This window comes from Bombus affinis, chromosome 4 (genome assembly GCF_024516045.1).
Source record: "Bombus affinis isolate iyBomAffi1 chromosome 4, iyBomAffi1.2, whole genome shotgun sequence".
NCBI classification, from domain to species: Eukaryota; Metazoa; Arthropoda; class Insecta; order Hymenoptera; family Apidae; genus Bombus; species Bombus affinis.
This window is the reverse complement of record NC_066347.1, coordinates 3,363,128-4,516,560: the sequence shown is the minus strand read 5'-3', so window position 1 is coordinate 4,516,560 and position 1,153,433 is coordinate 3,363,128. Positions and strand designations below refer to the sequence as shown.

The following is a 1,153,433-nucleotide window of genomic DNA, read 5'->3' as shown; positions in this document are numbered from 1 at the left end:
CCTTGCCCAGGTTCTCTACCACTGGTTTCCATTCCAAGTCGGTGCCCACTCGAAGAAGGAAGCGAGGGGATTTCTTTCAGCGCCGATAAAAGCCTCGCCTCGCTGCCCAATATTGATTCGCGCTCTAATCTGCGGAGAGATCCTTCGCCATCCCCTCCATCCGTTTCTCTCACGTCCTCTTACTCTTTCACCCGTTCTTCCTCTCTTTTACTCTCTTTACACGCCGCTACTACCACCCTTCCCGTCGTTCCTTTTGCCCACCTCAGCCGCCGACGTCTCTTACGACGTCGACAAAATAAACCGCCGATACCCCCGTGGTATAAGTAATAACTCCGGTCAAAGCAAAGGGAAGACGATATCGGGAAGACGGCATCTGGCAAAAGGACGTGTGCAAAGCCACTTCCGGAGAAATACAACGCCGTAATTCCGCGCTTATGGATACAGCTCGATAGCGGCCGAAGCGCCATCCAATATAAACGACGAATCCGCCGATTACCCGGTCGGTATTTCAATTAGTGAACCGTCGCGTCACCCTTGTATTTTATTCAAACGACCAACCAACGTCTTTTAACCGTAAATTAAGAAGGAAATGAAAAAAAAAGAGATTTCGCGTATGATCGAAACGATTTCTTCTTTTACCGTGAACACCATTTTGATTGTTTATCTGAGTTTTTCTCCCGATGATGCTCGCTGGCCGTATTTCTTTCTGTAGTTATTTTTTCTTCTCGTGCTACTGTACACAAGACCGCGTGTCATTTCAGCGCGACTCGAATAACTTCCTTTGAAGCGCTGGCATCGACGAAAAGTAACTGGCGCTGGAAAAGCGGATTAATGTTTATATTATCGTAACTCGTTCTATTGCTCGATGTTTATCGAAACCACGCTACTTTCCTGGCTCCGTAAAGGTTACACACCGAAGCGATTCCGCGCGTTTTCCACTGGACTTAGCACAATGCCGCGCAAACAGGCGCTCGCGCCTGCTTTTAGAGCCCAGCGGTCGCGATACAGAGAAAGCGGCAACCGAGCGAGCCAACGAAACAAATTGCGCGGTCCGATTGAATAATCCACGAGGATCGTGTTCTTCTGTGGCAGGTTAGTTCTTCGTAACTCAGCCGGTAATACAAGTTTAAGGAAACGCCTCGGCCAGGACTTCTCAAAGAAGTCTGCGGAAAGCGCAAAGGAGAAATTGGAAGGCGTTGGATGAAAATAGTAGGAAGGAAGGAAGGAAGGAAGGAAGGAAGGAAAGAAAGAAAGAACGAGGAGAAAATGGAAAAGGATCGTGCTCGCGAGCAATGAAAAATAATGGGGCGGCACCACCCCCGTCGTTTCCTCTTATACTTCATGAAGTAGAAAAAGGAGAAGCTCGCGCTGCCGCCCTTTAATCTTCGCTTTAAGCCACCAACCGTTTCGCGAGTTTAGCGCGAAATGAAAAATTCATTTCCATCGAGGCGACACGACTTTCTCCCGCTCGTCTCTCTTTCTCTTTCTTTTTCTCCTCGTCCTCTTTCGCTTACTGTTCAGCATTCCACCGTTTTTCCGACCGTTTCTTAACGTCCCGCCGCCCGTGGAATTCATTACGAAAATGTCTGCACGCCGCACATCCGATTACAGAAATGACGCATGCGAGAGAATGCTCTTGTAACAAGGTTTATAGAGGAACGCAGCGGACGAGCGGTTTGTCTTTATCAGGTCTCCGGGTATCTTAATCGATTCTACCGCAATCTGTTATGGCGAATCGTCCTATTTTTTTTATGTCAATTCCATTCGACGCATGTGGATAGTGTTATTACGCTCGTTTGATTAGAGGGATCTCGCTCGTAGGAGTCAGTCGTGGGAGAATCCACGTTTACTCAGTTTGATTCGACCGAGGATTAAGTGGAGTGAAAATTAACCGAAACTAATGGAACTGGATTTAAATGTTTTCCTACCAAAGAACTATATGTGTATTGTTTCGGTATCTTTGCAATGGAAATTTAGATTGAGTATATATATAAAAATTAGAAACAGTAACGGGCAAATGTTGGTTGCTCGTGTTTACATTGCTGCAGTAACAAAAAATGTGCAAATAAATAATACGAAGCACAAACAGGAAGCGTAACTAAACAAAACGTATAATTTATTGTATATGTATTTCGGATTTCGGTTCATGTTTTCCAGATATGTATTTGTAAATATCCATTTTTCCCCAACAAGACTTTATTTGCCAAAATATCATTAGTATTTGAACATTTGAAATTTGAACTATTTTTGAACCACTTCGATATATTTCACGATATATGCATGATACCAAGTCATCGCTTAAATTGTTACAAAATCAACAATTCTTAACTAGAACTGGAAACAAACGCGATGAGTAACACGTCGCGTCGTCAATTAGCATAACTCCAGAAAAAAGCACACTCGTCTCACAAAACGATTAGAAGAAAAAATCGCAAATACATAACAACACCGATCTTTCCTTTCTACCCGCCGCTTTATTCCTCCACAAAAAGGCTGAAAAACGGAGAACGAAACGGAACAAACACCGGTTGATTGCATCGTTTTTCCACGATCCGGGACAGCTTTCAAGACGCTCATTCCGGCACGGGGCGTTAATTCGTATCTCGTTCCGCATCTTTCCGCGCGGACACGCGGTGTTTACGCGTGCGGGCGCGCGAGACCTATTAATTTCGCATCTTGTCTTTTTTCCCCAGGCTGTGACTTTTCCGCTCGAGTTTGCCGTAGCCGTAAGTGGCCGTATTAATTATTTCCTCGTTCCTGCCCCCGTGATCCGCTCTCATCATGCTCTCATATTCATCCCCTATCAGCGGGTTCGCGTCACCCTCCGGCGATTACAGCGTTGCCTTCGTGCTGCAATTTATCAGGTGGTGCTGGATTACTATATTTTCCTGCGCGATGAGTGCCACCGCGCCGTATCCTGGCGCAACTCTCGCTGCACACATTGCGATTTGCATGCGAACTGGCGCCGTTATGCGCCAGATAACGAGCTTGCTGCAGTGAGCTGCGAGCATACGCAAGCATTAATACTCGGCCGCGATACCGTGCGTGTAAACCGATTCGTGTCGACTTTTGCACGGAGAGGAAAGTTTAACACGTAGGTGGTCTCGTCTGTGTACACAAACACTATACGCATACTCTCTCTCTCTTTCTCTCTCTCTCTCTCCTTCTCTTTTCGTCGCGTTCTACCTTCTTGGACTTTATCCTTCTTCGTTACGCGTTACGTTCTCTAGTAGTTGGCTTGATCTCTTGCGTGCACGTTTATGGCACGTCGGTGTAACATCGTTAAATCGATCGAACCGTCCACTCTTATCGCTCGATCTCGTTAATAACCTTCTTTCTCTTCCCTTAATTACCGCCGCGGCACGAGAAAGGAGTAACGCGAGCGCACGCGAGCGAAAACGAACCATGGAATCTCAGCCGGCCCGTGCTCCAACGCGTTTCTCACGATCATGGCGAATCAGACCGGACTAGATTGTCCGATCGATGCTACTGACGATTATCGGCAAACTTTCGATCGTATCGTTCCGACTCGATTCATCGATAATGTGGCTCAAAGAAAGGAGATAAAAGGACCGGTGAAATCAGACGTAATGAGCTTTCAACATCGCGGTTATACCTCTTCTCACAGTTACGTACGAAGCGTGTGTATTGTGTTTCTGAATTGATGTTCTGTTCTCGACTCATTGATGGATAGACTGTATTTCAAGATATATTGTATTTCCAACTGAAACGTTCTTTTATCAGACCCCACATATTATCAAATTTTTGTAGTCGTATGAAACTTACACACTACTAAATAATATGAAATTTAATATATCTACGTAGACGTAATTAATTAATAAATGCTGTAATAAATACGATGGAGAGCAAATACCTTTTGTAGCTGTAAGGTTAACCAGTTTTAACATTTCGTAGAATTTGCTATAAAAAATTTAATAGAAAATGAACACTTTAATTTTTAGTAAGAACAACGATCGAATAAAATCGATAAAAAGTACCGACAAGTGTGGCTTAAAATATCTCGTACATAAGACACGTGTAACAAGGCACCTAAAATTTCATCTTTATCGGCGACCCTTACCACCGAACAAGAATGTACGATCAGATTGTTGGATCGTGCTCTACGATCTCGATGTTCTTTTCGATGTGTTGTTACTATCTTGCGGTTTGTTCAGATGATGACGTAGAGTTTTTTATTTGTTTTGTTCGCAGACGTACGGTTTCGGGACTCTCTGGGATACGATACCCCGTATATTCAGCTCTTTCTTTGTTCCTTTGGATGCCTGCGATCTTGCAGTTGCTATTTCTTTTATAGGTGCTATGGTTCATGGTTATGTTGCGCTTTTAAATTTCTTTGAATTTTTATGTCCTTGTAGTATGCTATTTAGAAAATCAGGTTTCGGATCGACCATCTTCAAACATCGTTTATGTATCGCATTTTATTGCAGAGAACACTACAAAAAGCCATACTGTAAACGTATTCAAACATTCCACGAGTCATAGTACGTACTTGCACTAAAGATTAATTACAATTATCTGGCGACAGTTCTACTTATACTACAGTTCCAAATATGAATCATTAGGCAAATAGATCTGCTTTTATTTCGTATCGAATCTGGTTTAATAAATTCTCCCGTACAACGAGATTTCCTCTAGCGTTCGTATATCTATTCATTCTATCGCTTACATTAGTCTTTCAATTCAACTTATCAAGAGCGTTCTCGTTATCAGGAAGCCAGCTCGAGTGGAAAAACGAACAGCTCGAGTACGACAAGCCAGCGAGTGCTAATGAAAGAAGCATAATACGCGTGCGAATATTCGTGCTGGTTTGGCTGGGAATCCGAGAGGCTCGATGGAAAAGAAGGATGGTGGCCGATGTTCGCGCTGATTGATGAACTCCAAACAAATAGGACGAAACGTTATGCAGAACGTAGTCCGTGTACATCGTAGATCGTTATCGATTACGAAAGATTAATAGCTCGACGAAGTGTTGCACGGGTTTTAACGAGTTCCTGATAAAAAGTTGGCAGGCCGGTCTAGCGGCTTCTGATTCCATGGCACGAAACCGATCGATCCCCAACGAAAATCTCCCTCTGTGCCTCGTGTGCGGTTAATATAAGAAACTCTAACGAGCGTGTAAGAAACGTGAAATAATTAGTACCGGTTTCAACCGAACCTCCCTTCCTTTTCCACTCTGTCGGTCAATTTCTTCCTTTCCGTTTCTCTTTCTCTCTCTCTCTCTCTCTCTCTCTCTCTCTCTCTCTCTCTCTCTCTCTCCCTCGCGCTCTCATATAGACCTCTCATCTTCCGTTCTTACTCGTGTTGCCTTATGCAGATGCGAACGGAACGTATTAACGTCAGGTACGTACAAACTTGCCCTCGCCATCGGTACCTTCGCACGTGCATATGGCTTTAATGGATGTACTACATAACCGCAGAAGCGGGGGTATCGATGCCTCGCGTGGTAACTACGTCGCTCTTCCTCTTCCACTGTCCTGCTCCCTTCGTTCTATCCTCGTCTAGTCTTGTAATCTCTGAACGATTCTCGAACACATGGAATAGATACATTATGCAAAGTAATTTTTTTGTCATCCCAGCGTGGGATGTTGCTAAATCACGTCTAAAAGCGAAATCTTTCGCCAACGGTTGAAATTCATCGATAAACCGTAATTATAATGCTCCCTTTAACAGACGATTACATCGTTATTACGACGAAGCGGACAAGCATCGGCCGGCTACCGGCGCCGAGTGATTTCAACCTCCGCCTGTTACGGATAGCCTCGCGGAAGGATAATTACCGATGAAATAAACTAGGTGTAATTCGAGTGATTCTGGTTTAAGTAGCAGGCCCGTGAGCTGGAAAATAGATCGCTCTGGGCGTGGGCTAAGCTCACCCCTCGATCTGCTCGTAATCGATGCACGAATAATTGGGAAACGAGAGGGAGTCCTTATCGGCCGGGCTTGAGAAATTAGATTCGCTTCTCGGAAGGACTAGCAGCGTTTTCTTCTGCGTTTATGAGCGGCTATGTTAATGATAGTGTGGGATTATATTCATTAAGAAAATTGTATTGTAATTCGGGATATAATCCGTTCATGGCGATCGATCGAGCTTGTAGTACAACCTATTTAACCACTAACCGTCTATACATATATGCAGTTGTGTTTCAATGCCGACGTTTCGAGTTGAGAATATCGCTGTAGCGTTTAACCTGAATATCTTTCGAACCATCCAAGGTCCTGGCTATTACAAAGAAATGCCATTTTGTCCCATTTTTCCTTTTTCTTTTTTCATACAATATAACCTTTCTGACAATTCCTGAAATAGAATTGTAAAGAAAGCAAAAGATATTTTTTTTTTTTTTTTTATTTAGTAGAATATTTACAATCAATTCTCGTTGAGAATTTTCAGTAACTTAGTTTGGCGTGATACAATGACATGGATTATAATAGTTTTATATTGTTGATTCTAGTAGGACTAATGGTTTAATCTAGTGGGTATTTTCTTTTTAGTCTGCGGATCTGGTCCGTCGTGTCCAGTAGTTGGGTGACTAGTGGGTTGTGGTGGTTGTTGACTCTTGTGCTATATCTGCTTCTGAACTTGTGTATTTCATCTTTGACTGTAGGTATCTTGAGGTCTCGGTGGATTGTTTCGTTGGTAACATACCAGGGTGCATTTAATAGGGATCTTAGCGTTTTCGATTGGAAGCGTTGGAGTATCTCAATGTTGGAATTACTTGCTGTTCCCCATAGTTGGATTCCGTAGGTCCAGACAGGTTTTATTACGGCCTTGTAGAGGGTTATTTTGTTCTGTATGTTTAGTTTGGAGCGTCGGCCCGTGAGCCAATAGAATTTTCTTAGTTTTTCCTTTAGTTGCTTTGTTTTTTCGGAGATATGTTTTTCCCAAGTTAGCCTCCTGTCCAGGGTCATGCCCAGGTATCTTACGGAGTCCTTGCTTGGGATTATTGCGTTGTTAATGGTGACCTGGGGGCAGGTTTGTTTTCGGAGCGTGAAGGTTACATGGGAGGATTTTTTTTCGTTTATTTTAAAACCCCATTTTTGGAACCACTTTTCCATGGAGTCGAGACTTCGCTGGAGAGTGGATGAGGCAATTGCCGGGTCTGCGTGGGTAGCTAATAGTGCTGTGTCGTCGGCAAATGTTGCTATTGCTACCTCGTTTGATATGGGTAAGTCGGCAGTGTAGATGGAGAATAGTAGGGGTCCGAGGACACTACCTTGCGGTATGCCGGATTTTATTGGGAATGTTGCGGAAGTGGCGCCTAGACATTTAACTATGAATTGTCTGTTGGTTAGGTAGGATTTTAAGATGGAGTAGTATGGGTGGGGTAGGATTTTTTTAAGCTTGTAGAGTAGCCCTTCATGCCATACTTTATCAAATGCCTGTTGGATGTCTAGGAATACGGCTGAGCAGTATTTTTTCTTTTCGAGGGTTTGGCTGATTATGTGGGTTATGCGGTGGATTTGCTCTACTGTTGAGTGTTGTTTTCGGAAGCCGAATTGGTGATCTGGGAGAGTCTTCAATTCTTCTAGGAGTGGAAGGAGACGATTCGTGAGCATCCTCTCGAATAGTTTAGACAGGGTAGGTAAGAGACTGATTGGGCGATAGGAGCTGGTTTCATATATTGGTTTACCGGGTTTGGGGATGAGGGTGATTAGTGAGATTTTCCACGCCTTAGGAAAGTGTTCAAGGCGGAGGATGGCGTTAAAGATTGATGCGATGAGTGCAATCCCTTTTATGGGAAGTTCCTTGATTGCTTTATTTCCTATTTGGTCGTGACCTGCTGCTTTCTTGGGGTTTAGGCGACTGATTGCTTCTATGATCTCTGCAGAAGTGAAGGGTTGAATAGGAGGGGACATTTGGAAGGGAGTGTGCAGGTATTCGGTGACGTCCGCTGCGGCTATGGAGGAATGGGGTTGGAATACTTCAGTCAAATGTTTGGCAAATAGGTTGGCTTTTTCTATAGGGCTACGCGCCCATCCACCCTGCGGGCGGCGGATTGGAGGTATTATTTGTGGGGGGCGCGTGAGTTTCCTGGAGGCTTTCCATAGTGAGTAGTTTGAGTCGGCTGTGGGGGACAGGCTGGCGAGATATTTGTGAAAACGGTCATTATTGTAGTTCTTTATGGTTTTGGATAGTTTTCTAGTTGCGTTGTTTAGTTTGCGTTTGTCCTCCGGTGTTCTATGGGTCTGCCATATCCTTCTTAGTCTACGTTTTTCTGCTATTTTTTTTAGTATGTACTGGGGGTATTCGTGGTTGCTGGTGGACGTTTTTGCCGGTGTGGAGACGCGGATAGCGTTTATTATGCTCGCATTTAGGTATTCCGTGGCTGCTTCGATTTCATCATTGGTTTTTAGTGAGGTTGAGGCTGAAGTTGTGTGGGTAAAGACTTCTCTAAAGAGCTGCCAGTTGGTGTGTTGGTTATGAATGGAGCCATTAGGTGTATTCTCGATGATAGTTGAACTGACTGTTACTATCACGGGGGAATGATCAGAGGAGAGATCAGCCGAGGAATTGATTTGGACGTGTCTTGACGAGATATTTTTGGTTATGAAGAAATCAAGGAGATCGGGTATTTTGTTTGTGTCGGTGGGCCAGTGTGTGGGTTCGTACGTGGTAAGGTAGTTGAGGTTGTTGGTTAGTATGCTGTTGAGGAGGTTTTTGCCTCTTACTGTGACCAGTCTGCTGCCCCATTGGGTGTGTTTAGCGTTGTAGTCTCCTCCGGCTATGAATTTGCTGCCCAGGGTGTCCAGGAAGTGGTCAAAGTCTTCTTTGGCGATGGAGTGTCTGGGAGGGCAGTATACAGCTGAGGTGGTGATTGTACCATGACAGTCTTCTATTGCTACGTTTGTTGCTTGGAGGTAGTCTTTCTGGAATGGTTGGAGTTCGTAGTGCTTGATGTTTGACTTGATTATGATTCCGGTGCCGCCGTGAGCCTTTCCGCTGGGGTGTTGGGTGTGGTAGAAGTTGTAGCCGTGTATTTTGAGGTAGTTTTTGTCGGTGAAGTGGGTTTCGGATATGAGCATCACATCGATTTGCTGTTGTTTTAAGAATAGTTCTAGTTCGGCTTTGTGCTGAGCTAGACCGTTGGCGTTCCACAGAGCTATTCGCATTGGTTTTATTTTGCTTCTGTGCTTATGAATTTGTCCATGAAGCGTGTGAGTAGTGACAGCAAGTTGTTAATTTGCTCAGTTTGCTTCTCGATAAGTTTTTCGAGTCTGGTAAAGTTGTCAGTGCTTGGTGGGGTGGGAATTCTATTTTCTGTGTGTACACTGTGTGTTTTCGAGTTGTACACGTTTCCTTGCGTTGCCTGCGCATAGGATACTGTTGGTGTGGTGAGTTTTTGGGGTTTAGGTTCATGTATGTTTATGTCCTTGGGTCTCAGTTTTGGATACTTTATATTATGTAGCGATTTGTAGGCTGAGCATCCTTTGTAGTTCGCAGGATGCTCTCCTTGACAGTGGATACACTTGGCGGAGGTTTCCGGGGATTTAGTGCATTGGTCAGTGGGGTGGTTACCTGCACATTTTACGCACCGGAAGTTGTGATTGCAGTACTTCTGCGTGTGACCGTACCTTTGACACCTCTTGCATTGTATTATTTCTTTCTTTACAAGAGGTGGCTCGAACTTAACTATGGAGTTCATCAGCCGATTGATATTGTAGATTTCTTTATTGTTTGTTTTTTGTTTTAGGTCTATAAAAAATAAGGATAGTGGGTTTTTTGTGATTCTATGCCTAATGTTACTGATGTTAGTTACTTCGTGGCCGTGATTTGACAGTTCGCATTTTAGTTCGTCTAGATCGACTGAGTGATGGATATTGCGCAGCACCACTCGAAATGGTCTTTCTTGTTTGAGCTGGTATGTGTGGAATTTGGCGTTTAACGTTTTTAATAGCTTGGTTAACTTTCTATAGGCGTCTGGGTGGGACGGCAGTATTTTCACTTGGTTGTTGTTAATCTTTAGCTTGTAGTCTTCTTTGCTGATGTCTTTTTCGATAGTTTTAATCATTGACTGTATGTCGATTACGTCGTTAATGAATATCGGTGGGGGAGGGGGAATTCTTTGAGTATGGAGATTATTTACCTCTTCGGTTGTAATCATGGAGTCTTCCGTGGACTCCAGAATTGAGAATCTATTGTAGGTAGTCACTTGGCTGGCTGATGGTTTGGTTTGAATCTTGTTTACATTTGTCTTGGTCGGTTCGAGCTTTCGTTTTTTCGTGTGGTGGTCATTTACCAGGATAGTTGCGTTGCCCTCTTGCCACGGAGGAGGAAACATGGCGGTGTTATAATTTTGCTCCGGGGAGCCTATTGGAAATGATAGAGCCATCATCGAGCTAGTTAGTTCAGTGTGAAAGAACTAGTCGAGAGGCTGTTAACCCCTGGCTAGGTTAGTTGGATTTGCTTTCGTCAGCTGGGCGTCACGTGGAGTTTTGTGAACTTCACAGGGCACTGGACACACGTCTGCACGTCTCGGCACTCAGCAGCAACTGCAAAAGATATGAAACCAAGAATCCGCACAAATCGTTAGGATTTATGTATTTAGGAAAGCTAGTTGATGCGTGTAGTACGAAGGTTTTCCTAATTCACAATACAGTACAGTACAGAAAAGGGCTTAATTTATAATACCTTCGAGTGTCTTGGCTTTCTCTTCCTAAAACCCAATGTGACAAAAACCAGGCGACCATCCGAGACGTTGGAAACTTTCTAGTTTCTTTCATATTTTTTTAAAAAGGAATTGCAAATTTTAATATATGGATAGTATACATATGAATTTGTTTGAACAAATATTACTCCAATGCAATTTGTAATACCTATTAGTAAAATTAACAAAATTATAGTAATAACAATATAGTAAAAAAAAAAATAGGAAATAGTAAACAGTAATAAAATAATATAGTAGATAATTACATAGTAGTAAAATTAACGTTAGTAAACCATGTTAACGACAACTAACTAAATAACAACAGCAACTTAGTAACTAAGGCTAAACAATCGCAAACAACTTCAATCACTCATTGCACAGAAAGAAGTAAAACTCTAGTTCGGAACCTCACTATGGAACGTTGGTTTTATCTTTCGCTAATTTTTCAATTTAATCAATTTACATCATCAAAAGTCCAATTGTTCAAAGGCAAATTTGCCCATCTCAAGATTTCAAAATTATTTTTATTATTATTATTATTATTATTATTATTTAATTTGTATTTTACAATTTGTCCAGCTGGACATTTGGTAAATTTTTCTAACTTAATTGCTAAATAACACGTGGATGGCTACCCTCTGCGGAATATCATCCTCGAGTGAGATTTCAAAATGAATTTCAAAACACAATATCCCTAACGTCAATGGCTCTGCTATTTCTCAATTTATAGAATGGATCAATGGCTTCTGAAGAATTTATATACATATATACGGACACCTAAGAACCAGCAATTTCGATTCTTATATCACAAAGACCTCCGTACGGGAAAGGATCTGGTTGTTGATAAAATATATACGCGCTCAGTGTTTGTTCGGTGCCGCGATCGGTCGCAGTTGTACGCATGGAAGGAACGTTTGGAGAATCCAGTGATTCGCTCTGGAAACTCGAGAAGAGTCCGTTATCCTCTTGGCTCATTGTCGAGTTTAACCCTGCTCTTTCTTCCAGCTCAACCTGAAAACAGCCTCTAAACTCTAAACACGGGGGCGTGTGTACGATCTGGCATCGAATTTCGATTCTGTTGGTCGATTGCGTATACGCTCGAGCACTCGAACTCGGTGGTTCGAGTTTCTCGAGGACCTTTCGTTATTTACTGTCATCCGATTCGGCTACTCCCTGGAACCGTTCTCGAGCAGCAAGGGCGATCGTTCGAACACGGTCGGATGAAAGAAGAAAGCAAAGAAGAGAAAAACAGGGACGTCCCGTGGAAAACTCGAAAAGCTCCTTGACCAGGCTACCCGTCGATGGAAAATTAAATCAGACCCGGCTGGACAAAGAGACTCGAATTTGCGGAGATCGAGGAACAAACCGAATGCGCATAGGCACTTACATTCCCTTATGCTTGGTTCGTAAGCTTATCTCGTGTGCAGATTTTCGTTTTCACTGTTTCAACGCAAGTTGTTGCTTCGATGTAACGTCGATGTAACGTCGATGTAACAACAATTTTCATAACTTTCCCAGTAACGAATCAGTTTTTTTTTGGAGTGAAGCTAAACAAGATGATTTATATTAAATTGGACAATTTTTATGGTACTCAAATTATTCGATTCGAAAAGTGATTGAATTTTTTAAATATACACGGTTTAAGACTTAAGCTTTGCAAATAACATCGTGGCGTTAATTTATAGCTTTTACGAGAAATCATCTGGTTTGCTATTTCGCCCGGAAACAACGCTCTAAACATCTCCATATCCCACCGCAACACAGCGAAGAACCCTCCTAAAAAGATATACATGGATGTAAAATCGTTTCCGCTTGAATAACATCGCAGAAGGAAGGAAAGTGCGGGAAGCTTGGTAGTCCGTGTTCTCTTAGGATTCAATCGGCGTGCACGTCGAACGAAATAATCATATCCCGGTTAGATTTCAATGCGCTTATCCCTCCTTCGTTCTCTCGCTCCGCTGTTCTACCGTTCGGCCAGCAAAAGGAGCACCTCTTATCCCTGTCACCGCGAGAGGCAGAGAGGCATTACTCGCGTAATAGCGATCTGAAAAGCGAGTACACTCGTTGCCGGTTTACCAGGTTTCCTAACAGTAATTTATCGGCTCCCATAGCGGCGCGTGATGTACGAGCAGGACCACTCTTTCCTTCCTCGGCCAGATCGAAGATAAACGGCGTATTGTCTCGGTGCACGGCGGACTAGGAGAATCGCTGGCCACGTTGCTGCTCGTTGAAGGAGGCGAACGATCGTTCTTGCGGGCGCACCCTGTATGCAGATATCGAAGGTAGGTGTGTTGAGGCCATTATGCCCGCTCGAAAGACTTCTACCTCGCCAGTGTATGCGTGTACCGTGTGTATGCCTATATGCCATTCCGCACACAATCTACTCGGCTCCGTTATTATTCTACCGTCGCGGCCACCGCCATTTACTACGGAAGACAAAGATGGCGCGTGAGGTCTTCGTCATCGGTAAGAAAGAAAAAAACGACGAAAGAGAGACGAAAAGAGGGACGGCAGGGTGGCCAGAGGGGGTTGCCATTGTCGCGAGGAGAACGGAAATTTTACGATCGTTATCGGATCCTCCCGTGCTCGAAACTTTCGAAACTGAGTAGTCACCGTTTCGTCGTGCCCGATAAAGCGTTAAGTAGTTAGCGTGGTACCGTAGCTGGTGAGCAAGCGAGAAGCAACCGGCCATCGTTCTACCGATACGTTCTATCTATTCCGGTGACGACAAGTCGAAGTAACTAGCCGCGTTTTTATAACGCGCTTATCTCTTCGCGGACTCTGACACGCGTACTCCTTTACCTTTGCACTGGTATCGTTTTGTCATGGTATATTTCCGTCGTTAATTCCCCCATTTCTTTGTAGTTTCTTCGCTTCGTTCGGTGCATTCATATTGTTGAACGTTAACCTTCCAGACTTGACACCGACAGACAGCACCGGCTCATCAATTTTCTGCACTCATAAATTTGTTTTCATATCTGCGCGCTATATACGAGGACGTAAATTTTCGAATGTTATGTATAGAATGGCAATCATCGAGCGCATTCTCCTTGGACACAAATTTATTACAAATGGAAAGAGATTATTATTGTTTACGTTATTGTATGTATCTTTTAGATAAGTAATTTGAACGTACGTACGTGTCTAACTGGTGGACGTTAAGGCTAATCGCGTGTTTATGAAAAGAGTTCATATAACATGGGAATATTTATTCGCAGGTATGTTAATTCTGTCTTTTAATTGAATTAAAAAATAGTGGAACAGGTATATGGTATTCGGAGGTTAAGAGGTTAAAGGATTGACAGTTTAACGTAGGAGCACGTCAATTGGTATTTTACACGAAATAATTATATTACGATACATAAACACGGGATACAAATATTTCGAATAACAAACCCTTTAATATATCCTTAAATTTTCATGTCAATATCTTGATTAATTTAAAAGATATAATTTCAACAAAATCATTGTTTACGATAAAAGCGTTCTATCGATAAAGTATTAATCGCTTCGGGCAAAGCAATTATTATTTACATAACAAATTACCTATGATTATTCTATATGTAGTTACCTACTCCATGATATGTAATAATTATCTATAATAATTTAAAATTATGGAAGAAAATTATTCAAATATTCATATGATAAGATTAAACGCCGATTACTTATCAACAAAGTTGAAACGTATGTACTTTGATCGGTAATAATTGCATGTTTACTTCTTTGAAAAACTATTTCAATGCGTATTCGTATTTTCGTTTTGCGACGTATAATAAGTTGTCGATAATAAGTTGCGCGACTGTTTTTCACACGATTTATACACCTCACGCGATCTTCCCTCGTTTCAGCGTAATTTTCCGCTAGCTATCTCGAGCCGACTCTGATCGTCATTACTCCGAAATTTATCACGCAGCACGGCGTAAACAGGTTCGAAAGCGGGATCAATCGTGAGAATAGGAGAATCCAACCACCCTCGTCGGCAACGAACGAGGGGACGACGGATATTCTCTCCGGGATCGCGTAAATCCGATTACGTGGAAAGCAGCAGCCGCGTTATAAATTCCCGATGAAAGTCGACTTTAGGGAAAATACCGACCCTTTCCATCCTGTGTTATCCTGCTCTCTCGTTGGAAGATCGACGGAAGAATCGCCAACGTTACCACCGCCGCCATTGGCCAGCCGCGCCACCGTAGAATTTATTTATTTGCTTAACGCGCCTTTTATGAACCGGTAGCGGCTGGTGCGGCCGTCCTTCCTGTTCGTTTGACCGGTCTGTGAATGAAAAACGAGATGAACGGGGGAAATGAAAAGAGGGAAAAGTACACGTGTGTATGTATGTGTGTACTTGTGTGTGTGTGTGTGAGAGAGAGAGAAGGTGTGAAGAGGGTGGAAAAAGAGATGGCGATCGTATTCGTGCAGAGGGATCTGTTACGACGAAAGAAGAGAGACAGAGAAAAAGGAAATGAGTAAAAAGGTAAGGTTGAACAATAAGAGGAAGAATGAGAGGGCTCGAAAGAAAAAGGACGATAAATTAGTGGGCTTACACGCTCGGCAGCTTCCATTAGGCTAACGTAGCGAAGTATTATTAAGTCACCGACCGTCTTCGATAGTTACGGACGACCTCCTGCGCTCGTGGATAATAATAACACTGTCGATCCGAGGCTGCGACGCACACTGGGATAATAATAACACAATAGACCGTACGATGGGAAACCGAGGAAAAAAGCAGGGAGAATAGGCCCACGGGGATGATAGCCGTGACAAGTCGAGGGAAGGAACAAAGTCGGGACTCTACCGAGCTTGTTTGCCAATTAAACGTCACGACACAGAGGCCATTGAAAAATCGGACAAGACAGGGGACTTTGGTCTTGGGGATATCTTTGGCGTGTTAACGGAACTGCGATTTGTTTTCGCGTTTCTAATTATTTTTACTTTCTTGCTGTTGATGGTTTTCATCGATACGGGTTGAGACGTTGCGCGTATACAACGGTAATCAAATTGTTACGATCACTTTGAAATTATTATTTGAAATTTTAATAATAGTGGAAGAGGAAATATTCAAAATGAAACGTAACAAAAGATATTGTTATGTTTTTAGTATCCTATATGGATTTCAAAATTCTAGGCAAGATTGTTTGAAATTGTAAAGCAGAATTTGTAATTCTTTTATGTAATTAGAATAATTTGATTATTTGCTGTACGTATTCTATGCTGAGTGGAATTTTATAATATTTGACACCCTCGAGGATATCCAGTTTCTTTTACAAAGAAAAGATATTAATCTTAATATCTTTTTTATTATTATTTAATTTATATTTTACAATTTGTCCAGCTGGACATTTGGTAAATTTTAATTGCTAAATAACATGTGGATGGCTATCTCAGCGGGATACCATCATTAATCGTAATATGCAAATAAATTTTTACTGTGCTGATAAAATAAAATAACATCGGCAGATTCTCGATTATAAAATGTTAATGCACGCAATATCGCATCCGCATAATATTCGCGAAGTTATACACCAAACCATTACTATGTTTAGCGTTTATTTGTAATTGTACATCAAGAGGAAAGCGAAATGATATTGTTTCCACTTGGCAAAAATTGATAATTCAAAGTCGATTTCTCTCCAAACGTACGTTTCGAACGACATAAAACACCATGCGGTCGATCTTAAAATACTGCGACATTGTTCTCGCCACTTTCACCATGATGAATGTCATCCTGACCACCCTGCTAGTGCCAGCGTGAGGTCGGCTCTTAATAGAGCCAATAAACAAAACTGTTCTCCGACTCTCCAGCCCACCGCTTGTCACTACACACTGCTACACACATATACAACACGAATCTTCAGTACTGAAAGTCATGACTAACCCATTACAAAATGTTTCTTTCAACGTCTATGCAGAATACGTCAACGCAAATCCACGAAAACGTTTCACGCTGCAGCCACTGCTTTCTTTCTTTCTTGTCACGAGTTCCACCGCAATCGCCATTACAATCTTACGTGTGTTAATTACCACACTCGTTCGCTTGCCGCGAAACGAATTTCCTTCAGACTTCGGTGTGGATGGCCAAGAAATCTCCAGTGGTTTTCCCCACTCATTCTCGTTAAATACTCGTCTCACTATCGTTAAACTATGACTCCAGCGTACTTTGTCACGTAGGAATTTCCCGTGTGTGTCAGCGTTAGAATTTTATCGAGAAGTATGAGCCTTTAGTATTTTGCTTTATACGACTGAAGTATTCGCATGACATAATGGGTCATATCGGTGATCCTGTGAATAAAATAACGAAATCAGTTGCTTCTTAATATCGGAAGAAAATTAGTCATCAAACGATTAATAAATAAATGTACGCATAATATCGGATCATAAAAAGATTACTAAATTCCCCAATAAATAAAATCGATTATTGAAAATAAATTCAATAAAATCCGAAGCTAATACAAAATATTATCGTATCAAACTGAACAAAATCTATAAAGCTTCATTAATTTCATTTCGCTATAAAAACAAAATTTGATAAATACCGATACCTCGCTACAGGTCAAATCGAATGTACAAAATAAACCTGATAAAATTCCATATTTTGTAGAGGCGGCGTAACTGTCTCCAAATATCATAATTCTGGCGAGTGCTGTTGCAACGCGAAAGACTTCTAATGACGACAAGAGACAATAGCACTGGGCGGGTCAATTTTCGCCGCAAGCTCGCAAGTCATCCGGCGTACCTCATCGTGTAATTCAGTCCACACCGGTGTAACGTACGGGAAATGTCCGCGGGACAAAATCCACTCGCCTGCACCGTCTCTAAATTCAAAAGGAACGCGAAGCGTGGTATTCTTCTCACGATTCGAGGGATCTAACGGGGACACGATTTGTATGGCGAGTAACGTAACTCATGGAACTTATTACGCGCGCGCCTAATGATACGCTGGATACCAAAGAGTATTGTCGGGGACGGCGAGCTGTCCGCCGTGTGTAATTGGCCAGAAATGCTTTCCATGGTATTCAAATAGTCGTAAATGGATACGTAGCTCGAGAGATTAACGAATATATTATGCTCGCGAGGAAATCGTCGAGTCGAACAATTTCCTTTGGAAAACTTGACTGGAGCCGTGGCTGGTAATTCTTGTCGATTACGATTCGGCCCGGAGGTAACCGGAGGCAAATTATTACGCGTCGCCGAAATTAACTCAAAGCATTGACAACGTATGCACGTTGGGAACGCAGGGTGGCACGTATTAACATAATACACGTGCGACAGTTCTACGGCGTGCTGTGCAAACTCCGACAGAGCTCAGTGTTTTTTGTATTTCTGTGTAATGAGTCGATCGGTTGAACGTAAAAACTGAAAATTAAAAAAATAGAAAGAAAGAACCCGCCGTGATATTCCATCGTTAATTTCCCCTCTCTTTTTCCTCACATTTTTTTTTTCTTTTTTTTTTATTTATTCCCAACACGGCTTTCAACACGGGTATCATCGCTTCTCCCGTGATCGACGTCGCGGTCCGCGACCGCGTTGCTCGCATGCAAAAACCATCGGTGCCTAGTCCGCTACGAACTTTTAATTATGCATGCATGCGCGTCTGCGCGCAACCATGCGTTATAATACGGAATCGCGAGCGGGACGAGAACGAGAGGGTCTTTGTGCAACAGAGATGCCATAATTTAACGAGAAACCGGCCGATCGATAAACGATCGTCGGGGCACGATGTGTCTGCATGCTTCGAGATTTTCGTGTCGTAATACGAACGGGCCGGCCCTGTACACAGTTAGTACAACGAGCCACGGCCTGCTGCAAATGAGTAATTATTCGGCACGCACGCTCGATCGCGTTAATCGCGCTGCTCCGCTTACCGCCCGCGGCTCGTGGCTCATGGCTTATAATCTTTCGCGCTCTCACGTTATATCTACGCGCGGCCGGTACCCTGCCTCGCTGATCATTCGCCAAGTATCTATCACGGTGGCACGATAGAGCCGGAACGGATCGAAGGAAAAGCGGATTACGATCTCTCGCGATGAAGTCCGCCTCGTTTACCGAGATACTCTAATCCGCGAGATACGTCGAAGCCAGCAAGCCAGCTGGAACAAATCGGCTTCGCGGTATTCAGATACGCGCAATAATAATGCATAACCTGCAATAGCTGTGAACCGCGTTCGTAAAATCAATCGATGATTCGGGCAATGATTATAACGCTGTTGGCCGAGATGTCCCATGTATATCATAGGCGATGTAACGCGGTAGTCGCGTTAGCTAAGTGTTGTGGTTTGAGAATCGAACAACAGTATTGGGATTTGAAAGGAAACGCGAATTTATGGAGATTCTTTGAATGTGTAGAATCTCAGGTTCAATCATATTCTAAAGATTTGCTTTTGAAATTAGAGATAGCTAGCTGACTGACGCAGCGTTCAGCTAAGGCTTGGCGTTTGTTCTATTTCTCAAGTCCATCATTTTATTAACGAAACTAAAAGAACAGAGTCGATCGTATCGTCTATTCCTACATCGTAAACACGAACCTAACCCCTGGTTTAGAATTCATCTACGATGTACGACAAGAAATTTAGATGAACTCACCGATTTCACACGTGTACTTGAGTTCAGCATAAGGGAATCAAGGAGACTCGCAAAAACACGCAACCGGACCGCTGCGAATCGCAACATGGTTGCCTACCAAGTCGCTGAAGGTAGAGATAATAGCGAAGCGTAGTTCCGAGGGCCGGGCTATTAAGACAGTCATAAAACAATCGGGAACTACGAGGGTTGAAATGTAACAGCTATCTAACACCAACGAGGATCCTCCGCGTTTCTGAGATTTTACACGCCGCTCATTCACTTTAATGCACTCGGTCCTTATAAAGCGAAAGGCGCGTAGGCGGCAAGACGAAGACAAACGAACTGCCACACGAGGGGAAGAGGATATCGCCTATCACGGGGATGCGCGTTGCGGCGGCGTAGAAACGAGCAAAGCGACAAGAGCATTTACGTCTGTACGCGCAATTGCATGAGGTGCAACACGTGGCGATGTAGAGAGAGAGTGAGAGAGAGAGAGAGAGAGAGAGAGAGAGAGACGGAGAAAGAAAGAGAAAGTAAGCAAGAACAGGTCCATGTGTGTACGAAGAGCGGCATGGTCGTGGCCGTGTCGCGGGTACAGCGACTGCGTCTAATTAGCCGGTCGGCCGCGCGCGGAATTGAATTTCAATCGTCGTAATTCGCTGATTCGCCTCGTGCGTGCCGATCCGGCGAGGCAACGAGCGAGCGTACGAGCGCGTAGCAAAAGGGTTGGCCGGTACGATCCCTGGATCCGAGACTGTCGACGAGCAACAAGACCAGATAGGGAAGAGAAGGGAAAAGATATCCATTCCATGGTGGAAGGAACGCGAGAACCAGTCGCGCGGCTGCCTGTGACGACGAAGAAGAAGCGATTCTCTTTGGCCGGCCTTTTACGGTCCTCGGGCATGGATCGTTACAGTCGCAATTGCGCTGCGGGGCCTGTTGCGCGATGCAGCGCGCTCGTAATCGCGAGCCCTGGCTAATTAAACGTCGACGAGCGATCGTTAACGATACGCCGCGCCTCGTCGTAAAAGATCGTGGAATCTCAAAGCGTGTCACGGCTGTTACGCTCGCGAGATCGATCGATCGAAACAGCCTTCGGGACGAAGAGAGGCAGCGTGCCGAGCGTTGTACGAACACTCGTGTGTGTATCGTGTATGTATGTACATAGGTTCCACGTACACACGTGCACGCACGCACGTGCTATAAAGCGTTTGACGACGCGTCGACGTTGATTCGATACCCGCTGAAATATGACGGTTGTCGGCGTTTTCGTTTTTACAGGCGGCCGACCTCTCGCGCTCTCGTCGACGATACGCGTCCATCGCTCTGGTAATCGAACCGCTTGTAAAAAGATCGACTGCTATCTCGATTAAATTCTTCGTCCCCCGTGGCTGCGTCAGGCGTCCAATGCCAGGTTGTTTAGGGTCGTTGCGAACAGGGGTGCGGGATGAACCCAAGACTCAAGACACGTGTAAGTTTTAGAAGGTTGCGTTATGCACTTTGTTCGATGTTCACTCGTCTTGGAAGATACTTCAAAGCAGACACTGCAAGGTTGAAGGTTATCCGCACACAACGAGCAATACGTAAAAACATTTTTTACAAAGATTCAAGATATAAACAAGTTTACCAAAAATTGCGATTTATAATTTTCTGACAAACGTGTGTCTTTCCCCAAAGAAATTCCACAATTTTTCCTCTATTAACAACTTTTATAATTTTTTAAACGATCTTGAACGATTGCAGAATCATTAATTCCTTGATGTCGGCACGCGTAACTCGTAATAAAGCGACTCGAGCCCATTTGAAATTAAAGTACCGAAATAATTTAGATATGATTTTAATTGTCCTACTAAGCTCGCAATTAGCGGTCCTTTTATTCCCCGTAAAAATTCCATTCCACGATATTGCGATTCTCCGGTGTTAAGAGTCTAATAATCGCCCACCAACTACCTAAACCAAAGGCCAGGTACCTGCCCAAAATCGTCATGATCTCTGAACGAATCCATGGAATCTAGACCAATCAAGCGTTCGACCATATAATTGCAGAAACTTTTGCACACTTGGTAAGCCCGATTTATGAATAACGTTCGTGTTTCGCTCTATTTATGCACCGTCAAAGGAATTCATTGAAAATCCCATGTGTCAAAATTAGCAACTCGATGATAGAGAACGGTTATTGGGATTAGTTCGCGGTTAACAGACGAACGTATCCTTATTAACTGAAATTACACTCCTAATTACGTGAATATAAAAGGAAGACTGGGGCCAAAGCGAGAAATAGCCTCGATCTAATATTAAAGTAACCTTACAACATCATTGGACCGCTTAACGAACACTGTTCCGAATATCTCGACGCTACTGCTTGTGCAGCTTTGAGCACCGATTTCGCGATAAGCGTTATTGATTTTACTGCGATCCTCGTTTTTGCTGGCAAATATCGTAAACCTGAGGTATACACGGTATCTAATTCATCGAACGAAAAGAAACCGATGAAAAGAGGAAATAAAATAGAAAAGATAAAAAATGCGCGAGATAAAATGTAACGAGTCTACATAGGTTAGAATTATTCGTATGTAGTTCCCCCTAAACTGCTTGTAAACTGCTTACGAACAGAAGTTAACAGCTCGTATGCAAGAATCTTTGCTACGAGCAAGCGTTTCGCGAGGGACATCTTGAAAGCGGATATTTGTCAAAACAACATTATCTACGTCAAAATATGTGTCCATTATAATCATCATCTGACAAATTTTGAACCTATATTTGTCACAAAATATATCCACTGTAATTTGTAATCGTAACTTAAACCACTTAATGTATTGCCTCCTGAGAGAATACATAGTGTTTACTATTCCCTGACAAATTCACTACTCGCCAAGGTATACATCTACGTAGTTCGTGAACAGCAGAACGATCCCCGTACATTACACAATTAGCTGACTTCACAGCGATTAAAATAACCAGTACCTAACCAAAGTCCCGTTATGCATAAATCTGGCTGGTGTCTCGCCCACAATCCGCATTATTACCCCTGGCATCATTATATCCAGCCAATATCGTTTCGCACTCTTCCTTATCTCCTCATCGGTCTTTTTGTAGGTCATCTTTGTTCCGAGGCTACACGTTGACGAAGATAATCATGCGTCTCTTCCCTTCTCGCTGAACGTACGATGCATATACGTATACGTATGCGTATACACGTGAGAAAGGGGAAAAGCACGAAGAGAACCCCTCGGAACAAAGATCGGGAACCTAATCTGGGTAACAGGAGCGGCAAAGGCAGCGGCAGGAACAGCAACAGCGTTAGGGGTGGTTTCACCGAGATGGGTCCGTAGATGGATTTATTTAAGGGCGTGTATTCAGCAGGAGATACAATGGCAAAATGACATCGGGGTGAAGGCGGGCGAGAGGAGAGCCGTTGAGCATCAGGGTCGTTCCCGTACCGGGAGGTTTATAGCTGACATCTGCGGCCAGTTTTGACCCCCTGGCGTGACGAAACAGCGAATACCAGATAGAACCAGGGCCAAGCAGTAAGGGTGGTTTAAGGACGCTAACTGGCCGAAGGGCGAGGCTCGCCGTTTTCTCTATGTTGCTGTTGCTGCTTCTGACTGCTGTGTCAGACCGCGCAGGCACAGAAGTGAAGAGTCTATAGGAGGGGTACTAGCAGTGGAGTCGGCTACGCAGTAAATCGACCGTTAAAAATCTTCCATGGCCCCCGAGTGTAATTCTGTTAGCCGTTTCCTCACGCTAACCGTGACGACCATGACGAAATTCCCTTCGTTGCCGAGGCCGTGCCTCTTCGCACACAAAGTCGGCACCCGTGATCGTCGTTGTGATCGTTGTCCTCGCCGTAAGTTGTACGTAGTCTCGTAGCCCGTGACGTCGGTTTCCCTTTTTCCTCGAGTGCGCACGTATAAACGCTATGACCTGCCCATTCGTTTTCCCGGCCGAGCACCTTGACTTCCGTTCGACGTGTGAAAACAGTGTTTTCCGCAAGGGGAGCCGCTCGGAAAGGAATTTTCCGGACACGCCCGTGGATTTTACGCTTGTCGCGGATCGTACTTTTTTTCTTTTTTTTATTTCTTTTATCCTTCTTCTTCTTATTCTTCTTCTTCTAGTTCTGTCCTCCTTTGGTCGTGCCTATATATATACATGTTACAAAGGAATCGTACTTGCTAGCATTGATAGAAATTAGTTTTAAAATGCGTTCTCTCTTTCTCGTTTTTTCTGTGCTCTTCTCTCTCAAGAACGAAACACGGCGAAACCGTAAAATTACAAAGGCGATACACCGCGAATCGTAACGAAGGCTTTTATTTCGTGTGTACCTTTCCGCGACGGTGGATAATAACGAGTAATAAGCTAAGTGAGCCGTGCAAAATTTTCGCTGCCATTCCCGCTGGAATAATGAACCCCTACCCCACGTGTCGTTCTTAATAACACCACGTCTTACTCCGCCATTTATACCGTAATTTCTCTTTCTCCGTATTGTTAGAACTGAAATTGCGGCGTAATTTCTCTCCCCCTCTGCACACTCACTCTTCCTTCGTCCACATGCCCGTACCTCCTCTCGCGAATATTTCCCTTTTTCTTTCTTTTTTCCCCTCTTTCGTTCCTTCTTCTCCCTTTTTGTTTTCCGCTCTTTTTGTTAATCTACAATGGCGAACAAGGATACACTTTATTTCCCCGACAAAAGGTTTCAATTAAGGAACTCTGTCCCGGTCCCGAGTTGAAAAATACCTAGCCGCTATGTTAAGCCCGTGTAACTTTACAAATGTGCATTATACGGCACTCGGCGAGCGCAACTCGGCGAGCACAACTTGGCGAACGCACTGTTGCACACCGAGAACACTATATTCGAGCACGCGTTACACGCCGTGACTACACGTGTATCACGTCCCGTGCGGCGCGGATATGGGCCAATGGCGTGGAGTGCAGGGGTGACGGTTATTTGATTACCGTATCCGTGACAATAACTCTTCGACGCGGCAAAATGCAACAGAGAGAAACGACCACGACCACGACCACGACGACCACGGTGACGATGAGGACTGGTCTCGAAATCGTTGGGTAGAAAGCTTTTTTTAAACGTGTCACGTAAGGATTTATTTGCCAACCAAAGCGAATGACGAAAAGACAAATAAGATACACTCTACGCTTGGAATAAAAGTCGCCCTGGGTTATGAACAAAAGCTGCTGGATACGTGCGAGATACGCGAGAAAGAAGTTTACGGTGGCGAAAGATAAAACGTCGCGCTTTCCAACCTTACGATCGTAGCCTTACGTGAGAAAAAAAAAAGAGGAAAAGAAGAAAAAGAAAGGAAGAGGAGAACAGTGTACGGGCAAAAGTGTACACACGCAGACAGAACGACGGTAGTGATTTAATGACGAAGTTATTGGCAATACCAAATACGGTGTTTTGCTGGTAGAAACCGGATCGTTATATCAAATAAAAGCGAGTTTTGCGATAATTAACGAAATTGAAATTGCCAGGGACATTCCCACGCCAGTGCATGTCGGTTCGAAGGCCACGGACCGGGTCTGTAAAGCGGGTAATGCTTTGGATCAGGCTCATTAATTAATCCTCCTTCGTGGAAAAAAGAAGAAATCGACCGACGACCACTGGCTGAGCTTCTCGGTCAGAGAAGGGAAGCACGAAAAGAATAGGGGAGAATAGGGAGAAGAAGCAAGACTCTGGCACACACAAAGGTCTTTCTCGGGTTACCTGGCCGGGGCCGGATCCATAAATACACTTCGCCGTGTTAATTCCGTGTGCCGAGCAAGGGGCCGAGCCACTACCGGTATTAACGAAGTCCACGACGCGCGGTTACACCATGGTCGGTCTTGGTGGGGATAATTTCGAGCCAACCCATCCCAAGTCGGGAGCAATTTGTCTCCGGGCGTTGGATAAAACGTCGACGGCGGTGTGTTATTTGTAATTTGGATAACGGTACGCCGCTGCCAGAACCGCGGAAGACATTTGTCAGCCGTGAGTGTGCCTGCTAGATTCGTTTCGTGGTAAAGCCGCAACGCGATATTTTGCCAAAAGACCATCGAGCATCGTCCTTTATCAGCCTGCTCCTATTCGTTCGTTCTTTTCCTCTCCCTTTTTTTTCCAGCTCTTTTTCCCCTCTTTCTTTTTTTTTTCTACGTTCTATCTTTTGTTCGTACACGGTTTTTCGAGCTACCTGCTACGGACGTTTCGCCGCCACGCTCCAGCCGTTCCCATATTTTTAATTTCGCCCGTGATCTTTTTAAATGCACTCACTAATTGTATCGGACGTAGTTTAGCAAAATTAACACGGCGTTGCACGCAATTACGAGGTAATCGCCCGTTTCCGATTTTTTTACGTTTTCCTTCCTTCTGGTCAAATATTGGTCCATTGTTATTTCCCCTGAACGATCGATGGTTTAAAAGGGGAGACTCTCGTGGTTCGGTTGAACGTTCGATCTATAGTTATTATAGATCGACTTGGACAACGCGTGGGAGAGAAGGACGGAACTGTTCGAAGAATCTCGATTTTTGGTTATAAAGATTGTACACCGGAGTGCGTTGCATTATGTTACTCGGTCGATAACATCGATTTCGCTCGTTGATTTCCATTTACACGAACCGACAGGCCCGTGTACACACACGCGGAGAGAAATAAAATGAAAAGTGTGTAGGGCCGGATGCTCTCGATCCTTCAATTTCTCCCGTAATTAATAAATGTGATTAATATTTTTGTCTCGTCGGTCAGCCGATTGATCGATGCTTGCCCAATATACAAATTGCACGTTATTAGCGGTCATTCGACGTTCAATTATTTCGGAGATCCGTTTGAAACGGTGCCTCTTTCAAATATATTTAATGGCAAGCCCGCAGCGCTCGATCATCCTCACAAATCCTCTTCAACTTGGCGAGACGTACGTACTCTCATTCAAGCAGAAGTCAAGCTCTTAGATCTTTCCCTCTCTCGTTGCGGCGGATGAAGTGGACGTTGGTCCAGAGAAGAGGCGGTTGCCCAATGCACTCAGCCAATTATAATTAATTAAACCAGCTCCTCGACGTTTTCCCCGGCGATTTTCCTAGCAGGAAATTCTCGCGTACCGCTTGAGATAGAAGTACCGGCCAAAGTAATATTTACATTGTGGCGAATGACTTCTTTCATGTGGGCCACGATCGTCGTTGTTATAGATCGCGATACAGACACGTAAGAATAAGCACACCTGTTTCCTATCTGTACACAAATTATCACATCCATTAGACAGTGCAGTTTCATGGATATACCGTCAGTGGAGTCTTTCGACATAACAACAGAAATTATTGCTATAAACGCATCTATGTTAGATGAAAAAATAACAAACATCTCTTTCTTAACTTTGACGTAATAAATAGAATTTTCATGAAATTATCGGATCAAAGAAATAAACTGGCTTCTTTGGAGTTGGCAATAGAGCTTGGTAGCATCGTGGAAGAGGCAGTATTCTTGATGCGGTTGGCGAGGTCGCCGTGGGTTGAGAGCACCGGCGTGGTTAGCCGCGACGACCGCAGCGACTGGTTCTGCCGCCTGCCGGCGTCTCCCTCACCCTCGCATTTCGCCGCGTATGCTCGTCTCATTCCCTCTAGTTGGCTTCGTCTCTCTCGTTTCTTCACCCTTTCTCCCTCGATCTCTCCTCTTTACTCTCCGTAGCGTAGCTGAGCGCGTCCATGGTCGTTCGGTGAGCACCGAGCCGCACCGAGGACACGTATCCACCGAGCGAACACGGGCGAACACGCAAACCGGCTGCGGCAGGCGGCAGGCAAGGCGGCTCCGCATAAACCGCAGCCGACCAAGCGCGACCGACAGCTTCGCCAACACTCCACGGCACTGCCTTATATTCCTTCTTCGCCCCGTGGAACAAGATAAAGAGCGACCGAACCAGACGGGAAGCGAGTTAGAACGGGACGGAAGAAGGAAGGAAAACGGTAAAACGAGTGTAGCCGAGGCGTGGGGAGGGGTTCAGCGTTTCTGTGCATCGCACAAAAAGTTCATAGCTGGCGATAAACAGAACTACCATCGTATCGTCACTAGCACGGCACGTCACGTATTTATTTCATTAGGAGGGTCCTGCACCACCGCCTCCGTTGTGTGCGAAGCAAAAGGAGATGGAGTAGTAGAAGAGAGAGCGAGAAAGGTAGAGAGGGGAGAAATTGTGCGGAGTGCTATTCTGTACATATGTATGTATATATCCCATCCCGCGTTCCGCGAAGCATGACAATGGGGTTTTCTAATCCTCCTTTGGATTAAGGGTCGAAAGCAGGGCTCGGTGCACGGTGGCGGCAGGGCGAGAGAGCTCCAGGTAATGGGATCGACGTTTCGTTATGTTACTTTTCCATTCTCATCCTCGGCCTCTATCCTCGACATCCCTCCTTCTTGGCTGCCCCACACAACCACGACTGCGCCAGCCTTTGGTGTCTCGGTTCGTAGGATCCATCCCACAGAGCCCTCCTCCTTCCTACCCGCTCCGTGTTTTTCCTCATGTAGCCCCCTATTTTTCATGTTTCGCTGCGGCTTCGCGTAGCACCTTCATTCCGTATAGGAACATCCGTGGGGCTCGAACAACAATCCGCGCGGATCCGACGTACGAGCGTCAACTCAAAAAGTTTCGTTCTCATTGGCCGAGGTCGCGCTTTCATTCGACTCTTTGCGGCTGTCGGATGACACAGTGGGGCTGGACGGCTGGCGATTGGCGAAGTCACGTCTAGAAGCATTCTGGTTGGTCGAGGCGGCACAGACAGTCCGCGCGGAGCAGTTCCTTTACGAAGCGAGCGGACGATAGCGGCAATCAAGTAGGAAACTGCTTGGGACTGTGTGCTGCGCGATATTCACATAGGGGCACCCCCTTGCCACACGCATAGGATCGTACTCGCTACACACGGATACTCGAACACAATCGCGTTGGATGCGCGTATATATATTCCATCCATAGCTCGCGATCTCGCTCTTACCCTGACTCTCTCTTTCCCTCTTACTACGTTACTCTCACTTTATAGAGGAACGTTGTAGGGGTTGGGAAAACGGGTGGAGGCGCCATATTTGTGGTGGTGTGGGAAGTGAGGGAAATCACGAGTGGTGAGAGAGGCAGCCAGTCGGCGGCCAGTTGAGAGAGCACAGGAAAGGAGAGAAGGGCGGGAGAGAGAGAGAGAGAGTGAGTGAGAGAGAGTGAGGGGGAGGGAGGGAGAGAGAGAGAGAGAGAGAGAGAGAGGTTTTATGCGGACATCCGTGTCAGCCCGGTGACGGCCATTTTGCGAAAAACTTTCGATTTGTTTGCACACGCTGAGTGAACCGAGAGAAGCAACTAATACCTACGCGTATGCATGGCACGCCGTGTTCCGCGCCCTGTCCTCTCGTTTATTCGACCGTATCTGCGGGACCGAAAACTTTCGAGGCTTCCAGTCTTCGTGCTTCAACTTGCAAAAATCGCCGGACCTGTACACCAACGGAATACACGATTCGCGTATACGATATCGCCCACGGGCTAACGATGTATCTTTCTCAATTGTATCTGTTAAAGCGAAGCACCGGTCGGCAAAGATAATGGAGCAACAGCAGCAACAGCAGCAAGCAGTACATATATACGAAAAAAGCATTCTGAGAACCGTGCGTTCCCTTAGTCATTGCATCGCGTTTCGCGAGATTGATACTCTGAATTGTCTAGATTCCAAAGGTAGCTGAATGGTGTAGTCGACAAATATTATTTGCACACACTCGTTAACCGCAGTATCAGCGATAATAGCATCGAAGGAATGGAAAAAAACGAATGTAATCAACGTTGATAAATGAGCACCGTTGAATCATCTTTCACTAATACAGAAATAGTAGACGTTGGTATAAAATTTCACAACGTCGACATAATGTGAAAAAAATGCTGTCATTAAAATAATTCATAGACAGCAAGGGCGAAAGAGAACGAGGGAACAAAGAGGTAGGAAAAGAGAGGAGAGATAAAAAGGGACAGAGCAAACATATCACGTTGATCATGTACACAATAGAATCGATGTATGTATATTGTTCGATTGCGCCATGCTTAACGCGAATATAACCGTTCATTTGAAACCCGATTAATTACGGTCAACTAAAACGGCCCTAAAGCTATGGCTGGGTCACTCATCGCGTCAACAGCGCGCCAAAATCACGATAGACATATCCTCGTGCCTCGCCGTTGATCGATAAAACGGATTAAGTATACGACAGAAACGACAGGTGCTATGAAATAGAGTGCCAGAAAGCAAAAAGCAAGAAAGAGCGAGAAATGAGAGTGGGAAAGAGCGAGAGAGAGAGAGAGAGAGAAGGAGGACGTACCGATGTTTTAACGAGCCGTGATTTTCGTGCTCGCCTTTTCGAGACCCTTACGTAACGCGACTTAATTGTGAAGGAGCTATCGCGCCGGTTAATACGAGCGTCGAGAACGAGGAGAGACATTCGAGGGGGTGCTTGGCGGGTTTAACTGTGGAGTAACGGCCTATCAGGGTGGGGGAAGGGAAAGATTGCTTTGGAGGGGATACCATCCCCACCACTTACTCGTCCATCAGTCGCTCCGAGGCCGTTGTACAGAGAGGTTTGTTCTTGTTGTCCGTCTGTGCGTTTAACATTTCGTGTTTCGCTTTCACGTTGCGTTCGCCGGTTTCGTCCGATCGGCGCGCTTCCCGGCTTTTTAATTTCCACACGCGCTATTGTATCGGTTCCAGAGGAGTTTTCTTGCGTAGTAACGGAATAGACGTGTGCGTGCTAGTGTTAGTAAACTTAACCTCAAAGTGTGGCGGCGGGCCACTGTTTCAGTCGTAAACAAGCAAAGTGTAGTGTCTCTGTGTGATGGTGTTCCAATATTGAGGAAGTGAAGCCGTGAATACCAGAGGAAGGAGAAGCAGTTTTCCTTCTTTCGTTTAATCCGAAAGAAAAGGAAGCTTTACTCGGCGTATTCTTATCGCGGTTCTCGCCCTGTTTTACCGACCGGATAAAGGGCACGCCACGCTCTCCGTGCCCAACGGGATTCTTCGTGGCGTCGGCGTCACGTTTAACCTCGATGAGCGTAGAAGGCGGGTCGAAATAAGTGGTGACAGTAGAGTAGTTGTCGTTTGCAAAGGTGAAGTTACATGTTATCGATGAGAATGCGGTAGTTGCGGATGGCAAACACACCGATGGATCATCTTTGTGCATCCGAGGCGGGGACCTTCTTGATCGAATCGCGTCGACAGAACCGCGGACAGAACCGTGCTAAAGTTCGCTCGTCCTCGTAGCCCACGCGGGCGATTTGAATCGAAGTGTTTTTGTTTATCGTTGTTGTTGTTATTTATTGTCGTTAATGTGTTGCATGAGATGAAGCATACCGCTTACGTGTTTTAAAAACACATATAAAGGTGTTTGTATTTTGTACTAGTTTGAAATCATAGAAAAAACATGTATCCCAGTGCTGGAATCAACGCTGCTGCTGTGGCTGCCGCCGCTGCTGCTAGGCATCCGGTGAGTAAACCAATTTTTGCATCGATTTTACGTCCTTTATTTTCTTATGTTTATTTAAGTATGTACATCCTTGAAATAATTTATACACACATATTTCCATTGCCTTTTGTTACCGTTTCACACGACAAACAAAATTCTGTTAACGGAATAACGGATTAAACTATCATAGTTTGTTTCCTTATGTACCAAAATTCAGAGAAACCTTTCGAAGGCTTAATTCTCGTCGCGTTACGCCTTTGTTACGCAGTTTAAACGATTTGTACCTCGTAAGGGGAACCCGCGCACAGCTTAGCCACTTGGTTCGAGTTTCACGTGTACTGTGCTGCGCGTACTGCGCGCGATTCTGATCACGTTCAGTGGCGTAGAAACCAGTGTAACGCCTTTCGACGATCGGTCGTCGATCGGATTACGAATTCTCTTGCGTTGAAATTTTTGCGAACGCATGCCAGCCGATTATGGAACGGGATCGCGGTCGTTGTTACACTCGTGTACTAGGGAGCGGCGTGGTCACGTCAAAACATTCTCTCGATCGAAATAGAAACGGCGGCTGATCCGCGTTGGTCGAACACGCGATAATAATACCGATCCGTGCGCGGTTTCTTTGCGCGTCTCAGTTCGCTGCCACTGATACGGTCACGTGCGTCGCGGTGCACACATTTATCATGGTTCGCGCGTACGTTATCCATATAGGTTATGTACGTGTCGGATACACGTGCCTTTGGGGAGTATATATACTGTATCGCGCGCGTACATACGTGTAACTCTGCCTCCTCGTTTCGAGATTTCGAGATATCGGACCGCGGCGAGAGCGTGTTTGCGCGCGCGGCCAGAAATCCCGTCACGAATTCGATGTTAGCCGTGGACCGTGTAAAAGCCATTTCGTCTCGCCGCATCGCATCGCAAGGGGGGAGAGCCTATTGATCCGTGAATCGGAGATCCATGAATCAGTTATGCGAAACTCCTTTTTCTTCGCGTGTCCCCTCTCTATGGATTTCGTGTTCGGCTTATAATAGCTGCCACGATTAAACCGTCTCGGTCGTAGTACATAACCATAACGATGTACAAGATCGGACGAGATTGTGCTCGCGTATGTACGTGTAGACCGTGGAAGCATAGTTTCACGGCAAGTTTAGTCGGTGAAATTCTTGCCGGTCGATGAACAGGATATTATAAACGGTCGGGGAATGAAAAACGGAATAGCGTGACTTTATGTAAGCGCGTTGAATGTACCGGCGTGTGATATGTTTATTGCATTTATTCCAGCGCGACGATAGAAGCGCGGAAATGTCGTTGTATGCGATTAAACGTGCGATCGTGCGCATTAACGCTAGTGGACGCAATATTTTCACGTTTAGGGTGATGCGGGGACGTAACATTGTACGTTTGCCAGGAAAAAATTACATCATTCACCGTTGCCATTATATTTGCCCCGGCATCGATAATCATAATAATTAGAGGCGAAAGCAAAAAAATCAGCCATTACTTTGTATTATAACGGTGTGTTGTCGGATGGAAAGGGACCCCTCGGATAGAATAATGAAAGCTTCATCTGGCCCATCCCTAATAACAGGCGTTACACCGGATGCGGCCCGGCGATATTGTAGCACGTGGTGAGCAACGGGGGGGGAAAGAGGGTGAGAAACGCATCGAATAGAGAAAGACGGAGAATGAAACGGGAACGAACAAAGAAAAAAAGAAGACCGGAGGGAGGAAAAAAAACAGTACTGGCAAAAGAGTCGAGGCTATCCCTCGAAAGGCGGTGACAATGTTGTGGAAAAAAGGTGGCTCTATGTCGAGTGCCGTGAAGAAGCAAAGAGAGACAGACATTGGCGAGAAATAAGGATGAAAGATATACTTGCTTCGCTTTTTTACGTATGGGATAAGGGGGAGCGGTACGTCGGTGACGAAATAGTAGTGCATACATGGTATTAGACGAACATAACCTTCTGTAAACCGTGATATGCACTCGCGACGGGCCCTGATTCGGTAAATATTGATGCGTTTAATCGGCCCGTTTGCCTCGACGCTTGTGTAAACGCGGTTCGGTACTCGTACAGATGAAAAAACTTTTGTAAACTCGATGAAATCGAATATATGATACGTCTATCTTTTTTTTTTCATTCCTTTTATTATTTGTTTTGATTTTGTGTCTCGTTTTTTCGCTGATAATATAATATCGATCTAATAAAATACGTGCAAACAATGCGATCGAATTTCACGGAACAAACAAAGACATTTGACTTGGTAAATGGCAGGGGAGGGGAACGTTTTGTAAGCAGCGTGGAACGATAATCGGGGCGATTTTAAGCTTCGAAGCCGTTCGACGCCACGCTGCACATGGTAATGCGTTGTTGGAGGCACGCCGTGCCGGGACATGCGAGCCGAGGCGAATCGAGTTGCGCTGTCGGCACGGAAATATGGAATCACAGTGATATCTTGAGCGTCACGTCGTCCATTATGCTGATGCGCCCGGTAAATTTCACGCATTATACTCCCATTATATGTTTCCTGACCGAGTGGAATCGCGATCTCGTGCTCCCGTTCGCGGTAATTACACGCTGCTGCTTCTTGTTCACCGGTGGGGAAAGAGAGGAATAGCAGGGGAGGAAGCGATTGTTTTAATTTCTGTCTCGTCCCATCGCTGCCGTGTTATTGCTTTACGTTTATATCTCCTTTCACCATGTATTTGTTTATTTCCTCTTTTTTCTTCTCGTTTTACTTCATCAGTCATTTTTCACGCATACACACAGAATGGTTCGATCCTATCGTTGACTCGATATACCTCTGTGCGTTTGCTCGTTGATACAATTACCCACGTTGAACGAACGCGACGACCGGAAAAAATCGTTTCGCGCGACCTACTGTATCGACGAAAGAGCAGCGTGTCTGACTGGGTTCGATGGAGTATAGCCAAATTGTATTCTCCTATAACGTTTATTCGGCACCTGGGGCGCGTATTTCTTTCCCCTCCGGCTCTCGCCTATGTGACGCGACATATTGTCTGTTCCATTACTCTCTGAACTGGCGCCCCGAGATTCACTTACGCTGCCCGCTCTCGTGTTATTCTACACGAGACCGCGCTAGTACGACCGTAAAAATCTTGTCGATAAAAAGGGAACGTTGTATCGGGCAGAGGGGAGAGCGTATCGAAGTGCAGTAAAACAAAGGGTGAAAAAAGAAAAGAAGGGAAGAGGAAGAAGTGGAAGAAGAATAACGCAGACGGCTCGTTTCCGATAAGAACTTTTAGAGAACGTAAAAAGACGATTCTTCGTCGATACGAGAATCGTACTGTTAAGGTTCATGGAACGGATACCGATAAAACGATTTGATTTGCTCGTGCACGCTCGCCTAGTTTTCTCTTCAATAAGGCTGAGATAATTAAATGGACGAACGCCCTTTATCGCCGGCTTCCCGTTTATAATTGCTATTTGTAAGAGTTTTTAATGGGTCTCTCGATAGTCGACCGTACCCGGGGGCAGAGGGAATACAGAGATCTGAACTCTGGCTGAAGTAGCTTATTACGTTAAATGGTTTTCTTTCCGATATCGGAGGCGAATTAATCAGCGAAGATAGCCGTGGATCTTCTCTCGTGCTTCTTTTTATATCTTTACTTCCTCACTTCCGAAAAAAAAGTAGATCGGACGAGACAGTTTAGCTTAGCTTGGTTGCAGGTGCTTGAGGGGAGGGACGTATAATCCGAGGGTAGCCGAGCGAAAGAGACGAACAACTGCAACTGGGAAAGCATCCCTCGTCTCTGCCGAAATAATCCCCCTGACTGGCGCAACAATGGCCAGAAACGAACCCCCGAGCGTGAAGCGTAATACCCGAGTCCTCAGGGTGCCGTAAATTGGTCCACTGGGAGTGCAAAGGAGAAGAGAAGAGCTGTGTGGAGTGCTTTACCTATGGACCCTCGTGGTTACTTTGCCACCCCTCCAGTTCCGTCTTCTGTTTCAACAAGGAACATCCTACTCGAGAAATCCCACAGCAAAAGCTCGTTTCTTCTTTATTGCTTTACAATTGTTCTCGTGCGCTCGTCCTTTTCAGAACCATTCGAATCCTCCGCTCACATCGATGTTTTATAATTTACGAACTCATGAAAAATGTCTTATAAATTGCAAAGGTAACGAAGGATAGAAATTTCTTGCCGTCGTTCGATAGTTTGCGAAACATGCGATGAAAATCTTCAACCGAATCGAATCGATGATAACAACGTACCGTGAAGAGTATACACTTCCGGCTTTGCTGCCAGACCGAAGTGCTCGCGATTTCAAAATGCTCATACCGTTGCGGGCAGATGGAAATATGTAAACGTCCGCCGTATCTCGTGGTCAATAAATATTTCCCATCGAGTAAATTTGTTTGCATTATGACAGTAGTGATGGCTTACACGCACGAGAAGGGTTGGATCTTTTCTTTCGCGTTTCGGCGAGACATTCGTGCCTCGTCTGTTTGTCTTCCGGCAACGCTTTTCAGGCAATTATTTATCTTTCGGCCGTGCCCTCTATAGATAGCTCTGGTGAACTGGTAAAGCTGGGGGTTCGTTCTATCCTCGTCGAGCTTTCTCAGACACTGCCCGTTTCAACCGTGCTACAAGGGTTCCTCGAGTGTTCGGAACATAATCCATTGTGCCGGAGCGATTGTGTTTACGTCTGCATGCGTTTTCAAGTGGAATGGAACTCTGCTTCCACCAGGACCCCTCTTCTCTGTTCGGTGCTCGTTTAAATAACTCTCGAATTACCTCCACCATCTTTCACTTCTCCTTTTAACTCCTTCGAAAGGAGAGTTCTACCGTTTCGTACGTGGTCCGGGCAATCTCGTGCCAGTATATATTCCTCGATCGTTTCCTCACCGCTTAATCTTCCGTCTCTGAAGCTGAATCGCTTCTAGTATTAACCTCGCGATGAAGTGGCTGGCAAAGTGGCGATTCCTTTCAAATAGCACAGTTCGAACACTCGTTAAGCAAGCGTTTCGATCGAGACTACGAATTTCTCCATCGTTCCTCCGGTAATGGCTAACGATTCCTCGAATCGTGTTTACACCCATCAACGCTTTATCATCGTTGCACGCAACGTCTTTTCAGCTCAGCCTTAATTATTCATAACATCTATGGCTGCGATAATCGGTCTTGTGATAGATTACACGTGCAATTAACCGGATTCGCGTCACTAATAACTTCTTCCCCCGTGGCTGGCAAAAAAGAATGTAGAGAGCGATGGGAACACGTCCGGGGGGAGGGGAACATCGCGCATTCGATACGGAGGACCGCTCGCGATTTTCACGGCTCGTTAGTCACGGCTTTATAAATCGAACTATCCTCGAGGAAAAAAGGGAAAAAACGTTGTGCCCATACTTGCCTATGCTCGAATGTATGCGTGCACCTATATCCATAGACACACGTATATATCACTGATGAAGAAGGCGCGTATATGTGTATTTCGAGAGGAATGTGCGAGTGCATAAGTATTTCGTGCACGTTCGCCACGAATAATGCGTGCAGGCACTTGGCAAGGAGCGACGGATACCGTGGCGTACCTATACACATGCGCATGAATATACATATAGTCACCACGCGAACGATCACGTGTGTACACGTTTTGCATGTATACAGCGCGATAAATACGCCTAACCGCTTTGTAAACCTCGCTGGAAGGTGGATAGGGGGAAAAAGAAAGTCCGAGGAAGCCTCTTCAAGTCCCCTCGGACTTGCTCGTACAGGAGAATGGCACTAATTGGCATTAGGCTTGGCAGTTTGTCGTGTTCCCCCCTCTTTGAGCCTGCGTACGCTGCTCCCTGGCTCTGCTACATCACGCTGCCGCACATCGGAGCGTTTCGCGTTTCCATGACTCCTCTTCCGTGACTGCAGACATTTCTCTCCTCGCCTCTACCCTCCCCGCACCTTCTGCCCCGCGTAAAATTGCTCGCGGGCCTCTCTTTCTCTCTCCGCAAGTCCATACAATCGGCTATATAGTATTACTTATCGCTGCTGGCGGCACGCACAGATCTGTAATATCGATCGCATATCCACGATCGCGCACCTCTCTCCCGTACACTTTTTCGTCCTTTAATCCTGGCGCTTTGGGACTCTGTAATTTCTCACCGCGGGGGGTTATTATCCTGCACCGGCATCGATGCCACGAAAAATGCCACGGCCTTCATGGACGATTCGGGAACGTGATTCTAAAGGAGTTCGAATAGGTGATTGGCTTTGGTGACTCATTCACCAGGCTCGATTGTAGGCTATACTTTTTTGTAGTATTTATTAGAGTGCAAGATCAGACAGGATATTGGTCAAATTAAATAGAGATATAGGTGATCGTGTTGCGATATTTGTTGAATTTGATGCTTCATGGGCAAATATATTGTTTACATTCCATAGTGAAAATTGATCGTACAGGTGTTTTCAGGTTTTGAAAAATTGTCAAATATTGATATTGATCTGTATTATATTATACAACCGTTTGTTGCATCAGATATCTCCAATATTTTTAATAAAATTGTATATTTGGAGGAGAAAAATTCCAGATTGAAATTCTTATGGTTTTGTTTAGATATTCCGATTTTTATATTCCTGATATTTTCATTTGTTTTGATAGGTAATATATCTGAAATAAATGGATGAGAATGTAAAATGTTATACAACTATTGGCAAATTCATTAGAGGAACTAAATGGAATTTTTCTGATTAATAATCACGAGGATTTTAAAATAACTATTATGGCTTCGTGACATGCTTCAGACCGAATTTAAAGTGCTGAATAATACAAGTTTAAAGCGAACCGTTTATAAGATATTGCTACTCCGAATAATGGCGATAAATTTCCTACTTTTTTTTTTTAGTACAGAATGGTGATTTTGACTTCTATCGCACGACATATTAGATTTGCCAGTCGTTATTCAAAACGGAAGCAGTGGTTAATTTATCGATAACGTTTTACAACTCTTCTTAGAGATTTGAAAACACATTGATCATTTTAGGAATTATCGATATCGTGAATGCAATTTTCATTGATCGGAAAGATTTAACTGTACTTAGGTTGTATATTTCTTCTGATTGATCGAGTGGACATTTTCTCGAGATAAATTTTGTAATACTAAATTATTCAAGTATCTTTCACTTTTTATCCATCCGTAGATTTATATCTTATGAATATTACTTTATTCGCATTTATCGCTGTACTACTATGTTTCATTATTCTAAGATTAGCGTGGCATTAGCTCAGTCTATTTATAGCTATTATATTCGTAGTTTTCGAGTCACAGAAACTTTTTAATTAATTGTAATATTTTCTCTAATTGCCCGAAATTGCACTCATAATGTATTAAAGTATACTTTTAAAAAAAGGATCTTGTTTCGACACCAATTGTGTACTCTAAAATTAACTTCCTCTCTCTAAACCATTCAACATACTCTAAACTAATATTTTTAAACTAATATGACCAATTCTACCCATAGACTTAACTCATAACATAAAAGTAAAGAGAAAACAGCTTGTGCTGGTAGTTAAAACGTGGCACTGACAGGATTTTGCCCGTAACACCTATAACTCTCTACAAGTGAAAATCTTTTTATTGTCGGTGATTTTGCGAAGAACCTAAAACGAAATACTCTAGGGATTTTCTTCCTTGCACCGCGTTTCAAGACCACGAATAGCGTCCAGCCACGAAAACTGTCTGAACGTTTTTCTAGCGATATCCTCGAACGACACTCTCGTGAATTTTCAACCACTGCTCGTTCACTTATATACATACATAGGGTGATCTGGAAAAAAAAGAGCGAAGCAATTTAGGTGTATACGGTGCCTGAAATGAAAATGTTGAATTAGCATAGAAATTCAAAAATTAACTTTGAAAGAGATAAAGTAAAGTAAAATAGCATAGGTATTTATTTAAAGCTTCTTTCATTACTTTATAAAATTGTTTTACGTCCTTATGTTTAAATTCATTTTTCATTGCGGATTCAATTTTCATTACTTAAAAATGTTATACGTATGCTGACAAATAATTTTCATAGACAAATAATTATCTGTCTCTGTATCGTAAAACTCTACGTATGTGTTTGACTTAAATTATTACGAAATATTCCCTATAATTTTCTGATTTTTTAGTACGATAAAATCCTTTAGTAGATAAAAGCGATACCTAGCTAAGACAATCGTGTCAACTCAAAGCGACATCGAACGCAGTAAAAGTAAAACTTATTTGTAAAAATGATTTGGGATATTTTGATTAATTAATTTTTAATTTCTGGTCGGCTATAATTTCTTCTCTCGATTTTACAATTACCGTGTACCTCAAAATTACTCGAGCCGTTCTCTCTGGATCACCGTGTATATACGCGTCTACACAAGGATATTCTTTCCGAATACGTCTATCCGGTCGGCGGCACACTGGTTTTCCGCAAACCCACCACGCTATGCAAATATTTGTCGGACGTTCGTCGGGCCTGGTGCACGCTCCTTCTCCATCTCCTTCTGTTCCCGGTCGTCGTTCACTCTGACGTATCTCTTAGGCCACGTCGTCATGGATACCATCTACAGACGGCCGTGGAACGAAGGAAAAGAGAAACGTCCAAATATTTGCGTTCGACTAGCGCACACGGATACTAATCAGTTTCTTTTAGGCGCAGGACAGTGACACTGGCTGGCCTGAAACTCGCTGGACAACATTCGTATTGTTGTTCTGTTACTTCTGTTACGAGTCTATCCAGATATGCACACGATCGAGATCATAAAAACAATCCTATAGGTATTCTCGTGGCTGAGTGTAGCTCGTATATAGCTTGCAATGTAGCTGGATGTTTTTGTGGTTTTTGGGAATGTTTTCTTTGCAGATACCTTATTGACGTTGAATCATGTTACGAACAATTTTTTTTGGTAACTACATTTGCTGCAAATCTGATTCTCATTATAACGCTATAACGCTGCTTAATAAGAGTTATTATGTATTTTTATCGTTGGTACATTTGTACATTTATCGTTTATTTGATCAATAATTAATTAAGGTGCAATTGGCACAGCAATTAAAGTGCAGGGTTAGAAATGTCTTTGTCGTGCTTGGCCGAGATCTCGAGTCCTTATCCCCTTGAATCTCTGTCAGTTTGCTTGTGCTGGCGCCCCGTTATAGGTAAAATAAATATTGTATATCGAGAATTTCCCACAGCGGAAGGAGTCACCTGAAAGAAACATAACGCCTTTTAACTTCAAGGAGTCTGCTTATGTAAGTTGTAATGTTCGCCGTTAAACGATACCGGATTAAATTTTCGAAACAGTCGTTATTTCAAGGCAATGGAACAAATAGTCTAACAGCTATTTTACGATCTCTTGAGTGTTGGTTTCACCGGCAATGTTAAAAGGAACAAAGTATATATAAAAAGAGGTCGCGACCGAACGACGCCAGTTCCATTGTCTTCGACCAATCATCTTACCATTTGTGATTGTAGAAAATTGACGAGGAAAACTCGAGCTGGAAAAACTCGCGGTTTGTCACGAATAGAAAAACATATGGTAATTCATGGAAATGTGTATTTGAATACTTGTAAACATCTTTTCTGAATATATTATACGCGTTATGGAAGGGGTAATGTATGAGGTACAAGATAATACGACTACTATGATCATATCGGAAAAGTTTGAAACAAATACGAATATTTATATACGGAAATTACACGATGTTTGAGTTTCTCTTCGTTTCTCATTTACATCTAAATTTCATTGTATGACTACACAATTAAGATTCGGTTCTCAAGAAACTGATATCTTGCTTTCATAAGTTCTAAAGTAAATTTAAAAAACAGGCTTCGTAATATTATTACTCTTCTGCATTTTTCAATTTATCAAGTGAATATTAATAAACCTTGGAATATTTAGTGGCACTTCCCGTTAGCATTAATTATACGTTTATGATGATCATTCACATTGCATATTAATATTTTAGCAAACACACATGTTGTAGTAAGTATCTGATAACTTCTATATACATCTTTAGATTGGTTCTGTCCGCTCTCCACTATTTAGCAATCAATTAAATTGTAACTGTCCAGTGAGTCGCGAACCTTGGATCTTATTAATGCACAAAGTGGAAGGTTGATTAAAGAATTCTAGTATGATTGCGATTTTGTTAAATTTTTATTTAAAATTAGTATGATGGTAATTTTGAAATCTTAGTATGATTGTGATTTGTAAGTCTCTTGTTTATAGTCTATATATAGGTGTTTATAGTCTAGGAGTCAATCTAGGGAGTGTGTTTTCGTCAACGTATTTTGTGACGTGGGAATGTGTATGTCTGTCCAATCGTGTGACCGTCGAAATGTGCGCGTCTCGCAAGTTGTGCGTCATGTGCGCAGCTTAACGTCCCATTAGTCTCATCGTCCTGTGGTCTACTGCCGAGTCCTTGGTGTCGAAGTTTGTGAAACGTTGTTTGCTATTAAGTGGATCCATCCAGCACTTAAAATGGTAATTAAGTCGTAAACGTGATCCGAGTTGTAAACCTTATAATGTGACAATGTGGAAAAGTTTTCAAAAATAGCAGACGCGCTGTCCGTATCGTAAACTTGTGATAATCTTGAAACGTAAATAATAATAATTATGATACTCGTGACTAATTGTAGTGTTAATGATATTTCAAAGAGTTTTCCACGGTTAATGTCGAAATACCTTCGTCGTCTATTGTATAATAAAATACAGGAAGCCTTGGATAAGCTCATTTTCAATACAGTTCCGTATCATCGATGTCAAACGAATCGGATATATTACCAGCCTTCCTCACCGTGAACTCATCCTCTATCTTCGTCTTTGCTTCTACGTATCATCGTCCATCTCTATCTCCGTTTCTCCGGCTTTTATCAGTCGATTGAATATCGATTAAGTCTGTGCCGCTTTCCATTGCATAATTGAATCGTATTCGTGTTAATTCATCGTTATATCGGCTCGTTGAAAATAAATTGTCACGTTCCACTTCAGTGGCTCGAGTTTCTAGAACTAATCTGCATAGCACGTGTTCTTCTCTCGTGCAAAGCAGAAAAAGGAAAGAGGAAAAACGTTTCACGCAGATAGACAACGAACCGTTGTAGCGGTTTTTGCATAAAGAAAAAAAAAAGAGAAAGAAAAAGAAAAAAGAAACGTACGATCGCGATTAGAAATTCTGTTTGTTAGTTTGCAGAGAGTTGTTTTAAGCTTGGTTAATGCTGAAAAAATCTAGGAAAGACGAGAAGTGGCTGGCTAAATGTGACCCAACCGGATCGAAGTTATCCACTCGTAGTTCACGCTATCGGATTATCAAATTCCTGTTTACGGTCGTCGTGTCAGGTCACACGTAAATGCCGAGGGCCTGGCTAATCCAGTCCTTGGTATATACTATATACCACTCATCAAGTATTCCAACGACAATCGTTGGGAGCCCTAACCGTAAACGACCCTCACTGAGCATCTCCCTTTCCCCCCTCCCCAACTGAACAACACAGAAGGGGTCCCTATTATTTTCCACGAGGTCGTCCGTGACCACCTCGGGGGTCCCTCTTCGTGATCGGTCGTAATTTTTGGAAGCGAGCCGCGACCCTCGAGGGCTTTGGGGCGTTAAGCTGAATTAACATAAGAGCGTGTGTGCAAACAGAATGGCTCGGGGACAGCGTGTCCGAGAGCGAGACAGCGTGACGAACGAGACTCCGTGTTGGCCAGAGACGGAGAAAGCGCCGGGACGTGGCTCGATGAATGGGGAGAGAGAAGGGAGAGCATGGTGGGAACACGTGTCCCACACGGAGATAGTTAATTACTCGTTTGTGCACGCTGGCTCGCTCGCTACCAGCAGCCAGCAGGCTAACTGAGACGGAAAATCGGTGAGCGTCGCCGACGAAGCAGGATAGAATTATATACTTCACTGTTGCGGGAATGAGAGCAGTCGAGAGCTTCGTAGAGGAACGAAGGAGTGAAACCGCTCGAACGAGAATGGTCACTGGAGCGAGAGAGACGAGAATAGCGCACGGGCACGGGGATCGAAACGAGAGGGAAGATCGTTTCGAAGACAGAGACATCGGGCTGGTGCGTGACTGCCGCGGGAGGGAGACAGGATATTCCTGTTTCATCGGGCCGTCGAGACCTACGCTCGCCACACGAAGGTGGAGAAGGTGGCAGCGATGGAACAGGGTATACGAGGAGGAGGCGAAAAACGAGGATGAGGTTAATGATATACATGGGGGCTACCGTATACTACCGGCTCGATCCCATCTGTGGCTACCTTGTCTCCTTCCCTCGCTTCTTCGCCTTTCCTTCTTGCACTTTACAGCGTCTTACTTGCACCGCCGTTTCCTTTTCGGAAGCTTCGTATGCTTCTTTCGCTCCTCACCGGCGAACAACGTTATATACGTGTACCTGTAGCACTCTCTGTTCTCTACGTGCCTAGGTTATACGACTAAGGGTACGGGTTCTTACGTGTTAACACGTATTCGATAGTGTTATTGAGTCCGATCTTTGCACTTGATGTATCGCTTTTGATTAATCCGGAAAGCCATGTAAAAGGATCGCGTTTGTCAAGATTAGATAAAGACGGAGCACGTGTTCTAATATTAGACGTGGGCGCGAGGGATTTATCGGCTCTTTGAATTTATCATTTATTTTGAAACGGTGGAAAAACTGTTAGACGTCGGAGATTAATATGTTTGGTTGTGAAGTAAATCTTTAAAGGAAAAGTCGGATAGTTTACACGTGTACGATCATATCTTTATTCGCTTTTTTATAATGTCATGTTTTTAAATTCCTATTTTCTGTTCATTCACAAACAAGTGTAATTATGTCAAAGGATTGTTTTAACTGTGTTAGAGTAAAAACAATCGTACGAATCGATAATTTTAATCTAAAGCTCGTTGACGATATCATAAATAAAATCACCTTTATAAATTAAGATAGGGTGTGTATAATTGTCGTTTTAAAGGTCCACGCAGCAATTTACAACAACAATCTTTATAAATAAAATACTCAAGCGTGATTCGATATATTTTATCCACAAGAGCGATAAATGTAATGAATTAGTTTCCATCGCAGTCTCAAAAGCAAGATACCGTTTATTTTACAGTTATAGTAACCCTTCGGACATAATCTGAGTCTTGCGCTTCTTCGATATTTATTTATACTGCTGTTTCAACAAATCAATAATCGAAATAATATTTATTATTAAGAACTGAAACAAAATTAAAAGCTAAAATAAAGAATCAATTCCGATATGTAGTGGAATATATAGATAATACAGTGGAACGACCGTAGTCTGTGACAAATGTGATTCGATGAAAATTCGAGTAGCTTAATTACTCCACACACACACGCTAAAACCAAGAAAAGATAGTGCTCGAATATTTTCCCGTCGAATAATTTCCAGTAGACACACGCGCACGTATAGCTCTTTGATTGTTACTCGTACAGGATTCGTACGAGGCGATTTCTGATGCGTACGCAGAGGCAGAGAAGATTGTGCAAGCACGCGCACAATACGATTCCGCAGCCAGTTTCGTAGTCGCTAGAGCGAATATTGGTATTCGCTACCAGCGTTACAAGACTGCGCACGCTCTGGTGACTTTTCGAGCGGCAGAACGCGCGTTCCGCGGGGAATCCCAGTTGTTTGAGCGGGAAGAGGGACAGGAACTATGCGCGGTGAACTCCGTCGCAGAAATGCAAGCACATACACGCATCACGAAGTCGAGCGAATCTCATGCGGCCGGATCTTCTCTGTTGTGCACGACTCTGTTTACTCGTACCATTTGTGTAGACAATGTGTCGTGATATTTGTAATTTGTACGTTGATGGTTTAAAAAACGTGGTCTTCTTTTTCCTTTTCATTTTGACTCTATCTATATTCTTAACTTAATTAGTTAAAAGGTTGATTAAAAGGTGACGTGGATATGTTGACGTTTTGAGGCAATGACACGATTTAATATTTCTAATCTTGAGAAATTTAAAGTTTGATACGTTGGTACAAATTAGTTGATATTTGAGAAAACAATAATGTTGTTCACTTTGTTTTGATTCAAGATGAACCAGACTGTATACTATTCTAATTTTTGGAACACGTAGTTCACAGAGGAAATTCGAAGGATAGTTAAAATTCTTTATTTGAGCCACTCGGTTCAGAATCAAATTCATGAATTGAAAAGTTTAAGGAAATTTGTTTTTATTTATCTTAGAGTTTTATACCATCTTTTCGTGATATATTTTTTCTTCTTTCCATTGAATCTAAACTCTCGGACCCTCGTTGTCCACGCCACGGTAACAAGATGTATCTCGTTTCTTTTTTTCCTTTTCTTTCCACTCCTTTCTTGAACACTTCACGCTGTCTCGAAACGACTACGAAGTCAACTCGGAGATAATAATAAAAAAGAAGAACAGCAAAGGGGAAAGAGGAGAGGAAAAAAAAGGGAGGAAGTACATAGTTAGGTCGCCGAGACCTCGTCGCGTAGCTACATTAGCTGCAGCTTGTTCGCAGATAAAGGCAGCCACGCTCTTAAAAACCCTCGGTCGACCGTTGTCGGGAGATAGCTCCGATAATGGCTCGACATCCAGGAGACACGAAAGACTTTTCTCCCTATCTTCCTTGTCACGCTTATACATTTATCTGGTTCCGTTCAACCCGTACCAATCATAGCCCCGAGAAACAGGTTAACGACTGGTCTGGACATAGAAAAACAATTAGAGGCGGTTCACCTCGTACCATCCATGAGAATGGAGAACTTATATAATTTCGTTTCGTTTTGGTTTTCTTCCCTTCTTTCGGATACGTCTGGCATATTTTCTATCAACGAATATTCTAATTAATTCTGCAATTTTTTCCTGAATTGTTCTCTGATGTATTTTAAATTCCTCATGATTATTGTACAAGTAATTTTCCATAGTTGTTAGTTATTTATTGATAAATTCCACATTCGATCTTGATTCGCTCTAATTTGTATTGTAATTTCTTCTACATGTAATTTTAAATAATATTTTCGATTAAAATATCTGCATAATTCTGCAGCGTGTATTTTAGACAAATTCTATCCAAACGTGCGTTACGATTGGTTTAAAAAAAGCTTTAAAAATTGTAATTGACGCATCAAAATATCGAGCAATTGTCTGATCCATGGTCCTTCAACGAAGCGTCAAAACGCTTGCGAAATGTAACAGAAACATTTGCTAGGGGCACGCGTGTATTACACATATACGTATATATATATGCGAAGCCGGAAACCAAGGGAACGGTGTTAAACTCACGACTCAGCCACGCTGAACGGTCGAACGACTCCGCGAAGAGAGTTGTTTTGTAATCTCTCGTTGCCTCTCGACAAATCGTGGCCGCCGGTGATTCACATAAATCCCGCATTTACGGCCACGTCGAAACAGATCGTTGAGCACATACGCGTGCCATTCTCCGATTAGAATCGCAATTTAGACGCCACGGAACGATTCTTCTCGAATTTCATTGCTCGTGTGCTCACCCTCGTAGGGGTGAGCGGAAAAAGAAGGAGGGAGAGTGGCCACGGATCCACCCTATAATATCGGATAACGAGATTATCGTGAACCAAGCAAGAAAGTGGTGGTGAGAGCCGTGTGGCCGTCCTGTTCGAGAAATTTCATTTCGACGTGACCGTGCACCCTGCACCCTCTAGAGAGAAAAAAAGGCGATAGTATGGTGACGGTATCGGATCAGGGGGATAGGTAAGGGTGACATTGTCCGTAAGTGTCGAGGATTGAAGCGAGCCCAGCCTTTTCAAAGTCCCCCTGGCTCGTTCGGTTTGCCAGTAATTGTAACATATTCACCCCTGACGCAGTCAACCCTTATGCAAAGTTGCCTCGAACATTGTGTCGGCTCTTAAAGGTTGCCAGGATGAAACGAGCGATGTCGATGCCTGTTTGGTTTATGGGAAGAAGAGGAAGAATCATAAACCAGGAAGATGAGTGGTTCTATATAGGTTTCGCCTGGTTGAAATTATGAGATATTTGGTATGATAGGTTGGCTTTCGGCAATTTATAGTATTTGAACAGTGAGTTGGGCCGATTTGTTTGTCTTACGATATTTTTAAGTTCATAATTCAGCCTTTCGTGTATTTTATACGCGACTCGCGTACGAGATTCAGAATTTTGAGAATTATAGAGTTTAGTTTGCCAGTTAACGCGAAATTCAATCCACGCATTCGCTGAATACGATTCAATTCTAAAATTATAAATTACTTTTATAGTTTTATACTTTCAATACTTGACATTCAGAAATATACATCTCAGCCCTTGCTATAACAATCCTTACCAAGGATTACAAATATTTTCCAAAATGTACTTGATATCGAATTTAAGAGAATCTGCTTGTTAAAGAGGGATGATTGGCGCACTGGTCGGTAGACGTAATCCCGAGAAAAATTTGACTTCACGTACCACTAATAGCGTACGTGTGTGGTTCTACGTGGTTGTATAGGTGGTTATATGTACTGTAATACAGAGGTTGGTTTTGGGTGCTCGTATAAGGACGACCATGGAGGGGTAAAAATGGGGTTTATGACTGTAACAGATTAGGTGGCCGAACTACCAGGGTGGTTCTTGCCGTGCTTCCTATTATCGTAGAGCTTTTGTACCGTCATGCTTTTGTTGAAACGTTCTGTCTCTCTCTTTTTCTCCCCTGCTTTCGTTTCAAGCAAGAAAAGGTATGAAACGGACAGTGAAAGAGAGAGGTCGTTCCAGGGGTTGGGTGGCACCGGGCTACGACAGTTGGCCGATATTTGAGCTTCCTTTGTGTCGCTAAAGTACCGCGCCCCATTGGCGTAGCTCGGCTCGGAGTTTTCTCGTGGCGCTTTTATCTCGTGCTGCTTTTTCGCGGCAACTCTCTACGGGTTGGAAGCGCAAGGGTGGTTGGCGTAGACGGGAACGAGGGGCTGGAAAAGATAGGCGTCAGAGGTGGGGAAAGACAGAGGAGATTCGACCAGTAATTACCTGGTCCACTCGGAGTAGACGAACCGTTGCTTTTGGTCCTTTGTTCCGCTTCTCTCCGGCTTCTGTTCATTTAATCTTCGTTCCGCTTCCACGTGTTTTTTTAAACCCTTCCTTTCCTCCGCTTGCTCGCTGTTATCTTTCACTCGACGATCACGACGTCGACGTATAACTTCTCTCCTTTTTTTTTTTGCTCGTTTCTTCTTTTCGTTACCAGACAACGTTACCTTCATCAACCTTGTTCGCTTTACGTCCCGTGCGTAGTCAATTACGAAGCTTCTAAATAGAAACATTATGATGTACTTTTGGGAGGAAGAATGTTGTAACGTGGTGGATTAAATCGTTAAATGAACTTATTAATTGATCTAACTGCAGCTGGAATCGTATGCTTCCTGGATGCTTGTAGACACCTTCGTCAGACTGGAAAGGGCCTAAAAGGCGAATATGTTAAACCCGTATCACTTTTTATTTTATGATAATTATATATTACATAGTAAAAGGAAATATTTATGCATATACTGAAAATTAACCTCTGTAGCTGGAAAAAGAAAAGTACATGTGTAGTTTTAAATTAACATATTACGCTGCTGACAAGGTTCAAGAGCTTTATCTCCCCTTGCATCTTTTTGAATTTCTGTTTCGCCGATCAAAACTCGTGTTCTTTCGAGTCCGATTAATTTATAACCTCGCTACATCCTTCCCATCAAGGCTACTATATGAGCCGCTCAAAAGCCACATTGATCAACTCCATAAATCGAAGAGTACCTACAAGTAAATGATGTTATAAATAGCGTTCTTCCAATGCGCCTTAAAATTTTCTCCTGTTTCTGTCATCTTCGTGCAATAAGTACACTTATCGTGGAAGTAAGTCATTTGTTTTTCGACAATCGAACATCGATTTGTGGCGACACTCAACCTCGGAAATTTCCAACGGTTTCGCGGCACAAGGCGCGTTATCTTAAAAGCGCTATGCCGACGAGCCTTAGGTGTCATCGATATCCCTACGGCTCCTTCGCCGAATTTTCGGGAGACCGCACACGTGGCAGTCGTCGCGGACTTCTAAACAAACGCGCGCGATATCGATGGCTAACAAAAAAATGAATCAGCGTGGTTTTTGAATCAAAGAGATTCAGTCTGCCCTGAGCTGCGAAGTGCGAAGGTTTACGCGAAACGAGCGCTCTACTTCCAATAACCTGCGTTAAGCACTGATCGTTACCAAGCGTGCTAACTGTTAATTGTTAATTGTTACTTGTGTTAATTGTTGTTTGTTGCTTGCTGTTATTGGACGTCAGTTGTTAAGTTAATAAACGTTTTTTGTTGAAACATCTGAGCATTCCTTCTACACCTATCACGACATACCACTTCAGATCGTGTACTTACGTAATAAAATTAAGCAATTACGAAAAAGTGGAGCTGATCGATTTGGCTTCTGAGAGTACTCACATGGCAAATCGATTGGATTCAACTCAGGAAGTTCGTACTCTTTCTGCACGTTGATAAAAACTTGCAAGAACGATCGATATCGACGGCAGTCATCCAAAAAGCGATCAAAAGTTAAAGAGAAAGTGATTGCACGATTCGTTCGGAAACACCGTGCGTCCCCAACCATTCCTTTACCGGTCACGAAACCATTCAGTCATTGAAAGGAGATTTACAAGGCCCGCGATACTTAACAGTTTCCGAGGCAATCAAGCCTGGTTCACGCGCACGCAACGGGGCCGTGCCACGGAAACGTTAGTAATTTGTGTTTAACTTTAATTAGCCAGAGGGACGGGGAGGGGAAGGAAAAAGACTGTCGGTGTCGGGTTTACAAGCAGTTTCCACGGTGCATTTACTTGGGCAACATCGAGTGCATAAGCGTCACGGGTGCCGTGTTATTAAGTTAAGTCGGGCCACACTATGGTATGCGCGGACTGGCAGAGTTCCGACAAGCAGCACAGAGAATACACAGCTGGTCGTCGTCGTCGTAGTCGTCGCCGCCTAGCAGCTTCGTTGTCGTCGTTGTTGTTGTCGTCGTCGTTGTCGTTGTCGTTGTCGTTGCCGTTGCCGTTGTCGTCGTCGTCGTCGTCGTCGTCGTCGTTGTCGTCGTCGTGGTGTTTGAGGTTGTCGTGGTGCGCGCACGTGAAAACGCGATGCAAAGCGTACGTGCAAACACAAACGCATGCACGCGTGCTGTGTATACACACGCGCAACTCGCAGCATAATAGATAAAGGGCGGGTAGAGAAAGCGTACGCGGACGGTGAAACGGCTGGCAAAGAGGAACGGAGAGAGAGAAACAGAGAGAGACGTGACACGATGGTTGGCACGAGGCGCGAGCGAAAACGAGGAGGTATGAAGCGGTAGAGAGAGAGAAGAGGACGGACGAGCACACAGAGCACTTATCCACGTATCCAGCTCTCTGCAGTGTGACGTTATTTCACGAGAGCACCGATCGTATCGCCTTAATTGCTCGGCGGGTTAAACTGCCGCGGCCGCCTCTTATCGACGGATCTGCACGAGTGCTCGCCGGAACGAGCGAGCCAAAGCGAGACACCGATTCAAAGGGAGAAAGATGGGAAGAGGATGGTGGTAGAGGGCTGTCTGGTGTGCGGCGAGTGCATGTGTGCACGTCTCTCCGAGTGTGTCAGGTGTTTTCAGCTCGATTCACATCGCTTCGAACGGGCTGCGCTAGCCCGCCACCGGAGAATAAAAGAAATTTACCGTATGGATATGTCGAGGCAAACGTGCTGGCGTTTCTCTTTGATTTTGGGACGCGCACGTTTCTCTGCCGTCGATACTTGCTATTGCCAAGACAATGAAAGCGACGATAAAGTTGCCTTTTCGCGTAGCGCGTGCAAGGAGATACAGGTGTCGAGACAATGCGTGTATCGCTTGATTCGTCGATGATGGAAAACGTCAAACGAAAAGACTGAGAGAATAATAGGGGAGTTTTTTTAAGGTTATGTTTATCTTTTTTTTTATATAAGTGTACGGATTAAAGTTGTTTTTTATTTTTCTTTTTGTTAGATTGCGGGAAGGGTAATATGTAAATGAATTTTTATGAATTATGGTTGAGTTTGTTACGCGCTAGAAACGTGTAGGTTGCAATCTCGCTTTTCCTTTATTTCATTACGTAAATGTAAGATTAAATAAATTAGATAAGCGAATCATTCAGAAGACAAATTGATCGAATAGGTTCTCTAAAAAATTGCTTAGAACTAAAAGGCTGCTCTTGATGAAATTATGTATGGCTCGAATACAGTTAATTAACAATACAAACGTAGTATCGAACAAGTGAATAATAAAGCGATAGAACTTCCGAAGCCTTAGTAGTGGATCTACTCCTCGACGACCTTGAATGCCCATTGATTTTGAACAGGCTACAAAATCATACGAATTAACGATTATATCTGCACAGCGTTTTACGAGTACATAACTTGAATATACTCTTGCATCACGCCGTACATCTCTCGGAGCAATAATCTAGAAGCCCAGTTTCGCTCTCTTAATGCCCCATTACACGTTGCAAAACAGAGTTTCGAAGAGGTGTCTGAGTTAATGGAACTCGATCATCGTTATACCATCACGAATTCGAATAACACGCTCTGATAAAATCTCCATAAGAAGACAATCAAACATTCTGCTATCGAAGAGACATTCACGCGTACCTTATCAAAACCGTATAATTCGTTCGAAATGATATAGTAAAGTTTCGCTCGTTTTAACTGGATACGTCGTAACGTGTAACCACTTATTAAATAACAAAGGTGGTGTGTCGCGTGAGTTCGATGCTTTACATCGTCGTCACAACGTTAACGATATGGAAAATCTCGCAAGAATTACAGTTTACTCGATTCCAGGGATTTAATTAATTTCATCGCCCTCGGGTTTGTCGATGGCCCCGAGCGTGCTGGCAGCTTCGAGTTCTGGCCATCGATGCTCCATTCTACCGTTAAAAAATTACCAACATCGTGTTGAAACAATTTATCCACGCGGAATATTTCCGGAACGAAACAACAACGAGCTGCCCGTAAACGTGATAATAAAAGCAGAAACGCGCGTTTACGTGGGATATATATCGTCGACGGTAAAATCGATACGTGAATAAAATCCTTCATTATCGGGAACGAGAGTAGAACGAATCGCGCACAGTCAGGTAACACCGGTAAAACTATGCTCCCGCATACCAAAGAATTATGAGCGCGAGAATCGTTCCCGTTCCGCGATAGAGAGACACATGAGAGGCGGTCGTGCGATCATTGCGCCATGCATTATTTATGTCATTCCGTGTTCCGCTCACAATGTGGGTCTACGAATCAAAATGCATTGCTTATGCAAATGTCGGTCGCGCACCCGTAGTCTCGGGGTGAATTCACAGTCTGCTTCGGGGAATAATCATAATGATCAATAAGATACACCAGCGTCGACGAGGCGTGCATTGTTTCCTTGTCTCTCCGCCTCTGGGTCGCCTCTTCTGCCTCGCTGTTGCTTTGTTCCTCTTCGTGCTTGTTCTTAAATCGACTCCTCTCTCTCTCTCTCTCTCTCTCTGTACAGGGTGCTCCAGGATTTAAAAGGCAAACTTGGTTTCTATGTTCTATGGTCATAAAAAAATATTATATAGACATAGATAATTTAAAGATTCATTAGAAAGTTGTAATAAAAATAGGGAATAAAAAAAAGAAAGATTCTATGACATTCAATTTTATTCACCGCACATTGAATTTGTACATCCGGATAAATGGATAATTGAACGAAAAAAGGATGTATCAAAACATTATTAATACGCGTGGTGAATTAAAACATGCTTGGTGAGACGATAAATTCAATCTTTTTATCGATGTCACTTTCATACCGATAGAAGTGACACGAACATTTTGAAACGTAGTACATATTAACAGCTGTTAAGTCGATTCTAAATTTATGTGTCTTGTAGCAATTGCAAGTCTATCCTCTTCGTATTTTCTTCTTTTATTATAGCTTTTTAATAGAGTTTTAAACGATCTATGTTTATGTAATATCCTTCGCTCGATCGTACCCATAGAATATACTAACAAAGTTTTGCTGTTACATCTTGAGACACCTTGTACATTTCTCTCCTCCTTTCTCTCCATCCATCTACTTCTGCTTCTCTGTTCGTTGTTGGTTGCTCGTCTAACCCTCGGATCCTGTGTTCCTCTCTTCGTAGTTCATGCAAATCTTGAGGCGCATTGTCTGACGATATTAGGAGAACTGTTATCGCGTTGCATAATTTCCGTGCTCGCCGGTGTTCGCGGCTTTGCCGAGCCAGAGACTGGTAATCCGTTTGTATTCGAGCGTCGAAGCAGACGTCCTACCGTCTCTTTGATCGAAACAACTTTCGCGGCGAAACGGCGCAGAAACTGCGAATCGTGGAATTATAAACTCTCAGCCGACTGTCGACGTCTGACTGCAGGTTGCCGCCGTTTCTTCCACGAGGGCGACATTTCACGCGTTGCGATCGAATTTCGATTATGAAGTTCGCGTTGCACCGTGTTCGATGATTCGAGCTGTCGGTTCACCGAGAATCGCAACGAAAGAAATTAATACGATGCGATCGTGGAATGGGGAAGGTTGCATGTTGATTTGCGCGGTGGAATCGTCGATTAAGCGACTCGATCCAGGCAGACTCGATTAAATTCAGATCCCGCCAGAGAAATTACCCGAGCACTTTCTTATTTGCGAAATTATTACTTTGTACGCGTCTCCATGGATACTTTGTATGTAATTTATTTATCATCTTATATCTCACGGTTAATATTGCTTCATTACAACGGACTGTTAACGCTCTCGATACGATCCTTGTGTATTTTTATTTCCAACGGACGAGAAAACCATGTAAGCATGATTGTGGATCGCTACACGATCGTTCCGTTATGATCGCACGTAAAAGGAGAAAAGAGCAACAGCCGATTTCACCGTGTCCGTTTTGTTTTGATAAATGAATATCCGAAGTGAGATACTTCTACCTTTTACATTTGGTCGAACTGGTACAGCGACAGTTTGAATAATCGATTGAGATTATCAAGTCGAGTGACGTTTAATTACTTGCATACAGCTTCTCTCAATAAGGTAGAATCAAAACATACGATACAGTTGGATTTTCGTTATATATTAGGCTGTCCGAAAAGTTTCTTTCGTTTTAGAAGGAAATAATAAACGCACAGTGTTTTTCGTTTTATATTAGTTTATTGAATTATGCACGAATGTAATAATAGAAATAGAACGAAATGGATCATATCTAATTCAATAAAATAATATAAAACAGAAATTGTTGCTCATTTATTATCACCTTACTTTTTTTTTATTTGGAATAATTTTACAATCAATTCTCATTGAGAATTATAAGTAAATTATTCTAGCATGATACTATATCGTGTTTAATAAGTGTTTATCGTGTGTTTGATTCTAGTTGAATCTAATGCTTAAATCTAAAGGGTAATGTCTTTTTAGCCTGCGGATCTGATACGTCTTGTCAAGTAATTGAGTAACTAGTGAGTTTTGGTAGTTGTTGTCTTATGTCATATCTATTACTGAATTTGGATATTTCTTCTTTGACTGTGGGTATCTTGAGGTCGCGATGTATTGTTTCGTTGGTAACATATCAAGGTGCATCTATTAAGGATCTTAGAGTTTTCGATTGGAATCGTTGAAGAATTTCTATGTTGGAATTACTTGCTGTTCCCCATAGTTGGATTCTATAGGTTCAAACAGGTTTTAATATGCTCTTATATAGCATTATTTTACTCTGCGCGCTTAAGTTGGAACGTCTGCCAATGAGCCAATAGAATTTTTTAAATTTTGATTTAAGTTGTTTGGATTTATCTATGATATGTCGCTTCCATGTCATTCTTCCGTGCAGGATCATGCCCAGATATCTGACTGACTCTTTGTTTGGCATTGGATTTATCATCTTATGAAACGAAACTTTTCGGATAACCTAATATATATATCTTTATTATAAAATTAAGTCATCAATTTGTAGAGGATAATTAACAGTTAGGTAGATGAATTTGTGATAGGTAAACCTTGAAAACTATCAAAAGATGGAATGCATAAAATAGGTAATAATAAGATAGTTACGCGGAGAACTTGCTGTACGAGTTTCATTGTGGAAATTCGTGTACGAACCTCGAAGACCTTGACCAGCGGTGAGCTTTCGAACTATGGGAGTGTAAGTCGGTCCAGTTATAGGGCGAATGCGGTCGGCTCTGGTCGTCGGGCGGTTTCGGAATCCGCGCCACGTGTTGGTGGTTTTGCGGTGCGAGGAAAACCGCCAGCCCTCGAAGCTCTTCTCTGTCATTCTCCATTTACCCCTCTGACCTTCTGCGCTATCTTCTCCGGTTTAGCTGCGATTTTCTCCTAAACTTTCCACACGCTGAATCTCCTACAAGATGTTCCTCGGTGTGTTTGGTACTTGGTACCCTTTGATTAGCGCGAAATTACGAATCACGCGGAGGAGTCATTGCGATAATTCGTATTTTGCTTTCACGTTTCCTGTAATTGTGTTTCACACATAGTTGAATAATTGGCGATGTCACGCCTATTTTTAAATTCTCCTTATTTTTAATCATCGACTCTCGATTGCAGGTTTCCCATTTTTATTAAAAAGATTACGTACATGGTTCAATGTAATCGTAAAATCGCATGAATATTCTCAATGACGAGATTACACGCAGTGAAACATTCTCTCGCAGCAAGATACTGAAGCTTAATGGAAATTTCTTTTAAACGTTAAATAGACCTTTTAAGAAGCTGAGAATCCTCCGCGCGCATTTCCTTACTGAATTAATGGTTTGAAACCTGCTTGCTGGAAGAAGTCGGTGTATGTACACTTTTTTCAGTCACCTTCACCTGCTCACCATCATCCTGCCGATCGTGTCTCCATTTACATTTCATCGTAAAACATCTGGCGTGTTAAAAAGTTAAAACTCAAATCAAATTGGTGAGCAGGGCTTTTGCCTGAAATTACATCTCGAAAAGCGGTCGGAGATAGCCGTATCGATCGTAAATCAATTACATCGAACGAAAGATGGAGCGAATCGTACTTTTATCTATGCCACCGTAATTCCAACTACCTTCGACTTTTTGTTTAATTATTACTCGGCAATTATGGTAATTAAATTGGCGACCGGGCGACGATGCTTTCACTGGCCGTCGCGTTCAACGCGTTAATATGTATAAAGCTCGCTTGGCCAGTCACCGAGGAGGGAAAGAGAGGGAAATAGAGAAGGAGAGCGAGGCGGCTTATCCGGAATCGATTCGTGAAATGATTAATGTATCTTTAGCGGTTTGACGCGCGTGTTTCGCTTTCACGGAAGAGGCACAGCCGGGGACACGGTATAGAGGGCCCTTAACTCGGCCGATAATGCATGCTGATAATCGGGTCTTTAGTGGACGCCAGGATCGATGGAACTAACGTAATTAGGCGCGCTGATATGCGCCACTTAAGCGTACTTGAGTGGCTGCAAACGCAACTGATTGGTTCTGTTGCCACTATCCGCCCTAATGCTCACCACGACACGCTCACCTAACCTCTCTTACTCTACCTTTCGCTCTCTCTCCTTTTCCTTTTCTCTCAGCCTGTCTATCCTATATATCTGTATGTCTATCTGTCCGTGATCCATAGATAATGCACTGTGTGCGCCGTCGAGTTATTACAGTCGCTAACAAACATCGGACGAAAGAGAAGTCAGGTTCGTGCTCTTCTATCTTATTGGAATTCGTCCCATTAAACGTCTTGCCGATCTTCCACGTACTCAGCCGGAAATCGTAGCAGACGACGAGCTGCTTTGAGAATAAACGGAGCATCGAAACGAAAGAATAAACGAGACGTTTTATACGGGCCGATAGATTTCTCTACTGCCGTGGACGCGAAGAAAATCGCGTTGCGCGTCGTATCGACTCGACTGCCGTTTTGTTCGCTCTTTCTTCGACGCCGGCCCAGCAAGCCAGTCAGCCAGCCAGCTCCTTTTTACGACTGGTAAAGCATCGGATCTTCTATATAACGTGATGTGGACAGAAAAGAGGACAGCCAGTCGGAGATAATGAAATCGGGAAAAGTAGCGAGCGACTTTTTGCCAAATCGTGGATATCTCGTTTCCCAATATGTAACTCTCGATATTAATTCTTTTTTATCGAGCTATCAAGCTCGCCGTTTCTTTGTCATTGGAATCCTCTTTTTACCTTACAGACGATGAACAAAACCATATATTTCGCGTTATACAGCGCGCATGAATCTATTATCCCGGCATTGATGTCACGAGCTAAATGCCAAAATACGCGCGACCCTCTCCAATCGGCCTGTTTCGACCAGATCGCGTTTCGGTATTAATTCTTTTTGTCGGAGATCGCTGATTTCACGGGGCAGTTTTCGAAGTGCTCCCAGTTCCAACACCGATCGTGTTATTGTGATTGCTCTCGATCAGGGGGGAGAAGAAAAAAAAAGAAAAAGGGAGGAGATGCAGTGGAAAGTGAGGGATAAAAGGGGGACAGGATATGACGCGAGAAGGGTTTTTGGCGTTTGGCTCGGGGATGACTGGACTATCGGATAATTAAATCGGCCGCAGGACGTAAAGGACACTGATTGACGGGTGCCGGCTGTGCTCTCTCATCATTATTCGTCGAAACGACATAATTCGCGTTTCGCTTTTCGACGGAAGCTAACCGCATTTTCCGCTACAGCTCTCCCCACGGTGTGTGCCAGCTACGATGGTATGTTGGCGCGCTCGTGTGTGTCTGTCTGTCTGTGTATGCATGTGCAAAAAATCCCTTTTTCTCTACGTCCCTGGCCCCCGCGTTCTGGTTTTATTCGATGTAAAACGATGAATATTTTAAACCACGGCGAAAAATGGATTTTCCCCGTGGCGCGCATCCGTGCAATTTTTCCTGTGAAAAATCAGAGACGAGCGTTGCACGGCATTTCGTTGAGTACACGGGAACGTGCTCGCTTTATTATTGATACGACTGCGGGGCGCGTGTGCGCGCACGGCTCCCGTGGCAAACAATGTATGTACCCGGGAAAAATTTTTACGTCGCGTTTTAACTTGATTTTACAGGGACGACACGTATTTATTACGCCTTTATTTGATCGCGCCAATCGCCAGCGCGTCGGACGATATTGAATCCCGGGTTAAACTAATAACATTAAAATCGAAAAATCTGAATTTAATCTTTCGCTCGCTAGAGCGATCGGATCCTGGGCTTTTCAACGGTATCATCGCCCACTCCCTCCCTCCGCCCCCACGTTCCTCGTGATCGAGAGCGAAGCTCGGGGAAAATCAAGCGTTTGTTTTTAGAAGGAAATTTTCATTGAGCAAGATTAACATGTTCCGCGCTACGTGATTTATGTTTGGTTCGTGGCACGCTTGCGAAACCTTCATTAGGCGAATAAAAATATTTTTTTCCGGTATATTCGGACGGCCGAAAAGTTCGGAGTAGATATTTTTATTTTGAATTTATATCATGGGAACGTAATGAAATGTTGGAACAAACACAGCCTTTAGTTGGACAGTATCAAAAAGGAATTAAGAAAAAATATCGTGAAACAGGTGATGTTGAAGTTTGTGTATCGAAGAAATTTTGAATTGTAGCGGGAACATTCGTCTTTAACACTTTGATTGCCACCTTGGTCATTGATGACCACCTTGAACTTCTTACAATTGTAAAAATTGAATGAAAATTAGCATTTAGAACATTTTGAATATAACCGATAAATAGAAGATACTTTAAAATAAGAAGTGTCCCATTGGACAATCAAACACTTTTATTAGAACATCAATAAAAAAATTAAAAAATGGTAACAAATCTTGCATCTAACGGTACGTTGTGTTTGCATCCATATCTTTGAAGGATAATCTACGAATATTATTATAAACACAGCTTAGAAAATAATCGTAAATGCTGCTTTATAATTATATATATAATTGAAGTTAGGAGTATACACATACCTTACTATTATATATATAGAATGAGCAAATACTGTTTACTAATATCTTCTACACGTTTTAACAATATATTCTGCACTGCACAATTTGCTTACAACGAAATAACGAATGCGAATGGTTTGTTGAAATAAACGAAGCCTTGTTATAATATGTCGCTATCAACTGTTAACAAGGCGCCACGGTGGTCACCCGTGACCGCCAACAAGATAAACGGTCCATTGGATAAGAATGTTGTCTTACATCGTCAATTTATTATTATTTTTCCATTATATACTTTGAATAATAAAAATACTACCGTGGCGTCCTGAGCGAAACATGTGATTTCGGAGTGGCAGTCAGAGTGTTAACATTCATTATTATCTATCTATTGTGGCTTTTTTGCTATTGTTGTGGTAATACTTATTCGAAAGATTTTTTAGAAGTCTCTAGAAACCGTTTAAAAGAATCCATTATCGGAAAAAAAATTTCCAAAGTTACACTCCGTCAGATTATAAACGATAAAAAGCGTAATCGTAACTAAATCTTCCTGAATTTTCGCTATTAATTTTTCAAGCAATCTAACAATATCGTACGTAGTACGAAATAGATGTATTTTTAAAATAAATATTTATACGATTTCTACATATATATATCGTAACGCGAGTTCTCCAACGAAACATTTAATTTCATCGTAACACGAAATCTGCTTAAAGCTGCATTTCGCGTGTTGGCAGTATTTTTATTATATATCGTAGAGATAATGGAGAAAATGTTTTATTATATTTTTATCCAGATAACAGTGCATGAATTTAACGTTAAAGGCTATCGTAGATCAGATAACGTGGAAACTTTCACTCGACCTTCCGATCAATCTAATCGCCAACAAGGATCCAGCGTTCTGCGCGTTTTTGGTTCAAGCAAAAAATATTAGGTTGTCTGAAAAGTTTCTTTCGTTTTATAAGGAAATAATAGACGCACAATGTTTTTTGTTTTATATTAGTACGAACGTAATAATAGAAATAGAACGAAATGGATCGTATCTAATTCAATAAAGTAATATAAAACAGAAATTGTTGTTCATCTACTGTCACCTTGTGAAACGAAAGAAACTTTTCGGACAACCTAATATTTCTGTACAAAGTACACGGTATATTTGAAACACACGATGGTGGATACCTGTAAATGGAAACACGGCGGCCCGGTTTTTGCGCCTAAAATGGCAATTATAATGTAGCGACGCGAGCTCGCTATGTAGCAGGCGAAATAATAAAGAACGTGAAATTCTAGAAACGACAGGGGAGAAAAAGAGCCACTTATGATTCAGGTAGATGAAACACATTTCGTGGAACTGGAATTAACGTTGACTGAAAGTGGACGAGCGTTTCGTCAGAATTTAACGTATATTTCGGATAGGTAGAAAGTTTTATTAAAATATTGTTTCTATGCTTGTGAAACGTGTACACGTACGCGCAAATGTAAAACTGTAATTTCTGTACACGCAGATTGCAAAAGCTGGATGGAAGGCAGTGTTCACTTTTACTTGTCGGGAGTAATATATGTAACGTTTAACAGCATCAGACATGAAATCTTAATTAGACTTGTGTGATACGCGGTGTACTACGGTAGCCATTTCGATGTAAAAATTTGAAGTATGAAAGCTGTGTTTGAGTATCTGCAAAATGCACAAATGCAAGTTTGTTTCATCGCAAAGAGAAATCGTAGATAATGAAATTGAGATTGTTTCAGTTTTCTGATATTCTTGCACTTACTTGCCTTTTATTGCCGTGGGAATTTCACTTTTCGTTAGTAGAATAATCGAATAACGTAAACTCAATCATCCTTGAAATTCTCGTACAAACGTTATTAGTAACGAAGTATGCATAATCATGTGGGAAAAATACATTTTAGAAATTCAACTGGAAATATTCATATACATTCGAAGTAGCTATGAATTTATATTAAAATACCTGGAAAAACTCCACGTTCCTTTTATTAAACTTTTTCCCAACATTCTCCGTACCTTTTTATATTCCACAACTTTTTTACACCATATCCTCCACAGAATCCAAACATGTACCACTGTTGAGTATAATTACAATTTTGACATCTAGCGCAATTCGATTAAAAGAATAATATTCTTGTCATATTTTGAAAGTTGTCATTTAGAAAGAAGAACGTTCGTCTACTGTCAAATTCGAGACTTGTTATCATGAGCGGCATCAAATAGATCGTGAAATTTAAGCTAAAATAAGAAACACGTACATGCCCATACCTTTGCATTGTTTTTTAACATCCCAACGTCGTACAAACGCGCAATAGTCATTTAATTGACTGTCTCTGTATGACCAATTTTCATCCACCTTCGGTTATTGCCCTTTCATTTACGCCAATTAATATCAGTTATTACTTCTATCAACGCCTACTAATTCTATATAATTATCAGAATGAAGTTTCAAAGCTAAATGAACAAATCTGAAGTATATTTTATATATTTGTACCTATTAATTTATTATTAAATCATTATTATTAACACTAGAACTACCACACCAGTGAAATTGACTGATTTTACAATTTTATTTTAAGATTACTACTTCGTGTTATATCTTTTTTCCGCAATGATGTAATGACTTTCGCAACGATAATTAAAAGAATAATATAATGAATTTTATTTTGTTTTTTTTTATGTATTCGAACTGAAAATAATTTTGTATCAAGGCTACTTATACCAATAAAAGTCAAAGTGACTGGTACTTATCAAAGTGTAAAAGGGTCTTGCAATTTGTTTATCGAACCCCAATTAACCAGTTTCCTCGTTTTGTACAACTTCTCACACGTCTTTAAAATTTTTACTGCGTATCATTCAATATAATGATGTCAGTTGTCAGAAAAATTGCGGATCGATCGCTAGATCGCTGAATGTAGACACTAGAAATACTACACCAATCAAAATGACTGGTTCTGCAATTCTATAAATGTGTCAACTCTAGTTTAGGAATCATGGTCTCAGATGGATTAATAATACAAAAAATGTATTACATAACATAATCTAGTTTAGGAATCATGGTCTCAGATGGATTAATAATACAAAAAATGTATTACATAACATGTGATTTCGGCGTGGCAGTCAGTGTTAAATGATCGCAAGAATCGATGAAATTCAATTTCGAGCAACTAAATTCAATTCTCTAAATTCAATCGTTACTTAGCCGTGCATTATTGCACATTCCCCTCGACTAAGATTACAAACCAAAATCCCATTCAAGCGTCTTACTTAAAGCGTATTTCATATATTTCTATTAATGCGAAAATGTATGTATTTTACATGGTTTGCGCTAAATTATCGTCGAAATCGAAGGAAACCAATTTCAATCGATTAAATCCACCAGGGATATTTACTCACTCGAAGAGAGAGGTGTTCGTAATCGTCGGGGATTGGGCTTTTCTCGGTGCGGTGCGCGCATTATCACGATGCACGTCGGCGGAAGCTCGTGCCGTTAAGTATAGCGTCGAGCAAGCGTGGACGAGAGAGTATGGGTGCTCCGCGGCGAAAGCCAATAAATTAATTGGATTGACCGCGGGTGGCTTTGCGCGGACAAATGGGATCAACGATTCTGCCGATCAGCAGCGCGCGTGGCTACGTCAATTCTTGCGAACCTCGAGCGTCGCTAACCCGCTCACACTCGTGCGCTTGTTCCTTCGTATGTTCGTCCTTTAAAAGGTGGCCCGCTAACCGGATGCAGATATCCTGATGCGTTTACACGTGTCTGATATCGCTTAAAAACATGTTGGTACGAGCGATCTGCCTCGTGTACTCGTGCGTTCGAAACAAACAATGAAATACACGACAAATAAGATACGCAACGTCGCGTTTGACGGCTTCGTGACAACCAGCGCGACGCCAGGCACTGGCAAATATTACGTTAACTTGATAAGCGCGCCTTATCGATTCGAGAAAAGTCACAGGGGTTGTTTTCTGTCATAAACGACGTATCGAGTTTTATCGTGCTCGTTGCTTCGCCAACTCTTCACGCTTCGTTCTACTCGCGAGAAAACTCTTGTCGCACACGCTGTGATTTAGGGGAGTGGTTTGGTCGAGATAACGCTGTGTGGAAGGCTGGCTCGAGGAAAAATCAACCTCGATAAGTTGTTCTCTAGTTCGATGGATGCGTTACGGGTTGATTATCGAGGGAATACTTTGTTCGTTGTTTCTCGATTTTAGCTATGGCGGCTGTGGAGTAATAACTTGCTTTCGCTATCTACGAATAATTATTATTACGATAAGTTCAATAATAGTCAGTTACAATAAGTTTAATAATAGTTCCAGACTGATATTTGATATCTCCTCTTCGTTTTATTATTAGTCCAATATCGAGTTACCAAGATTTCTAGTGTACAAATTTGTTGATTTAAATATATTTTCAAATATCACTGTCTCTGGTATATACGCACGTGTACAGTTGAATATTCTGCACGCTGATTCTACACAAACTCTCACGTATGTACAACCGATATCTATCGAACCAGAAAATTCTCGTAAAAAGAGAAACACAAGTTCTTCGCATTTGCAGAAACGTTAATTACCTCACATCGCATTACTCTTTGAAATTTTCTTTTTACGCGTTAGCAAAATATCTCTATCATCTCCATCATCACCGTCCATACTTTTAAGTTTGCACATTTTTTATTAAACTTGTGTTGAATAACGCGTATAGACTTTCTCTCTCTCTCTCTCTCTCTCTCTCTCTCTCTCTCTCTCTCTCTCTCTCTCTCTCTCTCTCTCTCTCTCTCTCTCTTTCTCAACCTTTCTCTGAGAGAGAAACAGAAATTGATAGAGTAGGCGAAAGGGTAGAAGAGAAAGAACATGATATATATCGAGCCGCGGGAAGCAGATAGAAGAGGTGGAGGTGTAGAGGTGGAGAACTATTTCAGCTTTTACGAGGCCGTCGTGGCGTATCCGTTTTGCGGGGTACGACGTGCAAAACGATCGATAACACGCTCGTAACGTTATTACCGACAGGTATACGGAGGTGGGTAGCAGCGGTACTACCGGTAATAATGTGGCTTTTACGGTCGTGGGCGCTGGTACAGCTGCCGCCAAAGTCGGTAAGCGTGGGTTTCCATCGGGCTCTCAAATGCCGGAGCAGCAACCGAATTTGCGCCACTATTTCCGCCGTTCCTGACACTCTCTCGTGCCCGCTGTTTCACCAGGAATAAAAGCTAGATCCGGGATACGTGGTGTGGATCTTTATCGATCGCGGAAAGGACGACCGTTGCGAGACAACTCGAGATATCTTTGGTCGCTGCGGAAAATCCGGCTGACGTGTCGCCTGAAATGTCGTTTCGCTACACGTTTCCTCCTTTGAATTGTAAGCACTCGTTTCGAAGCTTTCCTCGAACAATGTCACAAATTTGAGGCTGCAATGTAAATTTCATGAATCACCGAATACAAACCTCTCGTGTTGAAATATTTGAAACTGTTTCGGTCTACAATTTTTTATGTTCGTACTGTGTACTAGCCCTTTCGACACGAATTTTTCTTTTAACAGTAACTGCCTAATGGTAATTACGTTAATACGTAATACTATATAATGCAACAGAAATTTGAAGAATGAAGAAAAGCTAGATAGTTCGTAGTTCGTAGATTCTCATTTATAATAGGATCGTATTAGGTTGTCCGAAAAGTTTCTTTCGTTTTATGAGGAAATAATAAACGCACAATGTTTTTTTGTTTTATATTATTTTGTCAAATTACGTACGATCCATTTTTTACTGTTGAGATAAACACCGCGACATTTCACAGACTTGGTTTCACTTTTGTACGAAGGTACACTGTTGTAAGAAACACGTTTGCGAAAGAAAGACACTTTCCGGACAAACTAATATATCTCTATGAATCTCGATTACAACAATTTTACAACCTTTCTAAAAGTTATCTTAGCTATCTGTTGTCTCATTAGACTCAGTAGAGTTAAGATAGCTACGCACTGAAACAATGTGTAAAAGTTATGCAAACGTGACTTTATCGAGCAAACGTGCCTAATAGATCGCACTTCAAATCTCACTATATATCAGCGTTTCTTAAACAGATACTACCAGCGATGCAAAGAGGAAACTGAAGAAGTTTCCGAGTCTCTCGACGATTATCTTCATTTTCTTTCCCTCTACACTTCATTCTTCCTTTCTACCAAAAGTCTGTGAATTATCAGTAGACTTAGATTGTTGGATGCCGCTAATTAATGACAATTACCGGACGACTATATAAGCCGAAGTTGAGACGATTATCCTGGAAAGGGTAGCAGCGATAGTCGGTTGCGTCTTTACACTCGACGAGGCAATATCTGGCGCAGGTTTTACGAGAAACTTCTCTTCCGACGAATATTCGCTGGGGTAGGAAGAAACAATGTTTCTCGCGGTCGACGAGAGTCGATTTCTATCTAAAGTGTTTCCTCAAGTATTTTTTTCCTCGCGCTTCCTCGCTCTTACGAGCAAGCTTTTACGAGCTGAAATTGTCGGTGGCGAGGAGAGCGAAGCGAGGCTCGCGCGTACACGTCTACGGGGTACGCGCAGGTTTAAACTGAAGGCGTAATCAGCGAACGGAAGCCAAAGCAGCGGCACGATTTCCGCCGCTTATGCCGGCTGCGTTCGTGTGTGCATGCCTCGAGGCGGCTGCTTACGTGGGCCGTGACAAGTGCATCCGGCACATCGAAGTATTACCGTTTGTTCCGTACGCAATCACGACGTCCGATTACGCCTCGAAAATACTCGATTCCCATCTAAGCAAGTCCGCGCCATTCATACGAGCGTTTGCTAGAAAGCCAGCGGAAGATCCGGACTGTTGTATAGCGACGACGTAAAATTAATTAGGAGTGAAATAAACCCATTAAGCAGCGTTATATTATCATAAATACTTTAAATTGCAGAATCAGATCGTGGAGTCTATGTGGAAGAAACAGCGATGGAAAAGATATTCCGTTAATGCTCGGGGTACCTTTTTCATAGTCACAACGTTGAAACACGGAAAAGATTATAATTGCATGGTTGACACGAATGCATAAATTGTTTCACAGCGAGATAAACAATTTTTTTAAATTCGTCTATGTTTTCTTAACTTTGAAACGGAGCTGGGTAAATATTATTTCAAACAAGAAATAGTAAATAGCTTTTTTTATATCAAATCACACGAGTATTTTTAAGAAAAAAATATTTTATTTGTTGGAACAAGTTTTTGTAATAGTGTTTACAATTGTATTTTATTTGATAGTCAAAATAGCGAGGCTTTCGTTTGAAATATTTTATGTATGTTATCCTATTTTTTCTTTTATTCGTAATGATCAAACATTATTCCCAGAAATATCAACGTCTGCTCAATATCCTTATAATGTGATACAAGTAATTTCTTAATCGCTTGGTACTTGCTTCTTTGATATTGTTATGTATGTTTATCAACATAACAGGCCGGATACTCATTGTCAGTTTGACATTGTTACCAGATAGTATTAATTAGTGTTACTCTATCTTTCTGTGATTCAACTTTAAAAAATTACTTCAACCGCGCTTTAAATAATCATGTGGGAAGATTAGACTTCGTAAACCGAAGAAATAGATGTAATTTTAGAAGAAAATGATGGCGAACTTCCAACAATCTTAGATATTTTTCTCCATTAAAGAGCAAAATTCGTATAGTACTCGCGTTTTGGCGGAAAGCAAAAGTTGTTTGTCGAAGGAAGTGTAAGTACTACAACCAATTTCTTGTTACATCTGCGTACTTATCACACAGATTTATTATCAGCGTATGTATGTTCGGTATAAAAATGTTCGCAAGAGTAAATACGAAAAGATATAAACGACGTAACTAAAGGAATCATCGCAAGAAGCAAACGAATTAATTAAGTAAAACCGGAAGATGCAATACTCGATTACATATGTGGCGATAGCAAACTTTTTACGACAGTGGAAGAATCTGAATTTAAACAATTAATATCCGGACTCAGCAAATTGAAATCAGTGGTAAAGTGTATGATTCGTAAAAGTCTGGTTATGAAAATGTGTACAAAATATAAAGATACGATAGGAAATATAAAAGAAGACTTAGAACGGATAAAATATGTCTGTACAACCGCTGATATATGGTCTTGTCTTGGGAGAAGCTTTATCGACATGACTGTACATTGGATAGAGACAAATTTTAACGTCAGTCGAAAGCTATAGTTTACTCGCGATTAGAATATCCTCACACACACGCTCGAATTGCGACATTAATCGTCCATGTACATAAATGATTTAATTTATGTTCTAATAAAATTACGTATACCGTTACGAATAATGGAAGCAATTTCTACAAAATTTTTTAAAAATTTCATTATAATATTCAGGCATTTGAGACTGCGGAACAAGCATCGGAATATACGGAACAGGAACAAACATTAAGTTTCTCCAGTGTGGATGATATTTTGAATACAGCAGATGCTGAAGATAAGTATCATAATCTCCGTAAGCATCGTAGGTGTTGTAGCCACACGCTGACTTTAATTGCTGCTAAAGACTCGAATAAAATTGCCGAAGAACATTTCAGTTATAAAAAAATGTACGAGCCTGCCATTTTAAGATGTTCAGCTTTCTGGCACAAAACTAATAGACCCGGATCAAAAGCAAACAACACGATGCCCAACACGATGAAACTCACTGTACGACAGTATAAGAGAATCACTGAATGCAGAATCGAAATATTCCATATACCGTCATTCACCTTTACAGACGTTGAATTCCTAAGAGAATATGAGCGTTGTATGCGACCAATTGCCTATGCTTTGGATAAACTGCAAGAGGACAATGTCTATATGGTTGGCATTCTTCCGTGGATTTTGACTGTAGAACATAATTTGCAAGATATCGGGTCGTAGAGAATGTTACAGAAGCCTTGAGATATTGCGAATTCTTTTGAAACTTCATTTAATATCATGTTTGAGAACTCGGTTTCATCATTCGTACGATTTTTTAGAGAGTGCAAATGATTACATTACATTATTGCGACTGTTAGACATCCAGTATGGAAATTACGGTGAATTCCAAACGATTTAGTGGAAGATAGACACAATTATATTAAAGAAATAGCGTTAAAAGCTTCGGAAAAAATAGCAGCTCCCGATAAACAAAATTAATACGTTTTCGCAAAGCAAGGTATAAGATACGACAGAATTAGATGATTTCTCCTCATTCATGAAAAAGCCTAATGAGGATATTGCTGACGATGATCGTAACTTAGGTGATAATGATTCGCGAATTCAAAATATCACGAGATATAAATATATGAAACAATTATTTTTAAAATATAATACAACGATCCCATCGTCTGCCCCAGCTGTAGGATTGTGTTTAGCCTCGTTTGATTAGGTTTGTGTTAGCGAAGGAGTAGCCTAAACGACGAGAACGTTGAACGATGCACCCTGTTACATGCAAATAGCCATACTAGAAAAGAAAAATAAATCTATTTTAACGATATTATGGTTTCTTGCGTTTTAATATCACCTCTTTCCTCCACCTATTTTCATCGTCAAGATATTTTAAAATATCTTATTTTATGTTTTACATTATCAAAATAAAAACGTTTTATTTCACGAAATTTCGTTGTCTATTTAAAATAGTATTTTATTCGGTTCGTAGAACAGCGATTATTTGAAGTAGCATTTGACATACTTTTCCTCTAAATTTTGCCCAGCTTTGCTTTGAAAGGATTACAACAGAATAGAATTTACGGTTTCATGTAGAATATAATTCTCACAGTTTCTTTTTGAGCAACACTTTCCAAGTTGTAACTTTTATAAAGACTACCTACTAGGTGGCTTGAATTTTTCTGGGACTCAGTGGAATATAAGATGTTATCGTAAATAAAATTACATTTTTCCAAACTTTACTCTGGATATTATAACGTGCATTGTTATATTATTGCGTTCATTGTTAAAAATTTGTCTCAAAAGCTTTCAATTTACTACTTCGCTGTATCTTTAGCCGATCTACGAACACCACCTTCGATAAAATCATGACAAGCCTCTCTCGTCGTCTGTTGATCAAATTCACATCACTGTTTTCACGCGATCTATTTGACTGAGCTTTTCGTTCAATGAAAATTCGAGACACGAGGAAATATTTTCCTGACTCTCTCCCCATGTCGGCTTCGGGTTCGCTCGGTTGCAAACAAGATCAAGCAGAGTCGTTTAAGGGTAACCTTTTAGTCGTCTACCGCTTCCAGGGCTTCCTTTTTCATCGTTGATGCTCTCTACGTTGGCTCGCACGGCAAAGTACATTATAGATCAGAAGTTCGGAACCGCACTTTGATGGTAGATCGTAAATGAATTGGTTTATGAGAATTTGATAGGAAGTGCGGTCAGCTGTTAGGCACCGTTCAGAGGGATGGAATTTCGATTGTTTAAATAAAGTTAGCTGCTGTTATATTCTTTTTTGTTATGTACTTGATCGAGCCATGGTGCACAGATTTTTAACGATTTAATTAGCATAAAATTGAAAGGGGGAGGCAGACGTATTTCTTTTCTAACTTAGCCTGTTACTTTTTTTTTTAACAAAAATAATAACGTTGCACCAAAAATAAGCTCAAAGGGTATTTCTAATTAATCGATGGCAGAAACGTATATCTCAGATCGTTTCGTAATGAAAACATAACGCGCCTTCACCGAGAATAAATACAATTAATACCTCATTAAAATACAACGTTGCGTGAAAGAGTTAGAAATGATTTTCATCAACGCACAGATAAATCTTTACTTTTCCGCTTTACGATAAAACGTAAATAAGGTGCACAGCTAAATGCATATCTAATAATACTAAGAAACTATTCTCAAAGCATTGTTCTGCAATCAGGGCAATGTTATTTGATTTCATCTAGAAGCAGTTAAAGGCTAATTATACCCGTTTGTCTGCTTTATTGTAAAATGTAACAATGCAGGCAATGGTTTTAAACGTGTTTCGTATTTTTCCGCGGTCAAGTCCTGAGATAAAGAGTTCGTTGCGTGGAAATTTGTTCGTTCATCCTTGGGAACGATTTTTATATAAAGGGAACGGCAGGCAGTGCGTTTCGACGAGTAAAAAACATTTCGGATCGACCGAGCAGCCAATCTTATGCGTTTTATTTGATGTTTCAGGGTCCACCACAACCTGGCCAGCAATATAAATTCTCGATCGGCGAGTTGTGCGATCGTATCAAGGAGGACTTCAACTTTCTTCAGACACAATATCACAGGTAAATCTTTATTTTCAATGATCGTAAATCAAGCCCTCCCACCTGATCCTTTGAACGTATTTTTACGATTGGAAAACACGTGTAACGTTTCCTCGTTGGCATTCGCGTCACGGCGATTTAACGTAGCGACGGTCACGATCAGTAGGAAAAAAAAAAAACAAAAGAAATCGCGGTTTAATTTCAGTTGCAAATTGAACGAAAGTTGCACCACGGTTTAATGTTCCTTTTTTTCTGTATCTTTCTCGATCGACCGTTGGAAGAGATACATATCTGATTACAGTAAGACGTAAGAAACATGGTATCACTTATAATTATTCGCGCAAGTGTACGCTGTCAGGAGAAGTTATGCCGCGCGTATGAAATAATAATACGGCTGTCAATCGTAAATTAAGTAAAAATGTGGGTTGCGTGAATTATTTATTCTTTTTTATCGTTCGAATGATGGGAGATAAGAGAAGGAGATAACGATGGACCCGAAGGAATTCAATTTTAATATTTGCAATGGTGTATTTATGCTATTAAGTTACGATATATCGTTCCTATATTATTGCTTATCTTTAAATTATAATCTATGTATAATATTTACTTTGTTTCATACCTTTATACAATCCAAATGTGTAACAGAAGAGAACTCGAATAATTAATTAAACGATATTGCACTTTGCGTACTATTCAAGCAAAGTGGATTTCTCACGTGAAAACTTGAAGAATCTGTACGTATTATTCCACGTGCATATTTTTTCGTAACTGATACTTTCGAATTAAACGAAAAAAGGGAATTCAATAAAAATAAAGTAAAAATTGAAATTCCGCTAGTTTGCGGTTTATCTACTCCAAAACCGATATATCTAGTTATTTTATCTTTTCAATCACGTTCCGTTAGTCTTGTACTTTTCCTGACAATCGTCATAGTAGTATTTATCCTCGTGACAGAGTAATTAATCGACCACAGTCAATTCTTCGGACATACGCCGGATCTTATCTCGGAAATGTTTGCGCAAACGTCGTGTCGCCGCGTAGGCGAACCGAACAGAGACAAACCGACAGATGTAGGCAGAGAATTGTTTGTCCAAGCGGAAGCTATGCACACTGAAGTATGCACATAGCCTAGAGGACGAGCAGGCCTCTCGGTTTCGATTCTATGCACGCGTGTTACGCGTCTATCAGCCATTCAGTTTCTTCGCCAACCGTCTCGTAACACATTTTCTTTTTGACACACCGCCTGCGAGTCAATTCCTCTGCCCGCTGCTCTCTAGCCATGTCCAATGTATTTTACGCTGCTTTTCAGATCTTTAGAGTTTTAATAGTCTGTGAATTCTTTATATCGTATACTGATAAATACCGGTTTGAAAAGTTGTTAGTGCACGTAAATAGCTGACATACGGTCTTGGAACGAAAACATTATTATGACGTGCTTGTCGTTGATACATTGTATATCAGAATTGAATATTCATTTTATATTACCTGTTTTCATGTCCATTTTCTTTTCTTTTTTTGATCACTTGTCAGTCAATGGAAGGAAGGTATACATATATTCCGACAAATTTTTGTTACTTTACATCGTTCAAATTAATTTTCTTTATTTTATGAAAATGAAATTTTTCTGTGAAATGTGACTCCATGTAGAATTTATTGAATTAGACATTGTTATAGTTAAACTGCAGATTTTTGTACAGATTAACATCACTACGCGTACAATCGAAGATTTCTTTCTCCTGTTATATAAATATGATAAAAAGCATTCAGGTCGTGTATTTTATATATGTTGAGATATGTATAATTTTGCGTGTTAGACTAGATTGGCCGCGTAGTAGTGACACACGTATGTGAATATGAGTAAGCGGAAGTATGTGTGTGCGCGGCGTCTCTAAAAACAGATGAATGTAACTGTTCCGTTGACAGTCTGATATGGAAGATGGTGAGACAAAGAAAGTGCTGAGACGCGTGCAAATGTATATCGACGGGAATCCTGGAAATCGTTTATTAAATAAATCTAAAGTTATTTTAATTTGAATTCTAAGTGTAACCTTAGTGTTCCTTTGCTTTTATTTCCGCAATTAGGATCCACAATTCTCAACAATGTATTATGTGCATTCTGTAGATTACTGCGACTCGAAATATTCCACAACTGCGTACAAATTCTGTTTGCACCTTGACAATCTATAGTAATTATAATTCAGCGCCGAAATTCCAACTAATATACATATATACAATAAAAAATTCCAATTACCTGATAAAAAGGGTGGCAACGATGTTCGAAAAGTTTTTAGCAAATCTGGACGAATCTCATATTTTTCACTCAGCCCACCCGTTAAGCGTTCTTATGACCGGCCGCTCGAAATAAATAACGTCGTAAAAACGGTAACAAGTATAGGAATATAGAAGGTAATCGGCAGAGATAGGAATCGGGTACACGCAAAGCGAGTAAACCAGGCAGCGAAGAAAAGTTGCCTGATAAGGGAACTTTCTTCGTTCGAAGTGTCGGTTTTCACCGTGTGCCTGGCGATCCTTATCTACAGCTTGACACGTTAATTTATGTTCCGACCCTTTAACGTGTTAATTCGCGGCGTCACGTGCCGCACGATTTCCACCGACGACGGAAACTTAAATTGCTGTTTCGTGTCACAACGACACGAGGGCCAGAGAGCAGGGGATGAAGAGAGATAGCGAAGCAGAGGAAACTATAAAGACAGAGAGAAAGAGAAGAAGAGAGAGAGAGAGAGAGAGGAGAAACCCGGGAGCTGTGTGCATACGCGCATGCATGCATAAATATGTGCGAGACGTACGTGAGCCGCGTGCGACATTTCCACGCGCTCATGCAACTATACAGGACGGTCAGAAAGTAGCCAATTTCGCACTCGGTGCACACCAACTCTTCCGGAGAGTGCTCGATTTTTCCTCGACCATACCTCGCACCTCGCACGGTTCGAAGCGAGCTGCGCCGTTCAAACGAGACGAGAATGAAAATGTTTGCCGCGGCGACGCGTACGTACTCGTAACTGATGATCGTACCACTTTCCGCTAAAACTCTGTCTGATCATGCGCTACTGTATGTCACAGGTGTTGAAAATTTGTTAGTTAACGTATCTGGTGTTCGACAGAGAAAAAAAGTACTTAAACCTTTGTACTCGTATGTCGAGTGTGACTCGACATCAGTTTTTATCTCCGGAGCTGCTTTGTCGAGTCCCACTCGACATTATCTCGTGTCCACCTTTTTTTGTGAAACGTACGAAAGAAAAGCAGGATTGCATCCTGGAAATTGTTTCAAGATATTTAAAATTACAAAATACAACAATAGTGTGAATAAAACTGGTATTTGAGTGAATTTGTTTCTTCCTTTATTTATTTAAATTCTCTTACTTTTTTGGTTAAAGTAAATTTCAAATAAAACACTTAAAAGCGTTGCGAGCTGATGGTAACGAAATTGAAATTAAATTCGCAGTGCAAAGGGTTAAGTGACCTGTTCGTGTATGTAATACGAGTACGAATGAGACAAGGTTGAGGTAGAATTCTTAACGTTGTAACTATCAAGTACGTAAAATGTATAATTCGTGTGGGAAAAATTAACACGAAGAATGTATAGGAAAATGCATAATGCCAGGAAAGAAAGAAGCTTCTGTTCGTATATCTTACGAAAGATTATTTTAATTATCGAAAATACATCATTTTAAGAGAAATTAGGAATCGCGTTGTCCGTTCCGATAATCTTAACATTATACGCCATAGAACTTCAAATGAGATTATTTCGCTTGTTCTTGTTTCCCGACTATTCTGATTATTTTTATCTTCAATTCTCTCTATCCGACCATTCCGATTATGCTTATTTTCTCTCTAATTATTGCGATCTAGTGTTCTAGGAAGACGTAGTAGAGTAGCGTAATCTATTATTAGCAGTCGTATAATTAATCGGTTATTGAAGTAGATATCGTGAAGTACGTAGAAAGGAAGTTTCATACTTTGCAATTTTAATTTGTAAATATAAAGTGTGGTAGAGTATAAGCGAAGGAAAGATGTTTTATTAAGATAAATTGTCTTTGTAAACATTTCAAATTTCATGTTAATTTACTATGTACGGAATTTGAAATAGAACATCTTTATTGTTAGTTATATCGTCAGATAAATATGTATAAACTAACTGACTATATTCATTCTTTAAGTTTCCATGATACGTTCAACTTGAGTTTAAATAAAAAACAGTTCATCTATTACACAACTAATAAAGAGTTATCGAATATGACTCGATAAAATATATTTTATGTTATTGTATTTTAAAAATATTTAGAAGATCACGAAAATCATTTGCATTTTGAAATTTACAATTGAAAATTATCGCATAATCATTTTCGAGGTCCTATTGAGTTGGCAACTAAGTGATTGCGGATTTTGTCAATACCAACGATAAAATGAAGCTTCTAGAGTTCTAACGAAAATTGGATGACATTTTGATTTTTTTCTATTCATATTCTCTCAACACTATGATAATGTGGAAATACCATAATAATATCACGTCGATAATTCCACGCTCCACTTATACACGTTTTCAGGTATTCCTTATGCGCATTTATTTTCTGATTAATTCTTATTTTTATTGTCGTTTTATAATTTCAAAGATCAATCGGTTTAATCTAGCTGAACCGGATCGAGTTAAATAAAATTGAGCTATTTAGATCGGTCGGCCGTTGAGTCGATTCGGATCGAAACGGGTTGGATTAAATGAAATTGAACCGAATTGCTTTAGATTGGATTAAAGCGAGTTAAGTTCGTTTGGGCCGAATCCGCGTGAGTCGTTTGGGTCCGGCTAAGTCAAGTCAGAACGAGTTGAATCAAGTTGAATCAGATTGAAGAGCTACGTCAATCCGATCTCTTCGAACCAAATTGAGTTCGATCGATGAAATGCGGTCGAAGTACGATCATCCAATCTGAATCTGACCGAAGCACTTTCTGTAAACGTTATTTTTAAACTTTCATGCAAATCCTTAAAAATTGATAATTATATAAAACAGCTTGTAAAAACATGCGAAGAACGTGAATTTGATTCACTTCGCTGCTGCTTTCCTCGTTTCTTCTGCATCTTAAAATATCATTTTTGAAATACTTTCATCGATAAAAAAGTGTGGAATATCCAACAGCTATCTATAAAATATTGAAAAAACTACCTGTATTTTAATAATATCCATTGATATACCATCTCTATTTCAGATTGTATCTATAGATGCAAGAAGAATAACAGGTTTAGTAATTGAATAACGCAATATATGAAACAAAATAATTCAATACAGGGAAATACTTGAAAAATCTATATCCAATTTAATCAGACAAACATCCTAAAAAATTGTATAACGCGCCGGTTTTTAATCCAATTACCAATCAAAGCACCCAATTTGCCGTATTCACAATTTGCACATACGCGCGTATATTTCTAAAAAAAAAAAAAAGGGAAAAAAAGAAACGAAAGGAAATGTACATAGACGAAAACACATTTCTCTCTCGATTGAATGATTTATTTTCGACAATGTTCGATCAGAACGCAACAAATGCCGGGCGCGTTGCCGGGAATAACACGGGTAGAAAGATTGCATAAACCGCAGCGGAGAATTTTCCGCGCAAACAGCGCGATCGTATAGAATAATTCATTTTATGTCTGTATTATACGCTCGATGATGCGGAAAGTGGCGGAGACCGCGTTAGTTTTATTATCAAACACGGTACGCTCGGATAAATGCTTTCGCGGACTCGATTCCGCATAAGTATGAGCACGTTATATAGGGTGTGACGATGAGAGGTGGAAGGGAACGAGAGGGCTATAAATTTGCCGTTTACAAATTGAGAGAGCTCGAACCGTGGTGAATTTCGTAACGGCTGTTCGCTCGCGATGAGGAACAGGTGCGCGTTTCCGCGTATTTATGTCTTGGAACGTTCAGGTGGAGAGAAGCGGACTCGATAAGACGGCTTGTAAATTGTTGCACCGCGTCAATCTGAAATAATTAATGGGCTCCACGAGCCCGCTCACCCAACCAGAATTATCGAACGATCGATCGTTAATATCGTATTAATTTATCGTGACGTAGTCGAACGGATGATGTCATTTATTTTTCCCTTTCAATTGCCCCTTATACAGATATTGAAATTCAATGAGGATTACGTCTTTTCCAAACTAACGTGACACGGCATATTTTAAGGTAACTTTCTTCATCTTTGAGCGTGTCATGGTTTATATTTTGAAAAATTCTTCGATCTTCGTTATTAAAAGAATTCGCGTTCCAAAAAAGTTCTGCAAGCCACCCAAACACTTTTGCTATTTTTGTAACCGTGAAAAGATACCGAACGCAAAAACACGAGTTCGGTTTATATCACAGAAAAAGTCTACGCATAAACACAAGAAGGATTCGATATGAATCGATTTAATATCTCTCTTATCCATTCTGCAAGGTTGGAAAATAACATTCTGAGAAAAACACGATCACAGTGAAATAGTCTTTCTGAGTTTATTAAAGTTTATTAAAAGAACATGTAATTTGCAGCGCGCTAAATCGAACAACGCCCTCTGCTGAATAATTCAACCGACCCTTTTAAAGCAAACGTTCGTCCACGTTCGTAAAAACGTTCGTGAGCCTCGTTACGAGTATCGAGCGTATAGATCGCCATCGACCAGCAACCGGAAGAGCTATTTTACGCAGCCACGACGACTGTCCTGTACACGCGCGATATAACATTGTCTGTCGATCACACGGGTCGTGTCGCGCCACTATAGTTTCGCGGCTGGAACAGCAAAAGGTCGAAGCACGCCGGGCATTCGATGGACATTTGCTTCCGCGATTCGAGGATCCAACGGAGAACAATAATTGCCTATCAATTCCCATCGATGGGTGCCTCTCGTTGCGTCGCAATGCCTTCCGCCATCAACTCACGCGAATCCTACAATTTCTCTGCTAACCGACGCGGCTGCGAGATTAGTTAATCGCCTTGGATGTTTTTTCCTTCCGAGGCATGAGACCTGTCTCATCCAATTATGCTTTAACGAATGATTGTTTGCTTTTATCGAACGTTTCGGCGACTAATAACTATTGGATTGGCAACCAAGTGATTGCGGATTTTGTCAACGATATATTACGTACGGAAAGTGGCTGCGTGAAGTATGTCTTGCAGCGTGTATCTACAGGGTGTAGCAGTAATCGTGGTACGATCAAAGAAACAGCGATTTTACGTGGAAAGTTAAGTGGGAAATGTGGAACAGAATTTGTTCGTAGGACGCTCTTCGTTTTCGAGTAAATCGAGTTTGCGGAAATTTATCGTGTATTTTTTAACTTGACTAACTGCGGATTGTATAGGATCGAATAATCAGGGAAAATAAATTGGAAATGTAGGGAAAATTTGTTCACAGAATTTCGGAGAAAATGAAACTTCAATATTTATCAAGTATCTACTCGTGTAGCAGGGCAATTTTTAATTAGACATGTTCAAACTCTATTTTTTTTTTTTTTTTTTTTTCGAATGAAACCTTAAACGTAAAAATTTTGTCTCTACATTTTTCACATATTTCCACCTGTAGAATACACTCCTGCTGATTGCGTAATCGTAACCAGTTGCTAATTAACCAGCTTCGGGTGTATAGAAAATATATCGAAAAAATTAGATTCTATCGAAAACGAAGCATCGCATGGAATAAAAGAAATGTTATCGTATATTTTCGATTTACCTTTTCACATAGAATCATCTATTTGCTGATTGTATCACTGAACATCGTGTATATGCATCGTGGTATGGCAGTTGCGGAAAGGGGAAGTCGTTTTGCCACGGAGTGAGTTTTACGAGGATGTTCATTGGGTTATTACTCTGTGTTCGAAGCTGTTTGCAGGAGGCCGCTGCTCTTACTCCGTTCGTTGTCACGAATTAGCCAACCTGAATCCTTTTTCTTCTCTCGTTTCTCTTTTCCTATTCTTTTACCAAGCTCTTTGTTTTCCCCTTCGTACGTAACAATTTTTCTCGTTAGTTTCATTGTCAACGCGAAACGCGAACGTGCACGCGTTTTAATTTAATGTTGCGACTATGACGACGGCTGCGATGAAGGCAAACGACACAAGGAACGAATGAACGAACGAAGAAACAAAGGCTGTGCGCGTTCACAAGGGCTGCTGGATATTAATGCTGTGTTGTTGTTCCCTTTATACAGCCTTAAATTGGAATGCGAGAAACTGGCCAGTGAAAAAATAGAGACACACAGGCATTACACGATGACAAGCCAAGAGAGAAAAGAGCGAAACAGAAGAAACTGGGAAAAAAACATGAAAAGAAAGAAAGGATATGTTTACACACAGTATACCATTCGCTCGTTGTCCTCAGATTACGGAACCCATGTTGCTAGTTTTTTTTCCGCCTTTACTCGAGCCACGTTCGTTTTACGACTTCCATATCGCAATATACAACTTCGTCATTAAATATACTGAAAGCGTGAAAACTAATCGAGGTATAACTTTTGTTTACAATTATCCATTTTGTATACTGTGATTTGCGGAAGTATATTTGCAATATCTTTATAATGGACAATTATTATGAGTTTTTCAGGATTTTAAGAAATTGATTAATTTCTTAATCTCGTTACTCTTCAATTACTTTAATTCGATTTACTACATTCAAAAAGAGTGTTTGTAACATCATCGCTTCTTTCTGCTTTTTAATCGATACCAAACATTTTGCAATTTCATTAACACTGTAATGGGACACGACTGTCATGGTTACATTGGTAAAATTTGAAATCAATCTAGAAACATGCATAGAAGTTACGACACATTTACCGCAAATGTATGTGTGTTTATTAAAAAAGATTAGTATACATGATATCTTAACACTAGAACTACCATATCAGTGAAATTGACTGATTTTACAATTTTATTTTAAAATTCCTAATTCTTGTTATATCTTTTTTCCGCAATGATTTTCGCAACGATAACTAAAAGAATAATATAATGAATTTTATTTTATTTTTTATGTATTCAAACGGAAAATAATTTTATATTAAGGTTACTTATACCAATACCAGTCAAAATGACTGGCACTTGTCAAAGTGTAAAAGGGTTCTGCAATCTGTTTATCGAACACCAATTAACCAGTTTCTTCGTTTTGTACAACTTCCCACATGTTTTTTAAATTTTTATTGCGTATCATTCAATATGATGATATCAGTTATCAAGAAAATTCCGGATCGATCGCTTGATCGCTAAATGTCAACATTAGAAATACCACAGCAGTCAAAATGTCTGGTTCTGCAATTTTATAAATGTGTCAACCCTCATTTAGGGACCCCAGATGGATTAATAACACCAAAAATCTACTACATAACATGGAATTCCTTCTGCAAGAAAGTAATAAATCAATAAATATAAAAATATTCTATTTTTACGTATTTTTTAAAGACCAGTCATTTTGATTGGTTTTTAGTAGAAATAGCTTCGTGTTAACTAACAGTAGTTCTAGTGTTAAACACATATGTAATTAGTATTAAAAACAAATATTATCTTGAGGATTAATTATAAATAACATTATAACACAAACATAATGTTATCTTTAAATAAAGGCTTATTAATATAATGGATTATGTTACATCCTTATACATTTTCAGATTCATTTCGAATTTTACCAATACAATCACGACAGTCGGATATTATTACGATGCTAACGAAATTTCAAAATGTTTCGTATGATACGCATAATATTTCCATAAAAAGTTTCTGCAATTGTACAAATACATACGTAAGCTACTGTGTATGTAACTCCCACTTAATTTCACACATTTGATTCATTCAGGCACGGTTATTTCAATTCTTACCATTTACAGAAACGGCACACCGGTGTTTCGGTTTCAGGCCAATCACCGGTTTTCCCCTTTTTAATACGCCGTAACGCGGCTCGTTAAATGATAATACGCCACTTTCCATTCGCGACAACAGCGAACCGTGTCGCTCGTAGTACGGTACACGGGTCCGAACACAGCCTACAACGTACTCGGTGAGCGAAGAAAAATATCGTAAAACATAATTCTTGCGTAATTGGTGTTATAACGCAGGGAAAACCGGGAAGAATTATCTCGATGTCCGAGCTGTTGCTGGCCGTTCGTAAAATGCTAGGAACACGGGTGGAAACGCGTACAATATAAACGTGCTGGTATATGCTCCGTATACAAGGTGTTTCTCGTCGAATGGGCCATAACTTGAAAACGGTAGAAGACGAACAAAAGGTTTATTAGTAGACCGCTGTTTATGCATACGTACGTGTATTTATGGGAAGATGCAAAATATAATGCATTCAATATGGAAAAATATAAGAAATATCCAAAGTATAATAGTACTCGTTATAGTATTTAGCGATAAAACAAATCTTTGTTTAGGTTACATCTTCTAACCGCATTCACAGAGATATAAGTTTACGGAAATATCCGCAATAACTACGTGCCTTTATTCGTTAGGCGAATTTAAATTGTTTCGAGTGGTGTATCACACAGCGTAAGCACGCGTATACATGCATTTTCCGAAAATAGGACCTACAAATTTCTGTACACGTCACACGATGCATCGTTTTATAATAAATATAATGAAATGCAGATAGCTTCTGCGCCAGTTATATTACGTTAACGCTGTTTTACAGAGAATAAAAATGATACCTCGATTGATATATAAACGAATGTATAGTCTCGTTTAAAAAGATGGAAACGGCTTAAAAATGTTCAAACCGCCGCCACTTGCACAACACATTAATCAAATCGTACATCGTTCGAAACCATGTAATTTTTCCTCATGAAACTTTTGTTTATGTCCCCTATCATTCCGAAGATATATAGTGGTCCAATTGCGTGAAACACCCTGTATACACGTGAACATTGTTGCAGACACCAATACATTCACTGGAAGGTTTCTGCATACGGTGTTACGTAGTGCACTCAACTATTACGAGCACATATTTATTATACGGAACGGCGGGAAGGGATGCAATTTTACAGGAACGCGAGCACGCCCGGACCAGGGGGTCTATTTCGCTGTCAGGCTGGTAAACAAAAATATGACGCGGTTCTATTGTCGTTAAAAAATTACTTCCGTTATAAAAGGGACCTTATATGCGGTTGGTCGCGTCGTTTCGCGACGTATTGTTACGCCGACGGGATCAGTGGAAATTAATTTTCCATTTAACGCCCTATTATTTTGGTCGGGTGCAATAACGACCCGCTGCGTGTCGATAAAGATCGATTTTAGCCCCAATGAAAAATCAACGTTCCCAAGCCCTGTCCGACCACGCTTATAGGCTCCGGCTTGTTTTTGATTGGAGAACTCAATGCTTCGTCATTCGATTTTCTCGTATCGCGATGTTTTCCCTAATTTTAATTGTAATCGGTGTTAAAGAGAGGGTTATGCGTTTCGAAGTATGTACAGTAGTCGTTGCAGATACGATTTTCTTGAAATTTAAATTTTGGATTAACACTTTGAATGTCACGCAGAAATCACATGTTTCTCTCAGGACGCCACGGGAGTATTTTTATTATTCAAAGCATATAATGGCAAAATAATAATAAATTGATAATGTAAGATAACATTCTTCTCCAATGGATCGTTTATCTTATTGGCGGTCACGGGTGACCACCGTGGCGCCTTGCTAACAGTTGATAGCGACATATTACAACAAGGCTTCGTTTATTTCAACAAACCATTCGCATTCGTTATTTCGTTGTAAGCAAATTGTGCAGTGCAGAATATATTGTTAAAACGTGTAGAAGATATTAGTAATCAGTATTTGCTTATTCTATATATATAATAGTAAGGTATGTGCATACTCCTAACTTCAATTATATATATAATTATAAAGCAGCATTTACGATTATTTTCTAAGCTGTATTTATAATAATATTCGTAGATTACCCCTCAAAGATATGGATGCAAACACAGCGCACCGTTAGATGCAAGATTTGTTCCTATTTTTTAATTTTTTTATTGATGTTCTAATAAAAATGTTTAATTTTTCAATGGGGCACATTTTGTTTCAAAGTATCTTCTATTTATCGGTTATATTCAAAATGCCCTAAATGCCAATTTTCATTCAATTGTTACAATTGTAAGAAGTTCAAGCGCTTCGGTTACCAATGACCACTGTGGCGTTACAGGAAAACCCGTGGTCGGTTATATATGACCAACGTGGCAGTCAAAGTGTTAAAAATCATTCTTTAAGTGGTTTAATTAGTCTGTTTAGTAGAGATCGGGTTAATCAGTTTGTCTCGTGGTAGTTTAATTAGTCTATTTGATAAATAGGATTAATTGTCCTTTCAATCTTGTATAATTGAAATTTTCTCAGCTTTTCAATGTGAATATTATAAGCGATCGTTTAGTTTCTTGCTTCGATCTAAAAACTAAAAATGCAATGATATGGTAATTAGATACAACAGTATAACGATAAATCACGTTACTTGTGAGTCACGTGAGTGACGTTGCCAAGGATTCAATACTGTGAAATCCGTGTATACTATTTCATCATTCGAATAAGAAACTGATCTTGTTGAATTTGTTAAACTACATCTTTGATTAGTCATAAGCGAGTTTGTTGCATAGTCCGACTACAAACGTAATTATACATGTACGTACACATTCACGAGTAATTTGTATTATTCCAGGAAAAGCTCGCTTACTAAACATCTTTTATTCGATTTAACGAGTACTATATGATGCCAGAAAGAACAAATGCTTTTCTTTCTTTTTTTTTTTAACTTTCAACTCGTACTAGGTGCTCACAATACACATTTGCATTATATTTCAATTATTTACTATCATTTAATTGAATTAAATTTTAGACTACATTTATTTTAATATCAGAATTTCTGGAATATTTTACATTTTCACATTTTATACCTCATGTGTTAAATATCACTGACTGGTTTTGTCACAAACACAAAAAAACAGTATAAATTAAAATAAAGTATTCCACAATTAAATAATTTAATGGAAACCTCTATCCAAAAACCTACGACCAAGTGATACTAGCAGAGGAAATTAATACTCCGTGTAAATCCCAGCAAATAGATATCGCCAGTGCATCGATTTCCTGTGAATCCGATTTACGCGAGCAAAATAAATTCCTTCTCCGCGATTCCATGAAATATTCACGCAATTGCACTGCTTCCGATACGCTAGTTTTCCTATGCGATTTAAAAGAGGCGTATCGCCATACTCTCGATCGTTTCATACAGCGGCAAGAAAAACTGATACGTCTACTATATATGTTACATACATTCTGCCGTATACAATTGGCCATCGTGTAACGACTATTATCGTTGTTTGTTGCGGCTCTACTAATTGTATGTTTTTAATGCCTTGGCTCTGTGCGAACCTTCTGCAATATCCTCGATCGAGAAACGTGACTGAAGCGGAAAATCGATCTCTCAGATGTGAAGAAGGGAAGAACATCTAAAAAATAAGGAAAAAATAAAGGGAATGAATACAGGCGTGAAAGAGTTGAACGTTGATACATATATCTCGCGTTAACGATATTATGAACGTGTTTCTCAACAATGTTTCTCTTGACAATCGACAATCTCGATTAGCATCGATGATTTTATTAAATACGTGTAAACCTATTTGACAATGTTAACTCTTATTATTTATCGTTCACGGATGAATTATTTTGTCGTTACGATTGAAATAATTGTTTCTATAAATATCGATCCCTTTACTACTTTAAAACCTGCCCTGAAGCTTTCGTATGTAGCCCTGCATTTACTAATGTTTTGCTTACATGTGCGTTTTCCTGCTTGTTCTGTCCAGTATTAAATTGGAGCTGGAGAAACTCGCCCAGGAGAAGACCGAGATGCAGCGCCACTACGTTATGGTGAGTCAAGAAAATTTCTATCGAACGAAATTTCTATCTCCTCTTTATGTTTTGTAATTTCTTTTCTACAGTATATTGGAATTTTTCCTTTTTCTTTAATTTCATATTATTTGACGTTAATATCGATATTAATATCGAATATGAGAAAATGTCAAACAACGATAAATCGTATTTTAGAACAACATTAAATTCAATATACGGAATTCGCGTAAGTTTTTGAAACGTTCGAAGTTACATGCACTTTGCCTAGTGGTTTTTCTTTTTGCCGTATCGCGAGACAATCGACGAAAACGCGCAGCTTTATTTCCAATACAAAAATTACTTTAACATGTCTGCGAATTTCAGTTTAAACCGCTATTAAGTCCTTAGGTAATGCCCCTATTTGAATTTGTGCTGCGAGTTGACATTAAAATCCCACCATTCATGCTTCGGGTGACGTTGGTAACCGCAGAAGTATATTTCGTGAAACTCCGTTATAATGTGTTAGCAACATCAAGTCATGAGACTATCATAAACGGCATTACGTGTAATCTGTTAAGAATTATCATACGAACGAACGAATTCTAAAACGTTGTTCACAGTGACGATTTAAAAGAATTTTATTGATTCATTTATTATTTTCATTTTCGAATATTAATTCGCTGAGAGCTTGTTAACATTATTTTTGAGATTGGAATTAATACGACAGGAGCGATCGATATTGCAATATCATTTTTTCTGTAAAATATGGCGTTAAATCTTTTAATTGGTAGGTCTTAATCGATTAATCTTAAAAATCGTCTGTGATTCTTGCGTATCGTCGGAGGATATGGTTTTATGGTGCCATTTGCTAATGTCCGTAGCAATAACACACCTCCTCTATCTGAATTTAACGAGCGACTTAGCCACTTAATTCCCCTCGTTTTCTTGAAAATTACACAAGAGGGTTTCATAAATAACCGCTTCTTTTAAATCCGGTAGCGCCGCGCTCTTTTCTACCAAGTTAATCACACCAATCTCCAGAATATTTAACCTTCTGGCTGCGATATTATCCGGTTGGGAATTGCTCGTGCAATCCCTTGGCCAGGAAGACGTTAATAACATGTACTTTTATACTTTTAGTGTGTTTTTTGAAAACTTGAAGAAATTTACGATAGATTGTACGTGTATGTGGGAAATCCTCGTATGAAACGAAACTATGATATGACATAATGATCACACTTACATATACTGTATTATACCTCACTATACTCCTCAAGCGGAAGATTAACTTGGATGATTAACTATTTATCAACGGTGATTAATTAACTGGTCTTTCTTGATTGCGCCATGGGCTATACTACATACTTGTCTCCTTTGACCCTAATCTTCACCTGTCTTGTCAGCACACTCACTTTATCATTCATGTATTCTCCGCCCTATGTCAAAACTATGAACGTGTAAATCTTTCCGTTTTTTTCTTTTTCCAAAATAAAAGTCTTTTTTGTTAGTTTTTTAGCTACATAGATTACGATAATAAATTTGGAGTAACAAATGTATTGTAACCATGGTGATTATAGTCTTTATTTCTTTTGCTTGATAAAAAGTACAACGTGCCTGTATAAAAAATTTCTTCGCACGGTCCTGGCCTAAGTCAGAGCTCTCGTATCTCCTTATATTTCTCGAATTTGCCTGATCGACGCTTGTTCAGTTCACACGCGAGTGACTTTACGACTCTGTGTATTTACTTTATCTTTTTTCTGCTCTTTTTTGTTTCATATTTATTGCGAATCAAATCATCAAGTATCCTATTACCTCAACAGGAATCTTCACAAGAAAGAATATAGTGATATTCTTTGTATACACACAAGCTCACAAAAGTAATCGAACACTTGTAGATTTTACATTTATGATATATGTAACGCGTGTTATACGAAACTTTCTGAAATCTCATTTGATGCTATAATGAGACGCAAATATAGCAGTTACACTGGTAAAAAATGAAACGAATCTGAAAATCCACAATATTAAATATTGCGCTTTTTTACGGTCTTTTAAAGATTTATTAACCTCAATATTTCTCTTAAACATAAACACCTATTGCATGTTTAGTATGGTTAATAATTATGTAATTTTTTTACTAAATTTTGCAACAAGTTTCCAACAAACATTTCGTACTTTCTACATATACTTTCGGATTGCTGCCCAAATGTCGATATATTTTATACAACACATACAACAATATGAACATCCAAGTTTTCTATAACAAATATTCAAACACATTTCATGTACAAATACGACAATTCAGCAATAAGAGCACAACAATGCGTTTACCAGTGAGAGGGTTAAATCGCGACTACCAAGAACAATCCAATAATCCATAAATCTCGGCTGTGCCTGCATAAGAACCAGTGAATGTACGCGACTACTCTAATGAAAGCAGCTGTGCCACGACCTTACCTGGCCACCGGCCATTCAGCCGACCCGCTGAACAGCTTCTTCCCGCGTATTTCTTCGCAATGCCTGCCGCCTTCTCCTTCTCAGTTGGCTACACACGCAAGTGTGTATAGTATACGGTCGACAAGCCATGCCGTGGCTTTACTTTCGCCCGTAGATCTTCATTATTGCGCCGCAACGTCACCGGTGTGTATGCGTCTTCATTAGCGGCGGATACAACGCGCGTCGGAGTCGAGTCACAACCAACTCCTACTGAGAAGGTCGTAAGGTCGCCGAGGAACGCCTTTGAATTTACGCGCCGCGCCGCCAGTCTACCCACGATCGTCCTTCCGATCGAACGATACGCAGCTTTACGATCCTGGACACGTTTCTTTATCTCGCGTGGGTGGTTGATTGGCTCTTGAACAGGTTTTTAGACGAAGATTCTGAATGGAACGAGGCTTCAAGGCTGTAAATATTATAAAGCTACCTTTAAGTTAGGGTTAAGCGAGTCGAATGTTGTAAATTTTTTGGGAGATGGCAAGGGATTTAGTAGTTTAATTTTGGATGTTTGTTGGTGAATTAGGTGCGACTTTTAATACGATGTTCACTCTAGTTTTGATACTATGTTTGATACAGCGATCTACAGTGTTTCTTCATCCACTGGCTGAATTTAACTCTTATGAGCGATTTGTCTCCGGTATGTTGGTGCCAGGCAGATATCTAATATATAGTTTGACCTAGTTGAAGAGTTTACTTTTGTTATTCGTAAAGTTGTTGAGAAGGTACTCAGCAAGTACATTCATTTATTAGAAACAATGTTTTTGTGCGGTACATGAAGGAAGTTGGCATTGTTCACAAAATACAGGCTTGTGGTTCAAATAATTTTATTTTCTTTAACCGAGAATAAACGTAACATTGTTAGGGAAAGATAAAAAACGTAATATTGTGTCGTGAAAGATACATAACACGAAGCTTCGTTTAGTTAAAAGAAATTCATTTGAACAAAATTTACAAGTTTATATTATTCGCTATGTCAGTAGAAGTACATATTTCCAGCAAACTGTTACAACGTAGAAGAATGAACGAACGAAATAAAAGGAACGCTGGTATTAAGCAAATTGACAAATGTCTGGAGAATAGCACGACGGGCATCGCGATTTACATAACCCAGGCGAAAGAGCCCGACACATTACCGTTCAAAGACACGGCATACTAAACGTCAATGGACGGTCACGTGTTAATTCACCTGCACACGAACGTTCAGTCATGCGACAGACTTCGAGTTCGTGTGGAGAGTAGCAATTAGATCGGAGCTGTGCAAAGGTAGCCGAGGTTATAGAGAAAAAGACGAGAGAGAAAGAGAAGAGAAGAGAAAAGGAAAGAAGGAGGACAAACAGAAGCGTTCGCGTCGCTGGAGTTTATTGTCTTTCGTCGGCGTTGCGGTTATCGCGGACACGTGGTAATTTATAGGCCACACTTCGTGGTCGCGTTCGATGCAAATGACTTCATATAAAATGCACACTGGTTGCTTGCGTGGACGTGGCACTTCCGCTGATTCACGCAGTACGAAGATTAATCGCGTGATCGCGCGATGAACGTATATATACGCGAGCATGATTGCGTGAACGACGTCGCATCTCGTACGATTGATCCAAAGATCGATCTTCCTCCTTGATGTTGATTAGTTTCTTTTTTCGTTGATCTCCGCCACGACTTCCTTAACTGCGCCGCTACCTCGATATTTCAATCGTTCAGAAACCGTATTGATCAACAACAGAAAATAGAAAACTCGGAAAGTGCAAAAAGGTAGTGTCACAAACATTCTTTTTTCTAAGTTCATTCTCGAATTTACTAGTAATCGTCATCGAGACCGAAATTTTGTTTTGATCATCGATAGCGTCATCGTGGATGCTGACATTTTTTTTATGGTTACCGATAATCATTATCGGTAACCATATTTTGTTTTGGCTACTGATAACACTATGTATGTGAGATATTTTTTTTTACGATTACCGATAGCCATAATTGGTAACGGAATTTTTTTGATTACTAATAATCATTATCCATGGAATACGTTTATGGTCATGGAACTGTGTGCGTTTACAAATGTAGATCTTCAAAATTATTCACAATCGAATTTCACCAATCACGGGACAAATTACTTGGCTTGTCTCAAATATTCTTCCCACTGAAATAGCACTAGCTTACCCTGTCCGGCTTTATCAGTTCTCTATGAACCCGTCGTTGTCGTTCGTTCTAAAAACGAGTCACAGCCAGCGAGTTTTGTTTGTCAGCGGATGATTCGTCGGCGACGAATCGCGAAAAAAATCGTCGATTGCATCGCGAAACGTACGCACACGGCGCACGGATCGAGTCATTCCCCGTCCGCAGTCATTTATTATTAGCGGCGGCGGACGATATCATATTACAGCGTTTTGTCATTCATGATTAATCATTGACGCAACAAGAATTTATTGTATTGGTTTGGACCAGGCACGCACTCGTGCTTGTAGCAACAGGTATATACAGCAACACACTTGTCGGACATACGCGTCCGTTCGCCATTCTGACGTATCGAGTGACTCGTAAACGCGCTACCGCGTGAGTACCGAGAACCATCATTCTCTCTCTCTCTCTCCTAATGAATCGATGGCGGTTTGTACGCCAGAGTATAATTGGAATGATTCAGCTGAAACGTGGAACCTATTATCGGTCAATATATATCGTGTAGATATATATTTATATGTCGGAGATGAAAGGACATCGGGGTCTTTCTTTTGGAATGTTTGCGAATATCCCCAATACTTTAGTCTAGACTTCTTATTATAGCTTCACTTAAATAATAAAACTTAGAAGTAATTGTTTATGATTTAATCCGATTATGTTTGCCCGAGATTTATGACAGTAGGCTTGTGCTCGAAGTGACACAACTGGTCGCTAAACGTAGCCACGGTCACGGGATGGACGTTTTCACCTCACAGAGATATGGAGTAATTGTATAGCTCTTCTTAAAAATATAGTTGACCCGAGGAGTACAGAGAGTTCCACTTGAACTGAGGCGAGTCAGTCGTGTTCTACTTGCACTGTAGACAAGTAAGTTGAGTTATATTTGAATTGTGGACAAGAAAGTTCGAATTAGACTTTGGAAGAAAACGCATTTGCTATCCCTTTGACCGTGGATTCGTTATTGAATCTAAGATCATTGTCATTAGCATCTCGAGTATCTAATCGCCACGGTTACTTGTCAAATTCTGTAATAATCATATTTGTACCAGTAAATATCATCTATATCGTATAACAACAATGGCTAATCCAAATGAAGATTCGTTACACGCCTCTAACACCAACGAGAACTCGACATATATATGTATATATATCTATTCGAGACGAAGATGCGATCATTTTCTCTCGAGTATTATTGTACGACTTTAACGCTCCCGCGTCGGGAGCTCTTTTAATGCTCTTTTTTCCTCTTCATTCCTCTCGTTTTCTTTTTACGTATCTACGTATACGTACAATTTTCACGTGATAACCGACAGTGATATGTCCAGGACTGGTTTTATCGATGTTTAATGAGAACAGACAACATATACCATGCTCGAATTGACATCGTGGCGGCCTGTCGTGTAATCTTAATTAACTGCTGAATGGAACCAATACACTGGCGTATATGTAATATTAATGTATAATGTATATATAATATTCATATTATACATTACATTATAAGAAGATGCGAGTAGAAGAGAGATGTTTACAATGAACTTAATTCTCTGGTGAATATCCTGCCTCATCATCTGTTCTCCTTTCGTCCGAGAATTATCTGCTTTTTTCCCAGTTGGTGTAGCCGGTTTAAACGCTTTGGTGTTGGTGCAGTGCGAGCAAGTGGTCGAGGTGTTTTATATTCTCGGAGCTTATATATAAAGGCTGGTTTCGTATTTCCGGCGCCGGTTGACTTTTCCACGCGGAAAAGCCACTGTAACCGCTACGATTCATTCAATAACATTCGCGTGTTTGCTATCTATATCTTTCTCTTTCATATTTCTTTTTTATTCTTTGCCGCTTTATCTGTTCTTCTCTATGATATCGGGTAGAAATCGTGTCGATTTCTGTTGGTGAATTTGTTTCCGATGTGACACGAGTGTTGAAGCGTGTGTGTAACGGTGTCGGACGCCAGAGGATGCTCGTACGATGTCGTTATACGACGGTACAGCCTGGCCACGGGGCATTACGCTTTTACGACTCTTTCATGTAATTGTCGAGCTCGTGAACTTTTACGAGCGCGAACCGTGCGGAAGAGATCACCTTGAAGCGTATCGCCCGGCGCAGTTTCAGTAACGCGGTGCATTGACTTCTCCGGAACTTCAGACGTTTCCCACTTCTTTCCTTCTTTTCTCTTACTACGGCATTTACGCGCTGCTGCGATTTTGTTTTCCATCGTATGTGACGGCTGAATGAAATATTTCGTTTTTCTACGGCTCTCTTTTTGATACTTGAAAAGAGATTTGTTGGTGAGCAATTGTCGAGTTGTTCTTTTTTTTTTGCTTAATCGAATTTTTATTATGATTTATTCCATTGATTCTTATTGAGAGTTATTTTTAATGGACTTGGAAATAACAGTTTTAATTAGGTACGTCTTAATCGTGTTTGATTCCTAACTAGAATGTTTCATTAGTTTTCTGTTTACCTTCTATGAATATATATAGTAATATATGAATAATGTATGAGGACAATGTATATTTTTATTATAAGTTTTTCTGTTCTATATTATTTTGAAAGCATGCGAATTTAGTAGCAATATTCGTCTATTTTAAACTACATTTTTAAAACTCTCACCATGTTGTATACTTATTTTTACCAAACAATTGATTACTATAAAATGTTAAAGAACAAAGACCACCGTTTCCTCATTTTATTTTCTTCATTACGTATACGATATACGTTGCCTTATCACAGCTGAAAGAAATATTGAGATTGCCCGAAGTTGCAATTAGTTTCAACTCGAACTGCGGCCGCAACTTTTCCTATCGAATATCTCCGGATGTGAGTTACACGAATATTTGCGAATAGCGCTCGTACGAGAAACTCATAAAGCAGAACGACTCTACCCAGAAATCTGTCACGCTTGCAAACAAAGCAAGAAAATTAGACGAGCATATACTCAGGGGCAATAACCCAGAAACGATTTAAAATCCCTCTGAGCGCATCCGCTAATATTCTCAACCCTCGAGAGACCACGCAACCATCTAGACCAAGCAAACAACTTTAGCCAGAGACGATGATCGTACAATTAAATTCGCGCTGCTATGTTTTCTTGTTCGTTCGCTGTAACAAACGGAACTACAGAAATTCCTAGCGCGAGTGTGCACGCTAATGACTCCGACACGTTCGCGGGTTATTGCACGATGCCGAAACTCATGCACGAGGAAGAGCACGGGCCAATTGGGGTGCGGAAGGTGCACGTTCGCGTGTTTCCAACGATTGTGTAAATTCGTGGCAGTATAGTTGGCTGGACACGGCGTTAGCGGTGTTAACGACCCGAACTCCGTGGTCGTTCGCGCCGGCACGATTCTATTAACTGGTCGTCGTATCCTGGCCGCGAAATCCGCGGCAATATCCGATGCCTCGTACGCGTCCAAATCGCTTCGTTGGTATTTAATGGCACACTTTCGACAGGCCATGAAACGCGCCCAACTGCGCAAGGTCGTGGCGCGTGCTGCTTCTCTTCGTCTTTACGAGGACATCCGCGAACCATATGATTCCCAGCGTCGTTTTCTCGAGTCGAGATTACTCGCTGAGGTAGAAAGTTGTCGAGGTGATGAGTTTCGGAGGAGACATTAATTTAATCGCGTGTAATTGATGGGCAAATTAGGAATAAGAAAGAATATAACGTATAATAAATTCGATTAGTTGGCAAGTTTGAAACACAAGAGACAAAGAGATCGTATGTTATCACATATTTTAGAAAGGATGTGTTGCCGTCTTGTGATTTTTCTAGTAGCTACTTGAATGATTACTATCTGTTCAATGTTGTAATGCATCTATATTGCGTCACGTGTTTTCTCAGACTTATCGCAGTCGGTACGAAATTACAAGATACACGATATTTATTACTTCCTTACGTAAGTTCTAACATCCAACCTGAGAAATCAAGCCGCTTATTACGCTCGTTAAATGTTGCTGCTCGCATCAGACATACCACGAGACAGTAACACATCGTAAGAATAACTTTTCCCCTAACATGAACATAAACGACACGTCTTTTCAATATCCAAACTGCGTCATGCGATAATCATCGATGGTAATCGGAGGGTCCCTCGAAAGAGGCATATTCGTGATGATGCACGCGTGTGCGCATCTCGGCCGAGGTTTCGAGTGTTTTCCTTGATTAAATCAGAGAGAAAGAGAGAGACTAGTCAGGAGCAAATCGAGGGCAAAATTTGCAAGTCGTGCGCGAGAACAACGAATGAGAGAGATAGGTAGAGGCCCTTTATGTAAGGGTGTGCTCACAACACAGGGGCCATTCCGTCGAGGGAAGATAAAAAGGGGGATAAGGGCTTGTGAAAGGGACGAGACAGCGGAGAGGAGCGAGGGTCCATTAGTCTTGCGTATCTCGTCACGGTACGCGAGATACCGATCGCGATCGATATCGGTCGTTTATTCGAGAATGAAAGCGCCGACTCGTTTCCAGAACCAAAGGGATTATGCGATTCGAGGGTCGTCACCGCCAGCGGGGCCTGACCTATAGTTTTCTCGGTTCGTTTCGCGATTCTTCTCTTTTTTTCTCTCTACCTTAAATCTGTCCCTTCTTTTTTATTCCTTTTTTCTTTTCTTCTTTTCTTTAAATAAGATATATCTCGTGCGAACAAAGCACAAATTCGGTTTTCACGCGAATCGAGTAATACGAACGTTCTCTTTCTCTGTCACACTATCGCGCGAGATTTAACTGCTCGGTTTGCAGTGTCGACGCGGAGAGTGGAAATTTTGCTCGAGATCGTCGCAGATTGAATTTCCGGGCTTAACTCGATAATGTGGACACGATGATGCGGCATAAAACTCTCGGATAGCGGCGTAAAGCTGGTTCAATTTGAAAATGCAAACGAACGGTCGACAAGGGGTGTGGGCAGAGGGATGAGAGAGGAGGCGGAACGAGCGGGGCGTGTGCGGAGCACCGAATTCGGCCGAGTTTAATGGCTGAACGACGTTTATTGCCGCGCCGTTTTATCATTTCACTCCCCTCGAAATCGAGTCATTGCCCGCCCGGTGTTCGCGACAACTTCTACCAGCTTCCGCATTAAACGCGTCGAGACCGCGAGTTACGTTTCCAGCTTCGCGATAATTAAGATCCTGACCTCCGCTCCCGAGAGTCTGCAAGTCTATTAATTAAAGGCTAATTACTTCGTCGAGGCACCAGCAGACAAATGAACCTGCGTTTTCGTACCGGAATCAAGGTTTTCTTTCTTTCTCTTCTTCTTTTTCTTCTTTGATCACGTGCGTTTTTCTCTTCGTAATTTCTAATTGCGAGAAATCCTATGAGACGCGCTACCACGGAAAAATGTTTTTCATACTTTTGTTTCGCCGTTTTGTGTCTCGTAGCATATAAATCATCGATCCAGACTCGGAAGGTTTCTATTTCCCAATGTTTCTTGTATTAATTTAGTGTTTTTTACTTTCCAACGCGAGCATATAAATAAGGAAAATTCTTGCAGCAAATTTAATTCAACTTATAATGTTCGAAAATACGTATTTTAAAATCTTATACTTTAAGAAGAAGAAACGGCGTATGACAAACGACGTATCTCAGCGAGATTGTATCATTTCTGTTAAGAACACATAAATTGTGTCTCATTTAACTTTGCAACGATTGCTGCAAAGTTTGCTTCTTGTCGAGATTAGGTAATTCAGTTTCTATTACAACTATAATAGATACATCGTTACACTTCGTTTTAGAATGTGCACGGTGGATTTATTCCCATTATTCATACGAATGATGAAACGAATTTTTTTTACTCCTCCATTCACGTCTCACTGACGTTGTTCTTCCGTTAGACACGAGTTACGACTGGATCATTACGATGACTCAGATATACGAGTCGTAAGATGAGTCATAATTGAGGGGTTAGAAGACTCGGTTGAGGGAAAATAGAGTGCTTAAAGATATAAAGATATTGTCAGATATACAGGTGGAATTTCATTCGTTTTGATTTTATTATTGACTAAGTTTTATTCAGACGACGGTAATACGTTCCAGAGATTCGAGCTGGCGTAGAGAATTTTTCGAATGCTTGGCAAAACTGTCGGAACGTAGGTATTCTGATTACCGTGGGGAAAGAAAAATGTAGATCTCTGAGTGGTGCTTTTCTGCCGTGTAACCGTTGAAAGATGCATATCGAGGGAAATGTTCGGAGCGGTTCCCTTGTATACGTTTCATGGTTCTCCAGTTCTTTCCAACTTTTTTTTAGTCCTCGAACATCTGTATCGGTACATTTACAGATTTCATCCAGCGAAATAAAGGGAAATCTCTTGCTTTTACGTGCTTTAAAAAAGTCTAACAATTTTTCTATGGCTTATTAAAAAATAGAAGATCTACTCATAAAGAAACGTACAAACTACGTTTTCTAGTTTACCATCGAAGTTTTATAAGTAACAGATTGGAAGTTGCTAGTGCTAATGAATTGATAATATTAAGTTTAGCAATACAGCGAGTAAAATTCGCATCAGTTCTACGAACTCATGAAATCTAGCTAATTGTCGTATTGGAAATAAAAATTCATAGTAGAATCGCGTGATAGGAATCTACGACTTGCAACTCGTCGTTTGTCAATACACTGATATTACTAGTTGGTAAATTATTATGCGATAAATACAGTAAAATAAGAATTCTTCGTGTCCTTGTTCTACTAAAACAGCTTACAATAAAAAAGAAAACACACAAAGTTGTTATACTGGAAGATATATATAGACTTAAAAAAAAAAGAATCGATGTATTTACGTTCGTCTGCTATTTTTCTCACACCCGAAAGTTTCGAATAATAAAAACTCCAAAGCTCGTTAAACTCGCCAGAAAAAAACGTTCCCTTACCGATCCTACTTTTACGTTTTTGTCCGTTTTATTTCGTTCGAATGCGCGAAAGAAAATTGAGAACCACTGTCCGGTAGGTGAATTAGTTAAAGCATACCCGGCCCGGGATCTTGTACACACGATGTAGAAACGATGTTACGAGAAACCGGTCTTGGACGTCGCGTACACGCACCGACACGCGTGCATGTCTCACGCACTAACACAGAGAAACAACGACGTAGCTCTGAGTAGAATCTCCGGGAGGGTAAGGTAGAAACGATTCTTTAGTCGTTTTTCTCATTTTCTCTGCGCGTTTATCCTCCTTCTTGGCCGGGATCTTGCATTACGGCTCAATTTGGCCCGCTTTTCGTAATCTCGTTCGATCGATGTAATCTCGGCTCTCGGCAGCCGTGTACCGGCCCTAAAGACCCTCTTCGAAGGGTTCTTTTAGACGTTATTACGAATTCGAGCAGCATCTCGGTTTAGGTAACTCGATAATTCGATTAGCCCTTGGGAATCCTTCCGCTCGGCTTAACCGACTACATTCAAGTCTCATTCCTTGTCTTCTGTACTCTTTCTTTCTCTCTTTCGCGCGGTTACCCCCTATCTCTTGGTCTTGCTTTCTCTTCCGATAGTTCAGGCTTGTCGAATCATTGTTCGTCTGGAACACGATGGAATTTTGGAATACCAAAGGAGGAGAAGAGTTGCAAGAGGTATTATACTTATATAAGGGACCGCGTTAGTATAAAGTACGCGTTCCATTAGCCGAAGAAGATCGATCGCCAAGATCGCCGTGGCTACTAGTTTCTCCGCTGAGATCCGACCGATCCGCTGCAATTGAAGCACGCGTTGCATAATAAGTTGCAGCTGAATACACTCGATCCAGCTCTTGGCCCGATGCTTCTGCCGTCTCCTCAATCTTTTTTCTACCCTTTGCCGTTCACGGTGCACGCCGCTGAAATTATTTATCGGTGCAACTGCTGGCACAAATTCGCTTTATCTTGATCGTCCTGCATCGGGACGTCGCATCGTGTCTTGCGACTTTGGCTGCGTACCGAGATCGATCCCCTGTCGAACTTGAGTTAAGACCTTTAATTTATACACTCGAATTTCTGACTTGGAATCTCAAGTGGAAATTCTGAAAATGTTTACATTTCCATAGGAAAATTTGTAATTATCTGCTGTTGCAAAAATTCAAAGCAGTAGTCTGTCATCGTTGCTCAGTGATCTCGCTTCGTTAAAATATATATCCGCTGTTCGTAAATATTTGACAACTTGTTAATGCCTCGTTTATACGTATCTTGTAGCACTAAATTGTTAAAGCGATCGGTCTAGAAGAAGTAAAATCGTAACAAAGGAAAATCTAAAATGAAGACTATTGGCATTCCTATGCGAAGTATTTTCCAGCAAGTGCATGTAACTCACGTTTCTGGGTGCGCGCGAGGACAACTGTACAAGAAAGGACGACTGCTTTCACGTTAGCCGCGCGAGCATCACGTTAACGCTTGTACCAGCACGCCTTCTCCGATATTGTCTCGCGCGCACACCACCTATCATCACTTTATATCTCTCGCTTCTAATATATCGTATGTCTTTTTCATTCTTCCAGTATTACGAGATGTCGTACGGGCTGAACGTGGAAATGCATAAACAGGTAAGCCTTCCCCATTTTCATTTGAATTTCAAATGGATATCATCGAGCCGCACCGATAGAAGCCGTGAATCGTATGTATACATGAGTTGCTCCTTTCGTTTCTATCTACAGGGTGTTCCATACAATTGGAAAATGATATGCTATTGAAAATGTTCAATACAGTATCCTTGTTCTTCGTGTATAAAAGATTGATGATTCCGTAAAAAAAAAAAAAAAAAAAGACTAAAGGTTACCTTATAATCTTCGAAACGTTTCACTTTCGGAGTTTTCTAATAATTAAACTAATATTCCTAATGAAATTTTACAATCCTTTCGATTCTTAAATTATCACTATATTAATAAACTTTCTTGTATATCGAAACAAATCCGGTAGTAAGTCAAATAAAATTTTACAAACTACGAATCATTTTATTGCCGTGTCCAATGTAAAATTGTAAAATTACAAGTGTACAGCGTACAGTATATTAATTTACTGATATCGTTAGTTGATAAATTCATACCTAAGAAAGTCAGCAATTTGTGCATCGTTCGAAAAAGCTATCCCATTGTTGGTAGCAATATTTCTGTCTTCTATAGCTTGCCTCTATACGTGGAGAACACCCCGTACACGTACGTTTGTTTCACTAGCGTCTGTATCGTATGCCATTCCATACCGTGTACGTGCGCGAGATTACGCACGTGTGTGCCTGTTTTACACGCACGTGCACCGGTAGCTCGGTATAGTAATTACTTCGTTGACTTAACGCGCGATAGCCCGGTGTGCTTCGCTGAAATTTATGTTTTCATTCATGACGCGTGAACGCGCGCGCGAGCGCGAACCAACGACCGGGCAATATCCGTGCGGCGACTTACTAATCGTTCGGCTCGGTGGTTCCGCGCGTGACCCTTAATCCGAAATTAAAGGGACGGCGAGATCGGGAATTAGGGAGACGATTCCCCGGGGATCTTGGCTATTGAATAAATATGTAAACAAGGTAATAACATGCAAATTGTACGAGAGGGAGCTATCCGGACGGTTTCTTGCGACGACTTTCGAACCGAGAAAAACCAAGCACCTAACCGAACATCCCTTTATTACGATATATTGAGCGCCATTGTCGATGGCTGAAGGTGCACAAGGGCGTTTCTTCTTTAGCTTTAGATTCGTCTATTGTGTGGATTAATGTCCTGTATAGTAGATAAATGGATAATTACTAAACCTGTTAAACGAATTCAATCTCTAACGAGAAACATTTTTAATTATGAAGTTAAAAGTTAAGAGAAGAAGACCAACGAGGTTAGATTCTTGTAAATAAGATATAATATAGTTTTTATCAGAAATGCAAAGACACGTAAGAAGATGGATTGTTGAGTAAAGAAGTTGTCAATCGCAACGTCGAGTTGTTTTGATAAAGTAGGACGTTTCTTTTAACGTAGTTAGCAGTTCGTCCTTGTTTCTTGCTGAAGTTTATTACATATTTTACTTTATCTTTGATAGCAGTATATCTTGTGTCTTAAGATTCAATTATTCCACTTGATGTTGTCTTTATTTTAATTAATAGGTACCATAATATATCGCAATATAATAATATGCTTTTACGATGTATAATGTAATTACTTGGACGTTCGTGTTACGTCTATGTTTGAGAGAATCGGAAAGTTAACGATGAGAAAGACAATTGACAAACACAGCGAGTTATAAATCCGGAACAGAAAAATTCGTTACCTCAAAGCGGAGGACCGTCAATTCACAATGTATTTAAAAGCGGAATTCGTTTGAACGAAAAACGTTTGCCAAACGCTGGTCTGTCAACGGAACAATCTAGGTCGGCCAGAAATTCTTTCTCACTATATAAATCTCTAATGCCGAAAATACTCGTCGCACCAGGATGTCGAAAACGAACGTTCGAAGTTACGTGGTTCCTCCGTTCGTTTTATGTCGTTCGATGTTTGCACGGAAAAATTACGTTTCTCGCGATTCCCTTTCAGAGGATGTGATTACGTCATTCTTCCGTGGCCGGATATCTTAACAGGATTTGTCGCACGAGCCGAAAGAAAAGTGGCGCAAGGCTGCCGACCGATATGTATCTCCTCGGTACATAAATGCTTTCTGGTGCCTGTTAATGGTCCCGGAGCGATCTGTTTGCCGAGCAAACAGGCAGAAATAGAATTGGAAGTTGGTTCGTTTGATATCGAGAATTAACTCAGGGTCGAAGGGAAAATAAAAAGAGCGAACTCGTTTATTTTTTCCCCCCTCCGCTTTCCAAAGGGCGACGGCGCTTCCCGTCGAAAACACATCCTCGATATTAATAAAGACAAGGACTGTCGCGAAAATTTGCATCACAAAGATCTCTCCGTCGTGTTTTTCTTGCGCCGACCCGGCATCCATATTCATCGCGGCGATCGGCCGATTTGAATTTCCCGTTTTCTCGTAGCTCGATCGTGATCGCCATTGCAAATATCCCGATTTTTCTCTCCTTCGAAGTACTCTTTCGTCGTTTCACCCTTGTATACCTTCCATGCTCCTTTCTGTCTCTCGCCTCTTCAGGGGAAAAGGGAAGAAGAAAAATGGCGTCGTTCGCCGGTATAATTTGTTGGCGGCGCGGCGAACCAAAAGCGGAACGCTCGCCCAGAGAAACGTCGTATTTCATTTCGCGCTCGCTTTTACGACATTCCGGACATTAATGTCGTCAATTACCGTACACGTCTTCGTCCGTTTTTGCCAGCGATTCATTTACGAGGTCCGATCATGAAAATTTATCGAGTCGCTCGAAACGGCCGGCACCCAGACAACCGTTTGCTGATCACTCTTTATACTCACCACCGATTATCTTCTTCTTGTCGTTGATCTTTTAGTTAAACGAAGACTTTTTTACTCTCGGCACGTACGATTCTTGAATGGATTTTGAGCGACCGCTTTGCTGCAGCCCCTCTCAAATTATCCCAGCTTCTGGATTTTCGTATATTTTTCAATTCAGAAGGAATTCAGGAAGGGAGGAATAATCACATAGTGATTAATTTGATATACGTAATTTTTTTCTCGTTAAAATGAGCCGTCTTTGATATTGCGAAAAAAGATAAATAACTTGCATCGTTGGTAAAATAATCATATTCTGGCTGCATAAAATATAAGGAATAGCGATCCGATGTTATAAATATTGCTTCTTAAAACACAGTTTACGATTTACGATTAAATAAACTTTCGTGAAACAATTGTTCATGAAAAAGATGAGAAAGATGGAACTGAGAAATTTACAGAAGCAAAGGTGAGAGACGTGTAATTTTTGATTACAAGTTCTTCTTCGCGTCAATTGAAATTACTTGGATTCGTGAAACCCATCTTCAGGTGAATATCTAACAGAAAGTAATATTTAAAATATTGTATACCTAAGAACCCAGTTTGAGAAACCAATATAATCAAGCAACAAAGCTTGAATTAACTGCTATCGTTGGTTCTTGAAAGCAATTGAAAGAATTCTAACGTTAGTCGAAACCTGAAAAGACACGACTGTAAATAACGGGTTTAAATTGGCAAAATAAAGTGGTTCCTGCAGTTTCTTGAATTCAGGTAACTAGACTAATCTGTAAGAAGCTTTACACCGAATGAAACATGGAAAAAGAGAGAGGTCTAAGACGGTGAAACGTAAGTATAAAGGGAATCTCGATCGTGAATTTTCACGAGAGAATAAATAGTCCTTCTTCTATCTCCTATCGAGTTCTCGGGCCCCTCTTTCATACTAACCCAGTCACTCGTTCGCCTTCTTCGCGATTTTTCTCGCGTTACCTCTTCACCTGCACTCTTCCGTGAGCCAGCTTCCGCGTCGACGTGCCAGGAATAATGTTCGCGTTTATTGAATATTTAGCAGCCGGGCTGCCGTTATTTCCTCCGCTTCCGGCGATGTTCTCCCTCTTTTCTGGGCGCGTCGTTCCAACAGGATGCACCCTCTTGAGTCGTAAATCGGGCTTCGTGTCGAAGGAAACTCTCGCGGTGGTTGCGAAATGGAAAGAGGAAACGTAGAAAGAGGCGTAAGATGAAGAAACACGAAAGTGGTAAAAGAGGAACAGCGACGAAAATGTCACGGGACTATTCATAAATCAGGACTACGGGGTGGACAGATCGAAAATTATCGTTGTTATTAGGTACTCGTCGTCTTTATTATCACGATAAATATACACGCGTGCGAAGCTTATGTTCGTAGTAATGATTGTGTAGAAGACGAAGCAATCAAAATTCTGCTATTCACCTGTCCGCTGTGTTGATATCGTTATGTAAATATGCGTCTGTGTAAATATAAATATATATACTAGAAAGTAGATATAGGTAAGAAAAATAAGGAAAATACACAATGATCGATTGTGTATGTTTGTCGAATGTACTACGGTCCTCGAATTTGTATTTCTCAATGCCGTTCTCGTTTCAACAATGACACAAGAGATGTAATGTTTTGTGAGCAACTTTTAACGCTAAATTGAGATAATTCTTTTATACTTTTGTCGTACATACGAATTTGATAGCGATAAAAAAACTCCAAGTGCCAACAGTAGTTGGTATTGCTATTAACAGACACTTTCTGAATAACTGACATCAACTTACGAAGACACACACGAGAACAAGAAGATCGAGATTGAAACGAAAAGAAACGAGTCTTATGTTTCGCGACGGGAAACGTTCAACCCTCGGAGCAAAGACAGCAGTCAGGGTACGAGGGTCAGGTTTTTTCTTCGTCCTTCGCGTGTTACACGTTCGATAAATCCTGCGGAGATTTACGCGAAGAGTCCCTCGCGCGCTTTATTTCGACCAGGCGAAGTGAAACAAGACCGTGAGGAATCCTCGTTGGTTGCAGCTTGCGTTCGTCTTCTCGACATTCCGGCGTAATAAATCGAAGTAAACGAATCGAATCTCCATAGAACACGTCACGTTCGATTCATAGAAGAGTATCCTGACGCTATATCCGGCTGTGAAACCAAACGTTTTCACAGTGGCCAGTTACACGAATCGCGTACTGATCGTCCATTGTAAAATTTCGATGGCGGCCGTGTCAAAAGCTGTTTACAACGATCGTACTTCTGCGGCGCAATTTCGTGCACGATCGCGTTTATAAAATCACGACCAACCCTTTCACAGCTGCTATATTCGACCGAGGATGATTAATCGTCCGCGTTTATGACGAGCCAGCGTTGTTGTCCGCGTAGAAATAAAAAAACGTGGAACGCGAAGAGAAAAAAATAGATACGCGCGTGTATAAAGGAAAAAAAAGAAGGAATACGAAAGGGAGGAAAATTGGCAGCGGAAACGAGACACGACGGGGACGCAGGGGTCGAAGGGCGAAACGAGATGAGTAACAACTTCGACGACACGAGAGGGTAAAATATCGGGACAGGAAACGCGCGGACGTTTCGAATCGAATTTATCGGGCGTGTATTAACGCGGTCGGCCGGTCGGTCAGTCTGGTAAGTGTCTGCGAATGGCGGTGTAAACGCGCTCGATTTCGCCTGGATGTAATTAACGTCGAGTAATTCCCGACAATTACCGTCATCATCATCATCCATCAGACCGCAGTCGACCTGTTACGTTTTCCTGTTATATACCTGTACGATAATTGTCGTCTCGAATCACTGGTTTCGCATCGATGCGCGAGCCACACACGAGATATACCTACATGCTCGTTAAAACGGAGTGCCTGTTGGGGAAGATGATCAGCAGCCTTCGTCTATACGTCTACGATACTGCGCAGAGATTGGCGTCTACGTGTACCGTACACATAGTCAAGCCACTTAAATCGGGCGCGAAATTTGTTCGAACGCTTTTAGAATGCGAAGGATACGTCCGAGTAGCGATTTTATCGACGTTCGTTACGATCGTTACCACCGATCGTCTCTATTGAATTTTCATTCGATCATATTCCACTTTTTCTCTCTCGCCTGACCGGTTGTTATTCTTTTTTTTTTTTTTTTGTCTCTTCCAACCCCTTTATCCGACGCGCTCCTGTTGGTCGTTGTCCGTTGTTGTTGTTGGCGTTGTACGCGGCGCGCGTATTATCGCCGCTAAACGATCTGTGCGTTTTTATTCGCGGCAAGCGACGCGTATTGTAAATGTTTTCGGGCATTACTCTCGATTCTGCTAAAGCTATTACCGGCGATTCCGCAGCTGCAATACGTGTCGAGCAGTCGGAAAATTCACGCATGAAAAGTACCGGCGGCCACCGAGAGTGATTCGATTTCGTTGTTTTGCGTTCGACTCGTTGCGTTCCCCGCGCGCTCCACCGCCCGCCCGACCCATCTTTTTCATCCCCGTTTCCGTTCCCACCCCGAGCTCGCGTCGTGTTCAACCTCGTATAGTCTGCTCATTATTCATTTATCGGTTTAACGAGTACATCCGCGAAAAAGCGTTGCAAAATACCCGAACTGGTCGATACCCAAGCCCCACCCCATTCCGTTTCACCCCCTCTCGTATTTTCTCTACTAATTTCCTTCCTGCGCGGATTTCACGCGATGCACCGCGATTTCGCGTATTGCGATTTTTCGCAGTTTAATGGCCTCTACGCTCCCCCTTTTCACGCTGTTGTATCGGTCGTTGGAAATTTGCCCGGTTATTTAAATCGCAGCTTATCGAGAAAAGTTATCGCGTGCCATGTAACGTAGAATTGGATCTCTGCTAACAAGGGGCAACACAAAGACGTCGGACAGGAAGGATCCTTCCTTTTATCTGTTCCATCAAATTCGGAGCAAGATTACGATGGCTACCTGGAATGGTTCTGCTCTGTTCATAAATCTAGGATTCGACGTTCCTCCAGCATCCTTTGTCCCCCGATACTGCCGAAAAGAAGGAAAAAGAGAACGGTGGTCGTGGAATCTCGTCAGGTGCTTCATGAATAACCTCTCAAAACCGTCGACCGGCGCGATTTCTCTTTCTCTCTTCGTCTGTCCGACCCAGAGGGTAACCTAATACACGGTCGCACGGACGCCGGCTCCGTCGTACTCTTTCTCTCCCTGTGCACGTCCGTCCGCGTATACGTTGGCCATCGCTTTTTCCACGTTTTATTGTGTCTGCAGCACCACCGGTTTGGTCGCCTGGGCCGCGCGCTACGCGCCGGAGCCAGAGGACCAGATGGAGATCGAGTGAGAGGACGGTACTACAGTATAGAAGAAAAAAAGAGACCATGCGTATGTAGAGGTAGAGAAGAACGATGGTGGTGGTGGGGGTGGTGGTGGTGATGGTGATGGTGGTGGTGGCTGAAAAGAGTACGGGGGCGGAGGAATGAATGGTACGCCAGGGAAAACGTGGTGCACGTCGCCGGTACCGACGGGATAGGGTGAATCGGTGATGAGAGGGTGAAGGTGGAATAGAGACAGAGAGCGTGGTGGAGAGTGCGCGAAAGGGAAACGGTGGTCGGAGGAAAAACGAAGAGCAAAATTCGCTATCGGAAAAATCGAGCTCTGCTGTGCTACCGCGCCGACCTCTCCACGCACACATGTTGCCCCCTGTTGGTACTCGTTCCAATTCCCTGGTCATACTCTATCTTTCCTTCTCTTCCTGGTGAATCCGTCACACGTTCCATCCTGCTCTTGTTGCACCATCGAGCAGACACAGACAGTCGCCTCGTGTCTTCTTCTTCTCTCGTTCTTCGAACGTCCGCCTCGCCCAATGTTGGCATATCCGTGTAACTTCGATCCCATGTATCTTCTTTCTCTGTTGCCCGCGACACACGGTTCATGTAGCACGCGTACCACGTAGACGGCCCGGCCGTACGTGTGCGTTGTGTGGCTTGGCACAGCCGCGAAGAACGAGTCGCAATATGTGCACGATAAAATATACACAGAAATGTCTACCAGCTACGTACGTCTACATACTTTTTCTCCGTTCTGTTGGCTCGACTCGATCCGCTGAAACCAGCGGGAAAGAGACACACACTGCGCGCGAGAGTATTATGGCATACCTATGCGGAGTCCCCGGTGCACCTCCGCCTCTACGTTGTCTCTTTCAGCATAGGGATCTGCAATACCGATGGGACTCCATGTACCCGATACACGTCCTCCATGGTCGCGATCTCTCAACACGATAAGTCCTTTCAACCGGCACCGGCTTCGATCCCGTTTCTCTCTTTTCATCCTTGCCCGTTCTCATACGTACGCCATCTCTCTACCCACTCTACCAACCCCCTAAGATCTCTCTCTCTCTCTTTCTTTTTCTTCATCCTCTTCTTCTGCTTGCGGATAGGAAGGATGTTACTCGGAGACGACGCGACTGAGGAGGAAGGTTTTATCCGGAGCAACTCGAGTTTGCCTGACTGGGAATACCGCACGAATTGAGTCGACTTTCTCTGTCTCCTTTTACCAATCGTTCGTTCGTTCTTCTATAGATTGCTGGCTCTGTCGTGCTTTCTTCTCCTACCATCTCGATCTCCTTGAATAGGATGCCATTACCAATTCTGTTTTCGAGTCGAGCGAAAAGAGAATTTCTTTTCTTCGTGGTCTTCCACGACACTTACCCCGGATGTATTGCGGGTTTTCGGTAGTTATTTCTCAAGCTTATCGGATCTTGTGTAATCAGATAGAATCATAGTCGGTAGAGTGGATATTGCGCACGGATTGTTCTCTTCTCTCTTTTCACCCTTGTGTTCCTAATGCATTTATTATTCTTTTTCTATTGAAATTGGTCATCGTTTACTGATAGACAGCATTTACATCCTTCTCGATGCGTTGTATTCGCGTAAATTAACCCATTCAACTGGAATAAAACGATCCTCTTATGCAACTCATTTATTACGTTTGTACATGCACCTGTTCTACATAAATACTAACTCGACAAGTCTCAGTTTATAAACGAAGCGCAGATTGATTTCAATAAATCACAATCTCATTTCGGTATATTTATGAAGGGGCTCTCAAAGTGAAATCTTAATTTGCAAACCGCAGATCATTCGTGAAAAGATAGGTATTCACAACCTTCCATTAAAAATATACCGTACTAATCCCGTATCGCTTTCTGCCTTACAATAATGACCATGTTGGTAAAGTGGAACCTGCAGCTGTAGAGGATTACCAGCAGGTAGGGACGTTAACAAGGCTCAATCGCCTTATCTCCTCGTTGAATCTTCTCAAGTTTCCATTTCGCAGATCGAACTCATCCTATGTCCAAGCCTGATCAATTTGATGACCTCGCTACATCGTATCGGCCAAAAAGAAGCCACAAGCCTCGTCACGCTCTCTGAGCATTTGTCCACGCGGGCGTTGTTTACCGATGGTACGAAAACACGTCGGGAGAATCGTGATTTTCGCGAGTTTATTGGATATTCACGCTGGTCTAACCAAACGCGGTCTCGAACGGACTATAATTAAGAACAACGAGTTGGCACTTTTCCACGAGGGTAACGTACTCGAGATCGGTGGAGCGAGTGAGAAGGAAGAAGAGAGAAAGCGGGAGAGAAAATGAGAAAGAGAATTACGTGGATGACTGAACGCTATAACAGGCCCCGGTGTTACACGGATAACCCTCTCGAGGTCATTAACACGCGAGTATCTTCGATCACGGTCGTAACGATCGAGGTAACTCGCCACGGCCATGAATTTTTATCGGACGCTATTTCGCTTTTATACCTCCCTTTAAGACGTCGTCGCTTTCTTCTGTTCAGACGAGCAAGAGGCAGAGCCGCTTAATTCTCGCGCCACCGAATGGCCACTTAAATTTCGCGCATTAAAACCTACCCCTGGAGAAACAATCGTTAACCAGCAGCGGTCTAAGAGATTCCATCGCCCACCACCGGAGGGACTCTCTACGATCGAGAATTTAAGTACTCCGTTGATACTTCCGTGGCTCCATGGATTCTCCGACGTCTGACGTTGCGTCGGCATGGCTTTTATCAGTCGTATTACTTTTACGAGCCGTTCCATCCTTTCCAACTTGACTCGCCGCTTCCTTGTACTATCATCGAGTATACAGAGTGCTGTGGAATAAAATCAACAAACTTTGCCAGCATATTTAGGAAAGTAAAACCGAAGAGCTTTCTCTTGTTGTTATACACACCATGAACCGATTTGCCTTCGTTTTCGAAATGTAGATAGAAATACCAACACGTTCCTCTTCTATTCGGTTGTCCGAAAAGTTTCTTTTGTTTTATAAGGAAATAATAGACGCGTAATATTTTTATTATATATATATTAGTTTATTGAACTATGCACGAACATAATAATAGAAATAGAACGAAATGGATCATACCTAATTCAATAAAATAATACAAATAAGACAAAATAAAAATAAGACAAATTGTTGTTCATTTATTACCACCTTATGAAACGAAAGAAACTTTTCGGACAACCTAATATCATATTCTCTATGGGGTTGCAGGAAATACAAATAGCTGGTAACATTATCTTATGTAGTATCTTACATTAATTGGACCAATTTGTGCAAACCATTGTAAGAACAATTTGATACAGTTTCAATTAAGTAATCATCGTTAAAGTTAAATAGCTTGAGTGTTTTATGTATTTTATTATTTTATGTACTTGTGAATAAAATCGCTTCGACGAATCAACTCATAGTATGTAGGATATTTTTTATTCGAAATGATCTCCCAAATATGCAGCAAAGTTTGCCAGTTTGCTTCTAGAACAGCCTGTATACCATCCATAGAATTTCATCTTCCTATTCCCATCTTTTTATTTCTTCCTTCGTGTCTCTTCTCCCGTACTTCCGGTAGAAAAGGGGAAAGCCGCGACTGTACTCGGAGGAAACTATAAAACTATTACGCGTGTCGCGTCGCGCTTAACGTATCGTGGCCTGCAGATGGCCGGCACAGAGGGTGGTTTCAAAGTAAAGCAGTCGGTATTATTTTCATTGCATCTCGCTTGAAAGTTGGACTTCTTTCTTTTTAAAATGAGAACGATAATTCCCTTCGGAAAGTCCCCCGGGCAAAAGTCGTGTCGCATATCGATCGACGGAACCAAGCACGGCAATTTGTTGCCGCGTCGTCGGACGGTAGGTTTTTATGGGGCCGACGCATATTCTAAATCATGAGCGATAAGCTACGCCTAAGCCGGGCTCCGGGTATTTACATTTAATTAATCCCAGGGGAGCGCGACCCTGCGCTTTCGAGACACCCTGCGGCCGTATTTATGTACTCGCACGCCGACTGCGAGTCTTAGGACCAACCCTCCTTCGTCGGCCGTTTTTATGCGCGACGTTTCGCACTTTTATCGATGCCCGGGTGTTAGCATTATGCCGGCTATCAAGCAGAGGGTAGAAAGAACACCCTCTTCGGCCTCCTCTCGTGCCTTGGGAATCGTTAAGAGATCACCCCTTTCTCGTTTTGCACGCCCTCTTTTTCTTTTCACCCCTCCCAACAATGGACGATGTTGTCCTCCTTCCTTTTATATATTTTTTTTCTCTTTCCTTTCGATAAGCAGTTTAGCGATTTTTCAAGTTTTGGTATTTCACTCCAGCCTTTTCTTACGAAATAATGAAAAGTTTTTTTAATTTGTTATATGTTTGTTCTAAGCTAACGTTCGAGATTTACCAAAACAATTACGTTAGTGCCTGGCTCTTTTGAGGCTAGCGATTATATAAACTTGTGGTAAATTTTGAATATTAAGCGAATTGAACTGAAGGATATTATATTTCTTCTATTTGTACGAAATATGGAAAGATGTTTTAATTCGACGGTTTCTTAATAAGATAATAAATAATTAATACGTCAGTTTCTCGAGTTCCTCCTACCTGGTTTCTCGTTTCTAGTGCTAAAATAAAGCTGTTAGAAAAAAGGTGGAAGTCAAATAGTCGAAATTGGGAAAAGTCACTAAACTGCGTAATCACCTTTTCTTCCTTTACTCGTGTGGCTCGTTTCCCCGTCGTTCGACGCGGACGATCAAACGAGAGTAACGACGGGAAAGAGCGATCGTTGGAGTTCGACGTCGCAACGGATCAATCGTTAAAGTCGATCCTCTCGTGGAAACGAATTTTATCTCCAACGTAAAGAGAGAGAGAGAGAGAGAGAGAGAGAGAGAGAGAGAGAGAGAGAGAGAGAAAGAGAGACCCGGTATCTCTGCTTTTAAAATCGGTAGTTTTGTTCAGAAAAAAGGAAAACAGGAGTGCTGGCGTACGATTTAATCCACGTTCTCGGATTACCCGCTAGGAGAACAACCGAGCCGGGGTGTTATTTAAACGCGACGGGCGTTAACGAACTCGAAGCGAAAAATGATGGAAACATGGTGGAAACACCCCAGACCCCCGAGCCTTTGAAGAGCGCCTTTGGCAAGCGGATCGTGGAAATTTCTGCTCTCTTACCGCCTGGCGGATCGCTGAAATCTCGTTGCCGATCTGAAAGCTTCTCTTTCTGAAATTACGTTCTATATTAAGGCGAGCCTGCGGCTGGAATTAATGATTACCTTGGTATCCATCTTCAATGGCGCGGATTTATAGCGTCGAATGTCGACCGATCTTTTTATTCCACAATCCTGTTTCTTTTAACATACTTTTTTTTTTTATATTTTATTGGTTTCGTGAAATTGATTTTACACTCGTTTACGAGTAAATATCAAGTGATGTGCTATATTTTATAATGCAAGAGATATTTTGGAATTTATTCTGTCCGTTCGTAGGATTTTTATTGAAATTTTCAAGACATTCCATCGTAAAATATTTAATATTGAATTATGTTGAAATATCTTTAGAGACACCTTGAAAGTTTTCTTATGCCGGTCATTTAATTAAAATTCATTAACATTCCACTGTTGATTAATTCATGACGCGCTGCGATATTTCTGTTGTGGAACAAAAAAACATTGTTGCGTATAGATACTTGTCGTATGATCTGATCTATGCCACTCGGCATTGAACTCAAATATTATGCAAATTTATACGCACGTGTTCGTTAAGAAAAAAAGATTTGAAAATATCTATACAACCATAATACAACCGTATCCATAAAATATTACCGAAAGCCATTGAAACATACTTAAAAAGATATAAAAGTTTTCAAACATTGGAACATAAAGAAATTTAGAAGAAGAGCACACGGTCAATAGTCACGCATTGCATTTGGATCGATTCATCGGAACAGAGGTTCATCGAGAGTAACGCGGAGGTTCCCCCTGTTGATCTTCCTGTGCATAATCAGCGGCGAGTTAATTGTGCCCGCTATCAGCCGGGCACGAAGGTCTTGTTTTCCTCAATGTTCATCCCGGAATTACGAGGGTCCCGCTGACAACGATAATTCCTTGGTGTTTCGGTGGATGTGGCTGTCCGTGTGTGTGTGCGTGTTACCCCATAGACGGGACCGGCCGTAAAGTCGCGTTCACAATGCGGATTCCCATCGTGTCTGGCGACGTCGTTGTCATTGCGAATGCGCCCCGAGGCGGCTCCTCTCGAGCACTATCCCTCAGAGTACCATCAACGACGCGGTGGATACAGGCGAAAAGCGATGTTATCGGGTGAGTGAGAGTGAGAAAGAAAATAATGGATCACGGAACGGATAGAGAACCGAAGAAACAGAGAAACAAGGATCATGAAAAAGAGACGAATAGTGCCTTAACGAGAACAGTCAGAAAAGAGTGTTCCTGGGGGTTTGGAGCCGTGACACTAATTTGCTCGCTCCGCGCCCCATCCAATATCATTCCATCGCGTTTTCACCACCTCCGTGTTAATTACCGCGGCGGTATTTACACCGAGTAAGATAGAAACGAGATCCGCGGAAAGCAGAGGAGGAGGCTTTTGCTTGTTTTATGCACCCTCGAACAATGGCCGAACGCAAGAGCTCGTCCGGGGTAATGACGGCGGTTACCGCGGCCCTTCTCTTTTCCTTTCGTGCGGAATGTTTGAAAAAAAAAAAAAAAAAAAAATATTCCTGCTTTCTGTGCGGGTACAATCGCCGGCCTCGATAATACCTCGCCGATTGTTTCGGTTATGTTTTGTTTGTCGCGAGAGGGGTTGTCAGCCGCTGTATTTGTTTTCGTGAAAAGTATCTTTTGTCGATGGTTTGTTTGGTTTTTTGGCTTATGCGGATCAGAGACAGCTGGCATTTGACGACGAACTTTCAATTCGGCAGAGTTAAAACGCACGTGTTTTTCGTTGTGGAGAGATGTTCGGTTGCAGATGATTCGGATAGATGTTTCGTGATTTGTTATTTGAAATCGGATGGAATTAAGAATAATATATGACTATAAATACTTGAAATCTCTGTAATGCCACGTCACTTGGAAATTTGTATGGATCATTAACGAATTACAAATGAAAATCTGCAACGGTAAACTAATAACTGTCAAACTACTACTTCGTACTTCAAACAACGGAAAATCTAACGTGAAACAGCAACAAGATATACACGAAGCATAGCTGTGCAAAAAGGATGTCGTGGAATCGGTGAGCGTGTAATTGTTGCAACTATTCGTAGTAAACACGAGGAAACCGAGCAACGCGTCTGTGGAGATTCCCTCTTCGAAACTCGAGAACAGTCGAAATCCCGCCGTTGCAGCTATTCCGTAGCTAACGTACATGCCAGCCCAATAATCGTGGCCGGCTACAGGATACTACCACCAGAGCCTGACTCGAAATCGAGAGGATAGAGAGCTGCTACCTCACTCTCTCTCCCCTTCTCTTTCCCTGTCTAAAGAGAGTAACACACACACACACACACAGAGAAAGAGAGAGAGAGAGAGAGAAGGAGAGGTCAGCTTCGGCGGCCAGGCCGTTAATGTTTAGCGCAATCAGCGATAATGGCGGTCTATGGCGCGTTTAATCAAGGCAGTAGCCCGTTGCGGCTTGCGGTTCGAAAGCGGCCTGCCCCCACGGTGCAAAGGAAAGGGTCAGTGTATATGCACGCTCTCCTCTATCTGCGTGTACACGTCCACTGCGCTTGTATCTGTGTGTACACGCGAAACGAAGAGCAATAGAGCGATGGTGCAATAGAGAGAAGGAGAGGTAGGAAGGGTTGGTGAACAAGAGGGTTGAACATATCAGGTGGGCTTAGCGGTCTCTGCTGGCTCGGCATCGCCCCGACCAGAGAGTGACCACTGTACACGCACACCAGCGAACGCCAGACGGCCACACGGACGTGAAACACTGTCTGAAACTCACGTCTCTGTGGTCAGGATCGCGGATCAACGGAACAGACTTTCTCTTTCCTTCATTTCCCCCTCGTTGGTTGTATTCTTTTCCTTCGCCGTGTTTCTATGCCCTGTCTATGCATGCAGGATTGCATGTTCGTGCTTTCTAGCTTCGTGTACGAAGGGAAGAGAAGCAACGTTTCTCACTCGGCTTCTCGTCCTATCTGCACAGAGTCGCCTTTTCTGTTTCATAGAGTAGACCGAATTCACTTACGGTCGAAAAGCGGTCGATGCGAAACTCAAACGATTTGCCTTCGTTTCGTATAGACTTGTCTCGCAAGTGTTTCGCAAGCGGGATGGTGTAGTACGAATGGTTGAAACTATCTGCTGGTCTTTACGCGATGGTAATAAGCCATGGGGTGTCGTCGAGCTTTCGTAGCGGTGATTTGATCACGTGCGATTTAGTAACTTTGTGTTTTTAATAGCGGTGCCATTATTCTTGTGCATTGCGTGTAAGGGTACTCCGTTTATACGAGTTCTATTCACTTGAATGTATTTTTAGTTAGTGTCTGATTGAGTGACCTCCTGCTGATTGACTCCACTTATCCGAATGTGGACGTCTATTATACGAACGAAAAATGATAGGTAATAGGACGAATCAATGAATTCTTATGTGTATTACACGAACTTCAATTATACAAATTACTTGTCTGATGATAGCTTTATAGTTTATACGTTGTTCTACTTGAATTACAAATATAAAGTTACATCTGATTAGATGTATTTATATAGCTCGGTATCATCGATATAAAATTAACATCGTATCTCTCTTCATAAAGGGCCACTTTCCAGTCTAATGATTTCCAAATTTCAAGATTCGTTTGTTATTAACTCAAATTGACCTTAAAGACACCGTTATATATTGTATTATCTACGCCAGATTAAATTTATAAATTCTTGCAAATGATAGAATATCGAGTCAAAGGCCAGCATGTATATATTCACGAAATCATCGAGTTCCGACGAGGTCAGTAATTTATCGGCGATGGATATCGCCGTCGCGGCAGCATTAGGGTTCCTCCCCGGAAATGTACTCGTAATCGATTATTTACGACAAATTGGAGGCACTAATTTATTAGGAGTATCCCCGGTCGCGATAACGCGATTTTCTCGCCGGCAACCTATTTGGAGGCTGCAATCTCCTGGCAGCAGCCCCTAGTTTCCTCTAATACCTGGCCTGGCACATCCCTCTTAATAGCCGAGGCAAGGCTCGCCGTTGTTATTGACTGCTACCGGCACTTTCGTGGCAGGCGTGTAGAGCTTCGGCTTTCCTGCTCGTCTAATATCCTGAGTGCCGCTAATTTGCCCAACCGTAACCTACTGACACTCTGATCGATCATTGTGTGCGCACCATACGATGCCCCGACCCTCGGCAGACCCGGTTCTCTGGCCGGTGCGATGCCACGTCTCTCGGGGGAAACGCACCAGCCGTGTTCAAGGAAGATGGAGATGGAGCAGGAAAGGGAGAGATCGCGAATTGTGTGAGTTTAGGGACATGGAGATGGGTAATTAGGTACTCGAGGGTAATCGAGCTCCTCCACTAACCGCCTACGCCGGTGATCTCGACGCCGACGATGCGCACGTCGCTGTTCAACATCTTGTTAACTTTACTCTATGAGAATATACGTCGACGAACCAAAGTGTCAACATAGAGCGGCTTGTCTTGAAAAATCTTGTGTGAATTTAGAAGATGTCATTTTTACTCGGCGCTTTATTTAATCTTCTTTGGATTCCTTGTTGGATATTCTTCGTTTATATAATCGGAGATTTCTTGCTTAATCGTTTTGTAACAAATATTTATTTATATGTTGTTATTTTCTAAATTTTTAAATCCCGTGTAAAGTCACAGAAAGCACTCTTTATTTGATTTTCTACTCATGTTTGTCTAAATTTATTTATATAATCTAAGATAGCTTGATTAGTTTTTTCGCGGAATATATTTATTCGTAAATTACAACTATAATTTTGTCCAGGTAAATCGAATTAGCTGATGTTTACAGTTTCCATCTATTTCTCTTGTTGTATATTACATGTCTTTTGATTGAATTTTACAGTTTATCGTTTACAGTTTTACTGTTTATCAATATTGATATCGCGAACCACCAGATATACTTGTTTAGTTTGTGGCGTAATTTATCAGGTCTATTATACTATGAACAGCGTGAAATATGTTACACGTTTCTGTATACACAACTGTATGACCTATAACATTTCCGGATTAACGGATATAGCATTTACAGAATATGATGTTCCTAAACACGACCATACACGACATAACGTTTTAGAATATAGAGTGTGAAGAAGTTAATTTTATCTTCGAGACTAGGTTACTCTAAGTGATTTCAATTTATTTGTAAAACCATCAAATTGATTTTGCGTTTTTCCAATTAAAATTTCTAAAAACGTACACACGATTAATACTAACATTTATCAGATACGAACATAATTACACGTATCTATTTTATTTTCATTACACCATTTTAAGGTCATGATTAACTAAGTGTACTATATTTTTTGAATTGCAATATTAGAGATCGTTAACTTTAGTGTTAATGTCCATAATTATTTTATGTGTTTTATGCTTATGTATTATAAATTTCCATTGCCGTTTTCACCAATGAACCGTACTTTTTCTACTTTCTTTTTATCTTCGATCAATTGTAAACCTGTTTTTCTACAGAACTAATATCGTAAATTTGTTTCGATCCGTGTAACGTCTTTCATTACAATTGAAAGGTACAAGTACAATAAGAACCCGAAGAAAAACAGGAGATTTTCGTTGCGAGATTCAAGCGCACGATCGACGGTCAGAGTCTCGGGTCGAAGAGGAACATTCCTGAGGATCGATGATTGATGTACGCCCAGCATGAAACTCCTTTTTAGCGTGTAGTAATATCGATACATCCGGTCGACCGTGATTACTCATAGTTGCGCTCGAAAGAATGACCTGTCCCTGTCAATTCGTTGGGTGCTCGCTCTTCTTTATCTTTCGTTACAGTCAGACAAGGCTGAGTGATGTACTCTAGTCTTCGATATCCCAGAGTATCGATATTTTCTCGGCTGTAATTCTTCTATCACAACCGTCTTATCGGTGCTCGTTCCTTTACCTGACGCAACAATAGCGAAATTCAATTCGTTCCATCGAATTTATCGTACGAATAGACACACAATAATTGCGTATCTATTAATCATTAGATCGTTTTCTACGAATCTTTAGAATTTCGTGTATGAAATAAACGTTGTATTTTTGATACCGGTATGAAATTTCCGTATTTTGTTGTTACGTTAACACTGGAAATATCAGATATGTATTTTTTTCAATAGAAATTTTATAGATTCATGGCGGAGTTTTTGTAGAATTCGAACGATTTCTGCTGAAATGTATGGCTAAAAGCTTATTTTTTTTCTTGCATTATGTATTTTTTTCATATATCTTTCATTTCGATCTGCCGTTGAAATTCTGTATTTTAATCGTTGGTAGCTTTAGTGTTAAACTGGTTCCGATAGTTTATAGCAAGCAATAAATATTTACAAAAATTTTAAGCTTTCCAATATTCATGAATGTTGAAACTATTTATTAAGGATTAATAAGTATACACGCTAGGAACTTATTTCAGTGTTTGGAAAGGTTTAACAATTGTTTTATATAGTCAGATGTTTTAAAAAGATAGGGTATGAATTCAAACGTTATAATAAAATTTGACGTTCAATGAATTCGAACGTTACAATTGTTACAATAAACATTAACAATTAGTATTGTAAGAAAATAAAAAAATCAGTAGAAATCGAATTTTAGAGCCCATGGTGTGGTAGAGCGTGGGTAGGGTAGACAAGGACTATCGGTTATCCGATGGTGCTAGTTGATAGGCCCTTGTTCACCCTATTCACATCCCAGAATCATCCTGGTTAAGTGCTCGATCCATCTGACAGTAAACTGGATTGATCGATTAGGTTGAATGTAATTCTGCTAGACTACATTACAAAACCATAGACTTCTTTTTCAATTTTCTTTCTCTGTTCACACATCACCAAGTTCCATGAGTCATTAACGCTTTACGTTTCAAATTACGTTGTACATTTTACTACTAACTATATTTCATAAATTCGATATAAAGACCTGCTCATAATTTACCTATAAATAATGTATCCACTTTTATATACGTTTCTGTTAAATTTCGATATGAACCTTCGATATAATTTAAATTAATTTCTCACCTTACAAAGTAATCAATTCTATATACCGAAAGCAAAAGCAATGAAACGAATTACGTACAATGGCGGATCTAACTCGACGTAGGGCCATAAAAGGGTTCAAGTATTGTGCTAACAGATGCGCCATTTAACCAAAGTTAAGTAACGATGGACACCCGTTGTATCGAGGTACAACGTTAGGGGGCGAGCACTCGACGAATCGAGAAAGAGAAAAGAGAGGAAGGGGATGGAAAGCTCGAGTGCTGTCTCAGCATTCTGACGTTCAAACATCCAAACATCCCGATCTTTGCCGTCTGTCAGGCCCTCTCCCCCATTGGAGCTCGAGTGCCACTTATTCTCCTCCGTGTCGTCTCTTTCTCCATCTCCTTCTCTGATCTTGTAGCAAGTCCACTTTACTTCCCCCTGCTCTTCACCAACTACGTTTCTCTCCCTTTTGCATTGGCAATATTAGAGCGCCTATGTCGCCGACTGATTGCCGATGCTAGTGCAGGTAACAATATCTCGCTTTCTGAATCCTCCGGATTCAGATGTATATACAAAGACACACGAATGGGGAGAGATGGAAACACAGAGAGAAAGAGAGAGACAGAGAGACAGAGAGAGAGAGAGAGGCATGCAGGAGCATTCTCTGCGCAGCGTCCACTCGAAGTCATCCCTCTCCTCAACGAGCAGCCACGATGAACCCGTGAATTGATTGCAGCCTGTTTACCCTCGAACATTCACACATAATGGCCGGTCCTCCTCTCGACGTTGTCGATTACCCTCTGTCTTCAAAGCTTAACCTCTCAGACTGATCTCGAATTGTACGCATGATCAGTCATCGATCCTGCTCGTTTTTTCGATCGAAAATAACCGGAGGCAGGTTCCCCTATCGATGGTCGGGAGAAAAAAAGGGCTTGTATTTGTGGGAAAGCAGCCGGATCCTTCTTTTCTATGAAGTGGAAGAATTTCTTTGGAAAATAGTTATCAAAGGAAAGTCGTTGAACGATTTATTATCGTGCTGGTTCGTGACCAATAGAAAGCTCGATTAATCGAAATATTTATATTTATGTACTATTTGAGATGTAGTAAACAGCTGTATGATTAATTAGCACGTTCTTTTCAATTTGACGTACACCGTAGTTCTTAAGTATTAGAGCATTTGCTCTAAATTACTAGGAAAAATTGAAAAATCACTAGGAAATTATTGAAACGTTCAAGAATTATTATATTTGAAATGTCAAAGTGTAAACAATCCATATATTCGATACTGTAACAACAATCTCTCCTGGTATAGGAAAATTAATTTTTCATTTGTCCACATTTATTTTCAATTTTGAAATTTGTATTATCGTTCTGCGTGTTATTAGGTCGTCCGAAAAATTTCTTTCGTTTTATAAGGAAATAATGGATGCACAACATTTTCCGTTTTATATTATTTTATCGAATTATGTATGATCCATTTTGTTCTATCAAAATAAAGATCGCAACGCTCGACAGAATAGCTTTCATGTTTGTATAAAGATACGTTGTTGTAAAAGACGGGTCTGTAAAAGAAAGTCACTTTTTGGACAACCTAATATTACGATTCATTTGAAACTTTGATTCAGATTAGTTGTTACGTTTCGTATAAAGACAACGGATGCTCGAATTCCTATGAACGAAGGTATACTTGTTTACTTAATCTTTCAATATCTGAGAAATGTTTGCAATAGCTGCTCGTTACCATAGAAGCTCGTTAGCTGAATTATCCGAGGAAAAGGAAACTCACCGCTACGAAAACAATCGTTTTGCAGAAATTCGAGGAAAACGTAGGCGGTGGCGGTTAATACAGGATTGCGTGGGACCAACAATTATTTTGGCCACCACGTCGATCCATTGTCGCGGTTCAGACCGCGTTCGTAACAGTTGTAACTTTTGTCCCGATAACTCGTTTACTAGCACCAGCCTGGCATTATTCGTGGCCGTAGTCGACGTTACGCGAAACGTTGCTCGTGCTGTGCTATATTTTTTTCAGTTCGTTCATTCGCTTGTGTACTCATAGATGTGCATACGTGCATGCGTGAATATCTATACGTGAAGGTATGTGTATGTTTGTTCGTTTATCGGTGGTGTTGCCTGTCGTGCCATCGAGGTGACGCGTAAGGGTGAGTCGTGAAGGGTGCACGGGGGTGCAACGAAAATGTGGCTGGGGAAGCACGTGTGCGTTGCATCGAAAGCGCGAAGCGCATAAAATTCCATCGAGGGGGGTAGGGATATCTGTGTTTTTCCCTCTGTCCACCCTCTGCCACCCCTTTCTCTCTACCCTGTGTTCCGCCGGTACGAGCACCAACCCCTTTCCTCCTTTCTGACGCGGTACAACCAACACCGCGGAAAATTAACCGAATGACAATGGCGAGCTCTAATATTTATACGAGCAATTTTCGGCGCGACTAGCCGCGCTACCTGCATCGCCGCAATTCTCTCCATAAATCGCGAACGCGTATATTCGTCACGCATGACGGCGTTACCAAAACGGCTGCTTTTTTCCCTAGGCCGTGCTTTCTACTTTATTTTGTATTTGTTCGTGTTCCTTTTCTTCTATTTTTTGCCGGTTTGTTTCCTGTCTTTGTTTCGCTTAATCCGCTAACAATGATTATGAAACTTTGTGTCATTCAATTTAGAAATCTGTTCGGGACCAACGTTGCGTTAAAACGCGATTTGCAATGTTTATCGATCAAATTGCATCATGGAATTTCATTTTTTCAATATTGTCTCGTATGAAGGGAAGAAATTCCTATTACAAGTACAATCTGGTAGTACAAAAATAATCTTCCTCTCTTTCTTTTGCCTGTTTCGTTTAATTTATAGACGATGGGGTCGTGAGATCTCGCATGGATCGAGTTCTCAGGTAAAAACTTGATTCTTGAAAAAAAAATAGTAATTTTCTTGATAATTGTTCGTTGAACGAGTAATACCAGCTGGTACCGAGGATACCAAGCTTTTTCATGTAAAATAAGTGTGGGAATTATTCTGCGTTTACATAGAGTATCTCGTTATGCGGTATCAGCGCTTCCTGAATAGATCAATCAGGTTTAATCGAGGTTGATGGAATATCGGACTGATCGGAGAAATTGGAAAGTGAAATTTCTACGCTTAGGACGCTTTTGATGCTTCCATCGTTTCATGTTCTTCGTATTCTCTTCTTTTCTTTTATTCCCCATCCCTTCACGCATTAATCACCCTGTTAACTTTCTATCGGTCGTCGTGTGTGTTCGCCGCGTAACGAGCCAGATAATAGATAAAGCATTAATCATTCGCATCGCCATGCAACCGGTTATTATTCTCCGACGTTACGAAAACTAAAAATAAAGTGATTAGCGAGCTGATTAAATCCAGCTTCCGACACGGGAAACGAACGCGCACAATGAATAATCGGTATCGCACGGATAACGGGCGTGTTTATATCCTGATTTTCCTAAATCCTTCGTAAGAAAGCATTGTATATGAACACGTTCGTGGTTGATGGTTTTACGTAAATCGTAAAGTAGAAGGTTTTTACAATTAATACAAGAATTATACTTTGAAGAGTTGAGTTTCGATTGTCGTGTTATTATCGTGATCGTATTATTATCTTGAATTTACATATTCAAATTCTTGCGATGATTCAACATATGAAGGTGAGCCATTTGTTCCTTGAGAACCGAACGTTAATCGTGTATTTATATAATGAAATTAAGTAATTAATAAAGAGTACAATTGATCAGTTTGAATTGAAATATAGAAGACTCACGTATTGATTATCTGGTTATGTATTAACTATGGAAATACATAGTACCGTATCGGTAACCATTAATCGAATATTAAACATTTTGCGCGATACATGTAAGAAGACGTGGAAAGTCGCGAGTAGAAACATTTATTTTAATGATTTCAGAGGCGTGCCATGTCCGCTGAGCTCTTTTTTCATTTTTACTCTATCGGAAAGCGAGTCAAACAGAATTTCCACATTGTACCAACAATTCATTTGTCCTTTCCGTAACGTGACCGTGTGCTGCCGGCGTAGAAGTTTGCAGCAGAACGAGCATTGGTTACAGAAAGCTAAATTGATTAAACCTAACTTTCGGTGCGGCGGACGAGCACAATGGGCGATGAGTTTTCAGCGGATTCTGTATCCTCCGTTTTATCGTAAACCCGTTGCACAACTGTTCATCCGTGCACACAGCCTTGTTCGCTATTCACTTTATCATTTCGATTCCAATTTAAAATTTCAGCGAAAAAATTGGCCCGCGTGTTTTCGATGTAACGTAACTTTGCGTGTGTAGGACTTTATGTCGAAACTTGCAACGGTAACATTTATGTCGAATAGTTAGTGCTCAGTTGATTGTTTTAAATATTTTTCTGTAATCTACAAATATTAAATCTACTCCAATTGCTGGACCTAAACGCCATGGAAAATCTATGGCATGAATTAGATAGAAAAATGCTAACTACATACTATAAATAGATAGAAAAATGATATTGATATTTCTAGCAGTTTACGTAGAAAATATGTATTAAGCTCCAAATATCGTAAAATGCCCAAGTATTTGTAACGGCACATGAGTTAGACGACATTCAAATCATGTTGTTATTTTGTCTCGGACTATCAAGATCGTTAGGATACACGTAATGTAAGAATAAATAATCTCCGAGCAAAACAATGTCGCCGCTATGTGCAACCATTGAACAAGGATGAATTTGAATTTTCCGACTCTTCCCCGACCAGTATAAATAAGCGGACGCGATCGCAAGGAATGGAGTTACAGTCAGTTGTCGATCAGTTATCACTCGGTTATCAACGAATTATCAGCGATTTAATAAACGAGTCATTAGCGATCTTACTTTGCGATTTATATACTGTACGAGCGTATCAGCGAATATAGTCTGTATACTAATTTATTATTTTAAATATATTCGACGGTTTCAACAACGAGCAATCTCGTCATTAAACATCACTGACCAAACATCACTAGTCTTCTACATATTTTTCAGACATCAAAAGTATAAATTTCCTATTCGCAACTTTAATATTTAAAAAACAACCTGTAAAAAATACATAAACAAATAAGAACATATAGAAATAAGAAAGAAATAAAATATTTTTATTAATTACAATATTTTATATTTACAATCATGATTACAATTATAATTATATTTATTACAATTTAATATAATCTTTTTTAGATTTCATTTTTTTCTTTCTTTTTTTTTAATAATTTTAGTCTTTTTAATAATTATTTTCTTTACCTAAATTACAGAGTGAAATAGTTACAAACATCATAGTGTCCGTATGTTGTAATAGATAGTCGAATGAGATTAGCAGCTTAGAATGTCTATTTTTCGACTTGACTAAACTTGACTTTGTCCCAAATTAACTTCATTTGGCATTGGGAACGTTTCAATTTAACTACAGTCCGAATCGGTCTCGTTTCGATTTGACTATGCATTTAATTAGCCAGGTTTTGATTCAACTACCCTTCAAATTCGCTGCATTTCGATCTCACTACGCCTCGAATTGATTGCATTCCAATTTGACTACGCTCCAAACTGACAATGTTCCAAATCTACTAAACATCGATTTGACTACGCTTTCGTTTGATAACCGCCCAGCTGTACTATACTACACTTCTGCTTAACCACACTTCACCCCCAAACCCTTTTTATTCTGATCATTTACAATTACATTTTAAATCTTCCTCACTGAAACATCGACCATTTTGAGTATTTATTTCGCATTTGTTTCGAAGACAGAATTCAAATTCAATTTTTATTATTGCATCTGATCGCTTCTAGAATTTCGTTTATGCGAACTAATTAACGTTGGTCTATTATCCGATTTACCATCGAGCGTAGCTTTGTAATACATACAAACACGTATTTATATAATGAGTATATTAATATATATATAAACAATTGTATATTTCGATGCAAAATAAATTCTATACATCGAGGAACATCAAAGAAGGAACAGTTGATATTGTAACACCTGAATCCCAATATTCGACCCAATAATTAAAGAAAGAGCTGGGCAGGACAACTATCCAGTGAACCTCTGTTATCCCAACTGCCTGCCTTATTCCCCAATCTGTTCGGATAAACGATATTCTGCTGTACATTCTCCATACAGTGGAACTTCATTTGTCCGCATTTCTCTCAACAGACGATTAATTATTTGTATTATTTTTATTTCACGTAATTGAAGCTGACGTGCGTATAAATGAATTCAAGCAACATGAGGTCAGTAATCAGCTCATAATCGAAGTGTCTGCCACATATATTGTATACCTCACTGCATGATCCCTTTATTCTTTCCCAAACACTAGAAAACCGCGACGTTAACGCGTTCAAATTCTCGGCTACGTTCAGGTTTCGCGACTCGATTAAATTTAACTTTCGCCAGGTCGGACGAAACGTGTAACGGACAATGAGTTTTCACCGGTGCATCGTGCGTCGGGATGCCTTAACGGTCGCGAGACGTCGGTGTGCACACCGACGCGAAAACACGACGCGGTCGCGCGAACGCCTCGTACATCCGGCGCACTCCACAAGCCGCGGAATATTGCAATCACGCGGACGTTAGCCGGGCTTTACAGCGAGTGTAGCCAGTGTATAGGGGCTTACCAGAAACCAGGGAGTTAGCCGAACACGCCGGTTTATTTGCTCGTGTAGCATAATACCGGCAAAGTCCAACGAGCAACTGCTGGTTTACTCGTTAGTGCGAGTAACGGGCCGTTTTACCGGCGCGTGTTCCCAGCTTCTGCCAACTCTCCGCCAGCATATCGAGCTAAACGTGCCGCCGTTCCTCCTGTAAACTTTCCGCTCCCGCTTATAACCCAGCCCTGCTGATCCCCCGCTGTTGCTGACTCTTCAATTAAACATTTCGCAGTGCGTCACGCTGTATCTTCACCCGCGGCCGTGTCGTTCTCGCTCGAAACGTTTTCGTTTCACCCTTTGGCCGACAGTAGCTTCCGAAACACATTAAGTTTCACGGCATTTCAGATTCCCTTTAAGAATCTCCAAGTCTGGATGTTTTTTGGAATGTGGGAAAGTTCGTGGTTTTATCACTCGTTTGAGAGAACTTTTCTACATCAAAGTTGAAAGTATCGAAAATATTTGTACGAGTATTTAGAAAACTAGAGCATTAGGACTTATAGGAATTATTATATTTGCTTCAAGACTGGGAAGAATTGAGCGGTCATTCGAAGAATATCATTCAACCGGAGAGTTTATACGACGAAGAAAGTATATTAAAATTTATCCTTTTTTTTATTATTTAATTTGTAATTTACAATTTGTCCAGCTGGACATTTGGTAAATTTTTCTAACTTAATTGCTAAATAACATGTGGATGGCTACCCCCAGTGGGATACCATCTTCGAGTTTGACTATTTTATTTCTTTAGTGAGGTCAGTATGGTGTTCCCTTTATAGTCTTCTTTCTATAAGAGTTTTGCTCGCTTGTGTAGCCAGCTGGTTTGAATGTGTTACCGTTCTTTCCTTGTATTTTTCTGCGTACCTGCCGATTTCTTCCTTGACCGTTGGTATTTTTAAGTCTACCTATATCCTCGTTTCTGACATTCCATGGGGCATTAACTATTGTTCTCAGTATCTTCCATTGTGGCGACTCTAGTTTATTTATGTAGCTTATTGCTGCTGTCCCCCAGTGGTATTCCGTACGTCCAAATTGGTTAGATTTTTAGTTTATTTTCTATGCTGAGTTTAGAGTGTTGACTAGTTAGCCAGTACATCTGTCTTCTTTTTATCCGTATTTTGTCTGTAATTGATTTAGTCTGTTATTTCCATGTAAGTTGTGTGTCTGAGTGGAATCTTAAGTATTTAACTTGTCTTATTTGTGTTATGTGCATGTCATTCAATTGGATATTTGGTGGTTTCCGTTTTCTTAGTGTAAATGTAATATGGTTGCGTTTACTGAGATTTGCTTTTATTAAAATTTATCCTTGTTAAGGTTTTATCTCGTAATAGAAAAAAAAGAGGAAATGCGTGGATGAATGTATAATAGAAAAATATATTTTAGCAAGTTTAAGTACAATGGCAGTGTTACTTTACGAAAGAGCTTCGAAGCTATGGGTCTATTTATACAATTACGGAAAACTGACCTGTCTGTACCCTGTTTCATCATCTGTGCAAAGCATGTTCCTAGAAAACTATGAGCCTGAGAGGCCCTTAAAATTGATTTAGTGCTAAACAGTACTCAATGGCTTCCAGGACTAAGAAAACTAAACTTTAGAAAAGATGTGGAGTTTTCCTTGAAGTGGAACCCACTTCAACAATCCTACAAAATACGTATAATTCTGTATATAAATATAAAAGATCATAATCTACATTAAATGTTGAATCTTGAAACGAAGAATAGAACGTGGCCTAAGTTGTACGACTTTTGAGTGAGAGTACATAAGTAAAATTAAAAGAATTATGAGCCTGGAAACGCGTTTTAAAAATCATTGAAAGTCGCCGAGGCGGGCTCTGATCGATATACATAATTACCAATTGGTTTAAAGAAAAATCTATTTTCGAATATAGAAGTAAATGCTTGAAAATATTGGAAAATTCTTGAATGATTACGACATACTCCAATAGAGCTTTTCATCACTATTAACTACTACTACGTACCAGAAACGTGATAAGTAAAGTGTTAAAATTAAATTAATGGGCCACGTACTATTTCTGAGCTTAGTTTATGGTACATTGATGTTACAACGAGGAATTCCAACACAAACAGCCATGTACCACCTCAGATTTTGTTATCATCACCTTTGTAGTTACGCCCACGCGTGTTTGCTCCCCGAAAGCAATAACAAACAATGTTTCAACGCAACAGAGTTTGGGTTAGCTGAAGTGAAAAGAACGTGGGCCAAGCAAAACATCGAGTGCGTCACACGTACTATCATCTTGATCCCGTTTGATTATTTGTCCGCGACTAGAACGCACTACTCCTATAATGATTCCAAAGAATACATTTGAAAATCTCATGTATATATCTTACGCGTATTATTATTTTTTTCCTCCGGATATTTGAATTTAAATCTTTTGAAACGAGATGAAATGCACAGTTTGGAACGACGTGGTTGTTTTAACGAAGAAGAAATTTACGCGTGGGATAATGACGCGTCTTTATTCGAGTATCAAGGCGTTTGAAAGTTTCGGGGATAAAAGATCCTATTTATAATCTACACGGTGCTTTCACGTGGGTCGTAATGACGCGCAATTTCAACGCGTGGGAGGTCGTAAAGAACACGCTAGTTACGAGTAAACTGTTTATTGAAGGCAATAACAGAGCACTTTTCGGCGATAAAAAGCTAAGGAAATACGAGGGCAAGGAAAGCCGTGGGTATAAAACAATAAAGCCGTGCAAGAGTTTCGGATTTTATTCTATGATCTGCCAGTGGTTATTCGATACTTATCGTCTTTCCAGCTTTATACTTGATGTATCAACGGTGATATCACATCTTATGTATCGTCTTATTTATGATATTAACCTTTCGCCAATGTATCTTGAGGAATTACAAGTCGTTTGAATTTCTTTCATAGATGTGAATCTTTCTCTTAAAAGATATAAGGTAAATAAGAAATACTGCTGGTGCATTGTAACTAACAAACAAGGTGATTAAATAAAGGAAAAGTATCAAGTAGATACCTACAGTAGAAGCCGATAATTGATAGATTGCGAATGTTCATGGAAAATGTAGCCTCATTAGGTTCAATATGTAAAATCTAAAATATAAAATGTAGTTCATTAAAAAATGCCTTTATTTAATTAATTCACAACATTTTCCAATCCGAAATAAAATCTTCGATAAAATCGTTCAAATCTTGTAACCCTGGTACTGAATCATTTGATTATTGGAATACGAAAATCGACGATAGTTTACACGATAGTAACATAAAAAATATGAAAAAGATTGAAACTCAAAAATTTGTTTCCCTTTTAAAATATTGGAAGTATCCGCAACTGATCGAAGAAATAAAAGGAAGAAACACAGAGTGAAGCTTAAATCCTCTCGTGAAACATAATTATGAAAGGAAATGCAAACCAATAAAGACATTCCAGATTTTCCCCAAACATTCTTCGATATATCTGCCCGAACTTGATCCGCCCTCAAGCGAAAAGGAATCAGCGTAAAGTTGGACGACGTGGGATCGTCTTACCTCTGGAAGCGGGATCATCGAGATTCCTGGATGTTCCCGGTCGGAACGTGGTATGTATTAGATTATCGGCTGTATATCGAGCTTCGAGGCTGGCTGTCGATAGAAAGCGGGAATGGAAGTAGGTGGCGGAAGAGCATTCGGTTCACGTCATCGTTTTACCGGCGAAGAATTTTATCGGCGGCACTTTGTCGCTTTGCATTTTCATGCTGCGAATGTTGCTGCCAGCTTTTAGACGGCTGCCGGTACAGTGTTATACGAGAATGCCTATTTCGCGTGGTTCCGACACACTCGAGCACGCACACGATCATATGAATACAGGTCGACGTGGAAACGCGAGTCGAGTGTAGGCGGCACATCAGGCGAAGTGCAGGCACTTTGCTAAAGCTTCTTGCGGTTTTCGTGATATTACGAGCCACGCCGCCGCCGCCTCCTTGTCTCGGCATGTCCCGACCCCGTGCTATGCGCACCCAGAACCAAAGAGAAGAGAATAACAGTCGATCACAGGCTAAAACCAAGATTCTTACACGCGCTGTTGCATATCTGTATCCCGTGGTGTTTGATGCACTGTTCGTTCAGGGATCATTGATGAAATGGATGGAGTATAGACACGTAGGCAAAGTTGTTTTATAATGTGTAGAAAATATAATCTGTAGGTGCATAATGTGGTTTCGATGTTCGGGGTATGTGTGTGTGTTTGTGTATGTAGAATGGCTTGAGTAAAAGAGAGGGAAATTTGCCAGTGAGTAAAGCGAGGTTCAGAATGAGTTTTTATTCTTTTTTTTTTTTTTTTAAATTACATAATTTTGGTTTGGGAGGAAATTCATTTTGAGAAATTATTAGTTTCTTTAGTGATGTTTTCGGGTTAACGTGTGTTACTTGATTTGTCATAATCGACATTCTAATTCTTAGATATATACATTCTATTCCGTATACATATGTATATTATTCATAACAATTGGGAGATCTCTGATATGAACACATAGTATTTATCATCAATGATACTGTAACCACAATAGACTTTAAGACAATTATTGAAATAAAGGAACAAGTGCAAAGATTTTGTATAAACATAAAAGCGACATGGAATAAATTTTCATTTTTACAAAATAGTAAAACAATTATTTTGTTGTAATTTTGCAATGGTCCAACTATCCGTATAAAAGTACTTCTAACAAAATACGATAAAAGTATCTAATATCCCTAAAATCATTCGCACGATAAAAAAAAAAAAAAAAAAAAGACCAGCCCCTGTTGAAGTAGATTTTTGAAGATGGGGATCCGTTGGCAATTTCTGGATTGAGAGAAGCGTCTTTTGCAACGGAAAAGGGACACGTAGCCGGTCAGGCTGGCAATCTTCTTGGTCCAATTTGGCTCGGTAGGGAAAAATTCATTCCAACCAAGGTTTTCATCTCTCCCGTGTGAAATCCGGGACAATGAGAGCTGTGCTAGCAGCACCAAAACTCTCCCTCGTCCTTCCTTTTGCCCCCTTCTCTATTTCCCCTTTTATTCCTTTCACCCTTTTCTTCGCGCACCTGCTAAAGCATCCGAGCCATTCATTATTTCCTTGGTTACCTCTTCAGCCGGAGAAAACTTCTTGGCAACGCAATTACGTCTTGTACTGTCCTCCCTTAGTCGTGTTGCACTCTCTCTCTCTCTCTCTCTCTCTCACTCTCACCCCCATCTCCCTCGATGGCTCACCCTTTGCACGCAATTTTTCTATTTCTTTTTACCCCGGGATTCTTCTTTTAACTCCGGTGGCTTGATTATGCGCCGTGAAATTGTATCAACGCGCTGGAAATTAACGCGAAGCTTGTTGTCCCCTTGGCTCCCGCGGCTACCGCGCCCATTTAAAAGGCGAATTTTGCACGCGACGAACTTCGAGAATGCAATTTGAAGAAGCTTTTGTGGAACGGTAACGAGCGTTCCCTTTGTTCTCGCCAGCCAACCGATTTTAAATAGAAATAGCCATTGGATAACGGGATAAACGAAAGATTGCTACTTTCCCAGTATTTAACCAAATTTTCCGCAGTCTTTTTTTATTCCTCTCTTTTTTCTTTCTCTCTTTCTTCTTCTTTTTTTTTTGTTGAGTTGTGTGGTTATTGAGAGTAGTTGGTCTCTGAATAACGTTTCCAAAGAAACGGCGAAACGAATGATAACAACGCAAGAGATCACGATAGAAGTGCAAATCGTTCGAGTATTTATCCGTTCTCAGAAAGATTTCTTTTACATAAGGTTCTAGGAAGATCCCGATATCCAATTGTTTTATGAAACTTATCGGCACCGCAGGTTACGAGATTTACATCTGTATAATTAACTAGAACTACCGATAGTTAACACGAAATTATTTTTATCAAAGTCAGTCAAAATGACTGGCCTTTAAAAAATGCGTAATAATAGGATATTTTTATATTAATTGATTTATTACTTTCTTACAGAAGGAATTCCATGTTATGTAGTAGATTTTTGGTGCTATTAATCCATCTGGGGTCCCTAAATGAGGGTTGACACATTTATAAAATTGCAGAACCAGTCGTTTTGACTGCTGCGGTATTTCTAGTGTTGCGATCTAGCGATCGATTCAGAATTTTTCTGATATCTGATATCATCATATCGAATGATAGACAGTAAAAATTTAAAAAACATGTGGGAAGTTATACAAAACGAGGAAACTGGTTAATTGGGGTTCGATAAGCAGATTGCAAGACCCTTTTATACTTTGAGAAGTACCAGCGATTTTGATTGGTGTTGGTATAAGTATGATGATACAAAATTATTTTATACTTGATACAAAATTATTTTCAGTTTGAATACATAAAAAACAAAATAAAATTCATTATATTATTCTTTCAGTTATCGTTGCAAAAGTCATTACATCATTGTGGAAAAAAATATAACATGAAGCAGAAATTTTCAAATGAAATTTTAAAACCAGCCAATTTAACTGGCGTGGTAGCTCTAGTATTAAAAGAGAAGAAACTTGAAAAAATAAAATAAGAAGAAATCCTTGTATCCTAATAGCTATTTTTCATTTTGTTAATTATACAAACGTAAATGTGTTTTCCTTATGCCATTTATTTGTGGTATTTATACCTTTGCTGACGTAGTTGTTCATATAACTATAGTGAAACTAGTGAGAGATGGTACCCGAAAGAGTTAATTTATCACTTTAGCGTATCACGTTCACGAATTATATACGAACGTCTATATCCATCTGAAAGCAGCGAAAATCGCAATATCGTGTTCCTCAGTTCGTGCTTCACCGCTCGGTACAGTTCATTCGCGGATGGCGCGACTCATTCTTCCGTACGTTATAATTAGTGGTCTAATGACTAGCACACAGGGAGGACGACGGGTAATTAAAACAACTCCCCGCCTTGCCTCATTCTCTCCCTCTACCTTGTCCTCCTTCTTTCCGGTCGCTCGCTCGTCAGCTCGCAGGCTCGAGAGAAGGAAACTTGCCAAGAATTTTAGTGGCCGCGATATTTCAATTAGCATCCAGGGCTTGTTTAAGCGGCAGTGAAAACAGCTGCTGTCAGGCCGCGATGCTCGCGTTACTACGAGACGCTCTGACGATGGGTTGAAACAAGAACTAAAAGGAGAGAAAGAGATCCTGGAAGGGCTGGTTGCATTTACCAGATAGATCATATCTGCAGTTTGCATTTACCAGTCGTACGGAGGAGCGTCGTGCACCGTTTTCGTAGGCGGACACCCGGTTGTTTTGCTTCCTGTTGCGCAACGAATAGACTTGTTCCGTTTCCGCGATGCTTCCTCTCGTTTACACGCACGCTCCGTCTTTGCGAACGCGCGAAAAGCACGGCGCACAGGCGCCGTTTAATGGGTCGCCACCGTCGAGACGCCTCTTTTGCAACCCCTCGCTGGTAATTGGGGTGGTGAAGAACCAAGTGGCATGAATTTCTGAGAGCGCATGGGGAGTCTTCAAGGTTTTTAATTTATTTTGTTTCAGTTTTTTCTCGTACTGTGTACAATCTGATTTGGATTTGTTTGCACTCACGATCAGAATTCTGATACGCAATGATTAAGAATTTAAACGAATTTAAAAATTTAACGTAATGAAACTTAGTGACTTATGTTCACACCTAGGTTTTTTCTATCTTTCCAGGCGTTTTAAATTTGTAAAAAGTATGAGAGATACGAATAAGATATACGTAAGAGTGCAATATCGTTTTTATTTCGCTCGAAATTTTCGATGCTCTGGCTTTCTTTCGTGATACTCTAGCGGAAGTTCTACTTTCTTAAATTCTTTATAGAACATAGTAGATGATATCGAATTTTTTGTAGCATCGGATATGAAACCGAATCAATATAGAAGGAACACGCGATACGAAGTTCCTTTGTGTTGCCGATTATAATTTTGCTCTGTTACATTATAACGATGTCTTGATTCATAAAATTTTCTTACGTTGTGCGCGTACGATATCATTAACTTGCGTCTTTGACTCAAAGGAATTACATTCTTGCAATTATTTCGTGTCTGCCTTCTATCAATTCGATCACGAATCTGCATCAGCTAATTATACGTTTCATCTGTAAGCAAGTTTTATCGTTTGTATCATATAATCTTGACATTTCGAACTTCAAAGAAAGATCATATGTTAGGCGGAGATTGATCGGTCCGTTCGAAGAAGTCTCTGTTAAATCCTATGAATCGTAAAGCTCGTTTAACTTCCGCGCTCTACAATTAACGGAGCATCTTCGCGCAACTCGGTCGGTAAAATCGATGATTTGTCGCATCGTTAACACAAATGAACCCCGGTGATTTCGCTAGCAGCACCGCTGGGAAGTGGGCGGCGCGTTCAATTATACATTAATCGAATTATTATTCCCAATTACGCGGCGGCTTCATTAAAGTTGAAACCGATTAAAATTCGAGTACGCTGAAACGCGACCCTAGCGTGCAAAATTCAGAATATTCGACGCTAGAGGGACAACAGAAACGAGACATGCAGATACAATATTAGATGAAGTGAAATGAACAGTGATAAATAACAGGCTGTAACATCGCAGTAGTAAATAAGGTGGAAAATAACGATGGGAAATAATTCCGTAAATAATTATGCAGGAACAGATACGTTTATATATCAGTAATTATCGTTACCAGATAGATAATCGGATTTTTCAGTCTGCAAGAATTTATAACAAGCAGATGCAATATTTGAAAATAGATTTTTCGATTGAAAGCTTTCCCAGAATTATTTATGTGTTTATATAAAACGTGCTTGAAATTTTTCAGTAATTTTTATCAATATCATATGAAGAGAAAGAAAAAAAAAGTTATATTTCAATATTTCCTATCATTTACAGATTGTTCCACTCTCTTCGTAATTTTAAAAATCTCAGTTCATAATATTAATACGCCGAAAAATATTAAAATATTACTTGTTTTAATAGTTTTTTACAGAACGTAAGTATTGTTCGTGTCATTTCCTTCCGACGAGTAAAATTATGGAAGTAATTTATTTGATTCTCGAGAATTTAGTGTTAATCGTGTACTTACCTAATGAAATTAAAATATTGATAAAATGTTGGATCAGTTTGACTCTTAAAAGGCTCGTATATAACAAAGCTTTAAACACGGTAATCGAATATTCCAATATTCATAAACCAGAAAATACACCAAGGCTCCTTTCCACATCCGAGTAACCACATTCTTCCAATATTCACAACCAGAATATGCAGAACGTTCACAAAAGAACAATATATTATGGCAAAGAGAATCTACAACCGCTGGTTGCTGTTTTGATCGTATGAAATAAGGTAAAGGCTGGCTTCACGCACCCTTACGAGGAAAACGAGTACAGTACAAATGGAGGTGTGCCATAACCGGCCAAGGGTGTTTACGACACCCTCCGGTCAGAACAGACTGACGGGGATTAAATTAAATCCACGCTGAATCGGCGGTAGCGTGGCCTCTCTCTCTCTTTCTTTCTTTCTCTCCCTTCTCGGCTCAATTTTCGTCTCGACCGATGCCAACGGGCATTACCTGTATCTGCCATCACTTTGGCCGGAAATTAAGGTCGCCCGGTGAGCTAGAGAAGTCACGTGTCGCGGCAGTCCACCGGAAAACCGTCAAGTGTTCCGGACAACTGAGGAACCACTTGGTTCATCATTGTTAATTCGTTTAGATACGCCCGATGCATTTAATTATATCAGTGTCAGTATATCTTGGAAGGTGAATTACGTATTAATTGATAATAAGAACAGTTTGTACAATGTATATTTTTTGTATTATGTAATTTTTACGTAATTTTCAATCATATCTTCTTTGATCCTGCGTCCAAATTACAAACTTTTTCTTTCAAATTACAAGCAACATTTTAATATCGTAATATTGTCAGAATATCTTGAAAATTATGGAGGGAGTGGAACAATATGTCAGCTTGGCAACCAAGTGAAAGTAGTAGATTAGAGAGAATGTAAGAAAGTGTAGGGAATTTTAAAATTGAAAAATAAAGAAACAATTCTACAGAAATCTGCATACGTTGAATCTAACTTAGCATTAAATCTATTAACAAACAAGAGTTAGATAAAGGTTTTTAACAGCCTATTTAATGCCCCGGTCTATAAATTCTCGCCGAATACATGCTATCACGCGAATTCGAGATAATAGCAGTCAATTACCCATACGCATATCGCGAGATTGACGCGAGAACCACGATATAAATCACAGGTCGACGATTCGGTCGAGCTAAACGATCAATCGAGAAAGCGAGTGGACTCAATAAAACTCGAATTAAGTAATGTACACGCGTTCGATACGACTGGTGTCACGCTCGATGATTGATACCGTTGGAATAACCGCGCGAGGAGAAAGGCAAAGAGAGGTGAGCGTGGGTGAATCATAGAGAGCGAGGGAAAAGGACAATCGTTATCCGAGCTCAATTACGGCGAACATGGTTCGTCGATCAACCGTAAAACGATTTACCCTTTAATAAGGATCGTTTCTCCTTTCTATTTTCAGACAGAGATAGCGAAGAGGTTAAACGCCATAATTGCTCAGATCCTGCCGTTTCTCTCCCAGGAACACCAACAACAAGTCGCTACTGCTGTTGACAGAGCCAAACAAGTGACCATGACCGAACTCAACGCCATTATCGGGGTGAGTGCACGCCAATGGAAGATAAATTACCCGCTCGTGATACACGGCCGTGTGTATCACGACACACGGTTACACGCGTACACGATGTATACGTTCGTAAGTTTACTCGGTCACATGAAAATTTCGGGCAACATGAAATTTCGAATGGGTGAATGTAGCGAGCCAAGTGTTATTGCTCAGAATTGATATCCAAATTGGTAACTTGTTTTGCCGTTGTGAGAAGAAATTTTTTTTTTTTTTTTTTAATTTAGTAGGATTTACATATTTATAAAGTTGTTTTATATGTTTTCATAGAATCTGTACGTTAGTATATTTTTTATGAAGCGAATAAATATTTAATTTCATTGAACGTGCTTGTCACACATTGAAATCATACTATGTGCTAGTCAAATCTTAAATCACAAGCTACGAGTTATCGATATGAATAAATATCATTATAAATTCACATGGTTCGGTAACAACAAGTCATATGAAAGTTTGCAGGTAAATTTTATAAATTTATATGACTTTAAAAATCGCAAAAAAGAAGGATTTATAACGTGTTGATGTTATTTATTAAATTAGCTATTGCTATTCTATATTATGTATTAAATTATCGTGCAATATTAGAAAGAAATTATCGCTACTCGGGTATTTTATACAACGTTTAAATTTTTAATTTATTCAACGATATTTAAATAACCGTACAGATCGCTTTTATGTGATACTAGTTCTGATATAAATTCTAACCGAATTAGACGTTTATGAATATGTAACAAAATGAAGCGATAATGGCAAGCGATTAATACAAACCATAAATTAGGATCGGTTATATTTAGCTTATTATCGTACATTATAATTGTGGATGAAAGAGAAATACACCGCAACATATGAAAATACAAGTGTAGCTGTACGGTATGCTCATCATTTCCCTGTTTCCCAATTCGCTGCGATTAAACAGTATCGTGCGTATACATTTATACATCGTGTGACGTGATATTTGTATTTACCGCCAAATCTATCCAACGACGCTTCCAATAGCAACGTCGAATCCGCAAATTAATTATTAAACGTGGCCGATGACACGAAAAACAAACACGCTGGCGAACAATCGAAGTTTCTCACGAGCGATCGAAATTGAAGGGATTTCATTGTTTCTCTAATGAAAAATCAATTTCTGTTTAAAACAAAACCGCTCCTCTCGAATCGATCTGGCCGTCGAAAATGATTTGTGAACACGGGGGAAAATTGTTTTTTTTGTTCCTCATTTTTTGTCTCCTTTTTCCTTTCTGTCATTTTTTTTTTCTTTTTTTCTTTTTTATAGCAGGATCGGTTGTTATTTTCATTGCGCGGAGTTATCGAAACGACGGATAGATAAATTTCTAAATTGAAAACGATTGCGAAGCGATAGGAAGGGACACCGGGTGCAAAACGATCGCACCGTGAAATTCGTTACGAATCGGGGAAATTTGTTGCGAACGAAACGAATAAAGTTATTCGTCGCAATTACGCGTTTTATTAGTCAACGATTGTCGTATCGTTGTTATTCGTTGTCGGTGTCAAACTCTAGTTTATAGCCAGCAAGATTTTACGTTGTTATATGAGATACGAGTTGTTCGACACTTTATGGGCTTTCAGTTTTAGCAAACCTTCATGAATATCGAATAACGTTTGATTCATATTTCGGTCATCAGAGTACTTATTTTATGAAACATTTGACACTCTATCTATTTGTCTGTATATCGTATTTCGCGTGTTGGCGTACAAAGCGTTTCTAATTTTAATATTCAATTTTCAATATTTACGACCACGAGCATTAGCAGATCAATATAAAAGCAATTACGTTCTCCATAATATGCGACTGAAATATCTCTATAATACAGGTCGTATATTTAGCGGACTAATTTTATGCGTTTAAATTTTTCAATGGAATCTACGATATGTGAGACATTGAGAATACAAAGCTAGATTTTTTTTGTAAATATGTAGAACTTACGGCATTTATTTTTTTTCCGATAAACCGCATTGATCATACAAAGTCTAAGGGATTCGTTCTTTTCAAATCAAATCCAGATAGCAATAAAATGAATTGTTGCACCGAGTGTTTCTACTTTGTATTCATTTGAAACAACAAATTATTTCGACTCTAAGAATCAACGTACTTCTACTCTCGATAAAAGATTTAAATATGCAAAAATGTACAGATTGCACATAATGTATATAAATATACGAGGTATTTAGCTGTTTGAATATTTAGAGGATGCAACGAATTTCTATTCAACTTTCGTTTCTTTAGTCGATTGATAAAAATCTGAATTTGCATAAACATCCGTAGTTTGCTCATATTAAACAACGAGTCAGTAAGAAAAATCTGCCAGATAATACGATTTATCTACATCGTGTCTTATCGTTGTTGTGAACATCGCAAAAGGTCACAGGAATCGGCCAGAGAACGCAATTAATTTCTTCCAAAGCCAAACAGGGAAGAAGCCCCAACGGTGCGCACGATCATCGAGGTGGACGGACCTCGAGGAAAAGTTCAATCCGCCACGATGGGGTGAGGGTGGAAGAGCTGGTTCGGCCGCAAATCCCCTTGGAGGAAAATTTACGCGAACTCGTTCGCGGGCGTATCGGCGTGTAGAATGGTCGGTGAATACACGGGTCGGGTCTGATTCGCGTTCAGTCCGGCGTGAAACGCATTCGCGGCGAATGAGAATCCCTGGTCGGTGGTAGGAGGAAGCCGATGCACGCCCGAGGAATCCGAAAGCGGACGGATGGATACGATCCTGGCGAATCCCGAATCCCGAATCCTCCTCAATATTGCTCGAGCACTCAATTTCCTCCCTATTAAGCCGCCGGCTTCTCTGCCGGCGTTCTCTCCCCTACTCTCTCTCATCCTGAGTCTCTCGGTTCTACTCGCCTTGGATCGCGCGCGCTCATCCACCCCGCCACTCTGATCTGCAACCCCATTCCTCGAACTCTGCAACCCCTGCTCCTCTTTCGTTCTCTCTCCCTTTCTCTCTCTCTCTCTCTCTCTTTCTCCTCTATACACTCCACCTTCCTTCCCTTCGCCCCTCGAATCTTATCCAGAGTCTTCCTGCCCGGTTTCCAGGCCGGATAGGTTATAGTGTTACGGCGCACGAGCACCGACTAATCAGCATTCCTGCTACCCAACTGCCTTCGAAACCTCCCTCCATCCCTCGGCCAACCCCTCGATTTTCTCTCGTCGATCCTCTCCTCTCGCTGCCTCGACTCTCTCAACTCTCCGACCATAGAAACTTGCACGGATCCGCGGCGTTGTCGGGCTACGTGCGGCAAATCCTTAGCAGAATCCCCGGATTCCGCGCGCTTTAAATCGCTTCCCCCTTCTTGCCTCCCTATCTTTCTTGTCTTTACTTCGTGTCTTTCTCGGTTGTTCTTGTTGCTACCGATTCTTCTCAAAGTAGTTGTCCTTGTTTTTCCTTGCGTCGTTTTTTTGCATCGGCTTGTTTCTCGTCCCACGACGCTGTCTCCAATCCTGCAGGTTGTTACGGCATCGAAGGAAAAACGCAGCAACGCCTCGCGGAATTCGCTCGCGTGCGTGCACCGTCTAGCGCCGACAATCGTGAAAAGAGTCGTGAAATTTCCTCTTGTGAACCGTATTTTCTGGAGTATAAGAAAGATTGGTTTTTGCGAGGATTAATCTGTTGCAAACATTGGGGTGTATTTTTTTTTTTTTTTTTTAAATGGGTACTTAAGCGTCACGATATTATTTAAACGTAAAATTATCATCTTTTCTGTGAAAAATTTGTAATTTGTTCTCTTTAGAAATAATAATTAAAAAGTGACTGTAAAGTAACCTAATCTATAACCTAGTCGATACGGATAATTCCTTGTTTTAATTTTCTGATATAATATTCGTCTTAGAACAAATTACGCTATATACGTCGAAAACGAAATGTAATCATCATTTATCAATACGTACTTTTACAATTGTCATAGTTCCAGCAAGTAAGGCCCCTATCTGTCTTCTTACAATTCTCTATACCTCTTATCAGAAGCAAAATGTAACCAGCTGTTGATCTATCCACGCTCTCGTCCACTATCTCAACAACGTATTTGCACCTGAAAACCATCGTTATCGACTTATCACGCGTCTCAACGCCAATTACCGATCATGAGACTATTTCCAATTATCAATTACGATACACACTATCTTCGATCGTTGTTGTAAAATAAAACACCATCGATACCTGCGTAACTGCGCAAAGGCCGCTTTAAAATCGATTAGCACCGTAAGAAAATCGTCTGTTTATAAAGTTACGAGGCACGGACAATGTTGCTGACGTTCATAATATCGTAGCATAGGAACGGCCGAAGATGCTTTTCAGGCGTCAACGATGTGTGATATAGAAGAAGGTTAAGACGATCTCGTCGGATCTTTTAGCGGCACTATCTTCACGGCTGGTTGAGTCAGCAAGCATCGCGGCGACACCGGTGAAAACTGCTGAGAACAAGCCTGCGACGCCGCCGGTGGATACAGGTGGCGTAAGAAGGCTCGCGCGAAGATGAAGGGGTTCGTAATGACTTCCTCTTTGCCGCCACTCACAAAAGAAGACCCTCCGCGTTCGGAGCGTAAAAATTTCAGATTGAAATAACTCCCGCTTTGCCGGCTTAACTCTTCCCCAGAGGTAAATTGCCTGCGGGGTGAAAGTAGTGGTAAATGGTCAATAATTTTTCGTTTAACTCCTCGCGAGTAGAATTTCTTCTCTCTCTTGTTTCTTTTTCTTTTACTAGAATGTGTTTTTTCTCTTATGCCGTAAAAGGGTAAAGGTTGATTAAAGTTTCGAAGACGGGATACTGTATTATTTATAGAATATATTTGCTCTTTTTGCAAGGAGTCTTGTATTTGCGAGTAGTGTGAAAAGTGATTTTTCCATTATAAAGATCTTTCTACCGGTGATTGTAGAAAGTAAATAATGTATAATAGAAAAATATGATAAATCTATTTTTTTTTTTTTTTTATCTTCTGACCATTATATCACTTGCTGGCTAAGAAGGAGTATTTTAATACGAACTAGTTGAACAAAGTAAGAGTGAATTCAAAGATATGAACTTCCTGAAAATAGATGACGAATCTATAATGTTTTCTTCTTACACAGTGTTCGAGTCGATATCGGAAACATATATTTAATTGCAAGATTAAACGAGAAGATAATCTTAAATTGATTAATAATGTAAGGAGACTCTCTCGGAAATTTGATTTATCATGTATTTCATCCATAGACTTCGCATAAAAAGCTGGTAAAAATCGATATTCTATCAACGTTTACAAGCATTATCCTTTACCTAATAACGACTCTAACTAATTAAACACGTGATCCTCGTAATATCTAAAATATCCAGCACCCGCAAAACCAAACTGCGTCTCCTCTGCCGATACCTAAAATACATATTCAAAATTCCAAACATCTCTCACACTCCGTACATTCACTCGACTCGCTAGGAAGTTACAAACGAGCCATCGGCCACAAAAGGGGATGGGGCGAGATACATTCAGCTGGTCGGAGTAAAGTTCGTCGTAATCATTAGCGGAATCCCGCCACAAATACGGAAATGATCTTCTCAACGTGAATGGGCCAGAACGCCTGCGATGCCGCGAATACTGGCACGACAGCCTGAGGTCAGGATTATTATCGTTACCGGTGATGGGAAGCTCGGGACGTTTCTTAGGGGTTCTACAGAAAACCCTCCCCTGAATCCTCGGGAAATCGTTTGCTCCGACGTCTTCTTCTTCCTCGGCCGAACCTTTCTCCCTCTCTCTCTAACAGCGTTTCATTCCCATTTCATTCTCCCTGTTTGTGTGTTTTGTGGGTGGCTCAGACAGTCGCTCGACGCGAGGTTATTATATCGTTAAACCATTTAATTATCTCGGCAAACTGCTCTCCAGGAATATTCGGCCCGTCCTTAACGAGTGTACCATAGTTTGCAGAGGGTGGTGCACTTTCCGCTGCAACCCCTTATCGTCCTCTCCACCGCCGAGAAACTCCTTCCTTCCTCTCCTTTTCTATCCTTTGCGTCTCTTCTTCGTTTCCACCTTCTTCCGCTTCTTTGACGTCTTCCTCTCTCTCTCTCTCTCTCTCTCTCTTACTCTGTCTCTCTCTTTCCACCGTTCTTGGTAGTCGTCTTTATTCCAGCAACGCGATCTGCCAAGCGTTAAAACGCTCCGCTGCCGTGGCGCGACTCTACAATTTGTCTGGCAGCTGAAACTCGACCGACATAGCCAACTAACGAGGAAACTAGCAGGCGCGAGGGAGTACGTTTATGGTTTCGTCGAAACTTTTCTCGTTCCTTTTACCTCTCTCTCTCTCTCTCTCTTTCTTTCCTTCTCTAGCTTTTCGTTCCTCGTCCTGCTCGTTGGGAAGGCTACATAAGTCCCGCCACTTGTTTCGTACTTTCGGATTTACCACGACTGCCGCTGCGGGAGGCAGAGGAACCGAGGGTTATTTAAACGCGACCCCGTGGAAGTTTGCCCCCGTGATTTGTATGCTCTGCCCGGTGGAAAGTTGTGTCCCGCGTAACGAATGCCGAACAGGGGAGCTCCTGCACGGAATAAGCGAAGAGAATTAAATTACGATCGATGACTACGCGTTTTTTTCTTGCTTCTTCTCCTTCTTTATTCGTTTTCCCTTGGCATACGCATACACGATCGAAGGGTGAAAACGTTTACATCGATTCGCTCGCACGGTGGACGGAAATATGGTGGAAAAAATTGTACGATCTCTAACCCTTCGGATTGTACGGATGGTGTTCTTTTTTTTTTTTTTTTTTTTTTTGTTTCTATTTATTTGTTCGATATCGAACGAACTACGAGTAGTGTGTTGGCTTGGTGATTAATAGAGGTAAAAATAATTAATGGAGGCGTGTTTCATCATTGTTCAGTGATGTCATCGGCTGTACAATCTAATCTCGCCACTTATCTAAACGACGTGTTTATCGGTTGCACAGATTAGATTTCTGGATCGGTGATTGGATGTTATCTGGAAATCTCGGCGCGCTTGTCAATTACCGGTAATCGGTGTGCTGAACATAAAATCTTGCCTTTACTACTCATCGTAAATTCTTTACAAATTGATATTACAACTTGCTTTCTATACTAAATTTCTAGATACCTTTTACAACGAATTGAAAATTGCGCAATTAAAAGAAGGGTCGATGCGATGTCTATACCTTTATACTGCTTTAGATATTTTTTGTAACGTTTTGATAGTGAAACGTTAGGAATTGTTTACTTTTATCGATACTTCTATCTACACATAATGCCATAATATTTTATCTAATCTTTTCTACTTTCTATCGAATTATGCTGAAAATTGTTACTTTCCTAGAACTAAACTCGTTAACAGTTTGATAAGCAAGATTCAGATCACTTTAGGGATATCAAAAAATAAATGCTGTAACAAGCTTAGCTTTTTTGTATCATTCATTATACGATTATGATATAATGATAGCAGATGTTCACAAAAATGATAACAACTCTAGAATTTCATCCAATGATCGTTCCTACAATGGCTACAAAAAGTGGCACACCATCATATTTATTGTAACATTTACGTATCTTAAATTTCGTACCATCTAATATTACTTTTATATGAAAATAAAATATAGAACTTAATAATACTTGCAAATACTTTTATTTTTTACTTTTACAAATACTTTTACAATTAATTTGTTAATTTATAACTTTGATCAAAATCGATTTTAAACATAGCGGGAAACAATAACTGTTTATCCAAGTCCATTAACTAGAAATATCACGACCGATGATTAATCTTCAAGGTGATAAAAGTCATTTTTCCCCCTCCATTACAGCAACAAAGGCCAGACTTGCCAAGGATTCTTCAGCAGGTGCATGCCCAGCAGCTACCACCAGGTGCTGCGATGGGTCCACATCCAGGTATACCTGGACTTCCAGGACTTGGTCCTGGAGCGGGACTTCCTGTTCCTACGTCAGCCTCCGCTGCTCTTCTCGGATTAGGCATTCCACCGGGTGCGGCAGCAACTGCTGGAGGGACAGCTGCTCATCCTCTCTCGATGTTGACCAAACCGGACCTTCATCGAGGTCAACCCGACGACCTGAAGCACAATGGAGGTAAGTCATACCTTTCACCCTTTCGACGTTTGTGTATCGTTTACGTGGAATTTATGTGACAGGCGTTAAATATCGATGAGAATGTTAGAATAATTTACAGGTTGTGTCTATTCATGGAAATATTGCTAACAGATTGAATGATCAATTTCTTTCATAATTAAATTTAGTTCTATTAGAACAAGTTAAAAATTGAAATGTCCAATGGTGTAAAGCTCGTTGAAAAATATTTGTTCGATAGTGCTAGGAATTAAATATCGTTATATTTTAATTTAAATAAATATCTTTTAATGTAATAAAATGAAGCTATAACGTTCCGGTAAATTAAAAGGGACTTTAGTAACCTTTCGCTGGAATAAGCGTTCACGCCTTGCAATTGTGTGATGTTATCGAGAAACGCGTTAATTGCAGAATAATACAGGCGATACGTTTCATATACGTTAAATGCAATCAACTTTCTAATAAAAACAATTAATTTCTTGTTTTTCTTAGTTTCCTCCAATATCGTCAAGTTAGGTAAACAGTTAGTAATAACAGTGATAGTTTAGCTAGGAATTCTGATAAACCGTAAAACGCGTGCCTCAAGCGTGTAATTAGGATAATTGGTAATTTATATTCTGTTTGAAGCAGAAAATAATAGAGGAACACAAGTTGAACGTCGCAAGATCAAGCTTTTTGTTATTTCACCATCGTGATTCACAAGTGATAGATGTATTCTTAATTAAGCGTATACCTCATTAAGGCCCATGAAATTGCAATTGCCTTTTTTTGGCGTTTCGTTGCACGTAAAGACATAATCAAGTTTCAAAGGGAGAAAAAATTAATCGGAGACCATTGTACGACTGGTAACACATAATAACATACCCAATTACGACAAATTTAACTTCTATTTATCGTACTGCGACGTGACAAAGAATTACATAACGATTCAAAACTAAAGCCATTAATAATGCAATCTGTCTAAAAGAGCAATTATTTGCCAGAGATTGAACACAGATAGACTTTATTACTCTATTCAGTCCCTTTGTCTCTGTTACTCCAAAACGAAACTACAAACTGTTCTCGTTGCATGACCGATCCCATAAAACCATTTCGCAACGGTACAAAGAACAATCAACTTCTTGACAGAAGTAATCAGTCGTTACTTAATTTTTCTCATCAGTTCGTACCCAGTTCGATCATTTTTCCATGCTGTATGAACGTTACCAGGAAGCGAACAACGATATCAGTAAAATATTTCACAGGTCTCTGTTTTAGCCGATTACGTTTCTGTTGAAATGAAAACAATTTACCGGCAGAAAAATTGTAAAATTTTTTTCTAAATACAGTTTTTTTTACGTATACGAAGATCACAGAAAATGGTCATGACAAGTACATTTTTCTTGCTTTCCTGAGTTTAATATCAGCTTGCGATTAGATAGGAGAATTTTAAAATGACATAAACGAAAGACAGATAGCTTCTCAGGTCCAAAGACAATATACATATAATATACCAGAGTTGGTGAAACAAATCTCGTAACTTCCATTTTTTTAATTACGTTCAGAAAAATAAAAATTTGCGTAAATATCTGTGGTCTATTAATTATACGCTAACATTTGACACCCGTGCGAGGCTACCATATCATCATAATGTTAAGATACGCGAAAAGGAAACGGATCTATCGAAACGCTTATCTCGCGATTTCGTTGTTTGACTTCGCCGTAACTGAGTTGCAAAACAGGCGGCTCCGTTTGCTCGCGAGGAATCGAGCGGAATGCAGAATGACATTCTGGATCGTCTCATGAGGATCCGGTTGCAAACGCTCGCTTCCCATACGACGGTGAGCAAAGATAAGACCAGGTAGAAAAACAAGAGGCAAGGTTGCAGGAAACGCGATCGAATGTGCAATAATTCTTCGAATCCGGCTGCCGGTTTGCGTTCGATACGCAAAATACTCGCGGGCGAGATGCTGATCTACGTGAAAACACGTCGAAACACAAGGTCAGCGACTTTAGTAAATCGAATCTCTTCGCTGAGCTAACGCAACTTTGTGTCGCAATATCTTCTCGTCGAGAATCTTCTACCGCTGTGTCTGAACAGGTGGCACTTTCTACTTCAACGCACACTAAACAACGTTCTTATGGAACCGAACCTCTGGCCAGATAAATGAATGACGGTTAATCCGTATCATTTATCAGTTGTTAATGAAAGAAACGCAGATTTCTATGCATTTATAATGCATATTATATAAATATATTTAGTTCCGTTCCACGTTCAAAGTAGTTCCATACACGTAAACTAAAAGTTAAGTCTACTGTCTGTTCCTATTTTCAAAGTCCTTTTATTTATGTATATAAAAATTTGACAGTTGCAGTAGGATTAAGAAGATCAGCGTAATTCTGTTATGTTTGTTCCATTATTAACTAATCGGTGGGCATGAAAATTTAATAGGAAACAATCGATGGAATGGAGTTGTCAAATATTGAAAATTCACTGCGGTTGAAAGTTTACAGATATAAAACGCTTTCAAGCGTTTGAATCTTTCAATATTCAATGGTGGAACTTTTTTTCGTGATTGTTGAATGACTGATCCATGCTCGGTCGATAACCTTTTTTGTCAATCATTCGTCGATGTGCTGACTTCCTGCCTCAGATTGTACATTTATACGAAATCTGTTTGAATCAGTAAGCAAAGACGCAAGTTATTTAATGTACATACGTATATATTAAACAACTATAACTTTGCAGGAGGATGGTGTTTCATGCCTACAATTTATAGCCTCCAAAGTTAATAAATTATCTCGCCTATTGCAGTAAAAATCTATCAAAAACGAATTTTGTAATAAACGCTAGATATTTGTAAATGTTTCTAGAATTAAATCATGATCTTTCGAAACGCCTACATATCGAACATTAACCTAAACCAAATTTATTTGAAGCAATAAATATATCAAATTCCAAGTGTAAAATTTTTAAAACATTTATACGAGTATAAAAGCACCTAATAATATAAATACCAGGAAGGAAAAATCAAAGTTCGTTCCATTGAAAGCCCTAACTATCAACAAAATTGATAGTAACGCGATGCAAGGCAGCCAGGAAGCATAATAGAGAGTAGGGTGGCAATGCAAACGCAGAGGAGAGAAAGAGAAAGAAAGAGAGAGAGAGAGAGAGAGAGAGAGCACATAGCGTGTGACACAGGGATATTTCAAGCGGGCCGCAATACAACGGTGACGCAAACGATCGTGCTTAAGCCTGAAACTCGCAGAACCCTCGATCTTGACCTCGAAGATCCACTTGTGCACCGGCGCGTCCTCGTCCCTCTCCTTGGGACAGCACACGAGTGCAAGAACGTTCGCACTTAGGCTCCATGTAGCGCTGACAAAGTCGCGAGAGCTTCAAGTGACTCTCCTATCACGCACACATTCTGCCAAACACTCACATACAGACAAGTACATACGTGTACGTTTATGCACAGGCTGGTCTGGTTCTGTGGTCCCCATCCCTCGCGTTTCGTCGAACCTCGTCTTTCTATTTCTCTTCCACTCGCGTCCTCTCTCTGCGCAACGCCTCTCTTCTCTTCGTCGTCGTCGTCGTCGGCTCTCTTGCTCGCGCGCTGTGCATGGTCGTCTCTCAGAAGAGCACTCAGAATCTCCTCTTGACACGAGAGTACTTCCGACTCTTCCCCTCTTTCGTTCCATCCACCTCTAGGTGGCTCTTCTAAACCTTCGCGCCCCTCAGCCTGTTCCTCTCATCCTCTTCTCGCGCCCTCCAAAGCCCTTCTTGCCCTCTTTCTCTTGCCCTTCCTCCCGTCCTTCTCCACTTCCGTCCGTTTCCTCTTTCCACTTGCCGCGTTTCTCTCTTTCCGTCCTTCCATCCTCCCTTCCTCACTCTATTTCTTCCCAGCGTTCCACTCATTCCACTCACAGCCGAGTAGTTGCCGTGCTCGCGCAATATCTCCAGCTACACTCTCGCCTAACTATGTTACCGCGGGCCGAGTATAACCTCCGGCCAGTTGTTCCAAGTTGTTTCGCGTTTTCCAAGCGTTGTCGGCCCGCCGCGCCGTAATGAAATACCGTCCGATCTCAGCTACCGAGAGTCCGCCACCCCATGACGTTCTTCCTCGCTCCTGCCATGATTCCTTCACTGGAACAAATCTTCGATTTCTCCCGGTTACCATTTGAAAATTGCGAGCCATCATCGTTGCGAATATGTACCGTAACGACGTCTTCGTTTAATTTCCGGGCTCGTTCGAAGCTCGATCGAGGTTCTTTTTTTCTTTTTTCGTCCTGGTACTTGCTCGGCCGATGGAAGTCGACCGGAAACGGTGCAGGCTTAATGGCTCGAGTTAGTTTGCCTGTCAGCCGTGACAATGGAGGATGGTCTTTTGGATTGCAGGTTTTCTGACCGAGCAAATGGAGAGGAACGAAGGGAATTTTGTTTGCTGTTCGATTCGATTCGTTTCTGCTTATTTTTCAGATGTACTCTTTAGTTCTTGTTGGAAAAGAGTGGTATTTGAGAGCGTAATATTGGAACAAATAGCAGATAAATTCTTATGTTCCATCGATGGATGACTACGAGCTACATATTTACGTTGGTACAAAAATTGAACAATTCTTTCGAAACTATAAATTGCAAGGTAATAGATCATACGTTTGAGACGGAGAAGTTAAATAATTTTATCGGAACCATGAATTAGAGAATATTATTAAAGCATATATTTAATTTGATGATAACTTCGTCTTGAAGAACGCATCGCAAAATCATAGTTTTCATTTCTCAATTTCGATCTTCACAATTTTACAACAAAATATTGAAAAATGTTAAACGAAAGTTTATCTGTGTTTCGAAGGAAAGCGCTATGTACCTTACTCTTTTGAAAAAGAAAGAAGAGAACGCATATCCCGCGAGAGAATAAAAATCTAGAAAATCATTTCAGCGTAACACGATCATACACGGGAAACAATGTTGTCGCCGTAGGAGGAAGTTCGGTTATACACGTTCATCCGTGTACATACATCCTTGTTGCTAGTATCGTCGCGATAGCATTCTTTCACTCGATACGACTCAATTCTCTGGAGGAAACTGCGGTCGCGAAACAACCGCGACATCTGAAATCACTGTCTCGATCCGCGATGCGTCTTTTTCCCCTCTCCAATATTAGAACGACGGGGAATCTCGTCGACACCCTTTTGAAATGGGAAGCATCGGAGGCAAGGAACCGTAATGGGCCACTATTTCTGTCGCGGCAACTGAAACTTCTTCCCTCCTTTCCGGAACATTGCCCCCAGCGAATTGTTTCCAGCAGGGCCGTTATCGTTTCGTCCCACCCCTCACCTCTCTGTCTCACTAGCGTCTCCCTCCCTCTACCTCCTCGTACCCTCTTGGTTGTTCAACAGAGTTGCCCGGATTCCCTCGTCGAACGACTCCTCGCCGTCGGACATAATATCTGCCTCCACCACTCATCCGATTCTTTCTCTGTCCGCTCGTTCACAAAACGATTTACCAGAACGCGAGACGAAGTAAGTCGGCAAGACTCTTTTACAGACGATTAGAAACCGGTATCGCTTGCATTACCATTTCATCGTGGATAGTTGCGCGAGTAATGGTCCCCCGGGAGATCGCTGCCCCCTCGACCGTGTACGCTTCTCGTAATTCTCCCGGATATTGTCCTCCTTTTCATCGTTAGCTCTTCCCATTTTTCTCTTTCTTTCCTTTCCCCCTCGCTTTTTCTTTCGCATTGCTCTTGTATTCTTTCAACGACATCCAAAGAGCGCAGCAGCAAGTTTGCTTTCTCGTCCTATCGGGTCGTTAAACTTATCCACCACTTGCTCTCCTCGTTCAATCGATTCTTTGTATTTCGATAGCGGTTCCACACCGGTCATCCACGATGAATTACGTAAACGTAATCGTCGCGTAATTCGCGAAGACAATGGCGCCCGGAAGCGATCGGATCTCCGCGCAAATTGAATTCTACCAACTCGCCTACCGATCCTTATTGAAGCTGTTCACAGTCGCTCTAGCAACCTTTCCCTGTCTACGCTGCTCGCGTATTTCTTCCACCACTCTGATTTAGCTTTTCCACTTTTGCAACGACCGCCTGGCCTTACCTCGCCTGATATTTCCCTCGCACTCGACTTAATGATCGCGGAAAAGGTGAACGCGCGCGCACGACATCTCGACGACATCCCCGCGAAGATGCACGTGTTCTCGCGCGGCAAACGAGCACTTTGCGTTTTAGTGGGAAATTATGCGCGCTCTTCCGCGTCCGTTTACGAGCCACGGCAGGAAGTTGCGCGGCAAAGGGGCCGAGAAAGAGCTGAAACTGTTTCTGCCAGCCAGCACTGGATTGCTGGTGCACCCAAGAGAGCAGAAGAGAGCGAAAAAGAGGAAGGAAGGTATATCGGTGAGTTTCGTGCGTAAGACGAGCACGCTCGAAAATGCTCTTTCGTTTTTGTCCCTCTTGACGAAGGAAAGCTCCTGGTTGGATGTGGTTCACGGGCAGAAAATTCACGACCCTTTTCTGTTCGCGCTCCGCCACCCACGACAACTCGGTAATGGCTTCGAGGGTGGATCCTTTTGCCACGGGTTTTCCTTAATTTGCCCGGCCATAAAACACACGGCGGAGTCACCCTCACGAGGCGGATACGTTTTATCGGCGTGCAAGAACGTGCAAGTGAGCTCGCCGCTCTCTCCAGGAATTACTTTATTTGTACAAGTGGTCGCGAGCTCGCCTCCGGAAGCTTTATGGCGTCGGGTTTTTCCGTTCGCCGTCCCTGCCCTCGAGAACCGTATCCACTTGGGGGTTACGCCGGATTTCTTGTCGCCAGCGACGATACCAGGCGACCGTTTAGTGCTGCCGGCGTAACGTTAATTCGTTCTTTGACCGCGGCCCCTGTGTTTTGCACCACCGGAGTCCTGACTGTTGCTTTAGCCACTGGGCGTTATAAATTGCTCCGCTTCTGGCTCGCTACTCAGCTAGTTTCGCGGATAAATTTCTACGCTGCTATGAAGATGTATTCATTTTGAATGAATGTTTTCTTCTGGTTATAGATGATATTTTCCGCTGTGTTATTGTTCTGCAAATATTAAATCGAATTAAATAATACCAGTGAGACGTGGAAATGAAATTTCGCTGAAGAATTAGCTTCGTTTAAAAAAGGAAAGATCGTTGATCTTTGCCGATCGCAAGTATCGATTAATTATAATAAAATATATCAAAAAATTATGCAGTTTCCATTATCGTTAATTATTTTCTCTATAAATGTTATCTTGTTTCGGTTTATAGTCTGAGAAACAGAACGATATTTCAGGTTTCTATATATGGTAGTGCAATGATATATAATTCTTTTTTTTTTTTTTTTAAGTAAGTAAAGGAATTAAATTATAGCGAGTACGGTACTGATTTGGTAACTAGAAAGCGATTGCAGCAAGATGACTGCAGGAAAATAGAATAAAGCAAAAATGTTGTAAGAGTGTAATGGTAAAGTCGTATAAAAAACTAGTACCCTACGTGTTGAGATATCTTAAAGATCGAGTCGAACGATTAGATGGCCAGATAGAAACTTGGTAAAACAGGAATTGATGCCCAACAGCTTGTTTATGCGAATATAAAACTCATTGCTATTAGCTTCGTAGAAATTCAGTTAGATGCTGCAATAGAATCGTGTGAAGTAACGCCAATTACGTTGCATTACTTTAGCAATTAAAAAGTAATTATTAACGGATCACTGATCACCCATGTAGAGGTGATTTATATAGAAATCATGACGAAACTTTAATTACTATAATCATTTCGCATATACAACATTTATTACGGCACTTATATAACAGGAAAAGAACCATTTATTCGTTTTATCTCATCAAAAAGAAAGTAGCTTCTTATTAGGAATTCTGGTTTTCTAATTTATAAAGTTTCTATACCGATTATCTTTCGTCTTTTATTTTAATCTTCTTAGGATTGGTTTTCCGTTGAGTATGAGAAAAATTTCTTCTTGTCAATTTTAAGAATAGAAGCATATCTTTTTTCACGTTTCTGTATGTATGTAAATACAATGTACTAAAATTCAAAGCTAATTGTACTATAAACAAATACATTTGTTGCTCAATTATTTAATAGCTTTTAAACAGATGTTAGATTTCTATACCTGAATCGCGCTGTCTTTTTAACAAATAAAAAGTCATATAATGTTTAACAAAATCTCTAAGCAAAAGGTCGAAAAAAAATGATTATTTTCTTCTCTTTTCAAGCTTTGGAAACTTCTTAACAATAGGAAAATTCGACTGATTCGAAAGTAACTCGAAGAATGCAGCAAAACTAAATACGCTGTAACTTTTCTAGCGGCATATTTCCTGTAATGCATCTTAAAGCGCCTGTTCTCAATTTACAGTAAAAAAAAAGTCGAATAAAAAGATTGGTGCAATACAAAGGCAGCCTACAAGAATGGTTGACGTGTAGAAGAAACTGAAACGATTCGACGTGTATAGCCGTGTCGTGGAGTGGGTAACAACAGTCGAAGAATGGTATCGTTAAGGTATTTCCTACGAGACAAAGTGTACCTACGAAAAGTATAAAGAGTGGAAACGAGAAAAAGGGGAGGGAGGTTGGGGAAATCGAGCGAGGGCAAACTATGAAGCTGGCATCTCGAGGACAAAGCTTCCTCGTTCAGGATCGCCTTCGACCTGCCTCTTTCTCTCGCCCTCTTTTCTTTCATTCAACGTCCCTTCTCGGAAATCCTCGAGGAGAGGAGAGAAGAGAGAGAGAGAAAGAGAGAGAGAATCTGGCTCCTCCTTCGTCCTGGCAGCTTTTTTCTTTCATCTCGTTGCCAGCGCGGAAAAGATTCTGCCGGCATACCGCTGACTCTGTTCCGCAATAATCATGAAAAACATTGCGAAACTTCAATTTCACAGGAAATACGATGTCTTCAGCGGGCAGCCAGCGGTGTTTGAAATGTTTCAGAGAAAGGAAAGGAAGGATACAATCGCGGAACGAATGTTCACTTAAGAAACATTCTTGAGCCGGATAATTAATTTTAGAGCTTAATAAAAATATAATATAAGAAAATGTAATTTTAACTGTTGAGTTACGCTGTTGAATTACGTGAATCGAACGGTGGTTAAAGCAGCGTGATCTAATAACTTCAGTTTTAGGGATGTTTCATTATTGATCACTTTTCTGTTTTTGTAATGCGACGCTGATGTTTGACGTCGTTCGAAAACGAAATGCGAGGTTAAATATGATATCTGTGTAAATGAGTTGTTGGGTTTGACAGGAAGTTATATGGGAAGCTGCTTACTCGACACGTTCTTGATTAAATGCTTCGTGACGCTGTTCGCTGCGTTTAATATGAATTCCTCGAACAGCTTCTTCGCTAGGGAATACCGCTATGCAACGTATTTTATGCTAAAATGTTTAGTCATTTGATTATTACATTTTATGTAAGATTCGTGTTTTTACGATGTATATCAATATGTATGTATGTCAATATAAAACGTTCAACTCGACTGGTAACAATTTTCTTGAAAAATTCACGCGATTTATCACTAGACATTTTTTTCTAATATTTTTTCTATGTATACTTTTGTTGCTGTTGTACTTTAGAAACAGTCACTGAGAGATGATTCGTCATTGAATATAAAACTAATTAAAAAAATGACATTTCTTTTCAGTTGGAAATCAAAACCTTGCGAATAATTAAGCTTGTTAATGAAGTAATTTTTCATTATTCTTTTATGAATCAAAATGTCTGATCTTTCCAGTATTCAGTCTACGATTTATGTACAATATTCAAGCGTTATTAAAAATATATCGATTTTTTTATATTCTCAAATGAGTGTGTATGTTTAAAAGAAAACTTTATTCCAATCTAACAGCATCGTTTCATCTGTTGCAGGTCTTAACCCGGCGGAGGAGAGGCATGTGAGTATCAAACAATTTAACCGATAGAGAATGGTGGAATCGCGGTTTCGCCAATGGGCAATCGATAACAGTCTATTAACAACGAAAACGGTTATTCGGCTTGGCGTTCAATGTGCAAATAGCAATATCGTTGCACACGATGTCGGGATTCTCTTCGACCCGCCGCGAACACGACGAATTTCGACGCCGACTGAAACGATAATCCCATTGAGAAAGCGATGAACTCCTCCTCGCGACAGATTTCGCTTTGCGAGATGCAACATGCCGCGTAAATACAAGTAACACGTGCACCGATAGCGTTTAATCGCCGACCACTATACCGCTACTACGATTCCCGCGCCGTGTTTTCCGCTTAAACGGCGCGACTGCATCCACGCGATACACTAAATCGCGTTCCCAAACTTTTTCTACGTTTCTGAAAATTTAGAATATTTCTGAAAATTCGGAGTACCAAAGCTTCTGTTTTAAACAGGAAATTACTTATGAGATTTTTCAACTTTTAGGTGGATATATGCTCAACTCTGTAAATAGAAATGTAGACACAAATGACACTTAGGTAGAAAGATTATCTTTTAACATGTACTGTGTTATTTGGGATTTTTAAAGCTATCTTCTTGTAATGAATCACTTAATGGCAATAAGTGTTCTGGTTTTTTATATATTGAATATTATGTAAATCGAGGATTTCAGAAGAAGTGGAGTTGATTAGTTTGGTTTTAGAGAGGGTCGTATTATATTATATTATTGATGTTATTGAATTTGTTTAATTTTATAAATAGAAATATAGAATTACATTCGAATTTAACGTTATTTTTAGTCGCCTGTCTGTTAGATTAACCTCATAGGATAATTAGAAAACGTTATTGTTGATCTTAGAAAGTTATTTTCGCTCGTGTTATTGTAGATTTTCCATTGTACGTTGAAATGAAAATTAAACGAGCTTATGAAACTCTCAGGAAACGTGAGTTTGGAGGAACGTTTTTAAAACGTTGCTCTCAATTATTTAACGATACATTGACTAAATGGGAGTGGATGAAACTTTCCAACAAAAGAATAGTACAATTTTTCTACAAACACAATACGAAACTTTAACAAAAATCGAATTCACAATTACGTATTTTAGAAGTCGTATTATATGAATAACATCCGGTCCAATTAATTTTATTTATTCGACTCTGAACGAAAAACTGTATGATAACTTTTTCCCAAATCAACCGCACGTTTACCATTAACCGATACAACTTCTAATTCATGACCAATTTACTCGGTGCAGCCAGCACACAAATCGCGCGCAGCCAAACAAACTCGTTCGATTTCCACCGAATGCTACCATTTCCTCCCCCTTCTGTCTCCCCGCAGTTCGTTAAAACAAACGAATCTATGAATTTATTTTCACGCGAGAATTCGGTTCCGAGGGAATCTGGGAATTAAACAGATTCGCAATTACAATCTGCGAATGGACGTCGCTCGAATCGAATTTCGAGAGGGCGAGAGCCGGTATCGGTTCGTTTTTCCCTCGTTTTCTTGATCCGACAGAAACGGATACGGTGCTCGTAAAATCCGACCGTTTGCCGGGTTTTATGGGTCGCGTGTCGTGTTCCGTAAAAGATCTCGTACAATTGTTAGGTTACTTCCACACGGCGATACGCATACGTCATGGCACAAAAATACCTGAACACCCTTATTATCATTATATATTTTATATTATTATTATCCGGACAGATAAATTTTAATTAATTGCTTAGAAATTAACTGACTTGTCATATATCGATACAGTTGATGGTTTTATTACTGCTTAATTTAATCATAAGTAAGTTTGGAGAAACCCTTCTCATTTGATACATATTTTGCAGACTCAGATTTTGACATCATCTGTGTTTTGTTCTAAATTTTGTTGGAAAATTATCCAACTTGTTATCGCTCTCACAAATGCCAATATTGCAATGTATATGCATTAGACAATTTAAAACCGATTTTGTCGCGTCATACTAACAAGGCAACAAATAAAATCGTAGAAATTTACTTTATTATTCCATTTGTGTGATAAATACAGTATTACTTAGTCTGTTCGATTCTCTCTCATAGTCAGCCTGTTTTGTGGTTTCATTTAAAAAGGATTAAGAAAACTATCGACACTCGGCCACCTTGTTAAATGGATGCGCTATCGTATGACTATTTTTCTCCATTTTACTGCTGGATAACGGATACACGTATTTCCGTGTGAAAGCAGCCTTATACTCGACTATATACACACCGCGAATGGGGATTTTGGAATTGGTAGGACGAGCGGAAGTAGCGGGTTCTCGCAGGGAGAAGAACGACTCGGACCGCGTCGAATTTCATCTCGTAAAAGAAATTAAAGCGACGCTGCTGGTGTGTGGTTCGCGTAGCACGCAGCTGAAAGAGAATACCACAGAGGAACAAATAAAATCAGCTGGCTACGAAACTAAAAGAAGAAACTGGCGGTCGAACGATAGAGAGGGAAAAGAGAGCGCGAAAGTGAACAGGAGAAAGAGAACAAACGGGGTAAAAGGGGGATGACGAAGAGGGTTTGAGGGGCACAGAGTGAATAAAAGGGGAGAAAGAGCGCGCGAAGAAGAAAGAGAAGGTTACGAATCAGCCCGGTGGAAGAGGAGGAAACCTGAAATGGACGTAAAAGCCTGAACACCGGAACACAGGGCCGTAAAAAGCTCGTCGTCAAATGCACCCCGTTCTTCTCTACCGTTATACACTCTGCTTCTCCCTTTCCCACTTTTCCTGTACTTCCATCCTTCTTTTCTCTTCCACGCACGCCCTTTACCCCACCTTTGATAGTATAAAGCGACTGCTGGGCGCGGCGCGCGTTTATTAAAAGCGCTCTGGGCTGGCAAAAAAGACTCGAGAGACCGCTCGGAGGGGTCACCGTGTTCCCGCGTTCCGCTTCCGATCTCTCTCGAATCGGATCACTGAAGGATCGCTCGACGATCGATCATGGTCAAGATGTTCTTGACATTCGGATAGAACGATTTTGGGAAACTGTGAATCTATTTCGGGCTAGGCTTTGCTAGCTAGCGGTAGATGGATCGTGATTTGGGGTTCGCTATGGTAGAAACATTAATAGGTGGAGGATTTTGGTCGTTTCGATCGAGGTGTGCCGTGTCGATGATCTTCTGATAGCGAACGTGACAAGAATATAAATAACATATTTACTAAACTTAAATTCAGAGATGAGGAACTTATTACAAAGAAAAGACTTAGAGGTAAAAGCAAGCACGTCAGTATTTTAACATTGTTATCCGATTTGAGGTTGAAGAATCGAATTAAAGAATGTATTTGTAATTGTTATGAGTTTAATTTCGACTCATTTTTTACTTTATCCTAATCTCTACAAAACTGTGACGATCTTAATTTTTACGCTTTACGCTTCTTCAATTTATACCGGTGGTATTTTCGAACATCCAGTGATTTCTGTATATAACGCTGTATATAAACAAATGTATTCTTCCCTTGTTGTGTTACTCTATATCCTCTTACTTTTAGAAGAACTATGTTTTAGTTATCGACAGTCCTTGAATTAATCGCTAGAAGGCCATCGTGCTCACATAAGAACCACGTTTAGTAAACGTGTGAGTCGATCAATGAGGATCATTAATTAAAACATCCAAGCGTTTTATATAACTTTCTTCTCCTTTTTCTCTTTGATGTTCGCGAACGACAGAAAAACATGGTCACGCGAGTCCAATCCGCGCTACATTATTCGGTCAGCGAGTGATTTTCAACGTAATTATCTTTTCGGCGTGGCTCTTTTCCGCGACCGTCATTACGAGCCGTGTTTTAACAGCGTACACACCCAGCATAACTTGCGCAATTTGCCGGCGTTGCCCGTGGCCCCCGGCCCGCGGCCGGACCGATAATTAGCGTCCGTTTAATATGCACAATTATTACGGATTGATAATCGGGGCTGCGCATCCATTACACCGGCATTGAGATAGATGGTAATAGGTTTCCATCGGTATTAACTCTCTCTCCCTTCGTGTTTCCCGCTTGTTTCTGCTCCCCCTCTCGTACCATTCAGTTCTCTCTCTCTCTCTCTCTCTCTCTCTTGCCCCTTCGTGTTTCTCGCTTGTTTCTGTTCACCCTCTCATACCCTCTCCTCGTTGCTCTCTCCGGGACGAGCGCGCTCGTACGTAATCTCGCCGCGCTTTCATAATGTGTACGGACCGGCTAGCGATGGGAATAATTCGATTATCGTTTGGAAATTTTCAATCGACGGCCGTCCAATCCTGGTAAATCGTCTGCTCGAGGAAACCATTGAAAAATCCTGAATTATGCTGGATTTTGTTTATTATCGGAATTTTGTTGGAATTTAATAGAAAGCGAATATAATATCTCAGTTGCTTTCAACGAGTTTAAACATCGACACGATTATTTGGCGCTATTAAAAAAGATATCAGAGAGATTAAAATACTGAAAATACGACCGCGAATAAATTTTATTCTTTACAACTTTAGACCGTGCTACCTCTATTAAATTTTTCAAAGGATTCTTCCGCTAAAGTTCTTTACTGTTCTAAAAGGAAGAACGAGAATTTTTGAAATACCCGTATCTTTTAAAAAGTATTAACAAAAGAGCCTTTTATAAAAATTAAAAATTCTACGAACCGTTTTCGTTAAACCTGTTTTATCCATTTCTGTCGTATTTCGAACCCAACCACCGTTTCATAAAAAACAAGTTTATTTATCGAAAGCACCAAAGTCCTGATTAATCCAAACTTAAATAATCCCGATTATTCACGAGCAGATCGTTCCCATCACTACCCTTCCTCCATCTCTCTCCGCCCCTTTCATCGTTCTCGTTCACACGTCTCTATCGCTCTCTCCACCCTCTATCAACCTTTCCCGCTTCCTCCTGGTAATCCTCTTTCGCTACCTGTCCCCATCCCTCCAACTGCCAGCCTCCCCAACCCGTTTCCCTTTCACGCTCTCTCCCTTCCATCGAACTGGTATTTATCTCCGTTGCACACCCCGCCCGGCAGCCTTACAGGATCCCGTACAACCACCAGCCGGAGGGCTATGAAATTGAAATATGAATGCTAATGGGGTGGTTGGCTCGTGTCGCGTCGTATAATGTTACTGATTGCTAGTACGTCGGTCCTTTTACCCTTCCCGCTATCCCCCTGCAGCTCTTCACCGCCACGAACCTCGCCGTTTCACTGTTGCTCCGTTGCTTTCCATGCTGGGAACAGAATACGTGACGCGTGCTCCGCGTCTTGCTCGCTTGCGTGTCGCGTAATTGGAACTCCAAATAATGGTAGTTTTCGACCTGGTTCGTCGTGGTCGGGATCAAATGTGCATAGGAGAGCGCAAATGCGAAACAGAGAGAAAGAGGAAAATGGAAGAGACAGATGGTGGTGGTTGTTTGGTTTTCTACGTTTCAGAAGACTGGCAGGAGAATTCAGTCGTATTGCAGGGTGAGAGAGAAAGAGAGAAAGTGAGAGGGGGATAAAGAGAGGGGAGAAACTGCACAGAAATTTATATTTGTTTGTTTATCCACGTTGAATTCCACGGTTCCGCGCGCGAGCAAACGTTTACTCTCGAGCGTAGACGCGAGCGACGAGCTGGCTGGATTACGAGCAACGCCGGGCGCAATTTAAAATTAACCCCGGGGAACCAGGCAACGTCGAGAGCAAGATGCTCTCCGCTGGATCGGTGCGCAAACACGCGAGAATGCGGCGCGGAAGAGCGTTTTAAAAACGCTCGATGCACGGGTCCTGGTTTCGGTCGAGGGCGTGTCGCCGTGTTTGTACGTCGTGTGTACACCGGCCTCGAAACGAAATTAACGAAACAAAAATTTATACCATCGTGTATTTTGTTTCGCTTGGTAAGAGCTTTTTGTGTTTCGATGAAATAATATCGAATATCGCAGCAGGATTTAGATATTTCCTGTAGTAGGTTGTGAACGCATATCGAGATATAAAGTTGATGTAGAAATTCATTTTTATTGGCTACACAAAACTCTTGTGATGATATTCCAATAATTAAATTGTTACGATTTTTTATTTTTTTTTATCAACTTATTATTTAAGTACTTGGCAAATGCGTCCTAAACAATTTATAATATTCTACGAATTGTATCGTTTTGAAATTCATCGTTACGTATAAGATTTTTATTGTTAGGTACCAATTTGAAAGAACGGTTAACGTGTTTAAATAACAGAAAAATAACTTCTTATTTAATCATCACATATTTGCTGGATACGTATTATCAAAACATATAGAACAAAAATTAATTATAAAGTAAAATTAATAACAGCGAGAATACAGAATACAGACTACATACGACGAATTAAAAAAGCAATATAGAACAATTAATTTCAAGAAATATGTCGGAAAAAGAGCATATATATATCGTTTGTACAATCGAGCAATGCAATTCGATCGTTCTAAAACTTGAAAAAAAGAAAGGAAACAAAAAGAGCGGCAGTCTACGTTTCAAAAGAAAGCCAAATCTACTTGCGGAGTCTTTTCCTCTTTCCCTTTGTATATCTGACATACCTGAAAATAAAATCCGTCTAACCTACACCTCTGTACACAGTATCACCCACTCGACTAGCGTAAAAAGAAGAAAACTGTCTTGTTTTCCACGGTTCCACTTTGCCGTATCGGTTCGGATTTATACCTGCTCGCGTGCCATACGATAAAACTTCCATCCCTCTTGACAACTCGTTATCCGACTGTATTTTCGTGCTCTTCTCGCCGTCAGGGAGCCCCTTTTTGTCGCGCTTTGCCTCGCCACTTACCCTTTGCAATCCGATCCCGACGACCGGTATGAATCGACCGAGTGGCGCAAGGTTTCACGGAACCGAGTCGAGCGAAATCGTCGGGGAAGGAAATAAGGAAAAGCTGGGAAAGAGACCAGAGAGGATAATAGAGAAAGAAGGGAAGAAAGAAGGAGAAAACTCTCGTATATCGAATCGAAAACTGACAACGAACGGAAGAGAATGTGAGTCGTTATTATTCGTGCACCGGTAAGCTCTGTCTTCCCGTTCCCGGAAGAAGCTTTTCTCCTCTTGCTCCGACCCTCTGCCACCCCTGACACGCTACTATTCTCCACAGACGGCGTTCCTTCTCGGGATTCCTCTCGCAATCCGGAAAAATATTTCTCCACGCGGAGCTCCTCGGAAGCGTACGCGATCCGAGAAACGTCTGGGTTGAGTTGAAATAAAAAGAAATGGAAATACCAGGCAAGGGGAGAGTTAAAGAAAGAACAGGGAGGAAAGCGTGGAACGTCTGCTGCTTTTCCTCTGAATCTCGCTTGGCCAGGCTCGGTCGAGGTGTTGACTCATAAGCAATTCATGAAACACCGAGAGGCGACTGTTCTCGCTGCTTGCGCGAGCAAAAACGAGGGTAAAGAGAGGCGAGAGGGAGAAAAAAGCTGAAACGCCTCTGGAATATTTATTTATCGCCGTCACGACGCCGTGGTATAGGCGGCTTTTTTTTTATTTTACAAACTGGTGGGAGAGAGCGTTCACAGGCTGCTGCTGTGAGAGCCGAGCGAGAAAAGGGTACACACGGGGGTGGAAAAAGGAGAGGAATCGGATCGCTCGAGTTGCACAAGCACGAACTTAATTGAATTTCACGATACTTACGGCCGATCCGAATAGCTCGCGGCAAATTGTCGCGAAAGCGAGTGGCCCTCGATGCCAATGAGAAAAGTGCTCGAGAAACGGCGCCGCATTAATTCGTTCGCGGAACGAGAACGAGCTGACAGCGAGACGGCGAATATCCTCGAGAAGGGCGCGACCGGTCAACGAGTTTCGCGCCGATCAAAGGCTCGTTCAGCCTCGTCCGACGATTTCTTTTTCTCCCTCGTCGCGTTTTGTCGTTCAACGACGCTCGTTTCACAGACAGAGCTGTGGATATCGGGACCCAATAATTTCAGATCGTGCCCGTTCTTTCTCACGCCACCCATGAGCACGGAGTTTTCAGCGTTAATTAGCGGAACAACGCAGGTGAAAGCGAAGGCAGAGGCGAAATGAAGCAATTGCCAGGTTTAAAAGATCGTTCTCTATTATGCTCGTCGAACAAACGCGACTGCAATTATCGATTTCCCGTTTCGAGAAGCCTCCAATGGAATGCGAGAATGCCGGTCGGAGAGGCTTAAGAACATTCTTTTGCCCGAGAATATTCCCAGTCTTCGCTTGTAAGCTTCGAAAAGTCAGGCCCGATAGAGACCTTGGCATATCGATTGTTCTTCATCCTTGATTCCCAGTGTTTTCTTCCATATAATCATTTTTCCTGCAGTTCGTTTGCTGTTTGGTCATGCACGATTTTTCCAACTCTTCTTTCTCTCTGGGAGTTTGCTACTCACACTCTGTTGACGCTGGCCTTCTCTCCTTCCTCCCGCTGTGATCTTTTTTTTTTTTTTTAATCCCATCACAGAGTCGAGCGCACACCAACGAGCCTGTCGCCCGGAGGTCGGTAAATTAAATCTCGAATAAAGTGCAAATAAACGAGCGAGGGGGGAGCGAGAGGCGGGATGAAAAAGGAAAAGAGAGGAAAAGGACGGAGAGGGTGGTTACCTAGCCGGTGTCTCTCGCTACCTGGTGGCTGGTGGTCAAAAGTGCGGTGCAAAAAAAGCGGCGGAGCGAGGATGAAAAAACGTCGCCGTGCAAGGATGGTGGGGATATGACGGATAAAAGAGCGAACTGACGCGAGAGTGTAATTTATTTTAATTAGAGTGGCTGCATTATGTAAGCGGACGAAGCGCCGATGAAAGGGTTTGAAAGGGTCGAGAGATCCTGACACCGAGTCCCAACATTGCCTGCAACCACCGCTCTCCCTACCCTCTGCTCCGGCAATCTTTGCCTTCGATCCCCGGAACGGACTAATTCACTCCTGGTCCAGGGTCGTTCCTGATTGAACGTTTGGAAAGGCAGTCGACGAGATCCGAGGGGTGCCGCGTCACACGAGAGTTTCGTTCGGCTACCGGGAGCACGACTCGTTTACCGATTACTTTTCTGCTCAATAGAAAAAGCGGAGAAAGTGGAGAAAAAGCGGAGAAAGTGGAGAAAAAGCGTGTCTATTTGAAAATGAGAAAAGTTTCTTCCGTTTCCCTTTTACATTTTTACGAGCAATTTGCCAAGATGAGAATTTTTCGAAGACAGGTTTAAATCTTAAGAGGGATCAATCGACTAGCGTACGTAAATACTACTTACAATTACACGAGACGAAAATTGGGAAAATCAAGACACGGAAAAATTTAGCGGGTAAACGCGAGAAAGAGAAGAGAAGTTCAAAGAGAGAAAGGTGTCCACGTGTGTATCGATGCGGAAGAACGGAAATGGTTCTAGGGAAGCTAGCACGAGGCTGAGAAGACCATGCTCATCCCCAGAAACATCGAGGAGATTGTTCGTCCTCTCCGCTGACAGGGTAGAGAACTACCGATCCCAGCTGCCTTACCGACACCTCTGATCTCGTTAGGGACGCATTAATTAATTTACAAGATGGCGGCGGTAGCAACGATGACGACGACAGTATAAGAGAGGCAACAGCCACTGTGTAAAGTCGAGATAGGAGGGTTAGAGGTAGTAGTAGCACGGCACGTTTTAATTACTAATTGAAACGTTCTCCTACCAACGGTGGTCCCCTCATCCTTCGTCCCCCATAACCTCCCAAGGCCCGTGCTTCCTGCCGCGCTTCAATCCCATAATTCTGCTTCCTTTCCGCCACTACCATCGTCGACGCCGTCGTTGCCCCATCCACCATCTCCATCACTGCTACTATCGCTCCTTTTACTTTTCCGCGTTCCATCCCTTCGTCGATTCTACCTCACGGCTCTGTCTTAATATCCGTCTCCGTCGGGGGTACTTAATATTTTTAAATACTTTGCAGTACACCCTCCTCCGTCTGTCTTTTGTCCTTTTTCCTTCCGTCCCGTCCCCTTCGTTATATCGTCCCTCGGAGAACGACGGTTTCTCGATCCCCTCGTTCTCGCGGCCGACGCACCACGCCGGAATTTATGAGAAGCTAAATCCGTAGCTGCCGCGAATTAATTAATTAAAAACATCACGCTACCTTAATGACATTCTCCCGCCTCCTATCTCCATCCCCGTCCTCCACCTCTTCAACGTCTTCCCGCCCATCCTTCTCTTCGATCTTTGCTCGCGCCACCCTCTGTTCGCTCGCCGCTAAATTCGCTATTCACGCTGATCACGCCGTCGTCGTCTGGTTTTGCACCAACATTTGTTATGGAAATCAATGTAATACCACCACCTACGAGGGGAACGTGCAGTCAGCCGCTAATGGCCACTTTTCTCGTTAACCCGAAGAAACAGAAGTAACAGCGGCTTTCTGTTTTTACGAGACACTTGAGAAGATTGTTTATACGGAGATAAAAATCCCTTAAAGACTCTCTCCTGTTCGACCGTTCGCCGCCTCTTTTCCAGTACACCACGTGGTGTTCTCGAATCCGTAACGAAATATACACCGGGCTTAACCTCTTGCTCTGCAATTTAAGTTCCGATAGCGTGTGCCATAAACAACAAGGTCGATCACACGTCGAGCCATTTCACGGTTTGCCTGAGCGTTCAAAGTTGTGCAGATTGCACATGTCTTTTGATATAGAAATGCATGTGTAAGGTACAACTAATTTTATTTTGCAAGATGTTTTTATTATTTGCAAGCGAATAATAAATCAATGACATCGACGTACCACGTCTCTCACAGGATATTGTAGGTTAAGGGGATCGGATAAGCATAAATCGAAAGGATCGACTTAATTTAATCTTACTTGTTTTTAATTTATTTCCAAAGATGTCTGTTTTAGACATTTTTATGTAATAATATTTCGGTTATAATGTGACTTTTTTAAATTCATTTCTACGAAATAATCTTGCGTTTATTTTCTAAATAATTTTAAGCAGATTTTGTAATAGAAGATAATGATAAAGAAAGACGATATGAATTTTCGATTCCACTTTCATTCTCATGATTTATTATGAAGCATACGCCTGTTTTCTCAAGGGGCTCGTAACTTTATCATTTTAATTAAGTATCAACGCGAGTTACTAAACATCTTACTAAACGCTATCGAATTCTCCATCAGTTTCAAAGCCCGTACAATAATTCATGAAGAAATATACGCGTTAATTAAAAACAGCTAAATGTACGTCACACGAATTACGTACAGTTCCAGGACCTAACATCAAATAAAAAAAGAAACAGCGCGAGAAAGATACAAACCACATTTTTGGAACCCGTTTTCAGAACGTTAAAAAAATATTCAATAAATTGATTGAGAAAAGATTTTAAATGAAATGTTGTCATAACGTAATCCCAAAATAAGTTAGAAGCAAACATCAAGACGAGAAAACACCTTCGGTAATAATTCAACCATTAAAAAAAACACCTATCTAAAATCTCCAAAAAGACTATCGTTATATCACTGATATAAAGTGAAAAGAAGAGACCATTAAAAGAAAGCAGTCGATTTAACAAGAAATCAAACAACACGAAGCCTCGCGTAGATCGAGCGATACTAACAATAAGCTGAACGAAACGTCAGTGCGAAACGACCGCGATAATGTTTCGATGAGGGGAAAGTGAACCGGAAACAATAGCAGTAATAATAGAATTCAAATTGATTCAGCGTGGCGAGAAAAGGGTATCTTCGAAGCGGCTGGAAAGGAGAGAAGGGGCTCAGCGGCTTGTCTGCGATCGTCCATAGTGTAGAGGCGCGGCCGAGGGCAATTTCAACAGTGCCGCGACAGCGAATCGCTTCGTTTCGCTCTTTTACGATCGATTCGTTCGGCCCGCGGTTCGTTCCGCTTTGTGCGCGCCGATATTTACGCGCAAACCATTCATCGTGCGCAGACGCGAGGCGGGCGCGCGCGGTTAATTTAATTCCAAAGCAAGAAACACTCTCTCTTTTCTCTCTCTCTCCCTCCTCTCTTTGTTCGTATCGTCTGTTGGCGCGAAAGCTTGGAAACCGCGCGATCGCCGCGGGCGGCGTGAATAATCCGCGCGATTCGTCTCGCGTCTCGCAACGATCGCGTTTCGAGGGCTCGCGGAACTCTGTCGAACAACTGGAACGCGATTTGCAGTCGCGTCGAGACACCGTGTCCGAGACGATTTTCAAATAAATGCTCTCGAAAGTCGGTTTCCAGGTGGCCCGCAATCGGTGACTACACGTGCGTAGAAATTGCTTTACTTTGGCTAATGGAACAGCTTCGTTGTGTTTGTCTTCAGGAATGGTTATTTGGATGAGAAGACGAGGTTCTTGAAGCTCGATGTTGATTTGTTTCGTGCAAGTATGCTATGTACGTATGCACATCGCTTTTAATGAGAATATATCAATTGTGGGGGGATTAAATAATTTTTCATGAAAATTAAATACTTAGAACGTCTACACGTAAATCGCTCGGATTTATATGATACACAGATTATATAGTATATATTAATGTTTTTAAATAAACATCTTCGTGTATTTTTTTATTATTCCAAATTTGGTACATTAATTTCATACTTTGTAAGTGATGTCGTTTCAGACAATTGATCTCGTTCACACGCAATTGCATAAAAATTTACGTCTAATGTTTCTAAATCTTTACCTTTAACACAAGAACTATCAAATCAGTTAAAATGACTGGTGTCAAATGTTTCGTGTTTGCAATTACTAAAAACATGTAAGCCCTTATGGTACTATTCATTTATTAATTTCATTAATCATAGCGCAATTTTTTTAACCCATTATCAATTCCAAAGTGTGTATCTACTCTCATTCAACCTACACAATCTCTATTCCCAAAACATTCAACTTGCAAATATATTGAAAACGGAGGAGACGTTAAAAATCTCGTTAAAACTACTCATATTTAAAACAGCAACAATTTCGCTTCCTTTTTCAATCTGTCCGTTATCGACCGAAGGTAAAGGGAAAGGGAGAAGACGGTTCACTTTGAAAACGAGGATTCCAGCTCCAAAAGTTGAGGAACATCGATTTGGTGAAAATTAATTTTTCCCGTTGCCAACGAGTTAAGGGATAGCGAGCTCTCGAGCCGGATGGCAGGCTATCAAGTCTCGAGGGCGGCGTGGTTAACGCACATATACGCACGCACACGCGTCCGCCAATGTGGCAGCCCCTCTTTTACGACTCGCGGCACGTTTAACGGCCGACTAAGCTTTTTAATAATTCGCCGACCGGTAATTAGTTCGTAATTTAATGAGGCGGCCGTAAAACTCCGCCTAGGGCCACCCGAGCTCTCCGACCGCCCCGTAATTACGTCTCCGTATATATTTCACAATATAATCGTCCGGTTCTCTGGACGGGGTTCTGTTTTCTGAATCTTCTCCCCTTTCGCGACCGGAAGTGGCGGGGAGAGCGTTCCGGAACGACCGGATTGCTGAAAAGGTACATTGACAACGATGCATGCGGCAACGAGATTGACTATACCACACTGTGTTGTAGTATTTTTTAACGTTAAAACTACCATCAGCCTTTAAATATACGTTCAAATGTATTACATATAAATGAATATAATTAAAATCAACATTGTGAAAATAAATATACGACAATTCTGATTCGCCGTCTTAGTAAAAGTTAAGATTAATTTTATATATGAATAATTTTAGTAATTGGTAATTTAGAAAATCTAAAACCGGTTTCTTTCGATAGGTAGATTGGAATAACGAGATTTGTCTCAGCGACCAAAAGAAACTTGAAACATTCTACAAAGGTTAATCGATGCAAAACCAAACTATACCACGCCAAACTCCACAAAATTCCCTCATTAAATGCAGGTAGACGTTGTTCGTCGTACGAGCCGTGTCTCGATCGCTGCTATCGATACACTCGCCGTGTTACGCGACGTATGGCCCCTTGTCCACTCCGGTGCCCATATTCATCGAGCATATCGCGGTACATCGTGCTGGGAACTGGTGTAGGATCGAAAATACGGCTAGCCTATTTTCACCTCGACCATAATTCAGCTATTATCGATAGCTAACCGCGGCTATACACCAGCAACACGTGTAAGATCGAAAGTAGGCAGGATCATAGGTCTAGCTCGAGCGGTTAACAAGATTCCTACACGCAATCTCGAGGCCGTTTCAGTAAAGGGGTTAGCCGTACGTGTCCCGCAAGGGTACGGCGTTTAACAACTCGCGATAGCAGCAGATTCTCTCTCTCTCTTTCGTCTCCTTCTATCGTCCTTCCGCTGAAATATACGGCCACTATAAATCAGTGGTTCGATCGGGAACGGCCAGTCGGTTGATCGTCTTCTTTTCTTCCTCCTCTCTCTATACCATCTTTCGATTCTCTTCTCTGTCTCTTGGATATCTCTGTGTTTGACCTTCCTGCCGGTCCTACCGATGCCACGCCACCGGGACGCCCATTAACTGGCTTTTTTGCGTTGTGTAATGACCTTAAAGCGCCCACGGTTTACGAAGCCATTCGTTAAGGCCGGCGCGGCGCAACGGACCGCGCGTTGGTAATCGCGCGAGAATGCGCCTCTCCGCGGGCATTCTTGCGTACGACCTTTTTCTTCTCTACTACCTTCTTCCTCTTTTCTTCTTCTCTCCTCTATACTCCTTATTTTTTTCATTTTTCCTATATACGATCTTCGTCCTTCTTTCCTCTGTTTCTTACTTTCACGCTCTTATAGAAGTCTATCCAGCGGTTCTCTATTATCTATTTCTTTCTAGTTTCACGGTACGTCCTTGTCGCAGCCCGATCCCTAACCACTTAGACGGTTTCTCTGTCTGACTCATTCCACGCACACTCCACCGCCTCTTTCTCCTTCCGATTCTCATTCCCTGTCGTTTTTCTTGTTACAAGGAGGCCGACGCAAGGGAGCAGCAGTTGAAGAAACGGGCGAGATAATAGGGAAGAAGCCCGGCACCGAAGAGCTCGCGAAATAAAGCGACGATCGTAATCCACCACTGGCTTTTCAATTACCAGAACTGTCTCCCCATTTTCCTGCTAGTTCGTCCCCTCTCCTCGATGCTTCTGCTTGTTCGCTCTCCAAGTTCCAGCTATGTCTTTCTTCCGTCTCTGTCCTCCAAACTTCCCTATCCAACGTTTCACGCAGCGATAAAAATGTTTCCTCATCCCCTTCTTCGCTCTGTGTTCGCAGATAACGCGAAGACACTTTATGGCAAGATATTCTGTATGCTCCTTATTCCTTTGTCGTTTCTTTCGCCGTTCTTCCCTCGTTTACCATCCCGTTCCAATCTTTTTATCCTTCTTTTTCTCATTCGTTTTAGTTTCTTATTTTTCTCGTCATAAGCAATGTTTTTTATTTCGCCCTGCTCTTCACCCTCTATTTCCTGCTCCGATCGAGCAACGAGAGTACTCTGCCGGCCTCCGACACGACGTGTCCTTGAGAAATCTCGTAAAGCACCACTCAGCGTCGCTCCGAAAATCAGCGAAAATCTGGCGTTCTTCTTCCACCCTCGCACCTCGTCAACGTCTCGACGATGGAGCCCCGAGTATTCTTCGACGATATATTGCGGTCTCCTGACAATTTCCTATCCGTTTTCTCTCTCTCTCTCTCTCTTTCTCTCTCGCCGCGTACTCGAGTTCCTCGACTCGTGTGCCGGGTGACGTGGAATGTCTCGAGGAGCAAATACGTTTTAGCGATATAGGAATAGCGGCGGAATATTTATTGGAATTTGTATCTCGTTTCGAAAGCGATACGTTTGATGCGATCGATAACGATGATAATTAGATCGGATGTTTATGCGTCTATTGGAGATTTCGTTCTTGTTATTACCAGTTCGCGTATTTCAAACGTTTTGTAATTAACAGCGTTTTACGACAAAAATTCTTTCGACGGATATATCTCATTATCTTGGTCGTTTTTCGTGTACAGAACAAACACTTCCACGTTCGAAGCAACCGATTCGAAATCAATTGTTTTCGACGATCTAGTCGAAGTTATTATTATCAGTTCATATGTTTTATGCATCTTATAATTAGCAGTATCGAATCTTTTTCTTACGACAAAAATACTTTCGATAAATATATTTCATTTTCTTCGTTGCCTTTCGAACATACAACAAACGATTTCCACGTTTTCAAGACAATTTTTTCGACGATTCAATCGAAACTTATTATTATCAGTTCATATATTTCATATATTTCGTAATTGCCACTATTAAATTTGTATCTTGCGACGGAAGATACTATATTCCGGCAGATAATATATTTCATTTTCTTCGTCGTTTTTCATACACAGAATAAATATTTCCGCGTTCACCAAGTCTCCGGTTCCAAGTCAATTTTTTTAACGATCCAATCGAAACCGTATGTGCAATTCGGCAAGTACCGCGTGCCACGAGAAAGTTAGTTATCGACGAGACAAATTCAATCTGCGAAAAATATCTACCCCTCCTGCCAGTGATTATAGGCAAGCGCATATCACCGGGTTCTATCGTCGGTTAAGGTCAATTTCCGCGATCCCACGTTCTCCCATGGTCGCCTAATGGAAAAAGAAGGCAATCGTCGCGGTTTCTGTATTCAATAAAAGCGCGCGTATCTATAGAGAAATACGTGTGCTCTCTACCTGCGAAACGCTCGTATACCGCGACCGAAACAGAGGAAAACAAAACGAGAAAGACAGAGAAGATATGAAAAAAGGAATATTGGGAAAAACGGAGATAGCCCGCGGACGCGAAGGAACGGGCGCAACGAAAAACCGGAATACCGGGTCCGATTCGATGCATATTGCGTTTCGGTGGGCGTTTTCGCGATAGCGATATACCGCCGTAAAACCGTCGCTGTCGTGGTTAGAAGTAATTGGCCGCAACGGTAACGTGAATGGGAAGTATGGGAACTGAAGCCGCTTCGAGCTCGGTTCGAACGATAACGATAACAATAATATCGATCACCCGGGGACGGTTTTTGCGGACAAGGGCAAGAGGCACGAGAGGGGTTAGGCGTGCAACAGGGAGAGAGAGAGAGGAGGGTGAGTAGAGTGGGTGGTGAACTGGGGATAGGCAGAAAGCAAGAGGGAAGAGAGAAAGAGAAAGCGTGTCGAGGGTGGTGGCGAGACACTCGAAGCGCGTTGTTGCATAAAATTGTAAAGCCCCGGACTCGACGGTGGCGGCGTCGCGCCGAGATAGCTGCAAACAGAGGCAAGTTAATTTAAAAATGCAAATTCCACCGCAGGGCTGCTGGCTCCGCCGATGAGGGACGGTTAGTAGAGAGGGGGAAAAACGAAATGGGTTGGGTGACAGTGAGAGAAAGAGACGGAAAACGAGAAAAAGAGGGTACGATGTTGTGCAGTGGTCCAGCAGAGAGAAAACAGAGGAAAAAACAAGCTCGGGACTGGGAAGAGTGAACGCGCGCCACGATATTTACGTTGTACCTATAAATCATCCTGCCGTGAATTTTTGTACGATTCGCGACATCGTTCGCCGCGTGTAGCCGACAGACGGGGCGGAGAACGTTCCTGACACGGGGCGGTGTAAGATAAAGATTCTGCTAAACGATGGATCTCGAGGTAATGCGCAGTTAATTCACTTTGCGTGATTGGAGGCTGACGTTTAATATCTTTTTCAGAGTACGTTTTCTTGTTTCTAGTACATCCGGTGTATGATGAGAATCGTTTATTATACGAGAATATCGATGATTTCAATTACATTCGATTACATAGCTGGAAAATAGATTTAACGTAATAGATCGGTAAGATTGATTTAATTAAAACAGTTGTTTTGATAAAACGAACAGCTTGATAATGATTTATCGAAAAATATTTCATACAGAGATATTATTAATTTTAATCAACTGATGGAAGCGAAAATTTTAATAAAACAGGTTAATAGAATTCGTTTAATTAAAATAAAAAAGAAGTTGGTATTTCATCTTCTATATATATGTATATGTATATTGTAGAATCTTATTTGAAAATTGTTTATCTCGATAAATTTCAGAAACATCGTGGTAATCGTTAATTGTTCAACGTGAGTATATTTCCTAAATAGAACGTTGGAAAGGAGCGAACTGTTTCCAACGATTAATTACTCGCTGTAAGCGAACGTAGTTCGAGCGTACCACTGGTCAAACAGCGGCTGTCTGACTAATAAATGTTCGCAACTACTTAGGCGCATCGGGCAATTTTGAATCCTCTTAGGGAAGCACTTTTACTTGCGTCGACTTTGGGAAGCTTACGAAAATGTTTCGCAACTAATTTCAACCTTAAAAACAGCGTATATAGCGAGCAATCAACTTGATACAATTAAAAAGAAATACGTTTTTATTTTCACACTAATCATTTCCGTTCCTATCTTATTCTATCAAGTCTTTTCATAAGATTATCGTTGAGTTTATCTTTCTCTTTAAAAGTTTGATACGAGATTACAAAAGTATTCTTTCCCTCGTTTTCTATCGTCTCTTTTCTTTTATAAGCTAACTCTCCAAATTTGCAAATCGAAGAATATATGTAATTTAAAATTTGATCGAAGTTTTGTAATCAAGATTTTCACGGAACTTTGAGAATCATCGTTGAAATCTAAAAGGTAGAAATAAACCGAATTAATGTTTATCTATTTTGAAAAAAATGTATAAACTACACGCGTTGCGATCTTAAATTTTCATAGTTTGTGTCTATTAAACATAATATGCTAATTAAGAAAATAGATAAATAAAACCTAACGTAGCTTTATCAAATGATAAAAAAATAACCCATTAAAAATTGCTAATACAGAAAGACGATGTAATACTTGCTGAGAAATAAAAATCTCCAGAGTTGCACGCTCTCCTTCTCCGGAAAAACGAAGGAGCGTAACCGGTCACGTAATATTCGTCCGGCACCATATTTCTAACGGCGCAATCACAGCCTCGAAATGAAATTTCTCAAACCGCCGCCGACGCGCGATTCTTTCGCTTCAACAAAGTGGAAAACGATCGCGCGGTTCGCTTCTCATTTTCCTCCTATCAGGTGCACGATTCTCACGGTCGAAACGTTGTTGGAAAAAGGAAGAAAAGAAGTGCAGCATGAAAACGAGGAAAGGGAAGAAGAAAGAGAGAGGGGCGCACGGGTGGAAAAACAGATTCGACTCGAACGAGAAAGAGCGGAAGCGAGCATTTGGATGGAACAGCACAGGCGGAAATAAAAGTGCGCGCGTTCACTAATTGCGGCGATGATGGATGCACGCGGTGACCCAGTGACACGTGGTTGATTCCAGAAATCGGTTCCAGGTATTCCCGGCGGGGCCATTAAAAATTCCATGCATCCTCGAGTGAGGTCGCCGTCCAATGTAATCACAGGAACCGGCGAAATTACACCTGCGCGTCAACTTCTCGATGAATCTCCTTCATCCGTATTGCTCACCGTGATTTCGATAAGTAAATTAATGAACGTTCGAAGGTGAAAAATAGCTTGTATCACGACTGATCGGGTTTTCAGATGATTGAAATCTTGTATCGGGATATTTTTCGCTGGAGTTATTCTTGGTAGTTGTTCCTTAAAATATTGGACCGATGGTACTGACGAGAATATCAAAGTCAGCTTGCTGATTCTTAATGAATCAAAAATTGTTTAGCGCATAAAGTGACTACCCTTCGAATAATTTCTATTTTCGAAGTCGAAATTGAAATTTAGAGAAGATTTGATTCGTTCAGTGGCTAAATGTATATGCAATTCCGCAATTAAAATAGATACTTCGGAAATTATGTTAATGGGTACGAAAGCTTGAACTGCTCGATCATTTTATTTATTCAACTATACGATAAGAATCAATGTGATGGAACTTCCTTACTTCCTAAGGAGCTCCTAAACTTTCTCGCTAGATAAAATAAAAGCCTCACACTTCTCTCACAGATAACTACGTACTCCGCAGTTAAGGTTTCACATGCTAGATTTACCTTCGATACAACGACTCTCGATAATTCGATTCGACGATCGTGTCGTCATTCGCCAAAAAGCGTTTGATCCGCGTATACTCTTCGACGCCGATAACCACGAGTCGCTTCCCGAATCCAACGATCCTCGTTCTTGTGTCGGGTTGAGAACCTCTGGGTGCAATCTTGTACCAACTGGGGTTTGCGGGGTCTTGGGAGACGCGACTCCGGTTCGTAACCTCCTCTCTCGGGGTCCTGGCTACGACGAGGGTGGAGTGAGGAATAGGGAAACAGGCAGCGTGGGTTGGTTGAGGTGGAATACCGGTAGGGTGAGTAGTAAGGAGACTACTTGCCGAGTAGAGGGAGGGTAGAAAGGAAGGAGGAAGGAAGGAGCACAAGCGTGGGAGGATGAGGTAGTCGGTGGCTTGGGATATATCCGTAAGGTCGGGGACTGGTTCGGTGGTATGGGTGACGGTAGTTGGGTTGAGACGAGGCGCCGTGGTGAAGGAGTCGCTCACTCACTTACCACCTTCATAGCCCCGACCACCAACCCCAATACCACGCACACCACCGAACTTCCTCTTTCCCTTCCCTTGTCGACACTCGCTCTCTCTGTTTCTCTTCTAGCAACTGCCACCACATCGTCCCTGTCTCTCTGGTTGCACCTTCTCGGTGCCTGGCTCCTGGTTCTGCTGTTGGCTGCTGCTTGCCAAGTTGCCTGCCAGCAGACCAAGTCGTCCCTAACACTACAAAGTCTATATATCTACGGTGTACCCAACGGCCCTTTCCCCCACGTCTTTCCGCTTCTCACTCCTTTTCAGGCCACCCCTTTGAGAGGTACGCGGCCCCCCATATTGATCGTGGCGCGAACCCTCTTTACCGGAAAGGCTGCTGCCGCCGTACGATCCCGACGGGCTAGGTGTAAGTAAACTTACGCGAATGAAGGTTGGACTGCTGCTCCGTGTACACACGTACACTCTCGCACCGGAGAATACCGTGTATTCGGCGCGCGAGGACGGTACGTGGCAGGAGGTGAGAAATAGCAGGGAGAGAGGAAGCTTCTCTCGTGACAGAGCATCGAGTGCTTTCGGTATTTCAATGGCGAGAAGGAAAACGATGCGTTTGCACCGGAGTAGATAAGGCCGCTGAATACACCGCCGGGAATCGAACGTATTGTGCAAGGGAAAAAGTGGCTCCGGGTGAAACGTGTACACGATGTGTCTGGTAACCGAAGCCGGCATTCGCACGTCTACCTTGCGTGCTTTCGACGAAGCATAAGTAGAAAGAAAAACACGTATCAAATGTAAATAACGGAAAAGACTCAAACATCCATTGCTAGACCTGTTACACGAAACGATCGACGTACGTTCGGAACATCGTTTCACCATGTCTAGAAGGCAAAAGTGTACATAGTCGATTTTCCGAGATAGAGGCGAACCAGTTGTTCGCGAAAAAAGGCCAACAGCCACATAAAAATTCTATGACACGTCGAAACTTGGGCTACAACGATTCATACAGGGGTTCCTTTATCCGCGTGAGGACTGTTACTCCCAATTCTACGAAACTTATCTCGAGCTAACCATCTCCGTTCCGACATAAATCCAAGATCTTCGAGATTCCTCGCATTTTTATGATAATGCCTCGCCTCTCTGTATTCTTCTCGCAATATCTCTTCCGTTCTTCTTCCTTCGAGAAAGAATAGCAAGGATCGTTCTTGGAAATATCCAAGCAGTCGAAGTCTCCTTTTCTTCTCTACGCTCTGTGTGTGTATATTTTCTTCTACCGTCGATTTATCCAGGAAAAGGAACGAGCCGAGAGACATATACACAGCTCTTGTCTCTCGACGAACGCTTTCCTTTCTAGGAACGCGACAGTTGTAACCGGACCGACTCTCCTGGCTCCTGGCCGGATAAATAGTGACTGACCATTACGTGGTAACGAGGAGAGGTACGGTATCTCGTTTTGCCCTGCGAGAGTGGAAATGGATCCCACTTTAGCTGCTTTCGTTCTAGAAAAGTCGAGCGAGAAGCACATAATACGGCTCCTCTGGGGATTCCTTCCTTTGAGACGTCGTTCGAACGCGGCCGTGTGCGTGTTTTCTTGCATCTTTCCAGGGAATTCGTTCTCTTTCGCATGGCCACTCAGCCTTCGCCCCTTTTTATCGAGTGAACCGACTAGTCTCCGGCTGGAAGCTTCGTCAAGCTGAATTTTTCGATGTCACCCCGATTGTCTTCGCCGTGTGCCAGAAACACGCCTTTTATTCGTCCCGATATTATCTGAGAAACGCCGCTCGTATCTGCTTACCTGGAATTTTTTTCCCCAATTGAAATTTAAACGAATTTGCAGAATTTATATAAGGCACCAGAAGCTTCCGATCAATCTATGGACATATTGCTCGTTACTGTGCCGTGCATTCTATTTGTTTAGGTGTATTAAACATAGGTGTACGTTCCTAATTACAAAGATCTACATAGCTAATTCTATCTAACTCGATATTAATGACCTATTATCACATTGCACGGATTTAATTATTTCTTCCCACTTCAAACATTAAACGTATAACTTTGATAACATCAAAGATGCACAAAGCAGATATCAAAAACATTTTATCCTAATCGATAGTCGATTATACCGAACAAATTTAATTACTTCCTGCTACCAGTATAATATACATAATTGCAAAGGTTCGCGTAACAAATTCCAAAAACACCTCGTCCTACTCAATAATAATAACCTTTCAATAATTATCACACTGGCCAAATTTAATTATTTCTCCCCATTCCACATATTAAACGTATAACTTTATAATATCAAAGATCCACAAAGCAAATTTCATCCTACTCGACAATAATAACTTACCAATACAATTATCAGCCCGTGTAAATTTAATTATCCCCTTCCGTTGAATTTAATCATTCTCTGCATTCCCCTCGTAAAGTCAACCACAAGCGAGTCCCTTGAAGAAGAAGCAGCCATCTAGTGGCTTCCTAAATCACTGCAGAGTCGCCCTATTTCATTTCCTTTTAGGCAACGCACGAGTCCTATGGACGCGGCCGATGCTCGGAAAGGATGATACCGGGGCGTCGGGGTAATGGACCGAGCCAGAGGTGGCAGTGGATGAGAGACGAAGGGTAATTGAGAAGAGGAGATTTACTTCGGGGTCGAGAGAGGCCGCGAGAGAGGGTAGTTTACGGTGTTGCTCCGGATGGGGACAGAAAAGTTATCAGGGGAAAAAGGCTCACGGTCGCTTACGTGGATGAAGAGGGACGGTAAAGAGAGACGTCGCCGTATCGACGACAAAACTGTCGCTCGTAAAACTTCCTGTCGATAATATCTTCGACGCCTTTCGGGACCTTCGTATCTCTCGATGGTATTGGCGTCTCCGTTTCACAAAGACATTTTCGGCGCGCATTCACGCGCAACCCTCTAGACTGTTATCGTCTCTATTCTGTAGGGGAGAAATGTCGAACAGAGGGAGAAGATAGGTTTGAGAATTAATAGGCACGCAATAGTGGATCAGGGAGAAGCGTGAATTTATCTAAATCGCATTCTTTGTTCGACTTCTTATCGGTGAAGTTGGGTAGTTGAAAAATGTCACCATGAGGATTGTTTTCGTGGATACTTTAAGAAAGAAAAGAAATTTTTCTAATTTTTTTTTGAACTTCAACTAAACTGTTTTAATCGTTTAATTATTGTAATTGTTCTTGATCATTGCTTTGGTAGAAATAATTTCGTTTTGTTTGAGGAAAAAATGTAAATAATTATTTTAATGGAGAATACCGTTCAGGTGACATTATTGCTCGAAATGATGGTATTTGATAAGTGTATAATTTATCTAGAATTAAAATTGATCGTTAAAGACGATTTTGAAGCAATGGTTGTGAGTACATGTTACCTGTTAAATAATCCAATTTTCTCACGTTATCGAGTATTATTACTGTACATTGTTTTTTATTTATTGTCAATTTTACTATACTTAACTCAAACTTGTATTCATTAAGATCACCTAACATTTCAAAAACGTTGAATTAATCATATTATATTTACTACTCGATTAATCAATTAACTGCAGTTAATGTTCGTAACACGTTACAGAAGTATATCAGAAAAATCCATTCTTATCAGTATCAAAATATCTTGCAAGCACCGACGAATCCAAAATTATATTAACCAGAAATTCTAAGTAGAACAAAGAAAGGAATATGGACTTTTCACGAACCATCTACGAGACAAATAAAAATTTTTCGTCTACATTTTCACGGCTAACACCGTTTTAGCCGTGTCGATGATCTTTCTGTATTATTTTCTCTATTGCTTCTTCACGACGACGAAGCAAGAAATTGATGGAGGCAGAGGCGCGTAATTCAATTGCCTCTCGGTGCATCGACGGGCAAATATTTTATTTAATCGTGAGACAGAGGAAACGATTTAAGCTTTTCGTAATCTTTCTGCCAAAACGAAGAATGTCCGTCTGTCAAAATCTTCAACGAAATTGATGAGATTTGGAGGCGAATTGTATACAATCCTGGAATGACTTCTCGTGATAGATCTTGACGCTCGTTTTACGGCTTCCTTCACCCTGGTTGCTCTTCTCCGGGAAAGAACGTCTTCCGGCAGATGCGCGTTCCGATGGATATCTAACATGACAGCGTATCTTTTATACCGCAATATTTGCGGTCTCTGATAAACGATTGATGATATCACAGAGACGATTTGATGGATTCGATAAAAGTGTACGGGAAAATATTTACCCCTGCTGTGTTTGAGTTACAGGAATTGGTTTCAGATATTGGAGTGGCAATACAAGTTGTATTTATGATAAATCTGACGCGCGGATTAACAAAATAGTAATCTTAGAGCGATCTAAAAATTGACTGTTGGCGATGACTGTTCTTCATTTGTTAGCAAAGAAGTTCTCAATTTTATATTTAATAAATATCGCACACAAGATGTACTTGTGATATGATTAGTACAAGCCTAAACAAATTTTGAAGTACTATACTAATTAATACGTTAATTATAAAGAATTAACAAGGTACCGTTATTTCTTGTTGAGATTATTCAAAAATCACGCGGGTCGTCGAGGTCCTGACAATGGTAATCAGAGTGTCTTGAAGATTATGGCAGTATCAAAGACACGAGATTAACGATCAAAGTCATTTCAAGTTCTCAGGTGTAAACGTTATCTTCACTTGTTAATAGTAGAATAAAATTCCGTTTCATGCGTTTGTCTGGTCCTCTTAATGTATTCTTTGCTTACATTGTTCCAGAGAAGTTCGATATCGCCAGCGGAACGCGAAAAATACAGTAGGCCACGATCACCCGATCCCCAGCATCACGATCACCTGCCATTGAAGAAGATGAAAAAGGAGCAAGATAAAGACATAGGCCATGTAGGTATCTAGGATGGTTCTCCATGCTCTTTGACCAATAGTATACCTTATTAAAGCCGTACACGTTTTCCCCGATAGCAAAGCGATGGTGAAAAGAGCGACCAGGACTTAGTGGTAGACGATGCCAGCGAAGGGCCAACGAGCCCGACAGCGAATGGCGCAGCGTCTCCTAGGGAGAATGGCCTTGACAAACTCGGTCCATCTTCGGTGCCTTTGAGCAGCCAGGTTAAGAAAGAAGTGCCACCACCGTCGCCGAGGAGTGGTACCAGCAGCAACGCGAGCACACCTTCGGCTAAGAAGATGGAGGATCGAGAAAAACCCACCACACCGATCTCGAAACCTGTCACACCCACGTCTGCGGGTTTGTTATCAATTTTTTTGTTTTATTATATTATTTTTCTGATAATTTCCAAGCGTATATATAATTTGAAATGATTATGAGTATGATAATATGTAATGAGAAGATCAATGTAAAAATCTCATTCATTATGGTGTTGTAGTAATAATACTATGTTCAGGAATTCTTCTTCGTTATTGTTGTTACGATTGTCTAAAGTATTTTCGCTTTTTCTTAAAGATATGTTTTGTAACAATAAAATCGTTCGTAAGAATAATGTGTTAATCTCTTTATCGCTGGTGTTCGAACGTTTCGTTACTATTAATTTCGTTGCTTTCAAAAATTCCCAAATAATTCTGTGAGTTTCATATAAATGCGATAATTTTCGTTCTCGTTTGCATTAATTTGCTAGCATTCAGAATTTTCGTATCAATCAAGTTGATGGAAAATACTTGGCAAGTCTGACGATAAATGTATGGTCGACAGGTGGTAGCAGCTCCGGCTCCGGTGGTCTAAAACCATCGAGTTCCAGCAAACCACTGGTCTCGGCTTCGGCGGTCGGCCCTTATCCGCCACACTATCCGCCGCCACATCATCCACCCGCAGGACCTCATGTGGACGTGCTGGGTTATCCTTCGGCCCTGAATGGATATCCCGCAAGACCGCCTCTTCAGCAACTCTACGATCCTCACGGAAGCATGAGGGCACCTCTTGGACCTCTTGGTGTACCCGGTGGCAAACCGTAAGTGCTTTTCTCCGGCCTTGATGAATTTCTTCCTTCAGGACTCTAACACGTTCATTTCCACCGATAAATTTCAAAGAGAAAGTATTTACACTATTCTCTATAAGTTATGGTACGCTTGCTCAGTACACTTAAAGTACGTACAAATTCATGTTGTAATTGCAAAATGAAGTTATTAACTGTCGTATATTATTTATACATATTTTATTGTAGCTTGTTTTTAAAATTACCGATCCGTGACTTATGGATGAAAGTGTATATTTAAACTAATAATAAGAGTAAAGATTTAGTCAAAGATTTGAAAATGGATACTGACGAATGAATAATCTTGACTTAATAGACAATATTCAATCTTACCTAATCGTACAGTATTTCCTTCGTATCAACTGTGCAACCAGCGGTTATTAAATAATCACCGTACTATATTTTCTGCACACCAATTACCTACGACCTACGCAATTAGCAATTATTAAATAATCCACATCTTCTATCGATCTAACCGTCTACATGATTCATCCATCAGCGCCATTAATCATAGCTTCAATCACATATAACTAGAGAAGCAAACAGAGTCATTGAAAATCACAGAGTTCGTCCATCAAGAAAATCCCAAGTACCGCAATTACGAGGAATAACGAGCGTAAAATTCCTTTGTCTTACAGTGCGTACAGTTTCCACGTATCGAGTGAAGGCCAGATGCAGCCGGTTCCGTTCCCTCACGATGCTCTAATTGGACAAGGAATACCGCGTCATGCACGCCAGATAAATACCCTGACACACGGCGAGGTGGTGTGCGCGGTAACGATCTCGAATCCGACTAAATACGTTTACACCGGTGGCAAAGGATGCGTCAAGGTCTGGGACATCAATCAGGGCGGCAGCGGTAGCGCGAAACACGTTTCGCAGCTTGATTGCCTGCAACGAGACAACTACATCAGGTTGGTTAAACGTTACGTTCGCACAACGTCGTATTAACTTTCCACGCTGTCTGGCAAACGCGAGATTCGCCGCTGAATAAATTCTGATTAGCGTCTGCCCTTCCGCCTCTACGAACGTCATTGCGGTCTCGTTTACCGAATCGCGATATGTGTAATTTCGACCTTTCGAGAAACACGCTAGTTCAGTCACTTAGATAGTTTGAAACGACGAGACAGCATCTTATCTTGACTTTGAGCGTTAATTGCTTTGCAATTCGACGTATCGAGGATTGCTCTTAACAAATTTGCAACTGTGTTCTGTGCTAGCGATAGACATCGTTAATTAATTACATTAATTTCGATTGACGTAACGTGTGATTATTTTCATTCTTAAGCTTACTGCTTGCTACTGTATTTATTTAACGTGTTAGAAGCTAGAATTAGAAACAAAGATATAATAGAAATGTATACGAGCATGATAACTTATTCATGAAAAATTGAATTGGTAATCGTTGGGTCGTATAAATAGATGAATGTTAATATTTATTTTGCAATCTTTGCCTTCAGATAATTTCCATGATGTATATTTCAAATGTACTTAAAATATAAACACTACGTATCGCGCTGCTTTTCACCGATATTCCATTTAAACTGTATGTATGTAGCATTGTTTATTTTATACGCACAGAAACATGAACAGCTTGAACAGAAATTCGTCGGATTTCGATGACCTACATGGCGTTTAATATATTAAACAAATCAAATAATAAATATTAAATAATGATTAATAAACAGTTTAAATAATAAATATCCAATGTAAAAAATAAACAGCTTTAATTATTCCATTCCGTAAACTGATACCGCTTTCTCTTTTGACAAACAGATCAGTGAAACTACTACCAGATGGAAGGACACTCATCGTAGGTGGTGAAGCAAGCAACCTGAGCATCTGGGATCTGGCGAGTCCAACGCCAAGGATCAAAGCTGAATTGACGTCAAATGCGCCAGCGTGTTATGCTTTGGCAATTTCGCCGGATTCGAAAGTCTGCTTCAGTTGTTGCAGCGATGGTAACATCGCTGTCTGGGATATACAGAACCAGTCTTTGCTCAGACAATTCCAAGGTCACACGGATGGTGCATCCTGCATCGATATCTCCGCGGATGGTTCGAAACTCTGGACCGGAGGATTAGATAATACCGTGCGCTCGTGGGATCTTCGGGAAGGCAGACAACTTCAACAACACGATTTTACCTCGCAGATATTCTCACTTGGTTACTGTCCCACCGGCGAATGGTTGGCAGTAGGAATGGAGAATTCAAATGTTGAAGTCTTACACGCCACGAAACCGGACAAATATCAGCTACATTTACACGAGTCTTGTGTACTTTCTTTACGTTTCGCTACCTGCGGCAAGTGGTTCGTCTCAACTGGCAAGGACAATTTACTGAACGCGTGGCGTACACCATACGGTGCCTCGATATTCCAGGTAAAACTTGAAAATCCTTCTCTATTCCACTGGATGTGATACAGGGCACGTTATGATGGGGTAGTTGATTGAATTTAATTAAATTTCAATCATATATTCTGATTTTTCGAACAATAAATTTCGCACAATAAAATAAACGAAAAGTTATGACCAACGACGTTTGCAGATTTGTTGTAGATATTGATTGCTATATCAACAAACCGGAAAATGAAAAAGAATATAATATATTATGATGTATTAGAAACTTCTTCATATATCCAGAGCCTCAAGTACTTACGTATCAGTATTTTACGACCTCGTTATATCGTAGCCTGTACTATATATAAATTATGACAAATTTAAAAAGCAGACCGATAGATTTTCCTCTTTGTTGACTTAAGTCGTCTCCAATCAATTGCAGTATAATTCGCATACTGTTATTATATGCATATAATCGAGATCTAATAATAATAAAATAATTTCCAATTTCTCCTAATAATAAAATAATTTGATGTTACAGTCGAAGGAGTCCTCATCGGTGCTCAGTTGCGATATTTCTACGGACGACAAGTATATCGTGACTGGATCGGGTGATAAGAAAGCAACTGTATATGAAGTGATATATTGAACAGTTGACTGGGCGATACATTTAAAGATACTGAACATCGTCAAATGTGTTACGGTTTCATAACGTCCGTGCGTAGGGGAAACAAACTTAAAGACAAGAAAAATTGGAAGAAGCCTATTTCAAGAATTGCACGAAAAGACTAAGAAGATAAGGGTGTGCATATGTTACTCTGCAAAGTGTATTATGAGAAAAAGACAGTTCTTTTGTGAATCGACGAATGATACGTTAGCGTGTGTTATATTTGTTAAATTTGAATCACGCGCAGCGGCTTCCGTGTTATATGAGAGAGAGAGAGAAAGAGAAAGACCAGAAGAAGCTGCGAGCCGAACTGAAGTTACATTATATAGATATAAATATATATATATATATAAAGGTGGCAGAACGTTTTAGCTATTTAAGATTGTATAGTACATATGTTATAAATACGCTAAGAAAATATGATGAATGGGACTTTTATGCGTGATAATGTTCGCTCGGATGATTGTGATCCGTGTGTTCGACTTCGAGGCGAGAAGTCCCTTGTGTAATATGTTACTAATGTAATATAGAATTTTACGATAGAAAGTTCGTGCGACTGTGAGAGATGCAAAGTGAAATGTTATTGGCATTTTCACCGCGCGTGATGTCCTCGTGCTTTATTGTGGTCTATGAAAGAACGAACTGAGATGCCTGAGAAAGAAAGAAAGAACTGTACGTACGGAGCACACCGCGATCTAGGGTGTAGACCGGTCAAAGTAGGAATGTGTGTGTTGTGTCACAGAATTTTACATAAATATACCGAACACACAACAATGTAGTAGAAGCAAGAACGTTTTAATCCGAGGATAGAGAACGTAGGTCTATATCGAAATGATGTAATTTCGATCGTGCTAAGATGTGTAAAGGAAGTTGGGTTTCTTACGCGATCTTAGATATTTCCATTACAAGGAAGAGTGTGTAAAAGGAAAAAAGAGCGTATCCCCGAAATTTGTACTCATATAGAAAGTTCAGTTACGAATATTTTCGTCCTTTCGTTGCTGTTCTATATGTCGGTATTACAGCTACCACTCGTAACTATATGTTCTGCGGTAACTGTGAGAAATTGTGAAAGGCACGAAAGCAGGCTGACAGAAAAACAACAGTACGTTTGATCTCTTCACTCATTTTCTGTAGAAAACACGCGTAGAACAAACAGAAAAGTTTCAAGAGTTTCCCGTCGCACTGTAATTGGTATCGGTACCAAAAAGAAATCGCTGTATCCTTCACGGGGCACAAATTTATGATACATCGTACCTCGTTCGCATTGGATCTCAAACCGATTTTTTGTGGAAAATTATCTATTGAATCAATTTATTTACGTTTTACTATAAAGAATTTTAGTGCTATTACATGTTAAAATAAAATATGATCATTGTTCAAATAATGAATTGTATATTCTACTAATCTACTTGTGATGATCTATTTGTATTTTACTGGCTTTGAATCTCTATGATTGGATGAACTATGTACGATGTACTTTATTTATTGTACCGTTCGCGAAGGAATTATAGTTTTACACTTGCGTAAAAAAATTTAAACGTACACAATGAAGATTAAGATTCGTTAGAAGAATGAAACATGAACTTCAAAAAGGTTCTCATGAACGCGTACATTACTGCCATTACGAGGCATCAACGCTATTACTCGTATTCACGAATAGGATCATGTGGGCTACTTACGCTGTTAGACACGTTTCTTCACGAAATATTCATGCGAGAATATCTTTGTGAGTGTCGCACACGGCTATCCTACAGGTTTAATTTGTTAACGACTCGATCAACGAGAGACACACGTACATTGTGACTGATAGCGATATCAAAAGCAAAAAAAAAAAAAAAATAAAATTGCGCCACGTACACGCGGTTAACGATTTCTTCGATGCCTGTGAGAACGGCGTATAAAATTGATAGGGTACTAGGTAATTATTATTCGGATATTCAACGGTAAAAGCAGGGGATGCATAATGGAGATTTATATTTTGTTACAGGAAGACAACACACGTTTTACATTCGCTGTGATCGTCGTAGAATCGACGCTGTATACTGCCGCGAGAATAAAAAAATTAAAAAAATTAATACAAATTATACGTCGCAAAAATGAAAAAAAAGATATAGAAAAAACATAGAGAAAGTAGAAGGAAAAAGATGTATAAAAAACAGATAGATTTTCGACGAGCACAGCTCTGATGATAGACCAATAGAAACAACGATACCTCAAGAAGACTCAATAGTTAATTATCTCTTTAATGGATTAACTTGTACAGAATCGATATTCTTTTACAGTGACTAATTACGCATACCCGCATACAGTTGCATACACACATACACACAGATGCACTAGGAAGAACAGAGCGAAATCGTGATTCGATATCCGCAATTTAAAAAGAAAAACTAAACAGCTCTCTGCCCCGCGTTTCATTGGATTGTGTCTCCGTGCTCGTAATTTGCACTCCGTGTGTACGAAAGCGATGAGAAATATGCGTTTCCAGCCAGAACAAGAAAAAACAAAAGACAAGTGTTAATCCTTTCCAAGCACAGTTCATGTTGTTCCTATAGCTACGCGAAGATTGTTTCTTTCGACAATTAAATCATCTATATCTATATACATATGTGTGAAGTTTTATTATCACTGATCCCTCCATTATTCCTTTCGTAACGTCTAATTTATTTTTAAGGAAACCGATAATAAAAAAGTTAAGAAAATAACGATTTATTACTTATAAATATAAAGAAAATTTATTATTTAAATATTTCGTAATTCTATGATATATAAACTCATATAAACTCACCTGTATAAATATACAAAAATAAAGAAACTAAATCTCATGTCAGAAATTAAGTGTTTAAGACCGCTAGTATTAGCATAAAATACTAGGAAAAAGTATCCATATGATTTACCTTTTCGTTATCCACAAAAAGTTTTATAATAAAAGAAAATGGAATAAATCGTTCAGTTTGTATATGTAGTGTAAATTGATGTGCCGCTCAGAGTAAATATTATGGGGAAGAGGTTCAATAACTGCATGGATAGTACCGCCACCACGTAGGTAATTACTCGAACTGATAACTATACTAACCTACTCGAATTTAACGGAACGCATCAATATGGCCTCCGGTAGCTGGCTCGTGCGCTCGCTCGCTAATTATTTAAGTAATTTCGGGGAACGTACGAGTGTACGTTGAAATAAACACTTGTGCAAGATGAATATGTCAGTAGAGAAAAAGAAATATCCATCGGCGCTACCAACAAATTGGCCGATTAGGGAAGAAGCCTCGAGAAAAAGCCAAAATCAGTTGTCGTCTACTGGAAAAGTTGACGTTTATTATTACAGGTACGTCTTTCATTTTAGAAACTTATATCTTTACGTTACATATATGTTATATAGGAAGTGATAAATGCTTGTATCGTACGTTCATGATGTACCGATTACAATCGATGCAGGAACATTTAGTGTCGTCAATTCTAACCTCAGTAATGCATGTTTATGACACCACGAATGTTTCTTCCAGTCGCGGGGTCAGGAATGACGCATCGTTAGTGCCACCGATAAGGCAAACTGCATCTATATTCAAACAACCAGTAACCATTTACAAGACTCAGGAAGGAAAAGTGAAGGACGTCAAGCATGGAAATCAAGAAAAACCAAAACAGGTTAACATTTGTTATTTCTTTTCCTTATCTGTACATACACATCCGATAATCGTATTATAACATATCTTGCCTATATTTCTAACCTTTATATGTGTACTCGAAGGAAAAACATTTCTCAAGTTTGAAATTGTTTTGCCTCATTCATTACGTTGTTTATCAGAAGTTCGTCATTTAGTAATAATTGAATCATATTCCCTTCATATGTAAAAGTAATATTCCAAACGATTATTGTAACAAAAGTACAAAGTCATGTATGATTTAATTATTGGAATTTGATGTCCCCTGTAAATTCTTATGGTTCAATCATCAAATCATTCGTTTAGGAAGGAGCCGATAAAACTGATGGCAAATACGGCTCCCAAGATAAGCCTAAGCAGGTAACATATTGCTCAATGTACTTATGGAATCATTAATGATTATGTGATTTTTTATACCAATGAATGTACAATGTTTTACACAAAGTGTCTAAAAAATAGGCATCCATAATTATCAGCTAGTTTTTAAGCAGTTACGTATTGCATGTATCATTATAAAATCCTTTGTTATGTGAACCTTTCATAGAAATTAAATTCATAACAAACATGTGTTTAATGTAATGTATAGATTATTAAGTTCTTCACTGTTATGCGTTCTTTGATTTTTATCATTCAAAATATAATGCATTTGATTTGTTTTGTAGAGATTACGATATTTAATTGTATATTATGATTTTGCTTGCGCCATGAAGCAAATGTATCCTGCTTTCTTAATTAGATTATTCTTATGCGTGTTAAGTATTATATTATTTCATATACATTAATGTTATGGTCTTATGTAAATACTTATTATTAATTGTACATAAATAATCTTTTTGATTTTACAGTTATTTTGGGAGAAACGTTTGGAAGGTTTAAGGGCATGCGATCCAGATGGCTTCGAATTCGACGCGATGGACTTACCAAAAAGTTTGAAGCCCGTTGGTCCATATATTACAGAAGAAACGTTGCTTCAGAGTGTTGCAACTGCGTTACACGTTTCGTCTCAACCAGTCACGGGACAAACGGGTTCGAAGACAGCTTTAGAGAAGAATCCCGGGGTATTTCTTAATCCCGATCAACCCCTCGTACAGGTAGAATAGATATTTAGATACCAAATAGGGTGCTATGTATATTAAAATCACTCGTGTTACGTGTAACATACAGTTGAGCACACGACCCAACACCCTATTACGGAATGTAAATAATTATGTACTGGAGGTTTGAAAGGGTATATCGACAAAGACAATAGAGACGGTGTCAACCAAACTTTTAACGTGACTATTGTCAAAGCAAAATCGATAAATTAGTTCCTCTTTTGTTCTAGGCAGTCTCGATAGCTGACGAAGACATCAAGAGACAAGAAGACCGTGTTGCTCTTGCAAGAAAAAAGCTACAAGATGCTTTACGAGGAATTCCTATATAAGTTGTACAATTTTTTTAGCTATATTTTAATTCGCTCATCCCTAGTCCTAAGTTCGTTATAAATTATGTCATACCAGTTTTTATAATAAATGTTTTGTAAAGAAAGAAAAAAAGTAACTCAGTATTATACGATAAATACTCCGTTATAAGCTAACCGTTCTAAAATATTGTATCGTAAGAAATTCATGCATTTGTACAATACATTTGCAATGTTATTACTCTGTATACTGCAGCAGGCAGTTATTGGTAGATTTAAAGAGTTTTTCGCAATTGCAGGGAAAAAAATTTCGAAACCGCGATAAAATCATGTTGGACGATGGAAGAGGGGTTCGAGCATGTCAGCTGTTCTTTCATAAAATCCAATTTCGCTTTTCGTTACGAGCTGCTGATAATATTAACGGTTTGAGCACCGCGGTCATTTGCCATCTGCCCGGATTTTCGGTGTATATTCAGAAAATTGAGAAGGGTCGGTCACGAGAATTCAGCGATTCCTCGGATTCGACAAACTTAACGGGAAAGAAACTGCATCTGGCTTCACACGGGCCGGAAACGAGGCCGCACGAAATGATCCTTGAAGCGAGCGGTTCTGTGCGAGAAAAAGTAGAAACACGCGTGCAACCGAACCATATGCCATTTTAATATATTAGTCATTAGACGTACTTGAATTATTCAAGCACGCGACACTTCGTCCTACCTATACCAACGTCTTTTGATTTTACATCTTCACAATGAAATATTCTACAAAGAATCAGAATTTATCATCAACGGAAACAATTTTTTAACGTGTAACGCTTAATCTTCCTTAGAAGAAAATCCGACTGCCAGTTCTAAATTATGGTGTAATAAAGTTAGTACTCACCCAAAGTCGTGTATAGTCTAACGAGAGGGAGAATGGGTCAACTATGCATCGACCTTATGCGAAAGTCCCACAGAACGCGAAAGTCAGTGACATCGACGATGCAAGAACGAGCACCTTCATATACGTACACGATATCAAGGACATTCTACCGTCTAATATATTCCTAAAACATCTTTCTCAGCATCACGACAGTAACGTTGTGCCATGTAGTTTTATAGGATGTAATATGGCCGTATGGGAATGGGTGCGTGCCTCGGGGCCCGCACAAAAGAATGCTCGGGCAGGTATACCGACGTCGGTTTTCAGGTAAGCCAGGTGGTAACCTCTTTTTTCAGTCTATCTGCCTTCTCTGCCATTCTCCGAATCCCGACCTCCGTCCTCTTCTCATCATCGCTCAACAGCTGTTTCCCTGTTCGCGAAGGGTCGTTTTCCCTTATTTCTAAATGGTTAGAAAGAGAAAGAGAGCAAGAGTGGACAAAGAGAGATACGATAGACATACATGCACATGTCCTACTTTAAATCGTTATAATTCGCCGAACACGTTTGTATATCCCTGCCTAATCGGCCTTACGTGTCTCCTCTTTGGACGCGTATACTCGTGTGTGCGTGTTATACCGGTGAAGGAAGTCTGATCGAGGATGTGACCCGAATATTCAGCACACATTGTCAAGGATACGCTTGTTCCATCTGACTTTTCAGTGTTGCTGTCGAAGTGATGCGACGCTGATTATCGTGCTATAACAAGTAGTAATGTAATGTGAAGTATGTTATAAGATTTTTAGCCGATGGTATTGTACGAGAAATTAAGAATTCATTTAAGAGTTGTAGGAATTAATGGAATCTATATAGATATATTGTCGAGCACCTATAAATACGCTACAAGCATATTAGTAGTTTTTGTATGGATATTTTTAATCGCTTATCCAAGAATATTATCAGTTTGCCGTAAGAACTTTCGCGAACATTCTTAGTCTGTCTAGATTATTCTGGAGTTTACAAGGAAACGATTGCATTCTTGTGTGTCTAAAATGTGTTAAATATTCCTTATTAGAAGTTCCTTTGTGTATAAATACAAATTGTCATAGAATTATAGACATAACTTGTAACTAGAACAAAAATATGTACAAACCACTTTTGAAAATGAACCTTTCCATAAATATTCCCCAATATTTTGAAATGGATACGATTATATTTATTTACGTTGCAATGCACAGATTACAAAACTTCGCAATTCTAGCTTTTATCAAACACACGACATTGGCGTACATATTTCGTGTTATTAACGGATTAATATTGTTTATATATTGAACAGTAGAGAAAAGCAACGCAAAAATACCAGTATCGTAATAATTGGTTGACAGTTTAAGTTTATCGGTGAAAGTTAATTTTAATCATTCCATATTTGCGAAACGATAGGTTTGCATCTGTAGAAACTTGTTTGTCTCATTTTATCAAGTTCTATTTGAAGAATTAACCTACCACTCGTAAATTTCAATACGTCTTAACACAAATTAAATGTGTATTTCTGGGATAATCGTAAAAAATGGTAATGTTTCACTTTTGTGCGCCATAATCCGCAAACGTACATACAATAAAACAGATAACAAGGCGAGAACAATCGAACGTATTAAACTGTATTCGTTACATGTGGACGTAGCCGGTCCCGGATAAAACTTAATCCCTGCTTAAACGCCGTTGCGGTTGATAGAATATGCGCGTTTGCGGTTGAACGCGTCGAAGAACTTGTAATCTGAGGCAAGAAGATCCGTGTATCGTTATCGCGAGTCTCCCGCTGGAATTCGAACGAAACTATCATCAGGTGTCAGGCTTCTAAGTCAATCGAATTCCCCGAAATTAGATTTTGTTGTTTCCACGACGAGACACGTGGCAAACGTCGATTAGGAATTTGAATCTCGTAAACCTGTGCTGGTTTCTTGGTTTCCGTGTTTGTTTATAAAAAATGGGAATCAATATTTATCTTTTATTTATATTTATCTTATCTATATGAATTTTATAGAACTTTCCAAGTTCTATAAAATGCTATTTTTAAGAAAAAAAGGATAAATACAGTTTTGTAAAAACCAATTATACTTCACGTATTTTGATATTATAGTAAGGAAGATAAAGTGAAAGAAACAACATAAGTTCGGGAACCTGTCTTGTATAGTGTTATAAGGAGGAAAATTGAATTTCCGCAAACTAGCGCTCTCCGTAGGGTAAAGTACTTTAGCACGAGGTTATAAAAGACAAGAAAAGTTTTCTTTCTATTTTCATTATATTTCTGTTCTATAGACTTGTATCACACAATCGGTTCGAACATTTGTAACGTTAATAAATTACGTCGAAGTCCGGAAACATCTTCGCTCATCGCTATAAAAGGATAAACGAATGAAATAACGAAATAGAAGTAAGACTACCTATTCGTGAATCATCTACACAAAGATAGAAAAAACAAAAATCACTATTTTTAATACGACTGACATAATCTAAACCACCATGGCTAAATTCCAAGCATCATGATACCAAACAAAAATTATGAAAATTCACAATTCGATTTTCTAGCTTTCTGGTGCAATTTTAAAAACCTCTATTGTTCCGTGCACGGTGGCGAGGTTCATCGAGTGATTCTTCCGCGAGATTTCGCGTGTAACGTAATTCTCTGAAGCTTTACGGACTAAAATTGGATGGGAAGATTCTATCTGGCACGTATCGCGGATTGTATCTCTGGTTATGTCGAACCGCACTTCTATATAAATAGAAACGCTACTATGTCCTGTTATCGATCGTTTGAGCGACTGAGTTCGACCGTAGAGGGCCGTGTTGACCATACACACATCGGTCTCTACTGAAATGGTCCTTGAATGGAAGTATTCGAAAATTTCTCGAGGAGGTCGAATTAAATGCGTACGGAACAAAATTATTCGCGAACGACGGCCGGTTAAATGATAAAAGCCAGATTAACTCGAAATTACGATGGATTCATAATACGGTTTGGAAACATTCGGAAATTACGATGTTTGGAACAAAGAATTCTGTTAATCTTATCATTGCATTGCTTCGATAAATATTTTATAATGTTATTATCGCTTCAGCAATGGTAAAATGTTAGAATATACGTATGTAAAATGTACGTTATAGGCTTATTGTTACAACCGTGAAACGGTACATTTCCTTCTTTTTTTCTGAGTTTCCCCATCTCTTTTTTCCTTCCTTCTTTTTTATCTACATCGAACGTTTCGTTTTTTACAGTCGGGAGGAAACAATCAATTTCGGCGAGATCCAGCGGATAAACATCATCAGCTTGCAAGAGGCCTTTCAAAGGAGGCGTTGGTCCATCGCTCTCCACGGAAGAACAGCTGGGGGACCTTCGACTCCCAACTGCTATACGTAATCGATGTCGACTGACTTTCTCTCTCGTGGGCCCACCAGACGGGAGCAACGGATAGGAGAGAACTGGCCGCTTTACCAGCTTCGCGTTTCCAGGTATATGCTAAAAATCGTTTCATAATTATTAAGTTTACACGGCATTCACGAAATCATCGACGAAATCTAATAATAGCTACCAGGAATCAATTATCATAATGAATTACCATAAAAATTAAAAATTCCTGTATTAGATATTTCTGCTTCATCCTCGCGTTTCATCCAGCACCGGATGAACTTTCGTAACCTTCGGACAAGGGTTCTGTATTTCTTTTTACGTCATCAAGCGACAAAGCGCGCGGAACACGAGCCCCCAGCTGATCCTGATTTTCACCGACACTCGAAGTCATTAAACTTCCGTTCTCGTTCAGGACCCGGTCGATCCAGATGTACACGCACACGATCACTCTATCCCTTGTGCATACACATGTGCACGTGGAATCGTACACACGGGAAGTCTTCAAGCTCGGCCATGGTTTCCGTCTGGCCCATTGTTCGTCGTTTCGTTTCGAGCCCAGAAAAAAGTCGCTCAGATCGAAATCTATTGAACCGTCTGAAAAGCGAGCCTTTTCTTCTTCTTCGCCGCGTGCTCCCTTTTCTACGTCCTTTTTCATCGTCCTGTTCCCTCCTCGTTCCTCCACTTTTCAATTTGCTCACTCGGTCCTCTACCGCCCTACTATTTCTACAGTTCCTTTTCTGTCTGTCTCTTTCTTTGTATTTTACCCTTAGTCATTGGTCGACCCCTCTCGTTTCATAAAAGCTTTAAATTCGTCTGGGGTGTCGCTGGATTCGCTCATAGGGAAATCGGGGGTAACGCACGGCAATCCACGAAATGTCAAAAGCGTACACGCGATCCTTCGACGAATCGTCTTCTCATCCAACTATGTAGTTTCAAGGTGAGAGAAATTTACGTCGACCGTTTTTATCCACAAGGTACGCATCGGTCCATATTGCATACCGAGTATAACTTCGTTTCTTTTGTACCTGCAGACCCTGGAAATCAAGTTCTTTTTTATTATTTAATTTATATTGTACGATTTGTCCAGCTGGACATTCGGTAAATATTTCTAGCTTGGAAATCAAGTGTATGGTTGTATGTAGATACGTGGCAACTATCGATTTCGTTTGCTTCCCATTTGAAGAAACCCTAGTAATTAACGAACTCATTATAGAGTTCGTTTATGACTATTACAGTTTAAGATTGTTGTAAATCGATCGAATATCTACATTGCATTGTACAGCAGTGGAAATATTTTAGTTTAGAGTGCCGATTATATCTACTGCGGGACTTTTAAATAACGGTACCGAAAAGTATTTTATATCGATATAATAAAACATTTTATACATTATTCTTAAATCAGGTCATTATCTTTCGAATTCTCCTCTCGATGGCTTTTTTAAATATCCATATATGTTTTCAACAGTACAAAAGCGAATTCAGGTATAATTAGGAATTTCTTAGGATGTGTGTAAAAATAACTGGTATTCTGTTGAGCCTCAGTCTATGTATTATATTAGATTGTCCCGAAAGTTTCTCTCGATTTACAAGCAAATATTGGATGAACACATTTTTTGTTTTATATTATCTTGGTTGGTTTATGTATGATTCATTTGTTCTATTGAAACAAAGGAAAGAAACTTTTGAGACAATATTTATTTTATTGCCTTTATTACTCTATGTTTCCATGTTAAATCTTTAATTGAATATATCTAATGAATTCGAAAATAATCAACCAATAGTTATAAATTATATTATATTCTTTCAATAAAAAAACTATAATATGCTTAACGCGTTTAACAAATATGAATTTTAACATTTCATTGGAATTGCTGCCCCCGTATACCTACACCATTGTCAGATAATTCGAATTCTCTGTGCGAACGCATCCTAGAAGCCGATCGCGAAACGTTTTCCGTTTCTCTGCCGTTCGAAAGTGCCGGCTATAAACACGAAGGGCATCGGTAACCACGTGAATGCACTCTACGATCACCCTTCGCTGTAAATAAATCTTCCATCGAATTCATAGTAAACTGGTGAGCCCACGTTTTCCGAGCTCACAATGCTGTTCTAATAACTTCAAAATTTCCGCTTGAAAACGTTACGTCCGATCGTATTTCGACGATGCAAAGCAACGATGAATAGATAAATTCCCTTCTTGTGGTCTGTCAGAAGAAGCTTTGGTCCGAGGTTCTCTTAATAGAGAGATTTGAACCTTCAAAGTTAAATTTTCGAAACTTATTATGTAGAACCTCCTAGATCGTTATTCTACATTTTTAATGTGCACGAATTATGAAGACAAAATCGTAAAGTTTCTTCTTCTCTTTATTATTTATTTCTCGTGTTTTGAATTTTTAATTGCTACAGTGAAATTTGTTTTTTAATCTATATGTTTCTAACTGAACATAAATAATAATTTCTTTCAAAATGCATAATATGCAGGGAATCTCATAGGGTGACCGAAACTTGTTTTGAAAGTGTCTGAATCTCGCCGACTTATGTCTGTCCCTCAATTAATCCTTATTTTTCACGGTTCCCAACCTCGAGCATTCGCCGCCCAAATTTTCGAGCTCTCGGCGCACGCGATCCATAGTCGAACGACTGAAGCCCAGTTTACAACGGGCTCCATCACTATATCTACGTTTACTTATTCATAACACATACAGACGTTTATTTACAATGGACAGAAAACTTGTATATGTCAAATATGATATCTTTTTATTGCAGTTAGGCTTCAAATATTAGGTATTTGTTAAACCTTTACACTAATAATATACAGAAAAAACTAAAATCGTATACAATACTATACTCATAAATAATACAAACTTCTCTCTGTTACGATTCCCTGATATAAAATAAATTTGTAGCTATTACAAAACTGAACTCTTGTTATAATATCAAGAAACGAGAAACGTTATACGTACTGGTGTTCACTTTCTTATATTTCCCTTAAAATTAAAGAAAGTTTTCAAGCATTGAGAACGTAATTAACTTTCTGTAATTATTACTTCATCCGATTACGAGGGAAAGAACCTATAATATTAATAGTAAATTTTTACTTTCCTTTGAAACCTAAAAATAAATAATTCTTATATATAAACCATTTGATACACCGATATAATAAGACATTAATAACACTACAATGATGTAACAAAGCAGACAAATAAAATTTGAAAAATTTGCAGGTATGGCTACGCAACTTCTTCAAATTGCACCATATTATAAACACTTAAGTCGGAGCAGAATCAAAGAATCGCAGCAGGGTAAAATTCATATAACGTGTTCAACTTTTTGCCACGAAGCAACATCGCGAAAAACAGAGATTAAGGGAAAGGTGGAATCAGGAAAGGTGACAAGTGTTACAGACTGCGGTCGGAAGCACATTCCGAGAATGGACCGACGGTATATTTAGAAAGGCGGCAGTTTATCCGCGCTATCATCGTTTACCATGCTATTTATGCGTTTTCGCCGTTGTGCAACGGCCTTACCGGCCGCTGTTCCACGCTGACCCCGCTTCGTGGACGCCGTTGCGTAGGCGGCCGCCGGATTTCGTGGTTAACCAGATATTGGGATAGATAGTCGATCAATATTGTCAGCACCGACGTGCAGTGGCTTTATACTCATGAATCGCATCGAGGATCAGCCAAGAGGCTGCTTACTATTATCTAATGCTTCGTTCTCGAAGCAATTAATGACCCGGTTTGATTCGTCTGGTGTTACTCTACGTGAATTCACCGATATTGTTTGCAAAGTCTGCTTCACAAATTACTTTGATTACAAGATTTCTTCAGGGAAATATGATCGCACGTACTTATATTTATTGTGACAAATTTGAGAAATATTTCTGAATGTGTCGTGCATTCTTTACGTTTATACAACTTCGAATTTCCCATAAATACATAAACATCCTACTAATATCAATCCAAAATCACAATCATGTATTACATAAGCAACAATGAAACATCAAGGACGAAGAAATATGCTCAAATGCGGAATGCTAAAGTATTACAAGGATGCACCTTGACATGGCGCCTGTTAGATCTTATTTACCCTCGCAGTGTTGGTTCGCGCAGTAAGCAAGCTTTGTATTAAAATTCACACCTCGTGCACCCCGATGACACGCAAAACGGAGGCGTACACAGGCGCGGTGAAGCCTCAAACGGGTGCTAGCCAGCAAGAATACGGCCCTGCCCTTCAGACACGCCGTCCGGCGACAAGATGTGCGTCGGCTCCACCACCGCCGCCACCATCGTCGTCGTCGTCGTCGTCGTTGTCGTCGTCCTAGCAGCCGCGGTCGACTCACAGGCCAGCAATGCGGTTCTCCCCCGTTGCACCCCGTCGATCGAAATCGAACGAAATATTCTCTCTCCTCTCCGCTGGCTGGGCAGCGCGGCGCGTACCTTGCGCGCACATATACGATCTGCCGGTCCGTATATAGGCGCGCGCGAAACAAGCTCGATCTGGTATTCGTGCGCGCGTGCGAGCGAACGCAAAGCGCGAGCCGGTGTGTGCGCGCAGAAAAATCGCCAAGGTGTATTCTGCGAGCGCGACACGCAGACACGCGCGTATGTCGGTGCACTCGGCGAGCGTATGTCGCCGATCCGCGTGTATATACGGTCGGTCTCACGAGGACACGCCGCCCCGCAGGAGTTGCAGCAGTTTCGCAAAGCAACGACAATGATCGCCGTGGAAGGCAACCGGTTGCAAGCGCTAAAAATACGACCAACTATGCCGAACGTCGAAGAGGAGTTAGCTAATGCGCCAACCAGCCAGAAACTGTTCCGTTCGTTATTAAGTTAAACGCAACTTGGCCAGTATCCTGCAACAGGAAGTCTGATTATACACACGTGCCTGCATCGCCCTTTAGTATGTGTATACGTCGCTTCCTTTACATTCGTCTTAAGGGTCCTTCGAGGACCCTTTTCCGAGAGCATGTTCCCTGTTTTCGTCTTTCTGTTCTCTCTCTCTCTCTCTCTCTCTTTCTTCCTTTCTCTTTCTCTTGTTGAAGGATGAGAGCCTCGTTTCGACATCCTTCGGTATTCTGTTGTTCGTTATCGTAATTACAATATTCGAGTGGCGCGCGAGATGGAAATCTGTCGGAACGATAGCAGCGTTTTGGGAACGCCTGTAATCTATCGTGGTGGCGCTGATAGTCGAAAGGAATCGGCGTGCGCTCAACTTTCTGCCGCATAAAGAAACACGTTTTTAAAGTATAGTATTAAGGATCGCGTAATGTATAACATTAGACCTGATAAGATATAAATGTAGCATACAGCGGATCGTTATTGCTCGTAATAAGCCGCGACATTAAGAGGCGCCCACGGTGTGGCTAGCGTTCGACCGCGGCCCGAACAGTATCGCGTTGCAACATCTCTTCTCAGGGCTGCGCCTTCTTCGGCCGTTCGCTACGAAATAGCTGTAGAAACCTGCGAAAATGGTAGCCACGAAAAAGAGCGACGCGACGTGGTTCAGGAGGAACGTGGTCAGCATGGTGAACCTGCATGGTGTGGATTCGCAGCTGATCCAGTTGTCTTGTTTCTTCTTTTTCGACGTATTAAATTGCTACCTCGTTGCCCGAGATTCGAGTAATTTTGGGCTGTGTCGTAAAATATCTATACTTTGTTTCATTTTTTAAGCGAAGGAGAAACCATATTAATCGGTTCATCTCGTTAAAATTCCCAAAGCTGTGGTTAGAATCTATCAATTACTCGTTCGTTTTCTTTCATTTTATAAATAGCCGCGGAGTAGTTAATAATATGATATTCGCTCTACATGGTGTAAATAAAAAGTAATCGTTATTCGCGTATATTTCCATTTTCAAATATTTTTCATCCACATTCTCGTCAAATCTTCATCCTGTTCCATTCGTCCTATTTAAAATATTTCTACGTCGTTGGAGCAACAATCAAATATGCGGGTACAAAATCTAGAAATAATTCAATTTACCCACATCTCGTCTAATTATACGACAATGCTCAGTCATGTACACTACGCGCATTACGTTCCTCATACACCTTTCGACCATCTGCATTTAATTTCATCCTGCAACCCTTTACTCATTCTCTGCTCCGTTCCAACCTACATACCTCGCCATCAATACGTCGTATTCAATTCTTGCAGCATCCTGAAAGAGGAGGACGATCTCGAATCCAACGTAAATGCTCTCTGTCCGTCGGACTTAATTATCTCAGAATTATAGCCATCGTCGATTATGAGTTGATTACGTGTCGATTACCGAGGCAATTAGTTGGACGAATAAGCGTTGGACACGCACGTGCACTCACACGTTACTTTCACGCTGGAGTTTCGGGCTCGTGTGCAGACGACGCGCATATGTCGAGAGAGAAAACCACCCCCTTCAGGGTACGATTGGTATTCACGGATAAAATCGTTCGTTGTTCGTCCAACTGGCTTATCGTCATCAAGTCATTGGCTGTGATAAAAATGAACAAACGCGAGCAAAGTTTCGGAAAGGCGAACGTATACTGGACACAAGTTACAGGTATTTACGAGCGAGGCGAGAGCACGAGCTCGCCAGAAGTCGGCAGGTGCTCGTGGCAAAAGGTGGCGTCCCGAGACAGCCTTGAGAGAGCGTGCACGGGTCGTTGCTTTCGGCGAACGATGAGAAACAAAATTAGTCGCCTTTGCCGAACGAGCTCACGTAGGATCACCGTCCGCGAGAAAGCCAGTCGCTTTTGTGGAAATCTTTCTTTTTTCTTCTGTTTCTCTTCGCTGTTGGGTAATTTATCGAATGACTGGCAACAATGTTGACTGAAGTTGTTTGAAATTTTCAAAAGTCAACCTGTATTTGTCTCGTTTTATCGTTTTATGTAAATTTAACGGGCAAATGGAACAATTTTGGTGCTTCGATTGGTAACAGTTTTGTTCAGCGTATCTAAGTGGTTGTATGTAAATTTTTTCTACCTGCTAAGCAAATACACATAGTCTGTAAAAGAGGTTTTCGGTTAGGCTTTGTTGGCCAAAGATCTCGCTGACACCTGTCGTTCAACTCGCGTTTTATTGGTCAGTATTGTTGAACCACGTTGTCTTTAATGAAAGAAATATGCGTACATATTTTTTTACACTTCTCTATAATATCCGCGCATTCTCGGTTATATCTTGTTTGCTGTTTACTTGTAGTTTCGTTTAATTTACAGCTTGATACCTTACAGTAATAATGAAAACGTTGGCTCCGACTAATAAAACAGAGTCAACTTCCTCGCAAAGGTTTCCTTGTTCCTTATCATCCTCTCTTAACGCTGTACACGTACACATAAACCGTACATAATTTAAAATTACTACCTACGCTATCAATGAAACAAATTAAAGAACTTGAAAGTTTAAAAAGGTAGCCAGAATTTGTACGTTCTTTGCAGGCGTACCAATCATTTCAACTTTTCCTTTCTTTTTTATTTGGAAACCTACAGTGAGTATATTTTACAACGGGACGTTAAAAGGATGGTCAACTTTTCATCCGATATTCTCCGTAAACGTTAATATTTTATATTCGGTATCTCGGATAGCGGAACGGTTGTAATAAAAGTTTCTGATATTGTGGAATTATTCTGGAGCATCGTCGGCTGTTTTCCATGAGATGGAGGACATGATCAGGATCGTGTGCGTTGGCCCGACTAAAAATCGAGCAATCGGCTAGTCTGGGGAGAAGACGAAGGGTCGTCGGCAGAGAACAATGGAACACGGTTGCACCTCGGTTCAAGGTCCAAACCGCTGCATTTAGAAATCGGTTTAGATCGAATTCGCCAGTTTTGTTGTTAGCAAATATGTAGTCGGTTTCGGTCGCGCAGGTGGCAGCTGCGCCAGGATGGCTCGTGATTTGCGGATTAAGAGGTTGCAGGTATCAGTGAAGCAATTACGTGTCTGGCCCGTATCGAAGCCAACTTTTGACAATTAGTAGAAAGGAGAGGGGACAGCTTCTTGTATCGTTCGCTTTTATATTACGCAGCGAACTGGTTCCTTTCAAAAATTTATCACAGCGCAGCTTTAAAGACGAACCGAGATGCTTCTTCTTTTATTAAGGTGTGCTCCTCAACACGCGTAATGACTCCGTTTTTTGCATTGTACTTGAGTATGGAATTTTAATAGGTTTTTCTGCGAGAATTAACGATCGGTCGCGTTCTTCGCATCATTCTTTTTCTTGTTTCTCGTGTTCCCTTTTTTCTCGCAGAAATTTTCCCCTTTCTTTTCACAATTAGCTTTATGCTAATCATAAATTGCAACCAGAGAAAATTACAAGGTTGATCGGCGATCAACGATCTCGACACGAAGTACAAATTCCTACACAGTCTGCTGGAATCATTGGCGTCGGAGTTCAAGGACGATAGATCGGCGTAACTTAACCTAGCTTAACTGATTCAGAGTGAAGATATTCTTGATATCTCGATTACGGAAAGTTAACCATTCTACTACGGTATGATGTTTTAGCACAGGCTATAGTGCAGTGCACTGTGCATGAACGTAGTGCCAAGACGTTTCTTCAGAAACTTGTTTCGCGGTGCTACGTGGGATATCGATCGCAATAAAAACTCGGTTTTTCTCGTTTCATCGATGATACTGCATAAATTTATCGTGTCGTGAATTTCATTACATTCGAAGCAGGCAAAAACGAAAATGCTCTGTCGGGCTTGGATCGAACGTGATCAAAATGTCTTAATTTAATGGAGGAACAAACAAGACAATAAATACTTCTGCTTGATTCTAGAAAACATGCTCAATCATCGTGTGTACTTTTATCTACATTTTCATTCGACTAATTATTATCGATAAAACAGGGAAAAGTGTTGAAACAGGTAACAGAGTTGCAACCTTGTGAGGCAGTGGGTAATTAAGTTTCAAACAAGCGAGGCCACTGAAAAGGATCACACTTTTATATATTTGATACTAAGCAATAATACAGATTTCCTTTGAACTATTCCTGATGTCATATCTAATTTACAGCATGGTAGGAGTCTCAAACGATCCAACTACGGTTTACGACTCGAACGATACCTTGCTATTATTTCTCCAGAATCGTAAATTTCCTTCCCGTTGCATTTCCTTTTGCCGATCTGCTGCAGTGACTGCACGCACCTCGAAAAAGAGTACCGACGAATGCGTTTGCTAGGCACCCTATATGCAGACAGAGGTCGTTGACGGGACTGCAGATACGAAAGGGTATCGTATTGTGAGATTTACCGTGAACGATACAACGAATAATCTTGGAAAATGCAGTATTGCCACTGTAATATTCTAAACCACTTGGTTTATACCCTGGAATGCACAACCCAATCTACGTTTGTTAAATTATCTCTAAAGTAAAGTCGATTACCGAATTCTAATTAAAAAAGAAACAAGATAAACGAACTCGAAAGCTAGATTAAACAAATACTGGAACTGTCAAAAAGAAAGGGGCTATATTCGTTAATTAAAACTGCAATCAAACAAAGCCGAAAGTACAGATATTGACGGTGAGTAATTAAATTAACCGAAACAACATCGACGGAATGAAAGTGCATCCCTTGATCATGGCGTCTCGCGTTATCACGAAGAGATGGAGCTGCGATCCCAGGGCAGCCCCGGGCTCGCAAACACCGCCGTTGGAAATCGGTGGTGCAGCCGGTGCTTCAGCGGAGATCCATAGGGAAACTTGACGAAGAGGCGAGAGAGCACGAGCGGTAACACGGAGGGGGTTGCAAGCCGGTAGGGACGAGTGCACGCGCCCGTATCTGGAGGCAAACGAAGTGCGGCGCTCTCGGCCGGTAGATGCGCTGGTACTTTGTGCGCCGGTTGGCCGAATGTGGTGGGGAGGGGTGGTACGGTGCCACGTGACCGTGTTGACCAATCAGCAGGACGCATAGCCGGCGTCCGGCACATGGCGGCGCGCCGGCTTTAGCACCCGCAGTCGCAGTACGTCGCAGTCAGTCGCAGTGGTAACACGAGCGAGAGGGTAGTTGCACGCGCCTGCCTTCGAAAGGAAAGATCGCGGTAAGGGGGAGAGAGCAAGAGAGAACGCAAGTGAGCGGACAAGATAAAGAGAGAAAAAGGAACGAAAGAGAGAGCGCGGCGCCCCTTGCCTCCGTTTTCAGTGCTTCAGTCGCGCGACGACGCTCTCGGACGCTTTAGTCAGTCGGTCGGTGACGAACCTCCCAAACGTGATACACGCGTCGTTACGTTACGTTACGTTAGGTCGTTCCGTCGAAGGGGAGAACGAGAGCGAACGAAACGGGGAGAGAAATACCGAAAGGAGTAGACGAACGAACGAAATAACATTGTATCGGTAAAAAACAGATACGCGAACAAAAAAGAAATAAAAAAAGAAACACGAACATCGCGAGCGACGATTTTGACGGCTGCAAGTCGCGCTCTTAAATAACACGAATCTCAAACGAACACACAGTTCCAACCAGTGCGAATATCGAGAAGGCCACTTTCGTAGCACGGCTTTTGCACGCGGTGAAAGAAAGCGCGCGAGTGAGAGAGACTGAACGACGAGAAAAAGACGTGCTGATTGTGGACACGAGATTACGACGAGTAGTAGCCCACACGTTTCCAGTGTACGAATAACACTCACGCTGTGCGTTGCTCGTACACGCGCACGGCATAGAGGACCCGGACGAAAAAGGAAGAAGACAAAGAAAACGATCACCGGCGAGGCGACGATTTTATTTTTGTACGGTGCATCGTTGTTTTTCCTACGAACATTAAACGCTTCGTGACCGCGTACGAGAGAAGAGTAGATCGCCCGATTTTCTTGGTGTAACAGCCACTATAGTCCTCATCCTAAATAATACAGTGTGTGTAGTGTGCACGCGCGCGCGCTTATGTTTCGTTGTTTTTCGATCGTTTCGAGTTAGGCTCTGTCTACGTAGAACCCGTCTCCGATCAACATCATTCGGCCATTACTCTACAATTCAACTCATAGTAAAGTATTACAGAGAGAAGGAATTAGGGAAAGAAGAGAAAGACACGGGCTGTGAAGAAAGAACTGAAACTATATCATAATCGAAATAGTGAAAAGTCGGTGAATAAAGAAACTGTGATTTATACTATCTGTGCGAACGTATCAACGTACGATTGACTTCACCGGTGCGACACAACGCGATTATTTTAGCCGAGCAACATGCCAACAAGTTTATTCAGCGAAATGGATCGTGGGGCGAATGGCGGTGGCACCGCTTCCCTCGAAGACCAACGAGCCCTGCAATTGGCATTAGAGTTATCTATGCTCGGTCTCGAGGGTACTCCCGGATGCCCGGGCACTGGCACAGGAACCGGCACCGGAACGACTAACGATCCGGATCCTTTGCAAACAACACCAGCAGGTGTTTTCGAGGAAGCACGTTCTAAGAAAAGTCAGAATATGACCGAATGCGTCCCGGTACCTAGCAGCGAGCACGTGGCAGAGATCGTCGGCCGACAAGGTAAGAGCGCGAACATAACCTCCACATCTCTTACAAACTGACGGATTTCCTTCCTGCGATCGTTGAACATTGTTCTTTACGCGTTACAAAGTAATCAATACAGTCACAAATCTAACACATACTCGAAAAAATTGATAACGATTTATCGACGAACGATAAATTTTATAGCCGAAAAGTAAACGTAAAGCGTTTAATCTCGATAAATTGTGATTATACGAGGGCTTAGCGTAAGGGCCTTGGAATCACTTGAATCACATATAACTGCACGACAACAATGAAATTCGTTGTACTCTTTAGCAGATATACATAGAAATTCCACGAATGCGTTGAAAACTTTTGGTAGGTAATTTTATATGTGTATGGGTGAATGTAAAATATTCTTCAAAGGCCGTTCGATAAGTGTTGAAACGGTCGTGAATAATGTTGTCGAGTTAGTCGTACTGTAACATGTTTACGTAAGTTGAATTCACGTAGTACGTTATTTTGCATTTCTCGTTACCGGAATCTGTCGCGTATAGCACCACTGACAGTTCATTGGCACGGGCGTGAGCGTGGCGCGAGAAACGCGGTATCAAGTAATGGTGCAATTAAACCAATCTAACTTCGAAAAGCAAATTTATTTTGAAGCTCGGTGGAACGTCGTACAGTGAACCCTGTCGTAGGTCGTGGTCGTTCATCGGCTACCTTTGCGATCAGCCTAGTTACGTTTATCTTTGTTCCGTGATATGTATAGAAAAGAGGAAAAAAATGTAGTTAGAAAATAAAGATAAGGAAAAAGGGAACAAAAAGCTGCACATAGAAGCAAGTTTAACTTACAATTTGTTGCGATGTTGCGTATCGACCTCATAAATAAATAAAGAATGATTATACATTGCGGTTAAGTGTTTCGAGACCGATGACATTTTCGTAACCTTCGCTAGTGTGCACAAGCGTTCCTTGGAACGTTAAAATCGAGCTCGTCGTTCTTTTATCCGTGCCGCAACCGTCTTGGTATATTCTTTTCTTTTTTCTACACCCAAGTTTCCAAGAAAGGTGTCAAGAATAGCGACGTCATACTTTAAACGATGCTGCGATGTCGCTGCATCTAGAAATTCGCATGACACGCGTTAATGGATATAATATCACGCCAGATAAGAAATGTTTTGCTTGCTATTCAACGTGTCTAAAAAAAAGAAGATCAATTTGTTAATAATGATCTATATGCATGATATGCGAAAGTAATTGATTACAGGTGTTTGATTTATTGATATATCGTGTTAGTTTTACAGTTTACTGAACGAGTAAATGGTAATTATTGTTATCTCGTTGCGTCGCAATTTAACAATGTTTATCGTGGTTGAAAGCCGGCCGCTCGTTAAAGGACACGAAACGTCGACGACCGTTAAACTTAGAGAATTCCAAACAAAACGTTAGGCTGGAATCTTTACGAGCACCTTCCTTCTTTCCAAATGTCAAAGCACGGTTGTTACAAATAAAAATAACAGACACGTACGTGACACAGACGCTACGCACCTACTTCCGACCTTTTTATACCGCGATGCCCACCGGTAAGTCGCGGTCAATAACTTAGCGTCTTTCGTTTCGACCATTCTGAACGACGTGAAATGACAATTTTCGTTTTTTTATAATCCGTGTTTCATTGAGCATGCGAGAAGTAAAGGATCTTTCTCGCCGTATAAGGTCAGTCATGGCTAACGAACGCATCTGTGTTCTTTCTGGTGATCATCTCTGTTCTTTCTCGATGTGCACCGTGAAAAGATAATCTTTCCATTGAATAGCAAAACAGTTGCTTTTGTCGAACGAATTTAAACCATGTACTAACAGGACACAATATATGTATATACAGCATCGTTCGTTTTGTAAGGCGTTTCGAAATTGAGAAAACTTAGAACGCCGCAGCGCGGCGCCACGTGGCTCGCCATTTAAATCTTAACATCTGTCAAAGATCGCGCGCATGATAAATAATCACGTAACTCCGTTCACAGTCATCAATACCGTGCCTATACTTTATCTACGTTCGTGAGACTCGTGCTTTTACCGATTAATGTCTAAGGTTAGAAACGACTCTTTTCGCTCGAAAGTGCTTACTCGTACTCTCTGTGTATTTTTATTTTTGACCTATCTCGATGCGATTTTACACGCTATTGAAAAGTGGAAAAGAAAGGAAGAAATGTTCTTTAGTTTGATCTTTGTTGTATATTTGATATTCCATGATATAAGTTCGATGGAATACAAAACGCGTGCAAATACACACGGAAGGAGCGCGTCTATCGATAGCACGTGCCATAGATCGATCATCTACAGCTCGTTCTCGACCACCTCCACCGCATCTGTCGTCACGTAGAAACGAGCGAGCGCAATTTACCTCGCACGATACACTTTTGCAAATTCGAAATTGGCCGCTTGCCAGTCTACGGTTGACATATTATACATGCATTCATCGACACTTCGAGTCAATAAAAATACTAAGTTGGTCTTCCATCCCTGTTCTCTTACGACTAAACATTCTATGTAATATTCCTATATGCAATAACTTTATTAACAACGCTTGGCTATCCAGCGTTGATTACAACGATTATAAGAATCGATCAATCGGATAAAGTAGTGTGTATCTAGTCCTTGTTTTTCAGCCGAGTTCAATGTCTCGCGTGCCTTATTACACCGATGTTATTTTGCTACGGCTCGCGAGAAGAGAGCTGCTCGGCCCCGATATCTGGTCGATAACGTTTTATTATATCTGAATATAACGTACCTGGCAACGCCGTCGTTCCAGCGATGCCTAAAGCATTCCTCGATAGGAGGGAAAACGGTGGCGTGTAAAAGGAAGCCGTATGGTGCTCGTCGCTCATCACGTGAAGCGCGCTAATATTGACCGTCCAATAACATTAGACTCGGACACTTAGAACGGTGTCAAGACTATTCGTGTTTTAAATTCAGAACCCGCTACGGATTTCCGTACGTGCTTATCGTGTCTTCCGTTCGGCCGGGCTTTCTCGCATCCTCTTTACATGCCGTAATCTTCAGATTGAGAACCGCTGGCGTGTCGTGCGACCGAAACGCGCGCGAGTAAGCACTGACTCGATGCTTCTGCGTGGCGTACGCAGCGCGTACTCATCGAACGATTACGCCGTACCTACGTTTAGATCGATATTCTCATTTATTATATATTACGAGGCCGGTATTTTTACCACGTGAAATTAGTCGTTGGTATTTTTTTAAATCAGCCAACACTCGTATAGAACCATCGATTAGAAGCAAGGTTACGTCTATAATAATAATATAACGTGCAGAATCGTTTATCTGGAAATTTATTCTGGGCACTGTACTATGCAGAAAATTATATGATGAAGCACGGGGTATAATATGAAGAAATCGTAACGCTAATCTCGGATTCCTCGTTGACGTTTCCAATCATTTTCCTCGAACAGACACGTATAGTTGTGCATTATGATTTTCCTTTCTTACATAAAATCCGTTCGCTTCCTGCTTTCCCAACCACTCCACCCTTTGACGGGAGCGGGGTCGGGGTTGCGGATCTACATACGTCCACGTAGCTGTTTTCTCTCTAACGTTGCATTGTGTCTCGTAGACCGGGCTACGAGCCTTTTTTCCAGCGGCTGCAGTCCGCTCGGAACCAGTTTAACATACCTGGCATGAATCATTGCTCTAGCGCGACTGGGTTCCAGCACTCTCGTACGCCTAAATTTCTCGACGGATGCAGAGAGTGTCTTTAGCGTGTATGCCTAATACGTTGATTTCTCAACGTACGACTTGTGTACGTGCGTCGTGTATCAGCGCCCATGATGACGATCAAGCGTCTATCTGAACCGATCATTCGGTTTTAACGGGAAGATCGGATCTTTCTGCGGAACGTAATCGTGTCGATTCGATAATGATGTCTAATGAGTTTGATACGCCGTTCCATTATGAGGATGTGGCTATTTGTTGGGCATTTTCGCTCGATTCTCGCTCCTTCTCTCCCTCCCCACCGTCCATCTTACTCACGCTCGCGCTCTCTGTCTCATTCCGTCGACCAGTCGGTCCGCCGCGCTGTTCTGCTGATTCTCTTGTCCCCACCATCGTCGCTCCGAGATCTCTGTCTCTTTCCATCTTTCTCATTCCCTCGGGCCGCTCTCTTTCTGGCTCGCTCTCCTGGACCGGAAGTTGTAATGAGCGACTCCGTCGTCAGACTCGTCGCCTCGTGTCGCATCGCGGCGAACGATGACGTTACTTTGGAAACATCACGGCTGGTTATCCAGGTCGTTAGCTGCAGCGTCGCGTAACCGGCGCGACGCGAACTGTGGCGCGCGCGATGCTGCGTGTTGCCGCTGCTGCTGCTGCTGCTGCCTCGTCGCGATGAGAAGGAAGAAGCGTTTCGCTATTAACCGTCCCTCGATTCTGTTAAACGTGACGCACACACGTGCGCAAACGTCGCCGTACGCACGGCACAACAGCACCGGTTATATACACGAGATCCAGCCTGCAAATAGGACCGCTCGAAGCGCGAAACTTTCTCCGTCTTTGCTGGAAAAGCAAAGAGGCGACGCGTGCCAGCTGCTAGAGGACAGTTTTGTTTGTTTAACGAAATAGGCGAACGTGGTTATCGAGGCTGCTTTATTTGTAGCCGGTACACGAGATAGAAGCTCGAACGTGTGTAGTTGTTATTCGTCGCGCACATAACCGTAACACGAAGGAAATGTCGTTCGATTGTGTGTATATGCCATGAGTACAGAACGGCGACGTGTTCCTGACTTCTGTACAACGTTTAATGTATCGTTTCCCAATGATACGTGAAAGAAACATCGGTAGAAATTCGAATGGCAGGAAGAGAAGACATTTTTTTATCGTGACGGCAGCACGTGCCCGATGCTACCGCCAGCTTACTTTTTCCACCGAAATGGAAGATTTGTGTCGACGATGAAACCGTGTTAATAGACCCATACTGGCCCTACCGCTGTTCACGCGCCTTCGTAAAAAGCTGCCCATGAGACGGGAGAATCTTTTCTCAGTATTTTACGACTTGTTCGCTTGGTATGGTCAAACGCTACATAAGTTTCGAGATAGGAGGAGGAGCGGATCCTGAAAACGTTAGTGTATAGGACTTTTATTTGCTCTTCACAAATTTATAATGGTAAACTCACGCGTGTTGTTCTCTATAAGTCGAATACTCTTCTAAAAGAAATCTCGTGGTATCAACTAACGTCCCTGAAAAATATCTATCTTTGTATTCTTTCTATTTGTATTATACATTTAATTCCATTTGTTATAGTCATTTCTCAAGTAGATCAAGTCGCGTTTGACCACAACCAAAAAACCAACTGTCTCCTTTGAAAACGTCGTAACGGTCATTATTGCGGTTCCTTGTTATTCATAATAATTCCGGTGTAACGCGATGACAGAGAGATATACATGTGCCCAGGAAGAGGAAAGGCGCAATTATGTTAAAAATTGTTTCGAACACAAATGGACGCACGATTTCAGACCCATACACGGGCCTTGGCCATGATCGTTTTCGAAAGTTCGTCCCTTTTCCTTCGGCCGCAACATCGGCCACAAAATTAAGAGTTTCCGCCGGCGAGAAGAATTTCAAAGCTGTGAGAGAGAAAGAGAGCTCTCCTTTAAATGCACCGTCGTCATCGTCGTCGAATTTCTTTCTTTCGTCGCTAACGACACACTTCGTCACGCACGGCGATTGTGCCTCGACATTCATCTCGTTCCGTCGGTTCTCTCGAGGCCGTGGAATCGTTCGCCCGTTCCTCCTCGGTTCAATTTGCGGCCGACGATGTCGAAACTTCCCGCGCTTTCTCCGTCCGTCGAAACCTTGAGCTTCGTCACCGACATCGAAGAAGGATGAACGAGATCTCGGATTCTCGAACAGTGGCTATTCGATCTTGTACATACAACTTCTTGAAAACGCTGCTCGAGTGAAGTAACTTGAACTTTTCTGCGTTCCTTTTGAGATGTCCCTCAAGAAGGAAGGAAAACTGGAGAAAATCGGTAACACGCATACTGACGGTAGAAGTGGTAGTAATATAGTAACGACTCATGATAGGGTACGGTGGTTGTGGCCTTTGTTGGTCTTCGAAGCAGCTGCCGACCCACACCGGGTCTCTTTCCGTTCTCATACTCGAAACTCGATCGACACTTAAGCCTTAGGGAATGAGAGGCCGAGGGGACGAGGAGTATAAAATGCAGGAGGTAAACGATAAATATCGTGGGTAAGAAAAAGAAACGAGCTTAAAAGGGAGAGAATTCGGTTGGAGGGGATGAGAATGTGATAGAAACTGTCGACGATGCATTTCGAAGGACCAAATCTGCGTTGGTTGAGAACCACTCGCGGGCCAAAGTGCCCCCGCCTAGCAGATGTTTACAGCGCGTTGGCTGAAATGAGCGGTTTTTCTCTTTTTTTATTTATTCTGTCTGCCATGTGCAACGACTACCCTCAACCAGAGGTCGCTGCCTCCCAAACCGCCCTTTGCTATCTCCACGAACTTTGTTTCTTCTTTTAGATATTCACGTGTGTTCGTTGTATATATGAGTGGCCCTCGTGCGTGTGTGCTCGTCTTACCAGGTTCTCGTTCGAAAAATCTCTGAATGCGTAATTTCCATCAGCTTATCCCGTAATTTATCGTCGCGGCTTTCTCAATTCGGCACGATTTCATTGCGGCTGCATGATTCAGTTGCGCGTAACGCGTGACGAGGACACGCCGACTAATATAATACGGTGATGAGAGTTTGATAAGGGGATGCGGGCCGGGGGACGGGCACAAGAGGTGAACGAGACACGGGGACCAGGAGGTTCCCAAAGCGGCAGAGACGCAAATTTCATTGAGTGCAATTATGCATACCACATAATTTACCGTCGACCGGCCGGCAGCCGGTGAATTCTTTCAGAATCGAGGCCCGTCACGAGCCACGGCTCCGGCCACGAAATATTATTCTCTGATAAAAAGCGCGACGACGCGCATGTATAATTATAATACAAGCGTACAGAAGCTCGCTCTACACACCGGCCGGTCCCCGGTAATTGCGTTCTTTTGCATCTGCTCGAAAGCGAGTGTGCACGACCTTGAATTAAATTATGCTGCACGCGACTTTTATTACATTCCCATTCAAATGACATCCGCTAATAGGGACGTTAAACCTCATCGTAGGTCAGGTGACCACGCGTCTTGCCCTGTCTAGCGAATTTTCGTGGAAAACGTGTCATTGGTTCTTTCCCTTGACTCGTTGTATCCAATCTGTATCATAAATATACCTTGCTTAAAAATATTAGAAAATCGTTGCTATGAAGGGTTTCAACGAAGTAAGAAAACCAAAGGAAAGAATTCCTCTTAGGTTTGATAGATTTATATTTTTCGCATAATGGTGTGACTTTAACGCAATCATTAAAAAAATATGTACAAATGTATGAAATGGATATAATGATTAAAGTAATGTCATGTACGATCCTCTAATTGTTTCGAAATATGTATATGTATGTACACTGGAATTCCATATAATTTGTAAGATTAGTAAAGTGTAATAAAATAGAATCAAAATAAATTGTATAATAGCAAAGCGAAATTTCAGATTAAACAAACTCTTGCTGATTAAATCCACTTATATGAACGTGAATATCTGTTATGTCAATGAAAAATTATAGGTGGCAGAAGTTGCCAATATGAATTCCAATTACATATATATATAAAGTACTTGTCTGCTAACAGATTCATATAAACGGAATTCTATCGTACTCATACGTGGACCAATCTCTTTTACTATTTGGAATGAAAAGATTTCGTCAACACAATCTACTAACAACTGATCGATAGATTCTCTCTCAGTTTGTATGGTTCCCTTCGATCGGATCTGTCAGGTAACGAATCTCGTTGATGCCGGGAGACAGGATAAGATAGAATTTCGCTTCTGGGAGGGTCGAGAGGTTCTCCCAAGCCATCGGAAGTGGAAAATGTCTTTGTTTATTGCACACTAGCACAGGCTGTGGGGCCAATACTCGAGGATACACAGGGCGATATCGAATATCCAGCGAACGACGTGCACACGAGTGGCCCGACGAGGGTTCACCTAACCTCGTGCTCGATGCTTTTCTCTTTTCCTCTACTGATGCCCTTCCTTCTCTCTACATCAGCGCCTCCTCCTCTTCCTTTGTCAGACCTTTGTCCCGTCTCCTTTCTTTTCCTTTCTTTATCATGGGACGGTATAGTAGCAGCCGGTCGAGCGCGTCGTAGCGCAACCATATACCAGGTCTCTGGTCTACGTAGTCGGGCTTGGCGAAATTCCACCACGGTATAGCGTCACGCGTCGTATGCAACGATTATTCGTCTGTAAACGAGCGATTTCCTTGCAAAACGCCTCTACGTGGGATGATTTTGCAAATATGTATATCATGGTAGGAGGACTTAACAGTGTAACTGATCGGCGTTTCTGTTCTTACCAAGTAGTACTTGTTCCTTTCGTTCGTTGCTACGTACTACGTTATTCAAGTCTCTCTATATACTTACGTGGCGTAGTTTGATTTCCTTTTTCGTCGCCTGCGCATGTACAGAAAGACGATGGCCACCGGTCGACGGTGTGCATTTCTGTACCGTTAATGAGAAACATCGCGTAGAAGATCGTGATTCCACGATGCACGTATATTATCGAGTTTCGACGCATTATTCCATGCGTAAAAGCGACCGCGAGACCGCCGGCCCTTTATGAAAAGAGTACAAACAAGTGTTATTCGAGCATCGAACAACTTTTCGGTCTCCCCTTTTTTTCTTTTCCTTTTTCTTCTGCCTCTTTACTTTTTTTTCTTCTTTTCCCGTTGCTGTTCTCTCTAACCGTACGTACAACGGTGTACATCCTTTCCCCGATGCAGCACGCACGAGTATCCGATTATTCGAAGACCGCACACGTCCCGAGAGGAAGTGGTTCGCAATCGACCCACCTACACTCTTTCTCTCTCTCGGGTACTCTCTCTTGTTTAATGCGTGTGTTACACGTACATGGGACGGCAAGGCGTAAGCATATGCACGAACACAGACGGCCCGAGAGTCTCTCTCGCTCCATTTGGCCAATCCGCGTCCCGTACACTCGGCTCGCAACAATGCACCCGACGTGGCACTTCCGTCCGGACGAGGAAAGCGTCGTCGCAGCGCTGTCAGTCGAATCGCTCCCTCCGATCGACACTGTGGAATTCGATCCTGGGAACCTTGAGACACGAAAAATTTTTCTTCGCCTACCTTCGGTTTGGTACCTGTGGAGCTTCGTATCTTTGGAACGCTACACGTAGTCCATTAGTCTTCGAATTGTAAATATTTATAATGTACCGTTTTGATTTACTTCGTAAAATCCTGAAAAGGGAAACACGAAATGGAAAATTGTACCGTTTTATCATACGAAGGATCGGTAGGAAAATGGTATAAATGTATTTTTTTTTAAAAAGGAAATAAATATAAAGAACGATGCACGATATGTATTACTTGTAGGATTTTGTTAGAAATTTCAATATTTCAATATGAAATAGACAAATTTCGACATTTTTGGAGCTACTTCGTACTAACATAGTTTGAGATTTTGAAACAAACCATTTCCTGTAATGGAATTCGATCGAAGATTTGTCGCTTGTATCATTTCTTTTACGAACTCTTCATATACTGGTACAATAATATTTCGAATTTGAAGACAGTGTTATTTGCAGGATACAATAGATTTATGTGCAATTAGTATAATTTATTAAATTTTTAAATGAATATTACGAAAGATTCCTAATCGATATTTCTGGTTAGCAAGAATCAATGTTTTTTTTTACTATATTAAATTAAGTTCTTGTTCTCAAACTCGATGTTTTTTATACATAATATCTCCTTGCATTAACGATAGGAAGGGAAATATTAAAGATGAAAATAATTAATTTGTTTATTTGATTAAGGGATTGAAAGACGAAAACTAATACCAAATATATGAGACATAATCACGATGTAAATATAGTGGAAGAATATTTCATATGCAAAGAAGGAAATGATACTAAATGTATCTTATCTAGGTAGTATCTTATCAAGGCCTCGTGTCAGAGAACGCAGAAGTCTTATCTTTAAGTCGGTACAACTAGCTTACATATAATCGATTTCTCTTGAAGTTCATGGAAAAACTTGTTCCGAGCTAATGCTACATCATGTTGACATTAATTAAGGGCGAGTTAATTGACCCCCTATTTTTTGTCCTTATACAATTCTATTTAAGTCAAAATAATTTCAAGAAAGTTGTATGTTTCGATTTTGTTACTATGTTGTAGTTCTTATTGCTATGAAATAATTATCTTAATTTGTTATTCGATTTTTTACTATAACAATAATTTTAATACTCTTATACTATCTTTAATACTTTCATTTTGATCATCATTTATCATAATATTGCAATAAGAAAGGAGATATTTCCTACGAAAATGATAATAAGTACCATATAAATAATAGCATGTAACACATAAAAGAAAGTTTCTTTCTTATTGGAAATTTTGTGTTTTTTTTAATTGCAAAATCAATAAATAATGGCTATAATTATGATTCATAACACGGAATAGAGTTGTTTATATCCTTCTAACTACAACGTCAATAATAAAACAATAAAAAAAGTAATTATGTAATTACCTTTATGGTATTTAATCATTTGCCTATGTTTCTCAGAAAAACACAAAATCAGCACGAGATAAAGGAAACGCGCTGCCAATCAGTCTCAACAAACCATGACCATGTAAAAAGCTAAAAAGGATACATACGAGCATAAACGATCGTAATTAACCGATACACGATGAAAACGAGAAATGGTATATAACAAGATTCGTGTATCTAGTAGACTAAGATCCAGTTTCGATGGCGTACGCGCAGCAGCCATGCAAAAAGGTTGGGCAGAAACTCGTAGACCTCACGTGGTGATTTCCGGCGAAGCTGCGAGAATGAATTTTCTCGCCGTTCAAGGAAAAACCTCGACCTCGCTCCTCGGTCGACCTTTCCATCCTGGGCGAACCGTGTGAATGTCGAGTGTATGGTAGCAGCGCGGCGAGCACACAGCATCGAGTAAAAGAGTAAAAGAGAGAGAAAGATATACTGCGCTGTGAGCCTTCGTAGTACGTCGAACTGTGACGTAGTCGCCGGTGCGTGTCCTAGGTCAAGATTCAAGACTGTGTCTACTGCGCTGGTCGACCGTTTCTTTCTAGCCGAGGCTGGGCTTCATCCTTTCGCCTTCGTTCGCGCCTGTATGCGTGTGCAGCGACTGTTCTGTCTCTTCCGTGACTATCGTGCGTCTCTGCAATTGTACAAAAGCTTTATCTACACAGACCAACGGAACTATTTGCCCAGCTGTAGATATCTTTCATGAATATGTTACGGATATTGTACGAAGAATTTCGTATTATCATACATTGGTCAGTCAAGTTAGTCAGTCAATTATCTATATCAATTATTCACCGCATTGATAAATTTTGATATTCAGCGGGAAGCATTTTTAACACTTATCGTACGCTTAAGATGGCTATTATTCATCTTTTTATCAAATATGTATCTCATAATTTCTATACATCTATATACATTTTTAGATTGGTTTTTAATTTGATCGACATAATCGTGACAAATAGTCGTGTCTCGTTAGAATGCCAATGAAATTTCAAAATATTTTATATAACAGGTTATATGAACACTTGAATGCAAATACTTTCGTAAGCCAATGTACTTACTTGTACGAGGAATCGGAGGATCGCGCGTTCAACGTGCAAGCGCACAGTGACTCGCGAGCGGAGTACCTTGCTCTTGCTCATTCGTCTGCTTTCTTTCTTCCGTTTATTCTTCGTGCTCATCTTGCTTCCTCTCATACTCTGATCTTCCTTTTTCCCCTCTATCTTCGTTTCTTCTTCGTCGTGTTCTTCGTTATGTTCTTCGTCCATCGTGTAAGGCTCGTCAGTCCACTCTCGATCTCGAAGAAGCAAATCGTGTCCCAAAGTTTTTTGCTTCAGTTTAATGAAATTATACGGACCACGAGATCGACCGCGAGTTGTTGTCTTTTTCCTTCGTGCGGCTGAAGGTTGGCCGTCGAAAGCGCGCCGTTCCGTGTTACCTGGCCTTTAAAACACCGCCGTGAGGAGTTTTATGTACGACCTGGTGCGCGCGCGTTACGTTGCCTCCGCCAAGCGCGCGCGCGCGCGCCTCTTCTTTTTGGGAGTGTGTCATCGGGACGCGGACCTGTCTCTTTCGGTGTTTTTGATTGCTCCACGATGCTCTTGGAGCGTTTGAGGCTTAATCGAGATTCGCCTCTTGCGGTCAGACGCTTTCGCGTTCTTTGGCCCCTTTCGCGGTTTCGACTTTCGGTCTTGCAAAATCAGACCCACCTTCTGCAGACCCCCGCTCTTTGTCGCGTTTTTTCGCATTGACCATCGTTTGATGACATAAACCGAGTGATGCTGGGAACATTTTTTTGGTCCAATACGATGTTTTAAAATCTATAATTGGAATGTTATAAGGTAATTGAAGTTATCGTTCGACATCGTGTTTTGCTCATATTAAAATGTTCAATTGTGTGGATTCAGTTGTTTATGGCACTCGGAAGATTTATTGAGATTATAGTTAAATGTTTCTTACTTGCTGCATCATAGTGTCTATCGTTTCGATTGCCTTGAGTTAATGGTATCTCCATTACGAAATGACTAATACAGCTATTCACTATATTTTTCTTTTTTATTTAATATATGATGACAGTAAATATCTTCTAACTTCTGAATACATTTTCAGATTAGTTTCAAATTTGACCAATATAATCATGACAGCCATATGTCTTTAAAATGCTAATGAAATTTTGAAATCTTTTATGTAACGCATCATATACATTTTATCCAACTAAGCGCTATCGAAATTAAATTTCTTCTTGCTGAACCACCTTTCCAAACGCCTACTCTTTTGTCGAGCATCAAATCAAACCCAAAACTCGAAAAACTGTTAGAATCTACCGATATTCAAACATATTCGTATTATCTCGATTGATCGACGAGGAGGCAAATAGCGAAGCTTTTGCAATGTATAACGTATTAAGGCTTTCTTATTGGTGTTACGCAATCGCAAAAGTTACGGAAAGGGAAAGCGGAGACAGCCAGACTGCGATCGGTCTAACGAGACGCGTGAGCTAATTTGAAGGATATGTGAAAGGAAGGGAAGACGAATCACACACACGGCACTGACCTACTTCCGTCTGCCTAACGCTGACCCTACTGTACGCTAGAGAGACGTGCGAACTACCTTTTGTTCGTGCCGCGCGGTAATTAACACGCGGGTGACAGGGTTGAATTACGCGAGACCCTCCAAGCAGCCGGAGAGAAGCGGAGAAAAAGATTTCGATCCACGCTTTTCCCGTCTGCATCATGTCACACCAGATAACTTTCTCAATGTTGCGCAATTGAGCGTGTTATCGCGTTTGGGTTAGGGTATTTTTGAAAGGAAAAGTGGCGTTATCTGTGTTTTTCGAGGGACCAATGACGATAAAAGAGCTGGTAATGTGTTCTGGGCTATCTGAGAGATTGTGAAGAAATTTTAAAATCAAAAATATATTGGAATATTTCTTTGCATAGAAGAGAAAATATTAAGTAATTGTTAGACCTGAATATTCTCTTGCTAATATAAATACAATTGGTAGTAACTTTTTGGTACAATTTTGTTAATAATTTTGACTTGTAATCTTAGTTTAGAATAATTTTAGTTGAAACGTATCGGTATTAACGTGTATTTAAGATAGTAGCCGATTAATCTATAGAAATTTTTATTTTATTTACTTTTTATTTTACTATCAATTCTCGCATTGAGAATTATAAGTAATTTTTTCTGACGTGGCGCAGTGACATGGCTAATTATTTATAAGAAGTTAATACTTATTATAGATAAGTATAATTTATAAATAATTATTATAAATAAGTAAATATTACTTAATCTAAATATCTAGTTAAATGTGCTTAGATCTAACGAGTAGTGTTTTTTTAGACTGCGGATCTGGTCCGACGTGTTAAGTAATTTAATAATTAGGGGGTTTCGATGTTTGATGACTCTTTTGCTATATCTATTGCTATATTTTGATATTTCTTCTTTGACTGACTTCTTTGACTTCTTTGACTTTTGTGGGTATCTTGAGGTCGCGATGTATTGCTTCGTTGGTGACGTACCAAGATGCATTTATTAGGGATCTTAGCGTTTTCGATTGGAAGCGTTGAAGTATTTCAATGTTGGAATTACTTGCTGTTCCCCATAGTTGGATTCCGTAGGTAATCTATAGAAATGCAGCAGAAAATATAGACTTCAGTGTTCTTTAACCAGAGACCTCTATAATTATGAAATTAAAAATTATGTAATAGCGAAGACGAATAAATTTCAGCCAGACAAATTTCAGACAAATATAGGTCAGTTTTAGTCCTTGCTAATGTGGGCATGATTTAATTCGTTTCTAACAGAAACGAATCGACGCTTTTAAAAAGATAGGGCACCTCAAAATGAAGAAATAATTATTCGACTAACAAGTTAACTCGGTAGCACTTAACATACTTTGATAGAATATTAAATCTTTACTTCGATAACGAGTCGAACCTATGTTGCTTCATCTAATGAAAGTTTCGCCTCTGACGCAATATTTATCGTGGGATATCAATGGCGCATGAAACGAGTTAAAATCGCTGCCCGTTACAATTATTCGTCGGAGGAACCACTGGACTCTGGCGTTATTGGGACATGTAACGCGATCAGTATTATGTTTGCTTCAACATAACGCACTGCCTTTTCTTTTCTTTACTGCCTTTTCGTGCTCGTATATAAAATAAAATCGGTGGCTCCTTTCGATCTTCTCTCCTTACACGGACGCACTCGCAATTTATTCGAAAGATATTCTGTTCCCTCGTTGCTCCTTGTCGCCAGAACGTTTAAAAAACGAGAAGAAAATATTGAAAGAGACGGCCGACTCACCTCGCGGTCTTTCAACGAATGAAGTCCGATTTTATATTCGGCTGGAAATCAGATTACGTTAAACGTCTCTTCTAACGATGTTGTCTATATCGCGTGGCTTGCTAACGAGGCTGCAAGAGCCACGGAGAGTACAAAAGGAGGCGGCGTAGCCTCGATTCATCGTTAATTGTCAGTAAGACACTAACTATGTTAAACCTCGCGCCGTTGCGCCATGTGATTCGGATTCTTGTCGGCCACCATTGCCATGGTACACATCGAGTTGTGTGAAATTTTAGATTAAAACGTTGCCATGATTTTGCTTGATAATAAGTACCATCTCTATTTTATTTTGCGAAGTTGCGTGCTTTATTCATTCAATTAAATCATTTTTAATAAAACGGATATATTTAGTTTACGACGATGGATTAATATTAGTGACAAAGGTTAAGCGTGTACTGTAACTGTAATATACAGCTCCCGTTTTAATAAACTTCTATGAAATATTGAGCACATATTTTCTCAAATAATAAATTCAAAGAATTTTTTAAATAACAATTTTGTTTAAATACACATATTGACGCAATCAACGCGTTGGAAAGAAATTATAAAAATGGAGTGACAGTAGATTAAATAAAAATTAAAATTAATTCAGCGTGACTCCATCGCAGTACAGAACGTGATTATACTGAATCTTGATTCGTAAACATTATTCATGAACAAATTTCTCCCTTTCCTATATCTCGGTTCTTAATCATTAGACAGTTATAATTTTAAAAGCAAACGAAGCATAATCCAAAGGAAAATAAAGATCCGGCCAGGTTAAAAGAAAATCTTTAAACGCATTTTCGAAGGGACGAGGCATCGAGAGGTATAAGTCGGTTCCTTCAAATTCCACAATTAACGCACAAAAATGGCCCACGTTCCGAGTACTCGTTTCAGCTTCCCGGAACGTCGGTCGATTTATGAAACGCCGAACCGAAGGAAGGTTCAAGAATCTTTCTTCGGACACGTATAAATCATGGGACATCCCAGTCGGTATTCGGCGTCGGAAAGGAGAAAGAGATAAGTGAAGACGAACGAACGATGGATTTGGACTGTGTCGAAATTTCACGCAGCCTGTCCTCCTTTTTCCTGCAAATTCGCTCACATTTTCGCGATGAATTTGAGACATCGCACAGTTCTTCCTGTGGTCGGATAGAGGTGAAATGATAACGACTCCTAATAGGCTGCGAGAAGAAATCCCCAGGGTCCACGATGTGTTCGTGTGGTATAGTCACGAGTATGTGTTGTGCTCGATTCTCGTAGACAAAGAGGTCGTGGACGAGTGAAAGAGGTTCTCAAACTGGTCGCGAAACGGCTTGCTGGGTCTGCTTCTCGCGCGTTTCGTTCCTTTGTCCGGTCTTTTGAAGAGCCGCCACGAAGCAGAGCAGCTCGCCTTGAGACAAAGCGTGTACTGCTGCCTCCTCCCATCGTGGAATCGTCTCGTGTGCCTCTCCTGTTCTCTCTTCTCAAATCTCCTCCTCTCTTTCCTCCTCGTACCATCGCCCTCCTACTCTGTCTGCTTCCCCATCGGTTCCACCACTCCACCTCGTCACACTCTTTCTCTTTCTCTATTATTATGTTTTTGCAATCTATTTGTGTCTGCATCCTCCGGCTTTTTATTTCCTCCTCCTCCTTCTTGCTCGTTCGTTCCTACAGTGCCGGTTCGCGAGAGTCGTCGGCCTCCTACCGAACCTCCCTCGCACACACATCGGACCGCAGGTGCATCTCTCTCACCGGAGGTGCTCGCACTTGAGAGCCTGGTGCGCGCACCTGCGACACCCGGCCCTACCGATCTTTTGTCAACGTCATCGTGGGATAATCCGCGATAATTGGGAAAGAGAGGAGGGCCATCGGTATATTACAATGCGATAAAAATTGCCTCTTAATTGGTGGCGATAAACCATGGGCGGGATAAATATAATCGGGTTCTAAGAGACACGCGAGTCTGTCTGCTCATGCAGCGGACAGGTGTCGAGGATAATTAAGTCGATTCGAAGATTGTATCGAGTGAGTCGTCTCTCTTATAGTTCATCCGCAAGTGATTTGAAATATTTTGGGAGGTATATTATAGCAAGAAGAAGGTTGTGAGCTCGACAATCGGTGTAATCCTTTCGATACGATCGATCGATCGATACGATAGACACGATCATTTCGAGGGAGTAGCGCTTGCTAGATGTTACAAAACGTTCGATGGAGAAAGCGACAAATCGTGCAGAGGCAGAAGAAAAGGTCGAGCTGTTTCTTTCGTTTATAGTTGGTCGACCTGTTTGTTGACCAGGACCTGTTGACCAGGACGATAGTTTATGGAATTATTCCATGACGAGGGTATTCGAAGCTGGTTCGTGTCTTGCGGACCTGACCTCATCTTCCTGAGTCCCTCAGGACTGCACCAGGATATATACCTGTATTTCATAAAGCTTTACGAATCGCCCCGAACGTTTATGTGGAATAGCGAAGTGGTCAGTTATGTCTAAACTGGAAACATTCTTCCGGCCTGGAAAGGCCTGTTCTGAACTTGTCCTCGAGCGACGTGTAAAATACGACGACCATGCACGATGAAGGGTGAAAAATTCTAGGTGATGTTATTGGATAGCGACGAGCATGCTGCGTAAAACAAGATGTAGTATAATAATTCTTGTCTCGATATTCGTCGTCTGTAATAATTTCGATGCAGGAAACTTTAATTGAATAATGTGTATTGAATTGAATGTGTATTGAATATCGTGTATAATAAGAATCTATATTACTTTGTAATATTTCATACTTTAATATTAAGTGTATTTTCTGGCGTATTTCTTTGAGAACCATTTTCCTTACAAAGGAGGATTTTCTGATTCTATGCATGCATATATAAATTCTTCGCTATACTTGGTGAAAAGGTATGTAGAATTATAATTGAAGATTCATGATCAGTATGTTTCCTTAAACACAAAGGAATAGAATTAAATTGTTTATTACGGTTTGGTTTTCGAATTTTCATCTCCCATTTTCGTTTCCGTTTCGTCAAACAAAAAGAACTTTCCAGAAATTAACACGAAAGCCATTCACGTGAACGATGGCTTCTTCAGATTTTTCTCGAACCTTCCAGCACATTCTTCAATGACAAAAATGCAGCTGTGTTGAACATGACCTAAAGCGTGTAGCGATCCTCGTGACAATGAAACGTGCTTAAATAATTCTACATCCATTTTCATGGTTACCATAAACGGAATAAAAAATCGAATAAGTAACAGTAATCCCTTCGTGTCTTGATTTGAAAATTTTGTTGAAAATGATTCAACATGCAACATTCAGTTGATATTTACTCACCTGCACAACAATAAATCACATTTCATCGACTTTCTATCAATTTCCATACATTGCCATACGCGGAACTATGAACCGAAAAGTATCTGCAAATCTCGTGGACAACGCGTGTCGTTGTTCGCACGTTTGGCGAAGGCTCGCGGCGTTTCCATCGAGGCGTGCGCGTATCAGATATTGCTGCCGCACCGCAATAGCGCCAATAGCGTCGCGTTCCACGCGAAGAGAATTCCTACGGCAAGAACACGTACGCGCGCGTGCATCGCGACCGGGGTAAAATCCTCCTCGGCCATGGAACACGGCGTGTCGAGCCCGGCGTTCGTATATGCCACTTCCTGCCGATGACTGAAAGGCTTAGAAAGTAAGAAAAAAATTAGGTGGCGTATTTGCCATGAGGGCCGGTCATTGGCTGTGCGTGGAAAGACGCGATGATGATGGCAGGACGAAGGAACGGAAGGTGTCCGGCTCGTGCGTTGAATTCAAAAGCTCGTGTTGTGGGAGTTGGTTGTCTTTCTCTCTCTTTCTTTCTCTCTATCTCTCTTTCTCTATTTCTTTCTGTTCACGGTATAGTCGCCGCGAGGTTAGGCTCTGGTTTCTGAGAAGCTCGGACCGATTTACAAGGAGTCAGTACGTTTCAGCGTGGCTCACTTATCCGGTCACTTAACAACGCGTTAATCTAAACCCGTTCCAACGACCAAACAGCCGATTCTTCTTCTCTGTTGCTCTTTCGAGGAGCCGAGTAACGGAGGCAGAGTGTACTCGATAGATTTACGAATGTATAGCTTGATCGAGCAAAAATGTGGCTTCTGGAAAAGCACGAGTGAAAAAGTGGGAAACGAATAAATTTATAAGATGTCGTTCATTGTTGATGGACCAATCGTATTAGGCTATTCCATAATTAACGCATCGATGTGAATGCGAAATACGTATAAACAAGTATCTATTGGTAATAAATAAATATATATTTGTCTTATTTCGTACAATCCTTCTATCGAGTTCTCTATTCTCCTCTATAAAATCCTCATCTTATATCGATATTTACAATATTTACAATATATCCAATATTAGTAAAACTACTGTCACGTATTTACTGATATGTATTTCTAAATCAAGTCTTTGTCTTTCTCGATACTCGTAAAGAATTCCATTTTGCTTAGAAAAATGGAATTACTCATAAAATAAAGTGGTAATACGAAACTTTCCAGGTCAGCTAATTAGATAAATGAAGAAAAATGGGGGAAACCGTTTTAACAAAAAATACAACGTACAAGTAAATCGTGTATAGCAGCCTTCCTTCCTCTTATCCAATTAGTTATGCATACGTGTGCTTACTCAAGCAATACACATCGGTAAATACCTGTGGCATGCATTAACGATCTGAAACATTAATTCAGAGGTTCTTATAATAGCAAACAAGAGATTAATTTATCGATCGTTGACAATCAAGGAATTATCAGTTACAATTATCCGGATAATCCTGATCACTTCGTTGAACGTTTCTTACGCCTCCTGGTATTATTAGAAACAAGCAAGTCCCGTTTTCTATCAACGATTCTGCCTGGATTATCAGCGCGCATTACACACGTGTTCTCTCTTGGGTCCGCGTGCGTACGACAGAATCGTGCGCGCGCGAACACTGTGTGAAAAACGAAGCCGAACAAACATAAGCAACGTACGCCTTCCCGAGCTGGAATTATGATTCCTATCAGCTCGTACCTTCGCTTTCCTTGTCTGTTGGCGTAGGTGGTACGAAATGGTCGGGACTGAAAAAGAAAGCAAAGACGAAAATCCAGACTTAGACGGCGCTTTATCCAGGCTCCTTATCTTCTCACAACAATCCCGCTATCAGAGAGCTCTTTCCGTCTTCGCGGTATCACCCAACCAGGTACAGCCTCGTTCTTCTCTTCTTTGTTATTCCGTTTCACTTTCGCTTTTATTGAATCTTTTTCGTCGGTTTCCATTAGCACGTTCAACGTGAACCAGGAAAGAAATACGGAGAAGACGGTAGATGCAGAGAATCGGTCAGTTGAGAGCCGCTGGCACGTCGAATCGTTGAACCACGGAGTGGTTCAGTGGCTCCAAGGCCGGCGGAAACCACGGGTGGGATGTGCGGGGCAGAACGGCCCTTCTTCGACTGGAATCTTCTCTCCTGTGCAACACGCGCCTTCCGTCGTCCTCTTCTTCGTAGCCTTCGTTGCCTCGAAGAATAAGATACCGGCGATCGATATGATGGAAGGGTCGAACGACATACGATAACGTGTTAAAAGAATTTACATGTGTTGGATGAATTTTGATTACTTATCTATACTCGTAAATCTATATGGCACGTTATTTCTTTCCTGATTATTGATCTTCTTAGATGACAGGTAGTTGCTAATTGTCGTTCGATAAGATTGGTTTCTTCAATTTGCAGAGATGGAATGCCGCGTCTTTGATCAGTCCATGGCATAGTTGAAGCTGAAATGCTAACAAAAAGCTCAACCAGGCATCTTGTAATTCGCTGTCGCCAGTCAGCGACTTGCGCTAGAATCGCAATTTGTACAACGGGGTTCGTCATTGCGTGGATTTGATTTCTAGAATTTTGACCATGGTTGGTCGTATTATGCCTGAAAAAGTTGTTTTAACTGGAAAATGGATTTCTTTTGTTCGATGCTGCATTTGAAATTCTGTCTATTTCAATATGACACCAATTTCCATTGCTATTTTTTTCTAAAGCCTAAAATATTGCCTATTCTAACACGAAATGGCGTCTCTGATCTATATCTAACGTAGTTCTATATTTATATTTTTTTTATTCTTCTGATAAAGTTGTTATCATACAACATACAATTTACTAGGGGGGATTTATTACGCCCCTACGAAATTGGTATTGCTACTTCTGATAGAGGCATGAGCACTTTATCTCCTTTTATACACGTACTATGTATATATATATATATATCAAATTACCATTTTGTTTAACCGATATTACGATACCACAATTTGTTTTCCAATAACTATATTTCTTTCGTTATTCTGTAGTCTATAGCATTGAAGATAGGTCCTTCAATATTGTACGTATAGCCAACCACAATATAACCTTTAATGTTGCAGCAGGTTTACAGAAGAATTCCATTTATCTCGATCCATTAACTCATATGTAATACATTGATTCTTCCCACTACTTGCGATCTAAATTCTAGTTCAAATACTGTATGGGTTCACGTTCAGATAAGAGGATTTAATCGGCGAGAGTGCAGTTAATCGGGTATTATTGAAAATTTCTTTTTTCGATGCAATGAAATGTTTGATACAAGAAACATAAACAAATTGTTAAATATAAATACATTTCATATCTTTAGCTATGTCATCATACATAATACGATTATTAGCTCATCTGGGAATTATCGTTCCTCGAATTTCTATATTTTAATCTTAGTCTCATTTTAGCTAACAGGAGAAATTTTTAATAGTCTAAGGAACTGCGTAACATTCATTCGAAATTTTCCATTTTATTCGCGTCAAATGATTAGAAATGAGAAATTTTGATAAACAAAGTCCACGTTACTAAACATTTCCAATATTAAATTTCAACATTTTCAAAAATGAAACGTTCCAATAAATTATTTTCATGCAAATGAAGTCTCACGATAATAAATTTCGATCGACGATCATCGTAGGATAATTTCGAAAGTCACGCACTGTCGAAGGATGAAAAATGAAAAATTTCAAATATACTCTCACGATATTAAATTTTGATCGATCGACGACCATTGCAGAATACCTGTTTTAAGAGATCGTAAATACGGTTCGTTTTCAAGAAATTCGTCGACCAAACGTTCGAGTTTGCCTCCGGCCTCCAGAGGATTTAAACCAGCATGTGTCGCACGACTCTCAGTATGGGTCGTTCTGGTTTCTCCGCGGCGTTGTCGTTGTCGCCCCCATCGCATCGACGCGATAAAGCGATCGTGTGCGCGTATATACGTTGCATGCACGCCTCGGCGTGGCTTTGTGTTGCTTCAGCCGGGAGGAACGTCTTTACATTCCAGTACGTTCGTCCGTCGCCACGCGGTCGCTCTTTTTCCGCACAGTTCCGTGCGCTCGCCCGTCTTTGTTCGTTCAGCCACCCATTTTAGGAATGAAATTTGCTGGATTATCGCTGGCCCACCCTCCTCGACTGCGCTAGATTCGCGTCGTGGAATTCACGGAATCCCACGGAGCGAACGTTGCGCATGTGCGCCACTTTCATTCGGAATTTCGACTACCGATCACGTGGTGCATCCATCCCCAAGTGCTTTCCTTTACTTTTTGGGAAGCTGTTTCGAGATACTTAGAAGAATGTCTTCTTAAGATCTATAGGATATTTGCTGGGGTATAAATGAAGCGAAACAAATGAAATGAGAGCAAATTGCGCATAAAATAGTTATTGACAATAATTATTAATCATCGTATGCATATTTGATTCATTTGGTTAGTATACATATGTGATTTTTGAATCTCCGCAGATTTTTACTTTTACGATATACTATGTCTTTTTTAATGTATAATTTTTCTCGTACTAAATGGTTTGTTTATTTACTCTTATTATTTATTTATTATGTCCATAATTTAATAACAATTGGTAATTAAATCTATGAAAGTTGCGTTAAGTCGCAAAACTTTTATGATTGTTCGTGGTCTGGGGTTAAAAGCTGTTGAATTTTATAGTTGGTTAATGGGTAGCTTTTCGTAGAAATATTGCGTGTTGTTGGTAATGCAGATATACAAGTTGTCACAAAATATATGATAGATTGAAATAATAAAAAGGTTGATATACAGAAACGTCGTTTGAGACTTACTTTTTAAGAATGACGTTATCGTAGTTTTTTGAATTTCAACAGAATACTTGCAGAATTGAAACATTAAAATATTAGATATTCTTTTAGTCATAATGTAATTGTGAAAGATACAAAGTTACGTTGAACGTGATAGTTTCCTTTCATCCACAGCTCGTTGCAGCATTTAAAATATTATCGGTTATGAAAATTTTCAGCCGGGTTATTTAAATGAATAATCAATATGCAAAATTATGGGTACATTAGATGTCACATAACTTGGTCGTTTTATATTTAGCAAGAAAATGACGAAATTCATTAAATTCTCATTTCGTAGGATTCGCTTTCTTGCATTACTAGTTTCGAGATACAAATATGGTCGAACGGTTGTGCCACTTTTATTTGACCCACGAGAGGAGCAATGTATTAACCCATTTCCACTCATGGATGCATTTTCGTGGCATTATTACTTTCTGCTAAACTGACCCGCGCTACTTTCCTACGCATTGTTTCGAAAATGTTCTGCCTATTTAAAATAGTGCGATTAATAAACCGCATGATAATAGACCGTGACGTGGATATCACGGAAACCTTGCAGATAACAGTAACACGTATCGCGAATTCAAAGACCAGATATCTCGTAATAATTATGCTTCGTGATTATTCGATGAATTATATGTTTCGATAATACGTAGAATCAGTACGTCAGAGGGTGAATGCGGGCGACGTGTAAATAAATAGTAACAAACTTGTCATAATAGAGTCGTTCGGCCGGTAATGCGACCTAGTCCCCATTCAAGACTACCAATCAATATTTCAGAATCGTGTCAGAACGAATACACGATTTATTACATAATAAGTACGCGAATGAATGAAATTTTAGCGTGTAGACAATCGCGGCTTGAAACACTGGTTTATTTCGTAAAACTGTCGGGTCGATGCAGGTACAAAGGTATATAAGTATCGATGTCGTTGTTTCGTTTTAATGGAATCGCCACGAAATGTCCAGAATTACGTTACGAACTACTCTGCGTCGAATTATTACGAAATTCTACATATGATATCAACATAATCAAACATATGCATGTAGCTTTTTGTAAGTGCGTTGCAGTCTTTTCATATGTTTTATTGGTGAGAAAGCGATGTCAGTTGAACCGAATACCCATTCACCATAACTACGATCTAAGTTTCGATAAGCACAGTTTATGAGTTTATATAAATATCGTTTATTTTCTCGAACCCACTGTGACATGTTTCGCGACAAATTTTGCGGCTGGTTGTGCTGCTTTGATTCTAAAAAGAGACCGAAAAGACACCCAGTTCCGATATTCTTGGACGATCCGTCAGCTTTCAACTCGTTGTTGGTCTTCTCGCTCTCCAGGAGACGTCGACTACTTTGTCAAAATTACGTGCCTCCCAGCGGAGGTCTGTTCAAAGACTTCACGAAGATATCGATGCTGCTTCTATTCAGCTAAACCAGATCCTGTATCACCTGTTTCGATCTCGGATCCTGTGGTATCGAGGTCTGCATCGAACAGTGGAATAGCATGGAACATGATTTTCTTAGAAAATCGATAACAATCGTGGTAATAGGAACTTGTTCGAGATTTTGAGCATTTTTTTTCGAAATTCAAATTAATTCCCCCAATATTTGTATCTGGGCTGACGTAGATTATATATTTTGGTCACGTTGATTTTCAATTCTTCTTGGGTTTTACGTAGTCACAATGATGCATCGAATGGCTGAATGCTAATCAATATGATTTTCTAAGAGATTCGGTAGCTATCCAACTTTCATTCGAGATCTCGAAAATTTATTCAATCCTCGGACGTTTCTTTATGGTAAATGCGTATGTGGAAAAATATATGACCTGCATATACTTATGCATTATGAACGTACAACTTAACTCTTTTACTTTTGCTAAAAAAAATTTGTACATTTAACCGTCTATCTCCTCGTTACATTAATATTTTGTCATAATCTGACGTTAAAAGACAAATTAATCTGAGAAAATAAACACGGACAATGTATGTGACTTCGTATTTAAATTATCCCGTATATGTAGAATTTCTATTTCCGTTGGTGTCGAATTTTGCATCCTCCAACTCAAATACAGCTGAACAAAATATTCCGAGAAACTCGACGACAATCGTAGCAATAAATCCAATGTTTACCAAAGATTTCGGCGATTCGTTCGAGATTCGAGTTAATTGCTCGGATGTTCGAATCTGGATTGCTCGAGGCTATGCATCACCGCCCTATCGACCTCACGGATGACCCATCGATCGTTGGCTTTTACGCGAATGCATCGTCGCGGTTGTTCTTGGTGCGGCCATTGAATCGATAGTCGCGACATAAATACAGCCGTCGATACGACGTTGAAGAAGGTATTTTCACGCGTGACGCGATGCATACAGTCCGTGTTTTGTGCAACTCTGTTCGACAGGCGTGGTTCGTGCACGGAAGGTAATTTGTCTGGATTTCATAGCGAGAAACGTTGATTCGACCGGTGAATACGATGCAAACACGAGCACTCGCGTGTACGAATGTTTACGTCGGTCAAAAACGAAGACCTCGCCGCTCTTTCGCAAGGAATTCAAGGATAAACGTGTTCAAGGCTTCGACTGTGTGCGAGGACAGTTACCGATTCGCCTTTCGCGAATCTATTTGTCGATCGAGTTCGCTATCGGTGCAAGTGAAATTTCGCACGCTCCTTTTTGTCCCAATTCTCTCGCGATGGTCAACTGCTTAATGGCTAATGAGAGTTTGATGCAACAAAATGGTGCATATTGCGAATAACGTATACAGTATTTGAACTCTATTTATGCGAATTTCGTTCATTTGAATTTCGCTTATTGAAATTACGTCTCTTAGTTTAATATCTGATTAACTGAGCTCCAGTTGATTCATGAATCCACTCGTTTAAATATTAATTCGTATTGTGCTAACGGAAAGTACAGTGAGTAATGGGGAAAATTGATAAACTTCGATTATACGAAGATTGTTTTGATAAATACAGCTTTCGCTGTAATTCCATTTCGTGTTTTTATCTTTCCACGGTGTAAGTTAGTGATTCTAAATAGAGAGTCATGGGAAATGTCAGACTTTTGTTTTTTCTAAATGTTTTGATTGGTTCCTTTAAGTTGATTAAGATCTTTACACTGCTGTGCACATGGTTGATCTTATTTATTGGTTGTTTGGTCAAATAAATGGGTCGAAAGAATATAAAAATATACATGTACTCAGCAGTATAAGTTTATTTATTTGAGATAAAGATATGGGTGCTGTAAGAAAATAAAGACACGGATGTTCAGAGAGCTTCCAGAATCTTAACAGTGTTCAGTTCCGGTTGCAATGTATACATACATAAGTATACGTAATCCTAACAAGATGCAATATGGAAATGATGCAATATATTCCTCCTTCAATATCATTTAATATATTGTTTAGATAATATCTTTTATATATTTCCATTTATTTTACTATATTCTGTACGTATTTTGCTAGAAAACGAGATCTGTTCCATTAATAACTGTGTCGTTCTATTCCACTAACGAGTACTTGAGAAATTTTATTTCAAACATGATATATTCAAGAGATTTACTGTTTAAAAATGCTGCTATTTAATCGCATTAAAATCTTCAAAAAAACTTATGTTCCTACGAAATAACATCTGCGTTTATTCCTAAAATAACATCAACAAAACTACTTCAAAATATCAGAAGCTTTCTAAAGCGTATTCATCCTCTGGAATTGTGTATACAAACGCGTATCAAGATTCAAAACAATCAGTCGCGTGACCTATCAACCATGCCATTTAACCAACCTATCACCTAATTATTTGGTACGTAGGATAAACTCGACCGAATTCCAGTTCGATTAATTCATTCATACATTTTAATCCTGTTGAAATGTCGTGTCTCGCGATGCAAAAGCACGCGGGTAAAATTCGCACGAAGTTTTTGTCGGCGAGAAGTCGCGTGGCGCGAGCAAGCGTTGTTAAAGAAAATCGTCGAAGCTAAACGTCATCGCCAAAACATCCGGTGCAGTCTGCAGCTGCAATTCATAGCGTGCGTCGCCTGGAGGCGGTGGATCGCGACGAAAATCATCTGCGAACGAGACCCGAGTATTCTGCGTTGCCGCGCGAATTTTTAATTTAGCCCGGGCGAAAGGAAAGTTCTGTTTATGAGAAACCATGGTGGATGGCTTGGATCTCTCGATGGATTCTCTAATTTTAGCCGAGGGATACGTGCATTGGGCCTTTCGAGAGAAACATCAGCTTGTGTATGGTGAAAATGAATTTTTCAAAAATATTATTACGACCTTGATCTGTATCGTAGAAAATGTGTACAGAAGATTTATTCAATGAAAACACTTGGAATACTCGCGTAACAGTTTCTTGGGATGTGTGTACTTAATAAATTAATAGCGAGAGAAAGTAATCCTTCTTTTAAAAAGATTTTAGAGGAAGAAGCTAGCTGTTTTCATTTGTGATTCACTTAGTGAATTAGTCTTGAATTAGTCTAACTATATACACGAATTAGCATTCCATTAGCATCAACTTAACATAGAATTTCGCTAGTGTTTACTAATATAAATTAACAAAACTCGATTAAACCGAGTTAAATCGAGTTGCTTGCCTCCTAAATTCTCGTACCTCGCTTTAATTTTCCATAAATCTTTTTCTCGTTGAACGATCAGTGAACATAGACGAAGAAGATACACCGTACGCTGTATTATTAAGGAATCAAATAGTTTCTCGGCAATGTATTAACGGATTTGTCAAGACAAACTGTAAAAGAAAAAGGTAGAAAAAACCTTAGAGTAAATCCTTCTATTAGCTATGTATGTGTATACAATTTTCTCTTTACAACCGTTTCCTTACCTTATCTACCTTAGGTATTGTTCATTTTGTCTGCAAATCTACCCGTATATTCAAGGATGTGAGATTTCTGTACAATGAATCTCACAATAAAAAAAGATAGAGTGGAATAAAATGTACTTGAATGTTTTCCCAACCTTGAAAACGATGCTGGTCTGCAATTCGTGACGGATCCTCGCTTTGTCCCGACCAGGTATCCGAGTTCAATTCTGATCAGTGGACAAATAAAATTGGCCAACCTGAGGCTCAAATCTCTCTGGATTCGGAGATCTCTTTTCAGGTATTTATTCCTGCCTCTGGCCATGGTGGCTACCTTTAGAAAAATTTCCGGACAAAGCGGTTTCTTCAGCTGCGAGCCATGGTGTAACGCTTTTATAAGGCAGAAGGGACGAGCCAACAATTGGCTGCACGATGCTTTCGAGCGTGCAGCTTGCCAAAACAAAATTACCAAAGCGAGTTTCCAACATGGAACATACGTTCGATACGAGAAGATACGTTCTCGTTTCGTCGAAAAGAAGAAGAATAAAAAGGTCCAAGTTCCTGGGTTCAGTCTCGTTGTTCGAAATCCGCTCGGAAGCTACTGGCGACTTTAAATCATTTGTAGGAACACAATAGTCGAGGAAATCCGATAATCTCGAATTATTGGTATCGTATTGTCGATATACCAACGGGATTTCCTCGTGCAATTGTTTACCTGTACGGTATTTAGGGTCATACGGCTTACCAGTATTTATCGTTATCTCCTCTGAAACCAGATTTAATAACAGGGAATCAATTTGGAAATTGGTTGGAATAAAGTCGCTTTGTGGACACATATGCGTCACAGAGATTAACAGGATCGTGTGTTTGATTTGTACAAGGGTAATTTAGTGCTCGATGAAACAATTGGTTAGAATATTTTCAATGTTCGACATTTTTCTTTAGCGAACTAATTGAACTAACTGTAGTTCCATTATCTTTATTAGGTGCAAATTAATTCAGTCTCGTTAGAATTACTTAGTTTCATTTCTATATCCAAATACTTCTCTACCTTGTGGAAGTTTCAAAAACTTGCTACCCGTGTCTATATAATTTCGGACTCAATTAGTAGAGATCTTTTGATTATTAAATTTATATTGCATCACCCATAAATAAATAATTTAATTTCCTTTAAAATTCCACCGAATTAAATTATACGCCTATATAATACACCGCTTTCCTAATACAACATCCTTATATAATACTTATATTTATACACAAGAATGAGAATTTCCAAGTTCCTCTACAATTTACACAAGTTTGCTTTTAGAACGATGTATCGTGCAAAGTTCCTCTTCTGAAACAAAATCCTCTACAATCCCTCGTAATGCAACATGTAACTTGAAGAATGTTTTTGAAACTAGCGTTTCCTTAACAGGTCAAAAGTTCTTCTCGAGTTATACGACAGCCTATCACGGTCACATGAATTTTCCGTGATTCACTCTCGCTTTCGGCCAGTTGCCGCGGTTCGACAAAAGGTAGTAAACTTTCGATGTCTCGAAGAAGTTCCCATGGAAACGTGCGCGAGGACACGCTCGTAATATTCGCTAATCTTTTCTGGAGCCGCTGGCACGAGCATGCACCGGCCGAATATCGATCGACACGCGTGCGTTCGTTCGAAGGGTAAGATGAAAAAAGAAAGGAGAGAGGGTGGAGAAGACTGATGACTGTGGAAAGCCCCGACCCTCGTTGTAGAAAATGTCGAGGCTGCCGCACTCGCACGAAATCGTGCACTCGAAAGCCCCTTCGCGAATCTGACGTCGAACGGGCCGATTGTCGTTCGAAGTGAAATAAATGGTGGAAAATTCCGGAGTGATCGATACGTAATATCCCCTTGGTCTTATGAAATTGGTTTACGTGAACTTAGATATATTAACTGTAGAAGAAAATGATCGATGACGTAAGATTAATTTTTTGAAATTTTATTTAAGTCGTACCATTAATTTTTCTATGCGGTTTGTACCACGAGAGAAAATGTTCTATTTACTCGTAGATATAACATTGAATTATATGCGAGTTTCATGCGTTTGTCAGATATCAAAGCAATGTGAATTATCAAACCCGTTAAAGTGGTCAGGTATCAGAATTTTTAACGTTGCAGTTATTAAAATCATATAGGTGCATGTCCTCGATAAATTTATTGTATTTCACTGATATAAAAACAATATTATTTATACCAATATTAACTATAATCTTTAGCTATAATCTTCATATATATAGCATATCTGATATTTCAACAAACCTCTTGCCTTTCTACGAAACCAAGAATGGTATATTTCATAACAGTCTGTATGACATTAATTTTTACCATCATCCAGCAAATATTTTCAATGCACATAAATAAGAACCGCGAACAAGTGACTTGTACAATCAACTAACTTGTACTAAATTCAATTTGGCAAAGCTACTCTAACTGACGCAGCACAATTATAATGTTATGTATAATCAGCAAAAGATAACGATTCTCGTTATCGAGGAGTATCTTCGTTCGCTAAATAAAAGCGTTTCTGCTGACTATCGTGGATCGCCATTCGTCCACGTGGTGCTGTACACGTCATCCTTCTATATATGTATCGAATGTCATGGAGTATTATCAATCAAAGTTTCGAAAAATAGTCGAAGAAAAATTAAGAACCGCTAGTTGAACGACGATAGATGGCCAACTACTTCTGATTCGACGTTTGCTCTGGATGGGTTGGCTGCACGACCGTCCGCGACGTTGCTCTCCCTCGTCTCGTGTAATGGATCGAGTGAATGGAAAGAACAATGAAAACACTACGTCACGCGGCTTATCGTACGCGAAAGACATACTCGCGGCCGTGCGAACAGCCGTGCGCGATTTCACGGCGCGACCGTTGCGCCCTGTACAAACAATCGTCAATTAATTATTGACCGTGAGCCGACGCCCCGGGAACGTTAATCATTGAGACGCAATTACGACACGCGCGTGTATCACTCCCAGTTGCAATTTGACTGTCTCTGCTACGTTATTCTCCTCATTATCGTGTAAATTGCCAATTTCGAATTCTTTTATTTTCTATCAAATCAAAGCTTAATGTCGTAACAACTGTATGACTATTAGCTGTGCGTATTTATTTATTTATTTATTTATTTATTTATTTATTTATTTATTTATTGTGTACGGGAAAGGCTATTGGGATATACAAATTTACATACTTTAAAATATTTTTACAGATTTTATATACAAATATCGTTGTGTTATTTTGTTAATTAATTTCATTTGCCCTGGTAGGTTCTGGATGTTTTGTATTTATATGTTGTGAAACGTGTTACACTTAAATGATTATACTGTACATTGTAACATTTTTATGATGCGGCTGGTTCCTTTGATGGCAGGTGAGAATGAGATATTTTGAAATTCATTGTATCATTGGGGTTGTATAACATATGAGATACGTTGTTCTTTTTGTTTTTTTTTTTTCTTTTGTGTAGTTGATCGATTTCGTCTTTCTTTGGCAGAGTTTCTGGATAATTTCCGTTGATTGGATAGTTTAAGTGGTATAGGCTGAGATTATGTCTTTATTCTATATTCTGTGTATCTATATTCGTAAGCTTCATTATAATTATAATCGTGAGTGACGCACAAAGAGGGAATGTTCTCGAGTATTTTGCTACGTGTATTTTCATTGCGGTTAGATTATGGAATACTATAGTATACATATGTATATTGTTTTTTTATGACGCATAAGGTAACTGTTGCGGATGTTCGTTTTACGCCGAGTCTGCAGTTTTTCCTATTTGAGTTGTTGGTGTTGAGAATACACGTATTGAAACGAAGATAGTGTAACGCGAGGAAGAATCAGATAAGCTTCATTATCCGATGCAGTTATTAAAATTTATTTATGAAACATTGAAAACTCGTATATTTAATATCTGGTGTTAAAAATACAATATTTCAACTCATAAATTATTAGTTTCGAATTCTTCGTTATTTAAAAGGGATAATAGGCTATCTTAAAATAAAATACTTGTACCGTTATATTCCAGTGATAATTCATATTTAAATATTACATCAATACAAATGTAATGTACAAATCGAAAAATCTGTGAGATCAGATTCTACCCGACATCTATAGAAATTTAATCGTCCCTAAAGTAAAATAACCGGAATCAGCCAACGTCCTTGTTCTCCCTTGTAAAACTCGTTCTATCGGTAAATTTTCTCAAGAAAAATTTCATCTGGTTCTCATGAACCGATTCGCATTTTTTTTCATTTATGTATATCGATCGACGATTCCCCTGCAGGCGAGAGCCTCTTCTCTATCTGGGTTAGACTGACGAGCCGGATTCTCTCTTAGCTGTTTGATGCAACGAGCACGAAAAACCGTCGTGTCTGAACATATTGTATAATAATCGTGATGTATAGTCACCGGATGATTCACTGTTAGGTCAATACCTTGGACTGGAAACACCGGTCGACGATGTTTCACGAGGGCCATTTCTGCGAGTGATCGATAAGCCACGCGTGTCTCGAGTGTGCGTGTTCCACGATCCCTCGTCAGTTGACGACAACGAGGGTTGGGCCGTTGGAACGCTACAACCCCGTCTGGTACACACGAATTAATTTTTCTAACGTTCGCCGTTTCTGGAAACGAGCTCCTTCGCTTCAGGTGGCCCTCTTCTGCCGTCTGGTATTTCAACTCGTATTTTGATAATGACAAATCATCAGACGTTTAGCTTCTTTTTTTATTTAAACCCCTATCCAATGGAAAGTAGATTACTGCTCCCACGAGTATTGAATATTTTATTTCATAGTGATAAAGTAGGGACGTATGAATACTGTATAATGACTAGTCTATGGATATTTATATAGACTCAGGCAGATATATTTATACAAAGCAAAACATTGTTTCGTTTACTAAATACTATTTCCAATACTTTATATGGTTTTGCATATATTTTACGTATAGTCCGTGCATTTTTCCACTTTTAAATTTGTCATACATGCGTAAAAATCCTACATTTAAAAAGTAAAGTCGTTCATAGATAAGTAGAAACATAGTTTGATAGAATAATAACACACAGATATAATATCGAAAATAACGAAGACAATGTACGTTAGGTTTGACGGAGCCTTCAGTGACTCGAGGTTCTATTGGAAATTTGCCTTGTATCTTTGACATGGAAATTCGCTCTTATCTCTCATTTGTCCCCTATTTATTGTCTCTATTTAGAACTTGAATAAGATAGGATTCTGTGAAGCTCGAAATCGTTACCGCTAATTTCATTGCTGATAGATGTAACTATACAACCTTATCACGACTGGGTTTATCGCACCCCTCTTGTGTAACGAGAAACGTGTAAGTACGAATAAGAAATAGTAGCAAAATAGTTATCATTCTGACAATAGGGAGATGGTTCCTTCAGGCATTTTCTCGTCGTTCTGATAAGAAATATTTACCGAACGTATTCGATCATATCTCGTTTACAGACGCCAGACATCGACGCGTTATTATTTTATTTACAGCTGGAAATCTTCGTTAATTACGTACAGCATCCATTGTACGCGTTAAGTCAATTACGAAAGTTGATTAAACTCTTCTCCCACTCCTCGCCCATAGAAAATCAGAGAAATAAAAAAAAGAATCAAAGAAAAACCATCGCTATTTCCAATTACATTCAGGCAACAAGAATAAAAATTGGGAGAATGTTCCGAGCTTTGAACCTTTGATTTTTAGGGGGAAAATCAGGATGAAAACAGGCATGGGATCGATTCGACGGTTGCAATAAAAGCGAATGACGTGGATTGGGGCGTTCTGCATAGTCGTGCAATTTATTGAAAAGGCTGAGAGGACAGGAATCGCCGGAGGATCGCTTTATCCGCGAGGAAGAATCTCTCTCCTGTTTCATTCGTCGATGGCGAGGCGTGCAGGGGAGCTAATATAACGCTCGGAATCGAGCTCGGGGCAGACTCAAGGAGCGCGTGTTGTCCGCTCCTTAGAGATTTCCCCGTGGCGCGGTTTGTTCGCGCATCGATCCGCCGCGGGAAAACGAGTTTCTACCAGTCTGTCGTTTCTCAAGCCACGAACCTCGCTTCTCCCCACTGAGCTTTCCGGATGAGTCACGATGATAGTGCTCGGAAAAAAGAAGGGACGCCGACACGGCGTCGAGGAAAGCAGCCTTCCTCGAATCGTTTCCACGCCGCGCGCGCACGCTTAGGCGTTTCTTGTCTCTTCGTCTTCGTCATACTCGGTCTCCCTATACTTTCTAAGTATCAGCGTGCACGCGTACACCGATAACAGCGTCCTGGACGTGTTCCGCGGGACATCCTAATGGCAACGTTCGGCCAAGGCTAACGCACTGGAGAACGAGCCGCGTCAGGTGGATAAGCGATAAGCCGGTGAATTTTAGAGGAATTCTGTTTGACTTGAGCAAACGACGCGTGAAACGAACGAACACGCTCTTACGGAATAAGATGCTTCATTCTCCGAGAATTTTGTTCGTCGCTCTTTTCCTTACTTCCTCCGGCATTTCTATGTTGGTAGTTTTATGTGTTTGTTGGAATCTAGGGGACGTTGTGGAACCCGTTACATTGGGTGAATAGATTATAAAAGGTTGAAGATAATCTCTTTTCTGCGAATTTAGAGTTTTGCAAACATTCATTATAGTATGGAGAATTTATGCAATTATATATAACATGTTATTTAAAAACCATTAACAAACAATAGCATAGGATACGTGAAATTTTTAACTAATTATCTTGATGCATATCTATATTAATATTTACGTTACATTCGCTGTAAACGTATCTATGCATCTCTTTTATATCTGTATTTATATTTCCATTTATTTACTTCAGACCTATGTAAGTCAACAGCTTACTGTTTTCCAATAATACGAACCACGTAATACGTAATAAATAATTGAACAATTTTTTAAATATTTATTTCTAGAAACAATTGGTATCCGTTGAGAATTAGAAAGAAACAAATACGGCGAGCCATATAGTCAGGAATATACGTCACATCTTTACATCTTGCAAACGTATTCTCGGCGAAACAATTTCCTTTATTAGAAAAAGAGCGGCCCGCGAGAACAGGCCGGGCTTACAGTTTTTTTAAACGCGGAATCGAGTTTTACGGGTGACCCACATTTCAGTAGGTTTTTATGGAGGAAAGTAAAAGGTACGGTTTATTTAGATGAACCTTTCACCTCGCGGTGCTTTGGCATTTTAAGGTTCGCCCCGGTTTTTTTCCATCCTTCCTTTTTTCCGCCCCTTTTCGCTTTTCACCTTCGCGGTGTACTCGATGAATGGGATCTGCACCGTATATTTAAGACACGTCCTCGACCAACGTAAACGGACGCGCTCATCGCAAACGTTTCATCGAAACTCGCGGCGTGGGACGTAGAACAGCGCGTGGTTCGACGTGGAATTCGTCTCACCCACGCGACAACTTTCTACGTTGTTCGCCGTATTTTCCCCAATTACTTGTAAGAACGCTATCGTGCGCCGGACGCGTTTGACAATCGCGCGGGTCAATGATACTCTCGTTGCGGTCTTTAAAACTGAATTCGGATCAATGTTTAACTGTTTTTTGAAAATTTTCTTTTCTCAAGACACGACGGTTTCATCGTAAAATTGTTGCGATACATTTTAGATGAAGCGAGGATTTAAATACGTAAATATTCCATAGGTGTTTTATACATGTATTTAAAAAATAATACGATTCGAACAAGTTGTCGAAATTAGAAAATAATATCTAAGCTTATGATAAAGTTATTCGCTGAAAACATAGTATTGGCGAAAGAATCGACGACGTTTTCAGAAAACAATGGACAAATATTACTTTTTTAATTTATCATTCTTAGGCTTTGAAATAGATACGTTCTTGACGATTTTCGTTGTCTTCTATCGCAGGACTGAATTATTTTCAGTTGTGATATTTTCGAAATATATGTGCCATATGTAACTTAACAGGATTGGATATCATTTATCCCGTGAGAAATTTTGTTTCTCTTTTATTATGAACAACAGAAACGTATTTTGAAAGAAGATACTTCACTAAAACTAGAGAGGTCAGTGTCGGCGAAAACAAATGTCTTTTTGTTCAATTAATTAACAACATAATATAACGTACTAAGTATGTAGGTGTATATGAGTACGTTAGGCTGTGTAGGTGTATATGAGTACGTTAGGTTGTGTAGGTGTATATGAAAGATCAAGCAGCAGAAAAATAAACTGCAGAAAAATGGCTGTATAAAAGATAAGTTGAAATAGTATACAACTAGAGCTATGTTTTCAAAAAATAGAATTTATCGAGTTAACATGGAAAATGTTTAGGTTAAAAGGATGTAAAAACTGAAACACAAATTTGTCGGGAAGTTCCAACAGAGACTGTGTAGCATGTGTTTCTCATAAAATGAAGAATAGTCGTCGAGCATTCCAACTAGACGTCCATTTAAAGTCATGTTTTATAGTAATTGAGTACTAGCATAGCAGCTAGAGTGTTTCGAGATTTGTTTATGTCTTCTGTAACTATGCAGCCCGTTTCAACCGAAAAATAACGACCTTAAATCATGTACCGTATGCGTGACTACCGACTTAGCGTTGAACATGCTCTAGAATTAACAATGTCTATCCATACATGCATCATTTATAATTATTCGAGCAATACATATTTTCTAAGTATTTTACTTTACCATAAAAGCTAAATAAGGGTTGTTTATTGGAACAATGAATATTGTTTCCATGGTCTTTAGCTTTTATGGATTATTAGTTAGAGATTGTACGCATATTAAATTTAAATTATTCGTGCAGAGTTCATAGATTCTTGGCCGTTCACTTTATATTATTTATATTATATTATATTTTATATTATAAATTATTATTATAAATTTTATATTATATTACAACGTCATTTGAGCTTCTCTTGGAAAAGAATTGCAAATTAATCAACTAACTTCACTCTTCGCAAATTTGCGTTTACGTAAATGCCGTAGAATTTCTGAAAGAAAACTTCCGTAAGTTGATTAGTCGGAAGCAAATGGCATAAATAGTCAGCAATTGCAAGCGTTAAAAAAAACATTCGCACATCTTGCTTTCAAATTTATAGAGTTGATCGGCATAATCTGTGTGCAATTTATTTATCGACACACTTAATAACCGCTTAAGTTACCGTGAACTTCACTTCGCAGTCAATCAGCTAAACGAATAATTATCTAGTAATTTCACGCGAAATTGACACTCGATGATTTGCGTCTCGCAATAAACCCATAAGTTCCTAGCGTACAACTCCGGGATATCTAATGCCAGTCGTTGGAAACAAATAACAGCCTGTGTCATAAAATAGCACGTACTCGTCACGCTTCGAGCTCCTATCAGCGGATCGATCGAGAGATCGTTGCTCGATCGTTGTCTTGCATCGACGTTCGTGACGCGAGGCTGGAATCGAGAGCGCACCAGGCTCTTGGGAAGAGAAGCGAAAAAAGAGAAAAAAGAGGCGAAGCACGCTTAAGACGAAAAGTTATTTGGAGCGCGAGGAATTGACGCGTTCTGCTCGGTAACGACGTTCCAGTTTTCGTAACGAGGGCCGGCATGTAAAGCACACTGTGCACCGTTTCCAGTGAAAATCTTCATTATCGTGGCCGTAAACTTCGACAGCAGGTGCAGACCCGGTCGATTTCGTCCGATTCTCCACTTTCGAAGCCGAGCAACAGCCCACAAGTATCCATCTTCTTGCTTGTACACGCTCGGCCAGATCAAACGTTCATTTTAAGCATCGTTCAGAAGATTACTCGAGCTACCTTCAAATTCAGTAATTTCAATTCGAGACACTCGAATTCGGTAATTTGAATCTAGGACACTTGATTTTGCCTTCAAGTTCGTGTTCACAGTTGAATCGAGCCATTTAATTCAAGTAGATATCATCTAATGGAGGTTGGATATCTAAAACGACGTGTATACCGGAAGTCTACTTGGCTTAGGGAATCAATATCAGTAAGCAGGAAATAACATTGATATATATATATATATATAGTACGATACATTGTTATCTAGTAATAGTATCTGTAGATAAAATTGTTATCTAGTTCTAATTTCTGTTTCTTTTAAAGCAAGAAAAGAAGAATTCTCAATCTTATTTGAAAGGATATTTCAATTTAACTAAATTAATAGGCTCTGAATTGTGAGATAAATATTCTGAGTTATTTGAATTCAAAATGTATATTTAAAATCAACTAATTTGATTAATTAATACACTGAATGGATAGGATATATATATGGAAATATAAATTTAGAATATAAATTAATATAATTAAAGAATGTAGAGGCTTGTTTTAGCCTCCAGATATAATATTATAACAAGTATCCTCCATTTTGAATATTTTCTACATTTTTGCATATTATGTAAAATACGCTCTGTACAAGTTTTGCACATTTGCATTTCCCATAAATACATAGATAAATATCCACAGCCTAGTGATGTGAATGACCGTAGAAACTCGAAAGAGTATTTCAAGTCAAGTAAATAATATGTCTGCACTGATAAAATTTCAAGTTGTTTCAACTAATACGAACGAGGTTATGCCTAGTCGTTTTTTTTGTAGTTATATATCCATTTGATCTTAACATTGTATTTAGTTGCATTCCTTTTAATATATAAAATGTGTGCGCTCTTCGTTAAAAAAGTTTAATTTAATAAAAACATATCAATACGTACAAACACATAAAGAATAATCACGAAGATATACAACTGCATCGAAATTCTAAAGAGCCTCAGAATTTTACTCATTCTGTATAAACCAGTCACGATAAAACGTCGAATGTGAAACGGACTGCAAAGACTTAACATTTAACATTCATCAACCAGTTCACATAAACCTGAATGAACAACGAACGTTATCTGCGTCGTTAACGCTGACCGACGACGTGACCGTAGTATGTCAGTATGGCTTACGATTTCCCATTGTAAATTCGCTCAAGACCCACGAACTTCGTACCACCGGGTGTGTGTTCCTTCATTTTCTTCCTTCTACTCGTCCCGTTTGTTTCGCGTTCCCTCCTCATCATTTCTACTCCTCGTGTCTTCATCCCTTCATTATATACCACTGATAACCGCTATCATGCGCACCTTATTCTACGCCGTCTTATACCGAGTGGTCTTTCAAGTAATAAGTCACATGACGCGAACGAAACACGGCCTTGTCGATCTTCGTCCTTCCTTGCTTCAATCTTTTTGGTCGAGATAAAAATAAAAGAAAAAAAGGGAAAAAAGTATTTCGTGTTACATAATTATACCCATGACCTTATTCCGCAAATAAAGAGTAAACTGCTACCTGGCGAAGATCGAAATCTCGTTTACGTGGGTTACTGTTTCCTTTTAGTCACAGAGCAGGTTTCGAAATATCCTGCTATTGAATTTGGAATATATCTGGACACATCGATAGTCTGATTGAGGGATCCAGATGAAACATTTGATACAAATGGCTGTGAAAAAATTGTGAAAGTCGAATTTTCGTAGAAAGTCCCCATGCTTCTAATAATTTCACGTTAAAGTTATCGACGATTAAACTATGGCACTTGTATTAAAGAAATGGAAACGGAAGCTTTGTGAAAAATACATAATGCAACGAGAAAAACTAGCTTCTATTTATATATTTTAGAAAGAATTATTAGTCTACAATAATGCACCAAAGCTGTAAAATTTCTCTGAACAATTGCGAATTCACCATTCTCAACACTGTGCTAGTTCAGGTGTTAAATTGAAACACGTTACACAGTATCGTTTCTAATGTGTATTTCATTTCTGGAAAAATTACGTCTGCACTAATTTTATACCACCGAGCCTCTTCATCAACAGTTTCACTTGAATCTTTGATGCACAACCGCTTCTGAAACATTTGCGATTCTCTTGGCGTGACAAATAATATCAATTTGACACGGACGATTAAATCGTTCCGATATGTAGTCGTAGCTGATTACCGATTCCGCGGCGTACTTACAGCTTAGGGGTGCTTTCCAAGTAAAATAACACGCGTATCTTGTTCTACATCATTGGGTCACGAGCATCGTCGTTGAATTCCGAGAATCGGATTTGCGAAGCGTGATTTTTACAAGATTGCTAGCGAAGTAGGCGAATTCAATAGCGATTCGGATCTTCGATCGCAGAAATCTCGTGGCTGACGCGTGCGTTGCGACTTTCGTAATCATTGCACGGTGTATGCATTATTTATATGCTGAATTTCACGATAGAGGCTGTCCTTTCGAAAGATGTTAGACTCGTGCAACGCACAGACTCCATAAGTTCCTCAGGAAACTTCTTCGACTTCTGTGACTTTTTGTCCAAGTATTTCATCATAGAAATGTGCTGGAAAATGTGTTCGCCTGTTTCGACACATATGCTTTATATATCATGAAAATTCATTGATTTTATAATTTTACGTACAGATAAATAGGAATTGAGAATTTAAATACATGAATTGAATCTGCAGTGATGCCATTAATCAAGGAGTAATTAAAATTTCATTTCAGTAAACGGTGTTCCATTGTAGTCTTATTTAATTGCTTTTCTTATTGTTTTATTGTTTCCTGGATTCGTCTTACAATCTTAGAGTTGTTAGTCTTTAATTGACACATACCCTATAGTAAATCTTTGTCAGTGTATTTCTATTAACGTTGAATATATATATTTCAGAGTAGCAATTATTAGAAATTTTCATTCATCGATCATATACGTCTATTGCATATGTTACTAATGTACGTAATTATCACCACTTACTAATGATGTATGTAACGATTTACCTGAACCTATCAACAAGAACTAGTTTCATTAGTCGTTCCATTAACACTACTATTCCAATTACACAGCTAATCAGAAGTATCTCGATTAAGCTATTTAACATTATCCTAGAGGATTCGATCATTGATAATTAACTACATTTGCCATTAATCGATATCCAATCCTATGGAATTTTCTCACGAATCTGCATTAATAACAGAGATTTCTAGCATCGATCGAAAACTTCAGATACTCTAAAGGAATTTCAATACTTCTGTAAGACACATAACTACACACATACTTGCAGTATGAGTAGCATATGGAAAAATGTTGCAAAGACACATTATCGATGGTGTTGCCCAGTTTGTAAAAGAGCAAGAGGCAAAACTCGACGCGACGCTAACGAGGGGATAAAAATGCAGCAACGAATTCGCCGTTAGTTACCGAACGACCCTCGTATTTTACTGTCCACCCTTCATCGATACAAATTATCTTTGGCGCATACCCTCCCCCAGATTTATTAGCGCAATGTTTCGACGGCATAAATAACGAGCGCAGCAGCGGCTGAGAGAGACGCGAAAGTAATTAGTTATACCCATCGGTGGTTAAAGGGTCGAAACAGGAAATGCTAGTCGCGCGCGCGAGCCCTAACATCACAACTCAGAGGCGCCCCCCGGCTTGGATTTTTTCACACGATTATTTATGCGCCGAGTCGACTCGACTAACAGAGTCGGCTTACAAGAGTCGAGCCGAGAGACAAGACGAGTCGCGCTGAGTCAACCGTGTCGTGACGAACAACGTCTACCCGGTTTGTGCGTTTCTTCTTCTCTTCGTCATCTCCGTTTTCACACGTGCCCTCGCCAGACCCGACTGGCCGATTGTCCCTCGTGTAGCGAATGGAAGGAATGTCGCGGTACGAGGCTTCACGAGACTCACTTTCAACGTCGACGCTCTGCAGAGCAACTCTCGATCCACGTGAATCACACAGAAAGTGCCCATCCGATTCGAACGAGACAAAGAAGATGCATATTTTTTGACTGAAATTCGAAATACATATTTGCGGTGGATCGCGGGTCGCAGTCGTTGTTACCTGGCTTTCAACGCGAAGCAAATGACAGAGGCGAGGTTCCAGAATGCATACAAACATTGTAGTAAATTACAGGCGTCCTGTCACGGAGAATCGTCAGCACGCCGATTCGCAGGAATTTCGTTGCTGCGAATGGAGGCCTCCCGCGTCTCCAGAGATCTTGTGGAAATTAATTTTCGCTGGGTCGAGTATTTTTGCCAGCGGCGGAGGGAAAGTTGAGCCACGTTTATACAGCGAGTAACTTTTGTTCGTGTCCTATAAATTTCTATATACCGTTGCATAGGCGTGTCTGGCGTGGTAGGTCATTCTATACGGCGTGTACACAGTGTACACGTTATAACGCATTGACCGGTATAACGTCAGCACGGTGTAAAAGTTTATGCGAGTTTCGTTTACGATGAACCGAGTAATCGAAATGAGAATTCATAGGGGGCAGATACGTTGGCGGACGTCAGCCGCTGGTGGTAGCCTTGCAAAACCAGCGATTAATCCGTCGTTGGCGGAATAACCGCGACGCGTAAATTCTCGCGGCACTTTTTGTCGTGGTTCAACGTAAACTTAGCGTATACAAATTACGCGGAGCTCCTCACGGTTTTTGCGTCTGCTCGCCTCTCAGGAAATCGCGTGCGTACGTTTTACGTGCGCCGTATACCGCCTGGACTTCCCTTCGTTCAGGTTACGCGCAGTTTCTCTAGCCGAAGCATGCGATCAGAGAACGCATCTAAAGTTCTCGATGCCTCTTCGCTCCTGCTCGTGAGTAATTTCTGCTTTGAAAGAGTCAGGTAACTCGACGAGCGAGAACGTGCCCGTTTTCTTGCTTCGTGGTTAAACTGCGCTCGCGCTCACGCGTACGATCCGTGGAATTGTCATGGCCGATCGTGGTCGATTTATATCCGTAATTTCTATGTTTGTCGATCGCGTATAAGTCGCGCGCGCTTTTTGCCGGCGACGTATACACGCGGCGTGCATATTAACGCGTTGCCTGAACGCATTCGCCGTGTTACGTGCGCGCTCCCGCGCTTCTTGTACGCTACAAATGCCGCTTGACTTCGGTGAATAGGGAAACTAGTCCATCAAATGTTGGTTACTATTATCTCGGTGGATCGTTTGTCGAAAGTTTTGTTGATGGTCAGATGATAGGAAATCAATTGTTGGCCAATTAAACCGCGGATGTTTATGCGTTTATAAGAAATTTAAAGGTGCAATTTGCAGAGTGTATGTATTGTGAAAACACATATATTGTCGTATTTATTTATTTCAACCTGATAGCTCAGAAATTGGATTTGGTTTTCTATGGTTTACAAATATAAAAGAAAATTAAAACTAACGTACAGATAACCACAGTAGCATAAAATTATTACCTTACCATTACGTAAATATTCTACCCATCACACTTTATTCCTACATTTACTTCTATATTTGTTCCATCATTCATTGCTTATCTATGTTTCTTTATTTGTATTTTATTTCCCAATAATTGCACTTTTCTTCGTCCTTGTTTTCTGCTTCCACTCCTCTCTCTTTGTTTTATATAGAAAACTATATAAAATAAATAAAGTAAAGTGTACATTATAATATCTAGTAGGTAAAAGGAACTTCTCATTAGGTTTCATCTTTTTAATCATTTTGAATAAAGATACTGTTCCCTTGTAAAGAAGTAGAAAATAAGTACGTGGTATCTTCGTAAGTTACCAGGAATCAGGTGCAAATTTCAGTTATTTTAAAAACAATCTTAAATTTATTTAAAGGAAGTAATCGTGATACAGGTAGTGCCTTGAATCAAGCAGACATTAACATTCAGCGAATCATTCGTTTCTAGATGTTACTCAGCATTGTTAAAATGCACACTTTATTACTTAGATTCATGAAAGATTGACACAATAATGCGTGCATTATGAAAGCCATCCATGGAGTCTGCTGAAATAATTTGAAAGTCATCCATTCAGATTACTTTGTGACTCGATGTCAATCAGGTATCCAATATCTTAAAAGCTCTAACGTGTTATGTAAGTTAGATATTCAGTATAATATACTAGCTATTCTGCGTTAAATATACATTGATCCATGACGTTCTTACTGCTTACTCCTTCCTAACAGCATACTCGATTGAAAAGGTACCCTTTTGATTGTCTTTATGTAAACACAGGAACATTATGCCTTTAGAATCATTACTCTTTACCGTATATTTTCATAAGCGTTCTCACACGCAACATTTCCAACAAAAGTTCAATCATTCATCTATTCAGTAGGTTTAGCACTCTTATTGGCAAATATTATTCAGATCACGTATTCTCCATCAATCTTTATAGAAATACTCGTTCATTTTCCAAAGTATCAGACTCCCTGAGGCTTCCCTTTCCCAGGAGGTTGAATATCTCTTCAGCGAATCCTATATGTACTCATCATCCCAGACCTGGCACACAAAAATTACTTAAAATAGGATCCAACAACGAAGCAAGGAAAAAAACAAAATGATAGTAAAATGCGTCGCATAGAAAATATTACCCCAGATTTAGGTATATAAAAATTACTGAGGATAGGTTCCAGTAACAAAACAAGGAAAAAACAAAATGCGTCGCATAGAAGATATTACCCTAGATTTAGATACATAAATATTACAAAACACGGAAAAAAGCAAAGTAATAGAACGTGTCACGTAGAAAATATTCACCGTTGTAAATCCAAATACGTAAAAACTTCTCAGAAGAAACGAAATAGTAGAACGCGCCACGTAGAAAAGGCGTCTTGTTTTGAATTTTCGATGAGAACCTCGCGTCCCAGCGTCGAATTTCATCGACTTTTCGAGGTTTCCGAACCTTGAGACAGCCCCAACGAAATAGGGGAACGTTGTCAGGTCGATGGGAATGAGATATCGCATAAAGCCCCGAGACGAAGTGGAAGGACGAGGAAACTCCGCGAAATAGGGCGAAGAACAAAGGAGGAGAAAAAGGATCGCGTGGGGTTGGCTAACGTTTAAGCCGGAGGAGCGGGTAACTGGTCGTGTCTCGTGCCATTTTATTTGCTCCCTCGGGAACGAATCTCATCTGTAGAGAGAAAATGGCGCAAGAGAGAGAGAGAGAGAGAGAGAGAGAAGAGAGACCAGTCTTTGATCGATACACGGTCGAACCACAGTTCTCACCCCCCCTCGACGTGCTTTTTTGCATTCGAAGTGGCCTACAGCTGGAGGCACAGCTGATGGGGCATACCCCTGGCTCGAGGGGTCGCGCACTTTTCCTACCCTTCTTCCAGGTCAGGGGACAGTTTCGTTGACGTTCCGTTGTAATCGATTTATCCCCGGCTTTGCCGTCCTAGCTTAACGTTCTACATGCTACACGGAAAATATTGCTGGAGCACATATGTAGCGACAAACAAAGAGTTGCTCTGCACCATTTCATGCTATCGTCCACTTTTGGGACCTTCGATGACGGAAGAAAGACGGAATATTCTCCGAAAATGAAAAATACTAGATTGTTATCTTGAAAAAAAAAAAAAAAAAAGAAAAAGAAAGAAATTCACGTTATATTTCAAGAGGACTGGTCGAGCAACTATCGAAAGTAGCTAAATCATTCAAACACGAGACGCGTGTACTTGCCGGCCAATAAATACTTGTCGACAAGGTAAACATACGTATACAATGCTAGGCGCCTGGTTTCATATTTCAATGAAAAGGTTTACAAGACAATCCACTCAACGGGCAGCGCCGTCTCGATCGTCCCTCCACCTTGAAACAAAAGTATCGAACCGCTTCTATGTATTTGCTGGGTTTATGTTTATATTCTTGACGAACGACGAAAGACTCGCTGATATTCCCAACAGAGGAATACGTTTGTACGTATTGTCGCAAAAGCGTGGAGGAGAAAATCTAATATGGCCGATGGGCGCTATGGTGTGCTACCTGTTTTCTGACAGAGAGAGGACAGTGGGAGAAGGAGAAACAGAGATGGAGAAGCACATGTCTCCGGTCGTCCGGTCGGCAAAGGTTTGAGGTAGGTCGATCGACGAATGACTCACCCTTCGGTTTCTCTCGAGAACGATCGGGAGAGCCACTCGTTGGGCGGAGTGGCTTCCACGGTGGGCAGCACGTCCCATTATATCCGCCGTGGCTCATTAATATCGTGACATCCAATATCGTGTAATTATAACTGAACCATGCTGTCCGCATAAGTCCCGTGAAGAATACGGCCCCCCCCCCCCCCCATGAACCACAATAATGAATCATCGGCCACGAGTTAAGCGTGGCTCGTTATTTTGCAACTTTCTTCCATATTGGTTTCAACTTTAACTGCGCCCAGCGTAAGATAATTGGCCGCCGGCGGTGGTATATCGTAGTCGAGAAAACTGATCTGACCATGAATGGAGGACAGGAGACAATCGTGTCTCGTAAACTTCGCGATATTCGAGACACGATTTAAGTCGTTTGCTATCGTTCCCTCGTTCGATATATCGTTGCTCTTTGGTGGCGATGAAAATCGATATTTACCAAGGAGCGGGATGATGATTGTGAAGACGACGTCTTCCGTTTCGATGAACGGATAAGATACATTAAATGGTAATCTGAACCTATTTTGACGAGTAGGAGGTGTACTCGAGGTTGAGAAATCGATAGAATCTAAATTCCTACTTCTTGGACGGTAATATAACGACAGATAAAAGGAGAAAATAAGGGGCAGAGATAATAGCTCGATTCCCCTAAGTACTTTTTACTGGAACGTTGTTTCCATATCGTCTTTGCACGAGCACCCGTGCGCATCCGCGATTCCCTCGGCCTGCGAGTAAGTACCGCGTCCTTCGTTGCAGCGTGACCAAGCTGGCCATTTCCTCCGCGCCCTTTCCGACGACACGTAACACGTTCCCGCGGTAGAAAATCAACGGTCTTTCGTAATCTGATTTTTCTATCGCGAGACCCCGAGACGGCGCACAATGTGTATCCTTTCTTATGTGTGAGTACGTGTATAGTAGTGTGTATGTGTCTAGAACGTTCTCTATGGAACACGAAACACACACTGGTACAGTCGTTGCGTATCGGGCCGGATAGCGGACGTATCGGATAGAGAAAGAGAGAGTGAGAAAGAGCGAGAGGGGTCGGCGAGATAGGCATAGCGTGCGCGGTTGGAAAGAAAGGGAGGAGAAAGAAAGGCTGGTCACGGGACAGACAGAGAAAGATAGGAGAAGAAAGAGTAGGAGGAGAATGAACGCAGTTGGGCGGCCGTGTCAGTGGAGTTCAATCTTAATATAGTGTGACCCCCACTGCCATTCGAGACACTGTCGGATGCAACTGCAGTTGCAGCGGCTGCGCGAGGGAAAGGGAAAAAAGACGCGGTGCCCGACAGACGAAGAAAGAAGGAAACGTGGCAGAAGGAGACATTGGCGGTGGGAGGGTAGAAGAGAGAACACGAGAAAGAGAGGCCACAGTGAACGGGTGCGTGCATTGCACCTTATCCCCCTGTCCGGCGAGTGTGCCTCGCTCGGTTATTTCAGAGACATCGGCCCCGAGAGAGTCGCGAGCGAGACACGTATATATATACACATACATGTATGTATCTATATGTACACGTGGATACCGCTTGTGTGTATATATATGTAGATGCATCTACAGATCGTGTATAGACGCGACCGTGCACACGCGCGAGAAAGAGAGCTACGCATAACGAAACGATGCGTGCACACGCACGGGATTGTTCAGACGAGTGTCATCGATCTATTTCAAGAAGAGGCTGGAATTTCTGGCCTTCGAAAGGGGTCAGAGGGGGTGATGAAGGGAAACGTGTATGTAAAGAGGGAAGTCGAGAAAGGAAGAGAGGGGAAAGGGAAATAGAAGCAAGAATGTACATAAAGTACGCACCTGCGCAATACATCCGTTCAACTCGGTGGTCGGCGCACGAATGACCACTCGTTTGTACATTCGTACCTAAACTCAGCCAGCTATGCTCACGTTCAAAGGACGTCTACGATTGGCGTTGAGTTCGACCAATCAGTGACTAGTTTTCCTGGAAGCTAGTGGATATCACCATGACCGTGCGTTGGACGTGGTGCACGTTGATCACGTTGTGGCTACTTGTTCCACGAGTTTGAAATTTTTCTACTTCAATTGCACTTACGTATAATCAAATTTTTTTAGTAACTAATTCATTAAGCTATTCTACGATAGCACAGTCTATTTAGAGTTCGTATTTTTCTACGAACTCCATGATTAATGTTCCATAAAAAGGAGAAAGATTGAAGGAAATAAATGGAAGCCAGCCATGCGATCGACGTGCCGTTGCTCGTTTTTAGCCTAGTCTCCGTCACGAGCAACCAACACTCGTGACTCGCGAGTTTATCGGCGTTATTGGAGTTTCCTCGGATGTTCCAGCGACTTGGCCAGCATGTCGGGAGGAAGGGGGAAACCGAGAGGCGACGTGACGAGGAAGGGACGATATGGCGCGGAAAGGGAGGAGAGAATAAAGTGGTTGAGGATCGGGCGAGGTAGTGGGGCGAGCGGTGGTACTCGGCCGTTGCATTGTGGGGGTGTTGGCCTTCAACTTGACGGCGCAGTTTCACTGACCTGCCTGAGAAACTCGTGATATCCACGCGGCTCGTGCCCCACGAGCAGACGTACCGACGCACGAATGTCCAGAGACGCCAAAGGGTACCGCTACTTTAAGGGCCCACGGTCCTAAATAAACTTACTACGCCATGTAGCGACCGGAGCGCCTTGTATCTGAACATCGTTTCACATTCGTTTTGTGTCATAAACGTGGCAAACGTAGTTTCTTCTAGTCATTGGAATGCGTATTTTCCGGTTTGGGACCGGGTCGTTGATACTTATGTCGAACAGGTTTGGAAAATTATTGGATGTTTTATTTACGGTTCATAAATAGCGTACTTAAAATCACGCTATTTAGCAGTGACCTTTACTGTATGGAAGTAACAGATAGAATATTTTATATGGTATTGTTAAACGTCCTTAGGTATCCGAAATTTGGCAACAAGACTCTTAAGATTTGTTACTGACACAACCGTGAGTTTTTTGAGGTTATGCGTTTCAACAAAATATTTAGAGAAGAAAACAAAACGAGAGGTAAACAAGGATATTGAAACAACCAAAGTTATACTAAGGATATCTCTTATAATTATAGTAACTGTGACTGGACTAAACTAGCAAGTTTAATCAACTATACAAAAATACAGTGAGAATAGACTTAAAAATTTAGAAAGAAATATATTATAGTCATGGTTGAGATTGATATTAGATTTAAAATGGCATCAGCAATACTTTCGTTCGCTGACATTCATGGCTGGCTAAATCAGTAAAACGAGAGGTAAACGAACGATTCCGATCCTTAGCGGTCTTTTTCGGGTCGACTACATCGATACCGCCCACGGTCGTCGGCCAGTCGTCGAGGAAACGACGAGTATCTCTCAGGCGAGGCATTTGGTGACTGTAATTAAAGCAAAAGACCAGCTGATGGCCCTCCGAGTTTCTGACCCTCTTACACGACCTTTTTCCCTCCTCCTTCCTACGCTTGAAAATGTACTACCTTGTGCGTTTCCAAGAAGTATGTTAGCTACAGAATTTTTGTGTCTCCCACCAGAGAAGTGTCCTTTTTTGGAACCTTATACTCGGAATATCGTCAGTAGCCTCGTACATAGGAATTTGAGCGAAATGCAAGGGATGGAGGAAGCATACAAAGCGGAGAATGTCAGGAACAGCTTCGCGAACGATCGGAATTTTGATATCGATCAATCGTAGACGCGTAATCGATGCTCTATATAATGGCCGGTGGAAACGTGGTCGGATCAAAGTAACGAGCTTGGCAAGTTCAGCGTGTAGATATCGCAAATCTGTCGATAACGCCGACCAATGTGTGCGAACGGTACACTATGACCGCTAGCTTCTAAGACGCGTATATAATCCAGCTGCCGGCTATAGAAGCGTGTAACTATTGATCCAGCGGCCTCTGGAAAGAGAGCCGCTGCTACTAGCGGCTGCTGCAGATTTCAGCAACGTCATTCGAGGGAGAGTGACGTATCGTGGGAATAGAAGGTCCAAACTGCACTCCCGAGAGGGCTTTGCTCGGTATTGTACTCGACCGGAGAACAGACCACGTGCTTCACGTGCATCGGCTACGTGAATGGCACCTTGAATGAATAAGAAAGAAATCAACGGAATAACGAATCTTGTTTTGCGACATCACAACGAGATGCCGTAGACATACAGCCGAAGTGATGTCGACCTTTATTACGATTTTTATGCGTATTATATACATTTTTTAGAACGATCGGTTCTCGATCCTTTCAACCAGATCAACGTTGCGTTGCTGCTATAGTAGCATCATGGCAAACGTATAACCAGATCGACTAAATCATTCGTACGATCGGAAAGCTTCGGGTCGTAGCGTGTATCCGGACGATCGTCGGTTCGAATCACGAGCATAATTCATCTCGAGACCGAAGTCGAACATTCTGCCGAACCTATTACTCCCTTTTCGTCCTTTACGATTTCGCGGTGCGTGCAAAAAGATGCGAAAGAAAAAGGAGAAGGAGAATTCGAAGACGAAGAAAGGACGAAGGATCGGGTCGAGCTGCTCAGGTCCCGGTCGATCCTCTCTTTCGTCCCTTCTGGTCCCTTCGATAGAGGCAGACAAAGGCAAAAGGCGCCTTGCGTTCTCTTCGATGCAGTCTCTTTCACTCCTCTTTCTCTTCCACTCACTTTTCTCTTCGTCTCACCTCACCTTGGCCGCGGCCCTTCAACTGTCTGCGACCCACGCCCCACCTTCTCTTCCTCCATCCGAACTACCACTACTACAACCATCGGTACCACCATCGAGTTAGCAGCCACCTTCTTTGACCACGAGGAGCAACCTTCTACTTCTTCGTCGTCGTCGTCGTAGTCGACGATATTGCCTTCTTCTTTAACAGCGTGTCTTCGTTCGTCCTCTTTTCTGCCTCTTCTTTCTTTCCATTTCTCATTTCCTCCCGGCTGTTCTTCGGATGCATGTGCTCGTGAATGCCACTCCTATCGGTGTGCTTATACCGATCCTCGTCCACCTGCCTTCTCAGAGTTATTTAGCCAACCGAACCGCCCTAATTCGCTGTAGGCGAATTTCCGGAAAGAGGGAGAAGCTTGGATAAACGGAAACTCGACGGCCTATCCGGCGTTCATGTGCCGTTTCGCGATGAAAAACGATCATCGATCGCGGTTACCTCTGATTCCAAACGTCAGTTTGTGATTTTTGTTACTATTTCTTTTTAGAAGCGTTAAGCTTGTATACCATCGATAAACCGCGGATTTCGATTATATTTTTATGAATACAGCTAAAAAAAGTGGAACCTAGATAGGAATTTGCTTCATTTACAAAATATTATCGTTTAGTTTCGATACTTTATGTATCTCTGAATGTTATATTTATATCTTATCTATATATGTGTCTTATAAATATGTCTATATTTATCTGCATTGTGAGAACTTGCGCACGTTCAGATTTCCTATAAATGCATGGAAGTACAAAGTCTAGTCAGGAGTTACCCTTGGAACTTTGTAGCTAGCTGTAAAGATTATCGAGCCGAAATTGCAGAGATTTAATGTCGAAGAATCTCGAGTGTATTTGCAAGAGTTATATTTATTGCTTATGCAATGGTAGTTAAGAAATTTCTAGTTAACGAAGGTCGACTATTTTTAGAGGTATTTATACTATGCGAAGCTTTCATTCTTCCATATCATGCTTGTAAATCGCAAAATTCACAGTGTCTGTAAACGATTTGAATTGTGCCAAGGGAGTTGAATATTGAAGTTTCACGTGCATAGTAGATAATGAATTTTACAAGAAGCTAATAGCGAAATGAAAAATATGAAAATGTGTGGATGTATGTTTGGACTCGATCGCATTATGCATTTAGTTGAACTTTATAATGCGCCGTTCCGAGACATGTTATTAACTCACTGGGACGAGCGTCCCTCTTTGACATTCCTGAATCCGTATACATTATTCAGTAGTTGGACAAATTATATTGCCTAGCTTATGGTCAATTAACGGTAACCGATAGGTTTATTACGCGATTCGCTGTCGTGTTTTATAGCATCTTGCGGTTTGATGCGTTCAAACACTTGTACGGTTTAAATCTGTTATTAGTAATTGAATTTCAATTAACGAAAACGTACAATTTTGGAACTTCGTCAAAAGTTTAAAATGACGAGGAATATTCAATATTAAATCGGCATAGAGAATTTATTAATAATAAATTATTATTAATGGGAATATTAAGAAGCAAAATTCAACGGCGATGATTTAAAAAATCATTCAAATATGTCAAATTAAATCTTCATAAATAGTCATAATCATAAACAGTCTTATAATGGTTAACGAAACAAATTCTTCGTTCAATCAAAATCCTATCAAGCGTTATTTTTATAAGTCTGATGAGGCACCGATATAGAACGGTTCTCCGCAGACTAGTCAGCCCTCTAATTTTTATTCCCCTCGATTTCTACGTCTTTCTTCTCGTCTACCCTACGGCCGGCCGGAGGCATCCCGCCGTTGTATCCTTGGGCAAATTTATGCCTCTTCAGATTACGGATAATAATGGTTACCCTTGTGCCGTGGCCAGCTCGTCTTAACAATTTGCCAGCTAGAATTACGACCGACTTTCCCCCGCAGCGTTTTATCGCTACTACACGTTCTGGCCAGTGCACCTAGTCATTGGCATGCGATATCGCACGATTCCAACTTCGATTGTGAGAATTTTCATGAAAATTGCCCTCCATATACCTCCTCCCTCTTTTCCACCGTTTTTCAACTCAATAGTCACACCAGTGTTATCCATCAGTGTTCGCGTTTCAGCCTTTCAGAATACCAGTTCTCGATCGTAGAACATTCCGATTTAATCGAAGATCGTAACCTCGTTTAGCTACCAACAGAGGAATTGCATACTTTTGGCAAACGCACTGATCTCAAAATGAAATACGCGTTGGCGACGCTATATCGAATCCTTGAGCGAGAATTTATGGCGTTAACGAAGAAAGTGGGACGAATATATAGTCGGGTAATTTTTGGTCGCGGAAATTTCGGACGAAAGAACCCAATTTTCGTTTGTCAGCTTCTCGTTCTTCAAACGGCAGACTAAATTGGTTTGGTAATGAGACGCGGACAACGTTGTAATTTCCTCCCATTGGGCGCTACTTTTGCCCGTGTTTCTTCAAGGTCTCTTGAAAGTTCCGCGGCGTGTTAACGCGACGCATCCTTCGCGGTCCCGCGAGTTTATCGAAATCGGACCTGCATGCGCCGGGGAAGGGTTTCAAAGAACCACAAACCTTACAGTGATGTGTCTCGTATATGGAGATTCAGCGGTTGAGAGAAAAACTGTGAAAGGGGTGGAGGAGCGGGAACGTGGGTAACCGTTGAATGAATATAATCGTCGAAGGTAAACCGGCTGGAAGGAAGAAACGAGACAGGAGAGAAGGTTGGGTACAATGGGTTCCGAAAATAAAGCGTGATCGATGAAACTGAAACAGGATTTACCCTAGCGATTCGAGGACATGCGTGGACGCGTTTCTCCTTACTTTCTTCAAATATTTTTGCGTTTAACCGTCACACACTTTTCACCTGGTAATTTAAGACTAGTGCGTACATGTGCGCAAAATCTAAAATCGTTGGGAAAAAGACGCTTTGATTAACGAACATGATCAATTCCTTGGTCGTCTATTTTTACGCAGTTTCTATAGTACAATAATAGCGTTATGTCTGCGTGACTAACGACACTCACAGTGAAAATTGCGTTCTTTACCCTGAAACTTTTCATTAAAACGAAACCAAGTATTCCGGTTGTATACTCGTTCCACCTTCTTTCTTAATCTCAATTTCATTTTCCAACGAAAGAAGGACTTTTTATGTTTCAATCGATTAAACGAGTTATTCGTTAACGAAAATGCCAGTTAGATCGATTGCAGTCCTTGCAAATATAGTTACGATGTGATTTATTTGTAACATCTATACATAGATAAAGGAAATGATTACACCCGAGAGATTAGGAATCCTAGTAACGAATTAGTATAAGAAAATCTGTAGAATAAAATCATAATTCTTATGTTTCTAAAATCTAAGGAATTTTGTAAGAAGTCGGTCGAAAACGAACAAAATAAAGCTGAACATGAACGAAGAGAACATGGTACTTTTCCACGATAAATTTCCCGAATTCAAGAGAATATCGCGGATGAGAGCGACCCTATCTGTGGTTATGGTCGCAATTACGCTCGCGCCCCCGAGACGACCTCGCGCCGCAACTTATGTCCCTTTCCTCTCGCGTTTAAACGCTTCGAACCGCGTCGTGGCGTGCAGTTAAGGCCATATCGATGTCAAGATTGTGCCGCAGCGGCCGTCCCTGAAGAGCCGTGGACGCCCGTGACATTGTCGCGTCGCGCAAGGACTGCGTAGTCAAGCAAGGGAACCGTCTAAACGATTCAAAGAACGTTTTCAGTCAGTGTTTTCTTTCTCTTTCTGGTACGTTACTCAATGAGCAAAAATGTCGTCCGATTTTGATCGAATAAATGGAGTTGCGTGTCACTATCTGATGACCCTTTGGCTTTGTGGAAAGCTACGATCGATAGTCCGTTTCGTGATATTTATACGTGGCTCGTTCGGTCGATCATTTTGATTGACTTTCTTAGGATAATTATTATATAAGCTGCTTATTTGCTAAATCTGCAGAAAACGAAAAGTAGGGAAAATCGATGAAATTATATAATATAAGCATCGATCGCTTTGGTACTTCAATATCAGAATGGAAGTTACACGAAAAAACATACGATCCACATAGAGAACCATCTTTTTGTCCATATATTTCGTAAGAAATCGTTCGAATCTCCAAAAAAATATTGCTGTACGTCCACGAAATTTCTATTGTGGAAGTTACAAATTTTATTACTCTGCTCAATGTACTAATTCTAGTGCACGGTATACGTATATAGTGTACTGTCCCGACAACCTATCCGGATTACACTCGAGCGTATTCGAATCTATCGCGTGTCCAATTTCCACCTGAAAGAATCCAACTTTCCTGTACGACTCAAGTTCAGAAACGTCGTGTGATTTACGATGGCGACCGTTCGATAAACGCAATTAAAATGCTCTCTAATGAACGTGGAATCGTTCGGATGGCGAAGAAACGGATAGGAAGGAGGCAAAGGTATGCGAAGCCGGGGGCGGGGTGCTCCGCGTGTGTCGCGCGTTCGTTGGTGCGCCGAAGGAGAGAGTGAACTGAATGAAAGGGAGGTTGGTGAAAGAGAGAGAAAGGGAGAGGAGGATGCGAAGACCGCGAAGGATAGCCGCGGGAAGGAGAAAGGTTGGACGCTGGGAAGGAGACGGAACGCAGAAGGTGGCCGAGCGCGAAAGAAGGAAAGGGAGAGGAGTGGTTCACCTGCATTGCTAGCATTGCGCCGGCTCAAGGCCAGAGAGTCTGCGAGACCGAGGACCAGACCGGGTCGGGACCTCCTTCCTTCCAGTTTCCTGCACCCTGCCCTCTCTCTGCCTCTCCGCCGTCGTTTTCTTCCTTCTCTCCACATGGCATCCCACCGCTCTCTTACAGCTTCTCCTTTTTCGTACCACGCGCAGATCTCGCTATGCGTCTGTTGTTCCTCGCGTACAGACAATTGCGTCATGACAAAGACTCTGCTCCTCCGACGGAGCACCGACACCGTCAACCACCTTCCGCAGAACTGCGATCAGTCGTGGGCTCGCGAGCTACGTGTACTTGGAAGGATGCAGTTTTTTCAGACTCTCGGTTGATTTGGTAGAGATGGGAGGAAGCGTGGGTTGTGAGGATAATTCGATGACTTGGTTGTTGGTACGAGCGAATTAAGATATATGTACTTGGGACTCACGTCTTGGCGAGGTGTAATTCCCTTGCTGATTAATGATTCTTCTGGTCATTTGTTTGATTTATATCGGCGTATAATTGCGTTTTATAGGTGGTTGTAGTTTTGTGAATGGAAAGGATTCATCTTAAGGATGGACTCGGAAGAATGACTTGCAGGATATGTAGATAAATCATACATATTCGTACTAATGCTATTTATCTTGAAATGAGAAAGGACGACAGTCTTTAAATTTCGATATTCATAAGACTTGCTATATTCATATGATACGCGTATAAAATTAATTAAGAAAAGAGAAGGAGAGAAGATCGATTACGTTTAGCATTTCGATATAATAGCGTTCTTAGAAAAACACGATGAAAACTTAATTTCGTGTGCTGGTTTCCAAGAAACTTGTAACTAAACGATCGTTTCTGGTTTGATTGCAGGTTGTAAAATCAAAGCACTGCGAGCGAAGACCAACACTTACATCAAGACGCCAGTGCGTGGCGAGGAGCCGGTGTTCGTGGTAACTGGACGTAAGGAGGATGTGGCGCGTGCAAAGCGCGAGATCCTGTCAGCCGCGGAGCATTTCTCCCAGATCCGCGCGTCGCGCAAGAGCTCGTTGGGCGCGTTGTTGGGCGCACCTCCTGGACCACCAGCGTCCGTACCAGGCCACGTGACGATTCAGGTACGAGTCCCGTACAGAGTAGTGGGCCTGGTGGTAGGACCGAAAGGCGCGACCATCAAGAGAATCCAGCATCAAACGCATACCTACATAGTGACACCCAGTCGTGACAAGGAGCCTGTGTTCGAGGTGACCGGACTACCCGAAAGCGTGGAGGCTGCGAGACGCGAGATCGAGGCACACATAGCACTTAGAACCGGCACAGGAGCGACCCTCGACGATTCGGAACTGCTAAGCGTGCTCTGTCGCGGTGGCTTGGGCTCGATCCTTGGTTGCCTCGATCCACCAGGCTCGAACGGTTCGAACGGATCAAGCGGAGCATTTTCCAGCAGCGGAAGTTGCAGCAGCTCGTCCAGTAGTTCCGGTGCACCTGGGATAAACGATCTGGTGGCGATTTGGGGAGCCGGCATGGAAAGGGACGAAGGACTAGGCGAGTCGCCATCGTTCGAGTCCCAGACAGCGTCCGCCTCTTCGATTTGGTCGTTCCCAGGCGTTGCGTTACCCTCGAGGCCATCACCGCCGGCGTCAGCGAGTCCGACGTCACCCACGGATTCACTGTTGGGTGGTGGACGACGGGAATGCGTGGTGTGCGGCGATAAGGAGGTCACCGCTGCTCTCGTACCATGCGGACACAATCATTTCTGCCTGGACTGCGGCAACCGGGTCTGCGAGAGTTCGGATCCTAGCTGCCCCATCTGCTCCAGGCCTGTCTTACAGGCGCTTCGCATCTTTTCTTAAGCACCGGTCAAAGCCAGCAGAGATCCTACAGGCTCTTGGTACAGCGGCTGTAACATCGATTCTCATCATTAACAATTATCTGCTCTTCAAATTTTGGCGGCTCATCCAGGAACGACGGCGCTGGAGAACGCCCACCCCGAATTTTTCCGTATATTAAAAGCCTCGTGTTCCCCCGTTCGTTACGACTACAGCCGTGAGATTCCGCGGCGACAACGGGGGAGCGGACGCGCACAATGTCTCAATTCCACTGCTGCCAATAATCTCTTCTACGCGCCGGGAATGCCCTGATATAAATGCTAACTTGTCGCGTCGTTCCCGCCGACCGAATACAACGAAGTCAGCTTTTAAGTTCTACAAGAATATATAGAACGAGAGAGAGGGAGAGAAAGAGAGGTTAAAAAGAAAGATAACATACTCGCTCATTCATTGTCATCGTTTTCATACTTTTACCCTTGGTATATAACGTAAAGTGTAGTAGATATCCTGGCTCGCAGGTTTATGCACAAGATCAACACGTCGAATGAATGGCGTCGGAGCTGACGCGTGATTGAGAGCAATGAGTGACACACTCGGTTCTCTGTGTTCGTACCATGGTGGACGTCACATGTTTCTGTTACGTAAAAGAAGGACGATTCGTTTGGCTTTGCCGCTTATGGGGTTGCCTTCGAACTATCGGGAAAAAGTTTGACGCGCACGGTTCAATACCTTCGTAGTAACGAGACTGTTGACCACCGAGATGTTACTTCGCTGGGATAAAATACGAATTAGTATTGAAGGTAGTGCGTTTCATATCGATTGCAATAACATTCCATTCGCTGATTGTATTCACGTCACGGTATATTCTCGTATTTTTCTACAAATTCTTTTCGAATCGAAGGCAGTCTAGATAATGGAATGGAACGAATTAATCGAATCAATCGAATCTCCATCGACAACGTTTTAATTAGCGTAGACGTTATTTTTTTATATAATTGACAATCCACGAACGAGAGTCAGCACTCTTCGGTAACACGTGCGAGAACGAAACATTCATAGTTTTTGAATATTTTTGTATGTTGTCCTTCTTTCACGTATCGATGCACGGAACGATTGAAACCGTAATTGCCATTGCATTATTCTTCGCGAAACATTATGAAACACTATATCAAAGGTGCTTGCAAACACTGAGAAATAAAGTTTTTACGAATTCTATATTTTTATTTAGGAAGCGTACCAATCGTCGTAAACGTCCTATTTATCGTTCTGAACGTTTTATGGAAATTACGAGTTTCAATTTCCATCAGCCATGATTTGGCTTTTGAATAGCCAAAAGCGCAGTTGCGGTGGTGTACATTCGCTCTCTCGATCGTTACGCTCTTCGCGTCTTTTGCGATCACGTGATTCCCAGTTCAAAGATGGAGACGTAAGAACAGCTGATAATATAAAAACGAGATAATTTTGAAAAAAAGGTGCGTATGAAGATCCTTTATTGTTATTCTTCCTTATAACTAAACGAACAGGCAATGTGAATCTCAGAGAACATGTTAAAAATGCTTTTGTATGTTTTGTAAAAGTTTCCATGATGAATTGAGTATAGTTTGTCACGTGGTTGCAAGGTGTGTTTGGTGGTAATCAATCAAACGATTTAAATCGAGTGTCAAAATGAGAAGCGATATAGAGGATGGTCGTGCATCTTTCGATAGTTCAGCTTTCGAAGTTTCTCCGCTAATAATTTATAGGATTAATCGAGCAATCGTAACAAATGAAATATCCTTGAAATATTTATTATCTCGTCGCTGCTCTCATCTCATGACAAGTGAAAACTTTTCACGAAAGCGACTCTATCGGTAGATGTATCGACACACGATGGACTTTCGCGACCTGCGAGCTCGTCGTACATAATCGCAGCGAACGATCACCGAAAAAAAATTGCCCATATTTGACGTAACTTATAACCTAGTACACGCTCACTCATACCTATACATACACATTACACGTACACATATTACAGACATACAGCCGATCTCATCATTATATATAACAAGCACACGTCGCACCAGAGAAGAAAGATTTAAAAAAAAAAAAAGAATATACAGGGTGAGTGGTCACGTGTCCCTCGATTTGCCGCAAAATTACTTAGATGATAGTATTATTAAAAACGGCGTGCCCGTCCCACCCAGGTTCCCTCGCTACTAGAGTATTATATCTTACATTTATATAAGCGAAATAGCAATTCAAATAATAATAATAATAATAATAATAATAATAATAATAATAATAATAATAATAATAATAATAATAATAATATATTATAAATATAAAAAGCATAAATAAATATATAATATATATATATATTATATATATATATGTATAATGTCAGGAAAGAAAAGGCTGACAAGTAAGAAGGATGATATTTTATCGAGGAGATTTAGATTTTGTATTTTTCGCGCGTTTCGTCGACGGGACCTACGGGTGGTCGGGGACAGCTACACACGCCGGGTGACAAAATATATGAAAATTATTATTAAGAGTTCTATAAAAAAAAGAAAATAAAAAAAAGCGAAGGCAAAAAAAGAAACAAACTTAAAAAAAAAAAAAAAAAAAAAATCGAGAAATAGAGAAAAAGGAGACACTGCTTAAAAGGGAAGCAAAATGTTTTAAGATTATACGGTGCATCGCGGGAACGCGTGAGCCAACTTCTCCCTGATTGCTGAAAGGAACGAGAACAAGGGAAAGAAAAGAAAAAAAGAAAGGAGAAAAAAAAATAACGCCGTCGGTCGATTCCCAGGAGAGTATTCTTCGAGTCCTAAGGAATAATCCGAGTAACAACTTGCACTTGCAAAAGGGAACTAAACTGATGTATCTTTCGTTGTGGGGATCGACGACCCGTGTATATTTAGCTTTTCTTTCGACAAGTCGTGATTATATTATTACATATTGTATTATTCTATCGCATGGATATATATATCAGATGCTATTAGTATGTGTCATTCTACTAGAGGAAGGACGAACTTGCATTTTTAGTTTTTCTATTTCACGGTCTCTTTTCCTCGTCCTTCCTCGCGGACATCCTCATAAACGACTATCGTGATTTCTTGGATATGCCACCAGCGTGTGCGTTTGGGGCAAAGAAATTGCGATACTCGTCGTTCAACACGAACGAGAGGGTGGCCGGTACATGTCTTTACGTCCCGCTGTGTTGCAGTTCACTTCCTTCCTTTTTTTTCTTCTTCTTTCAGCGAGAAACAGTGTTACTCTTTTTTTTTTCTCGTAATCGTACTTCAGAAGGGAAACAAAGCTGGACGAACGGTTTCTATCGGCTGAAGAACGCGATGTACGCGTTGGCCCGCTTCTTTTTTCTTTTTTTCCGATATTAAGAGTAGAAAAAAGCCGAGGGACGAAACTACTTCCCCTTTTTTGACTCCTTCTATTTTATATTTATGCTGACTTCGATGTCGAGTACTATCGCCCGTTCTACTTTCCTCTAGCTCTTTCACATTCACGTGATTCTTCCTCGTTGTCTGTTACTGGAACTGCTGTACGAAGCTGTTCCTCTCCTTTCGTTTTCTGTTTTCCTTCTATCTTCAAATCGTCGAAAACTTCTTGTCAATCGTTGCCATTTTTAAACGAAAATATGCTCAAGGCGCAGCTCCGAACAAGTCGAGGTATATTATTAATACATATTACACATAAAATATATATATATTATATATAATATACGTCATCCAATGTTGTCGGATGTTCAAATAGAAAAAGGATATTTTTTCGGTCGTTCGAGCTGCAGCTCTGTATAGCGGGTGCCTCGGTAGTTTCTCAGCTGGACCCACCCCCCTTCGTTTTTTATTTTATAATATTAATTATTATTATTTTTATTTTGTAATGTCTTTTTTTAATCGTTCAGCAGATGTCTTTGTTCACTATGTGTTTTGTTTTGAACGACCCCGTCCTAGCAAACCCTGATGCCCAAAAGCCACCCCCTTTACCCGTTTCATTCTTTTCGTACGACAGGAAACAATAAACAAGAGAAAACTCTTCCTTCTTATATAAAAAAAAAAAAAAAAAAAAAAAAAAACGCGTTCTCTTCGCGAGCTACCCGTTATTCGAAATAGACACAAGCATTAGGTACACACTTTCACACGGGCATACATACTCCCTCCCGAATCCCTACGAACAAGTTCACACTTTTATACAGGATCGCGCTACATTTTAGCGCCAATGTATATTAGATATGTATGTACAATATTATTATTTGTTGCTCCGCAGGACATCACTCATCCTATCACATATGAATGACAAGTTCACGCGTAGACGCATGAAATCCTTCTAAATGTACGTTTACACACATCCATACATTTATACACATGTACATACACGTTCAAAAAACATACACACACGTGAACGTAATCTAACACGCACTAATACACATATAAACACACATATAACACACATAGATCAAACACGCGCGAAAAATAAAGTCTTATATATATACACACATATGTATATATATTATGTATATATATATACATATATATAGAAGCATTATATGTATACATATGTATATTATAATCGACACTCGAGAGAGAGAAAGGGAGAGAGAGAGGTTTATTATATTTAAGTTCGAGGCAAATAAATTCTATATTTTTTCTATGTTAAGTATAAATTAGAGAGATTGTGAGAATGAATGAGAAGAATGAATGGTAATGGCAAGAGAAAACGAAAAGAAGTGTAAAAGATATGGTGATGACATAAACATATATTATATTATATTATTATATTATATATTATATATTATTATTATTATTATTATTATATTATATTATATTATTATATTATATTCTATATATATACATATAAACTATATTTATAGGTATTCTCTTTAGCATCTACGTTCGGATATACGGGGACGTCGTCGCGCAGAGTATAATATAAAGGAACAAAAAACGAAAAAGATGGTGAAAATAGAGAAAGACGGTCGGCGTGCTTGTACATGCATACGTAGATCATGCCAGATAAACTGTCATTAACTTCGCTGCATAAAGTCTGATCTGATTCTCGCAGTTCGAGATCTGAAAAAGGGATGAGAATGGGTGAAGGGGAAGGGAAAGCACGAGAGAAAAAGTAAAAAAGGGAAAGAAAATGAACGCGAAAAAGATACAGGCGCGAGTTTTCGCTCTTCTTGCGTTTTTTCTTGTTTCTTCTTCTTTGACGGAATTTTCGAATATCGCGCCGCAGTTCTTGTCGCGCGCTAGAGAAAAGACGGGGACTATCGACGATCGCGGAACGGACGGACGAGAATACGTCGCTGGACTCTGTGTGGTTGTGTTGGTATTTGCTCGGCAAAACTGCTGGTACTTGCTCGAACGTGGAGAAAGAACGGGTGAAATCGAAAACGTCTCGCGAGATAAATCGAGAGATGACAAGGGTGGTGGAAAGGAATAACAGTGGGTGGTTGCCAAAATTCGAAGCGCGTCTCGTTGTACTCGCGAAACAACCTCGACGTGCGTCAAAACGAAGTGTCTGCATGAAAAGTGCAGTAGAATTAAAGCAATTTGTCAACGATAATATCCATAGCCGTGGCTCCCTTCGAGGCGCGTGTTCGACGGCGTCGATGTGCAGCGAAACTCGGTTCACTCAGGGCCGTCTTCCCAATGTACCACGAATGATCCACTGGGAAAGTCGCGGTTTAATACGTATAACTGACAGAGGTAGCCTTGCTGACCGCACGTAGATCGCGCCCGCGCTCGCCGTTACGCAGTCTTCCCTTCTCCCGACGCGCGATTCCGGAAGACGATACAGCTCTGTGTGTTTAGTGTGCCGGGTTCCGTGGCAAGTCTATATCACGAACAAAAGAGTAACAATTTGTCGAGAACCTCCGCTAGACTTTAGGACGACTACTGCTAGATAACACTTAACCGATTCACCGACGCGTCAGGCAGCCTTCACTTTGGCCGAGGTTCCGACATATCGCGGCAGAGTCGGCGTCATCGTTCCTCACGATCGTCATCTTCGTCAGTTAGGTCACTGCACGTGTGACGTGCGCTGCTTTGCAACGTTCACGGCGCACGCGTACACGTTGTTTCGTGTTCTCGCTCCAATTTCGCACTTATTACCCACCGATAACGCCGTCGCGACCATCGCTGTCTCGACTTTCGTTCGTTTCAGCGGACGAACAAGCATCGTTCGTGGCAATGCGTTCGCCATCATCTCCAGCCACTTTTCCTAACGTCCGTCGAGTCGATCCAAAGTTAGAGCAGAAGGGATCGCGACGAGTCGATTCGTTCTTCCGTTGCGTCGAGCCGCGTGCTAAGGGTGACGATTGCTGTTTTTGTTCTCAAGAAGACAACTTTTCGCTAATCGAGGTTGTGCGTTAATCTTCCTCCTTGACCGTGTACCATCGATTATAGAGTATCGATCAGACGCTAGACCAGAAGGGTAGCGAGATTTGCAGTGCCATACGTGAATCAAAAGTTGTTCGCTATGTTCTTCTACCAATAAATGTCGATTTCGACTAGCTGCTATGTTGTTCTACGATGGCAAGGTTAGTTTAGCGACGGTGTTCATTCTTATCCGGGCATTTTTTTCCACGCGATTCACCCACCGCACGCGCCAATCAATCGTTTCTTCGATGAGTCGTTCAGCAGGAGGAGAGACCGCCCGATCTTCTTATTAATTGGTTGAAGTGGAATAGTTTGGAAGCAGAATGATGGAAATGATCGCGTAGAATTTTTCCGGGGTGTTCTTTATCCGCGAGACGCGGAACACGGACGTTGTCTGGCCCCGCAGTTCCTTTTTCACTTAACGTTCAATCGTTTTCAGTGATATTAGTCAATGATGTGTCAGACGGACAAAGTATTGTACACTTGCGGCGTAATTATGTTTCCCTGTTTATCTTTCTAATTCGACTTTACCTCTATTTTACGCATTTCTAAATTGTTTATGCGGTTTTAAAAGAATTATTATAAGTAAATTACGTAAATGCCATTAAAAGAGTGATATATATATACAGTATATATTTTTTTATAAATATCGCATGTGATGTGTTATTTTATTGTTATTTATTCTGTTCTTCGTTGTTTTATGTTTTATGGAGCTAATGAAATATTATTTTTTTATCGAGTTAACAAACGGAAAATACGGCGAAATTTATTAAAATCGAAATGGAACATTATTAATTGTTTTGTTAACCGTATTCTTAAAAATCTCGTTTACTTCATACGATTTTTCTTTGCTTTACTTCTTTTTCGCGAATAAAAACGTCTAATCGCGACGTTGCATAATCTCTCGCGGACCAATCATCATATGATCTCAGTTGCTGTTTTTCGACTTCGCGACCGACAGTTTACGATCGTCCCGGGGCGCCGCTTTCCTTCTATGGAAGTGGTTTTATCAGATCGATATAACACGACCAGTCTGACACATTTCATCGGCACCAAATCCTGATGGATCACGGACAGAGACACATTCAGGAATATCAAACTTGTCGGTGGATCGTTGCTCGCGGTGTGTATCTCTCGTTCAAAGGCGAATTACGCGACCATTTCACGATTTACAACCTTCTTGCTTCCCGTAGAAATCGATAAAGCAGGAAATCGTGGCGTTGTCCCTTCGAACGCAACGCTGGTAAACCCTCGTAGCGACTTCGCCGCGATTTGAGTGACAGGGCATGCTGTGTATTCTTTGTAGCGCGTTCTTTGTAGGAGGCATTTACCGCGTTTTAATGTAACGAGTAATAAAATGTCGTCTAAGGTTAACTAATATCGTAATAATCGTATTAAAGCGTAACGTATAATGATTATTGATATAGCCATTGGCTGTGACCGATAACTGCCATTTTCGTAAAAAAAAAGAAAAAAAAAAAGAAACAAAGACGAGAGAAATAAGACGGGAAGTTGTTTTAGACGGGTCTGCGAACACAGACGTCGGCGATATCACTGTCGCCGCGTCGTGAGAATACCAGTACTGTGCGCGGACACGTGCTCACACCATACACACGCACACACACACACGCACGAACACATCTACATGTACGAACACACACGAACACGTTAATGAAACGGATACACGCGATTGGGTCGCCATGTCGAGATAAACGCGAGAATTTCGGTTTCGAGAAATGGGACGACGAAAAAACCGGGTGGGATTTGGTGAAACGATAACGGAGGACGATATGACGATGGTGAAAATGAGATACGAGAACTACTAGGAAGGATCCGGAATCGTCGGTTTTTCCTGAAGTTGTAGCGATCAAAGGAGAATTTCGGTGCGAGATAGGAAAACAGCTCTGGCACGATAAAGACGCTTTCAAAAAGATGGTTGTTCAACGGAATAAGGTTCGAATTGACGCGGAGAAAGGGTGAAATGACGCGAGTATCGAGCAATTGCGAGAGAGAGAGAGAGAGAGAGAGAGAGAGAAAGAGAACACGTACACCCACACGACGATACATATCTCAAAGAATAATAACTAAACGTAAGGGAGATTAAATAAACGTTAATAGATGACAGAGTAATAAGGAGAAAGAAAAACTTTGATGAAGATGGATGAAAACCGATTATAAATTAATTATAGGTATATCGAGACGTATATATATATATATATAAATATATATATATATATATATTATAGAAACAGAGAGAAAGAGAATGAAAGAAAGAGAGAGAGAAAGAAAAATAGATGATCGTTGTTGCTTAATTTGTCCGTATTTACTATATTATTATATTCTATTAAATAGCTATATATTTGATTATTAATTATTATTAATTATATTATTAATATTATTATCATTGAAATCATTATTATTATTGGTCTATATATAGTATGTATGCATATATTTCATATCAATTTCTGTACTTGCGCATAGCGGTTCGCTGGATCGGTTTAAAGCTTGGCACGGAATTATATTTTTTGTTTGCCGTTCAGTTGAAACGCTGTTTAAAGATTGTTTTATCCCTTTAGAACGACTGCTATCGATCAATCGCAGCCGACAGAGATTCTACTCTCAGTTATATAACGAACTGAATTTTTCCTCGCGGAAATCAAACTTCGTTGCTGCGACACTTTCTTCTTCTATTTTCCTTTATATTCTTCTATAGCGTTCTAAAATGGGGTTATTGCCTTGTTTTCGATCGTTCTCTATCTTTTTCACCTCCTTTCGTGCGCTGTGCAAGCATCGATCAACGATGGATAGTGATTGGATATGAGTGAGATCGTTCGAATATATCTAATATATTATATATATATTATGTATTATAGATACTATATACACGCGTTTGTATTATCGCGGAGAGAAAAAGAAACAGAAGGCATGCACGTTCGAGGATACGAAGACGCGCAGCTCACTGTATTATTCTATATGGATCGATATAAATGGCGCGGTAGTACGTCGATCATATCGAACTCAAGTTCTCGAACGTGCCACCGCACAATTACTTACTCGAACTACTTACTCGTCTACTTAATTGTCGCAAAGGACGAACGAAAGCGTAGCTGTGCTCAGTTTACTGCGTTCGCAATCGTTGCACGCGCGCATCACCGTCGATCCATCGAGATATCACGTAGCGGGCGTAGCCATTTCAGTTTCCTCAGCGACTCCGTTCGTCTTGCGTTCATGTCAAATCTGTTTACGCGCGTTTGCACAAATTATAATTTATTTTTGTTACCGTATGTACTGCGCTGCGAGTAAAGGAAATAATTGTTATACGTAAAGGTTAGATTCAGTGGTAGATTAGAGAGTGTTCGTTTATTCTCAGTGAGTCTTGTCCAATATGAATAAATTTAAGTTGGTCAATTTGCTACAAGTTGATATTGTTGCGAACTATGGCCACGAAGTTATTGAAGATGTTATATGGAAGCTAGATCAAATAGGATATAGTCACGTAATTATAATGTGAACGAATTATGTTCTTCAGAAACAGACAGATACAAAGAATAATCGCTGAGCTTTGCAATTATCTGTCGGTAAAGGAAAGATAAACGAAGGATGAAGAATAACGAACACACGTAAACAGATTCAGATTGGCGCAAAGACAATCGAACGAGGACGATCGCGAGGGAATGTCGAAAGGGTTAAACATGGTGAAACAGGAAAACATTGTGAATTCTAGAAACAATGATTCTTCGATGGATCGTCGAAATCTCGTGCATATCGATCCTCGTTCTTTTCGACTTTTATTTTGTTCGTTTGTGTTCCTATATATGTAATCTCAAGTTTTCTTATATTAATTTTTTATCCTCGTCTACCTTTTCATTTTATAATCTCTATGTCCTAAGGAAAACTATTTTTTGTTTTAGACATGATTTATTTAAAACTAGTTTTAAGAACAATGAAAGAGAGAACGCTTGTGTGTTCGCGAGAAAACAAGGGCGCGCAGTTTACATGTAGATGCAACGAGTTACGATACGGCTTTCCTTTCTTCGTCAGAGGGAGGGGCGTTTTTTTAGGCAATAGGGGTGTGCGTGTGCATCAATGGCGTGCGTGTGATCATTTGAGGAAGGATTTCCTCGTGAACGCGACGCGATCCGAGGGTGGCAACCGCTCCAAAAACTAGAGAATCAGTATTTCAAAAATCTCTATAGTATATATATAAATGTAAATGTATATTGTAATATTAATATTATATTATTAAGACCAGTATCGTGTGTAACGTTGAAACTCAGTATGTTTCCTCGTTAACTAGAGAGAAATCGAGGTAAAACCGAAAGGGCTGCGAAAACGCGCGTCGAGAATGAAAATCGATATACGAGACTGCGGCGAAGCGCGAAGAGAATAAGATTGCGACGTATTACCTGTAATAATATTTTATCTTTTTTTTTTCTACTGACAGACCGAAAAGACAGGCGACAAAAGGCGGATGAAATTAAATTAATGTACGAAGAAAAAGAGGATTACCGTAAAATTACGACGTAGAATTATATCTGTAGGTGGAATAGGGTGGGAAGTAAGACGGGGGTGGGTTTGTTAAAAGCAAAAAGAGAAGAAAGTAATTAACTACCGAAACGAATCTGAAACTCATTGAAAAAAAGAAGAATATTTTCCAGTGATCGTATTGCTGAGATGCATGTGAACGTATAGCGCACTACCATAGTAGTCCTATTATTACGATTACGATATACATATTACCTATATATTATAGATTATATATATTGAATGTTGTGCTTAGTATTCTTTCGAGATCCCCTGCGAGGCGACGAGCAAGGGAAAAAGGGAGAGAGATAAAGAAGTAAAAAGATAAAAGTCGATTACTCAAACAAGAATCTTAATATATGTAGCGAAAAGTATTTTATATCCGATATTTTATTAACGTCACTATATTTATCAGCATTATTATTATTATTATTACTATTATTATTATTATTATTATTATTATTATTATTATTATTATTATTATTATTATTATTATTATTATTACTATTACTATTATTATCATGATCATTATAATTATTATTATTATTAATATGATATTCAACTATCGATATATAATATCTATTCTTAATTAGAGAAATGAGAAATTAAATCGAAAAAATCGTGTATTTTCGTCGGGCACTGGAGAGCGTGAAAGTGCTACCGGCTTGGCCAGACTGTGTCAGATGGACTTGGTGATTATATTTTCGAAATCTTTTCTTCACCGGTGTCTCTGTTTAGCTCCGATTGCGGTCATAAACACGATTTAGAGCTCGAGCATCGAACAATCCCTTGAATGCGTGCACTCTGTTCTCGCGGTCTCTTTCTTATACGATAGTCTGTATATATAGTCTGGTCCAGGTTTTCTGCCAGTCAGGTAATCGAAACAGAAAAGAACTGAAAACCAAAAGTTCTCGGGAAACGAACGGGAAGAAGTGTCGCTCGCGTCTCCTGTCACGTTTTTACATCCAACTTCCGGCTATTCCGCCCTCTTTCCTCGTTTTTCCTGTACGTTGATTGCATCGGCCGCCCCCTTCCCGTTCTTCTTCGACCCTCGTGTCTCGTTCAGTTTCTTCAACGAAACTTCCTTGTTGCTCTTCGAAGGATCCTTCAAAATAGAAAGTTGCTGGATTTTGAGCGAGGAAGTGACGATTCTTCTGGTTCGTCGCACGATACATACGTATTCCTACCTCTGTATCCTCTTCTCCTCGACTTCTTTGTGATCCGAATGGCGGCATATAGATCTACTGTCTAAGCACCCGCGTTAGGAAGGAAAGGTACGAACTGTAGAGCGGATAGATAGAAAAGAAAGAGAAACGGTGGAATCGCTTGCACCCTTCGATGATGATGAGTCATTCTGGGCATTACGGTTTCGCGAGTCCAGATGATTTTCGGACAAACTCGCGTATATCAGAGAAAAAGAGAGGAAGGGGAGGGAGAATAGAGAATGGTTAAAGCAAGATGCTTGGTGAAACGACGACGAAGCGTGTCGCGTATTGACGGGCCACGGGAATCGGTCGCCCCGCTCCGACGATAGCTATAATTAATCCCGTAACGACGTTAACCGAACCAGCAATAATCCATTTGCGACTCGATGCGCCGTGGCCGACGAGCGACGCGGAGGGGTCCGCTTCCGTCAGCAAGTTGCGATCGAAACGATCCGGCCAAAGCTGATCGAACCGATTCCCTCTGGTGGTCGCCCGTTTCTCCACAAATTTACCGGCGTTTGCGTGTTCCGGTCGTCGTCGTCGTCGTCATCATCGTGCAACGTCAACGATTGATATTACGATACAATATGCCTGACCATCCGCTACCGCCTACCATCGTACCGAGAGCGAACTATATACACATAACCGCAGGATACACGACATTATATCATGTACATCATTATATGCATATACACACGTGTAACATATACACGGATCTCACCATACCGCAGCATACCGAACCGTACTGAAATAGAACGAAAACTCTAAAAAATTATTGTATGTAATATCGGTAATATATTATATCAATAACGATCACCGCTATTATCCATCGCGTAATCTAAAGACAAAATTGTAAACGTGTTTTCTTTTTTCGTAATGAAGAGGGCCGAGAGTGAGACAGAGGGTGAGGTTCATAACGAAAGCTATTTTTGACAGCGTGCAAGGATCGCATGGAGAGGTAGAGGGGGAGAGGAAGGCTTTTTTGAATGAAAGGGAACAAGGAAATTAATCTCCCGGGAAGAGTGTATGTTTCTGCGAGTGAAACTGAATGAATGAAACAAAAAAAAATATATATATATATAAATATATAATAGAGAAGCTACGAGTTTATTATTTTCTATATTTTTTTATGTAATTTTACGGACATGCGATAATATATTACTATTATTATTATTATTATTATTATTATTATTAATTTTATTATTATTATTAATATTATGAATATTTTAATATATAATATGATTTTCATACATCGTGTACTTATGTTTTCTTTCCTGTGTTCTTCTCTGGTTGTTTATAAACGATTTGTGTTTGATTGATTATCGTTGTATCAACATGAAATATAAATAAATTTGTCACATTAAAAAAAGCAAAATAATTAGAATTATAAAACGATCAAGACATAAGATATTTATATATGAATATATTATATACATATATACATATATAAAATGATATATATATATATACACACATATATATATAACCACGTAGTCGTTCAAAGATAATGTTTTCACTTGGTTCTCCCGCGTTGATTCGTTGATGATGTGATCATTTTCTATTATTATCTTTGTAATATCGCAATCAAATGGAGGAAGCGGAAAGTGACATACAAAAAAAAGAGAAAGAAAAGAGGGAAAAAGCAAAATCAAACACATGTCAGACGCGACAACCTGACTATCCTGTTTTTTAATTATTAAAGCAAATATATTTTACAATTATTAATATATCATTACGATTATAATTATCATTACTATTAAGTTTATCGCTATCATTACAATATATATATTATATATATCATTATCATCACCGATATTATATAGTTATTAACTACGCATACAATTATCAATTAACGCCTGCGATTATTAAAACTATCGAGTAACGATTATAATTGTTCACGATAAGGACACGGATCCAAGCTACTTATCGAAATGCATATTTTATCCCGTAATATATTTTTATCGGATGATTTTTTATATTTATATAATATATATACATATATATAATATATATTATATTATTATATTGTGAAAAGAAAAAAGAAACAGGTAGAAAACGAAGCATTTTTGAGAAATAATCTTGTAACACGGTGTCGCGAGTGCCCGGAGACGTTGGATGTCGTATTTTTTCATAATTTGCATCGCGGACATCCCCGTCGACTGCCAATCCTACTTCCAAAATTGTTTATTTTTATACGATGCGAATAGAAACTTGTGTTGAAGTATTCTGTTCTTTTGATTAGAACGTGAGTGGACACGTCGTGTGCTTTTCCTTTGTATCAAATTCGATCTTGCGAATGACGTCGGTTATCCGCGATCTCTTCGACAAGAGGGAGAAGAAGTAAGAGGAAAGAATAATAAAACGAAATCGATATTTCTGTGGTCTAAATGTAAGAAGTAATTCCTACGAAGCGGTATCCGATATTTTATTAAACAAGAAAAGAGTAGGAAGGGTTCGAAAGTGAGAAAAAAAAAGAAAAAAAGTACGAAACGAAGAAAGCAACACGTACACATGCATTACACCTACTGGAAACGAGTTTAATAAAATGTTACGTGATTTTTATACATCGACTGTTAATTTCTCATTTTTTCTTTTCGTGTGATTTGCGTTTCCCGAACCGTTCATGGTTGCGTTTCTCATTTCTCCTCTCTCATTCTTATTTTCTGTCCATATTTATCTTATTTCTGCGTTTGAAATCGTTTTTAAATAAGTGCATAGAATTAAATTGAACGTGGAAATTCACGATCACGATAATGTATCTACTATTTTTATTTATTTTATTTCCTTTCTTGCAATTTCCATCTGCGTTTGTCAGTTTCTCCCTTTTTCATTTCAGACTGTTTAAACGCACCGTTTCGAACTTTATTAATCATCCAAGTGCATTAAATCTCGGACATCGTTAATCATCACTGTCGAGGATAAGGGAATTGTGGTCACGTGGGTTCCGCATTCGATGACGCGGTGGGGTCGCGTGTCCGCATCTAATTAGAAAATCACATTAACCTTTCGTTGCTTCCGTCTATATTCTTCACAGTTGGTCGTTCATCTTGTGTACTTTCCAAACAGAATGTCAATTTTCAAACATCATTTATTAATCTACTGCCTCTAAAGAACGAAGAACGTCTACCTATTTATATCGTTTTCCTCAAACAATCTCAACCACCTCTGTTTAAGCTCCATTAATTACGTTCAGCTATTATCAAGTTAACATCGTGAAAAAGTGAAGAAATCGCCGCGTGGCTTCTGACATGGTCGTCACGGTCCTGGGGGTTGCGTGTCCACGACTAATTAAAAATCGCACGTCAACCTTTCCTTTTTTCCATTTAAAAACCCAGTCGTTTCTAACGCGTAAAATCACTTATCAATTTTAACCTAATTAATCACAAATACGTATTTAATATCTTTCTCGATTTCTAAACTGAATTTCATCAAACTTTTACTTCTCTATAATCTTTTGATTTTAATAACTCTCTTTTAAGTTTTATCGATTATTTACACGTTCACATTAAGTTAAGTTTATCTTATGTTTGCGTATATTAACTTCATAGGATAGCATCGTGGAGTGTAAAGACGCCGGTGCCACGTGGTATCCGTGTTGATCGCGACGGTCCTGGGGGTCGCGTGTCCTCACCGACCAATGACCGGACGCACGGTACAGGAGCGTGCCGTGAAAATCTGGCCATGCCACCACGGCCTCGCGGCGCGGTTCGGCCGCAAGGGCTGTTGCCCGTTGGGATGGCAACGTCGCATTGCAGCGTTGGGGCTGCGGTCGATGCCGCCGTCGTGACGGTGGCGGCATGTCAGGGTGCGAGGTTGCCGTTCTTCGACACGTTCGCTATCTTTTTCTTTCTCTTCTCATTCCGTTCCCTTCTCTGTATCTCTGTGTATCTTTCGTACAAAAAATCTCCGATTTGGAAGAACCAACATCGATCGTATCCGATCCTTTACCTTTTTGTGTTGGGTGTAACGGGACAGGTTAGGACAGGTAGCTCGAAACAACCGTACAGTCAGGATAAACCGTCGAAATCGAGAGTTATTAATAACCGTGTCTCGAAGCGGTGTGTTTGACCTCGGCGAGTTTGAAAGTAGGTAGCTTACACTCTGAAACGATGCCAAGGAGACTCGCTTATTCTATTCGTCATTCGTGTAATACATTTATTTTTTCCTGGTGGATCGGTTTTGGGTTTACATCGGTAACCGAACGTTACATTGGTGGCGAGAAAGAGAACGAGAAAAAGAGAAAGAGAGAGAGAGAGAGAGAAATCAGGATCGTCTCGGTTGCTTTTACCTATCAGGCAGAGAAAAAACTCGAGAGGGATCGATCTCTCTCTCAGTCTTCAATCTGTTGCTGCTAGCTTTTCTCGAAAGCTCTTCGACGTGGCTTCGATCCTTTGTTCAGGCAACAACCCTTTTCGTAACAACACACACGCCGGTTGCCAGTTCATTCTCCGCTCGAGCCACCGAGTTTGTTCAACAAAAACGAGACAGCGCGGCTATACGCGCGCGTTCGAGGCCCCCCCGATGGCCGCGCCATTGTCCTAGCTCAGGGCCGGGAGCCTCGACGAACACGAGTAGACCACGCAGAAAGACCTGGCCGCAAAAATAGCCCGATTCATACAGGGTGAGTCGAACTCGGTGCGACGGTAGCTGCACTCTTCCGGCGAACTCGACCGGCTGCCGCGTCATGCCGCGCGACTCGCCCCTTCGCTCTGGCTTTTCCCTCTTTCTCATTTTGCCACCCTCGAGCTTCGACTTTCTGCTCTCTTTCCTTCTCTCTCTCTCTCTCTCTCTCTCTCTCTCTCTCTCTCTCTCTCTCTCTCGACAGCCTCCGTTGCTCCGCAGTAGATCGATAACGGCGACCATGCTTTCGCCTCTCGCACTCTGATATATGTAGAAGCCGGCACACGTTGCTGGAAAATCGCAGAGAACGCTACCAGGGGTTGGAAGGAAAAGAGATGCATATAGAGGAGAGAAGGGAACAAGAGATATACGGTTCTAGTATCTCGAGGCCACTTTCTCAGGGCTGTAGACGGCTGTTCGTCGTGCCCAGGTTTCTTACTCTTTTTGTCTATAAGTTTCCTTCGTCCATCTTCCCCCGAGATTCGGGATATCGTCGAATCGGTGAATTTCTTTCGAGGTCATGAGAAAAGCGGTTGGGCGTGACGTTGAGGTAATGGTCTCGTTACGTAAGGATGATGTATCTTCATTGTTAGAAGCGCTATTAGGATTATGATGGGTTAATCTCGTTATATGACGCGTGAAAATCCAGTACCGTGTTGTTTTATAATTAGGGTATGGATGTTTCTGTAAATTCATACTTTTAGAATTGATTTGTTTCGTTAGATATTAGAAAGAGTGCTAGACTTTGAATATTTTATATATTATCGCATACTAAATCTTCATATATTTGAATCTTCTATAAACGCATAAACATCCAAAGACTGTTGGTAATCATGATGATAAGGTAGATTTGTGGTTGGATTACGATCTTGAGAATACATGACATACCTGCTATGTTTTCTTCTAACATAAAGCTATGAGATTGATATATCATTTTTGATACAAATTAGGAATAATGAAGCTTGTTCATATGAATTATTTCATTTCATCGCAGTTCATCGCATTTCGTTTCACACACAGATATTTCATAAAGGCAGATTCACAACTATTATACTTTCCAGGGAGAGAGAGAAACTAAGAGAGAGAGAGAGAGGGGGAAAGGGAGACAGAGAGAGAGAGAGAGAGAGGGAAGGGAGACAGAGAGAGAGAGAGAGAAAGGGAGACAGAGAGAGAGAGAGAGAGAGAGAGAGAGAGAGAGAGAAGGAGACAGAGAGAGAGAGAGAGAGAGAGAGAGAATATCCCGTATGAATATACCAAACCGTTCTTTTCAACCGGTTTGCATTCAAGGGTCGAAGAAGAACGTATATCGAATATCTAATATTAACCGACAAAAAAGGGGGAAAAATATATTGAATTTTTAATATTAAACAACAGAAAAGAAAGAAGGAATCTATATCTGGTTGTCAGACAAGGGTCGTGGTTGTATAAAAATTGGGTTGTTTATAGCAAAATTAAACGCAAAGTATTTTTATAGAATTAGCATTCTGTTAAACAATTTCCTGTCTGCTATCTTTCTTTATTCACCAACAAGATTTATTCATCGAGTAGATTTTACACATTTTACATTAAATGCATCAACATGTATTGTTTACTAGTCAGTATTTCATTATTTAGTAGAAATTCCTAATAAATACAATAAAAGCGACATATACTTTATGATAAACACCACGAACTTACCGAACAGCCGAATAGATCTTATAGCATCTTTCGATGGATCTCGATTTTTGTACGTAGCTCGTTGTCACGAGGGTCATAGGACGGGGTAAAGATCCTTCGACCTCTGTATCCGTGTCAACCGTTCGTTCTCTCTTCTTCTCCTTCCTGCACGACGAATCTTCCCCATCTCCATCATCGGGACACGGGACCTCGTTAGAATGCAGACGCGTCCAGGAGTTTAAGCCTGGTTTTCAAGGTCGGTACTGGCGGGTCAGCGTCACGACGCGGTTCCACGGTGCTGATCTGGATCGTGCGACGATCCAGGGTGAAGCCTTAAAACGACCATGGCTCTCTCGTGGTGAAACCAATGATCGTGCCGCGATCTCTAAGATACCTTACAGCCGGATACACTTTTAACGTTTTAACTGCCACGCTTTATCGGTAGAACTTATTTTTATTACGGACTCCGGTGCGCACGAGATTCTCTCTGCCGTTTGGAAAAGCAAATCGCGCGAGCGATATCGTGTTCACCTTTCACACGTTCCCGCGTTTCCACGTTTATTTTTTCAAACGATCGCGTGGCTTCGAATCGTTTCTCTTCTTCTTTATTGTCCTTTGGTCTATCTTGCTTTCAGTCGTTTTCATGTTCTTCTTGCAAATGGATAGGAGAATTTTGTGCTTCAGTGGAGATAATATGAAATGACAGGTGGTGATGATTTGGATATTTGGCAAGTAAAGTAAGTTCGATGGAATTCGCGCAATTGGAGGAATTTTATTTGTTTTATTCTATCAATGAAGATTACTGGGTATTATAATTATTTTTTTTATTTACTGCGAAAACTCGTCCGTATATGGACATTCTATCATTGACTATAAAAACTGCTCTATATATATGTTGAAACTTATCTATTTATCTATGTTACCTTATGTCTTTAATTTAATATCTTTCTACTAACGACATCATAAAAGGTAACAATAAAATACACACAAACAATAAAGTTTGTTTCAACCAAAAATTGTCTTCTATTCTAAAATGGATGACTTCTAATAGGGAACGTGTAACAAGAAGGTCTATTGTTTATCTAACCGGATACTATAATTTAAAAAAATGTACGAATCTGAATGAATATTGTATTCTCACAGCATCTTCGTTAGTTCACCCCATTCGTTTTAACGATTCTCCAATTAATTCAGGTACTTCATAATTCTTCCTCCACTCGTTTCTCTTCTTTTTTCCATCTTTCACAATCTCCCTTCGTACTTCCAACGCTTACTCGTGTCTCCCTTTTCACATCACTGTAGCCATTATCTACAACCCGTATATCGTTCCCTTACGTAACACTCGCTATACCGTGTCCTCTAATTCCTCCCTGTAAATCTCATTCCTTCCTCAACTCTCTCATTCAAATTACGATTCCTTTAATATTCCATCTCTCTTTGTTCTCCACATCTTCACATTCATTCGTTATAGATTTTGACGCGTCATTTTTCTCTTTCTTTCTTCGAGTTCTTCTTTAGGGGTGCGAAGTGTTCCACGACGACGACGACGACTCACAAAATACATATACGTATATATATACAACCTATATAGGTTGTAACTGTTTTGCGCGACTATAGTAAACGCTGCGTATTCCCTTCCTGCTCGCTCCTGCACAGCGTTATTTCTCTCTTTCTTTTCACCCTAGGTCCCTCTTTTCTTCTGTCGTTGTTCCTCTCCCACTTCTCTCGCTCTGTCCGTCGATTCTCTTTCTCGCTTCTCTTTCGGTCGATAGCTCGTGGGGGTGGTGGAGACGCGGCGACGCCCTGCCAGACCACCCCCTTACAACTTCCCCAGTGATTCTCAATCTCGATCAGATTGACGTTTTATCGGATCGACGTTCACATGGCGATACAAATAATTCTAAGTATCGCGTACGTTTCATCTGAATGAAATATTCCTTTTCTTTCGTCTCGACCGTCCTTTGAAGATGGTTCTTTTCATTTCGAGAATGGGCTTGCTTCTTGCTTTTTTCTTGCTTTTCTTGTGTTTTTTAGATTGTCCACATGCACAAAACTATTACGTTCAACGACTTTCTTATAATTAGATATAAATTCTCGTTTGGTTGGAAACCGTGCGGGAAGAAAGTTTGAACGTCGTAGTTCGTTACCGAGCTAACGTGGACACTCTCCGAAGAGAGCGTCTAATGGGGAACGTTTGTAAAACGTATCGATGTCTAGGGTGCATTTATTAGTTGAGAGCGTGAGGCTCGTCGCCAACAGTGGTTCTCATTTATTAGTAATTCATTTCAGGGAATATGCGTTCGAGTAATCGTGATCGAATAATGCGTACGTTGATAGCGTTCCATATTCGTTAAAACATTTTTAAACGGTTTCCGTATGTTATAGTTTCTCTATGCTTTCGTTCAGTCGATTCCCAAAGGGGAAAAGCAATTGAACTATAGAAATTTAGCGATTTAAACGGAACCAATGTCTTTCATGGGAATAATTAAAGATGTTATAGGTGTTTTTCTGTATTTTTTGGTACCTCGATTTTTTTTACCGATCATTGAATACTCATTTCGTAGTTTGACATCGCGTATTTACGGTTCTGTAAGTGTTTAACGATGTGCAATGTTTACGGAGCAAACGACCGAGCATTTTTTTTTTATGGCGCAGATGCTAGTGAACGTTGAACGAACGGAAAGAGGGTTGCCCACCCCCGTCCGCATCCACCCCACCGAAGATAAATCGATGCTTTTTTTCTGACTTGCCATAATTAATCTTCGTGTTGCACGGTTCGCGTGATCGGCAGTGTCGATGAAACGATTCGAAAACAAGCCGCAGTTTCTTCGCCTGTCTCCTTCTTTACACATTTAATTTATCAAATTCTTGCGTAAGTTTAACTTTATATATTTTTATATTTTATACTTTTCATGTGTAATTTCATTTCAGTCTCAGTTTGACGTTCGACTCGTTTGAATTTCCCGCGTCCAACAATCGTTCGCTGAAACGAGTCGATTCATTCGTCATGAACCTGTCTGCACTCCTGACCGTGTGATTGTCCAAATTCCGTGAAAGAAAGAATAAGAAAAAGAAGAAAGGGAAGAAATATATATAGAGAAAGAGAGGTATACATATACAAGGAAGGAAAAAAAAGAAACATAAACGACTTAATCGAACGATAAGATCAGTGGGGATGGCGATCTTGATGATCCGTCTCGATCGATTTCGAACGTTTGAATATTCACGAGCATTATTAGGTATATTAGTTAGATCACGAATACGCGAACTCGTTTTTAATTGCGTAGAATTAATCGCAGGTGGTTTGGAGCCAAAAAAAGAGAAAAATAAAACAAAACAGAGAAAATAAGAAATTCGTAAAAAAACGTAGCTGGCAGAGAGGCGTATGCCAGAGATATCTGAAAGGTGCGAGGGAAAAGAGGATGAAGAATAAATTTAATATTAAGCAAATACATAAATATATTAAAAATGAATATATGAATATAAATATAAAGCAAATATATATATATATATTAAAAAAAATTACATATTATGTATGTAAATTATAAGGCGCGTATTACATAGATATTTATATATATATATTATATATTATATATATATATATTATTATTACATCATGATTATTATTATTATTATAGTATAGAGCCGTGACCTCTGGTGAAAACGAGGTTTTTTCTATTTTATTATGATAACGATCCTAGACGATAGAATACATTTTTGTCTATGCGACGTGTTTTCGAGAAAGATAGAGAGAGCGAGAGAGAGAGAGAGAGAGAGAGAGAGAGAGAGAAAGTGTGTGTCTAAGATGCAAAAGAGAGGAACGTACGCATATATAAATATATATATCAAATAATTATATTTGTCGGAGTAATTAAACGAGATGGGACACACGAACACGAGCGTGTAGACGCCGAGACGCGTAATACCGTGCAATTGACACAAACAACTAATAGAAACATGCACACACACATACACACACACACACACATGTTCATATACATGCATCCACGCGGGCAGTTGAAAAATGTACACGTAAAACACGAGAACGAGGAAAAACACGCGCATTCATGTTTATATGTAACATGTATCGATTCAAGTGTATCTGTATATACATATTACATATATTATTATATACACATACTGCGTAAATAATCACAGTCGTTTGGAGAGAAGAGAAAGTGGCGTGGAGGATCGAGAAGGAGGACTTTAAAGAAATAAGACAAAAAAAAATAGATGATGCGAAAACGAGAAGCGGAGAATATTTAAGGAGAGAAGAGAGACACGCGCGATATTAATCGAGCAAATTAATCGAAACTCGAATGGCTCGGAAAGGTGGTGAAAAATGGGGAGAATGAGAGACACCGAGTACGTGATTTAAAAAAAAAAGAAAAGAGTAATTAATTAATTTTATACTTTCTCGTGAACGTTGCGAAATGCTCAAACAAAACAAAACAAAGCATAAGAAAACAAATAAAATGACAAAAAAAAGAAGAGAGAAGTAAGAGTGAAAAGGAGGAAGCAGAAGTAGATCTTATCGATCGTGATTAACGAACTGGCGCGTATGGCTCATTTGAATGTTGGACATGTGATTCGCGTTGGGCTCAAATCGATCGGTCGAGGATCGTCGGTGTGCTCGAGGAGCGTTTCGACGAATGGTGCATGAATAAAGTAACAGAAGAGCGACAAGAATGAATAAATGAAACGTATAAGAGAACGAAACGATAACCGCGACGGCGGCAAGACCAAATTTAATAATTAACAAAGCTTCGTTCGGTGAAAGTTGCATTCAAACAAAGTTGCAACAAAGTTAGAGGAAAACCGATGATTTATCGTTTCAACGGCAATATATAAAGATGCAAAGTAGAAAGACGTATGTAACTGCGAATATATAAATGCGGAAATATATTTCGTAAAAGTCTGCGAACAAAGAACGAAGGAATCGCGTGACTCTTGAACGAACGCGTTGCTAACGATCGTTCAGCTGTGATCGCCAAAATCTGTCGACACAACATACGCACAAAAGAAAACCTCCGCAGGCAAACGGTGAACGAGTGAGGTGATAACGGTGTTCCAGATCAAAGAGCGTACGATAGTTTATGATAGAAAGGGGTGGCTAAAGAAATGTTCGTCGAATCATTCCTGGGTACACCGGTGATTCGAGATGTAGGTGAATAGAGGTAAGTGAGAAGAAGGAAGACAGTCAGAGAAAAAGGAGAACGAAAGATGAAATAGAAGAAAAGAACTAAAGGATATGGTATGGTGAAATTAGACGAAGAAGAGAAGGAGGGAGGAGAGGAACGGAGGAGAAGATGAGAAAAAAAAATTATTAATACAAAAATATTAATACCTAAATGCCCGGTTTATTTTTATATTTATTTTTCGATCTATGAAACGTTATAAAAGTTTAAAAGTAATATTTAAATCTAAATATATATGATGATAAATATTATATACTTACGCTCTGTGTATGATATATAAATATATATATGATTATTAATTACTATGATTATTATTATTATGATTATGATTATTACTTATTGTAATGATAATAATAACAACAAAGAGAGCAAAAAAGAAGCAACACGAACAACGGATGATTAAACATTATCCAGGACTGTACCGTATTATTACTAACCGGTACGATGCCATGTGAGCAGATTGATATTAAAAAATGAAAGAAAAGAAAAAGACAAAAAAAAAAAAAAAGAGAAGAGGGGAAGAAGAAGAAATAACGCGTAACCTTCCCCATAAATGGAAACACATGCCCTGCTATACCATGCCCCTCGTAAAGACAAGTCTACCATTTCCCTTTATTGATTCATAATAACCCCTCTAAATGCGTAAGTTCGTAAGAGACATCGACCCGCTCGTGTAACATTCCCGACATTAAGAAGAAAAAAAGAAAAGAAAACGAAAAGAAAATTGTACCGTAGAATTAAAGAATCCTAGTTGCTGTAAAACAAAATCATAAACATCTATATGTATGTGTATATATATATATATATTTATATATTTATGTATATATATAAACACACATATAAACATATACATATATATTTATATCAATGTAGCGTGGTTAATCTTTTAAAAGAAAGACGCGTATAGTGAGACATCATAGGTTTTTAATTCACGTAAAGACTATTAGGAGGACGTGTTTTCAGTGATCGGTCAGTAGCATTATAGCAATAAAGAGGAAAGATAAAGGATTTATCGAATCAAAGAATCGAATCGAAATGAGACTCGTCCGATCCGCTAGGGAAAATCGTCGTTTTTCTAATCAGTCGTCTTGTATAATATCGATATTAGTTTACAATACTATTGCAATAGTTAGACGATTCTCTCTGTTCACTTTGGATTTGGTTTATGGTTAGAAATTTTAACTTGAAATTTATATAAGATATGTAGTTGGTCATTTCGCGGAATGTTGCGATAAATTTCGCACACTCACAAGTTGATATTTTGAAATTTTCACTTCTAAATTTCTAAGCTTCTCGAAGTTTCTAAATTTCAAACTTTTTAAGTTTCTAAATTTCCATGGCAGTGAAAATTCACACGACTATAAATCCCAACTCGATATTCAAAATTGTAATACCTGCTCCGTCGACTTTTAAATTTTCCCTATCGCGAGCACAACTTTCGATCTGTGAAAACCTTGTTCGTCCCAAATTTCGTCGATCTCGGTCGTGGAAAGTCCCGCGGGCCCACGCCGGGACACGATCTTTTTCCCGATTCGGGAAAATCCTGTAGTCATTAGTCGGACGACGGTCGATCCGGCGATTACCGGGTCGTGGCCGGTTTCGCTGCACAACGAGCGAAGTCAGCCGTGAAACGAGCGGCGACGGATAGCCCCGATGGGAACACGATGGCGGAACGAGGCCGGAACGGCAGGAATTCGTTTACCGATAAATCCGTTCGTCGTTGCCAGAACTGGATGACGGCCGAATGGCTAACAGATCGCAGCATTCTCGGTATTCGGCACACACTTTTACGCCACTCGACTCGATTTCCGTGCCGTAGCTCGCGTATCTTCCTAGCGGATCGAACGCTCTAGCTGGCCCGCAACAACGAGGATTAAAGAAGAAAAAAGAGGCGAATAAACCGAATGGAAGAAGAACGTAGGATATGAAAGGAATGATTCGTTTTATTCACAAGAAGATGCTACTAGACTGAAATGACCACGATGAAACGTCCCGTGCTATTCGATAATCCAGTGAAATAAAAATAAAAAGAGAAAAAATCGAAAAAAAAGAAAGGTAACGGAGAACGAAAGATGACGGTAACGGGGAAAAGGGAGAAAGGTAGTAAAGGGATAGAGAGGGAGGAAATATGCCACGTAACTGCCCAACGCTCCTATAGCCTAGTTACTTAAGTAAGACCGCGTGTACGACGAACGCTGACAGATCCGTTATATTTCGTATTCGCTAATCGAGTGTGTAAGGGACAGAGGGTGAGAAGATGGTGAGAGGAAAGTAGGGCAGCGCGATGGTCTCGCGGTGAACGGTGGCGCGCGTCGATCTACCCTCGGTGCTGGAGGCGAAAAAAAAAAGAAAAAAGAAAGAAATAGAGAGAATATGAAACGGAGGAAAACGAGGAAAATAAGGACAAACGGGATGGCCGTTGGAAGTTGGAGGTAACGATGAATGGTGAAACTATAGAGGCATAGAGGAAGGAACAATGAGAATGCATCGGCGTGTATGGCGGCGAACGGACGTTCAACCGAGATGAATCGCGACGCGGAACCTTTAGATCGGTACACGACTCTCCCCGAGTAACGTCGTGGCTCGCTATAGAGTAGAACTCGAGAATTTTCATATTCCCGGATCGCTCGCTCGCTCACTCATTTTCGCACTCGACTACCTAATGAACGTAATGGCTAAACGTAACGATCGATTTCGCGCAGATATAAGGTGATATATACACGTAAAATACATAGTATATATATATATATATTTAACGTTATCTTGTATATATATATTTATTTACATACGTATATGATATATGGTATATGATATTACGCGCATAGCTTTTCGACTGATTATCGTAACGATAAAACACACTTTGAAGGGACGAGAAGTAGATACACAGACACGTATACACACGTATGCACATATATGCACGCGAAAAGAGGCAGAACACATACGAGACAAGAGAAACACACCACCCTTGTACGCGTTTCGAGTGGAACGCAAACAAGTACACGTTTCATCCCCTTAAGGTCGGTCCTCCGTGTGTCGGTTGTGTCGCACGAAATCTCTTTTTTCTTTTTTTTTTTTTTTCGTTCGTCGTCGCGAGGGTGTTCCATGACATCGAGATCCTTGCTTGTTGCTGTTGACTCGCGATTAATCGGCAGATAAACGTATGCCAGGAAGCTGTTTGCGAAGTACGTGGAACTTCGTTCGCATCTACGTATGTCGGGGTATTGATTTTTCAGTCGGTAGTCGAGTATTTTAAGACGCGAAGAAAAGAGTAGGAACTTAGCGTGTAAACTTACGAAAAAGGCAGGTAGTTTTCGTTCTTGTCTCTGCGGAAATCTTAGCGTATTTTCGTCCGGATACGAGTAATGGCAGGAAGCTTCGAATGTTTGGAAAAAAATGGGAATATACTGATTTAGAGCTGCAATGTTAGAGCATGTAGAGAATACAAATAACGTTCTAGGTTTCTTCCCATATCTCTGCTATTAAACTATCTACTCGATCGCTAATATTTAGTAGTATCTTTCGATTGATACCTGAAGATCACAGGTGGAAAATATGATTTTTTTTATAGAAGAACAATCTTAAAATTCAGTACGTTTTCGATCAATTGCATATCAAAGCTATCTTTTCCTTTGATTTTGCGATTAACTACGTGTTCTTACCTTCTCCGATATTTAAAAAATATAATAAGTGTTATAAATAATATAAGTAAGTATTAATAAGTTAGTTAGACAGACTAATAACTTTTATATTTACCAAATGCTATAAAGTCAACAGAAGATCAAGAGAAATAATTTATCAGATTTTCTTAATATGATCTTCATTTATAATTAATAACGAGACCTTGCCGTAGTTTTATATAAACGAATTCAAATTACCATCTAAAAGTCTACCATTATAGTCTACTAATTATACTGTATCTATAATTCTTCAGCGTAATACCCAGGTTATTTATTGAAAAATCAATCGAAGTGATGCGTGTTAAGAGCCCCATTTGTCTGTAGGATATTTGCCATTTCAGCGTCAAACGCAGATGGCGATGATCGTTGGCGCCGCTCGAACAATTTCCGCGCATCCGGACCAATATTGAGAAGTATTATTCAAATAAGTTCCAATAGACGAAACGTTCGAATAACGACAATATATATTTTTCTAATAAAAAGTACCATCGATAGTGTGCGCCACACTCGACATTGCCAATTAACCCGTATACTAAGGTTTGAATAGGAGAATCGAGAGAAATTGATTAATTAAACCATTGTCTTCTTCGTGATATTAAATCACGATTCATATTATTGCATACAATTTCTATATTGAAGGCCACAAGTGAAAAACATAATAAGACACATTTCTCATTTTTTTTATAGGAAAATATAGAAAAATATTAGTAATATTAATCATATAGACTAATTTACCACTATTCGTTACTTACGAAATATTGTAGATTCGTTATTTATTTTCACAAAATTGAACCTCCGAATCTATCAAAATACTTCATCAACATTTTTCATATCAGAATGTTGCTTTTTCGCCATTAAGTGATACAAAAGTCAGAAAATTAACAAAAATAGATTAGATTATTAGAAATAATATATAATACTCAAAATATAATATTCATTACAATCTTTAGTAAAGAAAAAAAATTTTCTACGTAACTTCCACTTTTTCTTATCTGTCTTATTTCTATATATCTTTATACTTATCATATTTTTCCCATGTGGTCTTCGATATAAATTCGAATTTATAGAATCGATGCATTAATGGGCGATTTAATGGTAAACTCGTTGAAAAGGAACATCATACCTCACTGAACGTATGTTTTCCGTGAGAATGGTATAATTTCAGCAGGATCTCGTTTATCCACAAATTATCGTTCGGCGGCACGCGTTTCGAGTGATTTTCATCAGGAGAACGGATTTTCACGATGCGCGCGGATTGGCTGCCGTTCGAGCGGCTCCAATTAGTCTCGCTGTTTAATGGTCGACGCCGGGGAGACTCTGTTTATTAATTGCCGTCTCGTTCGCCGCGATTTCTGCTTATATAAAAATCGAGGGGGCTATCGGATTATATTTTTACGCGAGTAAACTTGTTACGCGGTAAAAAAAATCCCGTCGCAGGCTGATCGTTTATAAGTTCGTCGCTGGCTTGTCGATCAATCAATCGAGCTTCTCGATTCTAATCTCTCCGGCGATATAGTATTTTAATATGTATCGTAGGTGTTTTGAGAATAAAGTTTCAGTTTGTTTAGAAATAAATAGGCTGCCGCAAGGGTGTATCTTGAGGAATATGGTTATTTATAAAAATGGGAAACTTTGCGCAAATGGTGTTACACGTGGGAAAATATCTGTAAATTAATATATTATATATAGAAACATTTTATATGTAGAAATTTCAGTACTTTCAATATCAAAACATTTAGATATTGAAAGATAAAAAATGTAAAAGTTTAAGTATTAAAAAATTATAATATCTGAAGATTTGAGCACTTGAATATTAGAAAATTGAAAAATTGTAATAACTAAAAAAATGTTGGACTCTTTATCTGTCATTGCTTAGTTTGTCTTCTTCAAGCTATCAGTTTAATATTTATCATTCTTTTATTAATAGCAGAGAAGCAGTAAAATTTACCAATTAATTCTCATTGTTGAAATCGAGCTTGCCAATTCATCAGTTTTCGATTCATCGGAAAATTCATTTTACCGGGCTTTTACACTGGAATTTGCCTGGCCGAGGTTACGGAGAAGTCCCGAATCTAACGAATTTCCACAGGATTTCGAAACTAATTGACCGGCAGAGTCGGTTACAAAAGCTCGAGCTTGAAAATCTGCAGAAATCCTAAATCTGCACCGGCAAAGAACTAAGAGGATTCTAGTTTCACCCTCGTAATATCGCCACACAAAGAATTTAATGCTATTATTTCTGCTACCGGTTATCATTTCCACCAGTCACGCCATTAAGGCATCCTCGTTCAAACTTTTTTACACAAGGTTCAACGTACTCTACCGATGAGGAGGATCTAACGACCACCATTTCCGCAAAGTGTCGTCATTAATTTCGATCTAGATTCTCCTGCTTTTCGTCCAAGGTATTCCGACGTTGATATGATGGAATTCGAGTAAATTCACTGACGGTTCTCTTAATAAGACGATAATTTGTGAAGGCTCGTCGACTTCAATCAAGATTATACGTTCCCAATCGTCATTTTCATAATTTTCTTAATTTTCATCGCCAAGTGCACTTAAATCGTAATTCGAGCATAGACCACGATAAACCGAAGTTGAGATTTCATTTCGCCGCTTTGAAACATGAATTTTCCAAATGAAAAGTAATAACACAATGGGACAGCATACCATACGTCGAGACATCAGCGAACAAGGATCGACGAACTTTGCGACACGTTTCCCGGTAGACAGCACCGATTAAGGCCTAAGAAAAGAAAAACACCCACACATGCGCGTGCGGGCCGACACACGTATGGATACATAAATGACACAATAAAGAAAAGACGATGATGTAACGCTATCAATTATAACAGTACAGAGTATAACGATACATTCGAATAGGTACGCGCACACACATACACACGCGCGCGCACACACACATACAAACACAAACACGCATAAACAGGCGTACACACAATATACACACGTAAAAGCAGAATATAAGAAGTATATATAATAAAGAATATAAACATTAATGACATTTAATACGCTAATAATCAACCATTTTTACATACGTTACATGGTGTCATCGTTTACCACTTATCTAACAAATTTCCCTTCATGAATGTTCCCCCTGTTCTCCCTTCATCCCCCCTCCCCTATCCTCCCCGCCAATCCCAATTGACACGGAAAGGCGAGACTTTTCAGTCACCCACATCCTCGTCTGACTAAAAAAAAAAAAGAAAATAAAAAAAACCCTACGTCGCCCGTCCTTTCCCACACACGCATCATTCTCCACGTGACGTTTTATTCATCGGCCAAGACGAGCCGAGAGAGTTTGCGTCTCCAATACGGAATTTCAAAGCAATAAAAGTAAAGATGAGACTACTTAGGAGTAGGCGAACCATGTATGAATGTTGTGTTTTACGCGAGAGGAGGGATGAAAAGGGGCGGAAAAAATGGTAATGGAGAAAGAAAACGATGAGAAGGAAAAAAGGTGGATAAAGAAAAGACGGAGAAGAGAAAAGAGAAGTGGAACGAAAGTCAGAGAAACAGGCAGATATTTCACTCAATTTGATCGTTTGACGGCGAGTGAATGATGCGTACCATTGCGGGTTGCCCACGTAAACGACGATCGACGTAGATCGCGCGCCTAAACGCGGAAAGGAATTCCTCGTTTTTTTCCCTTTCCTTTACCCCTCACCACCCCTCCCCCAATCTTCCTGCCCTCCCTTTTCCCGTTTGTCGTTCCCTTCTCGTTTCCCCGTCGAAGCAATCGAAATCGCCCGATCTTCCACAGCGACCCTAATTCCCCGAGGCTCTCCGCGTTTCTCTCCACCGGATTGCGGCTACGCGGGACCGACGTCGATCTCGAATCGCGACGCAGATTGACGAACGTCGCGTGTTCTCTTGCTTTCAGCCGAGCTAACGATCCGCTCTATACGAACGGAATCCACGTTGGTTCACGTAGGACGGAACGCAATGGAGATTTACTTTACAGATCAGATTCACCCTCTTGGTAGCCGATCACGAACGAAACGCGAGGATCCTTGAGAGTGTCTCTGAATTCTTTAGTAAAGCGACGGGATAATTTGGTATTTGGATTCGCGAAGGCAGTTTAAAGGGATTGTAAAGGCTTTTTTCGCATATGGGAGGAAGTGTTAAGTCTTGTTTAGACTAGTCAAGTTGCTTGAATTCAAATGACTTAATTCTGTATGGAGCTGCGGTGGCGCTTTGTGTTAAAACGGACAAATTGAAACTTATTCGATGATTGTATCTGTTACTTTTTTAAAATTCTCTCCGAGATTGTGTAAAATGGTATAAAATTTTAAAGCTGGTATAAAATGGTTACAGTTTATGGATGCTGTATTAAACTAGGTATAGAAGAAATTTTGTCATATGTACAGCGAATTACAAATGAGTCGATAAAAGAGCATGTTCCATTTTTTTTTAAGTGATTTTCTTTCACTATTACCGATATTTTAACGAGCTCCGTCTTCTTTGACATTAATTCAGACGACGTCAATTCAGCATTTGAAATCAGTTCGCTTGAATTCAAGCTATTTAATTCGAGCAAATTAAACTTTTACGAACACAAACTTGAATCGAGGTTACAATAGAACTCCATTTATTTGAATGAAATTTCAGTTAGTATCTGACTAAATGTACTTCTATCGATCGAATCTATTTATCTATATAACGTAGAAAATTTCTGATCTTCTGTTATGTAAACTGTCCGTTTTCTAATGACATCATATAAATTATTCTACTGTGCTTGAGTTTAACCAACTTGATTAATCTGAACCAGACTTTAACACGATACATCGATCCCCAGATATTAAAAGCTATTTCGAGCACCATAATTCCGCGACAATCGATTCTACGTAGTCGCAATCTTCCTTATCTGGCCGTTCTTTCACACGCATACAAGATGTCTCGTCGTGCATCCCCTGTCAATTTCCGGTCGTACCGCGAAATAACCCCCTATAGGGATCGGAGTCTTTGGAGCTTCTTATGCTTCCCTCGAAAAGCGATCTACTTCCTTGTAATATCATCGCCGTTTTGGAGGCGATAGGAATGCAGAGAGGGAGAATTTCGACGACTCGTTGGATGTCGTAGTTCCGTACGACTACTCTAGAACGTTCGTGTTCCGAGATATTTATACTTGAACAACATTCGTGTTCTAGAAATATCCGTATCGTGAAATGTCTTTGTTCGTCGTGATGTATCTGTCTTTGTAACCGCGATTGCTCGCGAATATTCTTAATATATTCGTGTTCGCGAAACATCCACGTTATCGGGATGTTCTCGAAAAATATTTACTTTCGATGAGTGCATGAATCATCGAAAAACGTATATGCACGAAGAATATTCATGTTGCAAGGATATATCCACGCTCGAAGTTAATATTCGCCTACAAAGCGTATGTTCATGTTTAAATGATCAATTTCACTTTACCGAGATCTTGTCGTTTAAAAGATATACACACTCAAGTGGCGCATACATATGTATATCCACATTCCGAGGATACTGACTTTCGAAAGAACATTCAGATTCATAATATATGTTCTTTTAAACGATACCTAGGTTCGAGAGTCTCGTTTAAGAGATACCTAGGAGATACTTAGATCCGAGAACACAGTATTCTCGTTACAGGACGTTCTAGATGCCGCCGTATGGACGCCCGAGAGAAGTGGATTGCGACGCGGAGGCGATCGCGAACAATCGTGCGAGAGGTTAGGGAAAAATGCAGGTGTAAACCGCCGCAGGCAACGATAACAGAAAGACAATCGTGGACAGCAGCATCGTCATCGAACTAAATTGCTCCTCTCTTTCAGGATATGTACATGTATACGTACATTGAACATGTACGTATCTGCAGTGCTGAACAAAAGTATTGGCACAGATTTTTATGTGAAATTCTATGTAAACTGTGAAACCTATAATTCTTCATTTACGGTTTCTGTGGAACTATCGAGTCTATAAGTTTAAGTATATATCACGATTGATAACGATAAGTAATAAGAGATGCATAATGAACTGTCATCGTGGAAATTATGGGATTTTAACGAATATAAAATCAATATTAGAATTTGCCTAGATTCACTTTGGTAGAGGGATAGAGTCGGAAAAATAATGATTCTGGAGTTTATATAAAAACTAGAGGGAAAGCGACAGAAGTAGATAAAGTTAGAACATTTTAGTTTCTCGTAACAAAAATTAAAAATGAAGATTCTAGGTAAAATATTTAAATGAATTATATTATTATGTCTGAGGAAATCGCTGTCATTAACTGTTTTTCATCACTGTTTCTTATAATTTACAAAGGAATTAAAGAATTTCTTACAAAATTACGTAGCAGTTTACAAGGAAATTTGGTCTGTGCCAATACTGTTTGTTATTCAGTGATGCTTGCGTTTGTCCGATACTTCCTGTTTTCGAGAAGATCTGATCGCACACGCGTAACGCGGCTATAGACTGGAACTGGATAAATTACTATTATAACGATTGCCGTAATATTTTTATAATTTCTCGGGAAATAATGTCGGCGAAAAGAGAAAGCGCGAGAAAAGAAAATGATTTAAAAAGTACGGATTCATAATGGAATAAACTGCAGAGAGAAAGAGAGAGAGAGAGAGAGAGAGGGAGGGAGAGAGAGAGAGAGAAAGAGATGAAAGGAACGAAAGGAGATCGGAAAGAAGGAAAAAGTGAAAGGCGGAGAGAATTTTCGTGTGCACGTGTGCGCGTAAGGGGAAGAATGAATGTGGAGAGAAAGAGAGAATTTGTATATTAGAAGCGTGAACGTACTTTACGTAATTATATGATGTATATTTAACGAGTAAGCCGAGAGCGAGGCATCGGGATATTTTGTAAAATTTCTTAGTGATCGATTTTCTCGCGAAGAGAGTTTAAACAAAATAAACAGAAAAAAAAGAGATAAAAGAAAGAAGAAGACGAAGAAAAAACAGAAAATGTACACGTACACGTATATACACGTACATATACACGTACACGTAAAAAAAGAGAATAAGAAGAAAAGAAAACAAGGAGAACATTGAAACGAGTCGTCATAGGTACTTCGTAAAAAGTTGCATAAAATTGCATATCCTGCCTGTAATAATGTATATGTGTTAATTTGAATGATTGTGTCGTATATCGATTATATATTTATATATTGCTTTATGTATGTAGGATATATATATATATATGTATATTTATACATATATATATATATAATAATAATAATAATATATTGAAAGAAAATATATATTATCTTCTACAATACGGTGTAATTTTTCATTTCGTTCGCCACGTCTGACTGATGCAATCTGTTTCTCTCAATACGTTTCCGACGCAATATTTTGTATCTAGTCGAAGTTTCTTCGCTCGTCGATTATTCGACACAACTCATCTACGATGTTAGTAATTCTGATGCAGTTAAATTTTGGGCTATTATCATATACTAAAGTATCGACTTTAGTAATCGAGCAAAACTTCCACCGCTGCCTGCGATGCATCGTTGACCGCCACATGTGGATTCTACATGATCTATAAATATACATTTTCATCGCTAAACACGATTATCAGCTAAATGGAAGGGATACATTTGGAAATATTTAACGTTGCCGATCGAACTTTACTCTATGGTTCGATGGATATCTTAAAATAGAAAATAGACACTTTGTAGTGGGAAATATTTGAAAGCTTCTTGTATCTTTTATTTAATATAATGATTCCTTTTATAATTATTTTACAAATTAAGTGTATCTTTAACATTCTATCATATACTGCGCTTCGATATCAGCAGTGCGTAACAAAATTTACAAAATTTGGTATCAAACAATTCTATCATTTCGATTAGCTAGAAAATAGAAATCGCTCGAAAGAATCGACATCGTGGTTGGCCAAGTTCATCAGACTGCAAACGCATCGAGATTACGTCTCGAAGTCGAAATGCGGTACGGCCGGACGATAAGGACGGCAAACACACGACGATAAAAGCATCGATACGACAATACGCGACACGGACGGTGTTTATAACACGTTCAGACAATTTTTTCCCCAAGAGAACTTCGTGGACGACCATATCAAAACTCTCTGTGATCAACGAAGACTGATCGTCCGTTTCCGTTAAAAAAAGAAAAACGAAAAAAATTTAAGGAAAAAAAGAGAAAGAGAGGAAGACGAAATGGATTCGAGACCGATTTCGATATGCCGTGGCGACGCACAATTTTTCGTAACGAGACGAGCACGAGCCTCGTGGCTCTATTTAACACGTAGCGATAATAGGATGACGTAATTAGGAAGTCGAGAAGTAATGATAACGTTTCGAAGAAGCTGCACACGATTCTCTCTTTTTATAGATTTTCTTCGTCTCCTCTTCGGTTTCTTATCTTTATTTTTATCTTTCGCTGCCCTTGCTTGCGACTCTTGCTTCTCTCGATGGTTGTAACAAGAAAATGGGAGGGCGAGTGACAGACAGGGGGTTGAAGGATGAAACGATGAAAAGAAAGAGAACGAAAATTCGCCGCATACTTGGAACGTGTGTAACACGTAAACGTGAGAGAGGTTCGAAGCATTCTACTAAGTATTCTACTTTCGCGTAGAGAGATATTAAAATAGATACGTACTTGTCTAACGAAAGAGCCAAGATTTAAATAATTACGACATATTAAACGAAACTACACGAGTTTACAAATATATATATATATATATATGATTATTAAAAAAAAAGTATATATGTATATGAAGTGAAAAATGAATATACATATAATATATATAATATATATTTATGAAGAGATGGTATATATCGTAACATAAAAATACACTCGTTTATGTAACAGCGATTTATACATAAAATCGTACGTATATATAAAGAGAATATAACTTGTGTATAAATCTCTGTGATTATATATTACACAGGATGTCCTATTTTAATCTTTCCAATTATATCCCAAAGCATTGGTTATCGTGAAAAATGTTTCAAGTAAAATTTATTGTGTTTCAAGGGGTACAACTTGTCTAGATAGACAACTTATCTAGGTGGACACTCATTGAAATTTCACGCTGATTGTTGCCTTTTTAAGCGAAATTATATATTTTTTTCATACAACAATCGATACATTTTTAAGTTCTCTACAAAAAAGTTAGGTACCTCTGTCGAAAAATGTTTAGTTTAAAAAATATTTTAACTTTAATCTTGTAAAACTTATCGCATAAGAGACAAGGAAAGATAACACAGTACTTTTATGATCATGTTCTTTTTGTCTTTCATACACTCAATTTGACGAAATTAACATTGAAATATCTTTTAAATTAAACGTTTTTAAATACAAGTACCTTAATACTTTCTTTTTGTAGAGAATAAAAAACTGCATCGAACAGTGTATGAAAAATGTATAGCTCTATTTAAAAAAGCCAAGGTCGCCTTGAAATCTCGTGGTCATCATAAGGTGTCCCTGTTGAAACATAACAAGTTTTATTCGAAATATTTTCTCCGATAACGAATACTTTGAGAGATAATTGCATGGAAAGACTAACATGAGACATCCTGTATATTCATAACGTAATACGTATAATTCGTACGAAGTGTAAAACTATAAAATATTAATACATTCCATAGATAATAGCGTATCCCTAATTCTCCGACTTTATTATGAAAGAACCTAAATATTGTATTTATAGAAACTGTGGATAGTATGTGGATTAACATGGACTCCATTCGTTTCACGTGACACGATTTCATTCAATTTCACGAGGCATTTATTACCTTCTGTTCCACAATTGGAACGATTCCGCTCGAGATCTCGGATCGCGAAGGAATCGTTCGTTCGACAATTTCCCACAACAGGTTCCCACCTCGCGAAACAACAAATGACTCACGATCGAGGGAATTACGTGCAAAACGACAAAGCAAAACACGGAGAAAAGGTAGGAAAACCGAGCGTCATATAATTTAGCCTCGCGTAAAGGTTAGTCGATGGGTACGCTCGAATTAAGAGTTCTCGTCTCGTTCATTAGAAATTAAGAATCTTCGCTATTTTTACGAATTTAAAACGCAAGACTCGAAGACGCGCGCCGTTTCAACCCCATTTTGCAGCGTATTCCCTCGTATTTCGATCGTCGAGTCATATTTTATAATCCTGCATTAGTTTTACATTTTCTTATTCTTATTACTAAGTTGACGAATATGGAATTTCGTTTCCTCCAATTGAAGAAATCTGACGTGCTGTTAAGTTTCGTACTATCGTCAAATTGATAAATTTAATACGAAAAGGATTTATGAGAAAAACACGAGAACTCCATTATTGGCTATCATGAATAATCAGAACGTTCACACGATTTTCTTACGTTGGTTTAAATTTGGAATGTGTGACGTGAATGCGGCTGGAAATGTAAATTCAGCGTTTCGAAAATGTCTCGAAAGCTTCTTCCGCTCCACTTGGATAAATTTCTAACGTAACATTATTTTAAGAAAAAGGCGCGGAGAAAGCGAAGAAAAGTTCTTGAAATTTACAACTAAATTATTAAATCGTTGGAAAACTATATCGACTCGTGTAGAAATTACTTTGATTTAAATATGTGATGCAATTAACACTAACTTTATTGTAGAATTCACATAATATTGAAGAAATCAATATTTCATCTCCACCAATCTAATTTGTCACTCGAAATTTTCATTATATTTTCTCCTCCTTTCGATTTTCATAGATACTCCATCTTTTCGGAATTTTCATTTGGTTCGCGAAAGACAAAGGCTCTGCTTTTACGGCGTTGTTCGAATCGATTTCAGCTGTTCGTTGATTTCCAATCTATCCACCACCATGCTCGTCTCCCGTATATCAGCATAAATCGTCCGAGAATCCTGGCGGACTACCATTGCCGCGACCAACCCCTCGAGCACACCCTCGTCGCGACCAGCCAGACGCATGAATCTTCCCTTTATTCGTTTATCTCACAGAAACGAACAGTAAGAATTCTTTTTCATGACACGACTCCGCTTCGTGCTGCAATTGGGTGTAATTCTAAATACAGGAAAAAGAGGGAAAAATTGAGAGAAATATTTTTCCTCAGGCTAGAGGGTATAATGAAATCTTGTTTATCTATCAAAGCAAGATTCTGAAGAAATTAATTATCTTCAGAGATATTGAGGTTTTAGGAATTTAATACAACGATATAGAGACAAATTTGGTTTTGGAAGATGCTTCAATGGGAATGCGTGAAAACGATGATCGATTTACACTGAGTTGGTTCTACTCTATAAGGATCAAACAGTGAAATAATTCGTAAACGCAAAATTACTGTGAAAGGTAGATAAAGCAACTTATATGTTATTTTATTAACATAAAACGAATAGATGTTTTACAAAAGTCTACCATACAAATTAGTTATACAATAAGAACTTTCCTTATTTGAAAATTAAATATATATAGCTTCGATTTAACTTGACAAAATTCTAGAATCAATAAAATGCTAACCAAATCCTTTAAGCTTCATTTTGCAATTAGAATGTTACAAATAGCATACGTTAACGTAAATTGACTGAAAAAGAATTGCAAAATTTCAAACAAATATCGTACTAACGCAACGTTGGCTCTTAATAAATTAATAACAAAAAGGAAATCCACGTAAACGTAATCGTGCTCGATTCCGGGATCGGCAAACATAGTCGGAATCGTCCGAAATCGCCGAAAGGAATGTAGGAATCGAATGAAACTTCTAGAACGTGGTTGGCAACCACATAATCGAAGGGTCTGCATTCGTTCCTCAACTCGATCTGTTCGTCTCTGTCATAATACAGATTTGTATACGCGTGATAAATGTATTACGTCTACACATACGCGCATATATATTTTCCTGAATCGTCAGTTCCTGAGCCTGAGAGAAAGAAAGAGAAATTGAAAAAGAAAAAGGGAGAAGAAAGGAAGAAAAGAAAATTCGAACGGGCGACTAAAGCTGGAGGGTCTGGTTTCTAAAAGGTTCTTTACCTGGTGGGTTCCTTCGCTTTTCAAGTTCCTTCATCTACCCGTTCATTCGCCTCGCGTTTGTTAATTCGTCGTTCATTACCGTTAACGAGAGGTTATCGCTTTTCAGAGCTTGCCATAGCAGTCTATCGCATCGGCTGAAGTGCATTCGAGAATCTTGCGCGTATCCAACTGCATGAAACGAAGAATCAAAAGTCTCTGTCGATTCTGCGTTATTTGCATATAGCAATTAGGGCGTTTTATAAAGTTTAACATTTTTCTGTTATTACAAATTTATTAAAATTCTTGGTATGAAATTGGAACACGTTATGAGTTCAATTATCAAACCATTTTATCATTTCCATTTGCAAACTAATTTCTCTATCTCTGAATTATAAAATCTCTGTGATCTAGAAACCCGTTAAAATGTTTTAATAAAAATTTTTCTTCCAGAACGTGGGAAACCATATTTGGCACGTCCTTATATCTCGAATTTGCAGATATTAAACGTGATATTAAATCTTCGTGATACAGAATTTGATTAAAATTTTATGATAATCCACCTGGAAACTCGAGTATCATTTTCGCATGCCTTTACGTGTAGAGCTTGTGGATAGATTGGACTAATATTCTCCGTTTCCACTGTTTCTGCCGCAGTATTGTAATTGCTATTGGTTTATGCTTTTGGTTTCCATTCTTCCGCCGTTCTCGTAATTTTCTAGAAATTTGCACATATTGAAGATTAAATACCAATTAAGAAACTAGATAACTAAAAAAACTGGTAGAATTTAACACTAACAGTGTTTTTTTAATCCTTTAACTTTCAGCCTGTGATGTCCATCGGTACTTGTTATTCGATGCTTTTAAAATGATTCCGTACGGTCATTGTGTAATTTGATTTCTTCCTGTAAATCCTATTTTTTCTCTGTTTTGGTCGCAGATTGAGTTTCCAACGAAACAAACTTCCAGAGACTCGTAAAATTCGCATTTGTTTTTTTATGGAAACAGGAAAAAGAGATTTGTAGACGCGCTCTAGCGAAAGCTGATTTAATTTCCTGGAGAATAGGAAAGCGTGCGAGAATATGAAATTCTGAGGATATGTATATAATAACAATTTTTATGGTGTTGTTGAATGTACAACGTTACCAGCCATATAAATAGAATTCTCGAATCGATCTAGCAGCAATGAAGAGGCCAGAATGGTGGAAGTAGAGCGCAATGAGGACGCGAGAGATCGTAATTAATTTTTCTGTCTCGCGTACTCCAACTAGAAAGCAATTTTATTAATAATCATTTTGAAATTTTTCTCCGAAATTCGATATCACGTAGCAATAAGCCTAATTTACATTGCGTGTGATCTGATCGTTCAACCACAACCAAACATTTAGATAAAGATTATGCTCATCCGCGAACTCTATCGCGAGGAATCAATCCTTTCCTTCTTCCAGGTCCACTCGTGAAATAGAATTAAAGGAGAAAATAATCGAGCCATAGATATTTCGATTTTTTCATATTTCTCTGTACTCGTAAGCGTGAAACCTAGGAGGCTTCAATCCGTATTAAATTAATCGATTTTTGCTCAGCACCGTTAGGATCGATCGTATTATAAAATATGGTCGCTAGAAACAAAAATAATAAGAAGAAACACACACACATACACATACACATAAGAAGAAAAGTAGAAAAAGGAACAAATATAGGAGAGAGAATAGACGAAAGCAATGGCGCGCAGAGTACTTTGCCGTATCCGAGCTTCGCTTATCACCAACATTGGCTAATTAGCAAGCGCTAGCTGGACGGGAGTATTCTCCCGCGATTACGTCGAACTCACCCTCTTCCTGTTTCTCTTCACCAGTTCAGAAAGAGCAACGATGTACACCTGCGATACACACGTGTGTGCGTACCTCTATATATGTATGTGCGTGTATGGATGTGTACATCTACGTATATATAGGATGCGTGTATAAAAGAGAGAAGCAGATAATGGTTGTACAAGATGGAAGCCAATAACGTACGTAACAAAACAAAGGTAATTAAATAACTGGACTGAGTGGTAGTAAACATCGGGAGAAAGCAACGAGTGTGGAAGGGGTTGGAATGAGAGGAGAGAAGAAAATGAAAACACGCAAACGAATACTCGGAGAAATCGCAGTCACAAAGTCGGTGCCAAACGCAGAACGCGATTCTTAAATGTTTTAAAAGGGGAAAGCGTTCGAAAAAGTGGTGATCATCGTAGAAACGCGGGGGCAAGCCGGCTCGCGGACACATGCACACATTTGCACGCACACGTACCAGCGAGAGTGAGACGCGATATCATAATCGAACACGCACACGCGACTGCGTTTTGCTCGCGCGTTCAACGAACCCCGTGAGAATCAAACGAGCAGTAGGTCTGGGGAGGAAAGTGGTCGGAAAACGTAGAGAATTCGTCGGGGAGGGAAGTTCGACGTTGAAACTGAAATTTTAACACTATTATTTTTCGGTAAACGTATAGGCAGTTACAATATTTAGATTCGAAAGTTTATGCTGTCGATACGAAAGGTTTGGCGTAGGAAGGAAAAATAATTGTATTTTTTGTATTTTTGAATGAGAATGTTCGAACAAAGTATTATGGGTTTCACATTATCGAATTTTCATCCCCGACGATTCTATATCCATAGCCTAAATTAGCCGATCATCTTCGAGGAAGCGATCAATCGGTTTAACAGGTTGTCGTGAATTTCGCAATATGTATACTCCTAAACAAAAACCGAAAAATACATCTATATGATTATATACATATAAATCTATATAAAAGTAAATAAATAAATATATATATATATAATACGTACACATACTTTCGATACCTGTGTGTCCACGTTCTATCGTATCCGTTTTCGTAAAAAAAATAAAAGAATGCAACACGCATACACGTACGTATCTATTCGCATGTATACACGTTGCATACACGCGTATATGTATGCGTCTGTGTTTCCAAAACACACCGGCATAATTATACACACGATAATTGTTATTATCTAATACGTAATTATTATATATTATATATATAGATCATATATATATTCTTATATATACATGTGGGTGTATATGCATAAAAGCAACCAAAAGAAAAAAAAACAAAAAAAAAAGAAGAGAAGAAAGAACAAGAACGTGTGAGTGAAAGAAAGCAATGAAAAAGAAACTGAGAAAGGCAAAGAAAAATAAATATGTATATACGAATGCGTTCGTGTGACGTGAATATTTCTTTAATTTTATCGTGTAAATTCGTTCGTGTCAGCCATACGAGTCCCTCCATGATCACGAGGATTGACATTATCTACGATGGCAATGTCATACGTACGCAGTCTCGAGCCGCGAGTTCGTACAGCGCGCGTAACTGCATCCACAACTAAGCTCGATGAAACAATAATATCGATATTTGAGCCATTGGCGCGTGCCGTGACCTTTGAACCGATGACACGTGGCACCGACCTCCAGGTGCGACCGCACTTGCTCGCAACTTCGCCAATGCACCTGTCGAGACTGGTGCATCGTATACACGAACATACTTTGTGCAGGTCAGGAGCGTTTGGTGCCGAAACGTCAGCATTGGCCTATTAACACGTTCCGCGTGCTTTGGCCGAATTTTAACTCCTCACCGTGACCAATAAAATTAAAAATATTCTCCAAAATGTTTTCTTTTTTATTCGTTAAATAGGTAGTTTGTTCTACAATAAAATAACTTTTTGTCAGAGAAGATGATAAGAATGTCAGTATTATTTAAGAATTTAATTATGTTTGATATACTTTAAAATAAGCTGCGAACAATTGCGATTGCTATACCTGCAATGTGAATATCATCACTTGGTAAAAGATTAAGTTCCAATGAACAAATTATATCAAAATATTTATTCAAACAAAAATGGGGCTTATATTAAATTCCTATCATTATGGTCTTCTTCTTAATTAAAGAACATTTTACGTTTCTAGAGGGAAGTAGTGACTTTTGAAAGTTTATATGGCGTGGAACGTGTTAAGAACGCGCGTCATTTTGTCGCACCGATAGAAAATTGATCGACTCAGTTTTCCTGCGTTTCGTTCAGAGAGAATTAAAATTCTAACTCGTAGATATCATTTCGAAATGTCAATCTGGTATGTCATATCGACGTGATTTGGGCGATATTCAATATAGCAGGAGTCGTTGGCATTTTATTCGGACTCGGTAGTTGATATTTTATTTCAAGTGTTCGAGACTATTGCGTAGCTGTTTTCGAAATGGAATATTGAAATCGCTTTTATCGGCATTGTATTATTTTTTCGTCCGATGTACGAAATTTCTTGTTTTCATTTCATATATTTACTTTTGCAAACTATAAAGCGACAAGTCTGCGAAACTGCAAAAAGGAAAATTTTTCCCAAAAAATAGAATTTCGAAATAGAAAAATATAGAGAAAAGAGCAAACATTTTTGTGTAACATATGGAACGTCTGTCTGTGAATGTATCAGAGTCTTCGTCTACCTGGTACAATCATAACATAATTGCATCAAAATATATATCGTATGCCTGCAGTATAATTAATACAAAATTGAATATCTATTTATACTCTTTCCTTGCACATCCTTTCCTTCGAAACAATGCTAGACATTCTTCACAATATTTTCTTCGCAATAGTACATCTCAGTAACACGCAGGAAATACAAATAATTTCCCTTTACGAATTTAAGACCGCAATAATAATATTATTTTTTAAAACTACTTTCCATTTACTTAATTCAGATACTTACTTGCTTAATACTTACTTTACTGAAGTACCGATTTTCCTTACCAACTTTCGAAATGTTAAGACAACGAATATTCTATAAAATCCAAAATAATAATGTCTGTCTTTTAAAGCACCTCGAGTACAAAACTACTTTGCTGAAGAGCAAACCCTACTCTAACCAAAGAGGACAGATATTCCATGTGTTACGCTCACATAGAATCTCTCTACGCTATATTTAATACTTTAAAACCAAACACACACGTTTTCCATTAAATAGCGTGGACTTGTATGTCGTAACGTGATCAGCGATTGAATACACCCTCATGATAGGCTCTTGTTACGAGCCATATACACGAAACGCATTTCGCATGCCCTAGAATGGGAGTGCTCGAATAAACGCTCTTCCATTTCGAGGGTTCGGTCGTAAGGCGGAGTAGAAAGATTGCTTTTGATCGCGCGCTTCGAATTATACGTCTGGAGCCGATCAATTTTTTATTTATCGTCGTTGCTCGTATTCCCGTGCTCTATCGGTATTTTCCATCTGTAGTGGAAAGCACTTGCGCTTATTTATCTCTGAAAACTCGTCCAAGGGGCTATGTGCGTGCTGTGTGCGATCGAATGCGATTTTACTTTTTATTAAAGAAAATTCTACGGTCTTGATTGTAAAAAGAAATTGGACTCGACCGCTGCTCGAGGATGGTGAACGCAGGTAGAAGGACGATATTACCCCGTTTTAAGGCCGACATTCACATCGCGAGTCTATACACGAGAAATCTATTTTTGCAATATTATCACCATTGTACCAGGCATCTCGACGAAAGGAGGTATACATCAGGGGCGGCGATCCCTTCGGAGAGTCACTCTGGGAGAGCACGTTGGATGGGGCGTTCACCCTCGTAGAATCCCCGAGCAGCAAAAGTCTGCGTCGAAATCGAGCCTGAACGTATTTCTAGCTCGATTCTAATCAGCTTGATTAACTTCTTATTTGTATCGTTTTAGAAATAGAATATTAACCAAGCTTATCTTCATCTATACTTTGAAAAATGCCCTCCTTTTCTCATATTAAATTTGGGGAGGGAGAGGATTTTTTTTAAGAACATCGAAGTAATGGTGTATCGTTTGCGAAGAAGTGTATTTCACCAAGTTTTTCTTAATATTTCTATTATACATGTAACATTAAAACGTCACTTGTAACACATACGTCTTCCTTATTATCCTAAACGTGTAAAATTTCGTCCGAAATATTCTGTTGTATGTTTACGAAAATTCATTTCTTATATGTCTGCATTAATTGCATTAATATTTAAAGTTCATGTGATTCTATGTCAAACAAATTCACCGAAAGTTCATGGCGAAGCACGTCGCGCAGATCGTGCGAGCGGTGGAGGCAGGTCAGTTCCGACAAGCAGCGCTCCTCTATCGATCACTTCCGGGCAAGAGGAAGAGCACTCCAGGCTCGTTACGCGGCAAGCCTGATTTTTTAATCAGCTTTAATCATCTTTCACAGTGTCATTCGCCGATAGAAATCGTCAAAATCCCTTCGATCGAGGACGTGTTCTATTTCCACAAATCGATACGAAAACTTTCGATAAAATTTTGCAACATCACCTTTGTTCGATTATTAGCTTACTGTTTTCATGTTATAAAATGATGGATGTAGAAATTAATTCGATAGCTTTACATTGAATTAATTTCCTTTTACACTTGTCCTGCTTTACGAAAATATTTGAATATTTATATTTACATTTTATATTTATATTTTTCAGACTTGTTCCAAGTTTCTTGCGTGTCTAAGAATGCTAATGTAATTTCACAGAAGATATCTACGCGTTTTCCAATACTTTCATGAATCTTTACATATTTTTCTTCAATTTTGGAATTTTAAAGTACCTACCAATCCTATCATACGTAAAACACAACATAAATACGAGAGTGAGTCAAAAATCATTTTCTATTTGAACAAATTAGCTAATCCGAAAAAAAGTCGATAAAGAAATGATATAATCGAACAAAGGCAGCCAATTAATTTCTATCTAATACTTCGAATTCGAACGAAGGCATCCTCGATCGTCGAAGACATAAAAATCACGAGCATGAGTCATCGAACAATTGAACTTAATTGCTCGAAATATTTCAATTTGATTGTCGCGCTCGCCTGTGTCACGCGACGTTTCGCTAATTCGATGGTTTGGTTCTCCATCGAAGGGAATCGAGCGGGCGTCTCGACGTCTGGACGCTGCTCGTGGTGGAACTTGCGCGCGCGTGCCATCGTCTCGGTGACGGTTCGTCGTGCAAAACGTGTTCCACGAGACGGTTCGTCGCCGTCGTTAAAAAAGTTGTTATTTAAGCCATGCATGTGTGCGTATGCTCGAGCGTGCATGAAGCATGGACAGAGCGCTTGACGATGATCAGTATGAGCAACGGTGGCGATTCGCGTATGCTAAACGTCCCATGCACGCGGTGTGTGTGCATTCCTTATAATTAAACATCAAAAGCTATCGAGATAGGAAAGGAAATGGAAGGAGTGTATGTGTGCATGATAATGTGGCTACAAGAAGAATGTGTGTATGAGTGAGAAAAAGGCAAAGTGTAACACAGTTAATCCCAATCTATCAGGGTTTCACGTATGTCTAACGATACGGAAGAGGATAAGATAAATAAAAATGAATAAATATATAGATATATAATTAAAGAATAAATTTACATACATACATACGCACCCACTTATATATGTATATATATTACAAAATATATTATATTAATAAATAATACCATATCTGATGAACGTCTGGTCGATATTCTTTCCTGTCTTTTTCTTCTTATTTGTATCGAAATTCGATATCGCCACTGTGAAAGCAGTATCACAGCCTCGGTGTTTTTATCGAGTTATTTATTATAGGGTTGCCGAGAAAATTATACTTTTTTCAGAATAATACGAAGAAACAAACTTTGACTCGAAGAAAGTCTTTTATTGACAATCTTCAAACGGAGATGTTATGTATTCTTCAGTTTTAATTTATTTGTCTCTATTCTTCTTTTAATTTATTTATTTAAAAATTGGCTTTTATTTATTCCTCGATTCTAATCGGAACTGAATCGACGATATTTATTGCTATCGATGATTAGAAAGAAGATCAGCAGCGAGAGCCACTGTTCGGGGTGCAACAAACTTACCGGTTGGCGGGGTTGAAGCACCCGCCACGGTGGCTGTTACATTTCAACCGTGGAGAACCACTGGCCCGGCGGATTCGGTGCAACAAACGACCTGCCAGACAGCGGGGGTTGCAGGACGACGTAGGAGGGTCGGTTGAAAGTACAGCGGGTAGTTTCGGAGGGATGAGGAGTGACTCTTTCCATTTCTCTCCTACCAACGCTCAGTTCATCCCTCTCACTTATTCCGCATCTCCGTTTTCCATCCCTCTCGTGGCTACCCTTCCTTCTCTTTCTCTTCTGCATCATCTCTTTCCCGATATATCAACGTCTCCCTTACACCCTCTCTCTGTCCAGAGTTTCTCTCGTTCTCCACTCCACGCTCTCCTCTGTTACTCTTTCTTTTCCATTCTGTGCACCTCGTCGTCCCACTTCCTCTTCCTATCATAGCCTGTCGCTCGCTCTCTCTCTCTCCCACCCCCTTCGATTCTGCATTCGTGTGCCCATTGCTGTCGGTGAACGCGAATCTCTGTCTGGTCTGCTAGAGCGGAGGTTTCGTCGTCATGACAACGAACCCAGGAAACCCAGCCACTCTCTCACACCCTCTCTCGTATCTTCCGCTTCTCTCTCTTCCCCGTTCTACCTCGTGCCCACGACCTCTGCATCCTACTCCCCGCCCCACCTCTCAGCTACACCGATTCTCTTCTCCCGCCCCCGACCGCGATATCACCACCACAATCAGCGGCCGCCTCCCATCTACGCTCTCTGTCTACGTCTCGCTCCGTGTAAACGTGTTTTCGCGTGTCTATCCCTTATGTACGCAACCGTAGCGATGGTGCGCGCGTGTTGCCCTCGTACACGACCTCCTCTACGTGAATGCAAGGGAAACGTGGTCGCCGTCGTCCCGGCGATGTCGTGGTGTCGGTGTTCCACAAGGATGTGTGGGTTCGTCGCTGGCTAGGACCGTTGTGCGTGTGTACCGGTGTGCGCGCAACTCTGCAGACTGCCGCCCGGTTCATCCACCTCCTCCACATCCTGCTCCCAGGCTGCTGCACCCCCGCCCACGAAGTCTGGCGGAGGGTGGCCGGTGCACGCAACCCTGCGCTACGCCGGGTCGAATGTGCGTGCTCGAAGAACGAGACCCGGTGTCTACGCTACGGGGAAATATCGAGCGGATTGTCCGGCTGATCGTCACAAAAAATGCTTTTGACGGGGATCGAACTCAACACCGATCGAATCTGCTGGTTCAGGGAATGCGCTCGAGGATACGATGCTTCGCGAAGGTCGTGGACCGCGACAGGTTGTTGACACTTCGCGGCGTAGATACCTTTTGCAAGGATCAGCTTGCTCGTTTGCTTTGAAACGAAATTTGAATTTGAAAGATTTTAGGAGGATCCATGGCGTCTTTGGAGATAAAGAAAACGGCATGTAATGAGACGGTATATTTTAATGATACAGTTACCATAAGAAGTTATGTACGCTCATTTTCCAATGAAACGCTTTCTTATCAAATTCTATATTTCACTTTTATAATATCAAATTTCTGTAATCGTGTAAATGTTATAATAAATAAAATGGTGCAATTTTGTTCAGTCATTATATGCGATCCTTACAATTTTAATTGATTCGGTCGTTGATATAATAACATCGATTTTAGTCATAGTAAACTCATCAGCCGAAATATTTGAACAATTGCGCTCTCAATTTATATAGAATTAAATTCCGTTAAATTACTAACGCAAGCACTTATTTTGGCTATCTGACTTTGCTTTCAGCTTAATTTTACAAAAGATTGTACCATTGTAATCAATTAAAATTATTACCAAATTAATCCTATTATTTTAATCCACTTATTCTTCAACTACAAAAACCATCTGCAACCTACCACACCAAAAATTCTTGCCAGTCGCGATTAATCTAGAAGAACGTTGGATGTCGCGTCTAAGCTGCGCAACTCACGTCCCGCAGAATTACATAATTTTCTGATCAAGCAGTCCGACCGGACCCTAATCAGACTCCGCGACGAGGATACATTTACCACGGGGGTGGTTCGCGTCTACCGGAATCTCCCTCGTCTATCCATCGTGGCAGCCCTTCAACCTGTTTACACACAGTCGCCAGTCTCGTGGTGACGGTGCTGAGGCCAGAGGGGTAGATCGGCATTGTTCGAGATTCCGCTCTTTTTATTTACGTTCAGCCGTTTCGTCGCGCTGCCCATTGAAATAATCGCAGAAAACTTTCGCATTGTCCGTTCCACGACTCTGCCGTCCCAGGACGATCGCGTCCCTTTTCGTTTCGCTGCTACCCTTTTCACCGTCTCTCTCGCTCTCGATACCAGTCCCACCCTTGTCGCGCGTCTCTTTCTGGCCTTCGATGTTTCTACCCCCTCCTATGATTCGCCATTCACCGACCTCCGTGCGGTTCATCCACCTTCGCTGCCGGGTTATCCGCGTCGCTCTCGATGCTTCTGGCACTCTCTGTCTGTGTCGGTGAGTGCCCTCTCGAAAAGAGGGTGGCTCCGTCCTATTTTGCGGATCCGCATCCGAAAACCGCAGTCGTTCGAGCGGGTAAGAGAGAGGAGAAGAGAAAATGCAACCTCCAACTCCTTCTTTTCTGTGTGTGTATGTGTGTGTGTGTGTGTGTGTGTATGCTCTTTGGCCATCTTAAAGCTCATAGTATTTTCGTTCGTTTTCTTTGTCCACGTTTCTTTTAGTACAGAGATATCCAGTATCGGTGATAATGTGCACATGGCCAATTATGTTTCATCTATAGCCGTGCTGAATTCCCTTTGTTCGTTTGCATATGCCACCCGTGTATCGATTAGGGAACTAACGGCCGTTTCCATACGCACGCTGCATGAATGTTACAATTCGATTATAATTATTATTTATATATTTGAAGGGGAAAGAACGTTTATTCTTGGGATGTTTTGGACAAGGAGCGTGAAAACATGAAAAAGGAACGGGTACTGTGAAGTGGATATATGACGGATCGCGCTTTATTTTGTTGGAACAAAGCTTCAGACGCGCGGATTTTGGGCGAATGCCAAGCAGCAATTTGTACGCCGGCCATTTTTGACGGGTTTTAGTGCAGTTTTAAGTAAGGAACCGTGTGTTTCCTTGCATGCGGTTGACGCCAATTTTTACACGAAACTTTAGACATCAGCGCTGTTAGCAACGATAGTTTTATAAATATTATTTTGTTTAGCTCCATGATAAGTACGATATTAAATTAATTGCTATGTATATGGTAGATATATGATACTGTTGAATATGATTTAACTCTTGTTAACTCATGTTCGATGATACGTATACGCAACATTGCACTTCAGTAAATCGTTAATCAACTGAACGATAAATGTATTCATCTTTGATCAAATTGCTTTTCCGAATTTTACTCTGTACGACCATCCGAAAAAATAAATTTATATTATTAGTAATTGATAAAAGAAATAATTCTTTTGCGGATTAAACAAAAATTCAGTTAACAATTTAAGCAAGCATGGAAAATTTGCCATTTGTGATAAATCGGTGTAATTATGAAAGCAATTTTTATATGCGCTTCCAATTCGATTAACAGGACCTTCTTGCACAATTACACCTCATTTCTTTATATTTAAAACTTCATCAACTTATATAACTTACTCTTAAAAAACACATCTTTGTGTGTAACAAATCATTTAATCGTAAACTGACATAGAAGCTAGGAAATTAACGAAAATATACACATCATGTTTTTTCCTATAATCTTTAATCTTGAATTTTCAAGGAAAGATAACACCTAATGTAAAGGCCATGGCGTTAGCTTACTGCCCGAGAATATCTACAATTCAGGTATGCTTCAGATTAATTAGCACGTGCACGAAATGCAGATCTGCCGTTAAAAGAGCCGCTAATCGTAACTGTGATTTAATGTAAACGCATAAGCCACCCCATCGCGACGTTCGCTGTGTAGTCGATGTTTTCGCGGTTAATTACCCGGGAAACGCGTAAACTGACTCGTCCACTTTAATATTTCCAGGTATTGTCGACAGACGAGTTTCGTTTCGAAAATGTAAATGAAAGACGAATGATCGCCGCAGGCCGATCTAATTACGCTGTCGGGCGTTATTAAGTGGCGAGAACACACGCGACATTATATTCGCGGCGCATTGAAGCCCGACGCCCGTTGATAGATGTAATTAATAATCGTCACTATCAGCGTTTAATCGATTGATTTAATCGTGCGTATCGATGGAAACTTCGTTTTAGAGCGACGTACGCCTCCTTTCCTTTTCAATCGTTAATGAACACCGGAGGCCGTGTTTGTTGCATGCATTCAAATCGATTTTCAATTATCGAAGTTAACGATTTTAGAGAGAAAAGGTGTATATTCCGATTTCTCGAGTTAACGAACTTTCATTTAACATCTGAGCGACTCAAATGAAATTCAGTAATATTCGAAGACTTTAATTAAAAAAATCAAATAACGAAAAATATATATAAAACATAAGAACTAATAAACGATCCACACCAAACGATTTCACATCCCGATTCGTGCTTCCGTTCTTAATAAGCGTTCCATTCTATTAAGAAATTACTCAGCTCATCGATCGCCGATTCTCCGTGCGTTACACACGTAATTCCGGTGTACTTCGGGAAGCAGCGCGGTTCGCAAATATCACGTGATACAATAGCCGGTGCAAGCGAATGCGAGATGAACGTTCGCGGTAGCAGTTGTCGATATTATGTCTGCGAACGGGAACAACGGAGACAGGTAACATCGAGGCTGATAGAGTAACAAAGAGGAATATCGGTGATAGAAGGAGGGAGAAGGAGGCGACAGAATGACAGTTAGTGGAAAAGTGATACGAAACGGTGAACCAGAGTAACAGAGAGAAAGAGACGTGTCCACTGTATGAAGAAGGAGGAAGAACGGTGGAAATCGAGAGAGAAAAGCCACTGGATGGAACAGAGAGTGGCCACGCAGTGTCAGTATCCAGGCATTCGCCAGCATCCCCCGTAACCCTTTGCATCCTCCTTCAGCGGCAACCACCCCTCTTCCAGCTTCTGGTTGCTCCTCTTTCTCTCGTACAGCGGCATCAGCAACGGCAACATCAGCCGACGGCGGCGTTACATGCGCAGCAACCTCCTTTTTCAACCATCGAACTAAAGGGAGCTTTCACGCTGGTCCCTCGGTTTACAGCATAGCCGCCTATGGGCTACATCGTCGCGCTCGCGGCCAGCCACCGAGTACGACGAACTGCCGGCTGCACTACGCGCTGTTCCAGGTGCAATATCGACCAGCGTTCGTTCCACCTTCGATCGCGACACCAGCGTGCCTTCGCCGCCTCTGACGCTTCGCGCCTCGCTGACGCGCGATCCCTGGCCGACGCGCGCCACGCAGTGTATTAACCCTTTGCGGTCGTGTTCGGTTCTGATACGAATACTAGTTAGAATTTATTTCCAATTTTGTTTTTTTGTTTTGCAAATAGTAGCTTGTATAAGTTTATTAAAAACTCAGTTGGTATGTCGTTGAATCATAGGCGAACACAATAGCTTAAATTAGGGTCGAGGTAACTTAATGAATCTAAAGGTATTTAATTTCGATTTTATTAATAGTACATAATGATAGTCTTCATCGCGTGAAACGCAGAACGCGTGTTAAAGTAATTGCATTTGAGATTTGCTACTCTGTAAGTGTATTTAGAAATTGACTGTCTTCGAATGCATTTATTCAGAGGTGTCATAGAATTTTTCTGTTGCGAAACTTAGGTATGCACCTTCCTGTATGTATAATACGTAAGACAATTTACTTGGAGTATCATCTTTTCAAAAACTCATCAAAAAACGAAGCAAATGGTAAAAATCGTCAAAACAATCTCTAAATGGTATTCTCTCAAACGACAAATATCATTGACCTCTATTTAAATACCCATAACGATACCCATAAACGATTTTTACAGGCAAATAATATTCTATTTAAGAATCCCTAAAGATGCAGCAAGTAAAAAAGAAATAAAAATATATTAGATAATAAAAAATAATCAAAATTATGTCTTTTTTTCCAGTCAAATAGCCATTCTAAGACACAATGCACGGCGGGGAAGCTCAACGACTTGCTCCTCCAGGAGACGATCGAGTAAATCAGCCACCGAGTTCGAGTAAATCTTTGTCTCCATCGCGGTGTGGAAACGTAAGATTGCTGGTCAGCCAGGGTTATAAATAGCAAGTTCGTATCGAAGCGTGATTGCTTGAAAGAGAATGAGTTGGTTTCTTTGCTTTTCATTGTGTGTACTTTGTTGGGTGGAGGAGAGAATAAAATCACGTAAAAGAATAATATTGACTGTTTGTGGTCAAATAAATGTTAGAAATACAACTGCAGGGGATGTTCAATCATAACGAGAAGGTTCATCGTTTTTGGAACTGTAGAGGTTGCTGGGTTAATTACGAAGTTCATTTTGACAGGGAGATCCCTTGGTTATTAAGAAGGTAAATTGTCTTAGTGTAATTGTCTTGATATTAAATCTGAATACTATTACTATTCAAACGATCATTGCACTAGCATCGTAATCGCAATTAATTCAATTTGTATCAGAAATGGTTCACAATCTTCCTTATTTAACATCGAGAACACATTAATTTTGTTACTCTTTGTAAAACGTGGTTTCCAATATCATCTTATTCTTCCGATCAAATAGAACGAAAGGAAATGAAAATTTGTTAACTAAGCTTGTTCAGAAAGAAATACACAAACCACGTCCGTAAATTTGTAGCTTATTGAGATCTACCAGATCCCTTGGATACTTTGTTCAACTCTTAAGCTGCCTCGACCGCCGCCCCAATAGCAAAGTCGTAGGTTCACCGTTTCGAACTTCAAATTGACTTTCGAACTTTGAGTGGAAAATGAAACGTTTCTGCATTTCGAAAGCTCCTAACCTGCACTTTTACGATACTTCCTCTTCTCAATATTCCCTGACCTGGCCGCTTTTCGATCATGCTTATTTTCACGCTAATATAGCAAACTAGCTTATTATCTTACAGTCTCATATCTTTATAATTTCCATTGTTTACATAAAACTTGCACTGATTAAATACTTTTCCAACCTGTTAATCGAGAAAGACGATTTAACTTGCCAGTCGTATCAATAATCGCTTGTACACAATAATGTCTCTCTTTGCACATCTCCTATTTAAATCTCCTTTGTAACAGGTATCGCCTCATTTCTGTTAAAAGTAAATTCTATTTACTTCGTATTTACATGTTCGTATTTAATTGTAAATCTAATTGTAAATCTAATTCGTATTTACATGTATAAGATTTGATTGACGATGTACTAACTGAGCCTAATTTTTCTGCATTAACTTCATCAACTTCGACTCTATAATTATAGAAATTTGTAATTAATAGACTAACTATATATATAGTATATATATTATAATTATAGATAACATATATATAGTTTAAAAAATGTTTAATATATTAAAAGGTAAGATTCCACAAGGAAATATTACGTTAAAAGCATAAGTCGTCTGTTACGAACACAATACCATGATGCCGACTGAAGACGTTTCGCAATTCGTCCACTATGCATTGAGATCGGTATAACCCAATAACGAACGTCTGTGAGAAACGTTTCAATCAATGGATACCAAGTCGTACAAAACAGCAACGAGTCTTTCTGTCCGTGAAATCGACGGAACATCGGCAGCCGTGAAACGTATTCCAGTAGAGAATGCTTGTTCGATGTTGCGGAAGGTATTTACGATGAATTGAACGTCGCATCTGTCAGCATGAAATATACTTCTGCCGTTGCGTACGAGTCTCGACAGGTGCTATAAACACGTTCCCCTTGGTTCAGGTGCGACGTGCATCGTTGTCGTCCCCTTGATCGCGATCATCATCAACCTGGACCGACGCGATGAGCTCTTACTTTGCTTCGCGAGGCCACAACCCGATTCAAGTAACCACATCGCCGATATTCCACCGATGATTTACGCTAATGCACTTGCCGCATAGTTTGACAGTATCGGATATACGCCCACCGGGTGTAATCTATGACTTTCTTAGTTCCAACGAGACGATACTACTGGGGATTTTGCGTGGTCGCCTACGAAACCCGGTTGAAATAATTTACACCGCGAATCGAGTTATTTTCTGTGGTTGAAAATCATTTCCGATTCCCAATGATGTGATGGATGTGATTTGCTTTTATATCTTTTACGGTGTATATTATTTTTACGTAACAAAGGAAATGATTTTGCTCTTTGACTAACAAACACGTAGATTAACCTTTTCAGAGATAAATGGTCTTTGGAAATAAATGTATCTGAAGAATTTAACGGAATGAGTATTTTGTTATCGGCTCTTCGTATTTGTTTAATGTTATCTCGTTCAGTAATTCTGTCAATGAAAATGAAATCTATGAATTTTTGATGTTATACGACACAGAAGATAAAGTGTTATATCAAAGAATAATAAAGTGTTATATCAAACTTACTGGAACTATAATCTACGGTTTAGATATCTTTCTTACATGATATTATTCGAAAGAACTCAACTGAATGCCATTTCTTCTCCAAAATTCATAGATGAAACGATATTATGATTTCACGTGTCGACAAAAGAATAATAATAAATGAACGCATATTAAATCATCCTGCGTATATATATGTTTTGTATTCTATTTGAGTAACATGTGTCTAACCAATTCACTGAAATGGTTAATCTCCTTTGAAATATATATTCATCCGCGACCAATATATCAATATAAATTTCTGTTAACGTAAAAGATACCAGTAGAATGCAGGATTAAAAATTCAATTAAAATTAAATGTTTGTTGTTTCTCTTACTCGATTCGCATGGACATTGATTTAGGACTTTTCGAAGTTTCGTTCACAAAGCGCCATACATCTTCGTTTAATTTTAAAAGCCGGACCTCGCGGTACCTACTACGAGATTCAATCAGAAAGTTTACCTCAGAAATTTCGTTCTGTATATGTATCTTTAACTAACAACATAAAATTACGCATCAGGAATTTGTTACATAAGAAACCGTGTTGCATTTCGAGGCAACGAAATTTCATAACGTTTTCGTAATGCTCGATGCTCGATATCCTGCTCCAAATAAAATAATCATAAGAAACGCCGCAAACCCGTTCCGATATCGGCGAAACAATAAAACTGGCGTCGTTCGGCCTGTCGTGGCTGTCGTTTTGCGTACAAAAGAAACAGCAGAAATGCGAATAAAATTCTCGTGACTATCGTACGATTAATTTTTACCATTAATCCAAATACCTACTGCTTCTTTAACCTATCTAGAAAGCTATTACTGCAATTTTCCGATTTTTCCTGATAAAAGGTATAAAATTAAAAAAAAAAAAAAAAAGAAAGAAACAAAGCAAAATAAGAAAAAACGTACGTGTTTTTTTCTCTGAACCACAACATCCTGTCCTATCTCTCGCTCATAGCGTGGCTCACGGTACACATATACTATTAATTATAAAGCGGTAAGTCTACCATCGCAACGACGAGCTCTCGACTTCGTTACAAAATTAATTATCCTCTTTTCTCGTTTTCGCGACGTTCTTATTTATAGCCTGGTAATTAAGAAGCTCTCGTACAGGCTGAATTCGATGTTGCAGTCACGTAAGGGGTTAACATCGTCGTACGAGACGCAACGTTTTCAACCCTTCGCTATCTTCTACCATCGGATCGTTCACCAAAGTCTACGTTTAGTGAAAACGTAGTGGATCACCAGCGTGAACCCTTGCGTCTCAACTCCTCCCCTATAGCGGAACGTTCCAAGGGCAGACTGCTGAATATTTCAAGGGGCAATTTCAACCCTCGCCTCCGGCTATGTTCCCCGCGACAAAGACAATGAAATTAATAGGCGCTGCCTCTCGCCGATCGTCTTTCTTCCTTCGATTCGCAAACGCGTTTCTCCAGCGAGAAACCTTTTAGCGAATCGATGACTCGATACTCAAAGGGAGCGAGGTTGGCCCCGGTGTGCGCACTTTCTTCGTATGGCGAGGCTTAATTCGATCGGTCGATGATTCCCGAGCGAGCGCTTTATTTTCGACTGGCGACAAAGGTCGTTGCTTTGAGCGCAAAGCGACCTGTCAAAGAGGTTTCTGATGCTCGCGTTTCTTCTATCGATGAAGCTGCATGATGCTGACGAAGGAATCGAGCTTTGCGGCTGATAGCTAGAACATGTTTCGAGGTAAAGTGGCAATTAGTACGCACGGCAAATAGGAGACGCGTGTATTAGCGGTGTCTCTTGTGTCATTGCGATTCCTTCCCTCGAGATTCTAGCTTTCTGGGAAATTTAATCAAAACGTTCGGAGAATTCAGCGTTCGTAGCTTACCGTCGCGTGAAACGGCTTGGAAGAGGCTATTAATACAAAATATGTTCGGTTTACGTGTTAAAATGGAGTATTTCGATTAAGAGGGAGAGGGCTGGTTGGAAAGTTTGCTTCGTCGAAATAATTGTCATTTGTCTCCGGAAATAACCCTGGAACTAATTACGACTTTCCGAACGCTGTTTACTTTCCCTGCTAATTAGTTCCATCCTCTCGCCAACGAGATTGGAATTCCGAGCAAATAGGCTAAAAAATAAATTAAGAACAGTTTTTGCCAGCCGAATCGCTGCATGTAAAGAAGCTGCAGCGAAAGAACGTTAGTTCTGAATAATTTAGCGGATGAGTAGTAAAAAATTGAGATTCGTGAAGGGACCGGTCGAATATTTTCCATCCGATCATTAAAAATCACGCTAGTGTTAATAGGAGTCAGCAAAGCTCGAAACATTCGAATCGTTGGAAATCGACCGAATTTACATCGCTTGGCATTTGGGTTTCGCGAATATTAGATTTTGCAGCTGCAGCGATGCTACAAAGGTAATTAAATGGCGAGTCATTGAAGTATTAAACTCCTTGTATATTATGTGTTAGAGAAAAGCGAATTATCGTATAGACTAATGAAAGAATAGATATGAGTAAAGTTTATTGTAACTAAAAGTATCTATTACAAATTGTAGTATTTAAAACGAAAAACGTGATATTTTACTGAAGAATCTTATGTCTTTGTTTGCGATAGAATTCTAGTACACAGTATGCTAAGTATTCCTAGAATATATTGCAGTACATTTATACAGATTTTATATTGCACCAGAATATTTGAACACTGAATTTTAAGAAAGAAGACGAAAATTATGCAGCGATGTTATTATACGTATTTGAAAGTTTATAAACGTTATAAAACAATTCTCAATGTAAATTTAAAAATATTAAATTAAAAATATATTTAACATCGTTCTGTCTCTGATTTCCGAAAAAAGCACACTACAACATTGTTAATTATCAATTATTTGAAAGTGCTAAGGATCTGTGAATTTTAGTTCATGAAAGCGTCTACTATACTACTTCGAGGAATTCCAGCTTGGTTGTATAAGAGCTCTGGGAACATAGTCAGTAAGTATTCTCTTTTAAATTTCAAAAACCTTGCGCCACGTTAAAAGCTTTGTCTCGGCCAATTAAACAGTAGCGCATCAGCAACTCGCATATTTACATATTAATACCTGTAACTATAATTCAAAAGCGCAGTGTAACGTCCACGTGTCATGACTTCATTTATCAAAACAATTCTTAAAATAACATACACCATATTAACAAATTACAACTTTTACTTCGTCCTGTTTTTCTACAACACATAACAATTATGTTGGTAATTTTCAACTTCTGCGAACACAAATATAGCAGTATCGTGTGAAACTTCCTGAGTATCGAGACCTAAAAAAACATAAACCAGGTGCGTCAATGATTATATCGATCCTCTTAGAAGCCGAACTGATCAACTTTACTTTTTATTAACTTCCTAATTTTATTACATAAGTGCATGAATAATATTTAGTTGTCAAAAAGACAAATGATTTATTTCCATAAACTCATCGTATCAATAATGATAAATTCTATTTTAAGTTTTCCCTACTTTTCCCTATATCATCAATTTTTACGAGTTTTCAAACGCATTCGTTTCATCAATCAAAATTTTCATACTCTTATTACGTATTATGTTTTTACTTACATTTATCATATATCAGATATCCTATTACGCCTTCTACGTTATTTGTTATTAATGATTCTATAAATTGTATTAAAATTTTTAACTATTTAATTTCGCTTACCATTCTGTTTCTTAATATTTAGACTAAAAATTGTGTAGTTACCAACATACATTTGAAGAGCACAGACGAAGAACGTGACAAGTCACACTTTCTACTAGTTTTATAATTCGGTATGTTTAAAATTTTTTATTCAAAACTTTATTTTCACTTTGCTTGATTCTTGATATTACTTGTCACGACGTTAAAATATTAAAAGATATTTAAATATTGAACACATTAAATCCTTCCTTTTTTTTTACTGTTTTCCAATATTGTGAACTTTATCGTTCTACGAGAGTTCATGCCTGCCGTGCAATACTTACGAATTAACTACGTATCTATAGGTGATTTTTGCGAATGTAGACGTCGAGCATCGAACATCGAAAGGCGACGTGTAGAACAACGCCGGACGTGTGTAGAAAAGGTAGGGACGTATAAGAAAACGTGATGGGAAAACGGCGTGTGAAATAACGCTGGCCGACTGGAAGAAGGGTTGCAGCAAGACCAGGGGTGCCGGTTGCAGCTAAGGGAGGTGGGGATAATAAGAAGCAGGTGGTGGCGCGTGCTCGTTTATACAGACGGCGCTCATGCCACGTGGGAGCGATGGGGGGACCGGAAAGAAGAGGGTGCCACGAGAGAGGCAGAACGGAACGAAGAAAGAGAAGAATGGGAGGAGGGAGACGTTGGCCACCAAGACGAGCACCAGAAACCGAATGGAAGAAGAAAACGACGTTGCTCGACGGCTGTGCCAGCGTATAATACACTTTTTCCCGCGTCGGCCGACGAAATTGAGCCACGAGCCGGTCCAACGTCGGCCACTCGCGTTTTCTTGTAACCGTTCCTCTTTCCTCGGTTCCACTCGTTCGGTCTGATTTCAGTCTACAGTCCGGTTTTTGCATGGGAGGAGATGGATGGATTGGAATTGTTCTCGAATTGTTCTGCGATTTTTGATAGACAGGACGCGACGCAACGACTTTTCCAAGTTTTGATGAATTGATCGGATTCTTTTAAGTAAAGTTCCGCTTCTTTTATTTTTGTTATTGGAAGTTAGTGTAGATTTTATACAGAAGCAACATTTATTTATAGATCGAAAAGCAGAGGAAAGGGATGGTGCAACAATGATGCTAGTTCTTTACCTTGGATTCTATTAGATATTGTTTGCATTATCCTCAGACGACAGATTTTAGGGAACTTAATCATTTGGTTTTGTAAGTTAATTGGTAGTCGCTAGACAGCGGAAATTTATGGATTCATGAAAAATTTAAGAGTATAAAGGAATTGTACAAAATTTACGTAAGGACAGAAATGTAAAAGATATTCATTGTAAAGTACTTGTTATAATACTTAGTAAACGGGAAAAATTACTATGTGGCATTTATTTCTCTGTTTATGTTCATGAAAATATAAGTTTGCATAAATGTTTATAATTTGCTTAAGTTATATGGGAATCGCACGTTTAACGTTAATCGTGTTCCTGTATAAAAAAAAATCGAAAAATTAACAAGTAGAGGAATTGAGAGACTCGAGTATCCAAAAGATACAGCTATTATTCTCAGAGATTTCAATTAACGTACAATCTGTTAATGGTAAAAGCTCGGTTTGTAAAACTCTGATATTTCCTCAGCGTGGGATGAATAGAAACTGTTAAAAATTTACGACGAGAATGAAGCATATATGTTGATAAGCATACATAACGCCGCTGTTGAATAATGAAAAGCAACAGCGAAAGAATGACGGCGAGTCGAGTAGGATGATGCAAGGGAATTTAACGTGACACCTGCTTTTTACCCGCATGTAGCCCGCGTTGTTCTTCCTGTCACGGTACTAAAAAGTAAAGAGGAAGGAACAAGTAGACGTCTTAAAAGAAAAATATAAATAAACGCAATCTATAATATCAAATCTATCTATTCGAAACATCCTATCTCCTGTATCATTAGCGTCTATCAATAATACTAACGCACCACCTGTAATGATTCCTAGTAATTATCAACCCAGAATCCAGTCTTCAGTCTGCAGTCTGAAATTCATCGATATCATAAGCGAAACAAAGGCTCGATACAAGCTTCATTTTCAGTCGTCGATTAAAAATTCGCCCAAGAGCTTCGCCCGCGGCCATTTAGCGCAATTCGTATCCGGTATTAAGAAATGAAGCGGGTACCACGCGTCAGCCGTGCCCCGTGCTGTCGAAGAAAAGCACACTAATAATAGTAATGAAAGAAGCAGAAGGTAGAGAGGGAGGTGGTGCAAGAAAAATGCAGCACCTGCCGGTGCACCCGCATGCAGGAGGCGAACGGTGCGCCTCTTCTTGAGGAAAAAGAGAGAGGAAGATCATCCAGATGAAAGAAGCCAGGAAGAGAGGAGAAAGAGCAGAGAAAGAGAGAGGAAGGTAGGCCTTCGAGCAGATAGGTGAATCCCTTTTGGATCCTCGAAACGGGTCCTGTCCGTCCAAAAAGGAACGAAGAAGAGCAGGTGTTGCGGCCGCCTGGCAGCTGCCTCCCACCTGGGACTCGCCACGATCTGACTTTGCCTTTTCCATTTGCCTTGTTGTTGTTGTTGTTGTTGTTGTTGCTGCTGCTGCTGCTGCTGTCGCTGTTACTGTATTGCCCTTGTTGTTGTCGCTGTTACCGCAACATGGTTACGTTCGCGTTGGTTCACGTGTTACGTGCGTTACGTACTTAAAAGACGTGGTGTTCGAGCCACGTTTGCGCAAACCTTGTAATTCGGCCGCCACCTGGTTGATGTCGCTGGCCTGGCACGTCCTTAACCCTCCTCACGCACGAAATTTCTACCTCACGTCGGAAGTTACACGTGATCCAATTGCTTAACTGCATGGATAGAGGCGAACACGCGTTTAGACGGTGGATTTTAAGCAGGCATTTAGGAATGCAAATAAAAAGTTGTTTGGAGCGGAAAGGGTTGATCGAGGTGTATCACAGGTGTATATAGTTATATGAGATGGATAGATGTGAGGAAGGAATTAAACGATTTTCGTTGGAAGGGAAAGATTGCATAGTTAGCTACTAATTGGATACACGTGGTTTGGCGATATGAAGATTGAGGTGTGAAGCATATAGGTCTGGTATCTCTGGTTTTGGGATAGGTGGCGCGGTGAGACGATCGTTTGAATAGGATTACGAGCAAGCCTTCAAGAGTGGATTCTCAAGCGAGGTAATATAGTTAACGAGTATAGAATTAGCTTGTTATATTAAATTGGAATAATTTTTGTCGATATCATTATTTTTATATTATCAATTATTTGATAATAATGTCGTTTCGAAGATCAACTGTAATCCGACGAAGGAAATTCTATTCTTCTAAGATATATATAAAAGCTATGCAACATAATTTTTACCGATTGAATAATTTGAAAAGATTACTACCTCATCAAGGTGATAAAATTTTACGGTGTACGTCTTATTTCGCGTGTGTCGAGACTGAAGACAGTTATTTCGACGATAATAGCGTCGACGTGTCGTAAACATACCGCTGCCATTTTCACGCGCGAGATTCGCGTGAACGTCGCGACGTCTTAAGAAATGTTACGCAATGAAACGCGTCAAATTCGAATTTGACACGCGCTACGTTGTAAATCAGCTGGAATTTCAAGGTTCTTGGTGGTTTTTCAGCCAGACGACGCCCTGTAGCGTTCAAGAACGAACTTGAACCAAGAATCGATCCAACTAAATCGGTAAGCGAGAAACTTTGTCTGTTCGCTTTTCAATATTTCAGCGTGGACAACTTCATAAATTTTCCACGTTCGTTTTGCCAACCGTGAACAAATTGCCATCCGTCCCCTCTGTCGTAGCGTTTCATTTTATTTTTCCATTCGTTTTGCAGGGAAAAAATAACGGTTTTCTAATTTGCGGAGAAGTCGTATCGCGGTTTCGCGGCTAAAATTTCGATCGGTTTCCGGAATGTGTTTTAATGGGTGTGCGCCACCGCAATTCCAATCGGGCGATTCTTTTCGCCGGAAGTACCCAAACGAATGTCGGTTTGGCGGTGATCACGCGCCATGTAGTTTTTGTTAGCGTCCGCGAACGTCAAATTGATGAACCGTTATCGACGAATTCACGCGACCAAATTATTCGTAATGAACGACCGAGATTCGCTCACTGTTTTCAAAACTACCGCGATATCGCGAAACTTTTGTTTGGGTAAACCCAAATGAAGCTGAAGAGCGAAAATTTGAATAGATACGATTTTTATGGAAATAAGCTTAATGCTTGTTAGGTTGGTAATTGACTTAAGAGGATTTGTTTGTGGTTCAATGATACTCTTCATGTGGTAGTATGCATACGGGAGATGGATAAAAATATGTATACAGAAGAAATTCCGAACATGTATGATAAATTATATAATACACAGTAACCTTATACGTAGTATGATTTTTTATTCTCTTATTATCAACTACGTACTCTTTTTTTCAAGGATACTACCGTATTTTATAATAGCAAGCATTAATAACGATTCTTTTCCATTATAAAATTGCGAATGTTGTGAAGTTGGAAGGAGAATCGTGTAATGACCTTCGAACAATTCAAGGTCGGAAGAAACAACAACTCCAGTTGGCTGTTGATGTCATAAACTTTGCACGTGTCATGCAAATGAAGTATAGAATGAGATTCGCTGACTCTTCTAAATTACTTCTACTCTCTGGTGAATTTCCCGATGTGAGATATTTAAAAGTCTCTGTGCGTGCATACGCTCAACCTACTTCTTTTCCATTGCGCCGTCGCCGATATTAAAACCGAAAAAGCAGTATTTTATTTGAACAAAACAAAATAAAAAAGAAGGGACGAAAAAGCAAAGCCAGTACCGAACTAAACAATTTTACGAGACAATAAGAGGTATTTCCTTTTTTTTTTCAAGTGTTCGATCCTCGATAAAACAAAATGTAACTATTTCACATATGCCTTGAGATATCCCGTATATTCGCCGACACATTTAAATATTTGCCAGTATTTTACCCTCCCTGTCGCGTCCTCCTCCATCTCGTACGCGTTTACGAGACAGACAAGCTTTTTCCATGGTAAACGAGATCCTACACCGTTTACAAAACCTGTCGTCTCTCTTGTGCACGACGACGACGATGAAACAGCGTCGCCCATTCCGTTAGACAATGAGGGAAAAACGTTTCAACCGTCAGATCGTTACAATGCATTTTCATCTTCGCGCGATACATTTTTCATCGGCGTTATCGCCTCGAAAATCCTGTTCTATTGTTGATGCGCCATCTCGCTTAGGCAGAAACGTGGCCGTCCCTCCCGAGAAATTCACCGATGCGCGCACCGGTTCACCATTCTGCCATTATACGTCGTCCATAAAACTGATGAAATCTCGTGACAGGACACTCTTCCATATCGCGCTGTTCAAACAAATATGCGTGTGCAGTGTGCATTGAAAGGTGACAATTAATCTCTCTCTGCTCGGGCTAACGGATTCGCTCACGGTCGTGAGATCGTGTAAATGTTATTAATTCTTGCCTGATCGATGAAATCCAGCTGTGTTTCATGTGGATGATTGTGTGCCTCTTAAGGCGCGTTTACATCATCAAAAGAAACAACAAGAATTCTCCAATGTTTTCGTACTTTATTTTAGATTGAGACACGCGCGGAAGGACAAACGCGACTGAGGATTTGAAAATATATTTGAAATTAGAATTAGTTGTTTTCGATTAAAAATGACTCGTACGTTATCCTTTTATCTTTTTCTCGTTTTTCTTTAATTACCAATTTCATCCACTAATGGCAGTATTCTGCATCTGTTAGTCATTAGTAAGAAAATTGTCCTTTCTTTAACGTTGAATTAATGAAGTGATTTGGCGGAGATTATAACGGCTTTTAACTAATTTAAGTTAATTTTTGTATCCTATCAATTATGCAAATTTGGTACATTTGAATTTACCCATTTGGAGCAACTACGTGTTACAGATTGAAACATCTATATGATTTTGTAATTTCACAAATAAAGTTTGGATTTCGTCTTGAAAGGAGGCGAATTAAATAAAACACACGCCACATTATACATTAATGCCCTACAGGAAGATATCGAACCTAATCCTATAGAACTTTTAAAGAACAATTTTCTATAGCAGCATCCATGTGACCAACGCACCACCAGCATCGATATGTCTTTGATCATTTAAGTAATTACTGTAGTAACAAGCTTTCGAAAAGCACTTTCAAAAAGACAAATTACGTACACGGAAGTTTCAAACTGTTCCTATACGCGTATAGTGTATGCGTTGCAACACGATTTCAACCTCAAATGGTTCGCGTGCCTTGCCCGTGTATTCTCAGCGTGCGTAACACGTGTGGAAACTCGCCTTAACAGGCAACAATCCAGAAACTCGGTACGCCATCGACGTCCCTCTGAACCGTATACAAAATCGCACGCTTCCGATTAATTCCTATAACCGCTAATTAAAAATATCCCTTCCCTTAAACTGAATTTTTATCCGACAGGATCTCGAAGTACAAGGAAGAACCGTACACTGGATAAGAAGAATGTTCGTATCGGAGGTTGAACGAGTCTGAATATGCATACTCGCGGACGTGGATATAGAAGTCCTTAATGTACTTTCGATGCTAGTAACAGCATGGAAAAGAAAAGACGCGGTTCTTCGAAAGGCTTCCTCTTAGCGTACGCTAAAGACACCACGATCCAGCTGCAACCTTCGCCAATCGAACACTATCTACGTCGTATTTAATTTCTTCCCTTCCAAAGCTCCGTATACCTTATACGATTTTCATGTAAATGCGACTAGGTAATGAATAATATTTAGTGGCGCTCGGCAAAATAAATATTCATGTTTACGCGTGGCTCTTGTGCATCTATTTATGCGGGAGCGCCGGTTTGACGATGTTGTCCGTGTGCTGGCGTGATCGCGCGCGCGTACGCGCAATTATTATAGAGGATGACACACGGATCGTATCGAATATGCGTCGGGCCACGTATACGTGTAACCAAGTATCGACATGGTGTATACGAGGACTTGTAACAACGGTGTTCTCGTGCACGTGCATACACAGCTCCGTCTGTTTGCGCGCGGATCTGCTTGCTCAGTGTTCATTTGCGTATCGATACGTTTACGCGAGCACACAGACCTGCACGGCAACTGCGTCCATGTGTACTTAAAGCTGTATGAATAATTCTTGCGACTTCTAGCGTTATTTAGTAGTGACGTGTAAGCTTCGAATTCATGTGTCGGATAGTGCGTGTGTGTCTCCGATTGATCGGCGGATTTGCATTTATTGGCATTTGATAGGTTTTATATTTTAAAGACGATGTAAGCGACGGGACGATTCAGGTAGAAGAACGAACAAGAAAAAGTTTGAACTGGATGGCTTAATTGGTCGAGGCGAAAGAGATACAGGTTTCAAATTTCTAACTAGATTGGTATATTGGTTTCTCTTTCGGTCTTATTTCTTTAGGAAAAAAGAAATGATTGGAAAGTTGTTGGAACATTAGCTTTTACGGACGGATAAATCGTATTGCTTCGTTTTATTTCCTTGTTTTTATTTGCTTGAGAAGGTTTCAAACTTTGTAATACAGAGTAACTTACAGATTATACAAGTATACAAATATTCATATCTTTTGGGTTTCATTTTATCTTCCTACTATTGCTTTTATTTTATCGCTTTATTGTTGTTTTTTTTTTTCAATGTAACATATCATCAACAAGAGCAAAATTATTGTGACAATGTTATTTACTGGATATCGCATTAACGCGAAGAATTGTAATCTCATAAGGGAAGAGAATATTTTGGTTGCAAAAGACTAATTAATCACCTACAAAGCAAATCATAAAACAAAATTTGGAACTTCTACAAATTGACATATATATACTACAATTAAATATCACCATAATTATGCATTTCTCTCGTTAATAAATTTATCTTATTTGATTAATGTTATTTACGTTTTATTCCTTGTTGTATTAATTATTACACGCGAATTTTACACATACAGTATTATATATTCCATGAATTATGAAAAATTTTAATAATCCATTTATTTTGAATCGTTCATAATTTATGAACCTTCAGATTGTTTGCAATCAAGCTTCCTGGCATATAAAGTTTCGATAACAGCGTATTTATCAAAGCCGCACCTTTGTAGCAAAGCGATATTACTGTATATTGTGGGGCAAACTTTTCCATCGATATTAATAAATCACTGAATATTCTTTTACGCCGTCTCTTGCGAAAAATCAATTAAACACAAATAAATATTTCCGTTTTAGTTGCAGCGTTTCGCTTCAACTGATAACATTTAGGTATACTATCGTTCTGTAAAATACAGAGGCTCACAAAAATATTCGAATACATATGAAAACCTTTTATGAATATATTTTATCAATGTATGTTATATGAAACATGTTGAAACTTCATTACGGTTGTAATGGGACCCGATTACTACGGTTATATTGCTAAAATTTGGAACAGATCTGAAAATGCATATAAAAGCTACAAGATATTTAATATCAGTAGTAAGTACATATTTCGTAGAGATCGCAAAAGTGTTTAAACAATCCAATTATTCGTCATATTAATAAGCCTGAATATTAAATGGAATCATCTTCAAATATTTACTCGATGTTCAAAATGGCTATTATATTATACAGTATACTAATTTTATATTAAAAGTATATTTGTAATAAATATCTTGCAATTTCCACGTACATTTTCATATGTTTCAAACTCTGCCAATATAATCATAACAGTCATATCTAATTACAGCACTGATGAAATTATTTGTATAATATGACGAATAAAATGAATATATTTATATCACACATGCGATACATACATAAAAGTGTTCCGCGGTAAATATTCAAATACTTTCGCGAGCCATTGTACGCTGTAAAATTATTCTATTATATAATGTAAACTGGAAAATTGACAAGCAGAAATTTAATCATGCAAGAAATTAACGACGTGATATAATATCAACATCCCATATTTGTTAATCAATTTTCCAAATTAACTTTCCTACGTCCATTTATGTAATTAATAAATATATAGTTGAACGTTGGAGAGTAAATGTGCTTTATGTTACGTTCTCAGCTTTTGTTCCACGAATCTTTGGCTCTTCGATAACAATCTGTTATAATGTAATAATGTCATATCCCGAAGATGAGCAGTGGAGGCCGGAAAGGCGAGATGCAGCCAGTCAGCTTCCAGAAAAGGTACGCGCAGTCGCGTGTAAATCTTTGGCGCGTGAACCGGTAGGTTTGTATTAATTATTTTGCGGAGATCGCTCGGCCCCCGGATACACAGACTTCGATTTATAGGAAACGGAGTAAGAGAGTTCCTATGTTTAGAATCTAATTAATGGGCCATGGTGTTGCGCCACGTGAGGTATTAGCTCGATTGGAATATATATTTCCAGTTGCGTTTATGTTGCCGCCACTCGTTTCGCTTTATAATTCCGTTATTCGATCTGACTTAAGACTGCTTCGTTCGTTTCTTTAATTTGGCGATCTTAAGATAAAATATTTATTCTATATGGTAGTGGAAATCCAATAGGCAATAAACGCCAGGTTCTTAATTAATTTCCACGTACAAAGTAAAAGATCACAATGTTATCTGAAAAAAAAATCTATAGATCTATCTTCTTGTCAAATAGCTGAGTTATTATGAAATTTGTATTTATTTGACAAATGTAGAAAGAATTATAATTATCAATTCAGACACAGCTAATATTTTAAAACATAGAAGTAAAATTTGCGAAAAGGTTTTGTTCTATTTATCGTTTTATCTTATTTTACTGTTTCTTAGGAAGTTTCTCATTTATTTCAAGCAAAACAAAATGATTAAAATAAATCAATTTAAATAAAAGTCGCAAGACAAAACCAAACTGAAAATGGTAACATATTTCAATAGCAGAAAATATAATCTAAAAATTGTGTTACCTGTTAACCCAGGTCGCGCGTGATGAAGGATACACCAGACGTATCGAATAGGACTTGTAATATTCCCTTTTCTCTTTCCATGTTTTTTGTTTTAATATGTAAAAAATATCACTCACGAGAGTTTCCAGGTTTTGGTTACAAATCTTTTTTCCAACGTAATAATATACTTTCGCTCGGCAGATTCCTGCCATCCAGGGACCAAACTACGTTCCCGAATGTTTCGCTGGCTGATCGTTCCGACAGGCGGTCGAACTTCGTTTGTCGGGACGAAAAAGGAACAGGAAGAGGGAAGAGAAAGAAGAGATCGTTGAGGAAATGGGTTTCATGCTCCGCGAAATTCGAAACTGGCCCCGAGAAGGCGGCCACTAGTTTCTTTTCTTTTTTCATTCGGCTTATAGTTTTAATGGACTGTTCGTTTTGTATTCGAAGGCTTTGGTCCGACATCTAGATTTTAATAATTACCGACGTGCACTATCCTAACCTTCGACCGTGAAAAAGATCGTACCATAATCATAACTATAATAGGGTTTTATGCATTAGGCTGTCTGAAAAGTTTCTTTCGTTTTATGAGGAAATAATAGACGCATAACGTTTTCTGTTTTATACTATTTTGTAAAATTACGCACGATCCATTTTGTTCTGTAGAGATAAACACCGTGACATTTCACAGACTTGGTTTCACGTTTCTATGAAGGTGCACTGTTGTAGAAAACACGTTTGCGAAAAAAAGACACTTTTCAGACAACCTAATATTTGTGTCGTAAACAGATTTCGTGATCATTGATTTGATAGAGTAATAGTTATTACTAAATACTGAAATTATTGTTATGAGATGATTATTATATTATAAATCATACAGATACATGGTGATTACTAATTGCGTTATGTTACGAGATGTATGGCTGAATGTGGATGGATAATTGTTGGATATCAAGCAAATAATTGTAAATGTTTTGACAAAGGTTTGTTCGTGAAAATATATAGGGTGTTGTTAGCTAGTTTGAAAAATATAGAACATCTTGGATTTTGATTAATTAATACTAATAAATATGTGTTTAATTATACGCATTTGAAATTTAAATGTCTTGTAAAATATTTTACGTTAACAAAGAATCACTGGTAAATAAAATCGATCTCTTTCACGGGTTATATCTATTTGATTACAAAGTTTGTTAAATGTAAATGGTGAAATCAAAAATTTGTAGCATGTCTATTACGCTCAGGATTAATTGAAATCGCACGTAAACATACATACGTTCGACGAACACTGAAAACTCCTGTTCCGAAAACGAAATTCAAAAAATTAATTAAATACTATTGTAAATATATGTACATTTATACATATTCAATGTATCTTTTCCTATAGAATTACGTCCACTGGTTTGATAACATTCATATTAAAATATCATATTTCTATCTAAATACATACCGTTGCTGCGATAGCTGTATTATTTTTTCTCCAAATTTTATAAATATCAATCTAAAACGATCGTTGCAATATCAATCTTTATATTTATTGTTCCCGCGGCAGATCAAATAAATCATCGTAACCGGCAAAAATCGTTCCCTGTTCCCAGCAGAAGAAATAAAACAAAATAAAAATGTTCACACTCCGTTCTAGAAATTATTAAAAAAATATCAATCCACGGAACGTAAACTGCAGGAAGGAACGCTTGTGAAAGCAATTGGTGACAACTTTACGGCGTACTTAGAGTGTTACCGCACGAACCACGACTGTTGCTAAATTTTATCGACCGAACAGGAGCACGAGACGGCGTGTGAACGACGCTTCGAATAATCCGTGGAAGTTCAAACTTCGAGAAGTTGGTACGTTTCCCTTGGAGGCAAAATGAGGCGAACAAAGGGAACGAACGAAAACGATGCCCTCAGAAATTGTGGGTTCCTTCTTGTTGCTCGATTGAAGAAAGAGTCTGCCGCCACGGGAATACTGGCTGAGCCTCCGGCGACGAAGTTCTGTGGCTAAGACAAACCCGAAACTCTTCTTGGGCTTCGTTGCTACTTCGAGGCTTTCTTCCAAATCCTGCGCAAACACGAGAAACATGCAGGCAACCGACATCGATTGGGATCAAACGGCGCATTAACCGCAGCTAATTTCGTTTCCACGTTATCTGAGGTAATGGCGATTCCTTAGGTCAGAGTTCCTGTTATTAAAATATTTCGTTTTCTTTGGTTTGGCATTTTTATAGAAAACTTTTTTTGTGAATTTTATTTCTTGTAATTTAGAAAAAAATATTTTCCAAGATCTTTAGATCTTCGATCTAAAGTCTAACTAACAGAACTAACGGAATAAAAATTTCGAATGCAGTGAAGCAAAAACGAGGGAGGTCGTAGACAAAACCTATAAAACCGAAACGTGACACCATAATTGTTTAAACCGGGCTCGTGCACATGCACCAACACATGCACATACATGTACACCAAAGAATAGAAGAAAAAGTTCTATCTGCGCGCTATCCTGAATATTCGTCGCGTAAAATAAAAATAAGGTAAAAAGTAGTACAAAGTATTGAATAACAATACAAACATTTACATCTCTATAAATTACCAACACATTGTCTCGTCGATATACGGTAACCATTTTTTTATTTACACGTAGCCTTGTTTTCGAATAAAGCGTTTTTTGAATCAACTTCTATCGTCCATTTTCATAATATTCAACTTTCGTTGACATACTCTTATGAGCGTACTTCCAAATGATGCAAAATTTAATATACTTGGACCTAATTAATTAGTACGTAAATGGTGCGCTGAATACAATGCTGCGCAATTTTTATAGCCACTATATTTCATAAAACACGAACCGAAAGCAACACGACTACCACATACATGTGATTCGGCCAGCTGCTGAAAGGGGTTATAAAACCAAAAATATCATTTACATCATGCCGCTACCAGGCAAAAAGAGAGACAAATATAAAAAAAAAGAACACCAAGTATGTTAAAATAAACGGCCGCGAGTAGAAGATAAGGATCGATGCTCGATCAAGCTGGTAACGATAAGACACGCAAAGGTTCGCCGGTAAACGCGTGGCCGCTTTCCTCCTCTTTCCAATCCCATGTCCTTGAAAATCGTCCGCATGGCGTACGCGATATGACCGCTGGCATTCGTCGTCGGTTCGCATCGTCGTCGGCGACGGTGTCGTCGTCGTTGTCGTCGTTCTTCTCGCGTGCTTGCATGCCGGTGCATTCGCGCGAAACGTACAGACGGACGAACTCACGAACCCGGGTGTACACCGTGAACACGCTTGTGTGCACACACGCGTACGAGAAACGCGGGCACGGACGAGCGCGAGGTAGGTGTACTCCACCTGCACCGCGTACGCGCGTTTATTATCCCATATCGATGCGTGTGCATGTGCGGATCGAGCGTGAGGCAGACGCACTGATGACTCGGAGGGAGAAAGAAAGGAGGGTAGAGAGGGAGAGGAAAGGGAGCGAGAGGAACCGTGAGAGGAATCGAGAGAGCAAGATCATGAGCGGGGTGGAGAGAGCGTATGGAAGGTTGGATCGTTCGCTGCCGGTAGCAACGACCCTGGATGCATCGACTCCTGGGGTTGTTGGGTGGTAAGGGTGGTGGATAGAGCGAGAGGAACTCGTTGGTAGGAACGGTAAGAGGAACGGAGAAGGGTAGACGTAGATAGCAGAGAGACTAGGGGAGTCACCCTTTGTCTTCTGTCTTTCTCTCACCCCTTAACCAACCCCACTGTGTCCAGAATCCGGTCTTTTTCTAGCTACCCTCTCCGTTCTCTCTGTTTTCCTTTCTCGCTTCCTCCCTGTCACACGTACGCACACCAATACACGGACTCTTGCCAATCTGCGTTCCTCTCTGTTCCTCTTCGGTCGTCTCCCTCTCTGCCAGCTCTTCGGCTCTCCACGCTATTGATCCCGCAGCATCCACCGCGAAATAACGACGTACGCCCCTGTATGCTTCTCTTCTCTTTTCTCTTCATCTTCGGCTTTCTTCTTTCTCTTTGCGCCCGTTCATCGGCCAATCTCATCGAGAACCAGATGAGGAACGAGTAACGAGCAACGTATCGTTGCGTGGTGGCTACCACCGACGCGACGCCGCGCTGTCTTCCCTCGCGTGGTTCTCTTTCCCGAAGCTTCGAACATACACGGAGGGAGTTTGCCGGCCGGACGGGAACACGTTGAACTCGACACGGTTTCGAGTCGTCTGCGAAAACGAGGAAAGTTCGGGACGTACGCGCGCTGCCTGGGTATTCCCGGTCGTCGACACGACCGCCGGTGTTCCCCGGGGATCCACGCTCCATAACCATGCTTCTCCGGAAACTGTCCGCTACTGATTCCGGCTCGCAATTTCCTAGATCAGACGGTTGGTTTCGCCAACGAAATCTGCTGAAACGAGACTGACGTCGAAGGATGGAGGAATCGATGCTCCTCGGTACTTTATAGAGAATCGATATTCGCTTGGAAAAATAGATTGGTTGGTAATAAGAGCGAATGTTTATGCATTTGATGAGAATTCAATCGTATAAGAATACACAGAATTTATGTAATATGCAAAACTATGCAAAATATCGAGAGGAAAATATTTGTTAGAATATTTAGAGAAGATACGAATCGTTATTTGAATTCCACTTCTTCGCTTCTTGTAAAAATTTGAATTTATGGCCTGCTTTGTACATTTGTAGCAACTGATATTTCGTCTTTTTTTTTTAATTATGTAATAGTTTTAGATTCTGAAATTCAGGGTAGAAATAGAGGGTATTAATAAATTTAAAAGCGTCATAACGATGGTGCAAAAAGTATAATTGTAATGAGTTCTTCACAACTTCGCTTTATTTTCTCTCTCGCACATTTAATGAAAATTACGCTTCTGACAAATACTACAGATTAGCGGCGTCCCATGTGACGTGGAACATGTTTAAATATTTAGTTACACAGTATGTTTGATTGCAGCAAAAATTGTTTACTTCATTTTTAAGTAAACAATTACTAAGAATACAATGCGAATTTCTCTTTGAACGTCTGTTCGAATCATTGTATTGTATATTAAAATAAGATATCTTAAACAAAATGTTCATAATAATGGTTTGCAATGTAAATATCATAGTCATGAGATGATACGAAGAACTGTAACAATTAGTGACAAAGACAAGATCACTGATTGCTGGACTTTAATCTCATAATAAGGTTAAGTCCTTGTGGACGAAGCGGTACCTGTAGTACCTTACAATCAGGTTTGATTGGATGACACTTTAAGTCATCCTCTGTCTCTACCGGCGAGTGAATCTCTGAGAAGTATTAACGCTTTTATCCGAATACTTTTGAAAGTGTACACTATCTTGAAACTAGGCACTCGAATGTTTAACCAGTGTTACTGGCACTGTTCTCGAATTTTATTAGACCTTAGAAGGTTTAAAATGGAAGAAAATCAATCTGAATTCATTTTCACTACAATACAGTATATATTTTTGTATATTTATAAAAGTTCTATTAGCAGAAAGGAAAGGAATTAATGATGAAGCGTCGCTTAAGAATGGATACGAATAAGAATCTGTATTTGACTTGCAAATGCTAGACACATATGCTTCTATTCTCCTCGATATTTATCATATATCGATAAAATATTCTATGATATTTGCGCGGTTCATGAACGATTCATGCGCGATATTTATAGAGTAGAACTGCACTTAATGGAATGGAATCTTAATTAGTGTCTGACTAAATGCATTTTTACCGATTACATCTACTTATCTAAACATGAATTCCTGGTATATAAACGGAAAATCACAGATAATGAGGAGAATCAATGAACTTCAATTATATAAAAATATAGAACTGTTTGCTCTCTGATGAGTGCAGACAGGTAAAATTCTGCCGTAAAAATACAATTTGACCGTGACACTCTGTATATAGCCTAATCTACCATAGCGTAATATAAATAATAAAATATAATAACTTTTAAAATAATTGTCTTACAATCACTCCCATTGAAGGAAGCAATTTATAAATTATTTTTCTGGGCCAATATCATTTCCCATAATTTCTTCAGAAGCCATAAATTTCCGCGAAGAACTTTATAACCACGGCATCGAAGTGAAATTAAGCGAACAGGAGATCCATTACATTTCCAATGCCAAGGATACCGGAAAACTCTACTCGTCAAACAACAAGCGCTCGTTCTCGAATTATTTAAAGCTCCTTTCCCACACACGCTTCCGCGTACCTCGAATCACACCCTCGAAGCGACGAGCGGAACATGCATCTCTTTGTCGATGACTACCGGCCGAGGTATAAATCAGCCGGACGCGTATCCTTTTCACCGCTCGGAGCGTTTACTTTGTAAATAGTTCGGCGCGAGGGAACGCGATCGAAAGGCGAGGAATGCCGCGTCTCACGTCTACCAGTCACGTCCGCGAGCTCATTATCCTAGCCTGATCGCCCGGTCGCCGTTGAATTCCCGGCAATATTTCTCGTTCGCCTCGCGTGGATGACGATAATCGTCGGTAATTTCTTCTATCCTCCCTACGGCCTGTCCTGCCCGCCCAATAAGACGACCTTTTCACCAACATGTGTGTATAGGAGCGCGTGTTCCTTCTGCTCACCCATTTATCCTGAAGAAGACGAATGTCGACCGACGTCGCGCACACAGATCTTCGAAACAAGGGTTGAAAAAGCAGAAGGGGAGGAGAACGATTTTCCGGAACGAATTCTCGCGGTCGAGCAAACGACAGTTTCGTGATTTCGTGGGCCAGCCACGATGCGGTTAGGCCGTTGTTGGACTGGCAGAGAAATGGAAAAAGAAACGTGGAAATAGCGGAACACCGAAAGAAATAAAACGAAGGAAGAAAGAGAAGAGAGCCAGCCGAGCGTGGAATAATTTTTGAGCCTCGGTCGACTACCCCGAGCCCGACCGTTGACAAATTAGCATAACAGGGAATCGACCCAACCGGCGGAGTCAACCCCCACTGGAAACCCCCTGCCAGGTCGTCTCAAGTGCTAGTTATATAGGCATCGGTGGAAGCCAACATCCGACATTTAACGTTCGAAACCGCGACAAAGGTTCCCGTTTACACCAACCGTTCGTGGCTGCTACCAGACTTGGTGAATTGAATTATTTTAGGCCGGCATTTTCATCTTTGACGTTTATCGCCTGTCGATACTAGTTGGTCTGCGGATCTAGATTACAGGATCTACCTCCGAGGCTACCGAGATCACAGACCGTTATGCAAGCTCTGAGAATCGACAGTTCTACGACTTCTGCTTGTAAAGATGTTTAGTTGGGGAAAGCAGATAGAGTTTCTGGGATTAGGTAATGGAATAATGAAGCTTCGTGCTTTGCCTACGGATAATATGTCATTTATTACCATGTCTAAATGTCGAGGAAATTATTATAATAGCTTGTTCAGCGAAAGGTTGGACGTTTAAGTATTTGAACACTTACCATGGAAAAGTTTAATCTCTGTATCGTATATGTTGTACGAAACATTTTGAAATTTCATTAGTACTGGAATGAGATTTCATTGGTAACATTTGCATGTGGAAATTGCGAGATATTTATTGCAAATATATATTTGTATATACAACAAGCACATATGTATATACATATACATTTGTATATACAAACAATTTGTATATATTTGTATAACAAGCGTTTGATATGGCCTTACGGAATATCGAGGTTTATTAACACTTTGACTACCACGTTAGTCATATATGACCGGCCACGGTTTGTCCTATGACACCACGATGGTCATTGGTGACCGGAGCGCTTGAGCTTCTTACAATTGTAAAAATTGTATGAAAATTAACAATTAGGACATTTTGAATATAACCGATAAATAGAAGATACTTTGAAACAAAAAGTGCCCCATTGAACAATTAAACATTTTTATTAGAACATCAATAAAAAAAGAAAAATGAGAACAAATCTTGCATCTAACGGTGCACTGTGTTTGCATCCATATCTTTGAGGGGTAATCTACGAATATTATTATAAACACAGCTTAGAAAATAATTGTAAATGCTGCTTTATAATCATATATATGATTGAAGTTAAAAGTGTGCACATACCTTACTATTATATATAGAATGAGCAAATATTGTTTACTAATATCTTCTACACGTTTCGACAATATTTTCTGGGCGTTTTGCTTACGACGAAATAACGAATGCGAATGGTTTGTTGAAACAAACGAAGCCTTATTATAATATGTCACTATCAATTGTTACCAAGGCGCCACGGTGGTCACCCGTGACCTCCAATAAAATAAACGGTTCTTTGGGGAAGAATATTGTCTTACATCGTCAATTTATTACAGTTTTGCCATTATATGCTTTGAATAATAAAAATACTCCCCTGGTGTCCTGAGCGAAACATGTGATTTCGGCGTGGCAGTCAGAGTGTTAACATACTTGTATTAAATATCTTGTAATTTCTGTATATATTTTCAGGTTCGTTTCAAATTTTACCAATTTATTATTATTATAGATAATTAATATTGCAAACAAATTTGAAAATTTAATTTGTAAACATAACTTTCGAAGCTTCTGATAAAGATAGAATTCTACAAAATAAAATAGTCTGAATCGTGAATGAAAAATTTTTACGCTTAGGTTTCCTAGACCTTTATGCCATTTTGACGCGAAATTTTGATTGCGGCGCGAAAAGGATGTCATTTAATCGAAAAACCAACGACTCTTTCTACTATTCCCCTTTGGTGGAAAAAGCAACGCCACAAAGCGAGACCTACTTTTCCCAAGAACGATTCTACGTCACGCAGTTTTATTTTCGCGCATGCTTTTCTTTCGAGTTAGACCGACAAAAAGCGACAGCCGTTTTCAGGGTCGACCACGAACGATTCCGAGAGGGTAGCGACCCGAGGGGTTGAAGAACCCGCGTGGACCACCGCGTTGCGACCGATACTGCGCCACTCTGAGATCTTAATCTGCCGATTAGGTGGATGCGTTGTGAAAGCACTGCTGAAAATTGAATGAACGCGTCCATCAATAAAGTTGAAAGCACTCGCTAGGCTTAAATCAAGCGTAAGAAGATTTATAATTTAGTTTCGATATTATCGTTTGTGTTCTTCCTTTTTTTTTTAAATAACCGATATCCAACATATAAACTGGATTGTATCTTAAGAGACTTTCACGATTGCTATGTTTGATGATCGTAAATGTTTATGCAAATTCAGGTTTTTACGTATACAACTAAACTAAGGAAAAGGTCCTTCCATCTTGTAAATATTACGAGTACCTTATTTATATATATCGTCTACTCTGCATATTTAAATTTCCTATAAATATATAAAATGCAAATGAAAAATTGAAAATTAATAATGATGAACCAATCTCGGATTAATAGGTATTTTCTTTAGAAATATAGATATCATCAAATTTATTCTCGATTGAAATAAAAAAGTATCTAAAGAAATAAAGGATATGTATCTCAATAGTGAAATTATTATATCGAAGATATTGACGAATTAATCGCCCGGTTAATTCGTTCTCATTTCAACACAAGAATTTAATTAACCTAAATGCTGAAAAGAATGTTCTCGCCTGTACATTTCCGTTATACGATCGAGAACATATTGTAGAGATAATGAAATATCTGGCGATAAATACCGAATTTCGAAAGAATGTTCGATTCTCACACAAACGCTAAATAGTGGGAAAAATTTCAACAAGCAGAGTAGATTCATTATTACCAGACGTTGGAGCGCGGAGCGGTTCGAACATTTCGGTGAGCGTCATCCGTCCGTACAATTGCTACTCTACAAAGTGGCGACCCTCGTGCACAGGGCCGTAACTCTGTAAACAAACGTAGCACGCGCGATTAACGATATCGTGATCGTTGTGCGGCGTGCGCGTCCGTTATTAAAACGGCCACCGTCCCGCCATTAACGTTTAATTACCAATGAATAATAATCGACTTTCCAGACGACTAGCCGGAGCACGTGGACCCGTTCCATTTACCAGCCACCTTTGCAGTTGCCATTCGGGCCAGGTCCAAGCCAGAGGCTTTATCGGTCGCCGAAGGCCCACGCGCCATGCATCAAATCATAGCACGGCAAAGACGAGCCATGCCGTGGTAAACGGTGGGTCCAGGTGATTTGTGAGAGGTGGATAATGGTTATCCCGGGCCACGATGCTGCTCCGTACCCTCGTCGACGGTAGCTACGCCGATATCGGTGCCGATACCGGGCTGACGTGGTGGTGGCGACGCGGCGATGGTAGTGGTGGTAGCACAGAATCAGTCGATGTCGACGGTGCTGGGTATAGAGCAACACCAAACGAGGGTGGAAGAGAGAGGTGTCCGGGGACGAGGGAGAGAAGCTGGAGGAGAGTGAATCGTCGGAGGGCTGGTTGCAGGGACCGGCGGGCTCCTACGTATACCAGGGGTGTAGCCACCTCGGTGCACCGATGGGTGGATTCTCCGGCTCGGGTCAGTGCCCTCCCGTAACATTGAACCACCCTGCGGTGCAGTCAGGGCCGAGGCAGGTACGCATGCGTCCCCAGGACGCCCCTCTGACATCGCAACGTGCGCCACCCAGCCAACTTCCTACCCTCCGGTCTTCCCCGCCCCTTCTCATCCCTCGTCCCGATTTATCGCGAACGCATATACACGTACATATTACGTACACATCCATTATACCAGCGTACGGGCCGGCACGTCTCGGCGTTTTAATTTCTACCACCGTCCCGGACACCCTCTTCCTTGCCGTCTCTCTTCGACTTTACTTCGTTTACTTAACGTCTTTCTCTATCTTTCTCTGCGTCTCACCTTTCGTTTCGTCCGCCCCCGCGGTCTTTTGCTCGATCCTGTTTCTGTTTATCCATCGTTCTCGCTTCTTCGCCAAGGTTCCTGCGTACCTCTCTGTCTCGCCTCCTGTGTTTCACCCCATCTCGTGCTTGTACGTCGGTGTACTAGTACGGCGCAACGAGCGCCGCTACTTCTCTATGTTCTCGCATTTACATACGCCTCTTCCGTTTTGTTTTGTAGCATATAATCGAAACGGAGGAAGATCCCTCTTTTTGGCGATCGAACTTCCTGTCGAATTTCGTACAGGGTGTTCCGAGGTGCGCTGATCCCATTGCGCAGATTCGACCAGCAGAAGTCACGCTCGGCCGTTGCACCTTGCCGCGTGACTGTCACCGCGCGCGCGGACACCTGTGCCCGTTGTTGCGCATAGACAGGTGTACCGGCCGGCGGAGAGTTTGCTCGGTCCCGATAGAAATCCCCGGGGCTGATAAACAAGGCGGCGCGCTCTCCTCGTCCAGGGAGAGGAGGAACGTGTGCCGGATCGGGCCGCCGCCGGGCCGAGTTACGACATGACGAAAGCATTAAAAATTCCTGCTCTCCACTATGCCGGGCAATCGATATTATCGGGGAGAATGTGAGCTGAACGCGACACGTGGGACTTTGTAAACAACGATATTTTGCCAGGTGGCGGCGATGTCTAAGGCACATCTAAGACACTACGACACGATGTTTCGACGTATCGAATGGTCGATGGTGAGAGAAGAAGGAACGAAGAACGTGGATATATCGTCCTGAGAAATTTAGATGTTGGAAGCAATGGTGTCGTGGAGATTTTATTGGTTTCACGGTTTTATGGCTCTACTGTTTTACAGAGATAGCTTGAGTTGATTTTTATGGGAGAAGGAAGTGCGTTGGGATTTGCAGTTCTCTTTGATTCTAGGATCAGTCGAGTATCTTATTTTTTAATGATTATATCGATAATGTTCGCAACTTGTTTTTTTCTCAGATACAAATCTAAGGATATTAATATTAATTCTTATTTTAACGTGTTCTGGGAGATCGAAGGGATAAAAGAATCCATTTAGTACGTTGTTGGTTGATCGTTTGTAATTTTCGAAATGCAAGTTCAAGGGTCTGCCAGTTATCACGCTACGTGAGTTATGTAGGGTAGTTTACAAGGTAGCCGGATATCATCTCCCGAGATACTTGTTTGCGAATTGTTTGCAAGTTCATCCAACTCTCGCTTGCGAAATTCGTCTATTAATACCTGCTGGGAAGATCAAAGTTTTGAATTCTAAATCTATAAATCTCCAAAGTTTATCAAATTTCTCTTGTCTTTTGCAATTTTGACCGCCATTTTCATCTCTTTCAACACTCAAACCCTGCTTTTGCTGTCGAATTGTAAAGATAGAGAAGAAACAAGACTTCCCAAGCGATAACTAAACGAAAGCAACTTTTTAATGCGAAACCAAGCGTTATTCAAAATTAAGCTCTATTTACCAACAAAAACGTTCATCTTCAATTTATCCAGAGCAATCAAATTTCCCGCCAGTGAAGTACCCGGTGAGAAATCGACGTTGGCGTGATCGAAACGGTTCCGGTTTCGTGGATCCGCACGGCGATCGGATGCTATCTTAATTATTGATTCAACGTGGTTGCTGAGGCCGCGATGTCTGGGAAATGAGCGCATGCGAATTATAGGCGGGGCTGCGAGGCCGACCACGAGTTACGCTGACTGAAACTAGCGGGGTTGAATTACGATTCATGTAAATCATCGCGCAGCCGGTTTTCGCGTATGGTTCGGCCCGTCCGCGGCTGGCAGAGAACATGTAAATAATTCGCAGCCATTAACGTTTCTCGTAATTTTTCCTCTCCGCTAAAGGGACATAAGTTTTGGTAATGTTACACCGGCGCGTGATTACAAGCCCTATACGGTTGAGTGTCCAGCGCGTCGTCCCCTAACGTAATACCTTGTCCTCAGGCATTTTTAACAATTAATTGCCAATTCTCTTTTCGTCTCTCTCCTCGTCCAGAAAAACGAGGAAAGAAAAGATTCGAATCGTCGGATAGCGTGGCAATAATTTCGATCAAACGTATTACCGTGCGCTTTTGCAGATGATCTTACGGAAGACAGGTTTCCGTAATCAATTTATTTCAGACTCCAAACATGAAGTTCGTAGATATTTGCTTTGAGCGATCAGCAATAGGATCAGTTTGTAAAATGCGTGTGAAGAGCGAAAATTGTTTGATAATCGAAGAGTTACTTATTTTTTTTTTTTTTTTACATTACGACAAATTTTATAGGTTTTATTACGTAGGAGTTTCGTAAGGTCTCGGAATGAAATCTATTTTGTTGTTTATTAGTCTATAATTTGGTATGAAATATTTATCTATAGTATGTACCACGAGAGAAAACAAATTGATCGACTCTAGGTATTTAGGTGGATTTAAAAACAAAATTTGAAAACCAAAAGATCTCTGGAAATTAGTGTTGATTGCTTTGATTCGTATAACATAAACTCCGTATATATATAATGAAAATAAAAAATGTATGAAATAATTTTCGTCTTAGAAAGTTACTTCTTTTAAATATTTAATGGGATGTTATAGTCAATGATTACTGACGATATTAAGTAGATATACAGACGATATCAAACAGGAGGAAAATAATACAAAAAGGAGGGAAACTCTTATCGGTAAAGGGTAACGCCCCAATGTACAACGACCGTTGCAGCAGTGCCATGACCGATCAGTTCGATTTAATTCGAAACGCAAATCCATTAAAACACCGTGATCTGTTCCATGCGAAACGAAATCTGTGATATTTAAATTCCGCTATAAATTGACTGAATCTACTACCATAATATCTATTGAACGATCCATCGCTTAATTAACAAATGCAGTACAAAATCGATATAAAATGGAAACAAGTATAAATCTCAACCGACACGAAAGCTATCAATTTTTGGAAAAGCCAAAATTTACAAGATTATTCAAAGTTTCAGCTTTTGCATCAAAATATCAATTTTATATTTCCATTCGTATCTTTACTAGTTACAAATTTTTCAATAGTTTCTTTTTTCTTTTTTTTTTTTTTTTAATGAAATTAACACATTTGTACAATATATTCGTAAATATCAGTTTTAAGACTTTTCACCACCATCGATCGAGGAAAAGGTTCGAAAAAGTCGTCAACAATTCCGAACGATCTTCTTTCCGAGCAAGTTAACAAATTGAATACTTCGAACACCCTTAAAGTCCACTTTAACAAGCACATTTAACCATCTACACTCCTGTGGAAGAGATACTCGTCCGGATCATGACCTTCCCTTATTAGTTTACCCAGCGTTAAGTCTAACCTAATAACTTTCGAGCAACCTTCACGTTCCGTTTACGTTTTGTCTTGGTCGAAACGTCCGGGATCTGCCCGTTCGCTCGTCGATCGAGCGAAAACCGGCGAAACTTTTCCAGTGCAATGAACTCCGAGCTGCTCCGCTACAGACGCGCCCTTAAGCAGAGGCACGGCCAACGTTGGGGTTCGTTTTCAACGATGTGACTAAAGTGGAGGCAATCACGCTACCGTTATAACGCTGCGTATATTTCAGTCGCGTAATACAGCGCAGAAATGAATTTGAATAGCTAATGATACACGAGCTCCAATTTGGAGGGTAAAACGTTAGGGCGTGGAGGGTGACTTTGTGGAGTAACGGGCTTTCGAAATTGTGGCTAACGCGGATTAGGACATACACATGGCTGGTATATCGGCTGTTTGTATTTTTATTTTGCTGCTGCTTGCTCGCCTATCGATCGAACGATCGTCTTAGAGGCCGCTTATGACCACGCAGACGGAAGTTACCAAAGATTTCTGAATATAGCGTTTTCACGTCCGTGTCGTCTGTGGGCTGCATTCGAAATTTCTGAATAATTTCCACAAGCTTTATGACCGAATGTTGTTTCGTCGATAAATTGTTCGCAACGAATTTGGTAATTTATTCTCGTACAAATGCGAGGCGAGATTGAAACTTATACGACACATGTTATGTAAGCACTTTGGTTACGTAGATTATGTCATAATGGAAGATTGCAAGGCGGTGCTGAGTTTGGGATTTGTTGTGAGCTTTATGTATGCGAAGATTAATCATCCGTTTTGAAAGATAATTTTTGGAAAACTATATGATTTAATTGTATTTTAGTATATAAATTAAAACAATTTGATGTGGTGATTGTGGTCCGAGTTGAATTATACCATGCTGAAATTACAATTATTTTAGCATTGAGTCTCTAAGTATGAATATGGCTTTTCTCAGAACCTTATAACTGTGTTTAAAGAACGATACAATATCATTCCGCTGAAATGAGAACAATTACACATTGATAGCGAAAACTAAAGTAGCGACTTAGATGTTAGGATCGTAAATCAGTTATAGATCACTAAGAAATCATTTTCCAAGTCTCAATACCATGGAATCATGAACTATCCCAAACTTTAGATACCAGATCCTAGATTCCACATTCCAAATATCAAACGTTAGTCCTGAAGACCTGAAACAAATTTCAGACCTCGGATCACAAATATCAAGATTGGAAGCTTTAAATCTCAAGATACCAGCTTGTGTATCTTTTTACGTTTCGTATGTCTTGTAAATCGTTATTTTATTACTTGCTATCTACTATAACTAGGTTTCAGATAAACCGAGATTTCACGATTATCGTGTACAAAGTACGCGACATAGATTAAACGATACGGATATCGATGTGTCAATGTCGATTTTTCTACGACCGTGGGAAGTATGTCCTTATATCCAATTGGTGATATTTACTGTTTGATCGAAGCGTTTACGATATACGCAATGTCACTATAAATAGTCATACTATGATATTTATTTATCGATACAGATTTTTAACTTGTTTTCTGATATTACCACTGTATTCTGTATTTCATTATTTTAAACGTGGGCTGGTTTGTTTTAAACGTGCGTCTTCGATATTGATTTTTCCTAGATAATCGTGTTTTTATATAATATTGTCACACGTATTATTATATACAGCTATTAGGTCGTCCGAAAAGTTTCTTTCGTTTTATAAGGAAATAATGAATGCACTACATTTTCCGTTTTATATTATTTTATCGAATTACATATGATTCATTTTGTCCTATCAAAATAAAGATCACAACATACAGATGCGTTGTTGTAAAAGACGTGTTTGTAAAAGAAAGACATTTTTCGGACAACCTAATACATGTACCATTACACAGTTATTTAACACTAGAACTACCACACCAGTCAAATTGTCTGGTTTTACAATTGTATTTTAAAATTCCTACTTCATGTTATATTTTTTTCCGCAATGATGTAATGATTTTTGCAACGAGAACCAAAAGAATAATATAATGAATTTTATTTTATTTTATTCTTTATGTATCCAAACCAAAAATAATTTTGTATCAAGGCTACTTATACCAATACCAGTCAAAATGACTGGTATTTATGAAAATGTAAAAGGGTTCTGCAATTGGTTTATTGAACCCCAATTAACCAGTTTCCTCATTTTGTACAACTTCCCACACGTTTTTACAATTTTTACTGTGTATCATTCAATATGATGATATCAGTTATCAAGAAAATTCCAGATCGATGGCCAGAACGCTAAATATTAACACTAGAAATTCCACACCAGTGAAAATGACTGGTTCTACAATTTTATAAATGTGTCAACCTTCGTTTAAGGATCATGGTCCCAGATGAATTAATAATATCAAAAATGTACTACATGACATGGAATTCCTTCTGTAAGAAAGTAATAAATCAATAAATATATAAATATTCTATTATTACGTATTTTTTAAAGACCAATCATTTTGACTGGTTTTGGTAGAAATAGCTTCGTGTTAACTATCGGTAGTTCTAGTGTTAATTATCTCAGATTTGAAAAGTTCTCCATTTTGATCATTATACTTCTCGACTTTCCTATTAGATAATTTATTACTTTGTTATAAGGTGGCTTGTTATAATGCATTGCTTCGTCATAAGATTACTTCTGCTCTTCGATACCTTTAAAACTCATACCTACGAAATATATCAATATTTGACTTCTTCCTTTTCTACTATCGATGCCATTAACCACTAATAACATCCTCGCAATAATTTTCCATTAAAAGTAGTACGATTCTACGTCAGATCGCTGTGTCGTACATCGTCCGTCAGCCTAGCGATCGATCGGGAAGCAGTGTCCGTTACACTGGTGATAAGCCTCGTTTCCGCCAACAGGTCGCCGGTGTCACGATCTTGGTAGAAACAAACTCGGTGTCGCGCATGGTACCGCTGAAATTTCAGCGGCAAGTTTGTTCCAAAAGCGTGAAACTTCGTTATAGTCAATTGATATTCCCGCGACGAATGCGCATCCGCCGGGAAAAGGAGTTCGTGGAACTCCGGCCTGGTGCACTGAACTCTCTCCCCCTGATTGTTCTCTGCAAAGCGTTGACGTATCTCGAAGTGGAAAAAGGGGGCGCATCGGTGGCGTGACGGTGCGCGGCGACGACACAGGGGAGAGAAATGGCCTCATTTCGCAGCTAGAACGACGTGCGTCGCTCCTTCCTCGCGGAACTCTGAATCCGCGCACTGCTACCGCGCAACGTTTGCCTCGTTGTAAAACGCGCTCGTCAGAATGCGGACCGATGATGTCGCAGAGAGCTCGCCGGTCGACTGTAACTGGACTGCGGATTTTGACGCGTTTATGAGAAGTTTTCATTATTCGTTCGATTTGGCAGATGGCGGGAGTTGCAGGGTTGTTATACGGCATCCTTATTTTGCAGGGGGAGATTCTGTATTGGTTGACTAGAAAAACAGAGGAATTAAGAGGAAAATAAAGTTAGAGTTTCAGTTTGATGGTTATGCGCGACAGGAGAATTGAGTTTCTACTTTCAGATCGATATCACGTATTTCACTAAAATTATGTAACTTTTCGTTGTCTTCGACATACCTATATATAAAATTTGAAAATCGGCAGATTCGGAATCGACACTTATCAGTATCATTATTGAAAATCAGATTTGGTTCGAAAATTGAAAATACGATATCGTAAAATTAGACTCGTAGTTTTTGGCCAATAATGAAATGTATTGCTTTTTTATTTTAACCACATATCCTCTACGTGAATATCGGACATGGAAATTTATTTTTAGCCGTTTAAACGATAATTGACGAGCTTTATCGCAAGCTTCATTAATAATCATTTCCTTACTTCTGATCGTTTGGCTTAGTAAGCAAATTACCGAACAAAATATCGGAAATTAAGAAACTTAGATAGAGGTATTAATTATTTGATATTGCTCGATATGATTTTCCTATAACTTTTTCTCGTCACGATTTTTAATCCACGTATTCCCTTTTAACATCGTCCAACGTACAAGATAGGTCACCGTAGATCTCTTTTCAGTGCAGTCAGAAAAAGATGTTATAGAAGAATATGAATTAAATTCCTGGAACCATGCATTCACAGAAGCAAAGCTTTTTTCTTCGTATTGATCGAGCCCACTCGTTATTCTGTGTAAAAGAAATTTTAGATAAAAGAGAAGAAAAATAAGATTTTCCACAAAATATCGCTGCATCTGTGCTTTGGAACGGCCACTATTTAATATCTCAAGTTTATTGGAATATATAAAATAGAATGCTGATGTCGATAAAGCACATATATATATAATAGTATTTTGAGATTGTGTTGGAACCCAAACAGTAGGATTCATAAACTTTAAATACTTAGTGTATGGGTTTCAACAATTTAAAAATTCTACTATATGGATTCTAAGGATCCGAGAATCCTATCATGATTCCAATAATCTCGAGATCCAAAGAAGTAAAAGAATTCAATAACCTCGAAGTACTAACTTCGAAATCTACTAGATCAAAAATTTACTAATATCTTACCAAGTAATATGACAATACTAAATTCGGTAACCTTCATGGTACCAACTAAAAGATACTAATCTAACAATGATACACCTTTATATATACATTATCTAATAATTCATATACTTTAATAATATATCCTATATATTAGGTTGTCCGAAAAATGTCTTTCTTTTACAGACACGTCTTTTACAATGACGCATCTTTATACAAACATGAAACCTAATCTGTCGAACGTTGTGATCTTTATTTTATAAATAATATAAAACGAAAAATGTCCATCCATTATTTCCTTATAAAACGAAAGAAACTTTTCAGACGACCTGATATATATATATGAGGTTTCCAATAACAAATAAAAGTATGTGGAAATGTTGGTCAAAAAATATTAACAATCTAAATATCTAAAATAGTAAGATTCCAATTATTTTGCCGTTCGACTAAAACGAATTAGAGAACAGACGTATTCTTGAATTGTGTTTCACGTAAAAAAATTGCAGATGTTTTTTATATCCGTTGATTTTCTGAGAAAATTACTCTAGATGAATGCGTTCTATTCTTCCAAGAATTCCTTCGTTTCTAAAAAATACTCAGAACCGATGGCGTTTAACATGTTTTCAGCATGATCACGTCGTGAGAGTGCATCGATTCAATTGAATTAATTACGGCCGGAACGTACGGCTTAAAAATAACGAGCAACGTGTCGCAACGAAAATCAATACACGCTGATGGTGTGTCGGAGACGCGGTGGTGTATTAATAAGCCAGTTATAAATAATCTATAATCGTAAAAAGCAACGCACCGAATAGCTACAGATTAAAGACTGTGATTTTTTTATTTTTTCAAAAACACAACGATAGTTGTAATTGTAAAAGTGCTGCGACAAGCAATTTGCGTTGGGCAATAGCACGCGTTTCACGCACGCTGGTTCTGAAAACGATTTCATGGGCGATCGTAAAACGCGAAAACGTCTAGCGTGGACAAGTAAATCGTCCAACATTGAATAGATGATATCATTCGTTCGAACGTATAGATATATACGATAATTATTCAAGAGACAAATCCATCTACGCAGATTTCCACTTAGAAATTTAGATATACCGACGAGACGAATATTTGTTCGCAAAGATAGCTCAGAGATTAGGAAATTCTAGTTACATTCGCGACTTAGCTGTAATTGCGCAGCAAGCTGCTACAATAGCTCTGTTCGAAGCAAGAAGCAAGAGTATTTCGTTGCATTCATTCCTTATGCGGAATGTTGCCAACGATATTACGGGAATTTTCATTCATCTTGGTTGATAATAGTAATTCATGTTTTGTGCTTGTCGTTTACTGTTTATCATTTGTCTCGCAGTTGATTCGTTATTGAAAATTTTGCAGAATCTGTTTGCAAATAGTCGTTGTCCGAAGCTATTTTTTATGATTACTTCTACATGATATTCGTAGTTTTAAGTTGTTCCCAATATTCGATTAGATCATGTCTGTTGTACTCAAAAATAAGTTTTTGATTTATAGACATTTATGATTGAACACGGAATTTATGATACTCATCCTTCGTTATATGTAACTAATATCATACATAATATTTATATAACGAATACTGTGTAATGTTTTCAAACATATTTACCCCATTAGCAACAAACTATTAAGTATCGAAATGTATTATATTCTTCGAATCAAAACCAAGATCTTTGCAATACCAAAAAAAAAAAAGAAGAAAAAATTAATTTCAAATAATAACACCAAGCTTCGATAAAACTAGGCGATTAGCATCCACGGTTTCACAGTTTGATGCGGCACAATCCCATTCGATTTTTTCTATTTCTGTTGCCTTAATCCGCTCCAGACATGCAGCAGAAATCAGTCACTGGCGTTACACCGGTCCGCTTCTTAACCCTCCATTCATTATGTCGCATCCATCAAAACGCGCCGTTATAAATAAATAAACAAGCAACGTCGTGTCGCGTTTCCTTCGAACCACTCCCACGAAGCTGGCTGAAAGACTGCGAGAACCACGGAAATATCAGGACAAGAGGAAGGGAGAGAAAGAGCGAGATCCATCGAATCCAACCCCGCGTCACCGCCACCCCCTTTCCACTCCCCCCTTTCATCCCCTTGCTGTTTCTGCATATCTTTCTTTCCTCGGTCGTAATATTCCGTGGAAGCTGGCGCGCACAATGTCTCGCAGACGGCGCTGGCATAATGTTCCCGGCCACGATAGCGATCCACCCCTTCGAGGTGGCGAGCACCAACAGCAGCTAGAAGGCGTAGGAACGGCTCGGCTCGTTAAAAAGTCCGTTGGACCTCTCGTAACGGCCACGGGAACCAAGAGAAAACCGAGAAGAATGCATCGAGCCGAGCTGCACTTACTTACTTACGCGGCGTTGCACCCCTCGCTCTCCTTCTCTATCTCTCGTTCGAGTGACTTTTTCTTCTGGTGCTGCCACCGCATCGCTTCTCTCCCCGGCGGCTTCTCACCCCCTGCGGATGGCGGATGAAATCGTTAGCCGGGGTAATACACGCACAGGACGCTTCGATGCGCGTCCCTTTGACTCGCGCCACTCCTATAATTCAGTCGCGACGGGGCCGGTAAATGACTTTCTTTCGCTCGCCATCGGAAGCGTTTTACGTGGGATATTATTTCCTGGATATTAATGGGAACAAAGACCAGCCACGGCTTCTGCTTTCGCCTTCTATCTCGTCTCTCTTTCGCTTTTTCGATGGGTTGGTGCTTCGTTCACGGGATGTACGGACAGTACTTAAGATGATGTACGAGTCGAAGGGACTTCGCAGGGATGTAAATGTTCTTTAGATGGATGCGAATGAGAAACGTTTTCGATGGACTTCGGGACTGTGTCTTTTTATTATTGCACTGATTTTGTTTTACTTTTGCTTTACTGTTTCACTAATAGCGAATGATAATTTGCGAGATGGATTTGAAATTAGTGTCACTTTGTTTGATTGTTCAGGTTTTAATTTTGATATAGAGAATGCGGCGACCAGCCGCGGAATCGATATTATAACAGTTGTATGTGTATAATAATATTGAATGAAGAAATACTTTGATTACGAATAATGTGATGGATAACGGTTTAAAGCTTCTTTTTGAGTAAAATTTTAAGAGAAAAATATAATTTCTCTCAAGTATATTATGCGAAAAAAAGAAGAAAAAGAAATGTATCGTTATGCTTGGAACCTCAAGTTCTGGTAATACTTCATATAACTCGATCCATAATTTTATTCGTGACAAGAAAATTAATTTAAATAGTGGCTCGCTTTCTTTCAATTTTAAACACTCGTAAGAGTGATAAAAGATAAACCGATCCCGGGTTTTGAGCTACCTTTTTAATTCACCGTCGTATATCATGCGATGAAAACTTCCCACCGTTTCACACCCTGAGGACACTTTAGGAAGCCTGTCATTATCTTTGATTTATTTTCATTAGCCAGCTCTTATATAAAGCTCACGCTAATAATTTTATACGAAGTTACGGTGCTTCGAATAAAATGACCGCGGTGATATTGCAGATAATGTCTCAGCTACAATGACGTGAAACCACTTCGATGTTACTTTTCCTCGTAAAGCAACTGTTTCATCCCTTGACGTTCACGGTCGTTCAATAAAAAAATAATTCATCCATAACAGCGTAATTTTGCTTGATTCACTATCATTTTCCAGCGCTTTTTTCCCTTTGTGTATAGATTGTTTTACAAAAATGACATCCTTACGTCACTCAGATATCGAGAAGATAAAATTACGTAGCATCTTTAAGAATTTTCATGGCGATACGAAATGACACGCTGTCCAACCACTGTGTGACTATATTTGCAAGCAGCTTTACACAGTTACTTAGCTTACACTTGTTACTCGGTTTGAAATTACGCGAACGCGATACGAACACGTGGAACTGCTTACCAGGGGAAAATAGATCGGCGGTCGCTTTTACCCGGCATTCTATAGATCCTGCCAGGATGTTCAAAGCTGCGTTTAAGCCTATAAGAGAGAGAACGTTCACTGAAATAGCACAGTGTTAACAATTCACGAGCTGCAGAGGGATACAAATAGCATATATCCATCTATTAAAATTCTTTCGCGTTATACGATACCATGAAATCGGTTTCGATATCTGAAGGCCGATGATTTTCGAAGAAACTCGCGATTTTCTATCTCTCATTCTCAGTTTCTACTGTTAGACGAATTTGCATAAATTCTCGGAATATCATCTGCGGTTATTGACAGGGGTGAACGAACGTTGGATAAGTACAATCTCATTTAAGAGAAACGGAAATATTCTCCCTTCCCTGAAACATTGTTATAATTCTACCTTGTAGAATTCTAATCGAACATCTTGCTGAATTCTTGAAAAAATATTACCACCTACAACCGTAAGTATTGGTGGTGGCGTAAAAACGAAAAGAACAGAACCGCAAATGGCAAGGGTGATTTTCTTCGGTAGCTCGAAGACAGGAGGCCCAGCCACCGTAGCTGGGTTTCTTTTCTTTTTTTTTTTAACGTTCCAGGGAGCTGGTTCCGTGGAGAATCCACGAGTGTGACGAGCCTCCCTGGGACAGAGGGTGCCTCGGAGAAGTGGTGGGGCGGGAGTGAGGGTTGCCAACAGTGCAACGAATGGAGATCGATTCTGAGTCTGGGTCAGGCGAGGGCGTTCACCCCCGGTGCAGCCCGGGAGACACGGAACCCAGGGTCGTAGCTAGGGTATCACAGGAGGGGTACTGACGCGGAGGCGGTGGCGAAGGACGGAGGGGAGGGGTGGGTCGCACGGGACACTCCCTTCTGGCGAGTGCAACGTACGCTTCTCTGTCCGAAATCGTACCAACGCTACTCTACGATCCTCTCCTCGTGGCCCGGCTCCGTATCGGCTTTACCCGTTCTGTAAGCCGGAACCGCTGCACACAACCAGCTCACCACGAAAGGGACAAGGTTCGCGTCGCGAATTCACCGCAGGATGTTCTCCTGTGTCGAATTTTCCGCACGATCGAAACGTTTCGACGACGGAGAATCGCAGCTGGTGACCGCTTAAGATCCATTCTGGATTTTACGAGGGCGTCGAGAGTCGGAAACTAAGTTGCCTCACCTCGAGGATTAGCGACTCCCGGTGGACGTAGGTTCGTGTTTCCCGGTGTTTGCGGTCCCCCGTCCGTTTACGGACATCCAAGAGACACAGAGAGTTACATCGTAACGCTGTTAACGTTACGTAATTTTCACATGGCCTCCCACGTTTGACGCGAGACCAGAAGTCGTTGCGTAATAAACGGCCATTACGTCCGAAATATACTCGCGACAAATATAAAATTCTAGAGTATCGAGCGAACGATAATTTGTCGCGGTCTTGAAATAGCGCGCCGCCGCGCCGCGCCGCGCCGCTTGCGCCACGGTGGCCGACGAACGACACTGGATATTTCTTTCGTCAGAACGGGGAACATAATACCGAAAGGGGTTCATTGTTTGCCACGTCGTATTATTCCTTGTCTTTGTCCGACGTCGAGAGTTTCGTGCTTCATCGTCCGTTCGGAAGGCACGAAACACGATATCGAAGTCCATCGAACTGCTCCTTGTTGGCCGTGAGATAGCAGGATCGCGTTTACGCGATGATAAAAATGCGAATGACACGTTATTGAGTAAGAAAGTAACGAGTAAAGTGCAGGGACAACTTAATCCGTTTCCCTCTTAGGATATTATAAACGATATTTTGAAATACATTTTTTTTACGATTTTTGAAACGTTTTTCTTTGTTTCGTATTGTTTTATTATTCTAAAGGAATATCATATGTATGTTACCGTGCGAAACAATAATTCATAACATAGCGATCTGCGAATGGCGTACAATGTGTTAAAGAACTAATATATTATGCTTTTGCGCAATACGTTCAAACATATAATGGATAATTTATATCGTAAAGCGTACGTTTACCTTCTGTGAAATAAGCATCAGTGACAATAAATTTCTATCCCGTATTAGTACAATACGTAATCATTTATACAACACATTACCTTACACTTTCGTTCACCTCAAATATCACTTATTTATTATTATTTATAATACATTTAATTAATATATGTATAGAAATACGTATATGTATATATACAAATATAAATTATGTATACATATATATAAGAAATTAATAATAATTTCCACCATTATTGTCCTTTAAATATAATTCACGTGGTTATATTATAAATAAAATTATAATGCGATAACTTTAAAAAGAAAAGTCGTATAAAACCGTAATCCATGCTCCTTCATTTGTATAATTAACCTAAACATCCTTGCAAATCCGTCCTCTAAAGTTTGTTATTTTCCAGTTTGAAACGACAGTGGTTTACATTTAATCAGGTAGAAATTGCTAGGAGATAATGCGACTCATCCCTTTTCACGTTCGCGTCGTTCATATCCCAAGTGCAAAGAGGTTCTTCATACCTTCCGCTTTAACCTGACTACCAGGAGTGACTCCCAGGACGAGGTGAACGATCGACAGGGTGGTGGTACGTGACCTTTTGCTCGAAGGATAACGGCAAGGGTGAAGCGGGGACTTTGCCCCTCGGTAACGGGGGTGAATGCACGTACGACCCATCTACCCCCACCCCTTTCTACGAGCACCGAACTATTCAAGTTCCCGGGGTTGGCTAATTAATAATCATTCCGGTCAATTCGCCATCGGTCGATAATACACGAGTTAAGGAGAAAAAGTCAGATCATGCACAGACAACAGGCTAATTTTATTTCAACAACTTCCTTAAGTTGATTATGTTCCGTCGGAACCTATTTATATGCAACCCGCCCTGGAGCCGTGCACGGAGCGCAGGATCGATCCGCATTTCGGAAGCTTTTTCATCTCGACTACGGTTCTCGCGCAATGCATTTAAGCTACCCGTTTGAATAATGACACATATATTCGGACATATATTTTATTATGATTTATGCTTCAGATTTTTCTCTTCGTTCAGCGAATATTTGCCAAGAAAGGAAAATAACGAACGTTGATAAAAAATATATTTCGTATTATGTGACAGTCTATATTAAAAACAAATATATTATAACTGATCTGTGCATATGTTTCATGCCTCGTGTGTAACAGTTACGTTTGGAGATGAATAAAACAAAGAAAGATCATTAATTTAGAGAAGTTATTAATTTTGCTGTGAAAGATATTCTTATCAGTGGATTATGGTTATCTTGAGAGCAAAGGGGAATACCAAAGAAGTTTCTAAAACGAACGTATGGAGCCACCTGTCAATAGGTATCTAAGATAAACATACATGACTGCAATTTATATAATATAATAATTAACGATGTATAAACAATAATAAGAATGGTATAAAATAAATTTTAAGATGTTGTAAAGTAGAACCATGTATTGTTTCGTTATACTATCTAGATTCTTTTATACAATGTTACAATTTTTTCTTTACCTCTAACGCAAAGATGGTACGAAATAAACTTATTGAACAATATAATATACCTTTGCACAAAGTAGTGCAACAAAGTAGAGGTGCAAGTGATATATAGATTTATAATTTTATGGAATCCTATGTTCTGAAATACCGACTGTGTTAAAAATAAGAAGCTTTCTTATGCGCTGTACATTTTAGAGCGGTGAGTTTAAGAATTATATTCAATCATAAACGACATATATAATAGATCTGATACGTGATACTACCGTTTGTCACAAGATTTCGGGAATCACCAAACCCTCAGATCATTTTTGCGTTACATGCGACGTTATCCATTCAGTCTAAGATAAAATTTATGACTGCAGTGTATATGAATGTACTTATATGATCGTGGATCTGACTATAGCATGTCAGCATCAACTAATAAGTTATATTATTACCATTGTTGGCAGTACTGAAACAATGAAAGGTGTGGCAAGTTTACGATAAAGAGAATATTTTTGAGATTTATAAATAAACGATTTGTGACGTAAATTATATACACTGATACCATCAAACAATCGGCATGTCTGTTGATAAACAAGATTATCATCGTGCGTCAAGTAAGCAATGTCATTTTTTAGACCTGCATTGCATTAAAAACATTCATAATCTCTTTTTTTTAGACGCGGTGGTACTTGGTGGAGTAATTACATATATTGCAGGTTTATTATTGGTTATGGCATTTACTAGGTAATAATTTTTAAACATTAAAATTTGATACATATTATTAGTTCTTTTTATAGAAAATACATGTCTTTAAATACTATTCAATATATAATAAACTTTCGTTAATTTTGTAAATATAATTAATTTCGTTAAATTAATTTAATTTCAGCCCCTATTGGATTGAATCTTACCAAGAGACTTTCAGTAATTTTAAACATATGGGACTATGGGAATATTGTTTCGAACAGTTTAGATATCCATATTATCAGTTTGACAAACAATTTGATGGATGTCACCATATTTTCTCAGAAGAATATTATGTGATCAGAGAATGGTTATTGCCAGGGTGGTTAATGGTTGTGCAGACATTTGTTACTCTTTCTCTTTTACTCTCGTTCTTTGCGCAAGTTGTGATTGCATTGACCTTAGTCCGTTGGCCTTTAAAATTTGTGTTGAATTATGAATGGTTGCTTTCAGCTTTTGCTTTTGTGTGTTGTATTACAGCAGGTAAATGGAAATTTTCAATAATGTAACATTACTATAGCAAAAAAGTTTGACTTTCAACTAATCTTTAAATTTTAGGAACCCTATTATTTTTAGCAGTATCAATATTTGGAGGGCAATGTTGGCGCAGAGACTGGTTGATGTACCCAAACTTTAACCATTTATCATGGTCATATGGTTTGGCAGTTGTTTCGTTCATGTTCCACTGGTTAGCTTCGAGTTTGTTGTATCTAGATGCAAAAGCCGGTTATAGATTGCGTAAGGAATCTCGAAATTTAGTGATGCAAATGCAGCCCAATCTACAAAGTCATCAAGGATTATCAAGAGGAGGATATATATAATCGCCCGTTATATTGATAGTATCTAAACAAGATTTATTTATAGAATAAGTTTCAAACTATTTTTGGTAACGTTAATATTAAGTAAATACTTGTAGATCTGTTTTCAAACTTTTCTGTTTTATATGATATTGTTTTGTAATTGAGTTTTCAGCGATAGTATTTAATTCCGTCCATTTTTTACAAGAACCTGTAGTTGTAGATTAAGAGAACTATTTTTACATTTATATATATATATATATAATTTTAAAATATGTTAGATGTTACAAATGTCTAGTAATACAACAAAATGACAGATTAAAAAATCACAAAAAATAACGTACCTCCATAACTATTTTTTATTGCACAGTTTTACATAATAAACGTTAGTGTCATATCAGATTTTATATCATATATATGTTTTAAAAGTACAATAAATATTTTATGAGATTAATGTATGAATAAAGAAAAATACCAAAATGAAGCAAAATCTTGTAAAAGTATCTACGAGTTATTCTCAAATTAGAAATAACCATTAGTTTTTTTTGTAATCAAATCTGAAATTAAAGAAGACGATTCGAGGCACGTTTTATACGAAATACGTGCATGAAACCATTGACTGAATATTTCGTCAATAGTATACTATGGAATTTGCTATGGATATTAAATTCCGTGAACATGGATATGATATGATGTGGAAGCGACTTGACTTTTAGCCGTATTATGGCTTTAGTATGTGGCGCCACTACCATTTGACTGGTAGTACTTCACTCTTCTGTATTCCGCTTCGCAGTCGTAGAACTCAACACTTTGTCACTAATGGACACGACGTGGGACTTTTTCGCGACGTTGCATGCGCGAAGAGGAATACTAGAGAGTAAAGTACACCGGTTGAACGATAGTCGCGCTACGTACTAAAACCAGAATATAACTGCGATCAATTTGTTTCACACAGCTTCATGCGACCTCGTATCCACAGTATACATACATATCTGTGGGTATATCCTGTATATATTTCGTCTATACTCTTACGTATCGTCTGTCTATGTGATACCAGGTGATACAATTATGAGAAATATTGATATCGTAAAATTATATATCCGGGGTACAAAGATTACAAATTACATGAGATTATAATCCGTCTGTATACAATTCTACATACAAACTTAACAAAGTTCAGTTATGATGATAAATGAATGTTATCAGTTTCTTATTCATTTTTTACCGGCATATCAAGAAATATGACCGCTCCAATGATTAATTTTAATGTAGAACGTAATATTTAATATAAACGAAGATATTTATATAAGCTGTTCTTTAATAATAGTAATACTTGAATGTATGAATTGGATTTGTTTTTCTTCAGGAGTTGTTAAAAGGTTCATAGAACAAAAATAATGGTAGTGATATTTAATGTAATATTAATAATTATAGTATTACTAATTGCTGTTTCATTTGTGAGATATTTCTTTTGGCGAAAACGACTAAGAGATGTTAATAAAAAGCATGTTGTTGTAAGTAATTAAAAGCTAATGTATATCTAACCCTTATTAAGATTTCTTATTTTTTAAATATTTTTAAAATGTAAATAAAATTACTTCAAATTTTATTTTAGTAATAAATTACACAATTGTATTCAAACTAATTATAACTGCATGATTTTATAAGTTTTAAATGTTCACTTACAAAAATATTTGTTAATATTTTATGACAGGTGACTGGTGGATCAAGTGGTATAGGAAAATGTGTTGCAATCCTTGCTGCAAAGTGTGGAGCACATGTAACAATAATTGCAAGAGATGTTCATAAATTAGAGGTTGCAAGAAATGAAATCATTCATGCATGCAAAAACAAGGATGTTCAAAAAGTTGAATGTCTATCTTTAGATATTGGTGAAGATTATAATGCTGTTGAAAAAGCTCTGAGTGATTTAGAAAGAACTATGGGTCCAATATATATGTTGGTGAATTGTGCTGGAACTGCAATTTGTGGCAAAATAGAAGATACCTCTATAGCAGATCTACAGAAAATGATTAGTATTAATTTCTTAGGAACATATTATTGTATCAAAGCTGTTGTCCAAAGAATGAAAGCTTCTCAGGAAGGAATTATAGTATTAACTTCTTCTCAAGCTGCATTATTAGGTATTTTTTGAATTTCTCAATTAAATAGATTTACATTATATAACATATCTTTATATATGGTATTTCTACTTTTTAGGTATATTTGGCTATTCTGCATATTGTAGTACAAAATTTGCACTTCGCGGTTTGGCAGAAAGTATATCTATGGAATTAGCACCATATAATATTTCTGTAACTCTTAGTCTACCTCCAGATACTGATACTCCAGGTTTTGCTATAGAAGAATTATCTAAACCACTTGAAACAAAGCTTATATCTGAAACTAGTGCTCTTGTTAGTCCAGAAGTGGTAGCAAATAAACTTTTTAAAGATGCATTGGTAAGTAAAAGCAGGATTGTATATTAATTACATTAGGAATGGATAATTAATAAAATAATAATATATTTTAGGCCGGGAAATTTTTCTCTACTGTCGGTATGGAAGGATTTATGTTAACTGTTTTATGCTCTGGAATGTCACCGCTTAATTCGATTCGAGAATTATTTCTGCAATCGATGCTAATGGGTATTTTTCGACTTGTAAGTGCCTGCTATCTTGTACATTTTCGAACAATCATTCAGAATTGTATGAAGACACGCGATAGGAACAAAAAATCTGAATAATGATTTTTCACAAGCCTATGCGTATACATATGCGTACGATAGATACCGAATATGTATGACGATTCTCGTGAGACGCAGTATCGCGATACTCATTTCGTGTATCTTAGTAACCTCGGCCTCTTGGTCGGTTTCACACGCTGATATGTATATTGCGATATGCGTATGATATATACTGAATATATGTATGTATGTTGTACATATATCACAATGGAATCGCGATACTAATTTCGTGTATCCCAAAAACTTCGGCTGCTGGTGACATTATAAAATCGGTAGACAAAACAGCAGAACATCAAAACAAATTGTGTCATTCACATGAGGGATTCGGTATCATTTTGGTCCTACAAAATAGAAAACCTTCTAATTTTTATGTTCCTGTTTTTTTTTTTAACAAACTAAATACATTCAATTTCGTTGTTTAATAATTTTTAGTGAGTAACATAATCTATTAACTATAAAAAGTTGAGTAATGGAGTTTTATTATTTTAATACAAAATTACTTGAAAATCGGCGCGATAAATAGATTAAAAAATTACGATAAATATGCATGAAAATTTTGTAATATTTTAAACTTCCTTCTTTGAGAGGGATATATTTTGTTTATTAATGTATTTTAAAGAAAATTGTACTTTCTCACGATATAGCTTTTTAAATCTGTAACACTTTTAAATTGCATTCCTTTTTTCTATAAACATTTTTTATGCGTTTATATCCACTTATTTATTTATATACTAAATCAGTATTTCGTTTTTACTCCTTTTTTCCTTTATCTCTTTTATATAACATCACATAGATGGGACCTCAAACTTTTGCATTTTTAAAAGAAAATATCTTCGTTTAAAATATATGCTTGAGACGAGCTACTCTCAATTTCAATTAAAGAATAAACGAAACAAATGACGAAAGAGACAAATGAAATCATATTTTATATCTCATACGCGTATCGCGACTCGTTTCACACAACTCGGCGATACATGTATTGTCGTGTGAAATCAATCTACGTGTAAAAGAACTTATATAATAGAAATAATATACTGCATTTGTAACTTTTATGGTATATGCATAATAAACAAACGACTATGGAAGATGTTGTTTTTGTATTCTCTCATCAATGTGATCAGTTCATTTACTAATTTGTTATATCAAGAATTATGAAGCTGTCATATTAATAAGTAAATCATCTATTGTAAATGTTTAAAGATAGAATGAAAGCGTAAATAAGACGGGAAACATCGATTGATTACACGGAAGTAAAAGGACACATTGCAATTGTTAACGGTTTGGCTTACTTTTATTTAGTATCCCGTAAGTTCATAGTATAATGTTCTTCATTAAGCTTTATGGTTCTTACACACATAGAACGGGACTGTTCTCCTCGTCCCTGCCGTCACGATATTTTGAAAAAACGGAAACGCTGAGACTTGGTGTGTAATGTATATTTCAGTGTGGACGATGCCCCATTGATGATAACGCTTGCTTCTGGTCACGTTCCGATGCATTAAAAATGTCCTGCGCACTGATGTTTGAATATCTCTAATAATTCATTAGCTCTTAACTCTTCAGAAAAGAAAAAAATTCATACAAGCATCGGTCGATTCAGTTGTGATCTATGCCGGCGGGAGGGCAGCGTCCAACGTTTGAAACTGAGGTTGAACTTATGCAGAGAAATGGCGAATAACGAAGATGTGTCTCTCAGAATTGTAAATTGGTAATGATCGGTTTAACATTGATTTTATTATCTTTCTCTCCGGCTCTCTCACTCTCTTTCTCTCAACCCGATCATTTTCTTCACGCACACATAGCAGCTACGCGTTCGTACTTCCCGCTCGTCATCCTTCGTACATCCACGCAGTTTTTTCCTCGGCATCATCTCGCGGATTCGTTAAAGTCTATTCCGATTTATCCTAAAGCGCTCAAGGTGTACATTAGGGAATCTGCGAGACGAGGCTTAATTTGAGGGACATTTTATTATTTTCTTTATTTTCGAGTTCTGTTTTCATTTAATTTATTTACGTTTATTTTAAATCGATGTTCGCTTATTCGGGCGCTCGACAAACGCTTTCATCATTCATTTTCCTCTCCGTCGATTATCATTTTATCTCCTCGATATACACTTCTTTTTCCTTCGATCGTTTACATCTTAAATCGATTGTACGTTGCGTGTGGTTTAAATTGTCATCAGCTTCGTCGAACGTTCGAACCGGCAAACGGCACGCGTTAACGATTAATTAGACCCATTGCTACGTGTGATCTGTCGCGCATTGTAAACGTAACTATCGTTATGGGAGGTTTCTCTGAAAACTGAACACGTTCATGATAGATTGATTTTCTCCTGCCGCGATCGAGACTCCTGATAAATTAAATCTTTCACTTTTTCCATCGAACAGAAGTCATCCTATTATCTTGCAAGTTTGTTGAAACTTCGTTGTGTATTCTTGACGAACGAAGAACCGCGGATATCAATGAGTAGTCAGGAGCCTCAATGGCTACCTATTTATTAGTCGTGTAACAAGGAAAGCGCGACGAGTCGTATATTAATATATCGCCGATAATGAGGGATTGATAAAATCTTCTCCGTCCCGAGGGTTTCGATCGACGACTGTATACCTTTTATTTATTTCTAACCCTCTACAGCTAAAATTATTTTTTGCCTCATTTACAGTTCATCTATATACAGAATCAATTACTACGTACGACAGATATAAACACAATGGAATATAAAATAAAACGATTATGTACATATAAGTGCAATGATAGATTTGTGATAGAAGTAGGTTTGTTAAGATAGAAAGAAAATTAAAATTAATACGGATGAAATCAAGAAAAATATAATCACATTGTTAGATATCAAATAGATATATGGTTATATAGAAGTTTTCTACAATACGTACTTGCGTTTCATTTTAAAAATTATTTACAAGACGTCAAGATATCGTCGCAAACAAGTATAGCATATTTTACTAATAATAAGCGGTAGAGGGTTAAAATCACAATAATCATTCATGCACACTCTTCACTTCACGAAATCAATAACCTATTCACTATTTTGCAGGGAATTAGTTCACGCCGTATCAGTATACAATGTTCTTTTGACAAAATTTATTTTTTTATGAAATTGTCTTACCGGTAATCCAGTTTCCACCATTGATCACGACTTTTATCGTATAACGCACTAACAGCATTATTTTTAATGTTTATCCTTTTCTTCTTTTAATAATCGAATCGGCAATTATTTCACATGCGAAACTGACTTTCGGCTCGTTGGTTCCGATTTATTTTCGGTAGAATCGCATCGCCATCTGTTACTCGTATTACTTACTATCGAAAAAACTAACTTTGAGTATCTACGCGTAAGAGCACATCGACGAACTGTCAGGACGGTCAATCATCACACGAAAAAGGATCTTTCGATATTCGCGTACCGCGACTCTCGGGAACGGGTACGTATTTGTCGCTGAGGCGGATTTGATACATATAGTTAATTTTTGATTATGAAGATAGTATAATTATTCTTTATCTAAAGAAAAACTAACTTTCTTCAACATTATATAATTCAGAAAGAATTGTGAAGCAAACATTAAATTAATGAACTATAGATTGGCAGTATAAATCTTGCTTATACATCTATCAGTGGTTCTCTATAAATACTTTCGTCTACATTTCTATCTTCTTGATTGTAAAGAAATATATATTTGAAATAAAATAGGAAAATCAAAAGCCTAAATTCGTATTTCAATTTAATATATCAGAATGTTATAAATTAAATTTAGGTTATATTTTAATCAAAGAACCACTGATATAAATTTGATTTCAGAATAAATATTTGACGCAAATAATCGACTTAAAATCTCGATTGACGTCACTAGGAATGAAGATCAATATCCGCCCAGCGAGCCATCGACAAAACCGAGAATACATAAGTATGTATACGTACTCAAGCCTACAAAGGCGAGCATTTTAAGAACAGAAAAATTCGCGACACTTAAGAGCTACTATAGACAATGGTACAAAAATTCAATGCTGCCTACGACGTTAGTATACCTTAGACAACGTTTTTATTTAAATCATCATTAATATAATCACCACCAGCATCATCATCATCATTTTTATCTCTCTCGTCTCCTCTTTGTTAGCAACATTATAATAAAGGGGCGACGAGGACGAGCGTGGAAATTACAACTTCCTTCTTCCACCTGGCGAGGGGAGGCCTCGGCTGTTGTAAGAAGAAAAAGAGTGCAGGAAGCTGGCAAGCTTTAATTGTGGCCTCGAGGTGAGCCCTATCTTTAGCCCTTTCTTTTTATCTTTCGTCACGTGCGGCCTCGCGAGGCGCGGGAAGAAGAAAGGGAAGAAACGTTACAAGAAGGATTGTTCCCGGTCGTCCCTTTTTATCTTAAAGTGCGTCATTCGACCAACGCCTTAGCGCGTCAGTCCAACGAACAACCCTTTTTTTACTCCTTGCGTGTGTATGCATTTCTTTTTCTTTTACTTACCCATTCACGCTCTTTTTTCTCTCTTTCTCTCGTTCTCTCCTGCACTTTCATTTCCTTTCGTTCCTTTTTTGTCGCATATACACACCCACCTATACACTCACACGCGCACGCAAGCACACACACACATACACGCTCTCTCTTGCTTCCAATTTTTCATTCGTTTCTTTGCACTCATATATGACACGCGTGTAATTTTTCATGCACGTACTGTCACCTATTACCGCGAAAAATTCAATTATACACGTGTACGTTCACACCTGGTTATATTATGTCAGATAATATAATCCTTCATTTATATCCGTTAGTTCTTACGCTAGGCGTTAATTAGTGTTACATCTAGTCGCGTGTGGCCGGCCCGTGCTATCCAGAAACGCTACTGCACACAGTTGCGCTCCTTTTTTGTTGCTCGATGCACCGATGTGCCAGAAAAGGCATGCGCGACGGTACTACCCTCTATTCCTCTCTTTCTACCTTTTTTGCAGTCTGCACTGTCGTCCGTTGATTTCTTTCTTCTTTCTCACTTCGTTTTCATCCTGTTCTACTATATTTATTTTTGCAAGCGTCTTCGCTTAATCGAGGATCTCTTGAGCATGTTATGCAATAAATTCTAATGAGTTCGTGGAAATTGTACATAAATGTTCAAGGGTTATCGATCGAGGTAATAAACAGAAGTTGGTGATGGTGCGACAATCGATCTATTACAAAATCCGCGTAATTTAAGAGAATCGAACGTTACGAGAATTCTCGATCGTGAATTCTATGTAGCTCTCACAATCAGCTGTTGCCTTCAAAGACGATCTGAACGAGCCGGTTAGCACGGGCGGCCAGACCCATTCGAATGCGTTTACGATCCGAAAAATTACACAGTAACGTTATTTATTTTTTTTTCTTGTTTGTTTCTTTAATGTAACACGTACGGCATATCGTTAATTAACGTTATGTTATTTATATACTATGTATTTACAATCACATGAATCGTAGATATTCTAACGTATCGTTCGTCTCGTTCGACTAATCTCCTATCCTTCTTTCCAGTACCATCTATTCTTCGACTCACTCTCTCCCCCCAAAACCCTGGATTTCTTTCATTTTCTTCACGGTTATTATTCACAGTTATTCCCGATTATATTCCCCATAAAACGTTTTTGTTTTTTTTTTTCTAACTTTAATCCCACGTTGTATCTTCTCGCTATTTCCCCCGTGTTATTTATTGCGCCACTCTTTTCTAGTTCGAGCTGAAACTTGTTCAATATTTTAACACCGTTGTGCAACGTATTCTCGCGCGTACACACATATACATATATATATCTATCTGTTCGTTTGTATATATATATTTATATATATATTTATATATAATATAAAAAACAGTATTTCCTAATGCTTGCGAGAAGAAAGCAAATTTATAGGACGCCTCAGGCGACCCAAAAAGCTGTCCGTCCGTATGTTTATACAGCCGAACATGCAGAACGAGAAAACGGTCTGGGTCTTTGTTAGTTATAGCGATCATCCTCGTTATTTCGAATCGATCTCCACTTCTTACTCCCCATTATTATCGATCGATCAATAATGTATGAATTGTATTTTATGGATTATGCACTCGAAGCAGATTAGAATATGCAAATTACGAGTTTTCTCATATTTGTGGGTACATTTATCGATCGACAATGGGAACACTTCGATTCAAATATTTATAAAGAATTTTAAGAATTAATAAAAAAGGGTGAAAGAAATCGTTTATACTGTTTTTAATATTTGAATGTCGCGTTGGAGCTTGTATAGTGAACATGTAGCGTATGTACGTTTTACGTGATAGCGCTTATTCGATAGTAATTATTGGTAATCTTATTTTTCTCGTGCGACCCATTCCGTTACGAAACTTGACACGCATGCACGGATATATAACACTTTTTTATTGGCTTGTGTTTATACTCAATGCGCTTCAAGTACCAAAATTTGTCACCGTGGATCGTCTCGAAGCAATCGGTACGTTCCATTTACGTCCTCTCTTTTTATTCGGTTTTCTTTGAGAAAAACGGCCAGCGATATTATTTATAGAATCAATCTCGTTGAACGTATTTTGAAATAGAACACTTTTGAATAATTCAGGCAGTGATATTTTTCGTCGTGGAATCGATAAATATAACAAGGACAAGAGTTACCTTTTCAGTCATCAAACATCAAACGATTTTAGGTTCGTGTAAAAATATTCAGGAACTATGAGAAAGAAGAGTCGATCTCGTTGTATGATATAAATGGCTTCTTAATTCAATTAATGGGTTCTTCTCAATTAGTGAAAATGATCTTAACTTTACGTGTTTAAGTAAAATACATATAAAGTTACGATATAGAATCACAAGCAGTTTTTAAAATTAAACAATTCCTATTCGTTTGATCTTTCGAAGAATCGACATCGACTTGAGAGATAAATAAACAAGCGTAATTACATTTCAAAAATTCTAATACTGCAATTCTTTATCATTTTTCAGCTTCTGCAAATCTCATTTAATTTCGACTGATAATTGGCAATCGTAACGTTACTCTATTGCGTTTCGAGATACATAGAGGAGCTTCCATATTCTTATTAATTACGCTTCTTGTTCGATGTATAGAATGGCCGTGAAACATCCTCGTAGCTTAGAAAAAGGATTAGGAAAAACGAGGAAATTATTCGTACCTCATGCTGTCGGACGATTTCGACGGACCGTCTATCGGAGACGATCGTCGAGATGCATCTCTTTCTCTCGAGACGATCCCGAGTGCATGCGGTACACGGTCGAGTATAGACACATTTCGCTAATCGTCTCTCTAGTCGAATATAATTAATCACATCGCTTTTAAAAATTTCATCGAACAAGTTTCAATTCTATCGAGCGGCGCGGACGAAGTTCTCTGTCGGGATTCTACGATTACCTTGCGCGTATTTTACTTTTTTGTTACCGCCCCTCCCCCTTTCTCCCAACCCCATCCCGTCGATCTATATCCAACCTCATTTCCCTTTTATTTCTGGCAAAGTCACACTCGTTCGTCGTCGAGTTAATCTCGATGTGAAAGAAACTACGAAACCCTCCCGACAGAATCTCGCGATCGATCACGAAGACTTCGTTACTGTTTGGCTTCCCGCGAGAATGACACGAAGATCGCGAAACACCTCTGACAATGACGGATAATGAATAAGAAGGGTGAAACTCGTCTCTCAAACTTACGTCTTAGTCGTCGTTTATTTTCAGCTACAGGGGGGTTTTACACGATCCATTCTCACGATGGCATTTCGTTTAGGCAAATATGTACAATGATCACGTATGATGTTTAGCGATTAGTTAGAATGATTGTTTAGAACGATAGAGTTGCGTAAAACTTGAGGGTATAAAAGGTTTCTATATCGCGCGTGTTTGAAATACTTGGAAGATCGTGTATTTATATATAATTCCTATAAAAAATTCGTCTTCTCGTCCCGCTTTTGAAGGAGAGGAAGGGTAATTCGCAAGCTTCGTGTCGTTCGTTTTCCTACCGCGACCAAGTAACCACTTTTCGACCGCGTGACGAACTCGCGCCGAATTCACGGGTACTCCCCCGAGATTAATTAACCTCTAATTGCTAACGGCCGGATCATACTATCTCGACATGCTAAACGCGTTCCTTCTCGCCCTTACACCTTCGAGCTTCCCTCGTACACAGAGTAAAATCATCGTTGGGACACCCGTGATCGACGATTGTCACGTTCACGGATGCCTCGATCGCGCACGACCGTGATCACGATCGAGTCGTTCGGAAAGTGGACTCGATCCTTCGTTGTGAAGATTTCTCCCTCGAAACACAGTAGTTTTCGCTGTACGATCATTTGTTGGTTAATCGCTTAGAGAAAGGAAACCTGTCAGTTATGTGCGAACGACGATAAAAATCGACTATTTTACTAGCTGACTGAGAATTTTAAGATCTCCTTTGGCTTCCATGTCTCTTCGAAAGTAAAACGATACAGCAGCTTGCCAAAATGACGTAGGTTATTACGTCGAATCGTTTGTGCTATTTTCTCGTCGTGGTTCTCTTCTCGCGGTTGCTCGCGTCCTTCGATCAACTTTTCTCCTTCCATCGTTCATCGGGTCACGAAGTCTTTCCGAAGAAGCCTCGCACGTACACTTTCTCTCGTCTCTTGTCGCTGGAACGTTCCTAGAGGCGCCTTCCAGGTCTCGTAGCAGGAGATAATCGATCATTTTTCGACATAGTCCTCTCATATCGTTTCTGATTATCGTTCCGGCGCGAAGTAAGATGGATTCTTCGAATAAAGGACCATGAGGATCAAAAGAGCGAGGACGAATAGGCGACTGCCGTGACTCGAATACAGCGTCACGACGCCTGCCAGCCACCATAGCGTCGGACAGCCACCCGGTGCCGAGCTGATCCCTCTTTGAATCGCGGCAGGATGCTCGCCTATATCAGAGAATCGATTTTTATATAGCTACTTTTATCACGACGGAAATATGACGTATTTAGCAATTTTCTTTCCTTTAACGCGATCGTCCTTTTTAGCGGACGTGCAATCATAAAGAATTTGGAAAACTTCCTAGATAGGCAGATCGATATGCTCGTTTGCTGTTAGAAAGTTGACCTTCTTTCTTGAAATTTGAAAAATATGGGACTTCGAAGAGTGTTTGAAACTTTTAATAAAGTTGAGAGTTTGAAATAGCATAGTAAGTTTAGTAGAATTTGTCTTTTTGACGTTCCCATTTTTACTTATGCTCGTACGAAATACTTGTATATTTCTAGATATTTACAAAAATTAATTAATTTTAAAGACATTCGTAGTAAAGGCTAGATAAAGATTAATGAACCGTTTCTAATTTCGCGTTGTCCAAAGATTGTATTTTATGTCCGTTCCGTTTGTACTCGCGATTACATTTAAGAAGTTGACGAAGGATTAAATAGAAACTGTGTTAAATTATTAGCGAACTAATTTTGCCGAGTTAGTCTCTTTAACAAATGCAATTTGTATTTACCATTATATTTCGTTATAGAACTTTTTCAAACAGAGAGTATTAAGTTTCAAAGTAAATCTTTAAATCAGATTGATTTTAGCAAAGTAATATCGTTAGAACGTAAAAGATTTCCCTACAAACCTTCCCTGGTAAAGTTCCACGTTTACCAGGAATGATCTATTAAAAAGAAAAGGATGCTTTTTCGTTTCGTGTCACTGCAACGTAGAACGATCACGAAAGTAATTTAAGTTACTGAAACGCGAAAATGCTTACCATTTAACACGTGAAGCTGCACGCTCGCGCTGTCCAAACTACTCGGACTGCAGGTGTAATTGCCCGAGTCTTCCCGCCTCGCTTTATGGATCACGAGACTGCTGACCGTGTCGTGATCGATTCTCTTCGTCTGGATGTCGATTTTGTTTAATTGGTAATCCAGAACGCGATCACCCTCGTGGTACCAGAAAACGTAGAAAGGACCCTCAAGGGACTGCTTGATCACGCACCGTATGGCAACTGTGCTTCCGGTCTTCACGTACATGTCACGATCGCCTATGATTTCGATCTTTGGCACTGAAAAATCGGTAGCCAATATTTATCTTCTCCTTACGATTTAATGAATGACAGTGTAATGAAATAACAAAGAATTCGAAATAATTATTTTGTCATCCTTCAGATCTTTTGTATTCCTGCTATCAGATATAAAAATTGCTATAGGGAATAAATATTAATGATTCCCTTATATAATGCTATTTTAGATACGACATTCGGATTACTCACTATATTTGACAACATTCCCTCGTGCTAAATTATGGAATGTCTAAACAAAAAACGAAACTAATTCAAGAATGTTGTACTAAAACATGTTCTGTACCTTAGCAAATATTTAAATGAAATTATATGAAAATATTATACGTTATAATAAATATCTAATATGATATCGTACATAGAGAGAGCATAACAGTTTTGCTAAAACATTGTTATGAATGATCTTTTCTTTGATAATTTCAACATAATAATAAAGAATATGATTGTTTTCGCGATGGAAAACTGTATTTTTGCTGATTATCGTATTATTAACGATAACCAACTACATATCGTGAGACACGGAACATGTTAATCAAAGAAAAATGGTAAGTGTATTGTACTCACGATACTTTAATCTTTTATTTAAATCTTTTCTACTTAAACAATATATTAAAGAATATTTCTCTATGGGGTTAATACAAGTTGAGAAGTGGTAATTGCCGTGGGTCATCCGTGGCCCATGTGGCATCGAACGTGTTAAATGTAACGCAAGAAGGTGATCGAACGACAAAGAAAATTAATTACTAAATACACCGAGCGATTATTCGAGCGAACATTTTAGCGCCTCGCACGTACGAGTTACGTGAAAGAGAGAATGTCTGTATTTTACGCTCGTATAATTTTTTATCACGTCGATGGAACATGGTTCGCGAAGTGTTCCGTCGATCGATGACAGAGCTCTTCTCTGACAACATAAAAATAACACTGGCGTAGAATTGAACGATGATGGTCAATGGTTAATTTCTAAATGTTCCGGAAATATCGATATGTCATTGAAAAAAAAAAGGATATTATATTATTTACACTTTCGATCGTATCTTACTAATTATTCATTTTAATATTGAAAAATATTGTTATTGTTATCAAAGAATGTTCACGCGATCTCACCGACGATGTTGAGCTTGATGATGTGACTCTTCTTCGGATCGGTCGAGATTTGGCACTCGTACTCGCCTTCGTCACGTGCCTGCACGTACTTAACCTGCAGGGTCCAGGTGTCCGACGCGTCTACGAAAAGCGCCTGGAACCTTTCGTCCGGGATAAACATTGTTCTATCTACCGAGAGGATATGCGAGTCCCTTCTTCTGATCCACGACACCTTTCATATTTGGGGAACAAACAGATTAATTTTAATAATATCGTCAATATATTATATTCGTCTGTTATCGTCTCATTAATATTATGATACAATGGTTTGCTATAAATTCTGAAGCTCACAGTATTAATATTTCAATACAATTGTTATTAACTCTATTTCTGACTAACTTTAATTAATCCTAATTCAACTTTGTCCAGCTAGACTTTGCAATGTTAATGTTACATAAATAATATTAAGGATTTAATATTAAAGATTTGTTATGTATAAGTAATGTTAATATTAAAGATTTGATATACCATGTAGATATAGGAATGTGCTATAAATCCAAAATTTTCCGTCCGAAATACGTGACCGAACTTTAGAAGCGTGTCCTACTTATTTTAAAGCTAACAATAGGTTTGTATAAATATGAAGCATTCTTTAGAAGAAATACATTTTTCTTGGAAGATATTTACGGTACAGGGGAAGATAATATGATCTGAATTATTTCGTGTGACAACATACTGATTATTTTTCAACGCTATAACATATCAACACACAAGGTGATAAACTTGCGAAGTGTTCTTACGAAACTTTGACACAGACGAAGAGTGTTTAAAACTTGTTTAGAACTCGGACAGGAAGAGTTTTCCGAGTCATGTTTCTATGGTCTTTTTTCATCTTTAAAGTGACTAGAACATGGTTTGAAAGTTTGGTCACCTACTTCAGAATATTCTATATTCTTATATTTGAACCGAGATAGTGTATATTTCTATTTTTTTTTTTTTTTTTTAATCTAAACGTGTAAAGTATACACCAACGCTTCTATTGTGTTTTAACATGCCAAAAGAATATAAGAAATTCTATCTGTATATCTTATTTAACTTCGTCTTTACGAATTATTAATAATATCCATCTTTCTCTTTAACTTTTAGTTCTTTCTATATAAATTACAGCTAACATAAATATCCAAAAATTTAACTTTCCACAAGTTATTCGATATTCATTGATATCGAGTATACATTTGTTTGACTACTTTAACACGAATAAAGTTCTTACGGAGGTATAAAACCTTCGCAATTTATATGTTTCGAAACTTGACAATCCTTCATGTTACACAGTATTACACTTTAAAACTTTTTATTACACTTTTTACGATTTCTTTCGTTTAAAAGTAGACACTCTGTGAAACAAGAAAGTAACTGTAATCGAAAAACGAACTTACATAAAATACTCTAACTTCTTTTATTGTCTTTGCATATTAGATCCGCCGTACTTTGCATCATAAACATGTACTTATAGTAAGCTCGGAAATTAACAAACAACGTAAACACTTCGTCCCACTTTTATTTATCAAACTAACAATATTTTAGCGAAACGAAGCAATTAATATTCATTAGCGATTGAAGGAAAATTGAAAAGCAGGAAATAGCAGTCGTATATGATCCCCCTCATCAATCCGAGCAGAGGAAAAATCCGCTCCAATTCGATGCTTTTTGCTCAGCATGGACGCATTGCGAGAATTATTAATCCCTTCTCCAATACGTAGCGTGGCTCTATTGTTAGATTTTTGGTCCGGAGCGCGGCCGTTTCTTCCACGTCGTGGCGAACAAAAAGCGAAATAAAGCAACAGACACGTTTCCAGTGACGAAGTGAAATTCAACCGTGTCTGGCTGAAAATTCGCAAACTCCTCCCTGGACTGAATACAGGACAGAGAAACCAGGCTGCGGAAAAAGCGCGGAATACGCGAGCCGGCCGTGATGGAAAAAGAACCCCTGGCACGACTTTTCGATCTCGCTCGATCAATCTTCTTTCCCTTGTCTAGGGTTAATTTATCGTGCGTCGAACGGTTTCGCGGACGTTTCTTCCTTTCTTTTACCGTCGATTCCAGGCAGTTACACGAAAGAAAACCGTATTAGAAGTACATTCAATCTATCCGCGCGATAAGTATAGTCAGAAACAGGTCGATTCGCCGCACGTTACGCGATGTTTTCCCTCGATGTGACGTCGACTTACAATCGAGGAAAGGTTGTAATCTACAAAGTAGAGTAATTGCCTTTTTGTTCGTGTCTGGCGATCAAAAGATCGAGGATAGAGCTTACAATTCAAGCCACGCGCGAAAAATTTGCAAGCAGTATATACTCGGCTGCATCGATAGTAATCGGCGAAATGTAATCTCTTGGTCGGTTCCTGAAGCGCAATCGTTATCTGGGAAATTCCAAACCGAACGGAATTCGTTTATCTCGGCGAACGGCGAGCGTTGAAACCGAGGAGAACCGACCTTCCCATCTCTTTCCATTTCTTTCTACCTTTTTCTCTGGCTCAATTACGATTGTCGTGCCATTAATTTCCAGGAAGAAAGCAATAAATTAGTAAATCCCGCTTCTAGCTTTGCGTTACGTTCCATCGATCGCCTTCCGGCTTTTCTGGAATTTCTTTCGAAACTTTCACGGGACTTTTAACTTCGCCGATCCCTAGATACGAAAGGGATTTAATTGCATCGACATGAATCTCGAAATCCTTTCTTCGAATTTCGTCGACCATTCGGTTGCGCACCCAATTCCACGAACACGGACCGATTATCCTATTTTATTCTCTATTGCAATGCAATATATGAGGTGTCTTATAATTACAGATCGATTAAAGAACGAATGGATGAACGAATGTTTAGTATGCATAATTTGTTTAGTATACATATGCCCGTTTTTGTCCTATGCTTTAGTGTTGTGACGAAACTTCAAAAAGTTAGGTTTTAGGAATCTATAGATAAGTAACTGTTCACATTTCAATTGTTTTAGCAGAAGCTGATAAAATGTCATGTAAAAATAGATCTTCTTTTCTTTGATATATCTTCTTATTTTTGGTCAAAATAAATTACATTACATTTATACTTACGAAGACTAAAATCAGTCTACCTAAATTTCAATTTTAATATCATTAATAATTTTTAATTCTACCAAGCATACAAGTATACACTGCAGAAGTTAGCGAGTTAACTGTGAAAATGAAACAACATAATCTTCGAATAAGTATATAACACAATACAAAATGTTTTATCTAAACGACCAACGTGCAAGAATTGGATTTTTAAATTAGTTAAAATGTAAGGCAAGATCGAACATGTGATATTGAACAAAAATATTCCGCCTTCCGCCTGATTGATTTATAGCTCAGGTACGTCTCGTATATTTCCACTCACATTCCACCGAACGAAAGACGTGGAAACAAATGCAAAGTCACCGGCACGACCGTGTTCCGCAAATCGTCCGTAGAGAGTAATCGCTTTCAATCGTGTTTCTTGGTAGCGTGGTACAATGGTCGCCGACAGAAAGTCAGTGGTAAAGGTACGTTTAATTTTACGCGCGATAAATATCAAAAGAATAAAAAGGTAAGGGGGTGTAAAGGGGTCGCGACTCTATGGGTTCGCGGCCCTTAAGTACGCAATCGGACGATTATACAAGGGTCGCGTGTCGCCAGACACTTAGTCCTGCCTGTTTCGACATACAAGTTTCGTTATTGCAAACACCAGTGAAGGTAAAATCTCACTAACGAGTGATACAGGCCGCGCATAAAAACATTTACCGCTCTGTCTTCTCGTCAGTCTCCCAAAAGAACCAGCCTCCTGTCACCGTTATCTGGGTTACTTCCATGTGGGGGCCATTTCTCTCTCTTCTTTTCTTCTTTATTCCCTTTCAATCTCTATCTTCCTCTCTTTCTCTTCCTCACCTCTCTCTCTCATTCGTGAATCGTAAAATTCACGCGGCTCGTATAATCCGCCCTAACGGCCGTGAACGCAGACAGATTAGACTTTTATAGTTTCGCATAAATTCCCACGCAGATAGAGTCAGGATGTGTATCGGGATCGGCGGTTTATCGCGACCATTTCGATTATTGTAATAGCGCGAACCGGACGGTTTAGCGACGCGGAATATCGACGGAAACGGAGGACCGATAGTACAACTTTTTGATGGCGAATCAGCGGCTTCATGGAAACCAACGGCACGATACTATCGGTACACCACCGTCACCTCACAGAAAACTGGGTATTCGCGTGCAAATAAATTCGCTTTATCTGCGAGCAGGCGGCGTCGGTATCCGGTCGTGCTTTTTGCAAGGAACTGGGATGAGATAACGGTTTTCCCAAAGTTTCTCGCCGGAGTTGAATCGAAATTAAGGAATCTGTAATTTAGGGATTCGTAATTTCGACCGTGCACCATCCGCAATCGTTCACCTGTTCTGTCTGCCGCAACTACTTCTTTTCGTACTTGTTTTGAACGTTTGCAAACGTTCGTAGAACTTTCAGTAAATTCTGTCTAATCTTAAGATTCGTATATAACGAGGGTTACGCGAATGTTCTAAGTTTTAATTGGTAGCGTTTTGTTGCATGGAAGGACACAAAGGGGAAAATGAGAATAATTAGGGGCAAAGGACTTACCGATTTATTACCAAGCTGACGCACTTTGCACGGCAAGTAAGCATGACTTCCCAGTTGAGCCGTAATGTTCGTGGGGGTGTTTGAATCGAAGTACGGCCCCGTGTAAATCCCGTCGAACCTCTTCACTAACGAATGGGATCTTGTGCTCACCCCTGCAAGATTTCATCGATTTTCAGACGAAGACGTATGTACACAGGCTAAATGTATATTCTTCATAGGTTTAATCAAAAACTTAAATATAAAGTAGTAAAGAAGTTCCATTTTAATAAATCAGGTATTTTAGATATGTTAAAATTGTATCCATGTTCTATTAGACGGAATGTTTAATTTTCCACGAATGCAGAATCAAACATAACATTTTTCATCTGTAGGATTTGAAAAATTAAACAGCCGAAAAACGTATTTCTGTGACTGTATCTTAATATAAGTTTGGGGATTTATATTCTGCTCTCCATTTATTTGACGTAAAGTATGTAGAAAAGCCATCTCTTTGGTCGCTAGTTTAAAATGGCCATTTCAAACTTAAAAATATCTTCCGTGTCATACTCTTCATATTTTTACCAAAAATTGCTAAATTCACAGAATGCCACTGCAACACTCAACATCTTCTTTTTCCACATAATCTTTTTACATTTGCACGAATCTCCGTCAAAGTTCGCTTCTAATCCGAACGTTTGTTACGTTTAAGAAGAATACATTAACACGGCGGCTAGACCGCGAGAGCTGGTTATTCTTGACGAATTTACATTGTACGGGTAGCGTTTCCATGATGGAATAATAAAAGGATCGCGGTACTATACTGTATTTCGCATTCGTGACGTCCATGTACGATGCCATCCTGTCTCGTTTTCTCTCTGTGGCCGCATCTATGCTCCTTTTCCCTTTACCTTCCGGAATAAATCCTATCAGAGAGCTTCTACCAGGCCATCGTGCATCGAGGAAATGGATACTAATCCAGGGGATTCCGATCCTGGGTATCCAAAGTCGGATCAGCATTCGCCCCGGGAAAGCAACCGTGGGCTTCGTTCCAACGACCTTGAGGACCCACTTCCGGACTAGCGTTCGAGGGATAAAAGGAAACCCGTACTCGTTCATGCATTGCACTGCGATATGGTATCGTATGTATTCTGCGTTTGGCTATATTTATTTTTTCGAACGTATCTTCCGGAAATGTATTCGGAAAATCAACGCATATTCGGAAATTACTAGGTTCGAGATACGGGTGCTTCGTCGAGAACGTTCGCGGAAAGCTCAGAACGATATCACGGCGCGTAGAAAATCCGTGCGTCCCGTGTGTCTGCGGGGATTGAAAGGAGCCTTTCGATTTATCGTCGACTGAAAGTCTCGAAAGTCCACACGAGAACATGCGAGAAACGTCGAAGTGGAAGAACTCGATAAAACAGCTATTCGATGGAACTTTCTTGCACTCGCTTCGCAAGATACCGTTGGCAACTCGTCGCACGCTTAACAGAGGTTTATTCGTTTTTAACGCCGATGCCAAAACGACTCTGCAGGATGTTATGCAGGAATAGAGGAAATATTCGATGAATGTCGACACATCGTGATAAAGAGTTTATGGTAATAAGGAATTGCCTGAGACCGAGGTATCCATTCTTGCTGTAACTCACGAATTCATAGTTATTTATATGGCATCCGTAACGAGAAAAACAATTGGCCGACGCAGGGACTCGGATACGGTTCCTTCATTTATTGGACGACCGCTCTATTGATTGAGTTATTCAGGTCATCAACAACTTTTTCTTCCCGGTCTGCTGCTCGAAAATAGCTGCTATCGACGTATTACTTTTCACGTTTCCTTGCTGTATTTTTGATGCCCCGGTGACAAATCGTGGAACCTACATTTCGCTGCTCTAACTGGTATTATTGTTCTTTCCTTTGGTGTCATATTTCTTTTTATTTGCTTTTTATTTTTCCTATTTATTCTATTTCAGTAGAAGAGTAAAGACGTTGTAAGTTTATCGATTAATTAATAACGTAATATGACGATTTACTTGTTTAGTGGCGTAGTGGCTATTCCCCTAGATGCAGTTTTGCTTCCAGCAAGTAGTGCCAGTCATTGCCGCATTACAAACAAAAAGTTCCGGGTCGGCCGCAAATGACGTCATTGCAGGGAACGTGTTAAGGGAGTATAAAGAGAACGCATTAACCGTATTGCTGTATTATTCAACATATTTTAAGCGGCCGAATGAAAGAATGGTAAAAGAAACTGATATCGTGTTCGTACTTTCTCTTTACGTTGGCGCTGCTCCGAACGAAGTAGAATGAGAATGTATTATGACAGCCGACGGAGTAGATAAGGAAGTTGACGATATATTTCAGTTACACTAATTTCTGCATATTACGCCTAAGGACTGAATAACATTCCTTCGTCATTTTGGATATCTTGTAATGACAGAACATTTTCGTTGTTGAAAATATAAAGAAAGCATTTCTATATTTAACCGCGAACGAAGTAAAATGTGAATGTATCATGACACGCTACATAAGTATCTGTTATATATCTACTGATTTCTACAAATCATATAGAATACCTGAATAATGTTACTTCGATATTCTAGAAATTGTATAATAATAAAGCCCATTTTCTGTTAAAAATGGGAAAATTGATTGGCATTAAAATTAGTTTTATAAAATTTATCGCTGATATATGACATTAATAAATAATATAAATAAATAAATAAATTCCAAGGTAAATTTGAAAGACTAATGTCACTAGATATTCCAGATATTTGTGCGAATTTGTATTTTTGTAAAAATACAATTAATGAAATAGAATTTACATAGAAACTTGTTTTAGACATTGAACTATCCATTTAGTATCTAAGCTAATCATCCACTTTCCTCTATTTTTGAATTTATGACTATAACATGCGTGGCTTTCGAATGACTCATATATCATACAAATACTAATTTTACATTATCCTACAGATCGATGTTACCTATATGATAGAATTATATAGAAAAGGATTTAGTGAGATCAGAGACAAAACAGGATCAACGAGACACGGTGAATTATAGGAACTCCTGCGACGTTCGATCGATCGAAAACGCGGCATCGCGCAGAGCAGTGTCTGCAAAAATCGAACGTCCGCATTGGCAAATAACATCCGGCCAGATAAATCCACACCCTTTCAATAATGCCGGTATTCATAACATTTAGAGTGCACGGATTATTGCATTATTGGCATCGCTTGATCGGGGTAAACGTTCGAGCGGTCGGGTCGAGTGTGTCAAACCGGGCTCACGTCGACGCGCGCGCCTGAGCTTTCGCCAGTTGCATATATCGAAGGATCGTGATATCCGCAATTGGCCGGTGCAATTCTGGTCTGATATTATACGACTACGTTTCAACGAATGCTTAGCTGCTCGCTACTTACGTATCGTTACGGAAGCGTTTCGTCGTCTAGAGCGCATCCGGTTTTTAACAGCGAGGCGAAATGCACCGATGTGACGCATTACGTCGTCGACGAAATAGCTCCTATTTTCGAACGTGATTTTAAACACACGGAAGTTATCGTTTCTACCACAATGGCTCGTACACAACCGCAACGAGAATACAGGGCATTAAACGACGTTCATCTTGCTCATCGTTGTTTGAAAACGATTCGAACTAACTTGAAGCGAGCCAAGCCGCCTGGACACTCGGAGGATGAAGTTCCATTGACCACTCGAAAGAATGAGAAGCTTAAAGGAACGTCGCTAGAATCCCGAGGACAAAAATACCATCGCTGACATCGTGAACGATGGCTTTTCTAATCAATAGAAAACCAGTAAGAGAGAACTTGGTAACAGACAAGCGTCCAAGTCATGCGAACTCGATGATGGATCCATGAACGAGTCTATCAGATCATATCCCGCTAATTCACGGTTTCGAACCGATATACTTTTAACTGCATCTCGGGCAATCGCTGCACGCTCGATGAATCGATTTGCCAACGCGTTTCCGTTCAGACGGCGCGAATTGGATTGGCAATCAGTGCGCACCGACCCGGTATCGCGAACGCTGGAGACGCGCACGACCAATCGAGGCTCATCCTTCTAGGACACTCGGTCCTCCGGACTAAAGAATCCGTCAGGAATGCAAAATATTGGGCGCAAGGTTTGCGGTTCGAACTGGAATCCCGCAAAGATGAGACTCGTCGTAAAATGAATATAAGTAAATATGAACGTAGCGTTACCGCGTGTCTCTGTTCTTTTTCTCAGAGTCGTTCTAAGCTGCGAGTTGAGTTATTTCGACGTGCTCGGTGATTATCGTTCTTGACATTCCTGGAAATCATGTTTCACGCCAAGATTACAGAGAAAGAACAAAGGCGGGATGGGAGGTAGAGAGAAAAGCAGAAGAGAAAGAGGAACAAAGCGGTTGATTGTGTGGTTGGTGCAACGCGTCGCTTATGACCGTTCGTAAATTTCAGAGGGAATGAATCATTCACGAAGGCAAACAGAAGGGGGTTGAAGTTGTTAGCGATAGAGCTGTGCACTACACTGAATCGTAACACGAATTGCACGTCTGCAGGTGTAATTATATTTCTATCTCTGCTGCATTTATAAGGCATATGTAACTAAGAATACGTGAGTATTTCTTTGAAAGAAGATGAATATAATTATGAAAGAGATTTTTGATGGAAGCGTACCGAAAAGAAAGGTTAAGTACAAAATGAAATTAATAAGCGTTTGTTCTTTAAACAAAAGAGATATGGTTACCACGGAAATGTACTTACATAAATTGTGATGAAACTACATTCCTATTTTTGTTACGTTTTAAAAGAAGGAGTGCAGCTCAAAAGAGAAAGATTTCTGAAGTAAATATTTACAACATAGAGACTGATAAAAATTATTTGCTTTAAAATGAAACGAATATAATGTTATGAGAGAAACTTTGAAGTTACAATAACGTAGCAATCTATAATCAAGAGTACTAAGCGTGTATTTGCGGAACTATGTAACCATCCTCTTACACATTACGAAAAAGAGTATGTGATTACAAGAGAGATTCTTGAAAGGTATATTCAGGAAGGAAAGATGAATTGCAAACTGAAGATTAATAACTATTTGTTTTTCATACAAAGAGAAATAATCGCGCAGAGAGAATCGAATCTGTAATAACACAGGAATCCACAATCAAAACTGTTAAATGTTTTTGATCCATAAATTATGTTGTTTTAGAAAATAAATGGCTCAACGATACTGCTACATTTCAAATAACCTGGTAGATCTGAGAATTCATCGGTACTACGCCAACATAGAGAGGTTTGCATATTCCATAAATTTCCTTGAGTAATGTCGAATCTAGATTGTTTTGACATGAACGATGGTTATCCGTGAGAAATTTAAACGCGCGTGTCAAAACGAAACTCTCGGCAAAGTTATACATACGTGTATCTTGTTTCGTCGTAATTACGATTGAGTGAAATTACGAATTAAATCGATATGTAATTAAAACATGTTTATGGTTTATCTACGTGTCAACGTACTGATTAATGTTAATGCGCTTATCGTGCGTTTGAGCGCAAAGAGAATGATGCACCGATAGATTATTATTAACTGTGAACCATTATAAATGCGGATAAGTTTCGGTTGGATGTTGCGCAATCAACTGAAATGGTCCGTAAAAATAATAAAAGATAAAAAAGGAAGGGGGAAAAAAGAAAAATACCTGAACCTACGTCGAAAGATGGGTGAAAGTGGAAATAAATTTCTTGGAAACAGAAAGAGGATTTCTGACAGATATTTCCCAGGAGACGATAGAGCACGGTCGATGCGGAAAATCGAGCATCGACGGGGTTGCGTTTTCGCCGCTTTATTAGAACTACACGTACAAGTGTTCGATGTAATTTTACGACGTCATCGGACACTAATCTCAGACATAAATCTGGATTCTCGGTTCCCTCGAAGATCGTTCTTCCTAGCCCTCCCAGTGAGGCTAACTCGATTTTCTGTCTTACTAGTTCATCAAACATTTACGTTCCACTACTTCCATCGTACATTTTCCACGCTGCACGCCGAGTTAATGGTTATCGTTCGATTGTCGCTTAAAACCGCCGATATTAAGCGAATAATTATTTACGTTCCCGGTAATATCGTCGGATTTGGTTCAATTCAGTTAACGGTATTCTATTATTGAGAGTTTCCATAAAAAAAAATTTCTCAAAAAAGTTCAGTGTTCAAAGCTCAAACAAAATTCAAAGTTACGATCTTTAATTATATAAGACGAGAAATAACAAGGAATGCTCGACGTTTTCATCTCTTTTCATTTTCGATCGAACATATTTGCTTGCAATATCTCGAAGAACATTTTCCTCACTTTCAAGTGACTACTACGAACGATCAATCACCGATACGCGGTACAAAACGCGTTAATAATTGCATTTAATTTCACGTTGTTTGATAAAAATCTGTTTGAACAAGAGCAATGTAACGTATTAACGCAACACAGAGTTCATGAATAATGGAACTGAAACATCGTGTAAGATCTAACCCCGATACAGTTTAGACGAGCAGACATCCGAGAAAGCGATTTCCTGTGGCGATGGTTGAAACACCGAAATTCTCATTCGGAGGTAACAACGTTGGTCGGTTAATCATCCTGGGGTATAATCAGTGGCTGTGCTACGATTATGTTACGAGTGGAAAGTGCATAATGTATCCCGTCGATACGTACAATAGAAATTGTTTTCGTGTTGCGGATTCGAGTACGGTTGGGCGTGTAGACGAATCCAATTAAGAGTATGAGATGGGGATAGAAAACGACGTGGGCTAGAATACGGTAAATTGTTTAACAAAATTACCGACTGTACGTCAGTTGCGTTAATGGCATCGATTTGTGCTCCGTTCGCAAGTTCTACGAGTGTCGTTTAGTTCGCGGTTTGGCAACCTTTCGTGTGTGTTTCAACGGTTCCCGCTTTCTCTCTTACTCCGTCGCGGTTCGTTCGATAACAGCCGCGTCGAAAGCGACGAATGGAACGTATTTATAAAGCGACCGACGCGGATAATGAACGACCCAATCGACAACAACTTGATGCCCACTTTGCATACTGAAATGTTTCCACGTTACATGCATCTACGTCGATCGATAAGAAAAAAGCACCGTCTGATACGGCCGTGCTTGATAAATCCTTTTTATCGGGCCCCTTCTCTTTTTTCTCCTGCAAGATACAAGAGTCCTGAGAAGAGTTCTCCAATACAAAGGAGAAATTATTGCAAGACCGACAAGGGTGCTGGTAGTCTCTGTATCAAGGGGAAACGGTATCCTGGAAGATCATTAAGATAAAACATGTCGAGGGTAGCGATCCGTGAATTAATGGACTATCCATTGAATCAGCAAAAAAAAAAAAAAAAAAAAAGAACTAACGCGAGGAGGGAAGAAGTAATTAACACGCTTATGGCGCGACTAACAGGGATTTTCATAAGAGTTACATAAGCCTCGAGATCGACGCTTCGCTGCTACGAAGATGTGGGTAATTGCACGGTTATCGCGGCGTGACCTGTTTAAGAGACGGACCATCGACTATATTCTTTTGATACCGGCGTAACACCATAAACGGGAAGCAGTAAACGCGAATAGCGTTTTAACTGATATAATTAAGTTTGAAGTTATTATTTTGTCGTCAGGAAGACTATCAGGTGCAAACTGAGCAACATAGATACGAGCGGTATCACACGATCGACTGCTACGATCTTCGTTCGCATTACTCGTCTGTGATGTTAGAGTCGGTACGATCGACAAACCACGAAAATCTTCAGTGAAAAGTGTATATAAAAAGGAGCTAACCGTATCATCGCGATGCAGCCGCGCGAGAGATGAAATCGATAGACACGTCCCTGAACGACGTCAGAGCGAAGATGAGGGAACACGCTACCCTTCTGTCATCACTTCGCCCCCTAGTTCACGATGACGGAATCATCGAGTCGACACGGTGACCCGACAAGGATGGCGAAGAATAAAAAAAATCTAGCGATCCGAGGGACAAAGGGAAGAATAGGGAAAATACAATACTGTCGACGCGACAAACAAGGGTGGCGCTAGATACAGCCCTGGACCGGGTCCGGAAGCAGCCCCCTCCCTCCTCCTGCCTATGAGTCCTCCTTTTTCCCTCCACTCGCGTATCTCGATCCTTCGCGTCCATCGATCGCGAATACACACGATCAGCTGCCGAATTCTTCACGTTCGAGTCGGGCCTACGCGACACAGGTTTGTATGCACGCGTGCTAATTCACATACGCACAGTTACACCCCAAAATCTGATCGATCCATCCGCAGTACAAGTCTTCAGTACAGCCCCGCCTGGCCCCTTTCCTCCCCCCTCGTCGTTCTCACGTCACGCGGCCCCCCTTATCACCCTGAAAAGACGCGCGTGTTGCTAGTCCATCAGTGATCCGAACCTAGGATACGCGAGATTCACGATTACCAGTCATCCTATGACGCGACTACCAAACGTCAACGCGTGTACACTTTCCCGCGGGAATCTCGAAAGATCGATGCACGATCCGCGAGAGCTCGAACCCTCTTTCGAGAGCGAACGAACATATGTCACGCGGGTGAAATTGATCTTACCGGTGATGCCTAGGAGAATCCAGCACACGAGGCACAGGACGTAGTAATTCACGTAAGAGGATCTCCTCATGATGACGAAGACAGTGACGACGACGACGACGACGACGAGAACGACGACGCAGTTGCCTTCGACGGGTCCACTGACATCTCAAAACAACCAGCACACCAAAGATCGGTGTACCCTCTCACTCCTAACCCTCCGTCATCACTCTGTTCATCCTCCTTGACTCGATGCTACCAGACCTCGTGCATAGTACGATTTTTTATCACCCTCGACGTTTTTTTTTTTCTCTTTCGTTTGTCACGCACAATGCCTCTTATACGGATACACCACCGTGGTATCGGTGTCGCACTAATCACATATTATCTCCCAATTAGTCGTCGATTAGGCACGCCAATCCTGAACGATGTACCTCTTTATACACCGTATCGTGTTTGCTCGAGGCGATGTGGTACGTTTTCCTCAACGTGTGTGTTCAAAGGTTGTAGCACGTTTCCTCTCGACGGCGGACAACCGAAACGCGACGTCGTATACGCGAGGCTGTCACTACGGGGGCTTATACGTCGTCGCGTGATATGGCCCCTTTTCCGACCGATCCTTCAAACACGGCTAACTACGACCGAGTTTTGCGTACGGGTCGTCTGCGGTTCGTCGTCCCGGGCGAAGCTCTGAAACCGCCGGGCCTCCAGTGGCACTGCCCGCGCCCGCCCGGGGATTCCGCGCAGGCGTGCTCTTTCTCCTCTACTCTGCCGATCAGTCAGCCTCCTCCTTCCTCCAGGCCTCCTACTCTCGTCCCATCCTCGTCTCTTCTTACTCCATTCTCCTTCTCGATCTTCTTCTCTGATTACTACTACTACTGCTACTACTACCACTACCGTCGTTGCCGTCGTCGTCGTTGTCGTCGTCGTCGTCGTCGTCGTCGTCGTCGTCCTCGTCGTCGTCGTCATCGTCGTCGTCGACGTCGACGTCGTCCTCCTCCTCGCTGTTCTCGTTGTGTCGTCGTCACTACTGCTACCGACAGTGCTACTACTGCTCACCGTACTACTACCACTGATCAACGTAGCTCCTGCTACTGCTGCTTTTGCTGCTTCTGCTGCTTCTGTCGCTGTCCAGTTGCTTCGTCATCTTCCACGCTTCTTCCTCTCTTCAACCTCTACGACGTTTTTCGTGCATCCTTTGAACAAATTTTACGCTTCTTACAATGTTAACGTTCGTATTCTCGTCTCGGATGGACCGATCAGCTTGAAAATAACAGGCTCCGAAAAGTTTTTGTTGGCTTTCTTTTACGAAGTCTGGGGGAGATTTGTAAATTTGCGGTTCGTCGATTGACCAGGAGCGGTTTCGTTAGTCAGCGGCTTCGAGTTTAAACAAATTCTGACCGATTGGAAGCGACTCGGCCTGCTCTGTCCTCTACGACAGTCTTTTAATCAGCTTTCGCTTTGGCTTGCCTGGTCTCTTTCGGTGTTTACGATTCTTAATTTAGCCAGCTGATTACTGTTCCCTGACGCTTTTAATACCACCTCCGTTTCCATGTAGCTTCCTCTCGTTCCTTTTTAACGTGGCATCAGCCTTCCGCGGAAGTTCATAGTTTCTTAGCGTCGTTTTATCCTCAATGAGTTCTCCACGCTTTGTATCATCTTTAGTAGGGAGAAACTGGGAAAAACGGTCCGCGGGATTGCGGCCGGCCAGCCTGCCTCTTATTCGATGGAATTTTATCTCATCGAAAATATCGCGCGGCTTGCCGCGTCTATTTCTTTTTTTGTCGCCGGTGAAGATTAACTGGTAGACGGCGTCCATGAAAAGCGCAATGAATCCTCCTTAGAATTCTTTCGACCTATTTTTCGCCCACGGTCGAGCTGTCGTTTCTTCTTTTCTTCCGTTTCTTTTCGACTCCCTGTGATTACCATTAGTTTCGCCGTTGTTATCTCTCTCTGTCGTTTTCGAGTCGCTTAGGATTATTGCATTTTTCTCCGGTAGCTCGGCTCGCGTTGTTCCGAGTTCTCGCTCCTCCGCCCATACCGATCTCCAGCTTCTTGCCACGTTAATCTTATTCAATTGGGAAAACCGGATCGGCCCACGGTATTAGAGATACCTCGCCGGTGAAATTAATTGATCTTCATCGGCTAGAATTCGAGGGTACATACGTTTAAGGTCGATCGTGATTAATGGCCGGTCTTTCGGCCCAACGAGAGGATTTCGAATTAATTTCGTTCTAATAAAAGTCAGACTCTGTTCTCTATTCTTTCTATCTTCAATTACGCCCAGTCTCTTATTCGATTCTTCTTTTCTTTCCTCCTATTCGCCGCTCTCTTCTCCCCGATATTTCTTCTTTTCTTTTTCTTTCGATTCTTTCTCCGCTACTGCTCTCACGTCGACTCTCTTCATTGTGCATTATCCGTGCAAGTTGGATTGCACCGACTGTTTTTTCTCAAAAACAAACGCGGAGAGACCTCGCCAGCGTAGACTGATCATTCCGCCGCTCGGTCGGGTGGTTTATTTAGTCCCCGGCTTAATTATGACAAACATTACTTCGAGTTCAGCATTTTGAGCGTTTCTCCGTTGCCGGTTTTTCTCTTGTAAGCCCCGACTTTCTTTTTTGTCGCGGACAAATTGTGTGTCCTTTACGACGTTAACCTTATTCCCGGTAGACCGAAATGCTACATATTTTCTCGTAAAAGAAGTACTTTCGTTTCTTCCTCTTCCTCTTCCTTTTTTTTCTCCTGCCCCTAGCACCAGCACCTCCATCTTCCTGCCCTTTGCTCGACGAAACATATTTTAAAAATGTCTTTCCTAAAGAAACGCTGTCGCGTATTCCCGCGAGAATGAAATATGCAACGGTGTATTACATTCCACCGCGTTGCATCGTGAAACGCAGAAGTGCTTTAATTGTTCGTCATCAACTTCATTTTAGATGCCTTCATCGCGACAGCTTAAACGAATACAATGAAAATTTAATCACCCAACTTTTACTTCGTACACTCGCTTCTGCCTGTTTCTTCCGGAAATTTTCTCCCCCTTGGAAATTATTCTTTGCCACCGAGTTAATTCTATATACCCAGGTTTGTTTAACTCCTCCGAATCTCCGGCTCTTCGACAAACTTCGTTTACTCGGAGATAAACATCTACCGCGGGCTAGCGTGACAAACGTTACAGGTGCTCACGGTTGATGTTAATCCGGCTGACAGGAACGTGGGTCCCATTAGGGCCTGCGAAAAAAGCGCCGACCAACCCCGTTCCTTTCTCACTTTCATTGTCGTTGCCCGAACACCCTTTCGTTCTTTTATCTTTTTCCTTGGTTCTTTTTTTCCTTCGTTTTTCCCTACTCTCATCCTGTTCGTCTTGCGCTTTTCCACAATCTTTTGTAGCCCGCTGAAATTTTTACGCTTCTTTCATCCACCACGCCCGTGTGCTATAATTATTCGGCGAGAAAAGACACTCGGCCTTTTATACGGTTTATTCTTATCGTCCGCATACTTGATTAACTCCACGTTTTTTGTGCCTATGCAATGATTCACGTTCAAACGAATACAGGATCCCGGTGTACGCTGCCGACTATGTAAAACTTTCCCGTTTGATATAATATTTTGTGCAGCGATACGACGCGTTCTTTCCAGCATGTACGAACTACGCAAAAGAAAAAAGGCGAGAAAAAGGACGCTGGTTGTTGACTAAATGAGAAGAAATATTACGCGCGAACAACGCGATAGAGTTAGTGATCGTTTGCTTTAAATTATCGGTTATTTGCGTAACTGTTCGTTTGAGCGTGCGTCTCGGAGCGCGCTCCGCGTAATTTTTCACCACGTCGGATGATTACACGATAATATGCGAATTCGCTTGGATCACGGTGAAACACGCGAGAATCGAACGAGCGACCGAACATAAGGGGACCTTGTCTGACATGAGGACGACGACTGTTTTCGGCAAAAATGAATTGGAACCCAACGTTTACTCTCGTACCGTTTTTCGGTGACAGGTCAACTTGACTTCTTCGACCTTTTTGGCTGCCACGCGACGAAATGTAACCGTGAAGACATTAACTTTCCAGATACGGCAGAGACCGTTCGATCAGAATTCGTAATTTCGAATAATCGACGACAGAAGGGGCGGCCTGTTCTGCTCGCCGGGGAAATTTAGAGCGGGTGTCCCGAATATGTAAGCTCTTTCGTCCCGTTTCCTTCGACGCGGCCCGTCGAGATTAACCTTCATCGTCGGAAGTAAGTTTTCGAATCTCGGTTAAGTTTCCGACGTCAAGGAATTTGCATGGTGCGGTAGACTGGCATTTAGTAAATTACGGAACTTTTCTCCGTAGACGATCTATCGTTATCTTTGTCTCGCACCACCTTTTCCCTTGTTCTTTCCTCTTTATCGATCTATTTCCCTTTCTGTCTTGCCCCCCGTCGCCATCCTCCCATCCACAGAGACTTATCCGACGTCGTTCTTTTAATTTTCCAGCCGTTTCTTTCACTTTCTTCTAGCCGAGCACTCTTTTTTATCCATTTCTCTTGTGTTTTTCATTCTACCCTCGTCCATTCCCTTAGTAGAGTGCGTTAAAAAGGAAACGTTGAGACATTCACGGGTAGAACCGTAATGCGGGCTAGGAGAAGGAAAAAACGTTTGATCAACGTGTGTCTAAAACGATGTTCTTCTAGTCGTGGTGATGTATGCCGTTTTTCTTCCACTTGCCATACTTTCAAGGATCTTCGTAAATATACACATGTACGCTACACAAAAAAGCTGCTGACACTTTCTCAACCCCGCGCAACTTCTTTTACATCGACGTTGTTACGCTCGTGTTTCTCCATTCACCAACTTCTTTTATAAATTCATTCGATCTGCCTTGTACCGCGAATCCAACAGAATCATTCGTGTCGAAAATAAAACTCAAACAGCAACTACGTAACATCCTGCGCTGGAGGAGTTTCAATTCAATTTTTAAACCCGCGAAGCAGTACGTATCTTCGAAGTTAGACCTCTCAACGTGCCGCGCGTTTCTTATCTCCTTCCTCTTCGTTCTTTCATCCTCGTTGTCTTCTCCTCTTAGCACCACTTTCTATCCCTCCGCGTCTATCAATCCGCCACTTCCATTTCTCATTTTTATTCCATGCTTTTTTCAGCCATCGCACGCGCTCGCTCATTCTACCAATCTTTGTGGCTCGAACAATTTACCTTACGCTCAGCCAGGGATTTATTCCCCGAAGCGCGACATCGCTAACTTTATGAAAACATCGCGCACGTCGTTTACGGATTCCTCTTTCGAGAGGCTCTCTCTTCAAGACGATGCGATGTGTAGAAAAAAACTGGCTCACCAGAGCTCGAATCGACTCGCCTCTTCACCTCCAGACGCCCCACGGTTGCATGGCCAGTCCGCTGGAAAATCTGCCGCTTTTCAGCGACATCCTCGGTCGAGGGAACACGACTCTTCGGATTCCGTCTCGCGACGAGATTCGTGCGACGCATCGATAAAGATAAAGTTTGCCAGACGATAAAGTTCCATCCGCGGCAAAAACACCCCTCTCGCCCCGTGGCTGGCTATTCATTTTCCTGGAGGGTTGTCGCGCGCTTTTTAACGCGCTGGGGTTGCGAGCTGCACTCCCCCGTTCGCCGCTGGTGCGCCGTTGAAAAATATTAATATCGTCGCACTCCGCGCCGTGGAATACACCGGGGTTATCGACGCGGTTGATTCTTCTGTTCTCTGGCGTTTGAATGAGAAAAGGGGTTGCGAGCTCGCCGTGGAAATTAGTGGAGTGTCTGTCGAGTATATTTCGACGTGTATGGTTTAGGGAAATGCTGCTTTGGTTATTGTCAGCGCCGAGGATAATTCAAATTGTTGATAATTTTGAAGGGAAAAGTAATGTGTCATTTTTCTTGGGAAAAATCTAATTTTTGGAGAGTTTAATAATATGATAAAAAAATGATAAAGAAGCGAGAATGAACGATTTAAAAAGTAAACGGGTCTGTAAGTTCGTGATAAACATGTAAGCTCGAGTGTACTATTTATCATGATCAGTTAGTATAGTATATTTCATGGCGTATATTATGGTTAAATCGTTATGAAATTTTTAATTATTTCGCAAATATGAAAAGAACGAAGCTTTTTTCAAAGTAAAGTTATAAGTACCAATTAAAGCTAATATTAGAAAACTAAAGCTGAAATTTCTCATGTTATTAATAACTCGATCCATCATTTTGTCTTACAGGCCGCTTTTTAAAAAAACTTCCCGATTATCTCTTTATCTTCAAGATTTTCTTTTCTACGAAATAAATATTAATAATCACGTTATGCAGAATGACATTTAAATTTAATGAAATTTATAGCTTGGTTGATATTTAATGACTTGTCCAAGTCTTCCTTCGTTCATATTGTTAAAAGTCTAATAAGATTATAAATGGAGTGAAATTACAACAGATATCGAGTCGGCGCATGTGAAATATCGTATCTTCCAATAAATTCAAAAATTTATTACATATGCGTGAAGTTTGAATTATCAAGCGTTTATCATGGAAGAAGAAATTTTCTGTAAATCACGTACATATATTCAAAGATAAGAAGATTTATAACAAAGATATTAAAATGTCGTTATTGATCGTCATGAATAATCAGAATATTCGTGTGATTTATACGAGGCCAAAAAAGCTGCAAGAGACGAAATTTTGTTGCATCTAAGTTTTAAGAATTTTTGAATTTTACAACTTACTGATCTAGTGAATCTAAGATAATGAAACTATGTAGCTAGTTTGTAATCACTTTCATGTTTGACGTTGTCGAGAAGCTACTCACTCGTGATTAGGCGTTTATTTGTAGGAATAATATTTCGCGTGCATTAATCTAGTAATATTGCGCAAATGGAATTGGTAGAATTGGTTATTTTACGGAACTAATTGTTAATCTCGGCTACACGTCTATATTCCAAATTCATGCGATACCATCACGATGAAATACCACGTGAAAATAATCGAAATTTGAATTACATTGTGTGTTATCATTATGATATGATGTAACTTGCATATTCATACAGAAGTTTGTTAACCAAAATCTCGATTTGTACCCTTATCTTCTAACATAGACTACTATAGATTCACCACGAATTCGAACGTTAGTTTGAATTCTAACTTTAGTTTCAAAATTGAATAATCAGATAGCATATTACTAAAATATCTAAAGTATGATATTCTACTATGTTAAATTTTATATGATATTGTGCCAATCAACGGTTAATGGGAATATTACGTAAACATTGAAAGATTACAAAGCAGCTAATTAATTGTCAAGAGCATTCAAAGAGGGTTTAATATAACAGCTAACTAAAATTCTACAAACAGGTTAGCCAATTACGCGAACAACTATAAACGACCAAAAACTCATCTACTTAAAGAAAATTCGCAAATTGAATAGCAACTTGGTTCTCCAGGGCACTTATAATAAGCGCACGGCGAAATATGATATAACAGGTGCAACCGTAACGAACTCGTGGTTTGTTACCCTTCTCCGTCGAGATTTATCATCAGGTGACGCAACAAACTGCTACTTTGATACGTTTACGCTTTGGTGCTTCACCGACTAAAAGGAAGCGGAAACAAACAAAAAAGGGAAAAGAAAAGAAGAATTGGAAGGAAGAAGAAAAAGGAAGAGCAGAGATAGAAAGACAGAGAAACAGATATTCGGTAGACCTGTAAAGTGCAACAAAGCGATTGTGGATCAAAAGGAAGATCACAGTATGACATGTTCCGCGTTTCCTTTCAACTACCGGTGTTCGTGTACAAATTCCTGCCACTTTGTGCGTTTCTATCAGCGGCACCGAAACAGCCACCTTGAAACTCCATCCGTTGAAACAACGAGCGCACCACTCGATTCGAAAACAGCAGACCCCGTGGATGGAAGCCAATATCCGGCGACACCGTTTCGCGCGTGTTTTACACCGTTACACACCGGGGTAGTAGCTAGCTGCGTTTAAATAATTCTTGGCCACGCGTTTATACTTCACGTCCCTCGCAATGCAGATGGGAAGGAGAAAAAAAACACCGTCGCCACTCAATGACTTAGATATACTATTTCGACAGAGTGAAACTACTGTTTGAATACTCGTAACGCGTCGTTCAGCCTAAGAGTTCTTAAGTGCGGATGAAAACTACCCCTGAACGAGGCGAGAGACGGGAAAGGGGGACGCGAAGCTAGAACGAGCCAGACGAAGAAAGCAGAGAAAGAAGAAGAAAGAGTGAAAGAGGAAGAGGGGAAAAATGGATACACGCGATACGAGTATAAACGTCGCACGCAGCTACAGCTGCATCAGACTTCTCTGCATCTTTCTCATCGCGCACTCTTCGAAGCGAAGAAAGAGACCGAAAGAGAGAAAGAGAGAGTCCCTCCGCCGTTGCTTTCCGCGCGTCTGCCTCCTTCACTTCGTCTCGCTGAATTTCTTTCGTTCCTTGCTACGTTTCGTCGATTGATAACACCGTCGCCCTCGACGGAAATATTCTTGTACGTTTATGGCTCATGCATATGTAAAATTTCAATGTCGCTGCACCTTCTCACACCCCCTGTTTTATTCCACCGTTGCTCTTTCTCGCCGCACTATCTTCGCCCTTTCCTCTGCGTTCGTTCCTTAATTCTATGCCAGACGGAATATACGCGCCGTAAAAACCGTCCGTTTGTTTTTACTGTTATACTCTTGTCGGAAGAGTTGCAGCCTGCGTACCAAATTTGCATCATAAATAAGGCATTTTGAATGGTAAGAATTTTTCTATTTTCCTACGAGATCGTAAAATCGCTCGGACGATGGAAAAGCTGATCTTGTACTTTCTCGTTCCCCTTTTCTTTCTTTTTTTCCTTTCTCGTCCTAGCTAACCTTCTGCGACCCGTATCTCTTCTATGATAATTCGCTGCTGAATAAGCGAACTGTATATCGTACCCCTTTTTTTCTCTCTCTCTTTACTTTCTGTCCTTTTTTCCTTTTACCGACCATGTTAATTCTAGGATGAACATCGATATGACTCATCGTTTCATCGTTGTGGACAACGCAGTTATCACCGACGTTGTTTATTTTCGCGTAAAATAGTGCTTCCATCACGCGGTTTGATACATTCGCTAAATAGCAAGCACGAGTTCTTTTATTGCCACGTGATTACCGGTTGGACGGTTTCCAGAACGGACTATATCGAAAGACTACATCTGTAGATGGAAACAGATAAATTGTTTCGATGCATATTATAGGAACGATGGATTCGCGATTCATCATGGCACGAGATCACGGACAGAAATATAGTTTACCATTGTCACGCGATGTTTCTCGTTACGATCCGACAAGACTGACGTTTCAAGATAACATAACGCCATTTAGTTGTACGGCCCGAATGTGTTAGTCGGGCCGAATGGATTCTCTGCGCTCGAGTTAATGTCACGTTAAGAGCGTACTGTCGCAAATTTGGGTGTCAGCAAACGCTACTGTGGAATGGAGACACCTTAATATTTGTGTGTTTGATCGAAACGTACATCGAATTGTTTACATATAAAGTATAACAAAATTACTTTGTCTTTACATGTGCGTACAAAGTGCATATCTCGTATTTCGCTATCGTTCTTATAATATTTAGAGATTTTTGTTTCTTTCAAATTCCAATTTCATATATCATTGTCTTATTACAATTTTTAATGGAATATTCATAGGTCTAGTGATGTTCATATACTATTTTCGCGTTTCTTTTAATTATCACAAAAATCTAGAACACGCTGTATAATATGCGTTTTATTTTTTTACGTATCTATTCAAGATTTCGTTCAACCTGGCTCAGCTGTATTTTTAAAGTGGCGAGAAACAAATTCAATTTCATAAACAGAGTGATTATTCAAATATTGAAGAAGATATCAAATGAAAGACGAGATGATAGATTGCCGCCATCAGCAGCATGACTAAGCGTTTATCAAAATTTTCATAGAAAATCTGCTGGTTCCACGAGAAGTCGATAAGGTGATCGTGAAAAGCTTTTCCACAGAGATATTTTACCTCGCGTAGAGTTGCTGCCGAGAACGAGAAATTCAAAGATTATTCCTAGGTAATCATTTTATCTGGTATCGCAGCCCGGCAGAAAACATCGCTATAGATTCATCAGACTTATATAAATAAGCCCTGCAATACGTTTAACTTAATAACGCTCGAGTTTATGTAACTTCATACATCTGGATTCCATGCTAGAACTTCCAAAGTATAAAACTTGTACCTCTGAGGTACAAGAAATAACAGGAGTAACAAGAAATTACAAGGAAGGTCGTATGTAAAATTGCATAATGCAAGAGAAGAAACAGACCTCTCTTCATATACTTTACTCAAATTCTTCAAAATCCACTGACACAGGTCTGTAAAATTTAAACAGTTAATATAGAAATATAAACTAACTTACGAATGCACTTGAAATAGTACTTTTATGTCATCTTGAAGTCTAGTGCAAGTACAGCGTCCCATTACAATCTTCTTTATAATATTTCTAATAAGAATGTATTCGTAAAAGGTGTCTGCAAGTGTTTGAATACACGCGCGAGCTCATGTACGTATATCATATTAATACCTTAAAGCCACTATGAAAAATGATAAATATATCGTTCTGGTAATTGCATCACTAAATTCAAATTCCTCGTACAAATTGTCGAAACACGATTATTTTATAGCTTCGTTTTCTCGTAACATCGCTTTGCTCACTACGGAAGATTTCGCAACGTTATTTTATTTACAAATGATCAAACCGAATACTCTGAATGCCTAACGAGCTAAAACCACACTATCGCTCTGCTTTGTATAAAAAAGAAGTGGGAACGAGTAAAAAAAATAGCCAGCCTTTAAAACATTTTCACGCCAACGTTGAGAAAGAAACTATCAGCCGTATATGACATCGAAACTTTTAGAAAAAAAAGAATGTTCCATTTTCACCGCATCGCAACAACGTCGAAACATCGAAGCCACGTTTTCCGGTCTCGCACCATCGGGGATCGGACTGGGGCGGAAACTACAACGGCCGAATCGTTGGAAGAACGGACAGAAACGATGGCGATATGGCAGAGCGTTAGCGGCGTGCGACCGTGATCTGGCAAAAACGTGAAACCATTACGGTAAAAGTGAACCGTTGGGAACCGCCGCCGGTTACCGGGAGTTAAACTCGATAATTTGACGCGACGAGCAATTTTCGTTTGCACGAGACGTCGACGCGACGGTCGGCTTTAACTTTTCCATGGATCGTCGCTGAGAGAAACTTTTCCCGTCCCTGGGATGGATAATTAAGAACGTTACGGTAACGTACGTGATTCGAAGATAATTGGATGCTGTGTGACAGGTACAGTGTTTTGATGCAGTCGTTTGCTACCCATTTTCAACCCCTTACACCCTTCTGTTACAACCTCGTTGCTCTCTATCCTTTTCTCCACTTCGTTTCTTTTCTCTCTTTTTCTCTGTCTCTTTCTCTTTATCTTTGTCTCTGTCTTTGTCTTTGTCTTCACGCCATCACTGGCAACGTCCCGCCCCGGTTACCTATCCATTTCCGCGGAAAGTTAATTTGTAGAAACACGCCAGTGAAACACATAGAATAAATACGCCTCTCTGTTTAACGTGCCGCTCGTGCAGGCATGCTATATCAGTCTCGTTTGTCATGCACGAAGCAACAGCAACGACGTTATCGCGCTCGCGATTAATATCCCTCGACAAATTGAGGCGGCAGGCAAAAAAGAACACAGCCATCGGGAGAAGGAGGATTCGAGTGTGCGGATTGTTGTTCCGTTTTCGACGTGTTCGATTATTCCCGAACGAAATATTCGCTGATGACGCGAATTAAATTTCCTTTCGCCCAAGAATTATCCACGGGGTTTCGAATGGTACTTCGTTTATTGATTTTGTAATTATCGGCATCAAGGTTTCCTTGTTACACGAGTCGGATAATGGTAATCTATGGATCTATCGAATGTTTGTTTTTTGCCCCGCTTGTTTTTCTAACGAGCTAGGTTTTTATGTTGGTTTCTGCTTCGATTTGATCATCGATAATATGATAGATAATTGTTCAGTATCGATAGTCTGTATCATTGATTAATGTAGTCCTCTGTTAAAAGCTATATTTGCGAGTTTAATTAATTACCAGAATAATGATGGTAGAAACGATCGCAATTCGCAATTGGAGATTTTCAGTAAGTTTTTTTTCAAAAGATAACGTTTATAATTGTTTGTATAAATTTTGTTTGATTAATAAACTAAATTTAACAAAATTATATTTTGGTGCAGTTTGGAATTAAACGTTGGATATATCGGTCTCACTTTAAGAAGATTAACAAATTTATATCAAGATTATTTCAGCTCAACATTCTGAAAGGCTGTGTAAATTTTGAAACTCGAATACATCGTGTTTAAAATGTATCGCAGTTCACGTTCGAACAATTTTTTAGGCGAGCCTTTTAGCAGGTCTCGGGAATGGCGTCAGAAGGCGTTAAGCCTGAACAAGTGAATTTCTCTCGGTAGTTGCGCTCTTTCGTACTTTCGACAGGACGGATTCAAGAGGTCACGCGTAAATATCCAAATTCGACTGGATTGGACAGCAGGTTCTCCTCTATTTTCCCATTCGGTGCTCAATCAAAAAGCACTCCATCAGAATTCCCTTTGCCTCTGGCTCCTCGTAGCCGCCGCACGACAATTAACACAGTCGTTAGAAAGCAGTTCGTGGCCTCGATATCCGACTTTCTATGCTCACTCTTTCCTCGACGTTCCAGCGGCAGACATTCCTATCCCTATTGTACTTATTTTTTCAACGCTGAAAATGTCACTAGTATAGCCGGTAAGGCAAACAATCGGGTCACTGTTACGACGCGTTTGTTGACGAGGAACAAGTGGTAGGAACGAAAAAAGGAGGAAAGACAGAAGAAAAAGAAAGGGACGAGAAGAAAAGAAAAGAGAGGAAGGAAGAAAAAAAGAGGGAACGATGCACAGGAAGCAAGCAAAGAGAAGGTCGTGGGAAGGGAAATAACGAAAGAGAAGAGAACACAGAAGAGAAATCATGGTGGTGGAAAGGAAGACCGAGAGAGCGAGAGGAGCAAAGATTCAAAGCAGCACGGCCTTACTACGGTAGAACCATTCTAATTGGGGCAGATGTTAATTAAGGTGCGCTTAGGCGAAGGCGACGAGACGGCGACGATGTGGACGGGACTTTGTTCGTGAAAATAATGATCTTCCCATTATCTGCCACTGCCGTCTGTCCTCCCTTAACCATTGTCTTCTTCATCGTCCGCGTTATCGTCTTTATTGTTCTCTTCGATGCGAGTTCCTCTTCCTTCTTCGTCTTCTTTTATTTTCCTCTCCGCGTCGTCCTCCCTGATCCGCGAATGAATTTGCGGGGGTAAACGAATAGATCGTTCGAGAAGGAAATGAATTCACCGGGGCACGCGCCATCCTAATTTTTTTTAATTCCCCGGCGAAATTAAGAGAGGTCCGGGCAATTTAAATTCGATTGAACTTTCGTGCTGATCGTTCTCTTTCGTCTAGGGACGGACAAGGAGGGGTGTCGAAGGAGGATGCGCACCATCGACGATCTTTTGTGCCCGAGACCTATTCATCAAACCGCACCGGTATCAAGGGCTATCGTGTATCATCTTCCGTAAGCGGAAACGAAATTACCGTGCATTCCCTTCGGGGCCTCCGTACACCTGCATTACCGGAATCCAAGGCCGTAAACCGTGCAGCGGCATTTGTCCTCGCGGCCGTCCCGCATTACCGTAAATTAATTTACAACTTCCTCCCGGCTTGGTTAATATCCGTAGTAGCCGTGCGTGTGATAGACCGATAAAGTCACCGGTAATTGGATGACGTACAAACGGTGCACTTCAACAAGTGTCATCCGATCTCTGAAAGCAACTCGGACGAGCGGAGCTAACGTCGTTGTCGACGCTGTGTCGTCGTTGCGCCCATCTGTCATCGGGATAATACGATTCGATTAGAAATATCGCTAACAACGTCGCAAGCCTCGCGACGTTGCGTCGAGGGGGATGATTAATGAAAGGCACCATCTCCACACCCCCTCAACCTCTACCAACCACTTCCTCTCCCACTTTTCTCTTTTTCTCTACCTCCTTCATCCACCTTCGCTGTGCCTCCTTTGATGGATGAAACTTCTCGACCTACGTAGAAAATACAATTTCAGTGTACGCGCGCCGCTGTCGTGATACCTGGCGATTTAACGAGACGCCCGGTGAGCTTGCGTTTCTTTTTCACAGGGCTCAACGCCATCATCATTAACGCTTGCTCGCGCGTGTACACGCGGAACCGCGTATGCGTGTACACCACGTTTAGAGACAGTCGCGACATTATACGCAGTGTAATTAACGAGAGCTCGACGCTTGCCCTACGATTCCGTTTGTCCTCTTTCCCGGTTTCCGTCTTTTCGCCCGTTTTCCTCGTTTCCCAACATTTTCTCCTATCCGCCCCTCTTTCTAGCGACCTCTGCGTGTTTCACCCCACCCCATCGCTTCTCCGCAACCATTCTCTCTCCTGTCTTGATCCCTTGGGGTAACGGTCGCGATTTTATTTTTCACGAGTGCCAAGTGCCGGTAATTGAAAGCGATTGCAGTGTACTTTCCTCGATATCGATTACCGCCCCGAGCGACTTTACACAATTTATCCTTGAACCAGTTCCCCCTTGTGTTCCACGTGTTCGCGTTAATGAGTGTCTTCCTAGTCCGATGCACGAGCCACATCGAACGATTGCTATGTTGTCATACTTTCTTTATCGCGTAACCCTCTAAGCGATGGACGACATGCATCGAGGACTTCAAAGACAATCGTTCACACGATGAACTTATCCAGGTTTTTTTTTTATCAAGAACCATGGCAACCTTGGCGACGCAAACGCGTCGACTTTTTCGAGACTTTGCTACTTTGTAGACAGCTCTGACATAGTTGTCGTACGACCTTTATTTGGTAATTCGTGACTGGAGGAAAAGAGAGAAATTTTATAAAATATATGGGCTAGACGCCAATTAGGATTACAACTATTAAAGAGAAATACATATTATCTTAAGAGTATGAGTGAATTATCCGAGGAAAAATGAAATAAATAATAATTATTATAAAATAAGTCTTATTTCGTATATATATAAATTTGTTTCAATTTAACCCTCTCCCCCATTTTTCTATGAACCGAGGCTCTCTTGGGTTAATAGCCAGGTCTTGAAAACTTTAATCCGGTCCTATCTACAATGGAAAGTAAAACAGTTTCTCGAATGAAACGTAATAAGCTGTCGCTTAGAGAAGTAGGTAGAGATATTAATTACATATAGCTTAACGACTCGAACAATGCAACTGAAATTATCGCGTTACCGAAGATGCTGGAAAGCAATCTTGCCTAAAAATATTTCAACTGTGGCGACCAACTTTACTGCTCGCGATACTGCCTCAGAGAATAAAACACAAGAAACAAAATGGAAGTAAGAAAAAGAGGAAAGAGAGAAAATGTTAGGAGAACAATAGCTCGCAGCGTTGTACATCGTATAACGGCAGTACAAGACGGATTCTTTTATCCAGCACAAGCATCAAAAACTTCCTCTCGTGCAAATCCCTCCTCGGCACGATACTCCAATGAAGTCGTACATGTTCGTTTAAATTCCCTGCCTGGCAATCAGATCGTCGCTTTTTCACTGTCAGATCGCGTCATAGAGGAGGCCCATTTGGATAAAACACTATTTTCCTATTTATCTGAATTCGCGTTCATCTTCCATCATCTCTGTCGCGTTTTCCGTTCCTGTCTCTGCTTCAACCCCCTGGCGCGTTACAAAGGTACTTACACGATCCCGCGTTCCACCGACAGTGTATGCAGGCTGTTTGACGAGAGTCAGACAAGGGTGAAAGGCGAGCAGGGGATAAATTTGAAGAGGCGAACTTTCTCGCGGGGTCGTGATAAATTTCGCAGTGCTGTCAGGCCGGGCACGGTTGATTAATCGCGGCATTCCGCGGCGTAACGGGCGCCGGTCGGCAGGGATGATCGCCGAGCTTTTCGACTTTTCGGATTCGTTTGTCGTTCCGGTTGTTCCCGTGGCAGGGTTGAACGCGCGGATTCAACGTGGGTGCTTAATTATACCATGGCACGCGAACCTCTCGTTATAGCCACGTGCTCTCGAGCATGCAGACGGAACAACGTGGCGTGTCCCGGAGACAGGCCGTGGCTTGGCTAGCTTGTCGTTAAAACTCGACGAAACCGATGGCCGAATAGACCGCACTTAAACATCGTGAAAGATTAAGCCCGTTTGCCCAGTGTGTGGTGGACGACCACGTTTGCAATGACCGACTAGCCGTTATCGGGACAGCCCCGTTTTGTTGGCACCGATGCGTGCTACGAGTTTTCAATCCCTTTTGTGGCATACCGGCGTATCGATGTTCGCGGCTCATTGAAACGCGAAAGTCGACGCGAATTCGACTCGCCCTAAGATAAGGATGCCGTATTCTTGCCGCAAGGAATGCGTTCTTCTACGACGTTTATTGTTATTACATTCCTAGAGGGTCAAGAATGGTAAAGATGGGGCGTGCTTCGTATGAAGAACGGAAAATGATATATGTATATAGATATATATATATACGTTTTACGTAAAACGTGGGATAGAAGCGCAGGGGGAGGTGAGTTTCGAAAGTTCAATCGATGGACGCTCGCCAGAGTGAAAGATGATAGTTTCAGGCGTTTTGTAAATCGAGTTACGCTTCAAGTTTTAGCTTGCCGTCTATAAGAAGGGTAGGAAGACGCTTTGGTCATTCGTTGCCAGAGAGCGTCACATCGACCCTATCATTTTTGTTCTAATTTTAGCACGTCCACACGTCGCAATTACGTCGATTTTGCTAAATTATTGATCGATGCGCAGAACAGTCAGTCGCACGACGGTGGATTGAAAATAACCAACAGACCTGTCTGCATTGTAACAATCACGCGTTTACATTAAATAAACTCGGCGAACCTGGTAAACGTACCTTTCACACCCCTTTATTTTTATTGTTTCATCATCGAGGTTTGGTATTCTGAAATGCATTGTACGGCGTAATATGCCAACCTGACATTTTACAATCCGCATCGAAATTATTAAGATAAAATTGAAAATGGACGATTGCGGGTATTACAGGTTCAAGTCGGCACGTCATTAGTTAAACATACTGTGTGAAATGTTTGGAACAAGTAGCAATTACTGACAATTAAGTGGACACACGTTATTTTGATTTAATTCATGAATCCGTATTGTGGTGGAAACAATAACGTGTCGAAATCAGTTCGCACAATACTCCCCGTCACTTGGGTGAAGTATTCTATTACACGAACAATATGTTTCACTCTCTGATAAAATTATTTATAATCGTTCCAGTATTACGGAATGCGTTTGTGAGAATAACAAAATAATCCGAACATTACTTTCTTCTGTTGATAGTATTTCTTATATTGGGCTGATTTACATGTAACGTTGATCTTTAAAATAATATTCATGCACGTTATTTAAAAATATCGAATATCTAATCAAAATAATTTCCGTACGATACCATGCATTTCTTCAGATCAACGATTCAACGATCGATCAATATCATGGTTCCGGATTCAAAGAAATAGTTATCTCTGAAATGAAGAAAATTCCTCGAACGCTACACTCTTACGGAATCTTCGTTTCGAAACAGTTATTGTAAATTATCTCGGATTATCAAATTATTTCCAATGGCATCTTTCAGAATCTTGTCATCGTGACATTTAGTAGCTTTTCTTTTTGTTCATTTTTAATGAAAATTAATCAGCCTCGAGTTCCATGAACTAACTTTGAACGAGAATATTTGTACAATCTTCTTCAAGTGGCAGATTTATTTTTCCAACGATTCTTGCAATACTTTTTTCAAGTTAAAATTCATATGAAAAAATCACACGAGTATTCTATTCCTTTAATAAAGACTTGTTTGCAGTCGATACACGTGTATCGAAATTTGATTTAAGCGATATTGACTCGTCAAATTTAAATTCTGTTCTTAAGCTCTTTAGTAGCTCGATCTATTTGTCATTTTATTTAAAGCTCTAGAGTATTTTATATCTGTTATTCTCTTTAAACCTTCACTAAATCCACGCATTGGAGCCTTAAGACTATTCTCTCATATTCTCTAGATACCTAAGTATACACGCTCGTTGTCAATCATTCTGACACGTGCACATGTTCCTTGGACCCTGACTTTCTAAACATCACAGTCATTCCTAACGAGAACCCTCTTTACTTCAAGTTCATCATTCACAATATGTCAGTATCATCTTCTCGAGGGTTTAAGAAAATGAAATATTATATAAGTCAATGTCGAAGTCGAATTTGTAATTAACGTTCCGTATAACATATATATTAACATATAAAATTCAGTATAATATGATCTATAGATGAGTGTTGAAAAATATAGTATGTAACTTAGTGTACGAACAAATTCTAAATTAACTGTAACAGGCTAGGGTAAGATAGGTTTAATTGGATCAAACTACGTATAAAGCAATTTGACTTGTAACTAGCCAAATTTATTTACAACCAATTTTTAAACAACCAACATTTCAAAATAAATTATTTGACTGATTGTTAGCGATGATATATTGACAGCTCTACAGCCATTATTTCCTGCGATTTTATTTTTAATAAAAGTGTAAAAGGTTTGACCAACTAATTATCTATATTCATAGTTGCAGTTGTCTTAATGTAGTAGCGTAGGTTTAAGTATCTTCAAGCTGCCGATAAAAAATACTATATCACTTGTTTTAGAATTATTTTTATTTATATTCCATGGACTCTGTTTCACACAAACTTGCTCGAACTATAATCTACCCTAACCACATCCGTTTTTTCCCAAAAAATAAGGTGAAAATTCCTGATATTTTCATCGGCGATAAATTCTAATTCCAAAAATCAACCCTGACAACTGTTAACTGTTATGCAACTCTGTGTGTTGCATAAATCACAATCAACTTATGATACAAAGTTCGCCGAGAAAAATCCATTCAAACAATTAGTATTGTACGATATATTCATCAGAGTAAGAAAGAACACGATATTTGAAAATGCTGGGATATCAAACTGAAAATTAGCTGGCTGCTACCGAGATTGTCGTCAATCTACAAATTTTTAGTCATAATCCTTCGAAAACACAATTTCAATGAATAATTGGTATCACTGCTTTCATTTTGTTGCCGTACGTGCGTGAATTTTCATTTAATGATAGGATTCCATCGTTCTCGTGTACGTCGATATGCAACGCCCAAATTACATAAACTCTCATTTAATCTGTATCGAACGCAAATTGGACATTGTTGTTCCCGATATGCTATGACTCACGAAAATATTTGAGCATCTGCCATAGGAAATTTGTATGAATATATTACATGTGTTATAGAAACTTTTATGAACACATTACGTGCTTTATGCTTTTTGAAATTTTATTAGAAGTCTAATGAGACACGATCATCAGGATTACAGTCGTGAAATCTGAAACCAATCTGAAAATGTATCATATATACCAGTGAGTGAATGTTTATTGCAAACATACTCTTAACGAAAAATAGTATAAAACACAAATTGCTTTATATAAACAAATAATTAATATTAAAGATAGTCCCATTATATATTGAAGCCTATTGATATAATCGATAATTGGAATGCTTAAATAATTTTGTGATTTTTCTGAATTATTAAATGTTTGTAATAAATAGATTGCGACTTGTATTATATATAGGCACGTTTTCATTGATTCATTTCAAATTTTACCATTGTGGTTATAGTAGTTGTATCATATCCTATGTTATACAAAGAATTCTGCATAACACATAATATTAGGTCGAATAATAATTTGCTCGTCTTTTACTAAGCCACGGATTTTAAAAAATATTATAAAAATTATTTGAAAAATATAAAAATACGTCTCTCTGAATCTTTTCATAGATGTATTTATGAAAAAAGGAAATAAGTTACTTTTTGGTTAGATAAATCTGATCATATTCGTTTAACAAAATACGAATGAACCTATTATATTCACATTTTCGTGAGCTACTGTATCCTTTCTAGGACATTGAAAACGCAGAAGTATTACGTGAAGTATTTTTCGTATTCTCTGACAATATCTTAAGGTTACGTATATTTTACCAGTATTAATAAGAATTTGGTGGAAACTGCGATAAGCTCCGGTACATAATGGAGAGTGGCACGGTTGCATCTCTAGGGATCTATACTAAATACATAGGTTCGATAATAGCAATATATGGAGTAGCATGCGATTTGTGCTATATGGCATCCAGAAGGGGTTAAAATCCAGCACCCCGACGTTAAGGGGTTAAAATCATTTCGGGACTATTCCTGCTGTTCACGATCCGATTGTGTGACCATATATCCCAAGATCACGTGCGTAAGTATGTATGCATAGGTATATATATAAACACGTGTTTGCATGAGCAGATATATGCACATTTATGTATGAAAATGTAGAGCCAAATCAGATTATCCGAACAAGATTATATTCCGTGCAAGTGAAAATACATTGTTATACGGAAGACTTTAACGTTATTAGAGAGAGTTCACTGTTTCTTGGTATAATATTCTAAATATGTTAGCAGCTTATCTTAGATTTCTACGTAGCCCTAATAGCTATAATTTCATAAAGATCTAGATATAATTTCAAGATGGTTATTTACGGATCAAATACTGCGGATCTGTAAGATTCGTTAATCTAGAATTATATCGAATTTTGTTATTGAATTAACCGAATTAATTTGTTATATTTATTCTTTGTTCTTCTCATCGAAGAAAATTTCTGTATTCTCATATAAATATTTCGCTTTTCTATCTATAACGCTACGCTGGCTACAAAAAGTGCTGGCACCCGGCACACATCCTTATTTTCCAATGAAGCGCTTTTTGATCGGATCCTATATTTCATTTCTATAATATTAAATTTTTGCAGTCATATGAAAGTACCGCTACAGGATACGAAATGTACTATACTATGCTGCATGATACTGTAGTATACTGTAATAACTACGATGATGTGCAAATACACTTTGTGCCCACTATATGCTACAAATGACAAGTTATTCATAGCTACTCACGTTATCAGATATGTAAATAGATAACCATGTATACTTACATAGCAGTTAATCTAATATATAGTAATAATAACATAGAAATAATACTATGTCATAAATAATATATAATAATAGTATCTTATATTATTAGATCTCAAAGACAGTTTCATGGTCATACAATTTATTTTAAATCTCATTAAAAATATATTACATACAAAAATACGAGCAATAAACAAGGCAAAGTAAGGTATATACTACTAATATATGTATATATTCACTTGTATCTTGAAATTTTGTTAGAAAAATGAAAAACATCGAATGGTTTTAATTCGATGGCTAGGAATTGTATAATCAAACACGAATTTCATCAGTCCCGTTAAGCCTGGTCTTGATCATTCAGAATTTCTCAGACACGATAAGGAACATCTTGGTACAGCAAGCTTCGATGCAAACACGATCCGAATTCATGGCTTTAGATATATATGTATATAGTCTCTTACTCATAGAACACGATACACACAGATGACTTCTGGATTCCTGATACATATAGCAATGGATTGCTGATGATTACTATAGGTTATATCGCGTATGTACGATGCGATATAGTTTACTCCTGGATTCTAGCAACTTATAGGATATTCTGGACTACGACAAGCCGATTAACATGATTCAGCAGGTATGAAATATGCGAAAGGAAGCCGTGGTGGAGGCTGTGAAATACGACGGAAAATAATTCCGGGCATAAGAAACTTAAAATAAACAGTACTTAAACTCGGATAACGAGCTAAAAATATTTTCTCGTGCCGCTTTCAGATGGTACTTTTATTTTCCTATTTGCGTCGACAAAGGGGACTCGGATGCGTAGGCGGAGCTTTGTCGTCGAGCGAGCCGAACACAGAAAAACTTTAGAATTAAACAAAGTCGTGATAAAATTAAAACAATCCGGGTGCACGAACGTCAATAGAGATCAGAGAATAATGAACATAGATGTAAAGTCATGTTAAATAAAACATAGCGGGATAATTAGATTTACTGTACGTAGGATTATCGTACGAAACGACAGATAACGAATAGAAATTATTTGGCTTTAAAAAAGTCATCGAGTTAAAAATTGTATTGTAGGTGTATCTGAAGGTTGTAACGACTTTAATTCGTGCTGCAGTGCTATTTTTTGTAGAACAGCGTAATTAATTAATAAATAATGAAACAAATAGGGTCTATAATTGTTAAGCAAGATATAAATAATTTCACCTGACAGAATGAAACATGCAGAAGAATATAAAAAATGAAAAGTTAAGTAAACTAATGGAAGTAAAGTAGATTTGTAAACAGCTGACACGAATTAGATAATTATAAGTGTTGACTATAGTAAAAGATATGTAGCACTTCCAATGTCTTTCTTTTTCCTTATTTTTTTTTTTTTTATTTCTAAGTCTAAGAAAACTACCTAAAACTGAGAATTGTTCAAGGATTATTTAAACGGCGAGATACTTTCAAGAGTCAAGATTACGTAGGACCAAGGATTACATAATCCGAACCTAATGTTATTTCTAATCCTAATTCTACAATTAACACGGATCTCTAAACCGTAGGGTTTAAAGCGTAATTTTGTACCTTAGATATTAGTCATACATAGCAGACGTGGACGATTTTGCAACCCTATTTATGTCAATGTTTCATAGGTCGTGGTTTTTTGATGATCACGTAGACACATTTCGAGGATCTTGGTGGTTGTCTTGCCTGAATAATTTTTAGATTTAGGCAGCCCAAGGATGTTGACAGTCTCTGGATCTTACTAATTTAGTAGCTTAGACGATTCCTGTGTTCTCAATGGATTTCAATCTGATTTCACAACTCCAACGGTTTTATCTCTTCCGTAATTATAAAATAGACAATTTCAAATCTCTTCAAGCGTAAAATCATCTGTATATTATACAAAAAATGTCTATAGAAAATGCAATATTATTAGCTCGTTATATAAACTTCGGAACAATAACACGATATTTATCCTTGTAGCGAACTACTTATTGCGAAATAAGCTGAAAAGCGTATTATGCCTCGTGAATTCTCAACTCGTTCATAATTGCAGCTATTAACGTTTCATTTTAATTCCACCGGTTCGAAAATAGTTCAACGTTTGTCGGGGATCATTAAGCCGGGGTGTAGAACAAACCGACCGCGGATTTAAATGTTCCAACGCCCTTCCTCCGTTCGCTCAAAATCTTGTGTACTTCAGCATTTGAAATTCCCCCGCATCAATTGTGCCAGTCTAAACGCGTTCAACAGCTCTCTCTCTCTTTCTCTCTCTCGACCATGGCCGTTTGTTGCAGTTATTCAGCTGAAAATCCACTATGTACTGTGTTACGCGCGGAATAATTCGCGTTGTTCTTGGCATCGTGAATCGGCGAAACGGTAAATTACTTGAAAACAGTTTCTGTTACGCGAAATGCCGAATTCCCAGGGCTCCCAGGTGTTTCCAAGGGCCTCCTAGACGTGGCATAGCCGCGATGCAAATATTTCTAAGTGTTTGGACGGCATGACAAGTAAAAGTAAATCGGATTACACGAAGGCATTCGGAGATGTTAGCCAGCCGCTGTTCTTTTCTCTTTCCATCAGTCTGGACGACCTGAATTTAGTAACTAACATCGTATGTAACACGGTATCATTTATTCGACGACCGGCGAGCGATTATACGCCGTTGTAACTGTCGGATCTATCCGATGATACGGTGATTTAATTAAAATCTTTATTAATTACCCGTATTACAGAACGATCCAGCTGGTATTATTTTCATATCGCGTGATCTTCTGGCGTTCCGTTGTTCCCGCTTCCGTTTTCTGTACGTACCATAGGAAACGGAGTTGTGGTTTTACGATTCCGAAAGTCGAAAGTTTTACGATGCTGGAAAATAAAAAACAATCGGTGGATAACAAACCGTGTACCGTGAAAAAATTTCAACCGAATCTCTCTCTCTCTCTCTCTCTTTCTCTTTCTTTTTTCCTATGGGACATTTTTTGTTAGAACCGATATGTTCGCATAGAATGTGTGTATGTATGTATATATGTATGCGTATATGTAGAATGGTGGATAGAAGAATGTTTATAAAATAAGAAGTATAGGAAGGCATGATAATTTTACAAAATAAATTTATATTTGATAGAAATAATGAATAAATATATATAGCAGAATAGATGATGGTTATTAACATGGGAAAAATATTTAATAAAAAAAGTTACTAAGACTCGTAGTACCCGAGTTTTAAACTTCCTTTCATTCGCCACTGTATGCGTAAATACGAAATTCCGTGGCAGGCAAGAACTGCGGATCGGTCTTTTGATGCAATTATTTTCTTAATGATCGTGATACGTATTAAAAGAGTGAAAAAAAAGGAAAAGTAGAGAAGAGAGGAAGTAATTGCATGGAGAAGTGGTGGAATTTTGCGAATGCGCAAGAAGGAGGAATTGTAAAGCCGTATGCAGTCTGTAATAGCATTCAATGGAGGAATAACGTTCGTTGCACAAAAGACCTTTGTTATGAAGCTGCATTCTCTAGTTTTTTCCAGATTTTCCTTGAGTTTTATTCGTTTCAATTGTGCGCCGAACCAGAAAAGCGTACGCATGATTCTTCCGATACGATATTCATGCATTACTTTTTCCACGTAATTTTCTTCGTACGTCATCCTTACTATAGAGCCGTGTTCAATCAGCCGTTACAAAGAAATCGTATTCTGTTGAAATATGATATCATCATGTATATAATAATGCGAGTAAGGATATTATTACGAATACAGAAAATTTATAGTTAATATTCCGTTTCCCAGTGAAATATTGTTACGCGAAATAGGATACTCTTCAATTTTTTGTCCACTTTCATACAGACAGTTCTTCTCCCTTTGCCTTTGATATCGATAAGAGATCGCGTGTCATATTTCATTGGATCGAGGATCGGATAATTAAACATGCCAGCGAGATCGATGTTTTCCTTTTCACGTCAAACAAAACATAGCTTTATTAAAGTTTAAATCGAAATCTCGGCCGATCTCATTGGGGATTCGATGTTTTTTCTTTGGGATTTCCAACAAAATTCCGAATAAAACTGAATAACAATTTTACGAAATCTGATTAGCACGTTGACTGGCACGCTGGTTCCCGTGATTGCCTCTCCGCCATCGCAACGTTTCGAAATCCAATCTACTATGTATTGTACATAAAAATTTCGTCTATTTCTACTTTTTTTCCCTGTCGCGTTTCGTTTTTATATATTTCTAGAAAAAGAAAAAAATTTTTTCCATCCGAAAAGAAATATTTTCTAAGTAGAGAAAGCAAAACGCTAAGAAAGAGAAAGAAAAATGTTCTTCCGGAATTTTCTATTATGAACAATGAACACTGTAAACGATAATGCAGTCAGTACAATATACGAGTTTGATAAAGTTGCTTATGGAACTATGTCACGGCGAATAATTTTATCGGCCAACTGATTTTGCACACAAACGTGAAATGATATTACCCTGGGAATTTCCATTACAAAGAACGAACACCAAAAACCCTGTTAACATGCGAAAAATGATATAGGTGTCTGGTATAGATACTCACTGAGGAGCATTGTAAGGTGCAATTTTATTGGCAATGAACCATACACGCATTCGCGTTACAATATTTTTTGTTCCTTCTTATATAATTTTGTTGTTCACAATACACACGTGCACACAAACATTAATATAAAACACGAGAATGTGAATATCGTAAATAAAGTTTACAGCCAGAGAAGCATCGCGATTTAAAGAAAAAAGATACGATTTATCTTTCGTTGTAATATATTAAAATTGTTATTGAACACCATTGAGTTCTCGCCATGGTGAACATTGACATTCGAATGAAACTAAATTACTATGATTTATTGGTGATGAACTACACACGCATTTACGTTGTAACGTTTTGTTTTGCTCTGTATGGGTATAACTTTGTTACACACGATATTTGCATATTAATATAAAATTTAAATATTGCAGATAAAATTTGCTATGAGAAAAGGCATCATAATTTTAAAAAATATACCATTTAATTCTCGTTATTATATATTTTAAATTGTTATAGAGTTTCAGTAAGTTTTCGCTGTAATATGAATTAAAATGAAACTAAATTACTATAATATATGTTAGCGGTGTACACATATTCGCGTTTTATACGATAAATGCGTGTACACCTAAAATACCAGAATTCCAATATCGTAAATAAAGCTTACAGTTAGACGAATTGCGATTTAAAACAAAAAATATACCATTTATTTTTTCCCTGTTATATTGTAAATTGTTGTAACGCTCGATTCGGCTTCATTTTATTAAAATGAAATGAAAAAGTAGTTATTTATGATTTACTATGAAATTGTTATTGGTTTATTGCTATGAAATAAATATAACGCGCGAAGAATTGTGAATTGTACGGATATACGTTTGATTACACGCGTTAACAAGGGTTACGTGCTTTTGCGTGTTCAACCAATTATCCCGAGTAATTCGGGCTTCCAGTGTCTCTCGACGCGCGAAACATAACCTATTCCAGTAATTAATTGTAATTAATCGCCAATATCTATGTGACAAACCATCCTGGTTAGGTATCGGTTGCCGAGATATCGAGACAGTACGTAAGTCGGACATCAAAGGAGCAAATGCAGGATTTGCTATTTAAACAATACGAATCAAGACCCTAGAAGTGCGAAATACGCTATATACAAAAATCGGCACATTAGACAGACGAAATTATATAAGATTGGAAATTGATACAAATTGAAAAGATTTGCAAACATAAAATTGGAAGTTGATAAGATAGATCGAATGAAATAAAATTTATAATATAGTCGAAAACGAGGAATTTGAAATCGATAAATATCGAGTAAATCTTAAAATAAATTTGGATTGGGAAAGATCCTCGAATTGTAGAAATAATAAAAGTAGAAGAAATAGTATAAATCGAAAGAGTTTAGAAACAATGAATTTTATACCGACGCAGAATGATTAAATTTATAAAGTTATGTATCTCATAATTGAAACTAGGGCAACTCGGAGAATTTAGACTACTAAATTGGTATAAATTCCTCGATACAAAGCCTTAGAGCGAGTTTCAAACTAAGATAGAGCAACATTCCGAAGATTGTCAATTCTCCTATATCAGATTGAAGCGAAAACATTTGAGAAGTACAAAAGTAATAAAAGATTTTAGATTGGTACATTCGAAATCGATAGGGACAGAAATGTAATAAAAATACAGTGGGCAAGTTCGATAGAAATTCGGTATCACCGAAATGGTCAAAAATATAAAATCCTAACCCGTATGCAGCAAGCGAAAGCTGTGTCTCGGAAATTTAAATTTTGCTCGAATCAAAATATTGAATTTGCAAACAGAAATGGTACAATTGACGTAGTCTCGCAAACCAGTATACATGCCACATACCTAGAAACTTCTCGCTATACAAAATATTTTGAAGTTTTATTAGCAGGGTAATGAGATTTAACTGCCGTAATTATATCGGACAAATATATATATGAAACTACAATATATTTAATGCAAAGTATATCAAAGCTCATAAAAGTATGTAAACAATCAATCGAGTCTCACAGAATCTTTCAGAAACCAAGCTGATAACTTCCACTTTTAATTATATTCATATTGTAATCTTTTAATAACTGTATGTTTGCAGTAAACGTCTTACAACCTCTATATACATTTTTGAATTGATTTTGATCCGTGTCCCGTAACGGAGTTAACGAAATTTCGTAATGTTTTACAAAACACACACAACATATAGATAAAAGTTTTCCATAACAAATATCCAAATATTTTCACGAACTACCCTACGATAGGTGCACGTAGAATCTTGAAACGAGCAACGAGATCAGAAGACACCGAGAGGCAGAGAAACTACGGAATATTCTCCTCGTGGAGAGACAATACAAACGAAACGCAACGAGAATTACCAGATAGAAAATTCGCAGCGTGACTCCTTAATCCGACGTCCAAGTTCACGTATGCAAATAATAGTACATGCCTGTGTTCCCTGGCTGTTTATGCTCGAAGGCAAACAAGTCGGTACACAAAGAGAAGCGTGTGTGCAGAGGTTCTGCGTCCCTGCAAGCACCAGACCGCTTTACACGTGCTAGTGCAAGCACGGCTAGCGTTTAGACCGAATCGAAATTGAAGCGCCGGAGGAGACTGATGCCGAAACAGATTGGATTTAGTTGAAACGCATATCGATCTATCATTACGCCATGGCCCGTTGGTTCGATGTCGTATAATTCTCGTTTTGGTGGTAACGCACGTTGCCCATAAGCTCATCCTGCGTTGTGTCGCCTAACTTTCGACAACAGGGATTATCACACTTGTGTCTTTCAACGCGAAAGTTATTTGTTATATTATACGATAGTTAATGTTAAACTGTTCCATGTGATATGAGAAACAAGCGTGCTTCTATCGTATGCAACTTGATGACGATAGTTTTGTATACAACTTACGTGAAGCTGAATGCGACTACGTTGTCCTTGAGCGTGTAGTGTTTCGTAATTTAGCGGGATTCTCTACCTGTTTGCCGAGGAATCCTCTAATTTCCACTGTAATTCATTTTACTGGCTTGGGCTGCAATGAGGTCCGACACAGGAATTTCTCTTATCATTTTCTTATTGTTAGCTGCGAATTATTGGATACTACAGAGCTTCGTTTTGCCCATTTTTTGAAATAGTTTGGGAGTGATAAATTACTTGGAAAATTTTATTTAATTCACGTGTATGTTCGTGTGTGTGTGTGTGTGTAGAGTTAGTTATTAGTTTGCGAATTGGAGAAATTTCTAGATTCAAAGATTTTAGAATTGAATTTATTTTTCAATGAGACGTGATTCGCGAACCGTAACCCCTTTTTCAAGATTAATAGACGAGTGTGTACGAGAACAACCATAACAGATACTTGGATTAGCGAGCTGGTTTCTCCTTAATCAGGATGCTTTGGTAGGACCCTACGCTGTACAGTTAATCGATCAAAGAAGCAGACCATTGAAAAGCTTTACATCTCGAAATGGTTTTGGTCGTTTTAACGAAAAATGCAATCCGAAAATTACTTCCACTTGAACCTTAAATCTAACTTTAGTAAATGTAACTTTTATTCGATGTTTGGAAGTAAAAAAATGTTATTTCCCTTACCCTCTTTCTATTTCTATGCTAGCAAACGTAATTATGAACACATACTGGCAACATACGATAAAGAGCGAGTATACTTATCGCGTTTCACTTTTTCCCAACATAAAGGCCACGCGTTTCAACATTTCGTTAATTTCCGCCTCGCCCAATATTTAGAGAAACTTGGAGCGTTTAAAACGCGCCTTTTTGCCGCTTGCTTCGTATCTGCTGCTAGGATAACGTTGGTACGTGCAGCAGGGTGCAGTAGTTGGTAAGATATACGTAGGATTAAACCATTTCGACGTTAAGCCCGACGTCCAGCAATCAGATGTTCCGTTCTCACGTCCCGATCGCTAATCGCTCTCGTACTAATAGCGGAAAGCACTTCAACCCCGTCTCATCCCCTCTCTGTCTCTCTGTCTCTCTCTCTCTCTCCACTACTTTTAACCCTTGCTGTTAAAATGAATCTAAAAAGAACCTTTTAGCGTCCATTTTACGTATCCGTGTTGTCGGGTACTTTCAACGAAAATCACATTCAGCTGTTGTGCTTTTTACCTACATTTTCCTCGCATTTTTCTTTATTTACTTTTACAAATAGTACATCACGCTTGACAAATGACGTTTCTTCTGCGAAGAAAAGATTGAAAACCTACCTACGTTTGCACTGAGTAGAAGTTATTATAAATACCAATTATTTTTGTTCTTCTATTTCTATAGCTCTTGTTCATTCAATTACGACAACATACTGACATTTTACTTTTGTAATTACGACATGTCATATGGACACATAGTGTATCAGATAGATGGCAAACTGTATACTCGATTTCTATAGTTCCTGTTCATTGGATTACGACAACGTACTGAAATTTTACTTTTGTAATTACGATATGTCACATGGACACATAATGTATCAGATAAATACTTATATTGCAAACTGTATACTGGATTGTCCAAATTATTATCAAGTACGTAGACGATAATATATATAACAATTATTTAATTTATTTCGTTCCTTGCTACATCATATTAAAGAGTATTCCCGCGTTTTCACTCAATCAGGCAATTTACTTGATTCGAATGCCACTGAAAATAAAGCCTAGTCGTTGATATTTTGAATTTTGATGTTGAATTTTTGGTTGAAGCCAATATGTTGATCACTGTATTATCCAAGTCGAAGACAAAAATTCAACATACTTAACAAAACGATGACGACATAGTAAAATATATGATAATGCATGCGACAGTGCATACGCAGCATGCTGGAAATAATACAAGCTGTAGTGGCAGACAAAGGGAGGAAATACATATAATTGGCATGGATGTGAATGACACCTTAGTAGCACATAGAATTTACTATTAGAATTCGCTCACGTCTTGCAATTTTACTAACAAAGTGAAAATTACTAAAAATTCTGAACGGTTCTAATTCGATGATTAAAGGTCTTAGACACCTTACCACATTCACTAACAACGTCGAATTTATTTTACTAATCAACCGATGGAAAAGCAAATAATAGTTTATCATAAATATTTCAAATTCTTTCAATTTCATAAAATTCTAGAATCTAAGAGATAGAAATGGCAACGAAAACAAATACTGAGCGATCCCCTAGAATTTCTTTCGCAGCTGCATCTTTTAAAGAATTCTATAATGTTATAAATTGATAAAAAAAGAAGTATTAGAAATAAAACTCTGCGTCAACGTTAATCTAGAAAACATTAAAATAAAAATCAGGTTCATTCGCTTCCTTTTTCTGTGAGTTGTTTCAGATAATTTATACACGATCTAAATGAACTCTCAAGAGCTTAAACGACGATGTTTCCGAACTGTACGTCCCTTTCGCAAATACCTTGTTAAAGTAGTAACAACTTTAATAACAATACCGTTGGGTGTATAATATACGCGCATCGGAATGTATGCAAACTGGGCTGGAATACAAATCAGACGCCAAGAGGTTTCGCCTGAAGTTTAAGAAGTTTGTCTCCCCGAATGAATAGCGTGTCGGATATCATAGATAAATGACTCGAGCCTGCATCGAGGCTAAGGAGGTTATTACGTTTCTCCAGTTATCAAGACTCGAATAATTCTTTCATTAAAGTTGAACTACATTATGCGCGGAGGAGAACTAACTTTCCTCATACGGACTATTCTTCGCCATTTCTGCAAATATAAAAACCTTTATTCGCAAACGTGTTAGTCATTTCTATTGTTTTAAACGACACGCTGCGAGTCTTCATTCTTTAATAGTGATTCGATCGAACCGTGGATTGGGTCGTTGGGATTATAAAGGCTGTTCAGCATTAAATGATAAAGTAAAAGGACGAATTTTGCGTCATAGAAGATGATCAAGTCGATGTCCAATTGAATGGACCAGACACTGTATTCCTCGAATGGCTGAAGTTGTGGTTGCTACGTGATGGGTGCACTGTATATCTTGCGTATAGCGTAACAGTGACACTCGATAAGATTTTTCCAAAACGATGGAAAGTGTCTTTTGGTTTCTCTTTCGCAAATGATGAGTTAAGTTTGTCTCTCATAGAACAATGAGTTTGTCTCGTTATTCTATTATTTAATCATAAGTAACTTTGAATGATCGGCAATGATGCGATAAAACCATTCGACATTTTATTAGAATTTCGAAAGTGTATTATGTTTAAAATAAATGGAAGTGATCTTCTAAACCTCCTCAAATATAAAACGATTATTATTGACATGTTATGGCCCCTTTGGTGCTATACAATTTTCCCATAAGTACAGTTTACCTTATATCTTTAAAAATAAATAACGGGGATATTGCAGGTAGACAATAGTTACTGTTTTATAGCGTATTAAAGGTTTCAAGTAAATTCTACTTGCGAAATATAATTTGATATGACACGTTACTGGAATTTAAATCAGCGTGTGATCAGAATTGTGGCAAGTTATTAAAAATACATTGAATTTCCTGCTTTAAGGGGGTGTCCTGAATTAAAATGTTCCAAAACAGCGTTTTTATGTGATTTTTTTTTAGAAGGGAAAGAAAGAAATGAAGTTATTGAATTTTGAGGTATGGTTTTATATATATTTAACGAATACAAAAATATTTTTTTTAAATTAGAAAAAAAATTATAACAGTTTTCTAAGCCTATTTCATAGGCTGCAGTTTGCAATCGGCGTGAAAGATCCACCTCATAATTCTTGACTGAAACCAAAAGCCAAAAAAGGATTAAACTATTATATATTTTTCTTCTCGATGAACTAAACAAGTTAGTCAAAAAGTTTATTTAAATAATTGTTATAGCACCTTAAAGTTTATTTCTTCCTTTTAAAAAACACATTTTTTCTTTAAACTCGGCAAAATTTTTAATTCCACACTATTTTCTGCCTTTTTTTTTTAGTTCATCGAGAAGAAAAATATATAATAATTTAATCCTTCGTTGGTTTTTTGTTTCCGTCAAGAATTACGAGGTGAATCTTTCATGCCGATTGAAAACTGCAGTCCATGAAATAGACTTAGAAATCTGTCATAATTATTTTTTTTACTTTAAAAAAAGTTTTTTTGTATTTGTTAAATATATATGAAACCATATCTCAAAATTCAATAACTTCATTTCTTTCTTTCCCTTCTAAAAAAAAATCACAAAGAAAAACGCTGTTTTAGAACATTCTAATTCAGGACACCCCCTTAATGTGAAACGGCAACGCATTAATAGGCAGGATACTGCGAAAACGTTTCTTCATGTTTCTATAAATTTTTGTTAGTTTCGTACATAATGGAGAACTTTTCAGGGTAACAATGATGAAAGCGCGGTTTTTTTTCCACAGGGCGATAACGAAGTTACACGGTAATTGAGATTTCCCTGGCACTTTCCACTGTTGACGTTTTCGTTTTTAAGCTTGTCACTCTATTGAATCTTCATGCAAAGTATTCTGGAAATTACTGTTATATTTGTCGATGTATTCCGCAGGTAAAAATAATACAGAAACGTCACGCGAAGATACGTTTATAAATGCTTCGTTAAAAAGTTGCAATAAAAGTATGAAACATAAAGAACGATCGTTGATTTAGTTTCATTTAATTGACTTTTAGAATCAAGTATATTAAGAAATATTTAGGGAATAATAAATTAATTGAGAAATTCACCCATATCGAGTTACATTTATTTTCACATGTCAAACCGTTATCTGCTTCGTCAATGAAAGCTTAACGTGAATTATTATTAAATTAATTCGACAAACTATGCCGGTAATTAACGCAACTATAAACACTCATTAATAATAAAACTTTTAAGGACGATCAATCAGACGATAAGAACAAAATTTTCCGAGACATCTATATAAGACACCCTCTATATATTCCAACGAAGTTACATTCGACAAGCCGGAAATTCCGAAGCCGACAAAAAATCAGCGCCGTAAACACAACGCTGTTACTAAATATACCCAACGCATACCGCCTGGCCACTTGTACGAGCGGGTTAAAGATATGCAAATTTATGTATTCGCGACATGTAACACGTAAACCTCGTATACCAAGCAAGCTTGTTGAAATTCTCGTTCGCGTTGTTTTCGTTGTCCTATCGTTTTCGTTTTTTGGTCGCGAAATTGGCGACGCTCGAGTGCGGTTTTTCTCTCCTATAATACATAGAATGGCGTCGATAACTTTGTCAAGATAGACGATTCGTTCGTGCGGCTTCTTTCAACAAAAGGAAAGACAAGAAAGAAAAAGGGAAGGGGGGAAAAAGAAAGAAGAAGAGAAAGGTAAGGGTAGCATCTCGATGGCGCAGCTATCCTGGTGAATCGACCCTTATCGTTTCGCGAAAAGCCACGTGATCGAATTTAGCCGAGATTGAAGCCGGCCGTGCACGGTCGTACGGGACTTCCGGTAATCCACTTTCCCTTAAACCGCAGCCACCCTTAAAGCAGGATAAATGGTTAGCATGGAGAAACCAGAACCCGAAGTAAATTCTCGAGAGTGCACCGCGGATTAGCTCTCGCGCTAACTACTTGTATTACAGGGAACAGTCCCGACGAAATTGGAATATATCCTCGGTTCCGCCTACTTCCTTTGACACACTAAATATTCTATTTCCAACTTAACGTTGTGTACGTTCTGCTGTCTTGGCCACCTGCAGCGATTAATAATCACCGTTGAATTCCAGGTGAAACTATCATATCGTTTGCCGATGCTATCGAAGCGCCTTTGAAAGTATGTCAAGAATTGAACGCTATTCTTGTTGGGCAGTATATTTCATTTAATTTAATTTCAATATACCGATCGAGAAATCCATCGAATTACAAATGCATTACAGTGTGTGTACACTGTATACATAACAGAAGTTCAAGCGAAGAATGTTTAAACGCGCGAAAAGAAGCGGAGGAAAACTTCGGTACGAAACAAAAATTATTATCAAACACATTCTATAGATGGGGTGGAAGTTTCTAAATTTAAATGTGAACCTACGCGCCAGAAATTTATTCACTTTTCTGAATGTCCTCGCAGAGGCGTAGGAATTTAATAATTTCAGCAGCGATGGACAGAAAACGAGACCATTTATCAGCTTAAAGGGAAGGATCAAGGTAGCCACTGTCTTACGTGATTCAAGAGATCTCAAGTTTAGGCTATCTAAGATTGGCTTATAATCGTGGTCAGTGATATTCATTACACGTACAGCGTAGGAGATGTATTGGATCTTCGGATAAGTCTTGAACCTTGAAACGTGAGGTTACGCTTTTGCTCAGAAACAATAGAAATTCAACACGAATGGAGAAATTCTAGCAAATAAGATTGCAGAAGATTATCGCAAGATGTTGGAATAAAGTTTATAATTTTTTAGTAGAAAATATTTCAGATTTATCCGACAACCTGGAACGCCATTCCAGAAATATATATATAAGGTATAGTTTTGTATTTTGTACTTTTGTATTCCGTGGGAGAATCACGTATCATTAAGCCATTATGTTAAGAATGTTTCTTCGAGCATAGAAATTATGATATAGATTAATAGATAATGCCAGTGGATGTTGGCATGTACAGTATACATATTATTTTTTGACGTTATCGCGTGATACGTCTTGGAAAATGTTAGGAACGTTTCTTTGAATTTAAAACTAGGGTATAGATTAGATCGAAACGTGGGTGTTGGAATGTATTGTATAGAACACTAGGTATAATTAACCATGTTGCACGAGATTGTCCATAGTACTGACCGGAGTTATATCTCTTACCGGTTCAAAAAAGCATGTCGAGTGATTTAAACGTGAATGTGCTAGGTGTGGTTCTGTTGCAGAGGTCTAATTGTCTAACTTTTTCGCATACGCGGTATGTGATGGAAAATTTAAACGAGATATTTCAAAATGTGTTTTATCGTATACTTTTGTTGAAACTTTGTAAAAGATATTCGTCTACTTTAGAGTTTAAATACAAATCGGAGTTTTAAAACTTGTTTAGAATCATCAATTAAAATCATCGTTAATGACATACAATTAATTTTATAGTATGAATTATAATAAAGTTTCCCTTTCTCGAAGCCATCAATTAATGTCACCACTGATAACCTGCAATTAATCTCATAGCCCGATAGAAATATGAATTCTAATGAAATGATGGACATAATCTTGTATTTGCAAACTCCTCTATGATTTACTTCCTCATTTTCTCCGTTTATTTCCGTATTTATCGGTACTGTTTCGTTATTCTTATTCACGACATACGAAACGATTCTTTTCTGTTATTAAAAAAAAAAAAACAAAAAAAACAGTGTAATATTATAAACAGCGTGAGATTTTGTTATAACGAAATACGAAGAAAAATGATCGAAACTTTTTTAGAATCAATTGTAAGATCTCGTCATTACTGTGCACGCGATTTAATGCCGCTATTAGGAAGTCGAAATTCACGATGAGGATATTTTTGGTTTAAAATCAATTTGCTGGCGTTCCACAGGTTTTCATGTAAAACGCAGAGTGGTGTGCCAAATCCACACGACGTGCGGCAACATCGACGGTGCCTGGTACCTGATATGATTTCACCGTGCCTTCGCTCGGCCTGGGAAAATGAAATTTCCCTTCGCCTCATTTTCGTACGCGCCTATATTCCCGTTCTGTGTATGTGCGTCCGCCAGCCTGACTACGAGAAAGGTCGATGTCGTTGGCTGAAGTAAAACGTCAAATCGCATTTCGAAATATTTACATTGAGAATAGTAGTGATAGAATTAACTTTCCGGAAACTGTACAATTTCTAGCGAGCAAATACCCGCACAGTACGTAATTTGCCATAAGTACTATATGTTTATGCGATATTATTGTTGATAGCGTGTGTTTGATATATCATGTTTATTGTCAGTCCTCGTTCGAACTCTTATTTCAGACAAACTGATCAGCTCCACTTTATGTAGATCTCCAATTTTACTATTTAGGTACGTAATTAATATTGAATAGTTAGTATTGGATTTTCAAAGAAACGAACTACTTACTTTTATAAGTTTAGTTACTGTGAGAACATAAATATGCGCAAATCCCAAAATTGTAACACTACACGCTTCTCTTTACTTTCCCATTTATCTATTTAATCGATGTGGCTTTTGTGCGGCTCATTTTGTAACTCGTTTATTGAACAAGTATCGCAATTTTATCGAAGCAATTTAACAGTAAAGGAAGATACTATAACAGATAAGTATTTTACCTTTGAAATTAATCTCCTCTTCGTTAATTTTCCTGCAGGTATTTGTTACCTTAAGTATTCGTAGGCAAACTGGGTCGTGGATAAAGTAAACGAAAATTCACCTTTATATTTCTTTCCACGCAACTTTGATTTTTAACGAAAGAATTGTAAGTATTTAACGAACGTCATTGTATAATATAGTAAAGGCATTGATTTATATCTAAGAATTCTTGCAAATATTTTGAAAGCCACGAATCGTAAAAAGCTTTGCTTTCGACATAAACGTCTAAGTTTGTCCACGGTTTATGGAAAAATATACGTCTGTCTATAAAGTGTTAATACTCCTTTGCAATAACATTGCAATGCTTAAACTTTCCACGAAGAACAGTACTAATAATATTTATTAAAATAATTAGCATTATTCGTACAGTTTCCATTGATCCCGAGAATTTCCATCGAACTAAATAAATCTCGACTAATGGAAAATTGACGAAAACATGCTCAGTCCTCGCATACTTTTCTCCCCAAGAATTCAACGACCAACGAACTGGGAAGTTAAATCGTGCACCCTATCTCGCAGCCCTTGAACAGAAATAACTAGCACAATTACCCAAACGTAAGCACTTAACCGATTAAAATTGGATAAGGGAAAAAAAAAGAAGGAAAGGAAGCACTAGTCGAAATAACCGTGCCACCAATTACATCGTTGACTCCTTATTATCCGGAAGTAATCAGCCTATCGGTATCATCTGTGCAACTCGATCTGGAAGAGGGAAAAACGTGTGGCGAGAGAGGGGCGTGGTGGGTAGTAGGACACGGGAAATCATTATTGCCGGCAATCACGCGAAGTTCACACTGCGTCGTTTGCACGAACACGCGCGGCGTTCCATCGGTGTTCAAAGCAACCCTCTTTCGCTTAACAAACGCTTTCATCGAGAACCACCACGAACCGCGACCAAGTGGCGGGAATTGAAGAAACCCTGGAAGGGAGGAGAGGCGACAAAAAAAAAAGAAAAGTAAGTGGAAAAATCACGCAGAGAAGCATGCAACGCAAGCTGTACATGATACAGTGACGTGGAAAAATCTCCGGTCAGAATAAATCTTTAAGTTTATATTCGGATAGCGATATTCGAAAGAATTTGAAATAACGTTGCGCGCAAAGATGTGACAAGTAAAAAAAAATATAGTATAATAAACAAACGCCGCTGTATAGTCGTATAATGCTTCTTAAAATTCTTTAAAATATCATCACTTTTGGAATATAAAACGAGAAATCTATTTGACCGGAAACTTTTGCACGCCACTGTGTATCTCGGCGTGTGCAAATGTTACTCGCTGTTGTTATGACACCGGTTGGTAGTCGTTGCGTCAACAATGTACCGCGTAATGCATCAGGGAATTAGAACGTTGCGCGGACAGAATCCTTCGTATCTCGCGTGCTTGTGTGCTCTCGAATTAAATCTGGCTGCGAATTCGCTTAAGAGTTCCGCGAATTTTCGCCTTCCCCTCGTCACGATTGGATCTCGCGTGGAATTTCATTCTCGAATATTTTTCCCTTTCCAAGTTCAGTTCGAAATCTCCAACTTTCGAGAGCGTGTCTCCTGCCAGAGTAGGCACGATACTTCGTTGTTCGAAACTGGATCATTTCGAAATATCGTTTGGGTCGTTGAGGATGTGCCACGGGAATGTAAATTTTGGTGTGTAAATTATACAATTGCTTTTTTCTTCATCGAAACTGATACGTATTCGTCGCAGATCTCTAAAAGAATTCACGCGTGCGTTTTAATCGCGTGACTTTCTAAGAGGATATTTCTTCACAGACAGATGAACAGCTTTAATAAGAGTTGGAAGAATTAATGTTTTATTTTTGAAAGAATTCTCTTTAGAAAACTAAAGTTCTTGAATCATAGAATCATCATTTATTCCAATGCGTTAAAGCGGAGCAAGGATTAAGAATGATTTCTTTATAAGCTACGGCTACTTTGTACCATAAAGAATTCAATGACTCGTGCAACTTTTAAAACTGAAAACAACAACTGAAATTATTGTAATACGTAGAAAGAAATTTGCACTTAAACTAGATTAAACACTGCAGATCCAGTGAACTGATAACCCGTTTATGTTTTGCAATTAATTAATTAATCAATGGATGCACCGATTAATAAGATCCGAGACTCATTCATATTCGAGCTCATATGGTATCATAATTCTTTGTACGTCATAGTGCAGCAATGAATCGCGTTTTCGAGAGTTGAAGCGTTTGTATGTCGGAGGTTCGTAAATATTGAAGAATATTCCTCTACGCTCTGGCGTGGTAAATGTTTTGAAAAAATATTTGCCCGGCGGATGGTTAGAACCGAAGGGAAACTAGGTAAAACGAAGCGACAGTTTCGTTAGAGGTTCGTGTGTGAAATGAGACCAATGGAGGATCGGGTCGTATTTTTGTAACGCGGAAATCGTTCGGCCAATCGTAAAAGCACGCCTCTACACGAAAAATATGCCAAATGATGCGTCGAATAGAAATTCATTTGGTATATCACTTAGGCAATCGCAGTAAAATTAAGAACGATATCGATCGATTTCCTTCTATCGGCTGGGCACTAACGACAAGCGTTTTCTCTTCGATGAAAATGCTCGACCGTATCTTTTCTCATTACTCAACCAAAGAGTATATAGGTCAGAGATGTTTCCATTGTCCATCCAGTTTACGTCGCTACGCTTTCACGAGGATTCCGCGTTAAACGAATGAAAATTCCAAGACGAGTTTCGAGTGATTTAAGAAGACCAGCCAATAGCTAAAGTGAGCAAATTGGTTCTCTGGATTGAGAGACAAACGTACGGATAGGGAAACGATCGACGCGAGAAAACATCGTTTCTCGCTACCCTCTCGTCAACGAACGCACCTTTTTACACGCTGTGTCGTCGTTGGGCACTTTCTCCGATTTCTTTTTTCTTCTCGCCCTTTCCGACGTCGAAGCAATTTCGCGAGAAGATTATTCACTCGACGCTTTTAGTGTTTTAGTTGCGGTGAATAGCAGAAAACACGGAATAATTTAGCCTGACGAGAAAGTGCTTTCGCAGAATTCGATGTTTCAGCCGTCAACAACATGGATACTTCGTTACTTACACGACGAGTCGATAATTTAACGTTACGACAGGAAAATTCTGTATTTATTTGTGCAGTTTTATTTTAAATGTCATAAAATTACGAGTGTTATAAAAGAGATAATAAAACGAACAAAATGTTTATCACCGGACAGCGACACATCCGAATGTCTGTTTTATAAAAGCTACCGGTAGTTGGAAAACATGAATCATTAATATTTTAAATATTTCTGCCAGATCAATGAATTTGTTTTTATACATTTACACTTTGTATCGTTATATTACATATTCCATCGCTTAGTTTTTGTATTTTATTACCTCCGTATCAATATCCTTTGCACCGCTTCTATCTGCTAAACAATCGAATTTATACCACTCTTATAACAAAAAATATAACGCATTAATACCAAGGTAAACAATCGAAATATAAAATGCAAAACCATAAAAGTTAAATGGAAAAGGAAACACGTGATAATGTATTCGCAGGCTGAATAATCGGAAAATTAATACCAAAATAAGAAAACAAACGCAAAATACAAAAGTACTTCATCTACTAGCCACAGACTAAACCAAAGTTTCAGAAAGGAAATCAGATGAAATAAAAACACGTGATTCTGGTTCACATGGCTATTATGTAATAAAAAACAGATAATACACTGCTATACTTAATAATCAGGAAATTAATAAGAAAAGGAGGAAAAAACGAGAATCACGAAATACGAAAAGCACTCCTATTACCTAGAAAATAAACCAAAGGAGCATAGAGGAAACGGGAATCAAAAAAGGAACATGTGGTTCCATTAAAAAAAGCAATCGCATCTGAAAAAAAGTAGCGTATCGTAGCTACAAAAACTAACGCCACCAAAAAGTAATACCTTCGCCACGTTTCCTCTATCGTCGCCCATAACAGGAACACGGGTTACGCAAACTACGTAACTCACCAGCGGTACACGCTGAAGCGTGCTCGTGCTTTTCCATCCTCTAATACGTCCGTAACTTTTATAGCAGTCGCTAACAACGGACTTACCACCGACCGCGTGAATATAAACGAGAGTACACATCGTACTCAGCAACGAAACAATGGAGAGAACCATCGACGAGTCGTTATCGTTCTAGACAGCGGTATTTTTGGCCAGAATGTTCGTTCGGCACCAACGATCGTACGCTAGATCGATAGCTATACACGCACCTTCAGAAGTATTCAGACACTTAGAGAAACTTAAACCAGTTTGACAATTCAGTAAGATATTACCAGAGCCATTAAGAATTATCGCTCTGTTTCGAGCATCAAATTATAAAAGACCAATACATTCAATATTGTGATAACAATTACACGAACTTTGTATATTAAAATTACTTTTTTGTCTATATTTGTCTTTCGATCGGTATTTTTATCAATTTCTATATTTATATTGTTATTTGTATTTTTATTTGTTTTGTGTTTCATGCATGTCACGAACGGTTTCACAGCGTATCTTTCACACGCTGCTACGAAATAACGATTATTATATTTTTAATCAATCGATGGAGAACAAAAATAGCGCGAAGATAATAAATTCTCTTCGGTTCTAACGCGATGGATAAGACATTTTAATGAAGGAGAGCAGAATTACGATTCACTATGTTATTGTAATTCTTGCAAATAGTTTTAGCCAATTTTAACGTACATGTATTATATCACGATACTGCATGAATACCAAATTTTCATCGATTAATCGTTTCCTTGATAGTGGGCATCAATTGACACGTTTCGTACGAAACCAGCAGGTGTTCTGATTCTATTGAACAGGACTGTACTACATAGAACACGGTCGCTGGTTTATCGTGGCGGGAATCGTGTCGTTTCTAATGATATTCGGCTATGATTCGGTAACATCTCCGTCCACGATGCAAATGCGGCGGAAGTGCACGGTAAAAAGCTTCGTTGTCCGCGTTCTCTTTTAGGCAGACTATCCCGAGACGATTACCATGTTTGGCATGGCGCGAGTCAGCGACTCTTTTATCGCGTCGTCCCCGAACACCGATTCCTCTGCAAAACATTTTCTCATGGGACTTCACGTTTCACGTGACACCCTCGCTCGGGATTTCGTTTCAGTTTTCGGCAAAGATTTTTCACCTACCCGGTCGACAGCACTTAAACCGCTTCTGATAATTTCTGATAAGCGGGGAAATAATTGCGTCGGGACGAGTCTTTAATCGGCGTGTCGATTGCTACGAAACGATCGCAAATTCGTCGATAATCGCGTTATCGTTTTTAATTATTCCGAGCTTACCGTGGGGATTAACTCGTCTGCTATTGATCATTTTTCGTCTTTTATGAATATTCGTGAATACGTTGTTAGCGAATGCGAATTACATAACGCCGCGTTGTGATATGAAAATGGCGGATTTCAGCATGATGATACAAACGTTTAATTCGTTACGTTGTTACGTAACGTAGAGATGGCTTACGGATGGCGGAAGCTTATTTATTGTTTAAAAATATGGAATTGTTTATTTGGCAAGGAAGGAAATCGGGGTTTTTTAATTAGCAAGCAGAAACGGACGTTTGAAATTTATATGTATGTTGCAGGAAAGAAACGAATGAATTAAATGGTAATAAATATAATTTTTGTCTATATTTGTCTGTTTTGTAAGGATTTTCCATTCCCTTTCCTAAGTATTTCTCCAATGATTTTACAACACATACGACATATTATTGAAACATTCTTTCCTAATTGCATCTATATATAAAAATTCGTTTCCAAAACAATTGGGAATTGGTCGATTTATAAATCATATTTTTCTAAAATCCAATTCTTATGCATCTTAGCTCAATTTTCTGTTCCTTGCCTTTGAGAATGGTTTCTGTGTTGCAAGTCGGCCATGTAATCCAACAGCTGCTTATCTACGCTTTACCGTATCCAAGAATAATCCGGTTTATCGAGTAATATTAAAACTTGCTTGAATTTCACTTTTATTCTGAAATCTTCTGCTTTGGTTACTTTACACAGCATATTCCATATTATGAAAATTTGTATTCTTTAACGCGGTAATCTCGCGGGATAAGTCTACACGCCCTAAAGTGACCACGAGGGATCTAATTTTTCCAATGTTTTTTATTTCTTATCCTCGATGATTCTTCTCGTGACACAAAACTGTCAATTCCAAGTTATTACATTTAAATTATAAATATACGTAATTCTACGCGATCACCAATAATTACAAATACTATGAGAAATTAATTATTTAATGAGGAATTATGGCCCTTACGATGGATAAACTAATCTTGAATTGAGAAATATAATTCTTGAAACCACTCGAAACGTATGAATTAAATAAAAAAAGAACAATCAAATAAGTCATCTCCTTCAAGTAGAATATAATTTTGTTGTGTAGATATAATTTTGTGGTTGATAAAGAACAGAGGAAATAAAGCGAAATAGCTGCGAATTAGAAAAACTGATATGGTGTTAGAGTGGTTAGGCGATATATTTGGGTTATGTAATTATCGGAATTAGGTTTCAGATATACAGTTCAAAACTAGTTCAGGTACTAATTCTAGATAAGCATCGACTTTAGCCGAATATCTAATTCAAAACTGGCTCGGAATTAACTTAGGCATATGAAATTAATTTAAGCCTAAATTGGAGTGTCTAGCTAACTTAAGGTTTAGGGATCTAATTATAATGGGTAGTGGGAGTAAAGTATACACTTAACTTCGAATTAATTAAGATTCAGGTACTTAAACAAGAATATGCGTTGTATAACGCGAAGAGTTTGATAGGGAACATTGATTTTATTCAAACTCGTAGTTATATCTAACAGACCTATTTTTCTCTCTCGTCGATGTATTGAAACTACTAATTAAAAGATCTTCTCTTTCTCTCGGTTATTCTATTCTTTGATTCAGTTCCAATGATTTATCAGTTGCGAATTGTTCATTCAATCTATCTTTAACGAACTGAGTTCACTTACTTTTCATTCACCTACCTTTACTTCTGTTATAAATTTATAAATGTTATACATTTGGCATATCATAAATGATTTTATAACATTCTTTGACGAACTGCGTTCACTTACTTTTCGTTCATCTACGTTTACTTCTGTTATAAATTTATAAATGTTATACATTTGGCATATCATAAATATTTCTCATATCTTTGACAATCGTCCCTTATAATTAATTACCTGCGAGAGTACCAGAATTGACAACATATTTAAAAAGATCAATGTCTGAATTATCGGGAATTACAGAGTTTTTGACAGCTACGGTTTAAAAGGCAACGTTCATCGCGATGAAAGTTTTACAGAACGTTTGATTTTTAACCATATTATATCTGGGATATTGATTAAATAGAAGGAATAGACAGTAATTTCCGGAATTTTGCACAGAGCGGTTGGTTTGAAACCAATATCCGAAACATATCTTATATTCTATAGCATCGTGCAGCATATCGTACAGCGAATACATAGATATATATATATAGCGAATAAAGTTAAAATAAAGAGCCATGTCAGAGGAAAAGGACCAATCCCGTAGCGATGCTGTTAAAAATTGAAATTTTAATACCATAATATCAATTGTAGAAAGAAAGTTGTAGAACGTAGAAATATGTATATACGTGTACATAATTTATTTTAGATAGAAAATGAAACATTCGCAAGCAATTCGTGAACCTTTAACAAAGTACAATGCCACAATATCAAGAATTTCGTATAAAGTTCATCAACGTAATGCAGAAATATTACTTCAGTAATAAGAAAGAAACTCAACACGGTGGCCGTTTGTACGATAATTTTGCCAAAGCGTTTTACAAAATGAAGAAAAGAAAGAACATAGTGTATTTCGTAAAAGCGACAGACATTTTCATATACGTTATAACAGTAACAGTGAATGCGCGTCATTGAGAGGAAAAGAAATCGTTTATCTTGAAAAGAACGGCAACCGAGCCGAGTAGAAGAATCGGAGTTGTGGCTTCGTTTAACGAAACTTGTAAAAACGCTGGTACAACGACGCCAGCACAAATTTACACGAAAATTCATGAAACTGGGAAATCCCTGGTATGCGGGCAGTAAAAGAATCTTTGAACACCTGCTACGTATTTGCATAAATGAAAAACTGGCGAAAGTTCTTTCCTCTGTAACCTGCAAGATAATAAATTTTATACAAGTTCCAACGATCGAGGAATAAAAAAATAATCCTTTAAATACCTCCGAGACCTTGCGAAGCACTTTGCAATAATTAGATTTAAGTCATTACAACGTTGCCTCGCTGTTAACTTTTAAACACACGCGTCAAATTATTATTTAATGCTTGCAGCTATATATTGTTTTAATATAACGTTATATAATGTAAAATAATAAGGGGGTGACTAGATGGTTAAATGAATTAAATAATTATTATCAGCAATTAACAGTAAGAATGTTAAAGGATCGCAATTTGTTAATGAAACTTATACAGTTCTTCGTCCTTACAGTTTTTCAATCTTTCTTTTCATACTTTCTGAAGGATTTATTACAATATTAAAATACAACATATTGTTAATTTCTATCGCTTAAATAAAATAAACATTTGCAAAACGCATCTCCATAAGTTTCTCTATTAAAGATAAATGTTTTCAAAGAAAATGAAGCTGAGCCACACGCATTTATAAATATTGTATCAGATATGGCGGTAAAAAGCTGCACTGGGTTATTTCCTCTTGCGCATAAAATTAAGCCCGCATCCTCGATGAAATTTAATCAGAATCCATAGAATATCATAAAAGTTTCACTGTAGCTCGACCATAGCACTCCGAGAGGGTTGACGCAGACGAGAGACCGGATAAGTCTTCTCGGTTGCGCGATTCAAAGGATCGTAAATTTTGCCCGATGTCGTCCTGCCTTAAGTTTTCCCCAGAGTTAGGGTAAGACGAGGTTCTCTGGTAGGCGAGAACTCGAATCCATCGATCAACCACTTTTCGTTGGAACTGTCTGGATCAAGGTGAAGTATCCTTCAGAGGGGAAGAAAAAAAGTAGGAATTCTTTATTCTAGTGAAATTCCAGCGAGAGGTGGGGGTAGGGGGCACCTGTATGCTGAAGCAATGGCAGAAAGAATTGTATGAAGAAGAAGTCGCCTGAAATCCTGAATTTACTTTTAAATGTATTTCGGATTTTCCGCGATATCTTTGACGCTTGGAAATAGTTCCGATAGGAGTTGGATACGCGATACGGGAATTTGTATTTTTCATCTATTTCGAGCTTTACTTCTCTCGCTCTTTTAAATACGCAGCGAAGGATACGTAGAAAGAAAAAAAGAACCGAATATGCTGCTGGTAGGAAAATTCTTTGAAATTATGATTACGAGAGAGAGAGAGAGAGAGAGAGAGAGAACAGGATATAATATAACGGAAGTAAATTAAACAAGATTAAAATTAACGTCAGATTTCTCTCGTATATTACTATATTTCTTTCGCTATAAACCAAAGATATTCAGATAATAATTAAAATTTATTTCGGCCAAGCGGAATGCGAAGCTAACTCATCGAAAAAACACCTTGTACAAAGAAACAGTATTTTTGAACATGCATTCTAATTTACTTGTTACAAAAGATGAAACTGTCGTATAATAATGTTTGATCCTCATAAATCTATTCTACTTACAACGTTCTCTCCAAGCATTCGGTAATCGCTTTATTTAATCTCTTCTAATATTATTCAAGATTATTTCTCGAACTAAATGATATCACGCGATAGTAATAACAAGTTCAAAAATGAGAAATTACAAAAGACAGGAGGAAAAAACGAAACGCCATCAAACATCACTTGAAGCGTATACACACGGGACAACGTTTCAACACGGAGCCGCGTTTACGTCCGGTCGCGATAAACAAAATGTAATTTCGTCGTCGAAAATGTACACACGTACGGGGACGAATCGTTGCAAGTTATCGATGAAAAACGGCGTATTCCCAGGATGATTTGTTAGCGGGAATCGTTAGCGCGAGCGAGGTGCAATCCGTGCATTGTAAAGCAATGTTTACCAGCACGGTGGCTATTACCGCGATACCAGTTACCGATAGCCACGCGCGTATCGAGTATACACATGGCGCGAAAACATCGTGTTTCGGCAACTCGGTACACGGTCGGGTAAACATTGAAAATTATTTACCATAAAGCGAAGATTTTGTCCTGTTGAACGCGCGCGAACGAAGTACGGTGGGCGGTCGTGCGTAAAATCAACGTTTATTTCTTTTGACGTGGCCATCTTCCAGTCAGTTCCGCCGTGCGAGACTTCCGTGAAAAGAACAAAGGAGAAAGGACGACAGAAAGCAATAAGAAAAGGACAGCCACGATATATTCCGAACGAGGACACCAACGTCACTGACAGCAACACCGTGTGCACGTGAAAGTCTTTCACGGAAACTTCTCCTTTTAAACGGTCTTCTGGCCCTTTCCTTCTTAATCCCGAAGCGACCATGTTGAAAATTCGTTAGAACGGTAAGAGAGGACTCTTATATCTCGAGAAGAAGCCGTTCTTCGTAAATATTTCGCTCGATCGGAGTAAAGACTAATCGAAAAACGCTCCAGTGACAGATGGTTATTTAACAACAGTTAGGGGTTGATCTCTTTATCTTCTCAGTTATCGGCAATTTTCAAAGATCATCGGTGTAAATTCGACTACGATCAACGGTAGAATAATTACGACAGGTTACAATTTCTTCATTTTCCCGGATGGAATTTATTTTACCGAGGTTTCATCCACGCGCGTGGAAACTCTTAGGGGAAATGAAGATGGGACGCTTCCAAATTTTGCGCCTCGGGGTAGCTCGAGCGGCTTATCTCGTCAGTCTCGTTCGATGAAAACGACGCAGCAATCTTACAAACTTGTGGATTTTTTCTTATTTATTAGCTTTAAGCGATCCCAGTTATAGCCTCGGTTATCTGTGAATCTACATTGTATATAGATATATTCGTGTCTTCGAAAGAAGTTTAACCCTTTGCAGTGTGACTTGATATTAGTTTTTATCTCAGGGGCTCTTTTGTCGACTCCCACTTTTTTTTGTGAAACGTGTGAAAGAAATTGTTTCAAGATATATCGTGCACTTAACAACAACAGTGTGAATAAAAGTGGTAGTTAAGTGAATTTGTTTCTTCGTTCATTTATTTAAATTGTCTTAATTTTTAGTTAAAGTAAATTTCTAATAAAACACTTAGAAGCGTTGGGGACTGCTGGTAACGAAATTGAAATAAAATTCGGAGTACAAAGGGTTAATAGATTAATACTCTCGTTAGTCTGTTTCTGGATAGATGCTTCTTAAAAGTTGCAATTTTATAATCGTATTTATATATAATTTCGAATTTTTAATGGAACGATTTAATGGAGTAATTCAATGTAAACAGCTGGTAGAAAATTTAGTCGATACTACTTTTACTGTTGAGTTATGTTTGTTGAGACTACATTTTCGCTATGATAGGAGAACAGGCTATTTTCAGGTTTCGTTGTAATCAAGTTGTTTATCTAGCGTTGGGATCGATGGAGCAACGTGACATTTTGAACAGTAACGGGGTTGATATTATCATTATTTTACAAGAAAATATTTTGGGAGCTGGATATACGGGTCATGAATAAAGAAAGCCGGTCGATACCGAGGTTGTTTCGTTCCATGGCGAAGTAACGTATGACTTTGAACGGTAGGATCACGGGTCTACAACCTTATTTTATGTTCATCAGGAAATAGGAAAAGCTAGTACGAACATAGTTTTACGGACATATTTACTTTCATTGGTTTACCGATGTGTGCCAATAACCTATTGGTATTGTGGAAAGAATCGTATCATACTATACAAGGAACAGTTGCCAAAGTTCTATTACGCGAATGTTATATTTTCCATTTGGTATTAATTTTTATGTAAATTCTACTAATACTAAAAATTGAAGCTTGATACTGAAAATATGTATTTGTGTAATTAAATCTTTTACCACGAATAAGCTAATTTGTTATAAGGCTTTTTAGAACATGATATAAAATGTACAACTTGAACACGCTCTTTAGAGATATGGATATAATATATTTAAAAGTACAAATAGTATAATAAAGAAACAAACTGTTGTGTGTTAGATCGTAATAATTTGATTTCATAGTTCTTTTGGTATCTAATAATCTAAAGCATACTTTGGTTAATTATTCTTACGTATTATAACACAACAAGCTTTGTCATGGTGCGATTTAAAAAGCACGATAAGGTTTATGAAACGATCGATTTAATCTTTACTTTATAGTATTAATTATCGTATGTACGTAAGATAAACGTAAAATATTATAGGACAAACCTATGTTTACAACGTTACAACGTTAGTTATAGAAGTAGTTTCTTAGATCAACCGTGTATGATAGTTTCTAATATTTACATCGTGTACAGAAGAAGACGTGATTTCTTAATTTTTTATTTACGTTTATTACGTCTCACCCATTTCACATATTTGCCATTAAATTTCGCTTCTATCTTTACTTCTACTTCCTTCGATAGTAAGAAACTGACATTCGTAAAAATTGGTATTCGTATAAATTTTATTGAAATTCTTCACGATGAACGTCTTTACGGAATTCCCTCCATTTTATGAAGCTATTTTATGAAGCTTTATGGCCTGGATATATCTCATTTTAAATAAATATATTTTGCTATTAAATAAAAAATTACTCACGATTATTATAATAATTCATAGTTATATGTGTATTATTCAAATCGAAATACATTACGTAACATACCTTGATACGAGAAATAAGCAACAATACATTTGTTTGCTTATTTCACTGAAACTATTTTCATATCTAGCGTAAAACAACTACCGGTTGTATTTACATAATTAGAATACACTATCAACATTTACATATATAAACGAAAATATTAGCAACCTGTACTTCACCACGCTATGTACATCAGCAACTTTATTCGTGTAAGCCATCAAATGTAAAGAATTTCATTTACATGTATATAAATAATACATATTAGTATGAAAAGAACAAAGAAAGTGTAAAGAACAATAGCTCAGCTTGTGAAAATTCAATAAATTCATCATTGATTCGCAAATATCTAATGAAATGATGTGAATTACTACTTCTAATATACAGCAATAAAATAATCAAGGAATTATTGAAAATTAAAAAGATGATTTAACAAGCCATAGAAAATGTGAAGCACCGAACATCATAGAGTAAATTCCACAAAGTCTGAACTTCAGGTTGTAAGAATGCCAGGATTATTACCTAGCGTTAGGAGTTCTTTTACCGAAGATTACCTGAGGTCTCAAGATCCCATAGCAGGACTTCTAACCTTGGCCCCCTAATCTTGAAACTTTACTAAAGTTGTATTTTCTTCTTGTATCGCACATCTTGTCTTATCCGTTTATGTTCCTTTTTTCTTTCATTCAAACTAAATTTCTTTTGATTCCATCCGAATCGTCAATACGCTCAGTCAGCTATTGATTCCTTTTGTATATTATTATCGCGTAATATCGTAACAAATACGAATACTTTAGAATACTTTACAAAAAACCATTCGAATATTTAATTCATATATTCCGCTAAAAATCAGTCAACTTCCCAAAAATGCATTCTTGTAAATCAATGAAATTATTATAAAAAACTACGAACTAATCGTTTTAATCATTTCAGTAGTTCTAGCGTTATAACAAAATTTACATATCACATACTCGTCACACGTTGTCCTCAAATATACAATAACACTCCTACACATACATCGCCTGTCAATTTAAAATATTGTACACTCGCTTTTAACAACCTTTCGCTCATCATCGTTGATATCTGGCATTAATTTCGAAGTAATAAGGAAATTAGAAGCAAAAGATTCAGCGTAGAAACAACTGGAAACGTGATTCCAGACTTTTCGCTGATAGCGTATATCTCTAACGATCGAACCGTGCAACGTGTTTCCCGTGAAAAAACATGCAGGTGGATTGCTGTTGTATGTTTCTCGGGGCGCTCTGGCCCGAATAACGCTTCCATCGACAGATCAATGGAATCCGAGGAAGAAGAGGCGGTATTTCGGAACAGCCTCATCTGGCCTCTTTTCTTTGACAGTGTCGGGCAAGAGATCGAGCAGAGGCTGCTTCCTTGCCCGAGGCTCGAAAAGCCTCTATCTAGGTCGGGTTTATCAGCTAGAATCTATCAATTACATAAAACAGCAGGATCTAGTGGCGCGCGCGTTCTACCTTGCACACGAATGCTTCGTTGGATATGAATGCTTTTCGGTAAACACCAAGTCGAGCAACGCTAAGCTGCGCTCTCACTAAACCAACAACGAGGAGTCTTTCGTTCATGCTCCATGTTTCTTGAAAAGTTGCTAATTGTTGGTCAATCCTTTTCCGTGTGTCTTCAGGTTTCTGTTATCAGTAACAATAGTTTCTGTTTGTTGTCTGTCAAACGGTGAAGATCAAAGAGAAGCAAGAAACAGGTGGCAACACGTTGCGACTGAAACAAATGCTTGTACAATTTGACGACTGTCTCGACACATTTGCGTATGGACAACTTATTGCTAGGGACAAACGTCGTTTTCAGACTGAACGTTCCTTTGATTATGTTGCTTCAATGTGGACAAAATGTTTCTACAAGTTGACGTTTCAGCCGTTCAGAAGTCACAATAAACAATTCCATAAATTGAAAAGCAGAAAAAATTGGTGATATCGTAAATGCTATTTTCGAAATTCATGCTATTATTTCTGAAATTTCCTATTGTTTCTATCGTCCCGTTTTAACAAGCGAGTTCAGGTAAGCAAGTAATTTATTTCTTTGCAAACCGAACATTAAAGTCGTCTTTATCTAATGGAATTGAGAAATTGACAAAAAGTGAAGTTGATCGATTTGGCTGGCGTAAAGCTGCGTCCTCGCTAAGGCAACAACGAGCGACTTTTTGTTGCCTGCTGTTGCTTGTACGTTTCGAATAGTTCCACCAGAATCGTGAAGGAACACGGCGAAGTATCGGACAACAACTGGTAACAATTTCAAGAAACATAGAACCCCAACAGAAAGTTGTTCCGTTGTCACTTCAGTTAGGACGCGGCTTTACGCGATTTACAATAAGGTGGCACGTACTTGGCGGACGCTGGTTCGCGTGCTCGTGAAAAAATGCAGTGGGTGGACAGGCGGATAGAACGTAGAAGGGGCAAAGGCTTGTTCCAAGAAATAAATAGGCTACAAACAGGGAAAGGGGATTACATTACACCGTCGAAGGGAAATTCCTGTGCCAGAGATAAACGTCCGAGACGCGTGTCTAATGCACCGTGCCGGAGCTTATCAAACCTCGCCGTCGTGTTATCGTGTATATACCTTTAAAGTATAAGTAGCACCATGCTGTGGACAGTTTACACTTTTTCACGTGGACACACGCAGCTGCAGCTCACCAGCAGGTATTCGTGTCCACTGTTGTTTGCACAACCCGTGCAGTCGGATAAATTCTATCTCATAGCGTGATGTATTTTAGAATGTTCACTGTAATCGCAGCTTCCCCGGTATACAGTCTAGATAGATGGTGCAGCGTGAAATTTACGTGACTCACGCCGCGGACGTGTATCGAGTTCTTAATCGTCGTTTTGGATCTCTTCGTTCCGATATTTTGCAGCATGCAAGATACAGTCTGTAGGATGGTATCGATCTTATTTTAGATGTAGATGTAGAAGTTGACAATTGAAATTGAAATGGGAGTGTATATTTACATAGATTTTCCTTGGGACGTTACTAATTGAGCATCTATCAAGTTAAAAGGTATCGTATCAAAAGAGTCGGTGACGAGTTAGACCATACAACGCGTAATGTCTCTTTTCAAGCCAAACAATTCCTATAATAACGATTCTTTTTAATATTTTCTATGATTTATGAGATATTCTTGCGTTTTCAATTAAAGAAAAATTCGTTATGTATTATATTTCTACGCTTTATAAAAATGATCATCAGCTGAAATGGGAAATGTATAGAATTTAAAGCTTTTTATGAAGTTTCATATTGTTTCACTTGTTAATTCTTTATTTGAGAATAAATTCTGTTCTTGACCGCCGTAATACATGGGTTCGGTATACATAAAATTAAATTAACGCTACACCATGGTTCTTGTCGGAAATCAGGACATTACAACGTGTAGCAATTTGTACGGTACTGCCTTCCACAAGTACAATAAATTTTTGCTAGCTGACACAACGGCGCGCACTTGTAACTATACTATACATTCCTAAAATGCTCATCTCTGCTGCTTCTTGCTCCTGGACGCGAGGTTGTTTGGCCGTTAAGCCGAAAGAATTTTTAAGGTCAGGATATGAACTCCCTTTTTTTGAGAGATACTAAACTTCTCTACTCTCATAACATTTCAAAAATACATCGCGTAAACGTATACTTCAGGTCCATAAATTTTGTCGAGTCATAAACTGAAATTTCAATTATCAACTAATTTCAGATATAATTCTAGTTATCAGTAAATGCAACATTTTCATGGACTCTCTTCAATTTTATCTAGATATATAGGAAATTTGTCAATAAATCTTTAATCTTCTTTTTATTCAAATAATTTTTTTCAATAAATCTTTCTAACGAAGTTCCTGCTCCTCTTGTAATAATTTTCTAACAAAACAGGAGAGAATTAAATATTTCATAGTATTATTATTAACCCAGATATACTAGTTACCTTTTCAAAAGGATGATTAGAAAATAATTTTGCTATCTTTTTTTTTCAATTTTTGTAATACCTACTGTTTGATCATACTGTCCAATGTCCTTTGAAACACATAGCCATTTTTTACGACACTGATAACTTTTCAAAGATATAGCTTAAATATCAGATAATTCCAGATAATTACTTGGAAAAACATGTGAAAAAGATTCAAGTATATCCGGATTAAAAACAAAGGATATTTATATTCGAATATACAGATTTTCATAGGATATTTGTGCAATGTACCGCGTTCACAATGTTTACGTTACTAATTTATAAAACTTTTATCGATTTCGACCGTACAATAAAATCTCTCTGGCAGTATATTCGAAACTAATTTTACGCGAAGAATAATACCAGTGTCCCGACACGTTTGTAATTGCCGCGGGGCTACTGATTAATGTTTTAAACAATAAACCAAGGGAATGTATGCGCACGATCGCGAACTGATAGCAAATCCGTTCGCGGAAATTTCGTCGGTGATTATGCTTCATGAATTTCAATCGTGGCTCCAGATTAAGATCGTTCAAAATTGACCGGTGCAATTGGCCGAATCGACGAACGAACTTGGGACGATTTGCGTATTTATGACGTGCATATACAGCAACCCACATTGGGTTCAGCCAGTTGATGGTCGAAGGATTGACCCGGCGATCGTGTAAATTAAAATGCAGTGCATACCGGCCGCTTCTGCCGTCTACTTAAAATCCGCGATAGAAGCACGATATACTAAATAACTTAAACGCGCGCCGCGAACGATCTTCTGCCAGTGAAAATGGCCGAATACGATTCGTTTCTCTGCTATCTCCGTTTTAAAGGAATGGTATTCAGCAGCAACGATAAAACGACGAGCGATGGTTATGTAAATTCGCTAGTTTATGATAGTTTAAAGCTGTATTTCGTCTCGTGATTCGTAATTTTCTTGAATCTTTTCCCCTTACAGATTAGTTTCCATACTGAGATTTGTGTTAGTTTTAACAGAGAAAAATGTTTATTCTCTATTAAGTATTCCGGTCTTCCTTTTGAATTAATTAATGTAAAATATTTACCGAAAACGATAACGAGGAATTTGCATAAGGTAGATTAACTTAGTTGCAGTTCTTGAATTTTGATGTCTGAAACTTATTCTTGATTTAACAAACAGAGAAATGCTTAATGTTTTGAGAAAGTGTCTAATGTACAAATTTTAACGAGAAATGATACACGTCAGTGATAATTTTTTCATACGTTTCCTCGATATTAAGAGAAGTTTTTAACGATGAAAAAGATACGTGTCGAGTACTGCAATATCCTACTACTCGAACGTTCGATTTTTATCATAAAAAATAAAGATCTCTGAAAAAAAAATGTGTGTGTTACATGATGCTTCAATGTAGAGAGATTTTAAACGTCATTGAGAAGCAATTTTTAGCTTCGAATGTTTTTACAGTTTTTTAAAATTAATTGCGAATATCATTGAAAAGCTTTCTCGAAAAGCTCTGTTTCAAATAAACAAATGCGTAATTTTTCTTTCATATGTATTACTCGAAAATTTACACATTCATGAATAATATAAATGTGCAAAAATATACGGAATATTGAAAGTGAAGTATTCGTTAAAATATTTAAGAGATAAAACAAATTGTTAATTTTATCCATAAAAATATGAATTTCTATAAAGATCAACAATCCAGTTACATTTCACCATATATCATATATCACTCACAATGATTTAAATCTTTAATTCGTTAACTTCGAATCCACAGTTCCTCTATGTCATAATTCTGTTTAACCAATTCCAGGATCTCTATTCAACACGGTATATCCGCGAATACGAGCACGTTTGTAGCATTCTCCTCGTCGCACAAATCAACCGTATTAAAAGGCCGAATAACGACGCGATGCGACGAACACGTTGGAGGAACGTTCGTCTTCTGTTTCCGCTATACGTACAAATCAAATTAAACAAAGGGCTAGTCGGCCTCGAAACCGCCGTTACACGGTCATTCGAAGCGGTCACGCTTATGAATCAAATTAAATAAAAGAGACGTGAATCGAGACACGAGAACTAATGCTGTTCCATAAAACCGAGGGCTGGCCGCTCGACCCGTTCAAAAACTCGTGAAATACGATTTGACTGTGGTGAATGGGCGATAGCGAGCGATATCGAGAAAGCTCGAGATCCTCCCGTTGAAGCTGGTCACACTAAAGTCGTGGAAATGCCGATAAATCGGCCAATCTGGCACCGAGACCCTGTGTGGTACATCATGCCGTGTCTCACGATATTTCCTAGGAAAATCGGTGCCACTTTAACGTCTGTTCGGCTTACTCGCGACCGAGCGATTATATGCGGCCCACCGCCTCCTAAACAGACGGAACTTTCTGCGTGTCACTCTTAATAGTACTATTTATTGCGGTAATAACCGGTGTTGGTGAAGCAAGGCCGCCTGCAGGCTGTCGTACACTAAGAATATCGGGGCGCAATCCTCTTATCTTAGGTACCGTTCGCGAAGAATAGCAGCCCGATATTAACACCTCGCTGGTCGTGTAACGTAAGAGAAGGAGGAACGACGTTATTTACCGGTCACGCTGTAATCGTATACCGTAATCAAAGACAGTTATGCTGTAATCTGTGCAACGTTTCAGAATATATAGCCATCAGGATATACAGCGGAGTATATGTATATACATATAAGAAAACAGATTTCAGGTGTTAGCGAAGGGTTAGCAAGTTATTGCGGCATAGACGGATCAGCTGTTTCTCTTTTACCATTTCTTTACACGCGTTGTTTCTCGGATCAGGTGAGTTAATGGCATTGCCGAACCTATTATACGTTTTAGTGTTGCGATACGAAGTTGTGCAGTTGCAGAGTTTATTCAACGCATTCGGTGCTCGGGGGAAAAGCCAGCGCTTTAATGGCAGTTTATATATTCCAGCGAACGTGCTTTATATTCCACTATAGATAGAATATTTAATTAGAAAAAGTAAGAAAAAATGATAGTTTCAATTTTAGAATGAATTTAAACGACGAATATCTAACATTCTGATTTTCTTTTATATTCGAACAGCGTAACAAACAATATTTTTCCGTAATAGTATCTTTATTTCTACCAACTATCATAGTATGATCGTGTTAGGATGAATGTGGCGAGGAAGGTTTATTCTCGAAGAGTACGGATACTCTGTTTCATATCACGATACTTTATCACGTTCCTTTTCAATATACGTCTCGGGAATATTACGGGTGTAAAGTTTTAGGACAGCAAAAGATATTGATCGGGAACGGAAAGTTTTTTGCAACTTTTTGAAACAGAAAAGGCGACACCTCCGAGGGAGGACAAGATTCGGAAGGTTCTGCTTGAGTGTATGATTTAGAGGTAGAAAGTTAAGATGACGCAAGGCTTGCGAAGTTCTCTAAAAACTTCTAAACGTCCCTAGTTACAACTTATGAAAAGTAAGTGTAAAGATTAATATTACCGGAGCTATCAATAGCTCTGAACTTTAACCGAGTAAAAATAATGTCGCCTCACATTTGTTTAGTCGACGTTAATAGTATAACAAGTTAACTTGCCGTGAACTTCATCGTAGATAATTTCACATGTCATCACGGCTAATAATCGCGGCCATAATTCAAACACACTTTGTCGTACCGTTTCACGGCTCGATCCCTCAGGAATTTGCATCATCATCCTAGAATAGTAGTTTTTATCGCGAATTTCCTCCAATTATGGAGGTGTCCATCTTTGACAAGGGTCTTCTAAACTGGCAATGAATCAATCGCTGCAAAAACCGCTCACCTTCTCTTTTTATACGATCCTTTACCACCGTTCTTCTTTTCTATACGTTATCGAGGTATCCTTCGTTATCTGCAGTCGAGGAAAAAAATAAGTGGACAGGTAATGGAAGTAGATATTAACGAAATTTAATCGAACTGATGCTAGTGTTATATATAATTCAATTTTATTCGTTATGGCCGTCTGAAAAGTGTCTTTCGTTTTATAAGGAAATAATGGACGCACAACATTTTTCGTTTTATATTATTTTATCGAATTACGTATGATCCATTTTGTTTTATCAAACTAAAGATCACAACTTTCGACAGATTAGGTTTCATATTTGTATAAAGATGCGTTGTTGTGAAAGACATGTCTGTAAAAGAAAGACACTTTTCGGACAACCTAATATATCCTGATAATATTGAGTTGTCAGATGAGTCTCAAATTTGTCCTATAAACTATAAACTTTCTTCCAACTTTCTTGTGGTAACACAATCAAATTAGATATGCACCATTCTCTATAATAATCTTTTGGTATTTATCGTCCAGCGCCATTATTCCATCCACATAAAATTTATATTGTTTCTGAGATAAGCTCGAGACTTGCGGACAACCCAATACGTAAACCATTTAGCGAATAATTGAAATTAATATTTATATTATCTATGTGTAAATATGCCATATTTAACGAATCTTCGTTGATACATATTTTCATTCTCTGTTCATTTATTCTTGTCCACGACTGCATTTTTCTTACGCCCCCGTGCTTTCGTTTTCCACAATGTCGCGCGCTATTCTTTAATCGAGCATTTGCCGAATGGACAATAACTGTAAATCCAGACGATTAGTCGCAGGAAAATTGCCTGGAAGGTAGTATGTGAGCCGGATATAACGAGACTTGTGTCGCCTTTTGCTATTCCGTTAGTGTGCCGACGCGAAAGAAATATAGAACGCACAGAAGCGTGTACACGCGAGGAAAGAACAAAGAACGTGTACGTAACGTGAAAGAAGACCGTTCGTAAAATAGCGTTTCGTATTGCACGTAGATCCGGTTCGAAGAACTAGAAAATGATTTGTCCGCTGGTGTGCTACCTCATAATGTGTGTACTGTTCTTCCTTGTGTGCAATTCCGTGTTAAGCTTAAAAGATGTGGAAATAGAATTGGGGATTTTGTGTTGGTGTCATGTGGTGTATAAACGTCGCTGCTACTTGTGTACTTTATTCTCTAGTTTTCTAAATTGTACCGATTTGAAATACTATATCTATACAAGACTTTAGTTGAACGCAATATAATCTTATCAAAGATGGTCAATAAAGCAATTGACAAAAATAATATTTGTTTTGAACAAGTTCAGGTTAGCTAAATAGCTTTGATCCTTCGATAATACGTAATTAGAAAGTTATCAGTAAATATAAATAACGATGCGCCGTTATTTATGCTGTAGAAACAGTAAAAAGAGGATAAATGGGAAATAATGCCCGATCGTAGCATAATCCAAGGTTCATAGGAATATTCGAATATGTGTTCAGGTTGACTGATAGAAAAACAAGTGGATGAATTTATAATAGAAAAACATATTGAAATAAGTATAGGCATAAGTATGAGTATAAGTACAGGTATAGTGTATGCTGATCTCGATGATTCTCACTCTTACAGTGTTACAATATAATAGGAAGAAATTATGATAGGGAGCACGTTCATATATCGATAGCAAAGGACATTAGCAAAAAGTTAACCTTGGTGTGTAGTTCTAGCTGAAGACTACAAGAGACAGCAATAGAAATCTACTTATAGCTCTTTTGTTTCTAGACCTTGTAACCCAAAACAACATTTATATTCAAAGGCACAGTAATATGGACCTCTCCTTATCTTGAATTTTTTTCAATAAATTCTATTCTCTTCGTAACAGCTGTTTCCAGGTTACAGATATACAAAAGTAAAGATGTAGAGTTTTTCTTAAAGTAATTACTTCAACAATATGAGTTCGTTATTTAAATTTAAAAGAGAAGTTTTACATATTAATATAAAAATTTACATATTGTAATTTTAATTATTTGACAATAACTAGCGAGTTCAGTCATACGAGTTTATGATTTTTCATACGATTGCGTTGGAGACTAGTTAAATAAATGTGAGAATAGAGGCGGATAGATTCGTCAATAAGACTGCCTAGCAAACTTGCGCGTTGGATGGAGAGATGTTCATTGGGAAACAGGGATCTATTTGAATAGATCTCGATGGTTAGGTAACGGAACTTGCGGGAAATAGAGATTCCGCGATGATGATGGAAACCCTCTGGTATCAAGTATATGATGTTCCAATAGTATGAAACAATGGTTTCTGGCATATGAAGTGCTATTGATGTTACCGATGACCGATGCTTTCTTGACTGAATGATTTCTGAATGGATCTCAGGGTGATGATATTGATCGCTAACATTCTACTAGTAGACACTGTTTACCAGAGGTACATTGCATTGATTAATAATTTCACGACGTAACGAGTTAGCGTTAGTAGATGGTACTATCAAGCGTTAACGTCAAAATAATAATAATTATTATACATTTTTATATCCATATATAAAATTATATTATACGCATATTATTGCCAAGAACATCTTAACTTTCAATCAGCAACAGAATAATAGGTTTATTAAAAAAGTTCGCAATATCTTCTTTTAAAATTTAATTTCTTCTACTGTCAAATTTATCATTGTTATACAAGAGAATTTATTAATATTATTTGCGTGTATCTTGTGACCTATAAAATTTCACCAACGATATCAATATATTTCACTGTTTTAAAGCTCGAATGAAAGCTTCCGCGCGATTATCTATCGATGAAGTTTCTAATCTACAATTAAAACCAAGCCACGGAATCTTCCAAAAGAATGGTGCAAGGAATTAACAAAAAAGACGTACTTACTCATCGGACACAACAGAAAATGGCTACCAGGATCGCGTTCGCGAAAGTTTGCTGCACGATGGGGCATAACGTGTTCGAACCATTGAATAATGAATAGCAAACGAAATTGTTGAAAGTAGCTCGGCTCCTCTATTCGGTTTCGAGGCGGGCCGAGTAATTCACCGTATGAAGAGAGCAATTGAAAATAATGCGGCTGATGGACGCGGCTCACGAAAGTGGATCCGACCAACGAGGGATACGAGTTACAAAACGAGTAACAATTTGATCGATAAGCATTCCGCACGGAAAGAAAAATCGTCGTATTCGTCATTGGAGTGTCTGCGCGAGTACGCTGCTGGCGATTTATGGATGTCGTCGTGCCGCTGTCGGAGCAGATTTTCCATTCGACAATTTTGTCGTTTTTAGCAAAGCAGAAAGAGTGATTGATCGATTTTTACGATTTAAACTATTTTATACCGATAATAACTACGACTACGAACGTTTATGTAAAATCCAGATTTTTATGGATACCAACGAAGGAATGCGTTCGGAATAGTGATTTGTTTTACTCACTAAATTTTATATCGTGTACAGTGGCTGCTCGATAATACAGTTGCGAATGATACTACGAAGAAATTGCGACGGTACTCGTAAAATATGATAAACAGCGTCGTATAATATGGTATAAGTAGATAATTCTAACAGATTTGATTCTCTAGGGAAATTAATAATTGTAAAGGATATAATGGTTTACCTTTTATATCTGAACTGATTTATATTATAATTCATGTAGCTCGTGTAACACGGTGATAATTAATTTACTTTGTACTTAGAAATTTATAAATTTTCGTATATTATGTATCAATGTTCTGTCATATTTAATTTCGTATAAACGCTGCAAACATACGTAATTTAATAACAGTATACATGACTGACCAAAAAAGTCAATTAAAAATTCTGCTATTTTGCATAATATTTTGGTTAAACATCTATCGATATAGAGGAACTTTCTCGGAATTGATAAAGACTATCGAAAGATTCAATTTATATGCACCTGATAAATCATTCCACATTTTTGGCCATTAATGTTACATGATTTTTTTTATTACTTTCTAGTCGATAATGATTAATTTATGAAATTCGATTACATTGCTATTCTTACATCTTTAATACTATTAAGATTTCCTTTTATAACATCTAATACATGTTCTACAATTCGTTAAACGTTAATATTCTGTACGACAAGGCTATATAAATGGTTTCTGTAGATTTAGTCGAAGGAATTAATGGGTAGATGAGAACTTGTAACTAAGATAGCAGTTAATGGAAGGATTTCTAATCCTGGTAAGTAATAGAACAGTGAAATACGATATAACTTAAGATTATTATAAATTCTACCGGTTCTGGAAATAGCTGTCGACATCGTACAGAATATTTATTAAATCGTTAAACAGATTATTAGTCTCGTCTGGAAGTTGAATTTCTATAAAAGCATTTGTCACGTTGATTTCCAAAGATCGGTGACCGATTATGATAAATATCGAACTTGTACAAATTGGAAATTCTTTCAACATCCAAACGTCTTCCTATCTAAGGCAGGATTTGCCAGATAAGCTTTACTGATGAGTTCAACTGGGAAATCCCGGACGAAAAGGAAACTTTCTTTCCTCTTTCGTTGCCATCAAATAGGAATTTTTCCACTTGCTCTTACAATTCGCCGAAAATAGAAATTCATATTTCAACGATAACGTGGCGTTACATTATGCATTGTTGTAATAAATAGAAAAGATTACGACGTGAATAAAAACAGAGAAGCTGAAGCTACCGTACTTTGAAAACGTAATCCTCGTTATGATTCCTCCGTTTACTGGCGTTAATTGCAGCTTCGTAGTCGACGATCGTACAACTAATCGTAAGTTACTTGTATCTGGCGCAATATTAATTCTCCCGTGTTCCCGATACTTGTTTATTATCGAGTGTAACGCGTTCTCGTTTACTTAATTGACCTGCTAATCGCTGTATTGATCACCGGTCGTTAAACGTTCTAACTTTATGCGCTGTATTTTATACGTGTATCGATACTATCGATACGTCATTTGTACGTCAACTTCGTTAAACCCTAATTATCGCTTTTTCGTCTCTCAACTTCTATTTTTCTACATTCCAACGATCAATCACCGTTTTACTCGATTATACGTGGAAACTGAATATTCGTTAATTTATGATGTATAATCACGTGAGCTGATGTGGGCTACGGAATATAAATTTTTAGTTGGAACTCATTTGTTTAACATCGATATACGGTCGTTTCGAACCGCGTTTAATTGATTCATAACGAATTGATTGCAAACTACTCACTTTTTATCTCAGTTTTCCCACAATGTTCATTGCAAGACTCTCTCTTTCTCTCTCTTAACAATTTTATTTCTCCAATTATTTTTCGATATTGATTAATAGCCATAACACGAGCTTCTCGATATATCGTACACGGTGCATTCGTTTTAAATCAATTGGCATACTAAGTTAACTACCCTAAAATTTCTATCTAAATATGCCTGCGTTTAAAACAGCGTAAACATTTTTCAATGAAATACATCTGATACTCCATACTACTAGTATACCACCTAATGATAGAACATCTCGAACCGAGAGGTAAACGGGAAATCTTCAAATCGTAAAAGAATCTGGTTACTCCCCGCGAATCTCAATTTCTGATAAACGAACGATCTCGGTATAGTTCTTCACGGCAGCCAACAGCTTGGTTAAGCAGATACTTATTGCCGTATAGATCGTTCAGTTCGATCTTGGTACAATGCAAATCGCCCGAGCAGCTACTTCCGAGGCAATAAAAACGATCTTACCGATCCCGCGGAGCTCGCTAACGACCATCGCCAATTCTTTTCATCCATTCAATTTTTCTTCCCCCACCGCTCCCTCGTCCATGGTAAATGAGACACGAATGATGTGAAGAGAGGTCGTTTGACCCATATCCGGGGCGAAGCTGCCGGTTAATGAGTTTCGGTACCGCGACGACAACGTCGAGTTCGCGTACGTTCCCTCAACTCGTGCCACATTTTTCTCTTTTTTTTTTTTTGCAGTGGCATCGACCGTCATGTCGATACGAATTTTAGTTATTTACGGCGTCGGGGTTCGGCAGTAACCTCGCCGGTGCTGGCATGATCGCCGCTTGAAATTCACAAAGGCAAATGGACAGAGAAGTTATGATAAACGGGATCGTGCGAAGAATCGCGAGATACGCTGCGACGCTTCCATGGAAAACCAGGAACCGATGCTCTGAGATAATGTTGCGAGTGCCATACTCTGACGTTGCTGTTTAAGCACCCTCGTCTCAAATCGATATGTATAGAGAGGACTCGTGCAGGGAAAAAGGAGAAAAAAGGCGCTGAGAGTAAAGACGCGACTGAGAAGTGTTGGGCAAAAAGAGCAGGTGAAGAAGAAAGGTAATGATAACGAGAGAAAGAGAGGAGCAGAGTATAAAGAGAATAAGGGAAGAAAAAGTTGACGATAGATGAGGTATAAGAGGAAAGAAATAAGAGAAGAATGGAATAAAGAGCGGAATATATGAAATCATTTGTTGGAAGATAAACGATCTGTTGGATGATGCTCGTATCTAGAATTTGATTTCTACTCCAGTCTATCTGGTTCGGATAAGTTTAACCATATTGATCGGTCTGGTTGGTGAACGAGAAGGCAAATAGCGAAGCGTGATAACATCTGTACCGGAAGCCTCCGCAGTTGATGGATGTCGCGCGGAATACGCAACCTCGCCAAGTCAAGTATCGTGTTTCAAAGGCAGAAGAAACTACATAAAGGTAATTTATCGAGAAGACAGTTGATAACGAGTTCTCGTTTTCTTTATTATTTAATTGGAATTTTCTAATGGTTGTTAATTTGTAGCTACTGTCCCTCCTTAAATATGATGACCCATGGCGAGACAAAGCACGTATTTCGGAATATCTGTTGAAGCAACCAAAATTCTTAAAAGTACCACAACCACATTTCACAGGTCAATTTTCTCTTATACATTACTTTGGTCTTCGCGAAATGTCCACTCTCGCTTTTACCGCATGGACGCACCCTAAACGAATCCTCCATCGTTTAAAGCTATACGTGCAAGACTGTGGACAATCTCAGACCAAATTTACCTTTACCCACTAAAATATTAAGCTGCCCTCTGTACAAAGGTACTTACGAAGTTAATTAACTAATTCGAAACAGCACTGCATTACGTATATACAAGTATTATCGCACATAAAAAAATACATCGTTCGTTATTCTTCAATAAAGAAAAACGCAAGTACGTAGAAGCAGTGAATTATTCGAGATTTTATATATCGTTCTTCGTTGTATTTTATGGTACGGCTATTTGTATATAAAGGTGGTTTTTAATACCAGGATCGGTAAAACTTTGTCTTCTTGAGAAGGATTCTTATCTATACGAGGGAAGATTATTACCATCATTTCAATGTGCACGAGCTGTAACGTTGGTACGCTATCACGTGACGTTTATTAAAGCATTACGGCATGCTTTATTTCATCTCCACGGTTAACCATGGTTTTTATCGAACCCTTCTATTCTCCCTTGTTCACGGTATGCAAATGAAGCTGACCGTTAATATCGTCCCGATAAAATCGTTAGATAGCACTGCATGGAGATTTACTCCCCGTTTTCGGTTCAAAGAGGTAAAAAGGGGCGATACGCGTCGTACATCCAAGGTACCTTCGACCTTGCTTAGTATAGGCACGCACTTGGGAAAAATAATTTGCACCAAAGTGTCGAACATAAATCCATCTTTACTGTCGTTATTTCGTAAGATATCGTAATACCGTGAGAGCTACGAAAAATAATGCGTAGATTATTGGCGTATTACTGGCGTAAAATTTTATGGAAAGTTTTTGGTATATCGCTGCGTATTTTACGTTTTCAATCGTCGCTTAAGGTGGCCTTTTTAACCGAGAGCAGAGCAGCTTATGTTAACAGTATGATAAAATGAAGAATTTATAGAATGAAAGGTTTGGAAAATACAAAGTATTTCTGTTTCGTCAAGATTTTTTCATTTCTGACAACAAATATGGAAGATATATGTGCTTTCAGTTGTCTATAATAAATAAATATCGCTAGAACGAACATAATTGGTTCTGCAATTTTCTTCGCTATAGCATTTATCCGATCGTTTTAATATATATTGGAATATTGCATGTAGAAATAATTCGTTCACAGATCCAGTTTATATAAACGAATTATCGGAAAAATGACAAAGTAAGATTTATCGATCCGATGTAGAACATTGTATTATTCCTAGAGATTTCTTTTTAAATAATATTCACGATACAGAAGTATTTGAAGTTTTCAGGGAAAAATCATTTTATAGAGAAGATGGTGAACATAAGGTGAGCTGAAAGCATATCTCGCGCCATCATTTTATGCAACACATCCTCAAGCTTAATTTTCAGTTTATGAAGAGGATCTATCTTCAACGATACTCTATTACGAGCTTGTTAATTTAAATAACCTTATCGTGTAAATTATCGAACTTACTTTAGAAGCGATTAATACTTCGCCAACTAAAAGACCATCCATAATAAAAATTCAAAGTAGGTAATAACATGTAAACGACGACAAAGGCAGTAGATTTAATAATAAAACATTGCGCGTATTAATTAAAAATTCTAATCGTAATCTGTCGTGTCCGCAATTAAACCGCAGAGCTTGTTAATTTGAATCTCAGTAGAAGCTAAATTTTAAAAACTAATTTTTATTAATATTAACTAAGCTATTAAGAACAACTATTTTCCCTTTATTTAACACGAATAATACAGCGTTTTAAAAAATATTAAATTTAATACACGCCGTAATAATTATTTATTCCTCCTATTCTCGTCTCTAAATTTCAAGAATTAATTCTACCATTGTTAAAAACGCCTGCTTTTCCACTTGATACGAATAGCAACGTTACTCTGTACAATGTTAAATCTAATTCACGCCATAATAAACTCCTCTTCCTCTTAATTTCCTTCCTTTCCTCTCTTTTCCTTATTAAATTACCAACACCTATGTTACCTTATTTTGCGCTTGGTATCGGTACCTACCCCATTCCGGACTCAAATTAACTTTCTCTCTCTCTCTCTCTCTTCTTCAGCCACTAATTCAGTCTGTTGACTTGCAGTTAGATATCAAAACCCTTACCTCCTTCTTTCCTATTTATTCTACTCGCAGAAAAACAGACATTATCTCCCCGCATTTCCTCCGCTAAGAACCTATCTGCAGAAACGTCGTATCCAAAAAAACATCCCTTCCTTGACTTTGTTCGACGAAACTGAGAATACACGATGGGAAGTTCGTGGAGATTTTCGAGTCGTGCGGAGGAACGAACGCGCACCAATTAATGACGTTTCCCCGATCACTTGCCGGCGAGTTACGATCGAGGAGGGTTCGGAAAACTCATGCGGGTGAACTACCGTTAAACAGAAAGTAGAAGTCATTATCCACAAATTACCGAACACCCGAGGCTCGGTGCTCGTTTCAAGAGGCCACTAAAGCGGTATTAAAACTTTTTTATTTATGGATTTCTCCGGAAGAGTGTTTCTTGGCCCAAGGACCCCTTGCACAAGCTACACGGTCTGTTTAATTTAACATTTTAAGGCGCGTCGAATCACCGCGCTGCGCTGACTGCACGGACGATTTTTGTTGTCTTTTTTAATGCATCATTAAACGCACACCGCCACGCTGATAAGAAGAAGAGGAGCTTGCGAACGGAAAACGGAAGTTCGAGCGTAATATTGCAACACTGCGTGGACGAGTGCATAGAGAGAGAATAAAAAGCAGAGTGGAGACTTAGCCAAGTACGGAACGTTGCGATTGTATTGTATATGCACGTTTGCATAAATAATCCTCCGTTTTCCACCAGTCTGTTTTTATCGAGTGATGTTCTCTCCCTTTTCCTTTATTCCTTCCTATTTCACAAACTTTTTTCCCTCCTCTCCTTTCACTCTTCTTTTGTAACGTTTTATCGTTAAGTTGATTTATCGTTCGTTTAATTTTCCAAACGAAGGCGACGGCAGTTTCTTTTCCATTCGACGTACACAAATACACGTACACAAGCAAACCAGGTGCCGGCTTTTGAACTCTTTATGAACCTTAAAGACTTTAAGGCATATCTCGTAATACTTCGCGAGTGATAATTGCACGGTTGCGAAATATGCTAACGTGTATTAAAAAAGCGTTTAAAAAAAGCGTTATTCCGATATGATTGCATTGAAAATTCCCCCCAATAGGAAAAGAAAGGGAACAATATTGTAAGTGAGAAATCTTATCCTCGTTCCGTTTGACGGAAAGTTTAACGCGAGGTTGGAAGACGTTTTAACGCAGGGGCCAAAAGGTATTCGCCTTCTTGACACTAGCAAAACGGTTCATTAATTATCGACGGAAGTGCCAGGTTGTCTTTCGTCGACGAACCCCAGGGCGAAAAACCGAATCGGACGCGCAACCAGCGACCTGTCAACGTCAACCGGCTGAATCACCAATAAAATACGAGCTGAGCTCGGAATAGCCAGAGGGTTCTTTCCAAACAACTGTACGGTTAACACGGGCCTCGCACTAAAAGATAAAATAAAATAACTCTAGGGGCGAAGCGGATCCGTTGTTTCGTCATCGATACTCGGTTTCGTCGATGAAAATATCAATCGAGTGGTATACCATGGCGATTCTTCGTTGACTCGCTCCATCGAACTTCCTCCGGCTACCGTTGTATATCTCTTTCTTCGCTCGAACAAGTAAAAGAGAAAAGACAGAAAAAGACGAGCAAAAGAAGGAACACGTTGATTTTGTAGTAGTACGTGACCGACCTACGGTTAAATAGTCACGCTCTAAAATCGCCCTTTTCATACTGACCGGCTGGCCATCGATCCCGTGTAAGCGAAAGGAATTAGGCCAAGCGACGATGACATAGCCTCGTATCCCTCTCGATCATTCCTCGTATGCCGAGTAATTATTCGTGTATCGGCCAACTACTATCCTGTTCGAGTTCCAACCTTTCCATCCTTCGCTCGTCTCTCTCCTTCTCTTAGAGATAGAAAACCCATCTTACGACTTTCATAATCGTATTCACCTCGTAACTGGTCGCTGGTAACCAATGTAAATTTATGGTCCAAGGGACTCATGGTACGAAAACGTGACGCGTGCTCGTTACTCTTCGCTTCCATGACACGTGCGTAAATCGTTACGCGCGGAGACGAAGCGAACGATCCGGGACTCAGCCATTTGTCGACGTCCTCGTTGCGGTAAAGATGGAATTGCAGTTAGGCCGCTAGTCTTGCTATCCTCTAAACCGACTCCCTTCCTCGTTACTTGCTCTTTCACCACTCCCAGAGTCCTCCTTTGCTATGGCCCTCTCGTAGGACTTGTATTCCCGTCACGGAAGCGAGGTCGCGAGTATTCTCGACACGGAAACGAAAGGTAACGATGTCTTTGCGGGAAACGACATCGACGTGATATCACACGTGATTCCCAGTGTAGCTACATGCGGTACATGCTATACACCGAGGCTTCCTGCTGTTCTCACCTAAACTCGTATTCGGCCGAAGCGATACCAAGACTTAATACAATTTGCTTCCGTTGTATTTGATCGATCCATTAATAAATAATCGAGCCCCTTCTCTCTGTCGACCTGATATATCGTCGTACGATTCACTCGATTACGTTAATCACCGGATGGATGATTCGACTCGTTTCCTGATGGAGCAACGCGTGCTGGTTTCACCAATGGAACTGGCAAGGATAGGGAGAACCGTATAGTCGTTTCAGGGTCCGAAATTGATAAGGACTTTGGACAGAGACAAAAGAAGGGACATTAGTTAAGGCTGGGAGGAAATCAGGTCGATTTTTATGGTTGCGTAGATGTTCGCTTGTGTTAACCCTTTCAGCGTGTTACTGTGACGAAAGACATGGGAGGAATGCTGTGGAAAATGTGCTTTGCTTGTTTATTGTCCACATTAGTTGTCTGTCTCTAGTGAATTTTAATAATTGTTTCGGTTTTAGAACGATGGGAAGTTTTAAAATGTCCAAATGCCCAAACGTAATAGACAAAAATGTGTAAAAGTGTAATACTCATTAAATACCATAAAAAATTGTTTTAAGTTGAAGCGAAACAAACCTATGCGTAAATTCCATCCTTTTCAATGTGTTCGTAAAAATATAAATTTGCACAAATATTCGCAGTTAGTTTAATAATATAACTTGGATATAATTTCTTTGTTACTTAATTTCTCATTACACCAGACTTATGGTCTCTAGCGAGGGAGCTAAATCACCGGGAGTGTTTTTTGAAATCGATAAATCATTGTAAATGCTAAAGGTTGCTATTCCTCAAAGCATATTTGATAAGCGTATAAGAAGTATACCGAATGTATGCACAAAAAGCAATATGGTTGTTCTGATATCAATCCTCTGTAATATTAGATCTCGAAAGAAAGTCGTCGTATATTCCTTTTGATGGAAACAAACATGGAAAGCAAGTCGCCTAGAAACGTTAAAAATGTCATCGGGCTCTTCGATCCGTTTCCCTGTTGCTATGGTTTACGACATTTCGATGTAAAACTTCGACCTTACATTGTAATTTCTCACATTTACGAATCACGATCTTCCATTCCTATAATTTATTCCTTCTTTCTCATTACTCTACTTGGCAACAAAAATTATATTTCTCTCCTGAGGGATTCGTGTAAACAGATGTATCTCGAACCGGGTAGATTTGCTAGCTGCAAATTTGATCCCTGTGCTGATGTTTCGACAGGAGTTGGCTCGCATAACATCTATATCCCCTATGGTGCGTGTTCCAGAGGGTTGACCACAGGGATAAGTTGTACAATCTCACGCATCAACACCTGGTCATCTGACAAATTCATGCAATGCTACTGTGTAAGATTTATCGAAACCGGTATGATACAGGCAACGTATAGTAAGAACCCTTCATTAGAAAATTGATCCTCGTTGCCAACTATGATTTTTCGCTAAATGCATATATTTTGCCGTGCGATCTCTTATATCTCTCATATATCTCTCTTTGTTTCCCTGTTAAGAACAATAAGGACAGACATATGATCTGCGCGATATCGCACGTTAAAATTTCGCTCGTGGAGTCCCCGCATAATAATTCACGTTCAGATAAGTGGATTAAACTGCTAGAAATTCATCTCATTGGACATTAACTAGAATTTCGTTTAAATAAATGAAGCTCGCATAAATGGAGTTTTACTGCACAATGCTGAAACTAAATGAAGATAATGTTTGGCGAAATCTTTAATGAGATCGTATAAGGATTTTACCTCTATTATTTTATAATTCTTGTAATTAACAACTTTCTAATTAAAACACTTTTATAATTTCACAATAGAGACATTTTCTGGAAGAGGGTCCTATAAGACAAAATGAATTGTTTATTCGTTCGAATTGATAATTATAATGGTTTTTAAACAATTTTAATCTTTTTATTTCTCTCGAATAAACAAAATATTCATAAAACGTTTCAGCTATCCGACTATAAATTACACGTGGCGCTTATACATTTACCACAGACCTATTTTCTTTTTCAGAAAGCTCGTCAATTTCATAATTAATGGCCAATGGAAAATTATTAATTTTCCTTTGAGGCATCGTATTTATTCGGGCAAACGCAACACGCGATGTTCCACATCATTATTACGTAAAATCAATGTGGTATATTCGACCAATTACTAGGTATACACGTCGTCATTAAACACAATGATAGATAGCATCGAACCATCATTGTTGCTAAATTACCTCGTTAAAATCGAATCGTTAAAATTTTATTTAAACCTCGACATTTGTTATCGTTATCGCTGTGCTTTTGTTCTTGTTTCAACAAACGTTAGATCTGTTTATCCGCTTGGCGTATTCACTGTCTCGCTGTGTCGAAAATTAAACGGTGATCACACACGAGAATATTACAATGTACATTAATGTCGTATCTTTTACGGTAACTGTTAACATCGACGACAGAAGAACAAATATACACAATGTCTCTGATGGATAAACGAAGAGCGCGAGTTCAGGGGAACAGTTCATCGCCGAGCGATTACAAGCTGTCCATCGGCTTGAACGTCTAACACATTTATTGTAAAGGTGTATCGATAATCCCTTGACAAGGTTCGGCCGAAGCTGCATTTACCCCTGACAGCGTAGCACGTGACCTCTTGATCCCCCGAATCCCATTTTTCTTCCGTCGTTCCGCGTTCACCACCGTATCGCTTCATCTTTTTCTCTCAACAGCTGTTCCTGTCTTCCAGTTCTTTCTGCTCGTTCACGTAACTACCAGTCTTTTTAGTTACGGCAGTCAATCCTTCCGTAAATTTCCGGGAACGAGCAGAGACCGTTTCTATTCGCTCTTCGTTCGCTTTTCTATTTCTCTGTTTCTCGCTCTGTTAAAATCTTAATTCTTTGGAGTTTTTAATGATGTGGAAACTGTTGGTAATTACCTGATTCAGTTCTATTTCTTAGAGAATAAATGTATCCTTAGGAAGCAGGTTTTTACCTTTAGACAAATTAAAATTCGCTCTTTCTACTTTTCCGTTTTCTTATCGAAATATTAATTTTCTGCAGATTTTGTATGATATGCCAAGTGATGGTAGTTATTTGGCTGTTTCGTATTCTTAAGTGAACGGTTGCTTTTATGTAAGTTTGAGTTCGTTCTTCCTATTTCTTTGCTCCTGTATTTTATTACAATTTTAATTCTTTAAAGATTCGTATTATATGACGACTATCGCTGGTTCACTTATCTTTCTCCTGACTGAATCCTATTAATTGTCATTAACACTAGAACTATCACACCAGTCAAATTGATTGGTTTTACAATTTTATTATAAAATTCTTACTCCATGTTATATCTTTTTTCCTCAATGATATAATGACTTTCATAACGATAACTAAAAGAATAATATAATGAATTTTATTTTGTTTTTTATGTATTCAAACTCAAAATAATTTTGTATCAAGGCTATTTGCACCAATACCAGTCAAAATTACTGGTACTTGTCAAAGTGTAAAAGGGTGCTGCAATATGTTTATCGAACCCCAATTAACCAATTTCCTCGTTTTGTACAACTTACCACACGTTTTTAAAATTTTTACTGCGTACCATTCAATATGATGATATCGATTATCAGGAAAATTCCAGATCGATCGCTAGATCGCTATATGCTAACACTAAAAATACCACACCAGTAAAAAGGATTAGTTCTACAATTTTATATATGTGCTGACCCTCGTTTAGGGATTATGGTCCCTAATGGATTAATAATACCAAAAATGTACTACATAACATGGAATTTTTTCTATAAGAAAGTAATAAATCAATAAATATAAAAATATTCTATTATTACGTATCTTTTAAAGACCAATCATTTTGGCTGGTTTTGGTAGAAATAGCTTCATGTTAACTATCGGTAGTTCTAGTGTTAATGTATTCACTGCTATTAAAATATATCTTCCTCCCACATTATTTTCACCAGAAAAATCTTTATCAGAAATAATAATATCTGTTTAACACACTACTCGTTATTTTGTTCATCTTCTTTAATCATTTTTACGTAACATACAAATTAATTATAATTAGAATCTAACGAATTTATATTAATGCAAATGATGATTATCTAGTTCCTGTGATATGTTTTCCTCATGTCAACTGAATATTCAAAGAGACAATGGTCCCACCTCCCATTCATCTTTCATAAGGATGGAGGATATACAAAATTCTTGTTCCTGATAGGCACTTGGATTTTAATCAATCGGGAATTAGCAGAATTCTCGAGCATTAGCAATGATTATAAATAATTGGTTATCATGAGAATACCAACGCGATGCATGCCTCATCTGATTTAGGCAAAATTCAGGATAATGGTATCGATCGCTTTTGATAGTAGAACTTAAAATTGCATAAGTTTTTCACACATTGATCGCTATTACTAATTATATCCTATTGCGCAATTATTTACTAGATATCATTTATTAATGATCAATATTAGCGAATTGACAAATTACAAGGGATAGATTGTAGATATCCAGCGAATAATTTTATAGATTTACTTCAAATAATATAATCAGATGATTTATGATTTGTCCAGTTTTGTAAAACTTTCGTTACTATGGTTATAATTGTTATACAGGAGAATTTATTAATACCGGTAACCCGTAATTTGTCAATTGTTAAAAATCTCGTTAAATTGAACATTAAACCCGTATTGAAGTCTTAATCTCAAAAACAACGAAAGAATCGCAACTTCAATTACTCCTAAAACTATTTTTCTCTGTCGCATTTACTTATAACCAGCGTCGAACAATGGCAACGGATATCTGTTTAATTCCGATTTTCCTGTGTATTGTTTCGGCTTTACATAATTAATAACCATCGCGAGGCGCGATTTCGTATGCGATTTAATTTCCTATTGTATCGCGATCGTCGGGTTCCAATTACTGCGGTTCAATTTGTACACGGTATGCACGAAGAAAAAAGAAGAGAAAGGGTTTCTCCCTCGTCGATTCGATACACGCCGACGGCGTACATCGTTTGTTGTAACGCAATTTGCAGGCTGCTTTTTTTTCGATAAAGATCGATTCATCGTACATGCGATTACCCGCGATATCGCGTAATCGTATTAACCAGGGCATCAGCGAGCACGTCATTTATTGTAATAATGGCCGATATCGGTAATTTGCGATTGGATGCAATCAGGGAACGGGCCGCAGACCATCGTTTCTCTCGTACACGTGTTTATAAAGCGGCGACGTCTGTAACGGAAGAGAAACGATGATTCTCTCTGCAGCAAATTTCTAAATATGTACATATATTATAGAAGCTGTAGTTCGCGTAATACAATGACACACGGGGTATGCTTTAGCTTGACATCCGGTCTGATAATTCCAATTCAAAGTCGACACAGTCAGGTGCGTGACTGGGCGAGCCCTCCAAGTCTGAGGAGCTCTTCCTCCGCGAGGAAATTTACATAATCGATCAAGTACGTTCCAGCGGAGCAACGTCGGTCGTTTCACTTTGCCTCGAAGTATCCAACCGCTTTGCATGATCGCGAAAAAAGCGAGGCTTCCTTTGTATGCCATTCGCCGCATCCTCTTATCCTTCGTCATTCGCCTTCAATCCCCGTCTCGGTCGTTGCTCTCTATTTTCTCACCTAGTTTTCGCACTCCTTCACTCTTTTTACTTCGGACTACGTGCTCATTTCGTTCCTGGTACACATTTGTCTCGTTCAACCTTCGCGTCCTCCCTCCCCTCCACCGTTCCTCTTCTAATCCTTTATCTCTTTCCTTCCTCCACCTCACTAACAGAGCGAATCACTTATTCACTTTCCCGTTTATTTACCGTCTTTCGTATTTTCATTTGCCCTATCTCGAATATTGGCTCACTCTGCTTTGTTAATCGCCCGAATTGCATAGACCATCGTTCCTTCCTCTTTTTAGGAGTTTTATTCCTTGGCTAGCCTTTTAAGATTAAATAAACAGAATCGCGCTCAATGTCAATCGTCGTACATATGTATTTTCTACGGGATATACATTTCTCTCTTTATTTCTCTTCTCTTACAGTCCACAAATTTTTATTTCGGTCCAGGTAGATTACCAATATTTCCACGATACATCCGATCACGTTCGTAAAGTCTTGGATGATATTTATTATACTTCCTTATCTTTTAGCCTTATGATATTTACTGAGTTATAAGACCTCAACCTCAACTACTTACTATCACTCGCATCTCGAATGTTCAAAATTCATAATCGTCAAATTGACGCCTGTTTTTCACAAATCCCTGAACCGTGTCATTTTCCATTTTATTTTATCAATTAATCCGTATATATTTGAAAACAGTTAAATGTATTAGTTCCAAGTTGATTATACAGCGCATTAAATAGAACAGACGTCTAATATGTCGCTATTCTTCTTTTTTCGTATCCTCAGAACGTAATTTCCGTATCATCCATCTTATTTGTATCTGCCATCTACCGACCTGAACACCCTCACTCATTTTCAGTAGCAGATAACAAACCCGACCCTCACGTTCCTACAGTCGCAACCCTCTTAAAGGAAAAATGCAATGCGCATCGTATGTTGCATTGCTTCAACCACGGCCTTAAACATTTTCACGTCTCTAATTTTCCCCCACCAAACTATACGTTCTGCCTTCCTGTTTCGTTTGTCATGCCAACTTCAATTCAGACCTGTCCCACTTGTACGTTCTAGTTTGCGTATTTCTAAATTGTCCTGGCAATTACATCGTTATGTCTATACTGTTCAATTAAGCCTAGGCCAGACGAGGCAGCCAATTACGCAGGGTGGAGGATTTAATTGCGTCGGCCTGGCCGGCACACTGCCTCCACGCGGGCAGGTATCACCACCGCCTCCGAGGCCGCCTCTCGCGATGAAGGTATTTTCGTGCCGCGTGGTATACCGTGCCACGGCCGCGGCTTATACCGGAAGTTACCGTCGAACGCCGCCATACCGATGGTCAGACCGGTGATTCTCCCACGGCAGAATTCACTGCCACGTATAATTGATGTGTGTATGCGACAGGCATAGCGATGCCTACGGTCTCGGTGTTGATACAAATTGCAGAGAAACTTGGAATTATTGCCGTCGCCCGTGACACGAAAGGCTGGTAAAACATTTCAGTACGCCAATTACGCGTACATATGTAGCGAAATAAAATGTCTACTAGTACACACATAAAAACAAAAAAAAAAAAAAAAGGAGAAAGAGAGAGAGAGGAAAGGAAAAGGCTAGACGGGCAATTCACTCGCGTCGTTTTACGACAAACTCAAATTTAACGTAGCTTGTCGTGGCTTTTCGCGTTTAATGCCACTACCGTCACCATGGTCGCGACAACAATTATTTTATTCGAGATAAATGGCAATCGCTACTATATTCGATCGTTTCAGCTTCTCTTATTTTTCGTAGCTCCTTTTATGAATTGTACAATATATGACGATGATTTAAAGCAAACAGATAACGTTGAGTTTCACCGCGTCGCGTTCTATTTGTCGCGCGTACTTTCCGTCCCCCTCAGCTACGTACCATCTTTCTATTTTTTCGGCTTTTTCCCCTGTTTTCAGTACAACATACTAAATAAGGTTGCGTATAAATATTCTGCTTTAATTAAAGCGCCGTGTATACAAAGCGCGTCGCTGCGTGTACAAAATAAAATGAAATCAACATTAATGCTTTCGCGAACGCACAATCTCGCATTCATTAGGACGTAAAGCCGAGCACAAATCTGAGACGGGGTGAGAGGCAAGGGAGGGAATGCTAAGAGAGAATGAGAGAGAAAGATGAGGAGAGGGGGAAAAAGAACTCGAAACAGAGAGCCGGTTAAAATACAATTAGTACAGCATGGTTTCCAACAGGATGGCAGTCGGACTTATTGCTACAATCATTCTCCGGTTACGCAATATTGCTAAACACCAGACTCCGCAGCCAGCGTGGTCGAAATGAAGCGCGTTCGTTATATTCCCGGAACGAACTAATAAAGCGAACCAACTATGAATTATTCCTATTCAATTCCCGTTTCGCTTAATTAATACGTAACCCAACTTTCATTGAACTTCCGTCCTTGGATCTCGCTTCTCCTTCGAAGACACGCGTTCCAGGATAGCACGTTATCTAACGTCGCGACGTTATACTACAACGATGCTACGCTAGATGCTCGTTTACCTTCCTTATTTTTCTGCTACTCTTTTGGTAAAAATTTCAATTTTCCAAAGTTTTGAATGGCATAGAAAACTATTGGTAATTGTTCATCTGTATTTCCGAGTGGATAAATGCTCCCCTAGAGCGCAGTTCTATTTTATACGAGTTCATATTTATCCTCTACTATTTCATCGTTCATTCCTTTTTGTTAAAATCCTCTCCTCTTAGAGCTTTGAATGATACAGCAACTATTATTAGTTACTTCGCTTGTGTACATATTTCTGAATAATCGTTTCCCTAAAATACAGATTTTCAATCTTCCTACTTCTTTGTTTTTCTCTTTTAGTAAGTTCTTAATTATTTAAATGTTCAATAATATGCCAACTATTTGTAATCGCTTCATTTGTCCCCGTTTCTCAGCGAATTCCACTAATCGTCATTAAGGTCGACAAGTATAAGTTATTTCTCGTTCAATTTCCGTTTCGCCAATTTAGTACGTAATCCAGTTTTCATTGACATTTCCCTATGTTCTGTCGAGACATACGTCCCACGATTGCATTCGTTATCTAATAGCACGATGCTATAGTCTGATGGTATACATAGTATATACCACTATATGTATATATATAACGTTTTTTTTTTTACTATTTAATTTGTACTTTACAATTTGTTCAGTCGGACATTTGGTAAATTTTTCTAACTTAATTGCTAAATAACATGTGGATGGCTACCCCCAGCGGGATACCATCTTCGAGTTTGACTATTTTATTTCTTTAGTGAAGTCAATGAGGTGTTATATATATAACGTAACAACCACAGTTGGTCCTTCTAAACGTGTTTCTTCGAAAATTGTTTTCTCCTAGATCCCTTGTAAATATCCACCGCTTTAAATTCTTTTGCCGGCTCAGACCGCTTATCCAACAGCTAGCCGTGTCTCGGTATCTGTGTCGCGATACCCGTGTCCCGTGCAAGAAGCCTCCGTGCGAAAGGCGTCGGAATTCAGCCACTTAAGTATAGTTAACACGAGTAGGTGAGTTACGTATATCTATACGAGACTAGATACAGTTACGTAGACTCGCGGCAGCTCAGACGACACCCGGGGAATCCTTATCCCTCTCGCTCCAGCATCCCTTTTCAGTTGCTCTGCCATCATCCGCACCCTTGTCTGCCGTCTGCTTTTCTCCAATGTTGAGCGCGGCTCTCTTGCTCTTAACGTTCTCTATCCTTTCTACGCCAGCCTGCAGTCGCCTCTCCCTTTCCCTCTTTACAACCACGAACAATCCCACCGGCGCCTCTACTCTCGACGGCGCCCCGGGTCGTAATTAGTTTGTGGCTTCACCGGAGTCCGTCATCCCCCTACTTTAGCTCGGGTGGAAGAGGGACGACGTTGGCTGGCTTGTTCGCTGGCTGGCTGGTTGCCCGCCTGGCCAATCTACGACGGCAGCTGGGAAAGAAACGGACGAGCGGAACGACCGCGACAACGAAGATGACGACGAGGTTATGCACGTTCGACGTCGCGAAGAAACGGCGAGCGCTAAGAACGAGAAGAGCCTCGAGACGAACCTGCGAGAGGGTACTGTCGTTGGAAAATTAATAAATGGAGGGAGAAAGAGGGAGAAGGGAAGGAGGCTCGAGTAGCTCTCGTGAAACGGTAGGGTTGTAAATATTAGGTAGTTCTGAGAGCTACGGAATTCAGCGGAGATTTTGGCGGGATTTATTGTATGCAATTAACCCTTTGATGTTTAAACGTTCGGAAAGAAATGTATGTTCGGTTTATTGCATCCCGCATCCAATGAAAGGACGTTCTGTAGAAATGTGGTTCCTTTTCATTAAGAGGAACAAAAGGAAGTGTACTAGGACAATGATTCGTTTGTTGTGCTACATGAGTAGTTGAAATCAGAAGTAGAAAAGGAATAAGATATACAGACTGTGATGTGACTCTGTGTGTGATAGAAATGACCGAAAAGTTGAAGCTTACATAGAGATTTCTTTTACTCTTTAAGTACTATAACGAGTATTTCGCAGTTTAATTGCGAAGATCTTAGCATCAAAGTTAGATACGTACTTTAGATATATGTATGTATATATGTACCTAAAAGCATAATAATTTAACGCGTTATAAATATATGAATATATGAAAATATCCTGGATTTATATTTTCTCGTTATATCTCAAATGTATAGCAAAATCTTTATAAAATGGGCAATTATCGGAACAAATGAAAAGTGCATTTAATTATTTATTCATTCGATGTTCTCGTGGATATTTTCGCGTTTGCGAGAGCTTCCCGCAAGTTTCGCGAAAGCAGTCGAATTGACCCGTGCGTGCAATTATATTTAAGTTTATCGATACATTCGCCCGTTTCCATCTGGATCGTGTTATCAGAGTTAACCAATAGTTTCTCAAAAGCGTACTTTAAACCAACGATAAAAGCAACTAATTAAAACACAAAAGACCGAGTAACCAGCGGAATATCTAAACGATGCGGCACGCTCGATTTCCTCCTTCCAGCAAACCAGATTCGCTAGTCGAACAAAAGGTTAACACCGGCTTTTAACTCTTTCGATCCCGTGCGTTCTCGTGATTTGTCAAAGAGCCGTGTATCTCGCTATTTTAAATACAAATGAATCAAATTAGAAAACCAGGTCCCCATTAAAATCGCTCTAATTAAGTATCTCACGCGATCTGTCATCGATTTTTCGCGGCAACGGGGGTAACGAAGCAACCCTTTCGGCCACGTCTCCGTGTGCGTCACGCAATTTCCGCCATCGGCGTGTGTGCATGCGCGATTATACACAACGGAACGTGATATCAGCCGCCAATCAATGCAACGTCGCGTCTCCGTGTGCCTCGTAAGACGTAACAATAACCAGTGGCGCGACGCCTGTTCTTGTAATCAAGAAGGAAGAAAAATATTCCCAGGAATCCGGGGGGAATTCTCGAGGAAGCGTGAGATCGAACAAAGGTATCGACGGTTACCAATACCTCCCCAAGGAGACCCGGGCTAAATTGTTCCCGAAATGCAGCGTCTGTTACTTCAACGTTTTATTCCATCCTCCTTCCACCTTTCGGTCTTTCTTTTCGAGAGAGGACTTTCCTTCCGTTTCTCGTACATCCTCATCCCGTTGATTCTGTGTGAGTTTAACGATTGTCATTCGGCTCCTACAGTTTAAGAGAGATAGGATAGCGTCGCCTGGCTTAGCTAAACCCTTGGCTAGATACTTGGCCAGCCTCTCTTGCCCTTCGTCCGATGCCGCTCTATCTTAGATATAAACATGTCGCTCGTCGTGTATAGCTATTGTATCTTAACAACAAGATAGGAGATATCCGTGAATCTTTCTTTCAACCCTTTGTGTAATAATGATACATGGAACACCAAGTTACATAAGGTTGTACCTTCAAACGACAGTTTCTCCCCTCAAAATATAAGGAAAGAAGAGTTCGGTAAGACGTTGATAAATCTATTGTAACTTTCCGCTTCTGTAACATTAAGAAGATGACTTTTAGGGTATATTTCTAGACTTTCTCGATTAGGTATCACATAATTTCTCAAATTGAAGCTTCTGCATATTTCTATGATGTTTTCACGTCGAACGATGGGTAGATAAATTTAGGAATAGGAAAGGTATTTTCGAACTTGCCATGGTAATGCAGCGGATCGAATATTAATGAAACAACGGAAGACATCGATGTTATGTGAGATACTACTATTTTTGCATTAGATTCGCCTATCTCTTTTTCAACTGTTTTTGTTTCATAGCAACGATGTTAAAATAATTCCTACATTTTATACCTCGAACAAGGCAAGTTAAATATCTAAGACTGTATTTAGACACACAACTTACATGGAAACAACATACTAAATCAATTATAGACAAAATACGGATAAAAAGAAGACAGATGTATTGGCTAACTAGTCGAAACTCTAAACTCAGCATAGAAAATAAACTAAAAATCCACAAAACGATAAAACCAATTTGGACGTATGGAATAGCACTATGGGGGACAACAGCAATAAGCCACATAAATAAACTAGAGTCGCTACAATCGAAGATACTGGGAACAATAGTCAACGCCCCATGGTATGCCAGAAACGAGGATATACTCAAAGACTTAAAAATACTAACGGTCAAAGAAGAGATCGACAGGCACGCAGAAAAATACAAGGAAAGAACAGCAACACATCCAAATTAGTTGGCTGCTGAAGCGAGCAAAACTCTCATAGAAAGAAGACTAAAAAGAAAACACCTTACTGATCTCACTAAAGAAATAAGATAGTCAAGTTCGAAGATGGTATCCCACTGGGGGTAGCCATCCACATGTTATTTAGCAATTAAATTAGAAAAATTTACCAAATGTCCGACTAAACAAATTGTAATGTACAAATTAAATAATAATAAAAAAAAAAACATTTTATACCCAAAGTTCCCATTCCTACGTTAGATTCGACGATCTTTTCTTCTATTCTCATCGAGCAACAACGGGTTCTGAACGTACACTAAGCATACAGAGGGTAGACATAGTCGGCGGAGATGTTGGCGAATGCGTGATAGTCGTGCGACACCGAAGCACACCGGATCGTTCCCCGTGCAAAACAGGATGAAAGTTTGTCGCGTGGCAAGGAGCTAGGACAGGAGAGAGGAAACGAGCGGAAGGCTGAGTTTAGTAGGTAGCAGCGGCAGAGCCGGAGTTGGTTGGTACGGGGTTATATTCATGGCGACAGCACCAGATGTGCAGTAACGCCGCTTGGACGTTGAACGTCCCGCTGCTTCCAGCAGGATATTTATTGTGCCTCGGACACGTTACTAGCTCCTTGCCGAACGAACGTGCTGGCACGTTCCTACCTTTGCTCCTCGCTGCCTGAATTCTTCGATACCCGTTCGATCTCCTTGCACGATTTGCACGGATTTCACGCTCGGAACGATTGACCGATGACGATCGTTCACGGACCCTTGTACGGCCGAATTATTATACCGTTTTATCGAATGGTCCTCCATTTTAATTGAAATCGACGACAGACATCAATACAATAATAGCGTCGTTTATTCTCTGGCTCGCGATATTCACAGCTTTGAGGAAAACGGCTAAGGTATTCAGGGATACGAGTGGAAAACTTGAATAAAATCTTTCTTTCCATTTTCGAAATACGAAAAGTTTACACTTAGAAATTGTTAATTGTATATTACTTTACGCGCGTTGTTTAAAACGGTTTTGTATCTTTATTGCGTAGCAGATCTAGGCATATCTTGGTTGTCTGTATTTAACGAACATCCACCATTGTTAATCTATTTATTCTTTTTTGATATGATCACCAAACATCGATATATTGAAATCAATTGTCACAGAAAGAAATATTTTTAATTAATATTTTAGTTAAAAAAAACATAACCGCTGTGCAGAGAACGAACTGTGCTTTTCAGACTTTAATCAGATCGAGCATTTTGATCCTTACAGTGAAAACTACAATCTCTTTATAAGTCCACTTCTCGACAAAACAAAATCGTATCACAGTCTATATCTGTTTTTACTTAAGACAACTTCCTAAACTTATCGACGATGTTCCTCGGTCTCGTTGTGGGGAATGTTCTGTATCTTCTCAAAGTGTTTTCTCTTGAAGTGGTTTTAATGGTATTGGATGTTAATGTTCCGAAAAATCGCACGAGCTGTCCAGCTGTACTCTCTGATATCTCACGCTCGTGTCGTTATTTCATTGGCAAGAAAAAACTTTCTGCTGACTGTGTACAGATAATGAAAGTTATTCTTTCCTCTCGTAGTGGTTCCTAGAAGCTATCGATCAATTCTTAAAAGCTGCTTTTTCGAAAGCGATGTGCTTGAAAAATGGAGAGAAATTTTGAACGTAGTGTCTTCTAGGGTGGTTTATCTTCCCTGTGATCTTAGTGGATTTACGATGCATGGTTCTTGACAATTGTTACCTGCCTTGTATAGAATCCGCTGGGAATATGTACAATGCTTGAATATAGAGTTTCTGTTACAACGATGCCGTTTCCGTAAAATGATGCTGCAGAATAGTCAGTGTAACTATAAAATATTATTGGAAATCTCTTATCTTTACGATGTATACAATATTGCAACTGGGATACTAATTTTATGGAATTTGTAATAACGTTGCCTTTTGCTATTTGTCGGTTTTACTTAAAATTGTCCATTGTTATTTACGTTACTCTATAATATTGTAGTTCGCGCTCCTTTTTCTCCTTTCTGTTTTATACATTTCCAACTTTCATCTCTTTCGTACTATCATTACGTAATTGGTGCCTCAAAGAATTATCATTATATAAATTCATTTATATTTATCGATGGATAATCGATACTACCCTGTTAAATTTTCTTTTACGATTAATTAAATGTATCGAAGAAGATATTTGTTACAAATCAGGTATATTTGATATTAAGAAAATTTAGACTAAAAATATTAAAATTATGTTATTGAACAACAGGAATAATTAGAATATTCGTGTTATTCTCTTACGTGAATTCCAATTTTGACAAAGTGTCGTGAAAGTTGCTGAAAATATAATGTTAACGTTTGTGGAAGATCCATTCTCCAGTATAAAGTATAAATTATTTTGTAAGATACAGTAAAAGCACCATTGCAAGAATTTTTGAATTTTAAATTTAGGTAACATAAGATTTTGAGGAGCCTACGTGTGGTTGCAGTTTCATTTTAAAAAATGGCATTTGGTATTTACCCAACCTAACGTTCTTACAAAAATAATTAATGCTTTGACTAGATTAATAATATAATTCCAATATTTATATCTTGAAGCGTTTAAGAAGAAATTACGAAACATCGAAGCGAATTATTCTTTTACCATTATTCTTATATTTCAAGTTTATCGTAGCTAATATTCATCGCGAAAGAACTCGTTTATCGTATTGTTTGCGTTATCGTTTACATTATATGTCACATCTGAACGTAATTGGCTGCGGGTGCTCGATCGGCATTATTCCGTGGCAGATTTATTTCTGTCGGTAGATTCAATCTGGTTTTCATACCCGCTCCATCAGGGACAGAAATTGCCGCGAACGCAATAATAATTCTATGAACGGTTCCGCAGTTATGCAGTCGAATCTATCGGGATGCGCATTTATTGTTGCCCGCGAGTGCTATCGCGATTCTGGTTTCCTCTAGTTCTGTTTTTCTACCTCTCTCTTTCCATCGCTGTTTTTTTTTTATTTTTTCGTTTTCGTCTGACTAGTTCGATACAGATCGTTCGATCCATATTTTACAATATATTTCGACGCACAAACAAACGCTATTATTTTTTTCTACCCTCTCGAAATAATCGAGAACACGATTTTAAATTGCGTATAGATCTCTACATGCTGTTTGTGAAACATTGTAAGATCGTGTAGAATTTTAACGTATGTACAACATGGAATTCTAGCTCGAGGCGTTGCACGCTGTTGCATTTATCGAATTTTCTAAACGTAACAGTTCTCTTTCCCTTCTTTTTATTATTTTTGTTATTTTAACGTTAACATCGATGAGTATTATCAGACCGGTTATAAAGAAAATCGATTGCGAATTTTCCGGCATTTCGACCGATTTCTCTCCTTGTTGCGTTTTTGCTAGACGGTTAAACAAACGAATTACACGGAATATCTCGCACGACACTTCTTGAAGTTTGATACCTGTAACCAACTCACCGGAAAGTTTTCACTACAGTTACAGCGAATTTGTTACGATTCTCGCGCTCTTTTCCCGGGAAATGAGGTAAACGTTAGGACAACTCTGCACGGTCAGTAGTTTACGACGCGTTTCGATTTACGACGGTGTCGCGAACTTCTTATTGCGGTTCTGGAAAAAGTGCAAACGCGCCGCTTCTTAACTTGTGCGAAATGACTATTTTAAAGTGACTCGCGTGATGATGTACGAGGAAAATTGTTTCCGTACAAAATACTTTGAATATCTTTTCATTTTACTATGATCTTTCCGTTGTGTGCAGAATTGTAACAATTATTGTATTTGCAAAAAAAGGATAGCAGATAGTAAAAAAGGTTTTTCTGTCTAAACATTTGTTGTTCATGAAACAAAAAAATAGCTTGATTTTGCAAAAGATTTCATTTTATCGTAAATTTGTAGCTTGAAAATTATATTTTTTTAATATCCCAGTTGTATGATTTATATTGACCTACATTCAATATGATTTAAATTATACCTCGAAACTGCAATTTTATAGCGTTCTACTTTAAATTTTCAATAATTCCGAGTCGAAAATTACGAATGATTTTTTCTGTTATTTTCTATAAACTTGTTTAACGTGGCCTGATGATTGAATAAAGTATTACGGGAAAAATCCATCTCAACGATACTATATCAGAGTTTATTCGATTTGATTTCCTGTTCTACGTAATATTCACCCTCTCGGAATATACGTTCTCTTTATCTTTCAAAATAAATTTGTTCTTTTGTGTTCAATTTATATACCAGAAAATAACGTAGATAATTAAGTCTTCAATGTCGATATCCTTGGTGACCACACAAGTTCCTCATCTCAAATTACTTTTTGTCTGAAACACTGTGGCTCTACTAGAATCCTCGAATTCTTTATACTTTAATTAATCTTGCCTTCGTTTTAATCGAATATCATACAAAGGCTGATAACGTCTTAGACGATTATTGATACGAAATTGAAACGAAGAGAAATCACGCGTATCGATGATTCTTTGAGAAATACAATTCGGTGAGAAATGGTGGAGAAAACGCAATAGGGTTAATACACAGTTCGTAAAGCACGAATTGCGCATAAACGAGTCAAACAAATCGATAGCCCATCAAACAGAAATTCGGCAAACCAACGGCAGAAGGATAGATGCTGGAATTGCTACATTCGACAGCACTGCTTTCAAGAAGTTTCGAATGCAAAGCTGAATACACAGGTGCGGTTTGACGCACTCGCTCGTAATCCGCATCTAACCCACTTTACACCTTCCCATGTAACTTCTGTTTCGAATCACGCATGCATAATCGCATATTTAATAAGCTACGTCGATGGAGAAAAAAGAACTAAACCAATGCACAGCTCGTTGCTTGTTCGATTTTCTTTAAATCGTGCTTTTCGTCCTCGTCGCGTTATTTCTACCATCTAACGCGGGTAATAATCTATGCAAAGCCTCGCTGACGACGGCAAATATGAAATTAATGTTTTCTCACTTCAAACTCATTCGTAGAATAAATCTGAAAACGCGTACGATCGAATTGGAATTTATAAACAGCGAACAAATGGAGAAAAATGAGCATGCACGTGGTTAGACTCCACGTCGACTAACTCGACAATTGGAATGTAAAGAAAAATGGTTGTATTACAAGCGTTATCTTTCAAATTTATCTGCAAACTTACCATTATTTACATTATCTTTTTACAATAAACGAATTTATGGTAGTCATTTGTTTTTTCAGAATTGAATGCCGATCCTGTACATGGACGATGAAATGAAGAAATTGATAGATGCAAGTTTACGAAACGAAACGGCGATCGTATCGTTGTGAAAATTTCTGTACCGATATTACGGAATTTGTTTATGGCGCACGATGCCATTGGAAAAGGAGAGTGCAGAGTTCTAGAAGCACGTAACACGTGTGAGGTATGTTCGGTTGACAGAGGTGAAGCTGTATAAATCAACCCTGTCGGGTTACGTACGAGATATTTTGCTCTAACGACGCACGTATCCTACTGATCTTTACTCCGTAAATGTTATACGAGGCAAACGGACATGTTAGTTGCGTTAAATTTACTTATTACACGAAGGAATTTATCGTGATACGTAACTATAACATACGACAGTATTACGCTGGCCGAATTCATATCGATTTATTTTACGATCTCGGTGGAGCAATTTTAGCGAATTGAAAGACAAAAAAAAAAAAAGACGAATAGAGCGATTAATTTAGCTATTTTCTTCTGAAATCAACAGCCTTCAATTATTCGGAATGCCACGGTATTATATCGGTAATACTTGTTTGCGCAAGCGAGCGTTAAAAAAGAAAGGCGAATAATTTATCGGGGGCGGGGACAAATAAAAGTATCGTATACATTCGGCGTTCGATAATAAAAACAAATTGATTCGCGTACGTATTCGCAGTCGAACATGCTTTATATCGTTTGGCCGACCACTTAATATTCCATGCGCAAAACGAAATCGATTTACAAAAATTATCGCGCCGCCGGTGAATAACCAACGAATGCAATGTATCTTTTCGCGTTATCGTTTCCGACGGTGGCGGTACACACGGTTTTCCACGGAACGATTTCAATTTCATGCAATAATTGGCATAAATGGCGCGAATATGGAAATGCATCGTTTTACGCGTAGCCCAAGTTTCGGCCAACTTGGGGAATAGTCGACGGGATAATGACTCCCACCCCATATAGAAAACTCAGTTCCCATCTATTCAACGTCTAGTTCTGGCGCGCGGAGAAAATTCAGGAAACACGCATTGCTTTGCATATATTAAAACTAAGTGTTCAAACGGCGTAGCCTGCATCGCGTTCGTGATATCATAAGTACACGCGGGGCGATGAATCGCTCGTTGGGTTCCGAGAACAAGTCTTCCGTGCCCGGCGAAGTCGTTTAAATTGTGTTATTGCGGCGCGATAAATTACAGACGTGGAAAGAGAGGGTGAGAGCAAGAAGAGGCCACGAACGCCACAAGGTGGGAAAAGAAATTTTTCGTAGCAAACGCGCGAAAACTTCTCTCTCACGGGCGGCGATAACTTTCAACGTTAGGAAAAGTACCGAGCCATCCACCGCCACTGCCGCGCCGCGTCCTGGAATTTAACTTTCGTCCTGATCCACCTGAACCCTGTTTAATCTTCAGTTTACCTTACCTCGATCTCACGAGCCGCCGGTGAACGCCTCGACTTTTCCTTTTTGCAGAAATTTCTTATATCGTTCATGGAACCCTCGTTTCCTACATCTTACACATAACACATCGGTCGGGCTGAATTCGTTTCGAAACTGGACGATCGAGCTTCGAGATGGCTACGCATTGTATGTGATAAATATGGTGGTGGATGTGTGTACGCTGGTGGCTGAGGGCTGAGATAGGATAACTGTGACTTCTCAGACAGTAATTTGTTAAGCTCCGGATCATATTTTTCTCGAGAACTTGTGCGTGGCTGGAATTTCTCAGGAAACTTTCTCCAGCAAGTTCTCAAGTTAGATTCTCTGAATGGTAATTAATAAATCGTTGGTATACGTGAGAGTAAGGATTGACGATTTGTGACTGCTTTTCTTTTAGCGCTGAATGTGAAATATTGTTGTTTGAAGATTTGGATATTATAGGACGATATTGGCTATTAAAATCTATTCCATTGATTCCGTTGATTGATCGTATTAAAGGAAAACGTATTTACTGTAAGTAGGAGAATAAATTTGCTAGATATGGTCGAGTCGGTAACAGAATGACGATGTGTTTAAACATTGATTTAAAAATACCTTGTTGTCAGTCGTCGTAAACAATGAGAATATACGTGTGATATTTTTGCACGGATTTAAACTTGGCAAAAGCACTGTAAAAGTAGCTGAAGACATTAATTTAGTTTGTCTAGTAAATATAAAATATCTAGTAAATATAAGAGACAGACATGCAAATGTTAGGACAATTTAAAGTAAAGCTATGTTTCGTTAGAACATGATCCGAGAAGAAGCCTGGAGAATGTCATCGACGTTTGAGATAGTCAAGATATATTACTGGAAATAATTTACGATGAAAAGCAAGAGAAATAGCGTTTCAAGCGAAGGGAAACCATTTTACCATTAGGCAGATTAAAGAAATACGTCAAAGTAACGAAAATGGGCTGCAGAAGCTTAGACGAATGGAGATAACCTTGTTCGATTCCAAAGGAATAAACAGGATCCGTTTTTGAAGCGTATTATCGCTTGTGATGAAAAGTGGACTTTATTCAATTACTGAAAACGTTTGAGATAACATTTTGATAAAGATGAACATGCAAATTTCATGCCAAAACGTTGTTTCGCTCGGAAAGGAAAATAATCGCGACACAATATAGAAATAAAATCTTGTTAATATTAAAATCAATCTTTTAATTCGGTTAATATTAAATTCGTAAATTAAAATAATTACTAGTAAATCGGTATATTAAAGAGCAGTTTTATTAATTCATTATAACGAATTATAATGAATAATGAAACATCTCGAATACGAATTAAAATTAAATAGATCGTATAAAGTGGAATAAATTTTATCGAAATCACTACTTATTAATTATTATTGAAATTATTCTTGAAATTAAAAAGCTGGACAAAATTATTTTTTGCGTATAACATTTAAATATTTAGTTAAAAAATCATGACAAGCTATTCTCTTGTAATATTCATCGTCCGTATCCTATTCGTTTTCTACAATCAGAGAGTGAAATTATCACAGAAATATATCGTAAACAAACAGATGGAGTTAATAAAGAAATAACCATGCGTTGGCTAACAAATGGAAATTAAACCTGCTGTATTCCTCGTGCATATCGAGAATCGTCGTACGAAAATTCCAGGAATCGGAATATGAAATATAGTCATATCTCGTCTATATTATTTTCATGCAAAAATTTCCAAATTTGCAGTAGAAAATTTGTTAGCATAAAAATCGTTTCAAAATGAGGGCGCTGTAAAAATAGCATCACGAATATTTTTATAAAACTAAAGTAACACAATTAATTAGCAATTAAGAAGAGAATATAGAAAATACAATTTAGAAGATGTATCTAGCAAGAAAAATATAGCATGCGACGTACCGCAAGAAAAGCATAATGTTTTGCAGGGGACCCATTCAAAATCCACTTGTAGAACGACGACGTTTTTTAGTATTTATCCGAGAAATTATTTCAAATTTTCTATTGAAGTTTATTATCATTACAAAGACTGCTCGTCTTTGACTTGTCCAAAAAGACAATTTAGTTGCTAGAAAGACAAAGGCGTCATTACAATATTACTAGGATCGATCGAGGAGCTTACTGACGATCGCATTATTATCAACTTTCTATCTTTTTTATACGATTGAAAAGGACAAAGTGCTGTAAAAGCTGCTATATAATTATAATTAAAAAACCAGAATTAAAATTTCCAGTGCTATAAAATAAAGCATAAAGTTTCTCAATCTCGTTTACCTCGAAGAACGAGCATGAGATAATTTGCAGATAATATTTTTCAATTTCGACCCTGGTATTAAGTTAGTCGAAAATCCTTACATTTCTGTATAGATCAGGTATTCCAGTGTCTTGTTCTGCACCCAATAAAGATCAATGTATCGTAAAGCCACGACATGCTAATACAGTCGGTAGTTCTGACGAATTTACAACCCTTCATTCCACTTTCCCTAAAGTTCACTCAGTGTAATACTCTTGCGTAAGAAACTTGCAGGCCACGTACCGCGGTATAAGCCGATGTTGCAATACGGAAAACCTGTTCAACGATAACCATTTCGATCGTGTTATTTCTGTATGATTTGAAATTTGAAGCAGACACAAATGTTGCAGCATCGGTAGCATAAATTGCTCGAGAGTGTACTTGGCGAATTTTCTTCCATAATTTATATGCTGATGTAGCAAAGAATTTCAAAAATATCAGGAGACAGCCAATTAGGTTAAGAGCAAGTAAGAAGAAGCTTTTATATCCGAAGTAAAGTCGCGACAAAGCTACACAAATACTACTAGCTGTTTTCTCGTATTGCTCCTATCGTAGATAAGTACAACAATGTATCTGGTATGTTGTATCGAGATTAAATTGTTGTAACCTTATGATAAGAACAAATTGTACGACAATAAGGAAACATATGAAATTTATGACGGCTCATTATTACGGAACGATATGTACCATAATATTATTTTGTATAATTCATATACTCATAAATAATACAATGTCACTCGTTGTACAACAGCAAAATTGACTATAGTAGCCAACACGTTGGGTAGTTAGAGAGTAGTTGAATTCATTGCACAATGCATACGCGTTGAACAAGAGTAATTGGACTCCCAGTGAATTTATCGAACGAAAATGCTAGAAAATAATGTATCATTTTCAACGTGCTGTTACAAATTTTAACAAACTACGGGCCAACGGATTTAAAATACTCCACAAACGTGACTGATATACGCATATCTTTTTAACGGAGATATAAAAATATAAAATATGTAGAAACCGCGAAACGACGTCGTAATACCGTAATATGTTTCATAGTCAGAACTCATAGTCAATCACTGAGTTCTAGAATCTTCATCGCTCAAACACGAAGGATATTTGACTCTTCAAATTAATGAAACGTTAGATATTATCTCAAATAACAACGGGGATAAAAAAAAGAATAAAGAGGATAAAAGATCTCGTCAATGAAAATTTCAAGATCGCCAAAATTACAGGCGCATAGAGCTAGATTGAACGCCCAAGTTGTAGAAAAGAAGATGAGGTCTTACGACTATGGCTACGCGTGAGGTTTCATGACCGAGATCTGTTCGAGTGGTGTCTTACTGGGCAACTTCCCACAAACAACTCGTAGATTCTTATTGGGCAAGATTCCACGACTTCCAGATCTCACTGGCCAAGGTCCATCGATTTCACAATCTTACCGTGCAAGGTTCAACAGTTTCAGAATGGTCTGAGCCGATGATCTGCGACCTTGGGGTCACATTGAACAAAGCAGTACGAGTCTGGTACGTTATAGAAGAGGTACATAACTAATTACATACGAATCTACATAAAAGTTGTATTGAACAAATTAGAATGAAAGGTAAGTGAAAAAATACGTAATGCAAAGGACAAAAAGTATTGATCAACAGATGTCCATAAAGTTGGGAAGAATACATCGTTGTAGATTTATAAAGCTCCCGTGAAAAATCATCATTCTGACTACTCTGATAGTTTTAGCCTTAATGAACGATATCTCACGATTCCTCGATCTAACTTGGAAATGCGTTTGATGTTTGATTAACACTTTGACTGCCACGTTGGTCATGGCTTTTCCTGTGACGCCATGGTGGTCATTGGTGACCGGAGCGCTCGAACTTCTTATAATTGTAAAAATTATATGAAAATTGACGGTTAGGGCATTTTGAATATAACCGATAAATAGAAGATACTTTAAAACCAAAGGTGCTCCATTAAACAATTAAACATTTTTATTAGAACATCAATAAAAAAAAAATGAGAACAAATCTTGCATCTAACGGTGCACTGTGTTTGCATCCATATCTTTGGGGGGTAATCTACGAATATTATCATAAACACAGCTTAGAAAATAATCGTAAATTCTGCTTTATAATCATATATATAATTGAATTTAGAAGTGTGCACATACCTTACTATTATATATAGAATGAGTAAATACTGTTTACTAATATCTTCTACATGTTGCAACAATATATTCTGCGCGTTTTGTTTACGACAAAACAACGAATGCGAATGGTTTGTTGAAATAAACGAAGCCTTGTTATAATATGTCGCTATCAATTGTTACCAAGGCACCACGGTGATCACCCGTGACGACCAATAAAATAAACGGTCCATTGGGAAGAATATTGCCTTACATCATCAATTTATTATTATTTTGCCATTATGTGCTTTGAATAATAAAAGTATTCCCGTGGCATCCTGAGCGAAACATGTGATTTCGGCGTGGCAGTCAAAGTGTTAAATGAGATCTTCGAGTCTAGAGTCTACGACATTGTTTAAAGCCTCGAAGGTCCAACAGTTAAGTGCCACCGTTTTAACGCGTCACTAACTAAAATAATATAACACTGATTGTAAAATCTAGTCGAGTATTGCGTGGTTCTGATTTCTCATCAAGTAGAAACTCACTACTCCAGCATTTTATAGGAAAAATCTACAAATGCCAATGTTTATCAAAGTCCCACAATCTCAGAACTGCCCAAGGCAAAGTCCCACAGATTTGGATGGTTGCGGATAAGATACTACGATTTTAGGATCTGGTCGGGCGAGATTCCACGATTCCGGAGATTTAGTGGGCGAGATCTTGCAAGCTCGGGATGGTCCGCGATCGTGTCTCACGGTGGTAGTGTCTAAGTAGGTGAGGTCCTATGACCCAAAGTTTGGCCGAGGTTCCACGACTTCGTTGTCTAGTCTGCTGGAGTTCTATGACTCTAAGTGTGTTCGAGGTAAGTCTTTTAACCTCATGGACATCGAGAATCAATTAGCGTCTAATATAAATTTATACGACGAATAGATGACACTTATATGATATAATATGAAATATATGGCAATCTATGCTTTTATGAAAACAGACACAAAAATAAAACCTAATAAGAGATTTATTTTATCCTTTAAGTGTTACGAATGTACGTTACTCGGAATATTTTTGATATCTTTTACTCTTAAAATTTTATTCATTCTTGGAAAATCTTAATTGAAAAATTTCGGAAAATAATGCATCTGTAACTCGTACTTTGTTCTAAAACAAAGAATATACTACAAAATGACCTCTTCGTGGAGAACCAAATTGCTTCAACGTAAAACAGACTGCAATATTACTTATAATTTTTCAATTATAGTTCGAAATATGAATATCAACTTCGCGGACGCTTACCATCGTCTCCTCCAATTACTAACTTCACGACAATTTCGCTTTTGTCGTAATGATAAAATAATATTAACAGAAGCAACGTCAAAGTATTCTTTGTGGGGGAGCAGGAGCGCCGTTTAACGCGTGCTACACATTGGTTGGTATAACGAGGAGAAGCTCTACCACGTGCCGCAACTTTATGGCACTTACAATGGCGGAACGATATTCATTAATCAGAATGTCCAACACGTGTTATCGAAACACTGCTAGTTTGCATTCGGAAAAGTTATTGCCAAACTAAATTTGGCGCTGCGTTCGGTCATGGCTATGGAAGGATAACGAGCAAGTTCGTGCCGAAAGTTTAGCTCCCGTGGACCGTATCAGCTCGACCGTATTAGTATTTCTAAACATAACGATCATGGTGTTGTTGGTCTTGCAGCTTGATTAACTCTTCGTTCGCCATAGTCTTCGCGGAACGTGGAAAATCTGACGACCCGAAGATTGTTTGGGATCGTCGAAGATAAAACGAACGGAAGAGCAACAGAGAAGCAAGGACAAAGCAGAGAATGGTAAAAGATAAAAGAACCAGGTGAAAGGTAATGGAAAAAGGAAGAGGCAAATGAACCCTTCTTACTCTCTGATATTCAATTAATGTTTTTATATAGGAAGTGCGCTGCAGTCTGATAATTAGCGAAACTGGAGTAATTGGAAGCGAACGCTGAATGTATAATATTCAACGTGATATTATCGATATCGCGTCAGAATCGGCGATATTGGAATATATATATATATATATATATATATATAATATATAATAAAAAATACAACTGATAATCGGATGGAGCGTTATTTTTTTCTTTATTCTTTTGTTTGCCGTTGTTGTTGCATTTTCTTTCTTTCTTTTTTTTTTTTTTGTTTTCTATGTTGGTTACTTCACCACAAGCGAAAAAAATGATTAAATTTTATTAAATTGCATGACGTAGTGGTATTCGGGTTTATAGGGGAATAAAAGAATGGCGGTTAACTCTGTTTCGCCGCGAAATTGGCTATTCTAGATTACCAGAAAGGAAGTTTTTCCATAACGGCGTACTGTTGCTCGCCTTTATTGCCTCGGAAACCAAAATGTAACTTTCGAAAATTGAATGCGGACGCGAATTCTTATTGTATTCGCGTAAAGATTTACTAAAAACGGTCGGTGCAACAGATGTTCTCGCGCTGCAAAGTTCCGCTGCTGGTACATACATTTGTACGCTCAAATACGTGGAAAATCGGGAAGTTTTACGGATATCGTAACACGGGCCGAAAAACACAGCTCGTTAGAACATATTTTTTAGGCAGATTACGTAAATACAGAGATTTAGGGGTTTCCTGTGGTGGAGACGTAACTGGAAATTTAATGATGCTGAAAAACTGAAAACTGCACGGCGCTCGCTACTCGACGAAAATTGTCGAGAAACATCGAGGAAAATTATTTCCCCAATTACTTGGTATTGTCTCTCGAATTATTTGATGTACTCTATAATATCCTCGAATAAACTCCCGGCAGCACAAGTTTCGAAACATAAAATAGGTTAAACTTCGTAGGAGCGAGGTAGATTTTATCAATAACGAGGTTTGTTGGTTCAAGACTAGGGCTTATCAATTCTGAAACAAGACTATGTTGGTCTTAAAGGTTTCTGATGATGAACCAAACCGATCTTTGTTTCCTAAACTAACCTGAAAGTAAGTCGAAATACGAGCAACGTTGAATTCAATATTAAATATCCTTCAGTATACAATATAGCACTATTTTTATACTTACTATTTTATACTATACTTTTTATACTTACTATTGTATAGTATAAACTACAAATCGAAATGTATAAATAAAAATCGTTTACTGCGTAGTTCCTGCAAAATGTTAGATAATGAACTAATTCATATATTCCCAGATAATTCTTAAAATATGTATGTACCACGCTCACAAATGCTCTTAATCACACCGATAAATCACTATAACAAACTTTCGAAACATATAACGAACCAAACTGCCGTAAAACAGCAACTTCCTGATACTACACCCCCATACTCTACTCGTATCGTACTGGAAAAGTTAACATCAGCTACGAAATAACAACACAATCATACGGCATAAAAATATTATTGTGGGCGTTGGTTAATCAATTTAATAGCTGACAGCTATAGAAAACCATCGTGGATTACTAAATAATCCGTCTTTTCTCTTTCCTCCACATCGTTGTATAAACATTTTTTTCAGACATTCGCTATTTCTATAAAAATTATCTCTAAATATCCATATGTAGTGTTTTAGTAAATGTAAGACATAAAAATGTTGAATGCAAAAGTTGTACTTTGTTCTAGCTCAGATCGTAATTAATACCAATTACAATGGCTACAAAAGATATTTGCACACACCTTTACTATCCGATGAAGGGATGTTTTATCAGATTCTATATTTTGTGTTCATGGTATTAATTTTTGCAGTCATATGAAAATGTTACCAACAAATGCTGATAAAGTATTTAAGCGTTTGAGTGCCAGGGATCTTTGAAAAAACAGAGTCGAAAATCCATTGCGAAGAGAAACAAGCGACGCAATAGCGCTCGTCGTATTTGTTATTTTTATGAAATACATCTACATTATTATATATGTGTACTACTAGTTTATAAATATTTCAAGTTTTGTTCAATAAAAATTATTGAGAAGATAACAATGAAATACAAAATACCGCCAGTCGTCCGTAGCATTCAAATGTTTTCGACATAAAATCTAAACAGCGCGGTCGCGCTGCTTGCGACTCAAACGGTTAATATACCATGGCATATACAATTAATACCGCAACAAATAGCGTCATGCAAAATTCTTTTCGTAGTGTCTGTAAATAATCACTTCGTGAAGTCGCCATAAAGCAAGTCCAGCGTAGCTGTCTCGTTCAACAAAAATATATTTGTATTCCTGAAAATATAGATATAACGAATCTCGACCAGATTTCTTTCCACAAAACTCCTCGATTTTTTTTTTTAATTCTGAATCATTACGAACCACCTAAAAAGATCTTGCAAAAAATTTCGAACGCAAGATTTGACTAGAACACAGGCGTACGGACTCTCCGACTGACCGATGACAAGAATAATAAGAAGTTAGGGAAGACGGCGAAAGAAGGGAAAAAACAGGGAGAAACAAAAAGAAGGTTGGCTTTCATGAACCACAGAAGCTGGAGTGCGCTGCTCGGTAGCGAGCGAGTGGCGTGTGTTGGTATGACCCACCCTGTTCGGGAAACGTGTCGAGAGGGATGGCAAGGGTCGGAGTTATATCGGGTTTCCACCACCTCCGGGCGAACTCCGCTTCGATGCCCGCGTCGTAAACAAGCCGGACAGACCGCACGAACACACGAGGAGCAACGTGACGCTGGAAGACGACGCTCCGAGCGGAGAAGAGAAGACGAGAAGAAATAAGAAAGCGGGTAAAAAAGAAAAGGACACGGAGGAAAGTAAGTAGCAGAAACGTTTTGCAACCGAGCTACTTTCTCCTCCTTTTCCCTTTCTTTGTATTGCGTTGCGTTTTGCCCTGACGTAGCCGGTTTACCCAGACTCGACGTTTCTCCTCTGCTTTTCTCCAGCCCTCGGCGACCGCTCGTATATCGCGATAAATAAATCATGGAAATTTATTTACCGAATTATTGCGACGCGCTGAATTCGAATACGTTCGGAGAAGGTGGAAGATGTTCCGCTTCGGTGGAGGATAAAACGTACGGGGATAACGCCTGCGAGAAACGGGAAGAAAATGGTGATGTAGGAAGATCTTTTGTATGGGAGTTAAGTTACTTTATGGTACCAGATTTAGGAGGTTTTTTTTTCGTGGAATGAAGGGTTGTTTGATTTCAAAGGTCGTATTCTGGTATTTTGGTAAATCTTATTTATGATATTCGATGGCACAAGTGGATTTTTTCCACACAGCAGATAAATATAGGAAATAATACATAATGGTCGTATTCGTGTAGGGGATTTTTTTATACGCACAGTCACTGTTTCTTCTTCATGTGAATATGCTCGACGTAATATTTTATATGTCTTTGAAAATTGTTTGTTGACTCTAGCATTTTCTTCTAATATGTTAGAAAACGCTTCGTCTTTGGTAACAAAACATTTCTTTGTATCTGTAGCCGTTTCTAAGCTAGCTTTTATGGGGTCGAACTTGGGAAGGTGATTTCATCCCTTAAACATGAGTTACCGCAGATAAAAATATACGTATCTGCTACTTTTGCCTCTTCTTCAGGCCTATAAAGTTTCATCCAAATCGGACCCGGATGTGACCCTTCCTTGAAGGTAAAATTACGTTGTTATGTTGTTACAAAGTAATAGCTACGTATTTCATACTGAACGAAGAAATGCGAAAATGGCGTAAAGAATTTGACCCAACATCAGCTTTCTTCTGTTTTGGAATGGTAAGTAGAACATTTGAACTAAGTATGATAACTTACCATAATATTCAGAAATGTATAGATTTTTTTCTTTTTTTATTAGACTTCAATTTTATCCCAATTTCTTAAATTAAATATTTTGTCACCCGTACCATTTTTCCTCGCATTTGATAAACAACTTAGCGGCAGCTGGTAAGGTAAGGAAGTAGTAGAGGTAAGAAATATCGTAAACTCAGTGGAAGTTATCGGCGTTAAGATAGCCGTGGCAGAATAGTAAATTAGGTTTCAAGATCAGCCGATTTTATTTCCTCGGACTTCCATTCTCTAGATCGCATCGATGTGACCATGTACACGGAAAAGATTGGACATTTTCGGATCGTAAATCAAAGAATAATCGAGCCGTTCAAAGTAGCAAAAGTCAGAGTCATTAACCAAAGCTCGTGCATCCGTAATTCGACAGGCGGAGGTTGTGGAAATAAGAGCAACGCGTACAGCTATTTCTAAGTTAATGAAACGAATAAACCGTGACCATCTGTCCCTGTTTAATCCAGTGCCTCGTAAAATGGCGCGGATAAAATACGAATGTGAGAACGTTTACGAAAATTCCTAATACCTTCCAGACAGGCGATTACTTTAACAGGGTTTGGTAAATAAAAATCAAAATCACAGAAACAGGCTAAATCTCTACTAAGCTAATTTACGTTAATTTTAATTCTGCATGTTGCTTCGCTAAACAGTTTATTACGATCACTGTTAATATTTCGAAACTAATCTATGCCGATTGGCTGGTATTTCGCCTATACAGAGAACTGTATTCCAAGTCGTAACTCGTTTCAGTTAATAACTGCACACATATATCCGAGAAGCATATCTTATAAACATAAACACGAATCGTGTAAAGTAAAAATGTTCCGACATGTCTAAAAGTAAATCGGTCTGTTTGTTTAACACTTTGACTGCCACGTCTGTCATATATGACCGGCCACGGTTTCTCTTGTGACGCCACGGTGGTCATTGGTGACCAGAGGGCTCGAACTTCTTATAATTGTAAAAATTATATGAAAATTGACAGTTAGGGCATTTTGAATATAACCGATAAATAGAGCATACTTTAAAACCAAAGGTGCTCCATTAAACAATTAAACATTTTTATTAGAACATCAATAAAAAAAAAAAATGAGAACAAATCTTGCATCTAACGGTGCACTGGGTTTGCATCCATATCTTTGGGGGGTAATCTACGAATATTATCATAAACACAGCTTAGAAAATAATCGTAAATTCTGCTTTATAATCATATATATAATTGAATTTAGAAGTGTGCACATACCTTACTATTATATATAGAATGAGCAAATACTGTTTACTAATATCTTCTACACGTTTCAACGATATATTCTGCACGTTTTGCTTACGACGAAATAACGAATGCGAATGGTTTGTTGAAATAAACGAAGCCTTGTTATAATATGTCGCTATCAATCGTTACCAAGGCGCCACGGTGGTCACCCGTGACGACCAATGAGATAAACGGTCCATTAGGGAAGAATGTTGTTTTACATCATCAATTTATTATTATTTTACCATTATATGCTTTGAATAATAAAAATACTTCCGTGGCGTCCTGAGCGAAACATGCGATTTCGGCGTGGCAATCAAAGTGTTAAACTTCGAATTACTTAATTTTGTTATTTGCTTAGATAAATTGTCGAACGATAATATAGTCTGTCTCGAAATTTTCCATTTCTTCAAATGAAATATAGCTAGGATTGCTTCGTCGCGTCATCCTCTTTTCTATCAATAATTATCTCGTATCGACGTCAAGGTAGATAAATTTTCTAATTTGCATTTCTTCGATCCATATATCACCCTCAAATAGAATCTAATTTTAACTATTTATATGCATCCTTCTATATGCTAAATGGTTATCTGGCCATAAATAAGTAAGTGGACAAGTAAATACAAAATTGACGTCGTCCCCTTCCTATTTAGAAAAATATTTGTAGAATAGAGGTTCAACATCTCGTATCTACAATTTTAGTCCCGGTCAGTGCACACACGATCTTTAACACGACTACCGACACGAAGAGGAAAGGCGATTCTGGGCAAAGCGTATAGGAAACGAGACATTTTGCGGAGAATTCTAACCCCGGCGACTTTTCACGGAATTACTTGACGGCCGTGCACGTAATTGTTAACGGTGCTGGCTGTTTTCACGGAAGGGAAATAGGATTGAGTTTACCTTTGACGTACAAACAGAGCTTTCAACGGATTTTAATCACATACGCCGTGTCGGCTTCCATGGAAGCGGATGTGTGTCTTTTTTCTTCGTTTCTCTTGTTTTATACGCTGTTCCGTGCTCGCCTTGGAACAACATGTTTGCTTGCAGGCTTACACGTCGGCCGTTTTTACGCGTGTCCAATTTCTACGGGGTTCTGCCTGTCGAATCCGATACCGGGGAACCTTGTCGGACGGGATAGCCGCATCGAGGGAAATACGTAAACGGAAAAATATATTAGAATCGCTGGAACGAATAATTTCTCACGTTCGAACGGTCGTATTGGTTTTATATACAATTTACTGAAACGTATCAACGAGATGGAATTACCGAGGTAAGCGAGCCAAGCGAACATATCTGATTTTTCCGATCATGACAACGATGGCGATTTTTCAAAACGTCTGAACGTTATTCTAAGAAGAATCGCAATAATACACCAAGGACAATTCTAGGAGGAAAGGCAATTCTGCACGTCGTTTTCAACCGTACGATGGTTGCATGCAAAACAGATTTAAAACTGGATACCAGTTCATTTCTGCTGAAACACCGGAATCGGAGAGTTTCATTCCCTTTGTTTCTCGTTGGCCATATTTGTTCTTTCCTTGTTTCCTCTGCATCTTCTTTGCCTTTTCCTTTTTCTTTACCTTTTTCCCTTAACTGCTTTCCCTTCTTTTATCTTTTTCTTTTCCTTCTCTTCTTTCTCATTTTCCTCCTTCCGAGTTATTCTATAAATCGAACATCGCGAAACGATCTCAGCTATTCTTTTACAGATAGAGGAAAAGAATTTTCACGTTACACGTTGATCCTAGGGGTTAACTGAAGTGTTAGTCTATCCAATCATAAAAACTGCTGAATTTCATTTTTAGGATTCACTTATTGTTTCGGCGGTGCAGCGTGATCTCAAACGAAGATAATATGCATTGATAATGATAATGTTGATATAATACAACAATATTTAGGTATTTTTCAATGTTTGGTTTCATACACGAAATATTTCACTATGTCTGAATTAAAGATTACTAATTTATATTTCTATATGTGTTCAAGCCAAATGTTCGTGCTAACTATTCACACGCATTTACGTTACATATAGTCAAAACATATATTAATGTATAACAACGTTTGCTAATTTCAGTTGACTTACCGTGTATTAACCCGGTACATATTAATGTAGCTGCGTATTATTCTGTAGCCATGCTTTGTTGATATAATGTTTTCAATCAGAACACGTATTAACGTGTGTAATTTCAAATTACACGTGTAAACCATATCAATGTGTCTGCATGTTTGTCTCCATGTTTCAATACGTGTATACATTTTAATGAAAATAAATACATTTCTCTGTTATCTATAGATCAATGATTAAAAAATACATCTCTTCTGCTTTGAAGCGCTATAAAGACAGAACAAGTTCGAAATTTCTATTTTGAGTAATAGACATTACAACTTACGTAAAATTACGTAAAATTTGATGCACAGAGACTATTTGTATTTTCAACATTCCATATTTTATTTGGCCTATTTTAGCCAAAAATACGAATACTAACATAAGTTTGTTCATTGTCTTATCCAAAAACAGACGAAAAGCTTTCAATTTCTAACTTATAAAAGAACACCTGTAATAGATTAACCGCGTGTTCGTGTCCTGATTTAGAAACCGAGACAAATTCAATCAGAATCGCGAACAAAACATAATACGTATTACAAATAATACATAATACATACATAATAATAATACATAATACAAAACGTAACATAAATTAATCAGAAGGTGAATGATACATGACGAGGTTCTTTTTTTGTTGTCAAAAAGACGAAAGGATCGAATAAATTAAGCGAGGAGAAATTTCATTCCACGCGTATTTCATTGTATTTAACGAAAAGTGATAGCATCCGGCGAGAAGTTCAATTCTCCCAAGTTCCATTGTAACAAGTATTTGTACGTTTCTGGAAAGTGCCGACAGTTCGAGGGGCTGAAGAAAGACCGCCGCCAGGTGGAAGAAATTGCGGCACGAGCAATTTGCGAACATTATCCGAACGGAGGTACGAAGACGTTTGGCAGCGAACGGGAAGGACATTCTTTCGAATTACACCACCGCCGTTGTCGGCTGCCAACGGCGAAATTACATTATCACGGAATTGCATGGTCCCGGGACGAAAACCGGATGCGATGAATACGAATTCACTTGTACGTATCATCGAGAAGAAACAATTATCAAAATACGAGGAAAAAAGCAGAAAGCCAATGTTGGACCTAAATACGTGGCAGGTGGATTCGATTATTAACAAACTATATAACAGTAATTACAAAAAGTATTTGTACGTAACGTTATTTTTCAAGGAATTTTTTTTTAATCAGGTAGCACATTTCATCTTTGTAGCATTAAATTTCTATAATCAATCATATTATACCAGAGTAGTACATAATACTTAGTAGTACTATAAAATATTAGTATATAAGTAATTAGTATATAAGTATATTAAAACTTAATATACTTGGACTTAATTAATTAGTATATAAATACAGTAATAAATACAATGGTGTAGAAATACTTTTTGTAACCACCGTAGATTGGAATTACTCAGGTTTTCGAAACGAAGAAAAAATACTTTCAGGTAGATTGGATCTCTGCGTGAGTACTCTGAAAAATGATAAAAGTACTCGCAAGCAGAATCGAACATTGGATGAACAGATTCTAAACTCGATCAGCATCTTATTAGAAATTCTCCATTTTCTTTTAAAATCATTTTTGTTGGTTATCATTCGTTATTGCAATTTTCTACAAAGCATTGTAAATCAAATATTATTTCTAAATAGTTGTAAAAACAAACAATAAAATAGAACGTATAGAACGTACTGCGATTTTCTGATTCTCGTGACTCGATTAGTACTTGTAAAACTATCGATCCTTTCTAATATCGAAGTAAGTGGATTTTCGAAACTTGCAGGTACTCGTTCTCAGATTCGAAACCAGTTTACGAAAGTCGAAAATTTCACAAGTTCAGTGAACGAACCATTGTATGTTATGAGTATTATTTAAATCTTATGACGCGGACGTATGGATTTGATTCGAATTTGTAAGTGAACACGCTGAACTTGATCCCATCGCTAGAGAGGACAAACTAGAGCAGATCATTCGAAGAGAAGGTAGGAAGCGAAAAATACAACAGAAGGAGCCAGAGAGAAATAACAGAAGAAAGAACGAAAGATGGAAGAAAAGCTTTCTCCGAGTGAGAAACTTTCGCTGTCTATTGAAACACACGACTGTTCAAAAATTTAGCCAGACCTAGAAAAAGCGTGGCGAACTCGTCCCTTCTGCAGGGCATGAGCAAGCCCTGTCTCCGACAGCTGTCGCGTAAACGTCTACTTTGAAATAGTAGCGGCCTTAGTCGACGGGAAGACTTAGATACGCGGGGGCAAAATTCTTGAAGTTCGACTTTAATGGCGGCGACCCCATTTCGAAATAGACCGTCTATTAGCGAGGTCTTAATATTTCAAGAGTTTTACGGAATTTTTAAAGAAGTGGTTCAGCCTCGCTAGCATCATCTAACGTTACATTAACGTTACGAGCCGACTTACATTCTTCTAGAGCCACGTATAGAATGTACGTACCCACCTAAAAGTCAAATAAATTTTATTTCTCAACGAATTCTTTGGTTTGTATTTTTTTTTTTCTTTTTTTTTGCATTTACCTACTGGTAAACGTTGCAACGTCTAGCAACAAACGAAACAGCTAAAGACTAATAATTCTTGGATATACGTGTTTGCAAATAAAATCTTTGCTTGCGATGTTTGCTCGTGAGTTGCCAGCTTGTTGAAGCAAAAGTAATTGATATGGATTGCTAGGAAATCTCTTGTATACCTAGGCAAATTCTATGCTGTAGGAGTTTTCGAAGGATAGAATAAATTATAGCGCTGTAAGGCAGTTTAGCATGTTAAGAATAGCTTCAAAATGTACATATAAATATAAGATTAATATAAATAAATACAATAAGTAATTCTCATTTATACTATCCAGTACAAAACTGCAGTTTAACAACGAAAACGATTTATCGATTTAACGCTAGTTCTCGTAATCAGTATCACTCGATAGTAATTCATCCTAATGACCACGAATTCTCCGTTCGTCTATTTTAGAATCTCTTTTATACAATTCAGGCATTCTCGTGTCTTATTCAGTTACGTCCGTTTCAGATCTTGGACAACAATGTATTCTTCTTTCATTATAATTTCGAGTAGTAGATTATGGATCTTCCACATCTGAAATTCACCCGCTTGCAATAAGCATTAACACGAAATTTTTATCTCCGCGGTATTTTATTCTTGCAATTGCTGCGATCGAATTTATCTTTTGTTAATTATAGAAACTTAAAAGCGATGAAGGTTCCAAATATAACCGAGGTCGGAAACGTCGCTGTAAACAAGACGTTCGAAGTCGAACATAATTTTCCATGTATTTCTGTACGTAAATCGCGAATTGAAGTTCCCTCTTTGATCTCAGTGTACGAAGGTCGATTCGATAAGTTCGTAGCCGTGAAAGACAGAATCTTGACAAATCGGCTGTACCATGTATGTACGCAGGCAAGCGAACCTTTAAGAGCACTCTCTACTTTTATGGCAAAGCTCTTAAGAGTACATAAACAGAGAAATCATTCGTGCTGCAGTTAGTGTGCCGCTTATGTATGTTCGCATTAAAATCTCTCTGCCTTTCCGGTCGGTGGCCTTTCCATTAAAGAGAAAATCTCGCTATGGTCGAAAGAAGTGAATAGGTCCGTTTCATATCCGGGGATATATTAAACACGAAGCGATTAGAGAGAATCGATCGCGCAAAGAACTCATTTTCTTTTCTCAAAAGCACACACACACATAGTATTTAGCTAGCAGCTTTTTACCGGCAACTACCTTATACTACAATTTCTGCGTTGCTCTTTCAGCATTTTCTTCAAATTCCACTAGCGTTCCATGAAAATCAACATTTTCTTACATTGATTCGATATTCTTTCTCCGTCCTATTGTCAAGAGAAGAAAGAATCACATAATGCGCTTGTTAGCTTCTTACAACGTGGGTAATATTTTCTCAACGACTTTGCTGGTACGAATGAACCATTAAGAACTTGTTACTTTCACGGCCTGCTCCTACGCTGCTAAGACTATTCCAGACTTAATATCTACAAATAATAGAATCTCCTTTGACAAAACTGACATCGTAGCAGTCTAAGAATCGCTAAGTCTGTTGCAGCCTAAGTGTCCTACTTGAAGATACAAGAAATCCCTGTTTTTTGGCTCTTCCTCTGTAAGGAAATAAAGAAGCATAGAAACAATATCAATAGAAATGGGGAACACTACCATTTACTTCTTGGCTAAGTAAAGAGCACTTGATTGGTAACCAACGACCCACGATGTGAACAAAAATGATGCAGAGTTGCGATGAAAGAAAAGTTTTAAAATTGGTACACTACGTGTATCAGACATATTTTCTTCCATGTTGATAACGGTCCATTTCTAAATCGTACATCATATCTATTTGTTACTCTCGCCAAATATAACTACATTTTCAAAAATTACAATTTTTTTTATAACTTTCTATCGCCTACATACGAATTCAAAGCGCACCCTTATTCCTTATCTATAGAAAAAAAAAACCACCTATGATGCCGAAGAATTACTCCTGCGAGTTCCAGGTACCATAATTTAATTCGAATGCGACTGTTCCAACTACTACAACATCTATATTAACATAATTTAGATATCCAGTGAAACAGTGTTCACGACTGCATCAACCGGAAAGACGCTCTCCCGTTCTCAATAAGTGACACTTTTCCACGGTACTACAAATCGGTGAGCACGTACGCAGAGCGAATTTTCGAACGCGAATCAATATGGTATGCATCCGTAAAGTAGGACATACTTCCCGATGCATTTGCCGGTGTTCTCGTCGCCGTGCCGGTTACGGTAAACACATCGATGTGGTTAAATCGACGAGGTACCGAACGGCGTAGCTTCGCTCGAAACGTCCACACAGGAGGTTCGGAAGGTATAGCAAAGGTAGAAAAGAAGATCCACGGCCAGGAACGAATTTATTCAACGACGTTTGTCACTTGGTTCGATCGATCGTGGCTTAAGGTAAAACCTTAGAGCGCGGCAAGGCAGAGCATCGCTTGTGCTCGAGCAGATTTATAGCGTTATCGAGCAGAGGTTTTCCACGGGATACGAAGTCTCGAAAGACGTCGATCCGGCCACCACTACTCTCGACCGGGACCTTATCCCGATTCTTCTTATATCCCACTTTACCTGACTGCACCGCGCTACTCTCGTCATTGTGGACGCATCGGGCCGGCTCGATGTCGACATCGATTTTCTCATAAGAGTACGGTGAAACTGATACTCGAGCTCCCCGGAGTATCCCCAAGCCCTTGAATCTCTTAAAAAGTACTTCCTACCTGACCGATCTTCTTCCACTTGTCCTTGGAACGGGACGCTCAGTGGGTCGTTGTAGATCTCGAACGTGGCGGCCGCCGTTTAGTTTCACCGTATGCGGAGTTTTGTTCGATCTTCGGCTTTCCCTTCATCGCCACGATTTCTTTTTAACGCTACTTTCAAACGTTTCATTTTCTGCAAAAATTGCGACGAACATCAATGTGCAATTTTTTCAATTCCTATGAAATTCTAGATCCTAATATGGATTGAAATACAATGATGGATTATTGACAGCTTGATGCGTCGAATGTTTCATACTAGAAAGGTCTTGGAATCCGGATTTTTGTGAAATTTTGAATACCTACGTGAATTAAAAGCGCGTCGGGTCACTGATGAATTTTCTATCTCGAAGATTCGATTCTAAGCAAATCGTCGATCTTTATATCATAAATTAGATATCGCTAAACGATACTTGTATTCGATAAAGCTGCGGACATTTATTTTCACTCATTACAATATGATATATTTGCATTTTTATTTTCATATAAAATATGAATTTGCATAAATATACGCAGTCTATTGATAAATCTGAATATTTTTTATTTGAACACGCTCGCTGGATACGTCTCGTATCGGTGTCGACATGTATTTTTATGATACGCGTAACGATGCTGACTCGAATGCGAAATATAAATAAAAATCAGATTTTGTAAGCAACTTTCAACGTGTGCAAAATTTTGCGATGTGCAAATAAAATTCCATATGAAACTTATTCGTAAGCATATAACGTGAATCAACAGAAATATATAATCAATAGGATAAAATGAAATAAAATCAACGGTAAACGTTTGAAACAAATAATTTGTGGCTTTGTAATTCAAGAGTTTGCTTAAGATTCCAGTTCCGTGGAACTCTGTACGATTACACGTTTATATATCGGATAAAAGTTGCGAAATTTGTTCGATGTAATATATTCGACTTTTCGAATCAACTAATAATTACCATAAGGATTTACGACTTGAAAACCGATAAGGAAAGTTTATCGAGTCCAGTTCATTAACGTTGTTTCAAAAGTACAATCTTTCCTGTCTTCTTCTCAGCCATTGAAGTAATACAGTTTGAACTGTTTGAAGTTGCTCGGTAAATCACATCGGAATTTCTTCTAAGCGAGGACAATAAGGTTGCCAACAAATTTAAACAATTTTCTACTTTTTTACAATACGTCAAATGGATAATAAGAAGTTAATTTTCATTTCGTTATAAAGATTTGGTCCGAACTTTGCAATATTTTTTTTTTAATATTTCTCTACGAAATAACATTTTAAATATATCTATTCAATATTCTATCAGAAAGAAAGTTAAAGAATGTTACTAGTGTATATATATATTAGTAATTTTTGTATCAGAGATTTTTTACTATCTAACACATTTAGAAACTAAACTAATCAACGTCATTTCCTTCGAAAAATTTCTTAATCAATATTAATTGAATATTAATTTAATTCTCCAGAAATGGAAACATTAACTGGAAAGATTTAATCTTGCATGGAATTGACGAAACATGAATTTTGTTTCTGTATAATACAAATACCGCAGTTATTCATCGCTTCTGTCAAATAAAATTTGTTTTTATAAAATTGTGGCGTTTACATCTGTCTCTATATCTATTTATATGCTGTATTGTATATTCTTAAAACTTCCTGTTGCCTGCTGCCGTATATTTATCCGCTGCAGACAATAATAAGCAGAAGAATAAATGTTGAATCGATGTTGTGTTGCTAGTTCTTGCAAGTAACTGCTTTTGATGCTCATACGAACAGCAAGTATAAATCCCTGATTGAGAATCGGACTAAGCACGTCAGCAAGCGACTCTGGAAACCCAATGCAGTAACGTCGAGTTCATGATTCCCAAGACGTGCAGAACAAACTATTTTGCGGACTCGAGATAAATCACGCCCGAGACTTTGTTGTAAGAAACTTGGGGTTGCTAGATTTTGAATTTGTATCGATATAACAAGGTCTCTACTCGTTCGTTTCTCGATCCTTCTTATAGCTCATGGCAAATATCTTATATCGTGTCGTAACATAGAAGAAGGACAATCGGTTAAGAACAGTATTCTACGATATTAAAAATTCTTACAATTTGTCTATTCTACAAATACGAATCTTTATGTTCTGTTCCTATTTTGTTTCTAAGTATCTACGTATATTTCTGATCTGACGATAACAACAGGATGACATTTCTCCAATATTATTGACTAAATTAGTCCAGAAATTTAGAAATCGAGTTTCATGTTTCATTAGAAATTGCTTTATACGTCAAATATAAAGTCGAATTAGTAGTAGTAATACGAATTGAAATTAATAGAAATATTATATCAAATTGTACATAAAAGCTATCAGTAAAAAATGTAAAATGAAGAATAAAGCGGGTTTATTCCAAAATAAATTTTCGCTTTTAATTTTTTATATTCTAAAATATGTATTTTGTGTATTGTATCTGTACCGGCGTGCAGCAAAAATAGTGTCTTCGTTAATTTACAGAGTGATATTATTCTGAAATATTTTTATTTCTTACGTTAACCGGGTCGCTCCTTAAATAGAAACTTTTCTCTAGAAATCTAGAAATTAACAAATAAATAGCAAAAGTAACGTCAATTTCGATTAGGCCGGTTTTTGTCTCCTCTATACATAAATATACGATGTTTATTTATAAGGGAAATGTCACGGAGATCTGATGTCTCTAAATATAAAAATTATATCCAGCAAATTGGCGATCTAAATAACGAATTAATCAGAAAACTGTTCAAAATAGTAGAAATGACCAATTAAAAATTGTACACAAAAACTTTCTAGATATTCATTATTTACAAGAATATATTTTTCGAAGATTTATATAATTTTTAGAACGATATATGGATATTGGTTTGTAACTTTTCATACGTTTCATATATTTAAATATTTTTCCAATCCCGTCTCTTCGACACAGATTTTACATTTTCATCATAATCCCAGTATTAATGATTACCGTACGTTCTCAAATTATTCGTGCATTTTTTCCAATTCGCCCACTATCGATCCAATTCGGTGAAGAAGAAAAATTGTTTCTAAACGGAAATGTGTACACGCATTCGTTCTACGATCAATCGTTTCTCGGTTATTCGAGTTTGATTCCCGGATTGACCTCCTTCCATGCTCAACTTACATATATTTCCTTACGAGCTTCCGTTTAATTGAACAAATACTATCTTGGTCGAATACCGACGCGGATAACATTTCCCTTCGTCTCCGCTGTCAAGCTGGGACTTTTCCCTTTTTTCAATTACCTTTCGGGGGCTTCGGCGGCGGATAACATTTCAAATACTGATCACTTCCCTTGCGTTATCAATTACAATGGTTGCCGGGGGAATACCCTCAAGTACCGGTCTCCGTTATCTTACTGCTGTTGTTCCTCGAGTTTATTATACCATAAGGCGTTCCCGTAAAACATCTTGGAACAATTCGCGCGATATTTGTTTGGTACTTTAGCAAGTGCGATGTTCGAAACAATTACGGGACCACGTTTCTGGACAATTTAGAGGAACAAGCCGAATGTCGGGGATGAAGAAACTGCTATTAGTAGAATGGTATATGTGATATATCGTGGTAATGCAGCAGCGTAGTAATATAGCATTACGATAATATAGGATGGCCTGGCAACGGGGAAGAATGTGATCCCTTGTGCGAGAGTAAGTCAAAAGTGGAGAGTTATCTAATAACTTGAAATTATTCCCGTGAAATTGCTTTTCACCAAAAGGTCAGGCTTATTGATTTTTGCAGCGAGATAATAGTACGCCACGGATAATAGATAGTTTGAATAATGTGGACTATTGTTAGATTTATGAAATACCTTCATCACGAGTATTTTATATAATTTTCCGTTGACGATGCTTCGCAGAAAAAATTAGACACATATATTCAGATGCTCATATGTATGTACGATCCCATCTCGTATAATAATATAAATGTGCTATCATAGTCATATATCGTTGTATTATTTTCGTAATGATAATATACGTAGGATGCCTTTTAAACATTGAAAGCTCCAAGTATCAAACAGTAAGCCCTGCCGGCCTAATTTCAGCCACGATAATATTAACCAAATACCGTACTAACCGAACTAACCATCTTCCGTTAACAAAGGAAAACCTATTATAAATAATTTAAATTTCTTATTAGAAGAAATTTCGTACAAAAAAATAAAAAGAGGGAACACAAGCGAGATCTGGAATCTTTGTGACCGAAGACAAATAGCTGATAAAAGGATCCCGGAAATAGGCGATCTACTGATGGACGCTCGACGACGCGACGATCTAATTTGGCTGGCAGAAGGCGGTATTAAGCGGGGCCCGAGGACTGTCGGTAATTAATTCATCGACGCAATGCTGGTCCTCGGTAGAAAGTCTGAAGGATCCAACAGTCGATTCTCGGCTGTTTGCTTTTATCCTTGTCGCCCGACACCGATCCTCTCGTCTTCTTCTCGCCAACCTACGCCTCTTTTCCTCACGGACCATCGGCGAAGTTCGTTCGCAGAGTTTAACCAGGGCTCCGCTATCGACCTGGCGAGCAACCTCGGCGTCTGCGTCGATGTCTGCGTCGCGCAGACGCCCCGACACGGGCCGGGTTCCCTCCAATCGATTTCAGATTTTCCAGCATAACGAGGCCGACTGCTGCCCAAAAATTCCTCTACGCGCACCTTCCTTCTCTGTCTCGTCTTCTCCGCCAGGGCTGTCAACCCCTTTCACTCTATTTCTCTCGCCTGTTTCTTGCACTTTCGTCCCCCTCCTTCTCACCTCTCCCCCTCCTTTTATGCTACCGCTCTGGCTTTTCTACGGGGCCACGAAAGTGGCCCCTGCCGATCGATTTTCGATACGGATAATTGTGGATCCAACGTCCAACGTCTATTGAAAGTTTCGTTTTCTCGCACTCCTTTTTTCTTCTCTTCTCTTATCCCCTCTAGTTCTTTTCCTTTCTTTCACCTGCTTTCTTCTTTCTCGTTGTCACGCTCGCGGATTGTTCGCGCATAATCCGAGTTCGATTCTTTGACGAGAGTCCGATTCATCGGGATGCTCTTTCTTCGATTGATTTCCACGAAACTTTGCCCGGCTTTTTTTCTTCCTCGAGGCGTTGCTACGAAAGGTGACTAAGAGCGAATTGTTCTCTAATTCTGGTAATCGAGAGCGCCAGATTACGCTTCGAACTAGTTATTCCGTTAACAATTACCATCGTCTGGCTCTTAGTAATTAGCTTTTTAATTCGATCAACAGTCTCTTCACGCGTTTAAATAAATTTAGATGGCGTTCGATATTTTCCGGTTGGCAATAGGTTTCCTCGTAAAGAGCAAGACAAAGGCATCCGGCCAATCGTAGAAATTATGTCGACGGTGCAAAGGCGGACTGGAACGAACGAGTCGAAATAAAAAGGCAGAGGGTCAGTGGGTTTCGAGTATCAGAAAAATCTTTTCGATCGTCCCTTCGAGTCGCTCGCCGTGTCCCTCGCTTCGTGTTTCAAGAAGATAGTAGAAACGTTCCGATTATGGTCAGACGTGTGCCGCATATATTCTCTAGTCTTTCAACGGTAAAACGATCGCTATCGTTTCTCTTTTACCTCTATCATGATCTTGACACGTTTCATCCTAACTGCTATCGACGATAGAGAAGGTGGATGCATTTGAAAAGTGTCACGGGACTTTTTTTATTTCGCAAACTACGGAACCCGGCTGAATTTGTAATACAAGACAAGTCGATACTAGATGGCTCCTCCTAACTCGTCAATCAGAAACGCAATGACCCATCCATGTCGACGATTTTTCACATTTCTGAACGCAACTTCTTCTTTGCTTTTTTCTTCTCGCTCTCTTTCTCTGCTTCTCTGTGAAACGTACGGGTTTCTGTAGCAAGTTACTTGGCGCGTTTCGTCAATTTCTCTTTCGTATCGTTCACGCGCTACAACGCGCCCGATAGCTCGCGAGACTCGCGTAAATATTAAAAAGCCTTTCGAATCCGCCGGTAACAAATATCATACTAGAATTTTAATTTTCAATATTGCCCCGAAATTTCAGACGCGCCATCCGTTCGTCTCCGATATCGTATCTCATTCCGTGCATGTTTATGCATTTTTATTTGCATCCGAGTTGCCGGTGTATTCAGGGTTAAAATTTCGTAGTCGTCACCCCTCTGAGGATCTACTCTACCCTCTCTCTCTCTCTCTCTCTCTCTGGATGCACCCCTCTGTGCCATTGCGAGAACACGCTTAACCCGGCCGAGCCGCGCAATGGAAATTCTGATTGCGATCAATCAGCTTCCGCTGCTTCAGATCTTCTGCTACTGGGAGGAACAATAAAGCTGACGTCCGCCAAATGCGTCTCTGACCTCCTTTGTACTTCCATCATTGTTTTCCACCGGAAAGCACTCGTCTGTTTTGCCCTATTGCCGATGCGGAACGAACGCACCGTGGGAAGCTTGTTACACGAATATTTTGTGCCCTTTCCTTGTTTATGGATTACAAGTAGCTTGGCTTGAATCTTTATCGAAATCAACGGTCGTTCTTCGTTTCGTCCCTTTCTCTATATAATCTTACTCAGAGGAGAGATACTTAACCAAATCGATCGTTCATTTTTATTGACTGCTCGGTGGCAGATACGACGAATGAGCATCAGAAGCCACGGAGAACGAAGAGACGAACAGATGGAAATTCAATTTGATTCGATTAGCGGAACCAAAGTGGAAGGGTAGGGAGAGAGAGAGGGAGAGAAACAATTGTGGCCGTGGTTCGAATTCTCGAGTGACCCTATCTACTCTGGATGATCACGACCCGAGATTTCGATAGTCATTCGATACCAGCCATTTAGACGGTTTTCGATGCTTCCAGTTTTCCTGTAATGATAGATACGAGCGCGGCTAGAGGCCGATTCTCATCGAGAATTTTCCGCGTCCGGGGACAGACGGTTCTGAGAGAGGAATGCAATGTTTATCGACAACGTCGAGAGACTCTTATTATATTTTGACGCACGAGAGACCGAGCTTAGTCAAGTGAAAATGACGTTAATTAATAATATCGACGGGATAGATAAATGAATTTCTCTTTCCGATTATAGCGACGATTTTAAAAAGGGGTAATTAAAATCATTTTTTTCTCATTATGGTAAGAAAAAAGAAAAAAGAAAGAAGAAAAAAACATGTCACGGTTGACGTTCGGTCTTGTTTTAAAGCTTTCCCCGCAGCGATCCTTTAGCAACGTCCAATTTTATCAAATTAGAGACCACTTTGAGAACGAAGACGCGACCTCCGGCCACGAGTTTCTGTTTGACTTCTATTTAAACCTCCAGAGAGTTCGTCCACCCTTTGGCCATTACCGTGGCCGCAGTGTATCCTTTTAATAATCCACCGTGTATAGTTTCGCTGTTGATACTGGCACGATTTCGCAGTTAACGATAAATATCTGATACGCCGCGATGGAGAACAGCGTCGCTGAATATTTCGCGTAACGCTTATTCACCGAATAATAAGCTTATTCGCCGAAACGAATGCTTTCTGGCTGAATAATTGGACTGACCTACTTCAAAGGGTTCGCTAATTACGTAAAGATATTATCTTATTCGCGCGGAACCAAGTAAATACAACCACTACGGCTCATCTCCTTCAATCTCGGAACGGTTTACTTTTCGGTTCAGGATTTCGATCCTCTTGTACTACGTGTTCTTTACTTTAGAAACACTTGCATAATGTTCTCGGAAGGTTATCGATATTTACAGCATATGGGTTTCCACTAAACTCAACTCGGATATTTGAACGAATCTGAATAATTCGAATGCCGGGCCGCGTATTCTGATTATTTGAAAAAGCTTGACAAGATTGGATCCATATGAATAATTTAAGCGATTTCAAAGCTCGACCGGCTCGCTTCTGTTGAAGCTACTCGAATTAAAACAATCAGTCGAGTCCCTTTGTAGTACATTTGCACAGTATGAAGTTGTAATATACGAAATATGTCTACGCGATATATATTCGATTAATTTAACTCTTTTGCAGTATAGCACGAGAATGAGTGAGATTAAATTTCACATTTTCTTTTTTAAGTTATTATAGATACCGAATGTATTACAATTTGTTTCTTATGAAAGAAATTTCGAAGGTATGTATTTGGTATATTGATATCAAAACTGCAAGAGAAACCTTGGCTATGCAGAAATAATTATTTTCTAAGGCGTTCGCTATCAATTCTCCAATTTTATTTTATTATACGTACCTGCGAGAGAAAAAGATTTCTTAGAGTAACGAAACGAATCAACATGCTGCTGTGCCTGAAGAATGAAAATTCATTATCTATAACACCAATAAGCATTCTCGTTATCACTTGAAATCTTTCAATTGTTTCAAAATTGATCGAGCATATCGGAGAATTCATGTTATTCGTTTGATCTCGAATAATCTGAATATAAGCAAATTTCCAATCACACGGACCAATCATTCAAATATGAAATTATCCCGTGCTTATTCGAATATTCAAAGTATTAGCGCGATAATCGAGTGTCGTTCAGTTTGAATTTCAAATATCTAGACAGCTCTATAACAGCGTTCGCTTTCCACCCCTGTCATACGTACCCACGGATAGAGTATCATGCTACATGAAACCTGTACGGCGAAAAAGGAGTATCAATTTCATTTAATTAAACTCATTTAAACGTAAATGAAAAGCGTTTCCGTTCGCGCGGCCGTCCGGGATTCTATTTGAGCACCATAATCAAAGGAGTTAATTGACTTCGCCGCGAAGCCAGTAACTTCTCGTCTTCTTCCGACTTCGAATCGTATCGACAGGATATCGATCCTTTTATTCCCTTCGAACGGAATAAATCAGAAAAGTGTATTACGTTCTGACGCATGATAGCCCTAGGCCCCAGAATTCGTAAACCCTATGGGTCACTCCATAAATCAACCCCTTCGAGTATGCCAAACCATCACCCCCTACAATAAAACTCATTTCTTGCGAATCAATATTTCATCCGCCGCTCAAATCCTTTAATTCAATGATCGAACAGCTTTCTGGGAAAAGCATACGTAAGACAAAATAACGAATTGCATTCAGATTGCGACTTTTAACATGCGTATACGTTACACCTAATTAAGTAGAATTAAAGCAATATGAGAAAAATAAGTACAAGTTCTCGGTAAAAGTAAGCATTCGTGTTATCAAAGGCAGTTGCATATTTTCACTAATTGCAGAAACAATCGTTTTGATTAGTTTAGCCAGGACACGTTTAAATCGATAATTTCTATTTACATTCTATTTACATATTTTATATTTGTATTTTTAATTCTATATGTACTAAGGAAATAAAAATTCTATAATAATTCGACCATTTGATTAAAAAATACGCTCCACTCCTGTGTATATTTACCATTGACCTATAGATCTCTTTTTCAGGAAGCTTTTCAATTATTTCCTTCGTTGATTCTAAATTGATCGATCACGCTACACTATGACGCACGTATATATAAATACTTCGCTAAGTCAATAAGAGTTAGATTTTGTACTAAATTCAACTTCGACTTTATCTCGATTAAACTGCAATCCTATTTTGTGTGTCAACGTTGAAACAGCGAACAAAGCTGGTCTTAAGGAATACATATTAGCACAAACCGCGCACAATATCAATCAGTTTCGACGAAACTCTGTTACATCCGAGTGTAACAATGACAACGGGTCAGTCGGTCGAACTTACAACTTGTCATCAGCCACGTTCATCCAGTGTTTTCAAAGACAGTTAACTAGGCAAGAAGTTTGTTTGTCGGTTACTGACGTTTCCGATCGTTTCGGTTTTTATAGAGCTAGAGGTCGTAACCAAGGCTCAAACGTTGGCTGATTTCCATCATTTAAGCCTCTCTTCTTCCTCGCAAAATTAGTTAACGCCTCTGAAAAACATGACCGAGGGTATTGCCTTTCGAAACGAACTTTGAAAACAAGCTTGTATCGGTCCACCCGTACAGAAGCCATAAAAGGAACGAGTTCTGACGTAAGACGTTAATCAACTCACTGGTGAAGGATTTGCTGTCATTCATCTTGTTTATCGTCTATTGGTGAAAATCCATTGCCGATATGTGTATGTATAACGTAATCGATAGGAGAATACGAAGATGAATAAGCGTGAAATATAGCAACTGTAAAATATAATATAAAGATATCGGTGGAACTAAATGCAAAATAAAATGGAATAAAAGAGTTTTGATGTATCGTTTCGATATATTGATGTTTTGAAAAAAAAAGAAGATAATTGATCTATGGGGAACGAGTTTAGGGAGATTCTGTTGCATAAAGATAAATATTATACGAAATAAAAATACGAGTGTCGATATGATCTCATTTGGATACATATCGGCCTGTTTCCCAACCGTCTTCCTAGTTATACATAAATATTGATTTTCTCGAGCAATCGAGAACGCTCAATGCGGCCGTATGTAACCTCGAAAGGTCCTTGACATTTTTACGTGCTTCAAGAATATAGATACTAATTGCGGCGAGCGAAAGTATTGTTACAGATATGATAGGATCGCTCATGAGAAAGTCAACGCATGACATAATCTATCCATATTGTTTCATCTATGTATATGTCATAGCCTAATACCTTCAACAGAAATACATGAATCGTACGTATAAGAAATATAGGAATGAAATGTTGATGGGAAATAAATAATTGATTGGAATAAGACCGTGTTTACTATGTAATTATCGTAGCGATTAGCGATTACTTTTTAATAATTTCGATATTGCGAGTAAGATGAAATTATGTGGAATAACGCTTGAAATGTATTCGGGATGAAATTATGAATTTTAATATCTTTAAATGAATTTCTTCCTTAATAAAGAGTTTTACCGGTACGCGCCATAACGTTCGCTTTTGTTTTAACGAATTATTACGAGGTAATTAATTAAATTCAATAATACGTTTCTGTTACCTCCTGCCTATTTTTCAAGCTTCTTCCTAGATTGGCATTACGCTTTCAAATACTCAGACGATTAATTACAGTCGACAAACTTTCCTAGGAAAATTATGAAAATCGACATCTTCGAAAAATACGTTGTTTTAAGCTTCGAATCTGTTGCGAATAAAATAAACGAGCTTCTAAGTTTCATAGTATACGAAAAATGAAGTACGAATGAATTACAGTGATTCAGCTCTGATATGTCTGACTACGACTTATGAAAGTATCTGCGCACATTAAATACAAAGTATTAAATATGAAAATTATAAAACAGCTTTAATACATTTACTCTTTTCATTTATTCTGAATACTAATGTAATATCCACGACATTAATACCGATTAAATTAAGCTAAAGATTAATACGATATCAAGCAACGCCGACGAGTCATCAATCATGGTCAGGAGACAGGTCCGTACTGCAAAGGTTTAAATTGTGAACGTCGATCGGTCATTTATTTTCCACTGCTCTAATATTATAAAAACTATTCCGATACGACCGAATTGTAATTCGTTCAGTGCACAAACATGTCTGGCGAAGGACTCGGATCTGAACGGAACAGATTCGATGTCTTCGCCACATCGATCGCCGTACCACGACAGAATACATATACACGATGTCGAGGTATTAAATCTCCATTGTCCGGCGCGCCGTCGATACTTCTGAATTACGCTCGACTGGCTGTTCGCACGTCACCATTTGCAAAGCATAAATTCGCTTTGATTCGCGAACGATTCACGACACGTCGAGCACATCCGGAAACCGCTGTGTGCTTTCACCCTTTTCCACGCCACGTTCCACTCTCGCCAGACGCACCGAGAGCCACGGCCAATCACGAGGGACAGAGCAATTTGTTCAGCAAATTAGGTTAAATCTGAATCTTGGTGGTCTCGTTTCCCCGCGGCCTCTTGCCATCGATTATCCACGCACACACGCGCCTCTTCTGCCGGAAGAAGGGGACACAAAGGATGAAACGGGAACGCCGCGTGTCCAACCGAACGGAAAGTGGAGAAAAATTGCGGGCAAATTACTTTGAGTATATGTTACAAATGGTGCGGTGATAGGTCGGATTTTTATGTAAGAAGCTCATTTGGCAAATTGAGTAACCTCGTAAAAAGTGGAGAAAATTGATGAAATTATATAAAATAAGCGTGGATGCTTCGCGATTGAAAAGGTATTGCGCCGGTTGTCTAAATATCGTAATTATACGTAAATACAATATTTTCCTTTGATCTGAGTTTCATATTAAATTTTTTAATCGAGCGTGTGGTGTTTTTTCAGCAATTAAGAAGAGTAATTATTATGTGAATTTTAATATATAGGAATTGCTATTAAAGGGAGCCATGAAACCTGCTTGGGAACCAGAGAGTAATTTACGACTGAAATATCCAAGGTAAATATTAAACGCAAAACAGTTGATAGGAATCGCGGATATGAGCTTCGTGTACGAAAAACAGAGAATAAAATCGTATCAAATTCATACAAATTAAATATAGCATATAAATTTATACGATATAAGTATGTAATAACGAAATACGGTAGCACCGTTATTTTCATGCATAACATAATTCAGCGTATTTTAATCATCACCGACGTTAAAAGTCTGTTTATATTTCGAAATTGTTTAATATCCAAATAAATTAACTGATTAATTATTCCGACATTTAATTAAATGATTTATCGCTATTATATGACAACGCGTTATTGACGGCAAAAAATGGATTGTACGGAATGATGTTGCAGGTTAATAACGTCTGTCAATATCGATAAATGGGTAAAAATGGATTTGGCCGTATTTTCTTCTTTATTTTATAAAAGCGTTTAAATGTTTATGTATGTATATGTAATCTTGATAATACAAACTCTACATTGTATCATGAAAGAAGCTGTCGTAAAATAAATGATCACCCTGAACAATTTAAAACCATCTTTCCGAACATGAGATTATATAGATTCTTCTTTTTCTTTTTCAAGACGTATATAAATAATTGACAATCAAAATTTCGACTCATTTGTAGCAACATTGCATGTACGCTGATGCCCCTCGAGTCTTAAATAAATTATCTATAGTGGCAAACTACTGCAAAGCTTGTAACATTTTCTTAACATTAAAATTTCCAATTTTCTCTACTTACAAATCCTCTATGTACATAGATATTTTTCAAATTCTAAATAGTTTATTTACAGCAGCATAATTTTCTCTAATTTCTAATCTGCCCCGGTATTTCGTAATTTCCAATTTTCCTCTCTCGATAGTCCCTAATTTCAAAGCTTCCTTTGCCTGCTATATATTTCGTAACCTCCAATTTTCTCTTCTCAACAATATCGTTCTGTCTCAACCATCGTATTATTGTTTCCCTTGCACATTTTCGCACCGGTGTTATCTCGATCCTTTCCAACACGTATGTGCTTCTCGTCAGAAATCTATATTCCATAATCAACCTTATGTCAAGCCACAGAGACGAGAAAAAAGGACAATGTCATCAGCGAAGGAACTGAAAACCGTTGTCATCGGTCGGCGAGCAAAAAGGATCATCGTCTTCGTACGTGGCTTCAAAGAAAAGAAGCATACGTGGGCACAAGAGAAGAAACGGTGCACGTACTCGGAATAGAAGAAGCAGTGTCGGCCATTTATCGGCAGGATTTACTGTTCTACGTCCCTCCTCTCTACCGATTGTCCGTGAATTCGAACGGTTATATCACTGGAATTTCATTTCTGTCCGACCGCGGGACATTACCGTCCGTTTGCTCTGTCCCACGAGTTGTGAGAGATTTTCCTGTCCGCCACCCTCATAATTTCCCCTCTCCGCCGTCTCTGCCATCCTTCAAGGACCACCGGGATACCTCAAAACGACGTACTTAATAGCCGGCGAAAGAACAACCGTATATATTTGCGGAAAAATGCAAATCATCCTCGATATGAACGAAATCAATCATCACGGTTTGATTAAAATTTTTCATCGCTGAGGAACTAACAGGATGTTCCGAGTTTTAAGCAAACTAAACACTGTTCTGTGCTAACTAGGCGAGTTTTTATAGACGATAGTATCGAGGGACGAATGGTTTTTTTGAACCGTTCAACTTGGACTTTAAGCGACGAAGTTTTATTCCTTGTTGGTATAATCACGGAATCAACGGCAGTTCCTTAGTTTTATTAATGCTGCGAGCAGCTTTGTTAAAACTTGAGAGCGGACGGGCTCTTTGTAGAGTACACCGAGTGTAACGGAGAGATTACCCTGACACGGTTGCGTTAAAAATCATATCGAAATTTTTCATTCTCTACCGTCTTAATTCAAAAGTATAAGCGTTGGCAAAAAGATATTTGCGTTACATAAATAACGATAGACAATTATTACGCACTTAATTCCGTTGAAATTTTTCTTAAATTTTTTTAAAAAATTGTACAAATTCGACTTCTGGAATTATTCGAATACGATGTTCCTAACAAAATTCTGGTTACCTAATTCACTTTTCCGACTCGCAGATGCCCAACTTCCCCATACCACGAGTTCAATACAGCATCAAGCCGCGGAGGTCTGGCCAGTTTGCCTATCATAGCGGATAATTAATCCGGCAAATCATTGGCCAATTGCAATTGCCAATGCGACCACGTTAATTAACGATCTACGGCTAATGGATGGACTGCAAGCAAGTGCATTGCGTAAAACGTTGATTTGCTGAACATTTTCGGCAAGTATTATTCCATTGACAATTATCACGTGCATGGAAACTCGCGCATGTACGGGCACGAACGAGATCTCCTATTTTCATGAGAGAGGTCAACGCCGAAGCCACGTACCAGTAATAACATTACAGTCTATGACGATGCTCATTACGAACCCGATATAGTGCACACGAAGTCAGATACTGCAGAAGTAAAACTAGACGTTCTTGTAAAAATGTCTCATACAACAAAGAAAAAAAGAAACTATCGTAATTAGGATCGTAAAGGATAACAGAAGCTGTAGCAATCGGTTTCAATCTCTTGTCCACCTTTTATCTATTTTCTTCTAACGCTTACGAAAATTAACACGGACCTCCTGCATCGTGCAAATCCTTTGCTACTTTCAAGATTAAGAACCATTACATGCGCTTTCATTCGCAGATTTTCAAGTCGAACTTAACATGTTTATACACGTATAAATATATCTATGTGAAATATAAAAATATATAAAATAGCCCACGAAAATGTGATCCAATTACTTTTATGAACGGAAGCTTGACATTAACGCGGACAATAGCTACAAGATTTATCTGAATTTCATCAGGATAAAAGTTTAGGAAGTCGTTGACCTTAACTTTGAGATGTTAGCGTACGGCTTTTAACAGACTCAAGGTTCCATTGATATCAAAGTTTTATACATAGAATCCAATAACTATGCGGTGCACGTGTACGGATTTAAAAGATTGCTTATATTCTTATAACTTCAGTGTTCCGGTGTAACAGTCTAATATATAGTTCCAAGAATCTTAACAGAAATTTGTTTAAAATTTTAATTTTTCAATTTTATAACAATAAGATGATCTGCCTTAATAAATGCTTTTCTTCGATTTATTAAAAGAAAGAAAATAATATGAAATTCAATCTCCGTTGAAACTGCATCTTTTTACCGTAAAGTTTGCTGTCTTTTTTTTCGGGAGAAAAATATCGAGTGAAATATTTGCGAGGATTAGACGAATACGTGACATTAGGTATAAGGTAGATACTTATTATTTACTGTCAGGTATACTGTACATAATATTTCTTTTGCCTTACAAATATTATATAAAATTACAGTCGATCACGGAGAGTAACCTCGCACACAGTCTCACGGACGCACTGATATACCCACACGCACGGCAGGCGACACGTACACGCGCACACATGCACACTACACGCGAAATACTCTAACTCACATACCAAGTAGACGTTATTACAGATTCGCGGATCAACTCGCCGAACCTTCCTCCTAAATTTACGTACAGATACGTGCACGTTATAGCTAACTTGCCCTGTAATATCAGAACACGTGCATCCCTCGCGTCCTCCCGCGATCTCTTCCCCTCGTTGGTTCACGCGTTTTCACTCCCCTTCGATCAAATTTTGCCTCGTGTTATCGTTGTTTGGTAAATGACAAAATTTGGAAACAGATAATTTTGCACAATTTGCATCGCGGTTTCTCCTTATCGAAACACAATGAGAATAATCGTATTAAAATCATTTATAAGCAAAAGAGTCTGAAAATAGAGAATCAAGTTACATGTAATGCGCGCCACGTTAAATTTGAATTTCGATCGTTGATTCTTAATTTGTTCCTTATCTCGGTTTTTCAGGCCAAAAACAACCAGGAAGAGTTTAGGTCACACATCGATACCTCTAGTTTCACGAAAGGCAGCCTAACGGAAGAGAAAAAAAGAAAAAAAAAAAAAAAAGAAAAAAGAAAACTCGTGGAAAATTACGTTTTCTAGTAAATCCGAACCGTATAGAGAGAAGAACAAGTGCTATCCACTCGGCAGACACGTAACATAACCATTCTATCGCGTTTCCGGCGAATACTACGTGGGACAACCGGAACAAAGAGACAGAAAGAACCAAGGCACGGGTAAAAGGTAGGAAAAAAGCGAAAGAAACACGTTCGTTGTCCCTCTCAACGAGTGGTACTATCGTCGTCGTGAGTTAACGGCGAAAAAAGACTGGTATTTCAAGCGTGTACGAGACGCGCTCAGGACTCTCTTTCGCGTTTATTGCCAGCTTCTATGGGTTGTGCTCGATGGAAGGAAAGAACGAGAGGGACGATAGAAGGCGGAACAAGGTGTCGCGCGTTACGTGCATCACCCTGTTTCGATTGTTCGTTGCGTTCTTCGTCCCCGCGACGGCGACGGCTATTTGGCTCGTTTCACGGTGCTTCGTTCGCTAATCTCTGCTCTGATTAGGGCGCGAAAACACGCGATCGACGTAAACGAGAGGAAAAAAAAGGTCTATCTCTTCGATAGAGATTTCTTCGATGGTCTGTAAAAAGAACCGGATTGACGCAATGAAAGGAAAGCCGGAAACTCGCGGGATCAAAGAGGAGAGCGCTGTTTCGTGGATCGTCGCGCAATTATCCGCACGCGCGGCCAGAGAAACGTTCCTTCTTGGTACACGCTCGAAGGTTCCCATTGAATCTATCGAAACTGTCGTACGATCGTCCTGGTTCCATGTGTCCGGAACGACCGTTATGGGTGCAAGTTTTTCGCTTCAGGACCGGAAACTTGCGCCATAGAGAGACCCGTTACGAGTTACATCGAGGGAAGTTCGAGTTGCGAGAAGAAACGTGGTTACGTCTACAAGACGCGTATTCCGATTCGTGGTGCCACAGTCGTAACGGAGAGTTCTGCGATACGCGTTATCCGTCCTTAAGGTCGAGTGGCTTTCCTCGTGGCGGATTTCCGCTCTTCGCGTATTCGTCTCTCTGACAGTACCGACTGATCGTTTCCCTGGAAGTCTTGCGTGATTCTGTAAACTCAATCCGACCTTATCTTCGATACCCACCCACGCACACACGCGCGTTTAGTACGCGCGACGCATCGCACCCTTGCAACACACGCAGCCAGGCAACGACACAAACAGATAGCGGAAGGATGAACGCGCGAAAGAAGGTCTGAACGCAGCGCTACGATACGCTACCTATGGAAAATCGCGACGGTGGCCGCGTTTTTTGGCCACGCTGGATGGACGTACAGGAGGATAAAGGGAATCGAAAGGACTGAGAGAAGTACGCGCTGAATGAGAGCGAATGGAAAGAGAAAGGTGAGCGTGGCAGAATCGTGAAATCGCTGAGAAAATCGTTCCGTCTCGTGAAAATTCACCGACGGAAAAGAACGGAGATTTTCAACGGACCTCGTGACCTACGTGAACGAAAAGAAAAAAGATTGAAGCTATGCCGATCGCCGTAAATTTCTCCGTTCTCTTCGATCCTTTTTATACAGATATACATACATATATATATGTGTGTGTGTGTGTGTGTGTGTGTATATATATATATATATATATATGCGTGTGTGTATATACGCGCATTTTATTCAGTTTCCGAAGCGTTTTTGGAAAACGCGCGATCTCGCACCGATACATGCACGCGACGATGTATCGACTTGCAATATTCGAACCGAGCGACGCAGGAACGAGCCGCTTATTGAAATTTTTTTTACGCACACCTACACAATTTTTGCACACGTACTTCTACGTATATATATATATATAAAATCATATATTTATATATGTATATGTATATCGTCCTTCGTCTGCGACACACCATCATGCCTGTTCTCTCTAACTCATTCTACGTTTATCACACATACACGCTCGCTATTTTGTTCGAAGAAAAATAACAGGTATGTATATTATACATATATATGTACACACACATCTATAATATATGTATATATATGTATAAATACAATGAACGGAGTATCCAAGTACGTCGCACAAACATCTTCCTTCGTAGAAGGGAACTACGAACCGGCGCATCCAACGCCAACACATTTTTCTTCTATCTAGGCAACGATCTGCTAAAACGAAAGATCAGAATTCGATACATCGAACGATCGACTAACTTCCTCTTAACAGAAAGAGAGATAACAGGGAGGAAGAGAGAAAGAGAGAGAGAGAGAGAGAGAGAAAAAGCACGACGAAATTGGATACTCCGATCGCGCGATCGTGATCTTAGATTTTACGCCAAGACACAAATGGGAAGAACCTTTCAATATCCAGACGTTTCGGTGTATAATCGTTGAACATTGGATGACTCCGTTCCTTCGTTTCCCCCTCAACCCTCGATCGATACCAGACACCTCGAATTTCGCAGTTTCGACAACCCTCGTCGACTTTCCTCGACCATCTTCCACGGCGTCGTTCGCAGTGTATTTCGTGCATTTTCCATTCTCACGCACGATGCTCGTAAAACGAAAAAATCGACCGCGTGTATACTGCAGGTACTTGGCGCGAAAGTACGCCCTCACGTTGGCGACGATCGTTCGACGAATGGTTCACGAACGATCGCCGACCAGATCGGTACGGGTGAACGATAAAACACAGGTTTCCTCGAAGACAGAGTCGAATCACTGTCGCATCTATAATTGTAATAAGCGTATTTCGTAGAATTGGGCCAAAAAACTAGAACGATACTTTCTCCTGTTGTCTCCGTAGTTATTTAAGCGATCTCAATTCATCGTTTTACTTAGCATCGTGTTCGATCTAGCTTTTATTTCTTTAGAAGAGATCGGGGAGTAAAGTCGATGCGGGTTTAGATTCTGGTGATCGTGCTCTAATCGTTGGACCAACTCGAGCGAGTATGATCCATGAAACGTGGTGAATCAAGATCTCGAAGACAAAAATATAGAATGGAGTATGATGAGAATCGTCGTCGGCGTAGCCGCACGCGATGAAGCTAATTAGGACTTTTAGGGGCGATATTGTCATGAAGAGTACCGTTTTCTCGCGCTATCTTATCGCCTATTTACAACGCAGGTCGGCCCAACGCACGGCAGAGTGAAAATCTCATACGAATCGATCTTATTCGCTCTTCGACGCGACCGATCGCGAAAAAAATCTGATCGATCGCGTTTCCTTCTATATTTAATCGACGACTCGATTGTGAATCAGACACGATTTATTAAACGTTATTGCATCGATAACGCTGATAACTTGGAGAAAGCAATTTTCATCGATTATTCGACGCTAGACGGATTTCGAATACGTGAAATTTTCGCTCCATCTCGAGACGGAGGGTCGTCGAGAAAATTGCCGGTGTCGCGACCCATATGTCGGTTCTTTTTCGTTCTCGTTCGCTTTCCTCCCTTCACGATCGAGATAGATGATACGTTTTGTGCGCTCGATACTAGCACGAAACACCTTTTTTTTTTTTTTTTGCACAGTAGAAGCGTAATGCGTTTGCGTAAAACGATCATTTACAGATACTTTTTTTATAACGATTAGTTCTTACTCGTTACGCGGTTAAAAAGACTACCCAGCTGCGCCACGGTGAAATCACTAACACGATTTACAAGCTCTAGATCAAACCGTGGCTGGCCTTCCTAATGATAAATTTCTCGCGAAGATGAAAAACAGAAAGTGTTCCTTACGGGCGAAAGAGCCGACGATTCAACAACCGATCTCGATAAAAGAGACAACAGACTAACCGAAACGAAAATCAACCTATTTTCTTTTTCTTTTAGTCAACTTTTTGCTTCGAGAACGCACGATCAAACAACAAACGGACTTGTCCAAAACCTTTACAACACACTTTACACACTGAAATTAACAGTAACGTTTTCAGCATAAAGAACGTTTAACGTTAACCAACGTGTGTTCTCATCGTGAGCACGTCCATTATCGATAAAAAGGAAATACCGGAGAGAACGTTTGATGGTATTCGAAACGTTTCAAAATCGCAAAGAAATAAAATACGGCAGTTAAGGTGGTGAACAAATTGACAAAATTATACGATTCGGTAATTACTTCGTGAATTCTCCGTCCCATTTGATTGATATTAACTGTGAAATTGATTACGAGCTATTAAGCAGCTAACATTCTAAAGCTTTAATAAGTATCATTTAAGAAATAATTGAAGAAAATTGTGCTGGTATCAAGTACAAGATTGCTAGGAAACCCTGAATCGATATTTGAGAGAAACCCCATGGGACGGAAAAGAACGAGTTTCGCTGTGTACGTGAGGCGTATCGTAGGTAAAAGGGTGAATAATACTGATTAAGATAAAGGAACCTTTTGCATAATAACGCGTATGTTTATCGATCGATAATGTACGCGCCCGTGCATACAAATCCGTATACTCTTGCACGATACTTTCACGATGATTAAAGAACACAAGGCGCGTCGAACGAAGAATTGTTTCGACATCGAAGAAGGGACCGATCGAATAGAATTCGTTCGAATGGCCGTGGCCAACGTCACAGATGTCACGAACTCGAGAAAATGCAATAACATTTCAACGTTAAAAGACAGGCTACTACTGCAATCTGCGTAGTAGAACAAAACGTACGTCACAACGATCCTATCCTAATCAGTGTAAAAATCGATCAACCGTAAAACGAAAGATCTCACGCTCGTTCGGCTTGAGCGTTAAAAAAGAACGACGCGCGAAACATGAACATGGACATTTAAAAGAGTTGAAGTCGCTAATCGATCATTCTAAAACGAACGTGACACGAATTACGTAGATTTCGCGAGTCGATGAAAAAAAAGAAGAAGAAGAAGAAGAAAAAGAGGAAAAAAGACAAGAAGAAATTGCAACGTTTTGGAAAGAAAAGAAGTCGCGTGCCCTTTTCCGAATTTCCCGGTTCTAATGCTAACAGTTACTTGGATAAAAGTCACGCGCGATCCGATGTAATTCAACGCGAAATGATTCGATTTGACCGTTCAAATCGCTCCATAACGCGTTTCTAAAACATATTTCTACAGCTTGGAACATGTATGTATACCGCATAAATATTTCCCCACCTCTTTTCCGCGAGCAAGATCCTTTCTCTGTCGTGGCCGATCGTTCGACGAGATTTACAGCGAGCTAACGAAATATCGGTAAAATCGTGGGGCATAGGTGAAAAAAGAAAGGAATTTCGATTAAAAAAAAAAAAAGTAATAAAAAGTAAAGTAATCGAGTGCATCTTATTCTAAAATATTCCTAATATCTCGAAACAGAGAGGGGGAGGGAGGGAGGGAGGGGAAAGGAGGATATGATTTTGGTAATTCGGTGAATACAAGCATAACTGAAATATGAAATTGATGGGAAACTGATACGCTTTGTCGTCGAATTAAAATTAAAATAGCACGATGGAATTTTCAATTAAATGCAAAATAAAAAAAGCTAGATAAATTAGAGATGTTGGAATAAAAATAATGTTTCTTTCTTTCTATTTGTGTTTTTACTTTTTGCGAAACACGACCTCGAAATATTTTATTCCAACGTCTCGCTCGAATAACTTCACGACTCTTTCAATTGTTGGATATTCGAGTCTGACACGAGGACGCACGACAGAAAAACAGACCAACTGTACGCTATAGCGGTGTATTAAAAAAAAAGGTGGAGATGAGCATAAAGAAAGCGGAAACTTAAAAAAAGAAAAAAAAAGACAGAAAAAAATAAAAGAAGAAAAAAGGCACTGGACGACAGGGGAACTAAAACGAAATCGTAATAAATCTCAAGTAAAAAAAACCGTCTGCTCAGTCCGGTGCATACAAAAAAAGTCTTTGTATATACATAAGTATTCCTGTATACAAATGTTTTTCACGTATGTATGTGTAATCCGTGTGTCTATGTAATATCTATACATTAGTACGTATTCGCTCGAACGCGTTTATGTATATAAAGGAGTCTCCCTGTATGAAAAAAAGTAGCCTAAGTAAAAACTGATACGAAAGTACATAATTGGCAGGCCGTGTGTGTGTTTGCGTTTTATGTATTTTATCAACGGAATATAGGCGTGTATAAACCCTACACGGCATATATCGACAATAGAAATAATCTTGGTAACGACTCTCGTAAAGATAACAATAATAACAGATTATTACGAGATACTCATTATCGTATATATCGGGTGACTCGAGAAGTTTACGCCGCATTATATTTACCTAAAATGGTTCTACTTGTACGGGTATGTTTAGGCATTATCCAAAACAAATCGCTATTCTGGCGAGAAAAATTAGAATTGCACTCTATGAAAAATACTTTTTAACGAGTAAACAAATTTATTTAATAATATTAATATATCGCAAAGTAATATCAAAGGAGATTTTAATGGAAGATTAGAAAAGATCATTAATGATTAATATGTTTCTGCCAGAAAGAAAAAAAGGAGGAGGAAATAAAGGAAAAACAAAAGAAGCTGTGGAAGAAATTGGTTGATTACGCTTTTCATGCATCCAAAGATACGATTAAAATATTGATCGGAACAACGGTATAAAAATTGGCACGAACTTCTCGGATAACCTAATAATATATGTACAAGCTACAATTTGGTTTCCTCTTTCCCTCTTTCCGCGTGATTCGAATCACTTGCTTGAAGCAGCGATTCGATAACTATCTATTGCATCGCGTGCGCGAGTATTCTATGTAAAAAACAAAGTTAACGGAATATGTCTGGCAAAAACAAAATCTGACGAGGTGACTCGTTATCACTTCTTTTCAAGCCATCGATCAATGATATTGTTCTATACACCGTCTTTTCTATCGTCCTTTTTCCTTTATTCTGCTAACGAAACAATACGAATACCTTCCTTTCTAAACCTGCGGTTGTCAAAAAACTCAGCATAAACTTGCGCCTTTTCTAGTAAAAAAAAAAAGTAGTTATTATCGTGTTGATTCACGCAACAGTCTATAAAATCTGTAAGAAGAGCGAAGAACAAGGATAGATTGTTTTCAAACGAACCGATAAAAAACTTGAAGTAGAAGAAGAATTTAAATGCGACTAAACATTTGTAACAACAACCGATGATCCTTGTCTAGTTTTCCGTTTTTCTTGACAAGATAACTATCTTAACTCTTCACGTCGATGGTACAGAGAAATGAAACATGATGTATCAAAATGAAGAGATATTCTACTATAGAATACCTACAAAATGTAAATGTTCTGCTTCGATGGAGCTTTCAAGACATCTAGCCTGATTGACACAGTCTTCAATAAAAGGAATGCATTCCAGGAGAAAAAGTTTATAAAATGAATATTTAATACATTTCACGTGAAGCTATATATTCGCGTAATTTGTTAAACATTCTTTAGAAACCCCTGAAAGCTTTGCGACAGAGTGGAAAAAAAAATATATATAAATATATATATATATATATATATATAAAGTATATATATATATAAAGTATATATATATATATAATGTTTGATCGAATTATCAGCTGAACTTCGTGTGGAACAAATTACTAGACCTACCTAATATCGTGTTTACTACTTATTTAAATTACTAGCGGCTTGCCGATGAGACCAGAAGTAAGACTCGTCGATTCGCTGCCGTCAGTCAACGCTTCACAGCGTGTGTCATGTTGTTACACTTGACGATCATCATTCTTCGTGGTAACGTTTATCGTGGATGGTCATACCATTACCATGTCTTCATCGACACTGATGATCGTCGGAAATGCATTGTCTGCGGAACTTTGCCTCTGGATAGGTCTCTTTCTTACGAGTCCGTCTATTGACAGACATAAAGCAAAAACCATAAATTATAATGATTTAACTTAAGAGAAAAGAATCTAACTTTAATCAGTACTGCTTGCATCTATGTTTCAAAATATCATAAATCTTTAATTTGTCCTTATTATCATAATATAAAAGATAATGATCTACATCATATTATTTTAAAAGTATATATTAGAACATGCGACTAAATCTTTTCTTTTTTACACTGTATACACGTGCACGCAGGCAAAAATGAACTGCTTTTTCTGGACGCATACGTGCATAAATAGTATTCGAAAGATCAAAATTAACGAAATTATAATAATTTACCGGCAGAAGATGGAAGAAGATCGTCAAGAGATCCATCGTCCAAGTCTGTGGCAGATAGAAGTAGGTCGTCGTCTGAAGAAGCTCTCGTTAGGCTGGGAAGAGTTGAAGTTAGTAGGGCCTTTTCCTTCTGGATTTCTTGTATATGATCGACGAGAAGCGCCTCCTCTTCATCGCCTCGATCTCTCTCTCGATCTGTAGTAACACCTCTGGCAGTCACACTTGGGGTCGCCGCACTTAACTCCTCTGGGCTGAAGATTTTCGAAGATCGTAAACTGGATAAACGATAAGTCGCCGTGTGACAAGCGGATTCGAGTGTATTTATGTCGGCTAAAGTTGCTCGCACGACCCTCAATTTCTCTTGTACGATCGTTTCGACGCAACAAGTCTGCCTGCCAACATCTTGTAAAGAATCTTGCGCGGGCAACGTCCTATTCGTCCTTAGAATGCACGGCGCGAAGACTATTGCTAGGGCTGACGGAGACATTCGATTGTCGACTTCATGAAGCGCTACTCTAGCTAGATGAACGATCAGTCGTTCCATCAAGTCGAAGTTTGGCTTCGGCAGCTTCTTCAAAATTGCAAATAGCGTACTGATTCGATCCCGAGGATCCGTTAAGTTCGCAGCGTGCAGAAAATCATCGTAATACTCGAAAGTGAGGAGAGGCTCTGGCATATCTCGAAAGAAACTTTTCAATACTGCTGCAAGCACGTGTACTTGATAATTCTCAAAGTCCACTTTCTCTAGATCACCTTCGTCCATTTTCACTTTTAATTCCTTCACTTTGGAACTGACACCGCTCTTTCGATATATACCTTCCGTATACAGACCATGCATCTCTATGGTTGTAATTAACCGATCTACCACTATCGGTACTTTACCGTCACCACAGTCCAATTTATACAACGGTACACCGAATATTTTCCGTGAGTTCATTTCGTGCAACGCCTCCTTCCCACATTCTGCTGATGCTTTTATATAACACTTTTTGTGACACGTTAACTTACAATCTAAACATAAAAATGTAAATACGAATAAATAAATGCTATAAAAAAGAGGAAAAATATGTATACTTACTCTGACAGACAAGTCCTCGCTCGATAGGCCACATAAAGAAAGATGTACACACTTCACAAGCTGTAGGAATGTTTATAATAGTTAGCTGGAACATATGATTACCATGACGTATTGGTTCTTCATGTTTTCGTTTCTTTTCCTTCTTACGTTTGCTTTTGCTCTGTTTCTCTGGTGCTTCTGTTTTGACTAGCGTCATAAATTCATTCATGAATCCTCTAAATGCATTTACTCCCATTGTCACGGGAAAATCTTCACTGGTATTTTCTTGTTTGCAGACTGTTTCTATTACGTGCAAAAAGTTCGCAATTAAGTCAGTGTATTTGATGTTGCCTTCCACACCTTGCTGAATAGCAACGCTGTAAGTGATCACTAGGTCGTCTTTAAATTTACGCAAAGCCTGCCTAAATACACGATCGACTTCGCTTGGCTTCCTGCCTTCCTCTTGTCCTTCCATTATGTATATCTTCTTCGTAATAAAATCTTGCATGAGAGCTAACTCTTTCGCGTCGGATATAATCTTATCAGTACTGTCAGAGAACGCGGATGTACCGGTTAAGCTGAATTTCGATACCACTACTTGTTTCGAGGCATCGTATGGCGTTCGTGGTGGTTTCCTGTGTTTTCGCCTACCTGGAGTGTTCGCTAATATACATGGCATTTTAAGTACTCCGCCATTCTGAATACATTTGACATGGTATAATTGTTTACAATCAATACATTTGTACCCCTGTGTTACGAACGCATCCATCTTTTCGTGGCAACATACGCACACATCGTCTTTGGCAAACCTTGCTACTTTTCTAAAACAATGACCGGCTAACGTGAAAAGATTGCCTTTCCATTCTAATAGATTCATTCCAGGTGCGAGTTTTAGGTCATTGGGACTTGTATCAGTTCCAGGTTTGTCTTCGCTAAGTCCTGATATTTTAGTCGCTGGGTCCGAATTTCTTCTCCTCAGCTCTAGTGTTGTTATAGCGTTGGATCTCATGCGCTTTCCAGGTTGTTGTGTTTTAGATGCAACTTCATTTTTGTTTACAGGCCAATCTGTTATCGATCTGGATGGTGTATCATGTGGACTATCTTTCCGAGGCCTTATAGTTGTTGCTTTATGTAGGTCACTCTCTTTGATCGTACCCAGAAATAGACTTTTGGTTTCTCCACTGTTGGTTTCTGATACACTCTCGCCCATAGATCGACACTGGACTTCCCGAGTGGGACGATTTCTTCTGGCACTTCTGACAGGCACGTCGGGCTCGCATTTTTCCTTTGGTTTCGAATTTTTCTCCTTGGGCGAAGTTCCTTTCAACAAGGGACTTTTTAAAGCATTTTCATCGTTCACAGCATCTAATTTCATAGATGTATCTCCTTCCGAGTTTTGTCTTCTCAAGTAACTAAAATCTTTCATTTCTTTACTGTGGCCATAACCATGATCACGTCTGATAGGTGAAACTGGGACGCTTTCAATCCGCTCGCTCGGTACACTATTATCACTTAATCGACGTTGTTCTCTAGCTGATGAACTATCCATATGAATAAAACGGTCACTATCCAATTTCACATTATAATTCGATGCTTCGTTTGGTTTGTCTTGTTGCACTTGCTCGAACATGTTATCCGCTATACTTCTATATTGAGAAACATTTGGAGAACGCGTCAAGGTTGATTTTTGAGGACCAGGCAGTAAATAATCACTATAATTAATGGACGAAGAAAAGTCTGCTCGGCGACGCCAGACGTCTGAATTTGGACTATGCGTTAAACTCATGTTAGATTGATGGTATGTAATTTCTCGTGGACTTGGAAATGATGGAGTTGTGTTAAAAACAGGCGGAGCACTTTGTACTGTACTCGGAATTTCTGTATCAGTTTCTCCATCGCTATATCCCGTCGATGAACTGTCTGCTCGTTTATTAACAGACGACAATCGGCTCGAAGCATTTACTAAGTTTGTATTTGCGGCAACTACTGGAGATTGATCACAGCGTTTCGTTCTAGTGCTCGGTACCGGTTTGCCATAAGAATTGTCTTGAGATTCAGAACTGTTGCTCACTTGAGATTCATAGCTTCTTAAACTAGTCAAACTTTCCAAGCTACTTTTACGCTCATTAAATTCATCCGAAGGAAAAGAATCCGTGTTTCTTAAGATCGAGCTAGATTCTTGTAATATTCTTGTATTTGGTATAATTTTACGCTTTGAATATGACATACTCGTATCAGCTGTACTATCTCGAAGTACATTATCCACTCTACAATTAACACATATTATTGCGGTTAAGTATCAAAAATTTTAACGTAAAAAATAGATATTTATTTACCTTGCTGACGTAAGACGATTCTGAGATTCCGTTTTACGAATCGTATTAAATTCCAACAAGCCCTGATCTGTGAGTGACCTGTAAATTAAACACAAGCATTAATAATAATACAAGTACTTGTAAATATACATATTATAGTTTTAATCTCTTTTGCAAGTACTTACTCTTCGCTATTCCTGAGCCTAGGATATACCTTACTGTTATCATATACAAGCTCTCCTTGATTTTGAGTTTCTTTATATTCTCCGATTTTATCAACAAGCAATTTTTTCTGTCTTTTTAATTCTGCGAAAGTCTTCCTCGCTCTATTACCGCGAATATGAGCTTGAAACATAATTACACAGGACTTAAGTTTCTTAAACCAACTATGCTGTTTATATGCCCTCCAAGCAGACTGGATGTGAATGACAGCCTCGATTCTAGTACGTAAAGAATGTGCGAATCTTTGGGCAATGACCATCCTCCAAAATGACTGTATTTGCACAACTGCATTTTTCAATCTAAGGAATTTCCTTCTTTCTAAACACGCACGGAACCATTTTTGTATAGTTGTAATGCTTGTAATAATTTGTTGGTGTAATTCAATGTCTAGTTTAATTTTTTCTGATTCTCTAAGAAACACTTTAGTTGTTCCAAGTTGATAATTATCTCTATTTAAATTTAGTGTCAATAGAAAATCTCTAACGTCAGACTGAGAACTTAATAAACCCTTAGGTAATAACATTCTATACAATTGAATAAATTCTTCATATGTTAATCTAACGTTAAATCCAGCTTGTCTTATTCTGACTGTTTCTAACATTCCTGTATATCTTAACTGTCGTTGCACTGTTTCTTCATCGAACTCGTTTGGTACCTTGTTGGCATTGCTTTTAATGCATCTAATGAAGAAAGGGTTTGCTTGGTTTAATGTATCCATAAGACTATGCAGACTTTGTTGAAATTGTGCAGATACTGTCATAGGCTGCTTTCTTGCTTTTCCAGGTCCTGAGCCGTAACTTTGCGTTCTTCCAGCAAGTGTTTTTACAGTTTGTAGATTTTTTAGACCCTTCTTACCCCGTTCTCTTGGTCGAAATGATTTATTTTTCCTGTAAAAGTATTAAATTTTAATGTGTTATTATTGAAAATTATTTCATGAATTCCTTTTCCTATTTTTTAATTTCTTATCAAAATAAAAAATATACATAAATTATATGTTTAAATTTTAAAGGATATTAGTATTATTTTAGAATTATTTATATATTTTGATATTTCTTTTCTCTAAATTATTATTAAATATCCTGACATAGAAAAACAGGAAAAGGAGAATTTATGATTCCTATAATGACATGTATGGCATTGCAAATAGTAACAATTAATTATTACAAACGTACTATGAAAGAGAGATAGCAAACATTTAGCAGAATGTCATTAGAATTTATATGACTAGATTATGACAGCAAGTATAGAGAAGCATACAATATTAAGATTAATTGTGTACAAAAGTAGTTATCTGCAGATTTAGAAGTTTTTAGAAATTCTTAGTAATATAAGGAAATATAGTTTGATAATTGTGCACTAAATAAATACATGGATTAATATGAACTATTAGTGTTAATGATAAGCAATTTGCATTCTTTACGAACTACTAACTTTATGAGTTATGGTTTTCATTAGTACATAAATGTATTCTTATAAAAAATTTGCAATTCGTTAAATTCATAAAAAAATCTTATCGTGCAATTAATTGTAATTAATTGCTAGCAAGAAAGGATATGTTTATAATATTGGGAGCTTAATGCTATAGGATCTTTTTGAATTGAATATATATGCTGTATCAACCAGCATGTAATGTAAATTAACCCATTCTTAATTTATATAGAAATTGAATCGAAATAAATGCATTATCGATTTTTAAATATTTCTTAATTAAGTTTATTGTAGGGAATAAATGGGTCAATTTAAATATTATTAATTCAAAAAGTAAAAAAACTACTATTGTGAAATTAACATGCATTAATTGTAGCTAAGATTATGAACAAATAAATCATTAAAATGTGATGACTAAAAGACGACCGGCGATAATGATCGTGAATATTATGGTACATCAAATAGAATGATTTTGATGACCTCTAAAAAATATGTGAAAGCTTCATAAAATAACGAATACTTGTAGAAAGCTGTGTATGACTGCATGGGAAGACCATTAATGTCCTATTGAAATGCTATTACCTATGCACAAAGAAATCCTTCACCCAGAATTACTATAGAGCACACACTACCTTTATTGTAGAGCAGTGAATTTTTGTAGCTTAAATATTACAATGTTATGGAATATTAAATAGGTGCTGTTTACATACATGACTATTTGATTAGCGCGTTCCATGACGTTTGCTTCGTCTTTTGGAAGCACCCTCTCTAGCGGGTTATGAGTATCCCGTCTGAGTTTATTATTACTATGAGGCTGGTCTTCCCTGCCCCTTATTAAGTAACCCTTCATCGTGGTTACATTTGTCGGGTGTTGCGTTTGATTAATGTTTCGAGATTGTGGCCACGACAATCGGTTGTTGTTTACATTGTCGTTGTTTTCGAGTTGTATAGAAGATAATGTGGTAATGGGTATAGTTGATGGTATGCAGACACTGCGCTGCTTCTGATAGCTTGGTGGACGATTATGTTTGTGCAAACTGAAAAAGTCTCTCATGCTTAGTTTTTTTTTTAGTAGTTTTATGTATTTAAATAGTAACCATATATTGTTCAATATCAGTATTTAATTTAAACTTTTAAACTTTGCTTGCTGGTGACTTTAGGAAGAAAATGATTTCATTGAAGACAATCTGTTTCACGAATGATGACATAATGCGAATTTTAATGATTGGCATGAATTGTATAAATAAAAAATTATTGTTGAATTGTTAATCATGCTTACGAATAATAGCAAGTAAATTAATATATTTTAAATGACAGAATGTAACTGTATTACGAAAGTTATGAAGATTGCACTCTAATCACATTTAATACAAAAAGTGCACACAGAAAACTCTAAACAATTTCTCACACATAAGATTGGAAAAATTATATGGATTTACAAGCTGTTTATAACTTGCAATCTCTACTTTGTATTATTATAAATCGAGTAAATTTGTATTTTAAGCTTTGCTAGTACACTCTTACTGTAAAGCTAAAGATAAACATTGTAAATCCATAAGACATCTTAGCATAAAAAAAGGTAATATTTGCCAAAATGACACATACAGTGGATCAAAAGACCACTTACGCGATTCGGTTAATAGTTAGATTGACGGTCGACAACGTCACAAGATGGCTACAGGGACAAAAGACATGTGGCCAATGTAAATATAATTAACGTTTGCTTCAATTATAAACACATAGGAACCTCTTCAGCTTGATGCAAATATTATCAACGCACAACGTAGATTTATATTTTGTAGGGTGAGATAATATGCAGATAAAACATATTCAAAAACAAGCGCAATAACATTGCCATTTGTTTATCACGATCATTATTATATAACTAATAAATATTGCTCTATATTATGAGTATACAAGCACTCAAATATTTCGTCACCCTTTACGAGAGTAAAGATTATATAAAATTAGACATGAAAATTATGATACCTTATTAAATTCTCGTTCGGTGTCCTATACCTGTTTTGTATAGATGTTTTTGTACCATCAGCTAGAATAAAAAGAAAAAATCTCCATATTATTAGCATGAAGAATTTAAATATAAATAAAAGAATATTCCATATCATTAAAAAAAATACTGTACCTCGACCATGTCTATGAGCTCGACCAGCTTCTTGGAAAGCAAAATGAGCGCGAAAAAATGCTCGAAGTATTGCCCATCTAAATACCGCAACCGGATCTGCACCCACTAATTCTCGAACAAAAGCAAGGGAAGAATTCTTCAATACACCAACAACACCATCAGGTCGCATTAAATCCAGATTTTTTTCTCTCATATTAGCAGCTTGGTACTTAACAGATCCTGCATAATGACGTACAACAAAGGCTGCTTCGCGTCGTTGTGGTGCTTCATAAAATGGATTGTCTTTATGTACTGTATTAAATTTTTGTAGCAGTGTCTCATTCGTTGCACCCGGAAAGCTGCAATAAAAAAAATTTAATTGAAAGAAATGCGAGGTATTGTGTTTTTAAAAAATAAAGCCAATGCTAAATACTAACTTGCATTGATCATCTAAAAGACAAAGAAGGCCATTCGGTTTCCCTTCTATTAAATTTAAACAACCTGAATTATCACTGTAGCCTATATCTGTCCACCTAATCCCCTGTTTTCTGTACTCTCGTTGTTCATATTGGAAAACATGCTGATTGAAATAATGTTGTAGTTGTTCATTAGCATAATTTATACATAACTGTTCGAAGCTATTGCACATTTTGAAGTCTTCAAAACCAAAGATATCTAATACACCTATGCTATTGCCTTGATGATCTCTGAGGGTATCTTTCTTTGAAAGTAAAGCATGATTCACCTATTAACAACAAAATATTATCTTATAATTTTTCAAAAAACAAATTTCAAGCCTAAAACCATAATATCTTACCTGAAGTACAATCCAATCAAATAGAGCTCCATATAAACACTTAGCCATAGCATCTCTTGCTGCAATTGCTTCTGGAAGCCTATAGTTAATAACTAATGTTTCTCCAGACGCTCTTGCACGTTTAGCAGTAAGTGCAGCCAAAAGAGTTTCTTGTTTTACTCGCAGAAGTTCAGATATCAATGCAACCACTTCAGGATTTTTAACTCCCACAGCTTCATCGTGATGGTGATAAGATTTTCTAGGCTGAAACTCCACATTACCTAAAATAATGTCATCCATGTCATTAGATTCTGTCATAAAAAGTCATTAAAATAATTTATTAATCACCAAGTAAAAGAACAGCTGACAGAACTGCAAACAATCGTCTCTGCTTTTCTGGTGTAAATCCAACCATTTCCATAGACTGTTTCAACCTTGAAAATTCATGTCGTTCATCAACATTTTCTAGTCCATAACAGCCACTTTTATTTAAATAATTGTAACGGTCGCAACTTTCTAAATGCAAAAGTTGCTTTTCTTGTTCACTTGCTCCAGCCAAAAGATAATAAAATACATGATAATTTCTTTCATTTCTTCCTTGAGAAACTATTCTTGATTTTTCCAAAAGATATTTTTGTACGACCGCCCTAAAGATAATTTTATCATAGTCTTTAATAATTATCAAACTATATAATCTTCTACATCTTATGTATAAGAATCTTACCCATGAACCATTCCATTTTCTTTATAATTCACTTGGATAAATTTACCAAAACGGCTACTATTGTTGTTATGTGCAGTTTTTGCATTTCCAAATGCTTCTAGTACTGGACCAGCGCTGAGTATTGTCTGTTCAACACCACTACCATGAGAACCTTTCTGACTAAGTGCTGTCAAATGATGCAGTAGAAAATTTGTTGACTCTGTTTTACCCGAGCCACTCTCACCACTAATAACAATGCACTGATTTCTTTTTTCTTTAAGCATGCAATGATAAGCTGCATCAGCTATGGCAAATATATGTGGAGGTATATCTGGCCCCAACCTTCTATTTTGATAGAGTTTTACATATTTTGGATTGTAAATAGGGTAAAATTTAAACGGATTCAATGCAATTAATATGCTGCCAACATATGTATATATGTTTCCAGCTAAAAACCTAGCCCGAAGGTTGTCCAATAGAGTTTGTTCATTAAGATCTGGAAGTTGACATAGATCTGGATACTCTTTATCTCGTGGTTGATATAGGAATCTATTAAAATAGTCCTTGAGAAGTTGTGGATCCATGGGAAACCTACTATCTGACCATAAATAATCTGGTTGTTTTTTGCGCAAGTAAAACCTAAAAATAATAAAGAAGTTAGTCTAACACATATATATTTCCTTATATAAAGATAATATTCATATAGTTATGACATTTTAAACAAATATATTTACCTGTAGTATTCTTGTTGCGCTGCATTTTTTGGCCATAATAACATAAGCGCCACAGGGCACTCACATGGCCCAAGTCTTCTTTCTTTACATTCTTGCCCAACAGAGTTTCCTACTACTTCTGCTAACTCATAACCATTTGAAACAGATGCATCAACTAATCCAAGTCTCTCTATAATACACTCCACTATTTCAGCTGAGGAAGTTTGTTTTGTAGCTTTAATTGAAAGTGCTTCATATTCTGGGCTCCATTCACCCACAAATACTTGCACTACCCCCGAGATACAACTGTCCATTTTTTAACCCTATAAAATTAATAATATTCAATTTTAAGCCTACATCTATGCATATTGTTATTGATTTTATTACTTTGTGCTCATATACTATCTTACCTTGTTTTATATAGGGTTAACAAATTTGTCCTCTATCATCCAGGCAAAATTTCAAATGTATTGTTTCTTCTTCTTTTTGTTTCTCAATTATGTACAACCACTGATGTAAACGTTTAAAATAATTTTTATACATTTTGTTTAAAAATAATCAGTTACAGTTTCGCTAATTTATTTACAGGTAATTTTTACATTAATTTAAATTTGTCAAATGCACTCAAAATTACCCAATATTCATAAACTAAAAGACTTTATTTATATACATATATATCATGTCAAATCTTAATCATGAATTGGTTCAACAAAATAAAAGTTTGTATTTTTTCTTTCGTTGCAGTACAAATAATTAAAGTGCTCCTAAACTTCTTTTGAAGGTCGCATTTAATTTTACCATATTATTTCATCAATAGGACAGAATACCACAAAGTATTGTAATCATAAATTAATATACCCTTTCTTTTTGTATAATAAAACAGAATCATTAAAATTATTCTATTGTTTCTTTGTTTTGTTTTAAATTTATATATTCAGTCAATTTTATAGAATTCTGTTGATCTTGTTCTTCAATAATTAGAGTATTTTGAATTTATAGGATGATGTGTTTAATTCAGATATCATGTATTTAACACTGAATGTCCAGCAAAACCTTTCTGATAGCCATTATATTTTATCATGACATTTACTGTATAGTTGCAAAGAGTGTAGGTGTGCTATTGTTGGCAGGCAGTAACTCAGTATCTCCACTGAGACAATAATCCAAGGTTTTCAATGTTTTGTAAACATCCTCATGCCATTTGAGTATTTTAATACACTTATTGCAAAAGATTACAGATGTATTTGCATTTGTATGTATTATAGAACTTTTGTGCGTTAAAGAAGTATCTTATCTGAAAAAAAATGTATGACACATAAATATTTTACATCAAGTATTTGTTGCATTGTATAAATAATGTCATTGTTGTATTTCTCTATTACACGAATTTACTTGATTCAAACAATTTCATAATGCAAGAATATTTTATTTTTTTTTATATTTGATTTTACATATAAATACAAATTATCTATCAAATCCAGAATAAAATGTGAATTCCAGGTAATATTGTTCTAACCTTAAAACAAAAAGATTATATCTATACGTCTCTTTGTTACTTTAAAATCCCAATCCCTTTTTTTGTTTTTTCTCTATGAATTTGTGTTCACCGAATTTAAAAATATCCCCCTAAATCCTTTCGTCATTGCTGGTAAATTTTCAATTAAACAGTAGCGGATTTATCTCGACACAAAAAGAAGGAACAGTGTAGAATAATATTCTAAATAATCTCGAGTGAACGGTAATCGTAACACATCGATCATTCGTTGGATACACAAAGGATTGCGAAAAACGACATACGTTCCCGAGATACCGATTGCCTCGGACCTGACGGCTGACATTCGCAGGAAAACCGTCTTCCGACGCCGATTGGCGGGTCATGGACCACACCACCAATCAGCAACGATCTGCGAGTGTGAACGTCAACAGAGTAAACCGGGCTTAAATTCATCAAGAATTTCTCGTCCACGCATGACACTTACTGATTATTACATATCATCGTTAAAGAATGTAATGAAAACATGCAAGTCTATTCAAGGAATATGCTGCTTTTGTTACCTCCTTTGCTGATAACAAGACGCTCGGCGTGACACATTCTTACATTCTTATAAATCATCAAAACCTTCGCATTCTTGGGCATGCTATCACGGACTGAAAATTTCACTGTAAACGCATTGCCGTCTGTTTTCACGATTTCGAATTTCCTTCTTTTTTTGTTCGTTTATCTAAAATATATCCCCTTTTCTTATAAATCGTTACAGAAACGTACTATCGAGAGAACGATATGATACAGCTGTGGCTCTCGCGCACTCGACATACACTGTTCTTCTGTTTTCTCGCACCTAGAGAACACACGTACAATACGGGCGGATTGACACTTCAGTAAACAAGGTCTACTGTCACCGATACTCCTGCGTTAGTTCAGTTGTCGCCAGTTTTGCTGAAAATTACACTAATATTCGTGAATAATCGTGTTCTTGAATTGATAATACCGATGACACGGATGATGGGCCCTTGCCCAGTTTATCGTCCTTCGTCTCCTCTCGGGATCCTGCGTCCCGATACGTCCACCATTTCGATTTTTCCGATCACGTGGTACGCAATGTTCGCTTTGATTGGCTTATTTCGCAGAACCACGTGACTGTTCGCTGAAGCACAAACCACGGTTTACGGGTATATAAACAGGTCTCAACATTCGTTAGAGAAAACCGTCTGTCTTTTGAATTGAAAAGAATCGAGACAGAGAGTAAGAAAAGGTCTTGTTCTGCGAAATATACAGAGATGAATACAACGTATCTGTCTTTGCTGGAACATTCATAGTACCTATATATATATGTATATATGTGTCACGCATGCGCAGAACGAAACTTTTCCTTACCCTCCATGTTGATTTTATTTAACTCAAACGACGGATGGTTTCATCAATGCTTCCACTATGGAAACTCCAGATCTGTTTATATGATCGTGCTATATATACATAAGATCATATACATAGGTGTACAGGTCTGGACAACCGTAGTTTGGCGTGGTTTGGACACTCTTATATTGAAAGCATAGAGACAAGTGTCCGCCAAATGAAGACAAAGAAATCAATATGGCGTCGATATCAGATATTGTTCTACACATGCGCAAGATATTGCGGTTCTTTTGAAATATAATTAAAATTCACTAGCTAGTTATTTTATATTATTAAAACAATTATAATAAATCCAATCTATGCCGCAAATACCTTAGTAACGAGTGTTGTTATAAACGAAATATTTACTGAGGAGGATATATAACTTTTGTATGCAAAGACGAAATTCTTACGTTACATTCAAATACTCTTGCTCCTACGTTTTCGATATAGGAGTGTCCAGATCTGTTTGTACGACTGTGGTTTAAACACGGAATAAATCGTTTTCCTTTGTATTAGAAACGGTTAAAAGAAAAATACATTTAATCTCAGTTTGTAATTTAAAATAGATTTAAAGTAAAATAGCAATTTTCCAGTAAAGTACAAAACATTTAATGCCGCAAATTGACGTAAAAACTATAGAGCAAGGTTTTTTAGTGGAGATCGAAATGTAGCAAACACAAAGTTTGTCTTGGAATTTTATAAATAATTGTAAATAATTGCCATTATAAATTGATTAAAATTTAATTTTAGAAGCGTAGTTAAATCCTGCTGTGGAACACCTTCGATTTTAAAAGTGGAAAATCAAATGTGATAAACGTAAGAAGATTGAACAACGTAAAAAGAAACGATCCTTTACAGCTAGAATTCTTTGTTATAAAATATATTTACCAACTACAACAGATATACCAACCAATAAAGTTACTTCAACAGTTAAATCTTTTCCAAACCAAGCAACAATAATGGCAGAGAAGAGATTAATGTATAAAATAAATGAGAAGAAATTTTAAAGCTCTGCCATAGTCGCCTAATATACCATTATTTGGCAGTGTAAAGTATATCATTTTAATATTTCGCCCTTTTTATCTTTTTCTCTGTATTTGGTGGACTTACAGTTTTAGATGGGTTCCGAACCACCAGAAATAAATAAGACCATCAGAAATGCTAAAAATAAGCACAATACAACTACTAATAAATCAAGTTTCAGAAGCAATCGTGCCGTGAGCAACTGAAAATTCGAAACCTGGCTTAATCGGTCACGAGTACAAGCCTTAGTCAATCTAGCCAGGGCGACTCTAGTATTGAGAAATAAAATTTGTAAAATATAGGGATAAACATTTATGATTTGTCGCACGAATCAGCAGGTGAGCGATTTTTGAGAGCTATAAGCTATAAGCATCATGTTTCACGTTCAAGAAAAAATTTTTATATTGGTATTAAATATTTCTTTGGTCTTTTCTTCTTACAATTAGTTCATTAATGTTATTAATGAAGAAATTTTTATGATAAAGTTGCAGGAAAATCGGAAACGGAAATATCTTTTTATTTCTGGTAGATTAATATCGGTAAAGTATGAAATTTGAAAGGAATTGGTAAGATACTTTTCATTTCTGTTGTTACTTTAATTATGTTTAAATCACGGTCATATAAACAGGTCCGGACCATGGTCGTATACATAATATTACCGGATATTACATAGGCACGAGTGGTCCAGACCTGTTTATATGACCCATGATATGGCACAAACTTCCATTGAGAAGAAAGTTGTATTTGGAGCTATTTGTTGATTATTTCGTAGAGCACTCCATACAGATTATTCTGTACTATTCTAACATTGACTAAGAACAGGATAAACGTGACATTAAATGGGATTTTATGTCTCAGATTCTGATATACCGACCTGGAAAAAATGAGGCTGTTTTTTACGCCCTCTATGATTCGCTATAGCAAACATAGGAACTATGTACATAAACAGGCTTGATATGCAATCCTTTTTCGTATCCTACGTTTTGGCGTACATCTGACTCATTGCCATTTTTATGTCACATGCGACATTATCGATTCAATATAGCTGTTTGAATTATAAAACTAATAGATAATCTTCTAGAAAATTATAAATAAAATATGAAAAGGATATTCTACAATTAAAAGGAAGTATAGAATTTTATACTTATAAATACCTCTGCCCCAGACAATCTCAATACAATTTATGGATAACTCAAATAGACAAATTACGCCCAATAAAAAGAGCAAAAGACCAACGAAATAAACAGAAATATCAACAAAAACTTGCTTCTGTGAATAAGTATATCGATCAAGTACATAAACCTTCATAAATATGCTAAGATTAAGGTTTAAGTCTTACGTGATATCTTGAGTGATATTTTACATCCTACACAATGTCTTCTGCTATCTTGCAATATCCCACAGAGTCCCATGATAAATATTATTTCTTGCCTAATGAAGAAAGAATTTTGGAAAGATATACACATTATAAAAGATTATACGTATAAAAGTGTGTATATATGTTTTATATGTAAAATATACAATTATATATATTTGTATATGCGATAGACTCTGGACTACAGCAGAACTTGCGCAGTTCTTAGATTGATATCATTTTTCAAATAGTAGTATTCGGAAAAATTAATACTCGTATCGCTTTCTTAATATATAGTAATATTTCAGAATATTAATATTTGAAAAACGCGATTCCAATTACATTTACTACAAAATTTTATTATTTATTATATAATACATAATCTATTAAAAAGAATTGAATAACTTACGTAAAAATTTCAAATTTTTTACAAATTATAGAAGTTTACATGAAAATAAGTATCAAGAAAATGCAATATCAGAATACTAATAGGACATAATACATACCCAAGCCATCTGCATCCTAGTGGTAGAAATAAGAATTAAGATTTGAAATAGCATTATTTCGCGCGGTGTCATACTGAAAGGTCATATTGAAGTAATCATAGAAAGTCCGTTATAAATATAGAAAATTTAATACACATCGGCATATCATTGCTTCAAAATGGTAAGAATCTTAATCACAGTTTGTGGTCATTTATTTTGTGATTTTGGGATCATATTATTCTAGTGCTTGAGGCTGATCACAAAAATTCTCATGTTTTTATCGCATTGTTATTTAAAGAGAAACAGTTTAACTATACCCTAAATATAGTTAGCAATAAAACGTAGTCCACAATATATTAACACAATTTATAGTAATTTATGATATTTTCATATAAATAGGCGGATATCGAAATAAATTTCAAGAAAATTCAAATAGTATCTGGGTACTGATTGAAGGTAAAACGTTCCTGAACCAAGCGCAACCTGGTGGTAAATTTTGAAATTAATATTTGAAATTACACCATTTCGCGCGGCATCATATTGAAAAGAGAAAGCAACTGCCGAGAACTCGTCATAAATGTGAAAAATTTTAAAAATTACTAGATTGCCAACTTAAATTTTTATGTTAAAGGTTCAAGTTTTATAGTAATTAGATTTTAGTAAAATTGTAATTCTTTTTGTTATGAAAATTTCATTTTTTATTAGACTTTAATTTTTCATTATCTTAAGCTTTCTAATAATCAAAATTATGTTTTTAGGAAGAAATTATAATATTTCATGTGTTTTGTTACAGGTTTTTCACAGCTTCTGCTTTTTCCTGTTATCTGGGAAGGATGTAGTAATGCTTGAAATTTAAACACGTATGAAACTTTGCATATTATCGTACTGCAATGAATACTATTTCTTGTATTTTACTGCAATTATTATTAATTAAATAGTAAAGTCTGGTTTTAAATTCTTGCATTAGAATCCCTATTCTTATCAATAGGTAACTAGAGTTTTATTTCTTTTATTATTAAAGTTTTAAGTTTTAAGGTTAATAGATTCTCATATGTGAGTATTTTAGATTTTTTGAACAATCATCATTTCTTCTCAGAACAAATTATATATTTTGTTAAAGGTTTGCCACTCCTTCTCCTTTTTCCTGTTTCCTAAGAGCGGATGTTTAGAAGAAGAGAATTGACGGTGCCTCAAAAGCTAAGAATGTAATTATGTATTTTGTATTTGATTTAACTACATTTCTTATATTTTATGTTAATTAGTATTAATTAAAACATGGAATCCGATTGAGAAGTCTTAATATCATCATTAGAATTCTTCATTTAATAGATAAGGTGATGGGCGTGATAGGTACTGAAGAAACACTCGAATATATTTAACAATAAGTATTTATTAATATATATTCTATGTGTACACTTATGCGTAGAACTCGCGATTACTATTATCGGTTCGCGATTACAAGTTCGAACTCGACGCGATATGTTTCGATGTGCGATTCAAGTTGGATGATGATTGCCTAAGATGTTGGAAAACTCGGGTCAGTTATTACTGCCAACTACAAACTAACAATTCGGACAGGCATCTAACGGCTGACTTTCTCTCACTTTTCAAACCAACGCTTTCCTCAACGAATCCGATGATCTCGTATCCTTAGACACACTCAATTATAGTTTTCCTATGCAGCATCATCGTGACGGAAAGTCAGCCGTTAGACGCCAACAGGTACTACCACATATCGAAGACTTTGCGCAACATCTGTACGGTGAGCTAATCTTTTCAAAAATCAATCTCGTCCGCGCTTACCACCAAATTCCGATCGCGCCCGAAGACGTCAACAAAACCGCAATCATGACACCTTTTGGACTTTTCAAAGCAACCAACATGCTCAAAGCAACCAACATTTGGGCTTTGAAACGCCGCCCAAATGTGTCGTATACGAAATTACGCCTGGTTTAGATTTCGTTTAGGCATATATAGACGACTTTTTAATAACCTCTGAAACCGAAGAACAACACCGCGAGTACTTGCCGATTTTGTTTGAACGCTTAAACGATTACGGTGTAGTCATCAACCCCGCAAAGTGTGAATTTCGTGTCAACGAAATCACATTTTTGGGACACACCGTAAACGCGAACGGAATAAAGCCGCTAGCCGAACGCGTCGACGCCATAATTGAAGTACCGCTTCTCGTGACCGTTAAAATACTACGTAGGTACCTCGGTATGATTAACTAAAACCGATGTTTCATACCGGGGACCGCGAAAATTTTCCAAACTCTCAATGACCTGTTAAAAGGGGCGAAAAAGGGCAACGCGCCCATCGAGTGGTCGGAGCAATCCGAAACTAGTTTCTGCAAGTCGAAACGCGCCCTCAATAACGCCACGATGTTAGCGCATCCGATTCCTGGCGCACCCATCAGCCTCCCGGTAGACGCATCCGACTATGCATTAAGAGCAGTCCTGCAGCAACGTGTCAATGACACTTGGCAGCCGTTGGGCTTTCTTACGAAACCTTTGAACTCAGCGCAGCGAAAGTATAGCGCGTACGATCGCGAACTACTCGCAATGTACACCGCAGTCAAGCGATTTCGATACGCTATAGAAGGGAGAGATTTCATAATCTTCACGGACCACAAACACCTTACATATGCGTACAATTAAGTCTCCGACAAGTGTTCGCCGCGACAATTCCGACACCTTGATTACATTGGACAATTCACCATCAACATCCGGTACTTAAAGGGCCTAGATTCTATGCAAAGTGTACATATAGAGTATATGTTAATAAGTATATATTTTTAAATATATTTAAGTGTTTCTTCCGCACCTATCACGACCTATCCACCTCAAATATTTTAACTTTAATTTGTCAAACTTAATGTATGCAAGACAAAGAGAACACAAGTATATTCCTTCACGTCTTCTCATATCTTATATATATTATATATCTGCTATCTGTATATTGGTAGTGAGATCTAAATTTCATCATTTTCTAATATGGCTTTTCCCAAATTCAGATGTATTTCTAAATAGTCGAAACAAAATTCAATCAAACATACATTTTTTAATATATATTTCTGTATATTATAACTCAAAATCGTCTGTATATTACGTAGACACAATTCTGTTAGGACAGGGAACAAATGAAGTACACTAAAGAATAGTAGATATAGTATATTCAACTTTAAGTAATATCTCATAATAATAATAATAATAATAATAATGATAATAATAATAAGAATAAGAATAAGAATAAGAATAAGAATAATGATAATGATAATGATATTAATAATAATAATAACAATCGTGGTGGTAGTAATAGTAGTAGCAGTAGTAGTAGTAGTAGGAGTAGTAGTAGTAGTAGTAATAATAATGATGATGATGATGATGATGATGATGATGATGATAATGATAATGATGATGATGGTGATGATGATGATGATGATGATGATGATGATGATGATGATGATGATGATGATGATGATGATGATGATGATGATGATGATTGTGATGATGATGATGATGATGATGATAATAACAATAATAATAAAAATAATAATAATAATAATAATAATAATAATAATAATAATAATGATAATGATATACATATGTATAGTCGTATAGACAATACCGGCGCAAATGTACAATATTTGAGAGATAGAATGATTACGCACAATTCATGTTAAAATAGTATTAGCGCTTACATGTACATATATAATGTAATAACCGCAATACGTAACACATACATCATACATTGGTTCATCCGTCATTTATCATTTTTCCATCACTTCTTTTTTCTTTTTTCCTCATTTCGAGTTTTCGTCGCTCGTTTCTAAGAAACAATCAATTCACTCGAATACATCTCGTTTTCATTTTTTTTATTTTTATCGTTTTTATGCTTCACAAAAAAATGTCGGAGGATGGACCGCAAAAAAAATATATATGTAGTTGTACAAGCTCGACTAATTAAGTTTCTTTAAGATCTAAGAGTGTCACTTGAATCCTTGACAGCGCGCTAATCAAGTTCATTTTCGTTTTTTCTTTTTTTTTTTTTACTTGTTTGTTTGTTAATTGGAAGGACACTTGCAAAACATTTTTGCCGCGGAGAAGATCAATCGCGTTTGATCATGAGTGTCGAGAATCGTTACACACCTTTCTGCTGAATCAGTCGATAAAACAGATTGATCGACGAAAATCGATCGCCTTAATATTATTGTAATATCGACTATTTGTTACTTTTGCCTTTGTTGGTATCCCACTTTTAGACTGGCTGTATCGTAAGAGTAGTTTTACGCAAATGTTGTTGTAAATATTTAATTTATCGTGCAACAAAGTTATATCAAAGTGTGTCGGATTTTAAATAAGTTATTTTATGACACTTTAGGTTTTAAAATATATAATTGTGTAATATTATTTAAATTTTATGGCTATTTAAACCTTCAGTTGTATCGTTTCTAGAAATGTTCATGAAGAAATATCTCGTGAATACGTTTTATAGAAATTTGTTTATAATTGTTTACGAAGCATGCCGTCAGTTGCATTTATGGACGAATAAATGTTGTATAAATGTCTCCTTTCTTTCACCAAATATTGCTACAGACTTAGTATACTTCCTGCAGACAGTTTAAAAGTTATTTATTAAAAGTTTATTGCACAAACTGCTAAAGACCTGTATAATAAGGATACTGCAATCATTGCGTTTTTGAAAGAAAGCTTACACAGCTACTCTATGAACAATTCCTTAAAAAATATACCTTGGTTGAAATTACAGTGATTGGACTATTCGTCTCTGTTTGGAACTTTTGTTTCCGATTAAATCGTTTAGTTTAGACACTATCCGTACATTATTTTTATTTCCCCTGGCGTATAAATTGAGAGTTCAAAGAAATTTTCGCAATGTACTGCGACACATATCGATAACATAAATTAAAACCATTATTCGTATTGGCTAATATTAAATTTATTATTACAAAGAGAAAATAAAACTTGTGAGATATTTAATAAATTTACAAGAATAAGGGACTCTTATATTAATATTACAATTAGACAATACAATGAATATTTTCCCGATCTTTTAATAATATTTGTTCAAACACAAATTTCTAGATTTTATAAATATTTCACATTAATAATATATAATCAAATACATAATTGAAACAATTCTTCCAAAATAAACGATTTCATCGTAAAGCATGAGGAGTTGAATACTTTTATATAAATCGGCAAGTTTGGTATCTACGAATTTACAAATATGCCCAGTCGATTTCGGCGGCGGACTATAGTTTAATTGCTCTTGAAATAAATACATATGTATTTATAACAAGTCATTTTCGCCTATTTACACTTATGCACGCATTATAATACAATTATGAGTATTGATAGGTAGTACGCCTTATACATATATACCTGTATAATTATATTTTTCAAAACCATATAGTGCACTATGTAATACAAGGATTGCTCTGATTTTCTTTGATTTCTAACGTACGAAAAAAAGGGATATTATATACGTTAAGCATAAAGTTGTTTCAGCTGAAGCTATTTTCTAATTTCGCGCGTAAATTTATATCCTAATCTTAAAGGCGGTTCAAACGCTATTTACATTTTTAACATTGAATTCGGCACAGATCACCTGTATAGTTAATAAAGAAGATAAAAGAAGTCACAGAACCAGCAGTAACTTTATGTTATAATTTATAACAGTTTCACTTGTCTATTAATCTCGTTTTTCTTCCCCTAAGTCTATCTAGTTAACAAGTTTTTCAATTATATTTCTCAATTATATTTGTAATTACGATTTACAATGTCGCCTATTTGTATACATTAAATCATAAAATTTGATACTAGTTATTTATCTACGAACTATTATTTGATAATAGTAAATTAAGAATTCTCTTATCAAATGTTTTCTGGTTAGTAAAACAAATGCAAGGGAATGTATACGATATGGTATTCACCGTCGTATCAAGATTTTTATCAAAACCTCGCTCCAGGTTGAACACGTTAAACTATCAACGAACTATATAGTATTCTTAACGATTCTAGTATCAAGAGCACTAAAATCGAAGAGTATTGCTGGATTTGTTATTTAAATTGATTCACAAAGCGGGCGCCTTTGTACCACGGATCGTTACGTTCAGTTTCTCTAATCTCTTACTTTGAATTATTCTCACATTGCCATTTTCTTTAAGTAAACGGGGATGATTCGTATTTCTTGAAAATTGCTTCAAAGTCTGGAATTACATTTATCGAATAATTATTGCGTTAAAAAAGGATGTCTTTTTATATGCAATTTAAAAATTTTACATTGAAACTAGACTGTGAACTTCGAAGAAAACAAAAGATACGAGTTTACAAACGCAATGGATCAATAATATAAGAATATTTTATTTATTTATATTTCTAATTACTATCGTTTCCAAAATAACAAAACGAAACATTTTTAGATTGAAAATTTTCATGGAAAGAAATCCTAAGACTTGTCAAGTTATAAAGAAATATTGTACTAAATCATTGACTCAAGTGTACGAACGAACGTGTATACGGGAATATTTTAAACAAAAGCACACGTGTAATTACATGAATTAATTTTATAAACTTAAACTTTCCCTCGTCGTAATACCATTTTTTCACTTTCGAATATTCGAAATCAGCCACCATTAAAGATCTTGGCCCCACTTTTACTGTATAAAGCACGTGTTTTTAAGAAACATACAAAACAGGGATACGATCATCGGAATAGACTCTAATATCTTCGAAGTAATATTTTAATTACGTCCTCGCAATAATGGTCGGCCGACAATTTTTCGAACGTAGAAAAAGACACACAGCCAGTGCAAAAGTTGGACAAACTACAGCGTACAGGTTGAATTGCCGATTATATTTTTCAATACGTCGATCTCTGTATTTATCGATTACGATTTATCGGTACAGCGATAGTATAGTCTATTTTATATTGCACAGACTGTCAAAACGAATAATGTTGCTCAAGAACCTTTCGAGATTTGATTCTTAAAGTTTATGTACATCATATTATACAAATATTTGGTGATGTGCCATTGGAACGAGTTTAGTAATTTGACAATGTATCTGTATCACAACATATCGCTCTGCAATATTATTAAATCCCTTGGAACGTTCGTATTAATACTTAGTTATACATTTGATCGTAAATATTCCGTCTTGTATCATAGCTTGCTTAATCTACCTTCATTTTAAATATGATTCGATTTAGAAATAACCCTATAATCTCTTCGATATTAAATATCTAATTTCGGATAACTTCGACATTATTTATACAAATTACCGTATATCGTATTAAATATTAGTGCGAACTTCCCAGAGGATCCATCGATTGTTTTACGAGTTCTCATAACGCCACTCTTGGGCAACACAATTCGCTCGAAACGTCTGTATTCGTGTATAGTAACCATAGTGTAAGTAAGTACATGCCATGTATTTACAGTAGAAGGAGTTAAAAAACCAAATGACGAGAATTCATTTTTATTTTTCCAATGATATTTCCAATGATATCTCACGCTATTACACGATTTCCAGGTTCTGTCTGTTACATTGCTGCGATTTTTACGATCCTTTAACAAAATATAGATATCATGCAATAGCGGGAAAGCACGTGTAGCTTATTGCAATATCTCAATATCGCTAAAAAAATAAATAATGATTCGATTTTTTTATAAATAAATCCTTTTAATCCTGCCACGATTTCTGAGTATTTATATACCAATTTTGGATCTGTTTTAACAAACCAGACAAATTTCAATATAAAATACAAATCTGAAATTGTTCTTATAGACGATTTGTTTCACAATTCCCTTAAACTTAAGAATCCTTTTTAACATTGAAAAACACGATGGGACAAAAAATGGCGAAAAGGTCGCAAGCAGAGTTAATATACATATCCATTTTTTCGAAGAATTTATCATTTAGCTTTCCAACTCTTCAAATACGATCTTAAAGATAGTTTTGAGTGATCGTTAAGTATAATCGTAATTGATAGTCACGTTAGATAGCTCGTTTATTCAGTAACTATAATAGAGAGTAGTAGTAAAAACACAGCGCGTGTCAGATCGATCGCGGAAATCGGATTGTTTTTAAAGATTTCCGTGATTGTTCCAACCATTTAACGTTAAAAAGTCAACAGTATTGTCGACGAGCTACTATTAGCGGATAGTAGAGGCAACTACGGTGATATGATTGAGTTTCGTTTATCTCGTTTCCGTAGCTTCAAAAGATTCGATCGTGAACTCTTCTCGCGATTATTTTACTTTCTTTCTTTTCTTTCGTTCGCAACTAATACGTTTCCTGCATCGCAAAATTGTTCAGCTACTTTCATTTCCGACCTTATTTCTAATCGATTTTGGAATCGCGAATACATTTACACGTTTCTCCAAGAAAATCCGATCGAGCGTGGATTTTACATTGAAGTTTGTTTAAAAATTGAAAGTAGACATTCGATTTTCGTTGGTTCGATTAAAATTAATTCTTCTATAATGAAAAATTAGTTGTGATTGATTTACATAAAATTTGATTTCATATGTGGAAATAGGATTTAGTACCCATTTCGGTCAAGTAGGTTTGTCTCATGATTGTTCGAAAATATAGAGTAAATTGTGTCTTTTCTTCGTTCTTTTGTTTGATTTTATCTTTTCCTCGTTTTATTTTATCCAGTGTATAAAATCACATGCATCTCTGTAATTATGGTACACGTCGAATTCACTTTGACGATTGGAAAAAATCATCCTTCGTGTATCAGGTTCCTTTCCTTTTCTATAATTTAAAACACATTTTGATGCACTAGATTTCATCTACACATAAAAATACAAGAAACGTGAAACCAGGAATACAGGAAACTTACTGATCCTTGATCCAAAAGTATCACGACTGAGGATAAAAGGAGATTATTTTAACATTGGTTAACCATCACAACAAGTGGTATTTTTACTTGAACTTTTGGACTATGTTGTTAATTACTATCACTTTGTGCGTTCGTACCAATGTATATTTAATTAAAGAGAGAACAAGATTTATTATCGTAACAACGCAGGTTTAGCTGTTTGATTTTACATGATCGAGGCGTGAGACTAAAAAAATGGAAATTACCTATCTATTAAATGTAGAAGCATCGGTAGCATAATTCTGTAATTAAACGATTATTGCTTTCGATTTCGTTGCTGATATATCAAAACTATCGAGGCAGATGTTAATGAATCTTATGAACATTGCATTCTAATGAAGTTTTTAATAATCTATTATCTATCTCAGTGCGTTATAAATAATTGTAGGCACCTTTTCGAATACATAGTAATTTCTTCATTTAAGAAATTTTATATTCATAAGGCTTTTTAATTAATTGTTCGTGACACTAACGGACCAAGGACATACGAAATCACGTTCATTTCAATAAAGACAGAATGAATAAGAATTAAAAGTAATTATTTTTAAAGATACGACACTATGTGGACAAGTACACAATAAATAGCTACGTTACATTGTACGAGCAAAGTATTACAATTCTGACAAATTTTTGTGTTTTCTTACATATACTTTATCGAATAGATATATAAAACAAAACACCAGTCATTTATATAATAAAATCATTACCATATTTGTCGAATTTCCTAATTAATTTCTTAATATTAGTCTTCAAAGGAAAGTTGATTTGTTAGAAACTTATGGAATGTTTTCCGGGAGACTTGTAAAATAAAAATAATTAAGGAATTACGTTAGCATATTAGCAAATGTTTCGCGATTTTTGTTATAACATCATACGAACTGAGACAACAAAAATAAATTTACTTTTACAAAAATATGAATTTACGAAATGTAAAATTCGGTGTGACTTAACTTGCTGTCTGCTGATTTAAGTCTTCACTTGCTGATTTAATATACAAATCTTTACATGTCATAATTTTCAAATTCCTAAATCTAGCGAGTAATCGAAACTCCATAAATTTTATATTTCATGTACGTACTACAGAGAATCTATATTAAGAAGAATTAACCTACGACATAAACATCATTTTGCAAAACGATGTTCTTTCCATACAATTTACTGTTAAAGTTTAATTTTATTTCGAAAATGCCACTGAAACAAAAGATCAATTTTAGGTACAATAAATAATTGACAATATTAGAATTCTGCAAATATTCTTGTGTTTCGATCACTATAGTCGCTCCATTTTCGAATTATATTTTCGAACAATTTCCAACACGATCCAAGCTTTTGAAGCTAGACCACGCCAGCCGTGAGGCGAACTTAATTCAAAAGATATAATTTAGTAGAAAGCTCAAATTCGATTAAATTCGTTCTGTGACAAAACATTTTTAGGTCCATCCTGTGTAGGACGCGATATTGCAATTATCTAGCGTAACACGTAGCAAGAATTATAATCTGCTTATTTATTACTTTATTCTCTAGCGAGATTGATTGTGACGCGATGTAAAAACGCGAAGTAATTTCGAACTTTCGTGAACTAATTAAAAATAAACGATATAAGATTTTCAAATTCAACAGTTTCATAAACAAAACTTCTGAGATGTTTCTAGACCAAATAAGTAGAATTAATTTTTTTGGATCAAATTCTCAGTGGCATACGCTATAATTCTGTTAAAAGCAATAACAACAGTTAACGCTAATTATTGTTTGTTGTTTTGATACTGAGTTATGAGGATTTACAAGAAACGACGTTTTGGTATTGCTCGCTTCATTTCCTCTACAAGATTTGTTACTTTTCGTCCGATAGCAACAAGTATATATGTAATTTCAAAACACTTGTTATTGTGATTACGTTTAAATTGAAAACTAGAAAAAAGAAACTACCATTATTTCTAACTGTCATAGAAGTCTTAAAGATCTAATAGGATGTTTTATTTTAGAAATTGCGAGCGAATAGAGATTAATCGAAAGAATGAAACTGGCTCGTTTCTGCTAAGAGAAAGGAAAGAATTTCGACTAAAGGTTATCACACGTTCTAATTGCGAACTGCAAGAACTTTTGCAAAATTTGTTGAAATTTTAATTCGTAGATTTAATCTTTTCCCCGTTTATACACGTTACGATGCCATTTTAACACATTGCGTACGGAGCTATGTTTCTCAAATTTCTTTTCCAAAAATTTTGAAAAAAGCTTTGATCATAATTCATATAAAGTATGTGTGTAAAGGTTTGCAATATAAGAATATTATATAAAAGTATTGAAAAATATTGAGAAAAGAACATTATATAAAAATTATTTTTTGTCGTATTACAATATATGTATTAATGTTATTGTGGGCGTATCATAAGATAAAATTATCAAATGATACACTCAATTTGAAGAAAATACGATTAAAATATCTCATTGATAGTTCATTGGAAACTATGAAGAGTAGTATACTATACAAATGTATGTACAAATGGTTTTTAAATCCATTGCAACTTTAATCAATCTTTCTCAGCTTTCAAAAACGAGAATTTTTTGAAAAACAAAAAATTTTGCTTAATTTAGCTTGGATAAAATTAAATAAATTTCGTCTAAGCTATAACTAAACAGTTGAATATTAGTTCACTCTCCTTTTTTTTTATTAGAATTAAATTCTTTTTTAGTGCCAGCTGTCTAATGAAGGTCAACAGTATTTCAACTTGCTACTATGCCATTGTTTCGCTTGATTTGCATATGATTATTGAATAACGACAATATTTTCATTATGTGAAATCGATCTAGCCTTAAATATGCGGTGTAAAATTCAAATGTTACACGATCAGTACGCAATGTATTAGTATCGTAATTATCGTATTATGTTGAATTATAACTCGCGTAATACGAGTACATCCGAGATATCTCAAAACCACGATTTTAACGCTTTGCGTTCAATTTTCTAATTCTACTATATAATCTTTTTTATAATTTTCTTTTTCATCTAGAAATATGCATTCATTAAATGTTTTTTCCTTCGTTGAAAATAAACTCGGAAGAACCCGAGGGTATGAACAAAGCGTGAACATTGTTGTTTATTCAATTGTTAATTCCTCAGTGAAATGAATTTTTCTTTTAACCCGCAATGGAGATTACATTTCCTGTAGGTATCACATTTTTTCTACGTTTAATTTAAAATTCATTCTTTGTAAAACCGAGAGGCAACGTGTTAAATAAAAGTTACATTCCATCTCGTTTCAACCGAATATCCGCGAATAATTTTGTATGATTACACGAAGCAAAAGCGTCTATGTACATGTATATCTATTTATACGTTTTACGATATATACGTTACACGTACACTATTAACAATCGTATTACATGTATTTTCGGCCGATTCGCGAACACTACTTGCCTTCCAAGATCCTCGCCATAAATGTTCTACAATTTTTAACAAAGCTATAAATACAACATATCAACCATGTAAAAGTTGTAAAACATTATCACGACTGTGATAATATATATTTTTATACATATCCTTTATAACATTTCTTTACAATTCGCAAAAATCGTCTCTCTATGCTCGGAGTATATAACGAGAAACATGTTGAATTTTGCAAACGAAGATACAATCTACTTCTCAAGCACATTTATGGTAAAGATTTGTAGACGATTCGATTAAAAAATAATTGGGAAAGTTTTCCTGATTTCACATGATTTTTAAGATTGAAGTTTAAGATAATTTTTATTTCTTTTTCTTATGCTTTTTTTATGTTCTTTCTTTTCTTTAATCACTATGGTTTTGATGAGCGTCGATTAATTCTACTTTCCTATATGAATAAACATGATAATATTTATGCGCAATTTGATTTTATTCGAAGTCTCTTAAATGTTTTCTATTGTAATTAGCAGACATTACGATGGTCCAGTTAAAATGTTGTACAACGAAAATAAAATATACCGTTGTGAGTATAATTTTTGGACGCTTCGATTGCCCGTGTTTCGATCCTTCTTTTTGTATAAATTCAGATAATATTCTTTGTATTGACCCTTATAACTGGAATATTAAATAAATAACGTGACAACAAAGTGAAAATGAAATTATATCGTTATTTACTAGTATATACTCGTAAGTTATTCAAGAGATATATGTCCAGGAAAAGAGGCCGTATGAGATTGATGGCTAATTCGCGTGAAAAGCTAAAAATTTACACAGAGCCATCGTTACCAATCCTGAACAATGTTGACATTTTATTGTTTTTATCAAATAACTGAAATAAATAGAATTGTATAATAAATATATGCTTATAAAATATATTATACCGATTCATGTTTCAACTGAAAATTAAACAATATGAAAACCATTGATAATTTATAACACTTTGCTTTTCATATTATCATAAAAAAATTTCATACAAATTTCATGTTTTAATTTCCTTCTTGTATAGTTTACGTTATAATAAAGAGAGAAGGAAAAGCTTAATAAAAAATATACATATAAAATTATATTTGTATGTTTGTCAGATTTCTCAAGTTATTTAAATTTGACTCAATGGGTCAATTTGGAAATTATTGCAATGTTAAATTAGAACCTACTCAGTACTTATCTAGTACGGGTTCTCATTATGATCCAAAAACGTACCTCGAGTTTCATCCCTTAAAATTCATCACTTATGGAACGATTTTCAAGTATGACTTTTTCGGTTTAAACTTAACACGATTCTTTCACGCCGTTCTCCCGAGATTATCAGTTAGTTAATTTATAATAAATGTTCCCAGAGTATTCTCATAGAATCAAAAAATCGTGTGTTCCAACATTGATTATTAATCATCGTTCACAAAGAGATTCTATTGGAAAACGAAATCGTTAATGTTTATATACTCTTTACGCGCGTATTCACATTATTGATTGTCTCTACTTGTGGTCGGCAATATAATAATCGAGTGATTTTTAAAATTCATAAACTCTTAAAACGTTCTCTTGAAACGATCGATTGAACCGACTCGATTTTAGGATTAATGACATAAAAGTTTCAAGATCCTAAAAAACGTTTCTCGTTGAATTTTCATCAATGCAAAAAAAATAATCTGGGTAGTATGGGAGTATTATTATCATAATATTTTCTTGTTTATATTGCATAAATAAAAAATTAGGTTGCATCTTCAAAACTTTCGCAGTAATGTTACTTTCGAACAATATTTGTATCCTCTTAAACAATAATTTCTTCGTAAAGTATTCTTCATAAAATATTCCACCCATAAAACACAAGAATTGCACGTATACCTCCCTATTTCTGATTACTTTTTTAATTGCAATATTTAACAATTCTTTTGCAGCATAACGCGTCTTTTTCAAATATTTTTCATCGTCATATGAAAGCATGAAGATTGTTGCGTACAGAGATATTGCTATTTAAGAATTGCTTTCAAGATTTAACTTCACACTCCTTTCGTACAATTTTCTCAATTCTTCCCCTTAATCTTGTCTCTGTGAATTATTATTTACACATGTTTATTTATGAATTATTAACTTGCTTTATTCTTATTTGTATACTTATCCAACGAGAAACGTTTCATTGTCAGGGACGAAAGAGACTAACGTCGAGCGACTTTGCATTACGAAATTGAAAAATTCGTGCTGTACCTTCGGAGCGTACCTACATGTATGTATATATTGCCATTATAATATAGTTTAATAGTCCTATGATATCGCCTACGTTATTTATAACGCTATCTTATACCTAATTCTATCGTTGATATTATTAATTAGTTGCGTTATAGTGGAGTTAGTCGAGTGAGAGGCACCATAGAATCTTTATATCGTACGATCTTAATACGTTGGAGCGCGTTTTACAGAGTATTTTTTCGTTTTCATCGAAATGTAGCGACGATTTCGAAGCTACTTACAAACCGAAAAATCTACCACAATGACAAGAAATCGAATTATGATCATAAAAATAAGCGTTACATAACTTGATAATTATTAATGGTACATTTACGATCGATTGACTAGAATATGTTCGCCTTAATTGGACAACTTATATATTATAATTAGATGGTCAACTATAAAAGAACGAAAACTCTTTAATACCATATATTTTACAATTTTCTTCGTTATCCTATTAATTTTATCATCCGAAATAATATTTTTATATCTACAATTTTTTATATATCCAATTGCATTCGAGAAATTACCTTCTTTGAAAATTTTTTAATGATACTAAAAAGATACTCGATTCAAAAATACTCCTAAAAAGCAGCTTCGTTTAAGTTTCTCTATTCTTGCTATATATTCATATGATATTCATATATATGTATTTATATATATATATATATACAGAATTGCGTTACGTTAGACTCTAATAATAACATAGTGAAGACGATAGATATATTCAGTGCAATATTTCGCCCGATTATGTACGTAATCCTAGTTATCAAGAAACTGGTCCTTCCCGCACAGAGATCGATTAAACTGAAAAATTTTCGTGCATTTCCAAAGCACACGTGCGTCTCAAAGAAACGATCCGCAGAAGATGCCGATTTGTTTTACCATTCGAATGTATAACGATATCCTCTCTTTCTTATTGGTTTAATTAAATTCAAACCAAAATGATCGAGTATGAAGGAATTGATTTATCACAGATTCATTTACTGTATCTTTGATCATGGATACATTGCTTGAAATCTCGAACTCAAAGATTTTGATGAAGATTTCTTCTTTTTTAATTATAGGATATAAATTATTATTTTGTTCGAATTAATATTTTAATCACCTTTAAGCGAAACGAGGTCACTTTATTTTGTTAGCCGAACTTTTGATTTAAATTGCACTTATCAAATATTTAAAAACTTATCAAATATCAAATAAAAAAATAATTATTATTATTACAATTAATTGGTAAATTGCAATAGAAATAGAAAAAAAGGAGCAACGAAGATAAGTACTATACAAAAAAAAGAGATGTTCTATAATTATTTCATCTTTTTGAAACTTATTTGAGTTCTAATTATTGTTTAAATGTTGAGTCCAGGATTTTTATAACCATAAATAAAATTTAACCTCTAAGTTCCTTTACACTCGAATGGTCATTGAAAAATGAATAATAGACAGAAAAATGCTTCTTGTTGTACGACATACGTACGTACGCACACGTCTAGAATTGCTTAGAAATTAGACGTGAATTTATATATAATATTTTACGGTGTCAGTAACATTATAATTCGTTATATGCCATATTTGATAGCCTACGTAGAAAATATAAATGTATTTATACATGCAGAATATAATTCGAATTTCTTTTTCTCTTTCTCTTTTTATTTTTATTTCTGCAATATTTCCATTATCACTATTCTTTCGTCTCCTGCGTTCAAATGCACAATCCTTCATGCATTCACGAGCAACATCGATATAAGATATTCGTGGCGTGATATAAATATCTGAGATTGTACAAATATGTTAGAAAATGTATTGAATAAAATTTTTTGGATATTTGGACGTTCTTAATCAGAGATTTATGAAAGATTTAATGAAAGTTTAAGAAAATTAAATATCCATCAGTTTATATTGCTCTCTTATATATTTTCTGTCATGTTTTAGAACAGTTTTCGTATATAAGATGGTACCGAGAAAACTTACTTCATTCTATTACAGTTTGAGTCTGTGAAAACTAAATATTTGTCAGTAAATCACGACTATGAATGTTGGAAAGCAATTCGAAATAAATATTTTAAATGATTAAACCATTAAATTTTACGACAGATTTTACGACAATTCATGAGGACAGATAATGTTTTTCGTAATTTCTTGCATCGTTTTTACCTTAAGACATATTCGCACAAAACTTGCGGAGTGAATTAAAAGCCACGAACACCCTATATAGCTACCAATTCTACATTTGCATCAAAGATCATTTAGGAGAAGATATATATACATGTATAACATTTTCACGTAGTCCGGCAAAGTTTGCGTTAGAAATTGAGAAAAAATAAAGAGAAAGAAAGAGATAGCGAGAGGGAGGGAGAAAAATGTTCGTTTCGAGCAAAACTATGTATAGAATTCGACATCGCGTTTTTGTACAATGCGTATTCCCGCTTATCGTCCACGCGTACACGCGGCTATACCTCGATTTCGTTCTAACTAGTCTAGCAACAAGTTTTGTAAAGTCCGTGATTAATTTTAAGGCTTAATAATTGATCATTATTACCAGCAGAGACTAGAAGTTGTATCTGTATGTGTATATATATACACACAAGCACACATGCACGCGCGCAAACATACAATGTATATAATAAGTATATTATTCTATATATATATAATATATGTATATAAGCCTATTTATAGAGATATATCTTGTCTAGGAAGTTTCTCTTTATTTGCTTATTGTTCCTCTCTATTATTCCTAGTTGGCCCAAGTGATGTTCCCAATACGTTTGTGTACGTTTCTCCGGCGTATCGTCCCACGTAGCTCTTTTGAAGAAGCTTCTTCTATCTTCGGTTTTCTTATTTTAACACTTCCTCTACTCCAATTACCAACTTTCTTATCACGTTTCTTTATAAAACACATATTTCGATAAATTCTTCAATGTTCACCTGCAGATCCGATTAATCCGACTCGTTCGGAATTTCGATCTCTTGGTTACATCGTGCGACGCGAAGAAACGCCGATCAGTCGAAGATCGACGTAGTGAATCGATTAAATCTCCATTAACACCAACGAAGAATCTTCTGTACCTTTTTTCTATTTTTATCTTTTTTTTAATTCTCTTTATTTTACTTAATTTTTCGTTTATTTTCTCATGTCCAACGTTTCTAACGCCTCTATCAGCTTGACAACTATTCCTCGTTCGTGTGAAGAGAATTATCGTTTCTGTGCGTTTAGCGTGATCGTTTCGCGAAGGCTATTCTCCGAGGATCATTGATCCTGCATAGCGGAAGTATCCAAGTGACAACGTTTCCATCTTCAGTGAGCTTTCGTTCTCGTCGACTCATACCAATTTTAAATCCCTTTAAATGTGAACCGATTTCTTCCGGGAGAAGCGCGTCCTCTGGGCTGGGGAAAGCAAGTTCCTTGAATCTTTGGTGTTCTTTTTCTCTTTTGTTTATCGATGAGGTGCGAACAAGTTTAAAGGAATCCATATCTTCCATTCTTTATTCCCTTCTTTTCCGAGTTTTTAACGTTCTTTCTTCTTCCCTCTTTCTTTTTATTCTAAACGAGTTTGTATGATCTTCTGATTTTGTGAATGCTTTGCTTTGATTCACCTCTATTCGTTTAGTTACAGTCCATGTCACGAGTCATTGAAAATTAAAGCAATTTTTAGAGTTTGAAGTAATGGAGTTATCAAAACTTCACTGATTCGATTGTAACTTCTTTTTTGTGTATCATCTATATTCTTTTCGATCTTTATTTCATAAACGTACTTTGTTTTCGGATTTATTCGAAAAATAAAACAAATTGTAGTTTCATTCTATTAATCATTGCATCTTATTTCTCTTATTTCTTTTTAGATAGATATTCTTATCAATTTTATCTTCAAAATAATTTTAACTGATCACAATTCTGACGTTCACGTTATATTTATTTATCTTGATGTTTTCACAATTCATATCAATTATATTCCAATAACAAGCAACAGATTATTCATTTACTCTTACTCAGTCAACATACACCACTTCTGAAATAAATCCAAATCTCTTTTTATAACTACCAATTGAATGTTTAATGACAGATTCATTCCTTCTTTAATTCACTGTATCTTCCTGAATCGCGTCTTAATTAGCCAATCGATCAATTAATCTATCTTTCGTTTTTCATTTATTTCACAGCTTTCATTTCTATCAGCGGTTCTTTGCTGAAATTACTTTAAACCTTCGCTACCTTGAATGCATCCACCATTTCCTTTCACCCACGCCATTCATCGCTTTTTCCCATACTTTTTTTCAAATTCTTTACGATTCATCATTTCTTTCAATGCTCTTCCAAATCCTTCGCGATTCATCGCTTCTTCCAATATCCACCCAAATTCGTCACTCCTTCCGGTGGTCTTCGAAATCCTTGATGCGATTTATCACTTATTTCGATACTTCTCCATTCCTCCGCGATTCATCACATATATCGATATCTTTTCGATTCTTCGCGATTCGTCACTTCTTCTTATATCCTTTCATCAATGTCGACAACAGTAAGAAAAGACGGGAAAAGAAAGAAGAAAAAAAAACAAATGGGAGAATAATCCGATAAAACTGTGCGCGCCTGCAGTTTCCTTTGAACGTTATCTCCACCTCGGTTCGTGACGCGAGAAGTCTCACGAATCAGTAAATATGTGCCATGCTCGAGGGATATCGGAGACATCGATTCAGCCGCTTTTGCTGAGCATGTTCGAGGCGACACTGGTTATGGTAACACGGGGCAAAGTCCACGGGATTGCTGGTGATCGCGAAACAGATGGCACGAGCTCGCCGGGGGCTTTCTGTTACACGTCGTCCTCTATACTCCTTAGAGGTATTTGTTGCTTTTGTGCCACTGCGTTCAGCACGTAGACCAGCTGGTCCAATTTCTTGTCTATCACGGACAACTGCGGACAGAAATGGTTTCCATATAAGAATCAATCTTCTCACTGCGGCGCTTTGGATAGAAAAATCTCTGCCTTTCGACCTGAGATAGTTTTCTTTGGACTTTCTATTTTCTTCCTTCTTTTTCCTTTTTTTTCTTTTTGTTTAATTTCACTTCAGAGATCAAGGAGAGAAGATTAATATATCGAGTTTATCGAGACGAAGAATAGGTAAGAAAACAGTTTGTGTGCTTACATTCGTTTTCACTTATAAAGGGATGTTTTATAATTTTATATTCTTTGCTTTATATTTTGTTTCCCCTTATTTTTAAATCATAGAACGAGGTAGAAATTTTGAGAAGGAATCGGTCGATGATTTTAGATTCGGTTAAATACCATTTATTATGGAAATGTTATGACGGATTTAATCAAAGGAGACGATTAATAACATGATTCTTAGATTTCGTAGAAAAATACAAGGAGAAGATGGTTCAATCCAAAAGTTGTAACGAAAATCGTTATTAATTTTAAAGCTTCCCTCGAACAATCTTTAAAAGAGGAAGGGAAAAGAACAATGAAAATTTCAACTTCCATTTAATGATACTCGAATTACATCTTTCTCGAATTCGTCAACTTTGAAACCCCTGTTATCGCATTATGTTATTACATGATGTAACTATCCGTGTTAATTCGGTCGAACTGAACTCGAGTGCCTCAGCAGGATGCTGCGCAGGCACCCAACAAATTGAAAATTATATCTCTCATTACATCTGTTCACCTGCAATCCTACAGTAAAAGGAGATATACTGTGAAAGACTAACAAACTTACTTCCTTCTCAAAAAAGATAAGGGGAAATCAGTATTAAGGACGTAATGAAGTCGGAAAAAGGGTCACGACTGAACTCACCTGCTGTTCGACCCTGTATAAACGTGCACCTATAGTCATCGGTTTCACGTTGCCTGCTCGGTCGATTCCTGCTAGGTAGCTGCCTGGTTTGCCCAGGGTCTGGTCCAACCTCCTCTGCAATTCCTGTGAAAACGCGCAGGTTAAACGCTTAACGGTGTAATGTGGTATAAAATTAGGAACAAGCGAGTTGTTTCTTTCGAATTTTATAACATAAATATTGTTTAACGTGAAGATATCAGACTTAATACAAGAGACGTATGTAATTAAATTAATTAAAGGGACGTAAGAGTCGTTAATAAACTTGCGAATTTCCATATACTTATGGGGATTTTGAAAATACAGAAATGTACAGAATGCATATAAGATATAATACTCTGAAACTAGAACACTCGTTATAATATTTAATAGATAATACTTTCTGCTTAAGTTCTATCTCTTTAATAGCGTATATAAAAATATTCATTTGTATAAATATCCACAGTCTAGTTATTGACATGTTTTCAGAGTTATACGTGATACTTTGTTTTAATCACTAAATATCACTTAAAATAATTTAGTTATTCATTCTAAATGCGATACTCTGCGCAATCTCAAGTAAGGGGAATTTAAAAGAAATAATGCGGCCTCATTTTACTTATATCTAATCTGTAATATAACTTACTTATAATATAACTATGACGGTTATAGTAGTCTTTCTTTCTGATCAATAAAAGTTTACTTGTTGAAAACGATATTATTTCGTATTTATAATTCTTGTATTCATAAGTCTCATAATTCTCTTTCTATTATCAGAGTATGTAATTAACTCACGTTTTCTTATTCGTGGGTCGAATTTTCCCTCAAACTTAATATACAATTATACGCACGCAGAGACCGTGCTCGCTCAGAGACCGACATTTTGCCAGGCATCGTGCTCAAGTACATTGTATTATGTATACATATACACGCACGCACAGCATATATACATACATACATACATACATACATACATACATACACATCAAACGTATAATTGGATTTTCGAATGTGAATATTGCATTATCCGTTCATTATCCTGGATCGAAAAACAACATTCGATGTTCATACGCATTATCGAGCGAACGAAATTGATTGTGTTGTAGAAATGTTTAATTAGCCTTATTAATTAATCGTATTTCACGAGTAGCGAACAACGGCAAATACCGCCGACTTGCTTGGTGCTGGTGATAAATTAATGTTGGCACAGAGATTGGGAGAAATTACGAAGTAATACCTTCTTCAGGTCAATAAATATATTATATAATATATACATATTACTGAAGATTATGGGGCCGTCGAGTGAAAAAATAATACGAATGAAACGTATACTGTTTGCAGTTACTAATACAAAAAAAACCGGTATCTATTAAACAAGCAATTTGTTGCAAATTCGCACTCACTTGCACAGTTTAATGCGTTTTGTTTAAAGGCAAAAAATATATCATTAACTTCTTTAAGGAGAATATTATATGTTACTGCCTTTTCACATAATACCAAGATTTAAAATGTTTATAATTATTCAAAGGTACAAAACTCTCGTTTTACACTTTCGTAAAGTTATTACGTTTCTTTGATTGTTGGCCAGTTTTGTATTGGACTGTGCTAGATTTGTATTAAATTATTTTTATCGATATCAGTAGATATTTATTACCAATAACGTCAATCATTTATAATTTAAGTATCAATAATTAATGAATCAAGAAATGTTGGTTATCTTCTATTTTTGTTATCAGGAATACTGTAGGTATATTATATGCAAATTGCACAAAGTCAGAAATTTATAAAGAATAATTACGAGAATTTAAGCCGAACTAATATCAATCCAACTTAATAATGTAATATATTGAGGTTCACCGTATTTCGGCACGCTATCGAAGATCTCAAAAATTGCAAAAACAATGAAATATTATCTGCCTATTATAACGATATAACAAATCGATGTTCATACAACTACCATAATGTTGAGAATTATGTATGAGAATAAGGAAACGCCATCTTAGCGTGATACCGTGAAGGCTTAAGAATACTATCGATTTTCTGAATATATAACAAAGCCTGGTTCTCGCTCGAACAAAGGATGCCTCGTTCGCGCAAGCTGGATCAATATGATCGATGATTCGCTTTGAATAATCACAGTGTTCCACATCATTTCCGGGTGAGTTTGTTATTCAGCATTTTCGACTCGTTTCAACACTAGGAAAATCAGGACAAATTGTAGATATCCTTTTTCGTAGATAACAAGCGTCGGATCTACGGTAATGAATTTCGTTGGCTTCGTTAAATTTTCTGTATTAATTAATCACGAGGAAATAAATAGTTTTTGCGTGACGAATGGCTTAATAATGAAATTTTCAAATATATGAGAACATATTGATTTATTCGAAAAGTTTGTAACGATGTTTGAGAAGAAATTTAACGTAATGTATTTTTATAGAATACTTAGAGACAATCCACATTTATCGAATAACGTATGCATCATTTTTTACACCGATTTATATCAATTTATACCGATTTCGGAACAGAAGGAAGGTATCTTAATTCCACATATATTTGTTCTTTTATGTATGTTCGTCTATTTCTGCAAAACAGCTTGACCAACTGCAATCATTCTTTTTGCATTTTATAGGGCATATCTCCCGGTTATTTTTTGTCAACTAGTTTTTCTTTTGCAAAAATCCAATTTTTACGTATGTTCATCGATTATTCAGTATTAGATTGAGCTATCGGGATGAAACCTTTTGTATTTTCTTGAATAGTCCACCGATCGGCTCCGTTTCTCCAATTTGTTCATTATTAACTATCGTTATTGTAAAGAATTCGTTTATTAATTTCATTTTCTTGCGTTCAGCGTTTGCTTTGCCATTGTTTGACAGATGTCGAAATGATTATACTGTAGCGACCTAGACGAGCGCTTTGAAATTCTCAAGATAGGCTTTAACTCGCGTTTCCGTCGCAGGAAACGTTGTTCTACGGATTCGTTTTCGGTTATAAGTCTATCTTCATTGCACAATGATTTGGGACACATTATTGAGTTATAGAAATATCCTTCTCTATCGCTGTTCATATTAATAATATCAGTGGCGCAGTACAGCTGATTTATTCTTTATTCGCATACAGCCAATACAATTTTTTATTCATTAGTAAGAATTAAAAATTGAAATAAATAATAAATAAATAGAAATAAATGACCACCTAATTAATGACAGTGAAAACCATTTTACGTTGGCCCTGTAATATCGATCGTTTCCATAAAAAAATATAGAATAAAGGATTTTTCTGAATTGAATGAATAGAAGTGAAAATAGGCCATATATTAGATGTATTTTTAATTTTGCGTCACTTTCAAGAAGATTGCGATATATTTAATGCACAAGTTATGTTTAGTAAATAAATGAATAATCTTACTCGCTGCTCCATATGTGTCTAAATAGAATACAAATTTTTTACGCATTTCGAAGTCGCTAATATATTGTTAACAAAAAATCTTTTATTTGTAGTAAACTTCCGTAGAGTAGTTTCACAAATCCTTTCCGAAAAGCTTCTCGAAATTTCCTGGCAATGAAATCCTCTGAATATTTCATGCAAGCCTCTAGAATAGTCTAAAATATTAAAGTCCTTGCTGTCGCAAAACTTGTAAAGAGCAGAATAAATGATAGTGGAAGTGTATTATATTTGGAATGGATTAAATATTAATCGATATCTCAAATAAATTTAATATATTAGTATCATATAATTAATTGATAAAGTATTATATAAATAACTTAATCAAATAGAACTTGATGCAATGTCATTTTTTTTTTTTATTAATAAGAACATTTGCCGAATCCTTCAAAGCGGAATTTTAGAAGATACTTGCCATGCAACATTTCAAGAAACTTAAAACGCATCCAAGTCTTAACCATAATTCGTACAATAGTTCAATTAATTTTATAGCATCCTAATAGCAACCATCTTCTCATGATATATCGATATAATATATCAACGTTATACTGGCCCAATAATCGAAAAAAATATTCGCAAGCATAACGAAATAAAGTCATATTAAAGAGAAACGGTTTTTACTTTCTATTAATGAAGGGTTATCCCTTAAAACATGGCAAAGTTCAAGCACACGAGTATGCTTGATACAATTCCAATTGGTTACGCTATTATGTCGACAGCCGATCACCTAACCTAGACCTGTCGTTCCTTCTATTGACAACTCTGTTGTCCCGTGATCTGACATTGGCTTTATTCGCCCGCAGCGATTGGCAGAGACGTAATAATTGTCGACAACGCGAAATCTGCATTTCTCCGATGAGAAATGATACGCGACGTAACAGCTGCCATTGTCTCTCAGCCACAGCTCACAGCACGTTCTATCGCGAAATGCTAAACGTTACTCGCCTCGATGACCGATTTCTTTTTTTCTATTCTCTTTGCTATTTTTCCTTTTCCGTTATTTTTTTTTCTTTTTTTATTTTTGCATTTAACGGAGAATCGGCGAGTATTCGCGCAGATGGCGATAAAGAGAATTTTCAATAAGCGTCGATACGATCCGATATTATTAACGAGTCCATTTTTGTTACTTTTTCCATCTCTTTCTTTTTTTGCTCATTAATTAGTTTACTAGAGAAATGTAATATATTTCATTTTTCGAAATATTTGTGTTTTTGATAATTAACGAATATAAATTTGATTATGTGTGAAATTGATGTACGATCAACGAAGAAAAAAATTATATTCGTATCTTCATCAGTGTTTTTCTTCAGTTAAAAATCGAAAATGATGCAACTTCTGATGTGTTGATTTTCAAATGTCATTGTTTCTGCTATTTTGTTTTTTTAATAAGATTTTGTTGTTTGATTTGACAAGTTATACATATGTGATTTTTTAAATATTAAGATTGACGCTTTAAGGCCACAAAATAGTGGGAGAAATTGATATCTAAAATAGAAATAATTTAATTGGAAACTAATATGTTAGGAAAAAATGTTTTTCGAATAAAAAATATTGATGCGTGATATTATGTGATTTTTTCGTTTCTCTTTTTCTATTCATAACTCTTGTGCTTTTATTTGTTCGTATAATGACGGAACTTTCCTGCTGTTCGCAAATATAAAAGTTTCCTTCGGCCTCTTAGCAATTTTTTCGAAAATTACCTACGAAGATTTATATTTGAACATGAAAGATATTTTCGTCCATCTTTTATATCTTTCCTGCTTTGCTCAAATATTTGACCTGCGTGTGTACACAGGTAAACATTAATATTCGCATTAGCGATAGAACTTGCGAGCTTCGCGAGTCTCTTAAAGGATTCAGCTTTCCTCTTAATCAAAATTCCTTCTTGAAATCTTTCTTTTCTTTGCAATAGGGTTCGTAAAACGAAAAGATGAAAGTCTAAGGCACTATTTCTTGTTCAGAATGCCATAAGGAAGAATGTTTCGCGAAAATTTCAGCTAGGAAGTTACATGATTTTTTACTTTCCTGTTTTCTAGTGTACAGTTTTTGGACCTCGCAACGGTAACTTGACATTTCATAAATTCAAGGAAGGAAGTTAGCATGACAAATGTGCAACTTGCGAATTGAGTTCTCTGATAATGTTCCAGAACTATAGTTCAAGTAGAACAATATGATTTGAAACTACAATGTGGACAATTTGTCCAAAGGCAATTGTTTCACCTAAAAACCTTAATTTGTTAACAATGTTGCTGCAGTGGTAACTTTTTAATTTAATTATAGAACATAGTTGCAACTAAAGGTATATGTAATTTGAAAGTTGCACAATCTATATATTTACATATATCTAAAGTTTATTTTATTTAATTATCCCTGTACTATCATATTGTATCGTAGTAATTATTAATTTTTATATTTCAAACTATTTCTGTCTATCAATAACTAACTCGTATACAGTAGTTTCATAATAATACGAAAAAAGTAGGAACAAAAACTTACCTTAATCCGAACCATCATGTTCAAGTGACCTTGACTATACTGTTCGATCACATCGCGCACATCGTACGGTTTCCGTGCTTGCTGAAACTTCCTCCTGGCCACGAAGTACTTAATCTTCCTGATCGCCCTTATGGCGTTTCGATGTGCTTCCGTTAGCCTGAAAATTATAATGATTCTATTTTCGGTCAATTAATCACACCGGTAACAAACAAATTTTCCAATATACATATACGTCATTACATAATGATTCACCGTTCGCATCACAATTAATATTTCTTCGCTTCCGTTTACACGAATCTGTCTTATACATAAGATTATGTTTATGAATCGTTTACTATTTCGTATCGAAATAAAATTTGTTCCTCTGTTCGAATTATTATTTACAAAAACTGAAAGTCTAAGAAAATCGAGCTAGATTCGATTCAAAAACGGAAAAAATAGAAGGGAAAATATAAGAACGGTCCAAAAGAATTTGATTGAAAGTGATAAAAGGAAGAGAAACTTGACACAAGTAGAGAATTTATTTTATTATCCAACACCGACTATAGATCGTCAACACTCGTATAACTTTGCTTATCGAAAATATTTTCCGTTGTCAGCTCACAATTCTACTGACTGTTTTAAATGATACGCGTGCTATCTATCTCACAAGGACATTCTCGAGAAAAGTGGCTGTCCTTCGGTTGTTTACTATTCAATGCTGTCTTACCGCGAGTAAAGACGTATTCTCATTGAGAGACGTACATAAATGGAACAGGGAGGATTTTACATGCATATGTATTCCTCTAAGAAAAGACTCGTGTTATTTCAACAATCTCGTCAGTGGCACACTTTTGACGTTTATTAGTGTCGCAATTGATGATGCGAGTTTATGAGAAACGATGCGATGTTCGCTGGTTGTTCCCTGTTCTGTGTCATGGAATTTTACGAGTAATTTGCGCTCTTATTGCTTCTTATTCTTATAACGCTAAATTACTCGAGTTAATTAATATATTTCTACAAATTATGTGGACACAGAAATTTAGTTTAGTTAGCTATTGACTGAAATACGTATTATGATGTATTATTTTTAAATCTTGAATTATTTTAAATTTATAGTAGAACAAGGTAATATTTAAAGAAATGCTGAACCGTTCGGGAAACTGCAAAATTGAATAATTACAATTTTTATCATTTTTTGAACGTGTACATGTTTTCCTAGAAACTGAAACTGAAACGAAAATGAAACATTAATACAATAAATTCTTTGTTTTGTGACCTTACGTTTTCAGTATTAAACGTAGTAATGAGAAATTATTCAAATGAGTTTGAAATTGTACCAAAGATTGACCAGCTTTCTTATCGTGATATTATACAGTAAAGACTCTCATTACTCGCGATTTTTCATTTGCCAAAGTTTGCATTGGAAAGATTATATAGATTTTATAGATTTGATTTTATAGATAAATTACAGAAAAATTACAGTAACATTACCAGATGAAAATAATATACAAGATTCGGTTATTCAATTCAAATACTAAACACCCTTTCTCTAAACAATCTGCATAAATGGAGAGTATTTTTCAGCACTTTATCTATCTATCTATCTATAAATCTACCGGAAGATGTTTGTTTGCTCATCGGCAAAATTTCGTCATTCGACTTATCTATTCTCAATTCGCGAGTCGAAAATTCTTAATTCACAGGAAAAATTGGAGTGGCTCGACAAAACGGTTGGCCAGCCGCCGACCGCTTATTTTCACAAACGATTTCACGTTTCAGCGATGAAACGCGGGAAACTCGAGCTCCGAAAAGCTAGAAAAGCAAAAAATAAAATAGAGAAAAAAGGAAACAGAGCGAGAGAGAGAGAGAGAGAGAGAGAGAGAGAGATGCGACTCGCGAATCAAACGTTAGGGATGTGCGTCGCGGGGCAGCGAGAAGATCGGGAGAAAAAGAAAAATTCTGAACGCGACTTGTCTTTGTGTCGGAGGTTCGAGTGCCAGGCTTGCAAAGAATGTAGGCCGTCCATGAAGCGAAGTAATGCACCAGTGAAAAAAGCACTTACGTTCCGTGCTTTTTGAAGTGGGCGAGGGAAAGAGAGAAAGAAACAGACGAGTAGAGAAGAGGAGCTTTTCACGAGAGCCGCCGCAAGGTAACGCTCCATTCCGCTTTCGAGAACGGAGACTTCCTCGAAATGTCAATGCCACGTGCTCGGAATTTGCTTTCCTAACATATTACCAACTTTGCTGTTGGTTTACTCGCGGCGATAATTTTTGATAATAACACTTTGAGGAAAATTTTGAAAAAATTCTTCCTCGACGAGACCAGGGGAGGATAATTGTTGGTAGTAGCTTTTCGAGGAAAATGTCGGCAAGATGCATGAAAAATATTAGAAATTAGAACAAGAGACAGTTCATGAAAGCTCAATATCTAAATCAGAGGCACGAAAAGTATTTGTATGATCTATTTGTATGAACGACAGACTATAGAAATAGTGACAAACAAGATATTAAGCAAGTCTTTGATATTCTTTTCGTGACCACAACGTTAAAAAATAAGATTCAATGACATAAATTGATTGAGAGGTACTGCGGATAAAATATTTCGTTAGCACAATTATCCTTAATGAATCGGCGCAAGAATCTTTAAAGGGATAATTTTTAAAAATTTGTTTTAAATAAGTAGCATATTAATATTAGATTGTCGCAAAAGTTTCTTTCGTTTTGTAAAAGAATAATAGATGCTCACACTTTTTGTTTTATTTCGTTCCAATAGAATTAAATGGATTATATCTAATTCGATAAAATAATAAAACAAAAAGCGTTGTGCATCCGATATTTCCTTACAAAACGAAAGAAAATTTTGCAACAACCTAATACAAAGTTCTAGATTGAGATAGAAAGAAATACGTGTATGGTACAAGCGCTCTTTACCCCCACAAAACGAGTCGTTGTTACACTCAATAATTGCTGCTTGCATTCAACAGCGATTCTCGAGCACATTTAAATTTCTGTTCGTCGCACGTTTTACCTACTTGCTTTGCAGCGATTCTCGAGATCGATCGAATAGCAGAAAGACCATGAATCGCGGCACGTTTAACATTAACGAGATCCGAATCGTTGAATCGGATGCATACTGTACGGTACCGTTTCGAGCTGTTTCCAGCATGTATTACAGAAACCAAACGTGCTGGACGAAAATTCTCCGGTTAATATCGATTCCGCATGCAAAATGAAAGTAATTTGCATGAAGATGTAGGCTTCCTCTATTCTCGCCTATGCCTTGATTTTGCTTGCTGTTATCAGACCCGACGTGCAAACGAAAAATAATCGAACGATACTATCGTTGCCAGTTTTTCCAAGGCAGTTCCATTTAGACATCGACAAAAATATCACTGTTTTTTTTTTTTTTTTTTTTTTTTTTAATAATTGTGAATATTTTGGAGATTAATGAAATTTCTACTAGATAATTTTAGAGTGGGAAAAGTTTCTTGACGATTTCATTTCGACATGATGACACGTGCTTTTTGTATTTAAGTATCTGGATCGTCTAATAATTAATTTTAATGACATTTGGATGAAAATTTGTTAAGAAATGTTTGTTTTATTGTTTTATATTTCTAAACATGTATTATTAACATTCAAATTTTGTTTCCTTTTTTTACATATGTGCTATGTACTTTGTCGACTCTAAATTATATCGAATCGAGCGACAGTTAATGAAAAGACCTTTTTATTCATCCTACAAATTATTCATAGATTTCTATAATACTAGGTACCATTTGATAAACTCTAAATTATGTCAACAATTATTCATTGTCTCGTTTAAGTCTCTACGAAATACAGGCACAAATTTGTTCAATATCAAATTACTGTTTCGCGCATTAGCATATATGTACTTACAAATTTTTTTCATTCTTCAAAAAGTACTTCGTAAACGTTAAAGCAACGCTACATATAATCACAAATCAAAAGAGTTACCTATATCTCGATTTATCCAATCAACTCTGCAAATCCGATTTAATCAATCGACTCAATCAAAGGAAGGTAACTTACAAAAGACATTTCCATAACACAAAATCACAACGTTGTTGTAGTTTGCCTCCATCTCTCGGTTAAAACACTTTTCTTCGTATCTTTATACGAAAATCCAGCAAGATGACAGAAAGAAAATCGTACTTACGTGGTGACTCTCTGCGGTTCCTCGATATCAATGTCGATTTCATCGCTGGTAGCCTCCGTGACGGAGCTCGTCTGCGAGGTGAAGAGGCTTCCCCTGCCAACCGGAAATACGCTACTCACACTACCAAACTCAAGAACTAGTTCGTTCGACGTTCAAAACCGCTCCAGAGAAAGTGCCCTTCAGCCGGTTGACGTTTCCTGTCACGCCAACTTTCCCGAACCAGCCATTATTTCCCCGCGAAATTTCCAAAGATTTTCTCCGTTCCCGACTCTTACGCACACTTCACATGCTCCATTTTATCCGCGTTTGATGCTCGAGCAAATGAAATTTTTTCGCACCAGTTATCTATTGTCTAAAGTCGGCGGATCAATACAAGAAAAAGAAAAAAAAAATGTACGTACAACTAGAAGACTAGAAAGTAGCGGAGGGTTTATAAGGAGAATTTATTTAGAAGATTTTGGTTCAAATATATTTTAAATGCATGTATAAATTTTTAAATATTAAATCGTAGGAATTGTTATATCAGTCGGCTTCTAAGCTTCTCTCTGGAGCGAATTTCAAAATTAAGTAACTAGACTACTGCTTAGATTACTCTTTTCATTTTCACATCAACGTTTTATGTTTCGTTCCGCAAAAAGAAAATATTATGAGATTTCGTATGAACATAGTAAGGGGATAATATCATTATTCCTCGTTACAATGCAACAATATCATAGTTAGCAAAGAAAACCCACCATAATCTGAAGCTCAATTAAATAAGGATGATATCTCGAAGTAAAGTCGCTCGATTAATTTTACAAAGATAACTGGAATATTAAAATAAGGAGGATTGTATAATTAAACGTTCTTGATGGTAGGAACAAATATTTCTATCAAAGTCGCATTTATAGTAGGCAATTTTTGCCCGACTCGTTAAAATGATAGAGCTATAAAAGAAAAATTCATTATCTATAGCTTGTATCTTGTCGATTCACTGGTCATTTCAAAATTGGATATTCCAGAGGCTTATTTAAAAATTCAATAAGTTCGCGGGACCTCATTTCCAAGCGCAGACTATAGAACTCAATTTGCAAGTTTATTTGAGAACTGAATAATATTGAAAGTTATGGAACCGTGGCTCGAAGTTTTGAATCAAACGCCCGCATCGACGGTCTGTGTCATAAAACGTTGAATAAAATGTGATTTTTGTTTAATTTTCTCGTATACTACGAAAGCTATTTATGTCTAATCTGTAGATCGATTGGAGTCTGTGTACGATATTCCAAATTATTTAATCCGAAATTAAAAGTGGCCAGTAAAAGTATTTCACTATGAAAAAAAGAAAATGACTTCATTAAAAGATTTATTACTCAAACTGAAATTTGAATAACCGCGATAACCCGAAGATTATTTATCAAATATTGATTGGTGCAAACCTACAAATTCCTTTTATATTATGCCATTTTGTCCTATTTTATTCTACTTAGTATGTATTTATATATATATCCACTTAGAACCATGATGCAAAAAATTAGTCTAAGTAAAATATTGTTAGTTAGGTAATAAAAATGTATTCAAAGTCGAATAATGTATAAAAATAAAGAAGTATAAAGAATAAAGAAAAAATAATTAATTAATATTGTCAGACCACTAAGCAACAATAAGCAATCTAAATTCGTAGTTTGTAAATTTCTTTAAATCTTCGTCGAATAAAACATTTTAGTGAAACCTAAAATTGCTTATCAATTTAATAATATCATTAAATCGATATAAATTCTATTCTAATAGAAAGATGCAAACTGAAAATTAAAGTTTCTACAGGATTGAATCGGATAGAAGTCACATCTGTTTATTCGAACGTTAACTCATATTATTGGAAAGTGAAATTGTTAAGGAAACAGTGAGTTAGTGAATTCCTATTTTCAGGGATCATTTTATTCGATTATTTTATTCGAATTATTCAAATATACACAGTTACAGTGTAATGAATTTGAAGGAAATGAAATTTCATTTTTAACTTTAACGAGTCGAGTCGTATTTATTGATTTAAGATGAGGTTTCTCGTTGATTTTAAAATCAGTTGCAAAAATTGTGTATTTTTCACGTGTACAATCAACTGTCACTATAAAAGGAATCAATCAAAGACTGGCATTGATTTAATAAGATGAAAGGTCTAAAATTATAACATATTGGGTTATCAATGTCATGATCGTAGATTTGCTGTCTTGTTATCAAGATTTACTGGTTTGGATTAACATTTATGAACAGATTTTTTTACTTTAAAATAAACTTGTCGTATGTTATGCAAATATTACTAAAAAAGAATTCCAAGCAAAATGGTTACCAACCAACTACTAAAGTATACTATCGGTTACCGATGATCAACACGGCGCTTAACATGTTAATTTTCCGCTCCTACCGGCAATGTTCGTCAGCTTTACTAAATTAACAAAAAAGAACAATCGATGCCTCGACTCACCGATTGTCGCGTCTAGCACGATTAGGTGTACCGGCCTTCGGTTCCTCCATGTAGAAGATTACGTCGCCCTCGTTCTCCATCCGTTGGTTGTCATTCTGACCCCCGGTGTCGCCAGTAGCACCGCCACTGGACACACCACCGGATATCGTAACCGGTGGTAACTGTTGCTGTTGTTGAACGTCCATCCGGTTCCTCGATTTTCGCCTCTTCAGTACGCTCGCCTTTTTTGCCACCTGGATCATCAGAGACTGAACCCCCGGTGCCCTCCCATTACAACACACGTCGAACACAACATGCACTATCCCTACTAGCGAGCGCCACAGCTCGGCCCCGAACACGGATCCATCTGAAAAGCTCCCTAGTTCGCCAACGGCGATATATCTGTGCACTGAAAATTTAAGCTCGTTCGGCTGCCGCGATATTATTCAGGATTTTCGTTAATAATGGACGGATAGTATACATATAGATAGCATCCATAGGTATTGGCAGAAATCTGCACCTGGGTTATCATCATACATTCGGAACAGATTATTAACATATTCCGTGTTACACCAATTTCACGTAGTCTGTCATCAAACAGATATTACGACTGAAGTGACTTTATGATTTTGCTAAATGGCCTAAAGATTGATGAACGGAAAGTTTAATATAGGTCATCTGTGAGCCATGTACGGAATGTGTTACTATATTGGAGATATTCCAGATGCATTACTTCTTTCAGCTACGTAAGTTTAATGACTCCGAGAAAAGGGGAATTTCTTGTATTTACTTCGATTAATCTCTCTTAAGAGCAAACACTCTATAGGTATGATAATATAATGGTCAGATACACAAATGATTGGAATAAGATGCAGACTTTGTCAATAGCTTTGAACGAGACACATTTACTATGGAGGATGTTTTTCAGTAAAACCAGATCGTGACGAATGACTCTGTAATGTGTTAACATAGATTAAAATAATAAATTAATGACTACGTGTATAGAGATCACAGAGAACGTGTGAATCTTTTTTATAGTTCGACCAAATGCATGATCCGCTTTATAACTCATCAAGTAGTAGTGACAAAGGAATCCGAGCATACGTACATTGATTCGAATGTGGCAGTTCTCTCGCAATTTCAGTTTTCATCAGATTAATCACACGGTACTATCCTGCTTCGAGATTCGTTCCTGATTATTAGCGCAAGTTTAATGGCGCCATATTGATAGCGTACAGAACTCCCGATGAGATTGCTAAATGAGATGAGATTGAAAAAATGTGGAAATATTATTCTAAAAGGACCTGATCTCCATTTGAAATCCACGCAGAATCAGCTTGTTGCCAATCTTCTTTATTAGTCGAATAAAATATTTCGTAAATCAGTCATGAAATTGTTTATGTGGATAAGATGGTATTGGGAGGAAATAATGGAAAATTATTGATACTACATTCGTGAATTTGAATAAAAATGAAAAGACATTATATGTATATATAATAATAATGATAATATGAATATATGTGTGTATGCCATTTACTCGTTAGATACCTGACATTTATCAATTTTACAGAATAAATTACGAAAAAATACTGCGGAGGCACAAATATCAATCTCATTAAACTATTTCCTCGGATGAAGAAAGGCCAATTAAAAATAATAAAACTAAAAATAAATCTGGAAACGATCTATCCAAATAAAAAAAAAAAACTAATCTAACAGCAATCTAATTGCATCTACATTAAAATAAAAACAAGAAAGGAATAAGGGAAATAGGGTAACTTTTAAACTTTTAGAAATTAATTAACAAGAGGCTGAGAGACTCGTTTAAAATTCTTTTTCGCAACATTCGTCGCATCATATGGAACTGTAAGCGTTGTACGTTTCCACAAGGGGAGAAAAAGTTGGAAAACGAATTGTTTACCGTAGCGGGAAGAAAAAACAAGAGCCACGGACGATGAAACTGTTCCTCTCCTTTTCAGACTTATCGAATTTTTTCCGTATAGGAACGAAAGTAGGTCAGCATCGGTTTTCAAATCTGCTCTCGGAGCCGGCAATATAACTACGCATTAACGTCATTTTTCCTTAGACTCTACGCGTTAAGCACTTATGGAGGGTTTTGGAAGAATATCACGGGATAAAAATTCATAAAACTTCCGTAATCGACATAACTTGTCAACTCGCGAAATCTTTATGAAGAAAGTTTTAGCATTCAGGATGAATCGATCATGAGTTTACGAAGCTCTTGACGATAATTCGATTTTCGAATAGTTTCGACAATTTGAAAACTATTAACAAAGAGGTTCAATACCTCCTACTAGCCAAAAATTTAGTATCTTTTGGATGTATCGATTCGGATGGTCCTTAGTTTGATTGAACAATTTCAATCACTTTATACTTATCGATATTGTTAATCCCGATAAACGATATTTATTATGGAAGAACCTAAGAAAAATTTCTCACGAACTTATTCTAATCTAATTTAAAAGTAATCGAAACGCTGCACTCGACAGTTTAGTTCGCATAAACCGATATGTTGTAACTTTTCAATCAAATCAACGAATCAAACATACGTGAAAATAAAGTGATAGAAAGACGAAAGAAAAGTGAGCAAGTGAAAGAAGTCCGAATAAACCAGGAAAAGGAAATTCATTGGGAAAAGACGTCAGATGAAAAAGGTGAGAAAGTACCGTCATGTCTCAGTGCGTTTTAGTATTCAATCCTATTTGCCAGCGTGAAAGCTGTAAATGTTTAGCATGGACAATGAAACGTTCTATCAAGATTCAGGAAATAATCGCACGAGACAGAAAGGAAAACGACAACGGAAATATTCGAGCGACGACCGTGACAGCCGACGAGCGTAAATTCTCGTTCCCCGCGAACGCGTTCGTTTCTTTGCTTTGCAAGCTGACGCGAAAATAAAATGGCGAGACGTACACTGTGCACCGAATCGGTGAAACGACTCTGCTTCAAATGTTTCGAAACGATATTATGATTGTACATCGTTTTACAAATACCACTACACGCTCAAGTTTTTTTTTTATATTTCCAACTACATATAAATTTTGATCAATAAATTAAAAATTAACGAGAAAAAAAATAGGAAAGTTTCTACTTACGTATATTTTCTATAGAATACAAACTTCTTTTAAAGGGAAGGATGCGTAAATGAAATCTTTTTCGCGTATTTTTTATCTGTTCTGCATAGGAAATAATGATAGCAATAAAAATAGTTGTTAATAGATATTAGTTTATAATATTAGTAATAATGTTATGTAATGTAATTAGATATTAGTAACAATGATAGTGAATAATAATAATACAATAAGGGCCCAAAAGTCTCCTAGAAATGTGTTTAGGTATCCACTGCTCGCATGGCTCTTATATTCTGTAATTATAGGTTTTAATAAAGATAATAGCAAGTATACATATTTAGTAACACAAGCAATTCAATTGCAGTGCGCTTGTAATATTTTATACATAGGTACTAATAATGTAATTAACTATTTACTATCCATCGCTATTAAATTATATTGTAACATGAATAAAGTCAGAATATTTTTATTTTGTAATAGGTATTTTAATATCATATAGAGTTATAGAACTGAGTTATTGGAATATGAAAAATGTTCTTTTTTAAGATATTTATGTTTAAAGCAGAGTTGTTACCACCACTGTTGTGTCGGTTCATATTGTGCGTACAGGATGTCAATAATATCAAGAATACTTGTTAAGATTAAAATGTAGTGTAACATTACCTGAAACTTACGAATTTTTCATCTGTAACTGTTAAACTCAAACTTTTTTTTATATTTCAATCTGTGTAATGACTATGCAATATCTAAAGGTGGTGATATATCGATTTCTAACATCGAAATATATTTTCCTTTTCAACATTTGAAATTCATTAAAACAATAATATTGTTACGTACGCAGGTTTCTCTTAAGGACATAGATTACAATGTTCTAGAATTGTTTACGTTTATCAAAGCCCAACGTAACACACATCTAACAGAATTATAAAATACTCAGGAAACTGAGACAAGGAACCGAAAATTGATCGAAACCATTGAAACGAAATAAATAATTCATATACAAGCTTATAAGTAGCTATCAAGCGATACTGCAACTTTAACTCCATCGAACATGATTAAGTACTCTCCACTTAAGCATCGAAGCGATACAAATTGCCAATAGATTACTCACATGAAGCGCGTAAATGTGAAAGACAAAAATAATATAATTGTACGCGTTTAAAGAAATTTCTCTACCCACTTTTATTTCTAACAAATCACAATCAAAAAATGTCAAGACACGATATACAAACGTTCAGACAACTTTTATGAAATATCCTCGACTTTCTCAACACCCTGTACGTGAAAGCGTCGCACATATATTTTGCACAAAGACACCGCATACACTCAATTAGAATTCATGCACAATAATGTGTGACGCGGTAGAAATACATTGCATAGCGTAGATCATTATTATTTTTCACAATCCAAGTGGTAAAACGAAGCTTAATATAAGTGCAATATACGATAAAAACACAACAATATAGATACATACATAGAAAAAAGAGCAAGTAAGTATTATACGTCGATTAAACGAGCCTTTCCGCGAATTATCGCGAATATTCCGCCCCTCCCCGCGTTATACAGGGTGTATTATACTACGTATAGAATTGCCAATGATCGCGTCTTGCTTTTGTAAATACTGTTTTTAAACAAAATCACCAGCGTGTCTATTCTACGAACATGTATTTTACAACAGTCACGTGTTTTAATCACTTGCAATCATTTTACAGCAACATACTTCATTAATAATGCAAATTGCTTCGAAGCTTAAATTACTAAAAAGCGTATAGAGTAAATTTTGTTGATTTATTATATCCTCGACGATCGAGTTATTTAACACAACTAAATCATATCTGGACAAATATGTCACGAAAATTGAGAAAAAAAGTAGTCGATATCGATCTCAAATTCCGTGTTAGTTTGTGTGTGTGTGTGTGTGTGTGTGTGATATCATTGGAAGCTGAAAGTGATCATCGACTAAAATATATCACTTAAATTTTAATATTTGAAACATTCAACAGACTCGCGTGTGGCCAGTGATCCCGAAAACGCGATAGGTTCCCGTTACGTGACAAGGAAAAGTGAATAATAAATTGGTAAATAAATAAACATGCAAAAGAGTAAAAATTGAAATAAATCTAAATAGCCTTTACATACCATCTTCTTTACACAAATCAACTGAAATATATTAGGTACATTTTATATATATCGTATCAGAGAAAGGAGAGATGTTTTTTGTATGTAGATGATATAAACTTTAATGGAATTAATAGAAACACGACAGGTGAGCGTATGAGAGAAGAAAGGACGGAACAGAAAGAGCGAACATAATGGGATATATTGTAATACGCGCGAATTTTTGGCAGCAGATGCGATAGATATTGTTGTTTCCGGTGTAGAATTTCTTTTTTTTCCATGAAATTCTTGTGTGCCGAATTTATTTGAAAATTTCGTATATTTCAAACTATAGAGCTTTGCTTGAAATATTCACAAAATTGCTCATATTAATTTATAATTCATAAACCTTTGTTTGGCGCGATTCATTTATTTATTCATATAGATTTTCTTTATGTTTATTAATATATTACATTTGAAAATAATGTTCTCCCCTAGTATACTCGTTATTCTCTGTAGAATTAATTTATCATTTTTTATATTTCTATTGTCTATAGACATTGTGTTCGATGGCAGCTGAGCAAGAAGAAACAAAGAGGAAAAATAATAATTTGCATCAGCCACAAAATATTAACAAATACAATTTTCCAAGCGAAATAATTAAATTACTGCCAAGAATATTACGTTTAAAAAAGTTGTATTAAAAACAGCATGGTTAGGAACAAATTTTTTAAATATAATATATTTCTCGAACTGATACGTACCCGAATATGATACAAACTTAAATTAAGTCGTATCGGTTATTTGATACCAAAAAAAATTAAATTAAAATTTTTTTTTCATTTTTAAGCAGTACCTAGATGCGAGAAGCGATTTGCATAACACTTGATTAATCAGAGTTTTGAAAGCAAGGTTTATGAAAAAATGTTAAATATTATCGAGAAATGAAAAACCTTTATTCAGTTGATGACTCAAGTTTTCTTGAGCTTCCTTTTAATAAAATGTTGCATGATTCATTACAAAGAAAAAATACATAAACAAATACAATTAAGCATTCACTTAAAATTAAATTACACATGATCGATGCCAAAAATAATAATCGCCCTTCTAATGTAATCGAATGAGAGATGTTTGTTTATGATATAATAGATAAAAATGTAAATTAATCTTATTCTATTCAAAAATACGATAAAATTTTTATTAACTTTCCTTGTAATGCAAATTTGTACGCTTGTATCTACTTAAATATCTGAAATATATAAAAATAATTTTTTTGACTCTTAAGAAACAACTTTTAAATTTTGAGAAAAAGGAAACACTAATCCTTCTCAGACAAATGAACATCAAACTATTTTCGATTATATTTAAATAACTGCAAATAAAATTCTTCCAATTTAATTGAAATTCTTTAACACATTCATATAACGTTTATCAGTGAATAAAATAAATTTCTGTTATTAATCCATGAAACTAAATATGTACATTAATCAATGAACCATTCAAAAAGTTCTTTCCAGGTAAAAGGGATCTTTTTCGCAATTTCTCTTTTGTTATAGGCAAAAGACCATCCCTAATTCGATCACACGGCAAATTACAGCGCGTTTCGGAAATTCGTGAACAAACGAAACGGAAGTTAACGCTTCGTTAAGAGGCAAACGATCCCTACGAAAGAAATCGATGTAATTCGTTTCCTCAACGATGAAATAATGAACGCAACAGAGGAGGGTTCGGATAAACAATAGAGAAGCGAGATTTTTCTCGTGCCACGACAGAAAACTGAGAAAATATAATAATACAGAAGCTTCCAAGCGTAATTTGAAACTGCATCAACACACGAATAATCACGAGCAACACTCAGTTATTATTATATTTCGAATATATTGAACGGCACATTAAAAACACAGAGCAGAATTCGCATTCTCTGCTTGCATACATCCACTGCCAAATTATTTGCATGACCCTGTGGGATAATCGAAGTCCTGCGATCGATACTAATTTCACGGAACTTCGTGTATCTCCGTATTAATTAACGTTTCTTTTCGTTCTCTTTCTCTTTTTTTTCCTTCCATTTTTTATCTCTTCAAGTGAAATGGAAGTCGCAAATTTTCTCAATTTTAACGGTAATTAACGAATCAACATGCCAATAAGTACCTTCAATCCAAACAATTCATTATCGATATCAAACTCGAACGAGAACTCTGATATAAGCAGGTTGTTTTTGAAATGACGTCGGAAAATCACAGATATACATTTGAAAAATTAAGACTGCGGAAAATCATTACCTTACTTTACGCGCTTCGTTATTTACTTTTAGTTATTACTTTTGAGATTGGAATTTTGGTACGTGTTAGTAATATTCATCTTCACTGCTGTGTTACGCATAAATGATATTATGCACGATATAATTTTTCAAAATAGCTGCATCGTTTATTAAATTTTGAGGAATTTTGGAAGGATAACATTTGGAAAGATTTTTATGCCAAAAAATTAAATCTCGTCTTGTATTTCATAAAATAACAGCATGAAGTGTTGTATAGATTATTATAAAAACGTATTAGAAATTATAGGAAATTTGTTTTATACAAAAAATTATACAAATACTTTATACATAAATTACAAACTATATTTGGATTGCTTTGACGATAATACGTCTGTAAATTTTCTAATGTCATTTTAAAAACGTTTTATGTTGTATACCGACTCGAAAAATCTCGGTAATATTTAATTAATACAATCCCATATAAAATAGAATAAGAAAACAGTTTGAAATAGTTGAACAAATTACCAACTAATATTGTTTCTTTAAGGAAAATATCATAGACTGATGACGTTACCTTGTAACGAAAATAAAAGCGAATAATCTCTTTCGTAACTGAATTCTCTGAAATTTGGTGTATTATAGTTTACCGAGATCAAACGAGGCAACGCCGTCTCACATACGGCAGGAAGATCAAACGAAATTTCAATTGTGAGAAAGGGACGTTCAGAACATAAATAAAGGAAACTAGCTCGATGTTTTTCCTATTGTTGCAACAGATAAGCGTATATGTTACTGTAAAATTATGAATTTCTGTAACTTTTCTCATTCTCAAAATAGTCAGACATCGTTGTTTCATATTTAATTTTCAATTATTGTAATCTTTGCTCGAATCAGTGATGTAAAAAGTCAAATTAAATTACTTTCAAATTTTTCTATTTGATAATTATTCGTTTGAAAAATATCTTCATTTGATTTACATGTGTGAGAAGTACAGTGCAGCGATTAGATGATAATTACGAACAAAATTTTCAAAAGAATGCACATTGAAATAACTAGAACGATCTTTCATCTATAAACATATATCAGAAATAAATATGTACCAAACATACAACTATACTTAAAAGAATATGTTATTCTGTACAATAATCTACAAACTTCCCAAAATATATACAGCATTTAAATGCCACACAAAGTTCAGATTCATATCGAAAATATGGAATTTAATTCTTAATTTCTCAACAAATATTTCCTTCTACACACAAACATTTCTATACACAGACTTTTACATAAAATTCATCAATAAACAAATTTATTACGAAACTTCTACCAAACTGTCAAACTTTCACTACTGACTCTCACTTACAACAATTTCTAACGCTGATAACATTCAAACTTTCAAACTTTCAAACATCGACACATTATAACTACCATTACATCTACTATTTTACAGTAACATCCACCGTAATCTGTTCAACGAAAATAAACATCAACCAAATCTCCAATCGTGATATTCTGAATCCGGTCCGTCATTGAAAACAAGAATGACTGAAATGATCCCGGCCTAAAGAACGGCAAAGAACGAATATCGCAATCGTCAGCGTCCAATTAGACGATTCGTAAGCAACTAGAAACAGCAACAATCAACGGCTACAGTAGCTACTGCCACTGAACTCGGGCCAAAAAATCGCGAAATCTTACCTTTCCCAAAGGTGTGGACGGTTGTCCGGCTGGTGTTGGATCTTTGATGTAGATATTCCACGTGGCCACGCTGTTGATGGCTTTGTCGGCAGCGTAGCACCTCCACAGACACTGTATTAACATCGCAGCGGCTGGTATCTGTCTGTTGAAGTGTTTTTGTCGTTGTTTTTGCTGGACTTTTAATGCAAAACCAGAGCCTAATATTCCCTGAAACGCGTATTTACCAAATCGCTTAATTCCACGAAACAAGAAACAGAAGCAGTTGATGAAATTATATAAGTTAAGCATCGATCGAGTGCTTTGACAGTAAAATTTGAAAACTTTCAAAAAGTTGAGTTAGCCACTTTTGCCTGTGAACAGCTCGTTTGTGTTTTATCTTTTAACACGTTGACTGCGTGGCCCTCCATTGTGAGTGAAATTAGTCTTAAAACTATTTATATAAGTAACTTAATAATCTTAAACTTGTCAATTCCTTTTCGACAACATTTGAAGATCATTAGCTACTGACGCCAACGTAGCGTAATCCGCTTTCGGAAGCAACTAGGTCATGACGCTACAGTTGCGTCATCTGCAGTCCACGTGTTAATGCGAATGTCAACAATCCAACTATTGGTACAATTGTTATAACAGTTATAAAGGGTAGTTTGTTTTACTATCATTGGAAAATACGTATAATGCTTGTTTTCGAAAATAAGAAATTGTTCCTTTCAGAATATTCTTTTTAACGTTAGAAATATCGACGAATAAAATATAAAATTTACGCAAGAAGTCAAAATGGAAAATATATGGAAGAATGTATAACGCTATACGTATTATACTTACGGCTGGAAGTGCGAAAAAGGATATGGCGAATACGCTGAAACACGAGGCGACTATTTTTCCCATCCACGTTTGTGGGACAGTATCACCGTAACCAATCGTGGTCACGGTAATCTGAAAAAGAAATAAAATCATTTCACGTTAGAAGAGTTCAAGCATTCTGAAAATACGAAGAAAGAGAATCTGTACTTTTATTTAAAAAAGTTACTTAAATAATTTTCATCGTAACTTCTAACATCATAAAAACGTGGTAATGATTACTTCTGTCTTTATGATAACCATTTTATCAACATCACACTTCCTCGCAAACAAATAAAAGAAATATATTTTCTCTTAACACTATATATTGTATAAAATTGTATAAAACAGTTGACTAAGGAAGAAGAAATAATGTCAAGAAAATTAACAAACCACTGTACAGCTTGTACGACTGAAGCAACAATTTTGCTAAATTTAAGAAAAGAACCAACAACTGGTATTCGAAGAAAATAATGTCAAAAATAAAATTCGAAAATAAATGTATAATAAAGAAAAAAGAAAAAGAGGAAGCGCACAAGAGATCAAACCACAGAAAGTACATGTACACCTGTAAAACCAATATACTCATTACGAATTTGAAATTCGCAGCACGATGACCTCAAAGCAACTCCCGATCAAACTGGAAGGAATATAGAAATTGTAATTTCCGATTTCACCGTAAATTTGATATTATGCGTTATTGCGCCACTGCCATTAGCCAACAGGTAATTTATTAAAGCTTGTTCCGGTTGAGCGCAGCGTGGTAATTAACACCAAATTGAAAAACAACCTAATTAAAATTTCAATTCCGCGCCGCGTCCCTTTCAGTCGCGGCGAAACGATTCCAGGAGAATTTCCCGTCTCCTGGAAAATCGGACAGCGGTTGAACAGCGGCAATCCGCGAGGCGACGTTAATCAAGCCCACATTTAAATTCTCGGCCTCGGTTTCATCGATCCTCGGCTCGTTGCTGCCCGTTCGACAACAGCTATAAATACAGACATATTTTCCGAATGATTAGCGGCAGTCGCTTAACAAACAGTCGTCCGTACGATCGAGTCAGTTCAATTGGTTTCGACGAAAATCTGGAGAAATCCGTGATTCCAATTAATTATTGGCGTTAATAGAAATCGAACGAGTGGAGCAAGAGCTGGGGGATTATTAAGTGGAGCTGTGTGAATGAGCAGGGATACATATATACACATATGTAGCTTGATCCTCTGATAGACGTTACGAAATTCAGACGATTCGTTGTCAATTTTGCAGTGACTTTTCACAGATGTTTTTCATACTTTTTCTAGATATCTGGTTTCGTTACTTCGAATCTGCTTGATATTATACAACCTACATAGTTATTCGCAATGATCGTTATAAAAATTTTTTAATTACAGAGTTTATCGAATAACGTCGAGATTATATAATAAGAGTGATCGCAAATGATGATTTGCAATGGTTTAAATTTTTCTTTAAAATTTATTTCAAGTCTTTTCCAATTTAATTTAATCTTAATTCGAAAATTTCTAATTTTGAGAAAAATATAAAAAGGTTGTCGTTGACATTTGCGTCTCCTGTTCCTTGATATTATCAGAACAAGTTTGATAATTGATTAAAAGTAAACATATAATTTTAAAGTAAAAGCATTCGTTTTATAAATTCCCAAAAGTACAACTGCTTTTAACTGTTTAATAATTAATAAGGAAATATGATAACAAGATTTACGCAGATCCTACTGCATCTGTTTCGTTGTTTATGAAATTTTCCAATCATCTACATGTAGTCGCTTTGTTGCTGTACATGTGTATACCTGAAAAAAAGACAATACACGAAATTTCATCGTAGCTAGAGTTGTATTACATTTTCGGCATTCGTTTGTTACAAGTACTCGTCGGAAAAAGCTATAAACCAACAACGAATTTGTATTTATTAATTGTTCCCAATAAAAGTAATAAGTTTTTTCCCATATTTTCTTTGTTAAAATCACTCCGATGTTGTAAAAAGAAGAAATCGATAGAAATGCGTACTCGTGGATTAAAACGAAAGCTTCCGAATATTTGTATAGCCATTTGCAAAAATATTTCCGCCGAAACCGATTCGAAATTTTGGAATCAAAGATCTGACTAAAAGACACAAGTATTTGTAGATTTTAATTCAAATATTCCAAGACCGTTTGTGAAATAAAATTTCCCAAAATCCAGCTTTTATTTCTAAATATCATTGTCTTACAACATTTGTGACTTACTTAAACTAAACGGAACTATATATACATATATCTTTATCTCTAATTATATACATCTTATCTCTATCATGCAAGATTTAGGCTTTCAACATACTCGTTATCAAATTAAAACGTGTAACGTTTTCAAATTCATGGTAATTGGCAATTGGTTCGAGATAAAATTCGTTTTATTTAATACAACGTTTCTGACATTTATACGTATGTACATATATGTATGTGTCTCCTCATTTAACCGTATTATCCGGCCAATGGAACTCGATGTTACCTATCGATTACCCTCGATTACATTAACTTGCCAGATACTTCAAATAATTGTCGTCCAATTATTTTATCAACTAATATAACGGCGAATTTTATATTCAAACTCTTTCTGTTAATGCTTTATAGACATTCCCTAATAAAATGTTAATTTAAATACGTAACTGCGTCGGAAATGATTATTCCTGCGAATTTGAAGTAATTTCGAATCGCTATTGAACTATTATTATATAAAAGAAAGTAGAAATTATTAAACAAAAGAAAGTAGAAGAGTAAGAAAGATGATAAAAAATGAAAAAGTACAAGAATATTTCTCGCGTGATACGATCTTCGATTCTTTTTTCTAGTAAAGTTCTTTTTCATCTCGCATTCGTCTTCTATTGTTTTCTCGTCCGCATAAAATTGCACGTATCCTACACCACACATACACATATCGTTCATCCTTATACATATTTGTACGTTGTGTCATTTCCTCGTGTATACTTACGTGTATATATATATATGTAAATGTGACCTCAAAAAGACGATAAAAATTGGTAGACAACATTCATACATTTTATACAATAGCGTAAGAAATATAAAACTTAAGGAAATATTTTTCAGACAGACTGTGCATACGAAACGTCGAAATACATGTGTATAATATCGCTTAGAATGACAAGATAGTTTGTACCAGTGCTAATAAAGCTATGAAATTGTACAATAAGCAAGCATTTAAAAATAAAAATCACATACCACGCCCCACCATAACGCATCGGCGTAGCTGGAAAAATCTGTTTTGCCATCGGGTCCAACAACATCCTTTTCGGCAAGATACACGAAGTAGCTGCTGAAAATAAGACCTAGGAACCCGATGTACAATGTCGTGATCAGCTCCTGAAAAGTATGAAATTGTAAAAAATACGATGAAGCATCGCGTCATTTTACACTGGCTAGTGGAATCGTTTCTCGATGAAATTATTTATCGAAATTATTGACCTAAATAACTGTAAACATATGTATGTATTGATTGCGTAATAAGTCCGATGAGAACATTCGATATAGATACAAGTATCAAATAGAACGCGAGAAAACGTAAAATATTCTATATAATCAATAATTGATACTTATTGAATCTAAATTTAGACATTGATTAACGTACCTGACGATGAATAAAAACGACGGAGCCGAGAAGTCGCCACGTGCCACCTTGTCGATCGACATGAAGCATCCGCAATATTTGTAAAAATCGGATTCCTCTTATAGCGGAAGTGGCGAACACCTGACCATTGCTTCCCACCGACAACACCACCATAGACGCGACCACCACGATTAAATCTGAAGAGAGAAAGCAGAAAAAAAACAAAAAAAGGCAATTAACGATCGATGTCATAGGATAGAAAATTCATATGGAGTGACAGTAAATGTTCATACTAGCGTAACGATAGTGTATCAATTTTTATATCGATAGTTGGGATACTCGCCGCATTATTACAAGCACAGTCGAGATAGACTCATTTCTTTAATGTATAAAATAGAAAAAGACATTTTAAGATAACAAAATTCGGAAGAATAGAAATAACAAAAAGAAAATCAAGATAATCAGGCGATTTGTATAAAAAATTTCAATTTTTAAATATATATACTACAACTTTAATTTATTTTAACGAAAGCAAGGGTACAACGACATCCATTCTTGAAACATCGCTCCATATGAATACTTGAAACAATTTTTCCTTGCAGAACTTTGCCACGGTATGAACTTTTCAAAATATGCAGCATCTCATCCGCGCTTACCCTGAAGCGGATAAATGATATCTCAAAATGATTTAGTTTCACAAAATACCGATTCTATCGTGTTGTGACTGAAACAGTGCCAGGTATAACCCATGACACGTGCACATCTATGGCCGATGACATTTCCTCGCCATTCCGCGACGCTACGCTGGTTATTCACTCCATGGAAATCGAGCGTGTGTAATCGGCCTTACCGATAAACACGCGATGCCTGATCCGATTAATATCCGGCACCGTGTTACAATTTACCACGCTCGTAAAGTTCGTTTGATCGCGAATCAAGTCGCGCGTCACGAAGCCGTCGCTGTTCATTCTCGAACGATCTCGATTATACTTTCGCGCGATTCAATTACGTGAACAGCACGAGAAGCATCGCCCGTAGCGAGTTTACGTCGGATAGCTCATGAATCACAATGGAATCGCGTACATGATATTAGAATAGATGTGAAACATTTCGGTATTATCGATCGGAATTTTATCAATATAAGATATTTTAGCGATAAATATCCTTAATAAGATTATTTAATATTAAGGTCGTACAGTTATAATTATAGAAGATTCAGAAAGGATAACGATATTTTGAATTGGAGAAGGAATGTAATGTACGAGGCTTAACTCGATAATTGGCACTTGATGAAGGTAACGAATTTATCTTACTTTTATGTTTGTAACATAGACTCGAAAGCGTTAACTGATCCTTTTAATACGAAGATTATAATTCGCTAAACTCTGGAAAGTTTGCATTCCGATTTTAATAGGAACGTTCCTGACAATTTCTTAGTAGTAAATTTGTTGTACTCGAATATTAACGAAAATCTGAACAAAAAAGAAACCATTCGATAAATTTTAAAAATCATTTTCCAAGTAACAAATTTGTCATGTACGAATATTAAATAATCAACATAAATGGTATTCGTTATCCTACTGCAGAAAAGTAATTTTGAAAAAAATCTCAACGAATGATGAGCCATTCGATACGTCTCAATCAGGGTATAATATCGTAATCGGTAAATCATAATCTCAGCTTTTGACGCTTAATACAAATCACTGTGTCTCATGAACCCATAGACTTCTCTGTTTGTTGGTCAACTCGGAGAATCAACTTAGAGAGTCAACTTATAGAACTGAATGTAGGGTATCCTGATGATATGATGTTCGATCGAACTTGATGAGAGGATATCTCATATAGATAACGAATGAATGACAAGTGCGGTAATGAAATCAGCAGGGACACGAGTCCGACAAACAGTTTTGTCACCGGGGGAAGTTTCAATTTCGGCCACGACAATCGATCAACGCGAATATTGGATCAGCCCTTGGGCTGCGGACTAATTAGTCTGGGACTTGACGTGCATTAGCGAAACGCACTCACCTATGATACAAATCGGTTTCCGTATGAAACGGAGCCTGCCGCAGCAACCCATGTACTTCGATCTGCATCCCGCACTCCACAACCTCACTAGGTATTCCACGCCAAAGAACACCACCAAACATATTTCCTGTAAACACGAAAGAGAGTGCATAATGCAAGGCTTTTAATTAACTTGCCAAACTTCTCAATCGAAAATGGCAGAAAATGTTTGAGATCGAATGTGCAATCGATAGAATAAAATCGATCGATAGAATAAAATAGATCGATGGATACCGAGAAAAAATACGATGTTTTTAATGTTGAAATATAAAACGTACCAGACGCATGTGGAAGATTTAAAAAATTAAATGCTTTTGGATCTTATCGCAAGCACTAGGATATTTCGTATCCGAATTAATAGGAAGACGAAAGTTAGGAAAAATAGCTCGGATACACAAAAATTTTCGTATAATATAACAACAAGTATTTAATTCTGGTTTACGTACGATGCTTAAGGTTAAAGTTGATGTTTGCTTTTATATAACCATGTGCATCTAATAGAAAATGTTTGAGATTAGATATGCAAGTTTTAAAATGAAATAAATCGATGAATATCGAAAAGGAAGTATGAGCTTTTAATGTTAAAATATAGGACGTATAAGGCATGTCAGTTTCTGGATATTACATATAAAATGTAGTAATATAAATGTGGTTAAATGCAATTAAAACTAAAAAAAAAGAAGAAACAATTTAAACATCGTTCAAATAGTTTTTCCGAACAGTAGAGCATGAAAAATATTAGATAATCACATGTTCAGCTTATATCCACATGCCGTACATTCTGACCGTTCAACCTCCATTCACCATTTTTTCCATTCCACGCAATTCAAACACCGCTTTATTCTCTACGTTACCATGAAAACTTCTTTTTTAACAGAGATTTGAATAGCCCACTAGATTCGAATGTATAACTTTGTCAAAGAATATTCTAACTGTACATTCCATATGTTTCAATCAGATTGATTGGAATTGTTTACTTGTTGTTGCCGCGTGTTTTTCGGTTCGATGTTCTTCTTCGTTATATCGCATATAATAGTTCATTTTAACACCATGTCTAACTGTATTATTATATACAATTTTTTATAGGAATTTTTAGTACAGAATCTTTAAAATGATGAAACTCAATCGTTATACGATTTTAATTTTTGAAACTTAACTGAAATTGTATCTTTATTTAACAATTTTATCTTGTATCTGATTTACATACACACGAACACGTTTCATCACACACGTTCTATCTCTGACATTTCAAACACTTTGTATTGCATTCTGTGTGATGAAATATGTCACGTATAATAAAACATGCTTTGTAATATGAAAGTACAAGTGTTGCAAAATTTACTGATTTACGCGTTCCTTCAATAATAACGTTTAAAAGTTTCAAGAGGGCGTTTCATGAAAGAGATAAGTAAATTCCACACACATAATGATCTATTAATGATAAATTTTATTTATCATAAATTTCAGTTTAGCAAGTTTCATATTTATTTTATCGTTCGTATATTGCATGCAGCTTCCAAAATTGAAATTGCATATCAAGAGGATCAATTAAAAAAAATGAAATTAAAATCTCTCTTGTATTCTACAACAGAACATGCTACATTTACTCGTATTACAACAAATATTGGCAGTGCAACATTCGCGTTTCCGTTGAAACAGTGTTTGGATAAAGCTCGTCGAGGAACTTAATTTAATTTAATTAGTTTCTTCATCGCGGAAGAAATAAAATTAGAAGAATTATTATTATTAGAAAAACAAGGAGGAAAGGGAACAAAAAAAAAGCATCTTTGAATTAAGAAGAAAAATTTACAGAATAATACTACACAAATATTTGAATAAACACAAACATCGAACAAATTTCATTAAACGATCAATGACAAACGCATTGGAAATGCGAATAAACAAGTCAATAGGTTAAATGAGCGAGAAAAATGCGATGTAAATTGCCTCGAATAATCGATAATTGTAATAACAGGGAGCAAGGCATTTCCTTGATGACTTTCTAGGCAGCGGAATCATTAGTCTCCTGTTCTTAAAATAAATGTACAACGAGCGCGATGCTATACATATAGAGATGCTGTATCGATTGTACGACCTTTATTGCAATGACACGTCGCCCTGTAAAAATGGGGACATCGATGACAGAATCGCGATGGTCTGCTGTCCCGTGAAACTTTCACATTTTTCTTTTTTTTTTTTTTTTAAGCCCTATTTCGCACGAATACTTCGTTGATATTCTGGATGGTGTTAAAATTCAATAACAGATAATAATGGTAAGAATATTTAACTTACCTACATGTTAAGAATTAGATTCGAGATTTGGATTAAATTTGGATTGGTTTGAATTTGGATGATTCATAGTGTTAATATTTCACAGATAGAATTAGCGTTGAATGACAGAAGGTAATTAAAAGGGTGAATGAACTTTTTGTCGATTGGTATATATATAATTAAATATTATTCTTGTATCGTTACATATTTATTATCATAATTATATTATTATTGTAATTATGTATATCTATATATAATTTAATTATACCTATATAGTAATTTATATATACCTAATATGGACAAATAAGTAGCCGAGCGTATATAATATTTTCGGATACATATAAAATAAAATTGTCATTGATACTTCTTGACAAAAGGAACAGAAGATACAATCCTTTGATTAATTACCGATGTTAGTTATAAAAAGGAACTGGTTATTGAGAAATGTACGAGCCCGAACAGTCCACCTGCGTTTACTTTTAGACCAAGATCTGTCTAAGAAAACCGGAAGTCAAGATGTATCATTAAGGTAAAAATGGTAACGTGTCAAGGCTCGTAATACGCACGTAAAAAGCTTTTTATGGTGTGTACTCATGGTACATAAGTAAGATTTATGGCTCGTCTGACAATGGTCATGGACAGACGGACACGGAAAATTCCTTTTCGAAAAAGCAATTACGATACCCCCCGAATGCCTCAAAATCTATCATTGTCTTTACTTTTTGATGCCTTTTGAGACAGCGTGACGCATTAGTATCGGAAGAGAGTGGGTGCATTTCGAAAACTTGCTGGAATTTCAATTACAGTAGAAGGCTTTGTGTCGAAATAGTATTCGCATAATTCGATCGTGTTTAATTTAGGGCGAATAAATGGAATGAAAGGTATTTCAGTAGTAGGAAATGCGAAAATCAATTTATATTTAATGCGTCGGTGCTACTAAATACTTACCGATAATATTGCCACGGTAGCGCATCGCGTTACAATTAAAGGGTTATCAAAACAAGAATAAAATAGTGAAACATTAGATTTCAAATCCAGAAAAAATACTATAGCTCGTAGTGAATCGTCCGAAAGCGTAACGTGCGTTCTCCAGCGTTGTTCGATGCGAGAATCCAAATTAAATTAAATATTTACGAGCAAAACCGACATGTATTTTTTACAGAGTTAATTTTGAAAAATTTACGGCATTATTTACTTATTATTTTCTCTGATTGTACACCAGTCATATTCCGTCAACGTTATTCTTTAATCTAACATTTGAACGCACCATCGACCTTTCCGCCTCCGACCTCAATTCCGTTAAATACCGTTCTCACTGCACTTCTATCTGAACATTTTCAAGTTTCTGTCAATTTGGCTGTGTTTATTCTCAACTGAACGAAGGAACCCTTTTAGCTTGAATGATATTTACGCTCGTTCCACAAATCGTTTCAAATAAACGCGTAAGATAGAGGAATATTTTTTTAAACGTCCACTTCTGTTGATCAAATTATCCACGTCCTTTAGTGCGATAAGAAATGGAAAGAAGATGCGAGAAGTTTAATAGAAAATACAATGTATACATGTATCATTATACAAAATACAATATGAAAATACATGTCAATATAAATTCATTACACATATTGCAATATAAATTTCTAAGAAAACGAATTTGTGAAGAAATAATTTTTTTTTTTAAATATAATACCAAATTGTAATTATTTTAACTGATAATTGGAGCACATAACAAATGGCGATTACTATCGAACTTTGGCTTAAAAATTCATGTTACTCGACATCTTTGAACCATTGATTCATTAACTTCGGTATTCTGATAATTCGAATCTACTAATGAGAACAATTCGAAGGTCTAGAACTTCGATCTTCATTATCGCGACATTCCGATATTTATCAAACAGTTTGAAGACCATTAATGGTTGAAATCCACATTGAGCACGATTAATCGTGAAACACATGCCAAACTATACAGACTTCTATAACGAAACATCGATTTACGGAAATTTAATATTAAAGCATACACATTAGAACGGACAGTTTTATTTTAGTACCGCGTAACCTTGAAACCTGCAATTAGAAAGACATTGCAATCGCAATATAAATTTTTATCTATGTTAAATTTTTTGATTATTTTAGATTTTAATTTTTTACGGTGATTAGATAATATAGTTATGGTACTTCGGGTTCTCATCGCGTTTTTATCAGTACATTACGCTTTGTTTCGACATTTTGCGAATATTCTAAATTCACTTCTTCAGGGCAGACCTGAAAATGAAGCGCAAAGTACTAATAAAGCCACGATTGAAACCCGAAGAGTCGCGAATATGCTCTTTAATTATCATATTCGTAAAAGTATAAATTTGCAAAAATATTCGCAATGTGAATACGACAGTACACGATAACTACGTTAGAATTCACCTTTCAATATGTAGTTTCGGGTAGTCGATTCAGCAGTGAACAGAAAATAAACAAGACATGAGGGAGAAGCAACTCGATGGCTTTGAGCTGCCACTATCTTCCACCAGGATCGTAGACAACAAGCGCTTTCAAGGAAAAGAAAAGTACGTTGTTTCCTCGAGAACAGTGTAAAAGCACTAAAAGACCGATGGAACGTTAAACGCTTCCCTGAAAGATATATGGAATAAAGAGATCGTTCTCTGTGATTTCAGAAGTGTTTGTTTACGGGAAACAGCTCAGCCCTTTGGCATTGAAAATTTCGAATGTTGACGAACTTCTAGCTGACTTTCTGCTTTCAGACCCGGTATAATTAATTAGGCCAATTTATCTTAATCAAGCTACGCTCGAATTACTTTCCAAACGAATTACTGCTTTGTTTGAGACGAAACTCGTATTGAGCTTAAGCTTCTACGATTTTGCGTAGCATTCGAAGAATTTTGATGTGCAAGTAACACCGAGAATAAGTCAATTTTTGTTCCCACGAATTCCCGGTAATTTCTTCTTTTATTTTTTTATATTTTACTTAATATATTTATAACATAAACGTCATTTAGTAATAGCGTTTTAATTCTCCAGGATGAACAATTTCAACTTTTGATTATTTCTCAACTTACAAGTCTATTTTCTAATAGAAATTTACTTACCGATCTTTATGTTACGTAGGTAGTGTTATTTTTATATTAATATAATAAATATATTAATTTTGTAGTTTCAATCTTAGGAGATTACTTTTACTTCTTAAACACTACCATTATCAATTTAAGATAATTATCAAATGATAATCACGATTGTATAGCTTTTTTTTTATTTATTTATTATTATCCATGTCTTCCGGCTTTGGAAGACTTCTAGTTAGCCATTATATTAAACTAAAGAGTAGACATAACTTGACCTTAAACCTAATTTGACTTAATTTAAAACTTATAGTCATGATTATGAGCGACAGATGTAAAAATTCTCGAAACATCTATTCAAGTGCACTATGAAGAAATTTTTATGTAATGGGAGTAAAAAATTGACGATGAATATAGAAGAAAGCTACTTACCATCCAAAAGAGGGTTTCGTTCGCGAAATTACTGTACTGGTCTATCGTCGACAAAACGCTAAATATGAGGCACACCAATACCACCATGAACCTGGAAAAAAGTAATTTCGATTAACAATTTCATTATTTTGCGCTCGTTATTTACCAATGAATTGATTAAAGGATTCCTTCCGAGTTGTCGAACCGTTTAATGCTATGAATTTTAAGATTATTTATTGATGTAACGCGGTAACTCTCTTAGATTACCATTCCAATAATAAATGTAATAAAATTTGTACGTTGAGGACTGCGATAATATTATTGAAGTATCTTTACGAATATCCTTTAGTTTGTTTGAAAGAATTGCTCGGTACAAGGTTTATACGCAAAGTTTATAAGGTCTAACAAGTCATGAGGTTTGGCGGAGTGAAGTCTAGTAGTTAGAGAGATACGGTTCCTGTTGAAATTTCCGAGAGATGTTCTACTTGCTATTCGACGTCCTCTGACATTCTGGTTACTGTTTGACTTATTACGACCATCTGATTTCTACTGCTAATTTCAACTTTAAACGGAAACTAACATAGCTACGCTGCTAACTTTACAACTACAATCGCAAGAGCAAGATACAAACTATACGATATTTTCAGACTTCGTGTATTCGTGAATTTAGCATTGTCGAAACAGATTTTTCGTTCAACGATGAACGTAACAGTGTAATAGTACCAGCTACAATTTGCACAAATTTACAACAGTTTTTAGATGAAATATGTAGTCCTATTTTGAATAGAATTCTACGTTCCAGATATTTGTACGCTTTTAATCTCAGTGAAATTATATAATAAAACTCCAATGATTTTTCTAACGGTTAGCTTTGTACGTAAATATCTTGTTAATCTCGAAAGGGTTAAATGGGTTTATCTTGTACAATTAAACGATTGAAATAAAAACGTTCATCGTTGGCTTTCACTTTGCTATACAGACTCGAAGATGGTATCCCCTTGGGGGTAGCCATCCACATGTTATTTAGCAATTAAGCTAGAAAAATTGACCGAATGTCCAGCTGGACAAGTTGTAAAATATAAATTAAATAATAAAAAAAAACTTTGCTATACTTATCACTTTCAGATACATTTCGTTCTAGAGCTCTTACTTAAAATTTTTAATTTATTTCCTGTTATACGTATATAACATTACTACATTATAATAAAAATATATTATTATATTATATAACATTGTGGCAGGAAAGCAAAGAATGAAATTTTTACTTCGGCGTCACATACTACGAAAGCATTTAAAGTTTAAGTTACTTAAGCACTGTTAGTTTAGAATTTTGTATAAAGGTCCTCGTGGTTTATAACGGCTCATTTTCTGCATCGGATCTTCGATCCATCTTATTACATGGATATATTGGGAATGATGAAACAGTAGATGATACGCCCGATTTATAATTGCGTCCTGCATTTTATCACGAATCATTGTCATTGAAAATTCATGAGACGCCAAACGCGTTACTTACGTCGCCGCATACATTATCAGTCAATAACAGCCGGGTCATGGAAGAAAGGACTTATTTATAAGCGAACCAATTCATATGCATGCATTACGTATCGATTCTAACCGTTTTATCATCGAGACATTTAGACAGCCGCCGAACTGGGACGTCCGCTATACCTTTATCCAAGTTTTGCAATTCATACGGTCTTCCGGCGAAAAGACACTTATAACGATATGCTATTTTTAGCAAAAACCTAGTTACTATTATATTATAATCCATCGTTGAAAACAGTTCTCTAAAGTAGCAAGCTGCGCGTACCAATCAGTCACGAGAGTCTCTGCACATCCTTAAAAGGTTCGTTTGATTAGAATAAACCACACTTTATACAATATCATATTTATTTCTTAACATGTGGTGAATAAATATTTCTTGGAATAAACATATTTATTTAAGCCGATTATCAGGCAATTACAATGAAATAAATAATCTTTGTTCGTTAAGAATTTCAAATAATAAGGCAGTCGGGATTAAGTTGGGATTAAGTAAGCAGAACTTCTCAAACTTGCTACATATATTAAATAAGTTCGATAAATTCGAAATTTGTTAGTCTAATAGGTCAAGTGGGTGCAATAAACTAAGATCGCTTAACTTATTAAACCTATGGTGGCAATTATTCAATATTTCTAATAAATGAAACATATTCACAGAGCGATATCCAATCTATGAATCTAACGTTATTACATAAATGGAAAAATAATAGGAGGTACTATTAAGATGAATATTAAACTTGTTGGTTTGTTTAATAAAGACACGAGTGATAAAATTGTAATAATCAATTATATTAAAATCACTGCAGGTACGAGTACAGAATTAGTGTATTTTCTTTTTATTTGGTAGACTTTTTGCAATCAATTCTCATTAAGAATTATAAGCAAATTATTTTACCGTGGTACTGTAACTTGGATTATAAGAGTTTATGTATCAGTATGTTTGATTCTAGTTGACTCTAATGCTTAAATCTAAAGGGTAATGTCTTTTTAGTCTGCGGATCTGATCCGTCGTGTCAAATAATTGGGTAACTAATGGGTTTTGGTGATTGTTAACTCTTATATTATATCTGTTACTGAATTTGGATATTTCTTCTTTAACTGTGAGTATCTTAAGGTCGCGATGTATTGTTTCATCGATAACATACCAAGGTGCATCTATTAAGGATCTTAGAGATTTTGATTGGAATCGTTAGAAAATCTCTATGTTCGAATTACTCGCTGTTCCCCATAATTGGATCCCATAGGTCCAAACAGGTTTTAATATGACTTTATTAGTGTATGCTGATCGTAATCGTCGCTCGCTCAATGCTACTATTCAACTCTCTATTTGCTATTCGACTAACTATTCGAGTATAAGACTGTCCTAGAGAGCACGTTCGTTTATTTGTATCGACAGGTGTTATTATAAAAAATTCAATTGTAACTCCAGTTGACAATTACAAATAACGCAATAATATTTTGTCCGGAATTCGTTTACTTTAAGACCTAGCAAACCAAAATTACGTTTCTATTCCAAGGCACAAAATTATGAGTCTCTCCTGATTCAAATGTTCCGTTGACTCATGTGCCGCTACGCTATTATGAGATTAAAGAAAAAATTGCACGTCGTTAAAAATTAATTAACGATACAGTATCTATATAAAACTATCACTAAGATTTCCTAACCCTGCTCTTTCAAAAATTGACTATCTTTTCGTATCTTGTAGTAATCCAATCTGTAGAATAGTCATTTGCAGCAAAATACTCAACTTAGTAATCGCGTAATTAATCGACTCCCAAAGTTAGTTAAATATATGTATAAGGCTTGTAGTATAGGTTATACGACCTCAAGATAGCCGCACTATCCGAACTAGCTTCTCTTCTCTAAATTATAGTAATTAACTCGACGACACATGATCCTTTCGACTCACGATATGCCCGTCTCGTGTGCATACGATTACTTTATACCGCAATACCTTCGAAAAATTTATTTGAAACTTTCAGACGATTCTTTTATCATCTTCTTTTCCTAACAACTGAAATCAAAACTAAAAAATTCTACTGGCTCATTGGCAGGCGCTCCAACTTAAACATGCAGAGTAAAATAATGCTATATAAAGCCATATTAAAACCTGTTTGGATCTATGGGATCCAACTATGGGGAACAGCGAGTAATTCTCCAACGATTCCAATCAAAGACTCTAAGATCCTTAACAGATGCACTTTGGTATGTTACTAGCGAAACAATACATCGCGATCTTAAAGTACCCACAGTTAAAGAAGAAATATCCAAATTCAGTAACAGACATAATATAAGAGTTAACAACCACTAAAACCCATTAGTTACCCAATTACTTGCCACGACGGATCAGATCCGCAGACTAAAAAGATATTACCCTTACCTAGATTTAGCATTAGATTTAACTAGAATCAAACATACTATAAACTCTTATAATCCAAGTTACAGTACCACGCCAAAATAATTTACTTATAATTCTCAATGAGAATTGATTGTAAAAAGTCTAGCAAATAAAAAGAAAATCTTCTTTTCCTTTGTTTCTCTTAGAAAAATATACAGAAAAATCTAGTATAATGTTTTTCCTTCGCGTTTTTTCCCATCATCGAAGATGAGTGAGATAGTTAAGGTGGTCAAATTGAAACGAGACACAGTATACTTACGGTTGAAATACACGCTCCGTACGAATAATTGAATCCGTAGAGATTTGAAAGGAACAATGAGGACCGTAATTACAATGCAGTGATAAATTACTGGCTGAATTATACTCGTTTAGGTCACGAATGCACACATTATTAAATCGATTCGCGCAACCAGAATCGTCGTTTCGCGTGTTCAGGCATTTTCAGATGGCCAGAAAAATATTTATTAAACGTGTCGATGAGAATACAATTTTTAGATTGCACAAATCGCTTTTCTACACATTGATACATACATAGATTTCGCGATTTCGAGACCTCAAAATCTATCGTCTTTTTCTGGATTGGATTGCGCGCAGTTCCTTTTTCGTGAATTCCATCTTCATCTTCTCACGAACTTATTATAGAAAACAATCTTTTTTTTAGAATTTCACGGACAGATCACGCCAAGTTGCAGCTTCGCAATTCGATTAGATGTTCCATTATATCTCTCTATCTCTGAAGCAAATTTACTTGACTTACTAAAATCTTGTACCGTTGTTAATTAAATCACTAAACAGCTTCCCATTTAACTGGAACCAGCGCTAAACATTTACAAACTTGCTCACGCGTTATCAGTTACACGACGACCTATCATTCATCGTAATTTTCTTTTTCTCAGATTTCATCGAATTTCAGTTGGTTACAAAAGTCAGTTACAGAAGTTTCTTAAAATTGAACTTCTATGTACAAGTAAGCATTTGATGTAACACAGGTAGCAGATCGATCTCGCGATATTTCCAAGAAATTCACTTTGTATTCGCTGTGTCACGCAAACGATGAAAATTTCCAAAGCGACTCAACGAATTTTTCCGTGATTATACACAGGCTCGAGTGAACTCTAAAGCAATTTAATTTATGTCGGTGGTTCGTATCAGCACGCGAAGACAATCTACGAAACGATGCGGAATAACAAACGAAGCAAACGCGATAGAATATGCACGAGCACGATATGTAGGACGATATTTAACAGTTGGAAATGCAGATACCTCGAAATTTCACAACTTGGCTGGACTACTTTGATTCGATTTAAGGCTAATCTCGCGTATCACCGTCGACCTTATCGTAGCGACTTACTGTCGACGTTGGTTTAAGATTCTCCGGTGAGGAGAATGCGACGACGGTTAGATGGGAATGTCGTGAGCGGAGAACGAATTCGAAGTTTGCAAACTTTACGACGTTGATAAATTTTCCAAGCTTATGGAATTTGGAAGAATTTTCCATAACAACCCTATGCGACAACGTTCTATCAAACTGTTCGTAATACATCTTTCTTTTTTACGAAAATTTGATATTTCAGAACAACATAATAAGTTTAATCGTCGATTCTACGCAACAACGTCTTATTCAGTTACTCCATAAATTTTATCTCTTTTTTATCTAAAGTTTAATGTGAAATTACAGAAGAACATTGCTACTTTGTCAGTTCAGTCATCAACGTATTCTTACAAAGTTTTTGTTATATTCTATTAACGAATAGTTTCTATGCCATACACACAAGGTATGCCAACTACAGAAAAACTCGTTAAAGCCGGTTTGTTTCGATCGATGTAAAAAGTATTGAAAGGATTAATAAAAGTGATGAATGTACAATGAGAAATTGTAAATTATTAATTCACGAAAAAGTAACGTAATCTACTATTTCAGTGCAACAACTTCGTAAAAAATCCTTTAAATTCTCCACAATTTTCTACCAAATAATAAACCCTGCAACTTTCAACGATACGCTATTAAGATACAATAGAAAAAAAAAAGAACACGGCGCCGTACAACACCGTAGAAATGAAAAAAAAGGGAGCCGAACGTGGACAATTATCATAGTAGGTCGATGAAGGTGACCCGCAAAGCGAAGGTAGCCTAAGGGGTGTGTAAGATCGAAATTATAGTCGGCCGACACGCCATCTTAAAGCGTGTTCCAAAGCGAGCCGACTTCGTTAACGCGCCGTTCGCCGTTACTTAACGAGCTATCGCTTGCTAATAAATTACTTGCACAAACGGATGAATCCACCGCAACGTTTACCAAAGCCTTCGGATTTCCTACTGTAATACTCGCGAAATCATCTCGGCGTTCATTCCATCGTGAACGTCGAATGGGAAACGCTATCTGGCCGTGGAGATGTCGGCCGCATTTCAATTCGCATCTCTGGCCGTATGTATCCCCAGCCGTTGATTATCGTCACTGTTTTCTCGTTTCGTTTGTACGCACGATGAATTAATAACAACGTTTAAATGAAACAGATCTCGCTAGTTTGAATCACAGGAAGTGGTAGTTGGAAATAAAGAATTTCGTGCTTTCGGATAATAACGTGAAAATTGATTTTGTATTACGAACGAAGTAAAACTTTTAATCTCTCACGGTCTTTGATGATGAAGCTTTAATTAAGTTCGTGTTCTTGTTTATATTTAAAATAAAAAAAATATATAAATCTTTTCTAAATTGATATCCAAAAGTTATTCTGTTTATTATTGTCCGTGGTAAATTCACTATTGTTTGCATTCAATCGGGAAAAAGATAACTTTTATTCAAAAACCGGTCGAGCGACCAGCTCGATAAAAATAGATATATTAAAATATACCTTTGAAAATATAAAATATATTAAAAATATTAAGTATCGTTGTAATGTATATAAAGTATAAGGAAGGTATAAAGAGTTTGTGTACTTTTAGTTTTATGCTCTATTTCGTTTCTTTACATTTAATTATCATAAAGTCGAGTTTTAGCTTTAAAATGTAAAAATCGGTAAAATAATATTTTATTTTACATGGTTGAAATGTTTTCTTTCATCGTATATCGCGGAACAGCCCATACAGTTAGTGTGTTCACGACGTGGTCGACGTCGATAGGCTCTTCATCGTGGAGGATAGTCGAGGAGTGCTCGAGAATTTATCCCTTGTTGGTCGACCAGCTCTATCAAGTGGTCTGCGAGCAACGTGTCACGAACGACGTTCCTCTTGTTTCTGTATCACCAAAGAGGATTTACGATTGTTTACCCTCTTTTGACGTTCACTTCTCCAGTTTTTATCTCAAGTTTCGAAAATTCGGAACTATGCACGTGTCACGCTAAGAACATAAACGAATCTCAGCAACTTTAACGACATTCGTACCGAGATTAGCTGTAAATAGAATACAGTGGCAAATATTATGGGCTACCATTGGTATTTACGATCGTTTTTTTTTTCAATTGTAACAAAAATAATCCAAAAGGTATAATATTTAACACCATCCTTTCAAACAATATCTTTTTACAAATGTTATAATTTGTTTGAATAGACGTAACTTTTTATAGAAATTGTCGTTGCAAAGCAATCCCTCTAAAAGGATTTGATTAAAATCTGTAATTTCCCTTTGTAAACTGAATTATTGATTCTAGACGAATCAATATTTCCTACTAATTGCAACATTCCGTGTATAGTTAGAAGAATCAATGGGAAAAATTGGACGCGTGGTTAAGCATAGTGAGAAAGCATCGTGTAAATCGTAACCAGTTACAACGGACTGGTCGAATCATATTCGTCGAATTAATTTCGGAATATCGGTTAAACTGCGTTCGAGTGTTACTCATATACAAGCGCGATCCATTCATTGATTGTTTCTCTCGTAGTTAACCGCAATCCGAATCACAATGGTATTCTAGTGTTATCGACGTTTATCCTGGGGATTGACTGGTAGGACGAAATTTTGCGATTAAAATCACTTGTATAGCCGCTATTATCACTTAGCTGGGTATCGTTATGATTAACTTCGCAAAACAAAAACAACCATAGTTTAGGTATTAGAAATTAGGTAAAAAGACAAGTGTAAAATAATATAGTAAGTAAAATAGACATTGACTCTATTCAAATATTTCTACATACATCGACGTATGATGTTGATATTTAAATAATTGTTGTTCTTAACGTAATTTGAATCTATTTCGTGGAAAGACTTCTGGTTAGTTATTAATATTCAAGTCCTCGATTTCATTAATGCAGTACATCGTAAAGTATAGTTTGCTCATGAATGCGACAGAGTGGTGTAGAAAGATCAATAATAATACCTATCCAGACGTACAAGATTTATTATGCTAGAAGTTGACACGAATGCATACTTATTTCGCATAGGTTACGAGTCAATTTTCCAGTAAATCAAGCGTTTTATAAGAAAATGTTTCATACGGTACACTTCCTAATCTTCCTAATTAAATAAAAAGAAATTTATATTTCGACAAACATTTATAACAGAATTATAAATAGAGATTTAAAATTTATTCGTACAAATAAAAAGTAATTATACGCTTAACATGCTCCCAATACAATTTAATACAATTAATAACAAGAAGTGTAAAAATATTATACTGTAAACGAACGGCGCGTAGAAGACTTCAAACAAACATCAACAATGTACGATATCAAACAATCATTGAATTCATATCAAGTACAATAAATACGAGCGACCAACATCTGAATTGTATATCCGCACGCAAACAGAATATATCCATGAAATTTATAAATACATGTATCAAATTGTAATTTCAATCATATTATCTCCGTATTTCGATATCGATGATAATCTCCTTGGTGGATCATAAACATATTACATTCTCTTAAACAGAAATATACGAAAACTCTCGAAAAGCTTCCAATACCAATCACAATCGCGATTAATCGAAAAAATTATAATCTTCTCGATATACACAGTACATCGTTTATTTGTTCTAAATTAAAATCTAAAAGATTTGTCACGTCATTTCTTCGAGCTAATAATTCTCAACGTTCGAAGAGACATTTTCCCGATTCCATAACTATTCTGTGTATTCCACGCATGTATTATATTAAAAAAAAAAAAATACTAATTAACAATATCACACTACCTTTCTTTCGCATATCACCTATCAAATTATCTTCTTCGTCTATTCTTTCCATTGCAATCGTAAGTCTCTGACAAGATCAAAGTTTAGGCGAATATGACACTTAATTTGTTTCGACTTCCCGAAAAATTTTCGAGCGGAACTCGAGATCTTGGACGCGGATCGATTCGTTTGCCGAGCGAATATATTTTTCTATTTTACGAGCGCAGGCGACCGACCGTTAAAAAATTTAACGATGCTCGTGCAAAAGATTGAAATACGAGAAAATTCGTGCCACGCTCAACACAGAAAGATCGCGCGCATGTATCGTCAAGCATGATTTCCGGGCTAAAAATAACAAGCGGCACGCAAATAGCTAGCCTATGCATTGCACCTAATAAGTAATGCTGCTATTTATGCGGCGACAAAGTAGGCCGAAACGTTAGGGTCATTCCTATTAAACGGTGATGTTTCTTCTCCGACCATGAGAGATTATCGTTAGTGGTACTGCGACGAAAAAGGTCGCAAGGAATCACGATTTTTGGTCTAATGAATATATTAAGTATCTTCTTAAAATTGGTCAAACAGAAAATTTCTTGATATTTTGTACCTTGAAAAATGCTAATATACACGAAGTATATGCGTGATCTTGCTGAAGTTTTGAAACTTTATAAACGTTCGAATGAATTTTTTATTCCGTATCTTTGAACTTAATGAAGAAACGCGAGTAATTTTTTTAAAAGTGATCATACAATGAATTGTTGGCATCTCGTAAAAAGATACTGCGTATACCGCATAGATAAATAATTTGATTACACCTTTTATCGTAATATGAGATTTCAGAAATGTTTTTTTTTTTTTTATTTGGTAGACTTTTTACAGTCAATTCTCATTGAGAATTATAAGTAAATTATTTTGGCGTGGTAGTGTAACTTGGATTATAAAAGTTTATAGTATGTTTGATTCTAGTTGAATCTAATGCTTAAATTTAAAGGGTAATGTCTTTTTAGTCTGCGGATCTGATCCGTCGTGTCAAGTAATTGGGTAACTAATGGGTTTTGGTGATTGTTAACTCTTATATTATATCTGTTAGTGAATTTAGATATTTCTTCTTTAACTGTGAGTATCTTAAGGTCGCGATGTATTGTTTCATTGGTAACATACCAAGGTGCATCTATTAAGGATCTTAGAGATTTTGATTGGAATCGTTGGAGAATCTCTATGTTGGAATTACTCACAATTCCCCATAGTTGGATCTCATAGGTCCAAACAGGTCAGAAATGTTGGCTTTATGTTTTCTGAATATCGAATTATTAACAATTCATAGCGAAAATATTAATGCAAATATTAATGCTGTAAAATTGTTTGAATAGAAATCTGTCGATTCTTAATTCTTTTGCATATCTTCGTAGGAAATAACCTACACACACTGTATTATCTGATTTGTTTAAATAGATACATATCCGATAATTTCACACATATCAATTTTATTCTTACACTTTTCGAAAGTCTTGGAATATTAAGAATTCGTTTCAACTCGAATTCAACTCATATTCAATTTGAAATTCGAAAACTTGTCGGAGACACAGTAAAGCTTACAACATACGCGTATGATGCTGAAATTTAAGGTACAACTTTACGAGTATTACGAATATTATCCATGTTACATCGGCCTTTTTAAAAATTTCGCTACTGCAACGAGCCAGTTTCATGAAACGGACAAAAAAGTTTGCTGCCTTGAAATATTGCAGAAGTAAATGTATAAAAATATGCAGCAAATGTACCAAACAGAGACTAGAATTATAATTTTCTTTTGCTGCTGCAATCCGAATTTTGATAAAAATATAAAGAACTATAATATACTGTTAATGTACATTTCTTGTAATTACGTTGGAAATTTCTTTTCTTTTAATATCAAAAAATTTGTTAAGGAAAACGACGCGATGTCTACGGCAGAATTAAAATCGTTTTACTAAGAAACTATTAAAACCATCGTTTCATGCATCCCCTGAAGACACTCGATTATACGCGAGCCACACAATGCAAGTCAATTTCCTTTGTTCGACGAAGGAACGATGAATATTCGTCTCCAATTTCGCATCGATTGTAGGAAAACGTGCGTGTGTAACAATGGTGCAACCAGTGACAAGTATTCGTTCGGATAAGACAAATAGATATTGCAAATAAAGTTTCTGTTAACGTTGGAAAACAGATTATGATTAAAAATATTTGCACTGCTGGTAATGGAATTTATGATAGCTAGTGTATATTGTTATGAAAATATAATTTACGATGTTTACTGAGATTCGTGGACAGTGGTACCATCAAGTGTCGTACTACGAGCGTTCTAATTATTTCAAAATGAATGAATTATATAATTCGCAAATAAGAAACTTGGAACAATGATCACGTTGAAGGTCGTGACAATTCTAGAGATAGAATAACTCATAATAATAAGAATAAAAGATAATTCATTTTAAAACAAGAGATATAAATCGTAAAATTTATTCATAGAATACATGTGGAAGCTATAAATAATTATTAATTTCATTGTTAGATGATTCAAACGTATTAACTTAACAGATTTCTCTTAGATTGACTCTACTCTGTTAATCAGGAAAGAGAAGGTTCTGTGCTAACCGAATGCTATTACATATTTTCACGTATTAATTTTTAAACTTCCACTGCCCCTTTACTCCTTAAAATAAATTTCTCTCTTAGTTGTTTCAACGTGAAACCATGAAACAATTCAAATAACTTAACATCCTGAAAATTCGTTATATAATTTATGAACCTAGGACTCTCAATGCTTAATACTGAAAATGTACAGAAATTATGCAACGTATTACTTATGCGTCTGATGACCAACAAATTGTTCAACTCAATGAAATATTGCACAGTAGAAAATAATTTATCACTGATATAATTTTGCTATTCATTTAGCTAAAATAATTAAAATCACGCCGTTAATTCTTCTTCGTACTGACTATTATCAAATAAATTAAAGCAAATAATTTTCAATCTAGAGCAATAAGCCATTTTTTAATATCACTGTATCAACTATTATATCTACTATCATGTTTAGCTAGCGGTCTATATGGAATTCAAATCTCTTGAATGTTAAATACTCTGAACTGGAAAATTTCTTATAGGCAACACGCAACATGATGACTATCACCGCGAGTACAATATTTATTTCCATTTTGCATATTCTACAGGATACAATTAACTATAGCAGTGTATGATTAAGCTGTTATTTCAGATTTCTATTATGTAAAATTGTACGAAGCAAATAGAAATTAAATCTTCTTTATCGATTGCGACAAATGATCATCACAACCATTAGCTCGATTAATTGACGTCTTGAACAGAAAGAAGGACCGCCTGAGCTCGATCGACGATCATTGCGAAGTGTGAAACGATTTATAACTCGTGCTGAAACGTTCCGCAAACAGTTCAACGGATATAAGACAAATAGTCCTGCGATATTTTTCACGACAAAATGATAAATATCCGCACAGCTAGTTGCACTTCGATTAATATCATTGAACCATAATTTTTCTTCTGGACAAGGAGACCATAATCACGGATAAGAAATAGACTAGGCCTATGGTTTCATGAAATTTCGTATTGTACGACCTGAAATCCCAAATTTCCACGTTTTTTTTTTCAAATATTATCGAAATCAAATAATAAGTATTTATTCTCGTGGTGCTTAATTTTCATGACAATTTAATTATTGGAATGGTAATGTACAATAGTAGTATTTCAGAAGATGGAAGAACTAGGAATTTATTTCTTTTCTACCTGCAATTTTGGTTTCTGCAACTTTCTGTTACTTCCTTTCCTTAATACTAATCTCCGACTTTTACAGAATAGTTTCATGAGTGAAATCAGTTTACACGTGTAGCCAAATGAAACTATTTGAAACGAATCTTTCTATTGACTTCTGAAAACATCCACAATTCCAAGAAGACGAATGCACATGAGCTAATGATAAAATAAAATGAATCACGCGCTCGCTCAGGTAAGTCATGGATGCGTGAAATTTACCAATTATGGTATTCATGGTATCCCGCTAGGGGTAGTCATCCACATGTTATTTAGCAATTAAGTTAGAATAATTTACCAAATGTCCAGCTGGACAAATTGTAAAATACAAATTAAATAATAGAAAAAAATTTACCAATTGTTAATTTCTAACGCGTCGTCCAAGAGTTCGGTATGTGATGTTCCGCTGAACCTTAGGAGAAAATCGGTTCGATTGAACCACTTGGAACATCCGCCTAGCGAACTTGTAACCGAAATCGGTATTGATGTTTCGCGAAGCTTGCAATTATGATAAAAGGTATCTAAACAAGAATACACGGGGAAACCAGATAAATTATGCGGTTAGAGCGATGTTCGCGCCGAACGAAAAATGGATTCACGCTTGCGGAAATGAATGGCGCGTTCGAACAGTGACAGTGGATGCGTAGAGAGCAAAATGAAACACGCTTCCGTGATAATTTCCGATCGTGCCGTTTCGCATCGTGAAAAGTGCGATAGTGCAGTGTATTATCGCGAAATCAACACAGATCCGGTCAAATCTTTCGCACACGCAAACCGAGAAAAATAAAGAGAGTGAGGGAGAAAGGAAACGAAGCGAGGATCGATCAAAAGAAAAAGGAAGCGCAGGTGGATAGAAACAAAAGAATGGAACAACGAGGGAAAGTGATACGAACGCAAGCTCATTAAAAAGCATCGAGGAGAATCGTTTCGCTGCAACAGGAAATTAACGAGAAACGATAAGAACAACCGTTCGATGCCGGTCTCGTGGTACGCGATAAAAAACGAGGAAGAGAGAAAATAAAAAAAAAGAGAAGGAAGCGTGAACGTGGTTGCGTTCGTGCGATCAATAGACTTCGATGCCACACGTACCATCATGACGTATACTTTGTTTTCGTAATGAATTATTTAAAGGACTGCGGTACTTGGCGGCAACTTTGGAAAAAAGGAGGTCCGCAGGGGAAAACAAAGAGGGAGAATGAAAAACGGCAAAACGCTGAATAATGCATGAGGACCAAAAGTATTTTGATACTTATGCAGGTGATTGAGAACGTGGGCGGATCAAAGATGGATTTTTACTGTATACGAGGCCAGTGAAGCAAACGGAAATAAAACGGCGGTCAGGAACGATAGAGAAACTCCAAGGTAGCGGAGTACTTTCAACCATCGGCAGTTTGGCCATTCCTTTTAGTCAGCTTTTACGATGGCGTTTATTTGCAACGCTCGCCTCGCGAAACGCGGCATCATCCAGGGTAAGAATACTTCATAGGGTATCGAGCGACGGTGATAACGTTTTTACGATTTCACGATTTGCGCGTTGAGGAATGGGACTGTTCGCGTTAATGCGTGTGTATTTTCCTTTCCTTTTACGTCCGCTCTTATCGTTACGCGATGGGAACGAAGTTTCTACCAGAGGAAACCTTTTCCACGATACTTACTAATCTCAAATAGGATTATATTTTAGATGATTAATTGATATTATAATACGATAATAATCATTTTCTACGTCGTAAAAGTAATTGATAATACTTGATATATTTTCGTTATTGCTTCTTTTTATTGTAAATGAGTTTCCATTAATAAATCATAGCAGATCATAAAAACCCTGTGTGCGTCAAGGGATTGGTAGAAAAAATATTGCAAGTGCTTTTGACAGTCGAGAAACCCGTTTACGCTTCTTACGTTTAATATATTTCTTACGATTAATTTTATGAAGATGGAAAAAATTGATCGTAAACGCAGATGTATAAACTGTTGGAAACTTATCTTGGCATAAATAATACGAACAATCGATATTACTCTCCTACAAAACCAATACGTATTTACTTGGAATATCAATGTTTTGACAATTACGAATGTTTGTCTTTTTATGTTCTCCTTTTTCTCTCGTAATATTATACCAATCCTCTATTTCTCGATTGCAGATCGTAAAGAAAGATGGAACTTTGTTCGAGTAGTAGCTCTAAACTTTAAAACCTAGTTTACTGCTACTGCTGCTGCTCGGCTAACAAGTAATGATAGACGATAAATAAAAGTAGCTAATAACTTAAAACTCTCATTATGTTAAGCCTTTGTAGCACTTTGTAAGCCCACGTGACTTAAAAGTTATATTGTCACGTTTATCAAGTTACATAGCTATACAACGTATTGCCTATATGAATCAATTTTGTTAAAGTAATTTCTGTCTTTCTTACGTCATAATAATTCATTATTATATCTTTTCCTTACGAACAATCAAGAACGTGATTAATAAACTGCGGATGTTTATGTAAATTCATATTTTCATAACATTACGACGACTATTTTATTTTTCATATTTTACATACTTTTTCATATCACGTACATTTTCTACGTCCTGAAATTCCACGATGTCGTAATATTATCGTTGTGAAACTAGCGTATGGTAGTATTTGGCTTTAAACACGAGATATTGTTCACAATAAAAAAGAAGTCATATTCACGCGTCGCATAAAATGGAAAAACGAACGTGCATGTTTTACGCAGCATCTTTTCCCATCGGGAATTCCCACGAGTGATCGAGAAACACTTCGAGCGTGTTTTGTCAAGTGAAACGAGCCGACAGAATCGACGTACAATGAGAAACGCGCACGGAGACCGAAGGATCACCGTCAAACAAGCTTCGATGTCTATATAATATAACAGAGGCAACGCAAAGACGATACAAAAGAATTTCGATTCACTTGTTGAATCGAACCGTTTCTATTTCGAATAGCTGACGTTGCTTCCCGTATAGAACGGAGAAATATTTGTCTTCGGGAACAGAATGCAGGATTGCAAAGGTATAGAAAATGGTGGATGATCCTTGAGAGGAAATGAATGGGGCTATTGATTAAAGCATGCAGAAAATACGAAAATATATATATGTCATTCCTATGACTTAATATTTAAATATCGATCAATTAAATTCCAACATATTGTTACGATCATCGTATTCCTCCAAGTCAGAAGAGACGACATATTTATTTACAGAAGTAAATTATCACTTAATAAAATAATAATTAACGTTCTTTTATAAATTGTACAATCATTTAGTACATGTTCCTTCGTTTATAGTATTCTTCGAGAAGAAGCTAACGTTAGATAATTATCTTTCCTCGTCTGTTTTCTGATATCTAATAAAAGTATAAGCTTCGAATCATTAACAGTATAGTGAAATTTCTTTAACAATTTCTCTAACTCTCTCTTTATTTATTGGCCAACTCGTATCACGTATTAATTTCGTTAAGTTATCAAAGTGACTCTTTAAATATTGTCAAAGAAATAAACAATCACGATTGCCAATGGTTGGCGCAACATGAAGAGAGATCTCAGTACTGAATACCAAAGTAACGAACCTGTCGATACGTCACTAATTCCTCGAGCAGTACGTTCAGAAAGGGAAATCTCTCTAATACTGATCCTGGAACATTAGCATACGACGAATCAATTTCACGTATGGTACATCGGGCAAAATGTCAGTTTTGAATATTAATCCTGACGAAATGTAACTACTCTAATCAGATAGATATTAACATATATCGATTTATCGCTATTCATTCTGCCCGGAGAGAAATCACGTACGATATTCCGTGATAATTTTAATAGAAATTCGATTAAATAAAAGATGTTGATTGGATTTTCAACGATAAATATATTCTTATTTAAACAACTTAAAGATAAGATGTACGAAGGTGTAACAAATTTTACGAGCCACCCTAAACGTACGTAAATTTCAATCTCAATAAAATTCAATCTCAGTCGAAGAATCTCCTTTTCAATCAAAGATCGAATAACGAACATTTCAATCTCATATTTACCCGCATATTAGATTGTTGCGCCATGAAACATCGAGAAAAACGATATAAATAGATGTAACTTACTTTAGAGCAAGTTCTAAAATAAGACTATTTAATGAAATTAGAGAGCATTCTACTTGAATTGCAAATTCATGCTCAAGTATTATAATTCCAACAACATATTAATATTTATCATTTAATCTGATCTAACATGTATGTTTACCTTTATCTTTATGTAAATTAACGTGGTTGTTAATGACCTCAACGAGCTGATGCAACAGAAAAATATAATTTAAACGGAAAGGACAGAAACAAGATCTCGTTGAGAAACGACATCCATAATATAACAACCTAATACGATGTTCCGCTTGTTGTTACGATCATCGATGTTAACCATCGCAACATCTAACCGATATAGAATCTCTCTCGTAAAAACTGCATCAAAAGTACTCACACAGTGAAATGGTAGATGAAGCAGATCCACCCGCCAGGATGTTCCAGGAACACGTACAGTCTTTCCTGGAAAGTCTTGCCCTTTTTATGATGGAACACGTACTTGGCTTTGAAGGCCTGGTCGATGGGCAGATAGATCGGGTAATACGGATCGGGCACCCCAGCTTGGTTCAAGCTAGGTGGCTCAACCTCCGTGGCGTTCATATCACTATTGATAATGTCATCTTTGCTCTTTTTCCGGCGATATTTCCTTTTCATCGGCGTGGGCACCCTCTTGTGGTGTGCCTCGCCGAATCTCGGCGACCGGAAACGTCTGAGGAATGTGAAACGACGACTAGGCGAAGAGCTGGCCTCGTCCATCTGCGTGCCGTTGTCCTCGGTGTCCTCAGTCTCGCTGCCCGGCGTTTTCAATGCCATGTCCTCCGATTCGAGGCAGTGCTCGCTGGTGAGCTCGTCCTCGCTTCCCTGCAGGACGGTGTACGCGGCCGCCTCGCTCGACCGCTTTTCTGTGAGCCTAGAGCATTGGTCCTTGCTTCGTGGAAGACTCTCGTTGGTCTCACCTGGACATTTCCAGGATATTGCCGACTTGTGCTGAACTCGATAGATACACGCCGAGCGTCGCTTTCAGGATTCGATTTAACGCTAAGGATTTGCAGCTGACGAATAAACGCGAACAAACGCAAACAAACGTGAAGGAACACGAACAAACAAGACGGTATTAGTCTTCAATTGGTATCGTTCACCTAAGATACTTAAATAGAAAGTAAGGACCATTAACGCGTGTTCCACTGCCACGCGAATTTTATACATGTGTTTGTCATTTTGACAACTAAATAAAATTTGATAAATCGAATTTTTGTAAAATGTTATATTATTTTCGTTCATAGTTATCTAACAATAACATCTAGATTATTCACATTGTAGATTATTGTTGACGATGTGTACTACTGTACCGTCAAGCGACGGGATCGTGTTTATTAATGTTCGCTTGCGCTGCTGCTGGCGCAGTTTGCTGTTGCTCGTTAATGTTCGCCTCTGCTCATTCGTCAAGCGCAGATCCAATTTAAGTATCGCGTTTGATGCTCGAGGCGGTAAATACGATCGAAATTGATTATAGGCTGCTTACTTTTGGAAACATTTCTAGTTCTAAGGTGATTTATGTAAGGTAATTTACGTAACGATGTGATATTGGGAAATGATTATGACACATTTTGGTACGATAGGGACAGGAATTAATAAATTAAGATCGAGTTTGTAAGATACACTCGCAGCAGGGATTAATTATATTTAAATTCGAAAATATAGAATATGGTAACGCTGGTTTCTTTTGTGGATACGCAACGAAGACGTCAAGACCTTCTTCTCTTTCTTCTTTCAACGAAATATCACAGTACGTTAATCAATAATACGTAGATAATTTTAACGAATCTCTGAATTTTTAATGAGTCATTCAACTCAAGTGAAAGATATCGTAACGTTAAGAGTGCTTCAACCGATTACAATTATCGCTACGCTGCGTAAAAAAATCTGAAAAAATATGTCAACGATCGAAAATTCAGAAATCTTCGACACTTGCTGTCTCCTTATTATCCTAAAGTCTGACTTCATAGCGAATAGTATACTATGGGGAACCTCGTTTTTAAAACAGAAACTTTCTATGCGATATTGTATTCCAATTTATATCTACGTACATCTGATAAATAATTTTTAAATTTTTCGTATCAACTATTTTTCCAGCATTCTTGAAGCATTCGGATGTTCGATTTTCGATTGAGCGAGCAATCGCTAAACGACGAAAGAACATCTTATTTTAATTTACATTTTAATATTGCCTTCAACTAGAAGAAGAACGACCATTCGCTCGTTTGATCTAACCGCACTTTAAAATTCTCAAATCTATTTCGATTTGACGATCTGACTACTTTGATTTGCGATCCTAACACATCCTATCAATGTACTAAAAATGTCAATAAATAAACGTCAGGATTGAAGCAGTAATTTTCGTTTCCATCAAATCCCGGTAACCAGTTTTATGTTTGATTCTTCTCATAGCTCACTGATTACTCGACCACTGACCGCTCGTTCGTTGCAATTGGCTTTTAGCAAAACTCCTAGTCAATTTTACGGGACAACGGACAACAATTCCTCAAACAACTACAAACGCGTCACGCTTTTCCATCCTCGATCCTTTTCTATACCATTACGTATTTCTAGAACATTCATCGTGTAATCGATTCAAGCAAACGATCGCTGGTAAAACGTTTCGATTGATTTCTGAAAAAATTTGTCAATTCTGATTGTTTCGCGTGATACGTTAATAGCCAGAATGACATTCCATTGATGACAAATTCTATCGTCGATCATGCGACATCTTTATCTCGCCACATTGGCAACTCGGTGCGGCTTATGCGGCCTGAATTTTGTAACGCGAGGGAAGAGCGAATTTCTAGGCAACCGAGCCTAGGGATTTCGGGCTGATCGATCGACACGATGAATGGATGCTTCGAAGTACAAAAGAACGTTTGCCTCTCAATAGGATCGAGACTGATCAGTTTGGTTCTAATAAGTGTTTCGTTGTGGCTTTGATTGTGACTCTCGTCTGATGCTTCATTGTTGAGAATATTAATAAGCAATTTATAGGTGGAACCAAAAGATAAACGATTGGTAGAAATAAAGATCGATAGAAGAATAGAGATCGGTGAAATTAAAATTATTTGCATGTAGCGGATTTAGATGTTCGAAATATAAATTTCAGTCATGCTAGGTATATTCTCAGTGACTCAAAAAGTACAAGAAATTTATTTCTAGATCCTATAGATAGAATTTAACATTCGATTTAAGTGTTTCTCGTTGCTGGATAGATTCAGAAGAAACATACTCCTCCGTGAGATTCAAAATTAATAAATTATCAGAAGTTATTAATTAAAGAATATATTTCAATTGTGAATTTCCAGTCAGAAAATGATGTTTATTCTATTACGCCAAGCGTAATACTGAGAGGCGATCGATGTAGTATGTATAACCTTCAAGAATATGTCAATTATTCAGAAGAACATAAGATGAAAATATAAGGTTCTATGTATTTAAGAAAAGATTTTCATAACCTTCGAGAAAAATTACTTTTTTCTTTAACACGCAACGGTTGTGCTTAACAATAGTTTCCCATTGTAAAAAGCTATAAAATACTTAACTATTCTCTCATTTCATACACTGCTACCCGTCGTTTACCATCTACGACGTTCTGTAATAAAAAGAACTTGTAATAGCTAGAATATAGGAGAAAACCACTTCTCATTAGAAGAAACTACCTAAATCATATGATAATATCGTATCGACGATACTGGAGGCCAACATTTCACGAAGCGATAATATTTATAGCCCTTATTCGCCACGCTGCTACGTTTAAATCTTTATTCTTTTAAGGAACAAAGATTTTCGTTATCGAAAATATAACACGTGTGACTTTAGTTTTCAACTAATAGTCGTAAGATGGAAATAAAACGCCGTTTCGTCTCGCCGTTGGAATGTTATCACAAAAGAAGTGACAATCATGGTGTGTCTATGGAGTTTGCGACATTTATCATGCCGAGAACATACTTACTATTTAATATGAAATGGCGATATTTTTTGAAGATTAATTATAATTGTAAATTCCGTTGCTTTCTATTCCTATTATTTGAATTTGGTATAAATAAATGGTATAGATTTGTTATGAATTCTACAAGCTCTAATTTTTCAACTGAACTTTAATTGAAATGGATAATAATTATTTGAATTTGATATAAATAAATGGTATAGATTTGTTATGAATTCTACAAGCTCTAATTTTTCAACTGAAATTTAATTGAAACAGATAATAATTATTTGAATTTGGTATAAATAAATGGTATTGATTTGTTATGAATTCCACAAGCTCTAATTTTTTAAGTTAACTTTAAGTGAAACGGATGAATAAGTTCCTAATAAATAGTAATAATAATAAAACTGTAATTTTGTTCTCTTCGTCGTATATTCGTTTAATTTGAATATCGTCTTGATCCACGTGCATCGTAGTTGTTATAAAAGTGATAAATAACATTATGATAAAGTTCTCTCGGAACCATTACGAGATTTTAAATTACGGTATAAAGAATACGAGTATATTCAACATGGTTTTGTTATAGTATATCGTTTAACCTTTGAACTTTGATATTACTATTATATTATTTAATAGGCATACTGTTTATCAACCAGTAATTAACTTGATTCAATGTGACAAATAACTGACATTTGGATTGGATTCATAGACTTGATTACGACATGTGTTCTACAAACAAATGATGAATTTCACCGCTGAATTAATTATTCGATTAATTGACCCGACTATAATCAAATTATACGGGCACAATTCACGGTAACAATCGTATCACCAAATAGCTGAAAATGACGCGCACCTGGATATTTTATATAAATGCATAAGGGCGATTGATAAAATATGTTTTAAAATATGTTTCAATAAAAAATATAATACATTCTAACTTATTTAAATCAACTGTGATAATTAAATAACGTAATAACGTTGCAATAATTTTAATTTAATATAATTTCACTAGAATACATGATAATTAACGATTAACATAGTAATAATATTTTACGTTTTATAACCAACTATAATTCATAACAAATATATACGAGGTATAAGTGACAATCTTAAACTACAAACTTTTATAATAATCTCTTTCCTTTCTCTCTTCGCGGTAGAACTTTCTTCCTATACTATTTTGATCGACAGGCAACGTACGAAGTCCCGACACTGACCATTTCAATACCGTGCGAATGCGAGACTTTTCGAACGAAGCATAACTATGACGTGTAGTAAGTAGAGATTCTAAGAATAAATGGGAACACAAAGGATACGAATACGATTCAATAGCGTGCAAAAGTTTTCAACAAGCTCGACCACCTTCTATTTGCTACCATGTATAAGGACAACGATTTTAATGAACCTTGGATACATCAAGTTCTCCATTCCGTTCGAAGAGTCTTCATGATCGTATCGTAAAATTATCACGAAAATTCCTTCTATGAGACACGCCGGCTGTAGTATTAACAAAGCAAGGAAATTGTACGAGGAATCTATCTCGCGCTCATTCCATTGATAAACAGATGAATCGTTCGCCGAGTAGGAATTATTCAAATATTTGATCCAATGAAAATCGTTAAGGATTCGCAATTCCAGCTAGCGCGAAGCTAGTTCTATCAATTGATTCTGATATTTTCTTTGAGAAATATTTACCTGTTTCTTATATTTCTTTTCCCTCCGTACTCTTTCTTCGTTTGTCCCGCTAATGAGTTTAGACTTTTACACGATCGAATCACGATTTTGCAGTGTCGTAGTCGATCAAGATTTTTCTATTTCGCCGCCGGTGTAACAAGAGTAACAAAAACGGCTGAGAGATTCGATTATCGACCACGTACGTGACGGTTATATTTCTCAGCATCAATTGAAGTAACGAGATTGCTCGACATGTCGCTGTATATCGGCTGCCTTCTATAGTACAACAGATCTAGACCGCTTATCTGTTGTGGAAAATCGGTCGAATGAATATCGGAAGATACGAAATTTTACGACGCGCTGTTATTAATAAACGAAAATTCTATCGATAGCTAGGTCCATGGAGAATCGTGCAAGTGAGATAGGAAATTTTTCTTATAAGCAGAGGATTCAGATCAGTTTGCCATAACTCGATACTTCGTGGATACTTGCGATACGATAACTTGTAATACGTGACTTGTAAAATTTCTGATTTATAATATTACTACGATGTGTATAAAAGGGCAGAGGGAAAGGCTAAGGTGAGAAAATGTTTGCTACGAGTTTCAAAATGAAATCAGGTATTACTTAGTATTTTACATTATGAAGCAGTTCTATTATCAAGCTTATTTTAAATGGCTTCAACTTATTTTAATATAAGTAAATAAAAGTAAAGTTTCTTATCGGATTCAGACTGAGGCTATATTAAAAGACACGAGTTTTCGCGATCAAATTGTTGCGCAAGGAGATGGTGAAATTAGATTAAAAACTCTTGCATTAAAGTTCCATGATGGAAAAGTAGATGGTGACAAGCTGTTACTGGTTTGAATTTAACGCATATTACAGTACGTCGAAGAAGTATTGAAAGTTATTGAAACTCATTTATGTTTTGTTCAAATGTTAATTATATTATGTAAATTCAATATTCGCGATACAGGTAGTACCTACGTCACAATAAAATCACATGAAAGATGGAATATTATTTGATACCTTATAATAGAAAGTAATTCTACTAACAAAGCTTCTTCTGATGCTTGTATTTTAATAACGAAATCTGACATCGAAGATCGATCGGTAAAGTATTAGAGGAGCGAAAGTTTTGTAACGAGATTCTAACGGGTATCAAAAGTCTTTGTTGATGGCTCGTTACGCGAAAGTCTATGAACTAAAGTTAGAAATTTCTTGCCTTAAAATTTAACAAAAGACTGAAATTATGATACGAGTTTAACATTGAATATAAAAATGAAATATATTACCAAACCAGATGTGTATTCAGAAATACAAATAATTATAGAAAAATACTGGCAACAGTCGGCCACCTATATATTTTGGAGGGTGTAAGACTGTGTTTTATCACGATCGGGATGAGTAAAGATACACCACTAACGAGATGACCCGATAATTTATGCTGCAGGGCAGATTCTATACACTCCAGTGAATTCTACTTTAAACAGAATTAATTAGTGGACTTCGATTACTGAGTCTTCGTGGACTTGAAGCTTTACTGCGAAACAGTAAAAACGAATAAAATCGACAAAATTTCATCTATTTCTGTATTATTCTGTTATTTCTCTTTTGCCTCGAGTATCTTATCTTAAAAACAAACTAAACTCGGTAAAATTGAAAATTTTAATTAAATCCAAACGATGTTACTAAAAAATAGTCCTGAATTTTAAAAAAATTTTTGCAACACGAATCACTGCACTCTCAAAAAATGATTAGATATATTATCACAAAAAATATTGATTTCTATCGTCCTTATGGGCTTTATGAACCAATGAATGCTATTATGGATTGTAACGCGTTCTAAAAGATCGTCTGTAGTTTTCTATTTGTGTAAAGTTACACGAAGCTCGGGGTTTTGAATTGAACAAAAGAAACGCTTTAATTTAGGTGGCAAAGGCTACATCCATTTAAAAACCGATGTAAAAGCACAAGCCTTTCATTTATTGGAGTTAGTCTTTTTTCTTATAGGTAACACCCCGATACACTGTTATCGTTAACTTTATTCCCTTGTAAAATGATAACCGAGCTCCCACGAAACGACTACGATATTGAATTTCTAACTATTTAAACATTTTTGACGAAGGTAGTTGATTAAAATTCATTCGAAAAACTTAAAAGATTCTATTTTATACAACAATTGGCATTTCTGCGATTTCCGTAGTAATTGGTAGATTCGTAGAACTAAAATATAAGTAGAGTCAATATAATTTTTCTTTGCACATTACAAATTGAAATTTAGATTTGCTCATTGTTTAAATGATTCGCCTTAATGCCACATTTTTTTCACGCATCGAAAGCCTTTTTATTTTTGTCGAAACGAGAACGTGATTACAATAAATAAATAAATTAATTAATTAATTAATTACGTGATAAATAAGGAATGTTTGTGAAGGATTGTCTAAAACTACCGATGAGATTCCCAATGTGTCGACTTTTCATCCAATACATTACAGGAGTAAAGTTTTCCACCCAAATCAAAGTTTTGGAAGTCTACTTAAAGATATGAAACTTCCATTCTTATTAATTAAAGCGAACCTATAACATATTCAACGAGGACCCAAGAATGGGTACAGCTGTTGAATGATTAATCGCCTATTAGCCACAAATCGATGTGATATTTGGCCTTTCAAAACTTCCCACTAGACAACTACTATCAGATTATTGTTTATCGTTGTGCTGACATTCGAGGTGCCTTCGAGGTGTAAAATGCAAAGTGCGAGCTGTTCGCTCAACAACCGAAAACTAAAGTTACTCGTCTCGTTAACTTCCTATATACATGTATCGCTAAAAATTACGTGGTAATGTAAGAAATAAGAATAAACTGATAAGAAATATCGACATTGCTTATTTAAATTTTTAAGAGTCGATTAATATTCGTTAGCTGTTCAATAGTTATCGAGCGTCGATCATTCACATTTTGTCAAATCTCTGCTTCTATATTTCCTTTCTGGAAGAGAACTAGTCGTGAAGTTACCTAAACGAAGTCACAATGATAATAAAAAAGATAACATGACAATAGCATATACTATAAGAGTTCGATATACTAACTATACTGCAACTAGCAATCTTCACCACGAACGAATCTTAAAATCTGCGAAAGCTAACGAAATTGGACGTCCAATTAAAACGCGTACGATCGAGCCTGCAGTTCGCCGGCGGACAAAGAAAATTGGTGCACGGATCGAGCTAAAAATGCGCGAACAGTGCACGTGGAGACCAGATACCGATACACGCTAGCCCGATAAATTGCTTCGAATTATCTGCACGCTCATCGCCAGCACTTCCTTCTCTCTTCGAGCAGCGACCACTTCTATAGGCCGTACAGATAAATTCTAACGACTACATGCAATTTCCCCGGGACATTAGCGAACGAAGAATCGGAAGTTAGAGCAGCTATAGCGAGCCGCGAGATATTCATCGAGAACAACTTCAACTTCGACCGAAACCGATTCGTTGTTTCCAAAGAAAGAAGAGAAAACAAAGAAGAATAAGAACGAGAGTTTCGTTCGATGATTCACCGATACTTCAGAACACTGGTCGTAATTTCACGTAGCTAATCTAAATTTTCTATTTCCACGATCTACGATTCTGCGCAACACGAACTATTGTCGCATTATGCAACAGTGACAATTTATTTTTTTTAACATTGTCCCTTCTTTCTCGCTCAGTTTCATTTTTCCCTTCTCGATTGTACTGCAAGAGGATTTTCTATATGTCTGTTTTAGGAAAACCAGAGACGGGGAGAAGTAGAAGTGGAGGAAGGGCGGAGAAAAGTAAAATTATTGGAAAATAAAGTACAAGTAAAAAGTGGATAAAGAAGGGACGAATGATGCGTAATGGGGAAAATGTTTATATAGAAATAAAGTATTTAGAGATAGAGAGAAAGGACAATCGAAGTATCGATATATTCTTAGGCTACTGTAGTCATCAAGTAAGTTTAGCTTTAGTTTTGTTTCATGTTTGTAAACTACGTACAGCCAAGTTTAATTTCCAAGCCATGAGGCTGCAATAAATAATTATAATTATATGTGTCTTTTGTCAAAAACGTTTTTCAACTCCAGATAATCTTCTATCAACAATGATAATAAAAATGTAACAACTAATAACGGACATATGGAAACCTTTGTTACGAGTGAACTTAAAATTTTGCCAAAATTAATCAAACTAAATATCTAGTTAAAATCCGAAACGCGTATCATTGGACTTAATTTTTTTATAATCCGACGTTTTAGCTGGAAAATCGTGTAACGCCGAGAAATATATGGAATCACGAAAGAAATGTTGACAAGATGCCTGTAAATATTAACGCAACCATCCGCGTATTCTCATGTCCACATCAACGAGTTTGTACACTACGGCGGAACGGATTACAGGGACGTAATAGAAAGGTCAATGGCGTTCATACCCGTAATCGATAATATAATAATTCCGTTCTGATGTAGATTATATCCTCGAACAATGTCGTGCGTTATACTTGACCACGTTCTGAGCATCGAAACTCGCGTTATCCTACGTGTTCATTCAACTAACATCATTGTAACCGCATTATTACAACCGAGCAATGTTAATATCAGGGCCACAAGTCCTATTTAATCGATATTATTAACTAACACCATATCCAACATTTGTTGTTACACTGTTCTAATGAAAATGTGTCATTTTCTATTTAAATTTCTACTTAAACGTATCGATTAAATTTTTCATCACGGTTAACTAAGTTTCTGATTAATGGCTATTCTCCTAAAGCGATACAAGGTAACGTAAACAATGCCGCGCTTGAACTAGCTATCCCAAACATTGCCGAATCACAAAATAAAATTAAGTGAAAATGATAAGCGTGTATGGATGAAAATAATTAATTCTTATATTGAAACGGAAGAAGCATATGCATATGTAATTTCCACGAGTATGAAAACTCAGCGAATAAATATCAGCGAATAAATACATGTTGTGAAACGTAACTATATACGATATACGTATGTTTGTATTAATTTAGCATGATTGCTCCGTTATAATAATTCGAAATTCGGAAATCTATGTACGAAATATACGTATATTGAATCGATACTTCTTTCTTTCCATGAACGTCTCTCTTATCGAAAAATATAATACAATTGAAATATATGAAATTGTGAAATCTAAAGCGAAATAATACAAAGCCATCGTTTATGATTGAAAAGAGTTAAGAATTATCCCAATACTGCACCGTCAGGCGAATGGGATCGTTTTATTCTATCTTGAGACAATGAATTCCACGGATCCTCCAGCTGAACATTCAGTCTGCGCAGAGAAACTTACTCGAAAACGGAAGCCTTGTTAAGAATGCGTTAACCCAACGTTCGCGTTGAGAGAAACGGTGAATACGAATAATTTAACTTCCCAGAATCAGCTGCAGGCAAGTTCCTTCGTACAGGTGAAACACACTTAGAGACAGGGACAGAAGATTACTTGAATCGTCATGAAATCCAGCAAAGAATGTAATTGTACTGCGTGGAGGCGGATTTTCGTAAAACTTAATTAGGCTGTATTATCACTACGATCGTCTAACTTTAACGCCAGCCGAAACTCACTTTCTCTCGTACTGCGTGTATTGCAACAATGACGTTTAAAACACATACTTTTTTAGAGCCGAACAATTATAAAGATTAATAATTATTAATAATCGTTAATAATCTTCAAAGCTAATGCCGACTTTCAATTATAAAATATGACGATATTTTATATTAGGTTGTCCGAAAAGTGTCTTTCTTTTACAGACACGTCATTTACAACGACGCATCTTTATACAAATATGAAACCTAATCTGTCGAACGTTGTGATCTTTATCTTGATAAAACAAAATAATATAAAATGAAAAATGTTGTGTATCGATTATTTCCTTATAAAACGAAAGAAACTTTTCGGACGACTTAATAATTTGTATGACATGTAGTTATATTATACAAAATATAACGTGAAATTAATAATAATGTAGTAATGATTGATAAATATTTACGAAACGATGCTAAGAAAATTTGTCGGCCAAGCTCCGAAATACATATAGAAAATTTCATGACACGAAAGTGGCGATATACGAAAGTCTCTCTTTATTGATTGTAAATAAATATAACTCCCCTGTAGTATAAATAGGGGCATCTGCATACCGACGGAAGCTCCCTGATATTTCATAATGAGTCGCATGGAAGATCGAGAATCAAGCGTGTTTCACTCACCGAGCAACCACCAAAGGACAAGAGATTTTTCAGTTTTCCTAGCGAGGGAAACAAACGTCCCCTTGTTGTTGCTTATTTTTATCTCAAAGACAGGATATTCTTAGTATACTCGAGAAAAATAACTAACATACTAAGTAAGGGAATGCTCTCTTTGCAACTGATTCAAATTTTTGGAAATTGCAAACAGAAAGATACCACAGGGTAAAAACAGTTAACTCTTGGTCGAATAAATAACGGGTGAAACAGATGAAAAAATGGATGGAGAAAAGATTGCGGCAAGTTCGAGAAAGCAGAAATGAAGTTCGTTCGATGATATTATTTTTGCGATTACTAGAGGCGTAATTTTATTCGTTAAAACATTGCGTTGTAAACATTGATCCAATATAACTATTTTATTGAATGATACGTATATTTGTTTACCAAGGGTCCTTTACAATCGCGGATATTCGAATACTGAAGTTTTCCATGAGATTATGGTAATGAAGGGTGAAACTTCTGCAGACTTGTCTAAATAAATATAAATTTTACTCAAGACGCAAATCCCTAAAGTGAAAATTGCATGTCTCTTATTCGGATGAAAAATATCTCTACTTACGTTCTATTTCTTTAGCGATGTTCATAGAAATATGAATCTGCAAAAACGTCCGCAGCCTATTTATTAAAGGAAGACCGAACTAAGTAACATTCAACAAGGAACCATAGAAGAAAGCAGAATTCTGCTTTTCTCCTCGAACAAAGGAGAAAGGAAAAAGATTGTGAAAGGGAAGAAACGAGTGAAATCTTTCGCTCACCGCAACGAAAACACAGCTATTACTTTATTTCACGTGTTCACGAAATCAGTCGCTCTTTTTTCAAAGGAGATTACACTTCAGCCGGCTTTCCTTCCGAGCTTCCGTATAATACAAGGCAAGAAGCTAAAAATCACCAGCTCGTTGCCTAGTTTCCACCGAGCTGTGAAACGAGAGTCACCTAAAAGCCATCACGACGGCTTAAGGGACACTTTCAACCGGCGTCGTGCTCTTTTGATATTTCAATTCTTTTTCTTTTTTTCTTTTTTACTATCTTCCGGAGAGTTAAGAACGAAAAGAAATCCTGCTAGAACAAACTGCTAGAACAACGTTCAAAACGGAGCGAATAATTTGTTAATTCGGAGACGAGGTCTAACGGAGCCGATTCTATAAAAACCGCATAAGAAGATTTCGATCGTTATTTCGTGAACGAAAAAGTTAAGCGGGTCGATCGTTTGCGATAAGAAAGAGGAACATTTTACGATAAGAAACTATCGTAGTAGTTGTTTGATACTGCTAAACTTTTTGGTATCAAGCTTAATCTGTTTTAGTTTATTTACGGCTGCGATATAAATTCGACTTTTGTCCTTTGTACTGCTCCTTTTAATTGGTTTTTTGTGGCAGAAAATTTTATAACAGCAAAAGAATCAGCAGAGGCGAATTAGTTCGCCAGTTGAAAATCTTCGTTCTTTTCTAAATAAATAGATCGATTTTTAAATTAATAGCGAAAGTAATTATCAATTTATCAATAATCGCCAAGTAAATAATTTTTATCAAAATACGTAGCAGTTGACAGGTTAGTTAATTCGATTAAATAACGATCGATAGTATATACTTTCCGTAATATCTGGTATAAAATCAAGGAAGTATATTACGAATATTTAGGAAAAATATTTCGCGCAAGTTTTCTACAGACAATGTTCTCAAAGTCGGTCAAACTATACTGACGTATTCTATTTGCGAAAGATAGCCAGAATTCACGTATACAAGTTTGATTGTGGCCACGCTCTCTGCTTCAAACTAACTAGGCAGAGGTTTTATTTCCGAATTTTTAGAACTCGGCCTGTTCTAGCGATATGGTCGATAATAGAAAAAGCCCGGTGTGCTACGTGTTACTGACAATTAAAAAAATGAAACGTAGATTCTTAGAACATCTACGTATCTTATTATAACCTAAACGAAATTTTAATGTCATTTACGTCTAGTTTGATTCTATGATAAATGCTCAAAATTAAACTGTTTTTTCGTAAATTGTTTTTTGTAAAGATATCTTCGTATCGAACTTGTAATTGTATATGACGATATATTGATATTTTAAATTGAGGCTACAAATACTAAAGATGATGACCTGTGACAGCTTTTGCTTGCAATTATCTTCAAAACAACCCCACAAATTTTTTTCATTCGTTTTATGGCACTTTTTATATTTTCAATTTATCGACGCACGATTAATAGTTAGTTCATAGTAATTCATAATATTGTTAGGTCCATGCTATGGATAACGTAATTATGATCATGCTACAATCAAAACTCACGAAGAAAATTGTTTTTAATGAACGTGAAAAGTTAAATAAAACACAGATTACATGGCTCTCTGCCGTTCATTTGCTTTTAGTTGACGTAAAAGAATATCTGATGCAATAAAAAATAATTCTGACGTTAATAATATCAGAATAAATATCTTTTAATTAGGTACTGCCGAAACGCAGGTAATATTTCACACGAAACTCTTTCTGTGCCATTTTATTACAAATTTCCCGTCCTCGTGTGAAACTTGTCGATGCAATTTAATCCTTTGTGAACGAAACATTATTCAGGTTCAATTTAAAAGCAAATTAATTGTAAACGACAAAGTTTTAATTTTGAAAATTTATCGTGCTGTTGAAAATTCCATAGAACATTGAAGTTTCAATATCGAAAATATCTTGAAACATTAACATGTAATGTTATTGACAGAAAATCTGATGTAACGCAAGAGTCTCTCTCTCTCTCTCTCTCTCTCTCTCTCTCTCTCTCTCTGTCTCTTCATAAATATCAACTTTTGGTACCTACTGAAAGTATTCCAATAAAAGTACTCATTCACAAAATATCAATTCAATTAATCGAATTCTAATTCTATCGCATCTGTACAAGAAATCTGTCTTCTGTTTGATTGTAGAATCGGACTGTTCGTAAAGGCTATAAACACGAGACAAACCGAAGGAAACAGAAGATACGAGAGCGAAAAAACGAGGCTGTTCTTTTCTGACGTTTCATTTATGACAATAGATCATTAGAGAATCAAGAACGATCAAATAAATTCAACTTCTTAAAAACCAGTATTCCAAGAGCAAATTTATAACAATATGAAGACTGATATAACTTGAGATACCACTAAACCCCCTAAACTAACTACAAAAACTAAAGACACGATTGAAATCTACGATGTTCGTAAAGAATCACGTGTCGAATCAATCTAATAGAAGCATCTTTGTACAAGAAATTCTAACAACGAAACAGAACAACAGAAATCACCGAAAAACCAGCAGTATTCCTATAATTCCAGTGAGCAGCCAAAAATCTTCCGATCGTTACACCATATAGAACGAACTGAGTTTCCTCGGCTAGTCCGAGTATACCTGAATGCGTGCACTTCTTATGATTCTGATGACCTTGGCAGTTAACATGGTGCCCATGAGAATGGTGCGGAGGATGATACTGCTGGCGTTGCTGGTGCTGGTGCTGGTGCTGATGCTGGCTGATCGGCGATTTAAGCACGCTCAGCACCAGATCATCATTAGATGGCACGATCGTCGTGAGCTGCCTACTCTGCCTGTATATGTTCTCCTGCTCCGCGCGGTTCATCCTGCATCCAAGTCGTCGACGTTGCAAATAAAATCCAGGATACCATTCGTGTCTCCCTCGACCCGGACCGCTACCTAGCATAACAGCGTGCAACATCCCGACGCTCTCTTGCAACAGGAACTTTCGTTCATCTGACCCACCCCCAGACGATTCTCCCTTTTTTTCATGGTCGTCTCAGATCTATGATCACTTCACGATACGCGGTCTTCTTCTTTCTTTCTTTTTTCTTTTCTTTTTTCACAACTTGATAAAATACACGTTTCATACGATTTAAACACTATTCGAGTATTTTGTTACACCGATTCTGATTCAATTTTCAATTCAGGGAACAATGAAAGTAACAACGTTTCCGGTTAAAGATTACGTGTGCAATTGATCATCGTTTGATGAAGCTATTTATGATTTCGAGTGCTAATTAAGCACTGATGAACGTCCCTTAGTACGTTTTAATGAGTTCGTTCGTTATGCCAATTTAAGGGGAAATGGACGCGACGAGTATCTTTCTTTTTAATAGAACACCCGATTTATGTTGTTTGAACACTATTTGGACATTGGAAATGTTTAACTCACTTCTGACGCAGTTTGATAACGATTTAAGGGGATTAGGATTTTAGGCTGAAGATTCCCAGTGTACTATTCTTCCACATCGTTTAACAAAACATTCAATTTGTGGCATTTAAACGCTATCTGAATATTTTGATGACGAGATTTTAGGGGAGAAACGGATGGTGAAATTTCAAGTTCTCGCACATTCCTTCACCACAATTTCCTAAAGCACTTAATTCGTGGAATTTGAACGCACTAGTTACACATTGGAGCCATTAAATTTTTCGCTAAGCTTTGATGAACTGATTTTTCATATTTACGATGTAGTAGCCTGACCTTAAAATTGTATTACAAATTTTAACAAGTTTCGTGCGATTAATATCAAACTGGTGAAATTCGTATACTTTGAATATCTAACGCGTAATGAGGATCGTAGTCTTTGAATGTTTTAATCATTCATGCGTATATCTTGTAGGAAAAAGGATTTTTCGTGAGTGTGGGTCTTCCAACTCGAATCTCTAAGCTACTATCACATTTTCGAAATTACAAATTCGCTATTAAACACTGGGCCAATCTTTCACTAAAGTCTTGTATACGTGTAAACACTTTTTGCGATGGAAAACAAAAGAATGAGAACTAATATCAAATTAAACTGCTTTCTACTCGCAGCTTAAATTAACCGCAGATAATCACGAGTTTGATCAAAAATTTCTCAACCACTTTGATCCTCGAACGCGAAACAGTCGATCTGAAATTGTAACGTTTTCTCTCCTCGCAATTTGAATCAAGTTTACGCGATCATTAGCCTATTGGCAGAAAGGTGGCAAAGAGGATCAATCTCTGCCCAAGATCGTTTCCTATCGTAATTCAAATCAATCGCGAACTATCGTAATTCACAGAGATCGTGCGTTTCAATCTCACACGGAAATTAACGACACTTTCCTCCCCCTTCTTCTAAAGTACTTTCTTTTTTATCCAGTTCTCGTAGTTTTCTCTTGTTGTGTCCATGTAGTTTTTCCTGCTGTCGCAACAAAACGACCCTCCATTGCCTTTCCCTGTTTGTTCTTCGTTCTTTTTCCCTTGAGAAGTATCGAGCAATTTCACTCGTTGTCCAACTTCTTCTGCCCTGCGATGCTGTTTCCCTCGCGATATCTCTCGTTCCTCGTTCGATCCACAATCCCGCAAAAGCGATTAGCTCTCGTAATATACTTTGCCTTGTCGATCGACTCGTCCCTTGAAAGTTGGACGATCGAATACGAATCGCTCCTCAACTTCCAAGTTTTTGTCGAATACGATGGTACAAATTCAAGAATCTATCAAAACAAATTTCCGAGGGAGAAATTCTGTCAGAGCAGAGGCCATTGTATAAACAGATCGACGATCTTCAAGGACTTGGATTCGATAGCAATCTTCTGATATATTTCACTCTTTCTGCCTACACGTGATACTTAAATCTGACTCGAGCGATCGTTTCGAGTAATCGTTAATTATACGGCTGGGGCGCGTAATAAAGGCGCAACAGTAGCAACGATGACTTTCTACGCCCCCTGAATTTGCCTTGCGAAATAGATTTCTCTCCGGGAAACGTGAAGAGGAATCACGTGCTCGTTCCTTTTCCTCGGCTTTTCTTCTCCACCTAGTTGATGTCCTCAACGTCGAGACTCACCTCGAGACTCTTTTAAAGGGATTACACCTCTTGCTTTTCCACAACAGTCTGGTCGACGAGATTGGCATTCTCGGCGAGTTGCGGATCCTCTTGTCGATCGTTGCGACACGACGCGACATTGGACAGTCAACATTCGATGCTCGAGCCGTTGCAGAAACTGATCCCGAGGGTTTCCCGACGATTTCCGCTCGCTTATCTTCCAAACAGTCACACACGAACTCTCGTGCGACGACTCTATTATTCTCGACGTGTTTACCGTGTCGAGATAAAAGGAACGAGAAGTACTGTTTCGTGTAACCTGAAATTGCTTCGGGATTTTACTCGATATCGCGTTACGCTAGCGAAACATTCTGCTTTACTTCTACGCTGGAATTAGCGTGTTTATCGTTCGGTATTTTTATCGTTTGATTGAAACGCGGTCTCAGCAACCATTTCAAAACTTATAAGTTCTAACAGGGAAGCTTTTAAGGAAGCAATCGCTTCACCGTGAGGACGTGCAAATTCGAAACTCAACGTCAGTTTGCCACGGAAAAGGCTCAAGAAATCTCTTCTTTTCCGACCAGCTTTGAGCTTCTGTACAAACTATTTCCTATCATCGAACGTAATGTCTATTTCGAGATTGAAAATCCCTTGTCGAATAAATAGAACGAGTCTTCGGGAAAAAGAAAAGAATACGCGTGCATGGATGATGTGTACATGTCGGTGAAGAACGTATATTCAACACCATCGGATCATCTCTGCTCGAACCTTTCGCGATCTCGCCCTCGTCGGATTCAGCCGTTTCGTAAATTCTTTAAACGCGATCCTAGCTCCGTTTTGACGTTTCGTATATTCTTTCTTCCACCTCTCTATCAACCTCTAAAATCCTACAATCGGAGTGGAAGGAACGCGAGAAATTGATCGTTCCCTGTATTTTCTTCCTTTTTCCATTCAATTCGTTTGATTTGTAGCACGAAATTGCTTCGCTATAGCGAGATCCCTCTATATTGCTCTTATTCAAGACGTCTGCCAGTAGATCCACGTGAAAAGAATTTTGTTGGACTTCGTAAGATTTCCGATTCACCGTGCCCTGGACAGAATGAATAAAACGATGTAATTTCGGCCTTTTATCCGCATCTTTTCGGGGTATACGGTGATTTAATAAGGCAACGAATGCGATCTCCACGGTCTTATCTCAATCATCCTCGTCACGGGCCGCGTGTTTAACGACGGGATTACATTTTACGAAGCCTCGAATCCGCGTCCGACCGTTATCCCCGGTCCGATAAAATTTTAATTGAAAGTTCCCACGAGGACGCGTCTCCTTTGACATTTAAGATCCGCCTATTTCGTTGCAGTGCGCTTTCATACCCGTCTAAATGCGGGTATGAAACCGCGATTCAATTTCGTCGTTTGTTTCTTTCTTTCTTTTTCTTTTCTCCTTCGTTCGCCTTTTATACACGCGTCCTCGATTCCTATGTGTCTACGGAAAGTAAAAACCGTCTGGCGTTCGTACGATGTTGGATCTCGATCGATTTGGGCATGTGCAGGTTAACGTTCAGGATTTCGAAATCGTTGTAGCATCGTTTCGAAAGAATAGCTTTGACACAGGTGTACGATAATTTGCCTCTTCGATCCGTTCCCCATAATTGTACGATCATTTACGACTCCGATCGAGGGAGTTTGAACGAAAAAGCTTGATCGAGTCGGTTTCTTGCAACCTCTGAGAAAAGATCTCTCGGTCATAAGCACAGTTCGTACATGTTTTCATCCCCCGAGCTTCGATTCCTAACTTCTTCGAATCCTCGCACGCTCGAAATCCATTTCCCTCGATCGTCCACAAACAGACTGATCTTTCTTTTCCCGCGCAATGACAATTATCCACGTACGTCGCGACGAACCAACGAAAAAATCACGATCGTCGTAAAGCCTACATTCGACTGTCACGGATTTTCTCCTAGAGAAAAGACGGCAGAAAGGAACAAGGAGGAGGAGACGAAAGAAAAAAGAAAAGAGGAAGGAACGAGTTAAAGTGCAGTAAGATCGGTGCGAATTTCGCTCGTGCTTCCAGATGATTTTCACGCACGTGTTCCCGCACTCACTCGAGACGGAAGCACAAGGGGGTCGACAAATGGTTGTTCGAGGGCGAGCGACTCGTTGATCACGCAATCGCACCTGGCAGAGGGAAGAGGAGGGTGGATGATACACGAGGTCGCGTGGCGCTGGTCGAAGACGCGTAATGTGCTCAGGACGACAGCCCGCAACCAACTGTGGCTCTTGGCCACCCTGTAGTTCCGCCACCCATCGCAACCCCGAATAGGTGGTGGCTCTCGGCGCTTGCACGCCGCGCACCGTTTACGGATCATGAGAAATGTTTTCATCTGGCCTACCCCTCGTCGAGCGACAGATCGCACACGCAAAAACCTTACGCTTCTTCCACGGTACTCGAGTTTAACTCTGGTTAGTGGAATGAACGTACAGGCTTAGAACGATTCATAGGTGCATTTATCGTGTAATGTTTTAAAACGTAAGGGTCTAAGACTTTAACGCTAGAACTACCGATAGTTAACACGAAGCTATTTCTACCAAAACCAGTTAAAATGACTGGTTTTTAACAAATACGTAACAATAGAATATTTCTATATGTATTGATTTATTTTTTATTATTATTACTCCATATGGGATCTCCAAACGAGGGTCGATACATTTATAAAATTGTAAAGCCAGTCATTTTGACTGGTGCAGTATTTCTAGCGTTAGCGATCTAGCGATTAATCCGGATTTTTCCTGATAGCTGATAACACCATATTGAATGATACGCGGTAAAAATTTTAAAAACGTGTGCGAAGTTGTATAAAACGAGGAAACTGGTTAATTGGAGTTCGATAAACAAATTGCAGAATCCTTTTACATTTTGACAAGTACCAGTCGTTTTGACTGGTGTTGGTATAAGTAACCTTAATATAAAATTATTTTGAATTTGAATACGTAAAAAACAAAATAAAATTCATTATATTATACTGTTAGTTATCGTTGCGAAAGTCATTACATCATTGCAGAAAAAAATATAACATGAAACAGGAATTTTAAAATAAAATTGTAAAACCAGTCAATTTGATTGGTGTGGTAGTTCTAGTGTTAATAATAGCTTAATAGCGATATTCTTAAGCAGTTAGCTGTTTTTCACAAGTATAGTCAAAGTAATGTCATGAAGAAATGGCAATTGTTTTATTCCATTTTTATTTATTTTTATTTTAATTTCATTTTTATTTCAAAAATCTCTCATTTCATTTCGTTGCAACTTAATTCTATATTGTAACAGCCACGTATGCTCTGTGTTTCACGAGTATAGTCGTCATCGCTTACTTTTTGCGACACAACTTAGGCACACGATTTTCAAAGAGCTCGCAAATCCTGAGTGGTTAAGTGCAACAGAAGAGAAAAATTTCTTTCGGATATTAACATTTTGTTTGTAACAATATTATTATCATTGCTATCGTTGTTATTAGCGTGGAGAATTCTTGGATACACAGATGTAATGCGCGGGGAAATAAATTACACGCGCAGATACGCATATGGAAAACAAAGAAAAAAAAAGGAGAAATTGCTAATGCTTCTGTGTTCCAAAATGGGTCTAATCGGCTGACGATACAGTACTGTAAGAGCGTTAGTAATTAGCAGAGAATTTAGAGATCCCGCGAATAAGCCCCACAGCGTTAATACTACGAGAGATGACGTTACTACGATGAGCCGCAAGTGATAAGTTGGACTTGAAGGTGACGTCTAGATTCTTGACAATGCTTAGCGTGGATAATGGTATAGTATAATTAAAGACTAGATTATCTTTCTTGCTGCTAAATCTAAGGGTATAACGTTTAATTAAGCTGAGGGACAATTTGTTTAGCGCACACCAATCATGAAATCTATTAAGATCTACGTGAATTAATTGTGCGGATTACGGACCTCTAGTTCTATAAAAAATTAATTAATATAATGAATAATTATGGTAATTACAGGTTGAACGATTATAGGTATAACGCTAGCTTGTATAATATTGAAAACAAATGTTACTTAAAGCTTCACATTTCTTCTTAATTTGCTAAGAAATTAAACCAATTCGTAATATTTAATTAAGGGAAGTTTCAAAAAATTAATTTTTTCCATACAAACAAATGGGAAAATATTACGAATCCTGAAGATAGTTTTGCAACTAATTTCATTTCTCTCGAAGTATTTATTAGAAATTACAAGAATTTATAGAAGATCTGTGAAACGAAATGTCTGCAAAGCCATAGCTTGGTTGGATTAAACGGTTTGGAATCCATTAAGCGTACAAATTCTGCATCGTTTATATTGCGTTTCTGCAACTATTTTAAGAATCGTAATTCCATCCTTCCGCTACCTTCCTCATTTTTATTAAATCTTAATTGCAATTTATAATCTTAATACTATACAGAGCTAATTATAATTGCGGCAATTTTTTTCATGAAACATAATACAAATATTTTTCCCATATTTTTACGAATTATTAGACGTGTAATATTTGGAATTTATTGATATATAAAGTAAACAATTACGATCATCGGATCTTGGTACAACCAGCATTTCCTGGATCGATTATCAGTTCATAATATAAAGATAAAACTTGGAAAGTTACATAACTGAGAAAATTGTTATGTGAAGAATTCTCCTACACAAAGACGACACGAAACCAAATGCAAATACGTTCGCAAAACTCTTTCTCGAAACTTTCGTTAAGAGTTCTTTCTGAATATCTTTTCTTAACTCTTATCCGTAGTCTTCGCCCTTAAAAGGATTCACTCCCACGGTTACACAAACATACATTACACGTTATATATACATATATACACATAGCAACGTTCAAAGCTAGCCAACTAACATTTTTAAAATGTTAGCTGCCCAAACATTGTCTTTCCGTTTTGTACAAAATATCTTTTACTTCCACGACATGTCAACAATCTTTAGCAAAGCGATTTTTATATGCATTTTAATTTTTGTATAAGGAATTTCCACAAATTGTTTTCGCGATAAATCGCTTAGAAAGTATGCGAAAAATGTTAAATCCTTAAAAATTGACTTTTATAAATTGTGGAGATGAAAGAAAGTGACGATGGAGATAGATTGGAAAATTGAAGGAAATTGACGCTGAAACATCGAAAATTTGTATCGACCGAGTTGATTATAAAAAGTTGGAAGATAAAATGAAGGAAGAGATGTGTACAATGGAATGGAACAAGAGGAAGAAAACGATATTAGATGAGGGCGAATGTATACATATTTCCGTCGTGACTGATTAAGTTAGCAAATCCAACGATAGTTTCGAAATCAGATGCGAAAGTTATACAGAACTTACCGACAGTTCGAATAATTTAAGCGGAACTTTTTGAACCGGAACAGAATGAAATTATTCAAACAAGGCTGCAATAAATCGTAGAACCGTTGCTGAATTTCTCTACATTTCCTTTTTTTCTGTTTTATCGCTTCGTACGATAACTTTCCGAACATTTCAACCATGCACTTGATGATATTTACCCTAACAACCCCAGACCAGATAAAGTAACTGGCATGTTAAAGATATATTAGAGCGAATACAAATACCTATTTTATAGAAATCAAACGTACGATAAGAAAATGTCCACGGTTTTAAAACAAATAATTTACAGTGCTATAGATACTTCAATTTCTTCAAACTTCATCAGATTGCAGGATCTATTGCGTTGGCAACTAAGTGATTGCGGATTTTGTCATTAGGTGGTATCGACAAAATCCGCAATCACTTAGTTGCCAACCCAATAGATGGCAAAAGAAACGATCGACAGAAATAAGCAACGCTTAAAGATTTTCTATCACTACCGCGATGTTAAATATTAATAATAATAATAGTAATTAATAATATATATGGTATTGAAGTAACCTAATTACGAAAATAATAACAACCTTCATCGCGCCTATTTATTTTTAACATATTATATTTGTTAAAAAAAATAACAAGCTGAAAGAAAGATAAAGATATAACTCGTTAGTGATATTCTTTTTAAATACACGTATGTATTTATCTTTACGCGCATAGGAGAACGCAGAGAAAAAGCAGAAATTAATGGGAAAATTTCACGATTGCATGCAGATGCACGTTAACGAGAGATCTTCGTTCTGTGGGCAGGATCATTAAACAAGTTTGTTTGTACTGAGAACAACGCGGTGAATGTATATCGCGAGGTCGGCTTGTCTGGCGAACACAAAAAAAAACGGTGGAATTTATAGAAAATTCTGAAAAATGTTTTAAAAAGTTGAAATTAGGTGTAATTTAACAAAATTACAAAACTAAAATTTCTATAAATGAGAAAAAAAGGAAGGTGTTATTGATTCGTTTCTATTCCTAGCATTTGTCTTGCATGATGCAACGATATAAATAAATATTTTACTGGCCGATTCTTATTCCCTTTGAAAATGAGAAACTGTTACGTATATCGGTGTAAATATCAACGTTCTCGACAGTCAGCTTTATGGTCACGTTTCTGATCTGCGGGATCAGAAATTCCTTTCTGTCGTTAGATAAACGAGCAATGCGTCCCAAAGGATTTCTTAAAGTGTCTCGCAACCCTTCTTCGACCACCATAAATTTTTCTTACCGCCGTCAAAAGGGAAAGAAGTCCTCTCTCGAATGCGTGCCACGTACCTTTTTGCAACCCTATAGGGACGCCAACCCATAATTAACAATTCGATATATACGAGATGAGAAATTGAAAAGTATACGTGATACATTCGATATAGGAATGGCTTCGACGTTACTTGATTTGTTATTATTAAGATACATTGGCAAATTTGAAACAGGTACAGCCAACGAGTAATGGAACGAAATCTGGACGAAAGGAAGGGGAAAGTAATAACAGATACCGAAAGGAAGAGATGGCGATATTCAAAAAATTGTGGGAGAACGATAAGATTAGAGAATCAAAATACGACGGATTATGTAACTACATACAAAATATCAGGATGTCACGCCACATAAAGGAAGAGGGGAGGGGGCAAAGCGTTATAACTAGAGGGATATGGAAACGTAGAAGATGCGAGCAAGTATTGGAGATCGGAACAGGAAAGAATATGTAAAAGTGAAATATTGAGGGGACGTTGAAACATCTGATAGAAGACAGTGTAGTAGTGGAAGGAACAAACACAAACGTGGAGAAAATTCTAGGTAGATAAAAGATAGAATGAAAGTGTAGAAATGGTTAAGGAAGATAGAAAGAAGAAGGAAAGGAAGAGGAGAGATAAAGTAGGAAATGATAGGAGAAATATCAAAGATTAAAAGTTGCAATAAGCAGACAGCTAGCAGTAGGAGTGGCTGACGGAAATAATAGTTTTAGAATAGGAAGAACTTACAGCGTAGATTCTTAAATACATAGTATGTTGTAACTAGGTTAAGGCTAGCATAAGAATAAAGTATGCAACTGGATGAGTGAAAAGATCGGACGAGGAGGAGGTGTTAGAAAAATTGTAAGCAAGTCGCGTTTCTTCACCGTGATGTCGAGATCAAATAAATTATTGCTGTTATTATTTTGATCAATTTTTGTTTCTGTTTATTTTTCCTTCATCTTTGTTTGTTATAGTTTTAGGATTTTTATTTATAGACAAAACATATAAGAAAACATTCTTCCAGAGATATAAAAATATCAGTTTAAATAAAAAGAACGTAAATTATTAATCGTATTTTATTAGATGTACAGAGTGCTATCTCTCTACATCGATGGATTTTATGATTTTCTCCGTATAGTCGACGAATTAACTCGATTTTGTCATCACGAATCGTACATATATATAATAGAACTGTCACGATAAGAATTAAAGATTCACAAGTGAGGCATACAAACGCGGAAGTTTTCTAAGGAAGTGTTTTAGGGGCAATTTTGTCAAATCAACACCACTGACAGTGAAAGAAGCACTTAAAGGTCTACTAAATATACGGTACCTATACATACCTATAAGTATACTGAAATTAGGTTAGAAATATATGCAAATAAATACATACTATATGTGTATAAACCCAAGCTATGTACGTATACAGACATCCTGTAATGACATCTAAATGAAAATCGGAAATGACCATTTACATGCTTCCAACTCTAATTGTTATAGCAATTTTCCAAACGTCGAATTGCAAAGAATTATATGGAAAATGAGAAAAAGAAACATTTCTTGAGTAAAAGCACAATCTAACTTCATTTGCCCGGTCCAATTTCATGATATCTGTATCTCATATAGCTTACCGGCTTATAGTGATAAAACGTCTTCAACTGATAAATGGCTTCTGGCGAAAGGATTCAAGCCACCTTTTGGCGGCAGTAATGCGTGGTTGAATAGCAATCGATATAAAAGTAGGATTACCAATAGCTCGTATCTTCGGACATCCACGAGCGCAGTATCGGTTGTGGTCTCGTTTCGATCGAGCAATTCAAGAGCGAAATGTAATTTTAGTTGCTACTACTTTTCATATTTATGCTTATATCGATTTAATATTCTTTGACACGAAATTAAAATGTAAGCATTTTAAACATATTATATATACCATTATATATGTTTAATATACCATTATATTTTATATACAATATATCATTCTACCATTCTTATTATATAAATATATATAATATATAAGTTAGTATATATAACACTATAGATTAAAAAATATCATTAAAAACAAAAAATGCCTGTTATCGAAAGATGCATAACATAAAATCTACATATCCTTTAACACTAGAACTACCATACCAGTCGAATTGGCTGGTTTTACAAATTTATTTTCATATTCCTACTTCGTGTTATATTTTTTTCCGCAATGATGTAACGAGTTTCGCAACGATAATTAAAAGAATAATATGATGAATTTTATTTTGTATTTTACGTATTCAAACTCAAAATAATTTTGTATCAAGGTATTTATACCAATATCAGTCAAAATGACTGGCACTTGTCAAAGTGTAAAAGGGTCCTGCAATCCGTTTATCGAACCCCAATTAACCAGTTTTCTCGTTTTGTACAACTTCACACATGTTTTTAAAATTTTTACTGCGTATCATTCAATATGATGATATCAGTTATTAAGAAAATTCCGGATCGATCGCCAAATCGCTAGATGCTAACATTAGAAATATCACACCAATAAAAAGGATTGGTTCTACAATTTTATAAATGTACTGACCCTCGTTTATGGATCCTGATCCCTAATGGATTAATAATACCAAAAATATACTACATAACATGGAATTCGTTCTGTAAGAAAGTAATAAATCAATAAATATAAAAATATTTTATTGTTACGTATTTTTTAGAGACCAGTCATTTCGACTGGTTTTGGTAGAAATAGCTTAGTGTTAACTATCGGTAGTTCTAGCGTTAAATATTCTACATTCTTAAATTTAATTCTGAAATTAATATCCTTTAAATTCTTTAAATTTATCGATACATCCGTGTAACATCTGTACAACGATAAAGAACACTCGTCCGAACAGTAATCTTTCCTTAAACAGAGATTCTACGATTTTAATGAGAACGCCTTCTAACGTCTGACCAGTCAGTTCGAAACTAACAAAAGCGCAGAAACGTTTCACGGCACGTGTGCACTTCAAATCGACATTTCGCAGAGCGAGCTCGTTCGAGGCACGAAACAACCACGAGAAACAAACACGGCCAAAGTTGCCCGTCAGGCTCGATTAATCGAACAACGTTCCCGTTTTCCAGCCAAAAGAAATTTCGATGTTCGAGGCTGAAGCTCGCACGTTGCAGAGGCTAAAGCGTTGCTGCGGTTGGGATGAGTAATGGAGGACGAAGGCAGCTGTTTGTCAGAAATATTTCCAACGTTTTGACCACGCGGTTCCATCGAAACGGCATCGATATGCAACGATCTCGGTGGTAATCGAGAAACAAGAGGACTTCTTATTGATTCACATTTCACGTTGTCCTCTTTAAAGTCTCGTTGTTCCCAAACGTCTTCCGCGATATCCGATTCCCGGAAATACCAGTATTTCAATGGGAAAATGGCTCAAAAATAATTAGATCGTTAGGTTCTTGGAAAATATCACTTTGGAAAAGAGAACGGTATTCCAGGGTATCGTAATTCTTCTTTCGCAAATGTATAAAATATTTTACGTATTCTGTTATCGTACATTATCATTTGGATTGTAGGTCATGGATCGAATAAAATGTTTATTCGATTTATAAGATATGTTTCAATCATTTCGCGACTTCATTGAACTGAGTGTTCTCTTTTTCTCTCTTTTTTTTATTTGAACGTATCGTAGTATATTTTAGTTTGAAGGATTTTGTTAATTTTGTAAGATACCGATGATTAAGGATTGGTTGAACGATCTACTTTTCGCTATCTTTGACTCACAATAGATATTTATGTAACAGATAAATATTACAACAGAGACTAACTGGCAGAGGGCTACCTATTATATTAGGTCGTCAAAAGGTTTCTTTCGTTTTATAAGGAAATAATGGATGCACAACATTTTCCGTTTCATATTATTTTATCGAATTACGTATGATCCATTTCGTTCTATCAAAATAAAGATCACAACGTTCGACAGATTAGGTTTCATGTTTGTATAAAGATGCATCGTTGTAAAAGACGTGTCTGTAAAAGAAAAACACTTTTCGGACAACTTAATACCACGCGGTTTTGTTGATTCTAACGAAGCTACAAGTTGCGAGATACGACGACTGAGTAGCTTTGAACGTAAATGTTACAAGTATTATCGAAATATGATTTTTATAATATCATGCTCCTAGGAAAATGCTTCGGAGACTTGAGCCCAATTTTTTGGAACATTTTATATATTACATTATAATTGGTGTAATTGACTCGTTAACATGTTAACGTATTATTATTTGATAACAAACGAAATAAGCAGAAACAAACTGCTAAGGATTTTATCCATTCAACCTTTTCCCTCCAGTGTCGATATACCATCGATAAAAAATTTCCATCGATAAAGTGAAATTTCGTCCTTGCTATCGTGACGACTTTTCCACCTCTACGATTTCTACGGTGACCTCACCTGAAAGCGTTCGAGCATCCTGCCGGTTGCTTCGCAAAAGATAAGTCGATAAGTCGAGTCAATGGTAGCGAAGGTATCGCGTCAAAAGCAGTCGAAAGATCGACAACACGGACTACCGTATACAAAACGGTTTAAACGGAGTTTATTCACGGTTTACTGCCGTCTTTATGGCCCCGAACGCGGATGGGAAAAGTTCGATTAACCGATGGGCGGGTTAATTGATTTTATTAGATGTTCGAAACGAGTTGCGAACAAAGAACTGATACCGCTTGATGAGATATAATTTTATATAACGTAAGGGATAAAATGCCCGAAAGCACAAGGAAATTATGATATTAAACAAATAAGAAATTGATTTCCCGATTATCACAGACAGTTCTTAAAAATGTAATTCGATAATTACCATAGAAAATATTCTAAAATTAGATGAGTTCTTTAGCGTCATTATTAAACCTGAAATATATCGTTAAAAAAATAACAATAGCAAAATCAATTTACGTATCAAACTTTGACGAATCGAATGAAACTAAGCGTATTCTGCACATTCGTTGATAAACCAAATTAAACCATTTAGCAGAGTACGAGATACGATGTTCAAAGTTCCAAAATATTATATTAATTTATATTAACGTACGAAATTACCAAACTTCCATCTCCAAGATTTTTCGGCGTTTAACTTCTCTCACATTTGCCCCGTTATACGTTATTATAGCTTTCTCTAAACTGTAACACGATGCTAAAATAGCAATTTCAATCTCGAATAGACTATGACCGTTTTCCCTTGCATCCTAATTACATACGACACGCGATAAGTAAACTATTCAAATACGTTAATCGATTAATTTTCATCCAATTATATTAATTACCGCTACATAGTCCAAAATATAATCTCGCATGGTTGTCTTTTAGAAATGCAGAATCATTGGGACGTCTTGAAACAATATGTGTGTGTGTGTGTGTGTAACGGTGTAAGCGGACAAGGGAGTTGAACGCGCTGTAAATTCACTCTCGCCGCATGCAATTATGCCATGGCTGACCTATACACCTGCTTTCGCTGCCGAGTAAACTGGTTAAGACTCGTGGGAGTAATCCCTGACCAGGGTAATAACCAGCTTTGTTAACTGTTTCTGTGTAAACGCCACGCGACCAGACATCCCCAATGGAAAATACGTGTATGGCCAACGTTAAGTATAATTCTCGCTGATGAAATGTCACACAGGGAAGTGATTTCTGAGCTTATTGTCGTAACGATTTGTTGCTGTCTATACGATTAATGGAAGTAACGTGACAAGACTCGTTAGAAAGACAGGAATTTCGAGGATAACTGTAGGAAGAATTAACAGAAAGTTAGGACAGCCGTTCAACTTTCCTTATGTGTCTTTCGAATAATCCTTCTGTTGTATTAACTTTCGAAGACTGAAGTGAAAGTAGAAGAACCAATAGCTGAGTTATTCAAAAAGTCGAAGAGGAACAGTTGAATGAAATTGGGTAACACGGAAGAGGGTAGAATAGAATCGTTCGTGGTATTAAGAAGTTTGTGGCGACTACGAACTGTTCTTCGAAATGGTTTCGAAGATCTTTTTGAAAAATTTTTGCACATTTGAACAAAGACGAAATTACCTTTATTAGGCTTGCAAATTACATATTATATTTTATTATAGTCTATAAACCGTATCTTTGTTTAAAATATCTGAACCGCAGATATATTTACATTAAATATAAAATTAATACGCACGAGAAAGAAAGAGATTTCATAAATAAAACCTGGAAATATCAATTAAAAAGCGATGAAAGTCGGATCATAGCTACCGATGAATTTGTTTTGGAATTGTGCTTTAATTTACATATAAAACAAACGCAAATCTCGCTAACAAAATAAAAACTACACGCGTACCATTAAGCATACCAGCAATCGTACGAACACGTGTTTCATCATCGCCGACCAATTCATATTCATCGACGATTCATCTCTAGCCCATCGATAATCCTTAACGACACCTCCAATTGTACGTGACTTTTCCAGCAAACATGTATCTAACTTTTTCAGCCACCTCGACTGGCTCATAAACCAGACAAGAAGCAATTTCACGATCAAAAGCGATCGATCGAATGCAATCTCAACCGGCTAAAAAGAAAGAAAACGATCGAATCGAGTTCTGTAAAAGCGAACAGCTACACCACGAAGGTATTCGAGCTCTTTAACTTCGGCAACTGTGCCGACACCAATATCGTAACGCCTACTTGTCACGATCCGATGTTCGGTGCACGCGGACGGAGTAAGTAGTTCGTAGTGAAATGCTAAATACCGTCGACGACCCGCGTGTCTATTTATAGAGGCGGCTGGATCGATATTCGGCCGGTATAGCAAGAGTAAACCGGGGCTAGAGCACGCGAGAAGGAAAAAAGAGGAAAGGGAAGTGAGAAAATACGATGAAATCGGCAAGAGAAGCTTACAAAGAGTAAATACAGAAAGCGAAGAGAGATAAGAGAGATATCAAGCGAAAAAGATAAATACAGCGAAGAGCATAATTAAGATATTGTCACGCGAATTTTATATATTTTTCGCTGGCTATTTCAATAGATTGAAATATATTACGCCATAATATTTCATTTTTACAAAGTATTACGTCGTATCCGGCCACTTTTCTCTGACAATCTAAACCGTTCGCGTTGTTGAAAATTTGTTAGTCTCCTTCCGCTGTTGTGAGTAGCAATATCGCAATGAAATCAACGAAGAAGGCTATCTACCGGAAGAAGTCGACAGCCAAGGCAATAAATTGATTTATTTTACATAGTTTGCTTTAAAAAAAGGAAGCAGTTTTCCGTTGCAATCTTCTTTTTTAACGGCCGGAATTTATTATTCAGATGAGTAACGGTGATAAAGGTTATTAACGAATTACGAGCTTATTATCTCACCCGTTTCACACCACTTTTATATTACTCTTTGGAAAAGCTTTCCCATTACTTCTGATGGCTTGGCATGACTTTCGTTTATAACAGTCTTTTATTTTATACGACATTCGCGGACTTATGCAGTGCACTTGCTGGTTACGTCGTTTTAAAAAGGCATGAAATAAATCAAAATATTTTTTATTTGTTACACAGAAGGGACCAAAAGATGTTGGCTGTGTGCTTTCTCAAAATTGAATCGAATTATCGTCAGTTAGGAAATTTCTTTTGTTGAAACGTGCATGCGTCTTTTTATCCTCCTCTGTATATTAAAATTTCTTTCGCGCTCATAATTCGTGATAATTGATCTTCTACGTTTTAAAGCTCTTCTCATACTTGTTTTCTTGTTTTTTCTTTTGGCACAAAGTGCACGAATAAGGGAACGTTGAAAGGAGCGAATCGCCCGAGGAATCCCCGTTTTGTTCCAAAATCAGAAGCGCAAATGCGAAATGTGAAAGTTCACGTTAAATTTAGTTGCAACGCCGCTCATCCGAGCCTAGCGTTTGATCTCAAAGCAAACCACAATCTACTCCAATCTTCCACCTGCTCTCCTTGTTTGTTCCTTTCACACGCTTCTCCTCCACCATTTGTTCATCTTTCTACTCGACGAATCCTTTTCTTCGTTTCGTTTCCCTTTCCTGCGAAACATCGTTAGAGTGTCCTCGTCCAGTTGAATCTATAACAACTGTGAATTTAAAAGCAAGAAGAAAATTTGCAAATGACTTGCAGTAGTTAACGAAGTAAATGTATTCTGGGCTCCACTCCAGTAAATAGATCTAGATAGGAGATTTCTTTGAAAATATTCTTCTTTTTTGAAAATATTGAAAATATTGTATACATTAAGGAAATATAACCTAGATTTTTTCATTCGAAATCATCCGAATCTCCGTACGAAAAGTTTTAGAAATCAAGTTGTCAAATTTACAAATCATTAAATTTAACGAGATTTACAGATTTACAAATTTACAAACGTATGAAAAGAATGAAAAGATATGGAAAAAGATGGTATGCAAAGGTATAAGGTATTTATAGGACTTTACAATCGTGTAAAAATATATCTAATCAATGATTAGTTAATCTTGAAACAAATTTTTCCGACGTTGTATTAAGTTTTGTATTTATCACGTTTTTCAACGTTCCATTTAGAAGAATCGAAACGTCATGGTACAAATTTCCCAGTCGATGCTCCCGTGCCGCCGCGCCGCTACGCTCGCGTTGCGCTCAATAACCACTATCAAACATTTGTCAAAATAAAACCGCGATAACCGAATAAAATAAAAAGTCGAAAAATGTAATACGCGAAATCAATACCGTTAATACTTCGATTGCGATTTAAATTGGTTCGCTCGTGAACACGTCGATTTCTCAATTTTGTCACGTCAACGATACACGATGCCGCCTCTAAATAAAGGACGACAAATCTCGTCGTTATACTTGCCTTCATATTTCAGTCGCCTGACTTTTCCCAATACCCCTGCGAAATTAATGGTTAGACTGCGGATTTTTATACAAATTTGTCTTTTCATGGACGCGACTAAAGAAACACAATTTTCAGATTTGTTTTGGTTATTAAAAATTATAACGAGTGCTCTATTTTAGATATTTTATACATTTTCGTTACATATTAAACATATTTTACCTAATATTTTTACTATAACATACAAATTACACATTATACGCGTTCTGTCCTTATCTTCGTCTTCAAATTTCTAAAACAAACGCAGAAAACTCCGCAGCGTATCAAATTACGATTCAAAAAGTACATTAACGAATGGCCCCGAATAAAGAATGAGTCGAATGGAAACCGTTTTAGAAGTCCAACCTTCGAAATTTGATGTTTTCTTAAGACGAAATCTTTTCTAAAGTCTGTTCCTTTTGTGTCACAAGAACTCGTACAAATAAATTTTTCAAAATGAAAATTATCGATGGAGAATCGTTCTATTTCTACTTCCTACTAGAGAATACCACTAACTCAACTCTTGTATAACAAGATAGACGCGAGTCGATCGTGTTCTCGCATGAAAAGGAACGCGAACCGACTCGGCTGAAACTCTGAAATAGAATGTGCAAAGGGGCCCATTAGCGACCTGTTTGTACACTCCAACGCTCTGAAGTGAGCACTTTCCGTGCTACTTCATCTTCTGCTAAGAGGCTGACCTCGCCGAACGCCCGGATCCTATTGTCTCCGAAGTGAAGCGACGTCTTCGCCACAAAAAAACAAGAGGATAATTCTATACGGGCTCGTGTCTATTTCCCATTGTCATTCGTTTCAATGACGGAGGCCTAAGATGACGGATCTCTTTGCCTTACCTTCGTTTTGCCTCCCAGTGAAACGAACTGGACTTGTGCTAATTAGAAAATTTTCACACAACATCTCGAGTATCTTCCGCTGTTTCATTCACGGCGGTTGAGCTCGAAAGGTTTCTATACAATTTGACGATATATTCATTTTGAAAGAGCTGGCTTTGTTTGATCGAGAAGACAGGTATATACGTAGTTTCGAAGTATCGTAAATATTTTAAATATAAATATTCTATTTGTGTATTATATAGATAGATATAATATTGCATGTTTCAAGGGAGAAGTCAATTTTTAACAATTTCAAACAAAAAGTTTGATAAATATTTCGAACACAGATACTTCGTGTCTATAGGTACTCCGGGTAAAAATATAAATATTTTTTCATAATGTTATATTTTCCAAGTGAAAGCACTTTTACATCTTTTCGCAAACGGTTTCGCAATTCGAAATTTACAAAACGTCAATATATTCTTTATTTCTGACTTTTCGCTATTTTTTATATTAGAAATATTATTATATATTATATATCAGGAATTCGAAATTTTCAATCGTTAAGCGACATTTAACGACTCGACCGATCAGCTGACCTTAAAACGAACTAGAACATTGTATACGATAATTTTACTCTGCTGCTTACTATATATAAATCGGTCGTTTTATACGAATGGTTTTCTGATAGCAGAAAAAGGAAGGTAGAAACGATAAAAAAAGGGAAAGCAAAGGAAGATGAAGAACGAGAGAAGCGAGTTTCTTTCTAGCTTCGCTAATGGTCTCGTCAATAAACTTACTCAGCAAATCCTGACTTACACATATAGCGGCTAATGTTGTGTGATGCAGGTTTTACGTATGTACCAGCTTTGATGGAGATAATTTCACAAGAATAACAATTACCAGATAGTCGTCAAATGGCGCTTTCGGAAGTTAATATACAAATTTCTAGATATTATCAAGCTTCAAAATATTTGTACATTCTCTACCAAACTTCTTTAAATTCTTCTTTTTTTCCTTTGAAATGATAGAATGAATAAAACAAGGAATAACATGAAAAACAAAATTGTAAATTTATAATCTCGTCAGCAAGATGTAATGCAAATCGTTAAATTATTTCAATTTTTGTATACATTTATATAGATGGTTACTATAAAATACATATCGATATTCTCTGATGCGAGAGGATCCTTTCACATGTGTAATCCAATTTCTGTATTCTTTCACATGAATGGTGGCTTACGATACATCTACCATGGGGCAAATAATTAATCTGTCGTGAAAGTTAACGAAATCATCGTCAAACATTTACTCTCGCAGCTTACTCGCCGCGCATCCAATTTGAATGGATATTTTTAGCAAATAGAATCTTACTTTCGTTTTGGCAAGTGGAAAGAACCTGTTACGCTTTGAAAAGATGTTTAACGTACGCAATTGGAACGAGATATCGTTATGAAAAGTCTTTGAAAAAGACATATGAAAAAGTCTTCTTTCTCGTATTTTGTTTTAAAGTGCGCGCGAAGATATTTTTTAAGTAGTTAGAAAGATATAAAAAGAAAGAGCTTAAGAGGATTAAAAAAGTATTTAGTTATGATATTTGGTATTATTATTACCGTATTTAGCTATAGTCATAGCGTTATAGCATAGTTTTGAAGGAAATAATTGATGAAACAAAGTTGGTAATATTTTCATTTATACTTTCTTGAAAAACGTTATATATATATTCAAATAGATTTTCAACATCAATTTTCAGGAAAATTAATCCTTGCCTGATCAAATTTTATCTCGCGCTTTTAATTTTTTCTACGGAAGATCACCTTCCCTCTGCTTGTACAACGCTTTCAGACACATCTTAGTAATTTATTTTAACGAAGTAGTAGATGTTACTGTTACCGCGTATGTGCCATGTTAGCTTTCACGAGAACTCTTCTCTCCCATTTTGTCATTTAACTTCCGACATTTAACGATTATTGCTCCACGCTGTAGAGTTTACTTTGTAAACTATCAAGAACTCCCACGAATTAAATGTATCCTCGCGCCTGTCATCCATAATTGCGTTAGTTTTATTTCTCGTCGATTGTGCCTTCGCAAACAACGGGAAATTACGAAAAACAACGGGATCACAGCTTTTTACCCGAACATATCAATTTTGCAGTGGAACAGAGGAGATACGAGCTCGGGCAAAAGAAAATCTCGAAACTCTCAATGAATTATTTCGTAGTTTCTACGTGAAAAGCCATATATCTTTATAAATGATCCCACGTATCCTTTGATACAAGATCGCGAAAAAGGAAAAAAGGAAAATTCATGCTCGAAGAAAAGACCTGGAATTCTTCGATAGAAAATCGTTACTTGAGTTGCGGTGTCTGTATTTGACCGTGCAAATTATTCCCCTAATAGAACCGTCGTATTTTTCAATAGCATTATTTTCACTTTTTCTTTCCTCTTCTCGTCTAACAAAATTACTCGTTATTCTCGGAAATATGGATATTTCGATTTTGAGATCAATCGTTGGCAATCTATCGCGTGATTTATACAATAATTTCTAACTATAGTCGAGTAACTATACCACCTAGCTACTTGTTGCAAGGATAATGGAATTATGCTGTCACTTTTGCTCTCTCTCTCTCTCTCTCTATCTCTATCTGAATTTCGAGAATTACCTATTATTCCGTATTAAATATGCATGGAAATTAATTAAACTGAAAGGCTAGATTAAAGTTCGTAAATGAAAATGTTAAACTGCATGAATTACAGGCTAAAATTCATAGTCAGAGTATACGTTGAATTTAATCTTCTTGAAGATTAATGATTAGATTCGCAAATCGTGTAGAAATTATATCTGTGTACATTTTCCATACTGTGTACAAAATTACAATATACTGTATATATAAAATAACAATATACTGTGTACAAAATTGATATCATCATGAAATGCCATCGAGAAAATATATTTCGGCAATGTCTGATATTTTACGGTAAAATTAAACGTTCTCGTTTGCGGAATTATTTTAACAACAAATATAGCTCGTATTTATTTGTTAACCTGATGATTATGAAAAAAAAGTGAACGATGTTATTTGCACAACCAATCAACTTCCTAAAAAAAAATCATAAAAAACATGAATTTTTATCAAATTTTTTGTTATTTATCTCGCGAATGATCTCGGAAATTAAACACTTGAAATTAAAGAAGATGCATCATAAAGTAATCGCTATTATAACACTAATTATAAAAAAAATATTCGCAACATTTAATCGATCGATATGTAATTTCTCGACAAATATGTAATAAACATGACGACGTACAGATAATACAGCAAATATACCTAAGTATACCATGTAGTATAACGATATGTTTGCTAACATTGTTCGCAACTTCACCGTGTTTTCCGTATATTTCTCGTGTCGTATAACCTAAGTACCTCTTCTTTTCGTCGCTGAAATTGTCGTCAGGATGCACAAATAAAATACAAAACGGAGAAAAATAGAGGGGAAAGACATGAAAAGGAGAAAAGAAGGTGGCGATTCAAAGCAATATTTCGAACGCTACAAGAAGAGAATCACTTTGCAACCACAGATCTGTCGATCGATCAGGCAAAGTATCGATATTCAGACTTGGACGAGTGTACAGCTCTCGGTGAATTGCGCCTTTTTTCCCTAAACCTCGATCAAACGTGAACTTCAATAGCTCTTTTCTCCCAATGAAAACTTTCACAGACTTCCACCGTTCACGCCCGAATCGTTTATCTTTCAACCACAAGCTCTTTTACCTCGTCAAACTTTGCTTTTCGTACGATTGTGCCTAAACAGTATTTAAATTCGGATTCAAAATGTAGATGCAATATATGTTTTCGCTTCTTGGATTCAGAATAAAAATCTAAATACAATTCGTGTCTCCTTCTCTTGAATATTTATGCAATTTCATGTCTCTGCAAATATGATTGAACGAATGGAACACAAACGTAGATTTATTCCATCTACTAAAATATCTTAACGATCGCCAAAACTTGCTAAATATTTTACATTGTATATTTACACGTTATATGCATTTCCTCTATATTTCTACATGTTTATCCGGAAGCAACTGTTCGGAAACAGAAGACAAATTACTTGATACATCTGACAGCGAACGAATCACAAGTTATTCGTTCAAAGTAATCAAGTACAAACAATATCACTTAACGAGATATTCATTTTATCCGGCACACAGTGCGAGAACCAGGAATTCTAGAATTTCACCACCATTAAAAATAGCTTACCATCCAACGAATTATTCATTCTAGATCATTGAAAAAATAATCTTTCCTAAGGAGACATTACACGCATGTTTCCTAAACGTCCCACGTTTCATTCATTGCACGGTGCAGGGACCATGAATTCTACAAATTCACCGCAAACAGCCATCGAGAAACATACAAACTCCGAACTGTCCATCGAACAAGTTGATCCAAACAAGTCGGTGCCAAGAATGCAAGAACGCTGCCTGTCCGGCAACGACTCGCAATTTAAGTGGCACGGAATCAACATTTCGAAGAGATAGGAAGAACATCCAATTGCTGGGAGTAAGAAGGAAATAAACGCGGAAGAAAAACGATTGCGAGGTAGGAGGGAAACGTGAAAAGCAGCGAAGTGAACGCAACAGCAAGAATTATACTTTGTGGCAGGGGTCTTTTGGTCACCGAATGGGAAGAATCGATATTCACATGCGGGTCGATATCACGCGGCAAGGCCACACCACGACCCTTCTGCATTATTGATGCTTGATGGACGGCTTTTGTGGAACGGGGTGTCTCGCTGTTTGCGGGTCACCAAGCCTCGCGTGCCGACTACTCTGTGTCACAATAATTTTCTCGCTGCGCACCGGTTATCCTATTCAACGATGAACGTTTGCATGGTGAATGCTTGGAATGCGACTAATCGAGACATTAACAGATAACTAACTACCCTTTTTTAATGCATTCACCGACGCATTAGGTCGTACCACGAGTTTTTATTTTATCAGAAGTTTCACGTAAAGTTACAGAAATTACGCCTCTGATCATAGACGTACGCTCTCTCGTTTACTGTCGTTTAGAAACTAACTTGTCTGTCTCCTTAACTGTTAACTTTTGATACTTCTTTCTTTTCTTTTTTCTCTTTTTTTTTTTGTATCGTGTAATTTATAAATTTGTGACACGTCTGACTGAATTTGAAATACTTATTATTTGCTATTTAAGTTCCAATAATTTCTTAGACTTTGCAACTATTAAAGATGAAACGGTAATTAAGAAAATAGATATGTTGTTGATAACGGTCACTCACTCTCTATCGTTGTTATTCATTTACTTCTTAATATCAACGTATTCTTTGCTTACATGGTGTCCTTTACGTAATCGATATTCTAGAAAAGTCAGAAAATTAATATCTCATATTACGGACGTAACGTATAGCATGGTTAAAGATGAATAAATTGTACCGAGACTATAGTAACTAAACATGATTTATTGGATGATAGGACGTCGAGGATGATGCATGTTTATACTCATACGTAAGACACATCGATTCCATCATACTTTCATAATCGCGGAACTGTCTATCGTTAATGTTTATCGTCAAAGACATGGAATTTTTAGAAAAACTTTCAATCTACGTCAACCTAATCTCTATATAAATGCTATAATAAATATAATGATGTCGACATTCTTCCTACAACCATTGTATGTCCTGTCTATAGAATTTCAAACTTGAAGATGGGTCTTAAAACCGGCTTTTTGATCCAGCGACGTTCATTATCAGCCACCCACTAATCATAAAATTAACCATTTAAAAAAGATAGTTTCAAGTTTAAATAGATTTAATCGGCGAAGAAAAAGTTGAAACTTTGTCATTATATTCCTTCGTCAAAATCTGCATTAAACGTGATAATATAGATCGACTCGTCCCCTTCCCGCCACTTTGAAAACTAAATTGCTCTATTGGATTAGCAACTAAGCGATTACGGATTTTGTCAATACTACCTAATGACAAAATCCGCAATCACTTAGTTGCCAACCCAATAAATCCTCTGAATCCCCTAAATCCACCACGTACGGATATATCAAAGTATGGTGCAGTGCACGCGGTAACTGTACAATTGTGCGCTTTTCGCAAAAAGAAACTTTACTAAATTTAAAAACTAAAAGGATGGACGAACGCGATAGTGGCACGGACACGCGAGCACAAACCGATCGGCTCGTCGATATTGTGCTAGCGGGCACAAAGCGAATTCTTTTCAAGACGATATTGGAATCTCCCAGGCCTATCGAGCTTCCCAACAGCTAAATCACGGCAACGAGACACGTTGATCGATAATGGTTTCCGGTAGCGCGGTTTTTCATCGACGCGCGAGCAACAAACGCATTATACGCGTCAACCTTTGCAAAGCAACACCGATTCGAATCAAGCAATTCCGATCGCTCCTACTATCCAATACTCGTTGCTCTTTTTACTTGCAATTACAGCTACTGTTTCAGTACGTGGATCCGTACAAGCTGTTGAAGTATTGGGTTGGCAACTAAGTGATTGCGGATTTTGTCATTAGATAGTATTGACAAAATCTGCAATCACTTAGTTGCCAATCCAATAATTACTTCAAGAAAAACTCTACATCTTTACTTTTGTATATCCGTGACCTGGAAACAGCTGCTACGAAGAGAATAGAATTTAGTGAAAAGAATTCAAAATAAGAGAAGGTCTGTTGTTATTTTTATATTCAGAGGTAGGGTCACAATAGTTATTACTATATTGTACGAATAAATCTATCACACCGTTCTGAGCCGAAAAACGTTTATTGCACACACTTACATGGACTAGGGAAAAAAAGAAAAAGAGCATCTTAAAAACAATCGATTGAGTCTATCGATTGTATCTAGAACAATCTTCTACTTACCTTTTTTTTTTTTTTTTTAACTAGCGCATCCGCATATGGAGGACGAGCACGAAATCACGTTATCATTTTCAACAAGGTCCATATTATTGTGCCTTTGAATATAAATTTTAATTTGGGTTACAAGGTCTCATTAGAAACAAATGAGTTATAACTAGATTTCTATTGCTGTTTCTTGTAGTCTTCAGCTGGAGCTACCAAAATTAACTTTTTGATGATGTCCTTTGCTATAAATGTATGAACATGCTGCATATTCAATTCTATTGTATTGTAACATTGAAAGAGTGAGGATTTGGATCAGCATATACCAATACTTATACTTATACCTATACTTATGTAGTATCTTAAATTGGGTCTTAGAGTAAGGACAAGTAATGTTTTATTTGAAGTTAAGTTTTAGTTTAACAAGCAATACTCAATACAACAAACTGATTACAATATCGTCGTGCATCTTATTATCATACTCGGCTCTAAACTTCCCGATTCATACTCTCCGGCTCCTCCACTAACACTCTCTGCGGCTTCTGCACTCACTCTCTAACTTCTCAACTGACACTGTAAGACTTCTCAACTAACTCTGACTGTTCTCGCATCCGTTTGTCTTCTTTTTCGCCTCTCCACGCATGTGTTCCGCAAACACCCGTGGCCAGGGTCACGTAGGCCTTTTCTACGAAACTATTCCATTGAAGGACCGACGACACATTGATGGACCCGACGACGCCTCGGCTCTCGCGATATTGTTTATGGTTCAACCGATATCTTAGGCTTGTTTGTCCACGATACTACACTTATTTCAATGTATTTTTCTATTACAAATTCATCCACTTGTTCGTCTATCAGTCAACCTCAACACAAGCGGATACTGATCTTTTTCGCGACAAATTGTTTGTAATTTGTTTATCGCGGATGCCTTGACCTTTCTTTGTTTTTCTTTTTCTGTTGTTCATAGCAGTATCGACTACGCAAGCTTGCAGGAGTTACAAACAGATGAATTGTTTCGAATATCATAAAAGGCATTGGATATTTTGTACAAATATTTTGTTCATACCGTGTGCTTCCCGTGTAATTTTACGCTTTTTAATCTCCTATAAATGCGTAAAATCTAATTATCAGTGACGCGAGAGAATGAGATAATTACACGATGGGATTAAAAATTAATAATATTTAGATTATGAATGTTGAAATATGTGAATGAAATATGGGAAATATGAAAATGTAATATGCCAACTTACGCATGATAAGTATATTGAAAATTGTGAAAATATTCTGGAATAACGAAGTCCTCAGTATAAGCGCTGGTTATCAAACACCAGATATTACAGAAAAAAGAGACGATAGACGTGTACGAAATATAATCTTTACAAAATCTGCGAAAATTGTGTAACGTATGAAATTATGCGAAATAATACGCGGATCAATTTTTTGAAAGAAAAGACGAATCAATTTTCTGTAAAATACGCGTTTGTATAAGCAACCGAATACTATTAATAATTCTTGTACTGATTTATAATCTGCAAAATTATTCTTTATAAAATTATTTCTATATTTTCGCATAGCATTCGCATATCCTCATCGCCGATTATATTAGGTTGTCCGAAAAGTTTCTTTCATTTTGTAAAGAGATAATAGACGCACAATGTTTTTTGTTTTATATTAGTTTATTAAATTACGCACGAACATAATAATAGAAATAGAACGAAATGGATCACACCTAATTCAATAAAATAATATAAAACAGAAATTGTTGCTCATCTATTATCACCTTATGAAACGAAAGAAACTTTTCAGACAACCTAATATGATTATATTTATAATATAGTACATCGAATTTCATGCGAAAAATTGCGAATTTTTGAACATGCAAATTTCATGAAGAGACGAAAGAACGAAAGAGCGAGTAATATTCAGGCAATTGTAACAAAAATAACTTGAAGCATCGTGAAAACCGTTCTTTATTCAGTTTACGATGTGGAAAAAAGGCTGCAGTGGAAAAAAATTCATTTTAATGTTTTGTCGCTTTGTCAATGTTTATATTGGACTGCATTTCTTTAAAATTCATTCGTTCGTTTAAAAATTCATTCGTTTAAAATGCTACCAGGCTTTACGTAACGCAGGAGAAACGCTCAGGCAATATTTTTAATCACGGTTATAACTATTCCTTGAAAAGCACAAAATTCAATTCGCTGAAAAGTAGAAAAGTTAAAATCTTGTCACTACACCATTCAACCTGCGACTATCGCGTCTACTATTATTGCAATTGCTAATTAATTTTTGAAAATGTTAACTCCCATCATTTCCTTCCTTTTCGTATATTGATTAATAACTTTCTAATTAATTCGTGTCACCTTCCAGCGGATAATTTTAATATCGAATTAATCCACTAGCGACATTAAAATATTTTCACGGATAAAACTCTCAGTGTAACAAGAAAATGTCGTCGTGGAACGGCTGAATAGTAGTTGGACTGTCTTGTAGCATAATTATTTTAATATTTAAGAGAAACAGAGTGAGGACGAAGCGATGTTTAATAATTGTCATTATATCATATCAAATATATTACTTTTGTTCATTTTGACACTGTAGTTTCATATCCTTATGCACGAACAAGAACGACGTAAACAGAAATTTGATTTATAAAATCCACTTCAAATTTCTCGAATTATTCAGAATCCATTCACAGATCGAGGAAATTGGTCTAGAGTTTCAAAATTTGCAGTAAACAATAAGAATTTCGTTACAGTGCAATTTTAGACGTGTCCCTCTGCGAGTTATTTAACTTCCTGCGTATAAAATTCTTCGACTTTCCAGTTTCGTATTAAAGTATTCGATTTTTTTAATGGCCAGAAAATTTTCCCCGCATTTCATAACTATTTGCTTAATCGATTCGTATAACATGCCCTTTAATAGCCGTCACGTTTTTATTGTAGAAGATATTTCGATACGACGCGCACTATTAATGCATATTTGGATAGGTAGAATTTATTGGAAGGAAGAAGAAAAATTATAAAAATGAAAAAAGTCCGCGTATAATCCTATAAATATTAATAACTTATGACAAAAATAATATGTTAGCAAATATGTTACGTCGCGCGAAAAGGTCCGCGCGAGAGAAACCTTCAATAAACCTAAGGCCCCACCATAAACCGAGTCTTATTAGTTGGCAGGAATCTTTAATCCTACAAGTATTTTCGGTTTATTACTGGTACTTAAAAAGTCCTTAGGTCTGTTATACATTCTTCCAAATTACGCCAAAATCGCCCATGAATCACGTGGGTAAGAGACTTCTTCCTCCCATCCTCCTTCCCAACATCATAACCAATCGGCATCGCGGATCATTGCCCTCATTTTCCTAACTAAAAATGTGGGCAACGAATCCGCTTTCTTGGTTCAAAGGGCACACCCATACCGAGCTTTCCTCCGTAATCACATAAGAACAAACTTCAGAGTCCCTATATCTCTCAACGTGCCTACAAGGCCGAGTTTTCCTCTGACTCTCACAGTGTCCAGAAGTCCGACAGCTGCTACAGCTCTCACGGGCCTAGAGCTCCTATAGCTCCCACAGTTCCTTCATCCGTCAGACTGTTCCTACTGCTCCGACTGCTCCTACTGCTACCGCTTCTACGCCATCAGGAGAGTCACTAGATCGGTTCTCATAACCAACGAACAATCAAGGTCAACATATATACGGATTCTCTGATCTAAGAATAATCCGTCTCTTCGTTATCTGTATCTTAATCAACGGCGTTACTACTTTGTGTGATTGTATAAAATGTTGGAAATATATATTTTTATAACTCTGTGAATCCCAGTGTTATACCACAACAACCACTCCCTATTATCCTAACCGAAATCAGGGGATCGAACTATTCGTGGTATCGATTATTATAATCGTAACGGGAATTTACGACTCCCGTTGACGCGTATTCTCGCGACCGCATCTCCCCGCGATAGCTCGAAAATACAAAATATATTAATTGTACATACGTGTGTACAAAAAGACGGCCAGTGTCCTACATTTCCGAAATACTCAAAATTGATTCGTAACCTATTTAAAAAATATGCAGGACTTTGGTCACAAAGTTTTAATATTCATACACATACATGACGCATACATACTCTACTCGACCAAGCTATCGCCCAATATCTAAATTAAACATCCATTCGATCCTTCATTTTCCTTTAAAAGTTAAAGGAAAGGAAGAAGTTTAAAAACCTAGTTCATCGTTCGTCTTAATTCTAATTTATTTAATTCTTTTTAAATTGACAATTTTCTCGCCTGTATGGGATGCACGTAGGATCTGTTATGATTTTATTCTTCATTATTGCATCGGTATATAACAAAATACGATACACAGAGGATCAACGCAAAGTTAATTCGACGTATGAAAAGCCATGAAGCATTAAGGTAATCGTGTTGAAAGCTTTGCAACGCAATGATAACACGTTGCAATCCTACGCAACATGAACAATTTGAATTAAAAGGGGAAACCGCGATAACTGTACGAGGAAACACGAGTAGCTGGGCCAAGCTCGCAAAACAGAAGCACAATCTAGCACAGAAGCTCGGATCCACGCAAATCTCGTCTTAAAGCGGTCGACTAGGGCCGCTTTACAGACGTCCTTCTCTGTTCTCCAACACGGTACCTTGAAAAGAAGTAGGTTACAGGGTCCACACATAGTCGGGGACAAAAATACGTGGACAAAACTATGTGAATTATATACCTAAATTTTATTTATTATACATTTTATCTTCCATATTATTACACATATACATATTTGTTATACGTTAGTTACAATTTAATTTTAATTAAATAGCTTCGATTAAATAATAAATAATCGAAATGAATATTTACAGTTTTATGTAAACAAGCTCTATTTAACAAAACTTCATTGGCATCCATTTTCCACCGTCCAGTACGATGAGATCAGGAAAAGAACGAAACACCAAGATGGACGTGGAAGGATAACGTAGACGTACAGCTCTGATATTCATACGTATAGTTACAAAAGTGAGAAAATCGATATTAGTCGTTAAGCTGCTAGCTATCCTACCCTGCCTCCTCCGATTCATCATCCGTTTCCCTCTGATACACCGGGCCTTGATTTCGTCCTATTCCTTTTTTCGATGCCAACTCCGAAGCGTCCTCCAAATTTCTCGATACATTGTCCGCGATATTCGTCAATATCCGCTTTTTTTTCTTTTCCTCAGTCCCTTTGAAACTATTCTCTACAGTAGCGAATATATTCTCCGCTCTTCCTATTTCGAGATGTAGGAAGGAATGCAATCATGTTAACGTTATTTAGATATCCTACCCACTATGATGCTCGTACGTCACCGTATGATTCAGAATCTCATGTTAGGCGGTCTCCTGTATCATACTCGTATCTATGCATACTCAGTCAGTAGCAGTTCGAAGATAGCGAAAATGAAATTTTCTTACTTTTACACGCGGAAGATTTATTTCATTAATGAAATCCTCGTGTAATAAAGAATTTAATTATTCGCATTCATCGATCCATATGTGATTTTTTAAACTTCTATCTTCACAATTTCCATCTCGTGTCCTACAAATATGGAGAACTCTTCTATAATGTAAAAAATTCTTCGTAAATTGAGAAGAGAACGTAACCTAAGGAACCACCAGGAAACGTTGTAATATTAGAAAATTCTTATTAAAAAATCGAAATGTTATATTTATCTACAAAAAATTGTCTTTTTTCGAAAAATAAATAGAAACACGTGATATCACCAGGCATATCAATAAGCAATTATCCTCCAATACGGTCGAAAATCTTCCACATAGCTGATACGGCAAATATGTGTAACGTTATAATAACACAAGCGTTAATAATTAACAGTAGATTTCTAGCGGAAAGTTTATGATTTTAATGCACTGTTCCAGTTGGAAGAAATTATTCTGGAATTATATTTTACTTGGGTAAAAGATGTACAAAAATTCAATACGAGAGAAAAATTTCGTTCGGTAAAACGGAGAGGAAAGCAAAGTCGTGGGAACGTTATGGAAACATTTCGTTAATGGGAAAACAGGTAGACGATGTTGGCCAACAAAAAGAAGGAAATTGCTGTCCAAGATCGATAGTAATGATGGAGCGAAATAGGCTGAATTATGACAGCGAATTCTGATTGGATCTCGTTAAAGAAATTCGTGTCAAGAATAACATGTAACAAAGGCGAGACTGTGTATCGAATGTGACTCTTAACTCGTTACATTGATAACGCCTAATGCAACAGTGGCGTGCTAATAATTGTGGAAAATATTTGTTTCCAGGGTTATTCGATACTTAACCCCATATGTATGATGTGTAGCTTTGAAAGATGTTTCTACAGATTGAAACGTCAAAAGGAAAATACCCGTGCAGAAACGTTTGAGAAATTCATGTTTTTCGTGAAGAAAGAAATAAAGCGAAATACTTATTTCGGTGGCTATTAACAATTCTAAACAACACAAAAATGCTAAAATATTGTATCCAGTTATATTCAAGAAAATAACGATCTTCTTAACCCCTGGTTGGTTAAAGTTACAAAATTCCGAACATACATCCTCTGTATGCACGTTTTACAAGGAATATTTCATTTTGAGACGCAATTCTCCGTTTAATGCCGTTTCAAGTTATACGAGCAACGCATATCGCTACCACGTTGCCATTAAACGACGTATAATTTTGCTTTACCCGACCTTTGGAAGATCTCGCGAAATGCGCTGCACTCTGCTTGTCTGTTCTTAAAACGATACAATGCATATTACGTATTTATAAGCAACTTGGTACACTGTTAGGAAAGAGATTAAAATTCAGCAACTAAAAGTTGTATGTGATCTTTCTCTGCCGTTCGTAGATTAATGGCCTTAATGCTCGGTTGATGTATCGAGCGAACAGCTACGAATATAAATTATACGATGCAAAAGTTCCATAGAGTATTATTTTACATAATCTAGAGTAATATTTTACATAATAAAGATGCGTAAATAAAAAAATCATTATTTTCAAGAGATCGTATGCTGTTCCTCGTTGTACCGCAATGTGTTATTATGTTTGTAACAATACGTTCCTCAAGCTTACGAAACGTTTTAGCGATAGTAAATCACGATCGAAAGTGACTTAAAAAATACGTCGCAGAATTAATCTATCGGATTGAATAATAAATTCCTTCGTCTTTCGTTAATCGATTCACTTAAAAAACTATTATGGAAAGTGTTTGATAGATATAAATTAAATACGTTCAACGTAATTGAATTTTTTAAGCCATATATAAGGAAGAATATTTTTTAAAAATGGGACGAAAAAGTTACTTGTTGATTAGATAGATTTTTTATAAAAATGATAGGACTTGACGAATGAACTTATTACTCAAGCTCAACATTCTTGTATAAAGAATCACCTCCTGTCCGATTGTCTGATATTTTGACCCTACTCTGTATAAAAGCAATATCGTCTCAGAACCTATGCTGCGCCTGCTTCGATGAAACGAATGTACGTCATAAAAGTAGCCGAGTCTTTCTTTCAAAATACCCTACGTACTCCTCGATACCGCGTTGACCCTATTTCAGACGTGCTCCCTTCCGAACGACGTTCCACAAGGAAACGATATACTTTTCCGCGGCAGGCTCCCCCAGGTGTATTAGTATGAAAGCCCCGGTTATCATCATTGAAACATTTCTCACGCGAACAACTTCTGGCCCCTTCGATGATATATGCGCAGGGGGCAGAACACCACATGCACAGCCGTCACATGATCCAATTTGAATAATTTGAATAACTTGACACGACAGCAATAGCATACCACGAATAATTCCTCCGCGATGGACAAGGCAAATTACTTAATTGCATGTCTCACGATTCTTTTTCTGGGACGGTGATGGGCGATCGTAAAGCGGACCGACATCGTTAGAAAACGTGTGATCTCGTTGGCTGAAAATTTTTAATTAAAATCGGATTCAGTCGCACAACTTTAGATGACTGGGAATGGCTTCGAATCTCGTGCATGGTCTGACGATTAGATTACAGATTCGTATGAATTTGTGGATTCGAAGATACAAAAATATATAGAATTCGCATAAAATGCAAAAATAACTAAGACGTAGTGAGTATAGCTCGTAGCAAACAATTCCAGAAAAAAGTATCTGAAAAATATCTTTCCTATATAAAAATATATAATATTTCATATGTAATATCAAGCAATTTTTAGCTATCAATAAGTTTTTAAAATATTCTGTTTTTATTAACAAAAATGTTAAACTTTAGTAATAAATTCATTCGCCAAGTCCTATCACTTTTATAAAAAATCTATTTAATCAAGAAGTAACTTCTTCGTCTCATTTGTTTAAAATATCCTTCCTTATATATGGCTTAAAAAATTCAATTACGTTCAACTGTATTACCTTGATTTTTGTAAATAAAACGGTATTTTAGATTTCGAGTGAATTTCTGAATTCACTAGTCAGATGTAGTTCGTTAATTTTTTGTAAATGATATTTCAATCTGAATATTGCCAAGCGTTATCCATAATACACACTTATCTCTTTAAAAGAGGACCATCTTTAACTTTTCGAAATAACATCATTTACATGTTAATTTCAATACTTGCTGTAACGAATCAGCTAATATTCGACAAATGTAATTAGCAAATATTACTTTATCAATCTTACTAATTCGAAGTATTATATTTTAATGATAATCGGTGTAACAAGTATAGCTTCCCCAATCTCGACATACGCATAATCACTTCGTTACAAATTTACGTAATTAAAGCATATTATATATTATTACAAGTAACATTTGCATGTTCCAACAGTGCTACAAAGCAGAATGAGAGCGAGAATTATTATCGCGAGAACCTTGTTCATACACGCTCAATTTGCAACAACCATTGTAAGCCTGGCTTACATTAGTTACATTAACCGCTTTGTTACATCAATGAGTTACCACTCTCCGTAGTAACCACTGCAACATTCTATTTTCGAATTACGGTTCCAACCGTTTTAATCACCAACGTAACTGGTACTTGTTATCAGTAGCCTGTTTACGAATTTAGATGAAAAGCACCTTTTGTTTTAACCTTTCATATTCCACTAATGTTGCTGCAACGATATTAATAAATTGAAGATTGTATCTTGTACTGTTTCTAACGATAAAAAAAAATTGAGAAAAGGATGAAGATTACTGTACAGGTTTTTTGAAACAAAATACAAAATTTTCGTTACGTAAAGAAAATATCAGGAATGTTACTTTGCTCTACTTGTATATCCTAATGCAACTTCTTCATCGAATATCTCCCTGGAAAACGTCACTCTATTGACGCGATTTAATTAAGAACCATATTCCACCGAAGGAAAAAAGAGGTAGCAGCATTTTTTCCAGATAAAAGAAGTAAGGAAAAATAAACGGTGTTTTTTATCTGTCGGAAAATTGACAAATAGACGGTCGTTAATCTATGTAGAAAAATTCTGTTTGAGGGGTAGGTTCAAGTAAAAAAAGCTGTTTTCTTAATATAAAAATCAGCGAGTCATCAAAGACATGTATATGACTTTCGAAAAGTATAAAACAATGGAAATGCTAAGATAGGATGTAGCAATAGAAACGTAAAGCAAAAAGAATTATTTAAGGATTTTGTTTTTACAACAAATATTTACGTTGCAAGAATTATAATTCTGTGTAGTACACGGCACGGATGCTGTTAATTTGTAACGTTAATTCTTGCTATAAACGTGTAAAAGCTTTTGTAAGAAGAGCCAAAGTACGACAAATCGAATTGCAGATTTCTGCATAGACGCTCAGTAAGTGATGTAGCCAGAATATTGATCAGACCAAGGGATACAGGTCGGTATAGAACACGCCATCTGTGCGAAAAGAATTCAACTTCCTAGCAAGCGCAATAAATCTTCTGTAAACAACGATGGAACTATCGATCCTAACTAATAATTTAAATACATTTAATCTACGTTTTGATAATTATTTTTATCATTTAAGAAATTTTAGATATGCATCATACTTTCTACCATATTTTTTGTGTAAACTAAAGTTATGCTTAATTTCAATTTTAATTTTAATAATTAAAGAAAATTGTACTTTTAGCGACATTTTTAAAATATAATAAAGGAGGGTACACATTTTTACAAAGGATACAAGAAATATCTTTGATATTTCCAATATTAAGTTATTCTAACATCTTTTCTTAATCTTTCCAAATAATAGCTTGTCTAACTTTTTTTTGTTTTTCATTTCTTTTTGTAATTGCAGTTAGGAAAGAGGAACAAGGTGTTTCAGTTGCGCGGAATATATGTTTCATACATTTGTATAAACAAACTGATGGATAAAATACGACGTGTATTTCCCGTGCTTCGAGAAATATTCCATTCGCGCGATCAATCTTACGAAATACACCGTATTGCATGATATTTATTAACTGACAACAAAGATCGATGTGGTAACGTTCACGGAAGATAATATAGGAAGCGGGACCAATATACTACCGTTAATCCGCCTTTGACATATCACCACGCAAGATAGTATCCAAACGAAGCTGCTTGAAATAACGTGTCCTATTAGATTATTAATGTTTATATAAGTTCACACTTTTACGAGGGCGATTGAAAAAATAGTATCTGACCGAACCACCCTCTAGATTCTAAATATTTCAATGAATACCTTGCTTTGATCGTTTCATATATTTCTCTGCAACTATTATTGTACGTCCTTGCACGCTTAAATTTTTCAGAAATGCATAGACATCCGCCGTCTATTTATTATTCACGGTGTTCATTTATTATTCATTATTTATTGCGTAATGTCTTCCAACGTGAAAAATTCGGTTAATCGATGGACAAACGACTTTTAAAGGAAAAAGATCGTACACGTAGAAAAAATTATTCATCATGGAATATCCACGATCAATGTTTATGTATTAGAATCATGACGCAGGCGAAAACTGCTGATTCATTTTGACTAAAATGTATTAGATTTTAAATGCAAGCTTCTGTGCCACTTGGTTTACAGCAAACTTTTAACCAGCTATATCGTGTGTCATTTCAATATATACAATATTTAGTTAGTTCACATTTTTCTACTACGAAACGTCGAAACTTAAAAGCTCCTATTGAAATATGCTTTCTCCTACATCACGTAGAGAAATTCCAAAATCAATATTCATTTGTACTACTCATAGATATTCAGAAACAGTAGTATAGTATTATAATATTATAGTAACAGTACATACATGAGTGTTACCAGAACGTACGATATAAGCTAAAGACAAAAGCGATAACGTATATTCCATACGGTAACAATAATCATCGATAAAACGAATAACGATACGAAACATCGAAAGCATCAAAAACATCGAACAATGTATATATATAAAATTGATAGGTACTTACACAGAGAAGTGGTACAGGAAGCACTTCCAGCCAGTGGGACGCTCCAGGAAGTTGTAAACTTGGCCCTGAAAGGTCGCCTTTCCAGCACGCCGATGTTCCTTCACGTGATAACGACCCTCCCACGTGTTACGTTCGCCGCCGGTGTTTGCACCCAACAGTAATCGTGGATCAACACCTGAACAGTCGTAAAATTTCGTTGAATACTCCGAACACCGATAAAAATACGGCAGTTTGAAGATTTTTCGTCAGGAATTTCAAGTAACATTCCACGAAGCATTGAGTTTCCGCGAAGCTAAAGGATAGATACGACAACTGTGAAAACGTTAGGCTAAGTCTACGTACAGTATAACGTAAAAGTTTATTGTTAGATCATCTGCATATCAAATATTTTATTTTTATACATTCTATTAGAATATTTCATTTTAGTGTAATGTTAGCGCCGTTTCTTTTAAAGAGTTTCTTTTAAAAGGATCTAATATTTTTTAATGAAATTCGTTCCGGAGATATTTTACTTTTCGTATTTTCACATATATTTTCTTTATTCATTGAAATTTAGTAAATACAAAGTATGGTAATTTTATATGATTTAAGATTCCAATTATCAGCAAACGAATGCAATAGAAACTAAATATAAAAATGACATTAGAATTTTTAATTCAGAGTTTTTAACTTAAATATGTATACACGTATTGAAAAATTTTGAAAAATCTACACACATGCAAAGATAAACTCTTCCTATTAAATACTATCAAATAAATATTAACAACGTAGAAGCATATATTTATGACACATGACAATAAATGCACATTTTGGTTACGTAATACATACATACAGGTATATACACACATATAGATATTTTCGATTCAGTCTGATAAAAATAAATAACTTTAAAAGTTAACTTCAATCCACCAGGTGCACAGACATTCACAACAATTTATCGAGGAATTGTTCGAGAAAGTTTAATATCAATAAGTTTGCAAATAGCAAGATAGAAGTTTATACATATATGTATATAGTACTCTCACATAGACTAATCGGCACTGGTTATGCATTGTGAAATAATTTATAGACACTGAGCTTTATAATTTTATTTACACGCGAAGCACATTAAAAGAGAACTTTATCAGATACTGTTTTATGATTTCAAGCTTAAACCACAATTAACGTTGTTACGAGTATCAGATCGTTACATAATAAATATCAGGCTTTCAGTTATTTTGAAGTCATAAAACTTTCAATAATTATTTTCATTCGTGTATTATCTTGTTCGGAAAGCTTCGGTCAACTATTTTCTTTACAGATTCAATAATATTCTCAAAGCAATTGTACGTTCTACATTTTGCAAGCAGCGATTTGATAAGTTGAATCACCGATTTTCGACCATTTTTCTGTATAAATATCAATTTGATCAAATTGCTCCGAACCATACAGCTACAGAAATCAAAAGAACATACACAATTATTTTAAGAAGTATACTGTCCCAGATGCTCCTTTGTTTGATTAAAAATGTTCATTTTAAAACTAGTTGTGTATTTCCGCATACCATTCGTCTCAAAACGTATTTTGTTTATGCATTTATAGAAAATATAAAATGATATATTTTAAATCGAAGCGTTCAGAGGTTTTGTTTCTTAGGTTTCACTTGTTTAATTTCTTTTATTTCTTTAGTGTATTGATAAAATTATGAATTTGCATAAATGTCCGTAATCTGTTTATTATGCAACAATCAAATACTTGGTTCAAGGCTTAGGGGAAACACAAGTACATTATTGTTAATTAGTTTATTCGTCCGAAGATCCTGTTACTTGGTTAAAGCATGAGCCTTCAATACGCTAAATTATTCATTCATACCAGGAATTACGTACACGGTGTAGCTTGGAACTCATCTCCGTATTATACATCCATCCCGTATACATATAATCTGCATAGAGATCGTATTATGTTATATAATCGCATAAACTATTTACCATTTGTCAAAGCTTCAGATGTTTCGCGAAGCCGCTGCAAAAGAACATCGCGAAGTCCATATATGAAATAGAAACGCGTTCAATGCAATCGAATCTCTTTGATAATTCACAGTTATGATTTCGTTCGATAAAAATAGTATAAAATAAAACCCATATTTGATTAAAATACTTAAATCGAATTTTATTATTTGCTATCATCCTCATCGATTCTTAATAGTAAATCTCGTATTTACAAGAGCTATATCATTTAAGTAAGAATGATATCATTTTATAAACGCTCCTATTCCGAAGGTATTGTTATTATTTCCATCGTTTTCGTAATCGATCGAAAAAATTTCCCTATGCAACGTACAGCACTGCACACTCGCGGCAGCAGTTACAAAACATCGAACATCATGTTACCGATGAACTACGAGTTACGTTCAAGTCGATTAATACGTAATTATTTATTATCCACTGGCGCTGCGTTCGATAGAATTTATTCGTTAATTTATTAAACAAAGTCGTACAAATGAAATTTTCCAATTCTTTTTGACGATATACATATCTTTAAAAAACAAAGAGAGACGCATTAATCACTCAAATACAATCGATATTCCATCAAAATGTAAAATAAAATTTATGCAAAATTCTTATTGAGTAACCCAAGAATGAAATGCTTTATTACATAAGAAATTTACAAATTTGGCAACTGCAATAGTGAAATTCTATCGCCAATCAAACAGCAAATTGCTCGAAACTTTTTCAATTAAAATTCAGTATGCTAATTCAACTTACGTTTCTTATCAAAAAAATACATTACTTTTTGTCGAGTGCGACAAAGAGACGCCTGTTCGATCGAATGGATTGTCATCTGACGAGATAAAAATTTGTGGCCGCTACGGGACAGAATTGACGAAGGAGAGACGCACGATTGCACGAGCGGTTCGATCCGCGCCTTTTTATCCGTCACTCTTTCATTAAAAACTGTCGAGCGCGCCCACGAAAAAACCACAGCAAGCTGAACACGAACCACAGGTTCCGAGTAATCCAATTATTTGGCGAGTAAATATCGGCCACGCATGAACTTGAAGCGGACAGAAACAATTTGATGCGGAATTAAAGCGTGTCACCCATAAGGAAATACGATATTCTCAGGGAATATTCGTAATTAATGCTATTCGAGCCACGAGTCGAACAATTTCGAGCGATTTCTTTCTCAGAATACTATCGACTCGATTGAATTTAATGTTACAATAGCTATAAAAGGTATTAATTTTTCATGTCCTCTTGCCTGATTATAGTACGGTATATTTTATTAGTTCTTCTCCATAATAAGTTGAATACTTGAGACATTGAATAATTAGTTTAAAACGGAAATTAATCTATATAGAGAACGATATATAACTGTATCTGATCTTTCAAACAATCGTTGACTTATAAAATTCAATAGACCATAAAACTCTAGCATTGTGTCATTTAAGAAATTTAAGTACACCGAAGGCGTGGAAGATTGAGATGTAAATAAAATCTTCAACTAATTACATCTTGTCCGAAACGATAAGATCAATCTTTCCTTCAAACGCAATTTGAAAAAGACAATGTGTTTTACATGCACTACGTATTCAATGATCAAACTGAACTAAATACATGGCAAAAAGTTAGATTTTCAAATGAAGTATTTAAAATACTAAAAATCCGATATATCGTTATTTACAGTGGTAAGTAATTTTTTAATTTAACAACATTTTTCTCCAATATTTTGCACCATTTTCCAAGTATATTGTTCTTTTTCGATAAATTCTTTACCATCTACCATTGTTTTCATATTAATCCGGAGCATATTCGTGTTTAATACCTCATCGCGTATATAATAAATTATTTATCAAGCTTATATTGTTTGTACCGCAGAGCAGATATCGGTGTATCCAAAAATACATTCGATACAATCATGAATTTATCTACCTTTGATCTAACGCTTTACTAACTTTTTTCTCACACTATTGCTTAGCAACCTGACTGTAACCAGGACCTCACCCCTGAAACGCTTCCGCTTACAGGATATGACGTCATCTACCCTTCCATTACGAACTGAAAGTAAGCCGATCCTTCGCAGTCAATATTTAAGCTGTACCTACATACGCCACCGGTGTCCGAGAAATCCCAACAATTCTTCACATTTCACCAACTTACTTTACTAAAATTTGAAGAAAGAATGATTTCTTATCCAGAAATACCATAGCACGGTGCATGTTTGTTTCGTTTATTTCTGATTATGAATTTTCTCGATCTGATAATCTGTCTCTTACTCTGTGCAATCTTTTGTTCAATTATCTCGTTATACAAAATATCTTCCTTCCCGTTCTCGCGATATATTAAGAAGCGTTTAATTAATAAGAAGAAACGATTATAATTGACCATTATGCAAAGTAACATGTATGGACGAAAAACGGTCGATAATCGTTGAAGTAGGTCTCACTTCTAGGAAAACTCTACATCTTCTCTAGTGTTGAGTTCTTAGCACAACGATTCTCTTTACAGCAGCTTCTTTCGTCTCTAGTAATATTGGGTTGGCAACTATTCCATTACCACCTTTTGTCATTACCACCTAATGACAAAATTCGCAATCACTTAGTTGACAACCCAGTATCACGGAAAGATCGCCGACATATAGACGATGTCGACGATAAAGCGCAAATGCCGATAAGCAAAAAGAGTGGGAAAACTTCAATAGGTCTAACGGCCATCAATATATTTCGGCACCGCAGCAGTTGATATTCAGTTAGCCACCGGAGAGTCAAAAGTCGTTAATCGAGAATTGTGATATCACACTACTGAATTAAGTTCACGTTAAATAATTATCGTTTTCTATTTAATCCATTGTAATAAATCAATTTATCAATACATTATCATATAGAATAGAAACCACTGGAAATCCTAATTTCTAACATTTCTGATAAAGAAATTCTATAATACATTCATCCACGTGTTTGCTTTCTTTATTCCGAGATATAAAACGTCAACAATAATACAAAATACAAGACCATTACGATTCGATAAATCAATTTGAAAGATCCACGAAACACACAAAAATTAACACTTTAAAGACCGATAGCCTATTAATCGGTTTTTGTCTCCGACGCTCACCGACCGATAGCCTATTAATCGGTTTTTTGTCGTCGACAATCTTTCTCATTATTTGAGCAATAATTTGTTATTTAGTACTAAGGTACCTTGCTCAATTGCGTTAGTTGCATTGCCTTGTAAGCTCCCACAGTTTAATACCAATTGGAAAAACTTACCATTCGCGATGAACGAAAAGAATGGTATTGGAGAGTTTAAACCGAAACAGAGCCGACGGCAGGGAGAATATGCTGTGCCTGAGCTGCCGGTCGGACATGCGTATACTGTTGAACAGCTAGCGGTCAGTAAAGTGTTAAGAAGATGAAGAAGCTTCCAATGAACAAGGTTACAGTCGATTGCCATCTAACAAACCGAGCCGTGAAACTCTCAACACATTATGATATTAAAGGTAAATAGATATCGCAATATTCGAGTGCATCAATGGAAAAAAAATGAGGAACAATAATCGTGAACAACCTCACCTCCGCTAAAAGTATCATTGTTGTCGGACTGCAGCGTAGCACTCGTGTCGGATAAGGGCGACGGTGTTGGCCTTAAATCCGACGGTGGTTCCAATCTCAGTAAATCACTTCCGCCATCTCCACCGCCCCCGTTTCCTTTTCCGACCTGTACAATCGTCACGTTCAGAGGTCCCCGGTTACCTGTCGTAAAACAGAGAAACTGCTATGAGGTCCGGACACCAAAAATACATCGTCTAGATGTTTGCAACGACGGTGCTCGCTGGTAACTACTTTCGGTCAATTTGTCGACCAATGTATTGTATGTTTACCAACTAATTTGCAAATTGGAACTTGCATTAATCCGTCAAGACTGTTTCATTTGTATTTTTTTTTCTTCGATCAATTTATATAATCCTTTTTTTTTACATCTTTTTATCTTCCACGCAGTTTCTTATCTCACATTCTTAATTAAAAGTATTTAATAAAGCTCTTTGTATTACTTTATAAATTACTTCCTATTACTTTATAAATTTTTATTATATTCTCGACTATGCATGTGACTTTATAAATGATAATCGTGTAATCAACGGAAGCATAAAACGATGGAGAAATGAAGAAAGCTGTATGTACTGCAAGTGTAAGAAAAACTACGGATATTACAAAATTATTAGAAATATAATCGGTATAAACGAATTTTATCATTAACAAGTCAATCAATAACAAGTTTCTTTCTTTCATATATACAGGCGTGATAGTAGAATGAAGCATATATATCTTTTTATTCCATCTAGAATTTCTATCTCAAATAACCCAGTGATAATTAACCAAGAGTAAATTACTCGTTCGATAAACGGAAAAAGAATGCAACTTCATGTATGCTGAAGTTACATATAGTTTCTCGGGAAATTATTATAGCTAGAGGCCATTTTTTCGATCGATACTGGCGCTGTAGACGCGATAATTAATTACCACGAGCTCGACTAAAAATACAATTACGTTAATGCGGTATGTTACATCTATATGCATGCAATTTTCTATAGAAAATGTTTCATCCTTTCTCTGCGGTACGTGAAGCGCGCACACAATGGCATGCGCGACACCTTAGAAACACGTTCATTGAAACATTCTTGCGTTCGATGAAAACCAACCAGCATGTATAATGTCGAAAATCACCCTTGCATAGCTCTTGCAAAGTCAGCATTGAAGATTTGCAAGTCAGAAACACTTGAATTATCAGATGGACGAACATCTAACACTCGAACGACTCGAACTCTCAAACGAGTTGGATAGGCGATTATTCGAACCATTTCATCAGCCGAATAGAAACGTCGAATAGTCCTGCAGAATCATTTAACATTTCGCTAACGTTTTAACGTTCGTATCGTTCGAGTTAATCCATCGTTTAGGAATATCTATTTTCCGCTCACTTTCCACCGTGAATCAGTCGATCAATACTAATTCGACGAGTAGCCAACCGTGCAAAAATCGCGTATCAATGTGACTAAAGACCCTTTAACCTCGGGAAGAGTAAATTCGCGACGCGTCAATGAATATTCAAAGATATCCTACTTTAACTTGAAAGTAAATCTGATATTAGATCGCCAGGCTCTGTAATTTAAACACAAAATTATATCGAGCATGTTTACATCAGTTCGCTTCATTTTTCGTGAATGCTGAGTTTATTAGTAATTGAATTAATTTCATTTATCATAACCAATTTGAAGACTATCGATAAAAGTAAACGAAGGTACGTGCAAATAGTTAAACACTCACGATATTTCCCACGTTTTATCATTTTCGATAATATAAAAATGGGCAACGAAGATCGATTAAAGTACATGTAATCGATGACTTGGAATTTTTTCCGCGTTATACTTATTCATCAACGTCGGTCAACCGACCGACGTCGTTGACAATGGCAGATTATAATTATTCGGAGGAATACGATTATGAACGAGGAAATAGGTGATGAGTTTCTCGGGAACGTTACTAAGTGGCAATTAACCTTCGTTTTACCGAGCCTCGAGTAAGCTGTGTCAACGTTAAAGCCACTTAACTCTTAATCTATGCCTCCCCTGATTTCCGATTCAATAAATTATCGAAAATATCCGATGTGATAAAGTTCCCGAAAGAAAACAATGAATTTCTCGAAAAGAGCGTCGATGTGTAATATACTCTGAAATATACTTTGTTAAACCTGCTATCCGATGACTTAATGCTATGACCTTTTCTCTGACACAATTAGACATATAATATTTGTGTGTACGTGTGTATGTATATATATATATATATATATATATATATATATATATATATATATCTTCCTACAGGTTAAAGATATATATATATATATATATATATATATATATATCTTCCTACAGGTTAAACTTACTAACCAGTGACATAATACTACGACCTTTCGTTGTTTCACAGTTTTACCAGGTCTCCTCGGGGACTATCCTTACTAAATGTTGGTAGATAGGAAAAAGAGATATAAGGGAATAGAGACATTATGTTTGGATAAAGAAGATGTAGTAGTTGTGAACTGCGACGTATTTCTAAGGGTCATGTAAGACAAGTAGATCAATGCTATTTTTACTTTCTTTTACGATTTATAAAAAGGATTTAACCTGCGTATGGTCAGACGTATTCGTGAAGCTAAGGAAATCGAAATCGCGTAGCTATCCAATACGAAAAATTCGATTACTTGTAAGACGTTTATGATAAAGATCAAAAATAGCAAGTATATGACTTAAAAAGTAAGAATTCTTTTTACAAAACCCAACTATCAAAGCTATACAACCAATACACGGTTATTCATTCGAGCCATCGTTACTCGTCACGTTTTATTTCTCCTTCGAAATATTTGACCATAGTACCGAAGATTTCACGATAAATACGAAGAAACATCAAACCCTTATCGCGTCCTATCTATATAATCCGGTAGAATACTACTGACTTCACTTCGGGAGTCAGTAGTATATCGTATACGTAATAAAGGAAGACAATAAAATTTTACTGCTTAAGCAGCCGTCGTAAAGCTCGGCTTTTCATAACCGATGACCAAATTCAAAATTATATCGACTGGTGCACTCGGTGCAGGACCATTCAGATTTTTATGAAAATTTAACGGACGCTGCATAATCTCGGTTAAACGAAATTCATCGTTAACGTAACGATTGCCCGACGAATTTTCCATATCTTGTTCACAATATCGGTAAAAATTCTACGCTCTCCTAAATATCGTCCAGTGTAAAATATATATATATGTAGTATCTTAAATAGGTCTAGAGCAAGGACAAGTAAGGATGTTTTATTTATTAACAAGTTGATATAGTTTGTGTATTTAATAACAATGAATATAATGATAAAGCGTGACAGATTATTCAGTGATAAACAATGTCAACGTGTTCGTTCGGCTTAGCGGCTTTATACACCCGACCTCTCGACGTGTGCTCTTAAAATCTTCAAAAAGGACTAACTTGATCTTAGATCATTTCTTGGTCTTTTCGAGGAGACGACCTCTACTACGCTCGGATCGCGCCACCGCTCGCGCCTATGATCACGTATACCGCCTTCTTTAGAGATGAAACAACAGACCGAAATCGACGTTTCCGGAAGTCGCTGCTTGTCGACAACTATGCGCTCGTCGATACATTGTACATACCTCGTCGGGCAGGTAAGGCGATCCGCCTGCGACATTGTAGAACCGCGCGCGACGGCCAGAAACGCGACCCATACTAAAACCTCGCAGCGTAACAAAGCGTACACCCCTCTCTTTTTTTTATACTACATATATATATATATATATACACAAAATATTAGAAGGTATTGTATTTAATACATTTATGTGGATTATGTAATATCCACATAAATGTAGTATTATCAGTACTACTGCCGAGCATGAATCCATTTATACGAATGTCGAACAATAAAATGTAAACAATAAAGGCACGCATTATGCGACACACTCTCCTCATTCATTATTGATTATGTATTTAAAAGTAAAAGCAATGTTTCGTTGACTCCTCTCGTACGAACGTGAACTTTCTATTAAACTGAACGAAAAATGATAGATGGTGGGGAGAAATAGGTGGACTTCTATTATACGAACGACTTAGTTATGTGAAACGACTAGTCCTCCGACAGGTCCATATAAACGAACTCTGCGGTATTTATAAAACATTGGTATTATAGGTAAATCCAGCTATCGAGTTAGAAATAATTTTACGAGAAGTTTGTTCTATAAAAAAAAACGATTGTAACATGAAATCTTGCGATTGGCATAGCCTCCTCTTACGGCTTTTGCAATTAGTAGGATTCTTCAAGAATTAAAATTTAAAATCCATCAAGCGGTACAAAAGCTTCTTCAGCTAAGTATACGTTTAAAAATTGTGTGAGAAATTATGAAAACCTTGTGTGAAAGCAAACCCGGTAAAATAGAAATAGTTCTAGGATCAATGACAGAAACTGTTCTTCAAACGGTATAAGAAATTGTTCAGTACCGAGTAAACATTTATAAAACATGTGAAAAACGAAGAAAACTTGCAAAGACAAATTTACAGATGGGTTAAAAAAGTTTTAGGATTAAGAATGAAAATTATTTTTCAAACGGTACAAGAAGTTTTTTCGATTGAGCGTACCTACGTATATATAACCTCTTAGGTACGATCCGCCACTATAGTGGCTTTCACGGATGTCATCTTATATTACGACGCGCCACTATAGTAAGTCTACTGACTCATTCGCTCACCGTTTGAACTAAACGATCGTACGTTTTCCTTTGTCTTGCTTCACACTTTTCTTCACCTCGCAGCGTTTTATAACAGTGTTAACAATATAAAGACAGAATATATAGTCTTTGTTTTCGAAACGCCAGTGTCAGATATTAATTGTTGCTATCCGTTAAAATAAATATGCCATTATTATTAGCTCTCTTTAACATGCCGATCCGTACCCTTAAATTTCTTTAGAACCTTCAACCTCAAAATGTAGTTTCAAAATAGAAAACGAAGAGCAATTTGAAAAACACTATCGCGCTATGAGTTTGAAATTTGCGACGTCTATGTGTCGTACCGTGCTTTAAAATATATCACACTCAATTGGATTATCCATTATTAAATGAAATTATTAAAGTTAAAGTATATGCATCATATCTGTAAGAAAAATTATAATTTAATTATCAAAAACTTCGTTCCAATGTGCTTGCGTGGACAAATTGCAGTGCTGTATCGTTTACGCGTAATTCGTGTCAAACTCTGTCGTATTATTATCCATCACAAATTGCAGTGCTGTATCGTTTACGCGTGATTCGTGTCAAACTCTGCCGTACAAAGAAACATCCCCGCACAAAATTCAACCGTACTTAAGAGGTTGATGTAGTAAATAATAAGTACTCTTGCATTTGTAGTACATCAACTCGTCGCTGGGTGGCCTATAAGATATTTGCTTTCTCACTAATTGTCGCAAAGGTAGTATGTTACTTTATATACGGGAAATAAATCATACCTTACCCGGTTCCTTCAGTAGTACATATACCAAAGCTGTGTGTAGTATCGTTGGCCGCGCACAGTGATACGCGTGATTACTGTGTGTGTGAGTGTGTGAGTTTGTGATTATGTGCGTGACAGGGATCCCTCAACAAAAGAAGAGAAAATGTAACTTGGCAAGAAGAGGAAGGAGAAGCGGCACTAGAAGAGTAGTTGAAACACATATATAATTGTTATCTATGAACATCTTGTAAAACACATGTTAAATAAATAAAAGAATTTTTTTATTTTATCATCTCTACATGTAATGAAAATGTTCCTAGTGTACCGTTCTGAAGCTCTTTAACTCGTTAGGTACGATGCGCCACTATGTTTCTTTAGGTACTATGCTTTCGCGGATGTCTACTACGCGTATCTATAGTGATTCATTCTACTCTCATTCTCTCACCGTTTGAATTAAATGATACGCTTCATTTGTCTCGCATCAGACTTATCCTTATCCTCGAAATGTTTTATAACAGTGTTAACAATATTCATGCAGAATATATAGAATTAAAATAGATATTCCTAGATCTATATATATATATATACACACACATATATATATATATTAAATTTAAATAAACTAAATTTTTATTATTAAATTTAATAAAATTACATTTAAATAAATATTTACTATTGTAATTTCCATTTTTTCTTTTTGAAGAAATAATTAATAAAAATAATAATAATTATTAATATTAAATTAAATTTTTATAATTAGTGTTGAATTAAATTTTTAAAATTAATTTGGAAAACAATAATATTAAATATTTTATAATAGAATTTAATAGTTGATCTATCAATTAAATATTTATAGTAATGTCGCAAATATATTAGTTCTTTTACAAAAAGTTTAAAAAATTAATTTAATCGAAAAATTTAAAATTTGTATAAAAATTTATTCTAAATAGTATTTATGAATTTAGTATAATTTAATTTAAATAGTTTAAAAGTAGGAAGCATTAAATCTAGTTGGGGGTTAATAGATTTGATATTTTACTATTTTTAAAATTTATTGAAAGTAGAATCAGTATAGAATTAAATTATTATTGGTTTCAGTATGTGTAAACGTACATTATACGAGTAAACGGAAATTAGAATTCTTACAGATTGATAGATTAATGAACAATAATATAGTTAGAATCTTTTTGAAAGATTTTATAATAGACTATAATATATATTATATATAGATATATGGAGATATAAAATAGATGAAATATATATAAAATAGATTATTAGATGCTCTTTTTAACTTGTCGATACGTACCCTTGAATTTCTTTAGAATCTTCAACCTCAAAATGTAGTTTCAAAATAAAAAACGAAGAGCAATTTGAAAAACACTATCGCGCTATGAGTTTGAAATTTGCGACGTCTATGTGTCGTACCGTGCTTTAAAATATATCACACTCAATTGGATTATCCATTATTAAATGAAATTATTAAAGTTAAAGTATATGCATCATATCTTTAAGAAAAATTATAATTTAATTATCAAAAACTTCGTTCCAATGTGCTTGCGTGGAGAACAGTATTATCCATCACACATTGCAGTATTGTATCGTTTACGCGTAATTCGCGTCAAACTCTGCCGTACAGAGAAACAGCCCCTCACAAATTTCAACTGTACTTAAGAGATTAAACAAGTACGCATAGTGCTTAACGATGTTGAAAGCTGACTGTCGTGAATTACGAAGAGACATTTTAGTTTATTTAATTTTCCACTAAAATCGCCAATACGGAGCAGTTTGATTTATTCCATTGAATCAAAATGATACTAAGCGCTAACCTTACCTGGCTCGGTTAATTGACCGGTTTCAAAATTTCATTGAAAATTGTGCATGTATTGTTATTTCTTCTGTAAATTCTAACTTTGTAAAATCTAACTTTATGCAAATTCTTATATTATCCGATTAATCAATTTTTCGATATTTCTTAATATAGGAATTTACATAAAGTTAGATGAACGAAAGAAACAAGTACAGTTTTAAATTAAATTTTGAAACAGGTCATTCAACGGAACCTGGTAAAGTTAGCATTAGACTGCGTAGTTATAAACAAAGAATGTATCTGATGAAAATCATCTCGAGTCATAAAAGATAATAGAAAATTTTTCCAGAAACGATACAAAGGTGGTACAATACGGAGAAGACAAAAAGCTCATAATTCGTTAAAAAGGTGTGAAAAAAACAGGGAAACTTTATACGATGGCAATTGATAAAATAAAGGGAGGAACGTGTTACCTGTTCTGGAGGGTGGAAGCAGCAATCCCTGAACCTCTTCTAGAGGCATCGCCTGTCCGTGGTGGTCTCGGTAAGGTCGATGAGGTCGATCCTTCATGCCTCCTAACGAACGCAATGGTGGCGTTCGTCTTTGCCAGTTTCCACGTTGAACGACGATAGTAACTTTTGTTATCAGAGATAAGGATCGAAGCGAAACTCAGGATCGGGTTCTGGAGACTGTGCGAGTCCTGAAGGACTCCTGGCGATGACGAAGGACGGTGGTAGAGCGTCATCGCCCCGCCGTCGTCCCTAAGACCATGCCCAGCTTACAAAGAATCTCGAGTCGAACAGTTTGCAGTGTGCTACTTCAACAATTTTGTTCTTCTTTCGCTCTGTAACAATAAACAGAGAAAGTTTTCGTTAATTATTGGAATTTCAATTGTCAGGAATAAACAGCGAGTAAGAAAAAGAAATCAAGGAAAACTTAAAAAGGAAAACTTAAAAAACTTAAAACTTAAAACTTAAACTTAAAAACTAATTCTTCCCGGTGAAATTCTACACGGATATAGATATGCGTGTGTTTATTAAATTTTTCCATCGAAATATCTGAAGTTGGAGATTCCTTTCATTCGTAAATAATATTTGATGTATTAATGAAAATATAGAATCACGGAAACGAGCATTACAATTTTTTATATTTTATTTTGTATTTATATTATTTAATATTTATAGTATTTATATTATATTTTATATTTGTTTCGACAGTTATAGAAATTAATTTTAATCGCCGCAACGTTTCGTGTTCTTCGTGTATAACATGCTATCGATTTAATTGGCCACTTATTACAATGATGTAATAATTATAATAATTCATTAACCAGGGCTGCACATTTTCTACCATCAATTAATAGCAAATTGCGTATACATATTTAACAAGTATATTTCAGGTAATTTAAATACGTCGATTTTTTATTTATTAAGTTTCGTAATTAAACATAAAAGAACTATCGAGGAGATTATTTATTCGTTGCGTCTCATCGAGTTGTTAATAATCTAATTCTGAAGTAATCACAACGTTAATTAATAATCAGTTACGTCATGCAATCAATCGGCAAGTTGATATTGCAGATTTAATAATATTGCGTTCTCTGATAAATTCCGTAATACCGTTAAATACAATTAATAATTATTATTCGATTAATCGAAGGTACAGAATTTTGTAAAATTTGGCAGACGTGCGATAAAATGCAGATGATATTTCATACAATTTGGAATTATTTTATATCATAAAATGAATTTAGTCTTGATATAATATATTCCATCACTTTATATGATATTATTAAAAGTAAAAAATTATCAATGATACTCGTTAAATGCAAGCTGAGTAATAGATCTTACTCTAAAATTTTACGTATCTTACACGTGATTTCGACTGTAATTGCCAAGATTACTATTAGAGCACTATGACCATTTTTTCTACGAAACCAATTTAGGTCACATATTGATTGCTGTTGTGAAAAAGTTGTATCTTGTAGATAGACATAGGTATAATCGTTGAGCTGCTGATTGCACTGTCCTCAAAACTTGTCATCAACCTTACAGACCACTTTAAAACAATTTTTTAACCCATTTACGTATCACTAATTAACTGGCAATGAATAATGTTTCTCGCAATTCTATATTTTATATTTATACTTTTATTAAATCTATGATTCTATACATATATTTTTATGACCTTTCAATCGTGCATTTTTTATCGTTACACATTTCTTTCTGTTTGAAAAAATAATACGAGAGGATATTAACAGCTGAATTAAATTACTTGAAATATTCCAGATGACATAGTAATCTACAGTGCCACGTCTATCTTTCCATTGTTTTATGTTACAAATAGCCCGTGCGATCAGTTGATGCGGTTATAAATACCGAAAGGAAAAGATAAGCTTAATGTTGAAATATCTTTACAACTTGAAAATTATTGGAAATACTGAAAATTGATATAAAACATATTTCTTGTGAGAAAGAGGAACAACTTTTGATTGTCACACCTTTGAACATGAACTACGCAAAGTAGACTGAAAGCTAGCAATAAAGCGATCTGCCAATATACAAAATCTCTTGCATATGCATATGTAGATCGTACCAATAACCAACACCATAAATCATTCAACGATGACAGAGTTCTTTCGTATTGCTAGCAATTTGGTATCAAAACGATACTTCTAAACAGCTTATCATAAATCGTCATTCTCATTGTTGTTTTATCATAGGAACGTACGCCGCGTGAATATAAAATAATTAAACCTTCCACGTTTACGTATAAATAATATACAAAATGTTAAAACCCAACTAATGTGCAAACTAAATATTCACATAAAAACATAAATCCAAATTTGGTACTTTCACTCCTCGTCAAAAAGATAACCCAGGTGTACTATCCTTAATTTCTTAATGACGCGTGTAAAGTTTTTCGTCTATAACGTATAATATCAAAACATTATGAGCTCAGAATATGCGGTTCGTTAAAAATAATTAAAAATATTGTGAGGTTTAGTGTATAATAAAAAAAATTTTTTTATTTTAAGAAATGATAGCACATGTACAATAAGAAAATAATAATCAATATAAATCGTAACTAACGATAATTACTTATGAAACATATGTACTTATTTAATAATGGATACATCCTCCTTTATTTTCTATTACTTCTATTATACGATTTGCTATCGATTTATATAGTTTCTGGATATAATTTTGACTTAACGTATCCCATTCGCGTACAATTGCATTTTTTAATTCTTGTACGTGTTGATACTGCTTTCCATCCGCGTATACACCGTGAACAAGTTCTGCCCAGCAATTTTCAATAATATTAAGGTCCGGGGAGCGTGCAGGCCACGGCAAAATAGATATATTATTTTCATTAAAATATGATTGGATCAATCTTGATGTGTGTACAGATGCATTATCTTGTTGAAAGATGTAATAATCCAGAAATGCGTTCTGCATGATTATCTATTTGTTCTTTGATTAAATTTATGTATCGGACACTATTCATTTTCCCATTGATGAACTTGATACTTGTTTTGCCAAAATAACCGATACCGACCCAAACCATCACGCTGCCTCCTCCCATTTGTCGTCGAATTGCTGACATTGTCCCTTTTCTTATGTCATGAAAATAATATTGGAAGCCATCAGGACTATCCAAGTTGAATCTTTTTCATCTGAAAATAGTATCCTTCTCCATTTCTTTTTCCAATGCATTCATTCTTTTGCAAAGCGTAAACGTTCTACTTTGTGTTTCGTTGTTAACGAAGGTTTCTTTTTCAATTTTAACCTCTTGATATTTTTGCAGGATAGTAGAATTCGGCGAACACTTGAAACACTAGCACTAACACTACATTTCTCTATTATTTGCTTTGTTGTTAACTGCGAGCAGGAAGCTACACGCAAAATTGCTCGCTTATCACGATCGGATAACGAGGACGGCCGTCCAGTACTTTTCTTTTTGCCATAATCTTCAACATTTTTTAAGAAATTCTGTATTATTCTACGACTTCTTATTACTTTCGATATTTTTGCTACTGATAACCGTTGCTGTTTTAGTTCAAGAATTTGCTTTTTTTCAGACTCGTTTAATTTTTTTTCGCGTCTCATACTTACAAATTTATATAATATTGTACTATAATCTTTACTCGTTGATAGATCATGAACTACTGAGCAATTTTGTAAACATATTAACAGAGTATGTTATCATTTCGTTCTTAAAATAAAACAATTTTTTTTGTTACACATTAAACCTCATAATATTTTTAATTATTTTCAACAAACCGCATATTCTGAGCTCATAATGTTTTAATATTATACGTTACAGACGAAGAACTTTACACGCGTCATTGAGAAATTAAAGATAGCACACCTGGGTTATCTTTTTGACGAGGAGTGTATGAGTATGTAGTAGTCATAGATATCGATTTAGTCGCTATACGCACACGTTTTCAATTTACGATATATTTCTGTAATCTATTACACATATGTACGTTACAGTAAACGTGTATATATATATATATATGTCGGATGTTATATATATATATATATATATATATATGACAGAGTGCCGCAAGAAGATGCGGACCGAAAAGCAGAAGGGGACACAACGCCTGGAAGGGAACCGACCAGCCACATCGTCCAAGGTGTTTTGTTTCAAGTGCCGTGCGGAATTCCGTAAGAAATATTCGACAAAATTAGAGAAAAAAGAAAAGCGAAAGCAAAATGGAAAAAACACAGAACTCGAGAAAACAAAAAACACCTAAACAAACTTGCAAAGGAAATAAAAAACGAAATAAAAGAGCACAACAATAACGAATTCGCTAAGTTCATAGGGACACTCTCTACACACGAGAACACCAACTACTCCCTATGGAAAGCCATGAAAAAGATAAAGAAACCAATAATACCCGTCCCAGCAATCAGAAAAACAGATAACACATGGGCAAGAAGCAACGAAGAACAAGCTGAAGAATTCTCCAATCACCTCCGCAACACATTCACACCACACATTATCAACAACAGCAACCTCAAAAGTCATACGGAGGAGGATGCGCAAACCACTATTATCACAACCGACAAGGAATACACCATACCTAAAACAACAGCACAAGAAATTAGAAACATAATCGATAAAACAAAAAACAACAAAGCACCAGGAATCGACCTAATCAATGGCAAAATCTTGAAAAACCTTCCGCCAAAAGCAATAAGACTAATGACAATAATATTCAATGCAATTCTAAAAATTCAATACTTCCCCAAACCATGGAAATTAGCACAGATCAAAATGTTACCTAAACCAGGCAAAGGTCCACACCAAACTGCATTTTACAGACCAATATCACTGCTTCTAGTATTTTCCAAAATACTGGAAAAAATAATATATTACCGGATAAAAACAATAATAGAGATAAAAAAACTAATACCGGAACACCAATTTGGATTCAGAAACAAACACTCCACGATAGAGCAAATGCACAGGCTTATCAACGAAATAATAATAGCACTAGAAAACAAGGAATACTGCACAGCCCTCTTTATGGACATAGAGAAAGCATTTGACAAAATTAACCATGAAAGTCTACTACAAACAATTAGGAAATAATTCCCGGAGCAAATACACCAATTAATAAAATCCTACCTAAGCAGCAGAACCTTCGTAATAAAAATCAAGGACACACATTCTGAAGTTAAAGACATCAAGGCAGGGGTACCACAAGGAAGCGTCCTGAAAGTCGATTAATTCAAAGATGCATTCGCTACGGATTTCCTACGTACTCGCGTAAATACAGGCCAGTTAGAAATACAATTAATTGATCCTAACATCACCGTACAAAGAAGTCCTTATAAACTCGGCGAAGAGGAGCGCAGAGTGATACGTGAGAGAATAGACGGATTAGTTAGTGCAAAATCATAAGGCCTAGTAACTCACCATTCGCGAGCCCTATGTTACTCGTGAAGAAGAAGGATGGTTCGGGTAGATTGTGTGTGGATTTTCGAGAACTAAATAAAAATACGGTCGCGGATCGGCATCCTTTACCTCTTATTGCAGATCAAATCGCGAGATCGCAAATGCAAGATACTTTATTAGTCGGGGCATAGCCGGCGGATTTCACCAAATCCCTATTTATCCTAATTCTACGAAGTATACAGCATTTCTTACCCCCGACGAACAATTTGAACAATAAGTTGATGTTTTCTTCAAATTCTTTTGTGCTTTTGTTCGGTCCATTCGATGTCTTTGCTTCTTCCGGAATGCTTCTTCCGAAATTATTTTTCTGAACAACGTTATTATGCTGACTCCATCGAAGGCAAAGATTGTTGCATTTTCAGGCAGCCTTGGTGATTCTGCAACTAGTAATTGTCTGGATATCCTTCCTTGTTGCAATTCTGTAAGCCATCGAAGCATTTACAACAGAAATCCCCAGAAGGTGTTGCGTGCCAAGTCTTCTGTACCATTTGATTCCTTTTCTAATTGTGATGGCATAAGAAATCATTTGGTCGGAATAATCTATACCTACAAACTTTTACCCTTTGACATTATGTATCGGGATGGCCCACGTTGACTTCTTTTCACGAAACCCCGTAGACTTTGATCGCCATAAGATTGATAAAATCGCGGAGAAAGAGATCGATCTGGCCGAAATATCGGAAGACTGGCTACTAGCCGAACAACGTCGTGACCCCCAAATTTCGGGAATTGTCGAAAAGTTGTAAAATGATGAACTCGCGGAAGACATCGCGAATACTTACGAATTACGGTCCGATACTCTCTACCGTAACATACAAAGAAGAGGCAGGACTCTCAGTTTACCTATTGTTCCAAGAGGTTTTAGATGGTCCGTTATTAACCATGTGCACCAGTCAATTATGCACTTAGGTTGGGATAAAACGCTCGAGAAGCTGTACGAGTATTACTGGTTCGAAGGAATGGCGAAGTACGTTCGCAAATTCGTAGAGAACTGCCATGCTTGTAGAGTTTCGAAGGCAAGCTTGGGTAAGATACAAGCCGAAATACATCCAATACCCAAGACCAGCATACCGTGGCATACGGTGCACGTGGACATAACGGGCAAGCTAAGCGGTAAAAATGATTCCAAGGAATATGTCATTGTTTTAGTAGATGCTTTCACGAAGTTTGTATACCTGCATCATACCCGTAAGGTAGACTCCCTTAATACCATCAAAGCACTCAAGTCCGCTATATTTTTATTCGGCAGTCCCTGCCGGATAATAGCGGATCAGGGAAGATGTTTTACGGGTAAGGAATTCCGGGAGTTCTGTGAAAGCAAACAAATTAAAGTTCACCTGATAGCAACCGGTACTAGTAGAGCCAATGGGAAGGTAGAGCGTGTTATGGGTACATTGAAAAATATGTTCACGGTAGTAGAGACGACCGGGCGGTCATGGCAAGACGCGATTGGGGAAATACAATTGGCCTTGAATTGCACTACCAACCGCGTGACTAAAGCGAGCCCATTGGAACTACTAATCGGTAGGACAGCAAAACCGTACGACTTGTTGCTACCCGATAACGTTGAAGAAAGAGAAATAGGCATCTCCGATGTAAGACAACAGGCGATAAAAATATAGCAAGTAGCGCCAAATACGACAAAGAAAGATTCGATAAAACCAAAGCTAAAGTGGTTAGGTTTAATATCGGTGATTTTGTATTGCGCAAAAATGAGGAAAGAAACCAAACCAAGTTAGATCCAAAATTTAAGGACCTATTCGTAATAGCAGAGATTTTGGAAGGAGATAGATATACTTTAAAAACATTAGACGGCAAACGATCGTATAAATACCGTGTCACCGTGACGGAGAGTCTCTCTCTCGTACGATCTCATCAGCGGTTGACCTGTCATTCTTACACGTAGTGATTGCTCCTTGCATTAATATTTAGTATAACTTAGACGCTAAAGAAGGGTAAAGTTCAGCATCCCGTTGATCGCGGATTCGTTATCGGACCCGAGACCATTGTCATAGTGCCGCGAGTATCTAAACATTGTGATTAACTACCGACGCTGTAATATCTCTAACTTGTGTCAATAAACTCAATCATTGTTACACCGCACCGATGACTAATTTCAACGAAGATTCATCGAACACCTCTACCCCTAATCCTAACGTTAACCCGAAATATATATAAAAGTTGTATTAAAAAATCAACAGCATCAAAAAACTATACCGAAAAGTGAGGAGAAAACATGAAATCTTTGACTTCGATATAATCTTCGGAAATATAATTTTTATTATTAAAGAACATTAATCAATAATCAGATTCAATAATAGCGAGAGCACGAACATTTCTGTGACTCGCTCTATATACGTATATAACGTTGAATTGCAACTGACGTGACCGTTCCCATATGTATTTTTGCCTATAGACACGCTTCACGTTCTCATACCCTCGGTCATCGAAGCGGAGACGCGTAGACCACCGACAGCTGTTTGTTAAGAGTACACATTACATGCGTGTGAAATAGATCGATAGAAATGCTGTCTCGGTTAGTAGGTCTAGTTCAACTGGAATTATGTAGTGGATCGTACAGTATAGACATTCGAGATCGTTCGTGTCTTTTAGACCGACAGTGACCTTATCGTTGCACGTGATACTTTTTTCCTGTCTGTCCTTCGTCTATCAATTTAGTTGGCGCCCCTTCTTTAAAAAAAGAAGAGGAAGTAGAAGAAGAAGTAAGAAGAAAACTGTAAACAGTTTTTCCAACGACAGGGGAACACAACTTGACGCGAGCTCTTCAAGTTTTTTTCCAACTCATTTTTTTTTATCTCGATGACGACAATCCAACCATTAAAACGCGATTTACTGTGATGTCCATATCGCGCGACTATACTACTATGCGAATATTTACGCAGCAATAGGAATTGCGAATACGTATCAAGATTTTGAAATTGGCAGTGCCTGGTGTCTGGAAACTATTAAATTAAAACTTCAGTTTTTCTGTCGTTTATTTTTGCAGGTAGATCCAACATGTAGATTTCATTTAGAGTACGTTTACGAATTATTAATTCATTTTGAACTTTAGATTACAAAGAACTTATACGAATATACATACTACCAATGAATATAGGTAATAAAAATATCGATAATTATCTATAGGGAGTAGGAAAGAATGAGGCTAAACTACGAGTGTAGTACTCATAGGAAGAAGCAAAAGTTTCACTGCAACTATTTCGGACACACGTATAATAAATCTATTATGTAGATTATTCATATCTTCTTCGTATTATGAGATTTTCGATTTCTGTATTAAATTTATATGTCGTTGTTTCATCGTATGCTAAAACAATTTTTGAAATGATAATAATAAAGCAAACACAAGTCAAGTTTGGATTCTGGACTATTTGATTCATCCTAAATTTATAAAACTAACATCGCGAAGCCAATACAACATATATATAATACGTAATACTATATATAAAATATACTATTCGTTTTTCTCATCCGACGTCATTAATTTCATTAGAAAATTATTTCAGATGCTGAGTATACTTCTCCGTTCGAAAACATCATTTTGAAGCTACTAAAAATGATTTAATACGAAGCCACCGAGTAACAGTAATTTAATGCGTTGTAAACTGTTGTAAACGACTGCAAGCCATGTATTTTTTGACGAAACCACTTCTTAAGTCATCTGAGATCCTACTTAACGAACAATTCTACGTACAACTTGATACATAAATAGTTCACGTGATTCGCGTGTAAAGTGAATTATGTATTTTGATAAAGTACATTACGAAGGCGAATGGAAATGCACGGAGAGCATGCGATCTCTTAAGAAACTCTAAATAACCAGCAGGAAACTGCTTCCAATCGTGCGACAATGACTTTCATCAAATACGCGATACTGTGAAAGAACTACGTTGAAATTGAATTTGAAATATAAAATAACTCCTCAATGAAGAAGCCACTAACAATGATTTATACAGTAATTAAGCATTTTGTAAACACTAGCCTGGTATGAAATTAAAAAAAAAACAAGATTAAAACTAAAACTACAGAATAGAAAATGTTGAAGTGAAATTTCCCTTCTAAGTAGAACATAAAGATGCCGGAATTTATCAAATAAGAACTACGTTAAACAGTACGTTACAAAAAGTAACGTGCCTGACTGCAGTTAGATTCGAATCAGCTATCACTTGAATAATTATGAAGGTTGCTGTATGTCATTAACTGTATCTAAAATAATGAGAATGGGAGGATAACGATCTACTTATGTCCCTCTTGTTACACTGACTCCGAGACAAGCATTCACTTGACTTGCGTACGGGATTCATACCTTCCGTTTTCACAAAGTTCTTTGTTGAGATCTTCTCGCGCAGAGTTCAACAATACAGCGTCAAAGTCACATTTTTTGCAATCAACGTTTGATGGACTTTTAGATTAAAATCACGCTGAACCGTGACGTATCTCGCGCTTCCGTCTTCCTATTACGCGCTTAACGAAATTATGTAATCATATTATCCTTAATTTCGGGAACCTCATAGGACCACGATATTAACGGGCTACGAAGTTTTTAATCTTGAAAGTAAACTAAATATATTCTCAGAGGTTCGTCTAATTTTTTACGACATTTATTTAAATGTTAACTATGCTCATTATTTGAAGTGAAATGTAAGGGAAGAGATACTAACTGGAAAAATAGCAGTAGAGGTATTCTGACCCATCAACTAACGAACAAAAATTATTATTTTCACTAACAGGTATAATTATACGGAAATTTGTTCCTTCCAACGAGAGGCCAATGTTTTTATGCATTTTATATTATACTTTATATTATATTATATTATATTATATTATATTATATTATATTATATTATATTATATTATATTATATTATATTATATTATATTATATTATATTATATTATGTTATATAATACTATATTATATTTTGTAATCTTATTTAAGCATATTATATATCTACTTAAGTGGATCGGGAAATATTTGTTTTTTCGTACTACCAGAATTAAATAGACAGAATATAAAACAAATAGCATGTGCATGATATTTATTAAAAACATATTATGCCTACACTTTGAATCGATACAATAATCAATAATTAATAATCAAATCTGTTACGACCACATAGCCTCGATCAATACATCGTCAGAAAAATAATGGAGACCTCAAATAGCAAGCGACTTGACATTTAACGAACTCGTGAACTTCGAAATTCTAGGACAATTCACTGACCAACCCATTCTTCCATATAGACTAAAACTACTCGATTAAAATTCGCTTTTAAAAAAGGAAGAGGTCGATAAATCTTTCCAATCTGATAAATTATTTTATTAGGTGCAACAGTCTCATTATGTGACCAGCGATAATGTAAAGGATATAATTAATTTTAAAAACTATTTTTATTCAGAAAATACGCGCTTTTAAGCGAAAAAAAAGGGATATAGAGCTCCTTTCCAACAATCTGTACGCCATAAAAGAATATTGCACCAAAGGTACAGGTGACGCATAAAACTGCTATGTCTAATGAAATTTTGTCCTATCTTTCACTGTTTCAGCGTTATAGTTTGCCCTGGTTATATGGAACACCTTGTAGATCATTTAATGGTTCTATTTTTATTCCAGTTTAATGGTTTAAAATTTCATTCTAAAATAAATAACCTACGTGGCTAAAACATATTTAAAAAATATAGAATATAAAATGCAGAAATAACGTGTAACCAATGATGGAAATAGCCATTTCGTGTCAGTTATTTAATCGCCCACTGACAATAAGTGATATAAAAGAATATCTAACTTTGCGATACATCAAGAGAATAGTTTTTCTTATCGGGGACTTATCTATTATAGGAGCAAAGGCAATAAAAAATTGTGTTGCAAATTATTAAACGAACATACCTCGAGATTCCTGCAAGAACATATACACGATACTAAATATTTATGTGCATGATAATTTTACTACTTTATGAATTGTCGCAAATGTCTTCTATTCCATTATATGTTTATTCTATTACATAATATCACCTATTATAGCTATTAATTTTTTATGATATTATATTTACTGTCCTATTTCATCATATATGATTCAGCATTGCACGAAAATATTTTATTCCACGTTTCCGACATTTCTTCATACACAACCGCCGTCTTTAGACTCGTCGATAGAGTGGTACAATTTTAAATGAACGAAACTCAGATGAAAGATATTTTTTACTTTAGCAATCCAATATGTTTCTTGTATTCGTCTTCTACGAAGGATCATAAACTTTCTAAGTGCACGTTAGACATAAAGATTAACAGGTATGTTTAGCTACTACAACCTCTACAGTTTTATCTCTTCAGGTGATAACGAATTCTATACATTTGCATATAACGATACGACAGTTTCTTCAATTTTATCTGCTCGGACGTCAATGAACAGCTTAACTATACGATACAGTAAATTAATTGCTTTTAAATCTCTACCCTTTGCTTTAAGTTACTTACTGCTTCGAATTATCAAATCCCAAAGATTGTTCACAAATTCTTTAATCGATACGATAGAAAATGAAAATTATATAATCTTTGGATAATTACATGATATTATAACGAGAAAGCGTGCAATGCGGTGATTAACAGAGCGCAAAACGTTGCAATAACGAACGCGCGAAAGATATTTCATAATCGATGGCACATTAACAAACCAGATATTGTGACATTTCATGGAAATGATCAATACCGTGTGGAGTTGACAAAAATAGAGTCGTTATAGCGTAAATTTAGCAGGTATCATCATCTCCATTTACGTAATCGATTTCCACACTATAACACGTTTAACAACAGAAAATTATAACAGCTATAATAAATTCGACATTCTAAAAGTTTTCTAATCTGATATACAGATCCTGTAACCTATAAATCCTACGACCTATGAAATCTGTAGTCCATAAAATCCTGATTCTGTTTTAGCTTCGGATTTAATAAATCCTATTTTCCGCAGCTTTTACATTCTACAGATTCTGATGACCTACAAATTTGATAATGTACAGTTTACACAAATCTTATACCTTGTACAAGTATTTCGCTCTAACGTCAAATATTTCACATGTAGCATAATCTATTTGACGTAAGCATAGTTTACGAAATTAACGATTTTATCATAAACTCGAAATGCAAAATTACTAGAAAAAAAGAACAAGAAGACACCACCAAGACGATCATAACTGTCTGAATACCTTTCGACCTACATTGCCACCTATTGTTTATTAATACCGTAACGCAATAATCAGATAATTTATATCAGTACGTATCATCGATACGAGACGTTATTACTATGTGTCTAGCATCCATGACAGAACAATTTCAAACGCCACTCAATCAGACCATAATCACCATAATCTTAACCCTTCGACCGTGATGTGCTCGAAGAGGAAACCATTTGCTACGCGCAGCACGGGATCGTTAGCGAAGTACATTAGGAACATTAAACATCTAGTCATCGCTTCTCCTTTCATCTACAAATCGATTTACCATGCTACGTATAATGCGACTATCTTAGCAGCGACTAAAATAAGAAGAAAATACAGAATAACATTTTTTACATAGACAAACAATGAATTTCGGAGCTCGACTTTCTCAGAAATTAAATCTCCGGATGACAAAGCTTTATCATAGATTTTCTTTTGAATTTTGAATTAAAAATTCAAGTAACTTGGCTAACTTACACGAATTATACATTTACGAAAATTACATATTCCGTTTGCTGTGTGTGTATTCAGTTCGCTAAGGAAAAGACTCGACCAATATATCTTGAAATCGCTCATTGAAAATTGATGCTTAGGAAACAGAATACGAAACATCGTCGACTGAAAACGTTTCGTGACAAGCTGCCCTTCCCTTGCTATCCAGTAAATAACTATACTACCCAAGATTTATATCGACGTCTATCAATGATCGATGTGGAGTCGTCATGCTAAATGATCCCCTTCCTTCTCTAATCGTATTTTCTATTCAGGTCGCTTCAGATTTGCTTACGGATTTAACTTCTTTTATCTCCGTCAAGGGATAGAAAGAAATGTATTAACCAGATGTACTTTTTATCGGATGCATGTGGAGAAAGGGGAAAACAAGGGAGAATGTATTGTCGCGGTTTTAAAAGTATCGATTATTAGCTGGTGTTTATTCCGACATGGATGCAGCTTTACAAAACATACCCGATTTCCGTTAATTAAATGGCCAACTATCCGGCAATTATCGAGTGACAAATTAATGATTGCACATGAAATCAAACTATTTGCGGAAAGGAAGATAGTCCTCTATTAATACATTTTTTAATAAAGTAATATTAATTAATTTTTATATTAAACGAATTTATCTCGAAAGATTTACTTTTATAGACTCAAACCGATAAATACTGTTTACGGTTGAAATACAAATTTTGTTTATAATTATCGTGACTAAGTTGCTACTTCTTGGCCGAAGTATGAGATGAAATACTACGTATCACTATTACTACCTGTATTGGTCATTATCCTTAAGCCATCAGTGATAATAACCCAACGTTGCGTTCACGCGATATTTTATTGACGATTTATTTGCCAATCAATTTACGTTATTAAATTCTGCTTTTTAATATTTCGGCACTAAAAGGAAATTCCAAGGATTCGACTAATGTTTCTTACGTCACTGTGTCTTCCATTTGGACTATACAATTTGATAAAATCGAGAGAAACTGAAGTATTTGTAAATTATGATTAATGCTTAGCCTTTCATGGGTTAAAGGAATGAAACAATTTTTCAAACTTTAATATATATATGTGTATAAGTGAATCGTTATTATGTCAGATTAAATATTTTATATCAAAAGTAGGAAGTATTTAGCGCTTCATGTGTTATATATGATAATTTATATATTAACTATATTAATTATATTGATTAATATATATTAATTAATATATATAACACACGGAACGCTAAATACTTTCTATTTTTAATAGAAAAATATTTAATCTGACGTAACAAGGATTTTCTTCTATCACTAATAGTAAAGAAATATTTTTCGATTTGGATGGAATTAAAATGTAGATCCTAATCACTAAATATAAGCATCAATTTTGTATTCGTTCTGGAATTTAAATTATGGACAATTGTAAATAACATTTTGTGTATACTAGAAAAGTACGATATAAAAGTATGAATGAAACCAAACACGCGTTCATATAGGAATAAATATATTTAAACTGCGAATGAATGAAAACATGCAATTATGTAAAACACCTCTAACTCGCTATGTAAGATAGTGTTATAAGTCAGTCAGTGAACGCTTGCTTTATCTCGAGTAACCATCGCTGCAAGTATATCTCTTAATTCAGAAGCTTGGCAAAGGAAATCCTTGAATTTTGTATGGACACAATTGCTATCGAAGTGTTCTGAACATGTTTGAATTATTCATGGTTCTTATTCATTGTCCTTGCAAATGCTAAGACGGCGTTAAACACGAAGCAAGAAACACGAAGTTTAAAAAACGCGACGACAAAACATTTCTAAAGGCAACATCAACGAAATTAAAATTAACGAATCAACTTGCTTCAAAATTATTCTCGTTAATGTCATTATTCGTTGCATTACATAATTTCAATTACAGCAGGAAAATTGTACGTTATTTCTGAACCGATATCAAAGAGCAAATACTTTGCATCTTAGAAATCAACGACAAAGTAATTTTATGCAATTTTCCTAATAAAAACGATACCCACGTAAGATAAGCGTCGTTAAGGATAACGAGTGATATACATATATATGTATGTATTATATGTGTGGCTATTATATTGTAATTCTCAATCAAGTCTAATCTCATTGTTCAGCAGACACGATGTTTTAGCTGTGTGTAATAACTGGCACGTATAAATCGAGTTAAATAGATGAAAGATGACTATAACCTTGATGACCAACCGACTTTTCGATCGGTCATGTTTATCTGTTCAACGTATCAGAACTGCTAACATTAGCCAGTTCTTGAAACCGATATATACTCAGCCTGATTCTATAACGAAACTTTTATATTTCAGAAAAATAATTAACGTTATTTCGTATAGAATGTCTAATATTCGTTCACGATATTTTCATAGCCTTCCCGTGAAATGAAAAGTAATCAAAATCTCGAGGAAATTGACCTTCTATAATAATTTGTAATTTAACGTTACAGTGGAAAAATTGAAAGTATAAGATACAGTGTAAAAGTGCAATATAAAATAAATTAAAGAAAAATTGAATATGTATCTCTTTAAGTATTATTAATAAAATGATACAGATATTGTTTAAAGGGAATATTATTTTTCCAATATCGAATATTATAAACCGCGTTCCTTTCGTAGAAATAACGTTAATTCATATTTCTTACAGGGAAAATTCCTACACGTCGTACCAGATAGACTAACAATCTGTTTTGATAAATTCCTTTGTGTAATTCGCTGAGAAATCTATTGGCAATAGAATTTAGCGTATCGTGCCTCGGAAAGATTTATAAAAGTATACTTTTACATAAATCTACTACCGCGGCGCCGTAAATGATATACTTTTAATGAAATTACTTATCTCACGTCATCGTGGTTTCGCGAACGAAAGGATATTAGAATCGATTCAACATCTTGAATTTTGAACACGAAATTGAGAAGAGGATCCACAATGGAAGAGGAGGTATAATGGGAACTTTGGTAGGCAAAGCGGTACAAAAGTTACTGACTGCCGGCTAGTGAATTTATAAAAGCTTCTACAACTTCGACTGACGTTTCACTGAATCCTGTAGATTATATTTTCAGGAACTGGAGAAACTCCTATCCAAGAAGACGACACCGATAAAGTCGTCCCATCCTGAATTTCATACTTGCACGCTCTTTCACTCGCTACTCGTTCCGCGAAATAATCTAACATGTAAAATAGAATTCAAGTTTGTCACTTTATGGATGTTGTCAAATATTGTTTGGTCAAAATCATGCTTTCTTTTTCTCAGGCTTTGAAGACGTTTGATCGAATAATGGATAATTTTACAATTGATTAATTAATTAAATAATAACGTATAATAACATACTTTAAATAATTTTCACTTTCTTCTCAAATCTTCCCCAATCTTTTAACAATTTTACCTGCAGAAAACAAATCTAACTGCAATCTTCTATTTATCAAAGTTTTGATAAGGTCTCGAAACAAAAGATCAAGTTTAAATATCTACTTTTACCGTAACAAACTACTTTCTATGATGTTGCTCCGTTTACCACAATAAATTGGCATAGTAAAAATTCATTATTTCGGATGACAACTGAAAAATAAATTTGAAACTGCTAGATAATCTCGCATATATTTACATATTTTAAAGGAAACAATGGAAAACAAGTTGAGCATTAAATAACTGCTAACAAAGTTACTGAACAAAATTTATATATTTTATACAGTGTCTGAAATTCTCTCCTGGACTTTATCGACAGAATCACGCAATCAGCGACCAAATTGTTGTTAGACACGTGTCAAGTTCAGTTTAAGGCTTGACAAAACAAAATACGTGACTTTCCATTTAACGCGTGATTCGAAAATTCGAACCGCGCAGTTCCTAAACGATCTGAAACTGCTTAAACAGTTATCGTTGATAACCAGCCGCAAAACATTTGCATTGAAAACAGTTTGACAGTTTACTCTTGAAATTCATATACATATACGTTATTTGTATTTGCTTGCAATCAAACGTGATCACGAAATATTTACACTGGGTATTATAAGACACTGTGTATATAATAACTCCACATAGCAAGATACACTACATAATACCACTTTTTATATCTTTTTATTTACAATGAAAGCGTCCGCAGTTCGAGTACCAACTGTACAATTTAAATTGTATAATTTCGTGCAATAGAAAAAAGATTATTATTGCTATTGACAATAACACTCGTTAATTGGAATTATCAACAAACAGTTTGAAAATATCTGGAAAATTTTCACCAATGATTTTCAAAAGCGAATAGAAGCAGACACGATTTAATGTCGGACACAAAATAGGATATTTGACCTTGTCAAAAAGCAGACATTTCTCAGGCAGCATCGCTCTTCTGGGAGCAATATGCTATGTAACTGTGCTAAACGATTCGTTTTTCAAACGAAGACAGACGTCAGGGCTTTTATCATAGCCCAGCGGGACTTTCAAGGAAGAGGTATAGATCGAAGAATACCAGCAAACGCGAGTGAAAAGAAGAAAAATTACGTTGCCCTCTGTTCACCTGATTTTCACAGCGAACGAAAGAATAAAGCCTGATTCACACTAGCGGTTAAACGTACGGTTAGATCACGATCAATCAAAAATCTAAGATTTTTCTCAAGCATTCGCACTAAAAGATCAGACACAATCACATTCAATCCAAGTCTATTTCATTTTCTTTTTTCTTTTGGAAATTTTTAATTCTTGAGATTTTGATTCTTTTTGAAATTTCTTCCGTATTTCGATCCAAAGTTTCATTTTGTCGAGTGTGTCACGATATTTTTCGCGACTGAGGTCATGGACTGGAAATCACGTTGCAATTTCGTATAAATTTAATCACGTTCTTCGTGTTCGTTTTCGACTGTCGACCGTGGTCTTAATCGTCAGCAAATCGACAAGCCACGGTCAACAGATTTTCATTTGACTTGACCGAATCGTCTATCGCGAATGCTCTCATCGGATCACGTCTGAACGATTTTAATCGGCACTTGATTTGATGCGATCTGACCGTACCGTGATCGCTAGTGTGAATCAAGCTTTACTGGACTATTTAAGTTCGTAAAATCGGCGAAGCTCAAAATCATTACTCTTCGTTAAACGGACGAGATCCTGTTCGTTAAAGCGAGATCATATACCGTCCGATCAAAAGTTAAAAACCTTTATTCATAGGTAAAAATGGGTTCAAACGATTTTGTGATATTGAAATAGAAAATTTAAGGTCAGTGCGCAGTTCGAAGGACTCAGAGGAACGCGAAAATGAAATTGAAATTTTGAAAGTTTCTAGTTCAGCACTGGGATAACTGAATGGACGAAGCACGAAAATGTTAAGGAAAGAAAAATAAGAATTTTACAAGTTAACTGAAAAACATTCCCACTTAAAAGTCAACCAGAGTAATTACCAGAGTAATTTCTTAAAGGACATGAGAAGATCACTATGCAATTCATGGAACATAGATGTTCAGAAGAATGAAGAATTTTTTAATTAATTGAAAAAGTTGCTCGCTATTTATTATCTAGGAAGGAAGCGAGCAGAAACAATTCGTAATTGCCCTTAAGATCCATACAGTCGACAAGTTTCAGTGAACAGGAAACGTAACGGAAGATTAAATATTGGCGCAATTATGCAAATGACATGAATCTTTTGCCTGACGGCATAGTTATAACACTTCTTGTCCGGTATCGTCGTTTACTCTGCACGTGCTCTTTTCACGTTATAATTTTAATTCATCGCGAGTCTCCCTCCTTTAAAAGGCAGCTTTTATAAGTCACGGTTAATCGCAAGCGTGGGTCTTCTCCTGCATCAAGGAGAATGAACTTCAATATTGAAGTTGAAGTGAAAAATTCTGCAGGAGAAATACGAATAACGGGACAAATATTTTGGACAGAAATAAAAATATAAATAGTTAATCCGTTGTGACATTTAAATTTAGTATAGCGTTCTGATCTTAATCCGTCGTCTCCATAAAATAAGATAAAATCATCATGAAGATTAACAGTTCGGTTATAAATGTTTCCACATCGAACTTTCATTCCTTTTTTTTATTTATTCCCATCCGATATTGATAAAGTACAGCTGTCCACAACTGCAAAATATTCGGGATAAATAAATTAACAAGTAGACAGTATTAGGTCACGCGGTCAAAAAGCTTTAATTATTATTGTAATTGAAGAAACAACGAATCTAAACCCGTAAAGTTAATGTTACGATTTAAAGGTTAAAATATCATCGGAATGATTAAAAACCGTAATCTTGCAAGAAATATGAGCTACCCAAAGCCAAAGGGATGCAAATGATATTTTTCTGATGTCGAGGAAATCGAGTTTGAAATTCAAATGTGTTACGAATTATCGAATATATGAAAATAACGTTATTGCACTTGCATCTCTTTGGCCCTAAGTCCCATGTATATAAAGTAGAATTATAATACTCCATGCTACTAAAAAGTGTACACTATAGATAGAGTACGTCACGCTGTTACCAAAGCAATAGTAAAAAGCGTATTTTCTATTCGATACAATAAAATTAAATGTATAAACAATTATAATCATTGTACGCTTAAACCGACGGTACAAATAGTGTTCGAACAACTTGCTGATATTCTATTTGACCTAATTTTCGCTTCCAAGCGCTGTGTTGATGACTTCAACATGTACAGATTGTATCTACTATTCTACACACCTACTTCATGTTCCTTATCCGTTAGAGACGTCCATCTATAGATAAAAGAAGTACGAAGACAGAAGGATAACTAGAAAACGTAAGAGAGAAAATATATTTGGTCTTCGATTACAGCTATATCGTTACAAAATAAGTGTCAATTTCGAAACAATGAAATTTTTGGTGAAACTTAAAATCATCTGAATTAATATATCTTCGTCGTAGCGTATAAGCTCGTTTCCGTGAAAATAAATCTAGTATAAACAAAATATGACATTATATATATATATTCCTAAAGAAAAATGGTCCAAAATCACATTTCCGCGTGTTGTACCTTGAAGGCACCAGAACCTCGTTGTTTTCGATAGAACCTTGACGGTAAAATATTAATCGGAGAATCAAATAAATATCCAAAATCGTAAACCTAGAAATTGATCCTAATAATCTTCGAATAATTCTATGTCATTATATAACATTAATAAATGTTATTATATAATATTATATAATAAAAGAAACTCTTTTGAACGTCGATACGTATTCAGATACTGTCAGGATAATAATCAGAATATATATGTATATAGGTCAGAACAGTAGTAACAGTTGCATACTACACAGATGTAGAATAGCGAGCATAAATCGATACATAATTAAGCAAATTACCCAGAGGTAATCACTGTGAGTCACATAGGGTGTCATTAAATAATTTAAGGAGGATCGATATTTTTCCAACGTAGAAGAAAATGGCATAAATGTCGGTACTAAATCGTGCTAAAGTCATTCAACGATAACAAGTAGTTGTACTCAGTCAGGTATGCTTTTATTTACGTTTCATTGTCGCACCATCTTGGAAACTTTATAAAATCGGCAACTTTGGCTAAGAAGTCAATCGAATAAAAGCTTTACGCCGTATTAGGATCGAGTATGGTGCGTATTATGTCAGGGCAATATTCATCCTACGATTCTCTGAAAAATCATTCACATAACGTATATATACGAATGTGCACATATTGTGTAAAGTTGTTATTGTTTTATATGAATAATGATGAAAAGTATAGAAACAGATGTATGACGATTTAATACCGTTTCTACAGCATTACAATACATCTACAGCATTATTAGTGTTCATCAAAATGTAAAAACATATTGCAATATTGTTTGTGAGTACGAGATGAAGCATATAAATATTAAATGAATTTTGATGGCTGAAATTTACATGAAAATTAAATCATTCAACGACCATCGAATAATGTCTTAGGGGTGCAGACCCATTTCTGTTTTAAAATCTCACACCATGAGAGAAAATAACAACACATAATTAACGGCATTTGATTTGCAAATAAGAAAAATGCAAATATTTATTAGTATACATATATAAGGTACAAACATATTAGACTATTTATTAAAAATTTCATTCCAGGATTGCCCGTTCAGTTCTAAGTCCGTATGTGCCCATATGTCTATCAATTCCTTCATCCTGACAGCAAAAACACGATTACTTGGTTTACTGATGGATTTTACAATCTCGCTGTAAAGTGGCAAATCGTTTCAAATTGAAAATAAACAAAAACGTTTATTCGAAAATATTCTAAAAAAATAAAAATTGTATCCTCAGCAAAGATCTCGCTTTCCCACTAGATTTTCCGCTATCAACAAAATTCGACCAACTGCAAATAGATAGTTGCAACACGCGGTAATCAACTACTTCCGTGTCGCTTCACACAAACAAAAATATGTACTCGTTTCAATGTTAGCCCACTCTCCGAAAAATAGGCTCACGATGGCGTATTTCGCGGAACAATGAGAACGTGACACGAAAAACAAGCTACGTATGTACATGCGCGAAATACTCGGTCTATCAATGATGTAAATGCGATATCGTCGTGCTTTAACTGGATGAAAGTGAACAGCGAGCAACAAAATTTAAATTTCAATTATGTACAAGTAATTCTCGGTAGAAATAACATTGGGTCCTTTTCCATAGAATCAGAAATGATTTAAATGAATGGCTCATTAAATATTGCCAATATATCCATATATAATAATAAGATATTAAGAGAATTAACATACAGGTAATCAATTAATCAACAAAACGCTATAATTTACATGTAATATAACTTTCGTAATAATTTCAAATTTTTTAATTCTTGTTAATTATAATATTCTTGTTCTATCTTCGGAAAAATTCCTGCCATGCATATAATTATTCGTCGTTTCTATAATGTTACATCATATATAGAAATCAACGAAAATAATTTTCAACGAAATAGAAGATCTTCTGCCGCTTATGGCGTCGAAGTTACATGTTTATTTTCCACGAATCATTGATGTTCCTCGCTAATCTACGAAAATGTTGTTTAAATAGAACACTGCGTGCAGAAGATACCATTGATCTTATTACTTCACGCGTATATTAATTCGTTACATTGCCTGTTTCCGTACTAATAATTAGCATAATGAAATTTCATAAATATATCGAGCTCACATAAGCTAGCATGTGCTCTGAACTTCGACCCCGATTACTCACGAAACGCTAACCTTTGGGTTACTCACCCGCGTCAATTATCGACTACGCGAATAAATCACCGAAAACACGCTAGAAAATGTATTTCTTACCTTGATACTTGATCTAATGAGAAACTAAAGGTAATTCACCGAATACTTAATATTATAGATAATATGCGAAATAAAAGAAATTGTATTAAACGGAATGGGTAATTAAGTAAGTACAAGTGATCAGGATCAAACGCAAGGCAGACATAGATTTCATTCGAGGATGAAATTAAGAATTCGCGACATACTTTTTTAAAAACATTAGGGCATTAATAAATTGTTACGATAATGAGATAAATATTTCAGAGTACATATAGTTTTATCAATAACCTTTATATTCTAGCGATTTAATGATGTGAATTAATTTCTGTTTTATGATCAACATAATAATTTGTATTTTTCAATTAGTTGTCATAGATGATTGGGCAAAGAATTTAAATCATGCATTTCAATATTTTTAGCATACTATTTTACCTACATGTAGTAAGTAAACATGTTTTACATGTTTGTAACGAACACGATTTCATCGTTTTATAATAAACATACGATATTTTCAGCGAAGATGAAAAAAATAATTAAAAGATCACGTACTCGAGTAATTTTATCGGTCGCTCAAGTATCCAATATCGTAAAAATGTTCAAGGTATTCGATAAAAGTGTCATCGTAAAAAAACATGAGCTACACTTCTTTTTCTTTCTTAACATTTGATTAATTAGCTGACATCGTTCAGTGAAATTGTTTTTAACGTCGTATCGTTTCCAATATTGTTTCTCAATTGTATCACCAAAATGCAAGAATTTATAAATTTCCAATTATTCGAATTATTTATTCCCTTCACTATGTAGCAATCAATACAAAAGAATCTCTTTAACATCTGTATAACAACTCTTTAACATCATTATCATGTATAAATATCCCTCATTTTTAGGTTGTATTGCTTCTCAACTAATGAGCTCATTAAAATTTTCTAACAAAAAAATATAACATAACTTTACATCGTAAGTCGAATTTACTATCAAAGAGGTACCCAAAACAAAAGCACATCAACGATCACACGCCTAATAATACAAAAATGAATGCTTACCTGTTATGACAACAGCCCAGAAGAATGAGATATGTATCAAGAGAGAGATAATACGGAGAAACAAACTGTCATCCAGATCACATATTACCAAGCATCAGATCACCAATGCATTCGAAGATATGTGGACGAGGATTCCTCGAGACGTCCTGGTCGCATCGATTCCTGCGCTTGCTAACCAAGAATTGTTCATTGTTCACTTGCTTGCACAAAATTATGACAGCAAACCGAGAATGGAGAGGAAACCACCGTGGATCTGCACCTGTCTACGATGATAGGCACGTGTACCAACGATCCATTCGCGTACACGTGTATACACCGTGGCGCGTGAGACACACACGCTTTGACTATCGATTGTGCGCGAAAAGCTGTAGGGCAATGTAGAAAAAAAATGGTCCCTCGAGAAACTCGCGAGCTACCACTACCACCATAGGCGGCTTTTCTACGGAGACAACTCGTCCTGCGGCGTTACGGACGGACAGCTCTGACAGGAGGCGTACACGCGCGCCTCCATCCATCGCGCATACGTTCACGCGCATCGTGCCCTCGACTCATTAAGCAGGCGCGCCAACTGTAACGCTTGGAATCTTACCAGGCTATCGTAAACAAAAGTTGGCTTATTCTGTGACTTTGAACTTCAAAATTAATCTATACAATCTACACACGTAATAAAACAGTAGAAGGGTTATGTTTATACATTGAATAAACAACATAAAATATCAGTCATTCAGTTACAGCCATAAGTTATGGAGTCCAAAAAGCTAATCAATGCAATTTTTGTCTGTTCGTTTATATTCGTATCACTGCTTGTTAAAACTACTAAAGGTAAGAATTACTTTGAACGGATTTTGATGGGGTTTTCTCTGATGTAGAGCTTAATTTTTAGGAAAGAAAATAGGGTATATTTTATCTCGATCCGATTTGTAGAAGCTAAAAACTAGCCTGGCATCTGACTTGTATGCGCTCCCATATTTGGTAAAGGTCAAACAATATGTCTAAAATCGAAACTTTTTGTAATTTAATATTTTTTTTACAATAGGGTGTAACGTAACTGTTAGTATAAAAAATATATATACATAATGTGATAGTCGTGTATTTTGTAATAATTTTTATTAGAGTAATTGAAGTTATCCGGTCAACGTGTAATTGAATGTAATAGATAAAATATTCTATATCTATTTACGTTATTATAGACAAAATCTAGATCGACCATTTTTAAGATCTTTCGTTATCTAAAAAAGCCAAACAATGACAATTTGTACTAGTTTACTATTTACTATTTTGTTTATAAAATTCAATAAATTGAAATATATTATAGCTAAATATAAAACACAACAAAACAAAAAAAATATATAATTAAATTAGAAGAATTTAGAAAGGGAACTGTATTTTATACAAACATGTGTGGGTGGTCAGATGGCTAATTACGAATAAGCTAGACTATCCGTTCATTTTATGTCAAATAACACGGTAGAGAAAGGAAAATACACCATTCAAAATAAATTAGAGGATCAAGTTCCTGAACAATTTAGGAAAGTGAAACGATGAAGGGATGAAAGAAACATGGCATACTCTGAGTGATAATGACTTTTTAATGGACTAATTTTGTATGCTAAGGCTTTCAAGCTACTAAATTTAATATCAGTAAGGATAATTTATTGTGTTGAAATCTTTAAAATATTAAACGTTGGAAAATTGTAGTTTTTCTTATATGAGTATAGTAGCATTTTTTAACATACAGTGACAAAATTTTATTATTTTCAATTAATTTTATTAATAATTTTTTACATCTTCCTTTTTACAATTTTTTTACATTTTATAAATTTTTTTTAGTTTCGAATATCATAATTGGTAGAAACAGATAAAAGTTCCTCTCTAAATTTATAAAAATGATTAAATCTGTACTATACAATAATTATAATCGCAAAAAACTTTAAATTTTGATTGCTGTATATCCATTTCATAGAAATTTTACACACATTACGTACCTACCACTTTCGTACCTATACTTTCCAGTTCAAATTGCTTACCTACTCATCTACTGCACTTGTTTCGTTCCATACGAATTACAAATAACTGCAAAATGACACGATAGCGAGTACATACATATTTACATATATGCTCAAATAAGATGCATTTTATTATCTATTCATTACTTCGAGTAAGGAAATTAATATGAAACCATCAGAATGATTAATTGGTGAAGAATTTCAACACGATTGATATATTATTTTATACGCATTACATTATACTTTATAATATAATATTTAATACATAATAAATAAAAGTATATATATATTAAAAAGGAGAGAATACATAAATTAATATGTTAATTCTAAACTTCAATCTTGCAATATTCAATCGCACGATCGTAAAAAGAATTATCATGCAAATTGAAATATTATTTTCAAACATAAAAGAATTACTATTGCAATTAAATTATCATCCGAATGGTCATATTTTTACGGTTGTCGGTTAAAGACACGTGTGCCCCACGCAATGATTCTTCATAATGAAAATTTTCAAACAACTGGACGAAAATTAGCCTACCTCTATCGTAATCCATACTATCATTGCTAGTTGAACATCCGCACAAAAGTTAGACCATAGTCTACGAATATTTCATTTGCTACTCTCAAGGACGCAAAACCGTCCCAGTGATACTTCCACGTAATCGATCAGCCTTAGACGGCCACTTAATTTTCCGGTATGTTTCAGGGCTTACATTTTTCCATACTTGTTTTAAAATCGAACTTCGCCCACAAACAATCACAAATGTGTTCTCAATTAGTAAACAAACCGCAGATATGGCATCTTAATAATGATCGTGTGAAAGCTTATAATCTAAAATTTTCATATTATCAGTGTCGTTGCCAGAAAGGAGTTAAAATACTATACTTCATTCACGTTTAAATCAATTTGAAACATGTAAATCACAACACAGCGGGTCTCTTACTTAGCAATCTCCGGTACCATAATCGTGTAAACACGACAAAATATCAAAATACCTGGGCATATTTGTGTAGCAATATGTAATTACCTCGATCGAGAGTAATCGTTGCCACGCCTTAGAAATTTGCTATTGCATGTCCAACGATATCGAACGTGGAATAGCGATAATACGTCATTCCACTGAGCCTCTATAAATTCCAAATATGGAAATTTAACCGGCTAAATTAGAGCATCGACGAGTCGAGCTGGACACCGTTCCGACACGTTCAATTATAAACCACGATGCTTTAATTAGCGACAACGTTTCGAATGTAACTTACGTAACAATAGATTATGGTTCAGCGGTAGGCTAAAATTAGTTAAAATTTAACGCCTCATTTGTCCAACTAGAGGTTAACACTTATGCGGTATATTGAACATCGCAATACGTAGTTATGTATTATACACGAGTAGAATTGAAACGTGATACGTCTGTGACCGCGATACGTCGATGTTTGACTCTTGCACGATATCAGACGAGGAGACCTCGTTAACACTCGAATCAACGGAGCTTCTGTTCGATCCACGTACAATAGGAATATAGTTCCATTAACTTAACCCTTTGTGTTCCTACAGTGGCTACGAAAAGTATCTCTACACCATTGTATTTAGTAGAACATTTATATAGCAATTAGTTAAGTTCGAGCACATGAAATTTCGTGTCATTTCGTACAATAGTATTTTCATGCGACTGCAAAAAAAATGTGTCATTAGGAAATAAGGGTATGCACAAATACTTTTTGTCGCTACTGTTCATCGAACTAGACGTGCAATTCTGATTCTGTCTCAATTTTCCTAGCTTTTGTATATAAGATATACAAAATTTCTGTTATATTAGAACTTTCACAAATCTTCACGCCATGCAAGTGCGCTATAAATAAAAGAAAGTTCTTTCGTGCTATACGACAAAATATTTTTCGTTCTAATTTAGAAGGAACAAAAGTAGGAAAGATCTAGGGATATGTTAGCTATACTAGCTTATAAGAGTTAATAAGGAATTTAAGTTTGGTGTAACCGTACTCGATATCATTTCTATTCAAATTTCTCTGGTCCAATCGAAGGTCCGTCCATTCATGAATAGCACTATATGAATTTCTGCAAAAATATTTGTATATACTTATAAAGCAATTAAAGTTGTTTCTAAAAATAATGAACGAAAATTCAGTGAAGAATTAAAATAATTGATATGCGAAGAAAAAACGCGGATGAAATTATTTTGTTTAGTTACTAGTTTTAAATAAGGAAACATTTTTATTTCCTTATTTTTATATATTATATTATATTATGAGTTGAAAGCTATTATGCATCATACTTCTGAGAGTTCGCGGCCAGTTAGCAAATCAAGGCTTAGTGAGCCGAGAGGAGTGGACGGGATAGTAGCGGTCAGTTGACGAGAGAAATCGAGAATATTTATACAGATTCATTAAGAACAAGTATTAAGAGCCAATCTCATTACTGTGAATACGAGAAAATCTTTTTGAGTTCATTTCAAATGAAAAATTGCAAATAATAATTGTATTGTTAGCGACAAAGATTATTTTCTGCAAGCTCTCCGGTGTTTCATTTCAATTTAAATAATACGTAATTCCGCTATAAAATCAAAGGGGAAACGCAGCGGTTCTATCGATTTAAAGTTGAAACTTAAAAAATAAGGCGACCCCGTGAATCGAATTTAACGTTGTGCCACTGATAGGATCCGTTCCGCAATAAAAATGTAGCAGCACGATATCGAGTCATGCATTGTCTAGATGCAGCAAATAGATAAGAAATACCGTGTGTGACGAATCATTCCTCGATATGACGAAGTTACCGATAGAGATCTTTCCGCAAAACACGATTAACATGAAATCAATAGACACCCTGAACGCCCATGTCGTGACCAGAGAATAAGATATAAAGCGTTTTTATTTTTAATACAGTTATATTATTCATTTTTCGATGGAATTAGATTCATGAACAAAAAAAGTGATCGGCTAATTTAATTGATAAATTGCTATATACTATTATAGTTTACATATACTGAAACTTAAGATTTTAAGTAATTATAATCGCATCAAAGGCGTCAATAGAACGGGAAATTTTAGTTCGTTAAAAATTTTGATTAATTTACAATTATTTGAAGAAATTCATTTCATTTGTTTAATTCATTTTTAATTTAAGAAATTGATTTTAATTTATTGGAGAGAGTTATTCGTTTAATTCTCGGACAGACATTTACGCGTCTACCGTAACTGCAGTAGGTAAGAACATTCCTGCACAGACAAGGTTGAGTAACTGGGACTTTATTAAAGTACAAGACTGAAAAGTAAGGTCAGAAATGAGATGAAAGTAACTGTAATCTATTGAGCATGCAATAGTATATAACATTTCCGAAATGTTTTACTCGTATATTTTATTAAATATTAAATATAATTTTATTGATAGAATAATAATAATAAAAATAATAACACACGAAAGACAAGAATTATAGAGAGGAGATATTTATTTATCTCTAAAATTGATTACTTTATTATATGAAAAGATAATATGAAATAAAACTTAATCAAGTGTTGTAGTATACTTATAAATATCAAATTAATGAAGATATTTATCGTAGAATGGAAACTAATGCCTGCACAGTAAACGATTGTATCCTAATTGCATTCTATTTACTTCTGTAGAATTTTTTGTAATAATTTAGTAACATTATAACGTTTAATCAATTTGGCATATAAAGTCAACCCTGTACTTATATATAGGCAATACCAGATGAGAGTAATTATCCCTTAATGACAGTTAATATAATTCAACAGTATATAATTAAATATCGTAAATATATGAAAAAGAACGTTTTATTGACAACAAGATAGATACAAATACAAATTTAGGGATTTGTATCTTCATTATACACAATATATTGATATAACTAATGATAGCATATAATTAAATACATATAAAAATGTGACTCGAACAAATTATCATAAAAGCTAAATGTTCTTGTATCGGCAGTTTAAAAATGTTAAATATTGCTTTAGATTGTAATCACTCCTACGAAAAATATCATAGAAAAATATGCATAGTATTTTTTTTGCATTTTGAGTATTTTCTAATTGTGCGCCTTAATTAATCAGAACGATTTCTTCGTTGCAGAAATGCAACCTTCAAAACTAATTACAATGTTTGACATTAGTGGTATATAACTAACCCGCATCTCAATTAAAAAGTAATATCCCTAATGAGAAATTACATAAATTAAATTATACTGTCATTCTTATGCTTTAAATAATTATTTTCTTGGGATTTGCTTTGGTTAATTATTTTGCCCGCACCCTTCTGTTTTAAAAAAAGTTAAACAAGACGTGCTTGAACAACTCTTAATTCAGGCTATCAGCTTAAACAACATACACAATCGCGAGCTCCTAATTTTTTTCAAAGCTCCTAGAATCTGTTTTACAGACTGTAATATGTAACGCGCGTATAACTTTCGCTTTTCTTTTTCAAAACAAAGCACCAAATTATTTCATTTCGTTGTTTACTGATTCGCCGCAAAATTGAACACGGGATATTTTGGCGCGAAACGATTCGACACACCATATATATACTCGGATTCGCCACGTTCCCACAGACTTCTAGCACCATTGGTTGATTCTTCGTACGATGGTGGAGCTATATAATTTTATACATTAACTACTGTTAAACTATATCCTTTCTTAGAATACAATAGTTTAATTCATTAAAACTATATAATTATAAGAAATACATGAAAATATTCTTACGCAGATTAGGATACAAATTCGATGGTGGACTTCCGTCAACGCTTGAAAGTGGAATTCCTGTCGTTGTCCATCCAATTTCTGAGGGTTGTGGATATCCTTCGGCCGATGGAGCACTTGGAGTTTGATAATTTACTAATGGCACCGTGCCCACGAATATAAGGGTGTTCTGCGTCAAATTTCGATGGTACCTAACATAGAATCAACCGCTCTAACTCATTCAAAAACATTTTAACGAGCAACTAGAATCGGTTTTATAGGGCCAATTTTCCATTGTGTCGTTCAGTTGCCATTCTTTGCACATCACTCGATGAGTCATAGTATCATCGTATCATACAAATAGTGAATAGCACTGATTTATTTATAATGTTTCACAAATGTAATAGCGCATGTATTTAATTTCACTTGAAACATGTAACGTTAAAAAAAATTCTCTTATAGTAAAATTAATAGTATACAAATTAATAACTTTTGCGTATATAAAAATTAATTAATTCGCAAATAAAATATTCTGCTACCTATTCTTCTACCTATTCTTCTAATATTCTTCTACCTATATATAAGGTAACATATACTAACCATCCTGAAACACAAGCCACGACTTTAAGATTATATTCCAGATCAATAATTCCACAATTCGTCAAGTTCGATGGAGGAAGTGGAGGTATATCGAGCTTCTGTTCATAATCTGCATTTCCGCGTCCTTCGACGGGTCCTTTAGCAACTTCCGCTATCACAATTTCCTCCGTTTTAGTATCAGTGGTCGGTGTGGTAGCCCGAAAAGTCACGATCTAGACTTCATGTGATTCCATTATTATCTCGAAATATTTTCACCGATATCGCATATTTATCAGCATCATCAAACTGTATATACCTTACACAAAATGAGTTTTACAGTCTCCACAGTGACTCCTGACAAATTTTCAACGTTCACCTTTATTGGCATTGTTTGACCTGGTACGTATCCCCTCACTGGTAACGAATAGTTAACAGTTAATGATGGTGTTCCGCAACATAAGCAGCAAAACGTCTTACTCATTTCTACTTGCACTTTTTCCTGAAAATGTATGCGTTTCTTTATACCATAATAAAATTTTACTAAATCAACTGTACGTGCAAAAGTTAAACTATGAAACATAATTTTGCTGCAATTTTTATAAATTTTAAATATGAAAATTTTCACTCTCGATTTAATTTTCTACTTCGAAATGTATGCTAAATTTTAAGGAACTGAGTGTTCCCATAACTGTTTAACGAATGTCAATTACTCGTAGCTTCAATTTCAACCGTGAAACGTTCACTAAATGTTCACTGAATGGAGAATTTTCTGATGAATACGTACCGAGGATCTTACTTCTTGATTAAGGTCAAAAGGCGACACTACTGTAAAGGGGCTCTTTACTTCTTGATCGAATTTCCAAGGGCGATCCAGAGTCGCTTTGACCGTATACCGAACGTGGCCAAAATCGGATTCGAAACTGCTGGGTAAATTCATGGGTAGAATACATTGAAACGGGAATTTATGCTCGCCGCTTTGTATCTCGATTTCACCTCCTAAAGAAAATTTATTACTTTTTCCAATGAAAGTTCTAACCAATGAAATAATTTAAGGTAAAATTTTACCAGAAGCTGATCCAACAAGATAATACTTTGTATCGAAGTATTCTTCATGTGCGGTGACCGTCTGAGTTCCATCTCTGTACTGTCCTCTCTCATCCATATCCTGTTTGTCTGTTGTCCAACATGTGTTCGCCACACCTTTTATTTTTACACATATGCCTGGAAAAATAATGAAATTGTTATATATTATTATTAATCAATTGATGTTTCTCTTACATAAATTATAGAATATCGTATACATATGACATTCTATACTATAAAGAAAAATTACATATAGTTCAAATTCATCAATCTTAGTTTCATACTGCATACGGTAATGGCTTTTAAATTTATCTAATTGAAATCACATATTGATTTAAGTACAATTGAATACAATTGTACTCCGATACAATATCAGTAAGATTGAGGTATTGTTTTTGTGAACATTGAAAACTGATTATTACTTTCTTTACATCTTCGCTCTAGGTAATATAGATGTAATTTAATACTGAAATTAAATAGTTTTGTTACTCCATTTCATTGTGTATGATATAAATGTATATATAATATGTGATAGTATACATTGCCTTGTATGGTTCTAACGTTTAACTCGATTTCAGATAACTCTGAATAGCAAAATTATCAGAGCTCCATGCTTTCAATTATTTAAGGCGTTTCACATTGCTCGGTTTAAACAGAAAGTGACACATTTTTGAAATTACCATTAACAATAACATAATGGTGTAAAATTAACCGCGAGCCAACCGCAAGTCGATGCTAATAAAACATTACATCAACGTCAAATAAATGTCAAGAATATCGCACCACGAAAGAATCCTATAGAATATTTCTATGTGGCTGACATAAATTTAAAATATAAATAGCATCGCTTATAGAAGAAACGTTCGTGATGTTTTAAAAATGTTACAAGAATGAAAGGTGATAAGGCATAAAATCATAAAAATAATTAGCAAAAATAAGCAATAATAATATATACAAATTTCAGAAAAATTAAATTAATAACAATACTCGTATCATATGTGACACTGTAATACAATAGCAAATAATGATATTAAATAATATTACAGCAAAAAAATAGTACCAATACTAAAATAGAATATTAGCTATAGTAAAGTAATTAGAAGAATATTGTTATATATAATATAGTAATACAATACAGCGTGACGAAAACAAGTGTTCCACGGCCGATCGCCACTGTTCATTTCCACTGTGCGGGTGTGTATGGTCGTGCTATAATTAAACTACACCTTACCACAAAGAAGAAAAAAATATTCTCCACAGGAATGCGGCGACAGGAGCTCGACAATATACATCGAATATCATTTCGAAATTAGAAGGAAACTTAGAATAGAACATGCTCCTACATAAGCAGTATACGGAGAATGCATCTAATATTATACATAGTTTCTCCCACACTCAAGTAATAGTTCTTTGTTCCACATTCGCTTTAACTTTTTAGAGTTCTTACAGATAGGAAATCATTTAACAATATCTCCTTAATAGAAAATACTAAATAATTTCACTTATTCCTTTGCTACTTAAATTTGAGCAAAACTTATTTTTCTAAATGTAAAATGTTTTCTAAATGTTTATAGTCATTCTTTAATTCCTCAAAGGCCTTTTTCATTTAAATTACAAATCTTTCTTCGTTTAAATTATCTAACTAAACGAAGAATACTATAAACAATTCTCGTTACTTCTTCGTACTTACTGTCACTACCTCTCCTTATTTTCTAATACGGCATATATCCTCGAATCTGCAAAATGCACTACACATCATGATCTGCCCGGCGACACATAGCCGTATTTCCAATAAGAAAGCCATATGAATATCGCGTATCTCGAACACTTAGAAACACCTGTCGATCTCTAGATATTACTAATCGAGTATATACTATCACATATTACTCATCCGGAAATAAGATCGTCTGACTGAGTCACTCGACGATACTTTCGAATATGCATAACATACCACGAATCTTCTTCGTACTGTTTAATACCACGATGATATTTCCACTGACAGTCTGTCCTGGATAATAAGTCCCCCAAGGATTGTCGTAGATTATTCGGAAATCCTTTAATCCCATGTCTGTTGCGACACGGTCACACCTTTCGCGGTCACTCGATTTATAAATTCGTCTTGTTTCTTTATTTATTAATTATTCCAGTGACGTTCTGGGATAGATATGCGATCGTCCAACATACGGTCGTTCATCCGTCGTTCTTGTTCCACACACTGAGCACACGCAGCGCGGCTATATCGAGCCGCTCGTAAAAGCCGGTCTGATCGTAGTTACGAGTCCACGTTACTACGTACCATTCGATATTTGTCTTCTGCGCACATACCAACTGACGCAGTGCTGGTAGAACGATGCTACAGGTCGTTTCAAACGGATTATTGACAACGGCGCTTGTTACTCGTGCGCTGAAAAATCTAAAAGAGAGGTTATGATTCAAAGAGAATTGGAAAGTGACGTTAAATTCAATATTTACTGTTTTGCTACACTTTGATTTTAGCTATCAGGCCCAGCAGTGATAAAAAGTAAGGTAGCGTTAGATTCGTTATGTGCTATAAACTGCACTTCGATCATTGGTATCAGACTGAGAAACGATAAAAAAAGATCAAGGTGCAGTAGAGTAGTAAATGATAAACTTAACGTCACTTTTCAATTTATCACTATTTTACGTATTATAATATTTGCTATTATATCGATGATACGACTGCTCCGTGGTTAACGTGCATGTCTGTTATCTGCTTCTATCAATGCAGTTGAAATGACGAAGTTTCGTAAAAGATATGTAATACAGGAAGCAAAACAAATGAGATAATAATTCAAATAATTTCTCTCATCATTTTGGTACACATCTTTTTCCAGTTTTTAAGCATCCTGTATATCCACACTGCGTCAACGATAACGTGAAAATTCGACGATTATGGAAGAATATTGTACCATCAATATTTATATGACCATTTAGAAGCTCCTGGATATTAGTACTTTTAAAATTATGCTCACCACTTTTGAAGTTTCCCATATACACGCGTTCTATCAATGATGACGTAATAACATTACGTTGGCCCCATTGGTTAAGCGTGGATAAACATGCGCTCAAGTAAAGTATTTCCACGTATCATGGCGCTGTAGCCTCGTGATGGAAACGCGCATGCTTTTATTCAAGTCTAATGACGTCATAGGCGGATAACAGATAAGATAGCGATGATGTAATTGACGAAGACGGCTGATAATAAAGCTAACACTTATCCTCAAATAGTCGGACTCTTACAATTTGTTAAGATAATTAAACGAGTCATCACTTTTATCGGTTATCTACTTAAATTATAATTAACGGAATGATCAAAGTTCGTTTATACGATAGTCCTTAATATAACTTGCATTTAAAGAGATCCTAAATTTTCTATCAATGATATATCGCTAAAAATACCAATGATTTAAAATTAATAGCTATTTTTAGAAATTACTTTCAAATACAACTGTTTTATTTTTAACACCAAGATATTTTATAGATCATGGGGAAAATACCAAAAGAGTAATCTAAAAACAAAAGTAAAAATTAAAACGTCAAACAATAAAAATAAATATCGATATAAAATAATGATTGCAAATGAAAATTATAAGTAGAAAAGTACAAAATTATTATAGATAAACTTTTTCAAGAAATGCATTTACGTAAAAAGTATATATAAAAACCAATTATTAATAAGATTCGAATGAATTTCTGTATTTCGATTGAAAATCTATTCTATTCTTTTCTAAAAAAAAAAAGGATTTACGCGATCGTTAAAGATTTAGTAATAATTTCTATAAAAGCTTGAAAATGAGAGCAGTTATCTGTCACTCACGTAATCCCAATTCGTTTAAAAAATGTAGTAGATGTGCACGCGTCGTGTCGCGCTCTACGTACACGATATTTTACGGAAATTTATTTTCACGTCGAACATCATCGCTTGTGTTTTCGGACATAGAAAATACGAACCTGTCCACGTGAATGAGAAGGTTAGTATTCGATCCTCAAAAATATTTCACAGTTACGAATACACTCGTATGTATGCGCAACACGGCCTTCATCGATATTTCGATCCAGTGGAAGTAATATTTGTATGAATAAATTTTCGACAAATTTGATACGAAGAAAAATTTAACATTACAAAAGGCAAGAGATATATTTCTAAAATATTGGGCGGTTTTAACAAATTTCTTCAATTTAGACAAAGAAATTGTTTGTATACGTATATTTGACATATATTTCTGAGATTATAAATGTAAGAAATATGACGTTCTAATTTAATTAGTAACATAAAATTCGCAATTTATGCGTGATTCGTGCCATCATACGAATGTTAATTTATTCGCTTAATTAGAAGGTTGAGGCGATAAATGACTCATAGAGACTTATCTTCCGTATGTTAGCTGTAATGTAGATCGATAATTCAAAACAGAACTCGCGCGAAGTGGATTAAAGTTGCAGTTTTACTTTTAGTCTCACCTTTCCCTTCGACTTTGATGCTTTCTCCATTTTACCGAAGGGGTGAAAATAAATTAACTTTAATAAACATAACTAATATAAATATGATAATAATATCGTCCGAAGTAAATAATTAAAAATATCGCGGCATAATTCTTCCTGAAGATGCAAAATTTCTATATTATTAGTATTTATATAATAATTTCTTCGGTATTACTATATCGCAATATTTTTATCGATATTTCAAAACGTATTAATGAAGATTGTTAAAACAAAACATTTAAATTATAAATATGTAAGCACGTCAGTTTCATGCAGAAGGGTCCATTGTATCTGTAGTCCACGCCCAAATATAAATATAGATAGATATTATCTATTGTTTCCTTAAAAATCAGTACGTTCCCCAGGTCGCTATTGGCCGTAACGTTGCAAAAACAAAAATGAATTCCACTATGAAATATTCTGACGGTTACAAAACCGTATGAATATGCTTTCAACATAATGACTAAACGATAAAAGAAACATACATATTTGTATCGATACTTTATATTAAAAATATAGAGGGGAATCGATCCTAAAAATAAGAAAAAGGAAATATCTTTACGCTAAACCAAAATTATCAACGATAAAACATGTTATCATTCAGTCCTCGCTATCTCTAAACTCTTTCTCAATTGTATCACGCTCACCGTGACACGTCAAAAACAAAACACCACCTTAACTCTCTCGGGCTTCAAAATCCCAGGATTATAAGAAACGCGCACAAATCTTTTAATTCCTCTTCCCTTTTCCCTGAAATCCCTCTTCCATCATGAGTCATTCTTCGTGGGTAATAAAAACTAGTCGTCCTATCGTTTCTCAGAATATCAGTTCTAAAACCAAGCTACTCCAACAATCGATATCCCGTCGATTCGACCCCTGGTTGCGCCACTTCCCCTCAAGTGCATCATCCTGTGAAATCCTTCGTTACCTGCAGGGACGGGGGCCCTTCTTTCGTCGTACGACCATCGAAACAGCATTGTCCCTGGCGTCATGGTCGTCGTCACCGTCTTGATCGTCGGCGTCGTGGTCGTCGTTGGTTCCTTTTCCAGCGACGTCTATTCCGCGCAAGCCCCGGACGTTACTATTGATCGGAGCATTTCGTCCGATGGTCGCCTCAGAATACCACGAACGGTCCGCACGCCGTAAATATTCGTTCAGTGCGTCGTGGCCGAGTAACTTACGCGGATAAAAGCGTCCAAATAGACGGAGGAAAACGTGGCCGAACATGGTCGGAGGAGTGACGGAAGACGGACCTGTGATTCGACCCGTCGATTTCGGTAAGTGGACCACGTTTACGTGAAATTCGACTTGCCTTAGCCTTTTTTGCGTATCTTCTTCGAACCGGGCAATCCTCGTGATTCAACCGACATCGATCCTCCTTCGTAACCATGATTCCGAGCTCTTTGCTCGATTTACGCGATTACACCATCGTGCATCGCTTCTCCTTCTTTCGGGGATACTTCGATTTCGAAGATGCCATTCGACTGATTCGAATGGGACACTGGTTCAGGATCGAGGAAATCGTGGCGCCGATAACCGCAGACAGCTGTTACACCGCGTAATCTTATGCATTTCGTGACTGGATGTTTTCATCGATTGCAATCGCTTTTATTTTATTTCTTCTCGTTGTTTCTAGCTGCTTGTAGTTGAATCAAAATAAATTACTTTCGAATTTGTTCTCGTTGCTTCGTACCGTTAGCTGCTTGTAGATGAGTCAACGTGGACTAACTACTTTAGAATTATACATGTAATCGCAATGGTTGATGAATGATTTAATAAATTGCTTCAATTCGACAATGTATGCATATAGTGGAGGATGATTGATTTTACGACTAACGACACACAACAACATGTGATATTTGTCAGTCGATGCTTGTATTATCAGTATCAATTAGTTCACGTATATACGTAGATTCAACGGTTGATGCTGTTTTGGGATGTTTTGGGGTCGACGTTGTGAACCCATACGGTTCCATAACTCGTTATAGGGAAACTTGATGACCATGTTATTCGTGATAGAGTATAAACTTAAACACAGCACCCTGAATAAGGGATGAAATTCGAGTGTTTCTTATAACATTTCAACGAAAACGTTATTAAGACAGATATAAAAATAGCATAAATTTTATTTTAGCAACATCGCGTAACTTTTATTGGAACTCGTCTTCTTTTTGATCGATTCGTGACGTTTACGGAGTTTGATTAAACTAGCAAATAAGACGCGCACGTTGTCACGATGATTCAACGTTGCCAGGATTTTCTATTAGTCAGCAATGAGAGACTAACCTTCCTATGAAATTCAAATCTTCTCTGATCGATATATATTTTCGTCTTCGTACGAATTAATTTCTTCGATGCTAATTGCGCAAAAAATATAACTACAGATTTTAGATAGATATTTTCCTGACCTGCAGTTCTCATTAACTACAACCGGTTGCCACTTGCATTCAAGCGCGTAATGGAATTAAGACACGCGATAAGAAATTAAATTAAAAAATATTCTTTTATATTCAGTGAGAAGAGTAGGTTAAAATATAAAACTGAGAATGTTAAATTAAGGGAAGAAAGATGTGTTTAATCTTTGTCGTAAGTTGAGGTCTTAAGAGCAAGAAAATTCAAAAATACGACACGTATTTACAAAATGTTATAAGAAATACGATGATACCTTCCAACGTCATATACTTATATATACGCATGTAAGTACAGTAGTTTTAAACATAAAATACACATACTTGATTGCTAATTCCTCCATAATGATCGTTCACAAGCGAAACGAGTATTAAAAACAAAAATTCAGTGAACTACCGATAAGTAAAAAGTAACAGAATTTCAAGGAAAAATATGCGTGAATTTCAGTGTCGACGACGACCGTAGTCGCACTATGTATAGGAGCCGTTTTCCTACTTTGCGCCGTCGCCATGACCTGGTGGCTTTGTCGACGACGTCGTGAACACACCAAGCTGAACTCCGACAAGTCCCTGGCGTTCAGGCCGCCCCACAGAAAACCGACAGCAGTTAAAAGTCCGGGTAGTACCAGCCACTACCTGAAGAAGAGTCCCAGCCCGACCGGACTAGCCAAGAGTCCTCCTGGTTCAGGTGGACAGACGCCCAGCCCGACCGGATCCCAGTCGTCGAATCCTGGATCACAGCCAAGAACACCTCAGGGTACAGGTATAAATCTTCGTTCAAGTACGTTTATTAACACCCTTTTCTAATCTAACAGTCGAGTCGGTCAAAAATGCACAATTTTGTTTTCAGCGGAATTATTTCCTGGCTATGTATTAATGCATTCTTCCGTAATTTTAATTCTATATTTTACGTTTATAATACGACAAAATGCAAAACACAAGGTAGGAAATGAAAAAAGTAAGCGCTTTTTTATAAATACGAAAACGTGATTGTTTATTTGTACGAAGAATGAATTAAAAATGGTTGGTTGGCGGTTGACACGGGCTTGTGCGCTTTGAACGATTAGCTGAATAACACGAGCGTTAAGGGGTAACGCGTTGATAACCATTTAACTTGTACAAAATTTAATACCTTCGGTTATTACTTCCGTAATTGGATACAAGAATCGGATAAATTTTAACATCTTTACTTTTACTATCAAACCTTTGGCTATTTAGCCGTCGATATCGCGTCGTAAGAAACGAGTGAAGATATATATACAAGCTTCTTTCTACAACCTTGATAGCTGAAAGACGTTTGCTACGGTTCAACTTAGAAGCAACACTTCCGTCCTCTCTTGGAAGTTCATTTAAAATTCATTCCAATTCTACGTAAAAGACAGTAGTCGCGAGAGAAAAAATTCTTGCTGTATAACGAGAAATTAGGACAAATAAATTCTAAAGTATTAACCACGTAAAATAATGGTTGATAGAAATTACTTTAAATTGCTAAATGACTGAATGTACTCGGCAGAGATTATTCCTAAGCCAGCGTATTAACATGTTAGAAGAGACTGGGTTATCGATGATTAAAATATCGGTTGCTCGTTCAATCAACTACAGGCACCCCGGCTCAGACACCTTCTGGCGAGGTTACTCTAAGCATCGAGAATGAACGGGACAAGGCGGAAATTGAGAACAACGAGAAAACAGAACGTAAAAAGAACCACGAAACAAAGAATAACAAAGGCGATATGGGTGAATTGGTATTCAAATTGCGGTACGTAAACGAACAAAATGCACTCGGAGTGACAGTGGTGAACTGCAAGGGTCTACCTGCGAGAGCTACCAGCGATCCTTACGTGAAATTAAAGTTGCTGCCGGATAAACAACACCAGGCGAAGACCAGGGTACTCAGAAACACCAGAGACCCCGTCTATGATGAAGATTTCACGTTCTTTGGAATATCTAAGGACCAGCTTCAGGTAACAAATTCTTTCTACTTTTTGTCTTTTAAAAAGCAACAATTAAATTACATATTTTTATTTGTTTATTTCTTTTTACTTTAATTTGTCGTTAATAATTAAATGGTATTCGAATGTTAAGAGCGTGAATCTTGAGAGTTTGTTAAGGACAATAGATCCAATGGACAATGGTATCCAATAATTCGCTTGAGATTACTTCTTTATTATTTACTTTCTTTATTGTCATCTCCAAACGAAGTGATAACAAATAATTGACGTTAAAACTAATGACTATAATGTTAAAGTGACGATACGATACAATATTTCTTGCTTAAGCTGCGTTAATACTTTTGTAAATATTTTTATTTTTATTTTTCGTGTTTTGGTATATGTTATTATTTTATGTTATTGTTATTAATTAGACTTCGTTGCATGAAATGTTTGATTATTCTATGTCCATAGGAAAAGATGTATATGTGATGAATTTATAAAGATAAAAAAGAGAATGTATATTTTGTAATATATATAATATTTTAAATTCAAACTGAATTAAGTTCAGGACATAAATATTCTAAATTTAGAATTAGTCGAGTTCAAGATATAAATAAATATAAAGATTAGATCAATCAGAAAACGAATCGAGGTATCTCATCGAAACGTATTTTTTCGTTATCGTTCACAGAAAATCAGTCTGCACTTTATAGTGCTCAGCTTCGATAGATATTCTCGGGACGATATTATCGGTGAACTGACATGTGCACTTTCATCAGTACCCGATTTGGAGAACGCTGATAACCAGGAGATATCATTGTGTCGAAAAATATGCCCTAGGAGTCTAAAGGTAAGAAACAAAACACTAATGAAAAATTAACTTTTTCAAGTTACTCTACTAATAGCTTGCAATTTTTGTCGAATTTCACAATTAGCGTTAATAAACTTCCGAAAAATTTTATTTCTCCGTTCTAACACGCAACACAACGCAGTGAACAAAGATAATGCGGAAAATAAAAATTACAAAAAATTAACGTAATTTGTATATTAACGTTTTTACAGTTCCTCGTGAAAGAAAGAAAGATACGAGAACGAATTTTATTTAATTAATTATCTAGCAAAGAGATTGATCATCCAAAGCCATATCTTCATTTAAGAAACCATGAGAGCTTTTCGTCATATCAATAGGAAAAAGGTACACGTTTGTTAATGTGGCAAAACTTGATGAAAAAGAGAAAAAGAAAGAGGCTAAAAATCCGGTCAATTTTATTCTTCCGTTCTAATTATTATTAACAAAACATTATTCGAGCTTCAATACAATAAAATTCGAACGCGCGATGCAATAGAAATACTTTTTGCATTTTCTTTCCTACAAGCTACTCTAAACGTCGCGTTGAAGGAATTAAAAAAATGGTATCTTGATAACTATACAAATAGTATAAAATCTTTATTTTGTTATGACATGCCAATTTACTTGTCAAAAAAGAACGTTATATTTTATAGTGAAAGAAAAATTGAAATCATGTCTGTGATTATAGATTCAATCACAAGGCAGGGGTGAGCTGCTAGTCTCCCTTTGTTGGCAACCGATCAACAGCCGATTGACAGTGGTCGTGCTGAAGGCGCAGAATTTACCGAAGATGGACGTGACTGGGCTGGCAGATCCATACGTCAAGATCTATCTTTTGTATAACTCTCAGCGCATAGCGAAGAGGAAGACGCGTGTGAAGAAACGCACCCTTAGTCCGGTCTTTAACGAATCATTTGGTTTTGACATCCCGAACGGTGCTGATGGTCTTAACAACGTCAGCCTCGAGTTTATGCTGATCGATTGGGATCGCGTTACAAGAAACGAGGTACGTACCTTCAACCGTGTTTCTAGCTTACTACGTGTCACATTCGTTCCCCCATTTTGATCAGTAAATTCAATTATTTCTCCAACGTGCAACTTTCATTTGCAAATTTATCTCCTTAGAAATTATAATTTAATTACTAATATATTCTTATATACATATATAGCAGTTAGAGTAGATATTTTATTTATTTTCCATTCCTTTACGAACGAAATGTTGCATTTGTAAAACAAATGTTTCGTCGACTTTTCGATATCACAGCAATATTTCAATCTCAGTCGTATGTGATTAATAGTTTTCGATATAGTAACTTTACCGATAAAGTTTCGTGTATTTATATTTTGTGTTCAAAACCACCCATCGAATTATCCAATCAATTTTTGTACATCATCCATGAAACCATTCATTGCTTGCGCTTCACCAAAAGATCAATTTCTAACTTGTTTTTCACGCGCACGACCTATAGGTAATGCATATATATGTGGATAATCACTGCATTATTTAGCGTTTCGTTACTATCCTAGTTAGAAGTGTATTTTTTAAGTGATTTTTTATGAATGAAGGTAAAATTTTGGAATTAACTTTAGGATAATTTCTCTGGTTCATGACTTTTAGTTATAGTTTGAAATTTTTTAAATGATTTCTTTTTAAATGAAAATAAAACATTTTAATAATCGTTATACAGTTTGTGATTATTGATAACGTTTGCATTCGTCAATCTTTTGAAATTCTAATTTGAATTAAATTAAAAGTTATAATATTAAAATTTAATAAAATTAAAATAAATTTGAAAGTTAAATTTTAGATTATAATTTTAAATTATAATGTTACATTTTTATTAAGTAACGTGTAAAAGCAAATCGAAGAGAGAAAAATCAGTTTCGCGAGGTCTGTAAAAAACCTAAGAATTCCTTCTACAGTTAAAGATATTACGATGTAACGTAGTATTATGTTACAAATCCTTCTCGTAATATGCAAAACGCGAAGCTAAGAATTTCTAGGAATATACCTACCAGGTAATTTCGTTCGTACCAGTGTTAGTCAACAAAAATGTATGTGATTGATCGAACAATTAAGTCATGCACATGCATACAGTGATACGTGTGTACGTATCATACTGTACGACCCTCAAACTGTAACACTATAGACAGGTATAGCGTGACGCGACTGAAAGTCGTAGACTCGCACGGTGTAGCGTGATTTTTCATAATTTTCTTACGTAACATAACACTAACTAAGCATGGCGAACTCTCATTCGATCGATAAATCAATCCGTGAACAATCCGAATTTTCAAAATGATTACCGCATGTCACGTTTTTATTTAGCTGTACGAAATACTCTATGAAATTAGGTCAAATTATATCCATAACATACCGAATAAATTCAAATAGTAATTTGATTAATCAAATAAAATCAAACGAAACAAAGCTGATAGCAGATCATTTAGTTTCGGGTTCTCTACAAAGAACACCAAGCAATATAATAATAATGTAAAATTTAAAAAATATAATAACAATATAAATTTGAACATTTGAAAGATTTTAATGCGTTTACACATCGAAATATTGAGAAACGCTTTTAATAGGAAATATACGTAATGATAAATTACCGATTATTTCGTAAATTATTCAGAATTTTCAGCTTTCAAGTGGAAGATCTTTCTTGTGAGATGACGAAATTAACTTAAAACTGATTAATTACATAATTATTCTATCCGCTAGAGATACGCTTATACTATATAATACCCATTTACTTTACCTTCTATTTCAAAGTCAAAGTATTTATATGTAAATATATGATACATACATACAACATTTTTATAAATAACATAATTGAAGAACAATTAAAATCTCGTCTTATCTCGTGATTAATCTTTTACACTCCAGAAACTATAACAATTGTCAATTAATTTTAGAGAAGTCGTAGTTCGGTAAACTGTTCTGTAAACAAAAAATATATTTCTCGTACCCATTATGCACATAATTGTACATTTTTTAGGTGATTGGGCGACTCGAATTCGGTGGACCGAATTGTAAAGGATCCGCTCTGAATCATTGGAGGGAAGTTTGTAGCTCACCGCAGAGGCAGATCGCCGATTGGCACAAATTAAGGGAGTAAAACTAGTCTCTCCCAGCCCTGTCAACTTTCCTAGAATCCCGTCTCCAACTATCCAAATGCCCCACGTCCTTCTCCATTGCGAAACCACTGATTCACCCCTTGAAACCCTACGATGAAGTAGGGTATCTGTTTTGTAAACCTAATACTCGATGTATATTAGGCTTGAAACGAGTGGCGGCACGTCCACCCGCGATCGATGCCACTGCGTATACACCGTGTGAAATGTTACTGTCTACTACTGTCTAGTAGTCGTCTAACCGTGTTACGTGTCGGCATTGTCGGTACGAGGCGTGCACTACGAAGAGCTACTTCTTATTATCCGATCAATTCTGAACGCAGTTCGACTCGATAGCGAAACCACGCCTGTTTTTCGTTTGGACACCGAACGAATTGAGATTATCGATTTTCCTCGTCAGCTCGAGTTCATTGCGTAAGTTTTAAGCTTTCGTATTTTAAGTTTTAAGATTTTCACGCAACAGAAACACGCAAAATAATACCCACTTCTCTGGAGATGATATTGATAGAGCTATGGATGTATACTATTCAGAGAAACAATTATTCGCTGAAAAAGATAATGGACAGTGAGGATAAATTCAGGATCATTGATTTCGTTTGAGCAAATCGAGTTAGATCGTTCACTCTTCGAGCGTAGATCGCATCTTCGTTGATCGCAGTGGCAAACGATCGCGGGAGAAACGCATACAAAATGCTTTACGATATAAATATAGTTGTTAAGATTTCCGACCAGGTGGCAAAGGGAGGAGGGAAATGAAACAGTTAAATACAAAGCTAATTTGCCGATTATTGAACATTGCTGCACAGGGTCGTACTATAGAAAATCAATGCTTTTACTCGGAAAGTTGAAAGAAAAATTCTTGATACTTAAGTGTATCTCGAATTCCATGCAAAACCTTTGATTTATAATATTTTATAATGCATATAGTTTGATTTGAAAAAGTTGCGAAAACTTACCCCGAAACGAGCAAATTTGAATATTTTATCAGCAATTAATAAAACTCTCACAAAGTATAGTACATGAAAATTTATCTTAATTTTTGATTTATCTACTTTTCAATTTCGGTCATTGACTTCAATGATAAAAGCTTAAAGCTGATCTACGTGAATGTTTACGGAGAACCTTGTTTCGAACAATACATTTGTATTTTACGAAACAAGAGTGTTTCAATGAAAGTTTGTTACAGTTCAAAAATAATGTATGAAATTTGTATTCCATTTAACTCGTTTGGTTCTTTTTTAATGCAGACAAATGCGCTGCGAAAATTTCGCACGACCCTGTCAGATCACAAAAACCATCGGTTTTGGTGAAGTTAATGTGAATTAATCGTAAAAAGAATATCGAAAATCACGCGACACACTCGCAACTGTGTTTATCTCGTTCGTTGTGTAAATGCAAGAATCTCTCCAAAATATTCATCGAACAACAAATTACGATAATCGGGAACAATCTTTTAATATAATTTTCAGTCAGTGTCTACTCTTAGGAAAAAAGGAAAGAAAAGGAAAAGAAGAGAAAAGAAGATATAGTGGAAAAGAGAAAATAGAATATTTAGTTTTGCTTCGATTGCTATTTCTTAATATTTATAATACACAGGATTCGGAGAATTAATAGAACTCTCCAAAGAGATATATATATATATATATATTAATAGATAAACGAATAGAATACGGTTTTGGAGCGATTCTTGTATAGAACGTACGCAAACACCGGAAGACGTGGAGATGATACCGCTAATATCAAAAGCATTGATATAGTTAAAAACAATAATACGATTATTCGTTCCTATTCCAAAATTCTCTAACTCCACGTCAACTGGCCGAACGACAATTATAACTCGATAATTAATAATAAGGAAAGTTACGATCGCTGGTGAATACAGATTTCGGCGTCGACTTTTCGGAATATCGAAAAACTTCAAATAAAAATGCTTCTCCTCGAGATAAAATTCTTGGAGAACATTGAATAAGATTCTTGACGTGCTCCGGGAAAAAGCACTGTAACAAATGCATAGGAGGGAAGACACAGTATTGCTATAAAAGCTTCATGGTGCATTGAATTATTGAATTATCATTATTGTTGAATTATTTACGTTATATTTGTTGCAAATTTTCATTTCCTTCAAATATATATATGATTGCCCTTACTTAACGCTTTAACGAAAGCGAAGCATTTTCTTCTTCGTGTCATTAATAATTGTGGAACGGGGTCGAGGAATTGTGACGTTGTTTTGAAGTGCCAACGGAGACCGCTTCGCGATTGTAAATATGTAATTTACGTTTAAATGGAGGGGGGAAAAAGAATGATACGATGCTCTTTATTTAGTTACGACGAACCCATTGTGGTTTCAATTGCGATTAATGAAAAAATTAGAATTTATGACTATAGTTTATGAAAAGATTCCATTTACACAGAGTGCAACAAGAGATCAACCATTAAGTAGTGGATCTTGTTGAAATGTTTCCAGTAATAGTCGATTATTGTTGAAATGGTAGTAGAGATAGCAAAACACCGCTTTCAACGAATGAAAGTATTGTCGACTCTGCTTTACACTATTTAATTAAATATATTACTTTGAAAATGAAGATTTGTTACTTAGCAGTGTATTGATGTACCTATTGTTATCAATAGAGGATTATTTTTATTCTATTATCGTTGTACGTCTGAATTATTTGACAAACTTAGATATATAAGTAAGGGTACGATTAAAAACGATCCTATAATTGTTTAGAAGGGAAGTTAATAGCTTCTTAATCTGTTTTACCGGAAAGTAAATTAATGTAGATAAATATGCACGCGAGATATCGGCAATCGATACAATGAATTTAAATCGTATAAGAATGAGGAGTTTCTGTTTAAAGGCCCCGTTCGCATGTGCCGCAAATACAACACTGCAATGAATAACGAATATCGATTAAGTATTATGGTAGGCTCGAATTCACCGAAACTTTAAAGTTACTTTAAACTTGACATAACCTTTAACATACGGAACTTATACACGTGGATCAATTATGAGAATATCAGCTTCGTGACTAAACTGTAAAGTATGCTAGATTACTGCAGCATAATCGACCACTGCTAATTACGAAATATTTGCTATGTTTGGAACATTTTTTCTGACGATGTGTTTAACGAAACATAGCGAGAGTCTCACGGTGAACGCAACAGAAATGTTCCTAGAAAGTAATCACGCATAATTCGATTAAGCGAATATTTTTAATGTACCGAACGTTTGATGAAAGGCAGAGCAACGTTTTTCAATGCAAAGTTACAAAAGTTTCACATTTTAGACATTATACATTTCAAAATATAATTTGTAGGTTATTGACAAACTTACAGTAAGTCCGACCTAGATTGCAATTTCATTCAATAAATCTCGTTTCCTTATTCCATCACTTCGATTTAATTCAGATCCAAAGTTTAGAAAATTCCAGTTCCAAGTAAATCGACGTTAATATATTTCTTGTTTATGTAAAAGCAAGACAACCAACCACGTGATGTTGCATTTCATGATGAATGTCGAAGTAATGAAATTGTAATACAGATGCACTCGTAAAGTTATAAATATCAATGAAAGTGTTAAATAACATGCATCAATTATACCTTAAATACGAAGTATAAGTGAAAGCGAAAATAAGTCACATAATTATTTAACCGAAAAAGGGAATTTAAAACACGTAGATCGAATCAAGCAAGGCATGAATGAAATTTATTGGCTTTTATGAAAGTTTGAATTCGTTAAAAACGTGATATACCAGAACGGAATAAAAAGCACCGCCACAGAGGGTCGAATTAAACCAAGCAAAAATGTAATCTGTATTTCCTGTCCGTAAAAGGAAAGCGCCTGACGTGTAAAATGTTTAAATACATATGCGTGTCAGTCGGTAACTGGTAAGATACAAAGCAATTGCTTATTTTTTTATCGTAACTTTTCGCTCCATCGTCCTTCCTTTGCGAAAGATGCAATGCCAAGACCAGAAAGAGAGCTGCTAAGGCAAAGGGAGAAACCGATTCTTTGCAAAAGAGGAAGATGCAACGACAAAATGTGGGCATAGATCAGCACCAATAAAAAACGAAAGTAACAACAGGTACATCGTAATATATCACAAAAAAATTAAAAAAATACACCGAATACATAAATTTTCGTAATTAAATATAGTAGAAAGAAAAGAGAGAAACCAGAAGATCGGTACTATTGCGCACCATGGTGGAACGAAAGATAAAAATAAAACGGAATTACACGATCGAGAGTTTCAGGATATTTATTTAATTGCTATACAATTACAGATACAACTATATAAGAAACGACTATAATAAGTAGCACGTAGTAAAACATCTCATAAATATCATCTGTCGTTCTCCTTGAGCTTGCTATTAATCGTTCGACGATTTTCGAATAAGACAGCGATTTACCAATGCGGAAACCCAGCTTCGTGAGATCGACAGATGTGGTGTAACATAATGAACGTCGGTATGGAATGCTGGAAAATCACCGTTCTTGTCACAGTTCCTTTCATCATTTTTCTTCTTTCATTTGTCGATAATTTCGCGGTTAGGGACTTTACAACAACGATTTTTTGTATTGAGATTTACGATGTAGTTGATACTCGTTTATGGAATATAGAAAAGAGATTCACTTCAATTGTTTAGAATTCAACCCTCCCCTGTTTTCCAATAAAATATAATACGTCAATTTATCATACATATTTAAATGTAATGTGTCGCTTAAAAATTATTTTCTAATTCACCATATATCGATATAATTTATTATTTTTCAATATTTTCTGTTTTATATGTATGTTTCAGAACGTATTTGTCGCTTGGTCCATAATTTTTATGAGACATAACTGTCGATATAATAATTTTGACAACGATAAACTTTTTATTGTCCAATAAAACTTTATAATATAATAATTACACTTCCCAACGTACAATTTAAATTTGAGGTGTATACATATGTAAAAAAAGATTATATACTAAAAATAATTTACTGTATCAATATATTGAAAAACGTTTCGTTTGACATTAAAACAGCCTGACATTTTTTACAAAAGCAAATACCTACATGCGGTGGGATGCGTAAATAATTTAGACATTTTATTTATTTCTAGATTAATTTATTTATAATTAATATATTTATTTATGGATTAATTCTATATTATACCTTAAATATCGTATATTTTCAACTTAATAAATTAGTAAGAATCTTTTGCAAAATAAGTTTTCAATATTATTTCGCAATGCTATTTTGCAAAATAATTTGAAATAATTCATGACTTCCGTATCATGTTTCATATTGCAACGCCAGATTAAACGAACTACACATAACTCATAAGTTATGTAATAAGCTACTTTTATGTATAAACTCTTTAACAATACGAATAACCACGATAAGATGTATTTTATTTTTATGATAATTTTTAAATTGGAAAAGATAATATAAATTTTCTACTTTGTTTCTATTTCATCCTCTTTCTTTTTTGTTTTCATCTTTCTCTTCTGATCATTTTAATGTTGTGTTTTAAATGATGCAATCAATCGGCAGTTATAAATAAACTGTACTTCTTGAAATAAAAATATCTAACCGCACCTTTAATATTTACAAAAACTAATGGCACTTATAAACGATTCATAAATATACACACATATAAATACCAATAAACTTTAATAAATTAATACAACATAACCACTAATATTTAAAAAAAGTTGTTTAAAAAAATGGTATAAAAAATAATTCGTGAAGAAAAATGTTAACAGAGAAACTATACCACTGCACATATCAGTTTACATAAACTTAAAATTATAGATCTACAATTTATACGATTGTAATATTTTCGCATACATGTATTCTTACTATATCAATATTTTTAATCAAATATTAATTTAGATGTATTTATAATTTTAATTTATTATTCGACTCGTCTTGTAAACAAACGATTTCTACACAGAAATTAATATGCGATAACGTGGCAAGACACGTCAAACGATTTAGAAAAAAAATAAGAAAGAAATCTAGACACTTTTAACATATAATGTTATTAATATTTTTCTTCGCGAATAAAACCTGCGGTATGATAGAGTTATATTTAATACAGAGTTCACAATTAATGATAAGCCTTGACAAGAAATCGGTGCTTTTCGAACATTCCGCATATCATGTACGCGTATAGACATGGCGTATAATGACATGTGTACGGTCAGATTTTAAGGCTGTGTGGTCAATAAAATAATGAAATGAGATAATTTTAATGATCTTTTTCAGACTCGTCCTCTTCTAAATATATAGCATACCTTATGGTAGCTATATTATTAGCTATATATACCAGAAAAATTTGACATTAGGAAAGAATACGATATACTAATATAATACGAATTAATTACACTTTCAGTATACTGCAAGATTAACGCAAAAAAAGTTATTCCACCTTACAATAAACATTTTTTTTTTGTTTATTCTTTTCTGTAATTACCAGACAATAAAATATCAATAATATACATACATACAACTATAAAAATATTTTATTATTAGATTTTGTTTACAAACTCTTTCGAATGAAATACAAAAATGCATCGGTAGGAATGAATAAGTTACGCGTTACGGAATACCAAATTATGTGAGCCATCGTAACAGTACAGGCATTCCACTCATCTTTTTTAAACAAATCAGATGATTAAATGCAATATCAAGCATAAAGTAGCTAATATTTCATGTGCTATTTTGTGTCAAATAAATTCATATACATATTTAATATAATATTTATATACAAATATGAACAATTTTATATAAATATTATTTAACATAACTTTCAACAGTAATATACACGAGTAAGATTTTTCTGTTATTCACTTGAAATATAAATTACAAAATAAATATTTCCAATAATGCATACATTTTTAAATGATATAAAACTATAGAGCTATGTAATAATGAAACAGCATGTAGTGCAAAAAAAAACTTTTGACTAGTAACTAATTTTAAGTATTACTCGTAACAAAACAAGTTAGTGTGAAAAAGGATGTTATATACAAGGAAATATATACGTATCTTCAAATATAACGACACAAATAAAGAAATGAATTATGGAAACACTACACCTTTGGTCCACACTACATTGAACAATCAAGTATGTTCAAATTTGTTTTAAAACAGTTATTGTTACCTATTGTTTGCTTAGACCATTAGACACATGTACATGAACAATGGTAATGCCAGATTGTCAACTTGATTTGTTTGTGCTTCAATAAATGACAACACGATACTCGATAATAAGCTTTGTAAAAATAACCAACCATTATCTACGTAGCCTATTAAAAAACATACATTAATTTTGTGGTGTACCAGTATATATTTTTTAAAAATAACAATTTTAATAATTAGTTATTTTAATCAGTATTTTATCCGACTTCCACAAGGATATTATTAAATATATTAAATATATTTAAATTTATATATATTTAAATTTATATATATTTATATAATTTAAATTTATATATATTTACAATATACATAAATTTAATTCATAAAAATTTCAGAGAAAAATTTTAAATAATACATACCCATAAATGCTAAAAGACATATTAATCCAATTTGGCTAAAAATACAAGCAATTGTTCCTTCAACAGACTTATCTGAATTGGTCCATTTATGAAAACCCCATCTACTACCAACAAAACTAGCAGCAGTATCACCCACACCAACTGTTAAGATACCACTAAGCAAAGTTAATAATGAAAGATTGTTGGTAGGCATCCAAAGTGGGAAAGATAAACCACAGAGCAAATAGAGAGGTGTTAAAGAAATCAAATTATCTTTCTCATCAGCAAACACAGAAAATCCCTGTTGTAATAATTCTCCAAGAGGCGATATTTGTAAGTACCTCATCAACTAAAAAAGTAAGAAATTATCAATAGAAAATTTAAAAATATTGTAAATATAAAATTCAAGAAAACTTAGTTTCTTAAACTTGATATACCTCAAGAAATACAAACAGTCCCATTATTACACCACTAGCTAGATACAACAATATGCGTTCATATATTAAACCAGGTATATATACAAGTACAGCCAATAAGTGAAACATTTTTCGAGTTGAAGATGTTGCTTGGAGATTTAATAATACCTGGTATGTGATAACTATTACACCTAGTACTAAACATAAAGCCCAGTATCCAAATAACATGATCTGTAATATTTGCAACCATTACAAATAATTTGATACTTATATAAGAAATACTGCAAAATTATTATTATGCGCACCTTATTTGTTTTATTGCAAACAAAGTAAAACGTCCAGATTAAAGGATTTTGATCCAATAAAACATACATTAATGGTAAGACTACAATCAATAAAAGTATGATTGTCATTAAATAAAAATTTCTGGCTAAGCGACACATTGGAAAATAACTAGATATTAAACATACTGATATCACATACAACATTGCAACCTGAAATTATAATTTTCAATTATTGATCATATCAAATTTATTATCTGTAGAAGATTTCCTTTAGAATACCTGTAAAATAACTGTTGCAATATCGTCATCATGGATTGGTGGTAGATGATATCTTAGTGGCAAGTTTGTTACTACAGACATTAGAAACAAAATACATCCATGCATAACTGCTGTTGCTTCTCCAATTGTGAAACAACAAGGAAATGTAGACATCAATTGAAGAATACCCCATGTTCCTAAACTTCCGACACTTAAGCCCCATGTGACACTCACTAGTAATCCTGTTCTTATTTATCAATAAATAAAATAATTTGCTTTAACTAAAATAATATGGTTTTATAAAATAGATAATGAATATTTACATAAAAAAATTGATTTAAACAAATCATATTATAAGATAAAACTTAATATAATTTAACTTTAATTAATTCATAAAATATTAAAGGTATTATTAACAATATAAAACAATATTTATAAATTGATATACCTTTATTTGCCACAAGAAGGTATAATAAGGATGTTATTATAGCTGGTAAAAAATATATAGCTTGAAAATCTTTAACTGTCACTTTCTCAGTTGACAATTTCAAATATAAACATATGGAACTAATAACAAGACCAATTCCCGTGAGACCCACAATGAGGCAGATTTCAGAGTAACTAGCACCTTCCTTTAATAGAGTTAAAACTGCACTTAAACCTACTAATGTTCCAAGCCATAGTCCACTGTCAGCTTTTATGCTGAAAATATTTCTTAATGTTAATATTTTTATATGGAACTTAGCTGAAGATAAATCATCATAAAAACACTTTTCTTATAATAATGGTATCATTATAGTTATAAATAAATAGTATAAAATATATCAAACATACTAGTAATTTATAATACATAATTGAATATTTTAGAGTATTTATACATACATTATTTATACATACAAAATATTTATATATTACAATATATTAAATAAAATTTAATATTACATAATTTTTAATGATGTAAATACAAAATTTAAACATATTAAATAGTTAATATTCTTAAACAGATTTCTAGGTTAAGTCACGTTGATCTTTACATTTATACACTGAATAATAAACATACCGATGTTTAATGCCATTATCTTTCAAACTTTGCAATATCCTTTCTTCGAAGTGTCTGTATTTGTTTAAAAGAAATTCCATTATTAATAAGGTACTTAAAAAAAAAAACGCGTTCTACACCATCAATAACCACACCCCCGATCTTCTAACACGGAAAACGTGAGTATGAAGTGTGAATGTGTAAATGGTGTGATATCGTCTGGAAAGATGAAACGCTTTTTTCGCCGTATATTACGTATTGTATACATGTATATTAAAATACGCAGTACGACATATATACATATGTACACAATAAAATATAGTAATAACCAAATGACGAAATATCTTAAAATATAGATTCGCTTTGTTATAAATTTGAAAGCTTTATTTCATAATTTTTTATATTTTTTGCCTTTATTTGTAATATTTTTTATTAAATTTTGTCTCACATATTGTTATTAGAACGACATACAATATATGTTTAAAACAAAGTTATAATTAGATATTTAATATTGAATATTGAATTTAATATCAACATATTTGTTAATAACATAGAAACCAAGGTAATAATAAAAAAAGAAACAGAAAAATGATTATATTATTTATTAAATACATATTTATAAAAATTGTAGAGTAATATCGCAAAAATAAAATAACAGATTATTATTTCGATAAATAATTTTTTCATCATTTAACAATTTGCAATGTCATCTTATATCTTTCACTTACAGTGATTTAATAAGTATGATTAAAAATTTCTTCATACTACAATTTGTGATAAGAAACAATAAAAGAACATTAAAAAATTATATCTCTATAACAACTTGTATGTACTTTAACAAGAGTTTGATTGTAACAATTGACGATTACTACTTTATCGTACCTCAATTATTTATTTTATATCGTTTGAGGAACTTTTTACGAGCTATGATTTTTAGCAAATGCGATCAACCCGTTTGTTGATGAATCATGGTTTGTAACTGCTTGAGTACTTTCTAATTCAGGTTCAATTACCTTTGCCAACTGCTTTCCTAATTCAACACTATTAAAATAAAATTATATATTTTTACATATTTCAAAGTTTTCAAGTATTCAACGATGAAGTTATTACTTACCCCCATTGATCAAAGGAATTGATATCCCAAATAATCCCTTGCACAAAGATTTTATGCTCGTACATTGCTTTAAACATAAATTACGATTAAACTGAATGATACATTTAAATGATATATTAATATATGCATTAAATTTACCAATCAAAGCTCCAAGAATAAAAGGTGTTATTTTCTTAAGAAGAATAGTATTGGTTGGTCTATTTCCCTCAAACATCTTATGTGGTAATAATAGATTTATTTGCTCAGGATTCATTCCTGCTTTTTGCAATTCAGTTCGTGCTTCATTCTCATTTTTTCCTTTCATCAAAGCTTCAGTTTGTGCAAAACAATTTGCAAGCAATATTTTATGATGGAGATTTCCTTGAACCTAAAATAAGAATGTCTTATTACCTGCTATTATATTAAAACTTTCTTTTCGAATGATAGTCTCCAACTATTAATTATAATAATACCTTATTATGTGACTGTATTGGAATTAAAAAATCAGCAGGGACAAGTCTAGTACCCTGATGTAGTAATTGGTAAAATGCATGTTGTCCATTAGTACCTGGTTCTCCCCATACAATTGGACCTTAAATATTTAATTTTTTTTCACGTTAACTGAATAAAACACTTATAATACTTAATTAGAGAAAATAAAAAATTGTATTTTTTCTAGACATATAAAATATATAAAATATTTACCAGTACTGTAATTTACAATTTTCCCTGCACGAGTAACATATTTTCCATTACTTTCCATATCTCCTTGTTGAAAATAAGCAGCAAACCTATGTAAGTACTGATCATATGGTAATAATGCATGTGTTTCAGCTTTGTAAAAATTATGGTACCATATTCCAAGAAGAGCTAATATAACTGGTGCCTATAAAGTAATGTTTTATTAAATACACGAAAAAATTCGATGATTCAATATTTTTCTCAAAATATTAAAAAGATATAATTATAATATTACAAACAAAGATTAAGAATATACTTGCATTTTTCTCCAATGGAGCACTACAGAAATGTTGATCCATAAAGTATGCACCGCTCAATAATTTTTCAAAATTTTCAAATCCAATAGACAAACAGATTGATAAACCAATAGCTGACCATAACGAATAACGTCCTCCAACCCAGTCCCAAAATCCAAACATATTTTTTTCATCAATACCAAATTCTTTCACTTTTTGATTATTAGTAGACAATGCAACAAAATGACGTGCAACTGCTGCAGGCTATATGAAAATAGGTATATTTTATATACCACTAAATTTAAGATCGTTATTTCATTACTCACATCTTTTAAAGCATCCAAAAGCCATATTTTAGCAGAAGTGGCATTTGTAATCGTCTCTTGAGTAGTAAATGTTTTCGATGCTATTATAAAAAGAGTTGTTTCTGGATTCAACATTTTCAAAGTTTCAGCAATGTGGGTTCCATCTATGTTACTAACAAAATGAACTCGTGGTCCAACATGAAATGCCTTTAATGCTTCAGTTACCATTAAAGGACCCTATATATATATATAAATATATAGCTACATGAATAAAAGAGGAATTAATTTATATATCTTATGATCACAATTTATATAACATACCAAATCTGAACCACCAATTCCAATATTAACAACATCTTCAATTGGTTTACTAGTAAAACCCTTCCATTGTTTTGAAAGAATCTATATAATATAAAAAAATAAATATTATATAGAAAGTTATTACTTCCGAAAGTTAAAAGTAAATATAAAATTGTCTTTTATATATATATATATATTTTATTATATATATATTTACCTCATTAGTAAATTGTTTCATGTGATTTAATACAGCATTCACTTCTGGCATTACATCTTTATTATCAACTAATATTGGTTTGTTAATTCTATTGCGCAAAGCGATATGTAAAACTGCTCTATTCTCTGTGAAATTAATTTTCTCTCCATTAAACATGGCATTTCTTGCGGCTTCTATTTCACGTGCTCGTGCCTTAAAATTTACAAAATATATAATTGCAAATGTAATAAATTATTACATAGCATTTAAATATATTTAAATATAAATATAAATATTAAATATATTTAAATGTAAATATAAATATTAAATATATTTAAATATAAATTTCTTCTTATTATAATTAATGCAATATAAGTTTAATACTTGTACAATATTATAATACATACTAATTCCAATAACAGTTGCAATGCTTCTTCAGTAAGCCGATTCTTAGAATAATCAAGTAAAATTGGCCCATCTTCAGGAGTAGGAATTTCTAGACTAATTAATAAATTAAATATCGTTAAAATGATCTTTATATAAAATCATATTACAATTATTTTCCATAATATTTTAATGTGAAAGGTATTCCGTTATTCTATATAAAATTGAGCGAAAGAGATATTTCAAGAAAAAAATCATAACTATATAAAATAATACGTAAAATAGAAATGCTTTTTTTCATTTTAATCTCATAAACAATTCAGACAAAGATTTTTACAATAATCTCATTTTATTAGAGCAAACAACCTTCGGGTCATTTCAAGGTCATATGTCAAGGATTAATAAAACTCACCTAAAGTTTTCGAAGCGTTTAGGATTTTGTTGAAAAAGATCATATATTTTAATTTTTAGACCATTAATATCAAAATACTGTTGCAACTTGGTCCATGCTGCTTCGGTAGTTAATTCTGGTTTCGGTTTCATTTTTTTAATTTAAGAAAACCGCGCTGACAGTGTGAAATACAAATTCGTGCTCTGTGACTCTATGTCGACGTCGACTACTCATGTATAAAGTTAATTCAAGACGTGCCAACATTTCTTGCATGTTCAAGCTGCTTCTCAACGTAATCTCTCATAAGAACGGTGTTTGAAGAATATCTTCCAAAAAACTGTCATACTATAATTGCATTATATATAAATATAAATCTTAATATTTTAATTTTACAAATACACGCAAATTTTCAACAAATATTCATTAAATACTATTTAATATATAATAAATTTAATATGATTTAAAATGAGTTTGATAATGTTAAAAAAATAAAGGATTTTTATCGTATAGAATTTGATAAAATTTTCTTAATATTTTTAATTAGTATTATATATAAAAATGGAATAAGGAACAATAAAACTTTGCTGAATAAATTGAATAATATACATTTCTTTAATATAACAGGTAGTTTTGCATTCAATACTCCTAACATAATTTATTTATCGTAATCAAATATATTTAATATATTTATATCATATAGTCTTGTAATTTTTCATTCGTTTTTAGGAATTTCACATTTCTTTAAAAACTCGACGTTAATTTCAAAATTTATATTTAAACATAACACGAATGTTAAACATGTGGAACGTAAATTGAACCACGAGATATACAAGGAACGAAGGAACAATACGATATGTTCCCATTGAACTGATGTATGTTCCAAATTCCAAGTTCCAAGTGAATCAAGTGTTATCATCGAAAACTCTAGAGTCGAAATTTTGAGGTTGCTTTCTGAAGGGATTTCGACGTTTTATTTTTTTTATTGCGTGGAATTATTGTGGCAAAAGTGATAAAAATTGGGAAAAAGTTAAACGCTGCTAAAATCATATAACTGAGTTATTCTTAATTCAAGAGCAAAAATGGTAATCGATTTTTGTTTTGACTACTTTAAGTTATGTCAAACCTTTGATATTTGTTTATTTGAAACTTAAATTTCTTTTCACGTTCATAGTTATAAATATACATATGTTTTAACCAAGTTAAAATTATTACACAGTTTATAACCAATTTTAGATATCATAATATCTTTATGTTAAAATACATATGTGTACCTATGTCTTTTTACATTGGAGCACGAAGAATGTAAATATTTACTCTTTTGAAATATTATAACCAATAAGTATTTAAAAATAAAAATTATTTAGTACAGTGTATACATTAAAATAACTAAATTGCAATATTTGTTTTTATCTGTTATAGTCTCACACAATATTGCTTGTACAACCAGGTAATAGACCTGAAACAAGAACATACTCTGATTATGAAAGTGTTAATGAATGTATGGAAGGTAAGGATATTCTATATTGTAGTTGGAACTTAGTAATTTTTTAATTGAATCACAGAATATTTAATCATATATCAAATACATATATACATGATATAAATATAGGAAAATAAGCTTGATTTTTTAATACAGGTGTATGCAAGATTTATGAAGAACATTTAAAAAGGCGAAATCCAAATACGCCAACTATAACATACGATATCAGTCAGTTGTTTGATTTTGTTGATCAACTTACAGATTTATCATGTCTTGTTTATCAAAAATCCACAAACACATATGCCCCATACAATAAGGATTGGATTAAAGAAAAGATATATGTTTTACTACGTCGAGCTGCAGGACATGGGAAATAATTAATGAATAAATGTACATCTATAATTTTGTGTATAATAAATATTACCTTTAGCTAAAGATCTATATTAAAGTTTGTAATAATAAATATATAACGTACAGAAAAACTGTACTATTGTATAATCACATACTATAGAACAATCTCCTTAATATTATTGTTAGGGATAATATGATTTCTTATTTCACATATATATGTGTTTATAATAAAATAGTTATGTGGTTTTTTTTAAACTTGTATTATTTTTAAATGAATGTGAATATATGTATTAGTTCAATGAAATATATATTTCACTTAACATTACAGAAATTCTATTATTTTATTTATAAAATGAATTTATATTATTTTTTAAATAATAATAAATCGTTCGACAAAATGTACATTAATTCTTACATAAATACATGAAATTATAAATATTCAACATTTATCATTCATTTGACTTTTACAAAATAGAATAATAGAATATATGTATGTAGGTAATGCGAAAGTATTATTAATAGAATAAATCAAATTTTTTTAAATTATATTTATATGTATGTTACACAAAAGATGTATTTAATATTATCTAATTCTATTTAAAAATTTATCTAAGAAATCAATAATTATTTGCCTAGTACCAATGAGAGTGAATGATGAGGTAACACATTGTATATAAAATAACCAATAATTCTTTTGCATAATACATAAGAGACAATTGGAAAAACTAATATTTTATATGCATATTTTTCATAATGTACGTTTTCAATTTGCGCATAAATAAATCTGTAAAAGAATCTGGTTTGTACAAGATGAAATTATCATTCTGTTATAAAAATTAAGGCAAATGATAGTGTGTATTCAAATTAAGTTCAATATAACATTACATTAAATGTAATAATTAAATATCAAAAATGAAAAATATGCAATTTTTATAAAATATATTATATTATATTTAATAAATATTAGACTTATATATAAATGTAAATTTTACAAACAAGTTGTATGTATATAGTAATACGTTTCAATTTATTTTTTATTTTTTACATGATTCATATGCATTAGCAATAAGCACGTTGTATGCAATCATTCGTAAATATATGCGCTTATGCATACATCTATGTATATATATATAACTATATATCTCTATATACATATAGACTGGTACATAGTAATATAAAAGTACGTATGAATTGTACATATCGCATACTGTTTTACGCATTGCGTTTATACATCAGCTGTCTACCATTAAATGCAGTGGTTTTGACGAAGTACGAAATTGGAATTATATAAGATAACAAAACGTGAATAAATTTGTTTGTGAGACCCAAGTCCTAAAAATCAGATTTGAGATAACGTCCAACTACTGTAGAGAACGATTGCCAATTCGTCAATCAGCTCTCAACGTTGCATTTGCTCGTGAACGAGACACCTTTATATTTTAATCAACGATACCGTCATAGGAATTATCCTTTATAAATACTAATAAAACAATTTATAATATTTTCTACTGACAGACTGTGGATTTTGTGTTATAATTAAATTTTTATCAATGACAAGTGTTCAATAGTGTCTAACGTTAATTTTGATAAAGATTGTTGCTCTTTATACGTGTCAGATGTTACAAAAAAATTAATATGACATAAAATATTGCAAAATTTTTTAATCAGATGATTTAGAAAATATCCTGTAATTATTACGTAAGTGACAGGATGTCTGACAAGATTGAAATTGATCCTTTTAGTGAAACACCTCTGGAATCTCAAAATTGTGAAGGTAAAGTTATCAATTATTTAAGATTGTCTTTGCAAATAATTTAAACGTTATTCATTATACAAATTTAGCGAACTATTAAAAGAATTTATTATTTAGTGCATCTGTCGTCAATAAGGAGCAATTCGTATGCTCAGAATATCTATAATACGTATAAGTATCTACATATGTATTCGATACGCGCAGTCGATATAAAGAAGAATTTGAAAATTATGCAAAGTTACTGCAAATTGTAATATCTATAATATCTGATAAAAAAAAACTTTCTATATGTTTATCATATCTAATAAACCTGAAACTCATTTTAATATAATTTAATGAAACCTATAGAAATTTAACAATTCTCATGTATTACAATTTATTAAATTAAAATATACTAATAATGACTGTGTGTGAATCTCTTATTTCACATTTTTTGTTATTGCATGTTATATAATTTGACATTGTTTGTAAATAATAAACTGAAAGATTAAAAACTATAACATTATATCTTTTTAACCAAAGTTTTTAGTAAGTTTTACATTTTATTAAATAACAAAAATTATATGTACCATGCTAAATTTATTTTATTTTAATTCCAAATTTTAATGTTTAAAGGAATTCCAGAAACTACCAGAGAATTAAATTCAAAGGATAACTCACAAAATATAATAAATGAATTAACATATGCAGAACCTTTAACTGCAGAACAAATACGATGGTTTTATAGAGATGGTGTAGATAAAAGATGGGTAGAATTCTGTGGATATGATAGCTTAAGAATTGAATATGCTTGGCAAAATTATCAAAATTTCCTTAGTAAAAGTAATAATATAACCAACAATCCACCTTCTGTTGAAAAAATTGTAGTTAGAGGAGGAATGTACGATGTGGAACTAGATAAAATGAAATGTGTTTCAATATATTGTACAGGTATATGTTTTATTTAGTTTCAATCTCATATATCATTATTTTTTAAATATAATTTAACAAAATATAAAATAACTAAAATAATTCAAACTTATATTTAATTATTTCATATTACATTTCACATTCTAAATAAATTACAAATTTCTTTATTGTATATAATATGTTAATTTAATTTGAGTAATAACGTTCACTTTTTTTTATGGGTACTAATTATTATGTCTACCATAAAAATCAATCAATTTGTTATCTTAAATCTATTATAATTAATTTCATTTAACCATGATTAATGTAATCAGAGTATAGGGTGAATGTTATATGTATATTGTATTGTAATTTTTTTTCAATTTCTATGTGTATTTCAGATAGAGAAAGTTTTATGCACAAAAATATTTTTATGATTTTTTCACTTTTAAATTAAAAATATTTCATTAAATAATTAAAAAAATACTTCATTAAATTTTTAATCAATTAAATAGCTACACATATATTGTATGTATATGGTTTTGTTTAAATAAATGTAATCATCAATTTTAATTTGATTTGAAGGTGAAGAATGGGAAATTATGAGAGGGACATGGTATTATGATGGTAGTTGGTTACCTTTAGAGGCAGAACAAGCTAAAATTATAGAAGAAGTTCATCTTAATCTTTTTCAAAAGCAAAATTCTGGTCAATCCACTTCAACATATGATACACCTTCTCACTCTTACGAAGGTATGAATTTTGCTTTTGATTATATATTATTTTCTGTAATAGTATATATACAATGTAATATAATAAGGAATTAAATTTTTATATTTCTAGTATTACACACGGAACATTTTTCTGAATTTCATGTTGACTGGCATAGTATAAATGATGTAGTATTATATAGCGAATATAGACATAAAAAATTAATGCGTAGTGTTACATCAAAATTAGGTTTTGCAAAAAGTAAGTATTTTAAAAATATATAATTATTATTAAAAATGTATGCATTACTTATAATGGTTTTTATAGCAACAGGTTATCAACTAAGAAGAGGATATAAAATCGCTGCTGTAAAGGAAGATAAACCTCATGATATTGATCATATAATTTTTGTAGTTCATGGAATTGGTCAAAAAGGAGATACTGGAAAAATTATTCGTAATACAACATTGTATGTAGAAAATATAATTAACGATTATAATATACTATATGCAATTGATATCATATAAAAGTTTTAAGAAATCAATCTATTGTATTTAATATTTAAATAGGTTTAGAGACTGTGTAGATTGGTTGAAACAAAAATATTTTCCTAACTCTAACTATAGAATAGAATTTTTCCCTGTGGAATGGCGTTCATCGTTAAAGCTTGATGGAGGTAAAAAACTGATGTACAATTTCTCTAACTAATATTTAAATTTTTACATTTTTTTAATAGCATCTTGTATTTAATGAAAATTATTTTAGGTATAGTAGAGGCTATCACCCCCTTTAGTGTGGTAAGCATACGACACTTGTTAAATACATCAGCAATGGATATTCTCTACTACACAAGTCCTCTTTATGGAGGGGAAGTAAGAGCTGGATTACAAAAAGAGTTAAATAGATTATACTTTATGTTTACTAGTCGTCATCCTGGTTGGAAAGGGAAAGTTTCAATTTTAGCACATTCTTTGGGATGTGTAATTGTTTATGACATTGTCACAGGCTGGATGGCTCCAGATACAAGACCTCCATCTCCAGAAACGCAAGAAGTTTTAAAACAACGATTACAATTCCCTGTAGGTGTTATTACTAATTGTATATTATTTATACAATATAAGATATTTATATACAATAAGAATAATTCAATATAGTGTAATATTAAAGAATTTTAGTTTAAATATTTTCATAATTGCAGATTGAAAATTTATTTTGTTTGGGTTCCCCATTATCAGTATTTCTTGTATTACGTACACCTTCTCCATCCAACAAAACAGATGTGATGCCTCAAGGTTTATGCAAAAGATTTTACAATATATTTCACTGGTCTGATCCTGTAGCTTATAGAATGGAGCCACTTTTAGAAAGGGGATATAGCAAAATTGAACCTGTTCTAATTCCACCATATGGAGGAGTTGATGGTCAACAAACAGAGCAGTCACCACCAACAATGAATAATGCTGACCAAAATTGTTCTCTTATAGGTATATCAGATAGTTTCTATTTATTTTCAGATTATTCTATTCATTTTCAATTTAAAATATTTAATAGCAGATAATGATGAAAAAGAAGAAAATTCAGTAGATATGTCTAATCGTGCACCAGACAAAGGTTGGAGTCTTTGGGGCTTAGTCCGTGCTGGTTGGAATGTTAAAAAAGATGTTTCTGCACCTATCCAACCAGGTCAAGGTAAAAATATTACATTAATTTTTTAATTAATCTAATAATGATAAAAGTTATTCAATAAAAGGTATATAATTCAATATTTTTTTACTCTTTTTGTTAGAATTAACAGAACGATTGGATTATGTACTTCGAGCAAGTTTAGGAAGAAATTATTTTTACACATTAGCAGCACATACAACATATTGGAGTAACTACGATGTAGCTTATTTTGTGCTAACAAGACTTTTCCCAACATTAGAAACATGATGTTGGTTTGTATGTGTAGAATGAAATCAGTCAGATTCTGTTAAAATTTACTAGTCCATTGTAGGCCTTTAAAACTTAATATTGGGAGTAGGCCTACCACCAAAACAATCTGTGATAATAAAAAAAACGATACAATAATATTATAGATTCTATGTAATCGTTTTATATCGTTCGCATAATTTAAGGTTAATGTGGTCGAGTTTCACAATTAAAAAGTTGAAACGAGATTTTACGTATTCTATAAGGTACCTCATTTACATGCAGTATATTAACATAGTTAATTAAATGATTGTTTAAATAATTTCATCTAATTAGTAAATTCTTCATCATTAAAAAGATATATTTTATAATCTATGTTGAATATGCAAATATAGTTTATGTAAAATATTTATTTAAATTATTATAACATATTATTGAATAGTATATCTTTCAAAAATTTGTATTATACGGGTTAACTGAAAAATTATTAGTTATATTTATTTTTTAGGTAGAGAAGTTATATTTTAGATCTTAAAATAGCATTAAAATTGTGCTTTAAGCAACGCTAAAACGTCATAATTAACTATCATAATAATCTAAGATCATAATCTATATTATAAGAGTTTGAAAAATGCTTTTGCGTTCAATAATATAACATTTTTTTTATATATCTTCACAAACTAATATCAATACGAAATTGTAATTCTATTTTCTGTTACATGTATACATAGTTTTGTATATTTTATATTGTTTATTAATATGTTACGTATTATATATTATTTACATGTTAGGTAAAGAAAGACAGAAATGTATTTAATCAAATTTTAATTAATTATTTTGACTTATTTAAAATTATTGATTGAGACCGATATGCGTTAAATATTTTATTTCTTTGTTATAGTAATCTTTTATTTTGCTATAAAAAATGAAGCTCGTCCTATATATTGAAAGTTTACTTAAAATAAGACAAAAAATATTTGATTAATTGTATCAACCAAGGTTGATTCATAAAACAAATAAATGATATCAATATGTTATCTTTGTTGCTTCGAATAGAAAAGGATAATAATTTATTATTATCTTCCAATACTTATTAAATGATCGAATTTTCCGTTGAAATAACAAAATTTTTCATAATAGAAAGACTAGAAAGGCTATACTTTGTTAATGCTATTTTCATTGTATAGTCTTTTTGTGTGTGTGAAAAAATATCTTTATTACAAATTCTTTATGTAAAAAATTACATATATTTGAAATATGAAACATTAGTGACAGGTATTGTTATATATATTTCTTTTATCATATATTAAAAATTTAAACCATATGTGAACAAAAAACAAAGTTTATTTTATCAATGTATTTAAATTTTGTTGACATATTTTTCTGATATTATAATCATATAATATTATATAATCATAAGTAATATTTACGTATTATGTAAATGTGTTCATATCATAATATTATATACTTATCAGTTTTTAGAAAATTTAATAATAGTGCACTTTTTAATGACTATTATGTAACAATAAATTTTTAAGGAGCTTTGTCTATAATACATAATTTGGTAGCATGACAATAATATTAACTATTCCAAAGATAAATATCATATCAAATTTTAAAAATTAGAGTACATAATAGGCATGTAGAAAAAAGCCTCCAAATCATAGTGCAAATGTTAAATGAAATAAATAAATTAAAATTATAATATCAGTAATAAAACGTATACAGTCTTTTATTGGAAAAATTTAAAATTTAACATTTTAATAAAGTATTTAATAGATGATACATACACACACCGACACATACATATGTACATGTGTATATACGATATATATATATACATATATATGCGATGCCAAAGTTGCTAGGTATAATTAAATTTTATTCAATTTTAAATATTTATCCATTAAAAATATATATAAATATATAAATACATTTATATGTTAATAAACATATTTTTTCTTAGAATGAAGAAGAGGATTTCATTTCTTCCTACATATCTAAATATATGGTATAGTTATGTTATAAAAATAAGAATATATATGATTCCCTTGTTCTATATCAATTTTTATATTATCAATGTGGATATTATAATACATAACTGATATAATATTTTACAATTTTATAATTACTTTTGTACGATTTTTCTTAAATTTATTCAGTTTATATTTTAATTGATAAAAAAATTAATAATTTGGCGAAACATAGATAACAAAATATCCCATTAATGTTGCAAAATTACATTTAATTATTTCATTACTTATTATTATCCTATTGTAAAGAAAGCCCTATATTTTTATGAAATAATTTTGAAAAAATATTAGGAGGAATAATATGAAAGTTTTGACGTCATTTATTTAAATAAATTCAAATTACATACATAATTATAGTTATTCCTTATCTTTTTTCTGTAATTTCATATCCTAACTATAAGTATATAAAAAACATGCAAATTAGTATTAAAAGTATGTTTGCCTTTTAATATGATAATGTAATGATTATAATTTGTAATCGTTATTAAATTACATTTCTTTTATGAAATACAAAATTACATTATATTAAATATTCAAATATGTACGTACATATAAATATACATATGTATGTATAGCTATTAAATTATGGACATTTGTACAATTCCGCGTTTTGTATACTTCTATACATTTTATTTTTCCATAAATGCATAAATATTTGCAATATAGTAATTACCATACTGTTTGGTTGAATAATATTACCTGTATATACAATATTATCTACTTATGTTAAATTTATTGAAATACATACATCTATCTATTACATAAGGAGGAACATGTATTTAATAATAAAAAGGAAGTGTCTACTGTATGTATAGATACATATTGTATAAATATTGTAATTTACGATGTAATGGAATTTCTTTCTTTCCCCTTAATCTTAAAATTACTCGATTAAAAAGTTGAAGTTATAGTTATATTTCATGAAATTCATGTTCGTGAAATATGATGAATTGATTTAGAATCACGTGAATGTATGTAAATAACAGAGGTATTGTATGTATATACATGTATATATATGCATGCGTGTATAGCAGATCGTATTGTAGTTGTTCATGCTCTATAATTTGAGTTTTAAATCATTTTGTACTTTGAACTTAAAAAGAACATTATATTTATATATCGTTAGCAAACGGTTGAGTAATAAAGTCGGATTTTTAACGGAAATTGAATTAAGTATTCATTTGCCGAAGAAACTCTTAATTGCCGGTATACAATGTGGTTTCTGTGATGCGTGATCAACATTTTATAGAAAAAAGGAAAAAACGATTTATATGCGTAACTTGAAAGAACATATGTTTCTCTTTTATTGAGATAGTAAAATGTTTGTTTTATGGACATGGTTATTGTGTATTAATGAATGATAGTCGTGGATAATTTATATAATTTTGAATATAATTTATAGTAAGAAACCCAGAGAAATAACGGTATTTTACTATGTTTATGCTACTTACAGAATTTCTAACTTTTTTTTATGCATTTATATATATTATTTATTTAATAAAAAATAGTAATATGGAATTAGATTCTTTAACATATTAATATATACTATATTTACAGCATAATGCATAATAATTTAATTGCTGCTGCCATCGGTGTAACCGTTGGTGTTATAAGTGCAGCTAGTATTTTTATTTACCGTAAAATTTTGGCAAATCAACGATATAACACAACAATTTCTGACTTAGATGCTGCCAATAAAAGAATTGATGAATTACAAACAGAATTAGAAGCTTTAAGGTAATAATATTGTTTTGATATGAAATATTTACATAAATATTTCTTAAATTTATGTATTATCCTATAAAGTTAATAACTATTTTGGCATATATTATTATTTTGATTCATTTAAGGTTACAACTAAAGCAACAGAAAAAGAAAAGAAAAATTTCACGAAAATTTAACTCTAATGATAATACCTATACTTTAGATAATGATACAGATATTGATGTTTTTTCAACAACAACTGATATTGGAGATGATGAATTTTATGATTGTTCCGATGGTGAAAGTATTGTTAGCGATAGTGACTTGAGGTTGGTAAAGTAATATAAATATATGTTAAACTTATATAAATAACACGTACGAGGATTTATAATTTATTCTAGTAAAAATGTGAATCCACTTCCTGAAGAAACATCTTAAGAATATTCAAATTATACTATTTAATTCGTGATTTAAGCATGTGATTACTTGTACTAATTTGGAAAATTAGAATTTGATCATTTTGGCGAGTAACGTTATTTTAAAAGTGTAAAAGGAAGAGATTATATGTTCAGTAATATAGGATCTCAGACGAACTGAACCAGCTGGATACAATACTTAAGGAGATTGATGAACAACCATATGATCAATTTGATGTCAAGACTTACTATATATTGCAAACATTAGTGAAATCCCAGCCAGACGATGTAGAAGTAGTATGGAGATTTGCAAGAGCTAGCTACAGTTATGCAGAAACACAAATTGATAAGAACATTAGAAAGTTAATCATTCTTGAAGGTAAGTACAATATATTTGTTTATTTTTGCATAATGTAATGAAAACAAATAATATTTTTAATAGGTATTCAACAGTGTGGGAGAATTATTGAAAATCAAAATGCAGATCTGTATAAGTGGTATGCTATTCTTGTAGGACTACATGGAGACTATTTATCAGTGCCAGACAAAATAAAGAATGGCATTATTTTTAAGAAATATATAGAACTGGCTTTAGAAATGCAACCAGATGACTTTGGATTACATTATCTTCTAGGAAGATTTAAATATGAAATTGCTAATTTAAGTTGGATCGAGAAAAAGGTTTAACTTCTAATTTAATTTACTAAAAAATTTTGATATATACAAAATATTATTTTTATATAGTATTACAATTTAATACTAAATAGCTTAAATTTTCTTGTACTCTTTACAGGTAGCAACATTATTTGAAATTCCAAATGTTTCTATTGAAGAAACACTCATTTGTTTTGAAACTGCAGCAAGGCTTGGAAGTACAAATCCATACACTCAGTTGTACATTAGTAAATGTTATATTGCTTTAAAGAAATATACATGTGCAATTGATTTATTAAAAGAAATTTTAGAAAAACCAATTGTATCAGCTAATCATGAAAAAGTATATACGGAAGCGAGTAAACTTCTTGACAAGTACTCAGGATATAGTTCATAGTGAAAAATAATGTATTTGTACATCACACCTATATCAATAGTTATACTATTTCCGTATACATATATAGATAAAAACAACTATATCACAGTTTAATCTAAACGTTAACATCAAACAATTTATAATCAATTATTACATGAAACATAGGTACTAAACAATTTTCAAAATATTTTATCTATTGCAGTATGTATTGTAAATCTTTTAATTTAAATTTTATGAAAGAGTGTAATTTGTAAAGATCTGCATAAAAAATGTACATCACTAGTGCAAGGTTTTGTAAATTAGAAATATATACTTTAGTTGTACAATTTAGCAAATAATATTTTATATATATAGAAAACGGTATATACATTGAAGCGCCTGGATTTAGTTATTTTCTTAAAAGAATTTATAGAATTTATTATTAATGATATTCATTGTATACATCTTCTAAGTAAAATTTATAATATAAAAAGTCATACAAACATTTTTGTATAATTAAATTTTATAAACCTTATAAAAAGTGTAAATTTCAAGTGATTTGTCCCCTAAATATTTATAAATGCGGTTACTTTTGGCATTACAATTAAAATAAACTTTCATTATTATCTATAATATTTTATTTGTATAATTTGTAACAATTTTTATGCTAATAATTGATAACTTTTCTACCTTAATAAAAATATATTAAACTATCTTAGTTATATTTTTTTGTTCATTTTAATTTATGTAAATATATATTTTTGTATTAGTAAAACAAACTTAAGTAGAAAGTTCAGATCATCAACATAATCATAAAACAAAAAAGTAAAAACAAATGACAAAGATCTATTCTACTGCATATACACAGATATATCTTTTTGTTATAATATTTATTCTTATAACATTTATGAAGAAACTGTAGAAATAAATCAAAATTTTAAAAACAATTATGAACTTTCCCCTTGTTTTAACAGATCAATAATGGTCCAACACAGCATCCCAGAACTTAGTAGATATTGGGTGGAGAATGGGGTGAAAGGGGTGAAGTAGAGGAAGCCCCTCTAGTAAGATAGAAGAGAAGCCAAAGAAAACATTTCAGAACATTTCAGTTAACATTAAATGCTTGAAAAAAGTAGTTCATTTAAAACATACACATGACAAGGTAAGTTCTACTATTCAAAATATTATATGTGCAAATTTGTAAACATTTAATTTAATTTATATTAAACTTATACTTCTGTTGTTCTTACTTCTTTAATATCAAATATTATTTAAAAATAAAAATTTTCTATTTTTTTATAAACTAAAAATGTTTCGTTATGAACAAAAGTTTCTATCTAATTCTTTTATATCATATGATTTAATTATAAGTAAATGTTCTAAGGTATGTATTTCTAGTACATATATTTTATAATAATAGATAAGTTTTTAAGCTTTATACATATAATTGTTATAAATAAATATGTTATTACACATTTCTTTAAATATTTAAGACACAATTTGAGATGCGTGGACTTTTACGTGGTACTTTATATTGTGCACTATGGTACAGCAGCATAGTGGCTGGTTTTCTATTTATTGCTTGCCCTATGTTACCACTGTTATTTTTTAGTCCTCCAAAGTTTCGAAAATGTGGTGATCTATTACTTTCTTGTTGGGAACTTTATTCCACAGTAAGCAAAATAAATGTCTTCTTTTTCTTTTTCTTTCTTTTTTTTTGTTTCAGAGTCAAAATTTCCTTACATGTGAGTTATGTAATTGTACCATGAATAATTTAATAATTTCAATATATTCTAGGCTCTTTTAAAAGTATTTGGTGTAAAAATTTTGGTATCAGGAGACCATATATCTCCAAATGAATCTGCTGTTCTTGTAATGAATCATAGAACACGGGTGGATTGGAATTTTTTGTGGGCTGCAATGTATCAAGCATGTTTACCTAATGTAGCAACTCATAGATTAAAATTTGTTTTAAAGGATCCTATACGACATATTCCAGGACCAGGTAATATGATAAGTGATCATAATCCCACACATTCCAAAAATATTCATAATGTACCTTTCATAATACCATAACTACCACATCATTTTTATACAGTGATCATTAAAAACTTAATTATTATTCCATTTGTTTTTCTTAAATAACATAACAAAATAATGTCATTATCTAACAGGATGGATAATGCAAATGTATGGTTTCCTTTATATAACTCGTCGCTGGGAAGAAGATCAAAACCGATTGTCACGTACCTTGGATTATTTAGTGGCTCTTGATAGGCGCTCTCAATTACTTATATTTCCTGAGGGTACTGATCTAACAAAAAACAGCAAAGAGAAATCTGACAAATATGCCATGCAACATGTTCTGCCACAATATTCTTTTACTCTTCATCCAAAGACAACAGGATTCAGTTATTTAGTTCGACATCTTCAACAAGCAAGTTATCTCAATGCTGTTTATGATTTAACGATTGCATATCCTGATTATATTCCACAATCTGAATTAGATTTGATCAAAGGAAAATTACCAAATGAAGTACATTTTCATATTAAACGAATACCATCATCGGATGTGCCAACAGATGATTTAACATTAAGGCGATGGTTAGAAGAAAAGTGGTTTAACAAAGAAGAAATCTTAAAACAATTTTATGAAAAGAAAACTTTTCCTGCTGAAATTTGGCCGTTAACAAAATTACGTCCTTTGCATATCGCCTTTAGTTTCTGGAGCATTCTAACAGGTAATATTTTATTCTACTTATTTTCACTAATTCTTGATAATATTTCTATTAAAAATATCGTATCTTCTTCTTAAATTTCAGGATGTATGATAGTTTTACTTATTATTTCACCAGTATTCCAATTATGGACACTGGTACATTCAGTTTTTTTTATTGCTCTATCATTTTTTACTACTGGTTTTAATCAACTTGAAATGGGATGGTATTGGCGTTGGAGAACACACTTCCTTACAAAAAACATATGATTAATAAAATTTTAAACTATTTAATGCAAATAGATTTCAGTATTAAATTCCAATATTAAATTAAATTATTTCTAAAACTTTGTTATAAATATTTTAGATATCCATAAATAATCTATATATGAATTTGGAGTAAATTAAAGTTGATTTAATTTTCAAAAATCGATGAAAGATATTAATTTTAACAAGTTTATATATTAGAAATTTTAAGTGGTATAATGACAATTCAAAGCAGAGCATAGAATATGTGGGAACACTTATCTTATAGATAATATATAAATTTAATATGAACTAATTTAAAAAAGTTGATTTAGAACAAACACAATTTAATATATTTGACTGAAATATATAATAATAATACTAGTCTAATATCATAAATTAAAGGTATTACTATAGTGTACTAGATAAAAAAAATGATGGAATTATGAAATTATAATACTTTAATGTTGTGTAAAATTAGCCCTCCATAGATTACTGAGTTATAAAAAGGAATTTATATTTTACATTTTTTAGTTCTCATTATAGAAAATAAAAATTGTATATATCATATATACATCATAATATTTAATTTATTCTTTTCTACCATGTACTATGGTTTAAAAATTACTGTTTTTCATAATTTTGTTTATATCTTGATATAGTTTGTAAACTATGGAGAGTTGATACTAATATCGACAAGTTTTTAAAAAAATATATTTTGCTAACTTAAATGTTTAGGATGTAGTATCCTTTTCTCATATTCAGTGTTAATATTTATAAAAAATAGTTTCGATTTATATATATGAAAATATTTTATTTTTGTTTCTAAAGCCTGAGAAAAGAAGTATTTAATATTAAAGTACAATCATAAAAAAATTAACAAATTTTCAAATACCTTTTTTATCCAGCACTCAACACATATAAAGAATACAATTAGGTTAACAATATTTAATATCAAAATATATAATAATGGTACAAAACTCTAATTATTTATGTCATATATAAATATTTTAGACATTTTAAAAATTGTACATTACAAACTATTAAAATATTACATTTATATAAATTACCAGATCAATTTTCAAAAAACTTTCTGTGTTACTTAGGAACGTACTTTATACAAAATTTATGCATGAAATGTGTATAAAAATAGTCAGTTTATTACTAGAGATTATAATATTAATTTAACACATATAGTTTGATATTACGAAAAGAGTTCTAAATTAAATATAATTCACTGAGCGCACGCATGCTATGATTTTTATACTTTAAAAATCATAGATATTGTACAAATTTCTTAAAATGTGTTGCAAATGCGTGTTATAACGATACTTTTATTAGGTATAATTTGAATAGTGTAACAAATTTTAAAAAAAGAATCTTAATTTTACTTTTTATCAATAATTTATATTATAACTATTGAAAAACAATATAAAATGAAATAATAATTAATTTCGAATGATAGATATGTAGTTTAGCAATAATTAATGAATTTTATGATCATAAATTTTAGCAGCATTAAGCATTATAATTTTTCGAAGATGTTTAATCTATCTATAATATGATGATATAATAATACAAGCAGTATTATATGTATGTATTTAAATAATGACAGATATCTATATATATTTTTTAATTTACATGATACTATAATATTTGGTTTGAATATTTTTTAGGAATCATAATTAAAGTCAATCTAGCTAACGATGGACACAGTGCCTCATTATCTCATATTTCAAAGTACAAATGTACATACGTATATGATATAAAATAAAATTACTTTCATGAAACATTTCAAAATCCTGTGAAATTTAAAATTCAATCAAAGTAAAGTATGAGATACTTATGCACTTAAAATTTCTCAGTGTCTTTTCAATGTATTTAAATGGTACGGAATATAATCTTTTACTTTTCGTATTGACTGAATTATATAATCTTACAAGTTTCAATTATTTGTAATGGAACTTAGTATTAAAACTAAAAATATTATGTAATATATGAATGAAATGCATAGAATATAATTTTTAAGTATTTGGTTTTGTAATAGTAGCTGATCCTCTATTTTTCTATAGCTATAGAAATGTTATAAGTAAAAGTGAATTCATGTGCCAAAAACATATGTGTATTAGTGTACTTTTATGAACAGTATTCAAACAAGAAGGTTGTATAAGAATTTTAAAGACTTCTATGTTTAAATTATCCGCTTTTTCTAAAACTTTCATTGTCATTGGTATTAAAATCTTACTTACCTCAGTTAAGACAAGAGGCAAATAGATTAATATTAATTGCTTACGAATTTTAAATAATTTATTAATAAAATATCATTTTTTATTTGGCTTGAATAATAATATACACTTTAATCTTTTCATTTTCAACGTACTTCGTACGTACGTATCTTTAAACCATAAATACATTTAAATATTTTTGTTACTTAAACATTAGGATATATATTTGTTACATGTAATGTGTGTGTGTCATCACAAAAAAATAGACAGAAAGGAAAATAATATAAATTGTAATTATATAATCATATAATTTATTTTATATAATTACAGTTTACATCATTATATAATTATAAATATATAATATAATTATAAAAAAAATCAAAATAATATATTTGTTCCAATATGTATGTATTTCATGATGCGAGAAATATATATATGAAACTTTATTATTATGTAAATGTAAGTATGTATGAAACTTTAGTATAGTATTATGAAAATAAATGTAAATGCAATAAATACATTTAAGTTTATATTATTATATGAAAAGTTTTCTCTTAATTGTTTATAAGTTTATAATTAAAATACGCAGTTATGATTGCAATCATTTTTTTTCCAATTACAAGTGTAAGATCACACGCACCGTAGACTACTATGCATAAAAAATATAGTATTTGTATATCGTGTGTTACCGCATGAGATCATCCGATTTTTTCCGGGCTGCCCCGAACATTCGAGTGTTCATGATCCTGATGGTTGGACGTCAATGTGTTTAATCATTCCAATTTTGGCAGAGACAATTAAGATGAGCGTCAAGTGTACGTATACATAATTATCAATGATGTTAAGTCTATCTTATTTATAGTTTTATGCCCATAATCAGAAGTTAAATACGAGTAAATAGCAATTTACTGACAGTAAACGTACATGACACTTGCCATTTTATATGTCGCAAACACGGTTTACGAGTTAAGTAGATAACTCTGTATTCCCATATTCTGTATTTCCCGCATGTTAATTGTTATCCCCGCGTTATAAATTTTCAAAAAAATATGTAAAAACCATCATAATATATGAAAAATAATAATTAATAAAAATAATTTATTTGAAAAAATCGTAGTTTTATTTGTTTTATTAACAAATAATTATTACTTCATTTATTAATTTAACAAACATTTTATATATTTCTTCTATAAAATGGATTAATTGGACTTGGTATAGGACTTGCTTTTAGTACACCTGCTAATGGTTTCTTGTTTGCATCAAAAGGTATAGCTGGACTTTTCCGAATTTGTGAAATATATTCAGATGTATGTTGAGCTGTATTACAGTGAAGAGCAATTTTCACTCGTTTTTTAGAACTTGTAGTAGTACTTATTTCATGTTTTCTTTTTAAGCTTATTGGTGTTTCCTAGATAATAAAGATATTAATATATATATATATGTCAATAATCATATTATAATAGTTTTAAACAGTATAAAAAAAGACAGTAAGTTTGAAAATTTAATTGCCATTTTAAAGTAAATACGTATGTATTTTATAAAAAATAAAAAAAAAATACAAAAATATACAACTTAAGTAAATGCTATAAGACTTACATTTTTTTTATTCTCTAATTTTGTTAATATAGGTACCAACCAAGTTGGTTGTTTACTATATACATTATTTTTTTGCTCGTGGTTACTTGTAACTAAATTTTCATCAATTTCCATACATGACTTTGTGCTGTTATTATCCATCAAAAGAGTGGATGGTTCTATATTATCAGAAACATTCCATTTACCAGTAACTTTTGATTTTGTTGACTTTTTTCTCTTTGCTTGTTTAACAATGTTTAGTTTTTTGACAGTTATATTCTTGTTCTTTTTTAATTTTATTTTCTTATTTTCATCAATATCTTCAATTAATAATGAAGAATTATTTCTTAATTTACAATTACTATCTTTTGAATCTGTTTTACAAATATTCTGATTTTCTTTTATCTTAAATTTTCTTTTCTTCAAACTCAGATTATTTTCATCTAATATTTGCGAATTTGTATTTATTAAATTATCAGTAAAATCTAATTTATGCTTAATTTTTCTTTTTTTTTTAATAGTTTCATCATTATTCATTTCTACAGTATTATCTTCATGGTTAGTTTCGTTGTTAATATTTTCTGATTCATCTTCACTAAATTTATCACTTTCATCTTGTATTAACTGCTTATTCTTTTTCCTTTTGCGCCCTTTTTGTAGCGTATCCGAATATAATTCCTGCTCAAATTTTAGAAGACGTACTGCAGCTGACTTTATATCTGTATTTTTCTTTTGCATTTTTGGAATTCTTATTTCCTTAATGCCTAATGGCATTTTACCATCTGATAATTCTATAAACCTACAAAGATATTTTAATCAATTTATTAGTTTGTTACTAATGTCTTTAATATATTCTTTAATTGATAATCACACAATACATACTCTTTAATAAGACGACGTAATTGTCTACGTGATTTTGTTGTTGATAAGGAATGAAATTTATACTTATTTAACAAATCAGCTATCTGTCTTGGATTAAAAGGTATTTGTGGCAATTCAACATCTATTCTACCAGCTCTAGGATCTAGTGGTTTCTCTGTATTATATTTCACTTGTTTTTCAAGATAAATGTCTATGTCTCTAGTAATATTATTATCTTCTTCATCTGACAGTTCTATTTTTTCCATAGCATCAATAGAACCAGCAGGAAAACCAGCCTATATAGAAACAATAATACATATTATTGTCAGTATAAGTTATAAACAAATTATTTCATATAAATTTTAAGATAATAAAAAACATTAATATTCACACTTCTCCAAGCTTTAAATTTTTCCATATAATCCATACCAATATCTGATTGAAAAATCAGATATCTAAAAATATGTCTCATTACATGTTTAATTTGTCTTTCATCATCCATAGGTATAAGATATGAAATAAATGGTTTAATAAATTCTGTAACAACATTTTCTGGTATATTTCCATCACTAATCTATAAAAATTAAACTTGTTAATAAATTAACAATAAATCAATATTTAATATAAAATGACATACTTTTGCAAGTTCTTCTAGATATATTTCTGTTATATGCATAGTAAAACCAAGACATATTTTTGGATCAACTAATAACTTTTCAAGTATTTCAGAAATATCTTTTATCCATTCAATATCCCATAAATTCTCTTTACATTTCTGGAAAGTCTGTCGAATTATTCTTCGAACTAGCTGTAAATACATATTTATTAATAAAAAAATTTAATACACTCCTCGTCAAAAAGATAATTCATTAATTTCTCAATCACGCGTGTAAAGTTTTTCGTCTGTAACGTATAATATCAAAACATTATGAGCCAAGAATATGCGGTTTATTGAAAATAATTAAAAATATTATGAGGTTTAGTGTATAACAAAAAAAATTATTTTATTTTAAGAACGAAATGATAACACATGTACAATAAGAAAATAATAATCAACATAAATTGTAACTAACAATAATTACTTATCAAACATATATACTTATTTAATAAAGGGTACATTCTCCTTTATTTTCTATTACTTCTATTATACGATTTACTATAGATTTATATAGTTTCTGGATATAATTTTGCCTTAACGTATCCTATTTGCGTACAATTGCATTTTTTAATTCTTGTACGTGTTGATACTACTTTCCATCCGCGTATACGCCGTGAACTAGTTCTGCCCAGCAATTTTCAATAATATTAAGGTCCGAGGAGCATGCAGGCTACGGCAAAATAGATATATTATTTTCATTAAAATATGATTGAACCAATCTTGATGTGTGTACAGATGCATTATCTTGTTGAAAGATGTAATCAGGTCCAAAAATGCGTTCTGCATGATTATTTATTTATTCTTTGATTAAATTTATGTATCAGACACTATTCATTCTCCTATTGATGAACTTAATACTTGTTTTGCCAAAATAACCGATGCCGGCCCAATGCTGCCTCCTCCCATTTGTCATCGAATTGCTGACATTGTCTCTTTTCTTATGTCATGAAAATAGTACCTTTCTTCATTTCTTTTTCCAATGCATTCTTTCTTTTGCAAAGCATAAATGTTCTACTTTGTGTTTCGTTGTTTCTTTTTCAATTTTAGCCTCTTAATATTTTTGCAAGATAGTTGAACACTTGAAATACTGGCACTAAGACTAGAATTTTCCATTATTTGCTTCGTTGTTAACTGCGAGTTGGAAGCTACACACAAAATTGCTCGCGTATCACGATCTGATAACGATGACGGTCAATCAGTACTTCTCTTTTTGCTATAATCTTCAACATTTCTTAAGAAATTGTGTATTACTTTACGACTTCTTCTTATTACTTTCGATATTTTTGCTGCTGATAACTGTTGCTGTTTTAGTTCAAGAATTTGCTTTTTTTTAAGACTCGTTTAATTTTTTTCCGTGTCCCATACTTACAAATTTATATAATATTGTACTCTAATCTATACTCGTTGATAGATTGTGAGCTACTGAGCAATTTCTAAACATATTAACACAGCTTGTTAGCATTTCGTTCTTAAAATAAAACAATTTTTTTTGTTATACACTAAACCTTATAATATTTTTAATTACTTTCAACGAACTGCATATTCTGAACTCACAATGTTTTGATATTATATGTTACAGACAAAAAACTTTACATGCGTCATTGAGAAATTAAAGATAGCACACCTGGGTTATCTTCATAACAAGGAGTGTATATATAAGTGTATTATATAAAAAGGTATCATATTAATACTTACCATGCAAAATTTATCTAATCTATATTGATCTATACCAAACCATTCAATACCTAATGTTCTTAAAACACATTCTGTATAGAGTAATACTACCTCTTTAGTTTTTAAACAATGTACAATTTTACTAAGAGATTCTGCTAGTTCTTCTTGAATCAAAGGTTTATCTGACATCCACATATAATAAAATAAACCTTTCCATAATCGCATAAAATCCGCCTTTGTAAGTGCTAAGAAAAAACATACTAAGTATATCTTTTCCTAATAATATAACGAATAAATAGATAAATAAAATTTAGATAAATAAATTTAGATAAACAAAAATCAGAATTAATTGGAATTGGAAACAAGAATACAAATACAAGAATACAAATCTTACCAAGAGTACTTTGTGAACGAACTATCAACCATCTTTTTAAATTTTTTAGTACTCTATCTCGAGTTACTTTATCGTTACATGAGAGTAATCGAGCAAATTTAATTTCTTGCGCGATAACAATTGCTTTTTTATCTTTTTCATTCACTTGCTTTGAAGATATATGTTTTACATGTATAGACTTTTGCATTGGTTCACGTATACAACGTGCTTTTCTAACTGCCATTTTTAACTATTCTAAACAATTTTTAACTAGTACCTAAATTTCAATTTAAAATTATTATTTTATAAATGTATATAGATTACAACACATAAAGTTCGTAATCACGCTTGCTAACGTTTTGTCAACACGTGAATTATATATAATTTCAATTATGTATAATTCGTACAGTATGCTACAGTAGTACAGTATCGTGAAGTTCGTCTAAAACATGGTCTGTATCGATTTCAGTTCTACCAATAGTAAAATCGAAATCATTAAAATATTGTGCTATTAATATTGTACATACGTGAAATAATTTAATTGGAAAATGTTAAGTCTTTTCAATATCTGTTTTATTTGTTTGAAAAACAACAGAAAAAAAGGAAGTTATATTTATATTATATTTAAATTATAATTATATCAGTTAGTTCCATATTTTTCATCGTTTACATCTATATTTTTAAATAGAAACCGGACTTTAATCAACCCCTATATTTCGGCGAAATACTAAATGTAAAAAATTGACGCGCTTGACATGCAATTTTTTCTTCAGTATGAAAAATTGAATATTTTGTATATTATATCGTTGTACGTTCGTGCTCAATAAATTAATCAACAATGAATAAGGTATAATTTTGTCGAATATGTTATACTTTATTTTTTAAAGAAATTAAATATTCCGTAGAAAGAAATAATATATTGTTTACAAATGTCTGAGTCTTTAGGACTGCTATGACTTTTAATACTTTTTAATATTATTAATAGATATTACAGTCGTAGTTAAATCATTAAAGCATACAAGTTAAATTCATTAATTGTCTAAAATACATTATTAAGTAAACAATAAAGGAAATTGTTTATATATATTCAGTATTAAATTATTAAAATATATTTTTCAGATGCCAAGATACCCTTCAGATTGTAAAGTCTATGTAGGAAACTTAGGAAATGGTGCAACAAGACGAGAATTGGAAGATGCTTTCTCTTATTATGGATCTTTAAGGAATGTATGGGTAGCTAGAAACCCACCTGGATTTGCTTTTGTGGAATTTGAAGATGCTAGAGACGCAGAAGATGCAATAAGAGGACTTGATGGGAGAACTATATGTGGAAGACGAGCTCGTGTGGAAGCATCTAATGGGAGAAGATTAAGAGATAGAAGTTATTTCAGAAGAGGTGTAGGCAAACTATTTCATCCTGAAGATAGGTGTTACGAATGTGGTGAAAGAGGTCACTATGCTAGAAATTGCCAACGACATAGAAATACTCGTAAGAAAAGGTAAGTATAGAATATATTCACTTTACATAAACTATATGGCATGCAAAAAACCATTAGACAAGTAAGCAAGAAATATATGCAGAATTTGATTTAAAAAATATATGCTTAAATGTACAATGAAAGTAATTTGTAATAATGAATTTTATGTAAGGTTTGGGTCTTTGAATATATTTTAATGTTTAGTAAGTTACATTTTATAATAGAATGTTTATATTAGAAGATAAACTTTAATATATATTAATTAAAAGAAATTATTTTTTTTATATTTGGAGTATAAAACAAATGAAATACGAAATAATTTTGTATATTAAAATTTTACATACTATACCAAAGTGCTTTCATTATCAAGAACAATATCGATATAATATTGACATTTTTATAGCAGACCCCGCTGAACAGGCATACGTAAGAGAAACGTGTTGCTACTGAGATTCTCATCAGATTCGCCTTGGGTTCACTTTGTGATACTACGTAGTTACAGCATAGAATATCCACATTTCTCTGGTTTCTTTCTGCATACTACAAGCAAAAGAGGAAAACACGGCCGATGGAGTGGCTAGTTCTGCATACTGCGATACTTCTAACGACCACTGAGATCACCTTAGACTGAAAGTTTTTGCGCATCAGCACTACTGGTATCTCTGATATTCTTCCTTCGTCTTATTATCTTTGCCAAATTATTATAATAGATCTAATGGTCAGTAAAAGATAAACTGTGAGTCATCTCATCTAGCCACTCTTCGCCCATATACCTGACATATTTATATAATTTCATCTCTATAAGTACTCATCTGTTCTCTTCATTCTGGTATTATTATTACATACTCTACAACCTTCTACTACAAACAGCTGTTAAAGATGGTACATAACTAAAATAATAATGGAACAAAATAGATATAATTAGTTTTAAAATTAATATAGCATTTTATTTGTAATATTAGCAATTTAAATTAATTTTATTAATATGTTATATATATATTATTATATATATAATATATATACACTTATATATTGACATTTAAGCAAAAAATAGAAAATATTATAAAATATGAAGATCCATTTTACAAACTGTAGTAGTATATTAATATTTCTGTAATTTTTACTTTTATCAGAATATGAAGCAAACTATGATAGTTTTCCTGGGTACTTGTCGCAATTTTTGCAAGCCCAATTATTCCATAAATCTCTTGAAATTTTGTATAAGATATACTATGCTACATTCATTAAAAAAATAGAAAATTTGATACAATTCATATAAATAAATATATGTACTTGATAGAGAAGAGCAATAAAATTCGAAATTGTAGGCAGTTTCAATATAATCGTGATTTTAATATAATATATATTTTAGATCCCACTCCAGGTCTTATTCACGGTCAAAATCGCAATCAAGGTCACGGTCTCGCTCACGTTCGAGGTCAAGATCAAGAAGCAAGCATTCACGATCATCATCTCGTAGCCGTTCTCATAGTAGAAGCGATTATACTAAAGAGAAACTTTGTAATAAACGGCGATCTGATTCTAGAGATCATAGTCCGCCAAATTCAAATCTGTTTCTAGATATCACAGCAAATAAAACGATGTATATTCTTTATTTGATACGTGTATGACCATCATTTTTTATGTTATTTTATCAATTAAGCTCTTTTGTGGCAAACTTCTTCTAGTCTTTCGAAATATGTACATATTTGAAGATACCTGTGATACTTCTTGGCACAAAAGTGCTACTTTAAATAATTAAGATATTAATGTACATTTCAAACATTCCTAGAACAACCTGTTTAATTTTTTTGTACAAAATTTTAGTCAGTAAATATTTATACAATAATAGATTAGAGATGGAGAAAACATTATTGTTAATATTACTATACTTTTATAGTTTCTATATTTTTTAAATGTTCAAAGTGTATATGTATATATATACATATTCATGGTCCTAAGTGCATCTGGATCAGTCTATATTACTATTTAACATTTTAGTTTATGGCCACACTATATCTCTTTCATGAACAATACATTTGTTGTAATTTAAATCATATATTGCTTTCCAAAATCTCCTTCACATTATAATAACAAAAATAGAATCATCACAATAAGTTGATTACATACTCTTAAATGAAAGATATTGCACACAGGGCTAGTAGAATTTTTATATAATTTATGTATGTAAGAAAATGTTGGCCATACTAAGAAACATTTGCAGTCTTAAGAAGTCTAGACACATAGATATATATACTTACAATATTTGGCAAAGAGTGAGAGGTGGTTTTAGGAAATAAAGCAAAATTATAGTTAGGAGATTAGTAACAAAAAAAGGAATGTATATATATATGTATACATATGCAAATCCTATTTGCACAATTTTAAACAAGAACCTAAAAATGAGGTTTTTGCATGAAATTAAAATAAATGTGACTCTCATGGACTTTTTATATAATATATAATAACACACGTACATATATAACCGTGAATATATTTAGATAACGAATTGTTGGTATATAAGTAATATTTAATATATCATTGATATATTTTAATACTTTTTGATATAACATTTGAAGATTAAAAAAAAATAATCTTTCTAGAAATGTGAATGAAAAGTAAAATTATGTTCCGTGATGTATATATGAAATCATAAAAAATGAGTTAATGATGATATTACATATTCTAATTAGTTTACGCCATTAAAGCTAAAATTATATATTGTTGTAGTTTCTTCATGTATTCGATTTTTGCATAATTAAATTAAAATTATTTATTTTCATATAACAGCATAAATAAAAATAAAATTCTCTGCATATTAACGTAATATAAGGAAAGTGATGAATGGTAAAATGTTACTTTGAAAACTAAAAATGTTAATTATTTTGATAAGTAAAAGTCCTTGCACTATTAATGCTTTATTAATGAGAAGGAGAAGCAGATAAAATAATATTCGTGATTATCTAAAACGCATAAAGCTGTAGAAATAAAAAGGAATATATATCATGATTGTGATCCAATTTTTCAGTATGTCAATCTACAATAAATTCCTTGAATGCACCGCAGGGGGTTTTGAGAAGTGGGGTAGAGAAAAGGTGGGGATGTTTAGCGGAAGGAGAGGGGAAGCAGAGAGATCCATAGCGACGCTTCGTAAGCAGACTCATTTGATTTTCAGTCACGTATTTGTGATTCGTTGGTCTGTTTTATGAGTTGTTTCCACACTCGATTCACGTACAGAGATTTATAATTTTTATTCACCGACCGATATTTCGATCGTATGGTAGACAATTACACCGTATCGAAAGACCAATGAACAAACAGGTGTATTAAAAAAGAGAAAAAACAACACAGCAATGACTGCAGTAAAGTAGATCACGGTGTGGAGCTATCTTCCTCTTAAAAGGCGTCAAGCCAATTACCAGAGAATCAGGTTCAATTAAAAGGCGAGCAACTATCATCAGAATGACTGCTGCTTATACAAACGAACTCATATCACAGGAACAGAACATAGAGAAGAAAACAGGCACAGTAGTCAGTAAAGTAGTGCACAACAAGAAAGAACAAGCAACGCGCGAGGAAAGCACCGAATTTGATTCTGCAATGATGAAGCATGCAACAAGTGGTCAGGAACAAGAAAAAATCCTTGTTAATCAAGAAAAACTGACGCTTTCTACGTCAGAATTGCTCGAACAGAAAGTTAAAGATACCGTAGAATGTAAAAATATCGAAGATGCTAAATTTCCAGAGAAAAATGAAAATACTTCGATTAGCAATGAAGATAATGAAAATGCAAAAAATATTGATGAAATTAGAAACGAAGTGTTGAAAGATTGTGATTCAAGTGTACTACCAGATTCAAATTCGCTCGTATCAATGAAAGTTGATGCGTTTTTTACTGAGTGTGATTCTCAAGATGCAACGTCGGAAACACGTGGAACCGATTTTTCTTCGGAGGATAATTTTAAGTTAGAAGAACTGCAGAACTCTATCGATAATATTACTATGGAAACCAGCGATTTTTCAAACAATTATGAAATTTCTAATGGATCGTTAGAAGATGTGGTTCATCAAAAAGACGTTGAGGAAATATATGATCCCGAAAGTGAATTGAATTTTCACGAAGCTGTACGTGCTGGGGACGCCAAGTGCGTTGCGGCACTTCTTGCCAGTGACTCTGTACAAAACCTGGACGAACCGGATTGGAATGTTTCAGGTGATCCACCCCTGTTAGTAGCCGCTACGAACCATTGTTTTCCTATTCTCAGGTAAGAAATTTCTTCAATAAATTGTACAAGTTAAAAGTTAGAGTTGTTCTATATTTCTAAATAAGATTTTTATTAAATATATACAAGTATATACTAATGATATAATTGTGAGCTACAGTTCTGAAAAATTTAATTTGAAAGTTTTGAAATTATACCTAATAATTGTCAGTAAGTATTCATTTTTTTTAAATTCGCTGAAATTTTAAAAATATATTTCAATTTTTTGATATTGACACAAGTGTGTATATACATTTACTCTTTTCATTTGAGCTTGAGGGTTATATTTAAAAATATAAAGATGCAATGGCTATATATATATTATTTTTCTCGCTCTTTGAAATATTTTTTAGTATTACTTATTTTGTTTAATGTCTATATATAAGTATGTTTTAAATAAATATAACTAAAAATATAAATAGTGCTTACTTCTTTCTAATCATAATAAATTTGTTCTTGAAGAAATTAATTTAAAAAGTTCCTTGTTATTAATTATTTTCACATTTTTTACTTTCCTATGTATACGAATTATTACTTTAACATTCCATATTATTATCAAATATTAAACTTACATAAAATATAATTCTTTTAAACAGAAGAAAAAAGATTCAAATATTTCCTATAGTAAATACAGCGATCTAATTTTGTCGACTTTACTGAATTCTAATTTTGCCCACTGAATTTTAGTGGGGAAATATGTTGACGTCGTAAAAAGTATCCAAACATCGGAATTATTACGATCGAGGTAAATGAATACGTGAATCATTCTTAATGAATTTTACCATCAAATTTGTTAATAACCATGAAAATGTTCTTGTTTATATGGTTTTCCTCAATATCTTTCTTGCCACATTGTTACCAGATGTTCAAAGATGTAATATTCCCGAAAGAATTTCACGTAATTCTGTAGTACTAAACACGAACAAATACGCGCAGAAATATAATTTGCACGTGAAATGTAAAAATATTCTACTTACTATCCATTTCTTTTTTTTTTTCAAATAATATTAAAACGACTTCTAAATCGTATCATAAAATTTCTAATGTCTTAAAATATTCTTTAGCATTACATTTGAAATGAATTTAGCAATACATTTATCAGCACATCATTTATTTTGGAATTCTTTTCACATTAATAACCCTTCCTTTATGTCTTCTTCAAAATTAAGAAATTGTTTAACGATAAAGAAATACGATTGGATCAAAATTAATTTAAAGAACGCAGCAGAGTTAAAAGTCTATTGTTCTATAACGTAGAATTTCAGTATTGACAAATTATTTGTATTGTTATCTTTAATTAACATCGTAATTTTGATTTAAATTAAATTTATTTACAACTTATTTTTATCAGTAATAACATTGCAATTTGATAAATACAGAACAACCGAAAATAAAAAACGATTATTTCCAACTTTCGTAGTTTATTACTTGCGAACGGATGCGATCCAGCTGTGCGTTCCCCTCGTGGTGAGACGGCGCTTCACAGAGTGATTTTAAATGGAGGACCAGGAAATGTATTACAATTTGTTGGAGAACTCCTGAAATATGGTTGCCCGTCAGGCGTGAAAGAAGCTGGCGGTGGTTTAACCGCGCTACACATATTAACACGCCAACTAGCTCACGCACAAGGATCAAAAAATTTACATCATAATTTTGAAGCAGCTTTAGAAACGCTTGATTTATTAGCACGCGCTGGTCCTGTTAATGCAAAGGACCATCAAGGTCGCAGTGCACTTCATATTTTAGCTTCCTCCACTATTTTTGGTATGAATTTCATGTGCATTCAGATAAACTAAAGTATTACTTTTTTTATTGTTAAAAAGTATTTTGTTAAATAACATATTTCTTAATAGTTAAAAAAAATTATATTTAAAAATTACCTTAATTAATAAATAAGAAATAAATTTAAACAATTATTATCATATTAAAATTATATGTATATTTAAATATCAAAAGTAATCTTCACATCTATTTATTTCCAATTATTCTTATTTTCTTGTAATAAATAAATAAAAATAATTTCTCTTATTACAGACAACAATCATAGAACTGAAATCGAATCATTGATCGAAACGTTGTTGGCTGCTGGCGCGGATCCATCACTGAAGAATGATAGAGGAGAAACTCCTTTACACGAGTGCCTCGAGTGTGGTGCTTTAAACACCGCGTTTTTACTTATATCTCACACGCCAACCGGTATAATGTCGCGTTATGGTGAAACTCCATTGCACATTGCCTCTAGAAAAAATTATGCTGACATGGTGGCGAAACTGTTGGAACATGGAGAAGATCCTAGTATACAAGATGCTGGTGGTAATACACCGTTGCATTTAGCCTCTGCAAGAGGTTTTCATCAAACCGTTTCTTTGTTGGTTACATCACCCCTTGCACAGCTAGAGAAATTGAACGTAGAAGGATTAACTGCCCTCCAAGTAGCCGCCGAAAGTGGCTTTGTTAATGCAGTACGTCTGTTGTTAAAAGCAGGTGCAGACCCAAGTCAAACAGTCAACTACTGCACGACGATTTTTCATCGCCATCCTGATATTTCCGTTTTAATAGATCACGAATTGAGTAGACGTCGTCAGCTCGCTGCTTAATTATTTCTTTATATCTATTTTTACTAATAGACAGTTGAGTTCATGGCCAATCCAATTAAGCTTCCTTTATTTTTATTGAAACATAATTTGTAATAAAATCTTGAATTTCGTCAGAAAATCGAAACTTAATTAATCTAATGATTATATTGTTATTCATTTTTATATTGATATAGATATTTAATAAATATATATTTATATAAAAATATATTTCAAAATTATTATTATTGAAAATATTCAAATTTTGAAATAAATGACTGTATTAGAACATTATATTCATAATATTATAGATAATATTTTATGTTTGTATAGTCTCTGTATGATAATTTTGAGAATATCAACTATATGACTGTTATTTTTTCACGCGGCTTAATAAAATATTTTTCTATAAAATTTAAGTACTAAAATATATTATCTAATAAAATTATGTAATTTTTTTAATAATTTTGGTACATACAGTGGGACCCCTTATAACGCGAGAGATACGTTCCATGTTATATGAATTCCGTGTTATACGGGGTCCACAGCGCAGGAAAAGAAAAATTTAAAGTAGATTCTTACATGATATTGTAATTCACATGTACATATTTTTCTTTGTTCTTCAATTATAGGTACAAGTATTTGCTTGTTGCTCAAGACTGTCTAGTATTCAAATATGTAAAACTGGGACAGACATAATTAAAAATGATATATACATATGTATGTAAATGCCATAATTTTTGGCTGTGGATAAAAGTGCCTTCTAAAGATTTGTGTGATATCAAAACATATTCTAAATAAAGAAATAATACCAATTTAAATACTGCCTTATTAAATATGCCTTTAACATTATGGTTAATTTATTATCATACAATATTACTTTAAAAAATAATAATAGATTAATTAAAATAACATTACTATATATGTTGTATACATTATAAATCATACATAAACCACTAAAAAGAAGAAATAATAAAATAATCTTGTTTTTATAGTTACTTATATACAATTACGTATAAAACAATTTCTAGTTAATATTCGTTTAAACAAAGTTTTATAGTAAATATAACGCAATACATGTAAACAAAAGTTGCGTAACGACTTTAAAATACGTAGTTCAAAATTACTTTATATTTAATGTAAAATGCATACAAACATAATTTTTTTACTTAAGAAAAGTACTAATTTTATATCCTCTAATTGAAGTTTAAAATGTAAAAGAGCATGGAAAGCAATGTTTCATCTTAATAATGTATGCTGTTAATTTTCCGACTCTCATATTATTACTTAAAACTAGAGGCAGCTATATTTTATTCAAATAAATAGCAATTAGTTGAAACAAAGTTAAAATTTGGAAAGTGAATTATTATGAAATAATGGATAAAACAATTACGAATCATTTTTTCAAATGACTATAAAATGATAGTCGAAGAATTAAAATATTTCACAGCCGTTACATTCAGTAATTGCACATTCAGCGTGCTTACCCAATTTGTCGTTGCGCCACACTTACTTATAATCTTTTGTCGATGCATTGTGATAATATCCGACATTGCACAATTTTATAAATTGCTGTAAAAAAAGTTGATTCCTTTCTTTCATTCATTTACTGTTTGGAACGTCTAATGCAACGTTTTCTTTGTTTTAAGGATTGGATCATGTTTATTATTTCAACAAATTTTGTTGGTCTTTGTTTGATGGTTAATGAGTAATATTTGTTGCATGCAATAAACAGTTACAGAATATTTAACTTTTCTTTTTCAAACAAAACATATGTAATAAATTCATACATGTTTAATTTATTTATCTTTGAAATGTAAATTAAGAAATGTTGCATTAGCATTCAAAAATATTTTTATTATATAGTATTTCTAGATTGATTAATAATACTAATCAATGAATTATAACTTCTTGAAAACTAATAAAGTGTGATCATTGACCATTGATCATATAATACTGTCATATTTAAAAATAAGAACGAATTTTTATCTTTGCAATAATATAAAAGTATTAATTGTATCAAATGCAATGAAACATTCATATAACGTATTCGATGTATAGCTTTATTTATATATATATAGATAGCTTTATTTATAGATTTATAGCATTTATATCACTTACAAAGAATGAAACAATGATTTAATTATTTTTATGAACATACAATTTTTTTTGTACATTATATTAGAATTTATTGTACTTCAAAATTTATTTCACACATAATGGAACAAATTTTTCTTTGGCACCCTTTAGTATTCTCAAAAACTATTGTTTCAAATATATTAGAATTATGAAAACAATTTGTTCATCCAGTCTTGGCTATATCCCTCTTCTCTTTCTTTTCCTTATTAATGATGTAAAATATCTAATTTTTTTATAAGAGACATTTTAAATTTAAGGCTGGAATTTAATTGTAAAATATGCATTAAAATATAAAATTTAATGTAATTTTATGTTGTATTGCCATTCTATGAGTCATTAAATTGAACTATTGCCAATATATAAGTATCCTAAACGATAAATTTAACTTCATATATATCCATAGTCATTATTCCATATCAACACTATTATTTAATATAATGGTGGAAAGTTCATCATATTTTAAGTTTATACACATGTATATCTACATGTAATCTAACAAAGTAATTTCAAAAGATTGCATTCATTCTTTATTTACAGATTCTTTTTTTTTCATCATATTTAGATAAAAAAAAAGGAAAAGTTTCAAATGTATTATATTTTAGTTTGCATAATATTCTTCTAATTACATCGAAAGCATTAAATTCAAGAAAAATCCAACTTAACACATAACAAATTTAATTAGTTACAACTTGAAAGATTGAAAGAAAATACAACTTATAATATAATGTTGTCTTTTACCACTTATATATTCATATATCCTATGTATAAAGTTAATAATATATATTAAATCACTTGCTTCTTTTAAATGTAACAAACTTTTAACAATACAATATTTTCAAATATCTTTAAGAACAATATTTGTGAAAAGAAAACTTATGAATTAAGAGAATGATACAAGCATGCTTTTGAATCTAATAAATAAAAATAAAAATCGAAGCTCTTTGACTCTTTAGATCTGGTTATTTAAAATTTAAAGTAAATACATGTGTAATTATTTATTGAAGTAGTTTCTATATGTGTAATCCTATATGACTACGAAAACATATATTCTTCTATATGGGCCAGTCTGCCTTTTCTTATTTAATATTACATTTTGAACATAAAGCTCTTAATTTGTTCAAGGATATAACTGCACTCTGCATTCAAATCATATATTAAATGATAATATAAGATCTATGTATGTAGTCAAATATATTCTCATATAAAATTATTATATAACAAAGAAGAATATTTTACTATTTTATATCAATTTATTCACTACCATTATCTATTCATGCAAAATATGTATGATTATCAGTAATAACTGTAACAAAGTTTTACTTCTATCATAATACAATGAAACATAATATGAAGTATTAGTATTAATTATTTTAAGTATATGAAAAGTTATACTTGTTTCCTTAATAAATGTTAAACTATGGCAGTGAATATGTCAATATTATGAGATAACATGTAGTTACGTGTAATCACGCAATCTTTTATTACATCTTTTTCTAATATTATGTTACTACAATATGTATTTAAAATTACTTACAGCATGCAACATTGTTTCTAGAAGTAAAAGTGTCTAACGTATTCAATGAATAATCAGTTTTTCACAATAGCATTTAAGAACATTGTAACATTTTTATTCATTAAACGTATTTATATGCTTGTAAAAAATAAATGATTTTAATTAATTATATTTTCAGATGTATGTGTTATGTATATGTTATAAATATGTGATGTTATATTTTTTGACAATATTCAATATAAAAAAATTATGTTCTTAATATTAAACTTAGCAATGCATCATACTTGTTACTCTAGCTTCATTCACCTCTTCTAAACATTTATATTAATACTTATGATAGAAGAAGGCTGACAAAACTGTGCATTAAATGTGGTGCATTGCAAAATTAAGATTTAAAATATGGATATTATTTTTTGTATTGAGTACTAGGTATTAAAACAATCTTAACATCTTTTTAGTAATTTCATATTTAAATCTAATTAGCAAATAACAAATATAATAGTAACAGTCATGATTAACTAAATATTATGGTATGAGCATGATAGAAAGAGCCTAACAATGATTAATATTTTTTTATTGAACTATAAATATGAAAAATATTGTATAGAAGTATATAATAAACGTGTAATAAATATATCTTTAGTAAGAAAATATTTTTATACACTTTAAAGATTTCAAACACATATATTTGACGTTTTTAGAAAATAAAATTATAAAAAATAATATAATCCAGAAAAATCAAGTTACTAACACTAAATTACATTTTAAGCAAATAATATTGAAATTTTTTTAATTTTAACAAAATTATTATAAGAATATTAACATTATTCATAAAGAAATTTATATAGATAGAAAACACTGTTTGTGTATATTTAAAAAGCCATCAGTTTTAAAATTAATCAATACACAAAAATCATATTATTACCTACTGAATAAAAATGAGTGATATATTATATTTATATTTTATTATAGATTGAACTATTTCTCTTAATTTTGTAAAAGAAACATATTTTAATCAACTTTCATATATATACAATTTATAACAACATATATCTTAAATATATTACAATTAAAGTTCTTATTACGGATTAATTGTGTAAAAGAAACATATCTTAATCAACTTTCATATATATATATACATATATAAATTGTAACACACACATATATATATATATATATTATATATATGTATATATATATATATATATATACAATTTATAAAGCAAATGATTATAAAATATATCAAATTCTAGATAGAACATGATAATGTATTATTAAAATTGTGTATTTTAAAAACATTTTTCTAAAGAGCTATAATATTATATACTAGACTCCATATGGATCTGTGTGTGTGTGTGCGCGCGCGTGTGTATACCTGTATATATAATACCTGTGTTGTATAATATGTATATATATACACACACATATGCAATGTTTTACTATAAATATCTATCATTTATATCAAAATCACTCCAAATTATGGCCATAGTTAAATTTTAATTGACTACTTTAAAAGTAGTCATTTAAAATGATATATTCTTTTATCATCATCCTGTTATATTATCACGTCATAAACTCTCATTTCAGTTAGTCTATTTGAGCCTCATCAATTCCTATGATACATGAAAATTAGAGCACTTCTGCTTCCAATTCCCCTACAATAGTCAATTTGAAAAATCATTTTACGTACAATGTTTTATAAACACATTTGTATATTATACATATAAAAGAGATTTTTCCTTTGTGCATACTAATAGCACTTAGAAAATGACTTATTCTTTAAAAATACTGTGATGTCCTTTGTGTACATTATATAAAAGTAAATGCTACCAAATGAATAATAAATTGTAGAACAAATCGTGAAATACGATTTTTTAATTAAATGTGTTGTACACACTAAAAAATTTCATTTGTTTAATATTGTACAAAATAAGTGTACAAAAACTATACAAACTAATTTAATATTTCTTCTTTGGTTTTATAGTATTCAATATTAGAATTCAATAAAAAAGGAAAGCGTATTATTTCATATTTTTTATAAAATGCTACAAATATTTATTATGTAGGCACAGTCAGGAAACAAAAAATGTATTATTCACTTATAGATGAACTACGTCTACCAGAGGCTGCTAAATCACTAATTGTAGAATTGTGACGTGTTTTCCTCGAACCTTCATTATCATTTACAAGATTTGGGTTGACTGAATGAGAAAGAGCAGCTGTTTTATTAAAATCTATTGTTGTATACCCTTTTTGTATCTTATTTGGAGATTCTGGAGGAGATGTGGTAGAATTTGAAGGACCATCTAATGGTGAATTCATTGGTACATCCTTTGTATCCAGATCTAATACAGCATAATTTACTTCTTTACCTGAACCACCTGGTGGTGTTGATGGAGGCAGAGGTGATTTCTCTGGAGCAGATACTCCAGAAAATCTTTTTCTTAAATTTTCAATTTCATTTGGTTCTAAATTAGCATAGCAATGTCTTGTTGTTTCTTCTACATCAGATTGAATAGACAACAATGGTGATGGTCGTGATTTAACACCAAGAAATTCTGCATATTCTTGACCAGGACTTATATTTATGTAGGCATGTCCAGATTCACTGTTTTCGTTTTTATCTTCTTTAAACTGCATTGCGTCAGAAATACTATGACTTGGAGAAAGTGGACCAATATCAGTATTAATGTCTACATTCATATAAGTTGCTACTGAGAGTGGTGATTTAATTTGAGAAGTAACTTCCGAACTTTTGTATATAGATGTCAGTTCTAATGATGCTGAACCATTATCAGATATAGAATTACTGACTGTACGAGATCTATAAAAACATACAAGATTATAGATATTATTAAACAATATGAACAATATAATTATATTTTTAGTTACCTCTGTATTGCACTTCTAAGGCTTTTGTTGTTATTATGTTCCATTTCTAATGATAGAGAAGACAATATTTCTTCATTCACATAAAGTGAGGACGGATGTGGTTGAGGAAATGGTGGTGGTGGTGGTGGTGGTGGTGGTGGTGGTAACACAGGAGGTGATGTAGGAGAACTTATGTTTCCTTGGGATGACATAAGACCAGTACTACTTCCCACACTATCTAATCTTCCAACTCCGTTCTGTTGATTATGTGCAAATCTAGGACCCACGTGATTATTAGTTCTATTTAATATGAGATCCAAATAGTTAGGCTCAACTGGTATTGTCACTCTTGTTACTGTAGGACCAGAATGAGAAGCAACTGGAAGTTCTCTGGATATTGTATCATCTCCACTATTATTACAAACCTATAATAAATTTTATTTGAAAAATACTCATATGCATATTTTTACATTTAATATTATGAAAACTAAACAAACCTGAATATTTGTTTGCACAAGATTAAACAAATGTGCAGCTCTACGACATTTAAAAGCATAAATGCCTGGTCCTGTAGAGCACCTCCTTCCTGATTCAAAGCTAAAAATTTCAGCATCATGGCCATATCGCCTTAAACATCGTAATGGCCATTTAATAGGTTGTTTACCACGTTGGTAAAGTATTATATCAGTTTCTGTAACTTCTAAACGTCCAGGTGTAATTAAATTACCTAAATCATCTACATTCATCACTTGAAAAACATTTGGATGTAAATCATTAATATCTGTTCGACTATTGACACAACCCATTCTTTTTTATTCTGAAATAAAATAAGTCAAATTAATTTTAATACAAATGTCATTGTAATGTAATATGTACATATTTTAGTGTTTATAAGGTTGATATTAAATTTAAAAATTAATGTCTCAAAATATAACATGTTTCAAGATTTAATGTAAACATTAGACAGGGTATAAAAAGAAGAACTGTTATTCAATGTTAAAGATTATATTGTTAATATAAAATCCAATAAGTAAACAATTAATTATCGTCACCAATTTTTAAAAATTTTCTTGCAGATAATTTAATTTAAAAACATACATGTTTATTAGTATAACATTACAGCGAAAAATAAGTCATGTTAAAAAATAAACAATTTAAAAAATGTTATGATGCGAATCTTAACATCTATCTCGTTAATTACATGAGAAGAAAATGTTTTGAAGTTAGAAATAATCATAAAAATATTTTAGTAATATTTAATTACTTACCAAATGCGACATATCCAACACATTCAACTCCTTTCTTAAGACAAATTATTTATTTTCTTTCATACAATACATTACACATTCCACATAAACATGTTGCATAGTAATCTGCACTTCCTTGAAGTTGCTGCAGATAAAAAAGTAAACTATTATGTATATTTGTGCATATATTCACACCAGATAAGAAACAACTTAGATCATCAATTAGATTCTTTATATTCCAGTAATCCAATTCAATGTATATGCATGAATACTAATCATTATACATGAATACATATATTCACATTACTAGAAATGTGATAATTATATCAATCATTTTTAAAAGAATTGATATTCTTTACAATTTGCTCTTATAAACATACCATATGAAATTTATTTTCTACTTGTTAATGCTCTCATTTATGTTAGTATGAAGCTAATATGGATTTTAATAAAGATATAATTTAAACAATAGAATGTAATAATAGAATCTAATAATGTAATAATAGAATGTATTGTAAGCATTTCTGTAAAATGGAAACAGTAAATAAGTAAATTTACGTAATTTGAGTAAACTTACATTGACTGTTAAAGTAAAATTTACTTTATTTGTGAACACGGTACATTATTCGATATATTTTCGAACACCAACCCGGTGTTCCATTGTATCGAACTGCTGACGTTGAAAATCGAAGTCGAGGTGACGATGATTTTGGTTAAAATATTTTGATGCATGATTCGATTAACTGATTTATTAAATACGAATTTTATATACCCTAATCATCAATATTAAAACGTAATAATGCATACCGTTTTTACGCGCGGTAATGCTATTGTGGCATATACTTTGACTGTTTCAGCGTGTCTAACATTTTGTTGTTTTCTTTCTACTGTATTTATTGATTACAGAGCAAATGCAACTTTAAATACTGTAAAAGTAGTTGTGTAAGTATAGTGAATTTATTTTACAGGTATTATAAGAGTAAATTCAGGAAAAAGATAAACTTATTTATTCACGATATTTCATTTCAAACTATGTATTATTATATCTGACTTTTTCATTACTAGATTATGTATCTACTATAATATAATATAAAACTTATTTCGACGTAATATAAATTTTTTGCAAAATGTTACATGATATATTATGAAAATATTATTTGAATATCATTTGAATTTATGGAAGACCTTATGAAGAACTATATAAGATAAACTTGTTGGTTAAAATTATTAATATTTATTTATAAATGGTTAAAATTAATACTATTTACTTGTTTATGAAAATAAATGTATTAATAATTATTCACATTTTATTTTGTAGGAAAAATGTAGCAGATTACAGTGCTTCAAGAGAAAAAAATGACTTGGGATACTTAACATTCGATTTACAAACTGATATCCTTTTTTATTATATAAATATTTACTTATTACACTTTTGAATATTTTGATTTCTTATATTTTAAGCTTACTTATATCAATAGGAATATTTATCAAGCTTTTCTATTTATTTTTGTTTATATTTATATTCATTTTTATCTTTTTATAATAATATAAGATCATAAAACATATCATTTCTTTACACATATTAGTATATATACATCTGACTCCTTTATTTAATTGGAATGTTAAACAATTATTTTTATATCTCACAGCAGAATATCAAACAGAAAATAATGATTTTAATCAGGTATAACATAAATATTGTAATATAGGAATATTTTTAGTTTATAATCATATTCATTTTGTATGTTATATTAAACTGTTTTTGTATCCTAGGTAGTGTTATGGGATAAAATAGTACTGCGCGGGGATAATGCAGTATTTGATTTTAAAAATATGAATACAAAATATTACTTCTGGGATGATGGTAATGGTTTAAGGTAATTGTTTTTAATAATTATAAGTAGAATTTTTTAATCGAAGAAATTATAAATTTTTATAAATTAACCTAATGTTTGCTTCTTTTTCTAGGGGAAATAAGAATGTAACATTGACATTATCATGGAATATTATTCCAAATGCTGGACTTTTGCCAAGTGTTAATGCCTTTGGCTCTCATACTTTTGCATTTCCATCTGAATATACCTCATTGCGTGTGTAACATACATTTCTGTATATGTAATACATCCATATTCATTGCTTTGTAAAATTTCTAATTATTTTACATAAAGCCGATGTATAATAAATTTAATATTTTCATGTATTATTATTTAATAGTCAGGAACTATTAGGTTTCCTAATTAGCTTTATCCTATACGTATCGATATTCGATATACATAATCGAATTATAATTTGTTATAAAGACAACAACGTGATATATTTATTTTTCTATTTTTACATTTAGTTGCAAAATTTTAATTTTTGCTAAACATTTTTATTAATACTTTGATGCAATTTATTATTGCAAGTTTCTTGATTTTCACTTATTAACTCATTTTCCCGCTCTCTTTCTCCTTCATCATCACCATCATCATCATCGTCATCATCATCGTCATCATCGTCATCATCATTATCATCATCATCAACATCCTCATCATTATCATCATCTTCATCTTCATCTTCCTGATAAGATGTATGATTTTCAGGAATATAGTCTTGTGATTGATTACCTATAAAAAGAATTATATATAGCAGGCTATAAAGACAATAAGCAAACGTTAAAATACTTAAGATCTTTACCATAATAATTATATCCACCTTCATCATCAGATTCGTATGTTCCACCTTGTCTACCAAATTTATGAGTTCTTGCTACAATAGAATAGAAAATATAATTTTGAAAATAATTACTAAAAATTATAACTTTTTAATTAAATGTAGATAAAAAAAGTAGTATTAGAACTAATTATATTACTTACTTGACATACTAAGATCTTTTGTTTGAGATGTTTCAAAACCACATTTGGGGCAAGGTATAGGTTTGTTCTTTTCATACTTAAACCCTTTTCTTCTAATATGATCCTCGCAGTAACATGTTTTACATCTTAAGCAAGAGTATTGTCCTAATCGATTGCATGATTGACCTAAAAATATTGATTGTTTACAATAAACCAAAAATTATGACACTAATATAATTATACGTAAAATATATTTATATTTATATTTTTATCTCTTTTATATTCTTACACTTGAAACTTTCTGCTTCCAAAACCTGACATGATGCTTGATGTTCAAATTGATCATCTTCACAAAGAAAGCAATTACAAAATGAACATCGGAATATCCTACCACCATGATCCCATACACCTCTTTCACATTCTTGACAAATTGCATCTATCAATGGACATATACATGCATGAGTTGTAAGGCAACGTCTTCCGTGACAAACCCATGCTTCACAATGATCACATATGGCTCCCTTTAAAAATTTGTGTTTGTTACTTGTATTCTCATAGTTCATTATACTGTATAATATATTTAATTATTATATTTAATTATATGTAAGTTACATGTACTTACCACCATACCCAATCCAATATTAAACACACCAGGATGACGAACAACACAATCTCCTGTTTTTAGCATACACTTTATTTTTCCACAATGAGCACACATTGGTAATCGTTGTACACTTTGACAGAAGTAACAGAAGGCTCTACTTTTTTGTTTCTTGCTACATTTGTCACATTCCTTTATTAAAAATTAGATATAAGTGTGATATATAGAAATACTGATACTGTGCTTATGAGGCATAGGCTATTTTTAAATATTTTCTACTAATATTAATAATTAATATATTTGAAATTTTATAATTTGATAATATTAATAATTAATATATTTGAAATTTTATGATATAAAAAATATATTTGTGAAATTGGGATTTATTTTCGATATTTATTTTTAAAAGGGTTAAATTATGATAATACTGATGTATATTATATCATATTTACCATTACTGCATTGCATGGAAATTTAGCTAAATCTAATTGATCTTTAGCGGTTCTAATTTCTTTCTGTCTTAATTTTTGTTTTTCAGCTTTCCGTCTTTGTCCTGTCTTTTTCTTTGGCATTTTGGAAAATTTAATATCAAGCTGACAAATATAATTATTTGATTAATAATAAAACGAGGTTAGAAACGTTGTAGCACAATTTCGATTAATTGATTAAGGTTAGGGTAGAATTCAAAATCATTCCATACAGTTTAGTTTAATTCAATGGTTTACTTTCAGGATAGCATGCATCATAATCACTTCATTTCGTATATTTATTTTCGTATTTTTAAAATATATAGAGTGGGCTAGCTAAATGGGATCTAAATATTTGCCTTATTTATTGTTGTATAAAAAAACTTCTCAGGACAAATTACAGTATTTCAAGGACCACATGCAACGCTAAAAATAGTCTTTTTTCACGAACAAGGTATTATCAGAGAGGAAATTTCCTCTTTGGTACTGTTAAGATAAAAAATATAAATACCCACTCAATGAATGCCGGAGGAAAAAATAAACTATAACTATTTCTTTCATGGTCATTTTTTAAAGAAATTATAAGGTCTATATATATATTTATACTATATATTTATTCCTTAATATCCTTGTAGATTATAAAAAAAAAAAAAGAATTCAACAACTTTAAACATATCGTGCCCATTATTTAATCCTGAAATATTTGAATCTGAAGTATACATACATAATATTTAATTACATTCAAAATTTCTTAACTTATGAGGGCTCAAATGAAAGTTTAGAACCTAAAGAATTAATTGAGATTGGTTTTATCAAACTTTATCTGGTTTTATTTAAATAGTCTCCCTGGTTTCTTAGTTATAAGCAAATTTAAAAAATCGTCCAATTGGCCGGTCTGTGATACAGGCGCTCGCACATATGGGCAATTTAGAAATTTATGGAATTTAAGCTTGGTTGTCGTGCCCATGGAGTGCTGGAGCATTCTGCTCGTGTTTATAAATTTGAAATTGAATAATTTGAAATTTTGAGACCGTGATTATACAAAAGAGCTACAAGTGATCATAGAGATATACAACTACGCGAGTCATATGTTACGATGTAAGTCGATACGATATGAGAATAGAAAGAGATCGCTACTAAGCATCTCTTCTGTTCCTATCTAATCAGGCATGCACACCGACGCTGTTCATTGATTAGTGTTATATTTACATATTTTCCTGCACGATGCAAAACTATAGATTATGTCATGATCATATAAATAGGTCTCGACACTCATATACCAAAGCCTAGGGAAAATTGAGTATCTAAAAATTGAGTCATGGCTAGTTATGAAAAATTAACATCGAATCATCGTTGCAAGAAGATTCTTGTTCTACGCATCGTAATATGCTATGAGTGTCTCAGATAGAAACAGAAATGTTCTCTTTCTGTCTATCTCGTAAGAATGTGAACTTTGTTGACCGTCCATATTGATGTTTTATGATTAGACGCGATACAATTTTTGAATAGTTTTCCCTAGCGAGTGCCGAGATCTGTTTACATGATCGTTGGAATCTATCATGGTACGACCGTAAAGTATACAAACAATTATAAACACATTCATAGAAACGAATATTAGGGAGCAATACTTCAAACGTAAAAGGCCATTTCTGATGTTTAATTAGAATTCATAGCATTTGTGTTTTCTTTCTTATAATTCTTGTAGTTTTTTAGTTCGTTTCCTTACTTAATAAAACATTTGTTATTTATTACCGTTAAAAATCGAGTTCTCAATAATCATTTCCTTCCGCAGTTTCTAAAAGCATCATGAAAGGAATAATTAACGTTAACAATACTCATAGGCTCTGAAATATTAACCTGAGAATTAACCTCTTTATGACAAAATTAAAAAATTAAATTTTTCGATCTACAAAGCGAATTGTTTAACTATTCTAGGATTAAATTAATGCTTTAATTCTCAGAAATCTTCTCTATATAGTATTATTTCAATCTCCTAGCTAATTAAATAATTACATGCTATTAATCAAGTGCACTATTTTGGTGTCCTGATATACTTTATCAGGAATAAATAAACTAAATTCTTGAAATAAATATTTATAAGTATGCACTTTCTTAATATCCCACTTTTATTTGATGTTAAAAGTATAATTTCTATGTTCATATGTACATTGTTCACATATTGTAGAGATACAAAGATTGGAATGTATTACATATTGAAAACTTATCATTTGAAATAATTATTATTTTTTAGTATCGTTGTGTACGATATTTACGATAAAACATTTGTTACATAAGTATGTTTCAGAAAAGTGTTTTGGTTATATTTAAGATTGTATCTTTTCATGCAATAGCTTCTCCAATTTGCGAACATCCACTGTGAATTTTCGAATACCTTCGCTTAATTTATCTGTTGCCATTTGATCTTCATTAAGAAGCCACCTAAATTCAGCTTCACTCAAACTGGTCTTTTGAAGATCAGATTTCTTTGCTGCATCTATTGTAAGTACTCTGCGAATTGGTTCATGTCTCTTTTCCAATTCTTCTAATAGCTTGGGACTTATAGTTAGAAAATCGCAACCAGCTAATTCTTTTATCTCACCTTAATGAAAAAATCATATAATATAACTTTTATTACAACCTCTAGTTTTAGTAACTATAATTAATTTTAAAATAATCTTAACTCCCTAATAAATATTAATCTTTATATTTACCAATGTTTCTAAATGAGGCACCCATGACAACTGTTTTATATCCAAATTTTTTATAGTAGTTAAAAATTTTAGTTACAGATATAACACCTGGATCTTCCTTAGATTCATAAAATTTTTTATCTGTATTTGCCACGTACCTAACAAATTACTTCATTTGTACAGCTTTTTAACACTTATAAAAAATAATGTTGAACTTACCAATCTAAAATTCTACCAACAAACGGTGATATGAGAGTTACACCTGCTTCTGCACAAGCAACTGCTTGAGCAAAAGAAAATAGAAGCGTTAAATTACAATGGATTCCATACTTCTCTTCCAGTTCTCTATACACAAATGAATTTCACTATTTTGAGTTTAATCTTTTTATTAAACAGCTGATTGATAATAAAAATGAGATCAGCTTACTTTGCTGCTTGAATACCTTCCCATGTAGAAGCAAGCTTAATTAACACACGATTTTTATTTACACCAAGTTCTTCATATAAAGCAATTAACCGTTTGGCTTTCTCAATGCTAGCTTCTTTGTTAAAAGACAACCTAGCATCTACCTCCGTGGAAACTCTACCAGGTATAGTATTTAAGATTTCTTTACCAAAAAGAACACATGTAATGTCTAAAGCTGCTTCAACTTGTTCTGTCAAAGTACTGAAACAAATACATTGGTTTCTAAGTTTCCTATTTCTCTAATTAAGAAGCCACGTAAGTCATAAAATTATCATATTAATTATTACCACAGTTATAATTTCAAGTGAATACTTCTTTTCTTTCATACCTTTTGCTGCATACACTTCCTTTTATTTTTCTTTTTTATAAATTTTAATATTCTCCCATTCCTAATACTAATCTTCATAGAATTTCCTACATTTTCATACAGATTTACTTTAATTCCTTTATATTTCTTGATATGTATACTATTCTGTTCACGTATATCATTTTATCCCTTATAATTCCTATAATGTCTTAAATTAACTTTTACTGTACTATAGATTCTATATCTACAAATCTATCTACTAAAACGAGCATTTATATATTTTTTAATTATAATAGTTATTAATTCAAAACTATAAAATATTCAGTGTACTAATTTTTACGAATTAGTATTAAAAAATATACTTTTCTTTAATGTGTTAAAATAAATATCTCTTAATTTAGTACTAATATTTTAATAAGACAACAAATTTAATATATATTAAAAATTTGTGAAATAATGGGCATTTAAGTAATAGTAAAAGTAGCATATTTATTTAAAATATTCATTAGAATAACTATACTTTCAATTTGTTAATTTAATATTATAATATACTTACGATCCAGCCTTTTTTCCATATTGTATAGCTTTATCTATTAAATGAGCATATTTTTTTTGATTAGCTGCAGCAAGAATCAAAGAAGGATTTGTAGTTGCATCTATTGGCTTAAATTGCTCCATAGCTAAAAACAATTTATGTTAGTTTGTAATAACATATATTTTAGTGTAAGACATTTATATATATTTACTTATTTACATATATTCCAAGAGTTATCACTGATATCTATAGGTCAAAGATAATAGATACATACATACATATCTTATAGATTACGTTACATGATAAATAGAAATTTTTCTATTTAATTCAACAAAATATTATCTACATAGTATTAAAAAGAATGGTTTATAAAGTGAAGGTTTATAATAGAATGAATCAAACTAAAACTATTTATTTTACATTTTAAATACATAATTAAAATTGTATGCAATTAATTTGTTTTTTTAACATATGTTATAAATTATTCATTATGATATAATACACTGATCTTAATGATATAACAATTAGAATAAAGTCACATAATGTACTTTGTAATATAAAATATATTTTATATATTTATATATTTTAAAATGTACGATGGTAAAGAATAATAATTTAGTTACATTTTAGTTTTGTTACATTTTTATAAAATATTGATAAGTATAAATAACATTATCATGAAACTATTAAAAAAAAGCAATCGTAAGATCGGAAGATTTTGTAATTTCCCCTACTCTTGTGTGCATAACGTAATCTAAACTTTAAACTAATATCAGCGTATTCTATTATAGTGCTTATGCATATATGCATTTATAAAATGAATGTACAATATATATATATATATATATATATATATATATATATCAAAATATATAAAAAATATTTATTCTCCGAGTAACAAGATGTTTAAATGATGAATTAAAAGTACACTATTGGTGTACCCCTACCATACTTTTTTTTAGTCACCTTCACCTTTGACCGTATGTGTATTAGGTGCAAAACCATTTATTTAAAACTTATTTTATTACTTACCTTGAAAATCACCGGTATCGGCGACAATCGTTGTGATTTCTTTTAGTTGTGTCAATGAGCTCGTCATCTTGACTTTCTTCGATTGAGGCTCACTCATTCTTATCGTTACTTTTATATACCGACTGGAAATCGAAAATTCTGCTTCTTATACTGGAGCGATTCAGCATTCAACAATACTGTACACGCTTGCCAACTTGCATGACACTACCGCTTAATTTTCTCCAACACTATTTGCATTACGTAAGTAACTTTTATTATCGATCCTTTGTATCTGAAATCGATATTATTCAAATATTTAAACAAAATTCCATTGAGTTATAATTTTAATAATATAGTAATATTTATATATATATTTAATTCTAGGTTTTCATATTTTACAATTTGATTATTTGAAATCAGTATCTATTATTTGTAACTGTTATATGTAATAACCCTAGTAACGATAAGAGATAAGATCTATACAGAAGTACATATGTTGATTCTTTTGTAACCACACGTATTTTCCCTTATAGTTTAAATGCATTACAAAATTAAAAATTATTTTATCTTCTTCTTTACATTTTTAATGTACAATTTACATTATATTTTAAAATTGTAAATAGATATATTTTAATATATAAGTTGCGTATGCATTATAAGACATATTTATTAAAACTTAAGTACAATAATAGTGAATTCAGTTTTGTTGATACATATGTATACTTATATCTATAATCAAACATTGTAACATTGTATAAAAATATATAAATTAAAAGGAAACAATCTTGTTTTTTTATATGCATTCTAATTAAAATTATTTATATATAATACTCTAAAAATATATCTCAATGTCTAAGATATATTTTAGATGGAATATTTTTATATATTGATGTATGTAATTTCTTAATTTGATATAAATATATGCTTACTTGATCTTAGTTAATTTTAACATAGAATTTATTCAATAATGTATTTATATATTCTTATTTCTCTCTAGCATATGGTCCATTAGTAAATTATATTTTCTTATGAAAATATTCTGAACTATCAATAAATTATATTATTGATCATGATTAATATCAGAAAATCAATTTGATTGATTCTATTTTTCGATCTATTTTATATATTTGATCAATTCCATTATACCTCTTGTTAAAAGATATAATAGAATACTGATAAAGTATGTGATATAACATAGATACTAATATGTAAACCACATGAGAGAGAGATTCCCATTTTATATGGAAGAAATGTATTAAATTATGTTGTTGAATGAACATGTTAAAATATTTGCTGAATTGGGAAATATCACTTTCATCTTATAAATAAGTTTAGTTTAATTTACATTAAACTTTATCACTTCGAGAATGTTTATCGACAAATGTCGATTTTGGTTGGTGACTGTACATAAAAATCGAACATATTACTAAAATTGCACCTAAAGAAAACTGGAAATTCAAGTTAAAATCGAAAAGATATATAGAAGCTATACAAGAAATTATAATGGCTAAAGAAGTGGCAAAACCTTTAAGTATATTATCTGCATACTTAACTACCATTGCAACAATAAGACCTCCACCTGCTTGAAGTACAATTAAATAACAAATAAATAGATCATAGCCAAAAAAGAAACCTTGTTTTCTTAACATTTCACCATCATTTACAAAACATGTAATTAATCCAAAAGGTAATGATAGTAAACTTAATTGAATATTTCTCATCCATACTGATATATCTGAATCTTTTAATATTTTTTCGAAGTATATCCCTGCAAACCCTGATAGAAAACATGCACTTAAGGCAGCTGAGAATCCAAGTAAATGATTCTGTTCTATACCAGATGGTAAAGCAGTATCTGAACTTTGTGCTAGTTGTACTAATACTACACCTATGACTAATAATATTAGAGCTCCCCATTGAGTATTCTTTAAAGACTTTCGTAGTATTACCACAGCAAAAAATGCTGTTGTTAAAATTTTTAATTGGTATGTTACCTGAGGAATAGTATGTATAAAAAGCATGTAATAAATAGTATTAATAGGTGAAAAATATCAAATATATACTTAAGTATTGGATATACCTGATAAGTTGCTGCATCTAAATTAGATGCTGATATATATAAAAGATTATTCTGTACAACATATAGAAGTGATGGCACAGATACTTTTAGAGTATCAACAGGCTGTTTTATGATTGTTGACTTTAGGGCATCAACAAATTTTGGAAAGTTTCCTTCTTCAACAAGAACTAATATTAGACATGTTAAAAGTTTAACAACCTCCGCCATAACTACGGCTGAAATAATATTTAATTATTATACATTAATAACTTACATGAATGTAATAAAAATAATAAATACAATAATTAATTTGTATAAAAAAAATGTAATATACCAGTTGATGAAAGAAACATATCTCCTGATCTTGTACGTGCATAACGCATACTAAGCCCAACCAGGGCATTTTGTAATGTAAGTGTAATTAAACTAATGTATTTTAGTGTCTGAGCACCTCCTGTAAAATAAATTAATAAAAAGATATCATAGAATGATTAAGGAATCAATACATTAATTAATTCATTAGACATACTAAATTTAATTTTATGTTAAATTTATTTATTACAATTTCTTATATTAAAATTACGGACTTACGTTGTTGTGATTCCATCATATAATGGTTTTTATAACAATTTTTATAATATAAAAGCTAATGGATCATTTCATCTACAAAATAAGATATTTTATTAAAGTTATAAATGTAATGTTATTAATGTTTTACATTTTAGAAAATTTGTTAGAAAATTGTTGAACATATGTATATGTATGTGTATTAAATATATAATTTAATCATAAATCTTTGATTATATATAATAAATTATAGATATATTTACAGAACATTAACATATCTAAAGCTTAATACTATTTGTCAAATGTAAATCTGATTTTTTAATTCATGTTCAGTATAACATTTAAAGAAATAATGCAATAATTATAAATCAATGTAACAATACCCAATACATATTGTAATTTAAGAAAAAATATATAGTATATGAAATAGTATAAAACATACCAATTATTCAGAGTATAAAAGATTTATGTTAAACGAGTGTATTCCTTATGATTATGTGATATACGATTAATATTTAAGTAAAGTATGTAAGTAAAAATTTTATATTTAGCAATAAAAATAAAATGTGCATAGGATTTATATCTACAGTAATACATAATACTAACTGTAATGTTCTTTTTCAAATATATAAATACTTTCATTTTACCTTTTTCTTTATTTTTACTGAAATAAAAAAAGAGAAAACAAGGAATGGTAAGTATGCACATAAGATATGTACACGTTGACATTTATACCCCTTTATTGCCTATCGCCAACATGTGTATGATGTGCTTATAGAAAGTCGAGATATTTTTAAATCTAAAATATATCAAGTTTAGTTATCTTAATACATATTTAGATATTTTACTAAATCAATCAAAATTACAAATTTTTAATAACGATGATAGAAAATGATATTTCACCGACTATTAAAATAATTTTTCTTGTCATTATTGGAAGAAATAGGTCAGATTTAAAACATTTAAATCTTAATAAAACTTTGAAATTGTATTGTTAATTTATAGATATTGTAATTATCTAATATATATGAAAAAATAGATATACGATAGAATAAAATTGTAAAAAGAATCTAAATCTTATATTGTAATATTAATATACTATATAACTAGATATAATTGAAGAGATTAAAATGAAACTAGGAATTTTTTAAATTATTGCTAATATGTTGGTGGCAATGGGGTAATGGGTGGTAAATTTTGACTTTCGCAAATAAACGTATTATAGCGGTGGTGTTGATCGTATTGTGAGAAGTTAAAAGAAATTTTTATTCTATAATCTCAATCATATAATAAAACCCATGTAAATAGTGTATAATTATTGCATGATTTTGTACAATATATTGTTATTCTACACTTTTTAGTTTGTGATATATACCAATAAAAAGTGTTCTAAATTTGAATATAAAAATATAGGTTACATTAAATTTGTTCACTTTTCTTGGATCTGTATTTAATAAACAGAAAACCATGTCTTATATGTTGTCACATCTCCACAATGGATGGCAAGTGGATCAGGCAATATTATCTGAAGAAGACAGAGTAGTTGTAAGTTTCTAATTGATTTTCATTAACTTTTAATAGCTATCATGGGTGAAATTTCACCTTATAATTTTACTATCTATAGTGACTATCTATATATGAAATTATAAAAACAAAATTTTTTAGGTTATTAGATTTGGCCATGACTGGGATCCAATGTGTATGAAAATGGATGAAGTTCTTTATAATATTGCTGAAAAAGTAAAAAATTTTGCTGTCATTTATCTAGTTGATATTACTCAAGTACCTGATTTTAATAAAATGTAAGGTTTAATATGCAATTAAAAATCTTAAGATATTATTTTATATTTTGATAAAATATTGTTTAAATCATTATTGATAGTATTATTTTAGTCAGTAAACTGGATAATGTTCTTTTATTATCTTATACTATTAAAAATATACATTTTCAGAGAAATATAAATATGATTTTTTTCAGGTATGAATTGTATGATCCTTGTACAGTTATGTTTTTCTTTCGAAATAAACATATAATGATTGATTTGGGAACTGGAAATAATAATAAAATAAACTGGACATTAGAGGACAAACAAGAAATGATTGATATCATTGAGACAGTCTACAGAGGTGCCAGAAAAGGTAGAGGTTTAGTTGTTTCACCAAAAGATTATTCTACAAAATATCGTTATTAATTATCTTTATTGACGAAAATATTTTATATTAATGTATGAATCAGAGAGAAAATATAAGTATGATGAACTTACATCAATAAATAAAAATATGGCGTAATTACAAATAAATATAAAGTTATATATAGCATATATGTACTTATGCAAATTATTGTAAAAATATTAAGTATATTTGTATATTTATTATTTTACATTTATCTATAAATAGCAATTATAGGTTTGTATAAATTGGTTAATTTATTTTCTATACAAGGAGAAGTCAATAAATCATAGCTTAGTGAAGAAAGACTAGATAATTAAATCCTGAAAACATATTTTTATTGGTTTCGTGTATATTATTCATTTTTGATATGCATATACATTTAAATAAAATAGAAATGTTTACACTCAAAGGAAGATTGCACTTCTCATGTAGGACTCTTGTCAAGCAATGGTAGATAGGTAGCTTATACCTTGAATAACTATTAAAAGATTAGACATTTATATTAATTAAATCTATTTTAATCTTTAAATCATATACCCAGTTAAAAGTAAACAATTACAACCTTATATTGAAATGTTATTATTATAGTTTCCTTAAAATGTTCTGTCTGCTTTAAAAATATATTATCATATGCATTTCATAGAAATAAAAAAGAATTAAATTTATGTATTACAAGGATAAGATTTGATTCACATATTATTATAAACAAAATACAAAATATCATGTTTCATTACAGTTGTACTTATACATACATACATTACTTATTACATTGATCTTCTATATTAAATAATACATCTTCATTTTATGTTAGAAAAAATACATATTTCTATCACTTTTTTATATATATAAATTTCAATATTGTGCAAAACATAAATAAATATTTAAAATTACTTGTTACATGCTTACCTCAAAATTGCGACTAGTGTAGATTTATATTTGAACTTGGTACTATTCTTATTTTCCTGGAGGTATTTTCGTACATTGGATTCATAGGTGGTGGTTTATCTAAAGACATAAAAATTTCAATATTTAAAATGAAAAATAATAGTAAATAATCTTGTTTGTAGTAAGCATGACAAACTTACAATTCTTTAAACAATAGGGATTTTTTAATACTTGCTTTGTACAATTGTATATGTAAGCATACTGACTCTACAAATATAATAAATATTAATAGTATTAGATATACAGCATCCAACCGAATAACACGCAAAAATAGGCGTGATTCCTTGTGGAAAAATAAGGAAAAATATAGAATAAAATTTTTTAATTCTCGATTTAATTTTCGAGAAAATTGAGGTTGAAAATTTATGAAATTTATATGCTTCAATATGACAAATTTCGGATTGGACAGGACAAAATAATGTAAAGTTTGAACACATTTAGTTAAAAATTGACCTACTACACGCGTATGATAAATTTTCAAATTTATTTTTTTCGGAAACAAATGACCCGTAAAAAAATGTTCTGCATTTTTTATTTATTTTCGCACGTTGAATGATTTCCTATCGATTATTTAATCCTGTTCAGCCCAGAATTAGTCATATTCAAATATACTTGACGAATTTTCAAACTCAATTTTCTCGAAAATTAAATTGAGAATTAAAAAATTTTATTCCATATTTTTCCTTATTTTTCCACAAGGAATCACGCCTATTTTTGAATGTTGTTCGGTAGATATACAATTATTCTGTAGATATACAATTTATGAGTACATAATTTATATTAATATTAATATAAAAGATCTTAGATTTTCCTACTTCTTTTTGCACCATATTTATTCTATCACGTCGTAATCTATATACTGTTCCAAACACATCCAATTTTTTATTATCTCGAAGATGTTGTAAAATTATATCTATTGCTATTAAAGTGCCAGTTCTACCAATTCCTGCACTGTAAAAGTATGTATTATATATATATATATAACAAATTTATATAAAATAATGAAATAGTAATAATATTAAATAAATTCAAAATGTAAAGTAGTAATAGTACTGAATAATATTAAAACATCAAAATATATGATATTATTAACTATTATGCTAAACTGATATATTTTTACCTGCAATGAATCACAATATATTCTTTATTAGCAGTAACATTACGATGTACAATCTGGCAAAAATGGATTATTGGTTCAAAATCCTCTGGGACATCATGATCTGGCCATTCTTTGAAATGCAAATGTGTTATATTTCTTTTTTTGTTTTCCTATATTTATTATTTATAAATAGGAGAATTAAATTAATATATATAAGTACAAACGTATTTTATTAAATCTTGTAACTTAAGTTTAAATCTTATACCCTTTGTAATACTAGTGTTCTTTGTGTATAAGATCTATAATCTAATTCACTTATACATTTTATGGTCAAATTTTCATACTTAAAAGTTTCTCTAATTGTTGGAAAATATTGATGACATTTTTCCTACAAAAGTATCAATTTTTAATATTCATGCGTTAAACGAGATTTAAATATATTTAGTGCGAAAATCTTACTTTGTCTTTTTCAACCAACTCAGTCAACATAACTATCACATTGATGTCATATTGCTCTATCATTCTCCAAAAATCAAATGTTGTTTCTTCTTTTGGTCCTTGACAAGCTATATATTCATTTTCGCCACTATAGCCCTGAAAATAGTGTATACCTATTTAATTCATATTTAATACATAATATAATTCATATTTAGTGTAAACAAATAATTTTATGATTACTCACCTTAATAAAAGATGCATTGATGTAGTCAGTATTAGGATCATTTTCAATTACTTCCAGCTTAACTCTTGAAAAATCATCTGAAAATATAAATTTAATAAAGCATTTTTTTTTCATTTTATATATAATTCACATCTTTATAACATGTAAATCAATATTTTTACATGGTAAAATATCAGAATATCTGTTTTTCTTCTTATTGGCTTGTAAACAAGCAGTATTGGTTGGCATCTGTAAATCAATACTAAGAGTTTGAAGTAACTGAAATTCATTGCTTAATTTTCCAGGATTATCAATAAATTGTTGACAATGAGCTATAAATTTCTTTTTTGAAAAAGGTGTAGGAACTGGTGATCCAGACATGTCAGAATGTAGAAATCGTCGTAATATTCTAAAAAACATGTATAAATTATCATTAAATTATTAATTATGTAAATTTTTGGTCACAATATATACTTTGTTACAATATTTAAATGTTTAAATTTTTATATTTTGATGAATATTATTTTTACTGTTACAATGTTCAACTAAATAAAAAATAAGATTTACTTACGCACGAATTGAACATTTTCGAAATAATAACATTATTGTTGATAAAATTCCCAAGAATAAAATACCAAAAACAACTCCACTAACAAGTATGATATCTATTTCAGCATCTAATATAATTTAAAATATGTGATGAATACAATAAAATTTAATTATGTATGATTTTTGCAATACCAATATCGAAGCGACTAAACGAAGAAAAATACAAATAACTTTAAGAATCAATAAACACTTTACTGGTTTTTATTAAAAATGTTGTAGAATCAGAATATCCACCATGAGTAAATGCCCGCATTCTAACATGATACCATGTATTTGGTTTAAGAGGACCATTACAATAAATTCTTTTATTGGTATTAGATGAAATTTCTTTACAATTTGTATTTTCGCCAAGTGTATACTTGACTGCTTCCATATCGCCATAATCAGCAACAGAATTAGCTGCAAAAATACGATAATAATTCAAATATTTTTAATTAAATTTGAATACAAACTGAAAAATATATCACCTACGATAAGGATTCCAACATAGTCTAGTAGCTTGATAAGGTATTGTAAAGTCTTGTTGCATAGCTTCTTTCCAAGAAGATATATTTGGCCATAATATATGATTCGTATTATTCGTTATATTAAATCTAATACTTGATGGAATATTATAGTTCATTCTTGATACTATAATAGAATAATAAATAATATCACCATTTGTATTAGGGAATAAGGGAAGTAAAAGTGTAACTGTTGTTGTAGTTCTTCGTGCACTAGCTGGATCTATAGTGATAGATTTTATATAATCTTCATCAGGTTGAGGTGGAACTAAAATATAAATAATGTGTAGTAACTTATTAACGACATTTTAATACTTGAAGATAAATATTTTATGAAAGTTGCTAGTTTATATTATTTAGAGTTAGATACATACTGCCAGCAGGGTATGAAATATTTTTAAATGCTGGTATTCCAAAATCTTGGACTCCCTGAACCTTTGTTACCACTTTAATAATATAATTATATTCTGCTTTTAACTCGTTTAAATTTGTTATGACTGTATCATTTTTAACATCATTTGATAAAAGTTGTAATGTAAAAGAATGTGGTTCATAATTAGTTCTAATCCCATCTACAAATACATTAAAATATTCCAATATTCCATTTAAAGAACATGGAATGCCCCATGTCAAAATGGTATTCAAAACATTTTTGTTATTTTCATTGTTTACAATTGAATATGAAAAGTTGGATACCATCCCTGGAACTAATATATAATAACTATGATAATATAATAGAGTTTAGTGATATTGAAATTATAAATATCTATAATTTCATGTAATAAGAAATTACCTCCAGCTGGTGTTTTAAATAACACTAAATCATTGTTATAACTTCCCCAGCCTGCAGAGGTTCTTGCTTTGATTTTTGCTGTATAATACGTAAATGCTGTTGCATTTAAATATTCAAAAATGAACGTAGATCCATTAAAATGTTTAATGGTTTTTAAGGTTACTGGTTTGCACCAATCAGGCATATAGAAACATATTTCTCCTTCAAATACAAGTTCAAATTCATGTAAATTCCCTGCTAAATATGATGGTGGTTCCCAAACAAATATAAATTGTGAATATGTTATATTTGTAACATTGAGAAAAGGTGCAGATGGTACTGAAATATTAAAGAATATCATACATTACCATTAATATTACTTATGACTTTTGTTATTTCTTGTATTTTTAATGTAGGTTAAAAACTATATGTTTAACATAATTTTTATGCACTTCTGCTTACTTACTATCTTCTGATGTTGTTACACTTATTAATTTACTTAATTCACTATTTCCTGCTTCATTAAGAACATATGCCCAACATATATATGTAGTAAATGGACTGACATTCTTTATTATTGAATTTGTAAAATATTCATCTTGAATATGAGAATCTATATGTACTTCAGCTTCCCCATTCTTAACTTCATAACCATGACCGTTTGTCATTGTAGCATTACACATAGCTTTTAAAGATGTTAAAGTACAGTTACTGTTGCCTTTCTCAATCTTCCATGAAAGCATTATGTCATGCGTTGTAACAATTGGTTCTTTCATATTTAATATTGGTGATTTCGATACTAAATAAAATTTTCATTTATTCTTAAACATAAATATTTTATAAAATATACATATATAATATTCGTAATTTCTTTTTACCTGTTGATGCTGTTCTTGTATCAATAGTGATCATTTCCCCATCGTTATTGTCTTCATCTACTGCATTAATATAAATGCAATATGGAGTACATGCATACAAATCACTTATTGTTACATTTATTCCAATTACTTGTTCTGTTTTTGGCTGTGGATCAATAGTAACACGGTAATATTTAATACATTTAGCTCCAATTTCTGGTGGTTCCCAATGAATAACTAAAGAAAATGCATTAGCTTCCACAGTTGGGTTTTGAGGTCTACTAGATTCTTATAAAAATAATTATCATTATTCAAAAAATTATTAATTAGTAACTATGTGTAAAAACTAATATAATCACTGACTAACATACTTGGAGAATTTGTTTTTAATGTAATATCAACACCATTAGATTGTTTGTTGTTTATTGAAACTGCTCTAATTATAAAGAAATATTCCTCACATGGTTCTAACTTTGATGAAATATATTCCTCAGTTGTAATTGAGGCATTATTACAAATATTTTTAAGGCATTGCTCAATTAAATAATGATTTACACATGTTGGGTAATCTTCTGGCGATTTCCAGCTTAATTTGATTGTACTAATAGCAGTATGTGCAACTAATTTTTGAATATCTCCAATTTCAGTAACTAAAAAGAATGAATAGTATATAAATTGTATATTATACTTTTAAAAGCAATTTCTGCAAAATAATTAAACCAGAGTAAATTTAAATAATTATATTAGATATTAAATTTGTATTAATATTATAATTTTACTATTAGAACTCGTCGCTCCTGTTACAATAACTCCAGTGGAGTTTAAATCTTTATCAATGGCTTTTACAATAAATGTATAATTGTTGCATGGTTCTAGATCAGTGGCATTATATTGTACATCTTTTACTATGGTTCTATTTCTTGAAAAACATAGTTGATTTAAGTCCAAGCATATATCGATAGTATAAAACAATTCACTTGTTATATTATCACAAGGAGGTTCCCAAGAGAGAAATATCCATTCTGTAGCAACTAGATCAATCGTTAGGTTCTGTACATTTTTTCGATCTATAAACAAAGCAAACGTAAATAGTGAAATCATTCATTTATACTGACCTTTATCTAAATAATTATACCTTCTTCGTTACATGTCACTAATATATCTTCCGATAAAATTTGGTTATCTTTCAATTCGTTAGATGAAATAGAAATATGCTCAAATTTTTGAACGAAGTCATTGTTCGTTGTATCGAGAATCGATATATTAGTATCGTTGCTTTTCAGGTAATCATTCGGCAGGAGCTCATTTTGTTTGAATTCCGTAGCTTCGTCTAGAAACTTTTTTATGCTCATAGAATTATTTAGTTCTGAAGATACTACATATTCAGCATTGAGATCAAACGATAAAATTTTCATCGAAGCGTTCACTGTTTTATTTTGTCCGATGTGTCGATGATCGATTAAATTATTTTCACTGAGCACATAGATGATCTGTAGTGCGTAAATCAACACTTTCAATCGTTTTTTTCGTACCATGTTACCTATAAGATTGCAAATTGAAACACAGTTTCATTATTAAAATCGTAAAAATCTAAGATAACAGTTTGATATTTTTTTATCTTAATTACTTAATTAACTGCGCTAGGTAAAGTATCAGGTTCTGGTGATAATTTTATTGTATACTTTATACGTCGTATAGTTAACATTACGTACTTGAAACGATGTAATCTAGACTTTCGAAAGGTTTATTTCATATCACAACTAAAAACGGAATCAATATTTGTGATTCTTTTTGATAAACTTAAAATATACCTTGAGTCAATTCACAAATGAAAAATATCATTGTTATCACAAATAAATCGTATATTAATTAGAAATAGAAACGTTTCATTAACCATGATTTCGAAGGAACGATGAAAAATGTTAATATTAGAAATAAAGAAATTTGATAAATAATCGATTTAATTTTAACCAATGTATCTTTTTAACACATTATTTAGATAGGTTACATTGGCTTCTGCCAATATAATTCTTTTTCTATTTAAAGTGATATTTTTTAGGCTATCTAAATTAATTGAAATGTTAATTATATATATATTTCAAAGTATACTTACTATATAATATAATTTATATAGTATAATTTAAAACCAGAAAATAATTTTATACCAAAGACTTAACAATTGAAATTGTAATTTTTATACGTTTTGTGCATTTCACTTCATTTAACACGTTATGTGAATTTATTTTGATTACTATTATTATTCTTTTTATAAATGCATTGTAAAATGTCAGATATTAAAAATAAAATGGTATATGTACAATAGGTGTTTAAAGTGGCAAGTAGAATTTCACAATAATTGATTGATATGTTATAGCTCATATCAATCACGATTCCATCAGCAATGTTTTTTCACAGATCATCGTAATATGAAAAGTCAAATGCTCACGATTCTTTACCTAATCTCACAAAAAATTGTTCTTCATTGATAAATTACAAACATATATTCTATATTTTTCATTACGAATTGAAACCTTTTTCGTATACAAAACAATTGTTATGTTTTATCCACTTATTCAAGAAAAAGTCGCTTTATCCAGGATTAAACTCTGCACATAAGAATTAATTCGTTGTCTTCAATAAAATTATTAAAAATTTATACACTCGAATCAATGAGATCTATTAACAAAGGTACGAAGAACTATTTTGAAAACTCGATGTGTTAGTTATTTTCTTGATAATCATTCTGACTTCTGATCACTTACCAACAGGTTTTCGTTTATCCCTCCTATAGTCATTGATATTGCTGATAAGAATCTCAAGTCTATTTTAAACTCTTAAAAGCGTACTCTGTACTACTTTATTAATCAAACATGAGGGTAATATTTATCTTGATCTTTTTACGAATTTTAACAATTTTTTATTATATTTTACATATAGCTTTTATAAAAATTCATTTCTTTGGAGTCTTACATGAATTATATTTATTATAATAAGTTTATAAAATCACTGAACACAATTATTACACAAATGGCTGTTATCGAAAAGCTTTATAATTATTAAAATTATATAATTTTAATTATATATCTATAATTATATATATATGTGTGCGTGCGTGCGTGCGCGCGCGCGCGCGCGTGTGTGTGTGTGTGTAATAACGCATATATTAATACGCATTGTTAATAATTGGAAATCATAATTAATAAATAATTTATAATATTTAAACTACATTATATGCCATTATATATGTGTACGTAATTCTTAATGCAAATGTGTATGTTAAGCATTAAATTAAACATAAAATGTACTTGCCCAAAAGATTAGACTTTGCCGTGATTTGAATCTCTCAATGTTATTCATTAAATGTCAGTTTTCTAGATAAGACCCCCGTTTTCATTAATGTTTTTGCGCATTCTAGTAAAATACATGTGAATCGAATGTTAAGCACTATGATCGAAATTTGCTATATTAAATTTACATTCAATCGTAAAAAAAAATAAAGCAGCATTAAGCTCTCGGATAAATCTACAACTTCATTGAAGCTGCAATTTACTTATGAAGCGAAATAGAGAAGCATATGTATATACATTTTTAAAAAATATATTATAACCTCCTCAAAGGTTGTTAAAAATAACGTGTTTTGATTATTTGAACCTTTTAACTCATAAAAAGTTATATTTACGCTTGTATTTGAATAGTATATTTATAAAATATATTTGTACAACTTAAACTAGACGAACAACTTAAATTTATTAATTAAGCAATAATTAATAAATTATTTATTACTGATTATTTGAGTAAGACTTTCAAATGAAAAGAAAATATATAAGCTGATATAAGATAAACGAAAATTCGACGAATAAGAAATCTTCATTTTACTACATAAGCGCAATATGTATGTATATATAAGCGCAAACGAGGGAAAATTTAAGACACTTTTATTCTGTTTACTTTTTGGTATATCTTTGATTTATAACTTTTAATTTTTTAATATAAAAAATATCATATTAGAATATTCAGGAAAAATATGTTTGAGACAAGTTAATAAAATAAATATAAAAAGGTATGTTAACTATATATATGTAATTAATAATTTGATAAAAATCTGCTTAAGTAATAAAAATAAATATTTTTTAACATTGCTACAATTATTGTATAATTTTATATTTGTATTGTTAGAAAAACAAATAGAATTACTATTTATTTCTCAAGCGATTTATCATTTGACCATTTCACACATATGTTAATGTAATTTGATGTGTATACTTGCGACAGAGTGTTTCCTTAACATATGTGCCTGTGATTATGAACGTGGTGTAAGTCATATATATATATTTTATTTCTAGATATTTAAATTTTTGTGTTTGAGTGTATTACAAAATATTTTTCCATTATGAAATAAAACGTTTTATAAAATATGTAATCTTTTACGATAAAAAAAATAATGAATTTTATTAAGAAAACAAGCTAAAACAAACAGATTTATTTATGTTCTGTATATTGTAATTTTGTAGAATTAATTATTAATCATCTCCTGCTTCAATAACAAAATTTTGTTTCAGATATTTTAAGGGCTTTAAAATATTCTTGATAAATTAGTGGAATGTAAAGTAGTAAATAACTGTCTTTATATTTTTCTCTTGGTCCCACATTTGCATATAATGGAGGTAAATGTAAATTATAACATAATTTTGGCCTTTCTTTTTTCGGTAAAAAGTCTAAAACATGAAATCCCGCTTCAAAATCCATTGATGTTTCATATGAAGCATTACCATACCCCATACCCGAGCCTTTATTTAACGACATAGTTAGAGAGGAAATGGGAGTACTCACGCGTATGCTTACGGTTGTTTCCGGATTAGTACTGCCCCCAACGGCCAAGTACTAAAAGTGTTCCATGCTACAAAAGACTATTTCATTGTACGGTTTTATCCGGTAATCACGCAATACTGAAAGAAAGTTGCCTCAGAAAGAGAAATTAATTATTTATTATATTCTTTTTAGAGAAGAAATGGAAACCTTACCGTTTAAACGATAATGGATTAGTGGAATGATAAATAGTAACAATTTTAATATATTTTATACACAATAGGCTTTTAGATTTAACATTAAATTTGCTTTATATTAAATAATAAACGTTATAATAAATTTTAAATTTCACTTTAATAGTCATTTCAGTGGTTGATAGGTTGTGAATAATATCAGAGAGGAAGTTCCTCTTTGATAGTATTTCTGACGTAATGTATATGTTTGCATGTGTATTTATTTACAGAAACGATAAAAACAGAAGAGAAAATTATGGCAGACAAGATTTGACGTCATGACTAATTTATTAACCAAAATTTGTATCTTTTACTTTGAAAATTTATTTGTAAAATTTTTATTTTACACGCTTAACATTAAAGGTAATGACATATAATAGCACAAGAAAAAGAAAGAAAATGAGAAAGATCAATGTGCTAGTGTGCTATGGTGTATTGGTCCGTGTCTAGTTATATCATTCGTTAAAAGAGTAAGCCTTAGGCCTTAGGTCACCGCCGTCAAAGTTGTCTTTCGTCTCTACCATCGTCTTAACAAATACGTCGTCTTCATTTGTTGGGCTATATCTCGTTTACGGTGAAATTAAATAGGTTTTTGTATATGCTAGCGTGGAACACTAGGACTTGGCTTTAGGACTTGGCAGTATGGCGCAGCATTTGTACTGTGGAATAACTAGAACAATAGGTGTGAGCTCTCTCATTGCCTCTCTGACATAGTACAAAAATATGTACTTGTTATTTTTTTCACAAGCTCACAACTCACACACAAGGTACATGTGACCTACACCACTGTCAAAATGAACGTAGATAAATCAGAACTTCCATGAATAAATATGGAAATGACTTCCTCATATCGTTAGTCATTTCTCAGCTATTTAGCAAAAATTTCTTAGTTATATAAAAATATAAATCGATACAACATAAAACAAATGAAAATCTCGACTTTTTTCTCAATACAGCATTTTCATAATCACCGATACATATAATAAATGAATTTGTATTTCTTCTATTATAAAATTTTCGGTACCGCTTTAATAACGACAAAATATTATAAATGCATCACAAAGTAATTTTTCCTTTTTATGAAATATTATATAATACGATTACGACGATAGATTATGTTAAAACATATAGAACTTCACTCTAGTAAATGCAACAATTACACGGTTTTCAATAAGATAATTATAGTACATGAATTATGATATCAATACATTTTTAAATTATAAGTTTGGAAAATATCAAACAGGAAAATTTTTTATAACAAATTGTAACACATCATACATTGAGTTGTCTGCTTTATTTTTTCATTGTACATCGATAGTATTTATACTAATTAAATTAGTATAATCTCTGAGGTGGTCCCATAGAAGATTTAATGTGAAGAGAACGTACATTTTGCCAGTGTTTTTTCAACAATGAAACTAAAAAGTTAATTGAAAGATGTACATTTTGTACCAATTCATCTGGAGTCATTCCTACGTGACCTACAGCCACTGATAAACATAATACCTGAAAGTTTTTCAAATTACGTTTGAATATTATAAATTACAATTTTAACAAGAATTTGTAAGTAAAATATTTTTTAAAACAACGAATATGCAACAAAATTTACCTTCTTCATTTGGAATTTAATTGTAGCTTTCACCTCATCAATTTTCCCTACCATTGACTCCTGATGAGATAAAAGACCAGGGAATTTGCCAGCTTTGTTCAGACCAGGACCAAGAATACGTGGAATTTGTTTAATTAAAGATTCACTAGCTAAGAAGGCATCATACTTTTTAGCTGTAAAAAGCAAGTGCAAGTTAATTTTTAAATTAAATTACACAAAAGTTGATTGAAAAGATGTCTCGACACGGATTGAGGTACGAAGGAATAAAACACAACGTCCTCACCAAGTGAAGAATTTCATTTTCTTCCAGTAGACGACCACTACTACAAATTACAAACTAGCAATGGTGCTTTTTGGAAGGCACAAAGAAAAGAATTAAATAGACAAAATAAAAAACTTCAAATTACCTAGTTTCTTCACAAGCTTTTTGTTCTTATTTAATTTTTTCAATGCTTCTGCATCCATATATGGAATATTATTAGCTTTAGCTTCATCACAATGTTGCTGATCTCCCAAAACACAAACTTGCATCTTTGGTCTTGGAATGTTCTTCAACCTTTAATACAGATAAATTATGTGTGTAAGTAAGTAATTAATATTCCTTAAACTGTTGATTCTATATATGTTATTATGAATGAATACTCAAAGTAACACTCAAAGTGGAATTCAACATTATTCCAATTACTCAAAAATGAAAATACAATTATCAAAGTCAATATTCTCAGTAACATATTGGATAACCACACGAAGTATTCAGATAATACATGCAAAGTAGTTCAACATCACTGAACATTGGTTTTAATAATTGAATTGATTGAATAGCTGCCATAGTCAAATATTGACTTACCAGCAGGATCATAATTCATGATCCTGTAACAAATATAACGGTAAAAAACCTCCCCAATTTATTTAAGACCCTGGGTAGAGGTCCGCTAGGTAAAACCTAGCTTCCTGACTATGCATGAGGCAACCTTTTCGGATGTTAGTTAAAAAATAATAAAAAAAAAAAAAAAGATAAAAAGAAAAGGAAGAAAAAAGGAAAATAAAGATTTTATGGTAATCATTAAAAACCGAAAAGAATCCTCAATGTCAGGTAGAAACATACTTGACGGTGCCTGAGAAACGTTTGTCCTTTTGAGGATCATAATTCTTCAAGCCAATTTGGAGTTCCACTGTTTCTAAGAATTTCCTTTTTTTGTCTTGTGAATTTTGGATAACACCATTCACACATTCATAAAGAGTATCACGTGATACTTTGGACCTATTGATTAAAATTATTATTACAATCAAAGTTGAAATTTAAAACAATTATTACTACTATTATAATATACAGAATACAAATAAAAAAAGTGGGTCTTAGGAGTAAGATACAGACAGATTTGTCAGTTGATTAATTGATACTAGCATGTTTCTGTTTCTAATGAAATTGTTTATAAATGAGATATGAACTGCTACCAACATTTTTGTACATAAAATTTTTTTATTGCTTGGTATTCACAATCAATTTTATAAGCAGTGCCCATTTCCTTTATTTATATCCAACATATAGTGAACTCATGTGAAATTTATTATTAAAATAAAATTATATTAAAATAGTATATATATATAAAAGTTGAATATTTTCAATAATATACTACAATGATAAAAAAGTTGGTTAGGATTAGAATATAATTTAAATAAAATATATAAAACTGTTATAAAATAAAAAGAATACAACACATAATAGAAAAAGTATTTATTTATATTTATTAAATGCTTAAAATTCATTTTATAAGACTTTTAAAGATGCATTTGAAAAATTATAGTACAATGTGGAGATATCATGTCCAGAAATTGGTACGATATATAGCTTCAATAAAGGTTATTTTTAAAAAATATTGGTAATTATATTAAAAAGATATATCGCAATAAATATTATTTACAATATCAAAGAAAAAAAATTTCTGATTTATAAAATATAAAAAGATTAGATACTCACGTCATTGTACCTCCTTAAAAGATCACTGAAAAGAAAACGTCCTACCTACTGCACGATTAAAATCAGAAAGGAAACTGCTGTATTAACAGCAGAACTAGTAAAAGCAATATATATTTGCTAGATGGGACCACGTTTATGAGCATCCTAGCTTATAGTTTATGAAACTGTCACAGATGTCGTGCTTGCAATTTATGTGAACTCGGCTTTAAATTTAACTATTTCGGTATGCATTGATATATATAAATAATCTATGTATGTTAGACTATATACATTATGTACCAGAATTTCTATTATCAGGTCCTACATTCATACATATGGAAGTCTGTCAAAAACTATTTGAAAATTAAATCGTGGCTAGTTGTGAAAAATTAATATCGAAGGCAAGAAGGTTCTCGTTTTGCAATCCGTGACATGCTATGAATACCTCAGGGAAAGAGACACTCCACTCATCTCTCTCTATCTTGTAAGAACGCAGACTTTGTTGATCTTCCATGTTAATTTTTCACTACTAGACATGATTCAATTTTCGAACGATTTTCCCTAGGGAGTGTCCAGATCTATTTACATAATCGTAGTTCATGCTACATATACATATCAGTAATATATACATATACATATGTATGTATATGAAGTGGGTGGTTTTGTTTATTCTTGTAAACAAAATTGATAAATAAATCAATAATTTGATTTACTTTACAAATGATAAACAATTAAACTATGAAAAGACATAATTCTAAGAGACAATTAAACGTATTTTTATAATTGATAGTGGTTATAAGTATTCGTTGAGGTTAATAATGTAAATATCGATTTATAGTTTAAAATTTAGTAAAAATATATATTAATAAATCAAGTACGTATATTTTATAATTATTTCTTGTATTAAATGATGTATTTTTTAGTATATATGTAAACTTTTGTCATTATTAAAATTAAATTAGTTATTTAAACATTGTTAAGGTACGATATAATAATATGTTCTATTTTATAGTTGAAGATGTGTCCAGCACTTTTAGAAAACGAAGAACGATGTTTTGGAGGGATGACATTTTTTGCTCAAAGTCATCCAGTTGAAGTTTGTGGTAGTAATGGTTTACCTCTTACACCAAATTCAATAACCATATATGGAAAATCTCAATTTTTAAAGACTATTCATCATCCAAATTTATCTACATATCTTGATATAATTAGAAGTAAACATGGTAAATCTTATTATACTTAAAAATTAGAAATTTAAAAACATTTCATATGATTATTTAATTAAAATTATTTTTTGTAGAACGGGTAGTAGTGGTTGCAGAATATAATGGAGATACATTAAATAAAAAAGAAAATTTAAACATTGATGATATTATGAAAATAGCATTTCAATGCCTATTGGGTCTACAGCATATGAATAATTTAGGCTTAGTACACAGACATTTAAATCCTGAAAATATATTAGTCAATAAAAGTGGAAATGTACAGTTATATAATTTTGGTTTATATTATATGACAGATAGTGGAAAGAATGTATCTTTTCCTATTGGGTATGTCTTATAATAAAATATTTAGTTTAATAAAATTTAATTGTAATTAAATATTTAGTAGAAATAAGAAATACTTATTTAAATGCATAATACAATTTTTTATTAGTTATCCAAAGTATACAGCTCCTGAAGTATTTCTGAGTTCTGGTGTCAGTAGCTCAAAAGTAGATTCTTGGTCTTTAGGTATGATTATTGCAGAATTGTTATTGGGAAAGTCAATGTGGCCAGGTGTAAAATTATCTCAATGTTTGCGGAAAGTTCTTAGTCTAATACACTGTGAAACTTCTGTTTTTGAACGTCTTGCAAGAGAAGCTAATTGTTACAATATTTATAAGGTATAATTTATTTGACTCTTAAATCCTGGGTTACACTGTATAGTTATTTCTTTGTATTTATTATTGTTCTAGGATTTACCTGATAAAGTAAAGGATTTTGTAGATTGTTGCTTACAAATTCATCCCTTAATGCGCAAGGTACCAGAAGAGTTATTGAAGTTACCTATATTTGAAGAATTTTTGTTACAAAATGAAAAAGAAAAAGAAAAAAATTTATATAAGAATGTTATTGTTAGAAAAATGGATGAATTATATTATTTATGGCAATTAGCAGGAGGCGATATTACTGTGGAGTTAAAGAAACAGGGATTTATCCGGTCAAGACCACCTATTTTATCAATTCCAAAGTAATAAAAGTTTCATAAGTATCATGTTCTGTGGGAAAAGAGCACAATTTATTTTAATTTTCTTTTTAGTTTAGTGATACTTTTAGGTCAAATGTTTGGCAGAAGAGACACAGCAGGATTACTTGATTTACGTGTGGTTAAAGTTCCTCTTGATACACTACATCAACGTTTGTCTCATATTCCATATATAGCTAATTATCCATGGTTAACAAATCAGTAGGTATAATAAAGATAAATGTAAATTTCACATTTTTCTTCAATATTATATAAATCATCTCATACATGCTTTATAGAATGCGCGTTCAATCGCAAGAGGATTTGATAGATGCTGCTTCCCAGTTACCTTTAATTATAAGAGAAAGAGATACAGAATATCAATTTTATAGGATTGTTTTATATGATAGATTACTGCAGGTGATTATATTATTTTGAATATTTGATATATAATAAACTGTTACAGGTAATTACTTTATTTTTAATATCTTTGAAGTTTGAAATTATTTACTATGAATTCATTAATAAAAAATGTCACCAATAAATTATTACAAAAATAGAATCTTTTCATAGAACACTTAAAATATTTACTTACGTATATTGATAATTTAGGTTTATCCAATTACACGGGAAGCAATAATTGAAGAAGCACATAAAGATATACCTCCACCTGTTAGGGGAGCTGTATGGGCAGCATTGCTTGGTATTACTGGTGATATTCAGAAACGTTATGATATGATTGATAAAGAAACACCTACGCACACAGATCGACAAGTAATTCATCATTAAGTCACATTACATTATTTACCTTTATGTTTTAATTTATTAACAATATCTTAGATAGAGGTAGACATACCAAGATGTCATCAGTATAGTGAATTATTGTCATCTGGTGCTGGTCACGAAAGATTACAAAGATTGCTCAAAGCATGGGTTCGAAATAATCCTCATTATGTTTATTGGCAAGGATTAGATTCGTTAACAGCTCCATTTTTATATCTTAATTTTAATAACGAAGGTAATAAATTAAGTAAATTATATAGTATATATATGTAAACTTTATTAATATTTTTATTTTAGCTAGAGCATTCGAATGTTTGTCTGCATTTATACCAAAATATCTTCATAAATTTTTTCTGAAAGATAATTCTGCTATTATACAAGAATATCTAGGAAAATTTTCACAAATTATAGCTTTCCACGATCCACAATTAGCTAATCATCTTAGATCAATCAACTTTGTATTAGAATTGTTTGCAATTCCATGGTTTTTAACAATGTTTTCACGTAAGCCATTTATTATTAATGTTTGGGTTATGTAAAATTGTTCACATCATAAATTTTCCTCTTTTGAAATTATTGATTATTACATATTCTTGAACTTTCTTATTTTAGATGTGTTTCCACTTCACAAAATACTTCATTTATGGGATAAACTTCTATTAGGAGATTCATCATTTCCACTTTTAGTTGGACTAGCAATATTAAAACAATTACGAGATTCTCTTTTAACTTCAGGTTTCAATGAATGTATCCTCTTATTTTCTGATCTTCCTGAAATCGACATCGAATTATGTGTTAAAGATTCTATGATGATGTACCAAAATACACCACCTAGTATTACTTATAGAAAACATCAGTTTAATCAACCAAAGGTATAAATATAAACTCTATATATTCTCCAAGATAATTTATTAAATACAAATTTTTAAAAATATGTTACACTTTAGGATACAAATTGGTTAGAACCAGAACCAGGTACTGAAAAAATGCCAAGAATTTCTGTTGATGACTTTTTAGATTTATTAAACAATAGTCCTGAAAGATTAATAACTGTGGATGTGCGCAATAACATACAGTAAGTATTTTTCCTGTAAAGGAAATATTAAATTATTCTAAATCATTTCTATATATATGGTAATCATTTTCTTTATATAGATTTGAAAGAGGTGCTGTAGTAGGCAGTATTAATATTCCATTTACAAGCGTACAACTTTCCTTAACTCATATTGAAACTCTTGGACCACATGCAAAACCACTTGTAGAAAATAAAAATAGCGTTGTTGTAATTATTGGACCTCATGATCAAAATAATGCCTTGGTCAGTATTATAATACAAAATTTAGTTTTTCAGCATTGAAATAAAAATGTTTTATAGTTTGCAGATTTTTTGGTAAAATGTGGAGTTGTGGGTGTATGTTCTTTACAAGGAGGAATTTCTATCTTACGGACAAAATCTCCAAATGTTATAGTAGCATTACGATAAAAGTAATGTGTAAATGCTGCACTTTTTAATGTAATAAATTACAACATCACATTTTCATATTTAAGGATTATACAATTTGTATATATATGTATATATATAATTTTAAATTACTCATATTGTAATATTTTATTTAACTATATTATATGTAGAATATTATGAGGTAATTGTAAAATATTATATCTTTCTAACATTGAGATTATAAACGATAATAGTACATATAAAATATGTATTATATTAATTAAAGAATTAAATTTTTGTTATACTATATAGAGTATACTGTATCTTCATTTGCTTTAGATGGTTACTATAGAAACACAATCAAAACATTTTAGTATAAAGGTTTCATTTACATTTTCGAGTTACTCTAATTGTCTAAACATGATTGTATAGATAGAATTCATTTATTTTGCAAATATGGAAGGTGATATTTCTCCAAATCTTCAAAAGTGGATAAAAAGGTGCTTGAAAAAAGAATTTGAAGCAAATATACAAAAATCATTAAGAGAAGACGTGGACAATATTAATATTGCTCAAAAGATTATTCGTTCAAAAGAAATGTCCATTTTAGTGAATTCTATAAGAGCTACAATCGTTGAACAATCTGCTTCGAGATCTACATCAACTCTACTCTTCGATTCGCGACCACAGTCATCCTCCTCTTGCATCAGTGATCAAACAAGTGAAGATTGGAATTCTCCATTAAATAACGATGAATACTATAACGTTATTCTTGATAAAATTAATCAAAATAAACCTGCTCATGTAAGATTAGCTGGTTACGAAATTTTATTAAAAAGTGAGCTATCGAATTTAAATAATAATCCCATATGGGATTCGCTTCAAAAAGCTTTATTAGATGGTCTTATAGATGAAAGTAGATCTATTTTTGAAGCTAGTTTACAGGTACACGCTAAATTGCTCTCTTGTTTACAATCGTATGATGTATATACCAATTTATTGAATGGTTTTAATGCTCAATACCACTCGCAAAAGACATTTGAAATTCTACCAACATTAATTTCTGGAATTAATTTTAAATTCTTTTTCCATGAAAGAATATTTCGTATCATACATCTAATACTTCGTTATCACGAAGAAAAGTTGAAAAGTGCAAGAAATCCTGATAAAACTATAGAACAATTGATAGAAGAATTTATAATATTTCTGAGTACACATGAATTTGGAACTGCAACACAGACAAAAACATTAAGTATACTGAATATTATATCTGTATTAGAACCACGTGCTGACTGGAGTAGAAAATGGATTGTTAGTCTTGCTACTAGAAAAATATTTCTAACTGCTATAGGAAAATCACCAAATTTATTACAACAAATAATGCATTATGTACAAAGAGGACTGGAAGAGCCTCCTTATTCTATAGCAGTTTCTATTTACGATGATCCAATGGAAGTTATTATTAATGGAAGTACAGTGGAAACAGTAACTTATCTTCATTGTTTATGTTTTGTATCCCAACTCTGTGTTTATAAAGCAGGCCGTGAACTTCTAAAGGAAAATGCATTTGACATTCCATTTTCAGTTTCTGGATTTTTAACTGCTTCTCTGAGAGCTTTAAATAAATTATCCATAGAAACATTAAGTAGTATATATGATGTTTCTTGTTATGCTCTACAATTTGTTTTAGACCAACCAACTATATTATATGATTATGAATTTTATCATATTGCACTATGTCATTTATCATCTTTTTCTGAAAATAACATTAATATATGGCCACATACATTAAATATTATTCTATGTATGTTAGACACAGCAGATGGTTCTACATTTCTTATTTCAGAATGCAAAGAACATACAGTAAATTTTGAAAGTAACATATCTAAATGTCCAGCTATGTTTATTATAATAATAGCATCAAATATGTTACGGCAACCTTTATCCATAATGAATGTAGAATATCTTGTTAAATTATTTGAAGTAATACAGAAGTTATTTAATGTATTTGATGCATATGAAATAATACAGTATAAAGTAGAAAAAGAATTTTATCCTGCTGTATCATATTTTTATAAGAAATTAGATAAATCTTATTTTGAGAATGAAAATAAAGCTCAACAGATAAATAGGTAATTTAAATATATATGTCATCTGTTTTTATTAGTTAAATATAGTATTAAGAAAGTAAAATTTTATTTATAGTGCAATTAATACATTATTACTTAAGATGGTATCTATACCATATGGATTGAAAAGTCTTGTTCAAGAATCATCAGTATTTCAAGAACTAATTGAAGGATCTACTGCACCTTTAAGAATGTCATGGACATCAATTGAAGTAGTTAACTTTGTATCATCTGCTGCTTTTTTTCATTTGGGGTATAATGTAATTGCTAATCTTGCACCCCATGTTCTATCTACCTTACTCTCAGAAACATGTAAAATACTAGAAGATCCACATTATTTTCATGACCCATGGGATCATGAAAATATTCAAAAATTTTTACATATACTAAAAATTTTTTCTCTTAATTTTAAGTGTAAGAATAATGATAAAAATTTTTCATTATGTCATACTAATTTAATTTTAATTTATTTATATAAATTATTTATCTTTTATTTTATAGGTTTTTGTGCATTTATGTCAAATATAAAAGAATCATACAATAATGAAGAGCACAATTATCCACTTAATTTATCAGAATTATTTAATGATTCAATAAATCCTGAATCAAATTATCACTATTTAGGGCTTCTATCATTAAATATTGTAATTTGGAATTTGAATATTTGTTTATATCTATTAGAATTACTGAATTTTAAGGTAATACATCTACATGCTATAAGACTAAGATATTTTGATCTCTTCTTTTTTATATTTTTATAATAAAAATCTTTCCAGAATATCTTGTTAGGATTTCAAAATTTTAATACAGAAGTAATAAGTGAAGAACTGAATACAAAATACATTGATGATTATACTTTAATACAACATAAAATTATATCTAAAACATATTTTGTTAAAAGTAAAGATGAAGAAGAAGCTTTAGAACCAGAAGAATATAATCTACCAAAGTTACTTCCATTGGAATTAATCAAAGAAAATTCATTCTCAGAAACCGAATATGGCACAGAATTAGAAAGTTTACTTCGAGAAAATAAATCTGGATTATTAGATAATAATTGGGTCCAACAAATTAGAGAAGCGTATATAGCATCACAAAATCCAATAGAAGTAAATACAGGTTTTTTGCTTTTATTGGGTTCAGTTTGTTAAGTTTATCTTGTTATATTTTTATAAGATAAATTTTTTATTTACTAGAATACAGTATTAATTCAACTAGTGGATCAGATGCAGAAAGCAATTCCTACTTCAGAATGGGGAGAAATCTTTCAATGGAAGGAAAATATATCATCAAATATAGATTGTTGGTTTTCAGAAGAAATACACGGAATTGATTTAGTTCTGTATTATGCAGAACAAAATGATGTTTTGAAAAATACAGTTGAAATGAAAGAAAAATTACAAGAATTTATAAATGCGTGTTATGCATTTATACAATATGAAAGACCAGCAAAATTTGATGGATTTGATTGGTTTTTATCAACAGTATTCATCATTTGTAAAGGAGATGTTGACAGGTACACACAAAATTACCAGTGGAAATTAAATTTTTGCATAATATAATTTTATATAAAAAACACAAACATTTTATAATTATTAAATAATTGTTTTATTTTCTACTATTGTACTTTATACACATGTACATATACCTCAGTTGACCGCGAATATACCCCTGGTAGCAATTTCTAAATGCTGCAGTATCTTAATAAGTAGATCAAAAACTTTGTGAACAAAGTAATATTGAAATTGCTACTACTTTTTTGAGAAAAGATTACGGAGTAACTCTAGCTAGTCAATGTATCATCATTGGTAGGTCTCAGGTTGAAAACTTGGTCATCATTGCAATGATAATGCACATAAGACAACTATTTCACATCATTGACCTACATTATATTATGATATAATAGCATATGATAATTACAGATGCAAAACATTTATTACTCAATTAATTCAATTCCCAGTAACTCCATTTTTATGGTGTAATTTGGGGAAAGTTGTGGATAAAAATATTAAAGAAGAATGTGCCATACAATATACATTTATGCAAATTTTAGAAAGTATTGTTAGTAATGAACTTCCACATATCAAATTTGCACTTAAGGTATATATTGAAAAATAAATTTCATTCTTATTTGTCTTCCATCATAGATTATTATATATTAACTTATATTCCAATGCAGAATGCTTCTGGAGTGGATTGGTCTTTAATATGTAATTTAATGATATCTCAATGTTTTTGGGGTATACTTCCATTGCCCCAAATTATGCATTTTTTCGCAATTTGTGTTTTGTTTTCGCCTGATTATATAATATATTATTGTGTATCACTTTTATATCATTGTCAATTTTCAATAATGGAAAGCACAACGAATGGAAAACTGTGGCCAGAACATATGGTATGTATCATAACATATATTAAATATAATGCCTACATATTGTATAATTTATCTACGTTATTTATATAGGTTTTGGATGATTATCAATGTCACAATTATATCAAATTTATGGATTCATTAGACAAAAGATATGGGAACAAAATTCTACCAAAATTTTCGGTTAAAGGATTTAATTAAAAAGAATAAAATATAAAAATAGCAAAAAATTTCATTTTTTAATGAATATTCATTATATCAATAAAACAAGATAATTATATATATATATATATAAATATCTTAAATAATAGAACTACCTTTAAATATGTCAACACAAAACGACTTTTAAAACTTATTTTAAAGTAAATTTATATGTATGTATGAATGTTTACACATATATAACTATTATTGTTATGATATAATATTAAACTCTGATCAACTAACAAAACATTTTCATTTATTTTCTAGTAAAATTCACATTTTGTAACTAGTTTAATAAACATATCTCATTGTCTATAAGAATGTTTCCATTTATTTTTATGGAAAATACTTTGTATGTAGTATGTGCAATATTTATACAAATCGTATTTTATAAACTCAGGAATAAGATACCAGTTGTAGACTTTTTTTTATTTGTAAAATGTTTTAGAACTGATAGATAAATAACCTTATGTACAATAATGACACGATATAGCCATATAGTTTTCATATTAGCGGAATCAGTCATCATGAATAGTAAACAGTTTTGCTACTTCATTTAAATCATCATATTTTGTGCCTCTTGCAAGCACCTGTAACAGATACATATATAAAAGAAATATATCTTTTAATATATATTTCATAAAAACTGAACTTTCTTCTACACATTTCATGAACGCACCTGTCTAGCAATAGACATCCGATTAAAGATGTTCCAAAGAACTATGCCAACCACAATATCATCACGTAAATAAAAAACGACTCCTTTTCCAAAATCGTCATATTTTTTAGGTTCCTCCAGTGAGATTTTTGAATTATCGGAACATTTTGATTTATCTGTTTCTTCTAAGCTTGATTGTATTTGTGTTGAATTCAATTTCTGTGGTTTAAAAGTACATAATATATAAATAAAATTAATTATTATTGTATTATTAGTATACTATTCATTACCTTTGTATCTGAAGATTGTGTGATTTCATTTGAACTATTAACAGATGTTATCGAAGCATCTGACTTCGTTGTTTTTACAAACACTCCTACAGTTGGCAGTGATGAATCCACAATACCAATTGCTTCATATCCAACCTCTGGTCCTAAGTCGGACCAAAACATTGATTGATGTAGATATGGTTTTCCTAGTTAACACAGAAATACAGATTTTATCATTTTTCATTTTATCTTAATTTTTATATTAATAATTAATATAGCATATATTGAGAAAATTTTAACTTACTTGCACCAGTCATATTTTCTCCTGCCAATCTTCCTGAGATTACAGCGTGATCATGATGTTCTACTCTTCTTCTACCAAGTCTAATGTCATAAAAGCAGGCTGCATCTCCAGCAACCCAAAGATTACTCCTTGCTTCTAATTCCGCATTAACAAGAAAACCGCCTATTTCAGGATCTGTTTCTAAATGTGAAGCTTTTGCCAAATCAGTATTTGGTTCAACACCTACTGCTACAATCACTTGATCGGCATCAATCTTTCCATGTAAACAAAAAAAAGAAAAAAAAAAAGAATAATCACTCACTTATCAACAAACTATCACTTTCATTATTATTTTTATTTTTGTGTAGATATTTAAATAAAACGTACAACACGATTATCCGAAAGGACGAGCGACAATTGTCCACCTTTATAAGAATAATCTTCTACTTCAGAATTAGCAATACAATTAACACCTTCTAACATTGCTTTCTTTGTTGCCCATTCGCTTAGGTATTGTGGTAATACTTGATCCATTATAAATTTCTCTTTATATACTTGATATACTTTCCTATTCTCAGGTACTAAATAATAATAAAATTAGTTATTATTCTATGTTAATAATTAATTAAACAATGGCATTAATAATAATAAAAGATGTAATAAAATCCTACAATTACGAGCTAATGAGCAGGCAAGTTCCGAACCAAGAAATCCTCCACCAATTATAACTGTATTTTTATACTTAGGATTATGCACAGCATCTTCTAAGTCAAGAAAATCTTCTTTTGTTCTGAAGGTTACGATTTTATCCTTAAGTTCATCTTGCATTGATTCAAAAACTGGGAGATTTTTAGGTGATGCACCTATAAATATATTATAATGAAAATTGTATGTAAATTTTAAATATAAATTAATTATACTTACCAGTTGCAATAAGACACTTGTCATACTTTATTTCATAACCATCATCAAGCATCACAGTTTTGTTTGGAACATCAATTTTTGTAACTTTCCAACCTGTAGCTACAGCCACACCACCTTTATCAGATTGACTCAAATTAGTAATATCTGAATAAAATTCTGGTGGTTCATAAAATATACTGTAAATATAATATATAATAAATTACTAACTATATAAAAACATAATAAATTTCTATTTGAATAAATGATCATTCAATTATTACCTTCTTTGAGCACCATTCCATTGCTTAAAAAGTAATTGCGCACTTATTTTTCTATCTCTATTATACCAAAGTTCTTTGGATAATGGAGGTCTCATATATGGCAAATCTCCTTCTTCTGTTATTACTAAAACCTAAGGAAAATACTGGTTATGTTATTAGATCCTATTTCAGTAAATGAAGAAACAAAATTATTACAAAGCACCTTAGCTCTAGGATCTCTAGATTTAATAGACCTAAATGCAGAAAATGCAGCTGTTCCACCTCCTATTAAAAGATAAGGTATTTCTGAAGGGAATGAACTAGAAGTAGGTGGAGATTTAGTTTTTTCAAGTGATCTTCTAATTCTCCTTCCATTCTTTTTTCCTAATTATGTGACATAAACATAAATTAATCATGAACATCTACATTAAAAAAAAAACATTTTATAAGTACAAACTCTTATTCAACTTACTCTTACTTACATCCTTTTGAGAATCTGTTTTTTTCATAGTAAACCAATTTGAAGAAGATATCTACAGAATATATTTCAATGAAAATATTAAAAAGAAAGAAAAAAACAAAAAATGTATAATATTATAATCTGTTATAATCAAGAGTACAAATAAGACATAATATACAAAGAAATCTCTAGTAATATACCGCATATATTGTAACTCCTGCTATGAATAAGGTTGCCAATATTTTCCAATATGGTGATGAAGGCTTCTTGTCATTTGGTTTCTTCGAATCATCTGGTTTTCCGCAAATTTCATAACAAGATGGTGGACAAGATGCATTGGGATGAGACTCACATATAGGGACAATTCTTTTTTGTTTGGAATAACTACTTTCAGGTACGCATTCTTCTGGTTTTATGGTGGTCCCTGGAGGTTTAAATGCTTTATCATTTGTATTGCTACTATACCATAAATTATGAACACTAAATATTCCTAAAATCAGAAAAATATAATAATAGTTAATTTAAGAATAATTCTCATTAAACATTAATTTAGAAATTGTTTAAATATAAATAAAATTAGTAATTGTTTTACTGCAAGAAAAATAAGCATTATGAAATAATTGTAATTGAATAATATACTCTACACAACTTTTAGGTTTCATTTAATAAAGGGATTTTTTTCATCAATAACATCATATGAAACAAATACATTGAAAAAATGTATACATTGTCTGACTTTGAGGTTATATCGCATGGTGTACTTTCAGATAAATAAACCGGATATAAATTTAACAGAACATTAATTGAAAAATAGTATCATTTGAATGTGTATATACAATTATAAGATCTTACTGTCAATGTTTGTAATTAGAATGTTAAATAAAAGATTTAACTTAATATTTAATTGGAAAATACTAACAAGCTCAGTAGCAGAAGAAAAATTTATATAAATTAAGAAAAAACCACGTTTTTGAAAATTAAGTATATCAGTACTTACCAACATATTTTGAAGGTCGACAGTAGTGATTGGCATATGATTGTCTCGTAAGTTTTGGCAATCGTCCTATAACTCTACCGTAGCTTAACATTTTTGACGGGCCAATTTTGGCCTTACGCAATATGGAGGAAGCGCGTGTGGCCGGTTCTATTATCCACACGCACGACTGGAAGTCGCTCTATAGTTTTCCCTTTATACTTGAATGGCACAGGACACTCCATTACCAAATTTCTTTAGGAAACAACTTGCCGTATTTACGATACATCGATTTTGAAACAATTCCAGAGAAATTTGTTATACAGCGGGAATAAGATTTGTAAATATGTTAAAATATTTATTACAATTTTAATTTATTAACGAATGACAGCCGCGCATACTCCACATAGATAATCGCGCAACTTCATGCTAATACAAATGAAGCATACAGAACGTACATATGTATATACCACTTAATTTTATCATCTGAAATATATATTTCCATTGTAACACAGAATTTAAAAAAATGTTTCTTACAAAAATTACATAGTTTTATAGGGAGCAATGAATAGCAAAAATAGTGTTATTGTGTGTTACAAAAAGTTAACGAGATAAAAAGACCAACTTTGTCTTTTTATCGAATGTTACATTTTGTTTGTTTGTAAGTTATAGCCATTTTGAAGCCAAATTCAACGATCTATAACATTAAGAATGCCACTAAGTATAATACTGATATGTCAGCGAAAATCATATAAGCAAAGTTTTCTGCGTAAGTAATAAGTATAATGTGATGTTAATCTTCAATTCTTTACAATTCTTCATTTGTTTTTCAACATTCCAGCGACATTTAAATAGAATTTAAATTCTTTTTTGTGACTTTCGCTGATCTTAAAGTATTTATATACACTGTTATAGCTCATTGAATCTGTCTTCAAAATGACTATATATGAATATATATATATATGTACATATAACATAAATATGTGATTTTTCTTATAAATCATTATATTAAACTATCATTATCATTATATTACCTTAAATCTTTTCCTTTTCCTTCCTTGAGGATCAACAGAAAAGCTAACGTTAAAAATTGATAATACATATGTTTTTATTTATGTAAAAAATTTAAAAGAAGTTTGTTTTTTTGAGTAATTTTATATATGAAATGTGTTCTTAGCGTCAACATATCAAATGAATCTCTTCTAATTTAATAGGGAAGCTTGATTCTCCTTCCAGTAAAAACCGCGCGATGAACTGACATTTTGAAAATCATAAAAACTTTCTCGATTAACAAGTTATGGGACATCCTTATCAATTGGTCATAAGGAGGTATGTAATTAAATACTTAGGTAGTAAATACATATGTACAAGTACGATTTCTTGGGAAGTCAAATATTTTCACCATATATATATATATATATATGATGATTTTAAAACACCTATACATAAGTTTGCACATGTCGTTTAATTTGGACAAATGAAACTGGTTAATGAATAGAGAAAATAATTAAAAACGTTTTCTTTAATATGAAATAATATTATATTTTTGATAAGAAATTGTAACTATGTATAATAACAATTACATTAGTCATACTATATATAGTATTATGAATTGCAAGTTAATATGAATTATATAAAAAGTCGGAGGATAATCGTTAAATATACATTGTGTTTTTATTTACTTTTATGCAAGAACATATTCTGACTAATTCATTTATTAGTACCTATACAACCTTTGTAAGATTCAAGGTGGACAACAGTGACTCATATTATTTCCGAAAATGGTTCGTCTGCACCTTGAAATTCTTAAGATCTGATGTATCATCATTAATATTGTAGCGACTTTACTATAGATATGAACTTCTCTGAAACCAAATTATTCAACTCCATATTTTGTATTTAAGCAATCCGTATTTAGGCATTCAATATCTTAAAAAACAAGTAATTTAATTTAATTTCGTGAATTTATGTATCACAAAGAAGCAGCATAAGTAATCATAAATTTCAAAGTAAAGTTTTAAAAATAATATTTGTAATCGTTATTTTTTTGTAAATTTCAATTTATGGAATAGCTCAGTATGGTTTTTGATTCTTGGCTTATATTACATGCATATAGTTTATTACATATGTATGTGCATATGTTTTGTAATATGTAATATGTCTTATCATTGTATATATCTTTTAATACTATTATGTTTAATGTCCTTAGTATTAAATGTATGAATAATTTACATATCTTTATTTCCTGAATGTATCATTTTATTGTTTGAAATAGTACGTAGAAGTATAAATATCTATAAAAGAATATAAAAGATAATTATGGTAATAATAAAAATAATTTTGCGAAAACTAAGAAATGACAATTTGCAGAGGACGCTACTGTTTTATATATTCTAAGTTCACTGTTGAGCATCAACCTAAAAAGTTGTAAATACACAATTCGTAGTTGTTTGGAACAAAATTGATTTTTCAATATGACAATTTATATATAAAATTGCTGGTAAATTTATAATAGAAATGTGAATTGTATTATGTAAAAACATTGGAATGTTTTGGTAAAACATCAAGTCTAGATATTATTTTACGCATTTCGACTTTCTAGTGAAAGTGTAAATATGTTTCCTTAATTAAATTGCAAATTATCAAATATAATTAAATCTAGAAAAAGGCACTTTCGTATTCTTTCGTTTCTAAATAAATAAATAAAAAATAAGTTTATGTATACAATACTGCAAATTTAGTTTTGTTTGTAAACAGATCAGCATATACATTCGTTGTTTGATTAGAAAGTAAAAAAAATTGCATTCAGAAAAATATTTCGAGCGATATGCATAAATTATTATTTTTGATATAAAATATTTAGAAACTAAACTTTTGCGAAAGTTGCATTTTTTTTTTTATAAAATATAGAAACTATGGTAAGTTTTAAATTCTAAATAAAGAATAGAAATATAATGTTAATCTATGAAAAACTTTTGTAAGTATACATATAGTAATTTTATTTATTTTTTGTTTTACAGACAAATATTTATAATGATTTTGTATTTAATATACATAGTATAAAATATTTTAGAAAATAACGTGAAATATATTATAATCAATAATTATTTTAATATCATATGATAAATATGTAGCAGATATAAGTGTAAATCTGAGATAGGTTATTAAAAAATAGAAATGTTATATCAGTCTTTTAAAATCAAATAAGGATGGTTGTTCTTATGTGCACCTTGTGAATGTTCTTTTTATAGACAAAGTTTGACCTCCTTGTCTTCAATATCTATTGCATTTAAGTGCCAGCTGTTTCTCAGTGCTGATCATGCTACAACAAAATAGTTAAATCAAAAATTAATCATGCCAGATAGGTATATTTTTCATATATTTATAAAACATTTTAATCACATAGTAAAGAATCTATGATAATTATATGAATTCCTATATTTATTATCTAATTATAAAATATCTGTTTATTAAGAAAACTACTTTTGGAGGCAAATTTAAATTTTACGAGGTGGAATAATAAAATATTTCTTTTCTACAATATATCTGATTTAAGGAAATATTATTCAACACATTTATTTTTTAATTTTATTTCTAAAGACAAGATTATTATGATAATTATATATTGAATTATATGAAACAAATCTTCTATTATTTATATTGCTCAAAACAAATTTACATGTTTTTAAATATTGTTAAATATATGCTAAATGTACATATTTTGTTAGTAATAAAATTTTAGTTAGTGCTGGAGTAATGTGGGCTATAACTCTTTGCTGCCTCTTTATTAGTTGTAAACTTCCATATTCAATGGCATTGTTAGATTTTATTTCTAGTATTTTGTTTTAGTCAGTGTACCTTTGCATAATCTGAGATCTGTAGTGTTATTTATATAACTGTTTATTAATTTTAATACATTAATTATAATTTTATATGTAATGATTACTGTGTGTTATATATCCTATCTATTTATTAATCAAATGGTGAATATTAAGTATAATATTTAACAGTAAATAATTAATATTGTTTTATTGCTTATATTTTACAATGTGCATTGTTTTTTATTATTTGTTATGTTATTTATTGCTATAGACTAATGGTATTTTCAAAACATTTATGAGTTTGTATGTGTGTTATCACAATTAATTTTTAATAATACATATTATATAGGAATAAAAAAATGGAAAACAATGAAGAACAAAAATCCAATATCAATGAAGCTAGCACATCTGTACCTGTAGATTGTAAATCTGATTCTCATCTTGAGACAGAAGAAGAAAATGCAAAGGGGTAATTTATTAGTTTTTTAGTTAAAATATAATATGATTATTTTCCTAATTTATTCATCAATAAATATGTTCAGATTTTATATTAATACTTTTCGCTATTAAATGTGTATCACACAGGCAAAAAACACCAAATTTTGGGGTAGGTGGATTAATAGGAGCATCACCACCAAAATTTGTTTCTCTCGAAGAAATCATAAATGCTGCAAATGGCATGAAAAATATGGCATTAGCACATGAAATTGCGGTGGATAAAAATTTTCAGTTACAAAAACTTGAACCTGATGATGGCACAATTCACAGAAAAGTAAAGGAAATTATGCATAAAGCTTTTTGGAATTTATTAGCAGAGCAATTAGATGAAGATCCTCCAAATTATACACAAGCGTTGGTTTTACTAAAGGAAATTAAAGAAGTAGTATATTTATATGGATTTTATGAAATAATGTATGATTTCTGTATTTACATATGTTCAATAATCTTTCTTTCTTATAGACATTAGATGAACTAGTATTACCACATCATGCAAAAATTCGAGAAAATTTAAAAGAAGTACTTGATGTGGATTTAATTAAACAGCAAGCAGAAAACGGTGTTTTAGACTTCCATCATTATGCACAATATGTGATATCCATTATGAGTAAAGTTTGTGCACCAGTAAGAGACGAGAAGATTCGAGAACTTAGTCAAGAAACACATGTTATTGAAATATTCAAAGGAATAATGGAAGTACTGCAATTAATGCGACTTGATTTGGCAAATTTTACCATTACTATGATGAGACCAAATATAGTTGCTTCAAGTATTGAATACGAGAAAGCCAAATTCGCTGAATTCTTAAAAGTTAATACAAATGGTCTACAATTTACAGAAAAATGGTTGTTGAGGCATTTTGATCCAACAAATATTATGAGCAGTTCATCTGACATTAATGCAGCTCGTCAGCTTACCCATTGTCTTTTAACTGAAGCGTATCTTGATCTTCTAGAATGGGATTTTAATCCAGATGCAGAAGTACATATGCAAATATTTGTGTTAATAATATAGTCAATCCTCGGTTATTTGAGTTAATAATAATACAAATTTTATTGCCATCTGTTTTACAGACTTTGATGCTTGATCAAAGTAGATTACTGGAATTGCGTGATAAGACCAGCAGATTAAGCATTATAGGATCTGTAATATTGCTAGTAAATAATACAGTAGGTGCACCAATTCATGGTGTATCGAATTTTAAGAAGAATATTAAACAACATCTTAATGTGTTGTTAGATTCTGTACATTCAAATAAGTATGTACATAATAACATTTGACATATATATATAAGTAGTCATAAATTAAATTTTTCATATTAACTATTAATAGGGATTTGGAAACTGTAATGCCAAATATTGTATTACAAGTAAAAACAGACCTAAAAACGACATTGCAAGAAATTAATGCTGCTTCCTTATCTCCAGAGATAGAAACATTATTAGAAGGACAGATATTGGATCTCATCAATCCAGAACATAAAATAAGGCATCTTATAAGTAAATATTGTATGGGATCTATAAAATTTATTTTACATCTTATTTATTTTGTATACCTTTTTTAGATTTAAGAATTCGGCAATTTTTACAAAAAATAATATTGTCTCAATCTACGGCACCACAACAAGTTCCACCTGGACTTTCATCACTACAAGAAGAATTAACAGCTATAGTAGCTCAATTTTTGATACTTATTTCTCATAATCGAAGTGTATTTGGAGAATATTATCAAGAAATCATTACTAATGCACTTATTAAAAAAGAAACTGAAAGTAATAAAGATATGAGTGCAATTCATACCATGGACTTGTAAAGCAATTGAGATTTTAAATCGAGTTTTGTAAGGGAAACATATTTATGTGTTCATAAAATAGCACATTAATTAAAAAAATAAGTGACATATATATCTTAAAGTAACAATTTATTTGTTTTCATACGTTAAGTTTTCTAACAAAAAAAGAAAATAAAGAATATATATTAAAAACATAAAAACAAAAACGTTATACAGAAAAAGTTCTGATATTGATGTAAGTTATAAATGACACAATTAATTGTATGAGTGAAAAATACTTATAAAAAGGCAAAAACAATTTTCACATATATTGCAAATAGTAATTATTTGTTTTTAACTATATGTAATCACTATTTTACATACAAGTTAACTGTAACTTAATCTTTACTTTGTAGTTGCATATTATGATGAGCTGCAACTTATTTTTTATATTTGATGCTTTAACATGATTTCCAAATGTTATTTTAAATATTGTATTCAAAATTTATAATGAAAAAATATGTAACATATATTTGTATATACACGCAAAAATTAAATTAATTCATAATTAAATTTTATTGCATTTTTTGAAATAACAAATCATTTTAAGTTTAAATATCAAGTTTATTACATCAAATGTAATTCATAAATTGCTATATGGATTTTGATATATATACAACATTCTATTTTTTTTATAAAAACACATATCTCCGTATTTTTATTAGAAAACTTATATTATAACTTATATTTATTGTATATTATACAAATTGTTTTTGAATATCAAGCAACAAACGTTCACTGCTGAAATATAAGTTCTTTATAACCATAATAATATATATTTATTTACACGATCCTATTACACAAAGATATTTTCTAAAACTTTTCCAAAAAAATGTTGAACAAATTCGAAATATATGGTTGAACCATTCTATAGAATTTTGAGATATGTTTTGCAAAAATCATCATGTTAGTTCAAAACGATATTACTTCCAAAACAACGATGAAAAATTGTCAGACAACACAAGATTTGTGACCACAACATTAGGCTACACATATATATAAAAGCAGGATGATCTTAAGCTAAAATGATCTTGCTTCAACATGATCTTGAATTTATAGGACTGTTACAAGTATCTCAGGGGTTACGAGATCTTGAAGATGTAGACTCAGGAAATAAATATGAATCTATATTAATCTAGATATGGGTAAAGTTATAAAATATGTATAATTCGTTAATACTTACTTGTAACGTGTTTTTAATAATAACTCTTTATATTAAAATGTTATGAATCTTTGAATTCTTTTCTATGTTTACTGTTACATTTGTGTATTTGTGATCAAAGTAATATGATTCTCAAATACAGAAATGTGTTGCTTCTTTACAAAATATTTAAAACCTAGAAATTGTGTTAGATCAATAAGGGATTATAATATCACACAACTGATCTACATATATATTTATTAATATATATAAAATACCTATAAATAAATGAAGCAATTCCTTATTAGGGGAAAATAGATTTTGAAGTATTTTTAACAATTCCTCCAGATTGCCTGTTCTTGTATAGTCCTGTATCATTTTCGCAAATATTTTATAATCAGCTTCTGATAAAGATCGTTTTACCTAAGAAATGTATTATATGCGAAGTTATTGCAATATAAATTTCTTGTTAATTAAATTTTTATTCATTATGTATATTTATAATTATTCATAATTAGTTATAATTGCAGATGATTACTTACTTCTTTTAAATATGCTTTGCCCAAAGCTTTTTTATCAGTTTCTTCATTATTAGTTTCTTCAAATATTTGTTGAGAATATGTTGTATTGTCTGAATGATCTCTATTTATGCATGAAGAAGTTGAAGCACCAGATAAATGTTCATTAAATTCTATTGGTAACATCTTTATTTTCCTTTTTTTTGTGGCAGGTTCACTGCTATTTTTTGTTAGTTCACAAGTGGTATAATCACTTCTTAATTTACAATTACTAAAATTAATTACAGGCTTTGATTCTGTTTCCAAAAGTTCAAACAAGTTTCTTTTTTGTGTTTCAACCGATTGTTTACTTTTCTCATCTTTCTTAGTATAAGAATCAATATTGAAGATATCTTTAGTTGAAGGGGTTTCAATTTTTTGCTTCAAAGTAGCTTTTCCGGTGCGAGACACGGTTGTATCAAATGATGCTGATATTGCTGGTAATGAAACATAACTACTTGTACATTGTATACCAGGTATATTCGGTTGTGGAAACTGAAAATAATTATAAGATAACAATATTTAAGTACGTTTCCTCTTTTATAAAATTAAACTTACAGTGTGTCCTGCATATCTGAAAAAATCTTTTAGCTCTTTCATAATAATACCAAAAGAGGTAAAATTTTTTATATGAGGTCTGAGCCAAGCAGACAAATGTTTCTTAAAACTTGGATTATCAAATCGACAGTCACAAAGAATTATAGCTCCATAATCATTTTTATGACGTATTATGCGGCCAATGGCTTGGTTAACAGCTCGTGATGCTTCAAGCTGGTACCATTGTTGACCAGACAAAGCCTGAAGAGAAATAAGATGCATAAAATTAACATACTTGATGAATGTTTAATATCTCAATTCTAATTACCTCTTTATTTTGTTTTTTCATTTCTTCTAAATACCGTTGTTTTAATATAACTCTCGGATCTTTTAAAGGTGGAAATGGAAGACCTGTAATTAATACAGCTCTTCCATTTGCATTAGCAAAATCAAGCCCTTCACTCACTTTACCCCTACAAACTGCCATAAAAATAGCACCTTTGCAAGAGGGATCTTTAATTTTTTCGTAATACTCATTCATAACATTTATAAAACCATCTCTGTACTGAGGTTCCACATATATAGGCTGATAAATATAAATAAATAAGTTTTACTATCTTAGTTATAATATATAGCTGTAATCATTTGAATATTATTGAAATTAAAATTAATTAAAGATAATTACTTTACGATCTGCAATTTTAGTCCACAAACCTGTAGTTTGCCATTCTTCTTTACACTTTTTCATTATTGGGTATGAAGGAAAGAAAACTAATAGACCATGAGGAATAATACAACTAAAGTTAAGCACTGTTCGCCCAAGAGATGCTATATATTTTGGATCATTTCTAAAACACAAATTATGTTTTTTACATGATGTATTATGAAAGGGATTATATATTACATACAATATATTTAATAAAAATACCTTGTATTAAAAGAAGAATTTAATGAATAACCATCCGGTCCTTGACTAAGGACACCGACACAAATTTGATCTCCTTTCACAATATGCGGATTTTCTAATTGAAGTTCAATTGGTATTCCAAGTTCAGATATGAAAGGTTTCAAAGGAGATAATGTACCACTTGTTAATATTATTGAACGCACACCTTGGTCCATTAGTTGTTGCATACTTGATTATTGTAATTAATATACGAATACATCAATATAGTCTATTTAAAATTAAATGCAATAATAAAAGAAAAATTTACCTAAATCCAGGACTAAAACACCAATAACTGATAACTTTGCCTTCATTCTTTTTAAGTATTTTTTTTGTTTCCCAAACTTCATTTTGTTTTGTTTTTTTCTGTTCTTCTAATTGAATATACACTTTATAACATTGTTTGATTTTTTCTCTATAGCGTGGACTATTACCACTGCTAAATACAGTTTTTAATAGGTCACTGAATTTCTGAAGTGCATGACCTTTTCTTGTAAATGGAGAAGTGCTTGTAGTTGTTAAATAAAAAGCAATTTTCTCCAACTTTTCTATTACAAGTTGTTCTCTGCCATGAGTTAACTGTTGAATATATTTATTATTTTTATCTACTTTACACAATTATACAAATTAGAAAATATTAATTATGTACTTGTGCCTTTCCTAGTAATTCAAAAATGTATCCACCAGGAAATGTATCTCCCTCATTGCGTTTTAGGATTTCTATAGCATCAATAGCTTTTTCTAATTCCAGAAACATAGCTTTTAAAATACATAAGTCATCCGCAGTAAAATCTTTTACAATATTTCCTGAATTTTCCATTGAAAAATCATTTTCTTGTTCAATATTACTAGCCATATCTTCCATTACAGCTGTTATTTCATCAATGCACATTGCAATATCTGTACTACATATCTACAGAAATTTTATGTAGAATAATTTCTATATATATTTTACCAACTTAATTTTACTCAATTTTTCTTACATTGATAATAATTGATATTAAATATAAATTAATTTAATACCTGTAATGATGCCGCTTCTTCACATGTTTTCTCAATATTGTGTGCTTCATCTAAGAGAATAATATTATTTTGGATATCTATGCCTTGTGTCTTCCGTGATTTTGAATCCAGTAAGTAATTATATGGCATAAAGGTAATATCTGCATTCTGTTTAAGTTCCCTGGACAAAAAGTATGGACAACATTTAAATTTTTGTCCAACTTTTACTAAGTCTTCTATATCAAGTACTTCTTGTTTAAAAAGAGGATCATCTTTCCTAAAACATATATTTTTTCATCAATACTTTTCGCTAACAAAAAAATTTATCAAATTTATCAAATATTAATGTTACAGTCTTTTTACCTGCTTTCAACATTATTGTAATAGAAACATGTCCTAGATTTGATTTTAGAATGACACATATATATTTTGTTTGAACTACTAGTTTCTTTGGAAACTTCTGGATGAATACAAAGCTGATCTCGAGATCCCAAAACAGCTGTGCTTACATGTTTATAGGAAGTTCTTTTTAATTCTTGCATCGCTTGCGAAAGTTGGGAATGAGTTCTAGATGCATAGATAATTTTTGGTGGTGCCCAACCTAAATTACTAGTAGGCTCAGAATCTCCTGTTCCTTCTTTAAGTCCATTACTCAATTGTTTAAAAAAATGTCCACCAAAATCAGGCTTCTCTATTGCACCTATTAATGATTGTGCTTGTAACTGAGCTTTCTTTGTTAATAACCAACTTAAAGAAGAACACAGAAGACTGAGTGTTTTCCCCGTACCTATAACATTTCTATGAATTAGTTTTAATATTCCTTAACTAATATATAATAATAAAAAAAGTGAATAATACCAGTTGGAGATTCCAAAACACCATTTTTACCGTTTTGAAGACATTCTATCACTTTTACCATATATTCTTCTTGTATCGAATATGGTTTAAAAGGAAAATTTACAATAACGTTATTAATTGTCACGTCTGGCATTGCAACGTTATAAATTTTATGCAATATACACAAAAATTAAGATTTTCATAACATAAGAAATGTGAATCTCTCAATTAGCATTTATAGAAACATGAAGATCACATTCCCGCCAAATTCTGAGTTACTTTAATTTTAAATTATATACACCATTAAAGTATTTACTTATATAGATATGTATATATAAGCATTAACTGGAACTAAGTATACAATTTATATTTGTTCTGATACATATCTATTACATATAATTAACTTTTCTTTCTAAAATTGTAATAGAAAGAAAATAATAGGAAATATATATTTCGTTTATTAGATTTCAAAAAAAGAAAATATATATGTGATAAGGGTATATAATAAGTATTTTATTTTCGATTTATCAGCTAGTTTATTTTGTATAAAAATTTATTTTCAAGTATTAAGAACACCTATAAGTGGAATATATATTAAATCTTTTGCTAAGTAGTAAAGGCTCAAGATTAGGTCATTCGCATCAATGGCATCAGTCGAATGTCAGCTGATTTCATGTTTGACCAACTACTGTAAGAGTAGGTAATTCTTAATTTTTCTTCAGGTTAGTATACTTCTATCATCTTTCATTTTTTGGTTTCTTGCAGCAGGTATAAATTATTATATATCAGTGTTGTTGTAGCATTCGAATCTATAAAAATGAATAACATATTAAAATTTATTAGTTAGAAAGATTTAATATTTGTCTTTTAAAGAGTAATGACCATTGGTTATTGACCTTTAAAATAAATTACCGAAGTCCATTCAACATTCCTGCATTTAAAACATGCGCACCACATACGACATAATAAATATGTATTCGAAATAAGTTTTTGACAGTGATAAAATATGTATCTATTGAATACATTTGCGTCTTCTTAAAGATTTTAAAAATAAAGATTAATAGGGAGAAAAGATCGGAATACAATTTTTATATAAAATTTACTTTTATCAAATGAAATATTTCATGTAAAAATAAAGATAATATAAAACTTAAATCTGAAATTCTGTGATCTGAATATTCTGTATGTTCAGATAAGTTCTTTGCCATAACGATATCTCTGCATATATACTCGCATAAATATATTATCGAGAACTGATAAAACTATACTGTGCATATTTATATAATTAATTGAGATGTTAGTCATATTATTGAAGAATTATATTTCATTTTTATAAATTATTTAAATTTTTTCGATATATATTTTCCGATATATATTGTGTCTACAATTTTATAATTTTTTCAGTGTTCAATTACAACATAATTGTAAAATGCGTTTAGTAATTTGTGATACAGTGGATTATGTGGCAGAATGGTCTGCTAAGTATGTTTTAAAAAGAATTAATGATTTTCAACCAAATGAAAACAAATATTTTGTTCTTGGTCTTCCAACGGGTATGTATTAATATATATATTATTATCTCTCATGTATTACAAATAGAAAAGAAAAAGAAAAAGGGAGAGAAATATTTAATGTATGTCCATTAGCAACAATTGTGGGAAATAAATTTACAATGGTTGATTATCATCTTTAGGTGGTACTCCTTTAGGGATGTACAGAAAACTTATAGAATACTATAAAGCAGGAAAAATTTCCTTCAAGTATGTAAAAACCTTTAATATGGATGAATATGTTGATTTGCCCAGGGACCATCCAGAATCTTATCATTACTATATGTATAATAATTTCTTTAAACATATAGATATAGATCCACAAAATGTACACATTCTTGATGGTAATGCACCTGATCTTATAAAGGAATGTGATGATTTTGAAATTAAGATTAAAGAAGCTGGTGGTATTGAATTGTTTATTGGTGGTATGTAATTTGTAATATAACAAATAAATTCATATAAAAAATTAGTTGGATACAAAACAAAATGTTGTGTTTCAGGTATTGGCCCAGATGGTCATATAGCTTTCAACGAACCAGGTTCATCTTTAGCATCACGTACAAGAGTAAAAACTTTGGCACAAGATACGTTAGAAGCTAACGCGAGATTCTTTGGAAATGATATTTCTAAAGTTCCTAATCAAGCATTGACTGTTGGTGTTGGCACAGTGATGGATGCCAAAGAAGTAATGATTCTTATCACAGGATCTCATAAAGCATTTGCTCTTTACAAAGCGATAGAAGAAGGAATTAATCATATGTGGACTGTATCAGCTTTTCAACAACATCCCCGTACAATAATTATTTGTGATGAGGATGCAACTCTAGAATTACGTGTGAAGACAGTCAAATATTTCAAGGTATAAAATATAAATTTCCTATAATTTTAAAAACTTTTGTTTAAAATATTTGAAAAGCGAACATTTTAGAGATATTTGTATTTTAATTGGAACTTAATTCATAACTTTTGAATTTGTATGATATATGTAGGCTCTCAGTGCTACACATCAAAAATTGATTGAAGAAGATGGAGATGCAATCCTTCGTCGTTCAATACAAAACAGTTAAAATGGTACTTATATTTTTTAATATTGCATAAATATGGATTACACATCTGTATTTTTGTTTTCTGTTTCTTTTTAAATTAGAGCAAATTGAGAATTCTGTACTCATTATTTTGTTGTTTATTACAAAAGCATTACATCTTTTCTTTATGTTGTTTATATAATTAATCTACATTAATAATGTCCATTAATTGTTTAATAATATTTAACAGTTTAATAATAATTTATTAATGGTATTGTATTATGGAATATTACTTGTAATGTTATAATTTCATTATATAGTGAGTTATCTGAAAAAGTTATTATAAATCGTTTTTGTTGTTATGATAAATTGTAAAATGTGTTATTTTTACAGAATTTATGGAATATTCACAGCAAACTAATTGATGAAAATGGAAAAATATCGATTGAAAATAATATAAGATATTGTTATACATATATGAAAATGTATAAAGTCTCGCATAAAAAGAATTTCGATGAATGTGACGAACTTTATATGGTGTACGTGTACATTATACGAAACAATTGATATGAAAACTTTATATGATATATACACATTTGTTTCAATAAAGCACGAGTTATAGTATTGTTATTGTTTCATATTTTTGTATCAGTATATTTTTTCATAAATAAACTTATGCTTTTTGTCACAAAATTTTTATCATATACTTACCTTTTCATTCTGTGAAATGAACTGTAATATAATTAAAAGAATACTTCTAATTAACAAGTGTGTCTAAACGTGTAAAAGGAAAACTTAAACCTTAAATAAAATAATTTTTAAGACGTTACACGAATAAAAAAAATTTACAAAGAAAACACGGGCATATATTTTGAAAGATTGGATTTCCTTCTTAAAATCGAGGTCGAACTGTAAGCAACAAGTGGGAGAGATCGTGCGTAGAAGCGATCATTATCATGAAGAGTACATGATAAGTGGAACTGAGGACAATACGTAAGTTGGTTATTGGGATCGTACTGACTTGCCAGAAAGAACCGTTAACATTTGTATCGGATAGAATTGCTGATAATAGTCACACACCGAAGTAATTGATAAGAACATTAATCTTGTGATCTTGTCAGTAGTCGATCTTATAAATTCAGTCAATATCTAAAACCTACAAATTGTTCTTCGGTGCTTCTTTTGCCAGCTGTGACTGATCGATCGGAAACTTAAATCGTTTTTCTCTCGTTCGTGTACTTCTCTCTGCTACAATAATGAATGACAACAGCGATGCGTTTACAATTAAGAATGTTGTACTCCGTGATATCGAATCGGTTCTGCGTCAAAGAATCGGGGATCATATGATCATCGAAGATTATACCAGCAAATCATTATTACCCCCTGGAGAGAATTACGGAAGTTCGATTTTTAGCGTCGATGTTGAATTGAAGGATAAAAATACTGGAAAGAAGGAAGATCTTCATCTTATTGCAAAGATGTGTCCACCAACGGAATATCAGAGAGAAGTTTTCAATAGTTCTCGTACATTTATGAAAGAAATCTTTATGTACGAGACTATTTTACCAGCTTATAATAAGTTGGAAGTGGAGTGTGGATTGAGAAAGAACGAGGTGTTCGAGATTTTGCCAAAATTTTATGGATCTAGACTGTCTCTACAACCGGATGGAGAGTTTGATGACGATGCTGTTATCCTTATGGAGAATTTGAAAATTGAGGGTTACTACACAGGCGATCGATCTGTAGGTATGTATACATACTCTAGTATAATCTGTTAAGTAAATTCTTAACTACCATTCGTCTTTGAGAATAGACTAAATTTTAATTTCATTATTACAGTCTAGTACATAATTTTGGAAGTATTAAAGACAGATAAAATAATTATATTAAATAAATTTTTGTAATACAGTAATTTAATAAATAAAATATCGAATAATCTGAAAAAATATGTTTATATTTGTAGTAATGACAAAAATATGGACGTCTGTATACTATCTTTTTATAAAATTGTACATCGTTTTAAAATGTAGCTATTTTATTAATCATATCTCTTTGTACTTTTTACGTTTAAGTTCAAAGGTTTAATTATTCGAATCATCTGTTCGATAAAAAAAGCGGGACACTCATTTTTACAACGAAATGATAATGAAATTTCATTTAAAGTTTGCTTAAAACGAAAAATGTTAACACGAAATATTAGCAGATTGATGTTATGTATATTTTTAACGTTATATATAAATCAACTCTCTCTTAAAATCGTTTAAGGTTATTAGTTATAGATTGCTTTGAAACAGTTCCTATCTTATGAACTAATAGAAGAAAACTGTACTGTATTTTTATAGAAAAAATTAAAAATGAAATAATATAAATAAAAATAATATTAACACGCAGTAAAACTTAATACATTCACTGAAAAATCTAATTAACATAAAAATTTATATAAAATTTAAAAAATTAATTTATAAAAATTAAATATAAAAATTTTCTTTACGAACTATGTTCATACCCTTTTAATTTATAAACTTATATGTTATTAATTACGAGTAACAATGTTTAATTTTTCTACTAAGTTATGTGCAGTGTCTTACACAAGTATTTATGTATATAATCGTTTGATATCTATCGAGATTCTATCGTCGAGATTTTTTACTCTGGTATTTTCGCTGAATCATGCTCATATATCCTTGACAATTTAAAGAAATCCTTAATACGTAAATACCTTGATTTCTATGTTAAGAACTCATACTCAACGATTTTTCGTACGATGAGAATTACAAGTTTATATATAATATAGAATGCAAAATTTATTTAAATTTTAACGACCTTTCAATTATATTTTATCGTTAAATTTTCTTCATTTCGATCATCTTATACAAACTCTATTTATAATAAATAACACGTACAAATTTGTTTACAAACAGCGATTAAATTTTACTTTAAGCAAGTTCCTTATAGATTTACTATACCTAATATTTCGAAAGATATTTGTAGTTATAAAATGAAATTTTATTTTCTAATTATTCTGTTTGATGATTTTATACAGGTTATGACTTAGAGCACGCAGAGGAAGCAGTCAAGGCTTTGGCTAGATTTCATGCTTTAGGAATAGCTACGAAAGAGAAAAGACCAGGCATTTTCGAGGTGTTCAAGATGTACGCAAAACCTTTACAACATTCAAAGGACAACACGGATAATATGTTTGCGTTGGTACTCGATCAAATAAAAAGTGACCCAGAAACAAGTCCTTATTACGAGAAATGTGAGAAAATTTTAACACAATTGAAAATGGAAGATCTTTGGACGGACGCTCTTCGAGAACCATGGACGACCATCATTCATTCTGATTTCTGGGTGAACAATGTGATGTTCCATCGTAGCGAAAAAGGGAAAATCGATGGCGTAAAATTCGTCGATTTCCAAATATACCTTTATGGAAGTCCCCTGCGTGATCTGCTGTTTTTCCTTTACTCTAGCGTACATAACGACACAACGGAGGAGCAAATCGATGATCTGTTGGATCTGTATTACGAAACTTTCATAAACACGCTAAGTAAAATGGGATGCAATACGAGTCTGTATACCAAGGAAGGATTTCAAGAGAAATTGACCGAGGATGCCGAACGTGAATTCATCCATGTAAGCTGGATGATAAAGGTGCTCACATTGGATACGAAAGAAATAGAGAATTTTGACGTAGATAAAATGCAGTCTGTACTTATGGGACATAGCGGAAATCAATTATTTAAAGACCGACTACGGAGACTCGTGCTCGTCTTTGTTAAACGTAATTGGATATAAAAAGATTATTACGAAGATGGATCTTTCCGTATCTATAAAGTGACATCGTATATATGTACCTACGTAATCATGGCATATTATTTTTTAAATGATCGTATCCGATTTTTCCATATATCACAGATATATCACATCAATAAGAATTATATTCTCAATGACTAATCCTATCCATATCTGTAATCTGCAACGAAATATAATCAGTTCAATTAAATAAAATTCAGTAAAATAAATCAACGAGATAATATCGAGCCTAAATAACAGGCGACAATAGAAAAGAATTTGGTCGAAAAACAGATAACATTTAAAGATAAACTAAATCAATGATAAAGGACAAACTCATAAATAAACATTTGATTTTTGGAAGGAGGCATTAATAAAATTTTAATCGTCATAAATAAATTATTTTCAAAAGATATAAATGTAATTAATAGTATAATAAAAATACAATAGTATTTTATATTTATTATGGTATTATCGTATATAAAAATTTCGTTATTCCAACTATATAATTATATATATATATATATATATATAATAAGAAAATCCTTTTTTTATATAAATTACACAGAGATATAAATAAATAATTTTTTATGTGCCAGATTTATTGTTCACAACTGCATAATAAAGATTAGTTGCTTTATTTTTAATGCGACTTAATGAATTCATATCAATGAATTATTTATCGGAGGATACGAATATTTAAAAATTGTACATTAATGGACACATATCTTTCATTATCACGAAAAAAATGGAGTAAATTAATAAAACTATTTTTAAACACAATGCGCGTATTTTATTCAATTTACACGGAGATTAGCTTTATCTCTTATACATAAAAGAACGTGATTTCTTATGATGAGGCAAACAGGATTTGTGATTAATCCTGATCTATCATCGTTTTTAAGATAAACCAATAATTTTCGTTAAGATTAAATAATTAATTAATTTCGTAAAGATTTAAATTTCGTTTGTATTACATAATTGTTTTCAACTATATCTGAAGTATAAAGTATTAGTTCACAATTGCTTCACATGTCTATTAATGTATTCGTTCGAGGGGACTTTGACAAAATGAATTAGATATTGTTATCAAATAAATATAAAGACAAGAGCTGAAATGGAATTTCAACATAATCCTTCCTGGATAACAGAGTTATGAAAGTTAGTATATACAAGTAATATCCAAACGTCAATGCATTGAAAATATCACGAATGATGAATTGTTTAGAATGTCTCTTTTACGAAAGTTTTATTCTCAGATAAATTCTACATTTATTTTAATCTACGAAAGTAAATAATATAAGAAAATAGACATGGAAATGAAAACATGCGTATATATACGTGTTATTTATAGAAAGTTAGTATAAAAAAAATAATGGCAATGATGTTACTGAAAAAAGAATGACGAATATGACCTTGTGAGTTATCTGATAATGAAATATCAAGAATCGTTACAAGCGTATCTTTATCGCTTCTATAGAACAATAATTCTATAGGTATTGTCATGAAACGGTGACGATATAGAATTATTAATCAATCATACAGCTTAGAAAATAGCGATAAAATCACTATTCAATATTTTTTAGTGGAAATCTTTACGTTATATATGGTGCCGTATGTATTAAAAAATTGTTAATGTACTTTTCATATCTGTGTTTTATTAAGCTCTATTCTTGTAACACTATTATTACTCCAGAGTGTTCTTCGACGGAGTAATTTCTCAAACGTGATACATAAGTATATACAAAACGGGCAAACAATATTTAACCCTTTACGAAACACGATAATCGTAACAAGCAGTAGTGGAATATGCAATTGTAATTGTATTAGGTTGTTCGAAAAGTGTCTTTCTTCTACAAACACGTCTTTTACAACGACGCTGCTTTATACGAACATGAAACATAATCTGTCAAACATTGTGATCTTTATTTTGATAGAACAAAATAGATCATACGTAATTCGATAAAATAATATAAAACGAAAAATGTTGTGCATTCATTATTTTTTTATAAAACGAAAGAAACTTTTCGGACGACTTAATATATCAGAACTACGAGAAAATTTATTGACACATACGTATACCAATCGGAATTGTGATGCAGAAAAATAACTTAATGTGTGGAATATAATTTACATAATAATTACTTAATAAAATATTAGAAAGCATCTTTTTAATTATAAAAACTTTCAAAAATATTTGATTATAAAATTATTCTATAATAAAAAAAATATTTTTATTTATATAATTATACTAACAAAATGTAATAACGTTGAAGATAAAAATATGATGTTATATAATAATAAACATTTAGATATATGCTATAATAATATAAATATAAGTATTGTCTGCTTCGAAGTACAACGTATATATGTGTAATGTTATATAATGTTCTTCGTGACGGTATGTAGGTATCACATTTAATGATAAGTTAATCGTATCGAAGATCTAATATAACTTTGTATAGCCCATATTTTGAAATAATTGTCGATATGATTAATGCGAAAATTTATATTTTGCACTTCAGTATGTGATTGACTAATAATTCTCGTTTTTTACATTAAGTAAATAATAAACAATCACTGTAATATTTTTTGTATTAATCATATACTACAAATTTTTTATACTAAATGGGTGGCAAACGATTATACGAGTTAACAATTTTTTTAATATATTTGGTATTTTTAACAGCACTCCTTCTATCTTGTTAGTAGAAAAATTTTACAGAAAAAACATAATTATTAAAATTCAAAATGAGTTAATAATTTAACATATCCAATCAAATTTCTATGCTCCTATTAATAAAAATCTATAAAAGATTTATCTCCTAATCTTATTTGGTGTCTAAAGTGTAATTACATATTTAATTCCCGATATCAAATAAATCTTCATACTTTTACATAAAGATTATCCTTATCAATAATAAATTAATTCTTATTTTAAATAAAGCTTGTTTGAAATCAGAAATATACATATTTTATATTTAGAAACTCCATTAACTTCATATTTTTTGTTGTCATTAGATATTCATTTATCCATAATAGAATAAAAACTTGATGTGAAAAATTTCAACAAGATTTTTTCTTTTTTAAAATAAAACCAAACAATTTGAATTATTTTGGAAAGTTAGAAAAATTACTTTACTAGATAACGCAAAAGTGTTTGATCAAGTATGTGAGATGTATAGATATAAAAGAAAAAGAAAATAAAAAGAATGAAAGAAATTAAATTTATATTTTCTTAAACATAAATTACTAAAATTGAATTATTTAAAATCATAACAAGAAAAAAAGTGAAATCCTATGCATTCAATTAGTGGAATATATTTATACTATATGTTTCTACATGTATATTTACGCAATAGTTAATGCCTGTTTACGATGGAACGAGAAGTTTCTTAGTGGTTGAGGCCACTTTTTTTTTTAGTTTTTCTATATTTTTATAAAAGTTTTAGCCAGATTTATCTGCAATTGGCCATATTACGAAATACAATTCTATAATTAAAATAATGAGTTTCTTTATGATGCAGAAATCCCATAAATTAATTCTGTTTATATGGCTCGTATCTGTTCTAACCTTATCTATCAGTGATGAAATTAAAACAGATGGTGATACGACTTTAACGTTAACGTTAAATGCAAGCTTTACTGATGGAGATTCCAAAACTGAACATCGAACTTTATCTTCGCCAATTCAATTTACATCTGAATCTGTTAATTCTGCTAAAACCCAAAACGTATGTAGTAATGATATTTGACAATTAGTAAGCATAGAAATAATTATCTTTAAACTTTAATCATATCGTTTAAAAAACGAACGGTTTGTTTAATATGTTTACAATCCTTTCTATTTAAATAAGCTACATATAATGATGACAAGTAAATATATAACTGAAATATGTAAATGTTATTACAGAAAAATGTTGGCATCCCTTTAGTTGCAGGGGAAGGTGGCCCAATTTCAGTTATTTCTACTACCGAACTAACATTTTCTACTGATTCACATAAATATATAACAAATGCTACTGACAGTTTAGATGTACGAGTTAATGTATCAACAGAAGATGATAATGTTCCTTATGTAAAAAGTAAAAAAACCACTTCTAAAATTGTATCAAGGAAAGGAGCAAATTCTTCCATTGAAACTATATCATCCAATGATACAAAGACAATAATTAAATCTTTAACAACAACAAATGTTCATAATATTGGAAAGATTGATACAAACATGAATGAATTAAAATCAAATATTACTGAGAAGCATACAGATACTGTTTCAAATACTATTGTAAATAGTACTTCGCAGGTTACAAATGTGATACAGCAGAAACTACCAAGTGCAGCTGTAATAAACAATGCATCGTCAGTCCGAGAACATAAACATAAACCAACTAGAACACAGGCAGATTCTCATAGTGATAAGCAAGCATTTATAGATCATGCTAACTCATACTACTCAGGTTCACGCTTAGGAATGCCAAAGAAAATTGATTATGTTTTACCAGTTATTGTTACTCTTATAGCTCTGCCAGTTTTGGGTGGTATTATTTTCATGATATACAAACAAGGTAGAGATTGTTGGGATAAAAGACACTATAGGAGAATGGATTTCCTTATTGATGGGATGTATAACGATTAATGTCAACAAATATCATTTAAAAAGTGGGATCCTAATGCTAGTTTCATATATGCGATATATAACAATTGATGAATATACTATTCTGCCATTATTGCTGCAATGAACATATATATATTCCATATACAAATACTTATAAATTTTTTGGTTTACTATAACTTGCTGCATATATTTTTATTATTTTACTGCCTTGATATGAGATTTGTTATTTTATATATACTATGTCATGTATGAAATTTGAACATTCATGTTTGTAAATTTGGATAAATGGTGCTTAGGAAAGACAATATGGAAATAATAACAAATTTACAATTATAACAATAGCAATATTTTATGATTTGTACAAATAAAGTAGTTTCAAAGTTAAATTTTAATCTTATTTTGTAAGATAATTATTAACCTGTTTATAACTTTTATAGGTGAAGATATGTACATTAAAATAATTTTTGAGATTAATGGTTTTACTCAAATAATTTTATCTGTAAATGATTTATTATTAACTTATGCTAATTTATCACTAAAAGTTCTCAATAGAGAAATAAATGTATTACAAATTTGATTGTGAGAACAGTATTGTTATAATTTCTTTCAATAACTCAAAGTAAAATTTTTCTGGTAACAGTATGAAAATGTTTTCACATTAAAGGAAATTGGTTTTTTCTATTTCCATATAATTTCCTTTTCACTATACGTTGGTTGTATTTTTAAATTTAATAATGCTCTTGAGAATAATTTACGAATTGTAAAATAATCTAGCTCACCAAAGAAGTATCTGATTTGAATAATTTGATATCTCAATTTAATTCCTATAATTGTTAATTGTTATTTACATTTTTGGAAAGATATGTTTATGTAAAATAATAATTATTGTTATAAACATGCGAATGGAATAGGAATTGAATGTCCATTTGTAAATTTATTATACTATAAAAAATATAAGCAATGATTTATGTAATTACTTTATCCAGTAAGGTTTCTGCAATTGTTATTAATAATGATGGAATTTTATAAACTTCTCGTTTATTTAATGTTCGTAAAATTTGTATGTTATCTGGATGTAATAAAGCAATAACTATTTATATATATATACATATATATATAAATAGTATATATATATATATATAGTATAAATAATATATATATATATATATATATATATATATGTAACAAGATCGTTCATATTCTTATAAAATATAAATACCTTGTAACTAAAAATGTTTGATTACTTTTTACATTATATATTACGTTATATTACCTTTTATGTTATATATTATAATTACATTTTAATGTAAAGGAAAATTCGTAGTTTTGATTTTTTCTTTTTATTAGTAAGCTTGTTATGTAGATACATAAAATTATGCGTATTAGCATTGCATATAAATTACAAAGTTTATAATGACAAAGAATAATGTAGCCACTTCTGATAATAATCGTTAACAAATTATAGGACAGTTATAAATATGATATATAATTTTGTATACATGTATTAATTTAATTTATACATGTAAAAATTTATTATACGAAAAAATAGATGAAGCTTCAATTCCGTAATTTGATCTGTGTTTTTAATATATAAATAAGTTTGATTAGAGAAAGAAGTTATCAATATTAATGTCTTCAATACTTTTAAATAGTTTGACTTATTTTGCAAATTTAAAACTTTAAAGTGCATAATCTTTGATGGTTAGTAACAATCTACAGCAATTATAATTTTTACTATAATACTACAATCGTAATTTCATCTTAGATTAAATATTTATTGCTTTTATTATTGAATTAAATATAAAAATAGTAATTGTCACAAATAGCTTTATCTTAATGTTGTAATTTCAATATAAATATAATTTTGTTAAGTAGATGTTCTCAGAATATTGCTATGTCATGTAATTATTAACAGGGTAATATCCAGATGAAATACTCAATATCTTTCTAAATTTCCCAACAATGTATTTGTCGTAAAAAAGATATTCTAATAATCTAAAATTCGCCCATTAAAGTTATGGTAAAATTCTTTCCGTTATAATTTTAGAACGATCATTTTTACATTTGAAAGTATTCGTTATAAATACTCTCAGAAAGTTACATTTGTCGTGTTTTCATACAAAAAAATTGTTTACGCGGATAAATTGTTTAATAATAATAACATTACAATCGCACCATTGTGAAGTTTGTAGTAATTGAAATTGTTTACAAACTGATAGTAATGAAAAATATGCAGTTTCTATATAAAAAAAGTACTTGGTTGACGAACGACAAACATTAAAAAATTTTAACTTCTACTATATCTTTTTGATTAAATTTAATTTATCGATTGTTCTCCACGAAAATTAATAAAATAAGAAGAAAGAAACAGAAAAATACTACAAATGTAGAAGTATTTATACTGCATTTTCATATTAAACATATTCTCGTACTGAACTTTCATATTTAATCACGATGTTCGATAAAACATTCTACTTAGATTTATACTTCACTTCATCCGGAAAAGCTTCTCTTGGAGGAACCAAGCTAAGCATCATTACATGACGTTGATAAGCTCTGGAATTACGAAATTGCGTATCTGTTCCGTGAATTCGATCCAATACTCCCAAAACTCCAAAGCATTGATTAAATCTAAAATATAATAAGTCCAATATTCAATATTAAACTTCTATATAAAATATATTTATATCGTTAGAGACTTATGAAATACTAGTAAGAAAGTAAACAAATTATTTTATTAGCGCGTGTACAATTCAGTTCAATCTATTTAATGTTAGGGATAAATAATCTGAAAAAAAAAATGTATGAAAATTACTTACTTTAAGTGGTGAAAATCGTGAGCTTCTGGAGATGGAAAGAACGGTAGGTGGTAACCAGAATGAGCATTTAATGTAGAGAGAATAGCAAGCGAGAACCAAAGCCAAGCAGTAGCCACATGAGAACCTACGATGAATACTCCCAAAAACGGTGGTAATAGATTTGAGCCAATGTGTTCTAAAGGATGACAATATAGCGATGTTACAGCTATAGGGGCCGTCCATTCGTGGTGCTGCTTATGTATATACTTATAGAGATAACGGCTATGCAGAAATCTGTAATGTAATTTTACTTTTACATAAGTTTGTTTACAAAAATATAGACATATAAAACACTACGTAATACACATACATAATAATGCAAAGGAACATTTATTCAAACGTGATTTTAATTGCTTAGTAAGATAATTAAAAATTATTTTTCTGTTTATCTATACAAAAGTATTACTCCTTAATTACTTTAAGCAATGCGCATAATGAATCATTTTAATCTACTACACACATAGATAGATTTAGTACAAAAAATAATACAAGAAAGATTCAGAAACTGATATTTGGCACATTTAATTTTCTTTTAACTCAGTATACGTACCTTTCAAGATGAATTAATTTAGGGATTAATACAGGCCATCTCATATAATCCATATTTATTAACGGTAAAATGTTTTCTAATGAAGCTTTATGAGCGACTTAAGAGCAAAGTTAACAAGATACCTTAATAGGGGATTAAAAAGAAATTGCATACCTATGTGAGTAATAAAATCCAATTTCCTCGCATAATATGTGGATGGCGATTTCAACGAGCACCCAGTGGAAGGTCGGCAATTCGCGTACAGGCGGATAACCGCGCCATTCCATAAAGTGATAACTGACGCACGCTAGAGGAACTCCAACAATGATCTGATTGAATAGTACTTGAGCGATTACTTTGCACAATTCCCTCGTGTCGACTGGTTCGTTCGTACCCGGTTGTATTTTGTATCTCCGTAAAGCAGCCGGTCGATTAGTTATGTCTAGAATCGTGTAAATCCCACCGAAGAACCAATATACGAAGAACATTAGTCCCAATGAGCCTGGAACGTATTAGTTCCAAATTTGTAATTTTTTACATTTTTTCAAGAAATCGGTAAACATACGTAAGACGACAAGAATGTTCCAAGATAAGTTTCAAATAATTTCTTTCTTCAGTAGATCTTGTTTTTGTTCTCGTATAATAAAATATCATGTTTGTATAAACATCTTTTTTCTTAAATAAAAGAAGAGGAAATAAAAGATAACTCTATTGTATATTATCGTATATCATGTTTCATAGAAGTGTAGCATCTTTCTTATTATTAATATCTCTAACGTATTTGAAATAGTTTTGTAATAAAATTCAATTCCGATGACATCATCATCATCAATCGATCTCGAACTGGATTTTTCACTTTAAATGGTACTTATCTAGGAACTGCTGTATATTTTATATATTCTCGTTGTTTTATCTTGATATACCATGAACCCAAAGCGTGACAGGATCGTCTCCTAATTTGTCTAAGATTTTGTCCCATTGTGCTTGCCAGAAATCTCCAGAGGCTCCCCAAAATCTTTGTAAATGCCTAATAAATGAAAGGATCGAAGCAGTGAAATGATAATGGTAAACATGAGTCGTTCAATCTTAAAGGTAACAATATCTCTTAGTATTTGATCGAATTGCAAAAATGCGGAAGCCATATTTGTATACGTCATTCGTTAGAATTTACCATGTTAACGAGTTGCAGAACGCAGCGAATCCGATCACTACGGTTCCGATTACGAAAAGGACGCTTCTTAAACTCGAAAGCAAAGTTGGTGGTGTTTGATTCTTACAATCATCGCCGGTCGCAGGCGTCACTGTAAAGAACAGATTGTTATTAACTTTATGTATAGTTTTTATAGTTCTTTTGATTACATCAATTTTATATCATCGCAAATGGCATTTAATTTATGTAATTTGGAAGAGATATTCTTTGATCTTGTTGTTATTGTTACTTAAGCTTGCCGTTTTTTTCAAAAATTTAAATTCACATTTAATAATTACGTCGAGCGATTACTTATTTTAATTACTTATCCCATATAATTTTTTTGTTTCCTATTATGTTTCAGAAAATAATAATAATAATGGCAGAAAGTTCGGTTTCAAATAAAAATGTGTGAGGAAAGACGGCGCGACGTTTGCACAACAGGACGTTATACAAGATAACCCGGATTCGATCGACAATGCACTGAACAGCCACTCGACTTTAGCCCTTTCAAACGTGCGATTACGTGCAATTACCGTTTTTAACGTGTTCGCGGACAAGTTGTACGAAGCCGATTATCGACATACGAATTATTACATACCATGCCATACCATATTTACAAATTCAACATTTTTACAAAATATAACAATTTTTACACGGAAATAATATACGTGAAACATAAAAAAACTATTATAAACGAATACATTTATTAAAAAAAATATGTCGATAAAATGCTGATATTTAAAGATTTTCTATTTTATATCGTAAAAACAAAAGAAATAAAATTAATTTTTTTTTTATTAAATTATCTTATAGATGTTTTAACAAGCAAAAAATGAGTAAATACATGGCAGTCAGAAAAGTTCGCATGCATGGCTAACAATAAAAATTAATTTAAGTAAATTTTGTGATAGATGATGCCTTGCTTGTTGTCTTAACGAATGGCATCAATGTTTAAATCAACTACGAACATGCCATCCTGTACGTCAAGATCTAATTAAATACACGTAGAACCATATTGTAATGTATTTATAAAATTGATTTAAGTATTGCCTAATATATATATATGAGGTGTCGTATAGCTTACAGCTTTGAAGCGATAGAAGGAAAATAAAAATCTCATTAGATGAAACAATATGATTTCGAGTAGTGCATCATATAATGTATTATATATGACTGCTCTGGAAGTGGAGCTTAAAAATCTATGTGACTCATTTTCTTTTTTTAATGAATCATTTGTTAGACATATTATTCTGCTGCTATCTATTGACCATTTTATCGCGCATCAACCATATTAACATGTCCTTGACTTTTTTGTGCTTCGGTTTTTCTTCCTGTTAGCTAATATTTATTTAAAGTCCCCTTTATCTTCCCTTATTCAATCTTTTCAATGTACATTAATTTTTAAGATATACCTATCTATTATGCCATTTAATTTATTTTCTAAAATATACATACATATATATATTACAAAATTTAGTTTATCTTTCACAGTAACATCAGTTTAAATCACATCCTCTTAATGATTTCTCATAAAATTTGGACTGATTATGAAGTAGTGCATTGTTTGATGAGATGAACGGATAAAACTAATTATAAATGGATATACTGTGTTGGAAAATTTTGTTCGTCTAATCGAATAATTTTTATGCAAGGCGCATCAATATGTCATGCTTTTGTCATGTCTTTTGCTGATGTTTTGATAATATATAATTTTATATATATATAACTTTTTTAAATAATTTCTATAAATAGCCAGATGTAGGATTTTCAAGTCACGTTAAAAAGCGACTTCTGCTATAATATCGTAATACGTAAGGGTGAAAGTTTCACGAGCTCTGAAAACATAATGAGATTTCACTTGTAAAATAAATACATCAATTCTCGAAGAGTTTATTTTTACGCTCTCGATAATATTGACAGACATACTTGTGTTAATCCGTATTCGTAACATTGATTTGTAATTTGCCGTGGATACTCATACTTGTTATATTTGTTTAAGTCTTCAAAAGTTATGATATTATCATTGTTATATAATCGTGTTGCAAGTGTAACAGCTCCTTCCCGAAAAACCAATATCATGATATCTCATCATCGAGAAAATTTCAAATCTAACATTTCATATGGAAAAATTTATCATTGCCGCACATACAATAACACATGGAAAATTTCCATCGTGAAAATTTTAAATCTAACATTTCATACGGAAAAATTTATCATTGCTGCATATACAATAACACATGGAAAATTATTTTTGTTTCACGATTGCGACATATTTCGCAACTTCTGTTTAATGTTCATATTATAGTTACAAACATCTTTCGAAGATTAGATTCTTCTACAACAATTTCTTTGATAATAGTTCCTTGTGTAGCATCAATAATTTCGGATCATTGTTTTACTTATAATTCAATGATAGGATTTATAATACCATAGTAATCTTTCTAAGATAGAGTTTTTGAGTATGGATAGATTTCGTATTCATTATCTTTATTTCGAGATTGCTTTATTTCGAAAATTTATCATTTTCTATTATTGAAGATATGTATCTTTTTATGCATTTATGGTAAATATAAAGAAGCAAAAATGCATAGAGTGTACTTATATACATTATATACAAAAATATATAAGAAAATATATGTAAAATATATCATTACATATAATATCTAGTGGATGAAAAAAATTTTTGTAGTGCGAATTCTCGTGAAAAAATGAGTCGAAAACGTACAGTACTTCGCTTTCGACAATATCGAGTTTCAAAATTTGTTAAGTATATTTAAACGGTTAATCAGAGACTAGGTATGAATAGGAGACAATCGGTAGATTACTCTATATGCGAAAATAAGATAATAATGTGAAATAAAATTTTTCCATTTCAAACCTTGTTTTCAAGAAGTTTTCGATAGTTTGGACATATTTGCCTAAGAACTGACTTAGTACAGGCGCATAATAAATTTTCAAATTTAGTTTTCTTCAAAACAAAACGTCTTATGAAAAAATTTTATTTTACATTTCTTACTTATTGTCACATGCAGAACAACTTTATATCGATAATTTAGTCTTGTTCAGTTCGGAGTTATACAAGTTCAAGCATGCTTGTCAAATTTTCAAACTTGATTTTCTCAAAAATAAAGTAACGCACGCAAAAACTTTACTCTACATTTTTGATCAATTTTTTCACGAAGAATCATCTTCTACCCGGTCGTACTGCTATTGTCGGAACATTTTATAAATATCCACAATTTATTCGTAACAAGATTCGAAGAAAGTCTCCTTAACGTGTCAAGTAAATACATAGCTCCCTCTTTGGTTCACAAACTCCACTGAACATCTCGCACATGGTGTGTCACAAAGCGCGGATTCGAAGAAAGGAGAATTCGAAGTATGTATTTATAATGTATATTTGCACAGTGACACGCTTCATTCACGTTTCGAGATATATTCTCATCTCTGTCTTCACTAATATTATACCTTTTCGTCGAAAAAAAGTTTCGAGTAATGCCATCGTGAAACTTGTCCTCAGGATCTGATTAAAACACGCACTTTTTATATTCACGCTTTTATGTTCAGACTCTGATGTACGGCATTGCGTTGTCGAGTGACACATACTGGCCGAACTCGTGTTCTTTCATCCTTAACTATACCTCAGACAATAATCGCCCCTCCACCACTCGCTCCTTTTTATTTGTACCACTTAATCTTTTACTAGTCCGTGGAAGTAAATATTAGATCGTCAAAAGACCATTAACCGCTGCTAAACATGTTTATGTTTGATTTCTGATGATGACTTTTCGAATATTTTGAATGAAAGATAAATCGGTAGATTTGTCAAATGTTCTAACTTTTGAATTAAAAATTTCTCGGAGATAAGAATTCAACAGTTTTCTTATAATTGATTTATCTTTATATTTCCCAGTTTTATTATGAAATATAATTTCATCATCAAATTTACCTTTACAAAGTCCATAGCTTTAATTGTTTTTGAAATATTTTCCTATTAGTCATGAAATTCTTGTTTTACACGAATCTTAGTTCTTGTTTTTGTAAATATTTTTCATATAAAACTACAATGTTTTGTATAATATACGTATGTATATATCTGTATGTCAATATGACAAAGAGCATATACAATGTATTTTCGTTGACGCTTAAGTATTCCAAATATGTACACATTTAAATGAATCACTGTTAAAAGAATGTGTAAAACTAAAATGTTGTTCACAAGTCATTCTGCGTTAAATTATTTGATAAATATTCAAATAAAGATAACTAATTTCCAATTAAAGAGAAGAATATATGTAGCTTACATGAAAAGTATTAAAATTGTGATACTAAAAATTTAGATTGCAACATTTCATAACTCATCAGTACAGTGTATGTATAATGCGTTGGTGGTAAGTTGGCAGATGGGAAGAATGCGGGTCCGATTGGTTATTTCTGTTAGACTCAACACGATCATAAAGATAAGCACGTGTATTGGTCAAAAGTGTCACATATGTAGATAAAACAATATAGCAACGTATAATGGTAAGCGACCAGCGTTGTTTGATTCGTGAATATTCGAGTCACCGAACGCGTTACTTTACATCTAAAAGATAAAGAGATGCTCTTTAAGTTTTAATTTACTTCTGCTATCTACATGAACATTATAGCACTTACAACATATTAAAGTGTAACATCGATGATGACGATAATATATTCACAACCTCTATATATATTATACTTTTTATTATCTGATGCATTTCATTTAGAATCATACTAGTTGGATATAAATGGATCCCATTGTAATATTTTTTACGCTATAGTTCCAATGTCTTACTTATGTTTGTGCAATAAATTTGTGAAAACAATAGTAGAGAACAAAGCATCATTATTTTTTAATTTTCTATTCTAAATAAACACGAATTCTATTTTAAACATAACGGACATATAAACATCTTTTTATACTAATTACATATATGTGATAAAAATAATGAAATAGATAATAATTTTTTATATAAAAAAATTGCTTTTATAAAAAATAAAATAATCCAAAGTTTCAATTAGTTGGTTAAGCTTAAAACTCCATAAACGGGTTAAAGGCTTAGGTAAGTTATATTAGAGAGAACATATATAATTCAAATGCTAAGCATATAACAGCTACCTTAAATGTCAAGCTAGATTAAAGGTGAAATACATATAATGTGTAAGTATTATACAAATTGAACCACCATTCATAATCTGCATGCATCAACACAGTATATATAGTAATAGAAATACAAAAAATTCAATAATATACATTTTTTATAGAAATAGTATGAAATATTAGAATATTGCATTATTTTATTTGCATCAAGTACATAGCGTAACGTACATATAAAATAATTGCATAAGGAAATATGTACATATATATTAATTATAACTACAATTAAGTATAGTTTCAGTTATGAACATTTGTTAAAAAAGGAAATGAAGAAGATGAATTTCATAACATCGTTGAACATTTTTGCTAGATTTTGTTAAAAATATTTACAATAAAGAAATTTTGCTTATTATATGACTTGATTCGAAAATTGAATCGCACGTGACAATTTAACCCGATTAAGGTCAAAGATTGCTTTCGCATAATTTGTCCTATTGCACCGTGTATCTTCAAACAGTTCAATTATAATTTTATTTGATTTATATCTGTGCAATAATCTGTTGCATAATGAAAATTATGGATATATACTACTTTTTCTGGAATATAGTTCGACTCACAAAGCATTACATGTCTATATCTTGCGTGCAATAATTAGATAATATGTGTGGAATTAATTAATATATTACACGAAGAAATTTAAATTTAATGCAGACTATTTAATACATTTAACACATACTTACTTTTTGCGTGCTCGAGAATGTATTTATTTTATTGTAAAAAACAGTTCTCTCTGTTATTTTTAGAAGTGAGTACATCGTAAATTGAAAAATATTGATGGTTATATGTGATACTAAAATGTTTTCAATATTGAATAACTTTAATTTTTCAATTCGAAATCAATTTATAACTTCGATACTATTGTATGATACATTCATCTCTCTATAACAAAAAGGATTACTTACTTAACTAGAATAAAAGATTTATTTAACACAAATAAATAAATAGCTTAATCTACGTTCATATCAACGTTGCCTGTATACATTGTAAATAAAAGCTTCCACAGTGGGAACGGTGTATATATCCTTATTTTTTTGCATGATACGATAAGCGGGGTCATGTTAATGCCTTGATGAAAACACTAATTTCATTATTGATTAAATTCATATCGCTCACCTTGTGTCTGTGATCGTGGCTATGGACAAGTTAGTAAAATAGAAACGATAATTTCCTTTCAGAATTACGATAACCACTATACAAATCAAACTTATTAGCAAGCAAAAGACAAAAGACCAAATTGATCAATTAATGCGCGTTTATTTACATCTCCGCCTACAGTTTTCTTCCCTCCAAAAGTGTATGTCAATAATCGAATGCATATCGACACATACACATACACATATACATCGACATCACATTTGAAATCGTAGAATAAGTAAAAAAATGTAGAGAAGGTGAAAGAAGTACAATCAACTGCCAATGAACTATACTTAATAAACGAAAACATACAGTTCAACGAATTATGGTTTTGCTTGTGGTAACTGTCACAATGCCGCCGTAGATTCACTCGACTTGTTTCGATGTGTTTTATTCAAGTGTCAACAGGAAGAAATCGAAATGGTCTCTTCCTACCTTTGAACTGGTTCTGCACGTCCATCATGGTTGAAGATGAAGCGTTTAATGAAAAAGCCACGGAAATTCTTGCGTCTGAAGTCAATGGATTGCATTTGCCACAGTATACATGATAGTCGATAAACGCAGACCGTTGATACTGGCAAATGCGCCGTAGCACCAAGCGCGTACCTCCAGCTCGAATATACGTATACATATACATACACTTTCATGTGTACAACTATATATATGCATGTGTGTATACATATATATATATATATATATATATATATATATATATATATATATATGTGTGTGTATAGCTCTGTATAGATGGGTATATATAATAAACCGTATTCTATAGTGTACAATGCAATCTATATATACATGCGTATATGAAACCTCCGTTTACGCATACGTATTAGGTTAGAATTGTACTTATATTTTTTTCTTTTCTTGTTAGAGCTGACTACCATCAACGTGCTAAAACAGAAAGAAACTTGATTAGGATAATATTTGAAATCTATTTATTTATTCACATTCATTTCCTTTTTTATTCTTTATATAATTTATTAATAATTGTTAATAAATACTATGTATTTACTGTTAGATATTTAACATTTAAAAAGGGCGCTATAAAGAGTAACTGGATTTTGCATGCTATTCTATAGGTGTTGAAATGTTTTCTGTTGCACAACACACATAAGAATCAGCTGTTATCACCTGTTGTGTTACGATGTATGTACCTATATTGAAACGTACGTGGTAGATTACAATAGGATTATTTTCTTTACTGTTAAATGATCGTCTGGAGTTAAACAATTCATTATTTGTAAAATACAATAATCCAATTATTATAAACTGACTATTGATTTTATAAAAGTAAAGAAATAAAAACTAATTAATATACAGATAAATTTTTAATTATTTAGACCAAAATAATAAAAGAATCAAAAATTGTATAAAAAATTGTTTAGTTTTAATGAACGATTTATTAAATATACTCCTATATTATTGAAACATGAATAAAAAATGGTATAGTGAACCTTGCTAAAAAATTATTTTCAGTAACAATACTTATGCAATCTTATATTTTTACAATTGTGGTATGTTTATACCCTACATAATCTTGTCTGACAAATACAAACAATTTTATTAAAGTTTTTAGTAAAATATTGCAAAATTAAATCATTAAATTTATGGTTTTCATAGTAAGTACATAATAGAAGTTTCCAATTTGTATTTCACTAATATTAAAATAAAAATTCTTATATATGAAGAAAAATTAGGGAATATATTCGGAATACAATTGTATAAGTTTTAAATTGTTATTCTAAATCTTCTAACAGTCATAAAGACTTCCGTAATGTGGCAGCACATATGCGCTTATGAGATCCAACCAACACTTCAAACTCCAACTGCTTCCGTATGTAAAGGGAGTAATGTAGACTTTACATTTTGAGGCATAGGATTACAATTTGCCTGGTATTTTTATGTACTTATTAGTAAAATTATTGTAAATATTGTAAAATTAATGAAATATGGACATAAATGGATTCGGTATTGATTACATACAGATGTGAGTGATAAAAATACTTTAATAAAATATGTGCACGAATGATAACGGGTTTCCATCTTGACAATTTCAGAAATATAAATAAAGGTAAATACAGTTTGAAAAATAATTACTTTGTGTTCTTATAAAAATACAAGTTTATTTAGAACATATATGAAAACCAATTATTTTGATATGATTTCTAGTTTTTAATGTCAAAGAATGTTAGAATATGTGTTTTTCTCTAGTAACATAAATTACGTCATCTCATTACTATTTAAACTTATCTATGTAATTTTATTTATTGTTTATCATATTATCTATTTACTTCGTAATTCGTGTATATCATGTTCTTTTTCTAATTAAACATATTTTGAGGTTAACTTCTTCAGTTATCTATTCATTAGAAAGCCATATGTGTCATGTTATAATTTAAGTTTAATATATTGTATGTAGAATTTGCTTAATTATTTTTTGATATTATATTAAGCAAATATAAAAATGTTTTATATATTTTTTATATTGTAGCTGTATAAATGTTTTGATATATAAAAATAAATTGATATTAAATATACATAAGTACTAAAAGTTTTATATCTAGATTTATATTAAGTGTATATTTCTTATTGTTGTATATAATATGTATACATTAAAATTAATATATGTGATACTTAAGTATGCATTAATGAAAATGTCTATGTACAATACATAAGTCTGATTATAATATTAGTATATTTCTTATCTGATAGTTTATATAAGATGTCATTGAAAAAGTTCCTACTTAAACGCTATGTTGTAAGCATTAAATATGCCACAAGGTAACTCGTGTATTCTGACATTCAATATCTATATACATAGATAATACAATTAGTTTACCCCCGTTTAGCTTTCATCCAATTAGTCTATGAAAATGAGAGCAGTGGGTGACACACTGTCTGACCACTTTATAGAAACTTTCACTGCCATTGACATCATAATTTCTTATTTAAAAGAGTTTAAGTTTGTTTTATACAAATTATAATGAAGTGGTTTTTATTGTTCTTAATTCTACAGTTTACAATGTGGGGTGCATCGGAAGAACCACCAGGAACCACAGAGGGAGAAGCATCTGAATCTATGGCACATGCGAAAGAAAAATGTGAACAAAATAAAAGCCAGTTGGAATCTCTTAAAGAAATTATGTTGAAAAATAAACAGAGTTTAAAAAAGAAAGAAGAGGAAGTTCAGGTAATAAATATTAATTTATAAAATTTTAATGAAAAGATTTGAATATTTCATTGAAAATTTAAATTTAAATTTAGGAATATGCAAGGAGACTTTCCAAAATTAAATCCAGAGCTAAATTGTCACGTAAGAGTAGAGAAAGAAATTTGACTTCTACAGATGTAACTCATACATCTGAGACATCTTTAGCATATACATCTGAAGAAAGCATTGATGATATTAGTCAGGCAAAAACTGCAAAAGCAAAGTCTACTTTACTCCAAAAGAAGCTAGCAGAAAATAGAAAAGCTTTTGAACAACGTAACAAAGAAATAATAGAAACTAAACGTGCAGTTGAAGAGAAAGTAGAAGCTATTAGGCAACAGTTAGAAGAAAAAGATGTGGCAGTAGTGGGTTTTCAAAGGGATCAATTATCATCCATTGCTCCTGTTAAACCAGTCATGATTACTTCTGATGTTAGCAAATAATTTTTACATCCTTTTAATAATAAATATTTTTACTATGCTATTGGTAATTATACTTAATATTTTAATTATAGGTCATGTCACCAATACAAATTGAGAGTATTCAGGAAAAAGAAAATAAAATTGCAGAACTTACTAATAAAATTTTGGAGCTTGAAGCTACAATTATGGATCTCCAAGAAAATTTAAAAGAAAAAGACTCTGTTATTGAATCTAAGACAAAGGCAGTTACCCTTATGTCTGCAGATCTTTCAAAAAAGGGTAAAACGACGTTAGACACTCTCGAAGATACGAAAGACGAAATGCGAACGATGCAGGAACACTTTGTACTTTTAGAGACATCCCTGAAAAATAAGAACGAAAATCTCTTAATACAATTGCAAGAAAGGGATAATAAAATAACAGAACTAGAAAATTCGGTTGATGGGTAATTTTATAAACTTGTTAAATATATTTTATAACTGATTAAAATATATTTATTTATTGTTTCTTTTATCTATTACTTTATTTAGGTTTAAGAAAGAAATTAACAAGCAAAAGTTGTCTGAGTCAGCAAGTGCTGACTTTTCTCGTTCCACAATGGATGCTTTGGTAGAAACTAAAGAAGCAATGAAATCAATGCAAGAAAATTTTGTACTAATGGAATCTTCCCTTAAAGCGAAAAATGAGAATTTATTACAACAATTAAAAGATTATGAGTTGAAGTTAGCAGAAGCTAATGAACGAGTTTTTAAATTGGAATCTGGTATTGGAATAGTCAGAGATCCAACTGTTGATGATTTGCAGTTTAAATTGGAAAAATTGGAACATAATAATAAGCAGTTGCAAGATGAAAAATATGAGTTACAGAAAGGTGTTGCAGAATTACAAGATAAAATTGTAAATATATCTATGCATGGTAATGGTGCAATAATGGAAAAGGATAATAGAATAGTTGAACTTGAAAATTTAGTAGAGGAGTTAAAACAATCTAATAAGCTTCTTGAAGAAGAATCTAAAGCAGAATTGCAAAATCAAGTAGCAGATTTAACATTAAAAAATGAAGAATATTCAAATAAAATAACCGATCTTGAAAATTTGGTACATAAACTTGAAGAACAAAAAAATGAAATCGTGGCAAAATTACCAGAAGAAAGTACTATTAAAGAAGGTGAAAAAGTGATGAAACTTACCAAAGAATTGGAAGAATTAAATAAGAGTATGATTAAAATTAAAGCACAACATAAAAGTAAAGTAAAAAGCCTACAAAAGCAGTTGGAGAATTTTAAAAAGGTAAAATATATTACTATTGATTTATAGGTTTATAAGGCCAAAAATTTATTAATCATTTCAAAGCTTTATAATTTTTAAATTGATCAATTATTTGAAAGTATAAGTAATTATTTACTTAAAATAATAATGAAATTCATTTATATGTAATTTTGTAATTTAGGTGTCTGATACAAATGCAGAACTTGTCAGATTGGGGAACCAAGTGGCATTATTAGAGGAAGAAAAAGGTAACCTTCAGCTGAGTCTGGTAGACTTTGATGAGCTTAAAGGTAGGAACCAGGGCAGAAATTCTGTCATCGTTGTTTTCATTGTTCTAGTTTTGTTATCAATTTTACGTGCAATGCATTGTCTATTTATATTATTCTTAAAATAATTATCCATAAGTCCTGTTGTTGTCTTCCTTACTGCAGAGAAATTTCAATGCCTATGTACATATTTATACATATGTATTTAATGATACATATAAGAAATTTATATTGAATTTTTTATAACTGATCTTGTATATATGAAATAGTTATATATATATATACATATATATATAGCACAAATTGTTAATATTTTTTGTATTCTTGTTGCTTACCCCATAAGAGAAATATTGCTATTGAGACAATTGTAATTGTGCTAATTTCCGGTGATGGAATCTTTTTACCTGATTAGTTAGATACTTATACTAAATTATATAAATATTTATTGAGATTACTAATCAATTATATCATATCAGATTTATTATTTTAACATAACATGGTACCTACTTTACTTGTCAAAGTTTGCTACACTCTGATTCATAGAACTAGATTTATTTGTTAGCAAATATTTAATTTTGTATTATCTTTTACATGATTTTTTGCATAATTAACATACTTGCATGAACAATTAGAAAAAAAAGCAATTTTGCCATCTTTTTTAAAACCTTTGCAGTATATTGTATAATATTATTGATATTATATAAAATAACTGTCTAATATGGTTCAAAATATACAAGTTAACACTTGCATATATATTAATAAATAAATAGGCGATAATTAAATTAACAAACAGACCAATTTATATTTGCTTTAAATTTGGGAATTTGTTTGTTGAATTAATGATTTGAAGAATATTAATCATGCTTAGTATAAGATCAATTAATCTTAAAATTAATTAATTAATGTAAGATTAATTAATAATTGGAGAACAGTTGATATGTTTAATTAAAAATTGTTGAATCTAAGCTTGTTGAATATGGGTTTACTTGTAATAATGCAATATTTAAGTTGCTTGCTTTTGCATTTACTATCATTTAATATCAATTATATACATACATCATTGGCATGTTGTACGATTTGCATAGCCTCAGCAGGAGATTGGCAAGAACGTGTTATTGATCTTGAAAGTAAAGTTTCTGCTCAAACGAAAGAAATTGAAATGCAAATTGAAGCCATTGCTACTCTAGAGAATCAAAAATTGGATCTTATGCAAGGTAATCTATGTATTATTTTTTTTTTGTATTAATTTGAATATAAAATTAATATTGAATACCAGATTTAAAAAACATTTTAAAAGGCATAAAATATAGATTTAATTATTCCATAATGAGTATTTGATTTTCACTTTAGAGCTCCATATGGCGAAGCGGGAAATTTCGTCTCTAGAGGCAGAAAATGCAGAATCCGAGAATCTTAGAGTAACTGCAGAAATGAAAGTGGTAGATCTTGAAGAGCAATTAGAAGCTATGCATAGATTGCAAAATGAAAGTAAATTAGAATCTTCAACGGAAGCTAATCATACAGAATTGATCAAACAAGTGGCATCCCTAACACGAGAAAATACCGAGTTATATAATAGAATATCAAAACTCGAGGAGAAAGGAACATCTGACAGTGGGTCAACAGAGTCGTTCGAAACTGTACAAGAATTAGACAAGACTGATTTATTGAAAAAGGTCGAAGATTTGACACAGAAAAATAGTAATTTAACCCTTAAATTAAATAAACTTCAAGAAAAAGAAAATTTCCACGCTGAATCTACAGAATCTATAAATGACCCGGATAAAAATGAATTATTAAAGAAGATTGGTCAATTAACCCAAGAAAACACAGATTTAACGATGAAGTTAAGCAGAGTGGAAGAGAAAGGATCTTCTGATACGGGATCGACAGAATCTTTTGAACGGATTCCAGAGCACAACGAAAGTATAACAAAAATCGAGCTTCTCACACAAGAAAATAGCGAACTTGTAATTAAACTTACAAAACTTGAGGAACAACTAGAACATGTAGAATCTAAATCAAACGTTGATTTGAAATTAAAAGTTGATACTTTATTACATGAAAATGATAATCAGTCTGTAGAATTATCTAGTCTCAGAATTCAAATAACAAATCTTATTGAAGAGAATAGTAAATTGCAGAAACAAATTGAAACATTGTCTAATATTGTCAAATTGGATGATGATTCTCAAATTGAAACGAAATTATCTGAAGCTTCTAAGATATCAATTAGAGAAATTGATTTTAAAGCACAAGTTGATATATTAATGGAAGAAAAAAGTCTTTTACAAAAAGAGGTAAAAGAATTACGTAATTCATTAGATCAGTGGCATGAAACGACTCAGGATCTTCAAATCAATGATTTGAGAACCAAAATAGAAGAATTATTGAAAGAAAATGAAGAAGTAGTTACGAAGGTGTCAGAACTTAAAAGTTTTAATCAAAAGTTGAAAGATAATTTAACTGAGGTGATGCTAGAAAAAGAAAAATTACATCTAAAAATGAATCAAATGTTGCAAAATGATCCTGATAATGAGAAGTTAGAACTTATTGAAAAATTAGAAAAACTAAATCAAGAAAAACAAGATGCTGTTCAAGATAGCACTGGTTTACAAAAATCGGGTCAGGAAATATTTGAAATTCCACAATCCGATGATGCCCTGTCTCAACAAACAGAATCCATGATTGTTGCTTCCTTAGAACATGAGATAGAAAAATGCAAAAGCTTAATCACAGAACAAACAGGCCTAATTGAAGAAATGAAAATAAAGCTTGCAAACAAGGAAGAAGAATTAGAGGAAAAAGGTAAACAGATTATGGAATGTGAAAAGTCTGGAAAGAAAACAGAAAGCTTGGAAAATGAATTAAAAGAAATGTTTAATACCTTAGAAGAATGGAAATATAAATGCAATGAAATGCAGGAAAAGATGGAGAAACTAGAAGCAGGAAAAGCTTCCATTGAAGAGGGATTCAAAATTTTGCAAAACGAATACAAAATATTGCTAGATGAAAAGGAAAAGAAAGATGCAGAAATTATTTCACTGCAACAACAATTACGTAGTACAACGACGACATTTGAATTAAAGCATCAGGAGCAAATTGCAGCTGTCTTTGAAAAGGATAATGAAATTGCTAATTTTAAAGCAATTATTGAAGACAAAAATCAAGAGTTACAAGCTAAAAATGCAGAATTACAAAATAAAATGATTATGATAGATAGTTTACATGATGAATTTAATAACTATAAAATGTTAATCCAAGACAAAGATTCATTGCTAACGTCGATATCTAACGAAGTAGCAAATCTTAGTAATCTAGTGAAAAGTAAAGAAGAAGAAATACATTCTTTGAAAAAAGACATTATTGAATTGAATAATAAAGTAAAGGAATCAAAACCTATGAAAGATTATGATGCTTTGCTAGAGCAATTGAAAGATAAGAATATGATCCTTGATGAACTAGAATGTAAGATCAATGCAACCACGAAAGAAAATAGTAATTTATTGGAAAAAGTAAAAAATCTGTCTCAGCAAAATTACGATATTCAAAATCAATTAGTCGAAAAGCAACGAGAATTTGTTGATTTAATTACAATGAAAGATCATCTAGAAGTACAAATTGTGGAAGCTAAGAATGAAAAAAGTGAAGCTGAAAGGCAAGTTTGGGAATTACAGAGCATTATAGATAATAATACAGGATTTGTGAATGATGTGCAAGCAGAATTAAGAAGCACATATAAACAAATAGAACAATTAAAAGTGAAGCATACTGAAGATACCCAACTGCAAAATCAGAGACTTGAAAATGTAATTGAAGAATTGAATGCCAAGATGCAAGAATGTGAAATCTTGAAAGGTGAATTAGAAGAAAAGGAAAGACTAGTTGGTCATAATATAACTGAAGAAGCTAAACTTGCTTTAGAAGCTAAAGTTGCCGATTTGGAGCAAAAGTTAAAGGATTCGGACGACAAGATACAAATGCAGCTAGAAAAGATGAAAAAAATTGCCGCTAATCTAAAGAAGAAGACAGCGGTATGTCAAGAGCTTGAGAGTAGAGTTACCGAGCTCGAAGAGAAGTGGACGACCGAAAAAGATGAAAAAGAAGCTAAAAACAAGCAAATTCAGGATGTGGAGATTGCAATACGCGAAAAGGATAATAGAATAGCCGATTTAGAAGAGAAACTAATACAAGCTAGAAACGAGTCCACGGAAGCTTCCAAAAATATCGAAAGATTAACAAATGATTTGACTAATTCAAAGGAGAAGATGCCTCTCCTTATGCAACAACTTACAGAAATGGAAGAGGAAATTGTGAAGTTACGTAAAGATATTGAATCTTCTACAGCAGAACTTGCAACAGAAAGAGAAGGCAAACAGAATATAATCTTGGAATATGAATCTTATAAACAGCAGGTTATTCAAGAAAATGAACGTAAACAATTGGAGCTAGAGGACATAAAGGAGAAAGCTAGAGAGCTTAGTGTACGAATGCAAGTTATGGAAGCAGAGTATGTTGACCAGCTTGCATTAATTAATGATCTTAAGGCTCAAAATGGGCTGTTACTGTCGAAACAGGCGCATATTAATGAAAAATTGGAAACTGTTGAAAAAGAGTCGGAAGAACGCAGATTGTTAATCGAGCAGATGGAGAAAGCAGTTATTAACACATCATCGGAAACCACTCAAACTTTGGAAGAAGAAGTTACTGAGGATGATACAAAAATGACTGGAGTCCAACATTGTAGTCATTGTGAACAATGCCAGACTTTGGTGCAAGCATTGGAAGCGAAATTACAAGAACGAGAAGCTGAAATTGAGAATTTGGATAATGAATTAGCTAATTCCATTGGTAACTTTGTTCAGATGAGAGAATCTCTTAGATTCAACGATTTGATGAATCAAACTAGTATGAGAAACAGATCATTGGAAGATCCATACAATGATCTTTTGTTCCAGTATAATTCATTGATAGCAAATCACGAGGAGGTGAAAGCAAAATTGGAGGAAACATTGAGAGAAAATAAAGAATTGATAGGAAAAGTTGAAGAACAGCAATCTAGAAATGTTACTTTGGAAGAGAAGATAGTTAGAACAGAGCAGATATTGGAAGACAATAAACAGAACACAGAAAGATTGCAGGGTGCTGATCTATTAAATTCTGATTTAACCAAAGAATGCAAAGTACGAGAAACAGAATTATTAAACATGCAACAAAAGATGCAAATTGTTCAGAAACGCGCTGATGAACTAGAACAACAATTGAACTTTCAAATAGATTCTCTTAAATCAATGGAAGCACAGAGAGAAATGGCAGAAAAATTGTTGCAAGATACTAGACACAGTTTGGAACAAGAAATTGAATCTCTTAAAGTCGATAAAGAATCCAGTGAAAAGAGAATAGAGGAATTAAAGATGGAGTTAGATGCATATAGAAATTGGAATACAGAATCTATAGAAAAATCAAAGAAAGAGTCACCCGTTCTTGACAGTGCTCCTCAGAATAATGTTCCCCAATTATTTGATGCTTCTAAAATCTTTGGTATGTCATCTGCTTCCAATTCTGATCTTTTGACTAACAAAGAAGTGAGAAGGTTGCAGACTTTACTAAATGAAAAGGAAGCACAGTGCTCTAATCTAACTCAAGAGATCAATCATTTGCAGAAATTGATGATTGAAGAGAGAACACAGATATCTCAGAATTATAGTCAACGTGTTGAAGAATTAGAAGTTTCACAGAAACAATTACATGCTGCAGAGGCAAATGTGGAAAAGTTAAAAGAAGTACTGGCTGAAAAAGAAAAACAGATTGATTCACTGAATGTAGAGTTACATAATCTTAGTACGCAAATGACGGAACAGCAAAATGATATGGAAAATAAGTTCAAGGATTCATTGTTAGCTAAAGATAATCAGATAGAGAAATTAAACATGACTTTAATCTCCATGAAGGAAGAATTAAACAAAACTGTTGAAAATCAAAACCAACAAGAAGTCCTTTTAGACTCATGCAAATTACAAATAAATAACTTAGAGGCAGAACTGAAAAATTCTACTGATCTTGAATTAATACCAGAGCTGGAAAATCGTGTATCAATTCTTACCAAGGAGAGAGATTTGTTGCAACTGCAAGTGAATGACTTGTCTAGGTCCATGGAAGAATTGAAGGACTCTATGAACGTTGAACGACACTTGCAGATAGAGGTTGAGAAAACTATGCACGAGAGAGATGAAGCTAGAGAACTAGTTGTAAACCTTACTCGAGCTCTGGAAGAGGCGAATAAACAGTCTGATAAAACGCTTACCATCACGGATACGTCAAAAGAATCTACTCCATTAGAGGAAATTACTGTTGGACAACAGACAGAACCGGAGACCACAAAAGTTACAACAGAGGAAATTCAGCAGGAGGTTTCCTTGGATGTGGAAGCAGCATGGGATGCTGGATCGATGGAAAAACTCGACGAGGAAACCTGGGGATGGAATGCGGATGATGCTCAGTTAGCTGATGAACAGCATCTCACTACTACATTGATTCCAAGCAAGGAAATGCAGTTACAAGCCAAAATAGATGATCTTCAGGATCAGATCAAAGATTTAGAGAAGGAGAAGGAGAAGATGATGGAAGAAAGTAAGACTACTCAATTGAGGAATGCAAAAATGATAAAAAAATTGAAGGAGTATAAGGTACAGCTGGAGAGTCTCCAGCAACAGATAAAAATACAAAAGTCAGCAAGTGATTTTTATGAATTGGATTCTGCAATAGAGGAAGAATTGAAATCTCAGATTAGTAAATTGGAAAAGACCTTGATAGAGCTTAAAGAAGAACAGAAAAATACTGCTGCTGAGAAAGAGGCTTTAATAAAACGTTTAGATGTGGTAGTTTCTGCGAATGAAAGGTATATGGAAATGAAAGAAAGACAGGACATGGATATGGAAGTATTACGTATTCAAAATAAGGAATTATCTGATAAAGTCGAGGCTCTTGACAAACGACTACGGGGAAGTGCAGTTAAGTTAGACGAAAATGACATTTCTCAAAATGAAAACATTTCTTCGAACAAAGAGTCTGAACCAGCCACACAGGAACGTTCTCGAGAAAAGCGATCTGTTCAAGAAGCAGATTATGAAAATTTGTGTAAAACATATAAGGATGAGATCGACGATCTTAAGGATGAGATGGAGGCACTTGCAACTGAAAATGAGCAACTTCAACATTTCTTAGAAGATTTAAAGATGAAATTATCTGCTTTAGAATCAAAACGAACTGCAGAAGAAAATGAATCTATCCAGATCGTAGACGATTTAAATAAAAGAATTTCGGAATTGCAGGGAATGTTAAGCAAATCTAGAGAAGAATATGATTTATTGAGGAAGCAGTACGAACAGAGTTTGATGGATGCCAATGATCAAGTTACGGCCATGAGACAAAATACTGATTTTTTGAAGGAGGAAGCATTTGAAAAAACTAGTAAATTGGAAATGGAAATAGCCGATTTGCGTCAACAAATCGAAACCTCCGAATCAAATGCCATCGAACTACAGAAAAGATTACAGGACGTTCTACAAGAAAAAGTATCTGCAGAAGAAAAGCTAACTGCTTTAACGACATCTTCAGAGAAACAATTATCTTCTATGAATGCGTCGATGGTGGAAGTGATCGAACTTTTGAATATCAGAATACAAGAAGTGGCGGACTTGAAGCAGGAACTTCAAAAACAGTATACGGACAATGAAGGTGCAAAGTTAAAATTGCAGGATACTATACAGGGTCTGAATCAGGAGCTCAGTGAAAAGAAACAACAGCTGGAAATTCTGAAGAAATCTCTTAGTGACAAAGAAAATGAATGTATTCAGCAACAGAGTATGGAAACTGTCAGTGCTACTGTCAGTCAAGCTACTCAAGAGTTAGTACAAAAACATGCAATAGAAATTGAGGAAAAAGAAAAACAGATACAAAATCTTAATGAAAGACTATCGATGTCAGAGAAAGTTATAAGTGAGCATTCACTTGAAAAACAGAATAATATTTCCCAGTTTCGTGCTCTGCAACAAGAACTGGAACTTTTAAAGCAGAATTTAATGGAAAAGGAGTCAAGTCTAGAATCTATTCAGGTTAATTTAATATCAATAACTGACCAGTTGACTAAGAAACAACTAGAGTTATCTGAAAGCAAGGCAAGAGTTCAGAATTTGTCGTTGGATAATCAAAGATATATGGAAACGATTGAAGAACTGAATAAGCGTTTGAATGAATCTGAAGCAGCATCAGTCAGCGTAAATGAATACATATTACGTATTCAGACTTTAGAGCAAGAAGTTCAAAGTACGACATTAACTTTGAGGGAGAAAGAGTCAATTTTGCAGCATCATATTCAGGAAACCGCAGAGCAGAAGACAGTTTTAGACAACAATAAAATTGAAATTGATAAACTTCGTACAGAGGTACAAAACGTAGAGGATTTGAAAAATGAGCTCTTAAGGAAAACAGAACGAATAAACAGTTTAAATTTGGAATTAGAAGCCACTCGTAAGACATTAGAAGAAACTCATCATAGTTTGAATGAGAAGGTATCTCTATTAGAGAAGAACAGTCAAATGTTAAATGAGAAACAAATGGAAATTGATAGATTATCAACTACTGTACAGCAGAGTCAACACCAACAGAGCTCTTCTAATACTATAGATGGTTTACCAGTATTTCGAATGGGTAATAATGAACAAAATTTACAGCGTACAATAGATAACATGCAGGTTGAATTGGAAAGGAAGGAAGAAGAGATTGAGCATTTGAAATACATTCTAAATGAAAATACATATCCCAGTATAATTCAAGAAATGCAACAAAGAATCAATTGCCTGTATAATGAAAAGGCTGAGTTGGAATCTGCTTTGGAAGTAGCTACTATAAGAGCTGAAGATAAGGAAAAACAAATTGATGCTTTGAAACAACGAATAGAGATACAAAATCAAGAATTTGTTTCCAAAGAAGAGGCAAGTCTTCATCCCAAAGATCGAAGATCGGTTCAAGATCAAGAACAGATTGTTAGGCTTCAGAATGAGTTGTATGCCAAGGAACAGGAAATTAACGAACTAAAGTATGTCATAGCTGAGAAAGACTCTCAATTGTCTTTTCAAGCCAGCATGGAGCCTCAATCAGATGAATTTGAATTGCGTGAAATGGTGCAGAGATTGACTACTGAATTATATGGTAAGGAACAGGAAATTCAACATTTGAAATCAACAATTGTTGGATTGCAGAAAGAAGTTTCTCGTTTGCAAGAATTTGAGAGGCTCTCGGAAACAACTAAAGAAGTTATACAAAAACTTAGTATCGAGAAAGAACAGGTTCGTTTGAAGGCTCATGAATTCTTGGAGAAGAAACTGAGAGAGAAAGAAATGGAGATCGACGAAATAAAGCAAAGATTAGCCAAGGAAAATCAAAATATTTTAAACGAACTACGATTGAGGGATACGGACATTGAAAATCTGAAGAAGCAACTGAAAGAATTTTCTACGATAGAGCAGACAATGAAAAACGAATTGCATCAGAAGGACGAAGAATTGATTCGAGTAAGCTCTGACCTGGCAGAGAAGGAACGTAGGTTGGCCGAATTGAGTATCACCAAAGATGCGGAGCTTCACAATTTGAAAATTCAAATTCATGAGAAGGAGGAACGTATAGAGGAAGTTTTAGCATCATACGATGAAGCAGGAAAACAACTTACCGAACTCAAAAATACTTTAGCGGCAAGAGAAACGGAAATAAATTCATTGAAGACACTTTTAGAAGAGAAAGTGAAGGAATATGAATTAATTCGAAATGTTTTAACGAAAGACGTTCCTGCGACTGATACTTCTGCAGCTCGAAGCGTAGAAGCTTCTGATGAAGAAAACAAAGCGTCGACTTCGCAAGAACTAGATCTTGCGTTGTATATGCTTCATCAAAGGGATGTCAGATGCGAGGAATTGACGCATGAATTGATGCAGTTACTCGAAGAACGTGACACATTGCAATTACGCCTCTCTAATGCAATCAGAGTGAACGAAGAGCTGAGAAAGATGGGCAGTTCAGCGAGCTCCGACCTCAGCCCTAAAAGGGAGGCGTCATCTTCTAGCACTGTGGAACCAATCGTGGAACATCCTTCACCGTCAAAGTCTGAGGGACCAGTCGAGATAGCGAAAGAGGCTATTGATACTCCAATTGGGGAAGACAAGGAAACTCTTGCCCTGAAGTATGTATTATATTCTTTTATCTTAATTAAATTGTATATATAGTACATAATTCATTGATATCTATCATTATTTACTATAGTCGCTATATAATGTTATACACATTCCTTTTTGGAATAGTTGAGGCATTAATATTTAACTTTATATGAGGTAATGTATTAGGTTGTCCCAAATGTTTCTTTCTTTCGTTTTATAGTTCCAATAGAACAGAATGAATCATACGTAATTCAATAAAATAATATAAAACAAAAGAATATTGTGCATCTATTATTTCCTTATAAAACGAAAAAAACTTTTGGGACAACTTAATACATATAATATATCTCTATGTTTTTAAATAGAAGTGGTCTTCAGGCATGGTTTATTTTGATTCTTTTTTATTCACAAAGAAAAAATGTATTATTATTGAAGGACTTTTATAAATTTCAATTCAAACATTTTGTCGAAGAATTATTATTTTAAAATAATACTTTTTAGTGTCAAGGAAAATAATTACACATTTGATTCTAACGTATTATCCTCTGTAATATTTTTTATTCGTTTAGCTGATAGTTTCTATTAAATATCATAATTCAATAAAAAGAGTTTTTATCATTGTGTTAATTAAAAGATTACACATCTGTTTAGCCCCTAAGTTTGCTTAGTGCGTAGCAGATCTGGAAACAAGCTTTCCAAGTTGATTCATCCTTTCCTCTGTAGCCCTGTATGATCTGTTCATGTTGTTTGAAGCTCTGCACCAATTAATCTGAACAAGACAAATGTTTTCAATTAAATATGAATGCGTTTCAAGAAACGAATGAGTGTCAATTTTTTGGAGCTCCTGTTACGTTCAGCACATTAAAGATTCAAAGGTTTGATAAGCAAAATTTTCTTTCAAATCTTTTTTCTTGAATTGTATACAAGATACCTTTGAAATTATGGTACAAGCAGTCGGGTGATGATTTTATATGCAAAAATAAGCCGAAAAGAAGGAATGACATTTTTTCGTTTAACGCTTCATTTTCAAAAGAAGTGTGTTTGAAAGCTTAGCAAATAGTGACATTGTCCATGTTTAATAATACAGACACGAGCAGAAACAAAAGTTTCATAATTTGAAATTTCCAGCTAATGCAGGATACCTGATGGGCTTTTAAACTTAATCTTTTCGAAAACGGAGCTTTAAATAAAAAAGTGATATTCTTTTCTTTTTCTAATCTATTTTTGCATGTAAGATCACCACCCGATCGCTTGTAGTATGATTTCGGAGACATCCTGTATAGCATCTTTAGATTGAACAAAAGAAAAGAAAACATAGATATTGGACTTTAATGGGTTCAGTTTAATAAATTCACGGATCAGCTGGTTGTAAAGACATAAGCTACTTATAAGAGCTTTAAATGTGTGAATGATGCGGTGGTAAATTCCTTTCTGAGCACTTCATTCGTAAGGAGAGAATTAACTTTACATTTTTTTCGGCGGAAATATGTTAAGATGTGTTTGTGAGTAGTATAGTAAGCTCCTTATTTCATTGTACAAGCTAGTTTTCCCTTTAGGCTGTCGCAGCTGCAAACGGTGAGCCACGCAAAAGACGTGCGATTGAGGGATGAGCGAGAATTGAGGCACACACAGCAAATGTCTTTGCTAGCGCACAAAGACGTTCTAAGTACCTTGCCCCCAGAAGCAGCTGCCCGGCTCGTCAATGCAAATTATACACTCTGTATGTATCCTCAGGCATATTTAACATTTCCAGTTTTCATCTTCCAGAGTATTAAGCAATAGTACGTAGCAATAGACTCTCGTTTGGCTTTGTACGTGTTTTGTTTTTCATTATATTTTAAGCTCTTTTTTGAAATCTTAATTATTATCATAAAAGTGATGTAGTAGAACATTTGATTAGTTTGAAGAGAAAATTAACAAGATATAAAATTTTAGATAAATGTTTTGTAAGATTTTTATAGAAGTTTCAAGGTATTTTTAAAGCCTTGGCTATAAATCTTCTAATTTTTTGCTTACAGCTAGGGATGTTCAGAGTCAGTCGAGCGTTTTGCTGAATTGGCTGTGGGGAAAAAGGTAGTTTTCTAATTATATCAGTATAGATTAGTTTTGATTAATAAAAAGAGATAATAACTGACCTTTTAACTAATCGTTTCTAATTCTATAAAATATTTGGATGCTTAATCTCAACGTTGAATGAAATTTTTTTCCCTCATCCGTTCCTTTCATTTTATATTTTGATTTATAAATTCAAGAAAATATTTAGAATCGTGAGACAATGCATTATTATTTCTTTTTTCGAAATTTGTATATCCAAGAAATGTTTATCATAAGATAATTAACATTAATACGATGTCAACATAATTGTAGCACGCCAAAGGTGGTGCACATGTGATGGAATATTAATGACGGTGAAGTGAATACCATCCTTGCCTTCTGGATACATTCCTGCCAAGTGCCAACTGCCGGGGCTATTCCTGTAATTAGACTAGATCGAATGAGATAAACGTGATTAAAGATGTGACGCATGTATTCCTGTGATTCAAGGATGCAAAGATGTCTGTATTTTTAATGTGACAATTCTGGGCGTTGGAACATTAATCGTGTCGTGCTTCTAAAGGAATTTTTCCTGAAGCTTTTAAAACGAAAAACGAAAAAGTCGCTCCATCTCTTCAGAGGAAAAGAGAGTGTAAGAGCATGACTAAACTGTATTATAATCGTTGTATAGCTTTTGTGTTTAGATATATTATAACGAAACATTGCCTTGGAGAAAAACTGTATATTTCAGTTATTTTATTAGCTATGAAATTGTTAATAGTATAAGATGTTTCTCGGGTATCGAGTTCCGATATCTGATGGAAGAATATTTGTTCCGATGGTTACTCTTTATAGTTTTTGCAAACTGTTTTGTTCAAAATGTGTTTTATGCAAATTCTTTGTGATTTGCCAGCCATTTATTGACGTAAACGTTTCTAGAGAATGGTATCAATGAAATTAATAGTAAATTGAAATAAAATGCTGGTAAAACACAAGATCATCGAAATCTAGATATCGATCGCAAATAGAAGTGCCGTATTTGTTGCTTTTTAAATGCGATGATTCGAACTTTCTATTTCCACGAAATTTTGTACAGAGAGAAGAATGCGTCGGTGAATAAATAAATTATGAAACTGAAGTATTTATTCATAAAAGTGTTTTTATTGTTTATCATTCATGTGACAGATCTTAGTTAAATGAACGCACGTGCGCGTGTGTTTAATTCTGTTAGAAGTAATATAATCTAGTCATAAGTGTAATTTTTGTTTTTAATCAGTATGAATATTTCGTAAGTATTAATTAAGATTGTCGACTATTTACAAATGTTGCGAATTATTCGATGAATTTTCCTCAAAGTACAACAAACTTACTGAACAAGCGGTACCTTTAAACTTGGAATTTGTATTTTATCGTTGTCATCCTATTAACGATATAATACTTCTGTATATCGTATGGATCACATTTTCTATAGGAAAGTAAAGAACGAGATGACACGAGATAAAAGCCGTGAAACTTCTGTACACGCTTTCATTTAATACATTTCGTGAATTTATAAATGAACAAGTATCGTGTGTAGTTTAACTATTAGAGTTCAAATAGAATACAAATAGAGTATCATTAACATCTTTGCAAAAGAGTACAACGAGTGTAATAAATTTTTATGGTAATTAAAAGAGGTTTAGCGTTCGTGTATCTCGTTTGAAGATGTCAATTTATATCTTTGTGTCTAGGCGCATCATTTCGTCTTGTATCTGGTACAACACTAGATATAGAAAATGTTTTTTCGCTGTCATCTATAGTACAAGTGACTCTTTCACGATAATTTTAATGTTCAGGATTCCCCAAGTTGTTCAAATTAATTTTCTGATACTTAAAAACAATTATTGCTCCAATGAGGAAAACACAAAAAATGATAGATATTACTGTCATCGCCTGATTGACGTCTTCAGGCTGCTTAATATTCGTATAAGCGAGCATTAATGGATTAGTTTCGGTCCAACTGGTCCAGGTGTTATTCCAAAGCGATGGATCCGATCTGGGATCTCCATCCAAATTACTAGGAGGTATCACGGTTAATCCGTGCTTAATAAGAATCGTTTCAAATATAACTAAATTCAGAGGACTTTTCCCAGCAAGATTCACCATTTCGCAAGGATCTTGTTCTATATTAAAGAGACATGGTGCTATCATTGGCTCACAAGGGATCTGTAATAAAATTGTAGACAAATTTTTTAGCGGCTTGCAACACAAGGTGGTTATAAAACTTATTATAAGTTATGGTATTTTTATCAGTGAAAATAAAAATAAATTAGCGTAGAAAACTTATACGTAACATATGTAATTTCAAATAGGATCTTTGTTCGTACGACACTGACCTTATCTTTCTCTGTAACGTTACACTTTATCTGTGCTTTTTTTCGCATTTCGATAATGTCCTCGCTAGTAAGTATCTTTTCTTGAAAATTGGTTTTTGAAGAAGTATCGTACACAATTTTTATGTTTTCTTTTTTCTTTTCGTTTAGTTCCATCGCTTGTTTAGCGGTAATAACACCAGAAATAGCGACACCAGTTTTGCTGTACAACACTTTGTAAGGATCGTATCGAGGGGAAACGCCCTCGGATGGGTCTCCACTTGCCCCAAGCCAGGCGCTGCCAGTTTCAGTCTGACCGATGATATATTTAAAATCGCCCCGTCTAATAGCAGCATAATCAGCGAGGTCATCGATGTTGATCACTATTTCGGATCTGGGACTGATTTTGCCCGACACCAAGGATGGCCAGAGATCGAATCCATCGATGTTTCCGAGTTGCATCCTGTCCACTCCTAAAGGTTATACGAGTTTTGAATAAAATAAACTTTACTGTCTGTCAATCTGATTTCGCAAACGTTTCAATTAATCTAGCATTTGTTAACGTTTTTAGCAATCTTATCGTAATATCTTGCAATATCAATATGGTAAAGTATTTCTATAGAGACGTGGACGTAAAGTGACTTATAGCAAAATCTTGATCCTTTTAATAATTTGTCTTACACTTGTTTTGAAAATTTTGCGAGAAATGAGAATTTAATGGAACGCGAATTTCTAATACCGTAGAATGATTTTAATACTTTTAATATTATTCTATTAACCTGCTGCAGACAAAAGCGTAGGTAGCCAATCGGACATGAACATCATTTGATTCGACACTCTTTTAGATTTTCTAATCAGAGGACTCCAGATAGCTGCGACTCCTCTCGTTCCACCTTCCCATGGACTGTTCTTTATCTGAAAAATTCTCAAAGTTTCAGCTGTTCCAACGTACAATCGTTCTATGTAGAATATATTTACGCCACGAAGAGGGTAATTGCTGCCTTGATTGCTCAGTATACCGTTGGTTGGTGCACCGTTGTCGCTCATGAAGACTACTATGCTATTTTTCAACATACCGCGACTTCGCAGTGCGTCCATCACATCGCCAACGCTTTGGTCCAATTTCGATACAACGGCTGTAAGTACAGGTATAAATTATAATATTTGAACTCGGCACGATATTAGAATATTATTTCCATGTTTTATTCTTTTAACACGCACACAGAAACTTCGAAAGTACGTTTTATTTTTATTGACGGAAAGTGTTTCTTTACTTAGAAAAACGTAGAATTTGATAAGGGAGTACGATAATTGATATTTTAATTGTAGAGTGTTAAATATTTGTTTACATTACGATCGCTATTTTGAATTGCTTAAAAGAGCAGATCCGCGGTCTGGAGGTACGTTGTGAACGCTGTTATTTGGAAATGTTGAAAACCGATAAAGTTAACACTTTGCGCACGTGCGACGCGAATTTGCATCCTTCATTTTTCAACTGTTGGCGATGATATCATCCTCTAAAAATGTTAACTACATGCTTGAATAATTCGAAATCGTTATCAGTATATTAGATATAATATTGGCTGCTTGGAGAGTTCGTTCCGATTTTTAAGGAGTTTAATAAAATAATAGATTTTGCTTAGTATCTCTTCATCGGTGAAATTGTTTTCAAGCATATCACACTAAGAAATGTTACTAGAAGTATCTTTAAATATGGTCGTTGATTCTTAACAAGATATTACACTTGTTAAATGCTATTTGGAAAGTTCGTTCCGATTTTTAAAGAATTTGGTCGAGATGAAAGATCATATTGAAAAGTTTATCGCCGAAAAATCTGAGAGGTTCTGCAAGGATGGAATATTCAAGTTGCGTGAAAGATAGAGAAAGACCGTGGAATAAAATACCTATATATAAAAAAACCTATATAACTCAATAAATGTATATCGAATTGAAACCTAAATCGGAACGAACTTTTCAGCGACCTTTTGAACCTTTTCCAAAAATACGCGGAATTCTGGCTAGATGCTTGTCAGAGCATACCGTCCTCAAAGTGTTAAGGTATAATTGAAGTAGATAATTTGTCAAGAAACAGGCTAACGTTTACCTGCTTGGATTCTTCTTTCCGGGTCGAGAATGTATGAAAATTTGGCGATCTCTTCGTCTGGTGCTCGTAGCAGTTGATCTTCATTACCTTTATGGGCAGCCAAGTGAGCCAGGTATAGAAACATTGGACGTTCAGTATCGTGTTCGTTAATCAGTCGCACAGCTTCGTTCGTGAACAGATCGGTAGCGTATTTTCCTGCAGTGTCCCATGCCACTGTCAGATTTCGCCTCATATCGAAGCCTTTGTACTCGTTATATAGCGGATCCTGAGGAAATTTTTCTTATACAAAACTGATTTATATAGGTTTTATGTTTTAACGTTTCATATTTAGGAAAATAAAATTTTAGAGATGACAAGTTATCACGAAGTTAACTTTCAAAACATTTACCGGTTCTTGCGCGATATGAGTGTAATAATCCTCAAGACCGTTCCAATATCCAAAGTGTGAGTCAAATCCACGATACGTCGGAGTATATTGTTTTTTGAAATATCCTAAATGCCATTTTCCCACAGCGTGCGTTTTATAGCCTATCTCCTGTAAATACTGAAACGAACATTCGTACGAAAAATATATTAAGTTTTTATCCAAATCGTATTTTAGTGCATTAAACTTAAATTAATGATTCGCTTAGTGTTTTTAAAACGTTTTCATGTCGTCTACAAGAATATGGAATAAAAATATATATGAATGTACATCATATAACAACATATACATAATTCTTACTTAAAAATGTATCTGTGATCTTCACAGGGCATTTCAAGATCATTGCAAGGTAAAGTAAATATCAGCACGATATATACCCTTCGAAATCGTACAACATTTGTTTCAAATCCTTTCTCGTACAATTTATAGTTTCCGAGATATTTACGTATTTCCTGTGATATCGATAACGCGGAGAAAATCATAGCAAATAGTCTCTTATAATTAATTTCGGTAATTTAATCCAGTGATTTAATTAGAGTAAGATTTTTTTATTACAGAAAACGTATGAATATTTAATCGAAATTACGATATAATTAAACATATGAACAACTAATGAATTTACGAATTCTGATAATTTGGTACACTTGAGACTTTGGTACACTCAAATTTTTTTTTATTTCAAAGTAGAGAATTTTCTTTATTTAAAAATAAAGAATATATTCTGGCTTTCATTATTTGAATAATTCTATTGTATTCTGATCAAGCAGTTTCTGATATCTTAATATTTGCTTTATGGTAAATTTGCTTGATCATGCAAATGATCATAGATTAACAAAGAATTTACTATGATTATATATAAAAGTTATTCGTGAGAAGAATTGTAAAATACTTTAAATAAACTTCCCAAAAAATACTATTTAATATAGATAATACTATATTATATAGTTAATATCGCTACTTGGCATTAATAGTGGTACAACTATTAATAAGTGGTACAACAAGAAATGTAAATTTTCTAGGAGAGACCTTTTAAAATTTATATTTTTGAAAATACTAAATACAGGCTTTATTGATGTAACTGCCCTTTAACGCAAAACTGATGCCACTATAAATATGCCATTTTACGTGATAGAAATAGAAACATAATGTAGATTTCGTATTTAATAAAAGTAAGTTTGAAATCTTTTTACTTGTGCCACTATCAATGCCACGTAAATAAGGTATGCAAATATTACTATTAATATATATATTATATATATAATTATATATTAATATATAAGTTATGCTAATAGTACTAATGCAAAGTAGCTATATAATATTTAATGTAATGTAATATATTATATTATATATTTAGTAGAACATAATATTTAGTAAGCTTCCTAATAAATGATATTTTATTAAGAAGATAAAATCGAAAGAAACTCACGTTGCGTGATTCGTTCAGAAACCTACCTGCGGTAATAGTTTCTCACTTAGAGGAAGCCCTCGTGGTTCGGTTGGATAGAGAACAGAATGTTGCATACCCAGATGAATCGGGTTTTTTCCAGTCATCAAAGCGGATCTGCTTGGCGTGCACAATGCCGGAACGTAATGATTGTTTAAGATGATACCATTGCATGCAAGGGCGTCGATGTTCGGTGTAGGAATTTGATCCGATCCGTGAAAGCTTACGTCGTTCCAACCCTATGCAATGATTTTAAATAAACATTTTTTAAGTAATCGAGGATATGATTATTATCGTCTTTTATTTTCAGTACATCTGAATGATATATTATTTAATTCATATTAAATATTAATACCAATAGATGAATATCACGAATATCATTAAAGCGGCACGATAAAAATTGATATGGATTTTGCGAGAAATATTCTTAATAACTAAAAAGATATAAAATTCGTAATTCTTTAGTATATTTACAGTTTTATTTTCAGAATATCTTTCTTCGTATCAGATATAATGTTACTTTGTTTAATTGTAACGTCCTTTTTTACGGACACGATATATCGATTCTCTGCTGTTATTTGTACATACCAAGTCATCGGCAAGAATAATGATGATATGTGGCTTCTGTTTGGTTTTCGGTGGTTGAAAGTTAATTTTCACTTGCGGCCGCGGAAGTAAAGTTGTCAAGAAAATTGTGCTCACGGTTGTTACTATTAATTCCGAGAGAAATAGCACGGTAAAAAGCTGTAGTATCAGTGTGAGGTTCATTTCGAAATCAGCTGCAACAAATAAAATAAAATTTACCATTCACAGAAGTTGATTACAGATCAAATTTAAAAACTGATACAATCTATTAAGATACCCATACAGTTCGTAGAACTGATTGTATAGCAAATAGTTATAATTTGATTAGCTACTATCATAAATATTGATTAAGTAAATTACAGATTTGATTGAAAACGAAGTGTAAAGTTTCAAAGTACAAATATCAATAAAATACTATCTCGAGGTTGAAATTCCAACATAAAAGTTAATTACAGAAGGAAATAAATTAATAATTTAACAATAATATAATAAACAATAATGATAATTAATTAATTAAAGTAATTAAGTAAATTAATAATACTATATAATATATGGTTGGTGATAGTAATACTCCAATATCGGATGTTTCTATGTTTAGTCCAGCACTAGTAACGATAGTACAATGATAGATGTAGTGCCATTAGCATTACTGATTCAAAAATCTCGAAGATCTGGGCTTATATACGAAATGTTAAACAAAAGAACAAATATCCTTGTCAAAATATTTCAGAAATATATGAGCAGGCAATTGTTTAATCAAAGGAACTAAAGGAAAGTAATGAGCTTTTCTACTACCGTTATTTACCTTATTGTATTTGAATTCATCTTTAGATAAATCCATATATTGCCGCCCGTAAATATTCAACAGTAACAGTATTTGTTGCAACAGTATGTGAATATGTATTAAAAAGTATAAATTAATGGCAAATTAATAGCTAAAAACAGTACTTATGAAGTTAGCAAATTATACATTGAAATTATCTATTTAAAGAATTAGCTGTAGTATATATATCTTTCTTTTTAATCAAATAATTAAATATTAAATAAATATATAAATAAATAACAAATTAAATATTAAATATTACTAATTAATTACTCATCAATTAATCCACAGGACTTTTATTTGACGTATAAAACAATATCAGTAGTTGTATGAATTTAGAAGATCGTTTCGTCATCTCATTTATACAGAGTAGTCTGTAACCATTGATATAATTGGGTGTAGAGTAATTCTACGAGAAAAAATAAGGTAAAAATATGCAATAAGATTTTATCATATGACGTTTCGTTTCCGAGAAAATCAGTTTGAAAATATGACAATAAGTATATTTAAATCTGGCTAATTCCAGAATGAACGAAAAAAAAAACGATCGGTAGGAGGTCGGATAATTAAACAGTTTGAGCTTTTCAAATAATAAGATAATTCCCAAACAATAAAATATTCGCAAGCTTTAACAAATTTATTGTTGCAACTTAGCCCTAAGAAGTCAACGTCATTCTGCTGTAAAGATGGTAGAGAGCAACGTAATTTCAAATATTTCTTGTCTGCGACTTTATGATCAGATTGTCCTGTTAAAGAGAAGCAAGTCCATAAATATTCCCGAGCGATAATTAAAAGTTCGTTACTTCAAATGTCTACTTTTTCTATGGTACGCTTAATTTACAACCCTAAGAATAGTACTATAATCATTCGATTTATTTATTTATTTATTTATTTATTCATTCGAGCGTACCGTACCATACCGAGCGTAGGATCGTACTTTTACGGAGGAATTAAGTTTTGGGCATTTCTCCCCATGCTAAAGTTAGTCCTTAAAGGTAATGAATATGCTGGTTCCTGCATAAACATCAGGATGGTCAACTATTCTGAACACTTGCACTGTACGGAGCTATTCTTCATCAATCAATAAAATTTATTACTGAGGTGTTGCAATTTTTCGCATATTTTGAGGCGACTAACGACGATAAAAATCACTTTGTCACTCGGTGATTAATCTATTAGCATTAGAATTATTATATATTGAAAAATTATGTTAATTAATAACGTTTCATCGATGACACAATTTCAGCCGCGTTAAATGGAAATGCGTAAATATCTTTCAAATACGTGAGAGCGAAGGAAGAAAGTTCTTCTTACGTTCATGGTAAAGGAGAAGAATGACTGTCCTGTATCCAACTATTCGTTGTAAGCTGTACATTTTTTCCGTTTATGTCCGGGTGGCATCTTTCCGTGGAATAAAAGAGATCAACTTCGTTCGGCTGGTCTTTGCCAACGCGAGAACCGACTAACTGGGAAACTCAAAACGCGTTGGCTTATTACCACTTTAGATTTTCCGTATGGCTAGCGGCGAGGAGCAAAGGGAGGATCTGGAGCATAACGAAAGTGCTGTTCTGGGGGAGGAAAATGAAGAAGGCGAGTGCGAGAAGTCGCAGCGATGCGTCGTGTATGTATACGTGAAAATTCAACGTTCCTTTCAAATCATTGTGGTTTTTGTGCATGTAAAATTACTATGCCATGGAAAAATCTTATTTAATAATCTTGTGGTATTTAGGCAGAGAGAGAGAGAGAGAGAGAGAGAGAGAGAGAGAGAGAGAGAGAGACACACACACACACAAATCCTTTTTTAATAAAATAGATGTTTTATAAGTATCGAGATAGACATAGCACTAAGATAGTTCTTATTTAATAATATTCTCAAATCTATTCTGTTATTATTATTTATATAATGCAATGACACTAGTTGAGAACGAACAACTTTTTATTTCAAGAAACTAAGGTGATATAGCTTTTGATGTAGCATTTCGATTCGACCAATAATTCCGGTGGAATTATTATATTATATTAACGAGATAGTACATATTATTGGTTGGAACGGTGCCACAGTTTGGACAAATACGATTTGAATAATTAGATGGAAACACAAGTAAAGCTTGCAGTAGCCTGCGTCGCGATGTAATTAAATTTTCAATCGGCATGACATTCAGATTGTCATAAGCAGAACGCTGCGAAAACGTTCGTTAATTGTCGCTAATTTCCTCAATTTGTTCCGATTGTTACGTTTCTCTGTTAGTTTTACACGGAGCATTCCATTATTTCATATTTATCTATTTTTATAGAGTCAAAGCAAAATACTTGCACATATGAGATCGTGTCAATTGGAATATAATATATTTATATTATTACGTTACTTACTTAACAATATTTATTATGATTTAAAATAAGTAAAAAACGAAAATGATGTTTACAATGAAAGCTTCCATACATAGTTCGTTCAATTAGATATGTTTTTAGTCTTTGATATCTCGCATTTCGTTTTATTATAATTTATAATCTCCTTCGCGATCTCATGTGTGAAGGCTATCTTTTTCAAAGATTTTCTATATACGGCTACCCGTGACTGCAGCTGATATAAAAAGCATGTGCGCACTGCTATGGTTATTAATTGGATTCTGACTTTTTGTAATTGAATGAAGATATTATTAAATAATAGAAACTTTATATGTATGCACCTATACAATGGATAAATTAATAAATGGACGTTGGATTTAACGAATCGCTATTTATATACAATATGATAGATAAATTATGATAGAAGGGATATACAAATATTTTAATTATCTACTGTATATTATACTATATATACAGGAATGCACTTAATTAATATAATTGCTATGTAGCTCTACTTCTATGAATGTAGTCGGCTTCTTTCAAATTAAGTAGCAAATTGACTCTGGTGTAAAAAGAAACGACGTAGTGAAACACGATTTATATTGCGAGTAAATTAACCGAAATCAAAGATGTAACTGGATGCGCGTTACTAATGTACAGTACGTGGAAAAAGTAATTAGCAGATGAATTAATTTGATGAAATACAAACATATATTTAAATACTTCATCCGTTTGCATTCTGAAAACTATTTATTTTGTAGAAATTCAATTTATTTATTACAAAGTCCATTATATTGTAGTTTTGTTATTTGATATCGGTATAAATATTGGATAGCGAGGAAAATGTTTTTATGCAATTTTCTCCCAGATTTGGTAAAATATATAATTCTTTTCGATCTTAAATCCTCGAAGAATGTTTGATTTTTATGGTATTGACAAGAATGTCGTAGATGCGACCTATTTTATAAGATAAAACGTGTTTTCTTTGTTTCTGTCATTTCTGGACTTTCTTTGAATACAAAATATCGTTGGTCCCTCTGTGCAGCCGTAGCAAATACTATCAAATCCCATATTCTAGAAGTTTGAAGTTTTAAAACATAAATTTCTAAAACTTTGATTTGTAATATGTACTTTTGTATTCCTTATATATTTCTTAGATTTGAAATTTCGTGAGAATGAAACCAATATTTACTTTTTCTCATCATTTATTACTTATTTAAATATTAATTGAATGATTTGTAATTTAAATCTTTTAATCCAAACTATTCGAAACTTTCAGATTCTAATGTCGAATTTAAAAATTTAGACGAGCAACCAAATTTAATTTATATTTTAATTATACATATATTGTCGTATATTTCAATTTCTTAACATACGAAATAAATTTTTAAGTACATATTATCTACCTAGTATTTATTTACATATATCTATAGTTTAAATAGACAGATTTTAATAAATCATATCATCTTACGAATACTAATATGATATTTCAGTCAATGAAGAAGTTAACAAATATCAATACAATTAAGAGTTTGCTAAAATTTTTCTTTATTCTACTGAATATTTGATTTACAATTTGATTTAGTATGACCCTCGTTCGCTGTGTGGTATCATCTAACAGCTACGTCGCGAGCAAGAGCATTTGTATATCGTATTGTAGACTTCAGTCGACGTTTGATTATGGGGTCGCATTGGATGGTTCTCGATCATTAGGTTACGCGCACAAACGAAAAATTGTCGCGCAACAGTTTTATCGCTTTCACTCGCATCAATCAAAAGTCCAGTTCCTTCTCCTTCGAGGTATTAACAAAAGAGTCGTTCTGGAATCGCGTTGTCCATATTTAAAGTATGCGCTTATCGTGTTTTCGTAAGTGAAAAGATTGTGGCGCGAAAAATTGTCGTTAGTATGCTCATAGTTTTTGTAGTCGACGCGTGTACCGGAGAGGTTAAGATGGGTGAAACGTAACAGGATTTATTTGTAAACGACGTGAACGGAGTTTATGCACTGATTCGCGTAGTAAAATGTGTATATAGTACACGCGACACTACTTGATTTTCATTAGTTTACATTCACTCCAGTAAACTCGTTTCATGCCTAATTCACGCATTTTAATTTTTCGAAACTCGATGGATATCTTATTCGTTTCTGACACTTTTTCTTTAGTACACGTATTTTTGCTTATTGTGTATATCTAAAAACGAAGTTATGTCATAGACATAGTCTTGTACTTTTACTTCCGCGAAAGGTAGAAAATAGCTTCTTACGAACGTAAAATGAAAATGGACTACATAGTTTTCTTAGACAGTAATTTATTCGAAGTGAGTGCATCAACGAAAACCAGAGTTACTGATGACGAAGCTGTTACTTTCTACGAATTATTTTACATTTTGCAAATATCTCAAGGTAATTAAAATTTGTTTGAAATTTTATTTCATTTTACCGGAACTTTTATTTTATAATTTAGTTCCATTGGATTCAATAGATTCATTATAATGGCTGCTCGATGATCCGATTATATATTTCGAACGCAGCATGTGTTTTAATTGTTGTTGATAAAAGTACCTAATAAAAAATAATCGACAAAAGTAGTATAAAGTATAAATATTAATTTTGTAGATGTTTTTATGCTTCAATAATATATTGTGCTAAGTATATAGTTAAGTATTATGACAATAGTTACTAGATAGTAATTAATATTTACTAGTTACTATAAACTTAGCGAATAATAATGATTATTCCATTCACTTAATTGTTCTTCCAGTTTAAAAATAATTGTAATTCTCCATAAAGGAAAAGAAATTGTTATAGATAAATATTAAATTGTTGTTGGAATGTAATTTGGAGTATATATCTATAGCAATAAGTCATATATATTACTTTGAAAAGAATCAGATATGGAACAGTGATTAAGGAAGTAGGTAAATATAAGGTATAATTACATACTCGTTAAAAAAGCAGAGGGAAAGTAGTAGTATTTTTTTTAGTAAACTTTAGAGACATAATAGAAAGTATTAAGAAATAAGAGTGATACGTAAAACGCTTTAGACATAATATGTTTTACTCATTTACATCATACGCAATCGTATTAATTTTGAAATTATTATATATATAAGATATAAATTCACATAATAATCTTAAAGTTATAATATATAAAATATTAATGAATTTCTAAGATTATAATTTTCACATGATTAAAATTACAATGTTTTAGTGTTGCAAAAATGCAAATTTTAAGAATTAATTTTAATAATTATATTTTTATGATTATTGATATAATGGAATTATTTTTATACAAATATCGATGTGATATATTCAGTATATAAACTGAATGTTTCTCAGTTATGTTTAACCTATCACCTTGTGCTCAGGAATCAGTTTAAAAACAATCAATTATCTAGGCGAGATTTCGTGTAAAATTCACATGAAACAATAATTGGAATTATTTATTTATATTTATATTATATATATTTAATAAGGTATATAAGAAGGCAAGAACTTACCTTAAAATACAATGGTACACTTTCTTGTTTGGCAGACTGAAGGAGACTGCGATTTATCTAATTCACGCTTAAGTTGCGCGTTCCTACAACCTCGAGAACAGTTTTTGTATTTCGTCCATGAACGATTGTGACTCGAAAGGAAATAATCGAATCCATTGTGGTACTATACACTATATGAAAAAAATTATTCTGGTTTAACGAATTTCTTAAAATAAATATTAATGTTGCTTCTCGTGGACCACTTTCTTCTTTTTTTAAACTCTGTTATATAACTTTGTTATCGAGATTTTGTTTTTATTTTTGTTTTCATCTTTGTGACAAGATAGAAAGATTCATCGTATAATTAATTATTTATTCTTCCTCAGAGCTCATAATTGCGTAATTCTTTAAAAAAAAAAAATCATCTTGAACATTTGCAGTTTATTTAAATCAATTTCATAACAGATAAGTTTGCGAGAGATTTTGCGGTATTACTAAATGAAATAAAAAAGTTTGCTAGAGTGCAATGAATAGAAAGAATAAAATTAAGCAGAGTTTTTGCACATATTTCGTGTTTATTCGATTGCCGACGTGTGATTAAAAAATGAGTAAAATAATAGACGCTTTTTCTCCTATTTTCGCGTAAACTTACTAAGCATATTCGCTGAATGGGCTTGCGTTTTCAAATTCTACGCTCCGTGGAATAACTTTCAATTAATTCAAACCATTAAAATTCATTTCAAACTATTAATTCGACAGAATATGAAGTTATGAACGGATAACTGCAACTATCTGAGTAACTTGATTCCTGTTCTTTTCCATTTAAGTCAGCCACTGTATTTGGCGATTATAATGCAAAACTCTTTCGTTTCATCTAGATTGAGAAAGTTATGGAGTTCTTAGCTACTGTGTGGTTAATACTGTCTTCTACTCCATACCATTCTGCGAAATCATGGATTTCCAAATCGACGCTTGCTTCCAGAAATATAAATTTAGTTTGACTCTATTTCTATAGTTAAATTGATTCGATAAATATTTCATCTAATTTCTTGTTCGCCAAGGATTTCATTCCATGAATATATACTTTTAAACTATCGTGATGATTAGTACAATTTTTCTACAACTAAGAAATCTATATAAGTTGAACAAGAAATTAATCGATATTACTTGCACGTCAAGGAAGCATTTACATACGAAGGAAATGTTTATAATTACATTGTCTCGTGGCCAAAAAGTCTCAAACTCCACATATTTTACAGCGCTTCTACTAAGTGCATAGAAAAAATAAAACAAAATTACAAACTCCTACTTTCTTCTTACAACTGGAACGAATATGAAATTCTGAATCACGGTCAATAGAATTTCAAACAAAGAACATATCTGAATACTTGTATCACAACGATCGATGTTACGAATTTTTAAATTCAAAATGAAATAATAAATTTGATACTTATTATAGCTTAACTCCTTACATATCTCTAACAAAAATATAAAAATATAAGAAAATAAATATAGAGAATATAGATATCTTGCAGCGTTATCTATTGTATTCGTTTCTTTGCTATCACCTAAAAAGATTAAAAAATTTTTTTCTATGGTATTATCAAAAATTGTGATTTTTAACTTGGAAATGTCTGCATATTTCCATAACTGTACGATTTTAAATAGATTCTATAAATTTCATAACGTAGAATTTACTTATGATCTATAACAAACAAATAACAATTGTTATTTATATTTTGCATCGTGTTAGTTGCCTTTAATTGCCTTTCACTTTCCAAATTCCATTGACGAAAAACATGCAAATCACTGACAGCTCAATTGTTGGTGAAAACTCTATATAATTCGTTACGCAAGTGCAAACCAATTTCAGGCAAAGAACATAAATCTGCACGGAACAGAGCATTTCAATGTTAGGTTAATATCTCTATTGTACCTTGACTACATAGTTATTTACGTTATTATTGTTCAACAAAGCGGTCAGTCATCAGCAGTAAAGGCGTTTTACGTGTTGTTTCTGTTTTTAATTACTACATATAGCGTGTCGTAGAAAATTAGAACAGTTTACGACGTCGAATGAGTTTGAGAATAGCGATTTAATGTAATTTATGCAGTAAAATCTTTTGTCGGAATTTCCTTTCTCAAGCAATTTGGATTATTGCATATATATATTTTTATAGATTTTTTCAGATTATTGCATACCGTAGTAACACTTGTTTCTTGTTGTACAAGAAAATAATTCTGTAGCTCTTGTAATAGTTCTAAGGTTAAGGTTGGGGAGCTCAAGATTAACGACGAGGCATTATATGAAGGGACGATATAAAAATAGCATAAACAGTAAAATCTCGCTTATCCGAAATAATACGAAGAAACAAAATTGTTCGGAGAATTGAATTAAATATCACTTTTCTCATATAAAATTTCACTTCTTCAAATGTAGATTAAGATTAACTGGCAGTTTCTTTAAATATTTCTGGATCCCATATCTTTTTGGTTGCTGAGTCTTATTATAATTCTTTCACCGTAAATAATTGCATATATTTATATTCTTTTTGTATTTCGAACTATCGAAACGCTTTTTCCAATACCTCAGATGCTTGGGCGTCAGAAGGCACCTCTCCATTGCCAGCAGCGTTCACTGTTTCCATTTCTATGAAATCGTCTCTATCGAGATGAAAACATTTCGTTGCGTTAGTATATTTAAGATTTTCTACTGTTGCCAGAGAAATCTACCTGCTTTAGACAATATTCGATATCAAGTTTGTGCTTTTTAATGTCGTCATCGTGGCTTTTTCAACGTCATGTATTTTTCCTGATCCCGTTGCACTCACTTCACTCTCTAGTTTTTTAATTATGTTAGAATGCTGTTAGTTTCATATTAAATTCTTCCAACCAGAATTCACTGAATCGAATAAAGCAAAGGATACATTGTGCACGAACACTAATAAAATATGTACATATTTGAAACGGAAAAAGGTATTCAGTCGTGGACATAATTAACTTAATAATTAATTATGGAAAGTATATAAATTTGTTAACGAAATAGAATAACTGGTTAATAAGGGTTAGAGAATTAATAAAATGTAATCTTCGTAGCAGCTATTAACGTCATTAGTCGCCAATAAATAAATTTGATTAATACTAAACCTACCAACACTTCGTGTATACCTATTCCTATCGTATGCACCAGGTTTATAACAATTTTGTGAATCCTTTGTAAATTGGCCCCATACTGTAGATACTATTGCAAATTTATTGGTTCGTAAACGTTGGCTTCTTTCGCTTTTCTTATCAAATCGTATAAACCTCGTAATTTCAGCAAAGTCATTTCTGCTCATTGTTTTTAAAAAAAATTCAGGTTTCCAAATTTTATTCCACAAATATGAGACATCTAAATTTTTTATATAGCATATAGCATATAGCAGAGCAATAAATGCATCTAGTTTTGCTGCATCTAGCTCCCTCTTAGTCCCCAATACTCTAAATGCTTCTTCTTCCGTACATTTTATTATATGATCCCTTATACGGTGATCAATGATGAGATAAAATGCCGTCTTTACTTGTGCTTCCATAATATGCCGTTTAGCATATCCCTAAAAATATTATGGACTGATGTCCTGCCAGGTTTGGGACTTGCATCTATTTCTCTCCAAACTGTCTCATCGGGTCCAGTTTCGATACGTGGGTTCTTTACATCAGTCTCACCCTTTGTTGTCAACGATAATTTCTTTCCTTTTTGCCCTGGACTTATTTATAATATTCAACTCTGATTCGATTGTAAATAGTTTTTCATGTGTTTCCATGCCGTTTTCAGTTGCTGAGGTTTCTTGTTCATCGCACACTGAACAGTCTTCTTCTATGTCCGTAATTTCTTTTTTATAACTTTTTTTTTTTTAAGTCTTGACATTTCTAGGGTAAATAGTTATCACAGAATAATACCATGTACGAAATACAAAATTATTGTCAAATTTGATATGCTTTACTTTTCCTTTTATAACAACTTTACACAAAACGCTCTGAGATGCTTTCTGTCTGAGTTTTAGAGATAACAAGTTTAGATGTCGACTAATTGATTAACAAACTGAGATGTATTCTAGTCGAAAGGACAATAGTAAATAAGAATATGGCCTATGACGGCGATATTTATACAAAAATATTCATGAGTATTGACCGTTCTCCATCAACGGTTACTCGAGGGTGGAGTTGGGAAAGCTTTTCCCGTGTTTTGTAGCAATGAGCAATAACCCTAAGAAACTTCTCGACTTTTAAAATGTTTTATGTTTAATGTTTAATGTTTAATGTTTAATGTTTAATGTTTTAATGTTTAAATGTTTTAAATTGTTTTAAAATGTTTTAACAATGGACTGTAAAACATGATAAATTTTACGGCGGTTCCTTAGAATTATCATAGGCCTGAGTTGATATGTCTTGACAGCTGGTGGCTATCTTGATCGAGGGATAGATTATGTTTTTATAATAAGATTACGGGTGTAACAGGTATTATTATTTGTTATTACTAATTTTGTTTGTCATTTGATCTTGAGATAGCCTTTTATTTGTACTGATTGTATTTATTTTAAGAATAACGAAAATATTTTGTCGGTCGGTTAAAATGACCGCTCACGGTAGGCAAGGCAAAGTACAAATTTTTCTCAGGAAATAAAAGAGCAAACTAAAAGTAAATACCGAAAAATATATTGTATGTATGTTTTAGGAAAAGTCAGAAATTATGAAGCGATACGATAAAGCTTAAATATAGTTAAATTTGTGTAGAAGTTCGAGAGCGGTCAATTTGACCGCCGCTGATAGGTTTAGTGTTGAACGTCGAAGAACTAACAGACGTTAAAAGCGATAAAAGATCGCAGATAATATAAGAGATCTTGATAATTGCGTGAATGTTGAAACTCGAAATGTTCCCATATAAAATTTCATGGGAATATTGATATAATATTTCGGGTGTCGTATCTTTACGAGTGTCCTCGTATTAGGAATCGAAAGCTTTAATCTTGGCAGAAGATTCGTACGTGACTGCCTTGAACGAGGTGGCCGGGATATATTTTCAAAATGCAACAGCTGCGTTGATTTTGAGCGACACGTGCTACAGCTATGAAATATGCCATCCTGAGAATCGTTTTGTCATGAGAATCGGACGTGTTATCTTGGTCGAATGTGGGGGATTATAGTTGGAAGACGAATGGTATAGAGGGTGCAATAAATTAAGCGGAGATTTTGTAATTCTTAACGAATGAATGACACGCACGTTTATTTCGATTATACGAATTTTTGGTACGCGTATTTATTTTATATTATTTACATATATTACATATTGTTCATTCACATTACATGTCATCATTATTTTATTTACATGGGAAATAATTACATACATGAATTTTTATTTACGCGAGAATAATTTGTAATCTAAGGACCTTATGAATTTAAAATAATCCTTGTAACTAAGAGATTATTGTTTTTGTAGTAACATCCGGGTTACGAATTTTATATACTTTCATTTTTCGTTCATTAGCTTGGTTTTTTAATAATGGTGTTTTACTGTTAGAACTGATATGTGTGTTATATTGATGTAAAGAATTCATTATTTAAAAATATCTATTAAATATTGTATTTCATTGAATTAAATCATATTATTACTTTTTTTTTTGCAAATTTTGCGGATTTTTGCAAATGAAAAGTTATTATTTTAGTAGAAAGGAAATCTGAACACACCCGGTATATAATGCGAAGCTGTAATACACGAGAGAAGTAGTAAATGAGCTATACAAAAGGCAGAATGCATTATTTATTTAGCGATCAAGGATCGAAGATAACGACGCATGGAAAACTTCTCGAGTATCTGCCTGAGTAAAAATAAGAGTCGTGTGAAGTGAATTTTAATGCGCGCTAGATTTTCATCGCTTTATCGACGATTCCGTTTCGTGATCGCGTGTTCTAAAGATCTTGTTTCTAGTTTGTTTCTCATTTGGCTAAATAAATTCACAAAATACATTGTACATGCATATATGTAACGTAGCATCTTGTTAAAGAATTAGAATAATTTGAAATCGACTTTCACACGAAGATCGAAATTAATTTAAATGATCCGTTTTATCTACATTACGGTGGACTATCATTGCTACGATAAACTGCCGATGCAATTAATTGAGAGTTCGGACTTCTTTGTCAGAATAATTTGACAACAAAATTGCAAAAAATGTTGCCCCTTTTACACAATTACAGTGGTGAACAAAAGAAATCTTATAAGATAAGATGTATAGAAAACAATGTAATTTTGTTAACTAGACCTAAATTCAATAAAAGCAATCTAACGTAAAATTGATGATTGTAACGAATACTTGTGAAAAATTTCTAGTCCTTGTAAAAAATGCATAGCGTGTTCTTCTATCCGTCACTGTAGGTTTACTTTCCTGAGCGAATGCTCGCTCGTGGTTGCACCACTAAGGTGTGTTTAGATCAAACTGTAGCAGCACATGATTCAACGGAGGATTTGAATCGAGAGAGACTCATATTATTCTGCCTTGGAATACCGACGTTGTTTTATTTTGCTAGGTTCAAAGGTGAATGAACTCCGGACAAAATATTATCGCTGTTATTTGTAATTGTCAACCGGAGTTACATTTGAGCTTTTTATAATAATATCGGTCGATACAAATAGACGAACGTGCTCTCTAGGACAGTCATTATAGCAAGTCATTATAGCGAGTTGAATAGTTCAACAATTAGAGAATTGAATAGTAGCATTGAGCGAGCGACAACTGTATACTATCATACACTATCTCTGTACTTGTACTTACAGTGATTTTAATATACATTGACTATTACAATTTTATCACTCGTTTCTTTATTAAACAAACTAACACGTATAATAATCCACCTCAAAGCGAACCAATGTCTGTTGTTCTTCTACTTTATTAAAATTAAAGTATAAACGAGCATTTATTCGTTGTTTACTCGTCAAAATCGAATTCGAGAATCGATGACTGTTTACGCTAAGCGTACTATGTTCTTGCTCGTTTGGTCTAAACGCACCTTTAGATGGTTTCGAGCGGCGTCTAAATTAATTTCATAAGAAATGGAAGCTCTGATACGGCTTTGTCGGTGTTTGCGAACATCGACACTCTGGTTCATGCAAAGTTAAATAGGATTAAGAGTAGGTTATGGAGACATGTACTCCATCTGCATTACGAAACTCCTTAGTTTGGTGATCATTCGCGACGCTAATAGTTTCTGTCCCTGTTGTTTTACGCTTTTCTAATTTTATTAAACATGCATCGAGTCAATTGTAAAAATAAGAGGGACTGTGTTGTACATTTGTTACTACGGTAGTAGGAACATTGATTTCATAAAATGCAGTTCTAATTTTTTAATGGAAATAAATATATTTTTCGTTAGTCGATGCAATAACAGCCATAAACGAGAAAAAGAATCATACAGTCCATTCGAGAAACCTGCTCGAATCTCATAAACAATAATAGACATATAGTACTTTACCTGGGTCTCGGTCCATCAAGACATACCTAGAAACAAAAAAGCGGACACTATAAGCAAGGAAGCAACAATGGGTCCATTAAACAATAGAAAAAAAAGCAATAGAAAAACCAATCCCTTATGAAGACCTCCTCGGATCGATCTACAATATCGAGAAAGAGAAATGGAACACGACGAAAGGAACGAAAACACGACTTGGTAAAAGAATTCTATCAACAAACGCCCATTCTCAACTTAAATAGAAAAGGAAAGTCGACTATGACAAGGCTTAGAATTAGACACACGAAAATCACTCACGAATATGCTATGCCAAACAACACCAATAATTTGCACCTTGTGCAACCAGGTAACATCCATATAAGATAAGGGTAGCTGCTATATGTTTAGACTTAAGTACAAATTGAATTGAAAGATCCCTTTGATATCAAAGAATCACATCATAGACGCTCTAAATTAGCTGAAAGAAATAAAGGGCAACGAGACGAAATAAAAGAAGAAAAAGAAAATATTTTTTGTCTTAATTATTTGGTTCAGACGTTTTGGTACAAAATAAATATGTAAACTCATGAGTTGTAGTTGTAAGACTCGCATCGAAGGTTACTTGTAAGAAAATGTCGTGAACAGTCTTGATAGTCAAAAATATTACATAGTATTAGTATTTTCTTTTTCTTTTTTAGCCATGATCGCTCAAGTCGAAGGAGCGCGACCATCCTTAATAAGAAAAGATTAAAAACATGTAATATGTAATATGTAACGAATAATTACAAAAGGGTAAAAGAGATCAGTATGAAAGAGTTTGAAAAAGTAGCCTCGAATGCTCCAACTTCCAGCTGAAATTGAATTTCGTTCAGCCTTTGTTAAACGTAACCCCTGGTCGTCCCTTTTCCATTTACCCTTCGTATCAATTCATTCCCAAGATGGGAGCAGGTGGTATTGAAAAATAGATACAGCCGAAATCTTAAAGGAATCGTTAGCGGTTTCGCTCAACGTAGACAGCGCGAGGACACTACGTTGAGATCTCTTCAAGAAACTTTTCTCGTTTCAGTCCCTGCTTTTTCGTACCAAGGTTCAGCTTCGCAAACTCTTCGGAAAATATTTGCAAGCAAAAGTATAGCGATAAGGAATAACGTTTAATTTGTTTGTACTTCTGGTAAATATTTGCATGTGCTTTAAAACTGTGTTAGAGGCTGCAAGTTCTGCTTGAAATTACAAACGTTATGTTCGAGCAACTCGTGGAATAATATATATATAAAACAGAAGATATTTATTTAATTTAGATGTGGAACGTTTTCAAGATTATTTGAAGCTCAACTTTTTTTTAATTAGAAAAATATATTGTTTTCTGTAGATTCCTATTAAGAATTCGGTTAATCAGATTCTTATGAGGGAAAAGACGAAACTTCTGTACTCGACATTTCTTTTACAACCATAGTTTCGATATTTCCTCGGTACTGGAGTTCACAATGTGTTTGGAATAAATTAATTATTCAAACCCTCAATAGTAACAAATACTCTTGTTCGTGTTGTAGAATTCGGATAATTCTACTGTTAGGAATAGATTTTTATTCAGATGATAATGTATTCGATACGAAGAGAGGATTTTTTAGAAGGGATAATATTGAATATATTATACGTGAGAAATTATTTTACGACATCTTTCTATGCGTGGTAAGATTGTTTTCTGGAATTCTGCCAAGATCAAGACTCTCGAACGATAATCGACTTCAAGAACTTGAAAGGATTCTGTCTTATCCGCAGTGACGTTTTCCATCATGTCTCCGTTAAGGTAGTATGCAATTTCCGGATCTTCCGGGAAGAACATCTTCGAATTGAGACCATCAGAACCTCGTCAATTGAGCAGGAAATAATGAGAAAATTACTTTACGCGTTTATTAAGTCTCGATGCTTGAACGAGGACTAAAACGGAGGAACAGTTTCTCTCACGTAGAATGTACAGTTATCTTTTTAAGAAACTTAAGAATTACATTTGATCGATAATTTAATCGAATTGTCATAAAGACTGCCAGTTTATTAAATCTTTTTAAGATAAAAACGCTTATGTCGCGTATTTATTCTCAACAATATTCGCTAACGAAATAAATAATTTTGTCGTGTGTCTCGTTCTTTTTTCATATTTGTTGAACTATTTTGACGTATATATAGAATAAATGAAATATAAGTCGATAATTCAAGATCGAAATCTGAATTTACAAGTGGCGTGATAAATTTGGCGCACAACGAAGATCGCTTTAAAAAAGAATCTTAAGGAAGTTCTGTTGCTCGGTTATAAGCGAAAGCATAGGCAGAATAGAAGACAAAGGACCAGGTGTCAAGGACGATATCGAGAACCCTTGAAAGCGTTCGCGATCAATCGTCACTGGTTTATCTCCATTTCGCTAGACTGCATTCTTGACTTACGATCGAGGCTGTGCCAGCAGATCGATGAACATCTGCGAGATAAACAGCGGAAAACGGGAGAAATATGAACGAAAAATCGAGAGGAGTTTGAGAATCAACAGACATATTTTTCGATCTGAGATCTTTTACATACCTGTTCGTATGAAAGCGCGATTAAATTTATTTCAAAAAATTAGAAGCCAATGGGAATAAAGTAGAATTTTGAAGATAATATATTATTCGGTGACAGAACATTTCTACGAACGAAATAATTATCTTCGGGAGATACGTATACTTCAAAAGTTATATCGATCAATTCCATAAATGAAAAAGTAAAAGCAATGATATTATATACGCTATTTTTAAATTAAATTAAATTATCGAGTAGAGGATGTAGATTTAGGTACATTTTATTTTATTTCGTTATTATATTATTCTTCGTTTTATATCCTTTTCTTACATTATTCTGTTTTATTCATTATATCGTAATATTATATTATATTGTGAGTAATCCATTAGTAATACGAAGGGGGAGAGGTGCGCAAGTAAGTAAGTAATGGATTAATAATTATAATTATTGGAAACTTAACAGCTAATTGTAACGATAATTCTGGCTAGTAAGTTGACAAAAAATAACTAAGTACTTAAATATAACTGAAATACCAAGAATTACTAGCTATAATAAAATAAGAAATAACTGAAATACCAAGAATTACTGGCTATAATAAAATAAGAACAAAAACCATGAGGTAGACAAGATCTAAAACGATATAAGGAATCGTTGGTGTGTGTTTAAGCGAGATGTTGCAGGAAAAAGCTATGCATGCTAAAGGCATGTAGTATCATGCGATTGAAGTAGCTAGCTTCAAAATAACCGTAGAATGTACGACCGTGTTCAACTTGCAGTAGTTCACAACGACGTACATTTTTGGATGAAACATTAAGTATAAATTTCTCTATAATGTCAGGATCGATTATTAAATCAGATGTATAGGGTGATTTATTTTAATATTTCTTTTACCTTGACCAAAGTAGAGAGAGTCAAACAGTGTATAGGATGTTTTAAAAAACGTGGACAAGAATTTGAGTATATAAGTTACGTCGTTCAGAAGCCACGTTGCTCAATTTTTGAAATTGAAAAGTAAGATAAGTGATGATATATCGTAAACATTATTTTCAAACCTATCTTGCAATTCGTTATTATCTTCTTTTAACAAACCAACTCATGGCGGTGGATAATCAATGTTTTCTAAGAATCGGATACCGATCGTGTATTTATGTAATAAACTTGAAAAATTGACAAAGGACGGGGTTGATCAGTTACATCCTTTTTTTATTTATAAACTTGTAATAATTCTTTGTCTCCCTTAACGTTTATTTCCTCAAGGTTGCTTCTGTATTCGATATTGACAGACCGTGCTGTTCAAAATTCCATTATACTGTTAGTCGAAACATACGATTTTGGTCTCAAGGTGTTTCTCGTGGCAGAACTTACTCGCGAAAGTAATTTCGGTATATTCGAAAGTCCAGAAGTCAATTCAATAGGAAACTTTTCGCGCAAAGCGCCGGTGTATCATATTATTCACGGGAAACTTTAAAGCAGAATATTGATTAAAAACGATGCTTTATAATACGAATTTCAGTTTCAAAAATATACCAAGGAGAAGAACAGAAAGTTCAAGTAATTAAACGACAGGTGAAAAATATTCGTACATTCTCTAACTTGCTGCATTTCTTCCTGAATCTTCGTTATCCCTGTTGGGAATGATTCTTTCGTTGGTTTGTTTTTATCTTCGTTACGTTAATTACTTATTTGCCAAGGTGAAGGCATTTTGCGGTATTTTATTGGAAAGCTTGAAAAGTAAATCTCACCGAGATGATTTTTTGCTGCGCTGTGTTTGCGCGACGAATGTTCGCAAATTCATTTCGCCAGACGATGAGGCGACCCCGAATTCAGGGTTCTCAGGAAAGTAGAAGATTTTCGTGAGCATCGTGGGCCAAGCAAACATGGAATATTGCAAATGAAACTCGGCTCCGTGCCTATTCGTATCTACCTTTTTCTTGTCTTGTAAGTGAGGCAAATTTTGACTTCCCATTTCAAATTCTTTTCTTCTTTATTTAATGATTCTTTGCTCACTTATCGCCTTTCAATCTTTCATACAACCCGAAAAATATAATTTCCATTAATACAATTTCCGCGAAAAGACATAAAATTAAAATCAGGTATGCAGCGTTCAAATAAAAAGTGAACAACAGTTTCGTGTGTCTATAAAATTAATTTGTTTGTCGAGTATACAACGATACTGTTCAAATATCAGGCTTCCAAATACTTTGAGTACACATGTTTTCGTGCTCGTTGATTGTGTTTGTACATGTTAATTGCTCCAACAATCGTTAAACGATGACAGACTACGTTACGATTGTTCTTCCCTCCTCCTATCGGGTGCTTCTAACATAAACAGTTCAACACGCTAGAATGAATGTACAACGCAATACGTATACGCGTTGCAATTGAATATCAAAATATCAAATTTCCAATGTATCTTTTTTATTTGGAAATTAATGTACATAAATAGCTCGTGATAATTCTAAATACGTTCTATCGAGTTTCTAGAAGCTGATAAATCTAAATAACTTTTATATTCGCATATACCTTTATTCTCTAGTGAGATATTTTTTCATTGTATTCTATATTTCATTTTCACAGAATTTTCACTCGAATTTTCATAGTCGCATAAAATTAGCATTAAGTGATTTAAAATTTACGATTTGATATACTTGGTCCTGATCGATCAGTATCTATGTAAATGTTACGATACATCGATGTGCAAATACTTTGTGCGACCACTGTATCACGATAGCAGTCATTCCAATTATGACTAGAAGAGTTGAGAAAATTGTGGAGTCCCTCTTGACAGATTACGGTAAATCGAGGTATAAGTTTATCCTTGATTGTGAGAAGCTCGTTAAAGCTTCGTATCGATCGGACCAACTACTTTCTCTGTCGAACAATACAACGGGAAAAGAATAGAAGGGGGAAGAATTTGATGTTCGGTTGGCCAATTCTGCTTCTCTTAATCTTCAAGAATGTACCTGCAGTTGAATATCTTGACAGTGTATTATTTTCTGTAATTTCGCTGGAAATCTCGGATCGATGGGATTACAAAAGAACGACGAAAAAGCGCAAGAAACGTCGCTTTTTTCCGCGTATCTCGGACACGGAGCTTTCTGCAGCGGAGATTTAGTGGATCTCGGGAGAATACTCTGAGGCAAAATTGAACGTTTTCGAAGAAGAATTTTAGAACGCGGATCGGTGTCTTTGCTCATCTTTTTTGTACGATGCTCAAGTGGAAGTATCGAATTCAAATATTTGATGTTACATGTATGTAAGTTAAGATATGTTAGTATGGCGATGAAACGCATAGACGTTAAATCTATGAATTAAATATCCCAGCACTGCTTCGTAACGAATCCAGCTACTTGTAATAAACAATCATCAAATAACAGATAAATGAACAATTAACAACATTATTTACGATTATGACAATAACGATCTATGCCTACTATTATGATACACAATCTATCTAAATCTAATCTAATCTATCTAAATGCTTCACCTTTTTCAACGAAGTATCAGGCGTTAAAAAATAAAGAAATATGTGATATTAGAAACTGACAAAGATAATTAGGAAAATCGATAAAAAAATTAATAAACATTTTAGTGAAGGTAGAATAAAAGAGTTAATTGGAACGATTCATAAAGACTGTAAATATAAAAACAAAAATGGTATGATCATTAGCTCTTCTCCTATAAAGGGTTGATCTCCTTTTGCAGAGGAAATCTCCCTGAAGATTGTTCTTGACTCCCGTTTCAGATTGCCAGTGTATAATTTAACTTTCTCAGAAAAAAAAGAAAGAAGCAAGCCGGCTTCCTGTTATGAGATCTTAAAAGCGCCTAAAACTTCTGTTTCTTTTTCTTTGCATTCTTTTTGCAAAAAATCAGCAATGCCCGTAACAAGTAGATGTAGGTCCGACTTGTAGAGATGAAAAGAGAAGGAAATAGGAAAAAAGAAGGACGATGAAGAGAGATAGTGTGAGCTGGACGCGAGCTTGCTCGACTGAAGCCTCTTTACCTAAGAACTTTCACAGAGTACTTTCGATGCTTTTCCACGATCTCGAGTATATCCCACCTTCCGTTCAACATTCCGCCGCTTCTGGATCGAGTACTGATTAATTTCATTCGAGACACCGACGTTTTATCTCGTTTCGTGGAATACAAATGAAGAAGCTGTTCATAGACATCATTTCGGAATGTCAAAGTAGACTTTTCCTTCTCTTCTTTCACATGCGTGAATATTTGTTTGTTCCTGATAAAATAACGTTCCGTGTTTGAGATGTGAATGAATATATACAGCGGCGGATAAAAGAAAGCTTGAACTACTTATTTGTGTATAATAATTTTGTACTAAATTTTCATTACCACGTTGATAACGTTCGCATATTCTAGACATACACATACGCGCATTAATTACATCCATTAACAAGTTAATTGTTCTTATCAAAATTATTCTTCTAAAATCGTGGCGTTCTTTATACTACTTATCTCTTGAATTTATCTTTCACACTCCGCTGTATCATTCAAATTTAGTTGAAAATTTAATCCGCATACTCGACAGTTGATGTACCAATTACCGACTCGTCCAACTGACATAAAACCGTCGCCCGGTTCGTCCAAATACTACTATTACTCTATCGTAACTCAAAACAACAATGCATCAACTCATCATACCGTGGATATTCAATTAAAATGAATAATTACGCAATTATTAATTTCTATAACTATCTGACTGATCTATATAAGCACACGTTCGCCACATAATACCAATCGAACCTATCAAAACCAATCTATCTCCTCCGCTCTCTTCCCTATCCACGTCCTTCAAATAGCTTCCATTCTCCCCCAAACCCTGCTCCCCGCCTCTTTCACCCAACAAAGACTTGGTAAATTTCATCATCGAAATGGTTCGATTGTCTTAAAGAGAGTCGTTCTCGTCGGTGGCGCGGTATAAAAAGGACGGGGTATCCTTTTATGATTCCTCGGGAATTTCCGGGTTCATTCCACCGTCGATGAAAATCAACGGGCTTGGCGTTAGCGTGTATACAGGTTAAGAGGGAAATTCTTTCCTTGAGGTTCCGCGGTTGCAACGCCGAATATAGGTTATCGAGGGTATAAGGCGAAAAGAGGGTATCTGCGACGGAGGTCGAAGTCAAAGTGTAGGCAGGTTGGAAGAGGAAGCGAGACAGACACAAAGGGGCGAAGGTGGGACAAAGAAGATTCCTGAATATCGCTGACGATGCCATCTTGGAGCACCCTTCATGCGGAGTTTCTCCGTTTAACTCGCTGTTTCCCTGGCATCCTTCTTTCCCATCATCCATCTTTTATCGTGCTTTCACGGGCCGGCTCGATCTTCCGATACCTGGGAAGAACACGTGGCTGATCTGGAAACGTGGTGAAAACGAGAACCTGTACAGGTCCTATACGTAGGAGCGCTGCCTACGAAATACCTTTTACCTTTATGATCACATCTCGCGATTTTATCCGATTTAATACACGCTCGACGAGCATCCAGCTCAAAGGATTCATTGAAGTTGGAAGTCCTTTCGGCTATTTCCTCTTCCTTTCTAATCTTTCTCTTGATAGTGAAGGTGGTGCAGGTGAAACCTGCATCAATCCCTAATGTGTTTTAATTGTTCTCCGCTGTGTATCATTTATTGTGATCTTTTTTTTTGTTTAATCGTTCTTAACGTTTGATTCTTGACGTTCCTTGTGGTGTGTCGTTAAACTAAACTAGTCCCTTTTCATTCAATTGTCCTTCGCGATATCTTTTGCGTGTATCATTTATTGTAATCTTTTTCTGTTTAATCGTCCTTAATGTTTCATTCTTTCTTGCGATGTATCGTTTATCGGAGCACCTCTTCGCTAAATTGTTCCTTGTGGTGTATCTTCTGTCGTAATCTGTTTTTGTGTACTCGTCCTTAATGTTTGATTGTTCCTTGCGGTGTATCGTTTATCTTAGTCTCTTTTCGTTGAATTGTCCTTCACGATATCCTTTCTGTGTATCATTTTTCGTAATCTTTTGCTTGACCTCAATCTTATAGATTCTATGTAAGAATTTTTATTTTTATATTACGCGAAGAAGTAGCAGGTATACAATAAGCCTTCTTTCATACGACGATACACATGTGCGACATGTGTATGATGGATACCGATTATACATCGCCTTCATAATAGCTTCCATAATATCATACACGTATCGCGATATATGTATCGGCGTGTGAAAAAGGCCTAACGCTATCGGATACTCGAAGAGTCCATACATTTTTGAGAATAGGTATTTCATGAAGCTTCTTCATAATTACAAATGTTTTTCCAGATTCGTGCATACGTAATACGCATGCGTAGTATGCATACATATAAAGTAAACGTAATAGAATGCGTAAATAAAAATATTCCGCCTATAAGAATTGAGAAAAGGTTTTTAAATCGCTAATCTCGACATATTCTTGAAGTAATATAATTATGCGTGACACGTTAATGTATATCTATTAGAAAGATTTACTTTAGTCTCTTTAAATTTTATACTAATACGATGCGCTTAGACTAACAATATGCGAACGTTGCTCGCTTTTCATTCCCTTTACCAGCATTTGATACAAGCTAATGAAAGTGTAAACCAGCATTCGTTCGAAGTTTGACGATTGCTTGCCGAATCGAAAATCGAACACTCGAATGCTCTAAGGATGCTGCAAGGACGTTTGTTCGATTCTTTTAGATATTATGATCTGTATGAACGTTTTCTCGCGTTTGCCGTGAAGGAGTGGAACGTTCTTAGAGCACTGTACATACTTATATATTTACATGTGTATCTATGTGGTTCTATATCGTCAATATATTGCTGATGATACAAGGGGGGGGGGCCTCTATAATCCATCAAGCAGCACCAACAAGAACAGTAAAAAAATGTATAAAACGTGTTATCAAGGAAATGGTTTTTCGCGAGAACCCGCAGATGTTCCTCAGCGATCCCTTCGAAATCGTAAATGAATCCTACAGGCATTCCTCTGGCAGATAAGGGGAAGATAGTTCTGCCATTTAGTACCCAGTCAAGATCAATCTGAATCCTAAACGATACGGATAGAATATGTGACACAATTTACTTTTTTCTGTACATGTAGTTTTTACATTGTAAAATTTTAAATTTAAATTCCATCGTATGCTCTTTGATATAGTAAAAAAATACTATTTATATCAAAATACCCAAATAAGGATTGCAAGAAAATTTAAATAAGATATCTTTTCTGGAACATCTGTTATCAATTCTTTATATATAATAAATAAATAAATAAATATATATATATAGGCATGTAAATATATGAATAAAACATTTGTACAAGTTTTTCAAGATAGTTAAGTGCATCAGTTGTCTATTGAAAACGATCGTGTTTAAAGAGCAGAACGTGTTTTCATTAGAAAATTATGCAATATCAAACATTTGTTCCTGTAAACCAAATGTCGATATTATCACAAAAATCGAAAACAGCCATAAATTTAATTTCCAATAATTTGCACAGAAGAGAAGACACGTATAATATTTATTTCTCTTTCTATGTTATAAAAACTAACTATCTATATAAATCAAATGCAAACGTGTTCGTATTATATCAAATATATATATATATAATCATATTATAATAATTATTATATATTTGTTATTAATATATATTATCATATTAATTATAATTTCTACAGAGATATATATGTTAAGAGAGTTTAAGTTATAATATACATATATATACATAGAAGAGTAGGATTAATTTCATGAATTTTGTATGCCAAATGAGCTGAAGCCAAGTGTAAGAAACGTACAAGTATGCGTGAGTTTCAGAAAATATTGTAAAAGTCTGTTTTCAAACTGTGAATATAAAATTAAATAAAATAAAAGATAAGATAACAACTATCGTAAATGAATAAATAAAAAGTTATTAAACGCTGCCGATATGACGAACGGAAAAATATTTCGTCGGGAAAGTAAAATCGTAACACTGGAAGTGATTCTTTTGGAGAAACGTCTGAGAACTCGGCAAAGTCTGAAAATTACGCCTCCCGATTTTGTGGTGAAATCTGCCATTAAGTTGCCGTCGTAACGATGAAAATACCGAGGAAAAAAAATTGAGATCGTTGCCTGTATTTCTTCAGAAACGATCGCGGCTGCAATCAGGCAGGGTGGAGGAAAGACGCGAAATCGATTTCCGGATTAAATTACCAATTCCTTGAGATCTCACTGGTACTTCGATGGAGAAAAAGGCTACGTAAATAGTAGTAATCACTAGCAACCTCGATTCGAGAAATATGGTTCCCTAGCTCCTCCATTAATAAGACGATAACGAGGCTTTAAATCGATGCGAGTGTCCGCGTTCCTTTATACTTCGTTGTGTTACTAGTGGAAATAATATTATCGGCGAAGACATGATATGCTTATAAAAATTATTTTGTCGTAATCGTATCAAGGTCTTTTATACGAACGATAATTATAAAATTATCGCGTGGTATGTATTTTTGTAGGATGCTTACGAAGCATATACTAAATCCTAAGAGATACTTAGTAGTTTATAAAGTGAATTAATTGATTTCCTGGCTGACATTTTTGCAGAATTTTATTCTTAGTTGCAATTATTAAGAACGGATTAAGTTAGTATAACAATAAATAAAATTACGATATAATACAGGAATTAAGAATTCAATGTAAAAATATAATACAGCGTAAGAAACTAGGAATAAGAACGCAACATCTTCCTTGTAATAGGCTATGGGCTTAAAGCACAAATAAATTAGTATTATTATCGTTACAATATTTAGTCATGTTTGACATTTTCAAACGGAAAAAATATTATAACCATTACGACGTTCGAAATTTTGTCTTTTCCGTCTTATTTGATAATAAAATGATTCGATCCGATTTAACAAAGCTTTTCAACTATCTTTTCAAGTTCTAGCTCTCTGCTAAATACTAGTACCAAAATACGCAAAATTATAAATTAAAAGTAAGGTCTATAAAGTTTTCGTAATACGCTATACATAATATCGACGCGTTTCAATCAATAGCGAAACGTGCCTCATTCTCGAAAAACGTCGTCCACTTGAGACATTATCGAAGAATCGATTGGAAATTTTGCTTAATGCGCATAGCGGTAGCACTCAATCTTGGAAATGTTTTTTTATATTTCGTGCCGCGATCTTCCTTCCGGCGAGGTTTGTCGGATTTTAATAACTTCCGTTCACGGGTTTGGTATCGATAATCCCATTGTCGAGTGAATATCGAGAAAACTCCACCGCTGAATGGAGTACCGTAGAGCCGCAGGAGACTGCTAATGCACTGTCAACAATGGATCTCTCACCAGGAAATCTTTCTCTCTCTCTCTCTCTCTCTCTCTCTCTCTCTCTCTCTCTTTCTCTGTTGCAATGAATTCGAGCTCTATTGACTTCAACTACTTCATGTGCAAATGCCACGATGCCTGCACAAACCGTAATTAATTATTATAAACCTATTATTATTAACCTATATTTCTATTGTACTATATTATTGTATTACAGTAGAACCTCGCTTTATCCGCACCTCGTGTGTACAAACAAATTCAGACCCTACCTCAGAAATACAAACTCCTAAGGGAGCCCCTATTATCCGAACTATTAGGTCATCCGAACTGCCTTGTCCCCAGAATTGTTCGAATAAACAAGCTTCTACTATATTTTATTAATCAACACTATATTTCTTTTTTATTTCTTTTCTTTGGATAAAATATATATTATACGTATACGTTGTATTGAATAATGTAATTCTATCCTGTTAAGACGCAGGATTTATTTTACGGATATTTTCTGTTCGTATTATCGATCGATTAAAATATACGATGAATGTGAATTATACTAGAAAACTTCTTCTTCTCCAATATGATTTCAAGCAATCGAATATAGGAGAAAATGCAAGGAATGATATCTGCACGCTAGCTTCAAACTTAGCACGTGCGTACCATTCCTCAAATTTCGCTCGATATTCAACTTTTAAACTTTGAAAAGTATTTCTTCCATGAGAGAGACGAGGAGATTCCTTTAGAGTGGTAGTATCTAAGTATATCGCATATGCACGAGGTGTATCGAAAATTGTAATATAACCGCGAAACAGGTCGCATAAAATTTTTCGCATTTTCGTTCGTTCGAAATAACATAACGTCTGGCCAAATAAATTATGTATCGTCTAAACAATCGTTTTTAAAGAAAAAATCTTAAACGAATATAAACGCATGAACACGTATTTTTCCTTTTTGATCTATCGTCTAACATCATATTACCTTTTAGTTTTTAGTTCGATCACGTACAGAAAACAACATTGAAAACAACATTTTGAAAACGGAACTCTGTTACGTCCTACATCTGCTAACGATAACGCTTCCATTTAAAAAATTTCAGGTCTCGCGCTTTATCAAGATGGAAAATCTCGAAAGAAGAGAAAGAAGAGAAAAACAGAGACCATCGATAAATCATCAATCTGATCAATTTTAGGAAACTGGTGGGGATCGGGGAACGAGAGCTACACATACATAGCGATGCGGAGCATCAGCGAGAGAGTAAGAGGGAAAGCGCAGGGTGGCAAACGCCGAGTTGCCACCCCTCGTCAGCTGTCCTGTACGAGGCAGCCAGTACGCGTCGTGGCTTCGCCACGTGCTTCTCGTCTCTTTGCAAAATTTGTGTTCACCATCGTCGACGATGTTTTCATATTTGACCGTGATCTTGTGTTGATTCGCCGATCAAATCGAACCACGGATTCTCCGCGATGCGATTAATTTGGGACATCTGGATCCGTTCGTGACCATCGGTCGTACATACTGTTTCGACGACCATGTGACGAACGAGACGCTTATCTTCGATATGAGTTCATTATGGAGATTCCAGCGTTTTTTCATCGAGCGTAATAATAGGTGAGTTTGTGAAAAATATCGTTCTTTTAATAGGCAGTTTACTAATAAACTTAGCTTCTGTTTCGTTTCAAAGAAACCAGCGACACGAACCAAAGTCAAGATCGACGTTTATATATTAAATTTCAGTTGAAAAGAATCAGCAATTTTATTTTGAAAAAAAGGGAAGAGAAATGAGGTTTTTAATAATCGAAAGTCTTACTCGCTCAATTTTTTTTGTGATATTCGTTGTTGCTTGCGTATTTTGTATTTTTTATCGTAGTTATTCGAATATCTTGACGACTCGTTTCTTACTTTATTTTGACAACAAATTTTACAAATCGAACGACGTGCAATCAGAATCGTTTGATCTTAGGTAAGAATTTTTAACACTCTCTTTGTACCTTGCTCGTGGGTGTAATTTTTGGCTCGGCAACGTAACATTAGTTTCTATTGAAATTTAGTTTGAAAATTAATTTTTGTTTTTTTCTTTCCTGCAATGAATTTGTCCTTTCTTCGTGTGTTTAATATTTGCGATTCTTTACCGAGAGAAAAGATGAGGGTGCGAGTCGGAGACAAATGAAACTGAGACGTGTAATAATGATAATTATTTACTGACGGGAGATAAAATAATTGGATGATAAAAGTAAATGTTATATTGTACTTTATTAAGAATTTAAATGATAAGAAATAAAAATAAGCTTGTTTTCATTGAAAGTAAGTTAGACAGTTATTTGTTTTGAAATATGATTTTATAAACTGAAGGTGAAATATTAATAATGATATAAATATTAATATGGACGGCGTATAAATTGAAATTCGAAATGCATCTTTTTGAAGAAATATGTACAGATAAAAATAAGTATAGAACAAATATTTATTTTAGTATTGTGCTAATTTTTGATACGTCAGAATAACAATTAATCGTTTAACATTATTCTCGAATTGCAGAAGACGCAATGGAAAATTATTTTTGCCACTTCAAGAATTTAGGAATTCAAGTCTAAAAATTATGATAAAGAACTTCACTTTCTTAAGAATAAAATCACGAAAGTGTAGTAAAAAGTTCTTTAAAATCGCCAGTTTATCTAAAAATTAGGCATCTTTATCCACGGTAACAAAGATTATGCTTTATCCTCTTCTTCGGCAAAGTTGTTCGCCACTTTCATTAAGAATACTTTAAAAGGTCGAAAAGTGTATTTTCATAACAGCAAGTGCAAAAAAAGTTTGAAGCGTGTCTTAATTCGCTAAGCTTAGGAACATTTCGAAAGTTGAGATAAGCTATACTTCTACTTCATCTTTTACTTTATCGTTATGGTCAACACGTTCGACAAAGTTACTGGTTTGCCAACTTTGCTCAAGTTGAATTAGAAAAAATTTGTAATATTGCTAATTATTTACTGATGCGAAATAAAATAATTGAATTTTATCAAAACTATATTGCAACAACAAAACTCGTTGAGAAAGATTTACTCATTCATTGGTTTTTTCATTGAATTCCAATCGAAAGATAAATTAGAGAAACAAACAAAGAGCTGACTATACATACAAGCATATGATATTCGTAAAAATAAATAGAAAATTTCACGTGAACGTAAACTTTATAAAAACAATGCTTGATACGTGATTTTAGTAACGTTATAATTCCATTTAAATAATAGTAAATATAACGTAATAAATACGTGTGATATCTGGAAAATACAAATCTATAATTCATTTTTTGGAGAAATACGTTCCTTAACTTTTCACATCCGAGTTTAGTAAAAGATGGGAAAGATATTGCGCCAGAGGAGAAATTATTTCTTGGGATGGACTTTTTTTCAAGAAATTCGTTTAAAGATCTTTTCGTACGACATCGTATAAACTTACACTTGATGCTCGTAAATTGGTTTCACATGCTATGGAACGTTAGTTATTCAACGAATCGTACTTTTATTATGTACACGCGCTCCGGTAATGCTTGAAGAGAAAATGTGACAAGAAGCACGAGGAGGTAAGCTGTTTCGTTACGGTGAAAAGAAGCTTGTAGGTAGAACGATATCTAAATGAGACTTAATAGAGATCATCTTTGCTAGATGAATGAGAGAGTTGGTATATGATTCTCGCGAAGCGAAATAACGCGATAATTGCGTTAATGAACATTTATTGCAGTCGTTTTTACATGCGAAATTTGTAGCTTTCGCTGCGAAATTAGAAGAAGTTAACGTGCTTCTTTTTAGGAGAAACAATCTATCTTTTTATGTCGAGAAATTAAATTAACATAATATTCGCGCTTATAATTATATTTTATTATATTTTTCGTAATTCAGTGCCGTATATATTTAACAATTTAACTTGCAGATTTAACTTGCGAAAGATTTTATACATTTCTACCATACATGGATGGTTACCTTTATTAATAAAGAAAATGCTTTAAATTACTTGGAATAGTTTACAGATAATTTAAAAAACAAATTTTGAAAGAAATTATCTTCTTATCTAAATCAAATAGATGAAAAGATCAACCGAATAAAATATATTGCGACGCATTTCTCGTATAAAAACGTCACTCGTGAAATCTTTCCTTGGAGAAATTTCTTAAAGAAACTTTCTTGCAAGAAAAAAATCACTAAAATAAGATCACGAATTCTTAGAAATTATATTTCTCGAAGAATGTTTACTCGAATAAAATTAAAAATATTGCATCGATATACGATAATAAGAAAAGGAAATATTACGTACTTTAAAATTTTAGTTTATTAAATTGAAATTCAAACATACCACTGATCATAATTTCTACGAAAAATTACTAAAGTTATACTAAAAAAAAAAAAAAAAATAAAGATATTCAATTAAAAATTCAATCAGATATCGATAATATTTAATTAGAAATTTAATTGGATATCGATAATATTCAATTAAAAAATCATATGTGGGAAATAAATTAAGTACTTTAAGAATTATCATAGTATTACATCATTATTAATATTAATTATAAAATTGTTAATACTAATATCGATTCATATTAATTCCTATTATACCGTACAACGTCGAATCATATTTTCAATCGTTCGGTTCAATCAACCAGTTTTCATCGTCGAATCGATAATTATGTTGTTCATCACCATCCACAGGCTTTTCAATCGTTTATTCAGCCGATCTTTTTAGTAAACTCGATGATTGTCAATACGTGAAACATACACAATGTATCGGCAATCTGATTTCGCGGGAACGAAACGAAGATGCAAGTTATTCCGAGGCTGATTAGAAACTTTCGTCATAAAAGTTTGCCTCTCTCGCTGAAAAATCTTTTCTATATTTTAAACAATTAAACAAAAATAAATAAAACATGGCTATCGAAGCAAATTTCCAACACCTCGACGCTCACCCTGTTGTTAGAAGTAAAATATGCTTAAAAAACTGTGCAAGAAATATGAAAAATTAGAAATGCGAAAGGAAATCTCGGGCGCCGAGATTGCTCTTCGAAGGAAAACGTGCTTAAAATAAAGATATTCTGTTATCAATTGTTGCAATAACCAACTTATTTTCCAAAAAAATCCCAAAACAGCTTGCAAAATTACTAAATAGTAACGTGAAAAGATATGGAATATAAAAAATCGTTGCAGAATATATTCTGCTATCAATTATTGCAATGACCGAACACGGCTTTGGTTATTGGGACAAAACGAGTAAAAGGGCACGCGATTCCTTCATTGGAAGCTTATGCCTTAAGATTCAGATTTCGTTGTATATGGTGGTCCGAAGTGCAGCATACTCCTGGTTTTCAAGATATAAACAAAATTCTATTAGTACTATGTACATTACGTTCTGCCTGTGCATACATGTATGCAACTGCATACAGAGATGCAGCCGACGCGATAGTTGCTTCGCTCGCCAGTCGACGAACTATTTATAATTTATAGTTTGCACGTAGGTATATGATTATATAGGTTTGGGTTATCCTTTACTTTCCGACCGTGTCGTTTAGATGGCCTGTTACGAGCGAAGCGACTATCGCCTCGACCGTGTTGCGCATGCAGTCACGTATGTATATCTAGGCAAGATGCAATGTATTAGTAATACTAATATATTTTCCTCGATATAATCTCGTGAACTGTGAGTTTCGGACCACCATAGTTGTAATTTTTTAGAGACGAGCTTCCGATCAAGGTATCACATGCCCTCCTATTCGTTGTCCCAATGAGTAAAACGAAACCCAATGACCAACTCATCGCTGAGAATGACTGAAAATATGTTAGAAAAATGTGAAATAAAAAAAAATACAGAGGAGAAAACATAGAAAATAATATAAAATAAGAAGAGAAATCTCGGATACCGTGAGGCTCTTTTTCGAAGAACCTTCGCTTTCAAACGCTTTATTCTCGTCCGGAAAAACCGTCTCACGGTTACGGAATCATGTAGCGACTATCGCGAAAACACAAAAGCCACTGGAGAGGTCGCGATAAAGTCCTGGCACCCTTGAAAAGTGAGAAGAGTGTCAGTATCATTATTTACCCGGGACGTTTTCATGGCGAGAGACCTTGTCGACGATGGCAGATTTCGTTTCCTCGAGAATCGTGTGCCGACAGTATATCGCGGCCCCTGTGTTCACGGGGGTGCGATGTAATTTCTCGTTGACCCATCTGTGATGTTTTGCTCGATATTAGCAAGCTCTCGACGTTAAAGCCGGCCATTTCGAATGGAAACGGCAGCCGTGCAGTTTCCTGCAACCGTGGTGTTATTTTGTAACAAACGGTTTGTAATAATATCACTCGAGATTGCGAGGTTTAACGAAGTCGATGTTTCGTTTGCATCGTAATCGAGACTCTTGACTCCGTTGTAACATAATTAGAAATTGTGATGAGACCGTAGTTTACGTATACAATAATTCTGTTCGGTTTCTTTTCGTTTTTTTGTTTCAATTATAAGCTTTACATATTTTCACGTCGCATCTACCGCCAATTGTAAGCCATTCATTGGCGAAAGTGACACGATAATACGATTTTCTTTTATATCGAAAAATCAAAATTTTATTGAAAAAATTTGATGTCTTTCAGGTAAATTAGATTTTTGTGCGGTCACAGAATCATTTGTAGGACTAATTTAGTTTAGAAGTGGTGTGAGGGTTCCGAAGTTTGACACGAAATTAGATCTGCCGTAGTGTCATTTTCGTGCTGTACACAAATCGAAGTAAAGGACATTTTTATTAGCCACTCGGTAGAACTTCGTGTTTAATTCAAAAGAAACTACTTCTGGTGTTTTTAGCTGATACAGTTGTTGATATAAAGTACAAAGTGAAAGCTTAATGCACCTGTTACTTTCTTGCCCTTTAATGTACGCATTAATCTTTGGAGAGAATTTCTCGAAGATAAACATTTTACATACGATTACGATCCATAAACGACTTTTTCATGAACTTTCTGTTTCTTCGTGTTTCTTTATGGACGATTTGAAACTTTTCACAGCCATTGTGTTTGCAGATGTGTACTTTATGTATCTTGTCGTAATTATTCGTAACAAATCGTACCGCGGATTATGTAGATTCAGGTGAAAGTTTATAAGCATGAGTCGAATGGTAATATTAACAAACGTCGATAACTACTAATTGTAATGACGTAATTTGTAACATTAAAATTGAATTGTATTCATTTTCAACGAGTCATAAAATTCTCCCTTTCTGTCCACGTTATATATCTCGTCATTGTTCGCTTCGCGTTTCTCTATCTTTACTACTTTTATATTTTACTGTCTTTATTTATATTATTACTGTCTATTATTCGTTAATTTCTTTTTTGCTCTTATATTTTAAAGGTGGAACTGACTTTAAGTTAATAAATAAATAGTGATACTTAGAATGGATTTCTTATTTAATTTATAAATATTTCTCCAATTTGTATAAATGCATAATAATAGTAAAAATACGTATTGTACATTTCTCGGTAGAATGAGCATCATAGAACGCTATCGAAGGATAATATCGTGAGAAAGACTGGAAAAAACGAATTCAGAGCGACGATGGTGGTAACAACGTGCGTGAAAACGTGACAAATAAATACTGACAGTTCGGTGCCAATATGGGTCGTGATATCACTTTAACAACGACGATAAATCTAATCGCGTGAAAGCCTCGATACCGTAAATATATAGGGTGCTTCGGTAAATACTTAGTATGTATCTTGATATTGCCTGAGCGAGATAAATTTGCACTAGAAAAACTACGTGTAGAAAGGCGACCATTTTATGACAAAGAATTTTTTCAAAGTAGGTCCATTCGTCTTTGTCTTTAGAAGGATAGCATTCTATCTTTTAATATTTTTATAATAATCACTAGTATCTTTTGAACAACTATGAAAACTTTTTATTATACCCAGTTTTTATACGTCATGAAACTCTTTGATTATCTAGTATTAATAAATGTGATATAACAAAATGTGTTAATACGTGTAATACATAAAATGTTAAAATAATAAAACATTGATTCTCGGCTGGTATCGTTATTCGTAAAAGAATATTTTCTGAAAAAACGCGTCGAGATAATTTCTATGCAGTGTACCAGTAATTAGTAATGTGAGTTTATACAGAACTATTTAGTTGCTTCTAGTTAATAGCCATAACAACTATAACAACAGCCAACGCTATATACGATTGTTCGTTAGTAGTTATAGACACTAATCGAAGATTTCTTGTAGACGATAACGTAAGTGCAAAAATTTAAAAATCTTATTGTGTAATGTCTTACATGCCAATAGAAATATCGTAGCACAGAATTTAATAGCAACTTTTATTTGTAAATAATTACTAATAGCTTAATATAATAATATAATAATTACCAATATAATACTACTTGATATAATAATTACTAATAGTTGAAAGATGCCACCGGTACGTCTAACATTGTCTCCGTGTAAAACGACGTAAGTGCAATTATGCGATAAATATGTTCAAACACATGGTCACTAAATATGACCAATCCTATAGTTTTTACTGGGAACATTATAAAATGCACTTTCGTAAGAAAAATAAAGAGTATTTGAAATGTATGATTAATTATATTTATTTTATTAAATGAATGTATTTTTTTGTGTTTTATACAAGTTATTTAGAGGCAAAGAGGATTGATTCTTTGCAACTAAGATGTAGCACATATAAGCTTTTCTACAATTGCGATTCTTTTCCTGATGAATTTCGACTATATTAGTGCAAAAAAATGGAAAGTTTTTCGTTTGGATTATTGTACACTTAAGATTTTATAATAATCAAAACAATTCAATTTGCGAAGATAAGGTTAAATCAGTGAAGTATTTTCTCGCTCGTAAAAAATTTGATGTTTAGCACTTACAGTGTTATCTACGAGAAGTCTTCGATCGTTTATCAAAAATAATAATAGTACAAGATTATATAGATAAATTAAATTATTGACAATTTTTCTGTTTCGCTTCAGTGTGACTGATTCTTTATTGTAGAAAAGATATTATTATTAACAAGTAACGTACTATTTTTTATGTTAAAAGGCTTAAAAACCTGTCAGAACATCACAACTTTATAATCACTTTGTTTCTTATAAAGGTCTTTTATTAACTGAATTATGACTCTGAGTGGCCAATAAAGTTACGAAGACAGTCTATAAAAGCGAATGAAACCGTCGGAAATTCTGACAAAGTTTTCCAACATGTAAAGAGCACATTTAGATGCGGTGAAATTTATTGTAAAATGAATTTCTTACAACTCGTGTTATGATACCGAAGCTATACTAAAAATCTTAAATGCGTCTAGTTCCAAATAATTATGTTCAAAATGAATATAGCAAACAAATAATATAGCAACTATTTACGTAATCATCTTATGAACGAAATTTCTATGGATTAATAAAAATCTTTATACGAACCAATAAGCTGTCGAAATGAACCCGTAGAAAAGTATAATATTATTATTCAATACTAAAATATTATTATAAAAACGAAAAATCCCTAACAAGTAGTAAATACGATAGATCTGTAGTATTAAATAGATTAAAAAGAATCTTTAAATAAATATGAGTAATCTATCAAATATAGTAAAAAAAAAAAAAAAAAATAGTAAATATAGTAAAAGGTAGTAAATCTAAAAATAGTAAATCTTTAATAAATAATATATTTAAAAGCTTCCATAAGGATATACGATTTTTAAATTCGTAGACCGTGCTGGTCCAATATTTTAGCTTTCCGAACGTGATGGACATATACCTGCATGTGATTATAAACCAGGAATAATATCAACTAACACAATAAATGTTATATGTGTACACCTCAATCGCAGATTTTGTATTTTATGCTTGTATATTGTGAAACGATCTATATGTCCTCGAACAACAGTTTCACGTAATAACAAGAGAGAAGATAGACTCTGTGTACATATACGGGAATTTTTGCATGGATAGCTGGTTGAATTGGTTTAGTCAAACTAAAGACGCGAGATTTCGAAATTGCATTGTTTGGTTCGTTTTTAAGAGCGAGTGGTATTATACGAGTTGGTTAAAAAATTTTTCTTCTTTGACCTATATTCTCGCGTTGGAGATTAAAGCGTTATAATGGAGAGTTCGTATAATATGCAGTCGTACAATTAAAAGTATAATAATTGAAGTTTCAAAGATTTGTATGTACAGATTCGTTCCGTTTGTAATATAAAAATGAAATATGTGTGGATTAGTTTTGTCTATGAATTTGTTCGTAAAAGGTGTATGGATTAGATTATTTGTAAATTTTATAATTTTATAAATCTGCTATACGGAAAGAGAATTGTGGAGCATATTTTCTGCTTTAACTTACAATTTAATCGACTGAAAAATTGCAGGAAGAAATGGAGTGACTCGAATAAATTACAGATGAATGGTGGGAATAATATTATGCAATTTGCATCATCCAACTTACTTTTGATATACTTTACAATTTTACTTTTTTTAGTTTACTTAAGCATAACATCTGTTTACGATGCTTTTAGTATATACGTTACAGTGAAATAAGTTCTCCTATAATAATTTAATAGTACGTAATTTTAACCGATTAATAATCCTCGTACGACCGTTTTATTCGAGCTATATCGATTAGTTTTAGATTTGTAACACAGTTGCAAATAAATGCAAATCAAAGCATTAGCCATTAGTAACGATGACAAGGAAATACATTATTCATTATATTTCGGTTGATCCAAACATTGATTAATATACCGGATCAAAATTGAAACCTTCCCAATTTATTATTATTTATCGATCTCATTATATAGTTATCGAAAATCTGCTTGACAGTGATTCGAGTAATTTTTCACGAAAATATTAATTTAACATATATGTAAAACTCTGTAATATAATTGATACGAATAACATAATAATTAATCTCTCAATCAACAAAATGTCGCAATAATATTCAAATTTAATTCACAGAAGTAAGTTCTACACGACGTTATTAATTATTAATAGCTCTTAATAAATAAATCAAGTCGTACTACTTTGAAACATACTCGAGCGCAGATTACACGTGTTTCGTCTAACGATGCTTTGAAAAACTAACGGGATACGATCTATACAGGAGAAAAAGAATGTGCTGGAAACCGTACGACCTCGTATCGAAAGGAACTTCTGCAGTAAGAAAAGCGCCATTGGCTAAACCGATAAACACCAGAAAGCTTTAGCCATGCGACTACGTTGAAAAATGTTTTGCTTCGAGGCTTCTTTACTGGTCCTGAGTTAGGAATATCCTTTTGATGATACAATCCATGTCGTGGATAAGGGTTCCCTTTTTTGATGCAAAATCTCAATGATACATCGTGGCAACCGTGAAATAAAGTACCAAGGGAGTGAAAAATTGCATGGATGACGAATGATTAAAACCTGTGAATAGATGTTTACGCTGAAATATCGTTTGCGAGTGAAGGGTGGTTCGAGCAATGTGCTTATACGTGGAATTATCATGTATTTGCACCGCGTAAAAATTTGATCACACGTGGCAAGAACGTGTATTGTCTGTGTGAGATTTAGAGGCAGAGTGCAGATCCTTATGCAAATTCGTATTTTCGAGAATATAGTTAACAAAGTGGTCTCGGTAAAAAAAAATTATTTTACCTACATCTGATGTATTTTTTTTTTTTAATTCATTTCTGTGTAATTTCACACTTTCAAATTTTTTATACACGCATGAAAATGCGTAACTTATTTATAAAAATTCGATACGATTGAATCAAGAGAACGCGCGTATCAAAAGGATCGTATTATGTTAAATAGATCATATTGAGTTAAGTTTACGAGAGTTGTGAAATAGAGAGTAATAGCATGTTACAACTTGAAGAAATTATAATTTCACTAAATTCCATGATACCACACTTTGAAGCTGAAGCGTATCCTTCGATATTGCTTGTAAGAATATGAATAATGCTGAAACATTTGCAGCGTTATTAATAACGTTACTCTTGTTAGTTGTTTACTAAAATGACACATTTAATTTCCCGAACACGATCCTACACAGTTTTACAAAAAGAACGGATTATTATAAAAAATTTTGCATAATGCTAATATAAGACACGAAAGACATGACAGATAGTCCTCGTTGTCTGACATATTTTCACACGATTTCACAACGTGCTACCACTTCCGCTGTTATTAGGTTCTTCTTCTTCTTTCCTTCCTTCCTGATCTGCTTCGTCGTTTCCTTCCTCGTTGGCATTCAATTTACTTGCTTCGTTGTCGTCGTTGGAATATTTCATATTTAATTGCTGCGATTGTTGTTTTTGAGGGCTGCGTTGCCGCGATATAGATCTCCTATATTGTTTGCCAAATCCGTCGTGTCTGGATTCTGGACACATCGAGTTTCTCCTCCTCGCTGCAAAATAATTTATACAACTCTTTTCACTTAATCGTATCAGAGTTCGTGTAACACCTGTTGACAAAATAAGTCAGGACAGAAGAGAGAACAAAATCTCTGTCGCTACGACTTTTTGTTACAACAAAAGAAGCGGGTTCTTTATCATTTGTCATTTACGTCTGCCCTTATGCCACAAATTGAATCAAGTATTATAGTCGCCAGTCTTCTGACAATGAGCTCAATAAGACACAATAGGCGAGCAGAGGTTTAATTTCACCGAGCTCTGAAAAATGTCCTCGGCGTCTAAATATAGAGACGCGAGACAAATCGCTCTTTTCCCTTAGAGAAGAGGCCCTAAACTTAGCCGTAAGCTCAGAGGCTTTAAAAAACGAAGATAGCAACGGCTGAAAAGGGACCAAAGGGAAGGAAGATTCAGCCAGATATCGATATTTTGGTAAAAGTCAATTGAAATGAAATCAATTAATACATAGAGAAACTACAAAGAGGACTGCGCGTAGTAAACGCGAGCGTTGTTATTGTAACTCGAAGTAAAGTGTTTTTTATTCAAGGACTTTGTTATTAAACGTATCGTTCAATAACAGAAGATTGTTTATTGTTCATTTCATTTCAATTAACCATCAACTTGATACCGAAGATATAAAAGGTACGAATCTCCAGCGAACGTGATACGCGTACATAAAAATTCAATTTTAAGCAAAGCTATACTGTGTCGGCTGGAAGAAGATGGAAGGTTTCGTTTTATCTATATTATTTTTTTATCACTTTTTACGTAAGATCGAAACTTTTATACCCATCTTTAGAGGTTTACGCTGTATATCCATAAAGAGGAGCAATACAACGAAGAATTAGTAAAAGCATCTCGGAGATTTTGCTTTGAGTGCACTTAAGTAGCCTGTAAGTAAAAATGTTGCGGTTTCGATTTTTCTCCCTTTTACCCGGTTTCTTTTATTCGAAAAGTCCTTTGTCTTCAGACGAGCACGATATCGAGATGGATTCTTATCAGAATATAAGATAACTCTTGTCAAAATATAAATAGCAAAAACATGAAATAGCAGGAAAAAAGCAAATAGCAGATAATAAAAATATAAATTACATAAATTTTGCTAATCACGGTTAATTGCCAATTATTCGAACACCGGTAATTTCATGCATCGTGTTTCACGATCTAATAACTCGCAAATTGCATAACATTCCATAAGATTAATTTTTTACTTATAGTCAGTTTACTCTAATTTTATTTAGTTTTCGTATATTACTGCTCCGAATCGGCCAAAGCTTCTGGGTATTTGTAAGTAGCATTGTATGTAGTTTTTACCTTTGGCCTTTCTATCCTCGTAGTCGCTACAGTCCGACAAATCGCTGTAGTTACTTGGATCCCTCCGCTTCGTCTTGCTTCTTTTACGATTAGGCGAACCCGACGTGTTTCCAATATCTGCTTCAAGCCTGCTGTTCGAGATCTTGTGCCGTGGTGACCGAACACTTTCCCCCTTTTCTTTGTACTTCAGCTTTCGTATCTCTCCGATGTGCCTTGGCTCGTCGCGTTTCCTGGATCTGCTGCGACGTTTTCGTCTTTTCTGACTATCGCTGCGTCTTCGTCTTTTCTCGCCGTGTGACCTCCTACGTTTCTCCCTTAAACGATTAATTTCCATCGTTATATTATTCATTTCATATCATATTCGTTATATATTAGATTCTTAAACTTAATCCTGCGTAGACAAGTCGAGTCGTTGATGGTTCAAGTAAAACCTCTGCCTTGAAAATTCCTTCGAACAAACGTTTTCGAAACGAACGTTGGAAAAAAGTGAAATACTTCAGGAATCTAGCGAAGGAATAATTGTATGAGATATGTATAATTTTGTGTGCTGGACTGGGTTAAATGCGTAGTAGAGATACTTGTATGTGGGTATCAGTGTGTGGAGGTATGTGTATGCGCGGCGTCTGGAAAACATGAATGTAAACTGTTTAGTCAATTAACAGTCGGGGAAGAAAATGCTGAGACGCGTGCAAGTATGTATCGATGAATATTCTAGAAATCGTCCATAAAATAAATATACGACTATGTTGATATTAATCCCAAGTGTAAATTCAATGTTCCCATAACAATATTTCGGCCATCAAGATTCACAATTCTCAACATGTATGTAATAATTGTATCTATGTAAGATAAGGAACAATCGTATAATGTTACAAAGATTTTGACAAGTATTTCAAGCTTTTTCCAAATCCTGCAACAGTGTGAAAATTAAGCTCGAACGCTTAAACGATCCGATATAGCAACAGAACGTGAAAAAATACGTTCACCTATGAACGTTTGAGATGAAACACAATATGAATCAGTAGAAGTAACTATTTTCTGATATAGCGGAATACCTTTATTTCTCTGACGTTTGAAAATGGAAAAAATCATTTCTTATAAAAATGGAGAATATACTTTTCTATGAGAATGAGAAGCACGCGTTTGTGCGTATTTTTTAAAACGCGCGTACTGGGCTTTAAGATATATAAAACCTTGTCTAGAAATAGACGATATTCTTATCTGCAAGAATCTGCGTAAGTTTTATAAAAGAAATAGAGGATCTTCTTTCAATCAGAAAAAGGGATACATATTCGATGAGTTCTATAGAAAACACCTTTTTTAAATCTATAAAATTTCTTATAAAAATAGCGAATGTCCTCTTCTATAGGGCTGAAGGATATATAAACTTCTACGTGGTCTTTGAAATACAATTTTTTTTAAATCTATAAAACTTTCTATAGAAATGGAAAATGCCTTTTCCTGTAAGAACGGGGGATATGTATTTATACGTGTTCGTTGGAATGCAGTGCTTTTAAAGCTGCAGTCGCATTACAGAAATATGACTTTTCGGATGAAGCGAAAATTGTATGGAGCAATGCATAGAATGATTAACCGATTTTCAACTGATTTAAAGTTTTCCGAAATGGAAGTATCGGGATATTGACAGAATAGTTATTGAATAGTGTCTTTTTTTTTATTTTTCTATTTTCTTTCAGCAAAGTAGTTGTTCTTTCTATCTCGTCTCATGAAAATGTTTTCATTATCTAATTCTTTTATTATTATAGTATTATATTTTAATGAAATCACGAAAAATTATTCAAGCTCGCGTTAAAAACGCCTTTTATCCTCATATCGTTATAACGAATTACAGTTTTAACCATCGCACTGTGCGGAAAACACAGTTCCGCAAGTAGTTGGCAAACATTTAATCTAGAATTTCCAAAGACTCTATGAGTAGTTCGAAAGCAATTATACATTTTGGTATCTAACATCTATAAATTCAGACGTTGGAAACTTATGATTTAACACTTTACTCTGACAATTAAATGCATATAATGTTATTACCAATGTTATTCTAATCCGTATAGTATTAAAAATTTGTTGAACTATATCAACCTTGTTGCATTATTAATCGTCCCAATTTTTTGAGTTTCTGTTTTATGTAGAGTTTAAAAAAGCCGCTCAAAATTCTTCTCTTCCAAGTTTCCAGAATATCGTCAAATAGCTTTTTATTGCTACGCGTTACCTTAATCGTTCTTAAGGGAAGCAAAATTTCAAGAAAGATATGGGAAAAAATGTGAACTGATTCAAAATTACTGGGAATTAATCTAAGCGTTAATGTTAGTCTAAGGTTTAATTTATTTACTCGAGATATTGATCATCTCATCCTGACATTTTTTAATTTTCGACGAAAATACGCAAATATATAGAATATACCTATTTCTTAATTTCCTATAGAATATACATATTTTTAAGGTTGTAGAGATTAATTGCTCAAAGTGCTTAGAGCAAAGGTATAACTGCTCAAGGAGCGTGTCAATTTAATGATTACCTACGTAAAGGAACAAGTTGACATTCTGCTCCGCGTGACATCTGCGTTTAACATCGTTTTACGAAGACGAGAACTTGCGTAACTATATTATCCGACTGATATTAATTGGATCATAGTCTCACTAGTCACAGAGAATCATAGAAAGTTATAATGAAACGCGATTGGGCATGCTATTAAAGTACAGAGGACGAAAGTTCTTGTTATCCAAGATACTTTCTCTCGCGTGATCTAAGAAATAAACACGTTCATCGCGTATCGATTAGATAGCGTGGTAAATAACAATTGAAAAATAGTGATAGAAGTTGCCGCAAATTACATTCGTCGATTTGAGTTAGATTGCGAGTATCTTTGCAAACATGCATTTTTCTTAACACAACTGAAAAAGTTGCACCTAAATACTGATTTGTTCCACTCTCTAAGTATTATAGCGAGTGCTCTATTTTGGATACGTTATACATAGTTCTGTATTTTATCCTATTTTTGCACGTTTCAATTTCCAATAAACGCACGAATGCTCGCATTTTGATTGTAATATATCGATTCTCGAAATATATAATGTAGCGGTGTTTAGCGTGATAAAAACTCAAAAACGTAAGGACTCTGGGTTCAATCATAATTAATCGATCGTTAAATAATTAACCTATTTTCCTCTTCGTCGTTGGATTGACTTCTCGAAGACGTTTGTTGTATGTCGGATATGTTCGTCCCATCGGCAGATCTCTGTTCGTTATTCTCCTTCACGGACTGCTTAATCGGAGCTGGATTTAACGTGAACACTGCCTTGTAACGACCACTTCTATGCCGCAACAATCCGGCATTCACCGCGTGCTTCAGAGCCCGATGAACCTGAAAGCTTTTCTCATAAGAAACGACAAATGGGAAGCTTGCGGGAAACGCCGAGCGCACTTTCGTGTTTTATAATTGAGAAGTTAAGAGGACAAAAATAATGAAAATACCAAAAATTTGTAACCCAAGTCCTATTTCAAGGCGTCTACGTAAATACCAGAAGCGAAAATTCTCAACGTACATAAAAAATATGCTCTTGTTACGGTACACCGTTTATCGCCTAAATATTGTAAACTTTCATTGTTTACCGTATTACCTCTTATTTTTGACAGTGCTGTAAATAATTATAGACGTAAACACGTTGCTTGTTCTATTTTTTCGAGATTTCTGAGAAACCACTGATCGTGTCTGGATATGTGGAGAGAAATTATTTTTTTTTAATCGAATGTCGTAGGATGTCAGGATATGTTACATGGCGAAATATTGCCTTTCATAACCGAAATAATAGACAGAGAAACGATTTTTCAACGAGACAGTGCTCCTATTCATACAGTTGCGACTACAAAATAATGGTTTAAAGATTTCGGAAACCAACTATGGGGAACAGCGAGTAATTCCAACATAGAATTTCTTCAACGATTCCAATCAAAAACTTTAAGATCCTTAATAGATGCACCTTGGTATGTTACCAACGAAACAATACATCGCGACATTAAGATACCTATAATTAAAGAAGAAATATCCATATTCAGTAATAGATATAACACAAGAATTAACAACCACCAAAACCCACTAGTTACCCAATTACTTGACACGACAGATCAGATTCGCAAGCTAAAAAGACATTACCCTCTAGATTTAAACATTAGATTCAACTAGAATCAAACAGATGATAATCACCTATTGTACATGATATAATACCACGCCAGAATAATTTACTTATAATTCTCAATGAGAACTGATTGTAGTAAAATTCTTCCAACTAAAGAATAAAAGATTTCGGAATAGAATTATTACCATGACCAGCTTTGAGTCTCGATCTGAAACCGATCGAGAACTTGCGGAGAATTGTACAATAGCAAAAAAGATTTACGATCAGGATAAGCCGCCTATAGAAAATATCGTGGAACTTAAGAAAGAAATAAAATCAGCATGGGCGAAATTCGAAAGGAAACTTTAAATAAGTTGGTGGGTAGTGTATCTAACAGATTAATAGGAGTAATCAGAAATAAAGGAAAATCCACTAAATATTGAGCGAAAACGTAACAAAGTTAACATCGAGTTTATATTCTTGTACAGTCAAAAACACAATTTTAAGAGAAAATTTCATTTCTTGCTTCGAGAGAAGAAAATTTTCGTTTGACGTATCTTCAGTATTCTTTTATATTATAATATGAAACTATATCAACAATTTTGCCAATTTCCGTTTCAGTATTATGACAAATCTAAAAATAAGCTCGAGTTTACAATTATTCGTGGCACGGTATAAAACTACAGTCGAATCAAGCTGCAGTAATTTTGTTCTCCGTAATCAACATAGATACATATAATAGGATGTTAGAACCCGATTAAATTGACTTTCGAGAGTCAATATGTATGTAACGAGAAAACTAGCATTTGTAATTTTCATGCTACTCGTAAAAATAATAAATTTCATGCTATTTGTAGAATTACGAATATTGGCAGATTCTTTATCTCCAGATTCTTTAATTTTTGAATTATAAGACAGATTAAGAAGCTTCTTCTAAACTGATAGCAAGACATTCAATGTTAATACTACCAGTGATATTTAAATAGCAAATATATGTATTTATATATATTATAAATACAATAAAAATATTATTGTAATTGTAATATTATTGTAATGTTTATTAATATGTAATTTAGATTTATATTGTAATGACTTCCTAAAAAGGTAGCGAGTGTTGCTTTTAATTGTTAATTCGTCATTAATTGGTACGCGAATTCGCATATTGTTATTACAAATTAATCAGAGTGCCCGTATACTTATGAACGATCGTGTATATAAATTTAGTGAGGAAACAAACAGTCAAAAGTATGACTAATCGTAGTGTTGGTAATTTCATTATTTGTACGTTCTACTTGAAATTGTTCTGAAATTATATAATTTACCAGCAGAATTTTATTGAATATTAAATACCAGTAATATAACATTAAGATAAGTAGGAGCAAACACTGTCTATTCGAATGTATAATCGTTGGAAGTTGCGGCATTAAGGAAAATGCTGGAAAATGCTCCTTCTTCCACGAAGGATGGAAGCTTCGAAGCGTCTGATGGATCATCAAAGACGTTCGAAGATTCTTAGAGCGCTTCGAATTGTTTGACAACCAACTACAGCATCATTGTGAAAATCTTGTAAATTCGTGGAACCAGCCCTTCACAGATTGTTCGCATTTCTATCACACGTAATTTCGAGGAATTTCTAATTTTCAATTTTCTCAAAGAAAAAATTTTCGCGAACACTAAAGACTAAAAATAGAAATCGAGCCGTAGATAAAGCTAAAGATGAGCCTCAAGGATTAAAATACTAAAAATATTTGTATAGCGATTAGAAAATTTCGATCGTTAAAACTCGAACAAATCGCTTCTCCTCTTCTCGATTTTTAAGTTATTAATTATTTAGAGCAAAGCATCCTTCAGAATTTACTTGCGCGTAAGTGAAAAAATAATTTCATAATCGAAATCCACGTATCTTTAAATTTGTAAATTTAGCTATTATGTAAAAAAAGAGATACACCGATAAGTATCTTAGAAATTTTTCAAATCGTTTGAAATCCTAAGAGTAATGGAAAAAATTCGTCTTTCGTTACGGTACCGTTCTTTACTAAATCGTTTCATTTGCATAATGAATATACAATGAAACTCGTCCCACCTTTGAAAAATCAAACAACTCTTTACGATTGCAAAAATTAATATTGGAATAAGCAGAAAGAAACGAGAAAAACGTAAGGAAATGGTATGATTTTCAATTGACAATGTCGAATCACTAGGAATCGTAGGAAATTAATTTACGTTCACCCCTCTGTCACCTGCATCGTCAAGTTCCTCGGGGCGCTCTTGGAAGTTTGTCGAAGGAAGTCGAGGACATCTCGAGCGGTGGATCCTTTCCCCTCACATAGATGCACCACGGCATCGAGTACGCGATTCATTAGTCGTGGATTCGACGCATACACCATGGTTGATTCGCTTCCAACTTCCTGCAACTATGCTGCATGCATAAAATAATATGTATATTATATATATAAAATATATATATAACACAATTATATAAATATGTAATAAATATAATATATTAATAGATATAAAGTATTAAATATAATATAATTATATAATATATATCACATATATATAAGACGTACATATATAATATAATATATATATAAATTTATTAATAATATATATATAATCATATTAGATTGTACCAAACGTTTCTTTCATTTTATGAAGAAATAATGGATGCAGAACATTTTTCTTTTATATTATTTTCCTGAATTATATATGACCTATTTAGTACTAAAAAAAATTACACAAATACAAATTTTAATACTACAAAATGGATCATACATAATTCAATAAAATAATATAAAACAAAAAAATAAAACGAAAGAAACTTTTGGAACAACCTAATATATATAACAGATATATAGTAAAGTATAGTATATATGTAGTATGTGCAACATGTGATGTAATAAGTAATAACTAATAATATTAATAAATAAGAATGATTAATTATATACTGTAATACAATACGTAAATATAAATATGTATAATATAGTAATACGCAGGCTGTCCATTGTATGAAAAAATAGTTCAGACAAAAAGTGAATGGCTTCTAAAGGGGTATATTTTGGTGTAACTATATTTTTTTGGATGAATACGCAGGTAGAGATCATATGAATGCAAAGGTAACGCAAACATAAGAATACCGCGTCGCGTTATTTCTTGTCTCTCATACATTACGTTAAACAAATTAAAGTTAACATATCTACTGAACTAAAATAGATTTTCGTTATGAATAGGTTAACATATTGTTATATAGGGAATAACGAGACGGATCGATTACTGTGTTTAAAATTGCATGATTCCATTTACAAAAACGTACATCACCTTCATACGATCTCAAGCTGGTCATGTACAAAAAGACTAAATACTCTGGATTACGTCCTCTTCACTTTTTGTCTGAACCGTTTTTCAATACAATTAATAGTTTTCCAGTAATTTGCATGATTTTTTTATAACTGAGCACACTGTATAAAGTAGCTGTACAGTATACACCCTGTATAATAATAACAGTAGTATAAAATACGATAAAAAGAGATAATAACGAAATAAATAATGGACTTTGAAAATAATTACTAACTTTATCGTTGTTACAGCTTATTTTTAATGGGGCAGTTCTTTTATATCAAATTGATGAATTGCTGATTCAGATAATTTACTAATATCATTCAAAAGTCTAATTATAAAAATGATTGAAAACAGAATTTCGTATTTATTAATTTACATAATAAGCATTTATGCTAAATATTTTAGGATTATGTATTGTTATTATGTGCACGGTAACGAGTATAGAAAGAGATGATTGTCTTTATGATAAATGAGAATATAATTTAAAAGAAAGTAGATAGTAAGATGCGACTTTTACCTCCTGAAGATTTAAATCCTAAGAGAACGTAGGTATTCGAATCATAACATTGCCGAAATAAATCGATGGTATAATTATGCAAATTGCAATTTCTCCAAACCACAAATTTAATTAGAACATATCGAATTTTACTCGGATCAACAGCAAACTGACGCGTAATGCAACGCGTTGCTGGGCAGTTTTATTGTCATTTTTTAATCTCGATTCTGCAATCAAACGTTGCTAATTTCAATAGCTACGTTTGAATGTGTCGGTCTGATAGAAATTGTATCATTTCATCGAAAATACCGAAATCATAAAACGATACTACAACTTGACATACATTTGTTCTCTTTTTTTTTCTGAAATACTTGAGTTTCCTCGTGATATAATATAGAGATAATTAAATTGTATTTTTTGAATATCTTCTAATTAATTCTAAAAACTGTATTACAATTACACGACGATTGTGTAATGAAATGAAAGTTATATATATTTTATAGCAATATAATGAGCATAATCTATTCTATACAGAAACAGAAATTTATTATTTAAATACTACATATATGAACACACTGTGCAAGATGTTTACATTATGAATGATATTGTAATTACATTATTATAATTATTCTATTTAAAAAATAACCGTTAATTTATAACTTGTAATTTACCAGTTTATTATTGTAATAATAATAATTTATTGATTGTCAAATTATTATGTACAATTCGATGTAGTATCGATCTATAATATTATTTGCTACTTAACTACTTTCATATACAAGCTATCTCCCTCAAACACAAATCTTTTAATACAATAATGATCTAACGTCGAACTTGTGCTTATCTTTACACAGTTATCTCAGCTATCTTCTTTCATGTACAACGTCGTATCGAGAACGTTGTCACGTACTGTTCGATCACACACAACCTCCCTCATAAGTATCAGTACACTCGATGGTTTGCTATCAGGGAATCGGTTAATCGATTAGAGAAGGAGAAGTATGATTCAAAATACACGACAAAAATGTAGAGATCTACGTGCAACATCTATAAAAGAACAACGAATCGATATAATTGAACAATGAATTTTTTATTTTGATCTAAATCTCCATTGAAAGAAATTGCAATAAGAGAAATTTGCTCAAAATCGAATGGAAATTTAGAATCTTGTATGTAAAATCGTTTACGACATATGAAATCAAATAACGCCAAATAGAATGGACAAACTAATAATACATATATATAGGATACGGTGAAAAATTATTAAACCAAAGTCTGAACGATATCTTTTACTCCGCAAAGAAAGAAGTTCAATGGTGCGGAATTTAGGTGATCTACGAGAAGCGTTACCATGGTAGATTTATCACAATCGTTGTATTCTACTATTCTATGTGACACTACAATGATTTCATCTATATCATTTTCGCACGAGTCTACTTCCTCATTTTCTTCTGTCACTTCATGCAGCAAAAGTTTGCTACGTACTCTCTTCGGTGTTTCCTTGGTTTCTTCAGTTTTTTCATGATCAATTAGTCACATGCTACCATATTGTTGCTATCTTTTAAACTTAATTTTTTATGTATTGCAATTACATTTCCGTTCGTAAAACAAGTATGTAAACACTTCGTATGTTTACATACGGTATTGTAATAGAACATTTCACTAACAAAACGTCCGTATAATAGAACATTTAACTAATAGAACGTTCATATAACAGAACATCCAACTAACAGAACGTACATAAAACAGAAGGTTCAGCTAATAGAACGTTCATACAACATAATCTCTATATAATAGAACGTTTAACTAAGAAAACGTTCGTATAATAGAACATTCAACTAACAGAACGTTTATAAAGCAAAAAGTTCATATAGTAAAACGTTCAACTATCAGAATGTTCACGTAATAAAACGTTCTAGTAATAAAAAAGTTCAACTAATAGAACTTTCATGTAACAAAACTTTCATGTAACAGAACGTTCATATAACGTAACGTCTAAATAATAGAACGTTGAACTAACAGAACGTTTATATAATAAAACATTCACACAACGGGTGTTCATATAACGATAGTTCTACTACATTCTAGAATTTTGGAAAATGGCTAGGACGAAAGGTCGAACGAGAAGCGACCTGATTATCGACGAATGTCGCGGTGAGCTAAATTGCAAGTCAAACGCACCCTCGGAAGTACCTTTCCCCCAGTGTTGCTTTCGCACTCGCGTGTGTACTCTCGTAGGACGACGTGTTTACCAGTCGAGGCATGTTTACTGGAATTTGCGGCCTGTTCATTTTCCAACGTGAACGCCATCGCAAAGACCGTTTTCAACCGTTCTGTATTCTCCGTTGACTAGAGCTCCGACCGAGTTTCAACGGTGGAAACGATGTCCACGATGACCACAAAGGAAGAACGGATGAATTAATTCGCTAATTCGATTCCTTTCTGCATCCGTCAATTGGCTGCACCCGCACGTCCGTCCTTTGGGCCGCGGTTACAGAATAGTATTAATTATCGCCGATCAACCTCGTAATTGAAACGTTCTCCACCGGACGTGAATGCACGTACTCAAGCGTGATGTGGAATCATTGTTCGATGCACAGCTTGAACGGCGAATTTCATTGATCGAAGAAAATACGACGATTCGAGGTTCTTTAAGCAAATTGCGTGTCGTCGAAGGATTTAGAAAGGAACAAGAGATGATTGGTTGATTGTAAAATACCTAGCGTAATGTTGTACGTTAGTCCAAGGTTTTTCGTTTAAGATATTTATTTCAGAAGGATAAACAGTCGTTACAAATGAGGTACAGTTATCGATTACAATTAATTATCGCGTAGTGATAGGTAGGATTGAAAATTGTAAATTATAAATTATTAGTGAAAATAATTAGTAACATAACATTTGCAATTTTTCCAATCAATTTATATTACGGAATTTTATCTTCTAACATTACAAATTGTAAAACGAAATTCCAATGATCTGCTTCCTATATGACCGACTTCGTAAATAAAACTTTCAATGTTTATGGTCTTTTTGAAATTAGTATTAAATTATTATTCAACGTATGTATTTCGATCGTTCTATGACAAAGTTATTACAAACTAGAACTTTGATTTGTTATCGTTGATAATCCTTTGGTCTATTTTTTACCGTATTCCCCAACCTGAATTTTTCAAATCATTAAAAAGATGATTTTTTTCCAGTCCTCCCCAGAGAGATCTTCCGTCGTTAAAATATCATTCATCGAACGTTTAACGAACTTCCGCCATGAATTTGCCTCTTTTTTTTCTTCTCTCTTCTTTTCTTCATCTGCGTCATTTGCCGCGTAATAAAGCCGGAATAATTTTGAATTTTATTTTCACTCGTCGATGAATGAATCACCATCAACGGCACACTCGACGAAGTTTCACCATCGACGTTCTACCCGGAATAACCGATCGAATGGACACTCGAAACGGATTCGATTCTACTGTCTGCTAGCAAAAATTGTTCCTCTCTAATTCGAGCAGTTCTCTGTAAAACTACTTGACAGGATAACGCCATCCTATATAAATATTCGTATATCATAAACCATTGGGTTATTGTATAAATTGTGTCGCTATATTAAAAAGATATTCATTATTATGGACAGTCTGTTTGGAAAGAAACAAATGATTAAATAGATAGATTGATAGTACTACAGAGTAAAAAAATATTTTTTGTTCTTTATTTACATATGAAATGGAAGAAGTAAAAATATCAAGCAGAATATCTTGCTTTTAAAAATATTTAAAGGAAAACGCAGTTGTTTTAAACAAACTATAAACTTGTAATGTTTGAATATCGTAATTATATCTTAGAATGAAAAAAGTTTAGACTATTTATAGTCTCTATAAAAAGAAAAGACAAAACCGAAATAATCGCCGATTATTTGTTATATTATCCACCATACTTTTGATATTATTGTGTCACTTTGAACGATACATTTTTGTTGAAACATTAACCGTCGTTCTTCTGAATATCTCATTTCAGAAATAAAAGGTATCCGAACGCTAGGCGTTTCAATCGAATTGATGAATGAATTAGGACGCATTGCGAGGGAGGATCGGTCCCAAGACATCATGAAGCAGCGAGTCCTACTGGCCCTCGCCAACTTGATCACCTCCTACGCATCTTTCCTGTAAGTACTTTTCAAATTATTTTTAAGAAATCTTATAATTAAACATATAAATATTATTATAAAAATCTGTAGCGGTCCATGGTCGTAAAGAAAAGTTCAAGGTTCAAGCGCAAGTGTCACATGACCTGCGAAACGACGTCAGAAGCTAGAATGTCGTAAAAGAAAAAACCCTGGAACTTACAAAAATGTACAAGGGCTTTCGATAATAAAAAGAACCGTTTCCCTAACCCTGAAAAAAAACTTTCCCTTTCGAGGGCAACCTATATAAAGGGAAACGAGGGAAAGCTCGAAACTGTTAGTCACAGAAGTCAGTCAGAAACATACGTCGCGAATTACGGTGCGCGGAAATCTACGCTGTCCGCGGCGTTTGTCGCACGCACTTCCTCGTTGGCCCTTACCATTTCGAACACCTGTCTTGACAATTTTATTCGTGCGCGTTACCTAGTCCCTACTGGTACCGTTCTTCGTTTGCTCGCCGTCGATTTTTCGAAACTTTCGAAAGTTTTCTTTCTGGATAAGGAAACAATTTTTTTTATTATCGAAGGCCCTTTTTTTTATTTGGAAGAATTTTATAATCAGTTCTTATTGTGAATTATAAGTAAATTATTCTGGTGTGGTACTATATCATGCATAATAGGTGATTATCGTCTGTTTGATTCTATTATAGCTGAATCTAATGTTTAAATCTAGATGGTAATGTCTTTTTAGTCTGCGGATCTGATCCATCGTGTCAAGTAATTGAGTAACTAATAGGTTTTAGTGGTTATACTCTTATGTCATATCTATTACTGAATTTGGATATTTCTTCATTAACTGTGGATATCTTAAGGTCGCGATGTATTGTTTCGTTGATAACATAGGTGCATCTATTAAGGATCTTAGAGTTTTCGATTAGAATCGTATCGAAGGCTCTTGCGCATTTTTGTAAGTCTCAGAGTTTATTCCTTTACAACGTCCTGGCCAGGATTTTTTCTTTTACAAGGCCTTAGGCTCGAACGTCGTTCCGCAGATCACGTAGCCAACACATGCGCTTAAACCCTGGACCTTTCTTTACGACCATGAGCCGCTACAAATCTTATAATTATAATCTTATAAATATAAATAAAAGCATCTTAACGAAAGTATAAAAAGACAGTTTTACACTACATTAACTATATATATATATATATATATATATATATATATATATATATATATATATATATATATATATATATATGCGGTTTATTATCATAAAGATCGAAGATCAAATATCATACGCTCATTTTCTCGCTACACTAAAGAAAAGCAAAATAACATTACACAACTCTGCCTTATCTAAAAAAAAATTGTTTACGCAATAATAGAAAGTTGGAAAATAAATGCGAATAATAAAGAAACGATTTAAGCAAAATCAGATTAATAACAGAAAGACGTGTGTTAACAAAAATTGCATTAACGTATTCCACTATCGGTAATAATTAAAGCAAAATCAATTTTTTGTATCAAAGCGTCGCGTCTCGTCGTAAATCATTAAAAAGAAATTACAGATATCAAACATAGAAATATCTAGGCTAATAAAAATGATACGTCAAATCATCTGATAACAGAGACACTTAAGTACAATATGATTAAGTCGTACGATTGATCTTATGCGATGGGTCAAGCTCTCAGCTCAGGATGTATTTTCCAGTGTCCGTTCGACGAGAAACCGTGAATGCAACGACGGAATATTCGAAGTTGGATGAGCGTCGTAATGCAGATCGTTGGAATCCTGTTTGATTTGAACCCTCTTGTCAGACAATTAACCCAATTCGAGGCGGTCGCTGAATAACACTCCATTTCTTGGCGTTATTCTCATAATTGTCCATTTCCTCGTTTCATCATGCGAACAATTTAATTTAGAATTTCGAAAACATCATATCTCGTTCGATGTATGCTCTGCTCGTTTTAAAGTTGCGCAAAGACATATGTAAAATAATTTTTTTGCAACAATATCGATTTTCTCATATAAATACAATCATCTTGGATAACGTATAAAGCACGAGTAATTAAGTAAATAACGATCGATCGAGTAAACTAATTGGAATTCTCTGTTCACGAATGTGTAAAGGACCTATGACATTTATATAACTCATATACAAATCATAATTGTACATCATATAATTATAGAACTTCAAAATATGCCTGTCCAAAAATATTTGTGAAAGAATTTACATAAATCTGACGTGATCTGCACGCGGTCTAAATCCGATGCACAAAGTTTTTGTAATCGCGCCAAAAAGTTCCTTCCCTTCGTATAAGAATTCGTTTCATTTTTCTACTCCTTTGTATTTTATATATATCATTTATCGTAGTCTCTTGAAGCGTACGACACGGTCATTCAAGAACAAACTCCTTCACTCCTTCCAAATACTTCGAGAAACTTTCGTTCAATTTTTTAATCAACTAGAAATTCCAACATTTGTCGAAACGAGCGAGTAGACATTTAATTTTCTCAACAGCGAAGTGCTGTTGACTTGCACGAATCGAGCGACGAAGCATCGATTTTCATCATAGATCTGTAATTGGAAAGAAATTTTGCTATCTCTGGAAGAAGCGAAAAATTCTCGTCGATCCACAAAGAAAATTCGCCTTGGTATTTACATAAAAGACTAGCAAGAGGTCGAGGAGAACGTTAATCAGCTATATGAAAGAAAGAACGTTCCTTGGAAAGCATCACTCGGATTCTTATTTCCCTCGCAAACAGGTCAACTGTCTTTTAATAATTTCAATATGTAAATCCTTACATAAGCATATCCAAAGCCTCTTACATGTGTATCTCGACGATGCGCTGTTTATATCGTCACGAGGCAAAAGTCGTTCATGGTGCATCGATCTGTACGGAAGAGACGCGGCGAGAAGAATCGAGAGATCGAAAGGCACGATGTCAGCAAACAAAGAGGACCGCTAGTATAGGAGAACCTAGAAAATAGAATAGTAGACGGGAATGGTAACGGGTAACAGTAGCAACGTGTCCGATCGAGCAGCTGGTTTTCATCGTGACCTAAAAGAACGGACAGGCATTAAAATGCCGCTTTATTTCGGTTTAAAAACGATCCAGCCGCAATTTTCGTTCTATCCTGGCGAAATTCCCTCGTCCCAATTTCCACCCCCCGAGTGTGTACACTGTGCCACGTGTACACATGTGCTGCTTGTACCGTGAAACATAAACGAAACGGCATTGAACACGAGAGAAAAAAATGAGGCACCAGGACCAAAAAGCTTACTGTTTTTCTGTTTAGTGTCCCTTCTGTATTTTTCTTTTTTTTTTAATTCTTTTTCTATTTTTTTTTTTTCTTTTTTTCGAGTGACGATAAAAGAAAATAGAGAAGAGGGAAGAGAAAGAGAGAGAGAGAGAAAGAGAGAAATTTATTAATTTACATAGGGAGAGAAAATGTTTAGGCTCGAAAAATTTACTGTTTCTCTGTCTAGTGTCTCTTTTACTTTTTTACAGGTCTTTTTCTATGCTTTTTCCCAAGTGAAGGTAAAAAAAAAAAAAAATAGAAAGAAGAGAGAGAATTTATTAATTTACATAGAGAGAGGAAATGTTTAGACTCGATAAATTTGCTGTTTCTCTGTTTAGTGTCCTTTTTACTTCTTTAAGATTCTTTTTCTATGCTTTTTTCCCGAGTGAAAGTAAAAAGAAATGGAGGAAAGAGAGGGAGAGAAACCCTCGAGATTTATTAATTTACATAGAGAGAAAATGTTTAGGTTCAACAAATTTACTGTATCTCTGTTTAGTGTCCTTCTTACTTTTTTAAATTCTTTCTCCGAGTGAAGATAAAAGAAAATAGGTGGAAGGAAGAGAGAGAGAGAAACGCTTGAGGTGTATCAGTTTTACTAGAAAGTGAAAATGTTTGCGGTGGGCCGAGAATGTGTTTGCGTTTCTATGGATTCTTTTCGTTTTCAGTTTTCTTCAGTGTCTTTTTTCAAAAAGGAGAATGATAATACGATGTTTTGTACGGGTATACGTGGAAGTAATTTTGCTATTTCACAGCTAAAGTTGAAGGGAGAACAAATATGATGTTTCACAGGGGAAAAGTCACGCTGGAGAATTTTCAGTTCACTGATCAAAGTAGACTCGGTAAAAAAGCGTTTCAATGAATCAGAGATTTGTAGCGTGGGAACACATTCAGTCATTGGCACAAAATGTTCTCTAAAATACTACAAATTAGGGAGTTTATAAAATCATATATATCGTTGGGCGATTTCTCAAATATATAAATACTCAAATAACACTAAGAAGATAAATATCAAGGATAAATATTGTTAAACTTCAAGTAGCTGAAATATCTTTCCCGTTACTCTTATTACTTTTCTATGTATTTATCAACCATTAAAAATTATTAATATAAATTAAATCCATCTGATTTAATCCTAATCGTATCAAAGTTCAGCTACAAACTGCTTCAAAAATTTACAAATACTCTCTACATTGCTATACGTTTCCCTCTATCCGTCCCTTTGCATCTCTCGCTCCTCTCCGACGATCCCTTTCGCAATAGCTGTGTGGTACAAAGCAACTTTAGTTTGCGATAACGACAAACACTATGGTACAACCAAATGTCCTCGATACTTTCAAATGTAGAGGATACAGAAACCAAAACGACCTAGCACGTGCTTTGCAAAGACTTGTTTTGTAATGCATTTACAAAGGCTTATGCGCTAACACGCACGAATTTGCGAGTGAATCGAAAATATATAACGTTCGAAAGATTAAAAGAATGAACGAAAAATGGCACAAAATAGTTTCATCGAGTAAATCAAGTTTTAATATTTTAACACATCAGCAAAGCAAGGGTGTTCAATGAATTTATAAAAAATATGAATTTCCACAAATATTTACAATTATAGTGAATAAATAAAAAATATAGTGAAATTAGGGAGAGAAAGAATATTCTTTGTTCTAGCGAATTAATTAACATACTGAATATTTGATATCATCCAACGTGAACATTTTTATTTTATAATAATTTCGGATTCGATGATTCTGTAATCTTAGTAGTTATCGATAAAGTACGTTCTATAGAATAAAATCTACAACTAAAAATGGACATTCCTTGTTTTTCTCTTATAGGCGTTATAACACGTTCGAGCTTTAGAACCACGATATTCCAAGTAGTTGCCTACTAGTTTGCAACGATGCGAACTCGATGAATAGCCGGCCTCTGTATATGCTAAAATTGATGGAGTAATCAAAACTCCTTGGGCTATTAGCGACCTCGAGGAATATCAGTTAACGATTCGCGGATTTGTTACGTGTGCGCGATAACTGGACTGTGGATTTCAATGCATTTTGATATTTTTATGAGTATGACTAAAGAAATGCAATTTAAATACAGTTTTATCCACCAAATATTGTAATATAAATAAATGCTTGGCGGCAGAGGTAACATTGAAATTGTTAAATGGATTCCTCCATTTTTCGTTATATTAGATTGTCCTAAAAGTTTCTTTCGTTTTATAAAGAATATCAGATGCACAACATTTTTTATTCTATATTATGTTATTGAATTATCTAATTATCCATTTTATTGAATTATTCCAATAGAACAAAATGGATCATATATAAAATAATATAAAACAAAAAATGTTATGCATCTATTATTTTCCTGTAAAACGAAAGAAAATTTTGAGACAACTTAATACTTGATTCTTAGTACTTGACATTCAAACGTTTTCAAAACACTGCAATCTTGCGTTTTTTATACCATCCGCCACCGAAATAAAAACTTTCAAATTCGATAGAACGGTATAAGAAATTAAAGCGACTGCTCCGAACTAACTGACTGTTTTCGACACATTGGAAAACGTGTTTCGGCAATGCCAGCGGCGCATAGAATTTTTAAGTTTGTATCTCGATAACGCATACTGCAAAAGACACGTGTCTGTGGCGTTTTTAAAACGTCTGAACAACCTGTACATATTATGTGCATGTTTGCACTGTTAATCATATTTGGTTAACCATAGTTGGTTAATTCGTTAGAAACGAGTTAGTTAAGACAGCTCTTTTTGTATAAGATTTTTAATTTTTTAAATCGCTCTTAAAGAGAAAAAATCAATCCGCTTTACAAAATTTCTTTCTCTGAATTACCTCTACTTGTCCCATTTGATTCTCTTAAAATCACACATTTTTCACTGATGTATAGATCGGTCGTTTTGAAAAATGTTTCAGAGCGGCCACTGGAGCGAAAGCGTCTACGAGGCAGAGGACGCAGAGCAACAATCACAGCAACATCAGCGAGCTACTAGACAATCTTCTTCGCGGTTACGACAACAGCGTCAGACCAGACTTCGGTGGTCCACCAGCCACGGTTGAGGTCGACATCATGGTGCGCAGTATGGGTCCGATTTCCGAAGTCGATATGGTTCGTATCTCTTCGTTTCCCTTTGTTTCTCTCAGCAGCAGCAGCCTGGCTACTTGATAGATAGCCATACACAATTGCCTGGGATCTCATTCATCGTGGTACAAATTCGATTTCATTCGTTACATGATTCGATAGGAGTAGGAGCAGTTTTGTGAGTTTCTATTTGCAGAATGTGCGCATTACACGTACGAATGTAAGCATTACACGTATGCACAGACAGTTCATGAATTAATTGAAGAAATGAAAAAATAAAAAGAAACAAAGGTTAGTGTATTTTATAAAATTGGTATTTTGTTAAATATTAATAAGGAAGAATGAGATTGTTGTATTTTATTGTATTTCTTTATGTTGTCGAAGCTTATGTCTTTCACGATCTTTCTTGAATATATACACGTTTGATATATCCTGTTTCTATAGCTTAATGTTTTTTCTCTCATTCATTATCATTTAATTTGTACTTTACAATTTGTCCAGCTGGACATTTGGTAAATAAAGCTTAATGTATTTCTTGAAATTAAACCTTATTTTACTATCTATCTAAATATAACTGTATCTTATGGTTCGCTTTATTTCGTTACTCTAAGATTTATCTGCCAAAACATTTGTATATATATAAAGGAATGAGATTATTTCCGATCTATCGAAACCAAGTGCAAAGCTTATTTGCTCGAATTATACACGAAGCTTTTACGCCAATACTTATATTGGATAATGTATTATTATCGTGGAGTACTATAATGGTAAAGAAGAGGACCTCGTTGATTAGAAAGTTTTATCGAATACGAATTTACAAAAGTAAGAAGAACAAAATCTCTTCCAGACATATTCAATGGATTGCTACTTCCGGCAGTCGTGGGTGGATCGACGTTTGGCTTTTCAAGGTGGCAAAGAAACTCTGGCGCTCAGTATATCGATGCTGGCAAGAATCTGGAAGCCGGATACGTACTTTTACAATGGAAAGCACAGTTATTTACACACGATAACCAGCCCTAATAAGTTCGTCAGGCTTTATCAAGACGGCAGAGTGCTGTATAGTTCAAGGTAAGTGAATATTTTACACGATTTATAATATTTTTCTATAATTTATAATATTTTGCATAATTTTTAATATTTATTACCGACGGTTGCTTCTCATTGTCCTCGAATTTTGGATCTTCAAAGATGATTTCAATCTCCTAAAAATGTCTTATCACGGATACCAATTTTAATATAGTACCTACATACGTTTTAATCCTGAAATGCTAAGATTTTTCTTCCAGAACGCAGAGTAGAAATGTTTTGCTCAGAGAAACGCAGAATTTCAGTTTCTCGAGGCTAAGAGCCCAATGTCAAGACTTTCTTTACCATCGACAGATAGAAACTGAAATTTTTAATTTGGCAGATCCGTATAAAAATGCTTTGCTTTTAGAAGGTTTTAACACGCGAGTTTCTTTTATCATAACGAACGAAGCAGATATTCTGCGTAGAAAAAGTTTCAATTATAAATTCGCCAAAGCTTTACCTTTGTATAATGACAAATCCCTTCATTAAAAAAAAAAAAGAAAAGAAAAAAGGATAGTGATTATATGCAAATCGTTTGACGAAAATCAGACGTATTAAATGAGACGTAACTAACAGAAAACCCTGTACATGAAATGTAATGATTAAAGGATAAAATAGAAGGTTTGTTAAACGTAAATTTTACGATTAAATGATAAAATAAAAAAGTATATTCCCGAACGTAACGATTAAAGGATAAATAGGGAAGAAAGTCAAATAGGGCAAGAAAAATATATATCTAATATGAACGTACGAAATAACGTGGTACGCTGAGCTATCTTGCAATATCTTTCAATCAACTGCAGTCAGTCCGTGAAGTTTATGGGGATTGTGCAAGTTTTCTGTTTTATTGCGTTACGTCCGTTTCGTGATCGTCCTTCGCTTGATCGAGCATGATGCAGCGGTTCCAGCTGGCCGCCTTAACTTGCGTTTATGTTAAACGACTCTATCGTGTCTACACTGGAAAAATGTTTGACCATCGTTCGAGAGCGAATGATAAATTCTCTCCTAGTCAAACGTTTCTGGATCGAGTTCAAAAACTGTCTCGAATTCAATCACCCACATAAAATCCTCCCGGGTCTCTTCGCGAAAAACGAGTGTTTATTCATCTGACGCATTGAAGGATATGAATTAAATAGAGAAAGAGGAGTATACGTTCAAGTACGTAAAACGATATTAGTAGACGATATGACAAAATTCCTTCTTAGCGTGACGGTGATTTTAAAGTTTATTTCTCGATATAAAAAGTCTGCGCATCGTTTAAAGTTTTTAATTCTGAATTTTGAAGAAAATGCAATGAGATTTTTAGATTTATGGCTGTAGAATTTAATAATAATTTATTCTAGATCATCGATCTTAAATCAATGGTACAAAGATTTATCCGTTATTAGTACAAATAATATTTTATTGATCTATCGAAATAATTGTTTAGATTACATCTCTGTAGTTTTAGGTGAAATCATGTTAGCAACTGTAGAAATTAATGGTTAACGATTTATTGAGTTATTCGATTGATTATATTATCTGTTCCAGAATTCATAATGTTACAAAGTAACGAATTTTTATTATCTAATAATTTGAATTGTGCGTTACATTCTCGTGATTATACTTGGAACTATATTGCAATCGATCGTACAAACTATCCATAGCGGTCGAATTTACACGGTCAGTTATTATCTGAGAACGTTTCGTTCTGCTTCGAAAGTTCGTTCTGTCATCGACAAAATGTAATACAACGCTTAACACTAAGCTTACCAAAGCCAATCATATGACCGGTTACAAAATTTAAATTAAAATTCTACATTCACTGTTATTTCTTTCGTTTGTCTAACTTTATGTAAATTCTTATGTTATCCGATTAATCAATTTCTCAATTTTTGTTAATATAAGAACTTATATGAACTTAGATGAACAAAAGAGATAACAATGAACGAACAATTTTAAATTAAATTTTAAAACCGGTCGTTTGACCGAACCTGGTAAGATTAGTGTTAATACTTTCTCTGTTTCATTCACAAGAGTGTTCAACGATCCAGCTATTTCAAATTGTCCATACAAGGGGCCGATAGAAATACACATCTGCTACAAGAGAAAAGCAGAGAAAACAAACAAAGAAACAGAGTGAGGAGCGGGGAGAGAAAGAAAGAGAAAAAGAGGGAAAGGGGGTGAATCAAGCGATGTACATTTCCCCTTTGTTAACCCATTCCCTTTCTCTTGACCTAGTCTTCTGGATCGGCTCTATTGTGCAGACCAGAATTAACCCTTGAGCTCAAGGTGCCTCTGCACACGTACGTACATGCACATCTCTCTGGCTTCCCTAAGAATCACGCGTCGGGCACGGCTTGTTCTTTCAAAAAGTGCATCGTCCTTCTCGGAACTATCATCTTTTGTGTACGGTGACCGAGAGACAAAGGACTCGAGATTACTACCTTGATTTGCGTCAATGTTGTTAGTTCTAGAGCGAAATGATTCGAATAAAGCGTCACACGAAACGTTCTTCTAGATTCTAGGCAGAAGCTTTTAGATGCAACTCCCTTGAAATTTGAAATATGAACTTTCCCTCTTTGAATGATGTTCATCTTTCCTAACCAGAATAGAGTACCTTTATTTGATTATTCGTTACGATTATTGCAGAAATAGGAATAATTATTAATTTAAAGCTGTGCACAATCTCATAAAACATTGTGTAAAACATATTTATGAAACACGCGTTTCCTATATGAATAAATTCAATAAAAAGAAGTGGATAAATTCCAGGCAGGAAATTGAATGGCAGTTTGAATTTTATAATTGACGTTGTACAGGCGTACACGTGTAACTATTTTATTATACATCTGATTGATTTACACGGATATCAAACTGCATCTTTCCATCCACCTGATACAAAAGGACTCTCCCGGATAAAAATATATTTTCATATAATTTTAAGAATTCGAGATCGTTTACACGTTATAAACGAGTTTGAGTGTTTTTACGATTTCGATTTTTACTAGATATGATGGAAATATCACGCACGCAAACTCGAAGAATACCATTTCTTTTAATGTTCCAATAATATGTTTACTATGATTCAATGAAACATTTTATACGAATCAATAGAATTGAAAAATTACGATGCAATAATATTTTGTTACTTCTTAACAAAGAGTTGATAAATTTAATCGATAATTCAATAAATCTTGGTGATGTTTGTAGTGCCCCTAAAAGTATTTGTTGAAAGCTTAGCCGGCTATCCCTGGGATGTGACCAGAGCGGAAAATCGAATTCCTTCGGAAACTCTGTACACTTTCGTGACCGATCGGTAGCCATTAAATGTCGATCACGTCTGCACTATTTGCACAGCACTTTATTAGCTGCTACTACAGCTTTCCGTAAATATTTATTCGTACGGCTTCTAGTTACTTTACCGAGATTGAACACGTCTGAACGTAAAGGCATTAAGTACCTACCAATTTTGTTCAACCTTGATCAAATCTTTTAGAAAACTTGTTAATTTTCAACGCTCTATTAGTATTAACGTCAGCTCTAACTCCGCCGTAATCGTTTAATTCAGAAGTACAATTAGAAATTAATTTAATTTTCCACGGCTAACTTTATCGCTACCAAGGGGAAGTAAGTTTCGTTAGGCACACAAATTATAAGATTTACGATTAGGACCGTTTCTTTCGCGTACACTTTTCGCGAAAAATTATTTATTATACCATCTGTGAGTTATAAATGTATTAAATGTGCAGCGATGCCAGAATATCCAGAAATAAACGTGATAAAGGTGGTAACCAAAAAAGAATCGCAAAGTAGTAAGATGTGACAATTTAAAGAAATAGAGCAAATTTTAGTTAGAGGAAGATAAAAAGAAATGTAAATTATGTAGCGATAAGGAAGGAAATTTAAAGTACTATGTTTTCTTCTTTTTATTTTCCTCGAGATAATTTACATATTATATATGAAAACATTCGTAAATTGACGTAACGAGTTACAATACTAGTTTTTAAGCATAGTCCCAGTAGTCCATGCCTTAGAATTAAATATTAGGTTGTCCCAAAACCTTTCTTTCCTTTTATAAGGAAATACTTGTTTTATTATTATAAAATAGATTATACGTGATTTAGTAAAATGATGTATGAAACAGAAAATGTTGTGCATCTATTATTTCCTTGTAAGATGAAAAAAATTTTTATTACATTTATTCGCAGATTATTAAGTGTCTTATTTAAATAGCTTATTTGAATGTTTTTTGCTCAGTCATCTTGGAATAAACGTTCAATATAAATTGTTTGCCAGTAGATTTGGGTGGTCTCCTAATCTCTTCTTATGTCTCGCAGAAAGACACGTTAATTGTATTGTATTTTCAACTGATTGCACCTGGAGATCTTTTCTGAGATCCTCGTTTCTAATGTACCACGGAGCATGAACTAGCGTACGAAGGATTATTGATCGTACAACTCCTGTACTTTTAATGAAGCACTATGTAACGAAGTGCGAAAGAATGAAGTGGTTGGAAGCTAATATGAAAGAAATTTCAGAAGAAAAATATTGCGAAGAGACAGTTAAGTGGATTTGCTCCTTAGAGAAAAAGTAAAATGGAAGTACGAAACTATGTCAAAACTGGGAATAAGTAGCATATATATATATATATATATACATACATTTTTATACATATATTATTTGTAATTGACACGAAGTAGAGCTAGAATGATTGATCTACAATTCATAAATGGACGATAGATTCTTATGCATTTATAAAAAAAGTTGGAAGTGCGAAATTGCACAGACTGTACATTATATGAAAAAATATATAATACGACCAAAATGTAGCGCTTTTCATAACATCTGGTAAGTGAAACAATCTTCTACCGAGGTTTTATTTTTTAAATTATACTCTGAAAAATATGAATTTGCATACAAATGCGCAATCTTTTCGTAAGTATGTATGTGAAGGTTTGGATGGATTAATATTTGGCAACTATAACGCCAAGTCCATTTCAAAGACGCAGAGGCCGAAATTAATAAACATTATTATATTACCTGCGCCTACAGAAATGAAAACAATGTACATTTCTTATCTCGAAAAGCACGCTGTTACTAGAATTTCACATTGTTTTACATGATTATGTATGAAACAACTGGTTTTGGTTCGTTGTGAAGCAATAAAAGTGATGTTGTACCGCGAGATTAAAAGCTTTCAGTAGAAAAACTTGGCATAAGTCAGGCAGACCGTTCTACTTTGCTTTCTGGCTACGATAAAGTTTCCAGGTTATAAAAGTTCATTATCCTTTTTATATACATTTTACACTTTCTTCGTCGAGCGAGGAGCAAACATGTAAGTCTCGTGCGTCGATGTGAAAATGGGTCGACTATCCTTCCGTAGTAAACCTCGTCAGAGACGACTCAATAAAAGCTCATTGACAATATTTTTCAAAGAAATACGTTGTTAATTCCATCCATATTGATACAATTTTTCGATACAAATTTTCAATGTTTTAACATCAGATATTAACGAACGGAAACTGCTTTCGAAATTCTACATTTCTTACGATAAAAATGACTCGTGGAGCTTAAATCAATTTATTCAGGAGTATACTGTGTATAGGTCTTTTTTCGCAAGAAATATAAAAGTATTCACCGACCTCTTGTGCAATTAAATCACTAATATCATTATTGAGATTTTACAAGTCACATTTTTAAATAACTTCAATAGATTTTTATATGTAACAGTAATAAATTTATATACAATTAGATTAATAATTGAGTATATAGTACTATACAAAGTATACAGAAATTATTTGTTATCCTTGTAAAACGTAATCCTTATTTCGTAAAATTATAGCGCTCTTCCTCTTCACCCTTTAAAGTTTCCTTTGTTCCTTTGCAACCAGCGATGGATTGTCAAGCACTTCGAATCGCATCGAATAGGATTCGATACCCTGAAAACTCCTGAAAGTCTCAAAAGTGTGGAAAGTCTTGAAAATCGCGATTATTTCGATAGATCTTAAAAGGTTTAGCGCGTAGTCAATATTTTACAAGCATTCTGAATGCTTTAACTTAAACGGTATCAATGATATACGTAAAATACACGATACACCTAATAATAACATAAAGATATCTATCGGAGAATATCTCGAAAATTTCAAGATATCGGAAATGCATTTATGCGAACGACATGCAGGATTTACAAGGTTTACAAGACCTTCAGGATTTTTAAGATTTCCAATATTTTCAGGAGTTTCAGGATACCTATCAAATTCTATTCGAAGTGAATCGAATTTTCACAGCCTCAAAAAATATCGAATAATTTCGAAAACTGAGACTCGAGTCCATCGCTATTCGCAACTACATATGTAAATATATCAACTGTATACAACTACGTCCTAAACCACATGCACGCTCTCTGGAGAATAAAATCGCGGCGCGATTTCACGGATGGCCGGACAAGCAGTTGGATGTTAGTTCCCTCGATGGGCAGCATCTGCTCATTTCCAGACAGAATAGACCACCTAGAACAGGCCACTATTCGTCACAGATAATCTTTAGCGTATTCGCCTGCGCGATCTTCCACGGTCACGAGGATTTTGCTGTTGGAAATCCATGATTTTAGATTCTGCCTACGTGGTACGGAGAAGAAGACCGCGCACGTGATCCTCAGACCAAAGTAGTTTTAGGATTTCGTCGCGTCTGTATGCTAATCGAGACGGTTATTTTCATGCAAACGAGACGGCCCACGAAACCTGTTAAATAATACGCCATAGTAAGCGCAGACTAACAACGCTCCTTCGCTTTCACTGCTTTCCCATTTTCCTACTATTTTCGCCCTTTCTCTGTGTCCTCTTTACCAGACTCGGGAACCACTCGTCCTGAAAATTTCTTCTATTCCATGAATTTTTCTGGAGCCGGATAAAACGACTGGTGTTCACCACTGGTGTTGTTCCACTCGGTTAAGACACTCGTCTGTTTGAGGTTGAACAACTTGAACGGAGGGACGAGTTGGTTTATTCGGAGCTTGGAGAGCCTTCGCGATTGCAATTTACGAAGCAGAGCGCGTTTTTGTACGGAAAACGAGCAGGTTGTTTGCGCGAAAATGGGAAATCGAGTCAGTGGTAATTGATAGCAGATTGGCGCATTTGGGACGTTGCTTTCTTCGAATGTAGAAGGAATATAATAAATTTCTTATGTCGTTTATGTGATAATCAATTAAACCCAAATATCCGAAGTTCTATATCATTTACATAGTACAGTTTCATGTGATTAGAAGAATTTGATGTTACTTTTATTTTCTTGAAAAAGACTCCCCATTTTAATATCAATGTTAATTTCTACATCGTTCTTTCTCATTAATTTAACCTCTTTACTTAAACGCACATACTTCTATCACTCACACATTTGAAAATGAAATAATCTTTCTATCACTGTTATCTCCGCCACAAAATTTCCCATCGCGAGTGGCCTGAATCTTGCTTATGTATCAAGCAACTACAATCATCAAACTAATTTTTACACCTGAAATTCGTATACGTTAATGGAAGAGAAGACATCAAGTGTAATCAACATAAATGAAACGATTTATAGAGAAGTATTCTGTTTTCAGAAAAATCCTATTCGTCTTTCCCTCTAACCATTTCGTGCATCCATGCGTAACGATGAAAAAGAACCCTACAGCTAGTCCATATTTAATTAAAGTTATGCAACGTCTACGAGCATTACCAAAATTAAACAGGAAACCAGTAAAAGTCACGTTAAAAACGAGTTAAAAATACACAGCTAGGTAAACGAGATAATTCCCGGCATATTTTTACCGGAAAAACGAATGAAAAGAAAAACGAAAGAGGGTCGCATTTCCCTTTGAACCGAGAATCAAGCCGGCAAATACCGCGTCAGAGGTTAAGACGAAGCGGCGAGGTAACCGGAAGGAGGCTGGCAAATGTGAAGGGCCCCTGTAACTCGGCGCCGTGTGTACACTTCACGCTCGAGATGATTTATATCCTCTTGGACGGAATCAAGGATCTCAAAATGCCTGGTTGCTGTTACGATTCCGTTCGTCCATGCGTGGAACTGGCTGGAATTCTCGTGCCAACAGACAGTTTCCAATATGATCCTCTCCTTGCTGCGTTCGTGTACATTTCTGTTCTTGTGTACGACGCGGACCACGTTTCTGCATGTGTTTGCTCTGGTGATTATTCACGTTATCTGAATTTAGTTGGCGGCAATTACTCGTCGAAATAATCGATTCGAATGCCACTGGGGCGCAAATTTTCCAGCTGTTGATTCTTATAGTTTGTTAGCCACGTTTTCATCGCCGGAATGATATCGAGTTTGACCGATAGAGTATAGTCAAAATCTGGCTAACAGAAACGTCCGAAACGCTTAGTAAAGTATTATCCTTTGAGTGTTGAAAAAATTGTACAATTAGCGCAACTGTTGAGTTGCTGCATAAGAAACGTTGGATTTTCTCGAACGAAATTTTAGTCACAGCTTAATCGCCAGCTTCAAAATATTTCATCGAAGCAATTGCATCAGTATGTTTTTCCAACGATGAACTAATTTCGTTATTTCGGATTTATAAGAATCGTCAATCCTAAAATTCGTACATTTTTTTAAACAAAGATGCACATGTGTAACTCTTTCTCATATAATTTACGTATTAAAAAATTGGTTAAAAGCAATAAACGATATCTTCGTCAAATAGCAAATTTGCTCTCGTACGATTTTTTCCCGTGTAAGAAAATTACATGAATATTCTGATTATTCACAGTGTCCGATAATGAAATGCCTATATGTAATTTAATTGTCTTTACCAGGAGCTATTTCAAAATCAAATAATATTCTTACCAATACGATGCAAACGTATCGAAGAAATAGCAACGGTCCATGGTGACTGACCGGAACGTATTTTAGATTTTTTTGTACATCAATACCCGCGGATTCCTTTTTCTGCTTTGTTTTTGCACTTTTGTTCGTCACGAAACGTTAGACCGCCTTTTTCACTGGTTTTTTGCTTGGATAGCGATGAAAATTTATTCGCAATATCTGTGTTAGGATTTCGCAATTAATTACAAGCTTCCATGCATGGACGACCATCCGTGGTTGGATTCAATCTGAAATGATACATCTGATATACCCGCTGCGTTGAACAGATGCCGGACTCTCCACTTCATCCTTGCACGTGCTTGTCTCGCTTGCTAATATGAGTTGATTTGTGCCTGGAGAGATGGACGTTGATCCTATTAGACTCCGAATTAAGTCTAACGTGATATCCGTGGAAATAATACACGACCATACTTGAGGAATGTTAGGTAGAATTCGAATGAATATAAATCTATTTTCTATTAATTTCGAATTTAATCGAAAGTCGTAAGATTCGGACAGGTTCGAAGGATACGTTTGAAATTGAGAAGTTTTGTCGAACGTACTTAAACGTTTAATATATTGCTTGCCCGTTTTATTTATTTTAGGAAAAACTATACTAATCTTTTAATCAATCTTTTCTAACAGTGCAAATTATGTCAGTTTATTTAAATGCTTTAATTGTTGATGCGAAAGAACGAGGAACACTATAAAAATCAAGGTTTTCAACACGATTTATATTATAAAATCACAATGTAAATTATTGATAGTCATAGTTAATAACGGAATAGCGCTTTCGTTGAATGAAAATGCATTAATTATTGTCGAATATTAAAAACGCCAACGGGACCATTAGAAAGTATTAAATCCGACTGTAAATTACAAGAATTCCCAATACACGTTCGAACCTGCGGTTTGTTTCAATTTATAGCATGCTCATTTGGAATGTAGCCAACATTTTAAAGTTCAAATCTTTTTGCTCTGTCTTCTGTAACGCTCTGACAAACGATCGTGCGTTGCCAATTATCTCTATAGCATGACGTTTCAATTTTAATACAGATAACTCTGTCACGATTAATCGTTTCTTTGTGATTAGTTTTGACTCGTCAAATTTGGGAAACCGGTTTATTATAGTATTATTATTATATTATATAGGTATTATTATTTATTAGAATAAATCATTGTCTTTTTTAGACGATAAAGGTATAAAAAGAAAGAAAAAAGAAAGGGTTTTATAATATTTTATAAATAAAGTATAGTAATAATAATAGTAGCTTATTGACTTTCGTCTATCGAGACTTTGACGGTTTATAAAATTGCAACAAGGAAGGATATAAATATTAGAATATTTAGAGAATTATTAGCTCTAAAATTATTAAGGCTGTCTGAAAATACAGAAAATCCTTGTCTTCAACGGAGTCAGCATAATATTGCCGTTCGGAATGATTCCGGAAGGAGCATTAGACGCGCATGCAAACCATGTTATGCAAATAAAAGACGTCGAATGGACCGAACAAAGATACAAAAAAATTTAAAGAAAACAACAACTTATTGTCCAAATTGTCCCGACCAACCTCAGCTATGTATAGAATGCTTTAAATTTTTACGTTCTAAATAATTTTTTTAATAAACCATTTTCGTATTACTTTTATAACAATTCAATAGTTTTATTATTTCCTCTGGAATATCTTTTCAAATACCTGCGATGATCCTTCGCAAGTAGTCAAATAAATGCCACCTGAATACGGGTGACGCGACCCTACCAGAAACGTTGCTGATACCCGAATACGGGTGCCGTTGCAGTCAACGTGTTAGTGGAACCTTTCGGATGCATGGAGGTGTCGTCGGAGGTGTCTGGTAGCCAGTGATGTTTCAATTCTTGATTCAAGAGTCGAATCCATGTAACAGCGTGTGATGACGTTGCCCGCATAACGACAGGATCCGGCGGTACAATGCGAAAGTATGTGTCCTGTCCTTAAGCAGTTGGTACACGCTGATACCTCTTCGGTGGCTACAAGGCGTTCTCCGATGGTTTTCATCCTGAAGGTGTTGCAGATCCAAATTTTATGTGATCCACGGCAAATCGGACAGGATGACAGAGATTACGACGTGATGAATGCCCTCGTGCTTGAAGTATCGATCCTGTAGGTTCTAAGACCAGGCAGCGATCGTTTACAAACGTCAGAAGTTCGTTGACCTTAGGGAATAGTATAGATTTTGTCTGATCCTTCCACATTAATTCGGTCTCACGATCCAACTTCTATGTGAGGAAATGTAACAGCACGGTATCTGCAGTTGATTGTCCGAGCGCTTCCAAGGCCTTGTAGTGGGACTCTACCTTGATCGCATATGCTTGTAAATCTCGATATGATGTTCGGCGTAAAGGGGCAATGTCAAATAATTCTGTCAAATGCTTAGCCACGATTTTTGCCGGTCTATCATATCTTTGTTCTAATATGTCCCAAGCGGCTGAGTAATTGACTGTTGCGTTGCTTAATGATGCTATAGTGTGAAATGTTTCATGTGTTAAACAAGAGCGGAGATAAATCAATCGTTTACAGTCGTCGAGACGAGGGTTTTCGTGAACTATGGAGCGAAACTGAACCGTGAAACCTGGCCAATCTTCATAAGCTCCCGAAAATGTAGGTAATCGAATTTTCGGTAACTCAACGGAATACGATAATGATGTGTCCGATAAGTTTGTTGTAATATTTCGAGATTTTTTATCTGATCGTTTTTTTTGCCTCCTCAATCATTTCAGACACGCGTGCTTTTATCTGGAAGTACTTACATTTAAGGTCGATGCGATCCTGCATTGATCGACTCTCGTCCAGATCATCAAATTCGCATTGAGTTTCCCTAAACGTCGCGTATTCTTCTTCTAAGTATTCTAAATTGCGTTGGATAGCAATTGATTGTATCCCTTCCTCATTATCGTCGAGAATAGCGCGCAATAATTCTAATTCTTTCCTGAACGCTTTTCGTTTCAGGAATCAGGATCAGTTGTTTTATGCGCTTTTCTTGAATAGAGACCATAGTGAGTTCGACAAATTGAACGAGGTCACCTTGTAGTTGCGATATGGACGTCAGTCCAATTATCGGTGGCTACTCGTTAATGTGCGGCAGGAAGTTGAGTGTGTTTTTGGCGCCGAAGATGTTCCTTCCCGAAGGTGACACTTGTATTGTTGTGAGATTGGAGTTATTGAAAATTGCTATGCTGATAATTATCCAGCTGCGGCGGGTGGTTGCGTGGTTGCCTTCCTCGACCAACGGGTTATACCTCTTCGATAGTGACGCTCCTGACGTCACTGGCTTCGCTGAAATGATAACGCTTCCGCTGCTGGTTTTGATGTATTCACGTGGCACTGTGTGGTCACTGGTGAGTGCATTTTTCAGTTGACACGTATCCGGCTCGAAGAATCATGTTTATTCGACCAGTCGCGGAGAGACGCGTTCGCGAGAAAGGGCGTCAACAGGAGTCGTAAATTCCCGTTACGATTTGACAATCGATGCCACGAACTGTTCGATCCTCTATTTCGATTGGGATAATATAGGTAGTTTAATGAGTATAATGCTTGATTAACAGTTCAAAGATATTATATATTTCCAACAATTTTGTAGAAAAAATAGTTACGCTGATTCGTAGATATAAATGATATAGGTGACTGATCTAAGAGTGAAAACCCGGTTGAGGTGGATCGGTCGTGATAGGTACTGAAGAAGTACTAGAGTATAATTAACAGTATATTTATTAACAACACTCCCAATATACATTTTGTGTGGAACTCACGATTGCCCTAATGGTTCGCGATTACAAGTTCGGTTTCTAGACGGTGCGATACAGTGTCGATTGAACAGAGTGCGCGGAGCGAGCTCGGACGATGATTGCTCACGATGCGTCGCAGAGCTCTAGTCACTTATTCACCGAACTCTCCGTCACGATGATGCTGCAGAGGAAAACTATGATGGGGTGTGTCTAAGGATCATCAGATTCATCGAGGAGAGCCTTCGTTAGGAAAGTGAGGAAATTGGACGTTGCTGTTAATTGGTTAATTTCTATGTTGGTGGTTGAAGAAGGATGCTAGCCGCCCTTGAGAGAAAGTTGCTAGCGGGAAGCATCGTACTTGAGAAAAGCAGATTTCTCGTATCCGTAGTAGGTGATAGATTTAGGGACTGTTAAGAGAAAGACTATTTGTTCGTTTGAAGAACTTTAGCTAAATAAGTCCTAAGATTTATAGTCCTTAGGCTAACTGAAAATATACTGTATCGATATGTATCGATCTCTGGCAATCATCTTATCCGAAGAATGGGGTCTTTGTAGAGTGAGCCACGGGACAGAAACCGTTGGAAAGTTTACTGTCGAGTGTCACTACACGGTAAAGAGATGTGGACTGTTCGAATGTCGATCAACCAGTCAAGAGATCAACTGATCTGTAGTCGTAGATCCAGCGAAGTCCGGTGACGATGTTGTTGCAAAGGAAAACTCTTGCTCGGTGGAGATTATCCCACCACTGGTCGCTTGCGGATGAAATCCTGGGAAACATAGGAAAACTCACGTTTCCCTTATTTTTACCTAATGGAGCAATAACCATAAGGAACCTTCTGAATCAAAGATGTTTTAAGCCGCTTACCGGCCTTAATAGTAAATCCAGAAGTCCCGTTTTATAACCGTTCCTTAGGATTATTGTGATCCAACTAATTGTGTTGACGTGGCGAGTGGCCGTTTCGACCGAGGGATAGATTCCGTGCTACGCACGGATTCACCCGATGAAACACTTATATGTCCTAAACGCCCTTAAATCTATTCGTTTAAACAAAAGGTTCTTATTTTTAACACTATTTATATTGAATAATATATTGCTTTTACCTGCTTTCCTTTTATTATTACCAATATTTTAGAGTATTCCGCTGTGATATGAATCTGCACGCTGAATACTGCGGATATTTATACAGCATAGGTTCTTTGGTTTCTCAGTTTGTAGTTATTGTACGTTATATTGTACGTCATATTGTACGTTACACTGTTTCCCTAATCCTATAAAATATATTGTTTCTACTATTTAAGTTAGTTTCTCCCCTTCCAGCAGCTCTAAGCTGCGCTATATTCCTTATCATATGTACTGGCACTAGATGTAGTCCTTGTATTTGTATGCTTCAGATCTTTGATTTTCTTATAGATAAAATATGCGAAACGGAATACGTCAGATTTTTATATTTTCAATGTTCTTGCACTAAGAAGAGTATGGCAGACCCATAGAACACCGGACGACAAACGCAAACTAAACAACGCAACCAGGAAATTAACCAAAATCATCAAAAAATACAAAAATGACTGTTTTCAAAAATATCTCGCCAATTTGTCCCCCATTGCCGACTCCAACTACTCATTATAGAAGGCTTCCAGGAAACTCACGCGTCCCCCGCAAATAATCCCTCCAATTCGCTGTCCGCAAGACGGATGGGCACGAAGCCCTAAAGAAAAAGCCAACCTGTTCGCTAAATACCTATCCAACGTATTTAAACCTTATTCCTCCAATATCGCCCCCCCCCCGGAAATAACAAAATTCCTGCACTCTCCCTTCCAAATGTCTTCCCCTATTAAACCTTTCACTTCTCTAGAGGTTACAGAATTAATCCATCGTCTGAATCCCAGGAAAGCATCGGGGCATGACCAAATAAGTAATAAAGCAATTAAGGAACTACCCGTAAAAGGGATTGCACTCATCTCTTCAATCTTTGACGCAATTCTTCGCTTTGAATACTATTCCAAAACCTGGAAAACGTCACGGATTGCGCTCATCCCTAAACCCAGAAAACCAATACACGAAACTAGCTCCTATTGCCCAATTAGTCTTCTACGTACTTTGTCAAAACTATTCGAGAAATTGCTAACGAATCGACTCCTTCCACTCCTAGAGGATCTGAAAACACTGCCAGATCATCAAGTCAGTTTTCGGAAGCAACATTCTACAATAGAACAAATCCATCGAATAACACACAATATCAGCCAAACCCTCGAAAAAAAAAATATTGCTCAGCGGTATTCCTTGATATTCAACAGACATTCGACAAAGTATGGCATGAAGGGCTCCTTTACAAATTTTAAAAAATCCTACCACACACTTACTACTCCATCCTAAAGTCCTACCTAACCAAAAGACAATTCATGGTTAAATACTTAGACGCCATTACCACAACATTCCCAATAAAAGCGGGCATACCCCAAGGTAATTCTCAACGAGAATTGATTGTAAATATTCTAAGAAATAAATAAAAAAAAAATGTTCTTCGAAGCATAAGACGACATTTATTTTTTTAAATAGATCGGTACAGGAAAGAAATATCATAGTTCAAACGCTCCGTAATATTGTATTTAGTAATATGTTATTATTTTTTATATTATTTAGTTATATATGTTATTTTATATTATTTAGTTATATGTATGCTACATAAACGACATACGACGTTCAATTAAAAAAATCAAAGAACGTTTTCATTTCCTCTGAGAAATATTAGAAATATGTAAAAGATTAGCACGTATTTTATCCTACTCGTCATAGAACGGGAGAAGCTTCTCTTCCTTTATTTTTCCCAGTGCTTTTACCGTTTTACGAAAGAAACATCGATTGGTAATAACGCGAATGCCCTATATACCAATTTTTCCAATATCTGTTCCCGTCGAAAACCAAATTTGCTGATTCATAGAAAGGTGCTCTGCGGCAACCGAGAATTGAATCTCGAGATAAGTCAAACAAGAAAGTGTTACGCGTCACATATCTTAAATATGTTTAATAAACCTTTTCAACAGAATGGAGCTAACAGAATTCACAAACGTGGTCTGAACAGAGTAAAATTATTTAAGAGGTCGTTTGACGGCTAGTCGGGAAGACACGGTAAAAATAGACAGCTGTGACAAAAAGACGTGGCGATTCGTTCTCCGATATGCAATTTCCAATCCAATGATCTACGATCTCTTAAATTTTTCATCTTCGTCTCTCGGTTTTCCGACGCGTAAACGAATATTCCCGGACGTGTTGCGGGACGTGATTCAAACATCAACCGACTCTCGAGGGTTGCACGCGGTCCACAATGAAATCCATTCAACCTGATGAACAATGAAAATTATTTTCCCTCGCATATCGTGCATCTCGTCTGATACAAAGGCTCCACTATTACTGGGAAAAAGGATTCGCAGTTAAATATTGAATCGATTCGTGGCAAACGTTCGTTCCTCGTGATCAAACCATGGCGTTCGTGAAGCACTGTTGACCTTTTCCAGCACTAAACTCTGCGCTCTTTCGTTTTATTTAGAAAAGTTTAATATTTCGTAGCCTGAAAAGTAAGTTGATGGCATTGTACGTTTTATTTTATTTTACTTTTATACGTAGATTTTCTTCCAGCTGTATCTAATTACTGTACATATTATTAACGATCGTATAAACTGACACAGTAGAAAATCTGTGAGTGATATAGCTACGAGAGTTTAGAGGGAGAAAATACTGCTTTCGTATTTACATATTACATATTTATTTCACAAACATTCGAATAAAGCCTCTGGCACCAAGGGCTGCTATGCAAAAGTAACGAATCTCTACCGTTCAATCGATATGAATTATTAAAATCCTGTTTAAAATGTTTATTCTTAAGAGTGAAACATAAAAAGAAGTGCACACGGACGTATTAGCTATTAACTCTGGAATACTCGGACGATGTAACGTTGGCTTGTTATACCATAAAAAAATTCCCATATGCGGTAAATACAGCAGAACCTGCCTTATTCGAACTGACAGGAGTAAAACTCTTCTGATAATAGAATTTCCGGATGATAGAACGATCAATTTTCTAATATGAAATTTCACTTATTCAAATATGAATTACAATTAATTGACAGTTCCTTTAAATATTTCTGTATCTCGTATCCTTTTGACTACTGAGTTACATAATTCTTTTAACATGAGTAACTAAATACAGTTACGTTCTTTTTGTACTTCGAACATCTTCGTTACCCCTTTCGTTTGCTCTTTCCATTTATATAAAATCACTATTATTATCGTTTCTATTGCGATAAAACCATTTCATCATTACATTAGTATATATAAGTTTTTTCTATCGTTGTCAGTGTAACATCAAACCAAACCTCAATCCACAACAGAGACCAGGCCACACACCGAAGGCAAGATAGCATCCAGATACTTACACATCCTTACTGCGTACACTCAATAGTCTTAAGGACTCACCAATAAATCTTGTCATTTTCATAGTTGAGGTCTTTCAGACCAAAAACAAGCATCTTCTATTTCCAGTGTTCTTTACATTTTGTTTGCTACAAAAGATACGAAAAGTTAGTTTTCTCACGTTCGGTATTTTCTGTTAGCAACTTTCTTTCAAGGGCGGTGTAAATTCGACCAATCGCGTGGAGGCACGTCAACGGGAATCGTAAATTCCCGTTACGATTATAATAATCGACGCCGCGAGTAGATCGATCCCCTGATTTCCGTTAAGACAATAGGGGTGGTTGAAATGATATGACTCCGCGATTAACAGTGTTATAACTTATATATTCTCCAACAACTTCGTATAATCACATACACTAGTAACGTCGCTGAGTATCAGGATTGCCTTGATCTTGTTCAGATTCTGACTGCCAATCTGATAGATGAAGGCTCTCGGGTCGTAGTAGACGTAGCGATTGATCAGATCCGACTTTGACTGAATCGAATCAACAGAATCAACCGAATGACCGAATGAATAGACGTCGACTGCTTGACCTCGACCATCTGACTTGACTGAGTGACTTGAACTGATTGATTGACTGACTGGAAACGACTGACTGGAACTGACTGACTGACTGACTGGAACTCCCTTGTGTGTCTGCCCTTTGGGGATGCGAACCTGTAGAGTTGACCCTCTTGTTGGCGTAGAAACAGTAGTAGCAGTAGGAACTGTAGGCACTGTGAGAGTTATGGGGATTCTAGGCACCGTGAGAGCCGTATGAACTGGATGAACTCTTCGTCGGAAGCATAGAAAACTCTCTAGTCGGAGCTATAGGAAACTCACTAGTCGGAGCTATAGGAAACTCTGATGTTCGTTCTGATGTGATTACGGAGGAAAGCTCGGTATGGGCGTCCCATTTGAACGAAGGAAGCTGATTCGTTGTTCATACTTTTCGTTAGAAAAGGTGAGGACAAGGATCCGCGCTACCCATTGGCTAAGACGTTAACGTTTGAAGATGGGAGGTGTAAGCATCCCACCGGCATGACTGGTGGGAAAATCCAGACATTTCTATTCTATAAATGCCTGGTTTTCCCTATCATATAATTACCAGTTTTTCCCGTTATAACTACCAGCTTTCTCCGTAATCTTTAAGAACGTTCAATAGACCTAAGGACTTGCAGACCAAAATACTTGCAGGATTCAAGGTTCCTGCAAGCTAATGAGACTCGGTTTATGGTGGGCCTTAGGTTTATTGAGAGTTTCTCTAACGACGCTTGGGCCTTGACGGTCAGACATTAAAGGACGTCGCGCGGACCTTTTCACGCGACGTAACAGGCGGCTAAGACCCTTCCTAGTCCACCAGGGTTCTTGTGCACCAATCAAAAGCAATGTCTATCGCTCTCGCTTTCCTAAACAAAATTGTCCTTAACGAATCAGCTCATCTCGTGGCCTCAAACACACCCACCCCTAGCTTTTCTCCGCCACAACATCGTCAGTAAAACGCAGTCAGTCTTTATCTCTGGAATAATCAACATCTTTTACCCAGTTTCTACCCTTAGACCGATCGCGTACTTAGCGTATCAGTGTAACTAGGTTCCACTACGGTGAAACTAGACGAGAGGACTACGGTCAGCGCAGAGCAAGCCTACGAGTAAGATTCGGAATCTAGAACCAACCAGAGAGGAAACACCCCAGAGGCTCCTCAACGGCCATAGCTGCTACGGTAAGCTGGAAATCTGGATCCATTTATACATTACCGTACGAGAAAACCAAATTTCGAGCTCAAATAAAAACGATAGTTCAGGCTCGATAAGCTCGATTAGAAAAGACAAAATGGAAACTATCAATACCGCCTCTACAACCGGAGCTATGGATAATTTGACTTATGCCATACTCGATACGATGCAAAAGGAAGATGAGAATTTAACGCAGCAAATCGAACTTCTTAAGCGATGTATAACAGATACACGACGGACACGTACAAAAGAGATAGAACTGCTAAGAAAAGCAATTGCCGAAATGAATTTAGAAATTAGAAGACAGGAAACTATTAGAGAAGCGACTAGTGGGAATTGTCAGGATAGTTTAGTTCCTAATAGTTTGAACAAAAGCTTGGAGAAAAAAGACGTTACTGTAGAAAATGAGGAGATGGTTTTGAAAGAATTTTCAAAAGAATTGCAGTCTAACGTAGAAAATTCGTATGAAAAAAAAATATCAATTGACAACGATTCACAGGATTATATTTTCATTAAAACAGACTTAATGTTTGGTACCAATAGCTTGACAAAACACTTTACAAAGGAAATATTTTTATTATTATTTTTTTTTTCATTTATTTATTTATATTCACAATTTGTCCAATAAGATATTGCGGCATTGTATGATTTGTCACAATCTTCGTCACAGGATACTCAAAATTTACAAGAATGGTTTGATAAAAAAAGTAAAAGTTTAGGAGAAGCAGAGAAAGATCATAACAAGAAGGATAATATTTCAATAAGAAATATTTTGGACGATGATGCAAATAAAGAAAACAAAATTGAAATGAAGGAATTAGAAGCAGTTAGTAAATCAACTGCTGAAAATGATACAAAATCAACAGACAACGTTGAACAAAATATATCATTAAAATCTGTACAAAAAGCAAAAGATAATACTTACAGTAATGAAAATTTGCTTGTAGAAAAAGACCAAATGATGACAGCGAAAAATGCTTGTGACAGTACAGAACCAAAAACTTCAGCAGATCGTATGTCGAGAGATTTAGATGCTAATACACAAGAGAAGTCTTTCGAAAATAAAAATGACAAAAGTCTATCTCTATCTATGTTAGATAGTAATAAACGGCGCAATCGAAGAATTATGATGATAAAAAGCAACCAGAACAGTTGAAAAAACGTGAAACAACAATAGAAGACTTAAATCAATTGTTAGAGCATCAATTCATAAAGTTATCTTAAATGAAGCAAGTTTGAAAATAGGAGAACTTTCTGATAAAATTAAATATTTTAAAGAAAAGGATAGCCAGATACCGAAACATAATGAATTACTCGAAGAAGAACAGAATAAATGGAGAAGTTTAGAAAAAAAACGATTACAGAAAAACTTGAAGAAGAAAAATCCCATCGAAAAACAGCTGAAGATGAAGTGAAAAAACTTTCCAAATATAACAACTTCTAAAAGATTAAGAGCAGAAGGAAAACGTGTGCATAGTAAAAGAAAAGAGAAAACATGACGTACCTCCACCAGGGGCGCATGATCCAAAATTAAATAGTAAAATAAAAGGTTTTGAAAAGTTAGAGAGATTTCATGACAACAAAAGCATTGCCATTGCAGAGTGCAATGTATCAATGTGCACTAAAAATGCAAGCAATGTGGCGATTACTTTTAGAACGCCGCAAGCACCACGAAAACACAATCGAGACCAAACAAGATCAAGTTCAAAAGTGAAGTCACATGGGGTTATTACTGCTAATGACCCAAAATTGAAGTACGATCCCGAACCTCAACTCGCTGATCTTCAAGTAGAATGTTTCAACAAAGATAGGACGACACAAGAGCTCGAGAGGCAACACCGAAAGGACATAGAAATAATGGCTAAATTGCAACAAGAAATTTTATATGATTACGACGAAAGGCATCAAACCGAAGTGAAGCGCCAGCTATTTTATTTTATCATCCAACCTTCAACTTTACGTGACACCAGCATCAGAGGAATCTACGTGCTTTAGATAATTCTTAATATCATATTTTCCTTTTTTAATGTCCGTGATTTTTCCAATACCATTTTGTCATATTTTTGCCAATTTCGTTGCACCTACACCACCTTCGAGTTTCTTAATTATATCGTATTTTATCTCGATAGTTAGAACGCTATTAATTTCATACTAAATACTTATAATCAGAGTTCACTCAAGCGAATAAAGCAAAAAATACACTGTATATGGATGCTAATAAAGTATGTCCATATGTCTCTATGAAAAATATATTTGTATCATTTTGAAAGAAAATTACGTTCGTTCCTGTTTAATGTTTATCGTTTTCCTATTTCTAAAGACCATGTACCATTTTATTTCTCCTACACGCGATTCAGCGCTATTTCCACAACTAACACGATCAAGGATTAAAGAAACGCAAATAATTGCGTGTTTTTCTATCTCGGTCGCTTAACTACGAAAAACTACGAAAAGTAAAAAAAAAGAAAGTAAATTACGAAAAACGTACGGAAGGTAGGTAAAGCATTTTGAAGAAGGTGCGAGAAAGGAGATGACGCTCTTCTCTTCCCACGCTTTGCTGAACAAGTCCTTCCCATTGCTTTTGACGTACCAACGAGCCCTTTTCAACTTCGAAAACGTTTCCCGTTTCCGGCCTGGCAATTAAGGTGAAAGTTCTCCGTTGTAAAAGTCGTTTGATGCGCCTTCAGACACCAACAGGTACGATTGTAACAGACATCGCGAATCATCCTGCGAACTTTCGAAACGAGCATCATCACAGAGATGACAGTATGTTGAGGAAAAAGAAGAAAGGAACGTGTTATTGGAAATCGTATTCGAAATAGAGAGATAGTAAACGAAACGATGAATTTCGAAATTTAGGCATCCGTTATAATTAAATTACATGTATCCGTGTAAATTCATATTTTTACAAATACGATTGAAAAATAAAGCTTAGATAAAAAGTTGTTTTATCTATTAAATATGTATTTATACCTTGGATATTTTATATATTTTTGCACGTTATGTACATTCTCCGAATTTTCAATAGATGTATAGAAATTCGCGGTCTAGGTATGATGTTACATCTCAATCGACGATGTGAAACATAAAATCAACATGTTCTACATTTCTCCATGACTAAATTGGAGTACTGCTTCGGAATAAAAGATCTTAGACCTTTCAACTTTAGAAATGAATAGAAGCATTATATTTAATATTTATTTTATTTAATAAATATTTTGCATTGCTTTAATTTTATTGTTATTCCCTAGGAGGCATTAAAGTCGTATAGTAATTAACCTGTAAAATATTCATCGATTTACGTATTTATGATTAACATATAAATTAAAAATGGGTATTTTAGATGAAATATTTCACCGATATTCATGATTATTTGCTGATATTCAGTTACCTGTATTTCCGGAGATAACACAAATATATGAATCGATAGGATATCATATCTGTTATTAGATTCGAGTACTATCTTGATTTATTTCTAATACGAAGTCGATATCGTATTCGGGAGCGAATAAATTTTACGATTTAGTAGGATTTTCTTCGTATCCACGTGGAATGTTTCCGTGGAAATCCGGCAAAAATACGACTAGCGCACGAGAAGAAAACTTAAAGTCGTACGAACATCTGAAATATGAGTACGAAGCCAGGGAACATAATGCTCGTACGAGCTCTACTTTATACCCGTATAACTATATTAATATTGTTAACAAAATTTTACAAGTCACCTATTACAAGCTATCAGAATTAAACAATTTTCTGGTATAGCACAGACAAATTTAATAACGAAACAAATAAAATTCTACAAGTAAATTTTACCGATTATTATACAATCAGCTGATTATCGCTAATTATATATTTAACGTCAATTTTTTACGGACTATTATACAATCAGCTGATTATCGCTAATTATATATTTAATGTCAAATTTTTATGGATTATTATATAATTAGCTGATTATCGCTAATTATATATTTAACGTCAACTTGTAAAATTATCGAAAATAAATTTATAACGTACAAGCTGTAACTTGTCAATTCGCTGGTATTATTAGTAAATTAACACGTCAGAGGACCCTGAAGATTAAACGAGGAAATCTATACGTCAATGCCAATTTAATTAACAGCTTAATTAACTTATGTTGTTTCCAGAAACGATATCGTAAATACTGTTTCGACAGACTTGCCGTAAAATGAAGAAGAGGAAATGAATTTTCTATCTCCTCTTGTTGCGTTTAAATTCTGTCTTGTTTCAAACTATCTTAATTGGGTCTTCTTAAGAAACAGAATTAAGAAATAAACATAGATAACTAATCGATTGCTTGGAAAGACATTTCGTTCCTATCAACGTGTTATTTTCAGCGTGATAAATATCTACATACTCTGAATCAACTTATAAATATTTTCTCTGTTTTTTATTTTTCTCCGATCGAATTTCTTCTTCCTCTTAAAATATTCACAAAAACGAGAGAATTGTTACGTCTTCGAATCGTCCACGACAACGGTGGATTAATTCTCTCGTTGAAAATCGATCAATTGTTTGGAAGAAAATCGAACAAACCTACAACGGAGATTTGTATATAAGACGTGCTTAGAAAACGACGGAATTGTAGCCGAAAATTGTCGAAAGCAAATTGCTCCAGACCTATCCTCGTGCTTGAACGTGCTCCATCCTCGATCAAAACCGTGGCTAGACCAGATACGTGACTGACACTCGATACGTGAGAAATATCTCCCTAGTAAACAGGCCGATAGATGCACGTAAGATTGACAATCGTTGGTCAGTGAAAACGCCGATATTGCGCAAAGAAAGCGCATCTCGGCCTGAATTTTGACTACTTAACGTAACAAAAGTGCCATTAAGAAATAAAATCCTCGCAATGTTAATTACAAATACACTATACTGTGCTGTATGATACCTGTTTACGATTTAGCTCATTGAAAATCAAACAGTAAAAAAAAAAACACGTAAAAGATGGAAATAGCGTAACTTAAAATTTACAATTTAAATTTAATATTGGTTTATCGAGATACCGAAAAAGGATTGGAGCAATTAATATAAGTTAGAATTAAAATAATAGGTTGAATGATTCCAATCGATTCTCATTCTTTAAAAGCAATTTTCTCCAGAAACACTTGTACATGTACGTACAATCCAACAGTAATTACGTTCAATATATTCGTATATATATATATATATATTACTTGAATTCTAATTAGAACTCAGGACGTGTGCTTTATCACTTCCGGTCTATCCATCTTGGTGGTCGACACCAGAGATATCCTTAACGTTTATAGCACGACCAGCCAACAAACTTGAAATTATGTGATCAGAATCTGTATCATCATACCCTTGTGAGACATATCGTAGTTCATTTGGAATTCCACAAATCTCGGTTGTAGAACGACATTGCGATAAACGACCCATGGGTAGTAGAATTGTGCAACAAAACATCCATCAATTAAAAGTTTCAGGCTGAAACTCGTTCGTTGAATTTCAAATCACAAATTGCAAACACAAGACGCGAGCTTTCATAAATCTGACGTTATGCTTGTCAAATTTCTCTTTATAAAGTATAACTTACCTTACAAGTAAATATAAATTATTATGTAATATCATTTTTATAATATAAATATATTATAATATAATATTTTGTAACATAACTTATATTTATACAATATAAATTTATATTTATAATTATTTTATATTACAAATCGATGTTCATAATAGAAGAAGTTACAAAGAAAGCAATTAGAAATTTCTGTGAGATAGAACTGGGTGTACAATGCGATTTTAAGTAGGTCAGAAATCAGAAGAGCACGAACGGTTAGAAGAGACCCATTATTATTATCAATAGAAAGATAATATAGACTTGGAGAAGAGAAAATGTTCATGCACGTTTGAAAATACTTTTGCACGAAATATGAAAAATTTCCGCAGATAGAAAGAAACTTCGTAGTAATCGAAATTCTACAGTGAAAACAGCCCATTCAGCGTATTTGGAAGTTAATACCAACCGTGATCCGGCCGCTGGTGAATGTAACACATCCGAATTACAAATTGGCCGATCGAGAATGTTAGGATGATGGATCCGATTAGTCACGGATCGTCTCGTATTTCGTAGGTTAACTTCCTCGATATCTGGCGCGATAACTCGGTCAAACTGGTCTGGCTGATTTTCCACCTATCTCCGATATTTACCTCTAAGCATGAACGTGTGCGAATTTTCGTGATTTCACGACATCAAACTCGTTAAAGAATGAGCAGACCGTGGTCGTTGTTAAAGATAGAAAGTAAAGGTAGTAAATAGCTTTCTGTTTTATCTATTTTCCAGCCATTTACCTTGATTTCCCTATTCGATTTGCTGTAACAATTACGATCTCCCGTCTATCTTCTTCGCTGTAGTAATTATAATCCCAATAGAATCTTGTAGGAAATAGTTGCGTTAAATTTATTTTTCTTTAAATTCCTTAAATTTTGTATAATGCGAGTTATAAACTTAATTGAAATTAATTAATTAGAAATAATTTTGAAATATGAAGATATACGTTCGCTGATGTGTAGTTATTAAAATATTTTCACTAATAATAAAAAATTACTTATCGTTAAATAAAGTCTTTAGACGTCATTGTACACCTGGACATGGAAGATGCATGACGTATCAAAAACATTGTTTAACGTCGCAATTACTAATGTAACTCATAATGATCTTTTAACGAATCTTACTACCTAATCCAATGATCAAATTGCAAACACTGAAAGAAACATTTCGTCTGTGCTTCTAAGTCGACAATAAGATATTTCACGATTCCTATTAACCCGTCAAATTACAAACTGTAAGAAGATCGTTTCATCCGCTTCCAAGCCGACGATACGATATTTAACGATTCTCACTAATCCGTCAAATTGCAAACTCTAAAGAAGCATTTCATACGCCTCCGAGTTAACGAGGAGGTAAAAACGAATCTTACTAATCCGTTAAATTGCAAACTCTAAAGAAACGATATTTCACGTACGTCATTCTACAGAACTTAAAACAGACGGAATAGATGAATAGCCAGAGAAATCCACCAGTGGTAAATTATTCCGCGTATTGCTTCGTATTTCATGAAAATTCGTAGCCGCCAACTGTCCGTTGCGCTAAAAGAACAATAGCTAAGCCGTGGCTCATTCCTTATCGTCCGTTGCGCTCCAAAACGTTCGTTCTAGCGACGCTAAATAATATTTTCCAATAGCACGGTCCCAGATTTTGTCTGTATGCCCATTGTACACGCGAATTAGATAGCCCAATGCTCGACGGACCGCAGTACCACGAAGCAACACGTGGCGAATAACGCGTGTAAGTTGAACACATATTTCGAAGGTTCGTCTATCAATTATCACGTTCACCACGTACGGCGAACAAAATCGACCGATACCGAGTGTTATAGCGCTATACAGAGGCTACAAAAAATATTGTAATTGTATTAAGTAATTGTAAGTAATTGTATTTGTTATAGCATTTACTAATTAATTAGCTAATTACACATGCTAATTAATTAGATCTGAGTTTATTAAATTTATTATGTTTTATAGTATAAATTTATTTGTTCAAAAGATTAATTTTCTCAACGGACCTTCAATTACGCGGTAACATTAATAAAATTCTAATATTAATGATCTTCGTAATAATCAAATATATTTTCTTTTTTCTTTCTTTTTCTAATGCTATAAACTGTTTGATTTCAGACTTACGATCAAGGCTGGTTGTCCGATGAATCTTGAAAATTTTCCGATGGATACGCAGAGATGTCCACTACAATTTGGCAGCTGTACGTTTTTAACTTAAAAAGAAATTTTACTATCCATCGTTTGTTATAAATTTTCACCTCTCTCTTGGTTTCTTTTATCTTAATCGTTAGTAGACTGTGCATCTTTGTGCATTTACGAAGAAAGTAGAAAAACACACAGAATGCAAATATAATTTACAAAGATGTATAAAATATCTAAACTTGTAATAATCTCAGTGATACGTAGTACGTGAAACAATTTTCTATCTACGTTTCGTATTTTAATCACATTCATAAAAATGTGACATTGCCTAAAAATTTAATTACGGTTATGATCTACGCCAATACAAAACTTTTGCGTTTATATAATTATTTTGTAAGTTGCAATGACTTTTATCAAAATTATTCTTGCCAGTAGCGTTCAAGAAAAAGGAACAAGTTATGGAAGAAATTTGAAATTTCCGAGGACATTTGTCAAACGTAAAAAGCACTAAAAGGATAGAATACTCCCGTATCTGAAGAACGTTCGTGTAATTGTCGATTTTTGCGTGAACGTGTCGCACGAGATATAAAAGAGATTTAAGATCAGCAAAGGATACGTATATTATAGTAGCCACTCGGGAGGCTTTTCGTCGAAAGGTGACACTTCAACGACGAACGAATTCGATGCTTTTTTATAGCTCCAGCGCGACGAGCTAGTAAGAAATATTCTCTTGATTGCAGTCGGTTACACGAAACGGGACGTGATCTACAAATGGAACAGCGCCCGACAAGTAGCAATCGCCGAGGACATGAAATTATCCCAATTCGATTTAGTTGCCAATCCCACTGCGAATTATTCTGCATCGGCGACGCTTTCACACGGTGAGTCAGTGCTCCTTCTTCGGCACTTTATTCGAAACTTTATTTAAGAAAAAAAAGAAAAAAATAGTTGCTGAAATCGCTAGGGAAAGGAGAATTTATTTCACGTACTTGCCATTTTATTTTATTATTTTTTTCTTTTGTTTCATCTTTGCTCTTTATTTTGGACTCTTTCAGTCCCTTTTTATATTACCATCTTACCTGTTTATAACGATACAAATTTACAATTTTTCTTAACATTTTCTTCTCTTCGTTATAAATACATGCAGACGAGTGAACTTTTTGTTTATTTATATACATGTATCGCGTGTCGTAACTAATTTATTAAATTAAATCGGTACATTTAATCAACTTTCTTACGCTATTTTATAATATGAATTTCGATTGTCCTAAAGAAATCGTGGCACTGTAATTTCACTTTAATGTTACCTCGAAGGGAAAACCAAATAAAGATATTAGTAATATAATTACAAAAAAGAACATCATTATTATAAAAGGTATTGTTATTATGAGAAAAATAATGTATGATAATACTATACGATTCTCGATTGCTTCAATCCAAAAATTTAATCTTTTTCATAAAAATTTTAATGTATCACGGTTAATCAATTCATACCGACATAAATAACCAGCGTTCATAACAGTTGACTGCAGTTTTTAAATTATAAAATAGCCAGAGAAAAGCAATAAAAATGGACTATACAGGTGTCAATACGCATCAGTTAATAAAAAAAACTAATCGATAATACAAAACGAATAATCGAACGATTCGAAATAGAAAATTTCAATCATGAATCCAGTCTGTCGTATTTTTCAGATCAGAAATAATCTGATTACCCTTGCCATTCTGTAAATAGACTCTTCGTTGGTCACTCCGCTATGTGTACTATGCTACGAATCTAATATCCGCCCTCAAAATGCACGGAAGCAGAAGAACGCAAAAATCGCAAAGTAAATCTTGATCTCCAGTAATACGACGTATTAAATATGTACTTTTCCATTATAGTTAGATGAAATCGACAACATGATATTCACAACTCTCGACAGCTTTAGTTGTTTATATGTTGCGTGTAGTTGGTTTGCAGGTGTTGTCTTCCTCCGTAGTTGAGCGCTGGTATGAAACAGAAACAATAAATCGAACGATATCATCAAATACTTTATCCTCGAACGAAGTATGATATATATATATATATATATATATATACCTTATAAAATGGAGTAGAAAACGACAAATAAAATTTCGATGCACTCGAGCAAACAAATTGAAGATGTCACCTGTTTACTACGTGACAGAATTTTCGATATCCGAATGAAAGTATTACATGCCCATACGATAAAATTATGAAATCGATAGCAATTGAGAGTTTTGCTGAGTTTTTCTTATGTAAAATTCGAATTTTCTTAACAATTTCTGTTACGTCCCGATATCTGATACGGGCTGAATTCCGTCCCTCGGTCGGGACGGCCACTAATGATACAAACATCATAGGTCGGACTTCAATAATCCTAAGGCACCGTCATAATTTAAATATCGTCCTTTTTACTTTAACTTCAAGGCCCTCAGTTGCTGCTACATAGAGGTCAAATCGAGACATTCCTTAGGGCCAGCCAATGAAAAATGGGGAAACGTGGATTTTCCCACTTTTCCCGGGATTTCTACTCTTTTTTTTTTAATCTTTGTTTATTAATTCCAGGTTTTTTACATATTTTTTTTTACATGATTTTTTCCAGAATAAACGCTGAATTCTAATTGTAGGGTGGTACAGGCAAAAGTACCGATAAGCGACGGTACGACGTAGTCATGCATTATTACTTTTTTTTTTTAAGATTATTATTGTGCCTTAAATTTAAGCCGCTGTTGCGCTGTGCTTATGTACGATATTTTAATTTATGTCCTGAAAGCCTGGACGCAAAAACAGGACAGTTCGCTATGGGATTTCTACTCGTAAATAACCTATGGTGAGGCGACCAGCGACCATCCCCGGTTCAGTATAAATACCTCCGTCACAGAACAAGAGTTTCTAGTTAGTTTTCTGTTTGTTCTCTGATCCGTAACATTTTGGTCTTTCGAGCCCGATTACGTATCAAGTGAAAAGTGTACACACCAATGATACCCACTACCATAGAGTGTCACGCAAATCCATCACTATCAGTGCAACGAGTTCCAACAACTTCAGTCTCATAACATCACAAGTGTTAACGAAGTACCTTCATCACGAAGCATGTCGACCCCGTCAAAAATCAACTCCCTGCGACGAAAACGCGATAACTATCTCGACAACATCCAGTTCATAAAGAACGGCATCGACGATTACCAACAATCCGACAATCATAGCGTTGGTCCTTTGAAAACATATAAAGGCCTATTCAAGGACGAGTAGAAACGGTTCCAACTAGTCCAGGAAAAATTAAACAACCTCGACGAAGAGGGCAACACGCAGGAACAAGAAGTGCTTGAAACTTATATTTCCCTGGTCGCTCGATTAAGGAGTCTCATAAAGGGCGAGCGACCATCAACTCTGTTGACACCCAAAGGCAGCGATTTTCCCGCAACGCGAATTCCATTGCCGAAACTGAAATTCCCCACCTTCGACGGGAAATTTGAGGAATGGGATGGGTTCTATAATCTTTTTTCCTCGACAATAGGCGACAACCACTACCTCACACCTGTACAAAAATTCCTATACCTTCGATCCCTCCTAACGGGAAAAGCAGCGGACTGCGTGAATGTATTACCCATCAGCGACGCAAATTACATTACCGCTATAGCCATTCTCAAGGACAGGTTCGAGCATCCACGATACGTCGCTTTAAAACACAGCCACGCAATCGTTCAGTATCCAAAAGTAAGTAAACAATGTCCAACGCCCTTGTGGCATTTAATCTGCTCGATCAGCCAAAATCTCTGCTCATTAAAGAATTTAGGAGAACAAATCAATATAAACGCCATACTTATCAGCCTCATCAGTTCGAAATTACCAGCAAATATCATTAAACAATGGGAACTTACGTTACCTAACAAGGAAGTGCCTCATTATACTCATTTATTGGACTTCCTCAAGAATTTGGCACTTATCTTCACACCATCCCCCGAGGTCTCGACGACAAGAGGATCACCGAATCAACCCAATTCGGTCTGTCAATGTGCGCGACGGAAGCACGCATTTGCCGCGACACAGGCTCCGTTGACATGTCCAATCTGCCGAGGACCACACTCCATTTGGAGATGTGACAACTTCAAGGCTAAACCAGTTGGCGAGCGCCTTAAGAACGTTACAGGGGCATCCTTATGCATCAATTACTTGAGGAAAGGACATTCAGTGCAAAATTGTTACGCCGGATTATGTCATAGGTGTGGACAACGGCATCACACGATGCTACATAGGCCTAAACACCACGCAAGAGCTCATCCCGCAACATTCAGCCGAGCCTCCTTTCCGTCAAACAGTCGATTCTCGACACCCACCTCATCATCTCGTCATCGGAAATCTACAACAAACCACAAATCGAAGACACCACGAACGAACTCGTCCCCAACTCCATCCTCCAGCCATCGACGAACACATAAACAGTGACACTGACAATCGACGATTCCAATGATGACCGAACCTATTAACCCAATAGCACCCGATTCATTACACAACGATCTGGTAATCACGGCTTAAATCAGCATTTTGAACGATAAACAACAACCAATCCGTTGTCGTACAGTGCTAGCATAAACTTCATAACCGAAAAACTGGCAAAATCACTTTGAATAAGACAAAGGAAATGTTCGGTCCCAATTGGTTCGGTCCCAACAATCTTCGTTTCATAGTTTTAATATCTTTAATACCTCAACTTTCAACCTATCCATTCTCATTTGAAAAATACTTTCAAAATTGACCCCCTCGAAAATCGTACTTGGTATAACACGACAACCATTTGTATTCCACACGATAACCTATCCATAATACTTTCAGCTTCCACCTTCGATCTATCCTTTCTCATCTTTAAAAATATTTCCCAAGTTGCCTCCCTCAAAAATCACGCTTCATACGACATAATAATACTCGTATACCAGACAATAATCTATCCGTAATACTTCAACATTCATCTTCGACCTGTTCTTTCTCATCTTTCAAAATATTTTCAGAATTGTCTACCTAAAAAACCGTACTTGTACGCCAGGCGATAACCCATGAAAGGAAACTCCATTTAAGAATAGATTTCAGCGAAAAATCCTTATCGACGACGCGATGTATCAAGGATCAAACCGAGGAAGGAAAAGATAGACGACGGAAGTATAATCGAAAGAGAAACGTATAGCCATGATAAGAGTCGTCGAAGAATGTCGGTGGCTAAGGCTTGTTCGAATTAGAGGAACGAGAGGAAGGAATTGTCTCTTAACGACTGCAAAGGAACTCGATTGGAAACTTTTATCGGGCCACGCTTACGGATTCTACAGGAATATCGAAGGTACGAATGAATCAGCCCGAAAGTGGGTGGGATTCGAGCGGACCGACAAGTGGTGCGAGAAAACGACGACGTAAAGAAAAAGGAAAAGATGGAGGAAAAGCAATGGAAGAAGATAGGGGATGAAACAGGAGAAGGAGGATGAAGAAAAGAGGTTCCACGTTGAAAGTTGGCAACGGAAGAAACGACGACTAATTGCAGCATCCTCCTGCAGAAAACTCTCGTCCCTCTTGTATTTCCATCGGCTGATAACGAGAAACGAGAGGGGAAACGCCGACTGGCAACGACTTCCACTTTTAATTGGATTAGCATCGATTAATACTCCGCAAACAATCGTCGCGTCGTCACTGTGATTGCATCAATAGGGTAGTAAGAATTTTTTAAGGATCCGTGAACGTGGCGCGAACATTCACGTGTATGCATGACATCGTTTCTGTTTGCGTTGGGCAAATTGAAACACGAATGCGTTACGAACGCCGATACGAACGTCTAAATATGAATGATAATACGTAGAAAATAGAAAGAGACAGTACAAGTTGATGTTTGATACGGTTGTTCCTTTATATTGTACTCGTTATCGAGGAAAAAGTGCAGGACAAACAGAGTGACTAGCTGCTACGTTGGACGCTAGAATATGGTTTGTGCGTAACCGAGGAAACTAATGATCGCGACCCTGTTTGATTTCGATTCCGATCGAACCTTGTTGATATTCGATGTTGAACTCAACTACAGATGAAAATTGAAACGAGTAGAAGATAAATATTATATACATATCGAACAATAGCTGAAGGTGGACCGAACGAAGAGGATCGTGGAATATTGAATTAACTCGATTTATTAGTTTTATGAGTGAAATTGCATTATATTAGTATGTAATCTTCTTTCTCTTTTTTTCATTCGAAACATAAAAGATAGATTACAAATGTGAATTATAGTATAACAAGGAAAAGAGGACAGATTAGGTTCTATATATTTACCATTATATTGTAACGAAATATTAAGGGTAATATAATAAATATTTGTTAGAAACAATTTTACTTCTACACGCAGATTATACCTTCTCTTTTTTATCCTGTAAACCTCAAGCCATCGAAAACGTCCTAACGCGTAGCGTCATAAATAGAAATCCATTCGATCATTGAAATAAACAGTATAGCATAAAATTGATATGGATTTCCAGTCATATAGAAATCAAGAGGCCGTCAAAACTTATTCACCGTGAAGAAAAATCAGACCTAACTTCCACGATGCTAAAACCGTTATCGAAGAAGCCGCTAGCAAATTTTAGAACTGTTTATGGCTCAACAACCCCCATACGAAACTTCGCACAGTACGATCTAGCGTGCAAGAAATACCCAACGTCTCAGCACTAATCAGAACTAAGCCGCCCTCACCCGCATTCGCACCGACCATTCCAGACTTACGCACGAGTAGTTGTTAACAAAACAATCATCTCCTGAATGCCAATCTTGTGGCTCACCTATAACCATACAGCACAGTTTATCGGACTGCCCTAGATTTTCACCTGAAAGAAACAGTTGCAACATTAAAGCCGATACGAACGTCTAAATATGAATGTTTCTCAAAGCATTCATAACGCGTTCGAAACTTTTTTAAACAGTTAAACATACTCAATTCCATGTAACTGTGTACCATTAATCTTGTAAACATGTAATCGCTAATTACGCGCTATGTATACCTTGAAATAAACTCATGAATAAAGAAATATATTAAGTTGTCCGAAAAGTTTCTTTCGTTTTATAAAGAAATAATAGACGCACAATGTTTTTTGTTTTATATTAGTTTATTAAATTATGCACGAACATAATAATAGAAATAGAACGAAATGGAGCATACCTAATTCAATAAAATAATATGAAACAGAAATTGTTGTTCATCTATTATCACCTTATGAAACGAAAGAAACTTTTCGGACAATCTAATAGTAAATAAATAATAAATTTTTCTGTGTTACGTATTGAATGTATTATCTGACTTCAGCGGAATATTCGATGCTGCTGGTATATTTTCATCTGCAGAGGCACATGGGTAATTTCCTTATACAAGTATACGGGCCCTGTGTTTTACTCGTGGTCCTATCTTGGGTCTCCTTCTGGTTAAATCGAGAAGCCACTGCAGATCGTGTATCACTGGGTAAGCTCATAGCTAGGCCATGTTTCACAGATATACGTACGCTAGAAGCAAGTAAATAAAAATTAATCAGATTTTTTAAATGACAACGAAGGTTAATCGCGTGGTAGAAATAGTACCAGAAGTATATAATTATAGTGATGCTTTTACCGGATATTTAACTTGTTACGTCGATTGGAAATTTCAGACAGTTTTATATTGATTTTATTCGGCAAAAGGAATTTCTATCCGTCTATTTATTAAATCATATAATGACTTCATCTTATTTGTAAAACGATGTATAATAGTCTTTCTCCTGTCTTCTTCTAATAATTAGATTTTTCTTTATTAAATTCACAAAAAACATATTTGCCAAAACATTTTATCGTTGGGAATTGGATAAAATCATACTTCGATTATTTGCAACATATCTGTTGTTCAAATGAATAATAAAACAAACTGTAAGATAATCGACAGAGCACTGCGACAAATGTAACACATTCGTTGTTTTATCTCAATTATATAAACAATAACGACTGCATTGGTTTCGAGTCATTTTAAAAATTATATTTTGGAGCCGAATACGTATATTCTTTGATAACTTGACAATTGAATGAAATATAAATAAAAGTCCTTTCATATTTGTTTAAAGGCATAACAACCGTATTAACGATGACGTTTCTGGGATTGGAGGCGCGGACAGATTTGCCTAAAGTTCCTTACCCCACTGCCCTGGACTTCTTCGTTTTTCTTTCGTTCGCTTTCATTTTTGCCACTATTATACAATTCGCGGTGGTGCATTATTTCACCAAGTACGGTTCCGGCGAGTGTTATTTCAGCTCCGATTTAAGCGAAAGCGAGAGTTCCAGCGACGAGGAGGAGGCGAATAGACGACAATTGCAGAAAGAACCGGTAATTTGCATGCATTTGATATTTTATTACTTCAGTGAAAACGGTCCAACGAACGAACAGTTTATCAACTTTTATAATAACCATTATCACCCATCAAACATATTTAAATCTGTTTTCATAAATTTGTCTATTGTAAATTAATCTAGTTGCATCGAATTTGTGTTAAATCATTTGTCTCTACGGTTATATAATTATTTCATAATAACAAACATTTATGACGTAGAAGTATAGAAATTATATTATCTTCTACGCAGAGAATAAAAATAATGTTATTCTGTGCGTAGCGTTCTTTCAATGTCTAAATCAGAAAAAACAGATATCGATATTGAGATTGGCACAACCTATATTCAATTATTCAAGTCTTAAAGTTTTGATTAATAAGTAACGACTACGATAAATCACTGATATTTAAAATGGAAATGGAACAAAAATACTCCCAAATTCCAATAACAATGATAAATCTCTCGCTTATATTATATTTCACGAATACGTGCAAGATCGTTCAATATTCATACTTTGTAAGAGATCATGCAAATCTCCGCTATTTTGGCATTGTTCCATATTGAAATCGGCAAACCCGATTTCTGGATTCCGGTTATAAAGATCGAAATCGTCGCTCTGCCAGCGTGATAATCCATCATAGACGCTTTCTTACGTCCCTTCCAATATTAGACATATGCTTCTACGAAAACTTGATAGCGAACATTAATAAACAAAATCTATGTTACGAAATATCCACAACTATTGAAAGATACAAAGAAACTTGTTTTACATGTTTTGCGTTTATCGCTCTTCTTTTTTTTCTACAGTAGAATAGTACAATACTCGTGAAAGGAAACAGATGAGAGCTTTTATTGAAATCGGTGAGGGTCAAATCAGAAGCTTCCCTTGTTAGCGAATGTAAACCTTTAGAGACTTAACTTATTTTTCTTAACGCTGCGTATATTTTTGGAAAGATTGAATTTATTATAAATGCACCAGCAAAATAGAAGACTTTAATAGGTCATCATATTCTTCATTGTGGAAACGAATTGCATATAAAGAAACAAAATAAAGTACCTGGACCATGATACTTTGATTTACATAAGAGGAAGAGTATACGTATATATCATTCGATCTCCATATAACAATAAAGAACATGAAGTATAAAGGGAATATAAATGTTGATTTAAAGTTACTTTAATCCAATCCAAGAAATAATTGGATTCCTAAAGTTGTATGTAGGTTACTGCAATGAAAAGCCTTAATAGAAGGAAAAGGAAAGTTATTCGCATCGAAATAAAATTACCTTCGATTTGAAATACATTTACATGCATGACCAACGCGTTAATTCGTCGAATAACTTCCATTTGGTGGATAGAAAAAGGTTTGAGAAAATATACTTCCAAAAGTGCGGTCATTCGTTTGAAACGAAGATAATTCGATCATTTTTAACGTTTCACTAAGAAGTCGTCACTAAGAAGTCGTTTCACTAAGATATCGTACATTGTATCTTAACATACTCACAGCCAGTAATTGTACGAAAATCCTGAAATTTCAAAATGACAAGTTTCGACAATTATGATTATATTATTATTTTCAAAGTCTGAAGTACTTTACATCGGTTATTATTATTAATTAAACTAAACACAAGAGATCCTTCTTTCCTTGTAGATATTCATAATCGGCTTGGCACGACTAGCTTATACTTGGACATGTTTTCGCCTTGGAGAGACGCGATATTACGTCAGTAGTCGTTAATGTATTAATATTATTTTTATGCTACCTCAAATATATGGTTCCTATGCGAGCTTGCAAACCGAAAACAGCTTTCATTTATCCGTCAATTATGCGACCAGCAAAACAGCGTAAACTAAAAAAAAAAAATATCCACAGACACATGTAACGAATGGATAGTGAAATAAAACAATAAATACCAATAAAATATAATAAATATAAAATAAAATATTACCTCGAATATTCTAGATCAATAAAACTAGCAGAAAACAACAAAAACAATCCAACGAAAATATTTACAAGTTCCAGATGAATTTCGAGAGACGATATTTTCCTCCGCGCCTCTCGTTTTTTTCGTTTTAATTTTCGTTTAATTTAAGGGACGTTTATCATTTCACCTATCCCATCGGAATATTATTAGACTATATATTATATGCGAAAGCATTGAAACGCACAATAAATATCTGCTGCTACTTATTTCAGGTACCCCAATCGCACAAAAGAACCGCTGGAAACCTAACGGCGAGAGGGCACTCAAGTCGAAATTTTACGATGAATGAGGACGGTATGATTGAAGTGATACCGTTATCAGCGATCCCAGAACCCAGCAGAAATCCTACAGTGGGCCACTGGCAGATGTCCTGCGTGACCTGCAGCCCGCCCCCTCGTCAAGCTCCTCCGAGCAGAAAAGAGGGATCCGGTCGAAGGCGACGCAGAAGAACGCCTAGATACAATTCCGTATCGAAAATCGATCGTGCCAGCCGCATCGTGTTCCCCGTGTTCTTCCTGGCTATCAACGTGTTCTACTGGTGCGCGTATCTGTCGAGAAGCGAGCGTATCAATTACTACAACGTGGACTCGAACGGCACGTGAAATCGGTCGCTAAACGGGACAACCAAGGGAAAACAAGTGTACGAACGTTCTCCACGGGATTACTCAACGGAGAAGGAGATGTCGATCGACCAATCTACGATATTACTTTAAGCGATCACTTAATAAAAATTGTTGGCCGGCGGGCGATTTACGAGGAGAATGAGAGCTTTGGACGAGCGTATGAACGAATATTACGTTATCGTTCGTAAGTTTAGTCGTATTAAATAGAAAGGGACAAGGATGCATGAATATTATAAGTATTAGAGACATTTGCATTTGTATTTTTAACTCTCCGTAGGGGAAGTTTCTAACTATTGTTTTAAAAAGTTTTAATTATTGCTTAGCTTGCGATCAAAGTAAAATCTTTTCGAAAAGAATTGCGAATATTTCAAGAGGAGATTCTAATATTTGACTTAACAAGTTATTAGATAATATAACAAAAATGTTAATAAGTATGGCAGAATTTTTTAAAAGTCTGAAACAGCAAGAAGATGTATATTTGGATATAAACGATCCAATTTCTATATTGAAAAGATATATTTTATAGTATATTGTATATGGAACATTACTAAGTTGTGACATTTTCCAATTTCCTTTACAATTAGTACAATGATACATATTTCACTTGAAATTCTGCATTCTTACGATTAACCTTGTGAACGATGATACTAATAAATAATCGATATCAACAATACGGACGAAGATATGAGACCAGACTAGGAAACCTTATGAAACGCTATATAAATATTTAGTAAAGCTTAAAATGTGAGTTTGTAATGTATGTGGAGAAACTAAAGAGATAAATATTGTTTAAATCGGTTTAAGAAATAATTATTGTTTAAATTTTATATCTTGTTAAATAGTGATTCATATCGTAACACTTAAAAAACGAACTATAATAGGTTTTTTGTGTTTAACACTTTAAATATAGTAGACGAATTTATAATTTAAATAGTATCATTATTAGACAGTAAACAGTAATTATTATTACTATTTTATGACAATAAACGTTATGTTCACGATTCAAAATAGAATGATATATGTAGAAATATCTCTTTACAATAACAATCAGATGTAAAAATATCTTTTTATAATTCACGACTTACAAGCCGTTCAAGGGTTAATAAGCATATTTTTCGTTAGCAAATAACATTATTCATTATTCTCGACAAAAATGGAAAAATTGTCTGCGTTAAAATGAGATATATACATATATATATGAAATATTATGTTCAATCTCCTAAGTGTTAAATTATAGCACACGAATATAACACGGATATAAAAAATCCCTTATCCGTACCAATTAATCATTCTAAATAGTGATAAATGTATTGGAAAACACCAATCTATTTCTGTCAATCACAATCACAGAAATTACTTCCTCCACTCTTGAAACAAGCAATTGGGTCAACAAATGATTGTATAACCATGCTAGAACGAGATAGTAGTACAGTACTAAATTGTACTCATCATTTCCATTACAGATAACGACTGATTATTACAAGTTCGACCTTTGTCTAACAGTCATAAATGGTAATAAATTAAAATCGTCGTTTCATATTTTTGACCGTTAACGTGCCATACAATAGTTAGTATTTATGGTTTTCTTTCCTCGAAAACACAGTGTTCAAGTTAGTCTACTATTTTCTGAGAAAAAAATTTAGCTTTAATACCTCCCTCGTTAGACTATACAAAATACGTGAACAATGAAAAGATAAAACCTTTCCATATTTTTTCTCAATTATCGACTTTTCTTCCTTCTTAATTGTCAATAAAACGAAATTTTATAATGTCGTGATATCTGTAACATTCAATTTGTTTCAGAGAATAAATTAATTCTCACCTTCCGTGCATGTGTGGAAAAAAAGATTTCAAATGTAAATGATGCGATAAAGTTTAGGACAAATATATAAAAATTGTTTGAAATTCCTACTTGAATGTAAGTTGCATCAATTGCAGAAAAAAAATTGTGCCAGTCTGATCTAATAATAAAATATCGGTGAAACGTACGGAATAAATTTTAATCATTAGAAGAACGTTTAGTGAGTGAAATGATAGAAATATTCAATGGTAATTGCGTATTAGGTGCGACAATAAAAATCAATTTTAAAAACAGTCCGTTGTTATTTATTGTAACATATATACACAAAATATGTACATACAATATAGCCTGCTACAATAAAATAAAGATATGTAGTATTTTTCAACATATGGAGTGTAGTGAGGTATACATAGTACATGCCCTCTATGAAAATATTATTAAATAATGAGAAATATAATACAAATACAATAGAATTCTTTCATTTCTTATAACAAATTTGTAAAAAGAAACAACAAAATATGGTTTATTTAGCTTCGAAATCATAGTATTACTGTGTCATGTTTTGTAAATATTTTTAAATATTTCTTTAAATTGTTCTGTTTCTTAATATTTAAGAAATTTGTATTTTTTATTGATAGTATGTACTTCAGTTAATTTTTTTTTTCCTTTTTAACACAAAACAAATATTTCTTTACTGATAACAAATTATACATAATACTTTCTTATCTTTCATCATATTTTATGCAATACTTATCTCAAACAATTCATATTTACAATAACTTTCGTTTGACTGATACAATGAAATGCAAAACGCCATAATGATGATAAGTTTGTTATTATACTGATGTTGTATTAGCTTTTATAAACATATTCTGTTGTCGAAAATTTTCAAAATGAACAATTTCACGCCATTCAATTAGCACGCATGTTGTATCATTAATGCTAACATTAAAAATCTATATTGTTTCTAGTAAATAAAAGAAAACTTACGAATAAAAACAGGAAAAAAAGGAAATAACAAATAAATAAAAAATTTCTCTGTAGCAGAAATATTCGTACTTCCCAATTTCCATTTTCGTTATTACATGCACCTTGAAATGTGTAACCATAATATATCTCAATTTCAAATATCCTGCATACAATAATAAAATATGTGCATATATATAGATGTATAATCATATAACTTTCATTTTTAAGCATAAGGTGAATGATGCATTTCGGCACATTCAAAATATGCAAACATTATCGTTTGACGAAATCTCATACATGTTTCCTTCTACAAAGCAACAGGTGTCCTATCCATCTTCGTTATTTATCACTTTATTACCAATTTATCACAAAGATTTCTGGCACATTCAATCACTTCAACTTTCGCTAATATCGTGCTTACTTTATAATAAGCCTCTGTAATATATTTATTGAGAGACTAGTATGTAGTATCGCAATACGCACTATACGTATATACTACATATGTATATATTAATTTATCTTTATCATAATGCCTCTACAAGATAGCAATCGTCCACGAATTCATGTTTTCCAAGTTTCGAAAACACATTAAACCGTATATTTTTAAAAATGTGTTCCTTCTATTTGAGATATTTTATAATTTTCATAATGAACAAGAATATTTTAAATTGAGAATGACACTGTTTCAGGATGTTACAGTTCAAGAATTTGCATTTTTTTTATTTAAATTATTCTGATAACTTCTTTTATTGATTATTACAACATAAAATTTGCTATAGCTTGTAAACAAGGTCAAACAGGCATATATTTATATGAACTTTTTTCAGATGCTGAATCAATCCCTGAGATATTGTCTATTATTACTCATATTACAAGAGATTTACTCCATATATTGAACGACAATTCTTAAATATTAGATGTTAATATTTGTTATATATAGATCTATTTTTCTGATAAGATTGATTTTTAAAAAATATGAACAAATATTGCAATATTTTTTGATACAAAAAATATTCAAATATAAATTAAAAGCTTAAGATCCATTGATGCTTCTGAGTTCGAAAATTAATAAAACCAATAAATTCTTGTATGTCTTATTTAAAGTAACCATAATATTAAGAAATGCTTTAATGTAAATATATAATACATAAAAAATATATAACATAAACATTATATATGCTTTTAACATTTATTGTTACTACATACACACAACATATAATGTAACATATATATGTAATATACGTAAACTATAACTTCATTGCTGAGTTAAACATAGATCCATACATATATTTTACGTAATTCTCGCTGTATGCACCAGGCATGCAACGTTTTAAATGTTATAAAAATATTTAGGCATACAAGTAAATACAAAATGCTAATTCTATCAGTAACCACAGACTATCATATAGATATAATTTTTTGGCAAATCTTTTCTTTCAGTTTCTTTCAAGAACATTTATCAAAAGGTCATATTAATAAAAAATACCCAAAATTAATACAGTAATGTTTTTACATATTTGTACTGTCATTTTGTATTTGAATTGAAACACTAATCATTTTTAATATTATTTAAGATACTATTTTAGATAAAATTGAACATGTTACATATAATGTTATAACACTATATTTTTATATGCAAATTTCTATATTAGCTATATTCTATATTAACAATTATGTATTGTACTTGTAACTAAACAATTTTTATATAATAAAACATCTTTAATTAGACAAAAATATATATATATATATATATATATATGAAGGAACATTGAAAAATATTTCTTGCATATGATATAATAAATAAATAATTATATTAGTAATCCAAACAATTAGGAAGACCAAAAAATATAAATGAGAATGAAATAATTATATATTACCAAATTATCAAGATGATGCAATCATTTTTAGTACATCACCTAACTCATTTGCATAATAGTCTGGAATTATCAAATCTTTAGAGCTAGTAGTAGAAGCGCTCATGGCATCTACGTCATTTTGTGTTGTAATACCCGTTAATACAAGAAGAGTTTTAAATCCACAACGTTTCCCAAGAAGAATGTCAGTATTACAACTGAAATAGAATAATTATGTTTTAAACATACCAATAATAAACTACTGCTGCATAGTGTTATGACTATGAATAATATTTACTTGTCACCAATCATAAGTGTTCTTTGAGGATTTAAACCATATTTCTTTATAATATATTCGCTCAAAAATGATTCTGGTTTTCCAAGCATCACTGCCGATCTATTGGATGCCATTTCTATAATCTTTATGAAGCATCCAGTTCCTATATAATTAAAATTTATACTTCAAAATTTTAAAAAATATTTGAAATAAATATATTAATAGTGTAGCATAATAAATAATTTTGCAACCTGGGAATTTATTAGTATTTGGCGATGGTCTTTCTACATCACAATTTGTCCCTATAAAATGAACATTTGGATCTTGTAAATAAGTGGCAGCTTTCACAAGCTTAGGAAAACTAAAGTGTTTATCAAAGCCTACAATAACTGCTCCAACTTCTGGGTCTGGTTTAAAGTTTTCTATCATTTCTACTTCATCACCTTCCGTTACATCTGGCTACAATAACAAAACAAATTTCATATTGTTAATTTGAGCTGAAATTTTGGAGAAAATTATATATCTTTTGTTTAAAAAGACTTACTCCGACACCAAAATGTTTGATACCTTCAGCTTCCAATTCCTTGGTAATACCATCACTCCCAACTACGTATGCTTTTTTATTAAATCTTTTTTCCTTAAGATACATAGCAGCCAAAAATGAAGAACATACTATTTCATCCTGAAGAAAAGTTTAAAATAACATTTTAAACAATAAATGCATATTATTTAATCCAAAACATTACATCATATATTTTACTTACTATTGTTGCATCATACTTAAGATTTTTACACTTGTCCACAAATTCAGACCTGGTTTTGGTATTACTATTTGTTATGTAAAAAAACTTTTTACCTAATTCTTTAAACTTATTTACAGTTTCAGGTGAATTCTTTATTACTTGGGTTTCCTTCCATAGTACGCCTAAGGTTTACTAAGATTAAAATACCATTTATGACATTGTACATTGAAGTATTTGTCTATTATTATCTTACAATTATTAAATACTCCAATATCAAAAATATGATATAAAAATAACAATGTACGCATATTTATTTCGAACAATTTTTTATAGAAATTATTTTGCATTAAGTAATCACTCACCATCACAGTCTGATAAAACTACATCAATGGAGTCTATGAAATTTTTAAATTCTGCACTTGATAATGACAATATATAACGTTTTGTCGCCATTTTGCAATAACCTGCAGATACGACTTTTCAAACTGAAGTGAAGTTAAGTCTACTATTCACACAAAGTACACTCTTTAGCAATTAACCGCGGTAACTAAAGAGATGATCCTAAACAGAGCATGTCTATCAACCTATCAGTACCATCATTGACATTCACGCATTTGTAACGTGACCTTGCGTGCTGGTTACGTAATATAGGAATATAAATTGTTCCTGTATCATTCCAAACTACAAATGTATATGATTGGCAATTATATATATCAATATCGATAGAGAAATAATATGGTCTGCACTTCGATTTAATGAACATAAAGTTATTGCCTTTTTTATTGCAATTTAGTAATTTTCGATGCATATAATCCAAAAATACGTCTTGTTGAATGTTTTTAGTATATTTGATGGCTTACTTTGATGCCATATAGGCTCTTATTTATAGGATTCATCCAATGAATGGAGTCTCTAGCTGTAACAAACGCACGTGGATGTCGGCCAGTTTGCGGCGGGATTTTGAATCGTATATATTGAACTAGATTTGGATTACACATAACATAATATTTATGTAAAGACAATTAAACAGTTCGAATATAACTAATTATTTTGCAAAATTTAAATAGATCATATAAAAGAATCTGTAATGATATACTCGATTTTTATATAAAGATGTTATACTGTATCTTGAAGAATAAAAAACAAATGATTTTAATATAAAAAAATCTAATTTTTTGACTTATTATAATTGATCGAGCAATTGGAAAATAAAATATAGTTTATAAATTGTATTGTAATCTATAATGTTTCTAGGTCTATAAATAATGTATTATTACATGTTTATAAATAAAATGTATTATTACATGTATATAAATGTATTATTACATTTGTATTATTACATGTTGTATTATTGTATTATTACATGTATTATTACATGTATTATTACATGTTTATTACATGTAATAATACATGTAATAATGTATGTATTATTACATGTTTATAAATAAAAGTCAAATTTTATGAACATCAATATCATAATATACATATTTATTCTATCATTACATTGTTTTTGCATTGTAACCCTTATTATGTTTTTGCCCATTTCTTTTTTATATACTTATTCCTTCCATCACCTTTATTTTCTTAAAAAAATATTTTATTCATTAAAGATATAATCAAAATAAATATGATCTTAATAAACACAAAAAAACATATGTAATATTAAATTACATATTATTTGTTTCACACAAAATAAATGTTCTTTACATTATACTCAATTTGATAAATTTCATTATCTAAAATAATATCTAAAATATATTCTATTTTTCGTTTATTAACAAAGTCACCATAAATTTTTCAAAAAATTTATTATAAAATATATTATACCTTAGTTAAGTACATATTCAACACTACGTATGCGAACAATATCTATGTATGTATAACAACTATGTATGCAATCAATCTCAGATTGTCAAACTGACTGCAAAATAAAAAAAGAAGTGAAGCTAGACAACACAGAAGTTAAAAGAAACTCACATAATAGACGAAAAACTTAAGAAATTGTTAAGAACAGATTGGTAGAAATCTCTACGAAGGAAAACGTAGTATTCTACAATTTGAACCTTATCGTTGTATGTACATTTCTAAAATATAGAAGTTTAAAGACCATTAAAATTAAAAGACCAGAGTTCACGATGTTTTCTAAAGACGTACAATAAATCAATTAAACACTTGAACTCATCACACAGTATCAATAACTGACATTTCATGGTAATTAAAGCTAATGTTTCATCTGTCCTATCGCTTCTGTACTTTCATGTAATTAACTCATCACTTCTATCGTTTCATGGATATTAAATCGACATCACAACCACAAATATAAACTTAGGTCCGACAGAATAAGAGTTAGCATATTGCCAACTGAAATTAGACTAAAATGTGTAACTGATTTATCAGTTCGTTAACATGTTGCAGTTGATAGCACAAAAGTAGTATCTTATTTTTACATTCATATATTCATTCTTATGTAATAAAGGGGCTACAGTAGAAAAGCGAAGCAATCTCCTTGTTGCAGATAGTCAACTTGGAGAGTTTTTTTCAATGCCAATTAATAACCAACGTTCAACTACCGACTACTTGTAATTATGCATCTTTCTAAAATGTTTTTAATTTGGATCGAAATGGCCCCGAAATATCAGTCTTTTAGTTGAAATTTTGTTAATTTTATTATACATAGTTGAGCATAATTCTACGAAATCTGATGTGGCCTCATAAGAACATACTATCTATGTTCCATAGCCGACATCTTTTATAACACAATTATAATGGTTACATATAATAACTGAAAGAGCATTTTGTTCGAATATTTAATATGTTTGAATAATTAATAAATACTTGTTTGAGTAACGTTGTATAACACTTAATCAAAATGTTTATAATATTTCTGTAACAAGTTAGTTGCAATTATTATTTATTACTTATTGTTACTTATTGTTACTTATTACATAAAAGTCAAAAATATATATAAAAGTGAAACAACTCAAATAAGGTACATGTCATTAATAACTATATAAAATAATATTACTTGAAAAATTATTCGAACAAAACGCTCACAGTTATTAAAGCAACAACACTATATGTTCTTCTTAAAATTAAATATCAACGGGATTCCGCTATATTAAGTATGTTATTATATCCCAATATATGTGAATATAGAGTGTGATAAACCTATGTACTATAAGCTGTAATAATTATTTCTTAATTTTAACAAAACGAACTTATAGCGTTTGATTATCGAGTTCTACACACTGATACACAAATACCTTCTACAATTCTAAAATTCATGAAATGAATCCCTTACACATTTTATTTTCGTATTTACGATTGATTTATCAAAGAAATAAATAGGAACCAGCCTACAAATCATGTATAGGGCACACATAAAAATTAATTATTATAAAAATTCATTAAAATATGGCAGTTCAGGCCAGTTTACTGAATTTTAAAATAATATATACTATTTTTCATAATTAAATGGTTGTTCCGTAGTTCATATATATTGGTAATCTCAGTCGTTAGTCATAACATTGCAAAAAAGAAAGAATAAAGAAAGAAACTAAACCATTACTTTTCTTTTTTTTGCGTATGCCACTTTAACTACATTCACAGTCTCCATTAACAGAGTATCTAATATAGTTACAGTAAGACCATTTTTTACCGCGAGTTCATCATGATGGAATTTCGTCCATTCATCTTCCTCAGCCTGAGCTTCTCTAGCCAATAATTCATCAACCCTGTCCCTTCGTTTTCTGCTCCAACGCATCACCATGTTTTCCCGTTGCAGTTTCGTTTTGAAACCGAATAACGTGGCCACTTCCTTATTCACATAAGCATTAAGCTCTTGTATAGTCTTAGGGATTTTCATTGTAGGTTTTGTTTTCACATTTGGTTTTGTCCAACTTGGACCTGGTTTTTCGTATTCGGCCTGATAAACTTCGGCGATTGTTTCTTTGCACAGATCAAAGAGGAATGTGTTGTAAATTCTTCTATCCTTTTTTACAGTCTCGTCGTTTTCTTTGGTTAACTCGCAGATTTCAGGAGGAGCTTCTAAGCTCATGATATCTTCTCCAGCCTCTTTGGCATTAAATATTATAGCCGTGGCTTTTTCAGTAAATGCCGTTAATTCTTCTATATTGGAGGGAATTACGGCTGGAGGAGGAGAAGATGATCCAAGGGATGTTGAAATTCTTGCACCACCACCAGGTGGTGTGTACGGAGGTGGTGGTTTGTTTGGTATTTCTCGAACATAGAATGATACTTCCTCTGCTTCTAATTTCTTAATCTATTATAAAGGGATGATATATGTATAGGGGAATAACTTTTACATAAACAATAGAATAAGATAGCAGGAATGAATTGTTACCTCTAACTCAATTTGAAGTTGTTCAATGCGAAGCAATTTTGCTTCCCAATCTGCCTCCATACCAGGTTGCTTCAATGAGGCTGTGTAAATAAAAATGTGAAATAATACAAATTCATGAAAAGCTTTATAAATAAATTGTCTAGGAAAAGCAACACGAATCTTTACATTACATTATGAGTTCACATTTTACTTTGATTAGGTGCTTTGATGATTTTAAAAAGAAAAGAAAAACATCCAAATATGGATAAAAAAAATATTCTGATGCATTAATAAAACAGTATGAAGCTGTGATAAAATTATACATTCCAAGATCATATATATGTATACAATAGTCATTTTCTTTTAAAAGTATCTAAAGAGAACAGAAGATACAATGTTTTATATTGTGTTGTGTTGCACAATATTTACAGGCTTTTTTTGTGCATACAGAAATTAATAAGTAAATATCAAGCACTCATGCAACACTGATTTGTATAAAAGGAACAAGTCAATGTTTGTTTCATTCAAAGTTTCGTGTTGTATTACCTTTAAGTAATTATTATCTCGACTTTGCTATTCTGAAAATAAATAATACATGGCTATACGAGGCAATGCTTTGCACAGGAATACACAGCCAACATAAAAATCAGAATGTGTCTCTGTAATATATGTGATATGCAAGAATGTATTATCATTTATGCATTAAATTATATAAATAATATTAAAACTAAGTTGGTTGTATCCAATATGTATTTAATACTATAAAAATATGTATGTATTACATATTTAAATATCCATTCAATAACGATATAATTTACAACTCAATAATTTGAATTATTTATATATACATTTAATATAAAGAATTATGATTAAAAAATTAAAAAACATTTACAAAATATGAAAGAAATACTCCTCCATATATTGAATTATGAAATAGATATTTAAAAATATATTTTTACCAAAATTTAAATTGTATAGCCTTAATTTAATAGTAATGAAATAGTTACAATAAATAAAAATCATACCTTTTAATTTATCTATCATGATTTCTATATCCTTTTCAGATGTTGCAACAATGGGTGTAGCATGGAATGTATTCTTCGAATCTGCATTTTGATTTTCTATGTTTGAATTACTTAATAAATCATCATTTAACACGTCGATATCCAATCTTGAATCATTATGATCTCTAGGAGAATCCATCTCAATTTCTGATACACCTTTCGGTGTATCTCTGCCCTCACTTGACTCAGATAATACATCTTGTTCCTGCTTTTCTTTTTCTTCTGTTTTATTTAAATTAATCACTGCTTTCATCAGTTGATTTTCTTTTTCTAGTGCTTCTGTTTTAGACTGTTGGCTTTCCAAATTATTTATTAGAGGTTGTTCATGTTTATCAATAGCTTTATTATCTACTTTTGAATATGCAATGCTATCTGTATCAGAAATTTCAGTTTGTGATTTTTTATTATCTCCAGAAATATATTTATTGTCTTGAAGTTTGTTTATATCATTTTCTGAGCTTGATGAAAATTTCTGTGCAATTTCATCAAGTATTTTCAATACTTCTCCTGATTTTTGTATTGCTTCATATTTTTCCGGTATAGAAGATGATTTTCGTAAAACAGCAGATTTCTGAAGTTCACTTTTATCGAATATTTCAGAAACTTCAAGACTTTCTTCTGAAATATCTTCATACTCTGGATCTTTCAAAATATCAAAGGTTTTATCCCCTATATTTGGTGAGACATCCGATACAATTACCTCAACATTTTCTACTGTTTTAACATTATTTATTATTGTGGAAGGAGTTACATTACTTTGTATTTTATTTTCTTGTATTTCAACACTTTGAATATCTGTTTTATTATGTGAAGTCGATTCTGATTCGGTAATAGAATCTATAAAATATTTAGTCTCTTTTTCTATAACATCCAATACACTTTCAGTTACTTCAACTAAATTATCAAGCTGTTCACCATCAGAACTATCTTGTTCTATTATGGGTTCCAAGGATTTTTGTTCTTGTGTTATTTTGTCTTGTATTTCTTCTTTGTCATCACTTTTATTTATTTCTATAAGTTCTTCTTCTGCTAATTCTACTTTAGCATCAATTTCGAGTTCTGATAAACATTCACTTTCAGCACTCCCTGGTTCTAATTCTGTTATGATAATTTCGCGAGATTTAGATTCACTAAGACATGTATTATCATCATCTTTGATTTTTAGGTGCACATCTAGTCTTATAGCAGTCTCTGTACTAACTTCATTAGCTATAATCTCTTCATTGACATTTCTGTTAGCGGCTTCTTCATTAGTATCAATGGTGTTACCTTTATTTTCTTTCAAACATTTATCTTCTAAGATAAAACTACTTAAAACTGGTTTCTCTTTTTCCTGTACTGTGGCTTTTATTTTAGTTTTACTTCCTATACTATGTACATGGTTCTCAACATTTTCTTTTGTTGAATTATCCTCAATGCTCTTTTCAACCTTATCCAGTATCTTAATCACAGAATCATAAATAGCCTTTTGGAAATCATCGGTTTCTATACTGTGCACAGTGTCTTCTTCATATTGCTCTTTATCATTACCTTTCGTAATTATATTCAAAATATTTTTAGCTTTATTATCAGAACTTTCAAAATGAGAATCTAATATCGTTTCATCAAGTTTGATTCCATATATGTCAATATTCGTAGATTCACTTTTTGGAATAAATAGTGAAATATTTTCTATATCTTCTATATCGGTGATTGTGTTAATTTGATTTTTAGAATCATTAGTTGACTGGAATGTATCTTTTGAACTTGACAATATACTCGAGTCATCATTGAATAATTTTGAAATTTGACTTTGAGAATTTTTCCATGCAGAATGAATATCAAATGAATCAGATGCGGTCCAATCATCTTTATCAAAACTTTTATTAATAAATCCTTCATGTGCCTGACTTCCATTCTTATCGACTTCTTGATTACTAATACTTAAAGCACGATCAAAGGCATCATGTTTAGATTCCTGAACAGATTTTTGAGAAATTTCTTTAAGTTTTCCCATATCAGTTTGTAGAAATGAAATTTCATTCTTATTATTATCGTTAAATTCTTTGGATTCATTTAAGAATAATTCTGAATCTTCTATTTTTGAAGCTGTGCATATATCATTTATATTTTGGTATTTACTATCATTCACTGTATCTTCCATATAATCTATTGGTTCCTTAAAACTATCATTTTGTTTGGACGAATTTGATAACTGCGGAGAAATTTGTCTTTTTAATAATTCATTTACATATTCTGTAACTATTGTCTGTTTTGAAATATCCTGCAGAACTTGTTTAAGAGATGGATCATTTTTATTTTCAGATTGAGTTTCTATATTAAGTACATTTATTATTGAACTATGATTGATATTTGTGCATTGATTTGAAGACTTACTCTTCTCAGCTAAGTTGGATTTTTCTAAACATAATGAAGAACTTTTACTCGACTCCAATGATTGATGACTCTCTAAATTATATGAGTTAACCGAATCTTCTTCAATATTTGCATCAACATTTTCTTCAGAATATACTGTTTCAAATTCCATAATATTTATACATTCTTCATTCTGCATTGTTTTTGAGCAAATTTCGGATATGGATCTGATTCCAACAGAAGTATCACAAGATACTTCTTCATCTTTTTTATGCAAGCTTAAATTATTATTTTCGGTTAACATCTCTGAGTGATCATCCTTAGTTGCCTTAATATGTTCTAATATTATAGATTTCTCGATTTCATTTAAAATTTTTTTGCTTCTCGCTTTATAATCAATTTCTTGAATATTTGACCTAGAAGGCGATATTTTATTTTGAGGCATCATAACAGATATTACATTATCGTCTTCTTTCGTTATACTTTTATTATCACTGATGTTAGTAACTGATTTCAATTTTGTATTATTCGTTAAATACTGTGGAATGTCAGAATTACCCTTCTCTTCATATAATTCTACATCTGTGCTTTTGTCTTCTTTTACGATTTTCTCATCATAAATTTCGTTATTTTTATCAGATACTGAAAGTATTTCTGATATTCCTTTCGATGTACTTCTCTCTTCATTTTGTGACTCATATTTTCTTTCTTCGTTTGATTTTTTATTAAAACGCGACATCATCTCTGAAAGTATCTTTAGTTCATTTTCCAATGAGCTTATATCCTCATTCAAATTTTGATTATTTAAACGCAAAAAGTCTACTTTTTTGGAAAAATCAAGACTTTCATTAACAGATTCAGTGTTGATTTCTGCATTAGAATTTTGAATATTACTGGATTTTCTCGAAGAAATATGTGAATGTTCTGAATGTTGTGATGAAATAGTTCTAGCCTGAGACTGTTCAGAAAACGTATCAAAATCAGATTTATACTCCTTTAAATCAGACTGAATCGTAGTATCATGCTGAGAAAGCTTAGCTTCCGATTGTGTAAGTATATCTGTTTCAGACTTTGATGTATTAATTTCAGTTCTAATATCTTCAGAAATACTTTGATTATTTCGAAATTCATCTTTATATTGTCCAGTTTCACAAGGAATATTTTTGTCAGATCGTCCATCTGAGAGTGATGACATCGCAGCAGAACCAAGTTTATCAATTTCAATTTTTTCTGATATGATTTCATCAAAAACTGATTGAGTGCGGTGATTTGCCGTACTCATTTTTGCGGAACTTGGTTGTTCTAATGTTCTCATACTTCTTGAAGATTTAAGCGTCTTTTCCGAGTGATTTCTATCATGCTTAGCTTCAATGATTTCATCTCGTAATAAATTAATATTTTTTATGGAATCTTTTACTGGTAATTTTTTCGTGGAAAATAAATCAGATTCCGACCTAGACCTCAACAAATCGCTGCTTTTGAACATATCCTGTAGCTTTTTCAGAGGAATCTCAGGTATTTTGAAGTCTGCCAAAGATTTGGACTCTATCGCTAATTTCTCAATGTCTTTAGAAGATCCTTTTTTCGACTCCAGTTTCTTACGCATTTCGTAAATCGTTGTATCATATTTCTGTTTGAACATAACAAATCATTCAATAAATGTAACATAAGATTTATCTCATCAAATTTATTATAAAATCATATTCAAATCTATTAACAATATTAAATTATCTACCTTGATTTGATGCAGTAAATTAGCTTCTAAGGCCCGAAGTTTTTGTTTAGTCTGTTTCCTGGCTTCCCTTTTCAAACGTGACATTTCTATTCGTCTTTCAGCTAATTTTTCAGTGAGTAACTCTATTCTTCCTTCGATATCGCTCGTGTCCGATGAAATAGTAGTATCTATAAAATGACACATACTTCTCTCTGATAGTTATCAGAGTTAAAAGATGTATATTTATATAAAATAGATGATTCAATGCAAATTATTAAGTAGTATATTTTATACACATTATCGTTTAGAAGTATTTGTTCGTTCATGAAGAAATTTTACTATTACTGACATAAATAATTTTTTATTAAATCTTTCATTTAATTATGTAGAAAACACATGTGATATACTTTAATAATATTACTTTGGAAATTTGCAAGGAACAAATCATAGGTTTGACTTGTTTAATGGTTCTTATTAAAAATAAATAAAGAATTTTTCTGAAAAATTTCTCACAGATTTGATAAACGATAATATATCTTAAAATACGTACGAAGTATGAATTATACACACGTATGAAGTTGTATTTGAAAAAACTCTACAATAAAACTACCTTGTTGAGAAAAAACATTAGATGTTGCAGTTACAAGTTTAAGTGCAGCTTGTTCCATTCGTGCAACACGATCTTCTTCATTTCTTAATTTCGCATGCCAAGCCATCCACTCTTCCACACAGTTTTTCCGCGATGTGAGTGCAGCTTCACGTGCGTTCAAAATTCTAAAAAATGTAACCACATCCGATAACACGAATACATTTTCCATATCGATTAAAATAACTACAAAAACAAATTTGTGTGAGAATTGCAAGAATTCCAAATTATTAAAAACAATTATTTAGGCGTAAGAAGTAAGCCAAATATTTTTGCTACAGTGGAATACTGCAATAACGGCGGAATGCAAATCGTCGGTGCACTGAATCTATTTTTACAATGCTTCATTTCATAGTGTGAATACACAGTTTATTATTAGACTTCTTACATGTGTCTCTAGTGACTCACAAATTTATTAATTTAATTTAAACATCATATTAGAAACCCTTTCCGAAATCATGACGATAAAATATATAAATATATAAATTAATCTAAAGAAACATATACTTACTGCTCAAGCTTTTTAGATGTTTTCAAATTATGATCTTGTGATCTAACAACCACGGATTTAGAATAATTTCTGTCACTCTCTCCGGAACTATGATGAGAAATAGCGAAATTACTAATCTGAGATTTTGTGGATGTCTCATCGAAATTATGGCCATTCTTGTCTTGGCTACAAAAGGAATTTTCATAGGAGTTTACACTTTTATCAAACATTTTTTGACAGAATACATTCTCTTTGCTATCATAGTCGTCTATCCTATCTGTTAGTAATTTGAAATTCTTATCCTTTGTATGTTTATCCATAAGTGCAGTTTCATCGTTCTTATCAAATTGAATAAATTCCTTTTCCATTTTTGTTCGTTTATTATGATGCTTGACAAGCTCCTCTGACATTTGAGAATTGGACTTGGATCGTAATATATTCTCGGTGAGTATGCTAGATGACGATTTGCTTTTTTGACATTTTGAACTTCTGCGTTTAAAATTTGATTTAGATTCGGAACTATATTGGGTCTTTTTAGACATATCGGTCGGAATTGATTTACTGCTTCGTTTAGAACTTTTCGAATACGTTTGTAAAATGTCTTCAGACACTTGAGATGATTTTGATGTTTTCAATATGGTATCTTGACTAACAGAACTTACTTCTTCTGACAAAATTTCGCTATTCGTAGTAATAGCTTTCAAAGATTCCCTTGGGGACACTATACTCTGAAAATGATTATCAATTACTTGAGAAGGCTTTGATTTTTTAGATAATTCTTCTACTAAAGTGTCAGATTCTGATTTAATATGTTCAGAGATAGATTTGTTTAGATTCTGTTGTACTTCTAACATATCGGGAGATTTTTCTTTCTCAAAAAGATATTTCCCAGGAATGCTTATGGAATGATTCGAGATCAATTTTGGGTCAACAGAATGTTGATGCGATTTCAGTCTTGTAACATCCACCTTGGGCATCTTCTCCTCAAATTTTCTTGACTTTATTTCGTATTTAGATATGTTTCCATCCCTTTGTGTTTTGTAAAGACATTTTTCTTGAGACACATTGCTTTGTATAGCTTCATCGGATTTATCCGATCTTAAAAACGATGTATTAGATCCCTCAATGAAATTCGTAAATTTATTACTTTTTGGTAAGTCGATTTTAGAAAAGTGTGATTCGTTTTCTGATATTTGCAAGCGCGCGTCTGTTTGAGATCGATCGTGCTGAGATTTATCAGAATCAACTAGAGAACTCATAGAACTATTACTCCTTATATCATAACCCTTCATAGGTCCAGATAATCTCCTTGGAGACTGACTATCTGCACTTCGTTTTAGTTTTGTTAAAATATTTTTAGTGGATATTTGGGGATTAAACATGTTTCTCTGTTTTTGTAACATAAGCTTACGTTCTTGGCTCGCAATTTTATGAAGCTCTTTTAATCTAAAAACATAATCTTTATAAATATATAAAAACTAAATAAAGTATTTTTAAGTACAAAGAATTGCAATACCTATTCATTTCGTCTTTTTCTTGTTGTAATTTTAAAAGTAAAGCTCTTTGCTTCTTTTTCACAGAGCTAACACGACTATCTTGCCCAGTATCTTTTAATGCCCGTTTTTGTTCTTCTAGTTTCACTAATTTTTTAGTTCGATCATTTAATGTTTTTTCACGAGATTTGAATAGCATCTCAATTTTATCATATCTTTGTTTTTCGTCTTTTATTAGCTGTGCAATCTACAAAAATGCGTAATATATTTAATCTCAATTTATTTTTAATATAGAAATTTTAATCCATTATACTTACCTCTAGATCTAAATATTTATTAAAAGAACAAGTTACGTCTCGAGTAGAGATGCTAATTTCCGTTCCAGTCTCTGTCCGTATAGACGATGTGGTTTCATGCAAGCTTATTTCAGACATCGTTCTTAATTTACTAGGTAAAGATATTTCTTCTATTTGATCTAAATCTTCAAATTGTTCTACCGAATCTAAAGAAAGATGTGGAACTTCACTGTCTCCAATGAATTCTTGTTCGTACGGTATTCCACACATCTCCGAGCATCTATTTTGTACATTTCGTCGAGTTGGACGTATATCTGTTTGAGTTGCCATGTCATTCACTGTTTGAGTTTGTACTTCTACAGCTTTAACTACTGGTTTAGTTATTTTATTTACATTGTCAAACTCATTTCCCATAGTTTGACTTGTAATATGATGTACTTTGTGAGTCGGAAACGCTATGTCAACATTAATACTTTCATTAGTAATTAATAATTTTCATATATTATAATAAATAATTTATTAAATCTTCTACCTTTATCAATGACAACATGTTTCTGTGATCTACTAATTTCATTACAATGTTCCATATCATCAATATTTCTTTCATCCATTGCTTTAGAGAAATGTGATTTTATTTGATCATTTAACTGATTATGTTGTAATGGTAACTCTTTCTCTTGATCATGTTTAACATTATATAAACATTTTTCAACATCCATGACTTGCCTCAGTGATTCATTAAATGAATCAAGAAGATGCAGCTCAGCTTGAAATTGCATGTGTAAGGCAGTTGGATGTAACTACAATTGTAAAATTGCTTTTCTAATATAATGCATAGATTAAATAAAATGGCAATATATACTGTACATATTTACTTACCAATGAAATATTTTCTGGCTCTGTTTCAGTTTTAGCTATATTATGTTTTGAACACTTAAAATCAGCTTCTATATTATTATTCTGCATAAATTGCCGTTTTCGCTTAGATCGAGGCATAAGATTCATATCTGGCGTAATTAAATCACAAAAGTCCTCTTGCTGTGAACGATTTTCATCTCTAAATGAAATTCTTCTTGGATCTAATAATGCACTTGATAAAATACTGTTGTTTAAATTAGATTCATTACTATTACTAGTTTGTTTAACTGTAGTAGCAACGCTTTGTGTAAACGATTCTTCTTCTTTCTTTGTATTTACACTAGTATATTGTGTCAAAGAATCATCTGTATATTTTGAATCTTCAGTAGCTTTATTTGATTTACTAATGTTAATACTTTGTGCAATTTTTTCAGAATCTTTATTTCTCATCTGCTGTGCAGAGACAGTGATTGGACTTTGAGTTCTTACACTAATATTTGAATCAGTTACACTCTCTATACTTTCAGACTCCTTAGAGTTTATTATATACATTTTACTATCCATTTTACTAGTTGATGGTTTTACTTTTTCGAATCTTTTACTCTGCTCTTTAAAAAATACATTTCCTGTCTTTCCTTGTGATTGACATGTTATTTTGTGTTGTTGAACTTGTCTACTTTCTGATGAAAACATATATTTCTGATCATCTATTTGTTTTAATGTATGTAAATCATCCTTATGTTTGTAATCGAAATTTTCAAACATATTTCTAGACTCTCTAACTGTGAGCTTGTCTGATAATTTTGAAGATCGTTCGGAAAGTGATTCATTACTATAAGATCTGTTCTTAGATTCTAAAGAGATATCTCTTGTCTTTAAAGATCTAGTATTAATAGATCTATGTTTCTTATCATTAACCTTTTTAGCAGTTGATGTTGCAAAGTTTTTTGGTCTTGGTTTTGTTGGAACAAAATCACTTTCCCGTGGAATATGAAATGACAATCTGTCATTTTTTAATTTTATACCTAATGTATTTTCACTTACATTATTAGAAAAATCCTTCCTAGAAGCATGTCTTGGACTTCTGGATCTTCTAAGAAAGTCTTGTACTGTATCATCTTGTTTAGAGAATGAGGATTCATCTTTTCTAATTCTTTTAGACCTGTTTTCCTTTTCTCTAGAATTTTCTCTAATGCATTCTTTCTTCTTTGATAAATTTGAAGATATAGAAATATTTGGCACCTTTAATGGTTCTACTTCACTGTTAATAGTAGATGAGACATCTGATGTTGAGAAATCTAATCTTCTTTGAACTCGTTCAAAGCTCTTTGTTGGTTTCTCTCCTCTTTCGTGAAATTCCTTTGTAGGTGTCTCAAATTTTGGTGATATCAACTCTTTCGATGCACAATTTTCTCTGTTCGAGAAATCTAATTTCTTTGCAGAAATTTTCAGATCTGGTGCTTTCAATGGCCTTATAAAATCCATTTTTTGTACAACTTCATGCAAATTCTGCACACTATTAGACTCTAATATTGTTGGAGACTTAATTGCATTTTTATTATTTAATTCATATGTTTTTCTATAGACTTCAGAACCATCGCTCAAAGCAAGTTTTCGTTTCAGAGCACTTATAAACGTGAAAGGATATGGTTGGACAGAATGATATGATAAGTTCTCTAGACTTTTCAAGTCAAATTGAATTGGAACATGAGGTGGTTTGTCTTTAGATAGCTGCTTGGTAATATAATCTTGCTGCTGTTAAAATTATATTTTATTAGATTATACTTTTAACAATATATATATACATATATATAGATAATTATTTTCATTTATAAAATCATTGCAATACATATGACATAAAAACAAAAAAATAAAATTGACTTACTGCTGCAGATGTTTCAGCACGTTGAGCAATAATGTCAGGATCAGTGAAAAAAACATATTTCTTTTTTGCATTAGTATCTTCCTTTTTGGAACTACTTCGCATATTTTTATATCTGTTGCACAGCAGTCAATCTTTGTTTAATTGTCACTTGCTTTTCCATACTTGTAATATGTTCAATAAATTAATAAACTACAAATATAATTTATAAATATTAAAAATATATATTTTTTTAAAACAAAACATTTTTTTGATGTTTATCTGTATAATTGTAATTATATAAGCATAAAAATTCATAAATAATCATTACACTGCAGATTTTTATGCATTTATAGGAAATTTAAAAGTAAGCAAACTTACACAAATGCACATGATATTAAAGTGTGTAAAATATTCAAACAATAACACATTCTATAATACTTAGTAGAAAAACCAATTTTCTGCAAAGGCTCTACTTTTTTAATTGGATTTTTAAAAATATGAAACTGCATAAAAATGTGTAGTCTAACTATTATATTCCACTTATTCCCACCTAATAAACCAAAATAAATTTAATTGTCAAGGTATTTCATGAACTGAATTAAGCAATTTACATTGTTAATGCAAAAAATTATAAAATAATAATATTGATATATAATTTTATTATAAACTTAATAATGTATTAATGCATTATCTATTAATCTATTAATATATTAACTACTAATTTATTAATACATTATCTATTAATCTATTAATACATGAAAACTTACATTTAGATATTTAATACGATTACCGTTAAACACAGGTAAGACGAGACTAGTTCACAAAAGTACGTTAAGATTCAACGTATTTATAACCTAATTCAGAGTGCCGTGTTACATAAATATGTTTCATAAAATCAATTTTCAAACATTTAACGAAAACTGACAAATACTTTTTGAGATACTCAGAGAAAACCCGGGTTTTCATATATTATATATCATTCATTTTTTCATAATACTAAACACAATAACTTTCATTACGACGATCATTTGTAAACGACAATCACGTGGTACTTCGTGAATTCCTACTTATATAAAATTGAAAATATGGCAACGACAAAATCTGAATAATCGATAACACAGTTATTTACAAACGCAACACATATGCTAGTAACGTAAGAAACACATAACTATTTTTAATAATGAATATAATATTACGTGAAACCTTTATACTTGTTATACGTGAAGTTTTACAAGAACGACGTGAAAAGAAAAAAGCGATAACCGTGTATAATATTAAACAAAAAATATTAGATAATTTGCTCGAACGTCTTAAATTTTTGCGATTTTATCAGTCCTGGCAACATCAATGCTTCTAACATGAAGTGAGTTGTAAATATAAAATGTATTTTGTTGTGTTTGTGTGTTTGTTCGTTTGGGGAATTTGAGTTTGGATTATTACTTGTAGAGCGCTAACTTTGGTTTTATGTAGCACACAATTATGCAAATTATTATATAGAAAATTATGAACTCATTGTAGAATTGTACAATTACTGTAAACTTGGACTGAAATTGGACTGAATAAAACAATCTTATTTTGCAGATGAACAAAACATTTAATCATTTAAAACCCTTCCAACATTCACAATCACCAATTCTTTTCCAGTTTTCATTAATTGAAGGAATACGTTATAGAATACGAAGAAGTTCGACAAAATTAGTAAGTATTGGTATGTACATATTAAGAGAATAAAGTATTTGAAAAGAATAAAGTAAGAGGTATTCGACACCTTCTAAAATTCTTAGAAATGACGTCATTTTCTGAAAGAAAAAAAAGACGCAAAGGAACAATTTGCTATTCGAACGAGAAATATGTCGGTCAAAATAGCGATTTTGTATCAGGAGAACATGATAACATAAAAGATAACACAATTTTAATGATTCTTGAAAACGACGTCATACTCTAAGAATTTGTAGAAATTTTCAGCTCCTGGAAAATACTTTCGACCGATTTTGTGATTTTATATCACGAGAATATGATACCATAGGAAGCGGCACGATTTCGGCGATACGAAAAGTCAGCATTTAAAAAAAGGCAATTTATTTCTATACATTTCTGTTTATTAATAAATAAATTTTTATATTTGAAAAAATTACATATTATATAAACCTGAACGATACAAACAAAACAAACAAAGATCGCGCCGTTCGCGTTTACTTTCTCAACCGTTAAGTTCTAAGGCGGTTTTGTAGTCCATAAGTCGGCGCCATTTTTGAACTATCTGCAAAACTGATCAAGTTAATAATTTTCAAAACATAAAACTTGATTGTAATTCGAAACCTTGCTTTTTCCCTCAAACAGGGAAAAAGGCATAGAAGATAAAAGATGAAGTTTACAAAATCTAGAAGCTTCTGACAGCGTTTTTTGTGAGCACGAATTTTGGGAGCATGAATTAATATAATTGTTAAAATAATTTTTGCTATATCTTCAATCATATAATATTGATCTTATTTGATTATTTGGCATTAAATGATATCATTTGTATTATAAATTGAGAAAATTGTTTGTTGTTCTTAATGAACTTAATTTTGGAACCTACCATTTATATAAAGATTATTCTATCCATTTTCTGTGACCTTTTCTCATTTTCAATCAAATTTAATTCTACAAAACTATCATTGGATTATTCGATATTAATCGGTAGAGAAATCTTGTATCTTTTACGATGTATTGTTTATATTAAAGATCGAGTTTTTTATTAAATCTTGTTTTTCGTTATAATAAGATCTTTTTTAGTGAATAATATTGTCAATTACAAATTATTGGAATTATAGCACTCATTATGTGTTTCAAAATTTGTTGGTAAACAAAACACTTTGGAAGTTAAATATAACGTATTTCAAAGTAGTATTTGCATTTCTTCTCATCCGATACACGTCAAGAGATCAACGACTACGAGTATACGAAAACAGTAAGTTGAAATAGAAGATATGGAACAAGCGAATTCCATAAGTTCTACAGATAAACCATATAGTTGTGAGTGGCAACATTTTTTAATAAAAAAAAAAAAATGAATGGCAGTAATTTATTTTAAACATATTCTTTGCATAAAAATTCATAGTTTGTTTATAACATAAATATTGCTTAATATAATTACGACAAAATTTGTTTTAATTTCAATTTAGTAGCTAAAAATTAATGTATTTTTTAATAAGGAAAACTAACAAACCAAAAGCAAGAATACCTTCCTGCAAATAATCAAAGTATATTATTTTACCTAGGCAAAAAATCAAGTTCAAGAATAAATTTAAATGATGCTATGTTTATGTCAATTAATGATGAGGTTTTTTCATACTCGGATAATGAGTGTTTTCATGATGTATTAGATTCTAGTCTCTCATTAAGGAATGAAGACACAGAAATCGACATATCAGTTGCAACTAATACAGAAGGAAGCAAACATAATTCAAGTATATTTGAACACAATGATAGCACAAGTCTGTTTTCTTTACCTCGTACAAAATCTGATTCAGATGATGTAAGCAATAACCTTATGAATGATTTTTTACAAAATTCAAGTAATTTGCAACATCTACAAGACATGGGCACTGAAAAAGATAATTGCAAGACAAATAAAGATGTTTCATTAAGGACACTATTAAGGCAGATGTTTGATGAAATTTTAGGAAGACATGACTCTACAAAACAATTAGGCAAAACTTATATTAACAGACATTTAAGCAATGAGTTTTTATCAAATAATAGCAACTTAACAGACAAATCACACAATTCTTTTGAAATAAGTAATAATGACCCAGTATGTCAAACACAAAAATTTAATAATATGGCGACAATTTCAATTAATAATATAAATAACTACAGTAAAAGTAAAGTTTCATCTTCATTTAATACATCTTCTTTAGACAGATTCAATTCTGAGCAATTAATTACAATATTGGAGGATTCCAATGAAAGTAGTAGCAATTCAGAACTAAACGATTCTTATGAGTACTCTGGGAAATGTATAGGAAAATTAAAACATTTTTTTCCTCGTAAAATAGTAAATAAATGGATGAGTAGAAAAATATTTACCACCAGTGATATAAGTGAGATAAGTGATACCACTACCATGTCTTCGAACATATCAACTGATATCGAAATATTAAGCAAAGAAATTTTAAAAAAAGCAGATAATTTACTTGAAAACAGGAATGAGAGTAAGTAATCTTAATATTTAAATTAAAAAAATAAATAAATAATATTTAAATATAAACACATAAATACGAAAATTATTTCTTTATACAAAAATCATATCTCACTGTAAGAACTAGTAACAATTTGTTACATAGCAACATTTAATTTTTTCAGGATTCGATGTAAAACAGTCGCCAGTGTGCAAATTATGCAGGGTACATAAATTATTTCTAATTCCTTTCATAACTATAACTCCTTCAACTCCTTAAAAGATTTCTAGATAAATAAACCATTTAATTTCAAATTTTAAAAATACTTTTAGTGTTTATTATTTAATATTCTTTTTAATCCTTCAATACTAGACTCAATCCTGTTGAAAATTTCAATCATGAAAATAAAATTTTACCAATATAATAATCATTTCAAACAAAATTCGCTACTAAATAATCTTTGTATATCTGAAAATTATCAAAAAACAAATAATAAAGAGTTACCATTTCTTAAAAATAGCTAAAACAGAAATGGATAAAAAATACAAAAGCTTACTATAGTATTATAAAGTTAAAGACTATAAAAGTAAATTATGGTTTAACATAATAAATTTTGTAATAAGTTACTATGCATTTTATCAAAGCAAAAAGATTTGTAATAATTTTTACATAATTTAATGGTACCTATTTGAAATATATTCACAATATATTAAGTTCAAATATAATCTATTAAAAAGGTGATATAATACCCATTATATCCATTACTGCTAAATCAAAAGACCTGAAATGATATATATGCATTGATTGTAATATATTAAAATTTGCTATATACATTAAAGTAATACTATTAACTAAATTAAATGAACTTACTTGGAATTCAGTTGATCACCTGGAATGTAAAATGGATTGCATACAGCATTTGAATAAGCCGCATGCAATTTCTTAAAAATCTGTAACGTATAGATTTACATATATCAAATATAGTTCTTTTATCATATGATTTATAAAAGATTTACCATTTTTACATCATTATCTCTCAGAGACGTGTTTGATGAATGAGACACAATAATAAATTTGATTTTTGTATTAGTAGCATAACCATATCTGAAATTGTACAAAGAAATACTATGTAAAAAACATAATATATTTAAAGGTGCAATATATGTTAAATATGTACATTTTATATTCTTCAGTAGCATATAATAAATTTAAATACAAATCTCGTATATCAATAGCAGTTTTATTTCCAACATTTAATTTTTCTTCTATAATATCAATTGACGTATGAACTTTGCAATGAAATTGCAATGCTGATGATTCATCAACACATCTAATATATTTTGGAGAATTCTGCAAATAAGTAGTTTGGAACACATATTATTATTGCTATCAAAGTTCAGAATCACAATATTTTTTGATTTGTATCATTTACTAACTAAAGATTTTGCACAGTTATTAACATTCCAACCTTAAAAGATGTGTACTTACATCTTTTCCGATTACAGCTACACAAATGGCCATATTTATGAATATTATAAACTTACAACATTATAATTCATAACAAAACATTTTTAGTAATTAAGATTGAAAACTTCAATTTTTGTAAAGATCATTACACACGTAAAGGCTTTTTTGTAGAGACCACGCACGTAAATATTGTTTAGATTTCACAACATATAGGTTATGCCACTATTTTTGACAACTGCTGATAATAACTGCTGACAATAACTGCTGATAATGAATGATTAAACAGTACTTAGTAAAATTAATAATCACACAATTGTGTTATAAAACATTGCATTGTTTTGCAATAAAATAACAACAACAAATGGATAGGTTTGGTAAAAACATTAATTGTATTTATAAACATGATATACGAATCATTTCATTTTTAAAAATAGAAACCATAAAATTGATTGAAAAATAAAATTATAAGGAAAATTAATTTTTAATTTATATTTTGTGTCTATATTTAAACATATGAGTACAATATAATGTAATAAAATATCATTCTTTATAATATCTTTTCTTTAAAGTTCTATACTTGCGTAGCATATACAAAGTTTCTAATTCTTTGATAACAAAATTACCATGAGCCAACATTTTATCAATTTTCTCAGGATCACGTTCTTGTTTATTTTTTTCAAAAACTTTTCTTAGATTTCTTTTGAAAACATCATAACCTTTTGGATAGTCACGACCCATATACAAGAGCTAAAAGCATAAAAAAATATTGTTATTTGTATTTATAGTAATAAAATGGATAAACAATATCTTCTTTTATATGTAATTTTCGTTATATGTTATTATATATATATCGCACAGCTACTTTATTTTAAAATAACATATTTAATTTTTTAATAAATTGTAACGAAATTGTAATATTATATTTCATACCGTCTTGTATAATTGGATAACTTTAGTACGTTGAGACATCGATTAAAATAATAATTATAAGTATTAATCAATTAATGAATATTTTCTTGGTTATGTACATATACATGTGCATATATGTTGGTTATGTATATGTGCGTAATATGTATTTACACTTTAATTGAACAATATATATATAATTTCTAATGTATAGAAATTATATTAAAATATTCGAAACAGTTTATTGTTAAACACAATATTGTTAGTTCCATTACTTTAAATAATATTGCAAATGCAAGGAAACGCTAACAAAGAATTTCTGCTTATTTCGTTCTTCTGATATTGCAAATTGAAACGCATGTTATTAACCAATCACATTATAACTCATTCTTTTATTGAAATAAGTAAAAAATGTAAAATAAATAAAGTAAAGTAAATGAAGTATGTGAAGTAAATAATTAATTAATTAGAATAGCGGTTTTTAAACCGTGGCAGACTTTTGGGGAGCTACGAAATCCTTACATACGCAAATTATTGTACTATACGAATAAAAATTATTTATTGTATTTATTTATTTATAATGAATCTCTTATCGCGAAAAAGGTTATTAATGAGTAGTTGATGAGTGTTTTAAATACATATTTATCACATTAAGAATTTAAATATTGAGTTAAGTCTTAGGGATCCGTAACGATAAAAAATTATTCAAAGAGGATCCGTGATAAACAAAAGGTAGAATGAATATAAGAACTGCTGAACTAAATTATAGAGAGTTGCGTGTCCGTTCTTGTCACACATGGAACGCTAAGCGCTCTGTTCATGATGATGTGGTGACATAACAATTCGTAAATGAATTTTATGTATTTTTATAGGAAAATAATTTTTATATTATCTTTTTTATTTTACAAAGCTTTTGCTTGAAAATATCTAGAAATATATGTTAAAATTAAACTATAGAACATAGTTATAAGAAGATCCAATGCCTGATTTTAAATTGCACTTATTATTATAAGGGCATCTGTACGAAACCAATAATAAAAATAATTTCGGCTTACAATACTACTCTTTTGCTAATTTACCACAGATAAACTTTATATCAATGTAATATGGAATTTATTACGTTCTGATTTTTTAAAAATGTTGCTTTAGATGTGTAATCAAGTTATTAATTCATTGCATTAATTTATCTTATAGTTACTTCTGTATCGTATAGTTGACATTTGCTTCTAACTTTGTTGATGTTTCATAGTTTTATGTATTATATAATATTTCTTTTTATTTTCATTTGCTTCCTGCAAGTTGCTCGGAAAAAACTAAACACTCTATATATTTTGACAATTTGAAGTTCCCCTGTCCATGGCGATTTTAAGACATATTTAAATAATTTAAATAATCCAAAATAAACTGCAGTTAATTATTAACCATGGCTTTACTTTTGCAGAGTTGCATTTTAAACCAAAGGAAGCTGTTTTTGAAAGAAATTATTACATTTAAACGGACGTCTATGTATTATACATGCGGAAACGTCAAGGTTAGAAATTCTTTTTAAGAAGTATTTTATTTTTACGAAGTTATCAATGAATATATATATATTATAAGCTTTATTCTAATTATTCTTTCACTCTATGAATATTTATAACCTTTTTATATATTATTTCATGATTTATATAATACATTTCAAAATACAAATTTTATTTTGTAAAGTAACACAGAAATATATAATTTTTATGTTACAGAAATTTAGACCATGTTTGCAAGTAAGGCATGTTTCTGATAAACACAGTGAAAGAAACACTAATGAAAGAGAAATGATATACAATGGAACATTAACAAACAAAGTCCGTAATATTAAACTGATATCCTTGTTATCATCAGTTGTATCAGTAATTTCTCAACCAATTATTTACATGAAGATTTTAGAAGAAGATAATTTAGCAAGTGCAGGAACATTATTTGCACTATTAAATGTAATTACTATAAGTAGTCCTCTTTTGATACATTTCTTAACAAGAAGATATGTAATTGAAATGTATCATTATCCTAACGAAGAGAGGTATACAGCCAAATTATATTCATTTCTTTGCAAAGAAAGAGAGGTATTTATATTTCTTTAAACTTATTTATTACTTGATTAAGCTATTTTCTATAAAATGATGATTTGTGTATTACAGATAACATTTACTCCAAATGATGTTAATGAATCTAAAACACAACTTACTGGAGCATTTACAACCTGTGTTGTAGGTGGTAAACCTTTGCTTTTTGATGAAAACAATTTTATAAATCCCAAACATTATAAAATTATTATGAAATATAACAAACCAATGGATTTTGAAGTAGAGCAATTACATATTACTGCGATCAATCAACCACAAAATAAAAGAATAACAATGGGGAACAAAAACGAAAATCAGAAATAATTTGACAAGTATAGTTTCATTTATTACACGGCTTTTTAGTCTAAATTTTTATACATTATTTAAAAGCACTATATAAGTTGCTAGGTACAAAATATATACGTTATTACGAGAGACTGTATATTAAAAGATACAGTACCAAATTACTAACGTATGAGATTGTACAGTTATTGAATTTGTAAAATTCATGTGTTCATCCTTTTAATTATATAATGCGTCAATAAAACATATTAAGTATTAAACGCAAACAAAAATAATTTATATAATGTGATACATAAATTTTGAAAAATTGGTTAAAAATATAAATATAATGTAATACATAATCTAATTAGAGTCAAATGTTTTTTAAATATAGCCTCCTTGTGTAACAATAGTTTTAAGAGCAGTACAATGTAATTTGGTAACCGTGCAAAAACGGCAAATACATTATTAAAGAGATCACAGATTATAATTATGTATATCCTTCGAGATTATTTCAAAGGAATGAGCGAAATGTCTCGAGTCAATTGTTATCACTATACACTAAGCTGGGAGTAAATCGAAGTCATCTGAAACATGTACCATCGGAACATGAATATCTTCTATTTGTGGTGTTGCTTTGAATTCACACAATCCAACTTCTTTTAATTTCCATTCCCAATCCATTCTTTGTACAGCATGTAATGATTCAGCTTCATTATGATGCCTCAGTAACATTGCTTCCTAAAATAGTAATTTTTTCTTTAATTTTATTCTAACTTAGATAAATCAAACTTTAATGGAACATTTATTAATGTATTACATCTTATTAAACTGATACTCATGGAAAAAAGGTTATCAGTCGGTTTTTACGTAACATGAATTAATTTAACCTGAATAATTAAAGACAATATATATATTTATAGTTGTCTAATTTATATAATTCAGGTATAAATATTATAATAACCGCTATAATTTTTACCTTAATCTTTTCCCATTTATCATCTACATCTTGTAACCAACTCAAAAATAATCTACCATTGTATCTACTCCTTGCGTTTCTATCTTTCTCTTCTTGTTCTGGAGTAATAACATTATAAACTTCCTCATCCTTTAATATCGTACAAACAGAGAAGGGAAGGGATTGATTGGCTAGAGCTCTAGCAGCTCTGCCATGTACTCTAAGGATTTCTTGTTCTACCGACAAAACTAGCTTTTCTTTTTCAACAACATGCTGCATTCTAAGACGATATCTCTCCTTTTCTTGTTCAATATACAAGTCCTTCATAGCGCCTTGCAATCCAACCGGGGGATTAACGTTGGGCTCTTTATTTGCATTTCCAGCTAACACGTATGTACAACGATTCATTAAATAATCTTTAAAACCCTGAGGTGGTTTTGGTTGAACTGGAAAAAGGCCTTTTCTCCTTCGTTCGATCTAAAAGAGAGAAAATGTACTTACGATATATTTTTTATAAAAAGAATTGTTGAAATGTATTAAAAACGGCAAATATACGAACCTGTTTTCTAATGTTTAAAAACAACTGATAACAATTAGTAATTGGTTGATCATGTGGATGAACTTCTGGACCCGTATTTGTTGCTTCAGATGCTTCATTAGAGGCAGCGGTAGCAGCTTGTTGTGCTTCTTTATTAGGTTTCATTTTTCTTTTTCTGGGATGAAGTTCAACCGGTGGTGCCGGGGTGCCTACATTTGACGTCGTCGATGAGGTAGTAGTAGAAGTATTTTCAGAATTTTCGGTACCGCTATCTTTTTGACATTTTCCACTAATTTCGTTGTTTTTCTCGGATTTTTCTGTCATAATGTTTGTTTTTGAAGTCGTGCCACAATTTGAGACTTCCGTTGAGGTATTTTTATTCGATTCAGAACCAGGAGTTTCAGGTGTTGGTGAATGATGCCTCTGTTGTGGTGATGAATTATTGGAACGATCCGTCGAAGTAGTTACTGGTAATGGAGATGAGTTCGAATAACTTCCATTTCCTGAAGAAGAGGAGGTTTCTTTCAAGGTTGCTGATCCATTACTCCCATTACCGGATCTATGTGAACTTCTCAACACTCTTTGGTGATGCGTTGATCTTTCTTCTCCATGTAAGGCACCACTGAAATCTTTCTTATCCTCATTTTTTGTATTATTTCCGCTTTCTGTAGGACTCGTTGTTCCACTAGTGGATTGACTCTGTTCTTTATCCGTTGAATCATTACTGTTAGAACTGGCAACTACATAGGGCAACTGATGACTCCTATTAGACGTGCTCTTTCCGTTTCTATTGCCTTGCTCTTGCTCGGACGTAGTACTTTGTGGAATAACTATCTTCAAAGGTGGTACTTTAGGAGCTGAATTGGAATCTGATCCTTTCGACCGATCTTCCTCACCATCGGATTCTGGAGGTGCTGGTGTTGTTGTTTTAGAGCTAATCGTTGAACCAGACGGATTCGAAGGCTTTGGACTACTTGCCATTGAAGAAGTACTTGGACTTTTCCTGTCCGTACTAATCGAAGTTGTGTTTTGATTGTTCTTGCTCGATGTTGCTCCAGATCCTTGTTTTCCCGACTTTGTACACTACAAAGAAAGGAAAAATATTAGTTTAATATTAATTTATTATTAATTATAGCATCATTAAACAATTATCTTAAAAAAAAGAAACGAATGTGCAGCATACATATATTCCTCTTAGCATCATAAATTTTATTTTACACATTTTGTCGTACAGTGATCAATTTACGAATGATATCAGTTTGTTCTCATTTATTTCTTCCACCGATTATATAAATGGTTTAATTATATATTTTATAGGTAATAACAATAAACAAACCTTTTCTCCAGTATTAGCAGAATTTCTACCAGTGCTTTGTCTTCCAGTAGTGGTGCCTTTTAAATTTTCTTTCGCAGGTTCTGAATCTTTTCGTTTCTTCCGACGAATCTCTTCGTCCTGTTCCTCCGCATTATCGCTTTCAAACGCGCGCTTAGACGAAGGCGACGCTGAAACCGCAGGAGCATCATCGGTAGTAATCGATGCGGTCGTTGTTTCACCAGAAGATGTTGTCGCACTACCAGCAGTAGACACGTTGTTACCACTACTCTGACTCCCTTGATTGTTAGCAGACTTGTTACCATCTTTATCTTTCTCGGGATTAGGATTCGGCGACGAGCTTGCACCCCTAACTGGTGTTGGCTCTTTCGAACTTTTGAATTCATACACGTCGCCACTGTCACCGGTAGATGATGTGTTTCCAGAGGTACTGGAGCCCGAGACGGCATTCACGGTCCCTGACGAGACGTTTGACGACGTCTTCGACGAAGTTTCCATTTGACCTTGATTCTGCAAATGCATGTTTAAAAAATGATGCGCAGATCATACACATTCTTTATCGTTACTACAAATAACGTACAATTTGTAAAATACAAATATTTTTTTGCTTGTTAGCATTTTTACACGTTATCGTATATTCCAATATTTCCAATGTAAGTATAATATTTATCGTCATACTTCTTAACAATGACCTCGGTACTGCTCGCTAATCGATGCGTATCTTTTAAACGTCATTCTTACAAACTCATATTTAAACGAGTGGCAAAGTTAATTTGCGTTAAGTGTCAGCGAAAACTTGGAACATTAAGTAAAAAACATCACTAATATATTTATTGAGTACATCGGTTAGTTTTTTTCTTTTTATATACAATTCCTATTAACAAGTCTTAACTATGTACTATGTATTTTATACATCGTTGAAGCTCCTGTGATTGCTTTGGTCAGTTAAATTAAATTAACGATTGTTTCTTAATGTCCCAGGTTCTCGTAAACATTAAAATTTAACGTTATTCGTAACGATCGTTCCAAACCACAGATTTTCATCGAAGAGACCTATCAAGTACTGATGCATACACGCGCGCGCGCACACACACATCGGACACATACAGGGTGTCCCAGTATTAATGGTACAACCAACGAGAGGGTGATTCTATATGAAAAAATATATCGGAAATATAAAATAAATTTTTTTCATTTGACGTTTTATTTTCGCGAAAAATCGACATTGAAAATTCGTTTAGCATATGTGAATCTGGCTAGTTATCGATTAGCTAGAAGTAAACATTCGGCAGAAGATTGTTCTACATGTGAAAATGTGTAAAAAATTTGGGATACAATTTCTCGATTTAAGGTCTCATTTTCAAAGTTCAAACGTATTCAATTAAGAATTGGCCTAGTACGCACGCCTGATAAATTTTCAAATTTATATGTCTCTGAAACAAAGAGTCTTATGAACAAATTTTATTCTACATTTTCGACTCGTTTTCACACATACAATAACTCCTACCGATTATTTACTTCTGTCTAATTCGATTCAATCAGCCAAGTTCAACTATACTCGACAAATCTTCAAACTCGTTTTAAACGAAGCGTCATATATTATTCCATATTTTCTATTTGTATTCCCGCGTATATAGAATCAATCACCTTCTTGCCGATTACCATCAATACGGAGACACCCTGTACATATACAATATTATATTCACGTATATACATATGTATACCTGTGCGTTTATGCCGCCTTGACGGGAGTTAGTAGCACCCCCTCCTTTCTTTTCATCCCTCGCTCCTCGCACCTGGTTGAGCCGAAGCGTCACCCTCGGCGAGCTTCCAGACTGCCCGGTTCCCGATCTATCGACTGTGGATAACAGAAAATGCCGATTAATTGCAAGAACAACGACGAAATAGCAGGGGAATGAGTTTCCACGAAACCAGTATTCCTCTGGCATCGAGGGAGAGGGAGAGATGGAGGATGGTTGAAGTTGAAGGAACCGAGAAAAGAGAGAAAAAGAAATTGATAGAAAGAAGAGGATGAAATAGAAGGTAAGTGAAAAGGAGAGGAGGAAACCATTCGAAAGAAAGAAGGACAAGAGATCCAGAGAGGAATGAGCCGCTGCTTGCTATCATTGAGGGTACGGCCGTTAATCACAGGGACCCCCGGGAGAACGAGTTCCTCGAGGAGAGTGAGGGGCATCCCGATCCGCGATCGATTCATTAGTGGCCTTTTACCGGACGATCGCGTTACAGGAAGGCATGCCATATTAAACCTTTTATTCGCTTGGCTGCGGTACGCGATCAGTACAATAAACGAAATGTACCGAGACCGACGAAATCGAGATTAATCTTTCGAGTATTTTATTTTCGAAACTTCTGTCGTGTTATAGTAATCAATTATTTATACATTCATTATTTATTTTAGTTAATTGATTAATTGTACATAACAGTATCGATTCTTATCGCCTTGTATATTTTATATATTTTGCCCTGGAAGTCAAAATAATTCAAAATACTGTAACATTTAATTTTTACGAAATATTACATCGTATTTGCGCATATTTTTTTTAATAATGTTATTCAAGTCGCTCGTGCTGTTGAACATTTTGTAGTTCACGAAATTTACCTTATCTTTATCTTATTTATCATCCTAAAAAAATAGTAACGTGGCTGATAAAATTGATCAATGGCTGCCATCGTGTCAGTCAACGTGTTAATTATTTTGTTCCTATAAATTAGTTGTTCAGAAATCTCACTCTTGTATGTAGATGAACGTGTATTACGCATATCAATATTTACAAAAGCATTTTACAGAGCAAGAACAATTTATCATTGTTTTTCGACAATTTTCGGACTTTTATACGATTTGATGGTGAAGGTTAGATCGTTAGAAGTCGGTAAAGTTTAGTGATCGGACTATCTCAGTTAGAGAGTCAAAGGCCAGAATACCTCGATTAAGTGGCAAACGCAAATGGAATACTAAAATTATAGTGTACGTGACAAGCGTACGTTCATTAGGTACACGAAAGGATCCATCGCAAGATACAATTACGTTCGCCAACATAATCGTTTCGAGTGTATTTTAACGGGCGGAATTGGCCCGAGAGAGATTCGCGAGCCGAGCGGGAAAACGGATTCCGTGGCGTAGCAATAATACGAGGCTTGTCCCGGTGATTTCATGGAACGCTTGTTTCGAGAGATTCTAGGATACCGTGCAATGTTGAAAGCGATGCTGACGCAAGCACTGCTCTCGATCAATATATAATTAAATCTACGAGTTAACGCGAACGTCACTCTATAATTGCAGAATTCAAGATCAATACCTATGCCGAATTGTATGAAAACGTTGCACGTTTAATATCGATTCCACTCTAAGATAATCTCTAAATAACATCGTACTTTTATTAAGATCTCTTTCCTTTGGTCATTGATCGTAGTTCCCCCTCCCATCTGCACCATGTTTCTTCCTCTCTCTCTCTCTCTCTCTCGTTCTTTCGGAAGAGGGAATTGTGCCAATGAAACTTGGCGCTTGCGAATAGTGTATCCCAAAATATACCAACTTCGCTAGTCAATGAATTCGTAGTTGTTCGCCGCCTCTTACAACGCTGACGATTCACGGAAATGATTTCACCGTATACAGATGCCTCGATGCTTTTTAATTACTTTAGGAAATTCCGTTCGACTTGATCGCATCGGTTGAAAAGAGTATTCTGATTCGTTTTTAAACCGTTTGGTAGATCGATAGACGAAGGTCTCGCGACCACTTACGGTGAGATAAAAAATCTGAATTTAAAATGGAAATTATTTTGTTTATTATTACGCGTTGAAAGAATTCTATACATAAGTATACAAATAAAGATTATTTTGTTTATTGTTACGTATAGAGAGAATTCTATACTTCACTTTCATAACTCATGCCCAGTAAAGATGTTTTGAAAATTGAAAGTTGTAACAATCTTTAGCCCGAGTAATTTAAAAAAAGCCTTAAAGCATTATGTTTCACATGAATTATCGCGTGATGTTCTGCCACTGGAATCTACAAACAATACCCTTGAATCACAATAGGCACATAGTGACGCTTCAAATTAGTCGATGCTCCTTTTAATCGATCGAAATTGAAACAAATATGCTTATTGCTAGTGTCGCGACTACGCACCTAGCACAATTTCAGGTTGTTGCATAAATATAGCGGGATTGCAAAATAAACCATTAGTCGGCGACATCGATTGATGATAACCGCACCCAGAACCCTACCCATCTTATAGAAGACCTTCAATTTTAGACTGCAAAAATCATTTGCGTATTGATATATAAAATTTCCTTATACTGAGTAATGAGTTCGTTCTCCTATCGTTAGGATAGGCGTTTTAAAGAATATGTTCGGGATTTGAAGTGGCCGTTCGTTTATGACTCGGACAATACATCTATCTGTTTTGGGAAAGTCCGAATTACCTACCTCCCGAAGCTGTAAACCTTACAATGCGGACCTCATTGAGACACTAAATAACACCCTAAGTGCTCGATGGGTCAGGCCAAAGGTAAACAGCTGACAATAGCAGAGGATATGCGCCCACGAAAGTACACAATTAAGCTATGGAAAACTCGAGGACGAAAAATCAGTATATAAGGACGAGACGAAGCTTCTGGTGGCAGTATCCACATCTTACAACAGTCTTCATGAGAACGTTAAACTCTTTGTGTACACTAAAAAGTGCAAATAAATAACCAAACCATACTACTACTCGATATATTTAATTTATCTACACCTTGAGCGTTAATGTCGTTCAAGGTTCGTGATATCAACCGATCGGTTACAATCTGACTGATCGCTAGTTAGTTGAGAATTCGCAACATATTGGTTCTTCTATCCCGGATTAATAAGGTCCGCGTTGTAAGGTTTACAACTTGGAGAAGTAGGCAATTCGGACTTTCCCAAAACAGGTAAATGTGTTGTCTGAGTCATAAACGGACAGCCACTCCAAATCTCGAACAGAACATTATAAAAAATTGTTTAAAGATTATAAAGACTCATGAATCTGAATTTTTGACGATAGATACACATATTTATAAATAAATAGAATCAGTAAACTAATTATAACAATTAAACTAAATGAATAACTTTTATATGAACTAATAACACTTAATGCGCACATTAACTAACTTATTATTCGACCTAATAAAATCTATACATCGTATAAAAAATAGCAAATTGTGCAATTTCAGAATCCATTTGCCAGGTTGCGTGCTATATGTATACAATCTTTCTAGATACACTACAAAAGGAGAAGTAATTCTGATTTAATGTAGTACGATTCTAAATGAAATCTTGAGCTTTTTATCTTCACCGTATGTTGCGAATTACTGTTTTCACTCTCGAAAAATGTAAACTTTAACACCTGACCGATTTTATGACCTCCCTATATCTCTCTCAAAGGCATTACATATTTATGGAACATTCTTACTGAGAATCGACGATAAGCAAATATCACAGTGTATCCGACGTACGTGCTTCTCGGAATGCAACGTATATTATTTCATAGTGTATGTACATATGTACACATATACGCTCTGCCCTCCCACTTCCTGCGCGATAGAAGAAATCTGTCTTCAAGGGACTGAACCATTAATACGTTAAAAAAGCTATCGAGCGAGACGATTTATCAATCACGTCGTACTAATCGAGATGATTATATTTCACGATTCGCCAAATATATGTATTATGTAAATATCACGCGCTCAGAATAACATGTAAATTTCCATAAAACGTAATCACGCGCGAGAAGTTAGCTATAATATTAATGTTCGACAGATCAAATATTGAAAATCGATAAGATAGCTGAAAAGATAACTTCATAAAATACACGCGGAATTGTTTTATATATCATTGAAGGAATATACTAGAAGTCGTTTATTCTGTTCGCTTTCGTTCCTGACCTTGCAAAACACGAATCGAGAGTTAGTTTTTATCCGACGAATGAAGATATCATACCCTTTTTGACCGATAACGAAACGCGTTTTATCGGATATTGTTTGCAGGAGAAGTTCATTAACTTGTAGCAACAAAGATAATTGTACAATCGATGACATAAATTAACGCATGACAATTATCTTTTGACATGCCACACAAATCATTGCATTAAAATTAAGTGGCAGTCAATATACATATATAATACTTTAATTAATTAAATTAAACGTAAACGTCTTGCATAAGAATATAATATTGTTTCTATCTTTCTGCTTTAAAAAAACGAATATATATACGTAAAAATGTATGTAAATATTATCGTTCTTGAAAACATTATTATACCGCGATTAAAACAAAATTTGCAGATGAGCAATTCGTAATGGCCGATCGACTAGTGAAGTACTGATCTAAATCCAATTATCGATCAGCTCAATGACAAAATATTACAACGAGAATCAAGGTCAACCGAGATACTGCTCTGTAAAGTGTCGCTGTTTCCTCCTACGGACTATCCGTCAGTTTATATTGCGAAAGATTAGCATATCGTTAAGCTGAAGTTTAAAAGATTTCAGCTACATTGAAAGCGAGCGTAGCGAACATGCTATATCGTGTTTCCAACATGTTCCGCGAAATGAACGAGACAAACTACGCAACCGGTTTTGTTCCTCGCTATGCACGTACGTTTAATTGTCGTGGTTAAATATTTCCTAGTCTTCGATTTGACTTTGTTAACGACCAATAAACTGCGAAGACTGCGACATTGACACGATTTTTGCATTAGCAACGGTTTCGACGTAGAAGCCTGCAATATTAATCGCAAGTATAAATCATTTAGATCAGAAATTTTCAACCAGTATGCCGCGGAAATGTTTAAAACTATGTGCTAAGTCAATTACATTTATTATTATGCATTTAGTCACTTACACCGTCAAATAAAGAAATGATAACAACCAATACAACAAAATCTGTTCGGTGTAAATGCCCTTGTACCAAACATAATATTGAAAAAGATTGAAAATTACTGATTTAGACACCTGTCTCTTATCCAGAATTGTTCAAAATAATAATTCAACTCCTGACTTTAGAAGAAAAAGATAAAGAGACAAAAAGGAATGCGATATTAACACGATTTTTACGTTAGCCACAAATAGATGACCATAATACTGAATTATTAATTGTGAATATAAATCATCAGGCTTCTGTACCTTAAAACGTATACTTGTACCAAAATCATTCAACACAAAAATTGGGTTTCCGATTACAGAATTAAAAGACAAACGAGACGTAAATAACCCAAGGTAGCTTGTTAGAAAATGGTGCGCTGTTGCAATAACTGCAACACAGACCCCTTTCGGAGGTACGATCACCCTAGTGGTGTCGATGGACGCAGCCCGCGAGCGCAAACGTGTCCAATGTACTTGCCAGTCAGCATGCTCGCTCGCTCGCTTTCTCTCTCTCTCTCTCTCTCTCTCGCTCTCTCACCTCCTCCCTCTTTTTCTCCCCCTTCTCTCACCTCGTACAAGTCTGCCTTTGTCCCTCTCTCGTTCGACAGCAAAGAGAACAGCAGCGAAGAGATGTATTCCAAGGTTCAGCACTCCTGGTTCGCGACTGACGCTTCTTTCTAGGTTGATATCGAATGTCGTTGGTAAACGGGACGTCGACTCGATGGAACGACGCACGTTAAGAGAGTAGAAACACGCGCTAAGCCACGTGGTCGACGGTACTTGCTGGTAACGGTACTTTTGGATCAAACGATGGCAGCCAGAGGGTTTCGAACGTGTACAAACGTAACCACGAGCGCATACCTGCTCTCGCGACGGACCACCAACTAACACGGCTCCTGACGATACAATAATTCTCGATTGATTATCGCGGAATAATATAATGGGCAAAAAAGGATAATGTGACGATCGAGCGTAGAATACAAAAAGTATACAGGCCGACGAGAGGTTCAGTAACCGTCGAAGCAGCGTGTGTACACTACTGCCACTCGTACGGCTCCCACACAACGCGCTAGAGCGAAGACACTGACGATGAGAGAGCTAAGAGAGAGAGGAACCGGCTCGCGACTGTGTCGCCGCGTCTCCGTCTCGACCAACTTCTACCAGGCGCGGCACTGCATCGCGCGCACGATACCGACGCGTCACTACTGGGGAATGTCACGTCTAATTAAGTGCTGTTTCTGCATCGCCCGCTATTATTACCGATCGGTAGTGATTGCACGCTCACGCGTGTCCATAAGCTATACGAGCGATTCACATTGTACGCGCACGCGCGTATAGATAGGTTACGATCGTATTAAATATTTATCATGCGCTTATGTGTGGCGAAAAGAATAATCTTGCTAATTATCACGATCTTGTATGTGTTTCACAATGCACCGAGTACATATTGCATCCGATGGGACAATTTTTCATGATACTCTGATGTTATGGTAACAGAGGTAAATGGAAAATTTTTCTGTTTTGTAGTTTTATCTTCAGCTTTTGAATAATTTGTATAATAATACAGAATGCAAAATGATTTGTCTACTTTCTTTATTTTTCCGGCTATGAATTCAGTTTTGCAATTGAAAATATTTATTAGGAATTTAAATAATATTCTTATATGAAAATTTTCTGAAGGTTGTTTTATGAAAAAAGAAAACATATATAAACAAAATAAAGATTATTTTTGCATCATCTTTTTAAATGTATCTATTCTATAAGTAATTATCAACTTCAATATACATATAAGATTGTTGTAACGCGTGGTTTTTAACTATGTTTTCTTTTTTTTTTTAAGATTTTATTATATTTATCAAAAAGAAACTTGTTAAGAGCTATGTCGGTAAAGTCGGTTTTTATTATATCGGTAAAACGATACAGCAAAATGCATTAGCAGTTATCAATAAATAAATATTAGTAAGTATGAAGACATGAAATATTTTCTTAACTTTAACATATCTTTTTAATTAATCGTTTTATTTTCTAGTATAAAGAATAAAGATAAAGAATATAAAAACATTTTATTAATTGCATTAATTACATTGTTAGATAATGAAAATGACTTTTGTGAATTTATATAAAATTAGAATTTTAAAACATTCCAAATAATAATATTATCAACTAAAGCATTACGTCGTCAAACATACTTTACTGTGGATGTGATTACATATGTATATTTATGTTTACTGTTTCTGTAACTAATTGAATTTAATATTATTTGCACACCTACTTTGCATATTTAAAAAATATTTATTTTTTTTTTATATATTCAATATAAAAGCACCTATGAGGGAACTTAGCATGCACGAAAAGATCGAATTCCATGTAAGAATTAAACTTCAATTTTAAAAAGAAGTAAAAAAATAATATCAGGGCCTTTTTGCATAATTAAACTGATATTATTAACAGTGTCATAAATTATAATTTGTAATTATTGATACTAATAATGTCTTGTGCAAAAAAACTTGGTAATATAAAGTAAAATTCTACAAGTGAATTGTACTAATTACAAGTCAGCTAATTGTTGTCCGATAACTTATCATTTATCAATTCACTAATATTATTAGCAATTTATAGATATTTATACAATATTATTTTTATGAATACAACTAAAGGAATGTTGTTTAAACAGAGAATAATATTAAACTTTAATAAGTTTACATAATTTTATATATTATATGCATTCTGTGCATTTTGTATCTAGATTTTTCATAAATGCGTAAATATCTGTCTATCTAAGTACTTTAGTACACTATAATCTTAATAAATTATTGTGCAAATAATATCAGTGCATAAGAAGATTGCATATAAACTCACCTTTATTTTGCGGTGGTGTCCTCCGCATCTCACAGGGGGCTCCACTGTCCTCAGCAACGTGCGGTGCAGCGGCTGGCGCACTTCCGGTCGTACGTTGCTGCTGTTGTTGAAATTGAGAATGGTGATCGTAAATCTGCTGTTGCTGTTGCTCTTGTTCTTGTTCCTTTGACGGCGCTGATGCGCTTGTTTCAGCCGGAGAGCATGGGCTATCAGGGGCAATTGCTGTATTTTCATCAGGTGAACTCACACCTGTAATATCTATAGTCACAAATAAAACAGAAATAAAAACTTATGGGCGTGCTCTTCCAAAAATTGCTTCAAACATTTCAAATGTCTAGACGTCGATAAAATACAATACAGAATATAGGAATAATGTAACTGTGGTTCAAGGTAAACGTTTGGTAGAATGTACACAATAATTTCTAATATTTGGATTATTTGATCAACATTCTAAAGGAAGTAACATTTCTTTCTCCTTCTCCCTTCGTTCTATTAGAATAATATTTTCATTACATTTAAGGTCTACGTAGTTTGTCAACACGATATGAACAATTAGGACACTTGACAAATTAGCACAAATTTTCAGTCTCGATATATACACACACTCTCAACACTTCCCTAAGATATTTAATTAGTATCTTCACAATCTCGTGTGTACATGTCTAAACAAAATTCCGATTGCTCTACCACAGTACAGTTCTTATAACAACGCACAACACACCTGATTAAACGACAATTAATTGGCAAGAAACGACTCCTTTTTTGAGAGGAAAGGTTTCGAAAGATCCAACAAAAGTTTCGATGCTTCGAAATGTAACGGATGAGCTATCATCATTCTCAGTGTCTTCTAAAGCTTGATATTATAGGCAATGCTAAATCTTCTGCTTCAACTCATTCCCACAAATGCTTTTGACCGTACTGATATTTGATCACGTTCTTTTCTAATTTTTTTTTTTTTGTTTTTTTTTTTTACAATAAACAGGTTCTTTCTCGATCTCCTTTTTTCTTGCGAGACCAATTGTCACGCCGATCTTGACGATTCAAAGGCGGTCAGGGCGACATCTGTCGGTCCGCCGGGGGAAAGTCCGTACGTGTACGTGCTCGACGTGCACGCGAACACGGCCCCTCGCGAACTAGAGGCCATGTTGCGTCGCTATGTCGACGATTGGCTCCGCCTTTCCCCGCGACCCCCACCAACGGTGAGCCAAGAACGTTCTTTTTCGCCAATCGGACGCAGGCTGATCCCGCCAACGACACAGTCAGTCGTGCGCTCTACAAGACGGTGGTCACAGTCACCACTGCATAAAAGCATGTGGCTGTATTCGCTATGATATCTGTATACGAAGGCGGACACATCCTATAGCTATATCCTGTATCTGCACAAGTGTCGGTGGCAGCATTTCCTCACGTGCCGCTTCTGCGCTTCAGCGCTCAGCACACCAGTCATGAACGGAACCGTGCCGTAACCGTTCCGTGTCTGAACGGATAACATAAATTCACCTTGACATGCATTTATTTCAGGCAGAATCTTGCTAGTGGACGAACGTGTAATCTATCTATATTTTATAATGCACAACGAAAAATTAATAGAATTAGTCAGGTACTATAGTTTTTTATACAACCAGGAAGATAAAAGTTATAGTGATAATGATAAAAAGGATGCTGCCTGGAAAGAAATTGGAAAAATGCTAAATGAACCAGGTAGGTAACGTATAATCAGATTTTATTTTCCCTAGTGGAATGAATATTATCCACGTGTTCTTACATCTTAAGCTATGTATAGGGAGTACGAGGCTGACTCGCGAGACTGCCTCGGGAAGAGTCAATGATTCGTTTAGATGCGTATGGAAGATTGAGACGACTTTATCGAAAGTGTAACTGCAGCTTACCCTGCCTCGCTTGCTTGCCTCGCGTATTCTATGTTATTACATGAGGCAGCTATCGGTTGAGGCAGCCTCACAGGTCAATCTCATACTGTCTGTACATAACTTTATAATTTGTTTTTTGTATGCAACTACTTAATATTTCCAAATTCATTGTTAAAGAAGTCCTTAAATCTATCTCTAATATAAGACGCTACAGAAGCATTACTAACACCTTGCAATGGAAGATTTTGCTAAGACGAAATTCTTTCTAAAGGTGCCATAGCTGATAGTTGAAAATTGTGAGATGTAATATAGTTGTGTAGAATATAGGTCGTTGAGTAATGATTTTATCCGCATGTTCTGGACTTAATTGAATTTTTTCCTGGTATAGTTTGAATTTTTGCATTAAAATTTAGAAAATATTTTTCTGACACTCTTCTCGCTTGTGAATGCCGATAATTATAATGATACTTAGCGGGATTATCGAGTTACGGTTTCGAATATTACGAGGCGCTTCGGTACATTAAGTTTCTTATATATTTTTCTAATTTTGAATTACAAAATATTCCGCCATCGCTATTCTTTCCGTACGATCCGATATCAACTGTTATACATTTATAATTGGCATCTACTAAAGCTAATAAGATAAAAGAAAATGTTTCTTTGCAATTAAAATGAACCGGCTATTAGGTGATGCAACAATAATCACACGCTTTTTGCTTAAAGCATGAATACAATTAAGAAAATTCCGTTTTTCGAAATTCATCAGCTATTGTAAGCCACTTAACCTGACTGAGTATAGCGATATACTCTGGACAAAAGGTATTTAATTATTGCCTTGTAAACCTCAATCATATATGATAAATGAAACAGCAGTATGGCCTAATCGGTAATCGAAAGTTATGAATCACTGGTTGCTAGAAATCTGGAAAACAGCATATATTTTAGTTCTAATTACTATGACACCTACGATAGTTCTTAATTTTCTTCAACTATTCTAGCTAAACATTGCAAAAAACAATGGAACAGTTTGCGAGATAGTTTTCGCAGGTCATTAAGGAAAAGAAAAGATACAAAAAGCGGACAAGCCGCAAATAAAATTAGAAAATGGAGATACGAAGATGAAATGTCATTTTTAATTCCATATATGAAGGAAAGAGAAACTATTACCTCGGTACAAGTACACGTCAGTGACGAATCTAATGATGAATTGGATGACGTCAATACGACAGAAGACAATAGCAATTTAATAGAAAGATCATCATCTTCTAAAGTTAGCGACATACCAATAGAAACATTCAGGAGAAAGATGAAAAGAGAACCAGCAACAGCAGTATTAATGGATTATGCTTCAAGTAATACTAATAGGACTGTAAATGAAGAACAACAAACTATGGACGACATAGATTTATTTTTCAAAAGTATAGCGTTAACTGTTAAAAAACTATCACCATACAATCAAATAATAGCTAAAGCTCGCGTTTCCTCTGTGATATCCGAATTACAAATACAAGAACTTTCCAATACAAATCGCCAACATTTTTCATCAGAATCACTAAATTCATCAGCCGTTTCAACACCCACACCGTCACCATGTACACTAGAGTCACTACAAACGATTAATCCACAGCAACCAACCAACACTTAAATAAGTTCAATGCACATACATAGATAAATAACTTAATTTTTATATGTTTTTCATTAATAAAAAGATTTACCTCAAACATACTGCTTGCTTTTCTCTTGGACTTATACCTTCCTTGAAAGTTGTATTGTTTTTTTCGTGGAATTTTCTATTTTCCCTAAAAGAACATTTAAATCGTGCATAGACATTCTGATGTGTAGGAAGGACTTTTCTTCATCATCCATTAACTGTTTGAATACTTTGCGAATTATGTATTTTAATAAGACGTAACATAAGTGTTACGAAGCCTTTAGACTGGGTTCACACAGAGGTACACATATGATAGATACTGAATACACATATTCGTTTTGTTTATTTTGGCAATGATAGGTACTTTTCGTATGAAGGTGACAGATAAAACATTGAAACACATGGCGACATACACACGGTACGCAGCTCGCGATACTCATACTTCTGTGTGAAACCGGCCTTAGTGACCAGTGTAATAAATCAAGATGGCCGTGTGCGTCTTCTAAAAACAGGAGAAGGGTCGCCATCGACAAAAACAAACCTTTCCAAATCGTTGGATGAAATCAGCGATATTTACGATCGTTACGTCTGTAAAGCGTCGAAGAGATGAATAAATGAGATATGGGAAAGGAAGCAGGAAATAGGAAACAAAGTAAGTACAGACTGGTTGAAAAAGTGAAAACGTGATTCGGTAGAATGCCAAACTACCGTGAGGGCTGATGAGGGGAAGATTGGCATGTTTGGTCGACGTGTGGCTTACTGGTGAATACGAGAGGGACGAGACATGCTCTTAGGGTATTTGCACACATGAAAAGCAACGTTTACTTTAAAGGCGATAGACTAGTATGATTGTCGTGACCGCTTTATTTTTTTCTAGCATTTTTTTCTGATTAATTATCTCGAGTATCACGAATCACTTGTCTGTTTACCAGATATGAAAAAAATGGTAGCAAAGTCTAAGACAATAACATTTTTATAATATCGAGTTCCACCTCTTTTATGTCTTCCTTTCACGTTGTGGTTAGTATCAAGTATATATGTACGTAGTCTTGTAAATAGCTCGGTAAACGTAAATTGAATGTTTTTGTGAAAAGTCAAATTTATCAATATTTTAGAGGATATACTATTTTTTAGTACTATGTAAATGTTTTTCTAAATAGGTTGCCCATGTAGAGAGATATATTGCAATTAATTGCAAGTTAAATTATTACATATTATATTCTTTACCAATTATCGTTTACTATATTTATATTCTTGACTGATACTCTAATTCTCTCTCTTCCTCCCTGTCCTCAATTATTTAAAAATATTAACACAAAAACGTAGGTACGGTTCTAATATAGTAGCAATTATGTAATAATATAAAATGGAAGATTACTAACATTTTAACTAAACGTTCAACTAAGTATTACAAATACAAATTTTTCCAATAAATTATATTTTTTACAGTTTTTATATATTGTAGTATATGTAGTACGTATTGTTACATAAAAAAAAATTGATGAAAGGAATAGATAAAGGAAAAATAAATAAGTAAAGAGCTAAAAAGGAATTAAAGGAAAGAATGTAATCTTATTATTAAATTCTAGAAGAGTAATAACGAATAGAAGCGTCTCCAAGAATCTGTGTGTTCCATTTAGACAAAGGGAAAAAATGCGACGCTTTCAAGTAATTGATGTTCTCTCAGCGTATTCACAAAAAGATTCGAATCTGAACGTCCTGTGAACTTTCATGTTAACTTGACTAGTGTACGATCCTTGTCGAGGAGTTGCGACATTCGTTGGTTTTCTTCCCGATCGATATCTCCGCCGTTAGAATAAAGCTGGCCATTTACGAGCAAAGATGGAACTCGTCGTGTTCCAAGATTTTAGACTTTTATTCTCGTTCCTTTCACACCGCGTGTTTCATTGGTAAAACACATTTCCTGTTTATCAACGGTCCGACATTCAACGAACGATAAAATGCTTTATCCCCACCGCTCGTGAGAAACAGAAAACGCGAATAACTGAACAGTCGATGGCGTGCGAGGTAATAGAAGAAATCCTTGGACGATTAATATCGCGAGGAAAACGTTGTTCAAGGTTTCGCACTTGAAATTTTCAACCGATGTGATCTTGCGATAAACACGAACGTGATAATCTCGATTATGCAAGGATCGTGCAATCGTTATACCGAGTTGCCTATGTTCGTTGATTAGAAATTTTTATATAGAATGGCATTAAAGCAACAAGAGTATAGTACTACTCGTTTACCTGATATTAAATGCGCTTGAGATATCTGGCAATAAGGTATTAAATTCTATAGATTGATTCATCAGAAACATCTGCTTCGAAATCGCAGTATTAGGAATTACTGCAGGTTAAACTGAATCGGTCAAGGCATACCAGATACTCAAATTATTTTCCTAATAACTATTATGGATCAGGGTACAAAATTCTTTCTCTCTTTCAAGTATTCAGATACTTTTTGGGGTATATACATACACACATATATGGTGGGACATTGTGTGACTTTAGGATTAAGAATTGTAGGTATTAAGAAAGAGGAGGGGAGCACTATTATGTCGAATTTAGAATGCAATGAAACATGTATTTTTCTATCATATATTAGGTAATTTATAATAATAATTAAAATATAATGTTACTTTGAAGAATGAGAGGATGAGTCAGAGTTAAGTAATAAATCTTGTAAATAAAATCTATTCCTTGAATTTAATGTTGTATGTAGTATATATATGCATGTATAATATATGTAATATTACATCATACAAATATAATATAATAAATAATCGTCATAAAAAGAAACTCAATATATTCGAAATGATTTTCGAAGTATGTATTTGGAATAAAATATTTCTGTTATTTCGATTAATTTCCAAGAAATGTAATCTTTTGCGGTCACTTTAATAGCACGTTAATTCCGAAAAAAAGAAGAGAAATGGACTACAGAACGAGGCTAATGCGTGAAAAACAGGGAAATAGTTCGGGTTTCATTTTGCAATGTTCATTTTCAACAACTTGTTAAATACATTCCTTATAACGGGACGATACTTATTCATATCAAACGAATGTTCCCATTCCAAAATTGTTTGCAACAGATGAGAATAATCAGACATCTGATATTTCGCTATTCGAAATGTAGCGTGACGAAAAGATTTCATGTACATACTATCTCGACATACATAATTCGCGGATGCCGTAGAAAAGGTGTCACGTAGGCACAGATGGCGTCATTTTGTTTTCGTGAGAGAACACATATGGTTAGCACCAGTGAAAATAAGTTCGGAACAGACGCGACGCGACGCGACGTCGCGATAAACAAGCCCGTCACTTCTTGAGTGGTATATCGGCTTTAAGACACGGGCGGCGCCCGATACCGCCTTCTCCTTCTCTGACCAGTCTGATGAAAACTGCATTCTCTTTAATTACATTACTGACTGGAGATTCTACTTCAAAACTTTAGTCAATTTCACACGGCGACATAAATATCTTGAAAAAAAAAGAAAAAAAAAACAGTGGAAGAGAATAAGAAGAAGAAGAAGAAAAAAGAAAAAGAAGAAGAAGAAAGTGTAACACAAATTCCACGACATTTCGTACCTGATATATAGATAAAAGCATACATATAATAGAGATATAGGGAAGACCGAATGCTGCTATACAAAATCGAAAGATCCGGATAAAAATCAGTTCTCGTAGCTCTATATATATACGTACATGTACATTTGTACATACATACATCTTTCTGGATATACACATGTTACGATATCTTTAACTAGTGTATTATTTTGATGTATCATTGATGTTTGTATGAATATTTTTTGAGTTTAGTACGTTGACCTTTTCAATAGGTTATTGTGTAAGCGAAAATGTCATTTGAATTTTTTAGCGTTAGATAGGATGTTTGTATATATGTATGAAGTTACAGGAAATTATATACGAGTTTGCGAGGGATAAAGGTAGAACATACCAACATAGGATGTTTGTCATGTATACACGTGTATAGAGTTACAGAAAATTATATACGAGTTTGGTTCGAAATAAATGAATGACTATATTGAGTAGATATTGGTAGTGACTATATATAATCTTTGTATACGTGAGTCCAACGCCCATTGGTATTAAAGATTACTTCCTCAAGAATGCCTGGCACGGTACAGCGGTACACCGAATCTTCAGCTTTAAAGCCGAGTTCGAAATTCTCTGTGGAAACATTGGATTTGTCGTCGGCATCGTCTCGCAGGTAAGCCAGGGCCGAACTTTCGTTAAAAATGACCACCATTGTGAAAACACTTAGGGAAAGTGAATTGTTTCACAAAATGGCACAACTTCAGAAAATAGATTATAATATTCATGAAGATATTGAATCTTCTTATGATTTTCATAATTACATATATTGTTGAGATTCAAGGAGAAAATTTACAATAAGAGCCAAAAAAACAGGTAAATGTAATACGAGATCAATCTAGGAAGACTTTATTTGTCGTTTTATGATATTTCAAAAGAAAATGAATTCTATTTTATGATTTCGTTTATTATATCTATTAAATGATTATTCTGCTACTGGGTAAACGAAGTCATTTATTATTTTCGTTTCAAGCATTAACAACTAGATGATTCCCTATATATATAACTTTTCTCATCTGAAATAAATGAATTTTTTGTACATTATCTTGTAATTAAAAATCGTCCCATTATAAACATTATTTTAAATGTTCAGTTAATATTTACCAATATTCACTTAAAAAATTTATATTAAATATTGTAAAGAGATATTGCATATTTTAATTAATTAAGAACAATCTGAGGGAGAACATCCTCCAGGGAGACATTCTTCAGTAGTTGTGCTACTAAAAATTGTTTTAAATAATTTTAACATTTAAAGGAAATATTCTTCAAGTCTTGTCATCAACTTCAAAGTCATGCCATATATCGCGGGTCTGATGTCAAATAATTTTCCTAATATTACCAAAAGAAAAAGAAAGGGCAAAAACAGAGGGCAAAAAGAGAGAGAATGAGAGAGAACGTGGTACACTTGATATTAAAACAAAAAGCTATATGTAACATTATTATTATAAAATTGAGAATTATATGCGCAATATTTGTCCTACTTTAAACATTCAGATATTTTTAATATATAGATTCTGGTACTAAAACTAATCAATTTTCAGAAACTATAGTCAAATCAACTATCGGGTAGCTTGTATCATTTTCTAACACAAAACTACAATATTCGTCATCAATACAAAGAATACTAATAAAGTCAGTTATTGAATAATTTCTTCCAATGTTATACATTCCGAAAATATGAGTTAGCGTCTAGTACAATTCCACCCTTAAACATCGTCCAAAATATAAACGCCGAAAATCCCAGATCCATAGCAATCGGAGATGAAAAATTATGTGGAACAGTGCGGCCCTGTCTCGAGTATTGATCTGTACGAGAGTTGTCTGCCGCCCCTCCCAAGCCCAACGCTGGATGTTTCATCCCTCCGCAACCCCTGAACAACAAGGATGTCGTGCACCTGTGACTACGGTGTTGGTGAATACCCTATTACATATATATATAGGTATCTTACGCCGAGGAGACATTGTCTTCGCACGGTAGGTATTAGGTATACGTAAGTACATGTGAGCTTACGATTTGACTCACCATTCGCTCTCCACTTCCACTATAACATTACGATATTCTACGGCCTACGGCATCATTCAAATTCGACCTTCGCGTTATGGAATAGTTTCAATTTTGTCGGAGATTGGAACCCACTTATGCAACCACGCAAGATACGCTAAAAGGGAAAGTGACCAACGGAGTTATTCCTAATGCCGAATCCACACTTGCTAGGACTATATACAAACAAGTTTATTTATCAAATCGCTTAATTCCACAAAACAAGAAGTAAAGAAAATCGATAAAATTATAAAAGATAAGCATAACATAATCACAAGTATTTTGGCACTAAAATTTCAAAAATTGTTTATAGCGAGGTTAACCACTTTGGCCTGTGAACGACTCAATTCGCGAGCTGCTCGCGTTGTTCGCGACTGTTCGTTAATGTTGGCAACGTTGTAATGATATTGAAGCTCGTGAGCAGGATATAAGCAGATCTTTCGCAAATAAGCCCTTTAATATATGTATTGCTTTCTAAACGGTATTCGCTGCTCGTTGATGAGTTCGTTGCTCGCAAAAGTTTCCACAGTGCCTGCGAACCGTTGTGTGAATCTAGCACCAGCTGCGTGCTGTTCGTCTTGCGTATTATTTGAAGCGGCATCGTATCAATGCTTGTTCATATCAATGCAGATTTTTTAAATATTTCATTCTCCATTTTTTTTTTTTTTTTTTTTTTTTTTTTTTTTAATTTGTATACCTAGTCAACTAAAATATGATGCTGATTGGTGATTACTGCTTTGTGACGTGAACATCTATTATATAAAACATTTAATCACCAAAATATGATATTTTTATCTACTTGCCTTATTTCGGTATTAAAATGCATTATATTTAACTGCTATAAATAGTAAAAATTAATATGTTTTAAAGTCTTCATGATTTCTTAATTAAAGTTTGCGCTTCACCCTCGTATTAAATTTTTATAATCGCATGAAACTATGTTTATGTGGTAAAACAAAATTTCATATTAATATATGATCAATCGTGAATATTAAAATAAGTACAACGATGGAAAAATATTTAATATATGCATTATGATTCAAAACAATTAATTAAAAAAATGAAAAATGGAAAGAAGAAGCTGAAAAAACTTGTTAGTTATGCCTTGTAAGTAGCTTGTTCCATGTGTTTCTTCGACCTTAAAGGGTAATGGGACGAAACGGGACAGAGAAAGGGTAGCCGAGCAACGAAGGTGGATTGTATATGAATGAACCCGGACCCGCTGACTTCCTGCGTTTAGGAAGGTCGTGCACCGTCGCTTTCATTTATTGACGAGAATCTCTACTCTACTCTCTACTATACACAAGAACGAACGGAGGTGACCGACCCCGACAATGTTGTCTTTCGTTTAAAAGAAAACTTTCTGGCTTCTATCACGCTATAATTATGTACTGTGTATGGAAGAGATATAGTGAGAGATATAGTTATAAAATCGGTAAAGTGTTGATGTTAAAGTTTACATGCTTAAGAGCTAAAACAACTATTTTAGACATATAAGGGGAAATAAGAAGCTTGGATTCTCATTTAGGACCATATGGCGTCAATTCAGTACCGTTCTTTCCTTTCTAATATACATAAAAAAGCTATTTAGGGATTCTAGATACGGATTCTAAAAATATACAATTTACTATTTTTCGTATAATATATATATATATATATTAAAAAATATAGATATACAAATAACGATTGATTTTTACTTACTGCGTCTCTTTTAAATAGTAAACATAAGTATATCGCGTTACGGAATATATCAAAGAAAAAGCTAATTGCTATTCATTGACGTTAGAAATAATAATACAAGCATCAAGAAATACAGTTATAAGTTATAACGATTACGATACGATTTATGTTTGAAATTGCTATGAACGAAAATGGGACGATATGGGATTATATGTCTATAAATAAAATAGAATAAAAGAAAATAAAAGTGGGGTGAAAAACAAAAGAACTGTAGTTTACTTACCATTTCCTTCCTTAGTATTGATATCATAACCATTCACGAGCATCTGCCGCACTCGAAAATCTTCTTTACGATTGATAGACGCCTGAACTGCCGATTCCCCATTTTTGCTCGTCCAGCGGCCTTTTGACCCTCGCTGTTGCAATGTTGATGACCTTGAAGTAGTATTTGATGCAGTTGTGTTCTCTGTTCGATTTCCGCCTGAAAACAAATAGATGAGTTAGATCTTTTATGAATCACCATTTGCTAAATCATGTAACGCGAAACAAACACACGAAACTCTTGTTTGTAAACTACATAATAACCAATAAAAAAACATTCCATTGCAATTTAATTATTATAACATTACCTTGGGTATTCGTCTATTTACTTGAAAAAAATATTGAATATTTCATTAAGTGTCCCTTCAATATATAAAGAAAAATAAATATTATTAAATATTAATAAATATTATTAATAAATAAATATTAAATAAATATAAAATTCGGATATGTAAACTGGAAAATGCCAAATACGTACAAAATAATGAAATTGATCGGCTACGTAGTGTATACTTTCTTTTTGTTTTTTATTGAATACGAGTTTTAGCCTCTTGTAAGTCTATAGGCCGCAACAATTACTGTTAAATGTATAATCATTTAACAAATATACAAAAATAGTGTGCTTAGAATTAGAAGCTTAAATGAATTACATTGTTTCTAGTACTTAATCTTAAATCTAATGTGCATTAATCTTAAATCTAGCGTTTAATCTTCGGTCATTTGAATTCACTCTTAATTTCGGTTTTACATATTACAGTCGCGTAGCTATATTACCTATATGAATATACATATTAACGCCTCCTAGTGCACATTGTAGCTGCAACAAGTTACCGGCAATCGGTGTCGCTGTCAGGTCATTTCTCTTATGGCGGGAACTCGAGCGCACGTCAATTATTTACATTAACATAACCCTCTCTCTTTTCTTTGTTAAAATTGAAAGGCGCCATTCGCCGCAGCAAAACCGCGGGAACTCGACTAACATAAAATTACGTGGTTGGCAGGCCTGAATGGAAAGTACAGGCGGGCAAAACTCGTTCGCGCGAAGTAACTAGCCTTGATTTCGCATTGCAGTTTGTTTCGATAAAATGAGCAATACACAGCAGAAAACTATGTGCCTATCGGGAGGTACAAATACTGCGTAGTTTGCGCGAGTGTTACTTATCAGTGTATTAATAAAGAAATAAACACGTAGACTCGCGATCAAACAAGTAATCCAGCTGTCAAGTACATTCTTCGACTAACCTATGTACAAAGTAACGTAAAGTTACGTTGTAGTGAATTTTATTGTCAACTACGTATGCCTGTGTAAACATAAAAAGAAATAAAAAATAACTCGTCCGAACGCATGAAAGATGTTCAGCGTAAAAGGTGTACATGCATGGTGGATCACATGGAGCGTTATTGTTTGACCATTGACAATGTGTTATGTATTTCATTAGAGTATTAAATTGTGCATGTGTTTGTGTTCGATAAAGTGTTCCTTCTTCTCACCTGATGCTATTTCCTGGGAGGTCATTTGAAGAAGAAGCGCGAGCTGTTGTCGCTCGGACATCCGCGCTGGGTAACCGCGGAAACGACTGTTACCGCCTGCGGGCATTCCGTCCTCATAACTCATGTAACTTAAACCCGAAAACGCACGTGGAGGATTTCGGTGAGCTCTCGAAAGAAAGGATACCACTGAGGAACGGACAAGTGTCTTTGTTTTCTAGACTTGCGGTGGTTTGTCACGAGCAAAGATAACCTAAAATCGCACAGTCGGTTCACGCCATTTTGACCTACCGAGCGCGCACAGATACGTGAATCGACAGTCACGCGACACGTACGTAACCACACGCGCCAAAACTGTTTTCATTCGACGAACACTGTGAATTGTCGCTCGTGATTTATGCACTGTTGTTTCCCGGGCCGATGGTTTGATTTCACGACGCGGCATGTGTGTGCGTGCTTCTTTCGAAAACGAGATTCGCGACACACTACTCGGAACACAGTGCGCAATATGACGCAACGTTTGTGTGTATTTACAGTTGGTATCTCTGTCGGTAGCGTGAATCGCGCCAATATTCAAATCAACATATTTAGTAAACTGCGGATTTTTAGCTAAATTTATATTTTTGAGAATTTTATGAGAGAAGTAAAATCTCGGTAGAAAATTGCTTTATCTACCAAGTATTACAGAGAGCGTTATACGTTGGAGAATTCATATATTTTCTCATATTATGTGCATTCCGCGCAATTTTGAAATTCCAAATTTCGTATAAATGCATAAAAACCCGCAATCTAGTAATTAGTAAATTATGAATTTTTACGCGAAATCATATCCTTCGTAATATGATCTAATAAATTGGACCTATGTAGACAAATTTTTTACCTATTAAATAATATAATATTTATTTTTTATGATATTTATATATTTTTTATATGTATGTATTCTATGTATTTTCACAGCTTCAAATTTTCTTTAAATGTATAAAAATCCGCAGTCTAGTATTAAGAAAGTTTAATATTTGATTAACAGTAAAAAATTGTAACAAAAAGAATGATAGAGGCGATTTTGTTTTAGTCGAGATAAGAATGATATATCTCAGCTAATAAAATATACTCATATAACTTTTGTGTGTTTTTTTTAATAAAGAAGATGGGTTTACATACTGTATCACGTATCATTCAATTTGAAACTTATAATGGGACTTGTACCGTACAATGGGTAAGATTGCATGTACATTGATGAAATAAATAGTCAATTCAACCGAATGAAAATTATAGAAAATTTGGGTACTATAATTATCTACTATAGTAATTTCGATCTAATAATATAATAGGCCATGTAGAGCCACCACATACATATACATATATATTAACTTTTTTTTCCACACTGTCCACCATAAATAGGACAATAAATTGAACTACACTCACATTCTTATCGCTGCCACACATGCACATGTCCATTTCATACTATTTCGCATCTTGCGTTTATTGTAACGACATTATAATTTAATTATGAATAATGATAAGAACACATCGTTTAATTGTATCTAACGCAGTAGCTATCTACCAGTAACATTATAGAAAATACATAACGACTTTCTTATCGTCAGACCGATTACATACGAATTGTTACTTGTTAATTGACATTTCCAATACTGCGAATTGCACGCGATTTTTTTTGCTGGTGTATAATTACAATGTTCAATATTTTCAACGTAAAAAGAAGAATATTAGTTAAAAAAGGAGACATTCTATGGTATTCACTTGCTTGATTTATTTTGAAAGGAAATATTCTGACTTAATTTACTTAATCATTTTATTAAATTTGGGAACAAGCTTTTCAATTTCACTTATACATTAATTAATTATTCACCGTATCGCAGATGTTTTAATATATTAATATATCTCAAGAGAAAGAGAGAGACAATTGGTTGTCATTTTTCTTATGTTTTCATTATGAATGGAGTATAAACAAAATTATTTATACTATCATTATATATGTATTAAGAAAAATAATAAAAAAAAAAAAATTATAAATAATTTGGCTATTGTTAGGTATCAAAATGTGCATACATATTATGTGAACTTTAACAGTAATAATTATAGTAATCTAGGATCTTGAACAATCGATAGTTTAAAAAATTGTAAGGAAATTGCAAAAAAGTATATTTCATACAAATATAACATTGGATATAATTTTAATGTGAATATAATTCCAAATTTTTATCAATACAGTAATTTAAACAAAAAGCTATATCCCTGAATTTTTAGAATTTTATTCCATTTTTTACTGATCCTTCGTTGTAAATAAAATGATCGAGTAAAAGCTTGAAAAAAGATTATAATAAAAGATTAAAGACTCATAATAATATAATAGCGTAAGATTTTGGCATAAAAAATTGATATTTGTATGAGCTTAGATACTGCTTAATGCATTGTATGTCAAATGTTCTATTACATCCATTCCTATAAAATAATAATTAATAAACTGTTTCGTTAATTTTGCACATCCGCGATAATATAATCTTAGAAAACAGTGCAATATAAATACATGGTACATATCTGTAGGATGGCAGAAGAGAATTTTTGAAGAGCATCAATAATTCTCTATTGGAATGAGGCATGTTTTGTATTGTAACAGGGAACATGTATGTATATCTAGGTGCCGTAAATTCTTCAAAAAGTAGTTGGACAGAATGGTCATGTATATTATTGAGTTCAAATTTAGTTCAGAAGCTAAGTCAATTATCGTTTTCACAAAGAGATTCCATTTAGTCCCATTTTTATTGGTCTGTCTGTAAAGATAAGTATTTAGAGAAGTATAAATAAATAAATTTTTCACTGAAACTTTTCAATAGCGTTTATCAATGTGTTCCTTGGCGTTGTCTGTGCATTTCTTTGTCAAATGAGATGTATATATATAGTTTTATATTTATATACAAATTATATTAAGAGTTAGAAAGACTAGTAGTTTTATACTAACTTAGTTGTCAATACACTTATACAACGAGTCATTTATGCAGTGACCCTGCATTATAAATAGTAAAACTTAAGAATCGTTTTCATATTTTGTGTTCAAAGATTTGTAATCTATTCAAGGCGATTCTTTTCATCTTTGTTTTCTGGTCATTTTGAGTGAAGTACACATAAAGCTCTGATAGTTCTTGCATCGAGAAGATCTGGAATCTTTACCAGGGAGAGTTTGTTAAGCTTCGCAATATTTTGCTTGGAAAGTGGATCACCTATCTATATTACATCAATACAGATATCAATTATTACTTTAATTAGTTATAAACTTAGACTCAGTATATATTATTACTGAACTGTAATGGCTTAATAATATTTCTTTACTTTCTGACAGTCAGAGGGACGATAGGTTTATAACAGTACGTGATATAAATTATAACTTTCCTTACTTCCTAAAAAACGTAATTCAAGACGCTATTAAAGATTTCTCTTTCATACAATTGTAATAACCTTATAATAACAGAAATTTTATAATAAAACAAATTAACGCTTGAATCCGTGTTGTACATATTTGTGCACAGGCAGTTTCATAATTGTACTTTACGTAACTAAAGTTTACTAATTGAACGCTGTTTACTAAATTAATATTTTAATAGATAATATAAACGAATTTTTGTGGCTTTTGATTGATCTCGGTTCACGTACCGTAAACCCACTCATCGTGTAACCATCTTTAGTTTTCATTGATAATAAACGATCATGGTTATAATTTCACGCAATTCTCTAACTAATTAACTTTGAGATTAAACGCACATATTGTTACTTCCTAAGTTTACAATGTCTATCTACTTGAACGGTCATTTAAGATTTCATTTATAACTATAACAACAACGATGATGACAATAGTTATGATTATGATTATGATAGTATAATGAATAATGATAAATAGCGATAATTACAACTTTATCATGATTAATTCTCATTCATGTTACTATGCATTGTACGCTATTAGTTTTAATGGAATGTCTATCTTGATTTTTATTACAGTTCAAATAAAACTATATCTGATATTGAGTATATTTTTTCCTATCAGAGCTATTTTTTTCATAGCCGTTACTTTCTCTTATTTTCGACTTAATAATAAATTCAACTTGTTTTGCGTTTACATGGTCGATAAAAAATAAAAAATCATATGTTCGAGGTGGGTACAGAAATGTATTTAATATTTGGTGGGAATGACGCACGCTAAGTATGATTAACCGAATGAAGATAAAACGTCATTCTATCCCAATTGTTTCGAAAAATTTTAATTTCCTTAACTATGAGCAAATGTCATTAGGTTTCAATCAGTTTATGTGCCACTTTAGAAGTGTCTAATTTTATAACGGTGAGTTTCTCTACCAGTCTTTTCTCCTTCTCCGAACCTAGGCATTTTAATTATTAAAATCGTCATATTTTGAACCCTGTGTTTGACTGTGTCTCGTTTTCAACAACATTTGTGTATGGCACAAATGAATATAGAGCTCACATAACTAATATGCGTATATTACTTTTACTTCTTCCACGCGGGTGCACTAATTGCGGGGAAGAATTTAGAATTCATATTTCTTCATTCTTCGTTCGCTATTATTTAACCCTGTCGCAAAATTTCATGTTACAATCTGCCAATCTTGGATTTGTATACTATACTGATGTTCAAAGATATACATATACCATTTTCCTTTAAAGTAGCTTGTTTCACTTTCTTTACTATAGGCATATAATACGCGTAGTATTTGGGATAACGTCAATAAAATTATTATTAACGATCGTTTAATAAATCGCCGCAAACATTTTCCTTCGTTTTCTTATTGCAAATATTATTATAGAAATCTTGATTAATTTTACAAAATTCACTTGCCCACAATTACAGTTGGTTAGAAGAGTTCCAGTTTTGGCAATCCAGAAACGTGGAAGTCAATCATCGCTGTTGCTGCTAACGTTGTAAGGAAAGACTGTCAGTACGGTAGTATTCGATGATCTGATGTTAACCGCTGATAACACGGACGGTCCACTTGTTTCTACTGCATGCTAAAGCCTCCATAAGCTAGATCTTCGTGCTCCTGATCCTGATCCTGGCATGCATATACACAGTGATTTCATTAGGGTCAATAATAATTCGAATGACCTATTTCTATGTAAAATGATTATATCGAACGTACGTAGTGTTATGTGATCAATGCTAGATTTTCTACTAAAATGCTGCTAACGAATTGAAAATATTTAAGTGAGTGAGTGAGTGAGAACTAGCGAATTTTCAATTCCATCGTAAAAATATTAGTGGAGAACGCAATGGTACCGGCTTGTGTTTAACGACATCCTCCTTTATCTATGATTGTACCGACCAGCATGAGTAATGGCCACCATCTCTATGGGCAAGGAACCTCTTCGTTTGACGATCGGTTCAGGAATCGAGTCCTTTTTTCCTAGTTCCCTCTTCCATTTAAGCCATGTGCCATTATCGTTTCCATCTGTGGATCCTCCAGAGAACATTTCTGGTCCTCCGGAACTCCTTCTCCTCAATATCTTTTTCCGATTACGAGGCTTACCATTTATGCTACTCCTATTGAACATATCACGGCGTAATTCGGATATGTCTGCTGGCACTGAACCTCGTCGCGGTGACGGCATGCCAGGGCCGGTACTATCGATTATTCTTGTTATTCCGTTATTGTTGCTATTTCCGGTATTGTTATTATTATTGTTATTATTTATTGGGAGGTTTTCTCGTTCATCTAGAAACATGCAGCTAGTAGTAACAAACTTCAAGCAAAAACTTGTTAATTACAATTTTAATTATATAGCGTATATACATACTTGTTAAAGACAAGATATTGCCAAGAAGATTTCCAAGAGCAGTTTCTTGCGGGAGACTTGCTCTTCGAGGTCCTGCAACATTACCCTCTCGAGGTCCTAAGGCTAATCTATTAAAGCCACCACCTGAAAATACAGCAAATATTATTATAATATTAGCCACGCTTTATTGATTTTATGAAGATTATCACTATTATTTGTTGTTCTCTTACCCTGTTGTCTAGTAATGTCATTTGGTACAGAACCACGCCTGGAACTATGATCAACCCTGGTTGGTATAGTTGGTGCCGTAATGTCATCTAATCTAGACATGAGGCCAACTGGAGCAGAGCCACGTCGTCTGGTCCATGACTAAATAATGATTGACAATATACTTTAATTTGAACTGGTACTTATTCAAGATGAAATAGAAATTAAAATATTGCAGTAATTATAACTATAATTTCTGCCATTTCTAAGTTACACAATTATTTCTTTATAATTTATTATTATATTAACTACTAAAATTTATCAATTATTATTTTTAAACAAATTAATTGGTCAAAAAATCTAGAAGCTGCATATTAGGAATTGAATATATTACGGAACTTTACCTGACTTCCCTTTCTAGACAAACTAATTCCTTTTGTGTCTTCTATCGCTCGCGGATCAACGTTCTCCTTCATCTGCATATCCATACTTAGTTTGGCTACCTTTGAATTTCGTTCTTTCATAGGATCTGGATCCCGTCTGTTGCCGATAGAAACAATCTCGTTATTCGTATCTGCCTTTCGCGAGTCGCTACCACTGTCGCTCGACGAAGACACGCTCTGAACAAGGGGCGGCGAATCTGGCGGGCTACCAATAAAGAACACTTTATGTGTGCTAAGTTCGGAGGATACTGGTATCGCGGTAAATCGTCTACCACTGGTATCAGTCGTTATTGTCTTAGTTTCTGGCACAGGAGTTGAGTATCTTCGTAATTCGGAGTTGGTGCACTTTGGTTTCGCAGTAATGGTTATCGAACCATACTGTTCAGATTTATTTAATATTGTAGTCCGTTGCTCCTTGCTTATCGACTTTTCACTTTCTAATATCGTCTTCGAGACGAAGATAGTACCTGGCTTAGATTCTTCTTCGATGCTGTGACCATCCTTGTCAGTACGTGAACTGGCTAAAGACGCGTAGAAGACATGCGTGGAATCTGTTCCTTGAGCAGAAGTTGGTCGTTTGTATCGATTTTTTAAGCTGATATCTTCTATACGGATCGTTTGAACCGAATGACGACGTGGATATTCGATAGTTGGTATGAGTTCTGTTTTCTGTCTAAATGTTTCCGGAATCGCGGAACCCCGTCTCTTATTTAACATATTTACTTCTTTCGACATTGCAACGTTACTGGTATCCATTTCCTTTGACGGGGGAGTACCGCAGCGGCCATCCGAACACGATTTCTCTTTCACCGAGCACGAGGAAGAAGCCGAACTATCTGCCTCTAATAAGATCTGTGAGTAACATTGCGACATCTCCGCGGTCGCGGACAAGTACCTTGTTCTGACATACGGTTGTAATGGAGGGAAGGTCTGTTGTCTTGTCAGTTGTTTCGTCTGCGTACTTGGCTTTTCCACATCCGATTGTAATACCGTGCTTAATCTCGAGGCTTCAGTGCTATTCGTGATACTGGCTATGCTGGGTTCTGGCAGAAGACTTTCAGCACTGACCGGTCTTTCCCCTGTATTACTGGCGCTCGGGGAAAGTTCGGGTATACTGGTCTTGGACGATAATAAAGACATCGAGCTTGGATCTAAAAGACTCTGGTCATCTAATTTCCATAAAAGATTCCTCGATTTGCTCTGTTCGGTTGGTAGACTCTCACGCCTAACGTTACTTCGTGGAAGAAGAGTCATAGGTTGCGTGATACTTAATGGTACGGAATGGCGTCTTCCAACGCGTTCTAGACCAATTCGCGCTGGCAGACTCTGCATCTTAGAGGATTGAACGTACGCAGCTGGTATCAGCAAATCGATACTTGCTGTATCCTCTTCTGCAGCTGGATCTCCCACAGAGCTGACGGCGTCTTCCACCTCCTCGAGTTCCGAGATTTCCGTTTCCATATCCTTCGCTGTTTCTTGCAGAATTAAAGCTTCCCATTTCTTCTGATTTGTACGCAGGTGTTCCATTAACGATACACTGAGACCATCGCCCAGGAAACGATGCCATTCCTCGTATAGAGGCGTCACCACGAATTTAAAGAATCCAGCCTGTATCTTTGGTATGCTAGTGGTATGCCGATCACATAATGGCGTCACCGGAAGATTTAGACGACGTTCGTAATCACCTTGACGAAAGAATTCTTCGCATACTTTGTGCGACCACTTCTGCGAGATGTCCCAAGGCCTGCACGGGTTCGATATGTCCGCGCATTTCAGGGCTATTTGCAGAATGAAATGCCGATCATCCGCGCGTCTCATTTCCAGCAGGTTACCGTCCAAGTAATGCTGCAAACATACGACAGAAGAACGATGAAATATCATAATATGAAAATGATAGAAGAAATAGAGTCCTCTCTTTCTCTCTCTTCCTTTGCTTTCACGTAATTTTCTTTCCTAGGGCGTATTTATATTTATAGATAAAATAGAGATCGCATAAAAATTCAATATCTTTAATGAATTTGATATCATCGTTTGGTTACTCGATTTTTAGTATATTGTTCATATGTTACGACGCGCGAACCGTTCTTTAATGAAAACTGCTGTTACGCCGCGCAACACATCTGCATTCCATCCCGCGCGGCGTGACAGCCAACGGTCTACGTGCCGTCCTTCGAACTCTCCATAGGCCTAAGGACCCACCATAAAGTCGAAATCCTAACTGCATTGTTCGCACACATAGTTTAAGTCAATCTGTTTACCAGAAAGGACTTTCTAATTCCAGAAGTGTTTTCAGCTGGTTTTTTAGAAGGGTCCTTGGGTTTATTACGTGCTCTTAAGAATTGCGGAGAAAGCAGGTAGTGGCCTAACGAAAAAAGCGGAGATCTCCTTAACGGAAAATCCGAGTCTCCCCATAAACAATGTCGCCTAGAACCCAAGTTAGTAGGAGGCTTCTTCCTCCTATCTTCCTTCCCAACATTGGTCATAATCAATCGGCATCGCGGATCATTGCCCTCACTTTCCTAACTGAAAATGTAAGCAACGAATCCGCGTTCTTCGTTCAAAGGGCACACCCATACCGAGCTTTCCTCCGCATTCACATTAGAATAAAACTTTAGAGTTTGATCGTCTCTCACGGTGCCTAGAGTTCCTGCATTCCCTATAACTCTCACCGTTCCTATATCTTTCAGAGTTCCTTCGTCATTTCTCAAGGTGCCTACACGGCCTAGAGTCTTCTAAGGCTCTCCCATTATCCAGAACTCCGACAGTTCCTATAACTCTCAAGGGCCTAGAGCGCCTAAAGCTCTCCTTCTCTCATCCAAGACTAACCTTTCTCTCGTTATCTGTATCTTAATCAATGGCGTTACTACTTCGTGTGATTGTATAAAGTGTTGGAAATATACATTATTATAACTCTGTGACTCCCAGTGTTATACCGCATCAACCACCCCGATTATCCTAACCGAAATACGGGGATCGAACTATTCGTGGTGTCGATTATTCTAATCGTAACGGGAATTTACGACTCCCGTTGACGCGTATTCTAACGACCGCGTCTCCCCGCGATAGCTCGAAAATACAACTGCTGTATTGTCTGAAGAAAGTTTGTTGGATCGGAAAGACTGCTTCCATCAATTTCTTATATTTTCTCAGACGCAAAGAGGTATCCATTAAAAATAAGCCAAATACATCTTCTTTGTAAAATCTCTTTTTTTCGAAGAATTTTTTGCATCGATAAATAGCTAGCGTGTTAATATTGCCTATAAGTTGACGAATGTTAACAAGATTTTTCACAGCTCACTTTGAATCGAATGAGAAACTCTTGTTGTCTGGTGATGTCTGTTGCTAAAATCAACGAACTGATGTGCCGCTGAAGTTCTGGCCTCACGTTGGCAGGCAGTTGATCGGAAACTCCGCTCTCCAGAAGACATCCTATCGCTGATCTCCAATGATGATTCTCAAGAACCGACGTGTTCTGGAAAACCGTCAACGAACGTTTCTCACCAGTTCTACGCAGCTGTGTATTAAACATGCCGAAAATTGCGTCGACTTACTTGGTAGAGAGCAGCCAAGTGATTGCTCGTGGCAACTAGGAACGGTTGATTGACGCCTGGATGATCCAGATCGTGCGTCACCGCGGCAATCAGCGACGCCATAATCTCCAAGTTGGTTAAGTGCGGCCTGATCTGTAAATTTATAACGTTGCATATCTCATTATGCTTCATCTTTTACAAGCCATAAAATCTTGTCGTATATACTTACTTTTTCCTCTTGGAGGAAGCAGTGCATCGCCTGCGTCACATCGGTCGCGTGTATACTGTTGTGGTAAGGATTTGTGCTATGATAACCCTCCTCGATGAAGGCTGAATGGGAGAAGACGGAGTATGATTAAATTGTTTGCCATATGTTTTTTAGATCTTGCGTGGCTGTTTTAAATAAAAATTAGCTTAAACGATAGGAATCACCGTTTAAACGAATTACAAAGAATAAGAGTTGCTCACGCGAGTTTCTTCGCATCTAACGTGTTGTGTATTGGAAACGTACAACTTTATAAATTTCGTTGTTTAAATGACGCAAAGATGTAATAAAAGATACGAGCGAAGGGGTTGGATAAAATTTCTATTTTTTTGTAATTTAAACTTCTATCGCGATCTCTTATTTAACAACTAGCTTTTGCTCGCGTGTTTGTTCGCGTGGATATACGGAACGACTTTTAAGCAGCTGAATTTTTATGAATGAAATATCTACGTGTTTTTTATACTAACAGTTAGGTGATTCTTCCTAGTAAAGAATATTAAATTATAAAAAGGATTCGATCTCAGAACAAACACCATGTGAACAGTAATCATCGTTGCTTGACTTTTACCAAACATGGGAGCGCATACAATTCGGATGCCAGGCTATCTCTTATCTTCTAAGAAATGGTTTGAGGTGAAACGTCAATCTATTGTCTTTCTCGGATATTAAGTTATAGAACAGAGAAAACCCCATGAAAATCCGTTCAGTAGTTTTTACGTGATACGAGACAAGCAAACAGGCAGACAAAAATTCCAAAAATTACCTTTTCTCCATTCCGTAGTTTATGATCTGTTCCTGGGTGATTGGGGTTTCATTTTCTTTTATTTTTAATGTGTAGACACAATCCTTCTACTGTTCATTATATGTATATAAATGTTTTAATTTTCATACAAAATGAGTTTTTAATAGAACGATAAAAGAGATAAAGAGTACTGAACGTGCAAACGAATCGAAGATGAAAGAGAAAAAAGAGATGAGAAGAGAGATGAAAAGGCAACTGAATCGAAGATGATAACGAGATATTAGTCCGTAGTTAATTTACTTCAAGAAATGCAAAGTACCGAATCGACGATTACTTGGTAAATAAATTTTTGATAACAAATAAATTAATAAATAAAACAAGGGGTCGAAAAAGTAACGTAATTAAAAATGTCTCGGTTCTATGGCGAAGTTAGATCGCAGACTCTGCAAACATCGAAGATTATCAGGATGTGACAAAAATATCATTCTTAATATCCCACAACAATTTCCACGCGAGTTTTTACGCTTAATTAATTTTAACAATGTAGCTCCCCAACAATGAACGATTGTGCAACAGAAAACCACAAATTATTTTATCAAGTATTTTAGGTAAATTTCCTCGGGCTTTGTCTTGTAAATCCCCTAAAATACCTTCGAACAAATAATACAGTCGATCATCTCGATACTTTTTTCAACAATTATTATCCATCATCCTCTCTATCGAGAGAACCTGCAACAATTATCCTCGCGTAGCTAAGTTTGTTTTAGTCGACCGATTGCAGGATTAAATATTCACGTAACCCCATCCAACCTCTCTTTTATACATGTCGCTACATAAATCCTGTTTGTATGGAAATTTTATACAGAATAAATAAATAATAAGCGTCGTGTACAGTCTATAAATACGAATACGTACGGCGCGTAAAGAGGGCTGTTTCTCTTCACGGGACTCTCCCCTTTTGAATATTTAATGGTGACGAATAGCTTCCGACCTGTATTCCAGGCCCGACGATGACGTAAAAATTTCGTGCAGAAAGAGACCAACGATCATTAATACGGAGGTATTCGCGGCTTGTGCCCTTCACGGAAACGCAGTATCGGAGAAACGGGCGCGATACGGTGGCTTGCGAAGGTATTCGAACAGTTACCATCGAGTTTTGTTTACGAATGTGTTGTGCGTATATCGGATTTAATTATACGAGTACGAAACTTGGTGATATTACGAACGAGTTTATAATTTCTAAATTAAATCGCGTCTTACGAAAATTCAAAAAGTGTCTGACTACGTTTTTGGCGCGGTGTATATTTATGTGCGTTTACGGGGTTTTCATTAAACGCTTGCAAACGCTTTTTCCAAAATCGTGAAATATCACAAAGTATTTTCCAAATAAAAATTATTTCTTTCATATCATCATAACGCGAGTTTTGACGAAGCGATCGCTTTCGCTATTTACTTACCGAACAATTTCCACACGGTTACTACGTCCAGGTTGAAGTACTCCAGAAGTCCGTACCAGTGGAAAAGGTGGACGCATAATACCGGAAGCGAACGTCCTGAAAATCAAACGCAACGTGATACGACGGGAATGGTATCTAAGCTGTAAGTCGAGCTACCGTGTCGTCGGGTTAAAACCTCATGGACATTAAATAACAGTAAACTGAAACTACTTTAAAGCAGAAAAATTCCAAATGATGAAAGGAAGATAGATAAAACGAGGAGAGAGGAAGGAATAAAGAAGAGAATTAACAACGTTTGCACGGATGCGATTCGCATTTCTAATAGCTTTTACTCTTTAATTTATTATTTGATAATTTATTATTTGTATCAAATTTTCATAAATTTAATTAATATCGCGAAGACACTATATACGATAAAGTTTCATTCGAAAAAAAAAAGAGAAAAACATATTTCATATGCATTCAAGCTGGTAATAATTAACAGCAAAGCTGGTTAACATGTCGACTGTCACGCGAATTTTATATATTTTACCCTGGGAGCCACGATAGATTATACGCGACATCATGACATTTACATTTTGCAAAATATTATATTGTATTTCGTGCATTTTCTTCTAACGATATTATCAAAATCGTTGACATTGTTGAAAATTTGTTAGTCTATGAAATTTGTCTTGTTTTAATCTACTGAGAATCAACAATCAATGATTTAATACAACACTTCGTTTTCAATTTTTCCAATCAATTTACATCCTCCAGTTCTGTTTCCAGTGTGGCTATGGAAAGGAAATTCCAATGATTCGTTTAATATTTCTTTTACATCACTATTTCTTCCATCTAGATTTTACAATTTTATGAAATTGAAAATTGACGGAGATCGAAGTGCAGTAGAACCCCCTTTATCCGAACACCTATTATCCGAATATCCGAACGCTCTATCATCCGAACACGATATTTCCCAGTAACGGATGCCTCTTTCCGTTTCAAATATGTACATACGTATTTCATTCGTATACAATAGTGTTCACATACGAAACATAGTGATAATACACAACGTATTCTTTTCTCTATTCGAGAATGAATTTGATAGTGAAAAATTCGGATGAACTTTGATTTGAAGAATTCAGTACGGAACTAATAGCGTTTTAACTATGAAAACAAAATACCACATAATTGAAAAGCTTAAAAGCGATGTAACTGTAACAGAATTAGCAGAAATACACGGTCAGAAAGATACAGAAAGCCACGATCGCAGATCGCATTAAAATTCACATTAAAAAGCAAAAAGATGATATCGAGCATTATCCAAAGCACGTGGATTCCTCGGTAAATGCAACAGCGGAAAAACCTTCGAAATATACCGACGTAATGAAATGATTTTAGATAAAGATAAAGCGATAAAGACAATTAATAACGACGATTTTAAACAAATGGAAAGAACGAACGAAAGAGTGTTAATTGGAATGGTGCTTTCTCACGTCGAGTCATTCGTGGTATTCGGAAAAAGGCTTCGATGGTTGAAAGTAGAAAAAGAATCTAACTCTATGCGGTTACTTACGTTGAAAGAATTGCATGATTTAGCAGGCAAAAAGATACCAGATCCATATTTAAAGAAATTGCCAATCGACGTTAATCTATATTTGAACAAATGAAATTTTACGTCAGAAACGTGGTTGTTCTGTTCTTCGAAAATTCCATTGTTCCAATAATTTTGTCTCCCTGTTACTTCGGATAAAGGAAGCTCCCCTGTCTTTATCACGTTGTGATAAATTATCGGGTTGGTCCTTAATCAGTTAGTCGTTTTAAAAAATTTCATAACGTCGGCTACCGATGACCACCGAGCGTGTTAATTAATAACTGCATCGGACTTAAACAGGGCCGATCGAAAATGTTCTCGCTTTCTCATAAATACCACGGTTTCTCAGTTCGCTCCGGCTCGTGCCAAATAAATCAAGCTGCGCGTGAATATTGGATCGCGATGGATCGCGAGGATTCTCGCGGATCCTGCAGGTTGGAAAAGCGAAATACTCTTATTTCAAGCGAGAACCATGCTTTTTTTTCGATACCACGCGTTCCGCTGCTCTTTGCATGCTCACACGTGGTTTTGACGTTGAATGATAAATCGGGTCGGAGTTACGTTAAAAGCGACGCTTCTTTCTAGGAATTCCTTTTCTGGTTTTTTTTTGATATTTTCAAAGATTCTTTTTCACACATGACGGTGAATATCGAGATGCTGATGCATGTTCCGCAGTAAAATCCAATTTTTAGAAAGCGTGCATCAATGGTGAATTATGTATCTGCTGCTGTTTATTGCAGCTTTTTCGCTGCTTGAAGGTTTTATGGTGCTTTCTTTGTATTACAGAAAACTCCTAAATTTATCGCTCTATCGTGGCCTATAAATTTATAAAATTGCCTTTTTCTCTATGTTATTGTACAAACGAAAAATAGATCAATGCATCTGCTGTTTTCTTTTTACATTATACCGTTGATATTTCGTTAGCAAGTACAGTTTTATCCAATTTTCTTCGTATATCAAACGATCCGTAAATTGTTAATTTTTTTCGAATAATAAAATTATCGTTTTTATTTCGTGCTAGGTTCGTGCTAGATGTATATAATATTTTTCCAAAAATTGTGAAATCTTCTTACAGGACGATTGTACTTGAGTATTTTGTTAAAATTTTATTTACCAAGATTTAGCTTGAAGGAATAAACCAAGATAGAAACAAAATGTATCAAGCGGGCACATACACGAAAACATTGTAATAAGCATAAGCTTCGGTATAATGAACGAATAGAATACAATACGATACAACGTTAAGATTTTATTTACATTTGTATAATTTTTGTAATGGCTTTTAAAAATAATTGAATTATTTACATTTCCTGAATGATGAAGTTTGTATTCTAATGTATGGTGCCAACGTGTAGTGAAATTATTTTCTCACGGATATCTTTCGTTTAGATTTGGTATCGTATTGTTGCTGTAAGGCATCTTCTTCTCGTTTGAATTCATGCAACAGACAGAAACGACTTCTCGGAAGAAGTACTTTGTTTGTGAAAGACATTTTGCAATATTAACAGGGCAGAAGTAAAACGCCGTGCCAGCCAGTTTGCTGTATAAAATACATAATACAACGCTGAAGCTTTCAGTACGTGGATAACGTAAACATTCTCTCGTGGCGGGGCGTGGGTATTAATAAAACATTATACACAAAAATCCGCGAGAATCCCGCAACAACCCGATGGAACAAACAGCTTCGGTAGGTATTTAAATTACAGGATAAATAAAAAAATTGAGAATATCTTTCTCTGAACAACTAACTATTAAATCTTGCTTTTACTAGAAACTGTAATGTGCATTTTACTTTGGTATTATCAAAGTGACATATAGTATTAAACATTTAACGAAGTAGAACATAGAAAAATACTCAACATAGCAAATATAAATATAAAAAAGATAGATATAAATATTCACTGTATCATCGTAATCTATGTTATTTAAGTAAACAACTGTTAGTGTAATAAACGTTAGTGTAATATTCTTATATCTGATTTTTTTGGCAATAGGAATATTCTCCATCCTTTTATCAAATAATGCATATTAAACCTTGATTAGCTGAAATTGACTTATATCAGCTTTTATTCGCATTGCAGACGAACACCAAGCTGCCTTAACTTTGCGATCGAGAACTTGGCAAACTTTGTTAAACACTAGCCGTGCAATTTTCATAACCGGGAGAAATATGCTTCTCGATCCGTTATTTGTTGAAAATGGCAGAAAAACGATTAAACGTTATCAAAATATAAAAAATTCAACGGAGAGGATTGTTATTTATTTGTAATTAGATATTTCAAGCAATCAGATTGACTTGGTTTAAAAAATTCAATTAAAAGCATACAATTCCTACAAAGCACGGAACGTATTAATGATTCAATTGATGCAATAAAACTTTCCGTTCTAACGTAAATATCCTCAACCAATTTATTCCATTCGATTATTAATTTAATCTTTTGAAAAATAGCTGTCCAACCTCGAGCTTTCGTCTGTCACTTTCAAATTCAACGTGTTCGCGATGCCGAGGTTCAAGGAGCCACGAAACAAGCGAACTTCTTTTCTTTTTCTTCTTCTTTCTTAATTGCTTACCTCCCGTCACCGTTTCCAGCGTGAACGCATTAAATCGCCAGTTGCTAGCCTTCTGTAACACGCACTGCAACAAACCATCAAATATCGCATTAGGTCGACAGTGAAATAAACGATTGCCGCTAGAAAGGGTTGAAACGTGTTCCCGAGCACAATGTCACTGTAATGGAACAACCGTGTCCATTTCTCGAGAATATAATAAAATAAATCATTAAGGATCTGGAACGTGGCTCTGTTAATCGAACTCTCTCGTGTCGTTTCGTGAAATATCTCGGAGCAATAGCAAGCTTCAATAAACGCGTAATAATACATACGTGGGTCAGTGATTCAAAGAGAGCTTTCAATAAATTTCAAACCTTCTGTTATAGAAACTTTCGAACGTATTGAATACAAAAGTTTCGCAGAATGCTTGCCACATGTTCCTTTGCGTTTATTTCGTTTATTAGCGAACAGATTTAATAGCAAATTAAGGATATGACTAATAATTAAATTGATGTAATTATTATATAGTACTTTTATATATATATAGGTAATACTTAATTGTTTTGTGGATAATATTTTTTTGGCCGTATACACGGTATCTCAGTTACGCGAGATTACCTAGATATCTGTCTTATTTACGATTGTATGAAAAAACTTCTCAGGGCGAAGCTAAACTATTTCAAGAAGCACGTGTAACGGTGGGAAGAATTTTTTCTCAAGTTCATCTTTTCTAGAAGATTTCAAGGTTATCGGTGTATTTTTAAATGATACCCTATATTTTTCGACCTTGGGAAAAAAATTGCGCCCTGAAATAATTTAACTTTGTCCTGATAAGCTTCTCATTCAATCATAAATAATATTTAAGTGATCTAATTGAGACACTGCATATTTACAAATAACTATTAGTATTACACTGCTAAGTCCCGATTTAGATAGTATAATATTCAGTTTATTATCGAAGATGAACGTAGGAAAAAAAATTATATCGTGCGAAATTTCGTATCAAGGTTAAGCAAGCTACACAAGTTTGTAATACTTAACGATAAGGACAAGGCTGATCTTTGTAACAGAAATCATTCCTACATAAACGAAATTAATCTCTATCACTAAATTTTACAAAAAAAAATGCAAGCAGTAACGAACGACAAGTAAGTTTTACTTTTAGAACGATATCACCATCTATATCATTAAATAATAGAATTTAAGAACGTGTAAATACATTTAATTGACATTAGAAAATATATTATCTTAAAGTGAATGCGCGTGAATATTTTGCATACACTTCCTATAATGATATTGACGTTCAACTTTTTAATATCGACGTGAATTTAAATTAATAACGAAAGTGTAAGGAGGTTCAAATGGATTTTAGATAGAAGGTCTTCATCTTCTTTCACTTTAAAAGGGTGGAACAAATTGAAACTTGGATGGATATGCTGCTAAATGTACCCTTATGCCATTAAGCACAAGATGAAATATTGATCCTCCGAGTGTGTGTGTATATATATTATATATATATTATATATATATACATAGAATGGGTCATGCATTTATTAAATTTATAAGTATAACAAAAAGTTCGTTCAAATTTAACTACACGTGGTTTATTATTCTCTGTTTTTACAACTATCCTGATTAACAGATAAAATTAAAATGAAGGAAATCACGCTTGGAATTTCAGCATATTGAATATTAAGAAATTATGTATATGTGTTTTGTAAATTTTTTTAACAACTGTACAGGAATAATTTCTATTAAAGTGTAATCCCTTCTTTCGGTACAATGAAAAATTCATATTTCCTTCCATTAAAAAACATATTTTCAGCATTTCTAAAAAAAAAAAAAAAAAAAAAAAAAGAAAAAAGTAGACGTTATTATTTTTTCTCTGTGAACTAAAATTATCTTGCAATCAAACATCTTCTTTCTTTATTTAATTACAAGCATGATTAAGTAAACTCGATCCTTTTTTATTCTTTAAAAAATTACGTTTTTCGCATCGGTGCTATTGTTCTTGCAATACAGCGATATTTCCCTATTTCTATGGAACATGAGAATCAACGAACGCGTAAATTCTAAGCAGAATCAATGACTTTCACCCAGTATCACGATCATTACTGACCAGCAATGTATTAGCATTTAACCGGTTAAATTGCACAAAGGTTCTGATCACTCGACCGGTGTCATCGGTTTTCCGCTTCAACTACATAACAGTTTAAGTGTCTTAACTACTTCGGATTTTATCGATCCGATTACCCGGACCGGTTTCGTTAATTAATTAGTTTTTTTATTTCGATCTAATAAGTTGTACAAAATCAGTCGGAAAAAATGAAGCGTCGTGGATGTAATAGTAAATTACATGCATCTACTGATCTTTTTCCGCAATTATCTCGCTTATCTATTTTAATATCAACGACCTTCTATGTCGCTTTAGATCTTGTTTGTTCCATTGGATTTGTTTTTATTTCATTAGTTTTTAATTCATATTCGCTAATTAAATTCTATTTAAGTACTTAGGCATTACTTAGTAATTAAGTATTAACCATAACTAGTTTCATTAATTACAATTACTAATTGAAGAGTGCTTGTAAAAAAACACTGTAAGTGCTAAGAAACGAGTTTTTCAGGAGGAAAAGAAAACTTATGCATGATAATTTTACAAATTCATGAAAAAGGAAAGTATATCTGTAGAAGAAAATACGTTCGTGCTACCTGTTAGTTGTAAAAACGACTCAATGTTCCAATCATTTAGATAAATGGTATAAACAAAAGCCAAAAATCAGTTAACTAATGGTCACTGGGATTTATACCTTTTTCTATAGAAACGACATCGTGAAACCATTCTTTAGCATTATTAATAAATATTTAGAAATGGAAATTGCACATAAATTCTATACTACAGGATTCTCATTGGTACGTAGAATAGTTTCTAATAAAAAATCAAAATTTTTCAATTAACTTTCCTGCTTTTGCATCGCTGTTCTTTTTCCAATCGGTCAATAAAATAATATAAAATAAAATAAAATCGGAGAGTTATAGCTTCCGCTCAGTATATTATATTTTTTTACATTACTTCCAGGGATTGAAGCGGAGAACAGCAAGAAAATTAACACGCAGATCGAAAATTTTCATTTCGTATCGAGATTTTTCAAAGTATATGTACATAAGATAAAAAGTTTCACGAATCTCCAAATCCTCGGTACTTATATCGATGCCGTAAACAATGTATCTTGTCTGTTAGAAAGTTTAAAACAGTATCTGAGGAGGAAACGACTACCTTTCGGTTGGGAGACTATTTGAAGTTTCGCGAAGTTTCTTCTTCGCGTTGCTTGTATCGATATCAATTTTCGGGAAGTTTCGGGGTCTTCAAGTTTCGAAACTTGAAAGATTGGAACGTTCTTCTAGACGATTGGCAAACTTGAAGATTTGGAAACACGGAGATACGAAAGTTTCAATATTAAAAAATAAAAAAATTAACAAACTTGGCATTTGTTTTCGAACGGAATATATGAACCATCTAGTTTTCGATTTCATACACGTCACATATATTTTATTACCAAGGTAATGAACGCAGCTCTGACACAGATACGATTATTCCGTAATTTATGAACCAGCTTTCAACAACTTTGATCAAAGATACTAATATAAACAACTAAACTTAACTTCAAAATATTAGCTCAAAAGTCTCCCGACGTTCTATAACACGAGATAGTATAGTCTACTTTGTCTTAAACTGCAATTCACTATGTCACAATCTAAACTCGAGGAACAATTTAAACAAAAATAATCTACAAGCTTTCCTTCCATTCGTTACGTTTCACCTTCGACATTTCCAACTTTTTAATCTGATATTAAAAGAGAGAAAAAAAAAGAAGAAGAAACGAAAAACCTTGTATAGTTTACTTTCAAGATTTCCAAGTTTTTAATCCAATATTAAGAAGTATGGTTTATAAAACATTCAATGATATCCTTTCCTTATATATTCCTCTCTTACAAGCTTTCTACTATATTCAAATATAAAATGTAATATCCTATAAAATCTGTATACGTTCTATCCCTTTAACCAACTTCCCTTAATAACACGAATGAAATATCGAAACGATACGTATCGTAAGATACGCCGAATCTTATAGATAACAGTGGATACGATTCCAAGAAAACGGCATCTTTTCACGTATATACATATAAGGTTTAAATCCTCGTTGATCAATGGCTTACCTGAACCAGGCCGTGGAAGATATCGTCCAGGATACCAGGCTCTTCGGTTAAGGATCTCGTGGTAAGCCTCTTACGGCGTCTCTTGTGCATCGTCAGGAATCGACCGGTGGGTCTGGGCCTGGAACGACCGATATCCAAACTCTCTAGCAGGTTGCGGTCTACCTCTGACAAGCGTCTGAACGTCGTATCTGTCTTGGCTTCATTGCGCACTTCCGTCAAAGTCACCGATACGCCGGATGTTGGCAATGCGGCATTTTCTGCGAAGCGATTCAAAGAAATCGTTAGATGTGAATCGCGTGAATCGTAAGATGAAATATGTGGCGCGATTTTAACGCGTTAAAGGTACATAGGTGCGCATGTTTCTTCGAGAGTAAAATTATCGCCAGTTGCTTTCGAAAGTGTATGTAAATGGACAGTTGCGTCGAGACTGCCGACAGCGACTATCCAAGTTACTGTCAGATCGGATAGTCACTCCCAACGCAGTGTCCTGTCAGCTTGCGAGAAATATTCACGAGAGAAGCTCTACAGCTATAACAGTTTCACTGTGTATTCGTTTGTCAGTTGTTCTCGCGAGTATTTCTCGTAAGAGTGGACAATACGTTGAGAGCGACCGCACGAGTCGCTATAAGATGAAATAGTCGCTTTTAACATTTTAAAGGTAGTACAGATTAAAGACAGGTGACCGTGTCCTTTGCTTACGATTCTAACAGGTAAATTTCTTTGTTGCTCTTTTATCTTATTTTAGGTTCTAATAGTATCGTATATTCAAGAAGGTTGCAAGTAAATTTTTCTCTGGAAAACTAATAATTCTCACTTATACTCTGTTGTCCGTGCTATCAGAGATTTGACATTAAGGTAGGTTTCTATTTGAACGTAAAGCTATCGCGAGTTGCTCTCGAGAGTATTTCTCACAAGTGGACACTACGTCAAGATACTCTTGAGAGCAATTCGCGATAGTTTTACTCTCAAGTGGACTTTTATCTTAACATTAAAAATAACGCTAAATAACACGATGACGTTTATCAATGAAAACATGGAATTTTTTTAACAATAAAATACAACCAAGTACGAAGAGGAATATGACATAAAATACAGGCTCTCTTCTTTATGAATATGTGGGCGTTTTTCGAATAATTGATGCTACGTAAATATCGAGATAACAAAGAAAGTTCACGTATCATGAATGGTGGATGATATTTAGTTTTCGATGTTACCCGCAATTTATCTTTGTACTAGAAGGTCAATGGTTGAAATAAAGACAAACAATGGTCTTATGGAATTGTAGGATTTATGTGTTTGAGATGTTCTACACTGTGAGCATCGAATTTGTTTTTGTCACAATTTGTATATCACGTTGCACATCGTTGCACATTTATCTCGAGAAATATTACTATTCGATGTTAATAGTAGCATTAAAGTAAAATTATTTTTGAAATCAAATCGCTCTGGCAATCTTTTTCTATAGTTGCAGTTACGAAATGAATCTTTGATAAATTATAAATACAGTAAACCGATGATCGCTGGAAGATTAATTCTACGTCAGCGCGATACTGCGATTCTCCGTTTGTCGAGATTGAACGCAAACAAAAATGGTCAATGACGATGAATACGCAGGAATATAATAATCTATATCGGGACTCGTGTTCGGAATTATTAAGAGTATTGTTGCGAGAGTATGACGCTCGCTGCTCGTGTAAATATTCTGCTGGAAACAATAAGTAAACGGTCACGTGCCTGGATGATTCGATAATATTATGCTTCTATTGTTAATAAATTATAAAAAATAATTTCTCTCGCAGACTAAGAAAATTGGGCCTTGAAAGATTCGAAGAAGCCGAGGATAAAGAGTTTTCCAGATGACAAGACGATAGAAGACGTTAACTTTGTTACTGAATATTAACTTTTAGAAGAAAGTTTTATCGTTAGTGCTATTTTTATACAGATTACTGTCATTAATTGACTATAATTTGTCACACATTTATCCAAAATTATTATAATCAAAGCGCAGTTTGTCAAAAATACGCGCATATTTACGTAACTCAAAAATTGTCACTTTTTCTTTTCAATTACATATAATTTGTTTCATATTTATGAAACTCTGCACGTATTTCTAATACTATTGACATATATTAATTTACTTTTTACTATAATTTTAGGAAATATTATATTGTAGAAAATATATATAATTTTGGCTAATCACTCTTCTTTTAAGCAGACCTGACCACGCTTTACTTGAATAAAATTGGTGGCTACACAAAATTACTAGACTTAATTTTACTCAGTTTCTCAGTCTGTTGCATTGTAGAGTTTACAATGGAAAGATAGAAACGTAATGGGAACTTTCACGTGCGCGCAGAATACGGGACTTGACCTTAATTAACAAATTCCCAACTTTTCGTTTACCTACACAACTACAATTTTTAAAATCGATTCATCCACTTTTCACCTATTTCCAACCTTTTGCATGCTTTTTTCCCCGGAATACATCCACTCGATAACGAAACTTGTCCTTCATTGGAAAAAGGAGAAAAAAAATTTTCCTTAGAAATTACACGTTTACGTAACGATGTCTCATCTAGAGAACGATTCGGTTGAAACGCATCCAAGTAAATAAAATAAATGAACTCCGTGCTTATGTAAGATAAAAAAATTTAATTTTAAACCAATTAATCGATACTATCTTAGAACCTACATTGACACCTAGCTTCCATGTGCACGAGAGTTGACCTTAATTAACAAATTTCCAATTTCCCAACTGCCTATACAATTCCAGTTCGTTAGGTTCAATCTATTCATGGTCCTTCGCAGAAGTTAACATTTTTTATTGCAATTTTATTTTAAGGAATACCGAAACAACAACTTCATGTCCTCTGGATATATAAGGTGTTCATGCTATTAGTTTTCAGCGATTTTCTCGTAAACGACAAGCATGAGGGAAAAAACGAAAGAGGAGAAAGGACGAATGGTCCAATGTGATCTATATATTCGGGACAATATTCATCCCGCAAGTGTGAAAATGTTCGTGCATTTTTTAGTTTAAAAGATATTTTAACTTTAATTTTGATATTTTAACTTTAATACAGTATTATTGTATTTATGTTTTCTTTGTCTTTTATATGATAAACTCTATAAAATTGAAGTTAAAATATTTAGTTTTAAATTAGTAATCAGTTTTCGATCGTGTTACCCTAATACATTTTTTTCGTAGAAGACGAGAGGGTTCGATGTACGCAAAACGAAACGGAAGGTTTCCGTTTAAAAGAATAGCGCAGCTGCAAAACGCACGTGCATTTACGCATTTGCGAGGAAAATATTATCGTAAATATATAGATCACTTTGAATCATTCGTCTTCTCCCTCTTTCATTTTTTCTTCATACTTATCGTTTACGAGAAAAACGCTGGGAACTAATAGCGTGAACGCCCTGTATTTATTGAGCGAGAAAACGAAGAAAGAACGTGTTATGTTAGTACGCACTAGTGTTATTATAGTGTTATTTTATGTCTTATATGTAATGTTATTATGAGAACGAATTGTCATTGGAAATTGATGTACGCGGAGAAAGCTTGATCAATATAAACACGAAAATTGCTGTATTTCCCTGCGTTGATAATGCAAGTCATTTGCTTTTGTACGTTTTATTATTGATACTATTATTGGAAATCCTTGAGTCAAGTAAAAATGCTTGGTCAACAAAGATTAGGGGACCTATCTCTTCGTGTTGATTTATACTTTTTTATTTCGATAACATAAATCTTCTTGTTTGTTGTTATTCGTCGTTATATTTATTATTCGTGTAAGAAAACATTGATACAAGGATTATTAGAAATTGAGCGAAAAAATATTGTGTTATATAGCATGCCGATTTTTATTATTGGAAATGATAAAATAGAATGGGTATTTTATGATACGTGTAAAATAAAATGGATATTCGATAATAAAAGATAGCAAATATAAAATTCCACGTGTAGTACAGAGCCATTTTTTGCACCATTCATTACCATAATCCGCATTGGATGCATCGTCACGGTAATATTAAATTACATTGATTGAATATATATTTTGATAGGATTATGTGTGTTTAATGTTTCATTCGATAAAACATTTCATTTCATAACATGCGATAGTATATTTCAAAAGCTGCTAATATCTCCAAATATCGACATGAAATATTATAACGAAATATTATAAAGTATATAACAAAATATCATATACTTCACTAAAATAAAATGCTGTCTACTCTGGAAGAATGAATTTGTAAAATTAGACAACGAATTACGAATTTTTGTATCTATTTATTTAATTTTTTAATAATTTATATAAAAGATAAGTCGCTAGTAGGGAGAGAGGAGAGCAGGAGAGAGAAAGTAGAAGGAGGATCAAAGAGGAACAGGGAATATTCATAACTTATAGTTTTGTATTATATTTTTGTATTTTTTAATTTTATATTGTTAGAATTTCTTAGTTCTTAAAATTTATATTTTACGTTCCTGTTTGGATCTGTATCTTACTGAAAATTAGGCACTGACAGAATATAAATAATAAAAGTATAGAGAATAAGGAACATAAGAGATAATAGACATAATTTGTCTATTACACTTTGGACATAATTCTATTTTAATCCAAGTTTAAATTATAAATTTTAGAACTAATTGTTATATATGAAAGATGTTAAGCTTGAAGAAGTAGACCATAGATGTAAACCAAAGACGAATATAACTGCGAGTCAGTTCTAACCCGGAAGTTTTATAACAAATAAGTAATAGTAAATGATATAAAAGGTAAGATTGATTCATAGTGCGAGTAGAAAGATAACGTAAACGTTCTATGGCTCTCGCGACCAGTAAAATTAGATGATCCAGGTGAGTTTCTTGGGTGGGGCAAAATGTGTAAGAGTACACGACCAGGTACATTTATGAACCTTCTTTTACGAGATTTAAAATTTCCTTGTAATTTATATTTTAATACCTCTGTCCGATACTACAGCGTAAACAATTAAACTCACATTAATTATATACCTAATAAGTTTTTCAAAATCTGCCATAGCATTTTTATATTTTATTACTCTTGAATCGCCCCTTTCTGGATCCGCCACTGCCTGTGGCGTGCTCACGCACTGTCGCTGTCTAATTAACCTAATTGCAGCTATACGTGTTATCAGTCAAAGAAACCGACAGACTTTATAACGCGTAAATTCCATCGAGGTTATCGCTTCGTTACTTTTCCCCATTTGTTCTTTGCCGAGTATATCAGTTGGTTTAAAAGTATATTTTCACCATTCTTCTTTTTCGCACGGGGATACTTCCGATAGTTTGAAAAATATTGTATATCAATTATACGTTATATTACACTATGATATATACGATATATTATACTATATGTTATATATCATACATTATATTATTACTATTATTATATACGTTATATCATACTTATTGAAAAAGATTGGAAAGAATTCCATTTCGATTGAAAATGTCGATATAAATTATCGCTTTTACAGGCTTTTATTAATAATTTAGATGGACGATCGTACAACGTTTTCCTCTTATTTCGAATCATGAAGCATGACAAGTGTCGATCAAAAAGCTTCGAAACGTTATTTATAACTCGAGCTCGCAATTCCTTGCGACTTCTTGTTACACGTTTATGCAATTATCAACGTTTGAAAACAAAATTTTCTTATTGAACATAGAGAAAATGATATATTATTCGTTCTGAAAGTTCATTCGTATAACAGACATTCATCCAGAAGTAAGAAACATCTCCATACATAGTAAAGCTTCGAGTGTTCAGCAGCGTTCAGGAAGCGCACTGTACGTCAGTCATCGCATTTTCTTTCGTAGCTCGGCTACTTCCTGAAATATTATCGGGTCGAGGCGGAAGATCCATCAGTTTCGCTTCTCAGCACGAGCATTAACGCGTTCGTATAAACGTATAGCGATTAATCATCGACATGACTTCCCGCTTTTACGTCTAATTTTCGTCTGATCTTCGTTCAATCGCGAATTTATCATTTTTATGTTATATTATCTTAGATCACGTAATTTTAAGTCGTTTACTTCCACCAAATCTTAATTCGCCTATATTTACTTACTTTGTACAAAAGGACGAGCGCGTTCAAACTTTTAAACATTCAGGTTTCTCAAATAGAAATTTCACAAGATCTTTTCTAATGACAGTTTGCACAATTTTTTCATACAAGATTTTCATAGTTTGCAAGCATTATGTGCACCAGAAGAAAATCCTTTTTCGTAATACCTCACTGAGACTGCTTCTTCCAGAAAGACTTCCTATAATCGACATACTATTACCATGCAAAACTCACCGATGGTCGGATGTGATTTTCACAACCATCTGCCTCGATGATAAATATGTATATCAGAATCGATATTCGAAACTCAATTACTTACTAATAGAAACATTCGCACCAAACTTCCATTCTCTCATGCAAGTACAGTGACCGCAAGAAGTATTTCTAAGTAGTTTCGCAACGAGGACGTCATTTCATTTCCACTTTTATAATATGAAATCTTATTTGATAATTATTTATGAACTTTAATATGAAATTTTAGTTACCACATGGAGATACCTGTAAATGATACGAAATTTAATGTACGAATATTTGAACCTAACTGATATAAATCTAATGGCAATTGTAATTTTGTAATAACTGATATACATGTAGTTGATATAATAAACGGTTGTCCAGAAAGTAGATCTTCTACAGTGTAGATTAGACCGAGATTGAATGTACTTACAGAATCAACGATAACGTTTCTCGCAAGAAATGATGATTTACGGGACTGTGCAAGACGATGCTTACGTGTAAACGGCGGAAGTGAATGACGAAGAAAGTGTATGACGTATACAAAAACTCGTATTTATCGTTACGATAAGCATTGAAATAAGGCTACTGATTATATTGAAAATTAACTTAGTACATATACTAAAGTTGCAAATAAAAAGAAGTTTTTAAAATGCATTTGTATCGTTGTTATTTCAAAATCGACGACTATTAATATCTGGACGACCCTCGTACGATGATTTTTGTAGCCACTGTACGCAATTTTATTGGCGTAAAATGCGTCCGAATCGAAAAGGTAGAAAAAGAGAGAAAACAAAGGAGACAAGGAGTAAAGAAAGGCGCGGACAGAGAAGTCCCATCGTGAAATCGAAGGTTAACGATTTACTGACGCATTCAATGAGCGGCTATCTGTTAAGTCCAGGATCGGTAAACACACAGTCAATCGGACAGGAACGTTTCGTTAGACAAGACAAATATGGCAAACACAAGGGTCCATTATCGTTTATCGACACTGTCGTGGGAAAAACACAATACTTCCCGATCGTCATTCCCGTTTTCTATCTCGTAAACCTTTTTCTAGTCGAATCGGACGTTTTGAGAAAACTCAATCGTAAGTTAGAATTCACCGTTTAATTGTTTCAATTATTCCCTTCGGTTCTAACGACCAATTAAAAGATTAATAGTGCGGTGCCATGATTCCTTGTATCGTTCATTAACCAGCGTTCTCTGCACGTTTGTCTATTTCGATCGATGTTTTCCTTATCGATCAACCGGTTTATTACCGAGCAAATCGATCGAATGGCACTTCAGCACAAATCTTAACTAGCGTTGATTACTCCTTATACTTTTTCTTACCCTTTCGTATCCTTGTTTTGAGCAAGTTTCTTTATTTATCGGCAAGGATCTATAGAACTGTCGAAATAATCGATTCGTAATTTTTCATAGGGATTTTACAGATTTATAATTTTAGGAGATTCTCTGTGACTCACTTTTGTAAAATCGATAAAAATCTCAACGAAACTCGCTATCTACTCGAAGTTGGAGATAGCTATGAAGCGTAATCGTAGAATAATCCGTACGTATTTACTATTGTAATTACGGTAGAACTGCATTTATCAGAACAGATATCGACGAACAGATAGTTTATATAATTGAAGTTCATATAATAGAAACTCGTCGATATCTCTGGCTATCTGTTATTTTCCGTTCACACGATAGGAACTCACGGACAAGAGAATTTAATCGGCAAAAGTTCAATTAATCAGGCGATAACCAAAATTTCGTTTCAGATAAATGGAGTTCTGCGGTGTTGGAAAACTAAAATTCCAAATTTCCTTCGAATAAGCTAAATCGTCCGAGTAAGCTATACGAAAAGCTAGCACTTACAGCGACAATGATTTATTACGCTGCGTGGTTTCTTAGTATGATAATAATTTCGCGTTTCAATAGTTTGTTTCCAACTTCATTTACACGATGCGATTCTGTTTCAGCGTTCTTGCGAACAATTCGAATTGAATTTATGGCTGCAAACAGATTCACTACCATAGGGACGGGAAAAAGTGGACAATGGGCAATGGTTCGACCAAATCCCACTGCGGCAAAGGGCTTGATTTATTTTTGTTGTTGTTTCGCGATGCTTCAGTAGCGCAATGCTTGCTATTTCCTCCTGAACCATTTGAATTTTATTCTTCGTAAAACGCTGGTTTCTCATTTATTTCATGAGAGTACGCTAGTATTGTCTAGCGGAACAATGAATCGCAATTGTGTTAAATTCCTTTTCTCTTTCTTTTTGTTGCATAGTAATTTGACTCGTACGCAAACTAAGGCGCGAACGTTTTTCCAACATTCATAAGGACAATTTGGGAGTAAAAGCGTTAAAAGAAACATTGGCATTTGATTAGAAGGATTCTCATGGTATGATATTTTTTCGGAAGCAAAGAAATATTAAATTTTGCGATCGTTTAACAGAAGCAAACGAGAAGTTATTTGGAATACTATTCACGTATCTGTCAAAATTATATTTCGAGATGTTCAAAGTTAAAGCTTTCTTTCGTTTATAGAATCGCGGTATTTATGAAAAGCCTGTAAAATCGGCACTGTACAGATTTCACCTTTTAATGTAGAATAAAATTATGTCGAGAAATATGATTACTTTATTTCTAGTAAAAAATGACAAAGCTGCAAAAAGATGACTCTGGATGCCCCTTTTTCGAATATCGGGTTTCTTCGCGTTTCGTTATGATGGATCACAACGTTGAAAGTAATTACATATGTGCAATACCCCGTTAAACGCGATTGAACGCACACGTAAGTAAATACAAAGTAATAAAAACAGATATAAGAGTCTTTACAAATATTTATCGGATAGAAAACAAATATGTGAAAAAGATTACTTTCGTAACTTAATTTAATACCAGATTATATCGATAATGGAAGAAATACTTATAAACTGGTACTTTCTGCATTAAAATTTAATTTTCGATAATATTATGCAATTTTACAGCATGAATTCTATTCACATAGTCATCTATAACTTATGTAATCAAAACTAACGCGTTATTAATTTTGAACGCGGATATATATAATGTATTATATTATGTACTACAAAAGATAGATTTAAAAAAGTACATGTTTGTCCGAAAGCGTCAATATGAAAGTCGACAAAAATTCCCTGTTGATATTTCGTGAAAGTTAAAATTTCTTTAGACATTTTTGTGGAAATGTCCTTTTTGTAGAATCGGAAAATATTAAATCGGAAAAGGGCGTTTTTCGTGAAATAAATTTTCCGTGTCTAAGTGAATTACTGCGATATAATATCCATAATTTGGAGGCACGTATGGTAAAGTCTATAGATCATAAGAATGCGATAATCTGAAAGAGGGAACATCTCGAGAAGCGATCGTAATAGGAATAGCTCGTTAATTATCTGAATTAATCGAAAGTTATAAAATCAATTTCTGAATATGCTCTTATAATTATGTATTCCGTGATGAATTATTGTAATATGCATCCAAGATTTCGATAATCGGCGTACCTTTTGCGTAATGTGATGATAAATTGATATTCGATTCTATGTACAGAGACGTAGGAGTAAGAGGAAAAAAGCGATGATAAGGTAAACGAGATAAGCGCTTTAATCGGACAAAGTATTTACGTTCGTTGTACATAATTGAGAAGAAACTTCTCGATATTATTTTCATACAAGTATTCGTAATTTTAAAAACGAGAAAAGAAAAATATACACGCGACACTTGCAATATTTATAACATTTGTATTACTTCTATTTGTAGCAATGTATTTTTAAACATCGTATATATATTTATGAGTAAGGGAAAGAATATTTAAAATACTGTGACTCGACTGGATGTTGCATTTGTATAACATCATTTCCAAATTCATTATGTAAATGAAAAGACAACGGTTTAAAAAAGATAAATAAGTCAACGCTCATTTAAATTTTTAATGCAGCACGAGTTACACTCACCGGAAATGCGGATGAACACGGCATTCTGCTCCCCACTGTCCACCGTTATCTCCGCACTTCTCCTCTGTAACGATAAAAGAATTTACGTAACGTTTTATTCTTTTGACAAATATAAGTGTGGAAAGTGAATAAATTAAGTGGCGACATTAATACGAAATTAAAAATAATTTTTATTATATCCAAGGTAAAAAAGGGTGGTGTGTTTACCTTCTGCATTTGTAAACACGAGAATAATAAAATGCATTTCTCATTGCGAATAAAACGGACGTAGATTAAATACGTAAAATCCACTTTGAAATTAATTTCAACGTAACAGAAATTAGAAATTACATTCGTAACGTGTTCGATTATTTAACACTGTTACTGCAAGATCCTGAAATATTTCGCGCGATATAGACACCGCTATAATTTCGCTCAAGTAACGCATGACACTAATCCGTCTTACATCAATAATTTCGAATTAGGTCGAGTCTTAAGATTACAAGTCTAGATTTAAATCTTTCGTGGAGTTAGTTGAGAACCTCGCCAGGGAGTTAATTCCATTTCGCCATAGTAAAATACTTAGCGATCAGATCAGGATAATTAAAAACATGTTCCTTTTCTCTTACACGTAGAACGTGTACCATTTATACAAATTTGCGCTTTTATGAGTACGATTAAGGAAATGGAATCTAAATAGAGATTTGCCTCACCTAGCATCTGTACCGTGGCGATTCTAATAAAATTCGCAAAACTATCGAATTTTTCTTTGCTAAATGAACATTCGTTTTCTTGAAACGATAAAATATTATACTTGAAGAAATATAGTACAATAGTTTTTCAACTCAATTTCAAGATCAATAAGAACTACAAATTTTACATTTCCTGTATGTCGTAGAACTAAGAATCTTTTTCTTTATTGCAATTCCAATTTCACAGAAATCAATAAATCTAAGTTCAGTTGCTAGTGTTCCACCTATCTCATTCGAAAAGAACGAAAAGAACTTTTAACGCGAACACCTTCGGACAGTGTTCCTACGCCGTGGACTTCCGCTACTTCGACAACCTGCAACCCCATCTCCGAAACTGAACTCCGCGAACTTCCCGCGCGTTTGAATCAATTCTCTCTTCTTTCCTCGCCCGACTTCCTTCCGTTCTCGTGAAAAATAGACTTCGATGAATTTTCTTTGGAAAACAGAGGAATTGAAGACTGTCCTGGATGTCGAAAATACGAGGTGGGTTCGGCTGCGGGAGAATAATAACGAACGAAAACAGGAAGAGAAGATACGACGCGAATGTCGACAAGAAACGAGAAAAGAAGACGAACGAGTCCGATAAGAGCTTCAGAACGTTGAAGCTTATCTATCGCGAATTATGAAAAAGTTCTGAAAAAAATTTAATATAGGGAAAAAATGTTTCAATATAGATTTTTTATTAAAGTTCAATTACACAAATTAAAATTAAATTGGAAGCACACACAAAAAAAAAAAGAAAGAAAAACACGCTTCGATTTATTCTATTGATTTAAAATAATACGCGAAGCGAATCATGGTAACTAGACTGCGAATTTTTATGTATTTATGGAAAACTTAAAGGTGCAGATACGCTACAGAGTGCACATAAAATGCAGAAATATCTAAAATATCTGAAACGGATTATTATAATATTTAGTAAATAAAATAAATTTCCATCCAGGTTCCATTCCTCTAATAGTGTTTGTGCAAATAATAGTTTACATAAATGTCCGCAATTTATTGACAGCTATCCTTCTTTTCTGGTTTAAAACGGATTTGCAGCTACATTTTATTCTTGGGTTTACACTTATCGTCTTCTTTTCCAACCATCAAACATCTTCTGTACTTAACATCCTGACTTAAAACCAACAACTTCAACTTGACCTTATATGGTGTCTTTTGTGTTCCTTATTCTTTATGCTCTTAGTACTTATATCCTCTCGGCGCCTAAGCTTCAATAACAAAACTAAACAGAAACGTAAAATACACGGATAACTAAAGAACGCATACATCCAACGAAAGACATCACAAGTTTCTAGAAATGATAGAAAATTTACCGAAAAGCGATATAAAAATGGCACGAAAATGAGAATACGATAAGTTTGTAATTTGTTAAAAAAAAAAAAAAAAAAAGAACGGTAGAAGATGTGACCCGGCGACCGATAGATACAGCGACCTGGCAATACTCGACGACTGGAACTCGCTGGCAGTCTTCTCGCCAGCGGATCAGGCCGATTGCCAATTGCAAAATGGGGCGACCTGGATTTCGAGGCACCTAAGCTACCGTTCTGATGCAGGGACGATTACCAACTCCGTGATAGGCCTGCGAAACAGAAGAATCCTCGAAGGAACGACAGGAAGTGCTCATTACACCGGCCACGTAGAAGAACTTGGCAGAATTCGTGAATTCTGTGGACCTGTGGACTACATAGTCGGATCTCGAAATCTTTCGCGCACGCTCGATGAAACACTCGTTACGTAGTCGATACACGTTGAATACGTTTTCAGAAGGGAAACATGGGAAACTCTTGGAAAAATTGGAAGCGTGGTTAAGATCGTTGCTTTCTTATTTATACGCTTATGATAGAGGACTTCGTAATCGGAAGGAAAAGAAAATCCGAATCTTTAGAATCGGAGGGGAAAAAGGTTAATGGAATGCTTGAAATCACCAGTGTTACGGAAAGAATTCCTCGAATCCCTGAACACTATGGAAATATTATGATTTTTATATTTTTCCATTCTCGAACTTAGCCAGCGAAAATTGCGAGCAGAAATCTTTAATGCATATCGCCGCTTGGCATAGACTAAAGTGACACGACTGAAAGAATTTCAATTTTCCTTTTATCCAATTACAATGGTCTACGCTATGTCTCTATTTTCATCGTGTAAAACGCTATATTTATAATTCCTTGTTAAATATAATCAGTTTTGCGTCAGAGGGCAAAATCATTATCTACGTCGTTATCAATCTGACTTTGGTTTTTCAACAACGCTGTTGCTCTCTGACCTTACGAATAGAAGGTTCTACCGCTTTCGAGAATAGCGTTACCTTGTATTATCTTGTATTAAGTCAGCCTTAGAATGCGTTTGAAGTGACACAAGAAGATTTCTTTGCAAATTTTAAAAAGCTTCTCCTCTGAAATTTGTATTTTTCGAGTTGTGTCGTTATCAATGGCAAGTACCGATATGCATTAAAGATTTCCTCTAAAGACCCTAAGACTCGATAAGATTTATCAGAGGCTTATGAAAGTGTTAAATTAAAAAAGTGTAAAGCGTTGAAGATTGATTTAGTTTTGGTGTTGTTAGTTATTAAATTGGGAATACTCTAATTACTCGAATTATTAGCACGACACATGGAACTATTGAAATACGTTGTGAACTGAACGAGATGCTCGATACGAGTGATTCTAGACACGTAGTCTTTTATTGGCCTCATTAACTCGTGATTGTCCATAGGAATTAGTTAAAATTTAAGCAAAGCTATTCGGACAACAACTTTCGATATTTTGAATCGTCGTAATGAACGACATCGAATTTTTAGAATTCTTATCAGACAAACAAGGACTCGTTGAGACTAGTTGAGATTCTGCACGGTTTTCTAAGTCGTAATACCAAGTTGACATACTTCCTAGTATGTTAATTCAATCTTACAATATAGTAAGAGGATAATTTGAAAAAATTCGCAGGTTAACCTTTTCGGAGGTATAAACGAGTTATTCACCGTGTATTATAGACCTACTTATCTGTCGACGTTCAACCATTTAATGAACGCCATAAATTATGAACCCATATACGTATAAATCTAATGTCATTACCTTTTTGCGTAGTAAAAAAACTACTTTTGTATTCCGTGCTTAACGAATCTTCAGTTTTTAGTTCATCAGAGTTTTTCTAATGCGAGTAGCAGTTTATATTCGTAAAACTAAAAACATCGTATAAACATCTGCAGATTATTTATAATATTTGCTTCCTTAAACAAGCAATATTTTTCTTCCACGATCTTTTCTATTATAAAATACAAATGCGATATTTAAGATGCTCATGAAGGAAGAAGGGAAATAGTTTGTAGATGCAATTTGCATTATCAGGATGTAATAAGTAAGTTTAGACATAAGTTTATATATAAATAGAATGATGTTAGCAATGAGAATAGACATTGACGACCAAAGGAACGCCCAAAGAATAGGGATATGAGCAGCATACGAAGCAGAAGCGTGAGGCCACTGAGATATGATATGGGATGGAAGGTTGTTGGGTGATTTAGTATATTATGCAAAGCAAGTTGTATTCTGTGACCTCCAGGGATTAGAATTACATATTATTAAAATAAAGAAGAAACGTCTAAGATGCTCAAGATGGACGAGATATTCGTGTATTTTTCGGCTTCATAGTCCGGAAAAAGTACTTGGCTTACACATTCTAACTCCCACTCATTCTTTTATATTTCTTAAAGCATCCATCAGTGCATCCAAAGACCCACACCCATCCACACTTCCACTCGAAACACATATTCCCTCTTATATCTAAAAATTATAATCAAAATTAATAAATTAATCAAACATATATATCTTTGTCTCTCTCAACCTATATACACCATCCAATACTTAATCTATGTATTAGGTTGTCCGAAAAGTTTCTTTCGTTTCATAAGGTGATAATAGACGAACAACGATTTCCGTTTTATATTATTTTATTGAATTAGGTATGATTCATTTCGTTCTATTTTTATTATTATGTTCGTGCATAATTCAATAAACTAATATGAAACAAAAAACATTGTGCGTCTATTATTTCCTTATAAGACGAAAGAAACTTTTCGGACAACCTAATACTATAACATAGCTACGTTTGACTCACAATTAGTTCATTATCTATATCTTTACGCTTTTTCCCGAAACTCTTAACCAGTTTATCATCGCTTCGCATATTTTATCTTCTACTATATCTTTCTCTCTTAGTCCTCTAAAGCAATCTTTTGATTAATGTTTTAAGCTGCCTATCTCTAAACTACATAAAGCACATTTTCTTTTTTCCTCTTTCAACCAGTAACCATTTCCTTAACATTTCCGCATCTTGCCCTTGCTATTAGCCTCTGGCTATCTGCGTTTTCTTCCTTCTTCAGATATTTCGCTTTACCCGAGACTCCCTGTATAGACTATCTTCAGTAACCATTATTTCTATGTTAAATAAGATTAAATTAGGTTTACTTTCAAATAACTACTTAACCAACTAAATATACGGAGTAATGATTTCCGTATTCAAAGGTCTAAGAGAAATAAATGGTATACGCGCGATATAGTGATACCGTTTCGAAATATTCTTTGGCTTCGACGTTGATTACGAAAAACTAATTCTGCTTTATGATCAAAGGATCGTTGCATCGCCTTTGATCGAAGGTAAAGGTTAAAAGTAACCGCAGAATCTTTTGCAAGGATCTGGTCTGGTTCTCAAGGGAAGGCTGTCAGGGAACACGAAAAAGGAACCATTCATTCGTCGAATGCAACAACAATCGGATGGAAAGCCGTGGAAACTTGGAGGAAATCTCTCGCAACATTCTTTCGCTTGTACTTTGCCGTAGAAGTAAACCCATGCTGCCAGAGTTATCGAAGAAACATCAATTTAATTCCAAAATGAAGTATAGCAAGTGAACGAATCGTCAAAATTGAGAGGTTGAAATGATAAATGATATGAGTGGTTCAAAAAATAAAAAGCAATCTCTTTAGTGTGGAATTTTACTAATCCAAAGGGTAACTAAAAATTGCTCTTACGGTGAACAAAATTTTAAATGCTGCGGTGATTTATTTTAGCTGTGCTTGAGAAAATGAAATATGTTATAAATGTATAAATTCAAGTAATTCAGAATAATTTTTCATCACTTATTCTTCTTCCAAATCTATAAAAGGGTTAAATGGCGAAAATGAACAGCTAACAAGTGATAAATGATAAAAGTGATAGAATTAACACTAAATTGCAGAGTTTCTTGATATCTCACTAAAGGTATTTATAGCGCGACAATATCCCGCAAAAGTAAATGACGCTGACACTCGAAATACTTTATTCTTCACGCACGTTTGAGATTCTACCTCTAGGAGAAAATTTCTTCATTGTCTGTACTTTCCACGCGCATACACCAACAAACAATTGAGAAACGAATACGACGATAGTCTCATATTAGGACATGTAGTATTTTGGACACCGAATTTATCGATATTACACGTACTTAACAATAAATTTATTCGAAAACGATGAGGTGAGAGCTAAACTTTTTTTTTTAAAAAAAGATTCTTCTGGTCATCATTCTTACCAACATATTAGTTTTTTAACAACTTTGTAAGAACGATATTTTGTTTATAATTGATCAAAAAGTTATGCTTGCAGCGGCTTATTATAAGGATTACTTGTTAAATTTTCCTACTCTGAAGGTGAATATCTCCATTTCGATGAGATTAGGCTCTCTAACAATTAAATCACGTATAGATGACGTATCGTCAAAATTTCAAAGAAATTGCAAAAAGAAACAATCTACCCTACAAATATCTTAAGTGGTAGTATAGTTTATTTTCAGTCTGCCAGTCATAAAAAGAACTCGGTTCACAATCATTTCCCATTGCCTTGTACTCTCACTTAATCATCTATACACATATCCACCTACTCGCACACACAATCTTATCTTAACCTTATTTTACTACCCATATCTACTGTCTATCGTCTAACTCTTCACTTATTATATATGTCTATTATCTATCAAATAACCTAATAATAACCAAATCTATCAAATAATAAAATAATTTATTATATAATATAATAAAATAATATAAATAATAAATAATAATCAAGTATAGCCCACTTATAATTTACAACTAATCATTGAGAAACAATGTGTTATTATCAAAAGTGAAAAACGCGCAGATAATTAACAAAACAACTAGTTGGTAAAAATAATAAAAACAATAACATTCGCTGATCTTAATGAATCAAATAGAAATGTGTTCTTTGTTTCTATTGGAAATCTTCGTTTCTGACGTTTACCACCGTTTATCGTTTCCATTCCTCGATTAAGCGCGTGTATATAATACGATATGACAAAATGAAGCAGAAGAAAAATGGTAAATTCGTGCTGATAATTTATATTCATTTTTAGCAACACGATTATAAATCTCTCCATGGGATAATCAATCCGAGTGTACTGTATACAGAGCGTCTCATTTTCATCGATTCATGTAAATATTTGCTAAAGTACACGTTGCTCGAAAAAGTATTTCATACAAAACTTGTTCTATTTTAAGAATATTCTTACGACGACCACCAGGTTTGTTTGGGTGAAGGCGAATTCTCGAGATCTCAATGCGAGCTTTATTTTTTTTACATGGATTTATACAATTTTTTATACACCATTCGATGCACTTTTTCATTCTCTACAAACAAGTAGATAAGATACTTGTATCTGAAAATGCTTAGTTTAAAAGATATTTCAATGCTGATTTCGTGAAATTGAGTGTATGAAAGACAAGAGAAACATAAACGTAAAGACGCTACGTTATCCTTCAAACGATAAGTTGCACAAGATTAAAGTTAAAATATCTTTCAAAGTAATCATTTCTTGATCCAACCACCATAATACTTTTTTATAGAGAATTGAGATATGCATAGAGTGGTGCATAAAGAATCTATGGTTCCATAAAAAAAGAACAAAGACCACGTTGAAATCTCGAAGGCACGTTCATCTAGATAAGATTTCTGGCCATCATGACATGTCCCTTTCGAAACAAAGTGAGTTTTCTTTGAAACACTGTTTCGAATATTCGTTTAGATGTTTGCGTGGGTCAATGAAAATGAGATACCCTATAGATATTTTATCAATAGTAACAGTTCATATAGTAAATTGCTATTATTTAAACAGGTCACGCTCACGCAGCTGGTCGTTCTTCCTTTATTCCTAATTCTATCCACTGGTTGCTGAATATCATATTCTTTAAGTTCCCACGTCTGCACTCGACAAACAGAATTTCCTAGCTGGCTGGTATATGTTATGCAATCTCTGGTACAATCGCAATATGTTGCTAATGTTGCGAACTTATAAATGGAAAGCAGCTTATTCGCATAGTTGTGCAATGCGCCGTACGCTTGCAGCCATGAACCTTCAAACGATACGAAACGTCGAAAGGACGGTCCAGGAATTGTTAATACCGAAACTATAAATCTCGTCGATACAATATATTTTAGATTTTTGATTATTATAATTATCTATTATTTTTAAATGTGTCCATTAATTGTCATCGCGTCGCACTAGTTGCAGTCATTTGTATTTAGTATATTTAATTTGGTATATCGCAGATTTGCAATTTCAATGTTAATTGAGTTATCTAGAAACTTCAGCAAGCATGAGATTAAAAATTAATAAGGACGACTGAATTTATTTGTAATAAGAATAAAAGATGATGCACTAAAACAAAAGATGCAAGGGATTTTCGGAATTTAAACGAATCATTCACATATGTTAATTTGTTGTCTAATTATCATATTTATGTATTGAATTAAAGTCGACACGTGTAGGATTAATAAAGTATTCATTATTTCTATCTGTATTTTGTTCCAGTATAAAGTGAACATTCTCTGTTTTTAATTAGTACACCAAATATTTACTACTATCTTACGGACAGCATTTTGGATATTACAATCCTTGTGCTTTGATACTTTTGCAGTCCCGGTTCTCATAAAAAAAAATGTGTTATAAAATGGAAAATCATGCAAAACTGCGTGTTTCTCGTCCCTGTCCCCTTTATTCTTTATATATTTTTCATCGTCGGAAACAGAAAATGTAATTAGCCAGTGATTTTAAATACGTAATTCGTCTTGATCAAATCAGTACTCGGAGAACGTTAATTACGGTATTCTATTAATTCTTATTATCATGGAAATTTTCATCGTAGCATATATATTACTCGTTAAAATTCATAGCTACGCGATACTTTATCTTCTAAAGCAGATACTTACATGAAAGCTCTGTGTTGCAATGCCGGATGTAGTTATTACGAAGATTGCATATTAAAACGAGACTTCATAACTATTGTTCAACATCGGTACTTCTGGCTAACGGAAATTGTGTCAGTAAAAATAAAAATGGTGACGAAAGACCAGAAGAACATCGAAAATTAAATTCCAACCGGACTATTAGCATTTCTCTACTTGGCAAAGTTACATTTTTTTGTCCCATCTGCGTATCGGCGTATACTCTCATTTTCTAATAAAATGTTTCTTTCATATGAACTTCTATATTTCACTTTCGTGGCATCAAATTTTCGTGATCATGTAAGCGTGTTATCGAATGACGCGAAGTTTCGTATACTTGGACTTAAGTAATCGGTATTTAAATGCTATAATAAATACAATAGCGTGCAAATATTTTTTATAGCCCGTCTTGTAATTATATTTAGATGTTAATATTAGTATAACGAGAGTATAGGCAGGTTGGACGTAGTACAGACGTTAGGTGGCAAGAATAAATGTAAGGTAGTTAGAGAGAAATAAAGATGATCGAAGAAAGAACTATGCGCATTGCAGATAATTTAATTTTAAAGTTAGTCCTACATACGGAGCGAGGTATGATTGTGATGTGGGGAGGGATTGTGAATGATGTGGGGTTTTTTGTAAATCAAGTCCCTTTCACGGCTCTCCGGGGTTTGGAATTACGATAAATATGTATACATACATATAGTACCCCCAATTTAAATGTCAAAACTTCGGGAGCGTGCATGGGATAAATTAAGAAAGATAGTTCTTTAGAGATTTGCTCAATTTTGCCCCAAATTGAAGAAATTCGCGAAGGAGGAAACACAAAAGTTTCCGTTTTTTCACTTCTTTATTGAAATTCATTTATTCCTGTTATCATCTGTATATATTTTACGTAGACACTGTCCACTATGCTGGCCTCTTGCAGCAATACAAGCGTTACGTCTAACATTGACCGCTATAATCGCAGCTAGATGATATTGCCTTGGTGATATTTGCTGCACTGAAGCTACGATTCGGTCTGTCGGTTGAATACGACTGCGATTCGGTCTCTCAGAATAAATAACTGTAACTAAATAATTAAAAAAAAACGAAAACATTTTTATTTTCTTCTACGTGTTTTCTCTAAAATGGAGCAAAAACGAGCGAATCTCTAAAGGACTATTTTTCTTAGTTTGTCCTGTCCCCTATACGCAGCCGAAATTTTAACACTTAAACTGAAGCTATGTACTTTCTATAGCCAAATAAAGTAAATGTTTTCAACTTTCTTCCATTCAGAACATACCATTTTATAAAAATCCGTAGTCTACTTATTGCACCATAATATTTAATTTCATTACTACGTATGTATAATTACTGTAATCTCTACAATTACTGTTATAAAGATCAGGAATGCTACTTTCTCTTTCACGAGCAAAGAAGAGATTGATTTATAAAGAATTAGACCTACAATTACTATAACAAATACTATTACATCTTTACTATTACAACTATTAGTTGCGTGGAACATTTTGTATGTGCAACACGACAACCCATCACGATCTCCTTTTGTTTCTTCATTCTAAATTCTAAGCTATACGATCTATAGCACGAATATCTTCACGGAATGGTTGCGAGATCGAGATACATCGCATCGGTTTAATTCGATCTCGATGTCGTACATCAAACTGTCGCGTATAGAATAATAAATTCGCGGTCGGTCATATCTGTTCGTGACCGTCCATGAGAATTTGGTCCGTGGCCAACCCCCCGAAGGATCGTTCCAGCTATTACAAAATGCCTATCGTCGCACAACAAGGCGTTAGTTTAACCAAGAAAGAGTCTCTGTAATCCGGAGGACTGTGGCCGCGCATAATTAATGGAACGCACCACGCGTGCCAACGTGATTATGTAAACTAAGTTTCTATCGCGTGCAATCTTTCTTTCTTTTTTTTCTGTCCTTTTTCCTTTCCTTCTGTTTCTTCGATTTTCTTTGACCTGAAATCTTGATAGAAATGACTTTACGTTATGCTCGACACGTTGACTAGCTACGTTGCTCATCGGTGGGACGGTTTGCTAAATGTCATAGATTTTAAATATTTCATAGATTATAAATTTGATGGACTAACAAATTTTCAATAATGCGAATGATTTAAATTTAGATAATATTGTGAGAAAAACGTAGGTAATTGCAATATAATATTTTACAAAAATTATACGTTATGGTGTAATTATTATACATTTTAGCCTATGTATTTATAGCGGTGAAATTAATTCCATTATTCATGTTATAGAATCCATATTGAGTTCGAATATCTTACAAATATTATGGAATTTTAACCAATTTAAATATTTCTAAGACGTAACATATATAGGTCGTCCGAAAAGTTCCTTTCGTTTTATAAGGAAATAATGGATGCACAACATTTTTCGTTTTATATTATTTTATCGAATTACATATGATCCATTTTGTTGTATCAAAATAAAGATTACAACGTTCGACAGATTAGGTTTCATGTTTGTATAAAGATGCGTTATTGTAAAAGACGTGTTTATAGAAGAAAGACACTTTTCGGACAACCTAATATAATGTAACATCAAAAAGTATTTAAGAAACAGTACATGTAGTATGTATTGATTCAAAAGCTACATGGATAAATAAATGATAAATTGATTACGAATGACGCCAAAGTAATTCCTACGTTTGATATATAAAATGAGGAAAATACTAGGTCAGAATGCATAAAATTCGCATGCCAAGCAACGTATTAATTAACAGTGGCTAGAAAACGTGTTGGCACATGACTCTATTTATTATTGTGTTTACCAATTAATTATGTTCAAGTCTCCGGAGTAAAAAGTATTCCAGCAATTGTGATATAATCAGCGATAGGATGGTTCTACGTGAAAGAGCAAGTCGAAAATATGATATAACATTATTCCATGGCGTATCGTTTCCGAGAAAATTCAGTTTGAAAATTTGTCAGATATATTTGAATTTGGATAATTCGAGAATGAACAGGAGTAAATAATCGCCAGGGTGTTATATACTAATAAATAATTAGTATCTTTGTATTTCTGTCCATCAAGTTTTTAAGAAATACCAAACAGTTGCTCAATTATCATTCATTATTAAATATCTTTTCTTCTATCTATTTTTTCTTTATATCTTCTTTTAAATTCTTGTGTTAGACTTTTGTCCATTATAAGCTTAAGTAATATGCTGATTAAAAATATGTAAAAAAGTAGAGGAAAGTACCAAGTATGGAATAGTATACCTAATATGGAATAATGCTATTTTTAAAAATCTGGCAATCGAATATCTCACACGGCTGTAAACTACCTCATTCACTTTGGTATGTAATGTCGTGTATGTAATGAACGTTAATGTCGTGGCAGAATATCGTTCTACTTTACTGTCATTTGAAAACTTTCAACGATGTGTAAATTCTGTGATACTCGCAAGTATTTACGAATTGATTATCGTGTTTTTAACTTTGTAAAATTCCAAATACGGACGCTCAGTAGTAGTCCAATATAGAATATTCCATATTTGGATTACTTCTTTTTATAGTTTGTTATCCTGTTCCAGCATAAGGAAAAATTGATAAGAAAGAAAAATGTAGAACGAAAAAGAGACGGTTCGAGCCGTAAAAATGGTTCGAGAAAAGAAAATGGAGTACCTCAAAGCAACAAATCGTTTTCAAGTCCCGAGAATCACCTTATGTCGGCTTTGTGAAAAAAGAGACCTATTTTTTAATGTACTTCTTTCGAGATACGATTTTATTCTCAAAGAAGAGTAAAATAAAAAGAATACGACTTCTTTTGCTTTTTTTTATGGAAATACCTAACATCGGTATTCCATGTTAGGTACGACTTCTGTCTTCTTAATGTTAGTTCAATATTGAATATTGTTCATAGCGTGAGAAGCATAAAAGTGGTCTTAAATTTGGTGTAAATGTATCATTGAATATCCATAAAAGTCTTCTTCTGATGTGATTAATTTTGTACGAACGACATACGAAAAATAAAATAGTATTTCATATTTGGATACTTTCCTGCAATAATATTACAAAAGTACATGAGTAGATATATAAGTAACGATCTTTTTTCTTTGGTACAATCCTAATTTGTACTATCCCTTTTAGTCTTATTCCTATCCTTATTACTAGAAGTTAACATCGATAATTAATATCACAATTAATATCAATTGTTCTAAATGAACCTTTACTGTCTTAGTACTTTCAGCAAATTGTTCTAATTCTCACTGCACTTTGTACGAAGTTGTGGAGTATTTTTACATCTTCTTCAATGTTTGCTTTCATAATTTGCCTGCTGTTTTTATTCCTGCATATTTTTGTTCTTGGTTCACTATATACATTGGTCTTTTACGATGTATTTGGTTGATTCTAATTTTTTCATGTTACATATTTGGCATAGTTCTTCTTCATTCATTACATTGTATTTCAATTATTCTGCTAATTTTCCATTATTTCCTTCCTACCTTAGTCTTAATCGTATCAGAGTTCAATTATATCGATTATGTTACATTGTCGATCTAAGTATGATGGATATAACACACTGGATAACGTAAAGAGTTATTTATTACATTAACTTCGAAATACTGTAAATTTACGATCTCACGAAAAATATTACACGTTATAAAATTCAGTTTTCAGAATTTTTTTTCAGTAATTAACTCTACGCTCGCCGACAAATTCACCTGTCTAGAACATAGTTAAATTTTTGGCAATTTATAATATAGGCGAATGCTTTTGATTATGCTGCCACACCACGTGTGTTAGAGGCTGATTTTGATAAATTAACGACGCAATAATGCAAAAGTGACACGCACGCGACCAGATAAATCAAAATCGGTTGGCCACGCGAGCGACGGGCAATTGTTAAACAGAAATAAACCGTGTTTTGACAAGCAATGATAGCAAATTAATAGCCTGTACATTTAACAGCATATTACTACGAAACTCTGTGTTGCAACCATATTATGCGTTTTCAATCTATAAGTCAATATTAAGCGATATAAATAGAGGAACTACTAAATATCGTTGGATAATATTTAAACTACATTTCAGGAAGAAGACATATTTGTTGAATATATCGAACGCCAGCCGCACAAATATTTACTGTAAGGTACATATTACGCAAGAAATCATACTATATTAATCCTAACGTTCTATCGAAAATTATCTCTCTTCCTCATGGTTCTTATATTTATAAATATATAAGAAATTTGTCATCGATCTAAATATACACTCTTTCTCAGTTTATTTATTTATATTTGTTTATTTTATCTAGTCCCCAACTTTAGGATTTGCACAAACTTTCGATTTTACATTATCTTCTCGTATAACAATTGACAAAATATAAAACTTTGAACAGACATATACATCTTATAACATCGATAGAACAATAGTTTAGTAATAAATTGATAGTTCAAATACATTCTGAGAAATTGTTACGCGAAAAACTTCAACGTTACGGTCTCAAATTAAACCTATCGGTATCGAATTCTTTTGGGTAATGGAAAAATATCTGCGTATTTCAGCAACTATTAATATTATGTTTTAAACATGATTAAAAATTGAAACGTATTTTTTGTAAAGAGTTTATATTTTAACGCAATAAAATTGCAGATCAAGTTTGTGGAGAACCAGCAGGGATCGAATGAAACTTTTAACTTTTATAAATAAACGTGATTTGCCGAACTTTTAACTTTTCAATCATTCCTTTCCTGTTCCAAGTTAACTTTGTATGTTAACACTTTAACTCTGTTATAAAAGTTGAGTTATAACCAGTTATTTTGTATTCCATTAATAAAACTTCTGATGGATCCATATACTTTTTAGCAGATATTTTAGGAGAAAATATGGAGGTTAAAATTATTTTTTCACGTATGATTATTTAAGGAATCGAAGTAGGATCAATGTAGAAGAGAAAGCAAGTTACGGTTTTTATATAATTGTTTTATTTCGCCAACAACAAGGGCGGAATTGTACGAAGGAAAAAGCAATTAATTACATATACGCTCTACAATTTAGCGTTTAATTTTTTTAAGAGTAATGCATTTTCCAAGTAACTTTCATTAATGCTTGGACAGCTTTAACTTTTTTAAAGCAAAATAAATGTTTCTGTATAATTGGATCTCCTTCCTATCTCCAAGAAAATAAAAGTTTCTTATTTATGTAAAAAATGTATGGAATCAAAGTTGCAGTGAATAAGTTTCACTTCATTTTGAAACAGAGAAAATAATAAATAAGCAATAAGTAAAAATTATTGATATTTCACAATTAATTAGAAATTTCAAGTTTCATTCCATCTCTGAAAACTATTGACTCTATTCATAACTTTCTCAAATTAGTCCTTCCTTGAAATTAATGCTTTTCGAGTTATGGAAAAGTATCGACGTTTGAATAATTACTAGTATTTAAACATGATTATGATTAAATTACGTTAAAATTACATTAGTACTATTATCGCTCTTTTTCAGCTGGTTAATATTTATTTATATTTGTTTATTTTATTTAGTCCTCAACTTTAGGATTTACACGAACTTTCGATTTTACATTCTTACATTTTTTGATTCTTTAATTCTTCGTCACAAATCTACATTTCACTTCACGTACAACAATCGAAAAAATATAAAACTTTGAACAGACGTATACATCGATATCACAATCGATAGAACAATAGTTTAGCAATAGGTTGATAGTTTAATAAGGAAGATAATGATAAGTAAGGTTATCAGTTGTAATTATAGTGTGAATACGGTTTAAGCACATATCGTAAACAAATAGATTGTAAATGGAAAGTCATCGTAAGCCGCAAGGCAGCAGCTAAAAATAAATAAATAACAATATCTTTCTCAGCTAATTAATAACTTATTAGAACACAATATTCGGTAAATATACAGAACACCGATATACTACTTTTCTTCCGAGCTTTTCAATCGTAAACATTAACTCGCCAAAACACGAACAATATCGATTCTATCTCAAATAAATCAATTTTTTCTAAATTAGAAAGGTATAAGATATAATTGTGCCAAGATTATTAACAGAAGGCGAACTGGAAATTATGTTATTTTATCGGGCAATTATACGAAATTGGTGAACGCAGATAACAGGTATCTGCTATAGACGAATTGGTATATTCGCGTAATTATTAATACTATTTCGATAAAATTATTTCATCGGCCGGTGCCGCGGGTAACTGTAGTCGATTCTCGTTTAACATGTAATTATCATTAAAATAACGGGTGCATTTCGTGGCAGGTCACAAACTACTGTGAAATAATAGTGACACTGGAACATTGTGCATGATTATACCAGCGATGAGTAAGACATTAATATTCATATTTTAATTAAGAATAATAACTGTCTGTAATCAATTAGTTTATCATCGACCGACTTTCGTAGCGGAAAATTAGTTCGATGCATAAAGTAGTAGTTAATTACAATAAAAGACAGGATGTTTAATTGTAATATGCATGCGCGTATGCACAAATTATTCGATCAGAATTCTATTCGTTCTGCCCAAAATTGAGGAGTCCAGCGAAATGCAGACATGTTTGTCATCGTTTTATTAATTTTAGAGGAAAAATTATTTTTGTAAGAAAAGCGTTATGAGATCGTAATCGTTTTAAGTGATACTTCAATTAAATGGTAAATGACAACTACTATCAGACATATAATATATAAATATAAATATAGGGAATAACAAATTACGTGGTGCTCAACTTCGGGAGCTGATTGTACATCTAAAAGCAACGAAAGAAACTCGTATAGACATGCGCTTTATCTGTTTTCGTTCATGAGATATGATGAATTTTGTGTATATGTAACAGCTATTGAAAATGTTGAAATACTAAGGTTCAGAATAGGACAAGCTTTCAACAAATTCGGCAAACGCTGGGAACAATTCAGAATGTAACCGAATTCACGACAAGACGTCTACAGAGTTGCCTTTAAATGCAAACTGATTATTTTGAGTATCTCCCGTAAAGGTAATTAAGAGTAATTAATAGACCAAAATTAATTTTATGCGGATTCATATTGTTAAGAATATAATTCAAAAAAGCAGATCCTCGGTAGAAAATTGCTTTACTTATCAAATTACAGAAAGCACTATGTTTTGGGTGTTTTATTATATTTTTTCATATAATGCGAATTCTGTGCAATTTTGCAGTCCGAAATTTTCTATAAATACATAAAAACACGTGGTCTAGCAACTCGATAAAACAAAATCAAAATAGAAAATTCGTTACGCCACATAAACGAAGATAGATGGAACATGAAATACGTTTATAAGAAATTTTTTTTAATTGATTTTACGTGTACAATCAGCTCCAACAAAATGGGACCCATACGTTCCGGATGTTACATGAAAGCTATATAAATATAACTATATAAAGCGCGAAGAAAATATAATATTATTCTCTTCAGTGAAACGTACATGCTACTATATTAGGAAGTTGTGGAATGAATATTATATTGTAGGAACGGATTAATGATGATTAAAAAAAAAAAAAAAAAAAAAACGAAAATCTGTGTATATTTGACATGTATCTGTTCTTCACTGAGCCTCTCCATTCTATAAGTTAGATAATTTAAAATTGTTGCTCGAATTATGAAATACAATTTTCATTGGAAATCGAATTGTACGAGATTTTTGTTTTAATTACATCGTATGGAATATTGTATACAATGCTCGGTAAAAATTCTAGGTAAATATATTTCCTATAATTTCTAAACTATAATTTCAAATTGTTTAGATTTGCGAGGAGAAAGTAGAATTCTAACGCTTCTTTTTGAACGTTACAAATCTGCCATACAAATTAATCTGACAATTGAAAAATGAAACGAAAGATTCCAATCAGGAGCTCCTCGACAAATTATATATTCATAAAACATGTACAAAGCACAAGAAACTTGGAATAATTGCTTTTAATCTTTAAATGTGCATTCTGCACAAAATAAAATGTCCGTGTCATACAGAAATAAGATAAAAGATTCGAACTTTCCAAGCATAACATGTCTGGTGCATCAAAGAAAAAGGAAAATTCTATACATCTATTAATAATCTCTTTAATAATAAGTCCTATATATTTAACTAACGCGTTCATTGTCTCCCTTAATAATTCCCTTAATAATCGGAGACTCGTAGACTAATCAATAGACTGCTAAAATAGGATTTCATACAAACTCGTATTTTTATGGATCAGGAAAACTTAAGCAAAAAACATTCAATAAATGACGCAATGACATCTCAATAAAGACATTGTCGACGACAACGAGACGTCGTCGTGCTATGTTGCTAAACTTAAAACAATTTAATGTTTGTCAATGCTTAATGTTTGTCTACTGACAAATTGCAAAATATATACATATATTAGGTCGTCCGAAAAGTTCCTTTCGTTTTATAAGGAAATAATGGATGCACAACATTTTCCGTTTTATACTATTTTATCGAATTACGTATGATCCATTTTGTTTTATCAAACTAAAGATCACAACTTTCGACAGATTAGGTTTTATGTTTGTATAAAGATGCGTTGTTGTAAAAGACGTGTCTGGAAAAGAAAGATACCTTCCGGACAATCTATTATAATATATATATATTTATTTATTTATTTACATATAGATAAAACAGAAATTTATTTCACCCATTAAATATGATAAGGAGAACTCTATTTAGGATATTTTATATATTTTTGCATATTAGATGCATTTCTGTATTTTGAAATTTCTCGCGAGTGCGCATAAAACTGAAAAATTTTTCAAAACAAGAACACTGGGACACGAATGAAAAACGTTTCAAGCGTTATCAGCAACGAGAAAAATGTGATAAAACAACGGATTACAGGTTGTTACAAAGATTTAGTCATTTTGATGTATGTTTGCTCGAGGCCGTTAAATCCTGCCGGGTATTTTTCACGCATTTCTATTTTTCCGAATTTCTTCAAACTCTGCTCTCAGGCTCGTCTTAGGTAACATCACTTATGTAGATTCTATCAAAAACGGGGTAAAGTTATCGAATAATCACCGTTTGATCGATTTTCATGACCTTGTAATGCGTTGTCAAGATCACCACCCTAAACAACTTTCTCTCTATACATACAGGACGTTTCACAGCACGACCCACTTTAGGAATGAACAGGGGGCGCAAGAACAATGAAAAAAGTTGATATAAACACGCGTCCTATTTGACCTTGTTTCAAAGTTACGGATACTTTTGCGTTTCGATAACCTGCAACTGCTTACCTTTGTAGAAGCTGCTCCAAATGATCACCCTCGGTCTGTATTATTCGACATAGACCTGGAATTTTTGAAAGATCGCAAAATTCTTTGACATGACGACCGCGAGCTTACGAACAAACCGAGGGCGGTCATTTCGAGCATCCTCTATGAAGATAAGTTGTCGTGGATTATTGCGACGCGAGAGTGGCTCTAACTTTGAAACGAGGTTAAACAGGATACGCGTTTTTATGAACTTTGTCGTTTTTGTATCCCTTATCCATTCCTGAAATGGGTTCCACGCATTACGAAACACCCTATACACAAGATGGTCGGTTTCAGATATCATCTCTATACCAGTATATTAATAAATCTTATATTACTTTTTATTTATGCATAATTTACTTTTATTTTATTTATTTATATATCATCTTATTATATTATCGTATTTTATAGAAAATTGTAGAGGTTAGATATGATAATCATAATGCCTAATGGTTATATGTATGTATTCCTTTATCCCATCAGTATTATATTCATATTTATCTATTTATATTTATACTTATGTTGGTGTAGCTTTAGTTCTAGCTTTTTCAGCTGTAGTTCTGGTTTAGTTCTAATTAACAGTATTTATTGGTATATGTATTCCGAACTCTGATATGTGTAGAAGAAATGCAGCATATTTGAAATACTGTTAGTAGTTTGGAGTATCGAAGTATCTAAAAAAAATTATTAACGTCGTCTGATTCATGACACCGTGAATAATAGAGACGAATGATCTGTTAACCAGTGACATTTGTTCAGGAATCGTAATTTTTACATTACCGCCTTGATCCACGGTAAAGTCTGTAAAAGGACGTCAATTTTCAAAAGTATTTCATTGTTACAACCATGACAAAACATTAGAGAAAATTGCTTAATTTACTCGTTCCTATCTTAATTCCATGTTTTCGTGTCAATTTTGCGAACATTTTGTAAATACATAACGTGACACTGTATTTTAGGTTACAATGTCACGTTGCTAATTCGGCATACCGAGGAAAAACCTATCGAAATGGATGCTGTGCACCTTTTCTCTGCAACGTGAGCTACAGCGAAGGCGAAAGAGCGGAAGAGTGGGTGCAGCGTTTCACGTGTGAAATGTGGCTACATTTTGAATGCGTTGGTTATGACCGTGCAAGTTATACACGTGACTACTGCAAGTAAATTTTAACACAGAGTCGACGTTCATCAAACGCGATCGTTCCCTATGCTGTAATTTTTGTACGCGATTGGACCTGAGAAAAGAGAAAATACTTTTATTAGCTAACCGTTCTTTAGTTCTATATGGCGAAGCTAAATTGGAGCAGCGATATTTCAAATTACCCACACCGTAACAAAATCGTTTACTTTTATGTCAGGTTTCAATTAGACCAACGTTTCAGATACTCTTTGTTTTTCGCTATTACCGAGCGTTTGAAATTATAAAAGTACATTAGCTTTCCTATGATGTTATACAGTTTTATTCGTTCCCATCCTCTGCTGTAATTTTTCATTCATCTTAAACAAACTGGTATTCCAAATATGCCGCATTATCTCTGTATGGATGCGTGTGGCTACTTTACGTTTCCTGGCTGGTCTGTTTGCGTTCTTTCATTTCTAGTTATATACTTTGTAACTTTATGTGGATGTTAATACCAGGAGAGGGAGAATGGAAGGCAAGTGGAAGGTAATAGGACCAAAGAGAGTACTGTGTGCAATATAGATCAGAGGGCGATATGGGTATGGTATGGAGGAACGAGTGTCTATAAGGAATATTGTAAACCGTGTTCATTCCATGACCCTCTGGGGACTGATATTACAATAAATATCTATCTTTCTATTTGTTATAATTATTGCCGGTGTATCCGTGTGTGTCCAAAATATTTAAATTGCCTAACCCTTAGTAATCCTTTGCGTTTGGAAGTGGCTGGAATTTTTTTTTCTTTTTCATTGTTTATACGTCGCTATGAAGATATTAAAAAAAATCCCATTAAAATTCACGAGGAGATAGCACGTCGATAGCTTGACACGGACATATGTATATGACACCAAACATACCTTTGTGTATAACTTGAAAATTGAAACCGACCACTCTGTATATGTATAGGAAAAAGGTTGTCCAGAACGACGACCTTGACATATTTCAAGAACATCGAAATCGACGAGGAGGCAAATATTCGGAAATTTGATCGAAAACGGCAACCTAGGGAACTAGGTCAAATTAGCAGTTCGAGTTACTTGTTCGTTACAAGTGTTCTTTTTGTTCAAAAATGTTGCATTTGTGAGTTCTGTGCAAGATAAAGCCAGCAGACGCATAGTTTCTCGTTCGAAGGCAATTTTCCAGATAGATGGAGAGAAATCCGTGGAAAGAGTTTTAACGATGAGGGTGAAACCGAAAGATCTGTAATGAGAATTCTCTGGACAGTAGCATTCTCGAAAGTAGCATTCGAATTATATGAAATAAATACAGAAGATAGGAAGAGAGCCAATAGCAACAGCTGCAGAAAGGGTAAATGCGGTAACGTATGTCTATGTATGTATATTGTAAAAAGTAGTGAACCTTTCCCTGATACATTAGCCGCAGTCCAAGACTCTATAAAATTCGAGATGAATTATATGGATATATATACTCAGTTAATAATATTAATAATAACAAAAACAACATTTGTTGATTTATATCCATATATCGTATACATAAATAACCACGTATAATGTAATGTAAAAATATATTAAAATTCATACATATATACATATATAACTATAATTTATATACTTAACAAATTTTGTAAACGAAACCTTATTTCTACTTTTACCCTATTCTAATTTCACCGATAATTAAATTCAATAATTTCCAAATTTTATTATACTCAGGTTTGTATGAAATACTTTATCAAATTGTTATTTATTTACTGTATTTATTATAATTGTACTTTATCAAATTTCTATACGATATAAAAAGTTTCTTCCCTGTACGCGCGTCGCGTCCAAAATAATATTAATATTATTTGATCTTTTCAAGAAGAACCGCAGACGTCGTGATGTCGCGATATCAAGGATCGATGGACGGCATCTGCACGAGTCTCGATTTGCGGGTTGTAAATTGCGTGGAACTGCGAAACGGCTAAGATTAACTCCGGCTCGCGGTTACGAAACCGGAAAACGGCCATTAAGATCGGCGAACGATCCACAGAAACGACCACCGTCGCTGAAAACAGTTAATCGGACGTGATTTATCGTCGCCCGAGCCGAAAAACCATTACACTCGCACAGCTTTCGAGGATTATCGATTGTTGTCTCTTCCAGGCCGAAACGTGACCGACATCATCGCGCCTTCATTTTACGATCTCTCTAGCGAAAATCAACGATCGTTTTCCCCGTCGATAAACACGTCGGAAAAGCGTGGTTTGAACGGGCGTATTACCAGCAAGCGTGAATCATTCGTAAGTAAATTTTTGGCGACTGTTTTCGTTGTTGAACGAGTGTTGACGAAGCGTTTAATAAAATGATGGAACGAGTGCCAGAGCAGTTTATGTATTTTGATCCTTTGAATTATTCCTACGCGTTGGACGAATACGTTATATCGTAGAATACGAGTGACAATTGTTCCGGAAAATATCTTAGTTTTGCTTCAACTTGTGAACTGATATTAAATTATACAAATCATGAATATGGAGTGTTTGTATAGTTCGATGAACGTATCGACTTTACTAATTTTTAACACGAGAGTATATGGGAAAAAGTAACGAGCAACGACGACGTACTAAAAGGAGAATTATTCTAGCGTGTGATTAAAAAGTTGATATAAAAAAGTGAAAGAACAGTGAACATTAAAAGCGAAATAGTAACGACAGAGATAATATAAGTTTGTAAATGAGTTTCCATTTCACCGAGCTAATAACTAAAATATAGGAACCATTCACACGGAAGAGAATTATGCAAACATTATATTCTCCATTCGCTTTCTATTTGTACATTAAAAGATAAAATATCCAAGTAAAAATGTTCTTTTTTCACGAGTGACCACGGAACAACTTAATCGTATAATATTAATCAATATATGGAAAAATCTTGAAATAAATTCGAAAGACTTGCTTTTATCATTAAGAATTTAATTCAACGTTTGTCTTTTCTGATAACGCATACGTATAATCTTGCTACAGTTTACAGACTAATAACAAACGAATATCGAGAATTACATGGCACTCGTTAACGCATTGGTAACATTCTTTTTAATTAACTGCATTAGTGTATCCTTGCGATTCCAAACTGCATCTTCTATTCTGCTGCGATGATGCCCTACGTGAGGAAATTATGCCATCCCATAAATTAGACTTAAGCCAGGTTTGAGTTAGTGACAAAGACGACAATGATTGGATAAATTTCTATTAAATAAACTTACAGAAGCGAGCTTGCACGGGATCGCAGCGTTCTACCGCGTTTATACGCGAACAACGTTTAACTCATCCGTCATTGCTTTGCAGAGGCATATCACCGCGGTGCCGATCTCTTGTAACATGATTTTTCATCGATTTTATTATAACGAATATCGTCAAATAAATCTAACATTGAACGCTTGATGTTCGCATCCATATAACAATTATGACTATTATAATCTCGTGTACAAAGACACGCGTGATGGCATAGAATTTAAATTAAAAAGGTATGTTCGAAACAAAATTCTATAAAATCGAATTACGTTATATATATATATTAATGAACTATCAGGAGAATCAATAGCCGTCGAGACGCTAGGTGACACATCAAGTAACTTTGATGCATTTTCTTGAAAAACGAAGACGCCTCTAATTGCTTTTGCCACGCGCGATTTAAGATAAAAATTCTTAGCCGAAAGTTTCTTAGAGACGAAAATTCGTAATCTGAAAACTATATCCGTATACGCGAACAAACGATCGCCACCAAACAACCCTAATCGAAGCTTGCGTCTCGCTTCCCTGCGCTCAAAATGCAGCCAGACAAGGAAACTCGATTTTAACAGCGTATTTCACGCGGAGGGTTGAAGAACCCACCTCGCCGGGCCGAGTTTACTTTAAGACGGCTTCTCTTAGTCACCGGTCTCGTTTACAAGTAACCTTATTTCGGTGTCGTGTCACGACAGTCACGGCTGCTTAACGCAATTGCCGCGAATCTTTTGAAATTCTCCCTTCAACCTCTCCTTTGCCGCATACAGACATACACCTATACGCACACATTTCTTCTGTCTACCTTGCTCACTTCTTCGTCCAACCCCCTTTATCTGCCCCCTCCCTTTGCAGTTAGCCTCGTAATTTTCTCTTTCTTCGGCTAACTTCGTCCACTGCACTCCTTTGCGGCCCTGAATACTTCAGGACACGGAGGAGGGCGAGGGAAATACAGTCCCGTGACGTCATCGAGCCTGGGGTCACGCGTTGAAATTCAGGTCGACTCACCCCTTTATCAACCACCCACCACCACGCTCTGTCCTTCTCTCCCTTCCTCCCCTCTCTCAGTTTCTCTCTTTCTGTTCCTTGTATTCGCTCTGTCCATCCCTGCTGCTTTACTCCATCTTTTTCCGTACCTCTCACCCCCACTTTACATGTATACTGGAACGTTTCTCGTAAACGTCAACGAGAGAAGCAAAAAAAAAAAAAAAAAGAAAAAGAGAAAAGAAAAAGGAGAAACCTATTTGCTGCCTTTCTCGTGCTTTCTGTGGCTCGTTTATCTTGTATGATACATTATGTAACGTCATCATCGATACGGGTAGTTTTCTTCCTCCTTTTTTCCTTCTTCATCTTTCTAATGGATTAATAATAGCGGAATTAATTAGCGAATTGCAGCGTGGGAAGGTAATAATACTTTCGAGACGGGGCTTTCTTTTTCAGAGAGTTCCTTCTTTGAACGTAGTAACCGGCAGTAGAATGGCTTCAGTTTGGTGGAAGTTTGAAGAAGAGAGACGATTAAAAACGTCGATCGAGGGATGAGATGGGTTAATGCGTAACGATAATAAAGGGGAGGTTGTCTTGAATGACGGGTTTGTCAGTTTTGAAACGTATCAAATTGTAGTGTATCTTTGGAGGCTTTTTGGTTTGATAGAAGCTCGAACGAGATAGATGGGATATAATAGAAAATGCCTATCAAGAGGCGTCGAAAAGGATAGAAGCGCTTTGTTCCCAAAGTGCTCTCTTTAATGACACTCGCTCTTTCCTTAATGTCACGTTTTTGTTTGAAATTGTACAGCGTGAAATATTACTATCGTAATTGCTAGCGGATGGGTTAGTTGTAGGGCGAAGAACATGAAATAAAATTTCAAGTGCATCTACTATATTGTTAAAATGTAGTATAAAAAAGCTTGGAAGTTTTCCATTACAATTACTAATTCAAAGTAAGAGGAAATAAATTTCAAACACAGTTCGTATTCTTTTATCTACATTCAATTTTTAATTAGCTGAAAACGCAACTTATCTCCTATATCATTCGGATCGAAGAATAGTCTACAAATTATATCGTCGATCCTTATCGTATTCAGATTCTATAATAAGAATTTTGTTTACGTTAAAATAATTCTCAAATGAAATATTTCATATTTTTATATACTATTTTTCACTTTGCCATATATATTAAACACCGGATAATAATAAAAAATTTTGAAAAATTATGCAAGTTCTCCCGTTTCGCGTTATACAAGTTTTCTTATTTACGAAAAGGAAAACATATCTAATGCATATCTACGTTTGCAAATGCTATATTATGGTACTCTTGGGTACATCTGTTTCGTCGTTCTTCCAGCCACCGTCTATTTTCAAAAACGATGCAAATTCTTTCCACTCGAAAAACACGGTTGCAACCGAAATACGTTAACATGCTTGCTGTCATATCGAGGTCGAACAAAAATAAACTGCATGACGTGAAAAGTTTACTACGTTTCGTACTTGCATTATATTCCACTCCTATCTATCTACATCTTGATTCCTGACTTATGTTGTTCCTAGACCTAGAACCTATATTGTTCAGCAGCCAAAAAACTCATTAACATGAAGAACGAAGAAATCTTGCCGACTTTTTACATTAGTAAATCACTCGACACTCCTGTCAATGATAAATCACAGTGATTACAGCGTAAATGTTTTCTTACTTGCTGCTACAATATAATTTACACATAGGCGCGACAAGTTTTTCTAAAAGAATACATTCATTAATAATAAACATCGTTAAATTCGCTGTCCACTATTCCCAATGAAGTTTTCAAATAGAAACGTTTAGAAAATATGAAATCAAAATTATTATATAGTTGATGCTTAATGCTGAACTTGGCAAACTCTGCCAGGAAAGTACGTTCATTATTTCTGATACAATCTAAGATATTAAATATCTTTGTAGTATTCAAAACGTACGAAAAAACTATAACTAAACAATTTCGACATTCTACTACATTATAATACGAAACAATCGGAGAAACTTCGTTATGAATGGTCCTGTTGCAGCAACCATTGAACAGACGCGAACAAGTCCTACAAACTTGACGGACTAACTTGTTACTTGCGAGAAAGATGAAATTTATGATAATCATTAAACAAAAACGTACAGTCAACAGTTGTAATATCCAATTTTCTAGTTGTTTTAAACGATTTATTTTATTGCTATACGTAATAAAACGTTTCCCTTCCCAAATATTCGTATGACGACAAACTTATTTTTGAAAAATTCCTACGGAAATTTATTATCCTCATTTATCATACTTACACGGTGATCTTTACATGCTCGATAGATTGATAATCATCTAATGCTATTTCTATTATACGCAAATCTACCATCCATTCCATTTTTCGATCGTTTCGAGCAATTTATTTGAACGCGATATTTCTTTTCACCAAAAAACCCTACGACGACAAACTTATTTTCAAAAATGGAATTCTCACGGAAATCGATTACGTTACTGTACAGTGATCCTCGCATGTTTGGCACATTGATAAACAAACGTTTAACACTAATTTTATTACACGCGAGTCGTATCTCCTAATTATTTTAAACAACTTATTTTAATGCAACGCGCGATAAAACGATATCTTCACGCAATTATTCCTATCGAAGATATCAAATTTGTTTTCGAAAAAGGAATGAAAATTTACAACACAGCGATTGTCACTCGTTTAACGGTTTGACGATCACTCAACGCTATTTTTATTAGACACGAACCACTTTTACATGCATTAAATCGATCACGAACGGCAGAGAAACAGTTTCGCAATCGTTCAGATTGAGAAACTTAATTACGATGGAAATAGACGCATCGCGCGTGCATCGTGGTGTTGTTGTTATCGAGTTACAATGAGTACACGGACGTTTCGTGTTCGTGGACGATATTTTCGTTTCAAACAGCCAGGCTGTTTTCGAAATAGCAGAACTTCGTTACTATGTCAAGACAATTAGCCTGCGCTTATTATATTGGCTACAAAACGGTTCGAAGGCGTTCTTCCTACACTCGACGCTCTTGTCATTAATCATTAAGCGTCTCGCGCTGATAAGCTTGTCGTGCCGACATTGAACGCGCGATTTCGAGCAATGACTTGTTTACAATGTTTAAAACGTTCTGCGATGACGTGGCGCGTCACGACACGGCTAGAATTTCGTGTAAGTTGCCTTAGGTCATGTCGTTGAAATTAATCTCACGACTGATGTAATTTCGCGATATTAATACACTGGGAAGATACACAGAGGCGTAGGTAAAGTCTGTGACGTGATTAGTGAGAGGCGGTAGGATCTTTATAAATCCATGTAACATTGTAGTACCATAAATAATAAATAGAGATAGAGATAGATAGATAGAGATAGAGATAGAGATAGAGATAGAGATAGAGATAGAGAGAGAGAGAGAGAGAGAGAGAGAGAGACGCGTTGAAACGCAACATCTGCGTCTTGTGGTGATTGCTAGCTTCCGAGTACACCTGTGCTTCTATGTGTGCCAGCTAAGCTGTAGGAATAAGTAGGTCTAAACGCGTCTTTTCTCACTTTCGAAGATGCGGAGATGTAGTTAAGAATAAAGTTTTATGATCAACAAGAGAGAAGTAAGTAGAAGAAATTCTAGTTTTTCGAGGCGATTTCTTTCGAAGATCCGAAATTCGTTTGCATTAACCATTTCGCTACGAAGGTCGTAGGTGGTAGTTAAATATAAAGAAGAAGCGATCTTATATATATAAGAAAAAGAAAATATAGAACAAAATTTTTTATACGCGAGTCTTTATCTCTACGTTAATAAAATTCGTCTAAAATACAGACGTCTGTCTGTCTGTCAGTTTGTTTGTTTGTTACCTTATATGTAACTCGAGAATCGTTAAATTTTATATTTTCATACGTTTTTCTTTCCCATGTAGGTACATTCCACGCTGTGGTTGGTAAAAATTGGTTTTTCCGAAGCTGAACGGTGAACACAAACGTGCTGCAAGTATGGTGGAAAAAATTGAAAACACACAGTAAACTTAATGCGCTGCGGAAACTACAAAAGATATCGAAACTGTATGAAAGATATCTAGCTCTTTAATAATTCTACGAAAATAATCCGTAACACTATATACATATCGTCCCTAGGTAATTTACAATAACACTTTTATGATGAAAAAAATGTTGCTCTTTTATCGTCAAATTCGCCGGTGTTTGACGTGAAAACCTCTAAATCTATATGTAAATAAATTGCACACTTGGCGCGTCTATATATTTTACTTAAAAAATGCTTTTTACATTGTCTATTTGCCATTCATAGTTTAGAATCAACTGAAACGCGAATTTATTTGTGCGTACGCTAATTACAGGCAATTTCTGTCGAGCGCGTACATCAATCTAGACACATTAAATGCTAAAAACAATCATTATCGACTATATGAAACGCGATCCTCAGTTACAAAAACATATAATGCAAATCGTGTTTAATGCAAATTGACGCGGGTAGAGCCGTGTACATAGTCAGTATCGTTATACACGGTATCTCATTTTAATCGATCAACGCAAACATCTTCTAAACATCTTCTATATTAATCGAAAAAGTGTTTCAAATAAAACTCACTTTGTTTCGAAGGGGGCATGCCATGATGACCAGAAATCTTATCTAGATGAACGTGGCTTTGAGATTTCAACATGGTCTTTGTTCTTTTTTCATGCAACCATAGATTCTTTATGCATCACTCGATGCATATTTTAATTCTCTATGAAAAAAGTATTAATGTAGTGGGATCAAGAAATGATTACTTTGAAAGATATTTTATCTTTCATCTTGTGCAACTTATCGTTTGAAAGATAACGTAGCGTCTTTACGTTTATGTTTCTCTTGTCTCTCATACACTCAATTTCACGAAATCAACGTTGAAATATCTTTTAAACTAAGCATTTTCAGATACAAGCATCTTATCTACTTGTTTGTAGAGAATGAAAAAGTGCATCGAATGGTGTATAAAAAATTGTATAAATCCATGTAAAAAAAATAAAGCTCGCATTGAGATCTCGAGAATTCGCCTTCACCCAAACAAACCTGGTGGTCGTCGTAAGACGTCCACCTTGAAATAGAACAAGTTTTCTATGAAACATTTTTTTGAACAACGTATAGTTTAGCAGATATTTGCGTGGGTCGATGAAAATGAGGCATCCTGTATACAGTACTCTCGAACTGATGATCCCATGGAGAGATTTATAATCGTGTTGCTAAAAATGAACAGAAATTATTAGCACGAATTTACCATTTTTCTTCTGTTCCATTTTGGTATATCATATTATATACACATGCTTAATCGAGGAATTGAAACGATAAACGATGGTAAGCGATAGAAGCGAAGATTTCCGATAGAAACAAAAAATGTATTTCTATTTGATTCATTAAGATTGGCGAAAGTTATTGTTTTTATTATTTTTACTAACTAGTAATGTATTAATTATCTGCGCGTTTTTCACTTTTAAAAAATGCTCAATTTCAAAAATGTCAATTTGAAATGTCGGATACGTAGATTCGTGATCATTGCAAGGTGTCTCCGTTGAAACAACATATGTTCCGCTTCAAACACTTGTTTGGCGAAGGAACAGATTGTGAGATAATTGCGTATATGTGATATATCTGTTGTTAATGTTAAGTTCGTCAACAATATTTCCTCATTGTTCGAAGCTTAGAGACCGAGAAATTTTGCTATTGCTTTCTCGATATCTTATCCTATACGAGATACATATTCGTACGTCTGGTATTACGTTAAATTCGACATAGTATAAAACATTCGTCACATTCGTTACATTCGTCACGTTGACCTAATTTTCCGTCATTGCGGACCCCGAATACATATGGATAATAAATGAAATTTTATTTCTGCTGCAATTTATCAATTACCCCAGGAATCGTCCATCGGTAGAGTGGTTTTTCGTCGGGCGTCCATCGGAAGCTCGGTTACCATGACTTCATTAATAATTAACGTCACATGTCCCCCAAATATCCATCTTTCCAATTAGATTATTTAAATTTTTTGTCATCGAGATAGCAATTTTCTACCTGCATTTAGTTCGACAACGTCCTATTCAACGCTCAACGTTCTCAAAAAATTCTCGCGCTTGGTCAGCAAAATATTTGTTCGCATTGAATATTTATAATCATATATGTATATATATATATACAGAGTGTCACCAAATCGATGGTACAAGTGGAAAGGAGTGAATCTACATGAACAAGAAGTGGAAAATATAGAGCGAAGGAAACAAGAAATGTCACCATTTTTTTGTTCGAGGTTTTGTCGTTGAGAAAATCAAGTTTGAAAATTTGTCAAATATATTCGAATTTGGCTAGTAGTTATCGACTAGGTAGGAGTAAGCAGTCAGGATGTTATCGTAAATGCGAAAATAAATGGAAAATCTGGTATAAAATAGTTTCGTTTAAGCTTTCATTTTCAAGAAAATAAGGTATGAACATGTTTGGTTAAGAATTGACCTGGTACACGTCTATGATCAAATTTTTTATTTATTTTCGTCGGTAGCGAAGCGTGCTACGAACAAAAATTTTTACTCTTTGCCCTTTTCTTATTTACTACAATTTTATTTACTATTTTTCTACTTTTTTGTACTTATTTTTTTGACTTATTTTTTCATGTAGATTGATCGATGACATCCTGTATATCTTTGTTCCTGTGATATACGGCATGTACAAAAAATCGTAGTATAACCCGAAACTGCGTAGTTTCTTGTGCAAGAATGGATTAAAAACGTAGAATGCTAACGAGGCTCGTTTTTCAGAAAAATGACCGGGAAATTCCGTTAAGAACACGCGCAGTATTACCAAACAATTGGCATTATTTCGACAAGCATTTTGCATGTTCATCGTTATCTGGCCATTATTTCGAGCATTTTCCATTATCATATAAGATCCGCTTTTAAATTATTTCTTTGAAGCAATCAGACAGTCATCTTTGTTCGTCTAAGCTTTTATACATCGTTCATCCCAATGGAAACCCTGCATTTTCCTTACTTTTCTCATTCCAACCAAGTGATAAATAATTGTCGAATGGATCGTCTACATTTGAAACGTTATTTCTCCCGTTATTTTTCATTAATTATTTTTAATAACATTATCGTCACCTTTCAGCCTTTTCCTTGGTTCATTTTTTAAACGAGAAATCATCAGTCACGAATGTTACCAAATGTTGAACTGTCCAAATGCAAATCATCAACGTAGAAGAATAATTTTGGCGGACTGTTTTTGCTTCGAGTAATCTTTTTTCAAACGCGGATAATGTATGTATGTTGCTACATTGAAATGGAAACGAGCTTTCGTAACAACAATTTCCTTCTGCACGTGTGTCGTACACCAAAGATTGATACAAAGTTATCCATATACATAAGGAAACATTCTTTATTTCTATCTCTTTTTTTTATCGCTAACATTATGGTATTAAGCATGCGGATGGATGCAGCCAATGAATACCGCAATTTCCTTATTACTACGTAAACTGCGGACGATAGAGTTGCATTTATTAATATTTAACCCGGCTGTTACAAATGATAAAACTATTAATTCTGTGTCGTACATACGTATGCACAATGTAAACTACAATTACCAGGGATTTTTGTTACGATTAAGCAATCCACTCGACAACTTTATGACCAACATTAATTTTTACAACGAGTTCTAACTTCCAACATACTAATAACTTGTCTGGCACATGCAGTTATAAAAATTTGAAAATGATCATAAGTCTATATCTTTAGCGTACATTTCAGGCTAAAAAGATAACAATTGCGTATGACTTTTGTCCGACAGCGTAGAAGATGGAAAGAACGATGCAATTAAATTATGTAACCGCTGCGTCCAGCAAATTGAAGTCTCGATGCAGATCTATCTAAGATACACTTTTCTAAAACTTATATATATATAAAAAAAAGAACGTCACGGCTAACTTTGAAACATAAACATTTCAACGTAAGATAATATCACAATTTCACAAAAATTATTTGTTAGTTCAAGATACATATATATATATATATACACAGGGTGGTTAGTAACTGGTGGTACAAGCGGAAAGGGGGTGATTCTACGCGAAGAAAGAAGCCGAAAATATAGAATAAAATTTTTTTCGTTTGAGGCTTTGTTTTCGAGAAAATTTTTATTTTTGAATTTTATTTATGGAGCCATATTAAATCGATTGTCTATTCTGAAGAAATTATAAGTTGCGAACAATTGAAAGAAAAGATTATTGTAGCCTTTCATACTTTAAAACAATCGAATACGTTAGAAAGTGTTCATAGAAATTTAATTAGAAGAGCAGAAGTATGTGTTCGGCAGAATGGGCAAAATTTTCAGCAATTTTTGTAATAATAAACTTTATGATTACTTCATATTATTTCATTATGTATTCCTAATTTTCCGTTACGGCAAAAACAAACTTAAATTGCGATAATATCCATCGAGACAACGATCTACAGTGAGATCCGTTATAACGAGACGTGATAAAGTGCACGCGTACCGAGCGAAAATTCAAAGTCGATTTTCTCGAAAACAAAGCCTCAAACGAAAAATTTTTATTCTATACTTTCGACTTCATTTTTCGCGTAGAATCACCCCCTTTCCGTTTGTACCACCAGTTACCAACCACCCTGTATATCTTTTTTTCTTCTTTTATCTGATTATCTAATTATACGATTCGTCGATAATATCTCAATTACTTGGCAATTAAGAGAATTATTCAATTACTCAAGATTCAACTTCATCCTTTCTTCACGTTGTACTATATAAGATCGTAAAGAAAATTAGCTAGCGGCTGATAAAAAGCGGTACTGTCCTCGGTAAATGTTTATCGATTTTACAAAAAAAAAAACAATATTCTTCGTTTAACCAGTTGTTCGAAACGAGCCGAAACACGATCCGATACTTGCCTTGATTAAGTTCACTCGGCTATTCTTTAACAATTCTATACAAAACTAAGTTCACATCGTAACTTTTCTAATAAATTACAATTTCCGCGTTCTCCGTGCTTTTTCTCGGATCGTTTTGACCCCGCACGCGTGTCTTTTGCGGCACGCGATAGAAAGTAACGCGAAACCAATTCGTACGTCTTAAAGGAGCTTAGAACAACAATGTGACCATTAATTAAGAGTTAAGACGAGTGACACGGCAGAATAACACGAATACGAGTAACGACGATCAAAACTTTCTGATTAGATATATCGTTATTAAGTAATTGATAATATAAATGGTTGGATGAAAAAGTTGCCGCAACTTTTTAATTTTGCATGCTCTGCCATAAAGTCGACGCGACCCAAGCGGCGGAGTTGCATCGCGCGGCCGAGTTCAACAACGTCGTGCAATTGATAGGGATCGACATAAATTTTTAAAAACCACCACTTACGAGACGGGTGAAATGGCCAGAGTTATTTTTAATATCGACTAAATCGCCCAAAAACGATTGAAACGTTTCAGCAATCAATTTCTCACGGACGCAGCTAAAGAAATAGAATTTACAGAGATTAGCTTCCCTACGTATCCGATTGAATTTACCTTTTCGTCTCGTGTTATGGTGCGCATGTCCGTGATACACGGGATGTCCCAGTTTTTTTCGGTCAAACGTTGCAAGTATACTCCATATGTCAAGATAGCAAAAGAAGCCATATACACATATGTCATTGGGATCATTGTTAAAGAGTTATTAATGAAAAAAAAGAAAGAAAAAAAAAGAAAAAAAGACGATACATGAAATAAGCGGCAACAAACGTGCGCTTTATTACGGCGCTAAGTATGAATAGATCAGGAGTATTTACACATAGCGATAGGTAGAAGATATCGTAATACACTTCTACGACTCCAACTTCGACGAACAGTAAACAAGAACTTCAAAGAGTAATAAATTCAATTTTTTATCGCTGGTAATCTTGTATCGACAAGAATGATGAACATTTCGAAACGGAGTTGTAGTTGAAGTCGTAGAAGTATTGCGATATCTTCTGCCTACTACTGAATGTAAACATTCCTGATCTATTCATATCGTGTACCGCGGTAACGCACGTTCCTTAATGCTCGTTTAATGAATCGTCCTTTTGTTTTTTTTTGTTATAACTTCTTAATAATGTTTCTAATGACATACATTTATATGACGTCTGTTCGTTATCTCGACACCTGTTGGACATACTGATAATGTTTGGCCGAGAGAAAGCTCGGGGATACCCCGTATGTACTGATTTTCAGCTGCCTCGCATTCGTCCTTTGCTTTTGCTACAGGCAAATAAATAAATAGACACGTTTCGATGAGTTCGCCGATCTTTTAATTCTGGAGATGACGAAACACGACTCGCGCTTTGCTACTTGTTCGTGTATTTTTGTCAGAAAACTAGACGACAGTGAGATGTCTCAGCCGCCGTATTCGTCGGACACAGTCCCCAGCGACTTCTTCCTGTTTCCAAAGATGAAGAGGTCAACGAAATGGAGGATAAGAGGCAGTTAATATCTAAGATATCCATAAATAGACCTTAAGATAAGATTGTAATATAAATAAGTCAACGTGTTAAAGCTTCATCTTGTACCGTTATGTTTGTTCGCCCCTGTAAATGAACCATTTATTTTGAAAGTATATTTTTTGGAAAAATTGAAAAAACAAGAAACTTTTTATTTATAGACAAATCACAATTTAAATCGTAGAATATTGGTTTGTTTTAGTCGCGTCGAAATTTCGATAATAAATGGAATTGCATAATCGTTTATTTTGAAACTGGTGCGTAAGTTCATTTCCTGTAATCTGGAGCCTGTTCAAACAGTCGGGACACCAATAATCATAAACAAATAATATTGAAATTAAACAACAATATTTTGCTTTTTCTGCTTTTATTTACGAATAAAAGTGGATCAAAGCATGAAATATAGAGAAATGATCAAAATTTAATGAATCGCACGATTCGCTGATTTCCAAAGTGCTGTGTAAATCCTTCAAAAACATATTGGTCTAGTTAATTCTCAACAAAACTATTTGTATAATGAATTCACAGCTACGTAAACGCATAGAGGCGTGTACAAACGAAGTAGACCTCGTTAGGATTTTTCGATCGATGGAAATGCGATCACTTCGATGTCGCGAAACAAAGGAAAATGCGCTTACACCGCTTCCAAAATGAACGGTCCAAATATTTATATATTTTTAGGAAAGAAAAAGATGTTCAACATAGAGATGCAAGAGCGCGAAACTAAGTAAATATTTTAATCAATTGGACAGAGATGAGAAAGGATGAGAATAGCGAAAGATATGTAAGCTAGAAATGGCATAAGCATGGGAAAGATTTCGTTGAGCAACGAAAATTCTGCTGCGTTAATTCAAACAGGATAATTGTGTCTGGCCAAAAGGTGGTTTTAGGAAGAACGACTTTTAGATGCATTTTACGAGCAGGCATCGATTTCACGTACGTTCAAAATACGAAAGTGTTACATATAAGATAAGTGTTCTTATTTAATACGATTTGATTTAAGCAAAAGATGCGGATGTACCCTTTTCACTTAACAAGGCAGAATAAGAGTCATCAATTCTTAAAAGATGTCGAATTTAAAAATCTAAAAAATTCTTGGAGCCGAAGGAATACCGTATGGCTGGTTATTTGTATTTACATGTGAACAGTCTCCAGGGGAAAAGAATAAACTGGAAAATCGGAACGAAATACGAAAGGACAACGCTTTGCGATGCTGCAAATAAAGACAAAATCGATGGAGGAACTGAAAGCTATTTCAAAACGTGTGTTTTAAAAATATTTTTATGATCGGGAACAACGCTGGCACAAATGTATTATATCCGATGGGGATTGCTTTGAAGTGGACAACATCAATGCGGATGAATAAATAAATATTTCTTGAAATAAATAAAAATTCTGCGAACTTTTTCATCTAACCTTTCTGATATAAAGGGAGTAATATGCCAAAAAGCTGATTCCTACTATTTCACATTTTCTTCTTTTTTTTTTTTATAGGGGAAAGAACATTCTTTGTAATGAGATCATCTCTAATTTTCTAGAAAAATTATTGACTTCACAGTTCACGATCGAAATTACGTATCAATAACGAAAGTAGACAATTATTTACTGCATTAATAAAAATTACAGAACGTATCTTTAAGGGGTGAGAAAATCGATTATTTTTTTCACAACCTAAAACAGCTGGAAACAAAAGCTACCCCCTTTATGGAATGCGTAACTTTATACGTTTATCTCGAAAGGTAATTTTCGCGCACTAACGTTGTTCCACCAAAGCGCGTCACATATTATAAAATCGTTAACAGTTAAAACGCATACTGATGACTTCTACAATAACAGCTTAGGTAATAACCGTCATATAATATAGCGTCACGATCTCCGAATTAATTTATGGTACACATCAACTAAGATATGTCTTGATCTTCATTACAAATACAGTTTGTCCGATGATCGTAAAACGAGCTGGTCTTTTTCAAACTAACTTAACTTCTTCTTACGCAGCTAATTAAGAAATTATCGTGCGAGAGGACAATGACGATAAGCCGTAGCCTGACTGGTTTTCATTATAGTTATTGCGCGCAATTTTAGTCTATAGAAACGTTCCTGTGGACGCAGGTCGAACGCAGCGCATTGTTCGAACGTAATTTCAACTATTAGTGCGATGTCGTCCGAATTCAAAGACACTTCCATTAAAGGGCCATTATCCCTTTAACTTTTTGCGCTAATGCGTGATCAACATGCTAAAGGATAAACGTCGCGTCTCGCATGGCTCAAGTGGTGGCCGATGCTGATGAAAATCTTCCAAGTGGACACGAGTCGTATAAAGTGAACAAAGGCAAGCAAATGGACATGCAAAACAAGCATGTAGAATGTGTTTGGTCGTTTAAGCGAACAGAAGAGTCAACACGTAGAATGCTCTACTCCGCAGAGTTAAACGATCGAAGAACTCTCGAAGATTCGAGGACAAACTATTTTACGAATTCAACCTATTTTGCAATCTGTGCGCCATTCGACTCGATTCGATATGGATTCGATTCAATATAACAATACGAGGTGTTAAACGAAAAAATATTAAAAATTGACTGATAGAAGCGATAGAATGAAATTGAATAAAAAAAGAGCGTGTAAAACCTGTTTATAAAACGTTATTAGTTTCTTCGTGAATCTGTCAAGTGATTAAAATTATACGAATTACGATATGGAATTAACGAAAAGATTTAGTAGTTGAGAAATCCAAGGAAGGTAACGATAAATGTTTGTCGGAAGGGAACAAGAAGAAAATTAAGAGCAAAGAGAAGATTGGAAAATATGTTCTCTCTTGTAGGAAAATGATAAATCTGTATACAATAATGAAATCGGCTGAAACGAATACAAGCGATAGGCATCGAAAGTTATAAGGATCTGTAGGCCGAAATTCGGGAAACTACGATTTTTCAACTTTAACTATTTGTGCCTTACCGATAAATGTATAAAATGTGTTGCTTAAATTTTCATTACACACCCAGATTGCACTTCTTTCGAAATTCTTTTTGCACAGCATCCGGTAAAACCAATTCTTCTAGCTTCTCAAAAAATATCGAGTCGTTTGGTTCAATTTCGGAAAAAAAAGACAAAAAATGATAATATGACAGTAGTCGCGGTAACATTTTTCTAAAAGAAGGTGTAATTTTAGATAATACACGTTTAAATACCACTGGGAATTATAGTAAATTACCGTTGTTACGACAGCGGCAATTACAGAGTCGAAATTACGATAGAATATAAAATAGGAATAAATGGAAAACAAGCACTGTAAGAGATATCCCACAAGAGATAAAATCAACATACCGTTTCGAACAAGTTCAAAGGTTCGTTAACGATATTCTAAGCGTAATCGATCAAAATTTTAGCTCGATGTTTCCAAATACCCGAAATATATCAAATATATCAAAATATAATCCGCTTCCGTCGATAATGGAACGTAATGAGAGGCGTAAAATAGCATCGACAATTTTTTGAGCATGTTATCAGATTTAACGTTGTACGCAATATCTTTGAAATGTCGATATTATCAAATGCGGGCATCTATTTTGCGATCGTTTAAATGCGAAAAGATCAAAAGCGCTATGTGCGTCATATTGGACAGTATATTTCACCAGGACACGTTTATATCCCGTCAAATCGCATGAAAATACAATCTGTGTTTTTTTCTCCATTAAAATTAAGATCATCCCCCACATCCGTGCAATTCGTATATTGAATATGAAACGCATCGAACGTTGCGAAACAATTTTTTATACGTTGAATTCGCAAATTTTTTTTTTTTTTTTTTTTTTTTTTTTTTTTTTTTTTTTTTTACCATGGTTTTCCTGTCTATGGTATTCGAGTTCAATAATGTCATACAATACGTGATATAATAGCGAACGATGAATGGCTATGTTGTTTTTAAGCGCTGTTTTAATCGCTAGTATTACATTAGCCTGTAAAATTGCTGTATGAGTTTTTATATCGGAGCTGTTAGACCTCTTCGGTCAAAAAAAAAAAAAAAAAAGAAAAAAAAAGATAAAAGGGGAGAGAGAAAAAGAGGATTAATTCTGTGTATCGATGGTTTATGATATTTTTCATACGTTCATTTCTCACAATTTTCCTGCGTGAATATGTTTCATTTTTACTCTCTACGAGATTAACGCGCTGTGAAATATACACGTTATGTATAAATATAATATCTTTAATAGATGATTGATATTATTTGGCTCGACTCACATGGATTGTTTTAACATATTTTTTATCTTTCTCGTGCCTTTATCTTATGTAAGATTGCTATAGATCCACGTTGAATAAAATATAATCGTATGAGAGGAAAAAGAATGAAATTAATCGTTCCATAGCGAGTATTTTCTATTAAACTTGAAGATAGAAAAATATATGTTGTATAAAATATACGATAATATATTATCGTTTCTTAAATTACGATTTGAAGAACGAAAAAGCTTTCACATGAAATTTCCTTACAGAAAATTAGCAGAAATTTGGAAACATATAAATTCAGATATCCTTGTAATTAATTCCTAATTCAGCGATGTAATCCTTGATTCATATCGTTGAATTGTACATGAAGAGTTTGGATTAAATTACTTGGTTTTGGAGCACCTCACTTTACGTGATGAATTCATTTAAAATTAATCACCATTAAGTAACCTAACTGAAATCTAATTCAAACTAACGATGCTAATTAATTCAAGGCATTCCGTTCTACAGTTATATTTCTCAAGTTTCTTATATTCCCGGGCATTTCTATTAGTCTTGCCGGTTATGTTTGCTTTTGCTGGTTATGGTTGATAATAATTCAGCTACCAGCAAAAATTACTAATTTCCAGCTGTTCAAGGTTTAGCTTCATAGTTCTGGAAAAAGTAAAAAAAGAAAAAGGCGGTTTCGAGTTTACATTCTACAGCCCTGAACGAAACTTTACGTCTCTCTACATTCTAAAAAAATATCGAAGATTTATTTTGAACCTCGAAACATATCAACTTTAGCTCCTAATTAATTTTGGTACTTTGTTGTATCTTCTGCGCTAATTATGAGATTGTCATATTCATTAGACTATAAAAGACCTACTAAAAATGTGTCGAAAAAAATTGCTTGAAAGAAATTGGACTCTTCTGTTTATGGCAACAACTAATCGTAACTAATACCATTCCTAAGACGAATATTCATCAGTCTGCAAAAAAACTTACTACGTGTGTTAAAGCGTTGTAATTCGTCGGAAACGAAGATATAAAGAAAACGTTAACAATTGGCATAGTCGAAGAAGAAATTACAAGACACACCGAAGATCATCTAAATAGGACGAACAACCACACGAACATACTAAACGCTAAAAATTGCTACACCAACTTACCAAGAAGATTCACGAGAAAACAACTCTCCGGTTTACTCGTACTCGCACACTAACACGTATTACATTACACGTACACCCATACAACAGCCATAAAACATTCCGGTGATTACCGATATAATCGCATCGGAATCCACGCAATTCTTTTTAACCCTTAGAATAAACTTGTAATTAATTGTACTTGACAATTAGGAATATTTCGCAGAGGAGATAAGAAGATAAAAAGATATGCGTGAAAGGAAATTGCTTGAAAGAAATTTAACTATTGACCTGTTCTCTTTAGCTAATCGCAGGTAATACCAATTGTAAGACGAGTATACTCGGCCAGTCTAAAAAGCACTGTTAAAAGCGTTAAAAAAGCTGCTTGAAAGAAATTGGACTCTTATCTTTATCGCGATAATTATAATACCGCATTAATTCATTGTATTACGAGAAGGAAACATTACGCTTGCGCTCGTCTTTTGAATTTGATATACCCTGTGTGTCGTGTAAACGAATCCACTATGCGCAATTATCATATCACGACCGGCATGTGCATCAAGTATACGCTGTCAAAGCGTCGCGTTTCAGATTATATTTTCACAATTGATCGCGTGTCTGTGAATTTTCTCCGCATACTTGGCGTGACAGATTTATTTATGGAACACAACGTGTGTTCAAATGCGAATTTTTAACGATGAAAACGTAAGTACGTAACATTCTCGACAACTTCCTACGAGGAATTACGTGCGTATATATTTTTCGTGTATGCTTTATGGACTTTCTTCCGCACCTTTCTCAATTTCCAGACAGAGCAAGTAGCTTTTGCTTTGAGAAATAAGCTTTCATTGCAACAACGGATAGCTCTTTGACATCGTCGTTAAATCTAACGGATTTAATTTTGAAGAGATATAATAGCGAAACTGGAAAATTTAGAAAACTCGTTTCTCGATTTAATGCATGGTTCGTAACCCGTTTATTAAAAAGTGAAATCGTTAAAATAAAGCGTTTCACTATCTTTTTGTCAATGAGAGAAATCGTACAATCTTAACGAAAGATTCCTTTTACACAATAATTTCATCAGATATATTCTTTAGCTATCACGAAGCAGCACTTTGAGCATCGTATTAATCGATAAAATAAATCAAAGTGTCTTTTTAGAAATTTTAATAAAGAATTATCTGAATAAATATATTATGTATTAATACGGAATTTAATAAATCAAAATGTTTCGATTCTTTTTATGCTCATAATGTTCGACGTTCATTGAAGGTGAACTGCAACACTAAAACCCTTCTCACGCTTGTTTTCCTAATTATCCATAAACTTCCAAATATTTTTTAGAGTACTGTGAAATTCGCTACAATGTCCGCGTGATGAAGTAACCACCATATTACCAGTCAATATATTTGATACCATCGTAAAATACTCAAATTTGTCCAAACGTTCGCTAAATATATCTTCAAACTTTACTTCGCAACTTGGGAATTTTTGTCGTCTTTCGAATAGCGATTACCACTTTGTTTCGACAGAGAATTTTTGCTGAACACGAATCTATTGAGAATGTTACTCATCGTTCCTAACTATAGCGTGTTTACAAGAGAAACACGCAGGCGACACAGCGCCAGACCAGACACGTAGTCGATGGGACATAAACTTTTCAGCGGTGTATTTTCGTCAACAGGGGAATTCGCGCGCGCTGACACGTCTCGTTGAAAATTCTTTCGCCAGATAGAATACGCACGCATGCGGGACTTTGGGTGAAATATGCGAGAAACGCGACGATAAGCCGCGATTTCTCCCTACCGACGTTCTTCCGTTTACCTTCAAACAATGTGTCAAATAAGGCGTTGATTAGTGCAATAGTAATTGCAACTTCGAGGCCTGAAGAATTCGAATTTCTCGAATTCCTGATTTCTTCGATCCGCGCTGTGATAAAACGCCAGGCTATTTTAATCCATTGATAGGAAAAACACCAAAGTTTTTTCTCTTTGCCATGCTTTCTTGAGAGAACGTACGTAATTTGTCCTCGTTAAAAAGAAAAATTAAAAACTTGCTAACAGTTATGCTTGTTAATGAAGGTAACACTTGTCGATCAGTCGATGCGTTTCTAGTATCGTTGTTCTTCTTCGTAATATTACGAGGAAAGTAACCAAACATGGAAAACATGGAATAGCCAAACTAATTACCTAGTACGTAATATGGAACAGTGCTATTTTTAAAAATCTGACAAATTAATATCTCTCGAACGGTTATAATCTCACTCAGTCACTTTGGTACCGCACACATTGTGGTTCATCAGTCGAACGAACGTTAATGTCGTGGCAGGATCGTTTTACTTTACCGCTGTTCGAAAACTTTCCACGGTGTGCAAATTTGACGTGTTTTTGTTATCATTTCACCATACTTATTTGCGCTTTTCGTTGTTGCCGACATACTTACCCGTGATATTTACAAGTGTTTACGAGCTGATTATCATGTTTTTAACTTTGTAAAATTCCAAATGCGGACACCCAGTAGTGGTCCAATTATAGAATATTCCATATTTGGATTACTTTTTTTTATAGGTTGTTTTATTTATAAGATAGCGGGATATCCTATTTCAGCGTGAGGAAAGATTGACAAGAAAGAAAACCGTGGAACGAAAAGGAAATGGTACGAGAAAAGAAAAAAGGGCTACCTGAAGATAACAAATCGTTTTCAGGACCCGAGAACTACCTTATTTCGGCTTTGTGAAAAAAGAGACCTATTTTTTAACGTAGTTCTTCCGAGATGTGATTGTATTCTCAAAGAAGAATAAAATAAAAAGAATACGATTCTTTTTGCTTATTACGTATGAAAATATCTAACGTCGGTATTTCATGTTAGCTACAACTTCTGTCTTCTCAGTGTTAGTTAAATATCGAAAATTTTTTATTACGTGAGAAGCATAAAAGTGGTCTTAAACTCAGTGTAAATGTATCATTGAATATCCATAAAAGTCTTTTTTTGATGTAATCGATTTTCTAAGAATGACATTCGAACAACAAACTGGATTTCCATGTTTGGTTACTTTCCTCTATACAATTGAATTTTTATTTCATTTATTAGAAGCAATATACAAATAATGAGGTGAAAAATGCAAAAATTAACCAAACGATAAGAGAAAAGGTTAGATCGTTTATTTCTAAGAAGTTAATTTAAAAAACTAAATTATTAAAGAACGATCACGCGCCATTTTTGACAATTATCTTAAATGGTTGTTTTAAGTTTTCGGTATTGCTTCAAAGCCAACACCGTTGTTTATCAGTTGCTTCTTAGAACATCCACAGCTGAAGAAATATCTATAGCGTAAAAAAGTTTCGCGAATAAAGACGCGAAGGTGAACGAAGTAGTTATGCAAATACCTCGATGGACTATGAATATATTTGGTAACAATCGTGACGATAACCGTCGAAGTTTGAAACATGTTTTCCATTGAAAAATGATTCTAGGCCTGATAATGAAGTACGGTGTATCGTATTATACAGATACCTCTAACGTAGAATATTTCCAAAATTTAATAAATTCGAAACACTCGATATTTTACCAATTTACATATTAAGTAATTTGATATTTGTATTCTATTAATACGTAATATTAATACTCATAAATATTTGACGATAATTAACGTGCTATCTTCGTACAATGGGCTACCTGAATCGCTTACTAATAATATCGTATCTTTATTATTCGGAAAATATTATCTTTTTCGTAATCTATATAGATTATTATATACGTCAGATGTTCGATAGAAATAATTTTATCGAATTAAATACAAAATATTTCCAGTACCCTTGACATTTAATTTACTTTCTACAGTCCCCCTTTCGAGTCAATAGGACGGTTAGTAAGACAGATTGGAGTACTAATCAAATAAGTAATCGGTAGGAGCATCGAGGAAGTTTCGAGGTACATTTAGCGATCGATGCACACAGATAAAATATTTTGCTTTAACAACGAACGATTTGTCGAAAGCATATTCGATATCAAACTATGTAATCCGTTTACGCGGCAAATTACGTAAATGTTGCTCATACGTTTCTCTCGGAAAACCGCGAAGAACTTTCCAACACTCGTCAAAGAAAGTCTGTATTTAGTTTGTGGAATGTCTGCTAGTTACTTAGACTCGGAGCATGCGACAAATGTTTGAAAGTGCACGAGACTTGTTTATTTTCTTGTTTTTGCCAAACATAGTTGGTGACGGAGTTCGGGCGAGCCTCGTGAGAAACACATTCCACGAGATTGTTTTCGTCGTGCACGCGCCACGGTGCATGCTCGGATGTTTTCGCCAAAAAGTTAGGAAAAAATCGATCTCAAAATTTGTTGGTGTACAATATTTTTTTAAGCTGTCGAATCTTTGCCGTCGAAGTATCTTTCGGGTTGGTTAAACATACGAGCAACAACGCAGTAATTTCTTATTTCAACTACTGTCCGGAACATCGTTCGCTTATTAACGATCTTTCCATGTTTCGAAGAAATTGTGTAAATAAACTAGTTGGCATTACAGTTGTGTTTGCGTAAAAAAGAAAAAAAATTGACTCTGAAATCTTCTCAGTTGAGCTTTGTAGATACCTCAGCTTGTGAAGCTCGTATCAAATTCCTACTTCTTCTTTTGATCGTTTCTCGTTAAAACTGGGAGTAAACTGATGACACAGAAACAATTATGCAGCACAATACAAGAACATAACTGGACTAAGAGAATTATTATTATGTCAAACTTTCAAGCGCACAGTATTTTACATAAAATCATACTTGGAACAGGGATGGTTGAACTACAAAGAGAACATTTTCAAAATGAAACTTGGTTTCATAGAATGGCGAAAATGATCTTGCGATGAAAATTAATTAACAAATCGTTACTTGAGAAATTTTCTTAAAATATACAGGGTGAACCGGTAGAAACTATCACCTGAAATAACTCGTTATCAATTGACGTTATCAAACAAATGTTCCAGATGGAATTTATTGTACTTAAGCAGCCTGGTTGGATGAGTATATTTCAGTTTCATAATACCTCACATCTTTTTAGATATTAAGGTGGCTTTGATTTTTTTTATGATCGCCATATGTTTTCTATAACATCAGTCAATTCAACTGGGAATTCTCTACAAACAAGTATCAACTTAGTTTAGCAGGTATTTTAACTTTAATTTGTCAAAGTAACTGAATGATAGATAAAGAAAGTACCTGTCGAAAAAATGATTTTTCAATATAAATAGCATAATATTTTCTCGCAGAGAATGTCCAAGTTGTTCGACTAATGTTATAAAAGATATACGATGACCGTTAAAGAACTTAAAGCCACTTTGTTATCTGAAAGAATATAAGCTATTTTAAGAAATCAAAACGTACTCATCCGCCCAATCACCTTAAATGCAATAAATTCAACTTCAAACATTTCCTTTCTTTATGTCGTCAATAGAGAACGAATTATTTCAGCTGACTATTTTTACTGTCACATCCTGTATATTTCCCTATTAAGTACTTGCACCGTTTACTTATTCCGCATTCAAAGTAACAAACTATCTCGATTCTATGTGACGCGTATACACAAACAATATTTTTCTCGCTTTTCGGTACAAATGCCGCTTAGTTCGATTCTTCGAACGAAGAAGACAAATTTTGGCTCGATAGTAGGAACAGAGACGCGGCTCGCTACACGGGATTGGATTAAACACTCTGCAAGATATAAATATGGAAAAATAAAAGACAGCTGTGAGTAAAGCTGTGCGTTCTCGCGTCGTTACTATGGTCGGCTAGAACACAGAACGGGTCTGTCACCTCGATTTACAGTTGCACTGTGTTCTCTCGGGTGCCTTGCCAGCTGTCGTTTGTGCTGGTTTAAAACAGAGAAGTACACAGTAGTCACGGATCTCGATGCATTGGCGTCGATCCATCGAAAAATTAACACAACGTCTCGGCGCGTTGACGGACAAGTGACGCGAAACGTTCATCGCGACATTTATTCGCCGTAGAAATATTCGGTGGACAGGGCTCGTAGACGCAGCTGTGCGGCTTACGACGGTGTAGACGTTTCACGGTTATTCGAACGCCTAATTGCATAACGGCCACGGCATAATGACAGGTCGACGAAACGTAAATTCCATCGCGACAGAGCTGTCATTGTCGTCATGCTGCTCGTGAGTGATTTAATTGGTCGAGCATTCCGGATGATGTTGCACGTTGACGGTCAGTTATATTACCGTCGATCATTCGGCGCTTAAACGAATTTCATGTAAATAGGGAAGCCGCAAGCCCGGTCGTATACACCGTGAACCTAAATTAATCGTTAGAAGTTTCGTTTTCGAGAAAAATTGCGTTGAAAATTTGACGAGTACACGCGTATTTCAGCCAATTCTCCGTTAGATAACATTGGACTATCAGCTGGCGGTTATCGTACGCGTGAGAATAAGTCGAACGCGAGGAACACGATGTTTTCGCTTGAAGCGCCGTTTTCCGGGAAATTGAGTTGGAAAATCTGTGCAACACGTTGTATCGGGCTGGTTCCTAACTTGTTTAAACATGATTTTAAAGAAAATTTTGTCTTGTATTGCCGAAGAGCAACGTGCTACAGATTGTTCGCTCTTATCTGATCGAGAATTAGTCGAGTACACGTAAACTCGAAGAGTTTTCAAACTAGATTTTCTAAAAAACGAATCCTCCAACGTGATTTTCTTACTCTACTACACTAGAAATAGTACTCTTATCACTACTGATAGAATACTTTAGCGCTAGAAATGTAGGCCCGCGGTGTATGTATATGCGCCCTTTCACCTAGCTTCCAATTGTTCGAAGCTGGCGCCCATGAATCGATTGCTAAGTAGACTGTAGCATCCAGAATGTAGATGCGATACGAACGTGAACGTAACAGGGACAGGATCACGGTGAAAGAACATTTACGATGGTGGAACGACGAGGAATGTCGGCATGGGAGAAAGGAAGGATAGATAAGGAGATTCTCTAGCAAGAAGTCGGTTAAATGAAAACATTGACCAAGAAGGGGCGCTTCGTTGGCTCTGAGTCGTACGAGACAATAAAAGGAGAAAACGTAATAAGAAATACGGGTCAATAGGAGTAAGACCGTGACTGTTTCTTTTAAGGTTCAGTCGCCTGACGTATCGTTGTTTAGAGATGGTTAAATAATCTTCTTCTTCGAACGAATCTACAATGGTTCGCGAAAGTATTCGAACAATCTTGGAAACTTTTATCTATATATTATACGAAACATTTTGAAATGTGTGACAAAATAATGGTGTAGTAAAGTAATTTGTAATCAAAAATACGTATATAGAAGTTACAATATATTTTTTGTAAAGTATTGACTTCGCAAAAATCATCGAAGTATTTATTGTACGTCCGATTATTCGCTATAATATTAATAAGCCACAATAGGTAGTGAGACTGCGGAATTTTCATTTAGAAAATCACTGATCTAGAATCGCGAGTTTTTCCACCTAAAAGTCGGGCGCCTTTAACTATTTTTTAGATTCTGACAACTACATACTACAGAGACTGTAATCGCAATCAAGAAATAAACCAAACAAAATATATATATATAGTTGTACAAAATAGGAAATTTATTTACGATCTTTTATCCACCGTAAATAAAAAAATAGAAAAGTAAAGTATTAACTATTCGACAAAGAAAACAATGAAACTGATCGTTTAATATGTTGTCAATCGTTAAAATGTTTCCCAAATTAAACTTTAATTTAACTTAAAATTGAAATAAACTCGATAAAGAATATTTAAATCAGTCATCTTGATTATTTTGTAAAATCAAGACGCAAGTCTCCTTACAAACGAATTTGGGGCATACAGTAACGCAACTAAAATATATAAACATAAACATAATTGAAATCTATTTGACAACGGGATAATTTAATTAAGATGCGAATCTTTGATAAAGTCAACGCGAGATCAAACTATGAATATCGTTTATGTAGTTTCAGTCTTCTTGTACTTGCTAATGGCCATTAAAACATCTTCCTTGGCAATGAGAAATTTGTGAAAGTCAGTGCAAGTACAATTTCAAAGACTTTGAAATTGTAATTTATCTTTATTAGCGATGAAATTGTACATAGTCCTAAGGAATTTCGTTCTATCGTTCATTGTCTTTTAATTAAAGAGAAGATTCTTCCGAGATTAGCAGTGTGAGCAGGTATGCTGAAGAAATATTGCGTCATTTTCATTAACTCGGTGTATCAATTCGGTTTTCGGTAATTAATTAAGCACATGCATTGCAGAGTTTTAACAAATTTTACCCATGGTTTATTTGTATTTAATTGTTTATTCTCTTGCATTCAAAATTGCATTTGACAAAATGTCGCCGAAATCATCCATTCGTGGAACGATTTTATTTCATTTATCGCAATATTTTCTTCAAGCAAAGTTGAAGAATTTCAAGAATTGAAGAGTATGTTTATAGGTATAATAGTATATTTAAGATTACTATAACAACGAATCGAACGAATAATTCACGCTGTATACTAATTTCTCAGTGAGTGTACCTTAATATCAATAAATATCTCGTAACTCCTATATACATCCTTCGTTGGATTGCTTTCAAATTTAGCTATTATAATCATGCTAATAGTATCTCGTTACGGTGCTAACGAAGTTTCGCAAAGTTTAGTATCACGCACGCGATAAATTTATAAAAGAAATTCCATGATAAGTGTCCGTACACATTCCTAAGTTACCGTATGCACGTCAAATTCGACATTCGACAGACGTTTAACGTAATCATAATTCCATTCACCTATGAGAGTGGAACGAACGAACGAAGGAAACGTAACAAAGTAAGGAGGAAATCTGAACGGTGACGAAACTTTTCTGCGATAAATCGAAGAATCACGGTGCGCGTCGTGCAACGACGATTGCGAAATTCGTAGCCCGGATATTTTCGTCGGTTGTTTGAATTCTGACAAAAAAGGATGACTGGAGGGGATATAGGTGTTTCCGTGAATCGGGTCAGAAACGAAGAAACTTCGAAGTGGTTTCTCCCGCGACAAATTCTGAACTTTATGGAACCGAGATTTGTTGACTCGCACTATTTAAAGAATAAGTGGAACGACGAGCGCATCGAGCCGAGTAACTCGCAGTCGCTTCTTCTGCTTTCCACCGGTTTGCCGGCATTCGCGCTCTATATAAAACCAACGACTTTTACGCGCTCTCTATGTCCTTTATACTCGTCGATTCTGTTCGTAGAGGCTTGCCCCGGAGCAGAAAGAACCGTCGGCTATTAGAATAATTTTTATCGATCGTGTGACTTCAACCTTCCGATCTATTGAACCATTTGGACGGCAAACTAAAAGTTTCTTTTCAAATTCGATAGCTGAAAAATGGCTACCTTTATTGGACTTCCGACAGTTTTATAAATGCGACTGCTGTTGGCTCTTGCGTGTGATTCGCGATTTAAAATGATTCGAAAATGAAATATGAGAATGCGCAAAGTATTTGGGATATCGAGGAAGAAATACATGGGTAATTTAAATTTCTGTTGCGGATTTTTTAAGGAAAGGACAGTTCGCTCGTAATCGAGTTTAACGCGTGAAACGATCTAAAGCCAATCCAAGGCGGAGGTAGGTACTACATTGAATGTTGCCTCGGATCGCTGACTTTCAACTGATTATATCAGATAATTACAATGTTTAGTCAACCAGAGATGGAATGTTGTTTTCAACGGGGAATCAATCTTCGGAACATTCCATCGACGGAAGAATTTATTGCATGAGACCTTGAATTTTCGATCACTTATTTGATATTCAATCGATTGATCATTGGCTAAAACGTTGATCGAATTGTTTAGATCGTTGGCCGATATTTCCTCGAAGGATATTTATTGTTAAAAATAGAAACGTATCTACTTGGTCCATTGTAATTAAAACTACAAGCCTGAACGTTCCTTAATCGATTGAAAAACATCATTTCATTACCATATCATTTCAAGGAACTTCAAACCTATTATAGGACAATCTTGATCTTCAAATAGAAAGTTACTGTTTCTTAAAAATATTTTGAAACAAATAAAAAATACAGTATACCGTACTACGATATTCCAATTTTAAACAAATAGAAACGATAAATCCTTAAATACCAGTACGTTTTTAATCTCGGAGACCTTTTGAACGATTTCATGAAAATTGAATTTTTTAATGGAATTACTGAGAACCGAGAACGAACGGAAAAATCTAGTTTTGCTTCTGGCAATGCGGCCCGTTTGAAGCGAAAATCGATTGGTGTTTTGTCAATCGCGTCGCGTCGCATCGTGTCGATTCGAATAGGGCGAACGTGGGCCGATTGAAATTCCACGGCGGCGCGTTCCAAGTTTCTCGAGCATTTCGAAAGCGGACGCGCGATTAATATATACCCGTTGTCCCTGGTTGGTCGTAGCATGAATTTAACGAAGGTGCTAGCAAAACCGTATTGACAAGTGAGTCACGTTACCCCGAGATAAATATTCGAAAACTCGTTTGCTGCTACGATACGATATGATATACATGGATCAATTGATACCGTGGCGCGCCTTTGTGCCACTGCATTCAAAGCTACCTGCGTTCATCGGTCATTCCACGGTCAAACAGTCTAATTACTCGGCCTTGTTAATTAATGTTTGACAGCCAACAATTATTGAAACGATCGGAAAATAACGTCGAATCTTTGCTTTCCAACCCACTTTAATTTCTAATCAACATATTACGCGTACGATACGAATTGCGATATTAAGTATCAAACACGAGAGTACAAAAACATATTTGACGCAAACTTAATTCATTATGAAAAGTAAAATTAATAATTCGTAATGAAGAACAATGAATGACATCGATGAATTATTATATTTCCTGAGAGAATTATATAACGTTACAAAATTATTTGTAACGAAAGATTATAGATATTTTGTGCCGTTAACCGATGTCCAAGGATTAATTGACACTTTTAACAAGTGCGCTTTCAAATACCAACACTAGAAGTGTATAGCACTAGAAAGCACCAGAATCGTTGACCAGAAAAATTTGATGATTAATTTAGATTAATCTTTATTTACGGCGTTGCTTTACAACTACGATTACATCGCCGATGATTGATCATGAAATCAATCGTAGTAAATTGTTTCCCGCTGATAATCGATTTCTGGTAATTCATGAATGGTTATCATTTTATGACTGAGAGATTTATAGCCTTTGTGTATGGCTTTATGAGCTGCGAAAACAGGAACATCTGTTTCTTGTGTCAATATCCTCATTAACCTCGTGCTTCTATGTATCGCGACAGGGATTTCTGGCAATCTGTCTTCTATTAAAATTACGTCTATCGATTTTCCAAACTGTCAATAACATTGACTAATATTCCACATGTGTAACCGAGAATCTTATATTTCTGAATATTTATTTGGCAGAAATAATGATTAATGGATAATTTATTAACACATTTGCCACCGTGACGTGATTGTAATAATTTTATCCCGATATCTTAATCCATCAAATGTTTCAACCTTTTACATTCCGTTCGTAAATACATTAATAATAATTGTATCGATGCGTAAGCAATAGCTATAGTATATATGAATATAAATAATTTTGTGACAAAGTGCGTTTTTAATTTCTTTGTTAAATCGTACACACGAAATTCAGCAAGTGCTATATAGATTTTCATAACCGGCTGTAAATATCATACCACGTGTTCTCCTTGTGACTTCGATCCTCTGCATAGAACATCAGGAAAATATTTAATTATGCAATGAATATCTGGTTACAAGTCCGTGTAGAGACACGATGATTAGGCGTGTGCGATATAGAAGAAATATTAAGCGAAAGCTTGCTGCTTTGCTTAACACTCTGACTGACTGCCACGTTGGTCATATATGATCGGTCACGGTTTCTCCTATGACGCTACGGTGGTCATTGCTGACCGGAGCACTTGAACTTTTTACAATTATAAAAATTGTATGAAAACTGACAGTTAGAGCATTTTGAATATAACCGATAAATAGAAGATACTTTGAAACAAAAAATCCCCTATTGAACAATTAAACATTTTTATTAGAACATAAAAAGAACATAAAAAAAATAGAACAAAAAAATAAAAGAGAAAAAATCTTGCATCTAACGATGCACTGTGTTTACATCCATATCTTTGAGGGGTAATCTACGAATATTATTATAAATATAGCTTAGAAAATAATCGTAAATGCTGCTTTATAATCATATATATAATTGAAATTAGAAGTGTGCACATACCTTTCTATTATATATAGAATGAGCAAATACTGTTTACTAATATCTCCTACACGTGTCAACAATATATTCTGCACGTTTTGCTTACGACGAAATAACGAAGCCTTGTTATAATATGTCGCTATGAACTGTTACCAAGGCGCCACGGTGGTCATCCGTGACCACCAATAAGATACACAGTCCATTGGGGAAGAATATTGTCTTACATCATCAATTTATTATTACTTGGCCATTATATGCTTTGAATAATAAAAATACTCCCGTGGCATCCTGAGCGAAACATGTGATTTCGGCGTGGCGGTCAAAGTGTTAAGTTGTGAACTGGTCGAGCAAAGTGGATAGAACGATAAAGAGCAAGAATAGGACAAGAGGACAAGAAAAGTATCCAATGTGCAGTTTATAGATAGCAGCTTAGACTATCGGGATGTAAGAAGTAGGTTTGGACTGATAAGTCTACAAATAAGCATAAAAGAATGTTGGCAATAAAAGTACCAAGCAACATCGAGTGATATCAAAGTAACGTCGAAGTAGGAGTGTAAGATCAAGAAGGTACAATATGGAATGGAAGGTTGTGCGATTTAGTATATTCCGTAAACCAAGCTCTATTCTGCGACCCCTAAGGATTATTAGAAGGTTATTAGAAGATATTAATAAATAAGAATATAGATACTGATATTATCGAACATTCTAAAAAAACTCTGTTATCGGTAGAATAAGGCAGCATCCAATAAACAGGTGCATAAAATATTTAATGAAACCTTCTACCGGTTTCCATTAGAGCAAAAAGCCACCAACAGCTAAATCATATCGCGTAAGAGTTGAGAAATACCTAAATAAAAGCAACACTACGCTCCAACAGCCAACTACTAATAAAGACTTGAAAGATAAACGCCTCGTAAGAACAATGATAAGAAAAGAATGGTATAACTTCTGACAGAAGCGCAACATCTTCGTACATAAATCCAGTAGAAACGTACACGAAGTAAGCCCGGCTATGACTTTCACGAGAAAAGAACAGACACAAATAACTAGACTGGGGATAAGGTCAGTCTTAACATTACACCTTCGCACTTTATCGAAGAACAGAATCCTAAAGCCTGTAAGTATTGCAACGTCAACAACACCATGGAATATTTACTTTGCTACAGAATCAAATTCGGCGAAACAAGACGCGACACAAAGATACGATATACAGATGGCTGATTTTCATTGTCAATAACTTTTAGATAAGATAGAACACAACAGCCGGCAATCATCAGTTTTTGATACAAGAGATTCATTAATACTGAAACATTATGTATAAAATATAATATCAGAATGACATTGGCAAAAAGCTTAGAAAGTCGAGCCCTTAATCGAAGAATGCTCTTCGTTACATTCTCGCACGTCTCGCAAGTTATGTTCGTTATCGATTCCCCGATAGCATCCTTTAGTTGCTCGATTACGTTTGGTTTATTGACATACACTTTACTTTTAAGAAAACCCCATAAGAGGAAAAAGTGTAGTGCAGTTAAATCAATTAGATTAGATGATAGGACGATACCAGATGATAAGAAAGCGAATGTAACTTGCGCCACATCACCGTCATCGAAATTATTTTGATAAGAATACTCGAATTACTTTGACAAAATGTTTCGATAATTTTTTTTTTTCTTAAACTGCGCCAAGCTTCATGATTATTTTGCCACGTAACCATAAAACAATTGCTAAAGCGGAAAAGTGATACATCGTGTCAGAATGGCAATTTTGAAATTAGTCATTCAGCCTGCATGATCGCTTCTAATTAATAGAACACAGTGTAAAAAATTGCAAGTTTGCTAGAAGAAATAGATCTTTCACGACGTCTATAAAAGTATACAAAACTGTACTAATTCGCTAACTAATAACTAACTAATTATTTACTGTACTGACTAATCATTAATAGCATTAACTATTAAGCATGGAAATAGTATTTAGATACCTGTATACAGTGCTGTGAATAATTATAGACTCAAACACAATTTCTGCATTATATCTTTAATATTTCCAAGAAACCACTGATCGTAGCTTGATATGTTAAGCGAAATTATTTTTGCAAAGGGTAAACTGATAGGATATCAGGATATCATGATATTACATGACGAACTATTGCCTTTCATGGTCGGAATAGAAGATAGAAAATTATTCAACTATTCATACAGTCCGCTACGAAAAGGTTGTTTCACGATTTTGGAATAGAACTGTTACCATGGTCAGCATCGAGTCCTGATCTGAACCCGATCAAGAATCTGTGGGGAATTCTGGCAAGAAAAGTTTGCGACCAACAGAAGTCATCTATAGAAAATATCGTTGAATTTAAAAAAGGGAACGAAACTTTAAATAAGTTAGTGGATAGCGTACCTAACAGATTAACAGAAATAGCCATAAATAAAGGGAAATCCACTAAATATTGAGCGAAAAGGTAACAAAGTTAACATCGAGTTTATATTCCTCCACAGTCAAAAACACAATTTTAAAAGGAAATTTTCATTTCTTCCAAGCTTCGAGAGAAGAAAATTATCTTCAGTGTTCTTTTATATTATAATATGAAATTACATAAACGATTTTGTTAATTTTTGTTTTGATATCATGAAAGATCTAACAATAAGGTTGTATTTATAGAATATATGTAGTTGTGGCCACTAGTATCTTACCAGCTTAAGTAACGAGAAACGATAAATAAGAGAAAAAAGAAGAAAGGAAGAAATGATCGAAATCACAATGAACAAGGAGCGTGGCTAATTCGATGCAAATTGATGGCGTTGCTTAACAACGACTGATGCGCGAATTGAGTTTCGTTATTTTGACCTCGATCGGAGAGGAACGTATTTGCCTACGCGACGCCGTTGATTGAGATGGAATTCGAGTACGGTACACGCACAACGCTCGTTTATTTTATAGTCAAGGCACGTTTCATAGATCCAATAAGAGATTGACCCGATTTTTACTGTTCGGTCACAGTCGCTTTCGAACCGTGGTAGCGCGCAACTTTCCGCCGCCAATGGTAAATCATCTCGATTCGCCAGACAAAAGATTTAACCTGTTTCTTAGAGATATAAATGCACCGCACTCCCATCGACAGACTTTGATGCTGGAATGGGTAACAGCTTTATCGAAAAGTCTTCTCGTTTTCTCTTCCTCTTTTTTCTTTTCAGAAGAAAGAAATTAAATGAAGCGGGACAATTGAGAATACGGATGTTTCTTGAAACATGTGCCATGTTTATTTTCCAGTTTCCAGATTTTCAGAGTTTGCACATTTAATTATATTTGTTTAGAAGATATTTCGGGCCGCCAAAGCCGAAAATAAGGATCATTTTTCATGGAAATGAACGGTTTTAACAATTCGTCCTTGCGAACATTTGGCCGACAAAAGTTTTAACTTTAGAAATCCGCGTAAGATCGTGATCGTCAGGCTGCGGATTTTTATGCAAATTCATATTTTTCAGAATATATTCGAGAATGTAGAATTTTGGTAGAAAATTGTTTTACCTATCGAGTATCATAGAAAGGATTATAGTTTAGATGCTTTAGATGCGTCTTCTCATATTGTGTGCATTTTGTGCATTCTGTGCAATGTTACATTTTCAAAGTTAGTAAGCGGTAAGTTAATTTTGCCGCTTATAGCTTGGCGCTCATTGTATGAACGCTAAGTAACTAAAAAATAACTCAAACCTAGTGCAATGCTCACGATTCAAATGCATACAGAGCGTGCCACGCAATAGGTTAAGAGCACCAAGTTTTAGAAAAGGTCTCGTTAAAATTCACGAGGACGTCACACATCAACAGGTTGATCGAAATTTTTGACGTCTTATTTTCGTGAAAAACGACCCTCATTTTCGGCTCCAGCGACCTCAAAAACTCCTAAAAAATGTCATTCTAACCGAATATTTTACAATCAGCATAGGTACTATACTAGAGGACCCAATAATGTTATGATAATTTGTCAATATGTCGTACTTATAATCTGTTAAAAAAATGTTAGAAAAGAAATGGGAATTTTTCGAGAAACATCTCTCTCCGTGGTTTAATTGTATTATTAAAATTATACTGTATTGATATGTCAATACATAAGAAATGCATTATTTAGCAGAATTCATGCTGCTGTTATATCAAAAAATACCAATATCGAGAATATTGATAGTAAGAAAATTAGCATCTAAAAATATTATTCTATCCTCTAATTGAGTTTCAAGGTTCTTGTATAATTCCAAATGATTACAAAAGTGATTTATAAAACACCAAAAACCTCGAAAAATTATATTAGTATAATTTTTATTGAAAAGTTTCTTCCATTTATTATTTTCTCATTTTACTTCATAAACGGTAAATGCAATATAATTATATGTGCACATATTTGATGCAATTTCGGTTTTGAAAAGAAATACAGAAGCATGAAATATACAAAATAAACTGAAATTCACGGTAGAAGTAAGAGCATAAATCCGGAATAAAATTCTAACGACTCTCATCGTCGAAAAAACATTCCTAAGTATATACTTATGTACACTTATGTATATTTTATTTATTCTTTACCAACAACGATAAATCTCCGTTTGTCCAATCACAGAGGCAAAAAGCTTTTTATCGGTATGCTTCGAGTTTCATGCTCCTCAAAGGTTTCGACAAGTTTGCTTCAATCGAAAAACATTTCCAGTATTTGCCGTTACACTTGACCACAGGATTTTTGCGCTGCAGTTTTGCTAGCAAAAAAGAAGCAAAAGATATTGCCAAATGAAAACCTCCAGTATACCAAATTGAAACTCAAAACTACATAAAAGGAAGAAAGAAACTACATAGATGGAAAAAATTTTATCGCTCAATAACGATACAGATCTTACGATGAAAAAGCTTCGCGTTTCGTTATCTCGATTTACGTTAATAAACAAGATCCTCGACGTTCGTTTCACTTTTCCTGCAATTTATTTTAAACTCGACTCTACGTGGAATGATGAGAGACTTTGATCTATGTAAAGTAGAAAACGCATTCTCGTTTAAAAAAAACAATGGAATTAGCGAACTTTAATAAAAAGAAAACGCAAAATGAAACGAATACATATCTACGTTCGCTGCAATTTACAATTTATAATATCATTGCGATGCATAATTTGGCTGTTCCATAATTTACGATACGCGAATATACTCGCAATTTTATACATGTCGCACAAACCAGTATTCTTTTTAACATTGCATCTACCTTCATGTGAACTTATTCGTTGCAATTACCGAGTACATACATCAAATGTGTAATACAATCTATGAATATTTGCGTCGTACATATTCCGATTTGTAATTATATACATAGCCAACCATGATCGGAATTAAATACAACCACGAGATAGACGTGGAAGAAATATTTAACATATGTACGCATATTCTCTTTAATTAGGACAATATGCGAAGCATATGCAATATGGAAAATAGTAGTTACATATGAAACTATGCTTTTGCGTAAGCATCCGAAGTCTAATTATTAGATCTCTTACAAAGATGAAAATATAGTACTACAAATATAGTACTATTTGTACCGTTCACTTTCTCCGTTCGACATTTTTTTTAATTGCACTGAGAAAAGATTTGAAATTGCATGGTCCTCGCATGGATCTGCAAATTCGATGAACGTATCTCACACAGGAAAGGATTATAACAAATTTTATAAAAAGGGTGGACAATTCTTATACTCAATATGGTAAACAAATATACAGAACACTTAATACTATAAACGTAGAAATAAAAATACAGACCGAAGATATACACGAAAAACTATAATTGTTATTTCATGCTGCGGATGAAATATTTCATGAAATCTATCAAATATAATATAAATAAAATCCATAAAATTTAATGAAATTCGTCGAACTGTTCGTTTTAACTTTGTTATTTTAAACCTTAGCCTTATAAAAAGTAACCTGTGACGGTCACGTAATTTATATACAATATTCATAGCATGTTAACGTATCTACACTAATCGTGAGCTGCTAAAATAACTGGAGATACCTTTGAGCAGCAGCACCTGTACATGTACGTAGTTCCGTGAATGCTCGTTAAAGTTCCTCTTTTTCGTCATGTCCGTCTATCTCTGTTCTACTGTTAATTCTTGTCCGATTGTTGAAAGTTCGAGGCGGAGGGAAGATTACATTATTTTCGAGGGTAGGTCAGGCACAGCGGTTGCGATAACCGTATTATCGTCCCGTCTCATAAACTTGTTTCGCGTAGTTTACGAGCACGCGAGTCTTAACTGCCGTGTACCAAGTGCTCCGCGAAATAATGATCAGACTATTTCGCCGAACTACTATATCGCTAATTATCGTGATTTACGAGAGAAATCACATCGTCGGCGCATGATACTCGTCAATATGGGTCGGGTATATCATCCGTTTCGGAATCGAATCGAATTTTTCTCGTGAAAATTGTCTAACTCTTTCGACCGAGCATCGAACGTATCTTTGATACACACGTGCATACACAATCGCTGTATATACAAATTACCTAATATAGATATGTTGCTCAATAACGTACGTGTATTTGTTAAAATTTTTTTTTAAACATATATGTACATGGATTTTTGAATTGAAAATGTTTTGGCCCAGTCGCGCAATTGCTTATTTCGAATCGGTCTATTCGATTAGCTTTATTTCCTGTTGCTACAAACGTACAGATATAATGTACTAACGTAAAATGCTCAACCATGACTAACAGATACAATAGAGATGATAAATATCGATAAGTACCGGAGAGATTTATGCAAAATTATATAAAATATATCTATGAACATAAACTAATTATACGTAACTATAAAAGTAAGATCTGATTAGACATTTATTACACTTTTTAAATGTTATAAGATACTTCAAATATTGCAAAAATTCCGCGCGCTTAGGTTCTCCGTCAATCTATAAATATCCATTAATTTAGTCATAAATTACTGTTTTCATAGTAGCGGTGTCATTAAACGACAAAAAAATTGCTGAGCAAAAACTTGCAACTCACTTCGGTTACAAGCTCTTGGAACGAAACAACAAAAAAGCACGACTACAGAAACGAAGGATCTCGATCTACTTGCTATACATTGTACGCATCTATTTTAACATTTAAATTGAGATTGATGGCCCCGATAATCATTACGACGACGAATAAAAGTTGGAAAACGAAAAACCTTTGAATGTTGTATGCATCTTTCGCGAGTTTTGTACTTTGGTTTTTATTTCGAAGCGGGACAGGCGTTTGACGTGTCGACATCCTCGCAGTGTTGATCGTTACGTTAGCAAAATCACTCAGATTTTAGCAAAACTTGTTTCTCGTATCGCTCCTTTGTTCCATGTAACTTTGTTGCGTTTCATTCGAGTTTAAAAACGTGAAAAGAATGATTGATATTCGGAATACGGCCAAGAATTTTGATCAAGCAACTCTGCACAGCCACGTGGAAGAAAGAAACAATAACGATCCACTCTAAGATTACTTTTGAAGCGAGAAAACGAATCGCCGTTGTAATTCCTGTTACGATCCTGTAACAATCCATTATCTGTATTCAAACGCAAAACGCTCGACTCGTAAATGCGGAAGCATCTATTCAAATACCGCTCTTGCTCTACAAGACCCTTACAAGAATACCATTAAGCTCGTAATCGATGCAAATGTTTGTCATAAAATTTAATTCGATTATATGTATATCGTGTTGCATATAGATTTTTTTAGAATTGATTCAAAAGTCGATAGTTACCGATATTCGAAGAGAAAAATGAGCCAGATATTATCAAATACAAATACGATCGATCCTCGAGCAACGCAAGAGTTAACGACGACATATTGTGTATAGTAAAAAATCGGTGTGTAATTTTGGATCCCTGAAAAACTGATCTACAATAATCGACTGTTTCGTGAAAGCCCCATTTTGCGTGTATCATGAATGCAATCGTTCTTACGATAAAAAAGATCAACAGAAAGAAAAGTTCGTAAAATTTCTGTCAATTCGTTTGTACATAGAAGAAACGTTCTGGTAGTCAAACTTCGACACTTTAATCAATTTGATTTGCTTGTTACATGTGCAGGTTATTACATGTGCGCTTTATGCAACGTTCACTGAACTTTCGGGACCTTATCTTCTCGCACTTCTGACAATTTCATACGTCTACTAGATATAGTTAAAGTTTGACGCCTGACCGATTTTAAGAGCTTGCTGTATCGTAGAGGCTGCTACGATTCAGTTCTTTCGAAAAAAAAGTAGAATGCTTCATAAAACCATGGATATCGTGATGATAAAACTGCGCGTTTTCATGCGAATTCATATTCTTGAGAATATAATTAAAAAAGTAAAACGTCGGTAGAGAAGTGTTTCGCCTACAAAGTATTACAGAAAGCGCTATACCTTGAATATACTATGTTCAAGCTATATTATATATATATAAGCGCCACATCTTTGATATACTTTTTCGTATTATACGCATTTCGTTCGATTTTTGCACTTACAAATTTCTTATAAATGCATAAAAATCCACGGTCTAGTAATAACAAAGCCACGATGAAATAACGTTTAAGATTCAGAGCATTCACGTATGATTTCACGAGAATGTATTTCTAATAGTTCCTCGATTGCAAACATGATTTCGCGTGGATCACAAATATCAACGTTTACTGTTTCATGAATAAAATCCCATACGCAATCTCCAAATTTATCTCCATTCATTTTCTATTCATTGCTTCATTGAATACTTTCAATTCTACTACTTTGAATTTGTTTCTCATGTGGCGTAGGAATGGCGCAGCTCCGATATTTAAATCATATTTATCGAAAACAGAAGAGTGATATAAATTGTCAGTAATACAGTGAAAAAATACACTGCCACCATCAGCTGTCGTAGTTGGAATTGAAGGACTTCTATCTAAATAACAACACTTCCGAATGAAACTACTAAGTAAGTTCTTTTTCGACTCGTCCAAATCGCTGAAAAGTTAGCTGCTCCGAGCAGACTCCTTATAGTTGCAAAATCCCTTCGATTGTGATAATGCGCTAACAGGCTAGTCGAGTGGTTAGGGGGTTGATTTACCATGTGACACGCGCGTTACTTTGACGAGGCAGCGGATAGCGAGGTTGTGGTTGCTACGAGCTATTTCGCTATATCGTGCACACAGCGTCGATATTAATTCGGTTCCAAGCGTGGAACTTCGCGAATATTTTTCGCTCAATATTATGCGACGGGCTCTGATAAAAAAAGACCAACGTGCGAAAACGACTTTTTGAGATAAATGCGTTTAAAGATAGATTGTTTACTTTCGCTATTAATACACGATTCCAATGGTGAATTGCCAAGTCAATAATTTTATTCGAGGAAAATGGATTCGGCTCCATTTGCAAAGAAAATACTTTTACCGATAAAGGGAAACACGAAAAAAACAAAATCAACTTTTTCGCTCCTTAATGCTTTTTTGGAGCTCTTGTTAATCCCTTTGGTCAAATATAATGACTCAAAAAAGTATTCCAACACAGATGGAAAATTTTTTGTACATACACGTACATATTATATGGAGAACACTTAGGAATTTCCTTAACATTGTAACTATCGTTGTTACATTGGTAAGATTTGGAAGCAACTTGGAAATGTATATAAAAGTTACAAGATACTTATTGGAAATATACTCTTCGCAAAAATCACCAAGGTATTTGAACGGTCAATTATTCGCTATATTAGTAAGTGACGATAGATTTCTTTTTATTTATACAAACAGGTACGATTATGGAACAAAAATATGTATCATATTTAGCATTAATTGTACATTTAAGATTACTATTCGCGTTATATATTAACTTTTTATCAAGTTTGGAAAAAAAATCTTGTAATTTTTATATATATCTTCAAATTCGTTCCAAATTTTACTAGCGTAGTATAATCACCATAGTCGTTCTTTACTGCAGTGCTAACGAAATTCCACAAAGTTTCGTATAATACACACACGATATATTCGTAGAACGATTCTATGGTAAGCGTTAGAATGCTTATTTACGCTGGCTATTGTACGAATACGAATTGTTGTCAGCCTCGACTGTGTTAAGAACGAAATTTTTTCAGGGATCCGCGAAAACAGGTCGGTGGATACGCTCCACCGCCTCGATTCTCTTTATCGAGTGAAAAAATCTTGGTTGCCGAACAACGCCGGCTACTGATATCGGTCGCGTTGATAAATGTGATAATGCTTGTTGTTTCATCGAGTGGAGATCGTATATATCTCGTTCGTTGCATCTCTCGTGTACTTCTCTCTATTCCTTCCTCGCTCTCTCCTGCTGGTGGGAATTTTTAAAATTAGACTTTAAGGTCAAACGTTGGTGCTGTCGTCATCGTCCTGACCTAGACTCGCTGGGGTGTAAACTTCGCCACGCAGAGGTACGGATAAGGTGCGAATGGGAAAAGAAAGGAAAGGCTCGATTTACACGCTCGACGTAAACTCGTCCGTGTTAGAGAGGCGTACTCGACCGGCCATGACGTAAGAGAGGCAGAACCACCGTGGCACGTGAACGGTTATATTAAAAGTCGATTATCGTGATTTCGAACGCGGACACGATAGATATGTAGTCGTTATGTATTTACTACATAGCGCGGGGAAGAAATATCAACGAGATCGTAGAATTGGTCGGATCGACGTCATCCAGGGTTCACGTGCTCGTAGTTTCACGTGTTGGAACGTTTCGATGAGCGAGTTGACAGAAACGTTGGATGATAAAGGCTCGAAAACTCGGCTACGGTTAGGTTCGCGTTGTATAAAGTGCAGTAGCCTTCGTAATATGGGGAGATCTTAAATTAATCCCCGATGCGGGCAGCTCGTGACTCTCATGAGTTGACATGACGCACGCACATTGACCAGCCTGTGACAATTGCTTACGTGGGAGAGCGAGATCCAATCGCGGCGAAATTGCGATGGTGGATTATATGTTCTTTAATTATGAATACGTGTGTATCGTAGATAATTCAATTTTTAAACATGTTGCGATCGAATGTTGTTAAGATAATTCATAAGCTTGTTTTCTTTTCATTTTTTCTATTACAGTAAAAAGTTGTTCCTTGTCTAGCATTATATCGTTTCATTTTCTTCAGGATGAAATATATGAGCAAGAAGAAAAGTAATTTTCCGGATAATCTGACCATGCAAAGAAGTGAAATATCGGATAGAAACCACCATTGATGCATCGATAATAATAATAATAATAATAATAATAATAATAATAATAATAATAATAATAATAATAAATAATATAATAATAATAATAATAAATAAATAATATAATAATAATAATAATAATAATAATAATAATAATAATAATAAATAATATAATAATAATAATGTTGCGTATGCTTCTCTATACTTTACGATAGGGACTGAATCAAAGTTAGAATATACTTGGACGGAAAGGAGCCTAAAGTACGTTTTTACGTACGAATCAAAGAACAAGTCAAGAAATGTAGAATTGTATCAAGATGTAACGAATGAGCTGCAGTTGCAGTTTATTCGAAATTAATTCATCGCGATTGCTTTCTAAGAACAAGGTGCTGAGATTTTTCTCCCCTCTAACTATACTGGACATAAAATTGTAGCCACGAAAATTGCACCCCTTTGTTCCAACCAGTACACTTTGCTCTCTATGTTTACTTCGTTGTATCGGTCTGGCGAGTATTTTTACGAACACTGGCTCCCTTCCATCGAACGTTTCGTAATTGGAATTCGACTAGGTGATCAACTCGAATAATATTATTCGTTCTCGGCTACTTCACTTTGAAAACACGCTTGCGAGTTTGATTTAACCTGCAATCCCTTTACGCGATTTAAACGCGGGAACAGTGCGAAATTTGGAGATGGACTGGTAATTTCGTGTGACGATCGTAAAATCGAGGATATCAAAATAATGAACGATAAAAATAGGGAGGGGACTAGATTAATCATGGCAATGGTTGCATCTAGGGCATTTCCTAAACGAAACACGAAGTCCTGACATCGAAACGCGAGCCAGGATCGAATTGGCAAGGGGCTGCATTTACAAAATAAAGTGGCTGTTATGTCGTCGCAATTTGGATTTAGAGGCGCGTTCAGTATGGTATGGGGAAGGGATGTTCGAGATTCGAAATAGCGAACGGACTCGAAACATTATTCGGCACATTGAATATTGATGATTTTGAAGTATTTCCAGATCCTTGACATTTTCTCAGTCATCGGCATTTATTCAAGTGGTTATCGTTAAAATTGTACGCGACAGTATAAATACTCGTCGGTTCTTAGATATTTAGATCGTTTTTCAGAAGAGCCGCAAGTCCTGACGAATCTATGCTAGATTTAACCGAATATGAATTCTCGTTACAGTAAGCTTTCTCTTATATCTGCTTTAACCTTTTCAAAACTGACGAGACGATAGGGCAACTATACTCAATATGGAACAGTGCAATATCTTGGCGAGTAACTAACAAAATCAATCGACAACAGCGTAAAATATTTCGTTAAAAGCAAGAGGCAAGCATATTGGCATCTCAGCTTCCTTTGGAAATCTGTCGTTGAATGCAGTTGGTCGTTGTGTTTGAAAGCGTAACAAAATTCTTGAGAAGCAAGTTAAACAGCAAAATTTCTTAATGGAGACAATTTAGAAAATATTATTTTTGCATGATATATCGTGAAACACGTTTGTTTTTGAGTATCCAAAAGAAATTTACCGTGAAATTAATTTTCTTCTTAGTATGTATTGGCATATATTTAGTATTCACGTAATACGGAACATGTGAATGATATTGTTACCGATGACTATGATACAGAATTGTATCTGTCTTGTGTTGGCAACTACAAAAGAGACAATAATAGTGAAAAATGTGTCCAATGTATTCGCTGTTTTCACTGGGATCACGATTAATGTGTTTCAGGTGCGTCATTCGCGTGTTCAACGTGTAGAAGATAAAGAACGTTAATATAATATAATATAATATAATATAATATAATATAATATGATATAATATAATATAATGTAATATAATATAAGTTGAAATAAACGGAAAATATTTCTTTATTTGTCTTTTTTACTTAAATAGATATTCAGTTTTCATGGTAAAAATAAAGTTTTTTGAGATTTCTTTACAAATTTCTTAAGTATTATTTTCTTAACTCGCCGGATTTGACTTTTTTAATACCTTTCATCGTGACTTTACGCCACTTAAACTTTTACATAGTTAACTATTAGCACGCGAACATTTATCAATATTGTCGCGTTTTAACGTTAGTTTCATTGAAAATAAAGCCTCTTTATTCCTCTTTTTGTTTATTTCGTCTTTAAAATCAGCTGTCCCACGTTAGCTGTACAGTTATCCGATACGGTAACTTTTATAAAAATTGCTAAATTGTTATACCGTTATGTCACGTTATTTTGAAAATTACGTTTAATTGCATACATATATATTGTATTTGGAATAATTAATCAATCTTTTCTTCGATCAATATTTAGATTCACGAGAATAAATGGTAAGAAAACTTTACGAGATACAAGTCTGATTCAACCAATCATTGAATCAACATTTAAATTTAGAGACAGTTGCAAACAAAAAAAAGATAGAGCTAGCAATTAATTATTTATGTTTAAAACAACCGTAACGTACAAAATTGCCCGACTATAATATCAAGACTTCTGCTTGATACACTTTTAATTATCTTCCATGAGAAAAAGCGACAAAGTAACTGTTTAGCAAGAAGTATCGTACGTGCCACACACGCTATTCGTTCAATTCATTTCAACAATCCAATAACACCGCAACTACCGAGCCTGTCAAAATGACTGCTATCAGTTTTTTATTTTTACAATTACTAAAAACACGTATAACTATCTTCGATATCTAAAATGTTTGCTTTTATCGTATCAAAAATTTAGCTACATATAGCTATTTATTATTACCACATTACTGTAATCCCAATTAACTGCGTACGATATATTTAGGTACGTATTAAGGAATAGTAGTCGCAGCGTTAATATCGATTACTTCTAATTCAGTATCCTATTTTTCCGAATCCGTTGGAAAAATAAGAAACACTTACATCCTGAAAACTAAAAAGTAAAAATTATCCAATACTATTCAATATCCCTTCCCTGTACTAAATCAATAAAACTCTAATCTTTTTTTAAAACAAGTACTTCACTGGTACACTAGGACTATCAAAAACAAATGTTTGCTCTTTCAGAGTCCGGATAACGCTTTTAGATGACTCGTACGTGTATCCACATTCGTTCGGTCGAAACATTACATAAGAATCACGAAACGATCGGCAGAAGGAAAAACAATGAGAAGTGAGAAGTAAGAGTAGTTAGATACGTGGGTGGTAAAGGTATTCTCACCTCCTCTACAGCCTCAACGGCCTCTATAACGTGTTCCGCGATCTCCGCCGCAGTCAGACCGGTCTCGATGGGTGCGATCTGCGAATGTCGTCGCCCTTCGGCATCGGTAAGCTCCTGATAGCAGGATTCGCCGGAACCTCGTCTGCTGCCGGCGATACACATGGCTCGGCGGAAAAGTCCCGCAACGACAGCGCACAGGCCACACTGCATGCCCGTCGCGCTTCCTCGGCTGGACAACGAGCCGCCATTTGTTCGTCGACGGGTCCGAGTCCCGCGAGAGCCACCCTCACGTGCTTTGGACGCCAGCTTTTCTGCCTTTTTCGTTTTCCGCCTCTTTTTATCTTTTTCACGCTGTAATCTTATTATCCCTTCAAACGTTTCGTTCAATCTTGTTTCTCTATTTCTTTTCTCTACTATACAATTCCGCTACACTCTTCCAATTTTATCTCGGATTTTTATCCTCGATGGATCGTCGATAATTTATTCGCCTCTTCGAAATGTAATTAATTTCTTTCGTTCTTTTTTTTTTCTTTCAATTGCTGAACATTCTCCTAGCGAGCGTTTTCAAAGCTTGCGCTTTTAATCTCTCGCGTAATTTCTCGTGTTTGATTTTATCGCGCCTTCTTTTTTTAATTATTCGAGCACTTTCATCACTTGTGCTAAAATTTCTCTGATTATTCTTCCTCTAAATTTCACGTATCTGTCGCACTTCAGCTCCTCACTACTGTTTCACACTATTTCCTCCGATCTCCCAGATCATTGTCTTCGCATGCAGGTATCTCCTATCGTTACCCAACCGCAACTTCGAACTTCACCGTTTTAACTACTCGATCGTATTACTATACATTCGCGTTACTACGATGTACATCTAGCTAGCTGGTTCAGGTATATCTCTCGACACGATTGACCGATTATCTTTCACGTTCGAACGCCTCATCCCGGACACGGTTCAGCTTTGTCCAGATCCGGAGATCGGCTAGTGGTCGCGTGGTCGCGTACATTCGATCGATCCCGTGTCGCACGCCGTTCAGACGACCGTCCCTTCCAACGACGATCCACCGGTACCGCATATCACCTGCACCACCAGGAAAGTACGTCGGAAACGAGTCTCCACGGAACTCGAGAAGGTCGAGAGGGAGGAGCTGCAGCTCTCTCCTTCCTTTCCTCGGAGGAAACTATCGATTGCCGTCAAGTTACGAGCACGATAGCATCTAACGACACATAGTGGTCCTACAATGGAGCACCATGACTAGGATAACGAGAGAGAAAGAATAGGAAAACGTTGGGCGAATCACACACAGAAGCTGCATTTGAAATCGATTATTTGGGTACACACATAGTCCGTACGATGTAAAATTGTCGATGGAACGATTTTCCTCGTGGACAGACGTTAATCTCGATTCTGAACGGATGTCTCGTGGCGCCATTGTGTCCGGGTCACGTGGGAACGTAGCTTTTGGAATTTTAACGCGCCCCGTGCCCCTCGGGTTCCCCGTGGTCCAAGATCGTATACACATGAAAGCAAACACTTCGTCGGCTGAAGAGAAGGACTCGTAGTATGGGGAAGGTTAAAAAGTTGGCGTTAGCAAGATCGAAGCGTCACTCTTGAAACAAATGTTCCGATATGCGCTTCCTGTTTGAATTTTGGACCGAAAGTAGGTATATTCGAGAGTTTCCCTTTGATTTTGTTTATTTTTGTTGCAATATTTTGTGTAACGATTTCGACCTTGTTTTAACCAACAGACATCTGTTTATTTATGATTAGAGATTACGCAATTTGTATATCTATGTAGGTATATCCTTCTAATCGTGTTTTATTAATTACTACAATATTATATTTAATTACTATATCATTCTACTGATATACCAAGAAATATACCTGCAGTCTATTCGTTACTGGTCCTTAGTTTTTAGATCGAACTAAAAACTGTGCCTGATTGCAGTTTCTCTTCTCTACGAGTAAACGACATTTCTGTTATAATTTTTGAACGATAAAGAAACATCATTCGCGTTCTTTCAAAGTCGAGGAACCTGTGAAGACTTTTGTTCACGATTATGTGAAGCTAGCAAAATCTTACTTAAAATGTTAATATATTGAACATTACGTAATTCTGATATAGCAGAACTTTTGCTTTTTAGTGGGCACGGAACGTGCTAACGACGCTGCTCCCTAAATACATCTGCCAGCTTTCCACCCTTTGCAAAATTTTTCAATATGATCAGTTAACGATCCCAGTACTTTTCTACGGTGGCGTATTTTAAAGCCAAACCTCATATATTTAGAAGAAAGAAAGTACCTAATAAGTATCTATGATACGAATTTACCTGTGCATTGTGAACTTCTTTTCTTTTCCATCGCATTATCGATGAAAGCAAAATAACAATTGGCACATTGTCAATCGATTCATGCGGAGTACGAAAAGTTAATATACCGGAAAAATGACATACGTCGTGTAAGAAGAACACGGACAAGTACAGAGAAACGTGTAAATCGTCGTTTCCTTCGTATTTCCTTCGATCGGACGTCGACGAATTTCGAAAAAAGCATCGAGACGATGATGAGCACGTGGTTCACTCGCTGAACCTGGAAATCTCGATGATCGCGACTCCCTATCCGTGAACCACATTGTCGATTTTCATCGCGTCACGTCGTCGTCGTCATCGTCGTCGTCGTCGCCGTTGTTGTTAATGGCACGTCTAATACATCAGGTAAACAACGAGATCCTCCCGCTACCCTCTTTCTCGATAAGATACCAGGAATCTGTAGTAAGAATCTGTCTCTTCGCTGTGTGCAGGCCAGGGAGGAGAAAAGAAATAAAAATGGGCAAGAACAAAGATCCTCCTCTTTGTTCCCTTCGACCTCGATTTTTCCGCGAGACTTTTTTTCAGCTTACGGAGCAGCAATTATAACCGTGTGGAGAGAGTGCGCTCTCAAAGAGTGTACGGCCACGAGAAAAAAAAAAAAAAAAAAAATGGTGAAAAACGAGAGGAAAAGAGGTTTGGGAAAAGGTGGGAACAACGGTTGCGTGTACTCGTATCCGCGCTTCCTATCGCTCCAATGTCTTTTACTCGTACGATTAATTCTTGCCATTTAAAGAGAGACGGAAAGAAAGAAGATTCGTTGAGAAGCTTCTGGGACACCATTCACCAATTCATTTTCATCGACGTGAGAAATTAAGCGATTTAGCTTTATTTACATCTCAGTCGATTAGATTCATACATCTCGATCAACATCGACATGTACGGAAATTCAACAAGCACTATCGTTTCCTCGTCGTACGGACGCACCGCGTAAACATACGCTCGTATCACTTAAAAGCCGTATCACCCGACAGCGAAGGGACAATCGAACTATGGTCAATAGACGATGATATCCTCTTTCAACAACTGCAACTCGACTTCTGTATACAGCCTCGGAATATCCTTATCATATAGAGACACGAGAGAAGCGTCCATCGAGATCGCAGTAGAATCGAATAGAATATCCGAGAGTAAGAACGATACCCTGGATGCGATACCTTTAGCGGAGCATACGGGGCTTGACTGTCGTTGTGCCGTCCTAACTAGTACGCGAGAGAAGAACGACGGGGTAACGCCCGCGCACAGATATCGTAGCTGCTTCCGCACCGGGACGAGCCTAGGAGCTCCATAACCGCGTGTTACGGGTTGGCCCCCGGGCCCCGAGGCCCGGTGCCGACGTCGGCTCGAGCACGAGGGCGCTTCCCTTGACGGTTCCTTCGTCGTACACGTTTCCGTACGAGGCAACTGTGGCAATAAATAAAAAGAGTGAGAGAAAGAGGAATATCCCCCCCGAGGATAGAAGAATTCGAGGCCGGGAGCGTACTGCTGCTATCACCGACTATGCACGCCGGCCGGCCGCTGTGCATGCACTGAGCCACTGGCTTCGAGCGACGAACGCTCGGACGATGTACGAGCTCGGCGGCGCTCGTTCGTCTTCGCCGCCACTCGGCCGCTTCCGTTGCCTGGCCACGCTTCCCGGTCAGGCTGCCCGAACCGCGCAACGCTTGCTCCGAACAGGCGACGCGAGAGTGCCTTTCTCATTATGCGTCGAGCTCTCGTCGCGAGTGACTCGTTCTAGGTAGGCCATCGCGACCGTTCGGTCGGCGCTTGCTTCGATGCGTTTCTCTCTCTGGGAAATAGAAAGAGAGAGAGAGAGAAAGAGAGGAATCGCTTGTACGCGACGAGAGAAGATCAATAACGGATCCCTCCCTCTTTCCGTCTCGTGTACGCGCCAGCCGCGGCGACGTAGCCGCCACGTATTTACACACGCACGTCATGCCAGTCTTACACCACCCCCCGCGGAACATCGCGAACGTCCGCGGTCAAGAATTTCGCGGTCGCAAGACGCGTGCAAAGGATATACCCCGTTTTATCGATCCCCTACAGATTTCGCTACGAGTATTGCATGCAACGTGGAGGTGTGTTCTGCTGATTCGTCGTTGCTGAACAACGCTAACAACGGAAGCTGACCGTGTTTACCGTTCGGAAGTATGGATCGGAAGCTGCGGGCACAAATTGAACGGTTGATTCATAGAGATATAGACAGGGCGTTTTCGAGTCGTATATTCGCAGATTCGTGAAAGTTCGATCGAGTAAATGTTCGTTTATGTCGAATGTTGGAACGATTTTTTCGATTCACGAGTTTGCAATAGCCAATGTCCGGTGCCTTGAAACTTTATAGCTTAGAGTGCCGATAAGCAAAGCCCGATGTCGATTTGCATTGTTGGTCGTAAGAGAAAAATTGTGGGATAGCGTATCTAGGGTTCACCAAGCTACTTTCACAAACTGCCAGAAATTTCACCAATTGTACAATTTGCAAAATTTTTTACTTGCTTTCGCAAGTTTTGCCGTACAACGAATTGGGTTTATAGTTAATTACGAATGCATAGAGTGTTTAAAAGTAAAGTCAAGCTTTAAACTGCAGTCAAGGGTTAATGAATATTACATGTAGTTAAAGTCTAGCGCAATCTCTCTTTACAGGGTACGACGACCTTCATCGTTTTTCGAATTAATCGCTAATTTCTTAAAACAAATTTCTTAACTCATTGACGCTCGCTGTATTCAAAGAAGTACACCTGATATGTACCGTCACAATAATTTCAAATTTCAAACAGGCTTCGATGGATTAATGAAAATTTCAAATAAAATTTCCTAAATACTTTCCACTTTTTGAAATTTTCGAAAACAGAATTTGAAGATGAAATACGGTATAAAGGCCGTTGCGGAGTAAATTGAAAGATATATAGCAGATACATTTATACAAGTACCATTTACATGTAATAAATTTTTGACTCTTTAACACTGCAGTATATTGCGATATTCTTTCATTACTCGCTCACCGTGACTTCTAGGAGAATTAATATCTAAATGGAATTGTATATTACGTTGTTTCTGCGTCATTGCGACAAGCATTAAGCAAATTATATCGCGTTAGAGCGTAAAACGAGCGAAAACCTGAGGGAACGCGTTAGAAATTCCTTTCGACGATTTGTTTCTCTCTTGAAACATGAAAATGATGGAAACGCGATGTTTAATGCCTTAAATACCATGAGCAACGTGATAAAATTTTTGCTCGAGGAACGAATACGCGGAAAAGATTATTTTTATTTGTCGCGTGAATAAATTCGATTTTTCTCGAAATGAAACGAAAAAAGCAGGAAATATTACAAAGTATCGTGACAACTATGTCCGATGAATTTAGAGCGATGTGCCGGCCTATCTCTGCATTTTACACCGATATCAGAAATGGCTAGATGAAAAATCGATAAACGTTTCCGGTTCTACATATGCGATTCGTCAGATAACGTATTCACACTATCGAAAACGCGAATGCACTCGTCTCTGTTCGACGAAACAGCACGGCCGAGTGCTTTATTCGAGGAAATAGCGGTGAAAACACGTTAACCTCTCTATAACCAGAATTTCGTTTGCTTATGAAGAAAAAATAAACATAGTTGATTATAATTAGACGGCGGATGTTTAGACACTTATGAGGAATCGAAGGATATAAAAATATATAGAACGGTAATATGCAAAAATACATAAAATAGCCAAAGAAAATTATTCGTTATAATATTTAGCAAGCGACATGGGATCTCTATTTAGATTTCATTATTTTAGTTATGATCATAGAAATTATATACTTGCATAAATATTTGCAATTTAATTATAGACTGAAAAATAATTTCTTCGTCAATAATCAATTATTTACTAATTTCTCATATTTCTATATTATTACGAATTTTTAATAAAAGCAACGATACATCCTGTATACAAGTTAAAGTTAAAAATCATTGACAATTTCTGGATAAGCTGCAAAAATGAGAGATAAAATGTTGGAATATCGTAAAACGAAAGGACGAAAAATACGATCAAATAAACGTTGCCATTCTTGAAATACTAAATTTTCCAAAGCTCGTGCCTCTACAATAACATGACTATCATTCATGACTTTAAATTTTTCATATTTCCGCATCCCCATATTCCCATCCAACTCCAACAAAGAGATCTTTGTTTCGACGCATGAGAAATCAAAATGATCACCATATCTTACACAGATCAGAAGAAAGAAAATAATACAATTCTAAGCGTCGAGAAGCTTTTATTTTATCAAGACGAAGAGGTTTTGTAAACTGAGAGAACATCGAGAGATACAATCCATTTTACTTTATGAAATTTTTGCACTTTCTATTACACTTTTCAAAAAAGACAAAAGTGTTCCACCAAATACGATCGTTTATAGCAATTCATCAGTTCTTACGAGCGTAACAATAAAAAACATACGTAGAAGAAGAATTTTATTCTATAATAACATCAACATTCGCGAATGTTTCTATTGTAACTACTTCTATGTTCTGATCATCATAATTATAACTTGTATTATTCGACCAATAATAACTACACGTATACCAATCTTCCAACAAGCGCCTTAAATACATTTTAATTTATTATTTTAGTTTATACATTACATGTTAAAATATTTGAAAGATCTACCTAAATTCCGGTTTACAATAACTCGTAAGAACGTGATCATGGAAACACACGTAGAAGAAGAAGAATTCTAGTTATTATATTTTCTTTTATAATAACGTTAACTTCCTCGGATGTTTTTATCGTAATTACTTTTATCTTCTGATTACTGTAACTATAACTCGTATTATACGACCAATAATAACTGGCACACTACACCTACACCGTTCCTTCAATGAGCGCTTTAAATACATTTTAATTTATTATTTTAATTTATATGTTACACGTCAAAATATTTGAAAAATCTACCTAAGTTCCTGTTTACAGCAACTCACGATTTCGTAAAAGCGTGATCATGGAAACACATGTAGAAAAAGAAGGATTCTAGCTATCATATTTTCTTTTATACTACTCTTATTTCCTAGTTACTATAAGTTATAATTAGCAATTATGCACCAATAACAACTGGTACTCTGCATTTACACCACTCTTCCAATGACCGCCTCAAATGCATTTCGATATATTATTTTGATTTATATATTACACAATATTGCAATATTAGAAAAATCTATCCGTGTTCCCCCAGTTTATAGCAACTCGTGATTTCCTACGAGAGCGTGACCCTGAAAACGCACGCAGAGGAGAGCGTGCCCGAACCAAGGTGAGATCCCCGCTGGGGCAATTGCGGATAGAGAAAATAACGATGTGTTTTCAGTGAATCCTCTCTTCTCTTGTGCACGACGACAATCCCGAAGAGAGGGAGAATCGGGCTGCATTATCGCCGGATTGCCATTGCCGCTATAAAAAAAAAGCTTGACCCGTATTCTCTTTTACGTCCAACTTGGCCACCGCCATAGAAACCTCATTTTTCTTCTCTTTTCTTTTCTTCTTTTCTTTTATTCCCCTCCCCCTTCAGACTTTTCTTTCGCGGCTCGTTTCGCGGAAAGGACACTCTAACTCGCGACGGGGGTTCGTCGTCGACGATCCCTTGAATACGTTTGTTAACGAACGCCAGAAAGTACCGGTCGATCGACCCACGGACCGAATTTAGGTAATAACCAGAGTTCTCGTCGTGGGACATCTGCGTTTAAACGAGATCCTAGCGTCTAATGGTTGCCACAATGGATTTTAGCGGCGAATCGATGGTGTCTCAACACGGAGACTCTGCCAAGAGACCAAGAGAATATTTCAGAATATTCGCGTACACTGTTTTATACTTTCACGACGATTGGATGACGTATTCGTGACTCTTTTTTAAAGTTTCAATCGTGTTATTAGTGCTTGCTAGTTAGAAACTACAGTTATAGACGCTTGATCGATTTGTCGTTACGTAAATCTTACTAAGACAAATAAGTTTATATCAATTGAAATTTACAATTGAGAATTAAAAGTCATATTTATTCTCTTTTTATGAAATCGATAGATTATAAATTTGAAGGATTAAGTATAGAAGTTATGGTATGGACTGTACAATTTTTAATCTAAATGTGTCTTTCCGAGGGTGCTTTGGGCCGGTAAAGTCGAAATCGGACATCATATTTCACGGAAACGAACGCCTTTAAAGGTTCGTCTTTGTGAACATTTAGCCGACAAAGGTTCTAACTGTAGAAATCCGCTTAAGACCATACAGAGCGGCAAGGGATAACTTACCGAGTAAAGTGATGGCACAGCTAATGCCAATGCTCCAAATGCCAATTTTCCTCTTTACAGCTTACCGCTTTCTGTAAAAATAAAAAATAACCCAAACAAACCTAGTTCAATACTCACGATTCAAATGCACACAGAGTAAGCCATACAGTAGATTAAGAGCATCAAATTTTAGAAAAGGTCCCGTTAAAATTCACGAGGATGTCATACATCAACAAGTTGATCGAAATTTTTGACGTCTTATTTCCGTGAAAAGCGACCAATATTTTTGGCTTCGGCGACCTCAAAAACTCCTAAAAAATGTCATTTTAACCGAGTATTTCATGGGCTAGATACTAGAGCCAACTTAAATTACTTTTTAAAAAAGCTTGTCAATATCGCGTTAAAGATGTAAAAGGGATCAGCGAACATTAATTATTCCAAAATTACTATAGTTTTATCCAGCACTGCATTACATTAATCTACGACTATATACGACTTACTAAAAATTCAATTACTTCGGTTCAAAAGCGGTCAAAGAATTTCACCTGTAACAGAAGAAAATTTAAAATACGTTTTTGTTTAGAAAAATTACGCTGTTGTCTTGTTATGTAGTTTGAACAACGTAATCTAACCGAAGTTAAGCGCAATAAAAACGTTGCTTGGTACAAATCGCGATCAATTTACTTAGTTCGACTTTTAAAGCAACAACGTAATATCATAGCCGTGTGCGACGGTTTCACGCAACGACTTCACGAAACTTTCAAACGGAATGTTCGCGTATTTAGGAATTCATCTAAGCGATTCCAAATATAGAATCAGCGTAAACGGGCACAAGTACGTATCTATTACCGCGATAGAAATACACGTACTATTTTCCCTTGCCTCTGTCAAGGTGCTCGCGATATATGTACATACTGCATGCATATAGCTCGCAATGCAAGTAGTATAGGTAATCGAGTTACATACTTCTTCAACTTCTTTCAAACTGAAACTCACGGCTGTCAGTGAAACTGGCGAAAAGCTTTCAAAGTTTCGTTTTCCTTAAAAATTTTAATTCTGATAATACTTCGATCCAATAGATTGATGGACAAGTGACTTCGATAATAATTTCCAGTATCTGCTATCACAGCTTTGGCAGAATTTCTTTTTTATGAAACGAAAGTTTTCATGAAATTCGAACTGCTTCGATTGATAAGATTATAAATAGTAATGAATCTTCGAGCTTGTAATACATACTCACTTTTAAAGGAATACGATATGCTTAATCAAATTCGTTCCAGTTATTTGATATTCAATTTATCTTTTATACTCTATATCGGATGTATTCTACGTATATCGATATCTAATCCTATTTCGTGTTCTATATCGAAGTTTAAGTATGCTTACAACGTATGCAGCATATTACTACGCGAAGAAGTCGCAACTCTCTTAATTTTTGATGCATAAAAGTACAAACGTTCTTTTGGATACTGACGTCCACTGCTTGACCGCGATTATGCTACGGTTTACTACTTGTTCTTGCATTCTAATAAGATTGCTTGCGATATCGAGTTGTTTATCACTAAATTATCGAAATAAAACGTAACGATATTCGATTTTTATACCGAGTGTTTATACGATTTAATTTTATCTATACTTTTACTGACAAACATGTACATCACAGTAAATCTACACCAGTTCGTTAAATACAGGCTTATTGTGAGAGCTTAAAGACGTGGATTTTGACTCAAAATTTTAGATTTTAGGCTAACATGTTATAAACTTATCTATACATCTAGTAAAGCTTGTACACCTTTTTCCACAATTACTTTTTTTAAATATCCAATTTTTCTTTGAATATTTTCTTTCTTTAGAGACTTAAATTCCAATGTTTGTTTGTCTGTGCCGCTAAATAATTTAGCAACCAACTTTCTAAAAATAAATAGTCACTCTTCCAGCTTGCTACAACATAAATTTGTTAACGATTAATAAAACAAACAGTAAGTTCACTGTCTCCAGTCAATCCTCCAGACTTACAATTAGCCTGTTTTTATATTCATTTTGTATGTCACTTTTGTTCGATAGGTACTTGGAGAAAGAAAGGAGCAAAACCAAACGAGATGAAAAGAGACGAGAAAAACAGATAACTGAGAACCTCTGTTCGTTTGGTAGGTACGGGGAGCGACTGCTTGTCGGCCATTGACCTCGCAACTGCAACCACCACCCCATCTCAGTCTCTCTCTTCTAGGTGCCATGAAACTATTCTATCTGCCTCTCCTCCGTATCTATCGCTCTTCCTGTCTGGTTACTCATTACGACTCTTTCCGCTTCTTCGAGCTTTTGCGCGTCTTTTTTCTCCCGCTACCCATCGGATTAATTTCTTTTCCACGCGAAAAGAATGCAAGACGGAGTGGTTGTCACAGGAAACGAGAGATAGTATCGGTAATTTTCTTTATCGATATAGATGGTACTCTCTTAGATCACTGCGTTTCAAACCGTAACATGCAAATTGTTCCCGTATCTGCAATCATAGCTTTTCATTTTCAAATTTATCATTAAATACAACTATTTATGTTGAATATGAATATAATTTTTTGAAATAAGATACGATAGAATAAATTCGCAAATAATTTTCTAATTCGTGAATTTTTTCTAAACGTATATCAATGATACCTTGTATCATATAGCTTTATTTCACATTCAATGCCAGAAATGTTTTTCAGTTTTACCTTGTAGTTAATAATACGAATAAAATTGTATATTACTTGGTGATTAAATTAATTCTTCCCGCGTGGTTCCAATCCATTAATCATTCTTCTTTTATCAGTTATCCTGAACTATGGTGAAGTAAAAACAATTCCACCTCGGAGGTATTTATAATTCCAATACACGCTTTTTATTTCATAACAATTAAATATGATTATATATATATATATATATATATATATGATATTTTTTATTACATGTACTATATACATATAATATTTTTGTACATTAAATGTGCGTGTACAGTTAAATTTCCATGAATACACAAACATCCATGGTATAATTATGACCATAATACCAGGGAAGTCTCGGGACATGCATTATTATCGAACAGATCATCTTATCCAACTCCCGTTTTCCCTTTTCCTTATGTCTGTAACCATAATTCAGATAGGATGACGTGCAATTTGTTTCGAGAAGGATTGTGTGACAGTCGAATTCAACGTTGCGGAACCACCCGCGATTATTCCTCCCAGAGGAACCATCGCGCAAATAGCAAAATGGACAACCGATCTGTGTAATTTGGAGCATTGAGTACGTCGTTTCCAACTCTGTTGCCAAGCAATCTCCAAGCGCGAAATTAAAACAAAAAATAACCTGACCGAAAAATGTTCAACTTGCCTGAAAATTGTCGTTCGAAAGAGAAGATATATAACCATCGTCATTTATCGACGTTTGTTTCAAATCAAGGAAATGAAATTATCGAAGATATACTGACGACCATATTTCACGTGTATTTGTATAAACAGACAAATATAAGGTTGTCAAACAACGTGATATGCATATTTCAGATTGATGAAATATCTTCATTAGCTATTTCGATTTATAGATTCAAAAAACTACATTTTTCAAATTTCATAGCGTTCCCTCCAATAACAGCTATCGGACGAATATCAGAGGCCGATGATTGCAACGATTAATCAATAATAATCAATAATCAATAATCCACTCTAAACGAGTGATGGCAGTATTTTAAATTTCACCAATAAAATATGGAATATTTATACCAAAAGTAAAATAATCACAGTACGTAAATATAATAAAAATTCAATTGGTTTTAGAATACATTTTCATATATGAATATTTTAACATTTACCTGTGTCAAGAGGAAAGAAAATATTTATACGTATGTACAAATACGTATACGATATTAATGTCAATCAATTGATATTGGAATTTTAATAGAGTAAATTTTCTTAATTTTTTATTATATTAAAACAATAAACAAAATCTTATATTCTCGTGTCAAACATTTATATCGTTTATCCATATATTTTTCGTTATAATTTCACCCGCCATTTAGATAAAAATATAAATATCTTTCGTTAAGAGTCGACATATCGTTCACACGTTTATAACATCGCAAACAATTTATAGTAATTTGTAAATGGTTAAAAATCTTACTCGAATTGTCAAATAATTTAACTGGTTTGCAGTTTCTCTTTGCGTAGACAGATATTTTAGTTTCCTTTTATTTATTTGGTCGAATAAATATTTTGGTCTCTTCAAGTTATAATTATCTTCGCGAAACCTCCCTGGAGCAGAGGGTAGTTGTAATATTTTCTCTTATTATTATTTTTGATTGACAATTTTGATATTACTTATCACAAAGTCCAACTGTTATACTTTCAGTAATATTAAATGGGTACATATACTTCGGGTATAAAGGAACTTTTTGTAGCTCTATCTTTTCGAGATAGTATTCGAAAGCGAAATTGTTATTTTCGACCAGGTCTACCCTACGCGATATAACCTACTATCTTATCGTTCTAGCAAGCGTTGATTCAGATGTGGTAAGATCGACAATTGCGAATATTTTACAAATTTTTGTTACCACAATTTTGTTCGTAATTTACAATTATTTATGCTATCTCCTTGTGATGAATCTTATTTTCATAAATTTAAGATTTCTTCTTTGAGATGTTGAATACTGATTATGTACTTTCTTGAATATTAATAATGTGAAATTGGTAATAAGAAATAAAGTTGATCGATCTGGTTTCCATATTCTATGATTATATCGTTCAATAAAATATTCCACGAGTTGAATATACCACGGAATGCGATTTCTCCAAACTTTAAACCGTGTTTCTCTCATACGGCCAGTTACATTAATATTGGCACACTATTTAAAACAGAATAACTCTTTTCAAACTGGATCAAACGACTTGAGTTTCCCTGAAAAGTTAAAAAGATTCGTTTACTAGACGACATATAAGAGAAAATTCTGGAAAAAACTGCGATTGGTCTTTTAATGAAAATTTAAACGATACGTTTCCGTAGATTTATGTCGGTTCTATACGTGCCGAAACTACAATTACTATGTATCTAGTTACTACTCTGTCAACTTTCATCGAAATCAGTGAGAACCGGGTGTAACGAAGCAACATAAACCCAAATCTTTGAACCTCGCCAAATCTTCCTGTAACAAGAGAGAAGTCAAAGTGTCCCTTTGATCAAGATTGAAATCACTCGACATTTTCCAAAAATAACAAAGGCTACAACCCGTTACAACGAATCTGTATAACGGTTAATTAAGCTGTCCTTTGGTGGCAAATACCAGACACTGTTTACGCTATTAACAGTTTCCGTTGGGATGGAACTTCGCCTCGGGGGTCGAAAAAGTATTATAGACTCTGGAAGCGTGGGCTATCCAGGCTGACTTTGGTTACGATAGAACTGGTCACGCTACGGGGGTGGTTAGTCATGGCTGGGCCACGCGGATGGACGCGCAAAAGGTGTTCCTGGGTGAGAATGCGTGCGCACCCTCTCTGCTAGCCAGCTCCAGTTCCATCCGCCCGGATCCATCGAGCCTTACGAGCCCATTATACGCCCTCATATACTCGACACGCGTACACCTGACTGATTTTCTACGTACTCTCTTCTTCTGTGATACACGTCTGCTCTAGCGATAGAGTACAGGATTTTCCAATTTCTAGAGTGCTTCTACACGCGTACAGCATTTGCGGCAACACATTGTACACTGATCTAATAGTATAGTCTTATGGCCATAATGTGAAATGTGAAATGCCATTAAGAATTTTTACGAAAACAATTATTGTACGCTACAGGTCACGTTTCCTAACACGCTCGCTGCTGGACGTCACACGTGCGTGACGCACTAAGAGCTGTACAGGGAATTGCGTTCCAATTTTCGACAAGAAAAATAGATGAACCCTCGTTTATTTTCATCGGAGATGCTTCTGTACAGTATCCACAATGACTACGCTTGATCTGGTGATACAATACGTTTATCTTTTATTATTTTAACTACACAATATTTCATGGAAACGCGACTTGCCCTCCGCTCGAACAGTGCATCTCTATTGTTGGAAGTGTTTGATAATTATATATTGAAAGAGCACAACTCAGCGACTTCAACGTCCCTCAAATGCGCTGCCAGTGTCAGCATTCTGAATAATTTCATTTGTGCATATCGCCGCTCAACTTTAGCTTCTCAGGTATTCGTAGAAATATTTTCAATACCTTTTAGTTTATGATGATGATAATGAACCACTAGGTTTATTAAAGTCTTATGTGGATCTTTCAAAAAGTATCACGTTAATAAATAAAAGTAATCTAGCTTCAAATATGTCTTTTTCTTCATCATTATTCCAACGCGTCACATATATGTACATAGTAAGATACGATTTATTTACAGCCCAGCGTTGCACATGTTTGACGTACTATGAAAACCGCTCCAATCGTTGATTTAGTACGTTTCTATAGTATATATGTAAAAACATAAGTAACACTACGTAATAACATGAAAATTCGTTACTTGGACAGTGGGAAGTCTCTTTGTTTTTAAACGGAGGTAGCAAACTTGTTAATATGCACCCTTACAAATGTTAGTACTACGACATGTGTCTAAGAAGTAATGAAATTGATTCTGTAAAAACGTTTATGTGTCATTTAATGAAAAATCTATATTGTCCATTTCAGAATGATTCCTTTGAGAGGTTATACACCGTTTCCATTCCTGGAAACAGTGCTGAAATTCTTCTACCGAAACTACTTTCTATTGATCGGTTACAACCTGTTGGATGCTGTTCACAATTCCAAAATGATATCCCTTAATATGACTTTTGAATTTTGAGAAAATGAGAGAGTCACGTGAATTCATATCTGGGGAGTGCGGAGGCTGTGGAAGCACATTAATACGTTTGTTGGACACAAAACTCATTTACGAACTCGTTCGAAATTGATCGAAACTCGTTCTTGATGCAGTGTAAGACGCTACTCGATACGTTGCTGTTCCATTTCCGTAACGCGTCGCTAAAACATGCTTTTATAAAACTCGCTGCGAAATTGATCGTGTTAGCTGAATCGAGTTGAAATTAATACGGAAGGTAGTGCAGAGATATACGTCTCAAATAACGCCGCAGCATCGTGATACAATATCGCGGACTCCCGAGAACCGAAATCTATCTTGTTACCTTTTAGCACACCTCGTATATGAAATGATAAAATTCGTTGTATAGCTGTAGAAAGAATCGCCGCCAACCTTTATAGCCTTTCATAAACTTTTATATTATCAACCTTATAACCGTTTGTTTAAGTTCCAAGAAAATGAACGAAGTTGAAAATAACGGAACCTTGTGAAACGCTTTTAAAACAAGGGAACTACGACGAGTTTAGAACAACCTATCGAACAGGACGATTCTTTTGACTATATCTATGAATAAAAAATTCATTAAAAACATTTACGCGACATTCAAATTTATAAATGGTTCTCTGTAACTAAAATAATCCAAGAATTAGTTGGTATTCAATGACGTTTCGCATCTATAAAATTAGCCGCATTAAAAGTATTGCTAACACGTTGAAGCAACGGTACACCTATTCTAAATTCTGGTATCCGTGATCGCGCTATAATTACGTTACCTATTCAAAGAGCAAACCTTAGCCTCTCTTTGACGCAGTAATTGAACACTGTCAAGTTCCCTAAATCTCTTTATCGTTGAATCGTTCTGTGCCTTTATCCCCGATGCTAAATCAGAGCTGCTGGTTACAATGAAATTCCATTTTCCCAGTAGATACAGTACGCTCGTGGCGAATATTTTTCGTTGGAACCTCCAATAGCAATGTCTGTCACCTTTAACTCCGTCCACCTTTTTCTCTGGTAATATCTTGCCGATTTTACAAGGGCTTACTCGAATACCCGGAAGAGGGTGAGAGGAAAAGAAGATAGAAATGGTAGACGATATATTAGATGGAAATCGATTATACAGTTTAAAGATGTCTACGATTTCCGTGGAATATCAGCGAACCGTGCTAACAGGCACGATATTAAATTGGGACTTGATTTATAGCCAATCAGGAAAACAATAGCGCTTTGTAAAGTATAAATTGCCTTTTTTCCATTTCAATGCTGTATTGCGCATAAACGTAAAACTCCGAATTTATGTCAAATTTATACCATTTATGTTTGTAAATTTATATCGCATAGTTATGAAAATTCATATTATTTATTTTCATATATTTAAACCATATATTTATTCTTTTGAATTTCAAAAATCATAAAAAATGTACATTCGTAGGATATATTTATTTTCATAATAGGTTAATTGGCAATTACTATCCGCCGTATTGAAGTGTCTGCAAATAGAGACTTCCTACGAAACAAGTTTTACCCCAATAAATAATTCAACGTACCTACCTTATTAAAAAATTGTTTTATTGTATTGTATTTAGCGTCCAATTTACATTTCTCTTCACTAAAAGAAAAAAAAAAGAAAATTTTTACGTTCGTACTACTTGCGTTTTTTATTATTTAAACTTTGCAATTATTAAGTAAAAAGTTCTTATAACAAGTTGCGCAACTTGCACTTCCTTCCACGATTTCATCGATTCAACTGCTTCGTCTCTCGAGACTGTGATCTTTTCTCCCCCGTCTATCAACAAAATATTATTCTTCGAGCAATGATATAACGTTCATATTCACGCGTCAAAGGCCTGAATTAAGAAAGAAATAACAGAAATCTGTCATAATGTATCAAACAGAACGATAATCCAATAATATAGGTTTCACGTTGGAATAAGTTGTTCGTCAACAGGGTCGAAATCGCGAGAGAATTGTACAAGGCGTCCAGAAAATCAGAACAATACCTGGAAAAATGGAAAGGGTAGAACAATTATTGGCTAATGGTAGTAAACGTCTCCAGGCTCGTGTTCGGATACAAAGAGAGTCATTTTGAGTATCTCCTGTATAGATATGCAAATACGGCTTATTGGAGAAGAAACTCGCTATAATTCGAAAGAAAGGTCATAGACAGAATCTACCGCCGAAGCGGTTCCCGGCTGCTACGCGACACCCTGTATATTACTGTTTCATTTCATCCTAACAGTGTCTTTAGCCTTTCAGTTCGTTTCTATCGACGAAACACCTTTTTTCACGGAATAGCATGACATTGATACACGCAACTGTGAAATTCGTCTGTCGAAACGCTGAGTCGAGAAAGTGGAACAAACCAACGAGGGTATGAGGTGAGGAAGCCAAGACGAAAAGAAGGATCAAGAGCGTGGTGTCTCTACCCTTCCTCGCTGTCTTTATTGATGTTTATCTTTTCTTTTTGTGCAAAATGTCTCCCGTGTGCAGCTTCTCTCTCCCCCTATGGCGAGCGAGGCAATCTCCTTGTTGGCTTTAGCATTTCCTTTCAGCGACGATACGTCGCTTTGAGGAAGCAGTTTCCACGGTCCTCTTAATTTGTGCGCGTTATCTTTAGAAAGTAGAAATTCGATCCCAGACTCTGTTTCGTCTCCAGATCAGCATTCTCGACATACCATCGACTAAGAGTAAACGTTCGCTGTCCTCGAAAGGACTCGTAAGGTGACAATATAATTGTACGGAAACCTCGAATAAGGATCTATAGCGTATTTTGGTCAGTGTTCAATTAGCAGTAAAATGTGTCTCTACACGTTGCTATCGATCGTTTTACTACCCACAAATTGCAGATATTTTGTAGGGAAGCGATGTATTCACAAAAATGAATACTTTTACGCAATGTTGTAGATAGGGGTACATTCAATACTGTTTGAGGCTTTCGGATGTGAGTCGTAATAAACGATAAGAGGAAAAGATTGCCAAACTGTCGTTAACGTTGCAATCAGTGATCTGAGGATTTTTATGCATTTATAAGAAATTTGAAAGTGAAAAAATGCAGGGGATATTCCCAAAAATATGAATTTGCATAAAAATTCACGGTCTGGTAATTATCTTCGTTAGGGGTCGAAAATTGCACTGATAACACGCAGTTCTTGGAAACCTGATGAAACTGGTTGTACTGATATTAACGAAATGTTGGGATCTTTTCTTTTTAAACGCGGTTTATATTGTATCTAGAAGCGTCAGGCATAAACGAACAGCATATTAGCAATGTTATCCATAATAAATTAATCCTGCTGTTGTTCCCACTTCCTCTTCGGATTTGTATCTCTTTAGATATCTCTTTCTCTTTGAATATTTTATCCATAAAATGCGTAGAACACGCGAAAAGTAATATATTTATTATATCAAATATTAAAATCAAATACAGAGTAGGTATAGGGGACGGTCAAAAGCTAATAGAAAAGATCAGGAGCGGAAACCTTGAGTAATGGGATAAATATTGGATAGATGAGGAAAGTAGCATATGTGTGCTGTAGCATTGTATGTTACACGAGGAAGGTTGAGAAACGCTGAAGCACCTAATTGAGACACGTAGGGAACTGAAAAGGTGCGAATGCAGGTTAGAAGATATAGTGGAAAAGTTTCTCAATGTGGAAGTAGTAAGATGGCTGGCGTATGCGGAAAAGAAAAAGAAGCGGGAAAAGATACTGGAAAAAAAAGATGGTACAGAAGGATATAGGTGGTTTGTCCGGATGAATGTCCAGATTAAGATTTTATGTAAAATACGTCCATCTTATGGCCGAGGAGACTGAAATTAAATTATTATTATTATATACTAAAATCAACATTCAAAAATTAAAAATCTACTATATTTTAATAATATTTACTGCAATATAATATCCACGTTATATAAACTCGACCCATGAAAACCTCAAGATTCTCAGTATAATGTTGAACACAGCAAGCGCGTTAGATTGAATCTTACGGAACAGTGTAAGTTAAAAACCGAATTTTTCAATAAATATGCTAAATGTTTGTGAAATTGTTATTCTAGGTTTTGATTCAATTAGCGAGAAAAGCAGTGAATACGAGGGTGACTTTGCATCGTCTTCGTTGCATCGTGATACCGGTGTTCAATTTATTTCTTGACCGAGTCGCACGAGTTTTTGATGTCGATCCAAATAGACGGCTATCTATGTCAGAAGACAGCGTGTTGTTATTATATAATAAATTAAAAATGGTACAATCTAGACGAATGACTGCTAGTAAAATAGATATAAGCGACGTGCTTCGCGAACAAAACAAAATATCATATTATTGTAATGGTTGCTGTGTAGCATATTTTAGTTTAGACGAACGTCGAGTTGTGACATTTTGTTTGGGATAATTGGACGTTCTTCAACTCGAGCTAGAAACTTGCACGGAGGATAAATTAATTCCACGTAGATTATTTTGGCATGCAAGTAGACAAAGTATCGGATTTAGGATATTGTAAGTGTCGAGTTGTGTCGTTATTTTGAAAACTTTGACTGTGTATTATGTAAAACATCGAATAAAAGTCTCGAATGTTCTATTCCTTTTTCATTTCAATTTAGTAAAATATTGTATTGATTCTACATTGTTAAATATTACATTAATATTACATATATCGCTATAGAAAAACTTAATTTTCAACTTCTTAAACTTAATTAATAATTAAAATAAATTGCTTCCACGAAACGATATTTGTTTTATCTAAATACCGAAAACAAAAAAAAGAACAAAAAAAAAAAATTAGGATCAGAATTTCTACAAAATAATACCTGTATTAATAAATAATAAATAAGTAGAATAAAGAATTATACCAATATACAAGTAAGTATAATAGCAATACTACAATACATACATCAATTAGATACTTCGATTCACCTTAAAAATAAATTTGTTAACCGATTATAACTTAGAATACAGATTATTTTTCACAATACCAATCGCGACGTGGTGTGATTCGTTAATGTTAGATTTCATGAAGGAATGACTAGTAGAATTTCTGGTTAGTAGAATGTATTATGCATCATGTTCTCTAATTTTGTGTTACAATCAAACATTGCAAAATATATTAGAACAAAATAGAAACTGTGCTCTTCTATTATTATCAAAACAAGAAATATCCTCTTACTGTATTACAGTTCAGATACCTTGCTCCTTTGCTCGTTTGTTATGCATGAGATTATATTACCCCTAATGTAATACAAACATATACTAATCAAAAGTAGTGGAAGTAGAAAGAGTAGATCTTTTCCCTTTGTCTCTCACATTTAACAATCTGGAATAAAATATCTTTGGAAAGTGAAATGATAAACGTTTTATTATGCGTAATACGCAGAAAATGTGCAATTCTATTTATCATGCGTTTATTCACGGAGAATTAATCAGTAGTTTCAGTCAATGAGGAATCTGAGGAATTCTGTATCTTGGCGAACAGAGTTTAACCTGTCAACGATTTACAAAACCGCATTTGTAAAAGTATAAGCGAAGCGACATTCATTATGCAACAGTTTGACAATTTATTAAAAAGCTAAATCGAAACTTAAATTGCTCTGGTGACATTCGTAAATGCGCTCTTATAATTTGGCGAAACCAACACGTACACAAAAGAAAAATTTATGTCAAAAGAAAAAAAGGACTAGTTAAACCGCTACCGGCGACAAAAATAACGCATTTCAATTAGAAGCGTTAAATTCCATTTCGAAGAGCGAGCCAAAGTTATTTATCAGTGCGAGCGTATGGCGCCACTATTAATAAAAATAATATCACTAGCCATGATCGAAGAGTAAACGTCAAAACAGTAGTATTACCGCGGTGTAGGTGAGACATACAAGTCGAAAATAGTTGTTCGCGATCCGCCACCGCGGACGCATTTAGACGGTCGCGCTAAACTTAGATTGTTTTCTGAACAAACGAGTTAAGAGGGTCCGCGTGAGCACGAGTGTGCGTGACGCGCCAGAAAAAAGCCTCGAAAAATCAGATTTACGGGGTTTTGCTTAACCAGGTTTACGAATCCGATTAACCGGTCAATTAAAAACCAATGTTTACACTGATTAACCAGATTTCTTCGCCCTTTCGAATCCGGATTTTTACGAATATGTAGCTTTGCTGAAACATAGTTACATATTTTAAGTATGGAGTTTTTATCTCATCGTAAATTAATGCTAGGTATAAACCTACCACGATATGTTAAAAAGTAAAATTTTTTTCAACTAAGATATTTCTAAGAATAAGAGATAGCGTTAGGGTTAGATAGTTAAGAGGTACTTATATAATCATAATTATAAAATCTTTTTTATAATACGTTGATAATGAATTAGCTAATAGCAAACAACCAGTAGAATATTTATAAATGCATGCAGGTATTTTTTTTCCTTATTTTTTAAGCATAGAACGTAATAAAATATTAATTAGCGCAACATAAAAGATTAATCAAAGCAATGTAAAGGATTATCAAATAATGTAAATAAATAAAAACAGCTTACGGATATTTATATAGACGCAAATATAGGATAAAACTGTTTTTTTATCTCGTGAAGAGCCTTTTGTATAATAGGTATAACGTTAAAGACAACGTATAATCACTGTGATTTTTAGATTAAATGTTTCGAATCTCGATTCAACATTGCAATTTGTTTTTAATAATTAATTCAATCGACTTACAGAAGCAAGATGTTGTAAAACGATTTGATAACAACTATTATCAGAATTACTGATAACATGCAAGAGGAAAAGAGAAGTTCAAGTATTTGACTTTCCATAAAATGTAGCAACCCATTTTCATAATCCAAAGATCTCCTATGTCAATCTACTTTTAAATGACATGGTTTTGATAAATTTCTTATGGATTGACAATCTTTGTTTATATGATTACCTTTGCAATGCGGACAGTCGAGTAATTCAGTAAAAAGACAAATCTCATACATAGTATCCTCATAATTAATGCGTATACTGTGTGGAATCTTACGTAAATCCTTGGAATCGACGGACACCTGCCTTCTAAAACTAGTTACATGATCAGATCACAACTAGATACTCATCAGAAGTCAGAATGTGCTTCTCACCAAGGTTTCTATCGGAGATGTTTTCACTTTTGGTACTCACGTAATACATACCGAAAAATCAATTACTGTTCGCTTGAAAATGATCTTGCTTTATCCCTTTATTCCAAATTAACATTCCAGAGATGAATACACACAAAGCACACGAACAAGATTAACAGATTAACAATTGATGAGTTAGCTGCGACGATGTTTCTCTTGAACTGAAAGACTCGGGAGGAGGAATTCGTATGGTTATTCAGAAAAAATTAGCTGTATCTCGCGTATTGTGATACACGTATCGTCGTGCGAAGAAATTTTAAGTTCAGTAGCAATACGTTACAAGAACTATATGGCGATATCACATCAATGATGTCAGTAAGTGATGAGTAAGCACTAATGTAACAGTCATTCTAACTCCTTATTTGTCAATTAAGTTCTTAATTTCATTTAATAAATTTTTCCGTACCATCATCGAGGTTCACCCTTAATCTGCCGATGTCCCCACCACGTCATATGTTCCTATCTTGTTTTATCTCGTGCGACTGCGAGTATATGTATGTATATATACAATGATTATGATTATGGGCCTATTACAGTTTAATTAACGCTCCGCTTATTTGTGTTCATAAAATATTCTTTATTTGCATTGAAAGAATAAAACTTTCTGAATTAAGATACTTAAGGTACGTAAGTAGAAGTCAAATGCATATGATAAGGATCGCTGAAGAGGAATACAAGCAGAAAAGAAGTCACATGCGGCTCGCGAGCTGCGAGTTGCCCAGCCCTGCTGCGGAATAATCTGACGCAAGCTTCTGCTTGGCATTCCAAAAAACCAAATTCCATAGAGAAAAACTGCGACACGCAATGAAGTGAACGCGAGTGTCCTCGTTCGTTAGTCCACGTCCACAATGACATCAGCCTGACAGGCAATAATGTTAAGTAATATTTACTAACAGGCAGGACCGACCTCGGGGTCTCTGAAGAGGCCACGAATCGTTCCTAAGGGTGCTCTCGCCCATTCTCTCTCGCTCACTCACTCTCGTCGAGGGCGCAGCCACCATCAACTAAATTACTCGCGAGAACACGACCTCACTTTCTTTCTTTCTCTCTCGTTTCCCACGCAGAACACTGCCGGTTGAGAATTTTGGCATCCGCACAATCGCGTTCCTGAACCGTCCCTTCAACTGCCGCATTCCAGCGAATTTATATCGATCTGCTGCTCGATTTTGTGTTCAGCTTGTCCTGCAATGTGTCGTATTCGTGAGAATCTGTGCTTCTCAAGCTGGCACTTTCTTTCGTGTATATGTGAATACGTGTTTATTAATTCGTGTTCTCGTCAGAGTCTCAGTCGAGAAGCATCTTCCTCATGGCGTTCTCGTGATGTTTTTGTGAAACTGTATTCCAAAATCCGGATTATCACTGTGGTTTCTGATCCATATCTTAGTCTTCTTCAATTTTTAAAAAGTCCAAAGTAAACCGTTGAACAGAAGCGCGAGTAATCCTCATTAGAAAATATGTATCGTAAAATGAATTGTAATCGGTGACTTGTTGAATATGCTCAAATGTCGACAGTAAAGCGCTGTTTTGTTTATATATATGCCTCATTACGGAAAGTGTACCGTACATATACATACGTGATAACCGATGCAGTATCTTGATGACTGAATTTATTATTGAATAGAAGAAGATAAGTTTGAACAAATCGGTTAGTTTCGTGCGACAGTTCAAGATCTAAGTGTCATAAGTTAACATATCCGATATACAGATTGATATGCACAACAATTTTCATAATTTGATTATATCCGTCATTTCCATTGTGAATTTATTTTCGTCTTGATGTACATTATACGACACAATTGCTTGAGAGATTAAAGTATATTTCTTAGATGTAAAGTGCAAAGATTACAAGCAGTCTACAAAAATTTTCGTAAATATCTACAAACACCGATGACTCACGTTGTCATCCTTAACCTACGTTAATACCACTTCCTATTGCAACGTGTTTCTAAAAAAAAAAAAAATAATAATCTAATCTAATCTGAAAATATTTATATGGTTCGAAAAATCTGAAATGATTAGACAACTAAGCAAAACGGTGCTGTGAAGATTTCATTTTGTTGATAGCGAACGAATGTTGAACGAATATTGTTCGTATAATGCAACGTTAGATATGGATTCGCGTAGATCTCATCGAAAATGAGATTCTATTGCATCGTCGACTACCTTGTCAGGACATCGTAATTCCTCTCTTTTCCGTATTAAATCGCGTTACGCATCGATTTCACGAGAGCATATCGACGTATGAAGTAGAAGGTCGACCATAAAGTTTATGGTGCGAAGGAACGACGTATATTTATCTGTGCTCTATTCTTTTCTACGGATCTCGTTACGCTTCGTCTAGTTCGAGGAACGGATATTCCGTTGCCCGTGAAGCTTCCAGCGATATGTTTCTATTAGCCGTTTTATAATTGAAAAGATGAAACATATATGCCATAAAATAATAGCAAATACGTTGGACTATAGATTTAAAGGTAAATACAATATATGTAAAAAACTGAACTTTAATAAAAAAAAATGCTAACGTTTTAACGCTTACAATTAATTTTTAATTTACACGATATACGCGTAAGAGATTTCACAACAAATTACGTGCCATCAAGATGTATTCTCATTTTTGGATCTCGTTGTATACGCTTGAAGCGGAACCAATGTAGGCATTTGATATAGTAACATGACGGCGATGTCGATCGACGACATAAGTGGCACCCTCATGATTCTCACCCATCACTCCGCTCCACCCTATGGACTATGCCATTGATTATCTCCCTCGCTCCTATTGTCTTCTCTTTGTCCGCATTTTCAACCTTGTCCGGTCCGTAACTGTATGAATTCCGATATCCTCGTTGTACGGCATCCCTGCAGCTTCCTTACAGGGTAACGTACCACAAAGCCTAAACATGCATTAGCAGCAAATGGTATCGTCACGTAAACTCGTTTCGGAACACCTACGGTCTACGCTGAATACGAACAAACTTGCGTTCACAATACGTTCGTAAGTGGCTTCAGCCAGTGAAAACGTTCTGTCAATTTCTTGAAGCCTTTAAGAAGACACGAATGCAGCTAATCAATCGTTTTAATACATTTTTTGTATTAATGAATATATAATATACTAATATATATATATATATATAATTTACATACATTTTCATAGTTATAAAAACACTTGCTTTATTTTATTTCCTATCTTGTATTTTGCATCTTCAGTATTAAAGACTTAAGATATAGAAATAGAATTAATAGCCAAGAAACAACTTTTCTAAACAAAAATTGTACATTTTTGAAAGTTGTTTTTTTTACACATTATACATAATGACAAGATACTTCCAATGTTATATTAACACCTAGACGATATGCACAGTGAAAGTAACGTAAGTATAGCACAAGTAGGTTACGACGAATTAAACAAAAAAAAAACTAAGTTTAATAGAAACGATCTTTTTTGTCTTCTTGAAGTGTCAAACTTTATTTTAATTCATAAATCATCTCAAGTGAGTTTCTCCGATTCCGGGATTACTTTATTCCTAACTTTCCAATTTCCTACTAGATTCAGTTTAGATTGTTAAATATTCAATATGTATCGTTGAAAAAAATATTTCTTTTTTTATATCAGTATCACATCTAGCTTTGTCACCGTTCTAAGGACCCACTGATGGTAATTTGCGCCTTACGCTTGCCACCTATTTAAGGTAGATACTCGTGCTCATATCATGGGTCATTTGGCACGGTTGATCAGCTGGTCAATTAAAAACCTGTGGTGGACGTCAGTGATCCGTGATATGAGCAGGTAAGTATACCTTAAATAGGTGATAACCGTGAGGCGTACATGGGTATCTGATAAAATTCTGCAACTCTAGACACCGAGAATACATTGCGACACCGAACCTAAATCCATATAAAACTCACGAGCATATTTATTTTGTTATAGTTTAAATCAGAAGCTTTTTAAGCTATGGATCGCGTACAAAAATTACAAGATCTGGACAATTTTTGCGACTACCATACACCAGTGAAATGAAAAATGTCGCTCATCTGTCATCAAAGGATCATGAAAAATTCACTGAGCCATTAATCGACATAGATATAAAACACCTGCTTTTTAAAAAATCATGTAAATGGGTTTTTACTTTACTGGAATTAGGACAGAATTTCCAGCAATTTCTACAATAGCCTTATAACCTTTTATACTACGTATCTATAGCAAAACGAGGTTTTCGTCATTGACGATTGTAAAATCAAAATATCCATCAATTTCGAAAAACGTTGAAGATACTCTGTCATATCAAATATTCAGCCAATATTTAATTCTTTATGAAAAAATAAATTAGCTCGTTTGTCTCGCCGATATTCTTTGCTTTTACCTTAATAAATAGTAATAAGTAATAAAATTATAAATATAGCGAAGAATTGTTAAGAACTAAACTTCTTTGATTTATTATCGATTAACGTTTTGTTTGTATATTTATTTTATGTACCTTCTCATGTATATAATTGTGTACAATTTTCCCAAACAAAATGCGATCGCGAATAGAAAAGGTTCAAAAAGCGCTGGTTTAGATTAAATTTAACATTTTTTGTACGTCCCGAATTCTTAATTATTTATTAATTCGTAAAAGTCTAAAATACGTTGTGTGGTTGTCGTATTTGTTTCAATCGCATAATTTTACCACGCAGATATTATTTCCAACGAACCAATAGTTTCCCGTATTATTTCAAAACAAACCAATAAATCCGCAATAGTAAAACTAGTCGTTGAAAAAGTACGTTACATCATTTCGCGAATTATTATGATTAAATGTACAATGTTCCGAGAAATAAAAATACACGCGGTTAAAGCTTCATAGGAGAAGCTAGCGGAGACGGAAGAATTTGACAAGGGTCGTTTCTTGTTATAAGACCCTTGTATTATTACTCGCACATAAAGATTCCGTAACAGTAACGAGTATAACGAGGACCATTAGCAAGAAATCCGTGATAAACAACTCCGACGAGAAACCAATAAATGATAGATTTCTTCGATCGCGGTACGTTTTAACGAAAACGACGGGAGACCAGTTGTCAAAGAGGAGAAAGAGAAGAAGACAAGAGAGGAAAGTGGTAGTCATGCTGGAAGTCTCGTTAAAACGTCTTCGAGACGATTCAGGATGGAAGGATGCTACTTTCCCATTTCCTCCTCGTCTCATGATTTGCTATCAAAGACGCCATCTTGAAAGCGCTTTAAATCAATTTATTAGCTTCGTTTTTAATCACCCGACCGGAGCGTTCGGACAGTCCAGGACGGAGAAGGAACGACACCGCGAAGAGAGGGACCGAAAGAAATTGCAAGACAAGCCCTTCGATCGTGAAAATATTTCTCCTTCAAAGATGGTGTCCTTCGCCTCTTTTCCCTTGCATCTTGATTAAACAATCCTACGGCATACCGAGGGGCTTGTCGTTTCGAAATTACCCACCGAGATTATATTCCAACTATTTCCGTTATTCCTATAGCACGCACGGTGTCCTGTGTTTCTTCGGCAATGAACGAATTTTTAAGCGAAGGAAAACATTGATCCGTGTTCTGGATCGTTATCAGAATAGTGCGAATTTTTATGCATACCCATATTTTCCAGAATATAATTAAGAAAGTAGAATCTCGGTAGGAAATTGTTTTATCTGCCAAATACTGTAGACACCACTGTATTTTGGATATTTCCTGCACTTTTTCATACTATATGCAATCTTGGCGATGTTGCACTTTCAGATTTCCTATGGGTACATGAAAAACCGTGTCTAGTCATTATGAATATATACTTTGTATTATTTACTTTAGTTATACTTTGATGTATTACGTATTACACAACAAAATTATTATTAATTTTTCTACTATATTCATTCGAATGAAATGAATTCGTAGTTAAATATTTCATCCACGTGTTTAAAATAAATGTTTGCTGCTCAGGTATGAAAGTTGATTAAAACGCTAACTTGGCAGGGAGAAAAAATCATTTCTTATATTTCACGATCTCATTTACAATGGATCAATATGAAATTATAAGGGTGTTTAAATAGTAGAATTTAATAATATGATGTTCGAGAAGAATTCAAATAATAGAGATACTTTTGAAAGCAATAGTTGAGAATAGTCTCAAGAATCCAGGTCTCTGAAGTAGATGAAGATCTTCATTATGCGATCGTTTCAATATCTTAAAAGTTTTTGTTTTCGCACGTGGTTCTAACATTGAATAACAATGACTTCTTATTATTATGAACGACTTTTTTTTATAAAACAGTTCGCTTCAAAGAGGTAGTATACTGCCATATCATGGGAAACTTTCTTCTTGAATCATCTGTTTAGAGATGTACGGAAACCATCATTAACTTGCACGATATTTCGATATAGAGGGAAATTGCAAAGATCCTCTCGTATGAAATTACAATTTTATTAAAACCGCGCGAGGAATTTGAAATTTCAAATTCCCTGTGAAACAAAAGTGATTATAGGAGTTATTGAAACGCATTTTCTTTCGCGATATATAGAGTAATCAAGTTATCTACACGCTCGATTCAATCTCTCTCTCTCTCTCTCGCTCTCCATCTCTCGGGAAGAGGTCTATATGAGGTTGTTTCGTGACAAGGTAAGCTAAAGCAATTGCGTTTCACCAATAAGTTTAGTCAACGATCACAGAAACGCACTGAATCCCTTTGATCTTGGCATTGATAAACGAACTTGCCTTGCCAACAAACATTCCCCAGATTTCATCGTGCGAGCATCGAGCACCATGAACAATAAACGAGCTATAATTCAGCTATACCAAGCTCAGAGATAACTAGTTAAGTCTGGAAAATTAATTTAGTGCAAACGGGACACGACTGTGGTCAATCGGCTTATCTTTCCGTTCCTAAAGAAATCTTTTCCACTTGATTGTCAAATAATTTCATTTACAATTTTCATTTGTCATTGTTGTATATCAAAATAGAAATCAAAGTGAAAATTAGTTTCTTAATTAATATTTCCTCGCCACTGAGATACGTCAAATCAATTACGTATTATTAATTACTTAATTATGTCTGTTCACATGCTCATTATTATTCGGTCGTTCATCTTTTTTTCTTTTTTTAACATGAACATGTACATATTAAATTGGCCAATACGTATAAGTAATGTCGAATTCTTTCCGAAACATTCGTTTCTGCCGCTCTACTTGCGAAATCAACAGTCTATCGATAAGCTATATAATGTCCGTACGATCTATAAGCTGACATCTCGAATCTTGTGCAATTTAAAAAATAATTCATTACATTTGTTTACATTTTTTTAATGTTTACTTTGACTCGAAGATGAACAGCAAGAAGACGTGTTTTCGTATTTCGCAATTATGACTTATAATTTCATAGGTCACATAATTTCAAAGGTAAAAATACTGTATAAACAGCACAAAAGATGTACGTGGTGTAGGAATGAAAAAATGCTGCAAAGATAGTTCACAAAGTTTCCTAATGGAGATTTTGATCTTGTCGATGGTAAACGACTGTCGAGATCGATAACTATCAAATTTACAGTCTAATAGTAGTAGGAAATAATCAACATTAACGCACAAGAGTTGGCTGAAATATTAGGAATATAGAAATTCAACGTTGAAGATCATTTGCATTAACTCTTGGTATAGTTTCATACCAAAAAGTCTGACATTACCCTCTAGTCAATCCAATATGTGTATGTGTGTATATATATATACACATATATGTATATATCTCTTTAAGGGAAAAAGATTTGTTGGAAACGGCGAATCGGTGAATTGTCAAACGGTGAAACGAAAAGGTAGCAAAAGCAATTTGAGAGTTACATTCACAACAGGATGAAACTATTTTCCTGCGTACTGATACCTTTCTCAGTCTCAATTTCAGAAATGAACTTTACTCATTACCCCATCCGTGATGAGACTGCGTAAGTCCTTCCTCGACATCGGCTAACTAATGCAATTTTTATCTTTCACGATGGTGACAGTTCTGGCGAAAGATTTAAGATTATAAAAGAAGAAAGAAGCCTGCAATGAAATGATACACACAAGAGTTGTTAAAAAGCGTTAATTACTACTGCTTGTTACTGTAAAAAATGTTACTGTAAAAAAATCTTATCAAGTTATAAAGCTTGAGGAAGTTCTTGAAACTTACAGTTTGGATAAATTTTTATTGAAATTTTAACAAAAAAATGAAAAAAGAGCAGAATACAAATTTAACTCTGTTTATGTACAGAGGATCTTGCTACTAATTATTTTTGCGATTGAAAAATATTGAATACGAAATATATTTTCTACGAGACATAGGCAAATTGTAATTGAGATGAAAATAAAAATAAATAAATATAAATAAAATGAAAAATAAATAAATAAGTCATTTCGGCCAATTTGCTATTTTTGTTTTGAAAGCAACCCAATTTTATGTTAAGATCAAATAAATTATTTTGCAATAATTTTTCGTTGTAGTTAACGATTTTTATCGAAATAACAAATAATCTATAGCGTTAAACACTGTGTTTCAGTTATGAACAATAGATCCAGATTCTACAACGTAATAGCATACGCTTTCAAAATTCTCCTCGTTTCAGACAACTTCTACTTCTGGCACAATTAAACAAAATAGGATCAGATATTATTCTCCCGGTTTATTAGTTTATATAAAAGCAAGACATATTAGTATTATCATTAATTACATATTTGAAAAATTGTAGAAGAAGAAGCATTTAGTACCGATTTGAAAGTTTCAATCAACCTCGGCCAGATTTCCTTTAGGCAGTACAAAGGGATGCAATTTCAAGTTAAAAATAAAAAGGCAATCAATAAGAAAAGGAGATTGGCTATGAAAATTGGCTATGTAATGCACGTGCTCGTTAGAGAATCATATTCTTCGGTAGCATCGCGCTTTATTGAGACATGTACCGAAAATTCTATTTAGATAAAGCCAACGACAAGTACCGCGAGGCTTTATTCGCTCACCCTTTCGGATGGAACTTCCTGTGAGCTGCAAATCGATAAAAAGGGGAATAGAACAACGCGACACTGTTTCGTCGGGCACGGACATAGGCACAGGATTTTTAAATCCACGACAAGGAAAATGGAACAGCTCCGGAATAGAGATTTCTTTAACAACGCAGCTAGAATAGAGCGAAACAAAAGCAGCGTTGTAGCAACATTGAAACAGGTGTTACAGATCTTTCGATTTCGTTTCTGCTTCTTATCCGGGGGGTAACTTTCCAAGATTGAATCTTAAACTTTGTTCAAATAAAACTTGAATTCAAGCAATTTAGCTGGAAATTTATCTAATCTGATTTCAAGTAATGGATACTTAATACGTTCAATGACGATATCGATAAAATCTATAACATCATTTTAGTTTTAATATTTTTCAACAATCTAACGTCGCGCGTCCGAGTTACACTTCTAACTAAAACCAAGTAAACGACAATTTTCTTTGATTCTTTTCGTCACAGAAGATAGAACAGGAATCGTTAGAAATCCTGTCGCATTGAATGTGTTGAAGAAATGTCACAAAATGCTGATTGTTAGTATATATAATTTCTATTGAGAGAAATTGCAAACTAATTGTTACAAATTCTAAAGAAACGTTATTAGAAAGAATAAAAATAGTCAATTTGAGTAAGGAAGTCCGATCAGAAGGAGAAATCCTTTGGAACTCGTTAAATTAACAGCGAAAGTTTCTGTACTAAGTAATATATAAGTGAAATAAAAGAACATAAAAATCCATTTGTATATTTCCATGTGAATTATCGTAATACAGTAACTTTATTCTAGTAACTAGTAATAGTTACAATAAAAAAGAAGATGCATTTTAGGTATTTCAATAAAATTTAAAATAAAAGAAATCTGACTAATCAGAAAACTCGATTAAGTTGTAAGTACCTAAAATTGTTGCTTTTTCTTTTTCCTTTAAATGTTACAATCGTGCACATTTTTATACATAACTGTGAAATAGCATGTATTAGTGTCCCAGATAGTGTAAAGGGAACAAGGTTACAAAATATTTTCGAGCATATTTTAATTTACGATCAGGTGGCAGATAACGAATCTACGAAAACAAACTACTTACAAAATTAGATGAGAAACGGATCGTTTTTTGTAGAAATTATATTCGTGCGTCACGTTGATACAAATGAAAAGGAAGAGATGTTCCGTGATTTCAGGATTTTCAGGTCAATTCGCTGAATCATTGTCTGGCAAAACAACCCAGTAAATTTATGTTAATTTAGTTTATTCGTGAATTTACTTCGTGTTCTAAATACCTATGTTTCCAACGTGTTTCGGGAAAGTTTTAAATACTACATTTAACGTAATCGTTTAATAATCATGATTTTATTTTACAATTTAGTATGTAATTTTTCTTGAGTTTAATTTTCATTACGACAAAGATAATAAAACTTATTATTTAGACATTGAAAATGGATATTAAAAGTTAATTAAAAAATTTGAATTTGAATTAAAAAATAAAGTTTTCAAAAGTCTATTAAAAATATCAATAGATTAACAAAAGCGAATAAAAGATTGTCAGAAGATTAACAAAGAAATTGCCTATACGAGAAATATGCACATCGTATCGAACAGAATGATTTTTCACGTAGGATGATTCTTTTCTCACAAAAGCTATACGAGAATAAACCAGTGTTTGCTGATTTTTAATCGGATAATAAACTGTTAAATGCTTGCAAGTTAGTTTTTCTATCGCAAAATATCGAAACAGTTTTATCTTCGTTTTAACTGAGGCCATGAAGTTTTTTGTGGAATAGATGTAATAAAGTCTGAAATCAATTTTTATTGACATTTAAAAAATACTTTGAAAATGCGTGAAAAATAGATAATCTATCTCTAATTTGTAACAATATTGAATATTATTGCAAAATCTTTCTATTATTTAATAGTACGTATACCTCCAACGATAAGTATACTCGTATCAATAATATTCGATTGATCCTTTCTCTTATTCTTTTTGGGGCTATGAAGAGAGAAAATGAAGTTTTATTAAAAAAGAAAAAAGAAGATAATTTGAACAAACTGTTACATAATTAGATTCTTCTGACAAACGTCCCGTTAATGGGACAACGTGCATAGGTTATTATATAAATAGAAAGATACAAGGAAGTATTTATTGATCGATATAATGAAAAATAAAGGGGGCAGAAGAACGTGTGTGAACGAACCATAAAGGCGCCCTTATTATGTAGTTTAGTTTATTTAAACAAAGGATCTTCCAGCTTACCTGATTTTAATTTAAAAGATTAATGTAAAAGAACAAAAAGTCCCATTTTTTCGATTTATTTCCATTGAGACAAAATTAATTAAAAATTTAGCTTTTGAAATTAAATTAAGAGTTACAATAGAGGTGGTTTCCTATTTTATTCCATTAAAACGAACAGAAGCGTACACAAAGTAATTTCCATATTAAGGAATATATTAAACTCGTAAATTCGTGATACAAGTTTAATTATTAACTACAATGTAATTATTCCTCTTGAAAAACTGATTTAATCCGCAGAATACGAAGAATCCAAGTATGTATATAATTTAATGAAAGTTCAATCGACTATAGTAATAGCGCAACAAAATGTCAACCGTGAACAACAATCACCTTAAAATAATTCGTTTATAGCAACCCTTCGAGCTATCTGACCGAGTGTTCAAAGGACGGACACGTATTCTGCTCAACAGTGCGTAATCAACTTTTTTGCAAACTCCTAAAAACGCATTTACGCTTACGATGCATTTTGCATGCACTTCTGTGCATAAATTGTTGCTCGTTCCAAATTATTTTTCGGCTCTTACGACAAAACGACAGTAGTTTTCATTTTTACAAAGAGATTCAAATCTTCTTTCATTATAAACTAACTCGAAGTATACTCGCTATTCGTACTACGATATTTCAACATAAAACGGCTATATCGTATTGTATATTTATTTGTATTGTATATTGAATACGAACTATTGAGTGACGTAATGTTTTAGTTTAAAATAGAATTAATACATCATTCTTTGACTTGTCAGTTTTGCAATGTTATACGTACAAAAAAATGGTAACACTGTAACTAACGAACTGAATAATCTAACTATGAATATAAGTAAGTATAGGATTTACATGATTGAAAAACAATGTTATTAATATAATATTATATTTATAATATTAATATAATACTTCAAATGAATTCGGGCATGCTACTGAATAATCTTCGTTCTTCCGCATTGGAAAATTATCAAGGAAAAATTAATAACAAAGAGTTATCAACTGTTAGATGAAGTTAAAATAGAGGGGAACAGGTAGGGAATGTGATATCCAGTATAGAATTCCAAGGTTAAAAGAATTGTTACCATTGATAGAAAAATGGAAGGGAAGTAGAAACTTCTGGCTAATTTTATACTTCTCATTATTTTGTAGAAATAAATAGTATATTACGCGTTAAAGTAAACTAAATTGTAAAACAAAATTCTAGTGTTTTTATTAATTATAAATGAATGAAATCACAGAATAGAGTAAATTTTTAATTAATAATAATTATAGCACGTTCAAGTATTGAACTCAGGGAAATACGATAAATTTAAAATGCTGAAATAAAAATTGGATATTTTCGTTGTAACTACCTTGCTCATTGACGAGTTGTAATTTAATTGCTTCGAACGATCTTGTCATTTTAATAATTGAAAATTGAAATGCTCGGAACGTCTAAATACGATATTGATGAAAACGAGAGAAGCTATAAGAGAGATGCGGCTCATCTGCAAGTGGCATCGATTTCATTTTATAATAACGTGCAATGACCATGCTCATTTCATTGTTATATTCACGGCTGAAGTTATCTGATTACCGTGTCATTTGATGAAACTTCCGACCCTCTCTATTTCTATCATCCGTCCATTGTCATGGTTTCGTCCAGTTGAACCGATAAGAGAAGACAAATCATACTTTAAATTACAAGCATAATGATACCATCCAATAAAATGTATACACTTTATCTTCAATTCATAAAAAAATTGTAAAGAGATCTTTTAATATTTGTTCAACAAATCCTTGGTATATATTGGTACAAAATATTTGTAGAATTTTTCAACAACTAACAAATTCTCCTTTATTAACGTTATTTAGAAGATTAGGTACACTAATGGTAATAAAAGTTACTTCTTTAAAATATTATTCCTCGTTTAACGTAATTATAATTAAAAAGTAAGTAATGATAAATTGTTCTTTAAATATATGTAACTTTAAATTAACGTTAAATACACGTGTACTGGTAAACAATGTAACACATTATACCTTGTATAATTAAGATTAGAAGGCAAATAATATGTTAATTCACTTTACCATTTGAACGAAGTGACTTTCTTATATTCCTTATTTATTGATAATTATTTTCCTATTGCTTCAATTCAAAAATCTGATTTCTAAGGAACAGATGAATAATCATACGCATATTCCGGTAAACCACCTATACCTCGCCTATAACTTGTAACAAAAAACAAAATCATGTTTAATATTAAGCGAGTTAAGAACATTATAAGAAACATAAAACACGCGACCGGTACAGATTATGAAGTAATTCTTCGTATGCTTTGCTCATAGATTGTCTATCGTGAACTGTACGTCGAGCGTAAAAACATAATTCTATAATACATAATACATAATACGTAATACGCACAAACTGAATCGATATTCCGCATATATCGTAAAATACAACAAATCCAGTAGTCAACGCGTAAAAAAATTAACGAACGTCAAACATTCGAATACTATCTATCAACCTTTTAACTCTGTCATAGATAAAATGAATTATTTTCCACATCAATTGAAGTCATGGGTATAGAGAATATAAAAATATGTTTCCATTTCTGCAGAGTTATATATATGTACTGCTATATACATATGTGCATAAACAACCTTAGAAAACAAACAATTCCATTCCATTCAATGTCAATTTAATAAAATATATTGAATATATTCGACGATAAGAACCATAACATTAACCCCTTTAAAGAGGTAAACGGTTGTACACAAAAAAAGTAAACTAATTTTAATAAAATAAGCATATGTGCATCTATTAAGCACTTGCTTTGTCTCAAGCTTTCTGATTTTTAATTTCCGCTCACGAAAAAGTTATAACTTTCCAAAAAACATATATATAGATATGTATATCGCACGACGATGTATCGCGAACGAATCGAATGTCAACAAATATGGCAGACGATGAGAGAGAGAAGTCGCTCGGATCTATCCCGCAAATGCAGTCTATACACAATGAAGCTAGGCAATCGAGGCAATCGAAGACGTTCATCGAACCCGGAGGCATTGTCGCGCACGCGAATCGAACCAGTGTTATGTATATAGACGGTAACTAAGGTGTATACGTGTGCACAAGTATGTGTACGTGTATATAGTACTGATACTACATGTTATGTGAGTATGCATCAACACGATGTGCTGAAACACAACTTGCCTCTGCTTTGTCTGTAATCACACTAGCTAGAGGATAGAGAAAAGGAGATTTGGAGTGGCGGTGGTCGCGCGTCTTTTCGGTTGAGGAACGTGATACGTCGTGCGTGCTCGTGCGTATTCGTACTGCGACTCACCGGGTAGGGAGAGAACTCGTCGTGTAGGACCACCCAGCGACGAGCGTCGTGTCGGCCCCCAAAAGACAAGCACGTGGAGTACGGTATCATGGTGACGGCGGCGACAAGAAGGGGGCGTACGATCCGCTCGAAGCTTGTCACCGAGGACGTCGCTACTAATTGTCGTCCGCCGTTGTCGACACGTTGTATTTTTTTTTTTTTTTTATTATCACGTCTTTTCGGCCGAGCACGTTTGACGTTTAGCGGCGTTAGTAGAACGCGCCTCGCGCCGCACCACCGAACAACCGAACGGGTTAGAGAAGCCCACGATGGAAAACAAGAGGCGACCGGCTAGCCCGAAGGACCACGAGACTCGAGCGTAGCTAGGGAATCACGACAGCTGATTGGTCGACGGGAGTACCACCGCCGTCTGCCGACCATTGCGCGCAACCGCATCCGAGAGATCAATGAGACTCGAGCCGAAGAAGACACTCACCTAGAAGTACCCGAACACTCACGAGCGCGTGCGAGGTTCACCGAAGACAGGACTGCCTAAGAATCGGGTCGCGGTGCCGCATATAGTCGATACGGAGCGACGTTTTACGTTTGACAATTGACAATTTTCTTCCTCGATAGCTTCTCTTCGAGAGATAAATCGCCTGACATTTTCTACTCTCTAACGCACACCGTATATATAATATAAACATATGGACATATGTGCTGCACATATTTTTCAGTGTTCATTGCTACTAATGGTGCTGAGATTGGTATGATTGTGATTACTCGTCGATTATGTCATTTTCTGTTTAACGATTATAACATTTAATTCGGTGGTCGATGAACGTTCAACCCTGCTACGCTCATTCAGTTATTTTCAACCAAATTATATTTTTCTAATGTTAAAATATTTCTTCACAGTTTGGAAGAAATATGAAAAACGCCTTATTGATTTTTCGTTTTCATTGTATGTTAAACATCTTCTTAAAACATTGTAAATTCTTTTTGTCTTCTAAAATGAGTGCTAGATTAAAGTATAAAAATTCGAGGATTATGATAGGATTAATCAACCGATGTTTAGCGAGCAAAAATCCATTTTTATAGTTGCAAAAGTAGTCGCAATTCGATGGAAGGAATAATAATAGATATAGTCCTTATTCCGGGAAGTAAACAACAATAAAATACGTTTATGTTTGTGCCTATACACTTTAGGATACGTTATATATCGTTGCATCCTTCGTAGAACTGAATTGCGTTTTCCGTAATGATTGCATTTATGAAGTTGACTTTAGCGTACGTCACGCAGAAATGTACGTGCAGGTGGCAAGAAGCTGCCTGGTTTAAATTTAGCAATATCGCGTGCAACTGATGCATTTTCGCAGGGTTAATTGATTTGACCTGAAGGAATCGTCGGTGTTGTCAGTAAAATATCAAACGCACGCGCGTTTATGAATATTACACATAATGTTTTGTACTATGAATATTATAATATTTCTGAAAAAGTTAAATTCCATTTTTTAATCTATTTAGTAGATTAATTATTTTTATTCTTATCTACTAAATGTAACTGATTCCTTTCATATATTTCCATTTTGTTTAAATACTCAAAAAAGTCAGTCACTACCAAAGATTTGTCATTTAATAGAATAGCTACGCGTTATTTTTAACTAAAATCTGTACGATAAAAGCTGATTATGTATGAACAAGCGAGGTTAAGGGATGCGTGCACCACTTGTAAACGTAATTCCCTGGCCGTTTGCATTACAGATCACCTCAAGGACGATGACGCACACTACTTCCTGAATAATACGGTCCGTGTTACGTCATTGATAAGACGTCACGTGTGCTTCGTGACACAGATGACGAAACACTGTAAAAGGGAGTAATTCAAATGATGGCGAAAAGGAAAGCTAGATGACGTAAAACTCAAAGAAGGAGGATGAAAAAAATGTCTTTCCGATAAAAAAAAAGCAAAGAGGAAATAAATAAGATCTATATAATACACAAAATAAATAAAAATCTAATAAATATATAAAATGTAATAAACAGAAAAATTTAGAAAGACAAAAAACAATGGAAAATAAAAGAATAGACGGGATAGCGGTGGAGGATATGACGAAAAAAATATGAAACGTTAAAAAAATGAATGCGAAAGAGATCAACGAAGGTAGAAACTAAAATAAAAGAAGCATAAAAGCAATGACAAAATGAAAGATAAAGATAATGGAAAAATCAGTAAACAGCAAGTATATGAAGTGAGACAATAGAATGAAAAGAAGAAGAAAGAAACGTAGGGATGCTGAAAGACCAAAGTGAACGGAAATAAAGGAGATGGCAAAGCGAAAGAGAAACAAAGCCATAAATATAGTGTGTGAAAAGAGATGGTAAGTAAAAAGAATAGCAGACAGGAGTGAATGGGGGAAATAAATATAAAGAGAACAAGAGAGAAAAACAAGAAAAAGATGAGGGTTAATGAGACGAAAAATAAAATGAGTGAATAGGAAGGAATCGGGGGGGGGGGGGGAGAAGGAGGAATGAATTTCATCATTTAATTTTAGCACGATCGCGTGCAGCCGATGGCTGCCGCAGGGGCATGTCATGGCCCAGGGAGTCGCTTGCAATATCGATCCTAACTTCACGCACCTGAAGCGCACCTCCTCTCCCATATGAAAGGAAGCTTGTTGCCGTTCCCGTTATTACAGCTTATCCCTTCGATCATTCTGATCATCACATTCTTTTTTTTATCCTTTAACACCTTTTATCCTAATAAATATCGTACGTTGTCTACATCTTATGCAACAGACATTTGACAATAAATAGTAAACAAGCGATTATTGTATGAAATTATTCTCAGATTTGAACATCTGGTATTCTATATATATTAGACTGCATCGTCTCAAGTATCGTTGGTTTTAGTTTCTCCCATTTGCTAAGTACTCTTCCAATAAATTTAAGAGGCATTCTGAATTTAAGTTCGCGGCATTCTTATTGAAAAATTTCGCACGCCAGAAATAATGTCCCAGAAGATTATATGGCGTTCTCGCAATAGTTCTCATGAATTCTTCGGAGTTTGGGTTCGAAATATTCATCGAGCATAGAGAATAAATTTGAAAGAAAAAAGCACTTTTAATTTTACTAGATTCAATCAGCATTAAGTCTATTTGTGTTGAACCGCGGTTGATTTTAATATTAGTAATAATATTATAATATATTATAAAATATAACATTAATAATATTAGATAATATTAGTAATAATATTATTATTACTTGGGAATCGAAATAATCGGAATCTTACTATCTGCAAGAATATGGAGAATATTAATGACAGAATTGCCGAGAATTTAATTTACAAAATTCGAAGGAAATAATATTCATTTAATGCCCGTTATATTATATATTACATCAAAATCTTTTCAACGATTATGATTCTAAGATCGCGTTTATAATATTGACGTATTATTCTTTATTATGACGTATGATTATTGACGTATTATTCTTATTTATTATATTGACGTAAATATTCAGCGTAATATTTAAATAAATCTCTGTTTTGTAATGTTTGAACAAATTCTGTAGTCTTCTAATTACATGGTCATAAAAATATGAATTTGCATTAAATATCTGCGATCCAATTATTATAAGAGGAAAAAGGAAACTTGAAATTAGATTTAATTTCTGTCTTCATATTTAACGAAAGATATAACTTTTAAATCTTGAGATTGTTTTAAATTGTTGTTGCTATTCTAGTTATCCATCGACAAATGAGCCGAGTTAATTTTAACACGAGGATTACCTAATGTTTATGCACATGATAGATCGTATACGTTCAATAGAAACGTTCCTTTGGAGCCAGACATATCGCGAACATTATTCAGTGTGCATAATACAAAGACTATGAAACGAGACTTCTTTTATCATAAATTATATTTGACGTTACATTCTATATAAACATTTAGTTGCATACGAACTTTATGAATCGATCACATAAGAAACCTTACGTGTTCTTACCATGTATTTTGTCTTTTATAGTATCGACAATTTTATTCATTATCTTTACGTACTTTAATTTTTACATCTTTTAATAAAGCTATCATATCAGTGGAATTTCGCTACGAAATCAAACAACGTGTTGAAATTAATTTTTGGAACATAAATTCTATAATTAATAGTAGTATTTGTCATATTTCGTTTTCTATAATAAAGATTTATAATATAATATAATTTATATTTACATCATAAAATGTAAATATAAACCTACTCATGATTTTATCTCAATAAATCACTGATTTGAAAGTAGATTTTTGTACGTCTGGTGGTACGTCTAACAGTTATGTTATGAATGACATGTTTATTCTTCCATTAAAGATATAAAAACAGGATAAAAAGTCGGAAAAAAAATTGACTTACACGAAGGAACGTCACGATATCTTCTGAAATAGTAACTCCGCCACGACGTGCGAGAACTTTCGGAGGAACTGCAATGTCCAAAGCAAGTTTCGATAATTCCACCATAATGGTAGATGCTTCACTGATTCTCACCCGTTTTCTTTAAATTAAAAATATATGTATCATACGACTGAGTAAAAAAAGACATATGCAATATCGATTCCACTAAATATTTAAATATTTTTTCAGACAAATTTATTCATTTAGTCAAACATGCAATTTACACGTCCGTCGAACTGTATGATGTTCTCGATCATGGTAAATAAACACGTTCGATAAGATCATAACCTCACTTTCACTTTTAGTTTTAGTTTTAACCATAGAAATCCCATAATTATGAACCATAGATAGTTAAATATGTACATTGTATGTAGCAATTATGAGTGATATCCGATAATATTCTTTTTAAATAAGAATATATTGATTTATTAAATAAAATTCCATTGTAATAACTTAGAAAGTGGTTAAAAACATATTTGTAATATACAAGACATTTGAGATTATCATTATGAATGATAATTAATATTCAAAATATTTCGTGATATATATTTTAAATATCTTTTATATGACAAACATATGAAAAGTATAAAATCGAACAATTGTTTTGTATATTTAACGCGATACATACCAACGATTTTTTAAATTCAAATGTCGATTGTATTTGACGAAAGTGAGTTCGTGTAACTACAATGAACATGTTCGTCACCACACTTTTGCCGCCGAAATTTTTCAAACTAATTTGCTAATACCAACTTCAAACAAAAACTATGAAATAACATGTCCAAATGAAACATTCCAGCTTATTTCGATATTATCCTTTTCACACGTGGGCGTGTTATGTACTTACTGATCTTATGTCGATATTTTGTTTATCAAGACTTGATCACCTTGGCCTCGATACACATTGTAAATTGTGCTTTACGACGATTAGATCAAAAGCGAACTGATTTATTGTTTCGCTTTAACGAATACAAGAAATAAATTTTATATTAGCTTGCACATTAAGTTTGATGTATTAGCATAATTAGCATTGATAACAAATATGCACACGGTGAAAGATACTAACCTAGTATAATCTGACCTTGACCCAACAAATTTTCATACAAATAGATACTATAACCATAGACTAAACATAGAATAGATCTGAGATGTGATGCTTTTCCTTACTCGACTTGGTTTTTTTGTTTTGAATTTCTTATCATTTTCATACCATATGCGATATTACCGGCTAGGTATAAAGTAAGATTACTACATGATCTAACTTTGGTAATTAAATGGTTACCATTTGATTTAGTACTTGGCGCGTACACGCTTCTTATGCTAGAGTGGAACCGCAGATGAGGTATTTCGTCGATAGTGGAACCAGAGTAAATCCCTATCTTTTGCAGCATTTGGTCGCCTGGTGTAGCACTTATAAAGATCTGGGGGATAACTCTCGATCCGGGCGTGAGCATGAGCGCCTCTAATTTCGTCTCTGCTGTTTAAACAAAGTCAATTATCTTAATAATTATGTATCGTAATAGTTAAATTATTATTATATACTATGATTTCACAATAAAAATTCTTTGACATGAATGTTTACAGAAAGAAACAGT

The 1,153,433-nt window shown here is 35.5% G+C and overlaps 49 protein-coding genes and 12 long non-coding RNA genes across 158 annotated transcripts; 29 read left to right on the top strand and 32 right to left on the bottom strand.

Moving 5' to 3' along the window:
- Window positions 1–13,885: 13,885 nt before the first annotated feature.
- Window positions 13,886–17,776, bottom strand: LOC126915757 (uncharacterized). The gene is made up of 3 exons (XR_007710319.1): window positions 17,398–17,776; window positions 15,209–16,943; window positions 13,886–14,936 (listed from the first exon to the last, which is right to left on the bottom strand). It is a non-coding gene; the product is annotated as an uncharacterized LOC126915757 (long non-coding RNA).
- An 11,978-nt stretch (window positions 17,777–29,754) lies between these two features.
- Window positions 29,755–183,273, top strand: LOC126915740 (protein groucho-like). Of its 4 annotated transcripts, none has more exons than XM_050720701.1 (13): window positions 29,755–30,700; window positions 69,705–69,802; window positions 83,596–83,659; window positions 96,724–96,768; window positions 133,204–133,341; window positions 141,172–141,451; window positions 151,322–151,347; window positions 176,439–176,561; window positions 176,658–176,922; window positions 177,385–177,640; window positions 178,303–178,578; window positions 179,441–180,044; window positions 180,544–183,273. In XM_050720701.1, the coding sequence occupies exons 1-13, from the start codon at window positions 30,638–30,640 to the stop codon at window positions 180,649–180,651; spliced, it is 2,346 nt and encodes a 781-aa protein (XP_050576658.1). In that variant the 5' UTR covers window positions 29,755–30,637; the 3' UTR covers window positions 180,652–183,273. The 4 variants fall into 4 exon arrangements, with proteins under 4 accessions (XP_050576658.1, XP_050576657.1, XP_050576659.1 ...); XM_050720700.1 differs by having other exon boundaries at window positions 176,640–176,922; XM_050720702.1 differs by lacking the exon at window positions 29,755–30,700 and adding an exon at window positions 40,960–41,151 and having other exon boundaries at window positions 176,640–176,922.
- A 464-nt stretch (window positions 183,274–183,737) lies between these two features.
- LOC126915749 (methyl-CpG-binding domain protein 2) lies at window positions 183,738–185,876 on the top strand. 3 transcript variants are annotated; one of them, XM_050720721.1, is made up of 5 exons: window positions 183,738–184,000; window positions 184,179–184,320; window positions 184,644–184,697; window positions 185,183–185,395; window positions 185,662–185,876. In XM_050720721.1, the coding sequence occupies exons 1-5, from the start codon at window positions 183,870–183,872 to the stop codon at window positions 185,758–185,760; spliced, it is 639 nt and encodes a 212-aa protein (XP_050576678.1). In that variant the 5' UTR covers window positions 183,738–183,869; the 3' UTR covers window positions 185,761–185,876. The 3 variants fall into 3 exon arrangements, with proteins under 3 accessions (XP_050576678.1, XP_050576677.1, XP_050576679.1); XM_050720720.1 differs by having other exon boundaries at window positions 183,740–184,000; window positions 185,183–185,428; XM_050720722.1 differs by lacking the exon at window positions 184,644–184,697 and having other exon boundaries at window positions 183,742–184,000; window positions 185,183–185,428.
- Window positions 185,877–189,575: 3,699 nt separating this feature from the next.
- LOC126915754 (uncharacterized) lies at window positions 189,576–190,401 on the bottom strand. Its single transcript, XR_007710314.1, has 2 exons — window positions 190,209–190,401; window positions 189,576–190,108 (listed from the first exon to the last, which is right to left on the bottom strand). It is a non-coding gene; the product is annotated as an uncharacterized LOC126915754 (long non-coding RNA).
- Window positions 190,402–190,593: 192 nt separating this feature from the next.
- On the bottom strand, window positions 190,594–199,385 carry LOC126915756 (uncharacterized). Its single transcript, XR_007710318.1, has 3 exons — window positions 199,232–199,385; window positions 199,046–199,165; window positions 190,594–191,034 (listed from the first exon to the last, which is right to left on the bottom strand). It is a non-coding gene; the product is annotated as an uncharacterized LOC126915756 (long non-coding RNA).
- A 572-nt stretch (window positions 199,386–199,957) lies between these two features.
- On the top strand, window positions 199,958–261,122 carry LOC126915744 (RNA-binding protein MEX3B). Its single transcript, XM_050720711.1, has 2 exons — window positions 199,958–201,456; window positions 257,542–261,122. Exons 1-2 carry the CDS (start codon window positions 201,156–201,158, stop codon window positions 258,516–258,518), a joined length of 1,278 nt encoding a protein of 425 aa, XP_050576668.1. The 5' UTR covers window positions 199,958–201,155; the 3' UTR covers window positions 258,519–261,122.
- Window positions 261,123–322,212: 61,090 nt separating this feature from the next.
- On the top strand, window positions 322,213–732,581 carry LOC126915589 (phospholipase DDHD1-like). Of its 4 annotated transcripts, XM_050720396.1 has the most exons (11): window positions 726,456–727,117; window positions 727,214–727,346; window positions 727,712–728,026; window positions 728,570–728,737; window positions 728,828–728,956; window positions 729,023–729,164; window positions 729,265–729,371; window positions 729,461–729,774; window positions 729,894–730,179; window positions 730,247–730,384; window positions 730,482–732,581. In XM_050720396.1, exons 3-11 carry the CDS (start codon window positions 727,975–727,977, stop codon window positions 730,625–730,627), a joined length of 1,482 nt encoding a protein of 493 aa, XP_050576353.1. In that variant the 5' UTR covers window positions 726,456–727,117; window positions 727,214–727,346; window positions 727,712–727,974; the 3' UTR covers window positions 730,628–732,581. The 4 variants fall into 4 exon arrangements, with proteins under 4 accessions (XP_050576354.1, XP_050576352.1, XP_050576351.1 ...); XM_050720397.1 differs by lacking the exons at window positions 726,456–727,117; window positions 727,214–727,346 and adding an exon at window positions 322,213–322,224; XM_050720395.1 differs by lacking the exon at window positions 727,214–727,346 and having other exon boundaries at window positions 726,455–727,117; window positions 730,250–730,384.
- On the bottom strand, window positions 335,271–340,695 carry LOC126915616 (uncharacterized). Its single transcript, XR_007710264.1, has 3 exons — window positions 337,553–340,695; window positions 337,346–337,448; window positions 335,271–336,614 (listed from the first exon to the last, which is right to left on the bottom strand). It is a non-coding gene; the product is annotated as an uncharacterized LOC126915616 (long non-coding RNA).
- Window positions 353,985–355,435, top strand: LOC126915607 (uncharacterized). Its single transcript, XM_050720436.1, has 4 exons — window positions 353,985–354,320; window positions 354,384–354,450; window positions 354,596–354,933; window positions 355,009–355,435. The coding sequence occupies exons 1-4, from the start codon at window positions 354,284–354,286 to the stop codon at window positions 355,269–355,271; spliced, it is 705 nt and encodes a 234-aa protein (XP_050576393.1). The 5' UTR covers window positions 353,985–354,283; the 3' UTR covers window positions 355,272–355,435.
- On the top strand, window positions 355,801–359,078 carry LOC126915601 (3-ketodihydrosphingosine reductase). The gene is made up of 4 exons (XM_050720425.1): window positions 355,801–356,761; window positions 356,962–357,391; window positions 357,468–357,709; window positions 357,781–359,078. Exons 1-4 carry the CDS (start codon window positions 356,645–356,647, stop codon window positions 357,991–357,993), a joined length of 1,002 nt encoding a protein of 333 aa, XP_050576382.1. The 5' UTR covers window positions 355,801–356,644; the 3' UTR covers window positions 357,994–359,078.
- On the bottom strand, window positions 359,263–383,090 carry LOC126915605 (neurotrimin-like). The gene is made up of 5 exons (XM_050720429.1): window positions 382,344–383,090; window positions 373,772–373,923; window positions 369,146–369,356; window positions 367,727–368,023; window positions 359,263–366,908 (listed from the first exon to the last, which is right to left on the bottom strand). The coding sequence occupies exons 1-5, from the start codon at window positions 382,411–382,413 to the stop codon at window positions 366,724–366,726; spliced, it is 915 nt and encodes a 304-aa protein (XP_050576386.1). The 5' UTR covers window positions 382,414–383,090; the 3' UTR covers window positions 359,263–366,723.
- LOC126915580 (unconventional myosin-IXAa-like) lies at window positions 504,758–525,591 on the bottom strand. 5 transcript variants are annotated; one of them, XM_050720359.1, is made up of 15 exons: window positions 524,966–525,591; window positions 523,321–524,204; window positions 522,932–523,233; window positions 522,219–522,836; window positions 521,843–522,141; window positions 521,516–521,775; window positions 521,136–521,443; window positions 520,720–521,057; window positions 520,566–520,626; window positions 519,287–519,613; window positions 517,112–518,035; window positions 516,948–517,025; window positions 514,633–516,878; window positions 513,558–514,565; window positions 504,758–513,240 (listed from the first exon to the last, which is right to left on the bottom strand). In XM_050720359.1, the coding sequence occupies exons 3-15, from the start codon at window positions 523,222–523,224 to the stop codon at window positions 513,143–513,145; spliced, it is 6,858 nt and encodes a 2,285-aa protein (XP_050576316.1). In that variant the 5' UTR covers window positions 523,225–523,233; window positions 523,321–524,204; window positions 524,966–525,591; the 3' UTR covers window positions 504,758–513,142. The 5 variants fall into 5 exon arrangements, with proteins under 5 accessions (XP_050576316.1, XP_050576317.1, XP_050576320.1 ...); XM_050720360.1 differs by having other exon boundaries at window positions 525,177–525,591; XM_050720363.1 differs by lacking the exon at window positions 519,287–519,613 and adding an exon at window positions 520,204–520,251 and having other exon boundaries at window positions 524,966–525,589.
- On the bottom strand, window positions 546,077–689,608 carry LOC126915585 (potassium voltage-gated channel subfamily KQT member 1). 12 transcript variants are annotated; one of them, XM_050720381.1, is made up of 16 exons: window positions 689,120–689,608; window positions 665,593–665,963; window positions 657,842–658,021; window positions 652,291–652,465; window positions 583,024–583,114; window positions 577,214–577,340; window positions 575,207–575,382; window positions 574,801–574,941; window positions 571,559–571,669; window positions 570,737–570,943; window positions 566,821–566,841; window positions 561,611–561,858; window positions 559,153–559,263; window positions 554,992–555,148; window positions 549,037–549,159; window positions 546,077–548,153 (listed from the first exon to the last, which is right to left on the bottom strand). In XM_050720381.1, the coding sequence occupies exons 2-16, from the start codon at window positions 665,687–665,689 to the stop codon at window positions 548,052–548,054; spliced, it is 2,067 nt and encodes a 688-aa protein (XP_050576338.1). In that variant the 5' UTR covers window positions 665,690–665,963; window positions 689,120–689,608; the 3' UTR covers window positions 546,077–548,051. The 12 variants fall into 12 exon arrangements, with proteins under 12 accessions (XP_050576338.1, XP_050576340.1, XP_050576342.1 ...); XM_050720383.1 differs by lacking the exon at window positions 566,821–566,841 and having other exon boundaries at window positions 559,153–559,245; XM_050720385.1 differs by lacking the exons at window positions 665,593–665,963; window positions 689,120–689,608 and adding an exon at window positions 657,539–657,722 and having other exon boundaries at window positions 657,842–657,997.
- LOC126915597 (arrestin domain-containing protein 17) lies at window positions 694,921–700,341 on the bottom strand. 2 transcript variants are annotated; one of them, XM_050720415.1, is made up of 7 exons: window positions 699,452–700,341; window positions 697,483–697,638; window positions 697,202–697,413; window positions 696,734–696,916; window positions 696,439–696,650; window positions 695,863–696,050; window positions 694,921–695,752 (listed from the first exon to the last, which is right to left on the bottom strand). In XM_050720415.1, the coding sequence occupies exons 1-7, from the start codon at window positions 699,564–699,566 to the stop codon at window positions 695,619–695,621; spliced, it is 1,200 nt and encodes a 399-aa protein (XP_050576372.1). In that variant the 5' UTR covers window positions 699,567–700,341; the 3' UTR covers window positions 694,921–695,618. The 2 variants fall into 2 exon arrangements, with proteins under 2 accessions (XP_050576372.1, XP_050576374.1); XM_050720417.1 differs by lacking the exon at window positions 699,452–700,341 and adding an exon at window positions 699,191–699,414.
- Window positions 703,064–716,576, top strand: LOC126915595 (synaptotagmin-4). Its single transcript, XM_050720413.1, has 6 exons — window positions 703,064–703,280; window positions 704,860–705,174; window positions 706,014–706,375; window positions 707,037–707,195; window positions 707,884–708,201; window positions 710,198–716,576. Exons 1-6 carry the CDS (start codon window positions 703,229–703,231, stop codon window positions 710,315–710,317), a joined length of 1,326 nt encoding a protein of 441 aa, XP_050576370.1. The 5' UTR covers window positions 703,064–703,228; the 3' UTR covers window positions 710,318–716,576.
- Window positions 704,988–706,015, bottom strand: LOC126915617 (uncharacterized). The gene is made up of 2 exons (XR_007710265.1): window positions 705,716–706,015; window positions 704,988–705,675 (listed from the first exon to the last, which is right to left on the bottom strand). It is a non-coding gene; the product is annotated as an uncharacterized LOC126915617 (long non-coding RNA).
- On the bottom strand, window positions 716,835–720,191 carry LOC126915593 (dolichol kinase). The gene is made up of 7 exons (XM_050720412.1): window positions 719,888–720,191; window positions 719,276–719,529; window positions 718,849–719,069; window positions 718,591–718,779; window positions 718,307–718,516; window positions 717,891–718,218; window positions 716,835–717,638 (listed from the first exon to the last, which is right to left on the bottom strand). Exons 1-7 carry the CDS (start codon window positions 719,965–719,967, stop codon window positions 717,505–717,507), a joined length of 1,416 nt encoding a protein of 471 aa, XP_050576369.1. The 5' UTR covers window positions 719,968–720,191; the 3' UTR covers window positions 716,835–717,504.
- Window positions 720,454–723,757, bottom strand: LOC126915613 (glucose-6-phosphate isomerase). Its single transcript, XM_050720445.1, has 11 exons — window positions 723,534–723,757; window positions 723,145–723,238; window positions 722,759–722,950; window positions 722,563–722,643; window positions 722,263–722,478; window positions 721,961–722,200; window positions 721,665–721,845; window positions 721,433–721,551; window positions 721,119–721,347; window positions 720,981–721,047; window positions 720,454–720,907 (listed from the first exon to the last, which is right to left on the bottom strand). Exons 1-11 carry the CDS (start codon window positions 723,662–723,664, stop codon window positions 720,784–720,786), a joined length of 1,674 nt encoding a protein of 557 aa, XP_050576402.1. The 5' UTR covers window positions 723,665–723,757; the 3' UTR covers window positions 720,454–720,783.
- Window positions 724,360–725,427, top strand: LOC126915611 (enhancer of rudimentary homolog). 2 transcript variants are annotated; one of them, XM_050720443.1, is made up of 3 exons: window positions 724,360–724,594; window positions 724,932–725,019; window positions 725,149–725,427. In XM_050720443.1, the coding sequence occupies exons 1-3, from the start codon at window positions 724,592–724,594 to the stop codon at window positions 725,367–725,369; spliced, it is 312 nt and encodes a 103-aa protein (XP_050576400.1). In that variant the 5' UTR covers window positions 724,360–724,591; the 3' UTR covers window positions 725,370–725,427. The 2 variants fall into 2 exon arrangements, with proteins under 2 accessions (XP_050576400.1, XP_050576399.1); XM_050720442.1 differs by lacking the exon at window positions 724,360–724,594 and adding an exon at window positions 724,646–724,814.
- Window positions 732,582–733,653: 1,072 nt separating the features above from the next.
- On the top strand, window positions 733,654–736,271 carry LOC126915599 (regulator of microtubule dynamics protein 1-like). 2 transcript variants are annotated; one of them, XM_050720420.1, is made up of 6 exons: window positions 733,654–734,063; window positions 734,197–734,376; window positions 734,490–734,672; window positions 734,924–735,138; window positions 735,274–735,440; window positions 735,553–736,271. In XM_050720420.1, the coding sequence occupies exons 2-6, from the start codon at window positions 734,201–734,203 to the stop codon at window positions 735,808–735,810; spliced, it is 999 nt and encodes a 332-aa protein (XP_050576377.1). In that variant the 5' UTR covers window positions 733,654–734,063; window positions 734,197–734,200; the 3' UTR covers window positions 735,811–736,271. The 2 variants fall into 2 exon arrangements, with proteins under 2 accessions (XP_050576377.1, XP_050576376.1); XM_050720419.1 differs by having other exon boundaries at window positions 733,655–734,063; window positions 735,202–735,440.
- Window positions 736,272–736,726: 455 nt separating this feature from the next.
- Window positions 736,727–740,522, top strand: LOC126915598 (lysocardiolipin acyltransferase 1-like). Its single transcript, XM_050720418.1, has 6 exons — window positions 736,727–736,930; window positions 737,262–737,441; window positions 737,566–737,773; window positions 737,943–738,509; window positions 738,591–738,834; window positions 738,898–740,522. Exons 2-5 carry the CDS (start codon window positions 737,274–737,276, stop codon window positions 738,752–738,754), a joined length of 1,107 nt encoding a protein of 368 aa, XP_050576375.1. The 5' UTR covers window positions 736,727–736,930; window positions 737,262–737,273; the 3' UTR covers window positions 738,755–738,834; window positions 738,898–740,522.
- A 1,530-nt stretch (window positions 740,523–742,052) lies between these two features.
- LOC126915587 (ribosomal RNA processing protein 1 homolog) lies at window positions 742,053–746,519 on the bottom strand. Of its 2 annotated transcripts, none has more exons than XM_050720391.1 (7): window positions 746,118–746,519; window positions 745,835–745,968; window positions 744,029–744,199; window positions 743,783–743,965; window positions 743,413–743,687; window positions 742,552–743,329; window positions 742,053–742,363 (listed from the first exon to the last, which is right to left on the bottom strand). In XM_050720391.1, the coding sequence occupies exons 1-7, from the start codon at window positions 746,338–746,340 to the stop codon at window positions 742,130–742,132; spliced, it is 1,998 nt and encodes a 665-aa protein (XP_050576348.1). In that variant the 5' UTR covers window positions 746,341–746,519; the 3' UTR covers window positions 742,053–742,129. The 2 variants fall into 2 exon arrangements, with proteins under 2 accessions (XP_050576348.1, XP_050576347.1); XM_050720390.1 differs by having other exon boundaries at window positions 745,745–745,968; window positions 746,118–746,518.
- Window positions 746,520–746,680: 161 nt separating this feature from the next.
- LOC126915609 (serine/arginine-rich splicing factor 7-like) lies at window positions 746,681–749,189 on the top strand. The gene is given in 4 exon segments (XM_050720438.1): window positions 746,681–746,943; window positions 747,216–747,595; window positions 748,947–749,131; window positions 749,134–749,189. Coding segments are annotated over 4 exon segments (612 nt in total). The 5' UTR covers window positions 746,681–746,934; the 3' UTR covers window positions 749,172–749,189.
- A 31-nt stretch (window positions 749,190–749,220) lies between these two features.
- LOC126915590 (ankyrin-1-like) lies at window positions 749,221–755,230 on the top strand. The gene is made up of 3 exons (XM_050720398.1): window positions 749,221–751,839; window positions 753,257–753,600; window positions 753,871–755,230. The coding sequence occupies exons 1-3, from the start codon at window positions 751,037–751,039 to the stop codon at window positions 754,431–754,433; spliced, it is 1,710 nt and encodes a 569-aa protein (XP_050576355.1). The 5' UTR covers window positions 749,221–751,036; the 3' UTR covers window positions 754,434–755,230.
- Window positions 755,231–759,373: 4,143 nt separating this feature from the next.
- On the bottom strand, window positions 759,374–762,848 carry LOC126915592 (intermembrane lipid transfer protein tipC). Its single transcript, XM_050720411.1, has 5 exons — window positions 762,757–762,848; window positions 762,201–762,324; window positions 761,430–761,749; window positions 760,954–761,357; window positions 759,374–760,885 (listed from the first exon to the last, which is right to left on the bottom strand). Exons 3-5 carry the CDS (start codon window positions 761,736–761,738, stop codon window positions 760,153–760,155), a joined length of 1,446 nt encoding a protein of 481 aa, XP_050576368.1. The 5' UTR covers window positions 761,739–761,749; window positions 762,201–762,324; window positions 762,757–762,848; the 3' UTR covers window positions 759,374–760,152.
- LOC126915614 (signal peptidase complex subunit 3) lies at window positions 762,803–764,367 on the top strand. Its single transcript, XM_050720446.1, has 5 exons — window positions 762,803–763,121; window positions 763,498–763,571; window positions 763,775–763,863; window positions 763,953–764,056; window positions 764,148–764,367. Exons 1-5 carry the CDS (start codon window positions 762,979–762,981, stop codon window positions 764,275–764,277), a joined length of 540 nt encoding a protein of 179 aa, XP_050576403.1. The 5' UTR covers window positions 762,803–762,978; the 3' UTR covers window positions 764,278–764,367.
- A 100-nt stretch (window positions 764,368–764,467) lies between these two features.
- On the bottom strand, window positions 764,468–766,615 carry LOC126915600 (zinc finger protein 330 homolog). 3 transcript variants are annotated; one of them, XM_050720423.1, is made up of 7 exons: window positions 766,597–766,615; window positions 766,067–766,207; window positions 765,636–765,806; window positions 765,303–765,534; window positions 765,035–765,199; window positions 764,856–764,927; window positions 764,468–764,785 (listed from the first exon to the last, which is right to left on the bottom strand). In XM_050720423.1, exons 2-7 carry the CDS (start codon window positions 766,184–766,186, stop codon window positions 764,541–764,543), a joined length of 1,005 nt encoding a protein of 334 aa, XP_050576380.1. In that variant the 5' UTR covers window positions 766,187–766,207; window positions 766,597–766,615; the 3' UTR covers window positions 764,468–764,540. The 3 variants fall into 3 exon arrangements, with proteins under 3 accessions (XP_050576380.1, XP_050576379.1, XP_050576381.1); XM_050720422.1 differs by having other exon boundaries at window positions 766,593–766,611; XM_050720424.1 differs by lacking the exon at window positions 766,597–766,615 and having other exon boundaries at window positions 764,874–764,927; window positions 766,067–766,586.
- Window positions 766,616–768,189: 1,574 nt separating this feature from the next.
- LOC126915604 (transaldolase) lies at window positions 768,190–771,333 on the bottom strand. The gene is made up of 6 exons (XM_050720428.1): window positions 771,112–771,333; window positions 770,101–770,224; window positions 769,199–769,438; window positions 768,991–769,116; window positions 768,793–768,929; window positions 768,190–768,680 (listed from the first exon to the last, which is right to left on the bottom strand). The coding sequence occupies exons 1-6, from the start codon at window positions 771,206–771,208 to the stop codon at window positions 768,406–768,408; spliced, it is 999 nt and encodes a 332-aa protein (XP_050576385.1). The 5' UTR covers window positions 771,209–771,333; the 3' UTR covers window positions 768,190–768,405.
- A 406-nt stretch (window positions 771,334–771,739) lies between these two features.
- On the bottom strand, window positions 771,740–774,779 carry LOC126915603 (UDP-galactose translocator). 2 transcript variants are annotated; one of them, XM_050720426.1, is made up of 6 exons: window positions 774,583–774,779; window positions 774,364–774,515; window positions 773,741–773,812; window positions 773,484–773,603; window positions 773,171–773,385; window positions 771,740–773,084 (listed from the first exon to the last, which is right to left on the bottom strand). In XM_050720426.1, exons 3-6 carry the CDS (start codon window positions 773,757–773,759, stop codon window positions 772,437–772,439), a joined length of 1,002 nt encoding a protein of 333 aa, XP_050576383.1. In that variant the 5' UTR covers window positions 773,760–773,812; window positions 774,364–774,515; window positions 774,583–774,779; the 3' UTR covers window positions 771,740–772,436. The 2 variants fall into 2 exon arrangements, with proteins under 2 accessions (XP_050576383.1, XP_050576384.1); XM_050720427.1 differs by lacking the exons at window positions 774,364–774,515; window positions 774,583–774,779 and adding an exon at window positions 774,159–774,329.
- A 104-nt stretch (window positions 774,780–774,883) lies between these two features.
- On the top strand, window positions 774,884–775,995 carry LOC126915610 (thioredoxin-like protein 4A). 2 transcript variants are annotated; one of them, XM_050720441.1, is made up of 4 exons: window positions 774,884–775,016; window positions 775,130–775,261; window positions 775,382–775,518; window positions 775,695–775,995. In XM_050720441.1, the coding sequence occupies exons 2-4, from the start codon at window positions 775,184–775,186 to the stop codon at window positions 775,906–775,908; spliced, it is 429 nt and encodes a 142-aa protein (XP_050576398.1). In that variant the 5' UTR covers window positions 774,884–775,016; window positions 775,130–775,183; the 3' UTR covers window positions 775,909–775,995. The 2 variants fall into 2 exon arrangements, with proteins under 2 accessions (XP_050576398.1, XP_050576397.1); XM_050720440.1 differs by having other exon boundaries at window positions 774,943–775,261.
- A 203-nt stretch (window positions 775,996–776,198) lies between these two features.
- Window positions 776,199–787,251, bottom strand: LOC126915581 (receptor-type tyrosine-protein phosphatase S). Of its 10 annotated transcripts, none has more exons than XM_050720369.1 (20): window positions 786,165–787,251; window positions 782,470–782,874; window positions 782,114–782,401; window positions 781,706–781,984; window positions 781,356–781,622; window positions 780,944–781,276; window positions 780,499–780,816; window positions 780,080–780,412; window positions 779,674–779,973; window positions 779,398–779,601; window positions 779,165–779,270; window positions 778,776–779,002; window positions 778,615–778,691; window positions 778,392–778,526; window positions 778,198–778,320; window positions 777,954–778,102; window positions 777,649–777,784; window positions 776,974–777,040; window positions 776,795–776,893; window positions 776,199–776,366 (listed from the first exon to the last, which is right to left on the bottom strand). In XM_050720369.1, exons 2-19 carry the CDS (start codon window positions 782,867–782,869, stop codon window positions 776,808–776,810), a joined length of 3,828 nt encoding a protein of 1,275 aa, XP_050576326.1. In that variant the 5' UTR covers window positions 782,870–782,874; window positions 786,165–787,251; the 3' UTR covers window positions 776,199–776,366; window positions 776,795–776,807. The 10 variants fall into 10 exon arrangements, 7 of the variants coding, with proteins under 7 accessions (XP_050576326.1, XP_050576322.1, XP_050576327.1 ...); XM_050720365.1 differs by lacking the exon at window positions 776,199–776,366 and having other exon boundaries at window positions 776,676–776,893; window positions 786,165–786,280; window positions 786,356–787,251; XR_007710260.1 differs by lacking the exon at window positions 777,649–777,784.
- On the top strand, window positions 783,408–817,336 carry LOC126915606 (glucosamine-6-phosphate isomerase). 5 transcript variants are annotated; one of them, XM_050720435.1, is made up of 6 exons: window positions 783,408–783,414; window positions 815,470–815,618; window positions 815,759–816,043; window positions 816,119–816,477; window positions 816,608–816,689; window positions 817,037–817,336. In XM_050720435.1, the coding sequence occupies exons 2-5, from the start codon at window positions 815,495–815,497 to the stop codon at window positions 816,683–816,685; spliced, it is 846 nt and encodes a 281-aa protein (XP_050576392.1). In that variant the 5' UTR covers window positions 783,408–783,414; window positions 815,470–815,494; the 3' UTR covers window positions 816,686–816,689; window positions 817,037–817,336. The 5 variants fall into 5 exon arrangements, with proteins under 5 accessions (XP_050576392.1, XP_050576388.1, XP_050576391.1 ...); XM_050720431.1 differs by lacking the exon at window positions 783,408–783,414 and adding an exon at window positions 814,634–814,787; XM_050720434.1 differs by lacking the exon at window positions 783,408–783,414 and adding an exon at window positions 814,815–814,833.
- LOC126915608 (60S ribosomal protein L10a) lies at window positions 787,658–790,254 on the bottom strand. The gene is made up of 5 exons (XM_050720437.1): window positions 789,961–790,254; window positions 789,088–789,243; window positions 788,390–788,538; window positions 787,983–788,155; window positions 787,658–787,879 (listed from the first exon to the last, which is right to left on the bottom strand). The coding sequence occupies exons 1-5, from the start codon at window positions 789,963–789,965 to the stop codon at window positions 787,709–787,711; spliced, it is 654 nt and encodes a 217-aa protein (XP_050576394.1). The 5' UTR covers window positions 789,966–790,254; the 3' UTR covers window positions 787,658–787,708.
- Window positions 790,281–794,698, top strand: LOC126915586 (TBC domain-containing protein kinase-like protein). 3 transcript variants are annotated; one of them, XM_050720388.1, is made up of 15 exons: window positions 790,281–790,423; window positions 790,505–790,813; window positions 790,952–791,162; window positions 791,240–791,489; window positions 791,596–791,824; window positions 791,897–792,171; window positions 792,241–792,387; window positions 792,465–792,585; window positions 792,778–792,939; window positions 793,006–793,183; window positions 793,246–793,452; window positions 793,561–793,820; window positions 793,896–794,023; window positions 794,104–794,266; window positions 794,331–794,698. In XM_050720388.1, exons 3-15 carry the CDS (start codon window positions 790,958–790,960, stop codon window positions 794,340–794,342), a joined length of 2,337 nt encoding a protein of 778 aa, XP_050576345.1. In that variant the 5' UTR covers window positions 790,281–790,423; window positions 790,505–790,813; window positions 790,952–790,957; the 3' UTR covers window positions 794,343–794,698. The 3 variants fall into 3 exon arrangements, with proteins under 3 accessions (XP_050576345.1, XP_050576344.1, XP_050576346.1); XM_050720387.1 differs by having other exon boundaries at window positions 794,324–794,698; XM_050720389.1 differs by lacking the exon at window positions 793,246–793,452 and having other exon boundaries at window positions 793,684–793,820; window positions 794,324–794,698.
- LOC126915612 (uncharacterized) lies at window positions 794,820–799,166 on the top strand. Its single transcript, XM_050720444.1, has 8 exons — window positions 794,820–796,521; window positions 796,595–796,932; window positions 797,020–797,216; window positions 797,295–797,627; window positions 797,715–798,034; window positions 798,441–798,618; window positions 798,698–798,913; window positions 798,983–799,166. Exons 1-8 carry the CDS (start codon window positions 794,846–794,848, stop codon window positions 799,088–799,090), a joined length of 3,366 nt encoding a protein of 1,121 aa, XP_050576401.1. The 5' UTR covers window positions 794,820–794,845; the 3' UTR covers window positions 799,091–799,166.
- On the bottom strand, window positions 799,330–803,337 carry LOC126915588 (apoptosis-inducing factor 1, mitochondrial). The gene is made up of 12 exons (XM_050720392.1): window positions 802,921–803,337; window positions 802,124–802,413; window positions 801,936–801,996; window positions 801,687–801,847; window positions 801,485–801,615; window positions 801,225–801,400; window positions 800,972–801,163; window positions 800,688–800,881; window positions 800,322–800,574; window positions 800,039–800,223; window positions 799,770–799,967; window positions 799,330–799,680 (listed from the first exon to the last, which is right to left on the bottom strand). Exons 1-12 carry the CDS (start codon window positions 803,009–803,011, stop codon window positions 799,609–799,611), a joined length of 2,004 nt encoding a protein of 667 aa, XP_050576349.1. The 5' UTR covers window positions 803,012–803,337; the 3' UTR covers window positions 799,330–799,608.
- On the top strand, window positions 804,179–809,558 carry LOC126915591 (T-complex protein 11-like protein 1). 11 transcript variants are annotated; one of them, XM_050720404.1, is made up of 8 exons: window positions 805,263–805,396; window positions 806,148–806,261; window positions 807,067–807,186; window positions 807,303–807,597; window positions 807,678–808,196; window positions 808,289–808,473; window positions 808,548–808,714; window positions 808,780–809,558. In XM_050720404.1, exons 2-8 carry the CDS (start codon window positions 806,251–806,253, stop codon window positions 809,025–809,027), a joined length of 1,545 nt encoding a protein of 514 aa, XP_050576361.1. In that variant the 5' UTR covers window positions 805,263–805,396; window positions 806,148–806,250; the 3' UTR covers window positions 809,028–809,558. The 11 variants fall into 11 exon arrangements, with proteins under 11 accessions (XP_050576356.1, XP_050576365.1, XP_050576361.1 ...); XM_050720402.1 differs by having other exon boundaries at window positions 805,288–805,451; XM_050720400.1 differs by having other exon boundaries at window positions 805,288–805,505.
- On the bottom strand, window positions 809,701–814,405 carry LOC126915583 (regulator of telomere elongation helicase 1 homolog). 3 transcript variants are annotated; one of them, XR_007710262.1, is made up of 13 exons: window positions 814,087–814,405; window positions 813,592–814,015; window positions 813,250–813,505; window positions 812,876–813,139; window positions 812,495–812,805; window positions 812,209–812,415; window positions 811,966–812,128; window positions 811,609–811,866; window positions 811,302–811,541; window positions 810,729–811,238; window positions 810,465–810,609; window positions 810,229–810,382; window positions 809,701–810,170 (listed from the first exon to the last, which is right to left on the bottom strand). XR_007710262.1 is itself a non-coding variant. In XM_050720372.1 (12 exons), exons 1-12 carry the CDS (start codon window positions 814,217–814,219, stop codon window positions 810,303–810,305), a joined length of 2,991 nt encoding a protein of 996 aa, XP_050576329.1. In that variant the 5' UTR covers window positions 814,220–814,405; the 3' UTR covers window positions 809,701–810,302. The 3 variants fall into 3 exon arrangements, 1 of the variants encoding a protein (XP_050576329.1); XR_007710263.1 differs by having other exon boundaries at window positions 809,701–810,150; XM_050720372.1 differs by having other exon boundaries at window positions 809,701–810,382.
- A 247-nt stretch (window positions 817,337–817,583) lies between the features above and the next one.
- On the top strand, window positions 817,584–821,221 carry LOC126915596 (uncharacterized). The gene is made up of 2 exons (XM_050720414.1): window positions 817,584–818,389; window positions 819,687–821,221. Exons 1-2 carry the CDS (start codon window positions 817,900–817,902, stop codon window positions 820,439–820,441), a joined length of 1,245 nt encoding a protein of 414 aa, XP_050576371.1. The 5' UTR covers window positions 817,584–817,899; the 3' UTR covers window positions 820,442–821,221.
- A 2,569-nt stretch (window positions 821,222–823,790) lies between these two features.
- On the top strand, window positions 823,791–825,445 carry LOC126915578 (uncharacterized). Its single transcript, XM_050720358.1, has 2 exons — window positions 823,791–824,172; window positions 824,352–825,445. The coding sequence occupies exons 1-2, from the start codon at window positions 823,945–823,947 to the stop codon at window positions 825,072–825,074; spliced, it is 951 nt and encodes a 316-aa protein (XP_050576315.1). The 5' UTR covers window positions 823,791–823,944; the 3' UTR covers window positions 825,075–825,445.
- Window positions 825,446–826,377: 932 nt separating this feature from the next.
- Window positions 826,378–836,550, bottom strand: LOC126915576 (fatty acid hydroxylase domain-containing protein 2). Of its 3 annotated transcripts, none has more exons than XM_050720355.1 (6): window positions 836,381–836,550; window positions 829,612–829,741; window positions 829,364–829,467; window positions 828,615–828,942; window positions 827,873–828,145; window positions 826,378–827,684 (listed from the first exon to the last, which is right to left on the bottom strand). In XM_050720355.1, the coding sequence occupies exons 1-6, from the start codon at window positions 836,406–836,408 to the stop codon at window positions 827,525–827,527; spliced, it is 1,023 nt and encodes a 340-aa protein (XP_050576312.1). In that variant the 5' UTR covers window positions 836,409–836,550; the 3' UTR covers window positions 826,378–827,524. The 3 variants fall into 3 exon arrangements, with proteins under 3 accessions (XP_050576312.1, XP_050576313.1, XP_050576314.1); XM_050720356.1 differs by lacking the exon at window positions 836,381–836,550 and adding an exon at window positions 833,101–833,261; XM_050720357.1 differs by lacking the exon at window positions 836,381–836,550 and adding an exon at window positions 829,955–829,973.
- Window positions 835,898–836,527, top strand: LOC126915579 (uncharacterized). Its single transcript, XR_007710258.1, has 2 exons — window positions 835,898–835,953; window positions 836,345–836,527. It is a non-coding gene; the product is annotated as an uncharacterized LOC126915579 (long non-coding RNA).
- A 1,207-nt stretch (window positions 836,551–837,757) lies between the features above and the next one.
- LOC126915770 (golgin subfamily B member 1-like) lies at window positions 837,758–854,506 on the top strand. 5 transcript variants are annotated; one of them, XM_050720741.1, is made up of 11 exons: window positions 837,758–837,938; window positions 838,968–839,141; window positions 839,216–839,593; window positions 839,677–840,029; window positions 840,115–840,874; window positions 841,035–841,143; window positions 842,205–842,333; window positions 842,470–851,353; window positions 852,884–853,047; window positions 853,346–853,400; window positions 853,695–854,506. In XM_050720741.1, exons 2-11 carry the CDS (start codon window positions 838,974–838,976, stop codon window positions 853,717–853,719), a joined length of 11,025 nt encoding a protein of 3,674 aa, XP_050576698.1. In that variant the 5' UTR covers window positions 837,758–837,938; window positions 838,968–838,973; the 3' UTR covers window positions 853,720–854,506. The 5 variants fall into 5 exon arrangements, 4 of the variants coding, with proteins under 4 accessions (XP_050576698.1, XP_050576699.1, XP_050576697.1 ...); XM_050720742.1 differs by having other exon boundaries at window positions 837,758–838,022; window positions 841,035–841,101; XM_050720740.1 differs by having other exon boundaries at window positions 837,758–838,022.
- On the bottom strand, window positions 854,501–867,033 carry LOC126915777 (arylsulfatase B-like). 2 transcript variants are annotated; one of them, XM_050720786.1, is made up of 9 exons: window positions 866,940–867,033; window positions 860,273–860,463; window positions 859,693–859,923; window positions 858,205–858,360; window positions 857,817–858,081; window positions 856,691–856,848; window positions 856,492–856,627; window positions 855,737–856,185; window positions 854,501–855,566 (listed from the first exon to the last, which is right to left on the bottom strand). In XM_050720786.1, exons 2-9 carry the CDS (start codon window positions 860,450–860,452, stop codon window positions 855,186–855,188), a joined length of 1,956 nt encoding a protein of 651 aa, XP_050576743.1. In that variant the 5' UTR covers window positions 860,453–860,463; window positions 866,940–867,033; the 3' UTR covers window positions 854,501–855,185. The 2 variants fall into 2 exon arrangements, with proteins under 2 accessions (XP_050576743.1, XP_050576742.1); XM_050720785.1 differs by lacking the exon at window positions 866,940–867,033 and adding an exon at window positions 862,407–862,697.
- On the top strand, window positions 856,830–959,133 carry LOC126915778 (gamma-aminobutyric acid receptor alpha-like). 3 transcript variants are annotated; one of them, XM_050720788.1, is made up of 10 exons: window positions 865,047–865,842; window positions 887,437–887,852; window positions 911,946–912,093; window positions 918,290–918,482; window positions 919,303–919,523; window positions 946,031–946,113; window positions 946,795–946,935; window positions 953,389–953,541; window positions 954,170–954,429; window positions 956,629–959,133. In XM_050720788.1, exons 3-10 carry the CDS (start codon window positions 911,987–911,989, stop codon window positions 957,016–957,018), a joined length of 1,548 nt encoding a protein of 515 aa, XP_050576745.1. In that variant the 5' UTR covers window positions 865,047–865,842; window positions 887,437–887,852; window positions 911,946–911,986; the 3' UTR covers window positions 957,019–959,133. The 3 variants fall into 3 exon arrangements, with proteins under 3 accessions (XP_050576746.1, XP_050576744.1, XP_050576745.1); XM_050720789.1 differs by lacking the exons at window positions 865,047–865,842; window positions 887,437–887,852 and adding an exon at window positions 856,830–856,850; XM_050720787.1 differs by lacking the exon at window positions 887,437–887,852 and having other exon boundaries at window positions 865,039–865,842.
- On the bottom strand, window positions 898,286–906,517 carry LOC126915790 (luc7-like protein 3). The gene is made up of 4 exons (XM_050720801.1): window positions 906,343–906,517; window positions 903,146–903,351; window positions 899,973–900,286; window positions 898,286–898,654 (listed from the first exon to the last, which is right to left on the bottom strand). Exons 1-4 carry the CDS (start codon window positions 906,487–906,489, stop codon window positions 898,407–898,409), a joined length of 915 nt encoding a protein of 304 aa, XP_050576758.1. The 5' UTR covers window positions 906,490–906,517; the 3' UTR covers window positions 898,286–898,406.
- On the bottom strand, window positions 947,003–951,847 carry LOC126915794 (uncharacterized). Its single transcript, XR_007710333.1, has 2 exons — window positions 948,138–951,847; window positions 947,003–948,043 (listed from the first exon to the last, which is right to left on the bottom strand). It is a non-coding gene; the product is annotated as an uncharacterized LOC126915794 (long non-coding RNA).
- On the bottom strand, window positions 951,895–956,870 carry LOC126915791 (uncharacterized). 3 transcript variants are annotated; one of them, XR_007710330.1, is made up of 3 exons: window positions 956,381–956,653; window positions 953,384–956,281; window positions 951,895–952,912 (listed from the first exon to the last, which is right to left on the bottom strand). It is a non-coding gene; the product is annotated as an uncharacterized LOC126915791 (long non-coding RNA). The 3 variants fall into 3 exon arrangements; XR_007710328.1 differs by lacking the exon at window positions 951,895–952,912 and having other exon boundaries at window positions 953,438–953,582; window positions 955,718–956,281; XR_007710327.1 differs by lacking the exon at window positions 951,895–952,912 and adding an exon at window positions 956,729–956,870 and having other exon boundaries at window positions 955,979–956,281; window positions 956,381–956,661.
- LOC126915782 (glycerol-3-phosphate phosphatase) lies at window positions 959,123–963,284 on the bottom strand. Its single transcript, XM_050720792.1, has 6 exons — window positions 963,045–963,284; window positions 962,704–962,864; window positions 962,484–962,621; window positions 962,191–962,398; window positions 961,961–962,102; window positions 959,123–961,880 (listed from the first exon to the last, which is right to left on the bottom strand). The coding sequence occupies exons 1-6, from the start codon at window positions 963,133–963,135 to the stop codon at window positions 961,694–961,696; spliced, it is 927 nt and encodes a 308-aa protein (XP_050576749.1). The 5' UTR covers window positions 963,136–963,284; the 3' UTR covers window positions 959,123–961,693.
- A 26-nt stretch (window positions 963,285–963,310) lies between these two features.
- On the top strand, window positions 963,311–963,704 carry LOC126915796 (uncharacterized). Its single transcript, XR_007710335.1, has 2 exons — window positions 963,311–963,448; window positions 963,572–963,704. It is a non-coding gene; the product is annotated as an uncharacterized LOC126915796 (long non-coding RNA).
- Window positions 963,705–964,473: 769 nt separating this feature from the next.
- Window positions 964,474–979,135, bottom strand: LOC126915771 (centrosome-associated protein 350-like). 3 transcript variants are annotated; one of them, XR_007710324.1, is made up of 13 exons: window positions 978,572–979,135; window positions 977,826–978,014; window positions 975,962–977,695; window positions 975,615–975,882; window positions 975,104–975,537; window positions 974,810–975,033; window positions 973,315–974,739; window positions 972,768–972,931; window positions 972,179–972,369; window positions 968,050–972,073; window positions 967,571–967,602; window positions 967,046–967,125; window positions 966,926–966,964 (listed from the first exon to the last, which is right to left on the bottom strand). XR_007710324.1 is itself a non-coding variant. In XM_050720744.1 (12 exons), exons 2-12 carry the CDS (start codon window positions 977,925–977,927, stop codon window positions 966,239–966,241), a joined length of 9,372 nt encoding a protein of 3,123 aa, XP_050576701.1. In that variant the 5' UTR covers window positions 977,928–978,014; window positions 978,572–979,135; the 3' UTR covers window positions 964,474–966,238. The 3 variants fall into 3 exon arrangements, 2 of the variants coding, with proteins under 2 accessions (XP_050576701.1, XP_050576702.1); XM_050720744.1 differs by lacking the exon at window positions 967,571–967,602 and having other exon boundaries at window positions 964,474–966,964; XM_050720745.1 differs by lacking the exon at window positions 967,571–967,602 and having other exon boundaries at window positions 964,474–966,964; window positions 972,179–972,345.
- A 1,505-nt stretch (window positions 979,136–980,640) lies between these two features.
- Window positions 980,641–982,292, top strand: LOC126915779 (uncharacterized). The gene is made up of 3 exons (XM_050720790.1): window positions 980,641–980,819; window positions 981,065–982,000; window positions 982,152–982,292. Exons 1-3 carry the CDS (start codon window positions 980,774–980,776, stop codon window positions 982,244–982,246), a joined length of 1,077 nt encoding a protein of 358 aa, XP_050576747.1. The 5' UTR covers window positions 980,641–980,773; the 3' UTR covers window positions 982,247–982,292.
- Window positions 982,293–982,626: 334 nt separating this feature from the next.
- On the bottom strand, window positions 982,627–984,181 carry LOC126915787 (trafficking protein particle complex subunit 2-like protein). 4 transcript variants are annotated; one of them, XM_050720796.1, is made up of 6 exons: window positions 984,058–984,181; window positions 983,456–983,698; window positions 983,145–983,317; window positions 982,984–983,071; window positions 982,838–982,917; window positions 982,627–982,748 (listed from the first exon to the last, which is right to left on the bottom strand). In XM_050720796.1, the coding sequence occupies exons 2-6, from the start codon at window positions 983,486–983,488 to the stop codon at window positions 982,697–982,699; spliced, it is 426 nt and encodes a 141-aa protein (XP_050576753.1). In that variant the 5' UTR covers window positions 983,489–983,698; window positions 984,058–984,181; the 3' UTR covers window positions 982,627–982,696. The 4 variants fall into 4 exon arrangements, with proteins under 4 accessions (XP_050576753.1, XP_050576755.1, XP_050576754.1 ...); XM_050720798.1 differs by having other exon boundaries at window positions 983,456–983,669; window positions 984,058–984,180; XM_050720797.1 differs by having other exon boundaries at window positions 983,456–983,672; window positions 984,058–984,179.
- Window positions 983,801–985,160, bottom strand: LOC126915789 (electron transfer flavoprotein regulatory factor 1). The gene is made up of 2 exons (XM_050720800.1): window positions 984,365–985,160; window positions 983,801–984,181 (listed from the first exon to the last, which is right to left on the bottom strand). Exons 1-2 carry the CDS (start codon window positions 984,401–984,403, stop codon window positions 983,975–983,977), a joined length of 246 nt encoding a protein of 81 aa, XP_050576757.1. The 5' UTR covers window positions 984,404–985,160; the 3' UTR covers window positions 983,801–983,974.
- Window positions 985,161–985,517: 357 nt separating this feature from the next.
- On the top strand, window positions 985,518–987,195 carry LOC126915784 (transmembrane protein 70 homolog, mitochondrial). Its single transcript, XM_050720794.1, has 3 exons — window positions 985,518–985,871; window positions 986,077–986,436; window positions 986,512–987,195. The coding sequence occupies exons 1-3, from the start codon at window positions 985,764–985,766 to the stop codon at window positions 986,758–986,760; spliced, it is 717 nt and encodes a 238-aa protein (XP_050576751.1). The 5' UTR covers window positions 985,518–985,763; the 3' UTR covers window positions 986,761–987,195.
- LOC126915775 (ankyrin repeat domain-containing protein 12) lies at window positions 986,758–1,012,565 on the bottom strand. Of its 3 annotated transcripts, none has more exons than XM_050720782.1 (8): window positions 1,011,988–1,012,565; window positions 1,010,459–1,010,656; window positions 999,310–999,567; window positions 991,272–991,405; window positions 989,551–990,057; window positions 988,236–989,297; window positions 987,698–988,153; window positions 986,758–987,459 (listed from the first exon to the last, which is right to left on the bottom strand). In XM_050720782.1, the coding sequence occupies exons 1-8, from the start codon at window positions 1,012,109–1,012,111 to the stop codon at window positions 987,280–987,282; spliced, it is 2,919 nt and encodes a 972-aa protein (XP_050576739.1). In that variant the 5' UTR covers window positions 1,012,112–1,012,565; the 3' UTR covers window positions 986,758–987,279. The 3 variants fall into 3 exon arrangements, with proteins under 3 accessions (XP_050576739.1, XP_050576741.1, XP_050576740.1); XM_050720784.1 differs by lacking the exon at window positions 1,011,988–1,012,565 and adding an exon at window positions 1,002,893–1,002,976 and having other exon boundaries at window positions 1,010,459–1,010,599; XM_050720783.1 differs by lacking the exons at window positions 1,010,459–1,010,656; window positions 1,011,988–1,012,565 and adding an exon at window positions 1,000,031–1,000,587.
- On the top strand, window positions 1,000,606–1,002,902 carry LOC126915783 (uncharacterized). The gene is made up of 2 exons (XM_050720793.1): window positions 1,000,606–1,001,010; window positions 1,002,176–1,002,902. Exons 1-2 carry the CDS (start codon window positions 1,000,878–1,000,880, stop codon window positions 1,002,820–1,002,822), a joined length of 780 nt encoding a protein of 259 aa, XP_050576750.1. The 5' UTR covers window positions 1,000,606–1,000,877; the 3' UTR covers window positions 1,002,823–1,002,902.
- Window positions 1,012,566–1,013,100: 535 nt separating the features above from the next.
- On the bottom strand, window positions 1,013,101–1,152,850 carry LOC126915773 (uncharacterized). Of its 22 annotated transcripts, none has more exons than XM_050720766.1 (15): window positions 1,113,733–1,114,132; window positions 1,112,094–1,112,167; window positions 1,110,215–1,111,751; window positions 1,043,057–1,043,120; window positions 1,032,769–1,033,025; window positions 1,028,575–1,028,638; window positions 1,024,428–1,024,523; window positions 1,022,193–1,022,293; window positions 1,021,985–1,022,116; window positions 1,021,732–1,021,905; window positions 1,018,395–1,020,278; window positions 1,018,014–1,018,152; window positions 1,017,805–1,017,927; window positions 1,017,333–1,017,722; window positions 1,013,101–1,017,062 (listed from the first exon to the last, which is right to left on the bottom strand). In XM_050720766.1, exons 3-15 carry the CDS (start codon window positions 1,110,422–1,110,424, stop codon window positions 1,017,019–1,017,021), a joined length of 3,678 nt encoding a protein of 1,225 aa, XP_050576723.1. In that variant the 5' UTR covers window positions 1,110,425–1,111,751; window positions 1,112,094–1,112,167; window positions 1,113,733–1,114,132; the 3' UTR covers window positions 1,013,101–1,017,018. The 22 variants fall into 22 exon arrangements, with proteins under 22 accessions (XP_050576723.1, XP_050576729.1, XP_050576718.1 ...); XM_050720772.1 differs by having other exon boundaries at window positions 1,110,215–1,111,289; XM_050720761.1 differs by lacking the exon at window positions 1,113,733–1,114,132 and adding an exon at window positions 1,112,540–1,113,726.
- On the top strand, window positions 1,095,937–1,098,771 carry LOC126915798 (uncharacterized). The gene is made up of 2 exons (XR_007710336.1): window positions 1,095,937–1,096,485; window positions 1,096,564–1,098,771. It is a non-coding gene; the product is annotated as an uncharacterized LOC126915798 (long non-coding RNA).
- On the bottom strand, window positions 1,108,924–1,110,208 carry LOC126915799 (uncharacterized). Its single transcript, XR_007710337.1, has 2 exons — window positions 1,110,014–1,110,208; window positions 1,108,924–1,109,926 (listed from the first exon to the last, which is right to left on the bottom strand). It is a non-coding gene; the product is annotated as an uncharacterized LOC126915799 (long non-coding RNA).
- On the top strand, window positions 1,147,836–1,150,641 carry LOC126915792 (uncharacterized). The gene is made up of 2 exons (XR_007710331.1): window positions 1,147,836–1,148,162; window positions 1,149,160–1,150,641. It is a non-coding gene; the product is annotated as an uncharacterized LOC126915792 (long non-coding RNA).
- Window positions 1,152,851–1,153,433: the final 583 nt, after the last annotated feature.

Coding starts and splice junctions, on each gene's coding strand:
- LOC126915599 (XM_050720419.1), top strand. CDS start 734,201: ATGCATAATAATTTAATTGCTGCTGCCATCGGTGTAACCGTTGGTGTT. Junction 734,377..734,489: donor ACAGAATTAGAAGCTTTAAG/GTAATAATATTG, acceptor GATTCATTTAAG/GTTACAACTAAAGCAACAGA. Junction 735,139..735,201: donor AAAGTTAATCATTCTTGAAG/GTAAGTACAATA, acceptor TATTTTTAATAG/GTATTCAACAGTGTGGGAGA.
- LOC126915598 (XM_050720418.1), top strand. CDS start 737,274: ATGCGTGGACTTTTACGTGGTACTTTATATTGTGCACTATGGTACAGC. Junction 737,774..737,942: donor ACGACATATTCCAGGACCAG/GTAATATGATAA, acceptor ATTATCTAACAG/GATGGATAATGCAAATGTAT. Junction 738,510..738,590: donor TTTCTGGAGCATTCTAACAG/GTAATATTTTAT, acceptor CTTAAATTTCAG/GATGTATGATAGTTTTACTT.
- LOC126915612 (XM_050720444.1), top strand. CDS start 794,846: ATGGAAGGTGATATTTCTCCAAATCTTCAAAAGTGGATAAAAAGGTGC. Junction 796,933..797,019: donor TTTTTCTCTTAATTTTAAGT/GTAAGAATAATG, acceptor TTTATTTTATAG/GTTTTTGTGCATTTATGTCA. Junction 798,914..798,982: donor AACTGTGGCCAGAACATATG/GTATGTATCATA, acceptor TTATTTATATAG/GTTTTGGATGATTATCAATG.
- LOC126915586 (XM_050720387.1), top strand. CDS start 790,958: ATGTGTCCAGCACTTTTAGAAAACGAAGAACGATGTTTTGGAGGGATG. Junction 791,163..791,239: donor TATAATTAGAAGTAAACATG/GTAAATCTTATT, acceptor TATTTTTTGTAG/AACGGGTAGTAGTGGTTGCA. Junction 792,172..792,240: donor CCTATTTTATCAATTCCAAA/GTAATAAAAGTT, acceptor TTTTCTTTTTAG/TTTAGTGATACTTTTAGGTC.
- LOC126915600 (XM_050720423.1), bottom strand. CDS start 766,186: ATGCCAAAGAAAAAGACAGGACAAAGACGGAAAGCTGAAAAACAAAAA. Junction 765,200..765,302: donor GGAAGCAGAAAGTTTCAAGT/GTAAGAATATAA, acceptor CAATATTTTTAG/GTCAATCATGCAATCGATTA. Junction 764,928..765,034: donor AAAAGATCTTAGTATGTCAA/GTAAGTAATATA, acceptor ATTCTATTGTAG/CAAGAACTCATAAATTTGGT.
- LOC126915784 (XM_050720794.1), top strand. CDS start 985,764: ATGGCTTTACTTTTGCAGAGTTGCATTTTAAACCAAAGGAAGCTGTTT. Junction 985,872..986,076: donor ATACATGCGGAAACGTCAAG/GTTAGAAATTCT, acceptor TTTATGTTACAG/AAATTTAGACCATGTTTGCA. Junction 986,437..986,511: donor TTCTTTGCAAAGAAAGAGAG/GTATTTATATTT, acceptor TGTGTATTACAG/ATAACATTTACTCCAAATGA.
- LOC126915787 (XM_050720796.1), bottom strand. CDS start 983,488: ATGGCCATTTGTGTAGCTGTAATCGGAAAAGAT. Junction 983,072..983,144: donor GCTACTGAAGAATATAAAAT/GTACATATTTAA, acceptor GTACAATTTCAG/ATATGGTTATGCTACTAATA. Junction 982,749..982,837: donor GGTGATCAACTGAATTCCAA/GTAAGTTCATTT, acceptor ATATCATTTCAG/GTCTTTTGATTTAGCAGTAA.
- LOC126915590 (XM_050720398.1), top strand. CDS start 751,037: ATGACTGCTGCTTATACAAACGAACTCATATCACAGGAACAGAACATA. Junction 751,840..753,256: donor CATTGTTTTCCTATTCTCAG/GTAAGAAATTTC, acceptor CAACTTTCGTAG/TTTATTACTTGCGAACGGAT. Junction 753,601..753,870: donor AGCTTCCTCCACTATTTTTG/GTATGAATTTCA, acceptor CTCTTATTACAG/ACAACAATCATAGAACTGAA.
- LOC126915605 (XM_050720429.1), bottom strand. CDS start 382,413: ATGAGGAGATCCTCTTACGTGAATTACTACGTCCTGTGCCTCGTGTGC. Junction 373,924..382,343: donor GATTCTCCTAGGCATCACCG/GTAAGATCAATT, acceptor GAAATCTTGCAG/GGGTGAGCACAAGATCCCAT. Junction 369,357..373,771: donor GTCAGCTTGGTAATAAATCG/GTAAGTCCTTTG, acceptor CAAATATGAAAG/GTGTCGTGGATCAGAAGAAG.
- LOC126915773 (XM_050720757.1), bottom strand. CDS start 1,110,424: ATGCAGTGTGGCCTGTGCGCTGTCGTTGCGGGACTTTTCCGCCGAGCC. Junction 1,028,639..1,032,768: donor TCTTCCACGGCCTGGTTCAG/GTAAGCCATTGA, acceptor GGTTTGTTGCAG/TGCGTGTTACAGAAGGCTAG. Junction 1,018,153..1,018,394: donor TGTCTAGAAAGGGAAGTCAG/GTAAAGTTCCGT, acceptor ATCATTATTTAG/TCATGGACCAGACGACGTGG.
- LOC126915740 (XM_050720700.1), top strand. CDS start 30,638: ATGTATCCCAGTGCTGGAATCAACGCTGCTGCTGTGGCTGCCGCCGCT. Junction 178,579..179,440: donor CAACGAGACAACTACATCAG/GTTGGTTAAACG, acceptor TTTGACAAACAG/ATCAGTGAAACTACTACCAG. Junction 180,045..180,543: donor ACGGTGCCTCGATATTCCAG/GTAAAACTTGAA, acceptor TTGATGTTACAG/TCGAAGGAGTCCTCATCGGT.
- LOC126915789 (XM_050720800.1), bottom strand. CDS start 984,403: ATGTCTCAACGTACTAAAGTTATCCAATTATACAAGACG. Junction 984,182..984,364: donor TTATCCAATTATACAAGACG/GTATGAAATATA, acceptor TTATGCTTTTAG/CTCTTGTATATGGGTCGTGA.
- LOC126915607 (XM_050720436.1), top strand. CDS start 354,284: ATGTCTGTTGATAAACAAGATTATCATCGTGCGTCAA. Junction 354,321..354,383: donor AGATTATCATCGTGCGTCAA/GTAAGCAATGTC, acceptor TCTTTTTTTTAG/ACGCGGTGGTACTTGGTGGA. Junction 354,451..354,595: donor TTGGTTATGGCATTTACTAG/GTAATAATTTTT, acceptor ATTTAATTTCAG/CCCCTATTGGATTGAATCTT.
- LOC126915597 (XM_050720415.1), bottom strand. CDS start 699,566: ATGGGATTAAAGGATTTCCGAATAATCTACGACAATCCTTGGGGGACT. Junction 697,414..697,482: donor TCTTGTTGGATCAGCTTCTG/GTAAAATTTTAC, acceptor AATTTTCTTTAG/GAGGTGAAATCGAGATACAA. Junction 696,917..697,201: donor ATCAAGAAGTAAGATCCTCG/GTACGTATTCAT, acceptor ATACATTTTCAG/GAAAAAGTGCAAGTAGAAAT.
- LOC126915593 (XM_050720412.1), bottom strand. CDS start 719,967: ATGGAATTTCTTTTAAACAAATACAGACACTTCGAAGAAAGGATATTG. Junction 718,780..718,848: donor TTGCAACAGTTATTTTACAG/GTATTCTAAAGG, acceptor TTATAATTTCAG/GTTGCAATGTTGTATGTGAT. Junction 718,219..718,306: donor GACTGTTTGTATTTCTTGAG/GTATATCAAGTT, acceptor TTACTTTTTTAG/TTGATGAGGTACTTACAAAT.
- LOC126915603 (XM_050720426.1), bottom strand. Junction 773,386..773,483: donor TATGTTTCTTTCATCAACTG/GTATATTACATT, acceptor ATATTATTTCAG/CCGTAGTTATGGCGGAGGTT. Junction 773,085..773,170: donor TAGATGCAGCAACTTATCAG/GTATATCCAATA, acceptor ACTATTCCTCAG/GTAACATACCAATTAAAAAT.
- LOC126915595 (XM_050720413.1), top strand. CDS start 703,229: ATGGTCGGAGGAGTGACGGAAGACGGACCTGTGATTCGACCCGTCGAT. Junction 706,376..707,036: donor TATCTAAGGACCAGCTTCAG/GTAACAAATTCT, acceptor TATCGTTCACAG/AAAATCAGTCTGCACTTTAT. Junction 708,202..710,197: donor ATCGCGTTACAAGAAACGAG/GTACGTACCTTC, acceptor TACATTTTTTAG/GTGATTGGGCGACTCGAATT.
- LOC126915604 (XM_050720428.1), bottom strand. CDS start 771,208: ATGAGTGAGCCTCAATCGAAGAAAGTCAAGATGACGAGCTCATTGACA. Junction 770,225..771,111: donor CGATACCGGTGATTTTCAAG/GTAAGTAATAAA, acceptor AATTGTTTTTAG/CTATGGAGCAATTTAAGCCA. Junction 768,681..768,792: donor TGCCTCATTTAGAAACATTG/GTAAATATAAAG, acceptor TTTTTCATTAAG/GTGAGATAAAAGAATTAGCT.
- LOC126915580 (XM_050720359.1), bottom strand. CDS start 523,224: ATGGACAGTTGTATCTCGGGGGTAGTGCAAGTATTTGTGGGTGAATGG. Junction 522,837..522,931: donor GCGCAACAAGAATACTACAG/GTAAATATATTT, acceptor TATTATTTTTAG/GTTTTACTTGCGCAAAAAAC. Junction 521,444..521,515: donor TTGATTGGATTGTACTTCAG/GTAAGATATTAT, acceptor TGTTGTTAATAG/GTGAATCATGCTTTACTTTC.
- LOC126915610 (XM_050720441.1), top strand. CDS start 775,184: ATGTCTTATATGTTGTCACATCTCCACAATGGATGGCAAGTGGATCAG. Junction 775,262..775,381: donor CTGAAGAAGACAGAGTAGTT/GTAAGTTTCTAA, acceptor AAAATTTTTTAG/GTTATTAGATTTGGCCATGA. Junction 775,519..775,694: donor GTACCTGATTTTAATAAAAT/GTAAGGTTTAAT, acceptor GATTTTTTTCAG/GTATGAATTGTATGATCCTT.
- LOC126915583 (XM_050720372.1), bottom strand. CDS start 814,219: ATGCCAGACGTGACAATTAATAACGTTATTGTAAATTTTCCTTTTAAA. Junction 814,016..814,086: donor TGTTTTGGAATCTCCAACTG/GTATTATTCACT, acceptor GAAATGTTATAG/GTACGGGGAAAACACTCAGT. Junction 812,129..812,208: donor AATTCTTCTTTTAATACAAG/GTATTTTTATTA, acceptor TTTGTGTTTTAG/AAATGATCCAAAATATATAG.
- LOC126915576 (XM_050720356.1), bottom strand. CDS start 833,236: ATGTGTCACTCGACAACGCAATGCCGTACATCAGAGTCTGAACATAAA. Junction 829,468..829,611: donor TTCTGCAACTCGTTAACATG/GTAAATTCTAAC, acceptor TTCATTTATTAG/GCATTTACAAAGATTTTGGG. Junction 828,943..829,363: donor TGTCACGCTTTGGGTTCATG/GTATATCAAGAT, acceptor AATACGTTCCAG/GCTCATTGGGACTAATGTTC.
- LOC126915601 (XM_050720425.1), top strand. CDS start 356,645: ATGGTAGTGATATTTAATGTAATATTAATAATTATAGTATTACTAATT. Junction 356,762..356,961: donor TTAATAAAAAGCATGTTGTT/GTAAGTAATTAA, acceptor ATTTTATGACAG/GTGACTGGTGGATCAAGTGG. Junction 357,392..357,467: donor TTCTCAAGCTGCATTATTAG/GTATTTTTTGAA, acceptor TCTACTTTTTAG/GTATATTTGGCTATTCTGCA.
- LOC126915613 (XM_050720445.1), bottom strand. CDS start 723,664: ATGAAACCGAAACCAGAATTAACTACCGAAGCAGCATGGACCAAGTTG. Junction 722,201..722,262: donor TTTTGGATGCTTTAAAAGAT/GTGAGTAATGAA, acceptor ATTTTCATATAG/CCTGCAGCAGTTGCACGTCA. Junction 721,348..721,432: donor CAATACAGTCACATAATAAG/GTATTATTATAA, acceptor TTCTTATTTTAG/GTTCAAGGAAATCTCCATCA.
- LOC126915770 (XM_050720739.1), top strand. CDS start 838,935: ATGAAGTGGTTTTTATTGTTCTTAATTCTACAGTTTACAATGTGGGGT. Junction 841,144..842,204: donor AGACTTTGATGAGCTTAAAG/GTAGGAACCAGG, acceptor CGATTTGCATAG/CCTCAGCAGGAGATTGGCAA. Junction 842,334..842,469: donor AAAATTGGATCTTATGCAAG/GTAATCTATGTA, acceptor TTTTCACTTTAG/AGCTCCATATGGCGAAGCGG.
- LOC126915608 (XM_050720437.1), bottom strand. Junction 788,539..789,087: donor CGTTTCTCAGGCACCGTCAA/GTATGTTTCTAC, acceptor TCTGTATTAAAG/GTTGAAGAACATTCCAAGAC. Junction 787,880..787,982: donor TTAAATTCCAAATGAAGAAG/GTAAATTTTGTT, acceptor AAAAACTTTCAG/GTATTATGTTTATCAGTGGC.
- LOC126915790 (XM_050720801.1), bottom strand. CDS start 906,489: ATGGTGTATGCGTCGAATCCACGACTAATGAATCGCGTACTCGATGCC. Junction 903,352..906,342: donor CGAGGAACTTGACGATGCAG/GTGACAGAGGGG, acceptor AAAAGCTTTCAG/GTTCATCGGGCTCTGAAGCA. Junction 900,287..903,145: donor AACGACGAAGAGGAAAATAG/GTTAATTATTTA, acceptor TAATCGTTTAAG/GGAGAAACGTAGGAGGTCAC.
- LOC126915581 (XM_050720369.1), bottom strand. CDS start 782,869: ATGGTACGAAAAAAACGATTGAAAGTGTTGATTTACGCACTACAGATC. Junction 779,974..780,079: donor TATTTCATACCCTGCTGGCA/GTATGTATCTAA, acceptor TTTATATTTTAG/TTCCACCTCAACCTGATGAA. Junction 778,321..778,391: donor AGTTGGTTGAAAAAGACAAA/GTAAGATTTTCG, acceptor ATACTTTTGTAG/GAAAAATGTCATCAATATTT.
- LOC126915611 (XM_050720442.1), top strand. CDS start 724,776: ATGTGTACCTATGTCTTTTTACATTGGAGCACGAAGAAT. Junction 724,815..724,931: donor TACATTGGAGCACGAAGAAT/GTAAATATTTAC, acceptor TATCTGTTATAG/TCTCACACAATATTGCTTGT. Junction 725,020..725,148: donor TGTTAATGAATGTATGGAAG/GTAAGGATATTC, acceptor TTTTTAATACAG/GTGTATGCAAGATTTATGAA.
- LOC126915596 (XM_050720414.1), top strand. CDS start 817,900: ATGAATGACAACAGCGATGCGTTTACAATTAAGAATGTTGTACTCCGT. Junction 818,390..819,686: donor CACAGGCGATCGATCTGTAG/GTATGTATACAT, acceptor GATTTTATACAG/GTTATGACTTAGAGCACGCA.
- LOC126915606 (XM_050720435.1), top strand. CDS start 815,495: ATGCGTTTAGTAATTTGTGATACAGTGGATTATGTGGCAGAATGGTCT. Junction 815,619..815,758: donor TGTTCTTGGTCTTCCAACGG/GTATGTATTAAT, acceptor TATCATCTTTAG/GTGGTACTCCTTTAGGGATG. Junction 816,044..816,118: donor TATTGAATTGTTTATTGGTG/GTATGTAATTTG, acceptor GTTGTGTTTCAG/GTATTGGCCCAGATGGTCAT.
- LOC126915771 (XM_050720744.1), bottom strand. CDS start 977,927: ATGCGAAGTAGTTCCAAAAAGGAAGATACTAATGCAAAAAAGAAATAT. Junction 972,370..972,767: donor TAATGTTTTTTCTCAACAAG/GTAGTTTTATTG, acceptor GATAACTATCAG/AGAGAAGTATGTGTCATTTT. Junction 972,074..972,178: donor ATTTACTGCATCAAATCAAG/GTAGATAATTTA, acceptor ATGTTCAAACAG/AAATATGATACAACGATTTA.
- LOC126915588 (XM_050720392.1), bottom strand. CDS start 803,011: ATGTTAAGCTACGGTAGAGTTATAGGACGATTGCCAAAACTTACGAGA. Junction 801,997..802,123: donor CAGGAGTTACAATATATGCG/GTATATTACTAG, acceptor TATATTCTGTAG/ATATCTTCTTCAAATTGGTT. Junction 801,616..801,686: donor CTAGAGATCCTAGAGCTAAG/GTGCTTTGTAAT, acceptor TATTTTCCTTAG/GTTTTAGTAATAACAGAAGA.
- LOC126915614 (XM_050720446.1), top strand. CDS start 762,979: ATGCATACCGTTTTTACGCGCGGTAATGCTATTGTGGCATATACTTTG. Junction 763,122..763,497: donor AATACTGTAAAAGTAGTTGT/GTAAGTATAGTG, acceptor TTTATTTTGTAG/GAAAAATGTAGCAGATTACA. Junction 764,057..764,147: donor GATGATGGTAATGGTTTAAG/GTAATTGTTTTT, acceptor TTCTTTTTCTAG/GGGAAATAAGAATGTAACAT.
- LOC126915778 (XM_050720787.1), top strand. CDS start 865,713: ATGAAAATGGACTACATAGTTTTCTTAGACAGTAATTTATTCGAAGTG. Junction 919,524..946,030: donor AGAGTGCTGTATAGTTCAAG/GTAAGTGAATAT, acceptor GTTTGATTTCAG/ACTTACGATCAAGGCTGGTT. Junction 953,542..954,169: donor TGCAGATCGTGTATCACTGG/GTAAGCTCATAG, acceptor ATTTGTTTAAAG/GCATAACAACCGTATTAACG.
- LOC126915744 (XM_050720711.1), top strand. CDS start 201,156: ATGCCAACAAGTTTATTCAGCGAAATGGATCGTGGGGCGAATGGCGGT. Junction 201,457..257,541: donor AGAGATCGTCGGCCGACAAG/GTAAGAGCGCGA, acceptor GTTTGATTGCAG/GTTGTAAAATCAAAGCACTG.
- LOC126915775 (XM_050720782.1), bottom strand. CDS start 1,012,111: ATGAGTTATGAGGACGGAATGCCCGCAGGCGGTAACAGTCGTTTCCGC. Junction 990,058..991,271: donor AAGGCGGCATAAACGCACAG/GTATACATATGT, acceptor ATGCATTTGCAG/AATCAAGGTCAAATGGAAAC. Junction 988,154..988,235: donor TTTTAAACATTAGAAAACAG/GTTCGTATATTT, acceptor TCTCTCTTTTAG/ATCGAACGAAGGAGAAAAGG.
- LOC126915589 (XM_050720394.1), top strand. CDS start 727,054: ATGTCTGACAAGATTGAAATTGATCCTTTTAGTGAAACACCTCTGGAA. Junction 728,957..729,022: donor AAAATTAGGTTTTGCAAAAA/GTAAGTATTTTA, acceptor TGGTTTTTATAG/CAACAGGTTATCAACTAAGA. Junction 729,372..729,460: donor ATCGTTAAAGCTTGATGGAG/GTAAAAAACTGA, acceptor AAATTATTTTAG/GTATAGTAGAGGCTATCACC.
- LOC126915578 (XM_050720358.1), top strand. CDS start 823,945: ATGAGTTTCTTTATGATGCAGAAATCCCATAAATTAATTCTGTTTATA. Junction 824,173..824,351: donor ATTCTGCTAAAACCCAAAAC/GTATGTAGTAAT, acceptor ATGTTATTACAG/AAAAATGTTGGCATCCCTTT.
- LOC126915777 (XM_050720785.1), bottom strand. CDS start 862,467: ATGTACAGCTTACAACGAATAGTTGGATACAGGACAGTCATTCTTCTC. Junction 856,849..857,816: donor GGAAAGAAGAATCCAAGCAG/GTAAACGTTAGC, acceptor CTGTACTTACAG/CCGTTGTATCGAAATTGGAC. Junction 855,567..855,736: donor ACGTTACAGAGAAAGATAAG/GTCAGTGTCGTA, acceptor ATTTTATTACAG/ATCCCTTGTGAGCCAATGAT.
- LOC126915779 (XM_050720790.1), top strand. CDS start 980,774: ATGGAACAAGCGAATTCCATAAGTTCTACAGATAAACCATATAGTT. Junction 980,820..981,064: donor TACAGATAAACCATATAGTT/GTGAGTGGCAAC, acceptor TATTTTACCTAG/GCAAAAAATCAAGTTCAAGA. Junction 982,001..982,151: donor ACTTGAAAACAGGAATGAGA/GTAAGTAATCTT, acceptor TAATTTTTTCAG/GATTCGATGTAAAACAGTCG.
- LOC126915592 (XM_050720411.1), bottom strand. CDS start 761,738: ATGGGTTGTGTCAATAGTCGAACAGATATTAATGATTTACATCCAAAT. Junction 761,358..761,429: donor TTGTGCAAACAAATATTCAG/GTTTGTTTAGTT, acceptor AATTTATTATAG/GTTTGTAATAATAGTGGAGA. Junction 760,886..760,953: donor CTTAGAAGTGCAATACAGAG/GTAACTAAAAAT, acceptor ATGTTTTTATAG/ATCTCGTACAGTCAGTAATT.
- LOC126915587 (XM_050720390.1), bottom strand. CDS start 746,340: ATGGCAGTTAGAAAAGCACGTTGTATACGTGAACCAATGCAAAAGTCT. Junction 743,966..744,028: donor ATCTAGAAGAACTTGCAAAA/GTATGTCATTTT, acceptor TAATTTTTATAG/ATTAGTGATGGAAATATACC. Junction 743,330..743,412: donor TTACGTCGTCTTATTAAAGA/GTATGTATTGTG, acceptor ATATCTTTGTAG/GTTTATAGAATTATCAGATG.
- LOC126915591 (XM_050720399.1), top strand. CDS start 804,194: ATGGGACATCCTTATCAATTGGTCATAAGGAG. Junction 808,197..808,288: donor ATTTTAATCCAGATGCAGAA/GTACATATGCAA, acceptor TCTGTTTTACAG/ACTTTGATGCTTGATCAAAG. Junction 808,715..808,779: donor TAAAATAAGGCATCTTATAA/GTAAATATTGTA, acceptor TACCTTTTTTAG/ATTTAAGAATTCGGCAATTT.
- LOC126915585 (XM_050720374.1), bottom strand. CDS start 615,582: ATGTTGCACGCTGTTATGCTAGGTAGCGGTCCGGGTCGAGGGAGACAC. Junction 600,904..615,260: donor TAAGAAGTGCACGCATTCAG/GTATACTCGGAC, acceptor GGAAATGTCCAG/GTGAGACCAACGAGAGTCTT. Junction 555,149..559,152: donor GAACCGCAGAGAGTCACCAC/GTAAGTACGATT, acceptor TATAATTTTCAG/GCTAACGGAAGCACATCGAA.
- LOC126915782 (XM_050720792.1), bottom strand. CDS start 963,135: ATGGCGACAAAACGTTATATATTGTCATTATCAAGTGCAGAATTTAAA. Junction 962,865..963,044: donor AGTTTTATCAGACTGTGATG/GTGAGTGATTAC, acceptor AGTAAACCTTAG/GCGTACTATGGAAGGAAACC. Junction 962,622..962,703: donor TTAAGTATGATGCAACAATA/GTAAGTAAAATA, acceptor ACTTTTCTTCAG/GATGAAATAGTATGTTCTTC.
- LOC126915749 (XM_050720720.1), top strand. CDS start 183,870: ATGAATATGTCAGTAGAGAAAAAGAAATATCCATCGGCGCTACCAACA. Junction 184,321..184,643: donor ATCAAGAAAAACCAAAACAG/GTTAACATTTGT, acceptor TCATTCGTTTAG/GAAGGAGCCGATAAAACTGA. Junction 185,429..185,661: donor CCGATCAACCCCTCGTACAG/GTAGAATAGATA, acceptor CTTTTGTTCTAG/GCAGTCTCGATAGCTGACGA.
- LOC126915783 (XM_050720793.1), top strand. CDS start 1,000,878: ATGCACAACGAAAAATTAATAGAATTAGTCAGGTACTATAGTTTTTTA. Junction 1,001,011..1,002,175: donor AAAAATGCTAAATGAACCAG/GTAGGTAACGTA, acceptor CAACTATTCTAG/CTAAACATTGCAAAAAACAA.